Here is a 1,153,433-nt window from a genome sequence, read left to right as displayed (position 1 = left end):
GTGCACCCACAATTTTTACTACTGGTATACAGTGCCATTGTCTGACTGGGAATTCAAAGAATATATTGGGAATACAAATACCCTCATTTCTTGCTACTGCCATATAGTGCCAGTGTCTGACTGGGAATTCAAAGAATATATTGGGGTTACGTGCACCCACAATTTTTACTACTGGTATACAGTGCCAATTTCTAACTAGGAATTCAAAATGCGCAAGGCTCCCGGAAAGGGACGTGGACGAGGCCGTGGGCGAGGTCGGGGGAATGGTTCTGGGGAGCAAGGTAGCAGTGAAGCCACAGGGCGTCCCGTGCCTACTCCTGTGGGGCAGCAAGCATTGCGCCACTCCACAGTGCCAGGGTTGCTTGCCACATTAACTAAACTGCAGGGTACAAACCTTAGTAGGCCCGAGAACCAGGAACAGGTCTTGCAATGGCTGTCAGAGAACGCTTACAGCACATTGTCCAGCAGCCAGTCAGACTCTGCCTCCTCTCCTCCTATTACCCAACAGTCTTGTCTTCCTTCCTCCCAAAATTCCGAAGCTTTACAGAACAATAACCCAAACTGTCCCTGCTCCCCAGAGCTGTTCTCCGCTCCTTTCATTGTCCCTCAACCTGCCTCTCCACGTCACGATTCCACGAACCTAACAGAGGAGCATCTGTGTCCAGATGCTCAAACACTAGAGTCTCCTCCATCTCCATTCGATTTGGTGGTGGATGACCAGCAACCCACCCTCATCGACGATGATGTGACGCAGTTGCCGTCAGGGCATCCAGTTGACCGGCGCATTGTGCGGGAGGAGGAGATGAGACAGGAGTTGGAAGAGGAAGTGGTGGATGATGAGGACACTGACCCGACCTGGACAGGGGGGATGTCAAGCGGGGAAAGTAGTGTGGATGTTGAGGCAGGTGCAGCACCAAAAAGGGTAGCTAGAGGCAGAGGCAGAGGTCAGCAGCTTAGGCAAAGCCAGGCCACACCCGGAATCTCCCAAGATGTTCCAGTTCGTACCCAGCCCCGAAAAACTCCCACCTCGAGGGCACGTTTCTCGAAGGTGTGGAGTTTTTTCAAGGAATGCGCCGAGGACAGATATAGTGTTGTCTGCACAATTTGCCTCTCGAAATTGATTAGGGGCTCTGAGAAGAGCAACCTGTCCACCACTTCAATGCGCCGTCATTTGGAATCCAAGCACTGGAATCAGTGGCAGGCAGCAACGGCAGGACAAAGGCCGCCTGCCGTTCACGCCACTGCCACTGCCTCTGCCACTGCCTCTGCCTCTGCCACTGCCACTGCTGACTGTGCTGGCGATGCACTCCAGAGGACGAGCCAGGACACCACTTCATCTGCCTCCGCCACTTTGTTGACTTCTCCCTCATCCTCCCCTGGTCCTGTCTTATCTCCTTCTCCTGCACCATCAAAGGCACCATCAGGCGTTTCTTTACAACAACCCACCATCTCTCAGACATTGGAGCGGCGGCAGAAATACACTGCTAACCACCCACACGCGCAAGCCTTGAACGCCAACATCGCTAAACTGCTGGCCCAGGAGATGTTGGTGTTCCGGCTTGTTGAAACTCCCGCCTTCCTGGACCTGATGGCAACTGCGGCACCTCGCTATGCCGTCCCTAGCCGTCACTACTTCTCCCGGTGTGCCGTCCCCGCCTTGCACCAGCACGTGTCACTCAACATCAGGCGGGCCCTTAGTTCCGCGCTTTGCACAAAGGTCCACTTGACCACCGACGCGTGGACAAGTGCATGCGGACAGGGACGCTACATTTCACTGACGGCACACTGGGTGAATGTAGTTGAGGCTGGGACTGCTTCCCAAACTGGCCCGGTGTACCTCGTCTCCCCGCCTAACATTCCTGGCAGGGACACGAGAAGAACACCCCCCTCCTCCTCCTCCTCTACCGCCTCCTCCTCCGCCACCGCCTCCTCCTCCGCCACCGCCTCCTCCTCCGCTGTTAGATTGACCCCAGCTACGAGTTGGAAACGTTGCAGCACTGGCGTTGGTAGACGTCAGCAGGCTGTGCTGAAGCTGATCAGCTTGGGGGACAGACAGCACACTGCCTCCGAGGTGAGGGATGCCCTCCTCGATGAGACGGCAATATGGTTTGAGCCGCTGCACCTGGGCCCAGGCATGGTCGTTTGTGATAACGGCCGGAACCTGGTAGCAGCTCTGGAGCTTGCCGGACTCCAACATGTTCCATGCCTGGCCCACGTCTTCAACCTAGTGGTGCAACGTTTCCTAAAGAGCTACCCCAATGTTCCAGAGCTACTGGTGAAAGTGCGGCGCATGTGCGCCCACTTTCGCAAGTCGACAGTAGCCGCTGCTAGCTTAAAATCTCTCCAGCAACGCCTGCATGTGCCACAACACCGGCTTTTGTGCGACGTCCCCACACGCTGGAACTCAACGTTTCAGATGTTGAATAGAGTGGTTGAGCAGCAGAGACCTTTGATGGAATACCAGCTACAAAACCCTAGGGTGCCACAAAGTCAGCTGCCTCAGTTTCACATCCATGAGTGGCCATGGATGAGAGACCTTTGTGACATCCTACGGGTCTTTGAGGAGTCCACAAGGAGGGTGAGCTCTGAGGATGCGATGGTGAGCCTTACAATCCCGCTCTTGTGTGTTCTGAGAGAATCCCTGATTGACATCAGGGATAACTCAGATCACACAGAGGAGTTAGGGATAGCATCCGATCCGTCACAGCTGGAGAGTAGGTCCACACATCTGTCCGCTTCACTGCGTTTAATGGAGGAGGAGGAGGAGGAGGAGGAGGAGGAAGAAGAGTTGTCCGATGATGTGATGGTGATACAGGAGGCTTCCGGGCAACTTCGAATCGTCCCATTGTTGCAGCGCGGATGGGTAGACATGGAGGATGAGGAGGAAATGGAGATTGAACTTTCCGGTGGGGCCAGAGGAGTCATGCCAACTAACACTGTGGCAGACATGGCTGAGTTCATGTTGGGGTGCTTTACAACCGACAAGCGTATTGTCAAAATCATGGAGGACAACCAGTACTGGATCTTTGCTATCCTTGACCCCCGGTATAAAAACAACATCTCGTCTTTTATTCCGGTAGAGGGGAGGGCCAATCGCATCAATGCTTGCCACAGGCAATTGGTGCAGAATATGATGGAGATGTTTCCAGCATGTGACGTTGGCGGCAGGGAGGGCAGTTCCTCCAGTAGGCAACCAAGTTCTCACCGGTCCACACAAACGAGGGGCACACTGTCTAAGGTCTGGGACACCTTGATGGCACCCCCTCGCCAAAGTGCCGCCACAGAGGGTCCTAGTGTCACCAGGCGTGAGAAGTATAGGCGCATGTTGCGGGAATACCTTTCCGACCACAGCCCTGTCCTCTCCGACCCCTCTGCGCCCTACACGTATTGGGTGTCGAAGTTGGACCTGTGGCTTGAACTTGCCCTATATGCCTTGGAGGTGCTGTCCTGTCCTGCCGCCAGCATCCTATCTGAGAGGGTGTTCAGTGCAGCCGGTGGCATCATCACTGACAAGCGCACCCGTCTGTCAGCTGAGAGTGCCGACCGGCTCACTTTGATAAAAATGAACCACCACTGGGTAGAGCCGTCATTTTTGTGCCCACCTGTGTAAAGCACCCCAACATGAAACTCCATGTCTGTACTCAACCTCTCCAATTCCTCCGCATCCTCATACTCATCCACCATAAGTGTTGCACAATTCTGCTAATACTAGGCTCCCTCCACCCTGATTTCCCCCAACTCTGCTGGTTAGAGGCTCCCTCCACCCTGATTTCCACCAACTCTGCTGGTTAGAGGCTCCCTCCACCATGAATTTGCCCAAACTGGGCTGTTTAGAGGCTCCCTCCACCATGAATTGGTCCAAACTGGGGTTTTTAGAGGCTCCCTCCACCATGAATTGGTCCAAACTGGGCTGTTTAGCGGCTCCCTCCACCATTAATTGGTCCAAACTTGGCTGTTTAGAGGCTCCCTCCACCATTAATTGGTCCAAACTGGGCTGGTTAGAGGCTCCCTCCACCATGAATTGGTCCAAACTGGGTTTTTTAGAGGCTCCCTCCAACATGAATTGGTCCAAACTGGGGTTTTTAGAGGCTCCCTCCACCATGAATTGGTCCAAACTGGGCTGTTTAGCGGCTCCCTCCACCATTAATTGGTCCAAACTGGGCTGGTTAGAGGCTCCCTCCACCATGAATTTCCCCAAACTGGGCTGTTTAGAGGCTCCCTCCACCATGAATTTGCCCAAACTGGGCTGGTTAGAGGCTCTCTCCACCATGAATTGGTCCAAACTGGGGTTTTTAGAGGCTCCCTCCACCATGAATTGGTCCAAACTTGGCTGTTTAGAGGCTCCCTCCACCATTAATTGGTCCAAACTGGGCTGGTTAGAGGCTCCCTCCACCATGAATTGGTCCAAACTGGGTTTTTTAGAGGCTCCCTCCACCATGAATTGGTCCAAACTGGGGTTTTTAGAGGCTCCCTCCACCATGAATTGGTCCAAACTGGGCTGTTTAGCGGCTCCCTCCACCATTAATTGGTCCAAACTGGGCTGGTTAGAGGCTCCCTCCACCATGAATGTGCCCAAACTGGGCTGTTTAGAGGCTCCCTCCACCATGAATTTGCCCAAACTGGGCTGGTTAGAGGCTCCCTCCACCATGAATTGGTCCAAACTGGGGTTTTTAGAGGCTCCCTCCACCATGAATTGGTCCAAACTTGGCTGTTTAGAGGCTCCCTCCACCATTAATTGGTCCAAACTGGGCTGGTTAGAGGCTCCCTCCACCATGAATTGGTCCAAACTGGGTTTTTTAGAGGCTCCCTCCACCATGAATTGGTCCAAACTGGGGTTTTTAGAGGCTCCCTCCACCATGAATTGGTCCAAACTGGGCTGTTTAGCGGCTCCCTCCACCATTAATTGGTCCAAACTGGGCTGGTTAGAGGCTCCCTCCACCATGAATGTGCCCAAACTGGGCTGTTTAGAGGCTCCCTCCACCATGAATTTGCCCAAACTGGGCTGGTTAGAGGCTCCCTCCACCATGAATTGGTCCAAACTGGGGTTTTTAGAGGCTCCCTCCACCATGAATTGGTCCAAACTTGGCTATTTAGAGGCTCCCTCCACCATTAATTGGTCCAAACTGGGCTGGTTAGAGGCTCCCTCCACCATGAATTGGTCCAAACTGGGTTTTTTAGAGGCTCCCTCCACCATGAATTGGTCCAAACTGGGGTTTTTAGAGGCTCCCTCCACCATGAATTGGTCCAAACTGGGCTGTTTAGCGGCTCCCTCCACCATTAATTGGTCCAAACTGGGCTGGTTAGAGGCTCCCTCCACCATGAATGTGCCCAAACTGGGCTGTTTAGAGGCTCCCTCCACCATGAATTTGCCCAAACTGGGCTGGTTAGAGGCTCCCTCCACCATGAATTGGTCCAAACTGGGGTTTTTAGAGGCTCCCTCCACCATGAATTGGTCCAAACTTGGCTGTTTAGAGGCTCCCTCCACCATTAATTGGTCCAAACTGGGCTGGTTAGAGGCTCCCTCCACCATGAATTGGTCCAAACTGGGTTTTTTAGAGGCTCCCTCCACCATGAATTTGCCCAAACTGGGCTGTTTAGAGGCTCCCTCCACCATGAATTGGTCCAAACTGGGCTGGTTAGAGGCTCCCTCCACCATGAATTTCCCAAAACTTGGCTGTTTAGAGGCTCCCTCCACCATTAATTGGTCCAAACTGGGCTGGTTAGAGGCTCCCTCCACCATGAATTTGCCCAAACTGGGCTGTTTAGAGGCTCCCTCCACCATGAATTGGTCCAAACTGGGTTTTTTAGAGGCTCCCTCCACCATGAATTGGTCCAAACTGGGCTGTTTAGAGGCCCCTCCACCATGAATTGGTCCAAACTGGGTTTTTTAGAGGCTCCCTCCACCATGAATTTCCCAAAACTTGGCTGTTTAGAGGCTCCCTCCACCATTAATTGGTCCAAACTGGGCTGGTTAGAGGCTCCCTCCACCATGAATTTGCCCAAACTGGGCTGGTTAGAGGCTCCCTCCACCATGAATTTCCCAAAACTTGGCTGTTTAGAGGCTCCCTCCACCATTAATTGGTCCAAACTGGGCTGGTTAGAGGCTCCCTCCACCATGAATTTGCCCAAACTGGGCTGGTTAGAGGCTCCCTCCACCATGAATTGGTCCAAACTGGGTTTTTTAGAGGCTCCCTCCACCATGAATTTCCCAAAACTTGGCTGTTTAGAGGCTCCCTCCACCATTAATTGGTCCAAACTGGGCTGGTTAGAGGCTCCCTCCACCATGAATTTGCCCAAACTGGGCTGTTTAGAGGCTCCCTCCACCATGAATTGGTCCAAACTGGGTTTTTTAGAGGCTCCCTCCACCATGAATTGGTCCAAACTGGGCTGTTTAGAGGCCCCTCCACCATGAATTTGCCCAAACTGGGCTGGTTAGAGGCTCCCTCCACCATGAATTGGTCCAAACTGGGCTGGTTAGAGGCTCCCTCCACCATGAATTTGCCCAAACTGGGCTGTTTAGAGGCTCCCTCCACCATGAATTGGTCCAAACTGGGTTTTTTAGAGGCTCCCTCCACCATGAATTGGTCCAAACTGGGCTGTTTAGAGGCTCCCTCCACCATGAATTTGCCCAAACTGGGCTGGTTAGAGGCTCCCTCCACCATTAATTGGTCCAAACTGGGCTGGTTAGAGGCTCCCTCCACCATGAATTTGCCCAAACTGGGCTGTTTAGTGGCTCCCTTCACCATGAATTTGCCCAAACTGGGCTGTTTAGAGGCTCCCTCCACCATGAATTTGCCCAAACTGGGTTTTTTAGAGGCTCCCTCTGTTATACCCTCCACCATGAATTTGCCCAAACTGGGCTGGTTAGAGGCTCCCTCCACCATGAATTGGTCCAAACTGGGTTTTTTAGAGGCTCCCTCCACCATGAATTTGCCCAAACTGGGCTGGTTAGAGGCTCCCTCCACCATGAATTTGCCCAAACTGGGCTGGTTAGAGGCTCCCTCCACCATGAATTGGTCCAAACTGGGTTTTTTAGAGGCTCCCTCCACCATGAATTTGCCCAAACTGGGCTGGTTAGAGGCTCCCTCCACCATGAATTGGTCCAAACTGGGTTTTTTAGAGGCTCCCTCCACCATGAATTTGCCCACACTGGGCTGGTTAGAGGCTCCCTCCACCATGAATTGGTCCAAACTGGGGTTTTTAGAGGCTCCCTCCACCATGAATTTGCCCAAACTGGGGTGTTTAGAGGCTCCCTCCACCATGAATTTGCCCAAACTGGGCTGTTTAGAGGCTCCCTCCAGCATGAATTGGTCCAAACTGGGGTTTTTAGAGGCTCCCTCCACCATGGATTGGTCCAAACTGGGGTTTTTAGAGGCTCCCTCCACCATGAATTGGTCCAAACTGGGGTTTTTAGAGGCTCCCTCCACCATGAATTGGTCCAAACTGGGCTGGTTAGAGGCTCCCTCCACCATGAATTTGCCCAAACTGGGCTGTTTAGAGGCTCCCTCCACCATGAATTGATCCAAACGGGGGTTTTTAGAGGCTCCCTCCACCATGAATTTGCCCAAACTGGGCTGGTTAGAGGCTCATTCCACCATGAATTTGCCCAAACTGGGCTGTTTAGAGGCTCCCTCCACCATGAATTGATCCAAACGGGGGTTTTTAGAGGCTCCCTCCACCATGAATTTGCCCAAACTGGGCTGGTTAGAGGCTCCCTCCACCATGAATTTGCCCAAACTGGGCTGTTTAGAGGCTCCCTCCACCATGAATTGGTCCAAACTGGGCTGTTTAGAGGCTCCCTCCACCATGAATTGGTCCAAACTGGGTTTTTTAGAGGCTCCCTCCACCATGAATTGGTCCAAACTGGGGTTTTTAGAGGCTCCCTCCACCATGAATTGGTCCAAACTGGGGTTTTTAGAGGCTCCCTCCACCATGAATTTGCCCAAACTCTGCTGGTTAGAGGCTCAATCCACCCTGATTTTCAAAACAAATGTTGGTGCCAACCTCAACTTACTACAAGGGCCAAATTCACTGCTGGTGACAAGCTCTCCTCACTGCAAGTGCCAAATACACATGTTTCAAGGTGTTTTCCTACTGTCAGAGAGGTGGTATTGAGTGTGTAAAGTGTGTAGTTGTTAGGCTGTGATGTTGGGGTAATAGAGGGTCTTTGGTGTGTTAGATGCCCCCAGACATGCTTCCCCTGCTGTCCCAGTGTCATTCCAGAGGTGTTGGCATCATTTCCTGTGGTGTCATAGTGGACTTGGTGACCCTCCAGACACGGATTTGGGTTTCCCCCTTAACGAGTATATGTTCCCCATAGACTATAATGGGGTTCGAAACCCGTTCGAACACACGAACATTGAGCGGCTGTTCGAATCGAATTTCGAACCTCGAACATTTTAGTGTTCGCTCATCTCTAGTGGAGTGTCTAATAACATGGGACCAACACATCAGACAGGGTCTCTTCCACATCTTATCAATCTATATACATATAGTCAATCTGTCATTGTACAAGCGACTACAGACCACATATTCTGACTGCTATGACAGGGGCTGCTTCAGACTGCCCTGGTACACTGCTGTTATAGGGGCCATTTAAGATACTCCTATAATAGGGGCCATTGTAGATTATATAGCATGACTATAAATATAGGTTTACACATAATGTTCTTCACTAAGCAGCTGGACTGGTTTTATAGGAAGGAATAGACACCTATAATCCTGTTGTCACTTCTAGCTAAGACTATTATATATTTATTAATCCGGGAATTTATTGGTCTGGGGTATAGAAGAATGATTTTAATTTAACAATGGTGGTCAAATATGTGTTTATTAGGAAAAAACACATTTGTATATAGAAGGCAGTAAACATGGTTAAAAATGGACGGGAGTTTTCAATGACTAATATAATTGAATTTAACAAACTCTAAATTCTAATATGAGATTTTTTAGTGAAATTTGTGAAATCTGGACCCATATGCTACAGAAATAAATGTCTCACTGGCTTATTGTGGCTAAATTCTATTACGTCAAATACTAAAGTATTTTTAGCGTTCCCGCTCAGCTAACTATGGGCCACATCAAAATACTATAATTTTATTCATTGTAGAGGAAATATGGCTTTACATTGAGTTGAACTGACTTGCGAGTAAGCCTAGAAGGAAAATGTACATTTGGGTGGAACACTTTGAGGACTTGAAATATGTTTTCTGAAATGTACATGAAACGGAACTGAAATTCAACATTGTATTATGTTTTATTATTTTAATACAAATGTGAAAGATAAATGCTTTAAATCAGTCATATAAATGTCTTATATAGATGAATGTGATAAATACATGTACAATTAGACTGCAACCTTAGGTGTCACACACAGTGTCCCAGCCCAATATTGGAATGGAGTTTATTCAGTTTATTATACAGGGTGGGCCATAAGTACGGATACACCCCGATAAAATGGAAGTGGTTGCTGAGATCACTTTACTGTTTGTGGCATAGTAGTACATGGGAGAGGGAAACATTTGAGGCCGGGTGACGCCCATGTGGCCATCTGCAAAGATTCCATTTTGGATTCAATTTTACTTTTTTCAATGGGAAGGACACATCAAACACATGGAGAATTGCACAAGAAAAACAATGGTGTGCTCATTTTAACGTAGCATTATTCATTATTGAGACGTTTGTGACATGGAGCAACGACAGTAACCCACTAAAAGATGTGCTGAAATGCTGCCCATTGTGTTGAATTGTCAGCACGTCAATGGCCCCAGAGATAGCAGGTCAAGGGAGTGAGATCCGGAGACCTTGGGAGTATGCATATCTGGGTATATCCATATTTATGGCCCACCCTGTATGTTTTGTTGCCGTTTTCCTGGATGTGCTGTGAAGTTTTTGCAGATTGCATTTTGCTGTTCTGTGCTTTTTATTGCAGATTCCTCAAGTGTGTGGAACATTGTTATGCTGAGGAGTTGTGTCTCCAGAGAAATTATGGAGGGACATCCCTGGAGAAAACAGGCAGAAGCCAAAACATGCGTTTGGAGTGGTGTCAGTCTCCTGCTACTCTACTATTGGAAACAACACGGAATAGGTTTAAGTATTGCATCATAATTTATATTTATGTAACCCGGTTGCAAGATACAGGTTGTTATTATGGACAATACTATTATCGCTACTGAGTTATGTACATTGTTTACTATGATACGGTCTTGTCCCTTACTATCCTACATAATGTCCGCCTTATTAAGAAAACCTTATTGTGTGGACATTTGCTACTTTAGCAATAGAAATATATTCACTCTCAATTATATATAGATGCAAGTGGATATCTGGCTACTACTACATATGTTATTACAGTCCTATGAAAAAGTTTGGGCACCCCTATTAATCTTAATCATTTTTAGTTCTAAATATTTTGGTGTTTGCAACAGCCATTTCAGTTTGATATATCTAATAACTGATGGACACAGTAATATTTCAGGATTGAAATGAGGTTTATTGTACTGACAGAAAATGTGCAATATGCATTAAACCAAAATTTGACCGATGCAAAAGTATGGGCACCTCAACAGAAAAGTGACATTAATATTTAGTAGATCCTCCTTTTGCAGAGATAACAGCCTCTAGTCACTTTCTGTAGCTTTTAATCAGTTCCTGGATCCTGGATGAAGGGATTTTGGACCATTCCTCTTTACAAAACAATTCAAGTTCACTTAAGTTTGATGGTCGCCGAACATGGACAGCCCGCTCTCAAATGATCTGGAAACAAAGATTGTTCAACATAGTTGTTCAGGGGAAGGATACAAAACGTTGTCTCAGAGATTTAACCTGTCAGTTTCCACTGTGAGGAACATAGTAAGGAAATGGAAGACCACAGGGACAGTTCTTGTTAAGCCCAGAAGTGTCAGGCCAAGAAAAATATCAGAAAGGCAGAGAAGAAGAATGGTGAGAACAGTCAAGGACAATCCACAGACCCCCTCCAAAGAGCTGCAGCATCATCTTGCTGCAGATGGTGTCACTGTGCATCAGTCAACTATACAGCGCACTTTGCACAAGGAGAAGCTGTGTGGAAGAGTGATGAGAAAGAAGCCATTTCTGCAAGCACGCCACAAACAGAGTCGCCTGAGGTATGCAAAAGCACATTTGGACAAGCTAGCTTCATTTTGGAAGAAGGTCCTGTGGACTGATGAAACAAAGATTGAGTTGTTTGGTCATACAAAAAGGAGTTATGCATGGCGTCCAAAAATAACAGCATTCCAAGAAAAACACTTGCTACCCACTGTACAATTTGGTGGAGGTTCCATCATGCTTTGGGGCTGTGTGGCCAATGCCGGCACCGGGAATCTTGTTAAAGTTGAGGGTCGCATGGATTCCACTCAGTATCAGCAGATTCTTGAGAATAATGTTCAAGAATCAGTGACAAAGTTGAAGTTACGCCGGGGATGGATATTTCAGCAAGACAATGATCCAAAACACCGCTCCAAATCGACTCAGGCATTCATGTAGAGGAACAATTACAATGTTCTGGAATGGCCATCCCAGTCCCCAGACCTGAATATCATTGAACATCTGTGGGATGATTTGAAGCGGGCTGTCCATGCTCGGCGACCATCAAACTTAAGTGAACTTGAATTGTTTTGTAAAGAGGAATGGTCCAAAATACCTTCATCCAGGATCCAGGAACTAGCTACAGGAAGCGACTAGGGGCAAAAGGAGGATCTAGTAAATATTAATGTCACTTTTCTGTTGAGGTGCCCATACTTTTGCATTGGTCAAATTTTGGTTTAATGCATATTGCACATTTTCTGTTAGTACAATAAACCTCATTTCAATCCTGAAATATTACTGTGTCCATCAGTTATTAGATATATCAAACTGACATGGCTGCTGCAAACACCAAAATATTTAGAACTAAAAATGATTAAGATTAATAGGGGTGCCCAAACTTTTTCATAGGACTGTATATGTGTGATACAGGCCATTTGCATTTTGAGCAGGGGCCTGACACCCATCCTATTAATATTATAAATGTGAAAGTTTGTGAGTTTGTGGGTTTGTGTGTTTGGATGTTCGGATGTTTGTTCCTCAATCACGGAAAAACCGCTCGACCGATTCGGCTGAAATTTTCCACAAACATAGTTAATACACCCGATTAAACAATAGGCTACTTTTCGTCACAATAGCGCACATACGTTTGTGCCAGGACCCCCACAAAACCCAAACTCACACCACCATCTCTGCAATCTCACACACTTTGGACCATAGCAAGCCACAAAATTCATATTGCCCTCTACAGCCTCGCCCCTAACCCCACACAATCTCATATACATATACTTTACCACTTTGCCCCTCACCTTACCGATACTCCAGGAGGCTCTCTTTAACGCTCCAGAGCAGCCATGTTTGCCGACCCCCACCGCTCTGACAATTCGCGACACCCCCCACCCAATACCCCTAGGCAGTCTAAAAAATGCAAAAATTTTTTTTTAAAAAAAAGTAAAAAAAATATAAAAAAAAAATAAAAAGGATTAAAAATTCAAATCATCCCCTTTTCTCTAGAACACATATAAAAGTACTTAAAAACTTTGAAACACATACATGTTAGGTATCCCCACGTCTGAAATCGCCCGCTCTACAAAGCTATACAAATATTTTTCCTGTTCGGTAAACGCTGTAGCGGGAAAAATGGTCAAAAGTGCCAAACCGCTGTTTTTTCACTGTTTTGATTCTGATAAAAAGTTTAATAAAAAGTGATCAAAGCAATAACATTTCCCGAAAATGGTAGAACTACAAAGTACACCCGGTCACGCAAAAAAAGACGCCCTATACATCCCCGTACACGCACGTATAAAAAAGTTACGGCTGTCGGAATATGGCGACTTTTCAAAAAAAAATAAATTTTAAACACAGTTTTGGATTTTTTTTAAGGGGTCAAAATGTAAATAAAACCATATAAATTTGGTATCCCCAGCATCGTAATGAAACACAGAATACAGGGGACATGTCATTTTGGTTGCACAGTGAACGCCGTAAAACCAAAGCCCGTAAGAAAGTCGCAGAAATGCATTTTTTCTTCAAATCCACCCCATTCTGATTTTTTTCCCTGCTTCCCAGTACATTATATAGAATAAATAATGGTGGCATCATGAGGAAAAATTTGTCCCAGGAAAAATTAAGACCTCATATGGCTCTGGGAGCAGAGAAATAGAAAAGTTATGGGGTTTAGAGGGAGGGGAGTCAAAAACGAAAATCAAAAAATGCCATCGGCGGGAACTTCAAATACTTCTGTCCCAAAGTCACTATGTAAAGTTTCTCACAACACCGTATAGCGGCTCAAATACAAATTAACTTCAACACAAAAGTCTCATGTATTGTCTGAATTACAGCAAAAACAAGATACAAAGTTACATTTCATATCCCATCCCTTATACACAGTACGAAAACCTTACCCGCCCCTGTATATACCCACTTCTACAATCACCGCAGACGAAGTCGCGGGTACCAGCTAGTGCTATATATTGTTAATCTTGTCCCGTATATATATATGGATTTAATATTTATTTGTTAATAAAATTTTGTATCTTTTAGGGGCAACACGGTGGCTCAGTGGTTAGCACTGCAGCCTTGCAGCACTGGAGTCCTGGGTTTGAATCCGCTGGGAACATCATCTGCAAGGAGTTTGTATGTTCTTTCCGTGTTTGCATGGATTTCCTCCCATTCTACAAAGACATACTGATAGGAAAAAAGAAAAAAAATGTACATTGTGATCACTATATGGGGCTCACAATCTACATTTAAAAAAAAAAAAGAATTTGTATCTTTTTTCAGAGATTTTTTTGCGGTATATTTGTGTCACCTCTTTCTTTTTTTTCTGTTTGCTAGAACCGATGTATGTCAAGGGGTCTATTCACTTGGCTCTACGTCTCTAAACTCAGGTACCGGAAGGTCTTGAGCACGCAGGGAGCAGGTGATGGCCTCCTTGATCCATTTTGACAGAGTCACCTTCGATGCTTTGACACCTCTATTGTGGCCAAACACATTGATCAGCAGATTTTCTGATCTCTGGAAGGAGGCTGTGCGGTCCAGGTAGATCCACAGTGCCCTGACCAAGTCCAGCTTGTGCATCTTCTCCTCCCACTCAGAAGTGGGGGAGGGAAAGAAGGCCGGTAAAGAAATTATCTGGTTGATATTCTGAAGTGAAGGTACTTTTGGCAAGAATCCTGGGACAAACCTCAGCTGTACCCTGTCTGAGAAAAAGGTTATAAAGGGTTCTGAGGCCGCTAAGGCCTGTAGTTCTCCAACCCTTTTGGCGGAGGTTATTGCCAACAGAAAGGTAACCTTGTATGACAGGTACTTCCAATCCACCTCAGATAAAGGTTCAAAGGGGGGAGCACAGAGCCCCTGTAGAACCGCAGCCAGATCCCACCGGGGGACTGGAGGTTGTACCTGGGGGCGGAGCCTGGCGGCCCCTCTTAGGAGCTGCTTGATTAGAGGATCTTATGATAGCCGAGTCTCCAGGAGAGCGGACAGAGCTGAAACTTGAACCTTCAGGGTGGCTGGTGATAGCCCCCTCTCTAGGCCGTCTTGTAGGAATTCCACAATTGAATTTCTGTCGGAGTTGCGCTGGTTCTCCTCACACCAGCCTCGGAATATTCGGGCGGTCCTCTGATAGCTCCGGTTAGTAGATTCCGCTCTTGAATGGGATAGTGTCCTTAGCGCTTCCTGGGACAGTCCTCTATCTCCACATACGGCACGGTTAACCTCCAGGCAGTGAGGTTGAACCTGTCCAGGTCCTGGCAGAGCTGTCTGTTTAGAGTTACCAGGTTGTGGACTGATGGAAGCCTCCAGTAGTTCCCTCGACTCATCAGAATGAGGTGGGTAAACCATGCCCTCTTTGGCCAGAACGGCATGATCACTATTGCCGAGGTCTGGTCCTGCCTGAGTTTCGCCAATACCTTCGGAATCATCGGAATGGGAGGAAAAACGTATGCCAGTTTGAACCTCCAAGGTATTGACAGGGCATCCACCGCCAAAGGGTTGTCTTCCCGGGGCAGGGAGCAAAACCTTTCTACTTTAGCGTTGTATTGGGTGGCCATCAGATCCACTTCGGGGAGACCCCACATCTCGGTAAGATGGTGAAAGATTTCCGGATCCAGGGACCATTTGCCTGACATCACCAGGCCTCTGCTGAGCTGATCCGCAAGGATGTTCAAGCGACCTCGGATGTGAACTGCCGACAACTGGGACAGATTCTTCTCTGCCCAGGCAAATATTAGGTTGGTCACCTGCAGGAGAGAGGGGGATCTGGTTCCCCCTTGTTTGTTGATGTAGTGAACTGCTGTTAAGTTGTCCGTCCTTATCTTCACAGCTTGTCCCTGCAGGTGAGGTGCAAACGCCAGAAGTGCACGATGAACTGCCGTAAGCTCGCGCCAATTGGACGAGCGCGTTTTCTCCAGACGATTCCATGTACCTTGTACTGGGGTCTCCCCTAGATGCGCTCCCCATCCTGTGAGGGAGGCATCTGTAGTCAACAGGATCCAGGAGGTCTGGACCGTGGACTTCCCGTCTTGGAGATGAGACCACCAAACCAGTGATCGACGGGTACTGATGGATAACTGGATAGGCTTCTGAAGTCCTGAAGGACTGTGGTTCCAGACTCTCAAGATCTCGCTTTGTAACGGGTGCATGTGCCACAGGGCCCAGGGGACTGCCTCGATGGTGGCGGACATGAGACCTAGGACTTTCATGGCCGTCCTGATAGTAACCTTCCGGGTAATGGATAGGTGATGAGCCGCTCGACCAATCTTCTCCTTGCGAGGAGAGGGCAGGGAGATCATCATACTGAGAGAGTCCAAGATAAATCCCAGGAACTGGATCCGGGTTGATGGAACCACTACTGACTTCTGCCAGTTTACTAGCCAGCCCAGCTCGTTTAGTAAAGCCACTGTGGTCTCTAGTTGTGTGGCGAGAACCTCCTTTGACCGGGCTTTTAGGAGCCAGTCGTCTAGATACGGAACTATAAAGATCCCTTGGAGGCGCAGGGCGGCTGCGACCGGAGCCACTACCTTTGTGAAGGTGTGGGGGGCCGAGGATATGCCGAATGGGAGAGCCGTAAACTGGAAATGAGACAACTTTCCGTTTAGGTACCCAGCGATCCTTAGGAATTTCCTGTGGGCTGGAAAAATAGGTATGTGGAGGTATGCGTCCCTTAGGTCCAGGGTGACAAAGTGATCTCCGGGCTGCAAGAAGGGGAGCACCGATCTGATGGTTTCCATCCGGAACCGTACCTTGTGGATGAATTGATTCAGGTATCTGAGATCGATGATCATCCGCCATCCGCCTGACGACTTGGGAACTAAGAAGACCGGAGAGTAGACGCCTTGGCCGCGTTCTGTAAAAGGAACCGGTTCCAGCGCGGCTTTGTCCACGTACTCCTGAACGGACTTCTCTAGATGAAGTTGTTTGGTGCCCTGAAAAGGGCGAGTTGTTATAAATTTCTCTGCAGGATGAGAGATGAAGTTTATTTTGTATCCTTCCTGGATCAGTTGTAAGACCCAGGGGTCCTGAATATGAAGAATCCAGGCAGCTGAATGATGGGAAAGCCGGCCGCCTACAGCTGCAGGGGCGCGAGGAAGAGAGGTCGGATAGTCAGAAGGATGAGTGCTTCTGCTGGTCACGGGAGGCACCACGACCTCTCCCTCTGGACTGGGGGCCAGAGCGTCTCTGGCCTCGAGACCCTCTTCTGGAAAATCTGCGGCCCCGAAAGGAAGGTCTTCCGCTGCTGGAGGGTTGAGGAAGGTTCTTCCCCTTGGAATCCGCGAGGCCTTCCATAATTCGGTCTAATTCGTTACCGAATAGCCTTCCAGGCTCGAAGGGGAGGGCACACAGATTAAACTTGGAGGCATTATCGGCTCTCCATGGCTTCAGCCATAATGGGTGTCTGGCCGCGGTGGAAAGCGCCAATGCCCTAGAAGCCAGCTTCGTTTGATAAAAGGTAGCCTCTGATAGGTGGTCTACCATCAGATTAATATCTGACATGGCCGATAGCAGGTCATCTCGATGTACGGTGTCAATGTCCCTAGCCAGGGAAGACAACTCAGCCCGAAGGCCTGACACCACCTCGCTGGCGGAGATGCCCACTGAAGCCTGGGCAGAGGAGGCTGCATATATCCGCCTCAGGGAGCCCTCGACGCGGCGGTCCATAGGATCCTGCAGATTTGATCTGTCTTCCGACGGCACCACCGTGCGCTTGGATAGCTTAGCCACGGCCATATCTACTTTGGGGGGTAACCCCCAGGTTCCCTGCTGGGATTCGGCAATGGGGAACAAGGATCTAAAGCGTTTAGTGGAATTAAACGCTCTTTCCGGCCGTCTCCATTCAGCCTCCATCTTTCGGACTAAATCCGAATTTGCCCTGAAGGACCTGGATCTTCTACTGGATCCTTCCCCGCTCTCACGGTCCCTTGACCGGATGGTCTTGAGCAGCCTTGGCATTTTTTCTAATGGAAATATGGATTTCTCCGCTTCCTCAGATTCCTCCTCTGAATCCACCTCCCCAATATGGAGATCCTCCAAAGGGGGGAGAGAGAGCTCACTGGGCTCCACTCGGGGTCTTTTTGCCATGTGGGAAATAGTATCTTTAACTTCTCTCATAGACTGATGAACGAAGTCTTTTACCCAGCCGACCACATCACGCAGGGGGGTATCCTCTGATGGGGGGCCTCTGCATCCATGGCAATATCTATATTCATATCTGTTGGGTAAGGGAATCCTGCATTTACCGCAGGATAAATGCTTCCTCTTGGAAGTTGTCTTACCCCGGGAAGGGAGCACGGAGGATGAAGAGGAGGACATGCTAAGGAGAAAGCAAATACAAAGTTATTCAGGCTCCATATAAGTAACCAGGTTTGCCCACCCCTCCCCCCCTGCCAAACCTGAAACAATACGGTTAACCACCACAATGTGCTTGAGGGACAAACCGACAGCTTGAGCACCCAGAGAGTGAGCAAGCAATGCAATGATGACAGGGGGGAGTTTAAATAAGCCGGGCAAACCAGGAGGGGCGGGGCTTACGATGAGGCCCCGCCCCCTCACTAAAGAGACCCGAATCCTGCTGAACGGGACCCCTAAAAACTGGACAAGACCAGGAGGAGCCCAGAATACTCCCCCCCCCTTACCACCAGCAAGGGAGGGGGGAGAAAACCGCACAAAAAACCGCAGTTAGCGGTGACCGACGGCCGGAGAACTGCGCATGCGCGGCAAACCCGGAAGCAGAAGTTCACCGCCCGGGAACACGGCCGCGCACTACAGTTCCCCTTCGCAGCCGGGGAAGAGAAGTTCCTCCCCGCCTCCTGACCCGCCGAAGTGCCGGCAGACGCGCGCCGGCACAGGGGGAGGATGAGAACATCCCGGACGGGAGGAGACAAGGAGAGGAGGTAAGAAAGCTAAAAATCGGAGGGAGAGGTGCCCCCTGTAAGAGGTTGCAACACCTCTCCCCCACCGCCACCTGTCCTGTCCGCACAGGACAGAAAAAAACACAGGGAGGAGGAGGTCTTGTGGCCTCTTATAGAGGGTTAAAGCTGTTAGTTAATTAAAAGTTCCACCTGTCCTAACAGCTCACAGGGGCAGAAATACCCCAGTTGTGCTGCTGGTTGGGCGTAGGGGGAATATGCCAATTGCAGTGTTTTGTAAAATAACACCTTATAGTTCTTGCCTTGCTTTGTACTGACCTTGGATATATTTTGTGTGTGTGCACGGTATGAAGCCTTTTTTTGTAGAAGTAAATAAAATAATCTATTCTAGACCTTCTGTATAACTAATTTGTGCACCTCAAACCTAGCCCCATACTACCTTATATCAGGTAATAGTACATTATTCGAAGTTGTGGCATTTGTGACATTAATTCATTTAAGTTTTTTCATAATTGTTTACAATTAGAGATGAGCGAACACTAAAATGTTCGAGGTTCGAAATTCGAATCGAACAGCCGCTCACTGTTCGTGTGTTCGAACGGGTTTCGAACCCCATTATAGTCTATGGGGAACATATACTCGTTAAGGGGGAAACCCAAATCCGTGTCTGGAGGGTCACCAAGTCCACTATGACACCACAGGAAATGATGCCAACACCTCTGGAATGACACTGGGACAGCAGGGGAAGCATGTCTGGGGGCATCTAACACACCAAAGACCCTCTATTACCCCAACATCACAGCCTAACAACTACACACTTTACACACTCAATACCACCTCTCTGACAGTAGGAAAACACCTTGAAACATGTGTATTTGGCACTTGCAGTGAGGAGAGCTTGTCACCAGCAGTGAATTTGGCCCTTGTAGTAAGTTGAGGTTGGCACCAACATTTGTTTTGAAAATCAGGGTGGATTGAGCCTCTAACCAGCAGAGTTTGGGCAAATTCATGGTGGAGGGAGCCTCTAAAAACCCCAGTTTGGACCAATTCATGGTGGAGGGAGCCTCTAAAAACCCCAGTTTGGACCAATTCATGGTGGAGGGAGCCTCTAAAAAACCCAGTTTGGACCAATTCATGGTGGAGGGAGCCTCTAAACAGCCCAGTTTGGACCAATTCATGGTGGAGGGAGCCTCTAAACAGCCCAGTTTGGGCAAATTCATGGTGGAGGGAGCCTCTAACCAGCCCAGTTTGGGCAAATTCATGGTGGAGGGAGCCTCTAAAAACCCCCGTTTGGATCAATTCATGGTGGAGGGAGCCTCTAAACAGCCCAGTTTGGGCAAATTCATGGTGGAATGAGCCTCTAACCAGCCCAGTTTGGGCAAATTCATGGTGGAGGGAGCCTCTAAAAACCCCCGTTTGGATCAATTCATGGTGGAGGGAGCCTCTAAACAGCCCAGTTTGGGCAAATTCATGGTGGAGGGAGCCTCTAACCAGCCCAGTTTGGACCAATTCATGGTGGAGGGAGCCTCTAAAAACCCCAGTTTGGACCAATTCATGGTGGAGGGAGCCTCTAAAAACCCCAGTTTGGACCAATCCATGGTGGAGGGAGCCTCTAAAAACCCCAGTTTGGACCAATTCATGCTGGAGGGAGCCTCTAAACAGCCCAGTTTGGGCAAATTCATGGTGGAGGGAGCCTCTAAAAACCCCAGTTTGGACCAATTCATGGTGGAGGGAGCCTCTAAAAACCCCAATTTGGACCAATTCATGGTGGAGGGAGCCTCTAAACAGCCCAGTTTGGGCAAATTCATGGTGGAGGGAGCCTCTAAAAACCCCAGTTTGGACCAATTCATGGTGGAGGGAGCCTCTAAAAACCCCAGTTTGGACCAATTCATGGTGGAGGGAGCTTCTAAAAAACCCAGTTTGGACCAATTCATGGTGGAGGGAGCCTCTAAACAGCCCAGTTTGGGCAAATTCATGGTGGAGGGAGCCTCTAAAAACCCCAGTTTGGACCAATTCATGGTGGAGGGAGCCTCTAAAAACCCCAGTTTGGACCAATTCATGGTGGAGGGAGCCTCTAAAAACCCCAGTTTGGACCAATTCATGGTGGAGGGAGCCTCTAAAAACCCCAGTTTGGACCAATTCATGCTGGAGGGAGCCTCTAAACAGCCCAGTTTGGGCAAATTCATGGTGGAGGGAGCCTCTAAAAACCCCAGTTTGGACCAATTCATGGTGGAGGGAGCCTCTAAAAACCCCAATTTGGACCAATTCATGGTGGAGGGAGCCTCTAAACAGCCCAGTTTGGGCAAATTCATGGTGGAGGGAGCCTCTAAAAACCCCAGTTTGGACCAATTCATGGTGGAGGGAGCCTCTAAAAACCCCAGTTTGGACCAATTCATGGTGGAGGGAGCCTCTAAAAACCCCAGTTTGGACCAATTCATGGTGGAGGGAGCCTCTAAAAAACCCAGTTTGGACCAATTAATGGTGGAGGGAGCCTCTAAACAGCCCAGTTTGGGCAAATTCATGGTGGAGGGAACCTCTAAAAACCCCAGTTTGGACCAATTCATGGTGGAGGGAGCCTCTAAAAACCCCAGTTTGGACCAATTCATGGTGGAGGGAGCCTCTAAAAACCCCAGTTTGGACCAATTCATGGTGGAGGGAGCCTCTAAAAACCCCAGTTTGGACCAATTCATGCTGGAGGGAGCCTCTAAACAGCCCAGTTTGGGCAAATTCATGGTGGAGGGAGCCTCTAAAAACCCCAGTTTGGACCAATTCATGGTGGAGGGAGCCTCTAAAAACCCCAATTTGGACCAATTCATGGTGGAGGGAGCCTCTAAACAGCCCAGTTTGGGCAAATTCATGGTGGAGGGAGCCTCTAAAAACCCCAGTTTAGACCAATTCATGGTGGAGGGAGCCTCTAAAAACCCCAGTTTGGACCAATTCATGGTGGAGGGAGCCTCTAAAAAACCCCAGTTTGGACCAATTCATGGTGGAGGGAGCCTCTAAACAGCCCAGTTTGGGCAAATTCATGGTGGAGGGAGCCTCTAAAAACCCCAGTTTGGACCAATTCATGGTGGAGGGAGCCTCTAAAAACCCCAGTTTGGACCAATTCATGGTGGAGGGAGCCTCTAAAAACCCCAGTTTGGACCAATTCATGGTGGAGGGAGCCTCTAAAAACCCCAGTTTGGACCAATTCATGCTGGACGGAGCCTCTAAACAGCCCAGTTTGGGCAAATTCATGGTGGAGGGAGCCTCTAAAAACCCCAGTTTGGACCAATTCATGGTGGAGGGAGCCTCTAAAAACCCCAATTTGGACCAATTCATGGTGGAGGGAGCCTCTAAACAGCCCAGGTTGGGCAAATTCATGGTGGAGGGAGCCTCTAAAAACCCCAGTTTGGACCAATTCATGGTGGAGGGAGCCTCTAAAAACCCCAGTTTGGACCAATTCATGGTGGAGGGAGCCTCTAAAAACCCCAGTTTGGACCAATTCATGGTGGAGGGAGCCTCTAAAAAACCCAGTTTGGACCAATTCATGGTGGAGGGAGCCTCTAACCAGCCCAGTTTGGACCAATTCATGGTGGAGGGAGCCTCTAAAAACCCCAGTTTGGACCAATTCATGGTGGAGGGAGCCTCTAAACAGCCCAGTTTGGACCAATTCATGGTGGAGGGAGCCTCTAAAAACCCCAATTTGGACCAATTCATGGTGGAGGGAGCCTCTAACCAGTCCAGTTTGGACCAATTCATGGTGGAGGGAGCCTCTAACCAGCCCAGTTTGGGCAAATTCATGGTGGAGGGAGCCTCTAAAAACCCCAGTTTGGACCAATTCATGGTGGAGGGAGCCTCTAAACAGCCCAGTTTGGACCAATTCATGGTGGAGGGAGCCTCTAAAAACCCCAATTTGGACCAATTCATGGTGGAGGGAGCCTCTAACCAGCCCAGTTTGGACCAATTCATGGTGGAGGGAGCCTCTAACCAGCCCAGTTTGGGCAAATTCATGGTGGAGGGAGCCTCTAAAAACCCCAGTTTGGACCAATTCATGGTGGAGGGAGCCTCTAAAAACCCCAGTTTGGACCAATTCATGGTGGAGGGAGCCTCTAAAAACCCCAGTTTGGACCAATTCATGCTGGAGGGAGCCTCTAAACAGCCCAGTTTGGGCAAATTCATGGTGGAGGGAGCCTCTAAAAACCCCAGTTTGGACCAATTCATGGTGGAGGGAGCCTCTAAAAACCCCAATTTGGACCAATTCATGGTGGAGGGAGCCTCTAAACAGCCCAGTTTGGGCAAATTCATGGTGGAGGGAGCCTCTAAAAACCCCAGTTTGGACCAATTCATGGTGGCGGGAGCCTCTAAAAACCCCAGTTTGGACCCATTCATGGTGGAGGGAGCCTCTAAAAAACCCAGTTTGGACCAATTCATGGTGGAGGGAGCCTCTAAACAGCCCAGTTTGGGCAAATTCATGGTGGAGGGAGCCTCTAAAAACCCCAGTTTGGACCAATTCATGGTGGAGGGAGCCTCTAAAAACCCCAGTTTGGACCAATTCATGGTGGAGGGAGCCTCTAAAAACCCCAGTTTGGACCAATTCATGGTGGAGGGAGCCTCTAAAAAACCCAGTTTGGACCAATTCATGGTGGAGGGAGCCTCTAACCAGCCCAGTTTGGACCAATTCATGGTGGAGGGAGCCTCTAAAAACCCCAGTTTGGACCAATTCATGGTGGAGGGAGCCTCTAAACAGCCCAGTTTGGACCAATTCATGGTGGAGGGAGCCTCTAAAAACCCCAATTTGGACCAATTCATGGTGGAGGGAGCCTCTAACCAGCCCAGTTTGGACCAATTCATGGTGGAGGGAGCCTCTAACCAGCCCAGTTTGGGCAAATTCATGGTGGAGGGAGCCTCTAAAAACCCCAATTTGGACCAATTCATGGTGGAGGGAGCCTCTAAACAGCCCAGTTTGGGCAAATTCATGGTGGAGGGAGCCTCTAAAAACCCCAGTTTGGACCAATTCATGGTGGAGGGAGCCTCTAAAAAACCCAGTTTGGACCAATTCATGGTGGAGGGAGCCTCTAACCAGCCCAGTTTGGACCAATTCATGGTGGAGGGAGCCTCTAAAAACCCCAGTTTGGACCAATTCATGGTGGAGGGAGCCTCTAAACAGCCCAGTTTGGACCAATTCATGGTGGAGGGAGCCTCTAAAAACCCCAATTTGGACCAATTCATGGTGGAGGGAGCCTCTAACCAGCCCAGTTTGGACCAATTCATGGTGGAGGGAGCCTCTAACCAGCCCAGTTTGGGCAAATTCATGGTGGAGGGAGCCTCTAAAAACCCCAGTTTGGACCAATTCATGGTGGAGGGAGCCTCTAAAAACCCCAGTTTGGACCAATTCATGGTGGAGGGAGCCTCTAAAAAACCCAGTTTGGACCAATTCATGGTGGAGGGAGCCTCTAAACAGCCCAGTTTGGGCAAATTCATGGTGGAGGGAGCCTCTAAAAACCCCAGTTTGGACCAATTCATGGTGGAGGGAGCCTCTAAAAACCCCAGTTTGGACCAATTCATGGTGGAGGGAGCCTCTAAAAACCCCAGTTTGGACCAATTCATGGTGGAGGGAGCCTCTAAAAACCCCAGTTTGGACCAATTCATGCTGGAGGGAGCCTCTAAACAGCCCAGTTTGGGCAAATTCATGGTGGAGGGAGCCTCTAAAAACCCCAGTTTGGACCAATTCATGGTGGAGGGAGCCTCTAAAAACCCCAATTTGGACCAATTCATGGTGGAGGGAGCCTCTAAACAGCCCAGTTTGGGCAAATTCATGGTGGAGGGAGCCTCTAAAAACCCCAGTTTGGACCAATTCATGGTGGAGGGAGCCTCTAAAAACCCCAGTTTGGACCAATTCATGGTGGAGGGAGCCTCTAAAAACCCCAGTTTGGACCAATTCATGGTGGAGGGAGCCTCTAAAAAACCCAGTTTGGACCAATTCATGGTGGAGGGAGCCTCTAACCAGCCCAGTTTGGACCAATTCATGGTGGAGGGAGCCTCTAAAAACCCCAGTTTGGACCAATTCATGGTGGAGGGAGCCTCTAAACAGCCCAGTTTGGGCAAATTCATGGTGGAGGGAGCCTCTAAAAACCCCAATTTGGACCAATTCATGGTGGAGGGAGCCTCTAACCAGCCCAGTTTGGACCAATTCATGGTGGAGGGAGCCTCTAACCAGCCCAGTTTGGGCAAATTCATGGTGGAGGGAGCCTCTAAAAACCCCAGTTTGGACCAATTCATGGTGGAGGGAGCCTCTAAACAGCCCAGTTTGGACCAATTCATGGTGGAGGGAGCCTCTAAAAACCCCAATTTGGACCAATTCATGGTGGAGGGAGCCTCTAACCAGCCCAGTTTGGACCAATTCATGGTGGAGGGAGCCTCTAACCAGCCCAGTTTGGGCAAATTCATGGTGGAGGGAGCCTCTAAAAACCCCAGTTTGGACCAATTCATGGTGGAGGGAGCCTCTAAAAACCCCAGTTTGGACCAATTCATGGTGGAGGGAGCCTCTAAAAACCCCAGTTTGGACCAATTCATGCTGGAGGGAGCCTCTAAACAGCCCAGTTTGGGCAAATTCATGGTGGAGGGAGCCTCTAAAAACCCCAGTTTGGACCAATTCATGGTGGAGGGAGCCTCTAAAAACCCCAATTTGGACCAATTCATGGTGGAGGGAGCCTCTAAACAGCCCAGTTTGGGCAAATTCATGGTGGAGGGAGCCTCTAAAAACCCCAGTTTGGACCAATTCATGGTGGAGGGAGCCTCTAAAAACCCCCGTTTGGACCAATTCATGGTGGAGGGAGCCTCTAAAAAACCCAGTTTGGACCAATTCATGGTGGAGGGAGCCTCTAAACAGCCCAGTTTGGGCAAATTCATGGTGGAGGGAGCCTCTAACCAGCAGAGTTGTGGGAAAGCAGGGTGGAGGGAGCCTCTAACCAGCAGAGTTGGTGGAAATCAGGCTGGAGGGAGCCTCTAACCAGCAGAGTTGGGGGAAATCATGTTGGAGGGAGCCTAGTATTAGCAGAATTGTGCAACGCTTATGGTGGATGAGTATGAGGATGCGGAGGAATTGGAGAGGTTGAGTACAGACATGGAGTTTCATGTTGGGGTGCTTTACACAGGTGGGCACAAAAATGAAGGCTCTATCCAGTGGTGGTTCATTTTTATCAAAGTGAGCCGGTCGGCACTCTCAGCTGACAGACGGGTGCGCTTGTCAGTGATGATGCCACCGGCTGCACTGAACACCCTCTCAGATAGGACGCTGGCGGCAGGACAGGACAGCACCTCCAAGGCATATAGGGCAAGTTCAAGCCACAGGTCCAACTTCGACACCCAATACGTGTAGGGCGCAGAGGGGTCGGAGAGGACAGGGCTGTGGTCGGAAAGGTATTCCCGCAACATGCGCCTATACTTCTCACGCCTGGTGACACTAGGACCCTCTGTGGCGGCACTTTGGCGAGGGGGTGCCATCAAGGTGTCCCAGACCTTAGACAGTGTGCCCCTCGTTTGTGTGGACCGGTGAGAACTTGGTCGCCTACTGGAGGAACTGTCCTCCCTGCCGCCAACGTCACATGCTGGAAACATCTCCATCATATTCTGCACCAATTGCCTGTGGCAAGCATTGATGCGATTGGCCCTCCCCTCTACCGGAATAAAAGACGAGATGTTGTTTTTATACCGGGGGTCAAGGATAGCAAAGATCCAGTACTGGTTGTCCTCCATGATTTTGACAATACGCTTGTCGGTTGTAAAGCACCCCAACATGAACTCAGCCATGTCTGCCACAGTGTTAGTTGGCATGACTCCTCTGGCCCCACCGGAAAGTTCAATCTCCATTTCCTCCTCATCCTCCATGTCTACCCATCCGCGCTGCAACAATGGGACGATTCGAAGTTGCCCGGAAGCCTCCTGTATCACCATCACATCATCGGACAACTCTTCTTCCTCCTCCTCCTCCTCCTCCTCCTCCATTAAACGCGATGAAGCGGACAGATGTGTGGACCTACTCTCCAGCTGTGACGGATCGGATGCTATCCCTGACTCCTCTGTGTGATCTGAGTTATCCCTGATGTCAATCAGGGATTCTCTCAGAACACACAAGAGCGGGATTGTAAGGCTCACCATCGCATCCTCAGAGCTCACCCTCCTTGTGGACTCCTCAAACACCCGTAGGATGTCACAAAGGTCTCTCATCCATGGCCACTCATGGATGAGAAACTGAGGCAGCTGACTTTGTGGCACCCTAGGGTTTTGTAGCTGGTATTCCATCAAAGGTCTCTGCTGCTCAACCACTCTATTCAACATCTGAGTTCCAGCGTGTGGGGACGTCGCACAAAAGCCGGTGTTGTGGCACATGCAGGCGTTGCTGGAGAGATTTTAAGCTAGCAGCGGCTACTGTCGACTTGCGAAAGTGGGCGCACATGCGCCGCACTTTCACCAGTAGCTCTGGAACATTGGGGTAGCTCTTTAGGAAACGTTGCACCACTAGGTTGAAGACGTGGGCCAGGCATGGAACATGTTGGAGTCCGGCAAGCTCCAGAGCTGCTACCAGGTTCCGGCCGTTATCACAAACGACCATGCCTGGGCCCAGGTGCAGCGGCTCAAACCATATTGCCGTCTCATCGAGGAGGGCATCCCTCACCTCGGAGGCAGTGTGCTGTCTGTCCCCCAAGCTGATCAGCTTCAGCACAGCCTGTTGACGTCTACCAACGCCAGTGCTGCAACGTTTCCAACTCGTAGCTGGGGTCAATCTAACAGCGGAGGAGGAGTCGGTGGCGGAGGAGGAGGCGGTGGCGGAGGAGGAGGCGGTAGAGGAGGAGGAGGAGGGGGGTGTTCTTCTCGTGTCCCTGCCAGGAATGTTAGGCGGGGAGACGAGGTACACCGGGCCAGTTTGGGAAGCAGTCCCAGCCTCAACTACATTCACCCAGTGTGCCGTCAGTGAAATGTAGCGTCCCTGTCCGCATGCACTTGTCCACGCGTCGGTGGTCAAGTGGACCTTTGTGCAAAGCGCGGAACTAAGGGCCCGCCTGATGTTGAGTGACACGTGCTGGTGCAAGGCGGGGACGGCACACCGGGAGAAGTAGTGACGGCTAGGAACGGCATAGCGAGGTGCCGCAGTTGCCATCAGGTCCAGGAAGGCGGGAGTTTCAACAAGCCGGAACGCCAACATCTCCTGGGCCAGCAGTTTAGCGATGTTGGCGTTCAAGGCTTGCGCGTGTGGGTGGTTAGCAGTGTATTTCTGCCGCCGCTCCAATGTCTGAGAGATGGTGGGTTGTTGTAAAGAAGCGCCTGATGGTGCCTTTGATGGTGCAGGAGAAGGAGATAAGACAGGAACAGGGGAGGATGAGGGAGAAGTCAACAAAGTGGCGGAGGCAGATGAAGTGGTGTCCTGGCTCGTCCTCTGGAGTGCATCGCCAGCACAGTCAGCAGTGGCAGTGGCAGAGGCAGTGGCAGTGGCGTGAACGGCAGGCGGCCTTTGTCCTGCCGTTGCTACCTGCCACTGATTCCAGTGCTTGGATTCCAAATGACGGCGCATTGAAGTGGTGGACAGGTTGCTCTTCTCAGAGCCCCTAATCAATTTCGAGAGGCAAATTGTGCAGACAACACTATATCTGTCCTCGGCGCATTCCTTGAAAAAACTCCACACCTTCGAGAAACGTGCCCTCGAGGTGGGAGTTTTTCGGGGCTGGGTACGAACTGGAACATCTTGGGAGATTCCGGGTGTGGCCTGGCTTCGCCTAAGCTGCTGACCTCTGCCTCTGCCTCTAGCTACCCTTTTTGGTGCTGCACTTGCCTCAACATCCACACTACTTTCCCCGCTTGACATCCCCCCTGTCCAGGTCGGGTCAGTGTCCTCATCATCCACCACTTCCTCTTCCAACTCCTGTCTCATCTCCTCCTCCCGCACAATGCGCCGGTCAACTGGATGCCCTGACGGCAACTGCGTCACATCATCGTCGATGAGGGTGGGTTGCTGGTCATCCACCACCAAATCGAACGGAGATGGAGGAGACTCTAGTGTTTGAGCATCTGGACACAGATGCTCCTCTGTTAGGTTCGTGGAATCGTGACGTGGAGAGGCAGGTTGAGGGACAATGAAAGGAGCGGAGAACAGCTCTGGGGAGCAGGAACAGTTGGGGTTATTGTTCTGTGAAGCTTGGGAATTTTGGGAGGAAGGAGGACAAGACTGTTGGGTAATAGGAGGAGAGGAGGCAGAGTCTGACTGGCTGCTGGACAATGTGCTGTAAGCGTTCTCTGACAGCCATTGCAAGACCTGTTCCTGGTTCTCGGGCCTACTAAGGTTTGTACCCTGCAGTTTAGTTAATGTGGCAAGCAACCCTGGCACTGTGGAGTGGCGCAATGCTTGCTGCCCCACAGGAGTAGGCACGGGACGCCCTGTGGCTTCACTGCTACCTTGCTCCCCAGAACCATTCCCCCGACCTCGCCCACGGCCTCGTCCACGTCCCTTTCCGGGAGCCTTGCGCATTTTGAATTCCCAGTTAGAAATTGGCACTATATACCAGTAGCAAAAATTGTGGGTGCACGTAACCCCAATATATTCTTTGAATTACCAGTCAGAAACTGGCACTATATGGCAGTAGCAAGAAATGAGGGTATTTGTAACCCCAATATATTCTTTGAATTCCCAGTCAGACAATGGCACTGTATACCAGTAGTAAAAATTGTGGGTGCACGTAACCCCAATATATTCTTTGAATTACCAGTCAGAAACTGGCACTATATGGCAGTAGCAAGAAATGAGGGTATTTGTAACCCCAATATATTCTTTGAATTCCCAGTCAGAAACTGGCACTGTATACCAGTAGTAAAAATTGTGGGTGCACGTAACCCCAATATATTCTTTGAATTCCCAGTCAGACAATGGCACTATATACCAGTAGCAAGAAATGAGGGTATTTATAACCCCAATATATTCTTTGAATTACCAGTCAGACAATGGCACTGTATACCAGTAGTAAAAATTGTGGGTGCACGTAACCCCAATATATTCTTTGAATTCCCAGTCAGAAACTGGCACTATATGGCAGTAGCAAGAAATGAGGGTATTTATAACCCCAATATATTCTTTGAATTCCCAGTCAGACAATGGCACTGTATACCAGTAGTAAAAATTGTGGGTGCACGTAACCCCAATATATTCTTTGAATTCCCAGTCAGACAATGGCACTATATACCAGTAGCAAGAAATGAGGGTATTTATAACCCCAATATATTCTTTGAATTCCCAGTCAGAAACTGGCACTATATGGCAGTAGCAAGAAATGAGGGTATTTATAACCCCAATATATTCTTTGAATTCCCAGTCAGACAATGGCACTGTATACCAGTAGTAAAAATTGTGGGTGCACGTAACCCCAATATATTCTTTGAATTACCAGTCAGAAACTGGCACTATATGGCAGTAGCAAGAAATGAGGGTATTTGTAACCCCAATATATTCTTTGAATTCCCAGTCAGAAACTGGCACTGTATACCAGTAGTAAAAATTGTGGGTGCACGTAACCCCAATATATTCTTTGAATTACCAGTCAGAAACTGGCACTATATGGCAGTAGCAAGAAATGAGGGTATTTGTAACCCTAATATATTCTTTGAATTCCCAGTCAGAAACTGGCACTGTATACCAGTAGTAAAAATTGTGGGTGCACGTAACCCCAATATATTCTTTGAATTCCCAGTCAGACAATGGCACTATATACCAGTAGCAAGAAATGAGGGTATTTATAACCCCAATATATTCTTTGAATTCCCAGTCAGACAATGGCACTGTATACCAGTAGTAAAAATTGTGGGTGCACGTAACCCCAATATATTCTTTGAATTCCCAGTCAGAAACTGGCACTATATGGCAGTAGCAAGAAATGAGGTTATTTATAACCCCAATATATTCTTTGAATTCCCAGTCAGACAATGGCACTGTATACCAGTAGTAAAAATTGTGGGTGCACGTAACCCCAATATATTCTTTGAATTACCAGTCAGAAACTGGCACTATATGGCAGTAGCAAGAAATGAGGGTATTTGTAACCCCAATATATTCTTTGAATTCCCAGTCAGAAACTGGCACTATATGGCAGTAGCAAGAAATGAGGGTATTTGTAACCCCAATATATTCTTTGAATTCCCAGTCAGAAACTGGCACTGTATACCAGTAGTAAAAATTGTGGGTGCACGTAACCCCAATATATTCTTTGAATTCCCAGTCAGACAATGGCACTATATGGCAGTAGCAAAAATAGTGGGTGTATATAGCCCCAATTCTATTGCTAGGGGACTTGCAGGGTATTTCTGGGGTGAAGGTGGGGGGGCACACCGTTGGAACGGGTATCGGGGGTATATATCGGGTATACGGGAATACACTGACAGTGTATTCCATTCAGGATCCTGGGAAAGCTGGGTTGCGTCGATTGAGCCCGTCAGTGCCACGTTACACTGACAAGCTTCTCCCTGGAATTTAGCTCTTACAAGAGCTGTTGTGGTTGTCTTCTCCTTCCTATCCTAGCCTGTCCCTGCCTACCCAGAATCTAAGCCCTAGCTAGCTGGACGGAAACCTCCGTCCTCGGTGAATTGCAAGTTCAGAATGACGCGAACCTGGGCGGCGCTGTTCTTTTAAATTAGAGGTCACATGTTTTCGGCAGCCAATGGGTTTTGCCTACTTTTCTCAACGTCACCGGTGTCGTATTTCCTGTCCCACCTACCCTGCGCTGTTATTGGAGCAAAAAAGGCGCCAGGGAAGGTGGGAGGGGAATCGAGTAATGGCGCACTTTACCACGCGGTGTTCGATTCGATTCGAACATGCCGAACAGCCTAATATCCGATCGAACATGAGTTCGATAGAACACTGTTCGCTCATCTCTATTTACAATAGTTTTCACAAGTACAGCAAAAATTTAGTTTTCAGGGGATAAAAAAACTTAAAGGGGATGTTCATCCTAAAATTGTATATATTATTTAGGCCAGGGAGGTGAAAAAAAATAAAATAAAACCATACTCACCTGTCGTCGATGCTCCACCGCCTCACCGCATTGTCCGGTCCTGTAGCGCCGTTGTTGTCTCTTGGCATGTGACAGCTCAGGCCAATCAGTAGCATAAAAAGGGTAATGGAAGATTATGAAGATAATCTGTTTTCCCTTAGCCCAAACAGCAGCACAGATTGGGGTATTTCTGCCCCCTGTGTGCAGTTAGGACAGGTGGTATATAGAGATGAGCGAACACCAAAATGTTCGAAGTTCGAAATCCGATTCGAACAGTCGCTCACTGTTCGAACGGGTTTCGAACCCCATTATAGTCTATGGGGAACATAAACTCGTTAAGGGGGAAACCCAAATCCGTCTCTGGAGGGTCACCAAGTCCACTATGACACCCCAGGAAATGATACCAACACCCTGGAATGACACTGGGACAGCAGGGGAAGCATGTCTGGGGGCATATAAGTCACTTTATTACATGGAAATCCCTGTCAGCTTGCGATTTTCGCAAGCTAACTTTTTCCAATAGGAATGCATTGGACAGCGCTGATTGGCCAGAGTACGGAATTCGACCAATCAGCGCTAGCTCTGCCGGAGGAGGCGGAGTCTAAGATCGCTCCACACCAGTCTTCATTCAGGTCCGACCTTAGACTCCGCCTCCTCCGACAGAGCCAGCGTTGATTGGCCGAATTCTGTAAACTGGCCAATGCATTCTATTGGCGTGATGAAGCAGAGCTGAATGTGTGTGCTGAGCTCAACTACGCCGGTGGTGTAGCCGGGAGTTCAGTGCACGGCCAGCTCTGCTATGCCAGAGATTGAACTCTCAACTACACCGGTGGTGTAGCCAAGAGTTCAGTGCACGGCCAGCTCTGCTATGCCGGAGATTGAGCAGAGTTGGCCATGCGCTCCGGTGGTGTAGCAGAGCCGAGGGTGCAGAAGGGTTCAAGTGCACCCTCGACTCTGATGTAGCAGAGCTGTGTGTGCACAAGAGTTAGAGCGCACACTCCGTCCGGAGATGTAGCCGTGCTGAAGCTGTCAACACTGCTACATCTGATATCGGAACACAATGGAGACTAGTGGAGTCCACAGCAGTCTCCATTGTGTTCCGATATCAGATGTAGCAGTGTTGACAGCATCAGCACGGCTACATCTCCGAGGGTGCACTTGAATCCTTCTGCACCCTCGGCGCTGCTACATCAGAGCCGAGGGTGCACTTGAATCCTTCTGCACCCTCGGCTCTGCTACATCAGAGCCGAGGGTGCACTTGAATACTTCTGCACCCTCAGCTCTGCTACATCAGAGCCGAGGGTGCATTTGAATCCTTCTGCACCCTCGGCTCTTCTACATCATTAGTCTTCTAATGAACTCAAAAATAGTAACATAACTTTAATTCTCAGAAAGCAGTTTGCTATCAGACATACGCTCATATAATTCTCCTAGCATTAAGTTTACAAGCAAGTTTACAAGTATAGTGTGCACCTGTGCATTGTAGATGCCAGGTGGACACGCAGAAGCGAAGAAGAAGCAGCTTTACTATAAGAAGCTTTACTACAGCACTGTTTTTTATTGTACCCTGGCCCTTTTTGGTCTAATAGTAAACACTATTTTGATTAGTAAGCACCTTTTGCTACAGCACTGTATTCTGTATTCTGCTCTACTCAGGATCATTTGGTTTAAGAGTAAATATTATTGTGATGAGCCAAACACCTTTTAAACTATTTGTTGGTAATATTGAAACCTGTAGTGCATGTCAGTATCTATATGAGTTTGGATGATCACATTGGCTAACGATGGAAATTTGTATATATTGATTGATTTTAATATGTTGCTACCATATTGGACTGTTCTTTTTATAGTTTGTATCACATTTGAGAGAGGGCAGGTGCCCGAAACGCGTCATGTTTAATAAACTGTTCAAGATCATACTTTGGTGTGCGTGCTTACTCCCTACCCCTCCACTCCTGTCGGGCTTGCCTGAGGAATCACCTATCATTGCATCACGCTGTTCCACAGCGTAAGGGAAAGAGCTGCTGCTTTAACACCTTTTATATGCTCATATGGTGTTGTGACAAATTCACAACACCAATAGGTAAGAGACTAATTACATATAATCACCAAGAGTGTTTGTTAATACTACACTATATTGGCGTTCAGTGTCTCTCCCTTTTTATCTTTTTACAGTTGCAGGAATATGTCCTGGTTGAGTGACATTTAGCCCGATGTCATGAGGCCTCTGCTCAGTTGATCCGTCAAGATGTTCAGGTGTCCCTTTATATGGACCTCTGATAAATGGGACAAGATCTCCTCTGCCCAGGAGAAAATCCGGTTCGTCACCTCGAGAAGAGAGGGGGATCTGGTTCCCCCCTGTTTGTTGATGTAGAGGACGGTGGTTAGATTGTCCAACCTCACCTTCACCGACTTTCCCTGGAGCAGGTGTTCAAAATCTAATATTGCTCGATGCACGGCACTCAGCTCGCGCCAGTTGGATGACTGGGCCCTCTCTAGTTGACTCCAGGTTCCTCTTGCCAGGGTCTCCCCCAGATGCGCTCTGTAACTTGAGAGGGAGGCATCCGTGGTCAACAGGGTCCAGGATGTCTAGACCATGGACCTCCCATCTTTCAGTTGGGACCACCATTGGAGTGATCAATGGGAACTGATGGTTAACTAAATAGGCTTCTTCAGCCATACAGGGCTGCAGTTCAAGACTCTCAGGATCTCGTTCTGTAATGAGCGTATATGCTATAATGCCCAGGGTACTGCCTCCACGGCTGCGGAAATAAGTCCTAGAACTTTTATACCGGTCCTGATTGAAACCTTCCGGGTTAGGGATAGGTGTTGCACCGCTTAACTGATGTTCTCTTTCTGAGGAGAAGGAAGGGAGATCCTCATAGTGAGAGAGTCTATTATGAATCCCAGGAATTGAATCCGGGTAGATGGAACCATGACTGACTTTTGCCAGTTCACTAGCCAGCCCAGCTCTTGAAGAAACGCTATTGTAGTCTGCAAATGAGCGACAAGAACCTCCTTTGACCGGGCCATTAAAAGCCAGTCGTCCAGGTATGGGATGATGAATATTCCTTGGAGGCACAGGGCAGCTACAACCGGAGCCACTACCTTTATAAAGGTGTGGGAGGCAGAAGAGATCCCGAAAGGAAGAGTCGTAAATTGAAAATGGGAAAGACTTCCGTCTAGGACAACCACTATCCTTAGATACCTCCTGTGGGGAGGGAAGATAGGAACATGGAGGTAAGCATCTATCAAGTCTAGAGTGATGAAAAAGTCACCTGTCTGCAGGAATGGAAGGAGAGATTTGATGGTTTCCATCTGGAAACGAACCTTGTGTATGAAACTGTTTAGATATTGCAGATTGATTATCCTCCTCCAGCCTCCTGATGCCTTCGGCCCCAGAAAAAAAACTGGAGAATAAATGCCGCGACCCCGCTCGCCGTGGGGCACAGGTTCCAGGGCACCCTTGTCCATGTATTCTTGCATGGCTCTTTCCAAATGGAGTTGTTTGATCCCCAAAAGAGGACTAGACTCCACATATTTGCTTTGCGGAGTGGAAGAGAAAGGTACCTTGTACCCTGAATGAATTAATTGAAGGACCCAGGGGTCCTGAATAGAGCTCAGCCAAGCCGGAAAAAAAATTGCTAGTCGACCTCCTACCGCCACTTCCCCACGGGGGGGTAGGAGGAAGGAGAGAGTCAGAAGGCTATCCTGTAACCTTAGAGTCTGCAAACCCTCCATAATGAGGTCGAGCTCCCTGCCAAAAAGCCTACCCAGCTCAAAGGGCAGAGTATAGATGTTAAGCTTAGAGGCGTTATCTGCCTGCCATGGTTTCAACCATAATGGAGGCCTTGTGGCTGTAGAAAGGGCCATAAATCTAAAAGCCAGCTTAATCTGGTAGGATGAGGCCTCAGCCAGGTAATCCACTGCCAGGGTGATGTTAGAGAGGGAAGAAAGCAACTCATCCCTATGAACCCCAGAACCAGGTCCTTCTCCAGGGAAGACAAATCGCCGTGAAGCTTCTGTTCCACCTCATCAGTGGCAATGCCCACAGAATCCTGGGAAGACTCTGCAGAATAGATGCGGCGAGGGGACCCATCGATCCGATGATCCATTGCATCTTTCAGGTTGGACCCATCCTCAGAAGGTAAGACTTTTTTTTCTTTCTTTTTTTTTCGAGAGCTTGACAACTGCCATATCTACTTGAGGTGGATGACCACAAGAGTTGAGCTGAGACTCAAATATGGGACAAAGTGTTCTGAATCATCTGAAGACATTGAAAGACTTCTCCAGGCATCTCCATTCTGCTCCATAGGTGGCAGCAGGCAGTAGCTGACAATCAAGTAACAGGCAGGTAGCCACCAAAGTGGCAGGTAGCCAACAGTCAGGCAGACACCATAGGTGGCAGCAGGCGGTAGCCACACAAGTAAAAAGCCAGAGCCAATTCTTAGTAGAGCGCAAAGAGACTTGAACTCTAGGCCTGGTGCGTTTAAACATAAAAATCTGAACAGACTGAGCCACAAAAACTAACCTTTTTAAGGAAAATTTGCTCACTATCCAGAGTAGACTTGGTGCACCTTCAGCTTGCCTCACCTGGATATCTGCGAGTTGCTCGGAATCCAGCTATCCTCAAACTTGCTGCATATGACAGGCTGCTGTTCACATTAGCTGCGATAGAGGCAACAGAGAAGCCCAGCCCATCAGCTGAGTGAGACCACGGAGACTGATAAGGGAATAGAAGACTCCGAAACAGCGGGCTGGAAAATGGGCACCATTAACTATAACTTAGAGCATACACCATCATGTGAGCAATAAACAAATATACATTAAGCAATGATAATACACAGGTATATGTGAAACTCTATTTTTAGTCCACAGCATATGGTCTCCGCTTAGGAACTAAATGCACCTTGACAAATTGCAAGACATATCAAAAAAGTTTTGTTGGATCTTACCATAATGGCGGTGAATCGACTTCCAAGACAAGGATTCAGCTTAATTTACACACCTCCTTACATGAAAACAAAAAAAGTTACAGGTATCAGAATATAGAAACTAAAATATTATTAAAACATAATGGAAATTATATAAATGGTGTATTGTTGTGATTGTGCCGATCTGAAGAATATAAGGAACATAATATTTATATTGCACAAGATAAGCTCTCATATAGCTCTGTGAATTAAAAAAAGTTATGGAAAAAATGGTTGGGGCTGGGGTTACCGACAATGTCTAACAAGTCCAACAAATTGGACCTGGCACCAAGTAAAAAACGCTAAAGTACATTTATTGATATTGGGCCAAAGGTAAGAAAAAAGAAGCACTTCCTGCTGAAAAATATATTTAAGTAAGCACCCCCCTTCTAGAACCCTGTAGCCAATCTTCTCCATACTCTGCAATACCCCAATTTCCTGTAAAATCCTTAACCCAGTCCTAGGCACTTTAGTGCCCTCAACAGTAGCATCAAAAGTACATATGGCATGATTATAGGTGCATTAGTAAACGCTTAGAGTCATTTTAGTGGGAAAAATTTGCTGACAGACTCCCTTTAAGACCCAAACTTTTCTGTTTTACCAATGACCCAAAACTGTCTGATACGAATAACTCTCAAGTAGATATTGGATGACCGCAATGTCCATTAACTCTAGCATAGTAATGGATACAGACATAGCCCTCTCCATCTGTGTCCGTTCCCATTGACTTTAATGTAAACAACATGATGGACACTATCTTCCATCATGTCTGTTTACTTTTGTAAGGGAGCGTTCACACTACCGTCAGTGTCCGACAGGTAGTGTCCGCTCCTAGTGTCCATTCAAAATCTCGCACGGACATTAGGAGCGGACACTAGCTGTGTCCGTGACACTTTTCATTTATTTAAATGGGCATCAGGTGCATTCTTTTGCACTTCGTGCCCTTCCTTCACTGTCCGCTTGTAAAGATGTCCGACTTTTCAAGCGGAAAGAAAAACCCGACATGTAGGTTTTTCTGTCCGCTTGAAAAGTCGGACATCTTTACAAGCGGACAGTGAAGGACAGGCACGGAGTGCAAAACAATGCACCCGATCGCCATTTAAATGAATGAAAAGTGTCACGGACACAGCTAGTGTCCGCTCCTAATGTCCGTGCCAGATTTTGAACGGACACTACCTGTCGGACACTGACGGTAGTGTAAACACCCCCTAACAGAAGAAAATTTCCTGCATGCACAGCTTTTACTTCCATCAGAAAAGTAAAAAGCATGATGGTAGAAAGTTTTTTACATTGGGGTGAATGCAGACAGACAATGCAGGCAATGGAGGGGGCTCTGTAACAGATGAGAGCAACAGACATTAACAAGGGTAGTGTGAACCCAGCCCTACATACTGTGTAATTGTTTAGATTGGAATTTTCTTGCTATGATTGTTATATGTTTTCTACATTGTTATCTAATATACATTAACTAATTTTAGAAAATAACCTTAGGCTATTTACTATTGAATATGGCTGAGAAAGCTCACGTAACCTCTGAAGAGTAGAATAATTTCATTCATAGGTTGTTGCTTTACAATGAACTACAGGCAGAAGCCTGCAAGCAATATAAAGCATAAACCACATGCAGTCATAGAATTTCATAACTAGCAGAGCTGGCTCAGTTTCATATAAGCCAGCCAAATACGTGAAGGTCCAGAGCCATCAATTAGTATTGCAAGTGAACAATCGCATTAAAATGTGAATTTTACAGGAAAATAGTAGAATATTTTGTCTTTCCTAATTTTATGATGTGCTTGAAGGTTCATTTTACAGGAAAGGGTTATCGGACACACAGCTAAAGCATGCAGCGTGTCTTCAACCTAAGAATGTCAAAGATCAGCCGACAAATGAACAAATTCTTGTTTGTTGGGTGACTAACATTTATGCACCACTTAAAGTCATCCTTAGGCTGAAGCCCCGCATTGCATTTTTGCCTCTATGGAAACATGGCGGCAAAAAACGTTGGATTTTACATTCCCTGCAAAGTGAATAGCTAAATTCCATCCACACATTAAAGAAAGAAAATCTGGAGCGGAAAAGCTTCAGGTTAAGATTTCAGGCTATGTAGTCCACTTAGACTCTGTTTTGTTAAAATATATTATTAAATATATTTCTGCTATCTTACAGGTTCCTTTTTTCTGAAGATTTGCTATATAGCACTGCTATTAATCTCTGGTTTGCTGCTCAAATACAAAAAGGTATACTGCTGGTCAGGGGCGTAACTACCGTAGAGGCAGCGGAGGCGGCTGCCACAGGGCCCAGGCCATTAGGGGGCCCGGTGACAGCCGCTACCGCTGCGTTTTTTTTAAATAGGCTGTTACGGGCCCTATTCACTTGCCGATCCTGGCTGGGCCGGGATCGGTAAGTGACACCGTGGGCCCCACAAGGACTATCATTATACTCGGGGGTCTTTGCAGACCCCCGAGCATAATGACCGGCGGATCGGAAGAGGTAATAAACATAAAAAACTGTCTGACATCTCTGACGTCACATGAACCCGGCCTTCTTCCCGGGTCATGTGACGTCCGACGTCATTAACGAAGGACGCGAGCGACGGTCAGCACAGGAGGACAGGACAGCACAGGAGCCGGGGAACAGGTAAGAAGCAACCTTGTTTTTTTTTAATGTTTTTATTCCCCGGGTCTCCGATTATTATACTCTGGGGTCTGAAAAGACCCCAGAGTATAATAATTGTTTATGGGTGTCCACAGAGGGACATAATACTGTGTACAGGGGCCACTATTGGGGTTAATACTGTGTGCAGGGGACACTATTGGGGTTAATACTGTGTGCAGGGGACACTATTGGGGTTAATACTGTGTGCAGGTGACACTATTGGGGTTAATACTGTGTGCAGGGGACACTATTGGGGTTAATACTGTGTGCAAGGGACACTATTGGGGTTAATACTGTGTGCAGGAGACACTATTGGGGTTAATACTGTGTGCAGGGGTCACTATGGGGGATAATACTGTGTGCAGGGGCCACTATGGGGCATAATACTGTGTGCAGGGGCCACTATGGGGATGATACTGTGTGCAGGGGCCACTATGGGGATGATACTGTGTGCAGGGGTCAGTAAGGGACATAATACTGTGTGCAGGGGCCAGTAAGGGACATAATACTGTGTGCAGGGGCCAGTAAGGGACATAATACTGTGTGCAGGGGCCAATAAGGGACATAATACTGTGTGCAGGGGCCAGTAAGGGACATAATAATGTGTGCAGGGGCCAGTAAGGGACATAATAGAGTGCGGAGGAGGGGTCGGTCGAGGTCTTCGGCGTCAGTTGGGATGGGGGGGGCCCCATGTCAAAAGTTCGCCACGGGGCCCCGCCATTCCTAGCTACGCCACTGCTGCTAGTCATGTAGGTGCAAGAGAAAAAGCAACAGAGGGGTCAATGAACAATCCTGCTACATCACCTCCACAAAGATTAAAATCCCTTAGATACATAGCCTGTCATGATGATTTTAGGTTTCAGTATAGCTTACATATTTTAATTACAGTTTTTGGAATACCCCCTCCCCCCACCACACACAGCCACCCCATATCAAGGACCTCATTGCGCCATGGAAGGCCACATTATCAAAAGCTTTGTCTGCATCAAATAAAATGAATCTGTTTTCAGCATGACTTTGGATATGGGATGTCCCTCACTTCTTCCTAAAACCACCCAAACTACGGTAAATAATGACTTTGGAATAAATGCACAAAACACTTTATTTTGGTTGTCAAAATGGCCACAGCTTTATTAAACTCACAGAAGTAAAATAATGACAGAAGGAGTCAGGTGAAGTGCTAGACCATTGGGATTCACGAATACTGTGAGATCCCCAGCTGTCTGACATACAGCACCCGGCCAGACAGCAATAAATAAATAAAGGGGGGCAGCACGCTCCGGCTTGCAATTCTAGCAGAGCCAGTACACTTTAAGGGCACCAACGACCCTGTGCTTAACCACTGTGCCCGCCCCTGGATGACGTTACTATTACGACATCCTTCGGGCTGGCCATTTCTAAAGCTCAGCCTGTTCACCACCATGAGGTTTAACCTCCTCTATTAGTTAAAATAAGTCTACAATAACTTGCCTGCAACTTCCACCTGACTCCTCAACCGCCACAGAAGAGGCCATTTGACACCTTAAATGGACTCGACCGCCACCAAACTGAGTAGGAATGCACTAGCCTCTAGAAACCTTATATACTACAAGTCCCCATACTACCTGCCCTACAATACCAAGCTATGAATGTGGCTGAAAATGCAACAAAAGTGGTATGGCTGTAGTCAGAAACTAGTAAAGAGAAATAGACTATAACACTGAAATTGCCATAAACCAGTATACATGGGGATATTGCCAACCATATATGCACAGAAGTACCTACTTCCCACTTATGAGGTGTGAGGTTCCACTTATGGTGGTAACTGTATACACATGATACAGATGTATATACCATGTACAAGATAACACCTCTTCAAGGAATACCTCTCCCACTAAAGACTAGAACTGTCGATTTACATACTTTGGCAACCCTATACCCACTGATACTGCCAGGAAAGACATAGAGAGTATAAAGAAGGGAAGAGAGAAGTACTTGTGGTGCTGCGGCTTCTCCAGATACTACAGCAACCCCAGGTCACTTACTGGAGTGAAATAACCCTCCATTATTGTTTGATGGGTCACAACCACATTAACAGCAAAACAAGCCATTGAATGATGCTTAGCATGATGAAAAGAAGCCCATGATCCGCTTGAGATACCGTAGTCTCTGAAGGCAGTGAGAAGGCTGTAATGTCATCTCTCAAACATTGTCAGAGCACTTGATGACCTTTACCCTTAGCCGCATGCACCGACCCAAGGGCACCAAGACTGAAAGTAGAAGCTGAAATTTTCGTCCTTGCTGGACATGGAACAGCACCATGCTGATGCTGCCCGTTCCGCAAGGAAGGGGGGGGCATAGGCCTATATAACTCCTGCACACAGAGCATGGGGTTATCATGGTAAGCAGTGCTGGGCTCCATTCACTAGCTGGCTGCGATAGACACTGTACTGCAGCTATGGCCGTATCACACTGTCAGCAACATGAATAGAAACATGAGTTGGTCAATATAAGCGGTCATATATCTTCACTAAGAAAAGTACAAATCATCAGAAAAGGTCCTTGAAGCCATTAGATTTTTATTAAAACATGTTTTGTTTTTTTAATTTAAACATTTTAAATAAAATGTTTTTCTCTCCCTCCAGCCGCAACCAGCTCCAGCTCGGAGGGCTCAATTTAGTGCACAGGCATGTGAAAAATGACAGCCATGACCCTAGGGACTTACCCTAACAGGGTCTTCTTAAATTTAATTAGTTTGGCGTAACCAGGGGGTCTGTTACTCTGACGGTTATCCCTCCACACCCAGGGGGCCATACCTCCGATGGTCACCCCTCTACACCAGGGGTCCATACCTCCGATGGTTACCCTTCCACACTAGGGGGCCATACCTCCGATGGTCACCCCTCCCCACCAGGGGGTCATACCTCCGATGGTTACCCCTGCACTGGGCTACACCCAAGGTGGTTTCCAATTACTAGCCAAATTAAAAGTAACTTCAAGGACCCAGTAAAAAACTTATTTAATGTCCATAGTACGAATTATGATGCACAACAATAGCTATAGTTTAGGATTACATTTAGTATTAAGAAAACCCATTAGTAAATAACTATATTACATTCTGTTATACACGTTTGAAGAAGTGGCAACCTCCCCCCCCCAAAAAAAACAAAAAAACAAAACAAAAACAAAACAACTTGTTAGTGTATCACAAACCACCTGTTACATAGTGGCTTGGAAGCACTTGTATGCGTCCCACTCCTAAGCAATCATGTCATTTAGGGTTACATAATAAGGCAAGGCCAGTGACAGTAACAAAGTAAAACACTGGCCTAAAAATTGGAGCCCCAGACACACAAGGTCCTCTCTTCTACTCGTACTAGATCACTCAGCTAGTTAGACATTTGTGTACAGTATTGTACTTATGTTGGGACTATGCATGAAAATCCCTTTATATATATATATATATATATATATATATATATATATATATATATATATATGTAACAGCATGAAATTAAAGGTGCTCTAAAAGAAACAATAACTTACACGGCTCACCATAAATACTGTACAAGCAATAATACTAAGTCGTACCAGCTCCAGAATAATCCAGAGTCGGTAATAAGGAAAGACCTAGCAGCTGAATTATACTGTTATAGGACCCCACTGAGAAATATCTCATCACATAGTATACTGTATACTATAGTAATGGGACCGACTGCATTATATGATGTAACATAACATAGTATATACCATAGTAATGGGACCGACTGCATTATATGATGTAACATAACATAATGGTGATCCATATACTTATCTGGATACAGACTGTAAATGCTCTTAAGACACCGGCTACATGAAGACTAAGAAATACAATAATCCGGTGCAGTATTTGTCTGATATCCATTGTCTAAGTGTGTTGGGCCCTAATACAGAGGTCATGAATAGAGCAGTAGCAATAACAACACAAGCAAAAATCTGTCTGCCAATCTGTTCCATCACACCAAATTACCCCCAGCCGCAAGCACTGGCTCAGGGGAAACTAACCACCATGTTTCCCCACTGTTTACAATTTCAACCAGCTCCAAGAACTCCCGCCAATTAAAAATAACCTGTATACAGTATGGCCAGTATATATAGTATGACCTGTATACAGTATAGCCAGTATATACAGTATGACCTGTATACAGGCCTGAGAAATTACATAGAAATTATCAACTTTAACTTATCCCCAGCATGGTCAGTATTAGCAGAGCTGGAGACATATACAGGGAGTATCAGTGCAGCCTCCATTACCCTCACTACACTGTACCAGGCTGTCCCTCTCTCACCACAGGACCTCCATTACATGTGTCCTCTCAGCTCCACCATAGACAGACCCTCAGTCCGCAGCACTCATGAACAGCCTGTATTATATAGCAGTATATATGAGATATCAGCTATGTCTGCAGTGTCTATGGTAAATACATGTGTGACTGTATATATCCTGAGGTAATATTGCAGTACATATATATATATATATATATATATATATATATATATATATATATATACACATATACATATACACATCAGCAGTGTGTAGTAAATACATGAGAGGACTCTGTAGCTGTATATATCCTGAGAAATATAGTAGTATACATATGATATATCAGCCATGTCTCCAATGTGTGGTAACTACAGGAGGGGACTCAGCCATGTCTCCAGTGTGGTAAATACTGTACATGAGAGGACTCTGTGACTGCAGACATCCTGAGGTAATACTGCATCATATACAGTATAGTTACTGATACTACACTAGTAGTGCTGTGTAATGTGGTGACACCAGTGCTGTGTGAGGTGATAAATCTCAGTCTTATACTCCCTGATACAGCAGCCATGCTTCATCCAGGTCTTGTGATGAGAAAGAGGATGAAGATGGGTGAGACAGGAAGTGACATCTATTCCTAACTCCTCCCTCCCTACAGTAACACACTAAGCACCATATACTAAAGCAGAACATACACAGATATATACTCCTACAGCAGAACATACAGATATACACTCCTAAAGCAGAACATACACAGATATATACTCCTACAGCAGAATATACAGATATATACTCCTAAAGCAGAACATACAGATATATACCCCTAAAGCTGTATAAACACAGATGTATACTCCTAAAGCAGAACATACACAGATATATACTCCTAAAGCTGTATATACACTAAAGCTGAATATACACCGATATATTCTTAAAGCTGAACCAGTCTGTATAAATCTACTCAACTACTGCACAAACAAGAAACTGCAGGAGTTATTGGTTCCCCCATCCCAAAGTCATGTTCCCCTTTGCTGATGGCTCCAGGGGTGTCTTTCTGTGGCTTGGCACTGGCCCATCTGAACACTGTCAGGACCTTGTGTATGTTTTCTTTACCCTGAACCGACCTTTAACAAAACAAGTCTGTATGGCTTAGATTAAACCCCTTTAAATCAAGAGAAATATTAGTTAACCCCTTAATTCTTCATTTTCCTAAATAATGCAATGATACAAAGCTGAGTCTAGACCATCTGACCTTTACCCTTTTTCAAAAGCTTCACAATTTTAGCCTTATAACTAGAGATGAGCGAGTAGTATTCGATCGAATACTACGGTATTCGAAATACTCGTACTCGATCGAGTACCACTCGCTATTCGAATGGTAAAGTTTGATGCAGAACCAGCATCGATTGGCCGAATGCTATACAGTCGGCCAATCAATGCTGGTTCTTCTCCTACCTTTAGAAGTCTTCTCTGTGCAGCTTCCCCGCGGCGTCTTCCGGCTCTGAACTCACTCTGCCAGGCATCGGGCCTGGGCAGAGCCGACTGCGCATGCCCGCTTGTAGTGCGGACATGCGCAGTTGGCTCTGCCCAGGCCCGATGCCTGGCAGAGTGAATTCAGAGATGGAAGATGCCGCGGGGACGCTGCAAGGAGAAGACTTCTCGAAGGATCCAGCCTGACCCTCACTCGTGGTCTTGGTAAGTATAATTTGATCGAACGTTGCCTACCCCTGAAACGAGCATTTTCCTCCCACAGACTATAATAGGGTTCAATATTCGATTCGAGTAGTCGAATATTGAGGGGCTACTCGAAACAAATATTGAATCTCGAACATTTTACTGTTCGCTCATCTCTACTTATAACCTATTGAGAGATACATCAGTTTGGATTATAATGTTCAAAAAAGATGGCATATTGTGGATATATCCTTGAAACCTTTTGGATAGTTCCCATTCTACCCGCACCACTTTATTTTTGATGGTTATATACTGCATTTAGCCTTTCAATGTGTTTATTCAGATGTCCATGTCTTTTTTGCAGACCATAGGTGTGAAAAAAACAATGGAAAAACAATGAAAGCATGTCTTTTTTTTAATATTACTGATCCTTCACAGATGCATCACATCAATAGTCTATGGGTCCATGACAAAAAAACAAATGACATCTATGTGCCTTCCTTTTTTCATAGACCCAGACATACAAAGTATAGAAAATGAAATTAAAAAAAAAGTTGATAACTATAGACCATCGGATCAACCATGAACAGCACACCACCTGCAATTGAGCAGGGTAGGGCACAGACATACATGTTATACATCCATGTTAAGGTTTCGTTCACATCTGCGCCAGAGTCTCCAGTGCATTGTCCTCTGAAAATCGCAGGACAAAAAAGTCAATGAGGTTCTGTTAGTCAATGAGGTCTGCTGGGCTCTTTGAGTAACCCCTGTTTTAGCGGTCAGCCTCTCCCTTGTTCAAGTCCCCTGATGGACCCCACCAATAGAGAGGTGGCTCTAGTGTGATCCTAGTATAACAATTTTTTGTCAATTAACAAAATGAAGGGAATGGACAATAGAGAAATCTAAATTGTATCGGTATTTGGTGTGACCGCACTGTGCCTTCAAAACAGGATCAATTCTTGTAGGTGCACTTGCATACAGATTTTAAAGGAACTCGGCAAGGAGGTTGTTCCAAATATCTTGGGGGACTTTTGTAGATGTAGGAATGCTCCAATCCTGTCTCTTCATGTAATCCCAGACAGACTGGATGATGCTGAAATCAGGGCTCTGTGGAGGCCATATCATCATTTCCAGGACTCCTCCTCCACAGGGCAAAGGTCACAGGAATCTTGGTGAGATTTAAAATTCTCTTTTGTTCATTCTTCATTTTGTAATTTGAAAAAAATGAACTATTAATAATTCTAATTTTGAAAGTATTTCTACTTTGCAGCTTTTTTTCCATGCCTGCCTGAATCTTTTGCATAGTACTTTAAGTATATTTAAAGGTGTTCTCCCATCCTCAGGAGCCTATTTAAGCTTGTAGGGGTTTCCAGGTGTGTGTTAGTGCTAGTGATGGGTTAATAAGTACACCCATATACCTTTAGCAGTTATTGGAGTGATTTCTGAGTGTCTCTGGTTGCTGCTGCAAGTAATAATTCTGCCGCACACACGTATTGAGTGAAAAAAATTAAAAGAATTTTAATTCCTGACTTCAACACAAATACAAAAGTTGAGACGCCATGCATAAAAGAGTTATAGTACACAAGTCGAGCAGTAGATCAGTAGTAGAGGACGTTTCGGTCAGATGACCTTCATCAAGCTAGATCTACAAAAATATACAGGAGGGACTTCATGGCGTATTTTCACTCAATACGTGTGTGCAGTTGAATTAATACTGTCTGCTTTATTACTTTCATGCGTGCACCACTACTCAGCATATTTTTAGAGAGTGCGGCTCCATTGTTTGTATAACACTCTGGTTGCTGTTGCATCCTCTGTTTGTTTACATGGTGTTATCTTCCTGCTGTGCAGCTTCCTGTGTAGCTGCTACAATAACTCCTTGTCACTCAGCTCTCCCCTCCCTCCTCTCTCACTCCGTTACAAAACCTTCTGTCTCACTAAGCTTAGCCCCTCCCACTCTCACCGACTAGCGATCTGACCTATTGCTAGCCCCTCCCACCATAACTATCTCACTTTCTATCGATCCCGCCCATTACTATCCCATCCCACCCTCCCCCATATACTTGGCTAACCTATTCTGCCCAGTGCTAGAAGACAGGGAGGAGCCGTCCCTAGACACAGGAAGGTGTGGTAAGTATATGTATTGTGTATTCTTGATTTAGATGTACAGTTGCAATCAAAAGTATTCACCCCCCTTCCAAATTAGAAAATTTACAAACTCTTTGCAAAAAAATACATTTAAAAAGGAATAATTTAAATTGTTGAACACAGCTAGTATAACAAGTGTTTTCTCCAAAATTCAACACAAAATGCAGTCTCCAAATTATTTAAAGGGTTTCTACCATTAAAATCACTTTTTTTTCTCGTTCACACGTAGGAATAGCCTTAAAAAAGGCTATTCTTCTCCTATATTTAGATGTCTTCTCCGTGCCGCCATTTGGTAGAAATCCCATTTTTTGTCTGTATGCAAATACAAACAGCACTGGGGGCATCCCCAATGCTGCAAGAGAACTCTCCAGCATTGCCTCCACACAAGTACACAGTAAGTAAGTGACCATTTTCTTGTGGCCTGTGGGCATGTGTATTCGGCTCTGCCCAAGGCCCGAGGCCTAGAAGTTTGAACCCAGCTCTGGAAGAAGACGCGCAGAGAGGCCGTTCCTGAAGAAGATGGAGGCGGCGCTGGAGATTTCTCTTGCAGAATGGGGACACCCCCAGTGCTGTTTGAGCGCTGGGGACCGCCCCCAGTGCTGCAAGAGAATTCATTTGCATACAGACGAAAACCAGGATTTCTACCGAATGACGGCTTGGAGAAGACATCTAAATGTAGGAGAAGAATAGCCTTTCTTAAGCCTATTCCTATATGTGAACGAGAAAAAATGTGATTTTAATGGTAGAATCCCTTTAACCCCCTGAACAGAAGAGCTTACAAGTTAGGTACTGTCTGAAGCGCAACTGATACTATTCACCAAGGTATTCATTAGTTGCCTCAGGAGTGGTTGAGATAAAATACATCAAAACCTGAACTGTTTAGGGCCTTATTGACTGTTAATGTTACATAGTTGATGAGGTTGGAGGAAGACAACCACAATTTGGGAAAAAAGTATAAATTTAAAAATTATACTATAAAACATTGACTGATGTCCAGTACGCCCTTGGGTCCAGGACAGGCCTAAAGCCATGGGATATTGAAGAATAATGTTTCCGCCGAATAACTATAAAATAAAGATGGTGATCTGCAATGTCCCTGGCTCATCTATGCAGACCACACTTTTATGTTTGTATGTCCTAGGAAACCAGGAAGTTTGTGTATATATTCTGGGTATGATTCTGGGAAAAACGGATGATGATAGACAGTGTACCAGATCACAGATTACATAGATGAAACTATTCCAGGTTTGGATTCCACTGTCAAAGATTAGTCTTTATGATTCATTTTTAGATAGGCTAGACAGGAACCATTTTGGCTATAATTTACCATTTACCGTAAGTGTTAGAAAGTGAAAGCACATCATCTTAAGTCGTTGAAAAAGAACAGTTAGATCACAGTCAGCGCTCACAACATCTGCTCTTTTCTTCCATCCAAAAAGTTTGAAGATGAAAAAATAAACAACTACAATTTATTTTATAGGAGCCAAATGTAAATAGTAAGAGTTGATGTTAGGACGGTAGGCAGGAATCCATATAAAAAAAGAGAAATAATTTGAATATTTTTATTTGAACCTTGGATACGGCAGAGTTGTCACTAAGCACTTTCCCGAAATGTTGTGTTGGATAAGCGTCAAATGATCCTGATCACAAGCCAGGCTGAGGTTAGCTTCTTCATACTGTGTTTTGGCTTCGAGATATACTGTAGATGTATTGAATTGGTGTTATTATAAAATTTATTTATTTGTTATTATAAAATCTTTATCTGTGCGGCTCTATTGAACCAAGATTACTTTAGAACCTGGTGATGTGCCCATATTTTCATTTGTGGGTACAGTATACCTATCTTATGCTCAAAACTCTGTGGACTTTCTGTAAGGGAATTGCTAGCTATGCTATTCCCTAGTGCTGCTGTTGAAACCAGGGAGGAAAGGGAAGACAGAGACAGTGAATCCTAAACTTGACTCAGCTCCTGTCCCTACCTACTTGCCTCAGCTACCCTGGGTGGTAGCAGGGCAACTGGGTGGCAGTCCCTTCTCTGAATATGTGTTACACAGAACAGGACAAGACAAACAGCACAGAAGAGGAGTAGGCAAGCCAAGGCTCAAAGCAGAGAGACGAAGCGGTACCAAATCGAAATCCAAAAGAGAGGTCACAAGAGAAGCCAAAGGTCAGAAGTCAGTAATACAATACAATAACAAGGACAAGTCACAGGACTCTCAATAGCAAACAAACTTGTGGGCTGATGACCTATTTATATATAAAATAAAAAGTTTTAGAAGTCTTCAGTAGTTGATACTTTTTTTAATGGCTAACTAAAAATGATGACAATGGGTTCCTTTTTCTGCTAGCAGAAAAAGGAACCCATTGACATCAGTGGGAGGCTTTTTTTCACCACTGAAATTCCACACCAAATTCCTCACCATTTTCCTCCGTGTGAATGGACCCTAAGGCCCCATGTAGCAAAACACAGCCAGAAGATGCTGCAGGAAAAAAGCAGCAGAAATGCATCACTCTATTTTCCCAGCATGTTTCATTGGGAAACATTTATTGAAGAATTTCTGCTTTTAATACTCCTATACAGAAAGTTCCAGCATTTCCGTAGCTATAATTGAAATGCTGCATTTTTCAAAAACGTGGTTGTTTTTGAAAACGTGGCTTTTCCGCTGCTGATTTTTTTCTACAATGTGTGGATGGGATTAACCAGAATTCCATCCACTTTGCAGGTACTGTAAAACACATTGTTTTTGCAATTTATGCCTGTATTGCAGAAATGCAGCCTAAAAAAATCTGTTTTACATTACCAGCAAATCAATTCAGATTCACATTGTTGAAAAAAAAGCTGCGGAAAAGCAGTTTTTAAAAAAACTGCAGCATTTCAATTTTATCTAGCTTTTTTTTCCTATAGATTTATTAAGAAAAGAAAAACTGCAGAGAAAAAACGAAAACAACAAATAAAAATTGCATCGCGTTTTCACTGCATTTTTTTTTTTTTTTTTTGCACGTCTTTTAGCTTTGTTTTACTATGTGGAGCCTTAGTCTTACAGTTACAGTAGCATCTAAAAAACAGAGGTCGATCATCAGTCCTCAGCATTTGCATCCACAATCTTTTCAATGCAAAGCGAACACTTTATTATTATAATGCACAGAAATGCAATAGTGTGGGCTAATCATCAGCTACACTCTTAAAGAGGGAACCTGTCAGATCATTTTTGGACCCCAAACCAGCATCTACTACATCCAGTTTTGCAATTTAGAATGATGTCCCTGAGCCAGGATTATGTTGCCAGAACCCAAAGTTATAAGCCTGTAGAAATCATTTTGCCATATGCAAAGGCACCTGAACTAGAGATGAGCGAACACTAAAATGTTCGAGGTTCGAAATTCGATTCGAACAGCCGCTCACTGTTTGAGTGTTCGAATGGGTTTCGAACCCCATTATAGTCTATGGGGAACATAAACTCGTTAAGGGGGAAACCCAAATCCGTGTCTGGAGGGTCACCAAGTCCACTATGACACCCCAGGAAATGATACCAACACCCTGGAATGACACTGGGACAGCAGGGGAAGCATGTCTGGGGGCATAAAAGTCACTTTATTTCATGGAAATCCCTGTCAGTTTGCGATTTTCGCAAGCTAACTTTTCCCCATAGAAATGCATTGGCCAGTGCTGATTGGCCAGAGTACGGAACTCGACCAATCAGCGCTGGCTCTGCTGGAGGAGGCGGAGTCTAAGATCGCTCCACACCAGTCTCCATTCAGGTCCGACCTTAGACTCCGCCTCCTCCGGCAGAGCCAGCGCTGATTGGCCGAAGGCTGGCCAATGCATTCCTATGCGAATGCAGAGACTTAGCAGTGCTGAGTCAGTTTTGCTCAACTACACATCTGATGCACACTCGGCACTGCTACATCAGATGTAGCAATCTGATGTAGCAGAGCCGAGGGTGCACTAGAACCCCTGTGCAAACTCAGTTCACGCTAATAGAATGCATTGGCCAGCGCTGATTGGCCAATGCATTCTATTAGCCCGATGAAGTAGAGCTGAATGTGTGTGCTAAGCACACACATTCAGCTCTACTTCATCGGGCTAATAGAATGCATTGGCCAGCGCTGATTGGCCAGAGTACGGAACTCGACCAATCAGCGCTGGCTCTGCTGGAGGAGGCGGAGTCTAAGATCGCTCCACACCAGTCTCCATTCAGGTCCGACCTTAGACTCCGCCTCCTCCAGCAGAGCCAGCGCTGATTGGCCGAATTCCGTACTCTGGCCAATCAGCACTGGCTAATGCATTGTATTGGCGTGATGAAGCAGTGCTGAATGTGTGTGCTTAGCACACACATTCAGCTCTACTTCATCGGGCTAATAGAATGCATTGGCCAATCAGCGCTGGCCAATGCATTCTATTAGCTTGATGAAGCAGAGTGTGCACAAGGGTTCAAGCGCACCCTCGGCTCTGATGTAGCAGAGCCGAGGCTGCACAAGGGTTCAAGCGCACCCTCGGCTCTGATGTAGCAGAGCCGAGGGTGCACAAGGGTTCAAGTGCACCCTCGGCTCTGCTACATCAGAGCCGAGGGTGCGCTTGAACCCTTGTGCAGCCTCGGCTCTGCTACATCAGAGCCGAGGGTGCGCTTGAACCCTTGTGCACACTCTGCTTCATCAAGCTAATAGAATGCATTGGCCAGCGCTGATTGGCCAATGCATTCTATTAGCCCGATGAAGTAGAGCTGAATGTGTGTGCTAAGCACACACATTCAGCACTGCTTCATCACGCCAATACAATGCATTAGCCAGTGCTGATTGGCCAGAGTACGGAATTCGGCCAATCAGCGCTGGCTCTGCTGGAGGAGGCGGAGTCTAAGGTCGGACCTGAATGGAGACTGGTGTGGAGCGATCTTAGACTCCGCCTCCTCCAGCAGAGCCAGCGCTGATTGGTCGAGTTCCGTACTCTGGCCAATCAGCGCTGGCCAATGCATCCCTATGGGAAAAAGTTTATCTCACAAAAATCACAATTACACACCCGATAGAGCCCCAAAAAGTTATTTTTAATAACATTCCCCCCTAAATAAAGGTTATCCCTAGCTATCCCTGCCTGTACAGCTATCCCTGTCTCATAGTCACAAAGTTCACATTCTCATATGACCCGGATTTGAAATCCACTATTCGTCTAAAATGGAGGTCACCTGATTTCGGCAGCCAATGACTTTTTCCAATTTTTTTCAATGCCCCCGGTGTCGTAGTTCCTGTCCCACCTCCCCTGCGCTGTTATTGGTGCAAAAAAGGCGCCAGGGAAGGTGGGAGGGGAATCGAATTTTGGCGCACTTTACCACGCGGTGTTCGATTCGATTCGAACATGGCGAACACCCTGATATCCGATCGAACATGTGTTCGATAGAACACTGTTCGCTCATCTCTAACCTGAACCAGTCAGCAGACGACAGCTTCCTACTCACAGCTCCTGGCCAGTCATTTCAGAACTCCATCTCACCACACATGACTGACAAGTTTCTCCATGTCAGGCCATGCCCCTTCTCTCTCCTTAAGTTTATCTAAAATCTCATCCAGGCACACTAACTGGATACAGTCAGGTGCTAATTGGAGGTCCAAAACTGACCTGATAGGTTCCCTTTAATACTACAAGGGGGTTCCTTGTTATAGTTTTAACTGAAGTTGCATCTACTGTATATCAATTGTTATGTAAAACAACCATGTTGAATGTCCATGTTCCTCAACCAGAGCAACTGAAGAAGGAGAGACTTTGTAAAGGATAATAATAAAAAAATATAACAGATTCTCCATGTATGTATCTGTTGGCTTGACTCACATTTACGGTCATTACACAACTTTTCATCCAAACCTCAGAGCAGATCACAGGCATGTGCAAACGAATTGTATGTAGCAGTCTGGACACTTGTGCGAATTCCGCTTTGTGGTCAGGTGACATCATTCACTTCTATGTCTGTTCCGCAACAACTACTAATGAATGCCAGAAGAGCTAGACACAATTTTCCTACAGACATAACTGTATCAGGAAAATAAAATTGGATAATGTCTAAGGAATCTGTTTATTGAAGAGTGACTTATCATTGTAAACACATGCCCGCAATAGTAAATCCAATAGTTTATAAAGAGCTAGTGATTGGGTATTATTGGTGATGACAGCTAAGGTCTCGTAAAGGTCCACTTTTGATCATGTCCTTCTAGAAAGGAAAACAGCCTATTAAAAGAAAACACATGAAAAATAACTATACTAAAATAAATAATTCCTCCACTTGGTTAGTGTAATGCTGGATCATAAGGCACAATAGTCATGACCCTTACAAACCCTTTCCTAGGTTACAAGGTCACATCTTTGGGATAAGGACACAGTCAGTTTTTTAATGCAGTTTTTAACACCATCACCAGATGTGAATCATAAAAAGTGAAAATCTATGAAGGTTGTACAAGCCGTTTGAAGACACTGCTGCGTTTGGACAAGCCCTTTGGTGTCTTTGGTAACTCACTGGAATGAATCTGGAGGCTGGGAGGAGTAGTAGTAATAACAGGGGTTGTCACAGTGCTTGTAGACTCAACCAATTCTTCCAGCTCATGCCCTGGGCTGGTGCAGAGCTGAGGGGGTGTACAGAGTACTATAAATCCAAAAGGAGCAATCAGGAAACCAAAAAATACCTAAAACATAACCTTTAATAAAGCCATTAAAATATTAATAGAGTCAATTGTTAAAAGGTGTAGCATTTAGCCAAAAGCTAATAAACATCTCCACATTAAAGAAGGTCACCACAAAAACAGTGAACTCGGCGGTCCCAGGTAAGAAAAAGAAACCAGTAGTAACTTACCCACTGGATGTGGATGGCCAGGAGATGTGTATTAGATCCAGGGGGTCTGTATAAGGACTTGTAAAAACAGGCAAGAATGCATAGAGGAGAAGTGAAATGTCCCTGATTGCTGCGTAACAATAGGGAAGGGACTAGTAAGCCCTAATACCTAACACGGGGTCGCCTCCCTAGTCGGCCGGTGCCCCGTCCGGAACCTTACCCTGATATTGTGATCTGTCCCTATTTTAACCCTCCTAGAGAGAAATGTGCATAAAAATAGTAAAGAGTGTACATGAAAGTTAAACAAATAGGCATACAGTTGCATCAGCATACCCAAATGAACATACAGTTACATCAGCATACCCGACATGCATGTTTCGTGGTGCATCAATATCCTGGAGCACCCACTCATCAGGGGTAGTTAGTGCCAATAGAACAACTCACAAGCACATGAGGATACAAATTCATATACACATGCTCACCATAGGGGACCAATATACTCTCCAATATGTGGAGGAAGTAACATACAAACCACACTGGTGTAGAGTGGCTGAATAGGAAAGGACAGAATAGTTAACAGAGGATGCGTTTAAGTACAAACACTCTATCCCCCCCACACTCCGGAGTGCCGGACAGTGTGCGTCCTATGATCTCCTCAGGAGAGACGCGACAAACGCGCACCTTTTTAAACAGACGACCGCAGTGCGCATGCGCGAGTGACCGAACACCCGCGCATGCGTAGATTACACTGGAATCAAAGCTATAGCGGGCGCATGCGCGTTGTCCAATGTACGCGCTCGCGTCCCTCACTAGCCACAGAGGATGTAAAAAGGTAAGTATCCCCTCCACGGACAGCATCAAATGGATCTCAGCTGGACCTTAAAGCAACAGGATCATATTCTAACCCCAATACCAGGGGCAGAGCATAAACCTGATAGCATAGTGGGATGGTACCCACATGCTAAAAACAACAATATATCCGCCTCATCTGTATTGTGGTTAACCAGATAGAGCCGACAACAAAAGATATTCAAACTGGTCATATATCCCATGAAACAGGAAAATACTGACATGCCCAGTGGTCAAAAGAAAACACATACCAATATACCAGTATACACTTCAGATAAATGGGGCAAAGCTAAGTTGTTCATTAAGACCCCCCGGGTGGACCGTTTGTAACCTAAAAATCCACTTTGTCTCTGTTTGTGTTACCAATCTATCCCAGTCGCCCTTACGTGCTGGGAATTTAACCAGATCAATACCCATAAACCTCAATTGCGTGAAGTCACCTGCATGCACGTCACGGATGTGTCGTGCAATTGGGGTGTCCCGTGCATGCCAGATGTCGCCCAGATGTTCACCCACCCGTCTCTGAAATTCCCTAATTGTCTTACCAATATATACCATGCCACATTGGCAAATGGCTCTATAGATCACACCTTTGGTACGACAATTGATAAAGTGTCGGATGGTATAACTTACACCTGTCACCTGACTCACAAAATATTTGCCACAAGCAATGAATGGGCAAGCCACACACCCACTGCATCTGTAACAGCCCTTGGTCTGCACTGATAGCCAGTTCGGAACGGCAGCCGGACCTACGAAATGACTATTAACAACTCGGTCCCTGATATTTCTCCCTCTACGGTATGTGATTTGAGGCCGAGATCCCACCACAGGCGCAATATCAGGGTCCATCAAAAGAATCCTCCAATGTTTGTTAATAATATCTCTCACGGGCCCAGAAGCCCCATCATAGGTGGCTATGAGCCTAATCAAACCTTCATCCGGACCCTTAGTCTTGGGTGTCAAGAGTTGTGTCCGGTCACTTCTGAGAGCAAATTGGTAAGCTTTCCGTATAACAGAATCAGGGTACCCCCTGGCCTGAAATCTAGTTCTAAGGTCATCGGCTTGAACCTTAAACTCCTGAAGAGTAGTGCAATTCCGACGCAGTCGCAAGAATTGACCCTTAGGGATACCCCTCTTCAAAGACGACGGGTGGTGACTCTCCCACCTCAACAGAGAGTTAGTAGCGGTGGATTTGAGAAAAATTGTGGTATGTATGTCACCACCCACCGTTTTGAAGATCTTAACATCCAAGAAGGGTAAACTGAGAGGGTCAATTTCAAAAGTGAAACGGAGACCAATGTGGTTATCGTTCAAGGATCCAACGAACTGTTCAAACTCACATTTAGTCCCTTCCCAGATGACAAAAATGTCGTCGATATAACGAACAGATTAGCGTACGATGGCGCACAAGGGCTGCCCATCGCACAGCCCCTGAGCTGGTGGAAGATCCGCTGGTCAAAGATGAAATAATTCCGGGTGAGGGAGAACTCGAGCAACCGCAGGACGAATTCCGTGTGGGTCCGTAGACGACTGCCACGGGTCTCCAAATAAGACCGAACTGCCATCAGGCCAAACTTATGGGGGATCGACGAGTATAAGGCTTCCACATCAATTGAAGCTAATTGACACCTATCATCAATATGGGTACCTTCCAACCTTTTCAATAGGTCAGTGGTATCTTTTACAAAAGAAGGAAGTGCGCATACAAAAGGGGCCATGATACGGTCTAAATATATACCAATGTTCTCACACAACGCCCCCACCCCCGAGACGATCGGTCGACCTTTCAAAGGAGTCGTCCCCTTATGAATTTTGGGGAGGGAGTAAAAAGTGTCGATTCGGGGATGTGCTGGCAATAGAAAGGAGTATTCCTCCTTACTAATTAGATTATTACTCAAGGCATCAGTCAGAATAGATTTAAGTTCTTGTAAGTACATTTGTGTTGGATCGTTTGATAAAATTTCATAGCAGGATGTATCTGCCAATAAAAATTCACATAGTGCCTGGTAATCACCCGAATTCATCACCACGATGTTCCCCCCTTTATCCGAGGGTTTAATCACCCTAGACCGATCTGTCCCGAGGGTGGAAAGCGCCTGAGATTCCTCCCGTGTACAATTATGATGAACGACCCCACCAGAAACCTGTTGTAAATCACGCAAAACGAGATCTGAAAACACGTCTAAACATGAAACATCAGTTATTGGGGGGGAAGCTGTACTTTTATTTTTGAGTGTGGTAAAAGGACCGCATCCCGTTTGTTCCGGCAATTCCTCAGATAATCCAAAGATTTCTGTTGAGATGCCCATTTCTAAGGCCTCCCGTCTGTCCTTCACTCTAAAGTATTTAAACCACTTAAGTTTGCGAATAAACAGATTAATGTCTTTTGTCCAATTGAAAAGATCAAAATTATTAGTGGGAACAAAAGAAAGACCTTTCTGCAAAATTGAAATTTCAGCAGGTTTTAAAGGGGTGGAAGAAAGATTTATGATCTGTGCCTCTACTAACGTGGTTTCCCTGGGTACTGATTGCGAAGAGGGTACGAGGTGCTGTTGTCTAAAAAATTCCGATTACTTTGAGGATTACTAGATGCTCCTCGCCCTCTCCCCCTCTGATTTTTGCGACTTTTATTTTTGTTTCTAACAGAAGAATCAGAATCGGAGACTTCCACCTCAGAGGAGGAGATATCCGTCTCTGGAGGACCTCCCCTCTGTGGTAACCCTATAAAAGAGTAGACCTTGTTATCCTTAAAATCAGCTGAGTCTCGCACAAATTGGCGATGCTTGCGTTCCTTTAGATGATATTGGAAACGCTCCACCGTTTGCTGTAATACCCGTTCCTGATTAACAAAATCTGACTCCTGTGCAAATTTCTGGGCAGTCTCAATAGCGTCTTTCAATTTTGTATCTAGTCGCTCTAAATTGGATTTTTCCTCTTCTAACAACAACTGCATTAGTCTCAGAGAACTATTAGTAGTCTGACGTTCCCATTTACCCAAAAATGTAGAGTTTCGGCAACGTGCTGCAGGCACCAAGGGAATACGTAGACCACGGGGAACTATACCCTGTTTGATATAGCACTCAAGGCTATGAACCTCCCACCACGCACTGATTTGTTCTTTGTATATTGCAGTAAGTTCCCTGAATGCTCCCTTAAACGTAGGGGTATATTTTTGTTGAGTATAATTCTTATCAGAAAATATATCTGGTAATTCATTCAACCACTGGGCAGTATCAAGACCTTACCTGAGAAAACCAGCCATATCCCAGAAATGACAAAATTCCAAGTCCTTATACAGACCCCCTGGATCTAATACACGTCTCCTGGCCATCCACATCCAGTGGGTAAGTTACTACTGGTTTCTTTTTCTTACCTGGGACCGCCGAGTCCACTGTTTTTGTGGTGACCTTCTTTAATGTGGAGATGTTTATTAGCTTTTGGCTAAATGCTACACCTTTTAACAATTGACTCTATTAATATTTTAATGGCTTTATTAAAGGTTATGTTTTAGGTATTTTTTGGTTTCCTGATTGCTCCTTTTGGATTTATAATATAGTACTGAGCAATTATTGTCTAAATTACTAGATTTTCTTGGAATTTTGTCATTTCTGGGATATGGCTGGTTTTCTCAGGTAAGGTCTTGATACTGCCCAGTGGTTGAATGAATTACCAGATATATTTTCTGATAAGAATTATACTCAAAAATATACCCCTACGTTTAAGGGAGCATTCAGGGAACTTACTGCAATATACAAAGAACAAATCAGTGCATGGTGGGAGGTTCATAGCCTTGAGTGCTATATCAAACAGGGTATAGTTCCCCGTGGTCTACGTATTCCCTTGGTGCCTGCAGCACGTTGCCGAAACTCTACATTTTTGGGTAAATGGGAACGTGAGGCTACTAATAGTTCTCTGAGACTAATGCAGTTGTTGTTAGAAGAGGAAAAATCCAATTTAGAGCGACTAGATACAAAATTGAAAGACGCTATTGAGACCGCCCAGAAATTTGCACAGGAGTCAGATTTTGTTAATCAGGAACGGGTATTACAGCAAACGGTGGAGCGTTTCCAATATCATCTAAAGGAACGCAAGCATCGCCAATTTGTGCGAGACTCAGCTGATTTTAAGGATAACAAGGTCTACTCTTTTATAGGGTTACCACAGAGGGGAGGTCCTCCAGAGACGGATATCTCCTCCTCTGAGGTGGAAGTCTCCGATTCTGATTCTTCTGTTAGAAACAAAAATAAAAGTCGCAAAAATTAGAGGGGGAGAGGGCGAGGAGCATCTAGTAATCCTCAAAGTAATCGGAATTTTTTAGACAACAGCACCTCGTACCCTCTTCGCAATCAGTACCCAGGGAAACCACGTTAGTAGAGGCACAGATCATAAATCTTTCTTCCACCCCTTTAAAACCTGCTGAAATTTCAATTTTGCAGAAAGGTCTTTCTTTTGTTCCCACTAATAATTTTGATCTTTTCAATTGGACAAAAGACATTAATCTGTTTATTCGCAAACTTAAGTGGTTTAAATACTTTAGAGTGAAGGACAGACGGGAGGCCTTAGAAATGGGCATCTCAACAGAAATGTTGACTGATGTCCGTCTTCTCTTTGGATTATCTGAGGAATTGCCGGAACAAACGGGATGCGGTCCTTTTACCACACTCAAAAATAAAAGTACAGCTTCCCCCCCAATAACTGATGTTTCATGTTTAGACGTGTTTTCAGATCTCGTTTTGCGTGATTTACAACAGGTTTCTGGTGGGGTCGTTCATCATAATTGTACACGGGAGGAATCTCAGGCGCTTTCCACCCTCGGGACAGATCGGTCTAGGGTGATTAAACCCTCGGATAAAGGGGGGAACATCGTGGTGATGAATTCGGGTGATTACCAGGCACTATGTGAATTTTTATTGGCAGATACATCCTGCTATGAAATTTTATCGAACGATCCAACACAAATGTACTTACAAGAACTTAAATCTATTCTGACTGATGCCTTGAGTAATAATCTAATTAGTAAGGAGGAATACTCCTTTCTATTGCCAGCACATCCCCGAATCGACACTTTTTACTCCCTCCCCAAAATCCATAAGGGGACGACTCCTTTGAAAGGTCGACCGATCGTCTCGGGGGTGGGGGCGTTGTTTGAGAACATTGGTATATATTTAGACCGTATCATGGCCCCTTTTGTATGCGCACTTCCTTCTTTTGTAAAAGATACCACTGACCTATTGAAAAGGTTGGAAGGTACCCATATTGATGATAGGTGTCAATTAGCTTCAATTGATGTGGAAGCCTTATACTCGTCGATCCCCCATAAGTTTGGCCTGATGGCAGTTCAGACTTATTTGGAGACCCGTGGCAGTCATCTACGGGCCCACACGGAATTCGTCCTGCGGTTGCTCGAGTTCTCCCTCACCCGGAATTATTTCATCTTTGACCAGCGGATCTTCCACCAGCTCAGGGGCTGTGCGATGGGCAGCCCTTGTGCGCCATCGTACGCTAATCTGTTCCTGGGCTGGTGGGAGCATTCGCTGGGTCCGGGTGAGGGGGAGGGCGACTGGCTTGGGCGGGTTCACGTGTGGGCTCGTTATATCGACGACATTTTTGTCGTCTGGGAAGGGACTAAATGTGAGTTTGAACAGTTCGTTGGATCCTTGAACGATAACCACATTGGTCTCCGTTTCACTTTTGAAATTGACCCTCTCAGTTTACCCTTCTTGGATGTTAAGATCTTCAAAACGGCGGGTGGTGACATACATACCACAATTTTTCTCAAATCCACCGCTACTAACTCTCTGTTGAGGTGGGAGAGTCACCACCCGTCGTCTTTGAAGAGGGGTATCCCTAAGGGTCAATTCTTGCGACTGCGTCGGAATTGCACTACTCTTCAGGAGTTTAAGGTTCAAGCCGATGACCTTAGAACTAGATTTCAGGCCAGGGGGTACCCTGATTCTGTTATACGGAAAGCTTACCAATTTGCTCTCAGAAGTGACCGGACACAACTCTTGACACCCAAGACTAAGGGTCCGGATGAAGGTTTGATTAGGTTCATAGCCACCTATGATGGGGCTTCTGGGCCCGTGAGAGATATTATTAACAAACATTGGAGGATTCTTTTGATGGACCCTGATATTGCGCCTGTGGTGGGATCTCGGCCTCAAATCACATACCGTAGAGGGAGAAATATCAGGGACCGAGTTGTTAATAGTCATTTCGTAGGTCCGGCTGCCGTTCCGAACTGGCTATCAGTGCAGACCAAGGGCTGTTACAGATGCAGTGGGTGTGTGGCTTGCCCATTCATTGCTTGTGGCAAATATTTTGTGAGTCAGGTGACAGGTGTAAGTTATACCATCCGACACTTTATCAATTGTCGTACCAAAGGTGTGATCTATAGAGCCATTTGCCAATGTGGCATGGTATATATTGGTAAGACAATTAGGGAATTTCGGAGACGGGTGGGTGAACATCTGGGCGACATCCGGCATGCACGGGACACCCCAATTGCACGACACATCCGTGACGTGCATGCAGGTGACTTCACGCAATTGAGGTTTATGGGTATTGATCTGGTTAAATTCCCAGCACGTAAGGGCGACTGGGATAGATTGGTAACACAAACAGAGACAAAGTGGATTTTTAGGTTACAAACGGTCCACCCGGGGGGTCTTAATGAACAACTTAGCTTTGCCCCATTTATCTGAAGTGTATACTGGTATATTGGTATGTGTTTTCTTTTGACCACTGGGCATGTCAGTATTTTCCTGTTTCATGGGATATATGACCAGTTTGAATATCTTTTGTTGTCGGCTCTATCTGGTTAACCACAATACAGATGAGGTGGATATATTGTTGTTTTTAGCATGTGGGTACCATCCCACTATGCTATCAGGTTTATGCTCTGCCCCTGGTATTGGGGTTAGAATATGATCCTGTTGCTTTAAGGTCCAGCTGAGATCCATTTGATGCTGTCCGTGGAGGGGATACTTACCTTTTTACATCCTCTGTGGCTAGTGAGGGACGCGAGCGCGTACATTGGACAACGCGCATGCGCCCGCTATAGCTTTGATTCCAGTGTAATCTACGCATGCGCGGGTGTTCGGTCACTCGCGCATGCGCACTGCGGTCGTCTGTTTAAAAAGGTGCGCGTTTGTCGCGTCTCTCCTGAGGAGATCATAGGACGCACACTGTCCGGCACTCCGGAGTGTGGGGGGGATAGAGTGTTTGTACTTAAACGCATCCTCTGTTAACTATTCTGTCCTTTCCTATTCAGCCACTCTACACCAGTGTGGTTTGTATGTTACTTCCTCCACATATTGGAGAGTATATTGGTCCCCTATGGTGAGCATGTGTATATGAATTTGTATCCTCATGTGCTTGTGAGTTGTTCTATTGGCACTAACTACCCCTGATGAGTGGGTGCTCCAGGATATTGATGCACCACGAAACATGCATGTCGGGTATGCTGATGTAACTGTATGTTCATTTGGGTATGCTGATGCAACTGTATGCCTATTTGTTTAACTTTCATGTACACTCTTTACTATTTTTATGCACATTTCTCTCTAGGAGGGTTAAAATAGGGACAGATCACAATATCAGGGTAAGGTTCCGGATGGGGCACCGGCCGACTAGGGAGGCGACCCCGTGTTAGGTATTAGGGCTTACTAGTCCCTTCCCTGTTGTTACGCAGCAATCAGGGACATTTCACTTCTCCTCTATGCATTCTTGCCTGTTTTTACAAGTCCTTATACAGACCCCCTGGATCTAATACACGTCTCCTGGCCATCCACATCCAGTGGGTAAGTTACTACTGGTTTCTTTTTCTTACCTGGGACCGCCGAGTCCACTGTTTTTGTGGTGACCTTCTTTAATGTGGAGATGTTTATTAGCTTTTGGCTAAATGCTACACCTTTTAACAATTGACTCTATTAATATTTTAATGGCTTTATTAAAGGTTATGTTTTAGGTATTTTTTGGTTTCCTGATTGCTCCTTTTGGATTTATAATATAGTACTGAGCAATTATTGTCTACATTACTAGATTTTCTTGGAATGGTGTACAGAGTACCTAATGGTGGTAGTTGTCTTTCACCAGGACAAATCCTATTGGTCTTCAAACCTCATGAGTCACATGGGAGTCAGAGTGCCCATGGTGGTAGATGAAGAGAAAAGATTTGGGAGACAGGTGGTTTCAGGAAAACAGTTAACAACTTCATTGAAAAACAGTGCAAAAAAGCAACTAACACAATAATGAAGGTACAGGTCTCCCTTTAAGATCCACTGTGGATCTGAGGTGAGATTAGCTATGGTGGTTCCAGCAGCATGCATTTTGGTCCCACTCTTTAGATACATGTGCCAGTCCCTCCCCTCTCTCCCTGAGTTGCAGTCTGGCCTGTGGCCCAGCACTTGCTACAGTGGCAAGATCGGTACTTTAAGGTCTGTGTTGTAAGTGTCCTTAGACTTCACAAAATGGCACTGATGCTCTCCAAGCTTCTTATGACAGTTGAAGGCAACTTACTTCTCCCTGTCCCTGAACTGTAGCACAGCTGCGCAGGTTTTGCTGTAACTTATGTAACTTACATACCTTCGTCTTGGAAGGCTGGATGGGACACCTTATAGTCTACTCCCTCTTTCCAGAACTTACTGAATGAAACAACCAATGCTCAATGTATTCTACATTCTACAGTGGACCAGCCCATTTATGGGGCAACACACAGTATCAAACATAAACTATATACATAATGCAAAAATATGTACAGTACAAACAATACAAAACAAATTTTGCAGTGTCCACTGGGATGATGCAGTTGCATTTAATTTGTAGTCTTAAAGAACTTGAGCAAGATTGGCTAAAATATGGCTGCTTTCTTCCTAAACAGCACCACATCTGTCCATGGGTTTTGACTCTTATTGCAGCCCAGCTCCATTGAGGTGACTTGAGTAGAGCAATCCCGTATTAGGCCGGGGCCCCACGGGACAGGAAAAATCACAGCGTTTTACAGTACAGGCAAAGTGGATGGGATTCTAGCGAATCCCATGCCCACTTTGCTTTAAAAACTGGCGTACGGACACGCTGCAGTTTCCAAAACCAGTGCAGGTTTGGAAATAGCAGCATGTCAATTATACCTATGGAAATGCCAGCAGCTTTCTCGCAGATATAATTTTTAGCTGTGGGACGTCCCATGGGGCCTTAGCCTTAGGCTGAGACCAACATTGTGGAAACACAACGGATTTTGTTGCAGATTTTGGTGCCATTTTTTGTAGCTAGAATGGCTACAAAAGGAATGGGAAAAAAATATATGAAGTATTTATACATCTCCCTTCTGCTCAATACACTCCTGGATTTGGCTCATAAACATACAGCAAAATCTGCATAAAAAAGCTGTTCTGCAATGTGGGACCTTAGCCTTAAACCTTTAAACAGGTGTGGCATTTTTTTGTAAATTTTTTTTTGAATAAAAAAGACATGTTTTTCTAATCCAGTACAGCCCCTTTAACTATCTGCTTCTTGTTTTCCTACCCCAATCTTAAAAAGGTATCATCTACTGAAGTTTTTTTTTTTTTTTTTTTTTTTTTTTATATTTCATACCCACTGGCTAATACGGTACAAAAACAAACATTTTCTTCTTTACCCCAATCTATGTGCCTTGAAGTTTACAATCTTATGTTGTCACAAAACTGATACGGAAGAGAAATGTCAATACTTTGGGCCATAGATTCCCTTCTGATAACATTTGCTCCTTGGCTCACTTCACAAATCCCTTCTGGGACAGCATATTTGGCGGGCTCGGCAGTGAAAATAAAGAATATGTAAAGAAGAGATTGGAATCAAACAGCTCTTTGTTTCTGTTCAGTGTATTCTGAGCACGCTCAGCTGCAGGATCTGGTGAGGTCCGAGCATGTGAGACTTATTAGGACTGGCAGGGAAATAAAGTGAAATTGAATTTCAAATAAAGTTGTGTTTGTGTGCGCCAGCGTGCCCGGGTGTAATCAGAGCCACTGGGCTGCATATATGTAAACTATATACGTGGCCTGTTTTTCCTAACTTTTATCTAAATTACATACAGGCGACATGAACCGAGACTGACAAGAAGCTGGCAAACGTACGCAGACTGATTTGGTGTTGCGGTAATGGCTGGGTTAGTAGAGAAGAAACAGTTGTTAGAGATGGAGGGTTTAGTATTATGGGTTCTTGCTTCGCTTTGTTTATTTTCCACTAATTCTGATCATGAAGATTTAACAGATGTCTTCAATCCTGTAGGGGAAATCTTAGATATGTATCTCTATAATGCTAAATTATAAGACAGTGAGGACGGAGCCAGATATAAAATTAGACTACATTTTCTCTAGAATTTAATGACGTCATTGACAATAAATGATGTTAGTGTAAAACCAATAGACAGTTTATTGGTAGCCCTGAATACAAGTTTTGCTGTCTCACAGGTGCATTGCAATTACATTTCTTAAAAGGTATTAAATACTGCTTTAGGCTGCCTTCACACGATGGAAACGCGAGCGGAGTTTGTCAAAATACACGTGTAAAAAATCAATGGGAGTCTGATTTATACACGTGTATTTTGACAAAATCAGCTCGCGTTTACATCGTGTGATGAATGGAAGGGGGGGGGGCCCCATGTCAAAAGTTCGCCACGGGGCTCCGCCATTCCTAGTTACGCCACTGTGTATATATATATATATATATATATATATATATATATAAAACTTTAGGGACATATTTTTAGTGAAATGCTTATAAATTGTGGTCGAAAATCGGATCAATTTGTTTCTTTTATTTTTAATATCCATCCATTTGTTCAGAATATACGGTCCCTATGAGAAAATCAAAAGGTTTCTGCCTACTTGGCAGTAATAGTTTTTTACATCCAATTTTCCAGGGGCCGTATCTTTTGAATGGATCAATTTTAAAAATAAAAATGCCAAATTGGTCAGGAGCATAGAGAGTATTAAATGATGTATGGCATACAGTATATTGCACAGATGCAATATACAAATCTTCTTTAGGCTACGACGCCACATAGCGAGCTGCATTGAAAAATCACTGTGGGAAAAACAGCGGCTGAAAAACATTGTGGTTTTTCCTGCAGCACTTTTCACAGAAAAGCCACAGTTTTCCTCTGTGGACTTTCTGCTGCAATTATATCAATGGGGATACAACCGGCGTTTCCATAGGTATAATTGACATGCTGCGATTTCCAAAAACGTAATTTCTACTGCGCATATTTTTCTGCGGGGACTGTAAAATGCTGTGGTTTTTGCCAGAGCGTTTCTGCTGTGGCCAAACCGCAGTGTTTGTCCCACGTGGGCAGCGCCGCACCTCCCATGAGGCGACCTGAAGCGAGCGCTTCAGGCGGCACTATGGCAAGGCCCCAGGGAGGGCGGCATTTTTTCTTACCTAAGCCAGTCCAGGACAAGCTGTCCTGGACTGGCTTAGCACGGAGCGGTGGATTGGGGAGGCTGCTGAAGCAGCGCTGCTCCGGCAGCCTCCCCTCACACTCAGGCAGAGAGCAGGTCTTCTCCGTGCCTGCTCTCTGCCTGCGAACAGTGCTAAGCCCTGCCCCCTTCACTAAGCCCCGCCCCCTCCGTTCCGCCACACCCCCTCCTCCCGGGGGGGGGGGGGCTTTCTGTTGTTCGCTTCGGGCGGCGAGAGGGGCAGGTTCACCCCTGCACGTGGGGCCCTGGCCTTAAAAAGCTTAAAATATATTATCTAGTGGAGAAAAGGGCTGGAGTCCAAGCCAATAGTAGTCTGATGGATTTGCGTATAAGTGGCATTCTGCAGCTTGCTATGTACCATAATATATACCATGAATATATTGAATCTGCAAAAGCCAAACAGCTCTGGGATTACATAAAAAGACAGAAGGATTTGAGCAAGACTACATCCACACAAGATCTGTGCTTCTATAAGATATTTGGAACAACCTCCCTGCCGAGTTCCTTTAAGAATTTGTTTTAAGTGTATTTGAAGAATTGATGTTATTTTGAAGGATGTTCACACAAAATATTGATGTGATTTATATTTCTCTTTTGTTCAATTTTCTTATTCTTCAATATTCACAATTTTCGCAGCATTTTTTTCCATGCATGTCTAGAACTTTAACACAGTACTCTTGGATACATCACAATTCAGTGGGGCTAAAGCCAATTCATGGTTTTACTGTGGGTCCCATTTGATTCCTTTTTATATAAAGCATTAGCAAGTCTATATATCTCTTTATTTCACTGGCATAGGATGAACCGTAATCGTGCACAATAGAGAACCACTGACTATAGTAAATCATGAAGTATGTATTCAGAGTTTACAGAGTTTACATTCCCTCAAATGATACTTCTTTACTTACTGATAGTCAAGGTCCATTGGCCAATGTACTCAGTGAACCAGTGGGCAAATAGAGCCAACAATGACACATTAGACATGAATTTGTATGGCATTCACAGGCTGAATATGGGGTCAAGGTGAATAGACATGAATATTTTGTCATTGATTTTAAAAGTTCTGAATGTTTTTTCAAGGCCACCAGTTACTGAATGTGGCTAAAAATAAAACAGCATCAGTAATGTATAATTAAAACCATGGCACAATACACACTTCCCCAAGTGTACCTCTCTCCATCTCTCATAAAGAACATGTCCAAAATCAAAAAGGAAATTTCCGAATTGGTAAGCAGTCCTAGAAATGTCAATGTATTTTTACATTAGCGTTAAGAATTTCATTATTTTACAAGAGCGGTTCTATAAAAAGCAGCAATCACGGCTCTGCTATTAAATAGTCTTCTTTCAGTACACAGGTTCTTGCTAAATATAGCTCTCTTTATTATGTTGAACTTAACAGTTATTGGTGTAAGGAAAAGTTATTCATGCAAAATCATTTGAGAAAATTTTTTGTAGCTACATATGCAATATGGAAGGGACACCACTGGTAAGCCCAGTGAGCAGACACTTGTAATAGATATTACTTTTTAGGCAAAGGTCTTTAATTAGAAACTAGAATTTGTTTGGAAAGAAAACTATGGATTACTATGGAAGTTAAAGCCCTCATACACAAGAGAAACGTCAGCCAAACCAGACAACTTCGACAGGAATGGCTGACTAAGTACTGGGGCTTCCATATGTAGGGATGAGCTTGTTGAAATTCAACACAACAATTCTTTTGTTTTCAGGAAAAATATGTCAATGCGGGCTCTTCCAATCTGAGCATGCACGTTTGGGTTAATGTTAATGTGCCGCGTGACCTGGCACGTATACGCCGTGTGGGATTTTGAGCGCCATATATGCTCCCATTGATTTCAATGGGAGCCTGGATCATATACGCCGCGTTATTTTGCGGCCGTGATTTTGCATATACGATCCAGGCTCCCATTGAAATCAATGGGATCGTATATGGTGCTCAAAATCTCACACGGTGTATACGTGCCAGGTCACGCGGCACGTTACTCCATATGAATGCACCCTATATGGGGTTGGGGAATAGTGTTAGATGTCTTTAATTGCATTTTAGCACAAACCTAATCATATTTATGTTTGTAGATCAGTAAATGTCAGGTTTGTTCATATTCTATGTGTATTGATGTCACACTGCTGATACAGTACTCCTGTTGTATATCAGGATTTCACAACCTTTTCTGGTCTGAAGATAGCATTCAAGATTTTACCATTCCCGAGATCCATCGAGAGTACCTTAGGTCCAGACTGGGTCACAGTGTTATGTCTTGTGTTTTTCTTGAGGAGCCAGGATTCAAAGGATTCAAAGAACTTCAGCAGCCCAATATAACAGGTACAAATGAACCTGATCAGAGTGAGAATCGTGGTTTTGTGGATTACACAGTAATTGCCCAGGGGTTTGAGGTTAACACCCAACACAGTGGATTTGCCATATTAGCCTTTGGAAACAACAGACTTGACTTTGGAATTGAAACACAAAGATGGAATTTCAGACCAATTGCAACGAAGATCCAGGCAAAAAATCTGAAGGTGTGGGAAAACCCCCCTTTTATATGAGAGGATTCCCACCCAGTATGACTTAAAGGAGTTAAGCCATAGCTCTCAAAGACTGTACATTGACTGGAGCCAAAATGACACCTGCTGCACAGCTTATGGGTGCAACCTGCTCCAACTCAGATACATAATCATATCTCTCAGACCCAAGAGTATAATAATGATTTGTGGATGGCAAAACCCAAAAATCACAGATTCAGCCAAATCCAAAATTTTGGGCAAACTCTTAACAAGCCAGCTTCACTCTTCCCTAGTCAAAAACAGCTTACAAGAAAAACCCCTGCACATATTGAGTGCACATAACCATTCTGGAGCATACTCATGTCATACTCATATTAGCTGGATGAAGCTTTTGAATATGCAGCTATTTCTTCATGAAATATTTTATAACTAAACACACGACTGACCTACATCTAGTGATCTCGGAGCTCCAGGACAGTACATACTCTTACAGATAAAATATACTTTCTTATAACTAAGCAGTAATACAAACCAATTGTGTGCCAAAAGTATTCTGACAAAATATCTTAAAGGAATATAAAATGTCACATAGAATTGTGGTCCATTAAAATACTGACCAAGTTATGATTAAATACAAGAATGACTTCCAGGGAAATGGGATAGAGCCAAATAGAAGAATGAATCAGATAATGGAGGAAACATTAGACTGTTCTGGATCATTATATAGGACATAGATTCTAACACCTGCAGATAAAAGTGTCCTTCATTATGTTCCAGGGTATTCAGTAAGTAAATAAGGATATAAGAGGATGGTGGCGTTATTCCTAAAATAATAGCCCTGGATAATGAGAAGAGGAAACCATAGTCATTCTCATTTTCTGGACCTGCTGTGAGTGTCCGCAGGGTGTTACAAAGGTTCTCTGAAATCTTTCCTTTCATGAGTTTTTTTTCCCCCTCTTCTTTGTACGCAGGCAATGTGAAATATATCAATAGATTGAAATGTTGCTTTTCCTTTCCAGCCATACCTTTCTTTTTTCCAAGTTACCTATCTTTTTAGAGAAATCTCTGGTGGTATCTTTATGTTAATGACCTTCTTGTTGCACCAGGAGTGTGTCCATGTGCAGTATCCCAGAGTGTTCCTGTTTCTATTGACCCTGTCTTTGTGTCTCTGGGTGTGTTTTGTATGTCCTGTCTATATTATCCATGTACTTTATTAATTTTTTGCAGCTTTCCCCATGTATTCCCTGTTGCTTTCCCCACTGTCTGGTTCCCCCCATACTTGGTGCAGCCTTGGCCTATCACAGAGTACTGGGTGGGGTCTTGGTGACTTAGGTCTCCAGGAAATCATTGGTGCCTTAGTCTAGCAGTTTGTGGTATACAGTGTAAGTTGGCCCTGGCACACTGAGCCCTACAGTTCTCTATACAGCCCCTGAGGGAGAAGATTCAAGCCCAAGACTTACCCTTGGAAAGCCCATAGACAGGGAATACAGCTGCCTAACCTACATAAACAGTGCCAAGAGGAAAGAAGGAGTCTTTTGTGCTTGGAGGCGTTATCAGGGACTCACCTGAAAAACTAATGAGAGCCAGAAAGGACTATCTTGTATTACAGCCCCCAGTACTACCTGCTGGCTGTGGCTTATTTTCAGAGAGAGTTGTTGGATTTAAGTGAATGGCAGTTAGAGTGTCATCACATCTTGGCACCCCATAAGACCAAGTCTAGGCATACAACACCGAGGGAGACTTCTACCCTCATGGGGAAGCTGCAAGATTACAGTTTACAGCTGCCAAGTAAAGTTTAACCTGAATCACTGCCTCCTGAATCATTCCTGCTTTAAAGGGGCTCTATCACTGGGAAAAGTCATTTTTATCTAAACACATCCTTGCATAGGCTTTAGAAATGCTATTTCACACTTACCTTTAGTATGTAAATTGCCTCAGTGGTCTCTGAATAAGTCCGTTTTTATTCATATGCTAATGGGCCTCCAGCAAGCACAGGAAGTTCTCAGCAGCCTCCTCTTTTCTATTATCTTCTATGTGTGAGAGGCAAACAGGAAGCTGAGTCATCATCATCAGCAGCAGCAGTCTCCCATAGAAAACAACAGGGAGAGGTGTGCACGATCTATCGTGCACCAGTCTAATTAGCATATGAATAAAAAAGGACTTATTCAGAAACCACTGAGGCAATCTACATACTAAAGGTAGGTGTGGAATAGCCTTTCTAAAGGCTATGCAAGGATGTGATTAGTTAAAAATCACTTTTTCTAGTGATAGAGCCCCTTTAACAACAGGGCCATTCTGAACATCATTATACTGGCTCTGGGTTAAAAAAAAGACCCCTCTTCATCTAGAAAAGCTCCGGGGAGACTACTATTACCACTATCCGATAGCACAGCAGGCCCCTCTTTTCAGTGTTCGGACTAGGAGGTGTGCTGGGGAGATTGGTTGAGAGCACTCAATATATCCAGTGTCAGAGTTACTGCGACTACTGCTCCAATCGTCTGGTTCCCTCCATCTGGGCTGCAGCACATAATTGTTGATGTACCTATTTTCTTCTTTCTATGTCCTGCACCAACCCTTTCTGAAAACATTGACATGGGCATGGCAGGAGATGTCATTCATTGTGTAAAGGGGAAGTGGGGGGCGGTGTAGGGAGAAGAAAATAGTCTTGGCCATGTCCTGATACATCAAGAACCCCATTGTACATAATGATAAAAATAGAAATAAAAAAGTTCAGTGACCAAAAAATGAACCCATGGAAAGCTTACCCAAAGTTATATTTACTTGTGTGTTGATAATACAGCTGTTATACTTCCTTTAAGGCATTTTTTTGACTGCCTCATAAAAACGAACCCCCTTCCCCATTCTGGGCACTGAAATGAAGCATGTTCTGTATGGTAAATGAGAAATCCTACTTGCTAAAGTGCCATGGATGATCAATTACTATACACAGTATGCTTTATGGTGGTGCCTTGAGAGTCCAAAGTTAGGGGGCCTGTCCTAGCAACACACTCTCCCTAACCCTTTAAGGCCCAAGCTCATTTTCCAGTTAAGGGCCACAGGAATTATTTTGTTTTTGCTGCCCTGCATTCTTTAAAGCTTACCTATTTTATTTTTATGATTATGTTACTATTTAAGGACTTGTGTTTGTAGCATAATTTGCAGGTTTTAAAAAGAATGACTTTAGTAACACTCATAAATTTTCAAAGACAACAGAGTACATAAAAAAAAGAATTTACACCTTAGTTTTTTTTTGGAAGAGGGCTTTAACGACTATGTGATTTAGAAGTTGCCATATCTTGATCCATCTCCTCCACACCTAATCTTTCTACATTCCCTGTCACATCTGCCGTATTTCTGTATTTGTACACAGTACTCAGTTTATTATTTTTGTAGTCTCATTTGCAGACTTTCACTATAATGCACTGCCTTACCACTTTACGACGTTATATTATTGCCTACCCACATACAATGGTCAGCCTGCTATAGTATATGTGGTAGCATACCTATACAGAGTAATACCTGGTTTTCAAAGAAACCTAAGGGCATAATCTTGGTTTAATAGCCAAGCCAGTATGACTTCCAAAAGGAAGAGGTTCCCATCAAAAGACAGCTGTTCTGAGATTTTTGTCTCTCATCAGTGTAGAGTAGGGTGCTGGCTGGCTGTGTGATAGGCCTTGATGTGGTTCAGAAAGGCTGATGTCTGTCCTTAGCGAGAGACTGATTATACTATGTATGCCCTGCTAAGAATTCTAAACTATGTCAAGACATTTAACACACCCAGCCAGCAACCTACTCTGCACTGACTGGGGAGTGTTGTATCATGGACTCATGTGTTGAGACTAGAGATGAGCGAACACTAAAATGTTCGAGGTTCGAAATTCGATTCGAACAGCCGCTCACTGTTCGAGTGTTCGAATGGGTTTCGAACCCCATTATAGTCTATGGGGAACATAAACTCGTTAAGGGGGAAACCCAAATTCGTGTCTGGAGGGTCACCAAGTCCACTATGACACCCCAGGAAATGATACCAACACCCTGGAATGACACTGGGACAGCAGGGGAAGCATGTCTGGCGGCATAAAAGTCACTTTATTTCATGGAAATCCCTGTCAGTTTGCGATTTTCGCAAGCTAACTTTTCCCCATAGAAATGCATTGGCCAGTGCTGATTGGCCAGAGTACGGAACTCGACCAATCAGCGCTGGCTCTGCTGGAGGAGGCGGAGTCTAAGATAGCTCCACACCAGTCTCCATTCAGGTCCGACCTTAGACTCCGCCTCCTCCGGCAGAGCCAGCGCTGATTGGCCGAAGGCTGGCCAATGCATTCCTATGCGAATGCAGACTTAGCAGTGCTGAGTCAGTTTTGCTCAACTACACATCTGATGCACACTCGGCACTGCTACATCAGATGTAGCAATCTGATGTAGCAGAGCCGAGGGTGCACTAGAACCCCTGTGCAAACTCAGTTCACGCTAATAGAATGCATTGGCCAGCGCTGATTGGCCAATGCATTCTATTAGCCCGATGAAGTAGAGCTGAATGTGTGTGCTAAGCACACACATTCAGCACTGCTTCATCAAGCCAATACAATGCATTAGCCAGTGCTGATTGGCCAGAGTACGGAATTCGGCCAATCAGCGCTGGCTCTGCTGGAGGAGGCGGAGTCTAAGGTCGGACCTGAATGGAGACTGGTGTGGAGCGATCTTAGACTCCGCCTCCTCCAGCAGAGCCAGCGCTGATTGGCCGAATTCCGTACTCTGGCCAATCAGCACTGGCTAATGCATTGTATTGGCGTGATGAAGCAGTGCTGAATGTGTGTGCTTAGCACACACATTCAGCTCTACTTCATCGGGCTAATAGAATGCATTGGCCAGCGCTGATTGGCCGAATTCCGTACTCTGGCCAATCAGTGCTGGCCAATGCATTCTATTAGCTTGATGAAGCAGAGTGTGCACAAGGGTTCAAGCGCACCCTCGGCTCTGATGTAGCAGAGCCGAGGCTGCACAAGGGTTCAAGCGCACCCTCGGCTCTGATGTAGGAGAGCCGAGGGTGCACTTGAACCCTTGTGCAGCCTCGGCTCTGCTACATCAGAGCCAAGGGTGCGCTTGAACCCTTGTGCACACTCTGCTTCATCAAGCTAATAGAATGCATTGGCCAGCGCTGATTGGCCAATGTATTCTATTAGCCTGATGAAGTAGAGCTGAATGTGTGTGCTAAGCACACACATTCAGCTCTACTTCATCGGGCTAATAGAATGCATTGGCCAGCGCTGATTGGCCAGAGTACGGAACTCGACCAATCAGCGCTGGCTCTGCTGGAGGAGGCGGAGTCTAAGATCGCTCCACACCAGTCTCCATTCAGGTCCGACCTTAGACTCCGCCTCCTCCAGCAGAGCCAGCGCTGATTGGCCGAATTCCGTACTCTGGCCAATCAGCACTGGCTAATGCATTGTATTGGCGTGATGAAGCAGTGCTGAATGTGTGTGCTTAGCACACACATTCAGCTCTACTTCATCGGGCTAATAGAATGCATTGGCCAATCAGCGCTGGCCAATGCATTCTATTAGCGTGAACTGAGTTTGCACAGGGGTTCTAGTGCACCCTCGGCTCTGCTACATCAGATTGCTACATCTGATGTAGCAGTGCCGAGTGTGCATCAGATGTGTAGTTGAGCAAAACTGACTCAGCACTGCTAAGTCTCTGCATTCGCATAGGAATGCATTGGCCAGCCTTCGGCCAATCAGCGCTGGCTCTGCCGGAGGAGGCGGAGTCTAAGGTCGGACCTGAATGGAGACTGGTGTGGAGCGATCTTAGACTCCGCCTCCTCCAGCAGAGCCAGCGCTGATTGGTCGAGTTCCGTACTCTGGCCAATCAGCGCTGGCCAATGCATTCTATTAGCCCGATGAAGTAGAGCTGAATGTGTGTGCTTAGCACACACATTCAGCTCTACTTCATCAGGCTAATAGAATACATTGGCCAATCAGCGCTGGCCAATGCATTCTATTAGCTTGATGAAGCAGAGTGTGCACAAGGGTTCAAGCGCACCCTCGGCTCTGATGTAGCAGAGCTGAGGGTGCACAAGGGTTCAAGTGCACCCTCGGCTCTCCTACATCAGAGCCGAGGGTGCGCTTGAACCCTTGTGCAGCCTCGGCTCTGCTACATCAGAGCCGAGGGTGCGCTTGAACCCTTGTGCACACTCTGCTTCATCAAGCTAATAGAATGCATTGGCCAGCACTGATTGGCCAGAGTACGGAATTCGGCCAATCAGCGCTGGCCAATGCATCCCTATGGGAAAAAGTTTATCTCACAAAAATCACAATTACACACCCGATAGAGCCCCAAAAAGTTATTTTTAATAACATTCCCCCCTAAATAAAGGTTATCCCTAGCTATCCCTGCCTGTACAGCTATCCCTGTCTCATAGTCACAAAGTTCACATTCTCATATGACCCGGATTTGAAATCCACTATTCGTCTAAAATGGAGGTCACCTGATTTCGGCAGCCAATGACTTTTTCCAATTTTTTTCAATGCCCCCAGTGTCGTAGTTCCTGTCCCACCTCCCCTGCGCTGTTATTGGTGCAAAAAAGGCGCCAGGGAAGGTGGGAGGGGAATCGAATTTTGGCGCACTTTACCACGTGGTGTTCGATTCGATTCGAACATGGCGAACACCCTGATATCCGATCGAACATGTGTTCGATAGAACACTGTTCGCTCATCTCTAGTTGAGACTGATTGTGCTTTACAGACATTCTCATTCAATATACATACAGAAACACATGCATATTCCTCTTTATATACACATATATTCATATATACAGTATATATACAGTAGATAGATAGATAGATAGATAGATAGATAGATAGATAGATCACATATACGTATAAACATACACAAAGAGAGGTATACATACATAGCAAGTAGCAAGATGGGGAGAGTATTGCACACCATCAGAGATTGTGCTGGGCATGAATGCAAAACTGCTAGGAGGTTCCGTGGGCGGATACTGGAAGGGGCTTTCTTGAAAAAGTACTGACTCTCCCACAAGCAGGAGGTGTAAACCAGGAAGTATTGCGTGAGTCTGGAAATATGTGGAATGGTAAAAATGGTTCAAACACACATAAAGGTCCTCAGTTAGATTTCATTCATATAACAAGTACAACTTGTCTTTAGTCACCTATTCTTTGTCCCAGAAAACCCCTTTTAAACTGCATAGTTACTTAACAGAAATTGCAAGGCAAATTCACTTAAAGTGATAGTAAGGGCTAGTTCACACGTGGGCAAAGGGGCGGATTTTGACAGCGGATTTCGCTTCAAAATCCGCCCCTTTACAATGGTGGTCTATGTAGACCGCCAGGTTTTTTTTTCCCGCTATCGGCGGGCTGCTGCTAGCGTAGAAAAGAAGCGACCTGCCCTATCTTCAGGCAGAAGCCGCGCGGGCTCAGCCGCGCGGCTTCCGCCCCCAGCAGCACCCTCCTATGTCGGCACATTCATTTGAGCTGACAGCGGAGGGGAAAGCCGCGACCGCGATGGTCGCAGCAGGCGGGTTTTGACCAGAGAGAGACGCGGCTCGCCGCATCTCTCTCGGTGTCAAAACCTGTGCGGGCAGTTCACTTGTGAACTAGCCCTAACAGTGCAGTGAACCAGTTTCTTCTCAGTGTTGCATTGGAATGACACATTATTAATGGCATAGTAGGATATAGCAAATATGCCAAAGTGCAACCAGTGAAAATATGGAGTCCAATACTGCTTTCTATGCTGGTCTCTCCAGGTCAGTTCTGCATGTCTCAGTTAACTTTCTCAACTTCGAGTCAAAGGACATCTTACAAAGACCATAGGCAGCTCAAGGATGGTGCTGATCTAGCCATAAGTGACCTGAGCGGTTCATTTCTACCTAGAAGAATATGGTGTTTGTGATAAGACATTTAGTGCAGTCTCTTGCAGAAAGTCTGATACTTCACAGACATCATGGTTAAGTTAATTGCTGACAATAGACAATACTTGACATTTCATTTTCTAAACACTTAGACCAAAGCTTTCCATCAAGTTATAAAATATGTGTGTGGTCTTCCCATATAACGCTGCAATGGTCTCTTCATAATGTCTGAAAGCTGCCAGTACTGTTATGTAACATGAGGAAGAATCTCAGATTTGTAGTGTATTCTCCTGTTGACATTTCTTTGCAGCAATCACATGCCGATAGCACCTGTCAAAGGGTGAGATAAACGGAGCAGCAAGTAAACAGTCTGATCTTGAAGATGATGTTTTGGAGAACAGTGGTCAGAACTTACCAAAAGAAGTCCAAGGAAGCAGAATCTTTGACAGGGTCAGGAGACTATGTCTCATAGATCCACATCCGATCCATAGAGGTCCTAACTTTCAATTTAAAGGACTTACAGAGGTATTCTCTGATTCCTCCAACTCCCGTTCCCATTGGTGCACAATGGATGGAGAAGTGGCTGCACATGTGCACTTTTCTCCATTTAATTCTATATAGCCAAGAAATGGTTTCTGGAACTCCCTTAAGAATGAATTGAATCTTGTTCTGGTAATGAGACCCTCATCTATCAGACAATTGTGACATGTCATGTGGAAATGCCATAAAGGTCTGTGACGAGAATAATCCATTTAAAGATCTGCTGCTGCCATATGCAACAGTAATTGTGTCCATAACTACATGAGTCAGAGTTTTTTGTTAACATGAGGGGGACTACCGTATTTTTCAGACTATAAGACGCACCCAGGTTTTAGAGGAGAAAAATAGGGGGAAAATATTTTCAAGCAAAAAATGGTAAAATATTTAATATATGGGAGTTGTAGTTTTGAAATGGCTGCAAGGCCACATTGACAAGTGACCCTGCAGCGGTACGGGGATGTATAGGGCGTTTTTTTTGCGGGGCCAGATGTACTTTTTAGTTATACCATTTTGGGAAATGTCTATTGCTTAGATCACCTTTTATTTAAATCAGAGGCAAAACAGTGAGAAAAACCTGGCGGTTTAGCACTTTTGATTTTGACGTTCACTGTACAGGAAAAATATTAGTAGACCGGGCATTTTTGGACACAGGGATACCTAATGTATATACTGTATGTTTCACAGTAATGTTATACTTTTATATGTATTCTAGGGAAAGGAGGTGAACTTTTATTTATTTTATTTTTTATTATATTTTTTTAAAGTTTTTTTACTATTTTATTATCACCCCCTAGGGGGCTTGAACCTGCAATCATTTGATTGCAAGTCCCATAGACGGCAATACAAGTGGTATTGGTACGGACTGCCATATAATTTTTTGAGGAAGATTCCTGGTGAGAATTATGTTTTTGATTTATACTTTCTCCACAGTGTTGTATCACTAGAGGTCAGTGACCTTGATCTCTGAGCCAATGAGTCGGCTCACTGGCATGTTAGCGTCCTGTGATTCTGACCCCTCTCCACATAGAAGACTTGCGTGAAGTATAAATTATGATAAGCACTTTGTTCTCTATGCCCAGTGACCCCACTGATCTCCTGCAGAGATAGGAATTTAACCCACTTTTAACATGGGAACACTCATCCAGAGCCACTTTAATTTCCCAATTCCCCCATGATAGCACCTCTAATACTTGCCTCCCTGGACATTGCACCCTGCTTACATATAACTCTTTTAACTTGTTTAACATCATTTAACAGACATTTAGTGTTATGCATCATTGGGCAGCATTTGTTGGGCCTTTCTATAAACCCTCAGAAAATCTGACAAATCATGTTGTATTGCAATACCCAGCAACACAAAATATGATCAGCTCCTATTAGACAACCACTGTTTTTATTAAATGCATATATAATAACCATATCCTTACTTGGTTTTGTGACTGACAGGCAAGTTTAATACAGTATAGCAATGTAGAATACACAAAAGTAACCTAAGCTACAGTACAAGCTGTAAACTTACAGCCATACACATATATCTTTGCAATATAATAGCAGGCCAGGAAATAGAATAAATTGTATCCCTATAAGATTGGAGCGCTTCTGTGCCAAATCCCCTCCATCTTTTATCTTGTCTCCTGTGCATTTTGTAATAACAAGTGAACACAGCTTGAATCCTTATCTTACACCCAAAGGAAAAATTTGGCAGCTTTGTCTGAATATCATTTCATTTTTTTCCATGAGCAGTTAGTCTTGTAATAGCTCTGGCCCCGACCTTCCATTCTTAACAATCACTTATTTCATTACATTTTCTTACTGCTGGAGAAATTGGTGGTTTTGTGCGCCGAAAAATCATCACATCCAAATAATGAAAATGTTGTATGCGGTAGAAAATCTGTCAGTCCAGAGGGGCCGAGTGCACTGCATGCCATGTGAAATGATACGTTCCCTGTTTTTGTGATTTTGGCAGGGGATACATGTATACACAGTCTCTATGCCTTCTATTCATTCCAGTCTGTGGGGTAGAAATCAGCAGTGCATGCAATGCCCATGTTCTGTCTCTATGAACTGAGCTATTATATTGGACTGTGTGGTCCTCGTGGTTGTAAGCTAGTGTTTATTGAGCAGGAATAATGATATAAGCGGGATATGCACCTGGGCATTTAATGAGGTTCTACAGGAGAGATGAATGAACGTATTGTAAGTCATTCTACGTCGTCCACATACCTATTGTACGCTGGCAATAAATACATAGAATTTTATGAGTAATGTAATTTCTTATTATTTTCATTAACGTGTCCCCATGCCGTATATGTAAGACACGAGATCCTGAGCTTTACAACTGCGCCATTGCTTATAGCTGCTTCTCTCTTCTCTTTTATAGCATGCACATTAGCCAATGGAGAAGGAGACCAAAAGAGATCTGGAGGAGACCAAAAGAGTATCCCTTGGGTGGGTATATGTTAATATATCACAAAAAAAGGTATGGAATAGCATATTGTCAGGGTCTGGGGTTGCTAGGTGGGTGGCATAGACACACAAGTCCAGTTTCTTGTGCAGCAACAAAAGGAAACAATACAAAAATAAATCCCTGCCCGGCTAGGCTCTAACTAAACATAAGAATAGGTTACCTCACCTAGAATAACAGAAATCCAAAAGCCAGTTGAATCATTCAGGACACAGCTCCAAAAATATGACCTCTCTGTCAGCTCTCCAGCCAAACTCTGCCAAAGTGTTGCTGCTGGAGCTGGCTTTTTAAGCCTCCTTAACGAGTCGCTGCCGGAACATTCCCAAAGTATGGACTGGAGGGGGGTGGAATGACAGGTCCCACTACCAATCCTACCTGTCATTCCTAAAAATCCAACCCAGTACTGGGGATTTACCAGAATGCTCAGCAGACAAAAGTTGTCTGCTGAGAACAAACATTCCTGGAGTTTTCTCATCTCACCCACCTGAGTAGTCTGGGTGAGATGTACACCCCCTCCATTATCTGACCAGCCATCGGCTTACAATATACTCTGGAATATACAGTGCTATCCAGTAATCACGCATGTACCATACATTCAATAGAGCACGGTATTCTTCCAATTGAATAATAAAACGTAACTTTTAAAATATTTTGTTAAAAAAACCTAAATCGGGAGTGATATTACAAAGACGTCCAAACATCAACTCTAAAAATTGGATGCTATAAGTGTCTGCAGCAATATCATGCAGAGAGAGTAATAAGATGACAGCCTCTCCTCCAGGTGAGTATATTAAGCTACAGTCCACAAAGCATCCAGCCAACTATGATACTGACTATACACTTAAAGTCCTATTTGGAGTCAATCTACCCTGATATTGGACTATACGATGTATCTATACTGGGACGCTATATTCACAGTATAGTCTGCCACAGTACCAAATAGTCAGATATCAGATGTCCTACTGCCACTATGATATATACGTAAATTCCCCGTGGCTAGGTCAGTGCCGTGTAAGGAAAGAAACATTATGTTCAAGTTCCTTGTCGTGATATTCTGAATAGAGCTGGCGGGCCGATAGATTAACCCCCGCTCCTCTCTTTGCCCTATTGACAAGTAGCTGGACTAATTGTGAGCAATATTTGTACGTTGACAGTAGAGCTTGGACCAGTTTTGGAAATTACAGCATGTCAATTATACCTAATGTCAGCGTTTTCCCCATAGGTATAATTGAAGTTGAAAGTCCGCAGAAGAAACTGCAAACTTTATGTTCAAAGCTCTGCGGGAAGAACCGTGATGCATTGCCGCCATGCTTTTTCCCACAGCGTTTTTTTGCTGCGGAACACAGTTGTTTGGGGCAGAGGGCACAGAACTCAGGGATCATTTATGACAGTAAACTGACATAAATGTTCATATATCTAGTGCGGCGCTACACCACATCAGGCCACATGAGGGCAGCACAAAAGTGAAAAACTCACACATTTTTAGCAAAAACTAGAGAAAATCGGTGTACAAGGCATGTTAAATCTGCCCCTTTTCATATCTTTTCATATGCCATATTACCACATTTAGATGTAGTGCTGTAGATTGTAAGGTAAAGTTAGGGCCGGGAGCATAGGAACTTTGCAGAGGCCCGCCATGACAGGGATGTGTCTTGTCATGCCTTTGCAAAGTCTGCAGCGCAGTCAGGGTTAATGTCCTCTGTGTGACTTTCCTATTTAGGTTCATCCTCAGGGCAATGGGAGTGTTTGTTTTGATTATAGGGCCTATTTAACCCCCCTTTGTTCCTCCCTGATGCTGGTCACTCTTACCTGGGACTTTCAGCATCATGTCATCTCCAACGGACGATGAGATCCTGCAGGACTCCATCAGGCGACTTTCGGCCCTCCATGGCACGGCTTGGCTGCGCGATACTCTGCTTGCAGCCCTCCCTCCACCTTCACCTCCAGCTGCTGCCCGGCGGACTAGGACGTCCCGGCCACCTCAGCGCCTGAGCCCGTCCACTTCTCCTGTTCGGCGGCGCCGTGCACGGAGCCCCTCACGGGACCCGCCGGCTCCTGTGCCTCCTTCTGGTGATCCTGCTCCAAGCCGGGAGGCAGGCCAGGGCCGACGGAATCCATCTGCACGGCGTCATGGTCCTCCCCACGCTGCCGGCCGCAAAGCCCGAGCTCCGCCCGCTTCCTCTGGAGCCCCGCCCTCGACACCGTCGCGGCCTGATGACGCGGCCGCGACTTCCAGGACTGGATTGCGGCCTAGCCGGAGAAGCAGGCCTGAAGCCCTGCCTGCGGAGGCGGAGCCTCCTAGACGTCTTGCCCGGGTGACGGGCTCTCCCTCTCCTGCACCGCAAGCCTCCAGGAAGCACGGCAGGGTACGCCGTACCACTGCCTCTGCCAGCATGAGGGGGATGGATCCCCCTCCTTCAACCTCTGCCATACCGGATCCTCTGCCTGCTGCTGCAGCTCATGCATCGCGTCAAGATGGATTACCGCGGTCACCCGTGGCCGCGCTTCAGGATCCAGTTCCCCTAGGCTCTGCTGGATGTGGTCCTGTCCGCCGCGGCCGTCCAGCCTCCACCCGTGACCTGCCGGATTTGCCATCTTCTGCCAGTGAAGAGGACGACAACTACAGGGACGACCCTCAAGAGGTGGACGATTCCAACATCGCGGCTGCCTCGGCACTCCACCGGAGCCAGCCTGGTGAGTCACAGCATTTCATTCCTGATTCACGGTTAGGGCTCCCCCCTCCCCTGAACCATACTGGCCCTGCAGCTGTTCCTCCCACCCCCCTTGATCCGTTATCTGATTTGTTTGATTGTGCTCGTCGTTTTATGGATAGTTATGCTTTGTCGCGTAGTTTGCCTACCCCTGCAGCGGCATGGGTTGCCCCGGGTCCGGCTCCTCCTCCTGCAGTGTCTACTTCTGTTTTGCCCTCGCAGCCCCCTGTTCCTGCAGGGGCAGGGGATCCTGTGCAGGCGGAGGCGTCGGTTGACCCGGTTCGGCTTGATGATGCTGCTAGGGGAGAAATCTATGTTTGCTTTGATGGTCCCTTGGGGGCACATGTGAAACAAGAGATTAGAGAGAAGATATGGCGAGATGAATACATTGAAATATTTTCTCTCTTGCCTCTTGAGAAGTTTAACCTGGATCGGGTCAAACTGACGGAATCCAAGAAGGAAGAGGAGGAAAGGCGACGGTATCGTTTGATTCTTCGCACTTTCTCGAATTGGTCGCAGGCTTTTAACATTCTAGCTAGCATTATTGGTGAGAGGGCGCCCCAGAATTGTTCCGCTTTATTTTGTTATCAGGACTCCATTGCTGAGGCCTATCGTGTGTATGGGGGAACTGCATGGCTCCGTTATGACGAGCAGTTTCGTCAGAGAAAGGCGGTTCGTCCATCCATTCAGTGGGATCAAAAAGACATAAATTTATGGGTTCGTCTTATGGTGGCGGCTAGGCTACCTCCTCAGCCTTTTCGGTACGGTACTGGGGCGTCCTCTACGGGACAGGCGTCCTCCACGGTGCAACGTCCCGGGTGTTGTTGGCAATTCAATGAAGGGCAATGTCGCTTCGGTGGCACTTGCCGCTTCAAACATGAATGCTCACATTGTGGGGGATCGCATGCAGCATCCCAGTGTTTCAGAAAGCTCCGAGCCAAGCAGTCAGAGACTGCTTCAAAAAGGGAGGACACTGGTTCTTCTAGAACCGATGCTTCCTTACCTAAGTAAGTACCCAGATCGCCAGTCAGCCCATTTTCTGTTGTCAGGGTTTAGGGATGGTTTTGTTATTCCTTCGGTTGTTCCACCTTCTGTGCCGTGTCGGCAGAATCTGAAGTCGGCTAGTTTGCATCCTGATGTGGTGTCTGACAAATTGGCTAAAGAGCTTTTGCTGGGTCGTATTGCTGGTCCTTTTGTTGAACCCCCATTGCATAATCTGCATATTTCTCCATTAGGTGTAGTACCAAAGAAGGAGGCGAATAAATTTCGCCTAATCCACCACCTGTCATTCCCTAAGGGTCTGTCAGTAAATGACGGTATTGACGAGGAGTTATGCTCTGTGTCATACGTGTCATTTGACCGGGCGGTGGATTGGGTGAGACGCTGCGGTTCTGGGGCCCTTATGGCCAAGGCGGACGTGGAGTCTGCGTTTCGCCTCCTTCCCATTCACCCGGATAGCCTCTTTTTGCTTGGTTTTCGTTGGGAGGGTGCTTACTATGTGGATAGATGCCTTCCCATGGGTTGTGCGATTTCTTGTTCGTACTTTGAGAGGTTTGCCACCTTTATTGAATGGGTAGTGCGAGAGGATGCACAGTTGAGCTCCATCTTGCGCTACCTGGACGATTTCCTCTGTATTGGTCCTGCAGGTTCGACTGTGTGTGCGGTCCTTTTGTCCACCTTACAACAGGTGGCTTGTCGTTTTGGCATCCCCCTCTCTCCTGAAAAGACAGAAGGACCGACCACGCACTTGAAGTTTTTAGGCATCGAAGTTGACTCTGTTGCAATGGAATGCCGATTGCCATTGGACAAACTAGAGGATTTGAGGAAAGAAGTTGATCAGTTGATGTTTTATCGGAAAGTGCGACTGCGCCAGTTGCAGTCAGTTCTTGGTAAATTAAATTTCGCTTGCAGAATTATCCCCATGGGACGGATATTCTGCAGGCGTTTAGCACAGGCGACTGCTGGGATCTCTGGTCCGGCGCATTTTGTTAGGATCACCGCGGAGCACAGAGCTGACTTGCGAGTTTGGTCATCCTTTCTATCTCACTATAATGGCAGATCTGTCTGGCAGGATACTTGGAGGGATAATTCTGATCTCTCCCTTTATACTGATGCCTCCGGCAGCTGCGGCTTTGGAGCTTATTTTCAGGGCCAATGGTTTTCAGGCGTATGGCCTGCGTCATGGATACAGGATGGCTTTACTCGCAATCTCACCTTGCTGGAGCTCTTCCCTATTGTTGCTGCTCTTGAGGTTTGGGGGCCACTGTTTAGTAATAAGCGGGTTCGTTTTTGGTGCGACAATTTGTCAGTTGTGAATGTTTTGAACAGTTTGACGGCTTCTTCACCCCCAGTCATTTGCCTGGTTCGGCATCTGGTGCTTAAGTGTTTGTCTCTTAATGTTTGGCTGTCCGCGCGCCATGTCCCAGGTGTGTCTAATTCTATTGCGGATGCTCTTTCTCGCCAGCAGTTCCAGCGTTTCCGGGACTTGGCTCCAGAGGCGGCTCTTCGAGGGACCCCTTGCCCGGGACACCTCTGGGACCTGGCGTTCGGCGGGCCTTGAATCTGGTGGGTCGGTCTCTTTGTTCAGCCACATGGGCTGCTTATGTCCGCTCGTGGCATGAGTGGTCTACGTTTTGCAGTTCGGTAGGGCATGACTGTTATTCTGGTGCTCCAGTCTCTTTGGTCTTGTCTTGGTTAGGTTCCCTTTCCTCAGCGGGCAGGTCTAAGACTGTTGCACGCAAGAGCATGGCTGCGCTTGCATTTTGGTTGAAGTTTTTTGGCTTGGTTGATACCACCAAGTCCTTCCTTGTCCGCCAGGCTCTTGTTGGTTTCAGTCGCTCCACCCCTTCCTTGGATGCTAGGCGGCCGGTGTCTTTTAACCTCTTAGAATCTATGTTGTCCCAGTTGCCTTCCATTTGCACATCTGCTTATGAGGCTCAGTTATTTGCCACGGCCTTTTCTTTAGCCTTTTTTGGTGCATTCAGAGTCAGTGAGTTAGTTAGCTCTTCGGTTTCTGCTCATGATGGTTTGTTGCGTTCGCATGTCCTGGTGGGTGATGACACTGTTGTCTGCCGTGTCCGGCGTAGTAAAACTGATCAGGAGGGCAGAGGGACGGTTGTGCGTTTGTTCCCGGTGTCGGGGGCCGCTTCTTGTCCAGTGTTGGCAGTTACTAGGTTTGTGAACTTGCGGCCCGCCTGCGGCGGGGCCTTTTTGATCCATTTCTCTGGTAAGGCGTTGTCTCGCTTTCAATTTATTTCTGTTTTTCACAAAGTTCTGTGCAGCATGAACATTTCCCCTCAGCAATATAATTCGCATTCCTTCCGTATTGGGGCGGCGACTGAAGCAGCTAGGTGCGGTTTGCCTGAGGCGACGGTTATGCGTATCGGCCGATGGGCTTCCAGGCGCTACCGCCTTTATGTTCGCCCCCAGTTGCTTTAGTTCAGTTCTTTGTTTCACTTATGTGCTTCTTCTTTGTTTCTTTATGATTTTGCCTGATGTTTGCCTTTCTTTCAGGTGCTGACCCATGCTTGGTTTGGATTGTGGGGCACTCGTATGTGCATTGGGGTTCCCTCAGAGCAGCTGTGAGACCTAATGGTAGGCAACTCGGTTTTTCGCGTGGTCAGGCCTTAGTTCGTTGGATTGGTGTTAGAGGGATGTTGTGGTCTGGGTTGTTACCTTCTTTGCACTATCACTCTCGGTTGGATCGACCTCCTAACGTTTTGGTGATCCATACGGGGGGTAATGATTTGGGCATTCGTACCTCGCGGGACCTCATTAGGGACATTAAGTCTGATCTGTTGCGTATTTGGTCCTTGTATCCTGGGGTTATTGTGGTATGGTCGGATATTGTAGCACGATTAACATGGCGATATGCTCGTTCAGTTTCTAAATTGAATAAGGCCAGGCAAAAAGTTAACACTGCGGTCTCGGCCTTCGTAGCTCGCAATGGTGGCATCGTTGTCCGGCATCGTGATTTGGAAGTTCCGCATAGCGGCCACATGTGTCGAGATGGGGTTCATTTGAATGATGTGGGGTGCGATATTTGGATTTTAGCCTTGCAAGATGGTGTGGAGAAAGCTGTACGTGTGTGGGCGGACTATCAGGCATAAGGTGTCATACCTGATAGTGTTGGCGGTTGGAAGATCTTACAGGGCACGCTTGAAGGGGGAGTTCCGGTCAAACACAGGGGACCCATGGAAGGGTACCTCTGCTGATGTGCATTATAGTATTAGTAAAGTTATCAAGTTAAAGCGGGAGTTCACGGCAGTACCAGGACGTTTTGTCTTCTCCTGTGTCGGCGCGTTGCGGCTGGGAGGTTTTTGGGCTGCCTTTCGCTTATGTGGGCCCTGTCTGATCTTCCATTTAAAAGAATGCAATAGTATTAACTGTTTTAGTTTGTTTATATTTCAATAAATTGGCTGTTGTGGCCGCTCCTATTCCATCGTACTTGTTGTATGTGTCTTATTTTTGGGGATAGCAAACATATTCACAGTTTGGGTAGTAGGTTGGGGGTGGGTTTGGGTGGGTATGGGGTTGTTCGTGTTTTAATCATAGTTAATTTTGAATGACATAGGAATATCCCAGTCATGTCTCATTTTGTCAACACATAAACCCTATGATTTGTAAGTGCTACAGAATACGTTGGTGCCATATAAATAGAAATTTATTATTATTTAGATTACATAAAATCTGATCAAAGAGTGTTTCCACTTTTGTTGTGTCAGATCCAGTCTGTCCTTATACTACTATCAGTCATTTATCTGAATGGACACTATGTACAGTAATATTAAGAAAAAAAGATGACACATGTCTTTTAGGGGTGAGCAATCAGGATCAGAAATGTTCCGATCCCGATCTTTTCCGGCGGGATCGAGGCCGGAGGTCATTTCCCACAATGCTTGGCTACTGGCCAATCATTGTGGGAAAAGCTATAGTATCAGATGAGCGAGTACTATTCAAAACTCCTGTTTCGAATAGCACGCACACATAGGAATGAATGGGAGCGGCAGACTTTGCCGGCGTCCGGCCGCTTAACCCCCTGGGTGCCGGCTGCGTCCATTCATTCCTATGGATTTAACGCAGCCTGCCACTCTTCTGCTTCATCCCTGTTTTACCGTATACTCAACTCTGCTACATCTGATATGTAGCAGAGCCGAGTATACGGCACAGCAGGGATGAATTGACATTTCAGGGAGGAAAGAGAAGAGTAGGTAGTATCTATCTACTCGCAAACTTGGCTCAACTTACCTACACAGAAGTGCTGCCGCTGCTGCTCCCCTTTCTTCTCGCTCCTCTTCTCTCTCATTGACATGCCTTCAGAGCACCGTGCGCGCCCCTGCCTCCCTAGACTAGGGTTAGAAATGCTGGGAGAAGGCGAGGCTTGTGGTTAGGAGAGTGTGGGTGGGTACTGGAAGGGGAGACGTGAGTGATGCACTCACGTCTCCCCGCCGACACTCTCCTAAGCCACAATAAGCCCCGCCTACTCCCATAATCTCTAACAGTAGCCTAGGGAGGTGGGGGCGCACACAGCACTCTGAAGGCATGTCAATGAGAGAGGACCGGACCAAGAAGAATGGGGAGCGGCAGCGGATCTGTGCAGGTAAGAGGACACCAGGGGGCTAAGTAGCCGGGGGAATTTTTTTTTAATCACTACATGCTGAGTAGTAAATAAGATCATCTTTAAAATACGATCTTTGATTACTAAAAAAAAATCCCATTGACTTGCATTGGGATCAGAATTGGGATCGGATTCGAATGGAAAATGATTGGAAATCGGATTTTAAAAACGATCCTGAAATTTCAAGATCGGCTCATCCCTAATGTCCTTATTAAAGGGTCATTTTTCATTTGATTTATAATACTGTGATATATGTTTTTCATTGTCCAACTGTATGCCAAATGTTCGTATATTTTTGCCCTAAAATTGACTGTTATTGTAAAAAAAACGAGAGTACAGTACAGTGCAGAAACTTTAGGCAAGTGTGAAAAAAATGTTGCCAAGTAGTAATAGTTTGTTTTGTCAGTTAACAAAATTAAATGAATGAAGAAAATGCAAGGCAACGGGCGGTCACACCAAATATTGATGGGACATAGATTTATCTTTTCTTCATTCACTTAATTTTGTTAATTAACAAAATTAAACTAACAAACTATTTTTGAAATCATTCCTACTTTGCAGCATCTTTTCCAATTTACTATCCAAATAGCAAATTTGACATGCCACGACCGACGCCAAAGACCTCGACCTTCTGCACACAGTATTATACCCCATAGTGGTCCCTGCACACAGTATTATACCCCATAGTGACCCCTGTACACAGTATTATACCCCATAGTGGCCCCTGCACACAGTATTATGCCCCATAGTGACCCCTGTACACAGTATTATACCCCATAGTGGCCCCTGCACACAGTATTATGCCCCATAGTGACCCCTGTACACAGTATTATGCCCCATAGTGGCCCCTGCACACAGTATTGTGCCCTATAGTGTCCCCTGCACACAGTATTATACCCCATAGTGACCCCTGTACACAGTATTATGCCCCATAGTGGCCCCTGCACACAGTATTATGCCCCATAGTGGACATCCCATGAACAATTATTATACTCTGGGGTCTTTTCAGACTTTCAGTTACACCTAGGCCCTAGAGACTGGGGGGGGGGGGTAAATATTCTGACATGGAAAGCCTTGTGCAGTAGTAATGTAGAGTATAACAGTGTAGATGGATGTGATTGGCTATCCTGAATGCTTTCACTAATGTATTTCATTACCGTGTTCCTTAGATGTCGGATGCTCAGAATTCAATGATTTTGTGTTCTTTTAGTCTAATTGATAAGTCTCTTTACAGCAATAATGTGACTTATACAACAACATTACGCTTTTTACAGTCAGTTATTCTGTGAAGTAGCCTGCAGGGTACAGCTCTGAGCTCATAATTCTGCCATCATAATATGTGTAGGAGTTCAAGTCTTGGAGACAATGGTATGCAGCTGCACTGACCATTGTGCGGTGCTCCGGTTCCGATTTTATAATGCAATTTATATCAAATATGTTTCATAAGAAGAATATGTCTTATATAAATAAGTTCATTGATTGTAACTGAAAACACTTTATATAAGAAAAATGTTAGAGTCAGGAAATGTAGATATTCTGCTGAAAACTATGGGCCCCATCTGTACAATGAACTAATGCAAACAGGAAAAATTTTGATTTACTGAATGACAAAGATAAAAAAAAATACTCCACCACTTTATTACTATATTCAGCTAATATACATGTTAGTACATTGGGCTATACTAATTTTCAGGTGTAAGTGCACTGAAAGTTCTGGCTTGAGTCTATTGAAAGATTTATGAACTCCCTACATCTCTTTTTTTCCAACACATACAGATGCGCAATTGGCCCTGCCTGAAGTCCGATGGCAGAGCCAACTGAGCATGCGCAGGATTTCGATCCCGAACGCAGGATCGGCCGGGAGATGACATCAAGCTGAAGAAGAAGCTGAAGAAGATCCAGGCGTCGCTGGAGAATCTACAGGCAGCACAAGGGACGTCCCTTGTGCTGTCTGGAAACTCATTTGCTTATGGCAAAAAATCAGGATATCAACAGAATAGGGATGCAGAGCAGTATTATAAAGGTAAAGGAAGAATAGCCTTTCATTACTATATTGTAATGGCCCCTACACCCATTTATTATCATGGACCCATGGATGGGTTATGAGTCTGGGGCAAAATTCAGGGCAATTCCTATACCTGTCCGTTTTGCTTCCTAACCTCATTAAAGAAAGTTAGTGGGTTCTTGGAGATGGAATTTGGACATCATCCATACACATGCCATCTGTGCTGTTCAACCACAGACCTGGCACTTGCACTCAGTCATGTGTATATCGCTTTAGGGTGATTTCTCTTCATCATTTCAGAACAGTGACTTTTGTAGTAATGGAAGTGTATATAAATGAGAATTGCTTTGCACCAATACTATATGTCCATAAACTGCTGATAATAAATAGAGGCACCCTAGGGAGTTTTTATTGATTTTGTGAAAATCTAAAAAAAATATGGCATTCAATATAAAATGTAAAGCCATATCTCACCATAAAGGGTCCTACAGGGCTGTGCATGAATGAACCATCAAAGTGATAGTTGTGTTGTCATTTTTGTTAAGGTTTCCTTTTACTGAATTGACTAAAAACTTCCAACCTTGTGTAAATATAACATCTTTTATTATATTTTCTGGTCACGTTGATCTTTGCTCCTCTCATATTGCTGTAAATAACACATGCTGAAGTTGTGCCAGAGAGAAGGAGACTTGGCAGGAGGATCTATAGTCATGGTTTCATAATGGATAAATTCTTTTGTTATTAAGACCATATACAGAAATCATAAGTCATGTGTGGTGACCAATTCTTTTTTAGTGCTGCTTGGTGTATCTATGTTTTTTTTTTATTTCTCGAAGTGATTCAGGTGAGATCATTCAGTAGGTTTTTTTTATATTTTGGTAATAATGTTTAGGTGATAAACACTATACGAATTCTGTATTGTCTCCATATGCATTGGGTAATGCTCATGATTAGTTAAAGTGAACATACAGCTTTTAAAGAGATTATTCCAAAAAAGTATTTACCCTCTATCCATAGATTACACACACAAATATTATAAAACTACCAAATTTTATTAATTACAGAAATAAAAAAGAAACATAACAAGCAAGACATAACAAAATATACATATATATATATATATATATATATATATATATATATATATATATATATAATGGGGGAGACACAATAGTTCAATGCCAAAGAATACCTGACCTCAGATGACTATGAGCACAGACCTGGTAGGGCAGTAAGGGTATATATACACACAGGGTTGGACTGGCCCGCCGGAGCACCGGGGAATCCCCCGGTGGGCCCCAGGCCCCGACTATATATTGCTGCACGTTTTATTTAAGAAAAAGCATAGGCAGGAGAAGCACTGGTCAGGGGCTGGTTTGGGCCCCTGTCCAGTGCATTTGCATTTGCAAACTGAGCGCTGCTAGTGGCAGGGGCTGGAACAGTAAGTTCGGGGCCCCAGGCTGCTGGCAGCGCTGTAATGAATAAAGAAGCATGGCTGCCGTCAGTTTCCCAGGGCCCTGACACTTACACAGAGCGGCCTCCTGCCAGTGCAATCTTAGGAAGCGATCTCTCTGCAAGCCCGGACTTTCCCCCCTCCCCCTCCTCTTCAGAGTGAGTCATCGCTTACATCGGCCCCTGTGGGGACAGAGGAGTCTGCTGCTGCTGCTGCTTCACAAATGTGAGTATATTTTTTTCTTTTTTTTGGTAAAATGTAATATTTAATATGTATGTGTGTATATTTGTTTAACCCTTAAGTCCTACCATGGTGTCTATCATACACCACTACCATACACATATCATTATGATAGACACCATGATAGTACTTAAGGGTTAAAGCATGTGTCTTGTATACTGTGTGAGGACCAGGGCCGGCGTCAGCGCACGGCATAGTCGGGCAAGTGCCGGGGCCCACAGAGCCTCTGGGGGCCCCCCGGCACTTGCCTGTCACAATTTCAGCTCATCGGCGTCCGTCCGCCGATGAGCTGAAATACATACGCGATGCAGGAGCTGTGAGATCAGCTCCTACTTTAAAGCTCCGGCCCCGGCTTGCGTGTGTAGGTGCGATGACGTCATCGCATCACGCCTACACACGCAAGCCGGTCCGGAGCTAAGCAGGAGCTGATCTCACAGCTCCTGCATCGCGTATGTGATTGGAGGAAGAGCGGAGAGAGGAGCGTCGGGGGAACGAGGGAAGGTGAGTGATGTAAGTGTTTGTTTTGTATTACATATTAAGGTGAAACATAATGAAGGGGGCCCATGAAACTGGGGGGCAAATGAAGGGGAGGGGGGGGAACGGCATGACACTGGAGAAGATGAAGGGGGTGGGGAGAGAACGGCATGAAACTGGGGACAGAGATGGAGGGGGCCCAAAGAAACTGGGGGGCAAATGAAGGGGAGGGGGGAACAGCATGACACTGGGGCAGATGGAGGGGGGGAGAACAGCATGACACTGGGGCAGATGGAGGGGGGGAGAACAGCATGACACTGGGGACAGAGATGGAGGGGGCCCAATGAAACTGAGGGGGCAAATGAAGGGGGGGGGGAAACGGCATGACACTGGGGAAGGGGGTGGGGAGAGAACGGCATGAAACTGAGGACAGAGATGGAGGGGGCCCAATGAAACTGAAGGGGCAAATGAAGGGGAGGGGGGGGGACGGCATGACACTGGGGCAGAGACGGGGGACATTATACTGTGGGCAGATGAATGGGGAGAACGTGATGAAACTGGGGACAGAGATGGAGGGGAGACATGAGACTGGGGGCAGAGGAAGGGTGTATATGAAACTGGGGGAGAGATGGAGGGGGGCATATAATTTACGGGTGACTGTAGGAGGATTATACTGTGTGGGAGCACATAATAAATGAATGAGAATGGGTGGAATCAACATAAAAGAGGGCGGAGCTAAATTTGCCACGGCGCGCAGAGCGCGCCGCACATTTTGCCCCTCTTTCTACTCTTTAAAAGATTGGGAGGTATGGCGTTGGTGACGCCACACTCCTGCATGACGTCACTCGCTTCATCTGCAACGCACAGTGTCTCGACTCCCCCACCTCCTTTACAAGAGGGCCCACTGAGGCTCTGTCGCCCAAGGGCCCATAAAAACCTGGAGCCGGCCCTGGTGAGGACTGTATGTTTGTATACAGGTATGTGTGTGTGTATATACAGTATGCTATAATAATGTGTGAGTGTATGTATATATGTTAGTATATATGGTATATATGGTATATGAATGTATATAAATGTGTATATGCTAGATATATAGATATATATATATATATATATATATATATATATGTGTGTGCGTGTGTGTGAGTATATATGAATGTATATGTATGAGTGTGTAGGTAACTGTTGCAGTTTTTGGAAATCGCAGCACTTATACCTACAGAAACACCTACAGTGTCCCTATAGGTATAATGGAAGCAGAAAGTCCTCAGAGCAAACCTCTGTGGAGTTTCTGCAAAAAGCGCTGCAGGAAAAACTGATGTGTTGGCGCCGGGGGTTTTCCTGCAGCGCTTTTTTGCTGTGGGACGCTGTGTTAGGTCTTATCCTTATAGTATAATGTACAGTATATTGAGATGTTAAGGAGGAGCTCTTACCACCTGGGGCACATGCGGTTTTATATACCGCTAGAAAGCTGACAGTGCGCTGAATTCAGCTTTCCCGTTCTGTGCCCCCGGTGAAGAGCTATTGGTCCCGGTACCATAGCTCTTCGCTGTCAGAAAGGCGTGTCTTACAGTCAGTCAGGAACGTCCTTCTTCCCAGCAGTGCCTATTGCACTGTACTATGAGATCGGGGAGGAACGCCCCCTCCCCTCCTGATAATGCTCGTCCATAGACGTGTACTGGGGGGAGGTAGCGTTCCTCACCGCTCAGCGTCATCACTAGGCGGTAAGCAAAGCCCCCTCACAACAGTACAGCGCAATGGACGCTGCTGTGAGGAAGGGCGTTACTGATTGACTGTCAGGAACGCCCTTCTGACAGTGAAGAGCTATGGTACCGGCACCGATAACTCTTCACCCGGGGCACAGAACGTGAAAGCTGCACTGAATTCAGCACATTGTCGGCTTTCTAGCGGTGTATTAAACCGCATATGCCCCAAATGGTGAAAGGTCCTCTTTATGGATTAGGCACAACAGTGAGACGCAGTGTTTTGCATTGAGCTTTTGGTCCCCAGCACCCTGTTATCCTCCTGCCTGTGTCTGTTCAGTCTCATGGCCTTATTTCTGGAAATCCTGTATCTAATTGGTTTCAGTGGTCCCATGAGGTGCAGGACTCCCAGCAAGGAGGCGCCGGCACAAGACTAAATGGACACTGGTGGCGAACAATGGAGCAATGGGGACAGGTGAAGGCGCTTTTTATTTTTTATTTTACACCTCCCGCCAGGCAAATGGGTTGATCCAATTCCTGGACAAATCTTTAAAGGATTTATCCAACTTTATAATATTGATGGTCTGTCCTTAGGATAGGCCGTCAATATTACATCTGTGATGATACAACAGCCAGGACCTCTGCAGATCAGCTATTCCAGGACAGTGTGGCTACAGGTAATGGTAACATTTCTAGGAGCAGCGCTGTTCACTTTCCATACAGAGTGTAGCAGTACGTTTAGGTAGTATGTTCTTGCACATTGTATGGCAGGTGAGCAGCATTGCTCCCGAGATGGTATTACCTTTAGCTGCCCTGTCTCGGCATCGCCGGTCTGCAGGGTCCTGGTGGTGGGCCCCTAGAAACAATTCCACTGGTGGGCCCTAGACACCCCAGTCCGACCCTGTATACACACACGTGGTGGTGTCACTATATATAGACAAATGCGTTATAAGACCAAGTATAACCACGGCTATATGAGTATAGTAAATATACAAATATATATAGGTGTATGCACACAGATGGGAGTGTCCACAATAATACTGCTAAACAAGCAGATATACACCCTTCAATGTTACATAAATAAACCCCAGTGAGAAATAAATAACACAAGTGAATACCCACTTCAGAAATGCATCATACCGTCTGAGGAGAAACGCCCATGTGCTGGGTTAATCAAATACTATATTTGCATATGCATTAAAAGTTTATTTTCTTAGCTGCCATATGGCACGGCCATACTTAGAGTAGGGAGATATCTGCTACTGACCTGACCTGACATTGGGCTAGCTCTGTCAAACCATGGCTTCCAATATTAGCTGATTATTGATGGACATCAATATCTAAATCCCAGACAACAATTTGAAGTTTGCAGTAGCTTGCAGTATCAGTGGTGTGCCATAAGCTCCTGGGGCTCAATGCCAATTCTACAACAGGGCCGCTGATATACAATGTGTCATTCGTAACACTGGTGTCTTCATCTTTGGCCACATGGGGTCTTCAGGGCTACTGAGTCATCAGGGCCTCGGTGTGACTGCTATCTGAATCTATTACATGGTATCCTATGTGCACACTATGTTACCTGTTCATGTTCAGTATTCCAAATACCTTACTGAATAGAATTTCCTGTTCACATTTGTTACAGGAAGGAACTATAATGTTTTCATATGATGGTGCCATCACTTTCCAAGGCTAAAGTCAGCCAACATTCTTGACATTCATTTAGCAAGAATGATGTTCATGATTTAGCCAACTGGCATTACTTCAGTCCATCTTGAGAGCTTGTGCCAGGTCAAGCTAATTTTATATACTAATTCTTCATCTAACACTCTATGGCAACCTGTTTGTTTCTGGTCTTCTTTTTATAGTTCTACAGAAAACTTCACTTTCCTTAAAAGGGTTGTCCAAATCATTTGTATTGATGGCTGATCCTGTGGATACATCAGCCATAAGAGATCAGTGTGGATCTAACTGCTATTTGAAGGGGAACAGTGATTTATTTATTTTTTATTTTGTTAACATTTCCAGTAACTAAATGAATTTTGTGAATTGTCAGAAATGCAGTTTTAGGTTCATTCAGGTAAAATAAATCTGTAACCTAGCTCTATATATATCAAAATACTCAGTTGTGACTTAAAGGAGAATACTAACATATCATAATACTAACATAGATTGTAAGCTCTTGCAAGCAGGGCCCTCAATCCCATTGTGTGAATTGACTATTTCTCTGTAACGTATCTTTTGTTGTCTGTAATTTAACCCTAAAAATTGTAAAGTGCTCTGGAATATGTTGGTGTTATATAAATAAAATGTGTTATTATTATTACTATTAATTATTATTATTATTTATTTATTTATTTATTTATTTTTTATTTATTTTTTTTATTACTATTATGCATGGAGCAGCCAAATCATCAGAGTGCTCACCTGGCAGTTCAGGATCCAGCTGCCCATATAATATCCTAGTGGATACAACCGCGAATTTAACCCGTTAAGGACGCAGGGTACTTTGGGCCTTAAGGCTCAGACCCTGTTTTTCAAATATGACATCTTTTACTTTATGTGAGGATAGCTTCATATTGCATTTACCTATCCAGGTGATTCCAAGATTGTTTTTTTGTGACACCTTCTACTTTATGTTGGTGGTAAATTTTGGTCATTATACTTTGTGTTTGTTTGTTATAAAAAAGGACAATGTACTGAAAATTTCATAAAATTATCAATTTTGAAAGTTTCTGATATTCTTGTAAAAAAAAACAGACAGTCAGATCACACAAAAGTCTTCCTAATTAACATTTCCCATATGTCTACTTTATATTGGCATTGTTTCTTCAATGTCCTTTTACTTTTCTAGGAAGTTAGAAGGCTTATAACTTTAGTAGCAAATTTTTAAATTTTCAAAAAAATTTCAAGATTGTGTTTTCTAGGGACCTATTTAGTTGTGAAGTGACTGAGGGGCCTATATAATAGAAAACACCAATAAATGACCCCATTTTAGAAAGTATAGCCTTCAAACTATTCAAAATTGTATATAGGAACTTTGTTAACCCTTTAGGTGTTCCACAGGAATTAATGCAAAATGGAGGTGAAATTTCCAAAAGCCACTTTTTTATGCACATTTTCCATTTCAAACTAGATTTTCCGGTAACAAAGACAGGGTTAATAGCAAAACATACTATAATATTTATTACTCTGATTCTGAAGTTTGTAGAAATATCCCATATGTGGCCCTTCTGTGTAAGTTGACTCAAAAACAGTCCTCAGAAATGAAAAAGCACCTTTGAGGATTTTGGTGCAGCAATTTCATTAGGATAGTTTTTAGACACCATGTTGCATTTGCAGAGCCCTAGAGGTACCATAAAAGTGGAAAACCCCCAAAAGTGACCCCATTTTGGAAACTTGACCCCTTAAGGAATTCATCTAGGGGTCATATGACCATTTTGAACGGCCACAATTTTCACTGAACTTCTTTGAATTTGGTCGTCAGTTTAAAAAAAATTATAATGTCTACAGTTATATGCACTTTTTCATATTTTCTTTCCCTTTTACCAGGGAATAAAGTAGCCCATCTTGTTATCCAATTTCTCTCGAACACAGAAATGCCCCATTTGTGGTCAAAAACCGCTGTTTGGGCACAGAGGAGGGCTCAGAAGCAAAGGAGTGTTATTTCTCTTTTGGAGCTCTGATTTCACACAAATGATTTATAGGTGCCATGTTGCATTTGCAGAGCCCTAGAGGTACCACAACAGTGGAAAACCCTCAAAAGTGACCCCATTTTGGAAACTAGACCCCTTAGGGAATTCATCTAGGGGTATAGTGAGCATATTGACCCCACAGGCTTTTCCAAATGATACTGCATAGCAGACGGTGCAGAGTGAGAATTGCAATTTTCAAACCATATATGCCATTTCAGTGCCCTATTTATAGTGCCCAGTACATGCCACAGGAGACATTGACCCCATAAAATGTAACGTAGGTTCTGCTGGATATGGCAATACCCTACATGTGGCAGTTGTATAATGCCTGATGACACGACAGGGCTCAGAATGGGAAAGGACTCTGGATTTGGTAGCAGAAAGATATATCAGCTAAGGCATTTACATAAGGCCCCTGAGGTACCAGTACAGTTGAGACCCCCAAGAAGTGACTCCATTTTAAAAGCATAACCCCTTTAGGTACTCATCTAGGGGTATAGTGAGCATATTGACCCCACAGGCTTTTCCAAATGATACTGCATAACAGGCGGTGCAGAGTGAGAATTGCAATTTTCAAACCATATATGCCATTTCAGTGCCCGATATATTGTGCCCAGCACATGCCACAGGAGACATTGACCCCATAAAATGTAACTTAGGTTCTGCTGGATATGGCAATACCCTATATGTGGCAGTTGTATAATGTCTGACGACACGGCAGGGCTCAGAATGGAAGGGCCACTATTTAGACTACTGGAGCATGGACGTATTTTCAAAAGGTATTGTGCAGCAACTGGTGCACAGTGAGAATTGTAATTTTCAAATCATAAATGCCATTTCAGTGCTTGATATATTATGCCCAGCTTTTATTACCAGATTTTCCTAGAAATGACAATCCCCCATGGCTGCTATGTGATACCTGGGCACACAAGGGAAAGAGAAGGGAAAGAGGCAGCATGCAGCAAGGGGATAAGCTGTGCGGAGTGCATCAGGGTAAAATTAAATATCAAGGGATGTATGATAAATGCGAAAACATTCTTTCATACAGAGCCCTGGTTTTTCAGGACACGTATCACACTGGTATATAGTGTCCTTCCTTATCCCCCTCTTTGCACAGACTCGGCACCTCTTTTGATTCTTTCCCTTCTTGGAAGTTTGAGGAACTCCTGGAAAGTGTTGTCCTGGAACTATGCGTGGGGCCTCGCTTCCAGATGTACTGGGTACCGTCCCTTCCTGGTCTCTAAACAGGAGGTTCTTGATAACCACCTCTTGAAAATCCAGGAAAGTTCCCCTCTGGCCTGCACATCGAAATAGCACGTACGCATTGTACAATGCCATCTGTACAATGTGCACAGCCAGTTTTTTATACCACACCCTTGATTTGCACATGGCGCTGTGGGGCTTCAGGATTTGATCTGACAAGTCTACCCCTCCCATGTACCTATTGTAGTCCAGGATGCAATCTGGTTTGGGAGTCTCTGTACTGGTACCTCGTACTGGTACATGGGTGCTGGTGTGGCCATGTATTGTTGTCAATACAAGGACTTCTCTCTTGTCCTTGTACTTGACACACAATACATTGCTGGTACATTGAGCCCTGCTCTCACCCCTTCTGAGCGTTTGCCCAAGCAGGGTCTTAGGGAGGCCTCTCTGATTTTTTCGGACGGTGACGCATGCTGCAGTATTTCTGGAGGCGAGGCTATTGAAGAGTGCCACGCTGGTATAAAAATTATCCAGGTAGAGGTGGTAACCCTGGTCCAGCAGTGGGTGTAGCAAATCCCACACAATTTTGGCACTAACTCTCAGGAAGGAGGGGCATTCTGGAGGATCAATTTTGGTGTCCTTCCCTTGGTATATCCTAAATCTGTAGGTATACCCTGATGCACTCTCGCACAGCTTATACATCTTCACGCCATACCTTGCCCTCTTGCTTGGCAGATATTGGTGGAATTTAAGCCTCCCTTTAAAGTGTACCAGCGATTCATCAATAGAAATATACTTCTCTGGGGTGTATGCTTGGACAAACCGGGCACTGAAATGGTCTACTATGGGTCTCAATTTATATAAGCGATCAAAACTGGGGTCATCACGGGGTGGGCACTGTTCATTGTCTGCATAGTGCAGGAATCGAAGTATAGCCTCATAGCGCATCCTGGACATTCTAGTGCGATATAATGGGGTGTAGTATAATATGTCCGTGCTCTAGTAGTCTCTAAGAGACGGCTTTTTTACAAGCCCCATGTTTAACAAGAGTCCCCAGAATATGTACATTTCATTTACTGTTACAGGGGTCCACCTGTGGGGTTGCGAAAGAAATGCACCAGGGTTTTTGGTTTTGTACTGTTCGGCGTACAAATTCGTCTGCACCACCATGAGCTCTATGAGGTCCTCAGAGAAAAAAAAAATTAAAGAAATCAAATTCTCTGAGCCCTGCCGTGTCAAATTTAATCCCTGGGGTGCCTGTGTACTCGGGGATCTGGGGAACATAGTTCTCAGGAACCGAAGTCCAAATGGGGCAACTTTCCTCTGGGCTTTGTATAGTGCTGTCACTCCTTTCTGGGGTCTCAAGTGCAGAGGGTCTAGGGCGTCTTCTTGGGGGTCCCTCATCATCATCCTCATCATGACTTGATGAGGATGATGATAAATAAAACAGTGTGGCACCATCAGAAGATTCGCTTTCAGAGGCGAGAAATTGATACGCCTCTTCAGCAGTAAAGGAGCGCTTGGACATTTTTGTACGTAATGTGTGTTCACAATTTATTATATTTGTGTGTTCACAGTATACAGTATATTGGTGTGTTCACAGTAAACTGTATATACAGTAAAAACTGTATAAAGAAAAAAAATAATATACCCCAAAAAATCAGGTATATAAATGAAGTTTGGACTTCCCTACACTACACTAAGGATTCCCTAAACTACACTACACTACACTACACCTAATTTTATTTATTCCCTGATGCTAAACCTAACTAACCTAACTAAATTTTTTGCAAATTCCCTGACACTGACTATAATAATAAAAAAAAAAGACAGACAGACAAGACGCAGGGGGTAGACAGACGGTAAACGCACCTAACTAACACTGAACTAATCCCTATTACTAAAACTAAGGTGGCGGGTTCCTAACACTAATCTACTATTATTATTATTATTATTATTATTATTATTATTATATAAAAAAAAAAACACAAAAACCCACAAAAAACAAGGACAAACAGACAAAGATGGGACACAGGTAAGGAGGTGGACGGACGGGGAAATGCAGGTGGTGCAATAAGGAGGTGGGCAGAGGGGGTAATTCAGGTGGTGCAATAAGGAGATGGGCAGAGGGAGAAATTCAGATGGAACACAGTGGGCACAAACACACAGGAACAGAGTTTTCAATATATCTCAAAATAGCACAGCACAGCAACCACTAGCATACCTCCCAACTTTTGAAGAACCGAAAGAGGGACAAAATGTGTGGCACAAATTTAGCCCCGCCCACTTTTGTGTTGACCCCGCCCACTCGTTAATTTTTCATGTGCCCGCACACAGTATAATCCTCCTACAGTCACTCGTAAATTATATGTCCCCCCTCTATCTCTCCCCCAGTTTCATATACACCCTTCATCTGCCCCAGTTTCATGTCCCCTCCATCTCTGCCCCCAGATTCATGTCCCTCCATCTCTGCCCCCAGATTCATGTCCTCTCCATCTCTGCCCCCAGATTCATGTCCCCACATCTCTGCCCCCAGTTTCATGTCCACTCCATCTCTGCCCCCAGATTCATGTCCCTCCATATCTTCCCCCAGATTCATGTCCCACATCTCTGCCCCCAGATTCATGTCCCTCCATATCTGCCCCCAGATTCATGTCCCACATCTCTGCCCCCAGATTCATGTCCCTCCATCTCTGCCCCCAGATTCATGTCCCCCATCTCTGCCCCCAGATTCATGTCCTCTCCATCTCTGCCCCCAGTGTCATGCCGTCCTCTCCTTCATCTGCCCCCAGATTCACGTTCCACCTCCACATTAAACTTACCTTCTCCTCTGCTCCCTCGCCGCTCTCTGCCCGCCTCTCTCGCTGACACATACGGCTGAAGCAAGGAGCTGACACAGATCAGCTACTCGCTTCGCCGCTGCCCGCCTCTCTCCCTGACACACGCGGCTGAAGTTGCTTGCGTGCTCGCTTCGCCGCTGCGTCTCTCTCTCTCGCTGACACATGCGGCTGAAGCGAGGAGCTGACCTGTGTCAGCTCCTCGCTTCGCTGCTGCCGCCGGCTCCTGGCTTGTACATCGCGTCTACAAGCCAGGAGCCGGCGGCAGCGGCGAAGCGAGGAGCTGACACAGGTCAGCTCCTCGCTTCAGCCGCATGTGTCAGCGAGAGAGAGAGAGACGCAGCGGCGAAGCGAGCACGCGAGCAGCTTCAGCCGCGTGTGTCAGGGAGAGAGGCGGGCAGCGGCGAAGCGAGGAGCTGACCTGTGTCAGCTCCTTGCTTCAGCCGTATATGTGTTCAACTCAGATCTGCGTCCTTTGGACGCAGATCTGAGTTGAAATCGGGACATACCTCCCTCCAACCGGGACCGCGGGACATGTCACCCAAATCGTGACTGTCCCGCGGAAATCGGGACGGTTGGGAGGTATGCACTAGCAACCTCTCTCAACGACTGACTAAACCCAACAGAGAAGATGGAGGAGGGTGCAAGATGTAGTAGCAGTTCTGTGACATCACTGATCACTCCTATTGGTCAGTAGTCAGTGACTAACCAAGGAGGCAGGACTACTACTACAGTAGCCAATCACAACATGGGCGCCAATGCACATCTGGATAGATGCAAGCAGCAGCATATCGCTCACATATGCAATGGCGTTGATTCACAGCAGGATAAACATGCATTTTCGTTTGCATATTGGTGATCGCTGCCATTGCAGACATTGCAGACATTGTTCAGATGTCTGCAATGTCTGCAACGGCGGCGATTGCCAATACGTTCACGATCCTAACAGGCGACCGCCGCCACTTTTCTCTGGCGCCTCATGCTGGCGTCTCATACCGGGGTTTGGTGCATCATACTGGGGCCTCATCTTGCATGCTGTGATGACTGCTGTCCCTTACAGCAGCTATCACAGCAGGAATTTTATTTATTTGCAATGACGAGACTCACATGGCAGGGGTCGCACTTTCACGGTCGCCGCCATTACCCACGTGACTAATGGCGGCGATCGCCGAAGTGGGACCACTGCCATTTGCCACCTGGCAGTTAGCTGGGATGGTCTTCTGTCTCAGACAGCAGGCCATCCCAGCTTGTACGCATAATGAAACAAAATAGAAGCGATCCAACTTCGGCGATCTCCGCCATTAGTATTCTATTAGTCAGTGACTAATAGCGGCGATCGCTAATGTGAGACCTCCACCATTTGTCTTTTTTTACTTGCCTGTGATGGTCTGCTGTAGGGAACAGCAGCCATCACAACTTTTTTCGGTGAAACGGAGGCAGGAGGGTGAGGGGAAGCTGGTCAGTAATAGTACTGACCTGAGCGTTAACGTAGTACATGCGAGGACGTACTATTACTGACCAGAGCGTTAAGGGGTTAAGGCTTGAGGCCCAGGGCCGTTTTAACACATTGGTGGGCCCAGGACAAAGATTTCGTAAGCTGACAAAAACTGGAATTATATATAGTGACATTCAATGACAGAATGACATTCATTCTATTATTTTAGCATGTAACGGATATCACTAGGGAGACAGTTGCTGTATTTTACTCTATAAAGATCAGGTGTGGACAGGACAGGAACAGTGAAAAAATGTAAACTTTATTGATAACTTTGTGTATGTGTTGTATAATTGTTTGGTGCAACTCTTTTGATGCTGCGACCTCGACGAATATAAACATCTGGATCACAGCGCCAATAACATCCTAGTTATATTCAGAGGGATATTACAGAAGAATACCCCTGTTATTAGCCTCAGAGGGGTATTACATTGTCCCTCTATGTGACAATCAGAGAGTAAAGGTATAGTATGTCCCTTTCATTGATAGGAGATGGGGTAACATGGACAGAAGTCCTCGCTACCTCCCCTGGGGTCATATACAGGTTGTGCACAGACAATGATGATTTCTTATTGTCTCTGCAGTCTGCAGCTATGCTCCTTCCCCCTCCTTACTTCTTCACATCGCTCTATGGTACTGTCTGAAGCATGAGGGGGAGAGGATACTTTAGAACTCTATATCACTCATACCATTAGGTCTACCAAGATGAACTTGGATTCATTCATTCATTAAAGTCGCCCTGCAGTTATCACCACTCTTCAATGTCCCTCTCCTACCATACAAAAATAATAATAATAATAATAATAATAATAATAATAATAATAATAATAATAAAAACACTAATACTCACCTCTCCTCACTCCCCTGCTGTCTTGGTCCCAAGTCTTCAGGGAGCTGCAGGCACATTGTAAGTGATGTCATCACATTGTGCCTGCAGCTCCAGTAGAGGATGAATGGTGAAGAAGGGAGAGGATGGCAGGACAACATTTGTAAGACTGTCCCACTTTCCCACAGGGGCTCCCATATCAGCCACAGGCCAGGTTGGACCACTTTTGATTTTCTGCACACTGTAGCCTAGGTTATGCAGGCATTGGATCTGAGACACTATAACATTCTTTTGAGAAGAAGATTTTCCAGCAAGGGAGACATTAATCAAATCCAGGATGTACCCTCACTCAACCTTGTAGCTTTCTTATTATCTCATTTCTCATTATCTGGAACAGTTGCTGTTGCTGCTGTTCCTGTTTCCGTCAAGTAAATCAAGAGTTATTGCATTGTTCAACACTGTCTCCTGAGTTCTTTATTCTGTGTTCACCATCAATGCTACTCCAACCACCAGCAGGCTCAGAGAGGTTTCTACAAGGACGTTCCTCAGGATACTGAGTATACTGACTACCACCAATTTCCAAACTGCAAGTCCCCTCTTCACTACTCCAGCCTTTGACAAATGCTAGATAGTCTGGTAGAGGTTACTACCACTGTTCATTCAGCTGGTACTACTACTTCTATCCTCTGCACATTCTTCTACTGGGTTGCTGTTCCACTGTGTTCACTTGTGCAATCATCTAAGCGCATGAAAGAAGGGCCCCAAAACTGTTCAAGCTTTTATGTTCTATTCAACAACTGGGAACCAAGGTGAGGCACACCTGAGCTGGGGTTTGCAGCGCTGCCTTAACCATAGGTGCAACAGTGCAGCTGCATCAAGCCCTATGGTTGTATGGGTCCGCTCAGCCGCCCTTGAGCTAGTGGGACAGTCCCACATTTCGGGTGCTGTTCTGGGTGGCAGGCAGTCATTTCACCTCTATCTCTGCCCTTAGGACACAGATAGAGGTTGAATACTACAATGTAGCATGGAGCTATTAACCTTCAGCTGATAATGTCTGCAGTAGGGAAGCGCAGTGTGCGCCAAGCCACAGGCATTACAGTCTGAGGGAACGTGGTTCGGTAAGTATTCATTTTTTTTATGTAACATTGGTGGTTGAGGGAGGCAGGGAAAATTAGTTATGGGGGAAAATTGGGGGGCCCACCTTCAATATGTTTGCACATGGCCCCCCAATGCATTAGAATGGCCCTGATACACACAACCATTTTGGGACAGTTACCTGCTAGTCTGCCTCTCTCTGGACAAGTGAAAAATGCAACATTTCAAAGTGACCACTTACTGTGATTATCAGTCTTACTACCTACTTATTTTTATATACTGATTTTCCATAACCTTACATTGCTTCCCATTCTGCAGTCTGTGTAATTTCCAGCCCTGCAATTTGCTGAATATGATGGTTCCAGTGCAGGAAGAAATTATTAATGACTAAGAAATTTTATATTTCCGTTTTCCTTAGAAAATAACTAATCCTAACTATATCATGAATGAATGGTCTTGTAAGATCTGAGATCTTATTCACACAAAAAATTACACTATACGACCTACTAATCCTCTACTACTGCATCGGTTAGGATGACACATCATAAATATAATAAAGGGAGAGTCATTCGAAAGAGGCCTTGAATATTCTGCAAAATTGCTTGTACATTGTGTCACTGTCATTCAGTAGCTCAAAACATGTTCAAAGCTCCATATACTGAGGAGCACATTGAGGACAACAGGAGGCAAATTCAGGGCAGAGCTTGAACCTGATCACAAAATCAGCAATAAATTCCCCTTTGTGAACTTAGCCTAAGAGTTCTAAAGAAAATCGAAATTGATGAACAAGGTCAAACGTTTCATTTGGCCAATTGAAGTCTTCAGTAATAAGGGGTTAGAGGGAATCATCGGACCATCACGAAGAGGTAATCTCTGATGTAATCCTTCTGGTGTGACACATATCACTGTGAGGGTGCGCACATACTAAACCTCTACTGCTTATAGATAAATACACCATAAGTACTGCCAAAATTCTTGTGGCATGCTTCATTCTTATTTCAACAATAAAGTTGGATTCATTTTCACCCCTGGCCGCCTGCAGAGGAAAGCAGAATCAGACCAAATTGCTGACTAGGTTCAGATGCCTAAGGTAGCACAATTTTTCCAGTAAGTTACCTATTATATCCCTCTCTTTCCCTCGTTTTACCAAGAGTGCACAACACCATGATTGTTTCAAAGATGGCAGTTGACTCTCCTTGGTCCTACACTATTTCTCTCTTGGGTGTATTATATAATCACCATCTTTTACAACAAAAAAGTTGTGATTTTGCTATCCAAGTAGTAAATTCTGCCTTACTTTACCTAAGGGCCCCCAAAGCCTTGGTCAGAGCTCTCACTCCCTCCTTGACTTCCTTTCTTAACAAAACACTGTCAGCTTTGATGGATTAAATTGTTTTAATGGATTGTAACAATCCTGACATAAGTGGGTGCGTCAGACTAAGGCCATGGTCATATATGAATCCTTCTGTCTGTTCTTCTAGTCTTTCACAGACAATGACAGATCCCAAGGGAATAGATTACATTTTTTACAGACATCGCTGGATACAAAAGTAAAGCTTGCAGGACTTTATTTCCAGAAATTCTGATGGTTCCTGTGAAAGTGGCCTAAGCTTATCTTCAGAAACCTCAGAACAGATTTTATTGCTATTATGAACACAGTCTAATACATGTGATATTCAAATGATTTTGTTCCAGCATGTAAAATGTTAACATGAATTGACTTGTTTGATCCATAACTAAACTCTTCAGTGTTCTCATCCAGAGGGAACATTGATAATTGTCCGCCTTATAGATCTTTCCTGCAGTTATACGCAGACATCTGAGAGCAGTCAATCCACTGAAATGAGTAAAGTCACTCTCCAGAGATCAGCGATCTGACATTGTGATTATAGCGTATGTCCATTATCTCCACACAGTTCAGACTGTGTATTGCATCAAAGAAGACTGAACAGCTTGAAAACACAGCGGAACAGATGTGCCATCCTTGAAAGAACTGAGCCAAGATTTCTAATTCAGTTATCAATAATAATGTAGATGACAGAGCATATTTTTCCTTACAAGTAGAGATCTAGCTTTGGACCTTGATATGAAATCTATGTCTCAGTGGTCCACCTAAATGCTAACGGCCCACGCTGTAGCTTTTGATATTATGCAGAAATTTTACAGTAGATTCAGTTTCCCCTTGAAAAAAATCTTAGGATGTACTAGCAGAAACTCTAATCATCTTCATTATATTCCCAAACTGAAGACCTCTTGCTTTGTGTTGCCCCCTTCACATCTCCCATTGAAGACACTGGTACACAATCCTCTGATGAGTCCTGATATTGAGTGTCCTATGAAGAGAAGGAGCTTTTCATGCTGCACATAATGTCCATGTTTTGGACAATACACCAGTATCTAATCCTTCCATTTCCTCCAAAGAAGTGGGTGATCTGTTTTGGGGTCTTGAGAAGGTGCTACTGGATGAAATGAGACATTCTTTGGATCATAAATTTCTTTGTGTTTATTTACAAGAAAATTTGGTGCCAAGAGGATTAAAAATTAGAAATCCCTCACCCTTCCCCAATGATATTGGTTTTTCTGCTGAATGGGGAAAATATCTACATCAATGGCGTATTGGTTTAATAGATAGGATATCACAAAAACGTCATCAACTTGCTACCAGTATGGATATACAAATTAATCAACTGACTAGTGACATTGAGAAACATTTCAACCATCCTGAGTATATCAAAATGAATAGGGCCCTATGTACAAGGACACTGAATATTGAAAGAGAAGTTTTGGAATTCAAAACTAAAAAATTAACCAGAGACAGAATTGACAATCAAACTAATAATCAAGAACCCCCACGGGCACCTAGAGCCAACCCCCCCAGAGGTGTGTCTAGGGGCCCTAACCATGCCCATGGGTCCACAATACAAAAGAATTCCAAATTATCACTCATGTCCAGGGCTGAATTTAGAACACGTAAACCTTCCACCTCTCTGTTTAAACAGCATACAAATCTCTGGATAGAGGCTCCAAATCTAGCTCCCTGAGCAAGGACACTAGCTCTACATCCTGTGTAGCAAAAGTTACAGATACTGCTACTATGGAGGGTAATAGCGTTCGGTTGCCAACTCCTCCCTCTGTGGCACCTAGTATCACAGTTATTCACTCACCAATGGTTTTTCACTCTCATCCTTATCCTTGCCAGCTACCAGATTTGGGGACTCTCTAGTTCCTGAACCATCCAAACAGGATATTAGTTCCCTTGAACCTCTTATTGGTGAGGTATCAACACTAGGTGAAGTGGACCTTAGGTCGACTATCTTCTCTCAGAATTCTCCATCGGCATTGTTGGAAGTAGCCATTTCCACCTTAGCGGAGTGTTCAACATCACCAAACCTATTCTGGGTAGTTTTAGGTGCAATCATCCTAAATGCAAGTGTTGCAATACCATTAGGAATCGCACTAGCACCTTTAGAAGCAATTCCACTGGTGAGGAGTTTCATATAAAACAATTTTTAAACTGTTCCTCTAGCTTCGTAATTTACTTAATGGAATATACTTGTGGTTTACAGTACATTGGGCGTACAACCATGGCACTTAGAGAGCATGTCAACAAGCATCGCTCCGATGTAACCAACGATTTTCTGAAACACAGTGTCTCAAGGCACGCCGCCCTATGTCATTCTTGTAATTTTGGTGATTTCACAGTTATTCCGATTGATCAGATACCAGAAGGAATACCGAATCGCTTTGGGAATTTAAATAAACGCGATATTTATTAGATCTACAAAATTAATACACTAATTCCTTTAGGTCTTAATGAATCTCTGGAGGATATTACTAAATATTAGTAATATTTTTAATAATAATTGGGTGAATTTATTTATGTTAGTTTGCATTCTAACAGTTTTTTGGTATATGTCAGTATCAGTAGTATCCATTATTTATTATTATTATTATTATTATTATTATTATTATTATTATTTATATCTTTCATATTGAATAATTTTGTTTTGTTTTGAATTTCATTCTTACATATAATGGGCATTATTTATTTATTTTATGTAGTTATTTATTTATTTATTTTTCATTTATGGATTGTTAAACATAAGTGTATCTAACATCATGTTTCGGATGTCTATCTTTCTTCAAAGTCTTCAAGTCTGACGCACCCCCTTTTTTCCCAGTGACGTGTTTATTACTGACTTTTATGCAACAAGTTTTTCTACAATAAAAAAGAAGTTTTAATTCAACAACTTTGTTTTCCTGCTGGATGTTCATTTTTGTGGATTCTACTTTTTTGCTCCGTGCCGAGGGATTTCCATCTGGGCAGAACCTTCTAAGGAGGTATAAGAGGAAGCAAGTATATACTTGGAAGACAAGTGGGCTGAGTATATTTTCCTTTTCCCAGTATGATATATTAACATCATGTAGTTGGGTCACTTAATAGTATACTGCTGGTAATAATATCACTATATATATTTTTAACTAGGCTTCATTGGAATTTTAATTTATATATTATTATTTTTTATGTACATAAATATATAACATATATATATATATATATATATGTATATATATATATATATATATGTATATATATATACAGTCCTATGAAAAAGTTTGGGCACCCCTATTAATCTTAATCATTTTTTGTTCTAAATATTTTGGTGTTTATAACAGCCATTTCAGTTTGATATATCTAATAACTGATGGACACAGTAATATTTCAGGATTGAAATGAGGTTTATTGTAGTAACAGAAAATGTGCAATATGCATTAAACCAAAATTTGACCGGTGCAAAAGTATGGGCACCTCAACAGAAAAGTGACATTAATATTTACTAGATCCTCCTTTTACAAAGATAACAGCCTCTAGTCGCTTCATGTAGCTTTTAATCAGTTCCTGGATCCTGGATGAAGGTATTTTGGACCATTCCTCTTTACAAAACAATTCAAGTTCAGTTCAGTGTGATGGTGGCCGAGCATGGACAGCCCGCTCTCAAATCATCCCACAGATGTTCAATGATATTCAGGTCTGGGGACTGGGATGGCCATTCCAGAACATTGTAATTGTTCCTCTGCATGAATGCCTGAGTCGATTTGGAGCGGTGTTTTGGATCATTGTCTTGCTGAAATATCCATCCCCGGCGTAACTTCAACTTCGTCACTGATTCTTGAACATTATTCTCAAGAATCTGCGGATGCTGAGTGGAATCCATGCGACCCTCAACTTTAACAAGATTCCCGGTGCCAGCATTGGCCACACAGCCCCAAAGCATGATGGAACCTCCACTAAATTTTACAGTGGGTAGCAAGTGTTTTTCTTGGAATGCTGTTTTTTTGGACGCCATGCATAACGCCTTTTTGTATGACCAAACAACTCAATCTTTGTTTCATCAGTCCACAGGACCTTCATCCAAAATGAAGCTGGCTTGTCCAAATGTGCTTTTGCATACCTCAGGCGACTCTGTTTGTGGCGTGCTTGCAGAAACGGCTTCTTTCTCATCACCGATGCACAGTGACACCATCTGCAGCAAGATGATGCTACAGCTCTTTGGAGGTCATCTGTGGATTGTCCTTGACTGTTCTCACCATTCTTCTTCTCTGCCTTTCTGATATTTTTCTTGGCCTGCCACTTCTGGGCTTAACAAGAACTGTCCCTGTGGTCTTCCATTTCCTTACTATGTTCCTCACAGTGGAAACTGACAGGTTAAATCTCTGAGACAACTTTTTGTATCCTTCCCCTGAACAACTATGTTGAACAATCTTTGTTTTCAGATCATTTGAGAGTTGTTTTGAGTAGCCCATGATGCCACTCTTCAGAGGAGATTCAAATAGGAGATCAACTTGCAATTGGCCACCTTAAATACCTTTTCTTATGATTGGATACATCTGGCTATGAAGTTCAAAGCTCACATATTGCACATTTTCTGTTAGTACAATAAACCTCATTTCAATCCTGAAATATTACTGTGTCCATCAGTTATTAGATATATCAAACTGAAATGGCTGTTGCAAACACCAAAATATTTAGAACAAAAAATTATTAAGATTAATAGGGGTGCCCAAACTTTTTCATAGGACTGTATATACTAGAGGGAGGACCCGGCTTTGCACGGGTATATTACATTTTATGTTTGTGTAGTGGCCCCATAAGAATTGTCAAATTTTGCACTGATGTATTTTGTATGTTGTTTCTGTGTATGTCCATAAGCATCATGTGATTATGTGTATCTCATTTTGAATGTCAGTGAAAAACCTGTGATCAGTTGTTATGGATAACTGGAGTAAAGCTGTATCTAATCCTTCCCCGTGTAGTACTGTGTTTAGATGCAAGTATCCAATCGTTGTTGGTGTGGTACTTTGTGCAGATGCACATATCTAATCCTCCGGCGTGTGGTACTGTGTGCAGATGCAAGTATCCAATCGATGTTGGTGTGGTACTTTGTGCAGATGCACATATCTAATCCTCCCTGTGTGGTATTGTGTGAAGAGGCGCGTATCTAATCCTCCAGTAAGTGAAACTGTGTGCAGACGCGTGTATCTAATGACTCTGGCGTGTGGTACTGTGTGCAGATGCGCGTATCTAATACTCTGGCATGTGGTACTGTGTGCAGATGCGCGTATCTAATCCTCCCCATGTGGAACTGTGTGCTGAGATGCGTATCTAATTCTCTGGCATGTGGTACTGTGTGCAGAGGCCTGTATCTAATCCTCCAAAGTGTGGTACTGTGTTCAGATGCACGTATCTAATCCTCCCCTGTGTGATATTGTGTGAAGAGGCGCATATCTAATCCTACGGCGTGTGGAACTGTGTGTAGACGCGCGTATCTAATCCTGCAGCATGTGGTACTGTATGCAGACGTGTGTATCTAATCCTATGGCGTGTACAACAGTGTGAAGATGCGTGTATTTATTCCTCTGGCATGTGGTATTGTGTTCAGACACATGTATTCAATCCTCCGACGTATGGTACTGTGTGCAGACGCGCGTATCTAATCCTCCGGCGTGTGAAACTGTGTGCAGACGCGCGTATCTAATCCTCCGGCGTGTGAAACTGTGTGCAGACGCACGTATCTAATACTACGGCATGTGGTACATTGTGCAGACGTGCGTTTCTAATCCTCCGGCGTGTGGTACTGTGTGCAGATGTGCATATCCAATTCTCTGGCGTGTGGTACTGTGTGCAGATGCGCATATCTAATCCTTCCCCGTGTGATACTGTGTGTAGAAACGCGTATCTAATCCTCTGGCGGTGGTACTATGTGAAGACATGCGTATCTAATCCTCCAGCGTGTTGAACTGTGTGCAGATGTGCATATCTAATCCTCCCCCGTGTGGTACTTAGAGCAGACACACGTATCTAATCCTTCAGCATGTGTAACTGTGTGCAGACGCGCACATCTAACCCTCGGTCGTGTGGTACTGTGTGCAGATGCACGTATCTAATCCTCCCCTGTGTGGTATTGTGTGAAGAGGCACGTATCTAATCCTACGGCATGTGGAACTGTGTGTAGATGTGGGTATCTAATCCTACGGCATGTGGTACTGTGTGCAGACGCGCGTGTCTAATCCTACGGAATTTGGTACTGTGCAGACGCGTGTATCTAATCCTATGGCGTGTACAATTGTGTGCAGACGGGCGTATCTAATCCTCTGGAGTGTGGAACTGTGTGTAGACGCGTGTATCTAATCCTATGGCATGTGGTACTGTGTGCAGACACACGTATCTAATCCTACGGCATGTGGTACTGTGTGCAGACACGCGTATCTAATCCTATGGCATGTGGTACTGTGTGTAGGCGCGCGTATCTAATCCTATGGCATGTGGTACTGTGTGCAGACACACGTATCTAATCCTTCAGCATGTGTAACTGTGTGCAGACGCGCACATCTAACCCTCGGTCGTGTGGTACTGTGTGCAGATGCACGTATCTAATCCTCCCCTGTGTGGTATTGTGTGAAGAGGAACGTATCTAATCCTACGGCATGTGGAACTGTGTGTAAATGTGGGTATCTAATCCTACGGCATGTGGTACTGTGTGCAGACGCGCGTGTCTAATCCTACGGAATTTGGTACTGTGCAGACGCGTGTATCTAATCCTATGGCGTGTACAATTGTGTGCAGACGGGCGTATCTAATCCTCTGGAGTGTGGAACTGTGTGTAGACGCGTGTATCTAATCCTATGGCATGTGGTACTGTGTGCAGACACACGTATCTAATCCTACGGCATGTGGTACTGTGTGCAGACACGCGTATCTAATCCTATGGCATGTGGTACTGTGTGTAGGCGCGCGTATCTAATCCTACGGCATGTGGTACTGTGTGCAGACGCGTGTATCTAATCCTATGGTGTGTAAAACTGTGTGAAGACACGTGTATCTAATCCTTCCCTGTGTGGTATTGTGTGAAGAGGCGCGTATCTAATCCTATGGCGTGTGGAACTGTGTGTAGATGCGCGTATCCAATCCCCCGGCATGTGGCACTGTGTGCAGACGCGCGTATCTAATCCTATGTAATGTGGTACTGTGTGCAGACACGCGTATCTAATCCTCCCCCGTGTGATACTGTGTGCAGAGACGTGTATCTAATTCTCTGGCTTGTGGTTCTGTGTGCAGAGGCATGTATCTATTCCTCCCCTGTGTGGTATTGTGTGAAGAGGCGCGTATCTAATCCTTCGGCGCGTGGAACTGTGTGTAGATGCGCGTATCTAATCCTACTGCATGTGGTACTGTGTGCAGACACGTGTGTCTAATCCTATGGTGTGTACAACTGTGTGCAGACGTGCATATCAAATCCTCTGGAGTGTGGAACTGTGTATAGACGCGTATATCTAATCCTAAGGCATGTGGTACTTTGTGCAGACGCGTGTATCTAATCCTATGGCGTGTACAAATGTGTGCAGACGCGCGTATCTAATCCTCTGGAGTGTGGAACTGTGTGTAGACGCACGTATCAAATCCTTCAGTGTGTGGAACTGTGTGCAGAAGTGCGTATTTAATCCTCTGGTGTGCGGGACTGTGTGCAGACCTGTGTATCTAATTCTACACCATGTAGTACTGTGTGCAGACGCGCGTATCTAATCCTGCGGCATGTGGTACTGTGTGCAGACACGTGTATCTAATCCTATGGCGTGTACAACTGTGTGAAGACACGTGTATCTAATCCTCCCCTGTGTGGTATTGTGTGAAGAGGCGCGTATCTAATCCTACGGCGTGTGGAACTGTGTGTAGACGCGTGTATCCAATCCCCCGGCATGTGGTATTGTGTGCAGATGCGCGTATCTAATCCTATGGCATGTGGTACTGTGTGTAAACGCACGTATCTAATCCTCCCCCATGTGGTACTGTGTGCAGACGCGCGTATCTAATCCTCCCCGTGTGATACTGTGTGCTGAGACGCGTATCTAATTCTCTGGCTTGTGGTACTGTGTGCAGAGGCATGTATCTAATCCTCCAAAGTGTGGTACTGTGTGCACACACACATATCTAATCCTCCCCTGTGTGGTATTGTGTGCACACACACATATCTAATCCTCCCCTGTGTGGTATTGTGTGAAGAGGCGCGTATCTAATCCTTCGGCGTGTGGAACTATGTGTAGACGCGCGTATCTAATCCTACTGCATGTGGTACTGTGTGCAGACACGTGTGTCTAATCCTATGGCGTGTACAACTGTGTGCAGACGTGCGTATCTAATCCTCTGGAGTGTGGAACTGTGTGTAGACGCGTGTATCTAATCCTAAGGCATGTGGTACTCTGTGCAGACGCGTGTATCTAATCCTATGGCGTGTACAAATGTGTGCAGACGCGCGTATCTAATCCTCTGGAGTGTGGAACTGTGTGTAGACGCACGTATCAAATCCTTCAGTGTGTGGAACTGTGTGCAGAAGTGCGTATTTAATCCTCTGGTGTGTGGGACTGTGTGCAGACCTGTGTATCTAATTCTACACCATGAAGTACTGTGTGCAGACGCGCGTATCTAATCCTGCGGCATGTGGTACTGTGTGCAGACACGTGTATCTAATCCTATGGTGTGTACAACTGTGTGAAGACACGTGTATCTAATCCTCCCCTGTGTGGTATTGTGTGAAGAGGCGCGTATCTAATCCTACGCCTTGTGGAACTGTGTGTAGACGCATGTATCCAATTCCCCGGCATGTGGTATTGTGTGCAGACGCACGTATCTAATCCTATGGCATGTGGTACTGTGTGTAAATGCACGTATCTAATCCTCCCCCGTGTGGTACTGTGTGCAGACGCGCGTATCTAATCCTCCCCCGTGTGATACTGTGTGCTATGATGCGTATCTAATTCTCTGGCTTGTGGTACTGTGTGCAGAGGCATGTATCTAATCCTCCAAAGTGTGGTACTGTGTGCGCACACACACATATCTAATCCTCCCCTGTGTGGTATTGTGTGAAGAGGCGCGTATCTAATCCTTCGGCGTGTGGAACTATGTGTAGACGCGCGTATCTAATCCTACTGCATGTGGTACTGTTTGCAGACGCATGTATCTAATCCTATGGCGTGTACAACTGTGTGCAGACGCGCATATCTAATGCTCTGGAGAGTGGAACTGTGTGTAGACGCGTGTATCTAATCCTACGGCATGTGGTACTCTGTGCAGACGCGTGTGTCTAATCCTATGGCGTGTACAACTGTGTGCAGACGCGCATATCTAATCCTCTGGAGTGTGGAACTGTGTGTAGATGCGTGTATCTAATCCTACGGCATGTGGTACTCTGTGCAGACGCGTGTATCTAATCCTATGGCGTGTACAAATGTGTGCAGATGCGTGTATCTAATCCTCTGGAGTGTGGAACTGTGTGTAGATGCCTGTATCTAATCCTTCGGCATGTGGAACCGTGTGCAGATGCACGTATCAAATCCTTCAGTGTGTGGAACTGTGTGCAGAAGTGCGTATTTAATCCTCTGGTGTGTGGGACTGTGTGCAGACCCGTGTATCTAATCCTCTGGCGTGTGATACTGTGTGCTGATCTGTGTATCTAATCCTCTGATGCATGTATCTCAGTTTGGATATCAGTGTTGTATTGTGCATGTGGAGTGACTGTGTGTATTGCAGTTGGAATATGAATGAAAGTCTTGCAGGTTTGTATTGGCTAAGGGGGGGGCACTGTGTTTGGAATGCTGTATCTCAGCAACAGTACGTCCGAGCGAGTTGGAGTCTCATCTTAAACCTTCCCGGATATCTGAAATATCTCTGTACCAAATTTGGTGAAGATCGGTCCAGTCGTTTGGTTCGCATTAGAGAACAGACAGACAGACGGATAGACAGACAGAAAAGAATTCATTTTTATAATATATATATATATATATATATATATATATATATATATATATTTTTTTTTTGCTATTTATAGATTATTACATACAAGGATATATTGTCTATAACTATAGAAGTCTAGAGGGTCATTGGCTCTCTGACCTGTTCTCGCTCATCTGCAGGCTCAGCGTAGCTGAATGTAACTCTTTACACATGTGCAGAAGAGCCGCACGAGGATGCCGGAGCTGGCATTCCTCGTGCGTGCGATTAAGCCTATGCGCTTGTGCATGGACTCGCTTTTGCCCGCGAAATAGTCCTATCCCATTTAAAGCGCTCTCGCGCTTGAATGTATCAGACATACTAATTGGAGGCTGCTAGCCAGGTAAGAAACAGATTTTATGTTATTTGACAATATTCATCTGATTGATACTTGTGTTATTGTTAATAAGAATCCTTCTGAATCTGTGGTTCCCTTTTGGGCGATTGGAAAGGAAGTCTTTGAAGGGGAGAACTCTGTTTGAGTCACCATACCTAGGTACACTTGTATATACTTGAATAGCCAGTTCAATGTGCAGCTTATACTGGAACAGCCAGTTCAATGTGTAGTCTGGGTACAATCTTTTGAATGCATTTCAATTGGAATGTAGATCTGCTAGAGTCACTAATTGGCCCCATAATTATGTGAGCTTCTGTTTTTTATTTTTTATGTTATTATATAAAAAATATTGTTTTTACAACCCAATGTTTCTATAACAATTTCGATAAATATATGATTTGTTCTTTATAGTTGTTTATGCACCTGAGGAAGGGCTACCTGCTCGAAATGCGTAGTGATTTTTACCATTAAAGTTTGTTTGAAGATTACTAATCTGGTTGTTGGTCTGTGCGCGCTTCAGCCCATTCCTCCCACCCGATTGGTTTCCGACCTTGAAGGACCTTTGTTAATTGTGGAGTTTCGACCAATATTGACTGGAGTCGGTGTCAGAAACAAAAGTTTTCAGCTTCCAAATAAAATGCTTAGTTATTTTTAATTGCATTATACAATCATTATTGTAGAATGAATTATAAGTATAGTTTGTTACATACTCACTTTCATAGGAATTCTACCACTGATCTTTTTGCTTCAATGGTTTTTATTAAAGAGTTTTCAAAATTATTTTACAAAACTGGTACACACTGAATAGTAACTCAACTGTAGTACAGTAACATATGAAAAAAGGGGGGAGACAAACAGGAAAGAGACACGAAACAGAGGGGAGGAGGGTAAAGGAATAAAGTACAGCAGGGTGAACCATCATTTCAGCTGTAAAAACACTGTACAGAAACACATGGGTAGTGCAGCAAAACAGTTGGCAATGTCAAAATCTCAATGTCGAGAGCAGTGCAGGCTCTCCATCCAGGCTTCCCAAATAAGTTTATATTTGGAAAAGGACATATTGCTTAAAGCTATGACTCGATCATAGGAATGCGTAGTATCAATAAGTAGCGTTAGATCTTGAAGTGGGGGAGCAAGAGGTTGTTTCCAATTCCTAGCAATAACTAATTTGGCCATCACTAGGATCCTACAGGCCAGATTGCGGTGCGGCAGAGGGATCGAGCCCAACTCCAAGTGGAGCAGCGCTACCTGAGGGGACCAAGGACCAGAACATCTCAACAGGCAGTCCAAGAGATCAAAGAAACCCTTCTAATACGGGTCAATCCGAGGGCAAGCCCGGAAGGTGTGAAGCAAAGATGCCACCTCGCCAAACAGCCTCCAGCATGCAGGAGAAGTGTTTGGAAACCTCTGGTGTACCATCTAAGAAAAACCTTGTATGCAGTTTCTACATGGGAGCTACAGGCAAAAGAGGTGCGAAGTAAAGCAAAAGCAACATTCGGCACTCCAACATGCTCCATTCACATCCATAGGAGTTCCAAGAACAGCAGAACAAGTATGCATGCTGAGAGTTGTAGTCTTACAACAGCTGAAGTGCCAAAGGTTGCCTACCCCTAAACTAGAGGATCTTTACTACTACTGATTGACTGTGGCTGTCAGACATTTATGAAGGAGTCATAGTTGTAGTCAGGACTGCAATAGAGGAGTCAGAGTTGAAGTGAGTGGTTTGGCCTAGCAATTACACAAAGCCCTGTCTGCAAGTTAGGTTCCCAACTCAAGCTTAGGCCCATCATCTTCATGGATCCGACAACAACCCTTGGAACTCCATGATACTACATTCTTCTTGTATGGGATCTTTATATGAAATCAATGTAAAATAATACAGTTCTATGTAGAATTACTATCTGACATGACTGGCCTTCATACTTCTGCTCTGTGGCCACCTAGTTGGATCCACAACCTAAGCACTCTGTAACATCTCTGCCTGTTCAGGTCTCTGCGCCACCCTCTGCTCGCGTGCTGCGGCGCCGTAGGCGGATGCAGTTTGATAATTTGCTTGAAGTTTTTAGTTGCACTGTGTGAACTCGGCTCTAGTTCTGTAATTGGATTTGCACCACACCCGTCTTCTGCCCTTGTTGCCTCTGTCCAGTCAGTGGTTTGATTTTGTCTTGCCTGTGATTGACAGCCTGCCTTCCTGTCAGGTTCAGGGCGGGTTCTTCCTCCCCTATTTAGTCTTGGCTCACAGTCACACTGGTGCCGGTTATTGCCTCTTGCTTCTGGTTTCCTTGCTGTTTATTTACTTGTATTCTAATCCTTGACCTCCGGATTCCCTACTGACTATTCTTTTGGACTCTGATTTGGCACTATATCGCTCGACTGTTACCAAACCCTGGCTAGCTGACCTCCCTTTGTTGTTGTTCGCCTTGTCTGCGTTTTGTGTATCACTTACTGTATACAGGAAGGGACTGTCTTCATGGTTGCCGCCTATTACTTAGGATAGGGCCTGGCAATAGGAAGGGTCAGTTGGGGGCTTCAGCTTAGGGCTCACTGTCCCTTGTGCCCCTTCCTCCAGGGTTCGCCAGCAGCTTCTGGGGAATTATCATCTGGCTATTCCCTGACACACTCCCTATAGCAATACAATAAATTATGGAAACTAAATTGCTAAGCACATGAATACATAAATGCACAGGATATAGTCAATGGAAACTGTATTACATTATACATTACACACATACTAGTCATACTTATTCCTTTTTCCACAGTAGTAAATGCTCATTTATGTAGTTACATGGCAGAGGAAAATCTTCTGTTCTTCTACACTTATTTCATTGTGACCACATTCACAACACTTTAACAGGAGTATCGTATACGTATCACCTTCACGTCTGCTCAAAGGGTTAATACAAGTAAACATCCTCATACAGTAGATTATGTAATAAGATAATGCCTTAAAATTACAGTGATATGTGTCACATTGTGGAGAACAGTACAAGATAACAGAGTCTAATAAGAAATGTGGGGGAAGATACAGAATGTGATATGTGGAGTGAACCTGATATGTACAATCCTGACTGGTGGGTGGATGTTCTCTGTCAGGGCTCCATGATAGACCTCATGTTATGTCACCTCTGTGTAAGGTCCATTTCAGATTGTGCTTGGTTCTGCTAAAGTACAGTTAGATTATCACAGTGATCCAGGTGCCGGCCATCTCTTCTCTAAACTAAAGCCTGACATAACACTTAATCTCTGTCCAAGATCAGTTTTAGGAGGATTTAGGCCCATGTAGTTTACCTTTACATCTTAGCCAACAACATCAAGTATCCCCCAGACGAAGGACTCAGGAGATCAATGGTCAAAACTCTTAGGCTAAGGCCCCACATTACAGAAACACAGCTTTTTCTGTTGCAGATTTTGTTGCAGTTTTTTTTAGTCAAAGCCAGGAGTGGATTGTGTAGAAATACGAAGTACAATTACTTCCTATATATTTCCCATTCCTTTTTTAGCCACTCTTGACTTTGGCTCAAAAAACCACAACAAAATTTGCAGCAAAAAAGCTGCGTTTCCGCAATGTGGGGCCTCAGCCTTAAAGGGACTAGGCAATAGTCAATATTAAATTGATTGCCTACTTTTAGGACCCTCACAAATCAACACAATGAAGGGTTGTCCCTTACATAGACATAGCAGTCATCCATTCAGGAAGCTGTGTCTGGTTTGTCAAATATCAAATAAAATGGGACCAATATTTGGTCTAAATCTGCTGTTGCCCAGCTTTAAATGCATTTATCCTTCAGTATTGAGAGGGAACTTCATTGATATGTTCAAATTCATATAGATCAAAAGATAACATGCCCCCTGCTCAATTTGAAGCTGTAATGGATTAGTTTACATTAGCTCTAAAGGTGTAACATAGGCTCAATAGGAGCTGGATATTGCACGGACTACTGTATAAAAAGCTCCTTAAGGCTAAGGCCCCATGACCTGGAAACGCAGCGCTAAAGCACTGCGGGAACAACCGTAGTGTGAATGCATCGCAGTTCTTCCCGCAGCGCTTTGAACAGAATGTTCACGGAGTTTTCCTCCGCAGACTTTCTGTTACAATTATATCTACGGGGAAGCTGCCGGCATTTCCGTAGATATAATTGACAAGCTGCAATTTTCAAAACCACGATGTGTCCGCGCTGCAATTTTTTCCACAAAGTGGGGATGGGATTCGCATGATTCCCATCCACTTTGCAAGTACTGTAAAACTCTGCGATTTTTCCTGGAGATCGCGGCGTTTCGGCCTGTGGGGCCCCGGCCTAAGGCTGAGGCTACACATTGCGGAAACACAACTTTTTTTGGTTGCAGATTTTGCTGAGGGGATAATTGGGTCTTAGGACCCCATAGACTATAATTGAATCCATGTGGTTTCCATTAGGTTTAAACACGAAACATGTAAAGAGAAAAGCGCTGTTTGCAGGACTTTTCTCTCCGCATATTTTTTTGTGGAAACCAAGCGAAAACCACACAGAACCCATTAAGTTTTTGGGGTCTAAATGTTTTCCCAGGTAACCTATTTTCTATGCATGTAGGTTTCCATTCAGGGGGTTCCCAAGCGAACTGTTCGACTTGCATGTCCGACTTTGTATCTGGCTTTTGGAGGGGGGGTTTGTGTATTTGAGTTTTTTTATTTTTGTTTTTTTCCCTTGGTATTGCTACGATTATAACTGAGATAGGTCGCGCTTTGTTGTATCCAAATTATTAGCCTTTATGGTATGTATGTAGTTATTTTATATATGATTGTATTTTTCATATATTGTATTATGTGTGTGCATTATTTCTTTAAATTATAAAAATTAATTCTTGTCTGTCTGTCTGTGAGTTCTCTATATGCGACCAAACGACTGGACCAATCTTCACCAAATTTGGCACACAGATACTTCAGGTGTCCGGGAAGGTTTAAGACGAGGCCCCAACTCACTCGGATGTACCGTCCGGGAGATACAACTTTCCCAAAACCCTGACCCCCCATTAGCCAATACAAACAAAGCCTTTCACTCATATTCCAACTGCAATACACATGGTCACTCCACATGTACATTCCAACAATGATATCCAAACTGAGAAACACACATCAGAGGATTAGATACACAGGTAAGCACCCAGTATCACATGCCAGAGGATTAGATACGCGGGTGTACACAGAGTTCCACACGCCAGAGAATTAAATATGCGCGTCTGCACACAGTTCCACAAGCCAAAGGTTTAGAAACGCGCGTCTGCACACAGTTTCACATGCCAGAAGATTAGATACACGTGTCTGTACACAGTTGTACATGCCATAGGATTAGATGCACGCATCTGCACACAGTACCACATGCCGTAGGATTAGATAAGCGCATCTACACACAGTTCCGCATGCCATAGGATTAGATATGCACCTCTTCACACAATACCACACAGAGGAGGATTAGATACTCGTCTCAGCACAGAGTACCACATGCCAGAGGATTAGATATAGGCGTCTGCACACAGTACCACATGCCGTAGAATTAGATACGTGCGTCTACACACAGTTCCACACGCCATAGTATTAGATACGCACCTCTTCACACAATACCACACAAGGGAGGATTAGATATGTGCGTCTGCACACAGTACCACATGACAGAGGATTGAATATGCGCGTCTGCACACAGTTCCACATGCTGAAGGATTAGATACGTGTGTCTGCACAAAGTACCACACAGGGGAGGATTAGATACGCACCTCTTCACACAATACCACATAGGGGAGGATTAGATACGCACATCTGCACACAGTTCAACACGCCGGAGGATTAGATACGCAAGTCTTCACATAGTACCATCGCAAGAGGTACTATGAGTAATGGACTTACATCAACTTTTGTCCCGAAACGTGTCAGCTTTTCATGATGTCCCTACCTTCTTTAAGGTGAGTAATATCCATCTTTTTTATACATTGAAGTAAAAGTTATGTTTTAGATAATTGGTGGCATGCTGGAATTTTTTTCTTGGATTTTTTCAATTTTCATACTCCTTTACGGTCAGGGGTTTCCATGCAGCCACATTGGTCTCGAACTGTGAATTCTGGACAAGTAGAGCAATTTTTCTTTTTTGCAACCATAACAACTGATCACAGGTTTTTCACTTGATATCCAAAATGAAATACACATAATCACATGACGCTTATGGACATACACACAAACAACATACAAAATACACCAGTGAAAAACTGGACAATTCTTATGGGGCCACTACACAAACAAAAAATGCAATATACCCGTGCGAAGTCGGTTCCTCCCACTAATAATCCATATTTGTGGAATGTATGTTGTTGTCGGGAGTTTCCTAGACAAGTTACAGAACTACATGGGGTTAATTATGTTGAAGGTGGAGTCCCGCTGTTCAGGTGCTTTTAGAAGGTGAACTGAGTCATTTCTTCAAGCCATGAGGAAGGGGCATAACGTCCTAAAACTAGTAGCTTGTTTTTTATATGACCTGAGATGTGTTTTTTCACCCAGTTACTCTGTAACATTCTTTTACCTATGTGAATAAAAGTTAAATTTCATACATAGCCTTCATCTGTGGATCCTTGTTGATGCTGGATTTTACTTTCCTTGTTCAATTAAAAAAAGACGGTTTCCCTGTGGACAGGACGCAGGAGGACATCGGCGGTCACCTTTACAAACCCATTCAAGTGAATGTATTTTAAAGCTGAACGTTGGGTTTCTCTCCCTTGTCCAGTTTCGTTGGGGCTGAAGATGGAAATCCGGCAGAATGCACACACCGGGCGAAAGTGTGAACGCCCCCTTACCAGTGAACTGAACAAAAATGTTGCATCTCAATCTTGACTGAGATATTAACACTTGTTACACTTGTAACTTCCAGAATACTTTAGCACCTACCTTAACTCCCTACCTCAACCTGTGGACTACGAAGACTCGCTAGCACAATAGCTTCTTTAATAGTGACCCCATCTTCTCCATTTTCAGAATATACATATCCTTGGCAAAACTGAGATCCATGTACAGTATATGGGATGGAATAAGTGTCAGCTGAACTTGTGAATGATCTGTACACTGGGTATACTACTGTCTATCATTATGCCAATTAGAAAGTATTATTATGGATTATAAAATGACTTGCAGAGCTGTTTACATGGATGAGTCAGATAGACAGTAAATGAATTCAGTGTAACTGATGTAATATGTATAATTATATCTCACGCCGTATCACTTACACTGTCAATAATGGAGACTTGAAAGGTTATTTATATGTGACTGTTATGTTATATAACAGACTGGAAGCAAAAATAACTGAATTAGATGTGAGTATGAATAAATTGACAAGCTATGCATTACATATCCCATCAATGTAAGAGGATACACATGTATGATAGCATCTGAGCTGCAGACATTCTATTAATATACAATATATAAAGATGACACAACATGATATACAGATGGACAGATTTTTTTTGTGTGTGTGTGGAAGAAGAGGGACATTAAACTGTGAAACAACTGCAGGGCTATGAAGATCACCTTGGATTCTTTTTAAAGATGAGAATCTAATCTTTAAATTGATAGCAATATTATCATGATAGCCCTTACAGATCCAGAGCGATTCCCTGGTGAAAAGGATGTTCAGCATTGAAATCCCAAAGTAGATCTCAATTCTCAAGTGTTTTTTTTTAACAGAAAATCGCTTTGGATCTGTAAGGGCTATTATTATGATCATTTTCAAGATGAGATTCTCATCTTCATAGCCCTAACGGATCCTGAGATATGGGTATCTAAAGTTCCAAAGTTGGGGGAGTGCAGAGCTGCAGACTGCACAGATCATGATAAATCATCATTGTCTATGCATAACCTGTATGTGACTCCAGGGGGGAAGGGTAGCTAGGACTTCTGTCCATGTTCTCTCCGCTCCTATCAGTGAGAGAGCATACTCTACTTTTACGCTCCGATTGTCACATAGAGGGATAATGTAATACCCCCTCTGAGCCTAATGACAGGGGCAGTGGCGTAACTACCACGGAGGCAGCAGAGCTTTATTATTACCTCCATGTCTCTCACATATCAGTAACTCTTATGTGAGGTACACAAGGGTTAATGTGAGGGACATGATGGGGTTAACTGCTATTAATATGAGGCACATGTAGTTACTAAATTGTAATGCACATAACCAGATTTTTTATCCACAATTGTCCTGGTATAGTGGTCAGCGGGTGACGTGACAGTATTTAATCCTGTAGTGGCCACTAAGGGGCATAATACTGTGTGCAGGGGCCACTATGGGGCATAATACGGTGTGCAGGGGACACTATGGGACATAATATTGTGTGCAGGGGACACTATGGGACATAATAGAGTGTGCAGGGGACACTATGGGACATAATACTGTGTGCAGGGGCCACTATGGGACATAATAGAGCGCGCAGGAATGCGTAGGAGGGACTCGGTTGAGATCTTCGGTGTCGGGGGGGCCCCATGTCAAAAGTTCGCCACGGGGCCCCGCCATTCCTAGTTACGCCACTGGACAGGGGAATTCTTATGTAACACTCCTCTGAACGTAACATAACCAGGAAGGTATTGGCTCATAAATAAGGCATAAACTTTCATGGTGCAAGAATTATCATATTATAAGACCAGCATGGAAAACATTACCTATGACCTGAACATACCATGACCTGATAAAATTGCAAAGTAAAAACCCTTTTTGTAATAACTTTGTTTTTTCCATTGCCACTTTCAAAGACCCATAACTTAATTATTTCTTTGTTAATGGAACTGTGTGAGAACCTTTTTTTGCGGGAAGACCTTATTTTTATTATAGATACCATTTGGCGGGACCTAATGCTTTTGACTGATTTTATAGCATTTTTCTTCTGTACCTGAAAGTCGAATATGGTGGAATAAAGCCCATTAATGACTGACATAGAAAGTCTATACATGATCACAAGGACTGCACTATTTCATAGTTAGATCAAATACAAGTAAAAATATAGAGTATATACAGTATAACTAGATAAATAATGCACCAATATAGAAATGTATGGCTGTAGAACAGTTATGTCTCAGGCAGATACAGTCCTATGAAAAAGTTTGGGCACCCCTATTAATCTTAATCATTTTTAGTTCTAAATATTTTGGTGTTTGCAGCAGCCATTTCAGTTTGATATATCTAATAACTGATGGACACAGTAATATTTCAGGATTGAAATGAGGTTTATTGTACTAACAGAAAATGCGCAATATGCATTAAACCAAAATTTGACCGGTGCAAAAGTATGGGCACCTCAACAGAAAAGTGACATTAATATTTAGTAGATCCTCCTTTTGCAGAGATAACAGCCTCTAGTCGCTTCCTGTAGCTTTTAATCAGTTCCTGGATCCTGGATGAAGGTATTTTGGACCATTTCTTTCTACAAAACAATTCAAGTTCAGGTAAGTTTGATGGTCGCCGAACATGGACAGCCCGCTCTCAAATGATCTGAAAACAAAGATTGTTCAACATAGTTGTTCAGGGGAAGGATACAAAAAGTTGTCTCAGAGATTTAACCTGTCAGTTTCCACTGTGAGGAACATAGTAAGGAAATGGAAGACCACAGGGACAGTTCTTGTTAAGCCCAGAAGTGGCAGGCCAAGAAAAATATCAGAAAGGCAGAGAAGAAGAATGGTGAGAACAGTCAAGGACAATCCACAGACCACCTCCAAAGAGCTGCAGCATCATCTTGCTGCAGATGGTGTCACTGTGCATCGGTAACAATACAGCGCACTTTGCACAAGGAGAAGCTGTATGGGAGAGTGATGAGAAAGAAGCCGTTTCTGCACGTACGCCACAAATAGAGTTGCCTGAGGTATGCAAAAGCACATTTGGAGAAGCCAACTTCATTTTGGAAACAAAGATTGAGTTGTTTGGTTGTAAAAAAAAGGCGTTATGCATGGCGTCCAAAAAGAAACAGCATTCCAAGAAAAACACATGCTACCCACTGTAAAATTTGGTGGAGGTTCCATCATGCTTTGGGGCTGTGTGGCCAATGCCGGCACCGGGAATCTTGTTAAAGTTGAGGGTCGCATGGATTCCACTCAGTATCAGCAGATTCTTGAGAATAATGTTCAAGAATCAGTGACGAAGTTGAAGTTACGCCGGGGATGGATATTTCAGCAAGACAATGATCCAAAACACCGCTCCAAATCCTCAGGCATTCATGCAGAGGAACAATTACAATGTTCTGGAATGGCCATCCCAGTCCCCAGACCTGAATATCATTGAACATCTGTGGGATGATTTGAAGCGGGCTGTCCATGCTCGGCGACCATCTAACTTAACTGAACTTGAATTGTTTGTCCAAAATACCTTTATCCAGGATCCAGGAACTGATTAAAAGCTACAGGAAGCGACTAGAGGCTGTTATCTTTGCAAAAGGAGGATCTACTAAATATTAATGTCACTTTTCTGTTGAGGTGCCCATACTTTTGCACCGGTCAAATTTTGGTTTAATGCATATTGCGCATTTTCTGTTAGTACAATAAACCTCATTTCAATCCTGAAATATTACTGTGTCCATCAGTTATTAGATATATCAAACTGAAATGGCTGTTATAAACACCAAAATATTTAGAACTAAAAATGATTAAGATTAATAGGGGTGCCCAAACTTTTTCATAGGACTGTATATATATGATTACAGATATGGTATAAAAAGGCCCTTAGAGGCTACTTTCGGGTAGTGTATCTCTTGGAGAGAGATTGTTAACTGCTAGATACACCCCTACAAAGAGACATGTCACCCAGTTGACAGATTTTGAGAAGGGGCATGTCACTAGACTGAAAAAAGCAGGATAATTATTTTAACTATCTTATGCGGAAAAGCACATTTCTTTATCTGCACACTTTGCCATTTAACCCCTTTTTTGGTTGGCGGACCGGTTTTCTGTTCTCCTCCAAGTAGAGTCAGAGAGTCTGAAGAAGGTGATATTTAGGCCGAAAACGTTCACAAAATCTCTACTGTATATGTTGTTCGGATATCTTTATAAACGTGTTGTTTGCTTGAACACCAGATTGGTGATAAATAAAACAAGTGATAAATAACTCTCATTGGAGTCTGAAGTCTCTATAAACACATCATTCTAACAAATGTCCTGCCATCTAGGCTATTCTGACCTAGTTGTAAGGAGGTGTTGGGCATGTTGGCTCTGGATGGCCAAGCAGAGAGGATCATTTAATCTGCCAAGAAGGACGAGTAGCTCCCAAAGTTTCCTTGGGACCAGCAATACGGTTGTATGCATGAAGACTATAGACAGGCAGATGGCACCGCATACATTCCTTATCCATATTAAAGAACCCATGTAACCTTCTTACTGATTTTTAACAGAAATAAAATAAGAAAAAACAAAAGTAAAATCCCATTGGTAGTAACGAACTGAGTCTGTAAAAGCTCTCGGCAGTCAGTGATGATCCATAGGGTTTACTGTCAGTGTTTTGTACAGTGATTATTTTTAATGCATTTCTAATAATTTGGGAGCCGTCTATGAAATCCTACACTGCAAGGTATATCTGTTTTCCAAATGCTGTAGATGTAGAAAACACAGGGTCATTTACTCCAGGATCAAATACTTCCAACTGTTACATCACACAAGTCATTCTGCACAGCTAACACAAAGGATCCTGTTTCCAGTATATCAGCACAACTCTAAGTATCACATTGATGGCGATACCACAGAAGCTAATAAAATCCCACATCTGCTTGGCAAGCACAACCTACCGCCAGTCTCCTGCGAGCCATAAAGTGATACTACTTCTGCTGTAGAGTCATTGCTCATTAATCAGGTGAGTATAGACGGTAGAATAGCACAATGCACAATACAGCAGGGACATATTTTGTGGTCGTCATTAGACTTAGTTTACAACATCCAGTAGAAATTATTGAAGGATCTGCTATAGATAGTTCCTGTTCTGCTGTGTCGTATTCCTTTTCATGTCCTATGGATGATATAATCATATAATAATTCATGTTTGTGCATGTATCATGATCTTACACCCCTGTGAATACAACAGTACTGACCAAACCAAGACAAATGTGAGTAGAAAAGCAGAAGCTTCATCTTTATGTATATAACAGACTTGGTATAATATCCATAGAGACTTTTAGTATAGAAAATTAATTTTGTATACATTTTGTCTATATTGTATCATATTATTTTAAGGGGGTTTTCCCGGGTTCACGACCTGTTCTTAGGATGATTTGTTAATTAGTCGTGGGTATGACAGGGTGAACGCTGTGGACTCTTCACAGAAAATCAAGTACAATTTTTTTAGCGACCGTCCATGGTATTACTGCTCAGCCCCATTCAGTTCAATGGGGCTGAATTGCAAAAAGGCCACTTGAACAGTAAACATAACGTCATGTGGTTTATGAAGTGGAAGGGGCGCTCTCCACTTCAAAAAGTTGATCTGCAGATGTCCCAGATGTCATCAATTGATAAATTCTGGAAAACTGCACAAAATGTACTTTTACTGCTGTTAAATGGGATTTCCAGGATTATGTTATTGATGACTTAACCTTAAGATAAGTAATCAATATCAGGTTGGTGGTGTTCTGATACCAGACACCGCACCAAGCAGCTGTTTGAAGAGGCCACATTATTCAGGAGAGCACTATGGCCTCAGCCCCATTCAAACAGCTGCAAACAGGGCATAGCATAATGTCAGCATTAGGAGCGTTTGATCAAACACTGTTCATTGCGTTGCCAGGTGTCAGTCACCCATCAATCTGATATGGATGACCTATTTTCATGGATACGTCACTAATATACTTTGTTCCATGAAAAAAAACCTTTAATAAACTGTAATCTATGTTGGTTAAAAGTTTATCAATGTGTGTTCTGTGGATATCGACAGTTATATAATATGGACACGCACGGACAATATGGAAAAACACGGACAGACAGGACAGGTTTCTTGCATAAACACACAAATATGGATGAAGAAATCTATATTAATGTATGTATATTTATTAATAACAACAGAAGTGAATAGTACATTGATCCCTTCCCCAGTTCAGTGTGCAACATATGCTGATCAATCTGCTGTAGTCTCTTCTCGCCATGTTTGCGTGGGTTCCCCGGATACTCCGGTTTCCTCTCACACTCCAAAAGACATACTGATAGGGAGTTTAGATTGTGAGCCCTACTTGGAACAGTGGCTGACAATATCTCTGTAAAAGTGCTGTGGAACATGTTGTTTCTATATAAGTAAGCAAAATAAAATAATAAATAGAGTCTTTAAACAGTGGCCGGTCAGATCCGAAGGTGATTTTAATCTCAGGCACACATAGCAAAATGCATCTAAAAAATACTGCAGAAAAAAAACGTAGTAAAAACACAAAAAATGGGCCTAATCAGCAGGGAGTTTTGAGCCATGGATTCCGAAGCTATATAGGGCCCGTTCACATGGAGTAAACGCGCGTGTATTTTGGCAAAATGTACGTGTAAAAAAAAGACTCCCATTCACTTCAATGACATTTTTTTACACGTGCAAAAAAACACACGTCAAAATACACGTGTAAAATGTCATTGAAGTCAATGGGAGTCTTATTTTTACACGTGTATTTTACCAAAATATATGCGCATTTACTCTGTGTGAACGGGCCCTTATTGTGTCATGATTGAGCAGGACGCTCATTTTTCAGTGTTCTACAGCGTTCTATGCCTCCCATTGAAAAGAATGGGAGGCGGAATCTGCCATGGGATAATTCCTCTGTGTGACCGTACCATTAGCCTTCTTCAGTAGAGATGAGCGAGTAGTATTTGATCAAGTAGGTATTCGATTGAATACTATGGTATTCGAAATACTCGTACTCAATTGAGTACCACTCGCTGTTCGAATGGAAAAGCTCGATGCAGAACCAACATTGATTGGCAGAATGCTATACAGTCGGCCAATCAACACTGTTTCTTCTCCTACCTTTAGAAGTCTTCTCCGTGCAGCTTCCCCGCGGCGTCTTCCGGCTCTTCATTCACTCTGCCAGGCATCGGGCCTGGGCAGAGCTGACTGCACATGCTCGCTTGTAGTGTGGACATGTGCAGTCGGCTCTACCCAGGCCCGATGCCTAGCAGAGTGAATTCAGAGCCGGAAGATGTCGCGGGGACGCTGCACAGAGAAGACTTCTCGGAGGATCCAGCCCGACCCTCACTCGTGGACTTGGTAAGTATAATTTGATCGAACATTGCCTACCCCTGAAACGAGTATTCTCCCCCCATAGACTATAATAGGGTTTGATATTCGATTCGAGTAGTCGAATATTGAGGGGCTACTCGAAACGAATATTGAATCTAGAACATTTTACTGTTCGCTCATCTCTATTCTTCAGTATAATTCAGTCACAGTTTATTGGTATTCAGTCACAATATGACTGTATGGTTGTATTATTCAGATAGTATATGAAGGTGTTTTTCAGTCACAGTATGGTGGTATTATTTAGTTACTCTGTGATGTTGTTTTCAGTCACTGTATGGTAATAGTAGTCAGTAAAAGTAGGGTGCTACAATATTCTCACTAAAGGACATGGTATAATGCAGATATAGAATAGAGATATTTTTAGGCTATACTCTTTTCTATACAGAAAAAAAAAAGGATACTGCCATACACATGCAGACAAACCACCAGACGGACACTCTACTACCGGGTGTCCTGGGGGACTATGGATATATTTGACAGATGTGTTGCTTTTTTGGTGCACATATGTATTGTGCACGGCAGACATTGTATGGCGCAAGTATTCAGGCACTACAGTATATGGTGATAGTTAATATTAAGACAGTGTATGGTGGTTGTATTTAGCCATACATACCATTACTGAGTCACAGCATAGTTAGTCAAGGTCTGGTAATATTATATTGTATATTCGTTCTGAATAGTAATACATTGCATTATTCTTTGATTGAATTTTTCAATCACTACATTTTCTAGAAAATGTTCCTAGGAGGGCAGCATAAAGATGTTTAGGTGATCAGTAAGGACCAGACCTCTTTAGTATTCTAGATGTGGTCGTGGTATGGAAAAAGGGATCATGCCAGCTAACAAAATGGAAGTTTCTTTTTTTCTCAAGAGCATGTTGACAGGAATGGATATACAATTTTGCAACATACTTCATTCTGTTACTTCTAGTGGATAAAAGTCTGTCCATGGTCATGTGATTTACGGTCCCTGGTCATGTGATGGACACACAGGTGCACGGCTCGTTACCAGGCAGCTGTCTGATTACTGTGCTGTGATTATAATGAGCGGCACCTGTGTGCTCATCACATGACCATGGACCGTAAATCACATGACCATGATCAGAGTTTTATCCACTAGAGGTAATCAGAATGAATGACAGCAAGCCGAAATCTAGAAAACCGTGAGGAATTGATACAGAAAGTATATTGGAAAATTGAACAACTTTTTAATATACAAACCATAACATTTGTCTCTCAATATTGGTCTGAAAGTGGACAACCCCTTTTAAGCAAAAGAGCAAAATTGGCAAAATTTCGACCAGTTTACATGATTAAAGTTGTCATAAGCAAGGGCCGTGAAACTGAAATAGTAAAATGTCTAAAATAAAGAGACAAATTAATATATCTTAAATATCTGTACATTGCAATAGCAGACAGAATACATTAGAGAAATTGTTTTCTGCAAGAGTCATTTTTATCTAGAAAGTACATCATGTTAGGTACAGTACATGTAAAGTGCAGAGAACTGTGTGAGTAAAAATAGAATATCGGAAATGAAGGGAACAGAAATAAGAAAATTACACTGAAAGCTTTAGCAGGCAGCCATTGAGAAGGTAACGATAGAAATCACAAGATAGCAGATATAGCAGATATCACCAGACTGAGGTTCATTGGACTCACCCAAAAAAACTTCACTTACTTTTACTTTCATTCCCAACTTTGTTATTGTAGACACAGGACATGCAATGATAGGTCTGATAGGTCACTTGTGCATGTGCACATAAGAAATAGATCCAAGAAATTCACTCCAAATTGGGTTGTCTTTTTCCTAAATATCTGTTGTATTTGGGGCCTATTACTGTATCTAAAACTGAGCCCATTTGATGATCCTCTAGTACACAGGTGTCAAACACAGGTATGGGTCAGATTAGGCCCATGGTCATTTTATTGGTGCAGCTGCAGTAGGTCCACCTCGAGCCACATCACTCAGTTTGTTCTGTCTTCGGCCAGAAAGTCCTCAATGCTATAGAAGTCCAAGTGGTCGACCTTGCGACCAGGCCCCTAAGTCAGGGATCCTAACCACACTACTGTCTCCAGGTGAAGAGAACATAATACCTACCTTTTCTTCCTGCACACTACTGAGGCTTTGATTTGTGCCCCTCGGCTTTCCCGTTATGTGCCCCTGGTGAAGCGCTATCGGTACCGTTACCGTAGCTCTTCACTGTTAGAAGGGAATTTCTGACAGTCTGTTAAGAACGCACCGCCTGACAGTAGAGTCCATAGTGCTATACTGTCAGAGGGGACGTTCCTTACCACCCAGCCATGACCTGAGTGGTGAGGAATGCCCCTCCTCCTCACAAACTGTCAGAAACGCCCTTCTGACAGTGAAGAGGTACAGTAATGGCTACGGTAGCTCTTCACCAGAGGCACATAACAGAAAAGCTAATAGTGCGCTGAATTCAGTGCACTGTCGGCTTTCTAGCGGTATATAAAACGACGTGTGCCTGAGGACATGAAAAGTCCTCTTTAATACTATGGTAACATTAGCCTTAGGGTAAGTTCACACAGAATGAAGAGGAATTCCTCTTCATTTTCTACTGTTTTCCAGCCATAGGCTACTCACGACAAGATGCTGGCCAGGCATCAGCAGTCCGTCACGGCTTTCCACTGCTGAGTAGGTCGAGATGATTGGGCCTAACCATCAGAGAGTCTCAAGCCATGAAATCCGTGGCAAGAACGAGCAGGATGCTTATTTTTTCAGTGTCCTGCTGCAATCTCTGTCTTTCATTGAAAAAAAATGGGAGGCAGAAACTGCTGTTGATTCAGACACGCAATCTGCAACAAATTCTCCCGTGTGAACTAACCGTAAGGCCTCGTACACACAATTGCAATGGTTTTTACTATCTACAAATACTGATCCGCAAAAACATGTCAACCGCAAAGACGAATCCACAAAAAGGCTTGCATAATCCCCTGCACTTGTGGTCCTTGGATATGGCACAAATAAACTCCCGCAAAAACTGCAATTGTATGTCTTGGTCCATCGAAATGAATTTGTCTCTACTTTTATTTACTGTTATTTGTCTCTATTTTTTGCTATCCTATTCTTGTGGATCAAAAGTAAAGTGGTGTGAAGGAGGCTAGAGATGAGCGAACAGTGTTCTATCGAACTCATGTTCAATCAGATATTAGGCTGTTCGGCATGTTCGAATCGAATCGAACACCGCGTGGTAAAGTGCGCCATTACTCGATTCCCCTCCCACCTTCCCTGGCGCCTTTTTTGCTCCAATAACAGCGCAGGGTAGGTGGGACAGGAACTACGACACCGGTGACGTTGAAAAAAGTAGGAAAAACCCATTGGCTGCCGAAAACATGTGACCTCTGATTTAAATGAACAGCGCCGCCCAGCTTCGCGTCATTCTGAGCTTGCAATTCACCGGGGACGGAGGTTTCCGTCCAGTTAGCTAGGGCTTAGATTCTGGGTAGGCAGGGACAGGCTAGGATAGGAAGGAGAAGACAACCAACAGCTCTTGTAAGAGCTAAATTCCAGGGAGAAGCTTGTCAGTGTAACGTGGCACTGATGGGCTCAATCGCCGCAACCCAGCTTTCCCAGGATCCTGAATGGAATACACTGACAGTGTATTCCCGTATACCCTATATATACCCCCGATCCCCATTCCAACGGTGTGCCCCCCCCCACCTTCACCCCAGAAATACACTGCAAGTCCCCTAGCAATAGAATTGGGGCTATATACACCCACTATGTTTGCTACTGCCATATAGTGCCATTGTCTGACTGGGAATTCAAAGAATATATTGGGGTTACATATAACTTCAATTCCAGGGAGAAGCTTGTCAGTGTAACGTGGCACTGACGGGCTCAATCGCTGCAACCCAGCTTTCTCAGGATCCTGAATGGAATACACTGACAGTGTATTCCCGTATACCCTATATATACCCCCGATCCCCGTTCCAACGGTGTGCCCCCCCCACCTTCACCCCAGAAATACACTGCAAGTCCCCTAGCAATAGAATTGGGGCTATATACACCCACTATGTTTGCTACTGCCATATAGTACCATTGTCTGACTGGGAATTCAAAGAATATATTGGTGTTACAAATACCTTCAAGTCCTGCCACTGCCATATAGTGCCAGTTTCTGACTGGGAATTCAAAGAATATATTGGGGTTACAAATACCTTCAAGTCCTGCCACTGCCATATAGTGCCAGTTTCTGACTGGGAATTCAAAGAATATATTGGTGTTACAAATACACTCAAGTCCTGCCACTGCCATATAGTGCCAGTTTCTGACTGGGAATTCAAAGAATATATTGGTGTTACAAATACCTTCAAGTCCTGCCACTGCCATATAGTGCCATTGTCTGACTGGGAATGCAAAGAATATATTGGGGTTACAAATACCTTCAAGTCCTGCCACTGCCATATAGTGCCATTGTCTGACTGGGAATGCAAAGAATATATTGGGGTTACAAATACCTTCAAGTCCTGCCACTGCCATATAGTGCCAGTTTCTGACTGGGAATGCAAAGAATATATTGGGGTTACAAATACACTCAAGTCCTGCCACTGCCATATAGTGCCAGTTTCTGACTGGGAATTCAAAGAATATATTGGGGTTACCAATACACTCATTTCTTGCTACTGCCATATAGTGCCATTGTCTGACTGGGAATTCAAAGAATATATTGGGGTTACGTGCACCCACAATTTTTGCTACTGGTATATAGTGCCAGTTTCTGAGTGGAAATTCCCCAAATAATTTGAGGATACATTCACCCTACATCTCAGGCTCTTGCCATATTCACCCAGGTTGTCAGTGCTGCACCAGCTCGTTCCCAGACAGATCGGCCCGAAAAACACATTACCTATATAGAGGATTTGGACAATGAAGACATGTTCTAAATCTAATGTCTGCACCTTCTCCAGAATTAAAATGAAGGCAGCTATTAACTTTCAAATAGCACTGCACAAAGGAAGATCTTATCAGCTTGTCTCATGGTGTCATTTGTGTATCTTAATGTAAATATAGTTGTACTAGCTGTTACCCGCGACTTCGTCTGCGGTGATTGTAGGAGTGGGTATATACAGGCGTGGGTAAGGTTTTCATACTGTGTATAAGGTATGGGATATGAAATGTAACTTTGTATCTTGTTGTTTCTGTAATTCAGAGAATACGTGAGACTTTTGTGTTGAAGTTAATTTGTATTAGAGCTGCTATACGGTGTTGTGAGAAACTTTACATAGTGACTTTGGGACAGAAGTATTTGAAGTTAACCCTTTCCCGCCAATGGCATTTTTTGATTTTCGTTTTTGACTCCCCTCCTTCTAAACCCCATAACTTTTTTATTTCTCCGCTCCCAGAGCCAAATGAGGTCTTAATTTTTCCTGGGACAAATTTTTCTTCATGATGCCACCATTATTTATTCTATATAATGTACTGGGAAGCAGGGAAAAAATTCTGAATGGGGTGGATTTGAAGAAAAAATGCAGTTCTGCAACTTTCTGACGGGCTTTGGTTTTACGGCATTCACTGTGCAACCAAAATGACATGTCCCCTGTATTCTGTGTTTCGTTATGACTCCGGGGATACCAAATTTATATGGTTTTATTTACATTTTGACCCCTTAAAAAAATCCCAAACTGTATTAAAAAATTATTTTTGGAAAAGTCGCCATATTCTGACAGCCGTAACTTTTTTATACGTGCGTGTACGGGGATGTATAGGGCGTCTTGTTTTGCGGGACCGGGTGTACTTTGTAGTTCTACCATTTTCGGGAAATGTTATTGCTTTGATCACTTTTTATTCAATTTATTATCAGAATCAAAACGGTTCGGCACTTTTGACCATTTTTCCCACTACGGCGTTTACTGAACAGGAAAAATATTTATATATCTTTGTAGAGCGGGCGATTTCGGACGTGGGGATACCTAACGTGTATGTGTTTCACAGTGTTTAACTACTTTTATATGTGTTCTAGGGAAAGGGGGGTGATTTGAATTTTTAATCCTTTTTATTTAGTTTTTTTATATTTTTTTTACTTTTTGTAAACTTTTTTTTTTGCATTTATTAGACCGCCTAGGGGTATTGACATGGGTGGGCGGTGTCGCGGATTGTCAGAGCGGTGGGGGTCGGCAAACATGGCTGCTCCGGAGCATTAAAGAGAGCCTCCTGGAGTATCGTTAAGGTGAGGGGCAAAGTGGTAAAGTATATGTATATGTGATTGTGTGGGGTTAGGGGCGAGGCTATAGAGGGCAATATGAATTTTGTGGCTTGCTATGGTCCAAAGTGTGTGAGATTGCAGAGATGGTGGTGTGAGTTTGAGTTTTGTGGGGGTCCTGGCACAAACGTATGTGCGCTATTGTGACAAAAAGTAGCCTATTGCGCAATCGGGTGTATTAACTATGTTTGTGGAAAATTTCAGCCAAATCGGTGGAGCGGTTTTTCCGTGATTGAGGAACAAACATCCGAACATCCAAACTCACAAACCCACAAACTTTCACATTTATAATATTAATAGGATAAGCTTGTTGGGTTTTAGGCACTGCCAAGTTATTTATTACCACCCGCTCCCTTATAATGATGACGCTAAAGTCACTGTGGGTGTTCAGAGCTCACAGCTTTGGTTGACATTTGTCTTGCTCTCTGTCGGTACCAGCTGTCTTTTTGGATACTGTAAAGTTATGTTGACTTTATTAACAGCTATGGAAGCTTTAGCCAGGTTGTGATGGTGTGTAACCCTAACAACACTAAGTGGGATACACATTAATAGTCAGTCTATGTACGCTAAACGCATCACTGAAGTAATTTTTTTCCTTCTCCCCTAATATAAGAAAGGAACAGACATTAGACCTAGACCGTGGTTCGAGGCTTGTAAAAATCCAGTATTATTTGTTCTCCATGATGTGAAATATGCGTTAGACTCTTGAAAAACAACCCAAGATGAAGTCAGCCATGTGTGCCAGTGTGTTACTTGGCATGCCTTTGCTGGCCCCAACTGTAAGGGTCACTCTCCATTTCCTCCATTTTCCACTCCCCTTCACACCATTTGTGGTGAAGCAATGGGATGCACTGAAGTGCACCCTCTAGCCTCGTGTGGGACAGGGACATCAGATGCCACTCCAACCCCCTCGTCTTCCTCCGCTAGCCAACGGTGCGAAGATGAGAGGAGTGTGCTCTGAATGTTTTCTGCCTAGCAGTAGCCAATAGCTAATCAGTTGCTCAACCGTGAGTGGCCATGGGTGGCAGACTTATGTGAAATCCCATCCCATCCATTGCACTGGACACGAAACATTAGCATGCGCTCATCACAACTCCAGATATGGCAGCTGCGTTAAGCAGGTGCAGGGTACAACACAGACCAGGCCCAAGCACCAGCAACAGGTGTTAGAAATACTGCAGCATCCGCCATTTCCTTCCAATTATGGGGTTTTGGACCCACCACCGACTTTTCTGGACCTCAGTGGGGATCATGAGACACAGTTGCCATCAGGGCAAGCTGTGGTCATGTGCGGTTTGCAGTAAGGGGGCAGTGCGCAATTGGAAGAGGAGTTGGTGGATGACGAGGCCACCGACCCCACATGGACAGGGGTGATGTCTAGGGGCTAAAGCAGTGTAGATGTGGAGGGAAGCTAATTCAACAAAAAAACAGGGTAGAAGCAAAGGCATAAACTGGGGTGATGTTTAGGGGCGAAAGCAGTGTAGATGTGGAGGGAAGCTAAGCAGCAAAAACAGTGGGTAGAAGCAAAGGCATGCAAAACTCTACCCTGTTGGAAGACTTATTCCTAGGTCTGGAACACGTTAATGGCCCCCCTGGACAAATTACTGCCACTCAGGGGCCTAGTGTCACCAGGAGGGACAAGTATAAGCGCCTGTTGTGGGAATACCTGGCCGACACCAGCTCTGCCCTCTCCGATCCCTCTGTGCTCTACAGCCTACACTTATTTTCTCATCTTTTTTTCTGCACTGCACATCTCTTGCCTACTTCCTTTGGGATCTCAGAAGTGGTGGTCTCAGTGCTGAGAAACACATCTGAGTCCCCCATGCAATATGCATTAAGAGAACCCTGGAGCCTACCATAGCATCGAGCCTGGCTAAATGCAGAGAAAGATTTTGGACCACTTCCAGAGATGGTAATTTCAGTGCTGCAGTTGGCAATGGATGGTGTAATGGGATTAGCTGAGGGATCGCTGTCTTGACCACTTTTTGGCACAAAATGAAAGTCCAATCCAGCCAAGTATGGTGCAAGGATATGATGCAAGGACACCTACATATCTGTCTGTGACACATTGGGGAGTTCACCCTCATCCGCCCTTTTGGCCTGCACCATAATGCGCCTCTTCCCAGCTAAGCTAAGCGCTGAATTTAGGGACCGCCTCATGTTTGGGGGAAAGTGCTGGTGTGGACGGCACAGTGAGGTGGCGCAGTAGACACTCTGCCCAAAAAGGGCAGAGTGTCCCCCAGCCGGGACCCCAACATCTCCTGGGCCAGATTTTTTGAGATGAGGCCGTTGAAGCCTTGGGCATGTGGGTGGGTTGCGCTGTACTTTAGCATGAAATGAAAGGCCTGGGAGATGGGGATTTGATGGGGAGAGGCGCATGATGGCGCAGGCAAAAGGAGAAGTGGCAGGAAAAGGGGAGGATGAGGGAGAAGTCAACAAAGTGGCGGAGGCAGATGAAGTGATGTCCTGGCTCATCTTCTGGAGTGCATCGCCAGCACTGTGAGCAGAGGCAGTGGCATGAACGGCGGGTGACGTTTGTCCTGCCGTTGCTGCCTGCCACTGATTCCAGTGCTTGGATTCCAAATGACGGTGCATTGAAGTGGTGGACAGGTTGCTCTTCTCAGGGCCCCTACTCGATTTCGAGAGGCAAATTGTGTAGACGACACTATATCTGTCCTCGGCGCATTCCTTGAAAAAACTCTACACCCTCGAGAAACGTGCCCTCGATGGGGGAGTTTTTCTGGGCTGGGTACAAAAGGGAACATCTTCGGACATTCTGGGTCTGGCCTGGCTTCAGCGAAGCTGCTGACCTCTGCCTCTAGCTACCCTTTTTGGTGCTGCACCTGCCTCAACATCCACACTACTTTCCCAGCTTGACATCCGCCTTGTCCAGGTGGGGTTGGTGTCCTCGTCGTCCACCACCTCCTCTTCCAACTCCTGTCTCGCCTCCTCCTCCTGCACAATGCGCATGTCAACTGGCTGCCCTGACATCAACTGCATCTCATCGTCGTCGATGAGGGTGGGTTGCTGGTCATCCACCACCAAATCGACCGGAGATGGAGGAGACTCTAGTGTTTGAGCATCTGGACACAGATACTCGTCTGTTAGGTCCGTGGAATCACGAAATGGAGGGGCAGGTTGCGGTACAGTCAAAGGAAGGGAGAACAGCTCTGGGGAGCAGGGACAGTTGGGGTTATTGTTCTGGGAAGATTGAGAATTTTGGGTGGAAGGAGGACAAGACTGTTGGGTAAGAGGAGGAGAGGAGGTAGAGGCTGACTGGCTGGTGGACAATGTGCTTTAAGCGTTATCCGACAGCCATTGCAAGACCTGTTCCTGGTTCTCGGGCCTACTAAGGTTTGTACCATTCAGCCTAGTTAATGTGGAACTTTTGTGCAAAGCGCAGAACTTAGGGCCCGCCTGATGTTAAGGGACACATGCTGGTACAAGGCTCAACTCACCCTAAGGGCCAAAAACACTGCTGGTGCAAGGCTCTACTCATGCCAAGGGCCTCAATCTCTACTGGTAGCTCAGCTTAAGGTCCTGTAACTTTGTTTGGAAGGGCTCATGTTGAAGGCTAGAAAAGTCAATTTTGGAAGGTCTTACCACATCACACACACACACACACAATGACAGTTGTGGGTGAGGACTAAAGGATTTCCCATTGCCTATTCCATCTGTGGTTGTCATGGTTTAAAGGGGTGGTTGTTACTGTTTGTTGAGCTTAAATTGGGGTTTGTGTCCATCCATTTGGGGAGTAAAGAAGGTTTCCAGGTATTTTCCCACTTTGATAGAGGTTTTTTTGAATGTGGAAAGTGTGTAGTTGTTAGGCTGTGATAGTGGGGTAATAGAGGGTCTTTGGTGTGTTAGATGCCCCCAGACATGCTTCCCCTGCTGTCCCAGTTGTATTCCAGAGGTATTGGCATCATTTCCTGGAGTGTCATAGTGGACTTGGTGACCCTCCAGACACAGATTTGGGTTTCCCCCTTAATGAGTATATGTTCCCCATAGACTATAATGGGTTCGAAACCCGTTCGAACACACGAACAGTGAGCGGCTGTTCGAATCGAATTTCGAACCTCGAACATTTTAGTGTTCGCTCATCTCTAAAGGATGCTTTAGAGTTTCCTTCAATGGGCTATAAAAACTACTTGGCATCAGGGCCGCCGATAGGCCAGTACTACTGCTACTGGCGTCAGGGGCCAGAGGACGCAGATCTGAGTTGGACACATACGCGGCCATTCCCGACACATACGCGACACATTCGCCGCCGCTGCACGCCGACTATGCGCGAGTGAGGAAAGAGGCGCTCAGACAGCAGCAGGGGAATGAGGAAAAGGTAAGCTTACTGTGTACACTAAGGTGGAACGTGAAACTGGGGGCAGATGAAGGAGAGGACGGCATGACACTGGGGGCAGAGATGGAGGGACATGAAACTGGGGGCAGAGATGGAGGGGGGACATGAAACTGGGGGCAGAGATGGAGGGGGGACATGAAACTGGGGGCAGAGATGGAGGGGGGACATGAAACTGGGGGCAGAGATGGAGGGGGGACATGAAACTGGGGGCAGAGATGGAGGGGGGACATGAAACTGGGGGCAGAGATGGAGGGGGGACATGAATCTGGGGGCAGAGATGGAGGGGGGACATGAAACTGGGGGCAGAGATGGAGGGGGGACATGAAACTTGGGGAAGAGATGGAGGGGGGACATGAAACTGGGGGCAGAGATGGAGGGGGGACATGAAACTGGGGGCAGAGATGGAGGGGGGACATGAAACTGGGGGCAGAGATGGAGGGGGGACATGAAACTGGGGGCAGAGATAGAGGGGGGACATATAATTTACGGGTGACTGTAGGGGAATATACTGTGTGCGGGCACATGAAAAATTAATGAGAATGGAAGGAGTCAACATAAAAAAGGGTGGGGCTAAATTTGCCGCAGCGCGCAGAGCGCGCCGCACATTTTGTGCCTCTTTCGATTCTTCAAAAGTTACTGTAGGAGGTATGGGTACAGGGGGCAATGGAAAGATGTTAGAAGGGGGGGGGATTGTTGGGGCATTGGGTGTGCGGCACTGCGGAGAGGGAACTGGGGCAATAATATTATATATATATATATATATATATATATATATTTATTTATATAAAGTTTTTAGCTGGAGAACTACAAAGCACACAATCCCTCCAAAGGTATGTGTGCTTTGTATGAATAATGATGTAGGCTGCTGTACTACTAGCATCGCAGCCTGTTTGGGGGTGGGACTTTCACTTTAAAGGAGTGTTCACATTGTGTTTTTGGCCTCCCTTGCCGGGATACGTTGGTAACCAGTCACAATCAGCTCCCCACTTATCCCTGCACGGAGAACTGCAGACCCCCCTTTGTTTTTAATAGCCAGTTCTTCGTGCAGGGATAAGTTGACAGCTGATTCTGACTGGTTACCAACGTATCCCGGCAAGGGAGGCCAAAAACGCAATGTGAATAAACCCTGAGGATTTATTAGGAGGGCTCTTATAAATGGTGTTGGCTCTATAGGCGCTGTCACACGTAGCAGATTTTACCTGCAAATAGAATCTGATTAAGCCTTGTAATGCTGCTAAATAAAGGGAAATGTAATACAGAATTGGTATGTCGCAAAATAAAGTAGTTTTAAAATGGGGGGGGCCCAGACACTTAGGCTGTATGGGGCCCCAAAATTCCTGATGGCGGCCCTGCTTGGCATAGCTACATTTCTAACCATTGACAACCATAAGGCTGATGAATTTGACACTCCTTCTCTAGTACTTGCTGGCTCACTCCAAACCTTACATATATAATGTAAAACACTTTCATATTTTATCCAAGCTATTTTTCTTTGAAACTGAACAAAACTATGAGAATGAAGTAATCCCACCAGAGGGCAGTATAAGACCACTGTGTACTGGGATACATGCGTAAAGCTATATTAAATGCACTGAAAACTCACACACATACATATATATATACTATATATATATATATATATATATATATATATATATATATCACACACACATACATACACACTCTGGAAATATTTTCTTTGTATAGCAATGATCATAAACTATTATAACTTAATGAGCTTTAATTATGATATTGATGACCTATCCCTCAACATTCAGTTGGTAAAATCAGATGCCCAGGCCTGGACCAATTTCGATCAGCTGCTTGAAGAGTTTGCAGTGCTTGGGTGAACACTAGAGATGAGCGAACACTAAAATGTTCGAGGTTCGAAATTCGATTCGAACAGCCGCTCACTGTTCGAGTGTTCGAATGGGTTTCGAACCCCATTATAGTCTATGGGGAACATAAACTCGTTAAGGGGGAAACCCAAATTCGTGTCTGGAGGGTCACCAAGTCCACTATGACACCCCAGGAAATGATACCAACACCCTGGAATGACACTGGGACAGCAGGGGAAGCATGTCTGGGGGCATAAAAGTCACTTTATTTCATGGAAATCCCTGTCAGTTTGCGATTTTCGCAAGCTAACTTTTCCCCATAGAAATGCATTGGCCAGTGCTGATTGGCCAGAGTACGGAACTCGACCAATCAGCGCTGGCTCTGCTGGAGGAGGCGGAGTCTAAGATAGCTCCACACCAGTCTCCATTCAGGTCCGACCTTATACTCCGCCTCCTCCGGCAGAGCCAGCGCTGATTGGCCGAAGGCTGGCCAATGCATTCCTATGCGAATGCAGACTTAGCAGTGCTGAGTCAGTTTTGCTCAACTACACATCTGATGCACACTCGGCACTGCTACATCAGATGTAGCAATCTGATGTAGCAGAGCCGAGGGTGCACTAGAACCCCTGTGCAAACTCAGTTCACGCTAATAGAATGCATTGGCCAGCGCTGATTGGCCAATGCATTCTATTAGCCCGATGAAGTAGAGCTGAATGTGTGTGCTAAGCACACTCATTCAGCACTGCTTCATCACGCCAATACAATGCATTAGCCAGTGCTGATTGGCCAGAGTACGGAATTCGGCCAATCAGCGCTGGCCAATGCATTCTATTAGCCCGATGAAGTAGAGCTGAATGTGTGTGCTAAGCACACACATTCAGCACTGCTTCATCACGCCAATACAATGCATTAGCCAGTGCTGATTGGCCAGAGTACGGAATTCGGCCAATCAGCGCTGGCTCTGCTGGAGGAGGCGGAGTCTAAGGTCGGACCTGAATGGAGACTGGTGTGGAGCGATCTTAGACTCCGCCTCCTCCAGCAGAGCCAGCGCTGATTGGCCGAATTCCGTACTCTGGCCAATCAGCGCTGGCCAATGCATTCTATTAGCCCGATGAAGTAGAGCTGAATGTGTGTGCTAAGCACACACATTCAGCACTGCTTCATCACGCCAATACAATGCATTAGCCAGTGCTGATTGGCCAGAGTACGGAATTCGGCCAATCAGCGCTGGCTCTGCTGGAGGAGGCGGAGTCTAAGATCGCTCCACACCAGTCTCCATTCAGGTCCGACCTTAGACTCCGCCTCCTCCGGCAGAGCCAGCGCTGATTGGCCGAAGGCTGGCCAATGCATTCCTATGCGAATGCAGACTTAGCAGTGCTGAGTCAGTTTTGCTCAACTACACATCTGATGCACACTCGGCACTGCTACATCAGATGTAGCAATCTGATGTAGCAGAGCCGAGGGTGCACTAGAACCCCTGTGCAAACTCAGTTCACGCTAATAGAATGCATTGGCCAGCGCTGATTGGCCAATGCATTCTATTAGCCCGATGAAGTAGAGCTGAATGTGTGTGCTAAGCACACACATTCAGCACTGCTTCATCACGCCAATACAATGCATTAGCCAGTGCTGATTGGCCAGAGTACGGAATTCGGCCAATCAGCGCTGGCTCTGCTGGAGGAGGCGGAGTCTAAGATCGCTCCACACCAGTCTCCATTCAGGTCCGACCTTAGACTCCGCCTCCTCCGGCAGAGCCAGCGCTGATTGGCCGAAGGCTGGCCAATGCATTCCTATGCGAATGCAGACTTAGCAGTGCTGAGTCAGTTTTGCTCAACTACACATCTGATGCACACTCGGCACTGCTACATCAGATGTAGCAATCTGATGTAGCAGAGCCGAGGGTGCACTAGAACCCCTGTGCAAACTCAGTTCACGCTAATAGAATGCATTGGCCAGCGCTGATTGGCCAATGCATTCTACTAGCCCGATGAAGTAGAGCTGAATGTGTGTGCTAAGCACACACATTCAGCACTGCTTCATCACGCCAATACAATGCATTAGCCAGTGCTGATTGGCCAGAGTACGGAATTCGGCCAATCAGCGCTGGCTCTGCTGGAGGAGGCGGAGTCTAAGGTCGGACCTGAATGGAGACTGGTGTGGAGCGATCTTAGACTCCGCCTCCTCCAGCAGAGCCAGCGCTGATTGGCCGAATTCCGTACTCTGGCCAATCAGCGCTGGCCAATGCATTCTATTAGCTTGATGAAGCAGAGTGTGCACAAGGGTTCAAGCGCACCCTCGGCTCTGATGTAGCAGAGCTGAGGCTGCACAAGGGTTCAAGCGCACCCTCGGCTCTGATGTAGGAGAGCCGAGGGTGCACTTGAACCCTTGTGCACCCTCAGCTCTGCTACATCAGAGCCGAGGGTGCGCTTGAACCCTTGTGCACACTCTGCTTCATCAAGCTAATAGAATGCATTGGCCAGCGCTGATTGGCCAATGTATTCTATTAGCCTGATGAAGTAGAGCTGAATGTGTGTGCTAAGCACACACATTCAGCTCTACTTCATCGGGCTAATAGAATGCATTGGCCAGCGCTGATTGGCCAGAGTACGGAACTCGACCAATCAGCGCTGGCTCTGCTGGAGGAGGCGGAGTCTAAGATCGCTCCACACCAGTCTCCATTCAGGTCCGACATTAGACTCCGCCTCCTCCAGCAGAGCCAGCGCTGATTGGCCGAATTCCGTACTCTGGCCAATCAGCACTGGCTAATGCATTGTATTGGCGTGATGAAGCAGTGCTGAATGTGTGTGCTTAGCACACACATTCAGCTCTACTTCATCGGGCTAATAGAATGCATTGGCCAATCAGCGCTGGCCAATGCATTCTATTAGCGTGAACTGAGTTTGCACAGGGGTTCTAGTGCACCCTCGGCTCTGCTACATCAGATTGCTACATCTGATGTAGCAGTGCCGAGTGTGCATCAGATGTGTAGTTGAGCAAAACTGACTCAGCACTGCTAAGTCTGCATTCGCATAGGAATGCATTGGCCAGCCTTCGGCCAATCAGCGCTGGCTCTGCCGGAGGAGGCGGAGTCTAAGGTCGGACCTGAATGGAGACTGGTGTGGAGCGATCTTAGACTCCGCCTCCTCCAGCAGAGCCAGCGCTGATTGGTCGAGTTCCGTACTCTGGCCAATCAGCGCTGGCCAATGCATTCTATTAGCCCGATGAAGTAGAGCTGAATGTGTGTGCTTAGCACACACATTCAGCTCTACTTCATCAGGCTAATAGAATACATTGGCCAATCAGCGCTGGCCAATGCATTCTATTAGCTTGATGAAGCAGAGTGTGCACAAGGGTTCAAGCGCACCCTCGGCTCTGATGTAGCAGAGCTGAGGGTGCACAAGGGTTCAAGTGCACCCTCGGCTCTCCTACATCAGAGCCGAGGGTGCGCTTGAACCCTTGTGCAGCCTCGGCTCTGCTACATCAGAGCCGAGGGTGCGCTTGAACCCTTGTGCACACTCTGCTTCATCAAGCTAATAGAATGCATTGGCCAGCACTGATTGGCCAGAGTACGGAATTCGGCCAATCAGCGCTGGCCAATGCATCCCTATGGGAAAAAGTTTATCTCACAAAAATCACAATTACACACCCGATAGAGCCCCAAAAAGTTATTTTTAATAACATTCCCCCCTAAATAAAGGTTATCCCTAGCTATCCCTGCCTGTACAGCTATCCCTGTCTCATAGTCACAAAGTTCACATTCTCATATGACCCGGATTTGAAATCCACTATTCGTCTAAAATGGAGGTCACCTGATTTCGGCAGCCAATGACTTTTTCCAATTTTTTTCAATGCCCCCGGTGTCGTAGTTCCTGTCCCACCTCCCCTGCGCTGTTATTGGTGCAAAAAAGGCGCCAGGGAAGGTGGGAGGGGAATCGAATTTTGGCGCACTTTACCACGTGGTGTTCGATTCGATTCGAACATGGCGAACACCCTGATATCCGATCGAACATGTGTTCGATAGAACACTGTTCGCTCATCTCTAGTGAACACCACTTACTCTTCTCAGCCCAATGTTATCACATCCATTCATCACATGACCATGCTACAGGCGCTACCATAGCCATGTGATCATAGGATGATCACATTTTTATGAATGGGGCTGTGCTGCAATACTGCAAAGGTATGTGCTTGGTAAGACATGAAGAGACCACAACAAACTATATCATAAACACGGATAACCCATTTAATACATTAGTTGCAATATTGCCTATACTATACAGTGCACAGAGCACTGCAGTAACAGCACTATAGTGGTCTAGTGCCGTTACTGCAGTTAACCTCCCATTTATACTATACTGATAAGATATTTTAAGGATAGGTCATAAAAAAAAATCCTTGACAACCTCCTTAAGTGTTTTGTGCAAATAAATGTAAAAGAGGTGTCCAGCCGCTTAACACCACCAAGCTAGTGTTTGTCTGCAGCAGTCACATGTTGCTGGAGGACATGCTATAGAGACATGCAAAGCAACGGGGCATTGGAATGACTATGAAGAATTTTTTTTTTTACCTTTCTAGAAGGTGATGAGTGCAAGGGATATTTTTTTAAAGGGGCTTTCCAAATAAATTTATATTGATAACCTATTCTTAGGCCATCAATATTAGTGTGGTGAGGGTCCGACACTCAGAACCCCGGCCATTCTTCTCTGTTCTGTGTGTAGTGACTGTGCTGAGCTATTGCAGATAAGCTCCCATTCACATGTAAAGGAGTTTAGATGCAGTAACTCAAGACAGCCACTATGCAGAAAACAGCGCTATCCGCAATCAGCTCTGTTCTCTGTATGGCAGCTGGTGAGAACAGCTGTAAGGTGGCGGTCCTGGGTGTTGGACCCCCGCCAATCTGATATTGATGATCCATCCTAACAATAGGCCATCAATATTATTTGCCTGGAAAATCGTTTTAATGTTTTTTAAAGATTATACACTACTGAACATCGAAACAACATCAAGGACAATAGATTTACAATAGGTTGTAAAGTTATGAAAATCAGGATTGTATCAGGTATCGATATGATCTGCAAATAATTACATTTAAAACCCCTAACTACAACCTGTGACATGTGGGAAAAGCGTAAAAGCCAGATTGAGGCTAAGGCCCCATATAGTGAGCCGCAGCCAAAAAGTGCAGCGGAAATACACTTTTTTTTCTGTAGCATTTTTCACAGAAAGTCTGCAGTTTTCTTTTCAGACGTTCTGCCTCTATTATACCTATACAGTAAAACGCCAGCGTTTCCATAGGTATAACTGACATGGTGCAATTTACAAAAACACATTTCTGCATTGTCGGGCCGCGGCCTGAAAGCAAAGTTTTTTAGCCACATGAAACCTCAAAAATAAGATCAAATGGTATGGGGTGATTGTGCGATGCCTCCTGTTGATGCCACTTGTCACAAACTGAGGGACATAGTCCTTGAGCTAAGAGAATTCACTTTGGCAGCTATGTACCTAAGCCAAGATGCCAGCACTTCAACATTGTGTGTCCTGGTGGCTGGGAGAACAATGGCAAACTGGAATGACAGCAAGAAGTGCGCGAAAGCGAATTTTTGCACAAGATGTATTCTCTGATTTTAGAATGGCGTGTAGTGATCCGTTCTGTACGGCAAGTGAAAGTGAAAGAGCCTAGGGCAGCAAACAATGTCAACACAAATTATTAGTAGGTGATTGCATGACACTCGGCTACGAGCCAGACCTCATGCCAGCGCTCTCAAAGCCTATCATGGAGCACAGATAGACTGATATGGAGATCTATCTTCTTCAGATACAATAGTGGCTGGATATTGGTCTGGAGACCGACCATGTGGACACTGCCACATATAGGCCTTTACATAGGGATGTCACACCAGCCTACTCATGTAATTTTGGTGTGGGGTGGCATAATGTATGGTAGCCAGACCCCTCTAATCTTCACTTCAGGTACACTATCAGCCCAGTATCACACATTTCTACAAAGGAGTTCCAGGAGTCAAAAGGCTACATGTTGCTCATACTATAGTGAGCAGCCTGTGTGACCTAAACCTGCCATCATGTTCTGCAGCATCTCCCGACTTGTATCCTATCAAGCACATGTGAGACATCATTGGTCGACAACTGCAAAGGGAACTGCCAGCAGTTAGTCTTGAATTGCCTGCCCAAGTGCATTCACTGTGGCATAATCATGGGTTATATAGATAACCTGTTTCCCTTAGTCCAAACAGCAGCACAACAGATGGGGTATTCCTACCCCTGTGCGTGGTTTAGGACAGGTGGAATTTTAATTAATTAAATTCAAGACTACCCCCTCCTATAAGAAGGTAAGAGGAACCTCCTCCCCTTGTGTTAGTTATAAAGAAAACCTGAAAAAACAAAAATTTAATAGGGAGGGAGTCTTGTGCTGCTGTTTGGACTAAGGGAAACAGGTTATCTATATAACCCATGATTCCCCCACGTCCAACAGATGGGGATGTAGCGCGGTAACTCCTAGGGAGGGCCCCCTCGGCAGACAGATGATAAAACGGTTTGGCCGAAGGCAGTAGCCTCTGACCTTTGAAGGTCTAGACCAGACCTGGGCAATTTGCGGCCCGGGGGCCACATCCGGCCCTCTTACAGCTTCTATGCGGCCCACATAGCTAGTGGAAGTTTTTTCAAGGACCTGTGATGATGTCATCAAAGCCTATCACCAGGATAGGCTATGACTCATTAGTGGGCGGAGCCACACGGGACTGTATGCTTTCTGCAAGCTGCTGGCAATGGAGGCTGCTGGATGATAAAGAGAGAAGGGACAGCATGTGTGAGCAAGAAGGGGGGACTAGGGGCAGATGTAGGGGTGCAGTTAAACTGAATGCACATGGAGGGGGGACATTAAACTAGTGGGCAGATGGAGGGTGACATTAAACTGGGGCAGCTGGAGGAGGATATTAAACTGTGGGGGGTAGCTGGAGGGGGACATGTCTGCCTCTAGTTGCCCCCAGTTTAATGTCCCCTCTAGTTTCTGCTAGTTTATACTGGGGCACCAGGAGAGGGACTTAATACTGTGGGACATTTGGAGGTAAACATTATAATGTGGGGGGGTATAATGTACGGGTGCCTGTAGGAGGATTTTACTTTGTCAGGCACATGGAAAAATGATTGAGAATGGGCGGAGTCAGTGGAGTAGTGGGTGGAGCTAAATTTGCTGCGGCGCACATGGCCCTCTAGAACCGTTACTATTTCTCATGTGGCCCCATGGGAAAATTAATTGCCCACCCCTGGTCTAGACGGTAATGTTTTACAACACACAAAGTACGCTAGGAGCAGCGGAGCTTGGTCCAAGTGAACAGAGCAAGCTCTGTAACCTTGTCCAGACAAGGTTTAAATACGTAAGGAGGAAGAGGAGGGACCAACTCCTCCCACTTTCTTCCCCCTTACTTTTCTTTCTTTCCCTTTTTTTTTTTTTCTTTTTCCCCCATAGGGGAGCTGGATCAAACCCCAAAGGGTCCTCATATTTATTTATTCATTAATTTCTGCACCCTCTCCCTCCAGCAGGGAGAGAGAGGGTCAATCCTCCACAGCACTCCCCAGAACACGGGAGGGAAGCTGCTTCCTCCTGGCCGGAGCCGACCCGGACACTACCGTGCATGCGCCGAGCGGAGAAGTGGCGCATGTGCAGAGGGGAGCCGGCGCTGAGGACGCGCGCCGGCCAGTAGAGGCGCCGGCCGGGACAAGTGCCGGAAGAAAGCCTCCGAGCCGGCACAGGAGCGGGGAACAGGTAAGACAGGTTATTATAACCGTAAAGTCCTCCAGCGGGAGTCCAGATGGACATTCCTTATGGACACGGTACAACCTAAAGGGCTCAATGAATTTATATCTTTTGCCCCTTTTCTATGATAGGGTAATTTATTGGTATTTCCCTCCATGTGTATGTTTATATTTGTGGGCCAAGCATAAACTGTAAGCCTAGTGATAAATTCTACGGATTTGGGAGATGTATGTATGTGTATGTATATATATATATATATATATATATATATATATATATATATATATCAATAATTTTGAGATAAAATGCTTGGATAATAATCTTTAAAATTGTTTTTTTTGTCCTGACTGAGTCCAGTTTTGTAGATCGGGATTCGGTGAAGTACCATCATGTACTACCGAGGTGATCCGGGTTGTATTTTGGATCACTTTTGTAGGTTGCATATCTGGGGAATAATTAATCCAGTGTTGTTAAAATAAAATAAATTACCTACCTTACTTCCTTAGTTGGGCTGTGTTGTTTGTTTATTCTTGTCTTTTCTAATATACCTGTATATGAATGTGTACCGCGACTAGTAACCAGTAGTCGTCAGGGACGCCTTGTGTGTATCCACTGACGGGTAGCTCAGACACGCCCCAATGGGCGGGGTTGTGTCACGTGACCTGGCGGCCCGAGATTGGTCTGCCGGAGGAGTGACGCATGGTTAGGGGAGGAGTAAAGGTGGCTTTTTAAACTCAGTCCGCCAGTATTGCAGATGCGGCTACACATTACAGCCGGCTAGCATGCATATCACATCGTCGTACTAGCTGGGAGTCGGACCATCACCGCTCCTAAGCATTTACCCGTTTTGTCTCTGATGAGCTAGGAGAAATATACTAGCAGAAACGCATCAGACTATATAGGGATCTAAATTCATGTGCGACCTATGTCTTGGTGTGAATGATTTTAGGTGATTGTTAGCTCTAGTGTCAGGGGACAAAAAGGAGCCCTCAAGTTTAGTGATCAGGTGGCGTTGCTCCACTGGTCTTAGCAAGCAAGTGTATGGTTGTTAACCCTTTCTACCCTTGAAACTTTTAAACCTTATTTATTTATGAGGTTTGCATTAACTTTTTAAAAATAATTAATAAAAGTTACATTTTATTGTACCTTCATACAGTGCTTGTAGGTAAGACAGTTCCCCCTAAACTCAAGTAAGGTAAAGAAAAAGCAAGGAGGTAAGAGAAACCTCCTTCCACCTGTCCCCACACACAGGACAGAAAAAAACACAAGGGGAGGAGGTTCCTCTTACCTTCTTATTGGATAGGGTCAGTCTTGAATTTAATTAATTTATTAAAATTCCACCTGTCCTAAACCATGCACAGGGGTAGGAATACCCCATATGTTGTGCCACGGTTTGGACGTGGGGGAAGCATTAACAACTTCATAGACAGCATGTCAAGACTGTAAGTGCATGTATTTCTGCGCATGGTGATCATATATTGAATAAATCACAGCATTTTGAATATTTTTACTCCATTTTTTCATTTGCTTAGTATTAAAATCTCTATCAATACTGTTTATATATTTCCAAGTCTTTTCCTTGCAATTTCAATGTTTGCGTGTGTATTTATGTATTTTGTTTTGCACTGAAGGAATATTTAGCATTGTATATCACAAGAAAGACTTATCTAGTAATGTACTGTGATCTTACATGATGATATGCTGTCAATAGCAACAGGTCATTTGGCTGTAGTGGACAGTACCCATTAAATTCTCCTTAGATGTAGTGTTGCTGAGTAATGACTTCTTTCTAGGAAACATTGTGCGGTTATTAGGCCTATATTTATTCAGTATTTGCTTCTATGTCCTGTACTGGTTTTACAAGGAAAACAATGACGTCAAATGGAAAATGAGAGTCCCCATTAATTGCTGAATGATATCATGGGGCTCTGCTAGTTATTTAGAGCTGGTCATATCCTAATAAAAACAAGAATTACTCAGCAAAGGAATAGGCCTCGCAGAACGGGACCTTGTTTTTACTACTTTGTGTCAGGCAAGGTTCAACCAAGGGTAAAATAGGTATTCATATAGGGTTCTATATAAGGGTTTACATGACATAAGGCCCCCCCCCCAAAAAAAAAAAAAAAAAAAAAAAAAACCCTGAATACCAAAAGGTGTCATTTTGTTCTACAAAACAAAATAGAAAAAAGTTAAGTGACCAGACATTTACTGCTGACTAGAGATGAGCGAACAGTGTTCTATCGAACACATGTTCGATCGGATATCAGGCTATTCGATTCGAATCGAACATCACGTGGCAAACTCCAAAAAAAAATTGATTCCTCTCCCACCTTCTCTGGCGCTTTTTTTGCACCAATAACAGCGCAGGGGAGGTGGGACAGGAACTACGACACCGGAGGCATCGAAAAAAATCAGAAAAAGTCATTGGCTGCCGAAATCAGGTGACCTCCATTTTAGACGAATAGTGGATTTCAAATCCGGGTCATATGAGAATGTGAACTTTGTGACTATGAGACAGGGATAGCTGTACAGGCAGGGATAGCTAGGGATAACCTGTATTTAGGTAGGAATGTTATTAAAAATAACTTTTTGGGGCTCTATCGGGTGTGTAATTGTGATTTTTGTGACATAAACTTTTTCCCATAGGAATGCATTGGACAGCGCTGATTGGCCAGAGTACGGAATTCGACCAATCAGCGCTGGCTCTGCTGGAGGAGGCGGAGTCTAAGATCGCTCCACACCAGTCTCCATTCAGGTCCGACCTTAGACTCCGCCTCCTCCGGCAGAGCCAGCGCTGATTGGCCGAAGGCTGGCCAATGCATTCCTATGGGTATGCAGAGACTTAGCAGTGCTGAGCCAGTTCTGCTCAACTACACCATGTGCCGGTCAGCCCATCTGATATAGCAGAGCCGAGTGTGCACACTCGGCTCTGCTACATCAGATGTAGCAGAGCCGAGGGTGCACTAGAACCCTTATACACACTCGGCTCTGCTACATCTGATGTAGCAGAGCCGAGGGTGCACTGGAACCCTTATGCACACTCGGCTCTGCTACATCAGATGTAGCAGAGCCGAGGGTGCACTAGAACCCTTATGCACACTCGGCTCTGCTACATCTGATGGGCTGACCGGCACACGGTGTAGTTGAGCAGAACTGGCTCAGCACTGCTAAGTCTCTGCATTCCCATAGGAATGCATTGGCCAGCCTTCGGCCAATCAGCGCTGGCTCTGCCGGAGGAGGTGGAGTCTAAGGTCGGACCTGAATGGAGACTGGTGTGGAGCGATCTTAGACTCCGCCTCCTCCAGCAGAGCCAGCGCTGATTGGTCGAATTCCGTACTCTGGCCAATCAGCGCTGGCCAATGCATTCTATTAGCCCGATGAAGTAGAGCTGAATGTGTGTGCTTAGCTCAACTACGCCGGTGGAGTAGTTCAGCTAAGCACACACATTCAGCTCTACTTCATCGGGCTAATAGAATGCATTGGCCAATCAGCGCTGGCCAATGCATTCTATTAGCGTGAGCTGAGTTTGCACAGGGGTTCCATTGCACCCTCGACTCTGCTACATCTGATGTAGCAGAGCCGAGTGTGCATAAGGGTTCTAGTGCACCCTCGGCTCTGCTACATCTGATGTAGCAGAGCCGAGTGTGCACACTCGGCACACGGTGTAGTTGAGCAGAACTGGCTCAGCACTGCTAAGTCTCTGCATTCCCATAGGAATGCATTGGCCAGCCTTCGGCCAATCAGCGCTGGCTCTGCCGGAGGAGGCGGAGTCTAAGGTCGGACCTGAATGGAGACTGGTGTGGAGCGATCTTAGACTCCGCCTCCTCCAGCAGAGCCAGCGCTGATTGGTCGAATTCCGTACTCTGGCCAATCAGCGCTGTCCAATGCATTCCTATGGGGAAAAGTTAGCTTGAGAAAATCGCAAGCTGACAGGGATTTCCATGAAATAAAGTGACTTTTATGCTCCCAGACATGCTTCCCCTGCTGTCCCAGTGTCATTTCAGGGTGTTGGTATCATTTTCTGAGGTGTCATAGTGGACTTGGTGACCCTCCAGACACGGATTTGGGTTTCCCCCTTAACGAGTATACACTCACCGGCCACTTTATTAGGTACACTATGCTAGTAACGGGTTGGACCCCCTTTTGCCTTCAGAACTGCCTCAATTCTTCGTGGCATAGATTCAACAAGGTGCTGGAAGCATTCCTCAGAGATTTTGGTCCATATTGACATGATGGCATCACACAGTTGCCGCAGATTTGTCGGCTGCACATCCATGATGCGAATCTCCCGTTCCAAGACATCCCAAAGATGCTCTATTGGATTGAGATCTGGTGACTGTGGAGGCCACTGGAGTACAGTGAACTCATTGTCATGTTCAAGAAACCAGTCTGAGATGATTCCAGCTTTATGACATGGCGCATTATCCTGCTGAAAGTAGCCATCAGATGTTGGCTACATTGTGGTCATAAAGGGATGGACATGGTCAGCAACAATACTCAGGTAGGCTTTGGCGTTGCAACGATGCTCAATTGGTACCAAGGGGCCCAAAGAGTGCCAAGAAAATATTCCCCACACCATGACACCACCAGCCTGAACCGTTGATACAAGGCAGGATGGATCCATGCTTTCATGTTGTTGACGCCAAATTCTGACCCTACCATCCAAATGTCGCAACTGAAATCGAGACTCATCAGACCAGGCAACGTTTTTCCAATCTTCAATTGTCCAATTTCGATGAGCTTGTGCAAATTGTAGCCTCAGTTTTCTGTTCTTAGCTGAAAGGAGTGGCACCCGGTGTGGTCTTCTGCTGCTGTAGCCCATCTGCCTCAAAGTTCGACGTACTGTGCGTTCAGAGATGCTCTTCTGGCTACCTTGGTTGTAACGGGTGGCTATTTGAGTCACTGTTGCCTTTCTATCAGCTCGAACCAGTCTGGCCATTCTCCTCTGACCTCTGGCATCAACAATGCATTTCCACCCACAGAACTGCCGCTCACTGGATGTTTTCTTTTTCGGACCATTCTCTGTAAACCCTAGAGATGGTTGTGCGTGAAAATCCCAGTAGATCAGCAGTTTCTGAAATTCTCAGACCAGCCCTTCTGGCACCAACAACCATGCCACGTTCAAAGGCACTCAAATCACCTTTCTTCCCCATACTGATGCTCGGTTTGAACTGCAGGAGATTGTCTTGACCATGTCTACATGCCTAAATGCACTGAGTTGCCGCCATGTGATTGGCTGATTAGAAATTAAGTGTTAACGAGCAGTTGGAAAGGTGTACCTAATAAAGTGGCCGGTGAGTGTATGTTCCCCATAGACTATAATGGGGTTCGAAACCCGTTTGAACACTCAAACAGTGAGCGGCTGTTCGAATCGAATTTCGAACATTTTAGTGTTCGCTCATCTCTACTGCTGACCTCTTCCAACTCTACAACAGTAGGATGAAAATTAAATTACCTGGGGATCCATGATACAGCAATGTGCTAAATTCAATCGTCCTCTCCCTTCTTCCAGGACTAGGGTACATTAGTATTGTTAGCGACAATAGTGGACATTCTTAAAGTGTTTTTTCCATCACAGACATTTCTGACATTCACAGCATATGCCATGTCTTATAGACTTGGATCCCATCTTTGGGATATTTTTCTAAACTTAGGGTTAGTTCACACGTTGGGAGTCCCGCGTCAGTTTGGGCCACAGGAAAATGGCCGAACGGACATGTGCAGTTGGCTCTGCTGGCTGATGATGCAGCGAAGAGGAATCGGCAGAAGACAGAGCGTCTTCGGTGAGCACAGGAAAGATCCCATGTGCTTTCTGAAGACTCATTAACAAATAAAATTCTCAGGAATGGCAGCAGGATCAGAAAAAGAAATGCAGAATAGCCTTTCTTAAAGGCTGTTCCAAAGTGGTCTTTGTAGAAAAAGGGATGCTAATGATAGACTCCCTTTAAAGTGGACCTTTCATTCCTGACAGTCTAACTGGGAACGCCCCCTCCTGACAGTACTCTGTGTAGCGCTATACTGTGAGGGAACATTCCTTACCACCCAGCAATGACAATGAGCGGTAAGGAATGTTCCTCACTGCAGTAGTAATAGAGCATCCTCATCACCACCAGCAGCTGTATTATACAGACAGAACCTGCCATGTATGTAGAGAGCACAGCTCTTGAGTCCTCTCCGTACATCCCCCTGCAGCCAATGACTAATGACCTAGTTGTTAAGGGGTTAATATGCTAGGCTTACCTGGAAGGGGAACATTTCCTTATCCTTCAAGCTAGACTGCAACTTTGATATTCTTGAACTTATGGAGGCCTATACCAATTTGGTACTGAAGCAGAGAGTGGTTTTCAGTGGGACAGCTCTGCAGAACCAAAACCTGCTACTAAAAATCAGTGTGAGGGAACTGAAGATCTGAAGCAGACCGATCTATTTTTTTGGAGCCCCACATACTACCATGGATTTGTGAGCCTAGGGCAAAATATCCTATTCCTGTCCATGGCTCACTAAATGAAAAGCATCGACAGGCAGCACTTACACAAGTCTAGATGCGTCACATCTGAAAAGAATGACGCATAGCAGACATCACCTAACAAGTGTTATCTGAAAATTGGTACTTGAGGACATTACATGTGGGCGAGAACCACCGCAAATTATAACCATAACGGCAGTAGAGGACGATTTCACATCATTGTAACTTTAATACTTCTGTACTAAAGGACTTCACAAAGTGGGTCAGAGGTAACTCGAATGCATCATCAGAATGGCCGGTTAACAGTTGTATTTTATTCAGATTATCTATACAGGTGTGAGAAGTACAAGTTAATGATTCACACAAAAAAAAAAAAATGTTTCTTGCAGTTTGTCAGCTTTGCTGTATAGACTTGGACAGGATGATACTGATAAATGAAGGGGGTGGGGGGGGGGGGGTGCAATCTCAGTACATTAGATAGCCAGCAGACTTGTTTTGAGCCAAAACACCTGTAGTGGTCATACTGCAGACTGGCCAGACCTCCAAAGTGCACAGTGTCATCTTGAACACTAGTGTGTCCAATTCTATATCCTGATGATTGATATTGCATGAAGAGTATATTTTTCATGCTGTTGACTGCAGAATATTATGCACTTAAAATATAGCTGTTTTGTGCCTGTACTAGGTATAATACATCTTTATAAACTAAAGGAAGTGGGTGGGGAACTTTACAGCCTCTGGATTATACAGTTTTGCACACAGTCTATACACTTCTCAGAGCAGTTCGCAACTTCGATGAGTTTGAGTGCAAGTCCTTCTATATACTTCTACTGGCTGCAGCTTCCTGAACTGTACTCATTTCTCTACTGTCAAGGATCTTTTTAGCTGCATCTTAATCTGCATTTGAAGTCCAGTGTCCCTGGATCTTCCACTATGCTCACTTGGACTTTGTTTACCATCTTAGTGAGACCAGGAGTAGTAATGACATGGGGACGGGGCAGGCAGACTTTGTATTGCACACCCCTGCCTCAAATGCAAGGCTTGCTGCTGCTGTGTGTTTATTAGAAGCAAAATATATAAAAATTACACATGTGAAGGCTTATACACTGAGAAAAGACTGAAACCCAATATCATTAAAGAGGACCTTTTATCAGATTGGGCACAGGCAGTTCCATATACTGCTGGAAAGCCGACAGTGCGCCGAATTCAGCGCACTATTGGCTTTGCCGATCTGTGCCCTGGGTAAAGCGCCATCTGTGCCAGTACAGTAGCACTTTAAAGTCAGAAGGGCGTATGACAGTCAGGAGCATCCTTCTCCACAGCAGCGCCTATCATGCTGCCCAGTTTGAGCGGGGAGGAAAGCCCCCTCCCCTCCTGATACTCATCTATGAATGAACACTGTGAGCAGAGGGAGGGGGCGTTCCTCCCCACTCACACTGTACAGCACGATAGGTGCTGCTGTGGAGAAGGACGTTCCTAACTGACTGTCAGAAACGCCCAACTAAAGCGCTACGGTACTGATAGCGCTTTACCCAGGGCACAGATCGGGAAAGCTGACAGTACGCTGAATTCAGCGCACTGTCTGCTTTACAGCAGTATATGGAGCTGTCTGTGCCCAATCTGATGAAAGGTCCTCTTTAAAGATGTTAAAAATGAACTGGTACATGTTTTAGTTTCTGGGAAGCTTAGGGAATGTTAGTAAACTGTTCACAATGTGTAGTGAGTGTTTTGCCACCTTTAGGCTAAAGCACCACTTTGCAGAAACGCAGCTTTTTTTTGGTGCAAACTTTGCTGCAGTTTTTGGAGCCACAGCCAGGATTAAATTAAAGCAGAAGGCAGAAATATTAGAATTTCCTATGCATTGCCCATTTATTTTGTAGCTATTTTTTGGCTTAAACTGCAAAAAAAAAAAAAAAAAAAAAAAAAAAAAAAAAAAAAAAATTGTTTCTTTAACATGGGACCTTAGTCTTATTGTGATTTCCAGGGCTACAAATATATTGTTTACAGATTTTTGATCAGTATGTTGCTTTTCAACTGGTCTCACTGAACACCTCTTGCCAATAGCAATAGTTCTTAAACAGCCATTTGTATTCCAAGCACAAGCTTCAATGATCAGACTTTTTTTTTTATTGATGTTCTTTATTCATGTCAGTTAAAGGATACAAAAAACAGTTTTGCCAAGCAAAGTATGAATATTCAGCAATACAATGGTACATAGAATAAGAGCATTTGGTCCACAAACACAAAACAATGCTTCAAACACTTCACATAACCAAAACAATCTAGAGTTTTGTTTTATCAAATTACTAAAAACCCTTTCCATTTGTTACTGTCCTGGAGGTTTATACAGATACCATCCAATCACATCAAGTGCTAGAAGAATTTTACCAGTATGTCATGGAGCGCAGGAGACTGAACAATCCAGCATTGGCTCCTTAAAGGGGCCTTTCACCAACTTCATCTCTTAAATAGACACCACTCCACTGATTCCAAGGCAGACATTTTCTAGCCCCTACCAGTCCAAGCAATCAGTTTTGGTTTTGACGTAAAATGGGTGGGGGTCAGGTAATAGGGTGTGACAACTCCAGTCAAAGGTGCACAGCCACAGCCCCTTGCCAGCTTCTGCCCGACTAATGTCAAGTGGGTGGTATCTAGTTGACAGACTAGTCTAGTCTAGTGAAAGGTCCACGAAGAGAAAACTTATGCAGGTTGGAGAACACCAAGTTTTAACAATTTGTAAGATACTGTGCGTTTGCATACTGTACAGAGCAGAGAACGGTATAAGAAAATAAAGCTGTCTCATCTGTGCAGTATTAGAAATGACACTCCGCTGGATTTTATATAGAATATTTAATGCTCACAACTGATTAACGACTTAAAGCAGAACTCAGTCGCTGTAATTTAAGGTTATTAACCCATTGAGGGTCAGAATCTTAAAAGATTTTACTACAAGGCAAAAACACTTAATGCATTACCTGAAATCCCTTCAAATGAGCAGGTTTGTGTTCTCAGACACTAAAACACCTACAGATCCTTGTGGAGCAGGGGGGCTTGGTGTCCCAAATTGCCCTGGCAAGTCATACATGCCCACACTTAAAAGCTTCATACCCTGCCATTGTACACCCTCGATGGTGCAGTTTTTCACTGAAGGCAGAGGAGTACACCTTAACAGTGCAGATGTGCCAGACCTCTGAAGTTGGGGTGTATGTAACCAGCTTCATTGAAGAACTGCACAGCTCGTGGGAGCACCAGAAGAATCCAATAAAAGTAATCTTAAGTATAAAGGTTTGCTTTAACTATGGGCATAGCTGCCTTTAAAAAAGGGTGATCTGGGACACTAAACCCACAATACCTAAGGACCTGTGGGAGGTTTCGTTTCCCAAATCAACCCGATAGTCCTCTTTAAAGTTTACTTTCCATCACAATCTGCCTACACTGACACACTGGTCTTCAAGCTACTGGAAAGAAGACTGCTTAGTATACTGCAAGCACAATTGGGCATACTGTTAGTTTGACAATACTATTGTAACATTACATTATATTAACTGTATCAGATGAAATTACAACCATTATCAGAAATTCTCAGATCCTGATACCACTAATTGGTAGTTACGTTGTATAGACTGCATAAGGAAGTGCAGTCGTAGCCTGACGTTTATTTAAGTGCTTTACATCCTTACCAATACATCAACACCACATCTGTCAGAGCACCCGGGAAGGTTTTCATTTGAAGAGACGTTCCACTAGACGCAAGAGGATTCCTTAAGGATTTTGCAAATAAATTCAAGTTTTTTTTAGCCCATTTTACCTGAAAAGGGAGGGAATAAAAAACAAAACAAAACCCCCACCTAATCATTATGAACACCAAACATAAGGAATAACCAAGCCAAAGCCATTCTTGTAACTTCTCACCTCACAAGGATTCAGTTCAGCAAGTCTGGGAATGGAACAACGCTCAAATAAGTGATAAAATATAGGCTAAACTAAAAATTGTTTACACACTGCATAGTAGAGTTATACCAAGCACACATTTTACCAAGCTCTCCAGTAGACAGGTGTAAGCTGTAAGGGCATCCACAAGAGTAGTCCACTGATTCACATGACGCATCAGTAGTTCAAGTTACATGGGGTCTTGAATAGAGTTGGCCATAGGGTAGCAAGACTGCAAGCCAAAAGTAATAGTAAGTGGACATCTGCAGATGATTCTCAAGTGCCCTGCAAGAAAAAGGAAGACCAAAGGTTTAATACACAGATGAGTACAAGTAATATACAACTGTGCAGGTCAAAGCACTGTAGCTCCCGACAGGATACAAAGTAAAAACGGTTTCACCTTGAGTTTTAGAGAGCTTTATTATACCCCCCTGTGTTGGCCACTTAAAGACTAGGTCTTAAAGTGGGCAAAGCTAAAAAGGGGATGAATATAAACCCAAGTCATACAATTGTTTTAACACTACCAGATTTATAATACATTTATTAGCTGCAGTATGCCATATGTACACTTTATTAAACCTGAATAGACTATGTATTTCACTGCTGAAACCCAAACTAATACCAAGGTGTATTATAGAAAGTTACAATTGTGAAGTCTAATCAAGAGGCACGAGCTGGATTATTTTTGTTAAATTTCCAATAAATGAGGCATGCATTATAGGAGTTAGTAGCAACTCAAAGAGTGCAAGAGAAACTGAGTAAGTCTAGCTTCTAGTCCCGGCATACAAGCATGCACAAGATTACGTAGAAAGTTGCACAAAAGCCAAGCAGTGTTCCATGTACTGTAAAACTTGCACTTAACAGGCTACATCCAATACCAAGTTTGGTGCAAGATTAGAGGGAAGTTAGGGCTACATAGATTTTAAGACAACTTTTAAAGAGAACTGGTCACAAGCTTCTGCCATCAGCAAGTCTGTACATTATCCCAGTTCAGTGTACTGCAAGGCAGAGGTGTCCTGTCTTTTGCTGTAACACCACAATGTACCTGTATCTACCACAGACAAGTGTGGGCCTCATCTCCAGCAAATTCAGAGCGATCGCTCCTAAACCATCAGTCTTATTGCTGCTGAGGTTTATGGTCCTAAGACCTTAGTGACAGATTCCCTTTAAAGTCAATGAGTGCAGAGGCTTAGATACCAAGATTTCTAAGCAATTTAAGTACAAGCATCAATTCAGCAGTAGTGTAAACACATACATGTAGGCAACTGTCTGGTGCAGACATCATAAAGATGTAAACCAAGCTGCACACTTTGTCACTGCATAAAGCAGATCATGTGCATGAACCAGGTCAATGTTTTGCACTGGAACAACAAAATTACAACAATGCAAACACACCCGTGTCTTTCAGCATGATGATGTGGAGTTTATGGTACGCTGGAGCATTTACTTAGCCGTCTGTTTCTGGGCAGCACTACTAGCCTGCTGTTGGTCCTCAGCTGTTTGGGAATTGGACCATTCTCGATAGACACGAGATACTGTTGCACGTGAAAAGCCGAGCAGTTTTGCAGCCTCTGCTACACTCTTGCCCGTAAGAATTGTGCCAATGATCATGCCACGTTCAAATTCATTCAACTCTTTCATTTTCCCCATTTTGAAGCACTGATTCCTTGCGCACACAAAAACAAGCCAGTCTTCCTTAAAAATAAAGTCCCCCTGTCGAATATTTCACTAACGTCACTGGAATACAAGGTTTTCCAAAGAATTTCCTGTAAAAGAAAATAAAGACTGTTGAAATACAGAATACATATGTATAGAACAAAACTTATAAATACACTGCACAAGCAGGGAGATTATACCAAGTGGCACCAACTGAACATGTCAAAAATCCTGCAACTTCCATGACAAATAACCAAGGTGCCCAGTCCTGCTCCCCCAGCACTGGACAGGCTACACAGCCACTATGTGGAAATCCAATGAAATTATATTTTTTTTCTGTTGATTTTGGCAGACTCTGTACCAATCCAACAGTAAAAAGCTAGGCCTGGTTCATATCTGTGCATGGGTTTCCGTTCAGGGAGTCTGCTTGGGGACCCCTCCCCCTCCAGAATGGAAACATAATCCACATTAAAAAAGCAGTTACCTTAGGAAACCTGTGGACCCCATAGACTAATGGGGTCCGTGTGGTTTCTGCACAAAAATGCAGAGAGAAGTTCTGCTTGTAGGACTTCTCTCTGCATTTTTCATACGGAGAGGGGAATAGAACAAATGCAGATTTGAACGAAGGCTTAGGGGGCATTCACACTACCGTCGGTGTCCGACATGTAGTGTCCGCTCAAAATCTGTCACGGACACTAGGAGCGGACACTAGATGTGTCCGTGACACCTGTCATTCATCTCAATGGGCATCGGGTGCGTTCTTTTGCACTCCGTGCCCGTCCTTCCCTGTCCGCAAGAGAAGATGTCCGACTTCTCAAGCGGACAGAAAAACCCTGCATGCAGGGTTCCTCTGTCCGCTTGAGAAGTCGGACATCTTCTCTTGCGGACAGGGAAGGACTGGCACGGAGTGCAAAAGAACGCACCCGATGCCCATTGAGATGAATGACAGGTGTCTCGGACACATCTAGTGTCCGCTCCTAGTGTCCGTGACAGATTTTGAGCGGACACTACATGCACATATTTGATACATATATACACACACACACACATTTGATAGATTATCTAAATGTGTGTACATTCTGCAGAATAGCCCATTTAGATATACAGCCATGAAGCCTTGGCAGCTAGACTACCAGATGTGCATATACCCTAAGGGGATATCCACAAAGGATGAGAAATTTCTGCCATGGCATTGCAGGCAGAGGTCTGACAAAGGATGAAACTGTACAAAGTGTAATAGACAGCAATTGAGGGCACAAATGGTTTACTACAGAATTTACTGTCTACAATGCACTGGGCCAATTTTGCAGAAATTACATATATAAAATATGCAGATTTTTTAAAAAACCTGCAATTGATGTATTTAGATTCAAACTAGGTCCTAATAAAATTCTCTTTTATACACATTTCTGGCCATTTTAGCTAGTACTTTTGGTGCCACTCAGTGGGCAACGTCAATGCTAGGTCTCTGCCGCTAAAAGCAGAGGTCACATTACACAAATCACGAGTAAGGGGTTAAAACCAACCCATTTATGTTACATTTGAAAATTAGAAGCTAGAACGTATGAGCTCCTGGGATGGGATGCTTAAGCATCAGCCCATGTCAAATCAGGCAAACTAGGGAGGCTTTTAAGATTTTTACATACACTGTCTTGAACCATACCATGAACAAATGCCAATGAAAGGGCATATTAGGGTGACAAGCTAGTGGGCGAAGCCAGGCCAAAGCAGCATCACCTAAAGGACCCGCAGCAAGAGACCCTCCTCTGAGTAAATACATTCTAGCAGCAGGGAGTTTGGTGCAGAGCAAGTGACAAGTTAATGTTATGCTGAATCCTTAAAGGGGTTGTGTAGGATTTATTTTAATAGACCCCTGTTCATAATGGGGCCATCAGCCCCCACAGGGATCAGCTATGTAGGGCAATTTCTGCACCCTGTACTATACACTGCATGGAGGACAAAGCAGATAGCTGCAATATAGGTGCCAGGCTCAGATCCCAGTGAAGTCAATGGTAGCCAAGCTGTAGTACCAGCACCAGCCACTATACAGGGCACAGCGCCAACCACACAGAGGCTGAATGTAACTGATGAATGCATGCCACCAGCAATAGTGACTAGACGTGCACTGGCGCCTGACCCTGCAGACTGGACGCCATTGGAGCTGTACCTCACGACAGGATACAGGGAGGAGGACGAGGCTCCACACTGTGTTTTAGAGAGGATATACTCTGCCCCCCTGTGTTAGTCACCGCAGAGCACCTCAGCTCTGAGTGGGCAATGAAGGGGCGGTGCACACGGCAAGCACAATAACGCAGGGCGTAGTCACGTGACCAGACCGCCGCGGCCTACTGAGCGACTAATACAGAGTGACAAGCCGCACATAACCGCAGGGCAGGACGCACCGTCAGCACCGGGCAGTGTGAGCGCCGCTATTATCTACAGCAGGCGGAACATAAGCCCGGGATACGATGCAACCCCTTATATTGTGCACGGCAGAGACCACCCACCCGCACTACAGCGCCCAGCATAGGCAGCCGCTCTATCCCGGAGCCCGCACAACAGACCACTACTTACCAGCAACCAAACCAAGAGAGGAAGAGGAGGGTCCGGCCACAGGCTAATAAAGGAGACGAACTCTCGCGAGAGTCACCCAGTGACGCGATGTTACACACAACACGTGACTGATATTTGCTCAGTACTGTACAGTGTACGGGACTACAATTCCCAGCATGCCCCAGCATTCATTATAGTATTATGAATGTTGGGTACTGTAGTCTGCGGCTCTGCAGCCATAGAGTTGTCAGGCGACCTTGGTTGTCCAAATCTGACAACCCCAGCACATGAGTGAATTCAGTAGCCTAAAGGCAGAACAATTATCAATAAGTCATTGTCCACGTCAGTACAATCACCATAGACCTGTGTGTTATGCAGTAATGTTGGTTATGTAATGGGAATAAAGCAGAATTGTGTGTGTACTCTCAGCACTAATTGTGTATATGTATTAAGCAGAAGTGTTAGTTATGTAATGTATATGCAGCAGTGTGTGTGTGCAGCAATGTGTATGTTATGTGTATGCACAGTAATCTCAGTAGTACTGTGTATATATGTATTGTGCAGTGGTTTTGGTTATGTAATGCGTATAAAGCAGAGTTGTCTGTGTAATATCAATAGCACCGCATATGTTTGTGTATTATGCAGCAGTGTTGGATATGTAATGTGTATAGCGCAACACTGGGTGCAATATCAATAGTACTGTGTATATTTGTGTTTATGCAGCAGTGTTGGGTATGTAATTTGTATAAAGCAGAGTTGTGTGTAATCTCAATAGTACTGTGCACCAGTAGTGTAACTAGGAATGGCGGGGCCCGAAGGCAAACATTTGACATGCCCCCTCCCGAAGACCCTGACCTACTATATCACCCCAGAGTATAATAATTGGAGTCCCAGGGGAGAATACAAACATAAAAAAACACTGCTACTTACCTCTCCTTGGTTCCAGCGCACTCCCTGCTGATGTCGGCCGTCTTCAATGATGTACGGGATGTTACTTGAGCTGGGCTTGTGTCGCGGCGCATAATGACACAAGCCCGGCCCACGTGACAGCTGTGACGTCTCCAAGTAGGCCCGAAGTCTGCTGGAGCCCAGGAGAGGTAAGTAACAGCGTTTTTTATGTTCCCTCGCCTCCCCTGGTCCTCTGATAATTATACTCAGGGGTCTGAAAATAATCGCTCGGGAGTACAATAATAGCGCTGTTTGTGTGGTTCGCGCGCCTGCGGCCTCAGTTGCCAATCCTGGCTTCTGCTCACAGCCACCTCCGCAGAATTACTACAGCAGGTAACGGTCTATTAAAGAAAAAAAAACACATCAGGAGCCCGCCGGGCCCCCTAATCTCCCGCTTCCTGTGGCGGCCACTAGCGCAGCTACCCCGGTAGATACACCACTGCTATATATATTTGTGTTGGATATGTATAGTACAGAGATGTGTGTGTGTAATATCTATGGTACTATGTATATTTGTGTATTGGATATGTAATATGTATTGTGCAGAGATGTGTGTATAATCAGATTAGGAAACACTGAGGCAGGTTAACTTTTGGGGGAATTTACCATATACGCCAGTTTTCTGGCATAGATGGATAGAAATGTGTGATATCTTTGGCAAACGGACCTTTCTTGTGCCAATGGTGAATCCCACTCTGCACCCTTATGAAAGTGGGCAGAGTGGGGCAGGGACCAGGAACATCTCATCCTGACAAATTTAGTATAACTCATGTCAGAAAGCTGTAGCCTCTTAATAAATAAGACACATCTTACACCAGATTGTGGAATAGCTTAAGACCAGTGCCAGGCTTAAAGGGGTTATTCAGAAATTGGATCTATTCCTGGAATGGCCGGGGGCTGTGTAAAATTTAAAATAATTTAAAGTATTCTCGCCTGTAGTGGGGCCACATTGCCAGAAGCCCTGAATCACATGTGAACACTCTGTGGTTATGAGACATATGCTTAGTTCCTTACTAAATATGTACCACCTGGTAAAAAAAGAATTGGGTTGCTTTCGCTGTATGTTTTGGGTCATTGACCCTCGGTACTGTGTAGCGTATGCCACTAAACCTTGCTGAATTGGTAGAACATAAGCTGAAACTATATCCCTGTACAACTCAGAATTCATCCGGCTGCTTATAACCCCTTATAAGACAGGTCTTCAAATGCTGCAACAAGACACTGGTAGATGGAGCCACAGCCCTGCTGCTGGAACAGAGATGAAGTCATAGCCCTGCTTCTGGAACAGAGATAGAGTCAGAGCCCTGCTTCTGGAACAGGGATAGAGTCACAGACCTGCTGCTGGAACAGAGATAGAGTGCATTCACACGGTGTAACGTGCCGCGTGATGTGGCACGTGTACGCCGCGTGACCCTTTGCGTGCCGTACACACTCTCATTCATTTCAATGGGAGCGGGGATCGTATGCGCCGCGCTAGTTTGCGGCCGTGCATTTATTCACGGCCACAAACTAGCGTGGCGCATACGATCCCCGCTCCCATTGAAATGAATGGGAGCATGTACGGCACGCAAAGGGTCACGCGGCGTACACGTGCCACATCACGCGGCACGTTACACCGTGTGAACGAGCCCATAGAGTCAGAGTCCTGCTTCTGGAACAGAGATAGAGTCACAGCCCTGCTATTGGGACAGAGATAGAGTCACAGCCCTGCTGCTGGAACAGAGATAGAGTCACAGCCCTGCTGTTGGGACAGAGATAGAGTCACAGCCCTGCTGCTGGAACAATAGAGGAGAGAAGAGGTGAGTTTTATGTTTTTTGTTTTTTTTTACTTTTACATAATTCTCTGCTCTCACCAAATTTTTTCCTCAGGAGGAAAGTGACCCACAGTATCAACTGGTCCCTGAAACAGGGGTACCGACCAGACACCATTTACAGTAGTGGTGACACAGGTTCTAGGAGGCAAGTGTATTCTACACACAGCCTGTTGCTTCTATCATCAAGTCCTGCTGTATTTCCCAGTTTGCTGTGGTATGAACATTCTGCATTATACTATACTCTATTGTAAGCGACCTATGAGAGGTGGTGTGGTTGAGCAGTTGCTCCATGAGGACTGCAGTTCTGGACATGACCAGTTGGGCGTCATATACGCCATTCCATCTGTGCAAGTAAAAGTACTGTGCCGTGCACTGGTAGCAAATGTAAAGCATACACAATGGTAGAGAGATACAACCAACTGGTTGCTTACCATGAATACAGTATTGGTAATGCAGTATACAGGTCACCTAAGACAACAACCAATTAATACATTCACTCCAAACTAACTAAGACCTAAGTATTCAGATGTATGGAATACATCTGCAGAAAATAAAACAAATATGGTTCTCTTAATAGAGAAAAAACAATACCTTTAGAAACTAAACAAAGACTTATTAAGAAAAATCTTATGTGTATGCCCCAAATATATATATATGGCCTATATTCTGCTGTTAGTGCTATTAATGGGTTAATAAACATACCCAAATACATTTAGCAGTGTTTTGTGTGATTTCTGGTTGTCTCTGGGAGCTCCTGGCATCCTCTGCTTTTGTTTACCGGGTGTAGCTTCCTGCTGTTTTAGCTAATGCAATGTATCATGGTAGATGTAGGCTGACACACACCACTTCCCTCTCACTCCCTCCCCCTTCCTTTCTCTCTCCCTCACACCATCTCCCTGTCTCCCTAGCTATCCTGCCACTACTAGCCCTTCACAACTACCTCCCACCCCATCATACTTACCTGTCTTCTTGTCCAGACTTCCCTTCCGCAGAGACCGCCGAGACCGCTCCTCCTCATCGTCGACTCTGCCTCTTTGACATATAAGTATGATGTGGGGGGGGGAGTACTGTTGGTGTTCCGTTTCTGGAAATGGAAAAACAGAACATCACCAGGTAATCAGAAAATGTGCCAGGGGCGGTCACAAGACCACTCCAGGGATATGGGTAAATATAGGTTTTTGCTAAAGTATGTCATTTAGAAAGTAGGTGGGGGCAGGATGTTTAAATTAGTGTAGAAAATGTATTTTATCCTGGACAACCTCTTTAATGACAACATCTAAATGATGGGGGTAGTGGGTGTCACAACCCCACAGATCTGATATTAGTCACCTATATCTATCTATAGTATAGCTCTACTATACTTTTATTCCAGAAACCCCATTTAATAGGGTTTGCTTTCTAAACAATTTTTTGAGCCAAACTGAAGATACACTTATATTTAGTTTCTTATTAGAGTTTTGTTGAAGACCTTGGAATGAAGATGTTGGTTTCCATGGTACATTAGTTTAATATGATCACTCACTAAACGGATAAACATTTTTGGCATAGATGTCATACGGTTACATATCAATCCCCAGCTACATAACAAATTGAACAATAAAAGAAACATTGACTGATAATAACTGACCTGCCTGGCATAAGGAGACACAATAAAAAATCACTAAAATAATAATTTCTTTATTCCTAGTTTGGTAGAGCAAATTTCATAGGGAAATCAGTTTAAGATAAATAGTACTGGGGTAGTCAATATTATATTTCTAGGCAACATGGATGACAACAATCCAGTTAAGTGTTGGATAAAACTGTTTTGATAATTTTTGTTGTCTTCTATTAGGCTGAAGCCACACATTGCAGAAACACAGCTTTTTTGTTGCAGGTTTTGTTTTTTGTTTTTTTACGCTAAAGCCAGGAGCGGATTGATCAGAATGGAGAAGTATAAGAACTTCCTATATATTTCCCATTCCTTTTGTAGTCATTGTTGTCTTTGGCTCAAAAAAACACAACAATCTGCAACAACAAAAAAAAGCTGCATTTCTGCGATGTGGGGCCTAAGGCTCCGTTCCCGCCACTCATTTAGATACGTAAACATGAGTCAGAGCAAGGCGCTATAAAACAGATCCCATTGATTTCAATGGGTGCCGGCTTACGCGCGCTACACATTGAATTCAATGGGAGGCTATATAACTCATTGATTTCAATGGGTAGCGCGCATAAGCCGGCACCCAATGAAGTCAATGGGATCTGTTTTGAAGCGCCTTGCTCTGACACGTGTTTACATGTCTAAATGAGCGGCGCATTACTCCATGGGAATGGAACCTTAGCCTTAAAAGGATTGTCCTACAATGGACAAAGTCCTCATACCTCCAAAGAAACCATTTGCATATTCACAAAAAATAGGGAAACATCAGCACTGGTTGTCTCAGTTGACCCTAAGCCTAGGTTTACACTTGCGCCATGCTTTCCGTCATTCTTATCCACCATGGGACCTGAATGATGGAGAGGTGGCCACTAAAACAGCTGTTACCCATGGACTCAATAGACTATAATGGGGTCCACCACATGCAAGACTTTTCTCTCCACCAATTTTCAGTGGAATTTGCAACAGAGTTTCTTACATAGACTCTGATGCAGATGTGAATGAAACCTAACATCTATCTGTGGCACTGGGTTGATATGCTGGGTTTTGGTGACAGATTCTCTTTAAAGCATCAAATAATAATAAATTTTATTTTATCAAAAGACTGGTGCCTGTAAAATTCTGTAATCTCAGACACTTGCTATCCAATGCCATTGATTTCAGTGTAGATTTTTGGACTAAGGCCCTACGTTGAAGAAACACAACGTTTTTTGTTGTGGTTTTTTAAAAGTTTGGAGTGGCTACAAAAGGAATAGAAAATATAAAGGAAGCACTTAGGCTGAGTTCACATGGGGTATTTTGGTCAGGATTTTGAGGCTGTATCCGCCTCAAAATCCTGACCAAAAACGGCTCCCATTGAAATCAATGGGAGCTGGTCAGTTCTTTTTTCCAGGAGCCTTTTGTTCCGTCTCCCGGAAAAAAGAACGGGCATGCTCATTCTTCAGGCGGAGTCGCCTCGCGAATCCACCTGAAGACACTCCCTCTTCCCGACTAGGCCCATTCATTTAGGCCTAGTCCGGAGCGGAGTGCAATGGTGTAAGGGGGGAAGGAGGAAGGGAAAGACACGGCAGCCGACTGGCTACCGGGGCTCTTGCAGGAACTTTTAGGATACAGCGGTTCCACGGACAGGCACAAACACACCAGACACGAAGTAAGAAATATAAATTTTACTCTATACCCTTTTTGAGGGAACTCCAGGCTAACAGGCCTGATGAAATCAATAATTACCAGACACTCAGCCGAGGGCCGAGACCCCTGAGTGACACTGCACCGTGACCTAATATGTCAGAACTAGTGAACTATGCCTTTAACTAGCGGCTACCTATATAAAGCAGCTGCAATTTACCTATTAATACCAAGCTAACAAAACAATGTAAGTATGCAGAGGAAGGTCACCTGCGGTGTCACACTGGGGTTAACAATATCATAGTTTACTATTTAACTTACCCACTCTCCAATATCCACATTTCAACACACTACCCCAACCCTGCAGGGAGGACTTCAGCAACCGGTTTTGTTTTATCAGAAGTTGGTGCTTAGCTGCACAAGTCTCAGTGAACCAAATAACTCCTCTTATGACGTACTTCTGGTACTATAATCCAGGATATAGTGTCTCTTTTGAATAGCAGGACAACACGTGCTGTATCTCCGTTTAGTTGGAACTCGCTTTAAAGCAAAATGGCCGGAACCAGTCTATGCTAGGTTTTTGGCGCCAAAAACTATTTACTGCGTGTATACACTATTCACCCTTATGAAAGGTGAATCGGAGCTCCGCTTACCTGGGTTAGCAAGGGGGCGAACAGTCAGATGGATTTTCCGAAGGAAACAGTAATTTCTTTGCCTCCAGGCAACTGGAACACGGTGTCATAAGGGCTGGTGTTTCTTTTCATCCGCTCCGCGGCGTCTGCACAGCAATCGTCTCCAACTCTCCTGACATGGGAACCAGCAACAGGTCCAGGCTTCTCCAGAGCTGGCCCTGGCCTGAAACAAGCGTTGCACGGCAGCGGATGGCGATGGATTGTCTCTCAGATCTCTCACTGCTCAACAGCCAGCTTCTTCTCCCACACTACTACAGTCCACTTCCTGAACTCGTCACTTCCTGGTTTTTCCTTTACCTAACACAGCGGCATCTTGTGGTCAAAAAGAATTACTACAATAGAATTTTTCATTACAGAAGCATCTCCTTTTATCACTGCTATTATCACATCACACACTTGTCAGTGGGAAGTGTTCTGAGACTGTGATAGCATTAGTCACCCCGTGACAATGGCATCCAGTCGTAGCTACCCGTATTTTGGAACGGAATCTGAGGCGGCTTCCGCCTCAGGTTCCGTAACAAAAAACCCAGTGTGAACCCGGCCTTAGATGTTTCTCTTCTGTTAAATCCACAAATGACAGCTCAAAAAAAAAAAAAAACGCAGCAAAATCTGCAACAAAATAAACCTGCATTTCCTGCAACGCGTGCCCTCAGCCTTAATTATGAAAAGTCCTAACGCTCTTTTGGCTCATCAACATTGAAGAAAACGGATTCATGTGGGCATATACATTCCTATGGGCACTGTATATCATCCACCCTAAAGCTGTGTGCAGAAGATAAAATAGATGGAGGGAGCTATCTATGTAATAAATCCAGTGTGTGCCCCTGAATTATTCCTATTTTAAGCTATGTAACCTCTGATCTAATAAAATGTATTCATGCATAGTTAACCACAATTCTCTATTAAAGGCAGACATCATTCTCATTTTCTCTTAGCGTGACATGTAGTATGTTTTCTTCATATGCCTCGTTATATCTAATCAGCGTTACCTTTAACAGCCTGTCCAACATAAGCTTCCATTTAATGTACACAGGCAAAAATGCATCATCTGTAATACTTTACAGCAGAGCAGTGATAAAATAGTCCACATTAATGCGAAAAATCTGGATTTAAAACAGATCACTGTGGCACATTCATTTATTACAGCACCCTCTGGTCCCTCTGTTTTTATTCAAATGCCAGTCCACTGCAATGGAAAGGCAGATTTCTCAGAATTTAGAGGAAATAAAGCGGAATTTGGCTTACTTGATGAATACTCAGTCCCTTGAAGCAGACGGGGGTGACAACTCTGAAGATCAAGCATGGTCACCTATGATAAAGGAGTGCTTGTAGCGGCTCAGGAATCTGTTTATTGTTGTCATCCACATTCACTTTTATGGGGCTGTGGGCAATGACGGTTATCACAGTCTCGGCAGCCCCGTAAAAGTGAATGGAGCAGTGGTCAAGCAAATACACTGGCGCTCCAGTCACAAGGATGTACTGGGTACTCTCCTGAATACCGGGGTACCCAGAGGTTGGGCCACCAGCAATCAGACACTTATCCATTGACTGATAGCAGATAAGTGTCCATAACGACATAACTCCATTAACAATAGCTGCTGGAATACAGAAAATTCCGCAGCGGTTTATCAAAGTCTCGTGAGAACCTTGTAACAGCAGGAGAGAAGTCCCGCAGCAACACACAGCAGATTCCCTGTTCACACTGGTGTCACACTTAGCTCACACAAGTCCCTCTCTTCAGACACATCTCAAGATTCGCAACATTAGCGTTGGGTTTCACTGCACTGGCAAAAGGCTGAAATGGTCAGAATATAACCACATATAAATCTGTATTGACAAGTTACTGTACTGTTATTCTAGGTTCACACTAGTGCTGTCTTTTTGTTGAACGGGGCCCGAACAATGGAGAGGCGTACTTCTAAAACAGCGGTTACACCCAGAGCCCGGCAGACTTCATTGACTATAATAGGGTCCATTGGGTGTTCGTCGTTTTTATACTGAAACAAGTGAAGGAAAGAGTCTTCCATGCAGGACATTTCCTCTGCTTATTTTCAGCGGACACGGCATTGGAGTCTCCCTGGCACATATGTGACCATCGTCTTACTTTCTACAGACTTCTGCACATTTCACCATATTTCTGTATTTTTTGCATTTCATGAACTAGGAAGCTCAGGATGAACAGCGCTAGACATTCTTCGCAGTTACTAAGACCCGATTCAAATCTGTGTTTGGTATTCCGTTCGGGGAGTCTGCTTGGGGACCACCCGAATAGAATACCAAACACATTAAAAGGTGGTAAGCTATGAAAGCACATGGACCCCTTAGAATATAATGGGGTCCGTGTGTTTTCTGCACGGTGTCCGCACAACTTATGCGGAGAGAAAAGTACTTGAAGCAGAGCATTTTTTAATGCTTTCGATATTCTGTTCGGGGGGGTCCCCAAGCGGATTTCTGGAACAGAATACCAAATATAGCTGTGACCTGGGCCTAAGGTATTTGACGGTTTTCTGCAGCATATGAATGTTATAAATAGTACAAGAGTATTTACTATTATAGTACTGTATAATAGAGATGAGCGAGTAGTATTCGATCGAATACTACTCGCTTATCTCTATTGTATAATAGTATTTACTGAAATATACTGTTATGATGGACAATTATGAGCTAACAGATGACTTATCTTCCTGCTGGATAGAGCTACCTATTCACTATGTAGTGTATGACTGAATATAATGTGCCCCAAATAAACCTGCAGAGGAGACAAGTGTTAAAGACCTGATATTTGTCTACTAAGAGCTAAGTATACAGATTGGATATGACCTAAGCATGACAGGTTGCATTCCTCGGTAGCGAGGAGCCCTGGGGACAATGGGCTTGTCCAGCATTGTACATGGCTGATTAGCTCCATAGTAACCAGTCATAATGAAGCGGACACTAAAAGCAGCCAGGTATGGATTCTTACTACACGTTTCTTCATGTTCTCTCTCCTTCAACATTTATGGAGTGGAAAGAAAATATATGTCCATTGCCATATGTATTATCTGCCTGTATGACTGGTGTCTGTATAACACAACACAGATCATTCAGTGTTCAAAGCAGTCTGTGTCAGGATGTGCAGTTCAGTCCAGGCCTTACAAGCTTTAGTAACATGGAAACTGTACCTCTGAGATTTTAGGATTTACTTCTATGTTTTTGTAAGCGCAGAATGTCAGGAGATTCCAGGAGGAAGCGGCATCTTTCTTCTTTAGAGACTTTATTTATTGAGCAGTTACAGACTGGTAGCTAAGGAAGTAAAGAGAGAGAACATACATTAATACTAACGTTTACTACTAAATGTTAGTATAATTATAATATACAGCAGTCATGTGCGAGTTATCAAGTTATAAACGCTAGCTTATTTTGTAGAGTAAAATTACACTTGTAAATTTTGCTATCCCATTGACTTCAATGACATTTTACAGGCGTATTTTTACAGGCGTATTTTTTACAGGCGTATTTTTACACTTGTAAAAAAATATCATTGAAGTCAATGGGATAGCAAAATTTACAAGTGTAATTTTACTCTACAAAATAAGCTAGCGTTTACTCAGTGTGAATGCACCCTAATATTAAAGCTGCTGACTACAAGGGCATGTTGCAATTGCATACTTAAAAGGCACATTGTAAAATAGTATTTAAGCTGCATGCAAACAAACTTGTGCTATGTCAGTGTGTTATATTAGTGTGGCCCCCATACACACTAGTCCTTGTGAAGGGGCCATGAGCCTAGGAGCAAAGCTTGATGCAGATCCTATTCCTGTCCGTTTTGCAGCCCGGGCTCAATGCAGGAAATCAGTGGATCTGTGGAGACGCGGGCAGCACAGGAATATCATCAATGTGATATGTTATATACACAACAATGAATGATCAATCATACAATGCAAGAATAGGGATAAAAAAAGTATACTAACTATATACATAGAACTTAACTCAGGGGCATACATACTATATATGCAACTTGTGCAGCTTGTACAGGAGTCCAGAACATTAGAGGGGCTCTGCCAACAAAAGCGACCTCCGACTATTAGATTGCATGTAAGCTACTGAATATTATAGCTCACAATTACTGGCATATTGCTATAGAGATATAAGGGGGTCCTTTAATGTTGAAGAGCAAGGGGCCTATACACTGCTGTCTACATATACCCTAGACCAGTGGTCAACAACCTTTGGCACTCCAGCTGCCGTTAGACTACAACCCAAGATGCTCCATACACTTCCATGGGAGTTCCAAGAACAGCAGAGCAAGTATGCATGCTGGGAGTTGTAGTATTACAACAGTTGGATTGCCGAAGGTTGCATACCCATGGGCTAGGCTGATCCATTATAAAAAGTATACAGTATATGGATACTCCAAACCAGTCCAAATGGAGCAGCATATTTTTTGCAGTACAATAGAATAAATTTCATCCGATTGAACATGTAAATCAGAACATTTCATTCCGAAAATCAAAGATCAATATATATATATATATATATATATATATATATATATATATATATATATATATACTAGCTGGTACCCGCGACTTCGTCTGCGGTGATTGTAGAAGTGGGTATAGACAGGCGCGGGTAAGGTTTTCGTAGTGTGTATAAGGTATGGGATATGAAATGTAAGTTTGTATCTTGTTTTTTCTGTAATTCAGAGAATACGTGAGACTTTTGTGTTGCAGTTACTTTGTATTTCAGCTGCTATACGGTGTTGTGAGAAACTTTACATAGTGACTTTGGGACAGAAGTATTTGAAGTTAACCCTTTTCCGCCGATGGCATTTTTTGATTTTCGTTTTTGACTCCGCTCCTTCTAAACCCCATAACTTTTTTATTTCTCGGCTCCCAGAGCCATATGAGGTCTTAATTTTTGCGGGGAAAATTTTTCTTCATGATGCCACCATTAATTATTCTATATAATGTACTGGGAAGCAGGGAAAAAATTCAGAATGGGGTGGATTTGAAGAAAAAATGCATTTCTGCGACTTTCTTACGGGCTTTGATTTTACGGCGTTCACTGTGCAACTAAAATGACATGTCCCCCGTATTCTGTGTTTCGTTACGATGCCGGGGATAGTAAATTTATATGGTTTTATTTACATTTTGACCCCTTATAAAAATCCAAAACTGTGTTAAAAATTTTTTTTTTGAAAAGTCGCCATATTCCGACGGCCGTAACTTTTTTTATACGTGTGTGTACGGGGATATATAGGGCGTCTTTTTTTGCGGGACTGGGTGTACTTTGTAGTTCTATCATTTTCGCGAAATGTTATTGCTTTGATCACTTTTTTTTCAAATTTTTATCAGAATCAAAACAGTGAAAAAACGGTGGTTTGGCACTTTTGACCATTTTTCCCGCTACGGCGTTTACCGAACAGGAAAAATATTTGTATGGCTTTGTAGAGCGGGCGATTTTGGACGCGGGGATACCTAACATGTATGTGTTTCAGAGTTTTTAACTACTTTTATATGTGTTCTAGGGAAAGGGGGGTGATTTGAATTCTTAATCTTTTTTATTTGTTTTTATATTTTTTTTACTTTTTTTTTAAACTTTTTTTTTTTGCATTTATTAGACCGCCTAGGGGTATTGACATGGGTGGGCGGTGTCGCGGATTGTCAGAGTGGTGGGGGTCGGCAAACATGGCTGCTCCGGAGCGTTATAGAGCGCCTCCTGGAGTATCGTTAAGGTGAGGGGCAAAGTGGTAAAGTATATGTATATGAGATTGTGTGGGGTTAGGGGCTAGGCTGTAGAGGGCAATATGAATTATGTGGCTTGCTATGGTCCAAACTGTGTGAGATTGCAGAGATGGTGTTGTGAGTTTGGGTTTTGTGGGGGTCCTGGCACAAACATATGTGCGCTATTGCGACGAAAAGTAGCCTATTGCGCAATCGGGTGTAGTGACTATGTTTGTGGAAAATTTCAGCCAAATCGGTGGAGCGGTTTTTGCGTGATTGAGGAACAAACATCTGAACATCCAAACAACACACAAACTCACAAACCCACAAACTTTCACATTTATAATATTAATAGGATATAATATATATATATATATATATATATATATATATATATATGTTATTCCTGTATATTTTTTGGCGCTCTGTACGTGTCTGATGTAGGCCAAATATATGGCGTGTTCACGCCATCTGTCCATGCCATCTGTCAGCTCAGATATCCTTGATAAATTAAGCCTAGCGCCATGTTGTGAAATTAAGCACAAGCCCATCATACTGGCGTTATGTTATCTAATCCAAGCAAAATTTTCACTTTTAATCTGTATGCAAATTAGGAGCATTGGTGGGGGGTTGATCCATGTGTCCGATTCTTATCTTCCCTGACAATTGCCTTCAAGGAACAAGTTTAGATGGATGGCTAAACCTATCAAAAATCTATGGGCCTGGCCAATGCAAATCTTCTGTCATCTTAATATCATACCTATCTAAGGATATCTTAAGACAAATATTATATACAGATATTATGACATACGAGTTTGATGCAGTTTTTTTCTATAGGTAAGGCTCACCATACAGGTTAGATATTGGCCAAAAACTATTCCATCCAACCAATCCTGCTTGGCTTGGCTTGGCTGAGCATGCCTGTATTTTAAGTGAGTAATAGAGGGATAGACCACTGTCAGACATCTTATCTCTCCTTAAAAAAAATAGATTGGCCATGAAATTCAGTAACCCAATCTTTCTCTCCGATGACACCTTCCGCTCAGGGAGATTCAGGAGGCCCCATATATGTTGTATGATCTTGGAGCTAAAGTTAATCTGATCTGTATGTTATCTTAAAGGAACAGGATTGGGGAGTAGGAGAGATTCTGTTTTTTGAACAGAATGTAATGTAATCAGTATAATATCCAATGTATGACTGTCAAAGGGCAGATGTACAACACTTTGAACAACTATCTGTACAACCATTAGACGGGAAGATTAACTTGGCCTCTGCATTCTGCATGGATTAATGGGGATTGAGCTCGGTCATGGAAAGGTCCATTATTAAGGAGTCTACATTTTGCATCTGCAGTACTTTGTTACTATAACTACATGTCTTGCTTACTTAAATCCGAAGAATTTGTGACTGTAGTAATTTATAGAAACAGGATGTTCCCTAGAGCCATAAAGTGTTCATCTTGGCTTGATCTGAGCTAAGTGTTAGTAGGATTATTTATTCATTTCACCTCAATGTTTAGGAGAAGTTAAATATACTATAACACGTGAAAGATGGATAGATAAGTAAGTGAGGCAGTCAGAAAGGACATAGTGCAGAGCCATCCACGAGCTCCTACACGGGCCGCACTGCTAGACTTTACCCCATCATTTATAGAACACTAACAACTTAACACCTTAAGAACTGTCCTCCGTTCTTAAGACTAATGGTATATTAACAAATATAGATTTATAATGTTAAATCGGACCTGGTTATAACAGGCTCTTCTGGGAGAATAAGTGTAACATCTCTGCCTGTTCGGGCCTCTGTGCCACCCTCTGCTCGCATGCTGCGGCGCAGGAGGTGTGTGCAGTTTGATAATCTATTTAAAGTTTTTAGTTGCACTGTGTGAACACGGCTCTAGTCCTTAATTGGATTTGCACCACACCCGTCTTCTGCCAATGTTGCCTCTGTTCATTTAGTGTTTGATTTTGTCTTGCCTGTGATTGACAGCTTTCCTTCCTATCAGGTCCAGGGCAGGTTCTTCCTCCCCTATTTAGTCTTGGCTCACAGTCACACTGGTGCCGGTTATTGCCCTAGCTTTCTGGTTTTTCTTGCTGTTATATTACTTGTACTCTAATCCTTGACCTCTGGCTTCCCTACTGACAATTCTTTTGGACTCCGTTTTGGCACTGCATCGCTCTCCTGTTACCGAACCCTGGCTAGCTGACCTCCCTTTGTTGTTGTTCGTCTTGTCTGCGTTTTGTGTTTCACGTATTCAGGGAGGGTTTGTCCTCGTGGTTGTCGCCTATTACCTAGGATAGGGTCTGGCAATAGGAAGGGAAAGCGGGGGGCTTCAGTTTAGGGCTCACTGTCCCTTGTGCCCCTTCCTCCAGGGTTCACCAGCAGCTTCTGGGGAATTATCGTCTGCCATTCCCTAACAATAAGTCACATCGAGAGAGGATTAGAAAGCAGTAATGTAATAGAGCATTATAGGATATCATAGAGACGAAAGAAAAATCCTAATGATCTATAGTGTAAGAATTAAACTGACATAAAAAGTGTAATAATAAAGAACCATATTAATAAAACTAAATGTGAGATTTTGCTGCTGTAACCAGTGGATTCTGACTACAAACAATCTCTTATGTAGTCAGGTCTATCAGATTAAGTTATTCTTACACCTCCTAGCAGACAGGTTACTTCTGATTGAGGATTGGGCACCACGTATTGAAATGCTGCGTAACAAAACCGCAGCAGAAACACATTGTGATTTTTTGACACAGAGCTTTTCATTGCATTTTCGCAGAGTTTTTCTGCCCTTGTTATACCTATAGGGAAAATGCCAGAGTTTCCTTAGTCATAATTGACATGCTGTGATTTTCTAAAATGCGGGCGTTTCTGAAAACGCAGCTTTTCCGCTGCAGATTTTTCTCTACAATGTGTGGATGGGATTAGCCAGAATCCCATTTATTTTGCAGGTACTGTAAAACACTGCGTTTTTGCAACGTGGGGCTTCAGCCTTTCAACCATATGGTGTAAACCCTGCAGATTATACATACCAATCTAGCGAATCCCATCCCCACAGTGCAATTTCCAAAACCATTTGGAGCAACACCTTTATTATTCTAAAATAATATTATGTTGTTGTTAATAATAGTAAGAATAATAATATGGGGGCAACACGGTGGCCTTGCAGTGCTGGAGTCCTGGGTTCAAATCCAGCCAGGAACAACATCTGCAAGGAGTTTGTATGTTCTCCCCGTGTTTCCGTGGATTTCCTCCCATTCTACAAAGACATACTGATAGGGAAAAAAATGTACATTGTGATCCCTATATGGGGCTCACAATCTACATTTAAAAAAATAAAATAATAGTAATAATAATATTTAATTTACTGAGACTAAAGTTTCATTAGCCAGTTATAGTAAGAAACCTGCTGGAGTGCCCTGAATTTTTTTAAAGAGGTACATGACTCACAATAAATGTGCCTCTTGCCTGGGCAGGATGTGTAACAGAAACATAATAGCATAATTTAAATTTTTGCTGTTATTTCAAATATTATTTATAGCAATTTGGTATAAATTGTAAGACATTTGAGAGCTTCTTCTTTGTGGTATAGATTATAATACATTTGAGAGGGCCCTCCTGCATGTGCCAGGACCATCCCACCAATATCCCTCCTCTAGTTGCCCATGTCCTATGCATTATTTTTACAAAAGTGGCATGAACTGTCTAAATTGTAAATTTGCAAATATTTTCAAAAGTTGCAGAATCCTATTTTGCAGCTCTTGACCCCAGACAATATTTCAGCAAAATTAAATTGTTCAATATAGATTTTTGATATGCAAACGATAAGGTAACAGCTTCCCTTTAAGCTTAATAAACCAAACAATAGGAGAACACATTACAACTCTAAACTATATATAAATGCAAAATAATAATTAAAAAAATATAACCAGAGGGGCATGTTGATGTATGAACAAATAAATCTTACTTCAATTCTGCAATTAACCCAATTAGCTCATAATGGGCAATTTTGTAGAAAGCTCCGTCAATAATAATGTCATTTGTTAAAATGCACCCTATAAACATTCTTCCGTGTCTGCACCCGGGCTAGTTTGTCATATGTGAGTGGAATGCAGGAAGTGGTGGAAACAGCAGACACATCTTTAATTTAAGACTCCGATGTGCCAATAATAGTGGTCATTATAGGTCTATAGAGAAGCAGAACACTTTATGAAACACAGTGGTTTTCTATTGAATAGTTGTCGCCAAAACCTCCACAGTTCCTTTTTTGTACAAAGGAAACTATTTGCAGGCTATATTACACAGTATACAGTCTTGTTGCTCAATTTATACATATAAATGACATATTACATACAGTAAAATACATATTATATACAGATATATTCAAAGATGAGTTAAAGAAATATTTTAAAGTGCCATGTATAGCACCCATAACAAAAACAAGGGTGGTCAGCAGGGAAAGATTTGATCCCTTGGTAGTCTGGCCCCAAAATCCATTGTCTAAAGTGGCTACAGGTGTACAGATTATTTTGGAATACAAACATTAGAGGAAAAAGAGGTGTATATTAAAAAATAATAAATTAAGAATTGTTTATGAGGCCTCTGTAAAATAATTCTCAGTGCCTATACGTTTTACCCAATATATGGAGGTTCAGTTTCGTCATATGTCTTATGTGATCAATCAGTGATTAGATCTTGTAATGAGGGAGCTGTAACTTTTGGGGAACTTGGAAAAAAGTTTTCATTTCCCTACAGCGCCACCCCTGGAGAAATGGAGTATCACATTGTGCCTATTAAAGTCAATGCTCTATGTAATGCAGCAATTCCCAAAAGGGGTGCCGCAATAAAAAAATTTTTTCCTACAGTGCACTAAGTCAGAAAAGGTTGGGAAACACTGGTGTAATATATGGATATCACAGTTCTTAATGAATAAGAGACGTTCTTTGTAACCACTCTCTACAGGGCTACAGGATCCATACAGGCCTATAACGCAGTATCTCCAACATAGAATTTCCTACTAAGGTATTTGAATTTTTTTTTTAGAAATAAATACCTCCTTTAAATGGATACAATTTGGTAATATACAGTATAATCATTTTGACCGTAGCAAATATCTTGTCATGTAACTGGATGTATCTGGCATTAAGGAGAATGTGTCCTCAAGAAATTACCTTTCTAATCTTTTTAAGGCCGGGGCCCCACGGGCTGGAAATGCAGTGATTTTCCCGCGGCGAAAACACCATGGAAAAAAATCGCAGCGTTTTACAGTAACAGCAGAGTGGATGGGATTCATGCGAATCCCATGCCCACTTTGTGTTTAAAACAGCAGCGTAGACACGCTGCGATTTCCAAAACCAGCACAGTTTTGGAAATTGCAGCAAGTCAATTATATCTACGGAAACGCCAGCGACTTTCCCATAGATATAATTGCAGCAGAAAGTCCGCGGAGGAAAAATCCGCAAACTTTCTGTTCAAAGCGCTGCTGGAAGAACTGCAATGTGTTCCTGTTGCGGTTTTTCCTGCAGCACTTTAGTGCTGTAGATCGTCCCGTAGGGCCTTAGCCTAAAAGTTTTAAAACTTTTTAAAAGTTTCTATGTTAAACATTAGAGATGAGCGAGTACTATTTGTAACTCTCGTTTCGAATAGCACGCACCCATAGGAATGAATGGACACAGCCGGTATGCAGGGGGTTAAGCGGCTGGCCGCCTGCAAAGTCTGAGATCCTCAGTGCTATCTATAAAGCAACTACAGATTTTACTAGTTCAAACACAGGCAGAAATTTGAGCTTTATATACAGCAGTTCATGTTGCATATAAAAATGACATTTCTTACTCTGTTTTTAATTACCAATATTTATAGACGTGACTATACCATAAAGCATATCACTAAATACTGATTAGAAGCTCAGACAAAATGGTGCCCCCATAGTCATGTACAGAAAATAGTACGGTCTGATGGGATGCAACCACAACTGGGCCCTCAGGTAGAGGGGGCCAAATGCATAGGCATAATCTAAGCAGACAGCATTAGCTAGAGCTGCAGCACTTGCCAACGGCCAACCTAGGGACAGGAAAGGATAAGACTGTAATTTGCAAGAAGATCTGACCAGAAGGAGGAGACTGGGGGGATGAGATGCATGGTGGATGCATGTGTGAGAGTCCTGCAGTCAATGTGTTTGATTGTGGGACTGGCAGAGGCACATCACAGGTACTTACTCTAGCATTGTCTACCATTTACCTTGGCTGTCTTGCTTAGGCCTCGGACATTCACTACAGGAGCAGAGGAAAGAGGAAGAGTGGAGTAGCCAGATGACCAACTGACTTAAGCAGCCAAGGGCTGTCAACTAGGGATCTGGAACTGGTGGGGAGTAGAGATGTGCGAACACTAAAATGTTCGAGGTTCGAAATTCGATTCGAACAGCCGCTCACTGTTCGAGTGTTCGAATGGGTTTCGAACCCCATTATAGTCTATGGGGAACATAAACTCGTTAAGGGGGAAACCCAAATTCGTGTCTGGAGGGTCACCAAGTCCACTATGACACCCCAGGAAATGATACCAACACCCTGGAATGACACTGGGACAGCAGGGGAAGCATGTCTGGGGGCATAAAAGTCACTTTATTTCATGGAAATCCCTGTCAGTTTGCGATTTTCGCAAGCTAACTTTTCCCCATAGAAATGCATTGGCCAGTGCTGATTGGCCAGAGTACGGAACTCGACCAATCAGCGCTGGCTCTGCTGGAGGAGGCGGAGTCTAAGATCGCTCCACACCAGTCTCCATTCAGGTCCGACCTTAGACTCCGCCTCCTCCGGCAGAGCCAGCGCTGATTGGCCGAAGGCTGGCTAATGCATTCCTATGCGAATGCAGACTTAGCAGTGCTGAGTCAGTTTTGCTCAACTACACATCTGATGCACACTCGGCACTGCTACATCAGATGTAGCAATCTGATGTAGCAGAGCCGAGGGTGCACTAGAACCCCTGTGCAAACTCAGTTCACGCTAATAGAATGCATTGGCCAGCGCTGATTGGCCAATGCATTCTATTAGCCCGATGAAGTAGAGCTGAATGTGTGTGCTAAGCACACACATTCAGCACTGCTTCATCAAGCCAATACAATGCATTAGCCAGTGCTGATTGGCCAGAGTACGGAATTCGGCCAATCAGCGCTGGCCAATGCATTCTATTAGCCCGATGAAGTAGAGCTGAATGTGTGTGCTAAGCACACACATTCAGCACTGCTTCATCAAGCCAATACAATGCATTAGCCAGTGCTGATTGGCCAGAGTACGGAATTCGGCCAATCAGCGCTGGCTCTGCTGGAGGAGGCGGAGTCTAAGGTCGGACCTGAATGGAGACTGGTGTGGAGCGATCTTAGACTCCGCCTCCTCCAGCAGAGCCAGCGCTGATTGGCCGAATTCCGTACTCTGGCCAATCAGCGCTGGCCAATGCATTCTATTAGCCCGATGAAGTAGAGCTGAATGTGTGTGCTAAGCACACACATTCAGCACTGCTTCATCACGCCAATACAATGCATTAGCCAGTGCTGATTGGCCAGAGTACGGAATTCGGCCAATCAGCGCTGGCTCTGCTGGAGGAGGCGGAGTCTAAGATCGCTCCACACCAGTCTCCATTCAGGTCCGACCTTAGACTCCGCCTCCTCCGGCAGAGCCAGCGCTGATTGGCCGAAGGCTGGCCAATGCATTCCTATGCGAATGCAGACTTAGCAGTGCTGAGTCAGTTTTGCTCAACAACACATCTGATGCACACTCGGCACTGCTACATCAGATGTAGCAATCTGATGTAGCAGAGCCGAGGGTGCACTAGAACCCCTGTGCAAACTCAGTTCACGCTAATAGAATGCATTGGCCAGCGCTGATTGGCCAATGCATTCTATTAGCCCGATGAAGTAGAGCTGAATGTGTGTGCTAAGCACACACATTCAGCACTGCTTCATCAAGCCAATACAATGCATTAGCCAGCACTGATTGGCCAGAGTACGGAATTCGGCCAATCAGCGCTGGCCAATGCATTCTATTAGCCCGATGAAGTAGAGCTGAATGTGTGTGCTAAGCACACACATTCAGCACTGCTTCATCAAGCCAATACAATGCATTAGCCAGTGCTGATTGGCCAGAGTACGGAATTCGGCCAATCAGCGCTGGCTCTGCTGGAGGAGGCGGAGTCTAAGGTCGGACCTGAATGGAGACTGGTGTGGAGCGATCTTAGACTCCGCCTCCTCCAGCAGAGCCAGCGCTGATTGGCCGAATTCCGTACTCTGGCCAATCAGCACTGGCTAATGCATTGTATTGGCGTGATGAAGCAGTGCTGAATGTGTGTGCTTAGCACACACATTCAGCTCTACTTCATCGGGCTAATAGAATGCATTGGCCAGCGCTGATTGGCCGAATTCCGTACTCTGGCCAATCAGTGCTGGCCAATGCATTCTATTAGCTTGATGAAGCAGAGTGTGCACAAGGGTTCAAGCGCACCCTCGGCTCTGATGTAGCAGAGCCGAGGCTGCACAAGGGTTCAAGCGCACCCTCGGCTCTGATGTAGGAGAGCCGAGGGTGCACTTGAACCCTTGTGCACCCTCAGCTCTGCTACATCAGAGCCGAGGGTGCGCTTGAACCCTTGTGCACACTCTGCTTCATCAAGCTAATAGAATGCATTGGCCAGCGCTGATTGGCCAATGTATTCTATTAGCCCGATGAAGTAGAGCTGAATGTGTGTGCTAAGCACACACATTCAGCTCTACTTCATCGGGCTAATAGAATGCATTGGCCAGCGCTGATTGGCCAGAGTACGGAACTCGACCAATCAGCGCTGGCTCTGCTGGAGGAGGCGGAGTCTAAGATAGCTCCACACCAGTCTCCATTCAGGTCCGACCTTAGACTCCGCCTCCTCCAGCAGAGCTAGCGCTGATTGGCCGAATTCCGTACTCTGGCCAATCAGCACTGGCTAATGCATTGTATTGGCGTGATGAAGCAGTGCTGAATGTGTGTGCTTAGCACACACATTCAGCTCTACTTCATCGGGCTAATAGAATGCATTGGCCAATCAGCGCTGGCCAATGCATTCTATTAGCGTGAACTGAGTTTGCACAGGGGTTCTAGTGCACCCTCGGCTCTGCTACATCAGATTGCTACATCTGATGTAGCAGTGCCGAGTGTGCATCAGATGTGTAGTTGAGCAAAACTGACTCAGCACTGCTAAGTCTCTGCATTCGCATAGGAATGCATTGGCCAGCCTTCGGCCAATCAGCGCTGGCTCTGCCGGAGGAGGCGGAGTCTAAGGTCGGACCTGAATGGAGACTGGTGTGGAGCGATCTTAGACTCCGCCTCCTCCAGCAGAGCCAGCGCTGATTGGTCGAGTTCCGTACTCTGGCCAATCAGCGCTGGCCAATGCATTCTATTAGCCCGATGAAGTAGAGCTGAATGTGTGTGCTTAGCACACACATTCAGCTCTACTTCATCAGGCTAATAGAATACATTGGCCAATCAGCGCTGGCCAATGCATTCTATTAGCTTGATGAAGCAGAGTGTGCACAAGGGTTCAAGCGCACCCTCGGCTCTGATGTAGCAGAGCTGAGGGTGCACAAGGGTTCAAGTGCACCCTCGGCTCTCCTACATCAGAGCCGAGGGTGCGCTTGAACCCTTGTGCAGCCTCGGCTCTGCTACATCAGAGCCGAGGGTGCGCTTGAAGCCTTGTGCACACTCTGCTTCATCAAGCTAATAGAATGCATTGGCCAGCACTGATTGGCCAGAGTACGGAATTCGGCCAATCAGCGCTGGCCAATGCATCCCTATGGGAAAAAGTTTATCTCACAAAAATCACAATTACACACCCGATAGAGCCCCAAAAAGTTATTTTTAATAACATTCCCCCCTAAATAAAGGTTATCCCTAGCTATCCCTGCCTGTACAGCTATCCCTGTCTCATAGTCACAAAGTTCACATTCTCATATGACCCGGATTTGAAATCCACTATTCGTCTAAAATGGAGGTCACCTGATTTCGGCAGCCAATGACTTTTTCCAATTTTTTTCAATGCCCCCAGTGTCGTAGTTCCTGTCCCACCTCCCCTGCGCTGTTATTGGTGCAAAAAAGGCGCCAGGGAAGGTGGGAGGGGAATCGAATTTTGGCGCACTTTACCACGTGGTGTTCGATTCGATTCGAACATGGCGAACACCCTGATATCCGATCGAACATGTGTTCGATAGAACACTGTTCGCTCATCTCTAGTGGGGAGGAGTCATCAGGAAGAAGGGAGAAGGGGATAGAAAGTGACATATGTAACCGTTGTGCACTGCACATCAGGTAATTCATTCTAATTGTGACTTACTGCACATTCACTAGCATTTAATTAGAATGGTGACACACAGTGATCCCTCCCAACCGCTGCTGTTTTACTTCTGTATAAGTGAAACACCAATTAATTTCACTGGGATATAACTACAGGCTGTATGTTTTTGCAGTTACCACATTATCTAATAAAAAGCAGGTGAAATTAACTGGTATTTTCTTACACAAAACTGAAACACTATTGGCCAGGGACGGGACACAGCTATGTCGAATTCCAGGCACACCATTTGTCACCATCCTTAGGCCCCATGAACATGACAGAGTGTGCAGTCTGAGGGGGGTTCTGATGCTCTGTTACATTACGTGGATTAGGGAGCATAAAAGTTTTCACTCCTATAGAATTCCGTGACAACTAAGCACAACCCTTCCCCATCGAAATCAAGGCAGCGCACCTTGGGACGCGTACTGTTCTATACATGGTCCCTCCCATCCCCCCTCCCTTTCCTCCTTGTCTCCTGTCTCTAGTCCCGTGTGTCCCTGTCTCTCTCCCCGTTCTTTCTGTCAATTATTTTTGACCTTTTGCCCTACCGTAGCAGTGGCTTAATTGCACTATTGCTTGTTTCGACTGTTTTTTTGTGGTTCTAGTGGTTGATTCTAGTTTATGGTTATTGGTTCTCTTTTTTGAAAAAATTTACTAAAAATCACAGTTGAAAAAAAAAGAAATCAAGACAGCATAGAAAGCACTCGCATATCATCCGAGTGCCTTCTCTTATAACATCGAACTCTCTCAGACTTAGGGTAAGGGAAGAAAAGGGAAGGACCCTGAACTAAAGCTTGCCTTGGCATCCATAGAACTCTAGTTATACCACTCTACCACTCAAAAAGTGGTATATCTCATAACCTGTTTTTAAATATTAAATTACAAAAAAATTGGTGATACATTCCTTTTACATCTGTATCAAAAATAGAAATTATGACCTTGATAATTTTCAATGTTTAAAAGAAACTATAATGTTTTTCTTTAAAGGGGCTCTATCAGCAAAATCATGCTGCTAGAGCCCCACATATGCGTGAATAGCCTTTAAAAAGGCTATTCAGGCACTGTAAATGTTATATTAAACTACCCCCCGTTTTAAAATAATACCCTAAAAATGAATGTTATCTACTTACGCATCGTGCATTGTGGGCGGGCATAAAGGGTGCGTCTTCTTCTTCAGCCACGCCTCTTCTTCCTCCGATGTCCTCTGGTCCCGTCATCCTCCAGCGCTCGCAAGCGGACACTGATATAAAAAAATGGCCTGGGCGCATGAGCAGCAGCATGCGGCTTCTACTACGGCTACTGCGCAGGCGCCCAGGCCATTTTTTTTTTATCAGTGTCAGTTCGCTAGCGCCGGAGAAAGAAGAGATGTGGATGAAGAAGACGGCGCACCCTGAATGCCCGCCCAGCGTGCACGATGCATAAGTAGATAACATTCTTTTTTAGGGCTTTATTTTAAAACGGGGGGGGGGGGGAGTATAATATAACCTTAGCGGTGCCTGAATAAAATAGGTTTTTATAGCTTTTTAAAGGCTATTCACGCATATGTGGGGCTCTATCAGCATGATTTTGCTGATAGAGCCCCTTTAACAATGTATATACCACAGACGTCACCATATCTAAGAACTTTCCCATATATCTACAGATGTTTTAAATACAACTAAACCTAACAATTCAGAGGCATTTGGCCATACATTTACTATAATAATGGACATAGATAGTACATTCTGCTACAAATTAATGAGTAGAGAATTTCATCAATGGAACATCAAAAAATAAGTTCTGACTTCTATTCTACAAGCCATGTAAAGATAACATTGAATTGATTTGACCATGTTTTTCCCCAGTGTTAACTGTTGTATTTAATAATTTATATAGATGGATGAAATTCATTTAATTCAGAGTTGGTCGAGATACAATAATAAGGTACAAGCCCTCCACCAGTCACTTGGACTTCCATCTTGGCGAACTTCAGAGGTAATATTATATCTGTTTCTGTGTAATGAATTCTCTCTCATATGACTTACATTAGTTCTAAATAAACATGCATAGCGCATAAAAAAGGAACAATTTTAGGACTTGAAAACAAATTTTGGAATAGGGCCCCGGAATCGGGCCCCAACAGTCAACGACAAAGAGTAAGCCTAGGAAATAGTAGTCTAAGAATAACTATCAATATATCTTGTGATTTACGATGAATAAAAAAGAAAGATTATGAATGATAATCTGTTTTCCCTTAGCCCAAACAGCAGCACAACTGGGGTATTCCTGCCCCTAATGAGCTGTTAGGACAGGTGGAATTTTTAATTACCTAACAGCTTTTGACCCCTATAAGAGGCCGGAAGACATGCTCCTCCCTTGTGTTAGTAACAAGTATGATATACAGAGAGCAATTTATGCCAAGAGCTACACACACATATACAAAATCTGTACAATAGCACCTCTTAGGGAGGGAGCCTTGTGCTGCTGTTTGGGCTAAGGGAAAACAGATTATCATTCATAATCTTTCTTTCCCCCTACGCCCAACAACAGCACAACTGGGGATTTAGCAAGTATTATCTCCCCTAGGGCGGGACCTCCTGGCAGGCTGATGCCAAGACGGAGTGCCCAAATGCTGTAGCATCGGCCGTACGCCAGTCCAATCTGTAGTGTTTGGCAAAAGTCAGCTGTGAGCTCCAAGAGGCTGCAGCACATATCTGCTCTAGAGAGAGGAACCGTGTTTCTGCCCATGATGTCGCCACTGATCGGGTGGCATGGGCTCGTAGGAAATCTGGAACAGGAAGATTCTGAGCCCGTAGGGAACAACTGATAGCTTCTCTGATCCATCTAGACAGGGTTACCTTTGATGCTTTAGCGCCTCTATTGTGGCTAAACACATTAACCAGAAGATTCTCTGATCTTCGGAACGGTGCTGTACGGTCCCGGTAGATACGTAGTGCTCTTACCAGATCCAGTGTGTGTAGCTTCTCCTCCTGCTCAGTAGCAGGGGAGGGAAAGAAACCCGGTAGGGTGATCACTTGATTGGTGTTCTGAAGTGTGGGTACCTTCGGCAAGAATCCTGGGACGAACCTTAGCTGTATTCTGTCAGGAAAGAAAGTTATGAAAGGTTCGGAGGCTGCTAGAGCCTGCAATTCGCCAACCCTCTTGGCGGAGGTTATTGCCAACAGAAAGGTCACTTTAAATGACAGGTACTTCCAGTCCACTTCAGATAATGGTTCGAAGGGGGGCGCACATAGCCCTTGTAGAACCGCGGCCAGGTCCCACCTGGGGACAGGGGGCCGTACCTGGGGGCGGAGCCTGGCAGCCCCCCTAAGGAACTGTTTGACAAGAGGATCTTGTGATAACCGTGTCTCCACGAGAGCAGATAGAGCTGACACTTGAACCTTGAGGGTGGCAGGTGCTAGTCCTCTCTCCAGGCCGTTCTGTAAGAACTCTAGGACTGCATCTCTGTCTGGATCGTGGTGACTGCCTGTACACCAATCTCGGAATATCCGGGCGATCCTTTGGTAGCTCTGATTGGTTGCCTCTGCTCTTGAATGGGCTAAGGTACTTAGCACTCCCTGGGACAATCCTCTGTCTGCGCGTATGGCGCGGTTAGCCTCCAGGCAGTGAGGTTGAATTTGTCTAGGCCCAGGCACGGCTGACTGTTCAGTGACACCAGGTTCCTGACTGGTGGAAGCCTCCAGTAGTTCCCCCGACTCATAAGGATAAGGTCGGTGAACCATGCCCTTTTTGGCCAGAACGGCATGATCACTATTGCCGAAGTCTGGTCCTGCCTGAGTTTCGCCAATACCTTCGGTATCATCGGGATGGGAGGGAACACGTATGCCAGTTCGAACCTCCATGGTATTGACAGGGCATCCACAGCCAAAGGGTTGTCTTCCCGGTACAGGGAGCAAAACCTTTCTACTTTGGCATTGTGTTGGGTGGCCATCAGATCCACCTCGGGGAGACCCCACCTCCTGGTCAGGTAGTGGAAGATGTCCTGATTCAGGGACCATTCGCCTGCGGTCGGCCGCCTCTGCTGAGTTGATCCGCTAGGATGTTCAGGCGGCCCTGGATATGTACCGCGGCCAGCTGGGAGAGGTTTCGTTCTGCCCAGGAGAAGATCAGGTTGGTGACTTGCATGAGCGAGGGGGACCTGGTTCCTCCCTGCTTGTTGATATAGTGGACTGTCGTCAGACTGTCTGATCTTACTTTGACGCTTTCCCTCGTAGAAGTGGTGCAAATGACAGAAGGGCTCGATGAACTGCGGTAAGCTCGCGCCAGTTGGATGAGTGCGTCCTCTCCCGCTGATTCCATGTACCTTGAACCGGGGTCTCCCCCAGATGAGCTCCCCAGCCTGTGAGGGAGGCATCTGTAGTCAACAGGGTCCAGGCGGGCTGGACCGAGGACTTCCCATCTCGCAGATGGGTCCACCAGGGCAAGGTTTGCCGGGTGCTGATGGTTAACTGGATTGGCTTCTGTAAACCTGAAGGACTGTGATTCCAGACTCTCAAGATCTCGTTCTGTAGAGGGCGCATATGCCATAGGGCCCAAGGAACTGCATCTAGGGCAGCGGACATCAATCCAAGGACCTTCATAGCAGTCTTGATGGTGACCTTTCATGTGGAAGACAAATGATGTGCCGCCCGAGCAATTTTCCTTTTGCGAGAAGAGGGTAGAGAGACCGTCATGTTGAGAGAGTCTAGAATAAGTCCCAGGAACTGAACTCGTGTTGATGGCACCATCACTGACTTCTGCCAGTTTACCAGCCACCCCAGCTTGTCTAGTAGAGCTATGACGGTCTGCACCTGCGTGGTAAGAACCTCCTTTGAATGAGCCTTCAGAAGCCAGTCGTCCAGGTACGGGACTATGAATATGCCTTGAAGGCGCAGGGCGGCAGCGACCGGAGCTATAACCTTTGTGAAGGTGTGGGGGGCGGAGGATATGCCCAACTGTAGGGCTGCGAACTGGAAGTGCGCCTCTTTCCCTTGTATGTGTACGGCAATCCTTAGGAACTTTCGGTGTGCCAGAAAGATGGGTACGTGGAGGTAGGCGTCCTTCAGGTCCAGAGTGACGAAGTGATCTCCAGGGTGCATGAAAGGTAGTACTGACCTTATGGTTTCCATGCGAAACCGCATCCTGCGGATGAAGTGATTCAGATACCTGAGATCGATGATCATACGCCACTCGCCTGATGGCTTGGGGACCAGGAAGACTGGAGAGTAGACGCCTGTGCCTTGCTCTGCGCGAGGAACCATCTCTAGCGCGGCCTTGTCCACGTACTTCTGAATCAATCTCTCCAGATGAAGTTGTTTGGGGCCCTGAAGAGGGCGGGTTCTTACCATCTTCTCTGGCGGCTGGGAAACAAAATTAATTTTATAGCCTTCTTGGATCGTCTGGATGACCCAGGGGTCCCGAATATTCTGCCGCCAGGCCTCCACATAGTGGAAAAGACGACCGCCCACCCCAGGGGAGGGTAGGGAGGGGGGGGTGTACTGAGAGGGAATTAGAAGGGGGCATTCTTACGGCCACGAGATGAGCCCCGACCTCTTCCTCTCCCGGATCGCCGCTGGCCTCTGGTGCCTCTCCGGGTGCCTCTTCCTCGAAAGGAGGTACTCCGACCTTCAAGGGGCTGTGGCAGGTTCTTGCCCTTGGAGTCGGCCCAGCCTTCCATGATGTGGTCGAGCTCCCTTCCGAACAGCCGTCCGGGCTCAAAGGGGAGACCACAGAGGCTATTTTTGGAAGTAAGGTCAGCCTTCCAGGGCTTCAGCCATAGGGGTCGGCAAGCCACAGTAGCCAGTGCCATGGATCTAGCCGCCAGACGGGTCTGAAAATGGGTAGCCTCTGTCAGGTGATCCACCAACAGCGTGATGTCGGAAACTGCCGCGAGGAGATCATCACGATCCACGCCGGAATCGATGTCCTTGGCCAGGGATGACAGTTCTGCGCGTAAGCCAGTTGCTACCTCATTCGCGACCATGCCCAAAGAGGCCTGGGCAGAGGCGGACGAATATACACGCCTCAAAGATCCTTCAACTCGGCGATCCATGGGGTCCCTGAGGCCCGAGCCGTCCTCTGATGGAAGGATGGAGTGCCTTGATAACTTGGCCACGGCGACGTCCACCTTTGGTGGGGGACCCCACGCCTTTAGTTGACTTTCAGAGACGGGAAAAAGTGCCTTGAAGCGTGTGGATGGCGCAAAGGATCCCTCCGGGTGCCTCCATTCGCCCTCCATCAGGCGGAGCATCTCCGAAGAGGGCCTGAAGGTACGAGAGCCTTCCCCGCCTTCCCGGTCTCTGATTCTTAGGGTCTTGAATACTCTGGACATTTTGTCCAGGGGAAAAATCTCCTTCTCCTCCTCCGTACTAGAAGACGACTCCACATCCCTGAGGCGCAGCTTTTCCAGAGGCGGCAGGGACAATTCACAATCCAGCCGTGGCCTCTTGGCCAGGGAGACGGCTTCCATCCTTTTCATGGAGTCCTGGACGTACCCCTTCACCCAGGAAACCATCTCTCGCATGGGAGTTGTTTCAACAGAGGGGGCTCTGCACCCCTGACAGAACCGATATTGGGAGTCATCAGGCAGCGGCACTCTACAGGAAGCGCACGCCAGGTGCTTCCTTTTGGAAGCAGCCTTCCTTCTAGGAGGAACAGTGGAGGAAGAAGAAGACATTCTGAGGAGGAAGAAAAGGATACACTAATTACTTACTGCCCCCAGGGATGCAACTCCCCAACCTCCTCCCCCCCCCCCCGGCCATGTCCACCAAACCTTAGTCAATGAAGACAGCTCTCCAGCAATGAAATGACCAGGGAGCTTCACCAACTGATGTGCTTGCAACCGGAGCGACAAGCACTAACTGAAGCTCTAGGGGGACTTAAATAGGCCAGGGGGCGGGGTTTTGCCCGGAGCCCCGCCCAGAGGGCAGGGGCTACAACGGAGCCAGAATCTCCATGAGAAAAGGGGAGGGGGGAAGACAGGGGGGAGGGGGGGGATCCGACTCAGGTATGGTCCCAAGGACCGGGGGACCCCCCTCCCCCCCCCCGAACTACCACGGCAATGCTCGTGTCTAGGGGTTATTCTCTTTCCGTCCGCCGCGAGACCCGCACACTGCACCTGCGCGGCGGACCCTGCTAGACGGCGGACCCGAGGAACCTGAGAAAGGTTCCTAGGTCTAGCGTTCCTATACCCGGGGAAAACCCCGACCCGGCGCGCCAGCCAGACAGGAGCGCACACGAGCCGGCAGGGTCCCCGCCGGGAGAAGAGGACCCCTGCTGAAAAAAGAAGAGGATGTCCAAGAAAAAGATCTTCCGCTGTCAGGTAAGAATGGGGGAGAGTAGTGGACCCCTATAGGAGGTCAGAACACCTGCTCCCCCCCTGACCACCTGTCCTGTCTCACAGGACAGAAAAAAACACAAGGGAGGAGCATGTCTTCTGGCCTCTTATAGGGGTCAAAAGCTGTTAGGTAATTAAAAATTCCACCTGTCCTAACAGCTCATTAGGGGCAGGAATACCCCAGTTGTGCTGTTGGGCGTAGGGGGAAAGTGAGTTACCATCTCTTGTTCCCTTGAATTTTTTTCTCCAACTTTCTACTGTATATAACATCTCCATTTACTCACTTTTTATGCTTTCGTGTCATCTGCTGTGCTATTTATCACCAAAACATGGGGTTCATTTAGTATATTTAGTAAGCGCAGATGCACCTTCTGGAGTAACGTATATCATGCATTAAAGAAGACCTATCACCAGGTCTCAAAAGCCCAATGACAAAGCATTTTGATGCTTTATTTATCCAAATCTGTTCAGCCATTCCTAAAATACAGATGTCAGAGATCTTTTACTGCGTTGAGGGAAACTATATGTAATCTTATTTCTTGGGCTGCAAAATGACAAATGAGGTTCAGTGTTGATAAGTATAAACTTAGAACTTTTGGAGCACAGAATAAACATATTATTTATAACCTGAATTGCCCATTGTTGGGATGCGTCTAAAGAGATAAAGAATTTGGGTTTAATTGTTGATATTGAACTAAATAAAAGCAGCAATGCCAGTCGGCTGCATCAAAAGCCATCATAATATTGTTCTGCGAAGTCATGGTTTCTAGAGAGGAAATATTTATTTAATTCTTTTATAAAGTATTGGTGCCAGAGAGCTGGAGTTAATTTAAAGAAGGACATCCAAATTAATACAAGGCATGGAAGATCTCAGTTATAAGGATAGGTTATCAAAACTGAATTTAGAGAAGAGAAGGACTATGAGGCGGGATTTGATATCTTTATTAGTAAATGATCCCAATGAAAATCAGTGTCATAATTATTCATTTTGAGGACCCAATAGAGAACACAGAGTCATTGCTTATGGTTAGGGGAAGTACAATGTTGTCACAAAATTTTAAGAATTACTTTATTGCCCATGATTATCCCCTCACCCTGGTCTATAGTCTCTCACTCTGCTAAATCAGTATCCCTGCGCTATGCTGAGGAGGTCCAAAAGACCGAAACAGCGCTGTCCATAGCTGGCCATCTGTTCCTTTTGGAATAGAAATACTAATTTGGCAATTAAATCCGCATCATAATAGTAGGCTTATTAACTGAGTCATGCATGATGTTAAGGAGGCTGCCCTCTAGAGGGCAGCATACAGAGGCACTGTTCTCCTAATTACATCCTGGAGAATAGATTTGCATATTTATTGCCCATGCAAAGTTATGAGACATACTACCACAGAAATTAGTAATGGCTTAAAATATATACACAGGGTTACAGATATTAGATTCTCCTGACATCAACCATAATAGTATGTCAGAAGCTTCCCACTTCATTGTACAGAACATTAAATGGTTCTATTACAGTGAACAAACAAATTGTCCCACAAATAATAAGCTCTGAAAGGACTTTGGTCTGGATGGACTTAATAATACAGCTAAGTACATTGGGGCTGATTTATTAATCATTTTGTGCCTCAATTGTGGCATGTTTTAGTGGCTTTTGCAACTTACTGCACAATTTTTCAAAACTGTCATGGTTTGCATGGTGCGCAGGTTTACGACTAAGGCGAAGACGCAATGCTTTTGCCTGCTGTGGAAACACATCAGAAAAAAGTCTTTGGTTTCATAGTACCAGCAAAATGAATGGAATTCTGTTTAATCCCCTCCACACATTGCAGAGAAAAAGCTGCAGAGAAGCTGCATATTAAAAACTGCAGCATGTTAATTTTAGCTGCAAAATTGCAAGCAAGGAAAGAAAAAATGCAGAGAAAAATTCAAGAGAGTTGAAAAACTTTTTGGGAAAAAAAACGTAATGTGTTTTTGCTGCATTTCGAAAAGTGGGGCCTTAGCCTAAGTCGAATTTATTACTTGCAAATTTATAATAAAATACTAAAATTTTATGTAAGCAAACTTCTAATTTGGCTTATAGAAAATGTACCCCAAAAAATCCTCCATTCTGGTGCCCTCCATCTAGAATTGCAATACATTTATAAGGGGGCTTTCACACTTGTGCCTGTGTCTGCCCAGTGTCATTCAGCTGAGTTTCTGTACTCAGCCCTGGCGAAACTGGACAGGGGACGGCTTCCCGGCGGTCAGCTTTAAAACCCATTCATTTGAATGGGTTTTTAAAGGTAACCACCAGTGTCTGCCTGCGGCCTCTCCTGTCCAGTTTCTCGGGGCTGAGGACGGAAACCCGTCTGAATGACACTAGGTGGAACCAGGCGCAAGTGTGAATGCCCTCTAACCGGCGCGAGGCATTTTGATAAATTTGTCACAAACAAAAAAAAAACACCACTGGTAAAAAATAAACCAATTCACAGAATGGATTGTATTGTTTTAACTCCTTTGTACAATTTCCCAGAACACAAAGTGAATATAAGACATAACAGATACCCACACAGAACTTCCGATAAATGTGTTATTAGCAATGACAACTTTATTGTATCTTCCAAAATCTAACCCTGAACACAATGACTCAGAAAGCAAGAGAAGAGGATGTTTAATTGTGAATTGCCGGAGCAGGAGATGTTACATAAACATTAGAGAGTTGGAATAAATATTGCCTGTGACTTGCAGTTTCAGTACGCGCCACCAAGTCTACAAGTGTAGCCATTGCAAGGATTCCTTACATTACTAGCAAGTGATATAAGCTGCGGAAGAGAAGGCCAGGACCTGATTAAGGACAGGAATGCCATGTAAACAGAGCTGATAACACCACATTTGTTATTAGACAAAGCACACTGAAGCCAGGAAATTATATAGCTCGCAACGCTCAGACTGCCGACACCGTTTCTGACATTTCCTGCTTTCTCCACAACACAGCCAACATTTCACAAGTCCGGCTCTCCAAAGCCAGATGACACCTCCAGAAAGATATTTCAGTCTGGACAGCGGCACATGACAGGAAGTCAGCTCCAGAGAGAAGTCCTAAAACACTGTGGGCCATCTGCTTTTCATGCAATGATGGAAAGTTACTCTGAAGGTGGGAACGTATTGTTGCTTTATTTTGTGAAGGTTAAAAATAGAAAATTGAACAATCCTAAAACATGTTGTGATTTTATCAATGACTTTCCATAAATGATAATTCTCCCTTAAAATAAGAAAACAGCTAGTAAATAAAAATTAGTTCTACTAGGTTTATATATGTTAATGGGAAAGTTATCCGATTAAACTTTAACGATTATAAAGATAACGATTGTGATCAACTTTAGAATTCCATCAGAGATTGTCACCCAGATATCCATCGCATTGAAAAACGGAAAAAAAAGTGATGCGTTTCTAAAGTGTTGTATTTCCGTACCATTTTTATGCTACATGGGGCCTTAGTCTTAAAGGGCTTGTCCAGGAAAAAATGGACAACATATTCAATTTTTAAATCAGCCGGGGTCAGTAAAAAAATTAAAAAATTCATCCAGTGCTCCGTTGCCTCCCAGCGCGGTCTAGTCTGCTGGGTCCAGTGTTGACGTGTGGCGGGAGTCCCAGCCACATGTGACCGCTGAGGCCAATCAGCAGCCTTAGCGAAGGGCTTTCGATATTACTACCTGTGACATCACAGGTCTCTTCCTGAGGCCGCTGATAGGCCTTAGTGATCACATGTCCACTGCGGCCAATCAGCTGCTTCAGCGGAACTCAGAAAGAGACCTGTGAGAAGACGCTGGAGCAGAAAGACCAGACCGAACTAGGAGGACACCGGAGCACCAGGGACAGGTGAGTGTGATTTTTTTTTTGTTTTAATTTTTTTCACTGGCATATTTTTTTTAAAAAAATGCATGGACAACCTTTTGAAGATTACAAACAATTTTTCAGTGTGTTTGCCGGTGATAGGGTATATTAGGAACAGGGCTAATTTTTCTCAATCCGGTTGTGCCAATTCTAATGCAGACATTGTAACAGTAATATAATTATCTTGTATCCTTTCATTTATATTTGAAACAAATTCTTGATGAGACTTCAATGTTATTTAGTCACATGTTTGACAATATCTAATTTTGTAGAGTACAAATTTCTATCTTTCTAAAGAAAATCTCCCATTCATTAGAACAACCAAATCAGTTGTAGAATTGTCACTCATTAACAAATAAGCCATCTGCTATGGTGTGCTGGATATTCTCCAAAGAGCTTTAGTAAGGACGTCTGCAGGACAGGTGCTAATTATACTAAATTATTAGTCATTATAAACAATGTATTGCACAGCCAGAGACATTATCTGTACTAGGGGACCTTTACAGAATGCACAAGTGTTACATAACGTTAAAAAAGTGATTATTAAAGTATTCATTATAATGTCATTAAAGAGAAAAAAAATTATGAATATTTTGTACTATGCAGCTGGTACTGAATCACTTATCCTTGTCTGACTTTGATGCAGCAGGGGTGTAGTGACAAAAAAGAGCTGCGTCATGTTACCACTGGTTTGATCAGGTTATTAAGATACAGATCTGTTCACCCTTCTGCTGAAAACTTCTAATGGAGTCACTGTCCTAGACGATGAGAAGCATGCAGGGCTATTCTTTTCTTAAAATTGATAGAGAATATAATGAGACCCAATAAATCCCTCTAGAAGACAATAGTCAGCCACTTGTATCCATAATACAACAGATATGGCATCAGTTACAGAACAGAAAAGCAAACAGACATTTTGGTTAGGATCGTGTTACCTGGAATAAGATCTGGGGCTGGCGTTCCGTTGCCATTCTGTTGAAGGCTCCCATTCTGGTATCATACAAATGACAGGCAGCCTCTCATACAAATGACGGTATCTTGTAAAGCTTTAGCATTGTAATGTATTCTATTAGTGATGAGATCCCTAGGAGTTCAACACCCCTAGAGGGTGTAATAGATATAGTATGAAAAAATTTAAAAGAATAAAAAATTAAAATCACACCTCCTTTCCCTAGAATGCATATAAAACTAAAACATTGCTATGAAACACATACACCTTTGGTATCCCTGTGTCCAAAAATACCCAGTCTACAAATAAATTTGTAAAATTATTTTTCCTGTACAGTGAATGCCGTTGTGGGAAAAAAATTCTCTGATAAAAATTTGAATAAAAAGTGACCAAAGCAACGGACATTTCCCAGAATGGTTTAACTAAAAAAGACGCCTTAGGCATCTGTGGGTGGGTGTCAGAATTTTTAAGAAAATATAACTTATATAAATTTGGTATCCCTTGGAATCTTACCGAAACATAGAATACATGTCATTTTGGCAGCAGAATGAATGCTCTAAAAACAAAGCCCATAAGAAAGTCGAACAAATACACTTTTTCTCCTTCTCCAAGTCTGTGGGAGCACCTCGATAGGGTTGTTCGTGCCATGGATGCTCAGCCGTGTAACCTAGCGCAGCTGGACACGGCGCTGGAGTTGGCATGGCTCAACATCCCAGTGAACATCATCACAACATCCCCTCTCTTCCTGCACGTCTCGCAGCGGTCCGCTCTGCCAAAGGTGGTTTTTTGGATTTTGACAGGTAGTCACATTAATGTGACTGGACTGTGTAAAAACATAGGCTGCACGCAGGGGACACGGGGATGTTCCTGTGTGCCACCTGTGCATGGGTCATGCTTCAACTGCTCCTTTCATTAAATGAATAGGAGCCACGGTAGCACGGGCCACAAAATAGGACAGAAATAGGACCTGTCCTATCTAATTCAGGCCTGGACTGTTGGCCTACACACAAGACCGTGAAAATCATGGTCATGTGTACTGGCCCACACACCCCGCACATCACGATCTTCTGCAGGGGGCCTTAAAGGGGTTGTCCCATCACAAGGATCCTATCTATACTGTTTGTTAATGTGGATGTAAGACTTTTCCTAAATACATTGCTTCAGCAAAACCGCTTTGATTGTCCACTATCTTACTTTATTCAATTCATTGTTGACACAGCCCTTGACTTAGCTGCTCAAAAGTCAAGTGATGTATCTGCCTGCTCTCAGGGGGAGGGAGGAGGGGCTAAGTGCACGGGAGCGAGCCTGTGTTTCTAGCTATTCCTGTGTCTACACCATGTGACCTAGTTCCCTGCTATCAGATAGAGGAGAGGAGCTGCTTTCATTTCTGAACTGTCTTCTGTTCTCCCAGTTATCAGGCTAGCTAACTCATTTGTGTTCATTATGGCAGAGACAGGCAGTCTCTGTATGTAACACAGAATGGAGTTGCTGCTGCCTGTACTTCATAGTCCAATATGGGTGGGCGGAGCTACATGTGAATTTGGGGGCGGAGCTAAACAGCAGGTTGCATGTGAAACCCCGCCCACCAAATGATGCAAGAAACCAGGAAGAAAGAAGACTTTACAGCAGTGAAGACTGCTGAGTATGCGACGTGGGAATACCCCTTTAAGGCCTCATCTTGCGGAAAAGCTGTTTTTTTTTAAATTTTGTTGCATATTTTGCTGCTATACTTTGAGCCAAAGTCAGGAGTGGATTGAGCAGAAGTTGAAGAGCGTCATATATATTTCCCATTCCTTTTCAATCCACTCTTGACTTTGGCTGAAAAAAACGCAACAAAATTTGCAACATAAAAAGCTACTTTTACGGAACATGTGGCCTTACCCTACAGGGGATGCTTAGGATCATGAATTCTTGGCATAGAAAATAAAAATGCACTTACCTCCTCTCTGTTACTGTGCAAGGTCAATTTCTATACAGAGTGGCACATGTCACATCGGTGGGACCGCTGCAGTCAATAACTGCTCTCATATATTCTGTATTGGTGAGAACGGTAGTTGACTGCAGCAGTCCCACTGACATATTGTCACCGCTGTAGCCGCTCTGTATAGAAACGGAGAAGCAGAGGAGATGACTAGCCCAGTGCAGGGGAGGATGCAGGTAAGTATCAGTGCATTCTTATGTTCTACAATGTCCTCGTTGCCTGCATTAACTTTAATATTAGAGATGAGCGAGTACTGTTCGGATCAGCTGATCCGAACAGCACGCTCCATAGAAATGAATGGATGCACCTGGTACTTCCGCTTTGACAGCAGCCGGCTGCTTAACCCCCCGCGTGCCGGCTACGTCCATTCATTTCTATGCGAGCGTGCTGTTCAGATCGGCTGATACAAACAGTACTCGCTCATCTCTATTTAATATCCCAGACAACCTATGAGACTAAGGCCCCATGTAGCAGGCCGATGCGAGAAAGTGCTGCAGTAAAAACCGCAGCAGAAACACATTGTGTCTACACCATATGGGGTCCCGGCCTGTAAGGAAATTCTACACCACAAATTTGTAACGCTACCATATACATAAGACTTCTTAGATGTTATGAAGACTGAATGTGTAATATATAAATAAGATCATACAGTTCACACTGCTAAGTAACTATCTCTGATACAGAAGGCCTCTGTCACGTCCTGTGATAGTAAGCATGTGCCCTTTCTAGGAAAGCTGTATTTTACGTAGAATATGTAGCTATGTTACTAGCACCAGTTAAGACAAATGGATTGTATCAGACAGTGTTGTTAGCTACGTTGGCAGTTTAAGGTGTTGCTAAAAATAAAGAGGCAAAGAATCAATTTATTTTAGTTTCATTGTCCAGAAGATTACGGTATTTCTTTTAAGATATAATGTCACAATGTTTCACACTTTTGGGTTCAAGATATAAAGAGAAATCTCTGACTAGTGTCAATGCTCCTATATGTACAGAGGCGCAATTTTAAGCCATTAGACCCATAAGTATGTCTCGTGTAGCATACTTCATTTAGGCGTGAATTTTAAGTTAATACCCCACGTTGTGAAAATGCTGTGGCAAAAAACACAGTGTTTTATAGTATCTACAAACTGGATGGCATTCTAGCTAATCCCATCCACACATCGCTAAACAAGTTCTGCTTCAGAAAGCATAAGTCCCAATGCATTTTTCTATCATTTTTCATCTCCATGGTGACAGACTACATGTAAACTCTGTGTAGTCTGATCCTGTGGTCATACTTTCCTATGTCTTCTCATTCCTTTTTACTTCCCACATGTATGTTATAAGTCAGTAGGAGACGGCTTTAAGGCTAAGGTCCCATGTTATGGAACGCAGTTAAAAAATTCTGCAGAAAAAAAGCACAGTTGAAATGCATTTTTTCTGCAGCATTTTGCATTGCATTTTTTCTAAGTTTATCCACAGGTGGGTTTTCACAGGTGTTTTTTTTCTGCAATATCTGAATGGGATTAGCCAGAATCTCAATATCTTTGCTGGTACTGTAAAATGCAGCGTTTTTTTTCCCATGGCTTCAGGATCAGACTACACAAGATCTGTTTGCAGTCTGTTGTCATGAAAACACATTGGGGCCTATTTATTAAGACTGGCACTTTGTGCTCTGGTCTTACTCCCTTCATGCGCTGCCTATTAGTCGGCTCTGACCTCTTAATAACTTAGGCAATATTGCGGAGGTCTTGAATTGAAACCTATGCCAGATGGGGACTGGCAAAAGTTTGGGCTATAATGTGAGCAGGTTTTCTGTTATAACAAATTTGCTGATCCAAGGTTTCCCTGCCCACCCCTCTCTGGCGAATTTTTCCAAAGTCGAGAGCGGAGCAAAAAAAAAACAGCATGTGGGACAAAAATTATTAATTTTTATGTATTTTTTATGCCTAGGAAACTAACGTATAATGCCTGATGAATCAGCCCCAGTTTTTTTTATTAAGCCCCATTTTTATTTTTCATTTTAGATGCATTGAAACATTGCAGAATTGGTTGGAATGATATACTTTCTCTGAAATCTATATGAATAACTATATAACATTACTGCATTCGATATAAGCATTATGAGTTGTCATGTACTATTATCATACCATAGAATTATGTTTCTATTTTTACGTAGACCCTGTGTCTCCCTCCCCTCCGATGCAGAAGGTGATTGATAAGGTTCTGATTAGAAGAAGCATGGATCAGGCACATAGGCGGAAGCACAGGGAGGAAGCTATCAGGTACAGTAACCTTTACCAAATTGTGTTAAAATATGTCCCCTTATCACATCCCATTTCTCATCGAAAGTCTGCAAAAGGCTAAAACTGAAAAGAAGTTTTGTTAAATTTCCTAAATATAGAAATTTATTTTTTTAAGAAATCTGGAAGCGGCCGGAGAACATTTGAGGAAAGAGCTTAAGAATTTGGAAGCACAGAATGAGTTCTTTGGAAATGGTATGTCTTTACCAATAATAGTCGGCAGCTATGCACTGTTTCCTCATATCTCAATCAGTGAGCATGGACGCAAGACTAGTATTGCCAAATATGGCCAGAAGCCAGAGAATAGAGCAACCAGATCAGGGAAATCTGACAACCTTCATTAGTATATGGCTGACTTCTGGAGACCCCTACACAGGAGAAGGGACTACGTGTTCTCTGAAAACTCCACCATTTAGACATGGAATAGTATGGCTTTTGTAGGGCCTGACATTTGGGATATTTCCATTCAATACTTCATCTTCTCAATATCCTGTAAAGTTCTTTGAGTCATAATATAAAGACATTGATAGAATAATATGAGGTATGTAACACCATATTTGTTCATGGTGCAAGAATTTCATGAACAATTCCACATAAATGTACATTTTACAAAGGCCATGATCTATCCCTGATGTAAAAGTCACACAGCAGAAGTAAAAATGTTTGTCAGGTGAGAGACATGTATTTTCTATAGATAGGATTTATTACAGGAAGATGGAAAATGATGGTAAGTTTTACAGTGTAAAAACATTCTGTTACTAGAAATATCCATGAGGTTCAATCCAAACATTCCATGTTTTCTGGATGTCCAAATCCAAAAAATTCAACAAGCTGTACGAATGTATTAACAGAAGCTGTGGACTGTAGATGTATTCTAGTATTCTTGAGAAGAAGCGATGCTTCTTGGGGAGAATCTCTTCATATAAATTGGAGGCTTAGGATATATTCACATGACTGTGTTGATTCTCAGCTGTCAGCACCAGTGTGGCATCCTTTTTTATCATGGACCCACTCTATGAAAACAAAGTTGTGTTTCCCATTTATCAAAACCTAGACCATGCTCTACTTTTTCACAGATCCCTGACAGCACTTGGCTGTGACCCTCAGTATTTTTTATAGAGCCTCAAGCCAGTTGCACATAACCGTGTGCTAACCGGCCACCATGAATGAATTTATATCACCCATGTGCTGCCCATGGTTCCGTGGCCCCTTTCATTCAATGAATAGGAACTGCGGAAGCAGGGCCGCAAAATCAGACAAGAATATGAAATCCTGTTCCATATTTTGCAGCCCGGTCTGTTGGCCCACACACATGACTGTGTAATTCATGGTCATGTTTATGTGCCCATAGAAATAAAAGGGTTAATGTACTATCTTGGAAAAACCCAGATAGCACACTGACTATTCATACAGTGTGTGCAAGAGGACTTATTCAGACATTCATTCTGTGTCATCCAATAAAGCACATGAATGGGTGAAGCTCACCTGGGAATAGGACCTAACTAGTGTATTCTTTGAATTTTTCAAGACACAAACTATGGTGTGAATGAAGGCTATATTAGACAGCTAGTTCTCCGCCAGCAAAGTAACAATCACCAAGAAATCCGTTACTCAGCATGCATTTGCATTACCCTACATTACTGTCACAACATGCCAGTGCAAACAGTGAAGCCAATGACGGGTGAAGACATGATCTGTGCTGCCATAGCTTCTACCCTATTAGGCTGCATTGATTATTGGCAACACTTTCCTGATTACTAATCCTGCATAAAAGATGCATTCAGCCAACCAGCAAATGATCAGTTTGTTGGCAGCTTGTGACCCCTCGTGCTCATCAGCGTTTGGATTCTGCATGAGGACCCTCTGAACGGAATACCAATTGTAAGTGCAAGCGCTGGTGCAGTAAAAGCACATGGACCGCATAGACTATAATGGGGTCCGTGTGCTTGCTGCCAGATCTTCGCAGGGATCATATGGACAGGAAAGTCCAGAGACAGTTAAAGCTGTTGTCCAGTTTCCAAGAAATATTGAGAGAACAAAGTTATTTCTTCTATAATAAAAAGTTGTAGAATTTTCCAATATACTTTCTATATCAATTCCTCACGGTTTTTTAAATCCCTGCTTGATGTCTGTCATTCTGCTTACTTCCAGTGAATAAAAATCAGTCCATAGTCATGTGATATAAAGTCCATGGTCATGTGATGGACACACAGGTGCACGGCTCGTTACCAAGCAGATGTCTAAATACATTAAATATGCTCCAATGCAAGTCCAGCAGAGACTACACAGAACCATACAAAAAGATCTGTACTAGATATGAGCGAGTACTGTTCGGATCAGTCGATCCGAACAGCACGCTCCATAGAAATGAATGGATGCACCTGGTACTTCCGCTTTGACGGCGGCCGGCCGCTTAACCCCCTGCGTGCCGGCCACGTCCATTCATTTCTATGCGAGCGAGCTGTTCGGATCGGCTGATCCGAACAGTACTCGTTCATCTCTAATCTGTACATGTTCTGTGCACTGCTGCATATGCCATGTTTTATTTTTAAAGGGGATTGTATAGTATCCTTCTCACTATAGGTGCACTACAAGTGGGAGTACTTAAGAGGGGGATCTATACCATGCCCATAACGGTTTATCCTAATCTGTATAGTCCAGAAATAAAGTATAAGTAAATTTTATTTTTTTTCATAAATAAATGAAACGCAGGTGACTAGAACAAATTTACAGTATACTTCACGGAAGAAACGTATCTGTGTCTTTAATTATTACTCCTGTCTTTACTTCTTATCCTAATGATTTTTGTCCGTACTCCATACACATGCAATATCAGTTTACAATAAAGTCTATGGAGAGGGGACAGGAGAGGAGGAAAGGAAAGAAACAGAGACATGAGGCTGAATACAGCATGAAATCAGTCATTCCTGTCAGGAGAAAGCTGGATAGTAATTATATTACAAAGTTTACTTTCTTCACAAATTACCGCCCAACACAGCCCACACACCCTAGATACATACTGCTACCACCTACTGATTTTGATAGAGATAATAGGAAGTCCACTGACATATCCACACTTCTCTCTAATGGAAAACACACTTTAAAAAGTCAATAGATTCATAGAGAATATGCGAACCACCATTAAATTCAATGCATTAATATCAAAAGATTCAGTGCTTATATAAAAATAGACAAAGGTGACAAATACAAGCAAAACAGTTTTAAAATAAAAGGGAGAGAAAACAGAAAAAGCATTGAAAGTTACAGTCCTATTGATTCCAAGGAGCTTGGAAGGATCACAGATGGGATGGTCAGCACCCATTGGTGGCTGCTCCAAAAGGGTGTGACAAAGTTCTCTTGATATCAGTAGATCTTGTGATGATATGAGACTGCTCATGTTCAGACACATCCCTCTATTCATCAGTCTCATCTAGTTCAGATGCTTCTTTATCAGGGCAACCCCTTCCTTCATGAGGTTCAAAATGCTTCTACTGTGCCAGGGAAAGCTTAAGGTTAGAGCTGACAAAACCAGATAAAAATGGCCTATACCTGACCATATCATCACATGTAAACACACATAAATAATATAATTCACGGATAGTGTATACAAGTAAAATTTTCCTTTACAAGTATATTGATAGCTTGTATCTAGAGATGGGCGAATCAGTTTGTAACAAACCAGATCCGACCTGAATAGTCCTAATTGTTTGGTTTGGGTTTTCTCTCAGATGCACTAAAATGGCTGTATTGTGGTAAATTATTATACTCTGGTGTCTCTTCATACATAGTGGCCCCTCCAAATAGTATAATGTGCAATAATGGCACATACATAGGAATGACCAAACTGACATACAAATTACCTAAAAATGTTGGATCTGGTCAAACAAAATTTTTGGTATTCACCACTCACAAACTACTATTTTACTCTGGGGTCTGTTCAGTTCTAGAGTAGAGTAAGAAGTCATGGGGAGAGGAGTGACACTATTCTAATTGTATTATAATAGCATTTCTGGTTTGGATGCGTGCGGCCTGAAGAGGAGAATTGGCAGGTGTGGTTAGGAGATTTCCTCTACATCATTGTAGGCACCCATAACCATTAGATATACGTGGCATACCCCTTAAAGGTGACATTCTAAACAGAGAACCATTAACTATTTCACATATAGATCTGTGTGCTGTGTTATTCTACTTGCAGGCTCCTGATGCAGAAGTAATATGACAGATATGTGGCACATGTCTGGAGTTAGGGGTTCATTACCTTCCGTGACAGGTCTTAGACACTGTTATTTTATGATGCTGAGTCACCAGGCAGGGAGAAGATCGACTCTTTGATTCTTATTTTTCACACGTAACTTAAGAAAACTATGACCCCTACATGAGTCTGTCCTCAGGAATTAGTCTGAGAATTTCAACATGAAACAGCTTGAGAGCAAGTGCCCGATAAAGTGCAGCAGACAGGTCGATGGGAAGCAGATTAATAGCAGTCAATATACTTGCGTGATATACAACCTGATATTTTCTGTATGTATTCCTTTATAGGATGGAAGTCACAGGTTGGTGTACCACTCAGCATGAAGCTTTCCACTGATCTCAGGTTGGATATTTATATTTACACGGTGCTGTCTACAGAATTTAAGATTTAAAAAATGTATGAAAAGTTAAAAAAAATTCAGACTCAAAAATAAAAACAAGGATCCTACTGCACACTGTTATGAATGAAACATGATAAAAACGCAGTATTCAGTAGGCTATGGATAGACAAGATGTTAGCTTTTACCTAAGCACACTTATATAGGGAAGGGCCAGCAGGGATTGGGTGGGTACACAATTATTGTTGAGTGCTGGCCTTTTAAGAGACAAATCCCAGCGCATACACTATATGGGCTCTACCAGAGGAGGAAGAGGAGGATGCCATACAGGAGCAGGGTGATGGGAGTGGTCCAGTGAATTGGTTCCACAAGAATGAATGGGAAACTGGAGGCCATGCTCTGCTGGTGTAACAATGGGATTTTGACCTCTTTATCACAAAAATGGAGATCTGACCGCTATAAAGCTATATTAATAAATTCATCATCCCAAAATCTAGGATCTAAAAGCATTATGTTTAAAGCACATGAGCATTCACTTCGTAACCAAGTGAGTAAACCCAATAAGCAGTGGCATGCACAGAATTTATAGAGTCCCATAGCAAACTTTAGACTGTCCCCTTTATCAGATAATATGGTATTGCTGCATCTGGCAGTGCTTTTGCACATTTGATAATGGGACCCCTTCCACCAGGGGCCCCATGTCAACCGTGCCATCAGCCTTCATGGATAGGACATTACCTCCAGTAATTTAGCTAGGAAACCAAAAGATTATACAATCTCAAAGGCAGAGAATCTGAATAACTGCTGCCATATGTGAAAATGGTGCTTATTTATGGATGTATGTGAAAATACAAGCTGTAGCTACAATTTATTTTTCTCACCACCCCCTCACTGCTATATACTGTATAATAATAACTACAATTGTACTTTATATTATAGTATTTTGTTCCAATTTAACTATTATGTTTTCGCAGTAATACCATTTAGAATTCATTTTATGAATACAGTAGGTCACGCAAAATAGAAATGCAATCGTTGTACATTCAGTAATCTCCACATGTAGCTTATAAAGTAGTGTACTGTAATTTAATATGTACTATTCTTATAAGAAATATGAATGGGTTTTAAAGCTGACCGCCAGCAAGCCGTCCCCTGTCCAGTTTTCTTGGGGTTTAGGACAGAAACCCCAGGGCGGACAGCGGAGGTAGTGTGAACACCCCTTAAAATGTATGTAGCCAGGAGCTACATTCATTGTGAATGGAAGCTCAGCATTCATGGGGCATCCTTACAATTAAGTAACTCCATGTGCCTCACATTAATAGTAATTAGCCCCCTCATGTACCTTGCATGAAGCCCTGTGTATATTACTAACATGTGAGAAGTCTTAATCAGGGACCTTCATGATGAAGTTAATTAAAGGGACTTAATTAAATTAAGATACAATACCAAAAAGGAAAACAATCAAGTGCCCCTAGTTGTCACATATAACCCACACCTGGAGACGCTGAGAGGTATCACACGCAAATTACATCCACTACTGCAAAAAGACAACCGTCTAACATCCATATTTCCAGACCCCCCTCTCCTATGCTACAGACAGCCACCAAACCTCAGGAATATGGTGGTCAGTAGCTCACTATCACCCCCAACTAACACAGGAACATTTCCATGTGGAAATAAGAGGTGCAAAACCTGCCCCCACATACTGACCACCGACAGGATAGAGATACCAAACTCGAACAAGGAATATAAAATTCCAGGTACGTTCACCTGCAGCACATCCAATGTAGTGTATTTAATTATGTGTACCAAAGGTTCCACTGATAATCTGTATGTTGGAGAGACCGGACAGCAACTTAGAATGCGTATGAACTCACATCGCCGTACAATTAAAGAACAAAGAATTGACCTTCCCGTGTCAAAACATTTTTGTAGTGGGGACCACAATATCACATGAAAATTTTGGTTTTGAGAGGGAATTTCAGATCAAAGAGAGAACGACGCATACATGAGTATAAATTCATGACACTGCTTCTAACACTCGAGTGTGGACTTAATGTGTCACAGAGTTTTATGTCTTTTTACAGTAAAGTGTGAACTGATAAGGACTAGAGATGAGCGAACACTAAAATGTTCGAGGTTCGAAATTCGATTCGAACAGCCGCTCAATGTTCGTGTGTTCGAATGGGTTTCGAACCCCATTATAGTCTATGGGGAACAGATACTCGTTAAGGGGGAAACCCAAATCCGTGTCTGGAGGGTCACCAAGTCCACTATGACACCCCAGGAAATGATGCCAACACCTCTGGAATGACACTGGGACAGCAGGGGAAGCATGTCTAGGGGCATCTAACACACCAAAGACCCTCTATTACCCCAACATCACTGCCTAACAACTACACACTTTCCACATTCAAAAAAACCTCAATCAAAGTGGGAAAATACCTGGAAACCTTCTTTACTCCCCAAATGGATGGACACAAACCCCAATTTAAGCTCAACAAACAGTAACAACCACCCCTTTAAATCACGTTCCCCATGACAACCACAAATGGAATAGGCAATGGGAATTCCAAAAGCCCTCACCCTTAACTGTCATTTTGAGTGTGTGTGTGTGTGTGTGTGTGTGTGTGTGTGTGTGTGTGTGTGTGTGATGTGGTAAGACCTTCCAAAATTCACTTTTCTAGCCCTTAACATGAGCCCTTCCAAACAAAGTTACATGACCTTAAGCTGAGCTACCAGCAGAGATTGAGGCCCTTGGCATGAGTAGAGCCTTGCACCAGCAGTGTTTTTGGCACTTAGGGTGAGTTGAGCCTTGTACCAGCGTGTGTCCCTTAACATCAGGCGGGCCCTAAGTTCTGCGCTTTGCACAAAAGTTCCACATTAACTAGGCTGAATGGTACAAAGATTAGTAGGCCCGAGAACCAGGAACAGGTCTTGCAATGGCTGTCGGATAACGCTTAAAGCACATTGTCCACCAGCCAGGCAGCCTCTACCTCCTCTTACCCAACAGTCTTGTCCTCCTTCCACCCAAAATTCCCAATCTTCCCAGAACAACTGTGGCACCTCACTATGCCGTCCCTAGCCGTCTCAACTTCTCCCGGTGTGGCGTCCCCGCCTTGCACCAGCACGTGTCACTCAACATCAGGTGGGCCCTTAGTTCCGCGCTTTGCTGCAAGGTCCACTTGACCACCGACACTTGGACAAGCGCCTGTGGTCAGGGATGCTGCAGTGCTTATCTTTAATGACAGGCAGGGTTAATGTGGTGGAGTCTGTTCCCCGGGTGCAAACTGGGGTGGCCTATCTCCTCTCCCAGGCCAAAATTCATGGCAGGAGTAGACTGAAACCCTACGACGCTGCAACCTCCAACACAGCTACTAGCGGCAAACGCTAAAACACTGGTGTGGGGAGACGTCAGCAGGCGGTGCTGAAGCTCATCAGCTTGGGGGACAGACAGCACAGTGCCTCCGAGGTCAGGGATGCCATCCTGGCTGAGATGGCATTTTTTTTTCCCTGCTACACCTGGGGCCTGGCATTTTTACGCCTGTGATAATGGCTGGAACCTGGTAGCGGCTCTGGAGCTTGCCAGCCTCCAACACGTTCCATGTTTGGCCCACGTCTAACCTAGTGGTGCAAAGTTTTTTAAAAACATACCCAAATGTACCGAAGCTACTGTTGAAAATGCGGCGCTTGTGCGCCCACTTTTGCAAGTGCACAGGAGTCGCTGCTAGCCTAAAAACACTCTAGCAAGGCCTACATCTGTCCAAACACAGGCTGTTGTCCGTCATTCACACACGCTGAAACCCTACAATACCATATCTTGAGCAGGGTGTGTGAGCTGCACAGACCTTTGATGGAGTTCCATCTACAAAACCCAAGGGTTCCTCAAAGTCAGCAACCAAAGTTTCTGCACCATGAGTTTCCAGGGGTGGCAGAGTTATGGCTAGGGGAAGAGGCATGGATAGGGATGATGTCTAGGGGCAAAAGCAGTGTGGATGTGGAGGCAAGCTAAGCAGGAAAAACTGGGGGTACAAGCTAAGGCATGGACTGGGGTGATGTCTAGGGGCAAAAGCAGTGTGGATGTGGAGGCAAGCTAAGCAGGAAAAACTGGGGGTACAAGCTAAGGCATGGACTGGGGTGATGTCTAGGGGCAAAAGCAGTGTGGATGTGGAGGCAAGCTAAGCAGGAAAAACTGGGGGTACAAGCTAAGGCATGGACTGGGGTGATGTCTAGGGGCAAAAGCAGTGTGGATGTGGAGGCAAGCAAAGCAGGGAAAATGGTGGCTAGAGGCAAAGGGATGTCCATAGGCAGCAAGGGCAAAGATGCAAAACTCTCCCGTTTCAAGAATTTTCCTGACTTGTTTCCCCACAAAACATTCCTGGGAGGAGGGCTGAAACACCACCCTCCTCCTCCTCCGCTGTTAGATTGACCCCAGCTACGAGCTGAAAACGCTGCAACACTGGTGTGGGGAGACGTCAGCAGGCTGGGCTGAAGCTCATCAGCTTGGGAGACGGACAGCACACTGCCTCTGAGGTCAGGGATGCCATCCTGGATGAGATGGCAATTTGTTTATCCCCGCTGCCCCTGGGGCCAGGTTTTTTAGCTTGTTGGAGGGCTCTGGAGCTTGCCAGCCTCCAACACGTTCCATGCCTGGCCCACATGTTCAATGTAGTGGTGCAATGATTTTTAAAAACATACCCCAAATTAGCTGAGCTAAGGGTGAAAGTGCGGCACTTGGACACCCACTTTCCCAAGTCTACAGTACCTGGAGCTAGCCGCAATACACTCCAGCAAGGCCTACATCTGCCTGAAGCACCTACTGTTGTGCGAGGTCACCACACGCTCTAACCCTAGATACCGTATGTTCAGCAGGGTGTGTGAGCAGCAGAGACCTTTGATGGAGTACCAGCTACAAAACCCAAGGGTTCCTCAGAGTCAGCTCCCTCACTTTCTGCACCATGAGTTTCCATGGGTGGCAGACTTATGGCTAGAGGCACAGGCATGGATAGGGGTGATGTGTAGGGGCAAAAGCAGTGTGGATGTGGAGGCAAGCTAAGCAGCAAAAACTGGGGGTACAAGCAGCCGGTGACATCATCACTGACAAGCACAGCTGTCTGTCAGCTGACAGGCTGACTTTCACCAAAATGAACAGACAATGGATAGACTCATCATATACATGTCAGTTACATGACAAATTTAGTGCAATTTGCAAGTCCAAGATGGTTTGGAGATCTGCGGAGAGGAATCTCACCACCTCTTGCGGGTGCCATCATTTGGAAGGCAAGCCCTGGGCTCAGTGGGTGAGAGCAAGCGCAGGATAATCGTCGTTTGGCCTGGCGGCCACTGCCTCTTCCACTGTTGACAGGGCTGGCGCTGCAGTCCAGACCAGGAGCCAGGACACCTCCACATCTGCCTCTGACACTTTGGGGAGTTCACCCTTATCCTCACCTTTTCCTGCCATTTCTCCTTTTGCCCGCGCCATCATGCGCCTCTTCCCAGCAACTCCCCATCTCCCAAGCCTTTCATTTCATGCTAAAGTACAGCGCAACCCACCCACATGCCCAAGGCTTCAACGGCCTCATCTCAAGAAATCTGGCCCAGGAGATGTTGGAATCCCGGCTGGGGGACACTCTGCCCTTTTTGGGCAGAGTGTCTACTGCGCCACCGCACTGTGCCGTCCACACCAGCACTTTCCCCCAAACATGAGGCGGTCCCTAAATTCAGCGCTTAGCCCTAAAGTTCCATGTGACCAGTTACGAATGGACAAGTGCATGCGGACAGGGACGCTACCTTTCAATTTGGGCACAGTGGTTGAATGTAGTTGAGGCGTGGACCGGGTCGCAAAATGTGGTGGCCTGACTTGTCTCCCCACACAACATTCCTGGGAGGAGGGCTGAAACACCACCCTCCTCCGCTGTTAAATTGACCCCAGCTACGAGCTGGAAACGCTGCAACACTGGTGTGGGGAGACGTCAGCGGGCCGTGCTGAAGCTCATCAGCTTGGGGGCCAGACAGCACACTGCCTACAAAGTGAGTCATGCCATCCTCGATGAGACGGCAATGTGGTTTTTGCCACTGCACCTGGGCCCAGGCATGTTGTCATGTGTGATAATGGCCGTAACCTGGGATTGGCTCTGTAGCTTGGCAGCCTGCAACATATTCCATGCCTGGGCCACGTTTTTAACTCATTGCTGCTAATCTTTTGAAAAAGGTACCCCAATGTTCCTGAGCTACTGGTGAAAGTGTGGCGCTTGTGCGGATAGTTTTTAAAGTGTATAGTTGCCGCTGCTAGCCTCTATGCACTCCTACAACGCCTGTACCTGCTGGAACAACGGCTGTTGTGCGACGTCTCCACACTGCTGGCACTAAACATATCATGTGTTGAGCAGAGTGTGTGAGCAGCACAGACCTTTGATGTAGTTCCAACTCCAAAACCCTCGGGTTCGTCAAAGTCAACTCCCTCAGTTGCTCAACCATGAGTGGCCATGGGTGGCAGACTTATGTGAAATCCCATCCCATCCATTGCACTGGACACGAAACATTAGCATGCGCTCAGCACAACTTCGGATATGGCAGATGCGTTAAGCAGGGTGCAGGGTACAACACAGACCAGGCCCGAGCACCAGGAACAGGTGTTAGAAATACTGCAGCATCTGCCATTTCCTTCCAATTTTGGGGTTTTGGACCCGCCACCGACTTGTCTGGACCTAAGTGGGGATCATGAGACACAGTTGCCATCAAGGCAAGCTGTGGTCATGTGCGGTTTGCAGTAAGGGGGCAGTGCGCAATTGGAAGAGGAGTTGGTGGATGACGAGGCCACCGACCCCACATGGACAGGGGTGATGTCTAGGGGCTAAAGCAGTGTAGATGTAGAGGGAAGCTAAATCAACAAAAAACCTGGGTAGAAGCAAAGGCATAAACTGGGGTGATGTTTAGGGGTGAAAGCAGAGTAGATGTGGAGGGAAGCTAAGCAGCAAAAACAGTGGGTAGAAGCAAAGGCATGCAAAACTCTACCCTGTTGGAAGACTTATTCCTAGGTCTGGAACACGTTAATGGCCCCCCTGGACAAATTACTGCCACTCAGGGGCCTAGTGTCACCAGGAGGGACAAGTATAGGCGCATGTTGTGGGAATACCTGGCCGACACCAGCTCTGTCCTCTCCGATCCCTCTGTGCTCTACAGCCTAAACTTATTTTCTCATCTTTTTTTCTGAACTGCACATCTCTTGCCTGCTTCCTTTGGGATCTTAGAAATGGTGGTCCACTTCCACAGATGGTAACTTCAATAGACAGTGTAACGGGAGTAGCTGAGGGATCGCTGTCTTAACCACTTTTTGGCACAAAATTAACTTCCAAAGCCAAATATGGTGCAAGTATATGATGCAAGGACACCTACACACCTATCTCTGACACATTGGGGAGTTCACCCTCATGCACCCTTTTGGCCTGCACCATCATGCGCCTCTTCCCAGCCACTCCACATTTCCCAAGCTTTTCATTGCAGGCAGAAGTACAATACAACCCACCCCCATGCCCAAGCCTGTAACAGCCTCATCGATAAACTGCTGGCCCTGGAGATGTTGGTGTTTGTTTATGCTTCTGGAGACCCAGGCCTTCCGTCAGCAGATGGCAGCTGGGGCACCTCCCTATGCTGGGCCTAGCCGTTACTACTTCTCTTGGTGTGCTGTCTCTGCCTTGCACCTGCATGTGTCCCATAACATCAGTCGGGCCCAGAGCTCTGCGCTTTGCTGCAAGGTCCACTTGACCACCGACACATGGACAAGCGCCTGTGGTCAGGGATGCTGCAGTGCTTATCTTTAATGACAGGCAGGGTGAATGTGGTGGAGTCTGTTCCCCGGGTGCAAACTGGGGTGGCCTATCTCCTCTCCCAGGCCAAAATTCATGGCAGGAGTAGACAAACCCTACGAAGCTGCAACCTCCACCCCAGCTACTAGCGGAAAACACTGTAACACTGGCATGGGGAGATGTCAGCAGGCCGTGCTGAAACTGATCAGCTTGGGGGACAGACAGCACAGTGCCTCCGAGGTCAGGGATGCCATCCTGGCTGAGATGGCATTTTTTTTTCCCTGCTACACCTGGGGCCTGGCATTTTTGCGCCTGTGATAATGGCTGGAACCTGGTAGCAGATCTGGAGCTTGCCAGACTCAAACACGGTCCACGCATGGCCCACGTTTTCCAACTTGTTGGTGCCATGTTTCTTTGAAACCTACACCATTGTGCCTGATATACAGGTCAAAGTGGGGCCATTTTCGTAAGTGAGAACTAGCCTCTGCTAGGCAGAAAACATTCAGAGCACACTCCTCTCATCTTCGCACCGTTGGCTGGCGGAGGAAGACGAGGGGGTTGGAGTGGCATCTGATGTCCCTATCCCACACGAGGCTAGAGGGTGCACTTCAGTGCATCCCATTGCTTCACCACAAATGGTGTGAAGGGGAGTGGAAAATGGAGGAAATGGAGAGTGACCCTTACAGTTGGGGCCATCAAAGGCATGCCAAGTAACACACTGGCACACATGGCTGACTTCATCTTGGGTTGCTTTTCAACACATATTTCACATCATGAAGAACAAATAATACTGGATTTTTTCAAGCCTCGAACCCCGGTCTAGGTCTAATGTCTGTTCCTTTCTTATATTAGGGGAGAGGGAAAAAAAATTACTTCAGTGATACGTTTAGCGTACATAGACTGACTATTAATGTGTATCCCACTTAGTGTTGTTAGGGTTACACACCGTCACAACCTGGCTAAAGCTTCTATAGCTGTTAATAAAGTCAACATAACTTTACGGTATCCAAAAAGACAGCTGGTACCGACAGAGAGCAAGACAAATGTCACCCAAAGCTGTGAGCTCTGAACACCCACAGTGACTTTGGCGTCATCATCATTATAAGGGAGCGGGTGGTAATAAATAACTTGGCAGTGCCTAAAACCCAAAAAGCTTATACAACTATATTTACATTAAGATACACAAATGAAACTTTTCAGTAGCATGTCATGAGACAAGCTGATAAGCTCTTCCTTTGTGCAGTGCTATTTGAAAGTTAAACGCTGCCTTTATTTTAATTCTGGAGAAGGTGCAGACATTAGATTTAGAACATGTTGTCTTCATTGTCCAAATCCTCTATATAGGTAACGTGTTTTTCGGGACGAGCTGTCTGGGAACGAGCTGGTGCAGCACTGACAACCTGGGTGAATATGGCAAGAGCCTGAGATGTAGGGTGAATGAATCCCCAAATTATTTGTGGAATTCCCAGTGAGACAATGGCACTGTATACCAGTATTAAAAATTGTGGGTGCACATAACCCCCATATATTCTTTGAATTCCCAGTCAGACAATGGCACTGTATACCAGTAGTAAAAAATTGTGGGTGCACATAACCCCAATATATTCTTTGAATTCCCAGTCAGACAATGGCACTGTATACCAGTATTAAAAATTGTGGGTGCACATAACCCCCATATATTCTTTGAATTCCCAGTCAGACAATGGCACTAAATACCAGTAGTAAAAATTGTGGGTGCACATAACCCCCATATATTCTTTGAATTCCCAGTCAGACAATGGCACTGTATACCAGTATTAAAAATTGTGGGTGCACATAACCCCCATATATTCTTTGAATTCCCAGTGAGACAATGGAACTGTATAGCAGTAGCAAAAATTGTGGGTGCACGTAACCCCCATATATTCTTTGAATTCCCAGTCAGACAATGGCACTGTATACCAGTAGTAAAAATTGTGGGTGCACATAACCCCAATATATTCTTTGAATTCCCAGTCAGACAATGGCACTGTATACCAGTATTAAAAATTGTGGGTGCACATAACCCCCATATATTCTTTGAATTCCCAGTCAGACAATGGCACTGTATACCAGTAGTAAAAATTGTGGGTGCACATAACCCCAATATATTCTTTGAATTCCCAGTGAGACAATGGCACTGTATACCAGTATTAAAAATTGTGGGTGCACATAACCCCCATATATTCTTTGAATTCCCAGTCAGACAATGGCACTGTATACCAGTAGTAAAAATTGTGGGTGCACATAACCCCAATATATTCTTTGAATTCCCAGTCAGACAATGGCACTGTATACCAGTATTAAAAATTGTGGGTGCACATAACCCCCATATATTCTTTGAATTCCCAGTCAGACAATGGCACTGTATACCAGTAGTAAAAATTGTGGGTGCACATAACCCCAATATATTCTTTGAATTCCCAGTCAGACAATGGCACTGTATACCAGTATTAAAAATTGTGGGTGCACATAACCCCCATATATTCTTTGAATTCCCAGTCAGACAATGGCACTGTATACCAGTAGTAAAAATTGTGGGTGCACATAACCCCAATATATTCTTTGAATTCCCAGTGAGACAATGGAACTGTATAGCAGTAGCAAAAATTGTGGGTGCACGTAACCCCCATATATTCTTTGAATTCCCAGTGAGACAATGGAACTGTATAGCAGTAGCAAAAATTGTGGGTGCACGTAACCCCCATATATTCTTTGAATTCCCAGTCAGACAATGGCACTGTATACCAGTAGTAAAAATTGTGGGTGCACATAACCCCAATATATTCTTTGAATTCCCAGTCAGACAATGGCACTGTATACCAGTATTAAAAATTGTGGGTGCACATAACCCCCATATATTCTTTGAATTCCCAGTCAGACAATGGCACTGTATACCAGTAGTAAAAATTGTGGGTGCACATAACCCCAATATATTCTTTGAATTCCCAGTGAGACAATGGCACTGTATACCAGTATTAAAAATTGTGGGTGCACATAACCCCCATATATTCTTTGAATTCCCAGTCAGACAATGGCACTGTATACCAGTAGTAAAAATTGTGGGTGCACATAACCCCAATATATTCTTTGAATTCCCAGTCAGACAATGGCACTGTATACCAGTTTTAAAAATTGTGGGTGCACATAACCCCCATATATTCTTTGAATTCCCAGTCAGACAATGGCACTGTATACCAGTAGTAAAAATTGTGGGTGCACATAACCCCAATATATTCTTTGAATTCCCAGTGAGACAATGGCACTGTATACCAGTATTAAAAATTGTGGGTGCACATAACCCCCATATATTCTTTGAATTCCCAGTCAGACAATGGCACTGTATACCAGTAGTAAAAATTGTGGGTGCACATAACCCCAATATATTCTTTGAATTCCCAGTCAGACAATGGCACTGTATACCAGTATTAAAAATTGTGGGTGCACATAACCCCCATATATTCTTTGAATTCCCAGTCAGACAATGGCACTGTATACCAGTATTAAAAATTGTGGGTGCACATAACCCCCATATATTCTTTTAATTCCCAGTGAGACAATGGAACTGTATAGCAGTAGCAAAAATTGTGGGTGCACGTAACCCCCATATATTCTTTGAATTCCCAGTCAGACAATGGCAGTGTATACCAGTAGTAAAAATTGTGGGTGCACATAACCCCAATATATTCTTTGAATTCCCAGTGAGACAATGGCACTGTATACCAGTATTAAAAATTGTGGGTGCACATAACCCCCATATATTCTTTGAATTCCCAGTCAGACAATGGCACTATATACCAGTAGTAAAAATTGTGGGTGCACATAACCCCAATATATTCTTTGAATTCCCAGTCAGACAATGGCACTGTATACCAGTATTAAAAATTGTGGGTGCACATAACCCCCATATATTCTTTGAATTCCCAGTCAGACAATGGCACTATATACCAGTAGTAAAAATTGTGGGTGCACATAACCCCCATATATTCTTTGAATTCCCAGTCAGACAATGGCACTATATACCAGTAGTAAAAATTGTGGGTGCACATAACCCCAATATATTCTTTGAATTCCCAGTCAGACAATGGCACTGTATACCAGTAGTAAAAATTGTGGGTGCACATAACCCCAATATATTCTTTGAATTCCCAGTGAGACAATGGCACTGTATACCAGTATTAAAAATTGTGGGTGCACATAACCCCCATATATTCTTTGAATTCCCAGTCAGACAATGGCACTGTATACCAGTAGTAAAAATTGTGGGTGCACATAACCCCAATATATTCTTTGAATTCCCAGTCAGACAATGGCACTGTATACCAGTATTAAAAATTGTGGGTGCACATAACCCCCATATATTCTTTGAATTCCCAGTCAGACAATGGCACTGTATACCAGTATTAAAAATTGTGGGTGCACATAACCCCCATATATTCTTTGAATTCCCAGTGAGACAATGGAACTGTATAGCAGTAGCAAAAATTGTGGGTGCACGTAACCCCCATATATTCTTTGAATTCCCAGTCAGACAATGGCACTGTATACCAGTAGTAAAAATTGTGGGTGCACATAACCCCAATATATTCTTTGAATTCCCAGTCAGACAATGGCACTGTATACCAGTATTAAAAATTGTGGGTGCACATAACCCCCATATATTCTTTGAATTCCCAGTCAGACAATGGCACTGTATACCAGTAGTAAAAATTGTGGGTGCACATAACCCCAATATATTCTTTGAATTCCCAGTGAGACAATGGCACTGTATACCAGTATTAAAAATTGTGGGTGCACATAACCCCCATATATTCTTTGAATTCCCAGTCAGACAATGGCACTGTATACCAGTAGTAAAAATTGTGGGTGCACATAACCCCCATATATTCTTTGAATTCCCAGTGAGACAATGGCACTGTATACCAGTATTAAAAATTGTGGGTGCACATAACCCCCATATATTCTTTGAATTCCCAGTCAGACAATGGCACTGTATACCAGTATTAAAAATTGTGGGTGCACATAACCCCAATATATTCTTTGAATTCCCAGTCAGACAATGGAACTGTATAGCAGTAGCAAAAATTGTGGGTGCACGTAACCCCCATATATTCTTTGAATTCCCAGTCAGACAATGGCACTATATACCAGTAGCAAAAATTGTGGGTGTATATAGCCCCAATTCTATTGCTAGGGGACTTGCAGGGTATTTCTGAGGTGAAGGTGGGGGGGCACACCGTTGGAACGGGGATTTGGGGTGTATATATGGGGTATACGGGAATACACTGTCAGTGTGTTCCATTCAGGATCCTGGGAAAGCTGGGTTGCGGCGATTGAGCCCGTCAGTGCCACGTTACACTGACAAGCTTCTCCCTGGAATTGAAGTTATATGTAAGCCCAATATATTCTTTGAATTCCCAGTGAGACAATGGCACCATATGGCAGTAGCAAAAATAGTGGGTGTATATAGCCCCAATCCTATTGCTAGGGGACTTGCAGGGTATTTCTGGGGTGAAGGTGGGGGGGCACACCGTTGGAACGGGTATCGGGGGTATATATCGGGTATACGGGAATACACTGACAGTGTATTCCATTCAGGATCCTGGGAAAGCTGGGTTGCGGCGATTGAGCCCGTCAGTGCCACGTTACACTGACAAGCTTCTCCCTGGAATTTAGCTCTTACAAGAGCTGTTGGTTGTCTTCTCCTTCCTATCTAGCCTGTCCCTGCCTACCCAGAATCTAAGCCCTAGCTAGCTGGACGGAAACCTCCGTCCCCGGTGAATTGCAAGCTCAGAATGACGCGAAGCTGGGCGGCGCTGTTCTTTTAAATTAGAGGTCACATGTTTTCGGCAGCCAATGGGTTTTGCCTACTTTTTTCAACGTCACCGGTGTCGTAGTTCCTGTCCCACCTACCCTGCGCTGTTATTGGAGCAAAAAAGGCGCCAGGGAAGGTGGGAGGGGAATCGAGTAATGGCGCACTTTACCACGCGGTGTTCGATTCGATTCGAACATGCCGAACAGCCTAATATCCGATCGAACATGAGTTCGATAGAACACTGTTCGCTCATCTCTAATAAGGACTTATAAGTGTTTACATTGTCTCTACCAATTACTAACAAACTCCCCCCCCTTCCTCCTGAATTCTAACACCCTTTGTGCCTGCTCTGTATATAAATATGCATCCTTCAGAAATGTTTTAAATTTACTTTGATAAAGGAGCCTTAGTGTTCCGAAACGTCAGTCATTTGTCATCATTATGAGTTAGCCATTAAAAAGGTATCAACTACTGAAGATTATCAAGTTTTCTTGTTTTTTATATTTCCAACCCACTGGCTAACATGGTACAACAACGAACATTTTCCTTATACAAGCAAATGATAACACTTTGCTCACAGATCTGAGCACTATAAGGTTCTGTGGCTGGTTTATCAATGTTTTTGGTGCCAACAAACTCTACTTACTTTATTTATTTCTCTTATTTATATAGCGTCATCATATTCCACAGCCCTGATGTAAATGGATGCCATTCATTTGCATCCATTTCCTCCATTTTTGGATCCGCTTTATGTCTCTGATAAATATATGTAAAAAAATGTGATGTGAACAGAGTCTTATTATGTAGCTGGTTGTCCTGTTGTATGCCTCTTCATGCATCAGAGTATTCACAATAAGAGCCAGATGTCACTGAGTGTTGATTTTTACATGAGAGCAAAAAAGTGCGATAGATGAGTGGAAAAGTTCACCGATAGATAAGGTATGATAGACAGATTAATAGTTGAGTATGAGTGTAATCTGAAATAAAGCAAACATTTTAAGGCTATGAAATGGTTGGCGTTGTCATGTTTGTTGCAAAAATAGCTTTATGTAATCCATGTTATATTCTATACAGAGGAAATCAGATGAGAAGATAGGCCTGGCTTACAAGAACTACATGCTGGAGTCTGGTAAGCTCTGGCCTCATGCCAGGGCCCATTAGGCTCCGTTCAACACATTTAATAAAATACCAGAAGGATGCTCATTAATTTAAGCAAGGGCTCAGGTTATAAATCTTGTTGGCGTTCACATGCCGCATTTTTTCAGCTTGCTTTTATGAAGTCATTCATATATGTCAAATGGTGTTTGAATGTGCCTTATCAGATGTACAGAACTACCCAAAATAAACACAAGGATCCTCGTGATGAAAGAAAGAGGTTCAAGACGTGGTTAATGAGATTTTATTTCTTCCTTCTGGAATACAGAAGAATTTCTTGGCTTCACCATGCAGCGGCTGACAATTAGCTGTATATCTGTCTTAGTATTGTTGCAATGATAGTCGAGAGATATAAAAACTGTGATTTTAACACCTATATTTAATTGTTCAACAGCGGTATGTCTGTTTTTCTATTATAAGGGGGTTCTCCATGGGGGCCATTGTAACACATTGCTGAACCCAATTCAAAGGTTTCCGATTTGAGCCTTCCTCCCCATCACCATGACGTAGACATACCTTACAAGTTTCAGAGGAGACGAGGGATAAGTGTAGTGGCATGCACACAGCAATTTTTGTTTTAAGCTGTGCTTCTAACCCCATCCATGTCCAAATCCTCCCGCCCCATTTCCTATCATGTCCCTTTGTGCCCTAAAATAGTAATAGGGCCCTTCAATTTATAGGATACAGTGGTGATACCTCCACTACATAGTATTATGCCCCTTAGTGGCCCATACGCACAATAATGTAACAGTCTTCACACAATATAATACTTCGGTAGTGGCCCCCATACAATATAATGCCCTCCAGTGACCCACCAAGCAATCATATGCCCCTTCAATAGCCCCGTTCAATACAATGCCACACAAAGTAGCCCATTACACAGTCAAATGCCCCTGCAGTGGTCAGATAACATATAGTGTCCCCTTAGTGGCCTGTCACACATTAGAATGCCCCCTCATTGGCCCATGAGACAATATAATAGAGTAGAAATCAGGTCCCATCACCCAAAACAGCAGGAAAGCCCTTGAAATGCAGGACTGTCCTGCTGAATCCATATCTGTCGAAAGCCCCAGTTGCCAACATATACCTTTCAAGTATACCTCTGCATAGAACCACTATATAGGAAAACTCAGTCTGTTGCTGTACAAAATGGACATGCAAGCAAATGTCCCACACAAGGACACTCACTTGCCCCCTTCTGGGTCAAAAGATGGATATTTTTGGGGCCACACGGTGGCTCAGTGGTTAGCACTGCAGCCTTGCAGTGCTGTGGTCCTGGTGCTCAAATCCCACCAAGGGCAAAAAAAAAAAAAAACATCTGCAAGGAGTTTGTATGTTCTCCCCGTGTCTGCATGGATTTCCATCCCATATTCCAAAGACATACTGATAGGAAAAAATGTACATTGTGAGCTCCATGTGGGGCTCACAATCTACATTTAAAAATTAAAAAAAAAAAAAGGATATTTTTGGGATATATTCTGGTATCTTTCCTGGTATACACAGATGTGTCCTTCCTTATCTTTCCTCTTGGTTGGGCATGTCCGACAATATAAGCTTTTAAAAACAACAATATTTTGTGATACTTGTTCATGTGAGCTCTAGCCTGTATGTGTGGACACCCAATGGTTCTGTTATCACTTACAGTGTATCAAGGGTTTTTATAGCATATTGTGATAATCTGTTGGATTACTAACATGAGAAATTGGAGTCCTTGACTAAATTTAAACTAAAGTAAGGGTGTAAATATATGCTGAACAACACAGCTTGAAGTTAAGAGCCTGAAGCCAGGGCCCCAAGTGACATAAATGCTGCATCAAAAATTTCTGGAAATTGCAGCATGTCAATTATCAGTTCAGTTCAATTATCAGTCAATGTCAGTTCAGAAAGGCACCAGTCTCCCTATAGGTGTAATGGAAGCAGAAAGTCCACAGCGGAAACCTCTGCGGACTTCTTTGAAAAGAGTTGCAGCAAAAACCGCAATGAGTTGCCACCACAGTTTTTCCTCCAGCGTTTTTTTGCTGTGGCTCGCTATGTGGAGCCTAAGCCTTAAAGGGGTTATCCAGAAATGATATGGATTGCTGAGGCAAGTAACACATCTATAAAATGACAACCTTATATCAGTCTTAAAAGTGAGGTTGGGGGTAGTCTGGGAGTTGGGGCTACCTCAAAAGCAAGCCAGTCCAGCCTTTGGCATATGTTTACAGGAATAGCTGGTTGTACATGTACAGTCATTAAAGAGGACCTTTCACCATATCTGGGCACAGGCAGTGTCATATACTGCCAGAAAGCTGACAGTGCGCTGAATTCAGCGCACTGTCGGCTTTCCCGATCCGTGCCCGTAGCGCTTTACAGTCAGAAGGGCGTTTCTGACCATTAGCCAGAGACGTCCTTCTGCCTCGCGGCGCCAATCGCGCTGTGCTGTGGAGCGGGGAGGAACGCCCCCTCCCTCTCCTGATAATGCTCGTCTATGGACAAGCTGTGTGAGCAGAGGGAGGGGGCGTTCCTCCCGGCTCCACAGCACAGCGCGATTGGCGCCGCGAGGCAGAAGGACGTCTCTGGCTAATGGTCAGAAACGCCCTTCTGACCATAGAAGAGCTACGGTACCGGGCCGTAAGCTCTGTACACCGGGCACAGATCGGGAAAGCCGACAGTGCGCTGAATTCAGCGCACTGTCAGCTTTCTGGCAGTATATAGAACTGCCTGTGCCCGGATATGGTGAAAGGTCCTCTTTAAATAAGCTTTATAGAAACCTACAAATTATCTCTCTCATAGCTTGTATTACAATGTGTGGCAGTGATAGCTATGTGTTCAGTATTGTATATGAAATAAGTAAAAACTGAGATTTGGGAGAGCGCTACTGAGTGAAGAGTGAGTCCAAAGGCTAATTGGTAACGTCACTTTAATAGTTCCAGATGACAGAAGATAAAATGATATGGGCTATGCGTTTTGACACTGGTCTAGCGTCTTCTTCAGGCCACTAAGAACAATAATAGTAATATCACTACTACCACGCCCCCATCCTTTGGCTCCTCCCCTCCAGACGTGCGAGCTCCCAGCGTCTGCGAGGGCATATATTCCACACTGTTCATAGCGTGCGGTAATAGGTTCCCGCGCTCTGACAGCGGAATATACATGTAAGTCCAATTACCTCAACCTACCTCATTCTACCAACCTACATTCAACCTTATTATCATGATATGTATGTGTATATAGAGATATATATTTGCCTATCTGTTCTTTCAGTTCTTCATACTGCTGTACTTTTATATCCTTGTAGATGTCATGCATTTGTCCCATGCCACCTATATTTATACTCTTATTTTGGAAAATAGACAACATGACATCATAATCAATTTTAAAGGGGCTCTATCAGCAGATTTACAGGTTATGAGCTAAAGATATGCCTGAATAGCCTTTAAAAAGGCTATTCAGGTGCTGCTATTAGTTTTTTTTTAATTATCTTGATCATCGATATGTGAATTAGCTGGATCGTGCACGGTGGGCGTGTCGTGCACCCCTTAGCGTCATAGCTTCTGCATACCCACCGCTGCCTCCAACCCCCCCCCCCCCCCCGCGCCTCCTGCTTATTCACATCGGATTTTATTAAAAGCTATTGAAATCACGTGCGTGCGCAGTAGCGCTCCCTCTGGCACATGCTCCAGCTCACAATGGTCTCTATGGGAAAATGGCGCTGGAGCATGCGCAGTAGCGTGAAACACGTCGAAACAAGTAGCCTATATCATTTTATCTTCTGTCATTTGGTACCATTAACCCCTTCCCGCCGATGGCATTTTTTGATTTTCGTTTTTCGTTTTTGACTCCCCTCCTTCTAAACCCCATAACTTTTTTATTTCTCCGCTCCCAGAGTCATATGAGGTCTTAATTTTTGCGGGACAATTTTTTCTTCATGATGCCACCATTAATTATTCTGTATAATGTACTGGGAAGCAGGAAAAAAATTCAGAATGGGGTGGATTTGAAGAAAAAATGCATTTCTGCGACTTTCTTACGGGCTTTGGTTTTACGGCGTTCACTGTGCAGCCAAAATGACATGTCCCCTGTATTCTGTGTTTCGGTACGGTTCCAAGGATACCAAATTTCTATGGTTTTATTTACATTTTGACCCCTAAAAAAAATTCCAAAACGGTGTTAAAAAAATTTTTTTCTAAAAGTCGCCATATTCCGACGGCCGTAACTTTTTTATACATAGGTGTACGGGGATGTATAGGGCGTCTTTTTTTGCGGGGCCGGGTGTACTTTTTAGTTCTACCATTTTCGGGAAATGTTATTGCTTTGATCACTTTTTATTCAAATTTTTATCAGAATTAAAACAGTGAAAAAAACGGCGGTTTGGCACTTTTGACTATTTTTACTGCTACGGCGTTTACCGAACAGGAAAAATATTTTTATAGATTTGTAGAGCGGGCGATTTCGGACGCAGGGATACCTAACATGTATATGTTTCACAGTTTTTAACTACTTTTATATTTGTTCTAGGGAAAGGGGGGTGATTTGAACTTTTAATACTTTTTATATTTTTTTATATTTTTTTTTTTACTTTTTTTTTTATTTTTTTTTTTGCATTTATTAGACCCCCTAGGGGTGTTGAACCCCAGGGGGTCTGATCACTAATGCAATGCATTACAATGCTAATGCATTGCAATGCATTGCAAAAAATCATCATCTCTTTTGCAGGCTGTATACACCAGCCTGCAAAAGAGAGAATTTGCAGACTGGCTGGGAGCCCTTAACAAGGCTCCCGGCTGTCATGGCAACGGGGGGTCGGCCCTGGAGCATGCTCCAGGAGCCGGCGATCCCTGCCAAAATGGCGGCGCCCATGCGCCGCCGGGAAGATGGCGCCTCCGGCGCCTTTGACAGCAGCGCCGGAGGGGTTAATGCCTCCGATCGGTCCGGGGACCGATCGGAGGCATTAGAGCCGGTTGTCTACTGCTTAAAGCAGTAGACACCCGGCGGCTATGACGGCCGCCCGGCTCCCGGGCGGTCGCCATAGTTACAGACCCGACACGCACCGTACTATTACGGCGCATGTCGGGAAGGGGTTAAAGTGACGTTACCAATTAACCTTTGGACTCACTCTTCACTCAGTAGCGCTCTCCCAAATCCCAGTTTTTCTTATTTCGTATTCTCTCTATGCCCACCACCTTCCGGGATGGTGTCCGGGTGGAGCTGCAACTGAACGCTCATCATTTTGTCTGCTTACGGGCGCCAATCTTTTTCTACTTTTCTCAGTATTGTATATGTTATTTTACATGTCAGTCTTATTGGAAATGCTAATATACAACCCAGCACAGCACAATAAATTCATGCTGTTCTCATTTTGTTGCTACAAATATTTTCTTGTTGTTCTCAGTAAACACGAACATCCAGGAAACCAAATTTGCAGTCCCCAAACCCCAAACATCTGCCGATTCTTTTAATTTAAAAAAAAGCAACATAAAATGACTATTGTTCTGTGTCTTTCTAGAAATAGAAATGAGAAGGCGAGTCCAGCTGGAACTGACCTTCTGGAAGGTTTAGCCATGGTATGTTGACAAGTCTGAACTGACTGAGAAAAACTGTTATTATTATTTGGCAGATCATTTCGTTCTGTATTTCTTGCTACAGGATGATTATTTTCTAGATGAAGTAGTCAAAGAAATATTGAGCCCCAACCTATCACCCCAGCCCCAAAAGATGACTTCTGAGGAACTACGGTATCCTTTAATTCACATGTTGGTACTCATTCTGAATGTTGGCATGGAAATTTTATCAATTGGTTCGGCTTTGTTCAGACATCCACATTTTATGGGCATGTGATGTATGTGATAACAATGGACTACCATCCATCCTGCTGATTTTTTGTTATATGTTGTCTGTATTTGATCCATTTTTTCATATCTGTTAAAAATAGATCATTTTTTTTACATTTCCCATACTTTTCTGTCTTTGGGTCCTCACACAGATAGTATCCATGTGTTACCCAAGATTTTCATGGGGCAAAGTTGTTTAACCCCTTCCCGACATCCGCCGTAATAGTACGGCACTACCGGGAAGGACTTTCCGCAAACTGCCGTAGTACTATGGTGGCTGCATGGCACCATGCCCTGTCGGTGTCAGCCGTATGTTACGGCTGACAATGCCCTGTAACACCCACGGTCGTAACCGGGTCCGATTGCGGGTGTTAACCCCTGAGATGCCGGTGTTCAAACATGACCGCCGGCATCTCAGGGGTTTCGATATATTATGGTGCCGATCAGGACCCCCCACGACAGTTTCGGGGGTGTCGGTGTTGGTAATGGGCAGCTTGTTTTCAATAGCAGGCAGAGATTGGAGCAAGACACAAATTTTTCTGGGAATAATCAATGGCAGAAAACCATGACGTTGATGCCCCGCTTTGGCATCTTGCCTTGTGGACCAGAAAATGAAGAGGAATCCAAGGTAGATATCTGTCTCAAATTCCTTTTCATTTCCCACTTTTCATGTGAATGGGGCCTTACTTGCTCATGGCAACCAATCATATTCCAGCTTTCATTTTGTATTCTGCTCCTGATAAATGAAAGCATTGATTGGTTGCTATGGGCAACTATGGCAGTTTCTTCTAGACAGTTTAATAAATTTTCCCCGTAGACTTTAACCACTTCCGGACCGCCCATAGACTATATACGTCCGGGAAGTGGTTGTCTAGTTCTGCCAGGATGTACCTGTACATCCACCAGAACACAGCAGCTGCACGGAGATCGTGTAGCTGCTTTCACTAGGAGCCGGTTGTAACTTCAGCCGGAGCTCCTAGAGAGAAGACAGGGCAGATTTATTACCTCCCCTGCCTTCTCGATCGCTGTGTATACAGTGCTCAATGAGCGCTGTATACACGGCTATGGACGCTGCCATAAATCAGCTGCCCTCTGACCCGGCAGACACGTGATCCGCCGGGAGCAGTGTCCTGCCAGAGCTGCTGGGTCCTACAGGACCCCAGATCAGCTCAGTAAGCTGTATATACAGTGTGCAGGAGGCTGGATTCCTCCTGTAACTGAGGTTAAATGTACCAGCCCCAGTTATAGGAGAAATCAGCCTCAAGTACAAAAAAAAAAAGTGATCAGATGTCCCCAAAGGTCTCTTATCACCTTATGGGGACACAATCTGGAAAAAAAATAAAATAAAAATATAATAAAAAAGTTTTTAAAAAATGTAAATAAAATAATAATAAAAAATAAATAAATAATGCGCTAATAAAACGCCGTTATTAAAGGTTATAGCCCCGCCCCCGACGACACCATACAAAATAAAAATTACCGTAACGGAGAGGAAAAACTATTTTATAAAGTTTTTCAGTGACACTTTGTGTTATTAAATAAAAAAAAAATTATAAATTGAAAACCAGACACAATTTCCCTCCTATTTTGTACATATTTTCCCGGATATTAAAAAAATTAAAACACATTTGAAAATAAAAATAACATAAAAATAAAGCCCTTTGTGTCCCCGAAAAAAGACGCAAAAATTTGTTGACTAAGATGTACGAGAAAAATTTTACAGACCTCAAAACCGCACATACATAATAAACCTAAAATGTGTCTGGTCCTGGACCACAAATTGGCCCGGTACTGAAGTGGTTAATGGAGCTCCAGGAACGTGTCTCTGTTCTTCTTCCATGGACCAACATTCCATTGAAAGCAAGCAGATGTCTGCATGTGCCCATTAAAATCAATGGGTGTACATGCAGAATGGGTGAATGAGGCCTAAGCAACACCAAACGAACAAAATGTCAAAATGTTGGGAGATCTTACTTTGTGCTTTGAGAATGAATAGAAATACTCTTGTTCTTTTACTATCAATATTAGAACTCATGTTATTATAGCAGTGTATATATATCTGGGAACCTTGTATGCTGTTATTTTGTGCCATTATGTTGAGTATATACTTTATATACTCTAAGTTCTTTTACAGTATATTATTTAGTATAGAGTAGCCTTGCCCAGTTTATAGGAACTGGTCACTGGCACAGTGGTGATGGAGAAGAACAGTGGGCAGCTCAGGTTGCTTTGCTGCCCAAGGTTCTCGGCTTGAATCTGACCAAGGGTAACATCTGCATGGAGACCCTTCACCATCTCCAGTGTTTTCCGTACTTCAATAGGCAATTTTCTGATGTAACTGGCTTGTTTGTCTGACCGTCATAGTAATCGAGCATTAGTTTCAACGCCTGTTATATTATTTCCAGCAGATAGGAGCAGTCAAGGTTATATCAACCGCGGTCGCAGGGGGTGCAAACACAACTGGACCCAGAGGCGTACGGGGCCAGCTGCAAATGACTGGGGCCCCAGACCACCATGATAGTGGTTGGGGAAAGCCTGGTTCTGCCCCTGACTTTGTCTTTCCTAGTAATTTTTATTCAGTGCTTATTTTTCTTAAATTAAATTCTTATAAGACAATTGCAGAGAAGAAGGTTAGAAGCAACCAAGGATCATGCTCTTCTACTTATTGAAGAGGAAATTATTCTTGAGGTCCGTATTCCTTACTGTTGATTATTCTGTAAACCTGATATATACTGATAAAACTATGCTTTTATACTGACTGTGGTAAGATTCCTCAAATAATACAGTATGAATATTCCAAGTATTTTTTTAATAATATCTTATGAGATCTCATATTCCCTAAGTCTGGGATTTTGCAGAATGTTATATAAAGCTAAATGTTGTGTCCAACTGGGGCTTGCAATTTCTTTTTTACATTCAGGAATGTTGGATCTTCTTATGTTTATATTAGTATGAGTACAGCGCAGTGTTATTGCTTCATGAGCTTTATTGCTTTATTTCAATGTTCTCCCGTTAAACAGAGTTTTACTCCTTTGTCAAGCTCTGATGCCTTATTCCCTTAAGACATAAGTGAAAATGTGGATAAAACACTATAGTAACACCCTATATTGATGTACCATATAACCAGCACAGATTATTCGACATAAAAACATCATGGTATTAGAAAGAGGTCACGTTCTTAAACTAGGAAAGTAAGACAGTCAATGTATGTGTCTGTTACAGAATATAGAAATGCTATCCACTTCTAATTTAGAGGCCCAAATGGAAGGAATGGTGCACAATACCTAAAAGAAAAAAACAGCAATTCCTATGTAAATTGACCAAGTGTAGTAATATTTTACATCAATGTCTACATTCGGGTTTCCATTTGGGGAGTCCGCTTTGGGGCCCCCCAAAGGGAAACCTATACGCATTAAAAAGTGGTTACCTTCAGGAAACCCGTGGACCCCATAGAGTATAATGGGGTCTGTGTGGTTTCCACTCAATTTCTGCTTGCAGTACTTTTCTCTCCACATGCTTCATGTGGAAACCACACGCACCCCATTATAGTCTATGGGGTCTGTGGGTTTCCAAGGTAACTGCTTTTTTAAATGCATATAGGTTTCCGATCAGGGGGTCCCCAAGTGAACTCCCCGAACGGAAACCCGCGCACAGATGTGAATAGGGCCTTAGGTCTATGTCAGCAGGATACAGCAAGTAACAATCCAGCAATGTATCATGTTCCAACCAGATCTAAATAGAAGCTGTTATAATTGCTGTGCAACTAAATTGCGGATATATAGATGGTGTAAACACATTCAGATGTCAAAGAAAACAAAGGAACAGTCTTACCATCTAAGGCTGGATTCACACCTGTGCTTGGTTTCTGGTCGAGGATTCCGTCTCTCATTCTGTTTGAAAAATATGGAGAGAAAAGTCATGAAAGCAGGAATTTTCTACCCGGAATTTTCAGGTGGAAACCCAGTAAACCTCACTATGGTCTATGGGGTCTGCATGTTTCAGCAGGTAACTGTCTTTTAAGTGCGTTGGTTGAGCGCAGGTGTGAGCCAGGCGTCAACGGGGTATGTAGGAAATAAACAAGACGAGCGCCTGAAGTACTCGTGAATATATTAGCCTATTACAACCTTTGACCTGATAACTTACACCCCAAAATTGACTCCTGTCCTAATACAGGCAGACCCAATCTAGCCCTGTAAAAAAAAAAAAAAGCCCTAAGGGTAAGTTCACACAGGTACTGGTCCAAAATAAGGGTAGCTGCGACTGGATGCTGGTGCAGTGCACTGGCATCCAGTCGCGCACTCTGCTCCGGATTAGACCCAAATGAATGGGCCTAGTCGGGAGGGAGTGTCTTCAGGGGGATGTCGCGAGGCAAATCCACCATGTTGCTTCTTTTTTTACCGGGAGCCAGAACAAACGGTGAAATCAATGAAAGCCATCTTTTTGGTCAGGATTTTGAGGAGGATATGGCCTCAAAATCGTAACCGAAAAACCCAGTGTGAACTTTCCCTAATACGTCCCTATACACATTCTGCATCTAAGACTTATCAGGGGACTGCTAGTTGGTAAACTAAGCAGCTAAACATATTGCCTTGTCTGGGCATCTACCTAAATCTCTGTGACCTCTGTCTATGCGTCAAAATAACATGCTGTCTGCTGCAAAGGTGTACAATGGTGGATGATACCTAAGTAAAAAAAACTGATCTAACAATAAAAAGGTTCAGCAAAATGTAATTTTTCCAGAAAGCTATTTTTGACTTTCGGATGTGTCTGGTATTGTTGTTTGGTCCTATTTATTGGAAATGGGTTAAGCTGCAATAAGCACACGAGGCATAGACAAGTGTGACACTAGATGAAAGCAGCTATTTTGTCCTAATCTCATACAACTCAATTAATACAATCCATTCCACTCAATACGATTGTTATGTGTCTAGAAGAATGTCTCAGATCAGTAATAATCCTAGTTAGTTTAGAAACATGTAGAACATGTGGCACAGTCACTATACATATGTAGATAGCTATGGTTGCTGTGATATTGTGCACGGTCTCTATAGCAGATACATCCAAATACAAATATCTTGGCTGCAGGCATATCATTCTGAAAATAACAAGCTGTGGGAACTAGCGCCGAATACAGCGTCATAAATCACAGATTTGGATTATTTCCTAGAAAGACTTGTGTTCTTAAAGATGTAACTCAGTGGTTTCTGCTAAAATAAATAGGACATAAAGTCAGAAGGGCATTATTATATGGGACGGATGTGTTACATAACATATTAATTGTAAGGTCATACTAAATGTAGCGCTGGCTTCACTAGATGGACATCATATGGTGCAGAATATGTACAGTAGACTACTGCTCTACTACTGCCTGTACACTTCACTCTGTCCTTTTGTATTGCACCAAATTTTATTAAGGGGTGCACTTATGACTGTACTTATAGCAGAAATGGACTTATGCTTGGGGGCAATACGGTGGCTCAGTGGTTAGCACTGCAGACTTGCAGAGCTGGAGTCCTGGGTTTGAATCCTGCCAAGGACAACATCTGTAAAGGAGTTTATATGTTGTCCACATGTTTGTGTGGATTACCTCCCATACTCCAAAAAGACATACTGATAGGGAAAAAAATAGTTGGTTATGTACAGTATGATAACCTGTTTCCCTTAGTTCAAACAGCAGCACAACAGATGGTTTATTCCTGCCCCTGTGTGCGGTTTAGGACAGGTGGATTTTTAATTAAATTAATAAAGCAATTACCCCCCCCCCCCCCCCCTATAAGAAGGTAAGAGGAACCTCCTCCCCTTGTGTTAGTTATAAAATAATAATAGCAAAAATAGCCATAATAGGGAGGGAGTCTTGCGCTGCTGTTTGGACTAAGGGAAACAGGTTATCATACATAACCAACGATTCCCCAACGTCCAAACCGCAGCACAACAGATGGGGATATAGCGAGATAACCCCTAGGGAGGGCCCCCTCGGCATACAGATGACAAGACAGTTTGGCCGAAGGCGGTAGCCTCTGACCCTTGAAGGTCTAAATGATAATAAAAGTGGTTTGAGACTGCCAGGTAGCACCGGAACAAATATGTTTTAAGGAGATCGATTGCTTTTCCACCCATGAGGTAGACATTGCTCTAGTAGAGTGGGCTTTAACAAAATCCGGGGGAGTAAGCCCCTGATATACATAGCAAAGCCTTATTGCCTCCTTGATCCATCTGGCTAATGTGGGTTTTGAGACCTTAAACCCCTTGGATCGCCCTAGAAAAGAGACTAGCAAGTTCTCCTCCTTTCTAAAATTCTAAGTATGATCTAAGTAAATAAGTAGGCATCTCACTATGTCCAGGGAATGCCATTTTTCCTCCTCAGGAGAGGAGGGAGAGGGAAAAATATAGGTAAAGAAATAACCTGATTCAGGTTAGCGTATGTAGGGACTTTAGGCAAAAATTCAGGCAAAAATCTCAATTGGACACGATCAGGAAAAAAAGTTGTGTAAGGCTCATGGGCTGACAGAGCCTGTAATTCACCTACACGTTTAGCTGATGTTATTGCTAAAAGAAAAGCCATTTTAACAGACATAAATTTTAGGTCTACTTCCTGCATTGATTCAAATGGAGGATTACAAAGCCCCACTAAGACAGTGGAAAGGTCCCACTGGGGAACCAGAGAAATTATAGACGGCCTCAGCCTGGTTGCACCTTTGAGAAACCGATATAAAGATATTGTGGGACAGGCGCCTGTTCAGACAGGCAGATAAAGCGGCCACCTGGACCTTCAGTGTGGCAGGAGTGAGGGCCTTATCCAAGCCATCTTGCAGGAACTCCAACAGAGACTGTGTGGATGGGCTGTCATGAGACACTTGTTTGTCCACACACAAGGATTTGAAGGTGTTAAAAACTCTGAGGTAAGCCTGGTTGGTAGCAGGAGCTGTAGAATGAGATATGGTGTTCCGGATGGCTGAGGATAACTCTTCTAGTCCAGGTATGGACCGGTCAACTTCCAGGCTGTCAAGTTGAACCTCTTGAGATCTTGGCATATTCTGGCACCTTGAGTGACCAGGTTGTGCACCGGGGGGGAGCCTCCAATATATCCCTCGACTCATTTGAATGAGATGAGTAAACCAAGCCCTCTTTGGCCAAAACGGTATGATTGCTATCACTGACGCCTGCTCCTGTCTGACTTTCATCAATACCCTCGGTATCATGGAAAGTGGAGGGAAGATGTATGCCAGCCTGAACCTCCATGGAATCGACAGAGTGTCTACTGACAAGGGCTCGTTCTCCAGATAGAGGGAACAAAAATTCTCCACCTTGGCATTGTACTTGGTGGCCATCAGATCCACCTCTGGAACTCCCCACATCTCAGTAATTTGATGGAAAATTTGTTTGTTCAGAGACCATTCGCCTGACACAGTCAGACCCCAACTTAACTGGTCTGCAAACACGCTCAAGGACCCTTTGATGTGGACCACCATGAGATGTGTGAGATTCTTCCCTGCCCAGGAGAAAATAAGATCTGTTTCCCTCAGAAGGGCAGGGGACCGGGTACCTCTCTGCTTGTTCAGGTAGAGGAGTGTGGTTAGGTTGTCCGAATGTACCTTCACTGCCTTGCCCCTAAGTAAGGGGGCAAAATGTAGATGCGCCAGGTAGATGGCTCTGATCTCGCGCCAATTGGATGACTTGGCCTTCTCCAACCAATTCCATGTCCCTCTCGCGTGCATCTCGTCTAGATGGGCTCCCCAACCGATAAGAGATGCATCCGTAGTCAACAGGGTCCAGACTGGCTGGACTGTGGACCTTCCGTCTTTTAGATGGGACCACCACCTGAGTGACAGATTGGTATTAAGGGATAGGTGGATCAGTGAATCCAAACGTAGAGGGCTGCGGTTCCACAACTCATGTGCCAAAGTGCCCAAGGGACTGCATCAGCAGTCGCTGACATGAGACCAAGGACTTTCTTGGTCATTCGGACTGACACCCAGCGCCTCTGGAAGAGTTGGTTGACCGCCGTCCTGATTTTCTCCTTCCTCTGAGGAGGAAGAGACACTGTCATCTGGATGGAATCTAGGACGCACCCTAGGAAAGTCTTCCTTATGGAGGGTACAACGTCTGACTTGTCCCAGTTGATTATCCACCTGAGGTTCTGGAGGAAGGAGGTGGTCACTTGTATTTGGTTTCTTAGTAGCTCCTCTGAGTGAGCTTTCAACAGCCAATCATCCAGATATGGGACTATGAATAACCCTTGAAGCCAGAGGTAAGCAGCAATGGGTGCTATGACTTTCATGAAGACATAAAAAGCTGAGGTGATGCCGAATGGCAGGGCCGCAAACTGAAGATGACATAATTGGCCGTCTAATAGCACAGCTATTCTCATATATTTCATATGGGTAGGAAAAATCGGGATGTGGAGATAGGCATCTTTGAGATCCAAGGTGGCGAGGATGTCGCCAGGTTGCAGAAAAGCGACTACTGATTTATAGTTTCCATGTGGAAATGTAGCTTGCAGATGATGATGAGGTACCTGAGGTCGATTATCATCCTCTAGCCTCCTGATGCTTTTGGTACCAGAAAGACTGGAAAATACACACCTGCGCCTCTCTCGTCTCGAGGAACTGGTTTCAGAGCTGTCTTGTCCAGATACTCTTGGATCATGCCTTCCAGGCACACTTGTTTTTGACTGGAGAAAGAACGGGTTGCGATATATCTGGCGCGAGGAGGAGACACGAAATCTATGCGATATCCATGTTGAATTAGTTGGAGGACCCAAGGGTCCTGGATGTTTTGGCGCCAGGCTGGAAGAAAGCTTTTTAGGCAACCTCCGACGGGTGGAGAGCTCTCGACAGGAGGGGTACAGTGATTGTAAAAAGACGACTTCTTTGGTTCCTCCTTGGAGAAACGACGGCCAGATCCCCTGAACTGGAACCCAGATCTTCTGCCATACTGCAGCATGGAAGAAGACTGGCACTGGGAACCTCTACCACGAGATGACGTACCGGGCCTTTCTCTGTAGGACTGAGGAAAGGACTTTCCCTTACTATCTGCCAGCCCCTCCATGATCTCATCCAACTGTCTGCCAAACAGTCTGCCGGGTTCGAATGGAAGACCACAGATGTGATATTTAGAGGCATTGTCTGCCTTCCACGGCTTGAGCCAGAGAGGCCTTCTGGCGGCAGTTGATAAAGCCATACCCTTGGTGGCTGCTTTCACTTGGTACGTGGAAGCTTCGGACAGAAAATCGGTAGCTAAAAATAGGGATGAGAAGGACACCAGCAGATCATCATGAGGACTCAAATATCCCACTGTAATTTTGCCAGGCTTGACCGTAGGCTCTTAGAAACTTCAAAGGAGGCTACACCAATGGAAGCCTGAGAGGCAGCTGCAGTGTCTCAAGACACACTCTGAGTGTTATCCATGGCGTCTGGCAAGTTGGACCCATCTTCGGATGAAACAACGGTACATCTGGAGAGCTTGGCCACAGCAAAATCAAACTTTGGCGATGGAAACTAGCTGGTTCGTTCACTTCCTCTAAGGGAAACAGCTTAAATTTTTTGGATTGAAAAAAAGCCTTATCTGGGCGCTTCCATTCTGCTTCTATAGCTTTGACCAGGACTGGATCCACTTGGAAGGTTCTAGACCTTCTATAGGTCTATAGGTGGAATCTGAGGCTTCCCCATCGTCAACATCGCGCCCGCCTGGGCGGATGGACTTAAATAATTTTGACATTTTCTCCACCGGAAATGTGGTTTTAGGAGAGACAGAATCTTCATCAGAAGAAATTTCAACAGTGTTGGAACCTTCATCCGAAGGATACGTTAATGGCCGCGACTCCCTACGGGATCTTTTGGTGGAGTGGGAAAGGGAGTCCTTCATATCACGCATGGAGTCGGTGCCAAACTCTTTAACCCATGCGACCATGTCACGAAGGGCCTGGTTCCTCAGGAGGAGGGGCCCGACATTGACGGCATCTATTAAATTTGTATCCGTCAGGAAGCGGAATGTTGCAATCCCTGTAGGTGAGGTGCCTGCACTTGGACGACTCTTTCCGTCTTGGAGCTTCGTCCCCTTTGGGAGAAGAGGAGGACATCTGCAAAGAGAACAAACACCATAGCCTAGCTAGGGTTAAAACAGTACCGTGGTTGAATAAGCACAAATGCAGCTTTTAGCAGAGAACACACAAAGTGCTACCAGAGCAGCAGAACTTGGTCCTAACAACAGAACAAGCACCATAGCTCTGTCTTGACAGGGTTTATATAGGACCAAGAGGGGAAGGGGAGTGATAGACTCCTCCCAAAGAAAAAAAATGTGTACACTTTCACTTTATGTGAAAACAAAAAAGCCACAGGCAAACCTGGTTCAAACCCAGATATAAACATTTCCCCCCCTCTTTTTTTTTTTTTTTTTGCACTATTTTTTAACCCTCTCTACTCTCCCAGGAGAGCAGAGGGTAATAGTAAAGAAAACACCCTCCCCGGAAACACAGGGGAGGGTGCCGACGGAGCAGCCTTCAGGCTGTGAAATCAGCCGGCATCCCGGCTACGGAGCTCTCTGTGCATGCGCAGAGACATAGAGAAGCCGAACACCTCCTACTGTATATGGCTATTGCTAAGCGAACATGGTGGATGTGGTGGCAATCGTTATAGTGGATATAATATAGGGTAAGGAGAAACTACGCAGGTGGCCAGCTTTTTTTTGTTTTGTTTTTGGTTGAACGTTTCTGTACTGGCAGTTTTACTATCTTGGTATTCTTAGTATTTAATTCACCTTCAAGCGATAACTAAATCTCGTTCCCCTTCAAAGCTTTCTTGAGATGACTTAGGAGGTGTAACAATCACTGCGTAATAGTTAAGAAATGAACTGGATCGGGGCAGTATAGTGTTTTGGAAGGTGACCATGAGAATTGTAGCACCTCTAGGTTTCTCTAGAGTGATCAATGGAGATGCTAAGCCATTAGCTCTGTGTCTACTTTGTAGCACGAAGGCTTTGAATAGCTCCTTGGAGAAGAGACCTCATAAATCTGTAGCCGTAAGCTAAATATGCTCAAAAAAGGTTTGTGATCTAAGCTTTCCTATGAAACACTGAATCCTGTAATACCTTTGTTTAGACAGGAAATACACGCCTGAGGTTTATGAGCCTATGTGGGGAGCCTGTGTCTGGTTTTATTTACTTTATACCAGATAAGAGCAGAGCAGTTCCATTTTATTATGATATCCTATGCATGGGCTTAAACATCCATCTTCCTGGTTAATTGTGGCTTATGGTTAGGGATAAGATGTCTATAGAGTAAATATATCTCACCCGAGCATACATTAAAATTATCACATGTATAAAATGTAGCTTTACGTTGTGTAAACCTTCTATAGTATATTAAGTATCCAACAGATTTGTAGGGCAACAGTAACATTATGAAATTCCCCAGTGCACCTTTTTGGAATCAGTTCTAGAATTATCAGGCCATGCTTTGCTAAAAAGGGGATCAGTAAAACTCATTTGCCTGTTTAGTCATGCATTTCCAGGAGTGATAAAAGAGGAACGGCTAAAAAAGTTCTTAGATGGCACTGCAGGATTGGTGTGTAGTGGGGAATCAAAGTATGTAATAATTGAACATGTCAGGAGATATGAAGAATAAAAGGTTATTTTCTTGTCGTTCACTTGAAAAGCTAAAGCAAAACATGTAAAATGTCATTATAATATGTTCCAGACTTTCATGTCAAGTCTTTCTGACTAAATTGAAACTATTGTGAGATAGGTGCCCCCTAAATAGGGTCATCTACATGAGGCCTCTACAGAATAAAACTGGTCGCTGCTAAAGTGTAGGGCTGCAGAAGAGGCCAACTGGGCAATGTTGCAGGTGAATAGCTTTGTCTGATAGCATCATTGACCACCATCATATAATTTCTCTTTGGCAGCAGAAACTTTCGGCTAAGGGGACTTTCACACTTGCACTCTTTCTCTGGTTTGTGTATTCCACTGGGTTTCCATCTTCAGCACAGGGGACGGAAACCCGGCGGTCAGTTTTAAAACCCATTCAGCGCCAAGTGCTGACCATTAGCTCAGCAAGCCTTAGAATGCGTCAGCCCACTAAGTCTTTGTACAAGCGGGTACCTTGTAAGAAAATCTACGGGGTCCAAGTTTCCATATAGGCCTCTCGAGCGTCCTGGAGAGACGCGGTGATGTCTTCCAGAATGACGGTTGAACAGAATTTGGAATGCTCCTCAGCTTGATATTATTCCTGCGCCCTCTGTTCTCCTGATCATCTACTTGTAATAGAACATGGCGATTGAACATGCGTTGCGAGGTCAGGGATTGCTCCACCGCAGCCAGACGATGGTCCAGGTCAACTGTCACCTGTTGCTGAGCGGTAACCTGCATCGACAAAGACTGGATCTCAGATTTGAATTCCACCACAATCTTTTCCTGCCGTTCCCTGACCCTGCGGACCAAGGCTTCCAAGTCCATTTTAGTAGGCAAAGCATGGAGAAGCTGCCATAAGTCAGACAGTTTAGGATGCTTAGAACGGTGCAATTGCGAATGTGCTTCCTGCTGCGAAGAATCTGAAGAGACCGAGGAAGGTGGGGCACGTAGGGCAGCAGGGGTCGAGGAGTAATCCAGGGCCATGTCAGAGGAGGCGAGAAAGGGGGCCGCAGGGGTAGGAGCCGCCAGAACAGAACTCTGACGTGGGTATTGACATGTTACGGTCTTCTCCCCAACAGGGGCAGCTGTCACAACTTCTGAAAGTATAGAAGAGGGGACAGAAGTGGGAGGCAGTCTAGAATGGAGTTGCCCCTCTCCTGCATCAGGCTGCTCTGGATGGACTTGCAGGCTGATCTGACTATGCAGGGGAGGCTGTCTGGTAGCAACAAGGGTGGGCTGCAGGGGCTCAGGAGAGAGTTGGGCTACGGCCAGGGAGCCAGTCAGGGCTCCACAGCCAGAGGAAGAGGGGGGTTGACGTTGCAGGGGCACAGCTGGGGCCCAAGTCAGTGGGGGAGAGCTGACTCACCGGAGCAGGCATGTTGCAGGGCCGGAGAAGTCACTGCTGGCGTCAGGCCCTTCTGCTTAGCACTCGGTCCCATGGAAGTCTGGGGGACTGGCACCGGCTGTTCCACATGCGAGGAGGCAGGAGCCATGAGGCAGGGTGACACCTGTAGAGCGGCTTTGGCGCACGCCAGCGCCATCTTGGAGCCGGAGCGTACTGCAGGAGGAGAGTCCGCCGCCATCAGGAATCGGGCCAGCTGCGGCTCTGCTTTGGAAGAGGAGGTTGGTTTGCGTCCCAGACGCTTCACCATCGCTGGCTACGGGCAGAAGTTTGGAGGAAACCCGGTGGGATCGTGTGGAACTGCTTAGGGGCTTGGAAGTTGCTGTGGTGTGCGTCTTCACGCCGCCATGTTCAGGCCACGCCCCCTACTTGACTCTTCATATTAAACACCTTTATAATGCCTTTTTTTAAAATTTTCCATGACACTTCAATCTTCACTCTGGTCCCTAAGCCTTATGATAATACTTGCCAATTTTGTTGGGATTTTCTTTGCAGTAGTCAGCAGTCACTGGAAATCCTCACATGACTACTGAAAGTAATCGGTGACGTCAGGAACCATTATTGGCCCCTTTCCTTTGCATGCCAAAGCCCTGGTGCTGGAAGTCCTGAGCCTCATGTGACCACTGAGAGCAAGCAGTGGCTTCAGCCACCCCTGAAACCACTGGTTTGGTGGAGATTTGTTGACTGTATAAGACATTCTTAAGTATTCCAGCGTGCTTAGGTTATCAGCAAACGTAAATACTTATGAGCATCTCTCTCTCTATGGCTAAGAATAGCGCACTATTGCTTATTAAATTGACTAACCCGCTGTGACTTTTATTTCACATTAGCCCAGTATTTAAAACATGTCTAGAGTTGTTAAAACAGCTCCGAAAAACATAAGGGTTGCTAAGACCAAAAGCACAGTGCTGTTACCCTGTTGTTACAGACTCTTTTCTGCTGAACTAATAAATCATTCGGTTTAGCTATTTTAAATGTGACCTTGGGTTTATTATATCTCATTCATTTATCCAGACTCACAGACTAACATTTTTGTTGACCTGGCATCAAAGACCCTGTGTAACTCATAGTCACACTGTGGATATGCTAAAGCTGAAATTCTGCATCTGTGGTTTCATTGGCTGCCTGACATGTCAGACGAAATAAGTCACGGGTGATTTACAAAAGGGCGAATCAAAATAGTATAGCTGCCAAAATAACTAATAATACAATATAGTAATTATTACTGTGGACTTTAAGGAAAATGTCTAATGTTATAACTTTGCAAAAATAAATTTTTAGATTAATTTACTGATATATTTTGCCCTGTTGATAAATTTTCAGAATGTACAAAGTGGAAGAGGATAACTGGATTTCTACCAGTACTTAATGTATTTTTATCAAAATATTACATAAATTTGCCCTTTGTGTATTGTAGACGCTGTATACAGTTGACCAGATCTATTAATAGTTAGACAGTGTATACTTTACAAGCAGTCTGAAAATGCGCCAATTTATCACAGAGGCTGATACTAGATGTTAAATCTGGCGTATCTGTACACTGAATAGTCTACGTTTATGCCACCATTCAGTTGTCTTATAATGAGCCAGAATTTTACGACCCAATGTTGGCGCATTTTGGTGCATTGCAGTGCATATAAGCCCCTTTTCCTAACTATCGAGAACCATATGTCCAACAGGTGAAATATTTGAGATGTCCTAAAGATGTACCAAAGATGAGCCACATTTAATGCAATAATATATATGAGTGAATATGGACTCTCCTTAGACATGCTTAGTTAGAGCATTGCTATGGGGTAACTTTGGAAACAGTTTTTAAATAAAACTAATAAAGATTCCATAATGAAATGTATTAGAAAAATGTTCCAAACAACCACTGACGTAGTATTAAAAATAATTGAAAATGTCATTTCATTTATAAATGAAAGTAAAAGTTCAAGGAGAAGACTTTTCCAATTTAGTTTTTAATTACATGACAACATTGAGTATCCGAAGGCAAGAAAGTTTGTGACAATGAGAAATGTTCTAATGCATTTTCAAGTGAAACGTATTTCTCAAATGCTGAGTAAAGAATAAATAACTCTGTATTAAACGTCTTAAGTAGTCTGATGGTTGGCTCTGTCCTGCATATTCCTAGACATACAACTCATTATTAGGCCTTTTATTATATTCTTGTCTTATAAATAGAAACAAATGTTTCCATCATTTTTATTCATTGTCTTGCTCTTAGTAATCCACCCAATGAATACTAGGAACTGCACAAATTTGGAAGGTATTCCAAGACATTTATAAGCCTGCAATATTAGACCACAAATATTCACCAATTTAATACTGGCATTTCAAAACGTGAATTTCTTCATGTCTAAGAACGTGGTAGAATTCTTGATGGTATCTTCTACTGGTGACGTTTTACACTGTGTTTACATGCTGAGGACAGAGTGATACGTGTGAAAATCTAGTAAATTTGTAGTTAATCCCTATAAAATGCATGCATGCCCACAACAGATCTGGCCTTAAAGGGGTTGTCCGGGATAAAAAGAAATTTTTACCCTTAACTAAACACCTCCCTTCTACTTTATAATTCAAGTGAATAACTGAATATTTACCCTGCGTGGTTGCATGACCGCCCCAGGCAGATCTATATAGTATCCTGTAACTCTTCATCTCGTCACTTCCGGAGATGGGGGTCACATACTATATCCTCCCCTCTCTCTCTTCCCCTCTTTTGCCCTGCTCTCCCGTCTCCTCGCTTCCTGTCCCCTCCCCTCACTAGACTGCTCCTGTTTCTAGCCCTGCCCTCTGATCTCCTAACTTTCTGTCGCCGCCACTCACTAGACTGCTCCTATCTCGAGACCTCCCCCCTCCCGTCTCCTCGCTTCGGTCCCCTCCCCTCACTACACTGCTGTCTCCAGCCCTGCCCGTCTCCTCGCTTCCCATCCCCGCCCCTCACTACCAGGGCCGGCTCCAGGTTTTTATGGGCCCTTGGGTAACAGAGCCCTAGTGGGCCCCCTTGTAAAGGAGGCGGGGGAGCCGAGACACTGTGCATTGCAGATGAAGCGATTGACGTCACGCAGGAGTGTGGCGTCACCAACGCCATACCTCCCAACTTTTAAAGAGTAGAAAGAGGGGCAAAATGTGTGGCAAATTTGGCTCCACCCACTTTTATGTTGACTCCGCCCATTCTCATTCATTTATCATGTGCTCCCACACAGTATAATCCTCCTGCAGTCACCCGTAAATTATATGTCCCCCCCTCCATCTCTCCCCCAGTTTCATATACACCCTTCCTCTGCCCCCAGTTTCATGTCCCCCCTCCATCTCTGTCCCCAGTTTCATCATGTTCTCCCCCTTCATCTGCCCACAGTTTCATGTCCCCCATCTCTGCCCCAGTGTCATGCTGTTCCACCCCCCCCATCTGCCCCAGTGTCATGCCGTCCCCCCCTTCCCCTTCATTTGCCCCCCAGTTTCATTGGGCCCCCTCCATCTCTGTCCCCAGTTTCATGCCGTTCTCTCCCCACCCCCTTCATCTTCCCCAGTGTCATGCCGTTCCCCCCCTCCCCTTCATTTGCCCCCCAGTTTCATTGGGCCCCCTCCATCTCTGTCCCCAGTTTCATGCCGTTCTCTCCCCACCCCCTTCATCTTCCCCAGTGTCATGCCGTTCCCCCCTCCCCTTCATTTGCCCCCAAGTTTCATTGGGCCCCCTCCATCTCTGTCCCCAGTTTCATGCCGTTCTCTCCCCACCCCCTTCATCTTCTCCAGTGTCATGCCGTTCCCCCCCTCCCCTTCATTTGCCCCCCAGTTTCATGGCCCCCCTTCATTATGTTCCACTTTAATATAATACAAAACAAACACTTAAACTCACCTTACATCGCTCCCCTGCCGCTCCTCTCTCCGCTCTCATTCCATTCACATAGGAGATTAAAGCAGGAGCTGTGAGCTCAGCTCCTGCTTTAAAGCCGCGGCCCGGCTTGCGTGTGTAGGCGCGATGTGATGATGTCATCGCGCCTACAAACGCAAGCCGGGCCGCAGCTTTAAAGCAGGAGCTGAGCTCACAGCTCCTGCTTTAATCGTCTATGTATTCAGCTCATCGGCGTCCGTCGGACGCCGATGAGCTGAAATCAGGACAGGCAGGTGCTGGCGCGGGCAAGTGCCGGGGGGGCCCCAGAGGCTCTGTGGGCTCCGGCACTTGCCCGACTATGCAGTGCGCTGACGCCGGCCCTGCTCACTACACTGCTCCTGTCTCCAGCCCTGTCCTCCCATCTCCTCACTTTCTGTCTCCTCCCCTCAGTACACCAGACCCAGCATACTTTCCTTCCTGCTGTCTCCTCTCTGGGCCCTATCACCTTAACAGCAGTGTTTTACTGACTCTAAAATTCCAAGTAAATGCCTAAGACACTGACTTCCATAGTTAACATAGGGTCCCATAACTATTATTGCACAGGGGCACTCATCTGTCGGTGTCCACTCCTGGATCTCAGCCATCTCTCAGGCAACACAGAACTTTGGTTCGGTGTCATATTGAAGTTGAGATGCAGTTCTCCCTCTACACTTGTACACCATAAATTAGGTCTTGATAAATCAACTCCAATGTTGCTTTCTGACAGTATAGCACAATGAAACCCCTACAAAAGACAACATCTTTGAAAGGTTTTACCACCATATCCAGGATATTTTTCTGTCATAAATTTTCCAGTTTAACCATATACAGTATTATGCATGCTGTCCATCTTATATGAGAACATTTCCACCTGTTTTCAATGTAATTTTGCAAAAAGGCACACAAATGTAGGAAGCAAATGTTACAGACCAATGGCCAAAGATTTGATCCAGGTCCAAAAAGTTCATCATGAATCAGAACTTAAATTGGCTTAAAATATAGTGTATGGCACTGACAGGGCTCCTAAGATTCTATTTAGCCCATTTGGCAAACACAGTCAATGCAAAATCAAAGTTACAGTAACATGTAAACAAAGTTCAAAGAGGGCCTGGATGCCTTTTTTGAAGAGAACAATATTATGGGTTATGGACTCTAGATTTTAAGGACACGTTGATCCAGGGTTTATTTACTGACTGCCAGATTGGATTCGGGAAGAAATTTTTTCCCCTGAAATGCGGCAATTGGCATGAGCCTCATGTTTTTTTTTTTCCTTCCTCTGAATCAACACTGTAGGGGATTGTAGGGTTATAGGTTAGACTTGATGGAGTGATGTCTTCATCCAACCTCATCTACTATGTAACATGAATGTCTATAGAAACTTGATAGTAGCAATGGAAACAAATTGCTTGTTTAACCCCTTCCCGACATGCACCGTAATAGTACGGCGCATGTCGGGTCTGTAACTATGGCGACCGCCCGGGAGCCGGGCGGCCACCATAGCCGCCGGGTGTCTACTGCTTTAAGCAGTAGACAACCGGCTCTAATGCCTCCGATCTGTCCCCGGACCGATCGGAGGCATTAACCCCTCTGGTGCTGCGGTCAAAGGCGCCGGAGGCGCTATTTTCCCGGCGGCGCATGGGTGCCGCCATTTTGGCAGGGATCGCCAGCTCCTGGAGCATGCTCCAGGGCCGACGTCATGTTGCCATGACAGCCGGGAGCCTTGTTAAAGGCTCCCAGCCGGTCTGCAAATTCTCTCTTTTGCAGGCTGGTCTATGCAGCCTGCAAAAGAGATGATGATTTTTTGCAATGCATTGCAATGCATTAGCATTGTAATGCATTGCATTAGTGATCAGACCCCCTGGGGTTCAACACCCCTAGGAGGTCTAATAAATGCAAAAAAAAAAAAAAAAAAGTTAAAAAAAATATAAAAAAATATAAAAAGAATTAAAAGTTCAAATCACCCCCCTTTCCCTAGAACACATATAAAAGTAGTTAAAAACTGTGAAACATATACATGTTAGGTATCCCCGCGTCCGAAATCGCCCGCTCTACAAATCTATAAAAATATTTTTCCTGTTCGGTAAACACCGTAGCGGGAAAAATAGTCAAAAGTGCCAAACCGCCGTTTTTTCACTGTTTTGATTCTGATAAAAATTTGAATAAAAAGTGATCAAAGCAATAACATTTCCCAAAAATTGTAGAACTAAAAAGTACACCCGGCCCCGCAAAAAAAGACGCCCTATGCATCCCCGTACACCTACGTATAAAAAAGTTACGGCCGTCGGAATATGGCGACTTTTAGAAAAAAAAAATTTCAACACAGTTTTGGAATTTTTTTTAGGGGGCAAAATGTAAATAAAACCATATAAATTTGGTATCCCTGGAACCGTACCGAAACACAGAATATAGGGGACATGTCATTTTGGCTGCACAGTGAACGCCGTAAAACCAAAGCCCGTAAGAAAGTCACAGAAATGCATTTTTTCTTCAAATCCACCCCATTCTGAATTTTTTCCTGCTTCCCAGTACATTATATAGAATAATTAATGGTAGCATCATCAAGAAAAATTTGTCCCGCAAAAATTAAGACCCCATATGGCTCTGGGAGCGGAGAAATAAAAAAGTTATGGGGTTTAGAAGGAGGGGAGGCAAAAACGAAAAACGAAAATCAAAAAATGCCATCGGCGGGAAGGGGTTAACTATAATCTGTGTTGCCACTTTCTTTTTTTTTTTTTTTTTTTTACAGTTTTTACATTAAAAACACTACAAAAATAAGTCTGCTTTGAGGAAAAATGCCTGCCCTCATTTCATACACTCACACACTGGTTTTTACAAAAGCCTGGCCATTTTGGGGACTAATGTAGTTGTAACAGATTTGTTATTCTGTTCAAAGTGCTGCAGGAAGAACCGCGATGCGTTCAGGCCGCGGCTGTTCCCGCAGCACTCTAGTGTTTACGGCCCGTGGGGCCTTAGCCTAAGACTAGGACCACTCGCTGCAAAAACCACTGTGGAAAAGACTGCAGTGCAAACGAATCGCATATTATTCTGTATTGTGTTTTTCACAGATAGTCCACAGAGTCTTCCTCTGGTGACTTTCTGTTCCTCTTATACCTATCCTGAAAACACCAACTTTTCCATAGTTATAATTGAAATTCTGTAACTTTCACGAACATCAACATTTTTGAAAACACAGCATTTCTACTGCAGATTTTTCTCTACAATGTGTGGATGGAATTAGCTAGACCTAACAAATTGAGTTTTGACACTCAAAGTGTAACTTGTTAAATCACTGTGTCATAGTCAGATTGGAGTAAGTAACTGCAGTTGTTATTATTTTACAAAAAAAAGTCTATTGGCCAGTAAAAATTAGAGAAAAACACATTGCATCACAGTCAAGTTGGATTTTGGAATGACTATGCAGCTTTTCTTTATTTTTCTACAAAAAAAATTGCAAAAAAAGAAACCTTAAAAAATGAGATTTTACACTTAAAGGGGGAGTTCACACGATGTAACGTGCCGTGTGGTCTGGCACGTATACGGTGTGTGAGAGTTTGCGCACCTTATAAGCTCCCATTGATCGTGTGAACTCCCCCAAAGGGTGACTTGTTCAGTCAAAATAATGTGAGACGGACAGTCACAGATCATAGTGAAACAGTGTTGGCAGATCTGACACCTTTTCAGTGTCAAAATGAGATTTGACACTGAAAAGGTGACATGGCCAGTGTATCTGTAACACAGTGGACACTACAGTCAAAGTACAATGCAGATCTTCTCACTCCACTTCTATGCTTTTGTGTTTGGTGGTGGTGGTGGTGGTGGGGGGGGGTTCCTATCCTTGTACTGAAATTAGTTCCTCTTCCTAAGCTGTACCCTCATAAAATGGCTCCATTTCTTCCTCTGCAATATCCTATATGCTGATACGTCATCACTTTCAACCCACCGCTCATAATTGGCTGATAGGATATCAGGTGATACCAGTAACCCATTTAGGTTATAGAGACCGTGTGATCCTCATCTTCTGCTCTTCCTCCATCAATGCACATGACAGTGACCATTTTATAAGTCCACCTTAGACAATCAAATTTCATATTTGGTTATCTCCAATTTTGATTACATTAACCCTAGTATGTCATTTTATGCATAATTACATTCTGGGTGATATTTCAATAATAAGAAATACTAATAGAATAATGTGAAAATTTGTGCAAAATGTCCACAAATATCTGTCTAAACACAGACATATCGATCCCCTGGTCTGTTATGTTTTTAGTTCTAAAAGACTTTTATTAGTCTCTAATCCCACATGTACTTATGTATGCAATTGATATTTCCAAAGAATGGGTCTCATAATAGATAAGAAATTGCAAAATTTCCACAAAAAAAAAGTTACAAATAGCTGTAACGGTTAACAAAGGGAATCTGCACTATAATATGTTAAAGAGCTTTATAGTACGACATATTGGAGGACTAGTTGGAGGGCAGCCAGGGTGCCATACTACCAGATATTGCTATATTGTATGTGCATGTGATATTATTTAAGGTCCTGTAATTTTCCTTGTGAAAATGTATGAAACGTGTCTATAATAAGCCATGTCTTATCAAGTACAAATAAGGTAAAATGATCAAAACATTTCATTTCTTTCTCGTGTAATCGATACAAGAATTTTACCATATATTTACTTTCAGCCGTTTTAATTGTTCTCATGCAGAAGATCACAAAATGTAGCTCCACGTGAGGAGACAAATGTTCCAGTCCAACGTTACAGTAAAAAAATCCTAAAACTGCTGGTGTGGTACTCTTGGGCATGCAATATACAGAAATGGATTTACCTATTATGGGCTTGTACACATCCAATGTGGACTATATTCCTATACAGTACGGCTAGTACCTGCTAAAAGAGCTGTTACACGCTGTACTTGTACTGTTATTTTCCTGTCTGGTCTTTGAACTGCACTGTACGCAGCTTATCTTCACCATCTCGGAATCCTCAAGTTTTTGAATCACGTTTATTCAATTGATACATTGTTATTAGTTTAGAGCCCCCTCCTAAAACATTCATTCTTCAGACAGTTTTAACTGAACAGTTTCCATCTCTCCTGGCATCAAAGTCTCTGTAATCAGTCGTGTCAATCACCTTTTATTGGAACTCAAAGAATGCTTTTTCTTTGTTTGGAACGTTTGCTCATGTCCAATGCAGATTTTGTGGGCCAATTATTAATTTTTTTTTCTTTTTTGTACAATTTATGCTATTGGCAGCCACAACACTGTGTAGAAACACGTGCACTACATTTTATCTGGTGGGATTTTGCAGGACAATTTATACCTGTTATAATAATCGTTTATTTAGCAAACGCAAGTCCAAGACATGTGCACTCATATCTAAGCTGGTCCAAACGTTCTGTACTTTTGTACCCATGGTCTGCAAGATGGGATTCTTAAGGTTCTTACCTGGGGATTACTAGATTTGGGCATCTTCAACCATCTCCTTACTATATTACATAATGATAAGATCCATAGCAAAAAATTTATTTATGTAACAAAAATATTTTTCGTGGTACTGAACAAAAAATGATGGGGTTCTGTAACATACAATTACATTCATTTACAATGTATATATATAGATTAATTTGGATGTGCTAGCAACCCATTGGTTTTCTCTGTGAATAGATATGTTATGGGATCAAGTCTTGTAAAGCAAAGAGGACATGAATACCGCTGTACAACAGAAATAAGAACACGTTATATAAATCATTAGTCATGTGTCGTGGTAGACTTTATTGGAAAGGAGGATTTTAGAGCCATTTTAAACCTTTGTGCATTGCCGGGCAGTATTAGGCTGCTTGCACACAGAGTAATGCTTCGCTCATTCTTACACGTAAACACGTGTCAGAGTGAGCTCTGTAAAACAGAATCCCATTGACTTCAATGGATGCCGTCTTACATGCGCTACACATTGATATCAATGGGAGGTTGTAGCGCGCGTAAGATGGCACCCATTGAAGTCAATGGGATTCTGTTTTACAGCGTTCACTCTGACATGTGTTTATGTGTCAGAATGAGTGGAGCGTTACTCCGTGTGAAAGCAGCCTTACAAAGTATTCCAAGGAACAGGGGCAGCCTAGGACAAATGCCATGATTCTCAATTCAACTGCTATACCTTTAAGGTTAATGTGTCAACCTAAGAAGCTTCTGTAGCTCCCTGGGTTTGTCCTGTTAGCAGCTAAAGAGGCCTATTTAAGACCCCTCACTCCTGACCTAGGTGCCTGATAATTTAGTTCTTTAGTTTGGCTCAAGATCTGATCATGTGTGTATTGGTTTGCTTCATTCTGACACTCGGCTTGTTTTTTGGTTATTCCTTTGCCTGCTGATTATGCCATTGATGTAGCCCATTGGCTTTCTATTGAATATAGGTGTTGTTCCTGATTTGTTCCCTGAGGACTTCACCTGGTTCACCTTTGTTTGGATGATTATTCTCCTGTTTCTGATAAGCCCTGTGAGTTAATTGTGGGTTCTGGTTTGGTTTCAGTTAGTGGAGTTTTTTTTCATGTACCGTTACTGGTGGTGACAATTCAGACACCCAAATTCTTCAAAGTTCATCTAGCCTTGCGGTTAGCACTGGTAAAGGCATTTGGGGGTTTATCTCTTGCTCGTAGTACTGTACTGGTTTTAAATAGCTTTTTTTATTTTTTGCTTACTGTTGTCAGGCATTATTTTTCTTTTGCTGTAATTTGTCCATGCATCTCAACCATAAGAAGAAGTCTTGGCTAAGGCAGTGGTATGTGGTTACCATAGATGAAGGCAATAATCGGTTATAAGAAAAGTGGAGAGCATGACTAGGCAAAGGTGTTAGAGTAAGTAACTTAAACAATAATACAAAACAATTAACAATGTATAAATACATGAAGGGACAATACAAAGAACTTTCTAAGGATCTTTTTACTCCTAGGCCAGTGACAGTGACAAGGGGACATCCTCTATGTCTGGGGAGAAAAATTTTCAACAGCAACATAGAAGGCGATTCTTTACAGTAAGAACAGCGAGGCTCTGGAACTCTGCTCCAGGAAGTGGTGATGGTGGACTCATTAAAGAGGACCTTGTACATGCAATTTTATACACCGCTAGAAAGCCGAAAGTGCTCTGAATTCAGCGCACTATTGGTTTTCACGTTTTGTGCCCCCAGTGAAGCGCTATTGGTGTTGGTACCGTACCTCTTCACTTTCATAAGGGCGTTTCTGACAGTCAGGAATGCCCTTCCTCACAGCTGCGTCTATTGCACTGTACTGTGAGAGTGATGAGGAACGCCTCCCTCCCCCCCTGATAGTACTCATCCATACTCACCACTCAGCATCATGACTGGGCAGTAAGGAACGCCCCCTCTTACAGTACAGCGCTACTGTCAGAAATGCCCTACTGACAGTGAAGAGCAATGGTAACAGCACCGATAGCTCTTCACCAGGGGCACAGAATGAGAAAGCCGATAGTGTGCTGAATTTAGTGCACTGTCAGCTTTCTAGCGGTGTATTACACTGCATGTGCCCTAGGAGGTGATAGGATCCTTTTAAACAAGTTCAAAGAGCCTGGATGCCTTTCTTGAAGAGAACAATATTACGGGTTATGGACTCTAGATTTTAAGGACACGTTGATACAGGGTTTTTATACTGACTGCTAGATTGGAGTCGGGAAGGATTTTTTTCCCCTGAAATAGGGCAATTGGCATGAACCTCATGGGGGTTTTTGCCTTCCCCTGGAAAAACACTGTAGGGGATTGTACGGTTATAGGTTGGACTTGATGGACTGATGTCTTCATCCAAACTCATCTACTATGTAACTATGTAACTATGTTAAACTGATCTTTGGAGGGAATTGATATATATTGAAGTGACAGGCAGATAAAAAAAAGTCATACTACAGATAAAAAATTTTTTAACCTTAATGTTGGATGTGTCAGCACAATCTTACATATTTAAATGTGTCCCAAGAGCTAGAAGTTGGGGACATTTTCTGTAGGTAATACATGTTACTAAGCCTAATACGACAGTCCATTACAGACATAAACATGTTACTGTGTATTTGCTATAATAAGCATTAGGAACATTTTTTCTAATATAATATATTGGACACTTTGAAGAAACTCCATTCCTGATTATTATATTACAAGACTGTGTGCTGCCAAACTTTAATTTTATCATTCATTTGGGACAAAAAAAAGTCTAAAAAAATTCTGCAACAATTTTAAAAATCTGCCCCAATGTTTATTGAAATTCTCTCAAATTATACCATATTTTAGCATTATTTTCATTGGCCTTTCCCCTACTTTATCATAAGCATGCACCACTTATACACAGTTGAAGATTAGACTTAGATTGTTTCAGGTGCAGGACCAAGGCCAAGTTCTGGCCGACACTATTAAAATTTAATGATGTGATCGTAACCTTAACTACAAGTAAAGCTAGTTCTGAAAATTATATTTTCTGAATATTACAGCAAAGAAAAGATTTTAACTGCAGTTGCTTAAAGTTTGAGGCCTGCTGTGTGCGATAATAACTCATCCTGTCTGGTTATTAAATAGTACTTTGCCATTCCGACTACGTGCAGATTAGGGGACCATGGTTTGAAATCCAGTGAAAATGTTCATCTGATATGTCATACACATAATATATATGTAAAAATCACATGGGCAAAGTCTGGAAAAGCGAATGTTTAGTTAAAGGGTTTTTTTCCATGACTATAACCATATTTAATATTATTGACAATTAAAAGTTAAACATTTATGCAAATACAATTAGTTAAGAATTTTGCAGAGTTCTAAACATTTTCTCTGACCATCTTAGTGGTGACAGCCTGATATCATGTCATGGTCAGTCGCCATTGGATGCGACCATGAATGCAGAAACTTATATATAGAATGTATATTAACCCCTTCCCGCCGATGGCACTTTTTGACTTCCTGACCAAGCTCGATTTTTCAAAACGGACATGTGTCACTTTATGTGGCAATAACTTTGGAACGCTTTAACTTACCAAAGTAATTTTGAGATTGTTTTTTCGTAACACATTGTACTTCATGTTAGTGGTAAATTTTGGTTGATATGTTTTGTGTTTAATTATGAAAAAATAGGAAATTTGGTGGAAATTTTGAAAAATATGCATTTTATAAAGTTTGAAATGATGTGCATTGCATACAGAAAGTCAGACCGCCAAAATTATATCCTAAATCTCATGTCCCAGATCTCTGCTTTATGTCGGCATCAAACTTTAGTCACCCTTTTATTTTTTACGGACATTAGAAGATTTACAAGTGAAACAACAATATTCAAAATTTTCAAGAAATTTCCAAAACCCATTTTTTAAGGGACTAATCCAGTTATGAAGGGGTTTTGAAAGACCCTTGTATTAAAGACCCCCATAAATCACCCCATTTTCAAAACTGCACCCCTTAAATAAGCCAAAGCAACATATACCTAGTAATTTAACCCTATAAGTGCTTAACAGGAATTAATACAAAATGGAGGTGAAATTTTCAAATTTCATTTTATTTTACTAATATTTTCGTTTAGCCCTAGAATTTGCACATTCAAAAGGAGTTAAAGGAGAAAACGCATCCCACAATTTGTTAGGCAAGTTCTCCCGACTACCATAGTACCCCACTTGTGGGTGTAAACTAATATATGGACGCACAGCGAGACGCAGAAGGGAAGGCGCGCCAAGGAGCTTTTAGAGGGCAGATGTAGCTGTGATCAGTTTCAGGCACCATGTCGCTTTTACAAAGCCCTTGAGGTGTCAAAACAGTGGAAACCTCTAGAAAGTGACCCCATTTTGAAAACCGCACCCCTCAAAGAATTTATCAAGTGATGTCGTGAGCATTAGTAACCCCGAAGTGAATGTGTAAGCTGTGCGGAGTAAATTGGGCACACCAAATCCTATTCTATTTTCCCACTAGCTCCTATGACATGGACGGGGACGAGGGGCATTCTGGGGGGGTCAGCGCTGCTGTATTATCTCTCATAAGCTCTAAATATGGGGGGTCCCCTGAAAACGCTCGCACCGCTTACACATTTCCTTCTAGTTGCAGCCACTTATGTCCTAATGATTTGGTGACTTTTAGGGTTTTTGTCTTCACATTGTACAAGCTAGATTTTTATTTTTATCTTCTGGCAATGTGGCCATATGAGGGCTTGGTGTTTGCGGTATTAGATGTGCTTTTCAATGCCACCATTTTGGGGCCTGTAACTTATTGACTACATTTTATTAACTCTTTCTGGGTGGGATGTAAAAGGTAACATCAATTCTGGCATTACTTTTTAGCATTTATTTTTTTTCCCGTGCAGCGTACAGCATAAGTAACATGTTACCTTTATTCTGCAGGTCGGTACGGTTACGGGGATACCTCATTTATATTATTTTTTAATGCGTTGCTATTTGTGCAGAATAAAATTCAATTTAGGGAAAAAAATCTACTATTTTTGCATCGCCATCTTCTGAAAGGCATAACATTTTTATTTTTCGTTAGACAGAGCTGGTTGAGGGCTTATTTTTTGCGGGAAGACCTCTTCTTTTTATTGGTACCATTTTGGTTTTCATCTAACCATTTGATTACTTTTTATTGAACATTTTGTAAGGGAAAGGTGGTGAATAATCATTATTTTGTGCGGTTTTCTATGTTTTTTTTTTACGCCGTTCACCATTCGGGTTAAATAATGTTTTAATTTTATTGTTCAGGTTATTACGGACGCGGCGATACCAAATATGTTATGTTTTTTTCTCTTTTTCTTTATTTTACATAATAAAACATTTTATATGGGGAAAAAGGGATTTTTGGAGCTTTATTTATTTGTAATTTATTTTAAACTTATTTAAACTTTTTTATTTTTACTTTTTTTTCACTTTTTTTTTACTGTCCCCATGGGGAATTGAAGCAGTGATCGGCTGATTACTGCTTCAATAGAGATACGCTGCAATACACGTGTTACACGTGTATTGCAGAGTATAGGAAGCTGTCAGCCTGTGTGGACGCACAGGCTGACAGCTTCATTTATGGCAGAATCAGCCAGGCGCGAGGACGGGGTAAGTGATGGGGCAGACCCGGGGTCACTGATCAGACCCCGGGCTGCCCCCTACGAACACCGGCACCCCCCGAACCCGGTGCGGGGGGTGCCGATCGGCACCATGTTATGTTGAAACCCCGGAGGCATCTCAGGGGTTAACACCCGCGATCGGACCCGGTTCCGACCGCGGGTGTTACGGGGCATTGTCAGCCGTGTATTACGGCTGACACCCGCTGTGCATGGTGCGCACACAGTTTCTGTGTGCGCACCATGCATCCGCAGTAATAGTACGGCGGTTTGCGGGAAGCCCTTCCCTGCAGCGCCGTACTATTACGGCGAATGTCGGGAAGGGGTCAAATCTATATATTCTGAAACCCAGTCATGGTTTCCCTGTTGTGGCTCAGTAGTCTTCTCATACATGTAATGCACCTGCCTTCACCTGGAAACAATAAGGAAATCATGGCTGGGTTTCTGACAAGTGCCAGACCATAGAAAGTTCCTACATCCATGGTTGTATTTAGTGGCAACCAGTCAAGACTAATTATTGCAACCATCAAGATGGTTAGAGAAAATAGAAGACATTTTGTTGCGTTTTAAAGAACTTTTAATCATCTACAAGTTTAAATATGTTTTTTGTTTGTGGGAATACTCCTTTAATATTAGAATACACAGTCTAAGAGCATCACACACTTTTTTGTTACTTTATTTATTGTGCTTACTAATATATACTATGATGTACCACAGCGGCCTCTTCACACAGTATATTGTCATATAGTGGCCCCTCCACACAATATAATGTTCCATAGCGGCCCCTCTACACAGTATATTATCATATATCACCTCTCTCTACACAGTATAATGTTCTATAGCGGCCCCTCTACACAGTATAATGTTTCATCGCGGCCTCCATACAGGATAATGTCCCATAGCGACCCCTCCACACAATAAAATGTCCCACAGTGGTCCCTCCACAATCAAAAGACGCCTCCCCCCCAGGTATTTAGGTGGGGAGGTGTTCATCTTTTGATCGTCCACCTCAGGTAGCAGGGGGGGGGGGGGCGGTTGGGGGTGCTAGTGGTAACAATACAATAAATACAATGCAGTAATATTTTGTGCAGTAATACTCACAGGAGATGTCTTCTCACATTTCCCGTCTCTTCCCCTTGGACCGCCATGACCACTTCTTCCAGCTGTGACTTGACTCTTTGACTCTGTAAAGTTTGCAACACAGACATCTTTGACTCCTTACTTCTCCACGTACCCAACCCTATATATATATATATATATATATATATATATGTCCAACAGCAGCCCCTTCAGCCTATATTATGCCCCACAGTGGCACAATAGACTGTGGGGCATAATAGAGGTTGATTCGCCAACGCGCGACAAGTACACGGACCCCATTATAATCTATGGGGTCCGTGTGCTTTAACTGCCCAGCGCTTGCTGTTGCGTTGGTATTCCATTCAGGGGTTCCTCATGCGGACTCCCCTGGATGGAATCCAAACGTTAATGTGAACCAGGGGTTGCATTTCAGATTTTGGTCCTCTGTAGGATTGTTTGCATGAATGATTCCACCATCAGACTAAACTGGACAATCGTAGTAAACTGCTTGGTCGAATTCAGCCTTACCATACAATTTCAAATGATTTTTTTGCGTTAAATTTTCATGTATCTTCAGGGTATGGATGTAGTTTTATAAACGTACTCACCTCACAATGAATTCCATGATGGACTTGATGAACTTGCTTGTTAAATCTGCTATAACACTGTACATGTGATACACAAATGAGAACAATTCATGCTGAAAGCCTTAGCCAAATACAAATACCCTCTGTAATACTGCCCAAAATCAGTACGGTCAATAAGCAAGCAGCCTCCATGTATTACACAAAGTTATGGGTTTGGCTTCCAAACCAACACACATAGTACAGAACAAGATCGTGTACCTGGCTTACAATGTGCAATTGTTTATTGTGAAGGAAACCTCAGTTTGATACACGTGCTTTTATTTATAAGATATAAAACAAGTCAAATTCTTCAGATACTGTACATATTTGCATAAAAATCTGAATTGTAAATTTACCCACAACAGCAAATTTACTAAATAAGTCTATAACAGCAATGACACGGTGAATAATTAAAATTGATTGAGTTCTCTGGTAAAGGAAAAATAATGAACAATTAGGTAATAAAAGCAAAGTAATGATTATAAAATATGCATCTTTTAATAGAAAAGATAAGAATAGGCAAATTACCTCTAATTTTAATTAAAAGCACATGAGTGTTAATAGGTTTGGTATTTTTAGGAAATGAATTGCTAAAAGTTAAAAATTGCTGTCATTTAAAAAATAAAGACTATACAATGCTAGGCCAACTGAACATAAATCCACTAAATAGGTAGTTATTAGAGATGAGCGAACGGCGTTCGATCGAATTGGTATTCGATCGAATATCTGGCTGCTCGAGATATTCGATTCCAATCAAATACCAAGCCGCATACGCAGTAAAAATTCGTATCTCCTCCCACCTTCCCTGGCGCTTTTTTTGCACCAATAACTGTGCAGGGGAGATGGGACAGGAACTACGACAACGGAGGTAAAAAAAAAAATTAAAAAAAATTCAGAAAAAGTAATTGGCTGGCTAAATCAGGTGGCCTCCACTTTATACGAATGGTGGATTTCAGATTTGGTTCATATGAGACTGTGAACTATGTGACTGTGAGACAGGGATAGATGTACAGGCAGGGTTAGCTAGGGATTAGCTTTATTTAGGTAGGAATGTTACTCACCCAGCTCTTTGGGGCTCTATTTCGTGGCAGCCCATTATATGCTAGTCAGGATCCCTCTCTGCTTGCGTTATGCGGGAACTGACTTTTTCTCATAGGAATGCATTGACCAGCATTGATTGGCCGAATGCCATACAGAGTACAGCATTCGGCCAATCAACGCCAAAGTAAGAACAGTGAGGCTCTGGAACTCTCTGCCCCAGGAAGTGGTGATGGCGGATTCATTAAACAAGTTCAAAGAGGGCTTGGATGCCTTTCTTGAAGAGAAAAGTATAACAGGTTATGGACTCTAGATTTTAAGGACACGTTGATCCAGGGTTTTTATACTGACTGCCAGATTTGAAGTCGGGAAGGAATTTTTTCCCCTGAAATAGGGCAATTGGCATGAACCTCATGGGGTTTTTTGCCTTCCCCTGGATCAACACTGTAGGGATTGTAGGGTTATAGGTTGGACTTGATGGACTAATGTCTTTATCCAACCTCATCTACTATGTAACTATGTAACTATGTAACGCTGTTTCTGCCAGAGGCTCGTCTGTGAGGAGGCGGAGTCTACGATCGGTCCACAGCAGTCTCCATTGTGGTCCGATCTCAGGTATAGCAGAGTTGGCACAGCTCTGCTACACCTGAGATGCAGCAGAGTTGGCCGTGCATTGGGCTATGCTACACCTGAGATGCAGCAGAGCTGGCCATGTGCTGAGCTCTGCTACACCTGAGATGCAGCAGTGCTGGCCGTGCGCTGAGCTCTGCTACACCTGAGCACACAGCACTGCTGCATCTTAGGTGTAGCAGAGCTCAGCGCACGGCCAGCTCTGCTGCATCTCAGGTGTAGCAGAGCTCAGCACACATCCAGCTCTGCTGCATCTCAGGTGTAGCATAGCCCAATGCACGGCCAACTCTGCTGCATTTCAGGTGTCCTACATTCGCGTCCTACATTCCCTTCATTCCATGGACGGCCTTGTCCAAAAGTGAAGAGGGTTGGATCGGAGGGAGTAGGGAATGCGTCACCCAAACCAAGGACCGAGGCTTGGTTAGTATTGTTTCTTTTTTTTTATTGTAACCCACGCCTAGCATTCAGTGAGTATTTAATCTATTCTAGAAAGCCCTAAAAATATGATCAATAGGAGGGATGAAGGACTGGTCTTGAGGGTCATGCTGTTTTGAATATTGATCTGGGGCCTCTCATCATCTGCATCTTCCATTGGTTATCCAAGTTCCACCATCTTAAGCTATTTCCACTGCGCTTTTTCATCTTATTGAACCACCAGGCACTTTGGTACTAACTGTTTCTTTTGTCCCTTTGTGTCCCTAATTGCCATCTAAACAGGTCAATTCAGAGTTTCCATGAAAATGTTTTCATGTGTTGTGATTACTATGTACCAAAGATTATAAGGCGTTATGCAGAAAGCCAATGCAGACCTTTAAAGTATTTTCTCAGAATGAATAATTTTTCATCATACTGAATTCAAGTTCGTGGAAATTCAATGTTCAATGCCCTTAAATAGGAACATTCATAAAGGCAAATCTAGCTGTATAAATTAACTTGCATGTAGCAAAAACCGTCTTAATTATCTTCTTGGTATAAATGCCATGGCAAAGTCTTGTGTTTATATATTGTTTTCTCCAACTATTAGTGAATCACCATAAAGATGCATGGAACTACTACCAAGAAAAAACAAAAAAATATAAAAATTTTACTGCCAAGAATTAAATTGTCAGATAAATTCATCCTGCTCATCCGTTATGTCTACAACTTCACATGATTTTTAATATCCAGAATTTATTTGTCGGTTTCCTGGAAATGATACCACTCAAGACAAAGAATATCAAAACTTAATGATTGATCTTAGCAAAGAAAACAGTCAAGTCTTTATATCGGACCCAAAATAATGTGGTCATAATTCATGCACGGATGACATGACCTAAGCTTCAGTGGTAAGCAATGTATTATGAAGGTTTTAGATATAGTTTGAAATTTAATATCTAGTCTGGAGCCACTAAATGTTCTATCAAACCGTATTAGTAATAGGAACCAAATAGAATTTTGTTACTGGGACGGTTTCCTACAAAAGCGCCCCCCATTGTTTCCCTACAGACTTTGCATTGGGCATCCTTTGAATTTTAATTTGCTTAGGTCATATGTGCAATAGATACTGTGGCTAACATTAGGAGTCCCTGAACCATGGATATATAATAATATGGGTTTGTATGGGAATCATCAGAGATAATCAAAACATAGGGATTTTTGGGGAGTTATGCTCACTGTTATGTGTTTATTTTCTCCTACCTAAATGACCAATGGCTTATATGTGTTTACAGGTGACATCTGACATCACAAAGCAAGTGGCTTCAGATGTTTTTAAGAGAGCAATGCTAAGCAATGAATTTGACTCTCACTTTGAATCTGAAAAGGTAAGAAAATTGTAAAATTGTCTTTATCAATGGCCATTGAGTTAAATGACTTCTTAGAAGTTTTTACTTTATTTACTGTATCTGATATTGTTGTATGATTAGATACAAGATCACATTTCCCAGCATCTAACAAATTTTTCTAGGGAGTCTCGACTTTAATAGGGTTTGGATTTTTATGCATCTTGCTGATGACTGTGGCCACTGTGACCGTGTTTGTCCCGGAGAGCACACTGATCCATTCATTTCTATGGGCCTGTACATATGACATTTCCCAGCATCCTCTCCTCCCGCTTTCTCAAACTCAACATGGAGAAAACAGAGTTTATCATCTTCAGCCCATCCTGTATGTCCCCTCCACCTGACCCATCTATCAAAGTTAATGGAACCCCACTTACCCCTGTCCCACAGGCCCGATGCCTTGGGGTAACCCTGGACTCCGACTTATCCTTCAAACCACATATTCAAACCCTCGACACCTCTTGTCGCCTCCAGCTCAAGAACATCCATTGAATCCGCTCCTTCCTCACCCCAGAAACTACCAAGATGCTCGTCCAGGCCCTCATAGTCTCCCGCTTAGACTACTGCAACATCCTTCTGCATGGACTCCCGGCTAACACCCTCGCCCCCCTCCAGTCCACCTTAAACTGTGCTGCTCGCTTAATCCACCTCACCCCCCGATCTTCATCGGCTGCTCCCCTCTGCCAGTCCCTCCACTGGTTACCCATTATCCAGCGAATTGAGTTCAAGCTACTAACGCTAACATACAAAGCCATCCACAACCTGTCCCCTCCATATATCTCTGACCTAATCTCATACTACCTGCCCACACGTAACCTCAGATCCTCCAATGACCTCCTACTCCGCTCTGCCCTCATCCGCTCCTCACACAACCGTCTCCAAGACTTCTCCCGTGCATCCCCCATACTCTGGAACTCCTTACCACGACACATAAGACTGACCCCCACAATCACAGGATTCAAGAAGGCCCTGAAGACTCACCTATTCAGGAAGGCCTACAACCTCCAATAACACTATCACCGCACTGCCATCTGAACAGTCTCCCCCTCTCCTTCTGTCTCTACCCCCTTCCCTCATAGATTGTAAGCCCTCGCGGGCAGGGCCCTCTACCCCACTGTGCCAGCCGATCACTGTTAGTATGATATGTACCTGTATATTTTGTGTATTGTATGTAACCCCCAAATGTAAAGCACCATGGAATTAATGGTGCTATATAAATAAACAATAATAATAATAATAATATGACCGTGAATTACACAGTCATGTGTGCCGGCAAACAGCCTGGGCCATAAAATATAGAACAGGTCCTATTCCTGTCCTATTATGTGTGCTTCTCTGACTCCTATTCATTTAATGAAAGGGTCTGCAGAAGCACGGCCATCGCACAGGTAGCACATGGGTGACATCCACATGTCCCCATGCCCTGCCATGCCTATAATACATGGCCGGCAGTTCATCCACGGTCATGTGCCTTAGAGAGGGGTTTGTCATGGGTGTGGTTTGTCATGATGTGTATTTTTTCCAAATATTCCCTGTATACTGCTCTTACTGTAAGAAAAGTGAGAATAGTATAAATGGAGAGGATTACCAGCACAGTGAGGTTAGTTGCTTATTTTGTATAATGCTAACATATATAACAAAGTATAGATGCACCACATTATGTTAGTATAGTACTGGTGCCTGTACAACTCTAGAGCTTGCGTCAGTGCAATAATCCTAAGTGCTCAAAAAGTCACTTACCCTTTCTACAAAAACTATTGGGCTTAAATTTATAATCTATATTGTGAAATGTCCATACCTCATATACTACTAAAAGAAGATTCAGTGTGAGGGGCTATCAACCCCATTCCCTTTTATTCTTTTAAATGTGCTACTTATTATCCATGACATTGGAACTAATAAATAAAATCCCATCATTTCCATATAGCTCCCCTACAGGGAGGCACATTGGATGAAGACGTGAACAGAACAAGTTAGATTCGTGTACCATTCACAGTAGGAGGGAGCCGTTCGCACAAACGTACATGATCTGTAATTAAACCTGTGAATTAAAGAGGCAGAAAATGTTACCAGTTCATTGTGGTCGTGTTGTTCATGATTTTATATAAATATTCATTTATTTTATACATAGAACAAAATGTCTCCATTAGTAAAATAAAAATCAACCGAGACTTTATCTCTTTGTTCTTCATCTTAAAGCTAGTAATTAAAATGTACGATTGCGGCGTCTCTAATGTGAGTTCAGCATCTATGCGAGCTGAGGATTTATACATTTTTTTAAGTATAGAATCATTTTTTTCTTTGCCAATTGGTATTGTTTGAGGACTAATTATACTAAAGTATATCTGTTACCACCATGTACAGTATTGTGCAAAAGTTACAGGCAGGTGTGGGAAAAATGCTGCAAAGCAAGATGTTTTCAGAAATGAAAGTGTTAATAGTTTATTGATGTCAATTCACAAAATGAAGTGAATGAAGAAAATTGGTGATATGGTGTCTCCAAGTATGCTGAAAGAGTCTGGTCAACAATGCAGTAGTACATGGTTAGACCTAAAAGGTTTTTTTAGATGCGGCAATAAACGATGCACAATGTGTGAATATGGGTACAAAACTAAGAAGTTCTTTAATTCAACACATACAAAGGAGTACAATATTAACAATTTTTTGAACTGCAATACAGACCATATTGTTTATGTTATTGAATGTACCCAGTGTCAATTATTATATGTGGGATGCTCAATTCGAGCGGTTAAAATTAGGATATCTGAACATATACAGGGAAGCAGTTGTGAAAGTGATAAAACTTCAAGTGCTTCAAAGCACTTCTTTCATGTACATGGAGGAGATGTTTTGCATTTGATTTTTTATGCAATAGAAAAGGTGGCTAGACCCATACGGGGAGGAGACTGGCGCAAAAAACTATTGTTGCGCGAAGTGTTTTGGATATTGGAGTTAGGTACGAGACATCCGGCCGGCCTTAATGTCCGATCGGATCTCGCGTACATTTATTAAATCTATTTAACGTTGGATACTTGGTTTTGCCATATCAGTTTAGTAAAGTATTGACTGTTGATTTCTATTAGGGGGAGATACTTACCTTATGAGTTGCAGTTTCAACTGTATGTACTCTTATAAACTGTGTAAGTACATTATATATACGAGTAACAATAAGGGGTTGTGCGTCCTGTGATTATTTATCACTCAGGATGGTTACTTTATAGGAACTGATAAGACTGACCATTCTATGTATTAGGAGTAGTGGATCACATGATAGATCACGTGATTAATGTCATGTGGGGGCTTAGCAACAATTATACAGGAAGTAGGAGCTATTGAGATGTGAGAAAGAGAGACGAGAAACCCGCTTGGCGATAATATATGGGAATTTTCAGCAAAAACAAGTACAGCTTTATATTTGGATATTTATGCAATATATATGTGTATGCAAAGAGGTGTGTTTTTATTTAAATATGTTTGGAAAAGAAATGTTGAGATAATACATACAAATTTATAATTGCATATGTAGGATATTTCAATGCTGTATACTTTATTCGATGTAGGTGATAGCCATATTTTTTACTGTACATTAGGTATAAGAGTTATGATTATTACGTGTAGAAGGTGGTAGAGGTATTGATATATGTGTTAAATAATGGGTTAAGAATGTAGGAGGAGTCGATGACTCAGGTGTGTTTTATAAGGAGGAGAAACAATTGATTGTGTTAAGCCGTGAAGAAGGGAGCAATCCTGAAACGCGTAGCTCGTTCTGTAACATTGACTCCTATGTCACTATGTGTGACGGTTTTATTATTTTGATATAATAAAAGTTAAATTTTATTCTACCACGTCACGTGATTTGTCCGACTACAACTGGAGCTGGATTTTACATACTACTGTTTCAATTTCTGGACCTGGTATCCTACAGAGGCTTCCGTGCTCGTTGGTTGGACATTGCATATATTGAACAAGGGTGAGCTGGATGTGCAACTTGTTTGGTGATTCTTCTGTGGATGTAGGCTTGCTCCAATCCTTATGTCTCTAGGTAATCCCAGACAGACTGGATGATGCTGAGATCAGGGCTCTGTGGGGGCTGCATCATCACTTCTAGGAGTGAATTTACTTCTGAGGCTATCATCTTCTGTCTCATGATTCTAAGTGGGAACTAGTGATATCTTTTAGTTACTTATATGCTGTATTTCTTTTGTTTTTCAGGTCCAGGAATACTTAAAGAGTACAAATCCTTTACATTTCTAACCTTATATTTACATGAGTATTTACGCAAATTTTGTAACCATTGCAAATTGTTGTAATTTTTGTAAATTTGCTATTTTGTAAAGAGAAGAACAAGAAACGACTCATGTAAATACAAGCTTACCAAGGTTGAAAATGTTAGATTATCCAACAGTAGAACATATTCAGACATCCACAGTAGGTGCAAATCATGGATTTGACAGCATTCAACAGCACCCTTCAGAATCTGAAAACTCGAAACTCAAAGAAACATTTGCATCTTCAGATTGAATTTCTAAATTAGCAAAACAGCAAAGCTATGAAAACTGACGAAACTGACTGATATATAATCTGTTTTATTTAAAATGAAAACAATAATATTGTCACATAACAATAATATATATATATATATATATATATATATATATATATATACACATATATGTATATCAAAATTAAATATATGTATATATATTACAGTAATATATCAATATATTGTGCATAGTAATTTTGCCTCTGATCCTTTATGTACACATCCTGAAGGTGTAGATATCAAATACAGACACAGGTAAATGTTATTACTTAATATATTCACATAACCATAGCATAAAACGCCATTTTACATGAGAGTAATATGGGGACATTTTTGTACCATCATCATAAACACACACCCTGTCCAACCATAGGACGCGTCACCAGATCAGTATCATATGTTACTGTGCTGCTATGTTACTGAGCTCAGGTAATCGGACCTGCGGTGGGGCCGTGATGAAATTCTCCTTAGGGTACATTTTACCACATGTCAGATTTGTTCCAGAAATTACTGGAAAATGTGTTCCATACATCTGTATGTGGTTTATTCTGTAGCATGTGTAGGGATGTATACAACTGTCATTCAGACTAAATACTGAGTATTTATATTACATACACTGAGTGGATGTATCCTTAGAATTTGCAACCAAACTCGGCATTTTATCTTGCAAAGCCATCCTACAGCTTACAGATACTTCATGTTATGTCATATGATGTCAATCTTGGATATCACTTTCTGACATAGAATTTGGCTCTGGGTATAATTTTTAGGAACTTTATTATAGCAATTCTGAACTTAGTCATGTGTATGAGGTCTTAATAGGGTTGGAATGAAGGGTAGGGTGATTTATTGAAAAAAAATTTGACTTGCTGAATCTTTTATGCTGACCGCAGGCATTTGGGCAGCCAGGAGAGGGCGATCCAGGAGCTTTTTGTATACAGGAATCTCAGCGAAACAATAGGGGCACTTGTATAGGAAACCATCTGAGTAACGAAATTCTATTTGGAACCCGTTACCTATACAGTTTTAGCATCCTTCAGAAGAGCGGTACCTTAGGATCCTGACATTTTTTCTCATACATACTTCTTTATTTTGATTGGGGCGTGTGTACAGTTTTCTGGCATATACTTCCTATAAGCAGGTATAAAATTCAGGGATGAAATTGAGCTGGAGCTTGAATACATTCCAGGTGTTACTTTTTTTGGGGTGCTTCCCTTCATTTTGCTCCAACCACTTTTTAAGAAGGCGGTAAAGGCAAAACTGGTATTGTCCAAAAATATATGTCCAGGTGTTTCAGGAACAATACCTGAAAAAAGTTGGAAATTTCTACTATAGCCATTTGAAGCCCAAGAACACAACAGGAGGGGATCTCTAATAGGCCTTCGGAAAATCTCAAGTCCAAATAGTGCATTATTTGCAAACAAATCACACAAACAGATATCTTTTGTTGTGTGACTTGTAGTCAACTTGATGTCGCTACATATCTTTAGTTATACTGTCTCACATTGTGCGCCAAGTATAACAATTTACAGGAAATCCAGTATTTCTGCGCACTGCATAGTATATTACATTCCTCTGTCAGCAGGATAGTTAATTCTGTAAATTCTGCTCGCTGGAACTTCCCTTGCACATGCATAATGAGGCACAAATGTTGGGGTCAAGCGCAGGTCTTCTAAGTGCTGAATTGCAGCATAGACTGTATCGGCATCATTATACTAATTGAAAACATGTGAGACTTGAATGTAGCCTCGGCCAAGACTGTAGGGTTTTCCAGCATGCTGAAATGTATTTGTGATGTACAAGCTACAGAACTGTACTGAGGCGAGTATCACATTAAAATCAAATGAATCACCACCATTGCCAGCGAGCCGCTAGATCTTGTTGTCTTGTTTTCTGATCAAAGTTTAACTTGTATATTCTCTCACCCGTACTATCTGTCTAAGTAAATGGTGCAATGATGGGAAAACAGAGGGATTTTCTAGCAATAGTATTACGGAAATGAAACATTTATTGCTTATAAGTTTGCATGGGGTTAGAGGTTGACAAGAGACATATAAATCATCATCTGTAAGACACGTACAACCTGCTGTAAAAAGTTTAAAAATGGCTTAATTTATTTATGTAGCAATTAGAGCTCAATTTTTCTGATACAAAGTGAAATTCTAAAATAGATGGTCAAGGAGGACCTTTCAACAACTCTACCAGCTCCAACTCTTTGCATCTTTTAACAGGTGCGGCTCCCCTGATTCTGGAAGACTTGACATTTTTTTCTCTAGCCCCCACAGTTCCTGAGCAATTGGTGCTGCTAATTAGGTTCTCTAATATAAGCCAAAGGATCTGGGACTACCAACAATAAACACTTTACAAAAAGGGGTGCCCCCTACTAGAAAAAGATAGAAAACATAACTTTTAATGAATGAAGATTAAAATAATAATTGAAATAACGGGACAGTGTATAGCTCCTATGTGAACAAAATAACATACGGGTGTTACTATCACATGCTCACACACTGCCCTGCAAAGATAAGTCTAAATCAGGGGTGGGCAATTAATTCTCCCATGGGGCTGCATAAGAATTTGAAGCTCAGAATTTAAAACAAAAACAGAATTTGAAGCTATGCTAGAGGGCCGCGCCACGGCAAATTTAGCTCCACCCACTTCTACATTGACTCCGACCATTCCCAATCATCTTTCCATGTGCCCCCACAAAGTATAATCCTCCTACAGTCACCCGTACACTATATGTCCCCACATTATAATGTTCCCTTCCAACTGCCCCACAGTATTAAGTCCCTCTCCTGGTGCCCCAGTGTAAACTGGTGGAAACTAGAGGGGACATGAAGCTGGGACAGCTGGAGGGGGACATTAAACAGTGGGGGTAGTTGGAGGGGGGGGGCAATAAATTGACAGCTGGAGCTGGACATGAAACTGGGGGCAACTAGAGGGGGACATTAAAATCGGGAAGCTGGAAGCAGACAATAAACCGTAGGGGTAGCTGGAGGGTGACATTAAACTGGGGGCAACTAGAGGCAGACAGGTCCCCCTACAGCTTCCTCCACGATGTAATGCCCCCTCCAGTTGTCCCCAGTTTAATGTCTCCCCAGTTTAAGTGCCCTCTTCATCTACCCCCAGTTTTATGTCCCCCCCCTCCATTTCTCCCTCAGTTTCATATCCCCTTTATTTGCCCCATTTCATGCCCCCTCTCCATCTCTCCCCCAGTTTCATCTCCCCCCTTCATCTGCCATCTCTGCCCCCAGATTCATGTCCCCTCCATCTCTCCCCCAGTTTCATGTCCTCCCTCCATCTCTCCCCCAGTTTCATGTCCTCCCTCCATCTCTCCCCCAGTTTCATGTCCTCCCTCCATCTCTCCCCCAGTCTCATGTCCCCCAGTCTCATGTCCCCCCCTCCATCTCCCCCCTCCATCTGCCATCTCTGCCCCAGTATAACATTCTCCTTCCATCTCTGTTTCTAGGTTACTGAGACACACAGACAGACACATATAGACACACACACACACACACACACACACACACACACACTCTCCAGCCTGCATCTCACCTTACATCTCTCAATACCTTATGACACACATCACGTCTCCATCTTCCTGCCGGCACTAAGACACGCCCCCTAGACAACCCCCCTAGACATGCCCCCTAGACACACCTCCCTAATCAAGCTCTGTGGGCCGGACTGAATCAGTCAGAGGGCCGGATATGGCCCGGGGGCCGGGCTTTGCCCAGGTCTGGTCTAAATGATCCCTGGAGTTAAGATTGTTACCAGGGTATGTAGTTGAAAATCACAAATAATGTATCACAGTGATGTGGTTAATGTATACAAACACCAACATCAGAGGAATATTCCAAAGTGGATCCGGCACTAAGCTGCTAGTAATCATTAAACAGGCTGAGCCTAGATGATGGCTTGGCCCATCGGCTAACATACACGTCTATGTCCACACAAAACCGAGTGGCAACTACATTTACAGGAGCAGCTGGAGTTGTGAAAGACAAGTAATATAGAATGCCTCTATATGTGCTGCATTCAAACTATGTTACGTCTCAACGCGTTTCATTACTTATGCGTAACTCATCAGGAGACTGGTTACTAACCCCTGCCTATGGTATGTAAGCAGAGACTAACTACACCCTAAAGATGATAGCGACAATTATTATATAGTTATACATATACACACTGGTTGGCTCACATTTAGTCTGATTCATGATTCTGGCCCATGGGTCTATGTAACTTTTGGTATATCAGTGGAAACATCTATCCACATCTGCCAAAAATTTGTGACATTTGTAACCAACTCTAAATTGGTTATATTGTATACCACTTTTGTGCCATAGACTTTAACCAATTGTCAAAGCTGTCAGAAAATCTCATTGTTAAATCTCAATTTTGGAGCAAACTACGCCACTTCGTGATCTCTAAATGTGGATCATTGTAATTAAATCCAATCTCCAATCCAAATTATCTCATCCATGGTTTTGGAATATTTGGACAGAATAGATACTTTGAGGCAGATTTAATAAGAACTGTCATAGATTTCCTCTATAGCTCACGTCAGAAAACTCCTGTAATAATAAATATGTTGGGCTGAGGAGTCCTCACTCCAATCTTTGCCCAGCTCTCCCAATTTTTTGTGGAAAATGGCGAGCAAGACATTACAGCATCATAAGTAGAAAATCCAGAAGTTATTATTTTGCGAAAAAATTGTAAGTGGCGCATACATATACATGAAAGGAATGGAGCACCAAATTACCACAATGCAACTAGGAGGAGAACACGTCAGAGAGGGGAGGAGAGACTACCAGGCTTTGATCGGACATCTAGATCAAGAGAGGTCATTATTCCGCTGTACTCTTCCCTGGTCAGACCACACCTGGAATACTGTGTACAGTTCTGGGCACCTCAATTCAAGAAAGACATCGATATATTGGAGCAAGTCCAGAGAAGAGCAACCAAAATGGTGGAAGGTCTGCAAACCATGTCCTATGAGGAGCGGCTAAAAGAACTGGGATTGTTTAGTTTGCAGAAGAGAAGGCTGAGGGGAGATTTAATAGCAGTCTACAAATATCTGAAAGGTAGTCACAGTGCAGAGGGATCTACCCTATTCTCATTAGCACAAGGAAGTACAAGAAGCAATGGGATGAAACTAAAGGGAAAGAGATACAGATTAGACATTAGGAAAAACTTTCTGACAGTGAGGGTAGTGAGAGAGTGGAATAGGCTGCCACGGGAAGTGGTGGGCGCTCCATCAATGGAAATCTTCAAGCGGAATCTGGATAAACATATAGCTGGGATGATTTAGGAAGACCTGCACTCGCAGGGGGTTGGACCCGATGGCCCTTGAGGTCCCTTCCAACTCTACCAAAGAAGAAGAAGAAGAAGAAGACATTTGGGTTAATTGATAACAAAACCTTCTGTTCCCAAAAGGCATCAGATGCTTTGCTATATCAGTATATATTGACCACAAGATACATGGAAGCTACGGACGTGAAATATTTCATTTAAGATAGAATTAGGTAATGAATCATAGATACATGGTTATACATAAAATCACACAAAATATAAATAGTCACTGAGATCTCTTTTCTTGATTTTTGTGATAACTTCTATCTTTCTAAAAATGACAAAAAGGGTTGCAGAAGTTGTTTTTGCCAGGCCATGCAGGGCCGTTCTAGCACATTGGTGGGTCCAGTGCAAAGTTTTCATAAGTGGCTCCCCCCTCCCCATCACCACACACTAACAGGGCAGCTTTAACCATAGGTGCAATGGTGCAGCTGCATCGGGGGCATCCTCAACCACCCTGGCCGGATCACGAAGGACAGTTCCACATTTCGAGCGATGCCCTGCTGTTCCTGCTGGCAAGCAGTGATTTCACCTCTATTTGTGTTCTTAGGACTGGCTCTATGAATGGAAAAATAAAAAAAGTTATGGGGTTTGGAAGGTGAGGAGTCAAAAATGCAAATGGAAAAATGTCATCAACAGGAAGAAGTTAAATAGATGCTTGTGTAAAACCATAGTAAGTCTAACGTCCCATGTAGCAAGGCACAGGTAAAAAACGCTGCGGTAAAAAACAACAAAAACACAGCGTTTTACTGCACAGTGTTTTGTCATTGAGTTTTTGCTGTGCTTTTTCTTCCCTGTTAAAAGTATAGGGAAAACACTTCTGCAGCTAACATGAACATACTGTGTTTTTCAGAAATGCACTCATTTTGTACATACAACTTTTCCACAGCTCTTTTTTTCTCCACAATATGTGAATGAAATTAGTTCTCATTCACTTTGCTGCTATTGTAAAACCCCGCAGTCACATCAGCCAAGAACTCTGTGTATCTGCAACATGGAGTCTAAAACTCAGCTACGTCTAGTGGTGAGAGGTTATGGCAGCGAGAATCTCATCAATTAGAATCCCTAAAACTAACCATCCACTGTTCACACTCCTGCATTACCCTAAAAGAGATGATGTGTTATTGGACTGTAACCTTATATGTTCAGGCATCACCTGCATGTTATAGGACACTGACTAGTGACAGCTCATACAGCTTTATTAATGTGTAATGAATGTAACGTTTACCACATAAACGGTTTCTCTACTGTATATGCAATGCTAACTCCGATGCCGCCCCTGCTACCTCCGATGCCACCCCTGCTACCTCTTGTGTCACCCCTGCTACTTCCAATGCCGCCCCTGCTACCTCCCATGTTGCCCCTGTTACCTCTTGTGTAACCTCTCCTCCCATGACGCTCTTGCTACATTTTGTGTCACTCCTGCTTCCTCCAATGCCGCCCCTGCTACCTCCTATGACACCCAAGCTATGTCTTATGTCACCCTTTCTACCTTCGATGCCGCCCCCTGTACCTCATAGATTGTAAGCTCTTGTGAGCAGGGCCCTCAGTCCCATTGTGTGACTTTTTGACTATTTCTCTATAATGTATCTTTTTGTCTGTACTTGAAACCTACAATTTGTAAAGTGCTGCAGAATATGTTGGCGCTATATAAATAAAATGTATTATTCTTATCAATTGGTTGTGGTTGTCCATAGATTACCTTTCATGGAAATGACAGATGACAGTGATTTATTATGTCACATATCCCATTCACTTATAATAGGTCTGCTTTTTTTTTTATTGCTTAAACCAGTGCAGCACGCTACACACTTAGGGCCCGTGCACACGGAGTTAACGCGAGCGCATTTTAGCATAATACACGTCTATAGAATACACGTGTTAAAATAACACTCCCATTGACTTCAATGAAATTTTTTACATGTGTAAAAAATGCGCCAAAAAACGCGTTGTGCACAAGCCCTTATGTGTATCAAAGAGAAATTGAAATGTGTCAAAAGACAAAGTCTAATTCTGCAGGTGTGAATATAAAATGAATGTATACAGAGGAAGTCTTTGAGGTATACAGTACCATACACAACCCTATACATGCATGTGTATTTTTTTAAAACATTGCTGTTAACTTTCTCATAAATACTTCATTGACTTGGAAATGTAAATATCACGTGCCAAATCTATGACAGATCTAAGTCTATGCCAACTACAAAGACAGAGTGCATTCTTGGCAGGGGTTCACAGGGCTACAAAAAGGCTAACAGGTGACTGAGACTAACTGCTGTCCAAGAGATCCCCCTACATGGTAATCTGAATCTAGCAGGTAGGTCATGTTTTCTCTGTTGGATTTCTCAGGAACCTTTACGTCCATACAGTGGCGTAACTACCGCCATAGCAGCAGAGGCAGCTGCCACAGGGCCCCGGACATTAGGGGCCCGGTGACAGCTACCCCTGCTACCCTCGCTCTTATCACAGACAAACTGTTGTAACTGCCATAAGAGCGGGGGAAAGCTGAAAGGACCTTGTGTGACGTCATCTGTCACATGCCTAGGTGGGCGTGTCTTTATAGCCCGTGCAGTCCTGGAAGAGAAGGAGAGATGTGCTGCTAGGTACTGAAGGGGAGGGGGAAGGGAAATACAGGATGGAGAGTGTCTGTCTGTGTGTAAGTGTGTGTGAGTGAGTGTTTATGTATGTGTGGTGTGGAGGAGGGGAGAGGACAGTGTGCTGATATCTGTGTATTAGGAGGAGAGGTCTGTGTGCTGATATCTGTGTATTAGGAGGAGAGGACAGTGTACTGAGATCTGTGTATTACAAGCAGGGGAGAGGTCAGTGTCCTGAGATCTGTGTATTAGGAGGAGAGTTCAGTGTCCTGAGATTTGTGTATTAGGAGGAGGGGGAGGTCAGTGTCCTGATATCTGTGTATCAGGAGGAGAGGACAGTGTCCTGAGATCTGTGTATTAGGAGGAGGGGGAGGTCAGTGTCAGTAGCTGGATCAGTACTCTACACATTGTTTGTATTCAGACTTGCCTGCAATTGCTGTTACTAATGACTGTCTAATAGTAGTCAGGGGGCGCTCTGTGTATTGTATTGTATTGAACTGATGGGGGGATGTGAGATGCAGGATGGAGAGTGTATGTCTGTGTGCGAGTGTGTATGTATGTGTGGTGAGAAGCAACAGTAACCTAGGGGCAGAGATGGAGGGGAGGACATGAAAATGTGGGTAGAGATGAGGGGTGCATGAAACTGGGGGCAGATGGAGGGAGGACATGAAACTGGGAGCAGATGGAGGGAGGACATAAAATGTCACGTGACATCCGTGTGTTATTAAAGATGGCCAACACCACCAAAGACTGCAGCGGAGCCGGAGACAGGTAAGTAACCTTTTTTTTATGTCTGTATCTCCCCTCGGTCTCCGATTATTATACTCTGGGGTCTGAAAATACCCCAAAGTATAATAATTGTCCATTGGTGTTCATTATTGGGCATAATCCCGTGTGCAGGGGCCACAATGGGGTATAATACTGTGTGCAGGGGCCACTATGGGACATAATAGAGCGTGCAGGAATGTGACATGGGGGGGGGGATCGGTTGGTCAAGTTCTTCGTTGCCGGTCACGAAGGGGGGGGCCATGTCAAAAGTTCGCCACGGGGCCCCGCCATTCCTAGTTATGCCACTGCGTCCATATATACAATGTAATATTAATTCTGTAAAGCCTGTGTGAATTGGGCTTTGTGAATCTTTATAAGTTAGCACTTTCTGGAGTTACTGGAGACTTTGAGATGTTGCTCGGTACTAATATTTCTTTTCACATATAAAAATCCAAAAAATATGAACATTTATATGCATTAAGGAATATTTAATCAGAAAAATAAATTGTTGATTGGTGAGGGTCTGTCTGCTGAGATCCCACCGATAATGGGAATGGGTGGTGTTTTGCTCCAATTTGTTAATGTCGCCATGGTGGATGTACCCCCATTCCATTCACATCAGTGGAGATAACTGAGCGCTGTACTTGGGCTATCCTGGGTGCTCTCATTACAATAAATAGAACAATGGCGTGTCTGTAACCACAATGGCTACATTCATAATAGGGGTAAAGCACCCCCGTTCTCAATAGTCAAACCCCATGAAATAAGCAATTTAGTCTCTATCTTATGATTACAGGGTAAATATTTTTAGTGACATTAACTTCAATATACACATTAGGGAGAGTGTATGCCTACATAGGCGTACGGAGACTTACAAGTCATTCCTGCTCCGCTAGGGATTCTGGGTAAAAAATATGCAAATCTATTCTCCAGGATGTAATTAGGAGAACAGTGCCTCTGTATGCTGCCCTCTAGGGGCAGCCCCCTTAACATCATGCATGACTCAGTTAATAACTCTAGAGATGAGCGAACACTAAAATGTTCGAGGTTCGAAATTCGATTCGAACAGCCGCTCACTGTTCGAGTGTTCAAATGGGTTTCGAACCCCATTATAGTCTATGGGGAACATAAACTCGTTAAGGGGGAAACCCAAATTCGTGTCTGGAGGGTCACCAAGTCCACTATGACACCCCAGGAAATGATACCAACACCCTGGAATGACACTGGGACAGCAGGGGAAGCATGTCTGGGGGCATAAAAGTCACTTTATTTCATGGAAATCCCTGTCAGTTTGCGATTTTCGCAAGCTAACTTTTCCCCATAGAAATGCATTGGCCAGTGCTGATTGGCCAGAGTACGGAACTCGACCAATCAGCGCTGGCTCTGCTGGAGGAGGCGGAGTCTAAGATAGCTCCACACCAGTCTCCATTCAGGTCCGACCTTAGACTCCGCCTCCTCCGGCAGAGCCAGCGCTGATTGGCCGAAGGCTGGCCAATGCATTCCTATGCGAATGCAGACTTAGCAGTGCTGAGTCAGTTTTGCTCAACTACACATCTGATGCACACTCGGCACTGCTACATCAGATGTAGCAATCTGATGTAGCAGAGCCGAGGGTGCACTAGAACCCCTGTGCAAACTCAGTTCACGCTAATAGAATGCATTGGCCAGCGCTGATTGGCCAATGCATTCTATTAGCCCGATGAAGTAGAGCTGAATGTGTGTGCTAAGCACACACATTCAGCACTGCTTCATCAAGCCAATACAATGCATTAGCCAGTGCTGATTGGCCAGAGTACGGAATTCGGCCAATCAGCGCTGGCCAATGCATTCTATTAGCCCGATGAAGTAGAGCTGAATGTGTGTGCTAAGCACACACATTCAGCACTGCTTCATCAAGCCAATACAATGCATTAGCCAGTGCTGATTGGCCAGAGTACGGAATTCGGCCAATCAGCGCTGGCTCTGCTGGAGGAGGCGGAGTCTAAGGTCGGACCTGAATGGAGACTGGTGTGGAGCGATCTTAGACTCCGCCTCCTCCAGCAGAGCCAGCGCTGATTGGCCGAATTCCGTACTCTGGCCAATCAGCACTGGCTAATGCATTGTATTGGCGTGATGAAGCAGTGCTGAATGTGTGTGCTTAGCACACACATTCAGCTCTACTTCATCGGGCTAATAGAATGCATTGGCCAGCGCTGATTGGCCAGAGTACGGAACTCGACCAATCAGCGCTGGCTCTGCTGGAGGAGGCGGAGTCTAAGATCGCTCCACACCAGTCTCCATTCAGGTCCGACCTTAGACTCCGCCTCCTCCAGCAGAGCCAGCGCTGATTGGCCGAATTCCGTACTCTGGCCAATCAGCACTGGCTAATGCATTGTATTGGCGTGATGAAGCAGTGCTGAATGTGTGTGCTTAGCACACACATTCAGCTCTACTTCATCGGGCTAATAGAATGCATTGGCCAATCAGCGCTGGCCAATGCATTCTATTAGCGTGAACTGAGTTTGCACAGGGGTTCTAGTGCACCCTCGGCTCTGCTACATCAGATTGCTACATCTGATGTAGCAGTGCCGAGTGTGCATCAGATGTGTAGTTGAGCAAAACTGACTCAGCACTGCTAAGTCTCTGCATTCGCATAGGAATGCATTGGCCAGCCTTCGGCCAATCAGCGCTGGCTCTGCCGGAGGAGGCGGAGTCTAAGGTCGGACCTGAATGGAGACTGGTGTGGAGCGATCTTAGACTCCGCCTCCTCCAGCAGAGCCAGCGCTGATTGGTCGAGTTCCGTACTCTGGCCAATCAGCGCTGGCCAATGCATTCTATTAGCCCGATGAAGTAGAGCTGAATGTGTGTGCTTAGCACACACATTCAGCTCTACTTCATCAGGCTAATAGAATACATTGGCCAATCAGCGCTGGCCAATGCATTCTATTAGCTTGATGAAGCAGAGTGTGCACAAGGGTTCAAGCGCACCCTCGGCTCTCCTACATCAGAGCCGAGGGTGCGCTTGAACCCTTGTGCAGCCTCGGCTCTGCTACATCAGAGCCGAGGGTGCGCTTGAACCCTTGTGCACACTCTGCTTCATCAAGCTAATAGAATGCATTGGCCAGCACTGATTGGCCAGAGTACGGAATTCGGCCAATCAGCGCTGGCCAATGCATCCCTATGGGAAAAAGTTTATCTCACAAAAATCACAATTACACACCCGATAGAGCCCCAAAAAGTTATTTTTAATAACATTCCCCCCTAAATAAAGGTTATCCCTAGCTATCCCTGCCTGTACAGCTATCCCTGTCTCATAGTCACAAAGTTCACATTCTCATATGACCCGGATTTGAAATCCACTATTCGTCTAAAATGGAGGTCACCTGATTTCGGCAGCCAATGACTTTTTCCAATTTTTTTCAATGCCCCCGGTGTCGTAGTTCCTGTCCCACCTCCCCTGCGCTGTTATTGGTGCAAAAAAGGCGCCAGGGAAGGTGGGAGGGGAATCGAATTTTGGCGCACTTTACCACGTGGTGTTCGATTCGATTCGAACATGGCGAACACCCTGATATCCGATCGAACATGTGTTCGATAGAACACTGTTCGCTCATCTCTAAATAACTCTACTGACATGATGCGGGATTTATGGTCAAACTAGTATTTCTATTCCAAAAGGAACAGATTCCCAGCTATGGACAGCGCTTTTTCGATCTCTTGGACCTCCTCAGCATAGCTCAATGATACTAGTTTACACTCTCCCTAATGTGTATGATTATCCCCTGACCCTCGCCTATAGTCTCTCACTCTGCCAAACTAGTATCCCTGCACTATGCTAAGGAGGTCCAAAAGACCGAAACAGCGCTGTGCATAGCTGGGAATCTGTTCCTTTTGGAATAGAAATACTAGATTGGCAATAAACCCCACATCATGTTAGTAGGCTTATTAACTGAGTCATGCATATTTGTCACCATAAATGTCAATGGACATCCCTAGTCTATGAGATTCTTCAAACAATGTAACTGCTGTAAAGTATATTTCTGTATGCTGCTAGCCGCAGCTCAAGCAAGATGGCTGCTCTCATAATAAAAGAAAATGGAGAATGTCCTACACTCCTTCCCCTTGACTTCTGTTATCAGGGAAGAGTCAAGAGGTCCCATAGAAATTAGACCATCGGCCAGTCTTACCAAAACATCCTACCACATCCATTGTGCATGACCGATCTGATGAGCAATGTGAACATGGGGTCTGTACATGACTACTTATTCAAGCTTATATTCACACAAGTTTTCAAAGTTGGCCTCTGGAAGACCGGGCATGCTCTGGCGCTCACAATCCTCCCAGTAAATATATACCCTGTGCCCCTTTTAGTTGCATTACACATCCCCTCTTCATGATGTGGATACACAGGGTGTCCTGCACTTTTTGGGTTGTGACCAGCACATAGAATGGAACATCACATATGCTTATGTATGATAGAGATTTCACCTGGAGGTAATCTCTTTTTGGGGGAAACTGGTGGACGTTTAGGGATATTTGACCCGTGTGCTTTTATTCTATCAAATCCTGTAGCAGTCTAGGAAAGTCGTGGTATCTTTCACTACAAAAAGTCTGTGTAGCCCCATGTTACCCATCCTGTTAGAGATGATCCTATCATACATCTATTGGTCTTTCCTTGTTACATTGGATATTGTTATGGAAGTTGTACCCATGAATTGCAACATGTGAATGTTGTGCCCAATTGTTATCCTAAATGTTAATGAAGAGAGGGAATATTGAGCACATGGCCCTGTCCCTTCACTGCGCAGACATTTGGTTTATTTCCCTTGTAATGACTCTGCTACATATCATTAATTATACAGAATTGAACCGCCAAATTCATCTCAGTCCTGGAGCACCGCAGACTGATTGCACATGTAAACACAGTGGCCTTCCTATCCATTGTTTGTTTAACCAGGCTCCCATTATAATTGGAAATACAACGTTTATTTAAGAAGTTAATATACAGTCTGAATTAGGGCCCAGGTTTAGCAGGTATGTACACTGTACAAAGAACTAGACTGAAAAATAGTACATTACATGTATAGAGTAGTTTATAACATGAAATTTTTTTTATTGCATTTAAGGTATACTAAATATCTACACATATACTGTTATGTGCAAAAGATTTAGCCAGGCATGGGGGAAAAAAATCTGCAAATACAAATGCTTTAAAAATAGAAATGTTAATGTTTATTTTTGTTAATAAACCAATTTAATGAGAAAATTAAATTATATCAATATTTAGTTTGATGACCCTATGGAGGAGGAGTCCTGGAAGTGGTGATATGACCCCACAGAGCCCTGATCTCAGCATCATCCAGTCTGTCTGGGATTACATGAAGACACAGAAGGATTGGAGCAAGCCTATATCCACAGATCTGCACTTGGTTCTCCAATATGGTGAGAACAACCTGCCAAGTTCCTTCAAAACTGTGTACAAGGGTACCAAAAAGAAGCTTTGAAGGCAAAGTGTGGTCAGAGCAAATATTGATTATAGATTCATTTACTTCAAGTGCTAATTGACAGAAATCCTATTAATATTATAATGTGAAAGTTTGTGAGTTTGTGGGTTTGTGAGTTTGTGTGTTTGGATGTTTGGATGTTCGGATGTTTGTTCCTCAATCACCGAAAAACCGCTCCACCGATTTGGCTCAAATTTTCCACAAACATAGCTAATACACTGGATTGCGCAATAGGCTATTTTTCATCACAATAACGCACATACGTTTTTCCCACGACCCACACAAACATCCAACTCACATCACCATCTCTGCAAAATCACACACTTTGGCCCATAGCAAGCCCCTAAACTTCACAATCCCCTCTACAGCCTAGCCCCTAACCCCACACAATCACATTCACATATACTTCAGCACTTTCACACTCACCTTCACCATCCTGCAGGAGCCGACCTGTTTCACTCTCCGGCTCAGCCATCTTTACCGACCCCCACCACTGGGAGGATCCGCGCCTCCACCCACCAGACTACTCCACTCTCTTCACACACTGTCATGAACATGGTGGCTGGCCGCATGGTTCCATACGCCGCTCATATGCCGGCAGCCACACATTGCCTCAGGCCGGCATACCATACAGCAGCAGAACCCGGCCGAACATGGCCAGCCGCACGTAACCCCCGTACTCTGCGGCTGGGAACACAGACGCCTTGGGTAACACCACGCATGACTGCTGAAGCTGCACACAGCTCTCCGGGCATCATCATGGTAAGTGTTGTGGGGACACTAATCGGCAGGTTGCTTAGAGGAGGCGGGAGGTTACAACAAGTGGTGTGTAATGGGGGAGGTGGTAGTGGTTAGGGAGGGGTTCTGCTGGGGGGGAAATGGTACCACAGGGCCGAGGGTGCGTAGAGGGGGGTCCCAGATTGCACATGTGGAAGGGAGGGGGGGTTAGGGTCACCGGAGTCACGGGTGGCTGGTGCTGGGTGGAAGGGGGAGATGTAGGAGGTCACTGTAATCTCTATATGGGGGCAGGGGGCCGGGGAAGCGGGTGGTGGGTAAGGGCAGGGCCGGGGACGCAGGTAGCAGGAAAGAGGGGGGGCCGAGGCGCAGCAGCAAGGCCGTTGCCTCCCGACTCACCATCCTGTAGGAGGGGCCCGCCACAGCCGCAAGGAAAGGGACGTGGGGGGCCACGGGCCGCGCTGCAGGTGGTTCGCGCCAGGGTCAGGGGGGCTGCGAAGGAAGTCGCGGGTAGGAGGGGACAACAAACTGAGGGCAGAGATGGGGGAACAAGAAATATAAGCAGTTCACCGCCACCGCCAACCCGTAGACGAAGTCGCGGGTAACTGCTAGTAAACTATATGGCTAAGGCCCCACTTTGTGGAAACACAGCAGAAAAGACGTTGCATTTTACAGTACCAGCAAAGTGAATGAGATTCTGGCAAATTCCATAAAAACATTATTGGAAAAAAAGTAGTGCTTTTGAAAAATGCATCATGTCAATTTTACCTGCAGAAAAGTTAGCATTTTCCCTATTGGGAAGAAAAAAATACATAGAAAACACAATGCGTTTCCCCTGTATTTTTTCCCAATGCGTCTGTATCTGCGTCAGGGCCTTAGCCTTAACACTTCTGATCCTCCCAGTGTCAGTTGATCCTCACACTGCCCAGGGGAACGAGCTGAATGCTTGATCGGTGTGTTTAGTAATGATGCAGCAGTGCTTAGTAATAGAAGAAAACATCCTCATTTGAATAAAGAATAAAGTGATTTTTCTCTGCATCCCTGGGGCTGTGAAACATAAGAAAGGTATCATGTTTATTCTGCCAACAGCTTCTACAGCTCTATAGGAGCGTTTTAAAGTAGCTGGGGGCAGGGATAGACTCCCTTTAAGAAAAATGTATATATCAAAAATAAAAAAAAGTTCAGCCATAAATATAATTACTAGTGCCATAAAATGTGAAAGATATATTTTGTCACTGACAAATTGCCACAGGTTTACATCATAAAATAGGACATGTATCCGTGTCTGGTTTGAGAGACTTCAAAAGAATGGCCCCAGCATATAAGGGCACATGCAACGGTTGACATGGGAACGCTAAAACATTTTGATGCTGGAAATGTTGAAGTTCGTGACTATCAGGGATCAGGGTCAGAGCAGAACAGGTCGGTTCAGATTTATTGTGGCATGTTATGAAACATGTTATGTGGGTTATACCAGGTAGACTAGTAACATTACTATATTACCATATTTATTCATTTAAGTGCAATATAAAATATGATATAAGAGCCCTTGCAACATTCTTCTTACATATGCATAGCAATGTCCTCGATAAGGGAGCAGGGTGTCAGAGTCGCAATGAGTGATCCGTTTATTAAAGTTTCTTGCACTTTTTTTTAACTTTACAATCCTATGTCATTTTTAACCAGGGGCAAATTCATCATAGGACTGAGCTCCCTATTGTTACTGGTACATGCCTGTGCTTTTATGATTTATGGCTGGTCTTTTCGGTCTTTTTCATCTGTGATTTTAAGTAGAATCTTCCAAGGATTATTGAAATGTTGGTGTTGCATTAGTGCACAATTTAGAACATTCTTTCTTGCCTGGAGTATCAGTTTTCCATTCTAATAATGAATTATTATGCACATCATAACCGCATTTCTTCGATTTCTACTACTTTGGCTGCTTATAATAGTTGTGCAGGGAATGTTGCTTGCATATTCCACTAGTACACTGTCAAAACACATAGTGTATGCTCAAGCACACCATAGTAACTCTAGTCAATAGACATGCTGCTGCAAAAGCTTACATTTAACCATTCAAAATTACCATTCAACCCAATAAAGACCGACTGCCTGTCAAAGGTTAAATTCCATAAAACACATATTTTATCCCAAACACGTGTCTGTCTGCCAAGTCCCAGGGGTCTTGAAGGTAAAGTTCAGAAGGAGGACAGGCTTACTGTAGCTATCATTAACTAGGTTTGGTAACACAATATATGTAACTACAATGATGTAATATGTAAATACATATGTCTAGATGAGTTATATGGTCATTTTGTCTCAGATTCACCTTGACATTATGATTATTTGTGCTCCATATACTTGAGCTTTACTTGATACCACATCTGGTTTTTTAATCTTTGCTAGTAAACACGGCATGGTTGTGGTTAGTTAAAGTCACGGAGCAGTAAAGTTGGCGAGGACCACCATCCTATATCTGGAACCCACATCCAACACGATTCCCTTTAGCTGTTGTATATTAGAGATGTGATCATGCCTGTGGCCCAAAGTCAATGGGAATTATGGAAACAGCAGCTCCTATAGACATCATGGTATTTGTGGTTTCCTCTCCACAGCAATATAGGATTACCAAATGGCCGTTAGGAGGGGAGTCCTAGATGTAAGTGGTAAATACTGACCATAGAATTAGTGATTGGGGGGGGGGGGGTTAACCAGAAATTTGACAGCATTTTCCATAAAATTATAATAGAGGCAGAAAGTCCACAGAGGAAAACTCTGACTCGGAAACATGTTTTTTCCAGTTTTTCAATGCATTTTTTAAGTTTTCCACTGCGAACCTTCTGCCCTTGTTATACCTATACAGAAAATGTCAGCGTTTCTGTAGGTATACTTGACATGCTGCGATGTTCAAAAATGCAACTTTTTCACTGGATTTTTTTTCAGCCATATGTGTCTATGGGATTAACCAGAATCCCATTCACTTTGGAGTTTGAGTCTAAAGCTGGGAACACACTATACCACCCATATGACAATGTACTTTGGTTATTTGATAAAATAGGTGCCTATGGAATCGGGAGCTCTTGGTAAGGCCTCGTTCACATGTGTGTTTGGATTCCGTCCGGGGGAGTCCACATGAGGACCCCCCCCCCAACAGAATTGCGAATGCAACTGCAAGTGGTGTGCCAGTGAAAGCACACGGACCCCATAGACTATAATGGGGTCCATGTTCTTGCCGTGAGATCTCCACAGGGATCATGCGGACAGGAAAGTAGTTCACAATCTACTTTCCTGTCCGCATGGTTCATGCGGCCAGTGCGTGGCTAGTATACGGACCCCATTATAGTCTATGGGATCCCTGTGCTCAGGGGCGGCATCAGCGCACGGCGTAGTCGGGCAAGTGCCGGGGCCCACAGAGCCTCTGGGGGCCCCCCGGCACTTGCCCGCCCCAGCACAACTGACGCCGATGAGCTGAATACATAGGCGATTAAAGCAGGAGCTGTGACAGCTCAGCTCCTGCTTTAACGCTGCGGCGTGTGTAGGCGCGATGCGATGACGTCACATCGCGCCTACAACTATGTGAATCGCGTGAGAGCAGAGAGAGGAGCGGCCAGGGAGCGATGGACGGTGAGTGTAAGTGTTTTTTTTTTGTGTTAAACATTAAGGTGGAACATAATGAAGGGGGCCCATGAAACTGGGGGGCAAATGAAGGGGGGGAGAACAACATGACACTGGGCCAATGAAGGGGGGGAACGACATGACACTGGGGCAATGAAGGGGGGGAATGGCATGACACTGGGACAATGAAGGGGGAACGGCATGACACTGGGGCAGATGAGGGGGGGAATGGCATGACACTGGGGCAGAGAAAGTGAGGGGAGAATGGCATGACACTGGGGCAGATGAGGGGGGGGAGAATGGCATGACACTGGGGCAGATGAGGGGGGGGGATGGCATGACACTGGGGCAGAGGAAGGGAGGCGAGAATGGCATGACACTGGGGCAGATGAGGGGGGGGGAACGGCATGACACTGGGGCAGATGAAGGGGGGAACGGCATGACACTGGGGCAGATGGGGGGAGAATGGCATGACACTGGGGCAGAGGAAGGGAGGGGAGAATGGCATGACAATGGGGCAGATGAGGGGGGGAGAACGACATGACACTGGGCAGATGAGGGGGGGGGAGAATGGCATGACACTGGGGCAGATGGGGGGAGAGAACGGCATGACACTGGGGCAGATGAAGAGGGGGAATGGCATGACACTGGGGCAGATGAGGGGGGGAGAATGGAATGATACGGGGCAGATGAGGGGGGGAGAATGGTATGACACTGGGGCAGATGAAGAGGGGGAATGGCATGACACTGGAGCAGATGAGGGGGGGAGAATGGCATGACACTGGGGCAGATGAGGGGGGGGGAGGATGGCATGACACTGGGGCAGAGGAAGGGAGGCGAGAATGGCATGACACTGGGGCAGATGAGGGGGGGGGGAGAACGGCATGACACTGGGGCAGATGAAGGGGGGAACGGCATGACACTGGGGCAGATGGGGGGAGAATGGCATGACACTGGGGCAGAGGAAGGGAGGGGAGAATGGCATGACAATGGGGCAGATGAGGGGGGGAGAACGACATGACACTGGGGCAGATGAGGGGGGGGAGAATGGCATGACACTGGGGCAGATGGGGGGAGAGAACGGCATGACACTGGGGCAGATGAAGAGGGGGAATGGCATGACACTGGGGCAGATGAGGGGGGAGAATGGAATGATACTGGGGCAGATGAGGGGGGAGAATGGTATGACACTGGGGCAGATGAAGAGGGGGAATGGCATGACACTGGAGCAGATGAGGGGGGGAGAATGGAATGACACTGGGGCAGATGAGGGGGGGAGAATGGCATGACACTGGGGCAGATGAAGGGGGGACGGCATGACACTGGGGCAGAGACAGGGGGACATGAAACTGTGGGCAGATGAAGGGGGGAGAACAGCATGAAACTGGGGACAGAGATGGAGGGAGGACATGAAACTGGGGGCAGAGGAAGAGTGTATATGAAACTGGGGGAGAGATGCAGGGGACATATAATTTACGGGTGACTGTAGGAGGATTATACTGTGTGGGAGCACACGAAAAATGAATGAGAATGGGCGGAGTCAACATAAAAGTGGGCAGAGCTAAATTTGCAGAGCGCGCCACACATTTTATACCTCTTTCTACTCTTCAAAAGTTCGGAGGTATGGCGTTGGTGACGCCACACTCCTGTGTGACGTCACTCACTTCATCTGCGACGTGCAGTGTCCCAACTCCTCCGCCTCCTCCACAAGGGGGCCCACTGAGGCTCTGTCGCCCAAGGGCCCATAAAAACCTGGAGCCGGCCCTGCATGTGCTTTTACTGCACACCGCTTGCAGTTGCTTTCGGTATTCCATTTGGGGGGTGCTCATGCGGACCGCCTGAACGGAATACCAAACGCAGATGTGAACGAAGGGTAACTCTGCATCCCCTGTACCAGTGCTAAATGCTGAGTATTTTAGTAAGAGGATTTCCCAAAAACACAATCTTACGTTCATTTGTAGACAATTGAAATGATTAAACTTTCATTTTTAATTAGTAGACAATTAAAGGGGCTCTATCACTGGGAAAAGTCATTTTTAACTAATCACATCCTTGCATAGGCTTTAGAAATGCTACTTCACACCTACCTTTAATATGTAAATTGCCTCGGTGGTTTCTGAATAAGTCCATTTTTATTCATATGCTAATGAGCTTCCAGCCAGCACAGGAAGTTCCCAGCAGCCTCCTCTCTTCTATTATCTCCTATGTGTGTGAGGCAAACAGGAAGCTGAGTCATCATCAGCAGCAGCAGCAGCCTCAGATAGGAAACAACAGGAGAGGTGTGCACGATGTATCGAGCACCAGTCTAATTAGCATATGAATAAACCACTGAGGCGATCTATATACTAAAGGTAGGTGTGGAATAGCCTTTCTAAAGGCTATGCAAGGATGTGATTAGTTAAAAATGACTTTTCCTAGTGATAGAGCCCCTTTAAACATTAAACGTTTTTGCAAATGTAACTAAACATTTTGTAGTTCTTCACAGATTTTTTTTTTTCCACCAATTTAAAGGTGACCTCTTTTGTCTTAATAGGTTGCCAATGGATATAACCAAGAATGCAGGAACTTTCAATGGTCTGGCATTTGTCACCAAACCAGCCATGGTTACTTTATTGCGCACAAGTTATCAGGCAGGGACGCTACATGTATGAGAAGCCTAGTCTCAATCAAAATCATAGAAATTTCTTGCATTCATGGTCATAGATATTGGCAACCTATCAGCACGAAAGACTGTCACCGCTACCATAATTAGAGAAAATGTTTAAAGCCGAGGCACCATGTGGCATAAATGCCATGGAAAAAAAGTGGCATTTTACAGTCACTGTGTAGTGGATGGGAATCTAGTGAATCCCAACCCATACAGTGCAGTAAAATACGCAAATGCCCACACTGCAATTTCTATAACCTTGTCAGTTTTAGAAATCACAGCAAGTCAATTGTGCCTATACAAATTGTAGGTATAATGATAACAGAAAACTCACATTGGAAACCTCTGCGAACTTTCTGTGGGAAAAACCATAATGCGGTTTTTCCCACAGTGCTTTTTATTCTGTGAGACACTATGTGGGGCCTTAGCCTCAGGGTAAGTGCAGACGGGGTTTTTTGGTCCGGAACCTGAGGAGGAGGCCGCCACAGGTTCTGGACCAAAACCAGGTAGCCGCAACTGAGAGCCGGTGCACTACACTGACATGCAGCTGAGCACTCTGCTCCAGATTAGGCCCAATGAATGGGCCTAGTCCGGAGGAGAGAGTGTCTTGAGACCGAATCACGAGGCGACTCGGCATGAAGAATGAGCATCTCGCTTTTTTTTCCGGGAGCTGGAAGAAACGGCTCCCGGAAAAAACTCCTGAGCGGCTCCCATTGATTTAAATGGGAGCTGTCTTTTTGATCAGGATTTTGAGGCGAATACAGCCTCAAAATCCCGATCAAAAACCTCCGTCTGATCTTACGCTAAAACTCCTCAAAATTTTGAATTATTTATATTTACAAAATGTTTTGCTTTTAATTGTCTACAAATTCATGGGACTACCCCTTTAAGGCTATGATGATCAGCTATCTATCATGGCCACACAGGAGACGCTCACATTTTTCCCCTGCTATGTACGTATCCTTGAGGTCTATTTTACAGGTGCACCAATAATTCACACTGTAGGTGAAAATCACTGCTTGTAATTGCAGAAGACAAAACAAAACCTCCTGAACACTTACTGGCATCCAGCACAGCTGGAACATGAAATACCAGTAAATCTCTCCACCCAAAGGGGTGATTTGTTCGCCTCTAAAACAAAGCAATGTGTTTATTATTTTCACATTCCAGAAGGAATGCTGGGAATGTATCTCACACACTGCAGATACATTCATCTGTTTATTTGCTTGTTTGTCCTTGTTCTATTAAAAACAGATAAAACATAACTAACGATAAAACTGAACCCAGCTATTGTTTGTTATTCTGTAACTAGTTTAGTCTTGGACAACTAATGTATAAAGTGCAGCAGTCTTTCCAATCTGTGCTTTCAATTCTAACAAAATATGTGTGCTTTTTGCTTTTTATACTAAAAAGTGAAGGTCCTTTCAAGGACAGACTTTCAGGCTGATATATACTTCTCTTAACAGAAGTTGTGTAAGCCATCTTTCAGCCATTGTGACCACTTGAGATCCATATGCTCTTGGGATCACGATCTCTTGGAGTAAGATGGAAGGCATATGAAGAACTTTATGGCCCGGTTCAGCTATATTCTTTAAAGAGGACCTTTCATGTCCTTGGGCACATGCAGTTTTATATACCACTAGAAAGCTGACAGTGCGCTGTAGTCACTGCACCGTCGGCTTTTCCATTATGTGCCCCGGGTGAAGAACTATTGGTGCCAGTACCGTAGCTCTTCAGTGTCAGAAGGGCATTTCTGACAGTGTGTAAGGAACGCCACCCCTGACAGTAGAGTCCATAGCGCTGTACTGTGAGAGGGGGCGTTTTTTACCGCCCAGCGATGACGCTAAGCTGTCAGGAATGCCCCCCCTCCTGAAAGTACTCATCCATAGACTAATACTGGGGGGGGGGGGGTCCTCACCGCTCAGAATCATGGCAGCATCCATATGTTGTCCATGATTTTCAAGGACTCTGTCTGAATTATGGTAAGTCTAACCTGAGTGGTGGGTAAGATATTAGAGGGCTTTCTAAGAGATGCTATCCTGGAGTATCTCAGTGTAAATAATCTTATAACACCAAATCAGCATGGGTTTATGAGGAATCGGTCCTGTCAGACTAATCTGATCAGCTTCTATGAAGTGGTCAGTTCTGGACTGGACATGGGTAGTGTGGTAAATTTGGTATATCAAGGGCTTTTTATACTGTACCACATAAGAGGCTGGTATGAAAAATGAGAATTTTGGGACTGGAGAAAACTTATGCATTTGGGTTTGCAACTGGCTCACTGATAGGAAACAGAGGGGACTTGTTAATGGTAAATATTCAGATAGTTTGTAACCTCGATTAAAACATAGGCTACTTTTTATCCCAGTAAATGACATGGCGCCACAACTGTTATGAATTTATGTTCATATACTATATTAAACTGCGCTTGCTTGCAGGACTATCAGCTAAATGCAGTTTGCTGATAAAACCTGGTCTGTTATTTCTGTATGTAAACACACAGATAACACTGAGTCCATTCTTATTATCTGATCTGCATAGGTGTTCTGTTCAGCCAGAGAGAGGACGGGGGAGATAAATACACTCTAGGCAGTGTGCTGACACACTGAGATGAGAAAACCCCTTTAATCCAAATTGTCAGTTTCCCAATTTCAAACATGCCAGGAAAAAGAAAATCTAATTTGAGCAAAATTTAAAAGAAATGAGAGTTATGAAGGTAGCCAGAAGTCAACAGAGTTCTCCTCAAGCAGAGCTGAGGAGGATTGAGCAAGCTAGGCGTCAAGCGGCTCTTAGAGCAGCCGAAATGCCGGAGAAGGCAGATCATCGATTCCAACAAAACACTCATTATGTGGCATCCCAGTGAGCTGCTGAGATGTTAGATCAATCATGAGCACGGCGCAAGGAATGAGTTCAGCGGCACGCCAGCTTGAGAGCTGCCAAAACGCCGGAGCAGGCAGATCATCAACGCCAACAACATGCTCATTATATGGCATCCCAGCCAGCTGCTGTGATGCCAGAACAATCACAGGCATGGAGTGAGGAATAAGTTCAGCAGCAGAACAGCTTGAGAGCTGCCGAAGCAGGCGAGCCATCGACAGCAGCAATTTGCTGAATATAGGCGGAATATAGACACCAACAACACACAGACGAAGTGGCGGACAGAGGCTAGTATATATATATAGATGATCATGACAAGAATATATATTTATGCCTCTATACAAATCACTGATATGGCCACACTTAGACTATTGTGCCCAAGTTTGGGCCCTAGTATACAAGAAGGACATAACTGAACTAGAGAGAAGGGCAACCAAGATTATTAGGGGAATGGGTGGATTGGAGTATAATGAGAGATTAACAAATTTGGGATTATTCAGTTTAGAAAAGAGATGTTTAAGGCAAGATCTAATATAATGATGATGATGATGATGATAATAATAATAATAATAAAAAAAATTTTCAAATAAATGAAGGGACAACACAAAGAACTTTCTAATGATCTTTTGACTCCCAGGCCAGTGACAAGAGGACATCCTCTACGTCTAGAACATTTCATAGATGGGGATTCTTTACTGTTAGAGCAGAGAGGCTATGAAACTGCAACAGGATGTGGTGATGGTGGACACATTGTACAAGTTCAAGGAGGGCCTAGAAGCCTTTCTTGAACAGAAAAATATTACAAGTTCTAGGTAGAGATGAGCGAGTAGTGTTCGATCGAGTAGGTGTTCGATCGAATACTACGGTATTCGAAATACTCATACTCGATCGAACACTACTAGCTGTTTGAAGTTTAAGGTTCGATGCAGAACCAGCATTGATTGGCAGAATGCTATACATTCTGCCAATCAACGCTGGTTCTTCTCTTACCTTTAGAAGTCTTCTCCGTGCAGCGCCCCCACGCCTAGGCAGAGCCAACTGCGCATGCGCAGTTGGCTCTGCTCAGGCGTCGGGCCGGGCAGAGCCGACCGCACATGCGATGCCTAGGCAGAGTGAATTCCAGTCGGAAGACGCCGCGGGGGCACTGCGCCGGGAGAAGACTTCAAGGAGAATCCAGCCCGACCGTCACTCGTGGACTTATAATTTCATCGAATTTTGCATACCCCTGAAACGAGCTCGAATCGGATTTCAAACCTCGGACATTTTAGTGTTCGCTCATCTTTAGTTCTAGGTTTTAGATTATTAAATTATATTGTAATTCAGCATACTGTCTGTGGAAAACATGGCCAACAATCACTAGCATGTAAATAAATCCTAACACTCACCACAAACAACACAATGTCCACACCATCCGCGTAGCTCCCACAGGCACTTGGCCTACCTCACTTCTTCCCTATACTTGGAGTCATGTCTGAGCTTCTCATACAACTCTTAATAGGTTGGTCCAAATGTAAAAGTTATCCCTATCCACATGATAGTGGATAATTATCTGATTGGTGGGGGTTTGACCCCTGAGACCCTTAGTCGCTGTTTCTGGAGACATAAGAGGGAACGTCTCCTCTTCTATGGCACTGACCTTCCTGGATGCATGCAGTGCTATTAGATGATATGCTAGTGGCATAAGTAAACCACTCCAGCCACATGATGTAGATGTAACCAAACCAAAAAACAAACCAAAAAGAAAGTTTAAAAAATTAACTTCCAAGTTTATATTGGGTTTTTATGTTGTACTAATTCTGCGCAATAACATCACTTATTTCCCCAAAATAATATGTTTTAGTGGCACCATATTCTGAGAGTCAAAAATTTTATTTTTCAATCATTGTGAGGGCTTTGGGGGAACGTCTGTTGTTTCTATTTGTATCATTTTGGGTTATATGTGACTTTTTGATCATATTTTAGAAATTTTTTTGGAGGCAGCGTGGCCACAAAAACAACTTTTTTATGGCATTTTATGGCTACCAGAATGCAAATAACTGTATGTATAATAGCTCTGTTACATGTAGTGGCGAAATATTCTAAAACATAACTTTTAATAATTTATCTAAAAATATGTTCCTGGACAAGGACAATGTGATGTGAAAGTGCCCTCCGTGATGGTCCTTGTCCAGGAATATATTTTTAGATAATTTATTAAAAGTTACCGTACGTTTTAGAATATTTCGCCACTACATGTAACAGAGTTTTTGAATGTTTTCTTTAATTGGTTATGTATGTATAATAGTATGCAAATAATTATGTATAATAGTATGTAAATTACATTCCATTTTTATACTATGGGTTGTTATGGATGCCTCTATACCACATATGGCTAATTTTAAAAAAATTAAATAAATTATTAGAAAAATGGATATTTGATTTTTATTTATTTTTTTAATTTTTATTGCGCTTTATTATTTTTTTTACATATACACATTGTCCCATACTGGAAATTGAACACTAGGTGGCGCACAATAGTACATGACAGGGCGGGAACTAATTAATATGCCATTTTCGGATGATTCATTCACTTTATAAAAAGTAATAATAATTGTATTATGTGTTAGGGTAACACTGCTTTTTTTTACTTACTGGGATATTGTTCTGTGACTGTACAATGATACAGAATGTAATCTTGTAAATTTTAAATTTAAGCTAAATTTTATTTATTTATTTTGCTTACTTATATAGCGCCATCATATTCCGCAGCGCTTTACAGATATTGTCACTCACTGTCCCATATCACTTTATTTAATACACTACCTAGTTTATTCCTCAGACTGGTCATATAGAACACAGCTAAGAAAGATATTAATATTTTTTTTACGACCATAAAAAACGAATGTACCAAAACTACTTTCTAATTCTAGCAAAGCCATAAGCAAACTATAATTATGCCATTATTATAACATAGAAATGACATCATCCAGCTGAATCGTCTCCATATGTCACAGCCTTTCTCTTCTTACAATTAATTCTTTACAAATGAATGAACTGAAACCACATGAAAACAAAATTGCAATTATAAAAAGTTTGGCGTCTTCACCCACCCCTGACCACATGAGATGGTTCTTGATCAAGCTGATAAACAAATATCCATTTCACTTTATATCCATTTCCCTGATCAAAGCAGACAGCATTACCGAGTGTCTAGTGATGTGACTGTGATAAACTGACTAAAATCTGTTTAACAATAATATGCCATGGGTTAAATCTAACAAGATAATTTTTTCGTAGAAATTTCATTTTATGTTAAATGCAGATGGAGTATATCAGTGTATATCTTCTCATATTATGTAATCCATCTGGGATACGACTACATTTGCATTGTAGATTCCCCTAGGCAGTTAGATTGTATATAAACCCAATTAGACAATGAGCTGTACTTTTTCTTTTATGTTAAAAGAGTATTTCAGGGCCTAAAACTTCAGTTCATTTTCACCCAGCGGCCACATCAAGCAACTTTAAAGTATAACTTTATTAACCAAAATGTATTCCTTTTTCATCAGTCTGTCAGGCTCAGTATACAGCACTGGAAAGACTCATGGAGAAGAGGCTATGTGATTTAGGAAAATGTTAACATGTAAGGTGCTTTATAAGGTGAACGTAGACATCAGCTGGGATGGATGGAACATGGATGACATATGTCTGGTGCCACTGCCTCCATGGCCCCATTGGCTGAGCTCAGTGAGCATGGGGATGATGGGGTTTGTGTTTTCAATGTCCGCCTCAGGCAGCGGGTGGTTAGTGGTAATATTACAGTGAATACAGCGCGTGCAGTAATATTTTGTTACTTAAAGGAGATGTCTTCCCACATTTCCGGTCTATTCCCTTTGGACCGCCATGCCCACTTTTTCCAGCTGTGACTTGACTCCGTAAAGTTTTCAACACAGACATCTTTGACTCTTCACTTCTCCATTCCTCCTCCGAAAGTGCCGCCTGAGGGCGCTGCCTCATTAGAGGTGCAGCCCTGTATTGGTCATAGAAATGAAGCGGTCGGTATTGATAAAATACAGCTAGCACACTGTTAATGTAAATGGTCGTGTGCATGAGGCCTCAAAGGTGGTAGCAATTCTGTACTTATACAAATCGATGATATATTACTGTCAGTTTGACTCAATTGCAGAGAGATAACAACATACATTGTACAACACACTTTTCTTAAAGAGGTTCCAGCTTAAAACTAGTTACAGTCATTAATCTTGAACTTACCTTTTTGATGGAAGCCTCTGGCTGCAGATTTAACAAGTCCAGGCATACCAAACATGAAGAGTAAATTATACTCCATTCCCCAGATACATAAAGCGGCATGTTCTCCCTCCTCAATCTCATAGTCAGGCTTGTGACCACAACCACTCTCTTGTACACGGATGGTTAGGAAAGATGAATTCTGGTATACAAGTGTTTGATATCACATTTCTACAGGAATCTCACCCTTACATCTACTTCCTAACCCTGATTATGTGGCCATAAACCCTAACAATGCATACTCTTTTGCTAATTTCAGCCAAGAAAGGTAACGCTCTCCCATTTGCACATTTGGGCTACCTAATTTCTAAGTCGTTATCTTTATTTTTTATTGTGATTTATTGTATCAAATCTGATGTCCCCATATACAGCACATGACCACTGTATCCTCTCATTGACTACTATGATATATATCACATGACGGCTGAGGCCAGTGACTTGCTGCAGAGGCGATATGGTGTCACCCATGTACAAAACACCAGTGGGGAGAACCACATGGTACTGGAAGCAGTGGGAAAACCCAGTAAGTTTCCCCTGTTTTATTACATACCATAGCCAATGGCAATTTTATTAAATTACTTGGACAAAAGGACAAGTTTCAGTTGCTTTTGCTATTACAGATGTAGGATCTATCCTTACTGTATATAATGTAAACTTATAGCTGTGCACTTTGGTACGTTTGTAGTGGGCTTGTGCTTATGCACACCAGCCAACCTAAAAAAGCAGATCTGCAGTTAAAGTGTCTTCTGATATGACTGATACAACTAAAGGTTGAATTACCTTTGAAAGTAACTAGAGGAGACCATATAAAACCTACAGTATGATAACTGCGTATATCACATTTTTAAAAATGTCACATATTATATTACCCAGGATCAAATTTACTAACTGGTCTTGGTGCATAACCTGCCTGCTCCCTTTGTATGTTAATATGAACAATTTATTTAGCTTCGCTTAGTCTACAGGTCATGTGGTGCAGCAAGATGTATGTTGTGTATACGGGTATACAGTACCGCCACAAAGTGATGTGAATGAAGCTATTACTGCTGTCACTGGTATAATAAGCTCTGTATCTCTCACCCACACATGTTTTCAAGTACCAGTTTCCAGATGGCACTTGCTGTGTGACGGTAAAAGTGCTTCTACTTGCAGCTTTATTATGAGGTGTGAATCAATATAAGTGATATGGACCCATAGAAACTGCTGGAAATGGAAGTTCATTGCGTATACTGAGGGAGCTGAGGATTCAGAATGAATAGTTTCATCTCAGCGCTATTATCTGCTCATGGAAACAATACTGAATAGGATGCGGGTATAGAGTTCTTGTAACTTTTCTAAATATGCCTATTTTTATATTGTGTATAGTCTGCAGTCAATGCCATATACAATGCTATTGTTAGTTATATATGTCCGTTTCTAACGGCTAAAGTGAAATATTAGCTGTATGTTTTTCTATCATAATGAATTCACACTTGTGGTATATACTGTCTACAGGTATATGATTTACGGACTTATGACTGGTGTCAGAGCAAGTCTGTGGTATAGCTCCAATGGTGGCAGAGCAGTTGGTAGGGGGTCTGTGGCATGGAGGGGCATGTCCATTGCCAATAATAGTAATAATATTACTGCCACTGTTCTGGCTGTGTCTGTCTTCCTCTGTTAAAAAACTGATAAATCTCTGTTACATTTTTGCACACAAATCTTTCAGTTTAGTCAATGGGAATGCTCTGAACATTTCCGTTCACTATTTTAACAGTCTGTTTTTCTGCTGATCCTTTGATGGACCAGAAGGACAGACACTTGGCATAGACCTGAATCTAGCCTAAGCGCAAACACTGGTGACATGGACCAGCATGCAGCCAGAGCCACATTGTGTGTATTCACCTCTTAAGGCTATGGAGCGAAATGCAGCAAAGCAAAAAAAAAAATGCAGGGGAAGGCATTTCGTATTTTTCTGTATCGTTTTTCATGGCATTTTCAGAGAGTTTTTCTCTGTAGAATTTCTGCGCTTGTTATACCTAAATGGAAAACTCAAGCGCTTCTATAGGGGTGTTTTTTCTGCAATGTGTGGATGGGATTAGTCAGAATTCTGTAGGTATTGTAAAACACAGCATTTTCGCAACGTAGCATATTATGAAAGAATTGCACTGGTATACATATTTTGGCCTCTTCTGGCTCTTTCATTGTAAAGTATTGCACTTTCTATCTCAGGCTGGATTCACATCTACACAAAAGTTTTCTCTCAACATTTTTTCTGGCAAAAATCAAGCAGAAACTCGGTGGACCCCATTATAGTCACTGCTTTGTAAGTGGATTGGGTTTCCATTTTTCAGGTACCAAGCAGAGCCAAAGAATGGAAACCCAAGCACAGGAGTGAACCTAGTGTCAGATAGAACCATTCATTGCTGTCAGTATTTAGTTTAGCTCTGGTGGTAATATAATAAGCATACTTCCAAAAATTTCACATATGTCCTCTGGAAGAATAGCGTACGAGGGGGATGGCCAATTCCCTATTTGTAAACACATGCCCCATCTCAGGGTGTGAAATGCCACCTTTTAGGAAGTGTTAAGCCCCATGGTGTAATGCGGAATGCCAATGTTCAGGCCAAATCCCTCAAACTTTTCTGGTCCCAAGGGAGAGTTCCCATTCTTCAGAAGTCCAAGTGGTCACCCCTATATTCAGGAGTCTTCTTGACTTCCTCGGAGAGTTGGGAAGTTTGATAATAGGTAACATGGATAACAGCATCTCATGACTGCTCAGCCAAGTACAGTACATAATAGGAGGTAGTTGGCCCCCTATTAATAACCTATAAAGCAGTAATGGCGAACCTTTTAGAGAGCGAGTGTCCAAACTGCAACTCAAAACACACTAATTTATCGCAAAGTGCCAATACTATGCGGATGCACAATTTCGGACAATTACGGACCCGCAAAATACGGTCGTTGGAATTGGGCTTTACAGAGCTTTCAATGATATAAAACAACTTTGTACTGAAAGGTAAAAGTTTGTGCTTGGCATAATTTTGAACAATTAATGTTTACTATTTACATCGCGCAGGATCTGTTTTATAGTAATTGTGCAATGTTATTACAGCGTATAATAATATTACATGTCTGCCATAAAACAGATACTGTTTGATATAAATAATAAGGGTCCCCGACACAGAACAATGTGCTCTACAGTGGCCCCCACACAGTACAATTAGCTCCACAGTGGCCCCCACACAGTACAATTAGCTCCACAGTGGTCCCCACACAGTACAATTTACTCTACAGTGGCTCCCACACAGTACAATTAGCTCCACAGTGGCCCACACACAGAACAATGTGCTCTACAGTGGCCCCCACACAGTACAATTAGCTCCACAGTGGCCCCCACACAGTACAATTAGCTCCACAGTGGCCCCAACATAGTACAATTAGCTCCACAGTGGCCCCCACACAGTACAGTTAGCTCCACAGTGGCCCCCACACAGTACAGTTAGCTCCACAGTGGCCCCCACACAGTACAATTAGCTCCACAGTGGCCCCCACACAGTACAATCTCCTCCACAGTGGTCCCCACACAGTACAATCTCCTCCACAGTGGCCGCCACACAGTACAATCTCCTCCACAGTGGTCCCCACACAGTACAATCTCCTCCACAGTGGCCCACACACAGTACAATTAGCTCCACAGTGGTCCCCACACAGTACAATTTACTCTACAGTGGCTCCCACACAGTACAATTAGCTCCACAGTGGCCCCCACACAGAACAATGTGCTCTACAGTGGCCCCCACACAGTACAATTAGCTCCACAGTGGCCCCCACACAGTACAATTAGCTCCACAGTGGCCCCAACATAGTACAATTAGCTCCACAGTGGCCCCCACACAGTACAATTAGCTCCACAGTGGCCCCCACACAGTACAATTAGCTCTACAGTGGCCCCCACACAGTACAATTAGCTCCACAGTGGCCCCCACACAGTACAATTAGCTCCACAGTGGCCGCCACACAGTACAATCTCCTCCACAGTGGCCGCCACACAGTACAATCTCCTCCACAGTGGCCGCCACACAGTACAATCTCCTCCACAGTGGTCCCCACACAGTACAATCTCCTCCACAGTGGTCCCCACACAGTATAATCTCTGCCACGGCTATAAAGCATACTCATGCTCATACACATCTGAATTTTTTCTCATGTGTTTTCTTGAAACAATACACGTGTTCTGCATTTTAGAAAAAGCAGCAAATGCATTAACACAAGTAAAAACAACACATGGAGAGACACACTTAGTGATGGCTCAGTAAAGCTTCTATTCTTTGATGCTGTTGGGGATCATAAACATTATCACCGTTTTCAGTACAAATTGTCTTACAGCGCCTGTGCCGTATATGGGAACCTTTTAACCTTTCGCTCAATACTGTAATGATTTTTCTCAACAAGTCAGCACCATTATGTAACAGGAAGGTCGGCATTATCAATGAAAGCCTAACCGAAGTGTTTTACTTTGGAATATTTCATTGTAGATTTTGCTACAATGGGCTTTATAAATCCAATTGTGTCATTTGTGTCAAGTGAAAATCTATATCACATTATTTGAACGAGAAAAGAGGAAGAGAATGATATACAGATATATATTTATGGGGTATGTTATTTACCCAGCATATCAACCCAACCCCTTGTGAATCAGCACCACTGTTACCAAGATATCGCTGTTTTTCACAGGGCTTGGCAACGTATCCTTAAAGGGGCTCTATCAGCAAATTCATGCCGATAGAGCCCCACATATGCGTGCATAGCCTTTAAAAAAGCTATTCAGGCACCGTAAATGTTATATTAAACTACCCCCCAGTTTTAAAATAATACCCTAAAAAAGAATGTTATCTACTTATGCATCGTGCACGATGGGCGGGCATTCAGGGTGCGCTGTCTTCTTCATCCACGCCTCCTCTTCCTCCGATGTCCTCGGGTCCCGTCTTCCTCCGATGCTCGCGAACTGACATTGATAAAAAAAAATGGCCTGGGCGCATGCGCAGTAGCCGTAGTAGAAGCCGCATGCTACTGCGCATGCGCCCAGGCCATTTTTTATTTTTTTTTATCAATGTCAGTCTTGGGCACGCCACCGAATGGATAAGCCTCATGGCACTGCATTTAAAAAAAACAAAAAAACCCAAAACATATTGCTCCTAAAACAAAGCACAAAATAATGGAGCTGAATATTTTGTAAGATATTAATTACAGGCAGTGGTTGGCAGGTATTGTACACTTTACATCATCAAACCTGTAAAATATTTTCCTTTTCCACGCTCCCCATGGTCATAGCAGGAATTCTGTAAAAACTTACAATCACTTATTCTCAAGTAGCCATTACTAATTTTTCCAACCTTTTCAAATCTAGCTATAAAATGCTGAAGTGTTTATAAAGGGCTTAGATTTGTAGGTGATGCCGTCATTTTTTTATTTTCAGTCTCCGTGCTTGGCATCTCTAAGCAGTCACTTACCTCTGCCAAGCTGTTATATTTACAGAATGATGTAAAATTAGGTTAATGCATACACTTTCATGAGCAGAGAGAAAATGGAATAAATTGTTTGGTAACTAGTCGAGGACATAGCGATAAAACATCTTAATGTGTTGAGGAACTTGATTTTTATTACCCATCTACACTAAGCAGTCAGAGATTTATTGGGTGACAAATATTAAACAAATTTTACTTAGTAACTTATAAAACTTGAGTAGCTTAAAGGGGTATTCTGGTTATTTCAATTTATACCCCATACACAGAAAAGGGGTAACCAACCACTGGGACTCACTCCTACTCTATGAGAACTTGTTTTTTTAGGGCCAAGTTGTAGTTTTAGATGGCTCCATTATGAGGTACATATAATGTTTGCTTGACGTTTATTAAACTTTTTGAAAAAACTAAAAAAAAAACCTGTGTGCTAATAATGAAATCTGCTGGACTCATGTATTCCCACATTCTCAATTAAACAGAGCCAGTAGCCCTGGTCTTCAATTTACTGGCCTCTCATCTGACATGAGAAATGACAACCCGTACATGCCAGGTGACCACTGCAGCTAATCACTGGCCTCAGAATTGACCTCTTCACAAATGGCATGTCAAATGCTGGAAGTCATATCTGGAAAATTGGGCCCCACCTTTGTATTAGTTTACCGATGTGTCGCCACAACAGGGGTGTAGCTATAGGAAATACACAAGTAGCAGCTACCTGGTCCTGGAACCTGAGGGGGCCCCTCTGCCACATAAAATATACCTCTATCCTTATGGCACAAGGTAGCTAGGGGCCCTGTTACAGATTTCACAATGTGGCCCAGGAATTTCAAGTTACTCCTTTGGCCACAGAGATATGTTTCTGCTCCTATTATAGGGCCCTACAAGGTACTATTATTGGTTTGAGAGACATTTTGAACCTGAGGGTCTCACCTTAAACTCTCTGCTTTACTAAACCTAAATGGGTTGTCCAGTTTTAGCAAATAAATGCTGTTGTTAGTGAAGAGTTGTACAATTTTCCAATATATTTTCTATATCAGTTCCTCACGGTTTTCTAGATCTCTGCTTGCTGTCATTAATTATGTATTTCCATTGGATAAAATCAGTCTATGGTCATGTGATGGACACAGATATACAGCTCTTTACAAGATGTCTGATTACTGTGCCGCGACTGTAACGAATTGTGCGCCTGTGTATCCATCACATGACTCTATCTGTTATACTGACCTCTGATGCTGTACACAAGCCTCTCCTGTAAATATTCTGTGCCTGATGACTTGGGGCTTTATAGTCTATACTTATGTTATCATGATACTTTATGTCTGTCATTATAGGTATGTCTAGTCAGATATAACAACCTAGCTTCTGGATTATGCCATTTTCCAATGGACTAGTGACTTCTTAAACTCTTACCACTATGCACCGGACTGGAGAATACTGTTCTGCTCAAGTAAATTTAGGTTGGCCCATTGCTGGCCACAATGACCCAATGATCTCACTACAAATGCCACAATGCTTTCTTTGCAGTCTCAGTGCTCTTAAAGCCTCATATGTCTGGTGTAATATCCCTCAGGCCAGCCATAAATTTCTCCCTACAAGCCAAAAATGCCCTCCTTAAAGGGGTTGTCTGGTATAAAATAGAAATTATCCCCTAAGCTAAATCCCCTACCCCCTCCTAACTTATAATTTACTTGTTTTTTAAAAAATGTATCCATATCCATAATTACCCACACTTTCTGATAATCTTGTGACGTTCTGTTTCACCACTTCCTAAACGGAACATCACCAGTACTCTCCACCTCCTCACAACCCCAACAATACTTGTGTGCCCTCCTGTCTCGGAAAGGCTCCTCCCCTCTTCCTCTCTTCAAGCGCTTGTGCAGTCTGAAGGTGCTGCGAGACACGCGCGGTAGAGACGACACTCCTTCTCTACTGCGCAGGCCTCACAGGTACTTCCAGTCTGTGCACAGTGACTTCATCCTGCGCACAGTGAAGGAGAAAGGAGGAGCCATCTCACAGAGAGGAACATAGGTAAGTATGATGTGGTGGGGAGCTTTTTAATGGGTGGCATAGCTTATCTAGGGAGTCAGGGGTGGGGACGGACGCTAGTAGTAGGCAGGATAGCTTAGCTAGGAAGACAGGAAGATGGCTGTAATGGAGTGAGAGAGAAGGGGAGCAGTGACAGGAAGGTAGTGTGAAGGTACACAGGAAACGGCATAGCAGGAAGCAAACACCTGTAAACAAATGCAGAAGATACCAGGAGCTCCCACAGGAACCCAGAAATCACTCAAGACACTGTTAAAAGTATATGGGTGTACTTTTAACCCATTAATAGTACTAACAGATCTTTTTTTTTTAAAAATTGCTCAGAAATGCCCTTTAACAATCACAATGATTCCTCCCGGGCTGGAGAACTATTTGTATTGTGCTTGCCTTATGCATTCCCAGTGCAATATCCCCAAACCTCCCTTCCCAATGGCAGAATAAAAGGCTTCACAGAAGGTACTCTACTCTCATAGTTACTAGCTAAGAATGTCTGTCTAGGATAAAGAATGGTCATTTTATCATTAATTAGATATTCTTCTTATCAGTGGGGTAACTAGGAATGGCGGGGCCCCGCGGCGAACTTTTGACATGGCCCCCCCGACCGACACGGAAGACCTCAACCGACCCTCTCCTACGCATCCCTGCGCTCTCTATTATGCCCCATAGTGAGTGGCCCCTGCACACAGTATTATATCCCATAGTGGCCCCTGCACACAGTATTATGTCCCTCAATGGTCCCTCCACACAGTATTATCCCTCATAGTGGCCCCTCTACACAGTATTATCCCTCATAGTGGCCCCTCCACACAGTATTATCCCTCATAGTGGCCCCTCCACACAGTATTATCCCTCATAGTGGCCCCTCCACACAGTATTATCCCCCATAGTGGCCCCTGCACACAATTTTATCCCCCATAGTGGCCCCTCCACACAGTATTATCCCCCATAGTGGCCCCTGCACACAGTATTATGTCCCACTGTGGACACCCATAATCAATTATTATACTCTGGGGTCTTTTCAGACCCCAGAGTATAATAATCGGAGACCCAGGGGGAGAAAAACATAAAAAAAAACTCTGTTTACTCACCTATCTCCCGGCTCCTATGTTGGCAGCCTCCAAAGTAGTCCATTTTCAATGACGTCAGACGTCACATGACCCGGGACGCAGACCGGGGTCATGAGACGTCAGACGATTAGGCCGAAGCCTTCCCGGATCGTGGAGAGGTAAGTAACAGTGTTTTTTATGTTTCTTACCTCTCCTGGGCCTCCGATCATTATACTCGGGGGTCTGAAAAGACCCCCGAGTATAATGATAGCAGCGGTAGTGGCTGTCACCGGGCCCCTAATTTCCCGGGCCCTGTGGCAGCTGCCTCTGCTGCTATGGGGGTAGTTACGCCACTGCTTCTTATCCTTATGTGTAATCCTCCTGCAATTGCTTTAATTTTAGAAAAAAATGTGGATATTCTTTATTTTACCATATTCTGTTGCAAGGTGTCAACTTTATATTTATACAAGATAAGGATATTTCACAAGAGGGAAATTTCCCATTTACAGCTTAGGAGACAAGCCACGGCTCATCACGGGTGAATTATTGCTTCCTCTATTCCACTTTCGCTGCTCTCTTTGGCTATCATAACAAGTAGCATTAGAAAATCATAGAATACTATAAAGTCTACACATTTATTCTTTGAAATGCTTTTGTCCCCTGGGGAAGATCTGCCCCATAGGAGAACACTGTGGTTTGGAAATGATGGGAATCCTATTGTTCAACAACAATTCTATATTGCATAATTTCCTTTCTAATTTTCATTGGTAACAGGAGAATTTCATGTTTGTAGCCAGAGCCTCAGAGCGAGGAGAACAATTCTACATATTTCATCACTGACTTCACATATTGAACAGATAAGTGGTGAGAAGTGGGGAACATATTAAGAGTACAGTATGTACTTTAATGAGAAGGACTGGAGACGTACACGTGTCTAAGAGAGTCCATTGTCATGTACTGGACACGTGCTAGGTTTTATATTAGTTTTAGTTGACTAAATTGCCTGATAATTCTTTAGCAATTTTTTTAAAATTAAAAACAAAGCTTCCCCTTTGGCTAGCCTAAGCTATAGATTCAACACTAGTAATATACTTTTTTATATCTTAGAAATTTACTTTTTTTTATATAGTCCCTGACTGTCATAGGTTTAAGTTTTGGAACATGAGACCTCCACATTGGCATGACAAAATTATTAAGAGACCAGAGCCTCTTATTAATTCTGTCGCATCTTACACCAAAGAACAAATAGATTAAGATCAGTGGCATAACTAGGAACGGCGGGGCCCCGTGACGAACTTTTGACATGCCCCCCCCAACCGACAACGAAGACCTCGACCGACCCCCTCCTCTGCACTCTATTATGTCCCTTAGTAAGCCCTGCACACGGTATTATATCAATTAGTGGCCCCTGCACACAGTATTCACACAATATTATGTCCCTTAATGGCCCCTGCACACAGTATTATCCCCCATAGTGGCCCCTACACACAGTATTAGCCCCCATAGTGGCCCCTGCACACAGTATTATAGCCCGTAGTGGTCCCTGCACACAGTATTATGTCCCTTAGTGGCCCCTGTACACAGTATTATGCCCCATAGTGGCCCCTGTACACAGTATTATACCCCATAGTGGCCCCTACACACAGTATTATACCCTATAGTGGCCCCTGCACACAGTATTATGTCCCTTAGTGGCCCCTGCACACAGTATTATGTCCCTTAGTGGCCCCTGCACACAGTATTATGCCCCATAGTGGCCCATGCACACAGTATTATGCCCCATAGAGGCCCCTGCACATAGTATTATCCCCCATAGTGTCCCCTGCACACAGTATTATGCCCCATAGAGGCTCCTGCACACAGTATTATCCCCCATAGTGGCCCCTGCACACAGTATTATGCCCCATTGAGGCCCCTGCACATAGTATTATCCCCCATAGTAGCCCCTGCACACAGTATTATGCCCCATAGTGGCCCCTGCACATAGTATTATCCCCCATAGTGGCCCCTGCACACAGTATTATAGCCCATAGTGGACACCCATAAACAATTATTATACTCTGGGGTCTTTTCAGACCCCAGAGTATAATAATCGGAGACCCGGGGGAATAAAAACATAAAAAATTACTGTTTCTTACCTGTCCCCAGCTCCTACGCTGTCTTCTCCACTGCCGTTCTATGACGTCGGACGTCGCATGACCTGGGAAGCAGGCCAGGTTCATGTGATGTCAGAGACGTCAGACAAGAAGGAAGGAGGCCTGGCAGGATCGTAGAGAGGTAAGTAACATTGTTTATTACGTTCCCTTACCTCTCCCGGTCCGCCGATCATTATACTCGGGGGTCTGCAAAGACCGCCAAGTATAAAGATAGCAGCGGTAGCAGCTGTCACCGGGCCCCTTATGGCCCTGTGGCAGCTGCCTCCGCTGCTATGGCAGTAGTTACACCCCTGATTAAGATCACAGTACAAGCTCCTACCATTAGGAGATTTGGACCATGCAGACTCCATACCCAGACTTTATTATAGGATTTCAACATCCCTCACGTTTTTTCTTTATTTTTCTTCTCTCTCTTATTTCTTGTCCTATTTCAGCTGTCACTAGTACTCTTTAGATAACTTCTTTCTTCTTCTTCCTCACTCTCTTTTTCTTTTTTTTTTTTTTTTTTTTTTTTTTTTTTATATGTAGATTGTGAGCCCCACATAGGGCTCACAATGTACATTTTTCCCTATCAGTATGTCTTTGGAATATGGGATGGAAATCCATGCAAACACGGGGAGAACATACAAACTCCTTGCAGATGGTTTTTTGCCCTTGGCGGGATTTGGACACCAGGACTCCAGCGCTGCAAGGCTGAAGTGCTAACCACTGAGCCACCGTGTGGCCCCCTTCACTCTCTTTTTCTCATCCTACCTCCATGCTACCTTATAATCTCCTTCCACTTTTCCCCATATTCTCCCCCTCCCTGGAGATACTGTTCGGAGTTCTTGACCCTGTTGCTACTGGGGTACAATGTTTGCACTTCTTATGACTTTTGTACCATCCTGTTTGTCCTTGTTCTTTTATTGTCTTGAAAATCAATAAACTTTGAATTGGAAAAAAAAAGATCAAAGTACAAAGCTTCAGTCGTAATAAAGTGGCCCCAATATTTGTTTTGCACTCCTTACAACAAAAATGAACTGAAAATTGATGGCACCTGTTAGGGAATTGTTCATTAAGCAATTCCCCAGTGGCTGGTGCTGAAACATGGAATGAGGGGGGAAGACTGGGACTGCGAGCCCTGATACTAGGCCAACCCTGTGCCTCTACCTGCTTACCATGTCTACCCTAGCGGCAGTGGACGACTGGACGACAATCCCTTCCTATGATAAATGAAACACAGAATGCAGACAAAATAAACAATAAAAACGAGAAGTCAACCTAGCCGGTCAGAACCAGATAGGCAACTAGGTACAGAATCAAAATCCAAAAGAATAGTCAAGATGTCAAAGCAAGGTCAGAATACAGAATATTAGAGAGAAAGCTAGCACTAGCAAGATCTTAGGAGGCTAATAGCAAGTACCCATGTGTGGACTAATAGTCTGTATATGGGAAACCCGGAATCCACCCCAGACGTTATTTGAAAGTAAGATGTCAATCATATGTAGCAGTCAGTAGTAGCCCCTATTGTCTTAACAGTGGTGTTTTGCTGCCATCTACTGGTGTGAAGAAATATAGCCTGGGACTGTACTACTGTGAGACAATAATCACCCTGTTCTGTTTGGTAAATGGTGCGGTCCAGAGGAAGTGACGTGAGCAGCATGGTGTGGGCCCAGAGTGTGTGCTGTGAGGACCTGTGAGAGGCCATTGCTGCTGTAGGCCATAGTAGAAGGCCTGAAACACTGCAGAGACTGACTGGAGAAAGCGGCAGTGTTGTAGAGATTGTTCTGGAGACTAAAGCCGGACTGTGCCTTGGACTTTGTTCAGACCTTCACCCAAGACAGAAGCAAGACAGAGTCTGCTGAGTTCCTGGACAGGCCTGCATCGAGGGAGCACCACAGAGAGCTAAGAGACTGTATAAACCCGGTACCGTACAAGTATCTCAGGGATAGCTAGGGCCAGTTTATAGCGTGCGTTATCCTCATACTGTTATATGTAACTTAGTTTTATTTTGTTGATTCCTTCCCATTTTCCATAAGTAAATTGTGTTATATACCTGCCAGTGTGCGTCTGTCTCCTAGTCGCGGATCCTTGTTACCTGCTGGCCCGGACTTACACATACAGCAACTAAGATTAACTCTTCAGAGCAGTGGCTGGACTGATACACTGAAACAAGTCCCATCTGTACTAAAACAAATACAAAAAGAGGCCTAGGATCAGGGGATCATAAGTGGACATGCCTCCTGCGCTGTACCATGTGGCCGGAGGATGGCGCAGTCTGAACAGTCAAGGATGTTACAGCAGCATAGAATTTATTTATCATGCTTATATACAGTAACTCAAATATATTGTACAATGCTTTTTCCAGATGCCTTATTACGTACTGTACCATATAGAGCTCACAATCTAAATTCTGTATCAGTATGTGTGTGAAATGTGGGAGGAACCGGAGTACCTGGAGGAAATCCAGCCAAACTATTTTCAGTGGTTCTGGCAGGCTGTCTAGTGTGTATGGAGCTTCCTGAAGTGTCAGGCATGTTACAATTCAGGCTGGATTCATACTGTTGCTTGCTTTCCACTAAGGGATTCCGTCAGGGGTGAACCTACCCCTTTTGCCGCCAGAATATAATAACAGAGACCCGGGGTCGATACCAACATAAAAAACACTGTTACATACCTCTCCCTGACTCCGCTGCTCTCCTCGGTGGTGTCGGCCGTCTTCAATCACGTCCGGGACGGCACATGACCGGGGATGCAGGCCCGGTCATGTGATGTCAGGGACATCACACAATTAGGCCCGTAGCTTGTATGGAGCAGGGAGAGGTGAGTAACAGTTTTTTATGTTCCCTCACCAACCCTGGGCCTCTGATCATTATACTCGGGTGTCTGAAAAGACCCCGAGTATAATAATAGTGTTTTTGGGGCCCGCTGCATCACTTACCGGTCCCGACCCCTGCCAGGATTGGTAAGTAAATAGGGCTCGTTACTGTCTGGAGTTACTCCAGCCAGTAACGGCCTATTAAAAAAATGCAGCGGTAGCGGCTGTCACCAGGTCCTGTGGCAGCTGCTACTGCTGCTACCCCGGTAGTTACGCCCCTGGTTGATGTTTGTTACTTATTAAAGGTTCAGATGAGGTTTAGGAGATAATTTCATTTTCTTAATTGTGCAGAGAAAGAGAACGGAAATTTATTTAGTCATTACAACCTGTCTATTAAAGTGAACACAAGAGAATGCAATACAAAAAAAATAATTAACATATATATATATATATATATATATATATATAGGTGTTTACACATTACAGTGACATCTTAGACATAATGCAGCATAAACTTATTGAGCTTACACTGATGCAATTGCTATTATGGAGTATAGCTATAGTAGGTAGCCAGTAACATGTCAAAATAATACAAATATGGACATTTCTCAAGGACAAACAATTCCAGAACCATTTTCCAATGGAGCATTTCTGAGGCTATTTGTTTGAGATGGCCCAAATGCTTAGCCCTTGTGAGTAATTTCTCCAGTCCATTACCTTTGTTTATACCTCCCTGAAGGTTTGTGTATTGGCAGCACAATCGATGCATTGGTTGAATTTTTCATTTTCTTTGTTAGAAATATGTATTTCATAGCTGGGATATGAACAGTTTTCAGCATGGGAACCCTTTACTAGCCATCTTATAAGGGTATATTCACACACTTTATCAAACTGGGCCTTGTGAGAATTCTTTGTCCAAGCTGTAGAAACATACCCATGCACAAGGGATTTTTCAGACACAAATTTTTGCAACAAATATACCATGACGCCTGTTCCAACAGCTGTTGTGTAATGTGGTTGTGTCCTTTGGTTACTTTGTCTTCAATAAACTGGAATAAAAAGTGATTTAAACAATATTTTCCTTAGAATTGTACCAAAGAAAAGTGTAGCTCATCCTACAAAAAACAAGCCTTCAACTAGCTATGTCCATGTAAAAAAAAATATATAAATTTCCTCTTAGAACAAGACCACACGTAACTATAAATCTGCATTATACTGATAAATAGAATAAAGGCGACATGTTAGTTATGACTTTCAGAATACAGCATTTAAAAAAAATGTATCCCTTATGGCCAATACTCTGTCCCTAGGGGGTTAACAGGACATACCAGAAAGATTATACTTAGTGATACAAGTACTTTTTACATTATTCACCCTAAAACTGTACAAAAGAAAAGTCCAGCTCATCCTGCAAAAAACAAGCTTTTCAACAAAATTTCCATGGCCAAATTGGTGCGATAGTCCAGTTTGTCCAGTCTGTAAGGCAAAGTCCACACTACAAAAAGCTGCCTTTGTGTACAATAATGTTTCCATAGTTTTTAATTGAACGAGACAGAGATCAGAAGAGTATCCTTCTTGCTAGTATGTTTCGGTATATGGGTTTTTCAGCTGTACAGGAAAGCACAGAAGACTAGTGTGCAGGTTTTTTACCTTCAAGCCAGATGGTCACAGATGTCAGCAGTCACATCCTTCCACATAGACCTTGCTTGTTTTTACTGTGTACAAGTGTTATATTCCATTTGTAATAGTTTGCTTTCTTCTATGACTTTTAAGTGCTGAACAATGATACATGTTGTACTTTTCTGAAGCCTTCATTTTGCCTTCTGTAGATTATTGTCATCAACACTCTTTGTCCATCGCTATATCAAAGTCATTGCATTTGATGCGGTCATTGTGAGATGGTGCTTATGCCATAGATTGACTCTTTGATTGCGCACTTGTAGAACACTCCAGTCCTCTTGTGTCGTGCATTCAGATAAGCCTTTATTGAACAGAGATGATTATTACTTGATAAGTTAGAAGAACACAAAGTACAAGCTCGGTATTGTTTCTCATTGTTTCTCATTGCTAACAGGTCATAGTTCAGCAAATGCATTTCTGTTCACTCTTTTTCTAACAGTATGTTAGCACTTTTACAATAAAATCTCATTAATCACCTTCAGGAATAAAATTTAATCATTGTACAACAAGTTCTAGAAATTTTAAATAGATTTTCTGCATCAATTCCGTAAGATTTTGAAGATCTCTATGTGTAGTCATTGAATGGGAACATATATTGTTTATATATAGATATAATGATCCTAATGACTAAAGAAACCTATACTATTAGAAGTATTCTTCTGATCTATATAACCCCTCTCTCCTCGTCTATTCCTTTACCCTACTCTACTGCCCTTTAAAGAGAACTTTTCACTACCTCCACCATTTTAAGTGCTGGTTAATAGGCCACGCCACAGACTCGAGCACAGTTGGAATTTTTTTTTTGTCTCCATCATTCCCAAGTAACAAGTACATGTAGTTTTGGTGCTTGATGTGCTATTTAAAGAGGACCTTTCATGTCCTAGGGACACATGCAGTGTAATACACCGCTAGAAAGTTGACAGTGCGCTTAACTCAGCGCATTATCGGCTTTCCTGTTCTGTGCCCCCGGTGAAGAGCTATTGGTGCCAGTACCATAGCTCTTCAGTATTAGAAGGGCGCTTCTAACAGTTAGTCAGGAACGCCCGTCCTTACTCACCGCTCAGTGATGACGCTGAGCGGTGAGGAACGCCCCCCAGTATTCATCTATGAACGAGTACTGTTAGGAGTAAGGGAGGCGTTTAAAACAGTTTGCAGCAAACATCAGCTTGAGGGTCGTTTCACACTAGCGATTTTTCTTTAGGAGTGCTGTCATTGAAAAAAAAACCGGACAGCACACAGATAGAACATGGACCCATTATAGTCCTTTTTCTCATAGGCTGAGAGAAACTGAGAAAACAAATCATGCCATGCACTGCTTTATCCTCTTTTCTCTGCTCTTCTCGGCCTTTCAAGTTTATGGATTATTATTATGCTGTCCATATTTCATCCATTTTTCACATATACAGTACTAGCCTAAACTAATGCTGAAAATTTAAAAAAAAAAACATCAAGGGGTGTTTCATGGATGAAAAAAAGGAAACGAATAGCCCATGAGCAGGAAACAGATGGCACATGAATCATCCCTGTCTGAGACTGGATTCACACCAGCACTTGATTCCCGTTTGGGGATTCCGTCCTCGAATCCATTTGAAAAATGAAAAGAATGCCCCAATATATGCCATATATTGGAGAGAGCTCAATGAGCCTTACCCTTGGTTCACATCTGCGTTTGGTAATCTGTTCAGGGAGTCTGCATGGGGACCCCCTGAACGGACCATCAAATGCATTTGCAAGCGGTGTGCAGTGAAAGCACACGGACCCCATAGATGGGGTCCATGTCCTTGCCGCGAGATCTCCGCATGAATCATGCAGGCAAGAAAGTAGATTGAGAAGTTCTTTCCTGTCCGCATGTTCTGTGCAGAGATCTCGCGGCAAGCACATGGACCCCATTATAGTCTATGAGGTCCGTGTGCTTTCACTGCACACGGCTTGCAAATGCTTTCGGTAGTCCGTTACTCAGAACTTAGTGGGCTGCAATCCAATGCTCTATACTGTTATGTATTATCTGCACATGTGCATGTATACTGGTGACTAAAATCTTCAGAACACAAGTATTCTATATTGCCAAATTTCCTCAACATACTGGCATATAATAGGGTTAGTAACTAATTTTGAATGGATTAATGTAATATTTTATTATTATTAGGCAGCAATATCCATCTCCATCCATGTCAGTGGATCATGTTTACTACTTTCTAAAAACTTCCAACATCTATTTTTGTATGTTCTGCTTCCAGTGAACAGAATGTCTCCAAAAACTAAAGTTTAGCAATGTGCTCATGTCAATGACTTCACTTCCCAATATCCATGGTCGGCTCTATGGCGTGACATAATGGTTTAGATTAAGCATGTCTGTTAAGAGAAAGTAGGGCACTACAGAAAAATGTAAACAGCAGAGTAATGAGAACAACGTGTCCATACAAACAGCCAGGCACAAATAAACACAATGACTAAAGGAAGCCAACGCCAAGTCACCAATTAATCTGACATCTTGTATATTATGTCCTGTCCCTCTGGAGCTGATAGACCAGTCTCCTCTAACCAGTGGCTGTCCGGTCATTGTGAAACAACTCCCAACATACCCTGACATGTATACTCTGGTGTATGTGTTTGAAAAGTTATCACTTTTAACCAAATTTACTATAATGTGAAGGTATATAGCATTGCTATGGGCAGAGCAGAAAAGTTCGAGAAAGTTCTTTGCTGTGTTTAATCCGAAACATATGCAAAGAAAGGGATGTGTGAAGATTCATTAAAAAAAAATTAAAGGAATAAAGAAAATTTGTAAAACCATTAACATTTTGCAGTACACAGATCACACAATTCACATCCCTTCCTGCCTATTACTTCCTATTGTTATTTTTATTTTAAAGAGGACCTTTCACCACCTCTACCAACTCTTTGGATCCGTTAATATTTGCCATTCCACTGAACTGGGCACAATTGGAATTCTTTCTGTAGCCCCCACCATTCCTGAGCAATTGATGCTTAGTTCATCACCCAATATTTTAATTAGATTTCTTCTTGTCAGACTATATACTCCAGCCCAGGGACCATCCAATTGACAGTAGGGAGCCTAGTTAGCATTGTGGGTGCTGAAACTAGGGTGGTTTTTGGAAATGGAGTGTAGGAGAATAGATTCAACACTTTCCCCTGTAATTGTTAGCCAATCTATCTCTCCATCTTTGCAACTGCAGGCCCGCAGTCAGTAAAATATATGTGTGCTTCGCGTGCCAGCGGTCCACATCTGCTTTCTTCGAGCTGGAGAAGAATGTACTGTATTTACGATTTTGCTTGACTTCATACGGTGTCTTCCACAATAGGATTCCCTCTTACTGCGTCATTGCGGTTTAAGACTTCTTTTCATCTAAATATAATCCAAAAAGGAAAAATACAGCAACTCTTTCTGAGACTAAAATGAATAATATGACTAAAAATCCATACCACATGTAATCTTAAGATAGATACTACCAGAAAAGACATGTTTAGGAACTCATCATTAGAAATATTCAAGTGTATCAAATACTTACACATCTTGCTACAAATCACTGATGTCTGATTGCTGCAAGTAAATATGATGACTCCAAAGCTTATCTGTACATTGCAGACAATCCTCTGTGAGCGAAATCCATTCACTAAACAAATCCCTCCTAGTTTTCTAGCAGTTGTTAGTCCAAGCTGCGTAACCCTTCGTTAACATCTGCGTTCGGTGTTCTGTCTGAAGGAGTCCACATGGGGACCCCCCAAACGGAAAACGCAACTGCAAGGGGTGTGCAGTAAAAGCCATAGACTATAATGGGGTCCATGTGCTGGCTGCGCGCTGCCTGCATGAATCATGCGGACAGGAAAGTAGATTGTGAACTACTTTCCTGTCGGCATGATCCCTGCGGAGATCTGGCGACAAGCACACAGACCCCATTATAGTCTATGGGGTCCGTGTGCTTTCACTAGCACACTGCTTGCAGTTGCGTTCGGTATTCGGGGGGGTTCCCATGCAGACTCCCTCAGACAGAATACCAACACTGATGGGAATGAGGCTTAAGTCACAGAGGATTATCTACATTGGACACAACTGAATCAATCTCTAAGAGTATGTTCACATCGTGGAAAGTGAACAGGAATGTTAAAAGGACTTCCACCTCAAATTCCACTGCCCTTTCTGTTCCTCCAGATTTCCACTGCAGTTTTCACTCACTGTTATGGCTCAGATGGATGGAGTTAAATAGCGGAGTGGCTTGTGCTGCTTGTCCAAATGCTGCAGCCTCTTTACATAGCTGATCTGTGTAGGTGCTGGGTAATGCACTCTCACCAATCTGATAGTTCATCAATACTTAAAGGGGTTGGACACTTTCAAACCAACATTGAGAGAAATTGTATTGTTTGTATTATACAAAGGTATACAGTTTTCCAATATACAATACCTTGCGAAAGTATTCGGTCCCCTTGAACTTTTCAACCTTTTGCCACATTTCAGGCTTCAAACATAAAGGTATCAAATTTTAATCTTGGGGGGAAGAATCAACAACAAGTGGGACACAATTGTGAAGTGGAACTAAATTTATTGGATATTTTAAACTTTTTTAACACAAAACTGAAAAGTGGGGCGTGCAATATTGTTCGGCCCCTTTACTTTCAGTGGCAGCAAACTCACTCGGTTCAGTTCAGTTCAGATCTCTGAATGATCCAATGTTGTCATAAATAACCGATGATGATAAATAGAACCCGCCTGTGTGTAACCAAGTCTCCGTATAAATGCACCTGCTCTGTGATAGGCTCAGGGTTCTGTTTGAAGCGCAGAGAGCAGCATGAAGACCAAGGAACACACCAGGCAGGTCCGAGATACTGTTGTGGAGAAGCTTAAAACCGGATTTGGATACAAAAAGATTTCCCAAGTTTTAAACATCCCAAGGAGCACTGAGCAAGCAATCATATTGAAATGGAAGGAGTATCAGACCACTGCAAATCTACCAAGACCCGGTCATCCCTCTAAACTTTCATCTCAAACAAGGAGAAGACTGATCAGAGATGGAGCCAAGAGGCCCATGATCACTCTGGATGAACTGCAGAGATCTACAGCTGAGGTGGGAGAGTCTGTCCATAGGACAACAATCAGTCGTACACTGCACAAATCTGGCCTTTATCATACCTCCCAACCGTCCCGATTTCCGCGGGACAGTCCTGATTTGGGTGACATGTCCCGCGGTCCCGGTTGGAGGGAGGTATGTCCCGATTTCAACTCAGATCTGAGTTGAACACACATGCGGCTGAAGGAAGGAGCTGACACAGGTCAGCTCCTCGCTTCGCCGCTGCCCGCCTCTCTCCCTGACACACGCGGCTGAAGCTGCTCGCGTGCTCGCTTCGCCGCTGCGTCTCTCTCTCGCTGACACATGCGGCTGAAGCGAGGAGCTGACCTGTGTCAGCTCCTCGCTTCGCTGCTGCCGCCGGCTCCTGGCTTGTAGACGCGATGTACAAGCCAGGAGCCGGCGGCAGCAGCGAAGCAAGGAACTGACACAGGTCAGCTCCTCGCTTCAGCCGCATGTGTCAGCGAGAGAGAGAGAGACGCAGCGGCGAAGCGAGCACGCGAGCAGCTTCAGCCGCGTGTGTCAGGGAGAGAGGCGGGCAGCGGCGAAGCGAGGAGCTGACCTGTGTCAGCTCCTTCCTTCAGCCGCATGTGTCAGCGAGAGAGGCGGCGAGGGAGCGGAGGAGAAGGTAAGTTTAATGTGGAGGTGGAACGTGAATCTGGGGGCAGATGAAGGAGAGGACGGCATGACATTGGGGCAGAGATGGGGGACATGAATCTGGGGGCAGAGATGGAGAGGACATGAATCTGGGGGCAGAGATGGAGAGGACATGAATCTGAGGGCAGAGATGGGGGACATGAATCTGGGGGCAGAGATGGGGGACATGAATCTGGGGGCAGAGATGGAGAGGACATGAATTTGGGGGCAGAGATGGAGGGACATGAATCTGGGGGCAGAGATGGAGGGACATGAATCTGGGGGCAGAGATGTGGGACATGAATCTGGGGGCAGAGATGTGGGACATGAATCTGGGGGCAGAGATGTGGGGACATGAATCTGGGGGCAGAGATGGAGAGGACATGAATCTGGGGGCAGAGATGGAGGGACATTAATCTGGGGGCAGAGATGGGGGACATGAATCTGGGGGCAGAGATGGAGGGACAGGAATCTGGGGGCAGAGATGTGGGACATGAATCTTGGGGCAGAGATGTGAGGACATGAATCTGGGGGCAGAGATGGAGAGGACATGAATCTGGGGGCAGAGATGGAGGGACATGAATCTGGGGGCAGAGATGTGGGACATGAATCTGGGGGCAGAGATGGAGAGGACAAGAATCTGGGGGCAGAGATGGAGGGACATGAATCTGGGGGCAGAGATGGAGGGACATGAATCTGGGGGCAGAGATGGAGGGACATGAATCTGGGGGCAGAGATGGAGGGACAGGAATCTGGGGGCAGAGATGGAGGGACAGGAATCTGGGGGCAGAGATGTGGGACATGAATCTGGGGCAGAGATGTGGGGACATGAATCTGGGGGCAGAGATGTGGGGACATGAATCTGGGGGCAGAGATGGAGAGGACATGAATCTGGGGGCAGAGATGGAGGGACATGAATCTGGGGGCAGAGATGGAGGGACATGAATCTGGGGGCAGAGATGGAGGGACATGAATCTGGGGGCAGAGATGGAGGGACATGAATCTGGGGGCAGAGATGGAGGGACATGAATCTGGGGGCAGAGATGTGGGACATGAATCTGGGGGCAGAGATGGAGGGACATGAATCTGGGGGCAGAGATGGAAGAGGGACATGAAACTGGGGGCAGACGAAGGGTGTATATGAAACTGGGGGAGAGATAGAGGGGGGACATATAATTTACGGGTGACTGTAGGAGGATTATACTGTGTGCGGGCACATGAAAAATTGACGAGTGGGCGGAGTCAACACAAAAGTGGGTGGGGCTAAATTTGCCACGGCGCGCTACGCGCGCCGCTCATTTTGTCCCTCTTTCGGTTCTTCAAAAGTTGGGAGGTATGCTTTATGGAAGAGGGGCAAGAAGAAAGCCATTTCTCAAAGATATCCATATAAAGTCTTGTTTAAAGTTTTCCACAAGCCACCTGGGAGACACACCGTATATCACATGACCATAGACTGTATATCACATGAGCATAGACCGTATATCACATGAGCATGGACTGATTTTTCATCCACTGTTTTGAATATTGGTGTGACTTACATATAGGAGAACTGCTGTAGTTGTGTAAAGTCCACATAACCTCTCAATCCCAATAAAAGAATGATTGTCACAAGTGGCTTACTGACTCCAGTCAGATACTTTCTACAGTTCTTAAAATACATAAAATATCCAATACCATCGCATACACAGATCCTTCAAGTCTGCACCACAATCTTCAGTTAATAATCTCATACCGCTCCTCTGCAGCACTCTTCCAAGTAGTAGCCACCAATCCTTAAGTCTGAAACCCTACGTAGTGAAATGCAGAAAAAAAAAAAAAAGCAACGGAAACACATCACTTTTTTTGTAAATAGTTTTTCATTGCATTTTCTTCTGTGGACTTTTCACTCCTATTATATCTATATGGAAAACGCTTGCGTTTCCCTAGGTATTATTGACTTGTTACAATTTACAAAATTGTGAATGTTTTTTAAAATGCAGATTTTCTGCTATAAAATATTTTTTCTGCAATGTGTGGATGGGATTAGTTCAGTCAAAAAGCGCAAAAAGCAAAGAAGCATTAACTTCCTCATAGATCTCAGAATCATTAACTAGTAAACACAGATCCTCCAATGTAATGGCAGAACGCCAATCCGGTTAGGGATGGCGTTCCTGACTGTATAGCGTCCCTGCTAGTTTAATTAATGTCACCGTTACTTTAAGCCATCTTCAGGTTATTTAAGGGTGATTCCATTTGGGAGCAGAAGGGGTGACCTTTTCTTCATCTGTTGATTTGTTCTGTTTATATTGTGTTATCATCTGACATTGCTCACCCCTGTGTCTAATTGGCTACGGTGTGGTTCAGCCCGGTGTATAAGTTGTGGTGTCTCTTTTCAACTGACCTCTTTGACTCCCTGCAGAGCTTTTGGACCGAGTGTCTTCTCTCCAGTTGCCTGTTTTGCTGTGTAGTCCTGAGGGATGTCGGATGAGAGCCTGGTGAACATGCTTCAAGCCAGAGTGAATACCGAAGGCCCTGGGTGGTTACAGGGCTTAGTCGCTCAGCTGACGCCGGACCCGACGCCGGTAGTGTCTGGTGAGTGTGCCCGGCCGGAGCGTCGCTCCGGGCGGGTGTCCCGCCCGCCGTCTAGGCTTAGTCCCAGCCCTCCCTCACTTTCCTCGCATGGGAGACGAGCCGGAGCTTCTAGGGCTGTTCCCATGGTAGCGCGCGGCTCCCGTTCTGGGAGCGTGCGCGCGGCCGCGGCCGGTGACGTCATCGTCACTTCCGGTCCGTGGTCTTTTGCAGGCCTTCCGGTCCACGCTGGCTCCCCGCTGCTGTTTGAGTCCTCGTCCTCCCTGGGCAGTGTGCGCGGCGGTATGGGTGGGCGTCACAGTTCATCCTCAGGGGTAGATGATTCCATGCATGGCCAGCAGGTTGAAGTGTCAGTCACTACAGCCCCCGGCCAGCTTCCTGTAGCCCAGGCTGCCGGGGGTGGGGAAATATTACCGGGGTCTGTGTCGGCAGTTGCTATAGAGCCCATTGGTCAAGGGGCGCCTGGCGCTACTGCGCCTCTGGGGATTGCTGGTGCCCAGCCGGTTCCTCCATCAGCGCATTTGGTGAATAGGGCCTCTGCTACTGCAGATGCCATTGTAGTTAGTGCCCCTAGTTTAGGTATGGGCCCCCCTCTGACGTCATCTATTGTTGCTCACCCCCACCTAGGTGGCGCTTCGCCTCTGATCGCTGACCAAGGAATTCATGGGAGGTCTCGTGGAGTGCGCCGATCAAGGTCATCCTCGGGGACCTCTTCCCAGGGCTCGCACGGGCGTAGAAGCCACAGGGCCGCTGGGTATCATAGACACTGCTCCCGCCACAGCTCACGTTCTTCCCGATGTAGTCGTAGCTCCAGGAGGCCTCGGCCCTCCCGCTGGCGTTCACCATCATCAAGTGAAGATTCTTGCAGCTCTGGTGGCTACAGTAGATTGTCCCGCCGTCGTGGTCATAGGCAGGAGCCTCATTCCTCGGCTGTCCAGCCATTTCGTGGAGAAAGTCACTCTCGCACGGTTCCTGATGTGTCTGCCGCGGTTGCTCCGCCTCCTGTGCCTGCTACTTCGCCGCAGGCTCCTGGTGAGTTTAATTTTGCTGGGGCCTGGGGGGCGGGTTCTGATGTTGCTGCGATTGCTCCGGCCCTTAAGGCCCTATTGTCGGCAGCCCCGGCTGCGACTGTTACACCCTCTCCCCCTCCTCCCCCCCCCCCTCTAGCAGGTTTGCACAAAGATGCTTTTTATTGTGGGGATAGCCCGCTAGGGGCCCATTTAGATGCCGAGATTAAACAAAAGATTTGGGACAACCAATTTGTTGACATCTGGTCTCTAATCTCCGCAGATCAGCATACCGTTGACCGGGAGAGGAGGCCTTTTTCTGATCGTCCTGTTGAGCGTAAGCCAAAGGTGGCTCGCACCATGAACAACTGGATGCAAGCGTTTTTTGTTTTGGGCTGTGTCATGGGCGAGCGTCACCTGGAGCGGTGCTCAGAGCTATTTTTGTACATGGATACGATCTACAGTACCTTCAAGTCCCATGGTGGGAGTGCATGGTGGAAGTATGACGAGGATTTTCGTCACCGCCTTGCTCTCCAACCATCCTTGGGTTGGGGTGTTAAAGCTACTGATGTGTGGCTTCGCCTAACAACCTCTCAGAAGCAGCCCTTTCAGCAGGGGGCCGCCGGACCTTCCCCTTCCCATGGTTCGGCGGCCACTCGCAGACCGGGAGCCTGCTGGCTCTTTAATGAGGGCCACTGCCGGTTCTTCGGCCTGTGCAAATATAAGCACGAGTGTTTGCACTGCGGGGGAGCCCATTCCGCTTTGCGATGCACTCGTCCGGTCAAGCCCGGATCTAAATCTCCAGGTGCCCCTGAGGGGAAAGACTCCGGTGAGCGTCCCCGCGATGCTGCCATGGCTAGAAATTTATCCCAACCGTGAGGCTTCCGTGGTGCCTGGGTAGGATTGTTGGCCCGTTCCCTTCCCCCCCCTTTTCATAATTTATGTGTTTCCCCCCTTGGTATCGTTCCCAAGAAGGAGAGCGGAAAATACCGGCTTATTCATCACCTGTCCCATCCCAAGGGGTCATCGGTTAACGACGGCATTTCCCGGTCTTTGGCATCGGTTTCTTACGTTTCCTTTGACCGGGCAGTGGCGTTGCTCCAGGTGGCCGGTCCGGGTGCCCTTATGGCCAAATCGGACATCGAGGCGGCCTTTCGGCTCCTCCCGGTTCACCCGGAGTGTTACCATCTTTTGGGTTGCTCTATGGACGGCCAGTTTTATTTTGATTCTTGTCTCCTCATGGAGTGTTCCATATCTTGCCATTTTTTCGAGCTCTTCAGCTCTTTCCTCGAATGGGTGGTTAGATATGAGACCCGGTCCAGATCCATCATACAGTATCTGGACGACTTCCTCTTTGTTGCTCCTTCCTCAGATTCCCGTTGTCAGTTTTTGCTTGATTCTTTTAGGTCCCTTATGTCCCATTTCGGGGTTCCTTTGTCTCCAGAGAAGACGGTAGGGCCAACTACGGTCCTTTCTTTTCTCGGCATTGAGTTGGACTCGAATGCGATGGTTTTCCGTCTCCCTGTTGACAAATTGGACCGGTTAACTGATTTGCTTCGCGGTTTCCTTGCAGTGTCTAAGGTTACTTTGAAGCAAATGCAGTCTCTGCTTGGTTTGCTAGTTTTCACCTGTAGAGTTATGCCTATGGGAAGAGTTTTTTCGCGTAGGTTGTCCCTGTCCACTAAGGGTGTGTCTTCCCCCTACCACAGAATTCGACTGACACGGTCGTTAAAGGCTGATTTGTCGGTATGGCTGAGTTTCTTAGAGCAGTACAACGGCCGCACCTGTGTTCAATCGGTGGAGGTATCCAACCAGGATATTTCTTTGCACACGGATGCGGCCGGTTCCCTGGGTTTTGGAGCAATTTTGGGTCAGGAATGGTGTGCCTCGCCTTGGCCTCCGGAATGGGTATCGTCCGGGTTGTGTAAAAATCTCACTTTACTAGAGCTGTTCCCGATCGTAGTGGCTGTCGTTTTGTGGGGACCGGTCCTTCGGGACAGGAAGGTAACATTCTGGTGTGATAATGAAAGTGTTGTTCATGTCATTAACAACCCTACCTCTTCTTCTCTTCCAGTCCTGGCCTTGCTCCGGCACATGGTTCTGAGATGCTTGGAGTTCAACATCTGGTTCAGGGCTCGACACGTCCCGGGTTACAAGAACGTTTTGGCTGACGCTTTATCTCGCTTTAATTGGCAGGTCTTTCGAGAGCTGTTGCCGGGGGCGTCGGAGGAGGGTTTGGAGTGCCCCCCTTACCTGTGGGATATCCCGACCAGAGAATGATGTCCTTGGTGCAGAGTTCGGTGGCGCCCACTACATGGGCTGGTTATGGTAAGGCGTGGAGAGAGTGTATTGGCCTTGAGCGTGTGGAGTCCTCGGATGAGGATAGGTGGAAGGTTGTTTTCCGTTATTTGTCTAGTCTTCGTGATGTGGCTGTTTCAGCAGCGGTGGCGTCCCGCCGAGTTACCGGGTTAAATTTCCACTTTCAGCTTAGGGGTTGGAGTAATTTATTCCAGTCTTTCGTTTTATGTCAGGCCCTTAAGGGTTGGCGTAGAGAAGTGGTTCATAGGGATTCCCGCCGGCCGGTGTCTTATGCCCTGTTGTGCCAGCTTGTCCCAGCTTTACTGAGTGTATGCTCCTCCCGTTATGAGTCCTTAGTTTTTGGGGCGGGTTTTTCTTTGGCCTTTTTCGGAGCCCTTCGTTTAGGTGAATTAGTTCCTCCCTCTGGGTCCCGCCCTGGCGAGCTCCTCCGGGATGATGTACTCCTTTGTAATGACTCCACCTCCAATGGGTAGAAGGGGATGTTTGCCCTGTTCGTGCGGTAAGTAGTTATTTGGCGGTTAGGGTTGAAGGTTCTTCTTTCCTTGTCCACGAGTCAGGTTTGCCTGTGACTGCTTTCCAGTTCCGGTCCGTGCTGAACAAGACATTGTCCTTTGTGGGTGCTAACCCTTCTGAATATGGTACCCATTCTTTTAGGATTGGGGCCGCCACTGAGGCGTCCAGAGCAGGTTTGTCGGTAGAGTTGGTACAGAGGATAGTAAGGTGGAGATCTTCTTGCTATGCCGGTTACGTCCGCCCGGAGCTCTTGGTTTAACCTTTCTGCTTTTCCCCTTCTTACAGGTCTGCGGAGGCCTCATATTTGTTTCTTAGGTCACAGTTACGTTTTTTGGGCGGCCCAGAGGGCTGAAGTCAGACCTGGGGGTAAGTCCCTTGGTTTCCGAGAGATGGAAGTCAAATGGAGAGGCATCAGAGGATTGAAGTGGTGTCAAGTATTACCCGAAGCCATTTCGATTGGTCAAGCTGCTCCTCCTCCGGTGATTCTCGTAATACACGTGGGAGGGAATGATCTTTGTGTCCTTAGGGTCGCCGAGCTTATTACTCTTATGCGGGCAGATATGGAGAGAATAGCTAGTTACTTCTCTGAAGTGATATTGGTTTGGTCCGAAATGATCCCTCGGGTCACTTGGCAGGGTGCCAGGGATGCGGCAGCTGTAGAGAGGGTGCGTAGGATGGTCAATGCCCGTCTTTCGCGTTTTGTTCGTTCTAAAGGGTGGGTAGTGGTGCGCCACAGGCAGCTTGAGGGCGACAACCGTAGGTTGATGCGTGCCGACGGAGTTCATCTGAACGAAATTGGCTTAGACATATTTTTGTCGGGTCTACAGGATGGGGTGGAGCAGGCTCTTTTTCTTCTGGGGGGGGGGTCGGAGCCCAGTGTAATTCTCTGGTCTCCTCCTTGGCGGTATATTGTTAAAAGGAGTGGGGATGACATGCCCGTGGGGAGTCTCACGGCTGGCATACCGCGCCACGCCCCGTGAGACTCCCCACGGGCATGTCATCCCCACTCCTTTTAACAATATACCGCCAAGGAGGAGACCAGAGAATTACACTGGGCTCCGACCCCCCCCCAGAAGAAAAAGATATATATATATATATATATATATATATATATATATATATATATATATATAGGTTCAGCGTTATGTTTACAAAACAATACAGGTTGAATGGTTTGTTATCAATAAAGAGCCGTGGCCGACCCCGTCCACCAAATTTTGAGTTTAAAGTCGTGTGTACCGTGTTTTTATTGAAGGTGTGCTCTAGGATTAAGGGATTGCTTTACGTTTTTAGTCTATGCAGTCTATACAATAGATAAAACATAGCATTTATTGAGCCTCAACAAAAAACAGCCCCATAATCATCAAAAACCTGACAGTGTGAGGATACTATGAGCTCCCCTGCACTCACGGCTTGATGCTCTGCAGCTTGGATCACCGGGTCCTTCTTCTAAATATCCTGTGGTGAGTACTTATGCGAAACGAATTGAGGAGGAGACATTAATAGGGCTTTTAGGGTCAGTTTTGGGACCGCCCTTATTAGGGTGGGAGGTATTTTTGGGGTGACAGGGTGTTTTTGTATTATTCTCCTGCACCCAATGTGTTTCCCTTGCTAGTGTGTGATGCTACATTATATTCTGGAACTGGTAAGAATGTTCCAATATTTTTAATACACCTTTTTTTTTTGTTGTTGATTATGGAGTTGTTTTTTATTGAGACTCCAAAAATGTTATGTTTTCTTTATTGTATATTATATTGGAGGATCTGTGCTTACTAGTTAATGTGTGGATGGGATTAGCCAGAATCCCATCTACCTTGTGGGTACTGTAAAATGCAGTGTTGCTTGCCATGGCATTTCCACCTTGGCCAAAATGCTCCGTTTTTACAACATGGGGCCACAGCCTAAGGCTGGTTCCCCCCCGAGATGTAAATGCTGCGATTTGCCCACAGCAGAGATGCTGCAGGAAAAATCGTAGCGTTTTACAGTGCAAGCAAAGGGGATGGGATTCATGCAAATCCCATGCCCACTTTGCGGAAAAAATCACAGCGCGGATACGCTGCGATTTGCAAAGCCGTTGCGGCTTTGCAAATCGTAGCATGCCAATTATATCTACGGAAACGCCGGTGGCTTTCCCATAGATATAATTGTAACAGAAAGTCAGTGGAGGAAAACTCGGCGAACTTTCTGTTGAAAGCGCTGCGGAAAGAACCACAATGCGATCATGCTGCGATTACGGCCCATGGGGCCTTAGTCTAAAAGCTGAAAACAGATTGGGGCCAAATATTTTTTTAGGCTGGAGCTTCATAGACCAGTTTTAATAAAGCCCCAACATGTGCAGGACATGGCTGAATAATGAAGTAGTTTCTACCTAGATGGTGTAAGTAAATGTGGACAAAACTATTGCATGATATATTTAATATTACACTATGCTGCAATACTCTAGTGTTAGGGCACCGACAAGGAATAGCTTGTAGTAAAGCACCACATGATGTATCTTTTCATATAAGCGTGAAGCATCTTTCTAGAAACAACTGGTTCAGGCCAGATAAGCTTTTCTGAGCTTCTATATCGTAAAATATTTACATAGAAGTGGGGTCTCTGGGTGGAAAGTCTTCAAGTGGGGTAATGTACTCTTAGCTGGGCGAGACTAGATTGGCCTGACATGTTATTATTACTTCGAGGGCTGGAGAATTTGAGGCCTGCTTAGTACTGAATGCCAAGAATGCGGATGCGACACTCACAATATGTATAAGAGGCTGAAATTGCTGGGCAGTCACCATCTGGGAGCAATAACGCAGTGAATAGCAGGAGTGAGTGATGTATACTGCTGTGTAACAAGCAGTCTCTATGGGACAGACCGTTTTCACCTCACTGACCTGTATCATCACCATGACTATCAATATAAATGCACCAAGTAAAGGGAAGCCCGGTGGCTGCTAATTTAAACCATGGCTGGACACAGCGAGGGGTTAAACTGATACATTCTGCCCAGATCTGTCCTCCCCATGAAGCTTATTAAACCCGGAGACCGGCAGTGCTGGATATAATGATGGAGCCGCGCTCTCTTTTCAAGTGCACTAAACCTTATTGACTTGCTTATGAAATGGAGACGTGCTGAAAATTTTATTCCAGCAGAACTTTAGATTAGTTTCACAGTAATGTTTTTTGTTCTACTAAATATATCCTTCTCAATTATACATAATATGCAGATGATCTATATATATATATATATATATATATATATATATATATACACGTGTTGAAAGTTTAGCAATCTTAACACCTAAGATTAATTCAATGACATATGAACAACATAGTGTAACAATTATTCATAAGGCTGAGACTCCACGGCAATATTCTAATATTACACTGCCTAGCCAAAAAAAAAGTCGCCTTGTGCAACAAGGTGCCATTCCACCCCTGATATAATTATGAACTGTTCATGACAAGAATTTGCATATATTCTTGAATATATATAATTGAGCTGTAGCCTGTCAAGTGCAGATCATAATTAAAGGTGTGAAGCGATGTCTACCCACGGAAGAGCTACCAGAGGAAGAGATGTTGGTGCCTTCCAGAAGGGGCAAGTCATTGGATTGCATCAGGCCAACAAATTGACCAAGGAGATAGCCGAAGTAACTGGTATCAGACAGAGAACTGTTCAGCGTATTATACGAGCATGGTGAGATGGTGGAGAACCCCCCTCCAACCATGGAAAGTGTGGGCGTAAGACTATACTCAAAACTCAAGGTCCCTAAAGAGACTTGTGAAGAATAACCCCCGGAAAACCACCTTTGAGCTCACACAGATGTTCAACGATGGAGCGACACATTTCGGAGCGAACAATCGGACGAGAACTCAAAGGAATGGGTCTCAACAGTTGTGTCGCCACACGAAAGCCATTGGTGACAGAGACCAACAGACGTCGGCGCCTGTCATTTGCAAGAGACCACAAGGATTGGACCCTAGAGCAGTGGAGAAAGGTCATGTGGTCAGATGAATCACGTTTCACATTGTTCCAGAGTGATGGTCGTGTCCGGGTGCGACAAGAAGCACACGAAACACTGGAATGTGCTGGAAAGGAGCCTGCGCTGTCACTCACCAGCCCCAACGAATCTGCGTAACCTGGGCTCCCTGATACTCGAGAATTGGATCAAAATCCCTGAGTCTACACTACAGAACATTATAGACTCCATGCCAAGACGGATGCGTGCTGTTATTCGTGCTCATGGTGGCCCAACTAAATATTAACAATCATGACTTTTTTTTGGCCAGGCAGTGTATATGCCATGGTTATAACAGTTTGTAACCTTGGTAGGTTGCTATGGATTACTGACCTACATCTGATCGATGAGAATCTGCAAACACAAGGGTGCAGTGTGCATGGTGTCATTGCAAACAAGGCTCATGCTGCAGTGAAAAATAAAACAGCTAATGCACCGAAATACACAATTTGCACTAAAGAATAAAATACACACATTGTCAAAAAATAGCAAACCTAGACAGAAACTCTGCGTGTAGTTATGTCAGATATAAAATTATTAGAAGTCTGGTCTTGTCACAAGAGGGCATGAAAATGTTTCTCCCCCAGCGCCCTATTAAAGGGGTCTTTTGGGTAGTGTACTTCTTCCTGAGAACTCACTTGAACTCAGTTGGAAAGGGGACAGCATTGGACTGAAAGATGCAAAATGATAATTTTTTACAAATGTCCTGCCATTCAGGGTGTTCTATATGTGATGGTTATGTTCAGGCATGAACAAAAGGATAGCAGGTTCTGGAAGGCACAGAAAGCCCACCAGTACCAGTAGATGGGATTATTTGATCAGCCGACAATCATAAGTAGTCCCCACTGTTTCCTTGCCCACTATCCACACACTGATGTCATCTTTATTACACACCCCTGTTTTGGTCCCATCATCTCCAGGTGCTTAGCATAAAGAATTTTGGTGTTACAGCGCCTATTATTACTATTATTATTACTTCATTTGCAGTTGTCATGAACAAGAATCCCCTCCACTTTCTGGTGTCTCTGAGATTAATAGGAAATGTTCTCCGGTTCCCATATAGCCATTCACTGTCCAGAGCATTGTTCCATTTTTCATATTACACAACAAATGTATGTTTTGTTTGGGATCATCCATTTTTATCTACTTTTGTTTTATCTGCGAACTGCCATCTAAATCTGACTTATTATGTGTGAAGGGGATCAATGTAAGTACCAACTCCTGGAATTCTGACTCGTAAACTATATAAAGTACTAAATAATTGAGCATAACAAGAACTAAAAGACATTTATAGCTGGAGGTACACTTTAATATACCAAAAAATTAAGTAAAATTAATAAAGGGGTAGGGCAGTACTTCTCAGAAAGCATACAAATATAGGATATTTACTTATTGTATACTACATGACTTTCATGTCTGGTCTTCATGTACAGCCCCCCATTGAGATGCTGACGGTAAATAGTAAAAGTCCTCTGCTTTATGTGTAGACTTCCTTGGGGGGTTTGTATTAGGATCGCTCAGCTATTTTATGAGTACACAGTAAACTGTCTGAAATCTACTTATACAGAAAGGACATTAAATCATCTGATACATAAAACCAGAATGGTCACAAGTCAATGCACATAAAGCACTGACATTAGGTTATTCGTAGAAGTCTCGCAGAGGTCAGGCTTTACAAGGCTGCGGTGAAATCAAGTCAGCATTTTGTTTCTAGGAACAAACACCCTGGGGTTTAGGTAGTACATTAAGAATAAGGCCCCACATAGTGAAACGCAGGTAGAAAACATTGTGGGTAAAATGAGTTCTTCTCTGCAAATGTTCTGCCCTTATTATATCTATAAGGAAAATGTGAGCGTTTCCACGAGTATGATTGACAAGCTGCGATTTTCAAAAATGCCGACATTTCTGTGGCAGAATTTTTTCTGCAATGTGTGGATGGGATTAGCCAGAATCTCATTCACTTTGCAGGTAGTGTAAAATGCTGCATTTTTTCCTTTAGTGTTTCATATCGTGGAGCTTTAGCCTAAGGGTTGGTTCACACTAAGGCTTGTATTCCGTCCGCAAGGAGTCTGCATGGAGACACACACCCCCTCCCCCGGATGGAATACCAACGCTGATGCAAGCGCTGTGCACTTAAGCACACGGAGCCTATAGACTATAATGGGCTCCATGTGCTTGCCGCGCACTGCCCGCACAATTCATTCGTGCAGGCAGTACGCGGCAAGCACTCGGAGCCCATTATAGTCTATGGGCTTCATGTGCTTTGCAAGCACATCGCTTGCAATTGTGATTGCATTCCGTCCGGGAGGTCTTCATGTGGACTCCTTGCGGACAGAATACAAGCGCTAGTGTGAACCAGCCCTAAGATCGATGTCAATTCTTACAATAAGGGTCCATTCACACAGACAAAAATGGTGAGGAATTTGGTGTGGAATTTCAGTGCTGAAAAAAAGCCTCCCATTGACTTCAATGGTTCCTTTTTCTGCTAGCAGATGAATCTCATTGAAGTCAATGGGAGGCTTTTTTTCAGCGCTGAAATTCCACACCAAATTCCTCACCATGTGAATGGACCCTAACACATTTCCTTCCTTGATAAACTTAGGTTACTATATGCATTCTGTCTGGAGGTAAATCAGCTACTATATCATTTCATTTTAAGCAGATCTATATATATAATAGTACTGTATACTCACAGTCAACAACATCAGTTCTATGGCAGTGGTTTCCACTCGTGGGCTTTCCCACTGTTATAAAACTACATGAAACACTGCAAATATGTAGCTGCTCAATAGCTCAGCTTTAGAAAGAGTGAGGACGTAACGTTGTGTCTTGCAATAATACAGGGACGATGTCATAGGCAGTGCTGTATAGAGTAATCGGGTGACATCACTTGTTCTATTGGGGTAGTGAACAGAGAAAAGAATAGGGGATCTAGGACTGACTCCTGACAAATCACAATAGCAAGGGGAAATAGAAAAAGTAAAGCTATCAGTAATACACTTATCAAGCAGCCCAAAAGGTAGGAAGAGAACATTATCCTTGAGGACAATAAAATGTTACAATAATTTATTTAATGTAATGAAATTCTAAGCAATCCTCCAAAAGCGGGGGAATAAAAACACAGCAACTGTGATAGCTCCAAGCCCTGACTAGATAGGAATGGGTTGCTATCAGTTAGGGTTTGGCCAGAAGCAGATATCCAGCATGCCAGGGGGAACTGCAGAAATTTCAAAAAATAAGGATCAACACTGTAAATATGGAGTCTTTCCATAAACCTGAAGTATTTGTCAATAAAAGCTTAAAACTTGAATGAAATTCTTATAAATGTTTTTCAGTCACCATAGCAACATCTGACTAAAAGATCTAAAAACACTGAAGCAGCAAATTTTATGAAAACCAAAATTTGTGTCACTCTTAAAACTTTAGGCCACGTCTGTACTCCTAGTTCACATGAATCATTAACCTCTTCCTGACATCCCCTGTACTATAACAGCAGATGTCGGCTATGTAATTATGTATGTATGCATTATACAGCAAAGACCTGATGCTAATGCCCACGATCAGTGCCTGCACTGTTCAAGGGCTGTAAAGCCCACAGAGTCTCAGTCAACGCTGACCAAAGTGTCATTTTCCCTTCGGCCATTTTGGGGAAGATCACCAGGCCCAGATCTCATAACAGTAGAGAGGCTATTGAAGACTTCCAGGGTTGTCTTGCCTTTACTTCTATTACAGACTACTCTGTGTAGGCATTTTGAAATGTATTAGCATTGTAATGCATTGTGTTAGTGATCAGACCCCCTGACATTCAAGACCCTCTGTGGGCGGGGGGCGTCTAATAAATACAGTATATAAAAAAATTATGTACTAAAAATTTTAAAAAAAATAAAAATATTGATATCCCTGGAGTTGTGGCAAAACATAGAATACAGGTGACATGTAATTATGGGTGCACAGTGAATGCTTTAAAAATGAAGCCCGTAGGAAAGTCGCACAAATGCCCTTTTTCTCCAATTCCACCCCAATCTAATTTTTTTTCCAACTTCCCAGTACATTCTACAAAATAATAAATTGTACCATTATGAAGAACAATTTGTCCCACGAACATTAAGTCCCCATATGTATCTGTGAATGGAAAAATAAAAATGTTATAGGTTTTGGAACGTGAGGATTCAAAAAAGAAAAATGCCTGTGGCAGGAAGGGGTTAATCATTTTGCTTGCTATTTGGTATTGCTCACAATAATCTCTATAATATCAGGCTCATTATAGTTTTTACCAATAACAACACTTATACTCACCTTCTTTCACTCTTTTGGGCCTCCAGCGCTCTCCTGGTTACATCATGTGTCCATGTGACATAACCAGGAGAGCGCCCATGAGAAGGCCCAAAAGAGGTGAGGGAAGATGGGTATAAATGTTTTTAATTTTTTGTCACCTCACCTGGACTTCCATCTATTATACTGTGGGGTATGAAGAGACCCAGAGTATAATAATTTACCACAATGCATGTCACGGTGTCCATTTTAGCTTGTCAAAGACAAATCCTCAAGTTATTGGTTTTGTTAAAAACGGAACCACTTGGAATATACACGTCGAACCTGATTCGGAACAAACTGGCATCTCTGTTCTTAATGGTGACCCGTTTTATTTCAGCTTCCCACTGCTCTTTGTCATAAAGGAGAAGAGGCTTCCCTGACCCACATATATTCCTCAGGTATACACAAAATAAGGTATATGAGGGATATGAGGATTGGTAAATATTCCTAGTTATGTCTTATGGCATTGCAAGTGATTGGACGTTTATTTTATACGTGGCTCTATGAAGATGTCTCCCCTTCTGGAGAAGAGCTAATTTGAATATTTTTCCCAGGGAGCATTGCTTGTATGAATCCCTACATTAGCTGGATCTCCTCAATGAGACCCAGAACCAGGGGTGAACCTAGCCTTTTTGCCGCCTGGGGCGGACGACAGAAAGCCGCCCCCCCTCCAATCCCAAATCCCACCACCACCCGCGCCCCCCTTCCCCCCCCCCCCACGGCAAAAAGGCTAGGTTCACCCCTGACTACACAGCATGTAGTTCAAAAATTGTTTCAATTTTTGGACCCCACACTGTGTAGTCATTAACCCCCTCCCCCCCACTTACCGCAGCTCCCTGTTCTTCTTTGTCCGGTTCTCTGTCCGGTCTTCAGAGCACACCCCATCCCCCGCGTAGGACGCAGGCACACGTTGGGTGCGGGCCTGATTACGTGGCCACGTCACCTGGCGTGTGGCGGAGGAGGGGGCGGAGTGGAGGGGGCGGCGTTAGCAGGCAGGCTATGCATGAGGGGCAGCCTCTGGAGCAGCACTGCTAATAGGTAAGTTAAAGCAGCGCTGCGTCCACAGGGCCTCCCCAATCCACCGCTTGCTTCCCATGCTGGGCTGCCGAGACGGTGATGCTAAGCCAGTCCAGGACAGCTTGTCCTGGACTGGCTTAGGTCAGTAAAAATGAAGCCCCCCCCCCCGGGGCCCCGGCATAGCGCCGCCTGAAGCGATCGCTTCAGGTCGCCCCATGAGAGGTGCGGTGCTGCCCCGAACCTTCCATTAACCATTTGTGATTGTAAGAATTCAAGCGCTGAACTCAGTAACAATGTATATGGGTGAGACGTGTCTTATTTGTAGTACATAACAGCTTGAGAAAGTGATTAGGATTTGTCAGTCAAGATGCTACATCCCTGTAAAAGCATAATCATATAATATATCACATTAAGCAAGATACAATCCATTTTCTACCCCACAGATCCTTCTTCTGGGGTGCTTCCATAGTAACCGTGTTAACAAAAGCTTGAATGAAACAATCTTTTCGCCATTAGAGCTTGTGCAGTAAAAGAATTTGCAGGGATGTGTCTTTATAAAGACTAGAGATGAGCGAACACTAAAATGTTCGAGGTTCGAAATTCGATTCGAACAGCCGCTCACTGTTCGAGTGTTCGAATGGGTTTCGAACCCCATTATAGTCTATGGGGAACATAAACTCGTTAAGGGGGAAACCCAAATTCGTGTCTGGAGGGTCACCAAGTCCACTATGACACCCCAGGAAATGATACCAACACCCTGGAATGACACTGGGACAGCAGGGGAAGCATGTCTGGGGGCATAAAAGTCACTTTATTTCATGGAAATCCCTGTCAGTTTGCGATTTTCGCAAGCTAACTTTTCCCCATAGAAATGCATTGGCCAGTGCTGATTGGCCAGAGTACGGAACTCGACCAATCAGCGCTGGCTCTGCTGGAGGAGGCGGAGTCTAAGATAGCTCCACACCAGTCTCCATTCAGGTCCGACCTTAGACTCCGCCTCCTCCGGCAGAGCCAGCGCTGATTGGCCGAAGGCTGGCCAATGCATTCCTATGCGAATGCAGACTTAGCAGTGCTGAGTCAGTTTTGCTCAACTACACATCTGATGCACACTCGGCACTGCTACATCAGATGTAGCAATCTGATGTAGCAGAGCCGAGGGTGCACTAGAACCCCTGTGCAAACTCAGTTCACGCTAATAGAATGCATTGGCCAGCGCTGATTGGCCAATGCATTCTATTAGCCCGATGAAGTAGAGCTGAATGTGTGTGCTAAGCACACACATTCAGCACTGCTTCATCAAGCCAATACAATGCATTAGCCAGTGCTGATTGGCCAGAGTACGGAATTCGGCCAATCAGCGCTGGCTCTGCTGGAGGAGGCGGAGTCTAAGGTCGGACCTGAATGGAGACTGGTGTGGAGCGATCTTAGACTCCGCCTCCTCCAGCAGAGCCAGCGCTGATTGGCCGAATTCCGTACTCTGGCCAATCAGCACTGGCTAATGCATTGTATTGGCGTGATGAAGCAGTGCTGAATGTGTGTGCTTAGCACACACATTCAGCTCTACTTCATCGGGCTAATAGAATGCATTGGCCAGCGCTGATTGGCCGAATTCCGTACTCTGGCCAATCAGTGCTGGCCAATGCATTCTATTAGCTTGATGAAGCAGAGTGTGCACAAGGGTTCAAGCGCACCCTCGGCTCTGATGTAGCAGAGCCGAGGCTGCACAAGGGTTCAAGCGCACCCTCGGCTCTGATGTAGCAGAGCCGAGGCTGCACAAGGGTTCAAGCGCACCCTCGGCTCTGATGTAGGAGAGCCGAGGGTGCACTTGAACCCTTGTGCAGCCTCGGCTCTGCTACATCAGAGCCGAGGGTGCGCTTGAACCCTTGTGCACACTCTGCTTCATCAAGCTAATAGAATGCATTGGCCAGCGCTGATTGGCCAATGTATTCTATTAGCCTGATGAAGTAGAGCTGAATGTGTGTGCTAAGCACACACATTCAGCTCTACTTCATCGGGCTAATAGAATGCATTGGCCAGCGCTGATTGGCCAGAGTACGGAACTCGACCAATCAGCGCTGGCTCTGCTGGAGGAGGCGGAGTCTAAGATCGCTCCACACCAGTCTCCATTCAGGTCCGACCTTAGACTCCGCCTCCTCCAGCAGAGCCAGCGCTGATTGGCCGAATTCCGTACTCTGGCCAATCAGCACTGGCTAATGCATTGTATTGGCGTGATGAAGCAGTGCTGAATGTGTGTGCTTAGCACACACATTCAGCTCTACTTCATCGGGCTAATAGAATGCATTGGCCAGCGCTGATTGGCCAGAGTACGGAACTCGACCAATCAGCGCTGGCTCTGCTGGAGGAGGCGGAGTCTAAGATCGCTCCACACCAGTCTCCATTCAGGTCCGACCTTAGACTCCGCCTCCTCCAGCAGAGCCAGCGCTGATTGGCCGAATTCCGTACTCTGGCCAATCAGCACTGGCTAATGCATTGTATTGGCGTGATGAAGCAGTGCTGAATGTGTGTGCTTAGCACACACATTCAGCTCTACTTCATCGGGCTAATAGAATGCATTGGCCAATCAGCGCTGGCCAATGCATTCTATTAGCGTGAACTGAGTTTGCACAGGGGTTCTAGTGCACCCTCGGCTCTGCTACATCAGATTGCTACATCTGATGTAGCAGTGCCGAGTGTGCATCAGATGTGTAGTTGAGCAAAACTGACTCAGCACTGCTAGGTCTCTGCATTCGCATAGGAATGCATTGGCCAGCCTTCGGCCAATCAGCGCTGGCTCTGCCGGAGGAGGCGGAGTCTAAGGTCGGACCTGAATGGAGACTGGTGTGGAGCTATCTTAGACTCCGCCTCCTCCAGCAGAGCCAGCGCTGATTGGTCGAGTTCCGTACTCTGGCCAATCAGCGCTGGCCAATGCATTCTATTAGCCCGATGAAGTAGAGCTGAATGTGTGTGCTTAGCACACACATTCAGCTCTACTTCATCAGGCTAATAGAATACATTGGCCAATCAGCGCTGGCCAATGCATTCTATTAGCTTGATGAAGCAGAGTGTGCACAAGGGTTCAAGCGCACCCTCGGCTCTGATGTAGCAGAGCTGAGGGTGCACAAGGGTTCAAGTGCACCCTCGGCTCTCCTACATCAGAGCCGAGGGTGCGCTTGAACCCTTGTGCAGCCTCGGCTCTGCTACATCAGAGCCGAGGGTGCGCTTGAACCCTTGTGCACACTCTGCTTCATCAAGCTAATAGAATGCATTGGCCAGCACTGATTGGCCAGAGTACGGAATTCGGCCAATCAGCGCTGGCCAATGCATCCCTATGGGAAAAAGTTTATCTCACAAAAATCACAATTACACACCCGATAGAGCCCCAAAAAGTTATTTTTAATAACATTCCCTCCTAAATAAAGGTTATCCCTAGCTATCCCTGCCTGTACAGCTATCCCTGTCTCATAGTCACAAAGTTCACATTCTCATATGACCCGGATTTGAAATCCACTATTCGTCTAAAATGGAGGTCACCTGATTTCGGCAGCCAATGACTTTTTCCAATTTTTTTCAATGCCCCCAGTGTCGTAGTTCCTGTCCCACCTCCCCTGCGCTGTTATTGGTGCAAAAAAGGCGCCAGGGAAGGTGGGAGGGGAATCGAATTTTGGCGCACTTTACCACGTGGTGTTCGATTCGATTCGAACATGGCGAACACCCTGATATCCGATCGAACATGTGTTCGATAGAACACTGTTCGCTCATCTCTAATAAAGACATCATTAATACTGGATTTTTCCACTGACAATGGAAATAAAAAAAGAGTTAAATATTTGCTCCCGTAAGAGAAAGATAATAGATCACAGTAATATAATAACCCAAACATCAGAAAAACCTACCATTGAGTGCGCCCCTGCAATACAGTTGTGTCATCCGCTCAGTGCCATGACAACACACCGCACAAATATGTTTTGGAGGAGTGAGAATTATTCATTTCTAAGAAGTAACAGATCTGCCAGATTCCGCCGCAGAACATTCTCATTTCTTGGGTAATAATATTAGTTTTTCCAATTTTTTTTTCTTGCTATTTCTCTGAAAGTCAATAAAAGTTAACACGAGGATTGGTGCAAAGGAAAAAGATGGAGGTGCCCCACCTAGTAAGAAATTTGCCCCAGACAGCGCCTCTCCCTGATGGTAGAGAGTAACTACTTTGGTGGATATCAAATATATTGGCACACCAGTTTGTGGATTGGGACACCAATTTACCCATCCACAAAGTGTAGAATTGGGGGCACCTGTAAGGAAATAAACTAGAAGCACCCATGATAGTGCTGGTCTCGAACATCTGACTACATCATCCATTATACGAATATCTGTCATCACATCAGTTTCAGCTAATTTCAAGGCAATAATAAGAATACTGAATCCCAAAAGACCCCTGAAAAGGTGTGTGGACCACTCAAGGCTCAGACACTGTTGGCAGAACACTTTGCTTTTTCCAACAAGTTGCATAAGTAATTATACATAGAAATAATAAGTAATTGATTATGATAATGGATATAATAATACAGGATCTTGTAACTCGAACACTCTGTAACTCTCTGAAGTGAATAGTAAACTTAGAGGGAGTCCATTACCAAAAGCCAACATATCAATCCAGTCCAATAGATATTATAGGGTCACTTATCAATCATCAAATAGTGGGTTTGCTTTGCGAATTGGTGTCTCCAATGTCAAGAGATCACTGTTTTTGTCAATATGCAAATCAGGTCTTTGGAGTAATCAATGGGTATCTCTACTTACCTCTTTGGACCAATAGCAAAATCTTGGCCTCACAAGGGGAAAACACTGTTGACCCTTACCTAGCTATGTGCGGGGCTAGGTTGACATGCTGGGTTCTACTAACAGACTTCCATTATACAGCACAGTCTCATTTAACTTCTAGTTATGTATACCAGTGGTACACCAGGTTCTCTATGCTGCAGGCCCAATTTCTCTGTACTTGTCACTGGTTGCCATGTATGTTCCCATGTTGACTCTCCGGCCATTGCAGTCTCTGGCTATAAGATCCATACTTTTGGTTCCCATTGTTCTCTGATTCATCTCTGTACCTAGGAATTTCTGTCACTTGGCCACTTGTCTCCAGTCTCGTTGGAGCTGTCTTTTGACTTGTCACTGCTTCACTACACGCTCAGCACACAGGCTCATGCTTTACATTAGACTCCCTTTTTCTGTGCCCTCTAGGATAGGCTACATGTCCTCATTTTTGGTTTTTCTCCTTTTTCAGTGTAACAACCAATCTTTATTATCATCTATGTGATTGTATTCATTCACTTTGTTGCTGATCATTTTTTTCTCTTATCATCTTCAATTATTCTACACAAAATTCTCTTTTCCACCATTTTGGGTCTTTCATATAATACGCCCCCAAAAGATAAATAATCTTCAGTCATTTGTCCATTAAGTAATGGCTCAATAGATTTGATTTGGTGGAGGGTCTGCTATTTTTTATTTGTGTAGTATTCTTTGTAAGTCTTTGCCAATAGGGTTGAAAACTCCATGTTGTGCTTTTTTGTGCAGCTTTAAAATCTGTAAAGTTGGCAAGAAAATCCATTTGCCTGGACAATTCTATCCTTTGTATTTTCCAACCCTCAGTCATAGTGTCATTCATTGTGGTTAATAAGTGATCCAAGTAGACAAAAGCTCTCGAGTATTTCTGTGTCAACACCATCATCTCTAATGTTGGCCACAATGATCCTTTTCTGTATTTCAACCGGTGTAACAAAATATATCGAAAAAAGTAAGTCTAGCTCACTGAATCCTTCACTTGTATTGTGCAGGGTGCTACAAGTTGACCCATGTTCACATGCACATTTCAATCACTGCTGTTCTCCATTAGAGATGAGCGAACCTCCCAAGATTCATTCGGGTTCGGGTGCCTCGGAAAACTGATTTGTTTTAGGTCAAACACGTTCGCATAGAACCAAAAGTGAAATTAATATGGTGTCTCTTCAGAACTCACAATATAACAGGTGGAGGCCCACAGCAGGTACATAAAAATAAAAATAAATAAAAAAACATTTATACTCGCCTTCTTTCACTCTTTTGGGCCTCCAGTGCTTTCCTGATTACATCATGTGTCCATGTGACATAACCAGGAGAGCTCCTGTGAGAAGGCCCAAAAGAGATGAGGGAAGATGAGTATAAATGTTTTTCATTTTTTGTCACCTCACCTGGACTTCCATCTATTGTACTGTGGAGTCTGAAGAGACCCAGAGTATAATAATTTAGCGCAATGCATGTCATGGTGGACATTTTAACTTGTCAAAGACAAATCCCCAATATACGCATCAAACCTGATTTGGAAAAGCTGGCATCTCTGGGGGTTTTTTTTTTGTAGATTGTGAGCTCCATATAGGGATCACAATGTACTTATTTTTTTCCTATCAGTATGTCTTTGGAGTATGGGAGGAAATCCATGCAAACACGGGGAGAACATACAAACTCCTTGCAGATGATGTTCCTGGTAGGATTCAAACCCAGGACTTCAGCACTGCAGTGCTAACCACTGAGCCACCATATCACTCCACTGACATCTCTGTTCTTAATGGTGACCCGTTTTGGTTCAGCTTCTCACTGCTCTTTGTTAGCGTGGTATAGTTTTATTGTCAGAAATTAAAAAAAAAGTAGAATTGTTTATCCCAGAACTTTGAATATTTCTAATGGATTTAAATAGATACCAAAAAACTGTATCGTATCGTATAACTGTACTTATAACAGGGTTCATCGGGTTTCCAGTATCGACTTTTAATGAGGTCCATCAGATTTCCTTTGGGGCTCTAATATTGACTTATAACAGAGTCCATCGGGTTTCCATTGGGGTTCTAGTATGGACTTATAACGGGGTCCATCAGGTTTCCATTGGGGGTTCTGTTACTTACAGTAGCCCTGTAGATGGTTATTGAAGTAAAAAATGCCGTAAATCCAGATGAATGGCCCAAAGGAACCCTGTAGCACAAGTATAAGCAGAATCTTAAACTCTTACATGTACAATAAACAGTATTTATGATATGTTGATGTGTCTCATTTCTCTTCTCGTAACCTTAAAGCAGGTCAGTGATGTTCTGGTCCTTATCTGCTCAGATGTCAAGTTGTCGTATGTTTATATCCCAACAATAGCAAACAACCACAAAAAATACAAGAAAAAGCATCTGGTTTTCAGGCTCAGGCAGGTCCAAGCCCATTACTCGCTGAGACAGTTTGTTATGCCAGTAATTTTGTATTGGTGTTATTTATTTATCTATTTGGTTTCCCTTCTATATATAGAATCCTATAATGACGCTCAGATGTGTTGCTTGTTTTGTGACATGTTGGGCTTGTTCTTGTGTTTTATTGTGTACTTTTTTAAAGTCATTGCATATTGTTGTTTTTTAGAAAGAAGCAATCAATCTTTATACTGCCCCTGTAAGGCTGGAGCTCTCAGTTCACATTTCTGCATTTACTTTAGAGAGGACCTTTCACCACCTTCATGAACTCCAACACCTGCATCCTTCAATAGGGGCCACTCCCGTCATTCTGGAACGGTTAGAACTTTTTCTCTAGCCCCACCATTCCTGAGCAATCGGTAACCAATATGCTAATTAGTAGCTCTACTGTCAGGTGGGCGGTCCTGTGCTTGAGCAGACAGCCTAAAACTGCCTACTTGACAGTAGAGGGCCTAAAATAAATTAAAAAAAAAAAATAAAAATGATCAAAAATTCTTAAAAAATAATGCTTAACATAAAAACTATAAAAAATTGGTCGGTTTTGCTGACACATTCCCTTTTAAGTAAATGACTTTCAAAAACAGCCTATAGACCATAATAAAACAGTCTGTATCCTGCTGAGATGAGTATATGGGAAACAAGGACTAGGGAGCAATTTCCTGCTGCCAGATCATGCGTCTTATCGGAACGCTTCTGTATCGGAAGGAATTAATACAGGAATCCACAGACAATATTCCGAAATGTGTGATTTTATGTTCTTGTATAAATTTAAGACCCCTGAATCCTTCCCTCTAACAGTAAAAAGCTATAAACTTTTAATACTAACAATAACCACACATATTGAGAGCAGCCATCCACATGGTCCTATACCCTGTCCTACTGTAAATCCTATGACAAGGGTTCAGGGCCCTAGAGATGAATTGTGTTCAGAGTCACCGAGCACTGATGAACACCATCCCCTTTACAGTAATGGGATGTTTGTACTGAACATTGTGTCTCCTTTTGTTGATAGACATATCTACATGTAATCCATGTTTATTGAATTTCCTAACTTTAAGAGCCTGAAGCATCATCAGATTGCCGCTTATTGGAAAATGATTTAGTGGTTTAATCCCAAATGTGTTCTTAAATGTGAATTAATTTCTGGTGAGTCACAGAACATCTTCATTGTAGAACATGGATAAACAGTGTAAACACTCACATAATAAACTACCGTACACAAGTAAGACGATTTCCACACAATTGAATTTTTGCCCTTTATGAATAATGGACTTTGATTTTTTTCAACTAGGGTTCCCCCTCCTAGATATAGGAATTGTATAGGCAGTGTTTAGTAGTGTTATATAGGCAATGTATGAGCCTTGTAACATTATTTTGTATCGGAGCACTATATGGAGATTATTTTTCATTTATACATTTTCAATTTTTAATCCCTGCCTTCCAAAAGCCAGAACTTTTATATTTTTCCATTAAGAAAGCCAAAGAAGTGTTTGTTTTTATTGTTGGAAAGTTTTACTTACTGAATGGACTAGTTAATATTTCATACAAAGTACTGGGAAGCTGGAAACATTAACAATGGGGTGGAAATGAAAAAAAAATACATGCACCATATTCTTATGGGTGTTGTTTCTGTGACTGTATAGTAAAAATGACATAACACCATATACTGACCCTATAACCTTCTGTTATATTTCTGTCTACAGAGGGTTCTTTTTCAGAGATGAGCGAGTAGTGTTCGATTGAGTAGGTGTTCGATCGAATACTACGGTATTCGAAATACTCGTACTCGATCGAATACTACTAGCTGTTCGAAGTTTAATGTTCAATGCAGAACCAGCGTTGACTGGCAGAATGCTATACATTCTGCCAATCAACGCTGGTTCTTCTCTTACCTTTCCGAAGTCTTCTCCGCGCTGCGTCCCCGCATCTTCTTCCGGGTGGAATTCACTCTGCCTAGGCATCCGGCCTAGGCAGAGCCGACTGCGCATGCGCGGGCATGTACGCGCATACACACGCATGCGCAGTCGGTTCTGCTCAGGCGTCGGGCCTGGACAGAGCCGCACGCGCATGCGCAGTCGGCTCTGCGCAGGCATCGGGCCTGGGCAGAGCCGCACGCGCATGCGCATTTGGGTCTGCCTAGGCCGGATGCCTAGGCAGAGTGAATTCCACCCGGAAGAGAACGCGGGGACCCTGCGCCGGGAGAAGACTTCAAGCAGAATCCAGCCCGACTGTCACTCGTGGACTTGGTAAGTATGATTTTATCAAATGTTGCCTACCCCTGAAATGAGCATATCCCCCCATAGACTATAATGGGGTTCGAAATCCGTTCGAACAGTCGAACAGTATGCGGCTGTTCAAATCGGATTTCGAACCTCAGACACTTTAGTGTTCGCTCATCTCTATTCTTTTTTACCGGTATTGACTTATAATGGGGTCCATCAGGTTTCCATTGGGGGTTCTGTTACTTACAGTAGCCCTGCATCCACTGTACATGTATGGCAGATTTCGGTAAGGGGTAGCTTAAGTATTGGCCAAATAGGATAGGATCAGATCACTGGGTTCTGCCTTTAGCCATCCATGACTTCTAAGCACCATCCAGTTCTGGTCTACAATTCTTGTAACGATTATTCTAATCCATATAAGAATAAATAACGTATACCCCAAGATTTAACATTGTGTGATGAAAATAACAACAACTACTAATTCCTTGTTATTCCTAAGGACACAATGCAATTGTATAAGGAGTTTGGCTTTATTCATATAGTCAGGTCACAAAGTTACTCCTGCAGAGGAAAAGTTAGAACAGAAACTCCCTTCAGAGGAAACAAAAAAATTCTGCCAAAACTTATGGAAATTATATTCAAGTATAAGCAAACCATATTTCTAACACTCGACAGAAACGTTCAGTCCAACATTTTATGCATACGAATTTTACACAGCAGCATTTAGTCTGTACAATCCCATTATTCATTGGGAACGTGACGGCTCGGGCCAAACAATGCAGCTCTTTCTAGGCTAAACTTTCTGCACTGCTGACATTCTGATGACTCTACATATGAAGGCTCAGCCTTGACTCTGCGCTTGTTCATACTAATGAATGATAATTTCAGCCACATTATATATGTTATTGCTGTCTATGCTGGTAGAATAGAGGTATTATTCCTGACCTTGTATGCTATTAATTGATGATCATGTCATTTGCTGCCATAGATATTAAAAAATGGAGAAAGAGGGCTGGTGAGCATGAGGACAAGGGAGTGGGGTAAGGGGATACGTTACAAAGGCTATGATATGGCCTTAGCTAATCTGTCTGGGTGCTGAGGAATCAAGTGGCTGTGAGGCTCACAGATCCTGCCATTGTATGAGAGAGTCACACCAGTAACACCAATTATTCTGGAAGCGACGGCCATATTTATTATGTTGTTAAATTAAACCAACAACAGTTCCATGGTCTTCTACCTAAGTTGAATGAAATAATTTGGATGCATTGGCCATATTTGTGAATTTCATCTTGAAATCTTTTAAAGTGGATCTGCCACCAGGTCTGAAAATCCCAATGACACACATTGTTTGTCATGCTGAGTATTTTGGAGTTTTGTTTCTCCTAGTCTGTTCAGCTATTCCAAAGATATAAGCCCTATTATTGTTGATGCAACTTAGGGTATATTAGACAATTGGGTGGTAACACTGCATGACATACAACACATCATCCCTGTCTGAGATCCTTGCAGGAGAAGTAAGCTGCTATGGACTGTTGGAATATGCTTGGAGTTAGCTCTGTGCCATTTTGTGGAGTCTAAGGACAGTTATAACATAAACCTCAGAGGACAGACCCTGCTGGACCACAGGACAGACAGGGCAATCCTGGGTAGAGAGAGAGACTGGCACATTATTATTATTATTATTATTATTATTATTATTATTATTATTAATAATTCTACTAAGGCTTGCGCCCCATGTGGCATAAACGCTGGCGTCACAGTGTAGTGGTGGGAGACTATCGAATCCCATCCCACAGTGCAGGAAAATACATGCTGCAGACACACTGTGATTTCACAAACCATTGTGGTTTTGGAAATTGCAGCATGAAATTATACTTATGGAAGTGCTGACTGTATCCCTATAGGAATAATGGAAGCAATGCGGGGAAAAAAACAATGTGTTGCCACTGTGGGTTTTCCCGCAGCACTTTTTTTGCTGCAGGTCGCATTGTGGGGCCTTAAATGAATAGGAGCCGGGGAAGCAGGGCCACAAAATAAGACATGAAAAGGACCTGTTCTATATTTTGTGGCCTGGACACATGACCATGTGGTTCATAATGAACTTGTTCGACCAGAAACAAATCTTGGACCCAAGCTATCCGAACCCTAAACAAAATAAATCTTGAAATCCCATCTCTACATAGTACCTGACCGAAGAGAAGGATCCCATGAATTGTCAGATAGAAATAGCTAAATAAGATAACATTACCTGATATATATATTTCCATATTCATATGTGTACATAACGAAACACAAAGACAATTGCCAGAGTGTCGCTTTGCACTATGCGCCCCTTTATAGTATCATGCATAGGGCTTTGCCTTTTGGTTATTGTGTTAGGAAAAGTTGTAAATTTCATTTAGAATGAAAGGGTTTGTTTTTAGTAGTATAAAGTAACCTAATACACAGTAGGTAGAAGGGGTTCAATTCCCCCCTCAGACACCAAATTGTTAAAATCTGCCACTGGTTGCCTATAAATGAATCCTTTATAGGTCACTGAAGCAGTACTATTTTGCTGGCAGCCATTCAGTGCTTAGATGTTCCCCTCACATATGTACAGGTTATAGCCGTGTGGATTTGAGAGTCTGTCTTTCATGTTGGTTGAATTAAATTCCCTACTGTCAACTTTGCCGACAAAAAAATATACCGCCCCATAACACTTTAGTTTTTCTTGGCACATACAGCTCTAGATATTGTAGCTGCAAAACCCACTTTAGAGCCGAGAGAATGAAAGTAATAATAGTAATGAATCGCAGGTTTCCTGTTGCATTTTAAGGAGAATTTAGAAATAATTATTGAAAATGGATTGCAGGTTGTACACAGTATCCCCAGGAAGAAAGCGCGCCTTGGAAATATGGGAGTCCCATTTGTTTTCTTTGCCTTGCGTGTGCAGAACACGCCTGGATCACACACCTTCTTAAAATATGAGGTTTGAGGACCTGGCGTTCCCCTCTGTATTTACCAGAATTACACTGCTGGATTTAGAATATTGAGAATATTGTCACGCTACCATTCAACAGCTAAGACTATGGAGAAACTGTGAAAAGACTTTACAAAGGGTCTCAGCTATAAGACATTGCACATCTCTATATTTCTTATATATTCTATGTTAAAATTGGGTCTTGAGCTCATGAAGTGTTATGGAAGTCTAAATAAAACTGGTAATAAAGTCTTAGAATCAGAGAGACTTTCTGCAATTCTGAACCATCTGACTAAACAATATTCTGCAGCAAACCCTCCTCCAAAAGTGACATTGAACAGTTTGGGAGTGAAGGAGCACGTGGTAATATTCCTGGGTGGTAAAAAGATTCGTTTCTGAATTACTGGTGGTCTAAGACCAAGGTTCTGAACCTGTGGGATGTCTAGCAAAGGGAAAATACGCCATGTCTTGCTCTTCTAAGGTTTGCTTTTGATTTATTTCAGTAGGGGATACTTGGTTTATAGACAATCTTCCAGGACAGTGAAGTCGTTAACTCATAACTGATGTCAATTGGGTTCTTTGCCTCTTAAGGCTCCGGCAATGTCTCAGTAGAATCTGTCACTCAGTGACTCATCTCATTCATCTTCCTTTTCTGGCAAGATGACCACAAGGCTATGATCTTGCAGCCAGTCTGCATGGTAAGGTAGTAATGACTTTGTTATACAACTGTCTCAGAAATGTACTGTTATAGGAATTTACAAGAGGGTAGGTCATCAATATCAGTTGATCAGCAGTCTGAAACCTGGCACCATGCTGACCAGTTGTATAAAGCAGCTGCAGCACCTTTTCCCAGGCCTGTGTCACATGTCACAGTGATGAGTCACATGTCCTTTTTGCAGCTCAGCCTCATTCAAATTAATGGTACTAATTAATTGGTTCCTGTTATCAGTTGAACAGAGTGGGTGCTGGGTTTCGGACCCCTATCAATTTAGTATTGGTAATCTATCCTTAGAATAGGTCATCTAAACCTGTAGACTAGAAAACCCATGCTTCAAAAGCACACACTACCCATGGACAGTAGTGCTGTCAATAGAAAAAAACAGAAGCATTTTTATAATTTAAAGCATTCATCTGGTTATAAATAACGTTTTATAAATGAATAGTGCAGGTGAATATAAGAAACTTTGTAATATATCATCTTAAAGAAATATGTTTTCTTCTCAACTTTTCAGGCTGATTTACTTTTTACATAATATTCTAGGATGCTGGAAAAAAACACTCAAATAATTGCTGCTCCTACACTCTGCTACTTTGTGAGGGATAGGTGACACTGCTATATCTTCCCGATAAGATACTACAATACACAGAATGAGGCAATAAATAAATTACCAGCCTCCTCCTCCCAATCCCCTCTCCAAAGAGTTCTGTGTGAGATGAATACAGAGATGTGAAGATAAGGAGGACAACCTAATAAGTGGAAAAGGAAACAGATTTATATAATAAGATATATTACAGTTTCTTAAATTCACATGTACTATTCATGTATAAAATGTTTTTATAACTAGAGGTATGCTTTAAGACAACCCCTTTAAGAGCTAACAATTGCCGTCTGTATGCTGAGATATAATATCTGCTCATTAAATGTACAAATGCAGTCTATAGATCTAGAATAATCTGTACGTTTATCTGGCCTCCAGCACCAGATAATCCTATATACATAACATGCCCAAATTATTATTGTGGCCAGAATAATATGTAATGTGTGAGTCGTGTCATATGGTTTTGTAGTGTCACTCAGTCTCGGTTATAATTGAGAAGAGTTTTTCATCAATTTACGCTCACAATGTATTATTTTGTACTCTGGAGATTGGATGTGGACGCTCTTTTAGATATTGGACTCTTTTGCGGTATACTTAAGAATACATTTGCTTGTGCAATATGTTGTCTATGTGTTTATATTTCCAATGTTCTTAAAGTTATTTGGCTTTCAGGGTGTTTTAGTTTCTTCCCTTTGAACAGAGATATCTCTGTTTTCAGGCTTCACTTTGTTAGCAAATAATGAAACTAAAGGGGTGCTCCAACTCCTCGTTTATTTATTACTAGTGCTGCTTAACATAGCAATCCATCCACCTGTATACAGATGTCCTAACTGTGTCACCATTGACACCTCATTTGTGCGAGAGACCCTGTAGCCAATCACAGGCCTCAGCAGTGACCTCTTCACAAACCGCAAATGATTGCCGTTTGTGAAGAGGTCAACAGTGGTCACCTGACACCAACAGATGAGGGACTTGTATAAGGGAGAACAGAGATGCCAGCACTGGAACAGAGGCCCAGGGAGAGGTTAGTATTCATTTATGTTTAAGAGACTGTTCTGTTCCAAATCTGTGGCAGATTCTGTCCTGATTCTGTGTCCTATTGTATTCAATGGCAGGAACAGATCACAACAGAACGTAGAAAAAAAACCCGTCGTCTTTGATCTTGTTGCAGATTTCGAAGCCGCATAGTTTACGGATCACCATTTGTCTGTACCTAAGCAGAAGATAGCTGCGGTGGAATGTCAGTGCTCGGCTTCAGTATTCTGTGTAGGGAGTCGGGGATGGAAAATGGAGAGGAATCTGAAGGGATGTCCACCAAAAATTCCTCTTCATTCTCTGTAGCGAAACGAGTCCTAAGGGTATAAATATGAGTTGGACAACCCCTTTATAGCTGTCCCAGAGTTTAAGCTTGCTAAAACTGTCAAAGGGTAGAGAAGGTAAAACTGTGAGCCCATGAAATCATGAGCCTTTTGGAGACCGGGATGCGGTAGAGAATATGAATAAAATAATTCACTTCAAATGAAATCATTATAAATCATATCACTAAAAAAGAGGTCCCATTTACCCGATGTCTGGTGGTTCACCGTAGGACACAGCCAACCCCAAATGATATAAGGTAGGCACATAATACTGATACTGCAACCACTCACACACCTACACTCCATGGGGCAAATGCCCAGCACTGAAATGCACATAGATAAGGCTTATACTAGGCGCCAGTCACATGATCATTTGGGGTGCACAATACTGGATTACACCTTACTAGAGATGAGCGAACAGTAAAATGTTCAAGGTTCGATATTCCTTTCGAGTAGCCCCTCAATATTCGACTACTTGAATCGAATATCGAACCCTATTATAGTCTATGGGGGGAAAATGCTTGTTTCAGGGATAGGCAACGTTCGATCAAATTATACTTACCAAGTCCACGAGTGAGGGTCGGACTGGATCCTCCGAGCAGTCTTCTCCATGCAGCGTCCCCGCATCATCTTCCGGCTCTGAATTCACTCTGCCAGGCATTGGGCCTGGACAACCGATGCCTGGCAGAGTGAATGAAGAGCCGGAAGACGCCGCGGGGAAGCTGCACGGAGAAGACTTCTAAAGGTAGGAGAAGAACCAGCGTTGATTGGCCAACTGTATAGCATTCAGCCAATCAATGCTGGTTCTGCATCAAACTTTTACATTCGAACAGCGAGTGGTACTCAATCGAGTACGAGTATTTTGAATACTGTAGTATTCGATCGAATACCTACTCGATGAAGTACTACTCGCTCATCTCTACACATTACTAATGATACTCATACTTTTAGATCATACAGGCTGCCCAGTACCTATGTACATACACTCCACTAGTACTAGCACCCATTTTCCCTAAACCAATATCACACCAGGTAAATGTGGCCTTTTTCCGTGAATTCCCTATAAAAGAACAAGAAATAAAAATGTTGTTTCGGGAAAGATGGATTTCTATGGCCAATCCTTTTATTTTCAGGGAAGATACACTGCCACCACTGCCATTCATTTGACTATACCAGCTATTAGTTTGTAACGCACAGGCGGGTGGACATAGAAATGACACAAGATACTGTGGTCTTGTGGAGACTATCTTTATTCATAGATTGTCCATTCATTGGAAACCAAGGTGTGTCGAACACTCCTCTAGGCCTCCTCTAGGACTTTGCTGTAGGCCCCTGCAAGCTCTGGAGCTTGGCTTCTCTTAAGTCTCTCTTCCCAAACTGATGGAAGTTCCTGCTTCCAAGCAAACAGTGCCCCACCGTCCTGATGCACGTCACTAGCCTGGGTTCTATCTTGCCACCGTTTCACCCCGATCAGGTTCCTGCACATAGTGGGCAGGCTGCAGCAGTAAAGCCATTACCCCCTAATGTGACATGGGTTCACACTCCACTTTAGAGGTTTTAAAGCTTTACATCATATTATACACTAATACAATTTGCAGTATAAGTCTGGCAAATTGGCAATAAGTCACTTGAGTTAAATGAAGATGCAAGTCAATGCAATTTCTTATTTTCATTTAGCATTTTGGGTGAAATACAGAATACTGCCTTTCTATGTTATCAGGCCAGCTGAGTCCACTAGAGTCATTACTTGACCTTTCCTATCACTTAGCTGTGGTGAGGATAATGCACTCCAGTCTCCAGCACACAGATCCTTATGACTGGACTCTTTGTCTATGCAGGAGCCCACAGAGTTACATTTAACAAGAGTGTTCTTATACCGTCAATTTAAAGCCTTTAATTTTTTTGTCTTTTTTCTTTTTCTTCTTCACTTTTGATGTTTTCTATATTATTAAGAGAGACATTGAGTATGTGTGTGTGTGTGTGTATATATATATATATATATATATATATATATATATATATATATATTATATGCACATATATATATATATGCTGTACTTATGCAAATACATTTATATATTGTAGCACTTATGACATTGTTGCACCCCATGTGACTACTGGTGCCCAATCATAGGACCCAGCAGTGACCCCTGGGGCACGTGACCTCAGTTGCAGGTAGGAGAGGACCAAAGAGGATGCTGGAGAGATCTGGATGGAGCAAGGATACCTAGAAGAGGTGAAACAAGGTGAGTATAAGGACTGCCCTGGGCCTCTACTAATTATACGTTGTGGTCTATGGAGACCCCAGTGTAAAGTAATAGCACTGAAACTAACCAGAGGAACAAACCTCATCAATAATTGTAGAAAATGAATTTCGTGGGGTTTGCCTGAAAAGCGCGTCAAACTTCCAGAACATATTATACAGGGAGTGGGGGCTCTTGGGAGCATATTATACTGTGTGGGGCCATTATGGATTTTTATACTCTATGTGGGCCATTGTAGAGCATACTATACTGTGTGGGGATCAATGTTGAGCATATTACACTGTGTAGGGGCCATTGTGATGCATATGATCCCTTAGATTACTTAGACTGTTAGGACCCTTACAAATCCACTTTTTTTTTTCAAGAGAATACAGCTTCCAGTATTGTTTACATGCTGGGTACTGTGGTGCTTAACCACCATATTCTTGATAAACACAGTGGTGGGTACTATATTTGTATCCCTTACAAGTATCTGAGATACTGCTGCGGCACCCATAATCATTGCTATAAAGAATACATTGTAGAGAGGGGGTTGGGGGCCCTGGTCAAAGTTTGCACTGAGGCCCACAAGACTTTAGTTACACCACTGGGCCCATGAGACATAAAAAAGGCCACACTTACCCAATACCAGATGAAACCTGGCTCTGTGTAGGATGCAAACCAACCCTTTCAGCATATGATAGAAAGCACCCACTCACACATCTACAATCCATGAGGGGATGATTGCCAGGATTACAAATGCACACAGATAAAACTTATACAAGGCGCTGCTCACATGATAATGTGCCTATCGGTCATGCCCCTTACTATTAGATCTGGAAAAATAACAGGACCTTGCCCAATCCTGCAAAAATTTTTAAATAACCGTGAATTATTAGTTAATATTTTGGCCAACATACGCAAGCTCATAAAAACTTTGCTAAGGTTCCTCATGCCATTGTGAGTCACTAACTACAAATCAAAATCATATTACTAAAAACAAGGACATAATAAACGAAAAATATGGAAAAAAGTCACCGAGCATTAATGCCCAAAGTACCTTGCGTCCTTAATGGGTTAATGGAGACAACAGGGGTGATTTCTGTCTTTAGTATCCATCCAATAATCTGGCATGTTTTACAGTCGGCAGACCAGGATGTCACATCTAGCCTGTCCTATTATTTATAAAATGCACTCGACATTTGTTTCCAGAAAAGTAATGGATGGCGCTGAGAGCAGGAAAGGCTCTGGCTCATTCTAGTTATTTCAGTCCGCTCTCTAGACAGAGTGGCTAATGTATTTGGGAGAAGTCCGCAGTACAAAAGCCCAGTGTTTAAGCTTTGCATATACAGCACATTGTGCACAGGGCTGCTCTTCCAGACAGTCATAAACTCTTAGTGCCCCAAGTTTTGTTTTGTGTTAAGTTCACCACTATACCCGGGGGAGCGATAGCAGCCGAGAAAGCATTTCATGTAACAAGGCTTATGTAAAAGAGCTCTGTGATGGCAACATTTTACTGCGTTCCCTTACATAAACAACCATTTCGTTCCAAAACTTTTTTTTTTTATATTGTTCCTGGCTTTTCTATACGCATATCATTTACGTATTATTCCCTTCTACGACCAACTAATAGACGTGCGAGATCCCTGAAGGAGGTTGGGGCAGGACTAGTTAGTTGGGATTGGCAGGCAAACAAAGCACCTTAAGAAACCCAGAGGATGAACTTGACGTCTGTGGTACCTGTTACTATTCCTTGGAGGGGTCTCCGGTAGTTTGAAGTTCAGCTATTTTATATATGCTGAGGTGGGATGTGGGTAGATGGTAAATGGTCCTGAACTATCGAGAGGCCTGACATATGCCTGTATAAACTATGGATTTTGTATGTTTCTCAGGATTAATAGTCTATATTGTTTGAAGCCTTTTTACTATGACTTTGTTCAAATTCTTTCAGGTTATTATTTGACATGGGGTATTATGTGGTCAGGGCATTTGTGGGTGGAAAGGTTACTGTAGATAGTAGCCATATGGGCTTCAACCCTGATCTGGACTGGTGTGTCTACTGACCCGCAGCAAATCAGTAGGTCCTCTAAGCTTATATACTTTCTCTGTGTACTTTGCAAAATGGAAGGTGTTTCTACTTCTACAATATCAGATGTACCTGGGAGAATGCATGGGGGAAATTTATTAAAATTGGTGTTTCCTTTCACTGTCTTACTAAAGATCCCAACTGGTGCTATGTGCGGCCTCATAGTAATCCAGCTGCACAGCTGTGAACGTAAATCTACAGCAGTCAGAAATTGCCATAAATTTCCTACATAACTCATACCAGTTTTCTGGAATGAAATATAATAAATATGTTGGGCCAAGGTATCTGCGACCCATTCCACCCACATTTACATAAAGTGGCAAGCAAAGCTGAAAACATGGGTGAGGTGCATCTTTGGTATGAGAAACGTCCACGTATCAAAGATACGCCAAATTATCTCCCACACTACAGGGAATGGGCATCAATAGGTTAATAAATTCCCCCATATGTCCTAAGCAGGCCTGCACAGGTGTCTTTAGATGACGAATCCCATGCCCACTTTGCTGTAAATACCGTGGTGAGGATTTGCTGCGATATCCAAAACCGGCGCAGTTTTGGCAATCGCAGCATGTCAATTATATCTACAGAAACACAGGCGGTTTCCCCATAGGTATAATTGTTACAGAAAGTCCATGGAGGAAGACTCTGTGAACTTTCTGTTTAAAGCACGGCGGGAAGAACTGCGATGTGTTGCTGCTGCAGGTTTTCCCGCAGCACTTTTTGGCTGCAGGATGTCCCGTGGGGACTTAGCCTGAGATGGGAAAAATCTGGCCAGCCCCTCTCTACTGCTGTAGAAATACTAGAAATACTGTAAATGTTTGAGGTGAGAATACCACATATAGCATGTAAGCTGAACTCCACTTTATGAAGACCCACTTCATTTAGTAGAAGTCGAAACATGTTTTTTGCCAGTGGTAGCTTCATCCTTAAGACCTCGTTCACATCTGTGTTGGTAATCCGTTCGGGGGAGTCTGCATGGGAACCCCCCGAACGGAATACCAATCAGACTGGCAAGCGATGTGCCAGTGAAAGCACATGGACCCCATAGATTATAAATAGGGTCCGTGTGCTTTCCACAAGATCTCTGCAGGGAACATGCGGACAGGAAAGTACTTCGCAATCTACTTTCCTGTCCGCATGGCATGACTCGTGCAGAGATCTCACGGCAAGTACACGGACCCCATTGTAGTCTATGGGGTCCGTGTGCTTTCACTTCACAATGCTTGCAAATGCATTCGGTAGTCCGTTCGGGGGGTCCCCATGCGGACTCCCACGAACGGATTACCGATGCAGATGTGAACGAAGAGTAAGCTCTTGTGAGCAGGGCCCTCAGTGCCATTGTTTGAAGTGACTATTTCTTTGTAATAGATAAAAAACACAAACTTGTTGTAAAGAATATTCAATAAAGTGCTTGTTCATTTCCATCCTATCTGGAGTAGCGCAGTGTCCATCTGTTTGGTCAAGTTCTTCTATTTCTTTGTAATGTATCTTGTAATACGCGCGTATCTTGTATCTTGTAATCCTTCAGCCAAAAAGTGCTGCGGGAAAACTTGCAACGGCAACACATTGCAGTTCTTCCCGCCGTGCTTTAAACAGAAAGTTCACAGAGTTTTCCTCCACGGACTTTCTGTTACAATGATACCTATGGGGAAACCACCGGTGTTTCTGTAGATATAATAGACATGCTACGATTTCCAAAACTGCGCCGGTTTTGGAAATCGCGGCAAATCCGCACCACGGTATTTACAGCAAAGTGTGCATGGGATTCGCCTGCTAAAGACACCTGTGCAGGCCTGCTTAGGACATATGGGGGAATTTATTAATCTATTGATGCCCATTCCCCGTAGTGTGGGAGATAATTTGTAATACGCGCATATCACATTGAAACCAATAGGGAAAAAAGCAACCCATTCATTTCAATGGGGAGCGCTCGTATGCCGGCTCCCATTGAAATTAATGGGATCTGCTTTGTACGCGCTCATTCTGAACGTGCTTTACGTTCAGAATCAGCTCAGCGTATACTTAGTGTGAATGTTCCCTAACAGCGGTATCAGGTAACTACGTCTCTGCTACCATTCACTTGAATAAGATCGGCGCACTTCTGGCAGCAGAATCGGCTGATCTGTGCAGTTTCCGGGCATCTACATGTGTTTAATTAGTCTTGGTGATGGCCATTATGGCGCTTGCCAATTCTAATTGTTTGGGTCTAAGAGGTCTGGTGAGTGGATTGTTGTTCATGGAAAAAAAATAATACATCACTTGAAAATAAGCCCTAACCCAAAAAATAATATATTGTCTTATTTTCAGGGAAACACAATAGTAAAAGTGCAATTTTTGTACAGTATATAAGGTAAGTTAAAGAGGTACCCCAACCCAACTCAGTCATATGACATAACCTAACCATAAATGTCATATGAGATTACATCAATGATTTGCATGTCCTGTGGGAATGCCATAACTCTCTGAGATGAGAAGAAGCCGATACTCCTGATTCCTTGTACAGTCCTATGAAAAAGTTTGGGCACCCCTATTAATCTTAATTAGAGATGAGCGAACAGTGTTCTATCGAACACATGTTCGATCGGATATCAGGGTGTTCGCCATGTTCGAATCGAATCGAACACCGCGTGGTAAAGTGCGCCAAAATTCGATTCCCCTCCCACCTTCCCTGGCGCCTTTTTTGCACCAATAACAGCGCAGGGGAGGTGGGACAGGAACTACGACACCGGGGGCATTGAAAAAAATTGGAAAAAGTCATTGGCTGCCGAAATCAGGTGACCTCCATTTTAGACGAATAGTGGATTTCAAATCCGGGTCATATGAGAATGTGAACTTTGTGACTATGAGACAGGGATAGCTGTACAGGCAGGGATAGCTAGGGATAACCTTTATTTAGGGGGGAATGTTATTAAAAATAACTTTTTGGGGCTCTATCGGGTGTGTAATTGTGATTTTTGTGAGATAAACTTTTTCCCATAGGGATGCATTGGCCAGCGCTGATTGGCCAGAGTACGGAACTGAGCCGAGGGTGCACAAGGGTTCAAGTGCACCCTCGGCTCTGCTACATCAGAGCCGAGGGTGCGCTTGAACCCTTGTGCAGCCTCGGCTCTGCTACATCAGAGCCGAGGGTGCGCTTGAACCCTTGTGCACACTCTGCTTCATCAAGCTAATAGAATGCATTGGCCAGCGCTGATTGGCCAATGCATTCTATTAGCCCGATGAAGTAGAGCTGAATGTGTGTGCTTCTTTCTCATCACTCTCCCATACAGCTTCTACTTGTGCAAAGTGCGCTGTATTGTTGACCGATGCACAGTGACACCATCTGCAGCAAGATGATGCTGCAGCTCTTTGGAGGTGGTCTGTGGATTGTTCTTGACTGTTCTCACCATTCTTCTTCTCTGCCTTTCTGATATTTTTCTTGGCCTGCCACTTCTGGGCTTAACAAGAACTGTCCCTGTAGTCTTCTATTTCCATACTATGTTCCTCACAGTGGAAACTGACAGGTTAAATCTCTGAGACAACTTTTTGTATCCTTCCCCTGAACAACTATGTTGAACAATCTTTGTTTTCAGATCATTTGAGAGCGGGCTGTCCATTCTCAGTGACCATCAAACTTAACTGAATTGTTTTGTAAAGAGGAATGGTCCAAAATACCTTTATCCAGGATCCAGGAACTGATTAAAAGCTACAGGAAGTGACTAGAGGCTGTTATCTTTGCAAAAGGAGGATCTACTAAATATTAATGTCACTTTTCTGTTGAGGTGCCCATACTTTTGCACCGGTCAAATTTTGGTTTAATGCATATTGCGCATTTTCTGTTAGTACAATAAACCTCATTTCAATCCTGAAATATTACTGTGTCCATCAGTTATTAGATATAGCAAACTGAAATGGCTGTTGCAAACACCAAAATATTTAGAACTAAAAATGATTAAGAATAATAGGGGTGCCCAAACTTTTTCATAGGACTGTATAATAGTAATTTGTACAATTTCCTAGTGTACTTTTTGTATCATTTCTCTGACTGCTGTCATTGCTTTTGTCTAGTGATGTGATGGTACAGTAAGGGTCGTTCACTACACTTGTGTCCTCTTATGTGGTAGAGGGTCCCTAGGGTCTCATTAGGCACTGCAATCTGGGTGTGCCCCCTCCCCCCTATAGTTACATCCCTGGTAGTGACAAATTTAATCTTGTATTTAGATATACATTATATAGTAAACTCATGGCTATAATGTATTTGGACCACTTTATCATGACTAATACCTACAGAGCATTGCATGCAGAGCTATGGAGGTGACATAGAGAGTCATATTGATGCACTATTCTCTAACTTGCCCATTTCTGGTGGTACACACTGTAAATCAGTGCAGTCTGTACGACATTTCATTTACTACACCAAGTCATCCTGGATTTTGTTTAATATTCGTTTAGTACAATGCATTTAGAGTTACAGATTCTCCAGCACATTGATATAATCCTGTGACCGGCCAGCTCGGCAGAAAATTGCTTAAGATAATTTATTCATGCAATAAAAAAATAATTAGACTGTAAAAAATGGCATATGGCACGAGAGCGGCAGACTAACAAGGAACATTGTGTTCCTATGTAATCAGCTCGCAGGGGCAGCGACACTTGGATATGGATGTTAAAGCGCAAGAGCAACAAAAAAGCAAGACCTCATAACACACTGTCCTTCCTGCCAAAGTCTGCTCAACAAAGTGCTGGATGACACAATGCAAAGTGTGTTAGCAATTACAGAATCACAGACCGAGCTCAATCCCAAGAAGGTTTCAGAGCTGAAGCTATATCAAAGATACATCTGTCCAAATGAAGATCATATTCTATATTCCTGACTAGAGATGAGCGAGTACTGTTCGGATCAGCCGATCCGAACAGCACGCACGCATTGAAATGAATGGAAGCACCTGGTACTTCCGCTTAACCCCCCGCGTGCCGGCTACGTCCATTCATTTCAATGCGTGCGTGCTGTTCGGATCGGCTGATCCGAACAGTACTCACTCATCTCTATTCCTGACTACTTGTCTCATGAGTGGCTCAGTATTACATGGACAACACTTTGTAATGATTCAAGGGGTTGTACAATTTTTTGATATTGAAGATAGGTCAGGTATATTGCACTAGATACACACTAGCATTGTGGTCGGACCACTAAAACAGTGGTGCACACGTACACTGGTGAACCCCATTGATTATAGTGGAGTCCACCATTTTCAAACTGAAAGCTGTGGAGAAAAAAGACCTCTGTGCAGGACTTTTCTCCAACTGATGTGTTCCCAGTCTTAGGCAACTTGCAGACGACCGTGGCCGTGGTCAGTGTGCAATCCGTGTATTTCATGGATAGTACACGGACCCATTCTTTTCTATGGCCCGTACACACAACCTTGAATTTCACAGTCCCGTGTGCAGGCAAAAACTCCGGGCCACAAAATATAGAACAGGTCCTATTACTGTCCTATCTTGCAGCCGTTTCTTCCATGGCTCCTATTCATTTAATCCCTGTGTCCCCATGTGCTGCCTGTGCTTTTAATTCCACTTGCAGCATGGTCATCTACAACCGGCCTTAGACTGTTAGGGGTTCGACACCTGGCACCCCACAATCTTCTATTCACATCAGCTGAAACTCCACAGTGAACAGAGCTGGAAGCAGTCAGCTCAGTCCATTGTGTAATAGCCATGCGAATGTACTACTACCGATGTGAATGAGGCTGAATCGCAGTAAACCAGCACAGTGGATAGAGATGACTGATTCTGTCTCTGTCCACTGTATAGTTCAAAGTCAAATATGAAATATGATAAATCAATGGCTAATGAATCCTAATGGCTGACTAATCATGAGAAATTTGGCATGGTCATATCTACTTTTATTAAGTGTTTTGTCCTCTTTTTTTCCTTTCTAGTACACGGATGTCAGTGTTGTGTCCATTTTAATGTGCAAGTTTCATCCATTTTTCACTGATCCCATAGATTGCCATGAACATAGAATAGGACATGCTGTATAAAAAAAAACAGAACGGACACATTGATCTGTTAGGCTGGTCTTACACGACAGTAATGGTTTTTGCAGTCCTCAATTTGCTGATCAGCAACACTATTTCATTCATTCCGCAGACGTCCGTGTCCATCCGCAAAGTGACAGTTCGTGCCGCAATGTTCGTGACTTTGTGGACCTGCGGTATTCAGTGCAGACTCTGGTCATGGCACAACACAGTAAGGATAAAATATCCAGTTGTGTAAGAGGCCGCACTGAATACAATGTGTCCGCAATGTGAACCCACAATTGCAGACCATTTGCGGATTTAACTTAAGTTCATGTAAGGCCAGCCTTAAACAAAATGGTGCATTGACTTGAATGGCCCAGTATTCTATTCGGTGACCATTTTTCACATGCATGTGTTTTTTATATTCTGTATCCATTTCATGGCCATCTGAGATTTTATAATGTTCATTTGTCGGCCAATTTCTTCTGTTTTTAACAGACCATTAGAAAAAAACAGATGAATCTCATTGATCTTTTGTTTGATCCAGTGAACTGTAATAGCTGTCACTTAGATGCAGATCCATTTTGACAGCCGTGAAAAATGAACTCCCTGACTTCAATAACTGCGGCATTTTATAGACCCTGCAAAGTGGATGGTATTATAGTGAATTCCATCCACACATTGCAGAAAAATACATGCACAAGAAATGCTGAGATTCCCAAAACCGTTGCGATTTTGGAAATCGGAGCATGTCAATAATACCTACGGAAATGCCGTCGGTTTCCCTATAGGTACAATTGAAGCAGAAAGTCCACAGAGGACAACTTACAAAAATGCATATACAAATTAGCAAGTACAAGAAAAAGCGCCAGTTCAAGTATAAAATTATAGAGCACAAGTATATCAAAATATAGAGGAAAAAACATATATTATATATTTCTGTAAAAGGATCAAAATACAACAAAAGATATTCATAGGAAGAAAGAAGATTCAATTTTCTAAATAAATATATACATAAAATTGTTAAATAGAAAAGAATTGAGGGATGTGAATAAGACTAAGGCCCCTCATAGCGCACCGCAGTTAAAAAGGGATGCAGGAAAACCACAATGCATTTTCGCTCCGGTTTTTCCTGCAGTGCTATTTAGCTACAGCTTACTATGTGGGGGCTTTAGCCTTAGGCTGATGTAGAAACAAAAGTAATATTAAATTTATAAAATGAATAAAAGTATAAGTAGAGCTGTTCCTCTTCAGTAAATATGATGTAACTTTCTTTGCTCTGATCTAATTCATGGGCATATGATTTTCCAGTATGTTACAGTTTAGCAGGCGTTCAGTGTACAGCACGGGGTCTGTGATCTGGAATGGTGACGTAGTCAGACACAACCATGCAAAGTTTCCTGAACATTGATGTTTACAAAACAGAAGCAGAATTAAAGATGTTCTGTACTGTATATGTGCGTTGCGGCTGTAAGTAGAGCATGAAAACTGTGCCAGCCATTTCCCATGGAGAATACTCTTGTACTTGTACTGCATGCACTGTGATCTACACAGCCTGGATTCACATTCTGTGTGACATACTCAAGAGCTAGGCCGCGACTCTGTGAAATTTATAATTGTTTACTTTAGTTTTCTGCGGAAGTACAGATATGTGGATGGATGGAATGATAAATAGGTGGATAGATAGATGGATAGATAGATAGATAGATAGATAGATAGATAGATAGATAGATAGATAGATAGATAGAACATGTTTTCAATGGGAGGCAGAAATTGCACCAGGACACAGAAAAAAAGAAGCAACATGATATGGACCAACCCAATGTAGAATCAGGCCAAGGAACAGCGCTCACCCAAATGATTTTCAGACACCTTCTTTATTGGGAATATAGGTACGGCACAATGCTTTTTGGACCCGATATGGTCCTTTATCAAGTGCACAGTTACTGAAATGAATGGCTTTATTCCTGAATGTCAGTGTCCTGAATCGAGCCATCCATTCCAGTAACTGTGCACTTGATAAAGGACCATATCAGGTCCGAAACGTGTTGTGTCGTACCTATATTCCCAATAAAGAAGGTCTCTGAAAAATAATTTGGGTGAGCGGTGTTCCTTGGCCTGATTCTATATCAGGTTGGTCCATATCCTGTTGGTTCACTTTACGTTTCCTGAGACGTACCATCAGCAACTGCCCTTCCTTCTGGATTCTTCCTCCCCAGGAGTTGCATGTGTTAAGGCTTTTGGGTTATTGTGACTTCATCACAACCCACCAAGGTGAGCACTTGTCTGTCCTTTACTTTATATTGAGGACCCAGAGATAATACACGAGGATCTGTTCGGTATTTCTTTTTGTTTTTTTCACAGAAAAAAGAAGCGCCCTGCTTGATCTTGCTGCAGATTCTGTGACTGATTCAGCCATGGAGCCCGTGGCTCGAGACTCCCTGCCTTGCATCAGCATAATGTCATGGCTAGACTGCGGATGAACATACTGGCGGTGGAAAATGAAGAGGAATTGCTCTTTATTTTCCACCGTCTGAAACATACACTTAAGTGGCACAATTGTGAATGAACAAACACAATCTGTGCTATGTGCAATACAAGATAGACATTCTATGTATATGAAATTCATAGCTCTGCTATATTTATATACCAATAATAAATAAATAAATAATAAAACAAATATCGGCTGTATTATTAACATCACTCCGCACAGAGAACTAAATGATCCTGCAGTGTGTCTGTTTCTTCCTTTTTAGTTGCTATGATTCCTAGTATTTCTCTATCTGCCATGTGCTTGTATGTGTTCCTCTCTTGTTATATACTACTGTACCATCCATGAAACTGTATCACTGAAATTTCCCCATTCTGGGACTATTAAAGGATTATCTTATCTTATCTTATCTTAACTATAGAACATGATACATTTACTTATTACATGCACTTAATATAAATAAATAAATAAATAAATATATATATATATATATATATATATATATAATAAAAGAGTAAAAAAGGAATAATAAGGATTTATACACGGATGGATTTCGCTTGCTTACTGTATACTGTAGCTTTTGGTGTTAACCAAGGCTAGCGCTGCAGTGTCAATGAGTTTTCTACGAATCTAGAGTTCAGATACAGCAGGATGAACTTGAACACTCCATTAAGCCTTGAGCTGCAGTATTCATGTACAATGATAGCTTCCTGGGTTTAGATAAAGAAGTACAGAAGGTCTTCATGTAGGTCTCACATAAATACACTAGTACATATTACAATGAGCTAGACAGTTACTTCTACTGTATCTATAAGGGCATTGTACAGACATTGCAATGATAAAGAGTGTTCCATGTATAGGGGCAGGGTAAAGCCTAGTGCACTGGCTCCTGGACCTCAATGCAAAATATGTAATGGGGCCCCTTTCTACCATGTACCATGCATAATACTGGAGTCATCTTATGTTGTAGAGAGGCCCTTGAGGCTCCACAGCCTGGTAGCTATTGCTTCTTCTGCACCCCACACCTACACCCCTGTGTGTTGGTAATTCAGTTATTAGATATGGGACTCAGGATAACCCAATGGACCATGAGCACATCACTGGTGGTCAGCTCTCCAGCCAGGTCTCTGCATTGTTCGCAAATTTTCATTTATGAAAAAGGAATGTCTAATATTTGACCTACAGCATGGGGTAGAAAATGTCCTGAGCTTCCAGCAGTAAAATTGCAGATTACTAAGAATCTTCATGGTTGATACCAGCTTAAACTGGTCGAGCACAGCCTGAAAGATTGTATACCTTAGTGCAAAATCCCACTAGCGCTGGGTAGCTTTACATTCCTCGTGAAATATGATTGGTTTTGTCCCAGCAATCTCAGAGGAGATGCCCCTGCATTCCAACCTTTGTGCCTTCATAACCTGAAGTTTCTAACCCCCTGCATGTTCTATTTCTGGAAGTGTTCTTAATTTAGAGACTTGTACGATTTGGGTACTTGGGAGATATGAGTCACTATGCGGCTTGTTGCATTCCAGCGCTGTGTTTTTGTTATTACACGATTACATATGATCAGAATCAGAGACTCCTGCAAAAAGAACAGCTTCCTCCTTCCGGGTTGTAATCTGCATTCAGTTTGGGACATTCCATGGTTGAGCTGAGGGATGGCAGTGTGTTCCTCATTATCTGGCCTAGTCATTCGGAGGAGAGGGGCCTACTTCTCAAGTACTAGAATGTTATGCAAAATGCAAACAGATGTAGCAAGGAAACATAATGAGGGAATATCAGATATGGGTAGTGTTATTAATCTCTGCTGTTACATAAAAGAACATGGAGGAATATCAATAGACTGCTTGTTGTTTACCCCCAGACGTCGGTTTGGTTAGGAAACAAATAGAGCTTCCAGAATTAATGGCCAATTTCTCTGTTGTGTCTTATGTATGTAGCTGCAGGGTAAAAAAACAATAAAAGCAGTTATCTGCAAGGAGGTATTCCAGGACAGACTGCATTAATCCAACCATCTAGTCAAGCATGTCATTAGACTCAATGATGGAAGACCAGCCAAGGTTCATAACCTGCTATTAACTAGATTATCTGGCCCTGACTTGTGGCACACGACTTACTGCTTAGCCTCATTCTGTTATACATTTACATCGATCCTAGATACAGATGGACTATGCAGACTTGAGGTTTGTATGGCCCAATATGTGATTGACGGCAGTGGTCATGTACTTAGCTGGTTCACCATCAGCTGCCCAAAAGTAACCCAAAAATGACAGAGCCCTTAATGGAAGAAACCTTGGACTGGTGGCAGGTTAAGTGAGTATTGGTTATTTAATTACTTGAAAGAACTCCCAGCCTTCACAAAATTATTTACTAGATCAGGGGTCTCAAACACATGGCCTGCAGGACATACGTGGCCCCTAAGACTGTCAACTACAGCCCGTGGGGCACTTGAACTCTTGAGACATCCTTGAGACAGCAGAGAGTAGACTGTAGGAGGAGTGCACCAGCGCCCCCAAATAACATCACGCCAGAGTACAATGTGTTGGAGCAAAGACATCTCCTTCCTGCACTGCTGGATCTCTGGCTGTCGGGGAGTATGGAGAAGAGTTTTTTGGGTTTTTTTAAATATTGGTGGGTCAAACAGTATGTTATTACTGGAGTGGGGGGAGTCAGAAGACCGTATACAAGGGAAGAGCCACTATGCATGTTTATAGCGGCACTATAATTCTATGGGGGCAGCAGACTGTATTTAAGCTGCTGCATTTCTATGAGGACACAATCATTCTAAGGGACTTTACCCTAGCCATATTACGGTAGTATAGTAATGTAGTATTGTTATAGTAGATCAAATAACCATAGATATAAAAAGATATACCCATAGTACTGCACGTCTGAGCGCCATTTTGGTGTAACTCACTATACAACAGCATATTGAGCAGTATGCTGAGTTCTATAGGTAGCTAAAAGAAAATGTCGCTTGGGCATGCGTAGTAGCACTCAGAATGGAGCGTTACTGTGCATGCACCGGATTTAAAGCACCAGGAGCAAGACAGAAGATGTAGGCAGTACATCAAGTGTGGAGGAGGAGGGCATAACGGAGCCCAAGCCACAGAAGGGTGCTACTGAGGTGTGACGTGGGAGATGCTCGCTGGCCCTGGGGAATGCCCAGGGTGCTCGGTGAGCCTCATATATGAGCATATAGTTTTTAACAATTTTTTTACTAAAAATAGGGGGGGGGGTCTTTGACAGAACTGGAGGCAGCACCTGAATAGTCTTTGTAAAGGCCATTCAGGCATATGCTTAGCTCAAAATCCATTTTCTGAATGATAGAATCCCTTTAAGTTACATAAAACTGTTGGGAATTGCTAAAATCTAATACCATCAATAACTATCAATCCCTTATGGAATATAACCTATCACAGTTAGATGTTATACATGAGATATTACGAATACAGTATATCATCTGTATATCTGAACAGCGATGATTGTCTATTCTTACTCTCATTCTAGGAATGCACATTCCTCACCAGACACAAGAGAACTTCCTTGTCCCACTTATTGCTTAGGTGACACTGCAGACGTCCTGCCGGAGCCTCAGTCATTTACAATGTGAGTTTTGCCTGTATTGGAATGTCAGCCCATTAATCTGAGTGATATTTCCTGTCTAACCATTTATACAGACATTATATATGGCATGACAGAGATGTAACACCTTCAACAGTGCCTGTAACATACAGAATGTGTTCTACTGGTCACATCTTTTATGGGTTCTCCGTAAGGCTGAGGCCCCACTTTACAGAAAAGCTGTTTGGGTTTTTTTGTGCATATTTTGTTGAGTTTTTTGAGACAAACCCAGGAGTGACTACAAAAGAATTGGAAAATATGATATATTTATACTTCTCTTAGATTAGGCTCAAAAAACCACAACACAAAAAGCAGTTTTTCTGCAATGTGGAGCCCAAGCCTAAGGCTCGGTTCACATCTGCGCATGGGTTTCCATTCGGGGAGTCCGCTTGGGGACCCGCCCAAATGGAAACCTGAAACCTGAGCCACATAAAAAAAGCAATTACCTAAGGAAGTCTGCAGATCCCATAGACTATAATGGGGTACGTGTGGTTCAGTTTCCGAATGAAAAATGCAGAGAGAAAAGAGCTGCGGAAAGGCCCAAATGCAGATGTGAAACAGGCCTCAAATAGTTTTACAAATATATAAAAATATACAAATAAAAAAACTACTCACCTCACCTATCCAGCATAGTCCCTGGCCTGGTGCTAGATATCCATCCTGGATCAGCAGGAAACTGAAGAGGTGAGTAATTTTAATTTTGTTCATTTTAATACTTTTTGCAGTATTTTACTTTTTTATTTTACAGCCTGACAACTTCTTTTACTAGTATTCTACTGGTAACTTTGTCAGTCTACTAGTCACAAATATTTATGTGTAGATCATGAACCATCAACTTTAGTAAAAAACATATTGGGGGAAACTGGTGTTTCCTACGTCTTCATTCTGGTTTCTTCCCACACTCCAAAGACATACTAATTGGGAATTTGGATTGTGAGCTCTATATGGGAAAGTGACTGACAGGGGCGTAACTTGAGGGGTTGCAGAGGGTGCAGTCACACCGGGGCCCAGCAGCCTTAGGGGGCCCATAAGCACTGGCATCAGTACTGAGATTGCAGCTTCCATCTGGCCCATAAGCCAAGGAGACCACCAGATTACCCTAACCACAATAAGGTGGATTAAACTCCTTAGCTCCCATAACCATAACTATCAAGAATTCTCTGAAGGGATGAGGTAGGGGGCCCCGGACAAAAGATTGCATCGGGGCCCACAAGACTTTACTTACTGGTGACTGACAATGTCTGTAAAGCGCAGCTGAATATGATGGTGCTAAATAAATAACTACTTTATTACTCAGGATATGTGTCTTGATTTGAGGTGTTGGAGTCAGTAATACTTGCACAACATCTGCAAATGTAGAGATATCATCTGAAATATCTTCTTTATCCTGAATACATCTGCATTTAGTAGAGATCTGAACACTAGCCGCTGTATGGGCACAGCTGTGTCACAAATGACCCACGGGGTGACCTTAACAAAGCTTGGCCTGACCCCCTGACTCCTCTGTAAAGCCCCTATGACCTTTGTGGAAAGCAGCAAGTGAAGCTGGAGGAATGAACAGAGGATCTTGTCACTTAGAAAAAAAATTCAGTATGATAAAGCTTTGATGTAAGAATCTGCCCAGGAAACCAATGATTCTCATGTTCCTGAGATTTCTCCACAGAAAGGGAAGAACGTTCTTTGTGCCCCAAGAATATGACATGTTCCATATTTTCAGAGCAGGCTGTAAATACAATAAGACTATAGGTAGGTCAGGAACCAAAAGTAAGCAAAATCATGAGAAATAACCAAAAACATCTTGGAGCAAGTAATAAATTACAATTATTAAAGGGGTTTTGTTGATTTATCCAATGGGTAGGGACTACCACCAACCAGCTGATAGAAGTGGTGTGGCGTCTTCACTAAATACCAAGCACAGAACCACACTTTAGATGAGGCTACTCTAGAAGCTGTGCTTGGTGCTGCCACTCAGACCATTCACCCGCTATTATACCAGTCTGAAAGCAGCCAAAAACTGTGATTTTCAATGGTGACATTCAATGGGTAGAAATGTGTTATCTGACTGCTGGAAAATTTCTGCCTGTCAGAAATGTTTTATATGTTCATCTCTAGTATAAATCGTTATTGCTATTATTATAGTGTGTACTGGACAATGGTAAAGCACCAATGGCTTCCTGGTTAGGTTCAGAGGGGTATTACATAAGAATCTCCCTGTGATTAGGCTCAGAGGGGATCTCAACGCTGAAAATCCTTTTGACCAGGGAATCACTCTGGATGGGAAATGGGTGAGCTTAGGAGTGTGTTTAAGCAATAACAAATCTGTCACTGATAGGGTTGAGCGATCGTGTTCGGAAAAGATCGGATTCCGATCGACGATCGTGAAAATTTCACGATCGCCATCGGAATTCCGAACACGATCTTTTTATGTGGGATCGAGATCGGTGATTTTTCCCACAATGCATTGCTTATCCTCCACACTGAGAATACGATGTATATTCAGTGTGAAGGCTCCGCTGCAGTTCCATAGGAATGAAAGGAAGCAGCCGACACACAGCCTTAACCCCCTGCACGCCGGCTGCCTACATTCATTCGAATGGAAGGCTAAACTAAATCTCTAGCAGCTACTTACCTCTAGAGATGGCTGCTCCGGTGCCCTCCTTCTTCATGCCTCGCTGCCCCGCCTCCCAGGTTAGTGTTTAAAGCGCTAGGTAGGCGGGGCTTGTGGCATAGAGTGTGGGCGGGTACAGGGCGGGGAGACGTGACGTCTCCCCTCCCAGTACCCGCCCACACTCTCCTAACCTGGCAGGGAGGGGGCAGCGAAGGAAGAAAAGCAGCGTGGAGCAGTAGCGAGGCGAAGAATGAAGGCACGGGGCACAGGACCAGCCATCTCTGGAGGTAAGTGGACACCAGGGGGTAGGATTGCTTTTAAAATCCGATCTCCGATTAAAAAATAAATCCCATTGACTTGCATTGGGATCGGAATTGGGATCGAGATCGGGTTTGAATGAAAAATGATCGGAAATCGGATTTTAAAATCGATCCTGAAAAGTCAAGATCGGCTCAACCCCAGTCACTGACTAATCAGTCCTCCTTACAAAATTCTGCACATCCTAAATTATATGATTCTACAAAATCACCTATATACCAGGCTATATCTTCTGTCATGCTGTACATTGGATACATATATATACAGTATTTATGATATAAAACCATTTTTACTGCTCGGCCTAAATATAGACTCTTAGCAGTTGTTAAGTCTTAAAATACAGGATATACATTACTATGACCATTTACCATTCCCTCCCCCTACAATGACCCAAACCATGGCCGCTATGGATGATAAGATCACTCCTATCCTAATACTTTTCTAAATGAAACCTTTCTAATATTTCACACCTCAGTAGAGGAACCCCGATCTAACTTCCATAGAAGCCTCTCCTCCCCTGTACCCCCAGATCCACACTGACAAGGACATTGCACATTAAGGGTGCATTCACACTACGTAACGCCAGCGTGTATCACAGCCGTACACGCCGGCGTTACAGCAGGGCTGCCAAACACTTCCCATTCATTTCTATGGGAGCCGGCATGCGAGCGCTCCCCATAGAAATGAATGGGCTGCTTCTTTCACTGCAAGCAGTCCCATTGAAGTGAATGGAAAGTGCTGGCGTATACGGCAAGCTCTGCTCATGCCGAGCCGTACACGCCGGCACTTCCCATTCACTTCAATGGGACTGCTCGCAGTGAAAGAAGCAGCCCATTCATTTCTATGGGGAGTGCTCCCATGCTGGCTCCCATAGAAATGAATGGAGCTGCTTTATACACCGCTTATTCTGAACGTGTTTTACGTTCAGAATAAGCTTAAGTATACGTAGTGTGAATGCCCCCTAACACCTATGGAGATAAAACATACAGTAATGTATCTGGATCATTTGAGTTTCTACACAACTGCATTTATTCTAAAATACCAACAGAGATTCTGGTGGACTATGGGCATCACTGCCAACCCAGTGATAAAGTCACATCCTCTGCCCCATCATCAGATAACATAGCACTAGAAGAACCAGCCATGAAGTTCTCCATTCCTCTGGACACTGCACTATCAGTCATGATGCCCACATCCTATATGGCAGAGCTGGTACATGTAGTACTGGCAGGCAGGTGGCATCATATGACCTGCACACGACTAACTGACAGTCTCAATTGTCGACGGCGGAGAAAGGACTTTACTACAGGATTACCTGAGAATCTATAGAGAATGGCGTCCACTGGACAAGGAGGAGAAGGCGAAAGGAAGAGAGAGGACAAGAGGAAGAGAGAAGAAGAGGAGAGAGAAGAAGGAAAGAGAGAGGAGAAGAGAAAGAGAGAAGAAGAGGAGAGAGAAGAAAAGAAGAGAGAGGAGAAGAGGAAGAGAGAAGATGAGTGTGGATCAAGAGCTTTAAAAAAGAGGAGAGAAGGAGAGGCCAGAGTATTGGAGGATGACGGGCCAAGACCAGGGAGCAGCCGGGACCCTGCAACATCCAGCCCCTACCCAGATTTTTATATCCGCCGACTTACCATCTATCGGGTATTGGGTAGGGGCGGCTTTGGCAAAGTAAGTAAATAAATTCTTATTTTAAAAAAAATAAAAAAAAATAGAAAGAATAAGTTTAGTTATTGTAGTTATTGTAGTTAATGTAGCTAAGTGTAGTTTCCAATGGCATGAATGTTAGGATGTCCAGAAATGATCTAGCTCCCTGCTCACCTCCTTATATCTGATATCTCCAGTAACTGTATATCCATATGTGTGACCGGTATCAGCAGCTCTTTCTATAGGTCTAGTCTGCTAGAAAGGAGTATCCAGTGTGATGGAAAGCTGCTCTCAGGGAATGAAGAGCCTGTGGGACCTCTTAATAATTTTTCCTTCTTTTTCTTCAGGTGTTCCTGACATCATTACCCGGCAGAAACACCTTCATGGCCGTCAAGGTTGTCACCAAGACAGAATACAACGCAGCAGTTATAATGAGAGAGCGGCAGATGCTCCTGAAGGCCCGAGACTGCCCATTTATTTGCCAACTGAATGCCGCACACCAGTCTCAGGACGCCGCGTATTTCATCATGGAGTATCTGCCCGGCGGCAGCCTGGAGGAACTAATAACAATGTGCGGCAGACTGAACACCGACACCGTAAGGCGAGTAAATGACGTATCAGGGAAAAGCGACTGAAAGAGGACTAAAGGGTGGAAAATCTAGGGTGACATGACAGGTCAGCTATATAAGAATGCAGTGACTATAGGGCGGCCATACACAGCACCTCCTCTCTACTACTGGTGACTGACACTGTAATAGTAACATGATATTAGGGAATTGTTAGAGAAAGATTTCATGTCACTGACTCTATACTCTGTCCTCAGATTCTACACAGCAGAGATCGCATGTGGACTCCACTTCCTCCATAGACGCAACATCGTCCACAGGTAAGCAGAAACTTCCCTTGTAATAGGGAAAATAATGTACTCAGCTTTCCCAGAGTCCTGATTGATATCTAGTTTTGTTATAGTACATGTCATGTTTTCTATGTCACTGTATCTGAATAGATTTATCATTCTCTTTTTCTAACCTGTCATCCGTCTTCTTTCATTGCAGAGATATAAAGCCATCAAATATCATGTTGGATGGAAATGGACACATCTGCATCATCGACCTGGGGATTGCCCACGAAAGTGTCACCTCCTCTACTAAGATCCATGGAACAGCGGGCACATCAAGTTATCAGGACCCCGAGGAGCAGACATTTCATGCAGCAGTTGACTGGTGGAGACTGGGGATTGTTATGTATAGGATGTCAACAGGATTCCATCCATTTCACTATGGCGGCAACATCACCAGAAACGAGCCAAAGCTTCCATCTTGGCTGGATGCCGACCTAGAAGATCTACTCCTGAACCTGCTGCAGGTAAACTACAAGATGCAGCTGGATGTGTACAGCAAGATCAGAGACCATCCATTTTTTAATTAAAAAAAATAAAGTCAATGTTAGCTCACCCTTTACTTTCGTCCAAGGTGCACGATCCTATGCCTTTGGGACTTCCAAGGCTCACGTTGTATTCACATAGCAATTTTTTCAGAGATGAATCCGCAACACTTGTCCGTTAAATTTAAAAAATTCTTCTTTTATTCAGTCCATTAAAACCATACAAGACTCCATACAAAAGATTAGAAAAACAAATACAAAAGGAAAGACAACGTAAAAAACCGCTGTCAGTACCGCATCTTAGCCGCTTGTCTTTCCTTTTGAATTTGTTTTTCTAATCTTTTGTATGGAGTCTTGTATGGTTTTAATGGACTGAATAAAAGAAGAATTTTTTAAATTTAACGGACAAGTGTTGCAGATTCATCTCTGAAAAAATTGCTATGTGAATCCATTTTTTAACATCATTTACTGGGAGGATTTGGAGAATAGAAGAGCACAGCCGCCTTTCATTCCATTCAAGGCTATTGTGGAGAATAAGACCTGCCATGGCCGGAGAACCAAACCCTTCACTCCGAGGACGAATTCAACTACATGTCCCCAAGATGGACCCGGACCATGCCTCTGCTGCTGTGAGACCTCGGCTGCCAACAACATCCTCTCCAACCATCTAAAGACTGCAAAGTTACAACCAAGTCGTTGTCCACACCTTGACATGGCATCCTTCAATATCTGGCTGGTAACCAACATCACCTCCTGAAGAGTCTTCATACAACCAGCAGCGGCCTGTGCATGTATTCTATCATTGCACAGGCCAGGTAAGTTGTACACGACATACAGTATATTAACATTACATACACATAGATATAAGTATAGACACATAGATACAAAAACACACACAGATAGATAGATAGATAGATAGATAGATAGATAGATAGATAGAGTAGTGATAAACACATAGAACACATGTAGATATCGGCTTTGATCCTGGGACTTGTTCTGATCGCCATATTTGGGGTCAGGAAGGAATTTTTCCTCTTGAGGACAATTGGCTCATTCCTCAAGGAGGTTTTTGCCTTCCTCTGGATCAACTCAGCCTTAAATAGGTTTAGTATGATAGAGCTTTAACATTTAAAAGCAATTATTTACATAATATATACATACACAGACATAGGTTTAGCTTTATAAAATTTAAATGACTAAAAATATACAAAAAGAAAATAAATTAAATAATTTTAAAAGAAAATCCATACCAGATACAGGATAGGTTAGGTTAGTACTGGCGTTTGATCCTGGGATTTACTCTGATCGCCATATTTGGGGTCAGGAAGGAATTTTCCCCCCCTTATATAAGGAAAATTGGCTCATTCCTCAAGGGGGTTTTGCCTTCCTCTGGATCAACACAGTCTAGAAATAGGTTTAGTCTGATAATTAGTTTTTATTAATTACACATAAATATACTATAAAGAATAACATAACTTAGATATTTAAAATAACAATAAAAAAAAAAAATCAGATAGGTTAAGTAATGGCTTTTGATCCTGGGACTTGTTCTGCCATTTTTTTGGTCAGGAAGGAATTTTCCCCCTTATAATTTCATCAAGGGGGTTTTCGCCTTCCTCTGGATCAACTGAACCTCAAATAGGTTTAAGTCATCAATATCTTTAATGTATCTTGTATAGTTAATATTTATTATCTAAATATTCATATAAATAAAATTAGATATTTAACATAATATATAATAAAATAAATATATAAAAAAAAACATAGGTTTAATATGATAAATGTTTAATGTGTCCTTTGTCACATAGGTACTATGGTACATACTATAAATATATATAAAAAATATATATATAGGTTTAATATAATGGAGCTTTAGTTTGTCTTTTATATGATATATTATTATAATTAGTCACATAATAAGTAACAAATATAAATATATAAAAAAAATACTAAAAAAAAATAGCTTTTAGCCTAATATCAGATTAGTAAAAAAAAATATATATATATATATATATATATATATATATATATAAAAAAAACTATAATACATCCCTCTTAACTCTTAATATGCTTTTATCTTTTCTTAGGTTTAGCTTTCTAAAACATTAGACCTTAGATAATATTAGGGTCAGTTCACACGTGAACTGCCCGCGCGGGTTTTGACACCGAGAGAGACGCGGCTTTCCCCTCCGCTGTCGGCTCAAATGAATGAGCCGACATAGGAGGGAGCTGCCGGGGGCGGAAGCCGCGCGGCTTCCGCCTGAAGAAAGGGCTAGCGGGAAAAAAAAGCCCGGTGGTCTACATAGACCACCATTGTAAAGGGGCGGATTTTGAAGCGAAATCCGCTGTCAAAATCCGCCCCTTTGCCTACGTGTGAACTAGCCCTTAGTAAATATATCTACAAAATACACTTTTTTCCCTGTTAGGTTATTACTGGCTTTTGATCCTGGGACTTGTTCTGGCTGCCATATTTGGGGTCAGGAAGGAATTTTCCCCCCTTACACGAGGGTTTTCTCCTTCCTCTGGATCAACTCAGCCCCAACCCCCATCCCCTACTAAGTAGTAATAAAATGTTCCTTTCTCCCCTTACATGATGTGTCTGTGTTTTATTTTCATTGGGTGTCCATGTAGTCTTGTAATAAATAAGTAAAGCGTTCCTAATGTCGTCTTCTACAATAATCCAGGAGATCTGAACTTCATATATACCTAGGTCAGTGGCGTAAATACCGGGGTAGCAGTAGTAGCGTCAGCCACAGGTCCTGGGACCCTAGGGGGCCTGTTGGGCCCCTGATGCTGCTTTTTTTTTTTTAATAGGTTGTTACCTTCTGGAGTAACCCAGCAGGTACCCGGCCTTATTTACTTACTGATCCCTACTCCTGCTCACGGGAAGCAGAGGCGGCTGTGAGCAGAAGTGGGGATTGGTAAGTTAGGCTGCGGGCCTGTGAACCCCAACGAACATTGCTATCATTATGAGACATTGCACTGTGTGGAGGAGCCGCTATGGGATATTATAGTATATGTAAATGGAGGGTTATATTATTTGGGTGGATAGAAAAGGGGGCAATATGCCATGGGGCAGGCCAAAATCAAAACTTTGCTGGGGGGCCCAGTCTTTGCTTGTTACACCACTGACCTAGGTGAGATCTTTCATCCATAATAGGGGTGCAGGTAGAACAATCCCCTAATATCCATCTATTATCTGGATTGTTCCCTGTATGAGCGGGAAGGCATCAGATAATAGAAGGAGCAGTGATGGAGAGATTATATCTCCCAAATGTGACATGGTCAGTAGGATATAGACTGACATTACTGCAGCTAGTCAAACCTTTTGAAGGTCTCCTGCACATATTAGAGCTGTGGCCATGGAGTCTGTACAGTGGAGCCTCTACTTGTGAATCAGTGTTGATAAGATGCAGGTTTGTTTTGTTTTTTAATACGCAATTTAGGGGTTTTTTGAGCAATGAGGGTGTCGCAGTTGCTCCAAAGAGGTCATTTGCCTTTTGACAAAAACACCAACAAAGGCACCGATCCACAAGGGGAAACCATAGCTTGATTCAGATGACCCTAACCTATCTCTCTATGAGGTTCATACACAGGTTCTGCTGACAGACTCACTTTAATACAATGTAAAAGTCACACTATATTAGTAAACCCCCCAAACACCCTCTCCATAAGATGACCTACTTTATTTTGTAGATCGTGAGCCCCACATTGAGTTCACAATGTACATTTTTTCCCTATCAGTATGTCTTTTTTTGGAATATGGGATGGAAATCCACGGTGACACAGGGAGAACATATAAACTCCTTGCACATGGTTTTTTGCCCTTGGTGGGATTTGAACACCAGGACTCCAGCGCTGCAAGTCTACAGTGCTAACCACTGAGCCACCGTGTGGCCCCAAGATGACCTATTTTAGAGCACTTCTCATACAGAGTGTCCCCTTTTTGTTTGGCCTTGGTACCAGCACTCCTCCCATGAGGTCCTGGTGTTTTTAGTTAGAAGGTGACTGCATAAGGAACCCACCTACTCGCTCGCAGTCCTCTATCAGAGGCCATTTGGTTAGGTGAACTCTTTTAGATCAGAAGTGGCATCTGTCATTCTTGTGGTGATGTGCCTGTGGGGTGGTGTTGCCCAGAGCCTGGGGGTTTAACCTGGGGGTTTCTTATCTGCAGTGGTGGTGGTTGCCATGTAGCACTGCACACAATAGAGTAGGGACCCATATACAGAGGTCACTGTGAAGTGGCTAGTGGCCTTGAGCATAAGACCAATGTATAATATATGAATGTGCAGTCCATGTCCTTTTTCTAAAGTGCTGGAGCATAGACTGGAAATGTCCCTCTGTGTTGATAGGATGACCCCATACAAGACATTCAATGTAAAATCTATATCAGGACCTCAATTATAATATATTGTTTATAGTGGTCTCCTCATATTGGGAGTAGACACCCTTTGGCTCCTGGGCCCAGGTGCGAGCACACCCCTGCATCCCCTCACATTACGTCCCTGCTTTTCACAGATATCTGCCTTTTACACGTTCATGTCACAAAATTTCCAGTTGACAGAACATGGTCTAAATTGGCCTTTCTGAAACATGGGCCCTGTCACATCTCTGTTTATAGCTGTCATTTCACCAAGTCTAATATGATTACTATTATATAGTTTACATATACTCACTGGTTGACTCACATTTAGTCTGATTCATAATTCTGGCCCATGGGTCTATGTAACTTTTGATACATCAGTAAAAACATCTATTCACATCTGCCAAAAACTTGTGACATTTGTAACCAACTCTAAATTAGTTATAATCTGTGACACTTTTGTGCCATAGTCATAGGTTTTAGCTAGAGATGAGCGAACAGTACAATATTCGATATTCGTTTCGAATAGCCGCTCAATATTCTACTATTCAAACGAATATCGAACCCCATTATAGGCTCTTGGGAAAAATGCTTCGCTACAGGGGATCCTACCATTCGACTCAGGAGAGTCACCAAGTCCACTAGGACACCCCAGGAAATGATGACAACACCTCTGCAATGCAACTGGGACAGCAGGGGAAGCATGTCTGGGGGCATCTAACACACCCAAGTTACTGTATTACATCGGGATCCCTGTCGGCTTGTGATATGCGCAAGCTGACTTTTTCCCATAGGAATGCATTGACCAGCGTTGATTGGCCAGTGTACAGCATTTGGCCAATCAACGCTGGTTCTGCTGGAGGAGGCGGAGTCTAAGATCCGTCCACAGCAGTTTCCATTGTGGTCCGATCTCAGATGTAGCACTGCTGACAAGGCACTGCTACATGGAAAAGCGGCAAAGCTCAGCACACACAGAGATGCAGCAGAGCTGAGTGTGCAGCATGGTTTAGCGCACACTCAGCACTGCTACATCAGATACAGCTGGTTCAGAATTGCAGGGGTGCCAATACTTTTGGCCAACACTGTATCTTTATCAATTTTCCCTTTTTGTTTCCACTTCCACTCTTGGCTTAGGCAACAAAAATTACATTGAAAACTGTACTGAAAAGAACACTAAGGGCTCGTTCACACGGAGTAAATGTGGCACGCAACGCACCGCGTGTACCGGACGTTTGCGCCGCGATTTTGACGGTGCATGTTTGCGGTCGTGTTAACAACCGCTAACGCGACCGCAAACATGCACCGTCAAAATCGCGGCGCAAACGTCCCGTACACACGGCGCATTGCGCGCCACGTTTACTCTGTGTGAACGAGCCCTAAAGGGGCTTTCATACTTGCACCCGTGTCCGCCCGCTGTGTTTACTTTCTAATCCCTGGAAGGTCAGTTTTAAAACCCATTCATTTCAATGGGTTTTTAAAGCAAATCACAAGTGTCCGTATGCAGCCTGTCCGCGGGGAAACCATGTTTTTTACATGAACACAAAGTCGTAGATGCAGGACTTTGTGTCTGTGCATAAAAACCCCAAAAAACATTTTCCCCGCTTTCAGGCTGCATACAGACACTGGTGATTTGCTTTAAAAACACATTGAAATGAATGAGTTTTAAAACTGACCGCCAGAAAGCTGTCCCTATGCAGTTTTTTGGGGATTACAATAGAAACGACTAGGAAAAAGCAGGCACAAGTATGAACGCCGCATAAGAACTACAAGTTATTCCAGCCTGTTCAGCAAAGTGATGCTACATAAGTAGATAGGCTTCTATTGAGAGGACTTAAAACAATAATAAATTAATATATTTAATTATTCTTTATTATTTCAAGTGCTCATTACATCTGGTGTTATATCTGTATATCATGTTGTGTCATCTTTATATATTGTATATTAATATAATGTCTGCAGCTCAGATGCTATCATACATGTGTTTACAATAATGGGATATGTAATGCATAGCTTGTCACTTCATTCATATTCACATCTAATTCAGTTATTTTTGCTTCCAGTCTGTTATATAACATAACAGTCACATATAAATAACCTTTCAAGTCTCCATTATTGACAGTGTAAGTGATACGGCGTGAGATATAATTATACATATTACATCATTTACACTGAATTCATTTACTGTCTATCTGACTCATCCATGTAAACAGCTCTGCAAGTCATCTTATAATCCATAATAATACTTTCTAATTGGCATAATGATAGACCGTAGTATACCCAGTGTACAGATCATTCACAAGTTCAGCTGACACTTATTCCATCCCAACACAATTAGCCTAGAAAAAGGACAACTACCACACAAAGAACGCAAAATTTCTGAAAATATATAAATTTATTGAAAAATATATGAATAAATAATGAAAAAGTTCAAAGATAAGTGGTGCAACCACACATAAGTGTAATGAAATACATGCACCTAGGCTTTAATGAGGAGTCTATACTATATACTGAGTCAATGCAATATAAAATAAAAAATAAAAAATAGAAAATCTATGGTTTCTCCATGATTTGAAAAAGGAATATGCAATTGCTGTTTTTAACTTTATACATGGAGAGACCTAAAGAATCTAACAAATTATTGTAGATAACAACATCTTCGTATAATATTGCAGACACAGAAAATCATGGACATTTTAAATAGATGACTTTACCTTGCATGTATATCAAACACTGGGGCGCGTATCAGAGGTAGAGAGTTAAGGTAGGTGCTAAAGTATTCTGGAAGTTACAAGTGTAACAAGTGTCAATATCACAGTCAAGATGGAGATGCAACATTTTTGTTCAGCTCACTGGTTAGAAGTAGTGCGTGACAGAGACTTTAAGGGTTATTTATGGATGGACCTGATGGATTAGAACCTATGAGTTTCCGGCCATGCCTTGCAATTTTAGGAACCTGCTCCTTACAGCTTGAGTAGTGGCACTTGATGTGTTTTTGTGGAAGGAAAAAGAACAGACTTTTTGAGGAGACTGTAAGAACTAGATTCACTGGCAGATCCAGGAAGAACCATCTCCAAGCCTCAGCTTTAGCCCAGTGGTATTCCAAGCTTGTGTCTCCATTCTGTTAAAAATTGTTGTTATTGCTCACCTGCCTTACTTCAGTAAAGCTGTGATTGCTCAGTCCTGCACTACCATAAAGAAAACCCCAACAACTTACTATAGGGACTACCCACCAACATCCACACTGTAGGTCCCCTCTTCACCATTGCACCAGTCCTTGTGAACAACGAAAATTGGAGTCAACCTCTGCTCCTGTCAGCCAAACCGTGACCGACTATGACTCCCATTTCTTATCTGGTATAACCTGTTGCCACCTCTGGAACTTCTTAACTTCAATGAGAACAAAAGATCTGGCATGATGAATTTCAACATGTCTCTTTTTTTCAGACATAGACTCATAGATATATGCTTCATAGGGAAATAAGGAAAGGGAAAAGAATGTCCGCTTGCAGTATATGTAATGAAAATAATTCACTCACATGTCCATAGAGAGACGGGGAGGCACGGATAAAAGTTTCTTCGGCCCAAAAACAACAGTAGTGAGCAAAAATGTGGTAGAAATCCAGCTTCCAGCATCTTGATGAATAAAACTTAACTTTTAATCAATATTCAGCATAAAAGATGAGATATGTCACACATCGAAGTTACTGACTCAGTCAAATATCTCATCTTTTATGCTGAATATTGACTAAAAGTTAAGTTTTATTCATCTGGAAGCTGGATTTTTACCACATTTTTGCTCATAGACTCATAGATGTCAAATGTCAAAATCATATTAGCTGACTAGTTGGTCCCACTAATATCATCAGGTTCGCCTAAACTGAGATGTGTATGGCCAACAATAACAGAAATCTTCAACCAGGAAAGGGGAATCTCAGTAAATCTTTATTCCACAGCATCAATAAGGCCCAATTATCCCCCACAGCAAAATCTGCAACAACAAAAAGCTGCGTTTCTGCAACATGCGGCCTGAGCCTTAAAGAGATTTTTATAGTCCATGCAATATCCAGGACCTATTGAGCCTGTTACCGCTTTAGAGCTGATATAAACTGATCCATCATAGCTTCAAATGGAACAAGGGCCATCTTATCTTTTCTTATCTTCCTATATGGATGACTGCCATGTCTATGTAATGGGCACTTTCTTTGGACATCTCTTCATTGTGTTGATTTGTTAGGGTCCTAAAAATAGGCAATCAATATAAAAGTCCCTTTAAGAGTTTTGTCCTTAATCTGGGGGATACTTGATGTCGTAAGATGTAGAGGTAAACTACATGGGCCTAAATCCTCCTAAAACTGATCTTGGACAGAGATTAAGTGTTAAGTGGAGCTGGACTGAAGACGCAGGATTGAAAGGGAAGCGTACATGACAGGAGTGAGCCAGGAGCACGTGAACAAGGGATTATGGCAGGGAAGGGTTAATTGGCCGGTTTGAATGAGGCAAAAGGGTCATGTGATTGTGGGAGGGGTTAAAAAGGAAGGGGGAGTTGGGGGGGGCATATATAAACCCAGGGCGGGAAGATTCCCGCCACTTTCGCCAAAAGTAGACGTGAAGGAAGCCACACACACACGTCTCTTCACCTCAGCTCAGGCCTTGTCATGTCTGACGTGGATGCTATGCTGGCCCAGCTTAGGGCTGAGGCGGATAGGAATGGGTCTCAAGAGTAAGGGTCTAAAAGATTTTACTAAGTCGTTTTTGGTTCAAAGGGCAATTAAGGGGTGGCGTCGCTTTCGGGTGTTGGCGGACGACAGGAAACCAGTTTCCTTTTCTTTGTTGGTGGAATTGGGCTCGGTTTTGGGTGGGGTGTGTTTGAATGCTGAGGAAGTATTGTTATTTAAGGCGGCATTCTCCCTAGCTTTTTTTGGAGCATTCCGGTTAGGGGAATTGGTGAGTGGGTCACGGTCGCGGCCGGGTGGTCTGTTTTGGGACGATGTGGACATGTACGATGATAGGGTGGAGGTGAAGTTGCGACGTTCAAAAACGGATCAGGAGGGTAGGGGCTGTAGGGTTTGATTGTTTGCGGTACCGCGGTGTGATATGTGCCCTGTGTTGTGCATGCGTGCTTATTTGTCGGGCAAGAGGGGGTCGGCCGGCCCCCTTCTGGTTCATACAGATGGTAAGTTTTTGTCCAGATTCCAGTTTTTAGGGGTTTTTAAGAAATGTTTGCAACTGTTGGGGCGGGGGGAGGAGAGATTTTGTGGGCATTCCTTCAGGATTGGGGCGGCGACAGAGGCGGCAAGGTGGGGCCTGGGGGATGAGGTAATAAAACGGATTGGGCGTTGGGAGTCTGTTCGTTTTAGATCTTATATCCGCCCAGAGGGCATTATGTGAAGTACGTTGTCTGGGCTGGGGGGTTTCTGTTGTTACTGTGGGGAGGTTGTTTGTGATGTTTTCTTTGGTTTTGCAGGTGCTGGTCCTCGTTTGGTCTGGGTCATGGGCCATTCTTTTGTCTTCTGGGGAGCGGAAAGGGCAGCTGTACGTCCGGACGGCAAGCAGTTGGGTTTTGCGAGGGAGTTAGCCACTATACGTTGGTTGGGGCTTAGAGGTATGTTATGGGGTAGGGTTTTGGGTGAATTTCATCGCTTCGCGCGGTTGGACAGACCGCCGGACGTCCTTCTGCTGCATGTAGGAGGAAATGATCTTGGTCGGCGTCCGTTTCGGGAGTTGATCAATGATATTAAATTTGATCTGTTGAGATTGTGGGCCATGTTTCCTGGTATGGTGACAATATGGTCGGATATTGTTCCGCGGAAGGTATGGAAGGACGTGCGGTCTGTTGAAAGGATTAACAAAGCCCGCATAAAAGTGAACCGGGCAGTGGGACGTTTCATGGCACGTAATGGGGCATTGGCGGTGCGGCATTTTGAGCTGGAGTCTGGTTCAGGGGCGTTTTGGAGGAGGGATGGAGTACATTTAAACGCGTTAGGGATTGACTTGTGGTGCCTTGATTTACAGCAGGGCATTGAGACCGCGTTGAGGATGTGGCGGGACGCTCACCGATAAGGTGTTATCGGTGTTCGTCGTGGCGGTGGGGGTCCTTGAGGCTGGGCTAACCGGAAGGTTGGTGGTGGGGAGGGCCCCAAGGTAGGGGCTGGACTCCCAGGGACATTTGGGATCTTGGTTAATTGGTTTACTCGGTTTAATAAATGTTAATTCAGGTTAGAGGTTAATTAGTTAAAGGAGCACCGGAAATGCTAATTAAACAGGTGCCCTTGAGCTGGTGTTAAAGCGGCTAGGGGTAAAAATGCTGGTGCTCAGGGACTGGAGTACGGTGGTTGTTGGAACCTCAAGGACCGTCATCGTTGGGAGATAGGCTGATGGGGGATGTTTGGGTTGGCACTTGAGAATGGTTATTTATGTTATGTATTAATAAAAGGCTGCTGTGGCCATTTAATCCATTCCTTGCGTGTTGAGTATTTATTACAGGTAAAGCATGAGAAGTGCGACTTGGCAATACACTTGTCATGTCAGGCTTTACTTTAGAGAAGAGATGGCCCGCACCTGGATCACTATGATAATCTAACTGTACTTTAGCAGAACCAAGCACAATCTGAAATGGACCTTACACAGAGGTGACATAACATGAGGTCTATCATGGAGCCCTGACAGAGAACATCCAACCACCAGTCAGGATTGTACATATCAGGTTCACTCCACATATCACATTCTGTATCTTCCCCTACATTTCTTATTAGACTCTGTTATCTTGTACTGTTCTCCACAATGTGACACATATCGCTGTAATTTTAAGGCATTATCTTATTACATAATCTACTGTATGAGGATGTTTACTCGTATTAACTGTTTGAGTAGACGTGAAGGTGATACGTATACGATACTCCTGTTAAAGTGTTGTGAATGTGGTCACAATGAAATAAGTGTAGAAGAACAGAAGATTTTCCTCAGCTATGTAACTATATAAGTGAGCATTTACTACTGTGGAAAAAGGAACACGTATGACTAGTATGTGTGTAATGTATAATGTAATACAGTTTCCAGTGACTATATCCTGTGCATTCATGTATTCATGTGCTTAGCAATTTATTTAACGTAATTTATTGTATTGCTATAGGCAGTGCTTAGGTTGTAGATCCAACTAGGTGGCCACAGAACCGAAGTATGAAGGCCGGTCATGTCAGATAGTAATTCTACATAGAACTGTATTATTTTACATTAATTTCATATAAAGATCCCATACAAGAAGAATGTAGAATCATGGCGTCTGATGCCACTCTCTCTTTGCCGGACGGCTTATTTGTCTTTTTGGCGTACCATTATTACCATCAATTATATTATTACTACCTATCTACAGCGGACCCTGCGGGCTTCCTGAGCGGAGGGATCTTTGTGTACACATCCAGGAATACCCTAAAATTCTCTATAGACAATTTGAAGAATAAATTTACTTTACTTCGCATACCTGAAGTGTGTCGTTCCATTTAATACTATATACTGGGTTGGGACCCTACGACCACGAAGTTCCATTCAATTGGACCTTGCATCCCTTTACTAAGTTCCTTCAAGTATGTCACATCTGTTCCGCTGTGTATTCAAGCTGTTCAGTCTTCTTTGATGCAATACACAGTCTGAACTGTCTGGAGATAATGGACATACGCTATAATCACAATGTCAGATCGCTGATCTCTGGAGAGTGACTTTACTCATTTCAGTGGATTGACTGCTCTCAGATGTCTGCGTATAACTGCAGGAAAGATCTATAAGGCGGACAATTATCAATGTTCCCTCTGGATGAGAACACTGAAGAGTTTAGTTATGGATCAAACAAGTCAATTCATGTTAACATTTTACATGCTGGAACAAAATCATTTGTATATCACATGTATTAGACTGTGTTCATAATAGCAATAATCTCTGTTCTGAGGTCTCTGAAGATAAACTTAGGCTACTTTCACTGGAAACATCAGAATTTTTTGAAACAAAGTCCTGCAAACCTTACTTTTGTATCCAGAAATGTATGTGAAAAAAATTAAAGTATATCCTTGGATCTGTCATTGTCTGTGAAAGACTAGAAGAAAAGACAGAAGGATGCATATATGACCATGGCCTTAGTCTGACGCACCAACTTATGTCAGGATTGTTACAATCCATTAAATCAATTTAATCCATCATAGCTGTCTGTGTTGGGTTATGAAAGGGAGTTAAGGAGGGAGTGAGAGCTCTGACCAAGGGTTTAGGGGCCCTTAGGTAAAGTAAGGCAGAATATACTACTTGGATAGCAAAATCACAACTTTTTTTTATTGTTTTTTGAGTCAACCACAAGTTTCAATAAAAACATGGTGTAATGCCCACTTTGTAATACGAGGGAAGAGAGGGAAACAATAGGTAACTTGCTTACTTGGATAATTTGTGCTACCTTAAACCCAACCATGACGTACACTTAGGGTTAGTTCACACGTGGAACGTAAAGGCAGATTTTGGCACCGAGAGTGACGCAGGAAGCCACGTCACTCTTGGGTCAAAACCCGCCTACCACGACTGTCGCGGCTTCCGACAGTCGCGGCTTCCCCCTCCGGAGTAGGCTCAAATGAATGGTCCGACTTTGGAGGTTGCTACCGCAAGGCGGACGCCGCAGCTCAACGAGCCGTGGAATCCGCCTAAAGAAAGGGCAGCCTGGAGGTCTACATAGACCACCATTGTGAGGGGGTGGATTATGATGTGGATTACGCACCATAATCCGCCCCCTCTATGCCCGTGTGAACTAACCCTTAGATCACTTAGTCAATTGCAGCTCCTTCCAGGTGGAATAATCTGTGGCAGGGTTGGACTAGTCCACCAGGGAATCCCCCAGTGGGCCCCAAGCCCTGACTGTTAGTACTCATTTTGTCAATGCAGATGCATTGGTAAGGGGCTCGATCAGGATGGTCAGCGGCCCTGATCGGGCACCTGTCCAATGCATTTGCATTGACAAAATGAGGACTAATAGTGTCAGGTGCCGGATCAGTAACCTTAGAGGGCCCCAGGCTGCAGGCATCAGTGTTATGATTAAAGATGGCCGGCTGCTGGCAATTGCCCAGGTCCTCAGCTCACAGGGGCCCCCTGCCAGTGCATACTTTGCCTATTGGGAGGACACCATTGATACTGCAGCATCAGCTAATGGCTGCTTCTCTTTTAACCCTTCTGGGCACTTACCAGCCTCAGCTATCGCTGCCATCTCATACAGACTTGTCTGTGCTGTCTGAACTTCCCCCCTCCTCCTCACAGTGGGTCATCCCTTAGATCAGAGATGGTGAACTTTTTTGAGACCGAGTGCCCAAACTGCAACCCAAAACCCAATAAATTATCGCAGAGTGCCAACACGGCAATTTAACCTTAAAACTCTGTGGATCGACAATTGCAGACCCACAAATTACAGTCATGTAAATGGGGCTTTACAGAGCTTGTACTGAAAGGTAAAGGTCTGTACACAGTATAATCTGCCCCACAGTGGCCCACACACACAGTAAAATCTGCCCTGCAGTGGCCCCTACACACAGTACAATCTGGCCTGCAGTGGCCCCCACACAGGATTATACCTGTATACTCCACAGTAGCCCCCTCCCACACAGCATGAAATGGTCCACAGTAGCCCCCTCCCACACAACATGAAATGGTCCACAGTAGCCCCCTCCCACACAGCATGAAAGGTCCACAGTAGTCCCCTCCTACACAGCATAAAATGGTCCACAGTAGCCCCCTTCCACACAACATGAAATGGTCCACAGTAGCCCCCTCCCACACAGCATGAAATGGTCCACAGTAGTCCCCTCCCACACAGCATGAAATGGTCCACAGTAGCCCCCTCCCACACAGCATGAAAGGTCCACAGTAGCCCCCTGCCACACAGCATAAAAGGGTCCACAGTAGCCCCCTGCCACACAGCATAAAAGGGTCCACAGTAGCCTCCTTCCACACAACATGAAATGGTCCACAGTAGCCCCCTCCCACACAGCATGAAATGGTCCACAGTAGCCCCCTCCCACACAACATGAAAGGTCCACAGTAGCCCCCTCCCACACAGCATGAAAGGTCCACAGTAGCCCCCTCCCACACAGCATGAAAGGTCCACAGTAGCCTCCTTCCCAGACAGTACACGCATACACAATATACTTACCTGAAGAGCTGCTGGGCGTCCTCCCTTCTGTTCACTGCGCGTGCTGATGACTTGTCATCACGCCCGCGCTGGTTCAGAGGTCACACTCTGTAGTCAGTGTAGGCTGCGCGGTATGCGCGGCCTACACTGAGCTACACTGACAGCTTTCAGCTGGATGTGCATTTGTACAACTAGCTGAAAACAGCGATCGCTCACTAACGGGGAATCCTGCACCAGATTCCCCGTTAGTGAGCGATCAGGTGACCGCACACGTGCCAGCAGAGGGGGCTCTGCATGCCCTCTCTGGCACGCGTGCCATAGGTTTGGCATCACTGCCTTAGATCGTAGAGTGTGGGGACAGGAGCAGTCTTCTGCGATGCTTCACTTCAGGAAAATGTGAGTATATTCTTTTTGGTAAAATATGTATACTTAATATAATGTATATGTGTACATTTTTTTACTGTATGTGTCTTGTATAACTGTGTGAGTACTCTATGGTTGTATACAGGTATGTGTGAGTATATACAGTACGCTATAATAATGTGTATGTGTGAGTGTATGTATAAATGTGAATATATGTAGTATTTATACATTCATATAAGTATATATATGACATATGGTATATGAATGTATATAAATGTATATATGTTATAATAATGTATATGTGTGATTATATATGAATGTATATCTGTGAGTATATATGGTATATATGTGAGTGTGTAGGTATATAGTGTGTGCAATCCCATCGAAACATTGCAGAAAATTACACAAAGCGGAAACGCTGCAATTTCCAAAACTGTTGTGGTTTTGGAAATCATATCATGTCACTTATACTTACAGAAACACCGGCACTGTCCCTATAGGTATAATGGAAGCAGAAAGTCCTCAGAGGAAACCTCTGTGGAGTTTCTGCAAAAAGCGCTGGGGGAAAAACTCATACATTGCCGCCGTTATTTTTCCCGCAGCGTTGTGTTAGGCCTTATCCTTATAGTGTGATGCTCAGTATATTGAGATGATCAGGATGAGGTCCAACAGTGAGATGCAGCTAAAAACCACTTTGGAAAAAAATAGCGGTGAATCTCAATGTATCTTTTCCACAGTGTTTTTCATTGAGCTTTTGATGCATTTTCCGGAACTTTCTCCCAATTGCTCAGCTGAAAGTAACCAGCCATGTTTTTAGAAGCGCTCGCATTTAGGAATTTTCAGCATCTTTCACGTCTTGCTTACTGCCATCTTGCCACTGTATGGGGGGTCCAGTGAAGTGGCCATAAAAAATTTGGCCCAGACAATCCCTTACAATAGGTTGTCCATAAACTATAGTGATCACTCTGGAGGCCGCCAGGGAGATGTAAAAAAATAAATACCGTATTTTTCGGACTATAAGACGCACAAATTTCGGAGGAAAATGAGGGTGCGTCTTATAGTCCGAATGTGGGACGAGGAGCGGATTTGCAGCATGGCCGCGCTACTGCCACCGCTGGTTTTCTTCAGCGGCAGGAGCGTGACAATCTGCAGGCCCCGGCAGCTAAGATACTCCCCGGCATCCGCCGGTCTATTACAGCAGATGCCGGGGACTGTCTTAGCTGCTGGGGGCCTGCAGATTGCCACGCTCCTGCCGCTGAAGAAAACCAGCGGTGGCAGTAGCGCGGCCATGCTGCAAATCCGCTCCTCCTCCGCAGGTCCCGGCAGTCAGTTAGCCCCGGGGCCGGTCCCCACCGGCCCCATACCTTTAGTGATGCAGGCCGGCTCCTGCACGGCGAGGCCGCAGGAGCCGACCTGTTCCGATGACAGCCGGGAGCCTAATGAAGGCTCCCAGGCCTGTCATAGATATATATTACTATCGCGGCTGGTCTATGACACTCCGCGATAGTAATGTATAGAATCTCCCATAGACGGCAATACACTATTATTACAGTATTACAGTATACAGTATTACAGTATACAGTATTACAGTATTGTCGTCTATGGGACTTGCAATCAAATGATTGCAGGTTCAAGCCCCCTAGGCGGGGGATAATAAAATAGTAAAAAAAAAAAAAAAAAAAAAACACTTAAAAAAATATAATAAAAAATAAAAATAAATAAAAGTTCACCTCCTTTCCCTAGAATACATATAAAAGTATAACATTACTGTGAAACATACACATTAGGTATCCCTGTGTCTGAAAATGCCCGGTCTACTAATATTTTTATGTACAGTGAACGTCAAAATCAAAAGTGCTAAACCGCCGGGTTTTTCTCTCTGTTTTGCCTCTGAATTAAATAAAAGGTGATCTAAGCAATAAACATTTCCCAAAATGGTATATCTAAAAAGTACACCTGGCCCTGTAAGCCGTGTACCGAGGTGGGCTCCCCAGGATACAGCGAAGTCACGAACAAAGGAAGTGAGTCCAATTCAATTTAACCAAGATAGGACTTTACTTAGTTTAGATAACCTCTTTTGTCCAAAAGAACACTCCCAGGTATTACATTTACACAGCCTAGAGGCTGGGACCCTGGTGTTATACAGCACGGTGCCCACTAGTGTGGCCTTCAATATACTCCAAGCTTTTACCTACCTGCAGGCTGCGCCTATGCAGCTGCCTGTTACCTGTTATTACCCTATTAGACAGGAACAATTCAGTGTGTGTGACACAGGCATCCGGCGGTGTAACACCAGGGTTTACAATCTTATCACAATACTACTAAATTCCCCCCAAACCAAGTACAACTAAGCAAGTATAATGGTTGGTTAGCTTGCAAGCCAAACAGTGTAAAGTTAAACTAAATGTTGCTCCCAGACTTCCTTACAAGTCCCTCTCTGGGAGATATAACTCTGTAGAAATCCTCTGTGACTTAGTCCTTCTACCAGACAGGTAGATAGTTCACCAGTATTGCAGCCTGGGGTGATGATTATACCTAACTAACTAACTACAGGCTTTTTACTCAGTCCCAGCAATATGGTGCAAAACTTGCAGTGTGGTGCGTGCACGCTTACTTCTGTTGGGTACCTTTTAGTCTCTGTTAGCATCAGGGTGAAGAGGAGCTCCTCGGACAGCATGCGGTCTCACTGGCAGTCTCACTTCTCAGCCAAGTCTCTGACAGTAATCTTCTCCTTAGGATGGTGTCTGGACAGACTCTGAAAGTCTCAAATCCTCAGCTATTCTTGCTGTGGCTTCTCCCTCCAAGGACCCTCTCTGCACAGTGATGTCTCCACAGCTCTCTCTTCTCCTCTAGAGTCCAGCACACTCTGACTCAAAATGGCTCCTAGAACCTTCCTACAACGATCAGGGTCTCCACATCAATCTTCCAGGGGCATGCAGCTTTTTTCCTTTTACCTGTTATCTTGCAACAGCGACCTCTTGTGGTCAAACAACAAAATGTCAGGTTATGAAAACACCAACTCAATTACACATTGCACATTCACTACACAGGGGCTGTTTCACCCTCTTACATGCCACCCCACTAGAGGTTGACGTCCCTGGCAACCTTCCCATATAAACTCATCTTGCGCATAGCGCTGTGGGGGTACCCCGGCATTGGACCTGGCTGTCCTACGCAGAGTCACAGAATCAGGGGCACCCGGCACACCCAATGATGGCTGTTCTGCAGGTTGTACAACTCCCTCCCTGGGCGGCAAACTAGACTCGACTTGGTTCCCTGGATCGGCTGGGGCAGGGACAACCCACCACTCATCGTCTAAGGGGGTTTCCCTGTTAACAATGCTAGGAGCCTGTACCACCTCGTCGGCCACCGAGTGTTCAAAATTGCAGCGTCTTAACATGTTACGGTGAAGGTTCCTTGAGGGTCCTCCAGTCCCTACTGGCTGTACCTCATACACTGGAATATCAGGGTCTACCTTTCGCTTCACAACATATGGTACCGCCTCCCACCGCCCATCCAATTTTCCCTTTGGCCTCTTGGCCCTGACAATCACACAATCACCTGGGGCGTATTCATCCCTCTGCACCGGCCCTGGGTTGGGGTGTACTATTTGTCTCATGCGTTTGCCCACAACCTTATGTACTGCTCTCAGTCGGCGACGGTGTTCTTGCGCCCATGCAGTAGTGCTCCTTGGAGGAGGCTGCATTGGATCTGGCATGTGGAGATCCTCAATCTCTTGACCTGCCCTCCCAAACATCAACATGTGTGGAGAGTAACCAGTGGTGTTGTGTACTCTATTGTTATAGGCCCACATCAGTTCAGGTAGATACTCTGGCCACCGAGCTTTTTGACTATCCTCTAGCGTCCGCAACATCTGTACCAAGGTGCGGTTGAACCGCTCGCATGCCCCGTTCCCCTGTGGATGATATGGGGTCGTGCGAGAACGTTCGATCCCATAGAGTTGATACAATTCACTCATCAAAGCCCCCTGAAAGCACGCCCCCTGATCTGAATGGATTTTCTGTGGACACCCAAACACTTGTATAAAGTGTTTGCAGACCGCTTCGGCAGCGGATTCAGCCGTCTGATCTCTGGTGGGTACAGCTACTGCATACTTTGTAAAATGGTCCGTCATAACCAAACAGTAAGAATGTCCTGAGGTAGAGTACCCAATCTGTACATAATCAATCATTAGAATTTGCAGGGGGGCAGATGTTTGAATAGTTTGTACAGGGGCACGTTGTTCGGGACTTTTACTCAGCCCGCAGGACCGACATTGAAGACATGCCTTGGTCACCATCTTTCCCAAATCTGGACAATACACAAATCGTTGGAGCCATTGGTACGTTTTGGCACTCCCAAAATGGGCCCCACTCTCATGGGCTTCCTGAGCGGCTACTGGTCCCAATGACATCGGGATGACAATCTGTTGCCGGTGCTGCAGCTCTGACTGTATGTATATGGTCCGACATAGGAGTCCTTGGATGACAACCAGCTTATCCCACTGTCTCAGTAACTTCTGACCCTCTTGGGTTAAGCTAGCCCGCTCATTCGGCCGTGGCCAGATCTTAGTCCGGATCCACTCTTTCACTTTACATAGGTCCGGACAGCTATTTTGAACCCTTTCCCAATCTTCCAATGTCTTCCCCAGCACCATTGGCATCCCTGAAGCCACCCCACTTGAATGGGTTATGTTCTGGAATGGCGGTATTCTGCCGAGGTGTGGGATTTCACTGTCTTCTAGCCCTTCCTCTCCACTCTTGGTTGGCAACCCCACAGGGACTCGGGAGAGGGCATCAGCGTTGCCATTCTCTCTCCCTGATCGGAACTGGATACGGTATTGATACTTGGAAAGGCAGGACATCCACCTCTGCTCAAGGGCACCTAACTTAGCGTTCTCTAAGTGTGCTAAAGGGTTATTGTCCGTCATCACAATCACTTCTGCACCCGTCAGATACTCTGTGAATCTTTCAGTCATGGCCCATACAAGTGCCAAAAGCTCCAACTTAAAGGAGCTGTAGTTGTCGGGGTTACGCTCTGACTCCCTTAAGGACCGGCTGCCATAGGCAATCACCCTCTCACGTCCATCTTGAACTTGAGATAGCACGGCTCCCAGACCATGTAGACTTCCATCGGTGTACAACAGGAATGGCTTATCAAACTGTGCATAGGCCAGGATCGGGGTACTGGTCAGAGCTTTCTTTAACCCCTCAAAGGCTTCTTGCTGTCGTGGCCCCCACTCAATGGGGCGATTCTTGGGTCCACCAGCTGTGCCTCTCAGTAGTTCATTTAGGGGGCCAGCCCGATGAGAGAACTTGGGTATGAATCTCCTGTAATAACCGGCCAACCCTAGAAAGGCTTGTACTTCACGCAGGGTTCTTGGTTGGGGCCACTTCTGGACGGCCTCCACCTTGCTGGGCGCAGGTTGTACCCCTTCCGGAGTGACTACATGTCCCAAGTACTCTATTCGCTGCTGGAATAGTTGACACTTCTTGGGCTTGATTTTTAGCCCATGATCACGCAATCGCCCTAGGACCTGCCGCAGCTTTTCGAGATGATCTTCAAATGAGGACCCAAACACTACAACGTCATCCAAATATATCAATACCGACTCAAAGTTTAGGTCACCCAAACAGAGCTCCATCAACCGCTGAAATGTCCCTGGGGCATTGGACAGACCGAAAGGCATTCTGTTAAACTCATAGAGTCCCATGGGTAAGATAAACGCTGTCTTGGCCTTGTCCTTCTCGGCCACTGGCACTTGCCAATATCCACTGGCCAAGTCAAGCGTTGAGAAATACTTGGCATGACCGAGGGAGGATAGTGACTCTTCAATCCGTGGAAGGGGGTATGCATCACGGACGGTCTTAGCATTTAGTTTCCGGTAATCTACGCAGAAACGGAGACTTCCGTCTTTCTTCCGCACCAAGACCACCGGAGCAGCCCATGGGCTCTTACTCTCCTGGATCACTTGATTCTCCAGCATGCTAGCCACCATTTCTTTCACCTCCTGATACATCTTGGGGGGAATCTGCCTATACCGCTCCCGAATAGGCGCAGCGTCGCCAGTGGGGATTTCGTGTTCAATGGCGGTAGCACACCCGAAGTCTTCATCGTGTCTTGAAAACGCCTCCTGGAATTCCCACAGAGTGTCCTCCAGAAGCTTCTGTTGTCCCGGGGTCAGAGACCGGCGATCTACTCCCATCAGAGACATGATCACTTGGCCATTCCACTCTGCCGTTGGAGGCTGCCTTTGCTGGACCTTCACAGCATAGGTCCAAGACGACCTCCCATCAGGCTGCAACATGAAGCTCTTCCGGCGAAGGATGTCACCCCCGGGCATGTGAACTTCAGCCAGCAGGGTATTCCCAGGCACGAACAACTCACTGTCCAGAACGTTGAGACAGCGTATAGGCACACACCCATCCTTCACAGTGGCAAGTGCTCGGGCTACCAGAGGGCGGGTCTGCGTTTCTCCCTGCAGGGCAGGCTCTATCAAGACCTCTAGTCCATTTAATGGTCGTCCAGCCCCCACCGGAAGCATCACAATATTTTCCTGTCGCGGTGGAATCTTCATTGGGGCACTCAGCGGCACCTTCACGTATCCAATGGAGCGCCCTGCCATGGTGCTCTTCTGCAAACTACAGCTCCTCACCATCTGCTGTAGGACCTTCTGAGTCGGCCGGTGTGTGGTGGCCCGCTGCCAGTATTTAGGTCCTTCCTTTGCATAAAGGTGATGATCTAGGTCTCTCAGCACGTTCATGCCCAGCGTCACATCGAGTCCTCTCCTGGACGGATGGTCTATCAGCACGATCCCCTTTTTGCCAATGTCTTGCCCAAACAGCCGGACCCGCATCCAGACGATCCCTTGTACGTCCATCGCACCATTGTTGGCAGCTATCAACCGGATGACACTTCCATCCTCTGGCTCCATCATATGTCCGAAGTGTCTCTCGAAGAACTCCAGGGGCATCAGGGTGCACTCCGATCCAGTATCAACTAAGCAGCGTACCTTCTGGCCCTCCAGATCAGCTTCCATAACAGGGCTGCTAGCATATAGGTCGCATTCATCACGTACGGGGCTTGATTGTTGGTGAACCGCCACAGGACGCCCCGTTACTGCGGCGGTCGGGAGTTTAAAGCCGGCTCGGGTTCCACCTCCCCTTACACTCTCTGGCGATATGGCCATACTGTCTGCAACTCCAGCAGAGGGGTCCCCTTGATCCCTGCCCAGCTGATGAGTCTCGGTTGGTGGGTCCTCGGCCACGGTGTACTCTCAGCGGGGGAGAGTAGGACGATGCGGTCATTTCTGGAACCATGGATTGACCTGCTCGCATCTGGGACACCTCCAGTCGGAGTTCTCTCATTTCTGCCCGTAGAGCCTGGACTACATCCTTTAAGGACCCTGGGTCTTCAGGACCTCCTCGGGTCCCTGTCACTTGGGTGCTACTCACAGCCTTCACATTCACAGCCACGGGCGCTTCTTCCCTCTCTACAGCAGCCAGGTAAACATTATAGAATGTCAGGTTGGCATCTGCCCGGATCATCTCTTGCAGTTTATCCTGTAACAACTTATTGGATAACCCTAGGATGAATTGATCTCGTAGCAGCCGGTCCACTTCTTTGAAGGCTCCCATAGCCTCTGAGTCCCGTCGCTGCACTTCATTCAGCATCTCTTGTAAGGCGTTAGAGTATTGCGTTAAAGTCTCACCCTCCCTCTGTGACCGATTGAAGAAGTTGCTCCGCAACTGCGCTACCTTGGCACGCCCTCCCTGAGCTCCCTCTAGCAGAGCAAATATTTTTTCTAAAGTGTCTCTTTCCGATTCGGGCCGTACCATCACTGTCCGTCTAGCGTCACCTTCTAGGGCCCCTAATGCTATCTCTGCACGCAGTTCCGGTATCAGGTTGCTCAGTCTAACTATACTTCGTACCCTTTCAGTCCAGTCCTGCAACGTCATATTATTACCGTCAAACTTTGGCAGATGCTGCATTAGTGCCCCGGCCGATAAGTACCCCACTTGGGCCGGCATTACCAGCGCTGGGGCTTGCTGTGCAGGGGCACCCTGGACCACCACAGCTGGTGCCAGGGGATTCTCTCCCGCCACATTCCCGTCCATGAGGGTCGCTGTATCCTGCCGACTACGCCAAGTTGTAAGCCGTGTACCGAGGTGGGCTCCCCAGGATACAGCGAAGTCACGAACAAAGGAAGTGAGTCCAATTCAATTTAACCAAGATAGGACTTTACTTAGTTTAGATAACCTCTTTTGTCCAAAAGAACACTCCCAGGTATTACATTTACACAGCCTAGAGGCTGGGACCCTGGTGTTATACAGCACGGTGCCCACTAGTGTGGCCTTCAATATACTCCAAGCTTTTACCTACCTGCAGGCTGCGCCTATGCAGCTGCCTGTTACCTGTTATTACCCTATTACACAGGAACAATTCAGTGTGTGTGACACAGGCATCCGGCGGTGTAACACCAGGGTTTACAATCTTATCACAATACTACTAAATTCCCCCCAAACCAAGTACAACTAAGCAAGTATAATGGTTAGTTAGCTTGCAAGCCAAACAGTGTAAAGTTAAACTAAATGTTGCTCCCAGACTTCCTTACAAGTCCCTCTCTGGGAGATATAACTCTGTAGAAATCCTCTGTGACTTAGTCCTTTTACCAGACAGGTAGATAGTTCACCAGTATTGCAGCCTGGGGTGATGATTATACCTAACTAACTAACTACAGGCTTTTTACTCAGTCCCAGCAATATGGTGCAAAACTTGCAGTATGGTGCGTGCACGCTTACTTCTGTTGGGTACCTTTTAGTCTCTGTTAGCATCAGGGTGAAGAGGAGCTCCTCGGACAGCATGCGGTCTCACTGGCAGTCTCACTTCTCAGCCAAGTCTCTGACAGTAATCTTCTCCTTAGGATGGTGTCTGTACAGACTCTGAAAGTCTCAAATCCTCAGCTATTCTTGCTGTGGCTTCTCCCTCCAAGGACCCTCTCTGCACAGTGATGTCTCCACAGCTCTCTCTTCTCCTCTAGAGTCCAGCACACTCTGACTCAAAATGGCTCCTAGAACCTTCCTACAACGATCAGGGTCTCCACATCAATCTTCCAGGGGCATGCAGCCTTTTTCCTTTTACCTGTTATCTTGCAACAGCGACCTCTTGTGGTCAAACAACAAAATGTCAGGTTATGAAAACACCAACTCAATTACACATTGCACATTCACTACACAGGGTCTGTTTCACCCTCTTACAGCCCCACAAAAAAAACGCCCTATACATCCCCGTACAGCTGCAGGGTCACCTGTCAATGTGGTCTTGCAGCTGTTCCAAAACTACAACTCCCATATATTAAATATTTTACCATTTTTTGCCTGAATTTTTTTTTCCTATTTTTCTCCTCTAAAACCTGGGTGCGTCTTATAGTCCGGAAAATACGGTAAATAAAAAAAATAAAAAAACCTTCTCACTTGTCCCCAGCACCCTGTCGTTCCCCACGTGTGTCTGTTTCATCTCATGGTGGTGCCTCTTTTCTGGAAATCCTGTACCTAATTGGTCTTAGCAGTCACATGAGGTGCAGGACTGCCAGCAAGAAGACGCCAGCACAAGATTGAATGGACACTGGCGGTGGACAAGCGAGCACCGGGGACAGGTGAGTATGTTTACTTATTTTTTTATTTTACACCTCCCTCCTGGCACATGGGTTGCTCCAATTCCTGGACAACCACTTTAAAGGATTTATCCATCTGTCTAATATTGATGGCCTGTCCTTAGGATAAGCCATCAATATTACATTTGTGGCAATACAACAGCCAGGACCTCTGCAGATCAGCTTCCAGGACAGCGTGTCTACAGGTAATGGTAACATTTCTAGGAGCCATGCTGTTCACTTGCCATACAGGGTGTAGCAGTGGGTTTAGGTAGTGCAGTGGTGTGCATTGTATGGCGGATAAGCAGCATGGCTCCTGACATGTTATTACCTTTAGCTGCCGTGTCTCGGTACCGCTGATCTGCAGGGTCCTGGCAGTGTGCCCCTAGAAACAATTCCACTGGTGGGCCCTAGACACCCCAGTCCAACACTGATCTGTGGTATCACAATAGATCAAGCTTTCTAGGTATATAAGAGTATGACGGAATCTGGCGCTTATTTAGAGGCTGATTCCGTCTTGTCTATTGTTTTCAATGGGAGACAGAGATTAAAGCAAAACGCTGAAAAATAAGTGTCCTGCTTGACCAGGCTACAGATTCTGTGGCTGATTTAGTCACAGAATCTGGGTGCTAGAGCCCCCTCTGATATGGCCCATTCATCTGAACCTAAACAGTACTTCGCTCGTTTGGGGGATGGGGGGTTAGAAACGAATCCAGCTCTATTGTTGAAATAAGAATGAAGCATGCCACAAGAATTTTGGCACTACTTATGGTGTCTATAAGCAGTAGAGGTTTAGTATGTGCGCACCCGCACAGTGATATGTGTCACACCAGAAGGATCACATCAGAGATTACCTCTTCGTGATGGTCCGGTGATTCCCTCTAACCCCTTATTACTGAAGACTTCAATTCGTTATATGAAATGTTTGACTTTGTATACCATTTTCGATTTTCTTTAGAACTCCTAGGCTAAGTTCACAAAGGGGAATTTATTGATGATTTTGTGCAGCTTTTTGTCTCAAGATCAGGTTCAAGTTTTGCCCTGAATTTGCCTCCTGTTGTCCTCAATGTGCTCCTCAGTATATGGAGCTTCGAATATTTTTTGGGCTCCTGAATGACAGTGACACAATGTACAAGCAATGTTGCAGAATATTCAAGGCCTCTTATCTCCCTGTATATTGTATGTTTGCAGTGTATACTTATAGTTGTGATGTGTCATCCTAACTCATGCAGTAGTAGGTGGTGTAGAGTAATTTTTTGTGTTAAGCATGACTCTGTGTGTAGGAGGCATACAATGTCTGAGCCGCTCTAGAATGAATAAGACCTCAGACCTTGACACATTTTTTTCCCTTCATTATATAGATGGGATTAGTTATTTTTTAAGGAAAACGGAAATATAAAATTTCTTAGTCATTAATAATTTCTTCCTGCACTGAAACCATCGTATTCAGCAAATTGCAGGGCTGGAAATAACACAAACTGCAGAACGGGAAGCAATGTAAGGTTATGAAAGCATCGATGAATACCCAGCACATAGGAAGAACTATTTGGAATGGAGAGTAGGAAATAAGTAGGTAGTAAGACTGATATGGCGGTAAGAGATTATGGCGCGTTTTTCACTTATCTATGGAGAGGTGGACCAGAAGTGCATTGCATGGTTGTGTGTATCATAACATGCATACATACCAACTTTTGAAGAACAGAAAGAGGGACAAAATATGCGGCGTGCTCAGCTTGCTGCGGCAAATTTAGCTCCGCCCACTTTTATGTTGACTCTGCCCATTCTCATTCATTTTTCATGTGCCCCCACACAGTATAATCCTCCTACAGTCACCCGTAAATTATATGTCCCCCCTTCATCTGCCCCAGTTTCATGTCCCCCCTCCATCTGTCCCAGTTTCATGTCCATCATCTCTGCCCCCAATTTCATGTCCCCCCATCTCTGCCCACAGATTCATGTTCCCCCATTTCTGCCCAGTTTCATGTCCCCCATCTCTGCCCTCAGTTTCATGTCCCCCCATCTTTGCCCCCAGTTTCATGTCCCCCCATCTCTGCCCCCAGTTTCATGTCCCCCCATCTCTGCCCACAGTTTCATGTCCCCCCATCTCTGCTCCCAGTTTCATGTCCCCCCCATCTCTGCCCCGTTTCATGTCCCCCCATCTCTGCCCCAATTTCATGTCCCCCATCTCTGCCCACAGTTTCATGTCCCCCATCTCTGCTCCCAGTTTTATGTCCCCCCATCTCTGCCCAGTTTCATACCATTCTCCCCCCCTTCATCTGCCCCAGTTTCATGACGTTCTCGCCCCTCCTTTCATCTGCCCCCAGTTTTATGGGCCCCGCTTCATTATGTTCCACTTCAATGTTTAACACAAAAAATACTGATACTCGCCCTTCCAATGCTCCCCCACAGCTCTCTCCGCAGTTTCACTCACAGAGTTGTAGGCGCGATGTGACATCATCACATGGCGCCTATACGTCCACTAGCTAGCAGTAAAGCAGGTGCTGAGCTGTCACAGCTCCTGCTTTACTCGCATATGTATTCAACTCAGATCTACGTCCTCCGGGCGCAGATCTGAGTTGAAACCGGAACATACCTCCCGCTAAGCGGGACTGCGGGACAGGACATCGAATCCGTGAATGTCCCGCGGAATCCTGTACGGTTGGGAGGTATGTAAAATGTACTACTATGGGCTTTATTACAGCATCATTGACAAAACTTATCTCAATATTGCTGGATATGGTTTCTTATATTTTCCTATGTAATGGAATGGCATGGATAACTAACAAGAACCATGTACAGTAATGATACTGTTGCATATAACCACATTGTTCTTTTATATGCATCAGTATTAAAGGGGCTCTATCAGCAAAATCATGCTGATAGAGCCCCACATATGCGTGCATAGCCTTTAAAAAGGCTATTCAGGCACTGTAAAAGTTAAATTAAACTACCCCCCCGTTTTAAAATAATAACTTAAAAAAGAATGTTCTCTACTTACGGAACGTGCACCCTGGGCGGGCATTCAGGGTGCGCCGTCTTCTTCTTCTCCGCCTCTTCTTCCTCTGACGTCTTCGGGTCCCGTCCTCCTCCGGCGCTTGCTCGCGGACACTGATAAAAAAAAAATAGCCCGGGCGCATGCGCAGTAGCACGCGGCTTCTACTACGGCTACTGCGCATGCGCCCGGGCTATTTTTTTTTTATCAGTGTCCGCGAGCAAGCGCCGGAGGAGGACGGGACCCGAAGACGTCAGATGAAGAAGAGGCGTGGAAAAAGATGAAGACACACCCTGAATGCCCGCCCAGCGTGCACGTTCCGTAAGTAGAGAACATTCTTTTTTAAGTTATTATTTTAAAATGGGGGGGTAGTTTAATTTAACTTTTACAGTGCCTGAATAGCCTTTTTAAAGGCTATGCACGCATATGTGGGGCTCTATCAGCATGATTTTGCTGATAGAGCCCCTTTAAGATACTATAAGAAACTATGCTATTACTAAAAGAGTCCCATCTTTTACTATCTGGTTGCAGCCCTTCTATACTGCTGGGGTAGAATGGGGAAATGTGAAGGCCTATTATGTGACCCAGTGACAGCGTTCTGGATATTACTAATGTATTTGCTATGTTATTTCCAGGGTAGCTGTTACTGTATTTCCTCCCCTCATTTATTGCATGGTTTAACATGGAGCATTTACAATACAGTCTGTATAATGGGCCTCATTCAGCAGACGCTGGTTACACCTGTCTGAAAAGTGTTGTAAAACCGCACGCAAGACCATAAATACTTGGTAACATGGGACTGTTCTGACTCCCATACACACATGTGCAAGAGATGAGCAGGTAAAACTAACAGTGGGATCCTATTCATTGTGAAACCTTCTGGATCCAGTAAATCTGAACATGTCAACACATGGTGAGTGTCCATATGGAAGGTCTCATGAAACCCTACGCAGACGCAGTAAAGTAGAAAAAACCTGTCTGTATATTCAGCTGGCTAGCACAATGACATAACTCAGTGACACCTTTCTAGCCAAAGTTTTTTTTATTGATGTAAGTACGAGCTGTCGTAACCTAAGGATACGGCTATATAGGCAGTGTATACAATCCCCTTATCTACTGGCCTCAGTTCTACTGTAGTTCCTCCAGTTAGGCTATATTCACACAACTAAGACAATTCTCAGTGTCACAAATTAATGATTGAGCAGAATTCTTATTTTTTCAGTATCCTGCTGAGATCTCTGCCACCCATTGAGAAAATGGGAGCCAGAATTTGCTGCTAATTTGGTGGACATAAATCTGCCCCCAAATCAGCATCATATTCATACATCAAACACCCCAATAGACTGGTTATGGGCTGGAGTATAGGATGCTGAGTAGCCATAGTGACTATATACAATGCCTTGTGAAAGTGCAATGAACTTACAGTAACTATAAGGGATTGTGCAGTGCCTTGCGAAAGTATTCGGCCCCCTTGAACTTTTCAACCTATTGCCACATTTCAGGCTTCAAACATAAAGATATAAAATTTTAATTTTTGGGGAAGACTCAACAACAAGTGGGACGCAATTGTGAAGTGGAATGAAATGTATTGGATATTTTAAACTTTTTTAACAAATAAAAAACTGAAAAGCGGGACGTGCAATATTATTCGGCCCCTTTACTTTCAGTGCAGCAAACGCACTCTGTTCAGTTCAGTGAGGATCTCTGAATGATCCAATGTTGTCCAATGACTGATGATGAAAAATAGAATCCACCTGTGTGTAATCCAGTCTCCGTATAAATGCATCTGCTCTGTGATAGGCTCAGGGTTCTGTTTAAAGCGCAAAGAGCATCATGAAGACCAAGGAACACACCAGGAAGGTCCCAGATACTGTTGTGGAGAAGCTTAAAGCCGGATTTGGATACAAAAAAGATTTCCCAAGCTTTAAACATCCCAAGGAGCACTGTGCAAGCAATCATATTGAAATGGAAGGAGTGTCAGACCACTGCAAATCTACCAAGACCCGGCCGTCCCTCTAAACTTTCATCTCAAACAAGGAGAAGACTGATCAGAGATGCAGCTAAGAGGCCCATGGTCACTCTGGATGAACTGCAGAGATCTACAGCTAAGGTGGGAGAGTCTGTCCATAGGACAACAATCAGTTGTATACTGCACAAATCTGGCCTTTGTGGAAGAGTGGCAAGAAGAAAGCCATTTCTCACAGATATCCATAAAAAGTCTACAAGCCACCTGGGAGACACCAAACATGCGGAAGAAGGTGCTCTGCTCAGATGAAAACAAAATCAAACTTTTTGGCCACAATGCAAAACGATATGTTTGGTGTAAAAGTAACACAGCTCATCACCCTGAACACACCATCCCCACTGTCAAACATGGTGGTGGCAGCATCATGGTTTGGGCCTGCTTTTCTTCAGTAGGGATAGGGAAGATGGTTAAAATTGATGGGAAGATGGATGGAGCCAAATACAGAACCATTTTGGAAGAAAACCTGTTGGAGTCTGCAAAAGACCTGAGACTGGGACGCAGATTTATCTTCCAACAAGACAATGATCCAAAACATAAAGCAAAATCTACAAAGGTATGGTTCACAAATAAACGTATCCAGGTGTTAGAATGGCCAAGTCGAAGTCCAGACCTGAATCCAATCAAGAATCTGTGGAAAGAGCTGAAAACTGCTGTTCACAAACACCCCCCCATCCAACCTCACTGAGCTCCAGCTGTTTTGCAAGGAAGAATGGGCAAGAATTTCAGTCTCTCGATGTGCAAAACTGATAGAGACAAACCCCAAGCGAACTGCAGCTGCAATCGCAGCAAAACGTGGCGCTACAAAGTATTAACGCAAGGGGCCGAATAATTTTGCACATCCCACTTTTCAGTTTTTTATTTGTTAAATAAGTTTAAAATATCCAATAAATTTCATTCCACTTCACAATTGTGTCCCACTTGTTGTTGACTCTTCCCCAAAAAATAAAATGTGATCTCTTTATGTTTGAAGCCTGAAATGTGGCAAAAGGTTGAAAAGTTCAAGGGGGACAAATGCTTTCTCAAGACACTGTACAATCCCTTATAGTTACTGTAAGTTCATTGCACAATTTTCGATATAAATTAGTCATCTATCGGCCTGGCCCTGGGGTTGTATTGCTGTGTACGTACGTGTTTTTTGCCAGTTATACCAGGAATCATGATGAAAATAAAGCGTTGGAAGCAAAGAACATTATATTCCCATTGTACAATCGACTTGTCCTGTATAACATCAGTGACTAACATATTTAGCATTGACCGTGAGCGAGCCCAGGTGGCTACTGTACATTGCTGTCAGCCTTTCACACTCTTTCTTTAGACACAACTGCTACTTCCACAAATAGTCGCTGTGCACATAGGTGAGGAGTTTTAGCACCTTCCTATGGAGAACAAGTTGTGAGGTGTGATCAGCCATTAAATCCGGCTGAGGTGCCATTAACCACAGGTCTGTGCTGCGGAGCACAACTCAGCAATGGACGCCTGTGTATTCAGACAAGTAGAAATTTACGCTGCCATTAAAGTGTAACACCGCCCAGGGCTTTCTACCAGAGACTGCTCAGGACATCTACAAGCTCAGGGCAAACTCTATGAGAACATTGTTCTACGGTGAAACGGATGCAATAAATATAAGAATATTAATCCCTTAATAGCCAGTAGGTAAAAATAACATTGTATGACAAATCCATTGACTGAATGAAGGCTTGTTACTACAGAACCTAATGAATGTCCCACATTACAGTAAATTCACTATACTAGGGTGCTATGTGCAAAACCACAGACTGCAGGGAACAGCTGATCCATGGTATTTTTATATCCACTGCCTATATGTTACACTTTATGTAAGGACTTGGGGTGATGTCCAAAAATAAGAAAAGTGAGATTGTCCATTCCATCTGTATACGCTCACATAGGATCATTTATGGGGTCGTGGGCACAAAGACGTATTTAGTAGTACACTGTACATGGGTAATGGAGAGGTGATAAACCAGATGTTACACTATGGGGACCGTAGTCTGGTTATAGCTGATCAAAAGGTACTATTCCGTTATCGGGCCAGCAGCAGCGCATTTCAGCACCAGCTTTCGGGACAGCAGTTCAGTTCAGCAGCGGGAATTACAATGACATCCGAGGACTGCTGGCCCGATGCTTGTGCCCAGTAGCCAGTACATCAATGACCCCCCCTCCATCTCCTCCTCCTTCCAGTGCTGCCCCCCAGCTCTCCTTACATCTACCCCGTACCCTCTCCCCGCCACATGACTAAGCCGATGCTGGCCCGATGATAGAGGCCGTGCTTGTGTGTAGTAGGCAGTACATCGATCGATGCCCTCATCCTCCTCTTCCTTCCAGTGCTGCCCCCCAGCTCTTCTTACATCTGCCCCGTACCCTCTCCCTGTAATAGGCCTCACCGTAAATCTTGAGCAATGAATGCTACTAGATAGCCGCCGGACGCTGCAGAAAGTTTGTCCCTCCGGCTCGCTGTAACTCACCGTTCCTATAGTCGGCGTGTTTCTTGTCAGGGCCTGGATTGAGCCCCGGTGTCTTTCCTTTCGGTCTCGGTACTAGCGCTGAGGTGAGGCCTAGTCGTGTGGCGGGGAGAGGGTACGGGGAAGATGTAAGGAGAGCTGGGGGGCAGCACTGGCAGGAGGAGAAGGATGGGGGAGGGGGGTCATCGATGTACTGGTTACTGGGCACAAGCATCGGGCCAGCAGTCCTCGGATGTCATTGTAATTCCCGCTGCTGAACTGCTGTCCCGAAAGCTGCTGCTGAACTGCGCTGCTGCTGGCCCGATAACGGAATAGTACCCTGAACTGCTGTCCCGAAAGCTGGTGCTGAAATGCGCTGCTGCTGGCCCGATAACGGAATAGTACCGATGGAAGATTTTGGAAAAGTATATATACTGTAAAAAGAATGCAAAAAATAGCAAAATAGTGAAAATTGGGGGGTTATTGCCCATACAAAAATGCAATGTTTATTATAGTTCATCAGGGTTTTGACATCTGGCACCCCCACAGATCAGCTCTTTGATGTGGCAGCAGCACTCAAGTCCGGGCCATTTCCATTTTACAGTCTACTACATTTGTCACATGGCCTGTTTGACCTGAATGAGGCTGAGCAGCAGTACCAAGCACAGCCATGATACTATGGACAGCGCTCTACTTAGTAAGCAGTGAAGTAGGCAGCAGCACTTTCCCAAACTCTCCCATCTCTTTAAATATCTGATCGGTGGGGGCCCTGGTGGTTGGACCCCCACTTATAAGATACTGATGACTTCTCCTAAAGACAGGCAATAGATATTATAGCGATGGAAGACCCCTTTAATGAACTGCTATGGCAGTGGCATGATGTGGCAACACCCTTGAGATACATTGAAATTAAAATAACTTTACAGCAAAAATACAAGTGTACACTACAAGAAGGCTGAACAAGGGTCTGCGAACGCATTCTTAAGGAGACACCTGTAAGTGCTGAAGTCCGTCAGCTGGGTGCCTGCTCGTACACGCCTCAGGACAGGACTTATTGAGTAATCCATTACAGTCAAGGACTAGCCTTAGTGACAGGGATGTGGGTAGGTGAGGAGATATGTGCAGGCATGATGGAGACCCTACTCATGGCTTACATTTAGCTCTGACGCCAATGGCTTGATGTATACATGCTGCCAAATGGTGGATGGACAACGATATTTGTTTCTATCCACATAACTAGCACACACTGAAAAAGGGAGACTCTATCTCCTCTTTCAGGTCCAATTTATGAGAACAGTAGAAAGTTAGGCCTATGATAAACTTGCGTACATCTGTTGTAAAACTACAACTCTCAGCATACCTTAACAGCTGCAGGTAATACAAATGTAGCGTAGTTTATAGCGATATCTGACTCCAATTCAATAGTTATAAGAAAAGGTTTATTTGCATAATATCGGCCAACCCAGGTTTATATAGACCCATGACATTCTGGTTTAAAGGTCTTCAACAATATGATGCTAGGTTCACACTAGGATTGCATCTCCATTGTTCAGGTCTCGAACATCAGAGAGTCGGACCAGTAAAACAGCAGTTACACACAGAGCCCGGTGAACCCTATTGACTATAATGTGGTTTTTAAACTGAGACCAGCGGAGGAAAGAGATTTTTCTGCACGACTTTTTCCCCTCCAATGGATGACAGATGCCTTACTAAGGAATCACATTGGCAATAATTCTATAATAAAATAATAATCTGAAATATACCCTCTTAGGTAGCGGTGTACATACAGGATAAGGGTCTCTACAGCTAAAATAAAATTTAGGGCCTTTTGCCACACTCCCAATCACCTAGAAAATAAGGCCCTATGCTAAGATCTTATTGTAATTTCCTTTTCTGGTACATTTTCAAGTTCCTTGTTGACAACTCTTCCGTTACCTTGCTCTTAGATGGTTAAGTTCCCATATCCGTCTTACTGGATGACCAATTTTCAAAGCAACATGATTTTGTGATACTCTGTCACAAGATGTTTATTTTGTATTTACCTGTGCTTGGCCACCCAGTGGTTGTGTTGTGTGTTGCGGGTTTTCAAGGATTTTGTTAGCATAGTGTGATATTATATTGGTTTCATGACAAAGTAGAGTGGGGATAAAATCACTTTACACACTAGAAATTTTTGGTGTTAATTTTTGACTATGTAGATGCATGTGGACATGTGATACTTACATTGATAGTTTCCTACTATTTTCTATTAGATTCTGGAATTCTTATTTATGCAATTCTATTTATACATTCTTAAAGAAACTTTAAATAATTTGCCATCTGTCTCTGTCTTCATTACATTTGCAGCGCTGGACATATAGACTGCACAGGGGCTCTAAGGGGTAAGGTCCCCATTCTAGCCAAAGGAAGTTTTTAAAACAAGTAGACCACCTACCCTCTTCCTCCCAATTTTCCTTGAGTTTTTCATAGATTACATTTTATTATTCCAGTCAGACAATTTCAACCCCTTCCCAATCCTAGACCACCAAGGATGTTATTGTTAACCTTTTCACTATATAAGACCACCAGGGAACCATAAACCTAGATCACAAGTGGTCTTATGATTAATACTTTAACCACCCTAGACTACCAGGGATGTTACCATTAATACCTTCACTGCCCTAGACTACCAGGGATGTTATCATTAATACCTTCACTGCCCTAGACTACAAGGGATGTTACCATTAATACCTTCACTGCCCTAGACTACCAGGGATGTTATCATTAATACCTTCACTGCCCTAGACTACAAGGGATGTTACCATTAATACCTTCACTGCCCTAGACTACCAGGGATGTTATCATTAATACCTTCACTGCCCTAGACTACCAGGGATGTTACCATTAATACCTTCACTGCCCTAGACTACAAGAGATGTTACCATTAATACCTTCACTGCCCTAGACTACCAGGGATGTTACCATTAACACCGCCACTGCCCCACTTCATCCGAGATGTCTCCACTGCCCTACATCACCAGTAAACCATATACTGAGATAGCAAGGGGTTTTATCCACCCTAGACCACCAGGGATGTTACCATTAGCACTGTCACTGCCCCAGATCATCAGGAATGTTATTATTATCCTCTTCACTGCCCTACACCACCAGGGAACCATAGACCTACATCACAAGAGGTCTTACCATTCATCTTTTAACCACCCTAGAGTAGTAAGGTTGTTCCCATTAATACCGTCACTGCCCCAGACCACCAGGGATATTACCATTAATACCTTCAGTGCCCAAGACTATCACTGCCCTAATCCACCAGGGAACCACACACCTACTCTAGATGACAAGGGGTCTTATGATTAATCCTTTAACCACCCTAGTCTACCAGGGATGTTACGACTATCCATCTGATTTACAGAGAAAGTTACTAAGAGTAACTAAAAGCTTTGCATGTGGATTTTACTGTAACATCAAGTCTGATGAAAAGTGCCAAGTCTAAAATTAAGTAGGAGGAGGGGGAGCGCTGCGTACGACAGACTGTCAGCTTCAATTCACATGAAAAGAACAAAACTATCACCTCAATTAAAAGCAGCAAATTAGAATTCCATGAACTTGTACATGAAGTGTGATAATTATGGCTCCTCATAATGGATCCTAATAAGTGATGCTTCACAGGTCACAGTATATGAACGTTCTTCAGATTATGGTATTAGGGAGTGTACAGGTGGAGAGGTGACAAGTAGTGTCCAAGGTTAGGAGTTCAGAGGTCATCCCAGTGCACATTTTATGCCTCTAATGATGACAGAGCAGTAAGTCACACATGTGATAGACAACACTACAACTCATCTGTAGCCCCGAGCTGACCACCAGGTAGGGCGAATCTACTCAATAACAGCTTGGAAGGAGTTATTTATTCTTAAAGGGGTTATCCAGCAATTTTAGATTGTGGGAGTCACACAGATCAACTGCATACAGGGACACTCAGCACCATGGCTACCATGCCAGGTGATCTGCTGCGTACTCATTTCTAAATAGAAGAGGTTAGGGCTCGTTCACATCTGCGCCCAGTCTCTGTTCTTCAGGTTTCCGTTTCCTGCCCAAAACTGGACAGGAGATGGAAACCAGCCGGCATCTTTCAAACCCATTCATTTGAATGGGTTTGAAAAGTGACCGGCCATCAGCGCCAGTGAGCGTTTTATGCTCTCTGCGGCGAAACTGCTTTTTTAAACCGGACACAGAGTCGGACATGCAGTATTCTGTGTCCGGTTTAAAAAAAAAACGGTTTCGCCGCAGAGAGCATAAAACGCTCACTGGCGCTCACGGCCGAGCTTGGCATGACAGGAAACCTGAGAACAGAGTCCAGACGCTGGTGTGAACCCAGCGTCATGGGTACTGAAAAATGTCCAATTCAAGTCTATGGGACACTGCTGCAGTACACATAACCCTTGCTCCAACAAGCATGGCAAGTGAACGGAGTCGCGCCCTATTATGTTAAGAGTCTGTTAACATCATATTTTTACATCTCCTTAGTACATCTATTTAATGACTGCAAACGGGTGGCCATCCATTGACATAGAGATCAGTGTTAAAAGCAAACAAACAAAAAAAATAGTTCTGTTTTTGTCCATTTTCTTGGATGGACATAAAAGTATAGTTAACTGTGTTTTGATGTCCTTCAAAAAAAAAAAAAAAAAATATAGAAAAATTACAAAAACTGATTTATTTTTTTTTACTTTGATTTCTACTTAAATAGATGACCATCCATGTCCATCCATCACACAGATGTGCTAAACACATGTTTAAAACATGAATAGACCGTAATAGTAGCCAAAGCTGTAAATAGCTGATCTGCAAGGGTATTCCATAATAATAGATAGATAGATAGATAGATAGGTAGATAGATAGAGAGATAGATAGGAGATAGATAGATAGATAGATAGATAGATAGATAGATAGATAGATATGTAGCCAAATGTAGCATAACTTAATGTGTTAAGTAAACATTTACTGATCACTCTAGCTTGAAAAAGACCCCTGTGACGGTGATAACGGGGTTTTTGATTTTTCCACCCTTTTGCAAGATGCTAGCAGATTGGACCCTTCTTTTGTTTATGCAGCCCTATAAGTTGTGCTGTGCATCTTGGATAGACAAGGTTTTCCTTTAATTTTGGTGCTGTTATATTTTTCCTTTTTGGCACCCATACCTTTGCTGGTGCTGTCTTTGTTTGGACTTCTAGATAGATACTTAGATAAGAGATAGACAGACAGACAGATAGATAGAGATAGATAGATAGATAGATAGATAGATAGATAGATAGATAGATAGATAGATAGATAGATAGATTGCACCAGTGATTTTTATTAAATAGGTTTTCCTACATGGAATCCTTTTCACTTATCCCTAGGATAGGTAATAAATGTATAATCAGTGGGCGGTCAGCCACTGCCATCCCCCCTCCCCACACTAATCACTAGAATGGTGGTCCCAAGTCTTTTGATCGCGGTGATTTGGAGTTAGAATGAGGCAGAGGTCACATGTTCCCTGTACTGGTGCATTAAATGTCACACTTTTTTAAAAAAGATTCAGGCATCATTTGTGGCTGCCACTGCATTCCAGGTCTTCCCCACTGCAGTCATGTGGTTGTATTTACCATCGCTTGGCACTTAGAGATACTAACAAATGTAAATGACATCTTGTCCACTGACACATAATTTTATAGACTGCTATAAAACCTCATTCTCATCAGTAGGATAGTACCTGTCCATATAAACAATCTGCCCTGATGTGCCAAGGATCTGTGATGATGCCATAGCACATTGCTACCAGTGGGTGGTACACTGAGACCATCTCTGTCCTTCAGGAGGCTCCACAAGACCTGCAACAGGAAAAAGGAATGTGTGATTGATAAGGAAACACAAAGGAGCTGACTGCCAAGTACATGGCATGGAAATCTGCTGCAGCAGTGTCACTGCCTGGTCTGACTAGCCCCCTAGTGGTGGAGAAGGGTGCGGCATCTCCACTACGGAGACTTGGGCATAACTGATGCTGCTGCCAGCTGTGCAGTGGATGGATATAGGTAGATTAGATAGATAGATAGATAGATAGATAGATAGATAGATAGATAGATAGATAGATAGATAGATAGATAGATAGATAGACAGATAGGAGATAGATAGATAGATAGATAGATAGATAGATAGATAGAAGATAGATAGACAGATAGGAGATAGATAGACAGATAGGAGATAGATAGGAGATAGATAGATAATAGATAGGAGATAGATAGATAGGAGATAGATAGACAGATAGGAGATAGATAGATAGATAGAAGGAACATATAGATATAGGATAGCTATAGATTGGCAATAAAGATAAACAGATGACGGATTTCTATAGATAATGGATAGATAAGCAGATAACAGGTGACAGATGAATACGATGCATATACATGTAATATTATCATACACTGCAGCACTATAAGTCCCAGCACACTAGTCCTCTGGCTATACTGATGCATATACATGTAATATTATCATATAGTGCAGCACTACAAGTCCTAGCACACCAGTCCTCTGGCTATACTGATGCATATACATGTAATATTATCATATAGTGCAGCACTACAAGTCCCAGCACGCCAGTCCTCCGGCTATACTGATGCATATACAGGTAACATTATCATATAGTGCAGCACTACAAGTCCCAGCACACCAGTCCTCTGGCTATACTGATGCATATACAGGTAACATTATCATATAGTGCAGCACTACAAGTCCCAGCACACCAGTCCTCTGGCTATACTGATGCATATACATGTAACATTATCATATAGTGCAGCACTACAAGTCCCAGCACACCAGTCCTCTGGCTATACTGATGCATATACAGGTAACATTATCATATAGTGCAGCACTACAAGTCCCAGCACGCCAGTCCTCTGGCTATACTGATGCATATACAGGTAACATTATCATATAGTGCAGCACTACAAGTCCCAGCACGCCAGTCCTCTGGCTATACTGATGCATATACATGTAATATTATCATACACTGCAGCACTACAAGTCCCAGCATGCCAGTCCTCTGGCTATACTGATGCATATACATGTAATATTATCATATAGTGCAGCACTACAAGTCCCAGCACGCCAGTCCTCTGGCTATACTGATGCATATACATGTAATATTATCATATAGTGCAGCACTACAAGTCCCAGCACGCCAGTCCTCTGGCTATACTGATGCATATACAGGTAACATTATCATATAGTGCAGCACTACAAGTCCCAGCACGCCAGTCCTCTGGCTATACTGATGCATATACAGGTAACATTATCATATAGTGCAGCACTACAAGTCCCAGCACACCAGTCCTCTGGCTATACTGATGCATATACATGTAATATTATCATATAGTGCAGCACTACAAGTCCCAGCACGCCAGTCCTCTGGCTATACTGATGCATATACAGGTAACATTATCATATAGTGCAGCACTACAAGTCCCAGCACACTAGTCCTCTGGCTATACTGATGCATATACATGTAATATTATCATACACTGCAGCACTACAAGTCCCAGCACGCCAGTCCTCTGGCTATACTGATGCATATACATGTAATATTATCATATAGTGCAGCACTACAAGTCCCAGCACGCCAGTCCTCTGGCTATACTGATGCATATACAGGTAATATTATCATATAGTGCAGCACTACAAGTCCCAGCACGCCAGTCCTCTGGCTATACTGATGCATATACATGTAATATCATATAGTGCAGCACTACAAGTCCCAGCACGCCAGTCCTCTGGCTATACTGATGCATATACAGGTAACATTATCATATAGTGCAGCACTACAAGTCCCAGCACGCCAGTCCTCTGGCTATACTGATGCATATACAGGTAACATTATCATATAGTGCAGCACTACAAGTCCCAGCACACCAGTCCTCTGGCTATACTGATGCATATACATGTAATATTATCATATAGTGCAGCACTACAAGTCCCAGCACGCCAGTCCTCTGGCTATACTGATGCATATACAGGTAACATTATCATATAGTGCAGCACTACAAGTCCCAGCACACCAGTCCTCTGGCTATACTGATGCATATACATGTAACATTATCATATAGTGCAGCACTACAAGTCCCAGCACGCCAGTCCTCTGGCTATACTGATGCATATACAGGTAATATTATCATATAGTGCAGCACTACAAGTCCCAGCACACTAGTCCTCTGGCTATACTGATGCATATACATGTAATATTATCATACACTGCAGCACTACAAGTCCCAGCACGCCAGTCCTCTGGCTATACTGATGCATATACAGGTAATATTATCATATACTGCAGCACTACAAGTCCCAGCACGCCAGTCCTCTGGCTATACTGATGCATATACATGTAATATTATCATATAGTGCAGCACTACAAGTCCCAGCACGCCAGTCCTCTGGCTATACTGATGCATATACATGTAATATTATCATATACTGCAGCACTACAAGTCCCAGCACGCCAGTCCTCTGGCTATACTGATGCATATACATGTAATATTATCATATAGTGCAGCACTACAAGTCCCAGCACGCCAGTCCTCTGGCTATACTGATGCATATACATGTAATATTATCATATAGTGCAGCACTACAAGTCCCAGCACGCCAGTCCTCTGGCTATACTGATGCATATACATGTAATATTATCATATAGTGCAGCACTACAAGTCCCAGCACACCAGTCCTCTGGCTATACTGATGCATATACATGTAATATTATCATATAGTGCAGCACTACAAGTCCCAGCACGCCAGTCCTCTGGCTATACTGATGCATATACATGTAATATTATCATATAGTGCAGCACTACAAGTCCCAGCACGCCAGTCCTCTGGCTATACTGATGCATATACATGTAATATTATCATATAGTGCAGCACTACAAGTCCCAGCACGCCAGTCCTCTGGCTATACTGATGCATATACATGTAATATTATCATATAGTGCAGCACTACAAGTCCCAGCACGCCAGTCCTCTGGCTATACTGATGCATATACATGTAATATTATCATATAGTGCAGCACTACAAGTCCCAGCACGCCAGTCCTCTGGCTATACCCAGCACTATAACAGCACAGACAGCGTGCACCAACATTACACAACACAGCAGCATCATAACAGCAGTAGAAGGCGCCTTCTGATAGGACAACAGGGAGAAGGGGTGTCACCCTTCTTGGGAGCTCTGCCTTATCATAGGCTGTGAGGATAGTGGGCGGTGCCTCGTCCTGACCGCTCTGTAACAAAACAGCCGGCGCCGCTCTCCGCTCCTCACAAGCTCCAGAGAGTGTTCGCCTGTCTCACTGCAGTCTGGGACTCAGCAGCCGTACACTGCTATACACGTCTATACACGGCTGTAACCCCTTCCTCTCTATTGTATCCTCTTATACCCGGAGCCATGCGCCTCATCCAGAACATGTGCACTATCAATGAATGTCCCCCCACCACCAGCACTGACGGTGCGGGCACCAGCAGCGGCCCGGGGGGCAATAGCAGGGTCATCAAGATCGCGGTGGTGGGAGCCAGTGGAGTTGGCAAGACGGGTGAGTGATGTAGTGGTTACTGCTGTCTAGTATAAGTATATAGCTGTCACATATGTAGCAGAGCTGAGATTGTACATGGACTGGGTATCTGCAGAACTGACTAGTAATAGTTCAATGTATTCGCACGGAGTTGTACAAGCCGGTGCCTGGGGTCAGTATGGCTATAGTATAGTATGGACTGGATACCGAGCCTAGTCCATATACTCCTATTAACCATGACAAACTCAGTTCTGCTACATCTGTATCTGATTCTCTGTATTCTGCTGCCATATCAAATACATGTCTATAGAGTGTATGTATACTGTATGTACAGCCTGAGTATCAGGGGTGGAGGTGTCAGGGCTGAGCGCAGGTTTCAGTGTCCTCTATACTCGTCCTAGTTTCTATACAAGTGCATTGTAATGTAAATGATCTCTGCACTGAAAGGCATCACTACCTGCAGCCTCCCCTGCCAAGTGCTAGGCCTGATGATAGTGTCCTGCCTGCAGCTTTCTCATCTCTTCTCTCTTCTTCCTTGCAGCTCTGGTGGTGAGATTTCTCACCAAGCGTTTTATTGGCGACTATGAAAGGAATGCAGGTAAGAAAATCTCCTGGAATAATCTGAGTATATTATATAGTAGCTGTATATACACCTCTCTACTCCATATAGTGCCCACTGTACATGAATCCCTCTACTCCAAATCCCATGTAATAATAGTTACTGTATAGTGCCCACTGTATATAGATCCCTCTACTCCATATAGTGCCCACTGTACATGGATCCCTCTACTCCAAATCCGATGTAATAATAGTTACTGTATAGTGCCCACTGTATATAGATCCCCCTACTCCATATAGTGCCCACTGTATATAGAGTCCCCTACTCCATATAGTGCCCACTGTACATGGATCCCTCTACTCCATATAGTGCCCACTGTATATAGATCCCTCTACTCCATATAGTGCCCACTGTATGTTGATCCCTCTACTCCAAATCCCATGTAATAAGTTACTGTATAGTGCCCACTGTATATAGATACTGTCGTGCTGGTCTCTGAGCTTTCGCTTATGAATTGTCTTATTGTTTTCCCAGGAAACCTGTACAGCAGACAAGTGCAGATAGATGGGATGACTCTGGCTATCCAGGTGCAGGACACTCCAGGTGTACAGGTAAATACATTGTCTGACTTGGACGTTACTTCTGGCTTACTATGTCACCAAGTAGTTTCTTATTATAATTGTTATTCATATATATTATTATATATTTGTATGATAGTAGGTTTAAGCCGTATATATTTAGAACAGTCAGCTATATACAGATGCAGCAGAGTGGTGTTTGTCATTTTCCACTCATTCACACATTACTGTGTCTTATTTGGTTTTACACAGCACTGCATTGTCTAAAGCAAAAGAGTTTGACCCATAAAGTAAAATGACACGTTCCCCTCTGCTACATCTGTAGGTGTGTGAACTTTTGAACTGCATCCAAATGTTGTAAATGGTCTGGAGCTAGAGTATGGGTTAGGCTCACTCAGTCTAGTACACATAAAACGGCTAAGTGCTTGTCTAGTCCGAGCAGTTGGGATTGGGCAGCTGTCCAGATGGAAATGCTTCCAGCGTATATCTCCTTACTCTCCAGACTCTCTGTCTAGCCAGCTCATTTCCCTTTCTGCCCCACTACAAAGTCTTCCCCTGCTCCTCGCGGTACATTCCACTGGAGAATAGACCCCGCCACTGTATCTGATTCCAGATTTTGCAGCTGCATCAACATACATTAGGTTAGTAAGGTGAAGGAGCAGACAGATTGATCTAGCATACATCTTCTGCGCCACTTAGGTCAAGTGTATTCTGGAACGTTTGTCTTAGTGCGAAGCTGGAAAATCTGTCTTTCCTGTAAATTGTTTTAACATAAGGTTTGGAATCTCCTCATCTTAGATTTTTTTTTTTTTGTCCTCTCTCCTGCAGCTTCAAAACCAGAGACTGGAGTGTAATGATCAACTTAATAGATCCATCAGATGGGCAGATGCCGTTGTGATCGTCTTCTCCATCACAGACTGTAAGAGCTATGAGCTTATCAACCACCTCCACCAACATGTACGCCAGTTTCACCCCGACACCAGAGTTCCCATTGTCATTGTTGCCAACAAAGCGGACCTTCTGCACCTCAAGCAGGTTGAGCCACAGCATGGACTTCAGCTGGCCAACATGCTGGGCTGCACTTTCTATGAGGTCAGCGTCAGCGAGAACTATATTGACGTTTACAATGCATTTCAAGTACTTTGTAAGGAGATCAGTAAGCATCAAACCACCAGCACACCCGAGAAGAGGAAAAACTCCCTTATCCCTCGGCCAAAGTCTCCCAACATGCAGGACTTGAAGAGACGCTTTAAGCAGGTCCTGTCTGCAAAAGTGAGGACTGCCACGTCTGTCTGAAGAGACCACGTGTGGCAGCTGTTCCTTCCGTTCTTCCAAACAAGAAAGCTTGTGAGGTTGATATCATGGATTAAGTTTGACATTTCTGGCTCAGAGGAAGCTCATGAGTGACAAGAAGGTTTCCAAGGAACCGTTTTATGCAGCACAGAGGAGTTAAGCTGATGGGATAAATGGACACCAAAGGAAAGTTTTAGGCATGACATTGGTTGGAATTGTGTGGTCACCCGAGATATGGGAGACAAGTCATGGACACATTTGTGGACTGATATGTGGGTGAAGTTGGAGGATATTTCTGAAATAGCGGACATCCCCATGTTTGGTTTCCTGTTACCACAGTGTACATTGTACCGTCTTTTTATACACCCTGACCTGCTATTGTTGGGTAGATTGAGGTCACATGTTTGTATCCACACACATCATATATAGGAGATGACGGATGTGGTCGTTCGCTTGTAATACGCCTCTCATAACTCTTGGTGTATTCATTGGACATCCCATGCAGAGTCTTCAGCTCAGTCTATCATAAAGCATTGTATAAATGTGCTTTGCATCTGCACTTTCCTTACTGTGGTAAAGCTGAGTAATGTTTGGGGTGCTTAATCCTGCAGACATTAGGGGGCGCTGGTTTCAGTTCTGAATTTAAAGAGACACATAGGAGATGGACGAAGTCTCTTACATCTAGCCTAAGAATATCCGGCTATGACTTTTATGAATTGCACTTTAAAAGCCACCCGTGCTTTTTTTGCTTTGTAAATTGTAACTTATTTATTTTTTGTGTACAATAAATGCCTACGAGGCTAACTTTTTATCCACGTTTCACTGTTTATTCATTGTTAAAGCTGCCACTAAACCGTATCTTGTCTCTGCAATAAATGTTCTGCCCTGAGAAAGCAAAATTCATTGCAGCCATCTCATCACAGTACGTAATATCATGTAACACAATATAAATACTATATACGTATCCTATATAAAACACCGATACTAAACATCTCATTACCTCCAGTATGCCAATGGCTCTTCTAGAATGAAGACTGACTCTAGCACCACCTATAGGAGAGATTTTGCATCACTACTTTTTGTGAAGGTAGAAATATAATTTGAGTCATTTGGATAATAACTATAGGGTAACAGACTCCTTATTGAATCCATTCTCTCTATACATAGAATGGAAACTATTACAATGAATGGAAATGTTCCAATGCAACAAATATCAAGTGCAACTTATACATTAGGTCCTACAAACACAAAGGGTGGAATTTACTGTTCCCTATGACAGAAAAGTGTTGTAAATGAACATAGTTGGCGCATCTTTGGTGCACGGCCCTTTTTGGTGTCAAAGATGTGCCACTTTATTTTAACTAAAGAGGGTGGAGTGGGGCAGAGAATAAGGTGGACCAGGGAAAATTTACTATAATGTATGCCAGTCACACCAGAAGTCTACATCACGCCCTGACTGGCTTAGGTTTCCTTTCTGGACGGAGCTTCTTAAGAATCCAGGTTCATCTCGGAGCAGCGGGGGAATTTAAGGCTAGTGTAGGAGTTGCAATCTGTCAAGGGTTTGCTGGCACGTAATGATATTGTGTTGAATTGGAGTCCATAACAAAATGTGAGCTGAGGTAGTGGAGAGGGAGGTCCGTTTGCTTCCAGGTTTGTTCATTTTAGACTGAAAAGCCTCTATCCCCAAAAAAGTGTACTTGCCTAAAGCCCTGTAAAAGACCCTGAACCAGAAGTTATGTATTTGAAGTGTAAACTACCTGTCCCTTCAGTACTAGTAACCAGAAGAACAAGGCTAAACACACTAAGAAGGAAGAACTTGACTCCAAATTCTTATTATCTAGCTTCCTGTAGACCAATATATCAGTCACTATGTAGACGTCTACGAAATGACTAGTCTGTCATGCTATATACAGTACACACAGCAGATCTAATTTTGTGCGTATATACATATATATATATATATATTAGGCATGGGGCTAATGACCAGGGTAACTGTGGTCTACATCCTTGCGGTTGGGGTGGAACGCGGACACATCATTGAACAATTATACAAAACATGATTAATGAGAACTCCGTCCAGTAATCCATATTGTTCCGCTCACATTGTAGGGCTTTCATGGTAACATCTGTGGAGCAGGTGAATTCCTCCATGCGGCTGCACATTTCCTGCCTGCAAATATGTAGCAGAGTTCAGCACTCGCCTTTGATGAAGTAACACTGAAATGATCAAGATGGGGCTTCAAACAGTTACAGATCCGCACATCGCATGACCTGCCTCAATGGCGGCACATTCATAGACTGTGAGAGAGCAGCGTATTCACCTACGTATGGGAGGAATATAAAGCATATATGTATTTATAGACCTTTGATATGGTAGAACAAAACCTTTGGTTACTCAAAAACAAAATACTCCTTTTGAATTTGAGGGTTTTCCATATTGTATTAGGACATCATAAAAGGACATCTGGTCCTTGGAAGGGCTTAGCACTAGGTAAATACAGTCTGATGAAGGTCAGACAGTGCATGACAAATTATACCGTCTTATTATTTATATAAGTGGAAACGGTATGGAAAACATTAAGCACACATGGGGTAACCTTTGATGTGGCCAGTGGACACTTTGTCCTTTCTTAAACATGTTCTGCTGCCTGGACCTGTAAGTGAAGGTAAGACTTTAGGACCAGGACAGACAGAACATTCACATTCAGGAACATAACTGAATACTGGTGATTTGTACTTTCCATTGACACACTTTATAATGCCATCTCTAAACAATCTGAAATAACACTATTCTACCGTAAGAAAGGTTATTGGCAAGGGGAAAATATTCAAGATGGTTGACAATATTCTCAGGAGTGGATGTCCCAACCAATTCAAGCCAAGGTCAGACAATGCAAAGCTCAGAGAAACTGAAAAACAAAACCCAAGAGCTACACCTAGGACACGTCCAGCCTCAGGTACCATGTTAGATGTTTAGGTTCATGACAGTACAAGTAGGAAAAGATTGAACAAATGTGGCTTGTTTGGAGGGGTTACCAGAAGAAAGTCCCTTCTTTCTAAAATGTAACATGGCAGCATGGCTTAAGATTGCAAAATTGCATTTGGACAAACCACAAGATTCCTGGAACAATGTCCTTTGGACAGACAGGGCCAAGGTGGAGATGTTTAGCCATAATGAACATGTTGGGTGAAAATCAAACACAACATATCCATTGTCAAGAATGGTGGTGGATGGGAGATCATGTGGGTTTGCTTTTCATCCACAAGACCGGGGCAAGTTGCAGTCAATGAGTTCAATATGAATTCTTCTATAGATATAAGTATATGTGAGGCCATTTATTCAACAGCTAAAGCTTGACCGAAACTGCGTGATGCAACAGGACAATAATCCCAAACACATCAGCAAATCTACAACAGAATGGCTGAAAAAGAGAAGAATCAAAGATTACACAATGGATGAACAAATGCCCACAAACCTCAATGACCTGAAGCAACACAGTAAGGGCTAGTTCACACTGAGTTTTTTGCAGGTGGATTTTGACGCGGAATCCAAAATCCACCTGCAAAAGAGGCTCCCATTCATTTCAGTGGGAGTCACTCGCTTTTTATTCCTGCTTTGTGAAACAGAAGGGACATGCTCTTTCTTCCCACGGCTGAGACAGCCGCAGTGTCCGCAGCGCGAAACTCACTCCCGATTAGGCCTAATCAGGAGCAGGAGGCTGCAACGGGATACTGGTGCGCTGGCTGCGCGGAGAGTTCACATGGCGCCGTTTGAACATACCCTAAAGAAGGGCGACCCAAGATTCCTCCAGAATGATGTAGGAGACTGATAAAGTCATACCGAAAACCATTACTACAAGTTATTGCTGCTAAAGCCATTCTTCCAAGCTATTGATTCATGGGGCGGACTGAGGACCAGATGTCTTTGTATTATGTGAGACTACCGTACCAAACACATTTACTTGCATGGAGTATATCTGGGAACGAGAAATGCACAGCTTAGGGCACATTCATATCCATGAATATTTGGGCTGTCTTAGGTATATATATTCCTTGAAAAAGATGGGTGAAAACTCGATCAGAAGATAACGGGATGAGATCTGCCTATGTATTTGACTTTTCTCCATTTGTTACACTGTATCAGCCTGCAGTCCGAACTGGGTGGAATCATAGTAGGTCTGTATGGATTCCAGCCATGAATCATTTATGGGGATCACTCACACGGTTGCACTTTTGTACTGTTTTAGATGCAAAAATACAAAGCTCCAAATTTATACGTATACTAGCTTGGAGAAAGGTCCATGTGAAGGACTACAGGCTCCTACTTCTGTGTTAAACAGATTTTACAGGAATCCAAAAGAAAGATGATGGCAGTAAATGTGGTATAATAATAAAAGATATCTCCCCTGGTATTAATAGCTAGGATTTGTTTGTACGTCCTACAGACTAAATAACTGATTTTTGACTAATGTAATGCAATGACTTTCCCTTCCCTTGCATATAGCAGACCTTCCACCACTAGGGGGAGTCAGGTGTAGAACAGGACATGGTACATTTCCTCAGATGGCCTCACAGAGCAGACAAAGAAGTAATGACCGCTCATTATAGAATGCGCGCCTGCAAAAGGTCACAGGCAATTATGTGCAATCGGCAGAGCAATGTACTTATGTTTGCAGAATACGGAGGGTCCTGAAGTCCGATACAAGCAAGTACTATTACAATACACGTCAGGCTAATGATTCCATAAATATAGACCCCATACTTATAGGCCTTGGCTAATGGGATATAGTCATTTTCTACAATCATCTGGAAATATAGTCTATAGATATACGTAGTCGACTGTGTATCTGCTCTGTGCACAAAAACAGGAGGATCGGCAAAGAACAAACGTCCTCAACGAGTCCTATCTCTTCGGTATTAAGGCCATTTCTTAAAGGAGATGTCCAGCAGGGGAACCTTTTTGCAAACAGACTCAGAGTGGGTTGAAAAATATAAAAGAAGCCACAGTCATCTCAGGCCCTATACACATCTGTGTTTGGGTTTCCATTTGGGAAGTCAGCTTGGGAACCCCACAAATGGAAAGCTATACACATGAAAAAGTGGTTACCTGGGAAACTCGCAGACCCCATAGACTATAATGGGGTCTTTATGGTTTCCGCACGAAACATGTGGAGAGAAAAGTACTGTAAGCAACACTTTTCTCTACAAGATTCATGCAGAAACCGAACGGAAACCACACAGACCCCATTATAGTCCATGTGGTTTCCTTAGGGGTCGATCACAATACTGCTGCTGTGCACTCCAGGGTTTTGTCCAAAACTCCAGGGAAACAGGACAGGGAGCAGCTTGCCGGCAGTCAGCTTTAAAACTCATTCATTTGAATGGGATTTTAAAACTAAACGCCAGTGTCCGTATGCAGCCTCTCCTCCTGGAAACAGGTTTTTTTTTTTGCACAGACACAAAGCCTGCATGTACGACTTTGTGTCCATGCAAAAAAAACTGTTTCCAGGAGGAGAGGTCCATACGGGCACCAGCGGTTACTTTTAAAAACCCATTCAAATAAATGGGTTTTAAAGCTGACTGCCGGCAAGCCGTCCCCTGTCCAGTTTCCCCTGGGTTTAGGGTGGAAACCCCAGGGTGGACAGTGGCCGTAGTGTGAACGCCCCCTTAGGTAACTGCTTTTTAATGCACAAAAGTTTCAATTCAGGGGGTCCCCAAGTGGACTCCACAAACAGAAACTCGAACGCAGATGTGAACCAGGCCTCACCGATCCCCTGTTGCTCCTGCTCTCACCAGGGAGTTGGAGCAGAAGATGAAACATGACAACTGAGACGCACTCACAGGCCTGTGACAATGGTGACGATGGGGCACATGAGGTGGCATAACACATCTCAACCTCACATAGTACTTACTGTCCATTAACGGAGAGTAGTAGTGGGCAGCGGACTGACAGACGGATGGTCATAGGGGGTTAAAGGGGTTGGCCACTTTCTAACTAACAGTCTGTAATGTGTAGCCCAAAGATAACTAATAAACTTTCTCATAGACATTCATTTTCAATTCTGCTTCTGTCCCTTTATTTTTGAAGCCACGCCCCCCACTTACTTGGCTCCGCCTGCTCTCTGACACTCCTCCTCTGACCACTGAGCTGGTGACATGGAGGGGCATGTGACCCAGCTTGACCATGTCACGTGTCTGTGCCTGCTCTGCTCTTCTGCCTGGTCTTTCACTACTCAGCAAGGACCTTATGATGTCACAGTCACATGACTCTAGTCTTGTTACTCGGTAGGCGTGTCTGTGATTGCAAAAAGGTCCTTGAACATGTACTGTATAAAAGTTGTATCCCATTGCAGTGGAGGAACATGCAGAGATGTGAGGTGCCTGGTGTACTGTGGGGATGTGAAAGATGTGGGGTTTATTGTGTAGTGTGGGTGAGATGTAGGGTGCATGGTGTGGAGGGGACGAAACATCTGGGGGAGAGATCTGGGCTGCATTGTGTAATGGGGCTGAGAGATGTAGGTGCATGGTGTGCTCTGTGGGGGGGGGGGCAGATCTCAGGTGCATGGTGTACTATGGGGTAAGAGTTGTGCATGTTGTAGTGTGGAGGTGGAGAGATGTGGGGTGCATTGTCTAATGGGGAGATATATGGGGTGTACTGTGGGGGGGCAGATTTGGGGTGCATTGTGTAGTGTACTGTGGGGGGGGTAAAGATCTTGAGTGCATGGTGTACTATGGGGTAAGAGTTGTTGGGTGCGTGTTGTAGTGTGGAGGTGGAGAGATTGTATAATGTGGAGTGTAGTGTGTACTGTGGGGAGAGAGATGTGGGGTGCATGGTGTACTATGGAGGAGAGATGTGGGGTGCATAGTAGAGAGGCACATGGAGAGCTGGGGGGTGGTTGTGTGTGCTCCTTGCACTGAAGATACATTCAGGAAGGGGGGGAGGGGGGGCTTGGTGATGCACAAGAGGCTCATGAAGAATGGAGGAATCTTTCATATCTGTGTTAGGGCTAGTTCACACGGGGACATGGAGGCGGATTTTGACAGCGGAATCCACGTCATAATCCGCCTCCATACAATGATAGTCTATGTAGAGGCTTTTTTTTTTCGCTAGCGTTTTTTTTTTACCCTAGACGAAAAAAGAAGCTACATGATCTGTCTTCAGGCTTTTTTTTTACCGTGCGGTTTTTTGCATACAAATGCGTCATGTTTTTTTTTCTACAAAAAAAACGCGCGGTAAAAACGCAACGCGGTTTTTGCGGCCCGTTCTCTTTTAAGGGATGGGAAAACCACCTGGCCTTGTTGGAAGCAGTTTTTACAAAAAAAAAAGCTCTACAAAAACAGGCCAAGGTCCAAAAAAACGCTTCCTAATTAGCTTCCTAATTGTGTAACATATTTATATTTCAAGCTCTTTACATTTCTCTCCTGACATGACTTTAATGTTAATGTTTTTGATCTGTTTTTTATATGTGACTTTCAATGCTGAGCTTTTTTTCCCTAAATTTCTATTAATTAGCAAGATCTCATGATACAGAATACATGTAATATATTTTACTGCAGTATAACTGGCATGTGCCGCATGACTTATCCTGGCATGTGCCGCAATAGAATCCCAGCATGCGGCTACAAACCAGGAAAAGAAACGTCAGTTGGTGCCAGTCAGCGATTGCTCTTTTAGAGATTAGACCGGCTCCCTATTGCTCCCACTTGCGAGAAAGCGACAGTTTTTTTTACTACAGAGACCTGATCGATACCTGCGGATTAAGAAGAGAACCGCTAATAGCGAGTCACCAGAGGTAAGATAGCATCACTTTATTGTGAAATCCGGATTTATGTCCCCTGTAATGTGACAGTGAGGGGCCCCTGTAATTAGATAATAGAAATGGTTTACACTGTGTGAGATATAGTAGATGGCTTGGATGTACATGGATAAGCCTGGGAGACTACAGGGGAAACATAACTGAATTGGGTGCTCATAGTGTAATGTGGGGAATATTGGAGGCTTATTGATGATATAGAGAAACATGGAGGATCATTCCAGTTATTCCTGACATAATAACTGTTACAGAGATTGTATGGGATTAGGAAAAGTCTCTTTTATTAGACACGCTGTTACTCCCAATCCAGTACATGGAGCTGAGCTGAGATAACAGACAAACCATTAGCTGATATTGTTTCCAAAAAGGCAGATCCTTTTGGTTAACATTTCATGTCTGTTATATTGTTTATGAGACATCTTTAACCCCTTAGCGACCTTTGACGTACTATTACGTCATGGACGCGAGGTACTTCGCGCACCATGAAGTAATATTACGTCATGGTGATTCCGCCCGCTCACTAGCTGAGCGGGCGGAATCGGAACTGAGTGATAGCTGTTACTGACAGCTATCACCCTTTTCCATAACCTCCGGTCGGTACTTTTACCGATCGGAGGTTTTAACCCTTTGATTGCGATGGTCAAACATGACCACTGCAAACAAAGGGTGCCGCGATCTCTCCCCCCCCCCGCCGGCACCCCCCGGACCGAGATCGGGGGGTGCCGGTATCTGTAGTACGTAGTCTGGGGTCTGGTTAGTGACCCCAGACAGCCCTGAGCACTCACTTACTTACCTGGTGCTCCCGGCGTCTTCTGGAAGTGAGCTGTCCCGTCCGCACAGCTCACTTCCTGTGTCTAGAGTGAGACACGTGCAGGCTGTCACTGCAGCCTGTGTCTCAGTCTACAGTAGAGAATCAGTGATGCAATCTTCACTGATCCATGTGTCCCATAGGGACACAAGAACAAGTAAAAAAAAAAGTGTAAAAAAAAAAAAAAAAGTATTTGAAAACAATTAATAAAGTTATAAAGTCCCAAAAATCCCTTTTTTCTATAAAAAATGAATTATGTAAAAAAAACACAAAAAATTAATAAAAACAATACATATTTGGTATTGTCGCGTCCGTAACAACCTGTACAACAAAACTGAAACAATATTTAATGTACACAGTGAACGGCGGTAAAAAATAACGGAAAAAACCCGCCGGAAGTAGTGATTTTTCGCCATCTCACCTTACAAAATGTGCTATAAAAAGTGATCAAAAAGTCATATGCACCCCAAAATAGTACCAACAAAATGCACAGGTTGTCCCGCAAAAAATAAGCCCTCAACCAACACTGTCAAGCGAAAAATAAAAATGTTACGCCTCTCAGAAGATGGCGATGCAAAAATCACTGATTTATGTCCCCAAATGTGTTTTTGTTCTGCAGACTTAGTATCGCATAAAAAAATAACATAAATGAGGTATCGCCGTAACCGTACCAACCCGCAGAATAAAGGTCACATGTTACTTATACTGTACGCTGCATGGCGAAAAATGTAAAAGGTAAAACTCAATACCAGAATTGATTTTTTCTCTTTTAAATCCAGCAAAAAAAGAGTTAATAAAATGTAATCAGTAAGTTTTAGGCACCCCAAGATGGTGTCATTACAAAATACATCGCATCCCGCAAACAACAAGCCCTTATATGGCCACGTCAGCAGAAAAATAAAGAAAATATAGCATCTACCAATGTGAAGACAAAATCACGCAAAATCGCCAAATCATTAGAACACAACTGGGTGCGGCAGGCAGGGAATGTATAAGCTGTGCAAGCGAATATCAGGGGACACCCTATATTTACAGCTTATGAGGGAAAATATACCAGAAGTGACCCCCAAAGTGACCCACAGAGTGACTCCCCCAATCATAGGAGCTACTGGGGGTACAGTAGGGAATTTAGTGTCTGCAATGTCCTCCGCACCGCTTATATATTCCCTCTTTGCCATCCGCTGTGCAGTCACGTCCGGGATACTAATACTACACTACACCCCCTGATAAATTCTTTTAGGGGTGCAGTTTTCAAACTGCGCTCACTCCTTTGGGGAATCCACTTTTCTGGTACCTTACAGGCTCTACAAACATGACATGGCGTCCAGATACCAAACATCAAAATCTGTACTCCAAAAGCCGCATCGCGCTCCTTCCCTTCTGCCCCCTGCTGTGTGCCCAAACTGCAGTGTATGCCACATGTATGACACTGGTGTAACCGGGGTAATGTCATATGTGAGTATAAACTGATATTAGGGCACATGTATGACACTGGTGTACCCCGGATAACGTACGTAATGTCATATGTGGGTATAAACTGATATTAGGGCCCAGCCAGACACAGAAGGGAAGAAGGTTATTTGGTTTTTGGAGCACAGACTTAGACGGTTTGGTTTTTGGATGCCATGGCACTTTTGCAGAGACTCTAAAATTTCCCCTACAAAATGGGGTCACTTCTTGGGGAATTCCAGTTTACTGGCACCTCCAGGGCTCTGCAAAAACAACATGGCGCCCAGGAAGTCCCTCTAAATCTGTACCCCAAAAGCTAAAAAGCGCAGTGCTCCTTCCCTTCTGAGCCCTGCTGTGTGCCCAAGCAGCAGTTTATACCCACATATATAATTTTTTTGCCCCTCGGGAAGGCCCACTTAATAGTTTTAGGAGTGCAGGTCTCTGACAACACAAAGTGGGTGCAATGCATTGGATACCAAAATGGCATATTTCTTTAAAAATTTCAATTTTTGGGAAGCATTTTTAGTCTCAAAATCATAATACCACTTGATACATTCCTTGATGGGTGTAGTTTCTAAAATGGGGTCACTTTTGAGGGGTTTCTATTGTATTGATACTTTAGGGGCTCAGCAAATCCGACATGGCACCTCAAAACTATTCCAGCAATATATGCCCTCCAAAATCCAAATAGCGCTCTTTCCATTCTGAGCCCCAACATGTACCCATACAGCAGATTATGATCCCATATGGGGTATTGCCGTGTTCAGGGGAAATTGTGTAACAAACTGTGGGGGGCTCTTAATTCTCTAACTACTTGCAAAAATTAAAAATATGGCGCTAAATGGACGATTTATTGGAAAAAAAGTAATTTTTCATTTTCACATCTCAATGGTAAAAAAATCTGTGAAACACCTGTAGGGTCCAAGTGCTCACTAAACCCCTTGATAAATTCCTTGAGGGGTCTAGTTTTCAAAATGGGGTCGTTTTGGGGGGGGGGGGTTTCCACTGTTCTAGCACTTCAGGGGCTCTCCAAATGCAACATGGTGCCTGAAACAGATTTCAGCTAAATTTGCCCTCCAAAATCCCAATAGCGATCCTTCAGCTCTGGATTTTACAGTGTGCCCATACATCACTTTACATCCACATGTGGGGCATTTCTGTAGTTGGGGCAAAGTGCTTGACAATTTGTGGGGTGCATTTTCTTTTTTAACCCCTTGTGGAAATGCATAATTTGGGGTTAAAGCTACATTTTATAGCAAAAAATGTCACTTTTCCTTTTGTTGGGCCAATTCTGTTACACTCCTGTAGGGTCAAAGGGCTCAGTAAACCCCTTGGTAAATTCCTTGAGGGGTATAGTTTCCAAAATGGGGTGACATTTTGGGGGTTTCCACTGTTTTGGCACATTGGGGGCTCTGCAAAAGGGACATGGTGCCTGAAAAGTATTCTAGTAAAATCTGGCCTACAAAATCCAATTAGCGCTCCATCCGTTCTGAGAGCGACCGTGTGCCCGTACATTAGGGTACCAGCACATATGGGGTATTGTCGTGTTCGGGAGAAATTGTGTAACAAAATGTGGGGTGCAGTTTCTCCTTTAACCCTTTGTGAAGATGAAAAATTTGGGGCTACAGTGACATTTTATTATAAAAAAAGTAATTTTTCATTTTCACATCTCAATGGTAAAAAAATCTGTGAAACACCTGTAGGGTCCAAGTGCTCACTATACCCCTTGATAAATTCCTTGAGGGGTCTAGTTTCCAAAATGGGGTGACATTTTGGGGTTTTCCACTGTTTTGGCACCTTGGGGGCTTTGCAATCGGGGCATGGCGCCTGAAAAATATTCTAGCAAAATCTGGCCTACAAAATCCAATTAGTGCTCCATCCGTTCTGAGAGCGACCGTGTACCCGTACATTAGGGTACCAGCACATATGGGGTATTGTCGTGTTCGGGAGAAATTGTGTAACAAAATGTGGGGTGCAGTTTCTCCTTTAAACCTTAGTAAATGTGTAAATTCTAGGGCTAAATAAATATATTAGTGACAGAAATTGAAAAATGTAAATTTGACCTCCATTTTGTTTTAATTGTTGTGAAATGCTGAAAGGGTTAAGAAACTTTCTAACTGCTGTTTTAGATTCTTTCAGGAGTGCAGTTTTTAGAATGGGGTGACTTTTGGGGGGTTTTATTAGAGAGGCCTTTCAAGTTCCCTTCAGAACTGAACTGGTCCCTTGAAAAATGTGTTTTGGAAATTTTCATGAAAATTTGGAAAATTACTTCTTGACTTGTAAGCCTTATAATATCTGAAAAAAATGAAAGGGTGCTTAAAATTTGATTGCTACATAAATCAGAGACATGGTTAATTATATTTATGAAAAAATTCGGGTAGTATGACTTTCTATTTCAAAGGCTTGCAATTTCAAAGTTTGAAAACTGCATTTTTTTCAAAATTTTCACCAAATTTCCTATTTTTTCATAATTAAAGACAAAACATATCAACGAAAATTTACTACTGACATGAAGTACAATGTGTTACGAAAAAACAATCTCAGAATCACTTGTGTAAGTTAAAGCGTCTCAAAGTTATTGCCATTTAAAGTGACACATGTCAGATTTGAAAAAAGAGGCCTGGTCCTTAAGTCACTTTTGGGCTGTGTCTCTAAGGGGTTAAAGGGAGTCTGTCATCTGAATAATCAATGTTACGCTACCACAGGACCTTGTAGGTCCCATCCCCCTCACCAAGCTACTACCTCCATATTGGTGAACTGACCGCTGTTGTGGTGTCAGATTTTCCTAAGTTTATGCTTAATCTTCTCTGTAAGGTCTTGTTAAGTCATATTACCAAGTATTTGTGTACAATTTTCTTTTTCTTCACATTTCCTTGGAGGAAGAGAAGATGAAGAGGAAGAGACAACGTATTGCCCAGTATGAAGAGGAGACGTAAGTACAATAGTGTATATCACTGTATTACAAAGATCTGTCAATGGTGGCCTGTCCTTAGAATAGGTCATCAATATCAGATCAGTAAGAGTCCACCAACTGACACCACCACCATCATCTAATTTACACACAGAGCCAGTAGAAGATGGCTTCATCCACTATGTAGTGGCCTTGTAGTTCTATGGCAGCTCAGCTCCCATTCACTTATAGCACAGACACTACACAGTTTAAAAAAAAGATGACAAATTGCGAGCTTTGTCAATTTGTTATCTTTTTTTAAGTTAGTCATTAATAAAGGCATCAACTACTGAGGACTTCTCTCAAAGAAATTTTTCATATCCACTGGCTAACACGGTACAAAGACATTTTTTCTTACACAGTTTAAGGAGCCATCTAAGGAGCCAACTCTGTCCCCATATCATCTGATCCATGTAGGAAGGGGGGCAGTCAGATGTTGGAGCTACTGATTTAATAATAATGACCTAACCTAAGGATAGCAAGTCAATATCTAATCTTGGACAGCCACTTTATACGAGATTTACCCATGAGGAGACCAGGGTGAATGCTGCCCTTTGTTATTAAGTGTCTGCACCTTACACATATTATAATGCAAAAACCAGACTTATGTACAGATTCACCTATTTTGTCACTTGGGGTTTGTAGGGTTCTAAACTACAGAGCCATATGCACTCCTTGTACCTATGAATAGGCCCTTTATACAATGGAAGATTATTCTCCTAGATGAATGCAGTGTATTTAAGAGAAAGAAATCTTCTAATGGCATCTGATGACACATGGCTCTGTATACAATCTCTCAGATATCATAAGAATGAATAGTAAAAACCTCTATATGCCATACTATTAATTCATAGCCATATTGTGGCCCACTATAGTCCCATACATGTCCTTTTTTACCATATTATGCAACTTGGATAAACTGTAATGGGTCACATGGGAATTAATATCTGTTTCTTCTCTCACAGTTCACGACCTGACCCCGAGGAGGAATCCAAGAAGCAGAAGATGGATGACGGCTTGCAGAGAGAACAGACTGCTTTCTTCAAACTCCTGGGTAAGATACTCCTTCCAGCCCGTGGCGAACCCCAAAAACTTCCAGTTCAGTTGAGCCTGAAATTTTTGGAAAATTTGTTGGGGCCACAAGGGGGTTCTATACTGTGTGGAGGGGGCCAATAATGGATATTACACTATGTGAAGGGGCCACTATTTAACATTATACTGTGTGGAAGGGCTACTATAGTACATTATACCACATGGAAGGGCCACTATGGGACATTATACTATGTGGGCGAGGCGACTATGGGACATTATACCATGTGAGGGGGCCACCATGGATCATTATTCTGTGTGGAGGGGCCACTATGGAACATTATTCTGTGTGGAGGGGCCACTATGGAACATTATTCTGTATGACGGTTTGTTTTCTCAGAAAAACACAGACAGTTTTCCAGTAAAAAATGCATGCATTTTTTGTGCAAAACCGCACCATGTGAACGCAACTTTACAGTGAAGTGAAAGTACCAGTGGCCTAAGACTGTATGCAGCTATAGCTTTGCTAATAATGGGAAAGTACAGGTGCATCCCGGGAAATAGCAGTAAGCGCATGCGTCCAGAAGCATTTCATGGCAGCACTTCTGTGTTATGGATTGTGGTATATGACTTTAGTATAGGGGTCGTCAGCCTTACAATTATTGTGCGGCACCCAAAGTACCTCATCTTTGTATTTTTAATCTAAAACGACACACCATACAAAAAAAACTGCCAACCCCTGGTCTAAGGAGACTATTGGATAGTGGGACGGCTGCAGGCTACTATTATAAGGCTGGGAAGGACTGAACAATGACCTTTCCCACCCTGATAATTTCAGGCTTCTGCTACTTGTTATATCTGGCTGGTTATGAAAAACTGCTTGGACCTCCATGTCATTTATATTAATTATTAATTCAATTAAATATTTGTTTATTTTTTAAACAATGACATGGGGTAGGTATTCTTTAGTAGCCTTGTACTGTCGGGGAGATGGGGGGTGGACGTTCCTCACTGACCAGCTATGATGATAGGCTGTAAGGCCCAACTTTCTGACAGTAAAGAGATATTGGTACCAAAACTCATGACTAATATCTAATATCTCCAGTACCTGGCACATACCGAGAAGGCCAGCAGTGTACTGATTTCAGCTGTCGGCTTTTTAGCGGTATGTACTACCACACATCTCTGAGGACATGAAAGGTTCTCTTTAGAAAATCTTATTTTGCACATGAGTATTTTTTTTACTTTTTTTCTACAATTTCTCTTATTGACGTATTGTAATAAATATCATTTGAAACAAAACCCCCCGCTGTTCTTCAGGAAAGTTACTGTTCACCCTGCAGAACTGCTGTGGAGTTTATTATGTTTATTTATTAAGTTTATTATTATTACAATGTGTTATATTATAGAGATTTAGTATACTTATATACAGAATATAGTGTAGTATATAGAATACAATGTATCAGTAAAAGTATACACAATGATAAAGCAGTTTGTTCCTTTGTTGTAGATATAAAGGTGTTCTGAACATATCAGAAGGTATTGATGAAATACATTAACCTATTATCTTATTTTTGTTACTTTGATAGACGACGAGGACATCAAGTTATTTCTAGACAGGGACAGATGTCTTAAGATCTCGGACAAGGTATTATTATATAGAGGGAAAGAATAGAAAATATTCCTGAGCTCTGCAAACTATGACCTGATGTCAGTAGTAGATACTATACAATGATATATAACCCTAATCTATGCGGCAGTCAGGTTGTAACTAGATATCAGTAAATACAAGAATATACTGAGCTCATATATCTGTACTGCATACTATTATGTATTAGGAAATCTATGACAAACTACTAACTCTCCTTTTATCCCATTAGTATCTCCTGGCGATGGTCCTGATCTACTTCAGAAGAGCCAAGCTACGTGTAGAGGAATATCGCCAGTATTTCTTTCCTTCTCTGTAAGTTTCTATTATTATTAGCCCAATCTATACCTATGTTATGTGTTTTAGAGAAGACAGTCGTCAAATTCCCTTTATAGGCTTATAACAGCCATTAATTGTACAACCATAGATTGGCGTGCTGTTAATGTAGTGCACCACAGCACTGTATGCTAATAACATAGCATGCCATTCATACACTACTACATAACAGCAGTATATTAGCAATAACATCCTGACACCAGAACATGTCACCACACCCTATCTCTGGCCAGTGACTGGCTGCAGTGGTCACATCTTCCTGTGTTAGGACATCATTGCTGCAGCACAGCAGAGACCAGTGGGGTCCATAGCAGCATTGCAACTGGAGCAGGAGGGGATCAATAAGGTAAGTACGTCTTGTGTTATTTGTTACAAAACGGAGTTGTTTTTTAAATTATTTTAATTGCCTGGGAACCCCTTTAACATTAGTGATATCACCACCTTCTTCTCCTCATTATCTTCTTTTCACATGTTCTATCATTTCTTTGCCCTACTTTTTATTTCTTCTAGGTTTTTAGCCAACCAGTTTGAAGAGGATCTGGAATTTCGAGAGGAGATCTACGCCTGGACCCCTGGACGGACATTGGAGATGAAGAGGATCCAGCTGCTTCACCTTCGTGACCTAATGCTCATCAAGATGGACTTCAGAGCTTGGGTAGAAAAGGAAACCTGCGATCTGGTGTGTAACATAAAACAGAAAGATGTAAACTTTGAACTAAAGCTTGTGATGATTATAATAATTCTAGATTGTTAAATTCTAGATCATGGCACAAGACCCCGACCACTGGGCATGGAAGAGACAGAGAGAAGACCATCACAGCCTGGCTATACGCTGGTTCAGGAGGGATTTTACAGAATTCAGCATAAGAGGCCCATGGACCACCCTTCCAACCTGCTCTCTTTGTAACCCCATTCTAGATTCGAGCAAGGAAGAAGAGGCAGAAGACTCTCATCATCAGACAGACGCAGAGGAGGAACCTGGAACATCAGCTACAATCATCTCAGGTAAGTGTATCCATTGTGTGATAGAGAACTTTTTTTCGTTTTTGTTGTCCGTTAAGCAGATCTGTTCAACAAATATGATTTTTAAATAGTAAAAATGGATAGAAATACAAATATTCATCTGTTTTTACATTAATAAACAGATCAGTTTGATTGAACAGAGCCATGAATACTGGTGTGTAGTCATGGACAAATCTCAAAAGATTTCTTTTGACAAATATTTGTGAGGGTCACCCCTCCCCCACATGGTTTCCAAAAGTGCTATTATTATACTCTTGGGTCACCTCAGACCCCAAAATATAATAAGACCAAGGGGGTGAATGAAAATAACAAACAGTCCATTTGCATCTTATTCTTATCATCCGGTCGCTGGATGACATTACGTGCCCCTGGGTCCCAGATGAGACTTGTGTTTTGGCCTCAGTGGTGACATGGGGCATTCTGACATCACACACCATGTGACCGATGAGGGCCAATCACAGGCCTCAGTGGTGACCTGGAGGTGCATAATATCATCCAGGGACCAAAAGACACCAAAAAAGATGCCAGGAGGCTGCTGGAGAAGTGAGAAATAGCTGATTGTTATTTTCATTCACTTCCCCTGGGCCTCCACATATTATACTCTAGGGTCTGAGAGGTCCGCACAGTATATATTTCTATCCATTGTTCATTTGGAAGGATAATGAAAAGTGAGGTATGCCGCACCTCTCTGTCCATTAAATGCAACAGAATATGACGTACTGGAGGTAGAATTGAGTCAGAACTACAGTATACACTTTCGACATTTGTTTTACAAACAGAAAAGGGGCCACACAGTGGCTCAGTGGTTAGCACTGTAGCCTTGCAGTGCTGGGTCCTGGTGTTCAAATCCCATCAAGGGCAAAAAAACATCTGCAAGGAGTTTGTATGTTCTCCCCGTGTTTGCGTGGATTTCCATCCCTTATTCCAAAAAAAGACATACTGATAGGAAAAATGTACATTGTGAGCCCTATGTGGGCTCACAATCTACATTAAAAAAAACAAAAAACAAAAAAAAAAAACAGAAGTCTATGGGGATGTTGAACAATACATTTTTACTTTTTTTGGATTCAAATGTGTCTGCACAACTGAAAGAAAAAAATGTGATGTAAATGTATCCTAACATACAAATCTTAGAAGCCAAACCCTAACAGTTGAATGAGGTTCTGTGGCAATGTTGCAGAGACCCCTACCCCTTTATTCTTCATACTGGAGGGTGGGAACCACATCTATGGAATTGTTATGGCATATTGTAGGACCTGAAATACCTTTTCAATAAGAAGTTGATGTAGAAGAGCTTGGTAACATTGCTCCGCTTCTATTCTATAATAAATGTGTTACTAAAGTTTTCCTTCTATGATTTCTACTTAAATGTACAGCAACCAGACCAAGAAGAAGAAGAAGAACTAAGAAGACACGATGGACACGTCCAAAGAGAAGAACAACACGGGATGGATGAAGACCTAAACCAAGGAGAGAAGTATCCTCCATGGTCACACACACATACTCGTTACATCACTATACACAGTCACTGCACATACACACAATCATCACACACATGCATACACATATACATTAATACATGCTCTAGCGGTCGCCTCCCTTAGTATGCCCAGAGGAGGGGCAATACAGTGGCCATGGTTTCCCTGCAGGTTTCCTCCACTGGGGGTTTTTCCTGCCCTGAGTGTTGCTGTACGCTCTTCGTGAGTGATGGGAGGTAACCAGCACATATAAAAATAGATAGAATAAAATACATAGAATAAACTTCACATTAACTTTCTTTATTGTGTCTGCATTATTTATTCTATTTTTGTTTGTGAAAAATGTGTGTGTGAAAATATTTTAAAACTAAACCCAGAATGTAGATGATGTGAGTGAGGGTTGTGTAACGGGAGTCCCATTTTATTCGTTAGGTTCTTTCTGACTCCCAAATAAAGTTAATAGAGCAGTTACAGTCAGCCACAACTTTTCATATCTACAATACAACTAAACTGCACTGTATGACAGATTTCTATCTATAGGGTATTCAGGGGTAGCAGTCACATCCAGGCCCTGATACTAAATTGATACGCTAAAGTGATTAGCGTATATTATAAATAGCACATGATAGTTGGGCGCAGTTACACATGTCACTCTGCTTTATGTTTTGTTTACTTCAGTACATTTATCACTACATGGCTTCTTCCTTCTATAATAGTGTGATATCTTTGGACTGGTCCATATGTACTGTATATGTGGAATTGGTACCTTGTGGCAATATACAGTACATATATAGTAATACATGTGGATGGGGCTTTCAAAATGCCATCAACACGTAGAAGGGACAATAATCAGCACTGATCAGCATTTTACACATTTTCACATTTACGTCATGGTCATTACTTCGTCAATAAGCAGCAGATGTTCTATAGTCTACACCAGTGGTAAACCTAGCCTTTCTGCTGCCTGAGGCGGACGATCAAAAGACACCCCCCACCCCCAGGACTGAATACCGGGGGGGGAAGGGGGGTTCATCTTTTGATCATCCACCTCAGGCAGTGGGGGAGGGGGGAGTGCATGCGGTAGCATTACAGTAAATACAATGCAGTAATATTTGGTGCAGTAATACTCACAGGAGATGTCTTCCCACATTTCCTGTCTCTTCCCTTTGGACCGCCATGACCACTTCTTCGAGCTGTGACTTGACTCTGAATTCCATCCACTTTTCCCTGACTGTAAAATGCCAAGATTTTTCCCGTGGGGCCCCGGCCTTAAAGAGATTGTTTAGGAACTACAGGTTTCAGCAAGGAGGTCGGGGAAGGTGAATGAATGGGTTTGAAAGCTGCCTGCCGGTTTCCGTCTCCTGCCGAGTTTCTCGGGCAGGAAACGGAAACCTGCAAAACGGAGATCGGGCGCTGGCGTGAACCAGCCCTCAAAGTAGAAAATTACTGTGAAACACATACACAATAGGTATCCCTGTGTCTGAAAGTGCCCGGTCTACTGAATATAGCGTATCTGCAGTGCTCCTATTCTGTCGGGAAGAGGTTAATAGGAGCACTGCAGATATGCTATATTCAGCCTGTTTTGGTTGTCTGTCTGCCCCTTCCCCGAGTTTGAGGACTGGGGTGTTTTCCCCACACTTGGAACTTAGTCTGGCTGAATATAGCGTATAGTGTATAGCGTAAAATATTTGGGTCTCTGTGGTACCTGCTGTTTTCCTGTGGCTACATGATTTGCTCCACAAGGGGGCCCACTGAGGCTCTGTCGCCCAAGGGCCCATAAAAACCTGGAGCCGGCCCTGCCCGGACCTAACAAAACACAGGTCGGGTCGGTCGGTTAGAAGCGCGAGGCCCTTAAAGGGGTATTCCCATGTCCCTTACTCACCAGTCCTCGCTGCTGTAAACTCTTCTTTCTTCCTGGTTTTCTTGCGTCAATTGGTGGGCGGGGTTTCATATGCAAAGCCAGCGGCAAGATGACATCGCTTTTATGCCACTGGCCTTGCGTGCGCGCTCCCGATGCACATGCATGCACATTAGAAACTACTATAATAGTACACAAATAAGGTCAGTTTTATAAGGTGGTCAAACACAGCTAACTATTTTTTTAAAAAAGCCTCAAAAACACAATTTTAGGGCAAATTTTTTCCCGCCAAAGTCAATTGCCCAGGGCCCTGCAAACCCTGGATCCGCCACTGGATAGATAGATATGAGATAGATAGATAGATAGACCTTGATATGCTGTATATACCTACACATATACCCATTTATTCACACACATACATTCATATACAACATAGACTCACACACCTATCTACACACATACAGGACTCATACAGTATATAAAACACATAATGTAAACACATATACACATCTATACATATTTTACCCAAGAATACAGTCCTATGAAAAAGTTTGGGCACCCCTATTAATCTTAATCATTTTTTGTTCTAAATATTTTGGTGTTTGCAACAGCCATTTCAGTTTGATATATCTAATAACTGATGGACACAGTAATATTTCAGGATTGAAATGAGGTTTATTGTACTAACAGAAAATGTGCAATATGCATTAAACCAAAATTTGACCGGTGCAAAAGTATGGGCACCCTTATCATTTTATTGATTTGAATTCCCCTAACTACTTTTTACTGACTTACTGAAGCACAAAATTGGTTTTGTAACCTCAGTGAGCTTTGAACTTCATAGCCAGATGTATCCAATCATAAGAAAAGGTATTTAAGGTGGCCAATTGCAAGTTGATCTCCTATTTGAATCTCCTCTGAAGAGTGGCATCATGGGCTACTCAAAACAACTCTCAAATGATCTGAAAACAAAGATTGTTCAACATAGTTGTTCAGGGGAAGGATACAAAAAGCTGTCTCAGAGATTTAACCTGTCAGTTTCCACTGTGAGGAACATAGTAAGGAAATGGAAGACCACAGGGACAGTTCTTGTTAAGCCCAGAAGTGGCAGGCCAATAAAAATATCAGAAAGGCAGAGAAGAAGAATGGTGAGAACAGTCAAGGACAATCCACAGACCACCTCCAAAGAGCTGCAGCATCATCTTGCTGCAGATGGTGTCACTGTGCATCGGTCAACTATACAGCGCACTTTGCACAAATAGAAGCTGTATGGGAGAGTGATGAGAAAGAGGCCGTTTCTGCACGTACGCCACAAATAGAGTTGCCTGAGGTATGAAAAAGCACATTTGGACAAGGCAGCTTCATTTTGGAAACAAAAATTGAGTTGTTTGGTTATAAAAAAAGGCGTTATGCATGGCGTCCAAAAAGAAACAGCATTCCAAGAAAAACACATGCTACCCACTGTAAAATTTGGTGGAGGTTCCATCATGCTTTGGGGCTGTGTGGCCAATGCCGGCATCGGGAATCTTGTTAAAGTTGAGAGTCGCATGGATTCCACTCAGTATCAGCAGATTCTTGAGAATAATGTTCAAGAATCAGTGACGAAGTTGAAGTTACGCCGGGGATGGATATTTCAGCAAGACAATGATCCAAAACACCGCTCCAAATCCTCAGGCATTCATGCAGAGGAACAATTACAATGTTCTGGAATGGCCATCCCAGTCCCCAGACCTGAATATCATTGAACATCTGTGGGATGATTTGAAGCGGGCTGTCCATGCTCGGCGACCATCTAACTTAACTGAACTTGAATTGTTTGTCCAAAATACCTTTATCCAGGATCCAGGAACTGATTAAAAGCTACAGGAAGCGACTAGAGGCTGTTATCTTTGCAAAAGGAGGATCTACTAAATATTAATGTCACTTTTCTGTTGAGGTGCCCATACTTTTGCACCGGTCAAATTTTGGTTTAATGCATATTGCACATTTTCTGTTAGTACAATAAACCTCATTTCAATCCTGAAATATTACTGTGTCCATCAGTTATTAGATATATCAAACTGAAATGGCTGTTTATAAACACCAAAATATTTAGAACTAAAAATGATTAAGATTAATAGGGGTGCCCAAACTTTTTCATAGGACTGTATATACTTACCTCTGGGTGAATTGCTGGGTGCACAGGACATGGGAGAAAACTCATCTGCAGGTCTGTCTGGCAGTGAAGAAAGCAGGGACGTCTCCTCTCACACTCCGATGCTAGGATGAGGGGGAGGGGTGGCACAGGAAGCTGCTGTGTGCCGGGGAATTTTACAAGCAGCGATCAGCAGCCCCTGCATCTGCCAGTGATTTATCTGCTGCCGATGTAGTCCTGAGTATCACAGCACCAGAACTGGCCACATGCTGTAGCGTGATCCGTACACTTGCTTTTCTTGAATGGACTGGCTTCTTTACCAAGTGTGTGCCCTGGTTGCAAGAGGCAGCGGCTCAACAGCACAGTCCCATCCAAGGAAAGCAAGTGTCTGGATCACACTGTAGCATGTGGCCAGTTCTGGTGCTGTGATACTCAGGGCGATGTTTGCATCTATCTGGTACCGGAGCCTCAGAAGGAGGAGAATACGGTGGATCCGTCTGTGAGGGCAGAGACCGGTCAGTAGAACCGCAGAGGTCTAAACCAGCCCAGGAGAGGGCTGCCCGGCTGATCAGTTTGTTTTCAGAGCAGCCCTCTCCTGCGCTAGTTTAGAAAAAAATAAAAAAATCTAATTGGCCCAGCTGCAGCCCCCTCCAAAATGCCGCCTGAGGCCTTCGCCTCACCTCACCTCATTAGAGGTGTTGGCCCTGGTCTACACCACAGGAGTCACTTATTGTGGCTTGGCTATTATTCTCAGAGTATGCTTTAAGTTTTGTTGAAAACCATGCATTAAAGGGGTTATCCAGGTTCCAAAAATTATCTGCAAATACATCCACAGGAGTGCAAAATACTCACTGTTCCCTTGCTCAGCTTATGTTTGGCTTTCTTTTACTTGCTGCTCCTTGTATCTCTGTTATTTATAATAGTTCCTAGCACCTCCTCAGATAAATAAGTTCACAAAGAAGTTTCCCATTCCAATTTCCTGGTTAGGGAGATACTAATTGGTTAGGGTCACTATCTTGTATAATTTAGAACAGACTTGGGCATTGTATGGCCCACGGGCCACATCCAGCCCTTTAACTGCCTCTGACCGACCCACATATAGTGCAGGATAAAGGTAGATGATGAAAGGCAAGTCAGCTAAAGGACCTTTGATGACGTCATCAAAGGTCCTTTAGCTCACTAGGATGTACCCTTTAGTGCCCGGAGCTATTTTTGATTGTACAGGACAGTGTGGTAGGTGTTACACAGAAAGAGCAAGCTGCCAGGAATGGAGACTGATGGAAGATAAGGACGAGAGAAGAGAGTATGTGTGAGCAAGAGGATGGAACTGGGGGCAGATGTAGGGAGCAATTAAACTGAAGGCAGATGAAGGGGGGACATTAAACTGGGGGGCAGATGGAGGTTGACATTAAACTGGGAAGGCCCCTATGCAATGCTATGGAGGTACATTCTGAGAAGATGGGGCTTTGGACCACATTTTACTATTCCCATAGCTAGAGGGACCAGGCATGGATGCCTACTGTTCTCTGCTTTACTAATGTTGGTAATGGAGCCACTTGTAGCAGACATAATGTTAAAGGTTTTATAGTGGGAGGAACAAACATAAATGTGCTCTGTTTGCTGACAATTTATTGTTGAGGTTCCCTTTAACTTTGTTTTCCAACTTGTTCTATCTGATATCAAAGCTCTCCAATATCTGTCTTAGAGCTCAATGCTGTATAATCTAAAGCTCTTACTCAACCTACACAGGTGGTCAAACTCTTGAAACTGAACGTTGAGTTTTAGTGGAATCAGTCGAGATTACTCTATTTGGGCATCTACAGTTAGGGCCAGAAATATTTGGACAGTGACACAATTTTCGCGAGTTGGGCTCTGCATGCCACCACATTGGATTTGAAATGAAACCTCTACAACAGAATTCAAGTGCAGATTGTAACATTTAATTTGAAGGGTTGAACAAAAATATCTGATAGAAAATGTAGGAATTGTACACATTTCTTTACAAACACTCCACATTTTAGGAGCTCAAAAGTAATTGGACAAATAAACATAACCCAAACAAAATATTTTTATTTTCAATATTTTGTTGCGAATCCTTTGGAGGCAATCACTGCCTTAAGTCTGGAACCCATGGACATCACCAAACGCTGGGTTTCCTCCTTCTTAATGCTTTGCTAGGCCTTTACAGCCGCAGCCTTCAGGTCTTGCTTGTTTGTGGGTCTTTCTGTCTTAAGTCTGGATTTGAGCAAGTGAAATGCATGCTCAATTGGGTTAAGATCTGGTGATTGACTTGGCCATTGCAGAATGTTCCACTTTTTTGCACTCATGAACTCCTGGGTAGCTTTGGCTGTATGCTTGGGGTCATTGTCCATCTGTACTATGAAGCGCCGTCCGATCAACTTGGCAGCATTTGGCTGAATCTGGGCTGAAAGTATAGCCCGGTACACTTCAGAATTCATCCGGCTACTCTTGTCTGCTGTTATGTCATCAATAAACACAAGTGACCCAGTGCCATTGAAAGCCATGTATGCCCATGCCATCACGTTGCCTCCACCATGTTTTACAGAGGATGTGTTGTGCCTTGGATCATGTGCCGTTCCCTTTCTTCTCCAAACTTTTTTCTTCCCATCATTCTGGTACAGGTTGATCTTTGTCTCATCTGTCCATAGAATACTTTTCCAGAACTGAGCTGGCTTCTTGAGGTGTTTTTCAGCAAATTTAACTCTGGCCTGTCTATTTTTGGAATTGATGAATGGTTTGCATCTAGATGTGAACCCTTTGTATTTACTTTCATGGAGTCTTCTCTTTACTGTTGACTTAGAGACAGATACACCTACTTCACTGAGAGTGTTCTGGACTTCAGTTGATGTTGTGAACGGGTTCTTCTTGACCAAAGAAAGTATACGGCGATCATCCACCACTGTTGTCATCCGTGGACGCCCAGGCCTTTTTGAGTTCCCAAGCTCACCAGTCAATTCCTTTTTTATTAGAATGTACCCGACTGTTGATTTTGCTACACCAAGCATGTCTGCTATCTCTCTGATGGATTTTTTCTTTTTTTTCAGCCTCAGGATGTTCTGCTTCACCTCAATTGAGAGTTCCTTTGACCGCATGTTGTCTGGTCACAGCAACAGCTTCCAAATGCAAAACCACACACCTGGAATCAACCCCAGACCTTTTAACTACTTCATTGATTACAGGTTTACGAGGGAGACGCCTTCAGAGTTAATTGCAGCCCTTAGAGTCCATTGTCCAATTACTTTTGGTCCCTTGAAAAAGAGGAGGCTATGCATTACAGAGCTATGATTCCTAAACCCTTTCTCCGATTTGGATGTGGAAACTCTCATATTGCAGCTGGGAGTGTGCACTTTCAGCCCATATTATATATATAATTGTATTTCTGAACATGTTTTAGTAAACAGCTAAAATAACAAAACTTGTGTCACTGTCCAAATATTTCTGGCCCTAACTGTATATGACCCTATCAGTGACCACCCTTTATGAGGCTTTTCTGTCATTTCTCTCCTCAGTTTTATGACAACCCATGCCATTGGGATACCTTGACGGTGTCTTGGTTGGGTAGGATTGCATTGGTTAACATGAATGTATCGCTTGATCTACTATGTGCTTTTTGATCACTCCCTACTCACATCCCTATATTGACACTGATGTACCCCAGGTGCCTAGATAATAGCAAGTGGCTAGATTGGTACAGCTAGTGCCGGTTCATATGAAATGTGATGCTCTGCAGTTGGATAGCACTTGAGCTCACAGATTGGTCGAAAATGATGGAAGTAACTGTGAAAATATCAATCAAGACGGTTCCAGATTAGCCGCTGTTCCTTTTGAATCCACTGTCACCAAAGCACTTCCCGCACAGTAACCCTCCAGTAGAAATGGCAGCATCGTGCCAGAGAGAAGAATCAGGAGCGGAGAGAAAGCAGTTGATTCCTTGTGGGTGTAATGCCATACACATTAGAAGACCAGCCAAACTCTCCAAAAGGTGTTTCATTAATCTTATGCGCTGGACTAATTGTATGGAAAGCTTAAAGGGGTTGTGCTGTTATAGACTGTAACTCTGACAGCGCCTGCAGCCCCATGGAAGTGAATGGAGAACCACTCATGCAAGCCTACTAATGCTCCATTCACAACAGGGCTTTAGGGGGACTTTCGGTCCCCCATCGTCCTAAACACTGGAGGAACCGGTGTTCAGGTCGCCAACCAAAGGCCACTTATCCCTGGTCCTGTGCATAGGGAATAAGTGTCCGTCACAGCACAACCCCTTTAAGTCATCAATATCTGATCTGTAGGAGTTCAACAGTCAGAGGTGTCGGCTCTTCACAGTGCTGTACATTGTATAGCGGCTCTGCTTGGTATTGCAGGGCACATTCATTCATTTGAATGGGATTGAGCTAAAAACAAGCCAAGTGACAAATGAAAGTGACATCACTGTATTTTGCACCCCTATATAGAATAGGTCCTCAATATCTGACTCCCAGAGAGCCCCTTTTACATGTCATGCAGGGTGAGCGATGGGTGTTCCTTACTGAGAAAGGTCGTTCCTAGTGATATGTATGGCTTTCTTCTAATAATATGGGAAACATTTCATAGTGATTTGTAAAGATTTTCTAAGGGATTTATCAATGTAGTTTTAAGTTAATGTAGTAAATGTCTGCCAGCAACTTCATAATGGCCGCCGATCTCCACCCGCCCCACTATTGGCTATAGAGGCTGGCAGCAGAAGACAGACAGAGGCTTGGCGGGCTAGCACAGGTAAGGTACAAGCTCTAGAAGAAGTTGGAGTACTGACAGTACTGAAAACCGCAAACAAGCTGCAACCTGAGGTAAAGAAAGCGAGCGGCCTGAAATCCACACAGTACTGAAATACAGTACTCTGCCAATACATCATTGAGATACTGTACAACTCCAATATAAATAGCAGGAGCTTCATCCCAACAACTGGAGAATCATTTATGGCCAGGAGAAATAGGAGACTACATGCTGACACTGACCGTTCATACAGGTCAGGTGCCAAATTTCTCTGGCCCCCCTATACAGTGACACCATATATTCTCAATGACTACCTTAGGCAGCAGATAATCCCACAAAAATCAGGATCAGGCTTGTGGAAATTAACATGGGAAACTTCCTTTCCTATAACATTTCCTTTAGGCCGGTTGCAGATGAGTGAGCTGTGGGTCAGTGTGCTATTAGTGTATTTAAGGGAGAGCACACTAACCCGTTCTTTTCTATGGGACTGTACACACAACATGATTTTCATGGTCCTATGTGCAGGCCGACAGTCCAGGCCGCATCAGACAGGACAGGTCCTATTCCTGTGCTATTTTGTGGCCCGTGCTTAAGTGGCTCCTACTCATTTAATGAAAGGAGTCACAGAATCATGGCCCTTGTACAGAGGTACATCCAGCGCCGCACCTCTAATGAGGCGACATGAGGCGGCCGCCTCTGGCGGCGCACGGGCTACTTTTCTTTTTTTTTTTTACTTTGAACCAGCGCACGAGAGCTGCTTCTCTCTGCGATGGTTCAGACGTCAATATATCTGCGTAGGCGGTGTCACTAGGCCGCCTACGCACGCTGACACGTACTCAGACGTCTAGGTATCAGCATGGGCGGCGTCATCACGTGACGTCCGAGTACGTATCAGCGTGCGTAGGCGGCCTAATGACGTCGCCTACGCAGACGTCAGCCTGCATGAGAAGAGGATCGCGGAGGCGGCGGGAGCAACAACAAGATCGGTAAGTATAAAAACTTCTTTTTTTGTTTTATAATAGGCCGCTACCTGCTGGAGTATCTCCAGCAGGTAGCGGCCTATTTACCTACCTCCCCAGACCTGCTCACTGCCGCCCCCGCTTCCCCTTGTACTATAGGCCGCGGAGGCCGGCAGTGAGTAGGCCCGGGCAGGCCACGATCCCACTACCGCCATTATTATACCCGGGGTCTTTTCAGACCTCCGAGTATAATAATCGGAGCCCCAGGGGAGGTGAGGGAACATAATAAACAATGTTACTTACCTCTCCAGGATCCGATGTTACTCCTAGCAGGCTTCGGGCCTATATGGTAATGCCCAGACGTCACGTGGTCTGGAATATTACCATATAGGCCCAAAGCCTGCCCTAGCAGTACCATATAGGCCTGAAGCCTGTGCTAGTAGTAATAGCCTGTTACTGCTAACACAGGCTTTGGCCTGTATGGTACTGCTAGGGCAGGCTTTGGCCTATATGGTAATATCCCAGACCACGTGATGTCTGGGCATTACCATATAGGCCCGAAGCCTGCCAGCATTAAAGAGGACCTTTCATGGGTTTGGGCACAGGCAGTTTTATATACCACTGGAAAGCTGACAGTGCACTGAATTCAGCGCACTGTCGGCTTTCCCGATCTGTGTCCCGGATGAAGAGCTATTGGTGCCGGTACCGTAACTCTTCACAGTCAGAAGGGCGTTCCTGACAGTCTGTCAGGAATGTCCTTCTTCCCAGCAGCGCCTATAGCGCAGTACAGTGTGAGCGGGGAGGAACGCTCCCTCCCCTCCTGATAGTGCTCTTCTATGGACGAGTACTGTGAGCAGAGGGAGGGGGCTCACACAGCACAGCACTATAGGCGCTGCTGGGAAGAAGGACGTTCCTGACAGACTGTCAGGAACACCCTTCTGACTGTGAAGAGTTACGGTACCGGCACCAATAGCTCTTCACCCGGGGCACAGATCGGGAAAGCCAACAGTGCGCTGAATTCAGCGCACTGTCAGCTTTCCAGCAGTATATAGAACTGCCTTTGCCCAAACCCATGAAAGGTCCTCTTTAACATCGGGTCCCGGAGAGGTGAGTAACAGTGTTTATTATGTTCCCTCATCTCCCCTGGGGCTCCGATTATTATACTCGGGGGTCTGAAAAGACCCCCGAGTATAATAATAGTTCATGGGTGTGCAACTGTGGGGCATAATAGAGCTTGGAGGGTCCACTGTGGCCCCGTAACCTCTATTATGCCCCACAGCAGCCCCCCTGCAACCTCTATTGTGCCACTGTGGGGCATAATATAGGCTGCAGGGGCCGCTGTGGAGAATTGAGGAGTCAAAGATGTCTATGTTTCAACCTTTACAGAGTCAAGTCACAGCTGAAAGAAGTGGTCATGGCGGTCCAAAGGGAAGATACTGGAAATGTGGGGAGACGTCTCCTGTGAGTATTACTACATTGTATTTATTGTAATGCGCCCCCCCCCACCCCCCCCGTTGTCTTTGGCGTCTTCGGCGGGGGGGCGTCTTTCGATCATCCGCCTCAGGCAGCAGAGAGGCTAGGTTCACCACTGGGCACATCCCCATGTTCTCCATGTGCAGCCTGGGCTTTTAAGTCATGGCAGGCTGGTTGCAGCACAATCGCCTGCAACCAGTCTAAAATTGGGGTAATCAGAAGATAAGACATAGTGTGTACATAGGGGGTGTGAACCTGCGCCAGATTTATCATCCAGCATTAGTCACTGTGGTAAAATTGGCACACTTTACAACTGTTTAGTCTACATTTACACGGTCTATTAGACATGGTTTGTAAATCTATTCCAATATATGTAATTTATGGCAAACTGATCCCAGAGTAGACACTCAATATACCCATTCCATATACCCTAACAGAGTACACTGAGGAGATTACAATATTTTGGTCAGAGTGATGAGTGGTTATAAGGAGCACCCCCCTTTATGGAGGACTTATCCTGTATTACACAGACAAGATACTAATTTTAATGGACAGAGGAGAAGAACCAATGGTCCGTTGTGGAAGAACCGCGCTCTCTGGTTTACAGATGAGGATTGTAGACCAAAATTCAAACTTAAATTATTCATTGGATAGCATACAACACAGCGCACAGCACGACACGTTTCGGGCCTTACAATGGCCCTTTATCAAGTGCAAAAAGAAAGCTGCCCCCAGTTCTCCGATGTTCTCCCAGCGCGGCCCGGTCCTGCTGCTCTGCTGTTTTCTTGCAGATACTGATTTCAAAGGAATCTTTATAATGTATAATTTATTCTTATGTTTCTTAATATTCTCCACAATAACAGTTGCCCATTTCCTAATTTTCCCTCTCCTCTTTGGAGCCATTATTAGAGATGAGCGAACAGTGTTCTATCGAACACATGTTCGATCGGATATCAGGGTGTTCGCCATGTTCGAATCGAATCGAACACCGCGTGGTAAAGTGCGCCAAAATTTGATTCCCCTCCCACCTTCCCTGGCGCCTTTTTTGCACCAATAACAGCGCAGGGGAGGTGGGATAGCTAGGGATAACCTTTATTTAGGGGGGAATGTTATTAAAAATAACTTTTTGGGGCTCTATCGGGTGTGTAATTGTGATTTTTGTGAGATAAACTTTTTCCCATAGGGATGCATTGGCCAGCGCTGATTGGCCGAATTCCGTACTTTGGCCAATCAGCGCTGGCTCTGCTGGAGGAGGCGGAGTCTAAGATCGCTCCACACCAGTCTCCATTCTGGTCCGACCTTAGACTCCGCCTCCTCCAGCAGAGCCAGCGCTGATTGGCTGAATTCCGTACTCTGGCCAATCAGTGCTGGCCAATGCATTCTATTGGCGTGATGAAGCAGTGCTGAATGTGTGTGTTTAGCTCAACTACACCGGTGGAGTAGTTGAGCTAAACACACACATTCAGCACTGCTTCATCACGCCAATAGAATGCATTGGCCAGTGCTGATTGAAGCAGAGCTGAATCTGTGTGCTTATTTCAACTACTCCACCGGCGTAGTTGAGCTAAACACACACATTCAGCACTGCTTCATCACGCCAATAGAATGCACTGGCCAGCGCTGATTGGCCAGAGTACGGAATTCGGCCAATCAGCGCTGGCTCTGCTGGAGGAGGCGGAGTCTAAGATTGCTCCACACCAGTCTCCATTCTGGTCCGACCTTAGACTCCGCCTCCTCCAGCCGAGCCAGCGCTGATTGGCCGAATTCCGTACTCTGGCCAATCAGCATTGGCTAATGCATTGTATTGGCGTGATGAAGCAGTGCTGAATGTGTGTGTTTAGCTCAACTACACTGGTGGAGTAGTTGAGCTAAGCACACAGATTCAGCTCTGCTTCAATCAGCGCTGGCCAATGCATTCTATTAGCTTGATGAAGCAGAGGGTGCACAAGGGTTCAAGCGCACCCTCGGCTCTGATGTAGCAGGGCCGAGGCTGCACAAGGGTTCAAGCGCACCCTCGGCTCTGATGTAGCAGAGCCGAGGGTGCACAGATGTAGCAGAGCCGAGGGTGCACAAGGGTTCAAGTGCACCCTCGGCTCTGCTACATCAGAGCCGAGGGTGCGCTTGAACCCTTGTGCAGCCTCGGCTCTGCTACATCTGTGCACCCTCGGCTCTGCTACATCAGAGCCGAGGGTGCGCTTGAACCCTTGTGCAGCCTCGGCTCTGCTACATCAGAGCCGAGGGTGCGCTTGAACCCTTGTGCACACTCTGCTTCATCAAGCTAATAGAATGCATTGGCCAGCGCTGATTGAAGCAGAGCTGAATCTGTGTGCTTAGCTCAACTACTCCACCAGTGTAGTTGAGCTAAACACACACATTCAGCACTGCTTCATCACGCCAATACAATGCATTAGCCAGTGCTGATTGGCCAGAGTACGGAATTCGGCCAATCAGCGCTGGCTCTGCTGGAGGAGGCGGAGTCTAAGGTCGGACCACAATGGAGACTGGTGTGGAGCGATCTTAGACTCCGCCTCCTCCAGCAGAGCCAGCGCTGATTGGTCGAGTTCCATACTCTGGCCAATCAGCGCTGGCCAATGCATTCTATTAGCCCGATGAAGTAGAGCTGAATGTGTGTGCTTAGCACACACATTCAGCTCTACTTCATCGGGCTAATAGAATGCATTGGCCAATCAGCGCTGGCCAATGCATTCTATTAGCGTGAACTGAGTTTGCACAGGGGTTCTAGTGCACCCTCGGCTCTGCTACATCAGATTGCTACATCTGATGTAGCAGTGCCGAGTGTGCATCAGATGTGTAGTTGAGCAGAACTGGCTCAGCACTGCTAAGTCTCTGCATGCACATAGGAATGCATTGGCCAGCCTTCGGCCAATCAGCGCTGGCTCTGCCGGAGGAGGCGGAGTCTAAGGTCGGACCTGAATGGAGACTGGTGTGGAGCGATCTTAGACTCCGCCTCCTCCAGCAGAGCCAGCGCTGATTGGTCGAGTTCCGTACTCTGGCCAATCAGCACTGGCCAATGCATTTCTATGGGGAAAAGTTAGCTTGCAAAAATCGCAAGCTGACAGGGATTTCCATGAAATAAAGTGACTTTTATGCCCCCAGACATGCTTCCCCTGCTGTCCCAGTGTCATTCCAGGGTGTTGGTATCATTTCCTGGGGTGTCATAGTGGACTTGGTGACCCTCCAGACACGGATTTAGGTTTCCCCCTTAACGAGTATATGTTCCCCATAGACTATAATGGGGTTCGAAACCCATTCGAACACTCGAACAGTGAGCGGCTGTTCGAATCGAATTTCGAACCTCGAACATTTTAGTGTTCGCTCATCTCTAGCCATTATCAATATAATATAAGGGGACCCCATTAGGATCAATGATGTAATATGCATATGAAAGTCTAAGGAAGTATACTGATGACAAACATACATGTTTTCCTGGAAAATACCAATACAACCTGTCCAACTGACCATTCTTTTAGGAGCAGATTGCCGAGAGTTCCTGACTATACATATTCAAATGTTGGTGGATCCTGCTGAGACTGGAGAGGACATTAGTAGCAAGGAGTCTACTTACATCTGCCATCAGTGTAGGCAGGAAACTCAAAATCTACCATATTAGAAGCGAAGAAGAAACCAAGTCCCATTGGCCAAATTTACTAATGGTTAGACGAGCAATCTAAAAATGGACCATGCAAGATGATAAATCTGACGGATCTTTAGACTGTATATGTTTATACCACCCTTTCGTTGGCTTACTTAGCTCTAGATTTTTCAGTACAATTGTTGCATTTTTGGTGCATTTAAGACACACAGTCCTTTTATGAGCGTCCACATCCACATATCTAGTGAACCAAAATTTTTTCTTTCAAACTAAATGCCCCGTAGATGGGCCAAGTTGCCCCAAAGATGCTTGACATTTACGCCAGTGTTTAGTCATGACCACAATAGTAAATCTTGACCATGGCATGGAGGACAGGGCCACATATCATCTTATAGAGAACAGTAGAGATATAAAGAGAATTGTCTTCAGCTTCTATCACTCTCCAGAGTGTTTTGCACTTTAATGCAGATAAAGCAATAGACGCGATCCCGCTGCCTCCTTGTCATATTCTTGGCCTGTGCTTATATATAAGCTCATGTAAGTGTCTTTATCTTGACTCACAAAGCATTTATTTGGGGATAGCTGGGTAGAGATTTCAATAAAGATCGGAGCCTGTGACACATTATTTCAGTATGTGTGTACACTGCGATGTTCTGTCCCTATAAACTAAGCAGAGCGTGCTGACTGTTCCATAACACTTGGAGGTGACTTGTGTGATTTGCATCCATGCCGTCTGTCCTCCTCAGGATTCCTATATTAATTACTGCTACAGAATAGATAGTCTTACAGAAATGTAGCCAAACCTTGGAAAGTTGGCGCGCCGCTCATCTGTGATGGATCAGAATGTATCCGCTGCTGGTTTCCAGAACATTTGGCAGTACCATGTATAACGTATCCGCTGCTGGTTTCCAGTATATCTGGCATTACCAACTATAGGAGTTCTCTACTCCGGGGACTGTGTCTCCTGGCAAAAGGACACCTATAAGGAGGCCAGGGTTTTCTAGCATAAAACTAAATCTGTATTTCCATTGCTGTATCCTGTTCAACTAACATGTGTTTTATTGTATTAAGGGCTACTTGTCTGTAAGCCCACCACTATATTTACTTCCTATGGTGTACAGTCGGCCATTTGTACAAACAAAAATAGCCATTCTGTGGTTTTGCGCCCCCACCTGGTTGAGTACTCAAATCCCTTTTCCAATGTTTCCATCGTATTAATAGGGTACTGTATCTTAAAAAGCCTAGCCTGCTTCACTTTTTCTTACATTTTTGGAAAAAAATATATATATACAAAGGATATGAAGAAGCCCAAAGTCAGAACCCTTCATATCATTGACTGTATAACCTTTATCCCTGTAAGCGACCTATCAAAAAAGCAGTCATTCTATTTACCCCAGACAGCGCTACATATGAAACCCAAGCCAAAGACCTGGCAAAAAGAGCAATGCTTGGAAAAAGTACTGCTCAAGACTGTAAAGCCAAAAGAAACAAACCTAAAGCCACGAAGAACGAAGTGAAGGCTTTCTTCAACTAGTACAGAAGAACTGACAACTCTGGTGGATATGGCCAGATAAGTCACGTGCAGAGTCCATTGGTGGTGCACTATTCTCTCAAAAGAGATTGTCTAAGAACAGGAAGAAAGAAAAAGGGTCGGAGTTTTTGTCAAGTGTATAGGGATGAGCTGCAATACCAGACACTGCCCAAAAAACAGAAGTGGGGTTAGTTGGGGGGATCAGACTCTATGTTTTTTGGCTCTAGAAAATTCTTAAAAGATTTGATAATTTTTTGTCAGCCCAGATTAAAGATGCCTATACCCCTTCGATAGCTCATTGCACTGAAAGCTATTCCTCCCAACACATCAAACACACATGAATACTCAATGTTTTTCCAATGGTACAGGAGAGTAAGCAGCTGGCAGACACCTCTGGCGACTTATCTTCTGGAGGACAAGAAGGATTGGGCATGACAAGATTTGACATGGTGAGCCGGTCTCCAGCTGATCTTTCTTTCCAGGGGAGGATAGTCATCTTGTCCAACAAAATCCCTTATGTGTATGGGGTCCCAAAGCCTTGGATCCCGAAGTGACGGTAAACACACAGTTGCCTGGTTTTGCAAATGGTGCTGCATAGAGTTATAGATGTTTTGCTATACAGAGTTTTTAGTGTGTTAGTTCAGTTTTAAAGGGTTATTCTCAACCTGAAAAATCTTTACAGAGATGGGAATAACTGCGCCCCGTTCCATGCCCTACCGCAGGGACACAAGAACAGCTGAGCAGTGCTCCTCTATGCTATCCCTTTAACACTCATAGGAGAATGGGAGTTAGAGAAACAGTATAGCCTCACAGTTACAGAAATGGTGTAGCTAGATGTGCCACACTTTTTACCTATGTCTAGATTCTACTCTATGAGAGATACAGGAAAGTAGAACAGCCTTGCTCAGCAGTCCCATAAGTCTTGTCCTAATATCTTAGATTTGGAGTCCAAAATTCCCACGAGATGGGAATAACAATTTAATACATACTTCTATCCTTACCTAAAATCTGATATAAAGTCAGTATCAGTATGTTAAAGTGGTCTGCTACTCTAGGTATCCTCTCAAAATGATGGGCGGTCTACATAATAAATGGTAGGACTGAAAAGTTTCATAGGAAATATAATGGTGTGAGTAAACTGATGGTCTTTGGAGAGGTTTTATGGTCTCACGTCATTGCCTATAGAGGGTCCAATTTCCCACCTTTCTCAATGGTTGAAGTCATAGAGGAGGAGTATTTTAACACATATTTCATGTGACTTGTTAGTATGGGTACTGAGGATGCCATCTGATGTGACATCTTGGGAACAGATAGCAAGCATTTGATATTTCCAATAATTTGAGTGGAAACGGCCTCCACCCCCAGGGTCACTCACTAGTGTATTGTGGGCTCTTATCTCCTTCACCTGCTATATGGGATTCCATTGACTCTCTGCTGGCAATATACATTTTATACATTGTGTATGATGTCCCCTGGCACAAAGGACATATTGTCTAGTTGACCTGCGTGCTTTAAAGCTGAGCACTCATGTTCTTTCACAACAGGCTTTTTGTGCTATTTCTTTGTTGTGATGCTGAGATACACAAGTGCACATCAGTAGTACGTGTGGCGGCATTTACACAAGTGAAGTGCAGACTGGTATGAGGCAATATACGGCTATGGAAACAATACACATCCCACATGACAAGTCCCATCATGTAGTTCTGAGTACTTCACACAATAAATATGGAAATGTGTCCATTGTCAGTATGGTAATATTCTTGGCCTTGATATACTCAGTTGCACAATGGATCCGTATGGCCCATGTCTGATGTGTGAACTCAATTGTCACATGTTTGACATTTCTTAAGGTGATACATTAATGTGCCTGTCTGTATAACTAGCGATATTGACCTTTGTAAGTAAATTCACATCTTTCCGGCAATTATTACTCTGTAAAAATCAAGGTACAATGCTGTTATTTTCTCCATCTCATCCTGGGAGATAAAAAGGTCAAAAATCTGCAGTTTAAGCCTAAACACATCACTTCAGATAAACCACGGAGCCCTCATTGTGCCAAGATTAAATGCCAATGTATAAAAAAACAAAATCAGATAATGCAGAGATGGGTATTTAATGTTATAGGTGGCAAAAGGAGAATGATCAAATAATAAGTCAGGGTGACTGGAGCAGCCCTTTTGTTGCTTCTGAGTCTCATTGTGAAACAAGCTTCCAAAATAGTTTTACTTGAGAAGGAAGAGAATTGTTTCTCTAGTGCCACCTACAGGTAGCTACATTGAAAGTCAATGTCTGACCCTTAAAAGGGTTATGTGGGGATCGCAATTTTTTTTTACAGTGCACTATATAATATTGCTTAGTGTATAGAGTCCTCAGCACCACAGTGTTTAGTTTGGCAGAGCACAGCGAGGTTTGGGGGGCAGAAGTCTCATTCCTCAGCCTCCCCCACTGTACGGCCTCTCGATTATATCATCGACTCTGCTCTACTTCAGCTTCCATAGAATAGAGCGGAGATCAGGGTTGGAGTGTCAGCTGGAGAGGAAGAGAAATGCATGCACTGTAAAAATTTTACATTGCCACGTAACTCTTTTAGGCTGAGGCCTCACGTTGCAGAAACACAGCTTTTTTTTGTTGCAGTTTTTTGAGCCAAAGCTACAAATAACTACAAAAGGAATGTGAAATATATAGGAAGTTCTTATACTTCTCCCTTCTGCTTAATCCACTCCTGGCTTTGGCTCAAAAAACTGCAACAAAATCTGCAACAAAGAAAGCTGCGTTCCCATAACGTGGAGCCTTAAAGGGATTTTCCATGGCTAGTATTCATGTTCTGTCAATATCCAGTAGTAATCAGTTGATGAGTAGGACTGTCAAATGTTGGACCTTCGTTGATTAACTGAATACAAGGCATAGCTTTGTACATTGCATAGGTCTGTGCCTAGTAGTATACTGCAATACTAGGTGCAGCCAATACACAATGTATGTATCAGCGCTCGCCCAAGTGGTGCGGACTCATCAATCATGGGGGTTGGACTAAGGATGGGCTATTAATATTTAAGTGTCATTTTCATATAGAACATATAGTCTTCCGATTAGTGCTTTGAAGGGAAGCTTAGTCTGTGCTATTCTGGAGTGTAACTTGGGTGGTGGCTAGTGGAGCATGTGGGCTGGTGGACCAGCAAGCCACTCTACCATGGCCAAGGTGTTAGCTTACAAAGCAAGGGCAACAAACTGAACAAAGATGCCAGGTGACTCTTTTGTCTGACTTGGTCTCTGTATATGGCTAGGTATTTTTTTGGCTTGCCTGTCTTCTAATTCTTGGTAAAGTATAGATAAAATGGGGATCCTGTACTATCAACAGAGCATGCAGTGTATTACGCAACACACGCTACATGTCCTTTGTGTGGTTATTGCTGGTACTATTGACTCACAAACCAGCCTGTAAATAATAAAAGAAGAATCTCAAGAATTGCAAAAAAATAAACAAGAATGTGGATGTCTTTGCTTTATCTGGGAAGTAAGATATAACAGACTTCATCACCGTAAGAAATATGGAATGCAAATAGTAAAATATGCAGATCAGGGATGACAGCTAGAAAGGAAGGATGGGAAGAGATGAACATAAAGCTCCTGGGCATCAATGCAGAATCCCTACCAAGCCCCCCAACTATAATGTATCATTTATTGTATTGTTATGGTCATATTGGGAAAAGACGCCTTATGGGTCCCTTAAGGGCCCGTTCACACAGGCACAGAGGGGGCGGATTATAGGGCGTAATCCACATCATAATCCGCCCCTTCACAATGGTGGTCTATGGAGACCACTAGTGTTCTGTTCTAAAGCTCCTGGGTCTAGGTGGAACCGAAGCACCTGCACCACTGTGGCAATGCCATTAATACTACCCAAGTACAAAAATCAACACTGCTGATACTCTAAGACATTACTGACAGGGAAACATGTGTACCCACTTCATTACCCAACGGGTCAACATTCTTAAAAACATCCATGACAAACTGTGTGGGTCATACCAACAGCCTGTGAAAGTTTCCTGATTCCATATTAGTGTACTTATACATATTTATGAATTATGCAAATTTGCTCTCCTCCAAAAGAAAGGACACTATGTCATACCACTCATTCCATAGACAGGGACCCATCTACAGACAGCTTTGTCTGTGTCTCTTCAATGACAAGTAGTACCCTCCTTGAGATGCACTGAAGCTAAGGCTCCTTATCCAGCCAACTAATTCCCGGTTCTGAACTGCAAAGGGGAAAAAAATCAGCTGTGCGGTGTCGTATAGTCCACACACAGGGAGGAACGTTCTCAAGGTCAGTGCCCCCCGAATACCCCTCCATGCCAGGTCTTTGTTCCGTCAGTTACCCTGCTACAAACCATGTTTTTCCAAACAGTCTTAGCAGAGCCAGCAGATATCCCTATTAACCCTATCCAGAAAGCCTGGTAGGGTATGAACAGTGTTAAAGATGCTTTGCAGCTTGCCATAAAGTGGATGATTATGAATTGGGAGACAATGTCCATGCAGGGCTGTCAGAGGCTGGTCTTCAGCCTGCTCAGAGACTATTCCAGCATGGACAGGCCAGATGGCGATGAAGAGGAGGATTGATTTCGCTCTCTGTCCCCTATCCCTGTGGTGTGCCTGTCTATAAGTAAAGCTTTATACCTATGATCCCCTGCTTTTATCTTTCTTCCCTCTCCCCAATCCCTTATCACATGTCTGATGTTTACTGACTGATATCTGAAGCTTTACCAGGGTGTTTATGAGGTATAAGGTGTAATGTACTTTTTATCAATATCTTAGGGGATCCTTTTTTGGTGTTGTTTTACATTAAAAGATGTAATAGTAACCTTACTGATAACATTGTCCTGCCAACTTATTGTACCATAGCCTCCCAATTAATTGTTAAGAGGCGTAGGAGGAATATATAAGTAAACAACAAGTCTTAGACCAAGAACGAGTGCCCACTTTTATAATGAGGTAGACCTAGAAGAAGATGTTCCTCTCCTATGACCAGCTGTACATTGCTCAACACACCTCCCAGGGGAGCCAAACCCAGTAATGTCCCTGCCCGAGAGCATAGACGAGAACATTGCACACTGTTACATAACACCATCAATCTCCTTACAGACAGGTGTTTATCGCCCCATTAAGACAGTCAACATATATTAGCTAAGTTTTATTATTGCCTGGACTTGCCAGCATTACAGTACAGCAGGTAATGAGCGACATGTCATAGCACATTGCTGGAGTAAGGAGGAGAAAGTGTACAGACGAGAGAATCCTCACAAGGCACAAGGGTACAGCTTCTCCGGGAACTACCTATTCAATGACAGATTTTAGTGAATACAAAAACAAACAAACTCAATAGAAATCTTCAAGGCTCTTCACCCTCTTATAGATATTAGACTAGCAGAACTGATCTGGTTGTGATTTTAACCCGGGATCATCACTCATCTTGTGCAGAAAACATTCAGATGCCGGTGTCTGGGTGCAGACGGTCTGTTGCAAACAGCAGTTCAGGAATGTCGAGCGGTTTTAGAAGTCTTGTGGACAGAACAACCACCTAAAATTAGAACAAAAACAAACAAGTGTAAGACACAAACCCGGTGTTACAGGCTCTGGGCGCCACTATTTCGGGAAGAAAAAAAAAACCTGCATTAAAGCAAATGTACACAAACACTTTTTTTTTTTTTAGGTCTAACGCACTCCTATTATGTGATTTGATTTATTACACTTTAGTGTCTCATTTTGTTTGTCTATGAAGCCTATCATTTGTAAAGTGCTGCGGAATATTTGGCGATATACAAATAAAATGTATGATATATCTTTATAGACGATGAGGATCTGTCTTTTGTGATACAGATCTCCAAATTCTCTAACTGGTTGTGGCCTTGAGACTATGAAGAATGGTGGAGACCATATCTAACTAGTGGACTGGTCAGAGAGACACTGGGTCACTACTCAAGATTTCTTGTGACTGGTGTGGCCCTGTGTACACAGGAGAGTCCCTTACATTATCCATAATGAGTTTTGGGTATATGTAAAATAATGAATATAATGATACCAATATATTCAGACTATAAAATGACGCTATGAAGAAAATCTATCTTTCCCCAAAATGTCTTCACTCATCAATGAATGAAATGCATAAGTCTAGTGACACAACCCTGATCCTTGCGGTAATCTCTAATTCAGCAATTTTGGCTATTATCCCCAATAATTTGCTTTGGAATTTGAAAAGAATGTAAATTTGCCTTTCTGTTAACCCTCTCAGCATGGTGGCATCTTTTTAGTGAATGCATTCAGAGGGTTAAAACCTCTTCAGGAGTAGGTAACCTGTAACACGGGTCAAGCTGATGCCCGACGTGCGCCATATGGGGTGTCCCTGCGGTCAAAACTCAATGTGCCCTATAGAGCCGGCCAACATTCCCGCAGCATACTTCTGGAGCTATCTTTCTTATTAATGATGTGCTGATCGTTAGGGTCTTCATTAGGGCCTCATTGAGGCGTCCGCATGAGCCTGTCTATCAGTACGCAACAATTGAATCACCGCTGAAAAGGAGAAAGTATTTCTGCCGCTCTATTTGAAAGCGATGAATGAGAAGTGAAATGGGGAGAAGAATTTGTTTGGGATCAGGAGCACCAGAAAGACGTCTTTCACTTAACAGGACCATTGATGGAGCACAATGCTTAACTGAGCACTAAATTGAGCAGAAAATATCGGCCTTAACACTTTCATTGCTAAACGAAGACCTCCTAACCAGGCTGGAGACATTTTACACATTATAAAGAGAACCCTTATTTTGCATTTTTCTCCCAAAATTCTTAACAAAGCAACCATGGCTTGTAAGATTTTCCACAACTGCAAAGGCAGGCTCCATTAAGAAACGTGGTATACCCCAACTTAAAAGGGGACCCTTAGTTGCTCCTCCCCCTCTCATATTCCATGCTAGTTTTCTGTACTATGAAGGCTGGCTGAAAATTAGATGATAGATATAATAGTAAAACCAGTGGCGCAACTAGGAATGGCAGGGCCCCGTGGCGAACTTTTGACATCAGGCCCCCCCCAACTGACACCGACGGCGAAGACCTCGACCGACCCCCTTCCTCTGCACTCTATTATGTCCCTTAGTAAGCCCTGCACACAGTATTATGTCCATTAGTGGCCCCTGCACACAGTATTATGCCCCATAGTGGCCCCTGCACACAGTATTATGTCCCTTAGTAAGCCCTGCACACAGTATTATGTCCATTAGTGGCCCCTGCACACAGTATTATGCCCCATAGTGGCCCCTGCACACAGTATTATGTCCATTAGTGGCCCCTGCACACAGTATTATCCCCCATAGTGGCCCCTGCACACAGTATTATGTCCCTTAGTAAGCCCTGCACACAGTATTATGTCCATTAGTGGCCCCTGCACACAGTATTATGCCCCATAGTGGCCCCTGCACACAGTATTATGTCCATTAGTGGCCCCTGCACACAGTATTATGTCCCATAGTGGCCCCTGCACACAGTATTATGTCCCATAGTGGCCCCTGCACACAGTATTATGTCCCATAGTGGCCCCTGCACACAGTATTATGTCCCATAGTGGCCCCTGCACACAGTATTATCCCCCATAGTGTCCCCTGCACACAGTATTATCCCCCATAGTGGCCCCTGCACACAGTATTATATCCATTAGTGGCCCCTGCACACAGTATTATGTCCCATAGTGGCCCCTGCACACAGTATTATCCCCCATAGTGGCCCCTGCACAAAGTATTATCTCCAGGATCTGCAAGTAAATAGGGCCCGTAACGGCCAATTAAAAAAAAAAAAAATGCATCGGTAGCGGCTGTCAACAGGCCCCCTAATGGCCCGGGCCCTGTGGCAGCTGCCTCCACTGCCTCTATGGTAGTTACACCCCTGAGTAAAACCAGTCGCCATAGCACAGGTAACTAAGCAGTGAACATGGGAGAGAAGGCAGAGTGGGTGGGTGCCAGTTCAGATCACTTGACCCAGGGTGGGATCCTGTTTGGAAACCTGTGGTTTATCCCAAATAGAACCACATAGGAGACCATACAGGAGAGCCCCTGTAAACGGAACCTGTTACATGAAAAATGCAGTTTATTCTGCAGGCAGCATGTTATACAGCAGATTGGTACATAGTTTTAGGCATAACATTCAGTATAACTTGCCACTTATCCATTGAAATCTATGCTCTTTTTAAGTTGAGAAGTCAAGGAGGCGGAGCTATTAGTGATGGACAGCCTCCCCTCTATGACTGTACATACAGAGATAGCGTCAGTCATTGATAGGACAGCCTACTGGACTTCTCAACGCAGAAAGAGCAGAGATTTCAATGTATCAATGACGTCACACACAAACCTATACATCAATGTGCTCAGCTCCTCCTGCTCTATAACATCCTGCCTGCAGACTGCATTTGTCAGGTTCCCTCTAAAGCTGAGGCCCCACGTTGCGGAAACGCAGCTTTTTTTTTTTGCATTTTTTTTGAGCCAAAACCAAGAATATAAATATAAAGGAAGTTCTTATACTTCTCCCTTCTGTTCAATCCACTCCTGACTTTGGCTCAAAAAAATGCAGTAACATCTGCAACAAAAAGAACTGCGATTCCGCAATGTGAGGCCTTAGCCTAAGAAAGTTTTCTAAGACTTCATATTTGCCATCAATACTCATTAACCGAAATAATAACTATATTTTATGATTTATGGACATACATATTCTCCATCAACATTCTTTATCCCTGGTCCACCAGTGGTACCGTACTGGTACAAGGTCTACTCTAACCCAGGGGACTAAATATCAGTGGTTTTGGGAATACTGAGCCTGGCAGCTGCAGGTTCCTGGTACACTCTCATAGCTGCATCCACCATTCACCTTCCACAGCAATTTTAAGAGCTATTTTCGGCTACTGTTGAATATTCAGAGTCAGCAGCTGGAAATCTTTGCTTCTGGCATTAGCACTTGCAATTTTACAGCTACATATAGGATAATTTTGACTTGATTTGTAATCTTGAAGACGCTTCACCTCTCATCTGAGTATCTTCCTCAATTTAACAGAGTTAAAAGTGAAATTTTACAGCATACACCCCACATGGGCAATTCATTCACCATCTGTGATTTTCAATGCCATAATAGCTTGTGTGTCAGGGGTCCTAGACAAAGTCACAGGTGGAAGTCTGGGCTATAGAACTATTGAGGGAGAAAATTAGAAAGCCATGTTAGCACAGGACATTACTCCATAGTCAGTCTGCTATGGTTAATCTCCTCGAAATATAATCGTCACTTCAGGAAATTGCAACTAAACCCAAAATGTGGAAAAATAAATCCTTAATCATTGTAAAATAACCAGACTGGATACATATACTTTGTTGTGCTCTCACGGGCCAACGTAGAAAACAAAAAAGTTAACCCATAGCATTACTCGAGAGGATCTGTCCTCACTTTATAGTTATTTCATATTAGAGAAAAAACAACTAAATGCTACCATGGTGGACCTTATACTCTTTCACATTGCATTGTTTAGTCTGATGATTTCATTTGACATAGGAACAGAACAACGGACTAAAAAACAATGAAATGACGGATGTAGATGAAGCACATTCGGTCTGCATCTGTGGTCATTGACTGTAACATTACAAATAGGATGGAAGCTTTCTTTACAATGAAAGATAAGCTCCAGTGGGCAGTGTGAACGTAGCCTTAGATGTGTGACCTCTACGGACACCATTGTGGGTCAGGGGTTAGCACTTGCGGCAAGTGGAGCTCTGGGATGGAAGTGGGCTAGGGGCAACATCTGTATAGAGTTTGTACCAGTTTCTTCTGGGTATTCTGTTTTTGTCCCGCAATCTAAAAACATATTGATAGGTTAATTGGGTCATCATTATCTGATCTGTGGGGGGTCCGACACTTGAACCCTGCACAGATCAGCTGCTCTAGTAGCCTCTGGGTGTCAGAAGTCATTGCAGTGGACAGGGAGCAGAAGCTCTAATTCAGGTAATAGTAGTGGAGCAGCAGCCCCATCACCTATATAGTGGTGGTCTCCGTGTACTGCAGCTCTGCACCTATTACTTGAACAGGAGAAGAGTTGTTTCCATCCACTGTCCACTGTAGTAGTTTCTGGAAGATGCTGGAATAGCTGATCTATATGGTTTCTGGGTGTTGGACCCCCACAGATCACATACTGATGATCTATCATGTGGGCACTTCATCAGTATGATACAGGCATTTGGGGCTAAAAAAAATCTTAATAAATCATCCCCATTATCTCATGACAATGACACCTGTTTAAGGGAGGGATGTACAGTGCAGACCAAAAGTTTGGACACACCTTCTCATTCAAAGAGTTTTCTGTATTTTCATGACTATGACAATTGTAGATTCACACTGAAGGCATCAAAACTATGAATTAACACATGTGGAATTATATACTTAACAAAAAAGTGTGAAACAACTGAAAACATGTCTTATATTCTAGGTTCTTCAAAGTAGCCACCTTTTGCTTTGATTACAGCTTTGCACACTCTTGGCATTCTCTTGTTGAGCTTCAAGAGGTAGTCACCGGAAATGGTTTTCACTTCACAGGTGTGCCCTGTCAGGTTTAATAAGTCGGATTTCTTGCCTTATAAATGAGGTTGGGACCATCAGTTGTGTTTTGCAGAAGTCAGGTGGATACACAGCTGATAGTCCTACTGAATAGACTGTTAGAATTTGTATTATGGCAAGAAAAAAGCAGCTAAGTAAAGAAAAACGAGTGGCCATCATTACTTTAAGAAATGAAGATCAGTCAGTCCGAAAAATTGGGAAAACTTTGAAAGTGTTCCCAAGTGCTTTTGCAAAAACTATCAAGTGTTACAAAGAAACTGGCTCACATGAGGACCGCCCCAGGAAAGAAAGACCAAGAGTCACCTCTGCTACGGAGGATAAGTTCATCCGAGTCACCAGCCTCAGAAATCGCAAGTTAACAGTAGCTCAGATTAGAGACCAGGTCAATGCCACACAGAGTTCTAGCAGCAGACACATCTCTACAACAACTGTTAAGAGGAGACTTTGTGTAGCCGCAGGCCTTCATGGTAAAATAGCTGCTAGAAAACCACTGCTAAGGACAGGCAACAAGCAGGAGAGACTTGTTTGGGCTAAAGAACACAAAGAATGGACATTAGACCAGTGGAAATCTGTGCTTTGGTCTGATGAGTCCAAATTTGAGATCTTTGGTTCCAACCACCGTGTCTTTGTGAGACGCAGAAAAGATGAACAGATGGACTCTACATGCCTGGTTCCCACTGTGAAGCATGGAGGAAGAGGTGTGATGGTGTGGGGGTGCTTCGCTGGAGACACTGTTGGGGATTTATTCAAAATTGAAGGCATACTGAACCAGCATGGCCACCATGGCATCTTGCAGCGGCATGCTATTCAATCCGGTTTGCGTTTAGTTGGACCATCATTTATTTTTCAACAGGACAATGACCCCAAACACACCTCCAGGCTGTGTAAGGGCTATTAGACCAAGAACGAGAGTGATGGGGTGCTACACCAGATGACCTGGCCTCCACAGTCACCAGACCTGAACCCAATCAAGATGGTTTGGGGTGAGCTGGACTGCAGAGGGAAGGCAAAAGGGCCAACAAGTGCTAAGCATCTCTGGGAACTCTTTCAAGACTGTTGGAAGACCATTTCTGGTGACTACCTCTTGAAGCTCATCAAGAGAATGCCAAGAGTGTGCACAGCTGTAATCAAAGCAAAAGGTGACTACTCTGAAGAACCTAGAATATAAGACAGATTTTCAGTTGTTTCACACTTTTTTGTTAAGTATATAATTCCACATGAGTTAATTCATAGTTTTGATGTCTTTAGTGTGAATCTACTAGGTAAAGGTGAGCATACCCAATATTGCGGGTCTTGTGGGGGTGTTCTTGCTATGCAGTGATGAGTACCTTGTAACAGTAGTTCAATAGGGTCAAAGGTACTCAAAGCTGATTGTGAGGAATAATCTGTCTGATCTGACAAAACAGAGCTACTGTAGGACAAAGTTAATACTGGTTATGATTATAGTTGGCATATCACACTGTGCATGGGGCTGGATAGCCACAGACAAGTCAGGATGCTCTTTCTGACCCTTGTCCACTGCCAAAAGCACCTACAATGGGCATATGAGCATGGGTAAATGGACAATGGAACAATGAAGGGAGGAGGAATATTCTGGTAAATCAAGTTTTCTTTTACATTATGACTGAGTACCTCGGCATTACTTACCTGAATAAAAGAAGACATCAGAATGCACCATGGGAAGACGACAAGTAGTGTGATACTGTGGACATATTCTAATGGCAACCATGGGGCCTGATATTCATGGAATATTACTCAGACAAGTACATTCTACCTTACACAGTTGCAGGCCAAGTAAAACCTTTCATGGCATCTTGTTTCCTAATGGCAGTGCCCTCTATCAGCAGAATAATGCCCTGACACATTGCAATGTTTTGAGGAACAAAAACAAAGGATTTCAGATTGTGACTCGGCCTCCAAATTCCCCAGATGTAAATGAACATATGTGAAATGTGCTGGAAAAACAAGTCTGATCCATCGAGGCCCCACCTCGCAAGTTACAGGACTTAAAGGATCTGCAGCTAATGTCTTGGTGCCAGAGAGGACCTCTTCAGAGGCCTTGTGGAGTTATGCCTCAACGAGTCCCAGTTCTTTTAGAAGTACAAGGAGGTTCTACATATTATTAGGCGGGTTGTAATGTTAACACTGTAAATAAATATGGTCATATAGGGTGCTTCATGTTTGCCTATTCAAGTAAGTGTTACTATCTCGGGAGCTCAAAAGCAGGCTCGGGAAAAGCTATGAGGCATGCTTTGTTCCCATAGCTCCATTTATTCTTCTATACCTTACCCATCTCCATTAATGGGCAGCAGAAGACCCCTTGCCTTTCTCTCTCCCAACTATCCAACATACACACCATCATATAGAGTTATCAGTAAGCGTAAACACCGCATCAACCTAAGAAACTCCAGCCCAATAGTTATAGAAGACAGCAATGGGGCACAGATTTACAGTATGTGGAAGTCTGACTTTAGTGTATGTGCGAGGTATTCTTGTCCCTGACCCCAATGGGAAGCACAAATTGCCTCCTGTGTGTTGTAAACATGAAGTCTGGCAATACGCGAGCCAGTCCATCTTGGAATATTGTATTGGTATTATTAGTGCTGTTTATAGCATCACATAGTACTGTAAAACTGTTGCACTGTCTTAGTCACCATATATATGATGCTGTAGACAGTACTAATAGTAATACCACTACAATGTGTCTTGCGTGTTCAGGACACACAGGATAGTTGTGGCACTGAATATGGCCAGTATACTGTGGGGGCTAGCAAAGAATTGATATCAAAGCAATAAATAAAGTGAACTATCAAGCAAGAAGCTCACACATAAGAGAGCAGTGGTTATGATTACTTCCTGTAATACATCTCAGTGTTTTTGCTGCTAGAGACGGACTTGAAGTATTTATTCACACAAAAATAACACTTTAGGTAAATAAAGTGGATATTATTTTTATGGTGATTACATTTGCTATCATATGAGCACAAGTTAGGTGAAACATCAGCGACCATGTATGTATGTGACCTATGAATCACCAGCAAACCCCATCGCAGAACTTCAAAACTCATTCTTATCTGCGGTTGAATTACATATTTAATGTGACACGGCTTCAATGTACAATTCTAGGGAAAACTGAAATCCCTCCCAGAGGGCACACAAATTACCGGCTTATTTCATGCGTACATTACATGCATTCTTACTAGGGAAATATAACCCTGTATAACCTAGAAATGCACAAAATAGGCATATCCGCTATGGAAATAAGCGATAATCTGGGAGCAAAGGGCAAACGTCATTTCCTCTTCATAGAAATAGTAATAATTAGAGATGAGCGAACACTAAAATGTTCGAGGTTCGAAATTCGATTCGAACAGCCGCTCACTGTTCGAGTGTTCGAATGGGTTTCGAACCCCATTATAGTCTATGGGGAACATAAACTCGTTAAGGGGGAAACCCAAATTCGTGTCTGGAGGGTCACCAAGTCCACTATGACACCCCAGGAAATGATACCAACACCCTGGAATGACACTGGGACAGCAGGGGAAGCATGTCTGGGGGCATAAAAGTCACTTTATTTCATGGAAATCCCTGTCAGTTTGCGATTTTCGCAAGCTAACTTTTCCCCATAGAAATGCATTGGCCAGTGCTGATTGGCCAGAGTACGGAACTCGACCAATCAGCGCTGGCTCTGCTGGAGGAGGCGGAGTCTAAGATCGCTCCACACCAGTCTCCATTCAGGTCCGACCTTAGACTCCGCCTCCTCCGGCAGAGCCAGCGCTGATTGGCCGAAGGCTGGCCAATGCATTCCTATGCGAATGCAGAGACTTAGCAGTGCTGAGTCAGTTTTGCTCAACTACACATCTGATGCACACTCGGCACTGCTACATCAGATGTAGCAATCTGATGTAGCAGAGCCGAGGGTGCACTAGAACCCCTGTGCAAACTCAGTTCACGCTAATAGAATGCATTGGCCAGCGCTGATTGGCCAATGCATTCTATTAGCCCGATGAAGTAGAGCTGAATGTGTGTGCTAAGCACACTCATTCAGCACTGCTTCATCACGCCAATACAATGCATTAGCCAGTGCTGATTGGCCAGAGTATGGAATTCGGCCAATCAGCGCTGGCTCTGCTGGAGGAGGCGGAGTCTAAGGTCGGACCTGAATGGAGACTGGTGTGGAGCGATCTTAGACTCCGCCTCCTCCAGCAGAGCCAGCGCTGATTGGCCGAATTCCGTACTCTGGCCAATCAGCGCTGGCCAATGCATTCTATTAGCCCGATGAAGTAGAGCTGAATGTGTGTGCTTAGCACACACATTCAGCTCTACTTCATCGGGCTAATAGAATGCATTGGCCAATCAGCGCTGGCCAATGCATTCTATTAGCTTGATGAAGCAGAGTGTGCACAAGGGTTCAAGCGCACCCTCGGCTCTGATGTAGCAGAGCCGAGGGTGCACAAGGGTTCAAGTGCACCCTCGGCTCTCCTACATCAGAGCCGAGGGTGCGCTTGAACCCTTGTGCACACTCTGCTTCATCAAGCTAATAGAATGCATTGGCCAGCACTGATTGGCCAGAGTACGGAATTCGGCCAATCAGCGCTGGCCAATGCATCCCTATGGGAAAAAGTTTATCTCACAATTACACACCCGATAGAGCCCCAAAAAGTTATTTTTAATAACATTCCCCCCTAAATAAAGGTTATCCCTAGCTATCCCTGCCTGTACAGCTATCCCTGTCTCATAGTCACAAAGTTCACATTCTCATATGACCCGGATTTGAAATCCACTATTCGTCTAAAATGGAGGTCACCTGATTTCGGCAGCCAATGACTTTTTCCAATTTTTTTCAATGCCCCCAGTGTCGTAGTTCCTGTCCCACCTCCCCTGCGCTGTTATTGGTGCAAAAAAGGCGCCAGGGAAGGTGGGAGGGGAATCGAATTTTGGCGCACTTTACCACGCGGTGTTCGATTCGATTCGAACATGGCGAACACCCTGATATCCGATTGAACATGTGTTCGATAGAACACTGTTCGCTCATCTCTAGTAATAATGACAGATTTTTCTTTAATATGTACCTAGGACCAGAAAGTAGGTTAATAACAATAAGGTCAGGTTCATATTGACTCTCTGCTCAATATTTGGTAGACACAGGGTAAAATATATAGACTTATATACTCTCATAGACTTCAATAGCCAGATGTATCAGAGTCATAGCTATCATAACTCAGCTAGAAATGAAAGTCATGGCACTAGTGTGAACAGGGTACAACCCACATAGAAAACAATGGGTGCCTAGGGGCTCAACTATACCAGAAGATAAAAAGTAGATTTTGCTTCAGTTTTCCGATCCAAAGTCAGGAATGGATTGAGCATAAGAGAGAAGTATAAGAACTTCCTTTATATTTTCCATTACTTTTGAAGCCACTCTTGGCTTTGACTCAAAAAAACTGAAACAAAATGTGTAACCAAAAAATGCACAGTTTTTCCGCAATGTGTAGCCTCAATCTAAAACAGTAATTAGGGAAATAACAATGGCGTCCATTCCATCTTGTTTTTGGCTAGGATGTTGAGCCAAGGATTTATTCCGATTGTCATATTCTGAGTTGTGAAGTTTTTCCCCTTAATGTTGGGCATACGGGTTGCTGGCTGACCCATTTCTTTTAAGGGTAAGTTCACACAGGGTTTTTTGGATTGGAACCTGAGGTGGAGGTCACCTCAGGTTCTGATCAAAAAACTGGGTAGCCATGACTGAAAGCCGATGCACTGCACCAGCATCCAGCCGCGCACTCCGCTCCGGATTAGGCCCAATGAATGGGCCTAGTCCGGAGGAGGGAGTGTCTTCAGGGCCAATCGTGAGGCGACTCGAGCTGAAGAATAAGCATCTCGCTTCTTTTTTTCCAGGAGCTGGAAGAAACGGCTCCCAGAAAAAACTCCTGAACAGCTCCCATTGATTTCAATGGGAGCTGTCTTTTTGGTCAGGATTTTGAGGCGGATACGGCCTCAATATCCTGACCAAAAAACTCCATCTGAACTTATCTTAAAGGATACATGCAGACCTCCATTCAGACTGTTGATCCGTGGAAAAAGAGCCCAGACATGCTCCATTTTAAAGACCATAGAGCTCCATTAATATCTGTGGCACACAGATGCCATCCATGTGATGTCTGGATTTTAGAGGCCCACAGACACTGTAAAGTATAGGAAATCAATCTGTGAATAATGGATCAACCACAAGCAGCACACCTTCACCAAATGAGCAGGGTGGAGAGCTGTCAGGGATTTTCATGAACCTCACATTTCCGCAAAGAGATGTCCTTAGAGATGTGCGGTATTTCATACCACTAGAAAGCCGACTCTGCGCTGAATTCCCCCCTAATAGTACAAAGCTATGGAAGACTACTGTCACAAAACTAACAACAATGATATCTTCAGCATCGGGGCGCATACTTGGAAAGCTGAGTTCAGCGCACTATCGGCTTTCTAGCAATATATAATACCGCACATCTCTGAGGACATGAAGGTTCTCTTTACATAAGCTCTAAGGTTTCATACACATGACTGTGGGCATTGTCATCGTAATATCGCGTTTTCACCTTTCTGTCTCCCTACACACACCCGTGTATTATAATAGGCCCGTGTATACGGTTTTGAGCCATGGGTAACCCTCAGCACAGGTCCTATACATGTCCGTTTTGCTGTCTGGGCTAACTGGAGGCAGTGAATGGGCTGTAGAGGTGCGAGCAGCATACAGATATCATCCACGTGCCGACCGTATTGCTCTATACAACAAATATATAGTACCTCACGTGTATGTCCAGCATTCATGGTTCCAAACGTTTGCACGGAAATATAATTCTATTCAAGTCTGTGTAAAACTTTACAATGCACAGAAGAAAAGCTGAATAAAACTGATAACATTTTGCTGCACTTCCAGAAGTGAATAACAAAACCAGAACAGACAAGTATTACATGGAAATTCGGCACATCTGAGATAAGAATAGCAAGCTGAAGTCAAGACAAGAAAACCTGTACAATAGATTAATCATTAGGTTGCCGCGTCATATCTTGGCTGAGCCGTACTTAGCACATCCTGCAGAAGCGACAGGTGTCAGCCCCACATCATTTACAGATAAAATATGGACCTGGAAAAGAATTAGGCTTGTCTAGATTTGCTCCTGCATCTCCTATGGGGGGAAGCTACACGCATTCTAGATAATGCTAATGGTTTCTCATATCTGTAAATGGAATAAGAGCATTAATACATATCTAGTTAATTCCATTAACCATTCCATCAGAGGAATTATGGACTAAGCTCATAGACAAATCTAATGACTAACCTAAGCTGCGCTCTTCAATCTCAAGGTGATCCGAGTATTTCTTGACACCACAGGCAGAGGTGTGAAAGTGTCACAGGCTCAGACATCAGATAAAGCAATATCTCACTAAACCCATTCAATCATAGGGATTAAGAAATGAGTATTTCTATTTTTTATTCCTTGGCATTACGACAATCCTTAAATTAGTAGCTGCTATTTACACACCTACATTTGTCACAAATGTCTTCTATGGAATTCATAAAACAGAAAAAAAATGTTTCCAGCTTCTAATCCTATCATGGATGTGAGGAGGAGCCCTCCCCCCGAGCACAGGTCCATCTTAGCGATTAACATAGTCTAGGGGATTACGCGCTATTGCCAAGGAACGTGACTGTCTTCAACCATGCTAAACTTCACACACAAAGTCAGAGGATCCAAACTAAATGCATTAGTTTAGATCCCTTACACAGTGTGATAGACTAAACCTTCCAGGTGAACCATCCTTGTAGCCTACAAGCCTTGGAGGAAGTTGTAGAAATGCATAAGCCCTTTAACAGGCTTATCCTGGGATTGTTTAAAGGGATCCTATCACTCAGACAGAATTTTTTCTAGGTACTACGTCAGAATAGCCTTAAGAAAGGCTATTCGTCTCCTACCTTTCGTCGTCTTCTCCACGCCGCCGTTCGCCTACAATCCCGTTTTTTCTTGGTATGCAAATTAGCTTTCTCAATGCCCACAGGCCACGAGAAAATGGCCGCTTGCAATACTGTGCAAGCGGCCATTTTCTCGTGGCCTGTGGACATGCGCAGTCTGCTATGCCCGAGGCCTTGAAGTTACAAGCCACCGCCGGAAGAAGAGGATGAAGAGGACGCTCCTGACGAAGATTGAGGCTGCGCTGGAGAGAGTTCTCTTGCAGCATTGGGGACGCCCCCAGTGCTGTTTGAGTGCTGGGGCCCGCCCTCAGTGCTGCAAGAGAGCTAATATGCATACCTAGAAAAACCGGAATTGTAGGCGAATGGCGGCACAGAGAAGATGACGTAAGGTAGGAGACGAATAGCCTTTCTTAAGGCTATTCTGACGTGGTACCTAGAAAAAATTCTGTCTGAGTGATAGGATCTCTTTAAAGGAGTTGTCCACGACCCAGTAAAGTGGGATACTGATGACCTATCCACGGGATAGGTCATCATTATGAGACCCTGAAGTGGTGGTGCTGTGAACTTCAGCCCTGTTAACATTCACTTGAATAGTAGCAGAGCTACTTCCAGAAGTGTATATGACTTTTGGTGGCTGAAATAGTTGGTCAGTTCACGGTCGTGGTGTAGGGCCCTAATCAATCTTATACTTATTGACCACATACTTATTGATAGGTCATCAGTATCAAACTTTGCATAACCCCTTTAACCACTTACTTCCTCCAAGGTTCTATTTGGGTTTCCATACAACTCAATCTTATACCACTATGCCAATGGAATAATAAAATAATTATGGGTCATCAAATTCAATGAACAAGCAACAAGAAAAAAAGATAAGTCCTAAAAGTGCCCATAATCAAACATACAGTGTAGCCAGACAACTAATCCTTTCAATTCCCCCATACACATGTATGTTTGGTTCTTAATGGGACCAGGAAGGCAAGCTTTTCTGCCAGGCACCGCAGGATTCATCATGCCAGATCCTTCCTTTCCTCGACATCTCCTGTAGGCCCCCGTACAGATAATGGGCGAATGTCTTTCTTTCCTCTAAAACATGTATTGACTCAAAAGCACAATATATACCTTATTATTGCATATTTATTGGATGAGATGAGTGCAGTAACTGGGTTTCATGTGATTCATTTGTCCAGCTAGTACGTATGGACAAACATTGTTTCTGCATTGTAGTTAAAGGAGTCCTCAGGATAGGTCAGCAATAAGACTAGTGGGAGTCTAACACTGTATGAAGGGGCCATGGCATTTGTATGAACACTATGACGTCTTCACTATTTACGTAGCATTCTATCTGTTTCATTGTGGCTGTATGAAGTCATTACAGCCTTGTCCCATTCACTTATAGGGGATGAGACTGTAATGGCATTGCATGGTCGTATAGAACAGATTGTGTTCTATGTTACCCATGAAGAAATCCTGATGCTCATGCAAGTGAGCACTGCAGTCACTTCAAACAGCTGATCTACAGGTGTCCTGGGTATCAGAACCCCCCTCCCCCCCTACACACACACACTAACCTTTCTGATGACCTATCCCAAGAATGGGTCGTCTATAAAAATAATTCAGTTTTTTTGTACATATAACATAATTATTGTATAATGAAAAGTTCTGCAGCATTGTATCATACTGTACTCTCTTATTAGAATGTAATATAACCTTTTCTTATATGTACTGGTCAGGCATTATGTACATAAGAGATTTACATGCTAGTGATCTAATAGTACCTGAACTCCAGGTTTGAGAGTTGATACAAGGTCTTTAACCATCCGGACTTCTGAAACAGTGATTCCACCGATCATGAAGAGGATCAAGAGGGAAGAGTCTCCGGGATGTGGCCGGCTCACCTAGATATATAACAGAAACAATGAGGACTTGGATTATCTTCGGTTGCCATGTCTTTGGTATAGGTACTGTGGGAAGTTAGCTCGGTAGAAGCAGTGGTGCGGACCCAAACAGTCAAGACAGGGACACAAAATATGAAGCAAACTGGTATATTTAGAAAAAAACTGAAAAATAAATAAGCCTTGACTTTGGGCACAAAAAGATCAAAACAAAATACAGCCTTAACTTCAAGCAAAAGCAAAATAAAATCCTGCTCGTCTGAGCAACTAACTAAGGGCTCGTTCACATCTGCGCCCGGGACTCTGTTCTGCAGGTTTCCGTTTCCTGCACAAAACAGGGGCAGGAGATGAAAAACTGCAGGACTCTTTCATACCCATTCATTTGAATGGTTTTGAAAAGTGTCCGGCCGTGAGCGCCGGTGAGCGTTTTATGCTCTCCGCGGCGAAACCGTTTTTTTTTTAACCGGACACAGAGTCGGACATGCAGGACTCTGTGTCCGGTTTTAAAAAAAAAACGTTTCGCGTGGAGAGTTCAAAACGCTCACCGGCGCTCACGGCCGGACTCGGCATGACAGGTTTCCGTCTTCTGCTAGCAGAAGACGGAAACCTAATATGGAGTGTCTTACGCTGGTGTGAACCCAGCGTAAACAGAACTGATAACCTAACTACAATCTTACAATAATTTAGGAAACTGCACAAGAAATGGCTTCCCTATTCCTTGGCATAGCTGTGCTGGCACTCAGGACTGAAGGCAGGTGTTGATCTTGATTCTTCTGATACCGCCCAGTATTTGTCATATGTATATGGCAGAGGACACATTCATGTCTTGTATTTGTTCTACGAGGCAGTGTGATCCTGGAGGGATGAAAGATGTCACACTATAGCACGATGTCTATTATGTCTACACGTGATGGATGCTTGCAGAGATTTTCCACTGAATTGCTTGAGATGACGGTCCAATGATTTCTACAAGGATTACTGATTTACTTGCAGCTGCCATTAGCCAGGTTCTTATTATATCATAGGTAAACAAGAAATAACAGCATGCTTGCAAAGTCTCCCAAAAACACGTGCAAGGCTCCTGAAATAAGGGACCAGGTCAGGCAGAATGTTCCTGCATCCACCATGCTGCATTTATATGATATCGACAGATTATGAACATTTAGCCAAAGGATAAAGAAAGTGACTGGTCTTGTGGTTTCATGAATTTTTATGGGTTTGAACAACCTTTTACCATTGCAAGAATCCATTTCCAGAATTGGTTGCTATCACTGGTAAACATTAACACTACTCTAAACACATTTTACCATCTTACTCCGTCTTCAACCACACATACTGGTACATACCCTCATCATCTCCTGCATAGACTACTGCAACATGGTGCTCTGTGGCCTGGGTTTCCCCTTGTTTTCCCCAATACCCATTGCTCAAAATGTTAACGACAATACATGGCCATACACAATCTGTCCCCTCTGTACTTCTCTGACCTAATCTGACATTTCCATTAAAGTCTCCAATAACCCTGGTGCCACTACACTACAATCAGATCCGCTTCTACCCTCACTACTGCCTACTTCCCTAGGTAGACTGCATGCCATCATGGACAGAGTCATGTTGCCTACTTCACCAGTTGGTTACTTAGACTGTTCACATCTAGGAGACACCATTGCAGTGTCCGCCTGAAATTGGTGGATAAATAAAGTCCCACATGCACAGCTTTTTCGTCAACCGCTCTCTGCTTAAAATCAACGGGCAACCAACAGACCCTCATTATAGGAGAATTAACAGACCAGAACAATGGACATCTTAAACATAGTCTTAGTCCATTTTTATTCCATTTGATTTTATTGCGTTACGCATGTAAACCCTTTTGTGTATGTACAACACCCTGGAATAAGTGGTCCTCTAAAAGAGCTAACAACTACTAGTATAACATGCTGCAGGCTAGTATGAATGGACACGTCCATGTTGTTACATCCTGCTAAAAGAGAGGAATCCTGAACAATGAATCATTTATGTCTCCTCACAAGACATTTAAATTGGGTTGCCAAAAAAAAAAAAAAGAAACAAAATGTTCCAAAGGAATCAAATACGTTAAAATGTAAAAGTGCATGAAGTGGCCACCCTGTGATCAATACTCTGTTATATAGCTGCCGCTGAGAGCTGTTACACTTCAGCAGGTGTGAGGAGGGAGCATGCAGAGATCCTACAAGCTGGGGCCGTACAAGCAGAAGTATGGATGAAATTGCCTATACAAATCATGATCACAGCTGCCAGCATGGATCTGCCTGTAAGTTCTCTGCATGCTACCTTCTTACACCTGCTGCGGTATAGATACACTTCACAGATAGATATCTACAGTGCGGGATCTCCCTGTGCTTGCATTTCTAACCCCATTTGATCCCTGAGCAGGAATATCAAGGAATATAGCTATATGGCGGTGAAATTAATTTACACCACCACATCCATACAGTACAGTACCTGTGTCTTCATCCAACCTCATCTACAATGTAACTATGTAATATCCCATTCCAAACTGTGTTTTCAACCAGTGGTATCTCTGGATGTAATATAGGTAGACCTGCCAAAAAGTCTCACCAGAAGCACTTTTCTACCTTTCTAACTAAGGCCTTGTTCACATCTGCGTCAGTAATCCGTTTGGGGGGGTCCGCATGGGGACCCTCCTGAACGGACTACCAAACGCATTGACAAGTGGTGTGCAGTGAGAGCACACGGACCCCATAGACTATAATGGGATCCATGTGCTTTCCGCTTGGTCTCTGCAGGAGTCATGTGGACAGAAAAGTAGATAGTAAACTACTTTTCTGTCCGCATGTTCAGTGTGGAGACCCTGCGGAAAGCACACGGACCCCGTTATAGTCTATGGGGTCTGTGTACTCTCACTGCACAGCGCTTGTCACGTTCAGTAGTCTGTTCAGGAGGGTTCCCATGCGGACTCCCCCGAACAGATTACAGACGCAGATGTGAACGAGGCCTGAGACTGAAGTGACCCTTCCCTAATTTTGTCTTTACTTTACCCAGCCCCCTACTCCGTGCACAATGAGAAGTAGAATCAATTCTCAATAGAGAAGCAAAGGAAAGAATGCAAAAATGCAGAATTTCACAGAAAGGAGACACAATTTGTTAATAAAGTATATTACAAAATGTATTAATAACAAATAGAGATGAGCGAACACTATTCGAAACTGTCGTTTCGAATAGCATGCTCCCATAGAAATGAATAGAAGTGGCCATTAATTTTTATGGGAGCATGCTATTTGAAACGGCTGTTTCGAATATTATTCGCTCATCTCTAAATTGACAAACAGTTTCAGATAATCAAAAGATGTCCGAAAATGAGTTCCACTAAGTAGGAAATGATGAGATATTTGTACAGGTGAGCAGGAAGTATCTATCCGAAATTCCAGCCTGTTATCCGAAGAACAGTATAATCTGATAAGGGAAATATATCACCCCGAGCTGTAAAATAGTGAAATCCAAGATGTCAATCTTCCCACTGTGATGGTTCTGGATGATTCTTGGTATTCAGATGTAAGTGACTCATGCTCACATAACTCACATTGCTAAGTCATCTTAGTTACATAATGAACACAGACTGCTCCGTTGTCCTATCTCAGCTTGTGGCCAATGGTGTACGTAGCTAGTCACAGCCTTGTAATTGAAGTGTTTGTGCTCCGGTAACAAAATGATGGTTTAGCCTTTAATAAAGTGTTGTTTCTACCTCTGGGGACAAACATACAGAGGATGACGCATTTCTCCACCACGCTGAGTTACAATAATAATTCATTCATGTCATTTGTTTCTTTGAAGTACACGTTTACCTGTGGTGATCTACAAGAGCGGCCTTTCCAGCCTGAGTCTGTACTGGTTTCCATAGCACATGTACCAGCACCGTGACAGGCACAGCGCAGAGTCTTGGCACTGGTGTAGCTAGAGGATCACAGAGGTTATAGTTACATCCGAGCACATGGTCCAGGATCTAACAAATGAGGTCGTCATCCCTTACAAAGGTCCTGACACTAAGGGGCATCAAAATACTGTGTGCTGTCTTACATACAATGTCCTGGCTATCTGACATCAGGACCTGTCTGCAGGGATATGGAGACAAGAGGTCGGCAGCAAGTAGATACAGTATATGTAAATACCTGGGGTGGGGGGTATTTGTTTTTTGTTTTTTTTTACTCATCCGGGATCTAATTTAAGGGTCTAACCAGAAAGACTAATTTGGACTCTTATTACCGTAATGTAGCATTGTGAGATCTGAATACATTTAGGGGGTCTGGTCTGGGGTATATAATAATTATGGGTGAAGTCTAGAATCTGAATTAAATCTTGGGGTATGGCCTGGTTTCTTAAATCTGGGGTACGGCCTGGTTTCTTAAATCTGGGGTACGGCCTGGTTTCTTAATCTTGGGGTATGGCCTAGTTTCTTAATTTTGAGGTATGGTCTGGTTTCTTAATCTTGGGGTATGACTTGATTTCTTAATCTTAGGGTATGGCCTGGCTTCTTAATTTTGGGGTATGCCCTGGTTTCTTAATCTTGCGGTATGGCCTGGTTTCTTAATCTTGGGGTATGGCCTGGTTTCTTAATCTTGGGGTATGGTCTGGTTTCTTAATTTTGGGGTATGATCTGTTTTCTTAATCTTGGGGTATGGTCTGGTTTCTTAATCTTGGGGTATGGCCTGGTTTCTTAATCTTGGGGTATGGGCTAGTTTCTTAATCTTGGGGTATGGCCTAGTTTCTTAATCTTGGGGTATGGCCTAGTTTCTTAATCTTGGGGTATGGCCTGGTTTCTAAATTTTGAGGTATGCCCTGGTTTCTTAATTTTGGGGTATGGCCTGGTTTCTTAATTTTGGGGTATGGCCTGGTTCCTTAATCTTGGGGTATGGCCTGATTTGTTAATCTTGGGGTATGGCCTGGTTTGTTAATCTTGGGGTATGGCCTGATTTGTTAATCTTGGGGTATGGCCTGGTTTCTTAATCTTGGGGTATGGCCTGGTTTCTAAATTTTGAGGTATGCCCTGGTTTCTTAATTTTGGGGTATGGCCTGGTTTCTTAATTTTGGGGTATGGCCTGGTTCCTTAATCTTGGGGTATGGCCTGATTTGTTAATCTTGGGGTATGGCCTGGTTTGTTAATCTTGGGGTATGGCCTGATTTGTTAATCTTGGGGTATGGCCTGGTTTCTTAATCTTGGGGTATGGCCTGGTTTCTTAATCTTGGGGTATGGTCTGGTTTCTTAATTTTGGGGTATGATCTGTTTTCTTAATCTTGGGGTATGGTCTGGTTTCTTAATCTTGGGGTATGGGCTAGTTTCTTAATCTTGGGGTATGGCCTAGTTTCTTAATCTTGGGGTATGGCTTGGTTTCTAAATTTTGAGGTATGCCCTGGTTTCTTAATTTTGGGGTATGGCCTGGTTTCTTAATTTTGGGGTATGGCCTGGTTTCTTAATTTTGGGGTATGGCCTGGTTCCTTAATCTTGGGGTATGGCCTGATTTGTTAATCTTGGGGTATGGCCTGGTTTGTTAATCTTGGGATATGGCCTGATTTGTTAATCTTGGGGTATGGCCTGGTTTCTTTATCTTGGGGTATGGCCTGGTTTGATAATCTTGGGGTATGGCCTGGTTTCTTAATCTTGGGGTATGGCCTGGTTTCTTAATCTTAGGGTATGATCTGGTTTCTTAATCTTGGGGTATGGCCTGGTTTCTTAATTTTGGGGTATGGCCTGGTTTCTTAATTTTGGGGTATGGCCTGGTTTCTTAATTTTGGGGTATGGTCTATAATTTTTAATTAATTTTGAAGTCTGATTCAGGATATGAATTAATATAGGGGTCTGTATTTACTCTAAGCTCTGACATCTGAGGTCATAAAATGAGCTGATATGGTCTCTACAAGATCAGATTTTTTCCTATGGTCTCCCAATACTAAAAGGTTGGGATAACATTCACATCAATTTTTTTTTAAATAAAACATAGTAACATCGTATATTTCGATGAAGAACCAGGTCCATCAAGTTCCAACTATAGAAAGCAAAATAAAAAAAAACATGATGCTGATTCCAATTGACCCATGGCAGGAGAAGAAATCCTTCCCATCTCCAAATCTGCCCATCAGTATAAAACCCTGGATCAACTTGGTATTCTCTTGAAGATAACACCCACCGCAAAATGCAGGCTACCAATGATAGTCACCAATATTCCGCCTATGCAGGAGATACCAGCTGCCATAAAACGTACCCATACCAGTGCTGTATCTTAGCACTGGGTTTATGGTTTCTCATCTCTTCAAGGATGAGAAACCATTATATGTTGGAGCGATGTAAACAATGGGAATGAAATGGGCTGGATGTTGATTTCCATCCTGCTGTCCCTACTGATGTATACAGAATTAGAGTCAATTTCAGGTCTCCAAAAAGTGAACCCATTTATATTTAAACAAACAAAAAAAAAGATAGGTAGAGTGCATGTATTTGACTGTATGACAGTGATAAATGTGAGCTGACCTGGGTTCAGTAAAGCTGGTACATTGTGTACTCACGTGGTGGGCGAGCGCGGACACCGATAGCGCTGGTAACAAATCCTCTACAGTACAGAACATGTAAACACATCTTCTATTAAAGTGAATGAAGGGGAAGTTTTGTTCTATCATCTTTCTTCACTTGTAAGTGTTGTAAGTACAGACCTCAAAAACTATGTAACTGAGGTATGAAATGTAATAAATGCTTGTGCTCAATAAGTGCGCATTATACGATAAAGATCTGAAAGTCTGTAAGTATTAGTTGTTACTTAGTGTCATGTAGGGGCATGTGCTGATATTATGGCTTAAACCCCAAAAAATAAGGGGGGGAATGTAATAAGACTGTAATTTTTTAGGGCAGTCTTAATAATAGTAGAGCTGTGACAAAATGTGACAAATTTATTATATATATACAGTCCTATGAAAAAGTTTGGGCACCCCTATTAATCTTAATGATTTTTAGTTGTAAATATTTTGGTGTTTGCAACAGCCATTTCAGTTTGAGCTATCTAATAACTGATGGACACAGTAATATTTCAGGATTGAAATGAGGTTTATTGTACTAACAGAAAATGTGCAATATGCATTAAACCAAAATTTCACCGGTGCAAAAGTATGGGCACCTCAATAGAAAAGTGATATTAATATTTAGTAGATCCTCCTTTTGCCTCTAGTCGCTTCCTGTAGCTTTTAATCAGTTCCCGGATCCTGGATGAAGGGATTTTGGACCATTCCTCTTTACAAAACAATTCAAGTTCAGTTAAGTTTGATGGTCGCCGAGCATGGACAGCCCACTTCAAATCATCCCACAGATGTTCAATGATATTCAGGTCTGGGGACTGGGATGGCCATTCCAGAACATTGTAATTGTTCCTCTGCATGAATGCCTGAGTCGATTTGGAGCTGTGTTTTGGATCATTGTCTTGCTGAAATATCCATCCCCGGCGTAACTTCAGCTTCGTCACCGATTCATGAACATTATTCTCAAGAATCTGCTGATACTGAGTGGAATCCATGCGACCCTCAACAAGATTCCTGGTGCCGGCATTGGCCACACAGCCCCAAAGCATGATGGAACCTCCACCAAATTTTACAGTGGGTAGCAAGTGTTTTTCTTGGAATGCTGTTTTTTTTTGGACGCCATGCATAACGCCTTTTTGTATGACCAAACAACTAAATCTTTGTTTCATCAGTCCACAGGACCTTCTTCCAAAATGAAGCTGGCTTGTCCAAATGTGCTTTTGCATACCTCAGGCGACTCTGTTTGTGGCGTGCTTGCAGAAACGGCTTCCGGCCATTTTTGGGTAGCCGCTCTTGCAGTTCAATACAGGAGTCGGCCGGCGGCCATTTTGGGGTAGCCGCTCTTGCAGTTCAATACAGGAGCTGGCCAGCGGACATTTTGGGGTGGCCTCTCTATGCTCTTGTATAGAACTACAAGAGCAAGAGAAGCCAGAAGAGGCGGAGTTGCTGCAGAAGAAGGAGGCGGCGCAGGAAAAAGCTCTGGGAAGCAATGGGGACATGCTCATCGGTGTTTCAGCGCTGGGGCCCGCCCTCATTGCTGCGGAGAGCTCATTTGCATGCTGGTTAAAACCGGTATTTCTACGGAACGGCGCGGCAGAGACCACGTCTAAAGGTAGGAGACGAATAGCCTTTCTTAAGGCTATTCCGACGTGTTCATTAGAAAAAAAGGTAGTTTAATGATAGAATCCCTTTAAGATCACTGAAAAGGATACAAAAAATAAAACGCACAAAAAATTCTTAAGCTTTTCAAGTCTTTAATTCAGTTGAAACGGTGAAGGGGACCCTTTTCCCAGTTTTGCCAGGGGGGAGGTAATTACATCTCAGAGGGTGTATATGCAGTTAAGGAACCTTGAAAGTTCCCTGTTTTTTTAACATGAGCTTGCGTACGTGATGGAGATCATGTAATAGGACATGCTAGGTGTTTCTATAGATTGGGGAAAAAAATATTCTGGTGTCACATTTCTTGTCTGCTTTTAAGTGTAGATACAAGCTGCCATCAAAAGAGAAGTGTCAGATGCATATAATGAGATAACAACAATCTGTTCCAGGTAAAGCCACGGAACGACTTGCTCATCTTTATGGCACTATCTGTTCTTGGAAGGTAAAAGCTTAGATGTCAGGCACATGCCACTTTCAGTTAGTGTATGTGTGATATAAAACAAGTGGGTGGGCGACTTCCTGACATGAGTATACTGTGAAGTTATTAGATGCGGGTGAAATAATCCCATTACGGTTTTTCGGGCAAACCAAACTATGGTATGCTGCATTTAATGAGAGTGGCCACAACAATTTGGAATTAGCACGTAATATAGGTTACAACACATATCTATTGAAGCAAGGTTAAAAGGTTGTTTTATTGTTTTCATCTATAGAAAAGGAAGCAAGTATTCAAAAAGATTCAAAAGGAAAACTTGGGCAGCCAAGACCATAAACATGTCCTCCAAGTTTGACTGACATTCCCCAGGCTGTGCAGTACAGTAACATGTATGGTCTATGGCTTCATACACTACAGAATGACGCAGTAATAGGTATACTTCACTGCGCATGCACCAGGAAAAAGCCATTATGGCTCATGTGCAGTGAAGGGAGTTTTACTTTCCTCTCCTTGCTTCATCTGGACTGCCTGACCCTTCCGGATAACCAGCAACATCTACATGACTCCTGACAGGTAATGTGTATACTAAACGCTATTTATAACATGATTGTATATGTTGTCCACATCTACAACTTTATACAGAGGCAACTTTATAGACCTAATGTATTAGTGTACAGTTTAGTAGGGTGAAAAGGCCGGATAGGTGTCACGACCTGAATTCTTGGGATTGAGTTGTGTGTTTTTCTGGTGGTGATTAGATCCGGTGTTCTGTGTTTTTTTGGGTGGTTTACTTGCCATTGGACCATCTGTTTGTACATTTGGTGTCGGCCTTCGGAGTATACTTGAGGTTCTTTAGATTGAGCCTCAGGTGTTGGTCGTTACCACTGTCCTATCGGACGCTTCTGGGGCCTGTATAAGGAGGAGGGCTGGCTTCACTTGTTGCCATTTTTCGTTTTATCCAACATAGAATTTGTGGCTCTGGGAGGAGGATTGTTTTTGGAACTATAGCTGACTTGGAAATGGTGTGAGTGTTGCCTTGTGTGTGAGTCTGGTTTTCCCCTCCACACTTCTACTCTGCCCTGTCCTACAGTTCTGAGTGCCTGTCACTGTCTTGGTGTTTGTGAGGAAGTTTGGGTTCCAGTTTGTTTTGCCCCAGCCCTGTTAACCCTTTCCTCACCTCTCCACTGTCCCTCTCCTCATTCTCTTGTTGTGTATTGTGTTGTGCTGCGTGTCTGTTGTCCAGCACTTCCCATCCTATTTGTTTTGTCTGCAGCTGCACCTTGGTTTTTGTAGGGGTGACCATCTTAGTATCCCCAGTCCCTAACTCCGGCTAGGCGTTCGTGTTAGAGAGCCAGGAGTTGTCGGGGCCAAGGCTAGCTTGGGAACAGCTGACCACCACCCGCAGGCAGGGCCTAGCTAGCCGCCGTAGCATCAGGGAAAGTCTCCCTCCCCTGTTCCCTTAGCGGTGCAGTCTGCAGTCCGGATTTTGGGTCTGGGCATAGACACGAACGTGACAATAGGTACTTCTTGAAGTAGTAAGAGACTGTAATTCATTTAACAACCATTGGTACATTGATACAACAGCTGACGCTAGGTTCACACCTGCGTTCTTCTTTCCGTTCTGTGCTTTCCGTCTTCTGCATGCCAGAAGACGGAAAGCACAGACCGGGTCCGGCCGTGAGCGGCGGTGAGCGTTTTATGCTCTCCGCCGCGAAACCGGATTTTTTAATCCGGACACAGAGTACTGCATGTCCGACTCTGTGTCCAGATTATAAAACCCGGTTTTGCGGCGGAGAGCATAAAACGCTCACCGCCGCTCACAGCCGGACATCTCTCTCACCCATTCAAATCAATGGGTGAGAGAGACTCCTGCAGGTTTCCATCTCCTGCCTCTGTTTTAGGCAGGAAACGGAAACCTGCATAACGGAGTTCACAACGCTGATGTGAACGAGCCCTGATTAATATATAATAACATGCAAAAGTTTTAGGCATGTGTGAAAAATGCAGCAAAGTAAGAATGTACTTTCAGATATAGAGATGTGACTAAATCCCGTCAATATTTGCTGTGGCTGCCCTTTAACTCCCATCAATTCTTCTTGGTACACACGTAGTTAGTTTTTGTAAGAACTCTACAGGGAGGTTGTTCCCGCCATCTTGGAGAACTAAGCACAGATCTTCTGTAGATGTAGGCTTGATCCAATCCTTCTGCCTATTCATGTAATCCCAAACATACTGGATGATGTTCAGATCAAGTCTATTTGGGGGCCGTATCATCACTTCCAGGACTCCCCCAAAGGGCAAAGTCAGACCAAACATTGATGGGAATTATATTTCGCTTTTGTATTTTTCTTCATTTTGTTAAGTGATAAAGATAAAACTATTAACACTTCTATTTCAGAAAACATTCTTACTTTCCTGCATTTTTTAAAAAATTTGTTGAAAACTTTTGCACAGTAAAATTGTATCTCTTTGTGAAGATTTGATTCCCGAATTGATCTAAGGGGATTTTTTAAAGGCAGTTTTGCTGGAGTCTGTACTGGCATAAATTGTGACAAATTTATCATACGTCTAACAATGTGTGATTAACTAGGCACTAGAGATGAGCGAACACTGTTCGGAACAGCCGTTCCGAACAGCACGCTCACAGCACGCTCCCATAGAAATGAATGGAAGATGCTTCCATTCATTTCTATGGGAGCGTGCTGTTCGGATCAGCTGATCCGAACAGTGTTCGCTCATCTCTACTAGGCACATCTATTAGGTGGCGTTCATATTTACACCCCTGTCCGCCCTCCGTATTTCCATCCTATTTCCCGGAGAAACTGCACAGGAGACGGTTTCCCGACGGTCAGTTTAAAAACCCATTCATTTGAATGGGGTTGAAAGCAAACTACCGGTGTCTGTATGCAGCCTCTTCGTGGTTAAACAGTTTTATTTTTTTACACGGACACAAAGTCCTGCATGCCCGACTGTGTCCGTACAAAAAAAAAAAAACGGTTTCATGGCGGAAAGGCTGCATACGGACACCGGTTGTTTGCTTTAAACCCCATTCAAATGAATGAGTTTTAAACTGACCATCGGCAAGCCGCACCCAGTGCTGCACCTCCCATGAGGCGGTGCTATGCCAGAGCCGCGGGGCGGCATTTTTGCTGACCTAAGCCAGACCAGGACAAGCTGTCCTGGACTGGCTTAGGGTTACTGTCACTGAGCGGTGGATTGGGGAGGCCGCAAGAGGGGGGGGAAGGGGGGGGGCGACTTTCTGACGTCTACCTCAGGCGGCAGAAGCTCATGGTTCACCCCTGGCCGTCCCCTATGCAGTTTCTCTGAAGATTAGGATGGAAACATGGCGGGTGGACAAGGGCGCAAGTGTGAACACCCCCTAAGGCTGACAGTGGATTATAGACTGCTAGACAGGCCATCTATGCCCATATTTTGGAAAGCGAAGTGAATGGTGCAGAAAAGGAAAGAATACATCGTAAAATTTGGGCTCAAATGACGCATTACAGGATGGCAAAAAACAAACAACACCGAGCCGATCCTCGTGTATTACCACTGGAAGAAAATGTTGTTTAAATGTAAAGACAAGTGCTTGCTCACCTGGGTGGGTTGTGAGGAGGTCACAACAACCCAAATAACCTTGAGAGCAAGCAAATCCAGGGTATGTAGAATAAGGTGGAGGGCAGCAGCTGCAGGACCGTTACACGAACGGGAACATACAACGAAAAATTGGGGCCGGCCTGATACAATGATCGGCCTGAAGAACAGCGCTCACCCAGAAGATGACAGAAACTTCTTTAATAACAAATGGAACAGCACAACGCGTTTCGGACATATGGTAGTCCTTCCTCAAGTGCACAGTCACTGGCCTGGATGACTCCAAACAGGTTTTGGAGTCACTGTTTGGATTCATCCAGGCCAGTGACTGTGCACTTGAGGAAGGACTACCATATGTCCGAAATGCGTTGTGCTGTTCCATTTGTTATTAAAGAAGTTTCTGTCATCTTCTGGGTGAGCGCTGTTCTTCAGGCTGAGCATTGTATCAGGCCGGCCCCAATTTTTCGTTGCATTACAGGATGTCACAGCCGGTGAGGAGTTTCACTTCAAGAAGACGCTGAAGCAGCAGACACAGACCACACCGGGAGGACACTGCAGCATTGGGAACAGGTGAGTATAATTTTTTTGCATTTTTTTCACCTCCATCGATATTTTTTTTTTTGCCCAGAAAACCTCTTTAAGCATTGTAAAGTCTATGCCAGTTATTTATCCGTTTTGCTACAATGTGTCAAAAAGTAAAACAAATTATTTTTATTTTTGTGCACAATGTTTTGAAAGGAAAGCTGTGTCTACGTGTGAGCGGGTTACGTCCAGAAAATAAAGTTCACAAATCCTACAATGTTTTTCTTGCACCAGAAGTAGAAGCCATAATTTTCCCTTCAGTCAAAACAAGTCTGCGTGGAAACGGGAATCTGCAAGACGTGTCTTCATCGGATACCGGTCAGATTCCAAACCACAAATTGCAATAGCAGTCATTCACAATGTCACTTGTTATGCGGATCTGTTCTAAATGAAATTACAGTTTCGATGGAAATGTCCTGGAGACATGCGATCTGCTTACAGACGAAGAGTGCAGAAAAACCTCTTGTTCTAAGAATTTGGCTGTGTAACGGACGGTAATGTCTGCCAGGAATCTTATTCTATTTGAGATTTCCATTAATGTTTTTGCTGCCTAAAACTTTCCTTGAAATAAATTTAATGAGAGAAATACAGTGTACCCTGGCGAAGAGAGTCCCGACACGCCCCGCATTTACTGTTCCTTCTAAGGTGTGTTCCTAGTCTATAAATAGGATTACGGTGTACAGCATTTTTATGTAAGTAGTCTGGAAAAAGCAAAAATGTAACAAAACACATCAGACATTGAAGGCACCTACATTATGTTCTACAATATAATAAAATATCTGTAATAGTGTAAATGTAATTCTGTACCTCTGTGAGCCCACCATTCTTATGGGGACACGAGACATTTTTTTTTTCTTATAGATTAATGTGAATTAGTAAAATTAAAAGCCATGTCATGTAGCAGAGCTGTTCTCTACATTATGCCGCAATGCTGTGATATACTAAGTGGCTATAATACCCTAGAGAATCCGTACGTCACCATAGAGACCCTATGCACATGGCTGTTCACATGAGGCTTTGATGTTGTTTTCTCCTTCTGCTATAAATAACGCTTGGGATGAAATATCTGGAGATACTCTTCCTATTGTGATAACCGATCACCAATGGAGTCACGCTATAGGTTCACATAGCAGCCGCCATGACACGTGCAAGAGAAATATAAACAGCAATAGTTCTAGGGTTTGGGTTCTTTATACAAATGAATCCTTAGAAATAAATGGGGGCAGTCTGCAATACTTGGTTGATCTTGGCTACAAAATCCCCAGAGCTATAGCTGCTAACAAACTAAATTTTAACTACAATATGGGAAATTTGGTGTATCCCCAGGTGAAAAATGTTAGTATGTTGGATCATCTGCCTTATGAAGACAACCCACTTCCATCCTCCCTATGAGAGTATATGGATGTCACACAGAGGATTCTTCCTATTTGGGCTTCCTCTATAAGCCGGAGTATACACTCACCGGCCACTTTATTAGGTACACCATGCTAGTAACGGGTTGGACCCCCTTTTGCCTTCAGAACTGCCTCAATTCTTCGTGGCATAGATACAACAAGGTGCTGGAAGCATTCCTCAGAGATTTTGGTCCATATTGACATGATGGCATCACACAGTTGCCGCAGATTTGTCGGCTGCACATCCATGATGCGAATCTCCCGTTCCACCACATCCCAAAGATGCTCTATCGGATTGAGATCTGGTGACTGTGGAGGCCATTGGAGTACAGTGAACTCATTGTCATGTTCAAGAAACCAGTCTGAGATGATTCCAGCTTTATGACATGGCGCATTATCCTGCTGAAAGTAGCCATCAGATGTTGGGTACATTGTGGTCATAAAGGGATGGACATGGTCAGCAACAATACTCAGGTAGGCTTTGGCATTGCAACGAAGCTCAATTGGTACCAAGGGGCCCAAAGAGTGCCAAGAAAATATTCCCCACACCATGACACCACCACCACCAGCCTGAACCGTTGATACAAGGCAGGATGGATCCATGCTTTCATGTTGTTGACGCCAAATTCTGACCCTACCATCCGAATGTCACAGCAGAAATCGAGACTCATCAGACCAGGCAACGTTTTTCCAATCTTCAATTGTCCAATTTCGATGAGCTTGTGCAAATTGTAGCCTCAGTTTCCTGTTCTTAGCTGAAAGGAGTGGCACCCGGTGTGGTCTTCTGCTGCTGTAGCCCATCTGCCTCAAAGTTCGACGTACTGTGCGTTCAGAGATGCTCTTCTGGCTACCTTGGTTGTAACGGGTGGCTATTTGAGTCACTGTTGCCTTTCTATCAGCTCGAACCAGTCTGGCCATTCTCCTCTGACCTCTGGCATCAACAACGCATTTCCGCCCACAGAACTGCCGCTCACTGGATGTTTTTTCTTTTTCGGACCATTCTCTGTAAACCCTAGAGATGGTTGTGCGTGAAAATCCCAGTAGATCAGCAGTTTCTGAAATACTCAGACCAGCCCTTCTGGCACCAACAACCATGCCACGTTCAAAGGCACTCAAATCACCTTTCTTCCCCATACTGATGCTCGGTTTGAACTGCAGGAGATTGTCTTGACCATGTCTACATGCCTAAATGCACTGAGTTGCCGCCATGTGATTGGCTGTTTAGAAATTAAGTGTTAACGAGCAGTTGAACAGGTGTACCTAATAAAGTGGCCGGTGAGTGTAGAAATTGACTCTTGGTCTGATGGACCCACGTCTTTTCCCAGAGGTTGCTGAGACCAAAACTGTAGCAATTTGTTGACAGGTATACCAACTTTTGACGGTAAATTGGATGTAATGACACAGACCCTTTAAATTCCTCCAAATTTTATTTATTTTGCACCATACTATTCCGCAGTGCTTCACATATATTGTCAACACTGTCCCATATAGGGCTCACAATCTAAAATCCTTATCAATGTGTCTTTGGAGCATGGGAGGAAACCGAAGTACCAGTGGGAGACCCACACAAACACGGGTATGACATCCAAACTTCTTGAGGATGTTGTACGTGGCTGGATTCCAACCTAAGACTCCAGTGCTATCACTGAGCCCGCGTGCTGCCCAATAAGGCCATTCATAGAGTAACAGAGGGTTCAGCACGCTCACCTAAAGAGGAACATACCAGTGACGTAGACAGATCCATTTTTGCAAACTATGTCTATTGTGCTGCACTGAAGGCATACAATGAGCAATCCTAATACTCATATCAACAATTTGCCTTATTGCGCAATTGTAAACGTATCGACATAAAGGTCTATTAGATTTAATCGCACCCCCGAGCCAAACTCATCCCGTCAATATCATCAGAATAACTGCTCATTCCTGTAACAATTGTAGTATTCCTTTTCACCTCGCAGGCTCACGTGGCCCAATCCGAGACACATACGCGAAAACATGCACGTGTGCCAAAACAAGACAATTCTTATTTAGCTGGAGCCAGAAAGAACAATCCCAGCCTCCTACATTGATTTATCAGGATAACGGTTACGTCCACTAAACACATCTTCTGCACCTCCTTCGCTGCGGCGCCTGTCACAACACTGTGCCTTCTCCAACTCGGGGAATGTGATTTAAGAATGGTTATTGTGAGCCTCTTGTGCGGGGTTGTAACACATGCAGAGACATGTGCGAGAGAGTCAGCTACTCACATGGATGACTCAATAGCCAGACAAGATACTGGAGGCTGCTAAAGCAAAGTGAGCAATGGGAAAATAAATGACATGGCTACAAGTGGATTTTTCAAGACCTTTTTGTGCATTCGTGCTTTTAATTTAAAAAAAAAAAAAAATTTTGTAGAACACATAGGTTATCAATAAAATAGAACTTCACCAACCTTCATGAACATACTGAATCCCGTCTTAAGTAGATCAGTGAGACCTGAAGACATATGCTCAATATCTGTGGGTTCTGCGTGATCAGGATGGAAGATTTCTTCTACGATCTGCTTCAGTAAAGACTTGTATGAAGCCTGGGAAGAATAGGGAAACATTAAGAAAATAATAAAGTTTAATCATTTTCTGAGAGCATCATTGTCATCAATCCACATACCAATTTCTGAAAGCAAAATATAGAATTGGATTAGAATTATCAGATTAGTATTTAGATCCCTTTTCTACTTCAGCCTGGTTAAAGGGGTGTTCACAAATGTCTGTTGCTCTAATCTGTCATAGGATGAGAGCAACGGACATTAATGGCAATAGAGCAATGGATACAGATGGGGTGCCTTTTAATTGGTGTCTGTGCCCTTTCACCCTAATGTAAAAAACATGATGGAAGCTTTATTTTGTCATGTTTGACAGCAGAAAGCTTCCATCATATTTTTACATAAGAGTGAATGTAGATAGCCGTTGTTCTATCTGAATCAGTCACTCTATTATTGTTTATGTCCGTTGCTCTCATCCTATGATGGAGGAGAGCAAGAGACGCTGATGACAGTAATGTGAACTCACCCATAGCTATTAGTGGAGTCTGCAAGCAATATGACTTAGTGGTCAACAAACAGTTCTTGAATATGAGCTGAAGATATTAACATTCCTTGTATATAAAGGGGTTGTTTAATGGGGTGTTAGCATGCAAAAAAACCTGTCTATTTCTCCAGGAACCCAGGGCTGGCTCCCAGTCTTTGATATGTTGTGCTAAACCCACACAAGGTATAGTCTATGGTGCATTTGTATGATATATGTCCCATTTAAAACAACAGTCCAGTCAGTAGCTCATAGAAGAAATGTAAGTCAGTGTCTACAGAGGATGACTACCTACTAGGTATTGTCTTCAAGCTGGTTGGCCACTTAAGGGTCCATTCACACGGTGGAGAATGGCGCTTTATTTGGTGCTGAATTTTCCACGCTGAAAAAAAGCCTAATATTGATTTCAATGGGTTCTGCTAGTGGGAAAAAAAAGTTAGCGGTACCCATTGAAGTCAATGGGAGGCTTTTTTCAGCGTGGAAATTTCAGTGTTAAATAAAGCACCATTTTCCTCCATGTGAATGGATCCTTAAGCTCCCTTCCAGTAGAGCAGAACTGTGATCTGTGACTACATGGTAGCTATAGTTTGTACAGGGAATCTATCTGAGTTAGTCTAAAACAACCCCCACCCCATCATTGGTTTAGGTTGCTTCTTCCTCCTTCTCTTGTGTAGCTTTGCCCCTTCAGATTGGCTAGGAGTAGAGGACCAGAGATCTGTTGTGGAGGAACCGCGCTCTCTGGTATATATAAGAGGATGGTAGACCAAGATCTAAACTTGAATAATTTATTGGATAAAGTATAGTACAGCACACATCACGACGCGTTTCTGGCCTCACAATGGCCCTTTCTCAAGTGCGAAAAAGAGACAGCTGCACCATCCAGATCCTCCTCATGTTACTCGGCGATCAGCCCTTTCCTTCACTCCAGGGAGACCCCACAAATAGATGTCACTGTCTATTCCGAATCCAGGATCCCAGGATCCTCCTGACAAAGAAAAGCAGATGGTGCTGTTGTATGATCCAGGAAGCAGAGCAGTAGTCCGGGACTGTCCCACTCCCAGCGGTAGGAGGAGAAGGAGGAGGCGTCGGTGTCGGAGGCTGCCACTGGGAGTGGGACTGTGAGGGACTACTGCTCTGCCCCACTCAAAAAAAAAAAAAAAAATTATCAGATGTCTCCGAAGGTCTGTTATAACCTTATGGGGACACAAGTAAAAAAAAAAAAAAAAAAAATCAAATGAATTTAAAAAATACATTAATTAACATGCCAATAAAACGCCCTTATTACAAGTTCTAGACCCACCTATGACAACACCATGAAAAATAAAAATTACCATAACGGAGAGAAAAAACTACTTTGTGATATTAAATTTAATAAAAATGAGAAGTGAAACACAAACATGTTTTCCCTCTTCTTTTGTTTATATTTTCCTGGATATAAAAAGAATTGAAAAAAACATTCAAAAATAAAAACAACAAAAAAAATAATGCCCTATGTGTCACTGAAAAAAAACGCAGAGATTAGCTGAATAGCACAAATGATAGAAATGTTATAGCCCTCAGTACCGCACATATAAAAAAAACTGAAAATGTGGTCCTGGACCAGAAATTGGCCCGGTACACGAGTGGTTAAGGAGTGTTTCCAGAATTCTGCTAAATTTTTACAAAAGAATTTAGATTTTCCATAGCAAAATGGTGGCTAATGTGGGCCAGATCCCATACGAATAACCTCCCCTGTGGATATGTCATCAGTATGAAAAATCATTTTGGGGCCAAAAAAAACTTTAACCGCAGTCAAATGTTATGGATCAAACTACATTTCATGCCTCATAGTCACTTTCATATTCTGCGCACAACAAATACGTAAAAACAACAAACATATGTCATCTTACTACATTACACCATAACCACAAAATTCAGCTCTGAATAAAATATAATTAACATTTTTACAGAGAAAATGTACGGGGCAGTAACCACGTGTTTTTGTGGCTGGATAATACCTAGTATTTTTGTTATTCTGTTAGACTTAGTACATAAGCGTGTAGGTCATATCCCTTTAAATGAACTAGTACTTAGATGACTGTATATAGGCACAGGATTTCCGTAAAACTATAATCCTAGTCATATCATTTAAGACAATATTTCTAGCCATTAAATATAAATCACACAGTTGCAGAAATGACAACCTGCGTAGTGTACAGGAGCGCTGCATTCCTTTCATCCCACCGGTCTAGTACTTGACACCTACATTTGGAGGAAGCCTAAATATGGCTGTAAGTGCTCGTGGGCGTCTGATTTACAGCTAATTTTCACTCAAACAAAAACACAGGTTTATAGCTGTAATACACGATAATACGTGCCATGACAATGGCTAGACTGACGGGGAAGGGTGGATTTCTTATCACGGCCTACCCCTATGAGCGTACATGTACTGAAGCCTATTACTCCATAGACAAGTCCCATAACAAAAGTGCCTAGTCACGTCTGGTCAGAAAATGGATTGTTCACTATACAAGTTATTTCATCCAATGATAATAGGTTACATTTCAGTAACTGCAGGTCCTTGTAGAGATCCACAGATGGCCTTTTACTTGACCCTTGTGCTTTATTCTCATGCTGAGTTCAGACCAGTGAATCCAGCCAATACACAAAGATTTTTGCAGACAAACCTGTGTTTAGTGCACAGCAGCTATGTTCACAATGCAATACCACCCCTAACATAAAGGTTCCAGTGTGCAGCAAGACTGACTGTTGAAACCATGAACGTGTATGATCAGTGGCGTAACTAGGAATGGCGGGGCCCTCCTCCGATCTGCGCGCTCTATTATGCCCCATAGTGGCCCCTGCACACAGTATTATTCTCCATAGTGACCCCTGCACACAGTATTATTCCCCATAGTGACCCCTGTACACAGTATTATGTTCCATAGTGGCCCCTGCACACAGTATTATGTCTCATAGTGGCCCCTGCACACAGTATTATCCCCCATAGTGGCCCCTGCACAGAGTATTATGCCCCATAGTGGCCCCTGCACACAATATTATGCCCCATAGTGACCCCTGCACACAGTATTATGCCCCTTAGTGGCCCCAACACAGAGTATTATGCACCATAGTGGCCCCAGCACACAGTATTATTCCCCATAGTGACCCCTGCACACAGTATTATGTCCCATAGTGACCCCTGCACACAGTATTATCCCCATAGTGGCCCCAGCACAGAGTATTATGCACCATAGTGGCCCCAGCACACAGTATTATGTCCCATAGTGACCCATGCACACAGTATTATGTCCCATAGTGACCCCTGTACACAGTATTATTCCCCATAGTGGCCCCTGCACACAGTATTATTCCCCATAGTGACCCCTGTACACAGTATTGTGCCCCATAGTGACCCCTGCACACAGTATTATGTCCCATAGTGGCCCCTGCACGCTTTATTATGCCCCATAGTGACCCCAGTACATAGTATTATGCCCCATAGTGACCCCTGTACACAGTATTATGCCCCATAGTGACCCCTATACACAGTATTATGTCCCATAGTGGCCTCTGCACGCTGTATTATGCCCCATAGTGGCCCTTGCACACAGTATTATGGCCCATAGTGGCCCCCTGCACACAGTATTATGCCCCACTGTGGACACCCATGAACAATTATTATACTCTGGGGTCTTTTCAGAAAATGTGGCGTCAGTTACCGATCCCGGCCCCTGCCAGGATCGGTAAGTAAATAGGGCCAGTTACCGGCTGTAGTAACTCCACCCAGTAACGGCCTATTAAGAAAAAAAAACGCAGCAGTAGTAGCTGTCGCCGGGTCCCTAATGTCCCGGGCCCTGTGGCAGCCGCTACCCCTACTACCCTGGTAAACATGCTATTGAATATGATCACTAACAGTAATTAGTGTAGTAGGGATTTTAGGAGGGGCAGATTTAAAGGGGTTTATCAGGAAAAATGATTTTTCTCTGCAGACTGGGGAAGGTAAAAAAAAAAAAAAAAAAACATACTCACCTTTCCCTGGTGCTACAGTATCCCAGGCCACTATCCGGTCATGTGGCTGACTAACCCCAGTGGTTACATGTGGCATAGGACCAGAAAACAGCCTGGAACATCGGGGACAGGCGAGTATGTTTTTTTTTTTTTTGTTTGTTTGTTTGTTTTTTGTTATTTTACACCTTCCATGGTCTCCATAGAAATATTGTTTTTTTACTGGACAACCCCTTTTGATTTATCTGGCCTTATAGTATTCATTTCACCAAAGGTTTTTGCCTACATGTTATCAATTGAAGTCCAGTCATAAAGGTTTAGAAGAAACACACCTTACATATTCCACAGATTTATAAAGATTGTTACTGTGCACATCAGTCTGTCTAGCAGAGCAGAGAGGAGGATGTGGGTAAGTACTTTTTTAGTTTCTATACAAACCTTGCTGGATACATGTATTTCTTTAAAACACTACATACTAATCAGCCCATCAGAGAGCAATCTTGGCTTTGATCTGTGGGATTTCCTAGTTGCTCTGTAGCACCAGCCATTGATATGCTACATTTGCCCTGCATCCAGACCTAGCATCAGCACCTGGCACATAGTCTTTTTACAAATGCCAACAACTACACGCCCTGAATGTAGCTGGCTTCCCCCTCCTCATTGCTGCATACCAATGCTCCCCTGGCCCTGGGATGGGAAGTTCTCCCCTTTCATATACATCAGGGAGCGATGTTCTCCAACCCCTCCATGTCAGGGCATAGATCCCAGAGCACTCCAGGCCATTGGATTAAAGGGGACTACTAAGACTATTGCACAAGAGTCTACACAGACCCAGAGCCAGCCATGCAGGGGAAATATCTATATTAGAAAATAATCTTCTCTTGTGATGTTCAACTGCATAAATGATGGAAGTGTTCTACCGGCAATGACAACCTAAAAAGCATCCAAACAATATCACAAGTTGATAGCTTCCTCCCACTCCTTGCCACATAATATTTACTGCCGTCTCACTCTTTCTAACATCTGCTCCCGGTGACGTCACCATCACTACAAACCAATAATGAAAATTCATTCTCAAGTGAAGAGGCCATTGAGGACATGGAAACAGAATTAGCCTTTTGTCTATAAGGTCTGGATGTCTCATGAATAAGACAATATGCAGAGGAGTATGATGGGAAATGAGCTTCATAAATATAAAGAGGAATATAATTGTATTTAGGGATACAAAGGCTTAATCCAGGTGCCTACGCTATGGTAGCCCATGTACAATGGGATCCAAGAAACTTCACAGACACCTTCTATATTAACCACTACCGTTCTCAAGAAGCACTTTTACTGAATGGGTTTCCTGAAAGATTAGAAGGTTGGCAGAAGCGGCTGATACCCAGCATGTCATGGTGAATCACAGAAGTCTTTTGGTCACAAATTGTGCGCTGCACATGTTCAATGTGATTTCCATTGCCAAGGCAGATGTCTATGTGGTTGTGGAGTTCTGTTCCGGTGTGTGCCAGCATATCCTCAGATCTGGACTGCTTCCGTGATGCGTCATCTCAAGTTGATCAGATCCTGTGTTTGGGGAGTGGGGGCCATAGATACACTAAGCTCTTGGTGTTGCTCCACATAAAGAAGCCACAGGGTGTTAGTCTGGCGATGGTAGAGGTAAGCGAACCACTGGTGAATTATTATTTCTGGCACAGCCAATCCAGTTTCATTCAGGTATTGTCGAACATCCAGAGAGAAATGTGTAGGTGCTGCATCATGCTCATAGAGATCTGCCAAAAATAGTCTTTCTGTGGTATAAGGGCGGGTTCACACCTGCGTCCAGTCTTCGCTTTAGCCAATCCGGCGGGTTTCCGTCTTCTGCCCCGAGAAACTGGACAGGGGACGGAAACCATCTTCTTCAGGAGATGAAGCCAGATAATAAACCTAACTACTATGACTTGTGATAAACTCACTCAGTGAGACAGTCATTTGCCACAAAGTTAGAATTTGAAGCCAATAATCCATATGTCTTTATCGAATACATGAGGACCTCGCCCAAAGTAAATATGTTCCTGTTATGAAGCAGGTGCACGATCTACGATGCCTGGTCTCTGCTTTAGCCAATACGGCGGGTTTCCGTCTTCTGCCCCGAGAAACTGGACAGGAAACGGAAACCCGGCAGTAAGTTTTCATTCACTTGAATGTGTTTGCAAAGTGACTGCCCGTGTGCGTCTTCTGCCTCTCCGTGGCAAAACCGTTTTTTTGTAACCAAACACAAAGTATTGCATGTTCGGCTAAAGAAAATACGGTTTCGCTGTGGAAAGGCAGAAGACGCACAGGGGCGGTCACTTTGCAAACCCATTCAAGTGAATGGGTTTGAAAACTGACCACCGGGGATTGCCGTGTCCTGTCCAGTTTCTCGGGGCAGAAGATGGAAACCCGCCAGATTGGCTGGGCGCAGGTGTGAACCCACCTTTAGCCACTCCTTTAACATTTCCAAGCAGAATTGGCAAAAAAGAAGCGATTGTAGATCGTGCACCTGCTTAACGCAAAGGACGCGTTTACTTTGGGCGAGTTCCTCATGTATTCGATAAAGACATTTGGATTATTGGCCTCAAATTCTAACTTTGTGGCAAATGACCATCCCACTGAGTGAGTTTATCACAAGTCATAGCATTTAGGTTTGTTATCTGGCTTCATCTCCTGGAGAAGATGTAATGTGTATGGCTTACAATGCTGATGTTTTGGGTAGGTATGCATGCGGTGGTTTGCTGCACCTATAGTTCCATACTAATCAGCCTGGTTGTCTTTCTAGGACTACGCATGGATATGGCTCAAATCCTATGTACTGTCTCTTTAGAAGTCTTTGGGCGACGTGCCCTTCTCCCATGACATAAATACCCAGTGGTGTTGAATTGCTTCACTCAACACGAAATACAGTTCCTACGTGAAACACATTTGCCAAAGTTTTGCAGTACTGGCACAACATAGCCCATTCTTGCAAATTCCAACACACAATAATCTTCAATGTCACCATCTCATGTCACAGTATGTAAGCAAGCTGTGATGTGATAGGCCACTTTGTGGTGAGGTTGGTTCTTTGGACAACTATGCCGGATTTGCTTTGATTTTCCATCATTTACCACTGAGGCTACTTTAACTCCAGGCGGCAGCTTTTGCAACGTCCTTACGGGTACACCCTGTATATTCGTAAGCTTATTGGTTCTCTATGTAAAGCTTTTTCTGGCGTTGGACAGCCCCTTTAATGTACAGAATGTTATGTTCTATTCTTAGCGGGTAGAAATAACAAATCTTCTTGTAAGTGCATGACAAATACTTTGCTGTATGTTTAACAAGCTTAGGCTGGCAGCTATCCATTCACATCACAATATATTGTTTAATGTAAATCCCTACATAGATTCAGTACAGCAGAGATTTCCATGTCAATAACAAGGCTTCATGATGTAATTGGTGCACATATAGCAATACCGTATGGGACGGCTGACAGCATATAATCATATATTAACAACATAAGTGCCTCCAGCCAGAAAGTCTATTGTGTTTAAACACATGTTGTCCACGGTAGTAAGACGTGGCCCTATTGTGTATAGGACTTATCTGAACAATTTAAGAAGACTGTGCCGTAGATGAATGGCTTCCTATGATTGTTTACTCATAAATGCTGCGGCATAATAAACTTATTAAAACTGTCCAGTTCTTCCAAGTAATGCACCACATCTGCTTCCAACATGGCATCCTGAAGTCAACCATAGTAGAAAGTAGCTTAAAAGATTATTCCCATCTTGGAAAGTGATGGCATATTGCTGGGATATACCATGACTTTATGACTGCTCGTACCCTTGGAACCCCTACAAATGAGAGTATGGGGGCTTCAGTGCTGGTTTAAAGGGGTTGTAAAGGACCTACATGCTCATCTATCCCCAGTGCTCTACTGTCTGTGCCCGATCCAGAACTCAACATGTCAGAAGAAGAAAGGCCCAAATGTCCAATCAGTGGCCTCAGTGGCTGTCGGAGAGGGACTGGTGATGTCACTTACACACATGAGTAAGGCCACTATAGGGTGGGGCACAATGGGGATTGCATTAACTCTATTGTGGGACAAATCTGGTTATTGTGTTAAGTTGGGCGATAGATATCACAAGCTATTTTTATTGGCCTTACAATATAATGTAATTGTCTTTATATATTGGAACTTATGGAGATCCAGGGATTGCTTTTCATGTCTGTCCCAGACAGTGCAGTCTTTTTGTGGATAGTATCGGTGCAGGAATCACTTTGTACTTGATGTCTGAAGGGAAACATTTGCTGTTTCGGGATTTGCTTTTGATTAAGAACGGACAAGCTGATTTTCCTCCAGATTGCTATTTTGATTGTTAGTTATTTACAGATGCGGCAAGGCCAGGGGACAAGGGTGAGCAGATGCGTTCTTCTATATGTTCCCGATGTGGTGTCATACTGGTGGTCTGATCCAGTGTAGGTTACATATCATTAACTGTCATCATCATTGATCAGTTCTTCATATGTAAATGTGTCTGTGCTAAAATGTATACTCTATGGGTGAGAGAATAAGGTAATGTGCTGCTATTATCAATCTGGCACATGTTCATCATGATATACCATGCATGATATGTGTCACATCAAGTAATGTCAGTGAAATAGACTAAAGGACTAAAGACTAGAGATGAGCGAACAGTGAAATGTTCGAAGTTCGATTCGAGTAGCCGCTCAATACTTGACTGTTCGATCGAACATCGAACTCCATTATAGTCTATGGGGAATAAATACTCGTTTAAGGAGAAACCAATATTCGACTCAAGAGGGTCACCAAGTCCACTATGACACCTCAGGAAATGATGGCAATACCCTGGAATGCAACTGGGACAGCAGGGGAAGCATGCCTGGGGGCATCTAACACGCCCAAGTCACTGTATTACGTCGGGATCCCTGTCACCTTGCGATATGCGGGAGCTGACTTTTTCCCATAGGAATGCATTGACCAGCATTGATTGGCCGAATATCATACAGAGTACAGCATTCGGCCAATCAACGCTGGTTCTGCTGGAGGCTCATCTGTGAGGAGGCGGAGTCTAAGATCGGACCAGAATGGAGACTGCTGTGGACCGATCTTAGACTCCGCCTCCACCAGCATTGATTGACTGTGCGCTCAGCTCGGCCGCATCTCCGGTGTAGCAGTGCTGAGCGCACGGCCAGCACTGCTACATCTCGGCATAGGAATGCATTGACTAGTGTTGATTGGCCGAATGCCATACAGAGTACAGCATTCGGCCAATCAACGCTGGTTCTGCCGGTGGAGGCGGAGTCTAAGATCAGTCCACAGCAGTCTCCACTCTGGTCCGATTTAGACTCCACCTCCTCACAGACGAGCCTCCGGCAAAACCAGCGTTGATTGGCTGAATGCTGTACTCTGTATGGCATTCGGCCAATAAACGCTGGTCAATGCATTCCTATGGGAAAAAGCAGTCTATTTGTCCGTTGTTCTGGACTTCTGAAGGAATTGGACAACGGACAGCCCAATGCTAGTGTGGACCTAGCAAAATTATTGCCAAAAATACACTAGTAACAGTTCTATTTTTTAAAGAATTCTTATTTTGTAGCATTTATTTCAAACCTGCCTAAACTTTTTGCACAGTACAGTATATACATACACTATCTAAATAGTCCAAGGACATTACACTTCTCATCGCGACTTCTTAGAAACAACCCCGTTTTCTACTTTAGATGACATTTTGTGTTTTTGATTTGTTCTCTATTTCAATCCAGTCATCACAGCCATTGTCATGTAGGATGTATACACTCGCACAATCACACATTACAGTGAATGTCTCCTTCTTTATAACAATACAATTATATGGCATTTAATGAAATTCTCAGAATCCGTCTCCTTCATTCTCATCCTTGAACATCAGTTCTGCTGGTTTGATAAAAAAAAATCTCTTTCTAATGTAGTTTAAGGCTGCACGTCCCCGCACAAAACCCCATGAAATAACAACATAGAGGTGCAGATGGGGACTTCACAACGAATCAGTCATGGGTGTGATGTATGTTTAGCAGGTAGGGAAGTTTCCATAGTATATGTTTAATGTGTGCATAGGGTTACATTGGTCCAAGTGAGGTCGGAAGAGGGCAAAGAGCTGTATAGAACAACACAGTACAGCAGGGGCAGGCAACCTTCAGCACTCCAGCTGTTGTAAAACTACAACTCCCAGCATGCATACTTGCTCTGCTGTTCTTGGAACTCCCATGGAAGTGAATGGAGCATGTTGGGAGCTGTAGTTTCACAGCAGCTGGAGTGCTGAAGGTTGATGATCCCTGCAGTATACCAATGCATACAATGGTATGAAATATTAAAAATGCTTACTTTTTTTATTATTATATTCAATGGATACCCATGTGAAGTATGTCAGAGGCTTCCATTTTATATAAACAGCAAATCCCACCATATACTATATATATAAATATATCATTCATAATTGTGAATTGTGAAATCTGATTGACATTGCTCATTGCATCAACACTTACATCTTTTTTATAGTGGGGGGCAGTTGCTACCAGTACCTTTGCTCCAAGGAGGCCCTTAAAGAGGACCTTTCACCACCTCCACCAATACAAGTTCTTAGCATCTGTTATCAGGCACTGCTCCATGGATTCCAGCACAGCTGGAAATTTCTCACTATTCTCCAATCCCCACCATTCCTGAGTAACAAGCACCTGGTAGTTTTGGTGCCTGATGTGCTGTAATGTCAGAAGGGCAGGGTCAGGCAGGGGGTGTGGTTCAGAGCTCCAATCAGAGGCAGCCAGCGTCAGAGCTCAGAATCACAGCCCTTGTCTGCTCCCACCTGACACCGCCCTCCTGACATTACAGAGCCTATATAACATATAAGGTACCAAAACTAATAGAACTTATTGCTCGGGAATGGTGGGGCTAGAGAAAAAATTCTAATTGTGTCAGAATTAGTGAGGCAGAGCCTATTAATAGATATAAAGAGCTAATCTGATCCTCTACCCGAAAGCTTCAAAAAGACCTGGCTGCAATCAGGGGGGTCCCATGTGGTTGGAGCAGTGGTGTGCATGTGTGCCCATCACTCCATGTATTTCTGTGGCACTTTGAGACCTTTACCATTTCAGAAGTCCCTCAGAAGTGAATGGAGCAGTGGTCACACAGGCACCCGATTGACTCATTCACATGGGGCACTCACGGACCCCTATTCTCAGTGATAATCCTGCTAAGCCTCTTAAAAGTGAGTGCAGAAAAAGTATATTCATATAATATACCTTCATATCATAGTAAATAAGCTTCATCTACATAAAAGAGTAAAACGACAAAAGAATTCTCCAGCAATGACGACACAGAAACAGTCCGGTCTGTAATTCTGTATGTGTGTACTGGCAGGCAATTCTAGGAAAAAAGTATATTGTGCACAGAATGAACTCTAAAGAAATAGAGAAGTGTGTCCACGTGGTCAGAAAGGGGTTAAGAAGTCTAGCAAAACAAAGGGGCCTTTGAAAACTGCGAAGCCCACCAGAAATATAAACGGGCAGAGTAGACCCTTATTTTTGTGTACATTTGTGCGCAGCGCCCCTCTTTGAAGTAGATTGAAGGTCGTCCTCGCACATGTGCTTAGCATCCAGCCAACACAAGGCGACTGCCTGTAAGTCTGTGTAATGGAGCATTCCACGGCCGGCCTCAAACACTGGCACGCAATATTTAAAAGCCTGAACCTCACTTTGCTAGCCTGAAATTCAGAATATAAGTACCATCTGTTTAATATCCCCACCCTGTCAGGGTTCAGTCTGACTACAACCAAGGAAACAATGACTAGAGGGGGATATGAGCATAGGAAGCAGTCGTGGCTGCGGATACAGGAGAGATCAATACCAAGTGCAGCGACTGAGAGCATTGATGTAATGGAGACAGGTACTTGTGTGACAGTGACTAGTGATCCTCCAGCACCAGCATACAGCCGCATAGCTTTATGCTTCAGCTCATCCTCACAATACCTTTGCACTTTACTCTTCAGAAAGGAAAGAGGGATGGAGTGGGTGCATTTATTTGGATACGGGAAATAACTGAGAAATATCATTATGTGTTTGCCTTTCAATGGTCCGCAGGTGTTTCATACAGTACTCACTTACGGATTGTGCTTAACAATGGCACATTTCACATTTAAGAAGCCCAAATCTTTCAACACAACATCCGTCCCCATCTTACCCGACAGTCATACTATTTACTATCACTGGGGCTCTTGTAAAAGCTACAATAGTGTGGAGCTGATGGTTAGAAGTGTTATTGTCTGTGTTGTACTATGTATACTATGGGTGGATCTACATAAATGGAAAGTGTGGATTCTATAGAATGTCCTCGTTTTCACAATACATTATATTACAATGTATCTTATTGTGTAAACTAACATTCCTAAAAAAACAAAATCCACTATCTGCAGTTTTTTTTTGAAGATATTCTAGGGAGTATGGCCCTATATACTAGGTAGTTGTCTGGTCTCATTGACTTTTATGTAATGGCTATGGGCACATTCAGGTGAATGCTTCAAGTTACTGTCTGACTAAGTGATATCATTTTGTTTTTATCCAGAATGAAAACTTAGAAATGTTAGTGTACTACATGTTTTGTAGCCCAAGCCAATTGCTGGGACTTTCTGGGACTTTAACGGTGATGGACTATAGTATACAGAAGGTCCGTGATGGCAAACCTATGCCACCCATGCCAGAGAGGGCACACAGAGCCCTCTTAGTTGGCACTCGCGCCACCTCCATGATCACTCACTAAAGGGGAATCTGGTACAGGAATCCCTGTTAGTGAGTGATCACTTCTTTCAGCTGTATGTGCAAATGCACATACAACTGAAAACTGTCAGTGTAGGTCGCGGGTCTGCGGGAACCTGGCTTACACTGACTACAGAGTGTGACCTCTGCCCCGACTCAGGCGCAATGATGTAGGCCATCAACACCTGCGATTAGAAGAAGAAGGGGGATGCTTTTCATGGGACTGCAGCCATATTGGATAAGTAGCATAAACTACTGTATGGAGGCCACTGTGGAGCATATAATACTATGTGGGGGCCACTGTGGAGCAATTAATACTGTGCGGGGGCCCACTGTGGAGAATATAGTACTCTGTGGGGACCACTGTGGAGCATATAATACTGTGTAGGAGCACCTGTGGAGCATATAATACTGTGCGGGGGCCACTGCGGAGTTTATAATACTGAGTGGGGGCCACTATGGAGCATATAATACTGTGTGGGGGACCACTGTGGAGCATATAACACTGTGTTGGAGCACCTGTGGAGCATATAATACTGTGCGGGGGCCACTGCGGAGTGTATAATACTGAGTGGGGGCCACTATGAAGCATATAATACTGTGTGGGGGACCACTTTGGAGCATATAACACTGTGTAGGAGCACCTGTGGAGCATATAATGCTGTGCGGGGCCACTGTGGAGCATATAATGCTGTGTGGAGGCCACTGTGGAGTGTATAATACTGAGTGGGGGCCACTATGGAGCATATAATGCTGTGTGGGGACCATTCTGGAGCATATATTACTGTCTGGGGGCCACTTTGGAGCAAATTATACTACCTGGGGGCCATTGTGGAACGCATTGTACTGCATGGGGGCCATTCACTATTTATATCATACAGTATCTGTTTTATAGCAGACTTGATATTATTACAGGCTGTAATAATATTATACGGTCACTATAAAACAGGTCCTGGTTAATATAAGGTTAAATTTCCGTGTTGGCACTTTGTGATAAGTTAGTCTGTTTTGGGTTACAGTTTGGGCACTCCATCTCTACCTCAGATTGTGACTGATATTCTGTGCTGTGAATCCCTGCCTCACGCACCATCCCTCAAGCCCTGTGCGAAGCATAATACATAGCATTAGTTTTAAACACATTGCTCCTTTTTCTGTATTCACTTTTTAAAACTATTATTGCACATCCATTTCCATAGGTTTGGTATGGCAGAGAGGATGAATCGGAGATGAGAAGTGGCCAGGCACGTGTATGACTTTCTCTATTGTAGGTTATGGACATTCTAAAATGCTCAACTGTTTTTCTAGCCTCCATAAACTGTAATAAAGAGATTTGTGGATATTCTCTAGAGCAGTGGTCCCCAACCTTTTTTCCACCAGGGACCAGTTTCAACAAGACAATTTTTCTATGACCCGGTGGGGGCGGGAAGGGGTGTGGATGGGGCAGGGACGGGGTGTGGTTGGGGCGGGGTTAAGCATGGGGGTGTAGATTACTGATGACGGACACTGCAGGTTATGAAGATGGCTACTGATGACAGACACTGTTATGAAGATGGACACTGATGACGGATATCACTCCTAATGCTGCTATTAACTTCACTACAGCCTCACTACAGCTACATTAGGGACAAGTGATATGTAATGTAGTTGCCCAAAGTTTGGTAGGCGGGTGCGGGGTGGAGCCAAGACCCGCTGCATGTCCTGCATAGTACTAGAATCCCGGACATACAGCGGGTCCTGGCTCAACCCCGCACTTTACTCACCTTATCCCGATGAGCAACAACCAAGCGTCAGCTGCTGACTCCTCGACGCCGGTACACGGACCGATGCAACATGCCCCGCGGCCCAATACTGGTCCGCGGACCAGCGGTTGGGGACCCCTGCTCTAGAAGGCACAAGAGGAGAAGAGACAACTACCAATCTCTTCAGAGGTAGAAACTGGACCTTGAGACTTTTAAGGCATACTCTCTGGACATGCCATACAAACCTATAGATTTTATTGTGACTCCTGGGAGAGATTCAATCTAAACCCTTAGATCAGAAAACTAAACCATTTCCCTAAGGAATAAAAGTCCCAAGTTCCATCCTATTCCCACAGTCCATGGCACTCAGTACAGAACCTACTAAGATCCGGGATAATCTTTGTTTTACAATCCTATCTCTACCGTGTACCTAAATATTATTTGACTTCCACACCTGTGTGCTTCTGTCACCTTACACATTTTCTTTGATTCTCTGCTATCTCTGATCTTTTGTTAGGCAATTACATGGTGGTTCCTGTAAAGGAGGAGGATATTGGGATAGACACTCGGGGGTTATCTGTTACAAGGGGGGTATTCCGTACTTTGCATATTTTTTATCAGCCACTTATACTATATATGGAACACAATATATTTCACTTGTCAAAGCTGTAACTGGAGTCCACAGATTACAGTTATAGTCATCTATTTCGGAGACTATGAAGAACTATCTTTGGTCACTTACAATACACCAGTTTCCATGAATCCCGCCACCGATCCCTAAAAATGTCTTTTAATTTTTGACCAGTGGTCTTGACTAATATATGGGTTATGTCTTAGGCCACAAGTGTGTATTGTCAGTGTACTAGACATATTATTCATGGTTAGTACAATGTCAGAGTGGCAAACTTAAGTAAAAAATAGGTTTCTCTTGGATACCCAATTCTTCCTCCCATTTCTCAGATTTCGTTGTTTCACCCCTCGGAGTGGTCCCCCCCAAAAAAGAAACCAAACAAATTTCAGCTATAATTTCCTCTCCTTAAACCACTCAGGCTGGGTTCACATAAGCGCTTGTTTTCTGTTCAGGGATTCCATCCAATTTGGTGAAAAAATTCCTGCAAGCTAGACTTTTCTCTCTGCATTTTTCTGGTAGAAACTGGGCAGATATCTGTCGGATGCCATTATAGTCTATGGGTTGCACGGTTTTCCACAGGTAACTGCTTTTTTGGATTAGGTTTCCATTTTTCGGGTCTCCAAGTGGACCCAAAGAACGGAAACCCAAGAGTAGGTGCAAACCTAGCATTAGACAGTCATTAAAACTGGTGTAGTTAATTTCACTTGTATCCTATAAGCTGTAGTATAGTATTGGGTGTCTATTTACGTCAGTATATTCTACACAACGAACTACATGGCTATGCAATATGCTAAATGTCATTTCAAATCATATTTAATATTTTCCACTATTTTACAACAATTTTATGCCTTTGTCAAGGTTTTGCATTTTCATACTTTTGGAGCATTTGACTTCATCCGAGTTTTAGACAGGACCTTTGATGCAACGCTATGCAGTCACATGCTATTCATTTCAGTAGGAGATACGTATACACGTGAGACTGGGTAGCCATAGCTTAATTCGAGGGGGTACAGCTAAACATTGTGCAAAGGTAATTTTTGCATTGGGCCCCACTGCCAAGTGGTGTGTATGTCCTAATAGGAGAGAGGGGAGAATTCTGAGGACATGTCTGGCAAAAGTATCCAACTACCCAATCCTTATATCCCAACATCTGCTGTCAGGAGGCCTTATATACACATTAGCCGGTCATACTGTAACGTGTAGTCTTGGCCAATACATATGTACTATGTATGGTCAGCGTTAATCCTGTTGACTCTTATAAAGATCTGGGATAACCAGAAGCTGACTATATACACACGCGCTTCTCTCATGTCTTGTATCAAAGGATTATTAGTGATTAGGAGATTACTTTAGGACCACACATTGATACAATGGACCAATGTTAGCAAGCAAACCATATGTGTCTATTATAATCCTAAACAGATTTAGCTGCTTGCATAATGTGAAAAAAATCCTGTCTATAAAATGAAACCAAATAGAAAAATAAAAGGATCAAACATTGTCAAAACAATCAAAAATTCTAGATTAGAAAGTGACACGAAACATAATAACTAGAAAGATAACCGTCCTCACTGCTTACACTGTAATGTGCAACTTACTGTAAAATATGTGCACTCAGCGAGACCCTCGGCCTTTTATCATTTTATCCCAAAAACATTTTATACTGAAAATGCAAATATTAAGATTTGGTGTTTATTTTATCACACATGAAGAAAGCTCCGGTCCCACATGCAAGATCCATTTATTTACAAGGGATCTGATGGCAGCAAAGTCAGCAGGAAATTGCTAATTGAATATGTAAGCGATAATACAAAAATATTTGCATGTACCAGGCAGAAAAACAAGATTTGGTCACGGAAATATATACTTAGGACGAAATTTCAAAGACGAACTAAGATCAGGTACACCCAAGACAAATAACCTTCCCACCCATTTGTCTATAGACGCTCATACTCCCTGTTCACTTAGGACTTTTCTAGAACATGGGACCATACAATATATGGTCTATAAAGTCAGAAACGTCTGATTTTGTATATTCTTCTACTCCAGTTTTGTACAAACTTCAATTTGAAGATTAACAATCTAGACAATGAATAAAAACATCTCTCTGAGCATATATGGGGTGACTATCCAGGGAAGTCTCTACCATGGGGCTGTGCATGTGATTGTTTTAGGCACAAACGGCTTTCTTGAACCTCAAGAGGTGGAGCATGGCCTTCTCCGAGCAGATACTGAGCTGGGGGTGTCCTGACCCTACCCTCAAGGTTTGGTGCAGAGCAGCGCCACACCTCCCATGAGGCGACCGCTTCAGGCGGCGCTATGCCAGGGCCTCGGGAGGGCGGCATTTTTGCTGACCTAAGCCAGTCCAGGACAAGCTGTCCTGGACTGGCTTAGCGTCACCGTGTCTGCAGCCCGACACGGGAAGCGAGCGGTGTATTGGGGCGGCCCTGCTGGACACAGCGCTGCTCCAGCGGCCGCCCCTCACACTCAGGCAGAGAGCAGGTCTTCTCCCTGCCTGCGAACGCCGCTCGACCACACCCCCTTTCCGCTCGACTCCGCCCCCTTCCACTCGGCCCCACCCCTTCCATGCGATACCCCCCCTCAGCTCTGCCCCTCCTGGGGGGGGGGGGCTTTCTGACGCCGCTTCAGGTGGCAGAAAGCCCAGGTTCACCCCTGGTGCAGAGGCATATACAAGGTTCAGACGTTGCCCAATACCAGGAGTCTCTGGGTTAAGTCTGACCCATACAATGCCCTGAGGGTGGGTGTTGTCAAGACCTTGAGCAAGATGGTACCTGGAAATACTCACTCCCAATAGATTGTATCAGTTTATGGTACCTAAAGGAGAGCGGAACAGCTGACCTGTGTGGGAATCCCTCAGACTACATACTGTTGATCTATCCTGTGGATAGGTCATTTTGTACGTGTCCAGCTGTCACCAAACCAGAGGAAGATGAGACTCCACGGACTGTTATACCCCAAACCACCCACCCCACCCCACCCCACCTCCCTATATAGCAGTCACCAACTAAGAGGAAAATGAGACTCTACAGACTGTTATACCCCAAACCACCCAACCCACCCCACCTCCCTATATAGCAGTCATCAACTAAGAGGAAAATGAGACTCTACAGACTGTTATACCCCAAACCACCCACCCCACCCCACCTCCCCATATAGCAGTCACCAACTAAGAGGAAGATGAGACTCCGTGGACTGTTATACCCCAAAACAGCCACCCCCCACACTCTCCCCTTCGACTCCAACTCCCCCCCCCCACTCTACTAGCTTTGGCAATGCTAAATACCCATTCAGATGTGCCAATAAAGCCTATTTGATTTGATTTGAAAACCTAATTTGGGGATGGAAAACACCTTCAACCGTTTCTTGTCCACAATGGTCAAATTATAGGAAAGACTCATGTAATTTGCACTTTATCAGAATTACAGAGGGAAACAACTACTTATGAATTATAAAGTGCGACAGTAATGAATGGGATTAAGCAGCTCCTGCTTCTGTCTCCATGTCTGGCTCCTATACTAATATAAGCTCATGGAAAATATCACTGATGTACGTACCTGTTGAATATTGCTGCCTGGTACATGGACTGAACTGAACAACTTCAAGTGTGAACGAATTCTGGTAAGATCCCTCAAGGATGCAAAGACTTTATCCACCACTGCTGTAGATGTTACTAAGGTCAACTCGGAGGAGGATTCACATCCTGCAAAAGAAGGAAAACTCGTATTACTCCCTATGGCAGCCATTGCTTGGTTGGTGTTATAGTGTCTAATATTGCCTAAATCTGATATCTTCCATAGAATTGCAGTAAATTTCACCATATGGACACATCCTAAAACCCTACTCCCACGACACTTTTTTTTATCTTTGCTTTGCAAACCATGGACAGTTGAAAAAAACATCAGGTGGGTGTGTTGTCGGGTCTTATTCACACGTTCATTTTATATGGTTGTGTAATGTCCAGGTTAATCATGGACATCACATGATCCTACTCATTGTCAGATTGTGAGGGATCCATCTTTTATTTGCTATACTTTTCAACATCTCTGGTCAATGAAAAAAGATGGTACTCGTGTTCATGTTCCATAAAATGGACCAAATTAGATCATGTCTATGGAAAAACAGACATCTGCATGCACTCATTAAAATCAATGGGTTTGTAAGCAGCCCACAATTATGAAAGATATCACATATCCATATAACCAGATATAGGATAAAAGAAGATAAAGAAACCTTGACTAGCCAGATTTACCGGCCTGATCTTCATGTTGGGAGAAGGACTCCTAGAAGTACAGTGATCTATATTGCTAGGAGTCCCTGTCTCCGGTGACATACAGTCCTGTATTGTATTTGGTACAGGACGGTATGCTGCTGGAGGGCAAAGACTCTTGGCATCATAAATAACTATACTGCTAGGAGTCCTTCTCCCGGCATGACGATTAGGCCAGTGAATCTGGCAAACACATAGACCAAGCTGAATCGAGCCTAAGTGTGCAGTCCAAGTCTAATTCCATAGACGTGAATATTGTCCATGTGAATAGGCCCTAAAGCTGAGAATCACTCGCTTACAGTAGGGTCAGTATGTGTACGCGGCTGTTACTAATAACATTGGGTAATCTCTGGATTGTAGCTACAGAACAATTAGAAACACAATAGAATATTTCATGTGGTCGCTTCTCTTGTTAAAACTTGTCCAGTGTTGCAATGGTCTGCACCGTGTTGTACATCTGCTTGCAAATGGGCACATCAAAGCAAAGTACAGAATGTACAGTCTGGACATCGCACTGGTGAAGAATTCCGACTAAACCCATAATATGGCTGTTAATGTAAGAAGACAGGAGGAGAAGTCTGTAGGAAACTTTCCTAGTGCACTGAGATGTAATAAAGCACAAGGAATAATAAAAAAAAAAGAATACTGAAATTATTGTTTTGCAGTCTGATTTGTTGCAAAATCGGCCCATAGCCCAGACCTGGCTTATAAAATCCAAGTACAAATCCTCAGCTGAATTTCAGCTTCTAAAGAAATCAAAGGCCTCAACTTAAAAGCCACAAGGTGATGAAAGACAGCCACACCCTGCTATAAATGTCTCTTTCCAGACTATCTGGCACTGGAAGCAAGAAGAACAGAAAATGTGCTACTATAAGCCAGTAATAGCTCTTATAGGATTCAGATTCAAGCACTGAATTCTCAAGACTGGAGGAGGGTCGCGTGAGACAGACTTGGTTTGATTGAATCACTGCCAAAACACACACACAGCCCTCGTTGGGCCTGGTAGCGTGACCTACGCAGGCATACTATACGTGATTACGGCCCAGCCTATGCATGTTGAGCCAGGTGTGTCTTACACAATGAAACGACTTCTCAAGAATGCTCCGAGCCCCCATTAAGACACGCCGTTTTAATGCACAATGTCAATAAACTTTGATAAAACACTACTAGCCTACTCTATCTTTACCTATTGCTTTTGATATGTAAAACTTTCATCCACGCGAGGATTACAGCTTCATGTATGCATTAAGTGCTTGCCATCCTCCAAATATAAACTACACAGGGAGGTTTCTATGAGGACACAGGCAATACTATAGCCCTCATTATTTCTAATACAGATCAGGACACAGGGCTGTTTAGACAGATGCAGATTTGTTTGGGTGCATTATATTTCCGTATATATCTTACCAGCTGCAGCAATAAACAGAATGTGCAACTTACGGAAAGCTGAGCATATGTTATAAAGGAAGAGCATATGCTGGTGGACATGTAAAATAATCAGCTAGTAACTTCTTTACAGAGTAGGGAAATGACTTGGTCACTTACTGTAAGCTGTTTAGTAGGGATATACATATTGGACCTCCACCAACCATGACGGGAAAGGCTAGCCCTACTAAACCCATACAGCAAGGGGTGGGGGAGCAGAGAGACCCACACAAATACTCATTCACATGTTCATGTTATACAAACACGTGATCTCTTTTTTATGCATACAATACTTTTAATGATTCGCACAGACATCCATTTCACAGACCAATGGTGGAAAAGAATGGAGACATGCTCTGTTTTGGCCCATTTTGTGGACCATGTAGCATCTTTCTAGACTATGGGTTCCTGAATATTATTGACAATGCATCCATTCCAATTTTCACAAACCCAGAGACAGTTTTGATAAAGAAAAAAAAATTGACCTGCTAGTCATGGACGTGAACATACAAACACAGTCGGCACATGACCCAAAAATAAGCAGGATCGTGTGATGTCCAGGAATAACACAGACGTCACATGTCTATATGGAACAGATGTGTACATGAGGCCTCACTAAAGGCACATTCACATCTACGTCAGAGTCTCTGTATAGAGATATTGGCACAGAGGCCATTAAAAATTCCAGATGAAAAAGTCCTACAAGCTGATTTTTCTTTTTGCCTGGTGATGTCTGTGAAAAATTAATGGACACCTGACAGACCCCATTATAGTAAGTGAGGTCTCTCACGGGCCTTTGTTGTTAGTCATTAGACCATTTTCTATTCTTTTGGTCCTGCAACAGATGAGATGTGAACGCACTCAGCCAGGCTGAGGTATAACAAAACAGGGTAGTGAAATGGGGCAGAGTGACGGCACATTAGGGGGCAAAGTGATCATATACTGGGGGACATAGTGATGGTATACTGGGGGACATAGTGATGGCATACTAGGGGGCAGAGTGATGGCATACTAGGGGGCAGAATGATGGTATACATATACTAGGGGCAGAGTGATGGCATACTAGGGGGCAGAGTGATGGCATACTAGGGGGCAGAGTGATGGCATACTGGGGGACATAGTGATGGCATACTAGGGGGAAGAGTAATGGCATACTAGGGGGCAGAGTGATGGCATACTAGGAGGCAGAGTGATGGCATACTGGGGGGCAGAGTGATGGTATACTGGGGGACATAGTGATGGCATACTAGGGGGAAGAGTAATGGCATACTAGGGGGCAGAGTAATGGCATACTAGGGGGCAGAGTGATGGCATACTAGGGGGCAGAGTGATGGTATACTGGGGGACATAGTGATGGCATACTAGGGGGCAGAGTGATGGTATACTGGGGGACATAGTGATGGCATACTAGGGGGCAGAGTGATGGCATACTAGGGGGCAGAGTGATGGTATACTGGGGGACATAGTGATGGCATACTAGGGGGAAGAGTGATGGCATACTAGGGGCAGAGTGATGGCATACTAGGGGGCAGAGTGATGGTATACTAGGGGGCAGAGTGATGGCATACTAGGAGGCAGAGTGATGGCATACTGGGGGACATAGTGATGGCATACTAGGGGGCAGAGTAATGGCATACTAGGGGGCAGAGTGATGGCATACTAGGGGGCAGAGTGATGGTATACTGGGGGACATAGTGATGGCATACTAGGGGGCAGAGTGATGGCATACTGGTGGACATAGTGATGGCATACTAGGGGGCAGAGTGATGGCATACTGGGGGACATAGTGATGGCATACTATTGGGCAGAGTGATGGCATACTCGGGGGCAGTGTGTTGGCTCATTAGGGGACACAGTGATAGCATAATAGGGGACATAGTGATGGCATATGATGGGGCAGAGTGATAGTATACTAGGGGACATAGTGATGGCATACTATTGGGCAGAGTGATGGCATACTAGGGGGCAGATTTATGGTATACATATACTAGAGGGCAGAGTGATGGCTCATTAGGAGACATAGTGATGGCTCGTTAGGGTACATAGTGATGGCATACGAGGGGGCAGAGTGATGGCATACGAGGGGGCAGAGTGATGGCATACTAGGGGACAGAGTGATGGCATACGAGGGGGCAGAGTGATGGCATACGAGGGGGCAGAGTGATGGCATACTAGGGGGCAGAGTGATGGTATACTAGGGGACATAGTGATGGCATACTAGGGGGCAGAGTGATGGTATACTAGGGGACATAGTGATGGCATACTAGGGGGCAGAGTAATGGCATACTAGGGGGCAGAGTGATGGCATACTAGGGGGCAGAGTGATGGCTCATTAGGGGACACACAGTGATGGCATACTAGAGGACATAGTGATGGCATATGAGGGGGCAGAGTGATAGTATACGAGGGGGCAGAGTGATAGTATACGAGGGGGCAGAGTGATGGTATACTAGAGGGCAGAGTGATGGTATACTGGGGGACATAGTGATGGCATACGAGGGGGCAGAGTGATGGTATACAAGGGGGCAGAGTGATGATATACAAGAGGACAGAATGATGATATACTAGAGGACAGAATGATGATATACTGGGGGACATAGTGATGGTATACTGGGGGACATAGTGATGGTATACTAGAGGGGGCAGAGTGATGGTACATTGTTGTCCATAATTCTGACTATGATTAGGATATGCCCCTGTAGCTGTAAACATCCGAGCCCACTCAGGCCCCCCATGCTGAACCCCTAGCTACATCTCTATGGCCTACGTTAACATTTGCTGACTGCCGGAGCTCTTGAATTGCAGAATGCTGAGCCAGAGGGTACGTTATTGTAACTACTGAGGCCAGCAGAGCATTGTGCAACACCCATACACTATGCACAGCAACTCTCCATTGAAAGTGTACTGCTGTAAAATCACATTTTTTGCAATGGTTGTAAGATGGCCCAAGACCTTGTTTCCTATAGGAAAGCACTACTGTCATAAGACTTTACTGCTGATTTTGCAGTGATTCACAGGACCTAAATGTTGCCATGTAGCCCAAGGCTTATTCTTTAGCATACATGAAGTCAATGTAGTCTTTTTGAAGCAGAATGTTATCCTTGGCATCAAATATGACTCCATTTAATAAGAAGAGAACTGCTTGCCATTAGACATTACCACCTCAGGATATATGGTATGATCAAGTATACCAAGGCTTTCATGTGATCTTACTAAATGTCTCTCTAAAGGAATCAATGTCTAAATCACTGTATACATGAGGCATAAAATAACCTGTGAAATGAATAACATAATAGCTCTACACCCTATACAGACATTTGAGACCTGGGACCACCCCTGGAAATTACTGTCACATGACAATTTAGCTGATGAAGCCGCGTCCCGACATAGAACAGCATCCTATAATCATAATTTACTGTACTTTATATAATGGTTTCCTATGAGTCCTACAACATATGGAATAACAGGCAGAAGCTGAGGCTTCCACATAAATGCCAGTGCAGAGCGGAGCTCAGTCTCTCCCAGTATAAAGGAGACTTTGTCTGGCTTAAGTTTGCCACATCTTGCAGCTGATTTTATTTTTCTTCATATTTCATCAACTTTCAGTCTATTAAGACTTGGCATGGACCATAAAAACACCAACTGGAGACCGGGCAGGCTCAGGTCATACATTATAATATAGCGACATAAATGACTAGAACAACAAGCATACGGGATAATGGTAATAAAAACAAGCAGATTTAATGCCCACGTGAGTTCTGGAGATTTCCCACAAAGTGCTGAGTGCTTTTGGATCAAGATAATGCTACTTAAAATATACTATGGCAGTGACCAATGGAAGGAATAAGAAGGAATTGTGTGAGAATACATGAAAATACACAAAAATGGCTTTCATGTATTGGCTAAAGTGGACTACTAGATGCCATTGTGCAAAGGGCCGCTATATCCATCATCTTAAAGGGGTTGTCAAGGATTTAGGGTAAACTTTGGGGTGATCAGGATGGATGGGAAACAAAAACAGAAAAAAAAAGAGACAATCATTTTTCCCTGGTGCTTCTTTGTCCAGTCCTGTCTTCCTCTTTCTCCCGTGCCAGAACTGAGCGAACAGAAGTGGAGACTAACATGACCACACACCCCCTATGGCCGACCCTAAGTTTGCCCTAAATCCTGGAGATGATCAACACATGGTACTTTGCAAACATCCTTTATGTAGTTATTACATTATATACATGTCATTATAAGTGCCGCTATAGATTCATATATATGTACAATTTGCCAGCACTTCTACTGCACCCTCCACTGAAATAATTATATATATATATATATATATATATATATATATATATATATATAATTTTATTTTTTTTATTTCATATGATTAAATAGAAATGTCAATGAAATAGAAATTAAGGCTTTTGATCCCCCTCTTAGCATTACAATCTTTGTCTTGTATTGTTTCTTTACTGTTAATAATGGGAGTCTAAGTATGTGTTCATGAAGTAATGGAGTACAGCGCCTCTCTACATATCAGGGCATGGAGCCCTGGATTCTGCCCAGGAGTACAGTAGTTCAGTAATGGTAATGTCTTATTAATTCCTGCTGCCATCTTGAGATAATGAGATGACTCTGCTGACCAGGTCCCAGTCCACACAGCAAAGCCACAAACTGATCTTCAAATATCACAACACATCAGCCTATTAAGTATGTGCCAAATTGGATTTTTACTATACAGGAAAATATAATCTGACAATACAGAAATGAAGAAGTTAATAGCAGTGCATTACACATTACGTAAGTCTTCTGGCAAGTAAAACAATCATGAAGTGTGTACCCAGCGCCTGCATCAGAACAATGCCGATGGTTATACTGTCAACAGCCCAGCCGCAGACATTAAAGAACTGCTCCACCTGCCACCACACAAATACGTATGGCATCCATATAGTTTCACTTTAATAAAAGGAACAAGGGTACCAATAATGTTACATAACCGATTCTTCACCTCATCTCATAGTAATAAAAGTGGTAATCCTGGACAACCCCTTTAAAGCTCCTGTATCCCAGTGCAGAATCTGCAGTGAAGTCCCTCATTTACTTTATGCCATCTATAATTCTTATGTTTTACAGAAGCCTTTGGGCCCCCCCCCAGGTTCCAGGGCCTGGTAGCCATCTCTATCTCTGCACTCCCTATAGCTAGAATGGCCTCTCTTCTCCTGCGGATTGCTTACTTTGCATTATGTGGTGATACACGGCTCTCCTGAGAGTATTTGCTTGTATATCCTTCTGGCAGAGTTTCATAGGAGTCAGGTTATCAGTGGGAAAGTTTCTATGCATGTCACTTATCTCATTATTAGCTCAGACTTGCTTCTAATTAGAGGTATGAGGAAATGTTATCACAGTGTAGAAAGTACGAGGACAAAATACACAATTGTGCACCACAGGGTCTCGCACATGAATTCTGAGAATTCCAGTTCTGAAAGACACACGGAACACCCAAATTCTTTTCTTTTTCCTTTTTTATTGTATTATTAGTTAGGTTTTCCATTCTCTATCATGGAAAGAATGTTTTTCAGATATTTTCTCCCAGTTTTCTGTTGGGATTAAACATAAAAGGCTTCAAACTATTGTTTTATTCACATTGAGTGAAAAATCCAGACATTGTAAATTCTGAAGAGAGTATGGACAACCCCTCTCCAAAGGCCTTATTAGGGTGACCTGTGCATTGGCGCATGGTGTAACATGGGTGGTTGGCAAATGCTGCAATGGGGCATCTTGAAGTTGGGACCGATAAGAGTCCAGAGTGGCATGCGCTATGGAAATTAGGCCAATAATAGGGTAACTTGTTGTCCCTGATATCTCTTCTGGGAAGGCAGATCTAGTTTATTAATGGTTAATGGACTGGATTTGTCTTCTGTCTCTTTTAGCAATTTTTATTATGTTTTTCAATTAAAGTGAACAGATACAAAAACAAGCCGAATCGGGTGCATGAAATGTCTTTGGCAGCTTCAACTACCCAGCGTCTGACTACGTATCATGCTCACTGCTGTAGTATCTCGAATTGGAGACATCTTCTGCCTACATGTCAGACATTATAAACCAAGACTACTCCTTGATTCCTTATGGGAAAGTCCACATTCCCTTAAAGAAGGTTAAGACTAGGTTCCCACGGCGGAATCCACTCCAAAAATTTTGCCTCCTATTAATTTCAATGGAAAGCAGGAGCTTTATTTTCCAATAGTGGAAAAAATCAGCTAGCGAAAAAAATAAAAAATTAGCTCCCTGCTCGATTTCTTGGGGCAGATTCTGGCCAAAATTACAATTAAAGTGAATGGGAATAGGAAATCTTTCCACCGGCAGCAGTAAGATTTCCACGGGGGAACATAGCTTAAGGGTGAAGAGTTCACAGTCCCTTAGACTCTGTCTGGTTTACCCAACACCAAATCTATTAGGAACCTGGCGCATCCACGTCTCCAGTTAGCCGTCATTACTACAATTCCAGACAATAAAATTTATGTCAACATCATGAGATTATATAGTTTTAGCAATCGATCCTCTCAGCAGAAAGAATTCCTCTAAATTTACAATTCTATATATAAGTAATGTGTATTTATTTACCTGAACAATGCCACCATTGAATATGTGACATCTCACGTGGGGTTTAGTCGTGAGGCTAGCATATATAAAGCATGACTTTATATTACTACACCGTTCCTACTTTACTAAATGGGTTTGGACCTTACAAGTAAAATAAATAGAAATCCAGCAGTGTCTGTGTTTTAAGCCAAGAAAGGAAGTAGGGTGTTTCATTTCTCGGTGTGTTTGTGTTAGGGCGAGTTAGATTAGCTGCTGTATATGTATTAGATTGGGAGCTCTCCATGCTGGGAGCCTGCTGCTTGCTGTTTGGATTATAGAATATACTTATATATATTCCAAGCATATTTCGGAAGTATATACCACAGCGGAAAAACATGGGTTTGGAGGGTCTCTCTCAACTCACCGCCAGCTCCACTGCTTCCTTTCCTTGCAGATGTAGTAAAAGCAAAAAAAAAAAAAAAACAGGGAACCAAAACAGTTCAACCATTAATAAAACTTTCCTGCAGGATTTCAGTGAAAAAATATTGTGTTTTTATTTTAAGCCTATTCCTGAGATTATTTTAATTGGCACCAACCTATGAGCCCTTTACCCAGTCAGCTTCCAACTAAAAATTGTACATGTCGTAAAAGATGAAAAGCCTAACCAAAAACCACCTGACCATACATCAAACTAACCTTTTCTGGGATTACAGTAACCTGTTGAAGTTTGTATATGCGCAAGTGAATGGGAGTTAGGCTGCAGAACCTGGCTCGGCCATTGCGCTAAAAACAAAGCTGTGGTTCCAGCTCCGTTCTCTGTATTAGTTGCTGCGCCAGTGGTGGTGTTTGGTGTCAGACCTCCAGGGGTCCTGTATTAATGGATTATGCTTAGGTTAGGTTATCCATATCTGTAACCTAGAAAACACACTTAGGCTAAGACCCCACGTTGCGGAAAAGCAGCTTCTTTTGTTGCAGATTTTATTGCGTCTTATTGAGCCAAAGCCAGGAGTGGACTGAGCAGATGGCAAAAGTATAAGAACTTCCTTTACGTTTCCCATTCCTTTTGTAGCCATTCTTGGCTTTGGCTCAAAAAACCACAGCAAAATCTGTAACAAAAGAAGCTGCCTTTCCGCAACGTGGAGTCTCAGCCTATAAGTGTTTATAACACAGCCATGGCAGCTAGGTTAGTAGAATATGGTCAGAAGTTAAAACCCATTGACTTATAATGGCGTTGATCGTGTTGACGGGTTTTTGATCATGTTTCCGGCATTTTTGTCGGCGACACGCCTGTCTTTAAAAACATCAGAAACCCCAATAAATACCCTCAAAACAGAACCAATAATACCAAAGCAAACATTTATTAAGCTAGGATGAGGAGTCTGACATGCTATTAGTTGTGTGATCTGAAACACATTCTGGAATTCAAAAGCAAAGCTTAAAAACTCCAAAAATAAAAACCCTATGTAAGAGTCCACTTTGTTTACTATCTGCTATCCAAAAAGTCACATGGCGGGGTGAAACATTTTTGACCTGCACGCTTGAACAGAGACATTGTACATAACAATCACATTATTCTCGTGTGGGTCCCCCCTTCTCTGTCTGGTGGTATCTGGCATCAGGGCATTAACAACTGTTCCTTTAAGTTCTGTAAGTTACAAAGTGGAGCATTAATGGATTGTACTTGGCACAGCACATGCCATACATATTCCATTAATTTGAGATCTGGGGAATTTGGATGCCGAGTCAACACCTTGATCACTTTGTCGTGTTCCTCACACTATTCCTAAACAAGGTTTCCAGTGTGGCAGGGAGAATTATTCTGCCATTAGGGAATACTGGGGTGTACTCGGTCTCCAACAATGTTTAAGTAGTACATGTCAAAGTAACACCTGCATGAATATCAAAATTCAAGGTTTCCTAATAGAACATTGCCCAGAACATCACACTGCCTTTGCCATCTTGCCTTCTTTCCGCAGTGCTTTTCTTAGTGCTGTCTCATACTTACTTATATCATGTACACACACCTGGTCCACCCAGAGGTAAAAGAAAATGTGATTCACCATACTGGGTTACCTTCTTTCATTGCTCCATGGGCCAAGCTAAATGTTCTTGTGCCCATTATAGTACTTTCTGCAATGGGCGAGGGTCAGCATGGGCTCTCTGTATGGTCTTCAGTTACATGGTTCCATACACAACAACCTATTCTGACATCTTCCTATCATGACCTGCATTGACCTCTTCGACAATTTGTCCTACAGTAATTTGCACCATAAGGGCTATCCAACCAACAACCATCAATGAACCTTGAATGCCCAAGACTGTTCCCGATTTACCCATCAACTTCCCTTCATCCACTATAGGTAGGTACTAATAACTGCTTACCAGAAACACTGCACAAGTCCTACCTTTGTGAAGATGATCTGACTTATAAGGCCAACGTTACCCAGAGCTTTATACCTCTCTATATTGTCTGCTTGCCACACATCAACCGGCTGTTCATATGCTTCCTCATATAGCGCATCCTTTGACAGGTGCCATTGTCTGAATGGTGTGAATGTTACAGCTAATCAGGATACATTTTACATACTTTTTTGTTTATTGTCCTATTACTTTTAGGCATAGGCAGTGGTGAGATAAGCTTGTAGCCATCTGATACCAGTCCATGATCATGAGTTTGTAGCTGTAATTTCAGGGGGGTATTTTTTATGACGTTTTGATCTAGCTGTGATCTAGCTGTGAACTGGGTTAATCCTGGTTCACAAAGCTTGTAAATCCAAAATAAGAGAGTCTCATGGCACGTTGAACCTCTGGCTTCATGCCATATGGCTCTTACACTAATAGGAAAACATGTTGTCAGGGGTAGCTCAGCTGGTGGAACATTTTAAGCTACCCAGCATACCAAGAGAACATTAATGGTATCTGTTCTTCATACTTCTAGCGATGCTCATGTCTATATTAAGAGAAATGTGGTAGGGGCTAAATGATATCAGACTATGTAGAAGTTAACAGTAAATGTCCATATTATAAGTGGGTCACTTGGGGCAAAAAGTTATTACTAACAGCAAATTGAAAACGGGAGTTTCAATGAATACAGAAGACGTTCCAGACGTTACGGCACGTCAACATATTTCATAGTTTCAAGGGTGAAGGGATAGCTTGCAACAAAATAAAAATGCTAGGTGTTGACAGGCAAGGCACTTTACCTAGGTGGATACAGGCAGATACATGGAGAGATCTAGGTGTCTAGAGCCCTGCCTTCCCTTTCTTTTTCAGTTACAACAGCCAGAGATTCCTACAAGATGTTGTAACTTTAAACAGGCAGTGCTTCTGTTGAGAGGAGAAGGAGAAGAAGAAGAAGAAGGTGGAGGTGGAGAAGGAGGAGGAGGAGGAGGAAGAGGGAGGAGGAAGAGGAGGAGGAGGAAGAGGAGGAGGAAGAGTAGGAGGAGGAAGAGTAAGAGGAGGAAGAGGAAAAAAAGAGAAGTAGAAGAAAAGTGTGCAGAGAGCTACTAAGTCAGGAAGCAGTCTCTGTACTGATCACAATGGCTCCTCTCCATTGTTGGTATGTGACAGCTCTACAGTAAATGTAGATATGTGCAGTGTGAGGAGCTTGTATGTATGTGTAACTTGCATCTACATGTATGAATGAACGCATTTATGTTTTAGGTGCAAAGTGTATGTATGTATATAATGTGCATACAAATGTGTAGCCTATATGTGTATGAATATGTGTATAACATGTGCCAAGTGTTTATGTATGTAAGTAATCTAGGTAGGCATAGTCCTAAAACTAGATTATTGTGCATTACAGTGCAGTACGGGAAATGGCATTAACATTTCTGAAGGTGGAAACATTTTGTTGCAGTTTAGGTAGGTTTATTCTTTCTGCAGGTGAAGAAATACTTCTTTCCAGCTCTATACAGTAAACATGAGCGATTCCTGTGCACTAGTATTAACCTCCATAGTTATAATGATTTGCCGTAGACCTTACTCAAGCGCTCAGCTATGTATAGTGCAAGGATTTGCTGTGTGGCCTTTCTTTTGAAAATGAGTGTAGTATTGTATATAACAGCAGATCACAGGCCAGAGACCACAATATTTATACCATACTAGTACGCCTTATTTCTGTCTGGTAGACTTGTTTATATGAACATGATTCATATAGTGGGAATACACTAGGATTTTATACATCCTTGTCCCCCTCCACTGTGTACAATACTCTTATGCACCAGGCAGATTGCCAAGACACAGACAGAGCTGTCTGTAAGATTAAAAGATTTTCATTAAGATTCTGAAGAAATAGATTCTGACAATCACATAAATATATAGTGAACAGTGGTGTCTAGGAAGTTGGATCTAGAAGTGACCCTTTAAAGGGAGTCTACCACTACCAAAATCATTTCTTAACCGCTTATATGCTGTTTTATGGCCGGTTCACACTAGCATTTGTCTCTCCATCATTCGATGGACAGCCTGTCCGCTAATAAAGCGGATACCCATGGACCTCTTGTCTTCTATGGAGACTCCAAAGCAGATGTGAACCTAGTCGAGGTGGCATAGTGAATATACTTTCAATGTAGCAAAGTGCCACATTGCTGCTAAGGAATTCCCCTTTTACTCCATATGCAAATGATCTGTTCAGTGCACTCAGGTCGGGGCCACACCTGCCGGAGCACCCATTTTCTTTTGTGGTTACCACTCCTTGACATACCAAAGCAAAAAGACTGATATATCTCATAGCAGCGACCACAAAAGAAGATGGTACAATGGCATGGATGGCCCTCCCCAAGTGCATATAGAATTCACTTTTTATTTGCATATGGAATAAAAAGGTGAATGTTTGGGCGACAAGATTGCACTTTGGCACAAAAAAAGTATGTTCACTATGTCACTTTTTAGACCTAAAAACCATATAAGTGGTTAAAAAGTAGTGTTTGTGGTGGTAAGAACTAACACTCCCAACAAATACATTTGAGAAAAAGTAGACTTAGCGCTGTCCAACCAAGACAGCTAAGCTTGTCTCATTCAGGCCTGGCTCATATCTGCGTTCGGTATTCCGTTCAAGGAGTCCACATGGACTGCAGGTGTGAACCAGGGCTTACCTATACTTGGAACCATATCTAACTAGTTAGGTGGAGGCACACATGCTTTTTTTTTTTTCACTGGTTCTTAAACAACAGTTTTGTGTCCTCTTAGTTGTCAGACATATGATCGCTTACCTCTGTGTCTACAATATGATATACATCTACATTGTACTTTTCTCTAGTAAATGGAAATTAGTAGAAAGGGAAATTTCACTTTTCATAATTCACTATTAAATATGAAGTCATACTTGTATAGTAAACTGTGGGATGACTGTTATGGCGCATTATCACTGACAGCCTATAAAGACAGTCTAGACGCCAGCGACTGGACCACCTCCATTAGATTGACTGTGAATTGAAGAGGCGAGTAGTGCTTTTAGTTTTTAACATTTCCTGTTTTTTATCTCTATGACAATCCTATTGAAAACTGAGTGAGTCCAGACCTCTTCCTTGGTTGTCCTTAAAGTTTATACTATCTTCCTTAATCTAATGGGTACACTTATTTGGTGTCACTAGCTCCAGTTTGGATTTTATTGGTGTTTAGTGTCAGCCAAAATACACTATGTGATTAAAAGTATCCAGACACCCCCAAAAACATACGTTTTTCATATTAGGTGCATTGTGCTGCCACCTACTGCCAGGTACTCCATATCAGCGACTTCAGTAGACATTAGACATCGTGAGAGAGCAGAATGGGGCGCTCCGTGGAACTCATGGACTTTGAACGTGGTCAGGTGATTGGGTGCCACACATCACACTGGTCAATGCCAAACAACGCCTTGCTTGGTGTAAGTAGCGTAAACATTGGACGATTGAACAGTGGAAAAACGTTGTGTGGAGTGACAAATCACAGTATACAGTGTGGCGATCCGATGGCAGGGTGTGGGTATGGCGAATGCCTGGTGAACGTCATCTGCCAGCGTGTGTAGTGCCAACAGTAAAATTCGGAGGCGGTGGTGTTATGGTGTGGTCGTGTTTTTCATGGAGGGGGCTTGCACCCCTTGTTGTTTTGCGTGGCACTGTCACAGCACAGGCCTACATTGATGTTTTACACACCTTCTTGCTTCCCATTGTTGAAGAGCAATTCGGGGATGGCGATTGCATCTTTCAACACGATCGAGCACCTGTTCATACTGCATGGCCTGTGGAGTGGTTACATGACAATAACATCTCTGTAATGGACCGGCCTGCACAGAGTCCTGACTTGAATCCTATAGAACAGTGGTCCCCAACCTTTTTTCCCACCAGGGACCAGTTTCAGCAAGACAATTTTTCTATGGCCTGGTGAAGGCAGGAAGGGGTGCGGTTGGGGGCGGGGTTAAGCAGGGGTGTAGAAAAGCACCTCCAATATCGGCATTGCCTACGACCGGAAGTAGCGCATGCATTCCACAGTGGAACGCATGGCAGAGAGATGCATAGAGAACTGCAATAGTGGTATGATTAAGACATCAAAGGATGTCAAGGGGATAGTATGGAGGCAGGAAGTAAGTGTAAAACAGAAGAAGAAGTTGCCCAAAGTTTGGTAGGTGAGTGTGGGGTGGAGCCAAGATCTATGCATGTCCTGCATAGTACTATAACCCTGGACATACAATGGGACCCGGCTCAACCCCGCACTTTGCTCACCTTATCCCGAAGAACAACAACCAAGCTGCTGACTCCTTGCCGCCGGTACGAGGACCGGTGCAACATACCCCAAGACCTGGTACTGGTCTGCGGACCGGCGGTTGGGGACGCCTGCTATAGAACACCTTTGGGATGTTTTGAAACGCTGACTTTGTGTCAGGCCTCACTGACCTACATCGATACCTCTCCTCAGTGCAGCACTCCATGAAGAATGGGCTGCCATTCCCCAAGAAACCTTCCAGCACCTGATTGAACGTATGCCTGTGAAAGTGGAAGCTGTCATCAAGGCTAAGGGTGGGCCAACACCATATTGAATTCCAGCATTACCGATGGAGGGCGCCACCAACTTGTAAGTCATTTTCAGTCAGGTGTCCGGATACTTTTAATTACATAGTGTATCTCTTTCCTTTAGCTCCAATTACACTTGCAGTTGCGATATTTTTGCTAATTTCTGTATGTATTTTAAGGTTTGTTTTTATTTAAAAAAAAAGTAAAATTTGGGGGTAAAGGGCGTAAATGATGCCTGAAATCTACGCACAGCTCCACCAGAGGATGCACTTAATTTATAATGAGGTCCTTCAGAGATTATCGAGATGGGCATACTATACACCAGTCTTGATATACATCTCCCAACTGTTTTTAAAATAGAGTTAATGGTAGATATAAGTAACTGGGTATACACCTGCACACATGTATGGTACATTTGGCAGGGCCATCAAATGGATATACAGACGTAGTAGCTACATGTGGCGTGCACTTAGACTAAAACTCCACCTATACAGATATGGTACATTTATAAGCCTTTCCCACTGACCCGTAAATACTGCTAGAATTTTTTCATTTTTTTTTAGAATAATAGATAAAAGAGAGTCACCTTTGTAACAAAAACATCTCACCCTTTGCCAACATAAAAGCAAGCCTGGCAAGAGACGGCAATGAATGCCAGCCTGAGCACAAGGCAGAAGATCACGTTCACTCTCAGAAGCCTGGCAGAATGATCAGAAAGCCACTTTCATCGCTGCACAACCTGAAGTCATTCGTTCCGCTGCTTCATGCAACTATTTCAATTTCATTGTGTTAACAGCTGCATTGTGTGCGAGCGATCCCAACCTGTCATACAGAATACGGTGGTGAAATGCATTTATCTCCAGGCGGTAGCTGGCCATTTAATTAAGTAGAAGCCCATTTTCTTTAATATGGTATTACTTTCCAGGATGCCTGAGCATTTGTGCCTGGAATATAGTAAATGCCACCTGCTAGGCCTCATGTCAGGGCATTATTATAGGAAACTCTATTTTGGCATGGAAACTATGGCGCATACAAGTCATATACTCAGATCATGGTTAGAGACTCTTTACTTCTTCTAGACAGCAGATGTACATGATTTCATTCGCATTTAAGGAGCTAAAATACTTTGTCTGGGATGTGGAAGTTAAATACAATGAGACAATGAATAAGACAAATGGCCCTTCATTAAATATTACTCCAGTCATTCAGATGGGGAGAGGCCCGGCAACCCTACTGATAACTATCCATTGTACTAGAATATTGGCACACATTCACAGGTAAAACTACCAAAATAGCTTCTACACCGCTCATGGCTAGATGGTGACTTTGGCCGTGACTCCGAAGATTGTTAGTTCACCCTGTGACTCTCTCTCTAATGTTACTGAGGGGTCCTATTCCGACTCCTGGTGTGCTGAAACCATGACGTCAAGTTGAACATTGCTTGACTAGAAGTTGCAGTACACTGGGAGTTGCAATGTGACTAATGTTACTGAAGGAGTTGCAGGACGACCCCATGATCTGTGGTTATGCAATGGGAGTCATGGCCAAAGTCGCCATGTGGTCCAAGCCTAAATACTGCTGTGTTAGTGAACATTTCTTTTTTATGTCAAAGTGCAATCTTACCGCCAAGAAAATCAACTTTTAATCCTTAAGCAAATAATCTGTTTTCACTTCTGGTTGCCACACGGGACTTGTCAATACTTACATTAGGGAGTGGTGCTTAGCAGAAACCACAGGCAAAAGTGTTTGCTTTATAGACATAACCATGCCCTGCGTACACTGATCATGGCTTCTGACAAGTCATGGTGACTGTCATAGTGAATACTAGTCCTGCTGGATACTGTGACCCAGGACTACATAATCTAACAGAATGTATATGCAAAGGAGCTATTTGGAGCACCCATGGCATGATCACGACTGTCTGACATGATTGCCTTAATGGAGGCAACGTGTGTTTTAGGGGGAAACAGTGAGCAGCAACCCCAGGCAAAAATGGAAAATATCAGGCTAGGAATAAGGACTATAACTATTGTTTTTAATGATACCCAGTGTATGTTCACACTAGGTTTCTGCCCCAGTCAATAGAGCTAATCAGTGTGTGGCCGCTTGCTGTTTTTAGTGCAGGGCTCTGTACTGTCATGTGGGCGGTGTCAGGCAGAATCAGGCAAGGGGTGTGATTCTGAGCTCTGACACTGGCTGCCTCTGATTGGAGCTCTGAATCACACCCCCTGCCTTCTTCTTTCTAACACCGCCCATATGACAGTACACAACATAAGCAGTATATCAGGCACCAAAACTAACTGCACTGTTTGCTCAGGAATGGTGGGCGCTAAAGAAAAAATTCCAACGGTGCTGGAATCAGTGGAGCAGCGACTATTAACAGATGCTAAGAACTAGAGTTGGCGGAGGTGGTGAACGATCTTCTTCAAGGTCTTTTCCACAGCAATTCCGACACATTTGTTACGTTGGAATCAGCTTGAGGAAACACTGTGAACATACCTTTTACATATCCACTGCATGGTTTTGAACAGAGATCGTGTTATTCTTCCAAAGGGTTAAACAACCAGATTTTGTTAGTCGGCTTGACCTTGGGTCCTCACACAGGTAGGTACTGAATTTAAATCATTGTTTTCCCAAGAACAATGACCTTAGACTGAAACTGAATTCCAAGCCTGTCATACCTTAGGGACAGACTATAAAAATAACACTGCTCATTTTGTTAACCTACAATCTTACTCATTTACAAGCTCTGAAATGTAAGGAATGTGACTTATCACACAATCTCCATTGGCTGCTGTTCCTTCTGATAATATTCTACTGCATTATGTGGCTGTAAATGTGTTGTCCTGGATAAGAGCCAAGAGAAGGGGCTTTATAGGTATTTTCCCTCCATAGGGTAGAAAGAAACAAGGAAACAATCAAGAAAATCATTTCCTGCTAGTTAAAATGTCCCCGGTGGTCTAAGGAAGTGGCGGGATTGATGTCACTCGCTTAGGTGAGGCTAGGGGTTTGCTCCTTTGTCGGTGGCCTAAGATAATAGAGAGATTAATATTGAAATCGGTTTTCGAGACACCCATGTGTAAGTCACACTGATGATAGTGCCTATGGACGCTATAGAGACAGACAGAAGCGTCTATTCAAGCAATAGGAGTAGAAATTAGAGATGAGCGAGCAGTGTTCGATCGAGTAGGTGTTCGATCGAATACTACGGTATTTGAAATACTCGTACTCGATCGAACACTACTAGCTGTTCGAAGTTTAAGGTTCGATGCAGAACCAGCGTTGACTGGCATAATGCTATACATTCTGCCAATCAACGCTGGTTCTTCTCTTACCTTTAGATGTCTTCTCTGTGCAGCGTCCCCGCGGCGTCTTCCGGCTGGAATTCACTGTGCCTAGGCATCCAGCCTAGGCAGAGCCGACTGCACATGCGCGGGCATGCCCTCGCATGCGCAGTCGGCTCTGCTCAGGCATCGGGCCGGGCAGAGCCGACCGCGCATGCGCAGTCGGCTCTGCCTAGGCCCTGATGCCTAGGCAGAGTGAATTGAAGCCGGAAGACGCCGCTGGGGCGCTGCTTCGGGAGAAGACTTCAAGGAGAATCCAGCCCGACCGTCACTCGTGGACTTGGTAAGTATAATTTTATCGAATTTTGCGTACCCCTGAAACGAGCATTTCCCCCCATAGACTATAATGGGGTTCGAAATCCGTTCGAACAGTCGAACAGTGTGCGGCTGTTCGAATCGGATTTCAAACCTCGGACATTTTAGTGTTCGCTCATCTCTAGTAGAAATCCAGCACCCTGGCCCCACCGTTATTTGTCTATTTATTTTGCTTACCTGTATAGCGCCAACATATTCCGCAGCGCTTTACAGACTTTATCAATCATTGTCCTCTATACAGCTCACAATCTTCTTTTCCTATGTCTTTGGAGTGTTTGCCCGTACTCTAATACCATGTATGGAGACTAGGCACCCAGGTCAGCTCATTGGTACAGGGTCTGAATGACGGACTGCCACTCATCAGATACTGATGACCTTACATGTGGATACCGGCCTGAAAAATCTCTTTAGTCTTGGGTATATTAGACGATTAAATAATGGCTTGCTTGATAACAGGTATCATATAGAGCAGGGGTAGGCAACCTGCGGCACTCCAGCTGATGTAATACTACAACTCCCAGCACGCATATTTGTACTACTGCTCTTGGAACTCCCATTGAAGTGAATGGAGCATGTTAGGAGTTGTAGTTTCACAGTAGCTAGACTGCCGAAGGTTGCTGACCCCTGGTCTGGATGTTTGGTTAAAGGGGTTCTCCAGTTTCAGCAGAGCAATGCCTATTAAATAAAATAAGAACTGGAGTTGGTGGAGACAGTGAAAGGTCCTCTATAAAGGATCCCAAAAATGGATCATTTGTGAAATTTGATGTGTATGCTATTGATGGAGTGTCGGGAAAGAGTAAAGTTGTATCGGCTTTACTAAAATCTGATAAACCGCAAATTTAATCTCTTTATTAATACAACAATCCCATTGGACAAATTTATAGTAACAGACCATTACTGCTCACCGTCATGGGAGGAACCAAAGCCAAGGTTAATCTTCACATTTACAGCAACTTTCTCATATCTACCTATTATCCAGATAACAAGCTTTACCAGCGAGGATGATCTGAGTAATGAGAAGAGTGGATGAAGCTATTGAAGACGTTCACTGTGACCTTGATAATAACAGCAGCCAAAGATAAAACCGCACCACTGATCAAAGGGGACAAGTCAGTGATGCCAGGCAGACATTGTCCAAAGACATGTGATAAGCAATGGTAAGAGTTCTGCAAGGAAATTGTTCCTGGTCACCCTGTCTTGTAAGTTATTCCCATCCCTATATCTATATGATATTACATAGATCTTAAAGACTTTACAGGGAAGCTTAAAATCAACAGAAGGTTAAGTCGACGGATGTGTCTCTATATATGGGGATGTAGGAAGCGGTGGGTGCAGGTGTTACGACTGATAAGATATCTGTGGTTGGAGTGGCAGTGGAGCAAGAAGCGGAGAGAGTAAGATACACAGACTCATTTCAGGCATTTTTATGGGATGATTTCTCAAAAGGAAAGCAAAAATATTTAGCACGAAAGCTACAGCTGTAAGTAACAAGAAGACGCTGTTTATTCATCTCCTAGTGAAAAGTAAAACTAATAAAAAGAAAACATATATATTTAGTATTATTTGTTTCATTATTATTCGGTTTCTAAAATTATTGATCCACCCCTAGGACAGGCCATCAATATTAGATCTGCGGGAGAAAGGGTTTTCAGCACTACAGATTGTATGGTGATTAAACAGCGCCGCTCTCCAGTGCTGCCTTGGTACTGGTGACCTGCGAGGGTACCAGGTGTCAGCATGTATAGGTACTTTAGCGCTGCCCCCCTTCCTATTTCTTGAAGATTTTTTTTTATATTTTAATGTAGATTATTAGCCCAATATAGGGCTCACAATCTACAATTTTTCCCTATCAGTATGTCTTTGGAGTATGGGAAGAAATCCAAGCAAACACGGGAAGAATATACAAAATCCTGGCAGATGTTGCCCTTGGCAGGAATCAAACCCAGGACTCCGAGCGCTACAAGGCTGCAGCACTAACCACTGAGGCACCATGTTGCCCCTTGTTTCTTGCAAAATTGTACATTGGCAACCTCTAAATGATCTGAAATGATGCAGTGCCAATCAGGGCCGGCGTCAGCGCACGGCATAGTCGGGCAAGTGCCGGGGCCCACAGAGCCTCTGGGGGCCCCCCGGCACTTGCCCGCCCCAGCACTTGCCTGTCCCGATATCAGCTCATCGGCGTCCGACGGACGCCGATGAGCTGAATTAAATGCATAGGCTATTAAAGCAGGAACTGTGATCTCAGCTCCTGCTTTAAAGCTGCGGCCCGGCTTGCGTGTGTAGGCGCGATGATGTCATCACGTCGCGCTTACACACGCACGCCGGGCCACACACGCTCCTGCGTATGTGAATGGAGTGAGAGAGAGGAGCGTCGGGGGAACGATGGGAGGTGAGTGTAAGTGTTTGTCTTTGTGAAGGGGAGGGGGGGAACGGCATGACACTGGGGAAGATGAAGGGGGTGGGGAGAGAACGGCATGAAACTGGGGACAGAGATGGAGGGGGCCCAATGAAACTGGGTGGCAAATAGAGTGGGGGGAACGGCATGACACTGGGGAAGATGGGGGGGTGGAACAGCATGACTCTGGGGCAGAGACGGGGGACATGAAACTGTGGGCAGAGACGGGGGACATGAAACTGGGCAGATGAAGGGGGAGAACGTGATGAAACTGGGGACAGAGATGGAGGGGGGACATGAAACTGGGGGCAGAGGAAGGATGTGTATGAAACGGAGAGAGATGGAGGGGGGGCATATAATTTACGGGTGACTGTAGGAGGATCATACTGTGTGGGAGCACATGATAAATTAATGAGAATGGGCGGAGTCAACATAAGTGGGTGGAGCCAAATTTTCTGCGGCGTGCAGAGCGCGCCGCACATTTTGCCCCTCTTTCTACTCTTTAAAAATTGGGAGGTATGGCGTTGGTGATGCCACACTCCTGCGTGACGTCACTCGCTTCATCTGCGACGCACAGTGTCTCGACTACCCTGCCTCCTTTACAAGGGGGCCCACTGAGGCTCTGTCGCCCAAGGGCCCATAAAAACCTGGAGGCGGCCCTGGTGCCAATAGAGGCTTCCATCCTGGTAGACTTGAGCTGTTCATGTATTAGATATAGTACTATCATTAGGCTGAGTTCACACAGAGTATTTTGTTCGGGATTTTGAGGCCGAATCTACCTCAAAATCCTGACCAAAAAAACGGCTCCCATTGAAATCAATGGGAGCTGATCATTTCTTTTTTCCATGAGCGGTCTGTTTCGGCTCCCGGAAAAAAAGAAGCAACATTCCCATTCTTCAGGCGGATTCCGTGGAGGATTCAGCCGCGGACGTCTGCCAGAAGACACTCTCTCCCCACTAGGCCTATTCATTTGGGCCTAATCCAGAGCGGAGTGCCGCGACCAGATGCCAGTGCACTGCATCAACATCCAGTCGCAGCTATCATTTTTGTGGCCTGGAACCTGAGGCAGCCTCCACCTCAAATTCCTGACCAACAAACTCCATCTGAGCTTAGCCTTAGAGTGTTCATCTGGCAACAACTACCCAGTCATTTGCAGAACCCAGTGTGATCAGTACCATGGAACTCAAAATCCTCCTTAGGCAACATATGGACAACCATGTGCGTGTCACCAAGCCGTGACTAAACCTTGGTGGAGCAAACATACAGCACTGGGGGAGGCCACAGAAGGAGAGTGAACTGTACATGCAAGGAGATATAGCCAATTCTGTATGACCCCGAATAGCACTGACCCCTGGCTAACATGAATACAAAGCTTTCTTCTCTTCTTCTTCTCTGCTTGTGCTGTAAAAACTAATTCCACTTGCATTGTTTGTACCACAAATCGGATCTCTGGCAATGAAATCTATCGTCTTCCCTGGAGCTGCAAATCCATTGCACAGCAGGCACATGTTCCTGTACGTGACTATGTATTACCTAAGGCCTGCTACACTCGTTTTTTCACAGAATAATGGTAGATACTTGAACTGGTGATACAAAATCCAGAAAAGTTCAGCCTTTTATTTCTTCCCTTTATAGGCTTCAGGTAGGATAAAAATCAGCAGCAATTCTGACACGACTTCTCCCGCTGTTAGACTTTACCTATAATATCTTTTCTTTTTCCAGCACTACCCGGTTACTGCTATTTATAATTCATATGAAGCTTATCCTCTGTGCAAGTCAGACCTGGGCAGAGAAAACCTCCCACTATAACCTATATAACCCAGCAGCCTCTTGTATGTGCTGTATAGCGCTCTGTTGCTATAATAGATTCCTATTCACAAAGCCATGGGGCCAAGGATAATGACATGTTGATTCCATATTCTCATGAGTTTTCAGTCATGGCCTTCTTTGCAAATGCATGAACTCACAAAGGGTATCTAACAAAGGATTGTACTGGAAAGGAATTAGAATAAAACTCTGTAAACAAGTAGCTTTTTAATAAAATGATCATTAAATACAGTATTTTTTATATTATATATCATTTTTCATAAGAAAATAGACAATATTAAATTAGAACTCGTATTGTAGGCAGCATTGGCAGAGGCCAAAGAGGGAAAAAATGTGACAACAATAACATCAATAAAATGGTACAATTAAAAGGTGTAGTGACTACTTTATTAACCCCTGCAGAGGCTTAACGTGTACCTCCAGTCAGAAATTTTGTGATAGATCTTATTAAAGAGATTTGTTTCCTTCACCACTTCTTAGGATGTTCTCCTGCTGCTTATCTTCCATCTGACTGCTTTTTTACATTATATTTGTCCCCATATTCAGCCTCACACACAGAACTCTATGGAGAAGGGAGGAGGAGGTTGATGCCGGCTGTTTAATTGATTCATTGCCTCATTCTGTGCATTGATAGCCTCTTGTCTACAAACCTAGCAGTGCTAATAAAGCACAGAAATGTAAAGTGCAGTAGCAGCAATTATTTGAGTATCTCTTCTAGCAGCCTCTTCACCCCCCTCCCCTATTCATAGACTAATATGTAGAATGAAATTTCCTGAAAAGTGGAGAGGACAATATATTTATTTAATAATATATATTGCAAAGTTTCTTATAATCACATGTATTAATAATTTATGAGAAGTTGTTTGTAACTGGGGCTACTCTTAAAAATAACAAACACAGGACACTCACCTCTCCATTCAGCTGGGAATCCAATAGAGAGTCTCCACTGGGGTCACCAGTCTTTGTTCACGATGCTTACATGTCGGACAATGGTCAGGAACATCAGGGATCCAAATGGAAACTCTTCGCTGGATTCCTAGCTGAACTGAGAGGTAAGTGAACCTCAAGTGTTTCTTACTTTAAAGAGGACCTTTTACTACCTCCGCCAAGTTCAGCTCTTTGCTGCTCCACTTATTCTGGAGCTGATGTAATTTTCTCTGGCCCTCACCGATCCTGAGCAATCAGTGCTGTTAGTTTCAGTACCCAATATGCTAATTAGGCTTGTACTGTCAGATGGGTGGTCCTAGACTGGAGCAGATAACTTAGGAATGCCTACCAGGCAGTGGAGAGCCTTTAGGTGCGTATCTGTCACTAAATTTCCCAATAACAACTGCATTCTGCATAGACTAGGCTAAATGTGAAGTTTTGTCAAGTAGTTTATGTACTTTGGGTTTGATGTGCTGTATGCTATTCTAAAATCCATGAAATTTTATTACAAATAGTTTATTATAACAGTATACGCTAACAATCTGAGTGGTAACATTCACCTTACCAATGCCCTGCCGCACCCTTGCCAATGGATTCCTTGGTCCACCACTTAGTAATACATAATGCTGAAACATGACTCCTGTGGCCAATACCCTGGCTGTACTAGTGACCTGTCAACATTACCAAGATCTGTCATTAGCTCATACAGACCCAACGACAGTAAGGTTGACATGACATTGCTGAAGCTACCTGTGGAAAGTGATGTCATAGGAACAGCAGGGAATAAATTAAATAAACTGTTATTTTATACCTTTTTAAGCAAATTGAAAGAAACATTGTAAGGTTAGAAAATCTATAAGATCTGCATTTTGAGAGATTCTTAAATCACTCTCAAATCTGGTACCAACAAACATTTCTAAGTTACTCCCATGACACTTCTTCCCTAGCCAGGTATTCGGCTTGAACAACATCTTGACTGTCTCTACATCCTACTATGTTGCTATAAAATGACTGGCTAGATGTTAGATATTTGCACTAACTAGAAGCTGGGTGGGTGGATTGGATACATATGTTAGTCTATATGTGTGAATGTATATGTGTGTTATTTATTAGTGTAGTCTAGTGTATACGGTGGAAACTCATTAATATCTAGACTAAAAAAGTAAATCTCATTTCACTTCCCATCAATTCGCCTGCAGACATTTCCCACTAAGTAGGAAGTAATACATTACATGAGCGAACAAGAGAAGACAATCTGCTGGCAAGTCCCCAAACACAAGTCTCTAAGATCAGGAGCTCTAGTTTCTACTACCTCAGGGCAAGTACAAGGCTGAGTCCTGGAATGTAATGGACCAACTTGTCTTCTTTTTAGCTACAACTACATTATTATTTATTACAAAATGGAAATCATCTCCGGTACAAGAATCTAATCTACTCTACCTAAGGAATATATGTATACAGTATATCATATATAGTAGATGGTATGGTGCCAGCTAATAAAGGGGGGCATCAGTCCTGCAGTGACTGATCACTAAGGACCTGGGGGAGGACACTGTTACAGTGCTGTGCGACATCACTGCATTAAGCCTGTACTGTGACATCACTGCATTACGCCTGCACTGTGACCTCACCGACTGTTTAATTACGACTCTGTAAACTGAAAAGTTAATAAATAAATAAATAAGGCCTGTACTGTGACATCACTATGAGCATTATCACTGTACTGTATAATACTATACAAATTACCCCATAATGTGATACCATTGTGGTGAATATCCCAATACAGGGACATTAATATGAATGTTTCCCATATAATATGACATTACTGCATAAGTCAAACCAGTATGATGACATCACCCCAGTACGATGACATCACCATGTGCATTATCCTTGAGTATCAGAGAAACCAAAGCAATGATAGGCATTTTATTTTTTTAATTTGATGATGAAGGTGGTCATGGTGGTGTAGGGCCCAATTCTAAATTTTGAGTATTTCTTACACCCCATCTGAAGCAGATATAGTGACCTTTCTAACAGGCGTGAGAGATACATGAAGAGCAGCATCCTAGTGACATCATATTTTGTCTATAGCACTTGGCATGACAAGGAAGATGCCCATCTAAATCATTATTTGACTACAGTTCTACGAACAGTAATATCCAATGGTCTTGGGATTTTAGTTCCACAGAAGTTCTTATTATGTATCTGTTTCTTCTTTTCAGAAGATTTAGAGGGTCATTACTTATGTTTGCATGCAATGATCTGGTTAAGACCAGCTTACGCCGGCTACAGTGCTCCTTGGGTTCATGTATTCTCTTGACAAATGGCCAAGTTAAAAAGCATGAGAAAGCAGAATCCTTAGTACAATGTTATGGAGTTTCTGGAGACCAGCCTATATAGCTGGGAATGTTTCTCCTCTCATATAGGGACTTGGCCATCTGCCTCTTGGGAAGATAGAGTCATGGAAAATGCTCAATATCAAGTTCTTCTGTTTTTTCATCTCATAAAATATTAGACTTATCTTAGGCATTGTAAAAGGAATGGACAGGCTACAGTAACATCCCGTAGCGTAACAAATACAAAACATTTATGTAAAAGTCATACAGGAGATAACTCTGATGTAGCTGTCAAAGTCTGTCCAGTCATATATTTCTACATCCATCACTCCAGCATTGCTACTATTATCCCCAGATGTTTCCACCCTTACCATTCTGTGAGTTTCACCAAGGTCTCTCTAAACTTTCCCATGATACAAAGTGAATATATTATCACTACATGCTAGTAAAGCCTTTGATAGGCTGGAATTTCCAACACAACCATTAAGTGGCCACATAGAAACAAAAACAACTAAAGAACTCTCAACAGAGTAACATAAAGCTGTGGAGTTGGAGTCGAGAGCAATTTTGGCTGGAGTTAGAGTCTTAAAAAAGTTACCGATTCCAGGTATAAAATAAAACTGTAACATCTCTGCCTGTTCGGGTCACTGCGCCGCCCTCTGCTTGCATGCTGCGGCGCCGGAGGCGTGTGCAGTTTGACAATCTGCTTAAGGTTTTTAGTTGCACTGTGTGAACATGGCTCTAGTCCTTAATTGGATTTGCACCACACCCGTCTTCTGCCAAGGTTGCCTCTGTTCATTAAGTGGTTAATCTGTCTTGCCTGTGATTGACAGCTTTTCTTCCTGTCAGGTTCTGGGCGGGTTCTTCCTTCCCTATTTAGTCTTGGCTCACAGTCACACTGGTGCCGGTTATTGCCCTTGCTTTCTGGTATCACTTGCTGTTATTTACTTGTATGCTTATCCTTGACCTCTGGCTTTCCTCCTGACTATTCTCTTGACTCCGATTTGGCACTGCATCACTCTCTTGTTACCGAACCCTGGCTACCTGACCTCCCTTTGTTGTTGTGCGTCTTGTCTGCGTTTTGTGTTTCACGTATTCAGGGAGGGTTTGTCCTCGTGGTTGTCGCCTATCACCTAGGATAGGGTCTGGCAATAGGAAGGGAAAGCGGGGGGCTTCAGTTTAGGGCTCACTGTCCCTTGTGCCCCTCCCTCCAGGGTTCACCAGCAGCTTCTGGGGAATTATCATTTGCTATTCCCTAACAAAAACGCTGAATTATTTTTTATTGTATTAAATTATTAATATTGTGTAATTAATTAGATGTAAAGTTTGTTACATATTTACTGTCATAGGAATTCAATCACTGGCCTTTTATTGAATTAGAGGATCTTTACTGCTTCTGACTGACCATGGTTGACAGCCATTTATAAAGGAGTCGGCATTAGAACCAGAATTGAGTTGGACTGAGGAATAATAAAGGATTTGGAGTTGGTGTCTTGGTCTACTACTCCACAGCCCTGGTTAGACTTTTTCATTTAAAATATATATAGGCTGTGCTATGGCTTCTCCTGTTGCCTTGCAGCGCTGGGGTCCTGGGTTCATACCTGGTCAAGGGTATGATCTGCATGGACTTTTTACATTATGTGTTTGCAGGGCTTCCTCCCTCTCTCCAAAAACATACTTATAGTTCAATTTGGACTTCACATTGGGAGCCCCAATGGTAACACGGTCCCATGTAAGTCATAGTCTCTGTACAGTGCTGCAGAAAATGTTGGTGATGGAATGACTAAATACATTTTTTACTTAACAGAAGTTTTTTGTCCTTTATTTTAGAAGTGAATGGACTTGTCATCATAAAAAAAGATCCGATCCCAACCAAGGTATATAGTGATTTACAAAGCCCAGGCTTACTTGTTTGCCTCACAGCGCATTTTTCTTTGCTGTATAGAGACATCAAAACAAGGCGCTTGCTACACAGCTGCCGCCTGAACTGTTTTATGTGAGCGACCTTCACAATGACATCCAGAGTGCGTCATGTGTAGAAATGCTTTGTTACCTATTCATATCAGGGAGAAAGAATAAATGCTGCAATAGGATGGCCAAGGAATATAAAGTATATTTAGTAAAATATTCAGCCAGTGTTTAACAACACAATGGTATGCTACTATTAACCCTTGTGACAAACAAGTTGAACATTTCAAGGTTCTAGGTCAAAAGATCAAGATGGTCTCACTGATATACAGCAACACGAAATGCACAGTATAAGGTCTGGAGCAGAGAGAATCATTCACAGGCACTCGCCATCATATAACTTTTAAAGGGGTTATGTCAAGAAAAATACTATCCACGGATAATAAATTGCTCATTGGTGGGGGGTCTGCATTCTACGTTTTCTATTTAGCACTGTGTTCATCCTGCATATTCCCCACAAGCCCCTTGCCCCATATTCTGGTTGAATAGTCACATTTCTGCGATGAAAAGGACCATAGAGACTTACAGGGAGCCATGGAAGCATCAGATGGGGAGTGGCAGGGGATTGGTGAACCATTAAAATTAATGCAGGATGGATACCCCTATAACGTGCTTTATACAATTGCTATTTTGTCCTTCTGCCATCATATCATACATCCATGCTTTGTACACTACTGGTACATCCATACACTGTTTCTTTGTATCTGCTATAATCTAAACCATAGCTTGTTTTATAGGAGTTTTCCCATCACAATGATTTATGACCAGCCTGACCAGTACTGTACGGATAAACCGTTCTAGGACTAAGTGGGGTAATATGGCACAGGCAGGACTTATGAACTTATCAGCAAATGCCACTGAAAGTTACCATCTGTAGGACTGGTCAAGGCCAGAGTGGTCCGTTCACTGCCAGTCCATGAGATATTACCTATCTAGTCAGTAGGTTAGGAAATATTAGGCTGGGTAAAACCAATTCTGACCTCTATATTTACTAGCAATCCTGTTGGCAACCTCCTCCTATATGGAATCTACATATACCGATATGGGAAAAATAAATAAACTATAACTTTTATCATGTCAATTTTAAAAGCATTGACATATAGGCCAAACTATAGAGAATGACTCAATAAATAATAATCCTATTGGAATGAGGTCTCATAACTCGCCGTCGAGGGTATGAAGTGAGCGGAGAATTAGGTGTAATAAACCTGCGCCACCAGATGAAACAAGTGCTGCTCCCTATAGAGGATCTCTATTAGGTGTGACCCATGAGCAACTATATATGGCTAAAAAAGGAATCATGCTACATCCCCTCAGGAAAACTGACTATGCGTAGATATGTGTGTCAGATTTCTGACCGCAGGTCCATCAGCTACTCACAACTGTAATTTCATAAGAGTGACGTAAATATCTCATACGTGTGGTAGGTAGATAGCAAAATAGCACAAAGTTGCAAAAGAGTCACCCTGGAGGTACAGACACTCCTCATAATAGAGTATTATTAATTCAGTGTTTCAGGTACTTAATCCAGTATATCTGGTTACAGTATATGTGACGTCCGGAGTAAAGATTATAGAGAGCCGCTTCCCTGGATAGTGAAGATCAGCAGCCAAAGAGGCTAATGAAAGCATATAGCCCCATATGATACAAAATGGCCGTCCCTACAAGTGTGCAGCTATGACAGTCCACCCATCAATAGTGTCAGAATCACAGGGTGGGTACGTGTGGTGACCATTAGAGTACATAATACTCTCTATATAGGACTCTCAACGCGTATCAGGAGAGAATAGTACAATACAATACAAGATAAGCTGATACACTGCAGTTCCTGTGTCCTGATGTAGGACGCCATTACTGTGATGGGCAGAGTAGGCCAAGGAGGAAGACTAGGCCTAACATATATATTAGAACTCATACTAGGACACTGCTGCAAATTATTTAGGAACTCTATACCAGTACCTGACTAACATAACTTTCAATGTGGCACGCGGGGCCGCACCTGATTTATTAAGTGGCCGAAGTGTCTTAATAATTCAGGTACCTCGTGCCAGTGGGGTCTTTATTAAGATAGGTATAGGAAATGCTTCAGCATTCTTAATGCCAATCTTAATACATTCTTCAGTGCGTCCCTATGTATTCATTGCTAATTTTAGAGAAGTTATACTTTTATGGCTGGCACATGGGTGGCATCTGCTCACAGAATATGCCGGCAATTGCATATGAATGGGAAGGGAATAAAAGAACAACCTGTAAGACTAATATGGCTGCAAATTTCTATTCAGTTTCAGCCAAGTGCTGCGCTGTTTTGCAAGAGCGGTTTGAAGACAAACCTGCCACTTCTCCGCACAGGTCTATAGTAAATACTTGCGTTCGCCATACGTTAACAATGGCTGTTATTCTTCATAAATGTATATATATAAATTCCATTCCCCACATTAAAGGGGTGTATCTGTATACAGTCTGACATCGACTGGGCAATTTCCGAGTTTGCAGGAACACACCCCCAACTGGTAACACCCATTTGTCAATTTTGTCATAAATTTCTAGGAGAAATAACTGAGGATGGACACAACACAGAGTTAGGAGAGAAGATGCTCCAGATTTTTTATTGAATGGAGGATACAATACAATTGTACATTAAGGGAGTTTTCCCATAATCAAAACTTATTATATATCCAAAGCATAGGTGATAAGTATCTGATCATATGGGGTCCACCTACTGGAACCTCTGCCAAATACAAACATGGGGGTCCCATTTTTCCCCCCATGTTTGAGCAGAGAGTCTGCCAACCTTGCATGCTACCCCTTTATTCAGACTCTATGAAACTGATGAACACAGCCAAATGTTATACTTGGCTATTTGGGGAGGTATCATAGATTGGGACCCCCACTGATCTGATACCAGGACCTACAGTATCTTGTGGATAGGTGAGAACCCCTTTACCAATCTCCATCCTGACTGAGCCATATATAGTATTCCTATATATTTTAGGTACACTCCCTCATTTTCTAAATGACCTTTAAATTCTCCCTATAAAAAGCTCCTATTCAAAGATTTTAGAGAAAAAATCCTCTATTTCTTAGACATAAAAAGCCTCTCTCATATGAACAATGCCAAGTATTTCTTAATTAATTCCCTCTTCCAGGTTGTATATTTCCCCTGAGAAGCCTGCGGCTCATTCCAGAGAAACATTACCTAATCTGCGTAAAAAACCTCACTAAATCAAATGGCATGTACTAAACGCTCCACTATGCTACATCTATATTACCATGCAAATGTACGGCCCACACACTCTGCATAAAACAGCCGCATAGGAGAGGGAAATATTCCAGGGCTGGAAATTCTAAATTCCTGAAATGGCTGTAGTAAAGGCAGCTAGGTATTTGGAGATGTTATGGCATCACGTAATGAGGGCTCCATTAAACCTCAAATAACTCCGATATAATGTCATTTTACGGAGATGAATTTATATAGGCCATTGTTCTCAGAACCTATAATCCATGTATAATGGAAACAGTGTCTGGGTTTGTTCTGGCAGTGTCGGATGATGGTGATGATGATGATGGGCTACATTTAATGAATGACTGATAAATAAAGAAATGGCCTCCAAATATCTTATGCTGGACAGAGCTACTAGTATTAGGGCAGTCAGATGTATAAAAAAAACTAATTCATTCCATCCCAACCAGACTAATGTATGGTACATGTCAGGCCTAGACACTGGCTATGGCATATTGAGCTACTGGATCCATCAAACATAAGCAAAACTTTTTTGTTTTTTTTCGCAGAAATCAGTAATGTATATATGAAATTTTTTGACATTTTGTAATATATTTTACACATGGCACGGCACTGGAGTCGGCATGACTCAACATCCCAGTGACCATCATCACAACATCCCCTCTCTTCCTGCACGTCTCGCAGCGGTCCGCTCTGCGAAAAGTGGTTATTCTGGATTTGGACAGGTGGTCACATTAATGTGACTGGACTGTGTATTATCCTATACGGTGCCTTCCAATAAAGTGTACGTATTATCCTATACACGTCTGACCTTCATGACCTGTGTGCGCCTCCCTGATTCTCTTTGGTATCTGCCTACTGCCCTTCCCGTCCACGTTGTTGGTGTTCAGTGTTATCAGTGGTGTCGCTGCCCCCTGCGCCTGGACTATTGGTACATGCTATCATATGAGGTTGTGGCATTCTCACATCCAGTCCAGGTGAGAGGCCAACTGGTCTTTTTCACTTTGTATATTTCATATATTGAGATTCGGAAATACAACAGATCTACACTATTGTGGTAACTCGGTGTTCTCTTCTTTTTCATGAACATCCATCGGCAAGGACTGCCATCTCTAACATGGTTAGAGAGAAAATTTTAAATAACCTTTTTAATTATTGACATTTGCAAAAATGTTTAACTATTGATTGTCTAAAAACCTAAATATGATTATGTTCACGGAAAACCCCTTTACCGGTGTCTTTCAACAGTATGGTTCTCCTTTATAACATCTGTATTTGGCTCATGTGTACAGTACACAGTTTACAGCTTTCTTCAGCTCCTACAAAGGCTTAAGGTCATTTCATTCACTATTTTTTAAGAATGTGTCCGTCTTTCAAGCACTCAGCAGAATGAATGAAGTAAAGCCATTACGGGCTGGTAATTTATCAGGAGCCGCAGATGATGGAGCCAATTCTTCTGGCATTATGTAATGTTGTCTGTTAACAGTCTTACACCTCCTGCTTATTCTATAGTGATGGACAATAATGGCTGGTTTCCTGGCTTTAGGGCACAGAGAGACGGTCAGGACGTCTCTGTTGGACAAATCGATGGCTGCACTGTCTTGAGAACAAAAAGAATATGCTGCATACTTTCTATAAACACACAATGGGCAGAAATAATCAAAGGAAAAGTGTCTTGGGATGACTCCTCTTCCATGTTTATATAACCGCATGTTCTATTACACTAAGATTGCTTTTATTGTACAGTTGTAATTCACTTTCATCTAGGTACGAAACATCAAAAATAAAAAATGTTTGATTATATTTTATGTAAAGCATATACACTGGTGTATGACGCAAAAACTATGACAGCAATAATTGGCAGTATATATATATATATACAGTATATACCGTATATATATATATATATATATATATATATATATATATACACAATATACACTCACCGGCCACTTTATTAGGTACACCTGTCCAACTGCTCGTTAACACTTAATTTCTAATCAGCCAATCACATGGCGGCAACTCAGTGCATTTAGGCATGTAGACATGGTCAAGACAATCTCCTGCAGTTCAAACCGAGCATCAGTATGGGGAAGAAAGGTGATTTGAGTGCCTTTGAACGTGCCATGGTTGTTGGTGCCAGAAGGGCTGGTCTGAGTATTTCAGAAACTGCTGATCTACTGGGATTTTCACGCACAACCATCTCTAGGGTTTACAGAGAATGGTCCGAAAAAGAAAAAACATCCAGTGAGCGGCAGTTCTGTGGGCGGAAATGCGTTGTTGATGCCAGAGGTCAGAGGAGAATGGCCAGACTGGTTCGAGCTGATAGAAAGGCAACAGTGACTCAAATAGCCACCCGTTACAACCAAGGTAGCCAGAAGAGCATCTCTGAACGCACAGTACGTCGAACTTTGAGGCAGATGGGCTACAGCAGCAGAAGACCACACCGGGTGCCACTCCTTTCAGCTAAGAACAGGAAACTGAGGCTACAATTTGCACAAGCTCATCGAAATTGGACAATTGAAGATTGGAAAAACGTTGCCTGGTCTGATGAGTCTCAATTTCTGCTGCGACATTCGGATGGTAGGGTCAGAATTTGGCGTCAACAACATGAAAGCATGGATCCATCCTGCCTTGTATCAACGGTTCAGGCTGGTGGTGGTGGTGTCATGGTGTGGGGAATATTTTCTTGGCACTCTTTGGGCCCCTTGGTACCAATTGAGCATCGTTGCAACGCCAAAGCCTACCTGAGTATTGTTGCTGACCATGTCCATCCCTTTATGACCACAATGTACCCAACATCTGATGGCTACTTTCAGCAGGATAATGCGCATGTCATAAAGCTGGAATCATCTCAGACTGGTTTCTTGAACATGACAATGAGTTCACTGTACTCCAATGGCCTCCACAGTCACCAGATCTCAATCCAATAGAGCATCTTTGGGATGTGGTGGAACGGGAGATTCGCATCATGGATGTGCAGCCGACAAATCTGCGGCAACTGTGTGATGCCATCATGTCAACATGGACCAAAATCTCTGAGGAATGCTTCCAGCACCTTGTTGAATCTATGCCACGAAGAATTGAGGCAGTTCTGAAGGCAAAAGGGGGTCCAACCCGTTACTAGCATGGTGTACCTAATAAAGTGGCCGATGAGTGTATATATATATATATATATATATATATATATATATATATATATATATATATATGCACACACACAGGACTGTGGGTTTTAAGAGCCTTGCAAGCAAAAGCAAAATGTAATAATTTCACAATGCTGGCGAGTTTTTAGCATTTCTTAGGCTTTCGTCACACTACATTTGATTCTTCTGTTGGAAATAGACGCTGGAGGAATTTTCTGATCTATGCTGCCAACATATACTACAACGTAGATTGTCTCTGCATATAGAGTGAAATTAAAGGGGATCTCCAGGAATTGGTCAGATAACAAAAATTACAAAAAAAAAGATCTTTAATAGAGATGAGCGAACAGTGTTCTATCGAACACATGTTCGATCGGATATCAGGGTGTTCGCCATGTTCGAATCGAATCGAACACCACGTGGTAAAGTGCGCCAAAATTCGATTCCCCTCCCACCTTCCCTGGCGCCTTTTTTGCACCAATAACAGCGCAGGGGAGGTGGGACAGGAACTACGACACTGGGGGCATTGAAAAAAATTGGAAAAAGTCATTGGCTGCCGAAATCAGGTGACCTCCATTTTAGACGAATAGTGGATTTCAAATCCGGGTCATATGAGAATGTGAACTTTGTGACTATGAGACAGGGATAGCTGTACAGGCAGGGATAGCTAGGGATAACCTTTATTTAGGGGGGAATGTTATTAAAAATAACTTTTTGGGGCTCTATCGGGTGTGTAATTGTGATTTTTGTGAGATAAACTTTTTCCCATAGGGATGCATTGGCCAGCGCTGATTGGCCGAATTCCGTACTCTGGCCAATCAGTGCTGGCCAATGCATTCTATTAGCTTGATGAAGCAGAGTGTGCACAAGGGTTCAAGCGCACCCTCGGCTCTGATGTAGCAGAGCCGAGGCTGCACAAGGGTTCAAGCGCACCCTCGGCTCTGATGTAGGAGAGCCGAGGGTGCACTTGAACCCTTGTGCACCCTCAGCTCTGCTACATCAGAGCCGAGGGTGCGCTTGAACCCTTGTGCACACTCTGCTTCATCAAGCTAATAGAATGCATTGGCCAGCGCTGATTGGCCAATGTATTCTATTAGCCTGATGAAGTAGAGCTGAATGTGTGTGCTAAGCACACACATTCAGCTCTACTTCATCGGGCTAATAGAATGCATTGGCCAGCGCTGATTGGCCAGAGTACGGAACTCGACCAATCAGCGCTGGCTCTGCTGGAGGAGGCGGAGTCTAAGATCGCTCCACACCAGTCTCCATTCAGGTCCGACCTTAGACTCCGCCTCCTCCGGCAGAGCCAGCGCTGATTGGCCGAAGGCTGGCCAATGCATTCCTATGCGAATGCAGAGACTTAGCAGTGCTGAGTCAGTTTTGCTCAACTACACATCTGATGCACACTCGGCACTGCTACATCAGATGTAGCAATCTGATGTAGCAGAGCCGAGGGTGCACTAGAACCCCTGTGCAAACTCAGTTCACGCTAATAGAATGCATTGGCCAGCGCTGATTGGCCAATGCATTCTATTAGCCCGATGAAGTAGAGCTGAATGTGTGTGCTAAGCACACACATTCAGCACTGCTTCATCAAGCCAATACAATGCATTAGCCAGTGCTGATTGGCCAGAGTACGGAATTCGGCCAATCAGCGCTGGCTCTGCTGGAGGAGGCGGAGTCTAAGGTCGCTCCACACCAGTCTCCATTCAGGTCCGACCTTAGACTCCGCCTCCTCCGGCAGAGCCAGCGCTGATTGGCCGAAGGCTGGCCAATGCATTCCTATGCGAATGCATACTTAGCAGTGCTGAGTCAGTTTTGCTCAACTACACATCTGATGCACACTCGGCACTGCTACATCAGATGTAGCAATCTGATGTAGCAGAGCCGAGGGTGCACTAGAACCCCTGTGCAAACTCAGTTCACGCTAATAGAATGCATTGGCCAGCGCTGATTGGCCGAATTCCGTACTCTGGCCAATCAGCACTGGCTAATGCATTGTATTGGCTTGATGAAGCAGTGCTGAATGTGTGTGCTTAGCACACACATTCAGCTCTACTTCATCGGGCTAATAGAATGCATTGGCCAATCAGCGCTGGCCAATGCATTCTATTAGCGTGAACTGAGTTTGCACAGGGGTTCTAGTGCACCCTCGGCTCTGCTACATCAGATTGCTACATCTGATGTAGCAGTGCCGAGTGTGCATCAGATGTGTAGTTGAGCAAAACTGACTCAGCACTGCTAAGTCTGCATTCGCATAGGAATGCATTGGCCAGCCTTCGGCCAATCAGCGCTGGCTCTGCCGGAGGAGGCGGAGTCTAAGGTCGGACCTGAATGGAGACTGGTGTGGAGCGACCTTAGACTCCGCCTCCTCCAGCAGAGCCAGCGCTGATTGGCCGAATTCCGTACTCTGGCCAATCAGCACTGGCTAATGCATTGTATTGGCTTGATGAAGCAGTGCTGAATGTGTGTGCTTAGCACACACATTCAGCTCTACTTCATCGGGCTAATAGAATGCATTGGCCAGCGCTGATTGGCCGAATTCCGTACTCTGGCCAATCAGCACTGGCTAATGCATTGTATTGGCTTGATGAAGCAGTGCTGAATGTGTGTGCTTAGCACACACATTCAGCTCTACTTCATCGGGCTAATAGAATGCATTGGCCAATCAGCGCTGGCCAATGCATTCTATTAGCGTGAACTGAGTTTGCACAGGGGTTCTAGTGCACCCTCGGCTCTGCTACATCAGATTGCTACATCTGATGTAGCAGTGCCGAGTGTGCATCAGATGTGTAGTTGAGCAAAACTGACTCAGCACTGCTAAGTCTGCATTCGCATAGGAATGCATTGGCCAGCCTTCGGCCAATCAGCGCTGGCTCTGCCGGAGGAGGCGGAGTCTAAGGTCGGACCTGAATGGAGACTGGTGTGGAGCTATCTTAGACTCCGCCTCCTCCAGCAGAGCCAGCGCTGATTGGTCGAGTTCCGTACTCTGGCCAATCAGCACTGGCCAATGCATTTCTATGGGGAAAAGTTAGCTTGCGAAAATCGCAAACTGACAGGGATTTCCATGAAATAAAGTGACTTTTATGCCCCCAGACATGCTTCCCCTGCTGTCCCAGTGTCATTCCAGGGTGTTGGTATCATTTCCTGGGGTGTCATAGTGGACTTGGTGACCCTCCAGACACGAATTTGGGTTTCCCCCTTAACGAGTTTATGTTCCCCATAGACTATAATGGGGTTCGAAACCCATTCGAACACTCGAACAGTGAGCGGCTGTTCGAATCGAATTTCGAACCTCGAACATTTTAGTGTTCGCTCATCTCTAATCTTTAAGGCACCGTCATGCCAATATATAATGTACTCAGATGACATCCAAGTTTCATCTGAGTGCCATCCATCCCCCATTGATTTCAATGCCTTGGAGCAGGACAGGATCTGCTATATAATCATAAGTAACGGACTGGAGCATCGGATCCTCCATCGGAAGAGCCTTGGCCAGCGTGGCTCAGTCGTATGTATGGAACACTTAAACCCCAGGCCTGACTGCACCTGTAGTTGTGATGGAGAACACATTATTAGTAGTTATTGCACCATAACTTGGTATAGTATGGCTTATTAAATCATTAAGTGGCTTTAAGAGGCCTGCTCAGGATAGTCCCTGGGTGGCAGCTTGGAGGAAAAAGGATGGGCTCAACAGCACAATCCCAACCAACCCCTCCAGTAGCAGGGAATCCATCCATGAGTTTATGCATTTTGGATCAGACTTTTTATTCCTAGATACCCCTTTAACCCATTTTCTCTATAGCTAAAAAAAAGTCTACTGGCCTGCCAGATACATGTGAGTCCATGGATAGGTTTATGAGCTTTTCCCAGCATATGCCACATGGTCAGCCAAAAACTATGTTGCCCAACTCCCCTATACACCTGCATGCTCACCCAAATCATGCATGGTCTTTTAGACTGGGGGTGAGAGAAAGCGGCTACCAGACTCCTCGTGACTCATCTCCCCAAAAACAAAATAATCGGACGATTGAAATACATCTACCATTGGGGAAGAGTTGTATATCGTGCCACATATACATTAGGTGGTCTGCCAATCCCACTGAAATCTGCAACTTTAAATGGCCACCATCAAATGTGTATGGCCTAGCTAAGCTATATATGTCTATGGAGTGCAGATACACCGGATACATATTCCAAGACAATATCAGCTGAATTTTACTCTCCCTTGGTCTGTGAACGGAAAAGAAAATTGTCTTTAGCTCGGAATGAATAAGTGATACAATTTTCAATGTTTTTATGAAAAAAATGTGAAAATTTGTTCAAATTTGAAGAATCACCTGTGCACCTTCTCATATAGAGGCGTCTCTTACCATCTTTATCATGCTTGTGTATAGCCATACAAACTACAAACACTTCACAAATATCAGGTATCAGAAATCTTCAGCACTCCAATTGCTGTGAATTTACAACTACCAGCATGATCTATGGGAAGAAGTATGTATGCTGAGAGTTGTAGTTTCGTAACAGCTAGGGCGCTGAAGGTTGCAGACCCCTACATTAGATAGCACATTTAAGAGAAGTGTGAACTTTCCTTTTATGGAGGTATACCGCGTGGTATTCGCACTTACAGGATGCTCCACTTCCTAGCATATATTGTTACATTAGCTGCCGTATACCCATGTCTGACTGTAGATCCTCATAGTCAGACTGCTGGATTAACTGTGCCCTTTGAAGCCGGACAGCTACAAACCACTTCTAGGACATGCAGTATGTGCGCTATGCAGAGCCAGTAATAGGAGGAACCCAGTGTATTCCTGGAATCTCACACAGTAACCAGGGATGAAGACTGCCAAGTAATGTCTACATCTCAATGAATGAGGAAGGCAATTTACTAGAAGCCCCACTATGAGGTCAATAGCTGTCTTATACAATGCTTTACTGAAGGAGAGAGATTTTTTCCCCCTCATTTTAAAGGGCCATATATAAATACAATTCTTTTAGAACAAAAATTATTTGCATCTTGGAAAACATTAAGGGTATGTTCGCACAGAGTTTTTTGCAGGTGGATTTTGACATGGAATCCGCCTCGAAATCCACCTGCAAAAACGTCTCCCATTCATTTCAATGGGAGTCCCTCACTTTATTTTTGCGTTAGTGATTTTTTTCAGCTAGTGGGAAAAAGAAGTGACATGCTCTATCTTTCCGCGTCAGAATCTGAGTCAGCCATGGCGTGAGACTCACTCCGGATTAGGCCCCTTCATCCGGGTCTAATCAGCAGCGGGATGCCGTGGCTGGATGCTGATGCACTTCATTGGCATCCTGTTGCGGCTAGCTACGTGGAAAAGTCACATGGCGGAAACAGTTTCCACCGTGTGAACAAACCCTAAATGCTTCAGAATTCCGTCTTAATTTATGGAATTGATAAATCAATAAGAACATTTTGTAATGAATTTTGTCTCCTTTCTGTGAAATCCTGAATTTCTGTATTCTGAGCTGAATTCTGTACCCTGTTACAGAAGCTGAGGCTGGAGGGGTCACTTCAAAAAGTTATATCTTGGGCTTTATAAAACCCAGAACAGTGAGATTTTCAGCTTTCTTATGACATCATGATCCCAGTTAAGATTCAGGATTTGGAGTAACTGCAGCTGGATATAAATATTCCAAGCCTGACCACATTTCCAACTGGGGATTCCTCTGGATGAAGGTGAAGGTGAAGTTTCGATCTTGACTGAGAATCTCATCTTTCATATGACACCAGAAGCACAAGGCCTTATAAAACCTGAGTGTCTGAAGTGAATCCCCAGCCTCAGCTTCCCGGCATCATACAAGAGTCCATACACCCCTACAGCTAGGGAAAAGTGTTTATAGATTTTAGCTCTTGATAAAGAAACAAAGAAAAGAATAAAAAAAAAAAGTGCAGGATTTCACAGAAAGGAGCCAAAATACATTAACGAAATATATTACTACATTTATTAATGTTACAAATTAAGCTAGAAAATTAAAAGTTGCTCTGAAGCTTAGGTACATAATAATAATAATAATAATAATAATAATAATAATAATAATAATAATAATAATAATAAGTTTATGGCAATTGTAAAGGTGATGAAGGCATATAGTTATATTGTGCTGGGCATGAGAAGTTGTATAGCACACTTTGCCAATGTCAGTCTGCACTGCTACAACAGGTGGGTATGACTCACTAAAATACTGATCTTCTGACCGCTACGGTCAGGACATGTAGTCATTCTCTCGGACTGTTAGATCTGCCAAGCACCTGCCTTAATGTTTACTGACCTGGCACAATAATACTGTTTTCATCTTTCACAAAATGAAATGAAGCTCAGTACATGTAAACTGCACAAACACTGCCCATATCACACAGATAAGATTAAAAAGTTTCACTTTACAGAAAGTACACAAAAACCATTAGCTCTTAGAGGAAACAGTAGCAGAACAAACACGGGAGGTATCAGGGGCAATACAGAGCACTGATGTAATGCTAGCACATAAAACAATAAGGCCCTGTACACATACAGTATTACAGATGTGTCAGCAGGATCCCAAAGGATTACAGGGGTGATAGAGTGTCCTTAGGCATCTATTGTAAATAAGTATATATTGTGTATATAAAGAAATATAGTAAACCACACAGTAGAGTAAAAAGGTATGTACACATATAATGGCCCTCATATGCTGAAAAGACATTTTTAGGCATGCACTGACATGGGCACAAGTGGGGTATACATATATATCTAGAATATATCATGTAATCTCCTGCATTTTTGGAAAGGAACTTGTCCAAATTTTGGGGGGTTATTACTGCACATTTGGGACAGTCCCAGCAAATTGGGCATTGGTACCAAGTATGCCCTAGCATGCATAATATTGGAGCTTGTGTATTAGTTGTAGCTGACTTTAACCTGCACATTTTGGCCTTTTCCTTCCTACCTTTATTCTGCAGGTCTCATTCTCTTACTTCATGAGTGTCTCTTCCTAATGTGATTTGTGCTCACAGGTCTTCCCCCTGGGACTCCCCTTCCTTTCACCTAATTTAGTATCACACACACACACACACACACACACACAAAGGGAGAGTTGCTGCAGCCGCACACCCCGGTTCCTACCTGACTTCTTTGTAGAATTTACATTAGGCCAGATTCACATCTGCGTTTGGGTCATTCTGTTCCCCTATCCCCTATTTTGTGCGGAAACCAAGCAGAAACCACACAGACCCCGTTATAGTCTATGGGCTCCGCGGGTTTCCTTAGGTTAGCGCTTTTTTATGCGGATAGGTTTGCATTCAAAGGGTCCCCAAGTGGAATCCCCAAACGGAAAACCGAACGCAGATGTGATCCGGGCCTTAGACAGACTTCAGTGCCTTTTGTACTTTCCTTACCAATCTATTGCAGCTCCCCTTCTACAGGTCTCTACTTTATGGTCCCTCCTGATACACAGTAAATGACTGCTCAGCCTATCCATAGCCACAGAGGTCAGCCACATCAGGCAATATTTGACTGTGTGGGAATAGCATTTGGAGCAAAGCGAACTGACATTCAACGGCTAGTCTTCTCTGCTCCATACAATATTCTACGATATATCCTACTGTGCTTCAGTGCCAGAATCCTTGTTGATTTTTCTAAACTATATAGTGCACAGAGCCAGAAGCAGATGGCTCCATGCCCTGTATAGTGGCTGAGCAATGTTACTGCAGCTCTGCCCCCATGTATGTCATTTTTCCTTAGAAGCTACATGATCTGGTTGTTTTAGTTAGTTCCAAAGTTTTTATTCAGAGCTGGTTATGAGATAAAGTGTAACCTATGGAATGCTCACTAACATCCTACTAATATAATATTATAAATGTGAACGTTTGTGTGTTTGGATGTTTGTGAGTTTGGATTTTTCGTTCCTCAATCACGCAAAAACGGCTGAACGGATTTGCATGAAATTTGCCACATACATAGATAGGAACCCCTATTAAAACATAGGCTACTTTTTATCCCGGTAAATGATGTTACTACACGACCGCAGTGAAGGAATTTAGATTCACTCCACACTAAAGGACCTGTGATGATGTCATCACAGGTCCTTGAGCCATTCTCAGATAGGATCATGCTAGGCAGTGGGCGGAGCTACATGCTATTTTGCAGATGGAGCTATATAGGATGAAGCTGGACAGTGTGAAAGCTGAAGAAAATGGAGTCTCAAAGAAGATCAGGAGACTACAGAACATGCAGGCTGTGTGTGGGCAAGAGGACTATATCGGGTGTAGAGTTTCAGTGAGTACTACAGGGAATGTGTTGTTCTGCCTCTGATGGGGGAGGGGGGAGAACTTTGGTACATTTCAGCAACATCCGTTCAGCCCTTTGTAACACAGAAGCTGCTCAGACAGTCACATAACCAAACCCCTGTAACCACAATTGCCCGATGTAGCAGAGTTTAGGCAGCACTGTAGCACACCTCTATAGGCTCTCCATATGCAAACATGTACATACAGCTCGGTATCCTATGCATATGCAGCGATGTAGCAGAGCCGAGACGCGGAGCAGGCTGATTGAACTGTGGCAAATTTCTGCAACATCTGTTTAGCCGTTTCCAACACAGAAGCTGCTCAGACACTGACATAAGAACACCCCTCTAATCCAAATGGCCAGATGTAGCAGAGTTTAGGCAGCGCTGTAGCACAGCTGAATACGTTCTCCATATGCAGAAATGTACATACAACTGAGTATGCTGCACATATGCAGCAATGTTGAAGAGCCGAGACGCGGGAGCAGGCTGATCATCCACAACAGCAATTGGCTAAATATAAGAGGCTCAGCGCCAACACCAACCCGCAGACGAAGTCGCGGGTAGATGCTAGTTACAAATAACTTAGTCTCATTTGCTAAAGCATGTGATTCTGGACCAAATGTAATGCACTTTAATGGCTGCTTTCTGCCATTAAAACCTCTAGAAATATTAGATAAGCAAGACATCTGTCTTCGCAGTGAATGGAGTTTCTATTCTGTCTTCACACAGTGAATGGAGAGGGGAGGGGCCGATTCTCCTCACAGCCTTCATAGGCCCTATTCACATCTGTACACATAAAAAAGCAATTACCTAAGGAAACCCGCGGACCCTATATAATATAATGGGGCCTGTGTGGTTTCTGCACAAAACATGCAGAGAGAAAAGTCCTGCAAGTCATAGACCAGCCTCAACAGTAACATAGATAATCTCAATGTATTGCAGTCTACAGGACAACTGCAGGTTGAAGCCCCCTAGGAAAGGGTAATAGTTAAAAAAAATTTTTTTAAAAAAAGGTTATATAAAAAAATATATATAAAAAAAAAGCAAAACAATAAAAGTTTCACTAGAAAACTAAAATAATACTCTGAAACACACACATATTATGTATCCTTTTGTCCGAAAACAGATGGTCTACAAACTTCTAAAAATATTTTTCCTCTATGGTGAATACTGCAGCGGGAAAATAAAAAAACAAAAGTGCCGAAAAGTACCGTTTTTCGCTGTTTAATCTCTGAGAAAAATTTAAATAAAAAGTGATCCAATGTGTGATTGTTGTTCAAGAAGAAATTAAGATGTACCCCGAAAATAAGCCCTAGCCCTTTTTTCACAGAAAAAAATAATATAAGACCCTTTCTTATTTTTGGAGAAAAACGGTATCTATGAAACGTTATATTCTACCTGAGAAGAAATCTCATGGGAGAAATTCAGCAAATCTTTAAAAGCTTTCTAACCAAATCCAGACAGTTCATAAATTACTCCTTGGAGATAGAGGCCCTTGACCTCAAGAATTCTAACACATATTCTTTACTAGTAATGATCGTAAAATCAGAAGTCAGGAGACGACTGTCATGAAGAGATAGAAACCAGCGGATAAAGCGCCGGAAATCGATAATGAAAGGAGAATAAGTAAACCTTTTTTTAAATTAAATTTCCTGAAATAATAACTCAAGGCTGAGGTCAGAGGATGGCGAATATCATGGCAGGACGATCAATGTGGTATTGATAAAACTAAAGTACTAATATGACATCCATGGTACGAAGATGACATCTGGTCCTCTACCCATAGACACTACGAAGAGGATGGCCAGAAGCCAGATATACATAAGGAAATTATTAGGGCTAAACATGAATGTCATATACAGAATACATTTAAGGTTCCCATATGAGCAGATAAATAAAGAATAATAATAAATGTTATTTATATAGCGCCAACATATTCCGCAGCGCTGTACAATTTGTAGGGTTCAAATACAGACAGAAAGATACATTACAAAGAAAGTCATTTCACACAATGGTACTGAGGGCCCTGCTCGCAAGAGCTTACAATCTATGATGTAGAGGGGGTGACACAAGAGGTAGCAGGGGCGGCATTGCTTATACAGAGCTCAGACACTTTCGTAATAGAGGTGACTGTCATTACACAAACATAAAACTTTATGAGCCGTCACCTGTCGTGTCCTTTAACATGTGGATGGAGCTTGGACCTATAAAGTTAGCAAAAAAAGACATCATATCATGTGGGGAAATGTGGGAGCGGGGGCAGAGGAGGGTTAAATTTTGGGGATTCTAATTATAGTATGGTAGGGTTGATGTTAGAAATTGTGATAGGCTTGTCTGAAAAGATGCGTCTTTAGTTTGTGTTTGAAACTGTAGAAATTGGGAGTTAATCTGATTGTCCGGGGTAGAGCATTCCAGAGAAGTGGTGAAAGAGTGAATGAGAGTTCTTAGTAGTTGATACCTTTTTAATGGCTATCAAAAAATGATGACATATTGCAAGCTTTCGGAACAACTTGGTTCCTTCATCAGGCTGGTATAACACAATATCTGAAGGCAGGCACATTTATACAGGAATACAAGGTTTGATGCACAAATGATGGAAAATAGTACATGCGAATAAACAGAGAAGTCCGAAAAAAATGTCAGTTCACAGGAAGGCTCTCTGAGTTTTATGATTCCCTTGATCAGTGACGTGGTGTCTAGTTGTAAAAGGACATAAAACCGTATGACTGGTTTAATCCCCCTTGGAGTGTGTCAAAGGTCATCATTAGTTTATATTCACACACACGTTGATCTTTTTTGCTTTTAAAAATTCCTCTTAGAACCAGGATCTTCGTGTCATTGATGATATTATGATCTTGATTTCAGAAGTGTTTTGGCACAGGAAGATCCATTCTTTGCTCTGAAATTGTGTGACGGTGCGAGTTCATCCTCATCCTAAGTGTCTGGCCTGTCTCTCCTACATACAGGCCCCCAGTGGGACACTTGGTGCATATTATTGAATACACCACATTAGGTGTGCTGTATAAATGTGCCTGCCTTCAGATATTGTGTTATACCAGCCTGATGAAGGAACCAAGTTGTTCCGAAAGCTTGCAATATGTCATCATTTTTTGTTAGCCATTAAAAAGGTATCAACTCCTAAGGACTCTCAATCTTTACATTTCATATCTACTTGCTAATATGGTACAAAGATAAATTTTTCTTTTATAATACATAGTAAGCTGAAGAATGGTGCTCACTAGTAAATCTGTCAGACTGACTGTCTGATGCCTCGGCCTCCAGACCCCCTCTCTCTGTCCTAAACTGACTTCTGATAAAATCAAACTTCATCCTCGATTGGTAGATAGTCCAGGAGAGGTGCCGGAGATTGAGCCATCAGAAAGTATACCTGACAAATTAGCTAACAAACAGCATTCTGCAGCTTGCTATTTATTGCATAATTAACACAATCCACATATTTGTCATGGAAAAGACAGTCTCTGCAAATCCGGGCATGTCACAGCACAAAAGTGGGTGTGATATATGGAACTCCTCTTCAAATTGTGAAGTCAAATTTGGGTTAAAGAGGATCTTTCATGTCCTCGGGCACATGTGATTGTATATACTGCTAGAAAATCCACAGTGCACTAAATTACAGCGCAATGTTGGCTTTTTTGTTATGTGCCCTGGGGCTGGAGATATCAGTGCCGTTACCAAACTCTGCCCACTGTCAGAAGGGTGTTCCTGATAGTTTAGCTGGGCTGTGAGGAACGCCTTCCCCCTGACAGTAATCGTCCATAGACTAGTACTGGGGGGTGGGGCGTACCTCACAGCTTAGCGTCATCTCTGGTCAGTAAGGAACGCACCCACTAACAATACAGAGCTATGGACGAGTACTGTCAGGGGGGCGTTTCTCACAGCCCAGCTAGACTGTCAGGAACACCCTTCTGACAGTAGGCTGAGACCGGTGCCATTATAACGGCACTGATATCTCTATCTATGCCATTATCCCGATTGTCTGGACACATGAAGCTTACAATTCCATTCCCACCAAATTTTGTACCGAATTTGCACCAAACTCATGGAAAGCACAAGATATGATGGGATTTAGATTTCTCTTTTCTTCACTCACTTCATTTTATTAAATGGCAATAAAAAATAAACTATTAGCCCTTTTATTTCTGAAAGCATTCTTACTTTCCATCATTTTTTGACTCCTGCCTACAACCTTTGCACAGTGTTGGATGTCTCCATCATATATGGTGCCATGGAAAACAGTCACAGTCCTAAAGGATACGATTTGGTAATAAAAGTACATTATGGGGATTGTTTATACATTTCTACATTTCTATAATCAAGGGTTTCACCAAAGGCAAATACCCAGAACACTTTTGCAATCTTTTTGGGTCATAGGAAATTAAACAAATGATCCAAGCCCTACTCTCTTGGCACGGCAGGTAGAGATTGACCAACTTTCTATCATAAGTTACAGTAAATATTGGCACCCACACAAGTATACAGGACATACAACACCTCCACTGTTTTCTGCGGCGTTACAACTGCACATAAAGAGTCCCATGAAGTCATTTCAGCTGGCAGCAAGATTTACATTGGCACCTGAATCTGATATTCGTAACTGAAAGACCTGATTGAAAATCACATTTACACCACATGCAAAGAACCCAAAGACCTGCCACTAAGTGAGATCAGTCACACACTGCAGTCTGTACAACTTTCTGTGTTATGGATTTGAAGCTTGCAAATAGTAAATTGGATGCAGAAAATTCCGACATTACTAAAGGAATAGTGACATGAATGGAGACAGGGAAAGATCTAGGTGTAGGTGTAGGACTATACCATAAATCCTCACACTCCTGTACGTAGTAAAAGTGGTGGAACCAACCTAAGGGCTCATTCACACTGAGTATACGCCAGCTTATTCTGAACGTAAAACACGTTCAGAATCAGCGGCGTATAAAGCAGTTCCATTCATTTCTATGGAGCCGGCATACGAGCGCTCCCCATAGAAATGAATGGGCTGCTTTTTTCACTACGAGCACTCCCATTGAAGAGAATGGGAAGTGCTGGCGTGTATGGCTCGGCATGAGCAGAGTTTGCCGTACACGCGGGCACTTCCCATTCACTTCAATGGGAGTGCTCGTAGTGAAAAAAGCAGCGCATTCATTTCTATGGGGAGCGCTCATATGCCGGCTCCCATAGAAATGAATGGAACTGCTTTATACGTCGCTGATTCTGAATGTGTTTTACGTTCAGAATAAGCTGGCGTATACTCAGTGTGAATGAGCCCTTAGACTATGAGTATCCCTAGAACTAGTGAAAATTTAACAGGGCAGTCGGGTGCTTATCTGGGCAACGTTTATGGAGGTCTCTGGGCCCAGGGAAAATAAGTCCCTGACGTGCGGACAAGTGTGCATGTGTATGAGGAAGTTGGGAGAAATCATTGAAAGTACAGATGTAGCAACTGGTTAAACTCTTATCACAGAAGACAACAAAAAATAATAAAAAAAAATAATCAAAGAAGTCTTCCCAATGGCTTGTTATAGTTTTTTGTTGTCCCCTGTGATCCTGGAGCATTTTAACTCATTGCAGAAGTTCAGGTTAACCCTGTTACATCTGTATGTGGGTGGTTTGGCATCAGATAAATCACTGTACACAGGAGATCTGTAGAATTGGCTGACTTGACTATTAACCGACCGGTTTCGGCAGACAAGCAAATGATGTCATCAGAGAGGGTGCCCCTTAGGCTAGATAACTCTTCATTTTACGCCCAACAAAACTCCCCGCAGCAATGCAGAATTAATTTTCCACTCCTGATTAAGATCAGATGAGTGAATCTAATCGGGGAAGTTTCGAGCGAGGTCATCCATTGCAATATTTAGCACAATGTTCATTTTTTCAGCATCCTGCTTCAATCTCTGCCTCCTATTGAATACATTGGAAGGCAAAATCAGGACAATAGATTCCCAGATCTTCTGTTCATGGCCATGCTAAAGGGGTTGTCCAAAAAAAAAAAGGCTTAGGCTGCGTTCATATGGAGTAACGCGCCACTCATTCTCACACGTAAACACGTGTCAGAGCGAGGCGCTTCAAAACAGATCCCATTGACTTCAATGGGTGCCGGTTTACGCGCGCATCACATTGAAAGCAATAGGTTAAAAAGCCTCCCATTGAGTTCAATGTGTAGCGCGTGTAAGACCGAACCCATTGAAGTCAATGGGATTCTGTTTTACTGTGCTCACTCCGACACGTGTTTACGTGTCAGAATGAGCGGCGCGTTACTCCATGTGAATGCAGCCTAATGGTAAGACATACCCTAGAAAAAAAACGACCCTCCCTTACCTGTTAAATCCCCCGCCATTGCTGCTTTGCTGGTTTTTGTTTACAGTGATGTTGTGTCCATGTACACATGTGACTACCAATCACTGACCTCAGCAGTCTCATAGCATACATGTAGTTATACACACTGAGGCCGCTTATTGAGCTCAGCAGTCATGTATAGCATGCCATCATGTTAGAATTGTGAACAAAGAGTGGAGGTGATGATCACAATGGCGATGTATAGGACAAGCACATATTGGTTATATTTTAGCATATTCCTCACAGTCATATTGTTGGACAACCCAATTAATGCTAGGTTCACACTAGTGTTCGTGTTTCCACATGGGAACCCATAAGACAGAGACCATATCCGCTTACAAATAGACTATAATGAGGTCCGCTGTGTTTCCGCCGTCCTTGTAGGACTTTTCTCTCCGCCGATTGTAAGAGAATTATGTACTGGAGTCTCCTACGAAGACTTCACCGCAAGCATGAATCCAACCTAAGCTATCACAGGGGCAGCGTCAAAGAAAGGCGTTTCACAATCCCACAACGAAGCCATATATTGTAGCGTAAAGGGCTAGTGCCATTAATACAAATGGCAAAAGTAAACTGAATATGCACTTTAGAGTCTGTTTGTAAAGTATTGTTATTTAAAGATGTTTCCTAACAGAAATATATCAATTATCAGTTTGTAATAGTGACCTGTGGTATACAAAATGTATATGTCATTCTACTGAGGCTCTATTAGTCACGTTTGCCTAGTAGAGTGCAGTACAGCTTCTGCTGGATATGTGTATTATTACTGCTTCTCAGAAAGGGCAGGGGTACAGTAAAGGGAAGACGTCCTGATACACACTCTATCGGCTCGTTCACATCTGCGCCCAGGTGTTCGTTCTGCAGGTTTCCGTTTCCTGCATAAAACAGAGCAGGATACGGAAACCTGCAGGAGTCTTTCTCACCCATTCATTTGAATGGGTGAGAAAGCTGTCCGGCCGTGAGCGGCGGTGAGCGTTTTAAACCGGATTTTTTTAATCCGGACACAGAGTTGGACATGCAGTACTCTGTGTCCGGATTAAAAAAAAGGTTTCATGGTGGAGAGCATAAAACGCTCACCACCGCTCACGGCCGGACCCAGTCCGTGGTTTCCGTCTTCTTGCATGCTGAAGACGGAAACCACAGAACGGAGACCAGAACGTAGGTGTGAACCCAGCGTAAGAAGCAAAGGGAAAACCCATTAAAGTAAGCACCTCACACCTTTCTGCAGCTCTAATATCCCGGTTTCACTAAGGATACAGCAGAAGCTGAACTGTATTTTCCTGGAGATACATGACTAAGCCCCTTTAGAATGATATGCACCAATATATACATTTGTAACCCGCAGGGTGCTATTACAAGCAGATAATAATGATATTTGTCTGCTAAAACATTTTTTATAAGCATATTTTACAAATATATATATTTATCTAAAATTCAATTTGCTGATTGTACTGAACCTCCAAGTTTTATTACTGCATGCTCTGATAGTTGCTATAGGAAAATCTAATCATGTTTTAGGAGAATGACGTATTACACATTTTTGTAATTGCTCTTCTTCAATTGTATGAAGACAATGACTGTTTCATACCCAGGTTTTTGTTGACAAGCTGAATGGTTTACATGGCCAATACCCAAACCCCAGACACTTGGCCTATGAGATTGTATTATTACTGGAAACCTTTTCTTTCATTTGTAATGCTGATATGACCCACTTTCATTGCCAAATATCTAATAGGTTTAGATGTCAAGCCTCAAAACAGATGAATATAGACCTTTATTGTTAAGCATAAGAGCTTCTCACTAGAAAATGGCAGGATTATCTCTCAACTTGGGAGAGATACATAAGCCATTAAGGGGTATCCAAATCTCCTATAGTGATTTCTCATATCATAGTCTATCGTAGTCCTAAGACTGAAGGGGTCACAATTCCGTGTAGAAGAGTGGATCACAATGGGTTATAAAAAATAAATGAAAAGATGCTCACATCTCCCCTATGGATTTGATTATGAAGCTGCCTGGCTTCCTACAAGTGTAAATGGAAAGAAAGGAATCCCTGCAAAAAACAGCTCAGCTAGTCTCTGGCCACAGTGGTGACCTACCTTAGATCATATGTTGCGCGTGCATTTTCTAGATAGCATCGGTACCGGTGACAGGTGAGCAGTTTCTAATCTTTTTAACCCCTTATAAGCCATTTGTAAGCAATCTCCTCCTGAATCCTTTTATGAAATAAATTAGCAGAGGATAATGGACCTGCACACAAAATGGTTAAAAGTTGGATATGCATCTTAAAGGGGTTACGTGGGTAGGAAAATTTTTCTAGGAGGGTCGGCAATCCCCCAGCACACGATACAAAGCTTTTCCCTGCACTGTCAGGGGACTTGAAGTCTTCCATTTCAGAACGTTTTACTGACACATCCATATCATGTGACAGACTCCTCTCAAGTCCGGGTACAGTAGCTGGAGTAGAGTCCAGTTGGTCACATGAGGAAGAGCTGGAGCATCAGCAGATTAGGGTGAAGCAGAAGAATTCAGACCCCCCGGCAGTGCTATGAAAAAACTCAGTATCTACGTGCATCGGGGACCTGCAGACAATGGCTGCTTCATGCCCAGGTTTTGTAGACAAGCCAAATGGTTTATATGGCCAACGCCCAAACCCCAGACACTTGGCCTTTGATACTGTATTATTAGTGGAAACTTTTTCTTTTAATTGTAATTTCAATCTGACATAGTTTTAGTGCCAAATGTATATTTGGTTTATACGTCAAACCTCAGAAAGGATGTATATAGACCTTTATTAAGTAACAGAGATATTCTCTAAAAATGGCAGGGTTTGTCTCAAATTAGGGAGAGAAAGGACTGCTACAAAGTAAACGGCTAAAGAGATATGGCAGATATCACCAGGATATGACTTCTATTTATGGTCAAAAGCTCTGAAAACCCCATAATATAATGAATATAATGACCACAACTCTGTGCAAGAAGAAGTGGCTGACAGTGGGTTATAAACATACATTATAGGCTATGTTCACATCTTCACCTGAAACTATGTCCCAATGTAACTCCTGCGTGGAGAACTTTTCCCTGGTTTCAGTTTTAAAACAACGGACACCCAACAGACCCCATTATGGTCAGCTGGACTCCGTGTATAACCACTATATAGCAGTCTACCTCTCCATTGTTGTGGTCCCACAATGTACCAGAGCAACGGAGAGGCATTGCCAAGTGGCGTAACTACCGGGGTAGTGGGCCCCTGATTTTTTTTTTTTTAATAGGCCATTACCTACTGGAGTAACCCCAGCTAGTAACGGCCCGATTTACTTACCGATCATCGCTCCTGCTCATGGCCATTGGTGCTTCCCATTCTGTGGATGCGGCTATGAGCAGGAGCAGTAAGTGAGGCCGCGGGCCCGCAAACCCCACAAACACTGCTATCATTATATTCGGGGGTATTTTCAAACTCCCGAGTATAATGATCGGAGGGTCAAGGGAGGTGAGACAACATAAAAATACTGTTACTAACCTCTCCTGGGCTCCAGAAGGCTTTAGGCCTGTTTGGTTTGAGGGTCAGTGAGAGGTAAGCAGCTCTTTATTTTCATCCAGTGAGAGCCATTTTTAAGTCTACTACCTCCCCAAAACATATTCAACTGTCACCATGTTACACAAAACATTACAGTGATGAATAACATACCTTTGTTATGTATGTCACCTCTGTAGAATTTGAGAAAAACAGCTTTGAAATGTTATACAAATGAGGAAGTTCATGCAGTGAAGATGGGCTTTCAACTATCCGGAGCTCTGTTCTTCAGATTCCTACCATCTCCTGCCTGTGCCACTTTGTGTCTATGTGCCATTGTGATAACTTCCCTCATCCTGCTTGAGAAGCAAAAGCAGTGGCCCTAGGACTGAAGGCCCGCCTCCAGTGCACCAACTAACTCAGGGCCCTAGGACTGAAGACCCGCCTCCAGTGCACCAACTAACTCATCTGCATAAAACTTCAAAGGCGTTTTCTACAAAAATGGCATGTGCTCTGTAATGCGGTGGTAGCAGATGAATGTGTCCTCTGCTACCTGCCAATCTGCATGTAAGTAGCCAACATGTGATATTGGTACTTGTCTGTTAGAAATCATTGACTTTTAGATTCACAAACAAACAGTGTGAACACGTCTTTAGGCAGCAGATGCTGCATGTGCACTGACAGACGCTTGCTTCAGGATATGAATGGTATGAGTGGGAAAACAATCCAGTCTTCACATGTGCGCTTCTGCTTCCTGGAATAAAGAGTCACACAGACAGAAGATTCCCCCGCCTTTCCCCTCTGAGCACATTTGCAGTACAGTACAACTGTCACCTATCATCAATGACATCTAAACAACACAATATATGGATTACATTGCAGAACCAAGGAATATCAGCAGGCATGGCAAAGTGTATTACTCTCTGCAGACCAGTGGGAAAACACGTGACTTGCCTAGTATATTATGCACCATATAACTATGTGTTAGTAATTTGCTGCTGTTGTCCTCTCAATCGGTGACAATGCAGCTGTCTGGCGTCTCTTGTAGCACCGAGGTGACTCATTCCATACCCAAGACCCATTTAGATATTTGGAAACACTTTGGCTCCCGAATCATTGTAAAATAAAGCTGAGATCTGTTAGTAGGCTGTGTCATGTCATGCAGAATGAAGAACAACTAGACCAAGAACTGAAGTGTTGGCTTAAAATATTGCTATGGTTTTAAAGGATCTGGGATCTGGAATTTATGCATATATGGCTTTGTCTTGAGGTGGTGCAATCGTGTCTATGTGCCTTTTTCTGTCACTGGTTTGATTCCTCGTAGGCTACAACTGTGAGATTGTCACTAACAGTCTCATTTCATACAATATGTGATACTGGACCGACATGCAATGTACTTTAATTAGATATATGGCTAATTTCTGCCTAAAAAAACCTCCCTAAAGTTCCTGCCACTAGGTGTTTCCCTTTTATCAACTTTACAGTTGACTCTCTGGTGCTAGCCAAGTTCTGCCCAGGGTAAATTGGGCTTTTGTCAGCTATTTGTTTGCTATTGTACAGTTACTTCTGGCAGAAATATATAGAAAAAACAGTATAGTATTGGATAGGGAAGGAACAGACTGCTCATTACTGCACTCTTCAACAGGCTCAGGGACAAATGCAAAATGTGCTACAGCCATGATATGATTTTTCGAAGCAGAAAAACTGATAGGACACCATGTATGACATATATACATGTGTGACATATATACAGACATAGAACAAACTGCCCAGCAAGACCCTGCACATTTCAACTTTTCATGAAGATTCTGCTTTAAGTGGTCTGTGACATATCTGGGTGTACAGTAAGGAAGAGAACGACTCCCCTAATTTTCCACAGCCTGACTCCGACTCTTTCACACGTGGCTGACAGCCATGGTCAGACAGAAACAGTAATGCTCCACTAATTCACAAAAAAAACAAAACAAAAAAAAAAACTAGTGAAAGTAAATAAACAAGAAATTATGCATCTAATTAATTATACAATAACAATAAATGTGTAATATAATGAAATATAACTAATAGAAATGAGCGAACACTAAAATGTTCGAGGTTCGAAATCCGATTCGAACAGCGGCTCACTGTTCGACTGTTCGAACGGGTTTCGAACCCCATTATAGTCTATGGGGGGATATGCTCATTTCAGGGGTAGGCAACTTTCGATCAAATTCGACTTACCAAGTCCACGAGTGAGGGTCGGGCTAGATTCTTCTCCCTGCGCAGCGTCCCCGCGTCCTCTTCCGGCCTTGAATTCACTCTGCTAGGCATCGGGCCTAGGCAGAGCCGACTGCGCATGCCCAAGCTACAAGAAAATGGCCGCTTACAGTGTAAGCGGCCACTTTCTTGTAGCGCGGACATGCGCAGTCGGCTCTGCCCAGGCCCGATGCCTAGCAGAGTGAATGCAGAGCTGGAAGAGGATGCGGGGACGCTGCGCAGGGAGAAGACTTCTAAAGGTTAGAGAAGAACCAGCGTTGATTGGCAATGTATAGCATTCTGCCAATCAACGCTGGTTCTGCATTGAATCTTAACTTTGAACAACTAGTAGTATTCGATCGAGTACGAGTATTTTGAACACCGTAGTATTCGATCGAACACCTACTCGATCGAATACTACTCGCTCATCTCTAATAACTAATCATCTCATTTTGAAATAAAAGTCAGTAACTTTTTATCCAACTCTGCCTCCATTTCCACAGCCCTAAGAGAATTTTAGGCTCCCATTCTAGGTCACAGTATTCAACCATATCAGCAGCCCCCCCAAAAAATCATAAATTTTGTGATATTCTGTTATAAAGCACACAATATACCGGGGATAATACAAAAACTAATGCCATAGAGAATTACTAATACACACAGTAAAGTTTAGAATGTGGACACCTCTAATTTTCTATATCTCCTACTTATGGTTAAGTGGAAATGGGGCCCCTTAGTTGTTGGGTTGATAGAAGCTGCTATGCCCGATACCCTGGTAGTTATACTTATACCTTAGCAACATGGTTCCAGTTGATATTTAAGGGTTTTGATGATCATTTGGACTTCAGCTAGATGTTTTTGTAACTAGTAACTATCTATCATGCTAGATAAAACCTCTAACTGCACTGACCTCAGATCTCTATGACTATGCCAGTTGCATAGAGCACACTGCTGCTATGGGGCCTATAGGGGCAGAGGGCCCAGCACTGATCTTTCGTCTAACTTACTGCACTGTTCTGCAGCCATCACTAGGGGGAACACAGCATGACGAGATGATAACAGCTTCTATTCAGTTCAATGGTAATTATTAATACCTATGCAATGCGCTTCCTCTAGTGGTGGTGGCAGGCAGCACATTTTATCAGTGCTACAGAAAGTATGTATTTATACTAGTTGTGTGGTGTATACAGATTGAAAAATGTGGAGCTAACTTGTACAAGGAATGTCAAAAATAGCAATTATTGGCACACAGCCAGAAAATTGCAACTTTTAGCCAGTTTGTGACACAATTACTACTTATCTTAAAAGTAAGCAAGCAGGGGGGTGGGGTGGTGGGGGGGGTGATTTCTCTATGGGGCTCTATGATATCTTATACGCCTCTGTGTAGTAACTCTAATAGTTCAGTACACAGAAATACAGTACCATCCGCAAGCTAGCCGGGGCCGTTGTTAGAAGCTTATTGGAGGACACGAGACAAGGTCAAAACATCTGTGAGGGGTGCAAAGGTGAAAATCACAAAATTTGCGCCTTGGTTTAGTCCTCAGACAAATTCTGAAGGGAACACAGTTGGGCCTAACCGTGACAGGATGTAGAAGGTCTATAGGATTGAGCCATGCAAAGAGCTATAGAACCCCATTGCAAAATATGTGTCTCCATTTGCCATGTGCCATTTATAAAAGTGGTGTCATGTTTAAGAGATGTATTTAGGCCCCCCTGAGTCTCCAGGGCCTGGTAGTGATTGCAAATTCTGTATGCCCTATAGCTATAACTCTGCATGCTACCCAAAGATATAGCGGAATATACAGTATGACATTACAATACCAGGGTTGAGGGGATATCATCACTCCATAGGGAGAGACCACCATTTAGGTGTGTGGAGTCTTATTAAGCCATGAGTGCTCCACTGTGCAAAGGAACATGGGAAGAATATGCAAATCTGACTTCCATGATGTAATTAGGATGCTAGTGCCTCACGTATGCACACCAATAGAGGGCGCTGACTGAGAATGTGCAAGTCTATCTTCCATGATGTAATTAGGAAGACAGAGTCTCAGTCAAGCAAACCAATAGAGGGCAGTCAATTCCAGTCAAGCATCTTTTATGTAAAGCCATTTCAATACATGCACTGCTATACCACACTATATTGTTAACAGCACTGCAGGGGGTAACGTCCTGGCATCCAGATTTATGGCAGGAACATGATAAGTCATTACAGAAATCAATTGTGAACCAGCGGATAGTGCTGCCGAGGTGACACATTTATCAGGCGGCTGACACCTTATGGCTGTTCATCTCCTGCAAGAATTCTCTTATCTGTCTTGTGCTTTCAGCATGAGCCCCTGGCTTTCTATGATCCTAGAAAGATGTGATGGTGTTAAAGCTTGAGAAAACACTTTGTGTGATTAAATATTACATTAGTCCACTGGGGGTGACCTCTTAGTGAATGGCAATAGGAGCTGGAGAACGCTCTCACCATTATCAGGCCCGTAGAGCTATCTGGAGATTTTTGCTTGTGTGTTTTAGCAGTCAGGGGAATATATAAATCGCTGCTATTTCCGCGGGGATGACTAATGGCGCATTGATTAAATGCATATTTCATGGTAAATGAGAAATGATTTACTTGTGGTCATTTATCGCTCTTTGATTTCGATGGATTACGTCTTGAAGAATGACACCCCCCCCTATGGTATTTCTTCATCTAGCAGAACCCTGATGATAGATAAGTGCACTAACCTAGCAGCTTGTACATATCAGATGCCAGTTTCACTAATCAGATGACAGTTTCACTAATGCAAAGATGGAATAACTAATACAGCAAAATGTGGTTTGGACAAAGCAGAGAGCAGGAAAAATACCTGTATTTCAACACAGTATTCCAGCGTACTAACCTGTTCTAGTGGAGTGCTTTACAAACACAATACACTAGATAACATCTACTAGAGCTATAACATAGTAAATCTACGTAAAGAGGAAAACCTGAAAAACTTGATAGCCTGTCATTGATGGAGCTCTGCTATATCACCAAGGTTATACATAAACCAGAGGGAGCCCCATAGTAGGAATCAAACAGGGCCATTTGTTTTGCACGTTCTTGCCATCAATCCAACACCTGCAAGGATAGAAGGCCCAGAATTGCTACCCAGTAGCACTCCATAACAGCATGCCGCTGGTAACTTCCCAATACTTCATCACTGATATTGTCACGATTGTGGTCTCCAATCTATATGCACATGCATATCCTCATACAATACAGTGCCATAGTGCCATAAGACTACAAACCAATTGATCACAGAATCTTGGGTATGTACAATGTATATGAACATTAATGGTCACCCACCTTAGGCCCGTTCACGTCTGTGTTCGGGATATCGCTTGGGGACCCCCGAAACGGAAAACTATACACATAGAAAAGCGGTTACCTGGGAAAACAAGCAGGCCCCATAGACTGTAATGTGGTCCGTTTGGTTTCCGCATGACACATGCGGAGAAAAAAGTCCTGCAAGCAGAATTTTTCTTTCCAAATGTTTCATACAGAAACCGAATGGAAACCACATGGACTCCTTGATAGTCTATGTGGTCCGAGTATTTTCCCAGGTAACCACTTTTCTATGCATATAGGTTTCCATTCGGGGGGGTTCCCAAGCGGACCCCCCAATCGGAATCCCGAACGTAGAAGTGAACCGGGCCTAAGCTTACTAACTAGATACATTGGACATCTCTGTTCCTCATCCCGAGATCTGTTAGGCTAAGTTGACACGGGGGGGGGGGGGGGGGGGGCGATTTTGGCACCGAGAGTGACGTGGGGAGCCGCCCGCCTGCCACGACTGTCGCGGTTTTCCCCTCCAGAGTCGGAATCCGCCTGAAGCAAGGGCAGCTCGCTTCTTTTTTCCGTGAGCGGCAAAATGCCGTTCAAGGAAAAAAGTAGCCTGGTGGTCTCCATAGACCACCATTATGAGGGGGCGGATTATGACGAGGATTACGCACCATAATCTGCCCCCTCTGAGCCCGTGTGAATGGGCCCTTAATCCAGTCTTATGCTGTACTTCAAGACAAGCAGTCCAGTTTTTTTTCTTTAATAAATGTTATTTTTAATTTGTTCTTTGCCTAAAAGGAAATAACCCCCCCAAATGCCACAATGCAGTAAAGGAACATGCACAGTAAGCAGAGCATAAGCATTAGTAACCAGAGGAGTAGGAAAGTGGTGGATCTAGACCTGGATGTCAAGGGTATCTAGATGCAGAAGCATAACGGAAAGTTCCTTGGCCCCAAGGCAAAATTTGTACAGCGGCCCACACTCACCATTGACTATCTATAATACTGGTGTTTTCTTATGTTGTATAGAAGCCCTTGGGCCCCCTCAGGCGTCAGGATCCAGTAGTGATAGAGACCTCTGTACCCCCTATGGCTATGCCCCTGTCTGACTGTCCTGGGCTCTCTAATCATTTTCCCAAGAATCAGGCAGAGTGGGCTCTGATACAGTGCCCTCTAGTGACCTTCCACTGGCTACGAGGAATGTCGCCCTTGCACCGTCTAGGGATAAGGGCTAGGACTGCTGGGCCACGTTTAAGCTGCACGGTTGCCAGGGTCTGTTATGTTTCAATTAAAGGCCCGCCCCCGTTGCTAAGTAAATGTATCTTTTTGGGTAAATTATAAGTTTAGGGGCACGTAGCCAGGGCCTCTTACCTTTGGTCTTGGTTGGCTGAAAGTACGCTCTCTGGATACCACTCATGGCGAACCTGGAGAGGCAGATCTTGGAGCGCGTTAGGACTGGAGGCCGTCGTTGGTTGGAGGACCTGCTTAGGAGCATGCCGGAGGAGTCTAGTCGCGGTTCCCGTGTGATGGACGACAGGAGCGGGGCCGCTTGCAGGCCGCAGCGCGTCAGCAGGCCCCCCGTGCGTCTCAGCCCGAGTCCCCCGGCCCGGGGAACGAAGAGGAGGGTATCCGGAGCTGCCTGCGCTGATCCCCCTTCTTCCGGGCGCGTGTGCCGGCCTGGAGGTCGGAGCCGGGCTGCTGCGTCTGGAGGAAGCAGCCCGGTGCGCAACAGCCGGCGCGCGTCTGCCGGGAGGAGCGCGCGCGCGGCTCACCACGCGTCTGAGATGGCTGCCGGGCCTCCCACCGGAGCGGGGGGTGAAGAGTGCCGCATCGCACGGAGGAACAGCGGTGAGTGCCATGCACCTGGGGCGGGTGGCTTCGCGCCCCCGCTTCCAGCACAGGGCTCGTCCTTGCCTGGGAGGTCGGGTGGAGGGGGAGGGGAGGTTCCGTCGGCCCCCTTAGCTTTGTTGGCGTGCGGGGAGGAGGCCGGGGGAGGTGGGATAGCACTGCCTGCGGTCCGTCCGGTGGGGGAGGGGGTAGCGGGTGTTGGTCTCCCTCAGCCTGTAGTGCCCCCTGTTAGTGAAGGGCTTGGGGGCGGAGCTAGTTCCCAAATGGGTGGAGCTTATTCCCGGGAGGGAGGAGAGGGTCCTGCCCCGGGGGTCGGCGTCATGGGGGTCCCGTGCCTTGCTTCCCCTGCAACGAGTGCCTCCCTTTTTGGTGATTTCCCCCAGGTACAGGCCCCTTCGGTCCGTCCTGCCGGGGCTGCTGGGACCGGCGAGGGTTTTGTATCCCGGGGTCCGTCCCTGCCTTCCCGTCGGTCTTCGGTAGCCCTTGGCGGCGGCGGTCGCTCCGGGGGTCATGGGGGCGCTCGTTCCCGGGGGTCTTCGTATAGCACGCGCGTATCCGCCGAGGTCGGGTCTGTTAGGAGGAGGTCGGGTCACCGGGCTGGGAGGTCCCCGGCGCTGTCACCCCGTTCGTCGAGGATGCAGTACTTGTCCGATTCTTCTTCTTCCTCAGGTCGGAGCTGTCATAGAGGTCGCCGTTGTCGCAGCCGAGGGGACCATCGGGACCGCTCCCCCTACAGGGTCCATCGTTGTCATCGCCGTCGCCACGGTCATCGGGCCCCTTCCCGTGATGTCAGTCGCCGTTCCTCTAGAGCGGCTGGTCAACCGCGCTCGCCTTCTCAGCTGTCTCATCGTGGTGCCGCTTCTTCTTCTCGTCGTGAGTCAAGACCTTCTCCAGTCCGGGGTCCACGTCGTTCTGCATCTCCCAGCCGTGCCGCGGTTGCTCCGGGAGCGGTTCAACGCCCCTTGGATGACCCGCCGCCTGAAGTCCCTCCGCCTGCAGTGCCGGGACCGGATACCGGGAGCACGAGAGCCGGTGAGTTGGAATGTTTCCCCTCTTGGGCTGCCCTTTGTAACCCGCTCCCTGGCGAAGATTTTGCTGCTGTCCTCAGGCGTGCGCTCGCGCAGATAGAGAGTAGGTCCGGTGTTCCCTCCCCTGGGGCCGGTGAGGCGGGTGGTTCCCTACCCCCCACGGCCCCCGTACAGGGCTTAGCTTTTAGGGATTCGATTTTTTGCGGGGTCGCCCCTTTGGGCACACATGTGTCGGGGGAGACCCGGGAAAAAATCGTTCGTGGGGAATATATTGATATTTGGTCCCTTCTGTCCCCCGACCAGGTGTCGGTGGACAAAGAACGGACGTTTGAGCGTGGGGCCGATCGCAAGCCGAAGGTGGCAAAGTCGTTCGGCAATTGGGTCCAGGCCTTTTCGGTGCTGGCGCACATCATTTGCCAGCACTGTCCTTCTCGGGGTCCCGAACTTTTTGTTTACCTGGACATCATATATAGCGCCTACAAGCTGCACGGAGGTGCGGCTTGGTGGCGCTATGACGAAGAGTTCAGGCGTCGCATGGCTCTGGCCCCGACTGTTAGTTGGGCAACCAAGGCTTTGGACGTCTGGACTCAGCTTATATTGTCTCAGAGGCCTCAGCGGCCTTTTCCCGCTAGCGTTGGGGGAGGAGCTCCCTCAATGTCCTCCGGTACCCACAGACCTACCGGCTCTTGTTGGCTGTACAACGAGGGCCATTGTAGGTTCTTTTCCTCCTGCAAATTTAGACATGATTGCTCGATTTGCGGGGGGACGCATCCCGCGCTTAAGTGCTCCCGGAAGGGTAAGCAGCAGCCCAGATTGGGTGCGTCCGGCGGCGCTGAGAACGCCGGTGAGAGGGGACCTCCTTCGTCCGTGGCTAGAGTTATATCCACGGAGGCAGGAGGCAAAGCTAATTGAAGAAGGTTTCAGGGTGGGTTTTCGTATTCCCTTTGTTGAGTCCCCAGTTTCGGTTTTTTCGGGTAATTTAAAATCGGTCGTGGACGACCCGTCCCTGGCTTGGGACAAGGTGATGAGAGAGGTTGAATTGGGTAGGATGGCTGGCCCTTTCGACAGGCCGCCCTTCCCCAATTTGCGTGTCTCGCCTCTGGGTTTGGTGCCCAAGAAGGAGGTGGGTAAATTTCGTTTGATACATCACTTGTCCCATCCCAGGGGGGAGTCGGTCAATGACGGCATATCAAAAGAGGTGGCGGCTGTTTCCTACACCTCTTTTGATAGGGCGGTGGACGCGGTTCGTCGGGCGGGTCCCGGGGCTCTCCTGGCGAAATCCGATATTGAATCGGCTTTTCGTTTACTGCCGATTCATCCGGATTGTTTTCACCTCCTTGGCTGCGCACTGGATGGCAAGTTTTTTGTCGACATGTGTTTGCCAATGGGGTGTTCGATCTCCTGTTTCTATTTTGAGGTTTTTAGTTCGTTTTTAGAGTGGATCGTTCGTTTCGAGACAGGGCATCAGGCAATCTTGCATTATTTGGACGATTTCCTAATCGTCGGCCCAGCCGCCTCCCCAGTTTGTAGTTATGTTTTGCGTTCTTTTCAGTTGTTGATGGGGCGTCTGGGGGTTCCCCTCTCTGCAGAAAAGACGGTGGGTCCATTGACCCGTCTGTCTTTTCTGGGCATTGAGATTGATTCAGTGGATATGGTTTGTCGATTGCCCAGCGATAAGTTGGAGCGTTTGGTTGGGGCTGTTGAGGAGGTTTTCCGGTCCAAAAAGGTCACACTGCATCAGATGCAGGTGCTTCTTGGTTTGCTGAATTTCGCCTGCAGGGTCATCCCTATGGGGCGTGTCTTTTGCAGGCGTCTTTCTTTGGCTACCAAAGGGGTTCTCTTGTCGCATCACTTTATTAGGGTCACTAGGACGCTGCGGGAAGACCTTCGGGTTTGGCAGTGTTTCTTGTCCTCTTTTAACGGTAGAGCGGTTTGTCAGTCTGCGGAGGTATCTAGTGCCGAGTGGTCTCTGTATACCGATGCCGCAGGCAGTGATGGTTTTGGGGCCGTTTTTGGTAATGCCTGGTGCAGGGCCAATTGGCCCGCTGAGTGGATTCATTCGGGTTTAGTTAAAAACCTAGCCCTACTGGAGCTCTTTCCTATCATAGTGGCGGTTGAGTTGTGGGGACAATGTTTCAGCAATAGCAGGATCTGTTTTTGGACGGATAATATGGCGGTAGTGCAAGCGGTCAATAGCCAGTCTTCCTCCTCGCTGGAGGTTCTGTCCTTGCTGCGTCATTTGGTTTTGCGCTGCTTGCAGGCGAATATTTGGTTTCGTGCTAGGCATGTTCCAGGCGTGGATAATTCTGTTGCTGACGCCTTGTCCCGTTCCCAATTTCAGCGATTCAGGTCTCTTCATCCGACAGCAGAAGAGGAGGGCTATCCCTGCCCGACTTTCTTATGGGACCTGATAGAGAGGAGTTGAGGTCCCTTCTACGACAGTCGGTGGCGCCGGCTACCTGGAGACGGCATTCCAAGGCTTGGGAGGCTTGGTTGTCCTGCTCTGGCGGAAATGCACCCGCAGAGGATGACGCTTTGCTTGAGGTTACTTTGGCTTATTTAGAGAGGCAGCGGCTTAGGGGTTTGTCGGCGTCGGCGGTTTCTAAGGATCTCTCCGGGGTAGCCTTTATGTTGAAGTTGAGTGGTCGTTCGGATGTGACCAAGTGTTTTATAGTTCGTCAGATTTTAAAAGGCTGGAGGAAGGGTACTGCACGTAGGGACATGCGTCGTCCAGTGTCCTTTTTGTTGTTGGAACGTTTGTTGTTTGTTTTGCCTGTTGTGTGTACGGATGAGAGTGAGGTTTGTTTGTTCCGCGCAGCCTTTTCACTTGCCTTTTTCTGCGCGCTTCGCATTAGTGAGTTGGTCCCGTCGAGTGTTAGGTCTGGGGGTGGTTTAGGGGAGCGTGATGTGTTGTGGTCGGAGACTGAAGTTAGAGTTTGCGTGCGCAAGTCTAAAACGGATCTTTATGGTCGTGGGTCCTGGTTGGTTGTCCGCCCTACTGATTCCCCTTTTTGTCCAGTCAAGGTTGTGGGAGATTTTGTTCGTTCTCGTCCTGCCGGGGTTACTTTTCTGCTGCATGGGTCGGGCCTGCCCCTTACCCGTTACCAATTTACATCGGTTTTTCGTATGTCTTTAGTGAATGTGGGTTTGGAGCCCAGGGATTTTGGGACGCATTCTTTCCGGATTGGGGCGGCGACCACTGCTCACGCGGCGGGTTTGGATGAGGAGGGGGTTAAGCGGCTGGGGCGTTGGAAGTCGGATAGTTACCGTTCTTATATTCGTCCTGATTTGCTTACGTGTTGAGTGTTGTTTTGTATCCTCTTTTTCCTTTTGTTTTCTTGGCAGGTTCGGTTGTGTCCATTTGGATTCTCGGTCATTCTTATATCTTCTGGGCGGAGAGGAGAGCGGCGGTTCGCCCCGGTGGGGTGTCTTTGGGTTTATCCGGAGTGGATGTGCACTGGCTTGGTGTCAGGGGATTGCGGTGGAATCGTGTCCTAGCTGAGGTGGCGAAATTTAGCAGGTCGGTCTCTGGCACAGTAATTCTGCTTATACACGCTGGGGGGAATGACCTTGGCAAGGTTAAGCTTGCCGAGCTCATCTCGGTTATTAAACAGGACTTTGCTCGTTTTCCTGAATTTTTTCAAAGGGTAGTCATGGTGTGGTCTGAGGTTTGTTCCCCGGGTGTGTTGGAGGGGTGCCCGTGTGCCGGCCGCCATTGAGCGGGCTCGGCGTGTTTTGAATGTCCGAGTGTCTAGATTTGTTAGGTCTCTGGGTGGTGTGACTGTTCGTCACACCGAATTGGAGGGAGACAATAGGGACCTTCTGCTTGCTGACGGGGTGCACTTGAATCCCATTGGTCTCGATGTTTTTCTGTCCGGCCTTCATGATGGCCTGGAGAGGGCGTTAGTGTTGGCTGGTGGGGTTGGTCGGGGTCAGGTGTAGGGGTACACTGCCCCCTTCTTGGCGGGGAATGGTCCATGTCCCAGGAAGTCACACAAGGTTATTACATGGCAACGGAAGCTCACCGGTTGTCATAACAACGAAGATATCGGTGGTTCGGGACATGGAGTATTGTTTTTTCCTTAATTTTGTTTACCCCAATAAAGCTGTGGCCAATCCCCACTAACCCAATATGACGGTGTCCGTCCATTTCTTTAAGGTGGGGGGCGGGTTTTTTCCACTGTTTAAATTCATGGTTACGTATCATACAGGTCCCAGCAGTCTAGCATAGGCACCTGGAGAGGGTAATAAGTCCTTACATTGTACTTGGGGAATGAACAATAAGCAGATGTACAACTCTTAGAGAGTGCTAGGGTCTAATAGTAAGGAGCGGTCTGACCTGACCACTGTAGTCTGTTCACCAGCGTACAGCAGTCCTCTGTATATACAGAATAGAAATGTATTGTAAGAGAGGTAATGACACCTAACAAATAGTCATTACTTCCCCCATCCGTGTGGATGTTCTATATAGACCCCACACTTAACACCAGCGAGCTAAGGATGTGATTTTCCGAAAGCTATAATTTCATGTAAATGAGATGTCAAGCTGAAGCTGCTGCTGCTTAGTTACATAACCTTAAAGACGCTCTGGGGAAGAAATCATTATATAACGTCTTGTACCTTTATCATTTATAAAGGCGTGGATGATAGGCGCACCTTCACCCGAGGCGGTCTCGTCCTTCTCCCTGACAAATGCTCCCTCTACGCACTTCTCATATACTCTCATATTACACCCCATTTATTTACATTAGTTGACAGATGTAATTTACGGAAAACTATTAAAAAAGACATGAAAGTGATTTATATTCTATTCTATTAACAATAAGAGATTTTTAGTAGGACTAGAGAGCAAGATTCTGAGCCTAAAGGGTTTTTATATGGTATATATAATGACAGGATCACATAAGACTTGAGGAAGTCTGACAACTGGCGTTTAGGGTGGAAGGGATTTGGTTATGCCCAAAACAGTGCCACTCCCAATCTGGCACACATGCCTTCCCTAGTGATATTAGTTGATCGCCACAGAATTAGAGGAGAAGGACCAGGGGAGATAACTGGATCACCAGGGTGACATCATTCTGAGAAAGGGTCTTTAAAGGGAGTCTATCATTGCCTAGATCGCTTTATAAATAAGCATCTTTTTGCATAGCCTTTAGGAAGTCTATTCCAGGCAGACCTGTTTTGTCTCTCTGATTCATTCTCGCCTTGACTACTGTAATTCCTTACTAATCGGTCTTCCCCTCACTAAACTCTCCCCTCTACAATCTATTCTGAATGCAGCGGCCAGGCTCATCTATTAGTCTAGACGCTACAGCGATGCCTCTGGTCTGTGCCAGTCACATTGGCTGCCTATTCAATATAGAATAAAATATAAAGTTATCACCCTCATCCACAAGGCTCTCCATAATGCCGCACCTCCCTACATTTCCTCCCTCATCTCTGTCTACCGCCCAACCCTTGCTCTCCACTCACTCAGTGACCTAACACTTACATCCTCTTTTATCAGAACCTCCCACGCTCGTATACAAGACTTCTCCCGAGTTGCACCACTTCTCTGGAATGCTCTACCCCGGACAATCAGATTAACTCCCAATTTCTACAGTTTCAAACGCAAACTAAAGACGCATCTTTTCAGACAGGCCTATCACAATTTCTAATGTAAACCCTTCCGTACTATAATTAGAATCCCCAAAATTTAACCCTCCTCTGTCCCCGCTCCCACATTACCCCACATGATATGATGTTTTTTCAGGCTAACTTTATAGGTCCAAGCTCCATCCACATGTTAAAGGTCACCACTAGTGACGGCTCATAAAGTTTTATGTTTGTGTAATGACAGTAACCTCTATTACAACATTGTCTGACCTCTGTACAAGAAATGCCGCCCCTGCTACCTCTTGTGTCACCCCCTCTACCTCATAGATTGTAAGCTCTTGCGAGCAGGGCCCTCAGTCCCAGTGTGTGAAATGACTTTCTTTGTTATGTATCTTTCTGTCTGTATTTGAACCCTACTAATTGTACAGCGCTGCGGAATATGTTGGCGCTATATAAATAAAATTATTTTTATTTATTACTTGTCTTTTCTTGATCCTCACAGCTATTTTTGGAATTAAACCAGTTTTCATTGTATACAAATTACTCTTGATAGAGCACCAGGGATGCTATGCCTGTGCTCCGAGCACCCATGTCATCAGCCACCTTCGTTTCCCGCTGTTCCCTTCTTTACAAACAATCCCTCCTTATACACCTCTTCACTGCTCCCAGAGCAACTAGTCACGTACAGTGCAATTAAAATCTCGCACATGCGCTGTACGTGATTAGTTGCTCTGAAAGAAGCAGTGAAGAGGTGTAGAAGGAGGAATCGTCTTTCAAAAAGGCGGCGGTGAGAAACAGAGGCGGCTGATGACGCATGGGTGCTCAGAGCACAGGGATAATGCACGTGTGCTCAATGAAGAGTAATTTGGATATGAAGAAAACGGTGTAAATTAAAAAATGGTTGCAAAGATCAAGAAGAGACAGGTATGCCTGGAATAACCTTTCTAAAAGCTATGTAAAGATACACTTATCTAAAAAACTATCTAGACAATGATAGACTCCCTTTAAATTTAGACTACTGTCGTAACAAATTTCACAACATGTGTAAAGGAGTTGTCCAGAACTATAACACTGATTTCTATGGTCTGTTCACTACCTAGTGAGCACAGTGCTGTGTACATTGTGTAGTGGCTGTGCTTGGTACTGCAGCTCAGCCCCATTTTAACACTGCAATGGGGTTTCTAGTGACAGTACATAGAGGAACCTGATTTTGGGCAAACTGACACATGTTGCCTTCCCTGAAAGGTACAGAGAAATCTGTAAAACCAGTCTATAGAGAGAGATATCTATACATGTATATACGTACTGTAAGCCGATGGCTGGTCAGGTAATGGAGGGGGTGTACATCTCACCCAGACTACTCAGGCGGGTGAGATGAGAAAACTCCAGGAATGTTTGTTCTCAGGAGACAACTTTCATCTGCTGAGCATTTTGGTAAGTGCTTAGTACTGGGCTGGATTTTTAGGAATGGCAGGTAGGTTGGTAGTGGGACGTGTCATTCCACCCCCCCTCCAGTCCACACTTTGGGGATGTTCCGGTAGCGACTCAGCTGCAGAGAGTCTCCTCATCAAGGAGGCTTAAGAAGCCAGCTCCAGCAGCAACACTTTGGGCAGAGTTTGGCTGGAGAGCTGACAGAGAGGTCATATTTTTGGAGCTGTGTCCTGAATGATTCTACTGGCTTTTTGATTTCTGTTCTTCTAGGTGAGGTAACCTATTCTATGTTTAGTTAGAGCCTAGCCGGGCAGGGATTTATTTTTGTATTGTTTCCTTTTGTTGCTGCACTACCTTTTGTGAGTGAAAATAAAACTCTACTTTTGTTTTGGGCTAAACAAACTGGACTTGTGTGCCTATGCCACCCCACCTAGTAACCCCAGACCCTGACAGTACATATATCCTTATTAACTGTGTGTATGTCCTAATGCCCCACAGTGGTTCACTGCTACTTACTCCTGTAAGAACCAAAATACCTGCTCTCTTATCTATGTCCAGTGCCACCATTTTTAGGTCCAGTTCACACACATAAATTTTTCACTACATATTTCATATAGTGATGTGTAATGTGGAATTGTCACTGAATGTATCCTATGGATTGCATAGTGTGAATCCGCAGCATAGATTGAGAAGCTGTGAAATGAAATTTTGCACCTTAAGTCTATTTCTGCTCTATTTTTTTTTTTTCTCTCATCCACTTTTCGGGTACAGTAACAAGCTTCATATATTCTGGTAACATATCCAGAGTATCCTTCCTGTATGAACATACCCTTATAGCTCAGCGTCCTCCGGGGTGACAGACGCACCCTACTAATACATACGGGTTCAGCCTATAGTCACATGAGTTCCAAGTACCTTTAAATTCCCTCTATACTTCACCATAAACAGGGGCATAGCTATAGGGGATGTGGCGGTAATAATCACTATCGGGCCCTTGAGTCTAAGGGGACCCCAAAGGTCCGTCTGACAGATAAGATATACTACTAATAAAAATGGCACAAGATAGGGACCCCATTACAAATTTTGCATTGATACACAGGAGCTTCATGTTCTGCCTCTGACCATAAACCATCAGCTACAAATAACTAAACTAAATAATATATCAGCAGTCACATCACTCAGAGACACAAGCACAAGGTTGAATGAATGACAATCTTTTATATTTTTTCTATTCATAAAACATCAGACTTTTATCATTGAAATAAGATTGTGATATTGTGCTCATATAGCACCTCTCTGTGGCCAATGACAGAATTACAATGACTAATGACATGTTGTTATGCTGTCCTCTGCTGGAAGCTCATTGGAAATATACAAGGCTCTGCATTCACCATACATGCTGCTTTAACATCCACATATATATCTGATATCTATAACATTACACATATAATATATCAGGTATTATGGAAGCTAATGCGATACCACAGACACATTGGATGAAGTAGATAACAAGCTCATTCCTTCCACTCTTACTGATTATAACAGTATATTTCATAGGAAAGACTGCCCTCTGCTGTTCATTTTTAGGTAAGACAAGTCAACATAAATACTGTAAACCCTTCACCTATATCGTTTGTGTGGGAAGATTTTTGGAGGTTTCATAAGGGTTGCATTTCTTACTTGGTGGGGATCAGACAACCAAGGACGTCCAAGGACCGAGGACGTCCATTTCCTCATTTCCGGAAATGAAGCGTCACCAATAATCCCCCCCAAAAAATCCCCCCCCCCATACTTACCCATCTTCATGCTTCTGGCACCAAGCGGCACTTCTTCCAATTCTGCCAACGCCTGCGCAATACAGTTTTATTGTATAGCTTTAAAATCAACCACTAATAGAAATGGCAGAAGATAGGGGCCCATTACAAATCCTGCATTGGTGCACAGGAGCTTTATTTATTTATTATGCTTACTTGTATAGCGTCATCATAGTCCACAGCGCTTTACAGACATTGACTGTGCCATATAGGGCTCACAATCAGTGGCGTAACTAGGACCCCCTCCCGACCCGACCCCCTCCTCCGCACTCTGTTATGTCCCTTAGTAAGCCCTGCACACAGTATTATGTCCATTAGTGGCCCCTGCACACAGTATTATGTCCCTTAGTAAGCCCTGCACACAGTATTATCCCCAATAGTGTCCCCTGCACACAGTATTATCCCCAATAGTGTCCCCTGCACACACAGTATTATCCCCCATAGTGTCCCCATATGTCCCACTGTGGACACCCATAAACAATTATTATACTCTGGGGTCTTTTCAGACCCCAGAGTATAATAATCGGAGACCCGGGGGAATAAGAACATTAAAAAAACAGAAACAGTTGCTTACCTGTTCCCCGGCTCCTACGCTGTCGGCCGCCGCTCTTGTCCTGCTTTAATGATGTCGGACGTCACATGACCCGGGAAGCAGACCCGGGTCATGTGACGTCAGAGACGTCAGACACAAATGACGGAGGCCTGGCAGGATTGTGGAGAGGTAAGTAACACTGTTTGTTATGTTCCCTTACCTCTCCCGGTCCGCCGATCATTATACTCGGGGGTCTGCAAAGACCCCTGAGTATAATGATAGCGTTTGTGGGGCCCGCGGTGTCACTTGCCGATCCCGGCCTGCCTAATGGCCTGGGCCCTATGGCAGCCGCCTCCGCTGCCTCTATGATAGTTACGCCACTGCTCACAATCTACAGTCCCTATCAGTATGTCTTTGGCGTGTGGGAGGAAACCAGAGTGCCTGGAGGAAACCCACGCAAACACGGGGAGAACATACCAACTCCTTGCAGATGTTGTCCTTGGCAGGATTCAAACCCAAGACTCAAGCACTGCAAGGCTGCAGTGTTAACCACTAAGCCACCGTGCTGCCCAGCTTCATGTTCTGCCTCTGACCATAAACCATCAGTTCCAAATTCACACAACTAAACTAACTAATATACAGGCATTTATATCACTCTCTGACACAAGCTTCAATTATTTATTTTATTGATAAAATGTCAGACTTTTATCATTACAAGAAGATTGTGATATTGTGCTCATATAGCACTGCTCTGTGGCCACTAACAGAATTACAATGACAAATGACGTGCTGTTATGTTGCCCTCTGCTGGAAGTTTAAGTGTAATAATACCAGGCTCTGCATTCACCATACATCCTGCTTTTTGTCAATCTTACCTTTTCCTGGACAGGCTTTGCTAGGTCTCAATGCCCACCCAGTACTTTTCCCACTGATTTTAGGCTTTTTATAGGGCAGAATGCCACTGCAAGTGAAAATTCTGTTCAATCCCAGAGAATAATGGTCAAAGAAGATCTATACTGTCACTTGCAGATATCTTTGATACCAGAGATGGGGGTAGAAACATCAGTTTGTGATAGGGAGTTCTGGAAGGAACAAGGCTGCGGTACTTAAAAATGGGTTAGGGGGCGTTCACACTTGCGCCTAATGGCCGCCCCAGGGGTTTCCGTCCTAATTTCTGCAGAGACTGCATAGGGACAGCTTTCTGGCAGTCAGTTTTAAAACCTATTCATTTCAATGGGTTTTTAAAGCAAGCCACCGGTGTCCGTATGGGGACTCTCCGCAGGGAAACAGTTGTTTTTTTGCACGGACACAAAGTCCTGCATGTACGACTGTGTCTATGCATAAAAAAAACCGTTTCCCCGCGGACAGGCTGCATACGGACACCGGTGCTTTGCTTTAAAAACCCATTGAAATGAATTGGTTTTAACACTGACTGCCGGCAAGCCGTCCCCTATCAAGTTTCTCCCTGCAGACAGCAGCGGTAGTGTGATTGCCCTCTTAGCTGTTACAGACTTGCCAGCATCTCACTTGAAGCACACTGGATAAGAATTAATTTAAAGGGGTTATCCAGCTTCCAAAAATGATCTGCAGCATCCATAATACATCCACAGCAGTGATAAATCCTCACGGTTCTCTTGTGCTCCCATTCTAGGGCTTAATTTTACTTGCTGCTCCTTGTATAATGTTATATTATACATTAAGTGAATCTCTGGACAAACTACATTTCCCATGATGCATCTGCCTGTTCTAAGTCTCTGTGAAGGGACTGTGTCTTCCAAAAAAAACATATGAAGATACAAGTATGATAACTATACATGTGCATCACACCAACTCAACAAAGAGAGAACGTGAAATCTATTGTTATCGTGACAAAAATGATACTGCAATGATTGTATAAGTACCAAATATTTTCAGAATGGAACATGTAACTTTGTGCTTTTACATAGCTCTGCACCTACCTATATACTGTACAGAAGCCAAGGTGTATTAATACTCAGCCAGTGACAATATGATCACACAGGTGCACAGCTGGATACAGTGCTGTTACCAGACATGTGTCATGTACAGAGGTGTGCACCTGCGTGTCCATCACCTGGAGCCAAACAATGAGGCTTTTCACTCCATAGCTGCGGCCTGAGGTCTGGACTGCAATGAGGAATTGATACAATCAATGGACGGCATCTCCCGCTGCAAGAGGACCTGTCAGCTCTGCACTAGATGCTCTGCATTGTACAAATCCTCTGTTATTACTACTGGAAATATATGACTAAATCTACACCTGAGTCTAACATTATCAAAAGGGTGTTTCCCTACATGTCAAGAGAGGGGGTATTTTTATCTCATAAAGTGATGGAATATCTCTTGGATGCACCGTCACTTTCTGATTATTGGTTTGGGTCTATTCCTAAAAAATGAATGTGCCTCAGCCCTGACTCAGTACTGTAGCCCCATTTACTAGTTTTCCCTGCACAGCACTGCTCCCGACCACTTGACTGTACTGAATGTGGGACTGCTGCTGGCCAAATTCACCTGCACAAATAAAACAGGACCACAGCTCCTTTTTTCTAGATTGGGCCCACACCAATCATAAAATGATGGCATCCTATCCATCCTATCCTAGCAATGTGTCGTGGCTATCCACAAGATGTATATGGTTATGGTTACCAGTGGAATACAAGTTATATGATTAAAGGGGTATTCCCAAGTTGCATACTCACCAGTCTTCACTGCTGTACAATCTTCTTTCTTCCTGGTTTCTTGCATCATTTCACATGCAACCTGCTGTTTAGCTCCACCCACAAATTAGTGTGTAGCTCCGCCCACCACATAGCATGATCTTATGGGGCGGCTGAAGGGTCTGTGATGTCATCAAAGGTCCTAAAACACTATATGCACAATATTGGACTATGACTATGAAGTACAGGCAGGAGCAACTCCATTCTGTGTTACATACAGAGACTGTCTGTCTCTGCCATAATGAACACAATTTAATTAGCTAGCCTGATAACTGGGAGAACAGAAGAAATTAAAGCAGCTCCTCTCCCCTATCTGATAGCAGGGAGCTAGGTCACCTGGTGTAGACACAGGAATCGCTAGAAACACAGGCTCGCTTCTGTGCACTTAGCCCCTCCTCCCTCCCCCCTGAGAGCAGCAGATACATCACTTGACTCATGAGCAGCTAAGTCAAGGGCTGTGTCAACAATGAATTGAATATAATAAGATAGTGGACAAACAAAGCAGTTTTGCTGAAGCAGTGTATTTAGGAAAAGTCTTAAATCCACATTAACAAGCAGTATAGATAGGATCCTTGTGATGGGACAACCCCTTTAATGCAAAGATATTCTGCATTATCCACTGTTACTCTGTGCAAAGAATTGAATATTATGCAAATCGCACATTTTACAATTTAAGAAATAAGTCTTCTATATAATTTTATCGACTTCTTGTTCCTTAACTGATTATGGATGGAATATTATTCACAGACTGCAAGCAGCTTTCCTGACTGTGCTCATAGATTATTGTTTTCCTTGCATTTTACCTTCCTACCTGCATGTATTTGCCCTGTCTGTGCAGTCCAGTGTTCCTGGATCTCCTATATAAGGGTCACACTGGCAATTCTCAGCTATTTGTTTGCTAATATACAGTTACTCCTGGCAGTACTGTAGAATATTTTTAGCAATGGATAGGGGAGGGGGCAGACTGCTACTTATTGTACAGATCCCCTGCCTGCGAAAGAAATGTTAACTGTACTGCCCCCATACTCTGATTATAAGCATCCAAAAAACTGATAGGATGCCATATATAAAAGGCTTGTAGAGTCATAGAACAGACTGCCCAGGAAGACCCTGCACCTATTTCAACTTTTCATGTAAAGGAGAAAACGGTAACATCTTTGGTGCTCAAGATCAAGAAAGGCTTTATGCTGACCTCCCTGGTAGTCTTGGGTGGCGTAGAGGCTAAAGCGTAACTAAACATGAATTATTTTTCATAAATAGTAACGCTAACAATGTAATATACTTTAATAAAGAAAATGTATCTTCACTTATTCACGTCCTTCTGCCACTGATGAAATCTGTACAATAGAAGTCTATGCATAGAGGAAGGACAGATGTGAGCTCTTGAAAGCAGACAGACACCTACATTGTACTGACACAGTTCTCTTTCAGATCTCCCTCAATAAGCCCCTGTAGGGCCAAAACAAAACAAATTTAAAAATGTTGTTTTATACTGGACAACCCCTTTAAAAGGGCTCTATCAGCAAAATTTTGCTGTATGAGCCCCACATATGCGTGAATAGCCTTTAAAAAGGCTATTCAAGTACTGCTAATCTTATTTTAAAGGGATTCTACCACTAAACTAACATAGTGTTCCCTACACACAGTATTATGTCCCATAGTGGCCTCTGCACACAGTATTATGCTCCATAGTGTCCCCTGCACACAGTATTATCCCGCATAGTGGCCCCTGCAAACAGTATTATGTCCATAGTGTCCCCTGCACACAGTATTATGTCCCATAGTGGCCCCTGCACACAGTATTATGTCCATAGTGTCCCCTGCACACATTATTATCCCCCATAGTGGCCCCTGCACACAGTATTATCCCCATAGTGGCCCCTCCATACAGTATTGTGCACCATAGTGGCCCCTGCACACAGTATTATGCCACATAGTGACCCCTGCACACAGTATTATGTCCATAGTGTCCCCTGCACACATTATTATCCCCCATAGTGGCCCCTGCACACAGTATTATCCCCATAGTGGCCCCTCCATACAGTATTGTGCACCATAGTGGCCCCTGCACACAGTATTATGTCCCTTAGTGGCCCCTGCACACAGTATTATGCCCCATAGTGACCCCTGCACACAGTATTATGCCCCATAGTGTCCCCTGCACACAGTATTATCCCCATAGTGTCTCCTGCACACAGCATTATCCCCCATAGTGTCCCCTGCACACAGTATTATGCCCCATAGTGTCCCCTGCACACAGTATTATGCCCCATAGTGTCTACTGCACACAGTATTATCCCCCGTAGTGTCCCCTGCACATAGTATTATCCCCCATAGTGTCTCCTGCACACAGTATTATCCCCCATAGTGTCTCCTGCACACAGTATTATGCCCCATAGTGTCCCCTGCACACAGTATTATCCCCCATAGTGGCCCCTGCAAACAGTATTATGTCCATAGTGTCTCCTGCACACAGTATTATCCCCCATAGTGGCCCCTGCACACAGTATTATGCCCCATAGTGTCCCCTGCACTCAGTATTATGTCCCATAGTGTCCCCTGCACTCAGTATTATGCCCCATAGTGTCCCCTGCACACAGTATTATGTCCCATAGTGTCTACTGCACACAGTATTATCCCCCATAGTGTCCCCTGCACACAGTATTATCCCCCATAGTGTCAACTGAACACAGTATTATTCCCCATAGTGTCCCCTGCAAACAGTATTATGCCCCACAGTGTCCCCTGCACACAGTATTATGCCCCATAGTGTCCCCTGCACACAGTATTATGCCTCACTGTGGACATCCATAAACAATTATTATACCCTGTGGTCTTTACTCACGGTGGACAACATGAACACCGTCACCACCACACAGCAAGCGCAAGGCGATGTCTTCACCAGCACTGAGTGCATCCGTCTTTACAAGTGCTCAGCGCTCCTGTCCTGCCTGCCAGCGCTCACCTGTGCCTTCACAAGTGTTCCGCTCTTCTAAACATGGACTCCCCCGCTTCTTCTTGCAAAATAAGTCTCCTCCCCCCAGCATCAGGACGCATGCTGAGGGAAGAGACATTGCGTAAGGTCCAGTTCAGGACTGCGAGGGGTGGAAAGCGAACACCCTGCAAAGGCTAACAAAATAGGTCACTCACGGTATCGCCGGTAAGACCGGACCTCCCACCCCTTCACCCACCGGAGAGGAGTGGGGGGGGGGGGAGCTTTCAGAAGTAAAAAAAAAAATAATAATTAAATACATTTGTTTTTTTCAAATTGACACCTCGGGGCCCTGGGCCCCCTGGCGTGTCGGGCCCTGTGGCAGCTGCCTCTGCTGCTATGGCAGAAGTTATGCCACTGGTCATATCCATTAGCAATGATCATAACATCAGGTTGTCGCCACTAAGAGAGTTAGAGAAAATCTTTAAAACTCTGAAAAATGTTTAATTACCTAAATTTGCAAAAACGTTTAAGTGTTTTCTCTACAGTTCAAAATGTTCATTGGAATACTCCTTTTACTTACACTTTAATGGTGACAGGTATAGGTAATTGATAGGGGTAAAGGGGCAGACACTGAATGTAAGCTGGTGTAGCCAGTACACAGTGTACCGAGCTGTCCACAGGCTCAGTACCAGTGGTGTAACTAAAGTCTTGTGGGCCCCGGTGCAATCTTCTGCCCATGGCCCCCCACCTCATCCCTACAGGTGTGACTGCACCCTCTTAAGTTATGCCTCTGCTCAGTACACTGTGATTTCTACGGCTGATTAGTGGGGGTGCTGGGCGTCCAACAGACTCTGTCCCATATGATATTAGTGATATATCCTAAGGATAGGATATCGACATCCAGGCTTTTCTTTACCCTTCAAGGCCTGTTTTCTTCAAATCTGAGATAAGAACCAGTATACCAAATGTTACATTACCAGGAATTTACTACCATTCAGCTGTAAATGGAAAGACTTGTCCTGTAAATGACAACAAAGGATCTGCAATGAGGGGATGTCTGATGACAGTAATATTAATTTGCTAAAAAGCACTGTGTATGAAATTTATGGGACGGCTATAGTATCTGATTTATATTACACAGATGGTTTACACTGGATTACAGGGCAATAAATCTAATATAATGTCTTGTCTAGCTCCTATCCAAACTTAATGCTTAATCTAAGAGCCCACCATTCTGCTTAGTGTCCGTCCTCGCTGCCTCACTATGTGATTTACTATGTCATCTGTCAATGTAATAGCAGCTTTATGTACTTCATATACATGTAATACAATGTTAGAAAGAGGCTGAATCTTTGCTTCATCCTTTAGAGATTAGCAAAATGTAATGGTTGTTCTTCATCATAAGACCACATCTAGTTAATGTGTTCTCACTCCAACCGCTTAGCCAAGCCTGGCCATTAACCTTCTACATGCTGTAATTAATGGTGAAGGATGAGGGCTGGATAGGGATAGCCCTGGACCTGCCAAAATCCCCCAGGACTGTCCACCACTGGTCAGGGTTTATATAGCTGCAGCAGTGACATGTCCGAATACCATATGTGAACAATGACAAAGGCCAATGGGGGGACGGGGAGGGGGATGTAGTGGTGGAGTCACAGGGGATATAAATGGGGAGTACTGCTCACTTTTATATTTTATCACAATCCCTAAATCCTTTCCAAAGTCTCCTACAGATGAAGCAGTCTTTAAAGGTGTATTCCCATGAACATAATCATATGTATATTTGTAGATAATTAAAAGTTAGGGCGGGTTCACCCCTGCGCCCGGTCTCCGTTTTGCAGGTTTCCATCTTCCGCCCGAGAAACTGGACAGGAGACGGAAACCAGCAGTCAGTTTTGGAAAGTGAGCGTCGGTGAGCGTTTTGTGCCTGTCCGCAGTGAGACTGTTTTTTTTTTTTTTTTTTTACCAGACACAAAGTCGGACATGTGGACGCAAAAAACGGTTTTGCTGCGGAGACCAGAAGACGCTTACGGGCAGACACTGACTGCCGGGTTTCCGTCTCCTGTCCAGTTTCTTGGGCAGAAGATGGAAACCCACAAAGTGGAGACTGGGCGCAGGTGTGAAGCCGCCCTTAAGCGTTTTTGCAAATATAAGTACGGTAGTTCAAAATTCTGCAGAGTTTTAAAGATTTTCTCCAACTATCTTAGTGGTGACAGTCTGTTGTCTTGATCGGTTGCTAATGGATACAACCACAAATGCAGAAACTTTCTGTGGTCTGGGACTTATCAGGAACCCAACCATGATTTTCCTGTTGTGGCTGTGTTATCAGTCAGGGACACTCCATGTATCAGAAGATATCCCGGCCACAATAAAGAAATCATAGCTGATTTTCTGACCTTAGAAAGTTACTGCATTCATAGTTGTATCCACTGATCAACCGATCAAGATAACAACTTGTGACCACAAGATATTTAGAGAAAATCTTTAAAACTCTGCAAAATGTTTAATTACTTATATTTGCAAAAAATTTTAACTTTTAAGGTGCGTTATCTACAAATTTTAAAATGGTTATGTACAAGGGAATACCCCTTTAACTTCTATCTGATAACTTGTTGCAGCACAAAAACCATTGAAAAAACAGAGATAGATTTAAGTAAATGAATAGTACAAGTGAAACATAAGTAACTTTGTAATACTGTATATCTTATCACAAATGTCTCCTTCTCCACTGCTCTCCCCCTCCATACTGTCTCAGTACTGAGCTCACACACAAGTCTATGGAGAGGAAAAGGGAGGGGGGGGGGAGGATTTTTACGGATTTATCGCTTCCAGGTTCTACCTGCAGTTTCGTTTGGACCAAACATGCACAAATTGGTGCTGCTATTATACTCTCAGGTTCTTCAGACCCCAGAGTATGATAAGCAGAGGCCGAGGGGAGGTGAGCAAACATAATAAAGAGTGTTACTCACATCTCCTGAGCTTCAGCATAGCTCCCTACAAAAAGACGCACGTTATACGAACATGCCATTGAACTCAATGGCTAATTACATTTTACACGTGTATTTTTCACGTGTAAAATGTACAGAATACACGGAGCATAAACTCTGTATGAAGGGGCCCTAATACTCTGGGGCCTATAGAGATCTCAGTGTATAGTAGTAGCTCTGATTCGTGCATGTTAGGCTGGAGGAGTGAGTTTAGTTTAGGGGTTAATTTTTAGTTTATCCTGGACAACCTCTTTAAGCATCATAAACAACTTCGCAAACACCTGTGATAATTAGTTTACCAGGTCAGCCCAATTAGAGGTAACCTACTTGAGGCTGAGGCCCCACATTGCAGAAATGCAGCTTTTTTTTGTTGCAGATTTTGCTGCAGTTTTTTAGCCAAAGTCAATAATGGCTACAAAAGGAAAGGGAAATATAAAAGAAGTTCTTAAACTTCTCCCTTCTGCTCAAGCCACTCCTGGCTTTGGCTCAAAAACTGCAACAAAAAAAGCTGCGTTTCCGCAATGTGGGGTCTTAGCCTAAGGGAGCCTTCACACGGAGTTTATGCTCCGCTCATTCCGAACGTAAACTCGTTCAGAGTGAGCAGCATAAAAAACAGATCCCATTGGCTTCAATCGGTGCCGGCATATGCGTGCTCCCCATTGAAATCAATGGGAGTTTTTTATATCTATTGCTTTTAATGTGATATGCGCGTATCACATTGAAAGCAATAGGTAAAAAAGCCTCCCATTGATTTGAATGGGTAGCACGTGTATGCCGGCACCGATTGAAGCCAATGGGATCTGTTTTTTATGCCGCTCACTCTGAACGAGTTTTTTTTCCGTCTGAAAGCTCCCTAAGAAGGACGTTCCACATTAATTAGCAGGCCACAGGTTTCAAGCAATATGGAAAAGGATCTCTGCTGCTGAAAAGCGTCAAATAGTGCTTTGCTTTAGACAAGGAGTGAAAATATTAATTATGTTGCGAAAACTTAAAGGGGTTTTCCAGTCAGAAAATCTTTTTTTTTTTTTTAATAAAGATCTGTTAGTGCTAGTGATGGGTTAATAAATACACCCATATACCTTTAGCAGTTATTGGAGTGATTTCTGTGTATCTCTGGTTGCTGCTGCATCCTCTGTGTTTGTTTATATGCTGTTTGAAACTTCCTCTGTAGCTGCTGCACTAACTCCCTCTCACTCAGCCCCCCTCCTCCTTTCTCACTGTTACAAAACCCTGCCAGTCACTAGCCTAACCCCTTCTACTCGGCCTGTGTCACTAAGCCTAGCCCCTCCCACTCACAATCCGACCCATTTACTAGCCCCTCCCACCCTTGCTAGCTCACTAAGTCTATTGATCCCTCCCATCACTAGCCCTTCCCACTATGTTAAGTGGGGGGGGAGGGAGTTTAGTTTAGTGGTTAATTATCAGTTTATCCTGGACAACCCCCTTTATGTGACCATCGTACTGTCAAGAGATTTGTGGCTGATTCAGAGTACAGACGGGCTTGTGCCTCTGGAGTCCCACGAATCTCACAATCTAGCTGTCCGCTTGAAAAATCGGACATCTTTGTACTATCAAGGAGAAAAGGCGCGGCAAACTGTGGGCTGGAGTGCTGTTTCACCAAGACAACGCGCCGGCTCACAAAGCTGCAGTTGCGGTGGCTGCCATCCAAGAAGCGGGCTTTGAACTATTCCCCCTATTCGCCAGATCTAGCCCCCAGTGACTTTTTTCTCTTTCCTCGGCTCAAGGAACACCTCCGGGGCAAGAAATTTGACGACGATAGCGACGTGATATCCGCAATTGGGGATTTTTTTGAGGGTCAAGATCAAGAATTTTTTTCTAAGGGAATTCTAAGTTTAGAAAAGAGATGGACTAAATGTATAGACTTGTTAGGAGACTATGTAGAAAAATAAATAATTATTTTTACTATATTCATTGTGTTTTTTATTGATCATCATTACTTTTGGATCACCTCTCGTAAACAAACAATTAAGGACACCCACAGACAGTAAAGGACGCTACATGATGTCCCATTTAAAATATTGCAAATTGTAATGGACGCAGCTAGTGTCCGATGCTAAAATCTTGCGCGGACATTAGCATGGACACCGACGCTAGTGTGAACGCCCCCTAATTTGGAACAATGTATAGATGAAATATGGCGAGAGAGCTAAAAACAGAAGTAAATCTCTAGTAACCACAAGTAGCATAAAAGCCCTTTTTATTACGTCCCGTGCATTGTTCCTTCTCGCCTTTATAAAATAGTTACAACATGAACTTCTTCTCAGGTCACACTAATATATGAACACCGGTGAAATATATTACCCCTATATAGTTTATATAGAGCAAGGCTTGATGTAATGTAATACTCTCTCATCACTTCGTATTCCTTCTACTACAGGACCATTATTTCATATTATTTCCATGGACAATTGGTATAATTCGATTTCTTTTCATAGTCCAGCATTGTTGTGGGTCATGTTGGCAATAAAACTGTCACAGCACATCTATGTACACCTGATGAATTACGCTATAGCGTTACTGCAAAAATACAAGCAAATGGTTCCAACTTTCCACAGCTGCGGAACTGTACGCTACCTAGGGATTTCTCCAGCGTGATTCTCGTATCCAATCCAAACAGTGATATAATAGGCAAGAGATGCAGATTTATAAGGACCAGCCATGAAAAAGGAGCAGAAACGTAACCCGCAAAACTTCTAACAATAACGAAATGGAAATGATACCGCCATAGTCACTGGTTAGCACAGCCAGGACATGGACGGCTGCCAAGGCATGTCACATAAGGAGTCTTCTGGGCATGGACTCAGACCAGCTACATTATGGATCTGCCATAAAATGTAGAATGAAGGTTTATAGGAGTTTACAGGGACCTGCTTAAGAAAAAACATCAATAACCACTTAATCCTTTAATGAAGAACCATATACACTAAAATAAGATTGTGTCAGATATCTGTTGTCTTAAGAGCATTTGTCAGGTCAGGCCAGATGTGAGTTCTTAAAGGGGTTTTTCTAATGTAGACAAGGGATAGGGATTAGTGTTTGATCGCTGGGGTCTGACTGCTGGCACCCCCAAGGTCAAGAACATGGGGCATATAAATACGGCTCCATATAAATACAGCAGTGGTGTATATGTGGGATCTTCTATCTATTCACTTCTATGGGACTACCAAGGATCATCGTCCTGACAGTCCCATAACGAAAGGAGCAATGGCCAAACATGTGCGCCTCTAGTCTGCTCACATAATGTATATAAAGATTAAATAAAAGACCGGCGCCCTGGTGAATGTGCTGTTGAGTCCTCAGTTGCAGCTGAACTTGGACACCAACCCAGAGGGTGGTCATAATACGTGAAACAATGAAACGGGTGAAAAGAAGCACCACTGGGTGAAGAAAAGCTCTGTAAACATAGCTTTATTGGTTCCAAATGACAGGTATTAGAAGGCAACGCGTTTCGACACTGGTCTAGCGTCTTCATCAGGCCACTAAAACAAATAACAGTAATAATAATAAAAGTAGTAAGTACAAAGCGGTGACAATTGATAAGGACATATGGTTAAAAAGGCAGTCAAGTGAACTCATAATGAAGGGTAAGACCAATTACTGTATCATCAATTTAGTAGGTATACATATATAGACAAAATAAGTGTCAGTCATTGCATTTGTATGACTTCAATAAATAGACAGTATAAGTAAATAACAGACACGCTATGGATCCGTATAGCAATGAGCAGTACGATCCCAATTGAGTAACACCCAGACAGATTGAGCAGGGTCAGGGCCAGCGTCAGCTCACGGCATAGTCGGGCAAGTGTCCACAGAGCCTCTGGGGGCCCCCCGGCACTTGCCCGCCCCAGCACTTGCCTGTCCCGATTTCAGCTCATCAGCGTCGGACACCGATGAGCTGAATACATAGGCGATTAAAGCAGAAGCTGTCACAGCTCAGCTCCTGCTCTAACGCTGTGGTCCGGCTTCTGCATTTGTAGGCGCGATGTGATGACGTCACATCGAGCCTACAACTATGTGAGTGGAGCAAGAGCGGAGAGAGCGGCGGGGGAGCATTGGAAAGTGAGTGTGTTTGTTTTGTGTTAAACATTAAGGTGGAACATAATGAAGGGGGCCCATGAAATTGGTGGCAAATGAAGGGGGGGGGGACTGCATGACACTGGGGAAGATGAAGGGGGGGGGAACGGCATGACACTGGGGCAGATGAAGGGGGGAACGGCATGACACTGGGGCAGATGAAGGGGGGGAACGGCATGACACTGGGGCAGATGAAGGGGGGGGGAATGGCATGACACTAGGGCAGATGAAGGGGGAGAACGGCATGAGACTGGGGCAGATGAAGGGGGGGAACGGCATGAGACTGGGGCAGATGAAGGGGGAGGAGAACGGCATGAAACTGGGGACAAAGATGGAGGGGGAGGACATGAAACTGGGGGCAGAGGAAGGGTGTGGGATTGCCCCTCCGTATGTATGCTGGCCCGCTTCCACAGGTAGTGTGAATGAGCATGGGGTGGAGATGTTGGAGAGGTGGTGTCTCATAGACGAGACAGAGCACCCGCCCCCATGTATTTGGTTGAAGCGCTGTGATCTGGACCCATAGGGGGGATCACAGCGTTACGGTAATGGGAATAAAATGATGAGTGCTGGATGACAGGTGAGTCATGAAAATGAAAGGATAGGAACGATGTACCAACTGCTAAGTGAGAGTGAAAAGGTAAAGGGGTCATTAGTATGTAGCTGACAGTTAAAGGGATGATGAAGGGAAAGTTGACACCTAGGTTCATGTTATACTGAGATCACAAAGTAAAAAGTGCATCCTTAAAATGATATTCAATGACCTGATAACATGACAGGATAAAATGAAGTCAGATGAAATGAACTGAAGTAAAGTAAAGTAAATATTGGTAGTAACAAAAAGTGTACAGGTACAAAAAATGAAATGTAAATAGAAAGGGGGAGGTTTTTTTTTTTAGGTTTTTTTTAACATTTCTTTGTTTCGCAAAATGTAAATAGAGAATAAATGTCCTTAATAGGAAACCCCTGTAATCCCATAAATGAGACAAGGGATGTCAGCACAATAAAAGGAATATTTTTTGAACCTGATGCATTATATTGTCTTTCTACAAAATAATGTAATTTATCATCAGTCATATTTTAGAGCTGCAGCCATATGGATCATAGGAACCTGTAATCTGCAGACGCTCACTAACTTCTAATATAGTATTCTCTATGACCTGTATAATGAGAAGGAGGAGGTAAGTTGTGACCACCCCTATGCTCTACGCGGTGGCATAACTAGGAATGGCGGGGCCTGTGGCAAACTTTTGACATGGCCCTCCCCCCTGACCGATGCCAAAGACCCCGACCGACCCATCCTCCCTGTACGCACTATCATGCCCCATAATGGCCCCTGCACACAGTATTATGCTCCATAGTGGCCCCTGCACACAGTATTATCCTCCATAGTGGCCCCTGCACACAGTTATGCTCCATAGTGGCCCCTGCACACAGTATTATGCTCCATAGTGGCCCCAGTACACACTATTATGCTCCATAGTGGCCCCTGCACACAGTATTATGCTCCATAGTGGCCCCAGTACACACTATTATGCTCCATAGTGGCCCCTGCACACAGTATTATGCTCCATAGTGGCCCCAGCACACAGTATTATGCTCCATAGTGGCCCCTGCATACAGTATTATGCCCCATAGTGGCCCCAGTACACACTATTATGCCCCATAGTGGCCCCTGCACACAGTATTATGCTCCATAGTGGCCCCTGCATACAGTATTATGCCCCATAGTGGCCCCAGTACACACTATTATGCTCCATAGTGGCCCCTGCACACAGTATTATGCTCCATAGTGGCCCCTGCACACAGTATTATGCTCCATAGTGGCCCCGCACACAGTATTATGCCCCATAGTGGCCCCAGTACACACTATTATGCTCCATAGTGGCCCCAGTACACACTATTATGCCCCATAGTGGCCCCTGCACACAGTATTATGCTCCATAGTGGCCCCACACACAGTATTATGCCCCATAGTGGCCCCAGTGCACACTATTATGCACCATAGTGGCCCCTGCACACAGTATTATGCTCCATAGTGGCCCCAGTACACAGTATTATGCCCCATAGTGGCCCCAGTACACATTATTATGCCCCATAGTGGCCCGTGCACACAGTATTGTGCCGCATAGTGCCCCCTGCACACAGTATTGTGCCCCATAGTGGCCCCAGCACACACTATTATGCCACATAGTGGCCCCTGCACACAGTATTGTGCCCCATAGTGTCCCCTGCACACAGTATTATCCCCTATAGTAGCCCCTGCACACAGTATTATGCCCCACTGTGGACACTGTGCACATGAACAATTATTATACTCTGGGGCCTTTTCAGATCTCAGAGTATAATAATCGGAGACCGAGGGTGGATATTCTGGCAGTCCCCGCCATGTAGGCTGTGACACGGAATATAAATTTGTACTTGGTTTCTTAGGAAAATAACAAGACATGTGCAGGCGTATGTACTACAGTAAACATGCTCAGCAGTTATGTGATTGTCTTCAGATCTTCACTGCTCCCTGGAGACATAGCTGTGGCGAGCTTGCTCTGTTTTCAGTTACATCCAGCGTTGGTCAGACACACGTTGAGAGACTTCTTGGGAGACAAAGTTCAAAACTCAAATGCATTCATAGAGTTAACGCTCGCCTTAATAATTTATCTATGGCAGATTCTGGAAACATATGTAATGAGAACCATGTTTATGTACTCAGAGGCACAGAGGAAATTCAGGACTCCAAGGAATAGTCCACTCCTTAAGTGAAATGAAGGTAATCTTATTTATGGCAGGAAGAGGGCCGCTCAGCTCAGTACTCCAACAGAATCTGACTGATATTCAGTGAAACATCCACAAACAATTGAGAGTGAAAACATCCCAAGACGTATAAATAGTCTCCACGAGACAGGAGAAGAAAGTGTAAGCTTTACAAAATGGTGCTAGGGAGGTATCTCCAACTTTAGGTAATGGGAAAGTAGAGAGTATCAAATCCCACCCCATGTATGGGACCCTGATGGGACTTGGCAGCACTGTAAGTGACCGTCTGCTTCACCCCAAGTGTGAGAAGGAGCGCTATTGCAGGTCCTTCCTTCCAACCGCGACCAGGCTTTATAATCTACATCAGACCAAGCGAAGACACTCCGTACAGAAAACTAATGATTATGACTATGAAGTCTTCCTTCCTCCTTTCTTCTTCTGTTCCTTAGCTGCTATGGACTCCTAGTATATCTTCTCTTCTCAGCATATGTGTGTCTACTTCTGTAATATATTACTGTGTATTATCCTGTATCTGTATTACTATGCTGCTGTAACATACTGAAATTTCCCCACTGTGGGACTATTAAAGGATTATCTTATCTTATCAGACATAGTCCTTCTAGGGCAGGGGTGTAAATTTCATTTTCACCAAGGGCCACATCAGCCTTATGGTTGTTTTCGAAGGGCCGTTAGTAATTCTGCAACTGTATAAATGTAGTTGTGCCAGTTAGGTGTAGTTACATTCATAGCCCACTCAAATATAAAAAAATAAAAAATTCTGAGGAGTCTTCAGTAATTGATACCTTTATTAATGGCTAACTAAATATGATGACATTTTCAGAGCTTTTGGGATTACTAAAATGATCCCTTCATCAGGCTGGTATAACACAATATCTGAGTGCAAGCATATTTATACAGAAACAGAGTGTTAGATGCAAAATAGATGGAAAGCAGAACATGCAAATAATCAGTTCACAGGAACGTTCTCTGCGTTTATGGTTCTTTGGATCAGTCACGTGGTGTCTAGTTGTTGTAAAACGTCATAAAACCTGGTTTAGCCCCCTTTGTGTCAAAGATCATCATGTGTTTATATTCCCTTATCCTCCTATGTTTTCTGCTTTTGAAATTTCCTCTTAGAACCAGGATCTTCATGTCATTGGTGATATTATGATCTTCATTGCAGAAGTGTTTTGGCAAAAGGAGGTCCATTCTCTTCTCTCTAATCGTATGACAGTGTGAATTCATCCTCAGTGCCTGGCCTGTCTCCCATACATACAGGCCCCCAGGACACTTACTACATATTATTAAATACACCACATTAGGTGTGCTGCAGGTGAAGGTACCTGGGATCGTGCAGCACTGCTCCTATTCAAGTAATACGAGCGGCACAACAGCCGCTTCCCCCGCATAGTGATAGTTCTAGTGAACTGCAGAGCTGCTCCTGTTTCTTGAATAGGAGCAGTGCTATACATGGTACCCATCCACTAGCGGCTTCAGGCACCCCGTGCCTGCTAAAACAGCTGATCTGTACGGGGTCTAGGTGCTGGACCCCACAGATCACATACTGATGACCGATCCCTGTGAACGTATAAGTGCTACAGTACATTTTGTATCTCCATGCAGTGATCTAGATAGACGCAGGGGGTCTTTGAGGCAGTGAGCTAAACAATACCTCTACCTTTTGATGGATCATATAACAACGCCAAAGTAATGTAGTCTGCAGATGGTTTCACTCATATCTCAGCGATGTTTCACCTATAGGTGGCACTAGAGAGACATTTTTCTCCCTAAAACATCATATAAAAGCAAGCAACGGACAATAAGGATAACAACAGTACCAGACTTCTACCACTAGGTGGCAGTCTATAACCGTGATAACATACTGACTTTGTTGTGTACTGAAAGGTCCCATTATATTCGCATTGTACAAAGTGTACTTTTCCAAAACTACATGAGACAGCTGCTTTTGTTGGAGTGCAGATGTTTGTCTTACAGTCAGGTTAGATGCTTGACCACAGCGAAGAGATAAGACAACCTAATGGAATAAAACTTTACCGTAACGGACATCTTGGCTGTAAGCGCTCACGTGTATAGGGTTCGGAACTGGACAACACACATCCTGTACTTCCGATATAATTAGAAACACTTGAAAGGCTTCAATTACATTCTGCGAGACCACAAAAACTGCTAATTATAACCATTTACTGCTAAAATATGTGTGCGGACAACAGGGGGCGACACAATATGCCCATGACCTCATCCTACATGTCCTGTGCATTCTCACCCCTAGACGTATACTTACCGCTACTGGCCAAAGGGAATTCTGTATCTGCAATAAGAACAGAAAAAGTTCTATTTTGTTTCTCTATTCTCGACAATTCAAGTGTATGGGTCCATGGACAAAAATGGAGCGCATATAGATGTCGTCTGTGTACTGTCCGTCTGCAGATCTTTTTTCGCAGCTACATAATGCTGAAACATAACCATGGCAATATTCTTTTTTTTTTTTTCTTGCAAACACAAAAATTAAAAATGGATGCTATACGGAAATACACTATAATGATTTTATCATAGTCCGCAAAACGGATAGTCGGTGCGCGACCAGCCTAATATTCATACGTCTATATGTAGACATTAAAGAGGAGCTGTTGCCTCTCCTGACATATCCGTTTCACGTTGCGTTTACACTTCCGTTTTGCAGATGTGTGATGCCTGCACCTTTTACCGGTTATCCTGTAGATGGTGTGCCGTCTGTGGTCATATTTTTTTTTATAGACTTTTATTGATGTGATAATTCAGCCTCAACAAACAAGAACAAAAAAAGGGGACCCTCTTTTATTTTCTTTTTTTTTTTTTCAGACCCATGGTCCCCAAACTTGCCCCCCCCCCCCAATGGATGGAAGACATTAAAATGACAGGTATGCCATCCATAATAAAAATGGGGATGTCTGTAAGTCTCAGTAAATATCTCTATTCCTATAATGATTCTCGAGTATTGCTTCTTATCAATCTGCATTGTGCAGATTCCTCTGTTGCTCCTCTTGGAAATTAAAGCAGTTGGTGCTCTTACAAACTGACCCCGTCCACTCAGCCCTGTATCAGATTTTGACAAGGGGAATGTAACACTTAGTTCTTTTAGTACATTTCTAAGAGGAATACACAGCAACCAAATAAACACAGAGTTCTAAGGAAAAATGCTGTAGAATTGTTATATCACAGGGGAATGCAAGCATGGAGTGTAACAGACATGTCAGGAGAGGTGACCGTCCTGTTTCAGGGCAGCAGGAGACGCTGTTTCGATGCTGTCCTGTCATTAGATAGGAAATGCTGGCATCCCGAGGTCACTGACCTATATGGAGAGCAGATGAGTGGTATGCAGGGAGAGACCTCCTGGATACCAGCATCTTCTACAAGACACTTGGTGTACAAGTAACACAGTACAAGCTATACTGATCACAGCAATATTAATACTGGGAATGTTCTGCTATTCACTATTAGTCCATCAGTGTCTTCCAGGACTATGAAGAATAAGCCCACTCTTGTAGGATGTATGTAAATCTACGTCTCTCCATTGCTGCACATTCACACTGAACAGAATGCTGTAAGGATGAAAGGTCTGTGTGTGTTTTGTTCGCGCTCTTTCAGCTCACATCTGGAATCCTGTTCTTTCTATACTGAGAGTTTTAGCCAACAGAAAGTGACAGGAGCATTGACTAGCCCAGCCATTTCCAGACACTTCTCAGAATTGTGATATAAGATTGCGTAAGACGTTCTGTAATGATCCAAAAGGGTAACACTCACTCTTATTATATAACAGAACTGTAGACTTCTTCTTCTGCTCTACATCTTTGACGTCATTGTCTTCTGTCAGTGTATTAATATACGGTATATCATGGTCATTACGGTTTGATCACAATATACCTAGTAGTCTGTACCATTGTGGTGGATTCCAAGAAAATACTTAGTGAATATTCAGATCTAATTTCTGCTCCAAAGCACTTAACATGCTGAATGTTGTTGATACCGGAAAGTTTGATCTGGAGAAAGTTACATGTACGTATGTGTATCTTTACATGGTGGTCGCAGTGTTACGTAAACTGCATCAGAAATAATGAATATGAATTTGGTCGAGTTGGATGGTTGGCTGCCAGAAATCCAGCAGGTAGGAATCATCTTATCCATGCCAGGGCACATTATTATATTGAGATTGTATTTAAAGGGGTTAAAAAATTTGGATATGCAGAGGCTTAGTTGGTGCTTTCATGGTTAAAACTGCCCCCTTACAGCTCGTGCTAGATTTCATACAGTCCTGGATTTCTGGCTCATCTGTCCTGCACCCAGTCTGAAATACCTGAAATACATGCTGTCCTTATGCCCTGGCCTTAAAGGGGCTCTATCAGCAAAATCATGCTGCTAGAGCCCCACATATGCGTGCATAGCCTTTAAAAAGGCTATTCAGGCACCGTAAAAGTTATATTAAACTACCCCCCCCCCCCCCCCGTTTTAAAATAATAACCTAAGAAAGAATATGATCTACTTACGCATCGTGCACCCTGGGCGGGCATTCAGGGTGTGTCTTCATCTTCTTCCCCGCCTCTTCTTCCTCCGATGTCCTCTGGTCCTGTCCTCCTCCGGCGCTCGCTCGCGGACTCTGATAAAAAAAAAAAAAAATAGCTTGGGCACATGCGCAGTAGCATGCGGCTTCTACTACGGCTACTGCGCATGCGACCAAGCTATTTTTTTTTATCAGTGTCCATTCTTTTTTAGGTTATTATTTTAAAACGGGGGGGGGGGGTCAGTGTAATATAACGTTTACGGTGCCTGAATAGCCTTTTTAAAGGCTATTCACGCATATGTGGGGCTCTATCAGCATGATTTTGCTGATAGAGCCCCTTTAACTCAATGTGTGTCCATAGAGCACAGATAGAGCTGATCACAATGATAAAGCAGAGAGCCACATATTCCCTGCTCCATTATTCAACAAGTTATTTGCATTGCCTGTGCCTTGGGGCAGTCAGGCGCTCTGCAATAACATTACGCATGCTGCTCTACACCAATACTGTGTAGGGACCACCAGGGAGGTCATTAGGGAATTGCTGGTTAAGCAATTCCCCAGTACCTGCTGCTGAAACCTGGGAGGAAGAGGAACGACGAAGACAACGAGTCCTAATGCTTGACCCACTCCTAGTTCCTACCTACTTCCCTCAACTATCCTAGGCGGTGGAGGACAACTGGGCGACGATCCCTTCCTATAATACAAGTGAATACACAAAAGGTAGACAAGACAAACAAACAGGCACGGGTAATCAAGAGAGTCAAGGGTCAGAACCAATTGGACAGCAAAGTACAAAATCAGAACCAAAAGAAAAGTCAAAGGGAAAAATCAAAGTTCAGAACTAGATAATAAGAGAAACAGTATAATGCCTAAGAGACTAATAGCAAGCAACCAAAAAAGGGTTGGAAATTGAAATGAATGGAAATTTTAACGGATTTCTGAGTGTCTGTTGCTAAAATCTTGTAATGAACAATAGCTACAGACACTGCTGAACGGACACCAACAGTAGTGTGAACGCCCCCTAAGATGTTAGTCATTTCCTATTTGTGACATTCTGAAACATTGAGGTGGTGTTTGCTATTCTCATATACTGGATCAGTCTTAAAACTCACATTCTCCATTGCATATATGAAGGCCATGACAGTGTTTCTGAATGCTAAAGCTTCTATAGCGCCACCAGGAGCTTCACCTATATACCATTCGCCCCGGCTGTAGTGCTGCTCACATCTGAATATACTTAGTTCTACTGAATGGGTGCCCCACATTATGAAACAGCTATGCTTTTGGAAATGTTATCTGAGACGGAGAACCTTGCTGTGCCTGACGTTTTTCATGAAGTTTCTGTAACACAAGGAGGCCCGAATCATAATTTTTAATCTCGCCGTCTAATTTACGGAGCAGCAGTTCTTTGGCGGTTTTTCACTCTATAGCCAACTCCAGCAGGCCGGGTATCAGTTAACACTATGAAGCAAGGCAGCCATTTATCATCTGGTTAACATTTAGTTAAATGGATTGAACTGAAATTTCGTTATAATAAAGAAATATGATTGATGCCGTTTCAAGTGTCAAAAGCATTTGCATGGAGGAGTGACCTACACATTTAGCTTTGTAGTGATCGCGCCAAGCATATGGGCAAGTGCCACAGGGCAATCTCTTCCAGCCAGATGAATACGTCTAGGAGATCACTAGATGGTTCTGCATTGAACCATCATTAGCCTTAGTGCCGTATTGTCAGGCCTTTGAGAGTGAAGCTGGAAATTATTAAAATGTCAAAGATCCCAGGGCACACTGTATAAATATCCGACATGTTAGGGAGGGAGCTGCTGTATAACACAAGATAAACATACTGGGAAATGCCTGAACACTGCTGATTCACATAATTATACTAAGCCTGCTCCGAGCCATGCCAGCCTATGGGGCGCGTCCTGAGAAGAAACTAGTAAGCACGAACAGTTATACAGAAGGTTTTACATCTTGGACTGCTGCAATCTTCCCACATATTGGACAGTCTGCAGGTTAACTGGTGTATAACAATGGATTCAAAGGGTGTTGACACTCATGTTTTCTTCCATACACAAACACATATATATATATATATATATATATATATATATATATATATATATATATATGTCTTATTCACCAACAATAATGGTGTCATCTGTATCATTCCAGCTTAGTTGCCTCCATACATTAACCCTTTGGTTATGGGTAGCTCCGATGTGACAACCAGTTTGACCACCAGTCCAGAGCTTGCCGCCTTGTGTAGACAGGTGGTCAATCTCATGTGTGCAGTTGACCTCCAAATCCCTGGCAGCTCTCAGCTAGAGATGGGCGAACTGCTTTGGGTTTTGACCCAAATTTCCTAAATTGTTTGGTTTTTAACAAAACAAAATATTTGTAGATTTGTCTCAGATAAACTTAAAAAAAAAACAAAAAAAAACGAAACACATTTATACTCTCCTTCTCTCGCCTTTTTCAGTCTACCTTGCAGCATTTGGTACTCTTCTGGTGACTGTTTTTTTTTTTTCACTTCCCCTAAGCCTCCACCTACTATAATCTGGGATCTGAAGACAACCAGAGTACAATAATTTCACTTCTGACTTGAATGACCCGAAAGAATCAGGGACCCAAGCCATCGGTACTCAAAACAAATCTTAGCCCCTTCCCTCCTACTCCAGTAACAGCCTCCTTGTTCCACTAGTCTGTATGTCCTCCATGCATAGAGTGCTGGTGAAGAAATGATTCCTTAAAGATAGCTGGCTACAGAGTTATGAAAGTTCCTGACTCAATGCCTTTCTTGCAACTTGTAAGTACTGTGTGCAGCACCTCCGGTGTATATCAGGAGATGGAGCTTCATACTGATCCCCCCATGCTTTATACTTGTAAGAACTGATAGAGAGAAGCATGTCCAGCACCGTGGAGTTAAAGTCAGAGTGATTAGGTGGACTGGGAGAAAAAAAGTTACCGACTCCAGCTTCAAAAGAAGATGATTATTTTTAATTCTATTATACAATCATCAATACTGTAATTAATCAGATCTATTGTTTGTTGCATATTTACTTTCATAGGAATTCATTCACTAGATTGTTTTGTGACAAACAGAAGCTTTACAGCTTGTGTCTGACCATGGTTGTCACTCATATATGAAGAAGTCGGAATGAGACTGTGGAAAAAATTTAAAAGTTGAATTTGGCTTACCAACTCCACAGACCTGAACCTATCAGAAGCAGGTTAGGGACAGCAGTTCTATTGCACTCAAAATGATAATATAGTGATAAAAGTGCAAATTCTGTCTCTACAAAGCCAGAAACATTACAGGAAATGTAGGATGGTTTGGAAGAATCATATGAAAGTGGAAGAAGGAATTAAGATGGCACACAACCGCTAAATTACTCTTTAAACCTATGCTGCACACATAGGAAAACACATTTTTGCTGGGGCTCTTCTTTTTTTCAAACTGTAGTTTTTATCAGAAGATTTTTTTTTTAGCAATGTAACAAAACGTGCCATGAAATATGGCCAGCAAAGTCAACAAAAAAATAACAGTGTAACACATGAAAATATATCAGAACATAGAATATATAGGACAAGGACATGGATGAAGAACACAAAAGGAAGAAGGAGATGGGGTAGGCATCAAAGGCCTCCACCTTGAGAATGAGGAAGACGGTCAGATATTCTAGGCTTTGGACATCCCTCATCCGAGCTATCATCTCGGGAACAGTGGGAAGGTGCCTCCATCCAGAAGGGGCAAATCAGAGGTCACTCCCAAAAGATATGATATACAGTAATGTGCCTTCTGACATCGCCAACAAGTAGGATGTATTACCAGATTATGAGAGTGAAGCAAGGCAGGAGTATGTATGGTACCATGCATGAAGAGGATTTAGCCGCACAAGACCCTATAAACTACAATTGCCGGGCGAGATCTGCCTACCCAAAGCCCCAGACCATCTAGACATAGATTTGTGGACCAGAGGGGCCCGCCCCTCCGGAGAGGACAAAAGCCTATAGATATCAGAGATCAGGCCCCTTGTAGAGGTACCTGCACGACAGTTCTTCAAAAGTCATAGGGATGGACACCCGTGTGGTCCTAAATTAGGTTAAAAAAAAGTAGACTATCTGCTGGTAGTGAAACCACTCCGAAGTAGGCAAGTGCAACATGGAGGTAAAGTAGTCAATGCACATGAACTCCAAGGTCGATGGGTCAACTAAACCAGCTAAATGGAAAAAGCTCAGCCTACTCCAGGGCCGGACCATAGCAGCAGTGAAGCCTCCTGGTAGAAGCAGATTGTAAAGGAAGGACACCATAGAAGAGGGTGGAGAGGCCAGCGGAAGTAGCCTAGAGCAAGTGATCCAAATGGCCTGAGTGAAACGAATGGGACCCAGAAGTGGGGCAGCTGGCAAGAGGGAGGAACAGGAGCACAGACATGCATTTGGATGAGCTGGAGTTCTACATTAATACATGATATAAAGTTTATACTAGGGCAGGAAAAATACATAACTGAACAGGAGCTAATGGTGAGCACCTCCAAAGATTCATAGGTTTTACCACTGCTGTGCATATATATAAATGATATGTTTTCTAAGCATGAAATCCCCCCATTCTTCCATGAAATGGTGTTTTATAGATATGCACAAAAGCCTTCAAGCGTAAAACGGGTCTGATCGGTAATCCCAGCAATCTGACACTGCTGTGGATACTGAATAAATGTCAGTAATGGTACAACACCTTTAAGTTTCTAGTTCAGCTTTGATACATGTGTAGTATCCAGTGAGAGTCACTTTAGATAAGATGTCAGATGTTCACATCTTCATCACAGTTTCTGCAGCAGTTTCTTCCTGAAAATTAGCAGAGGATAAAGTCCTTCTTGTAGGACTTTTTCCTTCACTGGTTTCAGTATTATAACAATGGATGCCTGGTGGATTACATTATAGTCAATGGGGTCCATTGGAATCCTCGTGATACCCCTGTTTTAGAGGTAGACCTCCTCATTGAAAGGCAAAGCTAGTATGAACCTAGCATCAGTATTAAAAGGATCCTGGGATCAGTCACAATGACCAATTGACGTGAAACTACAAAATCTTCTTATGGATACATGAAGGAAGTGTTAGTCTAAGACATACTCTACATTTTGCTTTTGATGACATCATAGAAAAGGGGGAACTTGCATAAGGTGAGTATTTGCATATTTTATTTTTGTGTGCTTCAAGGGAATATGTCATCGAAATTGGGGGATTTTTTCCCCCCAGTTTTTATGTGTAACTATATAAAGTTGCAGCCTTCAAGGTCGGCTATTAAGTCACACAACAGCAGTTCAGGCAACATAGCCATCCCATAATCATGTACAGAAAATCGTATCTAAAATCGCCATAAAATAAAAACAGATTAGAAAAAAACAATATGCCTCAGTATCTGGTTTTACTCATTATATGAAAGGTGAAACATTTCATTTAATAATCATCATGAGGGCTAAAACTGTCCTCAGATAGGAAAGTTTCTTTAATAAATAACATCCATTACAGTCCAGTGAAACATTTCGGATTAAATTTTTCTATTCATAACCTGTTGAAAAGTGTGTGTTGTAGATGTATATATACTACCGCTAACTAGGGAACACCTATATAAACTCTCCACCCAAAAACCAACCATACACAATAGGGGTATTTGAAAAAAATGGAACCCCATATGTTAAATGCAATCACAGAACAAAGAAAAAACGCAAAAAAGAAAACAAAAAGCTCCCGAAAAACTCCCATCAAATATGTGAGTAACCGAATGCCTCTTTTACAGTTTTGTGTATCACAGCCAGGGTCGGATTATACCAGAATTTTATAGTAGTTGGTAAATCTGAAATAATTTTAATTGAAATTTTGAAAAATTTCAATTATTTTTTACTGTATCTTTCAGGAATAGTGTAATAGATCCAATATACAAAGCTTTGTTGTGAAACTTCCAGTGACCTTACATCGCTTGTATCCATGCAGTAAAATACATTATACATTCTACCTCCATGGATTAGCCGGGGTAACATTACAATTTTACCCCACTACTTCCTACCAATAACAACCTGAGACAGCAAGAAGATCTAATCCGGCCTAAGTCAATAATATTTCTATTCCCGCTATTCCCTGACCTGCTCCGCTGCCATTTCCTGTGAATTTGTATCTGCAAAATCTGTTCTCTAGATCATAAATAAACCTCACAAGGAATGTACAGGAAATATACGTGTAATAGTGTGCGTGCTGACATGACACCACTTCTCTATGCAGAAACATGCTCAAATATCGGGATATGTATATACAAAATAACCATAAAAAATTGAAAAAGCTGTAAAATATAACAAGAAATGTGGATAAAGTTTTCTTCTTTGTCCTTGATAGGAGGCATGGGCATAACTACAAGTCCCAGAACAGCAGGCAAAGTGGCCAGTATGGCCCCCAGCAATGGGAAAGCGTCTGCAGCACAATGCTCAATAGAAATCCTTGTCAACAAGGTCTGACAAGACCGACTTTTTCATTTGATGGTGCAAATTATAAAAAAAACACCTGACGGACCCCATTGCAGTCAAAAGGGTCTCTCGAGATTCGTTGATATCATTTTCTCATTTGATGGTCCATTTTGTAGTTATTCTGGTTGTGCAATGGACAGAATGACGAAGGTGTGAACTTAGTAATACATGGATGGTTTGAGTTTGCCAAAATGGCTCTCTTCTCTGGCTTACAAAAGAATCCTCTAAATGATCATATAGGCAGTGCTTGTTTTCATGACACAACCAGATATATGTATGTTTATTGCGCACTTGGGTCAGGGATTAAGAAAACTCCTTAAGGAGAGTGCCTTTGCAGGCGTATGGAGACTTACAAGCCATTTTTGCTCCACTGGGGGATTCTGGGGATATGCAAATCTGTTTTCCAGGATGTAATTAGGAAAACAATACCTCTGCATTGCATACTTGCCAACATTTGCTGACAGGCATGTGTAGGAGCATTACACACAAAATTTTTTGGGTAGACCATGCCTCTTTCGGTGGCATGCCTTTCCACCTTTTGCAGCATAAGCACAACCCTGGTGGATTTAGGAGCATTCGACCTGGACCGGGAGATTTTCTAGCTCTTCTGTAACTCCAAGTGGTCATCCCCTATTTCCGGGATGTTGGCGCATATGTTTTATCGCAGGCTTTACTCTAGTCATAGGAAATACCCCCTGATTAAAGAACTGTCTCTCCTGTACAAACCCTATACAATAATAAGAGTTTTTCAGGGTGTATCATCTGGTTCCAGTTGTGTTTGCACTCAGCAGCAGATTTATTAATACAGATAACACCTCCTTGCTCGGATAGACCTGGAACCACAGCTGTGTTGCTGTCCTGTTTATGGAGTACATATGGAAGTGTTGCCTGTTGCTCGGTGGAACATGTAATTAGTCTTCTGTGTACACGTCGAGGTTTCGCTCCAGGCAGCTGCATGTTCATTTGGGGGATATATCTGGTTGTGGTTTATTAACATCTGCCTTGGACATTATAAGCCTCAGAACGTGCTGCATTGGCCTCAGAGCGGACATTTTTGTATAAGATTGTAAATATCACTCACGGTGATGGGGATCCACTAAGCCGGAATGTTTCTCTATGGTAATTATAAGATCATTAGGATCGCTTCTAATAATCTGTCTCCATACTATAGAACTGCCTGTATAATCTCCAAGACACACGCGTATGATGAATGAATTGTGCACAATACAAGTGTATGACTTATTAACAGATAGATAGATAGATAGATAGATAGATAGATAGGAGATAGATAGATAGATAGATAGATAGGAGATAGATAGATAGATAGATAGATAGATAGATAGATAGGAGATAGATAGATAGATAGATAGATAGATAGATAGATAGATAGATAGGAGATAGATAGATAGATAGGAGATAGATAGATAGATAGATAGATAGATAGATAGATAGATAGGAGATAGATAGATAGATAGATAGGCCCAAACTTATCTATGCAAACCATTACACAGCAAAATAACACCGTATCTGTGTCATGGAGTATATTTATTAACCATCTGTGTCAGAGTTTAGAGCCATATGCACCATACATGTTAGTAGTAAAAAAAAAAAAAAAAATTGGTAAAACTCTTGTGCAATCTTACTCAAGTAAGTGGGTGATGCGGGTTTTTTTTTTTTTTTTTAAAAAAAACCAAAACAATCAACTACAGAGATTGTTTGTTTTGTTTGTTTTAAATTCTCATTTTATTGAAAAGTTTGAAACATTAAAAGTACAAAGGTGAAAAGAGCATCCGTTATAATCATACATCCAAACAATTGAAAAAATTGAAAAGAACAATTACAAATAACATCTTGATGACAAAGACAACAGGTAAATAGGGGCCCATCGTCCAGGCGGCCCCAGTGTCACATTATGCCGAATATGGCAGTAAAGGAAATAAACTGTCCAATGACATATAAAATTATTACATTTTAAGAGTAAGTGGGATTAAACCACCAAAAAAAAAAGGTAAATAGGGAGGGGGGGAGAGGGGGGGAACAGGTACGTTGGAGTGGGTAGGATGAGGAAATCAGGGAAGGCGGAAAGAAAGGGAAGAGGCAGGGAGACGGTATTCCCATCCAGTCAGACAGTAGAAGAATACAATCATAGGTGTAGATATTCATAGGCTGGCTCTACAGAACGAGTACTAGGAAGTTACAAATATCAATCTGTGTGTATAGACGTATTTTGGTCCAAGAACCACGGTTTCCAGGTTTTCAGGAAATTCTCATGTGTACCTGTGGACCAACTTAAAAGTTCCTCGAAACGAGCAACTTGTGAGACCTTCTCATTCCAGTGTGAGATCGGAGGGGCAGATGGATTTAACCAGTAATAGGGTATCAAAGACTTGGCCAGTTCGATCAGATGTGTCTGGAGATTCCTCCGGTGGTGCCTGAAATCGTTTGAGGGGTGGATAATAAAACAATTGCTGGAGTTAGATCAATAGGAGAGCCTGTAACCCTCTGAATAGCCGATTGGATCTGATCCCAATAATCCCTAATGATTGGACAGCTCCACCAGATGTGTAACATGGAGCCTTTTTCAGTTTTACATCTCCAGCATAAATCCGTGTCAGAGAGCCCACGATCATGTAGCCATATTGGGGTTCTGTACCACCTAGAGAGAACTTTGAAGTGTAGTTCCTGTAGCTTGACGCACTTGGAAAACCCATGGGAGTGCTTCAAAACATGAGACACCTCCTCCTCCGTGAATTGAATCTCAAGATCTTTTTCCCAATCTCTAACAAACTTCGGGGTCTCTACCTGAGCAACATCAAGTAAAATTTGTTTGCACTGAGCCAGATTCCATCTTTTATTGGAGGGTAGCGAAAGTATTTGTTCCAATTTAGTAAGAGGTCTAAAGAAGGCTCTTCGTATGGGGATCGATTTCAGGCACCAGCGAAAATGATCGTAATGAAGAGGGGTTATGTTAGAGAGAGTCATTCTTTCCTGAAGTTGCTCTAATGGGAGGGGTTCAAAATCCATAGTGTACAGTTCTGACAAAGTTAAATGCCTCAGTTGCGACCAGAAGCCACCGTAACCATCTATGGGGTTCTTTAATAGTTTTGGTGCAAGCTGAGCGGGACATAATCTAGAGGGAGGAGGGGCTAATTTATCTCTCCACTTCAACCAAATCCTACAAGGGCCTTTCAAAATACAATCCCAAGTCGGGTTTCTAAGATGTCGAGTCTCTGGGGTCCAGAGGTGAGAAATGAGACTTTGTCCATGCTGTAAGTCTGCCATCTCTCTAACTATAGAATTTTGTCTTGGGGAAGCTAAAGAGAGCCATCTCGACAATAAGTTCGCCTCATAGTACAGTGTTACATCAGGAAATTGGATACCACCTGCACTTTTCCTACAAATCAATTTGTCATAAGCCAGTCTCGCTGGCTTTCCTCTCCAGAGGAACCGGAGAAAAAGTGACCTGAGTGAGCCCAAGTATGTGTTAGGGAGATCGATCGGCAACATTTGGAGTTTATACAATAACTTTGGCAAAATATACATCTGTAACAAATTACGTCTGCCAAACCATGACAAGTAAGGGATGTCCATTTTTTGCAAAGAGGATTTTAAGTCATGTAAAAGAGGGAGAAAATTTTCCTTATATAAATTGAGAAGATTGCTGGTTAACTTCACTCCTAGATAAGTGATATGATCTCTTTTCCAGACGTAAGGGGACGAAGCCTCTAATTCCCTTCTAGTTTTGCTCGGAAGAGAGATCACAAGCACCTCAGACTTAGAAACATTCGGTTTGTAGTTCGATAACTTCCCATACTGTTCCATCAATTTAGTAAGTATGGGGAGCTCCTTGGCTGGATCCGTGACCAGAAACAAAACGTCATCGGCAAAGGCTACACTGTGCAATGCCCGGGAACCCACACGAAAGCCTACAATCTCGGGATGTAGTCTAACAGCCTGTAATAACGTTTCGAGGGTAAGAATAAATAACGTGGGCGATAACGGACACCCTTGGCGGGTACCGTTTTGTATATAGAAAGGAGTAGAGAGAGTCCCATTAACCCGTAGCCTGGCATGTGGTTCTGTGTAAAGCGAAAAGACCATCTGGACAAAGACAGGCGGAAAGCCAAAAGATTTAAGGGTGGCTGCCATGAAGGACCAATTGACTCTATCAAAGGCCTTCTCGGCGTCAACACCGAGAAGGACCAATGACTTGCCTGAGGATTTAGCCAGCGCTATGGCATGCAACAACTTATGTGCATTGTCTTTGCCCTCCCTTCCTTTGACAAAACCTGCTTGTTCTTCGTGGATGAGTTTGGGGACAATGGCTTTCAATCTATTTGCGAGCAGTTTAGCCCAAATCTTAATATCCTGATTCAGGAGGGAAATGGGGCGGTAATTTCCGCACTGCGTTGAATCCTTGCCTTCCTTAGCTATCAAGGTTATAAAGGCCTCTTGAGACTGTTTAGGAAGTTTTTCGCCAGAGATCAGGGCATTGCACAGTGCAGCCAGCTGGGGAAGAAGAACATCTTGCAACTTCTTATAATACATGGCCGTCAGACCGTCCGGCCCCGGGCTTTTCCCTAATGGAAAACTTTGTAAAACATTTTGCAATTCTGGGACAGTAACAGGGGCAAGCAATTTCTCTACATCCTCCGAGGGGACAGTCGGGAGTTGCAATTTTTGTAGAAAGAGGAGTGTCTGTCTATCCCTCTCTTCGGGTGCGTCTGCCTTCTCAATATTATAAAGTTTTTCGTAATAATCTCTAAAGATTCTAGCAATTTCAGGTGTATTACAATGTGTGATCCCTGAGGCATCTTTAATCGAAGAAATAAATGATTTTGCCTTCGCTTTCTTCACTAGGGTCGACATAGTTTTGCCCCCTTTATCTCCATGTGAGTACACACGAAGTTTGTGATAAAGTTGATTCTTAGCTTGTTGTTTCTGAAAAATGCGCTGCAATCTCTCCCTAAGCGCCACTAGATCCTTTTGTATAGAGGCTAACTGTGTCCGTTTATGAGCCCGTTCTAAGTTAGAGATCTGAGCTAAAAGGGAGTCTATTTCAAGCTGCTTTTTCTTCTTAAGCAGTGAGTCTCTCGCTATCAATAGACCTCTGACATAGGCCTTATGAGCCTCCCAGATAGAGCCCGTGGATACTTCATTAGATTGGTTAATACGGAAGAACTCCCCAAGCCTAAGTCTAAGCTCATCTAAAAACACTGCGTCACTCAAAAGCGTCTCATTTAGCGTCCAGTTCCATTCAGTTGGCGTAATTTCAGGTATCACAACGGACATTGAGACTGGACCGTGATCTGAAAGGGTCGCATAGCCTATATCTGAACCAGTAAGACTGGTAAGAAGCGATTTAGAGCAAAACACATAATCTAAACGCTGATGCGAGTTATATTTAGGAGAAAAATGCGTGAAGTCCTTGACATTTGGGTGCAAAGATCTCCAAGTGTCAATCAGATGACAATCATGGAAGGTTTTAAGAAGAGAAGCTAAAGCTACTTGTGAGACTGCTGATTTCCCGGTTGAAGTGTCTAATAGTGGGTTTAAGGTGACATTTAAGTCTCCTCCCATCACTATTTCTCCTTCTGCAAATTGTTGGAGATCACTAAGCGTCTGTTTGATCCAGCTCACCTGGCCTTGGTTAGGCGCATACAGGCAAGCGAAGGTGAGGGGTCTGGTAGCCAAGGTCCCCTTAACAAATAAGTATCTACCCTCTGCGTCCATCTGTGACTGTTTACAAGCGAAGGGGACAGAGCGGTGGAACGCAATCGCCACCCCTTTGGACGCAGACGTAGGGTGTGAACTAAAGAACCATTGGTCGAAATATTTTTTTGGAAAATTGGGCAAATTAGTGGCTTTAAAATGAGTCTCCTGTAGCATTATCACTTCCGCCTTCAATTTTTGGACTAACCGCAGAATCCCATGTCTCTTCTGTGGAGAGTTAAAACCGTTCACATTTAGAGAAGTGATTGAGAGCGACGCCATAACTACAGATGCAGACCAAAGCAAGGACTTCACTACTCAATAAAACGTAACACCGTCTCTAGTACCGTAAAGAGGGAGGGGGGGGATAGGGTATAGGAAATGAAATATACGGTTAAGAATGGAGAGAGGGGGGGGGGGAGGGAAGGTGGGTCAATGGAAAAAAATCTCTGAAAAACACTAGGGACCTAGATGCCCAAACGAAGTGCACCTACATCCGAGTGTTATCCAATGTAAAATAAACACAATTATAAGAGGAATAATGTTGCTAACAAGAAGATGATAGGGACGGAACAATTTGGAGATAGGTCTGATCGGAATTCCAGCCCTATCAGTCTCCCTGGATACAAGCCGCTGGAGAAAGTAGCATAAAAGATACGGCTACTAAGTAAAACATACAACTGCTGAAAAAAAAAAAAAAGAAAGTACAGAAGTGTATAAATCTATAACACCTGTAAATAACTATACACTCACCGGCCACTTTATTAGGTACACCTGTCCAACTGCTCGTTAACACTTAATTTCTAATCAGCCAATCACATGGCGGCAACTCAGTGCATTTAGGCATGTAGACATGGTCAAGACAATCTCCTGCAGTTCAAACCGAGCATCAGTATGGGGAAGAAAGGTGATTTGAGTGCCTTTGAACGTGGCATGGTTGTTGGTGCCAGAAGGGCTGGTCTGAGTATTTCAGAAACTGCTGATCTACTGGGATTTTCACGCACAACCATCTCTAGGGTTTACAGAGAATGGTCCGAAAAAGAAAAAACATCCAGTGAGTGGCAGTTCTGTGGGCGGAAATGCGTTGTTGATGCCAGAGGTCAGAGGAGAATGGCCAGACTGGTTCGAGCTGATAGAAAGGCAACAGTGACTCAAATAGCCACCCGTTACAACCAAGGTAGCCAGAAGAGCATCTCTGAACGCACAGTACGTCGAACTTTGAGGCAGATGGGCTACAGCAGCAGAAGACCACACCGGGTACCACTCCTTTCAGCTAAGAACAGGAAACTGAGGCTACAATTTGCACAAGCTCATCGAAATTGGACAATTGAAGATTGGAAAAACGTTGCCTGGTCTGATGAGTCTCGATTTCTGCTGCGACATTCGGATGGTAGGGTCAGAATTTGGCGTCAACAACATGAAAGCATGGATCCATCCTGCCTTGTATCAACGGTTCAGGCTGGTGGTGGTGGTGTCATGGTGTGGGGAATATTTTCTTTGGTACCAATTGAGCATTGTTGCAACGCCAAAGCCTACCTCAGTATTGTTGCTGACCATGTCCATCCCTTTATGACCACAATGTACCCAACATCTGATGGCTACTTTCAGCAGGATAATGCGCCATGTCATAAAGCTGGAATCATCTAAGACTGGTTTCTTGAACATGACAATGAGTTCACTGTACTCCAATGGCCTCCACAGTCACCAGATCTCAATCCAATAGAGCATCTTTGGGATGTGGTGGAACGGGAGATTCGCATCATGGATGTGCAGCCGACAAATCTGCGGCAACTGTGTGATGCCATCATGTCAATATGGACCAAAATCTCTGAGGAATGCTTCCAGCACCTTGTTGAATCTATGCCACGAAGAATTGAGGCAGTTCTGAAGGCAAAAGGGGGTCCAACCCGTTACTAGCATGGTGTACCTAATAAAGTGGCCGGTGAGTGTACACTGCATTGTACATCCATAAACTAGGAAATACAATCAAGTTAGTATAGCGCTGAGGCACATATAAACCGTGCAATCTTGGGCAAAAACAATAAGAAACCTTTCACGGGACTCCTTGCCTCGAACGTGCCAGGAACTTTTTAATTTTTGGTGACTTGGCGCAGCGCCCCTCAGACCACTGGTCGCAATCTGGCAAGTCCGGCCAATCTGGAAGTGGGGGTGTTGGTAGCCAGGAAGGAATGTCCAACGGCTCTATGCGGAGTTGAGCCCAGAGAGAGGGTAGGTCTGATGGGGAGTGTACCGTAATCCTCCTCCCTTTGTAATGAACAGCCAGACCGAAGGGGTACAGCCATGCGTATTTTATATCTTTCGCTCTGAGGATGTCCAGCAATGGTTTAAGCAGTCTACGTTTAGCCAGAATAGAAGGGGCAATATCCTGAAAAATAGACACTTCAGACTCTGCATAAGTTATAACAGGCTTATTCCTTGCAGCAGTTAAAATGTCCGCCACATCCGGATACATCAGTAGGCCGCAAATTACATCACGTGGAGGCTCCCCCTGTTGGGGTTTAGGCCGGAGTGCTCTATGAATCCTCTCAATCTTAATGTCCTTAGCCCTGTCAGGGCCTAAAAGTTCAGCAAAAATAGCCAATGCCGTGTCATTTAGGTTTTCATTATTATCTTGTTCTGGTATCCCCTTTAATCTCAAGTTTTTCCTCCTCCCTCTGTTTTCTTGGTCTTCCACAAGCACCAATGATCTGTCTATATATTCCTTATACACGGCCATCCTAGCAGCGACAGAAGTAGCATGGTTAGTAAGAGCCATGGCCCCGTTTTCTAATTGAGACACCCGCTGCCCCATATGCTGTAAATCTGACCTGATTGCCGCCAGCTCCGACATAACCGGGTGAAGAGCCTTAGTCAAGGCTTTCTGTAGCATCGCCATAGACACAGTGGCTTGTCCGGTCTCTTGCTGCTGAGACTGGTCTGTGAGCGCCACACTCTCTGCCTCCGAATCCTCTTCCGACTCATATCCTCTGCGTGTGCCCGGCGCCATCTTGGAAGGCCTAGCAGGTGAGTACCCGACCTTCTTCCTCGCTGATTTGTGCAAATCTCCCAAGTGTTTCGACTGATTTGGGGTCCCGGGGGGATCCGGGCCCCGTTCTTTACCATTTTTGCCCATGGTAGTAGCCGTATCAGCTATCAGGGAGTCCGAAAAAGGGCTGCGTGTGAGGAGCTCAGCAGGCTTGCATCCTACACCGTGCGCGGTCAGACTCCGCCCCCCAGAGATTGTTCACACACCAGAAAGGGAAGAGGAATTTAAGGCGGAGTCTTGCTTTTTTGTTGCTGCAGTTTTTGCGCCAAAGCCAGGAATGGATTGAGCAGAAGCGAGAAGTATAAGGCTGGGTTCACGCAGGGTTTTTTGGACCAGATTTTGACGTGAGAATCTGCGTCCAAACAACGCCTCCCTCAGCTAGTGCGACTGTTGCAGCATTCCGACAGTCGCGACATTCTGATCCTGGATTAGGCCCAAATCCAGGGCAAGAAAGGACAGCTGGCTTCTTTTTTCCACTCGTGGAAAAAGGAGGCTAAAGGCTCCCATTGAACTCAATGGGAGGCGTTTTTTTGAGCCGTATTCTGCGTCAAAATCCGGTCCAAAAAACCCTGTGTGAACCCAGCCTAAGAGCTTCCTGTATATTACCCATTCCCTTTTAGACACTATTGGGTTTGGTTTGAAAAAATAACAGCAAAATCTGCCACATGGAGTCTCAGGCTAAACCTAAACATGAGTTGAAGGCAAACAGATGACATCTCTACATATCCAGTGCCGATTTCCTAACACGGCTTGTTATCTGCAAGATTTCTACAAAAATTTGAAAATCCGTCCTAATCCTCTTTTTTTTTTTTTTTTTTTTAAACGTATATGCAGGCTGCTGAAGGTGGGAACATGACGGCTTATAGTGCCTGGTCTCCTTCAGCAAACAGAGCAGAGGAGAGAGCTGCTGCAGTATTGAGTCATCTCACAACCGCAGACAAGTCTGATCTGAGGTTTGTATTATGGGGGGGTTGAATAAATAATCTCCTGGGAAGAAACCTTTATACATTTTGTACAGACAGTATACATTGGCATATAACAGGAGCAAAAGTTATTAAGGATGAATTATTTAGGATTTCTTTTATTTTTATGCAATTTACACATTAGGCGCATGTTCACACTGATTTGAAGAAAATCCATGGCAGAAATCGGAGGCTGAATCTCTAATTTCTGCGACAGATTTGCAGCTTGCTGTGCCATGGTTCCACCTGTAGATGATACTATTCAATTGGGTTTTTACATATGGCTACACACTGTAGATTCTCTGCAAAATTTACATGTTAGTCCTTTTTTTCCTGCAACACAGATTTCATAAGCATCAGATTCCCACTGAAGCAGTGTGATGTGAATTAAATGCAGATTTCAGAGCAGAATATGCATTGAAATTTGCACATAAAACCAGCCAATTTTGTCTCCTATCCATGAAATCCTGCATTGAAATCCACATTCCGTCCCTTGTGTATTCATTTATTTGTGGGGACGGGCTGTAATAATGCAGGGAAGCTGAGGCACGGGGGTCTCATCTTTCATCTGACACTATGATTAGAGTCGCAGTTCTACTTGTAGTATTTGCAGAAATACCAACACTGGACATTATAGCTGGCAGGCCAAGACCCTCGGCAATGCCCATGATCAAAGTCCTCTCCATTGTGGGCATTAGCCCTTCCAATGCCTCTGTAAAATGGCAAAAAGGCATCTGATCACTGGAACAGCCATGTATAACGGGATCGCTGTCCCCCAGAATTAGATCTAAGTATAGCGACCTGTTTCCATGACAGCCAAGACCCTTTTGAAGGCCTGCACATCAGTATATTATAGGGGTAGGGTCTAAAAATAGACACATAAACACATTAGACAACCCCACATTTAGAAATGCCCAAAATACAAACATAAGAATATTTTTCCTATACAGTGAACACCCTAGTGGGAAAAAATAATCAAAATGACAGAATTGCCATTTTGCTCCCAAAATAATTGATTATCAAGATGTCTCACTGTCCCCAAAAATGTTATAGATAAAAAGTAGAAGTGGTCCTGCACCCCCCCCCCCCCAAAAAAAAAAAAAAAAAAACGCCTTTCACAACTCCATACAAAGAAATATAAAAATGTTACGGGTATCAGAATATGGCGACCCCAAGAAATTATTTAGCAGAGTTCTGGATTTTTGTTAAGGAATTAAAATAAAACAAAAACTATATAGATTTGGTGTCTTTGTAATCATATTGATCCCACAAAATATAGGTAACATGTCAATTTGGCTGCACAGTGAATGCTGAAAAAAAAAACTCTAGGAAAATGGAAAAAAAAATTGCAGGTTTTTTTTCTAAATACTGTACACCCCATTTTTAAAATTTTTTGCAGCTTTTTAATGCATCAAATGGGATTTTGAATGGTGCCATTATGAAGTCCAATTTGTCCCACAAAAAATAAACCCTCATAACGTTCTGTGGGTTGAAAAATAAAAACATTAGGGTTTTTGGAAGGTGGGGAGAAAAAGATGAAAAAAAATTAAGTTATATTAAGTTAAACAATAATATACCATCCATAATATACCATCCATAGACGTTCCAGAAGAGAAGGCTGAGGGGAGATTTAATAGCAGTCTACAAATATCTGAAAGGTAGTCACAGTGCAGAGGGATCTCCCCTATTCTCATTAGCACAAGGAAGTACAAGAAGCAATGGGATGAAACTAAAGGGAAAGAGATACAGATTAGACATTAGGAAAAAATTTCTGACAGTGAGGGTAGTGAGAGAGTGGAATAGGCTGCCACGGGAGGTGGTGGGCGCTCCATCAATGGAAATCTTCAAGCGGAATCTGGATAAACATATGCTGGGATGATTTAGGAAAACCTGCACTCGCAGGGGGTTGGACCCGATGGCCCTTGAGGTCCCTTCCAACTCTACCATAAGAATAAGAATTGTAGTTTGCTAAGTAGCATAGACCGGATCTCTGGGGGTGATGTGTAATAATACATTATTAGTGATTCGGCAAGACAGGGCTCTGTGAATACATCCAATGTTCAGACTGAAGTGCTCGTCACACTTTATCGCACTTTACGCAGAATATAACTCATTCCGGAAACACACACAATATGCGAGTACTCTTACTAGTAGAAAATAAACACCGCCAACATGTGGAAGACATAGCTCAGCCTTTGTAAAGGGTTTTGTATCCTTCTAGTTATGGCAAAGCAATTGGTTATAGAGAAATCAAGAGTCTCCTGAACCTGCGCAGAATTAACTCGACATGTGGAATACATTATGAGGACAATTTCGCCTAAACAAATGGACGCCAGGACTGTAAGGTGAGAACATGGAAAGATTAAGGTTAAACCATGATGGGATAAGCAAGCAATCATCAGCCAGTTCTATTGGCATGGCTATCTGTAGACAATATATACATGAAAGGTTTATACACTGCTACATGTATCACAGCCTAAATCCACAGATATGGGCATCTGCCCTGCACCGCGTTATGCCACAGTTATGGTATATTGTTTCACATTGCTCGGGACTAACGCTTGCTCTGTACGTAGCTGAAGAGATAAATACTTCAGCAGCAGGTAAAAGACTGACAAATATATTAACTGTATGGTCATTTTAGTCTATGTTCACATATGGGTTTGTGGCCCCAATGCAGTTTCTGTTATTTGAGGTAGAAAAAAAATCCTCTACATACAGGACTACTTTCCCATCAAACAGATATAGAACTTGGCAAAACCTGATGTAATGGTATGTGAACAGAGCCTTAAAATAATCTATACCGACTTCTCTATATCCTGATATGTATGAGCACACAAATTGATCCAAGAGCAGTGTCAGACTGGCCCACTATAGACCCAGAGGATCCCCCGGTGGGCCTGGACTCTAAGCAATGATGGTCCAGCAGAAAACACTCAAATTTGTAGGGTACTATAGTCTATTTTCAAGTAAAGTAGGCCCCAGAATTATTTTATCTGATGGACGCATCTCAGTCTGAGACTGTCCAACCGTGATTTATTTGTCTATGACCTGTCTATGGTCAACGATATACGGTCCATGGTCATGTGATATAAAGTTCATGGTCATGTGATGAGCACTCAGGTGCACTGCTCATTAGAAGACAGAGTTCCGATTACTGTGCTGTGACTGTAACGTGCTGCGCACCTGTGTGTCCACACATGACCTTGGACTGCATATCACGTGACCATGGACTGTATATCACATGATGATGGACTGTATATCACGTGACCATGGACTGTATATCACATGATTATGGACTGTATATCACATGATTATGGACTGTATATCACATGATGATGGACTGTATATCATGTGACCATGGACTGTATATCACATGCCCATGGACTGTAGATCACATGATGATTGACTGTATATCACATGATTATGGACTGTATATCACATGATGATGGACTGTATATCACGTGACCATGGACTGTATATCATGTGACCATGGACTGTATATCACATGCCCATGGACTGTAGATCACATGATGATTGACTGTATATCACATGATTATGGACTGTATATCACATGATGATGGACTGTATATCACGTGACCATGGACTGTATATCATGTGACCATGGACTGTATATCACATGCCCATGGACTGTAGATCACATGATTATGGTTGTATATCACATGATGATGGACTGTATATCACGTGACCATGGACTGTAGATCACATGATCACGGGCTGATTTTTATCCACTGGAAGTAAACATAGAATGAGGAAATTATCTAGAAATTATCTAGAGATTTTTTCCAAACCTAGTGCCAACAAGTAGGAGAAGCTTATTAGTTTGAAACATCGCTCCAGAAGTAAAGCAAACCTGAATGGTGGGAAATGCTGACAATGATGGGTCGAGAATAGCACAATAGTCTAGAACAAGTCAAGTCTAGAACAGAAAATATTAGAGAGCAACACCTTGGCAGAAGAAGACTGCTCAATGACTTCCGTCTACTGGTGGCCTTTTCATCTCAGGACAGATTTGGTAGACCGTTTCATTGGGCTGGCTTCTAGATGTCTCAAGGCTAACTGTTGCATCAGGTCTTCCTACTTAGAAATAATGAAACATGTTACATTACGTTCTACCAACGCTGCACATCTGGACCTCATCTTTCAAGTGTGTAGAGTAATGTACATGACCAGAGCCTATAATGACTCTAATGACCCAAGAAAGTAGCATCCATATGAAACTAGGTGTGAGATGTGTTCCACACATGAAGTAATTGATTCCAGTTGGGTAACACTTCTGTCTGGCAGTGAGTTGTCTACATGGATTGGATACCAGTCAGGAAGCAATCTGCAAAAGAGTTATAGATTTTCAATGAATAAAACAAATTGTAGGTTAAAACTTTACTTTCAAGGAACTGCAATGCAGAAATCATGGTAGGCTTTAGGGTCACGTGACCTGAGCGGTTGGACATCAGCTGCTTCTTCAGAAGGGGGCGCCATAGGTAGTCTGGCAGTCAAATATTGTGACCACCATGAAGTTTAATATTAATAATATAATTTATATATTCAATACAACTATTATGTGATTATTATTTATGTATGGAGCTGTTCTGTAGTCACTGAATTTTGCTCAAGTTCAGTATAGTGCAGTGTTATTTACTTTAATATTGTGTGGTGCTAGTACTTAGGCACTGTATGGAATATTATATTATTATTATTAGAATATTATTTTTCAAAGTATGGTGTTCAAACTGTATAGGTCAGTTATTTAGGTAATTTTATGGAATTATTATGTGGCCAACATATGGAACTGATATTCAGACACAAGAGAAGGTGCTACATATGGTAACATCTAATGTAAGTCCAGTGCTAATAGAAATTATCCAATGCTTGCTATCAAAGGGTAACAATTATAGGTAAACATTTAATGTTTAATGGGAGTCTATCACTTATCTGCTGTTAGGTAAGTAAGGGTCACCTGAATCAAACAGTGTTTTACCTCGGTATCACCATTTTTGTTAATATGTAAGTGAGCACGTAGGAGCAAAAAGGGCATTTCCATTTACTTCTTTGGAGCAATGTCAATGCCCCCATTGCTCCAAAGAGCTCATTTGCATATTGGTAACAGTGGCTATATCTTGACAACAGATTTAGGTTACCCTAACCTATCTATCAATGAGGCTGGGGTCATATATTGCAGTGGTCCCCAACCTTTTTTTCCACCAGGGACCAGTTTCAGGAAAACAATTTTTCTATGGCCCGGTGGGGGCGGGGGAAGGGGTGTGGTTGGGGGCAGGGTTAAGCATGGGGGTGTATAAAAGCACCTCTGGTATCGGCATTGCCGTCCACAGTGGAACGCATGGCAGAGAGATGCATAGAGAACTGCGACAGTGGTATCATTAAGACATCAAAGAATGTCAAGGGGATAGTATGGGAGTAAGTGTAAAACAGAAGAAGATTTTGCCCAAAGTTTGGTAGGCGAGTGCGGGGTGGAGCATAGTACTAGAATCCCGGACATACAGCGGGTCCCGGCTCAACCCCGCACTTTGCTCATCTTATCCCGATGAGCAACAACCAAGCTGGTGACTCCTCGCCGCCGGTACGTGGACCGGTGCTACATGCCCCGCGGCCCGGTACTGGTCCGTGGAACAGCGGTTGGGGACCCCTGATATATTGGGCTTTGATGACACCTCTGCTGTATATAAGGAGTTCAGTAAATAGACTGTAGACACCGCAGATCACAAGTATTCCACCATAACATGGAGACATTATACTATCATTATGTGAAGAAGTAAACTGGATAGAAATAACTCCACGGAATGAAAGCAAATTCCTAAGCAATAGAATTGTGGGGTAGAAGTGGCCAGTGGGGCAGATTTATTATGCTCCTACCCCATTACAGCGTAAAAAAAAAATCTGCAAACCAGTCTTGAACTGGTTAATGGCATTAATAATATATAATAGGCAGTCCCGAAAGATCTCAGATCTCTGTAAGGATATACAGTCACACATTGAAGTTAAAAGCTAATGTACAGATAGACAAGCCTACATTGCAGAACATCTATTTAATAGCTACCAGCCAACTACTAATACTACTATCAAAGGAAGATTATCATCTCGACGTAAAAGCTATGTCCATGTAGCAAAAGCTGGTCCTTCCTTGAGACAAATTGTGTCTACGCACCATCTCCAGTCTGAACTTGGCCAGCTGCGCCACAGACTAGGTTTCTTAAATTAACTCTTTTTAAATGCTAAGATTTTCCCAGAAAGGTACAGATAACTTCCAGATGTTCGGCTACAAATTCCAAATTGGATTTCCTAGAATAAAAGTAGGGAAAAAAAAATCTACTGAACTGAGTCATGGTCACTGTATGAAAAATGGTGATATGTGAATAGAACTAAACCCATCAGCTTTAGACATTGTGGAGTGTCTCAGGCTATTGAGAAACATAAGGCTGTTTCACATGTGGTATTGGATGCAGAGTGCTTACCAAGACAATGTAGAATGAGATATCCAGTATAGACTGCAAGCAATGATGAAATTTCTTGATATGCAATACACATTACAAAGCAATGAATCAAACATTATACAGAGCCCAGATGTGGTTTTATAGTCATAGAAATTTTTAATAACTATATACTTGTAGTTATGGCTTATGGACTACTACTCCTAACCTACTGCAGAGAAAATTAAACTTAAAGGGATTCTACCATTAAGATCAATTTATTTTCTCGTTGACACGTAAGAATAGCCTTAAAAAGGGCTATTTTTCTCCTACCTTTCGTTATTTTCTCCACGAGGCCATTCGGTAGAAATACCGTTTTTCGTCAGTATGCAAATGAGTTCTCTCGCAGCACTGGGGGCGGATCCCAGTGCTCAAACAGCGCTGGGGGCATCCCCAATGCTGAGAGAGAACTCTCCAGTGCCACCTCCATCTTCTTCAGGAACAGCCTCTTCACGCATCTTCTTGCAGTGCGGGCGGTCAAACTTATAGGCCTCGGGCAGAGCCGACTGCGCATGCCTGCGGCCACAAGAAAAATGGCTGCTTACACAGTAAGTAAGCGGTCATTTTCTTGTGGCCTGTGGGCATCCGCAGTTGGCTCTGCCCTAGGCCCAAAGCCTAGAAGTTGGACCACCTGTGCCGGAAGAAGACACATGAAGAGGCCGTTCCTGAAGAAGATGAAGGTGCTGGAGAGTTCTTTCGCAGCATTGGGGATGCCCCCAGTGCTGTTTGAGCACTGGGACCCGCCCCCAGTGCTGCGAGAGAACTCATTTGCATACCGACAAAAACCGAGATTTCTACCGAACGGCGGTGCAGAGAAGACATCTAAAGGTAGGAGAAGAATAGCCTTTCTTAAGGCTATTCCTATGTGTCAACGAGAAAAAAAATTCGATTTTAATGGTAGAATCCTTTTAAAGACCTTTCACTATTTTTACCAATTCAAGTTTTAGCATATGTTAATAGTTGCTGTTCCATTGATTCCAGAGCAGTTGGAATTTTCTCTCTGGTCCCCACCATTCTTGAGCAACAAGCGCAGTTGACTTTGGTTCCTGATGTGCTATGTAAGCTCTTTAATGTCAGGAGGGCGGTGTCATGCAGGGGGTGTAATTCAAAGCTCCAATCAGGGGCAGCCAGTGTCAGAGCTCAGAATCACACCCCTTACCTGCTCCTGCCTGACACCGCCCTCCTGACAGTACAGAGACTAAATATCAGGCACCAAAACTAACAAGAATTGTGGGAGCTAGAGAAAAAAATCCAACTGTGCCGGAATCAGTGGAGCTGCACCTATTGAATAAAACAAAGAGTCATGTTTAATGTGATCAAAGGTCCCCTTTAAGAGAGTATACTTATGGGTGATTCACTATATTCACATAACAACTTTACTCATGGGTTCGTTCACAGTTGTAAACTGGTTTCTGTCCAGATCAAATGTTGACGTTTGTGTAACATTTCACAACATTCCACAACCCCTGCTCAAGAGTGGGATTTCCACAGCCCCCCCTCACAAGGAATGGAAAATTTCTGTGCAGATTTTTGACATATAAAAATTTTTTTGCAAAACTAAAATACACAGCATGCTACTGCAGAATAACAATGGGGCGAATCCTCATGCTGATTTGTGGAGCTGAATAATATCTGTAGCAGATATTAATATGTAACCCTTGGGTTTCTGCAGTGGATCTTGCAACATGCAAACACGTATCTATCACATCGAGATGTATGACTTTCAAGCCTAAAGCTGAATAAAGTCTGAGGATACCTTCCTTTTTATTTTATAGATTTTGGGTTGGTTTTTTTTAACCATCATTAAAATTTATGACATATAAAATGTCTTTTTCATCACAGTTGCCCTGCTTCTCATGCGTTTCTCAAAGCTCAGGACCCTTTGCCACTTTTGACACTGCATAGACTTAAAGGGGTTGTCTGGGCTAAAATGTAATAAATTAAGGGGTGAAAAAAAATTTGAAAAAAAAAAAAATCACTCCTTTCCCTGGTGCTCTGATGCCTCCCAGTGCAATACTGCCGCTCTTCTGGTGAAAGTCCCCGCTGCATGTGACTGCTGAGGCCAATCAGTGGCTGCAAAGGAAGGGATCCGGGATGTCACAGCCGGTGAGAAATTTCACTTTGAGAGGACACCGGAGCAGCAGGACTAAACTGTACTAGGAGTACACTGGAGCACCGGGGACAGGTGAGCATGATTTTTTATTTTTATTTTACGCCCCAGGCCTATATTAAAAATAATTTTTTGCCCAGACAACCTCTTTAAGAAACCCCTGTGTCTCCGTATCATGCTAAAATGAGCCAAATAGCCTTCTAAGTGCTTCTTTTATATTACAGAATAATCAGTAAATTAATGTTAATTCTTAATGTTGCATTGTTCTATTTCTGAGCTATCCCAGTAGAAAAGAAGTTCTTCTTCTAAGGGTTAATGAAAATGGAGGCATGGGAGGATCCCTATATAGTGTAGGTTCCGGATAATGCTATAAATGGAATTGATGGAGGGCAGCAGAAAAGAAGTAGTAAACTAATCAGATGATACGCATTGTAACTCATCTTCATATAGATGACATTATTGTCAAATTAACGAGAGCTTATAATGTTGACTATGCAGTCTTAATATATCTGTACAATGTTACTTTACTAAAAAAGATTCAGTATAAGCTGTCATTTATTCAAGTGAATCTCTACTCAGTCTAGTGGATGGTCCTGCTCAGAGACTGACAGCTATACAGAGTATGTACTCACTCTACAGAAGTCTGCTCAGCTCCTCCTGTTCTATAACATGCTGCCCGCAGATTGCATACATTTTCAATGTGACAGGTTCTCTTCAGTATGTGTTAAAGCAGCCAATTTCACAGCAGAAAGCGACATGAGTGGGTCATGTACCTGGAGCATTTTCGGGAATTTCTGCTTTTCATTAAGCTTGTTTCCTCCCATAGTTACATAACCCTGACCTTTCTTAGCATAATGTATTTATTTAGTTAGCATGAAACACTTGCACACATAAAAGAATGTAAGTGATGACTCAGAATAAACTCACAACCCGGAGAAAACAAAAATACATACTCATTAAAGGTATCCATATAAATAAAAGAAGTAGGGGAAGGGTGATTAAGATGAATAATGCAGAAAGAATGAGAGAGCGAGAAAGAGAGAGAGAGAGAGAGAGAGAGAGAGAGAGGGAAGGAGAGAGAGGGAAGGAGAGAGAGAGGGAAGGAGAGAGAGGGAAGGAGAGAGAGAGAGAGAGAGAGAGAGAGAGGGAAGGAGAGAGAGAGGGAGAGAAAGAAAGAAAGAAAGAAAGAAAGAAAGAAAGAAAGAAAGAAAGAAAGAAAGAAAGAAAGAAAGAAAGAAAGAAAAAGAAAGAAATGAGAGAGAGAAAGAAATGAGAGAGAGAAAGAAAGAAATGAGAGAGAGAAAGACAGAGGGAAGGAGAGAAATAAAAGTACAAAAGAGTAAGAGAGAAGAAAGAAAGAAAGAAAGAAAGAAAGAAAGAAAGAAAGAAAGAAAGAAAGGAGAGAGAAAGACAAAGAGAGAAAAAGAAAGAAAGTGAGAGAAGAAAGAAAGGAAAAAAGAAAAACAGAGAAAAGAAAGAAACAGAGAAAGAAAGAATTAAAGAGAAAGAAAAAGGGAGAAAGAAAGAAAGAAAGAAAGAAAGAAAGAAAGAAAGAAAGAAAGAAAGAAAGAAAGGAGATAAAGAGCAATGTTTATCAGCTATTATATCACAAAGTCGTTATAGATGTATAAGATAACAAGAAATAACAAATTTAAAAATTTCCCTACGAATGGACATCACAAGTTTCAGCAAACTGCAGGAATGAATAGTACAGGCAAAGAGCAGAAAGGGTAAGTTCACACGGAGTAAAATGGAGTGTATTTTGGAGTGTAATTTTGCACGTGGCATTTACGGAGCGTTTTTGGGAGCGTTTACGCGTGTAGAAAAACACGCTTCCGTAAACGCTCCAAAAAACGCTCTGTAAACGCCACGTGTAAAAAAAAAAAAAACTCTCCAAAATACGCACGTAAATTTTTTACATGTGTAAAATTACACTCCAAAATACACTCCATTTTACTCCGTGTGAACTTACCCAAACTTTGTATTTTATCTCATTACAGTAAATGCCTTTCTTCACTTATCAGACTTCCTCTCCTCCTCTCCTCCTCCTCCTGCAGTGATCACTCACTTTTAAGGCTACATTCACATTTTCCAATGGGCCAGAACAATGGAGAGGTGAAGCTGGTGTAAACCTAGCGTAATTTACTGATAAAACTTGTCTTGAGAGGAGATGGATGTTTAGCATCATTTAGGGATCACCTGGAGTGAGCTCATACAGTGAGAGAGTAAAGCTGCTGTGTTTTACTGTCTAACCCTAGGGCTGGATTCACAGCACCACTGTTCATTACTGCTGTATATTGGCCGCCATGTTGCTGCTTCTTTTTATGTAAAAGAGTGATAAAGGAGTAGGATCTCCTCTTCTATGTGTGAAGTGTAAGCGAGAAATTATAGCAACTAGAATGCGCTCTCTAAAACTTGGGGACAACTAAAAATGAGAGCTGAAGCCTGTAGAGGTGAAATACATGTTATACATGAAGAATACAACTCAGAGATACTCCTAGTACTCAGCTTCATTCCTATCCATTTCACCAGATACAACAGTGGGGTGTCAGCACATTCCCATTCATTTGTAGCTCACACACCAAAACACACAGGGGAGTAATGGAGAAATGACAAGTGATAACAGAAAAGATGAAACGGTGTCCGGTCCACCGATAATTTGGACATGGGTGAAAAATGACAGAAAAATAAATATTTCAAGTAGAATAATGTTCTTACTTTGCCTTCAAGTATAAATTGTAAACCAGACACCCGAAATTTTGACCTCCGCCCCTCACACATATTTGCATGCAGCCTTCTTGTTCCCAGCACTAGGATTTGTCAAGTAGATGACACTGAGGAGACATTCTCCAGCTGCGCGGTTACCAAGAGGGACCTCCTAAGTCCTTGTATTTTTACTAGTACCATAGAGTGTTTACAATGAGCTTACACTATGTGTATACTTTACTGCTAGTCTTACTTATTTCTAGGGAAAAAAATTCAATCTATGGGGTCCCCTACAGGTCACACGTTCTGCTTCATGATATGGACTCCTGCTATATACACATCCAGGAATGCATGCACCCAAAACGTACTTATAAAGCAAACGTTGTCTAGTTTCGGGATTCTGGACCTTCACAATACTGTGTTTTACATCACGTCCCCTAGTGTGGTTGGGTGTGTCCGCCATATACAAATTAAAATATTTCTCCCCACGTTCGCACCCCTTTTTTGTCCATATACCTATATGTACCGTACATGATAGATCATTTTAATAGTTGTTTAGAGATGAGCGAGTAGTATTCGATCGAATACCTCGCCCCCATAGGTATGCGTGTAAGCGGCCGAACACCAAGGGGTTAAGCGCATTGAATATCCAATGCGTTTAACCCCTTGGTGTTTGGCCGCACACACGCATACCTATGGCGGCGAGGTATTCGATCGAATACTACTCAGTCATCTCCATAATAACCTAAAATATAAACTAAAACAGAGTTAAAAAATTATTCCTATCACAATGGAAATATGCAAATGTGGGGTGATGGGAGTCTTGTAAACAGCAGTCCAGGCAGGCGGACATTGTGACGGACTTTCTAATGGCAATGTAGCCTAAAAACATAGAAGTGGGGGCAACACAGTGGCTCAGTGGTTAGCACTAGAGATGAGCAAGTACTGTTCGGATCAGTCGATCCGAACAGCACGCTCCATAGAAATGAATGGATGCACCTGGTACTTCCACTTTGACGGCGGCCAGCCGCTTAACCCCCCACGTGCCGGCTACGTCCATTCATTTCTATGCGAGCGTGCTGTTCGGATCGGCTGATCCGAACAGTACTCGCTCATCTCTAGTTAGCACTGCAGCCTTGCAGCACTGGAGCCCTGGGTTCGAATCCCGCCAGGAGCAACATCTGCAAGGAATTTGTATGTTCTCCCCGTGTTTGCGTGGATTTCCTCCCATTCTACAAAGACATACTTAAATTAAAGGGAAAAAAAATGTACATTGTGATCCCTATATGGGGCTCAATCTATATAAAAAATAATAATAGAAGTGAAGGGGAGTTAAAGAAACAGCATAGCACAGCAAGCTATAGCGTCCAAGGGTTGTGCAGACCTACTCACAGGATATGGAATAAGTGTCAGATCACTAGCGGTCCAGCACAGTAAACAGTGTCTTGTGTTTATCTATAATTAGAGTCAGGCCCAGTTCACATCTGCGTTCAGTATTCCATTTGGGGAGTCTGATTGGAGACCCCCCTGAACGGAATACGCATTAAAAAGCGGTGGGGTCCGTGTGTTTTCCGCACAGTGTCAGCACGAGTCATACGGGGAGGAAAGTACTTCAAACACAAGATTTCTTTCCGCATCATCCATGCAGACACTGCTCGGAAGACACACGGACCCAATTATAATCTATGGGGTCCGTGTGCTTTCAGTGCTCACTGCTTTTTATTGCGTTCGGTAATCCATTTGGGGGGTTCCCCAAGCAGACTCCCCGAACAGAATACCAAATGCAGATCTTAACCAGGCCTTAGGGAGTGAGGGTAACTTTTGGGTACAGTTGGAATCAGCAGAAATGTATTAACTCCAAATCCCGCTCACATTCCTTGATGGTAATGAAAATCCTGATAAAATGTTATTTATCAGCTATTTATGAAGGAAGTGTAGAGAAATACAGGACTCAGTCGGACATTTGGCTTACCAACTTCTCTGTGTTTGTTTGCAGCCGCACATTACAACTTACAATAATAATGTTCATTCAGGATTTTAATAAACTTTTACTTGGAAAAGTACAGAAATTAAAACAAAATGTATCACGCAGAATGAAAGAACGGCATTTCCTCAGCTAGAAGCCCCGGGCCATCCTCCCACAGAGTCTCCTAATCTTACCCTAACAAGGGCCAAGTGAGCTGCCCACACAGCCTAGGCATTAACCACTAGCCATAAAACAGAACCATGTGGAAATATTCCGACACACCGAGCTGACCTCCTGGTACAATGCAGCTCATAATGCCTGGGAAATGCTAAATATCAGGTGGCCATGTATTCACAATACCAATACAAGAGTCTCTAGCCAGGAGCAGGAGATGGAGAAGACGAATGTCCCATCACTGGGGGCGCGCACATCATTCGGCCATACAACAGGTGGGCTCTGCAGAGCCGGGCAGACTCATTTTAACGGATCTGGTTCATAATGAGAGGACATAAATGGGGTCTGAAATAAATGGATTATTCACAGGGTAATAGTAGACAAAGCTGCTCTGATTCATTGCTCTAGTTCCTGACTAGCTGACCTCACAGACGGCAGCGGGCACATGCAAATGAATATTCTAATGAACAAGAACGACTCCCAAACAGATCTTTTCTGTGACTTGTTGTGGAAAAACATGGCCCTTCTCAAAGTGCAAATTCATCCCATGCACCGGGATTATTTTCACAGCAACTGAAGGACATTTCGATTTCACAAGGATCTTTGTACATGGTGAGCAGCGATTGGATTCAACAAGGCGAAATTAGGATTCTACAGCGGCCCCAAATGTAAATGGAAGGAGATAACCCACACAGATATTCATTCTTAAGTGTTACTGTATTCGTAAGCAAAGGTCTCACAAATGGCAGCTCTATGTTTCTTATTTCTCTAACACATCGGGGCCAATTTACTAATACGCTCTAATATTTAGATAGCGTAACCGTCGACTAGACAGTCTTAGAATGCGCCAGATTTACAGTGGCTGATGCTGGACGATAAATCTGGGCCATATTTAGACTGTCTAGACTAAGGTTTTATCACCTATTAGTTGACTTAGTCTGATAAAAATGCATTAAAATTTAGGTCCATTTTTCAAGCACATTTTTGCATTGTAAGTCCTGTGACTTTTGCTAAGCCCCATCTAAGGGTGCATTCAGACTACGGAACGCCAGCGTGTATCAGAGCCGTACACGCCGGCGTTACAGCAGGGCTGCCGGACACTTCCCATTCATTTCTATGGGAGCCGGCATGCGAGCGCTCCCCATAGAAATGAATGGACTGCTTTTTTCCATTCATTTCTATGGAGAGCGCTCGCATGCCGGCTCCCATAGAAATGAATGGGAAGTGTCCGGCAGCCCTGCTGTAACGCCGGCGTGTACGGCTCTGATACACGCTGGCGTTCCGTAGTGTGAATGCACCCTAAGGGGCTAGAATGCGTCTAAAACAAGACATTTGGTGTATGTGCAACATTTTTTATTTAATGGAAATTGAATCAGAATCCTGCTGCATTTTCAATAGTAAATCTTCCCCAATGTCTTAGGCCAAGTTCACATGTGCGCCGGAGTCTCTGCTGCAGAAATCGGCAGAGACAAAGGTCCTAAATGGAGGACTCTTCTCTAAAATGGAGTCCACAACTAAATACTGAACCCAGCGGACACCCGATGGACCCCACTATAGTCTATGGGGTTGGCCAGTGATTTGGCGGTCCGACTATCCATCATTTGGGTCCCCAGGCAGACCCGGACGATGGAGAGCCCAGCACAGATGTGAACCCAGCCTTAGCGTGTGTTTCCCTTGGCTGATTTTAAATGTTACAGAAAGCAATGGAGTCGACAGACAGCAATGTGTTTAGATGGCGGCCAAGTAAATGTACCGTATCAGTTTCAGTTCTTCTTGGCGATTAGTAGATGTCCATAAAATGTTTATGATTGTTAAAGGAACACCATTAATCCCAATCAGCCTTAAAGGGAATGTATCAGATATATTTTCTTACCAATTAAAACCAGACAATAATGCATGGTCTTTAATAAGTCTGTTTTTACTTTCTGAGTGTAGATTTTTTTTTTTTATTCTATTCATTTATTTTTCATGTTTGTGGGGGCTGCCAAATGTACTGAGTCCTGTACCTGTGAGTTTATTAAATGACAGGACGGATTTTTAGAATTGTGATGTAAACAAAGGCTAGTGTGAACTGCAGCCAGCTTATAAAGTTTGGGTTATCACAACCCTTACTCATTGCTAATGCCATTGATGTAATAGAATGAAGCATTTTGGATTTTATAGGGAGTCTATCACCTCCCCCTAAGCTTATTTAACTGTTACCCCTGTGTTACAGGACACATTACAGTGATAAAAGACATACCTTTGCAGTTAAGATAAGATAAGATAATCCTTTAATAATCCCACAGTGGGGAAATTTCAGCATGGTACAGCAGCATGATAATACGGATACAGGATAATACACAGTAATATATTACAGAAGTAGACAAACATAATCTGAGAAGAGAAGATATACTAGGAGTCCATAGCAGCTAAGGAAGAGAAGAAAGAAAGAAGGAAGACTTCAGAATCATTTAGTTCTCTGTGTGGAGTGATCTTCGCTTGGACTGATGTAGATTATACAGTCTATTCGTGGTTGGAAGGAAGGACCTGTGATAGCGCTCCTTCTCACACTTGGGGTGAAGCAGACGGTCACTTACAGTGCTGCCAAGTGCCATCAAGGTCCCATACATGGGGATATTCATCAGAATTAGGATAGAATAAACTGTAAAACAGCATTGACTAAGACTCTGTTCACATCACAATAAGTAAACACAATTGATGTATGCACACATACATACATAACCACAGGCCCCACAATGACTCGAGGGTGGCCAAGAGTGCCCCTTATGTCTCTAGGCTTTAGGGTCAATGGACACTACCAAGTTTGGGGCCGAGTTTATCATAGAATGAATTTGGATTACCTCCAACTATAAACGTGAATGCCTCTGGATCCATTCTGTTCCAATAACAAGGATGATTATAGAACATGTCCTATTCTGTTCCGCTAAATGGATCCGAAAGCCCCCATGGACATGAATGTATAATGGTGTGCCCTCGGATGTCACTCTGAGTGTCATCGAACTGCATTCCGTGATAAACTTGACCCCAACTCAGCCGCCCACTTGGTCATGTGCATGGATCCTAACTTTAAAGTGGGTCAACGTAAGAAAATGTATACTGTGCAATATCTTCTTCATTCTGTTTGTTTTGTATTTTACATCTTGAAAATCCTTAATAAAACTCAATTATATATAAAATGGATGCAAGACTTTGCTAAAATTCCAGTGGGCAAACCATTAAGTCAGTTCTAGTTGTCTACAGTAACTACAGTCAGTGGAAACTTTAGCCTCAATATTACTCCATTGACATTTTGATGATGATACCCTTCCATAAGAATGTTTAATATAAACTAAATAAAGTATGCTTCACTTGCAGAATATAACATTTCCTTTACGTCTAGCATCATCAGAAAATGTCAAAACTGAAAATAAACCTAACCTTCCGCCTACAAAAATAGGGAAAAATTCTCTGAAATGTTTTTTTTTTACTAAACATTGGTGTAAAATTTCTCCCCCCTTCTTAATAAAATATTGTGTACGAAGAAAATACTATCTCTGAAACACTTAACACTCATTGAGTAATATTGAGGAACGGCTCACAGCTATATGGACCCCAAGGGATACCTCCTGCGTGGGTCACAAAATATTTTGTTTATTGGTCTGCTGGGCATGAAGCTTGTCCTCTTCTCCCATTCCCCATCTTACAATATCATGTCAATAGTTATTGTATTTGGAAAAGATGAGTGAACACTGTTCGGATCAGCCGATCCGAACAGCACGCTCCCATAGAAATGAATGGAAGCACCTGGCATGCAGACTTTGCCGGTGGCTGGCCGCTTAACCCCTCGTGTGCCGGCCGCTTCCATTCATTTCTATGGGAGTGTGCTGTGAGCGTGCTGTTCGGAACAGCTGTTCCGAACAGTGTTCGCTCATCTCTATTCTCTTTGGAAAACCCAGGTAAAATAAAAACCAAAAATAAACCTGAATAAAAAAGCTTCAGAATGAAAAAGTCACAATGTAAGTTTTCATACTTTGGACTTTAAACACAAAGTACATCAGATATTTGTAGAACTTCATATCAACAAATGCACAAAACTGCAAAACCTTTTAAGGCTGAGGCCCTAGGTTTTGGAAATGCAGATTTTTTTGTTGTCGATTTTGCTGTGGTTTTGCAAATCCCAGTATGTCAATTTTACCTACGGAAACACTGCAGTTAAAACTTTAATGTTTTTCTGCCACGGTTTTTCCCTGTGGCTCGCAACGAAGGTCTTATCCTAAAGGGAATTTGTCATAAACCACACTCACTAGAGATTCATTCACTAGGACTACACCTCACCATGCATACAGCAGTTTTTCAAGATCAGGGAGGGTCTATGAAGTAGGACTTAATCGTACAATCACTTTGATCGCATATTTTTCACCTATCCTGTGCATAGGTATTAAATGTTGATTATGGGATATGGGATAACTTTTAAGTGGCGATTTGTAATTTATACTATACAGTATGCCAAGCTCTATGACAACTTGGAATAATTAGGATGCCAGTGCCTCAAGTATGCACACCAATAGAGGGCGCTGACTGAGAATGTGCAAGTCTGTCTTCCATGATGTAATTAGGAAGACAGAGTCTCAGTCAAGCAAGCCTATAGAGGCCTCTGCGCCAAGCTGACGAGATGCAAGTACATCGAAACAGCTGTCCTTGGCTGAGAGACTGTATCTGGTATAATCCCAGCATCATTGCAAACAAAGGCCTCTGAGAAGGTTGACATGATGTTAAAGGGAGCACCCTCTACAGGCTTGCTTGACTGAGACTCTGTCTTCCTAATTACATCATGGAAGACAGACTTGCACATTCTCAGTCAGCGCCCTCTATTGGTGTGCATTCTTGAGGCACTGGCATCCTAATTACAACATGGAAGTCAGATTTTCATATTCTTCCCATGTTCCTTTGCAGTGGAGTGCTCATGGCTTAATAAGACTCCACACACCTATATGGTGGTCTATACCTATGGAGTGACGATATCCCCTTAAACTTGGAATAAGTGTAGGAGCTTGCATTATAAATAGACTCAGTTCACATTTGCAGCTTCCATACCCAGGACCCCTGCAGAACGGCTACCTCTGCCTCCTAGGCCGTGCGATGTGATGTTCATTAGTCACTTGCCCTGATCACAGTTCAGTCCCATTCAAGTGAATGAGCTGAGATGTGATATCAAGCACAATCAATATACAAATGTACAATGCTGTGCTTGGTAGTTATTCTCACCCGAACATTGCAACCTTTTCAAACAGCTAAATCGGCCATGGGTCGTAGTCCCAGGCCGCTGCTGATCTTTAATTGATGAGCTATCCAAACAATAGGCCATGAATTATATAATCTGGAAAATCCCTTAATGTTATCCCCTATCGGATACAGGTTAGCATGCTGATTGATGGCTAGGATCCCCACTGATGAGAATGCGGGTCCCATTCCCCTATCCAAATGGAGCGGACCAGCTAAGCATGTGCACTGCCGCTCCACTGACTGCCAATAGGACTACTGGAGAGTAGAGTACAGTGCTCACTTATCTCTGGAACTGCTTGGACTGCTGCTCCATTTAGACTTCCCATTCCTGTAAATGGTGGTGGTGCGAGCAGCATATTATCACCTTTAAGAGAAAAAATTCCACTGAAGCAAAAGCTAAAATATACATTTCATTTTTTTTCTAATAATTTTTTTTATTACAATTCCATAATTCTGGATTATAAAATCACAAAATAGATCACGTACGTGTGCATGGCTATTAACACTGCATGTGGTCTTTGAAGTTTCTCACACAAAGCTTAAAGCAAGATTAGCCTCTTCCACTAGAGCGAATGACAAGATTTCATGGTTCTCACTACTGTACAATGGACACTATGGGCACTTTGTGTTTTTCGCAGAATTAAAGTGATGTTTTTGACCTACTGTATAAGAGCTATAGTTTAGATCTTCAAAAACACAAACAACTTCATAGCTTTAATGGTCAGTTCTTTAAAATCTAAAAAGCATGTTATTCCTTGTTAGATACGTTCCACTGAAATGTCCCGGTATAACTCATATCTCACTTTTCCCATAAAATTGTGTTTAAACAACTCTGAAGTGGGCAGAACTGACAAATGTGTGGCTAATCTGAGACCCTCACCCCAAAATCCCAGTATCTCCAATGTTGTCACATAAGTCCAGATTTACTACAGAATTTCCATAGTCAACGAGAAGAAGCAATAACAGAGGAACGACATAAGGGCATGTGAAGGAATACTCAGTAAGGACTTCATATGTCCCCAATTTGTGAATGATTGATGTCCATATTAAAGGGATCATATACTGTATTTAAACGTGTAGACTATCAGAACTTAAAGGGGTTTTCCAGGCAAAATTATTATTATTATTTTTTTAAAGATCTGGTTGTGCTATTAATGGGTTAATAAGTGCACCCATATGCTTTCAGCAATGTTTTGCGTGATTTCTGGCTTTCTCTGGGAGCGCCTAGTATCTTCTGCAATTGTTTACTTGGTGTATCTTCCTGCTGCAATTCTGGTAGTTGTAGGCTCTCACACTATCTCCCTCTCACTCCTCCCCTCTCCCTGCATCCCTAGCCATTCCTCCCACTGCTAGCCCTTTCCAACTCACACAGCCCAACCCTCTACCATATTATACTTTACCTGTCTTCTTCCTATCTTCCTTCTGCAGGGACCGTGCAGCACTTTGCCGTAGCCTTCAATACATCTCTATCGCGCAAGCTCCCAGCTTGCACAGTACAGTCATAAGACAGGATTCTGGCTGTGTTGCGCATGCGCGTGCCAATGTCAAGGAAGGAGGAGCAGTTCCCAAGGAAGGAAGCTTAGAATAAGATAGGCAAGTATGATGGAGTGGATGGGAGGGAATAGTAGTGACAATCCGTTTACGGAAATGGAGAAACGGGCCGACACCAGATAATCAGAAAATGTCTCTTGGGCAGTCACGAGACCGCCCCAGGGATATGGGTAACTATACATTTTCCATTAATAATGTAATTTAGAAAGTAGGAGGGTGTTTAGATTAGTGTAGGGTTTTATAGTTATCCTGGACAACCCATTTAAATGTTATGGCTGTGTTTCTGACAAGTGCCAGAACATAGAAAACCAGATGAGAAACGGAAGATGTGAATTTTTGTTTGTTTTTTTCCCAGGGACCCATAGAATACCGTATATACTCGAGTATAAGCCGAGTTTTTCAGCACAGTTTTTGTGCTGAAAAAGTGCTCCTCGGCTTATATTCGGGTCATTACGGTAATTTTCTGCTAGCAGGCCAGGATAGCAGACCCCGCCCCCCCACCGCTCCATCACACGCCGGGTGACGTAGCCACGTAAACTCAGGCCTGCACCCGGCGTGTGTCTGCTTCCTGCCCTGCTAGCAGAAGTACCGTAAGTACTTCTGCAGATTTTAATGTACAGCATCGCCGCGCTCCTGGCAGGAGCGTGGCGATGCTGTGGGCCCCGGCACCCGCCGCGGTGTCTGGATGCCGGGTCGGGATGCCGGGCTGTAAACGTAATGGCGCCGCTCTGCAGAGCGGTCGCCATAGAAACCAGCACCTCCGCTGTAATGCTTACAACAGAGATGCTGAAGCTTATGCCTCCGATCTCTGATTGTAGGCATAAGCTGTGGCATCTCCGCTATAAGCGTTACAGCGGAGGTGCCCTCCGGAGATGTCCTCCCCCCTCCTAGTTCAAAATTAGCCCCCGGGGCCGGTCCCCACCGGCCCCATACCTTTAAAGTTGCAGGCCGGCTCCTGCGCAGCGAGCTCGCAGGAGCCGACCTGTTCCAACGACAGCCGGGAGCCTAATGAAGGCTCCCAGGCCTGTCATCGCTATATTACTATTACGGCTGGTCTATGATCAGCCGTAATAGTAATGTAGAGAATCTCCCATAGACGGCAATACACTTGTATTGCCGTCTATGGAACTTGCAATCAAATGACTGCAGGTTCAAGTCCCCCAGGGGGGCGAAAAAAAAGTTTAAAAAAAATATAATAAAAAATAAAATAAATAAAAGTTCACAGCGGGTTCACACCAGCACCTGATCTCAGTTATGCAGGTTTCCGTTTTCTTTAATTCAAGAAGTTTTATTGGTTTTTTCAAAAGTTTTATGGGGATACAGAAAAAAGAAAAGGGCAAGGGGAACAGGGTGGAACATCAATAGCTAACAACACATGCAAGGCGCATATGACATACATTGTGTACGGCAACATGTGAAAAGCTAAGTAAAGCAAACCTAAGATACATAACTATCAACTGTAAACCTAGGAAGATTCAGTCTAGATAGTCCTACTGTGTAAGCGCCCATGCGAAGTAAAGAGAGAGAGTAGGAGGAGGAGAGGAGGGGGAGGAGGGGGAGGGAGGTGCCGAAACAAAAGGGGTCAGATTTGTGGACAAACCTAAAAGTCCAGTCATTTCAGGGTATATCAACTGCAGATGGGGTGTGTTGTTTTCCAGTAATTATGCCATGGCTTCCAAACCTTGACATATTTGTCATGTGTCCTTCGAGACCAGCTGAGCAGTTCTTCCAACCTCGAGATCTCGTTGACAGTGTTTTCCCAAAGCGACAAGGGAGGTGTCGCGGTTTTCAGCCAGTACCTTGGAATCAGGAGTTTGGCCGCAGCAAGCAGTAGTGTGACGAGCTTATCTTTTTCAGGTTTATAGGTAGGGTTCGGGTGAGCCAAGAACAGTGTCGCAGGCGTAAGGTCAAAGGGTGCCTCAATGACAGTTCTAATGCGGTCAGTCACATCCGACCAATAATCCGCGATAGCTGGGCAAGTCCACCACAAGTGTAGATACGTGCCGACCTGTTGGGAGCACCTCCAGCAATGGGGATTATCGCTTAGTCCACGCCTAGCCATCCATTCAGGTGTTTTGTACCACCTCGAGAGGATCTTGAAATGATTTTCTTACATGCGGACGCACGTGGACGCGCCGTGTGAGAACTTCAAGATATGCGCGATTTCTTCAGGTGAAAACTTCATGTCCAAGTCCATCTCCCAGGAAGTGATGTAGGCCGGCTTGTAATTTGCTGGGGGTGAGACAAATCTGTGAAGCATGGAAGAGACCTTTCGTAACATCCTAGTTCGTGAGACTAAGACTTTCTCAAAAGCGGACAGGTGTATTCTCAGGTCCGGGGTATCTTTCAGCTGTGAGAGAAAAAATCTGATGTGCTCCTTGTGGAGAAAAGACAATCGTGACAATTGCGGGAAGCGTGCCGGGTCAGTAATCAGCTCCTTTGCTTCGTCATCCCATAAATCCCTCAGTCGAAGATCTCGAAGGGTAGTCCACGCCGAGGCGTACTGTCTTACAGGATCACCGAATAAGGCTGGGAGGAGGGTGACTGGTAGTAATGGCGAAGGGCCCGGGGCTAGTTCTGGCCCAAGGGTACGCCAAGTTTCAACAGCTCCCTTAAAAAGTGGATTAAGGGAGTCCGGGTGCGGTTTCCTCGTGTGGGGTAGCCACAGGTCTCTGATCAGTGAAGGAGGAAGACAAGCTGTGCTAGTGGAGATCGGGAACAGCAGATGTGACCACCATCCGAGTTGGATCGCTTTATAATAAAGGCTGACATCCGGGAGACCTATCCCGCCTTGCGTTTTAGGCTTCACCAACAACGACCATGCTATTCTAGGCGCCTTGCGACGCCAGATGAACTTAGTGAACATGGAGCGGACTGCAGCGAAGAAGTCTTTCGGGACGTAGATGGGGAGCATGGACAGCTTGTAGACGATTTTCGGCAGAAGATAAGTCTGTATGAGTGCTTTCCTGCCAAACCAGGAGAGTGGCAGGTGCTGGTAGGAGTCTAAGTCAGCTTTGAGAGATTTAAGGAGAGGCTGGAAGTTCGCCGCAAATAAATCTTCGATGGCTGGAGTGAGACGAATGCCTAAGTATTTGATCGAAGTGGTGGTCCATTGAAATGGTGTGCTAGCTTGAAGGAGGGATACACGGTGCTTCGGGAGCGAGACGTTTAAAATCTCAGATTTCTCTAGGTTGGCTTTGTATCCCGAGACTCTCCCATAGACCAGTAAGATCTCCATGATGCGTGGCAAGGCTTCTTCCGGATTAGAGATGACAAATAAGACATCATCTGCAAAAGCTGTTGCTGAGGTGGTGACCTCTCCAGTTCGGATACCCAAAACAGACGAGTCTTGGCGAACTCTCTGAAGGAGTGTTTCGAGGACCAGAATGAATAAGGTCGGTGAGAGTGGGCATCCCTGTCTGGTCCCGTTGCGAATCTGGAATGCTTCCGATAGTGTCCCGTTGACCTTGAGTCTGGCGTAAGGAGACTTATAGAGAGTCAAAATCGCATCAACAAAGGGCGGCGGAAACTGGAATCGGAGCAGCGTCTCTTTCATGAAGGCCCAGGAGACCCTGTCAAAGGCCTTTTCCGCATCTACGCCCAGGAGTATGAGGGGGAGGTTGTCTTTTCTGGCCTTATGTATCAGCGGAAGTAAGCGCCTCGTGTTGTCCCTGCCCTCTCTTCCTGCTACAAAACCGGACTGCTCAGGATCAACCAAAACGGGGACTAATGGCTTCATTCTTAAGGCAAGTAGCTTGGCCCAGATTTTCAAGTCCAAGTTTAGGAGGGAAATTGGCCTATAGTTGCCACAGAGGGTGCAGTCTCTTCCTTCTTTGGGAATGAGAGTTATGTGGGCTTCTAGCGTTTGAGTTGGGAGGAAATCCCCAGAAAGCAGCGCATTACACATTTTGGCCAAGTGTGGAATCAGGGTGGACTTGAACTTATTGTAGTATAACAGCGGCAGGCCATCAGGTCCTGGGCTCTTTCCTGCGGGGAAGCTGTTAAGAACGTCAGACAGTTCTTCGTGCGAGACCGGGTCTAAGAGTGAGGACACCGCGTCTGGAGACAGTTCAGGCAGGGCCAGGGAGTCTAAGAATTCTCTGATCAGGTTCTGCTGCTCCAGCTCCGTATACGGAACTTCATGGTCTGCTAGGTTGTAAAGATTGGAATAAAACTTAACGAATTCCTTCGCTATTTCAGGCGTATCAGCGGTGGAAAGGCCTTGATTGGTCATGATGCTGGGGATGTAGGTTTTCTGTTTAGCCTTGTGGAGAAGTGATGACATGAGACGGCTGCCTTTGTTTCCGTGGGCATAGAGCAATTTTCGGAAATGGAGGTGGTGTTTGGCCGCTCTCATGTTGAGTATGTTCAGGAGGGCCTCTCTGAGACTCAGCAGGTCCGAGAGCGCCGCTTCCGCCTTAGTTCTCTTATGAATGCGTTCTAGTCTTGCTATATTGGCAAGGAGAGAGTCTATTTCCGCTTGTTTCTCTCTCTTCACTCTCGCAACTAGAGAGATAAGTACGCCTCTGATGTAGGCTTTGTGTGCCTCCCAGACTAATGGCGGGGAGACATCTGGGGTCACGTTGCTTCGAAAATATTCTCTCAGGTGTTCCTCCAAGAAATCTACATTCTTCTGAGTGTCTAGTAAGGATTCATTTAGACGCCATGTCCACTGTCCCTTAGAAATCTGTCGGAGTTGAAGCAAAAGGAGAACCGCAGAATGGTCAGTCACTGTTATCGGACCAATTCTAGCGTCTGAGGAGAGGGGAAGCAAATCTTTTGAGATGAGCAAGTAGTCTATCCTGTGGTATGTCCCCGCCGTGCTAGAGTAGAAGGTGTAATCCCGCCCAGTAGGGTGCAGCATACGCCAGGAGTCTACCAAGTTTAGCTCTTGGAGTGCCCTGTGGATCGCGCTGATAGACCTCTGCGATAGAAGCGACTTTGGAGAGGAAGTATCTAATACATGGTTCAACGCAACATTAAGGTCTCCGCCTACCACCAGCTGTCCTTCTGTGAATAGGCTGAGAGAGTGCAAGGTTCGGATAAGCCAGGACGTCTGGTTTTTGTTTGGGGCATAAAGGGATGCGAAGGTGTACGGGACTGAGGCTATGCTGCCTTTAACGAACAACGCACGGCCTTCAGAGTCAGCATACTTCGCTTTGAGGATGAACGGCGTGGAAGGGTCTATCAGAATGGACACGCCTTTTGACGCTGAATTCGGGTAAGTACTGTGGAAACACTGATTGAAGGATTTACCAGGAAATTTAGGGACCTTTAAACCCTTGAAATGCATCTCCTGGAGGAAGACTACGTTCGCCTTCCATCTCTTGAGCAGGTACATAATGTGGTGCCTCTTGTTTGGGGAATTAAGGCCATTGGCATTCAGAGTCACACATTGGATTTTAACAGATGCGGATGTTTGTGAGGAAAGCATTCTGCAGCGTTGTGTTTGCAAGGCACCTAGGGGAGGGGGAAGAGCAGTAGGACAAGGAGAGGTGAGTATAAGTGGGGAGAGGGAGAGGAAGTGGGGGAAGCGAGGAGGAACAAGACAATAAGTGTAAGCACAACAACAGTGAGACAATAGGTTAAGAATAATACAATCTACGTAACTTAGCTAAACGTAGTCAAAAGGAAACTATCAAACTATGCCACCTAAGGTAGCTACAGCCAACTAAGCAAAATCAGGGTAACTCAGATCTATAGAGATCTCCAGAGGAAAAAGGAAACAGGTAAATACCAAGATGGACGCTGGTGTGTCCACACCATGCGTATATAAGCAAAAACACTACACTAGCATTGCAATAGTATAGAAAACAGGAAAATATCAGTCATCATCGGGGTAAGATAAAACAATATCAACATCACCCAGACATGAAAGGTGCATAGAAATAAATGCGTAAACCAAAGCTTAGAGGGAGTTATTCCCAGTCTGGGGTGAAACCGAAATTAGGCTATGAGGCATATACAGTTCACAAAACAAGGTAAAGGCAAACCGTGATGTACGTGGTCAATTGGAGTCCAGGCCACGCATAAGCTGCTTCCTGGACCTCGGGGACCGGAGGCGACCTGGAGTGCGCGGAGGATCCAACAGGGGCAGAATGGAGGTCGGGTCCGGATCCCGCGGGATCGGCAACCAGGACGGAACCGGCACAGGAGGAATGTTGAGCACTTTCCAAACTTGGTCCAGGTCCCTGGGAGTAAAGACGTTGTATCTTCTACCACTTTTGGTGAACGAGAGTCCAAAAGGGAACAGCCAGGCATATGGAAGGTTATGCGCCTTCAGAACATCCAGTAGCGGGCGCATCAGGCGGCGTTTTTGCAGCGTGGCAGGAGCGAGGTCTTGGTAGATTTGTACAGGGGTGCCATCATGTGACAAGTCCTTTTTGTCTCTGGCTGCTCGGAGAATCTCAGAGGCGTGAGCGGAGGATAAAAGGCTGCATATAACATCTCTCGGCGGGTCATTGCCATCCGGGCGTGGGCGAATTGCTCTATGTATTCTCTCAATTAGGATAGACTGCGCCTTCTCCTCTCCAAGCAACATTCTGAAAAGTGACCTCGCTACTTCAGATAAAGAGTCCGGCAAAAACGTTTCAGGGAGTCCCCTTATACGGACATTCTTACGTCTGTTACGGTTTTCCAAGTCCTCCAGTAACAGATACGTTTTATTAAAATGCTCCGTGTGGGAGTCAAGCGTGGCTGTCATGGCAGAAGTGGTTTTCTGAGTCTTCGCCTGTTTCGATTCCAGGGAGTCTACTCTCTTCCCCAGTGCTTTCATATCTGCTCTGAGTTCGGCTATCTCGGAAAGTACCGGGACAAGCGCATGGGAGAGAGCCTCTTTAAGGAAACCTTGGGTTATGACTGTGGAATCAGAGTCCATGTTGAAGGATTCCTCCTCAGAGTCTGGGGCCCCGGCACCCTGAGAAGAGCAATCACTGTGCTGATGTTTATGAGATGGGACCGGACGTGCAGGGTTTTGCTTCTTCAAGAACTTCTGCATGTTAGCCGGGGAAACAGGCGTTTTCTGTTGTAACTTAGGATCTGAGGGTCTATCCTTCCCGATTTTGACCATATCTGGGGGGGGGGGGGGGGGGGTAGGTAGCTAAATAGGTGTGGAACAGCGTCCTAGGGCGGTGATTACAGGCTCATGAGGGGTAATGAGCAAGTGGCCAGAGACAAACTTGAAAAGATATGCAAGAGTTAATGTAAAGTAGTAGTGGGCCGCAGAAGAGACAGTCTATTGTGAAAAGTCTGAGGAGGTTGAGGAAGCCTGTGAAGGGGTAATAGGTAACACGGTTTCAGTTGGAGGGAGAGCCAGGGAAGGGTGGGGGGGGAGGGGGAGCCAGGCAGTATGAGGAGCTTCCCTGGTGGTTGTGTAAAAGCTCTGCACTCTACCGCCTGGCAGCCAGAGTCCGGTGTCTGTGGGAAATGATGGCTGGATCTGTGGGAAGGTGAGGAGGTCCCAGTATGCAGATGGTGCCAGAGGGGGGGGGAGAATGGGCGATGAGGGCAGAGAACTGCAGGGGTTAAAAACTGCTTTACTTATCTCCCTTTTTTGTGTGTGCTCCCCTCCGCTTCTTGAAGTCGGCACCGGAGTTCAGGTACAGCCAGTAGAAGGGATGCGGCAGCTTTCTATCTCCTCCGCAGCAGCAGAGAGGCGTCTGAGTGTGGGCACTGCAGGGCCGCGGGACCGGAAGTGAGCTGATGCGGCGGTGCCGTCAGGTGAGCCCGGGGCGCCTGAGAAGCAGCTAGGAGAACAAGATGCGGTGTCTTCGTCCGAATGTCCGGAGGAATCGGAGGCAAGCAACGTAGGCAGGTGAGTCTCTCTGCAGGTCCGGTGCGGTGTTCGCGCTTGCAGCGGAAGTTAGAAGTAGGTGAGTGCCGGGCGGCCGGGATGCGTGGTAGGCCGCAGGCTCTCCACAGCAGGTCGGAGCCGCAAGAAGAGGGAACGTCTCTAGCCAGTCACGCTGGGAGGTTGGGGGAAAGGTCCCTTGAAGAAGGTCCAGTGGATGGTGGCACTGTAGAGGCAGATGAAATCGGATTTCATGCCGATGAATCTGGAGCTCCAGAAGCGCACGTCCTTTCGCCTCGACAGTTAGGCCACGCCCCCTAGGTTTCCGTTTTCTGTCAGCAGAAGACAGAAACCGACATTCAGTGTCTGTGGGTGAGCCGTCTTCTGCTGCCCATGGCGAAACCGTTTTGTTTTTTACTGGACACAAAGTCCTGCATGTCCCACTAAAAAAAAACAAAAAACGGTTTCAATGCGGAGAAGACGCTCACCGGCGGACACTTTTCAAACCCATGAACGGAAACCTGCATAACTGAGATTGGGCGCTGGTGTGAACCTGCCCTCAAAGTAGAAAATGACTGTGAAACACATACACATTAGGTATCCCTGTATCTGACAGTGCCCGGTCTACTGAATATAGGGGATCTGCAGTGCTTCTATTCCGTCGGGAAGGGGTTAATAGGAGCACTGCAGATCCCCTATATTCAGCCAGGCTGAATTCCAAGTGGGGGTAAAAAACCCAGTCCTCAAGCTCAGGGAAGGGGCAGACAGACAACCAAAACACCCCCTCCCCTTTCCCAGCACTTACTGCACCCAAGAACTCGGCCATTTTAATTTTTGAAATTTTCCAGTAGCTGCTGCATTTCCCCCTAGGCTTATACTCGAGTCAATAAGTTTTCCCATTTTTTTGTGGTAAAATTAGGGGGGTCGGCTTATATTCGGGTCGGCTTATACTCGAGTATATACGGTAGCTCTCGTGTGTCTGTGTCCAGGAAAAAAAAAATAGACAATGAAATGAAGGGATCTGTATGCTGTACGCCGTCCATAAAAAATGTAGACACCATTCATAGATGAAAAGAGGACATGTAAATAAACCCTAAGCTTTCACATCACCAGAATAGGACTGCCAATTTATGTTGTCAAAGACTGCCACCATAAAGTCCTAAATGAGTTGTTTTAACACAATATTGCTATAAGTATATCTTAGTATCTGAAACATGCGGTCCCTGAGACTATAATTTGCGACTCATAGCCTTTTCCCTGGTTCTGCCGATCCAGCAGGGAGAAAGATCACCTGACCCAGTTCTACAATATCCCAAGCCTGCGGCCTACAAGATAGGAACTGCTTTACCACTTCATTCCCCGACATCTCCCACTTGCAGGGGAAGAAAGCGCGATCAGAAGACGTGAGGTTAGCACATGTGCCATCTCTGGTGGCAATGATCGGTACCCATTATTTTATCCACATGTGGGGTGAATTATTAACCCTTGTATGTTATATGTGTTTTATTATGAAATTTAAATAGTCAAAACTCCATTTCGTTTCATGGGAAAACCTACCTTTTATTTATTTATTTTTTGCACTATTTTATGGGAGATTCTATACATTGATATTGTGGCTGGTCATAGACCCCCCTCCTAAAAAAAAAAAAAAAAAATAAATAATTTTTTTTTACTGACTTGAGTATAAGCCGAGGGGGACTTTTTCAGCACAAAAACTGTGCTGAAAAATTCGGCTTATACTTGAGTATATAATCTTGTTTGGTTGCAAACTAATCTTTTATGTTGTTTGGTTGCAAACGAATATGACCAAGAATACAGGATCTTTCTGTGGTATGGCACTTCTCAGATACCCAGCCATGATTTCCTTATTGTGGTCAGGTTATCTTCTCATACATGTATTCAGATAGAGCAGCCATAATAAGGAAGCCATTGCTGGGTTTCTGACAAATTCCAGACTATAGAAAGTTCCTGCATTCATGGTCATATCCATTTGCAAAATGGTCAAGGCCAAAGAAAGAAATATAGCTGCAGCTGAAATATCTTGAAAATATGACCAAATTTATAGGCTGTCAGTAGATGTTAAAGGGTTGTTAATAAAGGGTTGTTAATAAAGTCTTAGTACTGATTCCGAAATTCACACTCGGCCTAACTGAGGAAGGTGGAAAGTATCATGTGACTTCTAAAATTTGTAGAGAAAGCAGAACACGATGAGTTACTGGCTGAGGGGAAAGCTTGGTGCTGTGCTGTTTTATTTTTTCACTGACGGTAAGCTTAAATAGTAAGAAACTAGGGCTGTCCACATATACTTCAGAGTCTCCATCTGGAGCCTTCATTACAGACTACGCAAATCTGGACAGGGAAAATAGCAACGTAAGCAGCGGTACTTTTCCTGTCAGTATGAGGGATAACACAATGGACCCAATTATAAATCAATCTCCTATTATATTGCATTCATAACCATTAAGAGATCTCCTATTATATGGTATTCATAACCAACAAGAAATGAACTCATATATGCGGAGATCCAAAACAAATCAGAAATGAATAATAGGTTGGACAGGAGGAAGAAAGAATTAAAGAATATTGTTACTTTATATACTGGAATAGCTTAACCCTGTCTAAAGGAATATTAGGATAATCGGCATCAGAGCGCTCTCCTTGTAGGATCACACTGGTTAAATGCTTGTAGGCTGATGTGCAGCCATATGATGTGTCACATGAAGACGTATATTACTGAAATGATTCCGGATGCAGAGGGCCCACGCCTGATCCATGACCATGAAATCACTGTTTGCTTACCCATATGGGCTCATCAGGGGGATCATGGTTACTGCTGTAGGGTCACTTGGGGGGCATTTACTGATCCAGTTCCCTTGGTTAGCAGCACATATTTCTGTTCAGTTTTACACATCATTTTGGAAAATCGCTCGCTCAGATGAAGTTTTTAGAAATAGAAGACTGGTGAAAAACTAGATAATAGTGAAGCGTATCTTGAGTCTTCTTACAGTTACATTGTTATCGCATATGCAGCAAATCCTCCTTATATGACTTACTATCGTCGCATGCTTTGTAGGTCGCAGATGTAGCTGTAGAAGGCGGATGGTAAAGCTAATTTGTTCTTTTGTGTTTTTATGCAGCTCTATCATATAATTTACGGTTTCGCTGTGGTCGCAGAAAAATGAGAATCGGTAGAAATGACATCCAAAGACGAAATGCCAAGACATTCAATGAAATAAGTGAAACTGCCTGACATATTTATCAGGTCTTCCCAATTCCTGAGCTAATGTACTTCCTGGCGTGTGGTAAACCTCCTGACACACTTACTGGGGAATGGAAATCATCTCATCTAGCTTGCATTTCACTATTGCAAAGTATTTCTATTTGCTTGCCCAAAAGTTACTCAACTTTATAAAGAAATGTTATCAACTTCTAAAAGTATAAAATACTGGGGAATGTGAAGGGAATAATGTTACAAAATATAGTCAACAGCGAGAGATTAAGATATGGAGAAAAAAAAAATCATTAAAATAATTCAACTACTAAATGGAAGTTGCTTCAGGCCTCTCTGCTTGGGGATCCCCTGATCAGAAACCTAGGGAACATGCAGACCTCATAGACTATAATGGGATCCGTGAGGTTTTCGCACAGGACTTTTCTCTCCACGTATTTCATGCAGAGGGGAACGGAACGGCCCGAACGCAGATGTGAACTGGGCCTGAAGTGTATAGACACTATGGTGACAATCCATACACAGGGTCACTAGACACCTGTTCTCCCAATAGTTGACAGTGTTGGGATTGGAATCTGCACATATTGGGTATTTGTGTCACATGTAGGGTTGAGCGATCGGGATTGGAAAAGCTCAGATTCCGATCGGTGATCCAGTAAATTTCACGATCGCGATCGGAATTCCGATCCCGATCTTTTCCGGTGGGATCGAGGTCAGAGGTTATCTCAAGATCGGCTCAACCCCATTCATGTATATATCATTAATCGGGTTGAGCGATCGGGAAAGATCGGATCCCGATTGGCGATCGAGCAAATTTCACGATCAGAATCGGTTGGAAAATGATCGGAAATCGGATTGTAAAACCGTTCCTGAAATTTCAAGATCGGTTCAACCCTAGTCACGTGCTTTATGTCATAAATGCTTAAAAAAGGACCTGCTGGTTCTACTTATATTTCGGTCTTAGTAAATAATTGTATTGAACATAAAACTATTCTGGATTTTATAATTTAACTATAACTCAAAACAATTGTATGAATATATAGACAAGTGGAAGGGAATCTGTCACTTAAACCCAGCATATCAACTCAGCACCACAGATAGATTGATTCTGGTGACCCTAACCCAGCAGTGCTTTCCCCTTCTAAATACGTGCCTCTGTTGCCGAGATATTGCTGTTTTTGCCGATATGCAAATTAAACCTTTGGAGCAACAAGGGCGTTTTCATTGCTCCAAAGAGGTAAGTCACAACACTCTTGATGCTACAAAGAGCTCATTTGCATATTTTCAAAATCAGAGATAACTTAGCAGCCGAGGCCATGATTCACTAGGGGAAAGCACCATTTGACTCACTTGACCGAAACCCATCTATTTGGATAGCTGGGATGATAGGCTGCGTTCTGGTTATAGACTTCATTTAACATTTTTCAGGAAACGGTTGTGTTCCTACACAATGCGACACTGGAATCACGAGACTGACAATGTAAGATTATGTAGGGACATACTACCACCCGGTAACAACTAGTAGTCAATGTATTTCTAAATTTCCAGGAGGACTAACAGAGGAATGGTACAACATAGAGGGGAGAATTTACTAACCCATATATGCCAGTGTTTGGGTGTAGATGTGTGTAGAGGTAGCTCATCAAAGTCAAGCAGCTCCTTTTCACCAACAACGCGCCACATTGTTGGTTACATGCCCCGCTCATCTCTTTTTTATGAAAGTGAGCAGAACAAGGTGGTGACCAAGGTATCCTACAAATTTACTAGAACTCACGCCTCCTTGTTGTATTGCAAATATAGATTAATAAAACTTACTAATATAGTTTAACTATGAAAGTGGCCCAATTTCAGTCCTGCGGTACAGGAGCCTCCATTCCCTCATTTGTTCACCAGTAGCTTCCTCCCCTTCTTTGTGTGCTTGATGTGATGAAGGGCTGTCTATCATCTGGCTCAGTTCATTGGCTAAACCAGGTAATGATTTTAGCCAGACAGTTAGCATGTTACAGACACAGAGAGGGCTTGGAAGAACCCCGCCTGTGTTGGAACAAATGCGGAAGCACAGTTTACTAGTCAGGACTGAAATCAGGACACCTTTCCTTATTAAACTATATTAGTAAGATTTATTCATTTATATTTGTAAACCAAACAGCTTTTTATTTTGCTGGAAAATCCCTTTAAATTATTTTGGAAATGAAAAATATAACAATAGGATGCTAAGAGCGCTTATATTTTGTTACAGTTTTGACAGGACTACAGGAATAATTTCTGCAGAATCCAATATTATGAGCATGTGAGCCTTGATTCCTTGAGACATCTTGATCTAATTTAGCAAAGCTAAACTGGAAAGGCTCTCGTTTCTTTATTGGATAACAGCAAGAAGCCCACTAGGAAGCTAATGTATCTCTGCAGTACTTCAAGGTCACTTGTAGGATTCTGCTATTTTTAGATGAGGCACACAAAAGTAAAAAAGATGTAACGTAGTAAAAATCTATTTGTTTCATTTAGCGTTTGTATCGCAGAATTTTATTATTGTCTTTGACTGGATTTACTGTGTAAGTAATAGCATTGCTTCAGGTAATGCGAAAAAAAAATGTGCCTGCGCCTTTTAACCCTTGTAACCATTCTCACCCTTAAGACTAAGGCCCCCGATGCGGAAATGCTACATTTCTTGTCGCAGATTTTGTTGCGTTTTTTTAAGCCAGGAGTGAATTTAACCGAAGGGAAAAGTATAAGACCTTCCTTTATATTTTTCATTCCTTTTCAAGCCACTCATCATTTTGACTCCAAAAATGCAGCAAAATCTGCAACAAAAAAAGCTGCTTTTTGGCAAAAAGGGCTTTGTAATCGTATGACATAAGTAATATAATATAATATGCCATAAATATCTGGCTTCTGTGAACCCTGCTGATCCCAAGTATAAAGGAATTAACTATTGAAAATCAATTATTGTGAATGTGGACAGAGACTAATGTGAATGGTTACAATCTATATACAATGTTTGGGAAAATAGCAGCGCTATTCAGGCAACAGAAATACATAAAACTCTTAGGGCTAGTTCACACGGGGTTCCGCGTGAACACATTCCGTCGTGGCTGCCGCAACGGGATGGGCCTAGTCCAGAGGGTGGTTTCACAAGGTGGCTGAATCAGCCGCGGAATCCGCCTGAAGACAGAACAGCTTGCTTCTTTTTTCTGCAAGCGGGAACAAACCGGTCATGGAAAAAGGAAATGACCGGCTCCCTTTGATTTCAATGGGAGGTGGCAGGATTTTGACGCAGATTCCACATCAAAATCCTGACCATTTTGCCCCGTGTGAACTAGCCCTTAGTAAATAAGTCTAAAATCTCCACCCCACAGACTTATTCAAGGAGAACCTGCTTAGAATTATTGACCCACCCTGCATGAAGGATGTCCTTAGCCTCAAGTTCTTGACTGCAAGTCTCAACCACGTGGTTGAAGCATTTGATGCCGGATGCCGTCTGGTCACACTGGAACACCTACTGCACTGTACATGGTCTATCCCCCCCCCCCCTCCCCTGTCTCTTGTCCATCGTTGTTAGTCCCATTATTGGTCCTTGGTTTTTTTTTTATGTGGTTTATACTGTTAGACTGTTATGCCAGATGTTGGGGCCCATTTTCTATTTTCCTGGTTGATGTATATTATATTGTAAAATTCTTTAATAAAAATCACAGTTGAAAAAAAAAAAGAAAGAATTATTGACCCACAGTAAAAATTTCAAGACAAAATCAATGAGGGTCCATACAACTAAAAAAAATTCAAATAACAGAGTGTTTCCAAGAAATTACAATAACGTTGATTACTATTAAATAGAAATTTTTCTAAATTTGCGTAGCCATCTTTTAAGCAATGCATGCAACGCAGGAAGCAATGGACCATCATAGCGGTAAGGAGAGGAGTGTAAGATAGCAGAAAGAATGAGACACTTTTCCAAGGGTCTTAGAAATATTTTCATTTTGGATTGTAAGAAGTAGCTATACAGCGGTTTAGTGTGTTTGCTTTCATTGGGGATTTAGAAAATGTGAATTTAGACATTTGTAAAGAAGAGGGAAACATGGCCGAGCTCTTGTGCAACAAAGAATGCTAGTCATGTCCTTAATAATTAGAGCTCTGTGTCAACGCCAGAAAAGAGAACGGGAAGGAAACTAGTCATACACAGCTCAAAATGTTCCTTGTGGCCTAGAAAACATATTCATGTCACTCAAGTAAAATACTTGTAAGAACATCATGTTTGTGGTAATCTCTTAATCACCGCCGAACAAATTAACTGTTGCGCTGTTTGGCAGCTCGGAACACGTTCTCTATCTGAATCAATGAACAGAAAGCGTCAGCAGGGAGAAGAAATAAACAGCAAATAAATCCAGCGTATAAGTGTATCATTTGTATGTGTACACTACTTTATTTGTCAGCAATTTGGGGGATTTCGTGTGAGATATATGACACTAACGCCTTAAGAGCACCATAGAAATACCAATAATTGCCCTAGGGACAATTCCTCTGTAGGTCTTTGTTCCTCGGCAATGTTGGTGGTAAGATTTGGAGCCCAGTCTCAGGGTATAGGCTGACTATATTTCAATATTCTCTGTTCCTACCACAAAAAGACACCAAAAGGTGCTTGGCAACAACCTTCTTAACCCTCCTCGACATTCAGAACACATGGCCAAACCAAGAGTGTACATGTCTTGGAAAATTGGGAGAAATATTCTGTTTCGGGTCAGTGCACACAGAGTTTTTTGGTGCTGATTTTGACGCCGAATCTGTCTCAAAATCAGCCTCCATAAAATGCCTCCCAATAGAGTTCTATTGGGAGGCTTTTTTTCGAGGCTTTTTTGGACGCTAATTTTGAGGCGGATTTAGCGTCAAAATCAGTGCCAAAAGGGGCAACACATTAGCTCAGAGGTTAGCATTGCAGCTGGAGTCCTGGGTTCAAATCCTGCCAAGGGCAACATCTGCAAGGAGTTTGTATGTTCTCCCCGTGTTTGTGCGGATTTCCTCCCATATTCCAAAGACATACTGATAGGAAAAATGTACATTGTAAGCCCTATATGGGGCTCATAATCAACAGAAAAAAAATAAAATAAAATCAGCGCCAAAAGACTGTGTGCACTGAACCTTCAGCCGACAGCTACAGAAAGTGCATGTGATCATCTTTAGAAGCAGCAGCCATTGAAGGGGGGGGGGGTACATAATCTGTGGAGGTCCGACACTTGAAACCCACACAGATAAGCTGAAGCAGCTTTGCTCTTATTTAAAGAAGACCTTCCACCACTTGGGGCACATGCGGTGCAATACACCGCTAGAAAGCCAACAGTGCACTGAATTCAGCGCACTATTGGCCTTCTCGTTCTGTGCCCCTGGTGAAGAGCTATCGGTGCCGATACTGTAGCTCTTCACCGTTAGAAAGGCGTTTCTGACAGTCAGTCAGGAACGCCCTTCCTCACAGTAGTGTCTATAGCGCTGTACGGTAAGAGGAGGCGTTGCTTACTGCCCAGCCATGATGCCGATCACTGTTCTCACAGTACAGCGCAATAGACGCTGCTGTGTGGTAGGGCAGTGAAGAGCTATGGTATCGGCACTGAGGACTCTTCACCGGGGGCACAGAACGTGAAAGCGCACTATCGGCTTTCTAGCGGTGTATTACACCGCATGTGCCCCAGGTGGTGAAAGGTTAGGAATGGTGCCATCGCTACAGAATGTATGGGCAAAGCTTCTCCTGCTCCTCATCCACTGCTCAGATCAGTGGTCTATGTTGGTTCCTGAGTTGGACCCTCACAGATCAGATACTGATAGGTCATCAACTTAGAAGTCCTGGAAAACTCATTTAAAATCCACAGCTGATGTGAGTTTGCACTGTGGGCTTTAATAGACGTACGTTCATTTCTTTAAGACTCCCTTAACTCCAAGAAAACCTTGAATTTCAAGTGTGGAAGGTGTTGTAGAATAACAATAACCAGCAATAAGAGGTTCACCGTACGCTGAGATTCAGCAATCCACATATCAGCTGTTACATTCAATAGAAGCTCTGACTGCTGCAGGGTAGTATAGCATTGCAAGTCAATGTAGGGGGGGCATTTACATCTCATTTTTGTCCCAGGTTAAACATGCACATAGGAATAAAAGAACGTAAACATGTATATATGGTATACCAAAAAAGCAAAAGAAAGTTATATGACTCACCATACGATACAAGGTGCACGACCTAATTCTTCCGGACTTTCAGAAGAAAAACACTTGCGAAGATGAAGGAGGTGAAGTCCGCAACTCTTGTTCGTAAAAAATATAAACTTTTATTCTATCATTTTAAAAATTTTGACAAAAGATGTCATACAAAAAAAAAAGGTGAAAAGAGAAAGAAAAAACGTGAAATAAAACACATCAAGAAATCATATCTCTGGCTTGGCTGACGCGTTTCGAAACCGCAAAGGTTTCTTAATCATAGCCTGGTGTATGCCTTACATGGACTAACCCTCGCCATTCCCTATAAATACTAAGTTCAACAGGTGTGTTTGATAGACTTTCTATAAGGGAAGATGGTAACTTCCTGTTGTGTATACTACAAGCTTGTAAATAAAGGTTTATTGAAAAAGAGACTCATTTCTATTTACACTGATGTTGACACAGTGTGAATTAGAAGTCTTTCTTTGTTTTTAAATAAATCATTAACTGTGGTAGAGGTTAAGTCCAAGTTGTTAGCGGCACCACCAAAAATAGCCGCAAGTTTTTCGGATCTGTTAATCATATGATCCATAATCAATAGAAAATGTTGGGTGAGACTGTATAACAAAAAAGTCCAACAAGATATACCAAAAAAGCAAAAGAAAGTTATATGACTCACCATACGATACAAGGTGCACGACCTAATTCTTCCGGACTTTCAGAAGAAAAACACTTGCGAAGATGAAGGAGGTGAAGTCCGCAACTCTTGTTCGTAAAAAATATAAACTTTTATTCTATCATTTTAAAAATTTTGACAAAAGATGTCATACAAAAAAAAAAGGTGAAAAGAGAAAGAAAAAACGTGAAATAAAACACATCAAGAAATCATATCTCTGGCTTGGCTGACGCGTTTCGAAACCGCAAAGGTTTCTTAATCATAGCCTGGTGTATGCCTTACATGGACTAACCCTCGCCATTCCCTATAAATACTAAGTTCAACAGGTGTGTTTGATAGACTTTCTATAAGGGAAGATGGTAACTTCCTGTTGTGTATACTACAAGCTTGTAAATAAAGGTTTATTGAAAAAGAGACTCATTTCTATTTACACTGATGTTGACACAGTGGACTGTGTCAACATCAGTGTAAATAGAAATGAGTCTCTTTTTCAATAAACCTTTATTTACAAGCTTGTAGTATACACAACAGGAAGTTACCATCTTCCCTTATAGAAAGTCTATCAAACACACCTGTTGAACTTAGTATTTATAGGGAATGGCGAGGGTTAGTCCATGTAAGGCATACACCAGGCTATGATTAAGAAACCTTTGCGGTTTCGAAACGCGTCAGCCAAGCCAGAGATATGATTTCTTGATGTGTTTTATTTCACGTTTTTTCTTTCTCTTTTCACCTTTTTTTTTTGTATGACATCTTTTGTCAAAATTTTTAAAATGATAGAATAAAAGTTTATATTTTTTACGAACAAGAGTTGCGGACTTCACCTCCTTCATCTTCGCATGTATATATGGTGTCCAGGTAAAAAAAAAAAAAAAAAAAAAAAGGTATATGTTAAACACATATACAACATTGTGAAAAAGTTTTAGGCTGGTGTGGGAAAATGCTGCAACGTACAAATACTTTTACAAAATAGAAATGTTGATAGTTTATATTGTCAATTAAGAAAATGGAGTCAATGAACAAAAGAGAAATCTAAATCACATCAATATTTGGAAGAGGAGTCCTGGAAGTGATGATACGGCCCCCAAAGAGTCCCGATCTCAACATCATCCAGTCTGTCTGGGATTACATGAAGAGACAGAAGGATTGAAGAAAGCTCACATTTATAGAAGACTAGCTTTTACCCGCGACTTCGTCTGCGGTGATTTGAGAATTGGGCGGACACAGACGTGTGAAACTGTAAAAGTGCTTTAAAAAGTTTGGTGGGATAGCAAATGTGATGTGTTATATTGTGTATGTAGTGATACAGACAATGTAATGTGTTATATTGTGTATGTAGTGATACAGACAATGTGATGTGTTATATTGTGTATGTAGTGATACACACAATGTGATGTGTTATATTGTGTATGTAGTGATACAGACAATGTAATGTGTTATATTGTGTATGTAGTGATACAGACAATGTGATGTGTTATATTGTGTATGTAGTGATACAGACAATGTGATGTGTTATATTGTGTATGTAGTGATACAGACAATGTAATGTGTTATATTGTGTATGTAGTGATACAGACAATGTGATGTGTTATATTGTGTATGTAGTGATACAGACAATGTAATGTGTTATATTGTGTATGTAGTGATACAGACAATGTGATGTGTTATATTGTGTATGTAGTGATACAGACAATGTGATGTGTTATATTGTGTATGTAGTGATACAGACAATGTGATGTGTTATATTGTGTATGTAGTGATTCAGACAATGTGATGTGTTATATTGTGTATGTAGTGATACAGACAATGTGATGTGTTATATTGTGTATGTAGTGATACAGACAATGTGATGTGTATTGTGTATGTAGTGATACAGACCATGTGATGTGTTATATTGTGTATGTAGTGATACAATGTGATGTGTTATATTGTGTATGTAGTGATACAGACAATGTGATGTGTTATATTGTGTATGTAGTGATACAGACAATGTGATGTGTTATATTGTGTATGTAGTGATACAGACAATGTGATGTGCTATATTGTGTATGTAGTGATACAATGTGATGTGTTCTTATCTTATCTTATGGTAGAGTTGGAAGGGACCTCAAGGGCCATCGGGTCCAACCCCCTGCGAGTGCAGGTTTTCCTAAATCATCCCAGCTATATGTTTATCCAGATTCCGCTTGAAGATTTCCATTGATGGAGCGCCCACCACCTCCTGTGGCAGCCTATTCCACTCTCTCACTACCCTCACTGTCAGAAAGTTTTTCCTAATGTCTAATCTGTATCTCTTTCCCTTTAGTTTCATCCCATTGCTTCTTGTACTTCCTTGTGCTAATGAGAATAGGGTAGATCCCTCTGCACTGTGACTACCTTTCAGATATTTGTAGACTGCTATTAAATCTCCCCTCAGCCTTCTCTTCCGCAAACTAAACAATCCCAGTTCTTTTAGCCGCTCCTCATAGGACATGGTTTGCAGACCTTCCACCATTTTGGTTGCTCTTCTCTGGACTTGCTCCAATATATCGATGTCTTTCTTGAATTGAGGCGCCCAGAACTGTACACAGTATTCCAGGTGTGGTCTGACCAGGGAAGAGTACAGCGGAATAATGACCTCTCTTGATCTAGATTCAATGCTTGTCTTAATACATCCCAGAATTTTATTAGCCTTTTTTGCAGCAGCACCGCACTGTTGGCTCATGTTGAATTTGTGATCTACTATTATGCCCAAGTCCTTTTCCCCTATGCTATCACTTAGTTCTATTCCTCCCATACTATATATGTTTTTTACATTTCTGTTACCCAGATGTAGAACTTTGCATTTGTCCCTGTTAAATACCATTTTGTTGGCCTCAGCCCATTGTTCCAGTGTGTTTAAGTCCTTTTGAATACACTCTCTCTCCTCTCTAGTGTTGGCTATTCCTCCTATCTTCGTATCATCTGCAAATTTTATGAGTTCCCCAATAATTCCATCGTCCAGATCATTTATAAAGATATTAAAAAGTACTGGGCCCAGAACAGAGCCCTGCGGCACCCCGCTTTTGACTTTCTTCCAGTTGGATGTGTAGCCATTTAGTATTACTCGTTGTGCCCGATCATTAAGTCAGTTGTGAATCCACCTAACTGATTTTTTGTCAAAGCCATACTTAATCATTTTTTCAATAAGAAGGTTATTTGATACTTTATCAAATGCCTTACTGAAGTCAAGATATACTATGTCCACGGCATTCCCTTGGTCCAACCATTCAGTGATTTTGTTGTAGAAGGAAATCAGGTTAGTCTGACAAGATTTATTGGTCATAAAGCCGTGCTGGCTCTGGTTAATTAATGCCTTCCCATCCAGGTACCGAAGTAAATGTTCCTTGACAATTTGCTCAAAGATTTTTCCTGCTATCGAGGTCAGACTTACCGGCCTGTAATTTCCTGGATCGTCCCTTTTCCCCTTTTTGTAGATGGGGACAACATTTGCCCTTTTCCAATCTAAAGGGACCACTCCTGTTTCCCATGACTTACCGAAGATTATAGCAAGGGGTTCTGTTATTTCCTCTGCTATCTCTTTCAGGACTCTAGGGTATAAATCATCTGGTCCTGGGGACTTGGTTTCCTGTAACTTGGCTAAGTGCTCTCTTACCAGACCTTTGCTTATAGTCAGCTTGGAGTCCTCCTTCCTCTCATCTCCATCACCATTAATGTCGATATTTCCATTAGTTTCTTGGGAGAAGACGGATACAAAATATGAATTTAGTAGCTCCACCTGCTGTTCCACCATGTTAACTGTTTCTCCTTTGTCATTCTTCAGGACTCCAATGGTCTCCTTCACTTTTCTTTTGCTTTTAACATATCCCCAAAATCCTTTTACCTTACTCTTTGCCTCTTTTGCAAGCTTCAATTCGTGTTCAGCCTTAGCTCCTTTGATGCTTGTCTTGCAGAGTCTGAAGACTGCTGTGTACTCTTCCTTAGGTATAGTTCCCATCTTCCACTTTTTGTATGTTTCCTTTTTCCTTTTTAGCAGGTTATGTAATTTTTTGGTCATCCATCCTGATATTTTTAGGTGCTTCCCATTTTTCTTCCTTCTGGGTATTGTTAGTTCCTGTGCTTTAATGATTTCCCTACGGAAGATTTCCCACCCTTCATGTGCATTTTTGTGCTTAAGAATTTTGCACCATGGAATTCTGCTAACCCTTGCCTTTAGGCTCTTGAAGTCTGCCCTTCTAAAGTCGAGCATTGAAGTCTGTGTCTTCTCAGGTCTTCTTCTTCTTGCAACCCCAAACTCAAGTATGGCATGATCGCTGAATCCCAGTGTCCCTGCTACCCGTAGTCCCTCAACCATGTGCTCTTTGTTGGTTAGGACTAGGTCCAAAATGGATGTTCCTCTCGTGTTTTCTTCTACTAGCTGGGCAATGAAGTTGTCTGCTAGAGAGGATAAAAATTTGATGGAGCCTTTACTCTTGGCTGTGTGGGTTTCCCAATGAATGTCAGGGTAATTGAAGTCTCCCATGATCACTATTTCATGTTTCTTTGAGAGCGTGGTCATTTGTTGTGAAAAAATCTCATCCATGTCTTCTGTCTGTCCTGGTGGTCTGTAATAAACGCCTAGTATGATGTCCTTATCATTGTTTTTCCCTTGAATTACTACCCAAATAATTTCCAGTAGATTATCATTCTGTAAAATTGTAATTTCTGTGGAGATGTGTTCTTTTTTAACATACAATGCAACTCCACCCCCTCTTTTATTAGTTCTATTCTTTTTGAATAAGTTGTATCCTTCCATCTGTATGTTCCAATCATGCATGTCGTTCCACCAGGTTTCTGTAATGCCGATGACGTCATAGTTTTCCTTGTGTATCATCAGCTCTAGTTCTCCTTGTTTGTTTCCCATGCTTTGTGCGTTTGTGTAAAAACATTTCAGATTGTTAGTCAGTGTTATATTGTGTATGTAGTGATACACACAATGTGATGTGTTATATTGTGTATGTAGTGATACAGACAATGTAATGTGTTATATTGTGTATGTAGTGATACAATGTGATGTGTTATATTGTGTATGTAGTGATACAGACAATGTGATGTGTTATATTGTGTATGTAGTGATACAGACAATGTGATGTGTAATATTGTGTATGTAGTGATACAGACAATGTGATGTGTTATATTGTGTATGTAGTGATACAGACAATGTGATGTGTTATATTGTGTATGTAGTGATACAGACAATGTGATGTGTTATATTGTGTATGTAGTGATACAGACAATGTGATGTGTTATATTGTGTATGTAGTGATACATAGTGGACATCTATATGTAAATGTGAGTGAGTAGAGTGAGGGCTACTCCTGAGGGGACAGTAAGGAGTGTGCAGGCAGGTTGAGGCAGGAAATGCCAGGCAGTGTGTGTGAGTCTATAGCTGGGGCTAGGAGTCCTGCTTTGTGAGTCTCCTGCTAGTAAGCCATGTTGTTTAGTGGCACCAAAAGTAGCCTGTGACTCAATCCTGAGGGAAAACTATGTTTGTGGAAAATTGCACGCAAATCCGTCCAGGCGTTTTAGCGTGATTGAGGAACAAACATCCAAACTCACAAACATCCAAACACACAAAAACTCACAAACATCCAAACAAACAAACTTTCACACTTATAATATTAGTAGGATCTGTGCTTTGAACCTCCCAGCAGAGTTCATTTAAAAACTGTCTGCAAGTGTACTGAGAAGAATTGATAGAAGGTACAGGGCGGAATATACGCATGTGGACAAAATTGTTGGTCCCCCTCATTTAATGAAAGAAAAACTCACAATGGTCACAGAAATAACTTGAATCTGACAAAAGTAATAATAACCAAACTACATGTTGACAAGCCACAAAGCTTCTGAGAGAATATCCTATGGACAGATGAGACAAAAATCGAACTTTTTTGCAAGGCACATCAGCTCTATGTTCACATATGGAAAAATGAAGCATATCTTGAAAAGAACACTGTCCCTACTGTGAAACATGGAGGAGGCTCAGTTATGGTCTGGGGCTGCTTTGCTGCATCTGGCACAGGGTGTCTTGAATCTGTGCAGGGTACAATGAAATCTCAAGACTATCAAGGGATTCTAGAGAGAAATGTGCTGCCCAGTGTCAGAAAGCTTGGTCTCGGTCGCAGGTCATGGGTCTTGCAACAGGAAAATGACCAAAAACACACAGCTAAAAACACCCAAGAATGGCTAAGAGGAAAACATTGGACTCTTTCTGAAGTGGCCTTCTATGAGCCCTGACCCAAATCCTATTGAGCATCTTTGGAAGGATCTGAAACATGCAGTCTGGAAAATGCACCCTTCAAACCCGAGACAACTGGAGCAGTTTGCTCATGAGGAGGGGCCAAAATACCTGCTGTGAGGTGCAGAAGTCTCATTGACAATTACAGGAATCGTGTGATTGCAGTGACTGCCTCAGAAGGTTGTGCAACAAAATATTACATTAAAGGAACCATCATTTCTGCCCAGGCCGGTGTCATGAGGTTTATTTTATAAAAAAAAATTCTGTTGAAGCAAAAAGCAATGTCTGATTTTCATTTGTTCATTTTCATAGAATTTTTATTGATTACTTTTGTCAGATTCAAGTTATTTCTGTGACCATTGTGGGTTTTTCTTACATTAAACGAGGGGGACCAACAATTTTGTCCACGTGTGTATATTTTCCTACAACGAAACCCTATAGGGATAGATGTATGTATGTATTTCATGTGCATAAGCCCTAGCAGGTCATATAGAAAAGAAATTTGTTGATGAGATAACTTTTTTAATAACATAATTCTAAAAGAAATACTTGGATCTTTGTAAGCTACTCTCACAAAAAATTCTTAAAAAACCTGGCTCTACTATTATGCAGCGGGTGTAACATTTAATACATCTTGAGTCATAAAGTGAGACTGTAGGAATATAAATGTAAGACTCGGCACTAATCTTCACAGGGTTACCTAAGCTTCTCTTGGCTTCATTTAGCTGCGCTGTTACAACGCACCTGAAGGTGAAAAGTCTTCCAATATCAGTCCCCCATCCCAGGAGTGGAAACAATGTACCTGTGTTTAACATTTTCCAGATAGTGTTTCCATAGATCAAACATTATCTGGTTAATTCTCATGGAACAACTGTGGTCCAGTTATATGTATGGTAGCTTTCAGTCCCAGAGGATCGGCTTATCTGTGCATTCATTTATCTTACTGCAATACATTTGATATACAGTGCTCATGTTTTACAGTATGTCATCAACCCTATACACAAGGCAGCAGATAGTAAATCATTTCCCGTGAACTTAATCATGAAGAAATGACTTCATACATGCCGCCATAATCTCTATGTGAAATAATGAACTAGAGTCTAGATGCTTCGATTAACTGCGATTATAGTATTATTATTGTATCCAACAGGTCAGCTCATTAAAGGGGTCATCTAGCCAGAAAAAACTTATATGGCTGTGTTTAATAGGGGGTTATCTGGGGACATTTTTAAATTTCCAGCCTGGGTTCAGAAACTCAGGTTTCAAGGCTGGTTCCGACGACATCATGCAACTGGAACCATCACCCGGCACCCATGCTGCTCAGCCTCCTCCCCTAATTCAGTTATATTACCTGTACTATAGAAGATGGCTGGCTAAATGATTGTAAGGCTAGGGTTACACAGGAATTTTGGTTGCAACTCATGTCATGCAACCAAAGATTACTGTGTGGCCTTCAAACTTTTTCACCAATGGAGTCGTACTGCAACCCTAAGAATGCAACTAACTGTGTCTTCTACTTGCAAAAAGATTGAAGACTGCTGGATTTTGCAGTACCCTTGAGGTTGTAATGTTACTCCATTTATTTAAAAAGGTGAAGGAGTTAAAACCTTTGATCGCGCAAATGATCTTAGCCTTATAGTAAGGTCAGTCCTTATAGTACAGACAGATGAGGGTGGAGGCAGAGTAACTTGGGTGCGAGGTGCTGGTTGTGATCATGTGATCCTGAGTCGGGAACAGCCTGGAGACCCCAAGATTCATGAAACAAGAACCAGAGCAGGAGGTATGGTAAAAAACAAAATCCCTGGATAACCCCAATGAGATCACTAAACTTTCTAAAGCTAAGTTCATTTGTCAAGTGATCTTTCCATTTTGCTTTTCTAACTTTTTGAAGCCTGTAGTTGTGAATAGAGCCTCATGTTCTTTAACTTCAAAGCTGCCCTGATGTCACAATTCACCCCTTGTCTTCCACTTTCAGAATCTCCTTGTCTAAGGCTGGTCTTATACGACCCTAGTGGTTTTTGCTGTCCGCAATTTGCGGAACCGCAACACAAATTTCACTTTAAAAACTCAATCCGCAGACGTCCGTGTGTATCAGTATTACACAGATCCGCAAAAAAACAAAACACGCCACAAAACACACGTTGACATCCACAATTGCGGAGATACACTGATGTATGTTCAGTGTATATCCGCATATCTGCACGCGCCCATAGACTTGTATGGGACAGTCCGTGCCGTACAAACACGGCCATTATGGATATGCGCTATACTCTCCGGACCACGGTTACGGCACGCCACGGACAAAATCTACGATGGTGTAAGAGGCCGCATAGAAAACACTGGGTCCGCAATTGCGGACCATTTGCGGTCTTAAACTACGGTCGTGTAAGACCATCCTAAGTCTACTGCTTTTCACCTTTCTGTGGACAGTCAGGCCCTAAACCAGTGTTTTTCAACCTTTTCAAGTAAGTAACCTATATTAAAATAAGTCCCAACTGAGTACCCCAAAATAGCGATCACTTCTAATGTTAACAAAATAAGGCCACTTTTTGAGTCTCCGTCACCAGTTACAGTCCTATGAAAAAGTTTGGGCACCCCTATTAATCTTAATCATTTTTAGTTCTAAATATTTTGGTGTTTATAACAGCCATTTCAGTTTGATATATCTAATAACTGATGGACACAGTAATATTTCAGGATTGAAATGAGGTTTATTGTACTAACAGAAAATGTGCAATATGCATTAAACCAAAATTTGACCGGTGCAAAAGTATGGGCACCTCAACAGAAAAGTGACATTAATATTTAGTAGATCCTCCTTTTGCAAAGATAACAGCCTCTAGTCGCTTCCTGTAGCTTTTAATCAGTTCCTGGATCCTGGATAAAGGTATTTTGGACAAACAATTCAAGTTCAGTTAAGTTAGATGGTCGCCGAGCATGGACAGCCCGCTTCAAATCATCCCACAGATGTTCAATGATATTCAGGTCTGGGGACTGGGATGGCCATTCCAGAACATTGTAATTGTTCCTCTGCATGAACGCCTGAGTTTATTTGGAGCAGTGTTTTGGATAATTGTCTTGCTGAAATATCCATCCCCGGCGTAACTTCAACTTCGTCACTGATTCTTGAACATTATTCTCAAGAATCTGCTGATACTGAGTGGAATCCATGCGACTCTCAACTTTAACAAGATTCCCGGTGCCGGCATTGGCCACACAGCCCCAAAGCATGATGGAACCTCCACCAAATTTTACAGTGGGTAGCAAGTGTTTTTCTTGGAATGCTGTTTCTTTTTGGACGCCATGCATAACGCCTTTTTTTATAACCAAACAACTCAATCTTTGTTTCCAAAATGAAGTTGGCTTCTCCAAATGTGCTTTTGCATACCTCAGGCAACTCTATTTGTGGCGTACGTGCAGAAACGGCCTCTTTCTCATCACTCTCCCATACAGCTTCTATTTGTGCAAAGTGCGCTGTATTGCTGACTGATGCACAGTGACACCATCTGCAGCAAGATGATGCTGCAGCTCTTTGGAGGTGGTCTGTGGATTGTCCTTGACTGTTCTCACCATTCTTCTTCTCTGCCTTTCTGATATTTTTCTTGGCCTGCCACTTCTGGGCTTAACAAGAACTGTCCCTGTGCTCTTCCATTTCCTTACTATGTTCCTCACAGTGGAAACTGACAGGTTAAATCTCTGAGACAACGTTTTGTATCCTTCCCCTGAACAACTATGTTGAACAATCTTTGTTTTCAGATCATTTGAGAGCGGGCTGTCCATGTTCGGCGACCATCAAACTTAACTGAACTTGAATTGTTTTGTAGAAAGAAATGGTCCAAAATACCTTCATCCAGGATCCAGGAACTGATTAAAAGCTACAGGAAGCGACTAGAGGCTGTTATCTCTGCAAAAGGAGGATGTACTAAATATTAATGTCACTTTTCTGTTGAGGTGCCCATATTTTTGCACCGGTCAAATTTTGGTTTAATGCATATTGCGCATTTTCTGTTAGTACAATAAACCTCATTTCAATCCTGAAATATTACTGTGTCCATCAGTTATTAGATATATCAAACTGAAATGGCTGTTGCAAACACCAAAATATTTAGAACTAAAAATGATTAAGATTAATAGGGGTGCCCAAACTTTTTCATAGGACTGTATGTAATGCCCTCTCAGTGACCCATATGTAGTATAATAGATCCCTCTTGTTGTCCCCACATGTAGTATAATGGGCCCCTTAGTGCTCCCAAATATAGTACAATGGCAACCACTTTGACCTTATATGTAGTACAATGGCAACCTCTTGGTACCCCACATACAGTACATACAAGATCCTGGGTACAAACAATATAAATCAAACATTTAAGATACTACAAGTCAAACCTTGGATGCAGCCTGATATGGAAAATCCCAATCACATTTCCTAACCCTTTTGCAGGCAGTCTGGATACTGACTGTTCTTTCAGTGACTTTCTAGGTAGTTTAGATACTACGCTGAATGCTGCATGTGTTGGGCAGATGTCAGTAGCGTGTCTCCTGCTGTGACAATTTCTATGCCAGTTTGGACACTTGTTGACACTTAACTCTCTAGATGTTCCACTTGAAGATGTACAGGGATCATTCCATTTAGAACTAAAGATCATCCCGTGTCATCTCTGCAGAGAATAGCATTAACACTATTTACTTGTGTGGATAGAAGAGGATTTATCACATCCTGTCAACACAGATATACAACAAAGCCTATCATTCAAAGCAGCGCTTGTGGTAATAACGGCAGATGTGCTCAACATATTTAGGACATTCAAATAATAGACTGGTTAAAGGGGTTATGTGGGGGAATGAAAAGTCCCTCGGTGCATTCACCAAACTGGATAAGGCCCGATTCACATCTGCGTTTGGGGATTCTGTTCCCCATTCTGCTTTAAAAACGCAGAGAGAAAACTTCTGCAGACATCGCTTTTCTCACTCTTTCTTGTTCTTTTCGGACAGAAACCAGGCAGGTAACCACTTTTTAGGTTTCCATTCGAGGAGTCCTCAAGCAGACCCCCAGAACAGAAACCTGAACGTAGGTGTGAACCTAGCGTAAACCTGCATACTAATATATAGGCTTGTCCCCTATCATCCCCAATCTTAGGTTTGCAGGTCAAAGTCGGGTGTTGGAAATCTCCTTCTTCTGTGTCCCCTGCCACCACACTGACTCTTGGTCACTTGACCATAGTAATATAGCAGACTCCTACTCTGCTCTACTCCTGTTGCTTGTGCATAGAGTAAAGCAGAGTCAGTCATGTGACCGAGGGTTAAGCCATCATCAGGTGAGGCAAGTAAAATTAGACTATTGACCTCACGCTGTGCTCTGCAAATCCAAGAGTGATGGGGGACTGTCCTATATATTAGTACATAGAATTTTTTTATTTCCAGACATAATTTTCTTAAAAAGGTTAAAACAAAATAACTTAAAATACCTTTTAAGTTTTATCCTCTGACATATTTTCAGAGGTAATGTCCCATTAAAAAAAAAAAGTTTCATTAGGGCATGTTCTTCACCTGTCGGTTAGTAATTAATCTGATTGCCCAGGATAGCGCATTCCAGAAAACTGGTGCAGCATAAGAGAAGTTTTGGAGAAGGGAATGTGACGTTCAGATTATGGAGAAGATTAATCCTAGATCTTTACACAGAGCACAGGTAGGGTGATAGATGAAGATGAGAGAAGATATATAGAGTAAGGCGGTGCAGTACTGTGTCGTGTGTCTTGGATTAGAGCAAAATGTTTAAAAGTGAATCCATTTTATATTAGTTCATCCCATTCACATTTAAGCATGCTATACCTACAAGACAAAATTAAAAAAAAAATGGATCTTAATGGGAAAAACATTGCTGGGAGAGCTAAAAGGAAGTTATTAAAAGTTAACATTTAAAAAACTATATATACAGACGCTGCTTTTGTTTCTTTTAAGGCCCACACATCTTAAGCGATATGATAAAGAACATGAGCGCACTCCTCTGAAGCCCCATGAATGTAGTAGGGTGTTTTGTCTCTGTCACCGGGCAGCCCCTCCAGTTAGCGGAGCAGACAGAATAACATTAGTGCAGTGTTATCTCCACTAACAAGAAGGCTGTTGTGGCAGGGGCTGCAGCTGTGCGTCTTCCTTTCACTCGGGTGGATCAATGCTGGACATTGTATGTGCAATTTGTATGTGGGAGATGGGTCTTCCTGAGGAAACAGATGCTTTGTGAACCTCCATTATGGAATCTGCTAATTAATAAGATTGGAATAAAACTCGTCTTCAGACATGTGAATACATGGACGAGGTGCAGGAGATGCTAATGTGTGGGAAGTGCAAAGGTGTTCCAAGCAGATACACAGGCCAGAAAGAGGCGACTGATGTCCACGTGCAGGGGCCATACAACTAGTCAGACACCACAGCTGTGCAGGGTTTGGCCTGGCTGATAAGCTCCATCCACAATAGGGACAATTCATAAAGGTGGTCTCTGTTGTGCCAGCACCCCCTCACTTTAACTCATCCAGTTTTTCAGCTGCACTACAAGTATATATACTATATATATATATCGTACATATATGGACAAATGGTGCAAAATACTGGTGTATAAGGGTGTATAACAGGTGTATTTGGTTGCAATTAACACCACATGAAAACCCATATCACATGTTTTTGGGGTGCATTTTTTAATATATTAACTAAATGTGTTTCACCTGTAAAATACAATTGCATCAAATCCACATGAGAAGCACTTGCAGTTATTTTCATGGCAGTTTTTGACATGGTTTAACTGCACTGTCTGAATGCATCATAGAGAAGAAAAATTCCAAATAAGTTGCGACAGATTTATCATTTGCACCTATAATAGGAATATATCAACATATGGGGTAAAATGGGACTAAACTGCAGCGCAAGTCAAGATTCATGGACAAGAATAGAGATGCGGGGCAATATGGTGGCTCAGTGGTTAGCACTGCAGCCTTGCAGCGCTGGAGTCCTGGGTTTGAATCCCGCCAGGAACAACATCTGCAAGGAGTTTGTATGTTCTCCCTGTGTTTGCGCGGATTTCCTCCTATTCTACAAAGACATACTGATAGGAAAAAAATGTACGTTGTGATCCCTATATGGGGCTCACAATCTACATTAAAAAAAAAAAAAAAGAATAGAGAAGCAATAAGACTAAATCTAATCTCATACAACCCCTTTCCTCTTGTGTAGAAAACCCAATACTACTATCTTATTAGGAATTCTAGATAGGTATTTTAGATTATTTTTTCAGAAGCCTAGGGTTTGTCTAGGGTAAAATTAAAAAAAAAAAAAAAAAAAAAAAAAAAATTATACTAACCTATCCCATTCCTAGTTGGGTCCTCCATTCTCTCCGGTTGTGACTGCAACTTTTTGTAGCGCAATGAGTTGATTCTATGTATTGAGCTGGGGCTGCAGTCCAGATGGCTGCACTGAGTTGCATATAATCTTGTGGTCTGCAGCTGTCACTCAATAGTTAAAATCACTCAGTCACACTATAATGTAGCCTTGCCCTAAGGCAGTGATGGCGAACCTTTTTGAGACCGAGTGCCTAAACTGCAACCCAAAACCAAATAAATTATCACGGAGTGCCAACACGGCAATTTAACCTTAAAACTCTGTGGGTCCACAATTGCGGACCCACAAATTACAGTCATGTGACTGGGGCTTTACAGATCTTGTACTGAGAGGTAAAGGTCTCTGCATTCTGTACTTTTAAACAATTAATTTTCACTATTTACATCGCACAGGATCTGTTTTATAGTTACCGTGCAATGTTATTACATCCTGTACTAATTTCACGTCTGCTATAAAACAAATACTGTGTGATATACATAGTGAGGGGACCCCACACAGTACAATCTGCCCCTCAGTGGCCCCCCCACACAGTACAATCTGCCCCTCAGTGGCCCCCCACACAGTACAATCTGGCCCACAGTGGCCCCCACACAGGATTATACCTGTATACTCCACAGTAGCCCCCTCCCACACAGCATGAACTGGTCCACAGTAGCCCCCTCCCACACAGCATGAACTGGTCCACAGTAGCCCCCTCCCACACAGCATGAACTGGTCCACAGTAGCCCCCTCCCACACAGCATGAACTGGTCCACAGTAGCCCCCTCCCACACAGCATGAACTGGTCCACAGTAGCCCCCTCCCACACAACATGAACTGGTCCACAGTAGCCCCCTCCCACACAACATGAAATGGTCCACAATAGCCCCCTCCCACACAACATGAAATGGTCCACAGTAGCCCCCTCCCACAGAGCATGAACTGGTCCACAGTAGCCCCCTCCAACACAACATGAACTGGTCCACAGTAGCCCCCTCCCACACAACATGAACTGGTCCACAGTAGCCCCCTCCCACACAACATGAAATGGTCCACAATAGCCCCCTCCCACACAACATGAAATGGTCCACAGTAGCCCCCTCCCACAGAGCATGAAAGATCCACAGTAGCCCCCTCCTACACAACATGAAATGGTACACAGTAGCCCCCTCCCACACAACATGAAATGGTCCACAGTAGCCCCCTCCCACACAGCATGAAATGGTCCAGAGTAGCCCCTCCCACACAACATGAACTGGTCCACAGTAGCCCCCTCCCACAGAGCATGAAAGATCCACAGTAGCAGCATAAAATGGTCCACAGTAGCCCCCTACCCGCACAGCATGAAAGTCTACAGTAGCCCCCTCCCACACAACATGAAAGGTCCACAGTAGCCCCCTCCCATACAGCATAAAATGGTCCACAGTAGCCCCCTACCCACACAGCATGAAAGTCTACAGTAGCCCCCTCCTACACAACATGAAATGTCCACCGTTGCCCCCCTCCCCTGACAGTGCAAACAAACACAATATAGTTACCTGAAGAGCTGCCGGGTGTTCTCTCTTCTGTTCACTGCGCGCGCTGATGACTTACGTCATCACGCCCGCGCTTGTTCAGAGGTCACACTCTGTAGTCAGTGTAGGCCGCGTAGTACGCGTGGCCTACACTGAGCTACACTGACAGCTTTCAGCTGGATGCGCATTTGCACAACCAGCTGAAGGCAGCGATCGCTCACTAACGGGGAATCCTGCATCGGATTCGCCGTTAGTGAGCGATCAGGGCGACAGCACGCGTGCCAGCAGAGGGGGCTCTGCGTGCCCTCTCTGGCACGCGTGCCATAGGTTCGCCATCACTGCCCTAAGGAAACACGACTGCTTTCTCTAAAACTGGAACCATTCCTGTCCATGGGTTGTATATCTTAATTGTAAAAAATGGAGTTGAGCTGTAATATCATGGACAAACTGAGTACAGGGGTACCTAAACTTTTTGAAATAAAGCTGCCATGTTTATGCAATGAAGATAAATAGCTTCTCTCCCAGAAGTGCACATTGGGGCAGATTTATTAAAACTGTCTGAAAACTAAACAGTCTTAATTGCCCATAACAACCAATCACAGCGCAGTCTTCATTTGGCATTCTGCTCCAGAAAAAAATTAAAACTGCACTGTGATTGGCTGCCCCATTGATTTCAGTAACCCTCGTGTAATGCTTCATTTCTCCTGTAGAGGTGCTGTAGGAGAATTCATCATTCTGCCAATTACAGCTAGAGACTCAGTAATGGATAATTTGACTGCATGTATATTCTATATGTATACACCATTTAATTCTATTGGCCCCCTGAGTATAAAAATCTTCAAAATAATATTACATTTCCCATGTTATTCATGGACAGTAAATTTACAGGAAGAGCATGGTGGCTTTCCCAATCTGTGCCAGTATAACTCACATCATCTCATAAATAAAGGAAATACTGGTTGTGAAGTGTTTCCTGAAGTGATGAGGTATAAGGAAAGAAATCTCTGTCTCCTGGCGTGAAAATATAAAAAAGCAAATAAAAAACTATTTGTATAATCGCTTCTAGTATGCAAAAGGAAATACCCCAAAATAGTATTCATATATAAAAGCGGCTCGACATTTTTATTTCAGTAGTCATACAAACTAGTAATGATGGAATTGTGTGTGTGTGTATGTGTGTATGTATATGTGTGTGTGTATACGTGTGTGTATACGTGTATGTGTGTATACGTGCATGTGTGTATGTGCATGTGTGTATGTACGTGTGTATATGTATTTGTGTGTGTGTGTGTGTGTGTGTGTGTGTGTGTGTGTGTATGTATATGCAGTGGCGTAACTACCGCCATAGCAGCAGAGGCAGCTGCCACAGGGCCCGGGACATTAGGGGCCCGGCGACAGCCGCTACCGCTGCGTTTTTTTTTTTTGCTTTTTTATAGTCCGTTACCGGCTGGAGTAAACAGGTCCTATATACTTACCGATCCTGGTAGGGGCTGGGATAGGTAAGTGACAGCGCAGGCCCAAAAAGCACTATTATACTCGGGGGTCTTTTCGGACCCACCAGTATAACGATCGGAGGCCCGGGAGAGGTAAGATAACATAAACAACTGTGTTACTTACCTCTCCAGGCTCCAGGCAGACTTCAGCCTACTTGCGTGACGTCATATGACCCACAACGCAGGGCCCCGTTCACATGATGTCCCGGAAGATGGCCGACATCGACGGAGAATGGAGGGGAGTCGTGAGATATGTAAGTAACAGTAGTTTGTTGTTTGCATCCCTCTGGGTCTCCGATTATTGTACTCTGGGGTCTGAAAAGACTCCAGCATATATTATTCATGAGTGTCCACAATGGGACATAATACTGTGTACTGGGGCCACTATGGGGACATAATACTGTGTACTGGGGCCATTATGGGGACATAATACTGTGTACTGGGGCCACTATGGGGACATAATACTGTGTACTGGGGCCACTATGGGGCATAATACTGTGTACTGGGGCCACTATGGGGGATAATACTGTGTACTGGGGCCACTATGGGGACATAATACTGTGTACTGGGGCCACTATGGGGCGTAATACTGTGTACTGGGGCCACTATGGGGGATAATACTGTGTACTGAGGCCACTATGGGGACATAATACTGTGTACTGGAGCCACTATGGGGACATAATACTGTGTACTGGGGCCACTATGGGGCATAATACTGTGTACTGGGGCCACTATAGGGGATAATACTGTGTACTGAGGCCACTATGGGGACATAATACTGTGTACTGGGGCCACTATGGGGCATAATACTGTGTACTGGGGCCAGTATGGGAACATAATACTGTGTACTGGGGCCAGAATGGGAACATAATACTGTGCACTGGGGCCAGTATGGGAACATAATACTGTGTACTGGGGCCACTATGGGCCAGTATGGGAACATAATACTGTGTACTGGGGGTCACTATGGGGACATAATACTGTGTACTGGGGCCATAATACTGTGTACTGGAGCCAGTATGGGGACATAATACTGTGTACTGGGGCCAGTATGGGGACATAATACTGCGTACTGGGGCCAATATGGGGACATAATAATGTGTACTGGGGCCAGTATGGGAACATAATACTGTGTAGTGGGGCCAGTATGGGGACATACTACTGCATACTGGGGCCAGTATGGGAACATAATACTGTGTAGTGGTGCCAGTATGGGGACATACTACTGCATACTGGGGCCAGTATGGGGACATAATACTGTGTAGTGAGGCCAGTATGGGAACATAATACTGTGTGCAGGGGCCAATATGGGGACATAATACTGTGTACTGGGGCCAGTATGGGAACATAATACTGTGTAGTGGGGCCAGTATGGGGACATAATACTGTGTACTGGGGCCAGTATGGGAACATAATACTGTGTAGTGGGGCCAGTATGGGGACATACTACTGCATACTGGGGCCAGTATGGGAACATAATACTGTGTAGTGGGGCCAGTATGGGGACATACTACTGCATACTGGGGCCAGTATGGGGACATAATACTGTGTAGTGAGGCCAGTATGGGGACATAATACTGTGTGCAGGGGCCAATATAGGATATTATAGCATGCACAGAAATGAGGCTGCAGCGTTAGGGGTCAGTTGGTCGAGGTCTTCAGCGTTCGTGGTCAGTGGTGGGGGGGCCATGTCAAGAGTTCACCACGATGGCTAGAAAATGAAGAGGAATTTCTCTACATTTGAAGACTCCGTAACTGTCATAAGTACAAATAACAACAACCTTTTACCACAAGAATCCCCTAAACATCACTAGTATTTACCATCCATCCCCCTTGTAAACAAATGAACCTGAATAAATCACTGCTACCCGACAAGTGGAGGTCTTCAGAGCCCATAATCCTTTAACCAATAGTTGTCCCTTATGGGCCTTAAGCCTTTGAAAGTCCTGAGGGCTAAAATGTAGTCCCGTACCCGCAATCCTAAATACTGAGGGATATCCCAACAAAAACAGTTCTACACACAACCAGCTTAGAGGTCTCACACCGCCATAGCCACTGTGACAGTACGAAGAAACCCGGCCAATCCCCAATTACTCAACAAACATCCTACCAATAAAAAAGCTGAAAAATCAGGGGAAGGGGGAATCTTTTCTTGCTGTGTTCCCCACAGCCCAATTTTCCACGCTTGCCCTAGATAAGGGTCTTGTCTCACCCCCTTTCTAGTAGTCTAAGAGAGATAGAAAAAGACATAGGCAAAGGCTGCAGCTAACAGTAAGTTTTCTATCTTACCAAAAATGCTTTATTCACATAAATACTGTTCAGTATTGTGTTCAGTATTGTGTTCAGTATTGTGTTCAGTATTGTCCGGCTGATGCTTCTCAGTGAGAGACATTGTGCTCTGGAACAAATTTCAGAAAACGTCCCCCATTCATGATATATATACTAAGCAAAAAAGCAATCACAAATGTATACTGCGTGTTGCAACAAAAGCGCACACGCATTAGACGTCTGGAGCGGTTGTCCAGAAACAGACAGCGTTGACACGTAGCCAATGTCAATAAATATGGTTTATGTGACCTCTTTTGTCCGACAATAACATAAGCTGTCGTCTGAAGCGAGGCTCTTTAGGGAGCGAAGTGTTACAGGTTCAGAAGGGAATGTGAAGTTCATTAATGGAGACAACTATAATTTCTATAATCATATTTGCCTTGTGAAGTATTAAGCTCCTGGAACGCAAAAAAATCCTTGAGATATTTGCATGTTCAGAAAAGAAAGAAAATAATAACAGCAGACTAATGAATGTAGCAGTATATTGATTTCCTGCTCTACTTGGCTGACTTGTAAAGTTGGCAAAAGTACAGGGGGCCTGCACAGCTCCAGGCATATGTCTCATGTTAAGAAAGACTGCATGTTATAAACACTTCAATGAAAATTACCATTCAGTTTGAGGCCAATTCAGACCAGGTGCTGAATGAAGAATAAATAGGTAACATATGAACTCCGAAAGAAAGGAGGAAAACGAGAGGGGAGATTATATAGATATTATTCTTGATGCTGAATCGAGAACTCATTTGGAAAGATGCATTGTGTAGTATAGTCCAGCGAACCAAGTCTGGACAGTGTCCAAGGAATGAACACAGAAAGCACAATGAATCCATCACCCTGTTAAAGACACATGAGTCTGCAACTTGTTCCACTGCAGCTTTAAAATGAGTATAAAAAGGATTCAGAAAATACACTCTATATGTTCTATTTTACACTTGATGCAATTATTGTGAAGAACTCAGCCCCTCTTGTGGCAACGTCACTGAATGGGGTTATGTTATGGAATAGATCCATAGGATAGCGGATAATCTGCTGATCCTGAAAACGATAGGGGGAAGAAGCCTAAGACCCTATTCTCATCTGAATTCGGGTTTCCATTCAGGGAGTCTGCTTCGGGACCCCTCCAACAGAAATGCATATATGCATAAGAAAGCAGTTACCTGGGAACCCAATAGACTACAATGGGGTCCTTGCGGTTTCCGCACCAAACATGTATAGAGGAAAGTGTTGCTTGCGGGAGTTATAGTCTATGGGGTGCATGGGTTTCCTTAGGTAACCACTTTTTATGCGTCCCCAAGCGGACTACCCGAACAGAAACCCAAACGCAGATGTGAATAGAGCCAAAGCTGTGAAGGCAGCCGGGTTGAAGGTAGGTGTTTCCCTGCTGGAAACAATGCCCTTCTGCTCCCATTCACTTCAATGGGAGATCTGGAGATAGCCAAGTGCTTGTACTGCTGTGTGATCCCTGACACTACCATTGAGATGAATGGACCCAGGGTGCATCACGTTTAGGACGTATGACCACAATCACAACAGGGGTGGAAACACTCCCATTATCAGCATCAGTCAGACCCCCAACAATCAACATTTTACCCTCTATCCAATGAACAGAGGATAAACCTGTTTTGTGGCATAACCCAATTAAAGGGGTTATCACGCCAATATTTTCAATTAAAGGCAAAAAATGTCATAAAAAACTGAAATGACTCATACGTTTCTCTGCTGACCAGCTGCTGCTACTGTCCCTACCCACCCCCGGTCACCTTTTCCTGCCTTGACAGAAAATGCCTGCTCAGCCAATCATTGGCCTCAGGGTTAACTATGCCTCTCCTATATGCAATTCTAACCCACCTGATTAGGGATTCGCCCTAATCATTGTCATTGGAGCTAGCGCCACCTAGTGGATCCACAGCATACCAGGCAGCACCTGATTTTACTTACTGTATTCTAGGATCCATCTTGACCCCATTAGTGTCCCACCTTAGTGTTTGGTTGGGTGTACACATCCTGAGCATCAAGATGGAACCAGGCAGTAGACCAGAGAGCATTACGGGATTCGTGGAGTGGTATGATTTTTTTCATTTTTAAAATGCCATTCTTAGGCTTTTATTGAAAAAAAAAATCTGATCTGCCAGACAAGCCCTTGTAACGTTATTCCCAAAGGTCTCTAAACTCTATAGGTTATTCTAAATCTTACTAATGACAAATAGGAGAATTGGCTCCAGCCAAGGGTAATGTTCCCATGGGCTATTAGCACAGTTAATAGGAGAGCAGATGTCGGCACGAGGCCAAGAAAGTCAGAGAGGGATTTAAAGAAAAGTCTCCGATCTTTAATTAAAAGGAGATTTACAAGGTCACTGTGTACTTATGCTATATTTCTTTAAAAGAAGACTATGTGAAAAAATTTCCTAAAACCACAAACTACAGGAGTCATAGATATATATATAAACTGCACGGACAGGTAAAGACGGAGAAATAAGAAGACAGCAATTTATAAGGAAACTTGCCAAGGGTTTCTCTTTTTCTGAGCCTCAAAGGCTAAAACTCGAGTGGACAATGAGTGTAGAAGATAGCTGACTTAGACAAAAAGACGTGAGGTATTACTGCTTCACATAAAAATGTGGTTTCGTGCAGTTAACATGTATTTCGATTTGTCCTCAAAATCCACGCTACGTATTTACTTTGGAATGAAAATATGGCATATAGCAGAAGATTGGAAATCAGACAAAGCCGCGATTTATGTCTGTCTTATAGAAGGAAGAAAGAAAAGGAGCTCCTTCAGTGTTAAAAAGTCTATCCCTTGTTATACAGAGGTCGCCATTTTGTGGACTGCACATACTATATATGAGATTTTCACCTCAGCAATGAGTCTGTAAGAGCAAAGAGCTTCTATGTAAGTGAAACCTGCTCCAATGGATCTGGGCCATACATGTATACAAGGATATATGATGATATGCCAACAGCTAGGACAATTCTTAAGTACAGGAGAACATGGTTACATAGTAGATGAGGTTGGATGAAGACATGAGTCCATGAAGTCCAACCTATAACCCTACAATCCCTACAGTGTTGATCCAAGGGAAGGCAAAAAAACCCCCATGAGGCTCATGCCAATTGCTCCATTTCAGGGGAAAAAATTCCTTCCCGACTCCATATTGTAAATTTTGCAAAGAACCTCCCCGTGTCACGTGAAGGAGTCTAAGAAGATGCTCAAGACTTATTTATCCAACGAAAACAACAATTCTTTCTTAAACTGGATTCACACTTAGCATTTGTGGCTCCTGCTTTAGAGTCCATTCTTTTTACTTTTCCATCCTTTAGAAGTGATTCACAGGGCGGAAATTTACCTAGCTGAAAATTTAGTTTCAGGAATTTGAAGAGGATTTTCCCGCTAGTCTAAATTCCACGTCATTTTCCTCCTCCCATTCACTTTAATGGCACCCTCCAAACGGAAACCTAATCTGCTTAAAGGGATTCTACCATTAAAAACTTTTTTTTGTAATTAAGACGTCGGAATATCCTTTAGAAAGGCTATTCGTCTCTTACCTTTAGATGTGATCTCCGCCGCGCCGTTCCTTAGAAATACCGTTTTTTACGGTATGCAAATTAGTTCTCTTGCACCGATGGGGGCAGGCCCCAGCACTGGAAATGCGATGGGGGCGTCCCCACTGCTGCTCGAAAACAGGCTCCAGCGACGTCTCTATCTTCTGCTGGAACCTCCTCTTCTTTCTTCGTCTTTCTTCGGCGTCACCTGCGACGCATGCGCAGTTGGCTCTGCCAGTGAGACACTAGTAGAGCCAACTGCGCATGCGTGCAATTGTGGCGTCGGAACTATGGCTGCGGGCATGCGCAGTCGGCTCTACTAGTGTCTCACTGGAAGACCAACTGCGCAGGCGTCGGAGGTGATGCCGCCGAAGAAAGACGAAGAAAGAAGGGGAGGATCCAGCAGAAGATAGAGGCGTCGCTGGAGCCTGATTTCGAGCAGCAGTGGGGACGCCCCCATCGCATTTCCAGTGCTGGGGCCCGCCCCCATCACTGCGAGAAAACCAATTTGCATACCGGTAAAAACCGGTACTTCTAAGGAACGGCGCGGCGGAGATCACATCTAAAGGTAAGAGACGAATAGCCTTTCTAAAGGCTATTCCAACGTCTTATCTACAAAAAAAAAAAAAGTTTTTAATGGTAGAATCCCTTTAAAATAGCGGTTACCCACAGACTCCATTGACTATAATGGGGTCCGCGTGGTTTCCACTCAGTTTCCGCTTGCAGCAATTTTTCTCTGTATTTTTCATGCAGAGAGGGGAATGGAATCCCGATACAGAGAGCCAACGCTGGTGTGAACCAAGCCTAATGCTAGGGCCCCACAGCACAGAAACTCTGTGTTTTTTGTTGCAGATTTTGCTTTAGCTTTTTTTTTTTTTTTTTTTTTTGCTAAAGTCAGAAGTGGCTCGAAAAGGAATGAAAAATATAAAAGGAAGCTGTTAGACGTTTTTCCTTCCATTTAATCCACTCCTGACTTTGACTCAAAAAAATGCAGCAAAACTTCTTATTCATTGATTTCAGGCATTTCCTTCCTTCCCATTCCCGTAGGTGTACAAAATCCAGCTCCTGGCCATGCAGTCTACCTTTACAAACATCTGTGATAGAATGGATTGTTCTATTACAATAGGACTGTAGTAGAAGCATCTAGCAACAACAGCAACTTGGCCATGAAGTGGCAGCCCATCCAATGTTATAGAGCAAGGTAATAGCCAATTTCTGAAGTGCATGGTGCGTAGAAGTCACCAATACTGAGTCAAGAACTGCAGAGTACCAAACCACCTCTGGCCTTAACAACAGCACAAAAACTGCTCTGCTGAGATCTTCAAGGCATGGGTTCAAAGGCCCAGCATCTGCTTGCCAGACGATTTACAGGAGAACGTTGGCCCCATAGTTCCAGTAAATGAAATCTTAATATTTCAGTATACCATGACATTTTGAACAACTGTACGCTCCTAAGTTTTGGGGAAGGCCCTTTTCTGTTCCACCCTCACTGTGTCCCCCTGCACAAAGCGAGGTTCATTAAGGCATGGTTGAACTAAAATAGAGATTGTGAGCCAGGCCCTTACAAGTGTCTGACACCAAAAACGTTCTTCAGAATGAACAGGCAAAAATTGTCAAAATCTTGTAGAACATTGTCCCATAAGATTGGAAATGGTATGGATAAGCCTATGGATTAAGAATGACAATAATTTGTAATGTGGTTTTATCACGGAGACTCAATGTGTAGGGAGTATTGTGGAGTGGGGGAGTTAGTAGCTGCCATAGAGGCGCGCATCCTAAACACTCACATGGGTCAGTATATTTTTGGCATGTGGGAGGAAACCATAGTACCTGGAGGAAACCCATGCAAAAACGGGGAGAACATACAAACTCCATGTAGATTATGTCCTTGGTTGAATTTGATGGGATGTCACAAGAGTTCTTATGGGTTCCCAATATTTCTGTCCATACGGTGTATATCATTTTATTACCTATTACTATTTGTATCATTATTATTAGAATATTAGAAAAGAAAATACAAAAATAAAAAATATCCCTCGAATGTGCTGTCTACAAATTGTGTAACACAGGCCTATTCCTGACCCTACAATCTAGCAATTAACGTATGTTATTACGAGAGTGGTGGTTACATAGTGATGTGACAGGTTGTGACATCTACATCCCTATGCATGCAGCTTTCAGGAAGCAAAGAGCAGACATATTGCAGATTTGTGTGGTTAATGACCTCTTAAGGGCAGAGACTGAGGTGACTGCTCATGCTCAATATTAATACCCCTTGACCTATCCGCAGCTTTTTAACAAAGTTCATGGAATTTTAATAGAGTGGCTACAAAACTACAGCGGCCATGGTGGTCATTCAGCATAAATCTCCAGTCAGATGGGTCATGTGGAAAACTCTCCGGCTACTTATACAATGACAGACATGTTATACCGCCAAACACCACAACATATAATAAATCCTGAGCTCCTAAGTAGCTGGAATTACATTTCTGACCAGTAAGTTACACGGAATAATGGAAAGCAAACTCCACATGTATTTCATCTGGAGACATCAAAAACATAGCAATTATTTATTTATTTTTTTTATTAAAATTTCCACAACTAGTGGTAGTGAGCTTTCCTGGTATTTTTATCGTTTTCTCTGAGATGGATGGAAAGCATAATTGGTGTTTGCAGTATAATTGATCTTGGGTCATTTCAGTAGCGTGATCTCTCCGCTAAAAATCAGCCCTGTAGCTCAAAACATTTTTCCCTTGTAATTTGGCTGCCAACTAACAAGCATTATAAACGCCAAGTTATTATATGTTCCTATAGTTAAAATAAAATGACCCATCATTGGAAATCCTGTCACCAGGCTTTTGGAGGGAAGTAAAAGCCAAAAGAAAAAAAATTATCTATACATCAATATATCATTTTAACTACTCACTGCAAAGGGCTGTTCTTGCAGAGGACGTGGGTGAACAATCCCCTTTGGGACATTATCATTTCCCCCGTATGTTGCTTTTGGCACTAAATGTGCTGGTCATGCTCTTTTTTTGGACTTGACCAGGACATAAAGTGCCCAAGTCATATATAATGTAACAGCATTTCTGACGGCCTCCGAAATTTACCAGGTCTTCTAGGAGTCCAGAAGGTGACCACTTTTCAGGAGTTTCCAGGAGAGTTGGCAGGTTTGGTTTAAAGGGAGTCTACATCACCAAAATATCTTTTAAATCACTTATATGATGTTGTTGGGCCAGTACAATCTTGCTGCTGGGAAGATTAACTTTTATTCCACATGCAAATAAGTTGTTTAGTAAACCCGATATATGGCAACATCTGACCAAGATAGGCACGTGAAAAGTGACTGAGACAGGCAAGTGCATAGTGAACAAGATAGGCAAGTACAAAGTGATGGAGAAAGGCAAATACAAAACAAAATTACTCTGTGGATAGGTGATAAGTTGTTACAGTGGGATATCACATTTAAAGGGGTATTCCCATATCCCTTGCTCACCAGTCTTCGCTGCTGCAAAGACGTCTTTCTTCCTGGTTTTAGCATGTAACTCCGCCCACCACATACCATGATCCTATGGGACGACTGAAGGGCCTGTGATGTCATCAAAGGTCCTATAACACTTGGATTTAGCTTGTTCTATATAGAGTCGGCTAAATCCTAGTGGGCTAAGGGACCAGGTCCTTCTATCCACTAGCTTTTAGCCTGCTCTATATAAGAAAGCTAAATCCTAGTGAGCAGAGGGACCAGGTCCTTTAGCCCACTAGGATATAGACTGTTTTATATAAGAAAGCAGCACTCATTTCCCCCCTCCTTTATCTGAGAGCAGGAAGCTAGGTTACATGTGTGGTGTAGACACAGGAACAGCTACAGACACAGGCTCGCTCTCGTGTACTTAGTCCCTCCTCCCTCCCCCCTGAGAGAAGGCAGCTATGTCACTTGACATTTGAGCAGATAATCCCAAGGGCCATAGAAACGCAGTGTCAACAATGAAGTGAATAAATTAAGATAGTGAACAAAGAAAGCAGTTTTGCTGAAGCAGTGTATTTAGGAAAAGTCTTAAATCCACATTAACAAGCAGTATAGATAGGATCCTTGTGATGGGACAACCCCTTTAAGAAAGGAAAAGTTCTATTTAGGAATATTTAAAAGGAAAAGTAACATTCAGAGGAATAGAAATTCCTTTTTTGGGACAAAAGAAATAAAACCATAGCTTTGTGTTAAAGTCTGCCCTAGAGAACCATAATGCAAGAATAATAGTATTAATCATAGGAAAGTTTAAGCACAATTCCAGATGTATCAGGAACATATGTATCAACTTATACGAATCTTGTCAGGTATAAAATCCATCACATACGACCAACTGGGATTTACGTAATGCCCCCAACTATTTGTAAGAAATAATAACATGACAACACATACAAAACAGATTTGCATATTACAGCTTGGATGTTACATACATTACACAAAAATAGTAATGAAAGTAAATGATGTGCAAGATCATTCAACCGTAATTCTGTATGTAACAAATGATGTGTCAGAATTAGATTTCCAAATTCACATGAGTACTAAAAGTAATCAGAGATATTACTTGACACTGATTGACCTAGTATTGCCATAGATTCTCTGGGAAAGGAACATGCAAATAAGTCATCCATGGAGGAAAAGGGAAAGTGGCCCTATATAGATCAATGCCAAGTTTTCCTTAAAGCTAATGGCAAAATCTGGGAATGTAGCCAAGCCAGAACATCTCTTCCAAGAGGAAGAGACTCGTCCACAGGCAGCTGTTTGGGGCTATTGCCTTTCAGTATGAAGCAGGATACTGGCTGGCTGGGTAGGTAAAAAGTCATAGATGTGAGACTAAAGGGGTACATTGCCCCTTCTGAGCTATAGAGTCCCTGTAATTGAAAATATAAAGATGAAGGAACTTTGAGCAATTTCTGGTGTATATTATTGGACCTGAAGAACATGGCTTACCAAATACAGTACAAATCCTTATTTGCTATACAAATAAGAGAAAATTCTTCTCATCCTATATTAGCCCCAATTTTTTCATGGATGAGTTGGCACCCATAAAGCAATTTTGACAGGACAGGCCACAACTGGAAAATGTCACCATTGTTTTAAACCCCTACTTGGATAAAATGGTTCTCATGGGGTCCTGACAATCGAGACCCATGGATCAGCTGATTAACGCTGCTTCCTCTTCTCTGGCCATGTGACATCATGGTTATTAGTCACATGGCCGGACTGCAGCTCAGTCCCATTCAAGTGAATGGGGGTGATCTGTGATACCATGCACAGCTGCTGGACAAACATACGGCATTGTGCAGGGTAAGTACTGAATAGTAAGCAGCAGTCACCTGAGCTATACAGTATCTTCAAACAACTGATCAGTCAAGGGCCCGATAGTTGGACCAATGCCAAGGATAGGTCATCAAAACATAAACCTGGAAAACCCCATTACAGGAATCTGAAATGCTATAAAGTAACTACAAAAAAACCCACAATCTACTACATCTTCAATCTACCACTTCTTTGGCGGACCTTGTTTATAAGCTGGAAATGATACTGTGTCATATCAGCACTGCGGCAGCCAATGGGGCTCAATGTCTATGTGCCATACCGAGTCACAATGTCCGTGGTACGGCAGGTAACGTCTGCCACCAATCCACCAGATTATTAGCATCTTAGAAACAAAGACCCCTACAGAAGCACCTGCATCCAAGTGACAGATATCATTGCTGTAGCAGAAAATAGAAACAGGTGGGATACCAGTGAGTGTCTGAGTGGGAGTAGTGGGTGCCTGGTACTTCATATTTTTGTTTTTAATTTTTGTAGAAAATTCTTAGGTGATTTAAATACATTTTTTTAATAAATCCATCAACCAAGAAGGTTTTATATTTAATATTTTTTAACACAGGTGACACTGGCTTTGAATAAATGTGTTCCTTAAATACAAGCAGGAGAACCAACAGCAAATAATGGTAAGACCTTTCTCATATCACAGCATACTTACGTATTTCATGTAAGGTAGAAAACGACATAAGACACTAACCTGTTATCTTCTGCAGCAGAGGACTCAGCTCCGGCTCATCATACAGGCATTGTATGAGAACTTTCTTTAGTTGATCTTCAGCAGCTTCTAGTTCTGTATTGACTAGGACTTCTCCGGTCACAGAGTATATGTAGACCAATAGAATAAGTATGTCTTCAATATTATAGTCATCGTCCCCTCTTTCGTTATGAGACTTAACCCTGGGGTACAACTGATCGAGGACTGTAGGCAGCTCTGATCTCCCAGTGGTCTATAAAATAAAAAAAGTGCATGAAAAGTCAGAAGATATTTTCATAATGCAATACTGTAATTGCGATTTTCCATATTCCATATTGATTTTATCAAACTGATGCAAATGGATCAACAAACTTTTTTTTGTGGAGGAACTGATTCCCTGCTTGAAACAAAAACATGGCATGAAAGCGGTCTAAAACCTCTGCAACATTTGATAAATTTAGTGCAAATTACGGAGTCCAGCAAAACCATCTTTAAAAATTTCCCTCATGATAAACTACCATAAGCTCTTTGTGAAACAAAAACTCAAAGAAATGGTTAATCGTGAAGCTCTGTTTCCTAAGCCAGGACCATTACATCTGCCATCAGGAATTTCTGTTGATTATCATATGTACTGAAAATTTCTAACACTATATGATATGATAAAATAGACTACCGTTGTATAGTGTACAGCACATTACTAGTTTGGTTGGATGCTAAAAGAAAAAGAGAAAGAATATTCAGTCCTTAGAATAGTCTGGGAGGAATTTATTACAGTGATCATACCAGTTTTCTGGCGTAAAAGTGCAACATTTTTGGTGCATGGCTGCATGGCGCCAAAAATGTGCAACTTTGTCCGTTCTTTGCCACTGTGGACAAGAGTCAAGGTGGGCCAGAATGGCCTGCAAGTTATAGATGACTTCTAAGACAGTTCCTGACTGGTGTAGATTGCAGTTCTGGCACATGAGACCTCCCAAGGTGTATCAGAATTATTAAAAGGCCAGATCCTCTCCATAATTCTGTTGTATCTCTCACTGGAACTGGGATTGATTAATGGGGTTTCCAGGATTTGAAGCAGCCTTAGTAATGGCCGGGTTGACCAATGAGCTGTTCGGTGGCCTTGTGGCTTCCAATGCTGCAAGCCCCGACGTGTGAGAGAAAAGAGAGTGGAATTGGTCAAATAGCATCAAGGATATTGGACATTAGGGTCACACTAGCATCGCCTCTCTGTTTTTCGGATCTGTCAGCGGCCCCAAACAATGGAGAGATGAACTACTAAAACAGCAGTTACACACCGGAGCCCAGCGGACCACATTCACTATAATGGGGTCCATCTTTATAAAATTGAAACTGGCAGTGGAGAGTCCTCTGTGTCCACCGATTTTTTTTTTTGGGGGGACACATTAACAGAGTTTTCTCGGAGCAGATGTGAAAATAGCCTCAATATATATATATATATATATATATATATATATATATATATATATATATATATACTGAGGCTATATATATATATATATATATATATATATATATATATATATATATATATATATACAGTCCTATGAAAAAGTTTGGGCACCCCTATTAATCTTAATCATTTTTAGTTCTAAATATTTTGGTATTTGCAACAGCCATTTCAGTTTGATATATCTAATAACTGATGGACACAGTAATATTTCAGGATTGAAATGAGGTTTATTGTACTAACAGAAAATGCGCAATATGCATTAAACCAAAATTTGACCGGTGCAAAAGTATGGGCATCTCAACAGAAAAGTGACATTAATATTTAGTAGATCCTCCTTTTGCAAAGATAACAGCCTCTAGTCGCTTCCTGTAGCTTTTAATCAGTTCCTGGATCCTGGATAAAGGTATTTTGGACAAACAATTCAAGTTCAGTTAAGTTAGATGGTCGCCGAGCATGGACAGCCCGCTTCAAATCATCCCACAGATGTTCAATGATATTCAGGTCTGGGGACTGGGATGGCCATTCCAGAACATTGTAATTGTTCCTCTGCATGAATGCCTGAGGATTTGGAGCGGTGTTTTGGATCATTGTCTTGCTGAAATATCCATCCCCGGCGTAACTTCAACTTCGTCACTGATTCTTGAACATTATTGTCAAGAATCTGCTGATACTGAGTGGAATCCATGCGACCCTCAACTTTAACAAGATTCCCGATGCCGGCATTGGCCACACAGCCCCAAAGCATGATGGAACCTCCACCAAATTTTACAGTGGGTAGCATGTGTTTTTCTTGGAATGCTGTTTCTTTTTGGACGCCAAACCAAACAACTCAATTTTTGTTTCCAAAATGAAGCTGCCTTGTCCAAATGTGCTTTTTCATACCTCAGGCAACTCTATTTGTGGCGTACGTGCAGAAACGGCTTCTTTCTCATCACTCTCCCATACAGCTTCTATTTGTGCAAAGTGCGCTGTATAGTTGACCGATGCACAGTGACACCATCTGCAGCAAGATGATGCTGCAGCTCTTTGGAGGTGGTCTGTGGATTGTCCTTGACTGTTCTCACCATTCTTCTTCTCTGCCTTTCTGATATTTTTCTTGGCCTGCCACTTCTGGGCTTAACAAGAACTGTCCCTGTGGTCTTCCATTTCCTTACTATGTTCCTCACAGTGGAAACTGACAGGTTAAATCTCTGAGACAACGTTTTGTATCCTTCCCCTGAACAACTATGTTGAACAATCTTTGTTTTCAGATCATTTGAGAGCGGGCTGTCCATGTTCGGCGACCATCAAACTTAACTGAACTTGAATTGTTTTGTAGAAAGAAATGGTCCAAAATACCTTCATCCAGGATCCAGGAACTGATTAAAAGCTACAGGAAGCGACTAGAGGCTGTTATCTTTGCAAAAGGAGGATGTACTAAATATTAATGTCACTTTTCTGTTGAGGTGCCCATATTTTTGCACCGGTCAAATTTTGGTTTAATGCATATTGCGCATTTTCTGTTAGTACAATAAACCTCATTTCAATCCTGAAATATTACTGTGTCCATCAGTTATTAGATATATCAAACTGAAATGGCTGTTGCAAACACCAAAATATTTAGAACTAAAAATGATTAAGATTAATAGGGGTGCCCAAACTTTTTCATAGGACTGTATATATATATATACACACACACACACACTCACTGGCCACTTTATTAGGTACACCATGCTAGTAACGGGTTGGACCCCCTTTTGCCTTCAGAACTGCCTCAATTCTTCGTGGCATAGATTCAACAAGGTGCTGGAAGCATTCCTCAGAGATTTTGGTCCATATTGACATGATGGCATCACACAGTTGCCGCAGATTTGTCGGCTGCACATCCATGATGCGAATCTCCCGTTCCACCACATCCCAAAGATGCTCTATTGGATTGAGATCTGGTGACTGTGGAGGCCATTGGAGTACAGTGAACTCATTGTCATGTTCAAGAAACCAGTCTGAGATGATTCCAGCTTTATGACATGGCACATTATCCTGCTGAAAGTAGCCATCAGATGTTGGGTACATTGTGGTCATAAAGGGATGGACATGGTCAGCAACAATACTCAGGTAGGCTTTGGCGTTGCAACGATGCTCAATTGGTACCAAGGGGCCCAAAGAGTGCCAAGAAAATATTCCCCACACCATGACACCACCACCACCAGCCTGAACCGTTGATACAAGGCAGGATGGATCCATGCTTTCATGTTGTTGACGCCAAATTCTGACCCTACCATCCGAATGTCGCAGCAGAAATCCAGACTCATCAGACCAGGCAACGTTTTTCCAATCTTCAATTGTCCAATTTCGATGAGCTTGTGCAAATTGTAGCCTCAGTTTCCTGCTCTTAGCTGAAAGGAGTGGCACCCGGTGTGGTCTTCTGCTGCTGTAGCCCATCTGCCTCAAAGTTCGACGTACTGTGCGTTCAGAGATGCTCTTCTGGCTACCTTGGTTGTAACGGGTGGCTATTTGAGTCACTGTTGCCTTTCTATCAGCTCGAACCAGTCTGGCCATTCTCCTCTGACCTCTGGCATCAACAACGCATTTCCGCCCACAGAACTGCCGCTCACTGGATGTTTTTTCTTTTCGGACCATTCTCTGTAAACCCTAGAGATGGTTGTGCGTGAAAATCCCAGTAGATCAGCAGTTTCTGAAATACTCAGACCAGCCCTTCTGGCACCAACAACCATGCCACGTTCAAAGGCACTCAAATCACCTTTCTTCCCCATACTGATGCTCGGTTTGAACTGCAGGAGATTGTCTTGACCATGTCTACATGCCTAAATGCACTGAGTTGCCGCCATGTGATTGGCTGATTAGAAATTAAGTGTTAACGAGCAGTTGGACAGGTGTACCTAATAAAGTGGCCGGTGAGTGTATATATACATACTAGCAGGAGGACCCAGCTTCGCACGGGTATATTACATCGTTTGTTTGTGTAGTGGCCCCATAAGAATTGTCCAATTTTGCACTGGTGTATTTTGTATGTTGTTTGTGTGTATGCCCATAAGCGTCATGTGATTATGTGTATTTCATTTTGGATATCAGTGAAAAACCTGTGATCAGTTGTTATGGATACCTGGAGTAAAGCTGTATCTAATCCTTCCCCATGTAGTACTGTGTTTAGAAGCAAGTATCAGATCCTTGTTGGTGTGGTACTGTGTGCAGATGCGTGTATCTAATCCTTCCCCGTGTGGTATTGTTTGAAGAGGCACGTATCTAATCCTCCGGCAAGTGAAACTGTGTGCAGATGTGCGTATCTAATCTTACGGCATGTGGTACAGTGTGAAGATGTGCGTATCTAATCCTCTGGCGTGTGGTACTGTGTGCTGAGGTGCATATGTAATTCTCTGGCGTGTGGTATTGTGTGCAGAGGCATGTATCTAATCCTGTCCCATGTGGTACTGTCTGCAGACGCAGGTATCTAATCCTTACCTATGCGGTATTGTGTGCAGTGGCGCATATCTAATCCTCTGGCATGTGGTATTGAGTGGAGAGGTTCGTATCTAATCCTCTGGCATGTGGTACTGTATGCAGAGGCACATATCTAATCCTACCCATGTGGTATTGTGTGCAGTGGCGTGTATCTAATCCTCCGGTGTGTGGTATTGTGTGAAGACGCATGTATCTAATCCTCTGGTGTGTGGTACTGTGTGCAGATGCGCGTATCTAATCCTCCCCTGTGTGGTATTCTGTGAAGAGGCGCGTATCTAATCCTACAGCATGTGGTACTGTGTGCAGACGCGTGTATCTAATCCTATGGTGTGTACAACTGTGTGCAGACGCGCGTATCTAATCCTCTGGCGTGTGGAACTGTAAGCAGACGTGCGTATCTAATCCTCTGGCGTGTGGAACTGTAAGCAGACGTGCGTATCTAATCCTACGGCATGTGGTACTGTGTGCAGATGTGCTTATCTAATCCTCTGGTGTGTAGAACTGTGTGCAGATGCGCGTATACAATCCTCTGGCATGTGATACTGTGTGCAGATGCATGTATCTAATACTTCAGCATGCGGTACTGTGTGCAGATGTGCATATCCAATGCTCTGGAGTGTGGTACTGTGTGCAGATGCGCGTATCTAATCCTCCCCCGTGTGGTACTGTGTGTAGATGCACATATCTAATCCTCTGGCGGTGGTACTATATGAAGAAATGCGTATCTAATCCTCCGGCGTGTTGAACTGTGTGCAGATGTGCGTATCTAATCCTCCCCTGTGTGGTATTGTGTGAAGAGGTGCGTACTAATCCTCCCCCGTGTGGTAGTTTGTGCAAACACATGTATCTAATCCTTCAGCGTGTGGAACTGTGTGCAGACACGCATATCTAACCCTCAGCCGTGTGGTACTGTGTGCAGATGCACGTATGTAATCCTCCCCTGTGTGGCATTATGTGAAGAGGCGCGTATCTAATCCTACGGTGTGTGGAACTGTATGTAGACGTGCGTATCTAATCCTACGGAATGTGGTACTGTGTGCAGATGCGCTTATCTAATCCTCTGGCGTGTGTTACTGTGTGCAGACGCGCATATCTAATCCTCCCCCATGTGGTACTGTGTGCTGAGACGTGTATCTAATTCTCTGGCTTGTGGTGCTTTGTGCAGAGGCATGTATCTAATCCTCCAAAGTATGGTACTGTGTGTAGACATACGTATCTAATCCTCCTCTGTGTGGTATTGTGTGAAGAGGCGCATTTCTAATCCTACGGCGTGGGGAACTGTGTGTAGACGCACGTATATAATCCTTCAGTGTGTGGAACTGTGTGCAGAAGCCCGTATTTAATCCTCTGGTGTGTGGGACTGTGTGCAGACGCGTGTATCTAATCCTCTGGCGTGTGATACTGTGTGCTGATCTGTGTATCTAATCCTCTGACGTGTGTATCTCAGTTTGGATATCTGTGTTGGATTGTACATGTGGAGTGATCGTGTGTATTGCAGTTGGAATATGAGTGAAAGACTTGCAGGTTTGTATTGGCTAAGGGGGGGGGGATTGTGTTTGGAATACTGTATCTCAGCAACGGCACGTCCGAGTGAGTTAGAGTCTCATCTTAAACCTTCCCGGATACCTGAATTATCTTTGTACCAAATTTGGTGAAGATGGGGCCAGTTGTTTGGTTTGCAATAGAGAACAGACAGACAGACAGAAATTCATTTTTATAATATAGAGAGATATATATATCTTTTGAACCCACTCCAACAGTCCCTGAGGTTGCTCGAGAACTCAGACAACTCCTTTTGGACTAGCACAAAAAATGCCACCCTTTATAAATACCCCCCTTTGTTCTTTATGGACCACTAAATATCCTGATCTTCATGGATCAAGCAAATACAAAATGATTTTGCTATACAATAAAGAAGACAAGTACATAAACATCCTATATGCTGGCACTGCTTACCCTCTGCCTGGTGCACATATGCTAGAAGTCCAGCACACAGGATGAGGGATAACAGGCGGTTGAAAAGTCCCAAACTGTGCACTGTATGTATTATTGATAGCATTGTGTGCAAACCCACATCATTAATACTAAGCCCTTTTGTTAGGAGGGGGCTGCTTTTTATCTCCAAGCGGCACTGCAGGGGATAATAAAAAGCAGATATTTCACTAACACATTCATAAAGTTATGTCCTGCCATCTCTAGGGGGGGTTATTGTTTGACTAGAGATGGAATAATAGCCATATAGACAGTGGTAACTGTCTTATACAAACTAACTAGCAGGAGGACCCGGCTTCGCACGGGTATATTACATTTTATGTTTGTGTAGTGGCCCTTAAGAATTGTCCAATTTTGCACTGGTGTATTTTGTATGTGGTTTGTGTGTATGTCCATAAGCGTCATGTAATTATGTGTATCTCATTTTGGATATCAGTGAAAAACCTGTGATCAGCTGTTATGGATACCTGGAGTAAAGCTGTAACTAATCCTTCCCTGTGTAGTACTGTGTTTAGACGCAAGTATCTAATCCTTGTTAGCGTGGTACTGTGTGCAGATGCACATATCTAATCCTCCCCTGTGTGGTATTGTGTGAAGATGCGTGTATCTAATCCTCCGGCAAGTGAAACTGTGTGCAGACGTGCGTATCTAATCTTACGGAATGTGGTACTGTGTGTAGACGCGCGTATCTAATCCTGTGGCGTGTGGTACTGTGTGCTGAGATGCGTATGTAATCGCAGGTATCTAATCCTCACCTATGTGGTATTGTTTTCAGTGGCGCGTATCTAATCCTCCGGCATGTGGTATTGTGTGGAGAGGCGCATATCTAATCCTCTGGCATATGGTACTGTGTGCAGAGGCACATGTCTAATCCTCCCCTGTGTGGTATTGTGTGCTGATATGTGTATTTAATCCTCTGATGCGTGTATCTCAGTTTGGATATCAGTGTTGTATTGTGCATGTGGAGTGACCGTGTGTATTGCAGTTGGAATATGAGTGAAAGACTTGCAGGTTTGTATTGGCTAAGGGGGGAAGGGGGTCATTGTGTTTGGAATGCTGTATTTCAGCAACGGTACGTCCGAGCGAGTTGAAGTCTTGTCTTAAACCTTACTGGATACCTGAAATATCTCTGTACCAAATTTGGTGAAGATTGGGCCAGTCGTTTGGTTTGCAATAGAGAACAGACAGACAGACAGAAATTCATTTCTATAATATAGAGAGATAGTTATAAGTCAAAGTCCTAAATTATAGTTTGTCAAGGAAATATATGTATAAGACCAGGGACATTACACATCCACTTGGAACGTGGCAGATATAATTTACACTATGGGGAACCAATACCTTAGTGAAGGCTGAAGATGCAGTTACACGTAGTACATCAGAATCCAGACACAGGGGATCACATGCAGGACTAGGTTTCTTATAAATATGAACTGTATACTAGTCGTGTCTCGTATGACTAGGCAGCTGAATATTTTAAGGTGAATCTGGTTTTGTGCTATTGTAAATGAGCTCATACATAAAGTAGTAGTTCTGGGAACATGGTTGACTCACTGGACATTTCAGAAGGAAGGTATCCCACTGGGTCTAGCAGATCAAAGACGTTCACTCACTTAATGTTTTTCTCCAAATTATGTCAAGAGCTTATAGAGGGTAGTCTAAGAAAAAAAATCTACAATAAACAACCACTTTTTGGATGAACACTGAAGTGTTTTCTCTCCACCACCCTCTTCAGTTGATATTTGACGGCAAGTTTACTTCTGTCTCAGATTCCTCTCCACCACCTTGCGAGACATTGGGCTTTTCACTGCAGATTTTACTCTCTGTTTACCCTCAGATGGATGGGCTATTCTGCATGGAGTCTCACGCCATGGATTCTTCAGCTGAATCAGCCAGGACACTTATTTTTCCGGTTTCCTGTTTTGGTCTCTGCCTTCCATTGAATACAATGGGAAGCAGATTCAGGATGGAATCCGCCTCAAAATCAACTCCTCTGTTGTAACTTAGCTTGATGGGTAGATTCACGGGCCAAATTCTGACTTTCCCATTAGCAAAAAGAGTCTCTGAATACTATGGGAGGCAGGCACCGAATTTCTGAGTTGCAGTTGCATCAATTTCGGGTAGAACTGGTAGAATTGTAGCCCTTTGTACTCAGGTCGATTACAGCAGCATTTAACGGGAAATCAATGAAACAATATGGGGACGAATGATATCAATAGCTGCAGTAGTAGTAGGATGTGCTAGTGGGTATAGAAACTCAACTAATGTGCAAAGCACAGAGAGCATTGTTGAGTAGGGAAATTGGTGGCTACCATACAGTCACTCATCCCTAACACCCATAAGGCCCAGTTGTTTTACCTATTTGTATATTTTTAGCATGTAGTAAGAAACCGGAGTACCTGGAGGAAACCCACACAAAGCACATGGAGAACATACAAACTCCATGGAGAAGTTGCAAGATGTTGCAAGACAACACTGCAATCCACTGGGCCATCACGTTGCCCCATTATGCCTAAAACTTTCATAACAGAATTGATAGGTGACCCCATTAGTTTGCAAATTTTCGTCAATAACAAAACCAATTTTGCAAATTCTCAATCAGTTCAGCAATGCTCTTTCAGAAAATGCTTTTATGTATATAATTATCCCACCTTTAAGTGTTTCTATTTCTGGTCCCACTTCTTATACTATGGTGTGTTCTCCTATATTTTTGGAAACGTTTACATTCGGATGTTTGTTTATGTGGTAACTTTACAAGTAAATCATGGATTACAAAGAATTATAGTTTCACTGGTTAACAGAACTCCAACCCCTTTTAGACTAGGTATACCAGTGCTATGGATTTGTAGCACTGACTATAGACAGAAGGAGCAGGTATATATACTGTACACCTTCCTTTAACCTGTGACTTTTACTGTGAAAGTGATTCTTAGCACAGAGGCAATGGAAGGGTTGATTTGGTTCGCTGCTTTTAACAAGAGCCTGGAATATTGCAAGTGTGAGACCTCTGTTTCCAGATGTATCTTAGCACCTTTGAAATACATTAACCATATGGGATGTCTATAGGCAGCCCCATAAATTAGACAATGTTATTGCTATTCCCAGAATAGCACACAGAAAACCTTGTGTTGTTCAAGCTATTTTCAAAGCTTTTCTCGCTCAACCTCTAACAATTTTCGCAAATGTTCAACTAGAAAATAACACACAAAAAAGGCAACTAATATAACAACAGCAAGCAAAATAATAAGAAGAATTGGTCACAACTACGAATAAAGGGGTCCAACTTTTCATAACAATATTTAAACAGGTTTTCCCATGACTTATTAAAGCATGCCTCCAGTTCTAAACAACTCATAAATAAATACTGCAGATAAAAGAAGAAACTTTGTAATACATCTTAACTAGCTGGTACCCGCGACTTTGTCTGCGGTGATTGTAGAAGTGGGTATATACAGGCGCGGGTAAGGTTTTCGTACTGTGTATAAGGTATGGGATATGAAATGTAACTGTGTATCTTGTTTTTTCTGTAATTCTGAGAATACATGAGACTTTTGTGTTGAATGTAATTTGTATTTCAGCTGCTATACGGTGTTCTGAGAAACTGTACATAGTGTCTTTGGGACAGAGGTATTTCAAGTTAATATACTTCGATATACGACATTGTATGATTTGTTATTTTCCGCCAGTACATGTAAGTTTTGGGCACAGGATACTCTTGAGCAAGCAACATAAAGTTGTCCATGTGAGAAGCCTGGTGTGGCCAAATGTATTCCTGCTACTCTCAGCGTTTGTCCTTGGGATTTATTAATGGTCATTGTAAAAGCCAACTTAAGGGGAAATTGTAGTCGTTTGAATTGAAATGGGAAATTATTTGGTATAATTGGAATGCGTGGGGTTAACACACTGTCACCTTTAGCTGCTCCTGTAAGAATTGTGGCTTCAATGAGATTTGTTCCTAGTTGTGTGACACGTAGCCTCGTGCCATTACACAATCGGGGTGCATCGAGATTACGCATGAGTAGAACAGGGACGCCAATCTTGAGTTGTAGTTTATGTGAAGGGACGCCGGGTAATTCTAAGGTGGGCAGTAAGGCAGATTGGTGACATTATTATCGACTGTTACATGTTCGTGGTGTGTTGAAATGGTACATCGGTGACTTTGGCTCATAAAACCGCAGAAAAATTTGCAACCAAAACACTGTGTTAACGCAACGTGGTGCTTCAGCCTTAGGCCTCCAGCACACAAATGGCACGGATATGGTTTTCACTGACCTATAGATTAAAAATAAATTGACAGGGCTGCAAATACGGACAGGTGTAGGGAAGGTATAGGACATATATAGGACAGGTGTAGGGAAGGTATAGGACATATATAGGACCTGCTCTATATTTTACAGCTCAATTTGTCCCGGACACACAGCCGCAAAAACAGGATCTATGTGTATGGGCCCATTGAATTGTACAGGACCACAGATTTATCCACAATTGTAGATAAAAGTCTGGCCCTGTGCATGACAGTTCAGTAACTCCATGTGCCTCTTATTAATAGCAATCATGTCCCTCACATTAACCCTCGTGTAAGAGTTACTGATATGGGAGAGACTTGGAGGTAATAATTAAGTATCTTCATTATTGAGGTCTTTTATTAGTACCTCCATATGTCTCACATATTAGTAACCTTTATATGGGGCACACAGGGACATGATGGGGTTTATTCCTATTAATGTGAGGCACATGGAGTTACTAACACTAAACTAATAACCCCAAATGCCTGACATTAATGAGAATAGGAACTAAAGGAAGGGACCTGTGTGTTTCTTACTTTCACTTTGCTAGCAGCTTCCTCTCCTCGGGGAACCTTTGCAGGCTGCAGACGGCAGGAGCTATCACTATAGCAGGCAGAGACCTGAGCGATTACGCTCCACCCCCTGGGTTTCCTGCACCCCTCTCATTGGAGGGCAGTGAGAGAAGGGGAGTGTCCTTATGCCTCAGCTCTAGCAGAGCACTGAAGGGATGCTCCAACTTCATGTAACTCTTGCAGGTCCTGTGCTGCTGGCATGCAAGTGAAATATGGCAGGAGTGCCACTCTTGGCACGTGTGCCAGGGGTTGCCGACCTCTGCTGTAGAGGGTAATATGAATTTTGTGGCTGGCTATGGTCCAAAGTGTGTGAGATTGCAGAGATGGTGATGTGCGTTTGGGTTTTGTGGGGGTCCTGGGAAAAACGTATGTGCGCTATTGTGACGAAAAGTAGCCTATTGTGCAATCCTGTGTAGTAACTATGTTTGTGGAAAATTTCAGCCATATGGGTGGAGCGGGTTTTGCGTGATTGAGGAACAAACATCCAAACTCACAAACTTTCACCTTTATAATATTAATAGGATAAACAAATCTGTTTTCTTCTCCACTTTTTTAGGAAGTTACTTTCTACATATTAATCTATGTAGGTAGGAAGGGAATAAAAAAGACACTCAAATATTTGCTGCTGTTCCACTCTGATGTTGCTTGCTTGTTTTAACACCGCTAAGTCGTAGATAAGAAATTGATAATACACAGAATGAGGCAATAAATCAATGAACCAGCCATAAGTAGAATTCTGCTCAGCTCCTCCCTGCCCCATAGAGTTATATGAATACTGATATAATGTAACTGCTACAGGAAACAGAAATCCTTAATAAGATATATTACAAAGTTTCTTATTTTCATTTATACTATTCATTTCTGAAATGTGGTTTATAAAAGGGGTTTAAAATATCTAATTTTGAAGACAATTAAAAGTTAAAGTGTTCCTACAGTTATATGAATAGTACAGGTGAATATAAGAAACTTTGAAATATATCTTATTAAAGAAGAGCACTATGTTTTCTATCCTAAGTGATCCTTTTTACTCTCCTCATAACCTGGATTCTCCATCCAGAAGTTACCCTACACTCCATGCACTTAGTATCTGTATTTTCGCAGATACAGTACCAGCTGGTGAATGGCTCATACAGCTTCAGTTATATGGCCTTAGTTATTAAAATATGGCTGGAGCATTGTACCAAATAACCCATTTTACCGCTGATGTCATCCCTATTTCCTCATAAGCTATTGTCTATTCATGTACTTGATGATTTTTAAAGTGCTGTGGAACATAACGGCACCATATAAATAAAATTATTTATTATTATTATTATTATTATTATTATTATTATTATTATTAATAATAATAATAATAAGCACTATACTTCAGCTATCTTTAGCAGTTCTATAGAGATGACTAGGACGAAAGCAACCAGAACCTCTCAAACTCCCCTACGAGCTGCACTCAGAGGCAGAGCGTTAGAGGTCAGAATCACACCCACTTCCTACAATCGGAGGAATCATCTAGAAGAGGCTATTACCCTGTGTGTGCCTCTTCACGACTACCAGGATGGCCATACTCCAGGAAAACCGTGTCCGTGGCTGGTAAGTGGAATAATGAAAGAATCAGAAGATGTATCAGTCTGCCTCAATATGGGTGGCTTGTCATCATTCCTAATGGTTTACACACTCTCTAGGCCTCAATATTATCAATCTGTCTGTCTGTTTTGTGTCTTTACTTTACAACCAGTTCAGCTTACCACACATTTCCTGCCGCGTGTGACATCTGCTGGAGAGAATATTGTTTATCTATTGTCAAAAACGTCTAATAAAACAAAAATGAACTGGAAGGGACTCAAAGGCTTCAAATAAATTTCCACTCCATGCAAACCTGTGCCAGCGAAAAACTTAGCGGCCCAGATGTTCTCCGTTTTACTGCTCTTGAGTTTAGTCATTGTCTTACATTGAATTGTGACTGAACAATTAGCTATTTCATAGGGGAAAAATAAAGCCAAACAGCAATCTGCAAATGCAGAGGTGGACTCCATTAGCGCTTTATGGTCTCAATTACAACGTTTCCAGTGTCTTCAGTTAGGAAACTAGGGTGGCATTTGCATAAATAAACCTTGCCATGTGTGCCAGTGTTGCACACCACACTAGATTCTGGGCAGTATATAACACTAGAAAGCACGCCGTGGATATCTTAAAGAGGACCATTCATGGTTTGGGGCACAGGCAGTTCCATATACTGCTGGAAAGTCAACAGTGCCCTGAATTCAGCTTTCCGATCTGTGCCCCGGGTGAAGCGCTATCGGTCCCGGTCCCGTAGCGCTTTACAGTCAGATGGGCGTTTCTGACAGTCAGTCAGGAACGTCCTTCTCGACAGCAGCACCTATCACGCTGCACAGTGTGAGTTGGGAGGAACGCCCCTTATCTCCTGATAATACTTGTCTATGGACGAGCACTGTGAGCAGAGGGGGGGGGCGTTCCTCCCCACTCACACTGTACAGCGCGATAGGCGCTGCTGTACACTTTCAAGACATTCTAAGCGCTGCTGAAAAAGATGCGTGTGTGGCATTCAAGTCAGTCGTAATCAATTTCCTTGGAAAATTGAAAAGTGCTGACTACCTGAATGTTGTACAAAAATGCATTAGTGCGTACAAACATCTTGGCTGCAATATGTCTCTGAAAAATTCATTTACTCGACTCGCAACTGGCCTTCTTCCCAGAAAACCTAGGCGCAGTCAGCAATGAACATGGCGAGCGCTTCCACTAGGACATTTCGGTGATGGAGTCACGCTATCAGGGTCGGTGGAGTGCAGCGATGTTGGCAGACTACTGTTGGAAGCTTCAGTGTGATTTGTCAACTCATCAGTATAAGCGGAAGTCCACGGCCAAGAGATTTAAACCATGAACATGTTTAACGAATTTTTGCCCATATTTTACAGATATTAAAATTCAAACTGAATTTTTGTTTATCATGTAATTATGTATGTTAGGGGGCGTTCACACTACCATCAGTGTCCGACAGGTAGTGTCCGCTCCTAGTGCCCGTTCAAAATCTCGCACGGACATTAGGAGCGGACACTAGCTGTGTCCGTGACACATGTCATTCATTTAAATGGCGATCGGGTGCGTTCTTTTGCACTCCGTACCCTTCCTTCACTGTCCACTTGTAAAGATGTCCGACTTTTCAAGTGGACAGAAAAACCCGACATGTAGGTTTTTTCACGGACACAGCTAGTGTCCACTCCTAATGTCCGAGCAAGATTTTGAACGGACACTAGGAGCGGACACTACCTGTCGGACACTGACGGTAGTGTGAACGCTCCCTTATATATCATTTCAGTAGCTATAGCCACGTTCATGTTTATGTTTAAAATTCATGTAGCAATACCTTTTAATATACAAGCTTTTGTGCAAAAATTACATTTCTTATGTTTTGAAGTAATTAATTGAAATATAAAATTTAAGATCGTGAATATATCAAGAATGGAGGCTGATAAAGAAAAACAGTTTGCATATTCGAAATCAGCATGTTCAAATTGTGTGAGATCGATTATTGTATACCAAGATATCCGCAGAAAGGTTTTTTTTGTTGTGTAGTGTATAGTATTCTGTCTCATGAAGACAAACCTTGTCCAAATGGGCTATTAGGAAATCATAGATGGACACCTCCCACTTGGTAGCCTCACTGCGAACCAGGACAGAGACCTGCATGTACATGGGTGTACAGTTGCATGGCGAGAATATAGCTCTAAATTTTCCTTGTAGTGCCCATTGTTGAGGAGTTATATAACCAGACATGACACCCACCAGTGATAATAGGCGATTGTTGCCTGACCAGTGTTGATCAGCTGATCTCTTAGCTAGTTTCTATACAGAGGACAGTGTCTGTGAAAGGGTCACACTAGCATAAGAGTAGTGTGTACCAACCAGGATTACCTGGAACCTAGTTAAGGGTTACCCAAAATAAGGTGCCATCTTTTTATAGTAGAGATGGCAAACTGCAAATAGTCAACACACCTCAACCCTAAGGTTTCCTGTTCTAACATCAAAAGGAATGAGGGCTGGCGAAACCCATAAGTAGAAAAAAGTTGTTCACTGGTACCCCTATATATGTTTTGGAACCACTAGCCTACAGATACATAACAATTGTTATTAGTGAAGAAGAGTTTGTATTGTTGATCAAAAACATTTGCGATATACAGCATGTAGTGGAGGAGTACTCTCACTATGTACACCATGTAATGGAGGAGTACTCTCACTATGTACATCATGTAATGGAGGAGTACTCTCACTATGTACATCATGTAATGGAGGAGTACTCTCAGTATGTACACCATGTACTGGAGGAGGTATCTCACTATGTACACCATGTACTGGAGGAGGTATCTCACTATGTACACTATGTAGTGGAGGAGGTATCTCACTATGTACATCATGTAATGGAGGAGTACTCTCAGTATGTACATCATGCAATGGAGGAGTACTCTCACTATGTACACCATGTACTGGAGGAGGTATCTCACTATGTACACTATGTAGTGGAGGAGGTATCTCACTATGTACACTATGTAGTGGAGGAGTACTCTCACTATGTACACCATGTACTGGAGGAGGTATCTCACTATGTACACTATGTAGTGGAGGAGGTATCTCACTATGTACACTATGTAGTGGAGGAGGTATCTCACTATGTACACTATGTAGTGGAGGAGTACTCTCACTATGTACACCATGTACTGGAGGAGGTATCTCACTATGTACACTATGTAGTGGAGGAGGTATCTCACTATGTACACTATGTAGTGGAGGAGTACTCTCAGTACGTACATCATGCAATGGAGGAGTACTCTCACTATGTACACCATGTACTGGAGGAGGTATCTCACTATGTACACTATGTAGTGGAGGAGGTATCTCACTATGTACACTATGTAGTGGAAGAGTACTCTCAGTACGTACATCATGCAATGGAGGAGTACTCTCACTATGTACACCATGTACTGGAGGAGGTATCTCACTATGTACACTATGTAGTGGAGGAGGTATCTCACTATGTACACTATGTAGTGGAGGAGTACTCTCACTATGTACACCATGTACTGGAGGAGGTATCTCACTATGTACACTATGTAGTGGAGGAGGTATCTCACTATGTACACTATGTAGTGGAGGAGGTATCTCACTATGTAGTAGAGGAGTACTCTCACTATGTACATCATGCAATGGAGGAGTACTCTCACTATGTACACCATGTAGTGGAGGAGTACTCTCACTATGTACACCATGTAGTGGAGGAGTACTCTCACTATGTACACCATGTAGTGGATGAGTACTCTCACTATGTACACCATGTAAAGGAGGAGTACTCTCACTATGTACACTATGTAGTGGAGGAGTACTCTCACTATGTACACCATGTAGTGGAGGAGTACACTCACTATGTACACCATGTAGTGGAGGAGTACTCTCACTATGTACACCATTTACTGGAGGAGGTATCTCACTATGTACAGCATGTAGTGGAGGAGTACACTCACTATGTACACCATTCACTGGAGGAGTACTCTCACTATGTACACCATGTAATGGAGGAGTACTCTCACTATGTACACCATGTTGTGGAGCAGTATGCTCACTTTTCAGCACATAGAGCAGTAGGCCCTTAAAGGAGTTGTCCAGGGAGTCTGTGAGTACTTCAGTCATGTGACTGGAACCGGCAGCTACCTCTGAGTCACTCTACCTCCTCTCTCATGTTCACTGCTAGTTACCTTCACTATGGAGGTTGGATTTACTATCATATTGATCAAACCTACCAGGTTACATAGTACAGGAAACTGAATGCACAGTGAACATGTTGTTGCAGGGAGGTGGCAGAACCTCTAGGCTCAACACCAAAAAGTACTGGACGAAGTACTGAGCGACTCCATGAAGAATGCTTATTACACTGATTTTGGACAGCCGTATTGAAGAGTCATATGCACATACACAGAGAATACCTGGTTGCAGATTTCGATGAAATTGATGGACACCATGAAGAAAACCTGATGAAGCCAATTATTTTTTATGCAGAGGAAAATCATCTGACATTGTCCTTCAAATGATGCTTATAAAGGCAGATCTAAAGTGGGGGATCTCCTTCTATGACAGGCATACTGATGAATGAGGAAAAACCCTTATTGTATCCATAAGTGACAAGTAAAATAATGACTGTGTATATGGGACTCATCTGCTCATGCTTGTCCATCAGATATGTTGGCTACAACGCAGTACTAAAGCTCCAGCATATAAACAACTACACATAGGAGACTATAATGAATATACGATAACGTGTTATACTCCGTTAGCTGTGTTTTTGTGTTTAACGTTCCAAGAAGTGTTAACCTTCAGTCATATCATTAAAATAAACATTTAAGAAGAATGACAGCTTGGAACACTTTGTAGCCGAATTCTAACAGGATTTTCATGGGAGTTGTCTGCGGAAAGTGACCCGATGTGGATAAGAATCAGTCCAGCCAAAGAAATCTGATGCATATGTTACACGATATGGCAGGAAGCCTGCTAAGCTGCTATTTATCTTCAATATTTTATTAATATTTTAAAGTAGCCCTAAGAAATAAACCAAGATCTTGTGTAGAATCTCCTAAATCTAAGAGAGTACCATAGGGGTGACGTGGCCAGGTTTGAGCTATAACAAGGATCAATCTGAGCATTCAGTTGATAGGTTTGTGCAGTTTATAGATTTTAGGGCAAGTTATATAGATTGCAGTTTAACAGAAAGCATCACAAGATTCTTATACATACAAGGTCAGTAAATAAGATAAACTCACTTACTTAAAGGGATTTGTCAAACTTTTCTCTACAAAAGCTTATTCACTTCAGTATATGGTATGCAGCACTTACTTGATATTCATTTTTTGCTAAACTGTACATTATAAACATTTTACATTACAGTAATAAGAATCGCCACTTCATGCACTGACTTACTGCAGAGCTTGTAATACCTGTGCTTATATACAGCAGTCAATCTATGGTGGCAGAACTACACAGGGAGAGGCAGAGCAACAGCCTTGACCAATCATGTGATGGGGGTGTGTCTCAGACTACCACAGACCCTTTTCAGCACTGTAGCTAAGCTGTAGCCACAGATGGAAGCTCTGGAGTCATGGGAGGGAGTTAATAAGACGCACCTAGGAAAATAAATATCAGGTAACTAATACCTATAATTCCAATTTGAGATTACAACTGAACATTGAAAATAAGTGAGTTTCAGACACACCTTCAAGAAAAAGATATGATTTTGCTCCCATGATAGACGTCTAAATGGTGCGGTTATTGGTTTTGAAGTAAATATGGACCTGACAGATTCCACGTAAGGCCAGGGGCCCACGTGGCGTAAACATCACAGTTTGACTGCAGTGGAAAGAAACGCAGCGTTTTACAGTCACTGAGTAGCGGAAGGGAATCTATTGAATTCCATATCCATACAGCGGTAAAATATGCAGAAAGGACACGCTGTGATTTTCAACACCATCGCGGTTTCGGAAATCACAGCATATCATTTATACAGGGAAACACAGTTTCCCTACAGGTATAATTGAAGAAGAAAGTCTGCAGAGGAAATCTCAGCAAACTTTCTGTGCAAAGCGCTGTGGGAAGAACTGTGATGCGTTATTAGATCTGTGCTTGTTATTCTTCGTTCACGTTCAGTGGATAAGATTCAGTCCATGGTCATGTGATATACAGTCCATGGTCATGTGATATACAGTCCATGGTCATGTGATATACGGTCCACATGACCATGGACTGTATATCACATGACCAATGACCGTATATCACATGACCATGGACTGTATATCACATGACCAATGACCGTATATCACATGACCATGGACCGTATATCACATGATCATGGCCTGAATCTTATCCAGTGAACGTGAACGAAGAATAACAAGCACAGATCGAATAAACCATGAAGAAATGGATATATTGAATAACTGTATAACTTTTCCTTGTACAAACAGTAACATTTGTCTCTCTATATTCTCAATATGTCTGAAACTGGACAACCCCTTTAAGCATGATCATGTCTGTAACACGATTATACTCAGCTGGCGGAGTGTACAGGATTTACACATCCAGTTTTCCCATTGACTGCCAGAAACCACCTACTATGTAAAAGGTTTACAAGAGAACTGGTATATAATAATTCTTTATACATTTCTCAGATGCAATGTTCAGATGATATCGAGAGCAGAGAACTGCTGGAAATTTTTTTATTATTATTATTTTTTTCATATTTTCTATGCTTAACATTCCTTAACATAAATTTTCATCTGCGTTACATGCTGGATACGTGAATGAATGCCATATGAGCCCCCATGGTTGCACAGCTGACTGCCATTTTATGTACTCTGTATGACAAAGAGATGGAAAGTTTCATGCGAGTAAATAACACTTTGCATTTATGTAATAATTCCCTGCTATAAAACACACTTTAAAATGTTCCAGAAAAAAGAAAAGTGCGGCAATTAATAGCAATTCCATCGTCTTACAAGTAAATTATTTGAGAATGTGATCAATGCGCAGACAAGAGGATTACACTCTGTGTGACCCGATAATTGATTCCAGAGGAAGGCGTTTGGTAGAGGGGTCCCAGCTCCACACATAAGGCATGCTGCTGGCGCGATGGATACATACAAGTCACGCAATCCTCTGTTTTGTACTAGGACGATTTGTTTATAAAATATTAGCGTTTGCATACTCCATAATCACGCCTGTCGTGAGACCTGCGAGCGGAATATGAAATATGATAATGACTTCAGGCTGATCTTTACCGATGAGTAGGAAAATACATTTAACAAGATTTCATTTAGAAGCCAGAACGTACAAGTAAAATGTTCTAATAGTTTATAGATAGCTTTTACATTCCCAGCTCTGGCTAGACTACATTTCCCATGATCCTATGGCTGCAGACAGGAGAAGGATTAAGGCAATTAATGTGGCTGAAACCTCAAAGTCTCCCTGTGGACTGATGTAGAGTCCTGGGCACTGTATAGTCCTTTGTGAGGACTAAGAGGCATGCTCAGTGGACACCGACCACTAGGAATATGCAGCCTGATCTAAGGGACCATTCACACGGAGTAAAGTGGCGCTGATTCTGGCACGATCACTCACGTAAGAATTAGCGCTAAAAAAAAGCCTCCCATTGACTTCAATGGGTTGTTTTCCGTGCAGAACCCATTGAAATCAATGGGAAAAAAGCCTCCCATTGATTTCAATGGGTTCCGCACAGAAAATAGAACCCATTGAAGTCAATGGGAGGCGTTTTTTCAGCGCTGATTCTTATGCAAGTTCCAGTGCATGTGCCAGAATCAGCGCAACTTTACTCCATGTGAACAAACCTTCCAGGTGGCATATTATAGAGCAGGAGGAGATCAGATTAATATACAATATAAGGGTGCGGTCACACTACTGTTATTTAATGCCTAGCACAGGATAGGAGCAACAAATATTAAAAGACAAATTCAGATATAGCCCTCTCCGACTGGTGTCCGTTTACATTCACCTCTGACAGAAGTGAAAATCGTGTATGCAGGACTTTTTCTTCCATTACAAAAATAAAGAAACATAATGGAAGAAAGTTTCTATCACACTGTTCAAACTATAGTCAATAGGAACAGACACAGAGGGGGCTCCATCTGTGTCCATTACTCTACTACCGTCAATGTCCGTTGCTGTCATCCTATGATGGATGAGACCAATGGGCTATAATGATGGAAGGATGAACATAACTTAATCTGTTACTTATTGAAGTTTCTCCTCCTTCTGTGCTTAAAGGGATTCTACCATTAAACTACCTTTTTTTCTAATGAACACGTCGGAATAGCCTTAAGAAAGGCTATTCGTCTCCTACCTTTAGACGTGGTCTCCGCCGCGCCGTTCCCTAGAAATACCGGTTTTAACCGGTATGCAAATTAGCTCTCCGCAGCAATGAGGGCGGGCCCCAGCGCTGAAAGGCCAATGAGCACATCCCCCATTGCTGCCCGAGAGCTCTTTCCTGCACCACCTCCTTGTTCTGCAGCAATTCCGCCTCTTCTGGCTTCTCTTGCTCTTGTAGTTCTATAGAGGAGCATAGAGAGGCCACCCCAAAATGGCCGCTGGCCAGCTCCTGTATTGAACTGCAAGAGCGGCTACCCCAAAATGGTCGCCGGCCGGCTCCTGTATTGAACAGCAAGAACGGCTACCCAAAAATGGCCGCCGGCCATTTTTGGGTAGCCACTCTTGCAGTTCAATAGAGGAGCCGGCCGGCAGCCATTTTGGGGTGGCCTCTCTATGCTCCTCTATAGAACTACAAGAGCAAGAGAAGCCAGAAGAGGCGGAGTTGCTGCAGAACAAGGAGGCGGCGCAGGAAAGAGCTCTCGGGCAGCAATGGGGATGCGCTCATCGGCCTTTCAGCGCTGGGGCCTGCCCTCATTGCTGCGGAGAGCTCATTTGCATACCGGTTAAACCCGGTATTTCTACGGAACGGCATCTCCTCCTATTGGTAGGAGATGAATAGCCTTTCTTAAGGCTATTCCGACGTGTTCATTAGAAAAAAAGGTAGTTTAATGGTAGAATCCCTTTAAGGGTCCAGTGGACGGGCCTATTAAGTGACTGACAGTCAGTACTGTATGGAGAAGGTAGTTAGACAATCACTATATGAATGAGCCCGTCAGCTGGACCACAAAGCACAGAAGGAGAAAGTTACTTCCCCGCTAGTCCCATTCACTTTTCCATAAAACATAGCAGCCACCACGAAACAAATGGCGTTCAATCTAAACAGTGAAGAGGTCACTGCTACCTCCAACAGCTGATCCCACTGAACTTCTATTGATGACCTATCCTGAGGAGTTAATTAATAAAAGAATATATGGACAAACCCTCCAAGGTCATGTTCACACAAAGTAAAATCTGCCTTAAAAAACCTCACAATTCCTCTATTCATTTCATATCCAAACACAGTTTTCTCCAATTACACCTCACTCTGAAGTTTTTATCAGCTTCCCAGTACATCATACTGAATATTAAATGGTACCAAAACGTAAAAATTGTCCCACAAACATTAAACCCTCATATGGCTCAGTGAGCAGAAAAATAAAAAAGTTATGGGTTTCGGAATGCAAAAACAAAAATCGAAAAATGCCTGATTCGAGAAGAGTTTAAAAAATATATTTAAAACATAACTACAACATACATAACAAACTTTTGGACAACTTTTGATTTTCTGGCAGTATTTGTCAGAAATAAATTTTGTAATATATTTAATTAACAAATTTCTGTGAAATCCTGATTGTTTCACTCTTCCCCTTGCTTCTGTATTGAGAGCTGTGTCCTGCCTCTCACTGAATGTTACTGTGTATGGAATATAGGCTGTCAATACAGGGCTGTGTAACATGTAGAGAAAATGAGGGTAGGCAGGGGCAACACGGTGGCTCAGTGGTTAGCACTGCAGCCTTGCAGCGCTGGAGTCCTGGGTTCAAATCCTACCAGGAATACCATCTGCAAGGAGTTTGTATGTTCTCCACATGTTTGCATGGATTTCCTCCCATTCTACAAATACATACTGATAGGGAAAAAATGTACATTGTGATCCCTGTATGGGGCTCACAATCTACATTTTAAAAAAAAATGAGGGGAGGCTCTCTTCAAACAGAAAGGGCTAGTTCACACAGGGGCAAAGAGGCTGATTTTGACAGCGGATTTCACTTCAAAATCAGCCCCTTTACAACAGTGGTCCATGTAGACCGCTAGCTTTTTTTTTCTGCTAGCAGAGAAAAAGAAGCGGCCTGACCTTTCTTCAGGCGTTTTCCGCCTGAAGAAAGCAATAGAAGTGAATTGGAGGCAAAAAACGCGTGTTTTTTTCCGCGCAGTTTTTTGAAAAAATAAGCAACACCTTTTTTTAAGAAAAAACGCTCGGAAAAAAAACGTGACACAGTTTTTTCAGCCCATTCACTTTACAGGAGGGGAGAACAGCCTGGTTTTTTTTTAAAGCTGTTTTTACAAAAAAAAAAAAAGCTTCAAAAAAAGCTTAGCAAGGTCCAAAAAAAGCTTCCTAATTAGGAAGCTTTTTTTTCCGGTGCCAAAATAAGCCACGTTATTTACGTGTGAACTAACCCTCAGGGTGCATTCACACGATGTCTTTTGGCTTGTAATTTGGCACGTAGACGCCGCGGGAGCTTTTGCAGGCCGTATACGCTCCCATTGATTTCAATGGGAGCGTGGATCGTATACGTGCCAAATTACGAGCCAAAAGACATTGTGTGAATGCACCCTCAAGATATCAAACATTATAAAATGTACAAACCTGCTTTGGGGGTCATATGAATGAAGAGATTATTTTCTTTGTTCCGGTGCTATGTAAATTATATCACTGATTAAAAACACAGTAGTGATTAGAATATTTATTTGCGGCTGTTTTAGATATAAAAATCCTAATTCCAACCATGTTTTCAACCAGTGATATCTCTGGAAATAATATAGATAGTACTATAACTTTAGTGTCGTGAAAAAAAAAAAATCTCCCCTTTTATATGACACCAGGAAGCAAGTTTTGTATATCTGAGATATAATGGATTGACATGACCTTCCCCACCCTTATTTTCTCTATATTTTACTCAGTCCTGAATACTTATACACCATACACAGTAACATTCAGAGAGAGGTAGGGACAGCTCTCAATCCAGAAGCAAGAGGAAGAGTGAAAAAATGCAGGATTTCACAGAAAGGAGACAAAATTTGTTAATAAAGTAAATTTCATTCATTATGATGACATATTCACTTTAAAGAGGGCTTGCCATATCTCCTGGCATGTCTGTATTAATAACTACTAGTATTCCCCTTGACCACAGACAGGACATCAGACATTCGCAGATAATTTATCCATCCATTTCACAAAGCTTCTCTTTAATCTATAAGTGTGGATAGGTATATTTATTGTTTCCCTCCAAATGTGCAAAGTCACTTTAGGACAGAGGTGGCAAGTATAAAAATAACATGGAGAACAGTATACTCTGCAAAACCTGCATCCAATAAAGACAAGTGAAACCAGACCCGACATGGAAAAAACAAGCATATGGATCGGCAGCAGAGAAAAACAAGAGACAATATTAAACAGATTTTCTTTACTAAACAAAAGTCAGAATACATCATGGAATCCTGTATAATGGAAAGAGAGAAGTACCCACTACAAAGAGTGTTAGTCCTATCCTGGAGTAACCCAGGGCTTCTACATGGCTCACGTCTCACTGTTACTACACTATATACTCACAGACATCAGAGCTTACTGGCCAGGATAGTTATTTGGATACATACAAAACACATCACATTACGACGTTCCAGCAGATTTATGTCCAAAGATTTTAGATCATCTGTAATATTTGTTATGATGAATATTCTAGTTCTGAAAAGTCTCCTGATCCAAAATGAAAATTCATTATAATTGTAAGGGAAAATGACCCATGTATTGGGTCAAATGGGCTCCATTGGATGGATATAATCAGAATATATATTAATATATATTAAAGCAACTACCCAGTAAAGAGCTTAAAATGATACATATCAATATCTATAGGTGATTCTAACCTGCAGGGTATTGTCCTCCGACCACCTCAAAATGCTCTCCAAAAGCCGTCATGTAGACATACCTTTAGAGAGGAGAGAATCATGTAGACGGAGACTGCTGCAGATACCAGTAAGTTTTCTATCTTACTGCAAGTGCTTTATTCATATTATTGCTTTTCAGTAATTGTCCTACTTGCTGATGCTACTGAATGAAAGAAGTCTCCATACACCAGTTCTGAAACAAGTGAGAATTAGACCCCATGCATATGACCGAGCATGCTTTTGATGTGGGGCTGAGTTTTGCAGTGGGATACACTTGTACTGACATCTGAATGCATTCCATTATGTATTGACGTCTATGGGGGCACAACGGAATGCACATGGATGTCACCCATGGGGCATCCATTGTCACAGATCCTTTGCAGACTTGATATTTTAACCAAATTTCCTCAAATTAGAAGTACAATTGGGCCACACCCAAACCAACATATAGAAAACCTATATCCAAACCCCTATTTATCAGCTATTATATTGTATTTTGTGATCTATGTGGTTTATTTATTTGGGTTTACATAATCTAGGTATATCCTCATAGCCTAGAGTGTATTTACACATCGTGAAAATGGCCAACCGTAGGACAAGTCTTATTTTTGGCAGTCCGTTAAAATGTGACTAGACATAATGATTGATAGAACTGATATTTCATGAAGAATATGAATATTTGACAGATCTGTCAGGGGAGGTTTCCTGGCATATTTAAGGCATTTATTAAGTTGTTGATCATCTCCATAAACTTGCACAAGAGTATTCACTTTCCGGCTGTACTCACATTACAAAGTCATGTTGTAGATGATCAATGCCTTAGGCCTAAAATACTGAATCCAGCCTATAGTAAAACTATTATAGGTAATAAATAGTCTGCTCTTACTGAAAATCCCACATTTCTGCAGATCACTTGCTAATTCTGAGCTGATGGTTTTGCCATTATCCATGCGGCTGACGGAGAGTTTTTACTTTGCATCAAAACATAGTGACAAAAGGTTGAGGTCTTGCGGTACGGCAGACAAGGAGACACGCTGCTTGTTATTTCATGACTATAACAGACATCACTCATACTTGGAGGGAGAAAACAATGTTAACATTTCCATCAACTTGCAGTAAATGGAAGCCAAAATAAGCCATAGCCAAACCTCAATATCCAGAGGGAGAGAAATATCTTCATATCTGTGGCTTCCTAGATTTCTATTTGTGTCGGTCAATACACAAATAAATATCACACTGCATGTACGAGCAGCTTGTACTGCTGTTACATGAATCGCACGATGACAACTATATTACCCTCTATGATGGCGGATTTTTTTTTTTTTTTTTTGTTAAGCAGAAAAAATAAACTGAAAAAAAAAAAAAACCTGAAGAATGAATGTCCCAAAAGATAGATCAAAATGGAATGAAACTTTTGGATTAAATTCTAAAAAAAATAACTAAAGGGTATCAGCTGTAGTTTTTAGGGAAACCTGGCAGTAAGCATTTAAAGGGGTTGTCCAGGAACTGGGTGACTAACAGAGGGCCTGGGGAAGGTGTAACATGGAAACAAAACATACTGACCTGTATCGGGCATCCCGTTGTCTACCAAGGTTTTTTCGCTTTATGTTCCATCTTCCCAGGGCCTCAGCTCATTTACATATTGATAAAAACAGCAATGTCTTAGCTATGGAGGCACCAATGTACAAGGATTGTTGGCACTGTCATGAAATTCCCATCCATTACTTTGTTGTTGGACATTAGACTTTGTATATCTTTGCACCTATTTGTTTTCTTTGCAAATTTGCTTCATTTCTATTGTAGACAGGCAGAGGGAAATATTGTAGATGGCAGGTACCTACTACTGAGAAGGCTGGTATCTACAGGGTGACTGGCTGTATTATGGGTCTGGGATTTAGGAGATGTTGTAGACTCAAACCTGTATTCCAGTCCTGGTTTGGTAGGTGACCCAAGTGTTCGACTATTAAAGAGATGAGGCTACCCAAGCAAAGTGGATGTGGCCATCTCTTGTATGGAAAGCCTGTTGAACACACTGCCCGGTGTATATGGAGGAAAAGAACCCAAAATCACCTGGTGTACTGGTGAGAAAAACTCTGGGAATTATTTTCTTTGTTTCCTGAATTGAGCACAATTTACTTTACTTGATTTTGTGCCTTCGTGCTAAAACAAGCTGTTTGAATTATCTTTATGCTGAATTTGTGAATTGGCGGACTGTGTGAACCGATACTAAGAAAACGTCTATTGTGAGCTGGTATGTCCGTCTGCCTGATTTACCTAGTAACCCACCTACCCTGAAGGTCCCACATTTACACTCATTTAGATAACAAGGGGGCACATATTATTCTTGTACTCATGTATGCATAGTTTTTTTTCATATAACCTTCAAATTTTCGTTTAAATTTTTTTGGGGATGCTAAATGGAAAGTCCCCAAAATCTATCATGCTGGTCACTATAGCTTTTGCCAATATCATTGTGTTATTAGCTACTTTCAAAGAATACCAAAATATTAGAAAGAAAATCTGCACGGCACATCCAGGTACCGGTTCATAGAAAGGATGTCCTAGAGTTGGAAAAGGTTCAATGGAGGGCCATTTCTTTTGTAGCCATTCTTGGCTTTGGCTCAAAAAAACGCAACAAAAAAAAGCTGCGTTTCTGCAAAGTGAGGCCTCAGCCTAAGGGGGCATTCACACTACGTTTCCTGAAGCTTATTCTGAACGTAAAACACGTTCAGAATAAGCGGCGTATAAAGCAGCTCCATTCATTTCTATGGGAGCCGGCATACGAGCGCTCCCCATAGAAATGAATGGGCTGCTTCTTTCACTGCGAGCAGTCCCATTGAAGTGAATGGGAAGTGCCGGCGTATACTGCAAGCTCTGCTCATGCCGAGCTGTATACGCCGGCACTTCCCATTCACTTCAATGGGACTGCTCGCAGTGAAAGAAGCAGCCCATTCATTTCTATGGGGAGCGCTAGTATGCCGGCTCCCATAGAAATGAATGGAGCTGCTTTATACGCCGCTTATTCTGAACGTGTTTTACGTTCAGAATAAGCTTCATGAAACGTAGTGTGAATGCCCCCTAAAGGAGTTAAATCTGTTTAGTCTGAAGAAGAGGCGTTTAATAGGAGATATGATAAACCTGTATGAATATATGTGGCCCATACAAGAAATATGGGGAAAAGCTGTTCCATGTAAAAGACAAGTGGGTGCTCCCTTCATTTGCAGAAAAAAGTTTAATCTCAAGAGCTGAAAAAGGCTTCTTCACTGTGGAATAGCCTACCCAGGAGCTGGTCACAGCAGTCACAGCTGACAGCTTCAAAAAAGGATTAGATACCCTTTTAGAGAAAAAATAGCATTGCTGCTTATGGAAATGTGTAGAATCATTGAACTTCATGGACATATGTCTTTTTTCAATTGTACTTACCCTGATCTATGCTCACGGTACAAAAATAATCCCACGGTTCATAGCAGGTAATGCTGCTGCGTGGTGGCTGCCATTACTGTAGTGCTGTGCTGTGGGTGGTTCGGCCAGAGCTTAAGGGTGCAGCCTGTTAGTGGGAGGCTGTTGGACTACTCTCTGTCAACACTGTGCTGCGGTGCTTCCCCTTAATAGAGTAGGGACACCCTGTGCACAGGTCGCCATAAAGTGGCTGCTGGGCTTTCACATCTTGATCAAAATGTAACTACGAACCTCATGTTCATTTTTGTAGAGGTTGCTAAGAAGTACAGACCAATGTATAACACTTGGATGTGCTGGCCGTGTTTCTTTTTCTAAACTGTTAGTGTACTTTTAAAGAATAGATTTACTCGCAATATTTTCAGCAAACAGAAAAAGTGTAATAAAATAAATAACACTTTATTGGAAAATCATTAACTAATAGAATATTACAAACCACACCCTGGTGGCCGAGGAGAGCTAACAGGAAGCTAGGAACTATTGACCAGATATAGATGCTCGACATGAGAGTTACAATGTCCCAGCCAACAACACTCCACCCAGAACAGTTTTTTAATACAGAGCTCATCCAACTCATACACAGACTATAACATAGGGGACTTGTAAGTATTTATTAAAAAATAAGGCTGGACTGACAAATATTTTGGATGAGATATATATGTTACAATTCAGAGAACACCAAACCGAATATAATGAGGTGAAAAGGTAAAAGTATTATAAAATAAAAATAATTTTAAATTAACTATAATCCATCCAGTTCAAAGAAGATCAGTCACCTGTCCTGTATTAGTAAATGCTTGTATTCCCTATAATACAACAATTCTGGAGCATTCTCGGTGTTGTGCTGTTCCTCTGTTATTCCTACTAGAAAGTTATAAAAGAACTGACAACTGGGTGTTACCAAGCGGAGTTGTGTCCCTGCACACTTTTGTATAGAAATTTTCAGAGGAGAAGCGTAGTATTAGCACAGAATAATATTCTTATTTTTTATGGAGTCTTGCCGATATTAGTAGATACCGTATACACTCGAGTATGAGCCGAGTTTTGCAGCACAATTTTCATGCTGAAAAAGCTCTCCTCGGCTTATACACGAGTTAGGATCCACGGGGCACAGAAAACTGGAAGGACCTGGAAGGGGGAGGTCCTTTAGTGCTACTGCTCTGTGATTGGCTCGTCATGAGGTCACATGACTGTGATGTCATCAAAGGTCCTGTAGCCACTGGTATGTAACATCTGCAGATAAGGTTGAGTTTAAATCCTAGTAGCTCCGCCCACACCGTTGTCCGATCACATGGTCATGACGTCATCAGAGGTCCTTTAGCACACTAGGATGCAACATTTACCCTGCAGATGAGTGGCCAGGACTCATTGTGTCTTATGGAAGATGTCTGTTGTATGGAGGAGAGGAAGCAGCAGTAACGTGACACACAGGGACCTTCCTTTAGTTACTCTGCCTATTACTGTCAGGCATTTGGGGTTATTAATTTAGTTTCAGTAACTCCATGTGCCTCACATTAATAACAGTTAACCCCATCATGTCCCTCATATTAACCCCTGTGTGCCCCATATAAGGGTTACTAATATGTGAGACACATGAGGGTACTAATGAAGGACCTTAATTAAGAAGATACCTAATTATTACCTCCATATGTTCCACATATCAGTAACTCTTATGTGAGGTACACAGGGGGTTAATGTGAGGGACATGATGGGGTTAACTACTATTACTATGATCCCCATGGAGTTACTAAGCTGCAATGCACATGACCAGACTTTTTATCTGCAATGGTGGATTCCCCCCTAGGCTTATACTCGAGTCAATAAGTTTTCCCAGTTTTTTGTGGTAAAATTAGGGGTCTCGGCTTATATTCGAGTATATACAGTAGTATAATAAACTATCATATAAATATGTGAGCACAAAAATTTAAATCAAGGTCTGGCAGCAAGCAACAAAACCACAACAGATATTACGTAGGCATGTCTATTATAGGAATTTTTTATGAAAAGTTGAACTATGTGTAGATCTTGCTGGACAGTCTGTTCTATGACTGTATAAGCCTTCATAAGTGGTATCCTATCAGTGTTAATTCTGCTAATAGCCGCATTATGGCTACAGCACATTTTACATTTCACTGAGGATAGGGTTATGTACAATAAAGAGCAATATGTCGCCTCCCCTGTTCATTACTACTACTACTACTGGTTTCCTTACATGAAATTCTACCAGGAGTAACTTTAAAACAGCAAGATAATAGCTAAGAAAAGTCCAAATGACCACACTATAGGAGATCCAGGGACAATGGACTGCAAATACATGTTATGATGCAGCTGAAAAGCTCTCTGACCAGAAAGAGAAATCTGAGCACAATCTGGGAAGCTGATTGCTGTCTATCACTAAAATCCTAGTCAATGGTAGACAGAAGTAGATTGACTTATCTTTACATGCAATGGGAATTGTAATAAGCTGCAAGCTCTTTTCTGTGCAGTGTACAGGCAGGAAAAGCTGTGTGTAAACATATACAGGTTGTGAAGAGAGGACTGCCCCCCTTCCCCACAAACACATACTCAATGGGCTACTTCTTCAGCATGCAGATTCCTAAAGACAGAAATTACCTAGTAACAGGGAGTGAACACCCAATGTGTAAAAATGGAGCCAAGTGGCAGGAACTTTACAAAGACTTTTCAGGAATTTTAGTATTTTAGTCCAGAATTACTACCTCTATTGAATGAGACTGAAAGGTCAGTGACCATTAAAAAATATATACGAAAACATATATACATATTAATATACTAAATTAAATTATGAGCTACAGTAATAAACTATGTTTAATATTCATATTTTACTTATAAGATATACAGTCACTCGTAGAAACCTTAGTACTGACAAGCTGCAATGTAGCACTAAAGTGTGATCTAGTTTTTCTGTTGTTGCTCACCATTGCTATGGGGACAGTATAAATTTACAGCTGTATTGTATCTGTTTAATAGGTTCAAGAGACCCCAATAGCAACAGGATGTTTAAAAAAAGAGTACAAAGTCTTGACTTTACTTCTTCCAAAAAGAAACAAATACATTCGCCTAAATCCCTGTATGACTATAGGAAGTGAATCACCCTCTAAAAGACTGGATTCAGGTTTAGAAGCCAAATTGGTTTGTCTCAAAGCTCGCAGTTTACAGGTTGTTCGCGGTTCTGAATGACCCTTGAACTCTAAATGTCAGCACTTGTAATGATGGAAGTAACACAATCCTCAGCCGTGTGTGCCGATACTCCACGGTCAGTCCATGCGTAAAATGAGGTTTTCGGCACATAAAACCAGAACTATTGGCTAAAAGTAACCAGCAGACACTATTTATTTCCTTTTGTTGACATTTTAGTTTCGCAATGGTTGTCTGGTGTCCTGCTGTAAAAGCGACAGCGTGGGTGCTTGGTTAACTGGGGGGGGGGGGAGATTTGTTTTTCTAAACTTAGTGCACAGATTTTGTAATATATTTGTTTTTTTCCCCATCTTAGTAGATAGAAGATTATAGTGTTATACACAGCTTTATCAAATATCTAAATATAGACATCATAATTGAAGAAAAATGCTAGTGAAATGAAACCAGGTTTCATATTCTACGCTACATGAGAACTTGCAAAATATTGGCAGTGGCAGACATATGAAGAAATAGTTATGTCACCAATTCAAGCCTGCAGCTCTAAGGGAACTTCAGTATTTAGTTTCAGAGCACCATCAGCCTGCACCTCCAGGGCACCCTCAGCAAGCACCCAGGGCCGGCGTCAGCGCACGGCATAGTCGGGCAAGTGCCGGGGCCCACAGAGCCTCTGGGGGCCCCCCGGCACTTGCCTGTCACGATTTCAGCTCATCGGCGTCCGTCCGCCGATGAGCTGGAATACATACGCGATTAAAGCAGGAGCTGTGAGTTCAGCTCCTACTTTAAAGCTCCGGCCCGGCTTGCGTGTGTAGGCGCGATGACGTCATCACGCCTACACACGCAAGCCGGGCCGCAGCTAAGCAGGAGCTGAACTCACAGCTCCTGCTTTAATCGCGTATGTGACTGGAGAGAGGAGCGTCGGGGGATCGATGGAAGGTGAGTGATGGAAGGTGAGTGTAAGTGTTTGTTTTGTATTAAATATAAAGGTGGAACATAATGAAGGGGGCCCATGAAACTGGGGGGCAAATGAAGGGGAGGGGGGGAACGGCATGACACTGGAGAACATGAAGGTGGTGGGGAGAGAACGGCATGAAACTGGGGACAAAGATGGAGGGGGCCCAATAAAACTGGGGGGCAAATCAAGGGGAGGGGGAACGGCATGACACTGGGGCAGATGAAGGGGGTGGGGAGAGAACAGCATGACACTGGGGCAGAGACGGGGGACATGAAACTGGGCAGATGAAGGGGGAGAACGTGATGAAACTGGGGACAGAGATGGAGGGGGGGACATGAAACTGGGGGCAAAGGAAGGGTGTATATGAAACTAGGGGAGAGATGGAGGGGGGGCATATAATTTACGGGTGACTGTAGGAGGATTATACTGTGTGGGAGCACATGATAAATGAATGAGAATGGGTGGAATCAACAAAAGTGGGTGGAGCCAAATTTGCCGCGGCGCGCAGAGCCGCACATTTTACCCCTCTTTCTTCTCTTTAAAAATTGGGAGGTATGGCGTTGGTGACGCCACACTCCTGCATGACGTCACTCGCTTCATCTGCGATGCACAGTGACTCGACTCCCCCGCCTCCTTTACAAGGGGGCCCACTGAGGCTCTGTCGCCCAAGGGCCCATAAAAACCTGGAGCCGGCCCTGCAAGCACCTCCAGGGCTCCCTCAGCCTGCACCTCCAGGGCACCCTCAACCTGCAGCTCCAGGGTTCCCTCAGCCTGTATCTCCAGGGCATTCTCAGCCTGTACCTCCAGGGCACCCTCAGCCTGCACCTCCAGGGCACCCTCAGTCTGCACCTCCAGGGCACCCTCTGCCTGCACCTCCAGGGCACCCTCTGCCTGCACCTCTAGATCTCCCTCTGCCTGCACATCCAGGGCACCCTCAGCCTGCACAGCTCCTCTAGGGCACCCTCAGCCTGCACTCCAGAGCACCCTTAGTCTGTATCTGCTTGAGTCACTCAACAGCGGTTGAGAGTAGTGATGTGTCTAGTAAAAGCACAATCACACCATTGTGCCTTGTTAATATCAATGGGACAAAAGCAGTTTAAAGCCGCACCCATTGGATAGAATTAGTGGTCAGTACTAGAGATGAGCGAACACTAAAATGTTCGAGGTTCGAAATTCGATTCGAACAGCCGCTCACTGTTCGAGTGTTCGAATGGGTTTCGAACCCCATTATAGTCTATGGGGAACATATACTCGTTAAGGGGGAAACCCAAATTCGTGTCTGGAGGGTCACCAAGTCCACTATGACACCCCAGGAAATGATACCAACACCCTGGAATGACACTGGGACAGCAGGGGAAGCATGTCTGGGGGCATAAAAGTCACTTTATTTCATGGAAATCCCTGTCAGTTTGCGATTTTCGCAAGCTAACTTTTCCCCATAGAAATGCATTGGCCAGTGCTGATTGGCCAGAGTACGGAACTCGACCAATCAGCGCTGGCTCTGCTGGAGGAGGCGGAGTCTAAGATCGCTCCACACCAGTCTCCATTCAGGTCCGACCTTAGACTCCGCCTCCTCCGGCAGAGCCAGCGCTGATTGGCCGAAGGCTGGCCAATGCATTCCTATGCGAATGCAGAGACTTAGCAGTGCTGAGTCAGTTTTGCTCAACTACACATCTGATGCACACTCGGCACTGCTACATCAGATGTAGCAATCTGATGTAGCAGAGCCGAGGGTGCACTAGAACCCCTGTGCAAACTCAGTTCACGCTAATAGAATGCATTGGCCAGCGCTGATTGGCCAATGCATTCTATTAGCCCGATGAAGTAGAGCTGAATGTGTGTGCTAAGCACACACATTCAGCTCTACTTCATCGGGCTAATAGAATGCATTGGCCAGCGCTGATTGGCCAGAGTACGGAACTCGACCAATCAGCGCTGGCGCTGCTGGAGGAGGCGGAGTCTAAGATCGCTCCACACCAGTCTCCATTCAGGTCCGACCTTAGACTCCGCCTCCTCCAGCAGAGCCATCGCTGATTGGCCGAATTCCGTACTCTGGCCAATCAGCACTGGCTAATGCATTGTATTGGCGTGATGAAGCAGTGCTGAATGTGTGTGCTTAGCACACACATTCAGCTCTACTTCATCGGGCTAATAGAATGCATTGGCCAATCAGCGCTGGCCAATGCATTCTATTAGCTTGATGAAGCAGAGTGTGCACAAGGGTTCAAGCGCACCCTCGGCTCTGATGTAGCAGAGCCGAGGGTGCACAAGGGTTCAAGCGCACCCTCGGCTCTGATGTAGCAGAGCCGAGGCTGCACAAGGGTTCAAGTGCACCCTCGGCTCTGCTACATCAGAGCCGAGGGTGCGCTTGAACCCTTGTGCAGCCTCGGCTCTGCTACATCAGAGCCGAGGGTGCGCTTGAACCCTTGTGCACACTCTGCTTCATCAAGCTAATAGAATGCATTGGCCAGCGCTGATTGGCCAATGCATTCTATTAGCCCGATGAAGTAGAGCTGAATGTGTGTGCTAAGCACACACATTCAGCACTGCTTCATCACGCCAATACAATGCATTAGCCAGTGCTGATTGGCCAGAGTACGGAATTCAGCCAATCAGCGCTGGCTCTGCTGGAGGAGGCGGAGTCTAAGGTCGGACCTGAATGGAGACTGGTGTGGAGCGATCTTAGACTCCGCCTCCTCCAGCAGAGCCAGCGCTGATTGGTCGAGTTCCGTACTCTGGCCAATCAGCGCTGGCCAATGCATCCCTATGGGAAAAAGTTTATCTCACAAAAATCACAATTACACACCCGATAGAGCCCCAAAAAGTTATTTTTAATAACATTCCCCCCTAAATAAAGGTTATCCCTAGCTATCCCTGCCTGTACAGCTATCCCTGTCTCATAGTCACAAAGTTCACATTCTCATATGACCCGGATTTGAAATCCACTATTCGTCTAAAATGGAGGTCACCTGATTTCGGCAGCCAATGACTTTTTCCAATTTTTTTCAATGCCCCCGGTGTCGTAGTTCCTGTCCCACCTCCCCTGCGCTGTTATTGGTGCAAAAAAGGCGCCAGGGAAGGTGGGAGGGGAATCGAATTTTGGCGCACTTTACCACGCGGTGTTCGATTCGATTCGAACATAGCGAACACCCTGATATCCGATCGAACATGTGTTCGATAGAACACTGTTCGCTCATCTCTAGTCAGTACCAAAATCTTACACTCAGCAACAGCAGCGGGATATTCTATAGATGTAGCAAAGTTTAACTCAACACTTAATGTACTAAAACTGCTGACACTAAGCCTTACGTCTAATTCAAATTAAACTTTACTACATGTGTACATTACATCCTGCCAGCAAAAGAATCCACAGGTATGGATATGTAGAGGGGCTAGTAGAGACCTTACTGTGGCCACAGAGAAGGGTGAGTTGGAAAGAATCCTATTGGAAGAAGGAAAGGTGGATGCTGTGACTACTGGGGAAAAGAGGGGAAGAAATTATGTGACTACTATGGGATAAAGAGGGCTGCCATATCAACTAGAGTAAAGAAGGCAAAAAGGAAGACTTTATATTAGTACTAAGTTTAGTATAAAATAGAAGGGGTGAACTGTTTTAACTTCCAAGGGGTTTTCTTACTCAAAATCTCAAGTGATATGTTCAGGACTAAATAAAGAAAATATTAAGATAAATGTACAATAGCTTGCCAAACTCAGTAAAGGACGTGCTTCTTAGCACTTGGCAGAAACTTGCTGTAATATCCTATTAGGTACCTTCATCTAAACAGGAAAGCACGTAGCCATGCAGTAAGTAACACAAGAGAGAAGGCTTTAACTAGTTTAGACTTTTATTACCAATTCTTAGTTGAAAGGAACTATCAGGTTGCAACAGATACATACGAGATCGCATACTCTATTCTTGAAGACCTTTACAGCACTACTAGGCACAATCCTGGACTTTAGGCTACGTATTAGTAGACAGTCATATACACAGTCCAATCAAAAAATGTTGTCGCACACACAGGTTTTCTTGCCAAAAAAGAGTAATAAATTTATTTACAACACCGTGTACATCATTTGTTGTGCCTTTGGACATAGGGATGCATCCTACATGCCTTGTATTCACACTATAGATCAGTTCAGATGAAGGTCTATATCAGAGGTCCTCAAACTGCGGCCCGAGGGCCACATGCGGCCCACCAAGCACTTCTGTCTGGCCCCAGCGACAACGACGGCAGGCGTGCATTTATAATGAAGTTCCTGAGGAGCTCGGGCCAGGCCATGGAGAGCACTTCACTTTACCTATTGGAGGGCACCGCTCCCGATGTCTGTGCGATTTGCTCTGCCTCCGGCCCACTGTTTAAAAAGTTTGAGGACCCCTGGTCTATATGACCGAAACGTCAACTATTGTGATCTATCAGTCTTTTTCATATTACTGCGATCCCTATGTCCAAAGGCACAACAAATGATGTACACGGTGTTGTAAATAAATTTATTACTCTTTTTTGGCAACAAAACCTGTGTGTGCGACAACATTTTTTGATTAATCTGATTGTGGGGTCGAAGGACCCCTTTGACGTCTGCACCACACTTTCTAAATTTGTGAGTGTGCGGCACCATTGCTTTTTTTTCATACACACAGTCCAGTCACATTAATGTGACCACTTGTCAAAATCCAGAATAACCACCTTTGGTAGAGCGGATCGCTGCGAGGAAGAGAGGGGATGTTGTGATGATGTTCACTGGGATGTTGAGCCATGTCGACTCCAGTGCCGTGGCCAGTTATGGTGGGTTACGCGGTTGAGCATCCATAGCGTGAACAACTCCATCGAGGTGGTCCCACAGATTGGGTTCAAGTCAAGGGAATTTGCTGGCCAAGGGAGTATGGTAAAACTCATCCTGGTGCTCCTCGAACCACGCACATACACTGCGAGCTTTATGACACGTCGCATTGTCCTGCTGGTAGATGCCATCATCCTGAGAAAAAACAATTCGCATGTAGGGGTGAACATGGTCCGCAAGGATAGATGCATACTTGTGTTGATCCATCGTGCCTTCCACAATGATGAGTGCACCCAGACGTCTGATGACATGTGCCTTCTGCAATTGGTTATTTAACGTTGACGTCAAAAGTAGGCGGTGGTCACATTAATATGACTGGACTGTGCATGTACCCAGGGGGGCAAAAATATTTTTCCCCAATATATAAAAGATTGCAGCGTGGCTCTGCCCCAGATCCATTGCCCATATTGAGTATTTTCCTTGCCTTAGGTTTAACTTCTGCGTGCATATAGATTGCGCCCACTAATAAGTATTTTTTACTGGAAAATGCCCCGTATCTTATTTTATGACATTTTTAGCATCCTAAATCTCTAGTCTAGAATAGTATTGGTGCACATTTGTCTATCGTCCCATTGACCGCTCTTCCACTTATAAACAAATCTGTGCTGGCTGACCCCACATCATCCATCATAAACAGGAAATGTGACCCACGTTATTTTTGGAAATGTTCACAGCTACCGGACTGCCTGCATATGCATTATAATGACAAATCTCAGCTTGTATTGAAGACATAATAATGAATTATAGGTAGACGTGGTGCTCAGCAGAAAAGAACATTTACCTCCAGTGACCGCTAAATCATTGTCTTTACGTGAAAAATGATCAAGAAAACCTTTTTAAAGGCAGTAATATACAGTAGTAAATTTAATAAAGGACACACGTCCATCTAAATCAATGTAATGCAGAATGTAACAGCTCAGGGCCATCGCCAAGGAGCTACAAAGACAGAGAGACAAGGAGAAACATTTAAAGGGAATTCAACAAAAAACAGGCTTCCTACTAAAAGTATCAAAAGGCAAGCACCGCGCAAAAGTTTTAGGGAGATGTGGGAAAAAATGATTCAAAATAAGAATATTTTCAGAAATCTTATGATAGTCTATTTTTGTGGAATATAAGAGAAATCTAAATTGTATCAATAATGGTGTGACTGCTCTTTGGAGGAGGAGTCCTGGAAGTGATGATCCGGCCCCCACAGAGCCCTGATCTGAACATCATCCAGTCTGTCTGGGATTACATGAAGATACAGAAGTATTGGAGCAAGCCAATCTACAGAAGATCTATGCTTAGTTCTCCAAGATGGCGGGAATAACCTTCTTGTCGAGTTCCTTCAAAAAATATATTTAAGTATACCTGAAAGAATTAATGGACGGCAAAGGACGGTCACACCAAATATTCATGTGATTTAGTTTTCTCTTTTGCTCATTTAGATTGCATTTTGTGATAAACAAAAATAAACTATTAACCCTTTTATTTCTGAAAGCATTCTTACTTTCAGCATTATTACATACCTGTCCTAAAATGTCCTGTACATGAGCTGAATAATCCACCAACTCAAATTAGCAAGGTACACTCCTCTGGTAGATAAGCAATAAGAACTTCAGCAGATATGAATAATGAACACAAAGTGGCAGACCCATTGGGTATATTTGGGATTTCACCAGTCCTACAATAGTTGAAGCTTTTGAGGCAGGTAATACACATTAGATAAGTGAGTATGAGTATAAGCTGAGTAAGTATTTGGCCAAAAGTTGTGTATTTTGTCTAAGTATGCATGTCTTCTCAATGGGGAATGCTGTTACTCAGATATCTGTTGTGCTTATCTCCTCAAGAAAGTAAGGTCTTAGTCTTTATCTTAGTCTTCACGAAGTGATGGCAGTGCCATAAGTGTTTTGTCAGAGGTGCAAATACGGCTGGTGCTACATAAAGATGATCCTTCCAAGAGTGCCCCGAGATGAGGCCCCAACTAAAAAAGTGAAACAACAGCTGTTTTATTTTGGCAAACTGTGAGTCAGGACTTCGTGCTCTTACTGATCTTATCTATCATACATTTAAAATTTAGTATCATTATTCCCTTGAAACTGGACTACAATAGACAACCCCATAGCGGGGGTCATTTTTAAAAAGTTTGCACTGGTGCCAGGAGGAAGAGGTTATGCCTTCATTGATAAGAAACTGTCGACTATAATAACATGTAGTATGTTTTAATGGTCAATTCCTAAATAATTATTTGTTTTTCTTGGAAATTTCTCAAATGCAAGCAACGTCCACAACATCCGCTCTTACGGCTTGTGGTTTAAGCAGGACATTTATCACTTGACATATCTTTACTACTCAGAGTTGTTTACTACTCCATGTACAGTTCCGATGAGCGGTCTTGTCTAACCATGAAACCTTGATGTTATCATTAGGTAGGCAAGGAGTCTTCCCAGCAGGCGTATCACAATTCTAGAATAATGGAGCCATGGGCAAAATAACCAATCTAATCTTCTTTTACAACAGGTCATTTCTAAATGTCCTGAAGGCAAGGTCATATCCATTTGCTAAAAGCTCAACACTGAAAGAGGATATTTTTTCTTGATGGGGCTTTACAGTGAATAAAAATATATTTAATGCATCCAAGATTGTAATATATATACATTTTACTTGTCTCTTCCTGACCCCCAAAGCTACGGTTCTAGAACTGTGAGAGTCCCCACTACTCTTTCCAGGCAACAATGGCACACAAAGTAATAAAGACCAAAAGGGCCAAAACTAGACTAGCGAAGGATCACCAAGAGGTTAATATATATTCTCAACACTGTCAAAAATAATTTCTAATCACAGGAAACCCTCTTTAGGGTGAGGATCCGGGTTGTTTTTTGCTGCAGCTTTTTGAGCCAAAGTCAGGAGTGGCTTGAAAAGGAATGAAAAATATAAAGGGGGCACGTAGACAATTTCCCTTCTTTCAAATTCACTCTTGACTTTGGCTCAAAAAACCACAGCAAAATCTGCAACAAAAAACGTTGTGTTTCCGCAATGTGGAGTCTTAGCCTTAATGGGGACCTGTGACCAAGTAGAAAATGCTGAACAACTAGCATAATTTGATTCTTGTCGTTCCTCTGGACAATTTGGTGTTTTTCTTTTTAAAATCCATCCACCCCTTCAGAAGATATGTCTGGTGGAAGATTATATATAATCTAGCTCTGATTCTCCATGTGGGCGTGATGTTTTCTAAGAGAAAGTAAAAGGTTCCCGCCCACACGGAGAATCAGCGCTAACTCACATATAACCTTCCAGGGGCCATATCTTTTGAATGGGTTGATGGATTTTAAAAAGAAAAACACCAAATTATCCAGGGGAACAGCAAGAATGAAATGACACATTTTATTCAGCATTTTCTACTTGGTGACAGGTTTCCTTTAAAAGGAAGAAAATGTATAAAGTCTATTCCAGCTCCGTATTGTGCATGTGCAGAGATCAACATAGTAAAAATGGGCATCATGTACAGTCCTATGAAAAAGTTTGGGCACCCCTATTAATCTTAATCATTTTTAGTTCTAAATATTTTGGTATTTGCAACAGCCATTTCAGTTTGATATATCTAATAACTGATGGACACAGTAATATTTCAGGATTGAAATGAGGTTTATTGTACTAACAGAAAATGTGCAATATGCATTAAACCAAAATTTGACCGGTGCAAAAGTATGGGCACCTCAACAGAAAAGTGACATTAATATTTAGTAGATTCTCCTTTTGCAAAGATAACAGCCTCTAGTCGCTTCCTGTAGCTTTTAATCAGTTCCTGGATCCTGGATAAAGGTATTTTGGACAAACAATTCAAGTTCAGTTAAATTAGATGGTCGCCGAGCATGGACAGCCCGCTTCAAATCATCCCACAGATGTTCAATGATATTCAGGTCTGGGGACTGGGATGGCCATTCCAGAACATTGTAATTGTTCCTCTGCATGAATGCCTGAGGATTTGGAGCGGTGTTTTGGATCATTGTCTTGCTGAAATATCCATCCCCGGCGTAACTTCAACTTCGTCACTGATTCTTGAACATTATTCTCAAGAATCTGCTGATACTGAGTGGAATCCATGCGACTCTCAACTTTAACAAGATTCCCGATGCCGGCATTGGCCACACAGCCCCAAAGCATGATGGAACCTCCACCAAATTTTACAGTGGGTAGCATGTGTTTTTCTTGGAATGCTGTTTCTTTTTGGACGCCATGCATAACGCCTTTTTTTTTATAACCAAACAACTCAATTTTTGTTTCCTAAATGAAGCTGCCTTGTCCAAATGTGCTTTTTCATACCTCAGGCAACTCTATTTGTGGCGTACGTGCAGAAACGGCTTCTTTCTCATCACTCTCCCATACAGCTTCTATTTGTGCAAAGTGCGCTGTATAGTTGACCGATGCACAGTGACACCATCTGCAGCAAGATGATGCTGCAGCTCTTTGGAGGTGGTCTGTGGATTGTCCTTGACTGTTCTCACCATTCTTCTTCTCTGCCTTTCTGATATTTTTCTTGGCCTGCCACTTCTGGGCTTAACAAGAACTGTCCATGTGGTCTTCCATTTCCTTACTATGTTCCTCACAGTGGAAACTGACAGGTTAAATCTCTGAGACAACGTTTTGTATCCTTCCCCTGAACAACTATGTTGAACAATCTTTGTTTTCAGATCATTTGAGAGCGGGCTGTCCATGTTCGGCGACCATCAAACTTAACTGAACTTGAATTGTTTTGTAGAAAGAAATGGTCCAAAGTACCTTCATCCAGGATCCAGGAACTGATTAAAAGCTACAGGAAGCGACTAGAGGCTGTTATCTTTGCAAAAGGAGGATGTACTAAATATTAATGTCACTTTTCTGTTAAGGTACCCATATTTTTGCACCGGTCAAATTTTGGTTTAATGCATATTGCGCATTTTCTGTTAGTACAATAAACCTCATTTCAATCCTGAAATATTACTGTGTCCATCAGTTATTAGATATATCAAACTGAAATGGCTGCTGCAAACACCAAAATATTTAGAACTAAAAATGATTAAGATTAATAGGGGTGCCCAAACTTTTTCATAGGACTGTATAGAGATGAGCGAGTACTGTTCGGATCAGCCGATCCGAACAGCACGCTCCGTAGAAATGAATGGATGCACCTGGTACTTTCGCTTTGACAGCGGGCGGCCGCTTAACCCTCTGCGTGCCGGCTACGTCCATTCATTTCTATGCGAGCGTGCTGTTCGGATCGGCTGATCTGAACAGTACTCGCTCATCTCTAATCATGTATCATGTCCTTCCAATTGATATCAATGACATGCTGGTTTGGGGGGAAATAAGAGTGCAATACATGCCATAAAATTACGTGAACATAGCGTAGAGGAATATGGAAAGCAAAGGTTATATATAAACATATATTTTTTCGCTTAGCCAGTTCACATGAGCGTTGCTGCTACTGAAGTCACAAGTTATGGAAAAAATCTGGCAGCTTTCTTGTTATTTTGACAGGGTGGAAAAGCTCATTAAAAAGGATTTGGTTGTGGTGCAGAGCTGAAAGGAAAAACTGACCTTATTTCCATATAAATTAAGTTACATTTTCCTATTAAATAGATGTAATTAACCATATCATATCACTAGTTGTCCGAGTATCTATTAAGAAAATGCCTAAACAGTAATAGACGCGTATTTCACAATAAATTCTCGTGCCATACTTTTTTTTTCTATTATTTCTTCTCTGAAATGGCCACTATCTTCTCAGACTACCCCATATACACTACGCTTATGTAGGTATTCTGTTTGGCTACAGTTACTACTAGGTGACATTAAAGGGGCTGTCCTGTTGTGGACACTGATCTCCTATCCACGGGACAAGAGATAAATGTGTGATGGTCAGGTTCCCCAATGATGATGAGGAAACAGGAACAAAAGTCTCCCTAAGGCCTCCTTGTAAATGAAGTGCCAGTGAACTTGTGTGATTGGTGCTCCATTCATGTCTGTGGGACTGCAGATGCTGCCAAAGATTACATTCTGCCAGGGTGATTGGGCCCCCCATCGACTGGACACATATCCCCTGTCCTGTGGATAGGGGATAAGTGTCCATAATGAGATAACCCCTTTAAGGCGTTCACTGCATACAGATTGTTACTGATGTCAATGTATAACATATAAACAGTATGAACTAAGCCCCCTTTGCAAACAGAAAATATATGATTAATTGGGAAGAGAATCAATGGGGAATCAAAATCTCTTCATGACACTGTCATCATAATATCTATAATTTACAGTATCTTGTTATAGGAGGGAAGAGGAGAGAGGCAACCATGATGCTTGACACCAATGCCAAAAAAACTCCTCTTCTTTTAGTGAGTTCAATCAATTTGATTTGCCTATGAATATTCTCCATATTATAAAAAAAAATCTAAAAATGCAGAGAAATGTTATATTTGACATGGTTAAAAAAGACCTGTCAGATGTTTTTGCTGTTCTGAGAGCAGGATATGATAGAGGAAGAGAAGCTCTGTGATATATAGGTTTATACACAGTCCAGTCTTATTAATGTGACCACCTGTCAAAATCCAGAATAACCACCTTTGGTAGAGCGGACCACTGCGAGACGTGCAGGAAGAGAGGGGATGTTGTGATGATGATCACTGGGATGTTGAGCCATGCCGACTCCAGTGCTGTGGCCAGCTGCGCTAGGTTACGCATTTGAGCAGTCATGGCGCGAACAACCCGATTGAGGTGGTCCCACAGATTCTCTATTGGGTTTAAGTCCAGGGAATTTGCTGGCCAAAGGAGTACGGTAAACTCATCCTGGTGCTCCTCGAACCACGCACGTACACTGCAAGCTTTATGACACGTCGCATTGTCCTGCTGGTAGATGCCATCTTCCTGAGGAAAAACAATTGCCATGTAGGGGTGAACATGGTCCGCAAGGATAGATGCATACTTGTGTTGATCCATCGTGCCTTCCACAAGGATGAGTGCATCCAGATGGCTGATGACACGTGCCTTCTGCGATTGGTTATTTAACGTTGACGTCAGAAGTAGGCGGTGGTCACATTAATATGACTGGACTGTGTATGATGTGGAGCAGGGTTTCTGAGTAAATCCTGACAGGACTCCTAGAAGAGACAGTAAGAGTCCTGAATACCACGTCTACACACAGAGATGTGGACACTCACTGATAGAGCTGTCAATCACTGGATGGGCGTGCTATTCAGGACTCTCATTGTCTCTCCTAGGAGTCCTGTTAGGTATTGTTTTGCTTACACAGAAAACCTGTTCCAAATTTTATAACCCTATATATCCCATAGCTCAGCTGCTCTCCCTCTATCATATAATGCTCTCAGATAGGGTAGTAGAAATCACCTGATCATCTGCTTTACCAGACTCCAACATATCCGAATTATTCTATTACAATTACATTTCACACCCAGAAGTTATTATACAACCTCCCACCACCAGACTACTTAGTATATGACCTCTTTCTGTCTGTCTACTACTACAGGCAGGGCTGGAACTAATTTTAAATCTGGGTCTGATGCCCTGTCCTCTCCCTGCTTTTATGAGCACATTTAATGGTTAGGATTACTGCCGACTATACCATTGATTCGTGTGTTAAGTGAGTTTTGATTTGTTTTCTTAGGCAGACAAGGAAGGCCCAGTAACCTCCAAGTCCACCTTGTTAAACAAGCTCAGCATCGCAAGCAGACCGATACGATTCTGTCAGCACATGCGCCATACGCTGCAGGACTTGATCAGAATATAATTCCACCTCCAGCTTTTCAGACAGAGGTTGGAGATAGACCAACAATAACGTATTTTGTCTGTAATGCTGGATGCAATAAGAATTTGGCTAATATTTTCCTCCACGAGTCTATGATCCTGCAATTCTGTTGTGAAAGACAGGAAATGGGCAATTATAGGACAGTGATTCACATTTAGAGGTTAATTGCTATTTTACCCCCAAGTATTTAATCTGCTTTTATTCTAGAATTAATGGCAGTATGTATTATTATTGCTGCCTGAATGACAGGGACGCAGGGCTTGAATTGCTGGTGAGAATAGAAGAAGTGGTAGTCACTAAGCTCTAATTAGCTACATCCTGTAAACCATAATTAACAGACATGGCTCAATTACTCGTCATAAAAGCCAAAATGATGCCCCATAATGCACCGCCAGGGAATGAACAGCTATTTGACATGTTTATTTGTGAGCCCTCTGAAAAATGCACCGAGACAAAAGTCTGTTCCGGAGTGGAATATGAAGAGCTCAACGGGAAAACGAAATACAAAGGGCCGCAGCTTAGACAAGGTCTGCAGCCCTGCAACTTACACTAACAAGATTATACTAGTCAAAGGAAACTAAATAATAGAAATTGTTTCATTATGTAAGAAAGTTATATCTGATATACGAGGTTTACATTACCATAAAACTAAGCCACTGTAATAATAGATACAATACTCTAGAATTGGACATTTTTGTAATGTTATAGAAAGGAACTTTCATGCAGTGGTAGTAACCCATGGCAATATAGTTTATTACACTAAGGGCCCGTTCACGCGGCGGAAACCTTTTGCGCCATGTGAGTTCTCTGCATGGCTAACCACAACGGGATGCCAATGCAGTGCAGTGAATGGGCCTAATCAGGAGCGAGACTCAGCCGCAGATGCTGGGGGAAGATAGGGCATGTCGCTTCTTTTTCCCGCTACCTGAAAAAAATCGTTAGCGGGAGAAAAAGCAAGCGACTCCCATTGAAACGAACGGGAGCCTTATTTGCAGGCAGATTTTGAGGCGGAATCACCTGCAAAAAACACCCATAGTTCACACTAGTGTTGCATCTCTGCTGTTCGGGGTCCATTGGAGGACTCATAGCGGCTGACCATAAAACCAGTAGTGACACACGGAGCCCTGCGTACCCTATTGACTATAATGGGGTCTGACAGGTGTCCATTCTTTTAAACATGAAATGGCAGATTTTTAGTGGACACTGCTCTGTATTCTGCAACAGTGACTTTGCCGCAGATTATTACAAAAGTAATAACAATGTATTATATACAATTATATACACGTGACTTTTCATTTATGCCACAATTTTCTTTATTAACTTTATTAGGTGAAAGCTATACAAAATAGAAAACACAGACAAAAGTTTTCTTACATCGTGCTGTAATGTGGAAACGGTTCTAGAAGTATTATATGCAAAAGGAAGTAGATTTCTTCGGAACTCTGGGGCTGATTCATTTAGACTGGCGTATTATATGCCAGTCTTGATGTTGCCTACAACAGCGGAGGATTTGCAAGAATCATGATGAGGCACAGTCCTTGGCATGGATCAGTCCCATTCTCCATTGGACCATGTACTACATAGCTTGTGCACATTTCTGTTATGTCAATGATATTAAATTAGGCACATGAGATTGGCTTGACCCACACCCTACCCACTTTATGAAAAGGGGTAAAATGCCTTGAAAACTGCCACTAGTGATAATTCTTAAAGAATCTGCCCCAAGTCTATTTAACGCACGACAGGGTATCCCATTTATAAGCCCACGAATAAAAAAAATGTTCATGAAATTTGGTCAAAGCATACTTTTGTCATTGAGCGTCAGGAATTCCTTATAAGGGAGCATTCACACGCAAAGCGGCGTAAACGCGGCGTTAACGCGACCGCAAACACGCACCGTCAAACACGCGGCGCAAACGCGCCAAATAGCGTGCCACTTTACTCCGTGTGAATGCTCCATAACATGTCTTCTTTTTGCATTTAAGCACACATGAAATCTGTGTTGCATATTGCTAAGCATGTCTGGCACCACTGCCGCAATTTCTTGCATGATGTTCCTTTTCATTTTCTGGATAGATTGTGGCTGGATTGAATCATTTCTAAGGGACTTTGGCCACAGTGTTCACCTGACCCCATTGGGGCTTTTTCCTGTGAAACATTTAAAGTTATAGGCCCCGAGCAATCTAGAAACTGATTGAGAAATGTATGTTTTGATCAAATTTCAATAAAATGTGCCTATTAGTCTTGGAGAATTTTTTTCTAGGCCTGCAGCAAGTCAAACACCTCTAGTGTTGCAGTGCCCACTTCTGAATATAAGAACTTATCCTAAAACCAAGCTTACAAAGTAGAATTTGATGCAATAGCTAAAGAAGGGAGGGTGTATATGTTGCAGCAAATTTGTTATATATTCCAGCGACAAGCAGGACTTTTACTGTCTAATGTCAGAAGCGTACGATAGTAAGATCTCCTGACATATAGCCGTAAAAGAAGGCTGTGAAAAATCCACACATGTAAGAGTATAGTAAAATACATGGGTCATAGGTTCCCATTAAAGAAGAAAACAATACTGTATGTGCTTCTTTTACTTCAAATGGAATAACATAGTCAAATACACTATTCCATAATGTAGGAAGGTGAGAGGGAAACTTTTGGAGTGCATCTTGTAAATAAAGTCCTAACACAAACCATAAGCTGTAAACACAATGTGAAGAGTTTCATTTCCCTTGGACACACGCACACACACACACACACTCGCACACACACTCACATTAAGAAACCAATTATTCTATCAGTAGGTTTCTACAGCAGAGAAGTAATCTGAAGTACCCGGAAGAGTCACACAAGGATCTTTATTATGTACAAACAATAAGCAGATGCTTCGGCTGGCTGGGCTTGAACCCAGGACACCAGCGCTGCAAGGCCACCATGAACCTCTGTGCTGCCTAGCCAGACTCACATGGAGACATGCACAATGCAAGTTTATAGTGTAAGTTTATAATGCAGATTTGGAAACAAAATATTTTGTAACCTATTTGTACTGAATTATGATAACAATATATCAAGTATTAAGAATTGACATCTCCATTATATGCACTTCTGGTCTCTGTAAGGTTGAAATGTCCACAGAATAAGTCTTTATGGGCTCGGTCTGGCCACTGCTGCAGTTGCCTTTGTTCGCTCTCTCCACGGCCGCCTTCTCTGCCCTGGGACGAGGTAAAATGATTCAGCTTAGCCTTGCGGTCCAGCTTTTGCCAAGGTCAACAACGTAAGCAAAGAAGTTGTTTCTCGGAATCTGGCTGGAACTGAAGAACTCTACAGCTACATCAACACAAAAGCACTTTCTGTTCAATTCCTACAAAGAAACGTATATGTTTGGGGCAGAATGCTGTAGGGGTCTGACGTGTCTCACTTGTCGCCCAGTTCCCAATTAACTGCATCTTCCTGCCCACTGGAGCGTTCATGTCATACTGGTTGGCTGTAGACTACTTAAGGACATTGCCGCAGATGACTCTATGACATCCCCGGAGCTTGAAAAACATGTCAGTATCTTTAAGGCCCTATGTATACGCTTTGTAGTTACATATACACTCTTTATAATTAGTCACAAGCCTGGACGACACAAGCCCTTGATTAATTATTCAGTCAACGATAATGCAATGAACAATTTAACCCTTTGGCATCAGAGTTAAAAATACATCTTTCTTATTATAACCTAAGTAACTATGTAACAAAGAATAGGCGATGGATTGGTCTCGGCTTCAAATTTTCTACTTGTTTGAAGTGGTTAAATTCCAAATCCCTTCTTCATGGTGGAGGGTACGCTACCATGAAACCATCCAATAGATGGCAGTGTTACACTACTTTGAGTATAGGAATAACAATCATCTCCAGAAGAAGAATCCCTCCCCGTAACAGTTCACTGCTTTTTGTGCACACAAGAAACGTGGCATGATTTTTTGGAAGTTACAATGTAAGCTACTAAAGATAACTTAGAAGTCATTCACATAGGAAGCTACAAGATGCTCCCGATGCCAGGTCACAGTACAAGAGGCAGCAGCACTTTACCTCGCCATTATACGGAGGGTGAAAGTAGGGCTAATAAAGGTAGAAAAAAATAATTAATGCTTGGTTCACATTTAGACATCCAGTCACTTGACTGTTTATTGGATGATATTTTGCAACAGTAATTTTATAAAATATTTGAGTCTGGAAAGGGTTACATATGCAAATCAGAGGTCTATGTATTTTCAGAAAATGCAAAAAAATGTAAAAAAATAAATAGAAATTTTTTATATATATATATATATATCTTATGAGTGCATAGTATACTGAAGAATAAATGTTCTTATATTCCATGTATTCTTTTAGATTAAGCCACAAACTCTGAGTCTTCTATTTTTCCAGAGTCCGACTTTTTCATAATGGCTGACAGTCATGGCTAGTCAGAGGTAGTAAAGTTCATCTAATTCATTATAAAGCCAGATCAAGTCCCCTTCTTCTCCTCAATACATACAAGCAGTTGGGAGCAGTTTGCATAGAGTGGTGTTTGAGTATGCACTCTTCCATTGCATTCTACTGACTATGGTATAGATGGAAAGAGTTGCACATTGTATTTGATGTCCCATGTCAGTCGCCTAGAATCTCAATGGGTAGGTGATAACGGGAACCACTGCTTTTAAGCTTTTCATTATAGAGCTTGAAAGTTGAAGTGAGAACCTGCAAGTATAAACTGATATGTAAGAAGTACAGGTAAATTGGTACTGCAAGTTTCTGTTGCGACATACGGCTGAGATATGGTGAAATCCCATCCACTTTGCCTCTACTGTACATTGCAGTCAGTAAATAGCCAGCGAGTCCAATGTGGACATACCCTTGAGGCTAGTCTACCACCACCCCCAAGTATATTCAACTCTCACCACAGTGTACAGAGCACATTACTAGTATGAGCATTTACCTTTGTTATATAGGTCACTTTTGTAGATTTAGAGAGAAATAACTTAAGTTTTATGTAAATGAGGCAGTTGATTTATTGGGGTCTCCAGCTCCCTGGAGCACTGCTCTTGCAACTCAGGCCGCTATCATCTCCTGCTTGCGCCATCTTGTGCAGTTGGTCCTCTTTATGCTATGACCTCACACACCCTGCTTGAGTAACAAGAGCAGTGCTATCTTGATTGAAGCCCCACCCCCAGTGCACTGACTGCTACATCTGCATTAGGCTTCAAAGTTGTTTTTCTGTAAATCTACAATAGTGACATACATATCAAAGGTATGTGGTTTACCACTGTAATGTGCTTTGTAGTGATAGACTTCTATTAAACGGTTGTGCAGGTCTTCGTCTTCATGGTTGTTTTTTTCTTCTCAGGAAGTGACCTCAGGTCCATTGGTCACATGGCAATTCCACTTCTCCATCCCATAAAAATGAATGGGACTGAGCTGCAGCATGGCCATGTGATGGATAGACATGATGTCACTTCCTGGGAAGCGGAAAGGAGCCATGTTTTTGAAGACCTGCCCAATCCTTTAAGGAGACTTAGAGTATGTTCACATAATGGAACTTGGCATTTGATTTTAAATCTACCTCACATTGTTTTCAATGGGAGATAGCAACAGACGCATCTTTTTTACGGATACCATAGAACCTTCCGCTGATTCCCTATTGTATCTGAGACTAATCGCCAAGTGAACCTGCCATGGAAAGCCAAAGTTCTGCTTCGCCTTTCTGCTATGACACAGATAAGAATTCATTAAGACATACATTTTATAAAGCTTTGACTACCACTATTTTAGGGAATATTATTCTGACACTTCTGCTGAAAACATAGCAGAGTTAACCAGTAAGTCTGAACAAATAATTCCAGCTCACCAGTCTTAACGTGTCTGAATGATTTACTATGTTTTCAAAGTTTAAGCACTGGAATAATATTTTTGACATGACACAAGGGTTGGAAGAGTATTAGGTCCCATCATGTACATTTTTGACTTGGGAGGCGTTTTCCTAAAGAGTATTAATAAGATCCGCCTGTGTCTAGCCAGGTCACAGTCTTGGAGTCTGCCCGCAGTATAGGCCAAGTCCACACGTGACCCATTAGGAAACTGCGAAAAAAGAGGTGATAATAACAATCTCACGCCGAAATGGAGAGGGTTATTCTATAACTAAAGATGACTTGAAGGCTTATTCTTAGGTTAGGATGAGACCCCAAGGATCATCAGAATGAAGGGGCTAAAGAAATAGAGCTAAAATAAAAAAAATTAAAAAAGCAAAATCAAAAATATGATATGCATAGGATGAATTTTTACCAAAGACTGGTTGCTTTTTAATGTTCAGTAGGGATTCCAGGGACGTCTCTACACATACACAATCAAAGTTTATGGGAAAACTTCCTTAACCAGTTCAAGACCAGATACATTTTCTGGATTTTTATTACATGAAGTTTTAAAAGCAATGTGGTAGATTTGTTAAAGTGCTCTAAAAGCAAAACGGTCTTAGTAGCCCATCGCAACCAATCATAGCGCAGCTTTTATTTTGTATGGTTGGATCCGATGGGCGACTACGGCTGTTTTGCTTTTAGATTTTTTTTAATAAATCTGACCCAATGTTTTTGTTTATTTTTTGTTTTAAAGGGTTTCTACCACTGTTGTTTTTTCTGCTTTAGACGTCGGATTAACCTTTAGAAAGGCTATTCCTCTCTTACCTTTAGATGTAGTCTCCACTGCACCGTCCCTTAGAAATACCGTTTTTTTTACCAGTATGCTAATGAGTTCTCCGCAGCAATGAGGGCGGGCCCCAGCGCTCAAACGGCGATGGGGGCGTCCCCATTGCTGCCCGAGGCCCTCTCTCCAGCGACGCCTTCTCCTTACCTGCATCCTCCCCTTATCTGTCGTCTTCCTTCTTCGTCAGCTCTGACACCTGCGCAGTCTTGCCTTGCGGCCTCGAAAATATGACCCCCGGCCGGCATGCGCAGTTGGCTCTACCAGTATCCCGCTGGCAGAGCTGACTGCGTAGGCGTCAGAGCTGATGAAGAAGGAAGACAACAGAGAAGGGGAGGATGCAGGTGAAGAAGAAGGCGTCGCTGGAGAGAGGGTCTCGGGCAGCGGTGGGGACGTCCTCATTGCCGTTTGAGCGCTGGGGCCCGCCCTCATTGCTGCGGATAACTCATTAGCATACCGGTAAAAAACGGTATTTCTAAGGAACGGCGTGGCGGAGACCACGTCTAAAGGTAAGAGAGGAATAGCCTTTCTAAAGTCTATTCCGACGTCTAAAGCTGAAAAAACAGCGTTTTAGTGGTAGAATCCCTTTAAATTCTAACTCATGTTTGCATTGTTTCTCTGTGATAGCGCTTTAGGGCTCGTTCACACGGGGCAAGAGGGGCTCGATTTTGGTGCTGAATCCTCCTCAAAATCCGCCCCCTCACAATAGAGGTCTATGGAGACCGGTAGCGTTCTTTTTTCCGCTAGTGGCTTATTCCTGCTCACGGAAAAAAGAAGCGAGTTGCCCTTTCTTCAGGCGGATTCCACGGCTGATTCAGTCTTGTTGTTCGCCTCGCAGCAGCACCCTCCGGACTAGGCCCATTCATTTGAGCCTACTCCGGTGTGGGAAGCCGCAATAGTTGCGGCAGGCGTATTTTGGTCCTATTCTGACCCGGCTTCCTGCGCCAAAATCAGGACCAAAATACGCGGTCCCATGCCCCGTGTGAACGAGGCCTTAGATTTATATTGTGATTTTTATTTTAGTATTAAAAATAATGTATTTTAATAAATAAATTACATTTTTAATATATTATCATTAAAATACTTTTTTTAAAAAAATTTCCCATTCCATTATGATCCTTTTTATATACAGAAAATATAGTTTTTGGTCAGAAAATCTAGTGCTGTGGGCTGTACTTTGGGTTATCGCTTGCAGTCTGTATTTTTTTTTTTTTTTTTTTATTCATTTTCATAAAACGCCTTCGATGTACGTTTCAAAGCTACATTTTTTCCCCTAAATCCTGACTGCACATTTAACTCCCATTAATATATTAGTTGCAGGGAAAATAGAGCCTTGTGAACTTATTGCAGGGCTCATCTGGGTCTGCAATCATGTGACCGCTGAGACCAAAGCAGGAAGCGGCCATGCCAATTCCTGAACTGTACGTTTCTATTATATTTTATACAGAATAGAACAGACATGGTAAGAGAGCATTGACATGCCGGGTGCTCCGCAGAGACAGCTAGACAGTTTGTATAACAGTCTACAGCTCTGTCTAATTGATGGAGGTCATGAAAAGGGTCTCCCCTATGTTATATCAGAATTCCCTCAGAGTGTTTTAGAAACTGGGTTTCCTACATCAGAAAATGGCTTTTACAGGTTTCTATAGCACGATGAGGAAATGTTCTCTTCTCAGCACTATATAGGGGGAAATTCATGAAGACCACACCGATCTTCATATCTTCTGCACCAGTAGAGAATTCAGCTGATTTGTGATGAGACGCATGCGTCTACATAAATAAGGAGCATCCTCTGGGTGTCGGTGTGGTTACCCTTAAATCAATGTCAGCCTGTATATGGCGTAGATTTCAGGCATCAACTACAACAGAAAACTAACGTAAACTTTTTTTTTTTTTTTTTTTTTAATTAGAACTGGTGTTTTAAAAATTGCATACTCCTGTTTTGTTTCTGACTAAGACATATAATAAATCTGCCCAAATGTTTTTTGCCTTGACAAGTACCACATTTATATAAAAAAAAACAAAAAACTAGCAGAAGGACCTGGCTTCACACGGGTACAATTGATTTGTTGTTTGTGTAGTGGCTCGATAAGAATGGGTTGTTTGCTATGGAAACCTGTTGTAAAGCTGTGTGTCTGTGAAGATTGAAGAATCTGTGAATTTTCATTGGTCCATAAGCATCATGTGATCATGTGTATTTCAGTTTGGATATCAGTGAAAAAATCTGTGATTGTTTGTTATAGGAACCTGGAGAAAAGTTGTGTGTATGTGACCATATGTGCCAGTGTCATCCACAGCACCCTGCCCCTTTAAAGCTGATCTAAAGCCGTGAAGAAAAATTGCTGGGTTGTTATGGAAACCTGGAGTAAAGCTGTGTGTATGTGGAGACTAAGCATCTGCAAGCTTCAACTGACTGATAAGTGGCACATGACCGTGTGTATAGCAGTTGGAATATGAATGAAAGACTTGCAGGCTTGTATTGGCTAATGCAGGTCATTTTTGGGAATATTGTATATCAGGAATGATACGTCCTAGAGAACTGAGACCTGATCTAAAACCTTCCCGGACACCTGATGTACCTCTGTGCTAAATTTGGTGAGGATCGATCCATTCAATTGGTTGTGCATAAAGAACAGACAGACAAAAACTCATTTTTTTTTTTATATATATATAATGAATTATCATTAGGAGGGCGGACATTTTTTGTCACAGTAATGTGACATGAAATTTCCATAAGAAAATCTTCATCAACAAGGATGTGGAATAACCCACTAACTAGCCATTATAATATTTCTACTAAGCAGCCCCATCCGGTATATCACTTTTCAATAAATAGGGTGGTGTATGCTGCATACTGAAGAGTTTGGCTAGGGATATATTGGACACTCAGAGTTTAGGAAAATATCCAGAAAAAATACTATCAAATATGTGTCAGTGAATTTGGGAAGTGGGATATCATCCTGGATTTATTTCTGGCTGTAGGGAACAGACATAGGGTGTGGACAACTGCACATTCCATCAAATCCTCAAGTTGTTGTTCTTCACATGACCATCAGTGACCATTGGCAGAAACTGCCTTGTTTTCAGCATAATGTGAAAGGCAACAAAAGAAAAGTTTAGTAATATATGGTAAAGGTATGTCGTAGTTCGGCCATGGAAGGGGGAGAGTGGGATACAAATATATGATAGTATGGAATACTTTAGGTACTGCGTTTTGAGTTAATAACTTCAACCTACCCAGTTGTCCGTCAAGTTCATGTGTTAGGTACCAATGGTATAACGGAACAGGATCACTAGCTACCTAATGTCTGATTAATCTAAGAATCTTACTATGAAGGTCTGTTATTAAACAAGAGTTTAGATCAGGTCTCCTTAGATTTCTCTACCTCCATACATGGGATGGGAGTTATTCTCCAGCATGGAGCTCACCACGGACATATCCTTCTGTCACCCACCACCTGTACTGGGCCTGGGGGCTCCTCAGGACAGAGCTGGCCCTTCTAATCAGCCTGTCAAGTCTATTTCTGTCCCTGGCTGGTATGCTACTCCCCTAGTAGGCCACTCCGAACGCCCTAAGAAGTGTCCCCTAGACTCCAAAGGCCCTCAGCCTCCTGAGCAGGTAGAGCCTGCTGTGACCCTTTCTGTGCTGCACATCCAGGTGATCAGCCCAGTCCAGCTTATTATAAGCTAATAATACGGTTGGAGGTAGAGAAATCTAAGGAGACCTGATCTAAACTCTTCTTTAATAGCAGACCTTCATAGTAAGATTCTTAGGTTAATCAGACATTAGGTAGCTAGCAATCCTGTTCCGCTATACCACTTGGTACCTAACACATGAACTTGACGGACAACTGGGTAGGTTGAAGTTATTAACTCAAAACGCAGTACCTAAAGTATTCCATACTATCATATATTTGTATCCCCCTCTCCCCCTTCCCTTGGCGGACTACGACATACCTTTTCCATATATTACTAAACTTCTTTTGCAACCTTTTTCTAGCTGGTTGCTACCTGGATTTTTCTTTCTTTTTTGACTCATTGCAGTGGACTCCATACATAGATGTTTCTGTTCCTGTTCTACAGACCAAATTTCTATGGAAATGTTCCTCTGTAATATTGGGTTTATGTTGTATGTTGTTTCTTTCTTTTTGAAACTGGACATGGATTTTGCTACAGGGAATCACCACAACCATCTCAGACTGTAAACGGTAATAACTAGAGATGAGCGAGTAGTATTCAATCGAGTAGGTATTCGATAGAATACTACGGTATTCGAAATACTCGTACTCGATCGAGTACCACTCGCTGTTCGAATGTAAAAGTTCGATGCAGAACCAGCATTGATTGGCCAAATGCTATACAGTCGGCCAATCAACGCTGGTTCTTCTCCTACCTTTAGAAGTCTTCTCCGTGCAGCTTCCCCGCGGCGTCTTCCGGCTCTGAATTCACTCTGCCAGGCATCGGGCCTGGGCAGAGCCGACTGCGCATGTCCACTTGTAGTGCGGGCATACGCAGTCGGCTCTGCCCAGGCCCGATGCCTGGCAGAGTGAATGAAGAGCCGGAAGACGCTGCGGGGACGCTGCAAGGAGAAGACTGCTCGGAGGATCCAGCCCGACCCTCACTCATGGACTTGGTAAGTTTAATTTGCTAGAATGTTGCCTACCTCTGAAACGAGCATTTCCCCCCACAGACTATAATAGGGTTCGATATTCGATTCGAGTAGTCGAATATTAAGGGGGCTACTCGAAACGAATATCGAACCTCAAACATTTTACTGTTCGCTCATCTCTAGTAATAACATAATAGATAGGAAGCATCAGGACCAGGGATATTCAATATGGTACATGGTCAATGACTAGCCAGAAGGCAGTAGAAAAATTTATTTCACTTATTCTATATGGCTCGAACATATTCCGCAGTAGGGCTCACAATCTAAATTCTCTATCAGTATGTCTTTGGAATATGGGTGGAAACACAGTGGGAGAACATAAAAACTCCCTGCAAACCAAGAACTCCAGCACTGCAAGGCAACAGTGCTAACCAATGAGCCACCGAGCAGGTACTTTCTTTGGGGAAAAGGGGGTTTACAATATCAAAATCGGGCTTCTGGTTTCGTGCAGATTCCCAGTGAAAACAATAGGGGGCAGAATACATGTGCACTTATTATGCCCTAAGGGGAGACAAGAGCTACAAACATGCACTGAAAACTGGGGGTGTACATGTACATGGTCATTGGATCATCATGTCAGAGGATTTATTATATAATAACCTGACAGATGTAGACCAAGAGTCAAATATTGAACAGGAAAACAAGGGTCAAAAGTTTTACTCCCAAATAATAGAGATTTACTGGTAAAAAGACAGGGCTTCCCAAGTGGGCTCATTTGAACAATTGGTGTTCTCTGGCGTAGTTACAGATACTCCGAGACAAATGAACTAGCTCATGCGTATTCCTCTTATCAGCGACTCCCTCTTCCTAACAATATCTTTGTGAATGACTATGTCTAAGCCAAGTAAATTGTCAAAGTCAGCAATATAACAGAAGGATTTCTACACAAAAGATATAGGCTTCCTGGCATGTACATCAGGCAAAAAGTTCTGTGAAACAGCTAACAAAGGATGATAGGAAGGGCAAAAAAATTCACTCCTATAATTCATACTCAAGATTAATGTTGTAAAAGTAATCTCCCAACTACATTCAAGAAACTATGATGAGCTGTTACCTCCACGAGGGGTCTGATCTCCGCTATATATCAGCTTCTCTCATCCCCGGAGGGATTGGAGTGCCCTCCCCATAGATACATGACCAGATGGGAGGAGGCTGTGGGACAGGTCATTTCACCTGGTCAATGGCAGATTGTATAGTTGCGTACATCTAAAGCTTCTATGTGTGTAACCTTCAAGGAACCACAATACGAGCTACTGATGCATTTGTACCACACTCCAACATTCTTTAAACCCAGCGTCTATGTGCTGCCGCCATTGACCCATTAATTAACTTTAGTGAGCCTAGGCCGCAAAACAGGAATAGGACAAGTCCTGATTTTTGCCCAAGGCTTAAAGCTTCATACAGTGCATAGACAGGAACAGGTCCAGTCCTGATTTTTGCAGTAGGCTTAGGCTCCGTTCTCACGGAGTAATGCGCCGCTCACTTAGACATGTATACACGTTTCAGAGAGCGGCGCTTCAAAACAGATCCCATTGATTTCAAAGGGTGCCGGCTTACGTGCGCTACACATTGATTTCAATGTGTTACGCGTGTAAGCTGGCACCCATTGAAGTGCCGCGCTCTGACACGTGTATACATGTCTAAATGAGCGGAGCATTACTCCGTGAGAACGGAGCCTTACTGCTCCATACATGGGCCTATGGTAATACCAAAGTGTGAGTATGGGGCCACACACAGAATATAATGGCTCAGTGGCTAGTTGTGAAAAATATGACTAGTATACTGACAATGCAAACGGTCTTGTGCATGATGCTTTAGCCACCAAGTGTAGTTTCGATGCTGGACCGAGCTTGCAGCAGAATGCAGTTGGATGACACTTGGAGTAACACTGGAATGTCCGCCTAGTGCACAGCATGGTGCACTCACTTCTATGGAGGCATCCTATCCATTCCTTTCCAATGAGACGGGTGAGTATAGAGCAAGTCCTATCCTGCTCTGTCATCAGAACCGATTGGATCAGAAGCCCCCATAGAAGTGAGTGCATTATGCAATGCACTAGTATGACACCTGGATGTGTACAGGGGGCCTTAGTCCCACCAACAGATCTCCCCTTCGTTGTACTGTGGTCTTCTAGGCACTATATACGTAGCAGAGATATATTTCATTATCTCTGCCACACGATAGCAAACACAAGTCACTAGGAATGAAATATTGTAGAACGCTATGGTTCAGCTAATTGCAAGATGGAATCAAATTAACGTTCGCCACCCCATAAAATAACATTTGTCACAATAACTGTTATATGGGCTCCAGCTTAACTTCATTTGCTTATTTTTTTGTAACTAAGCCTCGACCAGAGCTAGCAGGAAATTGAAACTGTGTGTATTAAGCGCCTATATTTTAATGGACAATATTCCTCTGGGCTAAATTATTTGCCAGAATTTGACACTGGGAATCAGGCCGTTCCAAAATCTTTCTTATATAATAAAGACCACATGCTCGGTGGAATAGATTACAAAGTATTGCTCTTGTTATAATTTACTGCTCGCATCTATAAGCTATTATACAAGGACTTAATGGTTTAACTGAAAACAAATTTCTCCCTGCATGAGAGAATATGAAAAAACGCCATGTGTAGGCATATGGATAGAAAAGCTGCCCGTGTCTAATGTAAAAAGTCATGTACTGCACAAACAATACATATTATTTCCAACCTGTCAAATATGATAGTAGAAGAATGGATAAGATTTTTCTTAACACTGTATTACGTCATACTTCTTGCCGATTCCGTCCCAGGTGCCATTTTCTAAAAAATAATTCAATAGGACACAAGAAGGCAGCAGATGCCATTTAGTATACACATCAGAGGGTATACAGTATAGAAATACCGTATATTGTAACACTGATAACTGATGCTCTGCAGGGGGAATCTACAGGAGAGTCAGACATCAATCACGAGGCTTAGATTTTATTTATTTATTTAAATATGTACTTAATTTCTGCTTCTGGTTTCAAATTGAAAATATTAAATATCTATTATTTAAAAAATGCAGTTAGGGAAAAGTATAAAATTAAAATATAAGTGATATTCACCTTCTTCAACCTGCCATCAGGATAGTCAAGGCCTAAGTCCTCTCTGTCAGTCTCCGTTACTAGTGCTTCCCCACCTTCTTACTGGAGCAAACGTTCCTCTGGCTGTCAGAAGAAGTGCCTTGTTGCGGTGCTACCCCCTCTACTAACATCCCCTCCCCTGACAAACTTCACACACTCATTGGGGTATGCCAATTCAGGACTAACCTCCCTGACATTATTCTCTCCATCCCAGCACCTCCATGCTACCATCCCCATCTGTGCTTACCCTAGCGAGTTCCTTCTCTGTGAGCAAAGCCTTTACAAGTTATCAATGGATCTCAATAATGTAATTTGCTCCACTTGCTCTGGGCTTCCGTATGTACAATGTGCTTACATCTTGTATAACAGTATGCCCCCTCAAATTTTGACTGGAGTGCCTAAGTGATATCAAAGCCCAACAGGATCGAAGGCCTGCTACTGGGACGGCATGCTGAAGAAGAGATGGAGATGACTTTTTTTTTTCTATACCCTTCTCTACCCTCAGCGTTTTATTTTTTTTAGGGTGCATTCACATGGAGTAACGTGCCGCGTGTTGTGGCACGTATACGGCATGTGAGACTTTGAGCGCCGTAAAAGCTCCCATTGATTTCAATGGGAGCCTGAATCGTATACGCGGCGTTATTTTGCGGCCGTAAAATAACGCCGAGTATACGATCCAGGCTCCCATTGAAATCAATGGGAGCTTTTACGGCACTCAAAATCTCACACGCCGTATACGTGCCAGGTCACGCGGCACGTTACTCCGTATGAATGGACCGTTAACCTGGAATATCCATTTCCTATTATATAACTCTCCAGTGCATAGCTTTCTGCATATTTACTTACTTCCCTAGTTAATCATATAAATATAATAAATATATTATGTTCTAAGGTGTCCAATTATTAAAAAAAAAAAAAAAAAAAATGTATATTTTTTTTAATGAGCAATGTATTAATGATCAAAATACGGAAAATTAGCGGAGACTGAAGTTTGGCTTACATTCTCCACAGCCCTATTGTGAATGTGACATTACACCTTAAACAAATACTCCCAACTCTGAATCAATAAGCGTTCTTAGAAGTATGTGCCCCTTATTTCCATGGGGAGAGGGGAATACACACAGCCATGGGGTCTGTAGACCAAACTACTAAAGCCGACTCCTTCATAAATGGCTGACAACCTTGGGTAGACAGAACAAGTAAAGTTCCTCTAATTCATGAAAAAGACAGTGATTGAATTCCTCTAAAGTCTATAGCCCTGGGAATAGGTCAACTTTGGTTGTGGCCCACCACCCATGGGAGAATGTCGAGATTCAAGATGCAGAATTCTCTCTTTCTCTCACCATCGGTCAGTAAAGCCCTGGGATCACGTCTGGCTGAATGGTATGTAATGTGTATGGCCACCTTATAGATATTGCTGGGTCACTATGGCCCAGTACGGGCCATTTCTGCTGCCTGTTGTTCTGGGGAATTTGTGGTTGGTCCTCTAATAAAGTGCACAGTACACACAACTGCGTCTCCCTGTGCCCTGCAGACGGCAATCTATGGCGCAGGATATCAGGGTAAAATTGCAGGATTATGTCAGCCGCGGAACTCTCAATTTTCTCTAATGGTTGCGTATGACCTTTTTGTATCCAAGAGCCCCAATTATGATATTTATAACAAGTCTAATATAATAATTATTTATACAAGTGGCTTATATAATAATCCTGGTCTATTATTAGCACCATTTCCTTATTTTAACCAAACCCACCTATCAACCAGGAGTCAGGCCGGGCTAATGATAGGAACAATTTACCAATGAAAGGAACAATTTAACTGATTGGATTTAACTAATGAGAACAAAGACCAATAATTACATGCACAGGTTCATATAATTGGCCACAACTGAAGAGGGCTAATAGCAAGTGACCGCAACGTCTATAGTATTCCTAGCCTGCAGGACAATGTAATTACAGCCACGGAGGAAAAGCAACTTACCTTGAAATTACACCTACAGAGGATTTAGGCTCTGTTCACATCTGCATTGTGGTTTCTTTTTATAATGAAAACCAAAAAGGAGTGCTAGAGCCATCTTACAATGGATACCACCTGCACCTGACGGAGTGATGGTGGAGTCCATTGAGTGCAACGTTTTGATACTTGTAGCCCTATTTTTATCAGACCAATGAAAGAGTAATTTATCAAAAATTCTCTACCACAATAAATATGGTGGTCTCCTGTCTATAACATACGCCAACAGTTCCCATTTTCTACAACCAAGTTACCAGAGTTTGTTGTGGTCCTCCGACATCTTCTACGTCTGGAGCAGAGAAAGTTTCACCAGAAACATAGAAGGGGATTCTTCACAGTAAGAACAGTGAGGTTATGGGACTCTCTGCCCCAGGAAGGGGTGATGGTGATGGTGGATTCATTAAAGGGATCCTATCATTAAAACACAATTTTTTGTGACTAACACATAGGAATGTAGGACCACCAGCGCCAGAAGAAGACGCATGAAGAAGCCGTTCCTGAAAAAGATGGAGGCAGCACTGGAGAGTTCTCTCGCAGCATTGTGGACGTCCCCAGTGCTGCGAGAGAACTCATTTGCATACAGACGAAAACCAGGCGGCGTGGATAAGACATCTAAAGGTAGGAGAAGAATAGCCTTTCACATAAAATTGTGTTTTAATGATAGGATCCCTTTAAACAAGTTTAAAGAGGGCCTGGATGCCTTTCTTGAAGAGAACAATATTACGGGTTATGGATTTTAGATTTTAAGGACACGTTGATACAGGGTTTATATACTGACTGCCAGATTGGAGTCGGGAAGGAATTTTTTCCCCTGAAAAGGGGCAATTGGCATGAGCCTCATGGGGTTTTTTTTGCCTTTCCCTGGATCAACACTGTAGGGGATTGTAGGGTTATAGGTTGGACTTGATGGACTGATGTCTTCATCCAAACTCATCTACTATGTAACATCACAGAAAATCTGCGTATTGCAGATTATGAATTTTATTTTAGATCCTTTTTAAGATAGGATAAACTATAAATGCCGGTCCCACCTCTGGATCCACAAGAATGAGGTCACATTGGTACCTCAATGAAAGAAGAGAGGATCTCCATTCACATGTACAATACTTCGTCAAGCAGGCTACTCTTCTACTCCCTGGTCCGCTCTAGACCATTGGGTACGGTCCATGGTTCAATTCCATGAGACAGGAAGTCATAAACTGTTTTAGGCTTAGTGGCAAGAGTTGGAATTCTTTTAAATATAGATAATAACATAAAAAAGGAAAACCAACAGCACCAAAAATTCTTTAAAAAATATGTTTAACGTAAAAACGTGAGTTAAACAACAGGTCAGTTCCGGGCAAACACCTTCCTTTCGCCCATTCCCATCAGTGACATTTTTCGATTTTTGTTTTTGACTTTCAAACCCCATAACTTTTTTATTTTACTGTAAACATTGCTATATGAGAACATAATGTTTGCGGAACAAATTGTTCTTCATAATAGTATTATATATTATTTTGGGGGGGGTTTATATGTATTCTAGGGAAAGGAGGGTTGATTTGAACTTTTATTTTGGGGGGGTTATATTTTTTAAAACTTTTTTGATTGAGTTGTTTTTTTTTTTTTTTTTTTTTTTTTTACTATTATATAGAGGAGCTTGAACTTGCAATTATTTGATTCCATTTGCAACTCTATTGTTGTCTATGGGAGGCTCCCGGCTGTCAGAGCAACAGGTCTGCTCCCGTGATCTCACTGTGCGGGAGTCGGCCTGCAATGACAAAGGTACAGGGTTGGTGGGGCTGGTGTCCACAATCAGAGTGAACTCTGATAGTGGGAATTAGCTCTGGCAATAGCCAATGATGTCGCTGTGCTGCCACGCCGGCCATTTTTAAAGGGATTCTACCACTAAAACACATTTTTTTCTAGTTAACACGTCGGAATAGCCTTTAGAAAGGCTATTCGTCTCTTACCTTTGGATGGGCTCTCCGCCGCGCCGTTCGTTCAAAATACCGGTTTGTTTCGGTATGCTAATGAGTTCTCTCGCAGCGATGGGGGCGTCCCCATCGCAGGAGCAGCGATAGGGGCGTCCCCATTGCAGCTCGAAAACCGACCGCAGCGCCGCCTCTAAGGTCTTCTGTATCCTCCCCTTGCTTCTTCAGCGTCCTGTCGGAGGCCTGCGCAGTACGCTCTGTTCGGCGAAGATTGCCGAACGTACTGCGCATGCGCGAAATTGCAGTGCCCGCACTATGGCTGGGACCGCAATTTCGCGCATGCGCAGTACGTTCGGCAATCTTCGCCGAACAGAGCGTACTGCGCAGGCGTCCGACAGAGACGCTGAAGAAGCAAGGGGAGGATACAGAAGACCATAGAGGCGGCGCTGCGGTCGGTTTTCGAGCTGCAATGGGGACGCCCCATCGCTGCGAGAGAACTCATTAGCATACCGGTACAAACCGGTATTTTGAACGAACGGCGCGGTGGAGAGCCCATTCAAAGGTAAGAGACGAATAGCCTTTCTAAAGGCTATTCTGACGTGTTAACTAGAAAAAAATGTGTTTTAGTGGTAGAATCAAACATGCTCTCATTCCATGGATAGTCCTAGAAAAGTATATAAAAAGTTCCATAAAGATGGACATAAAATACATTTAAAAAAAAAAAAAAAATTAAAAAAATCTGCTGCTATCACATTTCATGACTCTACGTTACGTATCCAAATCTAGACGTAAATGACTGGATTGATGGGTTTTTCTCTGGAAATTCATTAGAAAAGGATAAACCTCCAAATTACAAAAGGATCATAACAATAAACATTTCACAATAAAACAAAGTGCCCCCTGATGTCATCGCTTCATGACGGTAATGCTGGTAATAATAAGGAACAGATGATGAACAAAGCCGGAGCTATAAGTAAGCACTAGGTCTGATTGGGGCGGGGGAGGGGCAGTACAGTACCGCTAAGTGCTCATATATACAATGAACCTTCATCTGGAAAGTAGATTTATCGTGAGAAGATTTTTCTTTTTTATTTCCCTGAACGGCATCTAGTGAGAGCGTCAAAAACTTAATGATTAAAGAAATATATTTATTAATAATATCCATTTGTCAGTTCATGACCTACCTGCGAGTGAGTGATCTCAGGGGAAAACTAGCGCACCACATATACAATGAAGTGTCAGCACGGGATAATACTGGGAGATTTATAGTGTTAATAATACAGGGGAAACAGCCTGACGTTAATATTGGCAGCCACATTTTGGAAATCTTTTGGATTTGGTTATGACATTAGTCATCCTTGGTTGTATAAGTGTATGTACTAAAGGGGAAGAACATATGGCTGTTGTGAGGTACTTGGGAAGAGGTGGATAGAGTCTTGGGTTGGGTTTCTTGCTCCTTGTTTTTAGGTGCAAGTACCTGTGCAACCTGCAGAGTTGTGCTGTTTGCAAACAATGGGCTGGGGAATTGGCCATAAGTAGAGATGAGCGAATAGTAAAATGTTCGAGATTCGATATTCGTTTCAAGTAGCCCCTCAATATTCGACTACTCGAATCGAATATCGAACCCTATTATAGTCTATGGGGGGAAAATGCTCGTTTCAGGGGTAGGCAACATTCGATCAAATTATACTTACCAAGTCCACGAGTGAGGGTCGGGCTGGATCCTCCGAGAAGTCTTCTCCGTGCAGCGTCCCCGCGGCGTCTTCCGGCTCTTCATTCACTCTGCCAGGCATCGGGCCTGGGAAGAGCCGACTGCGCATGTCCGCACTACAAGCAGGCATGCGCAGTCGGCTCTGCCCAGGTCCGATGCCTGGTAGAGTGAATTCAGAGCCGGAAGACGCCGCGGGGAAGCTGCAAGGAGAAGACTTCTAAAGGTAGGAGAAGAACCAGCGTTGATTGGCCGACTGTATAGCATTCAGCCAATCAATGCTGGTTCTGCATCGAACTTTTACATTCGAATAGCGAGTGGTACTCGATCGAGTACAAGTATTTCGACTACCGTAGTATTCGATCGAATACCTACTCAATCGAATACTACTCGCTCATCTCTAGTCATAAGACTCTCAACAACACTGAAACTTTCTTAGAATATCATTATGTCAATAGAAAGACTTGTCATGCAAATTGTCGCCGCATCTCGGTACATTTTTAGGCTCACACAAGTTCACGCAGACATTATGGTTACGTTAAGTCAAGATCCAAAAACTTGATGGTAAAACATGGATGTGTCATGTTGGTCACGGAACCAGAAATCTGTGACGTCAGTGTATTCAAAGCTGTGGAAACGCAACTTTTTGTGGCAGTTTTTTCTGCCAAAGCCAAGAACATCTACAGAAGGAAAGGGAAATATATAGGAAGCTCTTATAATTCTCCATTCTGCTCAATCCACTCCTGGCTTTGGCTCAGAAAATAGCAGTAAAATCTGTAACAAAAAAAAGCTGTGTGTCCACGACATGGGGCTTTAACCTAAAAGGGTTTTCAGGGTTTTTTGTTTCTTAATACCCCATCCTCTGCATATTGATATATTTGATTGGTGGGGGAGAACACCCAGACGGAGCACTGATCAGCAGGACTATACAGTGTATGGACTCTAAGTATATTGTATCCTGACAATGCAATGGGAATGCAGCTCAACTCCCATTCTCGACCATCAGTAAACAACCATACCAATAGAGTAATGACCCAGAAGAAGCCTAAAGACTTTGCTAGTGAATTATCACAAGCAGCTATTATCTTCAACTAACCCATTCACATTAGGATATGTTCAGCGACGAGAAGAAAACTGCTGGAAACTTGTCACTGAAAAGTCTACATTGGTAACACACAGGATCTCGCTGTCATGTATTTTTACCTTACGATATCAGTGCCTGTAAGCCAAGCACTACAGTCTTCCCAACATAGCTGATAAGATGGAGCTGCCAGCGGTAAGGTACGCCATGTTCATAGCTGCAGGGATGGGGGGGTGTACTTGACATCTAAAATTGGCTTGTCCAATCTGGAACATTCGCTTTGATATGGGACTGGAAAAAAATAATTCAGCATGTGGATTTTGTTTTTTGTTCTGAAATGTCAGAAAGATCTTTAGAAAGCTGTGTCCTGCAAGACTCCATATGTTCCCATTGGTAACACTTTAGTGACCAGTATATACGTGGGTTATGTGTCATTATACTACATTATTAGAATTTATAGCAGAGCGTTCATGAAGGACAGTGTCTAGGATTGGTCAGTCCCCACGTGTATACTTCATTATACATCTATCGATTGCTATTATATACACCTATATTCATCTATTCTGTGCGACTAAGATGAAACACATGACTGCTGAGGGGGTCCCATACTACACCTGAAATCCATTTTATTGTATATAACCCTATTTTCTGAAGTCTTTCAGGAAAAGCAGAACAAATGTGTCCCAGCCATGTAATGTGGCCTTTTTTGTAAAGGAATGAGCCCCCTGCATTTTGATACGATTTATGAAAACAAAATGTGGACTCAACAATGGGATATACCTGGTAGAAAAATATATCCAGGTGTTATAAAGGGAACCATTTTATACTCAAATATATTCTTTTTCTATTGTATCATAATGTGTCTTTAGACTCTTTACAAGGGTTGTCTGTCAGGTAAAAATTTTAAGAACTGGCGTAGAATAGGTAAAACCGTAAAAGCAGCAGCTCTCTTCTCAATGCTCCCAACCAAGTGCTTACCAGGTGCCCGAAGGTCTTGAAAGGGACCAAGAAGCAGATACTGACGGACTACCTGGGCAGTGTGAGAACAGGATCACTGGGAAATCAATGAAAATAGCTTCTTTTAGGTTTTTACCCCACTCTGATTTTTTTTTTTTTTAACTGATCCCCTTAGTTCAATGTCTGACTAATGGTTGGCAGTGATTTTATTGTAGACTTCTTGATGTATCCTGACCACGTCACTCTGTGACTAGATCTTGCTTATTATTTTGCTAATTCTATGTTATCTGGTGCATTACTGAACAAACCTTTAAGTAGTTGATTTTTGTCTCCTATCCTGATCTTACATACATGGGACTACAATACTTTTTTGGTGATACTCTGGAGTCATGCACGGATATTGGTCCTATCACATGGAACGGCCAAGGACTCAGGGATGTGGAGTCGGAGGCAGTTTTGGGTGAAGTTGGAAAAAAATACTAAGTCTGGCTTCAGAATATATTGTTATATATAATGCATTAAATGTACAATATTTACTTGCATGGCAACTTCTGTATGACCATGGCTGTCAGCCATTTATGAAAAAGTTGAAGCAAGAATCAGAGTCAGGCAGTGGAAATAAGAAAGGAGTTGAAGCCGATGGATTGGCCAACTGACTCCATAGCCATGTATGGACCTGTATTCCTTGACTTTTAGCAAATTCTTCGACACCTTTCTTCTATGGTATTTTATCAAAAACATTCTTGTAACTAGAAGATGTATATCATGACGCCAACTGGAACATTCGATATATGGCTATAGTATAAGTGAATCCTACCATAGCTAAGAAGCTGACAACTGGCAGCAAATGTTTTTATAGGCATATATGATAAAATAGAGTACTGAAAGCTGCTATGTTATCTTTACCTTTATTACCAAGAATATTAGGAAAAAGTTCCAAAATATTCATTAGAAGCTCCAGGTGGTGAAACACCTCCGATGTTACCAGCCATTCAGAGGTCTATTTGTCCTGACCCCGTGTACACAGACATGCCCAGCTTAACTGAGTATACATGTGGACTCTGTAGAGAGGGGGCCATAAACCAATGCCAGAGATCTCTAATGGTGTTATAATCACCTTAGAACAAAGGAATAAGCATAAAAAAAAACAATACACCTGATCGTTCTTTCTAATGACGTGTTGCTGTCACCCCCAAAAGGCATCATCCAGTTGGTCCCAAAGGATATACGTTTACTTCCCCATAGAGAACAATGACGATGTTTCAGCTCCTCATCACCTTGATAAAGGCTCAAATGAGGATCTGAAATGTGGTTGTTTTTGATCGTAATGGGTAACTCTCCTTTTGGAACCAAGTGGAAGTTACTGTTTTCTATTTTTTAATTACCCATAAGATAGTCCACTATCAACTGAAATTGGCGAGCTTGGCCAGCACTGATCTAAAGTGTTGACCACCATGATAGAAGTGACAGTCCTCATTTATATTTGCTTCCTAGTAAAGTGCGCTGAAACCCACTTCTGTCCCTTCTGTATTCTTTGCGTTGTTTATCTCGTGGTCTTCTTACTGGACTATGGGTGTACGGAAGTCGAGGGGGGAGATTACTTTCAACAGTTAAACCCCATGCACACAACCAAGTTTGCTTCTGATGTAGGGCAGAGTTTGCAGGATAGCACATTCGGATGAAACCCAAGCATTAGTCGAGTACATTCACAATGGGGCTCCTGATCCATTCTATTCTGACGAAACGGATGATTATAGAGCAGGTCCTCTCCAGCTCCATGTCATTGGAACAGAATGGATCGGAAACACCACAGATGGGAATACATAACTGAATGCAAAATCCATTAATATATTATATTACAATATTTAGTCAGGTCACCAATGCTGCCCAAAATTCAAAAGATATTCCAAAGTTTAGTTACGCTTTCTAGAACATGCGAACATGTGTAACGTGTGTACTCTGGGTCCCATTAAGACACCAGTGATCATCTTCTTACTCTAAGTCATCAGCAATCTCCCAGACTTGTGACAGGCTCACATACAAGCATCTAGTAAAACACTCAACCTTCAATGTCTATCTAAGGGGTACAAGCAATTACTGACATCTGTATACTTCTTGTGAAGTCATACACTTGTTTGCGGTAGTTTGGAGATGATAAAACATGTTGGCCATGTGTTAAGCAGATGAATCTTAGTGGGAGTCTTCTATTGATGGCTTTGTACATAGCATAGTGATAAGGCAGCCATATCCATAATGCAACTCTCTCAGGGTGCTTGCAATATTCTGATATATACTACTTGTATATATGTGTAGTATTAGCAAGTCTAATTGTTTTCCAAGCTGGTGCTGGTAACAGTTGTACACTGTATGTGTGTGCGTAGAACCTTAGCAAGTACCCAGGCTGGCCAAAAGGTCCCAGCACTAGATAAGGGGGTGAAAGCATTATCCCGATGGGGTACTTTGTGGAGGTATTATACTGTGTGTGAGGAGCTGAAAAATGCTATTTCTTGCCTGGAAAATCCTGCATATGCCCCTATTCCTTATAGCTGTATACATGCAGCTGAATAATCGCTGTATACTACTTAGCAAGCAGCCATGATGCTTTCTGCTCCAGCCAAGTGATTGAGTGCCAGGAAGCTGAAGGGGCTGTTGGGTCTGAGGAGATCATCTCCTCAGTATATCTAAGGGTCCATTCACACAGAGTTTTTTTGGCGCTGATTTTGATGCTGAATCCACGTCAGAATCCACGTGGGAAAAAAAGCCTCCCATTGACTCCAGTGGGTTCCTTTTTCCGCTAGCAGAAATACCCTTTACAGACTCCCACGCACCCCATAGACTATAATGAGTTTGGAATAGAAACCCTGGTCTGGTGGCAGGGGTGTTGCTGGATCACTGGGTTGCTCCCCCTATGGGTGCCGTGTTGTGGTTGTGGCGATCTCTCGCACCCAGTAGATTAGAGGACCCAATATACAGAGGTCGTTGTGAAGTGGCTAGTGGGCTTATACACCTTGATCAATATGTATCAGTATGTTCAGTATTGTAGAATATCCCTGAGAAGCACGAGATCAATGTATAAGACTGGGATGTGCGGACCATGTTTTGTGGTAGAAGATTTAGTATAACTTGTATTACACCTTATAAATCAGGTACATTCTCTGCCAGCGCTGTAGGTATGAAGATAGGACTTGAAAACATGATCTTCATAAATCTTCCACACTGTGCCTGCAGAGGGGGCTGTAGTTTCAACATGACGGGTTCCCTTTAAGGAGAACCTTTCACCAACTCTTTGCAACTTTCAAAAGGTGCTCCTCCATTCACTCTGGAACAGTTGGAATATTTACCGTAGCTCTCACCATTCCTGGACAATCAGTGCAGGTAATTTCAGCACACAATATGCAAATCAGCCTCTCAACTGTCCGGTGGGCAGTCCCAGACTGTCTACTCCAGCCTAGGACCACCCACTTGACAGTATTGTGTCTAATTAGCGTATTGGGTACTGAAACTAACGGACCAACTGTTCAGGAACGCTGGGGGCTAGAGAAAAAATTCCAACTGTACTGGAATCAATGGAGTGCCGTCTATTGAAAAATGACTAGATTAGGTAGAGATGGTAAAAGGTCCCTTTTAAAGGAGCTCAACACTTTCTAAATTAGATTAATATACTGCTACTATTTGAAATGTTCTATTTTTTTATTTTTTATTTTTTTTACATGCTTGTAAGTTGTTGCCTCTGGCAGCTACACACTTGGCATTTCAGAAAGTAGATGGCCAGCGGGTAGACCTTCTTTAATCAATTTCTTTGTAGGCAGGCTTACCCTTGCATCCCTTTGCATTGACATGAATGGAAACATGGTGACATTTTCAACACATCAGCATAATGGTATTTGTGGTAATTTATACACTAGGAAAACGCATGCAACTAACTTAATCCAGTGGAAAAAGTATATTGTAGTTCACAGTTGACAGCCAATGTGTTTATATACGTGTGTCGGAGACATTCCACATTTCTGTGGATACTTGACCCCCTCCAGAGTGCATGACTTTGCCTTGACTCAGACTCATTTAGCGCTGAGGTTTACAGCAATAATTACACGACTTGGCCCATTATTTATTTACCTTGTACTGTGAGAGGTCGCAGCATTATCAACTTGAATTTCCCATCAAATTGTTCTAATTGCTATTGTCCCAAATATTTTGTAATCTGCCACATTTAATACACTGGAGAATGTGTCATAATTCCAAATGAGCTGGATTAAGTATCTGCAAAAATCTATACACGAAGCCTCTGGCAGGCTAGTGCACTGAGAACAGGCAGCGCCCCTTTTACTAATGCTAAGGTGACACTAAAGTTCACACATATTGGTGAGTGATAAAATACTAGTTATAGAACATTATCCCCCTCCACATATTATAGAAAGTTGTTCAACATCCCTTCTAAGTTTTGTAGCTACTGAGCAGGTTGGTCAGGGATCTGGACTGAGGCCTGGTTCACATCTGCGTTCTAAAAGCAGCACTTTTCTTTCTGCATGATTTGTGCAGACACCGCGCAGAAAACACACGGACCCCATTATAGTCTATAGGGTCCATGTGCTTTCTTAGATCACCACTTTTTAATGTGTTCCATTTCGAGGGGTCCCCAAGAGGACTTCCCAAACGGAATACTGAATGCATTTGTGAACTAAGTCTTCGAGCCTTTTAACGATATGTTCACAGTAATTTGTTGCTGTTTTTAGGTGGATTCTGTCTCATAATTAGAAAAAGATTACGCCCTTGTCGGGGGAACACCCCGGCGTAGATGTTGTCTGTTTCCGAATCCTGGAAAGAAGGGTACGAGCTTGGAGAACACAGATACAGTCCTACTCAGATGCTGTATACAAAGAGTTGTAATCTTTATTACACATCACAGATATTTATATGGTTAGTGGGTGCTACATGAAGCAAGCGGTTAAAACTAGTTCAACTGGTTTTAAAACTGTGTGCATCCCGTGACTGCTCCATGATATGGGTCACAGAGATTAGTCTTTGGTTTTCAGTAAACAAGATAAGAAAACTGCTGAGAAGAAGTCTGTCTCAGGCTGAGGCCCCACCTTGTGGAAACGCAGCTTTTTTTTGTTGCAGATTTTGTTGCGATTCTTTGATCCAAAGCCAAAAATGGCTACAAGAATAATGGGAAATATATAGGAAACTCTCATACTTCTACCTTCTGATCAATCCACTCCTGTCTGTGGCTCAAAAAAAAAACCGCAACAAAATCTGCAACAAAAAAGCTGTGTGTTTCCGCAAGGTGGGGCCTCAACCTCAAGGTTATAGCAACAAAATATAATAATAACAACCTTCTGCTACAATCAGCATTTTGAGATATCTTACTTCTCGAAGGCTAGGAAGGTTGACAAAAGGTTAATTATGGACGATACTGAAAAAAATGGTTGAATAAACCAATCTTATCTTACACAGATATTCTTCCCCTCACACTGCCTGAATCTTGAGAAAATAAGCGCCTTTCTTCTAAGAACTCCCGGGTTATTTACAGCAGAGAAGTAGTTAAGTTATTCCATCAGAAAAAAAAAGTTCATGTCAGATGGGCATCGATTTGTATCTGTTTTTTTGCATCCATTAAAAAATTGACCTCAATGGAGCTGAACTAAAGCTAAGTTCTGCAACAAAGGATTAGGATTAGAGATGAGCGAATAGTGTTCTATCGAACTCATGTTCGATCGGATATTAGGCTGTTCGGCATGTTCGAATCGAATCGAACACCGCGTGGTAAAGTGCGCCATTACTCGATTCCCCTCCCACCTTCCCTGGCGCCTTTTTTGCTCCAATAACAGCGCAGGGTAGGTGGGACAGGAACTACGACACCGGTGACGTTGAGAAAAGTAGGCAAAACCCATTGGCTGCCGAAAACATGTGACCTCTAATTTAAAAGAACAGCGCCGCCCAGGTTCGCGTCATTCTGAGCTTGCAATTCACCGAGGACGGAGGTTTCCGTCCAGCTAGCTAGGGCTTAGATTCTGGGTAGGCAGGGACAGGCTAGGATAGGAAGGAGAAGACAACCAACAGCTCTTGTAAGAGCTAAATTCCAGGGAGAAGCTTGTCAGTGTAACGTGGCACTGACGGGCTCAATCGCCGCAACCCAGCTTTCCCAGGATCCTGAATGGAATACACTGTCAGTGTATTCCCGTATACCCGATATATACCCCGATACCCGTTCCAACGGTGTGCCCCCCCCCTTCACCCCAGAAATACCCTGCAAGTCCCCTAGCAATAGAATTGGGGCTATATACACCCACAATTTTTACTACTGGTATACAGTGCCATTGTCTGACTGGGAATTCAAAGAATATATTGGGAATACAAATACCCTCATTTCTTGCTACTGCCATATAGTGCCAGTGTCTGACTGGTAATTCAAAGAATATATTGGGGTTACGTGCACCCACAATTTTTACTACTGGTATACAGTGCCATTGTCTGACTGGGAATTCAAAGAATATATTGGGAATACAAATACCCTCATTTCTTGCTACTGCCATATAGTGCCAGTGTCTGACTGGGAATTCAAAGAATATATTGGGGTTACGTGCACCCACAATTTTTACTACTGGTATACAGTGCCATTGTCTGACTGGGAATTCAAAGAATATATTGGGAATACAAATACCCTCATTTCTTGCTACTGCCATATAGTGCCAGTGTCTGACTGGGAATTCAAAGAATATATTGGGAATACAAATACCCTCATTTCTTGCTACTGCCATATAGTGCCAGTTTCTGACTGGTAATTCAAAGAATATATTGGGGTTACGTGCACCCACAATTTTTACTACTGGTATACAGTGCCATTGTCTGACTGGGAATTCAAAGAATATATTGGGGTTATAAATACCCTCATTTCTTGCTACTGCCATATAGTGCCAGTTTCTGACTGGTAATTCAAAGAATATATTGTGGTTACGTGCACCCACAATTTTTACTACTGGTATACAGTGCCATTGTCTGACTGGGAATTCAAAGAATATATTGGGGTTATAAATACCCTCATTTCTTGCTACTGCCATATAGTGCCAGTTTCTGACTGGTAATTCAAAGAATATATTGGGGTTACGTGCACCCACAATTTTTACTACTGGTATACAGTGCCATTGTCTGACTGGGAATTCAAAGAATATATTGGGAATACAAATACCCTCATTTCTTGCTACTGCCATATAGTGCCAGTTTCTGACTGGTAATTCAAAGAATATATTGTGGTTACGTGCACTCACAATTTTTACTACTGGTATACAGTGCCATTGTCTGACTGGGAATTCAAAGAATATATTGGGGTTATAAATACCCTCATTTCTTGCTACTGCCATATAGTGCCAGTTTCTGACTGGTAATTCAAAGAATATATTGTGGTTACGTGCACCCACAATTTTTACTACTGGTATACAGTGCCATTGTCTGACTGGGAATTCAAAGAGTATATTGGGAATACAAATACCCTCATTTCTTGCTACTGCCATATAGTGCCAGTGTCTGACTGGGAATTCAAAGAATATATTGGGGTTACGTGCACCCACAATTTTTACTACTGGTATACAGTGCCATTGTCTGACTGGGAATTCAAAGAATATATTGGGGTTATAAATACCCTCATTTCTTGCTACTGCCATATAGTGCCAGTTTCTGACTGGTAATTCAAAGAATATATTGGGGTTACGTGCACCCACAATTTTTACTACTGGTATACAGTGCCATTGTCTGACTGGGAATTCAAAGAATATATTGGGAATACAAATACCCTCATTTCTTGCTACTGCCATATAGTGCCAGTGTCTGACTGGGAATTCAAAGAATATATTGGGGTTACGTGCACCCACAATTTTTACTACTGGTATACAGTGCCATTGTCTGACTGGGAATTCAAAGAATATATTGGGAATACAAATACCCTCATTTCTTGCTACTGCCATATAGTGCCAGTGTCTGACTGGTAATTCAAAGAATATATTGGGGTTACGTGCACCCACAATTTTTACTACTGGTATACAGTGCCATTGTCTGACTGGGAATTCAAAGAATATATTGGGAATACAAATACCCTCATTTCTTGCTACTGCCATATAGTGCCAGTTTCTGACTGGTAATTCAAAGAATATATTGGGGTTACGTGCACCCACAATTTTTACTACTGGTATACAGTGCCATTGTCTGACTGGGAATTCAAAGAATATATTGGGAATACAAATACCCTCATTTCTTGCTACTGCCATATAGTGCCAGTTTCTGACTGGGAATTCAAAGAATATATTGGGGTTACGTGCACCCACAATTTTTACTACTGGTATACAGTGCCATTGTCTGACTGGGAATTCAAAGAATATATTGGGAATACAAATACCCTCATTTCTTGCTACTGCCATATAGTGCCAGTGTCTGACTGGGAATTCAAAGAATATATTGGGAATACAAATACCCTCATTTCTTGCTACTGCCATATAGTGCCAGTTTCTGACTGGTAATTCAAAGAATATATTGGGGTTACGTGCACCCACAATTTTTACTACTGGTATACAGTGCCATTGTCTGACTGGGAATTCAAAGAATATATTGGGGTTATAAATACCCTCATTTCTTGCTACTGCCATATAGTGCCAGTTTCTGACTGGTAATTCAAAGAATATATTGGGGTTACGTGCACCCACAATTTTTACTACTGGTATACAGTGCCATTGTCTGACTGGGAATTCAAAGAATATATTGGGAATACAAATACCCTCATTTCTTGCTACTGCCATATAGTGCCAGTGTCTGACTGGGAATTCAAAGAATATATTGGGAATACAAATACCCTCATTTCTTGCTACTGCCATATAGTGCCAGTTTCTGACTGGTAATTCAAAGAATATATTGGGGTTACGTGCACCCACAATTTTTACTACTGGTATACAGTGCCATTGTCTGACTGGGAATTCAAAGAATATATTGGGAATACAAATACCCTCATTTCTTGCTACTGCCATATAGTGCCAGTGTCTGACTGGGAATTCAAAGAATATATTGGGAATACAAATACCCTCATTTCTTGCTACTGCCATATAGTGCCAGTTTCTGACTGGTAATTCAAAGAATATATTGGGGTTACGTGCACCCACAATTTTTACCACTGGTATACAGTGCCATTGTCTGACTGGGAATTCAAAGAATATATTGGGGTTATAAATACCCTCATTTCTTGCTACTGCCATATAGTGCCAGTTTCTGACTGGTAATTCAAAGAATATATTGGGGTTACGTGCACCCACAATTTTTACTACTGGTATACAGTGCCATTGTCTGACTGGGAATTCAAAGAGTATATTGGGAATACAAATACCCTCATTTCTTGCTACTGCCATATAGTGCCAGTGTCTGACTGGGAATTCAAAGAATATATTGGGGTTACGTGCACCCACAATTTTTACTACTGGTATACAGTGCCATTGTCTGACTGGGAATTCAAAGAATATATTGGGGTTATAAATACCCTCATTTCTTGCTACTGCCATATAGTGCCAGTTTCTGACTGGTAATTCAAAGAATATATTGGGGTTACGTGCACCCACAATTTTTACTACTGGTATACAGTGCCATTGTCTGACTGGGAATTCAAAGAATATATTGGGAATACAAATACCCTCATTTCTTGCTACTGCCATATAGTGCCAGTGTCTGACTGGGAATTCAAAGAATATATTGGGGTTACGTGCACCCACAATTTTTACTACTGGTATACAGTGCCAATTTCTAACTAGGAATTCAAAATGCGCAAAGCTCCCGGAAAGGGACGTGGACGAGGCCGTGGGCGAGGTCGGGGGAATGGTTCTGGGGAGCAAGGTAGCAGTGAAGCCACAGGGCGTCCCGTGCCTACTCCTGTGGGGCAGCAAGCATTGCGCCACTCCACAGTGCCAGGGTTGCTTGCCACATTAACTAAACTGCAGGGTACAAACCTTAGTAGGCCCGAGAACCAGGAACAGGTCTTGCAATGGCTGTCAGAGAACGCTTACAGCACATTGTCCAGCAGCCAGTCAGACTCTGCCTCCTCTCCTCCTATTACCCAACAGTCTTGTCTTCCTTCCTCCCAAAATTCCGAAGCTTTACAGAACAATAACCCAAACTGTCCCTGCTCCCCAGAGCTGTTCTCCGCTCCTTTCATTGTCCCTCAACCTGCCTCTCCACGTCACGATTCCACGAACCTAACAGAGGAGCATCTGTGTCCAGATGCTCAAACACTAGAGTCTCCTCCATCTCCGTTCGATTTGGTGGTGGATGACCAGCAACCCACCCTCATCGACGATGATGTGACGCAGTTGCCGTCAGGGCATCCAGTTGACCGGCGCATTGTGCGGGAGGAGGAGATGAGACAGGAGTTGGAAGAGGAAGTGGTGGATGATGAGGACACTGACCCGACCTGGACAGGGGGGATGTCAAGCGGGGAAAGTAGTGTGGATGTTGAGGCAGGTGCAGCACCAAAAAGGGTAGCTAGAGGCAGAGGCAGAGGTCAGCAGCTTAGGCGAAGCCAGGCCACACCCGGAATCTCCCAAGATGTTCCAGTTCGTACCCAGCCCCGAAAAACTCCCACCTCGAGGGCACGTTTCTCGAAGGTGTGGAGTTTTTTCAAGGAATGCGCCGAGGACAGATATAGTGTTGTCTGCACAATTTGCCTCTCGAAATTGATTAGGGGCTCTGAGAAGAGCAACCTGTCCACCACTTCAATGCGCCGTCATTTGGAATCCAAGCACTGGAATCAGTGGCAGGCAGCAACGGCAGGACAAAGGCCGCCTGCCGTTCACGCCACTGCCACTGCCTCTGCCTCTGCCACTGCCACTGCTGACTGTGCTGGCGATGCACTCCAGAGGACGAGCCAGGACACCACTTCATCTGCCTCCGCCACTTTGTTGACTTCTACCTCATCCTCCCCTGGTCCTGTCTTATCTCCTTCTCCTGCACCATCAAAGGCACCATCAGGCGTTTCTTTACAACAACCCACCATCTCTCAGACATTGGAGCGGCGGCAGAAATACACTGCTAACCACCCACACGCGCAAGCCTTGAACGCCAACATCGCTAAACTGCTGGCCCAGGAGATGTTGGCGTTCCGGCTTGTTGAAACTCCCGCCTTCCTGGACCTGATGGCAACTGCGGCACCTCGCTATGCCGTCCCTAGCCGTCACTACTTCTCCCGGTGTGCCGTCCCCGCCTTGCACCAGCACGTGTCACTCAACATCAGGCGGGCCCTTAGTTCCGCGCTTTGCACAAAGGTCCACTTGACCACCGACGCGTGGACAAGTGCATGCGGACAGAGACGCTACATTTCACTGACGGCACACTGGGTGAATGTAGTTGAGGCTGGGACTGCTTCCCAAACTGGCCCGGTGTACCTCGTCTCCCCGCCTAACATTCCTGGCAGGGACACGAGAAGAACACCCCCCTCCTCCTCCTCCTCTACCGCCTCCTCCTCCGCCACCGCCTCCTCCTCCGCCACCGCCTCCTCCTCCGCTGTTAGATTGACCCCAGCTACGAGTTGGAAACGTTGCAGCACTGGCGTTGGTAGACGTCAGCAGGCTGTGCTGAAGCTGATCAGCTTGGGGGACAGACAGCACACTGCCTCCGAGGTGAGGGATGCCCTCCTCGATGAGACGGCAATATGGTTTGAGCCGCTGCACCTGGGCCCAGGCATGGTCGTTTGTGATAACGGCCGGAACCTGGTAGCAGCTCTGGAGCTTGCCGGCCTCCAACATGTTCCATGCCTGGCCCACGTCTTCAACCTAGTGGTGCAACGTTTCCTAAAGAGCTACCCCAATGTTCCAGAGCTACTGGTGAAAGTGCGGCGCATGTGCGCCCACTTTCGCAAGTCGACAGTAGCCGCTGCTAGCTTAAAATCTCTCCAGCAACGCCTGCATGTGCCACAACACCGGCTTTTGTGCGACGTCCCCACACGCTGGAACTCAACGTTTCAGATGTTGAATAGAGTGGTTGAGCAGCAGAGACCTTTGATGGAATACCAGCTACAAAACCCTAGGGTGCCACAAAGTCAGCTGCCTCAGTTTCACATCCATGAGTGGCCATGGATGAGAGACCTTTGTGACATCCTACGGGTCTTTGAGGAGTCCACAAGGAGGGTGAGCTCTGAGGATGCGATGGTGAGCCTTACAATCCCGCTCTTGTGTGTTCTGAGAGAATCCCTGATTGACATCAGGGATAACTCAGATCACACAGAGGAGTTAGGGATAGCATCCGATCCGTCACAGCTGGAGAGTAGGTCCACACATCTGTCCGCTTCACTGCGTTTAATGGAGGAGGAGGAGGAGGAGGAGGAGAAAGAAGAGTTGTCCGATGATGTGATGGTGATACAGGAGACTTCCGGGCAACTTCGAATCGTCCCATTGTTGCAGCGCGGATGGGTAGACATGGAGGATGAGGAGGAAATGGAGATTGAACTTTCCGGTGGGGCCAGAGGAGTCATGCCAACTAACACTGTGGCAGACATGGCTGAGTTCATGTTGGGGTGCTTTACAACCGACAAGCGTATTGTCAAAATCATGGAGGACAACCAGTACTGGATCTTTGCTATCCTTGACCCCCGGTATAAAAACAACATCTCGTCTTTTATTCCGGTAGAGGGGAGGGCCAATCGCATCAATGCTTGCCACAGGCAATTGGTGCAGAATATGATGGAGATGTTTCCAGCATGTGACGTTGGCGGCAGGGAGGGCAGTTCCTCCAGTAGGCAACCAAGTTCTCACCGGTCCACACAAACGAGGGGCACACTGTCTAAGGTCTGGGACACCTTGATGGCACCCCCTCGCCAAAGTGCCGCCACGGAGGGTCCTAGTGTCACCAGGCGTGAGAAGTATAGGCGCATGTTGCGGGAATACCTTTCCGACCACAGCCCTGTCCTCTCCGACCCCTCTGCGCCCTACACGTATTGGGTGTCGAAGTTGGACCTGTGGCTTGAACTTGCCCTATATGCCTTGGAGGTGCTGTCCTGTCCTGCCGCCAGCGTCCTATCTGAGTGGGTGTTCAGTGCAGCCGGTGGCATCATCACTGACAAGCGCACCCGTCTGTCAGCTGAGAGTGCCGACCGGCTCACTTTGATAAAAATGAACCACCACTGGATAGAGCCTTCATTTTTGTGCCCACCTGTGTAAAGCACCCCAACATGAAACTCCATGTCTGTACTCAACCTCTCCAATTCCTCCGCATCCTCATACTCATCCACCATAAGCGTTGCACAATTCTGCTAATACTAGGCTCCCTCCAACATGATTTCCCCCAACTCTGCTGGTTAGAGGCTCCCTCCACCCTGATTTCCACCAACTCTGCTGGTTAGAGGCTCCCTCCACCCTGCTTTCCCACAACTCTGCTGGTTAGAGGCTCCCTCCACCATGAATTTGCCCAAACTGGGCTGTTTAGAGGCTCCCTCCACCATGAATTGGTCCAAACTGGGTTTTTTAGAGGCTCCCTCCACCATGAATTGGTCCAAACTGGGCTGTTTAGAGGCTCCCTCCACCATGAATTTGCCCAAACTGGGCTGTTTAGCGGCTCCCTCCACCATTAATTGGTCCAAACTGGGCTGGTTAGAGGCTCCCTCCACCATGAATTTGCCCAAACTGGGCTGTTTAGAGGCTCCCTCCACCATGAATTTGCCCAAACTGGGCTGGTTAGAGGCTCCCTCCACCATGAATTGGTCCAAACTGGGTTTTTTAGAGGCTCCCTCCACCATGAATTTGCCCAAACTGGGCTGTTTAGAGGCTCCCTCCACCATGAATTGGTCCAAACTGGGCTGGTTAGAGGCTCCCTCCACCATGAATTTCCCAAAACTTGGCTGTTTAGAGGCTCCCTCCACCATTAATTGGTCCAAACTGGGCTGGTTAGAGGCTCCCTCCACCATGAATTGGTCCAAACTGGGTTTTTTAGAGGCTCCCTCCACCATGAATTGGTCCAAACTGGGCTGTTTAGAGGCTCCCTCCACCATGAATTTGCCCAAACTGGGCTGTTTAGCGGCTCCCTCCACCATTAATTGGTCCAAACTGGGCTGGTTAGAGGCTCCCTCCACCATGAATTTGCCCAAACTGGGCTGTTTAGAGGCTCCCTCCACCATGAATTTGCCCAAACTGGGCTGGTTAGAGGCTCCCTCCACCATGAATTGGTCCAAACTGGGGTTTTTAGAGGCTCCCTCCACCATGAATTGGTCCAAACTTGGCTGTTTAGAGGCTCCCTCCACCATGAATTGGTCCAAACTGGGGTGGTTAGAGGCTCCCTCCACCATTAATTGGTCCAAACTGGGCTGGTTAGAGGCTCCCTCCACCATTAATTGGTCCAAACTGGGCTGGTTAGAGGCTCCCTCCACCATGAATTGGTCCAAACTGGGGTTTTTAGAGGCTCCCTCCACCATGAATTGGTCCAAACTTGGCTGTTTAGAGGCTCCCTCCACCATTAATTGGTCCAAACTGGGCTGGTTAGAGGCTCCCTCCACCATGAATTGGTCCAAACTGGGTTTTTTAGAGGCTCCCTCCACCATGAATTGGTCCAAACTGGGGTTTTTAGAGGCTCCCTCCACCATGAATTGGTCCAAACTGGGCTGTTTAGCGGCTCCCTCCACCATTAATTGGTCCAAACTGGGCTGGTTAGAGGCTCCCTCCACCATGAATTTGCCCAAACTGGGCTGTTTAGAGGCTCCCTCCACCATGAATTTGCCCAAACTGGGCTGGTTAGAGGCTCCCTCCACCATGAATTGGTCCAAACTGGGGTTTTTAGAGGCTCCCTCCACCATGAATTGGTCCAAACTTGGCTGTTTAGAGGCTCCCTCCACCATTAATTGGTCCAAACTGGGCTGGTTAGAGGCTCCCTCCACCATGAATTGGTCCAAACTGGGTTTTTTAGAGGCTCCCTCCACCATGAATTTGCCCAAACTGGGCTGTTTAGAGGCTCCCTCCACCATGAATTGGTCCAAACTGGGCTGGTTAGAGGCTCCCTCCACCATGAATTTCCCAAAACTTGGCTGTTTAGAGGCTCCCTCCACCATTAATTGGTCCAAACTGGGCTGGTTAGAGGCTCCCTCCACCATGAATTTGCCCAAACTGGGCTGTTTAGAGGCTCCCTCCACCATGAATTTGCCCAAACTGGGCTGTTTAGAGGCTCCCTCCACCATGAATTTGCCCAAACTGGGCTGTTTAGAGGCTCCCTCCACCATGAATTGGTCCAAACTGGGCTGTTTAGAGGCTCCCTCCACCATGAATTTGCCCAAACTGGGCTGTTTAGCGGCTCCCTCCACCATTAATTGGTCCAAACTGGGCTGGTTAGAGGCTCCCTCCACCATGAATTTGCCCAAACTGGGCTGTTTAGAGGCTCCCTCCACCATTAATTGGTCCAAACTGGGCTGGTTAGAGGCTCCCTCCACCATTAATTGGTCCAAACTGGGCTGGTTAGAGGCTCCCTCCACCATGAATTTGCCCAAACTGGGCTGGTTAGAGGCTCCCTCCACCATGAATTGGTCCAAACTGGGGTTTTTAGAGGCTCCCTCCACCATGAATTTGCCCAAACTGGGGTGTTTAGAGGCTCCCTCCACCATGAATTTGCCCAAACTCTGCTGGTTAGAGGCTCAATCCACCCTGATTTTCAAAACAAATGTTGGTGCCAACCTCAACTTACTACAAGGGCCAAATTCACTGCTGGTGACAAGCTCTCCTCACTGCAAGTGCCAAATACACATGTTTCAAGGTGTTTTCCTACTGTCAGAGAGGTGGTATTGAGTGTGTAAAGTGTGTAGTTGTTAGGCTGTGATGTTGGGGTAATAGAGGGTCTTTGGTGTGTTAGATGCCCCCAGACATGCTTCCCCTGCTGTCCCAGTGTCATTCCAGAGGTGTTGGCATCATTTCCTGGGGTGTCATAGTGGACTTGGTGACCCTCCAGACACGGATTTGGGTTTCCCCCTTAACGAGTATCTGTTCCCCATAGACTATAATGGGGTTCGAAACCCGTTCGAACACACGAACATTGAGCGGCTGTTCGAATCGAATTTCGAACCTCGAACATTTTAGTGTTCGCTCATCTCTAATTAGGATGGTTAAAAATTGTGGAGGATCGAGTTCTGCATGGAGGACTTTTTTGTGTGGCAAAATGGCAAACGCCAAAGGAAGCCCAAAGACCCCATTACAGACAATGGGCTATCTATCATATTATTCACCTGATGGTTTTGTTGTTCTGCTCGGATGTGATGAAGTCATATAGACACCATTATGTATGGTTACTTCTATCATTCGTTTTTAAGCTTCCTTAAATTTCGTAGATTTTCCTAAAATGGTGACTGTGACTTGGTTAGTGTCTTGCTTGGAATCAGGCATATTTTCCTATGTGTCTCATGAAGCTTTTTATGTCTCTTCTTAAAACCACATTGGCCACACAAGTCATTTTCCATGATCTGAATTGTAGACTCTCAAATAAAAAAAAAAAAAAATGTTGAAAATACCTACTGTCAGAACTTAAGCATCGTGACAAGGTAAAGCGCTAAAGCTGTAAAACATTTCTTGTGCGCTCTTTTTGCAAAATTCACATTTTTTCCTTAGTTAAGCTACAACACGACAGTTTTCATTTCTTATAAAACCTGGCGAAGATAAATTGCTAGCATCCATTTCAGTGTCCGTAAGGGACTGAGTGTTGTGCTTGTTTTTACTTTAAATGTGGGAACCACACCCTGATGTTTCCCGGCACTCCCGAATGAGGTCATTATCTGCTGTTTTGTTTCATTCACAAGATGGAAAATCAAAGAATGCAAAAAGAGAATGTAAAATATCAAACAAGGTTCAAAAGGGCACAAGAGCGATCGCTTACCTGCATAGACAATTGGCAGGTTCTGCCCTGGGTCACTCACTGGAACCCTAAACCCTATGTACAGCTTTACAAGTATTTCTATATAAACATATCAACCCATTTTGTATTCAGGGGGTGTTCACACTACTAGAGGATTGTTGTCCTGATAGTGTTCGTTAAAAAACAAAAGCCTATTCTAATAGACTTTAATGGACACATTAGCATCTATTTATATACTGTCCGTTTCCTTTGCTTCTTTGTTTCTTCTTTCTGAGCATGAGCAGAGAAAAAATGAACAGTAATAATGGACAGTATAACGGACAATCATCCATTATTGTCCATTAGTCATAGATATTAATTTAAAAAAAAAAAAAAAAAAAAACCCAGATACTGAAAGTCCATCATAAATCTATTATTTTGAACGGAAAAATACAGTCCTGTCCCCGTGTTATTATGTCCGCTGAAAAAAAGTACAAGACAAATTTGATGAAAATGGACAACAGATCAAATCCCATTGAAATCAATTGGATTTTTAACGGAAGGTTTTATGACAGATCTGTTAGTGGTCGTTGTTAAACATTTTGCAGTGTATGCTAGTAATGGACACTACTAACGGTGGTGTGAATGCCCCCTTACAGCAGTCTCCATTGTGGTCTGATCTTAGACTCCGCCTCCTTACAGACGAGCCTCTGGCAGAACCAGCGTTGATTGGCCGAATGCTGTACACTGTATGGCATTCGGCCAATCAACGCTGGTGAATGCATTCCTATGAGAAAAAGTAAGCTCTCACATAACGCAAGCTGCCAGCTGTCCCGACTAGCAAAGACGAGTCTGCTGCAGAACCAGCGTTGATTGGCCGAATGCACTGTATAGCGTTCAGACAATCAATGCTGGTTCTGCAGGACGAGTAAGGGCCGGTTCACATTAGCACTTGCCTCCCATCCGGAAGGAGTCCGCAGGATGACCCCCCCTCCGAACGGAATATCAGCGCAACTGCAAGCGCTGTGCAGTTAAAGCGCACGGACCCCATAGACTATAATAGGCTCCATGTGCTTGCCGTGCACTGCCCGCACAAATCATTCGTGCGGGCAGTGCGCTACAAGCATACGTACTCCGTTATAGTCTCTGGGGTCCGTGCGCTTTAACTGCACAGCGCTCCTCCTCAACACTCCTCAACTGCATAGCGCTCCTCCTAAACACTCTCTTCCTGCTATTCGTGGACCTGGTGACCCTCCTGAGTCGAATAGTGGTTTCCCCTGACACGAGCATTTTTTCCCATAGACTATAATGAGATTCGATATTCGATAGAGTAGTCGAATATTGAGGCTCTACTCGAATGAATCTTGAATCTTGAATATTTCACTACTCGCTCATCTCTAATGGCCAACAGACCACTGGGGCCTAATCACAGTTCTTTGCTGGCGCCAGTTACATCATTCAAAAGCACAGAAGATAATAGGGACCCACAGAGGAGACTACAACAAGGCCCAGCAGAGGTGAGCATGACTGTCTATTATTCTTATGCACCTCTGGTGGGCCTCCACTTACTATATTCTGATTAACCCCCAAAATTTCACGTTTAGCCAAACCCAAAATTTTGTAGGAAATCCATGAAGAACTGTCTTGTTCATCCCTAATAATGACATAAAAATTTTAAATAAACTTAAGGACAATTCTTTAAAAAATATAAATGTAACATAAGTTTTTTAAACAACAGATCAGTTTCTGGTGACATTCCCTTTTAGTACATACACTACAATGAAGTAGATTCTGATGTACAGGCCGGATAAAGTATCTCCAAAAGCTAATCCCACTGAAGTTATAAGAACATGTGCAGCGACATATGAATTCTCTTCAATATATGTACAACACAATCTAAGTTACTACCATAAAAATGATTCCCTTATGTCCTTGTGGTTAGCGGCAGGTGATCTGACGTACAGAGCCTAAAATTAGACTTAAAATTATTTTGTCCACAGATCAAAGATCTGGAGATGAAAAATTAATTTCAGACGTAAAAGATTATGTCAGCCGTCTACACTGAGGAGCCTGCAGCACTTTATATCGGTATAATGAGCCTGTATTACATTACTTATGGTATAGCTGGATGGCTGATTTCAATATACAATACATATATAGAAATGTGCAGTACACATTTCTGCATCCCAAAATCAATACCTAAAAGCACAAATACTTGACTTTCCCCCAAGTTACCAATGAACTCAAATTTATATAAAACGATATAGGATTCTTGATACCATGTTTGAGTAAGAGCCCTATCAGTACTCCTATATCCCTAATGTACATCTCTGTATTTAGGGGCCTCTTTCCAAGCATTACTGTTGTGCTACGTCCTCACATCTGCTTCCCAGTATCTCTTCCAGTTTGTCCACCTCAATCAGTATGTGCGCCTAGAGTTTCCATCAAAGGTATATTATGGTATATTTAAAGAGAATGAGCAGAATTGGAAAAACAAGGCGGCTTTCTTCCAGAAACAGAGCAACACCTGTCCATGGGTTGTGTCTGATATTGCTGTTCTGCTCAACTGAATTATATAAAGCTGAGCTGTAATACAACACAAAATCTATCGACAGGCAGTGCTCCAGATTAAAAAATAAAATAAAAAATACCTAGCAGCCATTGCTTGCAGCGCTTTTCTCTACACATTTTTCATGCGGAAAGGGGAATGGAATCCCCAAACGCAGATGTGAACCGGGTCTAAGAAATGTCTGAATGGATAGAACATAACAGACAACTAAATGTACTTCGTTCATGAATAATATATAGACTAGACTGGCCTTGTAACCAATAGCATCCAAACTGCAGTTTTCAGCTAAAATGGGTACTCTCATTTTATATACACACTAGCATCTGCCCGCGACCCCGTCTGTGGGTTGGTGTTGGCCCTGAGCTGCTTATATTTAGCCAATTGCTGTTGTGGATGATCAGCCTGCTCCCGCGTCTCGGCACTGCTACATCGCTGCATATGCACAGCATGCCCAGCTGTATGCACATCTTTGCATATGGAGAGACTACTCAGCTGTACTACAGCACTGGCTAAGCTCTGCTACAGCTGGCCATTTGGATTACAGGGGTGTTCTTATGACAGTGTCTGAGCAGCTTCTGTGTTGGAAATGGCTGAATGGATGTTGCTGAAATTTGCCACAGTTCGATCAGCCTGCTTCCGCGTCTCGGCTCTGCTACATTGCTACATATGTGCAGCATACCCAGCTGTATGTACATTTTTGCATATGGAGAGGCTACAGAGCTGCCTAAGCTCTGCTACATCGGACAATTGTGATTACAGGGGGGTTGGTTATGTGACTGTCTGAGCAGCTTCTGTGTTACAAACGGCTGAACGGCTGTTGCTGAAATGTGCCACAGTTCTCCCCCTCCCCTATCAGAGGCAGAACAACACATTCCCTGTAGTACTCACTGAAACTCTACACTCTATATACTCCTCTTGCCCACACACAGCCTGCATGCTCTGTAGTCTCTGATCTTCTAAGAGACTCCATTTTCTTCAGCTTTCACACTGCCCGGTTTCTATATAGCTCCTCCCACAAAATAGTGTGTAGCTCCGCCCACCCAATAACATGATCCTATCCGAGAATGGCTCAAGGACCTGTGAAGACGTCATCACGGGTCCTTTAGTGTAGGGTGAACCTAAATTCGTCCATAGTGGTTAGTTAGTAACATCATTTACCGGGACAAAAAGTAGCCTATGTTTTAATCAGGGATCCTATCTATGTATGTGGCAAATTTCAGGCAAATCCGTTCAGCCGTTTTTGCGTGATTGAGGAACAAACATCCAAACACACAAACTTTCAGGATAGGATAGGATTAGTAGGATAGGATTAGTAGGATGATGTATCCAAAGTATACGCCATAAATGTCTGAATGACGAGGGTCCCACCAGCCACTTGCTTGGAAGCTCCACCTCTCCATTCACAGCAGTCGCGGAACCAGACTGTACAGGGAAAACGGTTAACCCCACTGAGGATGGGTGCAGGACCTGCATCTTTAAGATGAGAACCCCACTTTAAGAAACTAGATATGAATGGTGGTTGGTTGTTATACGTAATGCAGACATTTGTTCTGTGATAAATGAGGTTTCTTGATGTTTCTCCTTTTTTTTTCAATTAAATTGACAAATTTAAACCACACCAAGGAATACATTCTGTAAGCCAGCTCTGTCCGAGTGAGATCACCTATACTAAAGGAAGATTACTTCAATACTTACCAGAAAAACCGCACGGTTCATAGCCCCTACTGTCCTGAACCTTTGCATCTTACACATCCAGTACAAAGAAGCTAATGATAAAAGGAATTAATGAAACGTTCTTAATGGTTATTTCTGGGAAGCGCTCCAGCACATGGAACACATCTGTCTGATAAATCCCTGTATTCTTTGTCATTATTATATAAAATAATCCTTAAAAGATGATATGTCCCATACTGCACCGTGGGCAGAGGGCTCGCCTCCACAATAACAACATTCAATGAAAGACATAAAGGTAAAAAAAATTAACACAGGAAATGAAACGTCACCCGTGAGCGATGCCCTGAGAGTTAGATAAACACTATTTATTTTACTTGAGAGAAAGTCTTTATGGCTTGTTTTATTAGACTTATGCTTTCAATCCGATTCAAACATCTGATAGGATCAGAAAGGAGGGAACACTCCAAATTTTCTTTGTAACATGCCACCGTACGATATCACAGCAAAGCGAATAAGAAGGTTTTTTTTATGCTCGCAGCATGAAATACAATCTTTAACCTAGAGTCATGCATATTGTGTGTTATATAGACAGGATGGATGAATGCACAACCTATACAAAGAAAGTAGTTACTGCACAATGCTGCCGTACGCTGAAAGTAAAACAATCTATATTATACAGAAAAACTAAACAACTGCAAACTGCAACCGGCCGCCTTTTCAGGGCTAAGTAATGTCCGTCCACTTTAAACACCATTGCTAAAATGGTTTCCTACTCCAGTCTTAATCCATTACCCTTGCGCAAGACGCACCAGAAGTGTTAAGATTCTCCGGTGTCTGTATAACATTGGCACATCTTGGGGTGGTCCCTTGTGATAGAATTATAATCCACACCAGTCCGGACCTAGTATAGTGAAAGTAAATCTGATGGGGCCGAGATGTCCCCACTCCCTCGCCCCACCTATGTACTTTCTTAAAAAGCGGCAAACGGGGCATAGAGACCATGTTAAGGGCAAATAGGTGCAAAGATTTATTATTATTTATTTATATAGCACCATTAAAGGGGTATTCCCATCTACATAGTCATTTCTATATTTGTAGATAATTAAAAGTTAAACATTTTTGCAAATATAAGTAATTAAAAATTCTGCAGAGTTTTAAAGATTTTCTCTAACTTTCTTAGTGGTGACAGTCTGTTGTCTTGATCGGTTGCCAATGGATAAGACCACCAATGCAGAAACTTTCTATGGTCTGGGACTTGCCAAAAACCCAGCTATGATTTTCTTATTGTAGCTGGGGTATCAGGCAGGAACATAATAAGGAAATCATGGCTGATATTCTGACCTTAAAAAGATCTTGCATTCATGGTCATATCCAATGGCAGCCGCTCAAGCCCACAAGACTGTGACCACAAGATATTTAGAGAAAATCTTTAAAACTCTGCAAAATATTTAAATACTTACCGTATTTTGCGGACTATAAGGTGCACCGGACTATAAGGCGCATTACCCATGAGCGCCTTATAGTCCTGCCTAGGTCCATATATAAGGCGCACCGAACTATAAGGCGCACCGAACTATAAGGCGCAGCGCTGTCTGGTGCGTCTTATATGTGAATGAAAGCGGCGGCCGGCAGACTTTGCCGGCGGCCGCTTAACCCCCCGCGTGCCAGCCACTTCTATTCATTTCAATGGCACGCTTCCATTGAAATGAATGGAAGTGCTCGGCACGCGAGGAGTTAAAGGGATTCTACCATTAAAAGAACTTCTTCCTTCTTGATCACGTCGGAATAGTCTCCTTACCTTTTTACCATAGCCAGCGCCGCCTTCTTCCGCAGCTCCGTCTCTGTCTTCTTTGGGCCTCATGGATGACGCATGCGCAGTCGGCTCTAACAGGCTCTCGCAGCCAGAGCCGACTGCGCATGCGTCATTCATGAGGCCCAAAGAAGACAACACAGACGGGGACACGGAAGGCGCGAACACAGCTCAGGGAGAAGGCGGCGCTGGCTATGGAAAAGGTAAGAGACGAATAGCCTTTTTAAGGCTATTCCGACGTGGTCAGGGGGAAGAAGTTCTTTTAATGGTAGAATCTAGAGTTGAGCGAGTACTGTTCGGATCGGCTGATCCGAACAGTACTCGCTCATCTCTAGTAGAATCCCTTTAAGCAGCGGCTGCCGGCAAAGTCTGCATGCCGCTTCCATACATTACAATGAGAGCGCACTATTCAAATAGTTAGAGATGAACGAATACTATTTGAATAGCGCGCTCCCATTGCAATGTATGGAAGCGGCACGGAGACTTTGCCGGCGGCCGCCGCTTAACTCCTCGCGTGCCGCCGATTCAAGCCTTATATAAGGCGTTCCAGACTATAAGGCGCACTTTCGATTTCTAAGGAAATCGAAGTATTTTATGTGCGCCTTATAGTCCGGAAAATACGGTATACTTGCAAAAAGGACTAACTTTGAATTATCTACAAATTTAAAAATGGTTATGTACATGGAAATACCCCTTTAACTCCATGGTGCTTTCCATTTCAGGGATTACATACAGTACACAAAATATACTAACAAATATAACACTAACAATGACCGACTGGCACAGTGGGATAAAGGGCCCTGCCCGCAAGGGCTTACGATCTATAATACATTACTTAACTTACATTGATCACGAGTTACATCTTGTATTATAATCCATGGCAGAACTCAAAAGTCTTCTGTTTGCTACTGGAACCTGTCGACGGCTTGTTGACAGACACACCCCTCACAGTTTATATTCTGCTATAGTGAAATTCTGTATATTCATCTACTATACAGCGTACATCTCAGCCTCGGTTCACATCTGCGCATGGGTTTCTGTTCGGGGATGCCCTGAATGGAAAAACCTAATCCGCATAAAAAAGCTAAGGAAACCCACAGACTCCATAGACTATATGGGGTCTGTGTGGTTTCCGCATGAAAAATGCAGAGAGAAAAGTGGTGCTTGCAGGACTTTTCTCTTCCGTATTTTTCATCTGGAGAGGGGAACGCAGGGTCCGAACGCAGATGTGAACCGGGCCTTAGATATCAAGAGAACAATAACAAGAACTAGCATAGAAGGCTAGTGGGACTAGAGTAAGTGTAGCACAGGATGAGGACACATTTAGTAAATTAATACTTTTACAAAGTCACTTGAATATTTTTTTTAGTTGTAAAATGGTCTTCAAATGGTGAAATAATGGCTTAATGTCTTCCAATATGGAATGCATATAACAAGCAAATTGCTTTAGGCAAGATCAATATTAATTTTCATCTTTTTTTGTGATGGATATTCTTTGTAGAGCATTGTATGAGAAGGTGATGAAAGCCCAAGGTCTATGTATATAATGTAATGTAACACAGGAGGCAGCTAGGTGCCAGGTGTGCAGAAATCCAGCCCGTGTAGGTGCCGCACATACAACAGGCCTTTATATTAGGAATGAATATTATTTATATCAGTAAAAATGTATTACTAGTCAGCTAGTTACACAAAGTCCGCCAGACATGTTGCTTGTGAAACCAAAAATGACCCGCGAGTATTATGTAACCCTCCAAACCACACTGTGCAGTAGTAAGGACGGTCACGGTGTAAAATGTGAAGATTGTTTGTTTGTTCAGAGTCTACTTTGTGGTTTGCAGAAGTTACAAAACAACATTGCAATATACTAGATTATTATCCACTACAGTCCGTATAACAGTAACAAGAATGACATGAAAATTCATGAAGTGTTCGACATTTTTCTCGCAATACAATGAGGACCCTTGACACAAATTGCAAGATTGTACACTTTGGCCAAAGTATCAACTAATATTTCATGTTTGTAATTTTTTGTAACGCCTAACCCAACACCTACAGTAGTGGATAGAGTTGCCAAATTATCATCTCTACACATTGTCCATTCCCTGCTCCTCCATGCTGCCATGCACTTCCTGATGCTGCCGCTGGGTTCACCTGTAGGGCGAGTGTGAGCTCCCCTTTTGCTAGTTAAAGGGCCAGAATAAGTACTCTTCCCTGGTCAGACCACACCTGGAATACTGTGTACAGTTCTGGGCGCCTCAATTCAAGAAAGACATCGATATATTGGAGCAAGTCCAGAGAAGAGCAACCAAAATGGTGGAAGGTCTGCAAACCATGTCCTATGAGGAGCGGCTAAAAGAACTGGGATTGTTTAGTTTGCAGAAGAGAAGGCTGAGGGGAGATTTAATAGCAGTCTACAAATATCTGAAAGGTAGTCACAGTGCAGAGGGATCTACCCTATTCTCATTAGCACAAGGAAGTACAAGAAGCAATGGGATGAAACTAAAGGGAAAGAGATACAGATTAGACATTAGGAAAAACTTTCTGACAGTGAGGGTAGTGAGAGAGTGGAATAGGCTGCCACGGGAGGTGGTGGGCGCTCCATCAATGGAAATCTTCAAGCGGAATCTGGATAAACATATAGCTTGGGATGATTTAGGAAAACCTGCACTCGCAGGGGGTTGGACCCGATGGCCCTTGAGGTCCCTTCCAACTCTACCATAAGAAGATAAGTGCCGGTAATTCTTCCCCAGCCAATCTCTGCCGGTATGTATGTATAAAAGTCTGCTTCACCAAACACACCCTGCCTGAGAAATTAGGGTACTAGTAGGGCTGGGCAATTATGGCCTAAGTCAAAAATGCAATTAATCAGGCAATTACAATTAATACCAATTATTTAGGTCAAAACTTGTTTTTAAACCATGTCCCATTAAAGGTCACTTAAGTGTGGGGCGAACCTCGAGAGATTTGTCTCCAAGGTTAGACCACCAGTTTCCTTTGGATAAAACACAAGTAAACCGAAACAGCTATTATACTCTGGGGTCCCTCTAGACCTTGGAGTATAATAAGTAGAGATCCCAGAGTATAATAAACAGGCTTTCTCTAGGTTCACACTAGTACTATTGCTTCTTCGTCCAGAATTACGTATAAATCAGCAGAGAGAAAAGTACGGCAAGCAAAACTTTTCTTCCCGTTGATTTCAGTATAAAATTGGTAGAAACCAGGCGACTATAGTCTATAAGTCATCGTTTAAGTGGACAGGGTTTCTGAAACCTAATGTTAGTGTGAACCTACCTACCTTTACTCACCTCTCCTGGGCTCCAATATGACTCCCTCTTCTCTTCAGCACTTCTGCATGATGTCAGGGACTACCTCAGTGGTCACGTGGTGTTATGATGCATAGACACTATTATTGCAACGCCACGTGACCTACGTGACCACTGAAGCCCAATCACATGCCTTAGTGGTCCCTGACAGTCAGAAGGATGGAAGAGAAAAGGAGTCACATTGGAGGCCAGGAGAGGTGAGTAGCATTGTTTATGTTTGGTCACCTTCCCTGGTCTCTGCCAGTTATACTCTGGGGTGTGAAGAGATCCCAGAGTATAATAATAGCAGTTTTGGTTCGGACATGTTCAGCCAGAACAAAACTGCGGGTGGAACCTCAGGAAAATTGTAAAAACTGAACCGAAATATCAGTCATGAACCCAATCATGTCGGTTAGCCTGGTTGACGTTCGGCTTTGGTTATTTTTCCATTAATTCCCAAGTCATGAGTCCTGGCCTGCCCTGTGACTTAGTGTTCTCCCTGTAGCAAAGTCCAGATCCCTATTTGGGGATTAATGGGTAAAAGACCAATGAGGCAATTTTGACAAGGTGCCAGTCTTGATCCTCTGTGAGAGCTGGAGAGGAGATGTGCCTAATTCATTGACAGGTTAGAGCTCACAGACAGATCAGGTTACATTAAAGTCTATGGAAAGGGGAAAGTCTATAGAAACAAGCATAGACACGATACAGTAAGATATCTATCTCAGCAGAGTTTTATTCACATCTGCAGTGGATGTGACTACAGCTGGAGGGAAATAGATAACTTGCTGTAATCTACTCCAATATCTTTCTGCTTTTCACTCTCTGCACTTCTTTGCCCAAAGAAGTCTATGTACTGCAGCCTTTCTTCAGTGAAGAAGGGTCTGAGCAGTGAACTAAGCAGTTTAGCAGGCAGAAGAGATGCTGACTAGAGGAGACTGTTATATTTTATTGGAAGAAAATGCATCAAAGTGTCTTATAGTCACCAGAACTATTCCTTTAAGACAAACTGACAGTGACTCTTTAAGACTGTGTTCACATCTGTATAAGGCATTCCCTCTAAATTAAATCATAAAACCATAAAAATAGACTTTGGGCAGATTTGTCGGACACTAATGTTGCCAACGGACCCACTGAGTCTGTTGGATCCTTTAGGTGTCTCACATGGTGTCTCTTCTACAGAAATAAAATGTGCAGCATGTTGCGCTATTTTTCAGCATTTTACCAGAATGTGACAGAGCCTGGAACACAGCATATAAAACAATTCAAGACAAATATTCGCTGTCCTTTTATCACCTACAAGGTTCAGTATTCCTTACAACCTGTATTCACTTCTGCTGACTTGGAAACTTTTCTCAGACACTAATAGTGTAATGATGATAGATTTCTCCCTTTCTATGTTTCCACTCTTTCTCAATCCCTACCTCAGTCCTCCCACACACAGGCGGTAATAGCAACTGGCAGCCAGTGATTTTAGGAAATGGCAGCAAACAGAACTATTTGCAGGCGCTGGCACTCAGTAATGGGAACCTGGAACTGAGCATTTATAAAGAGCAGCATTCAGGATCCTAACTCGGTAACAGCATATAGCGAGAAGTAAAGAAAAGAAGTGGTAGTGGGCCCCCGACCCTCTTACCCGCTCCTATTGCTGGCAGTGGCACTTACTATTAAATTCTATATAGTATTAGTAAAATCAGCAATCCCCTAATGATAAGTGTAACTAAACTTTTGGACAACTTTTGATGTTCTGGCAGTATCTATGTGATAAATAAATGTTATAATATAGATTATTAATAAATTGTGGCTCCTTTCTGTGAAATCCTTTTTCACTCTTCCCCCTGCTTCTGTATTGAGAGCGGTGTCTGCCTCTTAATGAATGTCACTGTGTATGGAGTATGGGGCTGTGTGAGATGCAGAGAAAATGAGGATTTGGGAGGGTCACTTCACTTATATCTCGGACATTATAAAATGTACAAACTGATGAGATAAAAGTCTCTTCCTTCATATGACACTAAAAGCAAGTGTGTACATTTAATAACACCTGAGATATAACAGTTTGAAGTGACCTCCCCTATCCTCATTTTCGCTACATATTACACAGCCCCTACTCCATACACAAGTAACATTTAGTAAGAGGCAGGGACAGCTCTCAATACAGAAGCCAGGGGAAGAGTGAAACAATTAGGATTTCACAGAAAGGAGACAAAATGTGTAAATAAATTATATTACAAAATGTATTAATGACACAAATACTGCCAGAAAATCAAAAGTTGTCAGAAAGTTTAGTTACTCTTTAAGGCTTTGTTCACATTTGCATTGGAAATTCCATTTGAGGAGTCTCCTTTGCAGATTTTGTCAGATTGTTGCATTTTGTTAATCACTTTCATTACGATTTACATATTGGAATTTACCTGTAAAACTAGTCTTTCAAATGCAAGGAAGGCGTCCCATTTGGAGCATTCGGGATGTTTCAGCGCCTGGACTGCGCCCAATGCCAGCTGAAGTAGACCACAGTGGTTTTCTAGTGCTTGCTTGTTTTGCTTGAAGAGCAGGGCGTGGGACTTGAGCTGTTCAGGAGTCACTCTACCTGTAAATAACAAACAGACGCTATTATAAATGGATTACAGTACAGTACAACACGCCAGAAGTAAATACAAAATGGCAGCACTACATGTTTTTGTTTGGTTTTTCCATAGAATAATTTTTATATAGAAATCAGGATTCTTGGACATAAACATTGCAGACACATTCTTAGTGATAATGTATCTTTAAAAAATTGAAGAACATTGCAAGTAGTCTTTATTAAAATTTCTTAATGTCTATGGCTCCTGTACAGAACAATATGTCTACACAGTCAGGGCCTGTTCACATATCGGAAAGTGAAGAGGTCTTCCACCTCACATTTGCTTACACTCTCTGGCCAACTCCCGGCACCCCTGCTGATCAGCTACTTTCATTTGCTGCAGCATGCACAGTCCTACTCAAGTCAAAAGAACTGAGCTTGCAGTACCTTTCCTGACCACTACAAAGTGTGCTGAGCAAAAGATAATTGCTGGGAATGGATGGAGTCAGAGCTCAGCCAATCTGCTTTTGATGACATATCCTAACAATACACAACCAATGGTATACTAATGGGCAATCCCTTTAATTTCGTGATGATCTCTCTAATGTTCAGCAAGAAAATGGCTGAAGAAAAATGTTGTAACCAAGGGGTAAGGCTTAACCATCTTTGTATCCTACTGCAGAGAGGGGAGGCTCCTGCTGCAGCCCGTTGTCTTATATCCAGACACAGGACAAGACGAGGAGGATTTCTTTACATGTTACCACGCTAAAGTTTTAGGCAAGTTTGGAAAAAATACTGCAAAGTAAGTATTGGTTTATTTTTTCAATTAATAAAATGAAGTTAATGAACAAAAGTGAAATGTAAATCACATTAATATTTGCTATGACCTTTGCCTTCCATCAGTTGTTCTTGGTCATTGCAGACAGTTTTTGAAGGAACTGGGCAAGGATGTTGTTCCCGCCATCTTGGAGAACTAAGCACAGCTCTATAGATGTAGGCTTGTTCCAATCCTTCTGTCCCTTCATGTAATCCCAGACAGACTGGACGCTGTTAAGATCAGGGCTCTGCGGGGGCCGTATCATCCCTTCCAGGGCTCCTCCCCCAAATAATGATGTGATTTAGATTTCTCTTGTTCATTAACTTCATTTGAATTGACAAAAAAAACAAACTATTAAAACTTCTATTCGACAGAATTTCTGCTGTGCAGCATTTTCCCCACACCTGCCTAAAACTTTAGCAAAGCATTGTCTATTTCTCAGTTTTATTTGCAATATAACACACAATAGGATCAAATCGAAGTGGTAGATTAAGTTAGAAGAGTTGCTGTCGCTTTCTTATTTTTTTACGTTTTCATTTGTTTAGTATTCCTTTAACCAAATCTTATCCTGGTTTCTGACCTGGAACAATATTCACTGTTGCAAAATCGGTATTAACCATGGAAAAATCTTGCGTCTATTTACTGCAAATGGCTGTGTCATTTAGTTTTTCTCTTTTTCCAAGCGTTTTAACTTAAAGAAAATAAAAGTGGAAGATAAAAGTAAAGCACACTGCGGTCTGTGTAACGGCTTTCTTCTAAAGTGCGCAACATTAATCTGTCAAAGTGGAGCGTACAAAAGACGGAAAAAAAAAAACGTATCCCTTCCAACTAAACACGAATCAACACCTGAAATAACATGTTACATGCAACATCAGTGCGACCGAGGCTGAGACTACAGCCAGCCAAAACACGGAAACCTCAGCAAAACCGGGAACTTGGAGCAGACGGGTTAATAAAGTAAAGGGCACACATTGAATCACAGTGCGGCTCCAAAAAACCACCCTGGGAAACAGTCAGTGTGGTTATAAGCAATCGCTGGCAGTGCTGAAGAATAGCTGTTGTCTTACAATTGTGAAAAAAAAAACCCAAGTATAAACAGGCTCTTAAACAATTAGTAAAAGAAGAAGATGGTAACTGATACCCCATAAGCAAGCGGCCTGTACCAGGCTGGAAATAAGAAAGCTGAATTCAATCCTAAGGCAGTTCAACATATGGTTCTCATTGCCATTCAGAAATAACAAACAAACGTGACATTTGTAATATATACTGTCCTGGTCTGTCAGAGACTCTAGAGGGCGCTGTCTACAAAGACACCAAACTGTGCAGGAGATTTATTACTACAGATCCACATTCATAAATGTGAAGACAAACAGATCTTCTCTATAGAACAAGTCTTTTAGTACAAGCTGTTTGGGTTCCCTCCTCCTATGAACAGTCCAGACCAATGTTATCGAAATTCTGACCGCCACTTTCTTTGTTAAAAGTTCATATGGAAAATAGACCAGAATACAGACAATGCAACAAGCGAATACAAAGCACAAACTCTGAAGAAGAAGACGCTGGAGTTCTGCTGCATAATACAGCGCTGTGCACACAGTAAACTGATGCATTTACTATTTGACTGTTGTTTTTTTTACTTTTTGCATAACTGGATACGCACCATTCACTCCAAGGTCTCCATCGCACTAGTTTTTACAGCATCTTTAAAATGGTCTTTTTTATTTTTATAACATTTTCATGCACCATATCCAAAGCATGATGCATTTACCGTATATACTCGAGTATAAGCTGACCCGAATATAAGCCTTGGCCCCTAATTTTACCACAAAAAAACTGGGAAAACTTATTGACTCGAGTATAAGCCGAGGGGGGAAATGCAGCAGCTACTGGAAAATTTCAAAAATTAAAATGGTCTGAGTTTTTGGGTGCAGTAGATGCTGGGAAAGGGGAGGGGGTGTTTTGGTTGTCTGTCTGACCCTTCCCTGAGCTTGAGGATTGGGTTTTTTCTTCCCCCACTTGGAATTCAGTCTGGCTGACTATAGGGTATCTACAGTGCTCCTATTAACCCCTTCCCGATGGAACAGGAGCACTGTAGATCCCCTATATTCAGTAGACCGGGCACTTTCAGACACAGGATACCTATTGTGTTTGTGTTTCACAGTCATTTTCTACTTTTGTATGTATTCTAGGGAAAGGAGGGATTTATAACATTTATTTATTTTATTTTTTTATTATACTTGTTTAAAGCTTTTTTTCCCCACTATTTTAAGGGAGATTCTATACATTATTATTGTGACTAGTCATAGACCCCCCCCCCCCAAAACTGACTTGAGTATAAGCCGAGGGGGGCTTTTTCAGCACAAAAATTATGCTGAAAAATTTGGCTTATACTCGAGTATATACGGTATATATAAAAAAAAGAAAAGGTAAAAATAAAATTCTATCATTTACTTCTGCAGGGAAATCCTCCAGCTTCAAGCTGCTGCACTGCAAAGACTGAAAAGCAGAGATGAGACCAGCAATAACTAACATGCTGCAGCACAAGTCTGTAGGTGCTGCAGGTCTTAGGCCCGGTTCACATCTGGACATGGGTTTCTGTTTTGGGGGTCTGCTTGAGGACCTCCCCTAATGGAAACATAATCTGCATAAAAAAGTAGTTACCTTAAGAAACCTGCAGACCCCATAGACTACAATGGGGTCCTCATGGTGTCCACATGAAAAATGTGGAGAGAAAAGTGCTGCTTGCAGGAATGAGTGACTATGCTGCTACTGTAGACTGCAGCGAGTTAGCCACCGGACAAGCTAGTAGAAACCGCAGCTAACATGGTCCAGCCACACGGTTTTTGTTCTCTTGATTTGGGTTTATTTTCTCATAATCTATACCTATAAAGGATGAGCACATTTATTACTGTATAAATTAAATGTATCTGTCCCCTGCTACATCATTAGTGATATAAGTTCTCCTCCAAGAAGCCCAATTTCTTCCTCCAACTTGAGCATGTTTTTCAATGCAAAGATTGAAAACTGGCCCAGGTTTGGGGGTAAAACTATAGGTGGGGTAACTGCTTTTGACTTCACATTGCTGCATGCAGGCTTGCTAAGGTATGGTATGAACAACTAGAGGTTTCACTACATTTTTTTCTGTAAAAAATAAAACACTTATTTTTTATAGCCAAGAGGAGAACAAAGTTTGCGGTAATTGAAATAAATGGTACATAATACTAAGGTCGCTATTAAAGCAGGGAATCCGTTACTATAATCGTCTTCCATGTAAAAATAGCAGATTTAGGGTTTCCTCTTTGTAGCCTCCACTGTGCAGAAAAAACGTGCACTTATAGGGAACCTGTCCGGGAAAATTAGGACACAAAACCACCCACAAGTCCTTATGGTTCGGAGGTGTAGTGTTCCACATCGCCCTGTTATAATACACTCTGCAGATGAATTGAATATAAAAAATGTCATACTTATCTAGAGATGAGTCTTCTCAGATTCATCTCTGCAGCTACCTGAGCCTGCACTGTTCTTCAGTGAAGTCACAGACATACACCCTGGCTTCACTGCACATGCATCCAAGATTCAGCGCATGTACACAGATGCCGAGGTGTACTCCTCTGACTTCACTACACCGACTATGGCAACACCCTTGTTTCTCCACAGAGCTCATCGCATATCGACAAAAACTGATATCTCATCAACAGGGGCTCCGATTAACAAGAGGCAAACACTACGATTCAGGTGGCCAAGACCTGTTTGCAGGGCAAGGTTGATATGCTAGGTTCTGATGACAGACCCCATTTCATATATATTTGCAGCGATTAGAGTTACAAACTTCCAAAATCTCTGCACAGATATAGATTTAAATGTGAAATCTTTGTATCATACATTGGTCTCTATAATAAAACCATGTACAGTAAGGGCACCCATACAAATAAGATAAAAGCCGACTGGACCATTGGTAGAGAAAATAATGCATTTGTTTGCTTTTGACGGCCAACAGCAGTCTCCTGCCAGGTTGGAAATGTTAAGCTGTGGTCAGCTACACGTGCAAGTCATGTTCAGCCAAATTGAGCTGATTGTTTGTCACGTTGCACAAGCTCCAGGGTGTCTTATTTTTAATAAATGGAGTCTCTGGTCACCCAGGCGTGTTTCTTGTGTTGCTCTTTGGATCACTGTATAAACAATCCAAAAGAAGATAGATCATTATCTTATGTGTATGGCCGGTTTACACTGGGTTCGCACCAGTGCTTGTACTATGTTCGGGAATTCTGTTCCCCCTCTCTGCATGAAAAATACGGAGGGAAAAAAGGGCTGCAGGCTGTGCTTTTCTCTCTGCATTTTTTTGCCCTTTTTGGGGCAGAAACCATATGGACCCCCATTATAGTCTATGGGGTCCATGGGTTTCCTAAGGTAACCGCTTTTATTATGCGGATTAGGTTTCCATTCGGGGAGGTACCCAAGTGAGTCCCCCGAACAGAAACCTGAGGGTAGATGTGAACCAGGTCTTAGGCTCCTAGGTTCCGAATTTTATGTCTACAAAGGAAATTTAGAACTACTAAAATATATTAGGAAATAGAGTAATGCCGTATCAGGAGTACAGTACAGCATCAGCTTTGACCCATGTACTGAAGCATAAAATAATACAGCTGCACTAAAATGTGCTATAGCCAGCATGTAAGCAAAAGTCTCTCCAACTCCACAAGAAAATATATGGCGTGATAGGCAAAAGCAAAGCTCTAAAGTTCTGCTGAGGTGCAATGTAAAATACCACATCTGAGCTCCTTCTCTTATGTAACATGAGAGCTGTGCTGTCCCAAAATCCAACATGTTTTATTCCTGTGTGGCCATTGTGCATTAAAAATGGAAAAAAAGATGTATTTTAAGGAGGGTTTGTTACCTTCTGGTGAACCAGTAAGTATTCCCTACAGGCCCATGTTAGTGTGCCACACATCAAACGAAATTCTAGAAGGGGCTCCTATAGAATACTGACAGCTTTCACTTGACACTTTGAGGTGAATATAATGAAAGAGTTCATAGAGAAATATATTTATATGTATGATGCCGAGGATATGGGGAACAGATCCCCTTTACTTCCATACACAATGTTACAGTCATCTTGTGTAGGGGAAGAACAGAGTCACATTGTACTTAGTGTAAAACATACCTGGGTAAGCTCTGCTAGTCATGAAACAGGGATCATCTCATAAAACTGATGTGGCAGAAGATCATGCTGGAATAGTCAATGGCATCAACATTCTCCAGCTGCGTGCTGGAGAAGAACTCCCACCCCATGTATGAGACTGTGATAGCACTGGGCAGTACTGTCAGTAACCGACTGCTTAACCCCAAGTGTGAGAAAGAGCGCTATCGAAGATCCTTCCTTCCAACCGCGGTCAGGCTGTATAATCTACATCAGGCTAAGCGAAGATCACTCCGCACAGAGAACTAAATGATCCTGAGTCTTTCTTTTTCTTTTTAGTTGCTATGACTATATGTTCTTTCTTGTAATATATTACTGTATTATCCATGCAGCTGTAACACACTGAATTTCCACATGGTGGGACTATTAAAGGATTATCTTATTTTATCTTATTAGACTCTGGCACGAAAAAGCCCCCAAACTTTTCTGGACCTTAGACCTTTTTTTCACTGGTCTTTTTTTCACTAATAAATCCAGATATTACGGTAATTATGATTCATGTGTTATCAATGCAAAGCTATTATATGTCATAGTATACCTATTGTGATGATAATGCAATGACTACTGAGAAGTGATCTCTAAGGAACAGGAAGTGTCTGCCTGTTATATTTGGTGTAAAAACGGCAGAATTTAAAGATTTCACTTTAAAAATAGACTGCATGGTATATAAAAAATGGATTTTTTTTTTTACCAAAGTCTTAAAAATGTTTTTTAACATAAAACAATATAAAAAAAAAGTATAGGCTATTTCCAGTGAGATATTTCCATTAAAAGTCAAGCAAGCCTTTGTGTTGGGAAGAATATCCCTTTGAAGTTCATCATCTGCATTTTGTTAACACTAAGTAAATTACTGTTACGTAGTGGTTTCTATCAGGTAGGCCTGGAAATTTTAGATTCCTATGACTAACGTTTAGTGTAGCTTATGATTGCTTTATACAACCATCTATGGCATAAGAACGATCGGTAAACTTCTACACGCCAAAACGTCTTTGGGGCAAATTCTCAGATTTCAATTGATTGTTTTGCTTTACATGAATAATAATTCACTATGAGTCATGAAGACGTCATATAAACAACAGACACAAAGTACAGAGTAGACAAAGGCTAGGTCAGGAGACAGCCAGGGTCAGGGTTCACTAGCAGCAATGCAGTCAAGCAAGCAAAGGCCAAGGGTCAGGGACACAGAAACAAGCAGAAAACAAGACTACTAGGACACTGAAGTAATGTAAGCCTAGAGTTCTGTGAATGCCAGAATGGAAATGTGTATTTGACACCCTAGTGCATCAGGGCATATGTGTGTCATAGGCAGAGAAGCATTTCTGGAACTTGGACAAATGGCCGGACAATCCAAAAGAACTTTTATGATAACCATTTAATAACTTAAACATGGCAATGTCTATTTACAGGTAGTCTAAGTCCCTAAAGGTGAACAGACCCTAGAGTATAATGATAGCAGTATTAGTGGGGTTCACAGGCCCGTGGCCTCACTTACCGATTCCTCTCCTGCTCACAGCCGCCTCCATAGAAGGATAAGCGCAGGCGGCCGTGAGCAGGGATCGGTAAGTAAATAGTGCCCATTACCTGCTGGGGTTACTCCAGCAGGTAACAGCCTATAAAAAACAAACAAACAAAAAAAAAAAAACAGACATCAGGGGCCTGCTGGACCCCTAATGTCCCAGGCCCTGTGGCAGCGGCTACTGCTGCTACCCCAGTGGTTATGCCCCTGGTTTTGTCAGATGATACCCATTTGTGAATTGCGTACATTACATGACTTTTAAGTATATATCTCTGTTTATGGGCAATTTATTCACTGCTTGAAAAAGGGCTAGTAAGAAGACAAAACATCAGTGTGTTTTTGACAATGATGCAGTAAATATCTGGGGGATTTTTTGGAATTCTGGCATCATTTGCCTTTTACTTGTAGTTACCAGAGTAGGCAGGAGCTAGCCAGTGCGGACCATCTGCTGCATTGAAGTGGCAGTGGTGCTGTTCCCTTCACTGTCTCATTATTGTTTCAGACTCTCTTGCATTCTCTGCAACCCCCCCCCCTCTCAGATAGGATGCTGTATACAGTCACAAGTCCACTGCAGGTTCACCAGGAAGCCAGCAAGACAAAGTGGTCCTCGCACTAGCTGGTGAATTGTGGCCCCTTCAGTGAATATCAGCACAGAGCACAATACATTCATGGAGCTTGGCTTAGTTACATTGTTAGAGAGCTCCATTAACAATCAACTGATCCCAGCAAACCAGGCTTTAATCTTTAGGGAAAACAGGCAGTAAGTGTTCAATTTCCCTACAGCGCCACCACAGGGAAAATAAGGCATTACAAAACGCCCACTCAAAGTAATGGGCTGTCTGTGTAATACAAGACAGAACTGGTCATTCAGAGTCAACGACACTCTTTATAACGTCTTACTACTCTAGCAAAGAGACGACAAAACTGAGCACAGGACCCCCACCCTATTAACTCCGTTTCCTAACAAGGTATATGAAAAGGAATTTTCTGAACTAGACAACATAGTTTTTTTTTTTTTTTTAAAGGCACATAAGTACATGCATTCTAAACATTTTAATCAACAGAGGCAACATAACATATATAATACAAGAAGATTGTCTACTATTGGAAAATAAAATTATTCATATTTAGCCCCAGACGCAATTAAAATGCAGCCCATAAAATACCTGCCCACGTGCAGCCATTAAATCAGTGTGATGACAGTATAAGATTAGAGATCAGTCACAAAAGCAATGCTTCATCCCACAAGGTTTGGGAAGACTTCCAGCTGAGACATTCATCTGGAGATTTCCAGTAATAGCCTTTTAACAAACATGTTTCATAGATGAAAAGATTATAGGCTGCTCAGAAGAGTACCGTCACTAAAATAAGGCTTTAGGAACCAATGTCCTATGAAAACAGAAGTGTATCAGAGGCATAATGAAGTAGTGTCCCTCTTGGACATGGGGTGCAGAACTATTAAAGCGGTTTGCTAGGAATTCTTTGTTACTTATTTATAGCTTCGGTTCTTTATGTGTTGAACCTTTAGCTTCTGGGCTGGTTCTGACACAGTTCAGGTGATCAGAACCAGCACCTGGCACTCTACTCCCTCCGTGTTCAATGGTATGAAGGGTATATGGGGGAAGGCTTTACTATTAAAATGATGGAGTCTGCCAGCCCCCATAAAACATCATACTACTGAACGTGGAGCAGATGGAGGCAGAGATAGGAAGTAGTAAGGTGCTGGTTCCAATCAGAGTTACATAGTAGATGAAGTTGGATGAAGACATCAGTCCATCAATTCCACTCTATAACCCTACAATCCCCTACAGTGTTGATCCAGAGGAAGGCAAAAAAAAAACATGAGGCTTAAGCGAATTGCACCATTTAAGGGGAAAAAATTCCTTCCCAACTCCAATCTGTCAGTCAGTATAAAACCCTGGATCAATGTGTCCTTAAAATCTAGAATCTATAACCCATAATACTGTTCTCTTCAAGACCTGGTATCAGAACTAGCCCAGAAGCCCAAGGTTCAACACAGAGAACCCAGAAAGTAAGTAACAGAGACTCCCCAGAAAGTAACAGAAACTCCCAGAAAACCAATTGAATTCATACAGGTTACTTCTTAGAATCAGCAGTCATACGCGGATACATGAGGAGCAGCACTATTTCTGGACATTTTATGACTTCTATTTGATATTTTTATCCAGTTTTCTGCAGGCTCTCTTTCTACTAATCAGCTTTGCTATCCTAGAAGGTGCAGACTAGTAGCTATTTTGATACACTCTACAAAGTGAACAGGAGATACTGCTTCTCTAAATGTTTGTCAGACACAAAACAGCAGCAGCATGGAGGACATTTTACAGCAATACTGGACAGTGGAGATGTGAATCCAGCAGTAGGTGAGATTCAGCGTCATCTTGCTGCGTCTTTACCTCTGTGAGAGGCCAAATGAAGACTTCAAGAAAAACTTGACTGACACAGCATGGTAAAATACAACAGTCCATATATTTATCTCATGTTCTCAGAGTTAAAACAGCACAAATGATAACAAGTGAGAAAATCTCTGACTCATTTTAGGTCACAACTGTATTAATAGTGCAGTGGACCTTATGCAACTGAAATACACAACTAAAAGGTATAAACCCCGGAGTCTGTAAGAGGCCATTCATACAGCCAAAAATGAAGAAGAATTTGATCCGGGCATCCGCATCAGAGTCCTCTTCATTTTCTAGCCCTGGCTCAGTAAATAATCCTAATCACTGGGGTGTTTTGCACTGTGAACTCTGGGGCAAGATAATACAGGACACATATTTTTAGAAAAAGGAACAATGGAGTTCCGAAACGCGTTGGTGTTTTTTTAGGGGTTTTTCGTTATTTCATTTGCAATTATCATGGATTTGGTCATTTTTATGATATCTATTTAAAGTTAAATTTTATCTACTATCAGAAGAGTTGCCGGAATACATTTTTTTTTTCTATATGATACATATTTTTAGCGTCCTGTTGCCATCTCTGCCTCCTATTAAAAACAATACGAGGCAGAAATAGGACAGAATCGGCTGCTAATTTTGGGGTGTAATCAAAAGCAGCACCACATTCCGCCATGTGAACAAACTGTAACCCTGCAGCACCTACTCCCTCTTCCTCTCACTATCCATAGCTTTTTAAGGATAACATGTAATTTGATCCATCTGTAAATGAAAAGTCTGTCTTGTCACTCAAGACGGATTTTAGCTAGGAAGTTAGGGTGAACAATTGGTTCAGAAGGCACGGCGGGAGATATGAGCAGATATGAGTAGACAGAAGCAAATTCTTGTAATAATATAGATGATGTTTCTTAGATTCACTTGTACTATTGATTTATGGAAAAATTTCTTCAAAGTATAGAGACCACTTAAGGCCAGGGGCCCTACGGGACGTAAACGCTGCGATTTGCCCGCGGCGGAAACACTGCAAGAAAAATCGCTGTGTTTTACAGTGCTTTTTTGTAAAACTAATATACGGTATGTATTTATTGTATGTGCAGAATATTGGCAGGTTTTATTAAATTTGTCCATACTGCCCCCAGCTTTTCTATGATCAATAAACTTGAATTAATGTATGAAATTCAATAGCTATAATTGTATATGTATCCTTTTCTTAAATCAAAAAGTTTATTTTTTAATTTAAAAAATCGTGTTTTCAGCCCCACATCTTATATCACGTATTTGTAGGCTCTGTGCAAAAGGCAAACAAGCTAACTCGCTAATGGACTCTGTCTAAAATAGCAAAACTTCACCAAAACGCTAATGCAGAAATCCTGAAAATTTCCAGACATGTTTGGTTGACAAAGCAGTCTTTGTTGCACAGTGGTTTAGTGTAGACAAGTAAGGAAATATTTGAAATGAGATTAAAAGAAAGATGTTTCCACATGAAACGTATTGCACGCTGTGCTCAGAAAGCATCAGTTTTCTTGAGGAGAACGTGGCCTGCTGCTGACATAATCAGATGCCGGGGTATAGCGCAGCACAAATGGCCACCCGTTATCTATTAAGAACAGAGTATTTCAGGGGCACATATGTTTGAAATATACGTATCACTCCGACAGAAAGCTGTATACTATACTCACACAGCCTAGAAGACTTCACTGATCATTTGTACAGTTTATAAAGATTTTACACAAGTGCTAGCCATCTAACAATATATGTGGTTTGGGGGACTATTACTTTCCTTTTTACCCCTGATTACTCAACAGAAAATTATCTATTCCACAAAGATTTTGTTTTCAAAAATTGTTGCTTTTAATTTTACAATTTTTCTTGTCACTATCTATGTTAAAGTAAACTCCACAAACAGGATCACAATATCTATCTGAAACTCAATCTCTCCAAGACTGAACTACTACTGTTTCCACCATCTAATAGATCTGTCCCTGATATATCCATTGTAGTCTCAGGCCTTACTATAACTCCTAGGCAGTATGCCCGCTGCCTCGGGGTCATGTTTGACGCAGACCTTTCCTTCACCCCTCATATTGAATCACTCGCACGTTCATGTCACCTCCACCTGAAAAACATCTCCAGAATATGCCCTTTCCTCACCAGAGATACACTAAAGACACTTATTGTCTCTCTGATTCATTCTCGCCTTGACTACTGTAACTCCTTACTAATCGGTCTTCCCCTCACTAAACTCTCCCCTCTACAATCTATTCTGAATGCAGCGGCCAGGCTCATCTATCAGGCTAGACGCTGCAGTGATGCCTCTGGTCTGTGACAGTCGCTACATTGTCTGCCTATTCATTATAGAATAAAATATTAAGTTATCCCCCTCATCCACAAGGCTCTCCATAATGCCGCACCTTACTACATTTCCTCCCTCATCTCTGTCTACCGCCCAACCCGTGTTCTCCGCTCACTCAATGATCTAACACTTACATCCTCTATTATCAGAATCTCCCACGCTCGTATACAAGACTTCTCCCGAGCTGCACCACTTCTCTTGAATGCTCTACCCTGGACAATCAGATTAACTCCCAATTTCTACAGCTTCAAGCGCAAACTAAGGACACATCTTTTCAGACAAGCCTATCACAATTCTTAATGTAAATCCCTTCAGTACCGTCATTAGAATCCCCAAAAATTAACCCTCCTCTGTTCCAGCTCAGGCTAACTCTATATGTCCAAGCTCCATCCACATGTTAAAGGACATGACTGGTGACGGCTCAAAGTTTTATGTTTGTGTAATGACAGTCACCTCTATTACAAAATTGTCTGACCACTGTATAAGCAATGCCACCCTTGCTACCTCAGTCCCATTGTGTGAAATGACTTTCTTTGTAATGTATCTTTCTGTCTGTATTTGAACCCTACTAATTGTACAGTGCTGCGGAATATGTTGGCGCTATATAAATAAAATGTATTATTATTATTATTACAATAAAAGATAACACCTACATACCCATGTTTCTCTGAAAAGAAGATGGGGTCTTAAATTTTTTTTTTTTTTTTTAAATAGCTTCGTACCTATAAGGTAATATACCAGACCACATGACGTCTGGGCATTACCATAATAGGCCTGAAGCCTGCTAGGATTAACATCGGATCCCAGAGAGGTAAGTAACAGTGTTTATTATGTTCCCTCACCTCCGCTGGGGCTCTGATTATTATACTCGGGGGTCTGAAAAGACCCCCCGGGTATAATAATAGCAGCAGTGGGATCGCGGCCTGGCCCGGGCCTATTCACTGCCGACCTCCACAGCCTATAGTAAGGGGAAGGGGAAGCGGGGGCAGCAGTGAGCAGGTCCGGGGAAGTTGGTAAATAGGCCGCTACCTGCTGGAGATACTCCAGCAGGTAGCGGCCTATTATAAAATAAAAAAAAGTTATTATACTACTTACCGATCTCGCTGCTGCTGCTCCCGCTGCCTCCGTGATCCTCTTCTCTCGGCAGTCAGACGTCTACGTATCAGCGTAGGTGGCGTGATGATGCCGCCTACGCTGATACATAGACGTCTGAACCAGTGCAAGGAAAGTGGCAGCTCTTCTGCACTGGTTCAAAGAAAAAAAAAAGTAAAAAAAAAAAAAAAAAAAAGTCGCCCAGGCTGCTGCCCTCCTCCAGTCCGCCTCCCGAGGCGGCCGCCTCACGTCGCCTCATTAGAGGTACGGCCAGGGCCGGCTCCAGGTTTTTATGCTTAAACGGGTTTTATTAAAGATTTTTCAATATAATACAAAACGAGCAACAAAAATGAAGTCGAGCAATAATGAAGAAGCATAAAAGTCCGCGGGCTGGGAGGCCAAAAAGACCCCCCTCCGCACAAACCAAATATAGCCCAACAAGAAAAGAAAAAAGGGAAAAGGAATAGACAAAAAACAAACAAACAAACACAAGACGCAGACTAAAAGAACCACAACGAAAGCAAAAGAAGGAAAGAAGAAAAGGAGAAGAAAACAGACGGCCATGTCACACTCATGCGAAGGCAGAAGAGAAGGCAGACGATTCCTGGAACATAATCCAGGGACGCCAACGAAGTTCAAACTTGGAATAATCAGGGGAATCTTCCGCCACCAAGGTCTCCATCCGCTGAATAAGAAGGAACTCCTGGAGGAACTCAATCAAGGAGGGAGGGGTAGGGCTGCGCCAGTGTCTTGGGATGACGGTCCTGGCGGCCACAAGAAAGTGCCCCAGGAGGTCCTTCTTAATCTCCGACAGCTTACCAGGGATAACCGACAGAAGTGCCAGCTGAGGAGAGACAGTCACCGAGCGCCCACTGACCCTGGAATACAAAGAAAACACCGCGTCCCAAAAGGGGCGCAGAACGTCACAGTCCCACCATATGTGCAACATAGTACCCCTAGCGGAGCCACAGCGCCAACATAAGTCCGGAACAGCGGGAAAAATCCTATGGAGAAGCACTGGACACCTATACCACCGGGACAGAATCTTATAATTCCTCCCCTGAGCGCTACACGGGAGGGCCAGCTTGTGAGAAAGCAAAAAGGACCGGTCCCAATCCGCAGATGACAAACCCACAGGAAGGTCGGCGTTCCAAGCGGCGACGTAGGGAGGGAGTTCCGCAGTGACATCCGAGAGGAGAACATCATACAGTAGCGAAAGGGCGCGAGGGGGGGGGGGTCTACGCCCAATATAGGATTCTAGGGCCAATGGAGGAGAAGAGAGGCGAGGAGTGAGCGAAAACTGCTTCAGAAAGGACTGGAGTTGAGCGTACTCCAACCACGAGAGGCGCAGGTCAGGATGAGAACTACACAGCTGGGCGAAAGGAAGGAGCGGAGAATCACCCGCCACCTCCTGGAGACAAGTATAATCCACTCGGTCCCAGCAGAGGAACCGGTCAACCGAGCAACCAGGAGGGAACATAGGGTTGTCGAAGAGGGGAGTTAAGGGGCCCGGAACACGGGCCAAGCGGTCAGAAGAGCATACCAGATCCCATACTTTCAGAAAATGCGAAGGGAGAACGTAGAGGCCAGGGGATTTAGGACGAAAGTGCGGAGGGATCCATGGCCAAGAGGATAGCGAAGACGAAATCAGATCGAATTCGATGGAAACCCACTGCTTATCATGGCGACGGAACTGACAATTGAACAGACGAAGCAAAACCGAGGCACGATAGTAAAGGCGCACATCCGGGAGACCAACGCCACCCCTATATTTACGCCGGACAAGAGTACTGAACCCAAGTCTGCTCCGAGAGGAACCCCACACAAACTTCCCAAACAATGACTGCACCCTAGCTAAGAAAACGCGTGGGAGAGGGATGGGCAAGGCCTGGAATAGGTACAGGAACTGAGGGAGGACATCCATCTTAAGGGCATGAATGCGGCTAAACCAAGAGGGGAGACGAGCTCCATAAGAACGTAGATCAGAGGTAATAGTATCCAAAAGCGGGAGATAATTAAGTTGGAACAGGGAAGCAGGATCAGGAGAAATGCGGATCCCCAAGTATTTGAAGGAGGAGGGTTGCCACCGAAACGGAAAAGACCGAGTCAGGAACTCAGCCTCAGAAGGGGGAAGTGAGACATTAAGAGCCTCACTCTTAGATAAATTGACCTTAAAATTGCTAAGGGCACCAAATCGGGAGAATTCGCGTAAGACAGCCGGAAACGAAACCCGTGGTTCAGAGACATACAGCAGAAGATCGTCCGCATATAGCGCCGCCTTAACCATACGGGATCCCAACTGTATACCGTGGACATCGGGGCAACGCCACCGCCAGATGCTCCATCACCACAGCAAAGAGCAAAGGCGAGAGGGGACAACCTTGGCGGGTACCGTTGCGGACCGGAAAGAAATCCGAGATCACTCCGTTCACCCAGACCCGCGCCGACGCATTCCCATAAAGAGCCAAAATCTTGCCCAGGAAACCGGAGCCAACCCCGATCTGTGCAAGGGTCTCCCGAAGAAAACCCCAATGAATGCGATCGAACGCCTTCTCGGCATCGATCGAGAGCAAACAAAGAGGAACCTTAGAGGAGCGGGCTATAGAGATGGCCAGAACAGTTTTGCAAACGTTATCACGCGCCTCCCGACCCGGAATGAAGCCGACCTGATCACTATGAACCAAAGCGGGCATGAAGGAAGAGAGGCGATTCGCCAACAATTTCGCATATAGTTTCACATCAATATTGATTAAGGAAATAGGCCGGTAACTCCCCGGGCATACAGGATCCTTACCAGGCTTAGGAAGCACAGTGATCAGAGCAGACAGGGATTGCGCAGAGAACGGAGACGAATCCCCCACACTATTAAACACTCGCGCCAGATCCGGGGAAAGGAGGGAACTGAAACATTTATAAAAGCGAGCAGAGAACCCGTCCGGTCCTGGTGCTTTACCCGCAGGTGTAGACTGGATTACCGCGGTGACTTCCTCTAACGTAAATGGCGACTCAAGGGCTTCCGCGTCAGAGCAAGAAAGAGAGAGAAGAGCAGTGTCAGCTACATACTGTCGGATCTTGTCTCTAAGCACCGACGGGTCCAAATCCGCGTAATGACCGTGAATATCATACAAGTTTGAATAAAACGAGCGGAACTCCGCAGCAATGTCAGTGGGATTATGAACAAGACCACCCGACCCAGTACGCAGGCGCGGAACATACGCAGGGGAATCTCGTGGATGAAGACGACGAGCCAGCAAACGACCACATTTATCAGCAAACTCATAGTAATGTTTCTTAACGCGGTCCCTAAAGCGCAGATATTTCCCGTCTAAGAGGGCGCGAAGTTCCTCCCTCGCATTAAGAAGCTCCGTAAAGGTTGAACGGGAGCCGGACTGTTTGTGCGACAGCTCAAGATCATGAATACGGTCTAAAAGGGCGGTAACCCCAACGGCTCGCTCTCTCTTAAGATGAGCGCCATGTTGAATAAGAACCCCCCTCACCACGCACTTCATAGCCTCCCATTGCATAGGGAGAGAAGTAGGATCAAGAGCATGATCGAGCCAAAAATTCTGAATGGTCTCCCCGACAGCCTCCTTACAAGGGATGTCTTTCAAAAGACCCTCATTCAAGCGCCAGTTAAAGGGGCGCCGTGACAGGCCAGGAATGTCCAGGGACAAATGGACTGGAGCATGGTCCGACCAAAGAACCGAGTCAATACGAACTACCGGGGACCATGAAAGGGCATGATGGCTAGTCAGGAAAAAGTCAATGCGACTATGTGAGTTATGACCCAGGGAGAAATAGGTATAATCTCGACCCTGAGGGTTTAGAATGCGCCAAACATCAACCAATTGGGAGTTATGAAGGGCTGACAACAAGCGGCGCAATTGCGAGGGAGCGTGGGAGGGGCGCGGGGGGGAGGAGTCAACCTGAGGGTCCAGGACAAAGTTAAAATCACCACCCAAAACCACGACCCCCTCACTAAAGTCTGACAATCTGCGGATAAGGGACCTACAATACGCCAACTGACCCTGATTCGGGAGGTAGCAACCAGCCACGGTGAGAATCGTACCACCGGTGCGCAATTTCAAGAAGAGGAACCTACCCTCGGGGTCAATACAGGTGTCCAGAACCTCATGCTGCAGAGAACGGTGGATAGCAATCGAGACTCCCTTGGACTTAGCAATGGGGTTGACACTGTGGAACCACTTAGGGAAGTGACGGCTGCGGATATCCGGGACGTGGTCCTTCTTAAAATGGGTTTCCTGCAAAACAAGGACATGTGTGCGCTGTTTATGCAACTGATACAAAATCTGATTAATGTCTTTTGGGGGACATTGAGACCCCTAGCATTGAGGGTACAAAAGTTAATAGAGGACATGGCCAAGGAAAAAAAGAAGAGGAAAAAGAAGAACGAGACAACTAAGGGACAAACGCAGAACAATCAAGGGGAACAAATGAGAAAAGGGAAAGGAGAAGAAAAACAAACGGAAAAGAGACACCAAAGACGAGAAAAAGAAAAAAGGACAAACAAGACCAACTAAGTGGGGTGGAGGGAAGAACTCCACACAAAAAAAAAGGTGGGGAAACGGCAAAGAAAAGAGTTGCCTAAGACCACGCAAACAGAAAGCGTGGAGACCCCGGTGGGAAATGGGCTTTTCCAAACAAAGAAGCCGGCACTCCGCCCCAGGGCCCCAGGCGAAAACACCAAAATCATGAATAAACTGACACAGAATAAAACGCTGACCAACAAATTAGAACATCAGGGGTCCGCACAACGCCACCTAGGGCGTCTACGTCTAAACAGAAGGAATAAGGAGAGCGGACCCAACAAAAGGACTACGCCGTGGAAAGGATGGGAACCCCCCCAAAGAAAAAGGGGAAAAGACATAAGTCAAACACGTCCCGAAACCCTCCCACAAATGTCCCAAAAAATAGACAGAGAGTCCACTTCAAAAGAACAGGAACGACAGCAGCCACTACAGCAATCAGGTGGAAGCGCCAGAAGCAGCCAGAAACAGGTCCGCCCCCTCCGGGGAGCGGGTCTTACGACGCCTTCTAGAGCGCCGCTGAGGACGAGCAGGAGGGGCCGACAAAAGATCACCAGGGAACGGAGGCCAGGAGAGGGCAGGAACCGATGGCAGACCCAAGGCAGAAGCAAAATTGTAAAGTTCATCCGGATGGGACATGGAGATAACACGACCACCATGACAGACCTGCAGGCGGAAAGGGAAGCCCCATGTATACGGAACTTGATGCTGGTTGAGCACTTCCAAGAGGGGTTTCAGAGCCCTCCGTTTAGCCAGGGTGAGGCGAGACAAATCCGGCAGCAGCTGCAACTCAGTGTCCTGAAACAAAACCTTCGGGGCTTCCCGGACTTTGCACATAATCGCCTCCTTCAGCTGATAGCAGTGAACCCTGCAAATGATGTCTCGAGGCCTATTATCACCAGGAGAGCGCGCACCCAGGGAGCGGTGCGCACGGTCAAGTTCAATGGGCGAATCCAAGGGGGCCCCCAGAATGGAATTGAAGATGGTGCGCAGGGAAGCATCCAAATGTTGCGACTCAACGGATTCAGGAAGGCCCCGCACTCTAATGTTATTACGCCGATTGCGATTCTCCAGGTCATCCAACATATCAGACAGAAACCGCAGCTGCTGAGTGTGGGAAGCAATGGTAGCCTCATGGGAGGAAAGCTGAGTCTCGTGAGAGGCAGAGGCCGCCTCAAGGGAATCCACCATGGTTTCGAGTTGTACAGAGGAACGGACAGCGGAGAGTTCCGATTTGTAAGACTGCTCAAGTCGCACCACATAATCCTCCATATCAGACTTGGTGGGGACTGCCGCCAAGTGGGCGCTAAGGCGGCGCAACTCCACAAGAGTATCAGCAATGGAGGCAGGGGAAGCACCAGAGCCAGCAGAGTCATTAGCAATACAAAAATGAGGCCCATAATCCACAGGAGCTGAAGGTAATCCAGGAGGGACTGGCAGGGAAGCAGACACCGCTGGACGGCCCTGGGAAGACCGAGAGGGAGCAATAGGGAGGGAGCCAGAACCTCTGGGAGCAGCAGACAAGGGGGATAGGCCACAGTCCTCAGGCTTGTCACAGTCCGGGGCCAGATGAGTCAGGGGCACTGCCCTAGAAACCAGGGACACAGCAGTAGAGCCCGGAGGGGATTCAGGGGCCGACTGTGAGGGATAGGACACAGCAGGGAGCCAGGCAGACCTGTCTTCACCCCAAGCAAGGGCTGTGGGGGCCTCAGTCATGGGAGCCAGAGCGGGAGACGACATAGGGGCGGCAGGAGAGGGCGGCAGGGACGGCCAGGAGCTATCCGGACCAAGTGCCGGCAGGAGGGAGGGCAGAGGAGAGTCCTGGCCTACCTGACCAGCGTCGCTCACACCGGGAGAAAGGAAAGCAGGGCTGCAGGGAAGATGCGCTGAAGGACGTGAATCACCGGGCAGCAGGGCATCCAGATCATCACCGGAGGCCGGAGAGCGGTCACCCGTATCATCAGTGGCAGCGGAGGAGCGAGTCGGCGATGCGGCGGGCCGGCCGCGTGGAGCAGCCGCAGTCACAGGCGCCATCTTAGATCCGGCCGGGGAGGAGACCTCTTCACAGCGCGGCACCCGGAGGAAGCGGGCGATAGATGACGGTCCCGGAGGTCCAGGAGGGGTTGAAGAGGACCGCTGGGAAGGCTTTCGGTTCTTCCCCATCTCCAGGTAAGTGGAATTTGTGCCGGTCAGCAGTAAAGCAGTGTTCCACCGAGGGCCAGAGACGGAGCAGAGGCAACAAGCGTCCTCACTCCTCCATGGCCAAGCCACGCCCCCCGGCTCCAGGTTTTTATGGGCCCTTGGGCGACAGAGCCTCAGTGGGCCCCCTTGTAAAGGAGGCGGGGGAGTCGAGACACTGTGCGTCGCAGATGAAGCAAGTGACCGCGCCGCGGCAAATTTGGCTCCACCCACTTTTGTTGATTCCACCCATTCTCATTCATTTATCATGTGCTCCCACACAGTACAATCCTCCTACAGTCACCCGTAAATTATATGCCCCCCCCCTCCATCTCTCCCCCAGTTTCATATACACCCTTCCTTTGCCCCCAGTTTCATGTCCCCCCTCCATCTCTGTCCCCAGTTTCATCACGTTCTCCCCCTTCATCTGCCCACAGTTTCATGTCCCCCATCTCTGCCCCAGTGTCATGCTGTTCCACCCCCCCATCTGCCCCAGTGTCATGCTGTTCCACCCCCCATCTTCCCCAGTGTCATGCTGTTCCCCCCTCCCCTTCATTTGCCCCCCAGTTTCATTGGGCCCCCTCCATCTTTGTCCCCAGTTTCATGCCGTTCTCTCCCCACCACCTTCATGTTCTCCAGTGTCATGCCGTTCCCCCCCTCCCCTTCATTTGCCCCCCAGTTTCATGGGCCCCCTTCATTATGTTCCACCTTTATATTTAATACAAAACAAACACTTATACTCACCTTCCATCACTCACCTTCCATCGATCCCCCGACGCTCCTCTCTCCAGTCACATACGCGATTAAAGCAGGAGCTGTGAGTTCAGCTCCTGCTTAGCTGCGGCCCGGCTTGCGTGTGTATGCGTGATGACGTCATCGCGCCTACACACGCAAGCCGGGCCGGAGCTTTAAAGTAGGAGCTGAACTCACAGCTCCTGCTTTAATCGCGTATGTATTTCAGCTCATCGGCGGACGGACGCCGATGAGCTGAAATCTTGACAGGCAAGTGCCGGGGGGCCCCCAGAGGCTCTGTGGGCCCCGGCACTTGCCCGACTATGCCGTGCGCTGATGCCGGCCCTGGGTACGGCAATGACTGGGCCTTATGTCTGCATTGGAATTTATTACAACTTGGAGCTGGTATAGATTTCAGGGATAATTTATGTCAATAAACTGACATTGCGTCGGTAGTCCATTCGGGAGGGTCCGAACGGACTACACGAACTTCCGGACTCCACGAACGGATTACTGAGTGCAGATGTGAAACGGGCCTACCATAAATGATAATAAATCTGACAGGGTCTGTCGTTCTACCCATGCTACTCCCCTTGCCATGCCCTCCTTCCAAGAATGTGGTGATGGCGGTACAAAAGTGAAAAGAATTACAAACACTAAAAAGAAAAAAAAAATGCAAATTTTTCATTTCCTATACACCAGAACTTTGGCGCAAAAGGCATGATAAATCTCCACCAATAAATCTATGAGTTTCTATGATTCATGTGGCTGCTATAAAGCCAAGATGGATGGTTATTGTTTATCCATGAGCAAGCAATCTAAATCCCTTCAATATTTGCTGTGACCACTCTTTGCCGTCCATCAATTCTTCTCAGTACTTGCAGACAGTTTTTGTAAGAACTCGGCAGGGAGGTTGTTCCAGCCACCTTGGAAAACTATGCACAGATCTCCTGTGGATGTAGGCTTGCTCCAATCCTTCTGTCTCTTCATGTAATCCCAGACAGACTGGATGATGTTGAGATCAGGGCTCTGAGGGAGTCATATCATCACTTCCAGGACTCCTCCTCCAAACGGAGATCACACCAAATATTGATGGGATTTAGATTTCTCTTTTATCCATACACTTTATTTTGATACTTAAACAACCCCCCCCCCCACTAGAAATGTATCACATGACAGCGAATAATGGCCATGTGACGTACATTTATTTATTTTTAACAAAATGGCTATTCACAGACCGTCAATATATACAGTCCTATGAAAAAGTTTGGGCACCCCTATTAATCTTAATCATTTTTTGTTCTAAATATTTTGGTGTTTGCAACAGCCATTTCAGTTTGATATATCTAATAACTGATGGACACAGTAATATTTCAGGATTGAAATGAGGTTTATTGTACTAACAGAAAATGTGCAATATGCATTAAACCAAAATTTGACCGGTGCAAAAGTATGGGCACCCTTATCATTTTATTGATTTGAATTCCCCTAACTACTTTTTACTGACTTACTGAAGCACAAAATTGGTTTTGTAACCTCAGTGAGCTTTGAACTTCATAGCCAGATGTATCCAATCATAAGAAAAGGTATTTAAGGTGGCCAATTGCAAGTTGATCTCCTATTTGAATCTCCTCTGAAGAGTGGCATCATGGGCTACTCAAAACAACTCTCAAATGATCTGAAAACAAAGATTGTTCAACATAGTTGTTCAGGGGAAGGATACAAAAAGTTGTCTCAGAGATTTAACCTGTCAGTTTCCACTGTGAGGAACATAATAAGGAAATGGAAGACCACAGGGACAATTCTTGTTAAGCCCAGAAGTGGCAGGCCAAGAAAAATATCAGAAAGGCAGAGAAGAAGAATGGTGAGAACAGTCAAGGACAATCCACAGACCACCTCCAAAGAGCTGCAGCATCATCTTGCTGCAGATGGTGTCACTGTGCATCGGTCAACTATACAGCGCACTTTGCACAAATAGAAGCTGTATGGGAGAGTGATGAGAAAGAAGCCGTTTCTGCACGTACGCCACAAATAGAGTTGCCTGAGGTATGAAAAAGCACATTTGGACAAGGCAGCTTCATTTTGGAAACAAAAATTGAGTTGTTTGGTTATAAAAAAAAGGCGTTATGCATGGCGTCCAAAAAGAAACAGCATTCCAAGAAAAACACATGCTACCCACTGTAAAATTTGGTGGAGGTTCCATCATGCTTTGGGGCTGTGTGGCCAATGCCGGCATCGGGAATCTTGTTAAAGTTGAGAGTCGCATGGATTCCACTCAGTATCAGCAGATTCTTGAGAATAATGTTCAAGAATCAGTGACGAAGTTGAAGTTACGCCGGGGATGGATATTTCAGCAAGACAATGATCCAAAACACCGCTCCAAATCCTCAGGCATTCATGCAGAGGAACAATTACAATGTTCTGGAATGGCCATCCCAGTCCCCAGACCTGAATATCATTGAACATCTGTGGGATGATTTGAAGCGGGCAGTCCATGCTCGGCGACCATCTAACTTAACTGAACTTGAATTGTTTGTCCAAAATACCTTTATCCAGGATCCAGGAACTGATTAAAAGCTACAGGAAGCGACTAGAGGCTGTTATCTTTGCAAAAGGAGGATCTACTAAATATTAATGTGACTTTTCTGTTGAGGTGCCCATACTTTTGCATCGGTCAAATTTTGGTTTAATGCATATTGCACATTTTCTGTTAGTACAATAAACCTCATTTCAATCCTGAAATATTACTGTGTCCATCAGTTATTAGCTATATCAAACTGAAATGGCTGTTATAAACACCAAAATATTTAGAACTAAAAATGATTAAGATTAATAGGGATGCCCAAACTTTTTCATAGGACTGTAGGTCATGTCCTATTTTTGTCCATTTATACAGACCTCTCCATGGCCCTTTTTGGACATTTTTCACAGCCGTTTTGCATGTGATTGTAGGCTAACACTTTTGTTTAGTTTTTTAAAAACATTCTTACGTTTTAGCATTTTTCCACACCTGTCTAAAACATTTTCAGTATATCTAATGAGTACAATCACATTATGTTCAGTTGTGACTCTGCTTCGACTCTCACCCTAAACCTTCTTTGTTGTAAGCTGTATATTATCCTCTATTACATGATCCAGTGTGCATTAAATATTAACATGCAACAGAAAATATTGGCATAATAAAAAATTCCCCTCCAGATCATAAACTACAGACAACCTGACAAGGTTGGAGCATTTGAGCAATCACGGAGGTCCACCTACACTCTATTTTAGGGCTTCACAGCTGGCAGCGCTGTCTGACCATGACACATGGTATACTTTGGCAGAAAGGTGTATTGGCTATGTCGAGAACGCAGCTTTCCAAAGCACATGACCAAGGCGCCAGCTTTCTACCATCTGCTTTTCAAATTGTATCCTCCACTGGCTAACAAAAATATCCTTATTGCACCACCTTGTCCTTAAAGGGAATCTGTCCGGTTGTGTTGGTGTAGTTTTTGGGAATAAACTTAGTTGGCACATGCTTCTTTATCTGCTTGAGAATTGAAGAGATGGCAAGACTAGATACACCATATCCAGCTGAGATATAAGCTAGGCTAGGTTCACACTTGTGCCGGGCTCTCCATCGTTTGGATCCCCTCTGCTCTACATTAGACATTAGACTATAATGGCGTCCGCAAGGACTCCCATCAGGTTTCTGCTGGTTTCACACTCTTCAGTGGGACTTTTCTCTCTACCGATTTTCAGCAGAATCTGTGGCAATGTCTTCTACGAAGAATCCAAGACAGATGTGAATCTAGCTGATGGTGTTCTATAATGTGGTTCTGTTGATGCTGAACTAAAGAAATCTTACTGTATAATAATAGCAGATACCTAAGATCAGCAGAATACAGCTGCAAATAACTTGACAATAAAAGTATCTCCTACACAACTCCTCCACCGCAAATGGACGGCCTGCTCTCCCTAAAGGTTCTCCGCCGGTCACTTTGAAACTTCAGACAGAGGAGACAATCTCTCTCATATCTATAAATACTTTTTATGTAGTCTCATGGTTTAGATGTGAAGAGTGCCAAAAGTTCGGATGGGAAAGGCATGTGTAAATCCTGCCATGTCAGGCCCAGTACCCGATTTAAGGAAGACTCCAGCCTGACCGTGTTGTTTGCCTTTTACACTACTTCATTTTCTCCTAGCTTGTAACCAAGACCTTGGATCTGGATTCCATTTGTGACATACCTTTATTCTACTCCTAGTTTAGTACCATGGCTTATTTTTTGACAACATATACATCCCGTCCACCAACTTGCCACATCCCAACCTGACCTGTCCTGGTGACAACACTTTGCTCCATTCCTGACTACACTACAATTCCTTCCACGCACCTGCCAACAAGCTGTGGCCATTCTGAAGACCACAACCTGGGAATCTAATGAGGACAGTCTATAACTCCTTGTGAGTGGTATAGATGAAGAACAATGAATTTTATTTGGACTTCGTAATCTATTGGGTCAGGGCCAAACCAGAGGTCTACATCTCTGGAGAAATGCTGCCTTTATTGATGACGTCTCTTGTTGCAGTCTTCTAGAGAACCCATATCCAGGTTCTACAGAACTCTAAGGGCTCGTTCACACGGAGTTGCGTCCCGCGAGATTTGGCACGTGTACGCCGCGTGACCATTTGCGGGCCGTACACGCTCCCATTGAGTTCAATGGGAGCGGGGATCGTATGCGCCGCGCTAGTTTGCGGCCGTGGATAAATGCACGGCCGCAAACTAGCGCGGCGCATACGATCCCCGCTCCCATTGAAATGAATGGGAGCGTGTACGGCACGCAAATGGTCACGCGGCGTACACGTGCCAAATCTCGCAGGACGTTACACCGTGTGAACGAGCCCTTAATTGTTTAATGCTTTTCTAGGCAAAGACACATGTCAAGGGTAATCTCCATTCCTGAACCATGTCCTTCCCTCTGAATAGGTCTACAGCTACAATATTTTCTTATTAACAAGCAGAGTTCCATTTTCTAGTAGAGAGTTCCAAATATGAGACTGGTACCAGATCAAGACCAAATGTAACCAGGAGTTTATGGAGGACAAAGTCAGTATCACATGTCAAAGTAAAGAGTTAGAACTAAATCCAGAAGATAAGGTCAAAGCAACAAATCATAGAAAAAAACCTGGACGAGACACTGCAGTTATTCATGATAAGCAAACAAGCTCTTTGAAGCAATAAGGGAGTTGCCATTGCTCCAAAGAGGATAGCAGGATCATCTTTGTTGCTCAAAAACACTCATCTGCATACTGACAAAAACAGTAATCTTAGCAACACAGGCACCGATTCACAAGGGGAAAGCATTGTCAGAGGACCCTAACCTATTGATTTGCGGGCTGGGTTGATATTTTGTGTTCTGGTGACAGACTGACTTTAAAGGGGCTCTATCAGCAAAATCATGCTGATAGAGCCCCACATATGCATGAATAGGCTTTAAAAAGGCTATTCAGGCACTGTAAATGTTATATTAAACTACCACCCAGTTTTAAAATAATACCCTAAAAAAGAATATGATCTACTTACGGATCGTGCACACTGGGCGGGCATTCAGGGTGCGCAGTCTTCTTCATTCACGCCTCTTCTTCCTCCGGTCCCGTCCTCCTCCAGCGCTCGCGAGCGGACACTGATATAAAAAAAAAATGGCCTGGGCGCCTGCGCAGTAGCAGCCACATGCTACTGCGCATGCGCCCAGGCCATTTTTTTATATCAGTGTCCGCTCACGAGCGCCGGAGGAGGACGGGACCGGAGGACATCGGAGGAAGAAGAGGCAGAGATGAAGATGAAGACACACCCTGAATGCCCGCCCAGCGTGCATGATGCATAAGTAGATCACATTCTTTTTTAGGGTATTATTTTAAAACGGGGGGGTAGTTTAATATAACATTTACGGTGCCTGAATAACCTTTTTAAAGGCTATGCATGCATATGTGGGGCTCTATCAGCATGATTTTGCTGATAGAGCTCCTTTAAGAAATTTAGCTTTGTCTGGCTCCTGCTCCTGTCCTTTGTGAGTGGCCTTGCTCTCTGATTGATCATGACCTTGGGTTTGTTTCTATAAACAGCCTCTGCTTAGTTCTGCTTGTTCCCCTGGTACAAATTGTTCCAACTCCGACTTTTGTCTCCATTCCTGACTATTCTCATTTCTACTCTTGTGGCCTTTCACATTCGTAAAAAAGTCCTGGACATGAGCTTAGTTTCTGTTCCCAAATATACTTGTTCTGTTCCCAAATAGACTTGTTCTTCAGCACTACTTGACACCAATCTGTGTGTACTGTCACCTCCAGGAATGCAACTGGGAAAGTCTTCTGGACTCTTCTTAGAGAATCCACATCTAATAATCTAGGAATATTCACAAGGATTAACCAGCAGTTTTTCTTTGGGCTGAACTGGAACTAACATCATTCAGGAGGCTGGAAGATGCCTGAAGAGGTCAGAAATCTATCACTAGCTTCCACCAACAGGAGCCTATGCTCAACCACTTCAGCACCAGGCCAATTTCTCTGGTTCAGGACCAGACACATTTTTGTTTTATTTTGTGGGGTTATTGAACAAAATTTTGCATTTTTTTTTTTTTTTTTTGCTGACACATAGGGCTTTATTTTTATGTTATTTTTATTTTTGCATCTGGGAAAATATAAACAAAAGAGGAGGGAAACCATGTCTGTTTTTCACATTTCACTTTATTTATTTTTTAATAGCACAAAGTGCTACTAAAAAATGCGGACGTGATATTGACATACGATTTATTTATTTTACATTAACTTTTATTTTTTTAGTTTTCTTTTTATTTATTTTTTTTCTACACTGTATCCCCCCTAAGGTCATAATAGACGTTTGGGGGCATATGAAAACTATTTTTTTTTGGTGGGGGCTGATTTACCCTGTAACTGGGGCTGATACCTTAGACCCAGTTATAGGAAGAATGCGGCCTCCTGCCCAATATTTCTGAGCTGATGTGGGTCCTCTAGGACCCCGCAGCTCTAATTGTTTCTGATCCCTGGCGGATCATGTGACCACCAGGTCAGAGGGTTGCCGCATTATGGCGGCTCCCATAGCTGTGTATACAGCGCTCATTGATCGGTAACAAACCATCCCTGGCTTCTCTAGGGGAGCTCCGGCTGTAGTAAAACTGCAAGGATGTATAGGTACGTCTTTGTAGAATAAGAGAGCCACTATCCAGACGTAGACACCCAATGGGTGGTCTGTACGTGGTTAAAAGGCTTAGCCACTTCCAAACCAATACTGAGAGACTAATGTTATGGTTTGTATAATAAAAAGTTGTACAATTTTCCAATATACTTTCTGTATCAATTCTTCCTTTTCTAGATTTCTGATTACTGTAATTCATTCTGCTCACTTCCAGTGTATAAAAATCAGTCCATGGTCATGTGGTATACTGTCCATGGTCACGTGATATACAGTCCATGGTCATGTGATGTACACACAAGTGTACAGCTCATTACCAGGCAGATGTCAGATTAGGGAGCGTTCACACTACCGTCAGTGTCCGACAGGTAGTGTCTGCTCCTAGTGTCCGTTCAAAATCTCGCACGGACATTAGGAGCGGACACGAGCTGTGTCCGTGACACTTGTCAATCATTTAAATGGCGATCGGGTGCGTTCTTTTGCACTCCGTGCCTGTCCTTCACTGTCCACTTGTAATGATGTCCGACTTTTCAAGCGGACAGAAAAACCCGACATGTAGGTTTTTGCTGTCCGCTTGAAAAGTCAGACATCTTTACAAGTGGACAGTGAAGGAAGGGCACGGAGTGCAAAAGAATGCACCTGATCGCCATTTAAATGATTGACAAGTGTCACGGATACAGCTAGTGTCCGCTCCTAATGTCCGTGCGAGATTTTGAACGGACACTAGGAGCGGACACTACCTGTCGGACACTGACAGTAGTGTGAACACTCCCTTACTGTGTTGTGACTACAACGAGCTGTGCACCTGTGTGTATATCACATGACCATGGACTGATTTTTTATACACTGGAAGTGAGCAGAATGAATGACAGCAAGCAGAGATCTAGCAAACCATGAGGAATTGATACAGAAAGTATATGGGAAATTGTACAACTCTTTATTATACAAACAATAACATTAGTCTGTAAGTGACCAACCCCTTTAATACAGGAGAAAGGATACATATGTGAAGCCAATTACTAGGGGACACTTATTCTAATAAGAAGCAGCCTGCACAAAAACAAGGCAAACAGAGCTCAAAGGATTTTTTTTTAATAATCTGCATTATTTCTGCAAAGCATTACTCACATGGGGAGCTGTAAGAATGAACATATTATGTTCTGTAGACGTAGGACGCCGACAGAAATGAATTAAACAACAGTATGGATTACACATATTTAATAGCACAATGTTTATTCGCTAAAACTTTGATCTGTATAGAAATGGCTTTCTTTATCCTTCACTTCCTTTAAGGGAATATACGAACCCCTTTAATTCAGGTGGCACAATAAAAATGTACATTATTTTCCAGATAGTAAGGAAAGTTCCTCGCTGAGAAAAAGAGAGATCTGAAGAAAAGGAGAAAAAAAAACGTCTTCCCCAGAATCAGCAGTGCCCAGCGGACTCTAAGGTTTCTGCCACTTCCTGCACAATCTGCTTATTCCTAGGACTTGAAGAATAATAAAGATTTTGGAAAATATACTGCATGCAGAATAGCAAATGTAAGCTGTGATTCATGGGCGACAAATACGTACCTTCATTTCACAATATTGTTTCAGCCTCACATCGATAAAACATTCCTTCCTGGCTATGGGGTAGTTGGATCAAATCCAAGGATCAATTTAACATTATTTTTCCATCCCTCCAATAATTCTTAATTTCACTAATCCTTATACTGGTATATAACTGTACAGTGCAGGTTTACCACTAAACAGCTGAATAACACCGCCATGCACTGTACACATACCAATGCCACATTGTACCTAATAAATCCATTTGGTGTACACAGAACAGATTTTAAGGATGCCGTCTCATCACACATAATCCCTCAATATATGAGATGTGGTACCATCAGATGACTGTTGTGGTTCTGGCTACAGTAACCCATATATCGATATAGGTTTATTAACCTGTCTGATGTTTGGATTGCTTTTTCTGAATTTTCATTTCTAAGTTTGCTTTTGAAAAGTGAAAGGCGAGTCAGCCCCAATGTCATTATTAGAGATGAGCGAACAGTAAAATGTTCGAGGTTTGATATTTGTTTTGAGTAGCCCCTCAATATTCGACTACTTGAATATCGAACCCTATTATAGTCTATGGGGGGGAAAATGCTTGTTTCAGGGGTAGGCAACGTTCGATCAAATTATACTTACCAAGTCCACGAGTGAGGGTCGGGCTGGATCCTCCGAGAAGTCTTCTCCTTGCAGCGTCCCTGCGGCGTCTTCTGGCTCTTCATTCACTCTGCCAGGCATCGGGCCTGGGCAGAGCCGACTGCGCGTGCCCGCACTACAAGAAAATGTAGTGCGGGAATGCGCAGTCGGCTCTGCCCAGGCCCGATGCCTGGCAGAGTGAATTCAGAGCCGGAAAATGCCGCGGGGAAGCTGCACGGAGAAGACTTCTAAAGGTAGGAGAAGAACCAGCGTTGATTGGCTGACTGTATAGCATTCGGCCAATCAATGCTGGTTCTGCATCGAACTTTTACATTCGAATAGCGAGTGGTACTCGATCGAGTACGAGTATTTCGAATACCGTAGTATTCGATTGAATACCTACTCGATCGAGTACTTCTCGCTCATCTCTAGTCATTATCATAATATCGTAATATAGCTATAAAAACAAACAAAAAAAACCTTACATATGCGGACTGTTTAGAGAAAAACTAATAGAAATGGTATGTGGATAATAATTTTATAATAGTAATAGGATTTGTTATATAGGTCCACCGAAGCAAGAGCAGCTTCTTGTTAATTTTCTGTTCTAGGACCAGAATCCATATGAGCTATAATTTTTGAGATAATAAAACCCCTTTAGGGTCCATTCACACAGAGGAAAATGGTGAGGAATTTGGTATGGAATTTCAGCACTGAAAAAAAAAGCCTGCCATTGACTTCAATGATAGTAGAAAAGGGAACCCATTGAAGTCAATGGGAGGCATTTTTTTCAGCGCTGAAATTCCATACCAAATTCCTCACCATTTTCCTCTATGTGAATGGACCCTTAGAGCGAGCCTGTCATCATATGTGAAGGAAAGCTAAGATCTTTGATACATAGCGCTATGAGATTGGAAGGAGGATCACAGAGTGAACCCTGGAAGGACTCCTAAGAAAGACAGCAAGAGTCCTGCTTACTACGCCCACACACAGTGATTGACTGCTTCCCTTGAAATTGTTACATTTAAATTTATTGGCATAATTTTACCAAATTTATCGGATGTTTCATAATGTTTGACAAATTTGGTTCAGCTATAAGTCTACATTCTATACTACTATAGAACATATAGAATTATGGCTGGTATGGCTTGGCACACCACGATACTTAGGGCAGATAGCGGTAAAACTTTGCCGCTCCTCGTTTTTTATCATGCTGGTTTGTATGCGGACTCTATCTATATGTATGTACTCTCTCCAGACTTACGGGTCACCTATACGTAACAGGTTACCTATACACAGTATGTGAGTGGACATGTAATTTCGTGTGAGGGTTGATATACCCTACCTATTGTATGAAAACGTTCCTGCTGTTTGTATATAGGGATTTGTTACAAACACGCACTTCTATCTATAACGTATCCCATACCTTTATTGTGGATTAATAATTGTTGTAATTAGAGATGAGTGAATAGTATTTGAAACTCTAGTTTCAAATACCTCGCTCCCATAGGAATGAATGGAAGCGCCCGAACACCAAGGGGTTAAGCGCCGGCCGCTTCCATTCATTTCTATGGAGCGAGGTATTCAAAACTAGTTTCGAATACTATTCGCTCATCTCTAGTTGTAATCAGTATATATTTAGCATTTTTGTGAGATTTGTTATGCCTTACACTTCATTAGGCTCTTACCAACTTTACATTTCCTTGATGAAGAAATAAAAGATGCATGTCAGGAAGCCAAGTTTGGTTGTTTAGATATTATAGCACTTTTTTGGCTTATCAGGTCATTTTACAGCATTTTTACAGCATTTTATTCGGTCCTAAATTATACTAATAATATTCTCTCAAGTGAGGGTGAGTCTAGTTTCTCGGGCAGGAAACGGAAACCTGCATAACGGAGATCGGGCGCTGGTGTGAACCTGCCCTCAAAGTAGAAAATTACTATGAAACACAAACACATTAGGATCTGCAGTTCTCCTGTTCTGTCGGGAAGAGGTTAATAGGAGCACTGCAGATCCCCTATATTCAGCCAGACGAGTTCCAATTGGGGGAGAAAAACCCCCAGTCCTCAAGCTCATGGAAGGGGCAGACAGACAACCAAAACACCCCCTCCCCTTCCCCAGCACCTACTGCACCCAAAAATTCCAGCCATTTTAATTTTTGAAATTTTCCAGTAGCTGATGCATTTCCCCCCTCTATTATAGTCAAGTCAATAAGTTTTCCCAGTTTTTTTGTGGTAAAATTAGGGGCCTCGGCTTATATTCGAGTCGGCTTATACTCGAGTATATACGGGTATACAATAGTAATCCAGATTGTCCTTTGGAATTATTTTAACTTTGCAGCAATTTAAGAAATTAAAACAGAATTTTTATTACTTGTTCTTGGCAAATTTGACAGTTTTTCCATTATATAGTTTTGATAAATGGAAGCCAATTTCAATCAATTCTGTATTTTATGTAAAGTACAAGGACAGCCAAAAGTATTACCGGTAAATGGGCTTTCTGGGATTGCGGAAAAAAATAGACTAAAGAAAGAAATGCCAAAAAATATCCCCCAAAAATCCCATTACTCACCAGATAAATGCAATAGTCTGTGCAGCTAAAACTTTCTGGATAACCACGTGACTATTGCAGCTGGGAACTAACTTTCTTTGAGCATTGTGTAGCATTAGCATTTGGCATAGAAACAGTCTATAACTACAGACCCATTTATATATCTTTATTATAGGCTGCAACTATGCCATACACATTAGGGAAAACACATAGGTATAAAATAATTAACATTGCTGAAATTATTTTATGGTTGCTCAAATTTGCAGCCCACATGGAAAAGACACAATGCTATACTGCATGAAATATGGGGAATCAGCACAGATATCCCGCAGCTTCAACCTATGTATTTGAAATAGGTAGTCGCTGAGTATGGATGAAATCTGTTTCTGTCCCATCCACTATGATGATACTGTAGATCAGGGGTCCTCAAACTTTTTAAACAGTGGGCCAGTTCAATGTCCCTCGGACCATTGGAGGGCCAAAATATAGTTTAAAGGGATTCTACCATTAAAATGAGATTTTTTTCTCGATAACACATAGGAATGGCCTTAAGAAAGGCTATTCTTCTCCTACCTTTAGATGTCTTTCTTAAGGCTATTCCTATGTGTTATTGAGAAAAAATGGAGATGAATGCAACCGTGTGGTGGAGGGGGACACTCAATTTTCAAGCTCAGGGGGCGTTCACACTTGAATGGGTTTGTAAAGGTGACCACCAGTGTCCGCCTGTGGCCTGTCCGCGGGGAAACCGTTTATTTAGCTGGACACAAAGTCAGACATGCAGGTCTTTGTGTCCGGCTTTAAAAAAAAAAACATTTTCCCCGCAGACAGGCCACAGGCGGATACTGGTGGTCACCATTACAAACCCATTCAATTGAATGGGTTTTAAAGGTGACTGCCGGGTTTCCGTCCCCTGTCCAGTTTCGCTGTGACTGAAGATGGAAACCCGACAGACTGCAGATACCAGACACCGAGTACAAGTGTGAACACCCCTGAGGTGTTATTTATCCTACAGTAAGATATTATACTGCTTACTTCACAGGTACAGGGGCACAGGTAGGGTCCGTCCAGGAAGGCAGCAGGCACTAAACCTGACCAGTGAGACCACTGTAGTACGGTAGTGGCTTTGCTTACTGAAATTTGGGCTGCACAGGTCAGGTCACGTTGCTAGGGTGACCTGACTGACGAAGTGATGGAGGGGCACAGTTGACTATATTGGGCCAGGCCACGGAGACAGCGCGTTTCACTTTACCTATTGGAGGGCACCGCTCCTGATGTCTGTGCGACCTGCTCTGCCTCCGGTGTCCGCCTGTGTCCTCCTGCCACATTGCTTGTATGCGATGTAAGGCGGATACCGGAGGCAGATCAGGCCACGCAGACATAAGGAGCGGTGCCTCCTGTATCCTCCTTACATCGCATACAAGCAATGTGGCAGGAGGACACCGGAAGCAGCGCAGGTCGCACAGACATCAGGAGCGGTGCCCTCTAATAGGTAAAGAGAAGTGCGCTCCATGGCCTGGCCCGATCTCTCCAGGAGCTTCATTATAAATGCACGCCTGCCGGCGTTGTCGGCGGGGCCGGACAGAAGTGCTTGGCGGGCCGCATGTGGCCCGTGGGCCACAGTTTGAGGACCCCTGCTATAGATCGTACAAGATTAGCCACTGTCAAGGTCACACACCAGCCCTCCCCGCCATATATACCTAACCTAAGGGGTATAAACCATACTTTACCTATCCTTGCAGGCTGTGCTGCAATATATATACACTAGCAACTCAAAAAATATATAGTACAGTCAGCACTGTAATTCCACGCAATGTATTCTGATCTAGAGCTCTAGAAATATTCTACAGAAGCTATTATACATCTAATGTGTATATTACTCCATTGATGTAAAATAGGACCCGTCAGCTTTCCATTTTTGAGCAAAATAGCACAAGTGAGTGCACTACTCTGCTCATGAGGGGCACCAGAAATCAGAAATGGAATAATAAAGCCAATGTGAACTTAGGCTCAGTAATACTTAATAATTACCCATGCTCATCTTAATAGGAAGCTTCTCTCTGCTAGCCGCATCTACAAGATGTCTTCTTACTTCCATCACTGCTTCCTTCTGTTTCATATTCAGCATGGACTCCCATAGAGACTTGGCAGCAGTGTCACTAGAAACACAGAAAACAAAACAAAAAAAATAAAATAAATATAAAACCAAACCCTCATGCACTAATGTTCTTCTTGCTCGGCATCCTAAATGTTCATTGTCTTGTAGAAAATAATAAGAGTTTTTTAATTCTACACTTATTCATCTGGCCCACAGCTGGGGGACAAATCATAAAACTTAATCAAGCCACTAAAAATAAATAAATTACTCTAAAGCCACACAGCCCAAAACTTGACTAAATCTATATATAATATTTTGGCAAGTTTATTAAAAAACAAATCTTGTAAACACAATACAATGGTGGGAAGTTGTGCAGATGACACTGGGTTCTTCTTGGCACTTCTTTTGGTGTTCGACCAAATACCACATTAAATATAAATAACACATTCCTATAGTTGGGCTGTCCAGCCGCCGCGCTTATGGGATCTTACAGCACATACGCATTGTTTCTATTGAAAAGCACATGTGCCTATAACATATGAAAAGCTTCAGATTTCATAAAACTCAAGTCCTCTCCGTTGTCACTTAAAAGTGGCCAATGAAAAATATTATTGAAACCAAAAATACCGATAAGTATAAATATATTTGATTTTGTGATATGTTATATATAGAGGAAACCAAAGAAATGTTGTATGCATACAAGTACATGTGTCTGTGATAAGGAACTGTCTGTACTGTTCATCCTTCCCTTTCTATGACAAAGCAGAACAAAAGACAAACATAATGCTAATGTAAATGTATCTGTCTTTCTTCTCATCACTCTCTTCTTTCTAACCTGACATTCACTCTGAAATCTCTGCTGAATGCAACTTGGTCTTACAACACAGCCCACTATAGCTAGGGTTTTGCAATTGAAGGAGTTGGATTTTAGGTCTTATTATGAAATGGATGCTAGCTAGCGCCGGCCCAGATTCTGACATGTCCGACATGTTCCACGCAGGCCTCCTCTTCCTGTCCACAGATATGATCAACAGCTTTTTCACTGTTGAAGATTTCAATTCAATTTTAAGGGAAACTGCACATACCCAGATAACATGGGTGCAATGATTAGAACCCAGTTATGTATTTTTCAGTCGTGTATTTTTCTTCTGTGTACTACCAGTGCTCGTATTAACCCTTTTGCTGTAGGAATGTGGAATTTGTAATGAAAGCCCCTTGTTGTCCTGTCCCTAGTTTCATTAGCATACTCGTGTTACACTCATTATCTCCGCAGGGGTTTTCCTGTAGAGTAATGGTTGGAAGAGCCTTAAACAAACAGACCACAGTCTGCCTGGAGCCAGCCACAGTGCAAAGAAAATAGGGTTTTATGACGATATTTCCCCAGTGGAACAGCCTATTGTCGCCATGATAAATGCGTTGGGTGCGCAAGGTGGAGACGAGCGCCCCAAATCGAGTCTCGGTATTGTTGAGCACAGGGAAAATGTCCAGACACTGAACTCATTACCCAAAGGGAATTGGGGTGTCATCCTTGGTGTCTACATGATGGGGCTCTCGCTACGAACCTCACCATACCCGTCGCCTGACTATGGTCATCTGGCGAGGAAATATTACAATTCATGGCTATTTGGTTTCAAGATGGAGGGCGGGACTTCCCCTCCTCGTGACATCACTCAGGTAGAAGACTAAGAGAGTTAAATGATCCTCACTAAGTGGCAAAGATCTTTGTTGCTGGACAGCATGTAAAACACATGCCCTTTGAGTTCTGACCCTGGAAGCCATGTGAGCAGATAGAAGCTTCTTTGACTGACAAGCATGCGCCCTGAGGCCTGAATCAGGCCTCAATGAACCAACCTACAGACTCATGTTGGTATTGTTTCTTTTCTATCTTTTATTCACATTTTATGTATTGTATTGTACTTTTATCTGTATTTGCTTGTCATCCACTGATATATATTTCTGTGTATGTTAGTGGCTAGTACTGACCCACTCAGGGTAATAAATATATAAAATTTATAAAGCTTGTTTCGTATTATCCTATAAAACCCAGGCACACTCATAGGGCATGAGTGGAAAGCAATAAAAGAAAGGTGATCGCCAGGTGTGCCAAGCGGCTTGGTAAGGCAATATCCTTCACAATGGGAATCCATGATCTTGAAGTAGAGTCGGCTATGCTTTCCTAGCCAATTATCCCAGGTAAAAATTAATTGGAATTTTGGAAATCATGAGCTGCCTTGGTGTCACTTTGACAACACTTCACCAGTTTGTGCAGCTTTAAACAAACATCGGCGGGTGGAAAAAGTCCTACATGGAGGATATTCGAGACTCCGATGCAAAAGTGAATGTAGCCTCACCTATTACTTTTGAGCTCATGACTGCAAAGCCATTTTAACAAAATGATATTGGAACATTCTAATTTCAGAAGGAAATTAACTTTTTAGCCTTACGAAGCAATGCCTATAAATCACCCATCCAACATTACTAGGTCTGTTTTGTGAGCATATACACACTCCAGGCTACAAATCCCTTTTCTTACATTAGTAGACTGTACAGAAAAGCACTTGTTAAACTTTCATTTATAGAGAGACTAAATACAAATAACCTGTTGGTCCAAATCCCGATTCACATGATGTTTATTGCTATTGGCCAACAGGAAATGCTTGCTGCATAAATGTGCTTGGAAAGTGCGGAGCTTGTATAATATCAGGCAAGTCCTGAATGAATGAGTCAAGCTCAGGACAGGACATATTTCTAACACTATGTTTATTTATTGGAAAATGTTCAAGTGCTGGAACAGTCAACAATGGAGGAAAAAAAACTGAATTTCACAATGAGTCGCAGCCTCTAAACCATTAAAGGGTAAATACATTTGATCATCTCACACCCAACTACAGATGGAAACCATCAACTTCAAATCAATGGAGATTTACTGAAATAACATACAGTAACAGGCCTAGAATGAAGTGTATACTGAAAAATAGCCAATGTATTGAGAGATGGTTAATTGTCTAACAGCATTCAGATGAAACACATCCTGACTGTTTAAGGAGGACCTGTCGGCTCCCCTGACAAATTTGTTTTAGTAAATATGTGTATTTCCCATGAAACACCGTAACAATTCTCCTCTTAACTGTATTTTGTACCATTTCCCAGTTACTTCTAAATATGTATGAATAAATTGTCAACTAGCTGTTAGGCCTGATTCACATCTGCATTCGTTATTCAGTTAGGAGACTCCACTTGGGGACCCCCCGGACAGAATAACAAACGCATTAAAAGCGGCGAGCAATGAAACCACACAGACCCCATAGACTATAATGGGGTCAATGTATTTTTCATGCGGACATCACGCGGAAAACACACAGATCCCATTACAGTCTATGAGGTCCGTGTGGTGTCATTGCTCACCGCTTCTTAATGCGTTTGGTATTCCATTCAGGGGATCCCCAAGCGGACTCCACGAACGGAATACCGAACGAAGATGTGAACCAGGCCTTACCATTCCATTTTATCAAAGGGGTGTATTAATTTATTTTCTAAATCTAAAACTAAACAACTTTCAAAATAAACTTCATTATAGATTTGTTACAATTTTTCTGCTGTAAAGTGAGTGTAACGCCTTCACACGGCCGTTTATCCTGCTGCTTCTGACATATATCAGACAGCACACTGCTCCTGACTCTGTCAGCCCACTCTGATCTCCCAATAACTCAATGTTATAGTAGCAGGGAGAGGGTGGTACATGGAGATCCCTCATACCTGCAGAAGTCCAGGAATGATGGTGTACTGATACAGGAGAGCTAGTGAGGACACATTCATCATGTATAACTGCAAACAAGGACATGCAAACAAGTATAATCCAAAACAAGAAGCAGGTTGCAAACAGAGTAGCTAGTTTTGGTTCCTGGTATGCTATTAAGACTCTGTATTGTCACAATGAAGGAAAACTATCATAGCTGTGTCTGGAGGAGAAAGCCTGCGTAGTATATATCTGGCTAACCGGGCTCTGGGCTAAGGTCCTCGATGGAGGGCACTGCAAGACTTAAATGGTGACATGTGATAATACTGTATGTTGTATTTCAATGCAGTGGCCCCATTTTAACCCCTTCCTATGACAGCCATATAGGTTCTGGTTTTTTTTTTTCTTTTTGCTATATTTGTGAGATGAAATGGCAAAATAAACTGCAATTCAGGAATTTTGATTTTATTTCCTGCTATGACGTTCACTGTATGGGATTCATTTTTTTCTAGCCTTGGACTTTTTTGACATAGGATGATTTTATTTATCTTTGTTTTTTATTGTTATACGTATTCCAGTGAAGGAATGGGATTTAATTTTTTAAAAATAAAACTTGCATTTTTTTTTTTTTTTATCAATTGTAATTTTTATTGAAAAACTTTTTTCAGGATACAGAGCAAATCAAGGAATCGAGTAGAATCCAAACAATAAACGGTTAAACAGAGCAAACATTCAAAGTAATGCAAGGGAAAGAAAGAGAAGGGGGGGTGGAAGGAGTCAGAGGCCCTGGAGAATGCAGTAAGAGTCCCAATTAGACCAAACAGCCTGAAAAACCTCCAAGGAAGTGATGCAGTAAGGTATTCCATACTGCGCACGGATTTCATCCTAGCTATGAGTTCAGAATCAGATGGGGGGTAGCGCCTCTTCCAGTGAAGAGCAATGAGAGTTTTAGCAGCCGTGCAAAGGTAAAGAAACAACTTTGATGTCTTCTTGCCTAAGTGGGAAGGAGGGAGATTAAGCAAATAAACTAGGGGATCTAAAAATTTTTATTTTTATTTACCTTTATTTCGTTCACCCGCCTGCAGTGACAGACTTTAACGTGATCTTTAGATCACTTGTACCATAGGTTAGATTACTGCTGTATTGCAGTCTGAGGTAAAATTCCTGTATAACTATTGAAGCAAGTCAAAGGACAGCCTCAATAGATATATTACTAAAGAAGGGCTGGGAGCCTTCAGAAGACAGTTTTGCAAATTTCCACAAGTTTAAGTCCCTCATAGGGAAACACTTAGGTTGAGCACGAGTGTTGGTAAGCCATGATTTTACATGGGCCAGAATAGCAGTCTAGCCTTAGAACTCATGCAGACAACCCAAGTACGTATCTGAGTTAAAGGGGTTTTCTGGGCAAAAAAATGTTTTGTTTTTATTTTTAATTTTTTTTAAAAGTGTCTGTTAGTGCTATTAATCCTATTAATATTATAAATGTGAAAGTTTGTGAGTTTGTGGGTTTGTGTGTTTGGATGTTTGTTCCTCAATCACGCAAAACCTGCTCCACCGATTTGGCTGAAAGTTTCCACAAACATAGTCACTACACTCAATTGCGCAATAGGCTACTTTTCGTCGCAATAGCGTACATACTTTGTGCCAGGACCCCCACAAAACCCAAACTCACACCACCATTTCTGCAATCTCACACACTTTGGACCATAGCAAGCCACAAAATTCCTATTGCCCTCTACAGCCTAGCCCCTAACCCCACACAATCACATATACATATACTTTACCACTTTGCCACTCACCTTAACGATACTCCAGGAGGCTCTCTTTAACGCTCCGGAGCAGCCATGTTTGCCGACCCCCACTGCTCTGACAATCCGCGACACCGCCCACCCATGTCAATACCCCTAGGCGGTCAAATAAATGCAAAAACAAAAACAAAAAAAAGGAAAAATAAAATAAAATACAAAATAAAAAGTATTACAAATTCAAATCACCCTCCTTTCCCTAGAACACATATAAAAGTAGTTAAATACTGTGAAACAGATACATGGTAGGTATCCCTGTGTCCGAAATCGCCCGCTCTACAAAGTTATACAAATATTTTGTCTGGACACTTAACGCCGTAGCGGGAAACATACTGAAAAGTCCAAAACCGCCGTTTTTTTTCACTATTGTCATTATCATACAAATATCAATCAAAAGTGATCAAACCAATAGCATTTCCCGAAAATGCAACAACTACAAACTACACCCGGCCCCGCAAAAAAACACATCCCCCGACACAGACAAATAAAAAAGTGACTGCTGTCAGAATATGGCAACTTTTACAAACAAAAAAATGTCAACACACTACTGGCAGAAAACAACAAAGCATACAATGTCGTATATCGAGATATATTAACTTCAAATACCTCTGTCCCAAAGTCACTATGTACAGTTCATAACAACACCGTATAGCAGCTGAAATACAAATTAACTTCAACACAAAAGTCTCAGTTATTCTCTGAATTACAAAAACAAGATACAAAGTTACATTTCATATCCCATACCTTATACACAGTACAAAAACCTTACCCGCGCCTGTATATACCCACTTCTACAATCACTGCAGAAGAAGTCGCGGGTACCAGCTAGTGGGTTAATAAATGCACTCATATACCTTTTAGCGTGTTTTGAGCGATTTCTGGGTGTCTCTGGAAGCTCCTGGTATCTCCTGCATTTGTTTAAATGGTTCAGCTTCCTGCTATGTAACTTCCTCACTAACTCCGCTCACCTTATTCCCCCATCCTTCCTCACTACCCCCTTCAATGCACCAACTCCATGTCTCTCTAGCTATCTCGCCCTTCCCTACCTACACAGCCCAACCCCTGCCCATATTATATACTTACCTTCCATGCTTCTTCCCACGAAACGGCTCCTCCTGTACTACTCCTCAGCAGCGATAATCCACCTCTACTACGCATGCGTGGATGCGCAGTAGAGGCGAATTACCAGAAGCATTGCGTACACTGCTTGGAGAAGAGGAGAACATTGTGCAACCTACAGAATCATTACAGAGGGAGGAGCCGTCTTGCCAGAAGAAGCCTGGATGATAAGTATAATGAAGTGGATTGTGGGGGGAATGAGTAGAAGTGACGATCCGTTTCCGGAAATAGGGGAACAGATCATCATCTGATAATCAGAAAATGTGGGTAAATATGAGTAAATATACATTTTTGATTAGTAATGTTATTTAGAAAGTAGGAGGGGGAGGGTGTTTAGACTAGTGTAGGGATTTCAAGTTATTTTGGACAACGCCTTTAAAGAGGACCTTTCATGTCCTTGGGCACATGCGGTTTTATATAACGCTAGAAAGCAGACAGTGTGCTGAATTCAGCGCACTATCGGCTTTCCCATTATGTGCCCCAGAGGAAGAGCTATCAGTGCTATTACCGAGAGCTTTTCACGGTCAGAACCACATGACACCTCTGCTGACAGTACTGTGTGAAACACTATTATCAGTAGAACAGACCATTGGATGCCCCCTCAAATGGCATACTTGGACGTGTGCATGAAGTTTTAGTGAAACATTGATCATTTTATTTTGGGGGACACGTGACATGAACTGTCAAAATTAGACAATCCCTTTAATATTTCAAATTACAAAAAAAGTTGTTTTCCTTTATTTTAGCTTTGGGGTTTCTCTAATAGGTCTTGTTTGGTTTTCTAGGATTCAGTGACATTGCCTTAAGCCCATTTTGTATAATATTCTCTTGAAGAAGACATAAGCTTCTCAAGGATGACAATAACCACATGGATTAGTCACAAAACAGAAAGACGCTCCGTGGGCTGCAAGAATTACAAACTTTTTGGAATAAATATGTATGTTTGGCATAAACAAATTTCTGCAATCCATCAAAAGAACCTCATGGCGACCATGAAGTGCAGATGTGGGAGTATAGCTACACAGATGAGAAGGCCAATAACCTACATATCTTGAGACAAATTCTAAAAGATAATATCAAAATAATGAATTTTTTATTTGGGTCAGACAACATAAAATAAAATCATACAACTATGGATGAAAGTCTTTCCAGATAATTTTCTTCCCTAAATATCTTACATGACAAGATTAAAGAGGACCTTTCATCAGATCGGGCACATGCAGTTTTATATACTGCTGGAAAGCCGACAGTGCACTGAATTCAGCGCACTGTCGGCTTTCCCGATCTGTGCCCCGGGTAAAGCGCTATTGGTCCCGGTACCATGGCGCATTAGTGTCAGAAGGGCGTTTCTGACACTTAGCCAGGGACGCCCTTCTGCCTCGCGGCACCTATCGTGCTGTACTGTGGAGCGGGGAGGAACACCCCCTCCCCTCTGCTCACACAGCTCGTCCATAGATGAGTATTATCAGGAAAGGGAGGGGGCGTTCCTCCCCGCTCACACTGTACAGCGTGATAGGTGCTGCTGGGCAGAAGGACGTTCCTGGCTAAGTGTCAGAAATGCCCTTCTGACTCTAAAGCACTACGGTACCGGGACCCATAGCGCTTTACCCGGGGCACAGATCGGGAAAGCCGACAGTGCGCTGAATTCAGCGCACTGTCAGCTTTCCAGCAGTATATAGAACTGCCTGTGCCCAAATCGGTGAAAGGTCCTCTTTAAAGAACAGGATCCTGGACCATAAGGGTTCTTGTCTTTGCAGAGTAGAAATGTTGATGTTGTAAGGATTTAAGATACTCTCAAAGACAAAAAAATATATAACACGCCAAGAGAGAAATGTTAGACTAATTTGCATAATTCGGACTCCGGTTATGTCTCAGGGAGATAGGTAAATGTTTAAAGGTGTGGTCTTATTAGATAATGGTTCTTGCCACCAGAAGGTGTAAAAGTGCTTCCTCCTATGCCGTATAAAAAGGCTCTCGGAGATTACCGTATATACTCGAGTATAAGCCGGATTTTTCAGCCCAGACTTTGTGCTGAAAAAGCCCACCTCGGCTTATACTCGAGTCAGCAAAAAAATAAATAAAAAAAATAATTATTTATTATTTTTATTTTTTTTTTAGGAGGGGGGGGGGTCTATGACCAGCCACAATATCAATATATAGAATCTCCCATTAAATAGTGCAAAAAAAGAAAAGAAGATTTAAAAAAAATAAAAGTTCTAAATCACTCTCACTTTCCCTAGAATACATATAGAAGTAGAAAATTACTGTGAAACACAAACACATTAGGTATCCCTGTGTCTGAAAGTGCCCGGTCTACTGAATATAGGGTATCTGCAGTGCTCCTGTTCCGTCAGGAAGGGGTTAATAGGGGCACTGCAGATACCCTATATTCAGCCAGGCTGAATTCCAAGTGGAGGAAGAAAAAAAACAGTCCTCAAGCTCAGGGAAGCGGCAGACAGGCAAACAAAACACCCCCTCGCCTTTCCCAGCACCCAGCAACTACTGCACCCAAAAACATCAACCATTTTAATTTTTGAAATGTTCCAGTAGCTGCTGCATTTCCCCCCCTAGGCTTATACTCGAGTCAATAACTTTTCCCTGTTTTTTTGTGGTAAAATTAGGGGCCTCGGCTTATATTCGGGTCAGCTTATACTCGAGTATATACGGTACGTTTGTAAGAGATTGTTGACTGCAACACATGACTCTTCAATGCACTCAAAGACATCTTTCCCAGTTCATATACTTTGACAGGGGGCTCATAATTCACTGAGAGAAGCTTCAATGAACTGCTCACCATCACTCGCCATTCTGACCTAGATGTTAGGAGGTCTCTTTGGGATCCAATGACTGTCAGGTTTGAGTATGGAGGCCTTGAATGAACAGCGTATGGCGGTAGAGGTCAACGCCTGTCTGCTTTATATTCCATAGTATAGTATGGCTGATCTTTAGATACCAGTTAAATCAGAAAATAGATTAGTTCAGAAACAGAAATAGTTGTCATGTTTTTCTCAACAAATGACATTTTTTTGTCTGATCAAAAACCACTTATTCAAATTAGAATTTTTTTTTTTATTTAGCACTCATTCAAAAAGCAGGAGTACCATGGATTTGCAAATATATATATATATATATATATATATATATATATATATATATATATATATATATATATTATATATATATATAATGGGACTTCCTTCCTGTCTCTGCAATGTACAGGTCACCTGTATATTGCACAACAAGGATTTTTAGTTGCAGTCATGTCACCTAAGATATACTGTATCCTAAAGAATGCTAAGTAAGGTGCATGACAGCTCAAAATACCAGATAAACATAGAAAAAGAGATTGTTCTAGGAATGTCCAGGATGACATGAAGTGTAAATAAAACTGACACTTCTACACTGTCTACCAATAAGTATTTGGACACCCATGCAAATGAACATATCTGCGGTCATGATGTACGTCACGCCTTCTGCCGTTAACTAGGAAACAGCATTGACATTAGTCGCATGCAAGATACCACAAACTGCAGAGTTGTCCGATTTCGACGGTGATTGTCGGAATGTGCCCCGAGTTGGCAGACCGCCGAAACTGGGAGATAGAGACCGACGAGTGCTGGCCAGAGAAACCGCACCCAACCGATGGCTCACATACACCAGGAGTGTCACCAGGCATCCGGGAGTATTGTATAGATCAATCCCATCTGTAAGGAAGCATCTGCTGGGGTCTACCAACTATTGTATATGAAGAAATGTTTTTCTATTCTACCACAGGTGTCCAAATACTTATTGGTGGACAGTGTATGGACATCTAACCCCAAATACTGGAAAGGACAATGAGGTAGATTAGTACTAAAGCAACATGCAAATGGTACACCAGTATCTATCCCCATACAGCGTATGGCAGAATTAACTACAGTGTACTTTGTATTGTTTTTCACCACTCAAGTAGTAAAGTGCTCAGTGCGACTCTGAAGCCTACTGAGAGTGGCATTGATATACTGATAAAGCAGATTGGTCAATTGGCATGAGCCTCATGGGGTTGTTTTTGCCTTCCCCTGGATCAGCACTGTAGGGATTGTACGGTTATAGGTTGGACTTGATGGACTCATGTCTTTATCCAACCTCATCAACTATGTAACTATGGTAACCCATGTAAAGACAAAATGCTATGGAGATAGTATTAGCTGCTCTCTTAAATGCCAAAACGGTACAAAAGACATTGGGGGGAATGTAATACCTTTCTTATGCCAGTCTTAATCCATCTCCCTGCTGGTGCTAATGGCACAAAAATTATCAAAAGGTTCCAATAATTCTTTAGTATGGCAGGAGGTCCTGTGTGCCTGAACTCAAACTCATGCCAGGTCAGGGACTGGTGCAGATTTCTGGTATAAAACTCTCATCAGTTTTATGATGTACGTTTTAGAAAACCTGACAAAATTGGATGTATCTGGCTCGTGCCTTAAAAAGTCTCATCTACAGGTGCAGAAGAGTTAACTCAAACTTCTCAATTTGGTAGCAGAAAAGGAAATGGAAGATCCAGCACCCAGAACTCACGTGGAAAGTAGTAAATTAAAACTTCACTTTTATTTTTTCATTAAAAATTCGGACATATTGAAGTATTATAGTCCATGTGCAGAGGTGGTACTGTCTAAACGCCAACACGTTTCAGTGCCGTGGCACCTTAATCATGGCATGTTCGTAACCTCATGATACAGACTTATATACTAAAAAAACAAACATATGCATATGTACAAAAGGGTTAAAAACAAGGAAGTACCTCCCTACTGCATCACAGCGGAAGTAGTCACCATTACACGTAAGATGAATGCTAAATAAATAAAGATAAAATATATACTAGCATTTCCATGTTAACTATTAGTTTAACATTTTTCTTCATTTTTCCAAAATACAGATGTCACTGGAGACAATAATCGCTACGTGTGAACATATATTTTGTGTACCGCTGTAACAGAGAGAAGTCAAAGCATTTTATACCATCACGTATATCTTCAAAAAGAGGGCAATATTAAAGAGTGTGAAGTAATAAAAATATGTTGACAATAAAAAGTATTATTTTAGAGCAATAAAGAAACTTTATATTAAACCATGTTTAATCGTGTTGGCTCCTAAGATATCTGAGATTATGTTAATGTAATAATTGGATGTTAAATAAACTATTTTTATTAGTGTTTGTTGGATGATCTATGAAATAGGCAGATATACAATCAAAAATAGTACGAGGAAATCATCATATACTTTTGGAAAACTTTGCACCAATCAAAAGAGACGGACCAATGCAGGCTCCGCCCCTATTACATATTGCAGTGGACCTGAAGGAAGACAGGAGGTCTTAACACAGTGTGTTTGTGTAACCTATTTTGTGTGGACCTATTCTTCTCACTGTAATGCATATGAAACCTTGCAGCCAATGAAAAGGCTGCCTACTATTTGAGTGACATGGGAAGGACACTCCTACTAAGGCTAAAAATAGTGAACATATCTATCGGACCTGAAGGAGAACTCATTCAGTCCAGTGCTAAAGTAGGTCACGTGATTGTCAAATAGCCTATCACAGAGTAGCCTACTTTTCTCCATTATATGTATATGGAATGTCTGTAGCCAATCACAGAGGTGCCTATTCCCTATGAGTTTTATTATGGAAGGCTGCCAGGCTGTGAAAATTCTCGTGTATAAATCTATTCATCCCATTATGTTGTATATGGGTACTGTCAGCCAATGAGGAGGCTGGCTACTATTTGAGTGACATGAGGAAGATACTCCCACTGTGACTGAGAATGTTAATCATATCTATCGGACCTGAAAGAGAACCTGTTTAATACAGTGTTGAGATAGGTCACGTGTCTGTTATAGAGCCAATCAGAGAGTAGCCTACTTGTCTCTATGATCTCTATAGGGATGTCTATGGCCAATCACGGAATAGCCTACTTTTCTCTATAATACATATGAAGATGTCTGTAGCCAATCACCTGGGTGCCTATTTCCTATGGATTTTATTATGGGAGGCTGCCAAGTTACTTTCCTGGAGATCACATGATGTTGTGTAGCCAATCATAGAGACGCCTACCTTTATCAATAGTGTATATGGGATTAAAGTGACCAATCAGAGGATTGCCTATCCCCTATGGGTATTTCTGCAAAAAATATATATATCCACCATTGAAATGCCAGGCAGTCACATATTGCAACATAATAGTCTACTGTGTTTATAGTTCGATTAGGTGAAAAACCCTCATTCATAGTTTGGATAACATTACAATGAGTTGAAAAAATGTGTTACAAAAACCATCTTTAAAAATAAGATAAATCCGTCCTCTTATTCATTCCTGATGGGTGCCTAGTATTTAGAGCATGTATCCAGTAAGCCTCTCTTCTGTAAAGTTTATGCTGCCAGTTGCCACCACGTTGTGGTCTGGCAACAGCTTCTATGGCGTGGAAGCGGAAATTACCAACATTGCCTCTATGCATTTCACAAAAATGTCTAGATGCTGCTGACTTATTGAGCATATTTATGTTGGTACTACCTCTAATATGCTCTGCTATTCTGGATTTCAGGAGGCGAGATGTACAACCCACATATTGTAGTTTACAAGCATCACAGATAATAGTGTAAATGACATGGTCTGAATCACAGTTTAAATGTGTGTTGATAAAATATCTATTATTCTGTGAAGAATCAGTGAAAGAGTTAGTTTTATGTACATGTTTACTAACAGTATATCTGTTCCCCCCACATCTGAAAAAACCTTTGTTTAGGGAGGATGTTGTGACACCTTTTGCTCTACTCAAAAAAAGACTAGGTGACAACCTATTGCCGAGGGTTTTTCCCCTTCTGGCCACGTATCTGCAGCCATCTTTAAGAATGTGACCCAGAACTTCATCCTGTTTCAAGATGGCTAGATTATTGTTGATGATTTTTACAATGTTTTTATAATCAAGGCTGTATGGAGTGGAAAAATATATTGCAGTATTATCCTGTGAGGTTCTGGGTATATGACTGAGAAGATCTGTTCTCGTTTTAGATGTAACCCTATTTTTGGCACGATCTAAATGCCATTTTGAATACCCCCTGGCATAAAGTCTTTTTGTGATCACGTTGCTTTGTAATCATCTTCTTGGGAGCAAATTCTTTTAGCCCTGGTAAGCTCGCCAACTGGGACAGATTTTATCGTGTGTTGGGGGTGGTAGCTTTTAGCATGTAAAGTAGTGTTGCCGCTTTGAGGTTTACGGTATAATTTGGTTTCCACCATTCCCTTCACATTGTTGCCAGTGAGTGTGATATCCAGGAAATCCACTGTGACAGGACTCAGTTGTGATGTAAACTTGAGATTGTGATTATTGCTGCTGATGTGGTCAGTGAAGGCGGTAGCTGTCTTCTCTTCCCCTGACCACACCAGCAGCATGTCATCAATATATCTTGCATAGAAAACAATATTATCCAAAAAAGGATTATTGGGAGTGAAGATGGTATGTTCTTCCCACCAGGCCATGGTTATATTGGCCAGCGAAGGGGAAAATTTCACCCCCATGGGAACCCCGCATGTCTGAAGATAAAATATATTGTCGAACATGAAGTAGTTATGAGTTAAGAGATATTGTGTAACCTCCAGAACATATTCGATAAAATCTTCAGTGTATTGCGAATGGTTATACAAGTTATGAGATAATGCATCAAGAGCTATAGCGTGAGGTATGCTGGAGTATAGTGAGACTACATCGCATGTGAGCCATTGGTATTGTGGTTGCCATTTGAAGTGTTGAAATATGTCTAGAAGGTCTTTTGTATCCCTGATAAATCCTGGTACCCTGGTGGCTAGTGGTTGTAATATGTCATCGATCCAGGAGCATATTGGTTCGTTAAGGGACCCTATCCCCGCTATAATGGGTCTTAGAGGTGGGGGAAAAACATTTTTGTGGATTTTAGGCAGTCCATGAAAGATAGGAGTAGTCGGGTACTGTACATGAAGATATTCTGCCTCTCTTTCTGTTAAGAATCCCTGATTGACACCCGATCTAATAAGATCGTAAAGTATTGCTGAAAAAGCTATTGCTACGGCTCCAGCCGGAGGGAGCCTTCTATCTGTGCATCCAAGAGGACTCTTTATGAAAACACCGCAATCTGGGAACTGTAAGTTTACGATTTTTCCTACAATTTTGATATTGTCGTTCTACCCAGCTAGGGGCTGAATGCATACCATTTTTTGTTCTCAATTTGGTAAACCTGATACAGTGCAATACCTTGTCACAGAAGACAACAAAACATGGGGCAACATGGTGGCTCAGTGGTTAGCACTGTAGCCTTGCAGCGCTTGAGTCCAGGGTTCCAAATCCCCCCAGGAGCAACATCTACAAGGAGTTTGTATGTTCTCCCCGTGTTTGTGTGTATTTCCCTCATTCTACAAAGACATACTTAAAATAAATAAAAAAAGATGACAACAAAGAAAAACATTTTTCTATTACTCTTCACTGTTTTTTGTCTTCTACGATAGGATATCCCACTGCAGCAGTTCAACCAATTGCAGAAGTTTGGATGAACTCTGCTCCATCTGTAGCTGATGCACACTATCAAAGAATACAACACACAATACGACATACGACATATATGGGCTTTTTTTTTTTTTTCTTTTGTATTCTTCATTTAGTGTTGAAGAAGTTACAAGTAGAAGGTATACGCCTGAAGGGAACATCATAGCATGACAAAAAGAGCATAAACAACATATTAAAAGATTAACAAGGACTATAAGAAGAGCTAGAAAGGAAAGGGAAGGTAGAAAAGGAGGAAATCAGAGCTATGTGCCTAGGATTTAAGATAACACATTGCCTGCCATTTAGACAGCAGGTAGAGTGGAGCGAGAACCTAGGCAGGCTGGGACATGGACACCTTGCCCCATCAGATTTACCATAAGGGCGAGTTCACACGGAATTAACACGCTCACATTCTGGCACGTATACACGTGTCATTATGTGAGCGCTCAAAACAGATCCCATTCATTTCAATGGGTCGCGAACGGCGTATAACGCACGTAATTTTGCGGCTGCAAAATTACACGCGCAAAATTACGCGCGTTATGAATGGGATCTGTTTTGAGCACTCACATTCTGACACGTGTAGTGTATACGTGTCAGAATGCGAGCGTGTTAACTCCGTGTGAACTGGCCCTAACTCACTGACTGACAGCCTGCTTTGTGAGAGAGTAGGGAGGAGTCCGGAGGAGAGTTCATGTCACAAATACATCAGATTGTTGGCCTCAGTTAGCCATATGGCATGATCTTTTTTCGTCCCATTTTGGCTAATAGGAAAATCAGACCTCTCTTCATATTGCACTGCCTTACAAAACGTGGCATTATCTGATAATAGATTTAAAATAAATCTTCCCAAAGCATCTCGGTATAGTATTGTAACTTACTGTGGCTGTGACAGGCACCCTGGTGCTATTATCCCCTCATTGTCAGCATCAATTCGCAAGTCTGTGAGTTCATCCATGTTGATCATTACATCATTATTCTGTCCAGGAATAGAAGGAAGAACTGAAAGGATTTTCTCCACAAGACTGTCCCCATGATGTCCAACAGCTCCTAGAATAATAGAAAGTAAAGAAGTGAATCAACTGATCTTAGACGGAAATGAGAGGTCACTATATGCAGCACTGTAATGTTCACTAGGTAAAAATAACATACAGAGCTTTTATCAGGAAAAATAAATGCAAAATCTGTTAACGTGAATAAGAAATATATATTCCAATATTTAGAAGCATTTCTTTTAGACTATTAGCCTATAACTGTGGTTTTACACAGCCACAATATGGCCACATTTCAGCATTCATATTACAGACATAAAACAGTGAAACCTGAACCCAGAATTTCAAGATTTGGCCATATTACAGCCAGCTCAAAATGGCCAAGGCTACAGTCAACACGAAATAGCAGCAATATGATAAACCCAAGACCTCATGGTTGCAAGACAACAATGCTAACCACTGAGCCAGGCCATATGGGTAGTGGCCAGTGTGATACTGTGCACTTATACATGCTGATGCATTAAGATATAGCTGTGAGAATTAACATTAGCCGTTCACTCAAAGCCTATAAAATGCAGAACTCATACAGATGGAAGTATACTGGGAATTGGGCCTCCGCTGTGTAGTGTGATGTAAAGAATAGCACTAATACTCATTACTAGAATCATTGTGGTTGCCGTGTAATGTGGCCTCTAATCCTCGTACACCTTCATTTTCATCCAGTTTCTTTCAATGTAAGATACCAAGGTCCAGACAACAAGAGACGGATGAACTGACTATAATGGGATCACAAGTAATTCTGCCCACGAGAACGTCTAACATTTGCAGACCAGGTTTTTGCTTCCACGTCATGTGACAAACATATCCACAGGGTACCATTATGCATATCAGGTCAGTATTCAAGAACATACTCTTTTTTCCCCTGTATGGAATAGTTTATTATAACACTACAATGGGGGAGACTGACATATGCCAGTGTAGAACTACAGTGAAATAATCATGTCATCTAAGGCTCCAGAAGCCGATCTCCAAACCAGACAGCGAACATGACGGGAACAGATCCTAAGATGGTAGTGAGATACCAGGTTTCCATAGTACTGCGAATAGTTAAGAAGGAGCTGTTGTAATGCAGAATACCGGGGGTCTACAAGTTTCTTTAGGCCCCATTCACACAGAGGAATCAGAAAATCTGGTCCACTCATCAGCTTTCCTCATTCCACAACCTAACTGTTCCATATTATATATAGTATAGGACAGCAGAGCTGTGGTGAGGCCAGGACTTGTAATTAGAGATGAGCGAGTACTGTTCGGATCAGCCGGTCCGAACAGCACGCTCTATAGAAATGAATGGATGCACCTGGTACTTCCGCTTTGACGGCGGCCGGCTGCTTAACCCCCCCGCGTGCCGGCTACGTCCATTCATTTCTATGCGAGCGTGCTGTTCAGATCGGCTGATCCGAACAGCACTCGCTCAATCTTTCTGGATACGTCTAATTGAAAAAACAGTTGTATTCCCTATGACTAAATGATTCTGGGTCATCCTTTATAATAACTCCGTGTTGTGCCATTTCTTTGCTGGTCTTCCTAGAAATGTATGAATAAATAGACACCTGGGTGCTATGGTGTCAGTGTGTACAGACACACCTACAAGGCAATTCCAAATTGTCAATTTATTCACAAATTTCTTAAAAGAATAAGAGTAATAGTACAATGTCCAACCTCCAATAACACTATCACTGCACTGCCATCTGTACAGTCTCCCCCTCTCCTTCTGTCTCTACCCCCTTCCCTCATAGATTGTAAGCCCTCGCGGGCAGGGCCCTCTACTCCACTGTGCCAGTCGGTCACTGTTAATATTATATCTACCTGTATATTCTGTGTATTGGATGTAACCCAAATGTAAAGCACCATGGAATTAATGGTGCTATATAAATAAATAAACAATCATAATAATAATAATAATAATAATAATAATAAAGTTATATGAAAAGCTGCTCTGGAATTATAATATTATGAGCAATACAAGTATTTACTGATACAGATCTGTCAGGAGAACTGATGGGTTCAGTTCATACAGTGGCAGGTCATAGCGTGAAATACAAGCATATGACCAATCTCTACCTCTTCTGTCAGGAGCCTATAGTGTTCTGTGATCACTGGTGATCTTAGTACACAGAGCCCGGACCGCAGGAACAGACAGGCCAGATTCATATCTGCGTTCGGGCCATTATGTTCCCCTCTCTGTGTTTTTTTGTGCGGAAACCACACAGACCCCATTATAATCTATGGGGTCCAAGGGTTTCCATAGGTAACCACTTTTTAATGCGGATTAGGTTTCTGTTCGGGGGGGGGAAGAAGTCACCAAGTGGACTCTGAACAGAAACCCATGTGCAGATGTGAACTGGGCCTAAGAGCCCGTGCACACGGAGTAAACGCGTGCTCATTTTTGCATAGTATACACGTTTAGAAATCAGACTCCCATTGACTTCGATGATTTTTTTTTTTTTTTTTACACGTGTAAAAAACACGCTTTTTTTTTTTTTGCACGTTTTTTTTTTGTCATTGAAGTCAATGGTCTGATTTTTTACACGTGTATTCTTTACACGTGTGTTGTGCAAAAATCACCGCGCGTTTACGTGTGCACAACCCTAAGGGGTTTGAGTGTACTGCTAGCTCTGTATCCAAACCAAAGTTTGTTCGGAGACAAAAGGACAAATCCAACACATGACATTAACAACTTTATTAAATAAAATATGGTGTACATGAAAAAGGCACATACTGCGTATGATAACAAAGCCAGTGTACACCCTTACTAATGTATTTCATGCGAGAAAGGAAAACACCATACATCAGGTCTCAGTGTACAGTAAACTGACAACAGACACAGGGTTGTATTTTTTTTTCATTTGTATATTTTTTGCTTACAGGGATTCTACCATTAAAACACATTTTTTTCTTGTTGACACGTTGGAATAGCCTTAAGAAAGGTTATTCTTCTCCGCGCCACCGTTCCGTAGAAATCCCGGTTTTCAACAGTATGCAAATGAGTTCTCTCGCAGCACTGGGGGCGTCCCCAATGCTGTGAGAGAACTCTCCAATGACGCCTCCATTTTCTTGAGGAACATCCTCTTCACACGTCTTCTTCCGGCACAGGCAGTCAAACTTGTAGGCCTCGGGCAGAGCCGACTGCGCATGCCCACGGCCACTTACACAGTAAGTAAGTGGCCATTTTGTTGTGTCCTGTGGGCATGCGCAGTTGGCTCTGCCCGAGGCCTAGAAGCTTGAACCCAGCTCCGGAAGAAGACGCACAGAGAGGCTGTTCCTGAAGAAGATGGAGGCGGCACTGAAAAGTTCCCTCGCAGCATTGGGGACACCCTCAGTGCTGCGAGAAAACTCATTTGCATACCGTTAAAAAATTTCTACAGAACAGCGGCGCGGAGAAGACATCTAAAGGTAGAAGAATAGCCTTTTTCTTAAGGCTATTCCTACGTGTCAACGAGAAAAAAAAAAGTGTTTTAATGGTAGCTATTTACCAATTAATGAGTCAATACAGCAGATTGTTATGTAATATCCTCTATGTATTTATGTTAGGCTGTGTTCTCATCCAGGTTGGAGGTTCTGTTAGGAGATTCAATCAAAATGCCAGACAGGTCAGAACAGCATTAGCAGACATTTTGTCTACTTGATAGACTCCATTATAGTCAGCACTGCCGTCATTTATGCTGTTGTGCTAATGTAACATAGCAGAAAAATGTAAAATGTCAGCACAGTTGTGAACAGTTTTGTCACATTAATACTGAGCTAAAATATATAGTTATTAAAGGACTTTTAGGGGATTAACATATGACAATGATCTTCTATATGGTCCAGGATTTTTTTGTCGTTGTTGTATTTATATAAACTTCACAAAGGTTTTCTCTCACAACTAATGTGAAAAAAACAAACTGTGGCATATTCCATTGCATGCCTTAAGGAGGACTGTACACCACTTCTCCCTCTTTGCTCCCTTCAATAAGCACCACCCTACAGATTCCAGTTCAGCCAAAGATCTATTGTCAGGTGGGTGGTCCCTGTCTTCTCCAGCATCGGACTGCTTCTCAGATAGTAGACAAGCACTGAAATTATAGTACAAATTGCTCAGCAACTGTATCAGTGGCACAGCACCCACTGAAGCATGCAAAGAAGTAAATTTAGTGTAGGCGATAAAAAGCTTTTAGGCTGAAGCCCCACATTGCGGAAACGCAACTTTTTTTGTTGCAGATTTTGTTGCATTTTTTTGAGCCAAAGCCCGGAGTGGATTGAACAGATAGTAGAAGTATAAGAGTTTTTAGATATTTCTCATTCCTTTTGTAGCCACTCCTAGGTTTGGCTAAAAAAAAACGCAGCAAAATCTGCAACAAAAAAGGCTGCATTTCTGCAATGTGGGGCCTCAGCCTTAAAGGATAAGGTCGCATGAAGAAAGCTGCAGCTAAAAAATGCTGTGGGGAAAAAAACACAGCAAAAAAACATCACTTTTTTCCCCAGCCTGAAGAGATTTTCTGTAAAATACTTTTAACTTAAAGATATTTTCCCTCAGACAAATTGACACTAAGGGAAAATATATCTCATGAAGCCATCATTTGACATATGGACTGCCCTGACATCTTGCTTCTGCTACTTCTGTTCACTCCCTGACTGATGGCTCTGGTGCTTGTAGCACAGCCACCCTATCTCATCCGAGCGCTCTCACTATGTATATTCCAAGTGTATACAGAACCAGCACAGCATGATGACATCACATTTCAGTATGCATTGTCATCTGTAAGTGATGGGCCTAGGTGCAAAGTCAGGCATGGGATCTTCAAGCTATGTCTCTGGTATATAATGTTGTAAGAAGGTCCTCATACCAGTCATGTCCAGTGTCCTGTCTATGAAGACCAGTGACGCCTTGCTCTGGGCAGTCTTCCTGCGATTTTTTGCCAGGGGGTAGTTGGCCAGTTCTCCCGCGATGATCCTGCTAAGGTACCCCACAGAGAAGCACTCCTCGCGTATTCCAATGCCTTCCATAATGTTATTGAGGCCAGACACCAGGGTCTTGATATGATTCTGCAGCTCCTGAGGGAGAGATGGGAAGTCGACATCCCCCAGCCCAGGAAACCTCTTCTTGTCTGGGCGGCTGCGGTTCAGGGCCTGGAGGTCTTGTCCAGGAAGGAGAGGGAAGAGGGCATGGAAAGCTGGGGCCAGCAGGAGACCAGCACTGATAGGGGCCAGCAGAATGGGGGCCCATAGCACCTCAGCGGTGTAGCCCATGTTCCCCATCCACTCACACAGCTTCTCCTCCAGCTGCTCATAGACAGTCCTGCCCTCGGCCTCCCCCGGGCTCACCGCAGTCACCACTATGCAGTACTGGAAGGAGCTCTGGCTCACCACGTCCCGGATCACGTCCAGGCAGCGGCCCCGCAATGGGCTGCTCACCACGAACACAGCTTTGGGCTGGCTGGGGCTCCCGGACTCGAAGCTGGAGAACTCCTTGACATTAAGCGCTCCAGCAGCCAAGAAGAGCTCAGCCCCGCCGCACCAGTGCAAGACCTCCGCACACGGCTCGTCCATGAACACGACGGCCCGCCGAGACTTAGCCAGCACCGGCTCCCATACTGTCTGACTGAAGGCTGCCAGCCCTGCTCCGCTCGCCATAGTGACAGCACGCCGCTACCACTGACAGCTGTCTACTGATGACGTGTCACCACAACACTGAGGGCGCTCAAAATACACGTCATCACCAACAATGTCACGTGGCGTCATCGTGTCAGGTACCGTAGTGAAGTAGTGTACAGGTTGCTAATAGCAACCAATCACATTGCTGCAATCATAACAGTTGGCTGAGATTGGTTATTGATGACAAGTAAACTTTATTCACGCGCCATCATTTCAAGATAACTTTATTTACACATTTCTGATTTTTTTGGGCAAATTTGGGAAAAAAATATTTTTTGTCATAATAATTCTGTAAAAATGTTTAGCCAATTTAATGTACTTATGTGAGCACAACAGACCCCAATGGTTTCACTGGGTCAAATTTAAATCAACATGACAGCATTTGTATTCCATCCAGGGGAGTCCGCAAGAGGACCCCCCTGAACGGAATATCGAACGCAACTGCAAGCGGTGTGCTAGTGAAAGCACATGGACCCCATAGACTATAATAGGGTCCGTGTGCTTGCCGCCAGATCTCTGCAGGGATCATGTAGACAGGAAAGTAGTTCTCAATCTACTTTCCTGTTCGCATGATTTGTGCGGGCAGCGTGTGGCAAGCACATGGACCCCATTATAGTCTATGTGGTCTGTGTGCTTTTACTGCACAGCGCTTGCAGTTGCGTTCGGTATTCCATTCGGGGGGGTCCTCGTGCAGACTCACCAAACAGAATACCGAACGCAGATGTGAATCAAGCATAAGGCTCACATCTGCGTTCGGCAAATCCATTCAAAATCAGTATTTGAAATCTTCAAAAACTGATTTTGAACAGTCCGGATTAAAATCCATTGATTTCAAAGTAATCCGCAAGTATCAGTTTGTGCCATTTCCGTCTGGTTTCTGATTTTTTTTGTGTGGAGAGAAAAGTAGAATTTGCAGGACTTTGTCTCTGTACTAAGGACCTCTTCACATCATCGTTCGGGTTTCTGTTCAGAGAGTCCACTTGAGGACCACCCAAACGTAAATTATACGCACAAAAAAGTGGTTACCTAAGGAAACCCCCATACACCATAGACTATAATGGGGTCCATGTGGTTTCTGTACAAAACGTGGAAAGAAAAGTGCTGCTTCACAGTTTTTTTTTTGACACACATTAACTAATCAGTCTAAAAAACTGATTCGTGTATCAGCTGTGTAATAGTTTGGTATCCTTTTTGTACCAAATCGTTTATCTCTTAAAACAGTTTGCAAGCGGACGGATACCAGGTGCAGATGTGAACCCAGCCTTTAGACGCTGTTCACTGTTCACCGTGCAGAAATAATAAGCTTTGAAGAAGGAACAATGCTGTTCTGAAACGCGTCGGCGTTTTTTTTGTTTTTTTTTTTGGGGGGGGGGGGGTTTCTTTCTCTTTGTTTTTTCATTCACATCATGTTTTGGTCATTTTTATGAATTCCATTAAATAAAAGTTAAATTTATCGGGGAGTTGCCAGACTACCCATTTTTTCTACAAGCTATGAAGGTAGCTAGAAGTCACAGTCACTACTCATCAAGCAGAGCTGAGGGGAATCATCAGTGCCAACAACACACTTATTATATGGCATCCCAGTGAGCTGCTGAGATACCGGAACAATCACGGGCACAGCTCAAGTAATGAGTTCAACAGCAGGCCAGCTTGACAGCTGCTGAAACGCTGGAGCAGGCGGATCATCAACGCCTACAACACGCTCATTATATGACGTTCCAGCGAGCTACTGAGATGCCGGAACAATCACAGGCACAAGGTCAACAGCAGGACAGCTTGAGAGCTACTGAAATGCCGAAGCAGGCAAACCATCGACGACAGCAATTTGTTGAATATAGGTGGGACATCCACTCCAACAACCCGCAGACGAAGTCGCAGGCAGAGGCTAGTAATACAGTAAAGATTGTGAGGTCAATAAAAGCATTAAAAAAAGATAATTTTGGTATCACTAGAACTGGCCTAATCCCTGTATGTACCTCACCATTATTGTAGCCCTATAAGGATACAAATTATTATCTGTGAATTGCCAGAACTACAAAATACCCAACACTTTAGGATTATGTTGCCAGTCACTAAAGGGTGTCGCCAGCCCCTCACATATCAACCCAGACCTGCGGATAGATAGAGTCCCCTAAATCAATGGGTGCCCCCCCCCCCATTTTTGTCAATATGCAAATGAGCACTTTGGAGCAGTGACGATGCCCGGGTTGCTCCTAAGTGCTCCTTTGTATCATTATCGCACGGTATTCTGGTTAGAGATTTGTGCAGCGGTTCCAATGATATTCTGCCACCAATTCCTAGTTATAAATGAGAACTCAGCAAAAAAAAAAAAAAATCACTACGCAACATAAACTATGTCGGAGAGACCTCATATTTATGACACACTAGCGAAGTCAATAAAGTTTATTGAAATGGGCAACCTACACCCAGAAGCAAGATGGCCGCCGTGACTGCACGAACCTCATCAGGTGACAGGAAGCGCTCCTTTCCATTGGCTGCTGATACACACTGGCACTCTTCGTGACTGGACCGTGCCTTTTCTCGCGATAGGTGTTTTTCCCTCTTTCCCCAGGAAACATGTCCGCCGGCGGAGAGCTGCTGGAGCGGATGGTGGTCACGTCGGAGAGTAGCGGGTCCATCCCGGCCGCTGCTCCTACCTCCACCTCGTCCCCAACAGCAGGCAGCACAGCAGCTGCTACCACCACAGTGACCGCGGGCGGAGGAGGCGGGGATGAGGAGGAAGAGTGGCTGTATGGGGGTACGAGGCGTGCTGGGGCCTATACTGAAGAGCCGCACTATGTGAACGCGTTTACTGCTGTACTGCCTCCATGTTGCGGCATTTCATGTACAATGGCGGAGAGAGGCTGTGCAGAGCTGCCTGCAGCCCCATCCCCGGCCTCATGGCCTGTCATCTGTCTCAGCACTTGTTGCTTAAACACACTCTAAGTTGAAGGTTTATTGTAATGTGCTTGTCAGCTGCTGTTCCCTGTTATCAGCCATTCCTGACTGTGCAGATGCAAACTGGACTTCTCAGAGGAGATTATTGAGAGGAAATACATAAACACGCCCCTCCCCATTTGGTCACGTCATCTCATATTTCCACATGGGGGGGGAGGTATTATAACATAGGTGATGGATGTCTGGTCACTGGGCCCCACTTGTCACTGGAAGGGTCCGGCTCACACCCTTCCTTCCTTCCTTCCATTCATTCTTGGTTTGTGGGGTTAACAGGAACTTCTGAACACAGTCCTGGACCTCTAGTTTTTGTGGTCAGTGGGTCCCAGTGATCTGTCATTTATCCTTTGTGTTTCTGTTGAGGCTTCTGGTCTGGGTTAAGCCTATATGGGACAACTCTGCCTCCATGATGGAAGCTCAGCAGTGGGTTTATATGAAAGACTCTGCAACAAGTGTCAGAAATGGAGTGTTTTTGCAGCAGCTTTCTGGTTGGATTCACTGCGGGGCTTCCGAGTCTTCCACTGCTCTCCGTAGTATAAATTGACGTGTAATTTGCAGCCATTGCAGTCAGCCCCATAAACGTGCCCAGACCACACCACTTACATTGAGGATGTAGGGGGGGCTTTAGGTCTTCTATGATGAGTGTCACCCCTAGCTATGTGACACTTATCTCCTACACTGTGGATAGGGGATATGTGGCTGTAATGTCACAACCATTTTAAGGACCAAAGGATTGAATGATCCTTATGCCCCCCTAACTTCTGCCATCAGGGGAAATGTCAGTGTTTTTTATGTGAAGGGTTTGTCTTATAGACTTTCTCCACAGGTCCAGAGCTGCTTGTTAGTGACTTTCCACTCTTCATCATTAACATGAATGAAAGAAAATATTAACTTTATGTTATAACTTGCTGCAGGTTGTCATATGACTAAGATGGTTCTTTTTTATCTTTATATAGAAGAAAATGAAGCTGCTGGGCCAGACGATGATGAAGAGGATATAACAAGGTCAGACTACTTTAATGTGTCCAACTTAAATACGGTTAGAGTATTTTTGGTGCATTATCACACAAAGGTAGAATATTCATCTTGCACATCTGCGCATGGGTTTCCGTTTGGGAAGTCTGCTTGGGGACCCGTGAACGGATACCTAATCCACATAAAAAAGCGGTTACCTTAGGAAACCCATAGACCCCATAGACTATAATGTGGTCTGTGTGGTTTCCATTCGGTTTCCACACACAAAATGCGGGGAGAAAAGTGCTACTTGCATCGCTTTTCACTCCACATTTTTCATGCGGAGAGGGGAATGGAATGGCCCGAACGCTGATGTGAACCGGGCTGGGCTGCAGTGTGTGACTTTAGTCACCAGAAAAGTTGCTGAATATTCTGCATTTGATTTGTTATGTCTGATCCAGCCCGACCGGTTGAATAAAATACCTTTTATGAACTAGCAGTGACCATATCATGTCACACAATAGTGCAAGTACTGTATTATTAAGCCCTCGTAGCACTTAGTAAATCCTCTGAGAGTCCTTATGAATAATGGATATGAATGTTATTCCTAGAGATTGTGTGTGTTTCCTTAAAGAGGTTGTCTCAGAATCAACATTGATCACTGAGTGCCCGCGCTTAGATTTCCACCTGTCACAAGAGAGGGGGTTTTTGTCGTCCCTGTCCTCCCCCCATTTGAGCAAAGTGGTAGTCATGCATGTTGTTGCTCCATTTATAGTCTGTGGGACTGTTGGATATTGTACAGTACAACAGCAATCTACTAGGAGATTCAAGGATATAGCCTTACAATGGAGATGTATCACTGTAACACAGGTCCGATCACCGGAGCTAAGGTCCTGAGCATGTCCATAGTGGGGAAGAGTTTGAGTGGAACAGGACTTGAACATGCTTCATTCTGTAAAACTCCACTCTATTAAAACTTGTGCAGTGAGGAGAACTGGGGGTGTTAAGATTCCTTCACTACGGATTGGAGGTGTTCAAGCAGAGGGCCATGTTGGTTCCTGGACAACTCCTTTCGTATAGCATTTGTTTTATATGACCCAGCAGTAGAGGAGAATGCAATGGTTTATAAATGTAGCATAATCCTACATTGTCCCTCATGTTCTTGTGCTTTATATTCCCTAGCTCTCATCCGTTACCTGTTGTTGAAGCAGAGACTACTGAAAATGGAGTGGCCAAAGCGGTAAGTCTTACACAACAAAAGAACAAACCTGCTTACATGCTATCATTTTGTTTCTAGTGCATTGCAGGGGCGTAAAAGGTATTGGGATCTTTAAATGAGTTCTCTATCTACAGTAAACAACACTGGTCATCAGGAATTATGGCAGTCTTGTCCGAATGATTCCTATATCAATTCTGTTTTGTTTTTGTGAAATAATCCCCAGTTTCTCTGTTAAACACTCACAAATGACAGCTCTCCTTGTATATGTGTACCCTGTAGGGGCTGTCATCATTGTATGGGTGGGGGGTAATCGGGACTCACTGACTTTCCTATGAGTCCTTTCAGGACTTTATTTGTTTTTTAGGGCACATTCAGCAAACAGTTGCTTTGTCCTTGTGGCAGTCTAAGTCTGATGGACTAGACTGGGAGAGCACATGGCCCCTTTGTACTGAATGGAGCAATACACAACTCAGTTTTTTCATGCAGACCAACAACCCTTGTGATAAATTGTTAGAGCATGTCTTATTCTGGTCTGCTTCTCCTGTTCCCCATAATATGAACCTATATATCATAGAGCTCAGCTTCTCTTCCTTTCTCTCATATATGGGACTATTAAAGGATTATCTTATCTTATATCCAGGTTCACCCTGTCATAACAAATGTTTAGTGTGCGCTATTACTTTATGACCAGTGTGGTGTATATGTGTATACATTTATGCAATGTAATACTATACTTTAGGGTTTTTTTTTCTATCTTTGAAAGGTGACTGAAACTGAAGATGACAGTGATAGTGACAGTGATGATGATGACGACGATGTCCATGTCACTATAGGAGATATTAAGACAGGAGCTCCTCAGTATGGGTAGGTTGCTGTTGCCTACAAATTAGGTAGAATTTGTTACAATTACTTTTTGTAACATGTAAATGTTTAATATTTTAGGAGTTATGGGACAGCGCCAGTTAACCTGAACATTAAAACTGGAGGTAGAATCTATGGACCTGCTGGTAAGCCACAACTTATTTTTCTTTCCCCTTCTTCCATGGATTAAACTGTCAGTGACCTGTCTACTGAATACCTTCTATCTGCACGAAATAACCACAGACATAACAAAACAGATAAACCGCGACCTACATGTGAGCGGGATTATGTGCTGTCAGTGTATAATAGAGAGATATAAATACGCACAAGCTCTCTACATTGCTGTAGGTGATGTCACTTTGCAATGTGAATACAGTAACATCCAGCCAATCTAGTCTTGCTGTATATGCTTACAAACCAATGTCCTTTCGAGGTAAAGGCATTGTAGATTAGTTGCCTATGGCAACCAACATGGTTCCTGCTTTAATTTTTGTGAGGTGGGACCTGATTCTTTAGTACTGGAGACTCCACTTCTCCTTTTATACTAGTTTTGATAACTGTTTCCCCAATAGTGAGTGCACTGAATGTGTCCATAGTTCCTGAGATTTTGGCTTTAAATGGGTTTCCCTATGAACATGACCATTCTTTTTTCTTTATGGACTGCCAATGGATGCAGCCATGAATGCTGGAACTTTCTATGATTTAGTGCTTAGGCTCGGTTCACATCTGTGACTTTTCTGTCCGCATGTTCCGTGCGTGAAGCACACAGACCCCATTATAGTCTGTGGGGTCCCCATGCAGATTCCCCGAACAGATTACCGAATGCAGATGTGAACCAGGCCTTACCAGAAACCAAGCCATGATTTATTTATTGGGGGCGGGTTATCAGAAGGGGACACTACCTGTGTGAGAAGATAACCCGGCCACAATAATTAAATCATAGCTGGGCATTTGGCAGATCATTGACAGTTCCTCCTTTCGTGGTCGTATCTTTTGGTGACCAATCAAAACATCAGACTGTCACCAATAAGATAACTAGAAAAAAATCTTCAAAACTGCAAAATGTTTATTTATATTTGCAAAAATGTGTAACTTTTAATTTTCCAAAAATATAAATATGGATATGTTCATAGGAAAGCCTCTTTAACTGAAATTTCACTGCATGTGAATTGCAAAGTTATGTTTGTGGTTCTTCTATTTTGTTTCCACTTTTAAAGGCAGTTTGTCACCTGAATCAATCGGTGGGGCTGAGTTCTTGTGACAAACTTCCTTTTTAAGGGAATTATCCATTATACACCCTTATCCTCTATACAGTATATGTATAGGGTACAACCGCTGGGATCTTCAGTAATGAGGAACGCTGTCCCCAAGTGCCCCATGGGACTTCCAGCGTTATCTGTCTTGGAGGTCCCATAAATGTGAATGGATCAGTGGCCACTCATGAGCACCACCACTTTATTCGCATGGGGTACTTATGAGTCCCCATTCTCTGGATTCCTGGAGGTCCTATTGGCTGGACCCCACTTAAGACACTTTTCCTGTAACCTTTCAATAGGGGTTGGGTGTCTATGGTAGCACATTTTTTGACCTTTGCTTGGTGCTTTATGCCTTTTATCATGTAAACTGCTACTTGTTGAACCCAGAATGTGACTAATCTATTTTATCTTTTTACTTTTGCAGGAGGAAAAGTTAAAGGGGTGGATTTGGATGCCCCTGGCAGTATTAATGGAGTTCCTCTGGTGGAGGTGGACTTAGATTCTTTTGAAGACAAGCCTTGGAGAAAACCAGGTATTTACCTAAATAAGGCTATGTTCACACAGTGTAATTCAGAGAGGAATTTGAGGTTGTCTTCCATCTCGAAATCTTCTCCAAATACTGCTCCAGTGGGGCAAATCACTCCATGGATTTCAGAATCCACGGCAAGATTGAGCATGATTCTTTTGTGTTTTCATTGCGATAAAATAAGAAGCATAAATAAACAGCCTCCCATTGAAAACAATGGGAAACTGATTTAGGCTGGTTTTTAGGCAGAATCTGCTCCATATTCCTCATATTTAGTACAGTCCGCATATGCCTAGTACAATTTCTAACATGGGTTTCCAGACTCCTAGCTAGACTATCATGATATGCAGCCACTGCTGATACAGTTACCCGCTGGCACCTCCTATTGTATTAACATAGAGCTATTCTGCATCTTGTCTGTAACCTCCAGGTGCTGATCTCTCAGACTATTTCAATTATGGATTCAACGAAGATACCTGGAAAGCATACTGTGAGAAACAGAAGAGACTAAGGATGGGCCTTGAAGGACTTCCAGTCTCATCAACAACAAATAAAATCACGGTAACATCATTTAACCTCTTATTAACCTGGTATTCTATCAACAAACATTTAAGTCACGTATAACCCAGTGTTTGTGGCTCCTTCAGTCAGATGAGTGTTCTACGTCTGCACTAATGTAAGCAGGCGAGCACACACTTTTGTCCCATTGCTTATGTTATTCTCTAAAGACTTCTATGGGCACTGTGGGGTTTGTGCAACTTGAGGTACTGATGTCTTTCTCCTACTTATGACCAGTGTCAGTGCAGCAGCAGTAGACACTGGACTTCTGTTAAAGAGGACCTTTCACCTCCTGGGGCACATGCTATTTAATACACCGCTAGAAAGCAGACAGTGCACTGAATTCAGCAAACTATTGGCTTTCCCGTTCTTGCTATCTGTGCCGATACCGTAGCTCTTCACAGTCAGTCAGGAACGCCCTTCCTCACAGTAGTGTTGATTGCACTGCACTGTGAGAGCGGGGAAGAACGCCCCCTCCCCTCCTGATAGTACTCGTCTTTGGACGTTCCTCACTGCTCAGTGTCCTCGCTGGGTGGTAAGCAACACCCCTTCCCACGGTACAGCGCTATAGAGGAAGGGTGTTCCTGCCTGACTGTAAGAAACGCCCTTCTGACAGTGAAATGCTACGGTACCGGCACTGATAGCTCTTCACCGGGGGCACAGAACGGGAAAGCTGATATTACGCTGAATTCAGAGCACTGTCTGCTTTCTAGCATGGTATTAAACCGCATCTGCCCCAGAAGGTGAAAGGTCCTCTTTAAACTTATTGGGCAAATACCTATATACTCCTATAACATATAGAGGTATTCAGTGAATGTTTGAATACCACTTTACAGTACTTTGAGTGTTTGGTTTATGCAATCGCTATACTTACTGTACCAGTAAGATTGGTGCTTTGTTTTATGTATTTTTATTATGATAGGTACAACAGGGCAGAACTGGAAATCCAGAGAAAGATACTGTCTTACAGGCAACAAAACCAGAGTTCACATCACCGACTTCTTTATTTAAATCTGGTGCTCCACCTCCAAGGTAAGATGTTAAGAATTCCTTGTTGTGTATAAAAAAAAAAAAAATGTTGTTGTTGGGTTAGGAATTTGCAAAATGTTGAAATCAGTAATATTCTAGCAGAATAAGTAATTACTTTCTATTTTCTGTTACTGGACATCTTATAGTTGATCTGTTGATGTATATTTAACGTTGAATTTTAAAAAGTATCCTCTTGCTGCTCTTACGTTTTTACAGTAGGAAACTTTCGGGCACAATAGATGTCATTGGGCAAACCACAACAATCACCCGTGTGGAGGGTCGTCGACGAGGCGCTAATGAAAGCAATATCCAGGTATACGATGGCAAAAAAAGTTTACATTCTACCACAATTGGGGACTGTTCACATCATGTTTTGATAATCAGTTTAACTGATCAGCTTTACAGATGCTAAAAAATGAATGAAAACTGATGTCCTACAGTAACTCATCTGTTTTTATTATGGGCCCCATTCACACGACTTAGTATGCTTTCAGTGTCAGGCCAAATTGCAACGGAATGCAAGTGGAGTGACATCTGTGCTGTCTGTTATGCGTTCACATCTATGGGAGCTTCCAATCTATTCTGTTCCAAGATAGTATACGACCTGCTCTAGAATCATCTGTGTCACCAGAACAGTATAGATAGCAAGCCCCATATGTAAATGCATAACAGTGTGATGAGTGCATTCTGCTGCAAACTCACTCCACACTCGGTCGAGTGCATCAGGCCTTAACAGAAGCATCAGTTTCCATCCGTTTCTTTACATCATTTTTTTTTGTGTCTATAAACTAAACCAGTCAACTGATGATCAAAAGTTTGTCTATAGGAATTCTGTACAGGTTTCCCCGGTGGAAGCAGCTTATGGTTATTTAAAGGGATTCTACCACTAAAACACTTTTTTTTCTAGTTACCACGTCGGAATAGCCTTTAAAAAGGCTATTCGTCTCTTACCTGTGGAAGTGCTCTCCGCCGCGCCGTTCGTTCAAAATACCGGTTTGTACCGGTATGCTAATGAGTTCTCTCGCAGCGATGGGGGCGTTCCCCATCGCAGGAGCAGCGATGGGGACGTCCCCATTGCAGCTCGAAAACTGACCGCAGCGCCGCCTCTCTGGTCTTCGGTGTCCTCCCTTTGCTTCTTCAGCGTACTGTCGGACGCCTGCGCAGTACGCTCTGTTCGACGAAGATTGCCGAACGTACTGCGCATGCGCGAAATTGCGATCCCAGCCATAGTGCGGGCACCGAACTTTCGCGCATGCGCAGTACGTTCGGCAATCTACGCCGAACAGAGAGCATACTGCGCAGGCGTCCGACAGACGCTGAAGACGCAAGGGGAGGACACCGAAGACCGGAGAGGCGGCGCTGCGGTGAGTTTTCGAGCTGCAATGGGGACGCCCCCATCGCTGCGAAAAAAATCATTAGCATACCGGTACAAACCGGTATTTTGAACGAACGGCGCGGCGGAGAGCACTTCTACAGGTAAGAGACGAATAGTCTTTTTAAAGGCTATTCCGACGTGGTAACTAGAAAAAAAAGTGTTTTAGTGGTAGAATCCCTTTAAAGGGGTATTCCCAACTCGCCCGCTGACCAACTAGCATGCTGTGTGCTCTGTTCACTTCCTGGTTTTCTTGGTACATTGCTGGGCAGGGTTTCACTTGCTGTCTCCCAGGCAAAGCTCTGCTTAGCTCTCTTCTTAGCAGTACATGTTTGCAGTTTGTAATGAGAGGTGGTTGTAAATAAATTAGCACAGTATCACTGGAAGATGCACAATATGAAGCTGATGTAGCAGAGCTGGATTTGGTAGGTGATGAGAATCCCAAACTTACATGCTACAGGACCAAGAGTCAGCTTGCAATAAACTCTGTTATAGGTCTGTGTTTACATACAGAGGTAACAGACTCCCTGTCTCAGCAAAATTCAATTAGCGACCTGATAACTGGGAGATAAACGGCTCAGAAATACAAGCTGTTCCCGAGTCCAGAGCGCTCAGCTTCCCCTCCCTCCTGAGAGCAGGGAGCTACCTCACTTGTCCTGCGCGGAGAGATAAGATCATCCCCAGGTCCGTGGCAAACAATAAAGTGAATAATCTCAGATAGCGGCCAAATAAAGCAGTTTTGATAAAGCAATGTGTTTAGGAAAAGTCTTAAATCCATATAAGTTAACAGGATAGATGGGATCCTTGAGATGGGACAACCCCTTTAACATGTTAACTGGGATGACTGAGAACTCAACAGTGCATATTATACAAATGATTTTTTAAGTACATTGAATAAAATTTAATTCATGCATGCAACTGATTTCTGGAAGTGTGTGTGTGTGTGGGGGGGGGGGACAAATATCATTTGAATGAATTGTTATGGAAAGCCCAGGAAAGCAGGAAATTGTTTGATTTCTAAACTTCCCGCTGCAAGAGAATTTCCTTCTGTAAATGTGGTTCAGTTAAATACCTTAGAGAGAGGGAAAAAGAACTGCTAGCATTGGTGAATTTTGATACTGCAGAACTTGTTTCTTCTGGCCAGTTTCCAGCCTTTGCACATAACTTTCAAGTGAAACGGCCTCCTTTCTTTGTAGGATTGCCTCAGATTTGCTGCTAGAAGTACAAGGACCTTTGTGTGCTCTGTGCTGGGCTTTTAATGACAAAGCAAATTCCACCGGCACAGAAGCCAACAATGTTTAGTTTTACCATTGATACTTGAAGCGTTGTGCGTCCGACAGAACGACAAATTAAGGGGCATTATAATTATATGTTTTTTGTGACCTCACTAAGTGAATTATAAAAAGTCAAGACATTCATACGGGTTAGCGTAAGACATACTGATAGGTAATGTAGATTGTGAGCCCTATATGGGACAGTGACTGACAATGTCTGTAAAGCGCTGTGGAATATGATGGCGCTATATAAGTAAGCATAATAAATAAAAATAATAAGATATCTTGAATACACTAGAAAGGAATATCTACTCCAGTCCCCAGAAAGGGGGTCCCATGTTCCCAACCTGACTGAAGCATCAGTCTATTATGATGCTGCCTTTCCATTTAAAGTCTATGAGACTGTAAGAGCTATATGAGTGCTAACTTAGACTGTGAATGGAGCATCAGCAGGCTTACACAACCACTAGGGATCCCAATGGTTGGATTCCCATGAATCTTATAGTTGTTACACATCTGTGTTACCCCTCATTCACATCTGCGTTTGGTAATCCATTCGGGGAGTCTGCATGGGGACCCACCGAACGGAATACCAAATGCATTTGCAAGTGGTGTGCAGTAAAAGATCCCCATAGCCTGTAATGGGCCCGTGTGCTTGCCGTGCGATCTCCGCACTGAACATGTGGAGAGGAAAGTAGATTGTGAAGTACTTTCCTGTCTGCATGTTCCCTGCAGAGATCTCACGGCAAACACACAGACCCCATTATAGTCTACGGGATCCATGTGCTTTCACTGCACACCGCTTGCAAATGCGTTTGGTATTCCATTCGGGGGGGGGGGGTCCCCATGCAGACTCCCCCGAACGGAATACGAACGCAGATGTGAACGAGGGGTTATATTTAGGTTAGGTTTAGGGGTTAAATTTAGTTTTTATACAGCATTATAGTTCCATCCACTATATAGCAGTGGTTCTGGGTAATTGCAGTGCAGCTTCTATTACTGGATTAGGAGCAGCCTATGTATGTTCCCCGTCCACTTCTCCAGCTTCTGGCGTTTAGAGAATGCCGAAACAGCTGATCTGTGCAGGGTCCGGGTGTTGGACCTCCACAGATCCAAAAAATGATGACCTATCCTATGGATAGTTCATCGGTGTGAAAACTCTGAGGAGCCAAAAACGACTTTAACTTATTAGCAGATTGGCCTTTAAATAAGAAAAAAAAAAACTTGATTTGTTTAAAATGTGTATTGCAAGATCATTACTGAATATATGTTAAAGGTTTCTGTTTAAGGGACAACACTGTTACTCAGTGGTTAGCATTGCAGCCTTGTAGCGCTGGAGTCCTGGGTTCAAATTCCACCAAGGGCAAAAAAAAACATCTGCAAGGAGTTTGTATGTTCTCCCCGTGTTTGTATGGATTTGCTCCCACTCTGCAAAGACATACTGATAGGGAAAAAAATGTACATTGTGAGCTCTATATGGGGCTCACAATCGACATTAACAAAAAAAAAGTTTGTGTTTAGTGTTAGGGGTGCAATCTTCTTTGTGTAACGCTAAAATGTTATTCTTTTCATTGCAAACATTTGATGATGTTTTTAAAGCTTTTTGTGTATATGGCTTTATATTCTAGGTAGTTACAGAACAGTCACCTTCAGAGGTGGATAATAATTTTATCAAGCCACCACCACCATTTTTTCCTCCTGGTGCTCCCCCAACTCATCTCCCACCACCTCCATTATTTCCACCACCTCCAAATGTCAGTACCGCCCCTCCGCTTATACCGCCACCAGGTAAGTTTACTTATGTTTTCAGGTTTGGGTTATTAGGGGAAGAAAAGCCATTTATTAATCTGAACTCTAACGTTTTTATTCTATATATATTAGGGAATGAGTTATTCAGTTCCTCAAGGTTTAAATTCATCCAAATAGATGCTTGTCTTTCAGCATGTTGTCTGGGATTATAGTGGAAATAAAGCTCCTTTTATTTAAAGGGAATATGCCACCACACTTATATGCTGTTGTAGAGGTAGGTGGTGACATGGAGAACCTGTTTTTATACTTTGATTGTTTTTGTGTCATAGTACAATCTTGTGGCCAAGAAAATCTGCCTTTAGTCTGTAGGCAAAAGAGCTGTACAGTGCTCAGATGGGAGAGAGCAGGTTTTCTCCTGTGGTTGTCACTCCTGATAAGATTGACTGGTCACTGTGCAGCAACCATAAATAATAATGGATGACCACACCCTGCGTGCACAGACAAGCTCTTTTGCATATGCTGTATCTGTTGATTTTCTGAGCAGCAAGACCGCACTATGAGGTTAAGGCTCCATGTTGCTTAAAATCTGCTTTGTTTTTTGTTTTTTTGTTTTTTCTTCACATTTTGCAGACATTTTTTCAGCCAAAAGCAGGAGTGGATTGAGCAGAAAGAAGTGTAAGGGTCCATTCACATGGAGGAAAATGGTGAGGAATTTCAGCACTGAAAAAAAAGCCTCCCATTGACTGCAATGGATTTCTTTTTCTGCTAGCAGAAGTCAAAGGGAGGCTTTTTTTTTTTCAGTGCTGAAATTCCACACCAAATTCCTCACCATTTTCCTCCATGTGAATGAACCCCAAGAGCTTCCTTTACATTTTCCATTCCTTTTGTAGTCAGTCTTGGCTTTGGCTCAAAAAAATGCAGTTAAGGGTGGGTTCACACTTGCTCCCGTGTGCGCTTTAGGAAATCCAGCTGGGTTTCTGTCTTCTGCCCTGAGAAACTGAACAGGGGACGGAAACCCAACAATCCGTTTCAAACCCATTCAATTGAACAGGTACAGTTTTGTACCTGTCCGTGGTGAAACTGTTTTTTTTTTGTTTGTTTTAACCAGACACAAAGTCCTCTGCGGGCCTTCTGTGAAAAGCGCTGCTAGATAAACAGCGATGCGTTGCTGCCAAGGGTCTTCCCGCAGCACTACGTGAGGCCTTAGTCTTGTGGGGTTTTTCATTAAAGACAAATTGAGTTTGGTTCTGGAATTTTCAGATTGGTTCTGACTTCTCTGAATCCCCAATGAGTGATGAACTGTCATTGTCAGGGAATCTGCTTCTGGCTGGATAGATTTACAAGGCAGCCATTGACTGTCCATTTATTACATGGATGCATTGGTCCTGCTAGTTTAGGGTCTGTTCTGTTCTCATGGACGGGGCAGTGAAAAACAGAGAAACTGCAGTGTGTGATCTATATATAACACTTGTAATTCCATATGTAGTTATTATCATTTTGTTTCTGCAGCTCCTGGCATATCTGTGTCACTATGCTAACAGACTACAAATACACTGTGTAGTCTGATCACGCTGTCATCCCAATTCCTGCGAAACTACTGAAAGTCTGTTAGTAAAGTTGTTTTAACAGGCGGCATTTTGTTGGTGGATTATGTTTTGGATTTGAGTATCCCTTTCTTTCCTCTACGTTTTATGCTTGGATTTCTGCAATCCATAGGCCGCTGAATAGCTCAGTTGTAGAATTTCTGTAGCAAATCTGCATGAACACATCCAGGAAAATAGATGGCAGGTGCAAGAGGGACAGTCTGGTTTTAGTTTCTATTAGAACACATAGGCCTGGTCGGAAACTGTATATATCTTATGATAGAAGATGTGTGCAGTCAGGACATATTGTAATGTTTTCATCTCAGGTTTAGGTCTAGTCAGATATAGGTTTGGTTGTGAAGGTAGACATAGCTTTTATTGTGTATTATAGTGAAGGTTGCGTACATGTCTACCACCGCTGACCTACAAACTCGCGCTTGTACAATGTCTGCCCCATAAGCAAGTTTCTGATTTTCTCCTAACCATAGAAATCAATACTCGCTGTACATGTGCAGTAAACCATGCAGGCTTGTGGCTTTGGCTCCCGATAGGCCCTCTTTTATTTGTGCTGCAGCCAGCGCTTTATCTTCAAAGCTGTTATAAAAATAGCATTTTGCCATACCTCCCTGGTTCAAATGGGGAGAAAAAAAAAGGGCCAGTTGTTACCTCATATTAACTAGGCGCGTCGGCCAAAATATTAAGAATTGCAAATATAAAACATCCTGTGGAAGTTCTTTGGAGAGCAGAAGCCACTTTGAAGTCTTGTTCCGTAAACTGTATTCTCTTTTATTGTGAGGTTCATAGCAAGAAAAGCGCGGCTTGACGTAGGTGACTTGGGTTTTTTATTTAACTCCTTCACTGCTAGGGACAGCTATGACTGTAGAAGGTAGGTCGCTGGCAGATGTAGTCACTAAGGTCGTCTTGGCGTTTTTCTATTTTGCTGGCAGGAAGATCCCAAGTCTAGATCAGTAATGTGTGGATGTGTTCAGAGTTCCCAGGCTGCATTGTCTTCTGTAATTGTTATAAAATGGTTGCAGATGTGGCATCCGTTCAGAGACTTAATGGCATCTTAATAACTCCGTGGTCATTTTCTATTGAAGCCAGTGCTGTGTATAGTACGATACCTTTCCCGCATACGCACATCTCATGTGCGTTGATATCCGTCTTCTAATAGTCATAGCTCTGTTAACTTGCCAACAAGTAATGCAAATGACCTGTATAAATCATACCATTATTTCCCCTTCTTCTAGGATCTGGATTGCAGTTATCTTTCTCCATGCAAAAACCATCTAGATATGGTATAGTGGCTTTCCTACTACTCATGATTTCTAGATAATTTTGCTTTGAGCCGAGCATAGTCATGGATGCCGATAATCTATCCATATGGGTTTATGGTGTTTGTGGTGTTTTGTGAATGTATGTGTGTTATACCAATCAAGATTCCAAGTATCATTAGTTTACCTAAACTTGATTTATTTTTTTCCTTCTACAAAGTGAATATTGAGGATGGTTGTATTAGAGTGAGCATAATCCACATTATTTAGATTTTTATAGCACATTATTTGTGTATACATACATAGGCACACACAGTATAATAACACAAAACTAACTGGATGACTGAACTGTTACGGTAGGAAAGACATCTCTGCTGGCAAGGGCATGTGCCCTGTGTGGGAAGGTGGATGGAGACTGTAAGTGAGGGCAGTAGGTGCTTAGATGGTATTGTTAGCTATAGGCTTTCCTGAAGAGTTGGGGTTTCAGGTGGCGCTATAAGGTTTTATTATGTAGGACAGTCTGACATGTTGTAGGAGTGACCTCTAGATGCATGGGAGAAATCTTTGGCGAGTGCAGGAGATGGTATTGAGAGGATGAAAGATTATACTGTAGGGCAGAGGTCCACAACCACCAGGCCGCAGAACAGTACTGAGCTGTTTATCACTTGGTGCAGGGCCGGCCTGGTCATTGGGGATGTCTGTCTGGCTACTAGGTGTAACTGAAGCTCCTATGCTGCGTGTAATACATAGCATAGGAGCATTGGCAGACACCTGGTACAGAACCTGTTTTAGAGAGTGATTTGCTTGTGTAGCCTACACCAGCAGATCACTTTCCGTTACCTAGACTTCATGCAGCTGCCGTTATCTGTTCTGAAACACAAGATGTCTGCATATTATATGTTACTACCACAACCTTCACTTTGGTGCGGCTGGAAATAGAAGATGCACACATCCTGTGTGCAAGAACAGATCCCTGGAGACCTGCATTACTGACAAGGTAAGTATTTTATTACGATTACAGTATGTGGGGGATGATTATAGCGCCCCCTCACACACAGTTAAAGGGATTCTATTATTTAGAAAAGTCATTTTGAGGTAAGCATATACGTTTTTTTGTAAAAACGGGCAAATAGTACTTGTACTCCATATGTCCTCCTTCAGACGTCCTGTACTGTCATATCTTCTGTAGTCTCGCTCCGGGTGGTTGAAATCCCAAGCGGACTCCCTTTTTCTTCAAGGAGTCCCCTTGAAGAAAAAGGGGACTCCTTCCACCCAGACACCTCGGCCATAAGACCTTTTCACGCCATTTTTTGCTGTTTCTTCCCTCCCTGATGATTGTTTTTTATGCAACATTTTCCCTAATAAAAGATGCTTTTTAGAAGATGTTCGTCTATGGGTGAGTGCCCCTCCTGCTTTCTTTTCTACTTTATTCACCTCGGCCATAAGACCTCCAGATTGTTTCTTTACCTCTGCACCGCCGCTAAGACTGTTATTGCTAAGCATTGGAAGAGTCCTATTCCCCCCCACTGGTACTGAACTCTTGGCCTGCATCAAGGACGTATGAAGCCTTGAATTTTTGACGGCCAGCCTCAATAATACATTGGAGGACTTTGACTCCATTTGGTCTCCTTGGGATGCCTATTGCGCCCTGCGAGGCCTGTGACCTAGTATTATCCTTCATCCCTCCCTCCTTCCCCTCCCCCTCTGTCTTTATACATTTGTCTCCCTCTGTATTCCTGTTTTTCATTATACCCTCTTAATACGGTTTTTTATGTTACCTGTTGCAGGATTGGCGATGTGGCCTCTCCCTTATTTCCGTTTTCTTCTTCGCAATTGTTTTCTTACTTATGCTAAAAACTTTCAATAAAAACACAGTTAAAAAAAAAAAAATGAAATCCCGTGCGTGCACAGTAACGCTCCATTCTGAGCGGTACTTCGCACGCCCGAGTGCCATTTTGGTTGGAGAACTGCACAACCATACCGCACATGTGCAGCACGCATGTGTAGTTCTCCGGGGAACTGGAGGCAGCAGGCTATTCAGGCATATGTTTACCTTAAAATTATAGAATCCCTTTAATAACACTAACTTTAATAGTGCCCTATTACAGTTATAGTGCCACCCCCAGTTAACAGCCCCCCTCCACACAGTTAATGTTATGAACCAGTGGGGCACTATAGCTGTAATATTGCCCTTAGTGCTATCCCCCCACACATACAGACACCGATAATATTACCTGTGGGGAGGGCACTATTACAGTTATAATGCTCTCCCAAGAGTTAATAACAGTCCCCAATGTTATTAACTGGGAGGAGCTATTACTGTAATAGTGCTCGCCACAGGTAATAGCCCCCATCCCCACAGGTAATGGTGCTCTATTATAGTAATAGTGCCCCCAGTTAATAACATTATCTGTGTCCTGGTAGAAAAAAGGTTGGGGACCATTGCTGTAGGGAGATGGTGGAAGATCAGATGTGGGATGTATGGAGGGGACAAGTTGTGGGCTGCCTTTTGTGTCATTGTTAATATTTTGACCTGGATTCATTGGTGGAATAGCAGTGAGGAGAAACGTGAGTGCACGGAGAGAGGAAAGACAGGGGTATAACCTGGGCAGCAGAGGTGAGGATGGATCGGATGTGAGGCCACAGAGAAGGGTGTCGGAATAGCCTATGCGGGAGATGATGACATAAACTTGAGGTTGAAGAAAAGCAGATATGAGAAATGTTTTGAGTAAGACATAGCAAGGGCTTGAAAGAGAGGTCAGTGATTTCTAAAAAAAAAAAAAAAAATAAATAGTGGATGTGTGAGACTGGTGAAAGTATGCCACCATTATAGGGGCTATGCCAAAACTTAAACTGGACCCCAATCTCTTTGGGTCTGGCCACTGGGTCTCCCAGCAATAAGGATGTGCATTCCTGGCCAGCACTCCATTCACTTGGTAAGTTTTAGAAAGCTGGTGAAGGATATAGCAGATTTCCTCGCACTGTTGATCTATGCCACACACCTGATCATAGTATACCAGGCTTTTGTGTTCCACCATTAAAAAGGTATAGAACTGATATTTTTCTTTTAAACATTGGCTCAATATAAATGAATGGTTCTCCATTTGCATTTGTCGTCATCCATGTCTGCATATGGTGAATGGCTCTATTACGGATGGACGGCCTCTAATATATTAGGTTTCACTCTTTATCATGGAGGGCTTTTATATACAGTATGAATAGAATATGGAAGTGTTTGTCTTGGATTTAAAGGGGTTGGTCCAGGTTGTAATGTTATCCCCTCTCCATAGGATAGGGGTAACATCTCGGTAGATGTGGGTCTGACTGTTGGGACTCCCACTGATCTTGAGAACACGGCACACGGTCTCCCATCTGAATGGTTTGGCAGGGTGAGCATTTGCACTGCGGATCCATTCATTGTCTGTGGGGCTTCCAGAAACAGTACAGTGGTCAGTGCCATAGAGAATGAATACAGCAACATTCAGACGAGGGAACAGTACCCCAGTCTCATGATCATTGGGGGGTGGTCTCGGCAGTAGGATCACATTTCATGAGCATGTTAGAAGGTTTTGGTTTTCCTTGTGGAGATTAAGCTGGCATAGAGTCATACTGGAAATGCACCCTGGTAAAAATCTGCACATTGGTTCTCATCCAGAAGGAAGAACTTGTTTCTTGTAATCTCATCTATAGGTAGCTGTTCTGTACGTCAGCATCTCTCCCCATTAAAGAGCATAGGGGATAAGTGGTAGTGGGATGCTATACGTGGGAATAGTGCGATAAAGCTTATGTAATAGTCATTTGTAAGTTCTCCTTTATATTACGTTGTCCTATTAATGGAGACCTCCTGACTATGTGTAAGTGTGATTTGTCCACAGACTGTGTGCTATTCTGGGATCCAACTTAATAGGGTTGTCCCATTAAATGCACTTCTCCATATGAGGGATACACCAGTGCACTTGTGAGATTGGCACTTCGTTCACAAAGAGGCTTTAGAGGAACTTCATTGCGATGTGACACTTCTCCAGTGGCGGGGGGAGAAGTGTCTTTAATGAGACAACCCCTTTAAGGAAACCTATCACATTGAATATATATATACAGTTTGATTCGTTGGTAAGCAAGGTATGCTATACAGAAGAGGCTTAAGCACCCTCTCTCTCCCCTTTACAGTGTAGTATATAGTATTTTACTGTATACAGGTTTTGAGCTGCAGGAAGATGAGGAGGTGCCACTTACCCCTCCTAAAATGTTAGTGTGTGCTATTTTGCTTGTACTGATTTATGTGCAGGAAGAGTAGGTCTGCTTTAAGGTAGATAAGATAAAGGTCAAGTTGCCTTTACCTGTTCACCAAGTAACCTTGTAATGCAGTGGTTCTCAACCTTTCTAATGCCATGACCCCGCAATACAGTTCCTCATGTTGCGGTGACCCCATTCAGTTTGGAACACGCGTCCATAACGGCTGAATAGCGCTGCTGCAGACAGTAGCGTGGCTTCTCAGTGGCTAAAGCCATCGGAAATTTGTATTTTCTGATGGCTTTATGCATACCTCCCAACTTTTGAAGATCAGAAAGAGGGACAATATGCACGGCGAGCAGCGATGGATTTAGCTCCGCCCACTTTTGTGTTGACTCCACCCATTCTCAATCATTTTCCATGTGCTCCCACACAGTATAATCCTCCTACAGTCACCTGTACATTATATGTCCCCCCCCCGCCATCTCTCCCCAGTTTCATATAACCCCTTCATTTGCCACCAGTTTCATGTCTCCCCATCTCTGCCCCAGTGTCATGCCACCCCCCCTTCATCTGCCCCCAGTTTCATTGGCCCCTTCATTATTTTCCACCTTAATGTTTAAAAAAAAAACACTTATACTCACCTTCCAACACTCCCCCGCTGCTCTCTCCGCAGTGCTGCTCACTCATATAGTTGTAGGTGCAATGTGAGGTCATCACATCGCGGCTGCACGTGCAGAAGCCGGACCGCAGCGTTAAAGCAGGAGCTGGCTGTGACAGCTCCTGCTTTAATCGCTTGTGTTTTCAACTCATCGGCGATCGGGACGGTTGGGAGGCATGCTTTAGGCGATCCCTGTGTTTTTGTCGTTCGACCGCCCCCCCCCCCCCCTCCTTCCGGGGTCGCGACCTACAGGTTGAGGACCGCTGTTGTAACGGGGTGCTATTAGTCTTTTGTACTATGTTAGGAGGCTGGTACTTTGCTGTTGCCAGATACCAAGTCAAACTGAATGTCTTATTGAGTGGCATGACTTCAAATACTTGTTTACACGAATATGATGGACGTTTCAGAATAAATCCATCCATTTTAATGTTTTTGGTTACGGTAAAAAAAAAATCCTTGGAGTGCATTTTTAATGGTTCTCTTTTGTGGCCACTAACTTAATGTCTTAAGACTTCCTTTGTAGGCCGGTCCTCCCTTGACTTCAGTGCAGTTTTATTAAAGTGGTGTGTCACTAAGACGACCCTTGTCCATACACCCTACTAAGACATATGAGCAGCAAACGTGAGCCGTCCTTGTATGACACCGGGCTGCAGCTCCCTGCCTAAATCAGATGTCTGCCAGGTGGACATAGGTGTCATCTCGGAGACTACCCTTTAATGTGTACTTTTCATTTTATAAAGCATGAAATCTGCGGACACTGAAAAGATTGATATTTGGGGTAAACTCATGTTGCTTGGAAAAAAACTCTTTAATTTGAAATGATTTTACTTAATGAATCCTAAATGATTTTTCATTGATTTTGGGTAATGTACGTGGCATGTGCATGGCCTGTAGATGTAATGCTGTAAGAAAATGGAGGCTTAAAGGAGTTTCCCCACACACACAACCATGATTACATTTGTAGACAATTAAAGGGAACTTGTCAAGGCAATTTGGGATACTAAACCACCCACACGTCCTTATGGACTGGGGGATTTTGTGTCCCAAATAGTTATAACACAACCTACAGCCGCATTAAAAATATAAAAGCTTTCTACTATAAAGTAATAGGGTATATGTGCCAGACCTTGGGCATTTGCACATTGAAGCCTCGGTGTACATCTCCGGCTTCATTAAAGAGCACCAGAGGCGTCAGGAGCACCAAACATGAGTCCAATAAGATTCATCGGACTCCTCTCTAGGTAAGTATAAAGCTTTATCTTTCTATAATGCAGATTTATAATGTGGCTATTTAGGACACTAACGCCTGGTCCATAAGGACCTGTGGATGGTTTAGTGTCCCAAATGGCCCCGACAGGTTCCCTTTTTTAAAAAAATTTTTAAAGGTATCCTTTTTGCAAATAATAATAAACATTTTGCAGATTATAACCATCTTAGTGGTCACAGTCTTTTGTCCTGATAAGTTGCCAATGGATATGAATGCAGGGACTTTCAAGGGATTCTATCGTTAAAATCACATTTCTTTCTCGATCATACATGGGAATAGCCTTAAGAAAGGCTATTTTTCTCCTGCCTTTAGATGTCTACTCCGTGCCGCTGTTCAGTAGAAATCTCTGTTTTCTTCTGTATGCAAATGAGTTCTCTTGCAGCACTGGGGGGGGGGCGGCATTCCCAATGCTGCAATAGAAATCTCCAGCGCCGCATCCATCTTCTTCAGGAGTGGTCTCTTTGCGCTTCTTCTGGAGCTGGGTTCAAACTTCTAAGCATGTGCAGTCGACTCTTCCGTCAGGCCTCGGGCAGAGCCGACTGCGCATGCCCTCCTGGTTCAGCGGCCATTTGTTTGTAGCCGCTTATACAGTAAGCTGGGGTAAGCGTCCACAAAACATGGCCGCGCGCATGTGCAGTTGGCTCTGCTCGAGTCTCTATGGCAGAGCCGATTGCACATGTGTAGACGTTTGAACCCAGCTCCGAAAGAAGACGCGCAGAGAGGCCATTCCTGAAGAAGATGGAGGCGGTGCTAGAGAGTTCTCTCGCAGCATTGGGGACGCCCCCAGTGCTGCGAGATAACTCATTTGCATGCCGATGAAAACCGGGATTTCTACCGAACAGCGGCGCGGAGAAGACATCTAAAGGTAGGAGAAGAATAACCTTTCTTAAGGCTATTCCTACGTGTGATCGACAAAAATGTGATTTTAGTGATAGAAACCCTTTAATGTCTACTTTTCAGTATCCAGAACATTTTATAAAGAATGAAAAAAAAAAAATCAAACTTGGAGATTTCAAAAAATGTCCATGCCTGATAACCGGGTCACCCGAAGGAATTTATGGCTGGGTTTCTGACCAAGTGTTAGACCATAGAAAGTTCCTGTATTTATGATCGTATTCACTGGTGGCAAAAAAAAAAAAAAATCACCACTAAGTTGGTTAGAGAAAATCTTTGCAAAAGTTTTCGTTATTTAGATTTGCAAAAATGTTTAACTGTTAATTGTCTACACATTGAGATCTGGTTATGTCTTTGGGAAAACCCCTGTTCAAAACAATCAATTCTGTCTTCTGCATCTCTTGCAGTTGTTCCTGTACCTTTGCAGTTTCTTAAGGCTTTTCTTTTCCTTTATAACTAGACTGCTACTTGTGCAGAGATTGGCGGTCTAGAAAATACTTAAGGCTACAATCACACATGCAGTTTTTGGTTTGGTTTTGGGACCCAAAGCCAGAAGTAGATCCAAAATAAGGAAAATGCCTGATGCGTCTCTTTATTGTATCCACTCCTGTGGTTGGATGTGAAATCTGCATGTGTGATTGCAGCCCAAGATGGAATTCTAAAAGACTTTGAACTAGACCTATCTGAGCTGAGGTAGTAATTTTGTATATTTATTCCCTAGGAATACCCATCACCGTGCCACCACCAGGTAAGTGTCTTACTATATGTTACTGAGCTGTAATCCGCACCCTTCCATTTCTCAATCTACCATTGTCCCAAGATGTGGTACAGAGAGAGAAATTTAGGTGAAAAAAACCCAAAAAAACATACTCTCGTGTCCCTGGTGCTCCAGTGCCCCAGGGACTATCTAGACTACTGTGGTAAGTGCGCAGTCTTGATAAATCAGCCTCAATGATTTTAAAACGGCCACAAATTGGAAAAAAATATATATTTATTTTTTGTTTATTACAATATTAATTTCAAAATAGTTTAAAGGGGTTGTCCGGCATAAATGTACAATCACTTCCTGGATTTCTCGGCACATTGGTGGGCGGGGTTTCACTTGCTCTGCTATCTGCTATGTTTGCAGTCAGTAATGAGGGATTGGTTGTAAATGTATTACCACAGTATAAAACTGATGTAGCAGAGCTGGATTTGAGTCAGCTTGCATTACATACAGAGGTAATGGACTCCTTATCTCAGCCCTTATCAGCCAAATTCAATTAAATCGGCTGATAAGTGTAAAAGCTGAAGATAAACAGCTCTCACCTCCCCCATCTGAGGAGTTCCGTTGCTTGTCTGTGGCAAAGACATACACAGCTCAGAGCTGCTCCCAGCACTCGGCCCCTCCCTCAAAGCCCCCCCACCCCCCCACCCCATCCCTCCCCCGCGAGAGTAAGTTCCCTCACTTGGGAACTGAGCAGATAAGCCACTTGGCCTTAGAAATGCAGTGTCAACAATGAAGTGAATAAATTTAAGATAGTGGCCAAACAAAGCAGTTTTGATAAAGCAATGTATTTAGGAAATGTCTTAAATCCACATAAACTAGCAGTATAGATAGGATGCTTTTCATGGGACAACCCCTTTACAATAATATTGTTTGTTTTCCAATATACTTTCTATTTTTTAGATTTCTGCTTGCTGTCATTCATTCTGCTTACTCCCAGTGGATAAAATTCACTCCATGGTCATGTGATGGACACACAGGTGTATGGTTTGTTACCAGGCAGATGTCGGATTGCTATGCTGTGATTGTAACAAGCTGTGCACCTGTGTATCCATCACATGACCATGGACGGTGTATCACATGACCATGGACTGATTTTTTTTTTATCCACTGGGAGTAAAATATGAAACAAGCAGAGATCTAGAAAACTGAGGAATTGATACAGAAAGTGTATTGGACATTGGTTTCTCAATATTGGTCTGAAACTGGACAACCCCTTAAGGTAAAAAGTAGTCTCTTCTCCAAGGGGATAATACAAATTTTCCAATAGTACACTGACCAATGTGTGACACATATACATGGCAATTACTATATGGTAACTTGGTATCTCATCCTTTTAGGTTTCCCTCCTCCACATGGCGGACCACCACCATCTCTTATACCAACAATAGAAAGGTATGTTTTTAGGTGCATGAGTATAACTGTAGACAGCGCCAATATAGTTATGTCAGTAGGACTATCCAAGCTGTGTATGAGAAACTAGCACTACTGGTAGACAACCCTTACTGTTATGGAGATCTCACTGGTGCCATCTTGTGCAGATAGCTCCCTTAAGGTCAATGTCTTTTGGGGGTGTTTGTTCTCCTTGTGAAGGGTCTACTGTATCTGTTCTGCTGTATTCTATTTTCCTTAATGTATTGTAGCTAGAGCTTATTATCAGAGAAATATGGTAGTAATGTTTCCTTTCTGTAATGGAAATCCTCTCCATGCGCGACTTCCTGGAGAGCCTGCAAATGACTGGTATTCCACAGGAGCCAAAAGGAGGAGACAGATCTGCAAAGGGATGGGAGAGCGTGAGAGTCTGAGCCAAGGCAGAGGGTGTGTCTCAGACTATCTCAGACTCCTTATATACACTGTAGACTGTAGTCACAGATCACACACTGCACTGAGGGGATGTTCACATGGCAGAAAATTAAATGGAATTCGTCCGCAATAGTAAGCTGATGCAGTACATGGCCATTCTGTTGCAGCATCCCGCTGCTGGTTCGGCCCAGAAGAGTAAGCCTATTCTGCAGGGAGTCTCGAGCCACGGACACTGCAGCTGAATCAACAGCAGTGTCTGTGGCAAGATTGAGCAGGACGCTTCTTTTTTCCACATCCCGCTGGGAGGCAGATTCCGAATCGAAATCCGTCCCCCAAATCTGCGTCAAATTCCTCCATGTGAACACCTCCTATTAGAAATGAACTTAATAGCACCCAATAAATTACAGGTATTTTTGCCCTGTAGGTCCTGCCTTGCATATTTTTGAGTCCCTAACTAGACAGTTGCTTCATGTTCACACAATAAAGGGGCTGCTCAGACGTCTGTCTTGGCACCGAATGAAAACTGCTATGGCTTCAGTGCAAGAATTATTACTGAGAAGAGCCAGGCATGAGGCAGTACATTCTAGATACGTACAGCCTGCCGGACCGTGTGATTGTAACGTGCCAGGCCTTGGAGTGTTTGTGGACAGCTCTTGAGTTGTTCTTGTATCCGCTGTAAGGACTTTAGATACAAGAACCACATGGTTTTTTTTTTCTTGATTATTAGAATTAGTTGTGATTTGTACTTCGTATGACTTGTATTTGGCAAGACTTGGTGTAAGAGATATGGCAGGATATGTTACTCTAAGAGTAGGCAAATATCTTCTGAGCTAATTCTTTTGGTAAGCAGGTTGGTATGTGTGCATTTAGCTGAATACATATTGCTGCTTAAGCAAGCCACGTATTAATTATGGTGCCCAATATGCTATTTAGACTCTGTACTGTCAGGCGGGAGCCGACAAAGGGTGTGTTTCTGAGCTCTGACACTGGCTGCCTCTGATTGGAGCTCAGAATCGCACCCGATGCTTGACACCGCCCACCTGACATTATAGAGCTTAAATAGCACATCAGACACAGAAACTACCTGTGCTTGGTACTCAGGAATGGTGGGGGCTAGAACGAAAACCTCAACTGCACTAAAATTAATAGTGCAATAACAGATGCTGGTGGAGATGGTGAAAGGTCCTTTGTAACAGTTGACTAATGTGAAAGCAGATGTTATGTGTGAACTTCACATCTTACAATTCTTTGGAGAGTACATGTATATTGCATAAAGACCTGCCTGAGTACACACTTGATTTTTTTTCCTCCACTTTTTGCCTATATTTGCTGCTCTACATTTGCATGAAGGTGGTTTTGTGCATTAATAAGTAGTATCACAGTATCCCCTGCACTTTCATAAAATGTGGCTTATGGTAGCACAGCAGCGGTTTCTGGCTTCTGTCTTTTAAAGAGAACCTCCACTACTCCCCACTCTTTGCATCTTGTAATAAGCTCTGCTCCACTGATTCTGGAGCAGTTACATTTTTTTTCTACCCCCACCATTCTCGAGCACTAAGTCCTGTTAGTTTTGGTGCCATATAGGCTCTGTATGGTCATGTGGGTGGTGTCGGGTAGGAGCAGGCAAGGGGTGTATTTCAGATACTGTCCACCTCTGATTGGAGCTGTGAATCATGACCTCTTTCCTGCGCCTTCCTGACACCACCCATCTGACTGTTTTGGTGCCTGATGTGACTCTGTATTAACAGCACTGATTGCTCAAGAACGGTTGGGGTTAGAGAAAAAATTTCAACTGTGCCAGAATCATTGGAGCAGCGACAATTAACAAATGCTAAGAAAAGGAGCTTTTAGTTATTTATTTTTTAATTGTTTGTGCAAACCATGCCTTAAATGTGAGTTTTGGGTGTAAATGTATGTTGTTGTTTGTTTTTGTTTTTTTGTTTTAATAAAAAAAATATATAAATTTGTGTTACAAAGTTACGTGAAGTTGGGCATGGCTGTGAGCAACCTGTCAAGACAATCCATTTGTGTGTTTAGGAAATACATAAGGTTTAGGGGTGCACTTATTTTCCAAGGTGTGTAAACTCTGTCTTTCATAGGTTGCTACTGCTTATAATACAGTATTTTAGGCACATTTTGTTTCCTGTTTGTTGTTATATAAATATGTGGATGTAGACATAGACCTAAGTGATATATATGAACTCAGCACATGTTAAACTTTCATTTTTAGGAGATCCGATTGATATAACTTTCTGCATGGGTGTTAGCAGGCGTGTTTTATGAGTACTTATACATTGACACAAAATTGCATGAATGTGCCTGTGACAATACGTTTCTCATAAAATACATGGGCTTGGAGGATCAGTAAGGGCTTGTTCACATCTGCGCCTGGGACTCCATTATGCAGGTTTCCGTTTCCTGCACGAAACTGGACAGGAGACGTAAACCTGCAATCAGCTTCCAAGCCCATTCATTTGAATGGGTTTGAAAAGTGTCCGGCTGTGAGCACCCGTGAGCGTTTTATGCTCTCCGCAGCTAAACCTCTCTTTTTTTTAACCGAACACAAAGTTGGACATGCAGGACTTTGTGTCCGGTTTAAAAAAAAAACTTAAGCATAAAACGCTCACGGGCGCTAATGGCTGGACATGGTCTGACAGGTTTCCGTCTTTTGTCTGCAGAAGACGGAAACCTGATGACTGAGACCGATCGCTGGTGTGATCCCAGCGTAAGTTTTGTAATTTGCAATTTAAGTTTTATTCATGTTTACAGAATAACATTTTCAGGAAACCATTTTAATGTGAAATAGAACTCTAAATAAATAGTTACATCTAATTCTATATAAATATATTTCTCACTGCCTTCTGCTTTTAGTGGGCATTCTTCTGGATACGATGGTCGGTCCACACCAGCATTCCCATACGGTAGTGGTAAGTGTACATTTATTTTCAAGTAATTTGTTTCTTTAAAGAGGACCTTTCACCTCCTGGGGCACATGTGGTTTAATACACTGCTAGAAAGCCAACAGGGTGCTGAATTCAACACGCTATCGGCTTTCATGTTCTGTGCCCCCGGTGAAGAGCTATCGGTGCCAGTACCGTAGCTCTTCACTGTCAGAAGGGCGTTTATGACAGTCAGGAACGCCCTTACTCACAGCAGCGCCTATAGCGCTGTACTGTGAGAGCGGTGAAAAACGCCTCCCTTTCCTCTTGATATTACTCGTCCATAGACGAGTACTGGGGGGGGGGGACGTTCCTCACCATTCAGTGTCATGGCTTTGCCGGTAAGGAACGCCCCCTCTCACAGTACAGCGCTGTGATGTGCAGGGTTTCATAGAAGGGAATCTCTTAATAAAGTATATTGCAAAATGTATTAATGACACAAGTACTGCCAGAAAATACAATAAAACCCCACCAAAAGGACACTTCTTTGAAAAGATTAAAAAGCATGGTTGGAATTGCCATTCTAAAAAGGTTCCATAATAAATGGTGTATAAAATCAGTGGCGTAACTAGGAATGGCGGGGCCCCGTGGCGAACTTTTGACATGGGGCCCCCCGACACTGAAGATCTCGACCGAGTCCCTCCTACGCATTCCTGCACGCTCTATTATGACCAATAGTGGCCCCTGCACACAGTATTATGTCCCTTAGAGGCCCCTGCACACAGTATTATACCCAATAGTGGCCACTGCACACAGTATTATGCCCCATAGCGGCCACTGCACACAGTATTATGTCCCTTAGTGGCCCCTACAGGACTAAATACTGTCACGTCACCACTGACCGCTATACCAGGACAATTGTGGATAAAAAAATCTGGTCATGTGCATTACAATTTAGTAACTCCATGTGCCTCATATTAATAGCAGTTAACCCCATCATGTCCCTCACATTAACCCTTGTGTACCTCACATAAGAGTTACTGATAAGTGAGAGACATAGAGGTAATAATAAATTATCTTCATTACTACTACCCCCATATGTCTCACATATCAGTAACTCTTATGGTGAGGCACACAGAGGTTAATGTGAGGGACATGATAGGGTTAACTGCTATTAATATGAGGCACATGGAGTTACTAAAACACAAGTAATCACCCCAAATGCCTGATATTAATAAGTAACCCCGGTATGTACCTGATATTAATAAGTATAGTAACCCCAGTATGTACCTGTGTATCTTTAGTTTCATTTTCCTGAAGCAGCTTCTTCCTCTTCTTCTCTTGCAGGACGGCAGGAGCTCGGCAGGGATAAGCTCCGCCTCCTGGGCTCTCCTCAGCCCTCTCATTGGTGGGCAGAGGACAGGCAGAGAAAGGGAGGGGGGAGAGAGGGGGAGCGTCCTGAAGCACTGAGAGGAGCCAGACCTGCAGCTCCTGTGTGTCAGCCGTTGCTGCAGCTTCGGGGCCCCCTGTTAGTGGAAAGTATTCCACCAACAGGGGGCCCCCATCATTATACTCGGGAGTCCGAAAAGACCTCTGAGAATAATGATAGCAGCGGTAGCAGCTGTCATTGGGCCCCTGATGTCCCGGGCCCTGTAGCAGCTGCCTCTGCTGCTATGGTGGTAGTTATGCCACTGTATAAAATATATACCTATATTGTGCCTAAAAATGTCTGGGGTTAAATTATATTTCTACACTGAGCTAAACACCCGCTCCCAACCCCTGTCTACCTTCTCATGTACTTGTTTTACCAGAAATGTATATTTACCTAGATCATGTGACTGCCCCAGACATATTTTCTGATTTTACGGTGATATTCTGTTTCCCAGTTTCTGGAAATGGAACATCCCGTATAATCACCACCCCCACCCCATCATACTTAACTATCTTCCTGTCCAAATCTTCTGGGCACGGAACATCACTTCCTTTTGGGGCTCCGTCCCCTGCTTTTTTTTTTCTTTTTTTTTTTATACATCTTCTGGCCACCCACACACGCCTGCGCAATAGATCCGGAGGGCCAGCTACAGGAACTGATCTCTCATGCCCAGAAGATCTAGACAGTTAAGTATGATGGGGTGGGCTGAGTTAGTTAGTCAGGAAGGGCTAGCATTGGGCGGGCTAGCTAAGGAAAGAGGAGGGGATGTGAGAGGGGAGGTAGCGTCAGTCAGCTCTGAGTGCAGCGCAACGCATCTTGGTAGTTGTACGAAAAAATAACAGGAAGCTACCCATGTAAACAAATGCAGAAGATGCCAGAAACTCCCAGAGAAACCCAGAAATCACGTAAAACACTGCTAAAGGTATTTGAGGGCACTTATTAACCTATTAATAGTCCTATCTGACCTATTTTTATAACAATAAAAAAAAACTTTTTTTTTTTTCCCAGAAAACCATTTTAAGGTGATGATAGATCTCCTGTAGAGGTGTATGGGGGATGTGCAGAGGAAAATAATGGTGTCATGCATCATTGATGCTATATGGATAGAGATGATCCCTACTGAAAGCTTATGACCCAGCAGCTCTGCTGTACAAATACACATCCCGCCATGTGAATAGTTAAGGTTGCTGCTCGCTCCTGTCTTGCTGAAGCTCTTCTTCTTCACATTGGGTGCTGTGTATGATCACAAGCCCATCCCAGGCTCAAGAGGATATTGTTGAATGGAGGTCTGATTTCTATTACAGGAAGGGCAGAGCTTGGATCATTTCCATAGTATACTGCTACTAAAATAAAGATTCAGGAAATTGCCTTACTGCTTATGACCCTATACAGCTGATCGGTGGGGGTTTGGGTGTCAGTAGGGATAATGCAGTATGGTCTAATTGTATGTCATCGGGATTGGTCGGCCACTGACCAGTCTTTATGTAGCGCCCTTGTTACAGCACTACTAAATGTTTCAGGGAACGGACTCCTCGTATTTGAGCACAAAAGTTTCAATATGCGAGCAGATACCTAAACTGAAGCAAATCTATAAGATTGCCTTTTACATGTAGATCCCCAAAAGACACTACACATCTTGTTGACATCATGACAAGTCAAGGAAATTAGTGGGCCAGCAAATCCAGCTGCTGCTTGCTATTTCTGGCCGCTTTCCCTGTTTGGGGAATTTGACTATTGGCAGATGTCCGCTTATAGGATATTACACTTCTCCACTTTAACTCTGAAGTCACTGCTGCTTTTCTCTAGTTTACCAGATTGTTTCTATACTTGTAGGTATGAGTTATTGTATTTTTTGTCTTTTGTTTGCCAAAAATAGCAACATCTCAGATGAAGGACTTTTTATGTATCACTTCAGGCAGAACGCCCCATCCTTAGAGTATGGGATTATGAGGTGGAGAATAACACAAAACTGCAATCCATGCAACTGCAATCCATGCAACATAGCCATCAAAATGGACTGCGAAAGTTTCATTTGTCTGCAATGTGCCAGTGCAGACTTTTATGGGCCCTTGTACAACATATTTGCTCCTATGATGTAGCAAACGTATAGTATTTTTGACCAGCTGGCCTTAGTATGGGCACAGGTTATACCAATTGTAATTTTGAAGCACCCATATAGGATATAGACTGTGTAAGACTGGCTCATATAGGGAGGCGGATAATGAAACGAGTTATTAATGTAATAGCATTTCCATACGCCTTTAAATCTAGTTATTTACTTTAACTCTTTTTTTTTTTTTTTTTTTTCTTAATAGGTATATTAATACGTAGCTACGTAGCATGCACGGTGTAGCGGCAGGGCCTGTTAGGCATGGCGTACGTCTGCTGTAGAGTGAGAGTCTTAGCTAGTGATGGGCTGTGTACATCCTTAAATAGCAATGCACATGCTGTATATGAATAAGAGGAGCCTCTGCCAATCTCTACTCGTGTTATATAAACTTTAAGGTTTGGAGTTTGTCCACTTTAGGTTTATGGATTGTATTATCTGTACACTTCAGACTGGTAGACCTCTTCTGTCATGTCGAACTGTCTGCTGATTCTAGTCTCAGTGTGAATCCAATCTAATGGCCATGACATATAAAGCCCTGACGTGATGGGCAGACTAGTGTATAGTAACATATCACACAGATTACTAGTTACATGTTTAATAGCCCTTTTGGATGCTTTCCCAGTCATTGCTTGGCAGTGTTCCTTTTGAAATGATACCAGGTCACTTACTCGTCGGCTGGAGACTGTGCATGTGTGATAAGGATTAGCTGGTTTTGTTATAAAACCTTGTTCACACCTAGTATTGTGGGTGGGAAGCATGTTAATACCCACCAGAAATTCAGCATTTTAATATGTATTGTTAAAGAGGACATTTCACCACTTCCAGTGCTTTACATCCTTTAGTAGGCGCTTCTCTTTGAATGCTGGTGGAGTTGTAGTTTTTTTTCTCCAGCCCTCGCTGTTTCTGAGTAATCTGTGCTGTTAGTTTAGGCTTCTATTGTCAAGTGTGTGGTCTTGAGCCTCAGTAGGCAAGGGGGCGTAACTTAGAGCTCTCTGACGCTGCATAATAAGGGGTGGACAGTATTGGAGCTCAGAGTCACTCCCACTTGTCTTTTCTGTCCCACCCAATCGTCAATAGGATTGCGCTTTAAAGAGGACCTTTCACCACTCCAAGCCTGTGCAGCTTTCTGCCCCATGTTATAGGCGCTGCTGCACAGACTCTGGGGCACTTTGAATTATCTCCCTAGCCCCCCTCATTTTGGAGCTCTGAGCCCCGTTAATTCTGGCGCCCTGTATGTTAATTAAGCGCTTCACTGTCAGAAGGGCGTGTATGACAATGAAAAAAGCAGCTACGTCAGTCTAACACTGTCCAATTAGCAGTGGCCGAGCTGCTTCTGCTGCGTGATCTCGGGAGTTCTCGTGATATCAGACAGTCCTCTCTTCACAGGGCAGCACAGAAGACCCGGAGAAGCGATCCAGGCCGTGTATTGAAGTGGATGAAAGAGAACTTCACTGACATTGCTACAGGTAAGTAAAGAAACCCCTAAGCAATGAGCATAAGTGCCCAGTACACCCTGTGGTCCTAGGTCTAGCCCCTAGGCAACGAGCATTAACCCATAATAGCCTCTAGGCAGCTAGCATTAACCCCTCTATAGGGGGATACTGCTCGTTGCATAGGAGCTATAGAGGTTAATGCTCATTGTATAGGGGCTAGACCTAGGTCCACAGCGTGTACTGGGCACTTATGCTCATTGCTTAGGGGTTTCTTTACTTACCTGTAGCAGTGTCACTGACGTTCTCCTTCATCCACTTCAATACACGGCCTGGATCACTTCTGCATGTCTTCTGTGCAGCCCTGTGAAGAGAGGACTTTCCTGATCTCACCAGAACTCCCGAGATCACACAGCAGAAGCATCTCAAACACTGCTAATTGGACAGTGTTAGAAGGGCATTTCTGACAATGAAGAAAGCAGCTACGTCAGTCTGACAGTGAAGCCCTTAATTAATAGAGATGAGCGAGTACTGTTCGGATCAGCCGATCCGAACAGCACGCTCGCATAGAAATGAATGGACGTAGCCGGCACGCGGGGGGTTAAGCGGCCGCCCGCCGTCAAAGCAGAAGTACCAGGTGCATCCATTCATTTCTATGGTGCGTGCTGATTAGAAGAATGAGACCACAAGTGCCCCTGTGTTCTCCATGAATGGCCCAGTGGTCAGGGCTCATAGATCAGACATACGGTACTGTATATGCCTATCTTTTGGACAGGGGATTAATGTCTTCAATGGGAATACCTCTTTAAAAGGTTTATTCCAAGTTTTAAACTTCCTTGCCATCATCCTAGGTGGTGGGACTCTAATGGTGGGGATTCCTATGGGGGGTCTCTATGTGAATGGAGCTCACTACTGGGACCATGCACTGCCTTACTTATAGTGAGGGAGGTCCGTGTCACTTCATGCCCTCCACATTGCAGTTTTTGTGTGGCTGTAAAAGAAATCAACAAATGTTCCTAATATGCAAATTTAGTAATGTCTTTACTAATAAACTTATGTATAAGTCCCTAGGGTAGAAGGAAGGGAGTTTTGCACCTAACTGTATGGATAAGATACTTGTCTCCAGCCTTATATTTTGTGCCTGTGTGAATGGAGTCGTGGTCCTGTATGCTGCCACTGCATCTCTATGGGACTTAGTTAGTCAAACACTATACTCTGCTTTTCTTTGCATTTATCTTTATGGGGCTACCAGTGTGCATGTTTGCCCACCACTCCAATCATAATGGGGCACACAGGAGCCCTGTGTTTGTGATCATAGGGCCCATCTCCATAAATTAAGAACCTACAAAACAGGGTAAATGATTAGTTTAAACTTGGTACAACACCTTTAGGCATCATTCACATGTCCGAGTGTAGGGTCCAATGGTCCGTTCCCATGAAAATAGAACAGGTCCTGTCCTACTCCATTTCATTGGAAAAGAACAGATCGAAAGCCCCTATAGGGGTAAATACGTAACAGAATGCACTCGGAGTGCAAGTGTCATCTGGCAGCATGCTGCAAAGTTGGGTTGCACTTGGGTGCACACTCATCGTGTACATGGGGTCTTAAAGATATGCCGGTGTTAATGAAGGTCCTAGACTTCTGAATGGTGTTGTAGAACTCTGTGCATATGCTGCAGTCTTTTCTATTCACATTTACAGAACAGATTTGTGAATCCATCTGGCCTGCATCTTTGTCATTGACACCTTTGCAATGCTTATGTTGTTCTTCTTGTGTCTTCCTGCAGTATCATTCCCACACATGCCAGGTTCAGGAGGCCCATGGTCCAGTCTTGTAGAAACTTCCAAACCCTGGGACTACTATCCTCGAAGAGAGAAGGACCGAGATCGTGATAGAGACAGGGACCGTGACAGAGAGCGAGACAGGGACAGAGAACGCGATCGTCAGAGAGAGCGAGAGCGAGACCGAGAGAGAGATCGTGATCATAGTCCCAGCGTGGGAGCTTACAACAGGTGAGAAAAGCTTGTACTGACATGAGTGTGTGTGTGTCAGACAGGAGAGGACTTGTAACACCAGTTAGGACCTTTACAGATAATTCTTATCAGCAGGATATACACAGCTCAAAAAGATAATAGGAACACTGAAATAACACATCCTACATCTGAATGAATGAAATATTCTCATTTAATACTTTGTTCTGTAAAAAGCTGAATGTGATGACAACAAAATCACACAAAAATCATTAATTGAAATCAAATTTATTAACCAATGGAGGCCTGGATTTGGAGTCACCCCCATAATTAAAGGGGAAAAACACACTACAGGCTGATCCAACTTTCATGTAATGTCCTTAAAACATCTCGAAATGAGCCTCAGTAGTGTGTGTGGCCTCCACATGCCTGTATGACCTCTGTACAATGCCTGGGCATGCTCCTGATGAGAATGGTCTCCTCCCTGACCTGGACTAAAGCATCTAAAAATTCAGTATAACCTGTCATGAATTCTATCTATGCTATTTCTATACTGAGTAGTCAAAGGAGGAGGTCCTAGTGTCTGACAGTTTTCCCCTGTATGACGTTTTGCACAAAGCTAGAGGTTAGTGAGTAAATGGAACCGCCCACTGGACTCCTAAGCATAGAAAGAGCAGGAAATCAAATTATTAAATTACACTGAATCTGTTCACACAAAGCTATATATCAGAGAGAGAGAGAAGGTACTGGTAGCTTTATTTTTTTTTGGTGCAGAGCTTTCTAGGGTTTTTTGACACAATGCCAAGAGTTGCTTTAAAAGGCATTGGAAATTAGATCTAATTCATCTTTATTCTAAACTCACTCTTAACTTTAGTACCAAATAAACTCTGCAGAAAGAAGGAACACATAATACAGTTTTTTTGGGGGTTTTTGTTTTTTTTATTTAGCATATTGTGGCGTCAGTCTTGCACATAATCACACACTAACCTTACCAAACCCAACCACGGTGTACAGCACACTTCTACATCCTCGTCCCTGGGATTACAACAAACAGTCTGCCTCATCTCCAATAGGATTGTGCTGTACACATTACATTAATGCCCCATACTCAGCACAATCCGCCTAGTCAAGAGACAGGACTCTGTGTCACAGTCTCTATGATGATGAAATCCCTTCTTTCCTCAGCTCTACAGTCTCATACTGTAGGTAGTGTGGACAGTGTGCAATCTGTAATGCTAGGAGTCCTGCCTCCTTACTACATTGGGACTGGGATATCCAGCCAGTGTACAGACAGGATTTTCCCTTCTCCATTGCCCCATGTGCTCCGTTATGGGGCCTAAGTGGAGACCTGGGGAATAAAAGTTTTGGATGCCTCAATCCAAGTGACTTACCCTGTCTTGATCTTATAAGAGTATATCAATATGGAAAACGTTGTATAAAGCTCATACCACACCCCATGACTATATACCTGGCACCTACCTAGTGTCATGAGTACAGTCATGTGATGCTTCCTCATCATTTGCCCAAGAGGATCATGGTGTGAAATCCAACATTCCTGATCCTTTGGGTTGGACTGTGGGTTTAGCTGGACAGTTTTAACATTTTTCACGCTACAATAAGACATGGTGTAGCCCTGCTTAATACATTCTATTATATTTTAGTTGTAATGTTGTTTACATAAGAGGTGAAACCCTTTAACACAGAAGTTGAACTCTTTGTTACTATATTGAATGTCAGTATTTGGAGAGAAAGGAGTACGGTAACATGCCTGATCCTTTGGCTGCTGATCTGCAAACACTAAGCGGCCACCCCTCCCCCGTTTCTAGCTGTCGGAGGTGTTCACATGGTAGTCATTAACCTGACTGCCGCCTGCACATCGCCTTGTAGGAGCGCTAGGAGTCAGTGTTGCTTTGGGGCAGACTTTCGGGTTGTTGACAGTGTTTATTTCTGCAAAGTGTCTGCCCTCCCCTTGCGCCAACCCAATAGTTTGCGGTTTCAGGTAAATACTGAGAACCAATGTGCAGATCGGGCTCCAGCGACTAGAACATTTTTGTTTTTCTCTGCAGTTGCTGTGTTATGGTCCTGTAAATGGCGTGTGTCTTGTGTTACAAATTACAGGCTGAATGTTTTGGAGTTTCGGAGCCTTCTCCACATATGTTGAACAGACACCCTGATTCCGTTCCAAAATGTAAAGGAACGTTACTGCTTAACCCATTCAGGGGTGCACGTTTTCTATTCCCTATGCTCAGATCTCAAGGAGTTAACCATCACTGGCTTAATAGCTTCCAGACAAAGCCAGGTCTCTGCTGCAGCCAGCTATGAAAACACTGAGGCTTCTAGCGGGAGGCCGCCACTTCCCCCCCCCCCCCCTTTCTCCTATGTTTAAATAGTCCGCTCTCCCTAGCCCTGCCATATGGCTGCTCCTGAGCAAACCAGCCCTTGTCGTGATTAAAGACGGCCATGAAGTTGTGGCCAGAGGAACTTCAGTTTGGTCTTGGTCACCGTTCAGCTGTATGCTAGTTTCTTGAATTGCATGTATGGATTTTCCACATCAATGGCTTTATTTTGAGAGCAGAATTAAGAGGGTTTTTTTTCTTACTGTAAACAACACTCTTGTAGCTTATTTTCTAGTTTTGGCTATAAAATGTCCTGGATATGGTTGTATAGGTGCATATTACACTATAGCAGGGATCCTCATTGTCTTGCATTTACGTCCTGCTTAGTACAGTGGGTTTCTGGTGGGGTCAAGTATGACTACTGGCAGTAACAAATGCTTATGAAAGTCATATACCACCAACAAAATGGCCTCTAAACCTCCTGTATATTTACTGTTATAGGGGCAGTTAGTTGCAGTGTCAAAAAAAACCCAACCCAACTTTCATTTCCTATGCAGATGAGCTGTTTGGTGCACGCAGGGTGAGGCCACATTTTCTGAAGCACCCATTATTTTCTTATGGTTTTCACACCTTGCCACCTCTTTGTTAGGGGTTGGCGGCACAGACTATAGTGGTTGTTTTGGCAGATGTAGCCACCCCCCTGGGTGCAGCCAACAGATCATTTGCATGTAGTTGTATGTTCACGGTCACTAACCACCCCCCTATAACCGTGGTTTAGGAGTGACTTTGGTGGTGGCCGACCTCCATACAGCGCCGCACCTCCCATGAGGTGACCTGAAGCGAGCGCTTCAGGCGGCGCTATGTCAGGACCCCAGGGAGGGCGGCATTTTTGATTATCTAAGCCAGTCCAGGACAAGCAGTCCTGGACTGGCTTTGCACCGAGCGGTGGTTTGGGGAGGCCACTGAAGCAGCGCTGCTCCAGCAGCCTCCCCTCACGCTCAGGCAGAGAGCAGGTCTTCTCCGTGCCTGCTCTCGGCCTGCTCTCGGCACTAAGCCCTGCCCCCTTCGCTCCGCCACGCCCCCTTCGCTCTGCCTCGCCCCTACGCTCCACCCCCTCCTCCGGGGGGGGGGGGGGCGGCTTTCTGTAGTTCGCCTCGGGCGGCGAAAGGGGTAGGTTCACCCCTGCCTCCATATATTGATGAGCAATTTGTTTTTCCTTTGGGAGCAGAGAATTCATTCACGTAAAGTAATATCACCTTGTATTTGATGTCTGTGGAGTCTTGAATGTATTGGACTATATTCCAGTTCCCTTCTTCCCATGTTGGGCTTTATTCAGACTTCACATGTCCATGATTTTCATCCATGTGTGGTTAGTGTTATCCACAGACAAGGATGTAAAACTGACATGACCTTCCCCCAATCTTCTCTTTCAGTATGGGGTCCCCTGGCTGGTGCAGGAAAAGAGCAGCTTGAATGACTGCAGTGGCCAAATGCTGCTCTCGGTGGTCACCTGTTGGATATTGGTGACATCGCTGTTTCCCAATAAGGCTTCAATTCCAAAGCCGGTCTGGTGATAGAAGAGTACAGTTTTTTTTTTTTTTTTTTTTTTTTTTGGGGGGGGGGGGGGGGGGTGTTTCTTTTTTTTTATTATAGCCCAGCTCCAGCTACCCTTTGTGTTTCCCTTTGGTGTATATAACGTACATGGTTCGTGTTGGGTTCAGCTTAAGTTCCCTGATTTTGACTAAGAGCTATGGCAGACGCACAAGACTTGTTAGTCACTATGTTGTGGTGTTGTGCGCTCCTCTGACGTGGCTAACCAGTACATGTGGCCTGTGCCAGAACGCTCTGATGTAGTGCGGTGAGACAGCTTTACGTAATGAATTGATTCATATCAAGAGCCAAATTTGTGCGAACTGCAGGAGTCAAAATAGAGTGAGAATTTTATTCTTCATCTCCAAGTCTTTACGGCTGTGAATTGTATCTACCCTGTAGGCAGTAATGCAATTTCCAGGATGTGACAGGTTTAGGAAGATTCAGTACAAGATGTTCATCATTGGCAGTAGGCTCAGCCTTGTCAGGATGGACGCCAGAGGTTTCATGTGTAATTACCAGTCATCGGAGGAGATGGAGACGTGTCTGATCATTTCATCACCAGCCATCACCGCTTTGTATTCACAAGGACGATGAAAAGTTTTTGTTTCTAGATAAATTCAACTTATGCCCAGAGTTGATGCCTTCTCATCTATACAGCGCCCCTAAAATCCTTAAAGGGATTCTATCATTAAAATGCAGTTTTTTTTTCTGTGTACCACTTCGGAATAGCCTTAAGAAAGGTTATTCTTCTCCTATCTTTAGATGATTTCTCCGCGCCACCGTTTGGTATAAATCCCGGTTTTCGTCGATATTCAAATGAGTTGTCTCGCAACACTGGAGGCGGGACCCAGCGCTCAAACAGCACTGGGGGCGTCCCCAATGCTGCGAGAGAACTCTCTCCAGCACCGCCTCCATCTTCTTCAGGAACAGCCTCTCTTGGCATCTTCTTCCGGCGCAGGCTTCAAACTTCTAGGCCTAGGGCAAAGCCGACTGCGTATGCCCACAGGCCACAAGAAAATGGCCGCTTACACAGTATTCTGTATAGTATTCATGTGGCCCTTGATGGGCAATGCTATGACGTTAAGACGTTTCCTTTTTTTTTTTTTTTTGACCGGTCTCTGTGCTGCTGGCACCAGTTGTATGCCACATTGGCGTATCAGACCATGTAAGGCCGGCCTTCTGTGAATTAAGTCATGATTTATTAATACTTATTATTCCAGTAAGATGGAAAGCTGTTATCTCTTCCTGAACTCATTTGGCACAATTTAGGACTCTTTATCTTTAATAGTAAGAACGTCAGAAGATCAAGGGAATGCTACTGGAGAAGCAAAATACCCTCTCTGATCACATCTGGACCATATCTCTTGTGATACCATCTCATGGCAGTCAGTGGGATCTGTGTATGCAGTCTGGGGTTTGTTGGTGTACTGAACTGTTCTGTGAAACATGTATTAACCCCTTCCCGACATTCGACATATTATTATTGTGGATACAGGGTATTTAAATATGGCGTTCACCATAGCCATTGGGTCTTTGCTGTATTATACAGCAAAGACCCTGCTCTAATGCCCGTGATCAGTGCCTGCACTGAGCACAGCCACTGCGGTCCTGTCGGTGCATAGGGAGGTTAACTGGTCCCCAAAATGGAGTCTCGGACCAGCTATCCGTTCCAATAACAGACTATAAAAAAAAGTTACAAGGTGACTCTCAAAGAAACAATTTATTTTTTTTGGCAAAGATTTGGATTTTTTCTAAGGGGTTAAAATGTAAATTAAACTATATAAATATAGCAACCCCCGAATCGTACTGGTGAAATGTCATTTTGACTACACAGTGAATGCCGTAAAAAAGAAGCCTGTAAGAAAGTTGCAGAAATGAAATTTCTGAATTTTTTTTTTCCTGCTTCCCAGTACATTGTACGGAATATTAAATTGTACCATTATGCAGAACAATTTATCCCACGAACATTAAGCCCCCGTATGGCTCTGTGAACAGAAAAAAAAAAAAAAAAGTGTTTGAAAGGTGGTGATTGAAAAACTAAAATTTAAAAATGCCTGCAGCGGGAAGGGGTTAATACCTTGAGAAATCTGACTCCTATAAAGCAAGGCTACTAAATCCATAACTCTATGAAGAGACATTTGATTATTGGTCAGGAAAATGGCACATAACCCTTCGGCTCTTTTCTGGAAAGCTGCGTCACATTTGCAAATACTGTAATACTTTAAGTCAGGGGTCCTCAATCTGCGGCCCGGGGGCCACATGCGGCCCGCCAAGCACTTCTGTCTGGCCTGCAGACAACGTCAGCAGGCGTGCATTTATAATGAAGCTCCAGGAGAGATCGGGCCAGGCCATGGAGTGCACGTCACTTTACCTATTGGAGGGCACCGCTCCTGATGTCTGTGCGACCTGCGCTGCTTCCGGTGTCCTCCTGCCACATTGCTTGTATGCGATGTAAAGAGGATACAGGAGGCACCGCTCCTTATGTCTGCGTGGCCTGATCTGCCTCCGGTATCCTCGCATACAAGCGATGTGGCAGGAGGACACAGGCGGACACCGGAGGCAGAGCAGGTCGCACAGACATCAGGAGCGGTGCCCTCCAATAGGTAAAGTGAAGCGCGCTGTCTCCATGGCCTAGCCCAATATAGTCAACTGTGCCCCTCCGTCACTTCGTCAGTCAGGTCACCCTAGCAACATGACCTGACCTGACGCAGCCCAAATTACAGTAAGTAAAGGTTTGTAAAGGTGACCACCAGTGTCCGCCTGTGGCCTGTCTGCAGGGAAACCATTTTTTTTTCTTTAAGGCGGACACAAAGTCCTGCATGTTTGACTTTGTGTCCAGCTAAAAAAAAAAAAAAAAAACGGTTTCCCCACAGACACGGATGGTCACCTTTACAAACCCATTCAATTGAATGGGTTTTAAAGGTGACTTCCGGGTTTCCGTCCCCTGTCCAGTTTCGCTGGGACTGAAAATGGAAACCCGACGGACTGCAGATACCAGACACCGAGTACAAGTATGAACGCCCCCTGTGGTGTTATTTATCTTATTTTATAAATATTGTAAGGTTAGACACTTCTAAACCACGCTGATATTGTCATATTTTTCTGTTCTCTACGGCGCTTACTGCTCATACATATGTCACGAATGCTGTGCACTTTAATTTTGCTGCAAATGTAGACAGAAAAGTGTCAGACTTCTATTGATAAGCATGCCACTTTGTATGTTTTTATTATTTTGTGTCCCCCTCCTGCTTGCGTAAACATGGTTTTACATACAGCATTAATTGGGGGGGGAAAAATCTCCCATTTCTTTTGAATTTTCCACAAAACTTCATCATTTTTTCCACAGTGCATTTTGCAATGTTTTAGTATGGCCTTGGCTTATTGTGTGCGTTTTCTTTCTCCCCAGTGAAGAGGAGCGATACAGGTACAAAGAGTATTCTGAGAGGACAGAGAGGAGCTACGACCGGCACAGGGAGAGGATCAGCAGAGAGAAGGAAGAGCGACACAGAGAGAGGAGGCATCGAGAAAAGGAAGAGTCCTCACGGCATAAGTCATCAAGAAGGTAATATCAATGAAATGTGTAGAAACCTAAAACATACTTGGCAAGGTCAAGATAAATGTAATAATCTTGCCTAAGGTAGCTTTTATGGCATTCCGTGGCAAGTGCTTTACCAAATTTGCCTCCCAGGATTTTTCTTTACAGGAATATCTGAGATTTTTGCTTACAATGCTGCAGTGGTGACAACATGGCCGCAATGATGAGACACCTCTTGGGTCATAGATTGACTGCGGCGGTCATGTGATGTCATCGCTGCAGCCATGTAAACAAACACCATCTGGGCAGAGCAGAGCTGCTAAGGAATTAACCATGTAAGTAATGGATGTTTTGGTTCTTTTATCGTATGTGGTTCTGTCTTGGGCTCCCTCTTCAAGAACTGATGCAAAACTTGGCTTTTACACCAGTTTTTTGCCCATCCATTTTCCCCCTACGATAGGTATGGGATTTTTATTCTCTCTCAATTTCTTGATTGACAGTAATTTTGCAATAATAATAATAATAATGGACACAAATTTTGCAACGTGTCTACAATGTCAGGGATGGACCTTGTCTGTTTGAGTTGTCCTATAGTCCCTGGTATCACTTATGTACTGAGACAAACCTAACAATAAGTCATGTCATGCCGTCAGGCATTCGGTCACAGATTTTTCTTTTTTGAGTAAAATATCTTTCCAAATCGGAGCACGATTCCCATTTGTCCTCATACATCCTAGTTTTCCTACTTCTGCATAGAGTACTCCGGGGCACGTCATCGGCCAGCTCTTTACAGCAAGTTTCTTTCCACCTGGGGTTTAGTTTCACGTGCTATTCTGTAGGATGTAAGAATAGTTCCTTTATGTTCCCAGTCATTTTTTGATTAATGGCTCGGGTTTGTTATAAGAGCTCTAACTGGTATAATAAACATTGAAAATATACAATTAGAGAATTATGTGGAATTTGTTCCTTACTGAATAGAACTTCCTTTGATGCGTATTTGGATATTTAATAAGATTTTTTTTTTTGTCCTATTTCTTCTTAATAGAATCTTTAGAGGTTTTCCCATGAGTATAAACTAATGTAGATCATTAAGGGTCAGTTCACACGTGAAAACCGCCTAGCTTATTTGTGCGAGGTAAAAAACCTCGAGGAGTTTTTTTGACGCTGTTTTTTGCATTCCACGCGGTTTTTGACGAGGTTTTTGACGCGGTTTTCGCTAGCGGTTTTCGCTAGGTTTTTTTTTTCCTATATGTGCTATAGAAACTGCAGGCGAAAACCGCGCGTTTTTTTTGCAAAAAACCGCGCGGTTTTGTGTGCAAAAAACCGCGCGGTTTTTTACCGCGCGGTTTTCACCTCCCATTCACTTCTATGCAATTCTTCAGGCGTTTTCCGCCTGAAGAAAGGTCATGTCGCTTCTTCAGGCGGAAAACGCTAGGAGGAAAAAAAAAGCTAGTGGTCTACATAGACCACCATGTTAAAGGAGAGGTTTTTGAAGCGAATTCCGCTGTCAAAAACCTCCCCTTTGCCCACGTGTGAACTAGCCCTAAGAATCAAAATTTTTGCGAATACAAATAATTGCAAATTTTTATTTTTTTTTTGGTGACAATCTCTTGTCTTGATCGGTTGCCATTGAATGCAGGAACTGACTATGGTCTGGCACTTGAGAGAGACCTAGTCATGATTCCTTATTGTGAACAGATTATCTGGCAGGGACCCTACATGTAAGACGACCAGGCACAATAAGGAAGTAATGGCTAGGTTTCTGACAAATTCCAAATCGTAGAAAGTTCCTGTATTCATTGTTGAATCCATTAATAATCTATCGAAGATAGCAGACTAGCACCACTAAGGGCGGATTCGCACCTGCACCCATCTCCGCTTTGTGGGTTTCCGTCTTCTGCCTGAGAAACTGGACAGGAGACGGAAACACACTGTCAGTATCTGTCAGTATCCACCCGTGAGCGTCTTCTGGTCTCCGCAGCGAAACCTTTTTTTTTTTTTTTTTTAACCAGACACAAAGTCCTGCATGTCCGACTTTGTGTCCAGTTAAAAAAACAGTTTCACCATGGAGAAGCAGAAGACAAGACGCACTTTTTGCAAACCTATTCAAGTGATTGGGTTTGAAAACTGACTGCCACTTTCCGTCTCCAGTCCAGTTTCTCGGGCAGAAAACGGAAACCTGCAAAGTGGAGACTGGGCGCAGGTGTGAACCTGCCCTAAGGTGTATGCTAGTGTTTGAGTCACAGTATGAGACACTCCATCCCCCATTACCCTTAAAATCGGTGGAGAGAAAAGTCCTGCAAGGAGGAATTTTCCCTCCATTTTTTGCAAAAACCAGCTGACCCCATTATACTCTGTGGTCCGTGGGTTTCCATATGTAGTGACTTTTGAAGCAGATAGGCTTTCCATTCTTTGCGGACTCAATAGATGGAAACCTGAATACTAGTGTGAACCTAGCGTTAGATGGTTAGAGAAAATGGTTAGTGTGGAAGTATGGTTATTTTCATGGGGAAAAACCCTTTAACCCCTTAGCGACCCTTGACGTAACTGTACGTCATGGGTCGCATGGGGATGTATGGAGCGAGCTCACACGCTGAGCTCGCTCCATACACGGCAGATGCCGGCTGTATAATACAGCCAGGACCTGCCAATAACAGCAGCGGTCGGTGCCCGAGCTGATCGCTGCTGTTAACCCTTTACACACTGCGGTCAAACGCGACCGCAGCGTGTAAACAGCGCAGGCGGCATGGGCGCCGCCATGTTTCCCCGATCGCCGCCCTCCTGAACGTCACATGAGGGCGGTGATTGGTTGCTATGACAGCCGGAAGCCTATTGAAGGCTTCCAGGCTTGTCTCTGCACTAGATCTATTAGACGATGCCAGAGGCCAGAGGCATCGTCGAATAGAAGTGCTGCGATTTTCCTATTCACTGCAATACTGTAGTATTGCAGTGAATAGTATGAGCGATCAGACCCCCTAGGTTTCAAGGTACCTAAGGGGTCTGATCATAAATGTAACAGAAGAAAAAAAAAAGTTTTTAAAAGTATTAAAAAAATAAAAAAAATATAAAAGTTCAAATCACCCCCCTTTCCCTAGATCAGCTATAAAAGTAATTAAAGAACATTAAACATATTAGGTATCCCCGCGCTCCAAAATGCCCGAACTATTAGAATATTAAAACATTTATCCCGTACTGCGAACGGCGTAGCGGCAAAAAAAATAAAAACAGCCAAAAAGCGTTTTTTTCAACACTTTGCCTCCTATAAAAAATTGAATAAAAAGTGATCAAACCATCAGATCTTTCCCCAAATGGTATCAATAGAAACGTCATCTTGTCCCGCATAAAAAGACACCACAACCAGCTCCATACATGGAAATATGAAAAAGTTACAGGTGTTAGAACATGATGACACAAAATTTTTTTTCTATTTTGCAAAGTTTATCATTTTTTTTAAAAGTATCAAAACATTTCAAATACTATATAAATTTGGTATCACCGCGTTCGTACTGACACGTAGAACACAGGTAACATGTCATTTGTACCAAACAGTGAACGCTGTAAAAATTAAACCCATAAGAAAATGGCGCAAATGCATTTTTTCTCCAATTGCACCTCATTCTGAATTTTTTTCCAGCTTCCCAGTACATTGCACAGCATATTGAATGGTGCCATTACAAAGTACAATTTGTCCCGCAAACAATAAGCCATCATGTGACTGTGAACTGAAAAATGAAAAAGTTATGGCTCTTGAAATGTGAGGAGGGAAAAACGAAAATGCGAAACCAAAAAATGGCCTGGTCCTTAAGGGGTTAATACACAATTTATTTTTTGACCTATAAAATGTTATAGACCATACATAGATTGTCTGTTGACCAACCGTGAGCATCTGTGGGAGTTTTTCCACAGCGGATTTGTTGCAGAAAGTTATTCAACAGTCATTCATTTGGATGGGATCTACAGATACTCACACACATGATGTAGAAACAACTTGGTGATCATCTGTTCATACAGTAATCATTTGCTGCTCCTCAGTTACCTTTTACGATTATCCCCCAATCTATGACTCCCATAACCACGGTGTACTTCTGTGCTTCTTTACCCAGCAGCAGCAGGCGCCGCCACGATAGTGAAGAAGGTGACAGTCATAGAAGACATAAACACAAAAAATCCAAACGGAGCAAAGAAGGCAAAGACACGGGAAGTGAGCCTGCCCCAGAGCCAGAGAACGTCGAGGCGTCCGCCGACTAAACCTGCTAAACACAAGCCCAGTGTAAAACTACTATTCATTTTACCAAAAGTGATTCACAAGACACAATGTCAACGTTAGAATTACAAGTATTTTCTTCAGGGTATTACAAATCGAAATCTTAACATTTGTGTGTTAGCATGACATGGTTCACAGTTTCTTTTGTATTTTTCTGCTTTCTGGGGATAATAAATTGATTTTTTTTTCATAATTTGTTGATGGTGGTCATGTAATGTGTGTGTATGTGTATAGAGATATGCCGGCTAGCCATAACTATAGGAGAAGTGCTGAACGTTTATTATATTAGGGCAATAACAATTGTCAAGGTGTGAAATATATAAGGCAATAAGCCCAGGGCTGAAGTATTGGAAGCAAGAAAACTGAGCAAGCTTACGGTAAGTATCAGACTGGTTTTGACAGGGAACAATGGCTAGATCTCTGGGTCAGAGCATCTCCAAAATGGTGGGCCTTGAGTGTAACTATCTATCAGAAGTTGTCCAATGAAGCAAAGCTATCTCATTGCTGCAGTTTCATTTAATGGGATACTCTTACAACTAAGGAATTAAAAAGGATCTGCCGCCTGACATCCTTGGCACCTTGAGGCATTTTTGTTCTCTGCCCCAGGGACTTGAGGATTTGGAGCCGGTCATATGTTAAGGAGGTCTTACTTTTTTACCTTGCTTCAGGATCTGCAGGGAAATTAGACAAGTCCCATGTGTTGAGAAATGCTGGAATATACAATGAAGTCTAAGGTTGGGTTAAACACTATCGATATTTAATGTCCATAGGTCTCATCTGTCACAAGTTATTAAAACACAAGTGCAGACACAGCCTCCTCCATCGGGAATCATTTTTTTTGGCTATCATGGTACTACATTATTTCTCTATACTTGCCTGAGATGAATAGCAACTGTGCATCTAGCCTTTCCGCCTAATACACTGTGTTCTATAGAATACGTAGCTGTAGGGCCCTTATATAGATGTGACGTAATGCACAGAACCCATCTCCTTAATCTATCCATAAATCTTATAAGCAGTCAAATGGTAATGTAATGGCATGCCAAAAGTATAGGCAAGGAAATAGTGTTTCTTTCACTGTCTTAACACAGACTTGCAGAACGGTGGTAATAAAGCTGCTGTAATGTCAGCACTGGTGGTAATGCTTCCATGTACAGTAACGTTCTGGAAACCCTAACTTATTTTACTGTGTGCATGATGAGAAACATAACATTCTTGGACTTACAGGGATTAACAAATTTCTCTTTAATATGTTTTGGGTCCTATTCGATGACCCCACAATTGACCCGAAATTTGTAATTCACAAATAACTGCAAGAATTTTGTAGCTAAGGGCAGGTTCACATCTGCGCCCCGGGTCTCCGTTATGCAGGTTTCCATTTCCTGCCCAAAACTGGTCAGGAGGCAGAAACCTGCAGTCATTTTTCAAACTCATTCATTTTAATGGGTTTGGAAAGTGTCCGGCCATGAGCGCCGGTGAGCGTTTTGTGCTCTCCACGATGAAACGTTTTTTTTTTTTTAACTGGACACAGTCTGACATGCAGGACTTTGTGTCCGGTTAAAAAAAACTTTCACCGTGGAAAGCACAAAACGCTCACCGGTGCTCGCGGCCGGACATGGTCTTACAGGTTTCAGTCTTCTATCTGCAGAAGACAGAAACCTGAAAACGGAAATCAAGCGCTGGTGTGAACCCAGCGTCAGTGGTTAGTGTTGTCGCCTTACAGTACTGGGTTTGAGTACAGTCAAGGAGTTTGTATGATATTGTATTTGCATTGATTCACCAATATTCCTCAGCACAATCGAGGCATGATCAAAGTTTGTTCATCTCAAGGGAAATTTGCTCACCTCTTCAAGTTCCGGAAAAAAAAATCAATTTTTCTCATCATGCACAAACTGAAATTACGTCCAGTTCTGCCTCTGAAACCATGACTGATTCTGGCCGACATTGGCCTCCCACTGTCTTCAATAAAAGGCAGCGATCTCAGCAGGACACTGACAGTAAAATCAGGATCCTGCTTGATCTTGTCATGGATTCTGTGGCTTGAGATTCCCTGCTGATTCATCTAGGCCTAATCGTCAGTGGAAATCCACGACTGGATGCCGATGTCCTGCTCAACTGTGGCCAATACAGTATGAACATACGCTTAGCCTGCTGGTTTGCTGCCTAAGGTCCTGAGATCCTACTGACTGCCTCTAATCTGTAAATTGATGGCTGCCATTTTGAGCAATTTGTGTAGAACAAATCCCAAAAGTTTCTCATTTCCTGATTTCTTTTGATAAATTGGTAACATTCAGTTTGTGCTAAATCAACTTTTTTTTTTTTTTTTTTGCTGTGGACATTTAGATTTATACACGGCAATATAGGCTAAAATAACGTTTTATTATTCAACCATCTACAATACCAACTTTATATTTTGCTGCTGTGTAATAGAAGTGAAATATAAAAACAGCCCCTAGACATATGAAGGGATTGTGTCCTGGGGCACTGACAGTGGGCCGGTGAGACTATGTAACGTAAGCTAAGCACACGTCTTCCCTCTTACTTGTTTCTTGAGGTTACATGACTTAGGCTATATAAAATATAACATGAAAGAACCCGAGAACTCTTAAATGGAAAGATTAAAAAGCTTGGCTGAAATTCACTGAAGTATTTTTTTCCCATGTTTAAGCCCTCATAATACGAGGCAGTCACTTCACAGACTACACAGCAGATTTGGGGACATTCTGTACTGGAAATTTTGCATCACTTGTGAAGTGAACCCAGAGCCATATGTGCACCATACAGAAATTATTGCTTCACAGTTCAGGAAGGTTTTTTTTTTTTTTTTTTTCTTTAAACTTTCACTATAGCAACCCCCTTTAAGGAACTCTCTAAGGCGTGTGCTTTATAACTAGGATTGAAAGGGTAACTAAACTTTTGGACAACTTTTTAGCTCTAATCTCACTAAAATTTGTCCTGAGCAGTGACATAAATACCAGGGTGGCAGCTACCATAGGGCCTGGTGGGCCCCTGATGGTCTTATTGGGCCTGTAAACCCAATAAACACTGTTATTATACTCTGGGGCCTTTTCAGACCCTGGAGTGTAATGATTGGAGGGCCAGGGGAGGTGAGGGAACATACAAAACACTGTTACTTACCTCTCCTGCCCTCTAGCTTCCTCCAGGCATCTTCTCGCCTATTTGGTGGCATCACAGGGGCCATGCCGGCATCATTGTGTCATGACACCAGCCTTGTCTCACGTGATATTTGTTCCAACATTGAAGAAGGCCAAAAGCAGCGGGGATTGTGCCGGAGCCAGGGAGAGAGAAGTAATATTGGTTTTTATGTTTGTATCCTCCCCTGGGCCTCCAATCATTATTCAGACCCCAGAGTATAATAATTGTTAATGGGTGGTCCACTATGGGTTATAATATTATGTGTAGGGGTCACTATGGGACATAATATTGTGTGTAGAGGCCACCATTGGGCATAATACTGTGTGAAGGGGCCACTATGGGCCATTATACTGTCTGGAGGCCACTTTAGGACATTGTAGTGTGTGTATATGGGGTGTTATATTATGACATTGCACGTGCTTTCCTAACACAGGACTGCTGCAGCACATCTTTATTTCTAACACACATCTGCTGTATAGCCTTGATTTCTTACACATGTAGGTGGGTGGGTGCAGTAGTGCTGTAAACAGTATGAAAGGGTGTGGTGTAGTAGCATAGGGATCACTGTATTATACCACACAACAAAGCAGTTTACTGATGATATTGGCATTTTAATTTTTTTTCCCCACTACAGCATTAGTGCACAGTTCAGCGGCCGTTATCTCTGATGGTATGGGGTGGCATTAGTGCCTATGCCATGGGCAGCTTACACATCTTTGAAGGGCACTAACCATGCAGAGCAGTATATAGAGCTTTTAGAACATATGCTCCCCTTCACACAATTCACTTTCAGGAAAGGCCTTGCATATTGAGCGAGACAATGCTATACCACATACTGGCTCCATCACACCAGCATGGCTTCACAGTACAGTCCGGATGCTGACCTGGCCTGCCTACAGTCCCGATCTTACGCCAATAGAAAACGTTTGGCGCATTATGAAACAAAACAAATTTGGCAAAAAAGACCCAGGACCGTTGACCAGCTAGAATAAAACATCAGACAAGAATAGGACAACATTCCTCTCCCAAAGCATCAGCCTTTGGCCTCATCACTTCCCAGACATTTACAGACCATTGTATAAAGAAGAGGGAAGTAGTAGAAGAAGACCTAGACAATGGTGGACACGGCCCTGGACCAGCTTTTTTTTAAGATTTGTGGCTGCCATAAATTTCTAAATGATATTTTTTTTTCAAATGGAATAGAGAAATGTCTAACGTCTCCATCCAATATGTGTTCTGTGTTTTATTGCGAATAAAATAATGTTATAAGAGGTTTCCAAATCTTCACGTTCTTGTTTTCTTTACATTTTACACACATTGAAAATCTTCCCAGAAGAGCGATCAATGCTATAATAGTAAACGGAACGATATGGAAGTGAATCAGGCGCAAGTCTTTGTCTGGTCTCCATAGTTCTATGACTATTATTTTTGTCCTTCCGCCCTGGTGGTTGAACAAGTTTTCCATCTGTGTACAATAATAAATGTAGAATAATAACATTGTACGATTGGCCTTTAGGAGTTGACCTAACACACAATGCTACATCCCCTATGATTAACATTTACAATGCTCAGTCACTCCATTGTTCTAAGCAAATCAATACGGCTATTGTATTCTCTGACATACCAGAACTGTAAGAAGACCCGACTCCTCTCCTGACATGATTGATGCAGTGACTATAAGTCGTACGCTCCATGAAATAACAAATCTAGCAGCTTTTCCTTTTGCTTTGCTTTACACTGTTCATCTGTTATTCCTCCTGGAAATTTAGGAATACATTGACAACTGGATGTTTCCATTCCCCTTGTCAAAGAGGTGTGTCCCTACAGAATCTTATATAGATTGTAGACAGCACTTATTATACAGTACCAGATACAGTTACACCGCAGAATGGTAACACCCATTTGTCAATGTATTCATAATTTTTTTAGAAGGAATAATAGAGGAATTGTACTTTGCAGAGTTATAAGAAAACATCATTCAGAATTGTTAAAATTGGGGAATAGGAGTATGTACTAAGACATGTCAGGAGAGACAACAGATCGTCTTTACTTTACAACATAGTCCTCAGAACCTGTAGACTATTATCAGATATCAGTGGTGTAACTAGGAATGGCAGGGCCCCCCCAACCGACACCGACGCCGAAGCCCTCAATCGACCCCCTCCTCTGCACTCTATTATGTCCCTTAGTAAGCCCTACACAGAGCATTATGTCCCTTAGTGGCCCCTGCACACAGTATTATCCCCCATAGTGGACCCTGCACACAGTATTATCCCCCATAGTGGACCCTGCACACAGTATTATCCCCCATAGTGGACCCTGCACACAGTATTATCCCCCATAGTGGACCCTGCACACAGTATTGGCCCCCTGCACACAGTATTATACCCCATAGTGGCCCCTGCACACAGTATTATCCCCCATAGTGGACCCTGCACACAGTATTATCCCCCATAGTGGACCCTGCACACAGTATTATACCCCATAGTGGCCCCTGCACACAGTATTATGTCCCATAGTGGACCCTGCACACAGTATTATCCCCCATAGTGGCCCCTGCACACAGTAATATACCCCATAGTGGCCCCTGCACACAGTATTATCCCCCATAGTGGCCCCTGCACACAGTATTATACCCCATAGTGGCCCCTGCACACAGTATTATGTCCCATAGTGGTCCCTGCACACAGTATTATCCCCCATAGTGGCCCCTGCACACAGTATTATCCCCCATAGTGACACCTGCACACAGTATTATCCCCCATAGTGGTCCCTGCACACAGTATTATCCCCCATAGTGGCCCCTGCACCCAGGGGAATAAAAACATTTAAAAAAAACAGTTGCTTACCTGTCCCCCAGCTCCTATGCTGTCGGCCGCTGCTCTCGTCCTTCTTTAATGATGTCGGACGTCACATGACCCGGGAAGCAGGCCGGGTTCATCTGACATCAGAGACGTCAGACAAGTATGAAGGAGGCCTGGCAGGATCGTGGAGAGGTAAGTAACAGTGTTTTTTACGTTCCCTTACCTCTCCCGGTCTGCCGATCATTATACTTCAGAACACATGCATGCTTGGTCAAACTGAGCATGCATGTGTATGGGGAGTCTGGATGACAGAAGGTATAGGAGCATCCTTACATTTAGTAATACAGTAGTCTCCAGTTGCAATCTGTCTATCCAGCTGTTGCAATAGTATAACGTATATATGTCAGGTCATTTTGTTTTTCATTTATTTATTTTTTAATGTATTTATTTTCCTTGGCTAGGATCATACTAGCGTTCGGGTCTTTGCCTTTTGGGTTCATATGGGAACTTGAAAAACTTGAAAGATGAAGACCCTGTCCGCTGTTACCTGTGGAAACCTGCAGACCCCATAGACTATAATGGGGTACACCTTGCAGGATTTTTCTCTCCGCCAATTTTAAAGGGATTTAAAGCAATTGTGGCCTTGGAACTATGGCTGCCAGCCGGCATGCACAGTCGGCTCTTCTAATGTCTCACTGGCAGAGCCAACTGCGCAGGTGTTGGAGATGACGCCGAAAGGAGGGGAGGATCCAGCCGAAGATAGAGGCGTCGCTGGAGCCTGTTCTCGAGCAGCAGTGGGGACGCCCCCCATCGCATTTCCAGTGCTGGGGCCCGCCCCCATCCTTGCAAGAGAACTAATTTGCATACTGGTAAAAACCAGTATTTCTAAGGAACGGTGCGGCAGAGATCACATCTAAAGGTAAGAGACGAATAGCCTTTCTAATGGCTATTCCGACGTCTTATCCACAAAAAAAGGGTTTTAATGGTAGAATCCCTTTAAGCAGAGACTCCAATGCAGATGTGAACCTAGCTTTACTTGTATAGCGCCAACATATTCCACAACGCATTACAGACATTGTCAATCACTGTCCCATATAGCGCTCACAATCTACATTCCCTGTCTTTATAATTGTAGTTTACAACAGCTACAGACCCACAGGTTGGGAGACACCCTCAGAACAAAATGGAAGCCGAGGTTGTAGAATATAAATGAAGTTGACTTTTATTGACAGCAAATATAATTTGTATTCACTTATACACGTTTTAAGAAACAATACTTTTACAAAAAATAATTTCATTGACACATGAGAAAAAATATTCAACAGTTACATTTGTAGAAACCCATCGTTATCTAGATTAGAAAAATATTTTAATGGTTTATGACATGCAATTACCAGTCCAAAAAAAAAATCACTTTTATTAATTTACACTTCACAAATACAAAACAGTTCATCTGTATATAGCAATGTAACAGACTGACCCTTAGAAATACAACAGCAAAGACAAAAGTGTAGAAAGAAGACAGGAAGGAGTTTCCTTTAGATCTGTATTGAAAATACTATTGTCAGGCACATCTTGTGATAGCGGGACTTGTCCGTGTTATTTCTCTATAGGATATTACATAAGTGATCTGGATTGGGTTTATACGATTGTGATGGCGGGTTTATGTCTGACCAATGTGAGCTGTATTTGCTGATGCTTTTGTTTAGACTGGCGGAAGTTCATATACAGAAATCTCCATCGCACTCCATACATTAATATATTTGCATCTACATGGGGTTATGTGATAATACAGAAGTAAAAGACATGCCTGTATAAGGCTTTGTTCACACTAAGGATTGTTCTTGCTTTATACTGTTTCTTAAAAGGATTGTTCATCTTTGCAAACTTTGTTGTTGAATTGTTCCGGGGAGATAACTCTGTTTTGATTCCCGAGATACTATGCAGGCCTATGTTTTCCCATGGTTACAGAATATAGACAACACCTATGTTTGGGCCTGTAATTACACTACAATGGCCTTCCTAATCCTTACTATACATTTGGTAGCGTGAAAAAAACAGGGTACAGATGGATGACAATGTGACCAAAGGATCAGACTACACAGAATTTGTAGTCTGTTGGCATGGAATGACAGGTCTACACTTTATTGTCATCTTGGATGCGTTGGAAAAATGGACAGAAAATTGGTTGCAAAGATGGACTGAAGCAAAAATCAATTCTAAGATTATCGTGAAATTGTGAAATATATGGGCTAGTTCACATGGGGCAACTTGGCAGCGGATTTTAGCACGGAATCCGCCTCAAAATCCGCTGCTCCCATTGACTAGCCGCTAGCTAGTAGTGGAAAAAAGAAGCAAACTGCCCTATCTTGCCATGGATTCCGCGGTTGAATCAGCCACGGCGCGAGGCTCCGGCCCATTCATTTGGGCCTAATTCATCACGGAATACTGCGCACTGTACCGGCATCCCATAACGGCAGCCATGATGGAATGTGAACACGCAGAACCCCATGTGTACTAGCCCTATCTGTTCCTGCTTTTATAAGGCTATGGTTACATGGTGACTCTGGTCTAGTGACAAGAAAAAAAAAAAGACATTTCTTTGCAATGTACCATTGCACTGAAGCCGTATGCCTACTTTATGGTGTTATTTGGTTGTAATTCACATGCCATGAAAATCTGCAACTCCGAATACACAGCCACACACACTGAGGAATCTCAGTGTGTACATTGGCCAGATTTTCTGGCCTGAGCTCCCTGCAGCGTACTGGTCTATGATACATGAAGTCCATGGACCAGATTATTTTTTGGTCCGGATGCCTTCATATGTGTGGGACCTGGCATGTCACCAATGAGTCACTATTGAGCACTGACTGTTGTGATGAAAATAATTGCTTGCAATCTTCGACCATAAATCCAACCGCACATGTAGTAACGTTCACAAACTTTACCTGCTGTTACACTTTGTGTGAACAAAGTCTCTGTCCGGCAATAGTCTAAAGGAGAAAGGGGATGTGTAGGCCGATAATGTGGTTTGTTGTTGAGTTGTGTTGTAGGTTTTTTTTTTTTTTGGAGGGGTGAGTAGGAGGTAGAAAAGAAACACAAAAACTGAGAACAAGACTGTGTGAACAAAGCCTTAGCATGGTTTTCTCATATCCTTCCAACAGGTCATAGATTTGGAGATATCCTGTACAAATAACCTTTGTGTTACTAAAGAAGTCCTGAAAACACAACCTGATGGAGTCACTTAGGGATCAGACTTGAAGCCTCATTCAGGCAGTTGTAATACCGCTGCAGTTTAGCATGTGTATACTAGCACAACATTGGGCCTCATCCCTATATATTGGACCTGCAGTCGGGTGCGCTAAAATTATGGTGTTCTAACTGAGGCCTCTAAGACATAGATACTGTGCCTTCTGTTAGTGGAAACATGGGGTGTCTAATATGTTCAAGGCAGTAAAAGTCATTTATGTCATGTGGCTGATTCTAGGCAGTGCACTTGTAGCTGGCAGTGTCTGTATGGTGCACCATGTCACCTCTTCTGATTTCTTTTCCCTTTCCAGTATTAAGAAGCCATATTAATAAGACTCAAGGACTTAATCTTGAACCACCTTAATTTCACCTAAGATTCTGCACCTTGATCTCGATACCAGAATGAGAGGGTCCTTATATGACGCACCTGCACAGCTACATATTCATAATATGTCTTAGGCAGGGTTCACAAAAAACGGACACCTATCATAACGGACACAACTGAGTTATGGTCTGTTATAAGTCCGTTGCCCATAGACTTCAAAGTCTATTGCCGTCCGTTTTTTTTCTAACAGACCTAAAAGTCCTGCATGGAAGATTTTTTTATCTGCTGGGAAAAAAACCGACTTGGACACAAATGGACACAAGATAAAATCCCATTCAAATGAATGGAAATTTTAACGGACTACTGACGATTCAGCTAGTGTCCATTGCTAAAATCTTGTAACGTACAATAGCTACGGTCACTGAGGATGGTCACCGATGGTAGTGTGAATGTCCCATTACCCTTTATTTTAAGCAATTATTATTATACTCATTAAACAAAAGCATCACCGGTTTTAGGAAAAATGGAGTGAGTGTTGTGAAGGATGCCAGTGGGTCAGAGCATGGTGTATTTATATAGGGGTGGAATAATTTGTCCTAGTTTTCAAGAGGATGTGTTGGCAACTCTGTTTAACTAAGGCTATGGTCATATCTGCGCCAGAGTCTTGTTGAAGACTCCATCACAATGTCCACTAAAGGTGGTGGAGGATAAAGACTTTTCCCTCCAACTCTGTTCAAAAGTCAATGCGGTCCGCTGGGCTCTGCGTATAACCGCTCTTCCAACAGACCCAAACAATGGAGAGGTGACACTAGTGTGAATCTAGCGTTACAAGAACTGGTTGACCCATTCGTTGAAAGTCCACAATTTACTTCTGGAAGCAGCACATAGAGAATAATGTGATAGCAGCAGTCCAATGTAAACCAGGATGATGAGCTATATTTATGTCTCTTTGGTGTTACTGGCTGGTTACTGGTTGACTAGGGCAACCACCATTATAGAAAAGTTATCTATTGTTGGGTTAACTAGTGTGAATAGTCCTAAGAAGAACTGATCCAAATAGCTGGTGTTGTATTTTACACTTGTGTAGCACCTTATTATATTGGCGGTGCTATATGTATACGAGTATCCAGTTTGACCTCCCAGGTTTAGGCGTGCCATGATCTGGAATTATACTCCAGCAGCCAATCTATAAGAGATTCTCCTCCTCCTGAGACAATCCCTTTAACTACTTTAAAACCTACGGTCTATACTATCTACATTTGTTGTCTAGCTGAATTCAATCTACTATTCCCTGATATCTGCCATTCAGCCAGGGCACAGAATAAGGATTGCTAACCCTTTAGATAAAGGGAAACCAAACCTGTTGATTTTGGCGGGACTGGCCAACCATCTAATGTGCATGAAATGCTCAGTTGACTATTGCCTGGCAAATGTTGTACAAAGAAGGATCGGCCATGCTGAGATTCAACACGTCTGATCTTTTGTTCACAAGAGAGATAAGGTGCCCGGCATGTGCTTAACTGCAGTGTCCTGTAATGGGAATACTGTCAGGTAGCACACAAAATTTTCAATGTTCATTGTATCTTATATACTGTGACTTTAATGGTACAAAAAATTCCAGCATTGGCAATATTATCTAGAAGAACAATCTATATGAAAAATCTAGCCTGGGAAGAAATATGCTATTATCGGTGCCCCTCAGATTTGGTAGATAAATGGTGTCCATGCCCCCGAATGCCATATTTCCTAACATATGTGTATGCCATCTCATATATGAGCCCAAACATACAGATAAACTAGTCTAATTCAACAACAACCTTATCACTAACCGATAACCACTACTATACTAGTGTAAGCAATGAACATAAACACTCCATACATTGCACATCCATAGCCATGTCACTATTACATGTTCCTGAATTATACTATACATTTATATTTGGCTTTTTCATAGCAGCCACCATATACACATTTGCTTTATGCACAAATACCCGGGTCTTGTAAATTCTCTAGAAAAAATCATCAACTTAATAGTACAAAAAAGTGAAACAAATTCAGTGAATCTCATACTAAAGAGGCAAACATGACATAGAAAAATAAAAATATCTTTATTGTTTCATATATTATTTGATCATATATTATTGGTTCAAGGCCTATCATGTACTAACTGCAGGTAAGGATTGAGAGCTAATGAGTCATTCACCAGAACTTAGTAATTCTTGGGACAGGACAGTATACTTGTCTACAGAAATTTAGCTCTTCTTCATATCTGTTTTCAGATTACAGATACTTATCCCTTATCCACAGGAGAGTCAGCAACTGGGACAACCAGAAAGCAGAAGGGTGGCCCAAACGTCCCCCTGAATCTTCACTTCTAGTGTGTTTGTGGGACCGGCACTCCATTCACTTCTTTGGGGCATCGACAGATTGCGGACCCACAAGTCTCATAGAAGTGAATGGAAACCTGACCACATAAGCGCATTGGCACTTCATTCATAGGACGGATGCAGGAGGACTTTTGGGGCCCTCTTCTTCTGATCATAGGTTTCCCAGAGTTTGGATCCAAGCATTCTGACACTGAGCTTCAATGCTGTGGATTGGGGATAATTGTCTGTAATGGCAAAACCACTTTTATGGTTGCCAATGAAGCAGAATTATCCATTATATACCAATTCTAGCGTATATCTTCTTAGCACTCTCCATTGTGCTTTCCCTCTTTTATTCCTCCAGGGAATAAACCAACAATGTACCAACAGTCTTAGAATATGTAGGTTCACAGTTATTGTCAAGTGGATTGGGAACACCCAGTTGTCAATTTATTCCTACGTTTCCAAGAAGAATAATAGAGGAATGATGCAATAAAATATTCTAAGAAATGATGCTGCAATTTTGACTTAATAAGGAAAACACAAGAGATCTGTCAGGAGTGTGAGGTACATATACTGAGGCTACGTCCAGGCCAACATTAGAGACATCTGAACGCTTCGTCCTTTTGGCTTTACCAAGAAACAGAAATAGAGACTATTTTGGAATGTTCTTCTTCCTTGTTCTGGGATCTGTTCCCATTTTTGGTGAATAAAGAAAGACTGAAAAATATGTCTAGCTAGTCTGAACACTGTTCAAATAAGTGGCCTTCAGACTATGGCATGCAGGAAGTTGTAGTTATACAGCACCTGGAGGGAAAACCTCATCTCTAAATGGAAAGTATGACTTAGTGTGAAGAGTCTATTGGTAACATATCAGTAAAACTGTGGAGCCCCCTGCCCTAGCCACAGACAGTGTTACTACTGGACATGCAGACCACGGATCTCATCTCAGGTTCTTCTATGGTCCTGTGTTATATACAGGACATCTAAACAACATGACACCTCCGGGCATATTCACATGACAGTGTTTACCGGCTATCTGCTGTCTGTTTTTCAGCAGATGGCACATGATCCCATTGAAATCAATAGATCTATTCACACAACCATTTTTTTAATGGGTCATGTGTCCGATTTGAACCGAGAATATGTCCTAGTCTGATCTGTTTTTCACAAATTACTCATAGACCCAGGACCAGTGAAAAACAGATGTCATACGGATGCAAATCGCCATGAAAAACTGACCAAAGCATCTGTGTTGCACAGCCAGGAATCAGACATGGCTGTGTGAATATGAACTCTTTATGAATCCACCATCTTGGTACAGTTTTTCTTTGAAATAGACAGTTCTTCTTAGGTTTTTCTTAATGCAAAATCTGTAATAGGTCCCCTACCTACTTTGTTTCATTTAGGATAGTCATATCTTATGGTAACTGGTACCACTGCGACACCTATTACTACCCATCCAAGAACCTATATAGAGGGAAGTGGTTCTGCAAGTTCTGCAACCCATTGGGACTCTTGTCTGCCTGTATGTTCTATACACCCTCTGAGAAGGAACTCAACCCATCCATGACTCGACATACTTGTTGTGTTATACTGTTTATATCCACTTCAGTACAAAACAATCCTATAATGTCAGATCCAGTGTATATAATATCAGATCCGGTATATTCGCAGCAGTGTTTGACATGGACATACTATAATTGTGTCGAGGGTTTTGCACCTTAATTTCGGCTTATTGTATGTAATTATTGTTTATTACTTTGGTCACTGTAATTATCCTAGAAAAGGCTAAAAATAAAGAAAGGAAAACAAACAGTATGCTGGTGTTCTTCCATACATAACCAGACTTCCTCTGGGTTATATGAATGATGGACTGCACACAGGACACATATAATCTCCATCACCCATGGTTCTTAGTCATTGTTTGGTCCGATATAAATCCCTGAAAGTTACAGTGTAATTCACCAAGGAATGGTTCTTATTTCTTAGAGCTGATGTCACGCTGAATGGAGATGATATGCAGCGCCCTATTGTGTAATATTAGGCTAATACGTCATCACAAGGACGAGACCTTGCTAGAAACTGCGTCCTAGTAATGGCAGTGCAAGTCTCTGGCTGTGACAGCCATGTATTTGGAGTCATATACTGTGTCGCAGTACTAGAGTGTGACGAAGCTGCGTATTCAAGTACAATATTGCAGTTGTCTGCTGAATATTGGGATACATAAAGACAATGGATATGGATACAGAAGTATAGCAGACAATTGGGTATTCAGTGAGAACCAGAATTAGGGGGACACCTTAATAATGACATCACAACACCACTACCATACATAAGATACATTGGCAGGAATATCCAACTATTGTATGTGTACAAGCAGATTACTCCCCTCTTCCCATTGAGAATACATGCATTTTCAATATGTATTCTAAATGGGGAGATAAGGAAAAATTTGGTTATAATTGATCTCCCTGAGAACAAAAGGATTGTACATGTTAAAATCCAACATGCTTGATCCTTCTTTCCCCTGATACTTATCATCTTCATGAAGTTTCATACACATTCGATAGTTGGCTAGTGCCATCAAAATTATTGGATTCTGCCAATATACAAAGGGGAAGTTTTATCATCCTTTTTATACCAGTTTTCTGCATGAAAAAGTTTGGGTCAAATTATGCAAAATGTTCAACTTATTTTGCTTTTATACCACCTTATCTGGAAGGAGGCATTGCGAGTGAGGTGGCATGGACAGGGTCCACCATATCTATGATCATTTACACCAGTTTACCCTGAAATCAATGGCACCTACAAGCTGGCAAAGATAAGTGCAGGTGCATGGAGTGACAGAGGGTGCGCCTGATGTATAGGGATGCTTGTACCTCGACATAGATAAGGTGCACCCTCTGCATAAGAGAAGATGACTAGGGATGAAACTGCCAGTCCTCATAAATCTCCCCCAATATGTATGGCCAGCTTTACTTCTACACGTATGGATTTGAGAATTAAAGTGTTGTGCTGCTCTTGTCCATGGGCAATGTCTGGTATTGCCCAAAAATAAGAAGAAAATCAAATCCTTTACAGCAAGGGATAAAGTAAAATGTTGCACTTGTGTGTTACAGCCAAAAAAAGTTACAGCTTGTATGATTGTCAATAACTCAATTTTTGCATTATTGAAAAGCCCCCAATGATATTTTACTTTCTTGTGTACTGCTTCATCATATATGACGTCCAAATGCTAGTCACTGGGATATATCAGTCAGAGAGGACAGAGGTAAAGACACTCGTATACTGCACATCTCATACTGATATACTGGGAGACATCACGACCATAACTCAGATCACAGTTTCTTTGTACACGACATATGATACTTGATGCGAGTTCAACACTTTGGTCCAAATTGGTTAGATATGGTCATTTGGCAAATAGGCAGTAAAGGGTATAACACAGAAACCTCAAACAGTTCGACCTGGCCATCCATCTTGGTCTTGACATTACCACTGATAGGTAACAATGGCTTTCTGAAGGAAACTGAATATAGTAACTTTGTTTGTGTTACCTTCCGGATGACGAATTACAATGTGACAAATGGCATTTCAAGATGGCTACACAAATGATGGTCTTAGTAAGACTGTATCTGTTTCCTCTATGTGCGGTCACATCAGTAGCGCTGGCTGAATGATGTATACAGTATGTTAATGTAACACACAGATACTGGGAGTAACACACAAGATAACATCTGTCACATAACAGACAACAAATAAACATCGAAACAGTTAGATTCCTCTTCAGGATGGTGTGAAAGTGCTTGATCTCTGGAGTTTTAAGAATTTTTTTTTTGCATGCATGAGAAACACATCTGTGGTCATTTACACCCAAAAATGACAAACAAGTGTTAAAAAAAAAATTCTAATACCGGTATTAAGAACACGTGAGAAGCGGAACGTCATGTGGAATGTAAGATAAGTGACAGTGACGCACTGTCTACAAGAAGGACCCCGGCCATGACACAATGGTAAGTACCACTCTTCCTTTCAGTTCTTTTAGCATTCTTACAAGGAGGTTATAGGGTATCCCAGATGTACACCTCCCATTTACAGCCAAAAGCACATCACCGCATCTGCAAGAAAGACAGCACAGGTTAAGGCATACAATCCAATGGTAGAAGAGATAGCAATAAAGGTGAACCTGTTTTGGTGATCTGTTCCTATCTGGGAATAGGATATGATTTCTGAGTAAAAAACAGAGAATATCCTAAAAGGACTCCTAGGAGAGACAGTAAGAGTCCTGCTTACCTTGCCCACACACAGTGTATCAATCTGTATATACAGAAGCAGTGGTGTAACTAAAGTCTTGTGAGCCCCGATGCAATCTTTTGTCCGGGGCCCTCTACCTCATCCCTATAGTGAATTCTTGATAGTGATGGTTACGGGAGCTAAGGAGTTTAATCCACCTTAGTGTGGTTCGGGTAATCTGTGGGTCTCCTTGGTTTATGGGCCAGATGGAAGCTGCAATCTCAATACTGATGCCAGTGAGTGTGGGGCCCCTAACCCTCTTGCCCCCCAATGAGACTGCACCCTCTAAACCCTCTCAAGTTACGCCCCTGTACAGAAGGCTGTCAATCACTGTGTGTGAACAGGGTAGGAAGGAGAGATTTCCATTGTATGGTGGGTTCAGAATCACTAACATTCTGTCTGAACATACATCTTTGGTGTATGGATGACTTTAGTAAGGTTTTGGAATCCTTTAGAGAAACCACATATAGACGTTAGATATGAATGAGGCCTTTCCGTGTTGTTCTGTTCTTCCGACTGCCCAAACCCTTTTTGGGCCAATAATTTTTATTTCAATGAGACTGTCTTTGAGCTGATAACCTCCTGCCTATAAAATGGTGGGAGACAGTTGATGGGAATGGCTTTTACCTCAATAGATACTTTGATAGAAATGGGTCTAACCTATCAGATTGATATATTGGAAAGTAAATGTATATCTGTCCTTGAAATGTCCTAAAACCCTCACTAACTAAGAATGCCTTTCATCATCTGCCATTCATTAATACAGGATTATATGATGGCTCATTGTTATTATATTATTATGGGCATCTAGTTCCAGAACTGTCTTGGAAATGCTTCAGTTCTTTTGGAACATGATGCTATATTCTTTTTCTTTGTAATTTTATAATTATTATCAAATGCTTCTTGCAGTTTATTTATGCAAATAATTATTTCAACCTCGATTCCAGGACGTAAAACAGGACCAGGGGAATTTGTCTTATAATTGAGTCATGGTGTTCTTGCAGGTGTTCTGCTTCCTACACGATGGGATGTACAAAGGACAGATTGTCCATTACATGCAGTGAAACCTTCCCCTTTCAGAAGGCTCCCCCTCTTAATGACAATTTTTTTTCCATGACCAATTTCCTTTATAAGCAGACCACCCACTTTCCAACCAAAGACCACTTTGAGCAACTTTTCAACGGAAAAGACACTTTTCGCCCACATTGTGAGACCAAGGTGGGCGCAATAATGTGCTGCACCTGATCACTGGTCTGCAGTAAGCAAGGCACATCTGGAAATGAAAAGTCACCAGGATAACATTGAATAAATGACTCCATGTCATAGAGAATGCATGATGGCTTCAGAATGGAGACTGCAATCATGCCAACAATCCCAATTTTGCCCACTGGGCCAAACTGGATGGTTTTATGGAAACCTATGAAATGTCAGCAAGTATGGTCAAGGTTAGAAGTGAAGCAGAAAAATAGAAAGGCGAGCCATACTGGGTTTTTAAAAAGTCAACCCCATCTGCCTATAGGGAAGAACTACTATTCCTGCAGTTTTGGAAACCTTTACAAACATCCCTGATTTTAATGACAGAATCGTCACCATCTGCCCTCTTTTTTTATTCCATTGTGCACTTACAATTGACTTCCCTCATGTTTAGTTCTTGAGCTACTGGACCAATTTAACCGCAGCTCCTTAGTGACGGAACGTACTGGGGCTTTATATATAGCACCGCCATAAACACATTAGGCACCCCCAGGTCTGAGATTGCCCATACTATTAAAATATTCATATTTATCATTTGTTTATAGCATTCCCTCCCAAAAATACGCAATAAAAACTGATCAAAACATCAACCATTCCCCCAAATGGTATCAATAAAAACTAAATATTGCTATGCAAAAAAGACATCTTACAGAAATAAAAAAGTTACCATTACTGCAATCTGATGACTCATAGGATTTTTTTTATTTTTAAAAATTTAGAACGTATATATAGGTGTTAAAACAGGGGAAAAAAACTATACAAATTTAGTACTACCATGATTGTACCGACCTACAAAATAAAATTAACATGTCATTGCATGGCGAGCATAAAAATAAAATGTATGAGAAATTGTCACAAATGTGTTTTTTTCCGATTCTTCCCCATTTAGAATTTTTTCAGGTTTCCCAGTCCAATCTACAGAATATTAAATTATTCCATTAGGAATTACAATTTGTCCTACAAAAGATAAGGCCTCATATGACATGGAAAAATGTAAAAAAAAATATAGCTTTTGGAAGATGGTAAGTTAAAAATGAAAACCCCAAAATGTAACATTTCTATATCCTTAAGGGTTAATACTTCCCCCTACTCTTTCATTTGCTGATGTTTTATGAATATAAAATATAATATTAAGAAACTTTTTTCTCTGAAATAATGCAGCGTTTGTTATTCATGCCTATAGCTTTTGACTCCCATTGTCATTCCACAAAGTCTCATTGCAAAAAACCTCAATAAACGACATATGATAAAATATAACAGTAAACTAAATATATAAATAACACCGATATAGTAACTGAAAACACCCTCAATGTTGTGAATAAGAAGGTGAATTACCTTATTCTCCCGTCGTTGTACGCAGGGGTGCCCTCTAGTATGGATTTAATAAAGAATGGCTTGTTCCGGTTGCAATCCTCCGAACCTCCTACGAAGCTAAAGCCCAGGCTCCCTGCTGTATTCCTCCTCAGCACAATCTCTCTGCAGCTGTATAAATACCTAAACCCAAAGAAATGGAAGTGTTTATTCATCTCCTCATCGCCAAGAAACCTTTATCAATTGTCTTATTGTTTGCTTTGGATCACACATGTCTTAATATTAAGTGGATTCACTTGTTCAATGACTGTCTTCCTCTATTACACATCATCTCAGTTGTCAGCCCGGATTGGCTTCAAAGAGTGTGATCCCTCGGCCGTTTCCCATACAGCTAGATAGCAATTTTAGGTCAGCTGTATATGGACTTTATGGTCTAGATAATATGATCTGTATATTGGCCGTATTTCCCAGGCTGCAATGTCCAGATACAGACTCACAGTATCATAGTAATCTAGGATGTGGCGAGTCACTGTCTTATTGGGGGCATACTCACCCATACTGTAATCCCGACAGTAGTCCCACTGTGAGTCCCCATCGGAGTGTAATCTGGTTAATACAGGCGATATATTGACCACAAAAGCCCATGTGCAGCTATTCTTAAAGGGATTCTACCACTAAAACACATTTTTTTCTAGTTAACACGTCGGAATAGCCTTTAAAAAGGCTATTCGTCTCCTACCTGTGGAAGTGCTCTCCGCCGCGCCGTTCGTTCAAAATACCGGTTTGTACCGGTATGCTAATTAGTTCTCTCGCAGTGATGGGGGGCGTCCCCATCGCAGGAGCAGCGATGGGGGCGTCCCCATTGCAGCTCGAAAACCGACCGCAGCGCCGCCTCTCTGGTCTTCGGTGTCCTCCCCTTGCTTCTTCAGCGTCTGTCGGACGCCTGCGCAGTACGCTCTGTTCGGCGAAGATTGCCGAACGTACTGCGCATGCGCAATATTGCGGTGCCCGCACTATGGCTGGGACCGCAATTTCGCGTATGCGCAGTACGTTCGGCAATCTTCGACGAACAGAGCGTACTGCGCAGGCGTCCGACAGACGCTGAAGAAGCAAGGGGAGGACACCGAAGACCAGAGAGGCGGCGCTGCGGTCGGTTTTCGAGCTGCAATGGGGACGCCCCCATCGCTGCGAGAGAACTAATTAGCATACCGGTACAAACCGGTATTTTGAACGAACGGCGCGGCGGAGAGCACTTCCACAGGTAGGAGACGAATAGCCTTTTTAAAGGCTATTCCGACGTGTTAACTAGAAAAAAATGTGTTTTAGTGGTAGAATCCCTTTAAGTCTTATTCGCACAATGCTGTTTTCCAAGGACATTAGACCATCTTGACCTATTGAGGCCCGTTTAAGAGGCTTATTCACATGATGATGTGTGATGGGTGTTCTTCATGTCTATGGGTCTGTTCACATGGCTGTCTTTATCTCCTTCAAAACGGACATTGGTAGTACATGCTATCCATCACATGATGTTTTAAAAACAATGAGGGTGAATGAGTGTAGTCACATGTCTATTTTTTGCTCACAGATCCTTATAGAAATTGCTGGATTGACATCTGAGTTTACGACCGTTAAAAACGGATCAGTGGGTGGTTCAGAAAATGAAAGCTCAATGAAAAACACATGCAAAACGGATTAAACTCAGCCATTAACCCCCCCCCCCGAATGGATGCAAAATGGCTGTCACAAATGGATGGTCACAGATCCTTAAAAACCGGTATGGCGCTGTCAGCGCCGCACCTCCCGTGAGGCGACCTGAAGCGACCGCTTCAGGCGGCGCTATGCCAGGGCCCCGGGAAGGGCGGCATATTTGCTTACCTAAGCCAGTCCAGGACAAGCTGTTCTGGACTGGCTTAGCGTCACCATCACCGAGCGGTGGATTGGGGAGGCCGCTGGAGCAGCGCTGCTCCAGCAGCCTCCCCTCACACCCAGGCAGAGAGCAGGTCCTCTCCGTGCCTGCTCTCTGTCTGCGCCCCGCCCCCTTCGCTCCACCTCGCCCCCTTTGCTCCACTCCGCCCCCTCACTTTAATCACTTGTTTATCGGTAGTTAAAGAGTGTAGGTTGTACAGTTTGGTAGGTTTTTTTAACTTTTCACAGGTTCCACTGCTTTTATACATGAGTATTTATATCGTAATTTCAGTAAAACCATTTCACAACCTATAACAAATTACATAACTTTTTGCAGAATAATAATACTTTATATTATCTCTCTATTTTTCAGGATAGCGCTGAACAGCAGCACTCAGAGAGGTGACAGTAAAACACGTTCACCAGTAGATCTAGGGGGCAGACTCGAGTCATTGGTTCACGACTAAGGAGACAAATCCTTCCGAACTCTCTACGTATTTGCTAATTATTTTAGGTAAAAATTATGCAAATCTATTCTCCAGGATGTAATTAGGAGAAGAGTGCACTCTGTACGCCACCCTCTAGAGGGCAGCATCCTTAACATCATGCATGACTAGTCTACTATCATGATGCGGATTTAATTGCCAAATTAGTATTTCTATTCCAAAAGGAACAGATTCCCTAATTATTTTAGAGAATGAGCTCATTATATAAAAATCTTCATTCACATAATGATTAGCAAAAACTTCCCCAGAACTGGCATAGAAAAATGTGTGAACTTATGAAAGTCCTAAGGTCCATTTCACTCTCAACTACAAGGCTTTCAGGGAATATCTTGAAATATTTTCTTACCATAAATAACAAACTGCATTTATTTTACGCTTTTGATGGTTTCAGTGCATTTTATCATTTGTGCAATGTGGATTGTACATATTCTCTGTGTTAATGCATAACAAGGGGCCTGACCTCCTACCTCTTACCCCCTGTGGTCTTATTGGCACTAAACTAACACGTATAGCACTCTCATATTGCATGGACGGAATAGCTACCGCTTCTTGGAACCATCAGTAGAATTTCATAGTGTGTCATGGTTTGTTGTTGCTCATATATATATATACTACTAATATTATAAATGTGAAAGTTTGTATGTTTGTATGTTTGTGTGTTTGTGTTTGCTCCTCAATCACACAAAAAAAGGTTGAACGGATTTGAATGAAATTTGGCACATAGATAGATTGTAACCTCGATTAACACATAGGCTACTTTTTATCCCGGTAAATGACATGGCTTCACGACTGTTATGAATTTATGTTCACATACTATATTACATTGCTATCAGGTCCCAGGGCTGTTATCTCTCTGTGTAAACACACAGCTAACCCTTAGTGGTGTTGACGAATTTGCATATTATCTGATCTGCTCCAGGCAATGCTGACAAACAGACATGGGCAAACACCTTTAATCCAAATAGGCAGTTTGTCTGGAAAAAGAAAATCTAATTTGTTGCAAACGACGAGAGCTATGAAGGTAGCCAGAAGTCACAGAGCTCTCCTCAAGTGGAGCTGAGGAAGATCATCAACGCCAACAACACACTCATTATATGGCGTCCCAGCAAGCTGCTGAGATGCCAAAACAATCACAGGCACGGCATGAGGAACAAGGTCAGTAGCAGGACTTGGAGCTGCTGAAATGCCAAAGCAGGCAAACCATCGACGGCAGCAATTTGCTGAATAAAGGCGGATCATGCACTCCAACAACTTGCAGGAGAAGTCGAGGGCAGGGGCTAGTGTATATATATATATATATATATATATATATATATATATATATATTAGAGATTGATGAAGGGAGGTAGCTTTAGACAAGGGGGTGTGTCTTAATTATCTTTTGCCCTATTTTAGAAGAGGTACCTTACAAAGGCTCCTTGCTTGTGACAGGCAGTGAAGAAGAGTAGGGGACACAACTGAACTCCTGGGACACATTAAGGAGGTTTCTCTCTATATTTCTCAGTTTCAATTATAATATTTAAGGAAATAGGACCAAGAGTAAGGAGGGACACATTGAGAATAATAATAATAATACATTTTATTTATATAGCGCCAACATATTCCGCAGCGCTGTACAATTTATAGGGTTCAGATACAGACATACATAACAAAGAACGTCATTTCACACAATGGGACTGAGGGCCCTGCTCAAAAGAGCTTACAATCTATGAGGTAGAGGGGGTGACACAAGAGGTAGCAGGGGCGGCATTGCTTATACAGTGTTCAGACAATTTTGTGCATTAGGAATTGTGATAGGCTTGTCTGAAAAGATGCGTCTTTAGTTTGCGTTTGAAACTGTAGAAGTTGGGAGTTAATCTTATTGTCCGGGGTAGAGCATTCCAGAGAAGTGGTGCAGCTCGGGAGAAGTCTTGTATACGAGCGTGGGAGGTTCTGATAATAGAGGATGTAAGTGTTAGGTCATTGAGTGAGCGGAGAGCACGGGTTGGGCGGTAGACAGAGATGAGGGAAGAAATGTAGGGAGGTGCGGCATTATGGAGAGCCTTGTGGATGAGAGTAATAACTTTATATTTTATTCTATAATGAATAGGCAGCCAATGTAGTGACTGGCACAGACCGGAGGCCTTGCTGTAGCGTCTAGCCTGATAGATGAGCCTGGCTGCTGCATTCAGAATAGATTGTAGAGGAGAGAGTTTAGTGAGGGGAAGACCGATTAGTAAGGAATTACAGTAGTCAAGGCGAGAATGAATCAGAGAGACAATAAGTGTCTTTAGTGTATCTCTGGTAAGGAAAGGGTGTATTCTGGAGATGTTTTTGAGGTGGAGGTGACATGAACGTGCGAGTGATTCAATATGAGGGGTGAAGGAAAGGTCTGCGTCAAATATGACCCCAAGGCAGCGGGCATGCTGCCTAGGAGTTATAGTAAGGCCTGAGACTGCAATGGATATATCAGGGACAGATCTGTTAGATGGTGGAAACAGTAGTAGTTCAGTCTTAGAGAGATTTAGTTTCAGATAGAGCGAGGACATGATATTAGAGACAGCAGAGAGACAGTCACTGGTGTTCTGTATGAGTTCAGGGGTGATGTCACGGGAAGATGTGTATAATTTGGTGTCATCAGCATAAAGATGGTACCTGAAGCCAAATCTGGCGATGGTTTGTCCAATGGGGGCTGTGTAGAGAGAAAAGAGCAGGGGGCCGAGGACCGAGCCCTGAGGAACCCCAACAGCAAGGGAAAGAGGGGAGGAAACAGAGCCCGCAAATGATACACTGAAAGTGCGGTCTGAGAGATAAGAGGAGAACCAGGAGAGTGCAGTGTCATTGAGGCCGACTGAGCGGAGCATAGTGAGGAGAAGTTGATGGTCAACAGTGTCAAAAGCTGCAGAGAGGTCCAGAAGAATAAGAAGAGAGAAGTCACCATTGGATTTAGCCTTTAGTAGATCATTAGAGACTTTTGTGAGAGCTGTTTCCGAAATATGAAATTAGAGGCATAAGGCGACACTATACAAAATTGAGTTGTAATACAGACTTATACGCTAGACCTAGAAGTCACTTAGGGAAAAATAATATTATAATATTTAAAAAATATCAGGTTACATAAGGTGATATTGTAAAATAGGTTTAAAACGCAAAAAATAATGCAATACAAACATCTCCTAGTATCATCCAAGCCCAGCGTTTCTGAAGTTTCTATTCTGAATCTGTATGTTTGTGCGGTGAGTACCATAGAAATCTCATTTACAGTGCCTGTAACTATTGAACACAAGTGATAATGACTCCTGACAGCTTGGGGCCGGTAACAGGGAACGGTGTTCTATCCATGGACTCTAGAGATATGAAACAGCACAGGAGATGAATATTAATAGCAAAGCGAGGTCTGACTTCAGGCAAAGGCACCTTATAAACAAACCTCTTGTTAGCTGTAAAGAAAATGTGTTGCTGAACTGTCAAAGATATTAATATGAGTACGGCATATGAATCGGATTCAGAAGTGACGACGCATTAATGGAAAATATTAGGGGTAACATTAATAATAATAATAATAATGTCAGCAGAAATGGCAATATTTTATAAATTGAAAATCGAACATGTCAGTAAGAGCCTATTCACATGACCGTGTACATCGGGCGTGCGGCACCCGAGATCTAGGAAAAAATAGAACATGTTCTCTCCTTTCACGGCTCAGACGATTGGTGCTGTTTTCATGGACCTGATGCACCCATTGAAGTGAATGGGTCTGTGAAAATAATGGTTGCTGCACATAAATACACAACAGAGTCTCAGGCCTTGTTCACATCTGCGTCGGTAGTCTGCATGGGGACCCCCCCCTCCTGAACGGACTACCAAACGCATTTGCAAGCGGTGTGCTTTCACTGCACACCGCTTGCAAATGCGTTCGGTAGTCCGTTTGGGGGGTCCCCATGCAGACCCCCAAATGGAGTACCAAACGCACATGTGAACCAAGGGTCAGCTTCATCGTGTGAATAAGGCATAACATGGATAGGAATTATCTCCAACAGTGTTGGTTATTCGGAGAGAACAGTGCTGCTTGAAGTACTTTTCTCTCTGCATGACTCGTGTGGACACCGCACGGAAAACACATGGACCCCATTATAGTCTATGGGATCCATGTGATTTCTTAGCTAAGCACTTTTTAATGCGTATAGGTTTTCATTCAGGGATCCCCAAGTGGACTCCCCGAACAGAATACCAAACGCAGATGTGAACCGGGCCTAAGAGTAAAAAATCCTTTGTGACTCCACGTATGGCAAGCTACAATGCACAAGCATGTTTCGGCTCTCTATTAATCTAACTCAAGCAAGCTTGTAAGATAGGAAAGTTGAATTATCTGTACAAATTCGGGACCCAGGAAACAGGGCCCATACTGTACCTCGATCTGCTTCCAATTTCATATGGAAACATAAGATATTTGTATATTAAAATTAAAGGGATCATCCAACATTTAGATATTAATGGCCTACCTTTAGAATAGGTTATTATTATCAGATCGGTGATGGTGCTGAGTGCCAAAGAATGGGCAGTGAGCTGTAGTAGGGCAGCGCGGTCACTACACAATGTACGGTCTGCTTATGGTTTTGAACCCTGTGCAGATTTGGAGGCAGCAGCAGCTGATCGGTGGGGGCGCTAGGTGTCGGACCCCCATCAATCTGATATTGATGACCTATACTGAGGCTAGGCCATCAAACCTAAGTCTTGAGTTTCCGTGGGCATAACATTATTGGCCTTGATCCCAAATATAAATGAATAAAGCTCGCTGATATAATTTTATATAATAATATATATTTATATCATTTTAGTTTCATTATAGAAGCTGCACCGCCTTTATTTCTTTGTAGATACTGTATCACCGTAATTGTAATGACCCTCCAAAAAAGTTACCTTTAACACAGAGTGAACATCAGAAAAACAAAACAAAAAAATTAGAAAATTTCATTTTTTTTTTTTTCGTGCAGTTCCTCCTACAATGTTAATACTGTACAAGCTAAACACAACATTATATGTATCCCAAAATGGTGCCATCTTATAAAGATTAAGTATGTGGCTATGTGAATGGGAAAATAAAAAAGTTCTGAATTTTGGAATGCAGAGATGGAAATAAATAAAAGTTGCTGAGCCTTATCGTCCAAACTATTCTGTATCCTCAAAGGGTGAATTTATATTTGCAAACCAACCAAAGAATCATATATGTCCCCGGACAACCCCTGTAGACGGGAAAAATTCAGTTTAAGAGGAATGAATTGTATATAGCATTGGAACATGGTGATACTATATAAATAATAGATTAATAAATAATTCTTATATTTTTAATTTATTTAATTTAACGTTTTATTTTTAGAGGCTTTTTAAAGAAAGTAAATCTGGAAAAAGTGAAAAATCTCAGTGGTAATAATTATGAACTGATACACAATAAAAAGTTTCATGTTACCTACTTAATGCACAAACTGTTTTCCAGAAGATTCTGGCGCAGGCAGCGAGGAACATAAATGAGCTCTGAGGCTAATGGCCCAAGGACATCCCTGTAGTATAAGACTCCTCGGTATGTTATAGCACACACAGGGCTAAGCCATTGTTTATCCAAGTAGCAAGACCAGCAATGTCCAGATAATAAATGTATCACGTGGCTTCAGATCATTCCAGCAAAAACAACTTCTAACTTTCCCCTCTTATAAAATTGGGACACTGTATTCACAGCCTGGAAACCTCAATAAGAGGCCCCTATAGGATGTATGTAAAAGGGGGGGATGATGAGTTAGGGTTTTGGAGACATGACTTGCTTTCAGTCTGTAATGCGCATCTTGGCAGGCAGGCTGAAAGGAATTCCAGATGTGGAATCTACGGCCTGCAAGGTCACACGAGTTAACACTCAAGGTCACCAGGCACCAGAATGAGTCAGGAACATTTGGTGATGATAAAGATGACAACAATTTACATAGAAGGTTTGTAATAGTTTATTAATTGGATGTACGCTTTGCACTTCCTTAAAGGTTTCAAGTCATGTCCTTGGAGAAATAAGCACAATTTAAGGGAAAATGATGCAAAACATTGCAGCTTCTTGGAAAAAAGTTTTTTGCAATGTTGTAACTTGTCACGTATATATAAAACAGGTGAGAAATACCTGATCAGTGGAGGTCCATCTGCTTGGACCACACCGATCTTGAAAATGGGGGTCATTTGAATGAAGCATCTGGGCTGCTGCTCTATTTAAAGTCTATGGGACTGATGAAAATAGCTGAGCTCTGGTTTTGGAAGTCAAGGGAGCAGCACTCCAATCAAACAAACAGGGGATGCAGGACCCCCTTTACAGTGTTCAGTGGGGGTCCTAGAAGTCAGATGGCGTATTGGACCCCCTATATTTGTATATTTTGAAATAATTGAATATCTCTGTAGCAGTGGCGAAAAATTTTCATGAGGAAGAAGCGATACATTCAGGCAAGCCTGACCTATTTAAAGTTGTTGCTGCTTTAATAGGCTTCACCCAGGTGACGGACCCCCTTTAAGAATGTCTAGGCTAGGCTTGCTGTATTAGGAAATCTACCCATTATCATGTACTGATTATATAGTTTATATCTGCAGGCAAGGGGGGGCGTACATACCATTGGTGCAGCCTGTACATCCGCACAGAGGCCCAGGAGGTCAGGGGGGCCCTATCACTTTAACATACGGTTTCTACTGTTTATCAGACTGGGGGGTAAGATGAACTTCATTGCTAACAATTACCGGTATATAATTACTTTAGGGGGAAGCTGAAATATTGGAACATAAGGGGCTCATAACTGTTCTTGCACAGGGGGGCTTAGCTATGTGTCCACCCCTGTTGTAGGCTATGTTCTTGAAGGGCAGGATATGTACAAACTACACCTGGTTACAACTACATAAGCAAACATGACATTTTTTTTGATGAAAAACAGCATGCTGCAATAGCAGTCAATGGGTTAAGGTTATATTTGCTTGAATATATTTTAGCAGGATACACTAAACAATTGCAGCTGTGCAGTCCAGTGATCCACCATATTGGAGGTGGCAGTAGTTGGGGATTTTTATGACTACAAAACCCTTAAAGAGAAAGTATTATGTTAATGTAGGTCAGTAGAATAATAAAAAAAATACAGATGGTGCTGTCAAATCTGAGATATGTCAGGCCAGAAAAGAATAAAAAAAACCACGAAAAACAACGACATACTAAAAAACAGGAAATAACCAAAGCATAAAAGTAGATGGGTCAGAGCAAAGGGTAATATGTTCTATCTATGAGAAGTCTCTGTTAGATAGGGACATGAAGATTAACTACTTTATTCCATATGTGTATCCAAAATATAATGGGTAGCTCTGACTTGTTAATGGAAAAAAATAAAAATGAATTAAATAAATCTATAGATGAACCTTGTATTGTATAGAGAAACCAGCCATATTTTTTGGAATGAACTCGGACACCTTCCCCTCCCTAGACTACCCTTTGTGTATCTGCCGGTATTGGCTCAGATAGGGTCCATCAATTCTTTTTCATATGATGGTCAGAAAGGACAGTGTAAGTTCAAGGTTCTGCACGTCTGAATATATGAGTAAAAATCTGTCTACGTATTGACTGGTTTAGGCTAAGGCCCCACATTGCATAAACTCAGCTTTTTTTGTTGCAGATTTTGTTCCGTTTTTTTTGTCAAAGCCAGGAGTGAATTGAGCAGAAGGGAGAAGTATAAGAACATCCTATATATTTCCTATTCCTTTTGTAGCAATTCTTGGCTTTGTCTGAAAAAAACACTGAAAAATCTGAAACAAAAAAGTTGCATTTCTGCAACATGGGGCCTCGGCCTTAAAGGGTTTTTTTTCCAGAGAAAAAATACCCTATGTTTCAGCATTGGTACTCTATGCTATTAACTTAGTAGTGACCATGCAAGGTATTGCAACTTCATCCCATTCCCATTGGGATACCAAGGGTCGGACCCCCATGATCTTCTATCGAGGGCTTAATCTTAATGGTATTCCATCAAGATTCTGATCCCTAAAAGCGACTTTAAAAACAATAGCTTGTACTACATTAGGGATTTAAATGCCATATAATATATCTTCTGCTAAGATTTCACTAGCTACTGGAGGAATGGAGAAAGTTAATTTTTTTCAGGAACAGAAAAGTCTAATAAGTTGTGTTCGGGCAAGAACAATAAATCTTATATGAAGATTTCTAATTATGTGATGAAAAACTAAATACTGTGGAGAAATGGAGGGACAAATGGATGTAATGGAGCAGAGTTCTGTAAAGTACTGGAGAGAATGAAAGCTAATAACTAGAGAGATTAATGGTCAAAATTAAAAGGGGATGTCAAGATTCAGGAAATTACCATCATTTACCATACAGTTATAAAAATGTTAGCAGACAATCTATATGGATCCCATGGGCACTTCAGTGGTTAGCATTGTTGGCTGCAGCGGGTGTTGGGTTCAAATCCAATCATAGGCAACATTTACATGGTGTTTGTGTGAAGGTTATAATCATGTAATGTATGAAAAAAACGTTGTTATCCTTAAAAGCTGAATGCTAGATATAGTTGCTTATGCTTGAAACTGGTGTAATGTTATATGATAAGATAGCGCCTGTATCCAAGATGGGTGCAAGAAAAACAAATACTTGGCCTGCTACCAAAAGACATCTCCCCAAGGTTATCACGCAGGACCAGGAGTAGCTGGCTATATATGGCACTGCTTAATCTTTTTCTGTTTGATTGAGATGTACCATACCAATCAGGAAAGAATATGAAAACTTACATTGTTGTTATATCACTTCCTTTCTCTGATACTATTTAACCCCGTGCTTTAATAAAAGGTGCGTCAGCACACATTCTTTAGCTGAGAGAAGAACGAATGCCAATACATAGAGTGGTGTGACTTTTTTACCGCCTGGCACTCAGCCTAATTAATTTGAACGACGACAGTTACCCAGGGTTATTGGTCATTTAGTCATAAACATGACTCTGACCTTATCATTTGCATGTATTCCTTATGTTAGTGTGGGTCTTCTCTGGGTACTCCAGTTTCCTCACTCATGCTGAAAATATACTCATAGGAATCTATTTGACTCCCATAAAGAGCCACAATGGATATGCCATGTACTATGTTCCATACTGATCCATTCATCCCCACCCACATTTCCCATTGACTGATAATGGGTACGCCATGTTTCTGTAAGGTATTTGTACTTCTTCATAACAAGACAATGATCTGGCATAGATTTATGAGGCTTTTCATACAATGTAAATGGATTTAGTGTCAAATCTTTAGAATTCCTAAATAACCTTTCATAGAAAAATATAGTACATAATAATAATAATAATAATAATAATAATAATAAAATAAAATAATAATAATAATAATAGTAGTAACAGTAGCAATAATACTTGTATTCTACTTCTGCTACTACTACTAATGGGGGGGGGGGGCTGTACAAAAAGAAGCAAAACAATCCTTGTCTCTGACTTTTATAGGAAATGCCTCTCTCAAATGCAACAAAGCCAGCTGAGCCCAAAGCACTCAAGTTTCACTAACTTCAATGGCAGTTAATTAGTTAATCCCCATTGGAAGCTATGGGGGCTTACAAGAACAAATCCTGCATTCAGTGAATCAGGTCAGTACACTGAGGGGAATAGTGAGACGGGATTCCCTAATTGGCTTGATGGGTAAATAGAAGTGTGTACATTTGTTTCGGAGCCGCTACTAGTGTTACCTATTACTAGTGCCCTTGCATTACAAGTACTGAGAAGTGTCTGCTGTGTGCTCAACATCTTATATAAGCTCCTCCAAAAAGGCACACACACTAAAATGTTGTTTGTTTTTTTTGGCAAGAGTTTGTGTTACCAGGATTAGGAAAATACCTGCACACCCCAAATCCTTGTGATGAACAGTAGAAGTAGGGGACACCAATGCTTTTCACATACTTTTATCAGACTTACCAGATGTTCCAAATTTGTCTAAAGTTTAAAATTTTCTGTAGCAATCCTGGGAAATTTTGCATGCCCCCCAAAGGTACCGATTGCCTGGATTACATATGCTAGCTTCACACTAGCGTTCAGCGTCTTGGGTCTGCTTAAAAAGTGATTATACGCCATAGACTATAATGGGGTCCGCTGGGTTCTGCCCGGTTTCCGATGATTTTATACTGAAACAATAGTAGGACTTTTCTCTTCACTGATTTTAGGCAGAATCTGGGATATAGTACCCAAACGCCAGTGTGAACTTAGTGTTATTTGGCAAATATATTTTATGACTGTAATATTTAGAACGGCTATGGAGCTGGTATTGTAGTGGCAAGTATTTGCAGAATAGGCCAGAATGGTGTCCATATTGATTTTGTTAAACAGAGAATGGAGCAGGAAGCAGACAGCACCAATCTCTGTGTAGTGGAGGAACCAAGTCACTGCAGCTTAGCTCCCATTCAATTGAATAGGAAGTGATCTGCAGTACCCTGATCTGACCACTACACAGAGAACAGAGCTGTGTAGGTCATCAGTATTTTAAGTCTGAAGTCAACAGCCTTGTGAAATATCAACCACTCAATATGAAAGAATCACTATATACGTCACATTATAAATGTTGGCAAGCCAAATTTGTACTTCTGGGGATATGCAGAAACACACCCAAAAATCGAGAAACGGTGAGAATCCTTTGGTAGCCACACTGCAGTGCCAGATTATCATAAGTAGTGGACCCTAGGCACCTATTACCTCTTAGGCTGCCATCTTCTCACTGATATCCCTGCTTCTTTGCTTTACTGTTGGAAACCATTAGTGAAGGCTAACCCTACATGTATGATGGTATAGAGGGTAGCACTTCTGTCTCCAAGATCAGGGACCCTGAATTTGATATCAATCTAAAGGCTATTTTATAGTATAATAATATTTTATTCATATGGCACCAACATATTCCGTAGTACTTTACAAATCAGAGGGTACACAAACAGACAATATTTGACTTAACAATGTGACCAAGAATTAAAATATCAAATAATAGGAGTGAGGGTCCTGCTTACAAGAGCTTACAATCTATGAGGGAATAGGGAGACACAAGATGGCTTGTTTGGTACAATGGTCCAGTCATCTTTTAATGTATAAGGTCATATAATGGAAGAGTACAGAGTAACCTCTAAATTTAGGTGTCAGGATCTGAGGAATGGAGTAGGAAAGATAACTTAGCATAAGAAATGTTAGTGCAGTGTGTGGAGATGTAGATCAATGTGAAAATCCCGTAATATCACATTGCAATACCAATAATAATAAGATTTTTTCCTGAGATGAACTTTTCCAAAGCTCTTTGACAAATAAACATTTGCTAGTATGTAAGAAGTCCGCATGGACAGTCACAAGTAATACAAGCTAAAGTGACATGACAGAGCTGTGTAACCCTGGTAATAATGTGTGTAGAAAAGTGAGGCAGGGTCATTTCCTTCCACAAACATGTAAGGAGGGCTGATGTAGGTCGGTGGTGAGGATCTCCTGCTCCCCACTGCTATGAACATGAGAAGAGTGAAAGCTGTAACAATATTTGTCTCCAGCATCATTTCTGCCATTCTCATTCAATCATCTCTAAAGTGTCAATAAACACGTTCTTGGATGACGGGTCGTGGAGTTGTTTCTTGTGTTGTTCTGCCAGTGACACTGCCTGCAAACAAATCTAGCCAGGGCTAAGATCCCAACTAGAGAATATGGCTGATCCCGATCCTACTTCTCCAGATATCTGAGTTATATCCACAGTCTAGAGACACTAGATTCTCTCCTGTCTGTTATTTTGGAATTTCACTTTTCCCAGTCCATGTTCTAGATATTACTTATAGTTGAACTCCAATCATGGAAACATCTCAATTTAAAGAGATACTCCAATATACTTTCTGTATCAACACCTTATGGTAGTCTATGGCGTACAATCCTGTCCTGGTCATAGGCTTATTAAGAAAACAATGTTACCTACTGAATGATAGCAAGCAGAGACCTTGCAACTAATACACGACACCTAATAACTAAACATTTTTGCAAATATAAATATAATTTTTGCAAAGTATTCAAGATTTTTTCTTTCCATGTTAGCGGTGAGAATCTTTTGTCTTGATAGGCTGCCAATAGATGTGATCATAAATGCAGTGGAAATCTTTACAAGCCTTTACAAAATGGTTAATTATTTATATTTTCAAAAATGTTTAACTTTTAATTGTCTAGAAATTTACATATGGTTATATTCATGGAAAACTTTATTAAATTTGTTCCATTGCGTTTTTGCTTCATCTTAGTGCAAATTTTGCAACAGCTTTTTGAGACAAAGACTATATTCAAAGCTGAATCGAATCTTTACTTAGGCTCAAAATCCTCTGGACAAATCTACAATAAAAACAGTTTAATAAAAACTCATAGGGTAAGGTCACACTGGGTTTTTTGGACCGGATTTTGACACGGAGGCCGCCTCAGAATCCGGTCCAGTCGCGGCATTCCACTCCGGATTAGGCCTAAATGAATGGGCCTAGTCATGAGGTCGCTTCTTTTTTCCAAGAGCGGCACAAAACCACTAGTGGAAAAAAGAAGTGAATGGCTCCCATTGAAGTCAATGGGAGGCTTTTTTTAGAGCTGGATTCTGACATGGATTCCATGTCAAAAAACCCTGTGTGAACTTACCCAATGGCGTTTCCTATACCAATCTTAATCCATTTTCTAATCTTCTTGCTGGCACAAGATGCACTAGAATAATTTTTCTGTTGTGAGGTATAGTATAGTATAGTATAGTATATGTGGGGCTGAGGCCCCACCTTGTTCTGTCTACTACCTTAGACCTTATTCACACATCTGTATCCATGGTCAAGGCTTTTCACAGACAGCACCTCACCCTACTCGCTTGTACTGTACATGGTTTGCTGCCCGTGATCAATGCACTTTTCAAGTCTGTGAAAAGCAGATCCAATTTTTTTAATTTTAATTTTCTATAAATTAGAAATATTGCTTCCATTGTAGCTCCACAAAAAACACTGACATCTGAGGTCGGTATGGCGTCCGTGAAAAATGTGGATACCATAAGTATGTGAAATGCGGACGTGTGAATTAAGGTTTAGAAAGTGCTAAGCGGTGTGGAAACACATCATAATGGAACATCTTGGGTGCAAATATGGGCTGTGTGTCCATGCTATGTCACTTATACGCCAGAGATGTGGCATAGGTTAGGTTCACACTAGCGCTTACTATACATACCGTCCCCGAACCCGCTGAAAAAATGTGGAGAGAAAAGTCCTGCAAGCTGGGCTCTTTCTGCATTTTTCCCCATTTTTTGGACAGAAACTGGGCAAAACCCAGAGGACTCCATTATAGTTTATGGGGTCCACGGGTTTCTGTGGGTAACTGCTTATAAAGTGGGTTAGAATTCTGTTTTCCTGGTCCCCAATCGGACCCAAAGAACAGAAAGCCAAACGTTAGTGTAAACCTAGCGATAGAAAGAGTAATAGATTCCAACCAAAGTATGTCTTAATGGTCAGTGGGTTGTTTAGCTTTGGATATGAGTGGAGTAGAATAGTATATGTAAAAAATCTACAATGTCGCTCGATATTTTATAGGTTTTTCCACTTTTGACATGTTGTAAGACTATTATAGAACTGTATAAACAAATAAATACATTTTTACACTACATAAATAAAATAGGCGTCACATTCGGATCCTTTGATGCACAACCCACAATGGGCAGATTTGTAATTGAGACGTTGAAGATTTTGTACTTTTAAAACAAAAACATTTAGAAAAAAGGCTTCAAGCTGCTTCACTCCCAACCTAGTCAATCCACGTATTCAGCGCTTAGTTTTACAATACACTGGAGTGGGATCTGATTTACAAACACACAGCTGCTTCCTGAGCAAAAAAATATATATACAGAGAGAAAAGGAAAAGCAAAGGTTCTAAGAACACAGCAAGTTCCTTACTGGAATTCTCCTGAACATCTGGGCTCTGTTAGGCAATTAGTACGAACCCTTTCTGTGCCGGATGGATTGGCCTTCGTGGATAGAATGGAGCGTAATGGAGTATTTGATGGCGCTTAATGAATTCTCAGAGCGTAGCGTAAAGTGTTTGAAAACAAAATCTGTATCTAGATCAACATAACCTACAATGACATCACCGGCATGTGATGACATCACTCATGCCGATGAGCAAATAACAGATAGCCACGTGCCATATAAAATCAAGAAACACTACAGGGAGAATTTATTAGGTCTGAATCAACTCCTCTGCTGATGTAAGATGTGCCAGGATTATTAAGAAGCTCCCGCGCATCTCCAAGGTCCTGTGTCCCAGAACTGAAATCTATGCCAGCCAGGGATATTTTACTCAGCTGTGGAGAGTAAGACAGAGACTATATTCACATGTGAGCATTTCACATACTGTACGGATTCCGTATACAAAACACCCGCTTTTTTTCCACAGACTGTTGGATCACAAAAAAAAAAAAAAAAAAAAAGCATCATGAATGCATCAAATCAGTGAAAGTTTATGGCCAGGACCCCACGGGTAGGAAACACCGCGGGAACAATCGCAGCGTTTTACAATAATTGCAAAGTGGATGGGATTCATGCCAATCCAACGCCCACTTTGCGGTAAAAAACGCAGCGCTGAGACGCTGCTATTTCCAAAACCATTGCGGTTTTGGAAATCTCAGCATATCAATTATATCTACGAAAACGCCAGCGGCTTCCCCATAGTTATAATGGTAACATAGAGGTTAGCGGAGGAAAACTCTGTGAACTTCCTGTTTAAAGAGCTGCGGATCGGCCCGTGGGGCCTTAGCCTATGGGTCCAATCCAGACCCAGAGACATTGAAGTGTTGTTAAACGTTTCTAAAAAATGACCTGTTGTTTACTGATGTGAAAAACAGATCAGCCACATACAGTATATCATCTGTGTATAAGTAGGGTGGGGTGCTGCCGGGAAGTGTGACTACAGTGTGAATGGCGCAAAACAGCTGTGGACCAAAGTATTTGTCTCAGTTTCTTGGCATTCTATGTCCCTATGTATTAGCATAGTAAAATCTGTAGTAGGTTTCCCAGAGGAATAACAGAGGAACAATAAGCAGGGTTCTAAGTAAGGCTAAGGCCCCACATTGCAGAAATGCAGCATTTTTGGATGCTATGGAGAAACAGCAAAAACTATGTTGTATTTTACAGTACCAGCAAAGTGACTGAGAATTTGGTTAATCTCCTCCACACATGGCAATGAAAAATCGCTACAGAAAAATACTTTTGAAAAACTCAGTATGGCTAAGACCCCACGGGACGTCCCGCAGCAAAAAAGCGCTGTGGGAAAAACCGCGGACTTTCTGATCCAATTATACCTATGGGGAAACTGCCATCATTTCCATAGTTATAATTGACATGCTGTGGTTTACAAAACCGCGTCGGTTTTGGAAATCACGGCATGCCCGCGTCGTTTTTACCACAAAGTGGACATGGAATCCCATCTACTTTGCCCTTACTGTAAAACGCTGCGATTTTTGCCGCAGTGTTTCCGCTGAGGGGAAATTGCTGTATATCCTTCCAGCAGAGCCCCAGCCTTTGTCAATTTTAGCCGTGGAAACACGAGCGTTTTCCATATAGATTTAAAAAGGGAAGAAAAGACACAGAGAAATACGCAGCAAAAACAAAATGAAAAACACTGTGGAAAAAATGCAATGCAGTTTGCTGCGTAGGCCTTGTCTTAAAGGTGCTTCAGAACTGTTATTTAATGGAGGATATTAGTAGCTGCAAAATAGAAATGACAGGAGAGACAACTGTAAGGCTCTGTTCTCATGGAGTAACACGCCGCTCATTTAGACACGTATACACGTGTCAGCGCGGCGCTTCAAAACAGATCCCATTGATTTCAATCGGTGCCGGCTTACGCGCGTAATACATTGAAATCAATGGGTTATAAAGCCTCCCATTGATTTCAATGAGTAGTGCGCGTAAGCCGGCACCCATTGAAATCAATGGAATCTGTTTTGAAGTGCCGCGCTCTGACACATGTATACATGTCTAAATGAGCGGCACGTTATTTCGTGAGAATGGAGCCTAAGGCCTCCTGCACACAACCATAGTTCTTACACACAATTGTCATTCCACAAGTACAGTCCCATTCATTGCTATGGGCCCTGACACCCGAATGAGTTCTATCTGAACTCAGCCTAAGACTGACGCACAGTAGAGAAGCTACTTTTTTTTAATGCAGATTTTGCTGCAGTTTTTTGAGCCACAGCCAAGAGCAGATTCAGAAAAACTGGGAAATATAAAGGGAGTTCTTTTATCCACTCCCTTCCTGCTAAATCCAGTCCTTGCTTTGGCCCCCCAAAATACAGAAAATCTGCAACAAAAAATGCAGTGTATAACCTTAGGCCGCTGCGATTTGCCTGTGGCAGAGACACCAGAGGAAAAATTGCGGCGTTTCACAGTACTTGCAATGTGGATGGGAATCATGCAAATTTCATGCCCACTTTGCGGAAAAAATAGCAGCGCGGACATGCTGCGATTAACAAAACCGTTGCGGTTTTGAAAATCGCAGCATGTCAATTATATCTACAGAAACACTTTCTGTTCAAAGCGCTGTGGGAAGAACCGCGATGCATTCATACCACAGTTGTTCCCGCAGCTCTTTAGCGCGGCGTTTCCAGCATGTGGGGCCTTAGCCTTAGACTAAAAATAGTTATCACCAGGAGCCTGTCACAGATAGATTTTTTTGATGTTCTAATAATCTTTCAGCATGCATGTGTAGTCCATGTACTTGACATATATCTAACCACAATAATAACGCTCTATTGGCAGCTTATACACATTTGTTGCTGCGGGCGTATTGTGATCAATTGACAAATGTGCAGTCACAGAGGAATGGCAACGGAATATGAGCAAGGCCTCACAAATGGGAACATATTTTTATCAGCCGGTGCTTCCTGTGCAAAGTCTTAGCTACAACCCTACACACATCCAATTAGAAAAAGAAAACACTCTGTTATGCAAAGTTCTGAAGCCAAATCTGGCATCAATTAGGACACATCACCATAGTGAATAATAAGCCCGGGGGAGGGAACAGCCCAAGAAACATAAATCTTTCCACCCACTCTTGTAGGAGATGAAATGTCAAAACCTACCGAGGCAGCTTCAGCCACATGACCCAGACTGGTGACCATTCTCTGTTTTCAAAGCCATTTTGGACTGGCTCCATGAGTGGGGAGTCGCTGCTGATATCTTCCTCTGGTTCATACTCTTTTGTTTCCAGGGCCCTTAGAACCACACATGAGGAGGATGAGTTTTTTAGTAGTGACACGGCTTCACTACGGCTGACTCCTGTTAGGTCTACACCATTGACGTTTAGTAAAATGTCACCTGTGAATGAAGGAAACAAAGAAAGTCTTAGCATAAGAAGTTCTTAGAGTTTAAAGGGGTTGTACAGAAAACTCAGGGCTGGCTGCGGTGAGTGTAAAAAAAAAATCATACTGTCTTATCTTTGGTGCTCCTTTGTGTGGTCCATTCCCTTTCCCCTAATGTTAGAAGTAGAGAGGCTCTCGTGACTGTTAAGTGGCCTCAGCAGTTTCTGGTAAGGAATTGGTGAAGGATGTCACCAGTTCCTTTTCAGAAAGCATATTTTTAAATATAGCAAGTGCCAATATGGTCGCTGAAGCAGAAACAATAGGCTGATACTTCCTGTTTTCTGTTGTCCATTTTTCAGCTTTGCTGTGTAGACTGGGGCAGAATGAGCTGGATTTTATAACAGCTCTACAATTCTGCTAGAAGCCTCTAGGAACACTGTAGACATATATATATAAATGCCTCTGTATACATCTCTTCTATCTTTCTATAGTATGGTCTCAGAAGTAGGGGGCTGCATTCTCATTACATTCTGAATACTATGAGAATCTATTCATATTTATTGTAATGACTATATTGTCATTTACGCCCATGACCTCCCATTCATTCCAGCAGCTATAAAGATACACACAAACACAAAACCATGCTGCACTGTATGTACAGACAATACTGGTAAAATAAATAGCTACATCATTGTAAATGGGTGGAGTGGGTGGATTTGGAACATTGGCCTCCACCTAGGCCAACAATAGACTGGTCCCGGTATAATTTTAATGGAAAGCTGACCTAACATGCTCAAGTAAGCAACTGCCAGGGAAATCGGTGTTCTCTGACCATTACTGATATTAAAGGGGTTGTCCGGGGAATAATAAAGCTTACCAGTACATTCCCTGCACTAGATAAGCTTTATTCCTAATATGTACCCCAGGACTTTCCTTCCTCTGTCTCCCCTCCAGCCACTTCAACTCTTACTGATGTCACTGATTTCCCTCTACTTGGACCGCCGGTCCATTGAGTCGAGTGAAATGAGTCATGTGACCGTGACAGTGGACCAGGATGTATATTAGTAATAAAGCTTAACCTGTGCTTGGGTTTCTGTTCTTCGGGTCCATTTCAGAACACAAAAAATGGAAACCCAATCCACATACAAATCACTTATCCACATAGACCTGCAGACCACATAGACTATAATAGGGTCTATCGGGTTTCCATTCGGTTTCCATCTGAAAAATGCGGAGAGAAAAGTCATGCCTACGTATTTTTCAAGTGGACTCGGTGACGGAATCCCTGAACGGAATCCAAGTGCTGGTGTGAACCGAGCCTTACCTCCTAATAACCGCTTTCAATTTCAACGTGGGAATGGCAGTAAACTATCTATGAATCCCATTGCCAGGTTCAATTCGTTCAGTTCATTGCCCAACACTTGGGTTCCCAGTATGAAACATCTCAGAAAAGTCTATGGTCAGAAACCTCTCCTTTAATTCTGAGACGTGGTCTGATTTCTTGTTCTACACATGTAACCTATTATATATGTATTGTGTTTAGACTAGTAGGTGTCAGGACGCGTGACATTGCCTTGTGACAGCAGGAAGGCGACTATGTGCAGCACGTCAACATTCCACTAGCACCACAAACACCCCCCCATGGGAGAGCAGCACACGAAGGAGAAAGCTGCATCAAAGTAGTGACTGCTAAGCATCCCTGACCCTTCCAGTAACAAAAAAATCCTGTCACTTGTGCGATGATACATCTTGTTTGACAGAGTTTACAGGAAAGTGGGAGACTGCACTCAGTACTGGGCCTGTCGTGGGAAATCTGGAATGTGCACACAACGCAGATAAGTGAGTGACTCAGGACCCCATCACACATACTTCACCCTGCAATGTACTGATCATTGATGGAAGCCAGCAGCCACTAAGCCAGAAGAAGCTGACAATGATTCTAATTGGAGCAGAAATGGCCAAAGCAGAGTCTGTAAATGAGGACAAGTCAGGAGACACAATCTTTTCATCACTTTTATTTCCCTGTGTTCCTATAGATCTCAGCTATACAAGTTCTATCTCCAGAACTGAATAGAAACAGACACTTTAAAGAGCATATGTCATCTCTTCTGACAAGACCGTTTTCCCAAAAAATTGTATTACCCATAAAATCGCAAATCTGATGAGCTATTCTAGAGATAGTTCATTAATATCAGATCTGTGGCGATCTAACACCTGGTAGCCCCACAGTGACTGGAGCAGGAAGCAGACAGCGCTGTTCTCTGTGTAGTGGCAGAACTGAGTCACTGCAGCTTGGTGCACATACAGATAAATTGGAGCTGATCTGCAGTACCAGGTCTAGCCACTACAAGGAGAACAGAGCTATCTGCTTCCTGCTTCATTCTCTCAGAACAGCTCATCTGATATTGATGACTCTATTATTAGATCAACAGTTTTAATCTGGAAAAAATCCTTTAAGACTTTGGACAAACATTGATAAAAAAATGCAATAAATACAATCCTAAAAACACTTGTTTTTCACTGCTGTTTTAGCATTTTCGCCTACCCTCATATAAATCTATAGAGAAAACGCACATGTTTTGGAAAATGCTGCATTTCCACAGGGTTTATTTTACAATGTGAGCAGGAGATTAAATGAAATCTCAATCACTTTGCTGGGACCGGAAAATTCTGTGTTTTTGCACAACAACAAAATACACTGGATTTCACAATGTGCGACCTCAGACCTAAGATAGTTTTACTGTAGTTCATTTACAATATTGAAATAACTTGAGCCCAGACACTTTCCTTGTGCCATATCTTTGGCTATATACAGTATGTAAACCTGTATCTATAAAGCAACATGGAATTAATGCTGATATATATATATATACATATATATATATATATATATATATATATATATATATATATATATATATAGTAATAATAATAATATGGCTTGACAAATAAGATTACCTGTCTTTATTCTCCCGTCTCTGCCAATGACTCCATCAGGGTCTACGCTTGTGACAAAAATAGGCAGGTCCCACTCCCAGTTGGATACGCCACCTGCCACTGTCATGCCCAATGACTCTGTATGGTCCTTAATGATGTTCACAACCTTCTCCACACATAGAACTGTTCGATTAGTATTCTGGTAAGACAGTGATGAAAGTTATGACAATGAGACATAGAAATAACATTCACATTATTGAAAGTATCTCCAAAAGACTTTAAGAAAACTACCGCTCACACCAGGTCTCCTGAGTTTTAAGAGGGCAACACTCTAGAAGTCCATTTTAGGTAGTCAGTTGTGACCGACGTACCCCATACATAACTATACTATATATATAGTATATATACTCTATACTAATTGAGAAGACTTCCAATAATATCACCAATTACAATGACTTGGAAAAACCTATAGCACGTAACTCTTGTACATATTGAGTTATTGTCCTTGACACCAGAAGCCACGTTGAATGAAGAAATAAATGGTCAGATATTGTCCGCTATAATGATGCTGCTGGATAATTTAAGGGACTGTCTAAACAAACCAGACTTTGATAATCCGTGTAGCATCAGATAGTGGATAAAGAATTACTCTTGTGCAAGTCCCTATAATTATGTGGTAGACCAATACTGCTTATGTTATTGATTGTTGGCTCACAATACAACACCACAAACCAATAAACCAATACACACAAATGTCCCCACTACAATATACTGCCATAAATAACAAAGCCAGAAGAAAAATAGTGGTTAGAAATCAAGTTATCCTGATAAAAAGATGTATTCTAAAATATAGGAGATGACCATTACTAAACATGGATCTGGAAAACCGGACCCTGAGCTTAGTATGGGTCTACAATAATCTCCAAAGTATCAGAAAAACATCAAAAAGTAATGCAAATATGAAGCACCAAAGGCAAGCAAGGAAGCTAAAGCTCTTTATATCAAAGGATTTTCCCATGAACGACTAGTATGGTATATCCACTTGATATAATATTAAAGGCAAGTTGGCGTGGCTTTAAAACGGGGACACTGAGTTCCTACAACAGAGGCTCCCAGTACCCATTATGGAGCATGCTTAGTTTTTTCATGTAGTATTTCCTATTGAAAGGGTTGACTCATGAAGAAAACGTCTGCCCATATATTGTTTTAGGGCATACAGACACATATAGACATCATAGAAGGGCTCCTCTGCTTGGGTCCCCCCATTTAAGCTTGAACAGAAAGTCAATCTGTACAAGCAACCCCTAAACTGGCAGAGATGGCAGGTCCTTGGGTGAAATGGATGACCTTTCATCCGAATGGCTGCCATGTAATTCTACATTTCCCTTGAAATTTCCAGCTTACTACACGTTTACCAGGCAAACCAAACAACAACAAAGCCAAAATTGTGCCCAAAGTGGGACCCAACTTGATTGACCAGACAACCCCTTTAATGTGAATGCAAATAATTTTACCTTCAGTCTAGAAAGCGTCTAATTCTAAATATCTAAACATGTGCAATGGCAACAAGTACAGAAAGTGTGATGTCTTGGGACATCCTACTGATCAGCACTGCACTAAAGGTATGGGTGGTCAAAGGACAGGTTGTCTAGAATTAGAGACTTTATTTGACTAAACATAAAAGTATTTGTGGTATAATTCCATTAATTTTTTTTAATGTAGATCCCCCCCCCATCAGTATGTCTTTGGAGTATGGGTTGGAAATCCACGCAAACATGGGGAGAACATACAAACTCCTTGCAGGTGGGTTTTTTTTTTGCCCTAGGCAGGATTCAAGCCCAGGGCTCCAGCGCTGTGAGGCTGCAGTGCTAACCACTGAGCTACCATGTGGCCCCCCTAATTCCATTAATTTAGGATTTTGGATTTTAGGATTGATTGACTGAATGTGTGTCCACCTCTCAGTCAAGGTATGGACAAAGGATTAACCATGGGACCCTCCTCCATCATGATTAAGAATATAAAATATTATTCTGCTTTTGGTCTGCCTAATAAATACTGTAATGTCACAATACATCAATATAAACATAGTGATGTCACAGCAGAGACCTACAGAAACATTGATATCACAATACTGCAATATGAACATAATATCACAGTGCAGAGATAATATACACAGTGATGTCACAGTACAGTTATAATACACACAGTGATGTCACAGTACAGAGATAATACACACAGTGATGTCACAGTACAGACATAATACACATAGTGATGTCACAGTACAGACATAATACACAGTGATGTTACAGTACAGGGATAATATACACAGTGATGTAACATTACAGGGATAATACACACAGTGATGTCACAGTACAGACATAATACACACAGTGATGTCACAGTACAGGGATAATACAGACAGTGATGTCACAGTACAGGGATAATATACACAGTGATGTCACAGTACAGGGAAAGTACACACAGTGATATCACAGTACAGGGATAATATACACAGTGATGTCACAGTACAGGGATAATATACACAGTGATGTCACAGTACAGGGATAATACACACAGTGATGTCACAGTACAGAGATAATATACACAGTGATGTCACAGTACAGGGATAATACACACAGTGATGTCACAGTACAGGGATAATAAACATAGTGATTTCCCAAAAGCGCAATAATATATTATACATAATATCACAGTACAGGAATTAGGCAGTGATGACGTAATCAACGTTCTAATTGTTGGGTTCCATAAGAGCCATTATGCCTGCTACCCTGTTACACACATAGGCCTAGTACTCAATCCAACTAAGAGACTGGATCTATGCAATACAAAAGTCCATAAAGAGTTATTTATATACAGTAAAACATTACCATGACTAAACTTGCCAGATACAAAAACATCAGTTTGGTGCCACACAAATTCATTATTTAGTGAAAACTAAGCCTTTAGATTTGCAGAGGTCTATTCATCAAGTTTTTGCCTTTTGCTCAATAGTGGTATTATCTATAGACCCTGTCCATTACTTCCATACCGTATCTTACAGTGAGCTACAGCAGCTAGCTTGCAGAAAACTATAGGAATGTTTTTTTCCTTCATTGTAAAGTATTACTCAAAAATAAAGAAATAAAGGCTATCGGTATTATCCAACATTTTTATTTCCCCAACGCATCTACTTCATGAAGTACGTTTCTCTCTGCGTGACTCGTGCAGACACCACACGGAAAACACACAGGCCCAATTATAGTCTATGGGGTCCGTGTGCTTTCACTGCTCTCCACTTTTTAATGCGTTTGGCATTCAGTTTGGAGGGGTCCCCAAGCGGACTCCCTGAACGGGCCTAAGACTCTGAAAAGTTGCTTAGTTTAAATGTATTGGAACAATAAAAAGGTTACAAACGTGTGCATACCCTTTAACAATACACAATACTGCACATTTATGTTATGTACACAACTACTAGATGCATATACAGTACATAGAAGATACACTGTTTTCTTACAGATACATTTTGTTCAAATAACCCAGAAGGTTGAAACAATACAATCCGCCCCACGTGACGCGTCCTGCACCATATAACCGTTTCTGAGCATTATCATCAGTTTACATTTTGGCAACATCTCTATTGTAGCTCGGCTGCCCTTCTAAAATGACCCTTTCAGGCATGACACACAACACAATACAGCCTGTGCCTAGATCTTCATGTTTATTGCAAGATGACTGTTTACATCAGAGAATCCTGAATTGGAAGTAGTAACACGTGTCTGACACACAAGCCACAGCTGCATGTGTACTCGGAGCAGATCGAACCGCTCCCTCCAGCTGCTGACATGACACGTGAGAGTCAGTGAACATAGTACAGTGCAGGCTGCTGCATCTCCTCGCTTATTCCATTCAGCAAATCACAAGGATTTGGTAAAGGATCCAAAAGAGAAAAGTCTTCAGTGATGTTGCTGACCTACTTCTGTCATATTCCATGTAATGAGCTTTTAACAGCGCATTACTGACTGAATACAGTCATTACCAGAGTTCATTACTGCATTGCTCTCTCTATAGTCGCTCATTAAACATTAAGAGCTTTTCCAGGATTTCTTTCTCTGTATGAACCAAATTATTGTGACCATCCATGATGGAGCGATCTATGGCCTAAGTTCTGCAGTTCACTCAAATAAGCTGGACCTCCGTGATTTTTAAAGGGAACCTGTCTCACTGAACATAGTGCCTCGTCTGCAACATGTTATAGAGCAGGAGCTGAGCAGAGTGATGTATAGTTGTATGGTCCACACTGAGTTTTTTGGACTGGAATCTGAGGTGGAGGCAATCCAAAATATGATCCAAAATACGGGTAGCCGCGCACTCCACTCCGGATTAGGCCCAACAAATAGGCCTAGTCAGGAGTATCTTCAGGCCGAATCACGAGGCTAAAAGGCCTGAAGAAGGAGCATCTCGCTTCTTTTTCCGGGAGCCGCCTTGTTCCGGCTCCCGGAAAAAACACCAGACCGGCTCCATTAATTTCAATGGGAGCTGTCTTTTTGGTCAGGATTTTAAGGCAGATAAGGCCTCAAAATCCTGACCAAAAAACCCTATGTGAGCTTACCCTAAGAAACCCTACTTCTACCGTATATTGGATGGCAAACATAAGGTACCTGTAAGAAGCTGTGTACTGTATCCAGAAGGGTTTATACATTAATAGATCACCACCCAAAATTAGATGAAACAGTAATCTTCTAGAAAACTGAAGATCCAACACAGAAAATGTGGTCTGGGTAAGGAGGTGGTCTTCACAAAAAGGTGGTCTTTTGGAGAGGTCTCATTGTAAAAGGTATAATAATGTCTTGTGGATGCCTTGAAGCATGCATTGTGTCTTTAAGTTAGCACTCATATCATAGAAGCAATGAAACATAGAAGATTGATGACATGGGATAGAGGATAAATTGCTGATTGTTGGGGTCTGCTCCCCAACAATCCTGAGAATGGGGATGCTTTATCCCTGTTCTGAACGTAACAGGGGTGCATCTGCAATCACGGCCTCTCCATTAACTTCATGGGAGTGTCAGGGATAACCAAAGTTCAGCACTCAGCTATCTCCAGCACTCCCATAGAAGTGAATGAAGCAGGGGTGGTCTGTGTTCACCACCACTATAGTAACAACAGGGGTAAAGCACCACTGTCTCAGGATTGGTGGGGTACTCAGTGGTTATCAGCAATTTATCCTCTATCCCATACAGTCAATCTTCTATGTTTCATTGTTTCTATGATACAGGATAAATATTTGGGGGGTATAACCCCTTTAAAAAATTGTGTATTGTCTGAATACCTAGATCATTACAGGGTCCCATAGTCTGTCACCTACAAACCCATTTTTTATGGGTACTTTGAGAAAAAAAACATCTATGTAATATAATTACAGGTAAAGTGACAGACCTAAGACTAGACAGAGGGGACGGTTTATTAAAGTTAAGAGTAAGACTAATATGGCAGTGAGACTCCAATAAATGAAATAGAATGAATTAAAAAAAAAAGTGTATAATGAAAATTATCTGTAGTAATAAGTTATATCTGTACAGAGGTCCATGGGGGGCCGGGTACTAAGGAGGGCTAGAGACACCTTGAGTCTGCACACCATACCATTTTCTGGAGGTATCATCCCTCTGGAACAAAGCTTCTAAGGAAGAAGACCTCTACTTGAGTCCATGCCAGACATTCTGCATCAGACCCCAATGTGGCAAAAATATGCCAAAAATGGCTTTCAAGGCCAATGGCCCAGCTTTAAGCATTGGCATTGCAAAGATTAAAAACCACAGTTGAACACGTAACATAAATTGACACTTTGCACTATGAGATTGTTTCTGAAGTGTGTGAATGGGATTTTATTAAATCCCATCCACTACACTGCTACTGTACTATGCAGTGGGTGAGCCGCAGACTATTTCGCAGGGGCTAACCTGCTGCGAGTACACAAGTATGTGCCCCCAGCCTTGATGGGACATCCATGCCACAATCTTCAACCAAAGAAATGGAAGCACATGATAAGGAGACAGACTTCTGTGAGTAATAGATTATGACTTAAAAGTTGTATATAGCAGTAATACAATTGTGTGTAAGTGCCCGAAGTCAGCGAGAAAAAAATTTGTTATTAAGTGGGTAATAATTTATGTTATTGTGTATATGTACATGATTCATTTGTGGTTTTTTTGTTTTGTTTTGTTGTTTTTTTTTTTGTTTGATCCTAATTATAAATAGTGAAAAAAATGCCAGAAAACTCGATACAAAAATGACTGAAATCTATACTCCCTAAAACAAAGCTGTTCACCCCATCAGTGCCTTACTTTCCCTCCATACCGCTGGGAATGGCATATTTTTAAACGTTATTTTCTACTTTTTATTGTGCATTTGCTGTCACCGCTTTCGCCTGTTTCACCTCTTTTGCGCCGCTCCTGTTTATATGTCCTTTACCACATTGATTACATGGATGCTTTATTGAGGTCACTATAATAGGGTTGTAAGATTCGCTTCTATCAACAATTTGCCCAGATGTATCTTTGTTTAAAGAATGGCTGCTTAAACACGTCATTAAGGAAAGACATTTCTTCCTCCTGTCCAGACAGATCGGTGACCCAGCTGTGCACTCCAGATCTCAGCGTGCAAATCACAGCCGTGCACTTACATTTGTGTCTACAATAACCAATCATCTGAGATGTAAAGATGAATGATAGTAAGACGAGTCCTGGTGGTATGAACCAGATGCTGGGATGTGGTCACAGGGTTCCTGATCTACGCTTTAATCCAGACACAGCAAAGAAGTTAAGCCCCTGACAGCTGTTATTATAACATGTTACATTGGGCTATAAGAGATAGGGTTGTATATACAGCTTGGGTCCCATATAGAAGAAGGAGGACGAGACATAGTATACATTGTCCTATAAGGAGCATATATATGTATGAATGGGCACCCCATGTCATGTTATCTGTGTAACTACTAGCTACAGTTGTCTGGATTGTTCCCTAATTTAAGATTCTCATGATGTGGAATTAGGACATTACAATATACTATACCAGTAATCCACAGTCCTCCTGACATATCGATTTTAGGAAAATATTTACCCATGAGATAATTCTTGATATAGTCCCTCTGCTGATCCTCTAAGTAATGCATGAATCAATTGGCAACTGGGCGTTACCATTCCCATTGTCAAAGGGGTGTGACCCTTCATAGTCTGACACCATGAGCACTTATTGGACATAATCACATTATGTAGGGATGATACATCCCTACAACATAACACCCACTTGTTAATTTATTCAGAAATTTCTGAACAGAGTTAGAGGGGACATGATATGGGGGGGCATCTGGAACAAGGACATTACACTGTGGGGATGGCAGGGCGTCAGCGTGGGGACATTATACTGTGGGTCAAAGTGGAAAGGGACATTATACTGTGGGGGGGGGGGGGGAATGGAGGAAGGCATTGTAATATAATGTTTTAGGGGCCACTAGGGGGTTTGTTATTGTCTGATACCTCTGCAGTGGCATTTGATAGTGTGATAGGACACTGAGGAGCATTATATTGTATGTCACTAAGAGGCATTATACCATATGGGAGCCATTAATGGGACATTATAATTTACGGGGGTCTGGTATTTGTAAGGTATAGTGAGGGAGGGGGGGAATCATTTATAAAATCTTTGCCCTGGGCCCACAGCTATGGTCTCGGGTGGTATATCCCAACTAATCTAAGATTGATGACCTGTCCAACGCATAGGCCATCAGTTGAATACACCTGGAAAACTTAACTAAGGCTGTTCATATGTTGCATATGGCCAAAACCCAGCCTGGTGGCCAATGGTTGCTTAATTATGCAGGTAATATCTCAGTTATATCCACATATTCATTATTGGCCACTGCATATGGATACGGCTCCACCTGCATGTGGTAGCCACGGCGTTGGAACACACCCTCAGCTTTGATACTGAACCAAATGACTAAATCCTAAAATATTACATCATAAATTTTATTTAAACATCAAGGCACCCAGCACACATAGCTGGCTATAAACTTTCTCTATTCAAAGGCAATCCAAAAGAAAGCAGCAACTAAACTTGAAAGAATTACAATTTAGATTCCCAACACTCCATAGATGTCACCATTTAACTCTTACAGATAGGCAAAAACCTAGGCACCTTCTCACTATTGTAACATATTGTCACTTGAGGTAAATAAACTAGAACATTACTCATACCTTCTAAAAAGAGTTGGGGAATTCTGAATAAAACACATATACACCAAAGTCAACCCATATCCTGCACAGTACATGCAAGCTTGTTTGGCAACCATAGGCTTTGTAGACTACATTCTCATATAAGAAGAATCTTATGTTCAGTTATTTCAGCCATATTCATGTTCCAATGGTATTCTACATTAAATATATATCTTATACAGACCGAAATGATCTTTTATCCTACAATAATTACTTATTTAGTAAAATACATAGCAAACATATAACCGATGTCACCAGAAGTCTATTACGGTGTCAGGGAAAGTTTATGGAGCAGATCTACTAATGAGGTATAATAGACTGATGCTGGATGATATATGCGGTACATATTTAGACTGTCACATCTACGTTTGGACCACTTTTTAGCTAACTTGCTTTGTGCCAGAAATGTATAGCACAGTTTGATGTGCATGGTCACATCTTACGCCATACCCCAGTTCTGTCAACCATACTCTCACACTAAGCCAGTCCTCCAAGCCAGACCAAAAAAAGTTTTAAGGTTGAAACCTCATGTTGCCGAAAAGCTGCATTTTTTCTCGCTGATTTCGCTGTTGGTTTGAGCCAAAGCCAAAAGTAGTTTCTAAAGGAATAGGATTATATAGGAAGTTCTTATTCTTCTCTGTTCTCCTAAATTCACTCTTGGCTTTGTCTGAAAAAAAAAAAAATGCTGCAAAATCTGCAACAAAAAACAAAAACACCGGTTTTCTGTAATATGTGGCCTCAGCCTACAACTGATAGCAAATGTCATACAAAGTGTATACACCAGTTTTGGGTCCAAATTAAGCCAAAAATAAGGTTTATTTAGTCTAGTAAATCTCCAATACTCTCTTTAAACCTTTGAAGTTTTAGACTACTTTCCTATCAGTCACCCATAGGTTCCAAATGTATAAAACAAAAAGGATTATATATATATATATATATATATATATATATATATATATTTATTTATTTATTTATTTATTTTTATTTTTTTTATTTTTTTTTACTGAATATCTCTATATGGAATTGGGGCCTATGGAGCTTTCAGAGCTTTCCTGGTACATACAGAAAACATAACCTGCAGACACAGCTTCAATATTATGGAGCCTGGAAAACAATAATTCACCCAGTAAATGGTCCTGGGTTGTGCTAAAATAATAGAACCCCCTTGCATATACTGTAGATAATACAGAACGCTCAATGCATCAGGATGTTGATAGGCTGATGTAGATTCCATGTTATCTGTGCCATGCTTTGAGTCTTTGCCAAGTGTAACAGCTTATACACACACAAGATATAATAGTTATGTATGACTTCATACTTACCAAGAATATGGAGCATCTAGAAAGAAATATTAGTTGCTAGCTACATAAACATAACATTGTTTTAGTATAAGTTTAATAGAGCTATTCCTTTAAGACAGTGTTATCATGCAGCATAAGACATTTCACAACAACATACATGTCACTTAATAAAACACATTTCCATCATGGCACTGCCATATGAGGACAGTTCAGAGCAGTGACAGTCTAGGTTTTGCAGATGCCTGGAAAGCCCTGAGTGTGAAAATTTGTGACACTAACTAGGTTCGGTAAGGGAGTAATATGGGGTTGTAGTTTTTAGGGCTTGGGCTTGGACCCTTAGTAAAGGTGGGGCAAATGCTACATAATTCAATGTCATTCTAGACATCTTCTAGTTCTCAGCAGCACGTCAGAGGTGTGGAGGAGTTGTATAGAGTGGCAGTACACTATTTATGTGTTCTATTACATCAAACAAAGTAAAAACATCATGATAAATGTTAGTTAAAATATGTGGTGTCCCCTTTTCTAATATTTGTAGTGCAGTTAGTACAGTTTCCCAGGTTTCCAGGCTCCACATCATTTCTGTAAAATGGCCACCATCTTCTAAACTATGCTTTGTAGACTAAGACATACTGTCCCACTCTTGTCTAGTTTTCCAAGACTGGAGGATCTCAGACTACCAAAGCATGGTTTACCCAGAGTAGCCTGAAACAGTCCTCACTGCTGTTGGCTGGGCCAGTGGAGAGCAGGGATAGTGGGTGTCTCAGACTACTAAAACACGGTGTACCCAGAGTAGTCTGATCAGTCCTCCCTGCTGTTGGCTGGACCAGCTGGGGGCAGGGATAGTGGGTGTCTCAGAATACTAAAACACGGTGTACCCAGAGTAGTCTGATCAGTCCTCCCTGCTGTTGGCTGGACCAGTGGAGAGCAGGGATAGTGGGTGTCTCAGAATACTAAAACACGGTGTACCCAGAGTAGTCTGATCAGTCCTCCCTGCTGTTGGCTGGGCCAGTGGAGAGCAGGGATAGTGGGTGTCTCAGAATACTAAAACACGGTGTACCCAGAGTAGTCTGATCAGTCCTCCCTGCTGTTGGCTGGGCCAGTGGAGAGCAGGGATAGTGGGTGTCTCAGACTACCAAAGCTTAGTGTCCATAGCGCCATCTGAGAAATTGGTAGCCAGTTTACAGAAATGAAGCGAGGACTGGTGTTCAGAGGAACTCCACCAGAAAGATTGAAAAGTAGACACAAGGTATTTCAGATATGCTTTCTAAAATTATTGTGGAATTGTAATTGTGAAGTGGGTTTTCACATACGGTATGACTAAAGTCGAAATCTAGTGGAAAGCCTTGCCAGAAGACTACAGGCAAGATATACTCTATTCTACTGCACATGATGTTCAGGGGCGCAGATAAGTTGGCCTTATAGTATATTGGATTGGATTAGCAGCAGTTTTATAATATAATGATATTATATAATATAATGATATTATCAGACCGGCTCCTCTTAGCAGCACTGCCGTTCCATCAATATCCTGCCGTAGATTCCTTGTGCTTGCCCTGTAGGTCCAAGTGCAGAATGTAGCCTGTTTTTTGTCAATGGAGCTGCAGACATGGTAGTAAAACAGCCTGTGTCTGCTGACAGGTCATACAGGAAGCCATGGGGACACAAATTTATTATGGGAGTGGTATCCATGCTAAAGGGCTCATTTGGCCTAATGGCATTCTATATAGAAATGCATTAATATATTCTTAGCCGTCATCCATGACTATACTAAATGAATGATAATGTTGGTGTCCTATTAAAGTCCTGTTGTCAATGTGAGGTAGGCAATCATAATGGCTGATATAGTTTCCAGCGTCTTCTAGATTGAGGTGCTGACCCCATCTACAGCAAGTTCTGATTAATATTCCTAAGCATACACTTCATGACCAATGCACAGGTAACATTCTCATGAATATTAAAGGAATAGCATGAGATTAGACAGGGGCTGAGCTGCAATACCAGACCAAGACTAGGAAAAAGAGTGGCGCTCTTTCTGGAAACAAAGCAGACCTCCATTTTTAACTAATCTCATGCAGCCCCTTCATACCAGTCTTCAAAATGAAGTTAAGACACCGCCATGCATTTTCATACACATAAATAACATTAGAAGGATATATTCCCAAAAGTATGAACAAAATACCTTGTTAAAATGGTTTCTCTCACTGGGGCATGATGGAGGGCTGCTGTTGTTATGCCATCCAGCCTCCTGTAAGATATCAGGGGTCTGATGTCTGGTCTGTCGTGAAACAACAAAGTAAACCCCTTCCTCGCTGGCCTGTGTGATGAAAGACAGATGTCAATGCTGTTTTGCTGCTCCAGACAGGAACATGCTTGGAGAAGTTAGGATTAATCTTGATATATCACCACATAGGCAGTCAACTACAAGGGAAGGGGTTAATAATATATCATTGATCCTCCTGTGCTTAAAGTCATGATAAGAAAGGACATCAGCTTGGAAACTAGTGATCATTAAGGCTAATTTAGAATATCTTAATATTAACGCTTGTCTTCCTTTTTATTTCACGACACTTCAAGATCAAGTGGACTGTGTGGATCACTGAAGGAAAGGGAATCCATAAATTCTCAGACGGTTCCTGCTTGGTCAACTTCTACAGATTGGGGCCTTATCAGGCCTTATATAAATTGACAACTGTTCTTATTGTCAAAGGGGTGTGTTCTTACACAGAAGCACTGATTGGAAGGTGTAAGAGTGCGGAGGAACGCCATTGGTAGAATATTATGCTATTAAACCAACTTTGATTTCAGTACAACATGGTTAATGGACTGTGGTTATGGCACCCAACCTGGTCAGGTAATATTAGTATCCTTGTACTGTACTCTAAGCCTGGAACATGGAGACAAAGAATATCTACCTAGAAGAAGAGAAAGGGTTAGTACTCGAGGTTCAGTTCTGATCATTTCTATAAAGGTTGACAGACATGATTTTATTTGCCTATACTCACTTTCATTTACTATGGCGTACATGGTAAAACAGATTGTAGAACATAGTCGCATAGGGTAAGGGTTAACACAATGCCACTCTATCTGCTATACTTTTAAGCGTCCCCTGCATTGATCTGATGGAGCATATATTATATTATTTAGTTGCTATGACAGCCTATACTGTGAGCGCCTCATTCCTTTAGCGAATCTACACCGAGGTAAACACGCTTCCACATTCATTAGTAAGCAAAGCAAGAAATGATTCACACCGGAAACCAGAGCGAAATGCAAACAGTCAGGCAGATCTTTAATTCATGTCCTTGGCAGAATCAGTATAACTTTTTTCAATAGTTTAGTCATATTTGTATGAGTACATCAATAATGAAACAAACAAGCATAAAGGGGATTACTCTGGGATGGGATTTTGCAAGCTAATATTATAGAAAAATATGTTTGCTTAATTTCCACCATAGATCACAAGCAGCTCTGTGCTACACCTTTGTTTTGATGCTGCAGGGGCTTGCAGAGAGTCAGATTATCCCATAAAAAGTTTGCTCCATGATTCCTTTCCCCTCTCACACACATTGTCTCTTTTTATGACTGCTAGTATGCCCCACTATTATAATGTATAAAGCAGTGCTGTCATTAGTCTCTATTGTCACATACAACACAGTACAGTGTGTGAAACACAATCCCTCCAGATACAGGAAGGCAGGTGGGAGAGCCAGTAAACAGCGACTCTCCTGCGTTCACACAGAGTTTTTTGGTCAGGAATTTGGTCAGGAAACGCACTCAAATTCCTCCTCTTAAAAACGTCTCACCATAGGACTGTGTGTTGAGGCATTTTTTGGAGGAGGAATTTGAGTCAGTTTCCTGACCAAATTCCTGACCAAAAAACTCTGTGTGAAGGCAGCAGGTATTATGTGACTTTCTGTACATCAAGGACAGGGAGATGGAAGATAACACACATGTTCAGTGTACCAGAGGGCACTCAAGCAAGAGGTCAGAACATTAGTGAGCAATGTTACTGCATATAAACAGTTTGCAGCTTGTAGTTTTGGAACCAGAGTCTAGAGTTGCTACAATGCTGTGTTTTGAAGTACCTGCAAAGTGGATGGGACTCTGGCTAATCCCATTCACACATTGTAGAAAAGAAATCCACAACAAAAAAGCGGCCATTTCAAAAACTGTTGCGTAAATCAGTATGTCAATTATACCCATGGAAAGTCCGCAGAGGAAAACTCTGCAAAATTGCAATGGAAAAAAACGTAATGCATTTCCTCTGCAATTTTTTTCAGTGTTTTTTTGCTAAGCTTTGTTACATGGGGCCTTAGCCTAAAAGGGAATCTAAGAATCTGTTGCTCATGCATCTTTGTATCAAGCCCCTGACATGGCTGCAAAAAACTGTCCTGTTGTTATGATGGTGAAATATTTGACAAACAATTCTGAAGTCTCTCCTATCTACTCTGACACATTTCAACGTGTCAAAGAAAGTTTGCACATAAATGTGCTATGTCCCCAAACACCATACCTCTTAAAATATTTAAACATGTAAATACATGAATATATCTGTCCCATAGTATTTAAACTAAATGCTGGTTTATGTATATTGCATTATTTGAGCACCGTGACATAAAGTGGCAATGAATGCAAAAATAACAAGGAATTTAATGGAACCATCAATGAATGTGTTACACACTACTATAGCCATAAAGCGGACTGGGTAAAAAAAACTGAAGTGCAATGCAAAACACAACAAAAGTAATAACAGTAACAAGAACAACGAACTTACTGCCATAATATATATTATAGTATGAATAACAGTAACAAGAACAACCAACAGTACCATAATATATATGATAGTATCAAAAACAGCAACAATAAAACTAGAAAGAGAACAAAGGAAATAGAAGAAGGTGAAGGTAAAGATGCCAAAAACAGAAAGATGAAAAGGAGGATCAGAAGAAGATGAAGTAGGGAACAGAAGAGGAGGATGAGAAGAAAATAAAAGAAGCAAACAGAAAAAAAGAGGAAGAGGACGGTGAGAAGAAGAAAGCTGTGAAAGAGACAAGATATAAAGGAAGAGGATGATAAGAAGAAAACAAAGAAGAAGATGATAGAAAAGACTTGTGATGCACAAGACAGATTTACTGCTAATAAAAAAAAACTTGCACGGGGCTATCTGGAAAGTCGCTGACATTGACAGGTTTTGGGAATCATTGTGGGACATAAGTGGGAATCTCCAAAATACTAGTATTGTGGAGAAATGTGCTGGAAATACTGTATAAAGAGGATAATTTTACCAATACCCAGACACTCTTTCAGAAAACTTGAAGCTAAACCTGTACATGCTTCAGGTCACTACTGTATTCGTGATGGTTTGGTGAGGACTGTTGTGAAATAAAGTGTGTTTAGTAGTCAGAATACAAATGTCTCATGTCTACTAGTCACAATGCCTGTGATATAATCAGCCACATCTGACTAGAGTGTGCCCCGTCCATACACTAATGCACTGTGGCGTAAGCAAAGTGATGTGAATGTAAGCAATCTATCATGAGCTGACCCCAAAAGTTCAGACAAACAAGCAAATTCAAAGGCAATCTGTGCCTCAGCTCAGTGGCGGACTTTAAGGTGCACTGCCCCGTAGCACAGTTTATATTTTTAGTCATTTTTTCAAACATCTAGCCTATAATTTAAGATGTCTCTTGAGGACCATGTAGAGGGAGAACTAGAGCCTCTGAGCCAAAAAACAACATTTTAATAAGTTTAGTCTGACATAAAAGAGTTCAATTTCATCTTATCCAATTTCAGAAATTAAATGTTTTGCCAAGAAACTAAAACCAAACTGCTGGTCGGTGAACTAAGTTATTGTCAGAAGGAAAGGTTCAGTGGCACATTACTTTGCATGCATGACTGGTCAGTCACAGATTTTTTTTACATATCTACATGCATATCGGGTAAGTTGCCATATCAGGTATAGGCTGCTACACTGATGTCAGCATTCTGCATTAACTATATATATATATATATATATATATATATATATATATATATATATACATATTTATATATATATGTGGATAATATAATTATACTATATATAAATTGACTTAAGAAAGGAGCCGAGAGTTCCAAAACGTTATAATCCGTCATCATTATTAATTAGCCATTAAAAAGGTATCAACTACTGAAGACTATCAAGTTTTTTGTTTTATTTATATTTCCTACCCACTGGCTAACACGATACGAGAACAAACATTTTCCTTATACCTGATATGGCAACTTACCTGATATACAAGAAATGTCAACTTAAAGCCTAAAGAAATGCAAAAAATTCAGCAAAGTTCAGCAAAAATTTCAATAACAATAAAAAAAAACACCCAAACCCTATTTGAATCCAATTGATAACGGCCTGTATACTTCCCCTCCTTGATCTTGTTAAGGTCCTGACACTGCCCAGCATCAGGCTGTAGTATGGATGGTAAGGGCTGAGGGCATTTCTACTCATGGATTAACACGTATCAGGAGTAAGAAGGGTAAGGGCCAGTTCACACGGAGTTAACGGGCGCACATTCTGGCAAGTATACACGTGTCAGAATGTGAGCACTCAAAACAGAATCACATTCATTTCAATGCGTCGTTACGGGCGTATAACGCGCGTAATTTTGCGACTGTTATACGCCCGTAACTACACATTGAAATAAATGTGATTCTGTCTTGAGCGCTTACATTCTGACACGTGTATACGTTCCAGAATGCGTACCCGTTATCTCCGTGTGAACTGGCCCTAAGTGTGATGTGGAATCCTAAAATGTCCTTTTGCTACATTGGGGTCCTTATAAAGTTAGGGATCTGGCGTGGGGTATGCAATTAAAAAGAGTTTTGTGTTTGAATATATTTGGGTGAGGAAAATGTTTGTTCTTGTACCGTGTTAGCCAGTGGGTAGGAAATATAAAAACAAAAAACTTGAGAGTCTTCAGTAGTTGATGCCTTTTTTAATAGCTATGATGACAGATTGCAACGTTTCGAAGCTCTGGGCTTCTTCTTCAGGTATATCTAAATATCTATATTTGAGTGGTATGAAATGAATAAAGGTGCCCGGGTCTGAATTTATTTAGGTGGTCTGGTCTGGGGTCTAAAATAAGTTATGGGTCTGATATGGGATCTGAATTACTTTTGTGGTTTTGTCTTCCATCTGATGTTAATATAGGGGCCTTCTCTGAGATCAGATATTAGTATGTTGGGTCTGAATATATTTAGGGGGTCTGATATAAATGTAAAAGACTGGTCTGTGGTCTAAATGTGTGTGCTCTTTTATATAAGCTTCACGTCTAGAAATGTCCACTTCTATTTTTGCCATGACTGCTGGGTAAGTATGACCAAATAAAGGGCTCTAATCTCTGATACATGCACAATCTGCTAAGGGATAGTCACGCTATGTAATACACTTGTGACTTCTCTCTGACTTTAATGCTATAAGTAGACATAGGGTATTCCATATAAATAAAGCAGCTGATTTAAGTCCATGGTCACAGGCCTTGAGTCATTGACAAAGCCCATCGACACCTTCACAAGGTGATTTATCTGTCCATTTGTGTCCTGCCATTACTGAGGCTGCACAGGCGATCCATAGTGATGGAGAACTTTAACCTATCGGTGATTAAGAGCTGTTCCGACTTAACTGCAAGAAGACGTCTCAGGTTACATATCTCCTGCCAGACTCTCATCTAGTAAAAAATACATAATGCTTCAAGGAAATCATCAAGTTGTAATTTAAGATGGTAGGAGCGGCTGGAGATTTCCAGAGCACCTGGTTGATCAAAATGACAGCCCATGTTTCATATAGATGACAAAATGTAAAAGGGTGGAAACCAGGTTTATGTGCGAGTAGAAATGGACAGGACACCATTTGTCTTCCTAAAAGCAATGGAAATATCATGTTTGTTGGGTGTGTGAACTACACATGGCATAGGGGGATATAGCGGATAGTACTCTGGTTATTGTGAGTCACACTATGTTATAGGAGATAGCTCGGACAAGATAACAATTATATGTAATACATTGTTATATGGAATTGCTAAATCATAATATGACATAAGGTGAAGTATACCTACACAATGAATTATAATATTACATAGGGTGAAGTATACTTACACAATGAATTATAATATTACATAAGGTGAAGTATACTTACACAATGACTTATAATATTACATAAGGTGAAGTATACTGACACAATTAATTATGATATTACATAAGGTGAAGTATACTTACACAATGAATTATAATATGACATAAGGTGAAGTATACCTACACAATGACTTATAATATTACATAGGGTGAAGTATACTTACACAATGAATTATAATATTACATAAGGTGAAGTATACTTACACAATGACTTATAATATGACATAAGGTGAAGTATACTTACACAATGAATTATAATATGACATAAGGTGAAGTATACTTACACAATGACTTATAATATTACATAAGGTGAAGTATACTTATACAATGAATTATAATATGACATAAGGTGAAGTATACTTACACAATGACTTATAATATTACATAAGGTGAAGTATACTTACACAATGAATTATGATATTACATAAAGTGAAGTATACTTACACAATGAATTATAATATGACATAAGGTGAAGTATACCTACACAATGAATTATAATATTACATAGGGTGAAGTATACTTACACAATGAATTATAATATGACATAAGGTGAAGTATACTTACACAATGAATTATAATATGACATAAGGTGAAGTATACTTACACAATGAATTATGATATTACATAAGGTGAAGTATACTTACACAATGAATTATAATATGACATAAGGTGAAGTATACCTACACAATGAATTATAATATGACATAAGGTGAAGTATACTTACACAATGAATTATAATATTACATAAGGTGAAGTATACTTACACAATGAATTATAATATTACATAGGGTGAAGTATACTTACACAATGAATTATAATATGACATAAGGTGAAGTATACTTACACAATGAATTATAATATGACATAAGGTGAAGTATACTTACACAATGAATTATGATATTACATAAGGTGAAGTATACTTACACAATGAATTATAATATGACATAAGGTGAAGTATACTTACACAATGAATTATAATATTACATAAGGTGAAGTATACTTACACAATGAATTATAATATGACATAAGGTGAAGTATACTTACACAATGAATTATAATATTACATAAGGTGAAGTATACTTACACAATGAATTATAATATGACATAAGGTGAAGTATACTTACACAATGAATTATAATATGACATAAGGTGAAGTATACTTACACAATGAATTATGATATTACATAAGGTGAAGTATACTTACACAATGAATTATATTATGACATAAGGTGAAGTATACCTACACAATGAATTATAATATTACATAGGGTGAAGTATACTTACACAATGAATTATAACATGACATAAGGTGAAGTATACCTACACAATGACTTATAATATGACATAGGGTGAAGTATACCTACACAATGAATTATAATATGACATAAGGTGACGTATACCTACACAATGAATTATAATATTACATAAGGTGAAGTATACCTACACAATGACTTATAATATGACAAAGGGTGAAGTATACTTACACAATGAATTATAATTTTACTAAAAATTTTACAATAGTTTTAGTCTTCCTTTTAAAATGGTTCAAAAGGCGGCAGTATGAAAAGTAAGCATGTGCTCTATGTAACTTCCAGCTGTATACTAGTAAAGAGGCGACACAGCACATATGTATGGTATACTGGATTATGGACAAGAGGCAATAGGCTATGTTTTGTCCATACTGACCATCGGGATATGTATGATATTTTATGATGCATTGTTGTGTATAATAGGTACATGAGCTGTATCTTATATCTGTTACAATGTCTTATATAGTGCTAATGTATCCAGCAGTCCTGTAGACTGGCAGCAATTACTTAGACTAATGTCTGTCCCTAATGGGGCTCAATAAGTCAATTGGAACTACAAAATGAGCTACAAGATTCACTTACAGGGAACGTATCACTGTGAAAATATAGTCTGACTCCAGCATTATGTTATAGAGCAGATTGATGTAAACTATATATCAGTCTGCGCTGCTCCTCCTGCTCTATAAGCTGATGCCTGCAGATCAGACTGTTTGTTGAACATGATAACTTCTCCATATAAAACAACCTATCCTAACTTTCACAATTGAGGCTCACTCTGTGCTATTGTTTTCTCATGTAGTGTTTCACTCACACAAAGGGCCCCTGATCTTAGGATCACAAAGACCACTATAGGTCAGACCTCATTGATCAGACACTTATCTCTTATCCTGTAGGATGAGTATTGCTAGTGGTAAAGCCCACTTAAGATTTGTGACAATCTTAGATATAATAATTAATAATATGTAAAACAAAAAGTAACATCATGGGAATAATTCTACTTCAATACTCTGTTTCTGGAGATACTATCGAGTACTGAACACATTACAGCAGATCCTTCCCTAAAGACCACATAAAAGCAATATAAACACATCACAGCCTGTTATATTAATAGGAGAGGTCAGCTGAGGTTACTGAATAAGAAAACAATAGCACATTGTACTTCAGACTACAACTATAGCACTGGAATCCTGCACGGTACTGAATTATGTATTAGCATATAAAGCATGGCTTATTCTTTATGCAATCCGCATGTTAGTTACAGGTCTGTGTACACTGAGTAGCTATGAATAACTGCTCACTACTTCAAGGACTGTCATTTTTCTTCCAAGACAAACAATATGGCAGGTATGTTAGATACGCCTAAAATAAGTGCACCTATATTTGGGCTTTATAAATGACAACATATTGTCGTAGCCCTTATAATCATCAGGTGACTGTGCAAGTGTTGCACATAATAGGCAAGCAAGGAATGCTGGGAGATTTCAGCTCTGAAGACTGAAGAATTGTGAATGCAGCTCTGGACTATGGCTAATTTGTTGCAGCTAGCATTCCATTCTATACAGCTACATCCTTTCTGCACCAGGCACATGGATTTTCATAAGTAACATGGCGTACGTTATGACTTTATAGATGGTGAAAGAGGGACACTTATGGTTCATAGCTATTGGCACACCATGCACATGCATGTTCGGCAATCTTTTCATGCAAGGCGGCTATGGCAAGAGATTTGACAAATATCCTGAATTCACAGGATAGGAGATAAGTATCTTATATGGGACAACCCCTTTAATGAAATGAGTCAGGTTATATCCATATAGGAACCAGATAACTGGAGCAACATAAAATGTTTATCAAGTGGGACATTTAGGGAGTAAAGAGGGACAGAGGCACAAACTAGGGCCTGTTGCTCCAAAATCGGGATACTTGGAGGTATGCCATAGAGAGCTGTGGAAATTTCTGTGACTATGCCCCTATGTTCTACCTTCCTTTGTTATTAGAACATGTCATCTCTCCATACTATGGATATTATTTGTAAGGCTGGGTTTCCATAGAGCTTTTCTAGACAAAAATACTTGAGTTTCTATAGTAAAAATGTGTATTTTTGTGTACTCCAGCCTCATATATTCTCATCTACACATTAATGCCATGCGGTGTTGTCAGCTAGTAAATGAACTTAGTCCGACATCTCTCAGATTTTTTCCATTTTCCGTAGTATAGATTTTAATTGATGGTTTAACCTGCTGAAAAACTGCTCTATAAAGAGTCTGGTCTCTTCCAAGCTGCGGAGGGATTTACATTACTATTGTGATTGATCACTAATGTAGACAGCTGTATCTAATAGACCGGCCGACATGATTTATCAACTGGTAAGAAAATCTCTCCAACCTAATATTATGGATTTATCTGTAGGTCAAAAATACTTCATCCCGGCAGGAAAAAAAGTAGGCCAGAGGAATTCTTAGGTAATTATTATAATGTGTCTTCTATTCGACTATAACAGTGGGGGAATTATTAAGACTAGTGTTTCCTATGCCAGCATTAATAAAGGCCCCGGCAGGCGCTAGGCACGCCTGAAGTATCAAGAGGCTGAAATATCACATTCATGCCTGTGCGCCAGAATGGAAATCAATGATAGGCCAGGGCCACACGTTGCAAAAATTGCAGCATTTTGGTTAATCCCATCCACACATTGCAGAAAAAAATGTGCAGTGGTAATGCTTGCGTTTTTGATTGTTGCAGCATGTCAATTATACCTACGGAAACACTGGCGGTTTCCATAAAGATATAATAGGGGTAGAAAGTCTACAGTGGAAATTCCTTTTTTTCCTTCGCTTCGCTACATAGAGCCTTAGCCACAGTCTGTATAACTCACACTAGTTTTCTCAAATAACATAACAAATATTTGGGCTGAAGTGTCCCTGTCCTAGCCTACCCTGCTCTACACTCCAATCTGCCCTGTTCTCCATTCTGCTCATAAAAAGTGGTGAGCAAGGTGTAGAATGGGGATATGGTGCATCTTTGGTGCAAGAACGGGCAATGTGCCAAAGTTCTTGGTGGAAGAGGCAGAATAGTCAACAGTCTAAACTGTATAAGGGTAAGTTCACACAGGATATTTTGGACTGGATTTGGATGCAGAGGCTGCCTCAGAATCTGGTCCAAAAAATGTCTAGCAGCGACTGGATGCCAGTGCAGTGCACTGGCATCCAGTTGTGTCATTCCGCTCCGGATTAGACCCAAATGAATGGGCCTAGTTGGGAGGGAATGTGACGCCGCGGCAGATTCTGGCGTGGAATCTGCAGCAAGAAAGGGCAGCTCGCTTCTTTTTTCTGTGAGCGGCACAAAACCACTAGCGGAAAAAAGAAAATCGAACGGCTCCCATTGTAGTCTTTGGGAGGCATTTTTTGGAGCTGGATTCTGAGGCAGATTCCGCGTCAAAATCCGTTCCAAAAAACCCTGTGTGACCTTACCCTTAGAGGGGTTATAGCCAAGGTCATAGTACACTTACCTGCTGCAGAAACTACCTATGAAGATTAAACTGCATATATCCTATTACTAATGCGTACATGGATATGATCACAAAGGTCAGCCTTGTCTCTACATAGTGGCATTAGGAGAATAGATTGTTAATTTTAAAGCTTTGCCCCTATTTTATTCAGTGAGACCTGGCGTGAACTAGGCCACAATCCAAAATCTGTAATGGGCCCCCATTTACCAGGTGATGTCTATAATACTGTATCTTCTTAAACTATACAGAGGCTTTTGGGCCTACTCAGGCCTCAGAGCCTGGTAGCAGTTGCTACATCTTCACCCATTATAGCTATGTCCATGGCCTGAAAGATGCCAAATACTTATGCCTATACTTTGGGAGACTGTACGGTCTTGTGAGCAGGGCCCTCACACCTATTGTTTGTCACCTTGTAATGTCTGTTCATGTCCTCTCTAATACGTTTGTGGTGCAGAATATGTTGGCGCTATATACGGTTATTATTTTTATTATGTAAACAAAATTTTATAAGTATTTATGTTAAGATATCTTAAATTTGTCCAAAATATTCTCAAAAATTCTGTACCGCTAAAGAGATGAAAGGTGATTTTGGAGGACGACTTTATTCCTTTGTTACTAAAGCATGATGTCAGTTTCCACTAACGTTTGGCCGAATGCCTAAAAATACTTTGCTGCACATTTCAAGCAACCTTTATGCGAGGAATACGTAGTCGTTTTTGTGCCTTCCCCTAGGACTTCTTTTTAATATCCCATATCCAGCATATGCCCAGAGTCAGTCTTAAGATGTAAAGTTGTAAATTTAGCTGAGGCATAATAAGGCAGCTGGAAAGATGATGCGTCTTGTGCCGTTCCTTAGAGAATTCCACCTTGATTAAAAAAAGCTTCGATGCAACTTCATTAAATTTTTACAGGGAAATCTCTGTTATATATTTAAGCAACACCAAAGGGGAGTTTATAGTTGCTCATAAAACAGCAGAGATTCTGATTTCAATGTAAAGTTTTTCTGGTGACTGCGTTTTCTCAGTGTCCCCTCCATAACCTCGGTGGCTCTGCGAGGAGGCACCACATATGAGCTGTATAATCACTTTCAGGTGTTGCGCTCAACAAATTGCAAATGCCTTCTTGGCAACTTGTCAGAGATTGTCGGAGTCAGTGGTGAGCAAATGAATGGTTGTGATGGCAGTGATAGATATTACAGGAGAGCCCCACTAGCCCTGCTTTATGTCACTGGCTCTGGACAGAAGGAATTTTATAATTGCATTGCTGAGTATGTGTCAGAAGACCAGATCCCAATGGCTTTCCAGCTTTCATTTCTCCCCTGTCCTTGGCGGGAGTAAAGCTTTAAGCATTCTGCGTTAAACAAGAAGTCTGGAGCCTGGAGCTTGGATAACACTGAGATTAGCTTTTGTTATGTAGAAAGAGATACGGAAAGAGTCGCAGCTGTTCAACGGCAGTCATGTTATATTATAATGAATATGCTAAAGATAACAACACCATATACAAACAACAGAACATAGCAATGGATAAAACAGAGACAAAATCCTAAAACACAAAGCCCACAATGCAATCTAAGGCTACGCTCACACTAGTGGTCGGGTTTCTGTTCCTCGGGTTCACAGAAATATGGAAACCGTATCCACTTAAAAAGCGGTTACCCATTGAAACCCGTGGGCCCCATAGATTATAATGGGGTCTGCTGGGTTTCCAACAATTTTATTTAGTCCTGAAAGCAGGACTTTACTCTCTGTCTATTTTAAGCAGAATGGGGGACAGAGTTCTCACTTGCTATGGTAGTGTGAGCCTAACATAACCTAGCCTACAACATGAAGTCTATAACTTAAAGGGAGTCTATCACCCAGCATATCACCCTGTAGATAGGTTTGGATCACTTGAACCAAGTGGTGTTTTCTTCTTGTGAATTGTTGTCTCTTATTGTGAGTTATCACCATTTGTACCAATAGCAAATGAGCTCTTTGGAGCAATATTCTAGGTCCTGATGACAGACTCCTTTAAGGCTAAGGCCCCATGGCAGCAAAAAACGAAGCGGGAGAACCCGCAGCACTTTAAACAGAAAGTTCATAGAGTTTTCCTCCGCAGACTTTCTGTTACAATTATATCTACGGGAAGCTGCTCGTGTTTCCATAGCTATAATTGACATGTTGCTATTTTCAAAACCACATCGGTTTTGGAAATTGTGGCTTGTCCACATGGTGGTTTTTACCGCAAAGTGGGCATGGGATTCGCTAGAATCCCATCCACTTTGCCAGTACTATAAAATGCCGCAATTTTTCCCGCAGCTTTTCCGCCCCATGGGGCCCTGGCCTTAAACTGCACTACCATGCAACACAAAGCAAGCTATACTACCGTGCAACACAAAGCAAGCTATACTACCATGCAACACAAAGCAAGCTATACTACCATGCAACACAAAGCAAGCTATACTACCATGCAACACAAAGCAAGCTATACTACCATGCAACACAAAGCAAGCTATAGTACCATGCAACACAAAGCAAACAACATAAACTAAACTACTGTACCTTGCAACATAAAATCAACAACATAAACTAGGCATTTGCAACACAAAGCAAAAAACTAAAACTACTGTGCAACACAAAACCCACAACACAAACTACCATATAACACAACATGAACAACACAAAGTAATATATTATATCCTTCAACACAAACAAAACATATGTAACACCAGGCAAACCACTTGATCTAACGTACCATACAACAGAAGGTACACATAAGAAGCAAGATAAACTGACAGAGCACAAATGGCTGCCATTATGATCTAGAGAAATGGAAAAAAATATCAAAGTCTGTCTATATAATGAAACACTTGCTGGAGTTGTACAGATGACCAGATGGTGACATCACACAGACTATGATTCACTACAGATTTTTTAACACTGAGGGGGTAACATAAGAAATCTGTGATACATTAACACAATGGAACATAAAGCTCTGTACACTGTACAGATATTGATTATATACTCCTGCATTTTAAGCAGGGGGTTCAACCATCAGCACACAGTGATAAATGTAATACCACAATAACATGTCAGCATTTAGAAACTATGGATACACTTAGTATAACACGATTACAGTGGATATACAACAGTAGGAGCTGGTTTAAGGCATTGTCTGGTTTAAAGAAAAAAATTGGGGGAATGGTGGTAAATGGCATAAATGGTGCCAGTGGTTGGTTGCAGCGGTCATGTCATGTGTTGTCGATATGATGTCATCATTGGAGATGAATAAAGATCCAATTTAAAAATAAAAAACCTAAGGCTTATTTTATTATTTTATGCCATCTTCCAACATTTTCTCAATTTTTTATTCAACTGGACAACCAGTTTAGAGTAATACAACTTCACATAAACTTCATGTATGTATTGGAGATAAATTTGGTTATGCTAGATGAAGATATTCTGATGTTGTAAAGGTAAGGTCTCCTACACACGACCATAAAGGATTTACAGTTTGTAAATAGGATGCACTATATAATTTGCGGTACTTGAATATGGGATGGATACAGCTGCAAAAATTGTCTCTGAGCCTATAGAAATGAATGGACCGTACCTTTATCCGCAATTGTGGATTAAAACTATCATGTATGTGAAGCCTAAGGCAGTTGTCTGTAGCCAGACTTTTCTGTAGAGGTAACATTCATTCCCTAAAGAATAGAACCCCTTAGTACCTTATTTATTAACCCTTAAAAGGCAGTCCTGGCAATAGCCTCTGCCTAAGGTCACCATAAAAATATACTGAAACATTCCTATTCCTACTCTCTATAGTATCAAAAGTTTTGTGACATTTCCCCTGGTTTCCAGGTTCATCAGGACGCACCAATGAGGTTCATAAAAGGGCAAAATAGACTTTCAGGACCCTTCAGGATACGAGGACTGATAGTAAAAGTGAACGAATTTGGGCCGACTATGTTATCAGTGATTTCCTTGAAGATTTACCCTTGTATCTGTTCCGGCTATATTCTATACATTTCCTTACACATAATGATATTTTTTATTAGACTTTAGTACAGTATTCCATACCATACCTGTATGAGCTGCGCTGCAAGTTCTGGGGTCCCATTTCGGACATCATGGCCATTAATTGCCAATACGCGATCATTTTCCTGGAGATAACCATCTCGAGCAGCTACGCCTCCTTCCAGTAAATTAAATATATATATTCCAGGCTCATCCCGTTTGCGGACCAGCTTTATCCCAAGTTGAACATCTTGGCTGCTTTTACTTAAGACAACATGTATGCTGTCATCCCGAGGAGAGTATGAGTCTGTGACGATACCATTACTTCTACATTTGTACCTCTGTTCCCTGAGAACTGTAAGCTTCAGCACCTGGCAGGGCTGTCTGAGGATTGAAAGTGCATAGCAGTGAGGCACATTGCTGATGTCGATACCGTTCACCTGCAAGATTACAAAACATCATAAATTTAGTACTTACTAAAGGAAAGAAACTTAGTAAGGTTGGGACCCCATGTGGAAAATCCCATCCACACATTGCAGAAAAATATGCACAGTGGAAATGCTGCGATTTCCAAAACCGTTTCGGCTTTGTTAATCGTAGCATATCAATTATACCTACGGAAGGTATAATGGAAGCAGAAGGTCCACATGGGAAACCTTTGTGGACTTTCTGTGAAAAGTGCTGCAGGAAAAACTAATATGCGTTTCAAACGCGTTTTCACCAGTAATTTGAGAAAGATCAAATTACTTATGCTATAGAAGTCTATGGAAAAAAGAGGGGGAAGTCTCCAAGCAGACCCGAAGAACGTAAACCCAAACGCAGGTGTGAACCTAGAGTAAATGATAAAGGATGCAATGTAGACACAATAGTATAAGGATTTACCTATGTGATGTATGTGCTTGATCCAGCTTTTAGAGCTAGGTTCCCTTGACATTAACCAGTTAAACCTCACACTGGATGAAGTTACGCTCACCTGCCCCCATGCTGTCATACTTTCCATATGTATTTGACTGTCAGCTTTAACTTGATCATGTTCTCTATTTCAGCTGCCTATGTATCAGAAAATCTGAGCAGTCAGCAAAGTTGGTAAAGATACAAAGCCCGTCATGTATCACATACTAGAATGATTAGACGGGTTTTATATGGCTTAAAATCCATTGGAAAAAATGATGAAATATTCTGAAAACATGGAATATTTCAGAAAACCCAAATGAACCTTATTTTGCTTTTCAGAGGAGTTGTGTCATACGTGAACCCAATGCACAGATTTTCCTTGGAATATTTTGTATGAGAAGTGAAGATTGCTTAGAATAACTTATAAGGAGGAGTGAATCCCCAGATGTTCGATATATCAGGAATGACCTGGAACCACAAAATATGACTTACTAGAAATCTTGTATATTTTGTGTAAAAAACCTAAGAAGTATGTCTTGTGGTTAAAGAGAGATAATAGGGATATTTCTTTTTCTATTCATTTCTCCTACGCTCTTCAATTAGCTTAATGTTTTCAATGTATGAAGTGGGCCATTTTTTGCTACAATTCGATAGTTCAGGAGAAAGTTGTTATGATAGTAGCCCAGTGTGAATGGAGATCAGGAAGACAATGCTGGGAATGGTCTTTAAATGTAAATGTCACTTGTGGCCACAGTAAAGGTGTCATACACATTCAACTAACTCGCAGAACTGGTTGACTTGGTGATATGTATTAGATGTTTGGTCAACACGTTTGGCAGATATGGAGGGGGGGAGGGGATCAGACATGTTGAATTTCAACATGTCCAATCCTTTGTTCTCAAGTAAGAAAGAAAATCTACTGCCAAAGTTGTTTACCAATGGCTTATTCTCCTCTCCCCATTGAGATACCCCACATGGTTAGCTAAACCAAGCATGCATGTGTATGGGACCAGGGGTGGGGTAAGGTAAAGAGAAATGTCAGCCAAAGATATTGAAGGTAAGTAACCACCTTAATAATAGCATTGTAGCCAAGTATATAGCGATCATGAAGAGCTGTTACAATGCAACAATGATGCTCATGGTAAGCAGTGAGGCTCATTATAATGGAAACATGCTATAATGGTCATCTGTTGTATTATAATTATTTGTAAAGATATACCAAACTGTGCAAAAGATTTTAGGAAAAATTCTGTAAAGTAAGAATGCTTTAAGAAATAGGAGTATTAATGGTTTATTTTTGCCAATTAACAAAATGAACAAAAGAGAAATCCAAATCCCATCAATATTTGGTGTGACCTTTGCCCTATAGTGGAGGAGGAGTGCTGGAAGTGATGATACGGTCCCCACAGAGCCCTGATCTCAGCACCATCCAGTCTGTCTGGGATTAAATGAAGAGACAGATGGATTGGAGCAAGCCTACAACCACAGAAGAGCTGTGCTTAGTTCTCCAAGATGTCAAGAACAACCTCCCTGCATAACTTTGTGCAAGTGTAGCAGAAGAATTGAAGGAAGGCCAAGGAGGGGTACAGCAAATATTGATGGGATTTAGAATTCTCTGTTGTTCCTTCACTTAATTTTGTTCATTGGTAAAGATAAACTATTAACACTTCTATTTTTGAAAGCGTTCTTACTCTAGGTTCACACTAGCATTTGGGTTCCATCCTTTGGGTCAGCATGGGGACTCGAAAGACGATCCTATCTGCTTGAAAAGTGGTTACATGCGGAAACTCATACACAATAATCCTCCTTGCAGGACTTTTCTCTCCGCCAATTTTAAGCAGATTCTGTGATAGAGTCTCCTACAAGCAAGTATACATTTACATATTGAACACGTCGCTTTTAAAGTAAGGAAATTAAATGGACTTTAACTGTGCTGGTTTCAACTTTCTATCGTTCTTTCCAGCATTCTTTTTTTTTATAAACTTGCCTATAACGTTTGCAAAGCACTGTATCTTTTATGGATGTAGAGTTGGCTATTATGGCTAAGAATTGTGCACACTATTGTACATAGGTGGGTGATCTTCACAAAATACAATGCTATAAAAAGCAGTCCCTGGGATCAGGACAATGCATAGAAAAAGAATCTTGTTTGGAAGCTGGCTTCTGTGTCTGCATCTCTAAGGAGCAATCCACAACATACACAAACCACACAGACATGTTTTTTCTAATCCTTTAAGATGACCATATATATATATAATTAAACAGCACGCCATGTACCACAGAGTGTAAAGCCTTGAGGATGCCGTATCGGCATCACACTGTTCTCACTATATACCACGAGTGCTCCTTATCCTGTGGGAAATGCAAAATCATCAGATTTATAGATGATATGACATTGGTTGGTCATGTCCAAAATAAGATGAGCCAACATACAAGCAGTAAGTACAGAACGCATAGTAAAGTATAGTAAGCCTATCCTAGCGTTCCGAATGGTTTTAGAAGTCTAGAAATTGCTTATTGACGTCAGGAATTAGATCAGTGAAGCTGATGCCTGGAATATTGAGGACAAGAAAATGTACAAGGTCGAGATAAACACGGCTCAAACATACTGGAAGCTTACACTTATGTAGTTCATAAAGGAAGAAATGACATCCATTCCTAAGGAAGATGAAAAGTATCCTGAAAAAGAATGTCATTAGGATCTTTTATAGATGTACCATTAAATACATCCTGGTCTGAAATGGAAACTGTTGTTCAATTGATAAATATATCCTCCCATCTCCACCATACACATGCATTAGTGTCCGACATCTATTCCTTCTGACCCCATTAGTCCCATACAATTCACTTTGGGTGTGAGCATGTGTTCTTAGATGGAAGAGATCCCCTGAACATCCTTTTCTTCCCTTGACATCGCGTGTTGGAGAGGGGTTGAGAGGTCCCAAAGTTTGGCCAATTTTTCTCTTATGTACAACATGTCATCAAGTTGGTTGAACACTACAGATACATATCTCCTATCTCTATACAGCCTAGACACTGCTTGATACCCAGGAAGACTCAATAAATATGAAGGATCCATCTTACGCAAGTCACCACAACTTCAAGTGACAAAACTCTGGATAACATGTAAGTCACAGCTACAGAAGACACAGAAACATAACAATTTCTTCGTTACTCCAATTATCTCCACCTACTTTCCATCTCCACCATACCGTACTATATCTGAGACATATTGATGCTTCTTTACTCAATATTTTTCCATATGTCTCCATACCACAGGCAGCAGAGGTTGTAGACTACAAGTTAGTCGTGTAAGACCTATGTACTATTCTGACCCCAGAACCGTGGTCAATATGAACAATCATAAGTGACCATCACAAAGATCAAAGACCAATTTGACTATTGCATTTGCAAACTATTAACAATTTCTGGGCAAAGAAAAGCCCAACACAAAAAAAATTCAGCTAGGAAAGTGAGAAACTAGAGTAAGCAATATAAAGTAATGTATGATGTCTATAAAGGCGCAATCATTGTTACGAAGCTTATGTCTCAAGCACATAAACTTAGTACGGTCCAATGGTAATACAATGGCTTTGTTGAATTGTACCCAAATGGCAATATTACAACTACAAGGATAGGTTACCTTCAAGATCATGTCTCCTGGAAGAAGTCTCCCATCTCGAGCAATGACCCCATCTTGGTAGATGTGTTGTATAATGATCTGGGTCAGAGGGGTCTCATTCCCACCCACAATCCTGATACCAAGACATTCACTTGGATCTGAGCGATTGATTTTGATACAAGTGATTTCTCCATCCGGAATAAGGTGGGACAGACTTGGCAGTACTGAGAAAATAAAGAAAAATAAGCATTAATTTATAGTTAATGTAATATTTTGTCAATGACTTCTACATTGGCCTGAGTGAAAAACTGAATTGGTTTCCGAGTTTTTGATGTAGAACGTCTCTGAATACAATACCATTTCTAGACTTCCTTTTTGGATATGACTGGTGCATTAAGTGTTCAGGTCACTTATAAAGAGACTTCTAGCCCAGGTGATGCAAGAGGATTTCACCTGGCCTGGGTGATCTGCCAGCTATTCTAGATGTCCAGGAGGTCATCCCTCTATTTGGGAGCCTCCTACAGCTTTCAAGAGAGTTAGCAAGTATACTCTGATGTGATGGGTGGAGACTAGCTGCCATTCACTGTATACAGTAATATATGATAATTTAAACTATACCTTTCTCTCTCTCTATCACTCAAAAACAGTCCCAAGAACATACAGGACATATATAGAGAAGTACTGACCTATATTGATGTTAATAAAGCGATTGGGCTTTGATACAAAGCTCCAGGGTCAGTCTAAAAGTTGTCTTACCTTCTTCTCTTACTACTCTCTCCATAGACTTCTATAGAGATAGTCACCTGAGTCATGTGCAGGTCATCTCAAGACAGATATAACTGTGATTTTCACAGTGAAACTCACTTTAGCAGAGGGAGGGAGGACAACAAGGAAACAGCTTGATTAAAAAAAACAGAAAGAAGCAGATCTCTCTTATAAAATATATGACAAACTTTCTTAGAATCGTCTGTACCAGTTCGTTGAAATGGCAGATACTATATTAACACTCAGGAGGAAGCAGACGGAAAATCTCAATATATTCAATGAAGTGTGTGATGTATGCCATCCTGGGAGTAAAGGTGTAGAAAAATTATGTAATACATTAGTTTTATGATGCCAAACCATAGAGTGTTAATGTGTATCCTGGGGAACACTGGCATATGAAGTCTTATACATACAGCAATGTACATCTTATAAAGATTATTATATTTTACCGGAATTGTTTCTCAGTTATTGAGATTCCCCTGCATGTAAGTTTATCATTATATATATATATATATATATATATATATATATATATATATATATATGATCCAAAGTAGCTAAAGGCTACATAGGTCACTGTATAAGATGTCACAACCTTAGGCCCACCACATATTAATATATTAATACTTATCATTATATGTCCTTTTTGCAATGCCTGGCATTAATGTCAAGTTTCCAGAAGGGAAATATACTATACACAACCACCCACATTGCAACCCAAGACATATACAAACAATAGTGTGGGGAGCAGAAATGAGTTTTTATATAGAACCAGCCAGCCTGAACTATACATAACAATGAATCATTTGCCTCAAACCAAAATAGTTGTATAAATATCAATTTAGATGTGTTTAGTCATAGCCCATCTGTTCTACGATTACCTAAACTGGCTTCTCTGCAAGTGCACATTATAAGAATTTATCAGATTACTGCATGTCTAGATATGGATGAGTCTTTTTTTGTAGACGTATACAGTAGGTGAAATAAGTATTGGACACGCCACCATCTTAGGAATAAGATCTAAGATGTATTGTATTTCTGAAGGTGCTATTGACACAAAATTCTCATTAGATGTCAATAACAAACCATCCAATCCATATAGCACAGGAAAAAATAGTGAACACATGAAGAAAGAGGTGCAAAAAACCTGGAAAGTTCTGACATCGGCAGAAATTTATAAGGAATTAGAAAGCAATCCGGTCACTTTGTGACAAATAATATTATCTGGTTTCACTGATGGCATATAAAAAGATGTCTCATTACTAAGGAGCCACACAAGAAACATCTCATGATGGGTAAAACCGGGAAGCTGTCTCAAGACCTTCACAATTTTATTGTTGCAAAACATGCTTATGGCATTGGTTACAGAAGAATTACTAAACTACTTAAGGTTCCCCTGAGCACTGTGGGAGCGTAATCCAGAAGTGGAAAGAATATCATTTCACCATAAAGTTGACATGACAAGGTGCTCCCCGTAAGGTGTCAGACAGAGGAATGAGAAGAATTATAAGAATTGTCCAATAGCCAAGGACCACAGGTGGAGATCTACAGAAAAACCTGGAATCAACAGGTACAATTGTTTCAAAGAAAACAATAGGTATTGCGCTCAACCTCCATAGCCTGGATACATGCTCACCATGCAAGACTCCATTGCTGAACATAAAGCATGTTCAAGAGCTTTTTTTTTCAACTGTAATTTTTATTGAACAATTTTATACAACAAGGAAGGTGAACAAAAAATTCTTACATAGCGAAAACAGTACGCTATAATAAGAGGGAGGGAAGACTTAGTGCCGACCCAGTGAGACTGGCCTAAGCCAAAAAGTAAGACAAGGCAAAACAAGGAGAGGAGGGCAACAACAAAGAACAGGGGAGAAACAAGAGGGAGGGGACAAAGATAGGGAGGGAAAAGAAAGGGGGATCAAGGTTCAGAGACCCCGCAATATGCTATACGAGTCCCACGGGGACCAAACCGAATGGAAAGCGTCCAGGGAGTTGTTGAGACTGGCAGTGAGGAATTGAAGGCTCCTTACACCCTGCATTTGAGCCAAAAGCTCAATACCAGAAGGGGAGTTCGCACTCTTCCAGTGTTTGGCTTTGAGGGTCTTTGCCGCGGACAAAGGTACAAAAAGAGCTTAGATGCCCTGTCACCTAGGTGTCTAGGAGGGAGGTTCAAGAGATAAACTAAGGGATCAAGAGGGACCCCCTGTAAAAAAGAGCATGTGTTAGAGCCCCGACCTCCCTCCAGAAGCCCAGGATAAGGGGGCAGGTTCAAGTGCTTTTAAAGTTTGCTCTACAACATTTAGACAAACCTGTGAAATACAGGGAGAATATATTCTGGTCACATGAGACAAAAATCAAACTCTTTGCATGCCATAATACACACCATGTTTGGAGGTCAAAAGGCACTGCATATCACCCAAAAAACACCCTACCAATAGTGAAGATTGGAGGAGGGAATATCCGGCGTGGGACTGTTTTTCAGAATACGGCACTGGGAAACTTCATATGGTTGAAAGAAGGATGAATGGTCAAATGTACCGAGACATTCCTGATAAAAATCTCTGCCAACTACCAGGATGATGAAGATGAATTGAGGGTGGACATTTCAGCAACACAATGATCCCAAATGCACAGCCAAAGAAACTCTCAATTGGTTTCAGAGAAAAATATAAAGCTGCTAGAATGGCCGAGCCAATCCCCTGACCTGGATCCAATAGAAAATCTATGGAAGGAACAAAATGTCACAGTTCGTAGAGGGAGCCCGCCGAACCTTCAGGATGTGAAGAGTGTCTGTGTGGAAGAATGGGCGAAATTCACACCTGAGCAATGCATGCCACTAGTTTCTCCATATTGGAGGTGTCTTTGTCCTTACGAACAAAAGGCTTTTGTATGAAGTATTAAATATATTTAATTTATGGACATTTATGGCTTCATTTCTTTGTCTGTGTGGATTGGATGGATTGTTACAGACATCTTGTGAGAATTTCATGTCATTAGCTCCTTCACAAATATATTTAGTTTTGGTGTTGCGTTCAATACTTATTTCACCCGCTGTATAAGTAATAGAATAATCATTTACATTACTAACTACTGTGACAAATATTACCCATAAGCCCCCATAATACCAAAAAGTATACTACGCGGTCTATATTTTTTGTAGAATTACTATATATAGTCTAGTGATTCTACAATATACACTATGTAGTTGACTATGTATTTTTTATGCACACTGGGTTCACAGGGTCCTTCAATGTATTCAATATTAACTCAATGGGATAGTTTTACCAATTCTGTCTAATATTGAGACTAGACTGTCTAAAATCCACTGGATTTATCACAATGGATTCTTGGCACAAATTTCAGCAGAATTCTGGGGGATTTTGATTTTGGACTCTCTCCCACTGCTACCTTCTAGCTATTAGTTAGATAAAGCCTCCAGGAAACACTTGACCTCTTGTATATGTGGCTTAGGTGGGTTCCTTCTATCTCCCCCCCCCCCCAGTTACATCTAAGCAAGACATAAATATTCATCTTGCCATAAAAATGACCAGTTATCATCAGAAATAGAAACCATATGTAGTTATGTCATTGCTTATATGTTACCTACTTATTGACACTTATGAAATATGCCAGCAACCCCTGCCAGTACAGAACATAGGGTATAAATCTAGAACCTAAATGTCTAGCAGATGTCTCATTTCAGCCATTGTTCCTAGAGGATTTCTTATGGCCATATAATACTAAGGCTGAAGTATGAAGTAACAGGGAATGCACTGGCTGTAAAGTATCACTAATACTCCCCGAAAGTGATCAGTGAAGTCCTTTACTACTTCTATCAAAGTTTATCAGCACTTCCGATGTGCCATCTATAATACTGATGTCTTCTTAGGGCCCCTTCACACGGCGTAAGCGCTCGGCTCATTCTGAGCCGTGCACGCGAGCACTTCTAAACACTTCCCATTCACTTCAATGGGAGCACGCGTAAAGCCGGCTTTACGCGCGCTCCCATTGAAGTGAATGGGAAGTATTTAGAAGTGCTCGCGTGTATGGCTCAGAATGAGCCGAGCGCTTACGCCATGTGAAGGGGCCCTTATGTTGCAGAGATGTTCCAGGACATAGCACCAATTGCTACCTCTGTAACTGTGCCCTCTTACACATGCACACTTGGTTCAGCCGACTGTCAATGTAGTATGAATGTAGAAAAGGTAAGAAAGTTCTGCCAGACGCCTCTCACACTTTATCTACTTAAAATAAAAGGATCTAGCAGTTGAAATCTAATATATTTTTTTGCTCCTGATATCTGTTCTTAGGGGAGTTTTGGGAGACCCCAATACTCATTAGAAGCTTGTCTGGTCCTGCCGAAATCAAAAAGTTTTGCTGAGAATCATTTAATGTGTACGGCCGACTTAATTTGGTTGTCTGATTTTTTTTATATACCAATGCTCTATTCAAGGGAAAGCACGTGCAGCACTGCTCCTATTCAAGTAATGCGATCAGTGCTGCCATTCACCTGGATCACGGGTACGCAGTAGACAGGGCTGCTGAACCCCATCTATTGACTGAATAGGAATGGCGCTACACATGTTCCATGTCCACTAGTAGCTTCCGGCACCCGGAGGCTGCTAGAACAGCTGACAATAGGTTATCACCTGTTTTTGTGGGGTCTGTTTGGGGCTGCCAAGAACGGAAACCTAATCCACTTAATAAAGTGGATACCTATGAAAACCCGTGGAACCAAACAGCATAATGGGATTGACCAAAAAAGGCAAAAAATGCAGAGAGAAAAATCCTGCAAGCATTTTTTTAAGCAGAGGCGCAGGGCTTAGACAGGGTGCAAGTGTGAACCTAGCCTGATCTGTTTGTAGTCTGACTGTTGCACCCCGATGTATCACATACTGATGACGTATCAAATATCATCCAAGTATCATTTGTATTTCCTGACCCCACTAAAAGTCCTTTGAACTGACCTTACAGCAGGCACCATACTGATGTCTGACGCTGTAGGCTTCGGATCTGCTGCAGCAATGCTATCCCTTACTCACATGATGCTGTAAGTTCAGTCCAGCTGGGCCAGTAAATACGACCAAGACACAGTCCATATTTCTCATCCCAAATATAGACAAGTGCACGGTTTGGTAATATCAGTAATAACAGTGATCTTATTGCATAAGAGACGGTATATAAACCAACCTATACAATCTTCTGTGACATTTGCATTTTGCAGGATCCCTCGCTCTCTGTCAGTAAAATGCATAACAGCGCTTCCACTCTTTGTTCTCCGCAGTACACTCAGGGCTCGGTTCAGTTTCTTAAATGACAGGCTCCTGACAGTGGAACGCTCGAAGTTACGACCTGCAAGAGGAAAATATGCTTTACTTTCATGATGACTAATTGTGAACATTCTACATTACCCTTTTCTGCCTTTAATAGGTTATAGTGTATGAGGCTTCAGGCAGATCTGCGAACGCTCTTCCCATACGGCAGATTTAGTAATAATAAGTCAGCGACACAAGAGGTCACTTATTTTCCAACTGGTATTAACCTATTTCACTGTCTCTAATCTTAAAAAAGTAAAAAGCTGATAATATAAGTCCTTGCGCTTCATCCTATTTGATTTCATTTTCATGGTTTTCATTCATCTATTGGGTTTAAAGGGAATCTCTTCAGAGCATTTTACAAGATGGTAAAAGACTTCTAAAAATATCACTTTTCTGAATTGTCCCTTTAAGCATAAAATAGGCAGTAATAAAGTTATAAAGTTGTGCTCACTACTTGAGTCGTGTGGATGGGGTGTCCTGAGGAGTCATAAGGCACCACGTAGCGAAACGGAGCTATAAATACCGAGCTCAAGTGAAAGCTCATTTTGTGTTTTTCTTTGCACTTTTGCTGTTTTTGTGTCTATTTTTCCATCCCCATTATATATATATATATATATATATATATATATATAGAAGACACTTGCAATTCTGCAGCTAAAATGAACACACTACGAGTTCTTTACCACCGCTCTGCTTTTCTGCAATGTATGGATGAAATTTTTGAAATCTCATTGAAATTTTTGAAATCTCATTGACTTTGCTGGTACTGTAAAACGCTGCGTGTCCACAATGTATGGCCTTAGCCTAACAGGTAGCTGCTTTATTACTTCTTCATTTATACTGCAAGGGACGTTTTAGAAAGTGACATCAGAAAATCCTTACCATCCTATCTAATTCTATGGAGATGTTTAGGGGCTATGTATGTGATGAGAAAATGTACTTTCAATTGTAAAAACAAATTTTTCAGACATGAGTAGAACAGGCGACTATATGAAACTTTGTAATATATTGTGTTATATAAATATGTTTACTACTTAATTTATAAGGTGAAGTTACTTTTCACATAGAAGTCTATAGAGGTAGGAGGAGGAGAAGGTAGCTGTATCCAGAAATGACTTCAGCTACTACACTCTGCTACACTGTGATAGAGCTCTTCTGACACTATGATCTTACAATATAATGCTCTACCACTGCACAAAATAAGGCAATATATCAAACATATCAAATTCTCTCCATACCCTCTCCATAGACTTCTGTGTGTGAGGTGAGTACGGGGATTGATAAACCGCATCAATCTATATCAATCTGCTCTATAACATATGACCATACTACACCACAGATAGGACTGTATGGACAACATAACAGAATCTCTTTTTTAAAAAAGTGGAGCTCCTTCAAGACAGTGAATAGGAGATGTTTTATTGGCTTATTTTTCCTTTAACTTTTTGAAAACTGTTTGGTTATCTTCTGTTCTAGATTCTCAGTGTATACTTTGCACTGCTACTATTAAACCACATCACCTTACTTCAGAGACTTCGCAGTGTCCTAAGAAAAGATTTGGTGCTTAGAATAAGGTACAATTACATTGATATGAATGTCCCATTGTTTGTATAAGGTGGAGCCTCACCAAGCTTATTGAATCAAGGTGCGTCTCCCCATGATATAACGCAAGTCTGAGCTGAGATAGTATTATTCACAGCCCAGTAACTTGCTTTCAATGTGAAATGGCTGACGAGGAGGGATGAATAATAAATGACTGCAATGTTGTTGACTTACTCCTGTTCCGATTAATTCTGCAATGCTCTTCAGATCCACTTCCCAAATGGCTGTCTCCTGTGGGTGAGCTGTATACAGGGTTATCCTGACCCGTTTCATCAGGTAGTAAGGCTGCAGCTGAGGCAGCTGATAATTCAGATGACACCGCTGCTACGGTTAAGTCTAGAGACGAGCTGCAGTCTGGAGAGCCATCCTGTGAACGTCTTTTGCGCTCTTTAGTAAGGCCATAGTGTGATGCACCTTTACACCTGCGAAGCGGAAACATATGTCAGGTTGGAACAGAATTTCTAAAAATGACAACGGTGGTGAAGCAGGTGGATGTAATAAAAATGAAATAAATTGCAAGTACATTATGATTTCCAGTTGGTACTTTGGAGGAATCTAGCTGCTTATCAGCATAGGATGCCCAATTCTTACAATAAGTAAAATTCTGTCTAATATTATGTTATTAAGGAACATGGTGACATTCTGGTAAGACTCTGTGACTACAGGCTTCCAAATTACTCAATCTCAAACAAATGCCCAAGGTCTTGGTATTGTTCTGGACCATGACATATTTGATGTGAAAGAAATTTTCTGAGAGAAGTCCTCAGTAGTTGATACCTTTTTTAATGGCTAACTCAAAAAGTTTTTTGATGACATATCGAGCTTTCGGGACTACTATAAAGGTCCCTTCATCAGGATGGTATAACACATGACATATTTGTGATCCTCTCTGAAAAATAGCTATTTCTGATGCATAACTCTATACAAACTGTATACACAGAATCATGCTTAGTGCAGGGTCTGCAGGGGCCGTCCATGTCACAGATGTTCTTTGAGTCTATGTCCTATGCACCGCCCCCTCGGATCCTGCACTGTATATATACCTTTTTTCAAAAAAACAGGAATGATTTCCTTATTGCGATTGGGTTATCTTCTCATACATGTATTGTTCCTGCCTGTCCACTATACGGAAACCATGGCTGGCTTTCTGAAAAGTGCCAGACCATAGAAAGTTCCTGCATTTATGCATGAATTGTATCCAACAGAAATCTATCAAGACAAGAAACTGTCACCACTGGTTAGGGAAAATCTTAAAAACATCACCAAATTTGGAATTATTCATATTTGTAAAAATGTTTAAGTTTTATTTGTCTACACTTTTACATGTGGTCAGGTTCATTAGAAAACCCCATTAGAGCAATGCACAACTATCACGTTATAGAGCAGGAGGAGCTGAGTAGATTAATAGAAAAACTTGTGGGAAATAATTCACTATAACTTATAGACTGAAATCTTTGCATAGGAGTCCTGTGGGCGGTCCTACACTTATAACTCATAGATTGAAGTCCTTGCACAGGAGTCCTGTGGGCGATCCCATACTTATAACTCATAGATTGGCCGTCCAATACCAGGTTCCCTTTTTTTTAAAAAAAAAAAATGAAAATCCTTAAGACAGTGAATAGGAGACTTGGCTTATTATTCCTTTGGCTTTTCGAAGACTGCATTGTTATCTGTTCTATGTTCTCAGCGCATTCTGAATAATACTTCTTATTCTGACAAATTTCATGTCTATGGCTCCCGGTCAGATAAAGCCGAGATATCAGGCAATGCATTAGTCTGTTCATAATACAAAGCACATCAAACATGTTTTCTCATGGAGCATCTCGCCAAGAAATGATTCATTGTGTTTATTTTATCACACAGTCAATGTGATTAATGTAACAAAATCAAATCAGATGAGAACTTTCATGAAGAGCAATGTATTGTCCGAAATGCTCGCTGGAGAGACTCGCAAATCTGACATTTTTTGTTTTCAAGTGCCTATAATAATAAGTATTACACTGTGTCAATAACCGTCCAACATATAAGGCAGCACTCCGTAAAGTATAGCATGGAAGATAAGAAAACTGTTGTAAACAATAATTTTACAGCATGTTGAAAAGTGAGATGTCTTGTTATAAGTATATTTCTAAAGTGCTGACATCTAGTGTTCAGTATGAAAATACCTAATATGATTTTATGCTAAATATAATGTAGCTGCTTAAGATGATAAAATGAATACATACGGTATACGGCTGTGTAACATACAGTATGTGTACTAGATTATAAAGGACATGCAATACCCTTATTCCCTCATCTCTTTTATATGGTAGTGGTGCTGACAACATCCTGACATCTGATTTTACCAGGGGAAACCATGGCCAACTTGATATTTTGAATGTTTTATAATATGGCCGACTTTCAGATAAAGGAATGTCCACATAATACATGGATGACTTTACAGATCAGCTCTCCATTGTGGCCCGGAGGAGGGGATCCCAATCTGAAGATCACCCTCTAGGCTGTACATACCCTCCAATAGGTAAATGTGAAGATGTGTGTCTGTGCCATGTGTGACTCATATGATACAGATTGTGAGAAATGGTCTATGTGTTAGCTGGATTTACCAATCTGGCTTGACTGAACTTAATTCTGCCAGGGGCATAACTTTAGGGGATGCAGAAGGTGCAGTCATACCGGGCCCAGGAACCCTAGGGGGGCCCATAAGGTGTCTTTACACAATATGAAGAGACGAGTAGTATAAATGATGCTTTATGGTTTGGAAGGGCCGGGTACACCTTTTAGATTGGGGCACAGGAGCTTCATGTTAAACCTCTGGACTCAGCATGTCAATTCAGTTCAGCTGAGTCACTTTCAGACTGTAAAATGGTCCATAAATGAACATAAACAGATGCACTGTGTTGTGCATATGGCAATGCCTGAAGGAGTCATGTTATATTTACGTGTTCTTTAAATCTTTGTGCCGTGCCCCACCTTTTCTGGAGCATTCTTTTAAAGTAACTTTTCAAGTTTTCCTATTCTGGGATATAATTCCCTCAGTTTATGTGCAGCAAAAAAACCTGAGTATGAGTCTGAGTATGAGTCCCATTGTAGAGGAGGCAGAGCTACAACTAGGGGTGTAGCTATAGGAGGTATAGAGGTTGCATTCACGAACAGACCATAGAGCCTAAGGCTGGTCTTACATGACCCTATTGAATGTACGGTCCGCAAGTTGCTGATCAGCAACACTAATTGCTGATCGGCAACATAGACTCCGCAGATGTCCGTGTCCTGCCGCACTTACCCATAGAGTTCTATGGGCGAGTCCGTGCAGTGCCGCAATTCACGGCCATTATGAACATGTCCTATAAATCGCGAACCACGGTTGCGGCTCGGCCACACCACGGATAAAATGTCCGCAAATGGTCCGCAATTGAAAACCCTCAATTGTGGACCATTTGCGGACTTACATTACGTCCGTGTAAGACCAGCCTAAGGGGGCTCCAAGTCCTCTCTTCAACGGAAGGAGACACCAGTATTATAGCTAGCACATGGTAGGTAAGAGCCCCTTACAGATTTTGCACTGGGGCCATGGAGCTTCCTTATGCCTCAGGCTACAAGATGGAAGACCGAGCAGCAGCCTAAACCAATGATGTAACAGGAGGTGTGTCTCAGACCACCTTAGACTTCTTGTAGACACTGTAGATAAACTCTAGTCTCAGGTCACAGTTTAGCCCTAATGGATCGGACATAAAAAATCAGCCAAGGATGGAGAGGGGCAGCATGGTGGCCTCTGGTTAGCACTGGAGTCCTAGGATCAAGTCTGACAAAATTTTCACACTCTGTATGTTTCCCCTGTGTTTGTGTGGGTTTCTTTCCACATTCCTAAGACATACTGATAGGGAGTTGATTGAGAGCCCAAAATGGGACAGTGACGGACAATGTTTGCAAAGCGCTGTGGAATATGTTGGCGCTATACAAGTAAACAAAATAAATATTCAGGGGAAAACAAATAGAAAGTACTCATCTTTTCTAGGTGCAGAGTTATGTACCTTTTAGGGTATGTTCACACGGCGGAAAATGGATTCCATGTGTGAACATACTGTGCGACTATCCACGACAGAATGCCAATGCAGTGCACCAGCAACCCGATGCGGCATTCTGCTCCGGATTAGGCCTGAATGAATGGGCCTAATCGGGAAGGAGTCTCACAACGCGGACGCTGCAGCTGAGTCATCCGCGGAATTCGCGGCAAGATAGGGCATCTCGCTTTTTTTTCCGCTACTAGCTAGCGGAAAAAAGAAGCAAGCTGCTCCCTTTGAAGTAATGGGAGCCGTTTGGGCTGGCAGATTTTGAGGCGGATTCCGTGTTAAAATCTGCTGCCAAAAAACTCTGTGTGAACTAGCCCTTAGAGTATTTTAATCTCAGTGTTTACATCTATCTATCTATCTATCTATCTATCTATCTATCTATCTATCTATCTATCTATCTCATATCTAGCTATCTATTTATCATCTATCTATATCATATCATATCATATCTATTTATCTCTCTCTCTCTATATATATTTTTATGTATAGCCTGATAAAAATGCATGTGAAATAAACTCCTCCTAGAATTGCATTGTCCTCATGTCCCGAATATTACTACAATGCATCTCTCTGAATACAATATGCGGGGATTCTGGCAACACCAACTAGTGAATAGGCAGAGATGGATGTAAGAAATATCATTATGTGTCCTGTTTTGATCAGGTAAATCCCATAAAGGAGCATTGTACGCAGCGTAGGGGCGTCCCATAGGACTTTAACCCACTAATAACAAGCAGAGCTGCTTACTGTCAGATGATGGATTACACATAGTCCAAGGGATCCTTTTACAGTTAACACATGTTCACCAGTTGTGAGCTATCAAAGCAACAGCTATTAGCCTTGGATTCAGCACTCATTTATATCACATTTTAAGTTGTATGTCACAGCTCGGCCTCAATAGGCAGTAACTAGATTTTTCAGCTCCCTTGTCTTGTTAGGTATCCGGCTAATACTTCCAGTCTGTACAGCCTCACATTGCATAGAACAGGCTATTATGGCAATATTCATTTCTATATAAGGTTGGACTGTCTTGCGAACATGAAAGACTTGTCATGAGGGTAAACTGCTAACATGCAGGCACGCTGCCATATGCATAGGAGATTCCTAGGAGGCAGAACAACATATTTTGTAATTATGGCTACACAACTTTGATCATTGCTTATGTCTTACAAATCTCTAGTCTTTGTCACATCATTGTAACTATGTATTAAATGGAGCTGAAGTGTATTATTATAAGAAGACGCGTCAGCCACAAGCAGCTGTCTTTAAATACGGTTTCTAGCTAGCCAATGTCAGCACATGGCAGAGAAGAACTAGGACAGACAGATTTGTATTAGTAGCATAGCTCTGCTCCTTAGTGACATTTATAGAAGTCTTTTAAGTATTGAAATCTTTATATAAGAGTCTACTCTACATGTTTTATCTGGTGTTGTGAGTCTATGTAAAGGACTGCTCTACATGTTTTATCTGGTCCTCGATATGATGGTCTCCTCTATATGTTTTATCTGGCCTTGTGTGTCTATATAAAGGTTTGCTCTTCATCTTTAATCTGGTCCTCACTTTCTTTATATAAAGGATGGCTTTTCATCTTTTATCCAGCCCTGATTGTCTTTATATAAAGATCTGTTCTGCATGTTTCATCTGGTCTTTTGTGTCTATATAAAGCTCTGCTTTATGTGTTTTCACCTGGTCCTAGATGTCTGTATGTTAAGCTCTTCTCTACATACTTTCATCTGGTTCTCTTTATATACAGATCTACATGTTCCAATTTATTCCTGACTTCACATTTACACTTTTGCCAGTTTAATTTAACCTGCAGAATTATTTGCAGATGGCATCAAAAGACTATTCCTAGGTCAGGTATGAACAATATGAAATCATCTAGCTGGTTCAGTGATATTGTGGCAATGTTGGCTCAGTGATGATGGCCTCATTGATGTGCTGGTGGTGCTGGCTCAGTGATATCATGGCAATATTGGCTCAGTGATGATGGCCTCATTGGTGTGTTGGTGGCGCTGGCTCAGTGACATTCTGTACAGTTGTACAGAAAGCTTGTACAGTGGAGTAGACTTGCTGTTGAACTGGTAGTGTTGGCATACATGTACTGTGGTGGTAGCCTAGCTTTATGTTCAGGTTATTGGTTCAGTATTTGGCTGCTGGTGTTTTTATGATGAGCTTGTAGTCTTGACAATGATCATGAGCTCTTTGATCCGCTGGTCCTGTTAGTTCAGCGATATCTTGGTGGTCATGCTTCTAAAAGCTTGTGGTATTGACTTGCAGTCAAGATGGTAGTTGTATTTGGCCGAGGCTGAAGTGGTTGGCTTAATGATTGGTTGTTGGCGGATTAATGATGAACTGGTAGTGTTGGCGCAGAGATTTGCTACTGGCAATAGCTTGGTTTAACAGAACAGATGACTGATAGGGTGATCTTTGCAGTCCATTTAATTGAGAGTTGAAGACATCCCAAGGGGCTATGTATTGTAAACTAGCACAGGCCACATGGCTCATGGCACCGTAATGTCTGATGATTTCTGCGTGTGGGTACATCAGTGGGTAATTTTCTCAAAACCCCCCCCCCAGTTTTTAGGCACTAGTGTCAAAAGGAAACAATGGTTCTCAGAAATTGTGGAGGTGTCAGCAGGGACCGACTAGTTATGATGTATGATGACTGCAGGTTGATATAATGGTTGAACGTAATACTTCACCCTCTGGTTCCAGTGTGAATTAGGCCATTGGAGGATTGTTCAATGTTCAATATGACAGCTTGTAGGTAGGACAACATATGCTTAAAGGGGTTTTCTACCGAACATAATATTTACATTAGTAGACAATTAAAAATTAAACATTCTTAGTGGTGACATCTTTTGTCTTGATAGGTTGTCACTGCATATAACCATGAATGCAGGAACGTGCTGTGGTCTGGAATTTGTCAGAAGCCCAGCCATGATTTCTTTATTGTGGCCAGATTATCAGACAGGGACAGTACATGTATGAGAAGATAACCCGGCCACAATAAGGACATCATGACTGAGTTCCAGACTATAGGAAGTTCCTGTATTCTTGGTTATATCTATTGTAAATTTATCAAGGAGAAAGACTGTCCCCACTAAGATTGCTCCTGAAATGGTTACAGTGGCAATCTTTTATCCCATTTCCTTATGGAAATAAACCTTCACGTTAATAAGCAAATAAGGGGAGTTTGGAGAAGATAGCTTGTTCAGACCAGTGTTATGTAAAATATATGATCAGCTCTGCATTCACATAATGTAAGTCACAAAATAAGCGGAAACTAGCACAAACTACTTTTGTACAATTTGGGTAACTACTATAAAAGGCGCCTACCATACGATAGACCAACCAGCCTCAAGTTATAGAGTGGCCATATCTTAAAGGTAAAATGTGTTATACTATACACACAATAGCACACAGTACACAAATCTCATATAGAGGTGAACAGTCCTGAAAAAGTGTACTACCATAACTCTGTCCAGGGGTTGACACTGTGGTTATTGGATGGGCCACCTCTGATCTTAAAGGGATTCTACCTTTAAAAACTTTTTTTTTCTACCTAACATGTCAGAATAGCCTTAAGAAAGGCTATTCATCTCCTACCTTTAGATGTCTTCTCCGCCCGCCATTTGGTTAAAATCCTGGTTTTCGATGGTATGCAAATGAGTTCTCTTGCAGCACTGGGGGTGGGCCCCAGCGCTCAAACAGCACTGGAGGCGTCCTCAATGCTGCGAGAGGACTCTCCAGCGCCACCTCCATCTTCTTCAGGAATGTCCTCTTCACCGCGTCTTCTTCCGGCGGTGGCTTCAAACTTCTAGGCCTCAGGCCTAGGGCAAAATAGACTGTGCATGCCCACTGGCCACAAGAAAATTGCCACTTACAATACTGTGTAAGCGGCCATTTTCTTGTGGCCGCAGGCATGCACAGTTGGCTCTGCTCGAGGCCTAGAAGTTTGAGCCCAGCTCTGGAAGAAGACGCGCAGAGAGGCCGTTCCTGAAGAAGATAGAGGTGGCGCCGGAGAGTTCTCTCGCAGCATTGGGGACACCTTCAGTGCTGCTTCAGCGCTGGGGCATGCCCCCAGTGCTGCGAAAGAACTCAAATGCATACTGGCGGAAAACGAGACTTTAACCGAACGACGGGACGGAGAAGTCATCTAAAGGTAGGAGACGAATAGCCTTTCTTAAGGCTATTCCAACGTGTTAGGGAGAAAAAAAAAGTTTTTAATGGTAGAATCCCTTTAATGGCAATGGTTCCAGCAAAAACATGGAAAATTCTGCCGAGCAGTTTGCTATACAATTTTTAGACACATCTTTTTTTTTATAACAGGGTGATATGCCAGCAGTCTCATTTACTCTGGTTAGCCCATACCCAGAAGAACCCTGTTTTTGTTAGTTCAGTTTAATGTGCACATTGTTTAGTGTGCCTTGGTTTCTTTTTGCAATTTGTATGTTTATTTAGGCAGCTGACAATAACAAGATGTACACGGAGCACACAAAGTCTTCTAAATTCAATCAGACAATCTGGGAGCTACAAGCTGTCCGTGTCATGCAATCTGGGTAAGCTACAATAATAAAATGCAGGATTAAACCAGGCTCTTTGGTCTTCTACTCAATGTGAAAGGTCTCTGTAAACAACAGGGACGGGAAGGGGGGGGGGGGGGGCAGACTGTTAGCAAGGACATAAATGGGTGATCTGCTTAGTATATGTATTCTATATGAAGTGTTGGCAATAGCAAGCAGTGTTAGGTAGGTTTTATTTTTAATCGAGGCAAGATAGATAAATAGCTGATTTTTTTTGGTATTTTTAGTAGCGGAGCTCCTCATATAGGGGAGGAGGAGGTGAGAGCTCCCCTCTGTCTATCTTCAGCTTTTCTACTTATCAACCGGTTTAATTGAATTTGGCTGATAAGGGCTGAGATAAGGAGTCTAAGTTACCTCTGTATGTAAAGCAAGCTGACTGAAATCCAGCTCTGCTACATCAGTTTCCACATCAGCGTCATACTGTGGATCATAGCAGATAGCAGAGCAAGTGAAACCCCGCCCACCAATGTGTGAGAAATCCAGGAAGTGAAGAGAGTACAGAGCCTTCAGGCTGCAGAACAAGAGTTATGGGAATACCCCTTTAAATGCAAGGAGGAGAAGATCAATGAATATCAATCTTTCCTTTAAACCTCTCCTCCCTTTAGGATACACTCCTGGATTGCCCAATTGCCTGTGTGAATCACAGCTATTATGAGAATATTCAGTAGATATCTTCAAGTAAGGCAAAAGAAACCCATAATAAAACTGAATCTGAGATATGTTCAGCAATATGCACACAAGGTATTTTATTCTGTTGGAAGAAAGTAAAATCTAAACTACACATGACAGATTAGCCGGCAGACACAATTCTGTTCATTGATATTCTGGTTCTACCTGGTTGAGCAATATTCATTTATCTTATTATATCTTAAAGTGTCCCCGCAGGAGCGCCCTCTCTGGGATATTCTTATGCAAATGGAGCCACAATAAAATACCATCCTATAACTTGCGACTGCACCTGGAAGAGGAGAGCTCGGATATGAAAGAGGACAATACATATTGCACATTGCATTGTACAGGGATTACATTACGCCAAGGTTACAATATATTGTATATCCACTTCTTTAAGGGTCCTATAGTGGCCACATGGGCAGCCTCTATGGTATTGTACAAATCCCTTATCAGTATGACACATAAACAGAATACCCAGGTGACCTCCCCAGGACACAGAAAATATAAAAATATAGAAGAATGGATCCAAATTCATGACCGTAGTCACTGGCATAACTAAAATCTTGTGTCAAAGTTGTTACCTCATCCCTGCAGTGTATTCTTGATATTGGCAGTTATGGCTGCTTGAAAGGGATACAGTTATAGCACCCAAAACCTCCATGATCAAGAATACGAGGAATGAGCAGCACTAAAAGTCAATCTAAAATTGATTACCTATTTTATGATAATCTGTCAATTTTTTAAAAATATAGATAACCCCTCTAAAAGGTTATTCTAGTTCCTTGGGGAGGTCCAACACCTGAGTTCCCCTGCTGATCAGCTATTTGAAGGTACCGTGGAAATATTTCACATTTTATAGTGACCATGCAGCATAATGACATCCTATTCACTTCTATAGGACGAGGTTGTAATTACATTACATGGCCACGATAATGCAGACGACAATGTATATAAATAGTGCAGGGGTTGTGACGGTTACTTATTGGTGGGAGCAGATACCTGGAATAACTCTTCACAGGAGTGATCTACTGAGGTGTATTATCTTTACAAGGGAGAGAGCAGTAGGAGTAGCAGGCTTTCTCCAACTGCTGGTATAATACTGGGGCCCCCTATCCCTGTGGGCCCTGTTTGAAGCAGATTTTGGTGCTAATTGTGACAATCTGCTCCAAAATATGCTTAAAAAAACGGCCAAAATTTGCTTCATTTTTATGGCAGTCTCAAACAGAATCTGCCTGAAGAATGAGCAAAATGGTTCTTTTTTCTGAGAGCTGATAAAGTTAGCTAGTAGAAAACTTTTGAATTCATTGAAATTTAGGAAGAAGACTTCAGACGACATTCCTTCAGTGGACATACCCTTACAGGTTGTAGTTCAGCTCAACAATGCCACCAAAAGCAATAATAGTGTTGTGTAGTAGCATTTAATAGGAGCAGCAACATATCATTATGGCCATAAACCAATGATGTAATGCAGTACTCTTGTTATAGATATGCTAACCTTCTGGCCAGTGAACTGGCGTGGGCCTGACTTACCAGATTTACCTAAAGACGGCCATGACACAAAGGCTGAAAATGTCACTTACTGGGGTGACATTGGGCAGAAATTTTAGTGGACATTCTGTTCTACAAATCAGCCCCCACCCCATTACACTATCTCTACATAGCTTCATTGTTTTGTGGCCACCAAGATATGGTTCTTATTAAAGGCCCCTTCATGGTACGATTATTGGTCTAGAGGGCATTTTAGACCTGCCAGATTCCCTTTAGCTCCTGTATACAATATTCACATACGGTACTGTCTCTTTGTCATATAAGTCAGCAAAACTTTTACACCTAATAAATAATATCTAATATATTAGCAATTAATAAAAATAAAAATATATAATACATTTTAAATACATTTTCTCTTATTCCATTCCATTTTATACACAGAAGACGTGAACGGTTGTATCCCAGTAGAGGTCACATGCAGAAGGTGAGATAACTGGGTCAGGAAGTGCATTCATCTTCCTCTCTTGTAGGCAGAATTTTGGCAGATTTGTTCCCTAGTGTATGGATCTGGGAAGTCGAACCTCAGATATAATTCATCAGGACACGGCCCTCTATAGCGGTGGAGTAGGGCACGTCTCTGTTTGCTTTATTTTCATTCAATATAGTACAGTGTTTCCCAAACCATCAGCACAAATACTACTGTTTATCTAGATGTAGGCGGTGAGTGAATTGCTTTTGTGGGATCGTCACCTCAATGGGAAACAGTCATCTGTACATTTTGCTGAGAAGTGCATATGTGGTGGTCAAGTATAGTTTCCGTGGTCAAATATAGTATACAGGAATAGGGCGAAGAAAAGATTTTAATCACCGAAGGGGTGAAATCTGGGTTAGAAAACCTAAATGTGAATTCACATTGCAGAACATTTCAGTAGATTGATCATGGAGTCCTGTGTGCTGCCATATGTTGCTTCCATAATGCACCGAATGATGGAGACATTTTCAGCCATGCTTTTAGTGACTCGTAGAGTTACATAGTCACATAGTAGATGAAGTTGGATGAAGACATCAGTCCATCAAGTCCAACCTATTACCCTACAATCCCCTACAGTGTTGATCCAGGGGAAGGTTAGTATGCCTTTGTATGAAATTGGTGACAATGGAGGAACAGATGTAGCAGAGTTAAATAAATAGTTCATCTTTTTCAGTGGCTTTTGTTCTTTGATATCATACTGCAGGGACCCTGCCCCTATAATATACAATATATTCTTCTTCTTTCCTTTTGACTTGCGATAACCCTAGAAGAAAGGTGACCAGTTGTTAAACCTATTTTTGCACCAAAGATGCGCCATGTTGATCGTTTTCTGCCTTGTTCACCACTTTGGGAGGCGTGAAACAAAAGAGCAAGCTTGGCTAGGACGGAGTCGCCTAGGCCCAACAAATTTATTAGAACTCAAGCCAAAAAAATGACGTGACTTATCCAGGAAATCTACACCAGTCATTTATTTCAATTTTGGCACACAGGAGCGCACCTGATGTATTATGAAACCGGATCTTCGTAATTATTCAGGTGCACCCCACGATAGTTGAGGATTTTATTAAGATTGGGGTCTTCATAAATTTCCCCCATTGCGTTGTAAATCTGATTATGTAACTCCATATGCATTTCAGGACATCTCGAGCCAAGAGTTAAGAGACAATATACATCTAAAACGCTACATAAACGGTATTATTTTTTGAACTTTTTGTGGTTTGATATAGTGACATATTGTTTCACTTTGTGTTTTTTCTACATTGCTATGAAAAGGTATTATATTATAATATATTATATTGAGCTCTGCTATAAACTTCTGTTGCTTCTTGTCACGTGTTTCCACTGCGAAAACAGTTTGTCCTGTACATAATCTACTAATGAACTGCGGACGCCTCCAAGCTAGTGGAAGCCAACCATGCATCAAGTGTCCGGGCAATGGACAGCTACTTTTAGCAAATTATAGATTCTCAGGGGATACGGCTCTTGGCTGCTTAAGGTTGTCACAATGATTTTCTTGATTGGCCTTTACTGTGTAGCTGAGAATTTCGTAAATGCTGTATCTGCATTGTAAATTTTTCATGTCGCTCTCGGCCGATCCTTCCTTAATGGGTATCAACATCTGGCACATTACTAACTAGGAAAAAAGATCTGCATGTATAAACTCTACAGACAGCACTAATGTGAATTATAATCAATTATGGAAATAAAGAAGAAGAGGCAAATTGGAAATTATAGGGAAAAACAAACTGCAACGAAAATTGGAACTTATCATGAAGACTGCACTTGTAATTCCCGATATTAACATAGAGAAAATATTTATATTAAATATTATTTTCTACTCTGCCAAATGCATTTTCACTTTATTCCTGACTTGTATATGGCCTTCACTGTAAGCTAAAAGCAATGCATGCAGGAAATGAAATGTGCCTATTAAAGCGTATTATGTAAAGAGAACACTAATATGTAGGAAAACCAGTATACACTTATAGCAGTCTATGTACCCAGGCAACAGATAGTGTTCTCTATTAAATACCCTGTCTTCTTAATATAGCAGATGGTATTAAAACCCCAACGTTGGGCAATAGCAAGATTTGGCAGAACATGAAATAACCTACTTTATACTCAACCATTAAATCCACCACTGGCTCCAGTGCTGTCACTCTGGTGGTCCCTGCATGTATAGCACATGGTGTTGGCACATGTATAGAACATGTATAGCACATGGCGATGGCACATGTATAGCACGTGTATAGCTCATGGTAATACTTGCAGGTAAAGCACATTACTGCTGTGGTTAGCAGGTGAGTATACGTTATATCTTTATCCTGCATTTTCGTAGAATCTTGGACATCCTCCATAATGGAGGCGTCTGGTCTCTTGGCCATTGTGGAGAGCAACTACGAACTGCGTCACTCCCTGGAGGACCTCTCCATTCCTGCATTTCACAGACAGCACATTGATTTCAATGGCCATGTCATGCTTAATTTCCCTTATGGTGTTGCTGTAGGGAAATTTATTGCCTAAATACCCACAAATAACTAAGGGTCTAAAAAGAGGCAAGCTTTTTGGTAAGCTTATTGTCAAAGGACCCTTCTAATAAGCAAAGATTTCTCTTTAGGTAATTGTTACAGATTTTTAAATGCAGAATTCTTCAACAAAACGCCACAATGGGGTGCAGTACAATGCCAAGGGATGTTACAAACCTCATTCATACGCTGCAGAATAAATGGTGCAGGTTTCAATGAATACTGCAGAGGATTTGGAGCTCTAGTTGACCCTTGAACAGCATTTACCTATTTACAGGATATATGATAAATTATTGACCATAAGACCACCACTGCATTCTCTTCTATGAGACTGGTGTTGAGTGCAATGCTCTGTCAGACTAATAGAAGTGAATGGAGCAATACACATGCTGACCAAAGCATTAGTTTGGGTCTCAGCGCATGGTCAACAGGTTGCAGTTGTTAATAGGAGGCAAATGTTGTTTGTGGACTCCTTTATTATATACATATTTCTTGATCTTTTTAGAAAATGTCAATGCTGTGGTGGACAGTCACTCAAAATATACCTTAAAGAGGCCACTGTGGAGATCGCTGCCCAATACGTGTCCAGCTGTCACCAAATAAGAGGAAGATGAGACTCCAAGGACTGTTATATTTATCCCAATACACCCCCACCCACCCCCCACCTCCTCATATAGCAGTCACCAACGAAGAGGAAGATGAAACTCCATGGACTGTTATACCCCAAACCACCCCCCCCACCACTCATCCACCCGAGTCCAACTCCCCCCCCCACCACCACCACTCACCCACCCGAGTCAAACTCCCCCCCACCCCCCACTTTACTAGCTTTGGCAATGCCAAATATCTATTCGGACGTGCCAATAAAGCTTTTTTGATTTGATTTGAAAGAGGAACTTTCATGAGTTGGGGCACATGCGGTTTTATATACCGCTAGAAAGCTGAATTCAGTGCACTATCGGCTTTCATGTTCTATGACCCCGGTAAAGAGCTATCGGTGCCAGTACCGTAGCTCTTCACCCAGTGGCGTAACTAGGAATGGCGGGGCCCCGTGGCGAACTTTTGACATGGGGCCCCCCCGACACCGAAGATCTCGACCGAGTCCCTCCTACACATTCCTGCACGCTCTATTATGTTCCATAGTGGCCCCTGCACACAGTATTATACCCAATAGTGGCCCCTGCACACAGTATTATGTCCCATAGTGGCCCCTGCACACAGTATTATGTCCCATAGTGACTCCTGCACACACTATTATACCCAATAGTGGCCACTGCACACAGTATTATGTCCCTTAGTGGCCCCTACAGGACTAAATACTGTCACGTCACCCGCTGACCACTATACCAGGACAAATTGTGGATAAAAAATCTGGTCATGTGCATTACAATTTAGTAACTCCATGTGCCTCATATTAATAGCAGTTAACCCCATCATCTCCCTCACATTAACCCCTGTGTGCCTCACCATAAGAGTTACTGATATGTGAGAGACATGGAGGTAATAATAAAGTATCTTCATTATTATTACCCCCATATGTCTCACATATCAGTAACTCTTATGGTGAGGCACACAGGGGTTAATGTGAGGGAGATGATGGGGTTAACTGCTATTAATACGAGGCACATGGAGTTACTAAAACACAAGTAATCACCCTGTGACAGGTAGAGACAGACTGCAGCCATGATGTAAAATCATCCAGCACCTGTGGAGTTAAAGCTCTAACAAGAGACACAGGAAGTGGTCACTGACACAGCAGGGTGTGCTGGGAGGGAGACAGTGATCCAGGGGAGTAAATAGGAAAAGGGAAGAGACACCATGTTGGTCCTGAAGCAAAGCTAGAAACTCTGGACTGTAGAACAGAACAGTGATAACAGAAGGGAGTTTAGCTGAGCAGCTGAAGGCCAGAACTGATTGAGACATCCATCTTTCCCAGTGATAAGTACAACTGCCAGTATACAGTGATATCTGTTATGAAAGACTCATGTACTGTATGTGATAGCTGTGGAGACTGTGTGAAGAGAAGAGAAGTAAAACCTTAACAACAACTGCTGTCTGGGATTGTCCCTTCGTCTGAGCTCTCTAATATCCAAGAACTCATATACACTATGTCCTACCTCGCCCCGCTGTGAGACGGACATACGACAACCCCATATGCCTGACATTAATAAGTAACCCCAGTATGTACCTGTGTAGCTTTAGTTTCACTTTCCTTCTTCCTTTCTTCCTCCAGTGCAGGGCGGCAGGAGCTCGGCAGGGATAAGCCCCGCCTCCTCCTCTCATTGGTGGGCAGAGGACAGACAGAGAAAGGGAGGGGAGGAGAGAGGGGGAGCGTCCTGAAGCGCTGACAGGAGCCAGAGCTGCAGCTTCTGTGTCTCAGCCGTTGCTGCAGCTTCGGGGCCCCCTGTTGGTGGAAAGTATTCCACTAACAGGGGGCCCCGATCATTATACTCGGGGGTCCGAAAAGACCTCCGAGAATAATGATAGCAACGGTAGCAGCTGTCACCGGGCCCCTAATGTCCCGGGCCCTGTGGCAGCTGCTACCGCTGCTACGGCGGTAGTTACGCCACTGTCTTCACCGTCAGAAGGGCGTTTCTGACAGTCAGTCAAGAACGCTCTTCCTCACAGTAGTGTCTAATGCACTGTACTGTGAGAGCGGGAGGAACGCCCTCTCCCCTCCTGATAGTGCTGCTGGGGGGGGGGGGGGCGGCTTCCTCACTGCTCAGCGTCATCCCTGGGCGGTAAGCAACGACCCCTCTCACAGTACAGCGCTATAGACGATACTGTGAGGAAGGCTGTTCCTGACTGACTGTCAGAAACGCCCTTGTGACAGTGAAGAGCTACGTTACCGACATCAATAGCTCTTCAGCCAGGCAAAGAATGGGAAATTTTTTACAAATGCTGCATAAAAATCCTCTTAAAGTTGTGTTTTGTTACAGATTTTGCTGCAGTTTTTTGAGCCAGGACTTCAAAAGGTATGGCAAAAGATCCTCTTCTCAGTGCCGCATCTCTCATGAGTGACCTGAAGCGACCACTTCAGGCGGCGCTATGCCAGGGCCCCGGGGAGGGCGGCATTTTTTCTTACCTAAGTTTACCTTTGCTTACCTAAGCCAGTCCAGGACACGCTGTCCTGGACTGGTTTAGCATCACCGTCACCGAGCGGTGGATTGGGGAGGCCCTGTGGATGCAGCGCTGCTCCAGCGGCCTTCCCTCACGCTCAGGCAGAGAGCAGGTCCTCTCCCTGCCTGCTCTCTGCCTGCTAACGCCGCCCTGCCCTGGCTTTCTGTCATCCGCCTCAGGCGGCGAAAAAGTTAGGTTCACCCCTGCCTCTTCTGCTAAATCCACTCCTGGTTTTAACTAAAAAAACTGCTGCAAAATCTGCTACAACAACAAAAAAATTAGCTTAACTTCCTAAATATTTCATATTCCTTTTCAAGCCATTCTTAGCTTTGGCTCAAAAAATTGCAGCAAAATCTGCAACAAAAAAGCTGCGTTTTCGCAACGTGGGGCCTCAGCCTTTAAGGGTAAGTCTACTATCCATATCTAAAACTTACTGTTGGCTTGTGTCACCTCAAATTTTTTAATTTCTTATATTGAACATAAAATCTCAAGCGTATTTGAGAAGACTCATGTAACTAGGATACTTTGTTATGTCCAATACATTCATTCTATATATTGCAGAGTGTGAAAGCGAACACATTGCGGAGATTACTAGCGGGAGATCATGTTCTGTTTCACTCCACTCATCTGGAATGGAGTAACACTTATTGAACAGTAGTTGGACATCTTCTGTCTCCTAGTCGGATTGACCCATCCCCTACATTTTAGTGTCTGTCCCCTGCAGAGAGCTATATACTTTCACAGTTTATGTGTTTTTAGTCACGCAACAAACCATGTGTCTTTTAATAGGTGCTTTGTATTTAAGTTAAAAGTGAAGAAAGTAAAGGTGATGTGCGGCACTGAAATGAGAAGCATGCGTCCAGCTGGCCGTATGAAAGCGCGCTCGCTTTATTGCTCCAGTATTACATTCTTTACAAGGCTACAAAGTTCAGATTGCAAAATGAAAACAATAAAAGGCTAGTAGACCGATATATCTTTTTTCCATTAACCCGTATTTTATAGTGTTACTCCTTTAAGAAATATATTTTCCGTTTTTTGCTGATGCTGTCATTCGTGCTGTATAAAGGGGTTGTTACATCAAGACAGATCTGGTCCATATGCTCTATAATGGTTCTCTTATTTGGGGGCCCCCTCTATAAGTTCCCCTTAACAAAAACGATCCCATATTACCGGGGTTGTTAATCATAGGACAACCCCTTTTAATCAGCTCCTATATTACAGGGGTTGTTAGTCGTAGGACAACCCCTTTAATGTAAGTTCGGTATATGTTTAAAATGCTCTGAAAAAAGATTTTGCCCTTTTGCACATTTGTTATACTAAATGTTTTCTATTCTATAAACAAACATGAATAACCAAGTAATAGCTTTCAATAAAACTAACTTTATCAACTATATTACCCTTGTGAAAAAGTATGACTTATTCCCCTTTCCTTGGAGCAAAATGAAAACAAAGTCTAAATCTACATATTAGAGATGTGTCCCTCTGTCCCTTTGACTCGAGATATCTATCTGCATGATTTGTAACACTTTTTATACATGATGCATGCTGCACTATTTGTGCTGTAAAAAGTGATGGAAACTTTGAAAGTGTAGACATGGAAAAACTGAAAGGAGTTTCCCATCTCAGGGTTTCACTTGTCCTTCTGTCTCCTCTCCCCTCCACTTCCTAGTTTTCAGCTCAGGCCAGCATTGTGATTTGTGCTCGTTATAAATTATTTCTGGAATTACACATAGAGATAGCACAGGCATTATTCAAGTACTATTCTAGCCCTTATCAGGGTTCAGCAGCTGAGTGCACTTTGGAGAGAAATTGGCTGGCAACAGGAATAAAGTCATCAGTCCAAACAGCGAACTGGTCTATAACAAGGCAACCAGCTGTAAATACCGAAGAAGCATAGTGAGCAGTATCTGACAAATGGAGAAAGACAGAACAAGCAATGTATTGGATAAAGCACCTTACTATTCACAGGGAGCACGGTCTACCAAACGGAATAAGACCTGTCCTGAGTTTTGCTCACAGCTCATACATCGGACATGGTCGTGTATATGGGACCATAGAAATGAATGGGTCAGTGTGCTAGCCATGAAAAACACAGCTCAAACACTGACTTTGCACATGGTTGTATGCATGAGATCTTATTTAGTGAATGTGATAATTCCTATAATACAAATGATACGTATTTCAAGCAGTGCAGTCCCCCATTCTCAAGTATATTATACGATCACCATATTGCTTGCAATTTTTGGTCACAGTTAGTGAATACAATGAGCAGTAATGCAAGGTCTATGACAGTAACAGTCTAAATCTCTTTTTTATTGGGGGGTTTTGTAGGTAAGAGGGGCCCAGGGGAGTAATACTGCACCCCTTTGTCTGCAGTCAGTCCCAGCCATCTGCTTTCCCTCTACATCCATTGAGCCTGATGCTTAGTAAATCACTGCAGGGCTCTCTGTACTGAATTGTCATCCATGCACTGAAGCCATTGTATCTGTGAAATATCACTACAAGCTGATGAAATACAGATTACACTTTCATGAAATTAGTTATGAGATGATCTTGGAAAGCAGCCATAAGAGACTTTAAGTAGCCCTTTTTTCTATCCACTTATGATATATGTTTGCCTTTCGTCAAGACTATTAGAGGAACAGCCGATGTTTGGATTCCAGTCTAAATTGAAACAATGATCTCTACATAGACTACAAAATAATAAAAGATACCATGAGAATCCTCATACTTCCATATGGCTACAATTGTTTCTGATAGATCTGGATACGTCTGCACAGCTCCTTGATGTTCAATGAAGACAAAGCATGAGGTTTGGGTTTTATGGTGAGCAACTAGCAATAGGGTTTGCAGAGGCTGCAGTTGTTGTAAATGGGTTACTATATATGTGTGCAGGTGCTACTGTTGGGCATAATACTGTGTACAGGGGTCACTATGTGACATAATACTGTGTGCAGGGGACACTATGGGGATAATACTGTGTGCAGGGGCCACTATGGGGCATAATGCTGTGTGCATGGGCCGCTAAGGGGCATAATACAGTGTGCAGGGGCCACTATGGAGCAAAATACTGTATGCATGGGGCCATTATGTGGCATAATAGTATGTACTGGGGCCACTGTGGAGCATAATACTATGGGGGATAATACTGTGTGCAGGGGCCACTATGGGGGATAATACTGTGTGCAGGAGCCACTATGGGGGATAATATTGTGTATGGGGGTCACTATGGGGCATAATACTGTGTGCAGGAGCCACTATGGGGCATAATACTGTGTACAGGGGTCACTATGGGGCATAATACTGTGTGCAGGAAGGCGGGAGGAGGTCGGCCGGTCGGTTGGGGTCTTTGGGGGGGAAGGTGGTCGTGAAGGGGGGGGGCCCATGTTCGCCATGGTCCCTGCCAGTCCTAATTACGCCACTGTGTCGACCTCTCAATTCTGGTAGGTGCTAGGCAACAGCATGTACTCAGCAAAAATAGCAAAATCTATTGGGCTGAGGTTTCCTCGGACCAGGCTTTTTTAATCCCCACCCCTTTTTGTTTAAAAGTGGTGAATATGGCAATAAAAGAATTTTTGGAGCAAAACATCTGTACACCAAAGATCTTCCACTTGAACACCAGAAAACCTGCATGACCACATTGATAAATTTCCCCCCAAGTTTCCCATGGGCTTCTGAAACAAGCACTAGAACAGAAAATACAGCAATCACACATACCTAGGCTGAAGTGCATCTGTCTATATGTACCTGACAATTCGCACTTCTCGGCAGTCATTGCCTGTCATGTGTTCAGGTTCTGTTTCACAGCTAGAGATCTACGTGGGCTGGAAACTAACTCTCCACTAGCGATTACTGTTCAGTATACGCTCATTGCTCCATAGATTGGAACATGAACTTTCAAGATGTAATTAGAAATGATGGTCCATCTGTCACCAAAATGCTCTTTTTTCATGTTTTGACTGAAATCACTTTGGAATGATATAATAAATATATTCTCCACCATATGAAGGCTATTGGATGCTGAATAACTCCATGTTCCTGAATTACATCTGTGAGTAAAAATAAAAATTAACTTCTTATACTATAGGCAGCTGTCACCAGAACTCAGATCAACCCAGCCTTGCGCAGACCTAGGTTAGGGTCACCTGAATCAAACCATGTTCCACAGAGGAAGGTGGCAATGCCCTCCATTGCTCTACATTGATAAAAATGGTAATATCTTGACAATGGAGGCTCTGATTCACAACAGGAAAACACTGTTTGATTCAAATGACCCAAAGGCTAGGTTCACACTAACATAGGGTTCCGTCCTTTGGGTACTCATGGTGATCTGAAAAACGGAAAACCTGTCCGCTTAAAAAGTTGTTACAGGTGGAAACCATTATAGGCTATAATGGGGTTTGCCAGGATTCCACCAATTTTATACAGAAACTGGTGGAGAGAAGAGTGTAATCTGGGATGGAGTCTCGTACAAAGACGATATGCGGGGCTGAGTTGATATACTGGATTCTGGTGACAAACTCACTTTCATGTGTATGAGCATGTCCCAATTCTCTTTTATCTGCAGATATCGGAGAAAAAGAAAGATCTTTCATGTTGTATTTTAACATTACGGATACTTTGTTCTCATGGGAGTCTCTGTCAGTGGCTTATTCTCCTCTCCCCACTGAGAACGCAGGTTGAGAATAGCTTTTTAGCAGACAGCTTTCTATGGTGTAAGACCACCTTTGCACCCCAAGCCTTTTATTTACTCCTAAATGTAATTTCTTGAAAAATGGCTCGACCAAGCTCTTGAGACATTGAGACAGACTTACTAAGTTTTAGACAAATCTAGAGCATACATAGACCAGACAGTTTTAAAATGTTCTCAATTTATCAAAGTGACCGATGTTGGATGATAGATCTAGCGAATTGTTAAACGATCTGGGTTAAGTTTACACCACCTATGAGTTGTGTTTTTGGCACATTTTTGACACATGGTGTGGCATCTTAAGCCTTGTCCATTCTCTGGCAAGCCCTGTTGTACAAGTCACATAAAGTATTAGAAAGTGTCTAAAGCCATTAAAAAATAAAGTGTAAAGCATTGGCAAAAAAGACATATTGGATGAAATGTCTTCTCATGGCAGATATATATTTCATTTTTCAATTTCAGTACAGACCAAAATGCACTAAATATATTAAGAGTAGAGATGAGCGAACACTAAAATGTTCGAGGTTCGAAATTCGATTCGAACAGCCGCTCAATGTTCGTGTGTTCGAACGGGTTTCGAACCCCATTATAGTCTATGGGGAACAGATACTCGTTAAGGGGGAAACCCAAATCCGTGTCTGGAGGGTCACCAAGTCCACTATGACACCCCAGGAAATGATGCCAACACCTCTGGAATGACACTGGGACAGCAGGGGAAGCATGTCTGGGGGCATCTAACACACCAAAGACCCTCTATTACCCCAACATCACAGCCTAACAACTACACACTTTACACACTCAATACCACCTCTCTGACAGTAGGAAAACACCTTGAAACATGTGTATTTGGCACTTGCAGTGAGGAGAGCTTGTCACCAGCAGTGAATTTGGCCCTTGTAGTAAGTTGAGGTTGGCACCAACATTTGTTTTGAAAATCAGGGTGGATTGAGCCTCTAACCAGCAGAGTTTGGGCAAATTCATGGTGGAGGGAGCCTCTAAACACCCCAGTTTGGGCAAATTCATGGTGGAGGGAGCCTCTAAAAACCCCAGTTTGGACCAATTCATGGTGGAGGGAGCCTCTAACCAGCCCAGTTTGGGCAAATTCATGGTGGAGGGAGCCTCTAAAAAACCCAGTTTGGACCAATTCATGGTGGAGGGAGCCTCTAACCAGCCCAGTTTGGGCAAATTCATGGTGGAGGGAGCCTCTAACCAGCCCAGTTTGGACCAATTAATGGTGGAGGGAGCCTCTAACCAGCCCAGTTTGGACCAATTAATGGTGGAGGGAGCCTCTAACCAGCCCAGTTTGGACCAATTAATGGTGGAGGGAGCCTCTAACCACCCCAGTTTGGACCAATTCATGGTGGAGGGAGCCTCTAAACAGCCAAGTTTGGACCAATTCATGGTGGAGGGAGCCTCTAAAAACCCCAGTTTGGACCAATTCATGGTGGAGGGAGCCTCTAACCAGCCCAGTTTGGGCAAATTCATGGTGGAGGGAGCCTCTAAACAGGCCAGTTTGGGCAAATTCATGGTGGAGGGAGCCTCTAACCAGCCCAGTTTGGACCAATTAATGGTGGAGGGAGCCTCTAACCAGCCCAGTTTGGACCAATTCATGGTGGAGGGAGCCTCTAAACAGCCAAGTTTGGACCAATTCATGGTGGAGGGAGCCTCTAAAAACCCCAGTTTGGACCAATTCATGGTGGAGGGAGCCTCTAACCAGCCCAGTTTGGGCAAATTCATGGTGGAGGGAGCCTCTAAACAGGCCAGTTTGGGCAAATTCATGGTGGAGGGAGCCTCTAACCAGCCCAGTTTGGACCAATTAATGGTGGAGGGAGCCTCTAAACAGCCAAGTTTTGGGAAATTCATGGTGGAGGGAGCCTCTAACCAGCCCAGTTTGGACCAATTCATGGTGGAGGGAGCCTCTAACCAGCCCAGTCTGGACCAATTAATGGTGGAGGGAGCCTCTAACCAGCCCAGTTTGGACCAATTCATGGTGGAGGGAGCCTCTAAACAGCCAAGTTTTGGGAAATTCATGGTGGAGGGAGCCTCTAACCAGCCCAGTTTGGACCAATTCATGGTGGAGGGAGCCTCTAAACAGCCCAGTTTGGGCAAATTCATGGTGGAGGGAGCCTCTAAAAAACCCAGTTTGGACCAATTCATGGTGGAGGGAGCCTCTAACCAGCCCAGTTTGGACCAATTAATGGTGGAGGGAGCCTCTAAACAGCCAAGTTTGGACCAATTCATGGTGGAGGGAGCCTCTAAAAACCCCAGTTTGGACCAATTCATGGTGGAGGGAGCCTCTAACCAGCCCAGTTTGGGCAAATTCATGGTGGAGGGAGCCTCTAAACAGCCCAGTTTGGGCAAATTCATGGTGGAGGGAGCCTCTAACCAGCCCAGTTTGGACCAATTAATGGTGGAGGGAGCCTCTAACCAGCCCAGTTTGGACCAATTCATGGTGGAGGGAGCCTCTAACCAGCCCAGTTTGGACCAATTAATGGTGGAGGGAGCCTCTAAACAGCCAAGTTTTGGGAAATTCATGGTGGAGGGAGCCTCTAACCAGCCCAGTTTGGACCAATTCATGGTGGAGGGAGCCTCTAAACAGCCCAGTTTGGGCAAATTCATGGTGGAGGGAGCCTCTAAAAAACCCAGTTTGGACCAATTCATGGTGGAGGGAGCCTCTAACCAGCCCAGTTTGGACCAATTAATGGTGGAGGGAGCCTCTAAACAGCCAAGTTTTGGGAAATTCATGGTGGAGGGAGCCTCTAACCAGCCCAGTTTGGACCAATTCATGGTGGAGGGAGCCTCTAAACAGCCCAGTTTGGGCAAATTCATGGTGGAGGGAGCCTCTAAAAAACCCAGTTTGGACCAATTCATGGTGGAGGGAGCCTCTAACCAGCCCAGTTTGGACCAATTAATGGTGGAGGGAGCCTCTAAACAGCCAAGTTTTGGGAAATTCATGGTGGAGGGAGCCTCTAACCAGCCCAGTTTGGACCAATTCATGGTGGAGGGAGCCTCTAAACAGCCCAGTTTGGGCAAATTCATGGTGGAGGGAGCCTCTAAAAAACCCAGTTTGGACCAATTCATGGTGGAGGGAGCCTCTAACCAGCCTAGTTTGGACCAATTAATGGTGAAGGGAGCCTCTAAACAGCCAAGTTTGGACCAATTCATGGTGGAGGGAGCCTCTAAAACCCCCAGTTTGGACCAATTCATGGTGGAGGGAGCCTCTAACCAGCCCAGTTTGGGCAAATTCATGGTGGAGGGAGCCTCTAAACAGCCCAGTTTGGGCAAATTCATGGTGGAGGGAGCCTCTAACCAGCCCAGTTTGGACCAATTAATGGTGGAGGGAGCCTCTAACCAGCCCAGTTTGGACCAATTAATGGTGGAGGGAGCCTCTAACCAGCCCAGTTTGGACCAATTAATGGTGGAGGGAGCCTCTAAACAGCCAAGTTTTGGGAAATTCATGGTGGAGGGAGCCTCTAACCAGCCCAGTTTGGACCAATTCATGGTGGAGGGAGCCTCTAAACAGCCCAGTTTGGGCAAATTCATGGTGGAGGGAGCCTCTAAAAAACCCAGTTTGGACCAATTCATGGTGGAGGGAGCCTCTAACCAGCCCAGTTTGGACCAATTAATGGTGGAGGGAGCCTCTAAACAGCCAAGTTTGGACCAATTCATGGTGGAGGGAGCCTCTAAAAACCCCAGTTTGGACCAATTCATGGTGGAGGGAGCCTCTAACCAGCCCAGTTTGGGCAAATTCATGGTGGAGGGAGCCTCTAAACAGCCCAGTTTGGGCAAATTCATGGTGGAGGGAGCCTCTAACCAGCCCAGTTTGGACCAATTAATGGTGGAGGGAGCCTCTAACCAGCCCAGTTTGGACCAATTCATGGTGGAGGGAGCCTCTAACCAGCCCAGTTTGGACCAATTAATGGTGGAGGGAGCCTCTAAACAGCCAAGTTTTGGGAAATTCATGGTGGAGGGAGCCTCTAACCAGCCCAGTTTGGACCAATTCATGGTGGAGGGAGCCTCTAAACAGCCCAGTTTGGGCAAATTCATGGTGGAGGGAGCCTCTAAAAAACCCAGTTTGGACCAATTCATGGTGGAGGGAGCCTCTAACCAGCCCAGTTTGGACCAATTAATGGTGGAGGGAGCCTCTAAACAGCCAAGTTTTGGGAAATTCATGGTGGAGGGAGCCTCTAACCAGCCCAGTTTGGACCAATTCATGGTGGAGGGAGCCTCTAAACAGCCCAGTTTGGGCAAATTCATGGTGGAGGGAGCCTCTAAAAAACCCAGTTTGGACCAATTCATGGTGGAGGGAGCCTCTAACCAGCCCAGTTTGGACCAATTAATGGTGGAGGGAGCCTCTAACCAGCCCAGTTTGGACCAATTAATGGTGGAGGGAGCCTCTAACCAGCCCAGTTTGGACCAATTAATGGTGGAGGGAGCCTCTAAACAGCCAAGTTTTGGGAAATTCATGGTGGAGGGAGCCTCTAACCAGCCCAGTTTGGACCAATTCATGGTGGAGGGAGCCTCTAAACAGCCCAGTTTGGGCAAATTCATGGTGGAGGGAGCCTCTAAAAAACCCAGTTTGGACCAATTCATGGTGGAGGGAGCCTCTAACCAGCCCAGTTTGGACCAATTAATGGTGGAGGGAGCCTCTAAACAGCCAAGTTTGGACCAATTCATGGTGGAGGGAGCCTCTAAAAACCCCAGTTTGGACCAATTCATGGTGGAGGGAGCCTCTAACCAGCCCAGTTTGGGCAAATTCATGGTGGAGGGAGCCTCTAAACAGCCCAGTTTGGGCAAATTCATGGTGGAGGGAGCCTCTAACCAGCCCAGTTTGGACCAATTAATGGTGGAGGGAGCCTCTAACCAGCCCAGTTTGGACCAATTCATGGTGGAGGGAGCCTCTAACCAGCCCAGTTTGGACCAATTAATGGTGGAGGGAGCCTCTAAACAGCCAAGTTTTGGGAAATTCATGGTGGAGGGAGCCTCTAACCAGCCCAGTTTGGACCAATTCATGGTGGAGGGAGCCTCTAAACAGCCAAGTTTTGGGAAATTCATGGTGGAGGGAGCCTCTAACCAGCCCAGTTTGGACCAATTAATGGTGGAGGGAGCCGCTAAACAGCCCAGTTTGGGCAAATTCATGGTGGAGGGAGCCTCTAAACAGCCCAGTTTGGACCAATTCATGGTGGAGGGAGCCTCTAAAAAACCCAGTTTGGACCAATTCATGGTGGAGGGAGCCTCTAAACAGCCCAGTTTGAGCAAATTCATGGTGGAGGGAGCCTCTAACCAGCAGAGTTGTGGGAAAGCAGGGTGGAGGGAGCCTCTAACCAGCAGAGTTGGTGGAAATCAGGGTGGAGGGAGCCTCTAACCAGCAGAGTTGGGGGAAATCATGTTGGAGGGAGCCTAGTATTAGCAGAATTGTGCAACGCTTATGGTGGATGAGTATGAGGATGCGGAGGAATTGGAGAGGTTGAGTACAGACATGGAGTTTCATGTTGGGGTGCTTTACACAGGTGGGCACAAAAATGAAGGCTCTATCCAGTGTTGGTTCATTTTTATCAAAGTGAGCCGGTCGGCACTCTCAGCTGACAGACGGGTGCGCTTGTCAGTGATGATGCCACCGGCTGCACTGAACACCCTCTCAGATAGGACGCTGGCGGCAGGACAGGACAGCACCTCCAAGGCATATAGGGCAAGTTCAAGCCACAGGTCCAACTTCGACACCCAATACGTGTAGGGCGCAGAGGGGTCGGAGAGGACAGGGCTGTGGTCGGAAAGGTATTCCCGCAACATGCGCCTATACTTCTCACGCCTGGTGACACTAGGACCCTCCGTGGCGGCACTTTGGCGAGGGGGTGCCATCAAGGTGTCCCAGACCTTAGACAGTGTGCCCCTCGTTTGTGTGGACCGGTGAGAACTTGGTTGCCTACTGGAGGAACTGCCCTCCCTGCCGCCAACGTCACATGCTGGAAACATCTCCATCATATTCTGCACCAATTGCCTGTGGCAAGCATTGATGCGATTGGCCCTCCCCTCTACCGGAATAAAAGACGAGATGTTGTTTTTATACCGGGGGTCAAGGATAGCAAAGATCCAGTACTGGTTGTCCTCCATGATTTTGACAATACGCATGTCGGTTGTAAAGCACCCCAACATGAACTCAGCCATGTCTGCCACAGTGTTAGTTGGCATGACTCCTCTGGCCCCACCGGAAAGTTCAATCTCCATTTCCTCCTCATCCTCCATGTCTACCCATCCGCGCTGCAACAATGGGACGATTCGAAGTTGCCCGGAAGCCTCCTGTATCACCATCACATCATCGGACAACTCTTCTTCCTCCTCCTCCTCCTCCTCCTCCTCCTCCTCCATTAAACGCAGTGAAGCGGACAGATGTGTGGACCTACTCTCCAGCTGTGACGGATCGGATGCTATCCCTAACTCCTCTGTGTGATCTGAGTTATCCCTGATGTCAATCAGGGATTCTCTCAGAACACACAAGAGCGGGATTGTAAGGCTCACCATCGCATCCTCAGAGCTCACCCTCCTTGTGGACTCCTCAAAGACCCGTAGGATGTCACAAAGGTCTCTCATCCATGGCCACTCATGGATGTGAAACTGAGGCAGCTGACTTTGTGGCACCCTAGGGTTTTGTAGCTGGTATTCCATCAAAGGTCTCTGCTGCTCAACCACTCTATTCAACATCTGAAACGTTGAGTTCCAGCGTGTGGGGACGTCGCACAAAAGCCGGTGTTGTGGCACATGCAGGCGTTGCTGGAGAGATTTTAAGCTAGCAGCGGCTACTGTCGACTTGCGAAAGTGGGCGCACATGCGCCGCACTTTCACCAGTAGCTCTGGAACATTGGGGTAGCTCTTTAGGAAACGTTGCACCACTAGGTTGAAGACGTGGGCCAGGCATGGAACATGTTGGAGTCCGGCAAGCTCCAGAGCTGCTACCAGGTTCCGGCCGTTATCACAAACGACCATGCCTGGGCCCAGGTGCAGCGGCTCAAACCATATTGCCGTCTCATCGAGGAGGGCATCCCTCACCTCGGAGGCAGTGTGCTGTCTGTCCCCCAAGCTGATCAGCTTCAGCACAGCCTGCTGACGTCTACCAACGCCAGTGCTGCAACGTTTCCAACTCGTAGCTGGGGTCAATCTAACAGCGGAGGAGGAGGCGGTGGCGGAGGAGGAGGCGGTGGCGGAGGAGGAGGCGGTAGAGGAGGAGGAGGAGGGGGGTGTTCTTCTCGTGTCCCTGCCAGGAATGTTAGGCGGGGAGACGAGGTACACCGGGCCAGTTTGGGAAGCAGTCCCAGCCTCAACTACATTCACCCAGTGTGCCGTCAGTGAAATGTAGCGTCCCTGTCCGCATGCACTTGTCCACGCGTCGGTGGTCAAGTGGACCTTTGTGCAAAGCGCGGAACTAAGGGCCCGCCTGATGTTGAGTGACACGTGCTGGTGCAAGGCGGGGACGGCACACCGGGAGAAGTAGTGACGGCTAGGGACGGCATAGCGAGGTGCCGCAGTTGCCATCAGGTCCAGGAAGGCGGGAGTTTCAACAAGCCGGAACGCCAACATCTCCTGGGCCAGCAGTTTAGCGATGTTGGCGTTCAAGGCTTGCGCGTGTGGGTGGTTAGCAGTGTATTTCTGCCGCCGCTCCAATGTCTGAGAGATGGTGGGTTGTTGTAAAGAAACGCCTGATGGTGCCTTTGATGGTGCAGGAGAAGGAGATAAGACAGGACCAGGGGAGGATGAGGTAGAAGTCAACAAAGTGGCGGAGGCAGATGAAGTGGTGTCCTGGCTCGTCCTCTGGAGTGCATCGCCAGCACAGTCAGCAGTGGCAGTGGCAGAGGCAGAGGCAGTGGCAGAGGCAGTGGCAGTGGCGTGAACGGCAGGCGGCCTTTGTCCTGCCGTTGCTGCCTGCCACTGATTCCAGTGCTTGGATTCCAAATGACGGCGCATTGAAGTGGTGGACAGGTTGCTCTTCTCAGAGCCCCTAATCAATTTCGAGAGGCAAATTGTGCAGACAACACTATATCTGTCCTCGGCGCATTCCTTGAAAAAACTCCACACCTTCGAGAAACGTGCCCTCGAGGTGGGAGTTTTTCGGGGCTGGGTACGAACTGGAACATCTTGGGAGATTCCGGGTGTGGCCTGGCTTCGCCTAAGCTGCTGACCTCTGCCTCTGCCTCTAGCTACCCTTTTTGGTGCTGCACCTGCCTCAACATCCACACTACTTTCCCCGCTTGACATCCCCCCTGTCCAGGTCGGGTCAGTGTCCTCATCATCCACCACTTCCTCTTCCAACTCCTGTCTCATCTCCTCCTCCCGCACAATGCGCCGGTCAACTGGATGCCCTGACGGCAACTGCGTCACATCATCGTCGATGAGGGTGGGTTGCTGGTCATCCACCACCAAATCGAACGGAGATGGAGGAGACTCTAGTGTTTGAGCATCTGGACACAGATGCTCCTCTGTTAGGTTCGTGGAATCGTGACGTGGAGAGGCAGGTTGAGGGACAATGAAAGGAGCGGAGAACAGCTCTGGGGAGCAGGGACAGTTTGGGTTATTGTTCTGTAAAGCTTCGGAATTTTGGGAGGAAGGAAGACAAGACTGTTGGGTAATAGGAGGAGAGGAGGCAGAGTCTGACTGGCTGCTGGACAATGTGCTGTAAGCGTTCTCTGACAGCCATTGCAAGACCTGTTCCTGGTTCTCGGGCCTACTAAGGTTTGTACCCTGCAGTTTAGTTAATGTGGCAAGCAACCCTGGCACTGTGGAGTGGCGCAATGCTTGCTGCCCCACAGGAGTAGGCACGGGACGCCCTGTGGCTTCACTGCTACCTTGCTCCCCAGAACCATTCCCCCGACCTCGCCCACGGCCTCGTCCACGTCCCTTTCCGGGAGCCTTGCGCATTTTGAATTCCTAGTTAGAAATTGGCACTGTATACCAGTAGTAAAAATTGTGGGTGCACGTAACCCCAATATATTCTTTGAATTCCCAGTCAGAAACTGGCACTATATGGCAGTAGCAAGAAATGAGGGTATTTATAACCCCAATATATTCTTTGAATTCCCAGTCAGACAATGGCACTGTATACCAGTAGTAAAAATTGTGGGTGCACGTAACCCCAATATATTCTTTGAATTCCCAGTCAGAAACTGGCACTATATGGCAGTAGCAAGAAATGAGGGTATTTGTATTCCCAATATACTCTTTGAATTCCCAGTCAGACAATGGCACTGTATACCAGTAGTAAAAATTGTGGGTGCACGTAACCCCAATATATTCTTTGAATTCCCAGTCAGACACTGGCACTATATGGCAGTAGCAAGAAATGAGGGTATTTGTATTCCCAATATACTCTTTGAATTCCCAGTCAGACAATGGCACTGTATACCAGTAGTAAAAATTGTGGGTGCACGTAACCCCAATATATTCTTTGAATTCCCAGTCAGACACTGGCACTATATGGCAGTAGCAAGAAATGAGGGTATTTGTATTCCCAATATACTCTTTGAATTCCCAGTCAGACAATGGCACTGTATACCAGTAGTAAAAATTGTGGGTGCACGTAACCCCAATATATTCTTTGAATTCCCAGTCAGAAACTGGCACTATATGGCAGTAGCAAGAAATGAGGGTATTTGTATTCCCAATATACTCTTTGAATTCCCAGTCAGACAATGGCACTGTATACCAGTAGTAAAAATTGTGGGTGCACGTAACCCCAATATATTCTTTGAATTACCAGTCAGAAACTGGCACTATATGGCAGTAGCAAGAAATGAGGGTATTTATAACCCCAATATATTCTTTGAATTCCCAGTCAGACAATGGCACTGTATACCAGTAGTAAAAATTGTGGGTGCACGTAACCCCAATATATTCTTTGAATTCCCAGTCAGACACTGGCACTATATGGCAGTAGCAAGAAATGAGGGTATTTGTATTCCCAATATACTCTTTGAATTCCCAGTCAGACAATGGCACTGTATACCAGTAGTAAAAATTGTGGGTGCACATAACCCCAATATATTCTTTGAATTCCCAGTCAGAAACTGGCACTATATGGCAGTAGCATGAAATGAGGGTATTTGTATTCCCAATATACTCTTTGAATTCCCAGTCAGACAATGGCACTGTATACCAGTAGTAAAAATTGTGGGTGCACGTAACCCCAATATATTCTTTGAATTCCCAGTCAGAAACTGGCACTATATGGCAGTAGCAAGAAATGAGGGTATTTGTATTCCCAATATACTCTTTGAATTCCCAGTCAGACAATGGCACTGTATACCAGTAGTAAAAATTGTGGGTGCACGTAACCCCAATATATTCTTTGAATTCCCAGTCAGACACTGGCACTATATGGCAGTAGCAAGAAATGAGGGTATTTGTATTCCCAATATACTCTTTGAATTCCCAGTCAGACAATGGCACTGTATACCAGTAGTAAAAATTGTGGGTGCACGTAACCCCAATATATTCTTTGAATTCCCAGTCAGAAACTGGCACTATATGGCAGTAACAAGAAATGAGGGTATTTGTATTCCCAATATACTCTTTGAATTCCCAGTCAGACAATGGCACTGTATACCAGTAGTAAAAATTGTGGGTGCACGTAACCCCAATATATTCTTTGAATTCCCAGTCAGAAACTGGCACTATATGGCAGTAGCAAGAAATGAGGGTATTTGTATTCCCAATATACTCTTTGAATTCCCAGTCAGACAATGGCACTGTATACCAGTAGTAAAAATTGTGGGTGCACGTAACCCCAATATATTCTTTGAATTACCAGTCAGAAACTGGCACTATATGGCAGTAGCAAGAAATGAGGGTATTTATAACCCCAATATATTCTTTGAATTCCCAGTCAGACAATGGCACTGTATACCAGTAGTAAAAATTGTGGGTGCACGTAACCCCAATATATTCTTTGAATTCCCAGTCAGACACTGGCACTATATGGCAGTAGCAAGAAATGAGGGTATTTGTATTCCCAATATACTCTTTGAATTCCCAGTCAGACAATGGCACTGTATACCAGTAGTAAAAATTGTGGGTGCACGTAACCCCAATATATTCTTTGAATTCCCAGTCAGAAACTGGCACTATATGGCAGTAGCAAGAAATGAGGGTATTTGTATTCCCAATATACTCTTTGAATTCCCAGTCAGACAATGGCACTGTATACCAGTAGTAAAAATTGTGGGTGCACGTAACCCCAATATATTCTTTGAATTCCCAGTCAGAAACTGGCACTATATGGCAGTAGCAAGAAATGAGGGTATTTGTATTCCCAATATACTCTTTGAATTCCCAGTCAGACAATGGCACTGTATACCAGTAGTAAAAATTGTGGGTGCACGTAACCCCAATATATTCTTTGAATTACCAGTCAGAAACTGGCACTATATGGCAGTAGCAAGTAATGAGGGTATTTGTATTCCCAATATACTCTTTGAATTCCCAGTCAGACAATGGCACTGTATACCAGTAGTAAAAATTGTGGGTGCACGTAACCCCAATATATTCTTTGAATTCCCAGTCAGACACTGGCACTATATGGCAGTAGCAAGAAATGAGGGTATTTGTATTCCCAATATACTCTTTGAATTCCCAGTCAGACAATGGCACTGTATACCAGTAGTAAAAATTGTGGGTGCACGTAACCCCAATATATTCTTTGAATTCCCAGTCAGAAACTGGCACTATATGGCAGTAGCAAGAAATGAGGGTATTTGTATTCCCAATATACTCTTTGAATTCCCAGTCAGACAATGGCACTGTATACCAGTAGTAAAAATTGTGGGTGCACGTAACCCCAATATATTCTTTGAATTACCAGTCAGAAACTGGCACTATATGGCAGTAGCAAGAAATGAGGGTATTTATAACCCCAATATATTCTTTGAATTCCCAGTCAGACAATGGCACTGTATACCAGTAGTAAAAATTGTGGGTGCACGTAACCCCAATATATTCTTTGAATTCCCAGTCAGACACTGGCACTATATGGCAGTAGCAAGAAATGAGGGTATTTGTATTCCCAATATACTCTTTGAATTCCCAGTCAGACAATGGCACTGTATACCAGTAGTAAAAATTGTGGGTGCACATAACCCCAATATATTCTTTGAATTCCCAGTCAGAAACTGGCACTATATGGCAGTAGCATGAAATGAGGGTATTTGTATTCCCAATATACTCTTTGAATTCCCAGTCAGACAATGGCACTGTATACCAGTAGTAAAAATTGTGGGTGCACGTAACCCCAATATATTCTTTGAATTCCCAGTCAGAAACTGGCACTATATGGCAGTAGCAAGAAATGAGGGTATTTGTATTCCCAATATACTCTTTGAATTCCCAGTCAGACAATGGCACTGTATACCAGTAGTAAAAATTGTGGGTGCACGTAACCCCAATATATTCTTTGAATTCCCAGTCAGACACTGGCACTATATGGCAGTAGCAAGAAATGAGGGTATTTGTATTCCCAATATACTCTTTGAATTCCCAGTCAGACAATGGCACTGTATACCAGTAGTAAAAATTGTGGGTGCACGTAACCCCAATATATTCTTTGAATTCCCAGTCAGAAACTGGCACTATATGGCAGTAACAAGAAATGAGGGTATTTGTATTCCCAATATACTCTTTGAATTCCCAGTCAGACAATGGCACTGTATACCAGTAGTAAAAATTGTGGGTGCACGTAACCCCAATATATTCTTTGAATTCCCAGTCAGAAACTGGCACTATATGGCAGTAGCAAGAAATGAGGGTATTTGTATTCCCAATATACTCTTTGAATTCCCAGTCAGACAATGGCACTGTATACCAGTAGTAAAAATTGTGGGTGCACGTAACCCCAATATATTCTTTGAATTACCAGTCAGAAACTGGCACTATATGGCAGTAGCAAGAAATGAGGGTATTTATAACCCCAATATATTCTTTGAATTCCCAGTCAGACAATGGCACTGTATACCAGTAGTAAAAATTGTGGGTGCACGTAACCCCAATATATTCTTTGAATTCCCAGTCAGACACTGGCACTATATGGCAGTAGCAAGAAATGAGGGTATTTGTATTCCCAATATACTCTTTGAATTCCCAGTCAGACAATGGCACTGTATACCAGTAGTAAAAATTGTGGGTGCACGTAACCCCAATATATTCTTTGAATTCCCAGTCAGAAACTGGCACTATATGGCAGTAGCAAGAAATGAGGGTATTTGTATTCCCAATATACTCTTTGAATTCCCAGTCAGACAATGGCACTGTATACCAGTAGTAAAAATTGTGGGTGCACGTAACCCCAATATATTCTTTGAATTCCCAGTCAGAAACTGGCACTATATGGCAGTAGCAAGAAATGAGGGTATTTGTATTCCCAATATACTCTTTGAATTCCCAGTCAGACAATGGCACTGTATACCAGTAGTAAAAATTGTGGGTGCACGTAACCCCAATATATTCTTTGAATTACCAGTCAGAAACTGGCACTATATGGCAGTAGCAAGTAATGAGGGTATTTGTATTCCCAATATACTCTTTGAATTCCCAGTCAGACAATGGCACTGTATACCAGTAGTAAAAATTGTGGGTGCACGTAACCCCAATATATTCTTTGAATTCCCAGTCAGAAACTGGCACTATATGGCAGTAGCAAGAAATGAGGGTATTTGTATTCCCAATATACTCTTTGAATTCCCAGTCAGACAATGGCACTGTATACCAGTAGTAAAAATTGTGGGTGCACGTAACCCCAATATATTCTTTGAATTACCAGTCAGAAACTGGCACTATATGGCAGTAGCAAGAAATGAGGGTATTTATAACCCCAATATATTCTTTGAATTCCCAGTCAGACAATGGCACTGTATACCAGTAGTAAAAATTGTGGGTGCACGTAACCCCAATATATTCTTTGAATTCCCAGTCAGACACTGGCACTATATGGCAGTAGCAAGAAATGAGGGTATTTGTATTCCCAATATACTCTTTGAATTCCCAGTCAGACAATGGCACTGTATACCAGTAGTAAAAATTGTGGGTGCACGTAACCCCAATATATTCTTTGAATTCCCAGTCAGAAACTGGCACTATATGGCAGTAGCAAGAAATGAGGGTATTTGTATTCCCAATATACTCTTTGAATTCCCAGTCAGACAATGGCACTGTATACCAGTAGTAAAAATTGTGGGTGCACGTAACCCCAATATATTCTTTGAATTACCAGTCAGAAACTGGCACTATATGGCAGTAGCAAGAAATGAGGGTATTTGTATTCCCAATATACTCTTTGAATTCCCAGTCAGACAATGGCACTGTATACCAGTAGTAAAAATTGTGGGTGCACGTAACCCCAATATATTCTTTGAATTCCCAGTCAGAAACTGGCACTATATGGCAGTAGCAAGAAATGAGGGTATTTGTATTCCCAATATACTCTTTGAATTCCCAGTCAGACAATGGCACTGTATACCAGTAGTAAAAATTGTGGGTGCACGTAACCCCAATATATTCTTTGAATTACCAGTCAGAAACTGGCACTATATGGCAGTAGCAAGAAATGAGGGTATTTATAACCCCAATATATTCTTTGAATTCCCAGTCAGACAATGGCACTGTATACCAGTAGTAAAAATTGTGGGTGCACGTAACCCCAATATATTCTTTGAATTCCCAGTCAGACACTGGCACTATATGGCAGTAGCAAGAAATGAGGGTATTTGTATTCCCAATATATTCTTTGAATTCCCAGTCAGACAATGGCACTGTATACCAGTAGTAAAAATAGTGGGTGTATATAGCCCCAATTCTATTGCTAGGGGACTTGCAGGGTATTTCTGGGGTGAAGGTGGGGGGGCACACCGTTGGAACGGGTATCGGGGTATATATCGGGTATACGGGAATACACTGACAGTGTATTCCATTCAGGATCCTGGGAAAGCTGGGTTGCGGCGATTGAGCCCGTCAGTGCCACGTTACACTGACAAGCTTCTCCCTGGAATTTAGCTCTTATAAGAGCTGTTGGTTGTCTTCTCCTTCCTGTACCTGCCTACCCAGAATCTAAGCCCTAGCTAGCTGGACGGAAACCTCCGTCCTCGGTGAATTGCAAGCTCAGAATGACGCGAAGCTGGGCGTCGCTGTTCTTTTAAATTAGAGGTCACATGTTTTCGGCAGCCAATGGGTTTTGCCTACTTTTTTCAACGTCACCGGTGTCGTAGTTCCTGTCCCACCTACCCTGCGCTGTTATTGGAGCAAAAAAGGCGCCAGGGAAGGTGGGAGGGGAATCGAGTAATGGCGCACTTTACCACGCGGTGTTCGATTCGATTCGAACATGCCGAACAGCCTAATATCCGATCGAACATGAGTTCGATAGAACACTGTTCGCTCATCTCTAATTAAGAGGCATATCCCTCTTTATATATCTCACTCCAGCATCCTCATTTTAAGACTGGTTGTTGGGAGTCTTAATAAATATGTCCTAATGTCTTTTAAGATCACTTCACCTTCCTGTGATCTCCGAAGGTCAGTAATGCTTGGATGAATTCTTCTTCAAAACCTCAGAAGCCAAGGATCGAAAGTGAATTACAAGGTTAACCTCTTGTTGCAAACCTGCAGGGCACATCTACCAGACTCACAATATCTTCGCAGCATACCTGTCTCACATTTTTAGTACAATCTATAACCTATGGTGCCATTCATGGCGTTGATTGTACAAGTCGCTAAGTTCTGTCCATTGTGTTTGTGTTTCCAGGTGTCCATGTTCAGAGTTCATGCTGCCATTTTGCTATTGTAATCTATGCAGTAGTGGCATGACTTTCATAAACACTTAGCTCAAGTCATTGCCTTCCATGCTTTCTTTTATATTGATTTTTCAGGAAAATAATCCTTTTCAATTCCTGGATGCTTCAGCGTAATATATGGCCAGTGGCTAGTTTAACGGGATTTCACTTTACTGACATACAAAGTAATTGACTGTCAATACAATGATGCCACCAGTTGTAGATACCCAAGAATGAGTACAAATACCTGGAATTAGATATGTATGGTTTCTGGAATATTCAGATACCTAGTTGCACTGATGGCTGACTAGTAGCGCCTCTCTAAAGTATAACACAGTACTACATGTTCTGTACTTCTCTTTACCGGTGTCAGATTGAACTGCGTCTTCAGACACCAGGTGAGTATGGCTACATGCTATTTTTGGGTGCACAGTGCATACATCTTAGGACCCTGAAAAAGTTGCTGCCACCATCATAGAAAGTGATTTCCAGCTTGCAGTGGTTATTTCTGACTTTATGTGTTGGCTACATCTATATTGGATATCAGATTCTTTTTCTTTAATCTTCTTTTTTTTCATATCTTTTGTGACATTTTGGGGTCTTTGGAACCAATTACTAGTTTTCTATAGAGTTACAGTCTCAAGATACAATGGTTTCCACTTAGTATGGTCGTCCTGGAACCAATTAATATTGTAACTTGAAGGATCAGTATATATATATATATATATATATATATATATATATATATCATTAGAGGACCTGTCAGCAATACTGATATGTCTATTTTAGATAATACTTATATAATTCATTAAAAAAATATTGGGGCATCTCTTCTTATATATATATGACTTGTGCAATTTTTCAGTTATTCCCCCTAGAAATTAATGCGTAAAATAGCAGCTGGGTGTTACCAGTTATGGATGTGTCGCTACATACCCTAATACTGTCCAATCACTGCTTATAGTGTCAGACTGTAGGGACACACCTATTTGACAAGAGGAGTGGTAACGCCCAAGTGTCAATTTATTACAAAATATTGCGGAGGAGTAACAGAATAACAATACAATGAAGAGTTATGTGTAAAGATGCTCCAATATTGTGATTTCATGGGAAATAGAAGTATTTGCTAAAAATAGACATGTCAGGAGAAGTGACAGCTCCTCTTCAAGTGATAATTCACGATAATTGACCAAAAGCCTCTATAGCTTATAATGACATACCGTATATAAGTACAGTAATGTCACATATAGTAAAGACTCTAATAATGAAATACTATTTTACTGCACTTTATAATCCTTCCAATGTCTTTTTATTAGAACAATTACTGTAATTATCTTCACTGGGAAAACAATGGATAGTAATTATCACAGCAATCATAGGAACGGCATTAGTCATCAGAAGATATAATGTAAGACACACAATAATCTGAAGGTTTTCCTGGAGCTGTACCCTTATTTATTTCTTCACTTATGCGTTAAGTAAATCATGCGTGTGTTAGATCAGTAACATTAATAAATTATTAATAGTGAATTTCATCACAAATACATTCATGTTAATGAACGTTTTTGAAAAGATACCAATTTTATTGTTGTTTTCAACAACTGCAAAAGCAGGTACAGATATAACAAACATTAAGAGAGGGGCCCCATGATGTGAAAACGCTGCGTTTCGCATTACCTGCAAAGTGGAAGGGATTCCGGCTAATCCTATAAGATGGAGACAATGGCGCAAGTGTGAACGCCCCTGAAACACTTAGACAATTAAAAGTTATACTTTTTACGAATATAAATAACTAAAAATTTTGCAATTTTTTAAAGATTTCCTCTACAGAGAACTTACAGCACTTGCAGTCCGGTCAGCACCATTGGTGGGCCTTGAAGACGCAGAGGTGACTTGAACATATTCAGAACGTCACAAGAAGATATTATAAAGCATGGCGAAAGTGCTGGAAACTTGAAACAGCAAATTTAGGCCATAGATTATAGAATATCTTACCCTTGCATGCCATCATTTTAGCCAGTGTGAAAGTACATGGCAGTCTTGTACTGTATGTTTGGACAGATTTATCAGATAGGACACATCATAAATCTATCAGAACATATGTCAAGAATTGAACTTGGCCACCGACTATGATGTTACTATTATAACATAAGCCTTTGTATTGTATACTAACCATTACCATTTAGGTTTGATGCCTTGAGGAAAATGAATGACCCCCAAGAAGCAGACAGAGTTGTTCCTAGAAGTTAGTTTTCTGGCTGGAGGCTATTGGTGTATAGATTCAGAATGTATACAGAGTGACAGAGATGTTAGACAGCAAACACTTCCTCTAAAGATTGCAATTCATTGCAAGGCTCCTACTAGTCTGGACCATTGGAGAATGTTCCAAGTCTGTTCAATGGTGTCAAGCCATATATATATATATATATATATGTAACCGGTAGTGCCGTTTATAGCAAGCTTTGGTAGATCCTTAGAAAAACCCTTTACTGTCAGAGGAATGAAGGATCAAGTATGTCAAACTTTACTCTTCACACGTCCTTAACACATTTTTGGAGAAACAACTGTAGGATGAGCAATATATTTGACTGACAGATATTAAAAGTGTATGAGCGCCTAAAAAAGAGCAAAACTACGTACCTATTGTGCATGTAGGCAACCCAATGTAATGACTCCATAACAGAATCCCATATACAGGTTTCTGTTAGCATTATCAAACTGTGCTTTATAAGGTTAGCTACCCATGGCTTACTAGATGGAAGCAAAATATTCGCTCTGCAGGGACAAATTATGTGTTTTTACCTTTTTCAGACCTTTCAAAGGCACTTTGTGAACTAAAAAGAAAAAAATCGCTATTCACCACTTGGATCTCTTCATACAAATTATATAGGCACAGGGAAAGCTGGGGATGTACTTTAGGACTGTGACCTAGCAATAAAACAGCGTAGATCAGAGATTCCTGGAATATGATGTGGGGGAGTTCTGCATTTATAAATCATTTGGCTCATCCTGTTTATAGAGTTATAGAGGACCTGTTGTTTCTTCAGACATCTCTTTATCAGTAAAAGGAATATTTAAATAAGTTTTCCTTGATAGAAAAATAGAAAAATTTAGTCTAGCACCGCCTTTCAGAAGGTAGCTACCTAAAGATCAATGCCTGGTTTTCTATGAAACCTAGAGACATTAGGGGGAATTTATCAATACCTCTAAGTTAGTTTTCTGGCCGTATTGATCATTTGAGCATGCCTTGGCCTGGCATATTCATTATAACTCACGCTAGTTTTAATAAATCTGCCCAATTGTCTGTAGTTAAAGCCCAACCAGAACATCTTTTCCAAATGGAAAAGAGTCACATCCACGGACACTAATTTTGAGGTTATTCCCTTCCATCAGTGCAAATTAGGACATAGAGAACTACCTTCCAATGGTGGCGCCAGAGTGAATTTCCCTTTTTCCACAAAATGTATTTAAATATCTCTTTTGCAGAATTCCATGTAAAGCATACATGGTCTGCTAGACCTAACACACAGCAAGGTGGTCTGCAATGGCAGTCTCCCTAAGGAGACATAGTACAACTCCCGACCTTTGTCGTTAAATACTTGTAGTCTTCATAAAATTACAATTCTTTAACCAGGGGCCTACACAAGAGGGAGGTTACATGGTTAACACCATCCCCTTGCTAATGCTGACCAGCATCTCTCTCCTGGGTACTGGCATCGCTCTAACAGGCGCCAAGGCCATACATATCTTCGTAGTAAATATTTGTAGTCTTCATGAAGTTCCAATTCCGGAGCCAGGAGTGCACACACGGGGGTGATTTCACGGTTAATACTTAATTACCCTGTTCCATGTCCCTTCACCTCTTTAAACCAGCTTTGTCTGATATAGATGGCTGGAGAACCAGAGAAGCGGAGAGTCCTAGGGGTGGTGAGTACTGAGAATTGTTCTTATCGCTTGTTTCATGGGCCTACTATGTGGCCTCAAAACAAGTATATTGTGTGGTACCTGGAGACACAATAGTGTGTAGGACCTGGAGGCATTATACTATGGTAGGGCGCTGTAGATGACACCATAGTATATGTGGAGAATTCCCTCTTTTACAACCCCCCCAGTCCCTGTGATATTGCTATTTGACCCCCATCTCCAAAATCCCCTCTCTGGAAAATTCTAGATAGGCCCTGGAATATGCCCTGTCTAGAATATCCTGTATTAGAACTTCTAGTTGTTATTCCTCAGTTATTCATTCTAAATATGTATGAGTACAGTGTTACTGGGGGGATGGGGGGATGTAAGTCTCGTTCTGCCCAATCCGTGCAGATAATTTCAGACCTCTATGAGGTGAGGGGTAACACCCAGTTGTCATATTAGTCATAAATACCCAGGGGTTATGGCAAAAGGTGCAACATAATTGTTACTTCATGGAGACTACTGCATTTACTAATGTCAGGAGATCCTCAGATCTTCATGACCTGACCATGTTCTGGATACCGCTGTCCAAGTCCCCAGGCCACAATGTAAATATAAATGAAGAATGACGCCTTGTTCTTAGAAAAAAGAAGAAAATGTTTTGGCATATTTCATTGTGGCTGACTCTAACCGTACAGACTAAACTAAGATAGATTACCCTCGAGACATCTATAAGTAAATGTCTCATCCACGTACTACGTCATAACCAACAGCACAAAAGCAAACAATGTGCCGAAACAATCCCAATATCCGCTCTTCTCTTTCTTCAAAAGCATTAAGTGCATTTGTATACTGTGAAGAAATCATGCACATCATCTAAGGAGTCATTGGTGACCTTGGGCCATTGGTAGTAAACATGATGGCGTCTAGAGGGACTTTGGTGCTTGTATCCTGAATGTTGCAACAAATAGTTCGTATTAAAAGTGCTGACAGACTGAATCCAGACATACCGTATTGGAAACAAATCCAGTTCTCTCTCTGTAAATATGACGGGAACAGCATGCCTTTGCAGATGTCTAATCCAGTTAAACGGACCGGCTTTCCAAAATGTAATATTCTTACAGCTACAGTAGGAAATTCCTTTCATTCTAGTTTTAAAACAACTACTTAAAATGGAAGATTTAAGACAGGATGTTTTCTAACCACAAGGGCCAGACTAAACAGCATGATTAAGACATTTATCACATTATTACTGGAAATAAATGGTTAAAATGCTTCATTGCAACAGATTCCACTAAAATCTGCTTCCACTTCTGCCCCTGTACTGGGTGGCAGTGTAAGAACGGAGTCATTTCAACCATGTAATACCATTTGCTGAAATTTAAAGGGCTTGGCCAGGATTTTTTATTTATAGCCTTATAGCTCATAATAATTTGATCATGGGGGTCGGACAGGCGACCCCTGCACTTGGCCACTCTCGATGTCCATGCTATACACTGCAAAAGCAGAAATGTTTGGGGCTTGAGGTACAGTATCAGCGCCTGGTCACTATAGATAAAGTCCAGAAGAGAGCAGCACCAAAGGGTTAAATTGTGTAAAAAATGTTGCAAATCCCTTAGGTCAACAGTTTATTGACCATATAGGTAACTCTAAGAAGACACGGGAAGCACTATGCACTACACTACACTATACTAAACACTTGGTCACTATAGATAAAGTCCACAAGAACGCAGCACCAAAGGGTTAAATTGTGTAAAAATTTGTGCAAATTCCTTAGGCCAATAGTTTATTGACCACATAAGTTACTCCAAGAAGACTCGGGTAGCACTACAAAAAGAATGAAAAAAAAGGAAGGACTTTATTAGCTCCCAAGTGGCCACTATACGTTACCTAGTCTAGAATATCAGTCACATGGTAGCATTTTGGTCACTAAGAGTTCTTCTTTATATGGCCATGTGTCCTCTTAATCCAGCAGAACCTAGAGAAATTGTATATATGCAACAATATGAGGTCCTCATCTTGTGAGACACATATTCTGTAGACCCTTATCTTTGAGATACTGATTTTCAGAAGGACAACTTCTCAGCGGGAAGGGAAGTGAAGTCTTGTAGGATACTCAGTATTATGACACTCTGTGTTGTCCTTACTTGTCTTGTTAAAGGTGATTCATTTCCATACTGTATTTCATCCTATGTCGGACATCATTATATCTGATTTATGAACATTACTATGAAAACACAGTGGAAAATGATGGTGCACTTGAACTCCAAACAATCCTGTTACTAAGATGAACTGCTAAGATAGCAAGCTTTATCCAATGGATGTTTTATAGGGAAAGAAATCCAGGATCTCTCCCACAGACTCAGGATAAAAGTGCAGGAAACCTTCTATATATGATATGGAAACTTCAAAATGAGGAATCTAAGGTCGGTTGTGCCCCCTTATGTATAAGCTTATATAAAAGTGTCACCTGAAATTCAGTCTACCCATGTAAGTAAAGGAGAGAATGTAAAAGGTGCAAACATGAAGCCCGTGTGCCAAACATCGAGCAGCTGGAATTGCTTCCTTACTGAAAGGTAATTAGGATTGCTTGCGGTTCTTGGACGAGTAAAGGAAAGAGATATTAAATATCTGATGTTAGCATTTCTGATGATGTTTCACAGGACGGCATTGAGCAGTTTTACAGTGTCAGTGGTTACTGCAATGTCTAAATGGGATTACAGGAAGATATCAGTTATTATAGATCACCACCGCTACTTAACCAGATCACCATCAATATTTCACCAGTTCACCACTGCTCAACCACCCCAAATTAACCAGATCACCAATGCTACTCAACAAGATAACCACTCTTACTTAAACAAATCCCCACAATTATTTTACTAGATCGCCAATACTTCATAACTAGATCACCACCAATACTTAATAAGATCACCAATGCTACTTTCACCACCTCCATCAAGTCCAGTTCTTTACACCACTTGATACAGCAGGTTCTGTTACACTGATTCCAGCAAAGTTGGAATTTTTTTCTCTAGCCCCCACCACTTCTGAGTATTAAGTGCAGGTAGGTTTTGGTGCTAGATATGCTATTTTTGCAGGCAGGAGCAGACAAGGGGTGTGGATTTGAGCTCTGACAATGTCTGCCTCTGTTTGGAACTCCCTTGCATCATGTCTGTTCCTACTGGCTAGTACAGAGGCTAATGTATGCTGGGATACGTGTGTCTATTTCAATAGGTAGAGGAAGGTAACTGCTGGGGAATGCAGTCTATGCAAGTATTAGCTTTCTTTTTGTATTTTAGATGATGATGTGTTACCAAAATATTGTTTTAGTTTGTTTTTCTAACACTGACTTTGGAATGGAATAAGCATTCCTGATGAATAAGTAAAGGATTAATTAACTTACATCATGATCTACATTCCGTCTGCGTTTCTTACTCTGAAGGATTGCCCATAAATATTCATTATGGTCCGTTTGGCCCTTCTTGAATTGATAACTAAGGGGGCGTTCACACTTGCGCCCGGTGTCCCGTGTGCATTCCACCGGGTTTCCGTATTCAGCCCCAGCGAAACTGAACACTTGAATGGGTTTGTAAAGGTGACCGCCAATCTGCGGGGAAACACGTTTTTTTTTTTTTTAGCCAGATACAAAGTCAGACATTGCTTTTCGCTTCAACAGAATTTCTTTTTTTTAAATAAACCTCATGAAACAGGCCTGGACAGAAATGATGGTCCCTTAATGTAATATTTTGTTGCACAACCTTTTGAGGCAGTCACTACAATCACACGATTCCTGTAACTGTGAATGAGACTTCTGCACCTCTCAGCAGGTATTTTGGCCCACTCCTCATGAGCAAACTGCTCCAGTTGTCTCAGGTTTGCAGGGTGCCTTTTCCAGACGGCATGTTTAAGCTCCTTCCACAGATGCTCAATAGGATTTAGGTCAGGGCTCATAGGGCTAGTTCACACGTGAGTATAAGGGGAGGTTTTTGACAGCGGATTTCGCGTCCAAAACCTCCCCTTATAATGGTGGTCTATGGAGACCGCCGGGCTTCTGTTCTCCGCTAGCGGCGAGCTGCTGCTAGTGGAGAAAAGAAAGGACATGTCCTTTCTTCAGGCGGAAGCCGCGCTGTCTCAGTCGCGCGGCTTCCGCCCCCCGCAGCTCCCTCCTATGTCGGCTCATTCATTTGAGCCGACAGCAGAGGGTTAAGCCGCGACAGCGATGGTCGCGGCGGGCGGGTTTTGACAAGAGAGAGACGCGGCTCGCCGCGTCTCTCTCTGTGTCAAAACCCGCGCGGGCAGTTCACGTGTGAACTAGCCCATAGAAGGCCACTTCAGAATAGTGCAATGTTTTTCTCTTAGCCATTCTTGGGTGTTTTTAGCTCTGTGTTTGCAAGACCCATGACCTGCAACTCAGACCAAGGTTTCTGACACTGGGCAGCACATTTCTCTCTAGAATCCCGTGATAGTCTTGAGATTTCATTGTACCCTGCACAGATTCAAGACTCCTTGTGCCAGATGCAGCAAAGCAGCCCCAGAACATATCAGAGCCTCCTCCATGTTTCACAGTAGGGACAGTGTTCTTTTCAAGATATGCTTCATTTTTCCATCTGTGAACATAGAGCTGATGTGCCTTGCAAAAAAGTTTGATTTTTGTCTCATCTGTCCATAGGACATTCTCCCAGAAGCTTTGTGGCTTGTCAATATGTAGTTTGGTTATTATTAATTTTGTCAGATTCAAGTTATTTCTGTGACCATTGCGGGGTTTTTATTTCATTAAACGAGGGGGAACCAACAATTTTGTCCATGTGTGTAGGTGAGGTGATATCAAGAAATAGTCACAATTTCCTGCAATTTAACCATAGTCTTCTTTTATCATATTATCCAATAAAACGGATGTGTGGATGAAGCTTCCTCTATCTACGACTGATACTATTACCGAAAATATTATTCTATCTAACCCCCAGTATATACTTTTGAGCAGCACTTTTGGGCAGTAAATAATTTTATAATTAAAGGTGTTTTACATATGGATTAATTATGAATTTTTAATGGGGTTTTATTGTATATGGATTATTTTCGATCTTTGATATAAGATTGCGCTATTTACTAAAGTTTATAGAAGAAAAAAAATCCTCCTACCTATCGACTGGAGCAATAGATACCAGACAGACTAACATTACAGACCAACATCTACTGCGTACCAATGTATGACAATTCACTGTCTTTTTACAGGGTCATTGTAACAGTAATTTGCACATTTTTCCTTACTTCATACAGTCGATATGAACTTGGCTTTATAAGAACATGAAATTCTGCTGTTTTTCTGCTGTAAATAGAAATGCACATTGCCATAGAAAAATCCTGCTTTGTCTACATGGTCTACATGCTAATAGCCTATCGGCTTGTCATGTGATGATGTTTTCTGCTCGGCAACACTGACTGTGATTGGTCAGATCTATCTGTAAAGAAGTCTAATTGCTCGAGCCTATGCACTCTTCTAAGGGGGCACCTTTAATAGCTGTCAGATGAATACCCATTCAGTCAGTAGCTATTCTATTCTTCTTCATACACATGCACACTTGGTTTGGTACAGGGAACATACGGTGTTAGCAGGCAGAGAGCAGGCAGGGAGAGTACCTGCTCTCTACTAAGCGTGAGGGGCGGCCGCTGGAGCAGCGCTGCGTCCACAGGGCCGCCCCAATCCCCCGCTCGGTGACGGTGACGCTAAGCCAGTCTAAGTACTGGCTTAGGACAGCAAAAATGCCGCCTCCCCAGAGCCCCGGCATAGCGCCGCCTGAAGCGGACGCTTCAGGTCGCCTCATGAGAGGTGCGGCGCAAGTTGCCACAACCAGCAGCCTCTTCCAAGCCGCTGATCACGAATATTGCTGAAACAAGGCCATATTGAAATCATGGAGGCAGATCCACCTCCCAAATATTGACCATCTGGAGTAGTGAAGTGTCATTTGCAAATGAGACGACTCAATATTCCAGCTCTTAGAACTGGACAACGGGTACTGGTCCTTGTCCGATAGCCAATGGTTCACTTAACCATGCCGACCACTAAGGGAGCATTCACACTACCGTTGGTGTCAGACAGCTAGTGTCCGCTGCTAATGTCCGTTCAAAATCTTGTGTGGACATTAGCATAGGACATTAGCTGTGTCCGTGACATTTTGCATTGATTTAAATGGACATCGGATGCATTCTTTCACTGTCCGTGTCTGTCCTTAACTGTCCGTTCCCAAAGATGTCCGACTTTTCAAGCGGAGAGAAAAAACCTACATGTCGGGTTTTGCTGTCCGCTTGAAAAGTTGGACATCTTTGGGGTACCCATAGCAGAGACAAAAGCCCCATCCCCTTACCACTGGAGATCCTTGTGCCTCCATCATGGTTCAGTCTTTGTTTGCTAGTCTTTCTATCGTAGCCAAGTCCTCTGAACTTTGTGACAGTATCAGATCAACAAAAAGCTGTCAGACAGGAAATGGGAAGAATATTATACGTGCTTACATTGATATTTACATTTTACATAATTTCTTCTCTTGTCACTGGGGAGAACAGGTTATAATACACTACAGGCGAGGATTGTTATGATAGCATGCCAGTAGTCTATGATAACATTGCAATGTATTCCTATACTGTGGCCACTGTCTTCAGATCCAGAAAAATAAAAGTATAACCAATCCAGTACTCTGAATAGTGTCTCTAGATATATCAGAACATCACAAAGACAAAGGCTCTAAACCCTTTCATCAGTATGGACAAAATACATCACTATTCTGATAGTAGTCACAACTTCGCCCACAAACGTGTGTCCAGGAACTAGCTGCCCCATATCCACTCATAGTGAATTTCCTTTGATGGGCGATAATACTGGCACACCTGGCTGTTTCTGTGTATCCTATAGACTTGTATTGAGATTGCTATGCATGCTTGGCCAACACAAACCACCCTATTTATTTCCTTCCATTACCCAATGCCCACATAAGAGGAATTGAAGGATGAGGGTTCCCTAGTTTTGTAATCCAGGAGTAACCCGGTGTGTACCAATGTCTATCCCCTCTAATTCATATCATTTTGGTGGTAATGTTCATTTACTGGAACTGTATTGATATTGGGGCAGTTTTATATGTGAAGTCATCCATACACTTCACAACCCATGCATACATCTATATATTTAGGTAAGCCAGGCATGTGTTTGGAAATATATTAATACTAGACACTAGAGATGAGCGAACACTGTTCGGAACAGCCTTTCCGAACAGCACGCTCACAGCACGCTCCCATAGAAATGAATGGAAGCGGCCGGAACGCGGGGGGTTGAGCGGCTGGCCGCCGGCAAAGTCTGCGTGCCAGGTGCTTCCATTCATGTCTATGGGAGCGTGCTGTTCGGATCGGCTGATCCAAACAGTGTTCGCTCATCTCTACTAGACACCTCCATATGATGCATCAACTATTAGCCCTGAAGGTGGCCATACACATTAGGTGAACGCTGATAGATCTTGATGGGAAATGCTGACCATATAATGTGTATGGAGGTGTCTCAAGCCCCTATGACACCAGAGGTGGGGGGAGTATTGCTATTGACTGGCTACTATAGAAAGTATGAGATTGAGATGTTGGGTTTGAAATAAAAAGGGACATGAAGATAAAGGAAATGGGTGGAGAACAAAGAATTATAGAGAAAAAAGTAATGGGGTCAACTTTTGAGGATTCAGGAGCATTCTAGATCTCTGCCATGGTGACGTTTTGTCCTTAGTAATGTAAGGATCTGGCATGTTGATATTCAGTATGCCTAACCCTTCCTATCCCCGGACATCTGGTGTTGTGGGGGGATTTTCATATGGCAACCAAAATCCTGACGTGTTCTGACATCAATAGCCTTAGAACCGCATTAAGAACACGATCCCTGGCAAGAACAGGCACATACAAATAATCTTTTATGCCTGTACTTACTGTGAATTTGGGATAATTCCTCACAAACTGTGTGTCATTTTGTTATGTAGTTTTCACTTGTGCACCCAAAGTGAAATTCCAGCCTAAGTGACCCTCTGTGACCAACCAACAAGTAGGATGTATTCAAGTAGCTGGCGTCAAGAGCTGAGCCCTTCCTGCTCCTACTAAACAGACGAATGACTTTGCAGGAGACTTTCTTACCTTAGGGCTCCCCTTTTTGATATTTGCTGGGTAAGTATGGGTTAAATATAGAGTCGTAATTGGATTACCGACACGAAGAACAGAAAAATGTCTTCCTATTACTTATCTCACATGTCTCCAGTCCTGAAATCTATAGGGACATTAACATAATATAGATATGTGTGAATGAAGGCTTAGCACTTCTTCTAATTGACAATTCAATCCGTCTCTCCTTACAGGCTAGTCATTTACTAATCCAGTGACAGAGTAGAGTCTACCGTGTGCTGGATAATCTGTAATCTGTGATGTGATGTGAGATTATTACATGGGTTACACCTATATCTATATGCCTTTGCCTCGCACTATCTCCAATGTGGATCACTAGATGTAAACACAGGGACACGTGACAAGGAATATCTGTTGATTCAGACTTGGCGGAGGACTAATTAAAGAAAAGGCATGGCTTGTACCGTCTCATTGTCGGCCATGTCACGAGCAATTACTGAGCTATTAATTAATGATTAACCATGTGCACAGACGCCAGGAGAGATTGTACAACACGCTCATTGTTCAGCAGGGCCAGGCGCGCTCGCTCACAACTTGTGATCTGGGTTCCAAGTGTTCTGTAATGACATTGTAACCCAGTCATTGCAGTCACCAGGACTAATCCATCATCCCACTCCTTAGTCACCATGTGAAAGGTTATTACCATTGTGGCCTACATTATTTACGCTTTTTGATACAAGCGCAGTCACCAGAGAGATGAATTTATCATAAAGGCATTTCACACACATACAAATCCTGGACACTTAACAGTTCATCCATGTTAATCTCCCAAGAAACGGATCGCCTCTCTGCCAGCAAACAGATGATTTTTTTTTCATTACTAATTCATGAGCAAACGCTAAGATTCTGCAATGGAAGGATGCTAATTATGATTCCCAGGCATACAAATGAGACATCTTAAAGGGACAGGCATGTTTATAGAAATTATAGTAAAAAATCACTAAAAAGCAACTACAATATACACATTCAGTATATAGATGCATACAGGTAGGAGCAAACAAATCCTCACTCATCTCTATATGGCTTGTGCATATCTAAGACTAACAGAGTCCTAATAGTTTTAACTCATTGTTAGCCAAGCCAAGCCATGAAAGATTTTATTGCAGGTTTTTTTTTCCCCCAAAGTCTTTACTTTGTCACCTACGTACGTAGAGTATAAAGACACTTTACCTTCAATTATTCCATCAAGTTGGGACACATAGGTGGACAGCACACACAGACACACACATAGGTTCACTGTGAGTACTCACAGTTCAGAATAGAGGAAATGTAGATTGCCCATATTGTCTATATAGTTGGCAGGGCTTAGCCAAGGTAGAACCAATAACAGAAGAGCCTTCATTTTGAGCACAGCGTGGATATGGCTTCCTCCTCACCAAATTCTTTGCTGCTATTACAAGAAAGGCTTCCAGCTTCTATAATAGATAAGTGATATTTTCAGATGCTTTGTTGCTTGGGGACATCAGATGTGGCACATCATGAATCTGATTGAAATCTCATACTAAGCAATGCTGGAGAAAAAAAAAATCATTGACCTGTAAGAGGATTACTTCATTTGGATGTCAGATTGGTAGAGATGTGGAAGGTTTAGAGACAATGCAGCCAGCATGGATGGCGAGACAGTGACTTATGCTGGGAAACAGGCTGATGTAAGGTAAAGGGACCAGCCTCCTGCACTACACAGAGTGGTTCTCTACAAACAGCTGGTACATTTACATCACTGGCTACAAGCAGATGGGTTGTGAGAGCTTAGGAAGCCAAAGAGCTCTGACTCTCCGATGCTGTGCATTGCCTAGACTTTCATTTCCATACTGTATATCGCTCTCAAAATACAATCCCTTTAAAGAGACAGAGTTGGTGCAGATGGCCGAGGAACAATAAGCATCGAACATTCATGTGCTGTTACTTTAATAGAACAGGGAAGGGTTAATCCAGTACAGTAATGTGAATGAAATTATAGTACGCTATAAAAGAGCTTGCAGTCACAAAAAGCAGACATCTATATGGCAGTATCATAGCCAGCCTACCTATCTAGCGATCCATATCCATATCTCTTTAGCATTTATATTCAGACACCGCTTTTCATCTGAATGAATGGGATTAGGTTTATAGTGATGAATGTGAGAAGGCATGAAATAGTCCATACAACCTATTTGTCCTTGTATATCCTTTATGCATGTCATTGGATAACATTATACAATGATTCTCCTCCCCTGAGTCACTTACTAGGTACTACTATTGATAATACCCCAGAAAGCCTCTTGTTATGGATATATTCTGACCCAGCCTTGTAGTCATCACAATTAACCTTTGTCAAAGTTGCTCAGATTCTTACACTTGCCCATTTTTCCTGTTTCCAACACGTCGACTTATAGAATTATTCATTCACTGGGTTCCTAGGTTATCTCACCGCTTCACAGGTGTCAAGACGTCAGATATATTCAAGGTACATCCAGATAGTTCATTTTATTCATCTATGTTGTCAATGGTTTTGCATGTATAATATACAATAAAAAGGGAATCTATGCTGACTATGATATTGTACAAAGTGAGATCATTTCACAAGTGGCTGGGCACTTATTGATATTAATGGATTCTAATGGACATCCTGTTGAATGTATATAGATATTGATAGGTCACATAGAGCATATATGATAGTATACTCTGGACCATAATGTATGCATGAAGATACTGCTGAGAGTAGGAAGTCTAAATCTGACCACCTGTGACAACCTTATCCCGGGTTCACATCTGCTTTCGGTATTCCATTAGGGTAGTCCGCTTGAGGACCTCCTGAACAGAATACCGAACGCATTAAAAAAGCGGTGAGCAGTGAAAGCACACAGACCCCTTTGACTATAATGGGGTCTGTGTGTTTTTCGCGCAGTGTCCGCACGAATCATGCGGAGAGAAAAGCAGTGCTTGAAGTACTTTTCTCTCTGCATGACCTGTGCAGACATCGCGCGGAAAACACACAGGCCCCATTATAGTCTATGGGGTCCATGTCCTTTCATTGTTCACCGCTTTTTAATGTGGTCGGTATTCCATTTGGGAGGTCCCCAAACGGAATACTGAAACCAGATGTGAATCGGGCCTTAGGCTTGGTTCAAACCAGCGCTTGGATTCTGTTTGGGGATTCTGTCCCGAATTCTGCTTAAAAAATGCATTTTTCATGCGGAAACCTTGCAGACCACATTATAGTTCTGAGGTCCGTGGGTTTCCATGGGCAACTGCTTTGGAAGCAGATTGGGTTTCTGTTTTTCGGGTTCCCAAATGGACCCAAAGAACAGAAACCCGAGCACAAGTGTGAACCTAGAGTTACTTGAACTAAAATGCAGTTTAGGCAACATTTTGTTTGCTATGGTATTCCCTCACACTACAAAACAGTTTCCACTTGGTGCTGATCCAGTTGAAACAATTTTGTATGGCGGCATCCACAGGACATGGCATTAAATCTGTAGAATCTGTAGATCCGTTGCCCGCAGAGGCTGTGAATTCTAATGCTATGTGCCATTCTGTAGACTGCAGCTACATTTTGCTGTCGGAGATACAACTGGCAAGTGTATAGTGTGATGCTATGCTGCTGTAAATAGGTCATGACATCAGCAGTGTCCAATAAGGGTCTACACACATCACTAAACAGGAAGAGACGGGCATCAGCTCCTACATAACCAGTGGTAATGTTACGGCCGTACAAGCACATTATATAAGCTCACATTGTATTACTGAAAGCCATGAAAGATGGGATATTAAGTCACATGAACACATTATATAAACTCGCATATGATGTTCTTTATAGAGACCTTCCTTTATTCAAAATATATATACAAAAAAATAAAAAAAGAAAACCCAATTGTATGCCAACGGATCACATTAATGTACAAGGATATGATGCTAGTCAGGATTCCTTTGTTATCTTCAAGGAAAACACAAGCAGCCAGATTGACTCGGCAATGACCTCAGTACAACTCTTTGGGGAACGTTCTTTCACTGAGAGAGATGCTACGATGCCTAAGTCATCCTTCCCGAAATGTCTTTACAAATAGACACTGATGGTCCTAAGGCGCTGGTAATATGTATATACCGGATAGTGTGACTACTAAAGAACTGGAAAAAGATACTAAATATTGAACCCAAGTATATACTCCGGGGGCATTCTGTGCAATAAGAATAGGAAACCACTGCCTATCTGTCCTGTAATTACATTTACAGGGACTGGCTTTGTGTATATTGAACTACAGGCGAACATTTGTAACAATAATCAGGCTATGTTAGCCGGGAACTAAAAATAGGCAATTCCCAGCCATGTTCTCCAGTTAGAGAATGGATTTTATTCATAGAGAGTAATTCATCGTCGTGTGTCATGTTTTTAGACTACAGGATATTTATTCAGTTGCAGGGCTGCACGTGTTCCTGGTATCTGCCGCGCATTTTCTAGATCAGATCTCTATGCTAACCTGACTTATTGCTCATTAGGATTGGAATACCAAGACCACACGATAAACATTTCTATATAATGCGGTTTGCACAACAAACAAAGGCCGTGTAATCTCAGCTGGGCACACCTATCTTTATTTGCATTCCTTTATGTCCATTAAGAAAATAATCTTTGCCACGAGGCTTGCCACACACTTAAGATAGCTGTCAGCTATCCCTTCTGAAACCCTTGTGTCCACCATATACAGGCTGAGCTAAGCATACAGATGGGGATAGAGGAGCACATACTACCAGACACCACTGGCATAGACTTATCTCCTCGAGGAATGAAAGGTTCTGCCCAGTGGAGTAACTACCGCCATAGCAGCAGAGGCAGCTGCCACAGGGCCCGGGACATTGGGGGCCCGGTGACAGCCGCTACCGCTGCTATCGTTATACTCGGGGGTCTTTTCGGACACCCGAGTATAATGATTGGTGGACTGGGAGAGGTAAGAAACATAAAAAACACTGTTACTTACCTCTCCACAATCCTGGCCAGGCCTCCTTCCTTGTTGTCTGACGTCTCTGATGTCACATGAACCCGGCCTGCGTCCCGGGTCATGTGACGTCCGACGTCATTATAGAAGGATGGCAGTGGAGGCCAACAGCGTAGGAGCCGGGGGACAGGTAAGAAACAGTAGTTTTTTATGTTTTTCTCCCCCTGGGTCTCCGATTATTATACTCTGGGGTCTGAAAAGACCCCAGAGTATAATAATTGTTTATGGGTGTCCACAGTGTGACATAATACTGTGTGCAGGAGCCAATATGGGGGATAATACTGTGTGCAGGAGCCAATATGGGGGATAATACTGTGTGCAGGGGCCACTATGGGGGATTATACTGTCTGCAGGGGCCACTATGGGGGATTATACTGTGTGCAGGGGCCACTATGGGGGATTATACTGTGTGCAGGGGCCACTATGGGGGATAATAGAACGCGCAGGAATGCGCAGGAGGGGGACGGTCGAGGTCTTCGGCGTCGGTGACGATTGGGGGAGAGAGCCTCATGTCAAAAGTTCACCACGGGGCCCCGCCATTCCTAGTTATGCCACTGGTTCCGCCATGTTGAATTTCAATAGCCTTATACTTCTTTTCCCTACATCTGTTGTCAAGGAAGAGTCCGGAGGACCCTATGGACATTAGATGGTTGGCAAGTCCAAATGAAATTGGTGGGTTTTGCCAACATTAGTCAAGAAAACTCACACATATACGCTTAATATACTCATAGGGCTCCATGGGGTTGGTAAACATTGATATATTTTTTTGCTATGTATCATAGTAGACTACAGTTATACAGAGACATCTTGCAAAAAGGTTTACTACACAATGTTCTTGGAGCCCTCTGTTAGAGTATATGTCGTATATGATGTATTAGTCTGATGGAACGCTCAACCTTACTAGCTCTATGTCAACATTATAAAACCCGAGGTAGAGGTGTTTTTTTATAATTTAAAGTGCTTCTTCTCCTTCATTTCAGGGATTGGGGGGTTCTCGGCATATGGAATCTGACTGATCAAAACTGGTGTCTCTGTAAGGTGTTAGAGGTGTTATGAATCAATAGGTATACTCTTTATTGCCCTCGGCCATCAAGGAAAGTGACAAGGTCAACTCCTTGACTGGCCTAACTCACCAGGAATGGTATCATTAACTCTTGCTCTGGCCTAGACCACAATAGAGGATGACAATAACCCCCTTTTCTGCCCTAGACCACCAGGGATCCTGTAGTATTATAATACCAACCACCATGGAGGCAGATATTGATGTGATCACCAGTCCCCAGGGATCTTACAATAATCCCACTTATAGCTATCTATATGGCGGTGTGCAGTGTTTATTTGCCTGCTCTTTGGATCATCTGGTTTAAAGAGAAAAGCGCCTAGCTCTCATGGTATGGAACCTTTTATTAACCAATAAAAAAGACTAAACATAAGAATGACAGGATAATGTTAAGTATGCAGTTAGACAGGCTTATTATACCCCTGCGCTATATCTAAGAGCATGCTTGTACTTGACAGGGCAGGTGTAGAAAATCTGAGGGATAATATGCATTGGGTGCACATGGTATGTAGGTCATACATGTTAGATCTGTGGGGATACATTCTACCAATGATTAGAAGAGTGTTTGGATTTTCTGTCACTCCCATACACTGTACTGGAGGCTCCCTCTTCTTTGTTCCCTTTCTTCTCCATCAGAGAGTGGAGAATGGGTGTAATATCGATTGTGGGGGCTCCGGACATTTCTCTACATTCAAAACTGTTAAACTATTTTAATCTCAAGGGCTTACTCTGACACTGGTTGAAGGCAATGCCAAAAATGTACAAAAACAGTTGTTTTCACAGTGATACCTCTAAAGGAACCCTGGCCAGCGCATGCATAATGAAGTGAGAAAGGGAAGAAAAACACTGTCCAACACCTATGGCAGCGACACACCTCTGCAAGGATAAAAGGATCTCAGCAGCCCCATCTTTATCTCCCCCCAACATAAAGGGAAGAGTCAGGAGGCCCCTATGTATTTATTAAATGGCACCAAAACTAGCTACACTAGTTTCCCGGCAATGGTGGGAGCTAGAGAGAAAATTCCAACTGTGCTGGAATCAGAGGAGTGGTGACTATTAACAGACTCTAAGGACTAGAAATGGTGGAGGTGGTGAAAGGTCCTCTTTAAGAAATTTCTCTGAGAGTCTTAAAAGAGGTAGTATGTGACACCATGGATATCTGACCTGCGTGTATTACTTGTATATCCACTGTGCTCATGCCTAAATGAGTAATACAGGAAGTTTGGCTGGTAAATGAATCTGAACAACCTGTCTAAGATCAGAGATTAGAGAAATCTACATTTAATTCTGAATGCCTTAAGGGAAATCCAACATGCCTTAAGGGTTATTATATTACCAGCTGGCAACCTGCGGCATGTCTTATGATAATACAAGCTGACTTGCAGGCTGCAGTATAATTGTAATATATGTTAAATAAAAACAAAATAATAAGAAGGCCTCCACCTCCACTGGTCTCTACTGTAGTAACAAAGGTATAACGTACCCATAACTCCCCATATAATGAGCATATACTAATGGTGGTCTGTGGAAATACTGGTAAACCTACCAGCATGTCATCATGGTACACAGTGAATTACTGTATTCACATTTTCGATTTTCGGACAGACAAAAAAAATAGTCCACTTAAAAATAGACATGTTCTATATTTGCCCGTTTTGACAGACAGACATTGTATACAGGCAGACATAATGCACATATCTCCAAGCTTTGTATCGTACATCACTTCTTGCAGCGATGTCAGCTTAGGATAGCAGGGCTGACTTTTACCTTTGATGACCCGTACCCTTTCTTCTTATCCGAACATGTGTGTGCCAGGACCCGGATGTGTTTCCAATTTTCTCTATAGCTCCTTTTGGTTGGGACCGGGGAGCTCCTCTGTCATAATGGATTTGATGTGTTTTCTTTCTTCCCAAGAGTTTGCAATGATTATAATCAGAAATAAACTTTTTCTTACAAGCATGTTATATGTTAATCCACAGATTTTGATCTTGCATCTTTATATTATAGAAAACATGTTTCTGATGTACCATGACCATAAATGTCACACAACAGAACTTAAATGTGACTCAGCTGGTGCACATGGTCCCCAAATCGCCCACACCTTCTCATATTCTGCATTTGGTTAATACGAGGACAAACCACCGAGTACTGGTCTGTAATCCGAAATTTCCGAAGAGCAGAGATGTAGCGTAATATAGATAATTTAGTATGTGAGTGATTCTGATCCTTACTAGTACCAGGAGCCAATTATAATGGTATATACTGTAAATAATGGATAATAGTAAAGGTGACCATTCCCTTTCAATAGAGTTCAGCTAGAACTTCTTGTATGCAAACGTTTCGACCAAACCAAGCGTGCATGTGTTTTCAATGGGGACAGAAGAATAAGCTGTTTCCAGACCTCTCTATTGAGAATAAAGGATACTTTTTGTTTCTAACATATGTTGATCAAACATAGGCCAAGTATTTTATACACATTAGATTAGGGGCGCAACTTCATGAGGCGAACTGAGGTGATTGCCTCAGACAGCGCCTCCAGGACTAAATCGGAGGGTGGCTACCCATTCTATTATTGCAATAGGTAACGGCCGATAATTAACATCCACACTCCTGTTCAGGATGGTCTCCACTGCTGCCTCTCTAGGCAGTGCTGAACGTACATCACAATGCTTGAGAACACCAGGATGCTATGTCCGTTCTTCAGTATCGGATGCAGTGCATTCTGGAGGTGGCGGCCGAGGCTGACCTGGACAGGACCGTGGACAGGTGAGTAAATTATCACTCTCTGCCTATTGCAGTAATATAAGACGTAGCCAGCTGAGATATACTGGGGGAATAAAAAAGGGGGGTCAAGAACTGTGTGTGTGTGTGTGTGTGTGTGTGGGGGTCATAGAAAAGGAGTCGTATACTGTGGGGGTGCCATAGCAAAGGGGTCATATACTGTTGCGGGCAAAAAATGGGGTCACATACCATATGTTGTATATTGTGTGGGTTTCAGAAAAAGGGGGTGTTGTACTATGTGTGGGCCAAATAAGGGGATTTTGATCTGCAAATGGTGGGGAATATCTAAAAATGTTTTAATTAGGGGGGCCCCATCATGCAACTAAAGATAGCCAAGTTGTATATATATATATATATATATATATATATATATATATATATATATGTGTGTGTGTGTTAGTGTGTATGTATATATACATATTCTTATTTCAGCACATTTCCTTGAGGTATACCTTGAAGCTTCTTGAAACGCCCAAATGATATCAAAGGTATTTTGAGAATATTTTTCCGCCTCAAGATTGGGTGGGATACTTCTTTTTCAGCTAGCTAGCAGTGTGAGCAGACCAGCAAAAAACAAAACAAAGTCCTCTATCAGTCGTAGAATCAAGAAAACAGGTGCCACGTGGTTGCAAATAGGGCATGGCCATTTTTCCTGGATGATTCATATCATAGTTGTGTGTATAAGCCTTTAGTGTCTGTTGAGCTCAATACAATGTATACAAAGAGTGCTGGCAGCTTCATACATAGCTATAGTCTGTATCACATTGTAGCCCTAAAGTACACTTGTAAACAAGCCAACCAATTAGCACTATGTCATCATCTCATCTTCTGATGTCATCGGTGCTTTTCCATGCTTGACCTAAAGCTAGTCATGGTAGGATATGGAAACAGGCGCGCAGACTAGTAACTGTGCAGTCATCCAAAAAGCTCAAAAAAGAGAAGAGAGAAAGGTGTTTATAGGATGCAAACAACTGGAAGGAGAAGAAGGAGGAGAACATGAAAGGATCATGGGCATCTTCTTTCAATGATGGCCGCAGAATACAGTCCTGACGATTTCTATTGCAGTGCTGGAATCAGGCGAGTTGCTTTGCAGGTTCTCCACAAAATGATGTTTTAATGCTGTATAACTAGTAACCTTGTGCTCAGAAACACATCTTAAGCAAGATCAGATTGGCCCACCAGAGTACCAAGAATCCCCTGGTGGGCCCAGGTTCTGACACAATAATAGGCCATAAGTCACCATTCATCACCAGTAGCATCAGCCGCACAGAAATGACAGATCAAGGTGCTGGACATCTGTCTAAATATTGCAACAAACTGAGCATGTGATGATAATTTTTGACTCTCTTTAGATCTAAAATCCACAAGCTGCTGTGCACACCTAACAGAAAGCAGGTGCCGCACTGCACGCAAAGGTAACCACATGCAAACCTCATAAGAATTCTTCTATAGTTCAGAGACTTAGCACAAACCCATCTTTAACTACTCAAGTCATCCTTAATAATGATATTCTTCTTCAAACAGCAACATAAAGACCTTTGTAACACCTTGAAGGCACTGCATTGTGTTATCTGCATGCATGTGAAACACATAAGTATTGAGACAGTCGTTATATGTACGGTTTCCCCCTGCATCTGATAGAAATGGCTTGGCCCATGCACACTGCTGTTTGGAGGATCCTTATGAACATTATATTATATATTGGGTTGTTAGTCGTGGAGACTATACAATTTTTCAGATGGTTTAAATAGTTTACAATGTACTGACATTAGAGTCACTCACTTAAAGCATACCTCCAATTATAAAACAACTTTTCATCAATGAATAGTGCAAATGAATATAAGAAACTTTGTAATATAACTTATTTGTGCAATCTGTTTCCTTCTCCAGTCAGGATGAGTTATTTCGTACATAGAAGTCTATGGAGAGGAAGCATTGTGAAAGCTGCTTGAAAAGACACACATATACTGGGGCTGCTAAGCTTTGCTATTGTGTGAATGAGAGAGCTCTTTTGACATCTTTCATGATAATACTTGACCACTTTACTGCAAGAAATTAGTTACTAGCAGACAGTTGACTCCTCCTCCCCTCCCCTCTCCATAGACTTCTGCCTGAAAATGGATATGGACGTTATAAATAGAGATAAGTGCCTTTGGGAAGTGAAGGAGTAGCAAAGCATCCTAAGTGGAGAAAGAAGCATACCACTTTAATAAGATAGATTTTTCTTATATTCCCCTGCACTATTTATTTATGAAGGATGGTTTTATAAATGGAGGAACGCTTTACGTTGTATCTTGACATTTATAACATAGAGTGTATGGTTAGTTATGGACCAAATCTTGTCTGGTGATGCATGACAGTGAAAACACAAGGTACAGAAAAGAGAATCTTTATAGTAACATCAATCTGCTGCACACAGCTGTCAAAATAATGTAGTGCTGTAAATTTCAAGGGGTATGGGTGAAGTATGAAATACATTATTCTGCATCTATATAACTGACATTGTCTGAGCTAAATATAGGATGGATGACAAAAATATCATGCCATCTTTTTAGATCCTATTTCCCACAAGTAAACATATTTACGGTAGTACAATCGTACATATAACCATAAACAATAAAGAAGTGTTATCCTCAGATATTGGTTTGGCCATTATACTCTATAGTATAAGGTCTCCAAACCAATGGTATTAAGGTCTTATGGCCAATGAGTAATGAGTTAGAGATTTTAGGAAGGTTTACTCTGCTTGTTAAACACAATTTTCAATACCCTACTTTGGAATTCTAAAGGATGGATTTCTAATCTGTTAGCCACAAAGTGAAAACGGATGCCCTTTTTCATAAATGTTTTGCACCTCGGGCATTTATATAGAGTCATAACATTCTGCGCCCCCTTAGTTTACAGTTGATTGATAAGGATCCCAAAGGGTTTATCCAAAACAAACAACCCTTTAAGGCTAGCTCTGTATGAGACTTCCCCGCAGATTCCATCTAAAATCGGTGGAGAGAAAAGTCCTGCAAGGTATAAAACCAACGGATACCCAGCAGACCCCATTATAGTCCATGGGGGTCCGTGGGTGTACATGAGTCACTACTTTTTTAGCAGACCAGGTCTCCATTTTCGGTGGACCCGAATGGCGGCAAGCCAAACGCTATTGTTTTTGGAAAGTTAATATTATTTAGAGCAATTCCTTGATATATAAATAGGTATAATAAATAATAAATAGTTCTCAATACATTAAATAGGACAATTAAAAATAATTTGCATCCCAACCCTTCAGAAACTATCATTATCCAAAAGCTTCCTCCTAACCAACCTGCTGACTAGAAGATCCCTCCTGAATTATACAATACATACGAGTATATATCATAACACTTGTTGGAAGAACACTGTATGGGAATGTGCTGCAGTTCTGTATGATAAACCATGACCTACCTGTTTAGAAGGTGATCTTCAAGGTCACATCGTTGAAGAACCTCTTGACAATACTCACTGAGAGGACAGGTGACCAAAAGTTTATCCAGTAAGTTCTTTACCAACACGGTGGACTTTTTGCATGACTGTAGCATGATATATTTCCGGTCCATGGGGCAGAAATTCTCATGGATAAGAAAGTTAGTGAGGCAGAGGGTACAATATGTATGACCACATGGAGTATCCAATGGTTCAACTAGAGCATGTAGACAAATGTGACATGTCAGATCATCATCCACCTCTTCTGTGTATGAGTAAAAGTGGTTTTCTTCAACAGAATGCAGCTGTCCGCACACGGCACATAAAGACTCCAGGGCGTCATTGTCCAACATTTCGATCTCAATGCTATAATCCATGGTAAGGATCCAGATGTCTGTATGTTCCAAGGTGATTGTAGAGCTGATCAAACTACCTTGGGCGTAAACATAGACAAAAATGTTAAAAATAACACTTGTGCATTTGCAATAAACATAATAAAACATTTTCCAAAAGTAAAAGTTTAGAGGGTATTTCTGTGAAAATTGTATTATAATCAATATGGCTGAATGGTAAATATCATTGCTACCAAATACTTGCTAGTAGGAAATGGATAGGTGGAAATGAGAATGGCTGAGGATAAAACTACATAAGGTTTGTGTATAGTATTCAATCACGGAAACACATCAGTCTGCATAGGAACTGTAGACACAAAACGGTAGGTGATTTTTTTTAATGAGGACTATTTGCAAAGTTGCTGCATTTTCTGTTTCAGATGTAATGGAGCAATAGAAATAACGGCTGCAAAGTTAATCCCTTTTAACTTTGTATTCTGTTCAGCTTTTATACTTTGCCTCCTGCAGGAAAAACACTACTAACAATTTGAGACTACAAAGAACACGGTGTTCAACCTAGTTGAAGGGGGGTGGTTTTGTGATATCTCACAATGTAGAAGAAATCAAGACTTAATTATATGTCAATTTTCAGAATATAATAGAAGATGACAGTCGTTCATTGTATGCGGCGACATTACATGTAGCTACTGAAGTATTTGGCTTTTAGAAATTACATATATGGAATAGCTAAGCCAAGGCTTCAAGGACAGCAGATGTAGTTTTTATTCAATGTAAGATTCACCCTTTATGTCATATCAAACAGTGAGAATAATGGATGGCTCCCATTTCTGCAGTAACGTGCTACTGTAAAGGACGGTAATGATAACCACAGGGATTTGTGCTCGAGACTAAAAAAAACATCTTTATGCTTGGCCTGTGCAGGAGAATCTGTCTGGAGGAAAACACACAAACAAACATCTCTCCTTCAATAGTTCTGATATCCTGAGATCAAAAGAGGATTTTACAGAAGGGAGCACAGCTATGTCATAAGAGAAGGCCCGGTCTTGTAAAGGTCATTGTTTTTATTGACGGGAGACTGGAGATAAATATAATAACCTGGCATTGTTCCTGGTCTATCATTATTTCACCAGTGACATAATCTTTCTTTACGCTCTCCGTAATTCAAGACTGGTGTAAAATGTCAATTTAATCCACAACCTGTTATAATGTATGTATCCGGCAGTATAGACGTCATCGAAGTACATCAATGTAAGCCGAGTATTTCATACTCTCAGAGGAACAGGAGATATGAGGATCCTCACATCATTGAGATGCTATAGCAGTTGTTTTTATTATATTTGAAGTAATTTCATATACAAAACAAAGATGACACAAATCATTATATTTTATTATAAATTCCCACCCAAAGGGTGCATTCACACTACTTATAGGCTGCCTGATTCTGAACGTTAAAACACGTTCAGAATCAATGCGTATAAAGCAGTTCCATTCATTTCTATGGGAGCCGGCATATGAGCGCTCCCCATTGAAATGAATGGGCTGCTTTTTTCACTACGAGCGCTCCCATTGAAGTGAATGGGAAGTGCTCGCGTGTATGGCTAGCTCTGCTCATTCTGAGCCGTACACCCGAGCACTTACCATTCACTTCAATGGGAGCTGGCTCCCATAGAAATGAATGGAACTGCTTTATACGCGCTGATTCTGAACGTGTTTTAATGTTCAGAATCAGGCAGCGTATCAGTAGTGTGAATGCACTCTAAGGCTGTGTTCATAGAGAAATATGCTCTGGATTTGGGAGCCAACTTCGCCCCTGAATGTGGAGCGGATTCCTCCCGGAATCTGCCTCTCATTGTTTTCATCAGGATGCAGAATACATAAACGTCCTGCTCAATTTCGAAGAAGCATCTTCCTTGATTGGAAAAAAGAAGTGTCCTGCTCGAATCAGCCGCAGTGTCCGCGGCTCGAGACTCCCTATAAGGTTTATTCATCCAGGTAGACCGCGGCGAAAATGCCAGTGGCAGAAAACGAAGAGGAATTTCCGAGTTTTTTGCAGGTGGATTTTGACGCTGAATCTGCCTCAAGATCTACCTGAAAAAATTGCTCTCATTAACTTCAATGGGAGCCGCTCGCTTTTTTTTCCTGCTAGCTAGTAGCGGAAAAAAGAATCGTCATAACCTAAGATACGCTCCTGTTTAGGCCCATTCATTCGGGCACTGAATTGGCATCCTGTCATGGCTAGCCGCGCCAAAAAAACTAAAAATTTTCTGCCGTGTGAACGAGCCCTAACAGACCTAGCACACAAGGAAGAGAATTAAATAAATATTACATAAATAAATAAATAAATCAATCACAATGTATTTAAATATTGAATAAAGATTTTTGTTTCAGGTCACATATCTTCCAATGTAAGTTACCATTGTTCAGAAAATTTAGATATTTTGTCCTCTTTCAAACTTTTATATTTTTCAAATGATAAAATTTTAACCACAAAATCTCTTCATTCCTTCAAACTATGAAAATGATAAGTATATACAAACATAAAAGCTTCCCTAACTCCCCCAAATCAGCATATGATCCTTCTTACAGCTATTGTTCTGCTGGAAATGTTGACATGTGGGAACATTAGCTGGGGTAGCCGTGAAGGATTTATAGATTCAAAAGAAAAATTCTTACTCATTCAACCTAGGTAAGCCGAAGAAAGGTAAAAAACTCGAAAGCTGTGTTTATTTTAGGAGTCAAAGAAAACAACTGTAAAAACCTGCATACTACATGTACTCTGTGACAGAACTGTGGCAGAAATAAGTTTCTACTAACTTGTAAGGCTTGCCCATTCAATGTATAAAGCAGAGAAAAAAATCCTACCATAGCTACTGTAGGTCATAGTTTTAAAGTGACAACCATGGTGTTTCATATATATACTGTAAGCCGATGGCTGGTCAGGTAATGGAGGGGTGTATATCTCACCCAGACTACTCAGGTGGGTGAGATGAGAAAATTCCAGGAATGTTTGTTCTCAGCAGACAACCTTTGTCTGCTGAGCATTTTGGTAAATCCTCAGTACTGGGTTGGATTTTTAGGAATGGCAGGTAGGTTGGTAGTGGAACCTGTCATTCCACCCCCCTCCAGTCCACACTTTGGGGATGTTCCGGCAGTGACTCAGCTGCAGAGAGTCTCCTCGTCAAGGAGGCTTAAGAAGTTGCTCCAGCAGCAACACTTTGGCAGAGTTTGGCTGGAGAGCTGACAGAGAGGTCATATTTTTGGAGCTGTGTCCTGAATGATTCTACTGGCTTTTCGATTTCTGTTATTCTAGGTGAGGTAACCTATTCTATGTTTAGTTAGAGCCTAGCCGGGCAGGGATTTATTTTTGTATTGTTTCCCTTTGTGCTGCACTACTTGTTTGAGTGAAAATAAAACTCTACCTTTGTTTTGGACTAAAAGAAACTGGACTTGTGTGTCTATGCCACCCCACCTAGCAACCCCAGACCCTGACTATATATATATATATATATATATATATATATATATATATATATATATATATATATATATACTTTGAATAGTCATGCTTCATAACAGATCTAGCAGAATATATTGATTTCATCACCTATCTTCTATCTTCTCACCTTCATGGGAGAAAGGCCAGAAAGTTGTGAATTGTAGTCACTGTAGTCAAGGTGGTAGGGTTCTCTACCAAATCCTCTGGCATTCCTTCTAGGCTGGTACAATGCTAAGGGTGCCCGCAGGGTGTCTGATTGTGGTAGTAGTGTAGCAGTGCCCAGGGCACGTCCTAGTAGTAAAGCCTTCCTGAGTCTGATGGGGGTTGGAGTACCTAGGATGGTAAGTACAGGAATGAGACTCAAGAGACAGTTCTGCAACATATAGTAACTCAGTTTACTGGTGAAAAAAAGGGTATAACAATAGCTTCTTCCTGGGTGCCAGTTTGTGTCTTTCTTGACGGGGAAGTCTTTCTCTTTACGGTATGCAGAATTTTCTAAATCCACAAATGTCTGCAATGCTCTGGCTGTGGGAAGCAGAAAAAAGGTTACCCTGTCTGACCTGAGCTAACAGGCAGGGTCGTAGCTATGGGGTCCATATAATGTTACCCTTTAGCACTTCCACTCTCTGTCACTTCCTTCCACCAGAGACTTCTACACTGTCTACCAATAAGTATTTGGACACCCATGCAAATGAAGATATCTGCGGTCGTGATGTACATCCTGAAACTAGGAGATAGAGACCGATTAGTGCTGGCCAGAGAAACCGCACCCAGCGGCATGGGATGGCTCCCATACACCAGGAGTCTCACCAGGCATCCGGGAGTATTGTGTGGATCAATCCCATCCGTAAGGAAGTATCTGCTGGGTTCTACCAACTATTCAATATGAATAAATGGTGTTTTTATATTCTACCACAGGTGTCCAAATACTTATTGGTAGACAGTGTATATCATGAGTTGTACCATCTATTAAGATCAGCTCCAATACTTCACTCTGTTAATGTCATAGGTGTATGTTTAATATGTACATAGTGGCATCAGCATGACATATACAGTCAAGCACACATTCTCTTTTTGTAGTGGAGCTGCAGCGGGCATGCACCACTGTCTGCATTCAAATGGGGGGAATGGGAACCTGGTTCTTGTGATGGGGGGGGGGGGGCATCAATCAGACACTTATTACCAGTTCTATGGATGGTTGATAAGTGTTGAATTATAGGACAATCTCATTAACTCCCAGTTGTCCCTGGGCTTATGAGTCCGGAGGATGGTCCTATTGATTGACAGATATTTCTGCATACAGGCTCATACAAGGAGAGCTACTAAGTAGAGGGTCATTAAGATCACAGTTATCTGGATTTCAATCAATACAAGTGATTCTATAACTATGTATGACTCTGTTCAGCAACTCCTCGTCCATGGCAGGCTGCCTACATCAGACACCAAGTTCAATGTGATGTCTTTCCTTTTATTTTAGGGGCAGTCTTGTAAGTGCATTGTGAACTCTCCATGAGTTTATCATCATTTATATTATGCAAAGATGTACATAGAGTCTATATAGTAGCACACCCCTATTGCTTACCACTACAGAGTGGCATTAGGACCCTATACAGCACTATTTTACAGAGATAAGAATCTCACCAAGAAGCAAAGTGTAGGAATCCAACAGAAAAGGTGGGATCCTGTTATCTCTAATAACATATGAAAACACTTCTGCTTTCTTGTACAGTACAAGTATGCATGGAAGATGACTCCTTAACATGTTGTGGCTAATACGTCTTGGTGTACATTTTTGGACAAGTCAGTGCAGGCTAAGGTTTCTTGTCAATATCTTTAGACATTGTGCGTCACATAGGCCTGAAGCTGTGGAGTTTCGATTGTCACTGTATATCTATCTACCTATTATGTAGAGTAACCTGAACATAGATAACAGAAATAAGGATTATAATATGGTTGTTCTTCTGTTTCACTCAATTCATCGGTTCAGTTTTCAACATTTTAAGTTTTTCACTCACACAATACTAACATTCAGTACAGATACATAGTTAGTGAGTAAAGGAGCCCATACGCCTTATATGTTGACTGAACAGCTATTCCTTATGACCAGGTTCAAACTGGCCTACGAGGGAGCATTTGATTCCTATAGTGGGCCCATGAGCAGCTGCGGCCATAGTAGGTCCCTAGATTCCCAATGTACTGTATGGGCGACACACTATATTACAGACAGATACAACATCTCAGCCAGTCTCTACAACCATATGATATCTATCGAACTACCCATTTATTACATGTCAATGCATTGGATGGCTGAGATGACATCTAGCTTGACCACTGACTGGGTCTTATCTCATTACTGTCACTGTGGGGCCCCCCTTCACCAATAAGTAGCATGGCTGGATTATGAATGGGGGACACCCTCTTAATAATTTTTAGGCCCCCATTTTTTTTCTGCTTAGCAAATTGAACTGAATCCTGGATCATGGCAGCCATTACCACAATGCAGGTCACAGGCGCGTTGTATCTGTTTCGTGTATTTTGGTTCTAGTGTAAATTCACAGTGAAAGTAGTGAAGACAATGTGACTAGTGAATAAGCCCTTGTCAGTAAATGGATTCAGCTGTGGGAATGGTGGAGCGCCGGGGGCTCTTGTCATCTAATCTGATCCTACTGATAGGCCCCTAAGTATCACACATTATTCTGCATTATTGTAAGATGTCACAAATGTTCTAGGCTTCATTATATCCAATTATATCAGTGAGTACATTACATCCATTTACCATCAGAGAAATATGTACGTACTTCAGGCTTCTTCAGAAAGGAGAGATTTTGGCTGCACTAGAATGTGCAATGCCTGCACACCCGTTCATGCATGGCATTTAATAATGCTAAAGATTACCTGCTCAAACAGCATGAAGCAATTCCTACAGAGCGCAGAGTAGCATAGACTGCTGAGATCTACGCAACATACACATACAACACAACACAGAGAATAATATAATGGAATATTCGGATTCGAGTTGTATGGATTCTTCATTCAGGGGTCAGGCTGCAAATGCCAAAGAAAACTGCTCCGTGACCCACAGATCATGAGATGTGACTGGTTAATACGGATTAAGCCATTTATTCCCTGAGGCTGCAAAACGACCATTGCATTGTAGGCTGACAGAATAGAAGATAGTGACAAACACATGCCCATATCCGTCTTCTGTTCTCCTCCAAATTGTCTTCATGTTTTCTATTATAAATTACTGCATACCGATCTGATCAGACACAAATGATATTGTATATAAATTGTGATAACTATTTATTCTCCTGCACTGCACAGAACATCCGATATATAAGTGAATGAAGTGTCCAGTGGGCGTTACTTTAGCTGGCAAGTGTCCTGCAAACTCAACTGCAAATTCAGCTCCAACTGAGGCTTGATTGTTGTCACATTGCAGGGGACAGTGGATGATATAGTGAGTATCAGAGACAGAGGTGTAACCATGAAGCTCATGGGCTCCAATTCTGTACCAGGCCTCCAACTGTAATGTATTGTTTACAGTACTACTATAGCTAAGGCTTCTGAAGCCTGGAGCATCCACATCCTCTGCACTCCTTCAAGTTGCACCCATGGTCAGAGATGCTAATTAAGGCCTCGTTCACATCTGCGTTGGTATTCCATCCGGGGAGTCTGCATGAAGACCCCCGAACAGAATACCGAACGCAACTGCAAGCGGTGTGTCAGTGAAAGCACACGGACCCCATAGACTATAGTGGGGTCCGTGTGCTTGTCAACAGATCTCTGCAGGGATCATGCGGATAGGAAAGTACTTCACAATCTACTTTCCTGTCCGCATGATTCGTGCGGGTAGCGCACAGCAAGCACACAGACCCCATTATAGTCTATGGGGTCCATGTGCTTTTACTGCACAGCGCTTGCAATTGCGTTTGGTATTCCGTCTGGGGGTCCCCCGGAAGGAATGCAAACGCAGATGTGAACCAAGCATAAGACTAAATGTGAGGGGTTGTCTCCAAGATTAAAGGACACTTACCTGCTGTAGTAGCAACCAGTGAACACTAAGGCTAAGGTCCTACTTAGCGGGCCACAGTCAAAAGTGCTGCAGGAAAAACTGTGGCAGAAACACATTGCGATTTTCTCGCAGAGCTTTTCACAGAAAGTCCGCAGAGTTTTCCTCTGCAGACTTTGTGCTTTCATTACACCTATACAGAATCTGCCAGCATTTCCGTAGGTATAATTGACTAGCTACGATTTGCAAAAACATAAGCGTTTTCCCAAATTGCTGCATTTTTGCTGCAGATTATTTTCTGCAATGTGTGGATGGGATTAGCCAGAATCCCATCCACTTTGCAGTTAATGTAAAACACTGCATTTTTTGCAGCGCCTTTTCCGCGGCAGCCATTTCACGTCATTTATGGTACTTGGGGCCCTGACCTTAGAGATTTAATTGCATGTGGTGCATACATTGTTCAAAGTGCATTTTCTACAGACGCCTATTACATATGGATAGCATCTAAAAAGCACACAAGGATATGTTCTTTATGTAAGTCTCCCTAGCTAATATATAATGCTGACAGCGATTTGGAAAGAAGGGTTAAACTGCTGACACCTTCCCTTTAAATCCACCAGACTAGATCAGGACCTGTTTGTGTTTCCATTCTACAGATTTCATTATGCTAACAGGATGCCAGTGGTTTTGCAGTCGCTTTCTTATAATATAACATTGAGTTTATTAGACACATGGTAGTGTGGAGATTGTGTCACTCGATCTGCCTAGTTATCTTTATCTAAGATGACACGATGTATATAACACATGCTGTACAGCTGCCTTGCTATTAGCTCACATGTTGCTGCTACATATAGCCACGGCTTTTAATAGGAAAGCATTTCCACATACAGATGTGTTATTTGTGTATGGCTGGATTAACACTGCCAGTCAGGTTCATCTAGGTATTAGTCATGTAATTAATAGCTTAATAAACCTATTTATATACATATAACTATAGCTTACATTATTTTTTACCTCTTCTGAACTTTTGGTGCTGTTACTGTAGCTAAACTAGATATCCGGCTTTCGGGATTCAAGGGTAAGGGGTCGCTCACACCGTGTAGCCTCAACTACTTTAGGATCATTATGATATATTGAGGAATACTGCATATATTCACCTCCCAAGCGGTGGTGTCCAGTGAAAACTACGAGAACATCACTATACGTTGTCATACTTACATGCTTGCAGTTGCGTTCATTATTCCATTCAGGGAGGGGGGTCCTCATGCGGACTCCCCCGAATGGAATACGAACACAGATGTGAACGAGGCCTTAGCTGGACCAACTTATCACAATTTGGGTATCCGATCCTCTATCTGGTACTCCATTGACTTAAATACGGCACTGCAATAAACATGGTTGTATCTGTCAAAGAGCCAGAAGACTGCAGTCAGAAGTCTTTGATCTAGCACATGAGGGTAACCATGCCAGGATGCCAAACATATGTCCATGTACCCTAATATTGCTCACCGGCTTTTGTATGACATGAATAACTTTCCAATGACTTCTCCCAACAATGTCTGAAATACATTCAACCTATCTGATCAACATTTACACAAATTTCTATCAGTATCTGTCATCAGCTGTCATGTCATGACAAAGACCTGTAAAGTTGGCAGCAAGGGGTGTAGGTCGGCTTTTACGGACACCTATAATCACTAGCGTATGGATAGCTATAGAATCCCCACCCAAAGAAATAGGCCAATATGCCAAGTCAATGTGCCCAGATATCTCACAACTGTATGTCTAGAAGAGGTCTCCAAATGATGACCCTTGTTGAGAGTCCACTAAAGTACCAATATTACATACCAGTCTGTCCATGAGTAAAAGACAAATGTGAGATACCTGGATATTACCTATGCCAGTACTTTTCGCACAATGTTGCTACGTGCCGGTTTTTGTTGGGATCAGTAAATTCAGCAGAACATGTACAGTACAACTATTTTTAATGCTGTCTCTTTAGCACATGGCTCTGTGACCTTACTACCATCTGTCACAGTTTTAGTTAAGATTTATACGTTCTGGAAATGTATCGAAATTGCCTGTAACAAAACCTTTGATTTCTATTGAGGTCACAAGTGAATAGATTAGACATGGCTCAGTCCCATGATCTGCGGCCAGGTGAGCTGAGGCTGTCAATAGCTCCGAGCCCATATCATGGATACCTATCATTTATTAGACGAAGTATCGCCTATCACCCACACCCACAATCCGTCGTTCTATGACTACCAAACTTTCCATGAACAAACTTTACCGAACCCAAAGCCCTTATATCCTATAATAGATAAGTAATGTGCTGTACTTTACCTTCATGTGCAGAAGCCAGGGCTGTTGCCTATTGGAATTAGTGCAGCCATTGTTCTCACGTAAAGTTACATAGAATAAAGTTGTTCTTTCCCGTCACAAGGTGAAAACTCTTCCTGTAAATGAATTAGGTGGTTATTCACACGAAACATTCAGTGACCTCATAGTCCCGCCCCGGCTGGCAGGTAAAGCCTTGCTGCTGCATGCTATTCATATGTAGATCAGGTCATGTAAACACTTGACAGAGTATACACCCGACTCTCTGGCGAAAGTAGAATCCTTCTCACTAGACACCAAATAGTTCTCTGTACATTTATTAGTTTATTACTTTTTTCTATTTTGTATCTATGCCATATAGCTGGCTAGTAGCGGTATATACCTTACAGTCCTATGAAAAAGTTTGGGCACCCCTATTAATCTTAATCATTTTTTGTTCTAAATATTTTGGTGTTTGCAACAGCCATTTCAGTTTGATATATCTAATAACTGATGGACACAGTAATATTTCAGGATTGAAATGAGGTTTATTGTACTAACAGAAAATGTGCAATATGCATTAAACCAAAATTTGACCGGTGCAAAAGTATGGGCACCCTTATCATTTTATTGATTTGAATTCCCCTAACTACATTTTACTGACTTACTGAAGCACAAAATTGGTTTTGTAACCTCAGTGAGCTTTGAACTTCATAGCCAGATGTATCCAATCATAAGAAAAGGTATTTAAGGTGGCCAATTGCAAGTTGATCTCCTATTTGAATCTCCTCTGAAGAGTGGCATCATGGGCTACTCAAAACAACTCTCAAATGATCTGAAAACAAAGATTGTTCAACATAGTTGTTCAGGGGAAGGATACAAAACGTTGTCTCAGAGATTTAACCTGTCAGTTTCCACTGTGAGGAACATAGTAAGGAAATGGAAGACCACAGGGACAGTTCTTGTTAAGCCCAGAAGTGGCAGGCCAAGAAAAATATCAGAAAGGCAGAGAAGAAGAATGGTGAGAACAGTCAAGGACAATCCACAGACCACCTCCAAAGAGCTGCAGCATCATCTTGCTGCAGATGGTGTCACTGTGCATCGGTCAACTATACAGCGCACTTTGCACAAATAGAAGCTGTATGGGAGAGTGATGAGAAAGAGGCCGTTTCTGCACGTACGCCACAAATAGAGTTGCCTGAGGTATGAAAAAGCACATTTGGACAAGGCAGCTTCATTTTGGAAACAAAAATTGAGTTGTTTGGTTATAAAAAAAGGCGTTATGCATGGCGTCCAAAAAGAAACAGCATTCCAAGAAAAACACATGCTACCCACTGTAAAATTTGGTGGAGGTTCCATCATGCTTTGGGGCTGTGTGGCCAATGCCGGCATCGGGAATCTTGTTAAAGTTGAGAGTCGCATGGATTCCACTCAGTATCAGCAGATTCTTGAGAATAATGTTCAAGAATCAGTGACGAAGTTGAAGTTACGCCGGGGATGGATATTTCAGCAAGACAATGATCCAAAACACCGCTCCAAATCCTCAGGCATTCATGCAGAGGAACAATTACAATGTTCTGGAATGGCCATCCCAGTCCCCAGACCTGAATATCATTGAACATCTGTGGGATGATTTGAAGCGGGCTGTCCATGCTCGGCGACCATCTAACTTAACTAAACTTGAATTGTTTGTCCAAAATACCTTTATCCAGGATCCAGGAACTGATTAAAAGCTACAGGAAGCGACTAGAGGCTGTTATCTTTGCAAAAGGAGGATCTACTAAATATTAATGTCACTTTTCTGTTGAGGTGCCCATACTTTTGCACCGGTCAAATTTTGGTTTAATGCATATTGCACATTTTCTGTTAGTACAATAAACCTCATTTCAATCCTGAAATATTACTGTGTCCATCAGTTATTAGATATATCAAACTGAAATGGATGTTATAAACACCAAAATATTTAGAACTAAAAATGATTAAGATTAATAGGGGTGCCCAAACTTTTTCATAGGACTGTATATATATATTTATATACGGAATACATATATACATTACATATAGATATATAAACATGGTATCTTATTTTTTTCAAAAAAGTACTAAATTCTGCTATTTTCACTCTGGCCACTAATCCTAAAACCAGGGGCACACTTGCCAATAATGTAAGGTCATTCATTTTAGCAGTCATCTCATTTACATCACAGACAGGTTTGCAATAGAAGATAAAACCTCTATAGATAACACCATCATTGTATCCATTACTGACAATAAATGACAATAAATGATGTCACCGCAGTTCTTCCTGCAGTGCTTTTCAGAGAAAGTTTCTGCTTTCATTATATATTTCACGTTTTGCTTTCATTATACGTATAGGGAAACTGTCGATGTTTATGTAGGTATAATTGACATTCTATAATTTCCAAAACTGGAAATTGCAGTGTGTCTGTTGAGCACTTTTCCCTGCAGTGTGGGGATAGGATTTGCTAGCATCCCATCCACTATACAGTAACTGTAAAAGGTCGCATTTTTCCGGTGGCGTTTACGTCACGTGGGGCCCTGGAATGAGTCGGCTCCAGACTGCAGTACTCTGTGTCCGGTTTAAAAAAAAAAACGGTTTTGCCGCGGAGAGCATAAAACGCTCACCGGCGCTCACAGCCGGGCTCGGCATGACAGGTTTCCGTCTTCTGCATGCATTCTGATAACGGAGTTAAGGCGCTGGTGTGAACCCAGCGTAACAGAGCTGAGGAGAAGTGCAGGTAAGAGGGTAACCACAATAATCATGTATATAAAATACGATAAATGTTGAATATTGGTGATACATACTTTTACATATTGATACTAACATGGGTACTTCATCTCCCAACACACACAACACATACAGTCTTCACGCACTCATTACGAGACTCTTGCTTACATGTCTTTCTGCTTTACTCTTGTCCCAGGGCAGCAGTCGGCACAATTGCCCCTTCCAGGTGTTCTCGGCAGTGACATGCAAAGGTGGCTGGTCTGGGTGTTGCTTCCTCTCTTACTACATCAGCGACCTACATGGCTGGGGTGAGCATCTAGCCTGTTTACAGTGCTGTGCTGCCAAGGTCTTCATCTGTATGACTACATCACCGACGTGGCGACCCCTGTTACCCTGGTGATACAAACACGTGTGCTCCAAAACCCAAGCATTTCATTTATTCACATACATGCAAACATACATCCAGACCTTCTCCCATACATCTCACATGCCCCTATTACTTATTTTTTACGCGGAGACCATTTTTTCATGAACACACATAAAGAACTCCATCACTACTAGACGGAATAGTTGGTTGGCCTAAGTACCACCATGCCAACCCAAAATGATAAGTCACAAAGTGGGCAACATGCATCAATATGGGAGGTGCACCCCAAATTCCTTACAATTACAAAATATTGAAGCAGCAACATTGGGGTTATACCAAGATTTATATGTTTCACCTATTCAGATGATAGGTGTTTGGTAGGTTGGGGGTCCAGCCATAATTTTGAGAACAGGGGTCCCGTGTTCCCCTGAATACATGGAGTGGTGATTGAACATGTGCACTGCTACTCCATGCATCTCTATGGGCTGCTAAAGAGAAGCTAAGTATGGCAGCAGGCTATATTTGGTAGGTTAAGGCTTAAGGTCCCACGTTGTGGAAAAGCAGCTTTTTTGTTGCAGATTTTGTTGTGTTTTTTTGAGCCAAAGCCAGGAGTGGATTAAGCAGAAGGGGGAACAATAAGAACTTCGTATATAATTCCCATTCCTTTTGTAGCCATTGTTGTCTTTGGCACAAAAAAACGCAACAAAATCTGCAACAAAAAGGTACGATTCTGCAACGTGGGGTCTTAGCCTAATTGAGATTAATGGTGGGGGTAGCATACATGCTCAACCACTGCTCTGCTCTATTCATACAAGACGAACCCCCAAATCCCGCTCTATTCATACAAGGTAGCGAACCCCCGAAGTTTCAGGATTGGGTCCGGCACAAAACTTTTGGAACATTCGGGATGAATCTGGTTTGCTCATCCTTAGTGGTTTTTAAATTTAGTTTCCTTCGAGGGTCTGAGGCTGTACATGGTTGTAAATAGCTATAATATCAGTGGCTAGCTTTAGCGTGTCAGCCCTCACAATATTCTTTGGCCCTTCTTCAAGATGTAACTCACTAACTCCAAGTACTAGTCAACAAGAACCTCCATGTTTGCTCAGTCGACGTGGTAAGACGCGCAGATTACAGATGGCGATTAGGCATGAAATGTTTTTCTTCAGTATTTAATTTGGAATTTATTAGCAGGTCGTCTTTACTTGTTTGCATTTCCTGAAGGATTTCGGCCACTCAGCCCCAGATGGAGCACAAACAGAAGGGAAATGTGGTTTGTTATTTCTAGGTTTTCTGCTTGCAGTATATTAGAACTATGTAAACAGTATACTCCGCTTGTACTGAATATTGTTTTCTCTGATTCAACCTATAAAGTATTTCCTATGATAAATCAAGCCGTGCCGTTGCATCTGTTCATTGATAAATGGCCAAGATATTGTGATTTAAGTGACAAGTCATGCTTATTGTAAATTATTACAAAATATATCACTTAGTATTCTGGGCACAAATCAATGTCGTAGTCTATGAATAGAGTTGTAAAGGGGACTAACATACTGTATAAAGAATATGCTGCCCTGTATTCACATTTGTAGACCTATTCTGTGTCCAAGAGAGTTTATTTAGTTTAGTTTATTTAGTGTAGGGTCTCATTCTTGTCGGAGTACTGAAGCGTATGGCCAATATTATAGCATATTGGTAAAAGAAAAAATATGTCCTTGTATATAGCATATTGGTAGAGACAGACATTTTCTGGTTACTAGTGAACAGTCTGCTGACATGTTCTTCAATTTTGCTATTTCCTACAATGCACTTATACACTGTACTCTATCAGGGGCGTAAGTACCGGGGTAGCAGTGGTAGCCACAGGGCCCAGGACATTAGGGGGCCCAGCAACAGCCGCAACCACTATGTTTTTTTTTTTTTAAAAAAAGGCCGTTACCAGCTGGAGTAACTCCAGCCGGTAATGGGCCCTATCTATATACCTCTTCTGGCTCCGGGCAGGCTTCGGGCCTACTTATGTGATGTCTCTGATATCACATGACCGGGCCCTGTGTCCTTATGCGTCGCAACACATGCCCCGGGTCACGTGACGTCCCATATGTCATTGAAGATGCCCGACATCAGCGGGGAGAGCAGAGGAGCCAGGGACAGTTAAGTAACAGTGTTTTTTTATGTTTGTATCCCCTCTGGGTCTCCGATTATTATACTCTGGGTCTGAAAAGTCCTCAGAGTATAACAATTGTACATGGCTGTCTATAATGGGACATAATACTGTGTGCAGGGGCCACTACGGGGCATAATACTGTGTGCAGGGGCCATTATTGGATCATAATTCTGTGTACAGGGGGCCACAGGGGGACATAATAGTGCATGCAGGAATGTGGGGAGGGGGGGGGGGGGGGTCGGTCAGGGTCTTCGGCGTTGGTTGGCAGGGGGACCATGTCAAAAGTTCACCAGGGTAGGGACAACATGGTGGCTCAGTGGTTAGCACTGCAGCCTTGTAGTGCTGGAGTCCTGGGTTCAAATCCCACCAGGATCATCTGCAAGGAGTTTGTATGTTCTCCTCGTGTTTGTATGGCTTTCCTCCCATTCTACAAAGACATACTGATAGGGGAAAAAAATGTACATTGTAATCCCTATATGGGGCTCACAATCTATATATATTTAAAGAAAAAAAAAAGTTTGCCAGGGGGACCATGTCAAAAGTTCGCCATGGGGCCCTGCCATTCCTAGTTTCCCCACTGACAAGGTTAGTCTTACCTATAACAAATTTTTATACAGCGCATGGTGTAAAGAATACATTCCCCAAAATACAGTAGAAATACCTAGGACAAGCTCTTTATTGATACTGAAGATGCAGGGAAGGATGGAACATATGAATTCTGGATGAGAATGGAGATATTGTAGTGCACAAAAAGAGAAGCAAAATTAAAAAGTCCATTCACTTTTTTTTGCAAAACTTTCATTGAGTGTTTTTGATTTTCCTCCAAGCATCACTATAAATAGCAGAGCTTATCCAACCGTAGCATTCCATAAAATGTGTTATTTTCTGATTCCCCTGGACCAAATATCCTGTCAGTCGCTTTCATGAGTAATGGAGACTCCTACGATTCACTGGCAAGTCCAGATCATGTTTATTTTAATGAGAGAAGAACATGTAACTTTCTTATGAATGGTTGAATGAAGTCTTCTCTTTCCACCTTGCTGGCTATGACAGGCCAAACAAACAGCGCGCCCCTGAAAATAAATATTATTGAGATTTGTGATTGTAAAGTATCATTTGTCACTCTCTGGGAGGTCGGTATGTATACAGGTGACAGATACAGTCCGGTAAATTGGGAAAGTGAAGAACCAACCATAGTCTATGTGTCCAAAGAATGGCATGAATGACTAGACCATGGTCTGACCTGGAGGACTCGCTATTACATTTCTTCTCTTTATCACTATTTATCATTTTAGCTGGTGATTTACTGCAGTCGCAGTCATCATACAATGCTGGAGAAAATAGCTTGTATGGAATGATTCCAATAAAACCATTAAACGGAAGAAATGATGATTATGCAATTCCCCAGTATAATGTATAAAGTGGATCCGAACTGCAGCTTAAAGGCGTATTCCCAGTTTAAGAAATGAAAACACATTGCTGGCTTGCTTATCACCATGGGGGTCCTAGTATCTCTGCAGTGCAGGTCCTTTGCACCTGCTGGGCTAGAAACTACAAAGTTAATGGGGCATTGGTGTAGCTTCTCTTATAGCAAGTGGATGGAAGCATTGCTATCCAGGAAGAAAATGTAAGGCCTAGTTCACATCTGCGTTTGGTATTCCGTTCGGGGAGTCTGCATTGACAAGCAGTGAGCAATGACTCATGTGGAGAATGCACGAAAAACACACGGACCCCATTATAGTCTATGGGGTCCGTGTGCTTTCATTGCTCACTGCTTGTCAACGCATTCGGTATCCCGTTCGGGCAGTCCGCTTGAATGCAGATGTCAACCAGGCCTACAGCTGTCAATTATACCTAAGGAAATGCTGATGTTTTCCATATAGGTATGATAAGGCCAGAAATCCACTGAGAAAAACTCAGTGAAAATGCAATGTGTTTTTTTGTTGCATTTCACTGCGCAGGTGGAATTTCTTATAGGGGTCGTCTTATCTATTATCTGTAAAGTGCGGCGGAATATGATGGCGCTATATAAGTACAGAAATTAATACTAATAATTATCCAATTGATAGGTGACCGATCCCTAGGGATCTAACCCCCACCAATCATCCCCCTTTAGAGCAGAGTGAAGGTTGCACATGAGCACCGTTGCGCCATTCAGAGCAGCAGCATAGCAGAGTACTGTGTTTGATATCACATGATCATACTAACCTGCAGAATAAAATTATGCATGGCATAAAAAAGCCATCAAAAAACGGTAAAATTTGCAGTGTTTGCCATTTTACCCCCAAATTTTATACAAGTTAATTAATACATTTTATACATTCAGGAAATCTCCCCCAATTTTTTTTTTCCTACAGTCTTTATTGAATAAACCTGAAAAGAATAGAATCCATGAGACATTCCTGATATGGAATATAATCAGGTATCAACCTTTCTATCTGCCATATACACACAATCTTCCACCCCACTTGTTACTACTATGCTTTGCTTCTATGGACAAACCTGAATTTCCTGAAGGACCAGATTAATAAGAAAGATCTCCTCACATTATGGGATGGCCTTCCGACCTCGAGTCACTGTTTAGTAACTCTATCATGACTCATCCTACCAAAAACTCTGAAAACCGAAAATTCCCGCCCTATAGTACACAACACTCCAATGGTAATGACGTTCCCTTACACGTCACAGGCATACTCCGTCTCATATACACCCTCCACTCATGATATATACCCAACTTACTGACATTTCCTCATATTCACACAGTCAACAAAACACCTAGGATCTCTGAGCAACATATATATAACATACAACATATGTGACATAGGTTTGTTTGACTTATACAGAGTTCAAATTTTTCATTGAATTCATTAATAATAATAATTTTAATGGCACATTTTTCTGTTAAGGCATGTGTGCAAGAGGATGTATAACTTTATAATAAGTTGTGTTTGACTCAGGCAAAAAAAAATTGCCTAGACATAATGTACTGTATATATGTGATATATATTCTTTTGTTAAAAAACCCCACAAAACTGCATAAAAATTGTAATGTGTAAACCCAGTCTTTGACATTCTGTACATTATTCTGACTCTATATACAATACTGTGCAAAAGATTCAGGTAGATGTGCATAAAATCCTGCAAAGTAAGAATGATGTTGGCAATAGCAGAGGTAATATTTATCAATCAATAAAATTATGTGAACGTATATAAAAGAAATCAAAATCCTATCGATATTTGGTGTGACCTTTGCTCTTTGGAGGAGGAGTCCTGGAATGATGATACGGCCCTGATCTCAACATCATCCAGTCTGTCTGGATTACATGAAGAGACAGAAGGATTTGAGCAAGTGTACATCTATAGAAGATCTGTGCTTAGTTCTCCAAGATGGCGAGAACAACCTCTCTGCCGAGTTCCTTCCTAATCTGTCTACAAGTGTATCCAGAAGAATTGTTGGAAGGCAAAGGAGGGGTCACACCAAATACTGAAGAGATTTTGATTTCTCCTTGTTCATTTAATTAATTTTCCTAGTGTGTAGCTGTGACAGATCCAGCCATGCAACAGCACTGAGACTAAGCATCAAAGGCTACCCAAACAGTCTCCAGGAGGATTGTCAATTGACGACTGCCCCAGGCTCATCTAGAGACTGTCCTGAGAAGGGAGTACTGCTCTCTGGACTATTGGACACCATGCCAGGAGGAGCAGCGTAGGACATTGACAGGAGGAGTTTACTCGCATCTAAGTAAAGGTACCCAGATCCCTTTCAGGACTCCCTGCATCACGATCCCTGCATCCTTACGCTGGGTTCACGCTAGCGCCTGGAGTCCATTCTGTGGTTTCCGTCTTCTGCATGCAGAAGACGGAAAGCTGTCAGACCGGGTCCGGCCGTGAACGGCGATGAGCAATTTATGCTCTCCGCCGCGAAACCGTTTTTTTAAAAAACGGACTCAGAGTATTGCATGTCCGACTCTGTGTCCGATTTTAAAAAAACGGTTTCGCGGCAGAGAGCATGATGAATGGGCTTGAAATGAATAGGCTTGAAACATTACGACAGGTTTCCGTCTCCTGCCTCTGTTTTGTGCAGGAAATGGAAACCTGCAGAACGGAGTCCCGGGCGCAGATGTGAACGAGCCCTTACCTGGGAGAGGAGGAGTAGTTGGAGAACTTTGCCATAGAGCCTGAATTATCCCTGGGCACCCTCGTAGAACCAAGGCTGTGGGATTGGACATTGTGGTACTACTACCCCCATTGGGAAGCTGCCATTTGTATCTGTTCCAGTTGCTGAATAAAGTTGTTCCCTGTTCACCTGCACTACTGGCTTCCTGACACATGCATGCCATAACATCAGGGCCCTTCCGAACACCATTACACTGGCTCAGAGAGGAAAGGTCCCTTCTCCAACTGGAAGCGCCTCAGAGGAAACTACTGCCACCACCATCTTCAGCGGGGTACAGCCCTGGAGTGGGGTTGGGGGCTTGGTTGACTGTGCTTGGCCTATCAGATGGCACATCATTCGCCACTACTGCTCCTATCCTTTGGTTCCCTGGGTTGCGTCCCTCTGTCCACTGGAATAGAGATGGGGGCTTATAAGCTCCCCATAGAACAATAAGTAACTTCTATCAATGCTTATAGCCCAGCAATCTCCATTATGTTCTCTTTAAATGTAGAGGCAACCTTTGGAGTTTGTTGTACTTGACCTCGGTATAATAGCTGCATGAACATGATAGATATAAGATAGGATGCTGTTGTTAGGCAACAAGATTTCAATGCATTATGTGTTTCATTCTGTACTTTTTCTCGTTTCTCTCTGTATCCCCTATAACACCCTCGCTAGAACGTGACTGGAAATTTACTAGAGAAAACTTCCCGGTGACACTACAAGTCTCAGCATTGTGTTGACTGATTATACTGTCCAATGTATAATTACTTGAATACACAGATCGGAATTCCAGAAATGTGCAATGACATATCTTACACATAACTTGCAGGGAAGACAAAACATCTTTCATTTGGATTTCGAATCCAGAAAATCTTCTTTTTTTTTCCGCTAACATGAAACGCACATTAAGACCCGGCTATGTGATGAATAATTCTGTAGCTTATTATGAGAACTGGGTTGAAGGAGTCTTAAATCTATCTGTCTTACCACAGCAAGCAAAACTTCTTTTAGGAGGAAATTGAAGTCGTTTTTGATTTGTTTCTTTTGCTTGTGATATTATTAGTTGCTGTCTGAAGATCACTTTCTGCATTCCAGACAATCAGATAAGTGTGACCAGCTCCTGATCTGGAGAATTACCGCCACTGCTGTCCTGAGCGTACGGAAAGGACAAAGTACGTACAAGCAGAGGCTTCTCCGCCCTCCTGTTACTGTGAAAAATGTGCTTGGTAATAGAAGCTGACACCTAACTGAAGGCTGATTAGTATCTGGCAAGGAAATCTCTACAGGGAGACCTTTCCTTTTTATACAGTCATCATAGAAAGGTCTATAGCAAAACCCAAGGAGCATGCAGATGATAAACTATTCCCTGGATAGCACCACTTGCTTTCTAAAGGGACAGAACATTTTATGACTATGTAGTAATACTGTAACGTCTCTGCCTGTTTGGGTGTCTGCACCACCCTCTGCTCGCATGCTGAGGCGCAAGAGGTGAGTTCAGTTTGATTCCTTGCTCTTGGACTTCCTATATACTGGAGATCAGCCCACATTGACTTACTGGCTATTGTGGCTTTGTCCCTGCTAAGCTCCTCTTCGGCTACTATTGTATTGCTGACCTCTGGCTTACCCTTTGACTATTCTCTTGGATTTTGATTCTGTACTGCATTGCTCGACTGTTACCGGACCTTTGGCTAGCTGAAATCCCTTTGTTTTTGTTTGCCTTGTCTTTGTTCTGTGTTGTCACTTCTATAGGAAGAGCCCTTCGACCAGTTGTCACCTATTACGTAGGATAGGACTGGCAAGCAGGAAGGGAAAGTGGGGGGAATTCAGATTAGGGATCACTTTCTATTGTGCCCTCCCCCCAGGGTTCACCAGCAACAACTATTGCAATTCCCTTACAGTTACAGCACTGAAGTTACCAGCGCTGATCTTAAAGAGGGTTTCTGAGCTAAAAATATTGATCAACTATCATAAAGATAATAAAGTTTAATAAAATCAGGTCTTTTAGGATTTGACAATGCACCCCATCGACTAGCTGTTCTCAGCAACTAATACGCAGACAAAGGAGCAGGAAGCAGTCAGCTCCGCAGCACTAGGTGTCGCCCCTACACAAAGAACAGAGCTGTCTGCTTCCTGCTCCATACTCTGAGTATCAGCTGCTAAGAACAGCTGATCCTTAGGAATACTGTCGGATTCCTATTAATCTGATACTAATGACCTATCTTTAGGATTGGTTATTAATATTTTTAACCTCTTAGGAACTTTGCCTACTTTGGGCCTTAAATGGCCATTAGGCCATTGTTCTTTTAACAAACTCATCTTGTGATGTAAGACAGACAGTCAGCTCAAAGACAGATTAGATCACAGCTGCCCGTAGAAGTCTATGGAGAAGAGAAGGAGGATGAGTCAAGTGAGAGGTGCACACAGACATATTGCTGGAGATAACAATATATTTTCTAGTTCATCCTAGTTTATTCATGTTAGTACTGTTCAGTGCTGCTGTATTTTGTCCTCCATGCTGCTGCTCAGTAAGTGGGAAAAAGTTATGGAGCAAAGTTTTCTGTTTTCTCCATGTGCTGTCTAGGGGAGACATGTTAGCAGCTTATTTCTACCCACTAGATCAGGGAAAACTGAAAATTAGAAAATAAACATGCAGAGGAAAAGAAAACCTGATAAAAACCTAGGTGATTTTCACATAATGGTCTCATATACTGTAGAATTATTCCTCCATGTTATTATTATTATTATTGTTTATTTATATAGCACCATTAATTCCATGGTGCTTTACATTTGGGGGTTACATACAGCACACAGAATATACAGGTAGATATAATACTAACAGTGACCGACTGGCACAGTGGGGTAGAGGACCCAGCCCGCGAGGGCTTACAATCTATGAGGGAAGGGGGGTAGAGACAGAAGGAGAGGGGGGAGACTGTACAGATGGCAGTGCGGTGATAGTGTTATTGGAGGTTGTAGGCCTTCCTGAATAGGTGAGTCTTTGGGGCCTTCTTGAAGCTTGTGATTGTGGGGGTCAGTCTTAGGTGTCGTGGTAAGGAGTTTCAGAGTATGGAGGATGCACAGGAGAAGTCTTGGAGGCGGTTGTGTGAGGAGCGGATGAGGGCAGAGCGGAGTAGGAGGTCATTGGAGGATCTGAGGTTACGTGTGGGCAGGTAGCGGGAGATTAGTTCAGAGATATATGGAGGGGCCAGGTTGTGGATCGCTTTGTATGTTAGCGTTAGTAGCTTGAACTCAATTCGCTGGGCTATGAGTAGCCAGTGGAGGGACTTATCTGAAATGACAGGAACACTTCTAGGATTCTCTTCATCTTCCCTTCATTTTTTTATTTACATCTTTCAAAAGTAATAGCCTTTTATTTTTACATTAACATAGCTGTTTGAGGTCTTGCTTTTTTGTGGAGCGCAGTAAGTTGTATTTTTAATGCCATCATTTTCGGATACCTGTAAGGTATTTACTGCCTTTTATTACTATTGAAGAGGAGAAATGCAAAAGGAAATCAGTAATTCTGGTTTTACGATTTTTATAATAAAAAATTATATGATAACTATATTTTATTGTTGGTTGCGATTATGGCAATATAACACTTTCATGTTTCTTAAAGTAACTTGTTTTATGTCTATGCATTCCAAGACCTGTTGGGGGCTTGTTTTTTACTGGACAATGTAGTTTTCTTTGGTACAACTATTGTGTTTTAGCTGATTTTTTAATGGCTTTCACCATAAAGGAGATAGCTAACAAGTTAATATTGTAGTTCAGGTCATTACATAGTGATACCAATTATGTATAGGGGTTTTTTAATTATTTTTATTTCTTTCTTATACACACATCGGTGTTCTCCACAGATAGCACACAATCCTACGGATTAGAAATTGATCTGTGTGCTGTCCATTTTTCATCCCAGCCATTGTAAAATATAGAACTTTAAAAATGAAAAAAAGATCTGTCACTAAGATTAAAAACGGATAAGCCAAGGGCAAAACATGTCTAAAAAATAAATAGGACTGGGTGCTGTCTATGGAGCCATATGTTACAACTAGGACATGTTGCAGACCCAGCATGGAGTGGTGCAGGAACTTCTTGTTTATAGCAATGTACTATAATGGAGAGATACGGGAATGCGGTAAAGGAGCTGTCTGCTTTATATAAATTTCTTTTCGTAGGGTGAGACCGAAAATAAATTGATTTTGTGGTCCTTCTGCTGAAACTTCATGATCAACTCTAATCTATGTCGGAATCTGTTGATTTCCACTTTATTTCTACCATAGGATTAAAAATATTACATAGAGCCCAATGGAAACAGCAGGATGTCCATCTATGATACAGATACAGGGAATGGAAAGGTTATCAAGAGAAATATGCAAAATAGCTGGAGAGAAGAAACCGTCTCTCCAGTGACACCTATAGGTGCCTTATAAACTCACTAGGAGATGAATTTCTCAGACACCAGTGACTCCAGTGCCTTATAAACTCACTATTAGATGAATTTCTGCAAGGAGAATTAATCATCAAGAAGAGACTGAAAGAGAAAAGATCCATATACTTATGTTAGTAATTCTTACAAGTGAATATAGAGGTTTATTATTCCCCTGCAGCGTAACTTGACGTGGCGCAGAGGGTGCTATCGTACCCAGGCCCAGGAGGCTTAGGGAGTTCATAAGCACAGGCATAACTTAAAGGGTCAGACCTTCCATTGGGTCCATTGGCCAGGGGTCTGTAGGTCACCATCACCACACTAACCCCTCGTTCACATCTGTGTTTGGTAATCCATTTGTAGAGTCCGCATGGGGACCCCCCGAATGGAAGACCAAATGCATTGGCAACCTGTGTGTGCAGTGAAAGCACATGGACCCCATAAATTACAATGGGGTCCGTATGCTGTCCGCTTGGTGACTGCACAGAACATGCGGACAGAAAAGTACTTCATGATCTACTTTCATGTCCGCATGATTTATGCGGGCAGCACTCAGAGAGCACACAGACCACCCATTATAGTCTATGGGGTCCGTGTGTTTGCACTGCACACACTGCTTGCCAATGCGTTTGGTATTCCATTTGGGGGGGTCCCCATGCGGACTCCCCAAACGGATTACCAAACGCAGATGTGAACAAGGGGTGAAGCTGATTAAACATCTTTGATCTCCTTTCTGATTCCCTATGATGACTGGCAGTGTGTGCATCATAAATTTATTACCCCTTCCCTGTGATGTGCTGGAGTGAGATTATTCATGATACTTAGCCTTCCACTGTCAAAAAGAAAAAAATTAACCTTTTCATGCCATAATGAGCAACTGGTCAAATTGCTGTTTGGGAAATGGGAAATCTTCATTGTGGTCTGGGCCCAGAAAAGAAAAGGGCGAAGTATATGCTGCTGAAATGTACAGATGGGACATGACTGACAGTTGTGAGGAGATATTGTTGTGGAGGGCCCAAGATGGGCTTTTGCAGCAGGTCTCTTGAACCTGCAGATATGCCATTGATATTCTCATATCGTTCATTACCCACTAGGTATTTTCAGTTGCTCTATTAATCTCAAGATAACACATATTTGCAGTCTTCTTTTACAATTAAAATTGAGAAATACATAAAGGAATCTTCTCTCTCCCCCCCATGGTAGTTCATTCCTACCACCTGCTCCTCATGGTTCTATGTCTGGCTGTAAGACAACTGGCTATAGCAGCATCCTCTCTCCTCTGTCCTGTCTGCACTCTGCTCTAGTTCCCAAATCCCACCCCTCTAGCTTGTCTCCATCCATAGATGTTACTGACCAGCAATTTATTAACCCATTTATTCTCTGCTGGATTCCTACAGAAAATACTGCAGATGGATATAGTAAGGTGACTGTATTTTTGTTACTTTTATTATTCATCCTAACTTTTGCTAAAATCCGGTTGTACATGACTGTGTGCTGGATGCCAGCCATCGGCCAGCGCACGGGTGGCACACAGATGTCATCCACGACCCCATTCATTTGATGAATAGGAGTCACCTAAGCAAGGCTGCAAAACCAGACTGGAATAGGACCTGTCCATAGTTTTGTGGCCTGGCCTGTGTCCATATCCATACTAGTCACGATTTTTATACCCAAATATAACTCTAGTAATACTGTATATAGATGATTCTTTGCGGCCGATTCCATTCTTATATTCTTTAGGTTGTGTCTGAAGCCAGTTACCCATTTGGAAGATTCTGTTTCTTTTCCAGATTCCTTCTTCTTCTTCTATGTGTGTAATAAGTGTAATTTCTCCAGCAGCAAAAATAACACAGATGACTCACCTCAATCTTCAAATTCTTGCTGGCGAGATACAAGAGAACAGCATACGGCTATGTGTCATGAAGACTGCTATAAGCTGCCACGCACTGTGATGGGGAAAATACATTTTGCAATCTGCATTTTTTTATATACAGCCCCATCTTAAACACATTAAAATCTGTGATCATTTCCATGAGATTTTTCAATGTGTTTCTACTCATAAAACGTTGAATCATAAAGCTAAAATTATAGCGAAAGCATTGTGTTGCCAGACGTTTCTCGTATAAAATGGTAAAATGGTGTGTAGTAGAAAATGAACAGTATGCATTGAGAACAGTAAGTGGAAATGGTGGATTAAGCCCTATTTTGTGCGAGATCTCTCATCATCTGACCTGTCATAGAGAAGGGTCAGGAAAACCAACAGTCACTAAAATGAAATGGCCTAGAGAATTACCCCTCGTTCACATATGCGTTGGTATTCCGTTTGGGGGAGTCCGCATGGGAACCCCCCAGATCGCAATACCGAATGCAACTGCAGGCGGTGTGCCACACGGATCCCCATAGACTACAATGGGGTCCGTGTCGTGTGCTTGAGCGAGATCTCTGCAGGGAACATGCGGACAGGAAAGTAGTTCACAATCTGCTTTCATGTCCGAATGTTCTGTGCGGAGATCTCGTGGCAAGCACACAGACCTCATAGTATACGGGGTCCATGTGCTCTCACTGCACACCGCTTGCAAATGCATTCAGTAGTCCGATCACGGGATCCCCATGCGGACTCCCTGAACGGATTGCCAAACGCAGTTGTGAACGAGGGGTTATACAGACATTAGTTTGCTTAGTACATAGATAAAAGTACAATGTCCCAATGGAATTCTGCTCAAAGGGTTAACCGCTGTTTGCCTGTATGTTCACACCATAGCATATGTTTTGTGCTATTTTATTGCTTTAAGCTGTTGAGACTTTAAGGCTGAGGCCCCACGTTGCGGAAATGCAGCTTTTTTAGTCGCAGATTTTGTTGCAGTTTTTTGAGCCAAAGCCAGGAGTGAATTGAGCAGAAGGTAAAAGTATAGGAACTTTTTATATATTTCCCATTCCTTTTGTAGCCATTTTTGGCTCAAAAAAACATAACAAAATCTGCAACAAAAAAAGCTGCGTTTCTGCAACGTGGGGCCTCAGCCTAAGATGGATGATGCCAGTGAAGCTGGAGAAAGCTGGATGATACATATCTTTAATCTTCGATCATTCTAAACAGGGGAAGAAGTACGCTGAGGTGTGTAGGTCAGGCTTTTGCAACAATTTTGCACAACAAACAAACTGAAGCTATTTTTTCTCATTTACAATTTTTGTTTCCACTTAAAAAGTGAGGCGGTGTTCACACTTGCACCGCTGTCCGCCCGCTGTCCTTCTGCCGAAATTGCAGGAAAAAGTGCTTGGGGACGGCTTGCATATGCTCAGTTTAAAAACCCATTCCTTACAAAGGATTTTTAAAGGAAACCGCTGGTGCTGTGTGCAGCCTGTATGCCGTGAAGCCACTTTTGCACGGACACAAAGTTGGACATATAGGACATTGTGTCTGTGCAAAAAAACCTGTTTCACAACGGAGAGGCTGCATACGGGCATTGGTGGTGAAATGAATGGGTTTTTAAGCTGAGCAGTTTTTCCTGCCATTTCATGGGAATCACGGTGGCCGGACAGCGGTGCAAGTGTGAACGCCCCCTAAAACTGATCATATGTAACTATTATGTTAATATTAATACTTATCAGATAATAATACTTATGACACAAGATGTTAATCCATTACTTATATAGAAGGTATAAAACATAAAATCATCACTTATTCCATGTATATCTGAAAGAGTAGCAGGCACATTCAGTCCCAGGTGCATAAGGAGGTCTTCTGCCTCATAAGAAGATACCAGTAATATAAATGGCAGATGGAGAGGCCTGTTAGAGATTAATTTGCCTTATTACTGAGGAGCTTCAAGTCACACCTCTGACAATACTACAATGAGCTCCAGAGGATGTTATACGCTCTTGTCTATGTATACATACTGTCAAACCTGAAAAAGCTCCAATAAACTGCATTATTTTTGGAAACTGCTGCATGGGGTCTATCGGTAGACTGTAAGGCTGCATTCACACGGAGTAAACGCTGGCGTTTTTTGTGTGTTTTTTGCACATAGCGCCGCGTTTACGCCGCGTAGCGTCGCGTTAACGCCGCGTATACGCCGCGTTAACGCCGGGCAACGCCACCGCTAAATAGCGCGGCGTTAACGCGGCGTATACGCGGCGTTAACGCGACGCTACGCGGCATAAACGCGGCGCTATGTGCAAAAAACACACAAAAAACGCCAGCGTTTACTCCGTGTGAATGCAGCCTAATTGTATCAGACATTGTGATGACAGGTCTTTACTATTATAGAGCACTTGGAATGTCAATATAATGCTTCACAGTCTGCAGAATCTGAAGAAGGAGACAGAATAGAAGGAGGTGCAAAAACAGCTATGGTCAGCACTTGGAGGATCTGGTGGCCATTATAGACGAAATGGAGCCTCAGAGCTAAAACTGGTCATCCATCCGAAATAGGTGAGTTCTGCCAGGAGTCTAATGTGTTTTTCTCTGACGGCAGAGGCTGGGGGAGATAAGGATTGTGCAGTTGGATTTCAATGTCCATTCATGCTTGTGGTGAGGTGTGGTGACATAGCTGTTGGCTGAAAGTGTATTTGGCCTGGCCAAAGGCAATGCTAAGAAGAAAGTAGGATGGCTGTCTGAATGGAGGAAACCCATGCCGAGTAACTTTTAGGGATGGAGGCAGTGCTGGTGTTAGAGGATTGTGATCTCTGCATTTGCTTAGGGTGCATCAGCCAAAAGAAGGAAGTCAGCAGGCAACCGAACACCCAGAGCTGCCATCAATTCTAATAGTAACTATTCTGCAGGATGACTTTTATACAGTGGCGTAACGTCCGCTGAGGCAGATGCCACAGGGCCCGACACGTCAGGGGGCCCGGGCCCCCAACGTGTCAATTTTATTATTTTTTTTAACTTCTGCAAGCTCTTGGCCCCAGAGGGTCGGGGGCTAACTTGAAACTTTTTTTGGGGGGTGGGGGGACAGGACATCTCCTGAGGCCAGGGCATCTCCGCTGTTAACTCTTACAGCGGAGATGACGAAGCTCACTATTACATACCCAGCATCCGGACCCTCCGACGCGGCATACAGACACCGGGGCAGGTCATAAAATAATGAAAAAAAAAAAAGTTTTAAAAAAATAAGATAAATAAAAGGTACTTTTCATTTATCGGGCCAGCATCGCAGTTCAGCATCAGCATCGGGATATGCTGAACTGCTGACTGCTGGCCCGATGCCAGCTGGCACTGGAGCTGTGTAAATGAGCAGCGGATTACAGGACGCCAGAGAGGGGGGCCCAGACCCTGCCCTCACTCATGGTGCGGAGAGGATGGTGGAGCTCGGCTTGGTGCGAGCGGTGTGCCACCATGACAGACGGTGTGTGTGTGTGTGTCACTGCCGCCGCAGCATCAGAGGGTGACGTCCGGCCTCACCGTGTCCTCCCGGCACTGGAACATGCAGCCCGGCTGCTGACAAGCTTGTGCTCACCGACAATCACCTCAATCCCCAAGTCAACCCACGTCCCGATCCCGTCACCATCCTCTCCGCACCGCGAGTGAGGTTAGGGTCTGGGCGCCCCTCACTGGCGTCCTGTGATCCGCTGCTCCTTTACACAGCTCCAGTGCCAGCCAGCATCAGGCCAGCAGTTCAGCATGGCATAACTACCACCATAGCAGCAGAGGCAGCTGCCACAGAGCCCGGGACATTAGGGGCCCGGTGACAGCTGCTACCGCTGTGTTTTTTTGTTTTTTTTTAATACCGACCGTGGCTGGGCCGGGATCGGTAAGTGACACCGCGGGCCCCACAAACACTATCATTATACTCGGAGGTCTTTGCAGACCTCTGTGGAGGAGGGAGTCGGTCAAGGTCTTCGGTGTCGGTTGGGGGGGGCCCATGTCAAAAGTTCGCCACGGGGCCCCGCCATTCCTAGTTACGCCATTGCTTTTATATATTGTATAGTGCTGTTACTAGGTGATTTCATGTATGGTGTGATGTAGAGAACTTCTACAATATATTATTTTTGCAGTGTATGGTGGTGGCGGCATCATATTGTTCTTTTTAGGTATCATGCCATAATATATAGTAAGGATGTTATGGTCATTTGCATATTGTATGACGGAATATCATATAAGAAGGGAAACAAAATCTACTTCACTGAGGCCGCCATGCACCGTACAGCCATCCTTGGGGTACACCCTGTACTTGGGCAGTTTTATCCTGAATACTTCTTCAAGGACACACATTGTGAAAACGCAGCTAAAAAACAATGCAGTATAAAATGCATCAAAAATGTTTTTTCTGCAGTTTTTTTCCATTTTCACTTTCCCCATATAAGTGTATAATTACAGATAATCTCATTTACTTTGCAGGTATTGTAATACACTTTTTCACTGAGTCTCTGCCATAAATGTTACGTTTTCGCAATGGGAGACCTCAAGCTAAAGGAAGAAATAAAGAAACAAGATTGCATGGCAAAGATTCCCACTTTTATATACAAAGTTGCACATTGACTCATTTGTAGCACTTGGGATCTGGAGTAAAATCCAACCACATCATCTGAATGGAGTTTATAGATTCTCGCTATATTCGCCAACATTTTCTCCTTGCATCTTGTACAACTTGTCTTATTTTGTGAGTGTCTTATACAGAGACGATACAGTAAATTCTGAGCGCCACTAAGTCCATGGCATTCTCTGTACATTGCTATGGGATAGGTTGGTGCTAGAGGAATAGTGAGTAATAACTATGTAGATATAAGGCAAATTAAGAAGTACGAGATACAGTCCTATGAAAAAGTTTGGGCACCCCTATTAATCTTAATAATTTTTTGTTCTAAATATTTTGGTGTTTGCAACAGCCATTTCAGTTTGATATATCTAATAACTGATGGACACAGTAATATTTCAGGATTGAAATGAGGTTTATTGTACTAACAGAAAATGTGCAATATGCATTAAACCAAAATTTGACCGGTGCAAAAGTATGAGCACCCTTATCATTTTATTGATTTGAATTCCCCTAACTACTTTTTACTGACTTACTGAAGCACAAAATTGGTTTTGTAACCTCAGTGAGCTTTGAACTTCATAGCCAGATGTATCCAATCATAAGAAAAGGTATTTAAGGTGGCCAATTGCAAGTTGATCTCCTATTTGAATCTCCTCTGAAGAGTGGCATCATGGGCTACTCAAAACAACTCTCAAATGATCTGAAAACAAAGATTGTTCAACATAGTTGTTCAGGGGAAGGATACAAAAAGTTGTCTCAGAGATTTAACCTGTCAGTTTCCACTGTGAGGAACATAGTAAGGAAATGGAAGACCACAGGGACAGTTCTTGTTAAGCCCAAAAGTGGCAGGCCAAGAAAAATATCAGAAAGGCAGAGAAGAAGAATGGTGAGAAGAGTCAAGGACAATCCACAGACCACCTCCAAAGAGCTGCAGCATCATCTTGCTGCAGATGGTGTCACTGTGCATCGGTCAACTATACAGCGCACTTTGCACAAATAGAAGCTGTATGGGAGAGTGATGAGAAAGAAGCCGTTTCTGCACGTACGCCACAAATAGAGTTGCCTGAGGTATGAAAAAGCACATTTGGACAAGGCAGCTTCATTTTGGAAACAAAAATTGAGTTGTTTGGTTATAAAAAAAAGCGTTATGCATGGCGTCCAAAAAGAAACAGCATTCCAAGAAAAACACATGCTACCCACTGTAAAATTTGGTGGAGGTTCCATCATGCTTTGGGGCTGTGTGGCCAATGCCAGCATCGGGAATCTTGTTAAAGTTGAGAGTCGCATGGATTCCACTCAGTATCAGCAGATTCTTGAGAATAATGTTCAAGAATCAGTGACGAAGTTGAAGTTACGCCAGGGATGGATATTTCAGCAAGACAATGATCCAAAACACCGCTCCAAATCCTCAGGCATTCATGCAGAGGAACAATTACAATGTTCTGGAATGGTCATCCCAGTCCCCAGACCTGAATATCATTGAACATCTGTGGGATGATTTGAAGCGGGCTGTCCATGCTCGGCGACCATCTAACTTAACTGAACTTGAATTGTTTGTCCAAAATACCTTTATCCAGGATCCAGGAACTGATTAAAAGCTACAGGAAGCGACTAGAGGCTGTTATCTTTGCAAAAGGAGGATCTACTAAATATTAATGTCACTTTTCTGTTGAGGTGCCCATACTTTTGCACCGGTCAAATTTTGGTTTAATGCATATTGCACATTTTCTGTTAGTACAATAAACCTCATTTCAATCCTGAAATATTACTGTGTCCATCAGTTATTAGATATATCAAACTGAAATGGCTGTTATAAACACCAAAATATTTAGAACTAAAAATGATTAAGATTAATAGGGGTGCCCAAACTTTTTCATAGGACTGTAAGTAAATGAAAACAGCTAAAATCATTTGGAAGACGTTCAGGAGCGTCTTCTGGCTACAAACCTCATACAGGAAACAGCATCAGATTACCAGCAGTCAAGACTTTGATAAATCGTCCAATGTTTTAGAATACAAATGTGCACAACCAAACACGAAACCGCAGCTGTTTTTTTTACAGATCTGTCAAACATTCAGTCCTAGTCCAGATGCACAATGTAGCACTAGCTGCCCTACAGTGTCACCAACTGAGTCAGTGAAAGAACAGGACACGTAATGATTATGCATGAGCGTCAGTGACACCAGAGGTCTTACCTTCAACGCAAGGACACGTCTCAGATGGAATTTTTCATCCATGAAATATAACACATTTCTGCCTCCTACATGTCCAATATAAGACACTTCAGATCTCGCTTAATGCTCTTGCCAGGAGGGTGCAAATGGGTGAAAAGACGTCATATTTCGTATTATGTATCGAGGACCTTCTTCTGTTATTGTTGGCAAACGGTCTGGATACTGGATAATAATCGACAACCTGCTGTATGCAAAAGTTATACTTATTGTATCAAGCCAGAAGGATTAACAGCAGCCTGGAAATGGAGAGAATTCATTAGTTGATTGCAAGGACAGAATGTTACATAACAAACCAAGCGCTAATTATATCGTTTTTCACATTTTTCTGAGCACATAAAAATCTTTTTACTAATGTTGCCAAATATTCTGATGTTTTATTTTAATTGTAATTAATGCATTCCAGGATGGATTTTAGGGGTAATAAATTACCCTATGGCCGTGCTCACAGAGTATATGGGTAAATGCCATATTGATACCCCAGCACAGACAGGGTCAACCTGGAATCTAAAATCTAAAGGGATGCCCCTATTTATAGTAAAGAAATATTCTGGTATAAGGAAGCGGTCAGGACAATAGTATGTCATAGAGGCTGCAGAGGTGCAATATACTGAGGAACATTCACTCACACGTCCATAAAGGGATGGACCATTGGACATGTTTTCACATGGCTGAGTATGGTCAGGGAAATTCAATCTCTGGATTGGCTAAATGTACCAGTCTGAGCGCCACTCAGTTGACCCAAACAGAGCATGTCAGTTCAGCTGAAGCAGGTTCTGGCTGGTAAATCCCATTAGTTCATGGAGTTTCCAGGCCTGCATTTGCACTGGGAACAGAACAAGACCTAGACACTGAATTTACTTGTGTTTATAGCCTAGATCCAAGGGTCTGTCTTTAATATGTCTTTAACGGTGGAAATTATTTTGTCCATCAGCTGTATTGATGATAAGACCCATGACTTCTAGTGTAGGAAGAGGGAGGACAGTTAGGGTAAGTTCACAAGAGGCCGCCTCAGGTTCTGATCCAAAAGACGTGCGCTGTGACTGAAAGCTCTGTACACTGTGCTACTTCCCACTGCTGCCAGTTGATTGGTGGGGGTACCAGGTGCCACTGACCCCCACAATGTTGTTACTTTAATGCAGCTTGTCCCAAAATCTTATTAGCTATAGTGTGATATAAGTAAAAAGACACAGCAGAAATGCTGTGAAGGAATACGAGCTAATGTTTTATACATGCCTCCCAATTTTTTAGACTGGCAATGAGGGACACTTAGGCCGGGTTCACGTGGGGTTTTTTGGGCCAGATTTTGATGCGGAATCCGCGTCAAAATCCGGCTAAAAAAACGCCTTATATTGAAATCAATGGGTTCCTTTTTCCGCGTGCGGTTTGTTGCCTGGAAAAAAAAGAAGCGACATGCCCTTTCTTCAGTCGGATTCTGTGGCCGGATGTCTGCCTGAAAATATTCCCATTCATATGGGCCTAATCTGGAGCGGAGTGCCGTGACTGGATGCCAGTGCACTTCACCGGCATCCAGTTGCGGCTACCCACTTTTTGGTCTGGAATCTGAGGTGGCCTCTGCGTCAAATTCCGTACCAAAAAACCCCGTCTGAACCCGGCATTAGGCTAAGGATCCACGTTGTGAAAATGCAGCATTTTTGGCTTTTTTTTGCATCATGGGGTGTGTGGTGAACATTTTAATATACTTTATTTATCTATCAAACGTCCTTTTAGTAGAAAACAGGCTGTAACGTTCTCAGCTTTCTTATTCCAGAATCATTTTTCTAGGTGGTATTAAAGTGGAGATACAGCTTCAGATCTGAATATTTACATTACAAGTGTATACAGACTTTCCCTAGTAACAGCACAGTTAGAGGATTGCTAATGAGAATGTTGCAGCCTGTTTTCTATTAAAAATAAAGTTAGATAGGTTAATAGAGGTTAACAAAAATGGTCACCAATAGTGAAGAGTAACTCCAACACAATATCAAAAAAAAGATGGAATTACACTTTACGTTTATTAATGCACATCCATATCTATATTATATAAATAATATCATATCTATAACAAAATTAGAGACATTTAAGGAGCAAAGAAGGACTTTGGTGAAAAGTAAGGACTGATCTCCCCAAAGAGGGACACCGGAGATGTTTGTGTAAAGACAGTCACAGCAAATGCATAGCTGAATGAACATATAAGCACTTCAGTGTTTTTGAACACATCAATGAATTGACGGATGGGACGAAGAAAGAGAAAACAAATGCAAATCAATTACATGTAAGAGCCTATTTATTCTGTCTCCAAGGAGATATGAAAGTGGGATGACTGCTTGTAATGCAGAATAAACCGTATCTTATCTTAACCTTATAATGGGATTGAATACAGTAGTGGTTAACCATTTGTAGTGTCGGATCAACACACAAGATATCAGTCTCCCAAAATAGCGGTTCCTATCCCATCATTGGTCAGGTTTGAATATACTGTATTCTATACAGAAAGAGGGTGATACGTTGCTGCCAGACACCTCTGGTCGGTTAGCTCCTTCGAGAACACAAAGGATAGGCCATGTTGAAATCCAACATGTCTGACCCTCTTTTTCCTTGAGATCTGCCATTGGTGGTGGTGGTGGTGGGGGGGAGTCACAACACCGCTATACACATTACATGGCAGGAAAGTCACAATGAAATCAACACCATTAATCTAAAGTGTGTGCAGAGGCATAACTAGCAAAGACTGGGCCCCATAGCAAACTTTTGACTAGGGCCCCCATACAGCATAGCGCCCCCTTTCCTGGTCTCCGCACAGTACAACGTCCCATTTACACATTAACCCGAACTTCTGCAATTGGTTAAACCTCTGTAGCATAAAATCTTATCATAGAAGATGACAAAAAGCAATGAAAGTCACTGACATGAATGTTATTCCTATTAGTTTTCACAGATTTTTGTTATATTCTGTGATAAGATGTCACACTGCAGCAGTTTACCAATTGCACAAATTCGGATTAATTTTGCTAGAGCTGTATAGAGATAGAAGCAGCGAGAAAAACAACAGGTGGGAGACTAATAAATGAAATACAATGATGGAGCACATGGGAAGGTTTAGTTTTGAGTAGAGTGTCCCTTTAAGTCTGTGTTATCTCTTTTTACAGCATATAACTGTGGCCTATTGGCTGGGCAGAGGCTGTAATGTTATTTAATGGGGTAAGTGACAGGAAATTCAGGAAAATGTCTAACCACTAATGCTTAATACATATCACATTAAAAAAAAATCTAATCTTCTCTACTAGGGCTGGTCCCGGTTTCATTGGCCTTAGGACAATAGAGCCACTGAGCCAAACATACTTTACTCTAATACTAGCAGCAGTGAGGTTTATGTTACTATTATACTACTTTTGTTTTTTGAAAGATGAAATATTACCGTAATATAATATATTTTTCTGTTATTTTTACCCAGGAATTCTAAATCCCATCAGAAAAGGAGAAGTAGTTAAGTCTGTAAATTGATATTTTACTGTCAGAACTGTGGGTACAATAACTCTTTAGATTTTGGAGGATCAGTAGCTTTTCTTAAACAGTAGAGATGAGCGAGTACTATTCGAAACTTCAGTTTCGAATAGCACGCACCCATAGGAATGAATGGACGTAGCCGGCACGCAGGGGGTTAAGTGGCCGGCCGCCGGCATAGTTTCCATTCATTCCTATGGGAGCGTGCTATTCAAAACGGCCGTTTCAAATAGTACTCGCTACTCTCTATTAAACACAACTTTGCCATACCCATAAGTATTACGAGCTGATTGCATGAATAATTTATTGTATGGGTTGTTATGGTTACAGGGATACTTCTATATTATGGTACTGTGTTGCAATATTTATTTAAAGGGACTCTATCACTGGGAAAAGTCATTTTTAATTAATCACATCCTTGCATAGGCTTTAGAAAGGCTATTCCACACCTACCTTTAGTATGTAGATTGCCTCAATGGTTTCTGAATAAGTCCGTTTTTATTCATATGCTAATGAGCTTCCAGCCAGCACAGGAAGTTCCCAGCAGCACTCGTCTCTGGTATTGTCTCCTATGTGTGTGTGCGCAAACAGGAAGCTGAGTCAGCAGCAGCAGCAGCCTCCCATAGGAAACAATAGCAAAGGGGTGCACAATGCATCGATGCTTTAGAAAGGCTATTCGTCGCTTACCTTTAGACATAGTCTCTGCTGCGCCGTTCCTTAGAAATACCGATTTTTACCGGTATGCAAATGAGTTCTCTCGCAGCGATGGGGGACAATTGTCTTCAGCGCCGCCTCCTTCTTCGTCCGCAGCGTCATCTTCAATTACTTCTTCCGGCGCAGGCTCGTAACTTCTAGGCGTTGGACCTTGAGCAGAGCAGACAGTATTGTTAGCGGCCATTTTCCCGTGGCCTATACGCCTGCGCAGTCTGCTCTGCTCAAGGTCTGAGTTACGAGCCTTGCCTGAAGAAGACATTGAAGATGACGCTGCAGACGAAGAAGGAGGCGGCGCTGGATACAATTCTCTGGCAGCGGTGTGGACGCCCTTATCGCTATTTGAGTGCTAGGGCCCGCCCTGATCGCTGCGAGAGAATTCATTTGCATACCGGTAAAAACCAGTATTTCTAAGGAACGGCGCAGCGGAGACCACGTCTAAAGGTAAGAGACGAATAGCCTTTCTAAAGGCTTATCCACAAAAAAAAAAACGGTTTTAATGGTAGAATCCCTTTAACTATTAAATCAGCCGGGGCAATGAAATTTTTTTTTTTTAATTTACACTCACCTTTCTCTGAAGCTCCGGTATCCTCCCAATACATTCTGATTCTTCTGCTCAATGGGTCTCTTCCGGAGTTCTGCTGAAGCCGCTGATTGGAGTCAGTGGTCATGTGGCCAATCAGCGGCTTCAGCAGAACTGCAGAAGAGACCCGTTGAGTAGAAAAAGTGGAATGCGCTGGTAGGACACCGGAACATCGGGGATGGTTTACATTTTTTTCACTACCCCGGCTGATTTAAAAGTTAAAGGATTTGTCCATTTTTGTTTGGACAAACCCTTTAAGAACATATGTTGATGAACTGTACAGCTTTGTGTACATATTCTTAATAAGGAACTATATTAAACTGCATGGAAGCTAGAGTATCCCAGATTTTGTATAAAATTCACAGCATACAATTTTACATTTTACACCAGAGGTAGAACTGTATGTGAAGCTCCTGGGCCTTAATGTAAAATCTGCAAGTACTCCCAACTAGTATGTTCCTTTTCATAATACTGGTATTTTCTGGTTTGGAGAGAAGTCATTGCACTCTTTTGAAGGCGTTTGCCCATCAATACAACTTTTCCCTTATCCCAGGGTCGTAGATCTGTAATTCAACAGTTCCATAGAAATGGATTGATTGGTTTTGCGCCTGCACAGTCATTCCATTGCAATAGGGGTACCAGGAGCTCCTGTTCCCATGATCCGTGGGACTCCCAGCAGTCGGACCTCCACCTATCTACAACGTATCCCCTATTCTATGGAAAGGGAATAAGTTGCAAGAAAACAAGCAACTTCTATACCTCCTTCATCTATGCGCTTGCTTTTCTCTTTCACTAATAGAAGTACATTTTGGCAGAAGATATGACAAAATAGTAAGAAGTATAGTACATAACTTGCTGAAGAATCAGTCATCCTGTAAATTCCTATCATTTGCATTCTGTTAGCGTTTCCCCATGGAAATTGTTTTGCATGTGCTGTAATTCTGGCTCAATTCATTTTCCACCCACATACAAAGGATGTATGAACAATAAACAGATTGTAACATGTATTGTGCAATTTGGCTCTACTATTGCTCATATGTATGTCATTTCTTCTCTGCATGCTTTTTTACGTAAAATATTTTTCTTGTTGAGGTCCTTTTGAAAATTGATTTTCTACGTTTTATTTTTATTCTTTCTATGTTTGGACTTAACCTTTCATTTCATGGACTCTTTCTACCTTTAAAATGCATTGACTCGCAAACAGCCTAAGTATCTCCAGATCTGAGGACGTCTGGTTTCACTTTAAAATGCACTTGAGTTTCCAGTAAGAAATATATGAAAATATATCAAGATGCAGAACACTCACCACATCCACTTTGGCATTATCGGTATCTCTCAGAAATATAGAAAGCATGGCTGCAAACTATTTTTAACCTGTTTGAAGTACGTTTTAGTAGTAACGTTACTAGCCTGGTCCTACAGTGGCTGCATGGAATTGGTTTACTCCATATTCCATAACTTATATTGGAACTTTCAGCCCATATGGGATTTCTGGGATATAAAAAGGACTCCAACATGTGGACATAAAATCCCCCACTGGATCACATGCTAGGAACCTTCATATATGTAAAAAGTGGTTTAAAGACTATGTATGAAATAATATAAAAATAGTATGTATTTTATGTTTAATCAGTTTTTATTGAGGTTTTTGCAAATAAGAACAGGAAAAAGCTAAGATAAGACAAAGGCATCTCATAAACAGTAGGAGGCACGCAGGCCACCCAATTGTGGAAAAGTTATAGAGGACCAGTTAGGTTGAAGGCTGTCAATGCCCATAACAGAGAAACCAGGAACGGGTGGTATAAGAACAATATTGTAATTGAGTAATTGGGATGGCAGTGAAAGCTACAGTACAGAAGGAATGGTCCAGCTATTAAAAGGCCATCCCAATGCCACCTGCGTACCAGGAGAAAAAGACAAAACTGGAGGGAAAGGGGAACATGGGGAAAACATGGGTGTACAGAAACACACAAGACCACATACAAGATAAGGATGGGGAAGGGCACACCGAAGGAAAAAGGAGGAGAAAAGAAAAGGGAATGGGGAGTGAGGGATTTGGCAGAAAGCTACCACCAGACTCCCTACGGAAAGGGGATGAAGGTGCCTCCAGTTTAGGTAAAGAAAATAGTCTCCTGGAACATCGCCCATGGCTACCAGAGGGACTCAAATTTAGAAGAGTCAGGCAAGTCCCCAGTCACCAGGGCCTCCATTCTCCTAATAAGGAGAAGCTCCTGTAGGAACTCAACAAGGGTGCGCACAGCAGTACTGCGCCAATGCCTGGGAATGACCATTCTGGCGCCAGTGAGAATATTTTGCACAAGGTCTCTCTTAACCATAGAGACTTTCCCCAGTATGATGGAGAGAAGGGCTAGACGAGGTGAGGGTGTAACAGATCTGCCACTCACTTTAGAGTACAACATCCCAGAAGGGCCTGAGGACATTACATTCCCACCAGATATGATATAGTGGACCTCTCTCGGAACCACAGCGCCAACACCGATCAGATACTCTAGAATAGATCCTATGCAATAGGCCAGGACAGCGGTACCAGCGGGTCAGTATTTTGTAAGTCTTTTCCTGTGCACTGCAAGGCAGCGGAAGCTTATGTATGTATAGGAAGGACCTATCCCAATCAGCAGGGGAAAGACAAGTACCAAGGTTAGACTCCAGGGGCTGGTATCAAGTATGTATTTTATAAAATAAACCATGTATGCAATTCATTTCAATTAAAAACATCTTAGGGTGCATTCACACGATGTAACGTGCCGCGTTATCTGGCACGTATACGGCGTGTCAGAGTTTGCGCGCCGTAAAAGCTCCCATTGATTTCAATGGGAGTTAGGATCGTATACGCCGCGTTATTTTGTGCCCGTGATTTTGCGACCGCAAAATGGGAGCTTTTACGGCGCGCAAACTCTGACACTCCGTATACGTGTCAGATCACGCTGCACGTTACATCGTGTGAATGCACCCTTACAGTGTTTATTTTGTAGCATGCATGTATTTCTATACAATGCAAGTTGTTCTATTCCATTTTGCGCGAAATGTATCCACTAAGTGATAGGCTAAATTTAGTGATAACTATGGGTGACGGAAGGGGTTGTTGAGAACTGAATGAGCCTCCATTACTTTACTGGGACATCATAATATATGCAGTGATGTCACAGTGTACAAAGTGATCATTTTGTGTGTGCGTTATCCCTGTGTTATGATGTCATAGTGGGCATTATCCTGGTAATGTGACATCACTAAGAATATTATGCCTGTACTCTGACACCACTGTGTATATTTTTTCTGTGCTATGATGTCAAGGAAGGCTTTATCACTGTACTGTGACATCACTATGTGCATTATCCTTGTAATGTGACATCACTCTGCTGTCTATTATCCTTATACAGTGACATCACTGTGTGCATTATCCCTGTACTGTGACATTACTGAGTGCATTATCCCATATAATGTGACATCACTGTGTGCTATATTCCTGTACAGTGACATCACTGTGTGTATTATTGCAGTACTGAGGGACATCACTGTGTTCATTATCTGTAAAATCACTATGTGCATTATCTCTATGAGTTAAAAAAAACTAAAGCACTAAATGATTGTAAACATTTTTCAAGAACTGAACTTGCTTAAGGTAGTTATGGTGGAGTGGGCTCCATTACAATTTTTGCTATGAGACCCCATGGTTACTTGTTATGTCCCTGCCATTTCTCTTATGAACATATATATCTGACATGGTACTGTGAATGATCACACTGAAAGACTTTCACACCATAGTATTTCAATGAGTGTATTATATGCACAGGGAAAGCTCCTGGTGGGTGTTTTGGGTGTGTTAAATGGACTGAAAAATGGATGCTACTCAGTGGTATTCGTCCTCTATAAGCATTTATATAGAAAAATGTATGATGTGCAGCTGCATACTGGATATTTTAACTTTACGCAAATCCATGCAATTGTACAGATTTTGCTAAATTTTTTGAGCCAAAAGGGAATTAAATTCCTCTTAATTTTCCACCCTGTGAACATGGCCTCAGTCTTTACAGCATAGTTATAAAGTCAGTTACAGAACAGAGGAATTGTTAGTCTAGTATGTTTGCTCCAGTGACTAATTTAAAATAGAATTTTCAGAAGTTGTTTTTTTTTTAAATATGGATATATTTTAAAATTTTATTTCCAGTGCTAAATCTAGTAGTCTGAAGGACTCCCCAATTGTCCATAACATTTCTTCTCCATCTATATGCTTGTGTATATAATAATCCCTAAATCTATTTCTGTATCAGCAGCTACCTTCCCAGATCTTAATCATATCATATCACTCCTTTTCTACCTTCTAAGGACTCGTTCACATCTGCGTCGGTAATCCGTTCAGCGGAGTCCGAATGTGGACCCCCAAATGGACTACTGAATGCATTGGCAAGCGGTGTACAGTGAAAGCACACAGACCTGATAGACTAAATGGGGTCTGTGTGCCTTCTGCATGGTCTCCGCACGAGTCATGCGGACAGGAAAGTAGATTGTGAACTACCTTTCTGTCCGGATGTTCCATGCGGAGACCGTGTGGAGAGCACACAGACCCCATTTAGTCTATGGGGTCCGTGTGCTTTCACTGTACACCGCTTGCTAATGTAGGACTCCCCCAAATGGATTACCGACGCAGATGTGATCGAGGCCTCGGTCTTAATATATGTCCTTCCCTATTCCTTTTATATGACCATTAGATCCATTATGTGCTAGCCACTTCATCAGTTCTTTTGACCACTTTTTTTCCTATGTCTTCATGTTCCAGGCCACTACTTATACAATGTTCCTTTACTCCAGTACACTACATTATAGCTCTTTTGTTTGCAGTTTGACTCATCTGCTCTCCTTTTCTTTCTCTCCACTTTTTTATCACATATCCTGTTGGTGGAGGTCAGACCACCAAGACCATCACTGTTGGACACCCACTATCATATTACTGGTCTGCTACAGAGGGGAAGAATGAAGTGGAAACTGTATGTAATCCTCTATGCATAATATCACTCAGTAAATAGTTCTACCAATGCACTGGGACATCCCAAAGTCCAAATTTGTCAAGTGTGTATATAAAAAATGCATGTTGGTAAATGCTGAACAAAAGCAGTTGCCCAAAATAAACCAAAAGGAAGAACTTATTTAGATTGCAATAAATTACAATAAATTTCAAATTGCAATACAAATCCTGAATATAGGGCACTTCAGCACCTAAACACATACTGTAGGCGGGGGGTCCGCTCACTACCAATTAAACATTTATTAACTTGCTGGAAATGAGGATTTCTCTGCATTGCGCGGCTGTCATAAATGTGACATATAACATACTAGGGTAAGTCATTACTTGGCAGCTGTAAAATATGATGGTTCTATATAAAACATTCATATCCCATACTGAACTATCTTTAGTAAGCTGGAGGAATAACAAGGGACAAAATATGGAAATCTAGCAGCAATTTTATATTCACAGAACTCCGTTCCCTCTGCTCCACACGAGCTCGGGACTGTCAATATATTCATTTTATATTTGGAAAGAAACCTAATTTCTCATTGCACAATCCCCAATAACACAGCAACGAGAACTCCACAAGCAGTCATAAATAGTGGATTCTTGGAATAGATGGCTGTTTTCTGTATGTGAGCTGTAAAAACAGATGGATCTTCAAAAATAATGTGTGCCTTGATGTTATAGCTATACCTTATGCATTACAATTATATTGTAATAACAGCGTTAATAAAATCTGTGGCAATAAAAAGTCTGGCATGTTATCACTTTCATCGGCCAGTTCATTAACTACATGCAGAGGATTTTCCAGTAGATGCACAGCATTTCCCATAAAAGGTCTGCAATATATTTTCCTATTAGTAGAACCTAGATAGTTTCTAGTAACCTAGTAATCGTAGACATAGACAACCCCGCAGCAAAGATCGGGAATAGAGATGAGCGAACACTAAAATGTTCGAGGTTCGAAATTCGATTCGAACAGCCGCTCAATGTTCGTGTGTTCGAACGGGTTTCGAACCCCATTATAGTCTATGGGGAACAGATACTCGTTAAGGGGGAAACCCAAATCCGTGTCTGGAGGGTCACCAAGTCCACTATGACACCCCAGGAAATGATGCCAACACCTCTGGAATGACACTGGGACAGCAGGGGAAGCATGTCTGGGGGCATCTAACACACCAAAGACCCTCTATTACCCCAACATCACAGCCTAACAACTACACACTTTACACACTCAATACCACCTCTCTGACAGTAGGAAAACACCTTGAAACATGTGTATTTGGCACTTGCAGTGAGGAGAGCTTGTCACCAGCAGTGAATTTGGCCCTTGTAGTAAGTTGAGGTTGGCACCAACATTTGTTTTGAAAATCAGGGTGGATTGAGCCTCTAACCAGCAGAGTTTGGGCAAATTCATGGTGGAGGGAGCCTCTAAAAACCCCAGTTTGGACCAATTCATGGTGGAGGGAGACTCTAAAAACCCCAGTTTGGACCAATTCATGGTGGAGGGAGACTCTAAAAACCCCAGTTTGGACCAATTCATGGTGGAGGGAGCCTCTAAAAACCCCAGTTTGGACCAATTCATGGTGGAGGGAGCCTCTAACCAGCCCAGTTTGGACCAATTCATGGTGGAGGGAGCCTCTAAACAGCCAAGTTTTGGGAAATTCATGGTGGAGGGAGCCTCTAACCAGCCCAGTTTGGACCAATTCATGGTGGAGGGAGCCTCTAACCAGCCCAGTTTGGACCAATTCATGGTGGAGGGAGCCTCTAAACAGCCCAGTTTGGGCAAATTCATGGTGGAGGGAGCCTCTAAAAAACCCAGTTTGGACCAATTCATGGTGGAGGGAGCCTCTAATTAGCCCAGTTTGGACCAATTAATGGTGGAGGGAGCCTCTAACCAGCCCAGTTTGGACCAATTAATGGTGGAGGGAGCCTCTAACCACCCCAGTTTGGGCAAATTCATGGTGGAGGGAGCCTCTAACCAGCCCAGTTTGGACCAATTAATGGTGGAGGGAGCCTCTAAACAGCCAAGTTTTGGGAAATTCATGGTGGAGGGAGCCTCTAACCAGCCCAGTTTGGACCAATTCATGGTGGAGGGAGCCTCTAAACAGCCCAGTTTGGGCAAATTCATGGTGGAGGGAGCCTCTAAACAGCCCAGTTTGGGCAAATTCATGGTGGAGGGAGCCTCTAACCAGCCCAGTTTGGACCAATTAATGGTGGAGGGAGCCTCTAAACAGCCAAGTTTTGGGAAATTCAAGGTGGAGGGAGCCTCTAACCAGCCCAGTTTGGACCAATTAATGGTGGAGGGAGCCTCTAACCACCCCAGTTTGGACCAATTCATGGTGGAGGGAGCCTCTAACCACCCCAGTTTGGACCAATTCATGGTGGAGGGAGCCTCTAAACAGCCCAGTTTGGGCAAATTCATGGTGGAGGGAGCCTCTAACCAGCCCAGTTTGGACCAATTAATGGTGGAGGGAGCCTCTAAACAGCCCAGTTTGGGCAAATTCATGGTGGAGGGAGCCTCTAACCAGCCCAGTTTGGACCAATTAATGGTGGAGGGAGCCTCTAAACAGCCAAGTTTTGGGAAATTCATGGTGGAGGGAGCCTCTAACCAGCCCAGTTTGGACCAATTAATGGTGGAGGGAGCCTCTAACCACCCCAGTTTGGGCAAATTCATGGTGGAGGGAGCCTCTAACCAGCCCAGTTTGGACCAATTAATGGTGGAGGGAGCCTCTAAACAGCCCAGTTTGGGCAAATTCATGGTGGAGGGAGCCTCTAAACAGCCAAGTTTTGGGAAATTCATGGTGGAGGGAGCCTCTAACCAGCCCAGTTTGGACCAATTCATGGTGGAGGGAGCCTCTAAACAGCCCAGTTTGGGCAAATTCATGGTGGAGGGAGCCTCTAAAAAACCCAGTTTGGACCAATTCATGGTGGAGGGAGCCTCTAATTAGCCCAGTTTGGACCAATTAATTGTGGAGGGAGCCTCTAACCAGCCCAGTTTGGACCAATTAATGGTGGAGGGAGCCTCTAACCACCCCAGTTTGGGCAAATTCATGGTGGAGGGAGCCTCTAACCAGCCCAGTTTGGACCAATTAATGGTGGAGGGAGCCTCTAACCAGCCCAGTTTGGACCAATTAATGGTGGAGGGAGCCTCTAACCACCCCAGTTTGGACCAATTCATGGTGGAGGGAGCCTCTAACCAGCCCAGTTTGGACCAATTCATGGTGGAGGGAGCCTCTAAACAGCCCAGTTTGGGCAAATTCATGGTGGAGGGAGCCTCTAAAAAACCCAGTTTGGACCAATTCATGGTGGAGGGAGCCTCTAATTAGCCCAGTTTGGACCAATTAATTGTGGAGGGAGCCTCTAACCAGCCCAGTTTGGACCAATTAATGGTGGAGGGAGCCTCTAAAAAACCCAGTTTGGACCAATTCATGGTGGAGGGAGCCTCTAAACAGCCCAGTTTGGGCAAATTCATGGTGGAGGGAGCCTCTAACCAGCCCAGTTTGGACCAATTAATGGTGGAGGGAGCCTCTAAACAGCCAAGTTTTGGGAAATTCATGGTGGAGGGAGCCTCTAACCAGCCCAGTTTGGACCAATTAATGGTGGAGGGAGCCTCTAACCAGCCCAGTTTGGACCAATTAATGGTGGAGGGAGCCTCTAACCAGCCCAGTTTGGACCAATTAATGGTGGAGGGAGCCTCTAAACAGCCAAGTTTTGGGAAATTCATGGTGGAGGGAGCCTCTAACCAGCCCAGTTTGGACCAATTCATGGTGGAGGGAGCCTCTAAACAGCCCAGTTTGGGCAAATTCATGGTGGAGGGAGCCTCTAAAAAACCCAGTTTGGACCAATTCATGGTGGAGGGAGCCTCTAATTAGCCCAGTTTGGACCAATTAATTGTGGAGGGAGCCTCTAACCAGCCCAGTTTGGACCAATTAATGGTGGAGGGAGCCTCTAACCACCCCAGTTTGGGCAAATTCATGGTGGAGGGAGCCTCTAACCAGCCCAGTTTGGACCAATTCATGGTGGAGGGAGCCTCTAACCAGCCCAGTTTGGACCAATTCATGGTGGAGGGAGCCTCTAAACAGCCCAGTTTGGGCAAATTCATGGTGGAGGGAGCCTCTAAAAAACCCAGTTTGGACCAATTCATGGTGGAGGGAGCCTCTAATTAGCCCAGTTTGGACCAATTAATTGTGGAGGGAGCCTCTAACCAGCCCAGTTTGGACCAATTAATGGTGGAGGGAGCCTCTAACCACCCCAGTTTGGGCAAATTCATGGTGGAGGGAGCCTCTAACCAGCCCAGTTTGGACCAATTAATGGTGGAGGGAGCCTCTAACCAGCCCAGTTTGGACCAATTAATGGTGGAGGGAGCCTCTAACCACCCCAGTTTGGACCAATTCATGGTGGAGGGAGCCTCTAACCACCCCAGTTTGGACCAATTCATGGTGGAGGGAGCCTCTAAACAGCCCAGTTTGGGCAAATTCATGGTGGAGGGAGCCTCTAACCAGCCCAGTTTGGACCAATTAATGGTGGAGGGAGCCTCTAAACAGCCCAGTTTGGGCAAATTCATGGTGGAGGGAGCCTCTAACCAGCCCAGTTTGGACCAATTAATGGTGGAGGGAGCCTCTAACCACCCCAGTTTGGACCAATTCATGGTGGAGGGAGCCTCTAACCACCCCAGTTTGGACCAATTCATGGTGGAGGGAGCCTCTAAACAGCCCAGTTTGGGCAAATTCATGGTGGAGGGAGCCTCTAACCAGCCCAGTTTGGACCAATTAATGGTGGAGGGAGCCTCTAAACAGCCCAGTTTGGGCAAATTCATGGTGGAGGGAGCCTCTAACCAGCCCAGTTTGGACCAATTAATGGTGGAGGGAGCCTCTAAACAGCCAAGTTTTGGGAAATTCATGGTGGAGGGAGCCTCTAACCAGCCCAGTTTGGACCAATTAATGGTGGAGGGAGCCTCTAACCACCCCAGTTTGGGCAAATTCATGGTGGAGGGAGCCTCTAACCAGCCCAGTTTGGACCAATTAATGGTGGAGGGAGCCTCTAAACAGCCCAGTTTGGGCAAATTCATGGTGGAGGGAGCCTCTAAACAGCCAAGTTTTGGGAAATTCATGGTGGAGGGAGCCTCTAACCAGCCCAGTTTGGACCAATTCATGGTGGAGGGAGCCTCTAAACAGCCCAGTTTGGGCAAATTCATGGTGGAGGGAGCCTCTAAAAAACCCAGTTTGGACCAATTCATGGTGGAGGGAGCCTCTAAACAGCCCAGTTTGGGCAAATTCATGGTGGAGGGAGCCTCTAACCAGCAGAGTTGGGGGAAATCAGGGTGGAGGGAGCCTAGTATTAGCAGAATTGTGCAACGCTTATGGTGGATGAGTATGAGGATGCGGAGGAATTGGAGAGGTTGAGTACAGACATGGAGTTTCATGTTGGGGTGCTTTACACAGGTGGGCACAAAAATGACGGCTCTACCCAGTGGTGGTTCATTTTTATCAAAGTGAGCCGGTCGGCACTCTCAGCTGACAGACGGGTGCGCTTGTCAGTGATGATGCCACCGGCTGCACTGAACACCCTCTCAGATAGGACGCTGGCGGCAGGACAGGACAGCACCTCCAAGGCATATAGGGCAAGTTCAAGCCACAGGTCCAACTTCGACACCCAATACGTGTAGGGCGCAGAGGGGTCGGAGAGGACAGGGCTGTGGTCGGAAAGGTATTCCCGCAACATGCGCCTATACTTCTCACGCCTGGTGACACTAGGACCCTCCGTGGCGGCACTTTGGCGAGGGGGTGCCATCAAGGTGTCCCAGACCTTAGACAGTGTGCCCCTCGTTTGTGTGGACCGGTGAGAACTTGGTTGCCTACTGGAGGAACTGCCCTCCCTGCCGCCAACGTCACATGCTGGAAACATCTCCATCATATTCTGCACCAATTGCCTGTGGCAAGCATTGATGCGATTGGCCCTCCCCTCTACCGGAATAAAAGACGAGATGTTGTTTTTATACCGGGGGTCAAGGATAGCAAAGATCCAGTACTGGTTGTCCTCCATGATTTTGACAATACGCTTGTCGGTTGTAAAGCACCCCAACATGAACTCAGCCATGTCTGCCACAGTGTTAGTTGGCATGACTCCTCTGGCCCCACCGGAAAGTTCAATCTCCATTTCCTCCTCATCCTCCATGTCTACCCATCCGCGCTGCAACAATGGGACGATTCGAAGTTGCCCGGAAGCCTCCTGTATCACCATCACATCATCGGACAACTCTTCTTCCTCCTCCTCCTCCTCCTCCTCCATTAAACGCAGTGAAGCGGACAGATGTGTGGACCTACTCTCCAGCTGTGACGGATCGGATGCTATCCCTAACTCCTCTGTGTGATCTGAGTTATCCCTGATGTCAATCAGGGATTCTCTCAGAACACACAAGAGCGGGATTGTAAGGCTCACCATCGCATCCTCAGAGCTCACCCTCCTTGTGGACTCCTCAAAGACCCGTAGGATGTCACAAAGGTCTCTCATCCATGGCCACTCATGGATGTGAAACTGAGGCAGCTGACTTTGTGGCACCCTAGGGTTTTGTAGCTGGTATTCCATCAAAGGTCTCTGCTGCTCAACCACTCTATTCAACATCTGAAACGTTGAGTTCCAGCGTGTGGGGACGTCGCACAAAAGCCGGTGTTGTGGCACATGCAGGCGTTGCTGGAGAGATTTTAAGCTAGCAGCGGCTACTGTCGACTTGCGAAAGTGGGCGCACATGCGCCGCACTTTCACCAGTAGCTCTGGAACATTGGGGTAGCTCTTTAGGAAACGTTGCACCACTAGGTTGAAGACGTGGGCCAGGCATGGAACATGTTGGAGTCCGGCAAGCTCCAGAGCTGCTACCAGGTTCCGGCCGTTATCACAAACGTCCATGCCTGGGCCCAGGTGCAGCGGCTCAAACCATATTGCCGTCTCATCGAGGAGGGCATCCCTCACCTCGGAGGCAGTGTGCTGTCTGTCCCCCAAGCTGATCAGCTTCAGCACAGCCTGCTGACGTCTACCAACGCCAGTGCTGCAACGTTTCCAACTCGTAGCTGGGGTCAATCTAACAGCGGAGGAGGAGGCGGTGGCGGAGGAGGAGGCGGTGGCGGAGGAGGAGGCGGTAGAGGAGGAGGAGGAGGAGGGGGGTGTTCTTCTCGTGTCCCTGCCAGGAATGTTAGGCGGGGAGACGAGGTACACCGGGCCAGTTTGGGAAGCAGTCCCAGCCTCAACTACATTCACCCAGTGTGCCGTCAGTGAAATGTAGCGTCCCTGTCCGCATGCACTTGTCCACGCGTCGGTGGTCAAGTGGACCTTTGTGCAAAGCGCGGAACTAAGGGCCCGCCTGATGTTGAGTGACACGTGCTGGTGCAAGGCGGGGACGGCACACCGGGAGAAGTAGTGACGGCTAGGGACGGCATAGCGAGGTGCCGCAGTTGCCATCAGGTCCAGGAAGGCGGGAGTTTCAACAAGCCGGAACGCCAACATCTCCTGGGCCAGCAGTTTAGCGATGTTGGCGTTCAAGGCTTGCGCGTGTGGGTGGTTAGCAGTGTATTTCTGCCGCCGCTCCAATGTCTGAGAGATGGTGGGTTGTTGTAAAGAAACGCCTGATGGTGCCTTTGATGGTGCAGGAGAAGGAGATAAGACAGGACCAGGGGAGGATGAGGTAGAAGTCAACAAAGTGGCGGAGGCAGATGAAGTGGTGTCCTGGCTCGTCCTCTGGAGTGCATCGCCAGCACAGTCAGCAGTGGCAGTGGCAGAGGCAGAGGCAGAGGCAGTGGCAGTGGCGTGAACGGCAGTCGGCCTTTGTCCTGCCGTTGCTGCCTGCCACTGATTCCAGTGCTTGGATTCCAAATGACGGCGCATTGAAGTGGTGGACAGGTTGCTCTTCTCAGAGCCCCTAATCAATTTCGAGAGGCAAATTGTGCAGACAACACTATATCTGTCCTCGGCGCATTCCTTGAAAAAACTCCACACCTTCGAGAAACGTGCCCTCGAGGTGGGAGTTTTTCGGGGCTGGGTACGAACTGGAACATCTTGGGAGATTCCGGGTGTGGCCTGGCTTCGCCTAAGCTGCTGACCTCTGCCTCTGCCTCTAGCTACCCTTTTTGGTGCTGCACCTGCCTCAACATCCACACTACTTTCCCCGCTTGACATCCCCCCTGTCCAGGTCGGGTCAGTGTCCTCATCATCCACCACTTCCTCTTCCAACTCCTGTCTCATCTCCTCCTCCCGCACAATGCGCCGGTCAACTGGATGCCCTGACGGCAACTGCGTCACATCATCGTCGATGAGGGTGGGTTGCTGGTCATCCACCACCAAATCGAACGGAGATGGAGGAGACTCTAGTGTTTGAGCATCTGGATACAGATGCTCCTCTGTTAGGTTCGTGGAATCGTGACGTGGAGAGGCAGGTTGAGGGACAATGAAAGGAGCGGAGAACAGCTCTGGGGAGCAGGGACAGTTTGGGTTATTGTTCTGTAAAGCTTCGGAATTTTGGGAGGAAGGAAGACAAGACTGTTGGGTAATAGGAGGAGAGGAGGCAGAGTCTGACTGGCTGCTGGACAATGTGCTGTAAGCGTTCTCTGACAGCCATTGCAAGACCTGTTCCTGGTTCTCGGGCCTACTAAGGTTTGTACCCTGCAGTTTAGTTAATGTGGCAAGCAACCCTGGCACTGTGGAGTGGCGCAATGCTTGCTGCCCCACAGGAGTAGGCACGGGACGCCCTGTGGCTTCACTGCTACCTTGCTCCCCAGAACCATTCCCCCGACCTCGCCCACGGCCTCGTCCACGTCCCTTTCCGGGAGCCTTGCGCATTTTGAATTCCTAGTTAGAAATTGGCACTGTATACCAGTAGTAAAAATTGTGGGTGCACGTAACCCCAATATATTCTTTGAATTCCCAGTCAGACACTGGCACTATATGGCAGTAGCAAGAAATGAGGGTATTTGTATTCCCAATATACTCTTTGAATTCCCAGTCAGACAATGGCACTGTATACCAGTAGTAAAAATTGTGGGTGCACGTAACCCCAATATATTCTTTGAATTCCCAGTCAGAAACTGGCACTATATGGCAGTAGCAAGAAATGAGGGTATTTGTATTCCCAATATACTCTTTGAATTCCCAGTCAGACAATGGCACTGTATACCAGTAGTAAAAATTGTGGGTGCACGTAACCCCAATATATTCTTTGAATTCCCAGTCAGACACTGGCACTATATGGCAGTAGCAAGAAATGAGGGTATTTGTATTCCCAATATACTCTTTGAATTCCCAGTCAGACAATGGCACTGTATACCAGTAGTAAAAATTGTGGGTGCACGTAACCCCAATATATTCTTTGAATTCCCAGTCAGAAACTGGCACTATATGGCAGTAGCAAGAAATGAGGGTATTTGTATTCCCAATATACTCTTTGAATTCCCAGTCAGACAATGGCACTGTATACCAGTAGTAAAAATTGTGGGTGCACGTAACCCCAATATATTCTTTGAATTACCAGTCAGAAACTGGCACTATATGGCAGTAGCAAGAAATGAGGGTATTTATAACCCCAATATATTCTTTGAATTCCCAGTCAGACAATGGCACTGTATACCAGTAGTAAAAATTGTGGGTGCACGTAACCCCAATATATTCTTTGAATTACCAGTCAGAAACTGGCACTATATGGCAGTAGCAAGAAATGAGGGTATTTATAACCCCAATATATTCTTTGAATTCCCAGTCAGACAATGGCACTGTATACCAGTAGTAAAAATTGTGGGTGCACGTAACCCCAATATATTCTTTGAATTCCCAGTCAGAAACTGGCACTATATGGCAGTAGCAAGAAATGAGGGTATTTATAACCCCAATATATTCTTTGAATTCCCAGTCAGACAATGGCACTGTATACCAGTAGTAAAAATTGTGGGTGCACGTAACCCCAATATATTCTTTGAATTCCCAGTCAGAAACTGGCACTATATGGCAGTAGCAAGAAATGAGGGTATTTGTATTCCCAATATACTCTTTGAATTCCCAGTCAGACAATGGCACTGTATACCAGTAGTAAAAATTGTGGGTGCACGTAACCCCAATATATTCTTTGAATTCCCAGTCAGAAACTGGCACTATATGGCAGTAGCAAGAAATGAGGGTATTTGTATTCCCAATATACTCTTTGAATTCCCAGTCAGACAATGGCACTGTATACCAGTAGTAAAAATTGTGGGTGCACGTAACCCCAATATATTCTTTGAATTCCCAGTCAGACACTGGCACTATATGGCAGTAGCAAGAAATGAGGGTATTTGTATTCCCAATATACTCTTTGAATTCCCAGTCAGACAATGGCACTGTATACCAGTAGTAAAAATTGTGGGTGCACGTAACCCCAATATATTCTTTGAATTCCCAGTCAGAAACTGGCACTATATGGCAGTAGCAAGAAATGAGGGTATTTGTATTCCCAATATACTCTTTGAATTCCCAGTCAGACAATGGCACTGTATACCAGTAGTAAAAATTGTGGGTGCACGTAACCCCAATATATTCTTTGAATTCCCAGTCAGACACTGGCACTATATGGCAGTAGCAAGAAATGAGGGTATTTGTATTCCCAATATACTCTTTGAATTCCCAGTCAGACAATGGCACTGTATACCAGTAGTAAAAATTGTGGGTGCACGTAACCCCAATATATTCTTTGAATTCCCAGTCAGAAACTGGCACTATATGGCAGTAGCAAGAAATGAGGGTATTTGTATTCCCAATATACTCTTTGAATTCCCAGTCAGACAATGGCACTGTATACCAGTAGTAAAAATTGTGGGTGCACGTAACCCCAATATATTCTTTGAATTCCCAGTCAGACACTGGCACTATATGGCAGTAGCAAGAAATGAGGGTATTTGTATTCCCAATATACTCTTTGAATTCCCAGTCAGACAATGGCACTGTATACCAGTAGTAAAAATTGTGGGTGCACGTAACCCCAATATATTCTTTGAATTCCCAGTCAGAAACTGGCACTATATGGCAGTAGCAAGAAATGAGGGTATTTGTATTCCCAATATACTCTTTGAATTCCCAGTCAGACAATGGCACTGTATACCAGTAGTAAAAATTGTGGGTGCACGTAACCCCAATATATTCTTTGAATTCCCAGTCAGACACTGGCACTATATGGCAGTAGCAAGAAATGAGGGTATTTGTATTCCCAATATACTCTTTGAATTCCCAGTCAGACAATGGCACTGTATACCAGTAGTAAAAATTGTGGGTGCACGTAACCCCAATATATTCTTTGAATTACCAGTCAGAAACTGGCACTATATGGCAGTAGCAAGAAATGAGGGTATTTATAACCCCAATATATTCTTTGAATTCCCAGTCAGACAATGGCACTGTATACCAGTAGTAAAAATTGTGGGTGCACGTAACCCCAATATATTCTTTGAATTACCAGTCAGAAACTGGCACTATATGGCAGTAGCAAGAAATGAGGGTATTTATAACCCCAATATATTCTTTGAATTCCCAGTCAGACAATGGCACTGTATACCAGTAGTAAAAATTGTGGGTGCACGTAACCCCAATATATTCTTTGAATTCCCAGTCAGAAACTGGCACTATATGGCAGTAGCAAGAAATGAGGGTATTTATAACCCCAATATATTCTTTGAATTCCCAGTCAGACAATGGCACTGTATACCAGTAGTAAAAATTGTGGGTGCACGTAACCCCAATATATTCTTTGAATTCCCAGTCAGAAACTGGCACTATATGGCAGTAGCAAGAAATGAGGGTATTTGTATTCCCAATATACTCTTTGAATTCCCAGTCAGACAATGGCACTGTATACCAGTAGTAAAAATTGTGGGTGCACGTAACCCCAATATATTCTTTGAATTCCCAGTCAGACACTGGCACTATATGGCAGTAGCAAGAAATGAGGGTATTTGTATTCCCAATATACTCTTTGAATTCCCAGTCAGACAATGGCACTGTATACCAGTAGTAAAAATTGTGGGTGCACGTAACCCCAATATATTCTTTGAATTCCCAGTCAGAAACTGGCACTATATGGCAGTAGCAAGAAATGAGGGTATTTGTATTCCCAATATACTCTTTGAATTCCCAGTCAGACAATGGCACTGTATACCAGTAGTAAAAATTGTGGGTGCACGTAACCCCAATATATTCTTTGAATTCCCAGTCAGACACTGGCACTATATGGCAGTAGCAAGAAATGAGGGTATTTGTATTCCCAATATACTCTTTGAATTCCCAGTCAGACAATGGCACTGTATACCAGTAGTAAAAATTGTGGGTGCACGTAACCCCAATATATTCTTTGAATTACCAGTCAGAAACTGGCACTATATGGCAGTAGCAAGAAATGAGGGTATTTATAACCCCAATATATTCTTTGAATTCCCAGTCAGACAATGGCACTGTATACCAGTAGTAAAAATTGTGGGTGCACGTAACCCCAATATATTCTTTGAATTCCCAGTCAGAAACTGGCACTATATGGCAGTAGCAAGAAATGAGGGTATTTATAACCCCAATATATTCTTTGAATTCCCAGTCAGACAATGGCACTGTATACCAGTAGTAAAAATTGTGGGTGCACGTAACCCCAATATATTCTTTGAATTCCCAGTCAGAAACTGGCACTATATGGCAGTAGCAAGAAATGAGGGTATTTGTATTCCCAATATACTCTTTGAATTCCCAGTCAGACAATGGCACTGTATACCAGTAGTAAAAATTGTGGGTGCACGTAACCCCAATATATTCTTTGAATTCCCAGTCAGACACTGGCACTATATGGCAGTAGCAAGAAATGAGGGTATTTGTATTCCCAATATACTCTTTGAATTCCCAGTCAGACAATGGCACTGTATACCAGTAGTAAAAATTGTGGGTGCACGTAACCCCAATATATTCTTTGAATTCCCAGTCAGAAACTGGCACTATATGGCAGTAGCAAGAAATGAGGGTATTTGTATTCCCAATATACTCTTTGAATTCCCAGTCAGACAATGGCACTGTATACCAGTAGTAAAAATTGTGGGTGCACGTAACCCCAATATATTCTTTGAATTCCCAGTCAGACACTGGCACTATATGGCAGTAGCAAGAAATGAGGGTATTTGTATTCCCAATATATTCTTTGAATTCCCAGTCAGACAATGGCACTGTATACCAGTAGTAAAAATTGTGGGTGCACGTAACCCCAATATATTCTTTGAATTACCAGTCAGAAACTGGCACTATATGGCAGTAGCAAGAAATGAGGGTATTTGTATTCCCAATATATTCTTTGAATTCCCAGTCAGACAATGGCACTGTATACCAGTAGTAAAAATTGTGGGTGTATATAGCCCCAATTCTATTGCTAGGGGACTTGCAGGGTATTTCTGGGGTGAAGGTGGGGGGGCACACCGTTGGAACGGGTATCGGGGTATATATCGGGTATACGGGAATACACTGACAGTGTATTCCATTCAGGATCCTGGGAAAGCTGGGTTGCGGCGATTGAGCCCGTCAGTGCCACGTTACACTGACAAGCTTCTCCCTGGAATTTAGCTCTTACAAGAGCTGTTGGTTGTCTTCTCCTTCCTATCCTAGCCTGTCCCTGCCTACCCAGAATCTAAGCCCTAGCTAGCTGGACGGAAACCTCCGTCCTCGGTGAATTGCAAGCTCAGAATGACGCGAAGCTGGGCGTCGCTGTTCTTTTAAATTAGAGGTCACATGTTTTCGGCAGCCAATGGGTTTTGCCTACTTTTTTCAACGTCACCGGTGTCGTAGTTCCTGTCCCACCTACCCAGCGCTGTTATTGGAGCAAAAAAGGCGCCAGGGAAGGTGGGAGGGGAATCGAGTAATGGCGCACTTTACCACGCGGTGTTCGATTCGATTCGAACATGCCGAACAGCCTAATATCCGATCGAACATGAGTTCGATAGAACACTGTTCGCTCATCTCTAATCGGGAATAGATGTTCCTCAGTGATGTTGGTTCCTGATATCTGCCTCGTTGTCTACTGTATTTACCTGTAGTATCATCACTGGGGGACGGGGAAGAGCGAATCCTACAAACACAGTTTGCATTTTCATGAGGGCTCTCCAAGAATCTTAGGTACTTTGTGGATCTCTACAAGGTTTATAAAATTTTAAAAAGTTATAAGAAAAGTTATGGTAATGGTTTCCATGTTCAGTAGATGAATGGGTTAACATAAAGGTGGCTTAAGTAGACTTAAAGTATGATTAAAGAGGACCTTTCATGGTTTGGGGCACAGGCCGTTCTATATACTGCTCGAAAGCCGACAGTTTGCTGTAAGAGCTATCGGTGCCGGTACCGTAGCTCTTCATCGTCAGAAGAGCGTTCCTGACAGTAGCCCTTTACCCGGGGCACACATTGGGAAAGCCGACAGTGCACTGAATTCAGCGCACAGTCAGCTTTCCAGCAGTATATAGAACTGCCTGTGCCCCCCAAAAAAAAGTCCACTAGGGATGCATATCATTCGGCTGCCATGAACACCCAGCTTTGCTGCCAGAGAACAATGAGGCTGGGTAAATAAAACCTGGTTTACTGCTTTTGAGACACTATAGAGCAGGTAGACACATTTAACAACACACATCAGATTTAACAGGGTCTACCAAAAATGATCTCATGTCTAATGGCAACCTAAAAGCAGTAACATTGAAGACCTCTGAGTATTGTCATGCAGAAGGATTGTAACATACAAAGCTGTCTGCTTATATAAGGGCATTGAAAAGAGAAATGGGCACTTAATTCACATCTGGAAAGGCTCAGCTATGGGAATGAGACCCTTCAAATTCTTGGGAGAATCCCATGCACCAGAATTGAAATTTAAACCAGGCAGGATCTGAAAAGCTGGCGTAAGTTATAGTAAATCTGTTGGTCCTATTCATATTCATGGATCCCCCATACATTACAGAGCATAGATGGATCCGTAAAAACGGGTAAAAATAGAGCATGACCTATATATATATATATATATATTTATTTTTTTTTAAATGTAGATTGTGAGCCCCATATAGGGATCACAATGTACGTTTTTTTCCTATCAGTACGTCTTTGTAGAGTGGGAGAAAATCCATGCAAACATGGGGAGAGCATACAAACTCCTTGCAGATGTCATTCCTAGCAGGATTTGAACCCAGGACTCCAGTGCTGCAAGGCTACAGTGCTAACTGCTGCGCCACTGTGTTACCCTAAGAGCAGGACCTATATTTTAATAGTCGATGACAATACACCATCGATATATCAGTCATGTGAATGGCCCTCAATCACTGGCACCTGTGTTATGCCCGTTTTTCACTGCTGTGTGAATATAGCCTAAGTGAAGTGTCTGTATGAACCTACTGATATTATAAATGTGAAAGTTTGTATGTTTGTTACTCAATCACGCAAAAACAGTTGAATGGCTCTGGATGAAATTTGGCACATAGATAGTTTGCAACCTCGATTAACACATAGGATATTTTTTATCCTGGTAAATGGCTTCACAAATGTTATGAATTTACATTCATATACTATATTAAACTGCTCTTGCTGGCAGGAGAATCAGCTAATTGCAGACTGCTGATAAATCCTGGTCTGTTATATCTCTATGTAAACACACAGATAACATTGAGTCCATTGTGTACATGCATTTGCACATTATCTGATCTGCATAAGTGTTATGTGTCCTCTAGGCGTGCTGAGACACTGAGATGGGAAAACACCTTTAATCCAAATTGGCAGTTTCCCAATTTTAAACATGCTGGGAAAAAGAAAATCTAATTTGTCACAAAATTCTCAAAAAACAAGAGCTATGAAGGTAGCCAGAAGTCAACAGACTTCTCCTCAAGTGTAGCCGATGAGGATTGAGCAAGGTAGGCGTCAAGTGTCTCTTAGATCAGCTGAAACGCCAGAGCAGGCGTATCATCGATGCCAAGAACATGCTCATTATATGGGGTCCCAGCGAGCTGTTGAGATGCTGGAACAATCACAGGCATAACGCAAGGAGCAAGTTCAATGGCGGGCCAGCTTGAGAGCTGCCGAAATGCCGAAGTAGGTGGGTCATTGAGGTTAACAACACGCTCATTATATGGCGTCTCAGTGAGTTGCTGAGATGCCGAAACAATAACGGGCACGGCACGAGGAACAAGTTCAGCGGCAGGGCAGCTTGAGAGATGCCAAAATGCCGGAGCGGGCAAACCATCGATGGCAGCGATTTGCTGAATATAGGTGGATCATAGACGCCAACAACACGCAGACGAAGTTGCGGGCAGAAGCTAATATTTATCATGTTAGTAGTGTAGCTGAAAGAGCTGTAGATAACTTTAACTCTCATTTGCATGCACCTAATTCACACCTAGAAGGCTTTCTTATATGACTGCCAGGGCAGACAAGTGAAGTCTCTACATGGCATAAGAATATGTGTGCCATAAAGTGTAAGCAAATATAGTTAGAAATCTACAAATCCAGAGCAAACATAAAATCAAGCTTGTACATCAGGATTTATGAAGATCTCTGTGCTGGGAGCAGATATAAACTGTTATGTCTAGTGACAGATACGGCATACTGTAATAAAACACATGAGCGGGCTACTCGTGTGCCAAAGGACAGATTTGTGGGGGAACTAATAAGACAACCTGGTACTGAGTCACGATACAATACATAATGGAGGGATAGACCCTATTAGGTTATCACAGATAACAGAAGATTGTTCAGTGTTATGGAAGAAAACACAGTTATTTTCCAAATTCTTCGCCAGCCAATAAAAGCACACAAAGCTTCCAAACCCCAAACTATAACCATGTGGAAAGAGACATGTTGTATGTTCCAGTCACACAAAATAAATGTACCCCTTTCTTCTGTAGTCCAATCCTTGTACTTCATGCACAATGTCAGTCTGACCTTCATATGATCTTGGATAGAAGTGGCCTATAGAAGAATGATGCAATACATAGTGCGCTATTGAAGTGTGAACACAGCCTTACTGACCTCATTGAACTGGGGGGCCTAGAGCATACCAATACAATTCATTCTGGGGGACCACAGTACAATAACATTGAGATATTACCTAAATTTCATTCACAAATTCCTAAAATGTGCCAACTGTTTTGTAAACAGTAGTATATGTCTGCCTATTCCTTGTCCTATACAGTTTTCTATCCCGATGTCCGGTCAGTAGCCTGCTGGCTGGCTCATACCTTGGATAAGATGGCCTTAAATCTCTAGGCTGGGATATTGCCTCTGTCTGCCTCAATGTCTATATAGTAAACCTAGTAGTTTGATAAGCAATCTATTCAGTTTATTATATGGACATATAGGCTGTTTGACACTGGCTATGGATAGGAAAGACCATAAGTGTACTGTGCTGTGCGCCTCTCTTGCAAGGGTTGAGGTTCTCGGGGCTCACCCTGTTGAGGGTCTAGAGGCTCACCCTGGTTTAGGGGCCTATCGGGGGACCTCTTGGTCAGTTTATGTCTGCTTACCGAGCACCTTGGTTCTGAATTTGCAGCTATTTGCAGCTTTATTTCTACCCAGTGATAGCCCATGTACTGGATGCCTTGCCTTGTGGATATGCTCTGTAATGATTCATTGTTCAGACGCAGCATGAATCCTAATAGGACAAGGTGCCCTATCCATCTGCCAGAATCCCATAGTAAGCAGCTACAAAGAGTTTGTATATAAATAATGAAGTCATTTTGCAATGTGATGCAATTTCTTAATCATACACTATTTCCAAGTGGCACAAGATCATAATATCAAAAACAATCTTCATATTCTGTTTCTTGTGGTAAAAAGTCTGCATACACTGACATGGGCACTGATTCTCAAAATTTAGTTCTATTCTAATTCTCTACTTCACATGAGTGTTACAATGAAATTAGACATTAATCCAACTTGGCTAAGATACAAAACCATACAACATGGTATTCAAGCCAAAGGAATAGCTATGTGGGACCCACCCCAACATGAACATTCAACTGCATTAGCGTATTCAGGACATCGATGCAGTTAACATGCATGGAAGAGGAGGAAGCCTCAGGCTTCCTGCTCTACCATCAAGAAACATGTAAGGTACAAGCCACTTCAGGCCTGCAGCATAGGAGGTTTCCTGACATGTCTGCATCCCCATACAGATGGGCGTGATAACGTCACTGTAATGCACATTCCCTTCCATGACGCAGGCGTCTTTATCTGTAGTCCTTGCACCTTGTAGACCACAGGCCTGACATGGTCTATCATCAGTGGACCTTAGGCGAGTATAATTTTTTTCTTATTTTTTTATACACTTTGGGGGCTTTTTAATACAAGAGAACATTATCTACATAAGATGGCAATCGGACATTATGATTTAAGGGGTTATAACAATATAATATGACTTTAAGGGGGCATTGGAGCAGTATTAAGGGTGTATCCAGAGAATGATAAAGTTATTCTAGTTAATTGCCTGCACTGATTAAGTTTTATTAGTAATATACTCCTTAGATCCTTGTTTATTCCCTGTGCAGAGGGCAGCTGGGAGACTATAATTCTCATTCCTCTGCCTCCTTTGTAGCCGATTCGACTCTTACTGATGTCACTGACTCATTCTACTTGGACTGCAGGTTCGTTGATGGGGAAGCAGAGGAACAAATGTCCAGGCCATCCCAGTTGCCTTATACAAATGTAGTAAATGTGGCTCCAGGGGAAAGGGTGTATATTCGTAATAAAATAACCAGTGCAGGGAATACATATTGTTACTCCCCGAATAACCTCTTTAATACACAGGGTTTACTAAGGGGCATGTTAATACACAAGGTATTAGGGTGCAATATTTAGGTAAGAGGGCATCAGAGGAAACATAAGAAAATATTATAAATATTTGGGGAATTTGGTAGCATTAATTTTAGGTGGCATTCAGAAACAATATTGATATTGTTCCTGTATACCCCTTAAATATTGATTTAAGGGGTATACAGGGGACATTATAAATTAGGGGCACATGGACCATTATTATTTAGGGGGCATTATTAAAGGGCTCTCATGGCCACATTATTAAATTAATAATATACACAGGGTATTCTTCATTACTAGGGAATTTTTATCCTACTAATATTAAATTATAAATGTGAAAGTTTGTGTGTTTGGATGTTTGTTCCTCAATCACACAAAAACGGCTCATCAACACCAACAACACGCTCATTATATTGCATCCCAGCGAGCTGCTGAGATACCGGAACAATCACAGGCACGGTGCGAGGAACAAGATCAGCAGCAGGACAGCTTAAAAGCTGCCAAAACGCCGGAGCAGGCAAACCATCGACGGCAGCAATTTGCTGAATATAGGCGGATCATCGATGTAACAACACGCAAAGTCACAGGCAGAGGCTAGTATTATATATTTTATTACTGGGGGTAACAGCAGGATGGTGACTTGTGTAGGTGAGGACAATGTGGGTCAGGTGCCTGGAAAAGTAAAGAGCCAAAGATATCTGTGTGGCAGATTTCATGAGAAGTTATGGCTGGAAGAAGTGATCATGGTGGCCCAGATGAAAGAGATGAGAAATGTGAATTATCAGTCAGACATGTAACCTGTAAGTCACTAAATGTTTCCTGTGCAGTATTCACTTAGATTGCAGAGCCCTGTGTAGATCTGTATGGTGGTAATATTGGGTTACCTGGGTAGGGGGCCCACACAGATGTGCTTGTTCCCCCCCTTCTCCATCCCTTGTGTGAACCCCGAACCTCTAAGTACACAATAAGGTTATGCTGCAAATTAAAGATGTTCTCCAGACTTAGACATTTATGGCTTGTCATTGGATATTCTATAAATGTTCTATCTTTGGGACCTGAATCCATCACCAGAGACAAACCTGCTGTCTTCAGAACTTCCACCAAAGTGAATGGAGAAAGCTGAACATGCACAAGCACCTGTCCATTCACATCACCAGGCAAGATGGGGCAAAAATCCTTGTTCTGATGATAAAGTAGGAGTCATTCCCAAAAGTGGGCCTTGTATCCTGTGAATATACCTTAAGGGCTAGTTCACACGGGGCAAGACGGGGTGGATTTTGATGCAAAATCAGCCTCAAAATCTGCCCCTTCACAATAGAGGTCTATCTAGACCACTAGTGTTCTTTTTTCCGCTAGCAGTTTGTTCCCACTTGCAGAAAAAAGAAGCGAGCTGTCCTTTCTTCAGGCAGATTCCGCGGCTGATTCAGCCATGGTGTCCGCCGCGCGACAGAAACCTCCGGACTAGGCCCATTAATTTGGGCCTAATCTGGAGTGGAAAGCCGTGACGGAATTGGTTCATGCAGAACCCCGTGTGAACTAGCCCTAAGTGTCTAAGATGAGAATAACTTGGAGCATTGGAAAAGGGATGCAAAGCTGCAAGTAAAAGTGCAGGTCAGGAGCAAACGTGGTAGATGAAAAGTGAAGTCTGTGTAAAACAAGGACAGCGCATGGATGCCAATGGATTGCTAAGAGACAAGGTGAAATATGCATTCATAGTCATGTGACTTTTTTAAGTGGATTACACCGCCTCATGTTTTTGTAAACGCAAATCAAAAACCAATGACATACAGATCAAGGAAAATCAAGGACACAGACATGAGGTAGGGTTCACACTACCGTTGGTGTCCGCTCAGAAGGTGTCCGTTTAAAAATAAAAATACGGATACCCATCATAACAGATACAAACGGACAGTAAGGGCGGGTTCACACCTGCGCCCAGTCTCCGCTTTGCAGGTTTACATCTTCTGGCCGAGAAACTGGACAGTCAGTGTCCAGAAAAGTCCTATATGAAGGATTTTTTTGTTCGCTTGAAAAAACGGACATGGGTGTAAATGGACCCTAACGGACACAAGATAATATCCCATTGAAATGAATGGAAATTTCAGATGGACCAGCCAGTGTCTGTTGCTAAAATCTTGCACAGACAATAGCCACAGACACTGGTGAAGGAATCAAATGGTAGTGTGGACGACCTCTTACACTGCATACTGCTGAAAAATAGTCATTATTATAGATAAATCGGTCCATGGACAGAAAATGGACACGGATGTGTGAATGAGGCTTGAAGCAATGTTGACTTCCCCAGTTGCTGATATAACTTTCTAAGTCATCAATGTGAATAGAGCCATATATATGTTGTCAGAGCAGTTTTTGCATGCATTGCTTATTTTGGTATTTCAGAACCGGAGTTGGACCTGAGGAATAGACTTATACTTTATAAGTATATTGCAATTAGAAGCTATTACTGCATACAATAACCTCAGTAAGACAGTGTAAACAAGGCCTAATACTCATCTTTCTCTACGTTCTGACTTATCTTCGGCAGATCAATGCAACACTACAATGTCTTGTAACTTCTACCTATTTTGCTGGTAAGACACTTCTAAGACGTCTGTTTCTTCTTCTTCCAGGTGCATCTATGGCTTATGGTGCGTGCTTAAGTAGAATTAATTGGTGGAACTGTCTTCATTGTATCCAGGACAGCTGAGACGTGACTGAACTTTAAGCACGAATCAATGAATGATGCTATTAGCATATCAATACGTGGAGAGGCAGCAAAGAAGATTCTGGGAGTCGCAGATATAACAGTATATTATAGAAGTTATCATTATCATACGCTTATATTGAGAGAGAAAACCTTTGCCTTCATTCTGAAATTTCTCTATGACCTGAATGGAACCTGTTTGCAGAGATGTTTCTGTTCTTTTTACTGTTCCATTTGTCTGTGCATTCAAAGGAAAACGCCAATGTATAAGACTTCAAAGATGTTTTTTCCAACCAAAGTTGCATGTATAACAAAGGTATGTTGTTTACTGCTATAATGTGCTCTGTAACAGATAAATAAGCTTGTGGGGGTGGTAGAATACTTTCAAGGCTAAAGCCCCACATTGGGAAATCACAGCATGTCAATTATACTAGAAGAAATGCTGGCATTTTCCCTATAGGTATAATAAGAGAAGAGAATCTGCAGAGAAAAACTACAAAAACACAATGAAAAATGCTGTGGAAAAAACAGGTTTTTTTAGTTGCGCTTTGCTACATGGGGCCTTAGCCTAAAGGGAATCTGTCAGGCCGAGATCCTATGTGGAGTAAATGCTGCAGCTTTCACGCGCCATAAACTCAGTAGGTGGAAAAAAACACTGCATTTTACAGTCACTGTATAGCAGATTGGATTCTAGCGAATCCCACCCCCACAGTGCAGCAAAAAACGTGCTGTGGACATGCTGCAATTAGCAAAACTGTCATTTCGTGATATGCACATATCACATAGAAAGCAATAGGTAAAAAAAAGCCTCCCATTGATTTCAATGGGTAGCGCGTGTAAGCCGGCACCCATTCAAGTCAATGGGATCTGTTTTACGTCGCTCACTCTGAACGAGTTTACGGTCAGAATGAGCGGAGAGTAAACTCCGTGTGAAGGCAGCCTTAGGGTGCATTCACACGGAGGAAAATGGCACTGAATTAGATGTGAAATCCGCATCAGATTCAGCGCTGAATAGAGATGAGCGAGTACTGTTCGGATCAGCCGATCCGAACAGCACGCTCCATAGAAATGAATGGATGCACCTGGTACTTCCGCTTTGACGCCGGCCGGCCGCTTAACCCCCCACGTGCCAGCTACGTCCATTCATTTCTATGCGAGCGTGCTGTTCGGATCGGCTGATCCGAACAGTACTCGCTCATCTCTAGCGCTGAATAAAAAAGCCTCCCATTGACTTCAGTGGGTTCCATTTTCTGCAGGAAAAGGAACCCATTGAAGTCAATGGGAAGCTTTTTTTTCAGCGCTGATTCTGGCGCTGATTCCACACCAAATTCAGCACCATTTTCCTCCATGTGAATGCACCCTAAGGGGAATTTCCATCTGATATTTTATGCTTTTAAAAATTTAGAACTAGGGATTTACTTCATTCTGCACATGTTGGGCCAGCTAATAGTTAAAAAAAACATCTGACGGCTTCCCTTTTAAATAAAGTTTAACTTCAACATACAATCCTTAAAGGGATGTTCCATGCCATTTTTCCGCCCTACAGAGGCTTCAAATAAAATATGCACATTTCAATTTGATTGGGCATCCATGGGAGAGTCTATGTTCGGGTCCCCACCCTCCCTGACCTTTGGCCCACCAGTGACCAATGTGGTCAAACAGTGGTTGAGCATGGATGCGTTCTTCAGAAGGAGAGTCAATCCTCAACCACCGATTAAGCTTAAATGTGGCCAGAAGATCAACAAAAACCAAGACCTGAATGGAGACTCTTTCCTGGATGCCCAGTCGAATGGAGAGGTGAGATTTTGTTATTTTAAGTCTCCACAGGAGGAAAAATTCAGGCCCCTTTAATCATGCCCTTTGAATATGGATATTCCAGTAGTCACAGCAAAGGATTTTTGTAAGGATTTGCATTGCTCTTGTTTGTACGATTTTCTTCAATGAATATACATATTATGTACACATACACAGCGCAGCCTTTATGCTGACAGGTCACGGCTCTTTCACAAACTCATCATGTTTATGCATCACATATTGCATTTGCAGCCAGTTTGGATGATATTTGAGATGTGATTCTACGGTAGAATCCCTGAAAGATCCAACGCTGAATATTCAACATCTTGATCTAGTATGCTGATTAAGACATCAACAGGAAGTATATTTTTGATGTACATAGCGCCTTGTGTATTATTCACACAGGCCCCAGTGTTGCAGGGAGGAAATATCTGAGAAGGTTGCATAGTCATGAAGAAGGCCCTCTGTGTATTCTCTTTCAAAGTCAACTTGTCTTCAGATAGAAGAGAGAGCGGAGCCTGGAGATCGTACTTTAAACCTTGCACCTGGCCAGTCCCGACCCCTTCCTCGCAGTTCCTATTAAATCACAGAGACCTCTACAGATTTATTAATTACGCTCCAGTTTTGAGGGAACGCTCAGATTGACACTCTAAATAAGTCATTCATCGAGCGATGTTTCAGACACACAGGCAACTTGTAAGGCTCTTTGTTTATACTGGGGGAAGTCGTATTCTCCAAAGGATGGAAAGGACTAGAATCACTTCTACGGGTTCTCATAAGAAAAGAATATATTAGCATATGTGATGCTAATGAGAAAAAAAAGTTTCTTGAGACTTGGAAGAGGATTAGTAGCGCAAACTGAGGAGTGTGTATTATTCTTCCCTTATTTTGCATCATATGAAGACAAGACAGACAATCCTAATACCATATATTATCACTGTCCACACCAGCTACACCATTAAAGGGGGTCCCCCCTCTTAGACTGAAGCCACATGTTGCATAAAAACAGGTTTTTTGCAAATTTTGCTTAGTTTTTTGAGCCAAAGCCAGGAGTAGTTGAGAAAGAAATGGGAAATATAAAAGACGCTCTTATACTTATACCTTCGGTTAAATCCACTTTTGACTTTGGCTCCAAAAGTCACAGTAAAATCAGCAACAAAAACAGCATGAGGCCTCAGCCTTGACATTTTGGGCTTATCCAAAGGAGCAGCCAACACCAATTTGCTTATTCCATAACTCTCATAGAAGTAAAAACAAAGTGTCAGAAACGTATCTGAGTTTTATCATGTATTGCAGTGATGGCGAACCTTTTAGAGACCGAGTGCCCAAACTGCAACCCAAAACCCACAAAATTTTCGCGGAGTGCCAACACGACAATATAGACTTAATACTATGCGGATCCACAATTGCGGACAGTTACTGACCAAAAATTACAGTCATGTGGGGCTTTACAGAGCTTTCAATAATACAAACAACGTTGTACTGAAATGTAAAGGTCTCGGCATTTGGTGCTTTGAACAATTAATTTTCACTATTTACATCGCACAGGATCTGTTTTATAGTTACCGTGTAATATTCTTACATCCTGTACTAATATCACGTCTGATATAAAACAGATACTGTGTGATATAAATAGTGAGGGGACCCCAGACAGTATTATATGCTCTGCAGTGGGCCCACCACACAATATTATATTCTCCACAGTACCACAGTAGCCCCCCAGTGTTATATGCTCCGCAGTAGGTGTCCCCCCCCCCACAGGATTATATGCTCCACAGTGGCATCCACACACAGTATTGTGTGCTTATAAATAGGCCCCCCCCAGTATTATATGCTCTTTAGTACACCCCCCAGTATTATAAGCCACCCCAGTATTATAAGCCCCCCCAGTATTATACACTCCCCCCAGTATTATAAGCCCCCTCAGTATTATACACTCCCCCCAGTATTATACACTCCCCCCAGTATTATACACCCCACCCAGTATTATAAGCCCCCCCAGTATTATACACCCCACCCAGTATTATAAGCCCCCTCAGTATTATACACTCCCCCCAGTATTATAAGCCCCCTCAGTATTATACACTCCCCCCAGTATTATACACTCCCCCCAGTATTATACACCCCACCCAGTATTATAAGCCCCCCCAGTATTATACACCCCACCCAGTATTATAAGCCCCCTCAGTATTATACACTCCCCCCAGTATTATAAGCCCCCTCAGTATTATACACTCCCCCCAGTATTATACACTCCCCCCAGTATTATAAGCCCCCCCAGTATTATACACTCCCCCCAGTATTATAAGCCCCCTCAGTATTATACACTCCCCCCAGTATTATACACTCCCCCCAGTATTATAAGCCCCCCCAGTATTATACACTCCCCCCCAGTATCATACACCCCACCAAGTATTATAAGCGCTCCCCCCAACATCATATACACAGTGAGCCACTCTCATACTCACCCCTGAAGAGCCGCCGGCATCCACCTTCTTGTCACTGGCGGCGCTGATGACGTCATCGCGCCCACGTCGGGGCAGAGGTCAAACTCTGCAGCCAGTGTAGGCCGCGGTCGCGCGATCCGCGGCCTACCCTGACAGCTTTCAGCTGTATGTGCATTTGCACATACAACTGAAGGCAGTGATCGCTCATCAACGGGGAATCCTGTACCGGATTCCCTGTTGGTGAGCGATCCGGGCGACCGCACGCGTGCCAGCATGGAGGGCTCTGCGTGCCCTCTCTGGCACGCGTGCCATAGGTTCGCCATCACTGATGTATTGTATGTATGTTTTCCAGTATACAAGACAGGAGTGCAAACTTGTGCATAAGGCTGGGGCCTCACGGAACGTAAACGCTGAGATTTGCCCGCACCGGAGACGCTGCGGGAAAAATTGCGGCATTTTACAGTGCAAGCATCCCATCCCCACTTTGCGGAAAAGATCGCAGCGTGGACACGCTGCGATTTGCAAAGCCTTTGCGGCTTTGCAAATCGCAGCATGTCAATTATATCTATGGAAATGCCGGCAGCTTTCCCATAGATATAATGTTAAGAGAAAGTCCACAGAGGAAAACTCTGTGAACTTTCTCTTAAAAGCGCTGCGGAAAGAACCGCAATGCATTCATCGGTTAGCGCTGCGATTACGGCCCATGGGGCCTTAGCCTAAGTAGGGCTTTAGCACACAATCTTGCAGAAGGCACAACCTCTGCTGGTCAAGGAGATATGAACATGCCAGTTTTCATAAATCTCCCATATAATATAGTAAATGTATGCCTTGCCTTTGCTGTAAATCATGCCAGAATTGTGATACATTTAGCTTTAAAGCATAACTAAATGTTCAACAACTTTTGATTTTTCTTGCAGCATTTGCAATATTAATACATTTTGTAACATACTTTATTCACAAATGTTCTCTCCTTTCTGTGAAATCCTGCATATTTATTATTTCCATTGCTTCTGTATTGAGAGCTGTTCTTGCCTCTCATTGTATTGCAGGGGCTTGGAGTACAGGGCTGTGTAAGATGCAGAGAAAATAAGGGTAGGGAGGGGTCCTCTTTCTCTTTGACAAATATTCTAAACAATTCCCTGAGGGTGGTCTTCTCTGGTGAGAGGTCTGATTATGCAGTGGCATAAAAGTGGTTGTGCCACTAAAGAAGTTAGGACCTATCCTGTGGTAGGTCCTAACTTGCTGATTGAAGGGAGTCCAACCGAGGGAACCCCACTGATCCTCTCTCTCCTGCATGGATAGTGTGTGTGTCGTAAGCTATTTTAGAGAGATATTCCTTCAGGATCCTTCTAGAAGCTTGTGATTGTGGAGGACAGTCTTATGAATCATGGTAGCTAATTCCAGAGGATGGGGGATGCATGGGGGAAGTCATGGAAGTGGTTGGATGAAGACTGAATTAGTGCGGCGTGAAGAAAGAGGTCTTGTGAGGATTGAAGTTTCTGTGTATGGAGGTAATGGGAGATTAGGTCAGAGATGTATGGAGGGGACAAGTTGTGGACAGCTTTATATGTCATAACTAGAGATGAGCGAGTAGTACTCGATTGAGTAGGTATTCGATCGAATACTATGGTATTCGAAATACTCGTACTCGATCGAATACCACTCGCTGTTCGAATGTAAAAGTTTGATGCAGAACCAGCATTGATTGCCCGAATGCTATACAGTCGGCCAATCAATGCTGGTTCTTCTCCTACCTTTAGAAGTCTTCTCCGCTTGTAGTGTGGACATGCGCAGTCGGCTCTGCCCAGGTCCAATGCCTGGCAGAGTGAATGAAGAGCCGGAAGACGCCGCGGGGACACTGCACGGAGAAGACTGCTCGGAGGATCCAGCCTGACCCTCACTCGTGGTCTTGGTAAGTATAATTTGATCGAACGTTGCCTACCCCTGAAACGAGCATTTTCCCCCCATAGACTATAATAGGGTTCGATATTCGATTTGAGTAGTCGAATATTGAGGGACTACTCAAAACGAATATCGAACCTTGGACATTTTACTGTTCGCTCATCTCTAGTCATAACTAATATCTTGAATTGAATGCATGGGGAAATGGGTAACCAACGAAGGAATTGGCAGAGGGGAGAGACAGATGAGAAACAAGGGGATGGATGGATTAATAGAGAAGCAGAGTTAAGGATAAATTAGAGGGGAACAAGATAGTTAGAGAGGAGGGGAAGCTTAGAGAAGGATGATGCTATAGTCTAGACAGGAGAATTTTTGTAGATACTAGGGATAGGAAGGAGCAGATATGAGAGATCTTTTTGTAGGGGTGTTGGTGGCAATACATAATATGAGTTTGGATGTGTGGCTCGAAAGACAGGGCAGAATCAAAGTTTATCCCAAGGCACTGGGCTTGTGAGAGAGTGGAGACATCAGCGGTGATTGATAGTTCAGGTAGGGGGCTGAGGGAGAGGGGCGACACATGATGAACTCTAGGTTTAGTTTTAGTTAGTGGCTACAACTTGTAGACACTCCTGAACTCTAGACAGCAGAGCCTTAATATCTGGGACAGACACATATATTCTATGTTGTCAGCATAGCAGTCATATTGAAAGCCATTGTATTTTAACAGACCCAAGGTGTAGATGGAGAAATTAGGGGTCCTAGGACAGAGCCTTGTTGGAAACTGGCAAAATAAAAAGTGGTGTGTGAGTGGCTCAGTGGTTAGCAATGTAGCCTCGCAGTGCTGGAGTCCTGGGTTTGAATCCAGTCAAGGACACCATCGGCAAGGAGTTTGTATGTTCTCCCCGTGTTTGCATGGGTTTCCTTCCACACTCCAAAGACATACTAATAGGCAATATAGATTGTGGGACAATGACTGATAATCTCTGTAAAGTATGGTAGAATATGTAAGTAAGTAAAATAAATAAAAATAAGCAGTAAAAGTGCCATTGGTGAGTTATGATGAGATCCAGGAGAGGGCATGGCTAGAAGGATGTAGGTGGCAAGAATTAGTATCACTTTGGATGTTTGGCTTGAAAGACAGGGCAGAATCAAAGGTGACTCCAAGGCACTGGGCTTGTGAGAGAGTGGAGACATGAGCTGTGATTGATAGTTCAGGTCGGGGGAGAAGAACAAAGTAGTGCCATTCTATGTTTTTGGTCTAGTGGCCTTCAATCAGCGCCGCACCTCCCATGAAGCGATCGCCTCAGGCGGCGCTATGCCAGGACCCCGGGGGAGGGCGGTATTTTTGCTGACCTACGCCAGTCCAGGACAAGCTGTCCTGGACTGGCTTAGCGTGACCGTCACCAAGCGTTGGATTGGGTGGCCCTGTGGACACAGCGCTGCTCCATCGGCCGCTCCTCACGCTCAGGCAGAGTGCAGGTCCTCTTCCTGCCTGCTCTCTGCCTGCTAACGCTGCTCGCTCCACTCGGCCCCGCCCCCTTCGCTCGGCCCCACCCCCCTCCGCTCCACCCCCTCCTCCGGGGGGGGGGGGGGCTTTCTGATGTCCGCCTCAGGTGGCAGAAACCCTAGGTTCACCCCTGCCTTCAATGTTTGTTCTGTTCCTGTACCACTCCAGGAAAAAAAAACATAGGGTACAGTTCATATTTGACATAAGTGTATGGTGGAGTGTCTAATAACATGGGACCAACACATCAGACAGGGTCTCTTGCACATCTTATAAAACTATATACAGTCCTATGAAAAAGTTTGGGCACCCCTATTAATCTTAATAATTTTTAGTTCTAAATATTTTGGTATTTGCTACAGCCATTTCAGTTTGATATATCTAATAACTGATGGACACAGTAATATTTCAGGATTGAAATGAGGTTTATTGTACTAACAGAAAATGTGCAATATGCATTAAACCAAAATTTGACCGGTGCAAAAGTATGGGCACCTCAACAGAAAAGTGACATTAATATTTAGTAGATCCTCCTTTTGCAAAGATAACAGCCTCTAGTCGCTTCCTGTAGCTTTTAATCAGTTCCTGGATCCTGGATGAAGGTATTTTGGACAAACAATTCGCGTTCAGTTCAGTTTGATGGTGGCCGAGCATGGACAGCCCGCTTCAAATCATCCCACAGATGTTCAATGATATTCAGGTCTGGGGACTGGGATGGCCATTCCAGAACATTGTAATTGTTCCTCTGCATGAATGCCTGAGGATTTGGAGCGGTGTTTTGGATCATTGTCTTGCTGAAATATCCATCCCCGGCGTAACTTCAACTTCGTCACTGATTCTTGAACATTATTCTCAAGAATCCGCTGATACTGAGTGGAATCCATGCGACCCTCAACTTTACCAAGATTCCCGGTGCCGGCATTGGCCACACAGCCCCAAAGCATGATGGAACCTCCACCAAATTTTACAGTGGGTAGCAAGTGTTTTTCTTGGAATGCTGTTTCTTTTTGGACGCCATGCATAACGCCTTTTTGTATGACCAAACAACTCAATCTTTGTTTCCAAAATGAAGTTGGCTTCTCCAAATGTGCTTTTTCATACCTCAGGCAACTCTATTTGTGGCGTACGTGCAGAAACGGCTTCTTTCTCATCACTCTCCCTGACAGCTTCTCCTTGTGCAAAGTGCGCTGTATTGTTACCGATGCACAGTGACACCATCTGCAGCAAGATGATGCTGCAGCTCTTTGGAGGTGGTCTGTGGATTGTCCTTGGCTGTTCTCACCATTCTTCTTCTCTGCCTTTCTGATATTTTTCTTGGTCTGCCACTTCTGGGCTTAACAAGAACTGTCCCTGTGGTCTTCCATTTCCTTACTATGTTCCTCACAGTGGAAACTGACAGGTTAAATCTCTGAGACAACGTTTTGTATCCTTCCCCTGAACAACTATGTTGAACAATTTTTGTTTTCAGATCATTTGAGAGCGGGCTGTCCATGTTCGGCGACCATCAAACTTAACTGAACTTGAATTGTTTTGTAGAAAGAAATGGTCCAAAATACCTTCATCCAGGATCCAGGAACTGATTAAAAGCTACAGGAAGCAACTAGAGGCTGTTATCTTTGCAAAAGGAGGATGTACTAAATATTAATGTCACTTTTCTGTTGAGGTGCCCATATTTTTGCACCGGTCAAATTTTGGTTTAATGCATATTGCGCATTTTCTGTTAGTACAATAAACCTCATTTCAATCCTGAAATATTACTGTGTCCATCAGTTATTAGATATATCAAACTGAAATGGCTGCTGCAAACACCAAAATATTTAGAACTAAAAATGATTAAGATTAATAGGGGTGCCCAAACTTTTTCATAGGACTGTATATAGTCAATCTGTCATTGTACAAGCGATTACAGACTACATAGTCTGACTGCTATGACAGGGGCTGCTTCAGACTGCCCTGGTACACTGCTGTTATAGGGGCCATTTAAGATACTCCTATAATAGGGGCCATTGTAGATTATATAGCATGACTATAAATATAGGTTTACACATAATGTTCTTCACTAAGCAGCTGGACTGGTTTTATAGGAAGGAATAGACACCTATAATCCTGTTGTCACTTCTAGCTAAGACTATTATATATTTATTAATCCGGGAATTTATTGGTCTGGGGTATAGAAGAATGATTTTAATTTAACAATGGCGGTCAAATATGTGTTTATTAGGAAAAAACACATTTGTATATAGAAGGCAGTAAACATGGTTAAAAATGGATGGTAGTTTTCAATGACTAATATAACTGATTGATATAATTTTAATAAACTCTAAATTCTAATATGAGATTTTTTAGTGAAATCTGGACCCATATGCTACAGAAATAAATGTCTCACTGGCTTATTTTGGCTAAATTCTATTACGTCAAATACTAAAGTATTTTTAGCGTTCCTGCTCAGCTAACTATGGGCCACATCAAAATACTATAATTTTATTCATTGTAGAGGAAATATGGCTTTACATTGAGTTGAACTGACTTGCGAGTAAGCCTAGAAGGAAAATGTACATTTGGGTGGAACACTTTGGGGACTTGAAATATGTTTTCTGAAATGTGCATGAAACGGAACTGAAATTCAACATTGTATTATGTTTTATTATTTTAATACAAATGTGAAAGATAAATGCTTTAAATCAGTCATATAAATGTCTTATATAGATGAATGTGATAGATACATGTACAATTAGACTGCAACCTTAGGTGTCACACACAGCGTCCCTGCCCAATATTGGAATGGAGTTTATTCAGTTTATTGTACAGGGTGGGCCATAAGTACGGATACACCCCGATAAAATGGAAGTGGTTGCTGAGATCACTTTACTGTTTGTGGCATAGTAGTACATGGGAGAGGGAAACATTTGAGGCCGGGTGACGCCCATGCAGGCCATCTGCAAAGACACCATTTTGGATTCAATTTTACTTTTTTTCAATGGGAAGGACACATCAAACACATGGAGAATTGCACAAGAAAAACAATGGTGTGCTCATTTTTAACTCTGGAGTAGTTGAGCTGAGTGTGCAGTATTGGATTAACCCCCTCCCCCCCACCGGTGTCCGCTTACCTGCAGCTCCCTGTTCTTCTTGGTCCAGTCCGGTCCTCTGTCCGGTCTTCAGAGCGCCCTGCCCCCCCTCTCCCCCGACTAGTATTATAGTGAAGGCGTGGCTTAGGAGAGTGTGGGTGGGTACTGGGCGGGGAGATGTCTCCCTGCCCAGTACCCACCCACACTCTCCTAAGCCCCGCCTTCTCTATAATACTAGTCGGGGAGAGGTGGCGGAGCTTAGGAGAGTGTGGGCGGGTACTGGGAGGGGAGACGTAAGTGATGCACTCACGTCTCCCCGCCCACACTCTCCAGCCGCACTAAGCCCCGCCTACACCCTGAATCTCTACAATACTAGTCTAGGTAGGCGGGGCGCAGGGCGCTCTGCAGAGGACAGAGGACCCCGCCTCCCTAGACTAGTGGGAGGGGGGGTTTAATCACTACACAGCATGGGGTCCAACAATTTTTGGACTACATGCTAGGTAGTGAATAGGATCGTTTTTAAAATCCAATCTCCAAATGATCGCAAATTGGATTTTAAAAACGATCCTGAAATGTCAAGATCGGCTCAACCCTAAGTGCTGGCCGATGTAGCAGTGTCCAATGTAGCATAGGTAGAGCTGAGTGTGTAGCAGGTTCAGCACTGCTTCATCTCGACATAGGAATGCATTGACCAGTGTTGATTGGCCAAATGCCTTACTTCTGTATGGCATTCGGCCAATCAACGCTGGTCAATGCATTCCTATGGGAAAAAGTCAGCTCACGCATATCTCAAGCTGACAGGGATCCCGACCAGATAGAGCCCCAAAGAGCTTGGTGAGTAACATTCCCCCCTAAATAAAGGTAATCCCTAGCTAACCCTGCCTGTACATCTGTCCCTGTCTCACAGTCACATAGTTCACAGTCCCAAATTAGTCGAATGTTAAATCCACCATTCGTCTAAATTGGAGGTCACCTGATTTCAGCAGCCAATTACTTTTTTTTAACTGTCTCCATTGTCGTAGTTCCTGTCCCACCTCTCCTGCACAGTTATTGGTGCAAAAAACACGCCAGGGAAGGTGGGAGGGGATACAAATTTTTACTGCATTTGCCTCGTGGTGTTCGATTGGAATCGAACACCTCGAACGGCCTGATATTCGATCGAATATGTATTCGATCGAACGGTGTTCGCTCATCTCTAATAGTAATATATTCACTCTCAATTATATATAGATGCAACTGGATATCTGGCTACTACTACATATGTTATTATATGTGCGATACAGGCCATTTGCATTTTGAGCAGGGGCCTGACACCCATGCTATATATTGTTAATCTTGTCCTGTATATATATGGATTTAATATTTATTTGTTAATAAGATTTTGTATCTTTTAGGGGAAACACGGTGGCTCAGTGGTTAGCTTTGTAGCGCCAGAGTCCTGGGTTCCGACAGGAACAACATCTGCAAGGAGTTTGTATGCTCTCTCCGTGTTTGCATGGATTTCCTCCCATTGTACAAAGACATACTGATAGGACAAAAGAAAAAAATGTACATTGTGATCCCTATATGGGGCTCACAATCTACATTAAAAAAAATTATTTGTATCTTTTTTTAGAGATTTTTTTTGCGGTATATTTGTGTCACTTTTCTTTTTTTTCTGTTTGCTAGAACCGATGTATGTCAAGGGGTCTATTCACTTGGCTCTACGTCCGTTTTGAAAGGCAAAGATGAGGTTTTTTTTAAATCAATGCGTTCTCAAAACAGCCACATGACGCATGTTGTAAAAAACGACTGTCACTCGGCCCGATGTTGTGAGTAAAGCCATAATCTATTGGCATAGACTTGCATTGGTGAGTGCAGTGAACGGCACAATCTTTCCTATGAACGACATCCTAAGGCAATATATAATAGGCAGTATATGGTAGACAATTATATTTCAATGGAATGCAGTTGCATACAGGGCTAAATGTCTGGAGTATGGTGTGAACAGATTCTTGGCGTAATGGTTGGCAAACTTGTATATAAGGCGATATAGAAAAATACTTTTACTTTATAGATGGAGATTTTCTGCATAAATTTCGATAGTCTGGAATTAAAATGAGAAGCCAAGGAGGGGACAACAAACACCAATCTGTGATGGAGGCTCCTGATGGAGATGTGCCCAGACTTTATTCCTACATGTTCGGCACATAACCAAAGAAATCTTCTGTCATATTCCAGATTGCCCAGAGAGATTCTGTTCGGTATACAGGACAGGTCACCTACTGACCCACTGACATTTATTAAAAAGAAAAAAATGTGCGCTGTTAGTTTTTTTCAGGATTCTCAATGGTTTCTAATGCAGCACAAATTTCATATCGATATACTCACACTCTTTTGGCATATGAGCTCATAGATCATCTATAAATATGTTCTGGATAATACAGATATGTGCATTGGGTCATAGAAGTGAATGGGCTTGTATGATAATGGGCGACACACAAATAACAAACATAGTTGTGATAGTTGTGTGCTTGGGTCCTAAGGCTTATATACTGCTCTATAACTTATAATGTGCAGCCATCCTTTGCCAGGTAATTCCATTCTTTGGCTGGATCTCAATCCAGGAAACAATGCCCCAAACTGACCCAGTTGTTGGATTTTCGGATGACTCTTTCACCACTTGAAGAATCTGTAATAAGACAGACTGATGAATTTGATCTTTTTTGGCAAACTTCAAGAACTGTATCTGCTCCAGGACATATTTTACGTTTTGCAGAAAGACATAACAAAACTTTGGCTATGAAATTTCTCAATATTACGGAGATGAAATGTGTCAAAATATACAACTTGACACATTTGTTATCTTATGGGCCAATGCTACCTGATCCTGTAATATATCTATGATCACCAATGCCAATGAAAATACTGAATAACAATATATGCATGTCGAAATGACATTCCCCCCTCTTGTTTTCTTTTAAGTGTTTTTTTCCTTTGAAATCTTAATATTTTGTTGTTACTTTTAGGCTAAGGCTCATGTTTTTTGCCGCATCGCTTTTCACAGAAAGTCCGTAGAGTTTTCTTCTGCAGACTTTTTGCTTCAGTTATACCTACTGGGAAATTGCTAGTGTTTCCGTAAGTATAATTGAGATGGTGAGATTTCCAAAAACAATGCAGTTTTGGAAATCGCAGCATATCCGCTGTGCATATTTTTCTGCAATGTGTGGATGGGATTCGCTTTGCATGGATTGTAAAACGCGTTTACACCCCCTGAGGCCCCAACCTTATATGTAATTTGTGTTCTAGCGCCTCTTTTTCATAGGGTGTATATGTCTTTAAACTAGGAATCCACAGAAACCTAGATATGTGACTTCCTAGTTTAGCGATACAGAGTCAAATCTATTGCGATATAGTACAAAGCAATCCAATGAATACAGTGGCAATATTCCAAATAGCTATCTCTTTGAGAAGACTACTCTGCAGAAATGTTTTCTGCAACAGGTTTAATTTCCCTATATTTTGAGATTTTGACCGTTAATCCTGAGACCCCATGAGACACCTAAAAGTCTCACGCCATTCCCAAGAGTCACTGAAAGGTATGTTGACACCTGTACAAACACTTGTGGATGACAGCTCCTCAGCCCTCAGCATGTAATTTCCATCTACAATTACCCGGCATTTTGAGAAATGTAATTATAATATAAACTGTAAGTAGACGAATATCAGAGCAGCCCCGAATATGACATTCCATAACCATGACTGTGATACTTGTGGAAAATAGCATTAAAATACTAACCAGATGGCACACCGGTCCTGTAGTTCTCTAAAACCGTGGCCATCTGTATGCAATTTATAGCTTGGAAATGCCATAAAAACTACAAAAACGCGTCATATGGTGGGAGTGTTGCATGACTCAAAAACTATTGGCCTTATATACTATGAATTTGGGGGTGAAATCATTAAGACTGGTGCTTTGTATGCTGATCCCTCTGCCCAAGGCCAAATCTAACTTTTCAACTGCCAGAGGAGAAAACCGTAAAAACGCACTTGGGTTCAGGGCTGTACTTCAAATGCAGTTCACCTCAGATGGCATATGGCTTATTCACTTTGCTTGACTACGATTAGCAGCAGAACAAGAGCAAGTGGCCGCCTCCAGCTCCCGTTACCTACCGATCTATAGCCAGCTAGATCAATGGTGGTCTATGCCAGGTCACTCATACTCACTATGTTTGTGAAAAAGGGTAAAAAATATGCAAATCTATTCTCCAGGATGTAATTAGGAGAACAGTGCACTCTGTACGCCACCCTCTAGAGGGCAGCATCCTTAACATCATGCATGACTCAGTTAAAAAGTCTACTATCATGATGCGGATTTAATTGCCAAATTAGTATTTCTATTCCAAAAGGAACAGATTCCCAGCTATAGACAGCGCTGTTTCCGCCTTTTGGGCCTCCTCAGCATAGAGCAGGGATACTGATTTGGCAGAGTATGTTTGTGAAGTAAGACTTCCTATACCTTCCCACTGCCTTGCTCCACCAGCAAAGTTATTTATATTGGATTTGAGGGGCTTCTTTGTGATTGTTTATTGACATTTGATTTTTTTGTGGTTATCTTGGGCTTTTTGGTATATTATATTCCATGGCAGTATATAATGTACATCCTTATTATTACAAGGCGGTCAAAAACCACAGCGTTTTACAGTACCTGCAAAGTGCATGGTATTCTGGCTAATCCTATCCATACATTGGAGAAAAATATCCTCAGTGGACTTGTTGCGTTTTGTACATCGCAGCATGTCAGTTATACCTATGGAAACGCTGACTTTTCCATATAGGTAAAATTGAAGCAGAAAGTCTGTAGAGGAAAACTCTGCAGAGAGTCTGTAAAAAGTGCTGCGGGAAAAAACGCAATGCATTTTAGCCTTAGGATGGAGTCTCACATTGCAAAAATGCATTTTTTTTTTTTGTTGCAGATTTTTCTATGTTTTTTTAAAGTCAAATCCAGGAAAGGCTACAGAACGAATGGCAAATATAAAGGATACCGTTATACTTCTACCTTCTACTCAAAACACTTAGGCTCAAAAAAACACACCAAAATCTGCAACAAAAGCAGCTTTTTCTGCAACCTGGGGCCTTAGCCTAAAAGCCCTTCTTCCACATAAGAAAGTGCCAGTATTACACATGGCACGTGGTAGGTGTATTCGGGCCTATTAGAGATTTTGCACTGGGAACCAGTAAGTTCAAGCTCTGCCTCTACTTGTTAGAACCAATTCCTGACTATATCGCCCGGGTTCCTTACTGTATGTTCGTGTATTCATCATCTCCATTTCCTGTACAATATTTTCTTTGGCTCTATTAAAGAGGATTTATAATAGGAGAAATTAATGTTGTAAGCGCTTCAGATAATTTACACTAAACCTTAATGGCCACAATATATGACAAATAGAAGAAGAGAAGGAAGTGGTACATGGCTTTAAAGGAAGACAGATTTATCTTCAGTTTATACATGCAATAAATATTTATACAAGGTGGTAAAAGGCGATGCTTCCCGTGAGCAGAATTACTTGAACAGACTGCTTAAGGCTTTTCTTGCTGAATAAACACAGCGGCGCTTCTCTAAACTATCTAACTCTTATTAGTATTACCTAAATATTTACACAATTATTAAAGCTCTCGGGGTAGTGGAGGAAGAGATCTGATATTAATCTGACATCCAGGTGAGGCGCCTCTTATAAGTGATGGCTGCGTTCAGTCTGCATTGTATTACCCAACCAGAGCCTCAGGAGCCACAGCTGGTTCTGGAGTCCTCGCGGTCCTGGCTGCCCAGCTGTTATGGATTAGTGACCGCAGGGGTACCATAGCCTGATATACCTTGGCACTAATAAAATAGTAATTAAAGGGGTAAAATTAAGTGGCCAAAAATTATGATCTATCCACTTCCCCATTGTATCGTGTAGACAGCCCTCCTTCTAACACAGTGTCTATAGTTGTGTCATTACAAAAGTTGTGTGACAGGTAGAGACAGACTGCAGCCATGATGTAAAATCATCCAGCACCTGTGGAGTTAAAGCTCTAACAAGAGACACAGGAAGTGGTCAGTGACACAGCAGGGTGTCCTGGGAGGGAGACAGTGATCCAGGAGAGTAAATAGGAAAAGGGAAGAGACACCATGTTGGTCCTGAAGCAAAGCTAGAAACTCTGGACTGTAGAACAGAACAGTGATAACAGAAGGGAGTTTAGCTGAGCAGCTGAAGGCCAGAACTGATTGAGACATCCATCTTTCCCAGTGATAAGTACAACTGCCAGTATACAGTGATATCTGTTATGAAAGACTCATGTACTGTATGTGATAGCTGTGGAGACTGTGTGAAGAGAAGAGAAGTAAAACCTTAACAACAACTGCTGTCTGGGATTGTCCCTTCGTCTGAGCTCTCTAATATCCAAGAACTCATATACACTATGTCCTACCTCGCCCCGCTGTGAGAGGGACATACGACAGTTGTCTTATGCTAGGTTCACACTAGCATTTGGTTTTCCTTTTTTTGGGTTCACATGAGGACCCAAATAAATGGGAATCCAATCCGCTTAAAAATCAGTTACCTGTGGAGCCCATATAATCAACATCACTTCGCACAGAGAACTAAATGATCCTGAAGTCTTTCTTTTCTTCTTAGTTGCTATGACTCCTAGTATCTTTTCTATCTGCTATGAGCTGGTATATGTTCTTTCTTGTACTATTACTGTATTATCCATGCTGCTGTAACACACTGAATTTCCCCATGGTGGGACTATTAAAGGATTATCTTATTTTATATAATGGGGTCCAAAGGGACAAAGGCGTATGGAGAGTTACAAGCCATTTTCTCTCCACTGGGGGATTCTGTGGAATATGCAAATCTGTTTTCAGTGGCGGATCCAGGGTTTGCGGGGCCCTGGGCAATTGACTTTGGCGGGGCCCTACGCGCAGCGCGCCGCAGCAAATTAGGCCCCGCCCACTTTTATGTTGACTCCGCCCATTCTCATTCATTTTTCATGTGATTCCACACAGTATAATCCTCCTACAGTCACCCGTAAATTATATGTCCCCCCTCCATCTCTCCCCATTTTCATATACACCCTTCATCTACCCCTAGTTTCATGTCCCCCCCTCTATCTCTGTCCCCAGTTTCATGCCATTCTCCCCCTTTATCTGCCCACAGTTTCATGTCCCCCCCGTCTCTGCCCCAGTGTCATGCCGTTCTCCCCCCTTCATCTGCCCCAATGTCATGCCATTCTCCCCCCCTTCATCTGCCCCAGTGTCATGCCATCCCCCTTCATCTGCCCCAGTATCATGCCATTCTCCCCCCTTCATCTGCCTCAGTGTCATGCCGTTCTTCCCCCCTTTCATTTGCCCCAGTGTCATGCTGTTCTCCCCCCTCCATCTGCCCCAGTGTCATGCCGTTCTCTCCCCCTTCATTTGCCCCAGTGTCATGCCGTTCTCGCCCCTTCATCTGCCCCAGTGTCATGCTGTTCTCCCCCCTCCATCTACCCCAGTGTCATGCTATTCTCCCCCCTTCATCTGCCTCAGTGTCATGCCGTTCTCCCCCCCCTTCATCTGCCCCAGTGTCATGCCATCCCCCTTCATCTGCCCCAGTATCATGCCATTCTCCCCCCTTCATCTGCCTCAGTGTCATGCCGTTCTTCCCCCCTTTCATTTGCCACAGTGTCATGCTGTTCTCCCCCCCTCCATCTGCCCCAGTGTCATGCCGTTCTCTCCCCCTTCATTTGCCCCAGTGTCATGCCGTTCTCGCCCCTTCATCTGCCCCAGTGTCATGCTGTTCTCCCCCCTCCATCTACCCCAGTGTCATGCTATTCTCCCCCCTTCATCTGCCTCAGTGTCATGCCGTTCTCCCCCCCCTTCATTTGCCACAGTGTCATGCTGTTCTCCCCCCCTCCATCTGCCCCAGTGTCATGCCGTTCTCCCCCCCTTCATCTGCCCCAGTGTCATGCTTTTCTCCCCCCCTCCATCTGCCCCAGTGTCATGCCGTTCTCCCCCCTCCATCTGCCCCAGTGTCATGCCGTTCTCACCCCTTCATCTGCCCCAGTGTCATGCTGTTCTCCCCCCTCCATCCACCCCAGTGTCATGCTATTCTCCCCCTTTCATCTGCCTCAGTGTCATGCCGTTCTCCCCCCCTTCATTTGCCACAGTGTCATGCTGTTCTCCCCCCCTCCATCTGCCCCAGTGTCATGCCGTTCTCCCCCCCTCCATCTGCCCCAGTGTCATGCCGTTCTCACCCCTTCATCTGCCCCAGTGTAATGCTGTTCTCCCCCCTCCATCCACCCCAGTGTCATGCTATTCTCCCCCTTTCATCTGCCTCAGTGTCATGCCGTTCTCCCCCCCTTCATCTGCCCCAGTGTCATGCCGTTCTCCCCCCTCCATCTGCCCCAGTGTCATGCCATTCTCCCCCCTTCATCTGCCCCAGTGTCATGCTGTCCCTCCCCTCTATCTGCCCCAGTGTCATGCTGTTCTCACCCCCTTCATCTGCCCCAGTGTCATGCTGTTACCCCCTCCCCTTCATTTGCCCCCCAGTTTCTTTGGGCCCCCTCCATCTTTGTCCCCAGTTTCATGCCGTTCTCTCCCCACCACCTTCATGTTCTCCAGTGTCATGCCGTTCCCCCCCCTCCACTTCATTTGCCCCCCAGTTTCATGGGCCCCCTTCATTATGTTCCACCTTAATATTTAATACAAAACAAACACTTACACTCACCTTACATCACTCACCTTCCATCGTTCCCCTGACGCTCCTCTCTCTCACTCCAGTCACATACGCGATGCAGGAGCTGTGACCTCAGCTCCTGCTTAGCTGCGGCCCGGCTTGAGTGTGTAAGCGTGATGTGATGACGTCATCGCGCCTACACACGCAAGCCGGGCCGGAGCTTTAAAGCAGGAGCTGAGCTCACAGCTCCTGCTTTAATCGCGATTCAGCTCATCGGCGGACGGACGCCGATGAGCTGAAATCGTGACAGGCAAGTGCCGGGGGGCCCCCAGAGGCTCTGTGGGCCCCGGCACTTGCCCGACTATGCCGAGCTGACCGGGACCATTTTGTTAGGGCCGCGGGGCCCCGCTAAGTGCGGGGCCCTGGGCGGTTGCCTGGCTTGCCCGGCCCTGGATCCGCCCCTGTCTGTTTTCCAGGATATAATTAGGAAAACAATGCCTCTGATTGCTGCCTCTAGGATATCCCCCTTAAACTTCATGCATAGCTTTCTCAGCTAGCCTAACACCATGATGCGGGATTATTACCAAACTAGTATATCTATTCCAAAAGGAACAGACTCCCAGCTGTGGACAGCACTGTTTTGATCTGACTGGATCTCATCAGAACAGCTTAAGGAATCTAGTTTGGCTAAGTGAGAGACTATAGACCAGGGTCAGGGACTAAGAAAACTCCTTAAAGAGGTATTCCCATGTACATAGTTATTTTTAAATTTGTAGCTAATTAAAAGTTAAATATTATAAGTAATTAAAAATTCTGATACATGTAGTATCCCTGCATCATAACCCAGCTACAATAGGAAAATCATGGCTGGGTTCCAGACCACAGAAAGTTTCTGCATTAGTGTCGTAATCATTGGCAACCAATCAAGATAACAGACTGTCACCACTAAGGTAGAGAAAATCTCTAAAACTCTGCAGAATTTTTAATTACTTATATTTGCAAAAATGTTTAACTTTTAATTATCTACAAAAATAGATATGATTATGTACATGGGAATACCCCTTTAAGGAAAGCACCTTTGCAGGTTTGGAATAGATATACTAATTTGGCAATAATCCCTCATCATGGTATTAGGATATCTGAAAAAGCCATGCATGATGTTTAAGGGGGCTGTCCTAGAGGCAGCGAGCAAAGGCATTGTTTTCCTAATTACACCCTGGAAAACAGATTTGCATATTCCCCAGAATCCACCAGTGAAGCGAAAATGGCTTGTAAGTCTCCATACATCTGCAAAGGCGCACTCTCCTTAAAGAGGACCTTTCACCACTTTTGGGCACATGCAGTGTTATATACTGCCAGAAAGCCGACAGTGCGCTGAGTTGAGCGCACTGTCGGCTTTCCCGATCTGTGCCCGGTGTACAGAGCTTACGGTCCCGGTACCGTAGCGCTTTAGTGTCAGAAGGGCGTTTCTGACCATTAGCCAGAGACGTCCTCCTGCCTCGCGGCGCCTATCGCGCTGTGCTGTGGAGCGGGGAGGAACGCCCCCTCCCTCTGCTCACAGCGCTCGTCCATAGACGAGCATTATCAGGAGCGGGAGGGGGCGTTCCTCCCCGCTCCACAGCACAGCGTGATAGGCGCTGCGAGGCAGAAGGACGTCTCTGGCTAATGGTCAGAAACGCCCTTCTGACCATAGAGCACTACGGTACCGGCACCGTAAGCTCTTTACACCGGGCACAGATCGGGAAAGCCGACAGTGCGCTGAACTCAGCGCACTGCCGGCTTTCTGGCAGTATATAACACTGCATGTGCCCAAAAGTGGTGAAAGGTCCTCTTTAGGGAGTTTTCTTAGTCCCTGACCATGGTCTATAGTCTCTCACTTAGCCAAACTAGTTTCCCTACGCTGTGCTGATGAGATCCAACCAGATCAAAACAGTGCTGTCCACAGCTGGGAGTCTGTTCCTTTTGGAATAGATATACTAATTTGGCAATAATCTCACATCATGGTATTAGGTTTTCTGCAAAAGTCATGCCTGATGTTTAAAAGAAATGTCCTAGAGGCAGCAAGTAGAGACGCTGTTTTCCTAATTATACCCTGGAAAACAGATTTGCATATTCTGTATGATGTTTAGTGTCTTTGCCTTTAAGACTATAAGGAATGATGTGTTTTGAGGCACAAAATTGTGAACAATATTCAAAATATGTATAAGACAATATTTTCTCTGAGGTTTAGGATTTATGGTTTTATTTGACGTAACTAAGTTTATATGATGTTAACATAGGTTTTACAGGCTTACACAATACCAGATTATTTTTTTGCAGTACAAGCAACTAAGTCATAACCCATATCTATTGCTTCCAGCTTGGGCTATAAATCTGACTATAACCAGCCTTACAATGACAGATGTGAGGTCAAAGAGCACCAGCAGACAATTTTCCTGTAAATCTCTTAAGCAAACTTATTTACTGGTCATGTTATGTCTATTTACTGTTAAAATTGTTCTGTATTCATATATATACTGGGTTATTGTACTGAAGGTTGTAGCAATAACTTAGCTAGAAATGTCTTTATGTAGAACTTGCTACTTGGCTTTGTCACTTCCAAAGCAGCTTTATACACAGGGCGCATGTCATATATTGGAATTTAGGGGCATACATACCATACCACTGATGCAACCCGTGCAGCTGCCTAGAGGCTCAGTAGATCGGGGCCCCATTATCTTAGAATATTGTCTATTAAATTGCCGGTAAATGCCTAAGTCAATAAAGTTCATGACTAACTGTTACTAGTAATGGGGGGCCCATAACCGTAATTACACAGGGTCCGCAGCTGCCTGTGTTGTCGCCCCCCCCCCCCCGTCCCCCCGTAGTAATGGGCTAGCCAGACCCTTGAGCCTTGGGAGATTGAATAGGTCCTTTGGCATGTAAGAAGGCAGCAATATTATGACTGGCTCGTAGAAGATGGAGGGTCCTGTTACATTACTGTATGTGTCTGGAAACAGAATTTTTTTTAAAGAGGACCTTTCATCAGATTGGGCACAGGCAGTTCTATATACTGCTGGAAAGCCGACAGTGCGCTTTCCCGATCTGTGCCCCGGTACCGTAGCGCTTTACAGTCAGAAGGGCGTTTCTGACACTTAGCCAGGGACGCCCTTCTGCCCAGCAGCGCCTATCGCGCTGTACTGTGGAGCAGGGAGGAACACCCCCCCCCCCCCCCTCTGCTCACAGTGCTCGTCCATAGACGAGTATTATCAGGAGGGGAGGGGGTGTTCCTCCCCGCTCACACTGTACAGCGCGATAGGCGCTCCTGGGCAGAAGGGCATCCCTGGCTAAGTGTCAGAAACGCCCTTCTGACTGTAAAGCGCTACGGTACCGGGACCCATAGCGCTGAATTCAGCGCACTGTCAGCTTTCCAGCAGTATATGAAACTGCATGTGCCCAATCTGATGAAAGGTCCTCTTTAAAAAAAAGTAAGTGGTATAAAATGGTGATTAGGTGGTATACAGTAGGAGACTATATAGTGGATGTGATTATAACTCTTAGATCAACAGATCCTTTTTCTCAAAGGCTAAACACGAGGTGTAACTAGTAAAGACCCTTGGGGCCCCACATGAAATAGCACCCTCTTTCCTGGCCCCCAAAAGGTTTAACAGCCCATTTACACACATTATACTGTACTCCACACAGTATAATATCCCATAGCGGCCCCTTCACACAGTATACTGTCCCATAATGGCCCCTACACACAGTATAATGTGGCCCCTGCAGACAGTATAATAACCCATAGCGGCCCCTTCACACAGTATAATGTCCCATAGTGACCCCTCATACAGTATAATGTTGCATAGCGACCCCGCCACACAGTATAATGTCCCATAATGGCCCCTACACACAGTATAATGTCCCATAGCGATCCCTCACACAGTATAATGTCCCATAATGGCCCCTACACACAGTATAATGTTCCATAGTGGCCCCTGTAGACAGTATAATGTCCCATAGCGACCCTGTCACACAGTATAATGTCCCATAGTGACCCCTTCACACAGTATAATAACCCATAGCGACCCCGCCACACAGTATAATGTCCCATAATGGCCTCTACACACAGTATAATGTTCCATAGTGGCCCCTGTAGACAGTATATTGTCCCATAGTGACCCTGCCACACAGTATAATGTCCCATAATGGCCCCTACACACAGTATAATGTCCCATAGCGATCCCTCACACAGTATAATGTCCTATAATGGCCCCTACACACAGCATAATGTCACATAGCAGTCCCTCCACACAGTACTGTATAAAGTTCCATAGTGGCCCTTGCATACGGTATAATATGCCATAGCGGCCTTTCCACACAGAGAAGAGACCTCCAAGTATAATAGTAGCAGTTTCAGTTTGAACTAACCGAGGAACCTTGCAAGATGAATCTCGTAGGGTTCGCTCAACAGATACTGTTGCTGCTGGCCCGTGGCCTTTCTCACTGATCCCTGTTCCTGCTCACACTCGCCCCCCACTTCCCCTTTTGCCCTCCAGGAGGCACCGTGCATCCTATATCACATCGCTGCCAGCGATGTCCTAACGCTGTTCAGCACCAGAGAGGTGATGTGAGATACATGGAGCCCCCTGGAGGGCAGAAGGGGAAGCGGAGGTAAGTCTGAGAGCGAGCAGGAGCCTGACTGTTATGTAAATAGGGCTTGTTACCTGCTTTGGTTAGTCCAGCGGGTAATGGCCTATAAAAAAACAAAAACCCTAAGGCTCCGGACCCCATAGCAGTCACTATGGCTGCTACAGCAGTAGTTACACCACTGGTTTAACATTTACAATATAACTCCTTAGGTCTCTTTAAGGGTTGTCATTGATTCTGGTTAATTTGCTGTTTTGCTTAGTTTGTGAAATCATCTCTGCATGACCTCATATGAGAATGTATAAAAACATGGAAACCTCAAAATTCAGCAGTACTCTTCATCTTCATTTAGCTATGACAAATGGAAAATAAATTGGGATCATTGAAAAGTGCTGTAACCACTGGAAATTGGTGATTTTCCAGTTTATTGACTCTCATCACAATAACATGTTGGACGAAAACTAAATCTGTAGATTCTTTTTTACACTGTAGAACTTTCTACTATATTGAAATGTCTGTCTTAGGAAATACTGGTAATTCCCATAATCCTAGAGCATCCTGGAGCTCTATCTTCTGCCGTTATTCATCCTAGAATTTTCTGAATACTTTATCAACTGGGTGTTATCGGCGCACATTTGGCCCCAAGCAAAGTTATGGGTCTCCCCCAACACCAACTTGAATTAATTATTATTGGCTATTTCCTATTGAAATAAGTAGGCAACAGTCAATTTTTTTATAAGGCTGCTGGGTATGGTTTGGAGACTCTAGATTAATTAGTCAGAGTCTAGTGTGTGCTGGCATTGTGACAAGAACTCTGATGTGTTCTCAACAGCCCCTGAGGGAGAGGTCAATACGAGAGCCCTGACCCAGAGAAGATTCAACTGTTTACTTCACAAGACTGTGGGTGTGCCTAGACAGAAGATAGGAGTTGTACTCCTCTAGAAGCTATATTCTAGGACCCTTTTGGAATATAAGTATTTGGGCCCCTGAGACTTCATTGTGTTCAGCCCCAAGTTCTATACACTGGAAGAGGCAAAGTATATTACTTATTTGGAGTGGAGTAGAGGCATCTCATCACCCTCACAGTCTGGGCACTCCTTATTCCAAGCCTGAGTGTAGCCAACAAGCTGGAGACTACTACCCCTATAGGGAAGCTGCACAAGGTCTCTGTTCTGAGTTCTATAAGTAAAGTTCACTTTGTTTTAACTATACCATTGCCTCTTGAGTTATTCCTGCACTTACTATCAGGGCCTTTCTGAACACCACCACACCTCAACACAGAGACGAGCTCTTTCCAATTGGAAGCGCCCCGGGGAAACAACTACCACCACCATTAGTTCCATGCAGGCCCACCCGTCAGTGTCTGGCCTGGGAGATGGACTGGAGGAGATCGGTTGAGTGTACTCTGCCTAACCTGTGACATCACCACCAACCACATTACTGCCATCCTCTGGTTCCCTCCCTCATAACATGGAGTTTTAGTAAAAAAGCTGCTTTAGAATGTTTATTTCTCAAGGAACACTATCACTTTCTATAACAGACATGGGTAAAAAATATGCAAATCTATTCTCCAGGATGTAATTAGGAGAACAGTGCACTCTGTGTGCCACCCTCTAGAGGGCAGCATCCTTAACATCATGCATGACTCAATTAAAAAGTCTTCTATCATGATGCGGATTTAATTGCCAAATTAGTATTTCTATCCCAAAAGGAACTGATTCCCAGCTATGGACAGCGCTGTTTCGGCCTATTGGGCCTCCTCAGCATAGCGCAGGGATACTGATTTGGCAGAGTGAGAGACTATAGACCAGGGTCAGGGGATAATCGTACACATCAGGGAGAGTGTGTGCCTACATAGGCAGTACGGAGACTTACAAGTCATTCCTGCTCCGCTAGGGATTCTTGGTAAGAAGATATGCAAATCTATTCTCCAGGATGTCATTAGGAGAACAGTGCACTCGGTCTGCTGCCCTCTAGAGGGCAGCATCCTTAACATCATGCATGACTCAGTTAAAAAGTATTCTGTCATGATGCAGATTTAATTGCCAAATTAGTATTTCTATCCCAAAAGGAACAGATTCCCAGCTATGGACAGCGCTGTTTCGGCCTATTGGGCCTCCTCAGCATAGCGTAGGGATACTGACATATCAGATGAGCAAAGTCTTTACAAGTGTTTGCAGTATTGCAAAGGCTTAATGATACTTTTCAGCTCAATAGGTAGGTTGACCACATGTAAGTTGACTGAATTCTAAGAAGGTCTTTTCACAGACAAAAGGTCAAGGAATGTAACAAGTCAAACAAGAAATACATGGCTCATTGGATATTATTGACTATATCTAAATGAGATCCATCAATTTCCATTATGCTGCAGTAATAGAAGAACCTCGCAGATGTTTTACCAAGTTTGCTTCTATGTCTTCCAATGTGTTATGGACCTAGAGGAGAACATATACACCCACTCCTTTTTCCTGCCTAATACCACAAGTCTTCATCTTCTAGGATATTACGGTAATGTGCTGTCTTAGGAACTTCTCCTCGCAAATTGTTTAATGAAAACATGACAACCATCTGGACATTTGTGGTATCATTAACAGGGAGAATTAAGCACAAGGCTGGAAAACCAGGGGAAAGCAAAACAAAATTAAAATATTTGTAGGCGTATTATATACAATAAGCGGGTCAGAACTGAAGGAAAAACAAGACTTCCTGAAGAAAGAGATGTCTCTATTTATGCAGGTGGGTTGTACAGGGGAAATATTTGTCAGATTCCTGTTTATGGAAAGAGTAAATAGTTGATTTTGTTAATGATGAAGCCACCGATACGATTTATACAAAGCGCACACTGTATGTTCCAGTAGCGCCGTATACAAACACTGTCACATGGGTAAGTTAAACCACTGCTATGTTATTAGTTGGAGTAATTTACTTTCTTACAGTGTATCTTTAGCGCAAATAATAAAAAAAAATGGCTTTTCCTTGTGAACGTTTCTTAGTCTCTGCTAGCCATGTGCACCTCATGGGCCTCCTCTGTGCAACTCCTAATTCCTCAAACCGATAACTAAAAAGTGTTCAAGATTCAGTTAAAAATAAAAAATCATAGTCTCCGAATGTCATGTATCTGTTCTAATAGAAAGGATCAGTCAATGGCCAGGAAAGAGATCGTTACCTTTAAAGGCTATATTTATACTTACAAATATGTTTTACTTATTGTTCCAACGTATCTTAAAAAACTTGTATGTAAACAGTTTGTAAATATTGGTGTTAAATATCCCATAGTTTTGCTTCCACAGCTAATATGAAAAGTTGTGTCTCCATGGTAACAGACTACAAACTAACTCTGTGTAGTCTGGTCAAACCATTACCGTTTCATCCACCTGACTCCTATTTCTGGCTATCCTAACAAATGTACCTTAGCAAAAAGTTAGGGACAAGCAGACAGGAGAATAACCTTAGGATCAGACTAAACTATACAGGTTTTGTAGTCTACCATGGAGGTGCATTGATTCCCCTTCCCGTGTTATGTGACACGTAGCCTCGTGCCATTACACAATCGGGGTGCATCCAGATTACGCATGAGTAGAACAGGGACGCCAATCTTGAGTTCTAGTTTATGTGAAGGGACGCCGGGTAATTCTAAGGTGGGCAGTAAGGCGACAATGGTGACATTATTATCGACTGTTACGTGTTCGTGGTGTGTTGAAACAATACATCGGAGTATACAGGCCAGAAGTAGTCCCAATGCAAACATGCTATCGGAACTTACCAGTGTCGTTGGCACGGAGACTTAGGGAAGGTGGATGGATCGTGAAGACGAAACAGCAGTGAGGTGAGAGTGCTGTCGGGGAGTGTGGCGGGCTGAAGAGAGTAGTTCGGGTGCTGCGGGCTACGGTGGAGGCGCAAAATGGGGGCGTGCTGGAAACACGTTCTGTAGGTGGCTAAGATGCACATGCTCCTGGCAACAGAGTGGAGTGTCTGGGTGGGCGGTGTCGCGGATCATCAGAGCGATGGGGGTCGGCTAACATGGTTGCTCCGGTGGGTTAAAGAGGTAGCCTCCTGGAGTATCATTAAGGTGAGGGTGAAAATGGTAAAGTATATGTAAATGTGATTGTGTGGAGTTAAGGGCTAGACTGTAGAGCAGGGGTAGGGAACCTTCGGCTCTCCAGCTGCTGTGAAACTACAACTCCCAGCATGCTCCATTCACTTCCATGGGAGTTCCCAGAACAGCAGAGCTAGTATGCATGCTGGGAGTTGTAGTTTTGCAACAGCTGGAGAGCCGTACGTTCCCTACCCCTGCTGTAGAGGGTAATATGAATTTTGTGGCTTGCTATGGTCCAAAGTGTGTGAGATTGCAGAGATGGAGATGTGAGTTTGGGTTTTGTGGGGGTCCTGGGAAAAACCTATGTGCGCTATTGTGACTAAAAGTAGCCTATTGCGCAATCCAGTGTAGTAACTATGTTTGTGGAAAATTTCGGTAAATTTCAGCCAAATCGGTGGAGTGGGTTTTGCGTGATTGAGGAACAAACATCCAAACACACAAACCCACAAACATCCAAACTCACAAACTTTCACATTTATAATATTAACCGGTTAAGGACCAGGCCCAGAAGTACATTAAGGACCGGGCCTCTTTTTTCAAAACTGACATGTGTCACTTTAAATGGCAATAACTTTGAGACGCTTTAACTTACACAAGTGATTTTGAAATTGTTTTTTCGTAACACATTATACTTCATGTTAGTGGTAAACACTAATCAATATTTTTGTATTTATTTATAAAAAAAACTAGCAAATTTGATGGAAATTTGGAAAAAATTGCAATTTTCAAAATGTGAAATTCTCTGCTTTTCAGGCAGATAGTCATACCATCCAAATACATGAATAAATATTATCTCCCATATCTCTGCTTTATATTGGCATCATCTTTTGATCGTCTTTTAATTCATTTTGGATGTTACAAGGCTTACAAGTGTAACAGCGATTTTCCAGATTTACAAGAAAATTCCTCAAACTAATTTTTTAGGGAACACTTCAGTTCTGAAAGGAATTATAAAGGCCTATATAATAGAAACCCCCATAAATCACCCCATTTTCAAAACTACACCCCTCAAATTATTCAAAACAGCATTTGGGATGTTTGTTAACCCTTTAAGCATTTCATAAGAATAAAAATAATATGGAGGTCAAATTTAGACATTTCATTTTTTTTCACTAATACATTCATTTAGACCTAAAATTAACACATTCACAAAGGGTTAAAGGAGAAAATGCATCTCACATTTTGTTATGCAATTTCTCCCGTGCACAGAAATACCCCACATGTGGGTGTAAACTGATTTTTGGGCACACGGCAGTGCACGAAAGGGAAGGAGTGACACTGGGTGTTTGAACAGCATATTTTGCTGGAATAATTTTCAGGCACCATGTCACATTTGCAGAGCCCTTAGCGTACCAAAACAATGGAAACCCCCCAAAAGTGACCCCATTTTAGAATCTACACCCCTCACGGAATTCATCAAGGGGTATAGTCAGCATTTAGACTGTACAGTTGTTTCACAGATTTTACTAACATTGGAATGTGTAAAAGAAAAATTACTAAAATGTCACTTTATCCCCAAAGTTTTCATTTTCACAAGGGGTTAAAGGAGTAAAAGCCCCCCAAAGTTTGTTAAACAATTTATCCTGAACATGGCAATACCCCATATGTGGCCATATTCTGCTGTATGGGAACATGGCGGGGCTCAGAATGGAAGGAGCGCTATTTGGCTTTTGGATGGCAGATTTTGCTGGAATAATTTTTAGGTGCCATGTCGCATTTGCAGAGCCCCTAGAGAACCAATACAGTGGAAACCCCCTAAAAGTGACCCCATTTTGGAAACTACACCCCCCACAGAACATATCAAAGGGTAGAGTGAGCATTTTGACCCTACAGCTGTTTCACAGATTTTATTAACATTGGGACATGAAAATGAAAATTTACTTTTTTTCCAACAAACTGTCAATTTAGCCCCAAATTTTTCATTTTCACAAGAGGATAAAGGAAAAAAAGCTCCCTAAAGTTCGTTACACAATTTCTCCTGAACACAGAAATGACCCATATGTGGCCATAATCTACTGTATGGGAACATGGCGGGGCTCAGAATGGAAAGAGCGCTATTTGGCTTTTGAAGGGCAGATTTTGCTGGAATATTTTTCAAGTGCCATGTCGCATTTGCAGAGCCCCTAGTGTACCAATAAAGTGGAAACCCCCTAAAAGTGACCCCATTTTGGAAACTACACCCCTCATAGAATTTATCTAGGGGTTTGGTGAGCATTTTGGCCTCACAGCTGATTCACAGATTTTATTAACAATGGGACGTAAAAATTAAAAATTACTTTTTTTTCCAATTAATCGTCCATTTAGCGCCATATTTTTAATTTTGCAAGTAGCTGAAGAATTAAAAGCCCCCCAGAGTTTGTTACACAATTTCTTCTTAACACGGCAATACCCCATATGTGGCCATAATCTGCTGTATGGGTATACGGTGGGGCTCAGAATGGAAAGAGCGCTATTTGGCTTTTAGAAAGCAGATGTGGCTGGAATAGTTCTCAGGTGCCATGTCGCATTAGCTGAGCCCCTAAAGTATCAATACAATGGAAACCCCCCATTGTGACCCCATTTTAGAAACTACACAGGTGACAGTAAACTGGAATTCACCAAGAAGTGACCCCATTTTGTAGGGACAATTTTAGGGCCTCTGCAAATGTGACGTGGTGTCCAAAAACAAAGAATATAAATCTGCACTCCAAAAGCACATATCGCTCCTTCACATCTGCGTCCTGCTGGGTACCCAAATAGCGGTGTATGCCCACATGTATGACACTGGTGTACCCCGGATAACGGACTTAATGCCATATGTGGGTATAAATGGCTGTTTGGGCACAGCCGGGCACAGAAGGGAAGGAGCGCTATTTTGGTTTTTGGAGCACAGTTTGGTTTTAGGACACCATGCCACTTTTGCAAAGCCCCTGAATTGCCAATAAAGTGGAATCCGCAGACATGTCACCCCATTTTGGACACTAGCCCACTCATGGGATTTATCAAGTGGTGTAGCGAGCATTTTTCACCCTTGAGTGTTGCATTTATTTAGTTTCCAGAAATGAAATCACAGCTGATAATGAGAAGTTAAAAATGAAAAATTTCCAGAGATTCGCCATTTTAGTGCCCGATATGTTGTGCCCAACTTATATCAGCAGAGACACTCCAAAAACTGGTAAGCGGGTATCCCGGGCACAACAGCTTTTAGAGCGTTCATCTCTGATACAAGGCGGGCACAACATATTACGCACTGAAATGACGTATTCCTGGAAAAATGGTCATTTTCACCTCTCACAATCAGCTTCGTATTCATTTATGGATAATAAGTTATAGCAACACTTGGGGGTTAAAAATGCTCTCTGTACCCCTGGATAAATCCTTCAGGGGTGTAGTTTCCAAAATAAGGTCACATAACAGGGGATTCCACTTTACTGGCGTTTCAGATCTACAAAAGTGTCATGGCATCCAAAAACCAAACCGTCTGTGCTCCAAAAACCCAATAACCCTTCTTCCCTTTTGCGTCCAGCTGTGCCCTAATATCAGTTTATACCCACATATGACATTACTTCCGTTATCCCGGGTACACCAGTGTCATACATGTGTCATACATGTGTCATAAACTGCAGTTTGGGCGCACAGCAGGGCGCAGAAGCGAAGGAGCGCGATGCGGCTTTTGGAGTACAGATTTTGATGTTTGGTATCTGGACGCCATGTCATGTTTGTAGAGCCTGTAAGGTACCAGAAAAGTGGATTCCCCAAAGGAGTGACCCCATTTTGAAAACTGCACCCCTCAAAGAATTTATCAGGGGGTGTAGTGAGTATTAGTATCCCAGACGTGACTGCACAGCGGATGGCGAAGAGGGAATATATAAGCTGTGCGGAGAACATTGCAGACACCAAATTCTCTACTATGTCCCAGTAGCTCCTATGATTGGGGGAGTCACTCTGTGGGTCACTTTGGGGGTCACTTCTGGTGTTTTTTCGCTCATAAACTGTAAATCTGGGGTGTCCCCTGATATTCGCTCGCACAGCTTATATATTCCCTACCTGCCGCAGCCAGTTGTGTTCTAATAATTTGGCGATTTTTGGGGGGTTTTGCCTTGACATTGCTAGATGCTATATTTTCTTTATTTTTCTGGTGACATGGCCATATAAGGGCTTGTTGTTTGCAGGATGAGATGCATTTTGTAATGACACCATTTTTGGGTGCCTACAACTTACTGATTACATTTTATTAACTCTTTCTTGCTGGATTAAAAAAAAAAAAAATCAATCCTGCATTGAGTTTTACATTTTAAATTTTTCGCCATGCAGCGTACAGCATAAGTAACATATTATCTTTATTCTGCGGGTCGGTACGGTTACGGCGATACCTCATTTATATTATTTTTTTATGCGATACTAAGTCTGCAGAACAAAAACACATATGGGGACATAAATCAATGTTTTTTGCATCGCCATCTTCTGAGAGAGGTAACATTTTTATTTTTCGGTTGACAGTGTTGGTTGAGGGCTTATTTTTTGCGGGAAAATGTGCGCTTTTTATTGGCACTGTTGTGGGGTGAATATGACTTTTTGATCACTTTTTATAGCATATTTTGTAGGATGAGATGGCAAAAAATCATTATTTCCGGTGAGTTTTTTCCGGTTTTTTTTTCCGACGTTCACCGTGTACATTAAATATTATTTCAGTTTTATTGTACAGGTTGTTACGGATGCGGCGATACCAAATATGCATTGCTTTTTTTAATTTTTAGTGCTTTTTTTTATATAATTCATTTTGTATAGAAAAAAGGGATTTTTAGACTTTAGAACTTTATTACTTTTTTCATACACTTTTTTTTTTTTTTAACTTTTTTTTTACTTTTTCATGTGTCCCTTTAGGACACTTGAATCAGTTGATGCTTTGATGAAAGCATCAACTGATTCTACACAGTAGCAGACAGGACACGAGCAGGACATGAGCCTGCTCGTGTCCTGTAAGCTGCAGAGGAAGTGAGACACATCGCTCACTTCCTCCACCGCCTGGCAGGATCACCAGGTATGTGGGGGCTCCGGTAGTCTGGGGTCACTGGCCAGACCCCAGACTACCTTGTACTGACATCGGCACCCCCCGATCTCGCCGCGGGGGGTGCCGATCGGGTTCACCTGTCGGCGGATCCCTTTCGATCGCGCCGTGATGTTTGACGGCGCGATCGAAAGGGTTAACACGTCCAGTCGGACTCAGTTCCGACTGGACGTTATGGAGGAAGGGGTTAGGTGTTAGTAACACCTAACCCCTGTCCCCCCCGCACCCCTCCCCCCGCCAGAAAGGTACCTAAAGGCCGGACGTATTTCGGCAATAGTCCGGTCTTTAGGTACCAGCACATGAGGCCGTAAATTTACGTACGGCGGTCCTCATGTGGTTAATAGGATACTGCAGTCTTGGCAGTATATGAAAGATGAGAATATTGGCTTTTATGTGATAACAGAAATATTGTATCAAACTGGACACACAAATCTGTATGGATTTCCCTACTAACAGCTCAGTAAGAGGGCTGCTAGGGAAAATTCTAGAGTCTGGTTTCTATTAAAAGAAAGTTAGATAGGTTAACTAAGTATAATACAAAAATGATCATCAAACATCTCTTTACAGAATAGCAAAAAAATCTAAAGAAAATAGGAGTTACACTTGAATAAGTTTTTGTCATCCATTATAATTGTTAGCCATAAACCCTTAGTCTATACAATATTATTTCAGGTTCTTCTTCTCCTCTGTATTCGTATATATGTTATTCCAAGGTTATTTCCATAGCCACGGATATTTATTCTCTTAGAATATGAAAAAAGAGCTCTAAATATACAAGTAATTAAAATTCTAGCAATGGAAAAAGTGAATAGGATTCCTAATAACCTGATTGATGAGGATCTCAAAAAATGTAACAATGGTGACTTGAATTCCCGAGAGAAATGCTTTGTTAGGAATGATCTCAGTTTTTCTATGACATTCATTAATCCCAAAGCCTTAGAACAAATTAATAAAGAAAACCAGTTAATAGACTATGGTTTTATTTATTGTTACACTTCCGATGGCAAAAAGACCCAAAAATTCTACACTCACCGGCCACTTTATTAGGTACACCATGCTAGTAACGGGTTGGACCCCCTTTTGCCTTCAGAACTGCCTCAATTCTTCGTGGCATAGATTCAACAAGGTGCTGGAAGCATTCCTCAGAGATTTTGGTCCATGTTGACATGATGGCATCACACAGTTGCCGCAGATTTGTCGGCTGCACATCCATGATGCGAATCTTCCGTTCCACCACATCCCAAAGATGCTCTATTGGATTGAGATCTGGTGACTGTGGAGGCCATTGGAGTACAGTGAACTCATTGTCATGTTCAAGAAACCAGTCTGAGATGATTCCAGCTTTATGACATGGCACATTATCCTGCTGAGAGTAGCCATCAGATGTTGGGTACATTGTGGTCATAAAGGGATGGACATGGTCAGCAACAATACTCAGGTAGGCTTTGGCATTGCAACGATGCTCAATTGGTACCAAGGGGCCCAAAGAGTGCCAAGAAAATATTCCCCACACCATGACACCACCACCACCAGCCTGAACCGTTGATACAAGGCAGGATGGATCCATGCTTTCATGTTGTTGACGCCAAATTCTGACCCTACCATCCGAATGTCGCAGCAGAAATCGAGACTCATCAGACCAGGCAACGTTTTTCCAATCTTCAATTGTCCAATTTCGATGAGCTTGTGCAAATTGTAGCCTCAGTTTCCTGTTCTTAGCTGAAAGGAGTGGCACCCGGTGTGGTCTTCTGCTGCTGTAGCCCATCTGCCTCAAAGTTCGACGTACTGTGCATTCAGAGATGCTCTTTTGGCTACCTTGGTTGTAACGGGTGGCTATTTGAGTCACTGTTGCCTTTCTATCAGCTCGAACCAGTCTGGCCATTCTCCTCTGACCTCTGGCATCAACAACGCATTTCCGCCCACAGAACTGCCGCTCACTGGATGTTTTTTCTTTTTCGGACCATTCTCTGTAAGCCCTAGAGATGGTTGTGCGTGAAAATCCCAGTAGATCAGCAGTTTCTGAAATACTCAGACCAGCCCTTCTGGCACCAACAACCATGCCACGTTCAAAGGCACTCAAATCACCTTTCTTCCCCATACTGATGCTCGGTTTGAACTGCAGGAGATTGTCTTGACCATGTCTACATGCCTAAATGCACTGAGTTGCCGCCATGTGATTGGCTGATTAGAAATTAAGTGTTAACGAGCAGTTGGACAGGTGTACCTAATAAAGTGGCCGGTGAGTGTATATGTCCATAACAGCATTACTCCAACCACAGGCAAGAAAACCATGTGTGGCTCTCAGGCCTCTGTATGCAGATCCAAAGGTGTTGGTAACTGCAGATACTATTTTTACTGGAACCAGGTAGGTCATTGAATTTCCAAAATTCGTTACTATGGTCAAATCCATATCACTGGTAGATTAACAATATTGTAGGAGCCATCACTAAGTCATACCTTTAATAATCATTTTAACCATTTATATCCAGTGTAGTTTAATATCATCTGTTGTACATATAAGTGGACTATGACCTACAGATGGTTGGGGGACTCTGCCGTAAAAGAAAGACAAATGACTTGGCAGCCTTGAGTTTCGAGATCTGTGAACGATCAGTTTGTTCCAGAATATTGCCAAGTGATAAAATAATTGAGTGATTCTTCAAAACAGGAAGGTCTGGTGGATTTATAGACAATGGCGAGTATTAGTTTTAGCAAACAGAATAAATACATTTAAAAAAACTCATTCAAAAATAGAAATAAAATATAAACATCCCAGTCCACCCTTACCCCAAACTATTCCTTTCCTCTTTTTTATGTTTCACCCAAAGTAACTACCGTAGGTTATGTTTGTTGAGACATGCAGTATTTTATTAGACACCAGTGGTGCTGCTATCATGATGCAATAGTAAATGCAATTGCATTGTCATGATGACATCTGCCTATACACATAAATGTTAGCAAATCCTACCAAAAATTTCATGTGTATATAGGGCTCCCAATGACAAATATCAGGAGGGAAATGGAGCCAATATCTCCTAGAATAAGCCACTGCCAGAAGTGTATGGCAATAACCTCTCCCTCATGCCACTGAAAAGTCATTTCCCACATTTATGGGAAGATTTCTCAGGGGCAGCTGTTGGTTGGCAGTAGAGATGGGTGAACCAATTTATAATGAACTGGATTCGACCCTAATATTCCAAAAGTTTCAGAACATAATAGGTGGAGACCCCCCAAAATAAACAATTATATTCACCTTCACTCACCTCTTTTGGGCCTCCCCACGATGTCCACAAACCTCTCCTGATTCTTATGATTCTGGGCACACCCCACACGACCTCAATCACAGGCCTTAGAGGTAACCCAGGGTACATCACATCACCCAGAACTGTGGAAGAGGATTCAGGGAGTGCTGTGAATGCAATGAGGAGACCTAGAAGAGGTAAAGGAAGCCTAGAATAGTGGTTAATTTTTTTATACCTGCACCTGGTCTGAAGAGATCCCTTAAAGATTAGATGACTCCCCACTGAACCCACTGATTTCAACAGGATTGGCCAAACATCTAATATACATTGGTGCCTCCTAGCTCTTCTCCAGTAGAAGATGTCAAGGAAAAGAAGGATAGTACATGTTGACTTTCAATATGCCCAATCATTCTGCTATTAATGTACAGTACAGACCAGAAGTTTGTTTCGGATTGAGAAAGTTCAGTACAAACCACACCTTAAACTGGCTCTAAACATAGTGTAGCACACTCTTATTAGGGCTCCTAGGAACCTATCAATCTAATTTCTAGCCCTCTAAAGCAAACATAGATGAAGTTATGCCAATGTGAATGTGACATTATTATACTCTGGGGTCTCCTGGGAAGAGAACGAAGAGGCGAGTTTGAATGTTTTTTTGTTTGTTTGTTATTTTTATCCACCTCCCCTGAGCCTCCACCTATCATACTATAGTGTGGCGCAGCAACCATTTTAGTTCACCCGAGATGAATCTCCACTTGTTTGGTCTTGAAAAAAATTGAAATATTTGGTCGAACCCAGCTCGCCCATTTCTATGATAACCATTATGTGTACTGGGCTAAAATAATATGTTATTGATTAATGGAAATTTGGCCATAGCCTTTATTCAATCATATAGTGAAAATATACACATGCAAAATGTGTATGAAGAGTATTTTTGTCAGTGGGATTTACAGTATAAAACCATACTAGAGCAAATCTTCCTTTGTATGGCCAGCCTATGTTATATGCATGCTGTGTTATAGTATACACTCACCGGCCACTTTATTAGGTACACCATGCTAGTAACGGGTTGGACCCCCTTTTGCCTTCAGAACTGCCTCAATTCTTCGTGGCATAGATACAACAAGGTGCTGGAAGCATTCCTCAGAGATTTTGGTCCATATTGACATGATGGCATCACACAGTTGCTGCAGATTTGTCGGCTGCACATCCATGATGCGAATCTCCCGTTCCACCACATCCCAAAGATGCTCTATTGGATTGAGATCTGGTGACTGTGGAGGCCATTGGAGTACAGTGAACTCATTGTCATGTTCAAGAAACCAGTCTGAGATGATTCCAGCTTTATGACATGGCGCATTATCCTGCTGAAAGTAGCCATCAGATAATGGGTACATTGTGGTCATAAAGGGATGGACATGGTCAGCAACAATACTCAGGTAGGCTTTGGCGTTGCAACGATGCTCAATTGGTACCAAGGGGCCCAAAGAGTGCCAAGAAAATATTCCCCACACCATGACACCACCACCACCAGCCTGAACCGTTGATACAAGGCAGGATGGATCCATGCTTTCATGTTGTTGACGCCAAATTCTGACCCTACCATCCGAATGTCGCAGCAGAAATCGAGACTCATCAGACCAGGCAACGTTTTTCCAATCTTCAATTGTCCAATTTCGATGAGCTTGTGCAAATTGTAGCCTCAGTTTCCTGTTCTTAGCTGAAAGGAGTGGCACCCGGTGTGGTCTTCTGCTGCTGTAGCCCATCTGCCTCAAAGTTCGACGTACTGTGCGTTCAGAGATGCTCTTCTGGCTACCTTGGTTGTAACGGGTGGCTATTTGAGTCACTGTTGCCTTTCTATCAGCTCGAACCAGTCTGGCCATTCTCCTCTGACCTCTGGCATCAACAACGCATTTCCGCCCACAGAACTGCCGCTCACTGGATGTTTTTTCTTTTTCGGACCATTCTCTGTAAACCCTAGAGATGGTTGTGCGTGAAAATCCCAGTAGATCAGCAGTTTCTGAAATACTCAGACCAGCCCTTCTGGCACCAACAATCATGCCACGTTCAAAGGCACTCAAATCACCTTTCTTCCCCATACTGATGCTCGGTTTGAACTGCAGGAGATTGTCTTGATCATGTCTACATGCCTAAATGCACTGAGTTGCCGCCATGTGATTGGCTGATTAGAAATTAAGTGTTAATGAGCAGTTGGACAGGTGTACCTAATAAAGTGGCCGGTGAGTGTAGTATATATATATAGTATATAGTATAACAGCATAGTATGGATATAGTAGAGGTAACTGACCACCAGAATGGATATGAGAAAAGGCCAATCCGATTTCATGCTAATATTAGTATTGCTTATATTGCTTTCTCCCCTGTGAATTTGTTATTTTTTAGATGACATTGGACGACCTCTAGAAGTCACCCTCAGCACTAGACTCTATTGACTCAGGGATAATAGATAGAGAAGACAGTGCATAATGCAATGGCTGGTGACGCATTGTGTATAGTGGAAGTGTGAGCCACATACTAAGAGCATTGTTGTCTCCATTCCTGGGCATTCTGAGAGCTGCAGAAGGTTCATCCTAACATGTCATTCTTCATGTCTGATCCCAGCCCTGCTCTCTGATAAGGATGACCCTGTGCATCTTAGTGTGTTTTACATCAAAGTGTGCTGAAGGCTTCTGACAGTCTGGATGTCAGGACTGTAAATAAACCATTAATCACACTGCCTGTTTGTGGAATAAAGCTTTCCCAGAGGTTATGACCCTTCTGAAAGTCACTAATATGAAACACATCCTCTCTAATCTGGGGGGTGGGCATGCTGACCACTCAGCCCCCACACAGGGCAGTCAGAACAGGGGAATATGTCATCATCAGAAATAATAATGATATCGTTTCAATTTATTCAATATTCCATTATAAACAACGCACAGTGGTCAAAGTCGTAATATGTTAAAGACTAATGTATTATTGACCTTCTCCTTATCTCTTATCAACCTGGGTGATGTCACAGTATAAGAATAATATACTCAGTGATGTCACAGTACAGGGATAATATACACAGTGATGTCACAGTACAGGGATAATACACACAGTGATGTCACAGTACAGGGATAATATACTCAGTGATGTCACAGTACAGGGATAATACACACAGTGATGTCACAGTACAGGGATAATATACACAGTGATGTCACAGTACAGGGATAATACACACAGTGATGTCACTATAAGAATAATATACTCAGTGATGTCACAGTACAGGGATAATATACACAGTCATGTCACAGTATAAGAATATAATATACTCAGTGATGTCACAGTATAAGAATAATATACTCAGTGATGTCACAGTACAGGGATAATGCACACAGTGATGTCACAGTACAATGATAATACACACAGTGATGTCACAGTACAATAATAATGCACACAGTGATGTCACAATACAGTGATAATACACATAGTGATGTCACAGTACAGGGATAATACACACAGTGATGTCACAGTGCAGGGATAATACACACAGTGATGTCACAGTACAGGGATAATACACACAGTGATGTCACAGTACAGGGATAATACACACAGTGATGTCACAGTACAGAGATAATACACACAGTGATGTCACAGTACAGGATAATACACACAGTGATGTCACAGTACAGGGATAATACACACAGTGATGTCACAGTACAGGGATAATATACACAGTGATGTCACAGTACAGGAATAATACACACAGTGATGTCACAGTACAGGGATAATACACACAGTGGTGTCTCAGTACAGGGATAATACACACAGTGATGTCACAGTACAGAGATAATACACACAGTGATGTCACAGTACAGGATAATACACACAGTGATGTCACAGTACAGGGATAATACACACAGTGATGTCACAGTACAGGAATAATACACACAGTGATGTCACAGTACAGGGATAATACACACAGTGATGTCACAGTACAGGGATAATACACACAGTGATGTCACAATACAGTGATAATACACATAGTGATGTCACAGTACAGGAATAATACACACAGTGATGTCACAGTGCAAGGATAATACACACAGTGATGTCACAGTACAGGGATAATACACACAGTGATGTCACAGTACAGAGATAATATACACAGTGATGTCACAGTACAGAGATAATATACACAGTGATGTCACAGTACAGGGATAATACACACAGTCATGTCACAGTATAAGAATATAATATACTCAGTGATGTCACAGTATAAGAATAATATACTCAGTGATGTCACAGTACAGGGATAATGCACACAGTGATGTCACAGTACAATGATAATACACACAGTGATGTCACAGTACAATAATAATGCACACAGTGATGTCACAATACAGTGATAATACACATAGTGATGTCACAGTACAGGGATAATACACACAGTGATGTCACAGTGCAGGGATAATACACACAGTGATGTCACAGTACAGGGATAATACACACAGTGATGTCACAGTACAGGGATAATACACACAGTGATGTCACAGTACAGAGATAATACACACAGTGATGTCACAGTACAGGATAATACACACAGTGATGTCACAGTACAGGGATAATACACACAGTGATGTCACAGTACAGGGATAATATACACAGTGATGTCACAGTACAGGAATAATACACACAGTGATGTCACAGTACAGGGATAATACACACAGTGGTGTCTCAGTACAGGGATAATACACACAGTGATGTCACAGTACAGAGATAATACACACAGTGATGTCACAGTACAGGATAATACACACAGTGATGTCACAGTACAGGGATAATACACACAGTGATGTCACAGTACAGGAATAATACACACAGTGATGTCACAGTACAGGGATAATACACACAGTGATGTCACAGTACAGGGATAATACACACAGTGATGTCACAATACAGTGATAATACACATAGTGATGTCACAGTACAGGAATAATACACACAGTGATGTCACAGTGCAAGGATAATACACACAGTGATGTCACAGTACAGGGATAATACACACAGTGATGTCACAGTACAGAGATAATATACACAGTGATGTCACAGTACAGAGATAATATACACAGTGATGTCACAGTACAGGGATAATACACACAGTCATGTCACAGTATAAGAATATAATATACTCAGTGATGTCACAGTATAAGAATAATATACTCAGTGATGTCACAGTACAGGGATAATGCACACAGTGATGTCACAGTACAATGATAATACACACAGTGATGTCACAGTACAATAATAATGCACACAGTGATGTCACAATACAGTGATAATACACATAGTGATGTCACAGTACAGGGATAATACACACAGTGATGTCACAGTGCAGGGATAATACACACAGTGATGTCACAGTACAGGGATAATACACACAGTGATGTCACAGTACAGGGATAATACACACAGTGATGTCACAGTACAGAGATAATACACACAGTGATGTCACAGTACAGGATAATACACACAGTGATGTCACAGTACAGGGATAATACACACAGTGATGTCACAGTACAGGGATAATATACACAGTGATGTCACAGTACAGGAATAATACACACAGTGATGTCACAGTACAGGGATAATACACACAGTGGTGTCTCAGTACAGGGATAATACACACAGTGATGTCACAGTACAGAGATAATACACACAGTGATGTCACAGTACAGAGATAATATACACAGTGATGTCACAGTACAGGGATAATACACACAGTGATGTCACAGTACAGGGATAATATACTCAGTGATGTCACAGTACAGGGATAATACACACAGTGATGTCACAGTACAGGGATAATATACACAGTGATGTCACAGTACAGGGATAATACACACAGTGATGTCACTATAAGAATAATATACTCAGTGATGTCACAGTACAGGGATAATATACACAGTCATGTCACAGTATAAGAATATAATATACTCAGTGATGTCACAGTATAAGAATAATATACTCAGTGATGTCACAGTACAGGGATAATGCACACAGTGATGTCACAGTACAATGATAATACACACAGTGATGTCACAGTACAATAATAATGCACACAGTGATGTCACAATACAGTGATAATACACATAGTGATGTCACAGTACAGGGATAATACACACAGTGATGTCACAGTGCAGGGATAATACACACAGTGATGTCACAGTACAGGGATAATACACACAGTGATGTCACAGTACAGGGATAATACACACAGTGATGTCACAGTACAGAGATAATACACACAGTGATGTCACAGTACAGGATAATACACACAGTGATGTCACAGTACAGGGATAATACACACAGTGATGTCACAGTACAGGGATAATATACACAGTGATGTCACAGTACAGGAATAATACACACAGTGATGTCACAGTACAGGGATAATACACACAGTGGTGTCTCAGTACAGGGATAATACACACAGTGATGTCACAGTACAGAGATAATACACACAGTGATGTCACAGTACAGGATAATACACACAGTGATGTCACAGTACAGGGATAATACACACAGTGATGTCACAGTACAGGAATAATACACACAGTGATGTCACAGTACAGGGATAATACACACAGTGATGTCACAGTACAGGGATAATACACACAGTGATGTCACAATACAGTGATAATACACATAGTGATGTCACAGTACAGGAATAATACACACAGTGATGTCACAGTGCAAGGATAATACACACAGTGATGTCACAGTACAGGGATAATACACACAGTGATGTCACAGTACAGAGATAATATACACAGTGATGTCACAGTACAGAGATAATATACACAGTGATGTCACAGTACAGGGATAATACACACAGTCATGTCACAGTATAAGAATATAATATACTCAGTGATGTCACAGTATAAGAATAATATACTCAGTGATGTCACAGTACAGGGATAATGCACACAGTGATGTCACAGTACAATGATAATACACACAGTGATGTCACAGTACAATAATAATGCACACAGTGATGTCACAATACAGTGATAATACACATAGTGATGTCACAGTACAGGGATAATACACACAGTGATGTCACAGTGCAGGGATAATACACACAGTGATGTCACAGTACAGGGATAATACACACAGTGATGTCACAGTACAGGGATAATACACACAGTGATGTCACAGTACAGAGATAATACACACAGTGATGTCACAGTACAGGATAATACACACAGTGATGTCACAGTACAGGGATAATACACACAGTGATGTCACAGTACAGGGATAATATACACAGTGATGTCACAGTACAGGAATAATACACACAGTGATGTCACAGTACAGGGATAATACACACAGTGGTGTCTCAGTACAGGGATAATACACACAGTGATGTCACAGTACAGAGATAATACACACAGTGATGTCACAGTACAGGATAATACACACAGTGATGTCACAGTACAGGGATAATACACACAGTGATGTCACAGTACAGGAATAATACACACAGTGATGTCACAGTACAGGGATAATACACACAGTGATGTCACAGTACAGGGATAATACACACAGTGATGTCACAATACAGTGATAATACACATAGTGATGTCACAGTACAGGAATAATACACACAGTGATGTCACAGTGCAAGGATAATACACACAGTGATGTCACAGTACAGGGATAATACACACAGTGATGTCACAGTACAGAGATAATACACACAGTGATGTCACAGTACAGGATAATACACACAGTGATGTCACAGTACAAGGATAATACACACAGTGATGTCACAGTACAGAGATAATATACACAGTGATGTCACAGTACAGGGATAATACACACAGTGATGTCACAGTACAGAGATAATATACACAGTGATGTCACAGTACAGGGATAATACACACAGTGATGTCACAGTACAAGGATAATACACACAGTGATGTCACAGTACAGAGATAATACACACAGTGATGTCACAGTACAGGGATAATACACACAGTGATGTCACAGTACAGGGATAATACACACAGTGATGTCACAGTACAGGGATAATACACACAGTGGTGTCTCAGTACAGGGATAATACACACAGTGATGTCACAGTACAGAGATAATACACACAGTGATGTCACAGTACAGGATAATACACACAGTGATGTCACAGTACAGGGATAATACACACAGTGATGTCACAGTACAGGAATAATACACACAGTGATGTCACAGTACAGGGATAATACACACAGTGATGTCACAGTACAGGGATAATACACACAGTGATGTCACAATACAGTGATAATACACATAGTGATGTCACAGTACAGGAATAATACACACAGTGATGTCACAGTGCAAGGATAATACACACAGTGATGTCACAGTACAGGGATAATACACACAGTGATGTCACAGTACAGAGATAATACACACAGTGATGTCACAGTACAAGGATAATACACACAGTGATGTCACAGTACAGAGATAATATACACAGTGATGTCACAGTACAGGGATAATACACACAGTCATGTCACAGTATAAGAATATAATATACTCAGTGATGTCACAGTATAAGAATAATATACTCAGTGATGTCACAGTACAGGGATAATGCACACAGTGATGTCACAGTACAATGATAATACACACAGTGATGTCACAGTACAATAATAATGCACACAGTGATGTCACAATACAGTGATAATACACATAGTGATGTCACAGTACAGGGATAATACACACAGTGATGTCACAGTGCAGGGATAATACACACAGTGATGTCACAGTACAGGGATAATACACACAGTGATGTCACAGTACAGGGATAATACACACAGTGATGTCACAGTACAGAGATAATACACACAGTGATGTCACAGTACAGGATAATACACACAGTGATGTCACAGTACAGGGATAATACACACAGTGATGTCACAGTACAGGGATAATATACACAGTGATGTCACAGTACAGGAATAATACACACAGTGATGTCACAGTACAGGGATAATACACACAGTGGTGTCTCAGTACAGGGATAATACACACAGTGATGTCACAGTACAGAGATAATACACACAGTGATGTCACAGTACAGGGATAATACACATAGTGATGTCACAGTACAGGGATAATACACACAGTGATGTCACAGTACAGGATAATACACACAGTGATGTCACAGTACAGGGATAATACACACAGTGATGTCACAGTACAGGACTAATACACACAGTGATGTCACAGTACAGGGATAATACACACAGTGATGTCACAGTACAGGGATAATACACACAGTGATGTCACAGTACAGGATAATACACACAGTGATGTCACAGTACAGGGATAATACACACAGTGATGTCACAGTACAGGGATAATATACACAGTGATGTCACAGTACAGGAATAATACACACAGTGATGTCACAGTACAGGGATAATACACACAGTGGTGTCTCAGTACAGGGATAATACACACAGTGATGTCACAGTACAGAGATAATACACACAGTGATGTCACAGTACAGGATAATACACACAGTGATGTCACAGTACAGGGATAATACACACAGTGATGTCACAGTACAGGAATAATACACACAGTGATGTCACAGTACAGGGATAATACACACAGTGATGTCACAGTACAGGGATAATACACACAGTGATGTCACAATACAGTGATAATACACATAGTGATGTCACAGTACAGGAATAATACACACAGTGATGTCACAGTGCAAGGATAATACACACAGTGATGTCACAGTACAGGGATAATACACACAGTGATGTCACAGTACAGAGATAATACACACAGTGATGTCACAGTACAGGATAATACACACAGTGATGTCACAGTACAGGGATAATACACACAGTGATGTCACAGTACAGGAATAATACACACAGTGATGTCACAGTACAAGGATAATACACACAGTGATGTCACAGTACAGGGATAATACACACAGTGATGTCACAGTACAGGAATAATACACACAGTGATGTCACAGTACAGGGATAATACACACAGTGATGTCACAGTACAGGGATAATACACACAGTGATGTCACAATACAGTGATAATACACATAGTGATGTCACAGTACAGGAATAATACACACAGTGATGTCACAGTGCAAGGATAATACACACAGTGATGTCACAGTACAGGGATAATACACACAGTGATGTCACAGTACAGAGATAATACACACAGTGATGTCACAGTACAAGGATAATACACACAGTGATGTCACAGTACAGAGATAATATACACAGTGATGTCACAGTACAGGGATAATACACACAGTCATGTCACAGTATAAGAATATAATATACTCAGTGATGTCACAGTATAAGAATAATATACTCAGTGATGTCACAGTACAGGGATAATGCACACAGTGATGTCACAGTACAATGATAATACACACAGTGATGTCACAGTACAATAATAATGCACACAGTGATGTCACAATACAGTGATAATACACATAGTGATGTCACAGTACAGGGATAATACACACAGTGATGTCACAGTGCAGGGATAATACACACAGTGATGTCACAGTACAGGGATAATACACACAGTGATGTCACAGTACAGGGATAATACACACAGTGATGTCACAGTACAGAGATAATACACACAGTGATGTCACAGTACAGGATAATACACACAGTGATGTCACAGTACAGGGATAATACACACAGTGATGTCACAGTACAGGGATAATATACACAGTGATGTCACAGTACAGGAATAATACACACAGTGATGTCACAGTACAGGGATAATACACACAGTGGTGTCTCAGTACAGGGATAATACACACAGTGATGTCACAGTACAGAGATAATACACACAGTGATGTCACAGTACAGGGATAATACACATAGTGATGTCACAGTACAGGGATAATACACACAGTGATGTCACAGTACAGGATAATACACACAGTGATGTCACAGTACAGGGATAATACACACAGTGATGTCACAGTACAGGAATAATACACACAGTGATGTCACAGTACAGGGATAATACACACAGTGATGTCACAGTACAGGGATAATACACACAGTGATGTCACAGTACAGGAATAATACACACAGTGATGTCACAGTACAGGATAATACACACAGTGATGTCACAGTACAGGGATAATACACACAGTGATGTCACAGTACAGGAATAATACACACAGTGATGTCACAGTACAGGGATAATACACACAGTGATGTCACAGTACAGGGATAATACACACAGTGATGTCACAATACAGTGATAATACACATAGTGATGTCACAGTACAGGAATAATACACACAGTGATGTCACAGTGCAAGGATAATACACACAGTGATGTCACAGTACAGGGATAATACACACAGTGATGTCACAGTACAGAGATAATACACACAGTGATGTCACAGTACAGGATAATACACACAGTGATGTCACAGTACAAGGATAATACACACAGTGATGTCACAGTACAGAGATAATATACACAGTGATGTCACAGTACAGGGATAATACACACAGTGATGTCACAGTACAGAGATAATATACACAGTGATGTCACAGTACAGGGATAATACACACAGTGATGTCACAGTACAGGGATAATATACACAGTGATGTCACAGTACAGAGATAATACACACAGTGATGTCACAGTACAGGGATAATACACACAGTGATGTCACAGTACAGGGATAATACACACAGTGATGTCACAGTGCAGGGATAATACACACAATGATGTCACAGTACAATAATAATGCACACAGTGATGTCACAATACAGTGGTAATACACACAGTGATGTCACAGTATAGGGATAACGCACACAATGAGGTTACAATATTGGGCTAATGCACAAGGTGAGGTCACACTAATGTAGACAGCGATGTCACAGTATAGAGATAACATTGACAGGGCTGTCACAGTACAAGGATACTGTGCATTATGACATCATACCTCATGGATATTGCGCACAAACAAAAAGATCACTGTGTACACTGGGACATCACAATATATCAGCAAAGTAATTATAATGATGTCACATGCAGAGATTAAAGTAATTTAGGACCATTCAGTTTTGCACTTTTCCTTCCAATATTCATGTTGTGCCCATGCTTGTAGGGATTTAAAGCTTGTAAATGTAAGCAAGATCCCTATGTAACCTAAATTTGGTTCTGTAGTTCCATAGTAGGTCTGGGTATGGCGGTCACAGCAATTTGATGTCAGCCTAAATCAGTAAATATACTGTATTACTTACATGTTATCAGAAGTTTAGAAGTTTTGTGTACTGGTATAACTACGACTGATGAGCAAGTGCTCAGACATATCTGACAAGATGAGTAGGAGTTAAGTTCGGAGCAGATGGTTTAGTCAGCTTTCCCGGTAATTCTCTTCCAAAACTCTCATGAGAATCCTATAGAAGCCACTAAAGCAGATGTCTTTAAAGTTTCCTTACATCCTATGCTGTTATTATTAGGTACATGTCTAAATTTGTAGAATGTTATTTTTGCTATTACCTAGATATTCTTCAGAGGGTTTTTACTTTTAGTTACTGTGTGGGAGAAGTAGGAAATACTTATATAATGTAGATGACGTTCTGATCACATTCTAGGTCACATGGAAGACAGTTGCTGCCTCATTGTTGCAAACCAATAGAGGGCGCTCACTGGAATGTGCAAGCCTGTCTTAAGACAGGATTCCAGTGAAATAACCCAATAATGGCTGCTCCCTTTAGCCTCATGCCCGACCTTCCAAGAGGCCTTTGTTTAGCAATGACGCTGGGATTATTACCAGGTTATAGTCTCTCAATCGAGGACAGCTGTTTCGATCTGGTTGGATCTCATCAGCCCGATGTAGAGAGGACTATAACCTGGTAGAGGTGAGAGGCTTAGACAGGGTTCGGGGGATATTGTCATTACATCATGGAAGGCGGATTTGCATATTCTTCCCATAGTTCCTTGCAAAGTGGAGTGCTAAAGGCTTAACAAGTCTCCACACACCTATATGGTGGTCTCTCCCTAAGGAGTGACAATATCCCCCGAATTCTAGGTCACAGTCATATAGAAAGTGTTCATTTATGCCTTTTCTACTCAACTAGCCATTCACTGTATAGCGTATACTGTCAGTACATCGCACCCTACATATACAGTATATCAATAATAATGTTCAGCAAAACTAGGTTATGCCCACATTAGAATAACCTATATACATCATACTGATCTGCTGAGACCCCAGGTCCAGGTCCAATAGGCAAACAAGTTCTCCTTGGTGGAAAAGGGGAACTTGCTCTAGCGCCATTTTTTAGAAGGTAGCGCTCTACAGATCAATGCCTGGTTTTATTGAAACTTAGTAGCATAACCCAAGGATGAAACCAAACTAGAATAACTCTAAAAAGAAGAGGGAACCATCTGCAGACAGCTGTTTTGTGGTCATTGGCTCTCATCGTTATGAAGCAGGGTCCTGTCTGGATGAAAGGTCCACAGAATCCGGCTTCATGCTAGTGAGAGGCAATAACCTGGGATGGGTCCATCTTCCTTTTGGAATCTGAACAGCCCCATGCTTCATTTTCTGATTATAGAAATGTAGGCTAGCTCAGAGCATTACTGTATTAGGGCCAGTTCACACGGAGTTAACGCACTCGCATTCTGGCACGTATACACGTGTCAGAATGTGAGCGCTCAAAACAGATCACATTCATTTCAATGGTTCGTTACGGGCGTATAACACGCGTAATTTTGCAGCTGCATTCTCCTCCACTGCAAGATTAATCAAGACCGGCATGAAAGAAGTCAGTCCTGATAAGTTCCACCCATAGTCTTGACTTTTTAATGCAGATTTTGCTGCATTCTTTGAGCCAAGGCCGGATGTGTATTCAGCAGCCATACATGTCTGTCTTTTATATTTCCCATTCTGCAAAATCTGCACCAAAAAGAGCAACAAAACTACATGACCCATATTTACTGTTGTGGTTAGAATTGGACCCTGTAGCACATCTTAGGCATATCATATCATATTTTGGTACAAACTACTAAAGAACTAAAATTTCTCCAACATACTAGATATTTAGGGGTGGCTTCCCAAAAGGGCCATAGCATAAATGTGCTAAGATGCGCCAAAATTGGTTTCTAAAATCTGTCTCAAAGTAAGGCGAATAAAAGGTATCATACAATGCCAGATGGGCCACTAGCGTATTTCACTGTCCAACTATTAGTAAATCTGGGCCCATGTGTACCTTCAGCCTCAAACACTAAATAAATGCGGTGCATAGTCGAACTGCACTATGATAACTGGATTTGCTCAAGAGAATATATTGTGACATAGCTAGTTTCGAATTCACACTATGCAGGGTCTGATGCCTGTTGCATGTAGTGTTTGCATATATTAGATAGATCTTTGCAGGAAAATATTTGCATATTCGCTTCTTATTAAAACAGGAGCAACAATAATGACCAATAAGACTTCAATTGTGATATTAAAAAGCAGAACTGTACGACTATACACGTAAAACCAACCATTATGTAAGGCGCAGTCCCATTTAGCAGATGGATAGAAAAACCTCAATTTGGAGCAAAGGATGAATTGTTCAACACTGTTATCATTATTGGAATAATCTTTGTTTCCCAGGTTTACAGGGTCACATGCGTATCTCCTGCGCTTGTCATGTTATCATGCAGGATTAATGCTGTGCATTTGCTTTATTGTTTTTTTGATAAAAAGCATTGTGCCGCGGGAAGGTTTGGGAACTAATATAATCAAATCAGTTGGAAACGGCTCATAGAAAGTTCAGAGCAATTAGTCATCGCAGTCCCTGTCTCCTGAGGCTTACACTCACTTTCCTAAACATTACAGTAAATGAGTCTATAGGGAGGGTGACCTGTATATGATCTTATACATCTGAATCAATGAAAAGTAGCAGATTCAGAGATCAGGGGGGTTGTGCTGTTAATTAAATGGGACTAACCTAAAGACTACACTTACCTTCTTGGTTTACACTTACGTGTTAATCTTAGCGTTCTCCACTAGAGGGTGATATGATATCCATATACACCTATACACTCACCGGCCACTTTATTAGGTACACCTGTCCAACTGCTCGTTAACACTTAATTTCTAATCAGCCAATCACATGGCGGCAACTAAGTGCATTTAGGCATGTAGACATGGTCAAGACAATCTCCTGCAGTTCAAACCGAGCATCAGTATGGGGAAGAAAGGTGATTTGAGTGCCTTTGAACGTGGCATGGTTGTTGGTGCCAGAAGGGCTGGTCTGAGTATTTCAGAAACTGCTGATCTACTGGGATTTTCACGCACAACCATCTCTAGGGTTTACAGAGAATGGTCCAAAAAAGAAAAAACATCCAGTGAGCGGCAGTTCTGTGGGCGGAAATGCGTTGTTGATGCCAGAGGTCAGAGGAGAATGGCCAGACTGGTTCGAGCTGATAGAAAGGCAACAGTGACTCAAATAGCCACCCGTTACAACCAAGGTAGCCAGAAGAGCATCTCTGAACGCACAGTACGTCGAACTTTGAGGCAGATGGGCTACAGCAGCAGAAGACCACACCGGGTGCCACTCCTTTCAGCTAAGAACAGGAAACTGAGGCTACAATTTGCACAAGCTCATTGAAATTGGACAATTGAAGATTGGAAAAACGTTGCCTGGTCTGATGAGTCTCGATTTCTGCTGCGACATTCGGATGGTAGGGTCAGAATTTGGCGTCAACAACATGAAAGCATGGATCCATCCTGCCTTGTATCAACGGTTCAGGCTGGTGGTGGTGGTGTCATGGTGTGGGGAATATTTTCTTGGCACTCTTTGGGCCCCTTGGTACCAATTGAGCATCGTTGCAACGCCAAAGCCTACCTGAGTATTGTTGCTGACCATGTCCATCCCTTTATGACCACAATGTACCCAACATCTGATGGCTACTTTCAGCAGGATAATGCGCCATGTCATAAAGCTGGAATCATCTCAGACTGGTTTCTTGAACATGACAATGAGTTCACTGTACTCCAATGGCCTCCACAGTCACCAGATCTCAATCCAATAGAGCATCTTTGGGATGTGGTGGAACGGGAGATTCGCATCATGGATGTGCAGCCGACAAATCTGGCAACTGTGTGATGCCATCATGTCAATATGGACCCAATATAGTACAGGGCGGGGAAGTTGACGGCAAGAAAGGATTCCCACCATTGTGGATCACTGAGATGTAAGGAGTCCCATACTCATGACTGGGTTTGGGCCAGCCACCTCTCTGACCGTGCCTTACCCACATTGAGAACAAAGGCCTAGGGATGTTTACAGGGGTATTTAGAAATGGGCACTTATAGCTAGATCCACAGAAGCAGTCAGCTTGGGATACTTTACGAACTCACAAGTAAATGACACCCATGCATGTCCAGCCATTGCTCTTCTCATTGCAGCCACAAATTGGGGTTACAGGACCGATGTTCTTGTGATAGATGAGTCCTTGAAGTGGGATCTGCGACTATCAGTTATTAATGGCATTTAGTGGATATAGCCCTAAATGTCCAGATGGGTATTCAACATGCTGATCCTTTCTTCCTCCAATTGAATGTCAGTCAAATATTTCATACACAGTAAATGGTTGTCCGGTACCTCCAAAACCGGTTTAGCTGGCAAAAGTCAAAAGTGTAGGAACACTTTAACAGTTACAGCGCCATTATAGAGAAGAAGTTGGAAGGTTGGCAAAACAAGGATGGAAATTTGTCCACAGCACCAAATATTTCTGGCCAAAAGAAAACTGCATGAGGGGCTAGAAATTAGATTTAAAGGGATTTTACCATTAAAACACATTTTTTTCTCATTTACATGTAGGAATAGCCTTAAGAAAGGCTATTCTTCTCCTACCTTTAGATGTCTTCTCCGCGCCGCCGTTCCATAGAAATCCCGGTTTTCGTCAGTATACAAATGAGTTCTCTCGCAGCACTGGGGGCGGTCTGCAGCACTCAAACAGCACTGGGGGCATCCCCAATGCTGCGAGAGAACTCTCCAGCGTCACCTCCATCTTCTTTAGGAACGTCCTCTTCACGCGTCTTCTTCTACACAGTAAGTAAGCGGCCATTTTCTTGTGGCCATTGGGCATGTGCAGTCGGCTCTGCCCGAGGCCTAGAAGTTTGACTGCCTGCGCCGGAAGAAGACGCGTGAAGAGGACGTTCCTGAAGAAGATTGAGGCGTTGCTGGAGAGTTCCCTTGAAGCGCTGGGGCCTGCCCCCAGTGCTGCGAGAGAACTCATTTGCATACCGACGAAAACCAGGATTTATACCAAACAGCGATGCGGAGAAGACATCTAAAGGTAGGAGGAGAATAGCCTTTCTTAAGGCTATTCCTACGTGTCAACCAGTGGCATAGCTACCGCCATAGCAGCAGAGGCAGCTGCCACAGGGCCTGGGACATTAGGGACCCCCGAGTATAATGATCGGCGGCCCGGTAGAGGTAAGAAACATAAAAAACAGTGTTACTTACCTCTCCACGATCCTGGCCAGGCGTCCTTCCTAGTTGTTTGACGTCTCTGACATCACATGAACCCAGCCTGCGTCCCGGGTCATGTGACGTCCAATGTCATTGAAGAAGGACGGCAGCGGAGGCCGACAGCGTAGGAGCTGGGGGACAGGTAAGAAACAGTAGGTTTTTTTATGTTTTTATTCCCCCGGGTCTCCGATTATTATACTCTGGGGTCTGAAAAGACCCCAGAGTATAATAATTGTTTATGGGTGTCCACTATGGGGTATAATACTGTGTACGGGGGCCAGTATGGGGTATAATACTGTGTGCAGGGGCCAGTAAGGGACATAATACTGTGTGCAGGAGCCACTATGGGGGATAATACTGTGTGCAGGGGCCACTATTGGGGATATTGCTGTGTGCAGGGGCCACTATGGGGGATAATACTGTGTGCAGGGGCCACTATGGGGGATAATACTGTGTGCAGAGGCCACTATTGGGGATATTACTGTGTGCAGGGGCCACTATTGGGATAATACTGTGTGACTGGGCCACTATGGGGCATAATAGAACGCGCAGGAATGCGTAGGAGGGGTCGGTCGAAGTCTTCGGTGTTGGTCGGGGGGGAGGGGCCCATGTCAAAAGTTTGCCACGGGGCCCCGCCATTCCTAGTTACGCCACTGGTGTCAACGAGAAAAAAAATTGTTTTAATGGTAGAATCCCTTTAAAGGGAACCTGCCACATGAAAAATGCAGTTCAAACTTCCAACAGCATATTATAGAGCAGGAGGAGCTGAGCAGATTGATATATAGTTTATGTTATTAATGTCCATAGACACATAACACTTTATATACTGTATTCCAGACATTTACAATTAACTAGATATGGCAGATATTAGTCCAACATATGTGCCCAGGGTCTTGATAAGACATTATAGTTCATATTGCTATAGATCAGTGGTTCTTAACCGGGGTTCGATCAAACCCTAGGCCATATGCACAGTTCATTTTGTGTACCAGTATAAAAACATATACTTATGTCTTGAATTTGGAAAAAAATCATATTTGATTTATCACTAAAGAAGGGTTCGGTGAATGTGCATATGAAACTGGTGGATTCGGTACCTCAAACAAGGTCTAGATCTAGATCAGGTAAATTTAGGCATCAGAATAGCGGTTACCTCAATAAAGAGGGTTTTAGTGTTCTTTTATGTTTGGCTTCTGGGAAGCCCCTGACACCGATCAGATAATAATGGCCTATCCTAAGGATAGACTATCAATATAAAATGACTCGGTGCCGGGGATCTTGTTTTCTTCTGTTATATAAACCAGGCGGCCAAGGTGTTCATTCTGGTTACTTTATGTTGTACATTTGTAGTTTCCAAATTTTGTTGCTCCAGCCATTGAGATTCTACAACTCCCAGTACGTCTTGACAGCTTGTGACTTCTAGGACATGAGGGGAGTTGTTATTTTAAGGGCGATGGAGAGCCATAGGTTGCGAGCCACTGGATTAGACATTTTGCAGTTCATAGCTCTCCCTGCACAGACAATACTCCATGCGGCTCACATGTGGGTTTAGTCTTATGTAACAGAGGGCACATTATTATACATATGTGAAACATCTTAGAAATGGTTTGAATAAAAATGGATCTTATCTTTAAATACCTGGAAAGTAAAATCGTGCTTACGCATGATTTTATTCTCTTTAACGCCACATGTTCGGGAAATTGAGAATTTTTCACTATTGTAAAGACATAGCAGAAAAATTGCTATAGTTTACAATTCTAGCAAAGTGATGCTAAGTTGACACTAGAGCTGGGCTCTCTGCCGTTCTTGTTTATCGGGGGAACAATGCGGCACGTTAATTATATTGCATTTACTGTGTTAAAGTTTTTCCCATAGAAATCTATGTAGGAAGGCGTAGATGCAAAATGCAATATAAATGCAAGCATTTGTGGGACTCCGTTTTCCACTTTAGGCCCCAACGTTGCGGAAACGCAGCTATTTTTGTTGCAGCTTTTACTCTGGTTTTTGAGCCAAAGTCATGAATGGCTACCAAAGAAATGGGAAATCTATAGAAAGTACTTATGCCATTCCTGGCTTTGGCTCAAAAAAACTAACAAAAAAGCTGCGTTTCTGTAACATGGGGACCTAGTCTTAAATAGATTTTCCTAACAAGCATTGTCTGTTCTTGCCTTTTTTTGGTCACTCTATAGATATTGACTAGTAGAGTGGCAGACTATCGTGCCATTCATCTCCATCCATCTGCTTGTGAGGAAGATTATGGGACTCGGGAACTCCCCACTGGTGACCAAGGGGGTCCCAAAGAGTAGGACACCTACTATGCCTACCATGGTGCCTAACAGCGCTTCACCTCCCATGAGGCGACCTGAAGCGACCGCTTCAGGCGGCGCTATGCCAGTGCCCTGGGGGGGGCATTTTTGCTTACCTAAGCCAGTCCAGGACAGCTTAGCGTCACCATCTCAGCAGCCTGGCACGGGAAGCGAGCGGTGGATTGGGGAGGCCCTGTGGACGCAGCGCTGCTCCAGCGGCCTCCCCTCACGCTCAGGCAAAGAGCAGGTCCTCTCCCTGCCTGCTCTCTGCCTGCTAACGCTGATCCGCCACACCCCTTCGCACCGCCCCATTCGCTCCGCCCCCTCCTCCCAAGGGAGGGGGGGGCGGCTTTCTGTCGTCCGCCTCGGGCGGCAAAAAAGGTAGGTTCACCCCTGGTGCCTAAACATGTTTGCTGTGGAAAATATTCTATTTTGGGGTTCTAATTTGGCTAAAGTTGAGTTGAACCAATGATCACATGATCAGAACCTGCACCTGGTGCCACCTCCTCCCTCCTCTCCCGTATTCACAGATAGTTATGGAGCTGCCAAACTAGATAATTATATTGGTAATGCCAGCCCCTATAGTATAGATGACTTACCTGTGAACAGGGGGACACAAGGGAGTAGGCAAATCTTTCGGGATGCAGGCTTGGTTTCGATCATATCACCTAGGGTCTGAACCAGCCCAGAAATCTGAAGCTCAATCAAAATAGAACCCAGGGATAGTCCACCTCACAGGTCAATATCTTTCACTTTTCTGCTATTGTGTATCTGTCCCATGTGAACATACCCAAAGACAACAGTGTTATTTGAGCACAAAGTCCAAATCCATGGTTCCCAATTTTATGTCTGAGAATAAACAGATTCTTCGCCCATATTACCAGTAATAAAGATTGCGGTGTATACCGGCCATTCTCAGGAATATTTTACATTTCCCTTTTATTTGCTCATATTTTTCTTTGGATTTATTCATCTTCTTTATATTGAATCACTTGATGTTATCTCCATCCATGATATACTTTAATAATATCTCCTGGAGAAAATGTTTTGGGAAATGCTGAAATTCAGTCCTAACATATTTATTACAGGGTGCACTTCTGTTTGCATTGGTTTGAGTGTTTGGATTTTAAAGCTTTTAAAAGCTGAAGAGAAGATGACCATAAACCACACTAGTCTGGTTTCCCACGCTTCATCCTTACCAGTCTGCTGGCCTGGGCAATTTATAATCATGTTATTAGAAATGTGTAAAACTGGAAGTGCACGGAGCATCATAAATCTACCCAGGGCATAGAAAGATACTTGTTTGCAGATAACTAAGCCGCTTCCGAGACATTTCCTGAGAACACAGCTGTGCTTGATGCCAGCCTGCTGCGGCCATGTATAGACCCTAAGCTGTGCAACTATGGTGCCCTTATCAATAAAGAATTGGCTATCGGTGGCTATAAGTTCAAAGCTTTAGATTGTCTATGTCTCTTCCTAAATCATAGACACGGGAGTTTACACCAGTTCATACTGTGGGGAAGTAGAAGCAGTGGTGTGGACCCAAACAGTCAAGACAGGGCACAAAATGTGCAGCAAACTGGTTTACATAGAAAGAACAGGAAAATAAATAAACCTTGACTTCAGGCACAGCATAAGCAAAACAAAATACAGTTCTAACTTCAGGCAAAAACAAAATAAAACCTGCTCGTCTGAGCAACTAACTAAACAGTAATGTTAACCTAACTATACGTGTGGCTTACTACCAGCCACAGGAACAAACACAACTTTATCTCACTAAACTCAGGGTTACAGGACAGACCCACACACCTCCTTTCACTCCATGGATCTGCGTTGAGGTGCAGAATCTCCAGCCTTTTTCTGGCCTAGTAATGACTCACACCTGGAGCTGAGGCCTACTCAAGACCCGCACTGGACCACTCATAAGTTAAAAACCTGAGGGAGATATAGCATGATTCCAGCACCCTGCCTGTCACCTTCTCACAATACTTAAAGGGATCTATTATGATTTTATATACAGTTAGGGCCAGAAATATTTGGACAGTGACACAATTTTCGCGAGTTGGGCTCTGCATGCCACCACATTGGTTTTGAAATGAAACCTCTACAACAGAATTCAAGTGCAGATTGTAACGTTTAATTTGAAGGGTTGAACAAAAATATCTGATAGAAAATGTAGGAATTGTACACATTTCTTTACAAACACTCCACATTTTAGGAGCTCAAAAGTAATTGGACAAATAAACATAACCCAAACAAAATATTTTTTTTTTTCAATATTTTGTTGCGAATCCTTTGGAGGCAATCACTGCCTTAAGTCTGGAACCCATGGACATCACCAAACGCTGGGTTTCCTCCTTCTTAATGCATTGCCAGGCCTTTACAGCCGCAGCCTTCAGGTCTTGCTTGTTTGTGGGTCTTTCCGCTTTAAGTCTGGATTTGAGCAAGTGAAATGCATGCTCAATTGGGTTAAGATCTGGTGATTGACTTGGCCATTGCAGAATGTTCCACTTTTTTGCACTCATGAACTCCTGGGTAGCTTTGGCTGGATGCTTGGGGTCATTGTCCATCTGTACTATGAAGCGCCGTCCGATCAACTTGGCAGCATTTGGCTGAATCTGGGCTGAAAGTATATCCCGGTACACTTCAGAATTCATCCGGCTACTCTTGTCTGCTGTTATGTCATCAATAAACACAAGTGACCCAGTGCCATTGAAAGCCATGCATGCCCATGCCATCACGTTGCCTCCACCATGTTTTACAGAGGATGTGGTGTGCCTTGGATCATGTGCCGTTCCCTTTCTTCTCCAAACTTTTTTCTTCCCATCATTCTGGTACAGGTTGATCTTTGTCTCATCTGTCAGAATACTTTTCCAGAACTGAGCTGGCTTCTTGAGGTGTTTTTCAGCAAATTTAACTCTGGCCTGTCTATTTTTGGAATTGATGAATGGTTTGCATCTAGATGTGAACCCTTTGTATTTACTTTCATGGAGTCTTCTCTTTACTGTTGACTTAGAGACAGATACACCTACTTCACTGAGAGTGTTCTGGACTTCAGTTGATGTTGTGAACGGGTTCTTCTTGACCAAAGAAAGTATGCGGCGATCATCCACCACTGTTGTCATCTGTGGACGCCCAGTCCTTTTTGAGTTCCCAAGCTCACCAGTCAATTCCTTTTTTCTTAGAATGTAGCTGACTGTTGATTTTGCTACTCCAAGCATGTCTGCTATCTCTCTGATGGATTTTTTCTTTTTTTTCAGCCTCAGGATGTTCTGCTTCACCTCAATTGAGAGTTCCTTTGACCGCATGTTGTCTGGTCACAGCAACAGCTTCCAAATGCAAAACCACACACCTGGAATCAACCCCAGACCTTTTAACTACTTCATTGATTACAGGTTTATGAGGGAGACGCCTTCAGAGTTAATTGCAGCCCTTAGAGTCCATTGTCCAATTACTTTTGGTCCCTTGAAAAAGAGAAGGCTATGCATTACAGAGCTATGATTCCTAAACCCTTTCTCCGATTTGGATGTGGAAACTCTCATATTGCAGCTGGGAGTGTGCACTTTCAGCCCATATTATATATATAATTGTATTTCTGAACATGTTTTAGTAAACAGCTAAAATAACAAAACTTGTGTCACTGTCCAAATATTTCTGGCCCTAACTGTATAACCAGTATTCCCAGGAGCCCTGACCAGTAGACCCCAGGACAGCAACCAGACCTGTCACTATTGCATAGGGTAGGTAAACTGATTTCTGCCTGCTCAAATATGCTTTGCAAAGTAGTAAATATATCTGAGTAGCATAGGCAAAAATAATATAATTCTTTACCTGCCCCTACACCAGACATGGAATGGTGATTTAAGGGCTCCCTTGCAGTAATAGGATTGGTAATGATCCTACTCCCAGTACTGAGCAGTGAACCATACTCAGAAACATACCAATACTATTCCAATAATAGTGACGTGCGGGGACCTATGAGGGAAGGCAACCCATGAGCAGCATGGTGGCTCATCGGTTCAGATCTGATCAAGGACAAATCTGAAAGGAGTTTGTATGTTCTCCCTGTGTTTATGTGGGTTTTCTATGGGTACTTTGGTTTCCTCCCACACTTCAAAGACATACTAATAGGGAATGTAGCCCTAGGGAATATGTTAGTGCTATATAAGTAAGCAAATTTTTTTTAAAAAAATTAGAACATGCAAATCAACCTCAAGTGCATCATGGGCGTAGCCTGATTTACCAGCTTTGACTTCAGCTGTGAATTTTCAGTCTCTCATTTATCATGTACCATATTGATCCAATGCAGAAACACAAAATCCACTTAGCCCATCACCCTGAAGTGACAGATTCCTTAGATCTCCTCTGTCACACAACACTCTGGCATTTACATGTGACCAAGATGGTAAAAAAAAAGTCCATCTTTTAAAGTCTGGTAAATGTGTCAGATGAAAGCGCTTCTTATGGCTTCAGGGACTGGCAGGAGATAGGTCGCCATAAGGTTGCCCATTAAACGCTGGGACGCTGGTGTTAATGAGGTTATTCCTGGAAGTTTCCGCACGTCTTCTCAGGGCATATCACTTTCCTTCTTCCTTGTTAGCTTCTTCTAATGATTCCTGGATGTTCCAGTGATATTACCTTCGGAGGTTTTTACTTTTCTTTCCAGAAGAGAAACTGTTTCCTTATTAAAACTGACATTCACTTTATTCCTCTGTTTTTAGATTTTTTCCTTGATATATGACAGGTATAGCACAAGCTAAGAAGACGAATGGATGGTGGAGGTTTGACACAAATCACTGATAAAGATATTTTATAACAAGACAGAACTGTAATTCATTGTAGGAAAATTGTGGCCAACATGAGATACGAGTTCATGGATCAAATGTAGACATTTCATCAAAGTAAAATACTATATATAGTCAGGGCCATGATAATCATAGGGCAAACAATGCATCCACACCCGGCCCTATGGTAGTGGGGGCCCCCTCAGCTGGCTTGGATTGAGCAGGACAGTCTAACTATATCTGCTTCCATAGGATGTAGATAAAGTTGAATACAATGGTGGAGCAAGAAGCTATCAGTTCTATGCTCCACCATTCAGGTTTAGCTGTCTGTGGCAGGGAGACAGAATGAGCACTGTGCCATAGACCAAGCCTGCTGGAAGCTCCATGGGAATGGGGTTAGGTCAGTATATTGTTTTTATATTTGTATATGGCCATTTGAGCGGACATTAAATTATGGGAGGGCCCACTTAGGAAACTGTTGCAATTCCACTAAAGTATTAAAATGGCCCTGTATATAGTATACAATATGTATAGTTACATTCTCGACTCAAATCAAATCAAAAAAGCTTTATTGGCACGTCTGAATAGATATTTGGCATTGCCAAAGCTGGTAAAGTGTGTGTGTGTGTGTGTGTGTGTGTGTGTGTGTGGAGTTGGATTCGGGTGGGTGGTTATGGGGGGGTGGGGTGGGTGGTTTGGGGTATAACAGTCCGTGGAGTCTCATCTTCCTCTTCATTGGTGACCGCTATATGGGGAGGTGGGGGTGGGGTGGGGCGGGTGTAATGGAGTAAATATAACAGTCTGTGGAGTCTCATCTTCTTCTTAGTTGGTGACCGCTATATGGGGAGGTGGGGGTGGGGTGGGGTGGGTGTATTGGGATAAATATAACAGTCCGTGGAGTCTCATCTTCCTCTTATTTGGTGACAGCTGTCTCATCTTCCTCTTATTTGGTGACAGCTGGACACGTATTGGGCAGCGATCTCCACAGTGGCCTCTTCTTCTCCCAGTAGGATGTAGAGTTTCCTCTTCTCTTCTGCAGATATGAAGTCTGGGATGTGGGCAGAGAGTCTTTGGTAGTAGACGGCCCTCACAGCTGAGTATTTGGTGCAGTGTAGCAGGAAGTGGGTCTCATCTTCTAGGGCCCCCTGGTCACAGTGCTGGCACAGTCTGTTCTCCCGTGGCTTGTACGTCTGCCTGTATCGCCCCGTCTCTATCTCTAGGTTGTGGGCGCTCAGTCTGTACCGGCTCAGGGTCTGTCTGTGTTTGGGGTGGCGTACTCTCTCCAAGTAGGTGGCCATGGTGTAGTCCCTTTGTAGGGATTGGTACACGGTGAGTTTCTTGGCGTTATTTATCTCATTTCTCCATTCTTCAATGTACCTTCTCTGTTTGCCTCTGTGGTCGCCTTTATTTCGGCCTTGGTTATCGTCTGTTGGTGTTTTTGGTTTGGTGGTTGTCTGTTTGGTTGGCGAGTGTCTGGTTTGCTCAGGTGGCTTAGCCAAGCTTGGTGGTGGTAGGAGTCAGGCTTGCTCCCCTGGATGTGGGCCTGGAAAGCTAGCGCCCTCTTCTGTATGGTGAGCCATAGGGGGAGTCTGCCTAGCTCAGCCCTGCAGGCCATGTTGGTGGTGTTGCGATGGACATGGAGCAAATATTTGCAGAACTCCAGGTGGAAGTTCTCTGTTGGGCTGGAATCCCACTTTGACTGGTCTGGGTAGGTGGCTGGGCCCCAGACCTCGCTGCCATAGAGAAGGATCGGGGAGATGACTGCGTCAAATATCTTCAGCCAGACCCTCACCGGTGGTTTGAGGTGGTACAGTTGTCTTCTGATGGCGTAGAAGGTTCTGCAGCCTTTTGCTTTCAGGATTTCTATTGCTGCTTTGAAGCTTCCTGATTGTCTGAGCTCCAGCCCCAGGTAGGTGTAGCTGTTGGTTTTCTCCAGTGTGGAGCCGTTCAGTGTGAATTGTGGGGTGGAGGCTTTATTGTGGCCCTTCTTCTGAAATACCATGACTTTGGTCTTCTTCTGGTTGATGGGTAGGGCCCATGTGGTGCTGAATTTTTCCAGCACTGACAGGCTTTCTTGGAGGTCTTTCTCGGTGGGGGACAGGAGTAGGAGGTCATCGGCGTATAGCAGGAACTTCACCTCCCGGTCGTTCAGGGTGAGGCCTGGGGTTGGAGAGGCCTCCAGGGCTGTAGCCAGTTCATTGATGTAGATGTTGAAGAGCGTTGGGCTCAGGCTACAGCCTTGTCTGACCCCTCGGGCCTGTTGGAAGTATGCTGTCCTTTTCCCCATTCACCTTCACACTGCACTGGTTTCCGGTGTAGGAGCTCTTGATGATGTCGTACGTTCTTCCTCCTATTCCACTCTCTAGGAGTTTTAGGAGTAGGCCTGGGTGCCATACTGAGTCGAACGCCTTCTTAAAATCTACGACGCAGGCGAATATCCTGCCTCTCCTGTTTCCTTCTGGGCGCCATTCTAGGTATGTGCCAAATCTGACTGTAATCCGTTCGGCCGTTTCAGCGTCATTGAGGAACAAACATCCAAACACACAAAATTCCACATTTATAATATTAGTAGGATAGGATAGGATTAGTGGGATAGGACTAGTAGGATAGGATGCATGCACTCTCCTTGTCTGTCAACCCACCATAGTAAGGAAGTCATGACTGGTTTTCTGACATAGAATGTTCCTGCAGTCAGGATTGTATCCACTGGAAACTTATCAAGACATAATTTGGCACCACTAACATGGTCAAAGATTTTTATTTTGATTTTTTTTTTTAAAATAAGGCTATGTTTATGGAAAAATTTTCTTATTCATTCAATATTTTATATAAATCATAAACCTTACTTTTGATTAGATAAGATTACATGAGATCAGTGATTATAATATCAGACATAATCACACTTTCGATGATCAGACTAAATGTAAAGAATCCTTTCCTACGGTATACTCACATTATATATTGAATTGACAAGGCATCAAAAGGTGCTTGCCAAAAAAAGGCACCAAAAAATTGTGCAAATGATAAATGGCCCAGGATATGTTGTAGGAAGGTTAGAGCAGATCTAATAGTAAACTTAGAAAGTCTCTCAACTACATGTGATCTCTTACCTAAGGCGGACACTTTACAGACTATTCTGTACAAAAAATATTCAAAGAAAATGTCAGACTTAAACAAAAACATAGAATTAGGTTAATAGTTAATTTTTAAAAACCCACTAAAGTATTTCTTATTATTTTATAAAATAGAACCACGTCTGAAGTTTAGATCAGGTTTAGAGGTGAAAACCAGGACATCTTTCCCATATAACTTATTTTACTGGATGTTTGACTAGGACAAAATTTTGCTTCATAGGTGAAAAACAACTCCTAAAGGAAAGATCTGAGGAACGTTATGTCATATTAAGCCCACACACTTGTCTGTTGTAGTAAATACTTCAAGAAATAGCAATTTGAAGCATTTTTCTCATATTTCTGTGCTGTGGTGTGCCTCTATTATTCCACCTGAAAAATTGTGAATAAATTGACAACTGGGCGTTACCATGCACTGGAGGTGGCCCTAGCCAGTCTAAAGCGCCATGTAGTAAAATGCAGCAAAACTCAGTACTTTTTCAATGGGAGACCGGTGCTGATTTTTTTCCTCTAGCAAAGCAAAGGTTGAAATCTATGGGTGACAGGTTCAGCTATAACTGACAAGGAATAATGGCCTCTTCTGCTGTCCCCCCCACACACACACACAATATAATGGCCTATTTTCCTCTTCGCCTATGGTATAATGGACTCTTCTGCCCCCACACACACACAAAATAGTGAACTCTTCGTCACTGAAAATAGGCCCTTCTGCCTCCCACATAATAAATAGTTGCCCCTTCTATCCCCACAAACATTAAAATAGTTCCCACGCACCATATGCCTGGGGAGTAGAAATGAGCAAACAAATTCAGACAGATTCCAACTCAAGCCCAACTTTCCAATTTTCAATCAAACTCGAAACTTTTGGTGTTTGTCACCCACAAAACACTATTATACTCTGTGGTCTTATATAAGTATAATAAGTGGAGGGGCAGGAGAGGTGAGTAATAATAACAAACCCTTATACTCACCTTACCTCACCTCTCCTGGATGCCTGGTGGTCCCTGGCATCCTCTTCAGGACTCTATTAGCCCCTGGCTAATGTCATGCATCCCGGGGTCACTTCAGAGGCCTGTGATTGGGGTATATTGATGTCATGACATATTGGCTCAGCATCGTGACAGCCTTTAACCATTCTGCATGTTGGTGAAGGGGATGTAAATACTATACAAATTATGTCCATACAACATGCAAGAAAAAATCCCTAACTTTTATAACCTTAACTTAACAACGACTATTACAAAAACATCAGTAACACCATTTTTGACTTTTCTGTGAATATAGCCTATGGCAGTATCTCGGCTGCTTTTGCAATACCAGTGCGAACTGAGACCAAACAGTGTAAAACTGTATAAAATGTATCAGAGTGTTTGAAGGTCTGGCCTACTTTTAGACTGTCTAATCTAATGTTATTAATTGGAAACATTTGGCAGTGTTGCATGTTAAAGCCCACTCCCCTTTTATTAGCCCTGCTCATTTGCCAACACTTCTTTGTCACTTGCTAGGCTGAGCCCACAAACTGTTAGAAAGTGCCTAAAATAACTAGAGAATAACGCATATAAAGCATGAAAGCCAGTTTTTTTGTGCAAATTGCGCCAAATTTCTGGTATTTCATATTGAGAGTACCCGATTTATCAAGAAGCTCCAGCCTCAGAAACTGGCCTAGATTTCCTGTATAACTTATGCCACGAAACTAGCGCGAGTTATAATAAATATGTCTGACCGAGGTGTCCCGCCTCAGCCCTGTTTTCTGACCCGCTCATTCCTAGAATGGGGTGAGCAAGGCACAACAATAGGGGATGTGTCACATCTTTGACACATATACAGTTTGTGCCACATGATCACACATCTATACCAGAAAACTAACAAACATGTGGTGATAAATTCCCCCATTTTCTTTAGTTTATTTGCTACCATGTTTTTCAGAAGAATACTGGGTAAAAAATATGCAAATCTATTCTCCAGGATGTAATTAGGAGAACAGTGCCTCTGTATGCTGCCCTCTAGGGGCAACCCCCTTAACATCATGCATGACTCAGATAATAAGCCTACTGACATGATGCGGGGTTTATTGCCAAACTAGTATTTCTATTCCTGTAAGAGATGTGGGAATTTTTTGAGACAAATCCAGGTAGGTTTAAAAAGAAAGGGAAACATAAATGAAAGAGCTAGAGA

The 1,153,433-nt window shown here is 43.2% G+C and overlaps 5 protein-coding genes and 2 non-coding genes across 15 annotated transcripts; 3 read left to right on the top strand and 4 right to left on the bottom strand.

The window, feature by feature from the left end:
• Nucleotides 1-161,854: 161,854 nt before the first annotated feature.
• LOC142190992 (small nucleolar RNA SNORA26) lies at nt 161,855-161,967 on the bottom strand. Its single transcript, XR_012714612.1, has one exon. It is a non-coding gene; the product is annotated as a small nucleolar RNA SNORA26 (small nucleolar RNA).
• Nucleotides 161,968-165,311: 3,344 nt separating this feature from the next.
• LOC142190994 (small nucleolar RNA SNORA26) lies at nt 165,312-165,430 on the bottom strand. The gene has a single exon (XR_012714614.1). It is a non-coding gene; the product is annotated as a small nucleolar RNA SNORA26 (small nucleolar RNA).
• A 204,097-nt stretch (nt 165,431-369,527) lies between these two features.
• Nucleotides 369,528-370,378, top strand: LOC142218301 (protein kinase C theta type-like). The gene is made up of 2 exons (XM_075286954.1): nt 369,528-369,836; nt 370,006-370,378. Exons 1-2 carry the CDS (start codon nt 369,745-369,747, stop codon nt 370,376-370,378), a joined length of 465 nt encoding a protein of 154 aa, XP_075143055.1. The 5' UTR covers nt 369,528-369,744.
• Nucleotides 370,379-411,688: 41,310 nt separating this feature from the next.
• On the top strand, nt 411,689-415,163 carry RASL11B (RAS like family 11 member B). Its single transcript, XM_075259718.1, has 4 exons — nt 411,689-411,943; nt 412,464-412,520; nt 413,016-413,092; nt 413,888-415,163. The coding sequence occupies exons 1-4, from the start codon at nt 411,799-411,801 to the stop codon at nt 414,353-414,355; spliced, it is 747 nt and encodes a 248-aa protein (XP_075115819.1). The 5' UTR covers nt 411,689-411,798; the 3' UTR covers nt 414,356-415,163.
• A 39,171-nt stretch (nt 415,164-454,334) lies between these two features.
• SCFD2 (sec1 family domain containing 2) lies at nt 454,335-833,141 on the bottom strand. The gene is made up of 9 exons (XM_075259676.1): nt 832,311-833,141; nt 827,314-827,482; nt 811,159-811,286; nt 776,207-776,382; nt 679,883-680,132; nt 505,738-505,883; nt 486,370-486,504; nt 469,599-469,718; nt 454,335-454,800 (listed from the first exon to the last, which is right to left on the bottom strand). Exons 1-9 carry the CDS (start codon nt 833,095-833,097, stop codon nt 454,708-454,710), a joined length of 2,004 nt encoding a protein of 667 aa, XP_075115777.1. The 5' UTR covers nt 833,098-833,141; the 3' UTR covers nt 454,335-454,707.
• On the bottom strand, nt 752,223-1,055,893 carry LNX1 (ligand of numb-protein X 1). Of its 7 annotated transcripts, XR_012711843.1 has the most exons (13): nt 1,055,705-1,055,893; nt 1,033,195-1,033,307; nt 1,022,970-1,023,420; nt 961,304-961,551; nt 959,400-959,561; nt 953,463-953,665; nt 948,994-949,365; nt 934,120-934,254; nt 922,391-922,568; nt 919,214-919,448; nt 899,688-899,846; nt 896,148-896,923; nt 752,223-752,234 (listed from the first exon to the last, which is right to left on the bottom strand). XR_012711843.1 is itself a non-coding variant. In XM_075259615.1 (12 exons), exons 3-12 carry the CDS (start codon nt 1,023,362-1,023,364, stop codon nt 896,788-896,790), a joined length of 2,223 nt encoding a protein of 740 aa, XP_075115716.1. In that variant the 5' UTR covers nt 1,023,365-1,023,420; nt 1,033,195-1,033,307; nt 1,055,705-1,055,893; the 3' UTR covers nt 895,934-896,787. The 7 variants fall into 7 exon arrangements, 6 of the variants coding, with proteins under 6 accessions (XP_075115716.1, XP_075115736.1, XP_075115754.1 ...); XM_075259615.1 differs by lacking the exon at nt 752,223-752,234 and having other exon boundaries at nt 895,934-896,923; XM_075259635.1 differs by lacking the exon at nt 752,223-752,234 and having other exon boundaries at nt 895,934-896,923; nt 1,022,970-1,023,416.
• FIP1L1 (factor interacting with PAPOLA and CPSF1) lies at nt 835,685-881,092 on the top strand. Of its 3 annotated transcripts, none has more exons than XM_075259699.1 (17): nt 835,685-835,876; nt 837,030-837,078; nt 838,210-838,267; nt 839,010-839,110; nt 839,189-839,253; nt 840,788-840,895; nt 841,320-841,450; nt 842,370-842,479; nt 842,693-842,789; nt 846,751-846,910; nt 849,705-849,752; nt 857,502-857,528; nt 858,887-858,941; nt 862,221-862,276; nt 868,988-869,213; nt 876,507-876,662; nt 880,742-881,092. In XM_075259699.1, exons 1-17 carry the CDS (start codon nt 835,696-835,698, stop codon nt 880,881-880,883), a joined length of 1,770 nt encoding a protein of 589 aa, XP_075115800.1. In that variant the 5' UTR covers nt 835,685-835,695; the 3' UTR covers nt 880,884-881,092. The 3 variants fall into 3 exon arrangements, with proteins under 3 accessions (XP_075115800.1, XP_075115791.1, XP_075115809.1); XM_075259690.1 differs by having other exon boundaries at nt 880,739-881,092; XM_075259708.1 differs by lacking the exon at nt 849,705-849,752 and having other exon boundaries at nt 880,739-881,092.
• Nucleotides 1,055,894-1,153,433: the final 97,540 nt, after the last annotated feature.

This window comes from Leptodactylus fuscus, chromosome 1, assembly GCF_031893055.1.
Source record: "Leptodactylus fuscus isolate aLepFus1 chromosome 1, aLepFus1.hap2, whole genome shotgun sequence".
Classification (NCBI taxonomy): Eukaryota; Metazoa; Chordata; class Amphibia; order Anura; family Leptodactylidae; genus Leptodactylus; species Leptodactylus fuscus.
This window is presented reverse-complemented; position numbering and strand designations above follow the sequence as displayed.

Bases quoted from the DNA above. Each gene is read 5' to 3' on its own strand.
- LOC142218301 (XM_075286954.1), top strand. From the start codon at position 369,745: ATGTCACTGACTCTATACTCTGTCCTCAGATTCTACACAGCAGAGATC. The intron at 369,837-370,005 runs GTAAGCAGAAAC...CTTTCATTGCAG, and splicing joins AGACGCAACATCGTCCACAG to AGATATAAAGCCATCAAATA.
- RASL11B (XM_075259718.1), top strand. From the start codon at position 411,799: ATGCGCCTCATCCAGAACATGTGCACTATCAATGAATGTCCCCCCACC. The intron at 411,944-412,463 runs GTGAGTGATGTA...TCTTCCTTGCAG, and splicing joins CAGTGGAGTTGGCAAGACGG to CTCTGGTGGTGAGATTTCTC. The intron at 413,093-413,887 runs GTAAATACATTG...TCTCTCCTGCAG, and splicing joins AGGACACTCCAGGTGTACAG to CTTCAAAACCAGAGACTGGA.
- SCFD2 (XM_075259676.1), bottom strand. From the start codon at position 833,097: ATGGCGAGCGGAGCAGGGCTGGCAGCCTTCAGTCAGACAGTATGGGAG. The intron at 827,483-832,310 runs GTATGAGGACCT...CTATTATTCTAG, and splicing joins CAGGACACTGGACATGACTG to GAGCTGTTGGACATCATGGG. The intron at 680,133-776,206 runs GTAAATTCCAAT...TTTATTTTATAG, and splicing joins TTGAAAGACTAGTTTTACAG to ACCACTGGGAGATCAGAGCT.
- FIP1L1 (XM_075259690.1), top strand. From the start codon at position 835,696: ATGTCCGCCGGCGGAGAGCTGCTGGAGCGGATGGTGGTCACGTCGGAG. The intron at 841,451-842,369 runs GTAACATCATTT...TTATTATGATAG, and splicing joins CAACAACAAATAAAATCACG to GTACAACAGGGCAGAACTGG. The intron at 858,942-862,220 runs GTATGTTTTTAG...TTCTGCTTTTAG, and splicing joins CTTATACCAACAATAGAAAG to TGGGCATTCTTCTGGATACG.
- LNX1 (XM_075259615.1), bottom strand. From the start codon at position 1,023,364: ATGGATTATAGCATTGAGATCGAAATGTTGGACAATGACGCCCTGGAG. The intron at 949,366-953,462 runs GTAACCTATCCT...GTAATCTTGCAG, and splicing joins CAGGAGACATGATCTTGAAG to GTGAACGGTATCGACATCAG. The intron at 899,847-919,213 runs GTAGGTTTTGAC...CTTTGGGTTTAG, and splicing joins ATGTGGCTGAAGCTGCCTCG to GTATTTATACAGCTGCAGAG.